Below are 1,106,671 nucleotides of genomic sequence, written 5' to 3'. Positions count from 1 at the left end.
ATATCGTTTTTTGACCAAAAGTCGCCACCACTGACGGTGACGGTACATCATTTGTGGTTAAACATTTTTGAATTCTATACTTATTTTGTTGTTTTTTTTTTAAGATTTTTCACCTGGGAGGAAAAAGCCACCTAGCCATATAGGGGGGGGGGGGTTGGCGTGAAACCACTAAAAACCATGAGGGGGGGGGTCAAAAATTCTCCAAAAAAAGGCCACGTGGTTTATGCACGACCCCCAAGGCACTCTGGCAGGCCAGACTGGTAGTTTTATTCTTAATTTAAAAAATGTTTTTAATCTTTGGATGATAACTTAACACGTATATTGCATTAACGTAAAACTAACAATAATGAGTCCAAGAATCAGAGCCGTACCTTGGGTCCACGGCGCCCTTGGCGAAGCATCAATTCGGCGCCCCTCCCAAATTTACAAGCATTTTAGTAAATTTAGGTTATTTTTCAATTATTGCTTCAATGAATTTTGATAGTATAATTGCAATAGGGCTTGCCTTATGAATTTTTTTTATGTAAAACTGTGAAAAACACGATTAAAAACCATTTCTGATCATTTTTGTTTCATTTTAATGCAAAAAAATATGGCACGACAGTATTTTACGATGGATCAACTAAGGTCCTCATGGAAAGAATGATCAAGTAGGACCTTTTCTGGCAAGAAGGTCTACGAAGTTAATTTTTAGAAATTCAATTTAAAAATCCATTTTAAATCCTTTGCGGTCGTACAAATGTTCATTGTGCTCAGGAAACTAAGCCTTATCGATGTGAACAATAATATCCCTAATTTGGCTTTATTTTAGCACACAATTGGAGACCTTAATGTGGTTAAATGGTTAAAATCAGAATAACAGTTTTTTTTTATAATTTATTTTTCAAAATAAGTAAGGTAGGTTGAATTGAAAATTTATTGTAAGAATTAAATTGGCTTAATATTTTCTCAGATTTCATAAAATTGATAATGAAAGCAGGGTTTGAAGGCTCAATCCTGATGAGTCTTGCCAAAATTTGTGCAAATTTGATATGTTTTAAGCCTGCATAATTTAATTTAATCTAGTATTGATCTGATTGTATTAGCAAAGAATTTTCCCGGATTCGTAAAATATTAAGCTGATTTGGCATTGGATTTCATTTCGGTGTGATTAGAAAAAAGGATAAAAAATCCTGCTTCAAAATTAAAAAAAAATTAAAAGCAATAAGTGTAATTTTTCAACATGCAGCGGCAGAACCAAATTTCGTAAAAATCAATTAAAAATCATTCCAAATCTAGCACAATTCATGATGAAACTTATTTTAATGGTAATAATAATAATTCGGTAAAACATATGAAGATAAGAAATTTTTATTCATTTTTATTGATTCGCCAATACGATGCTTGGAAATATTTTTTAGATTATGTTTTGGATTGATTTTTTTTCAATTGTATTTTTTTTATTTATTTTTTATTCATAAAATTGATTTCCATATTCTACAAAGTTATTATTTTTTTAAGTAAAACTATATAAATATTTTTAAACCTTGATAAAATATTATTTGTTTGTTTTTAACTGAAAATCATTTTCCAGATAATAATAGTTTGAATATATTCTCATTATCAGAGCTTTTTAGACGATTCAAAAAGTAAATGTGTAATTGTGTAAATAAGACTTGAACAGCCAGAAACATTAATCGATAAGTTGTTCTGATTTCGGCAAATTTCTGCCGAATCTCGCAGAAAAATCTGAGTGTGTAGCAATTTTTCAACACCGGTTAAGCTAAAACTGAAAAACTGATGATCAGAGCAGCATGTGTGCACTGAAAACCATTATTTACAATTTACAGCAGTTTTCCTATTTAAAAAAATCTAGTATTTCGAACAAGCGTAGGGAAATTCAATGCACGAGGTTGCTTATAAAAGAGAAATTGTGCTGAAAATATTTCAAAGCCCATTTTTAAATCTCGAGAATGAGAGAATTTCAAAAGAAAAGTAAATGTTCAATTGTTAAAATTACTCTTATTTCAAAGAAGCTTAAAATATGACCAAATTTTTTCTGAATTTTGCGGATTTTGATTCACAACCAAATTAACGTGAAAATAACATATAGTTGGACATTTTTTTAGTCTGGAAGGTATGTCTTAAACTTCATAATATAACGGTCCAAACTTTAATGCTGTATTTATTTTGAAAATCTCTTCTAGAACTTCTTGAACTTTGTGCCACTTGAGCGCCCTTCTTTGATGATAAAATAAATTAAGCATTAATTAAAAATTTTCAAGAACACTTCGGTAGAAATATTCATACAATTGATTTTGACGCCTCTAAATCATTTTTTTTATATGTTAAACCAAATTATCAAGTTATTTGTAATTTAATTTTATATTTTGGCGCCTTATCTGTTTTAAATACCTAATGAGGATGCTATGACTGACATTAAAAATAGTACAATCACCGATTTCGGCGCCCCCCAAGGGCTGGCGCCCTTGGCGGTCGCCAACTGCGCCAACCCCTAGGTACGGCGCTGCCAAGAATGAATCATTGTTTGAGTTACGTGTTCGACATCCAACATAATCCGACACATCAACTTTCAGAAAAAGCTTTCTCGTTTCTTCTCATTCAAGCTCGTAAAGTAAACAACCGTTGAGTAGGGCAATCATCCTCCATAGCGTCTAGATCTTCTATCGTATCGCAAATCACCAAGCGTTCTCGTTGACTGCTTCCCGCCATTTCACCACAACGGCTTTGCTCTCGACAGCCCTTTGGCGAAAACGTAATTTTCCCTCGTTTCTGCTGCCTCTTGGACTTGGGATAAAAGAACACTCTTGAAGGACCAATCCTCAGTTCCGAAAGACGACGACGTCGTAAATGGGGAAGAAAAATGCTCCAGGAAATAAAACAGATTTGCTCAGCGCGCTCGGTTTACACCTCCTGGGCTATTTTCTCGTAATCGTGCAAGAAATTCATCTTGTTTATTCTTTCGGCAATAATTAGCTGGAATTGAGGCTGGGAACGTGATTAAGGGGCGAGATCTAATCAGCGAGAAATCGCTGACTGCTGCACGTCCTCACCAGTCGTTGAGGTGGGGAAAAACTGGCGAGGGAGATCTTCCAATGACCTATTGCAAAAACTTAGTCAAACAATTTCAAAAGTCAATTCGTAGTCAATTTGTTTTAAGTGTGATTGGGATTTCCAGTGAGCTTCTTTACTTTGTCGTGGTTGTGCTAAAAAGTCGCACTTTGCATCGAATAACTATGGGAGAGTGATAAGTTTGAACAACCACGATGAATTTAACCTAACAATCCAAAAAAATGCCCCAGCTTCGATGCTGAACTACCAGCAATGACCATCCACGCGCAATTCCGGCGCAGTCCCCATGGACGTTTGCCCTTTGAATGTTTGCACTGATGTTGTCGGAGTTCCGTTTCGTGTTCCAACCTGGCAGACATCGGAAAACTGGGAATAAGTAACATGTCCCCGCGTTGTTGGTTTAGCACATCGTTGTTACGAAAACGTTTCAAATCACGCTAGCAGTGAACTAGTGCGAGGACTATTCGCCAACTTAACGCTATCTTGTTGCACGTTTGAACAAACTAGTAGCGTAGAGTCTCAATATTGCACAATGACGACGATTTGGGTTGCAGCAAGGATCAGCGGGTCCAGGATTCCACTGGGACGACCTTTCGTCGGTTACATACAGTGCGTAATGGACGTCCAGTATCCAATCTATACTGGAACGACCCAGTAGTGCAACTATATTGCTGGAAGTTGCATCGGTTTCATACAAATCGCTGAAGTAGTTAATTGTTTTTGCATGTAAATTGTCACTGAACTGCATCACAAAAGCCGGCTCGGTGCTGTACGATACGTTTATTCGCAATGATACCTAATGTTTGTTTAGATTGATCTTTTGAGAGGACGACGTGTAGATATGCACTCTCTACAGATTATTCTAAACTAAACAAGCGTTGCTATTCAGAATGTAGTTAGTTCATGTAAAGTGATGCAATGTGTATGCATGTTTCTGAACAATTGTTATTGAGTCATTAGAGAGCAATGAAGAATTGCCATAGTTTGAGCCATTGTATTAATCAATGTGCAATTGACGCTAAATCGTGATCGGAAGGGTTTCTTTTTTCCTAATATATTATTATTTCAATCGATATTCAGTGTTCTTTAAAGTCTCTTCAACTGCTTTGTTTCCGTACACTAACTAAATAACAATTCTTCATTAAGGAAAAAACCCGATTTAATCCCACCAGGGGTGAGATAGAGCCTTTCTCACTAAAGAATATAACTTCTCTCAATTCACTACATCGACTTGATACAAAAAATCTTATGATGAAAGCAAGGTATTATTAATTATTAACAATTTTCACCTATCGAATATTTTTAATCGTACAAATTCTTAGCTTCCAATGCGCAAGTGACGACACACACCGCGGTTTTGGTTTTCTAGTTTTGGTACGAGCCCAAAAACCGAACAAAGCAGGCGCAAAGCAAAACCGAGTTAACCGCACAGTGGGAAGCTTGCCATTCAGCGTCTACGAAAGTGAGAGAGTCAGAGATAGATATTTTTACAACCGCACCACTACACACTCAATCGCAATACCTTAGGTAGATAGCCATTGGCGTCGCGAGCATTGAAAACTTTGAAAACGATATAAAGCTTAGAAGCTTAGAAAGCTCCTATTGGAATCCAATGAACTCTGTTAAATAAAACAACACGACAAATGAAGCCTACTTAAAGGCGATTTTAGGAGCACACGGGAAACAAATTGATTGTACCCGGATGAATGTCCTATGTCAAAAAAGTTTTTGCATTAACATTGGACAGTTATGCAAAAACGGACAGAGCAAAAGAAACCGAAAAGCTACGATATCTTACATGTTGAAGGAAACATCGGTAGACAAGCTACTACGAACGAGTATAAGTCGAGCCGAAACATATGCGCCAGCATTCTAGCGCCAGTATTCGAAGCTCAACTTGACAACTTGTCGACTTGGCGACGAAGCGTCTAAAATCGATGCAGTGTGATTTTTAGCGATTTTTCGGTTTAAAATTCATGCTGAATCGACATATTTACGAAGCTGGAAATGACGTCCTGGCTTAAAGTAAAACCTATACCTTTCTTTAGTAAGAAAGGCAAAAAGTAAATCGTTCTAAAAATTGATCGGGATTGCCGATCGATGTAAAATTTGTTTCAGATGCTCACTCATGGTCTGTACTATGAATGTAGCAAGAAATTTTGAATAAAATCAGAAATGAAAAATGTTGGCGAAGGTCACCAGGTGGGCTTTTACCTTTTTTTAGGGATTTTGTTTCTTATGGTAGGCCAATCAAACGGCTCTAACTCCAGAACCATATTATGAATCTGGATGAAAATTTGGGAGGTTGTAGAGCTCGAAAAATGCAATTTTGAGATTAATAAAAGATATGAAAATGAAAAAATTGGACCATATTTTCATTTGGAAACTGTGTATTTTCTGGAAAAGTCTGGCCGTATCCGAAAACAGATGGATAATTCGAAATTTGCGCGGCAACTCGCCCAGGTTCAGCACACTAGCTTTCATCTGCATTTAGGAGAATCGAAATCGGATTTATGGGAGCTGAGAACGGCGCGACACAAAATTTTGCAAAATTTACCACATACGAACATCACTCGACCTCCACGGAATTTATTTTCTCAAAATTCCAGGGTTCGAGATAGACGAGTTCTATCAAGGTGAATCGATAGAGCGTCGAAAATCGATGCAGTGTGATTTTTAGCGATTTTTCGGTTTAAAATTCATGCTGAATCGACATATTTACGAAGCTGGAAATGACGTCCTGGCTTAAAGTAAAACCTATACCTTTCTTTAGTAAGAAAGGCAAAAAGTAAATCGTTCTAAAAATTGATCGGGATTGCCGATCGATGTAAAATTTGTTTCAGATGCTCACTCATGGTCTGTACTATGAATGTAGCAAGAAATTTCGAATAAAATCAGAAATGAAAAATGTTGGCGAAGGTCACCAGGTGGGCTTTTACCTTTTTTTAGGGATTTTGTTTCTTATGGTAGGCCAATCAAACGGCTCTAACTCCAGAACCATATTATGAATCTGGATGAAAATTTGGGAGGTTGTAGAGCTCGAAAATGCAATTTTGAGATTAATAAAAGATATGAAAATGAAAAAATTGGACCATATTTTCATTTGGAAACTGTGTATTTTCTGGAAAAGTCTGGCCGTATCCGAAAACAGATGGATAATTCGAAATTTGCGCGGCAACTCGCCCAGGTTCAGCACACTAGCTTTCATCTGCATTTAGGAGAATCGAAATCGGATTTATGGGAGCTGAGAACGGCGCGACACAAAATTTTGCAAAATTTACCACATACGAACATCACTCGACCTCCACGGAATTTATTTTCTCAAAATTCCAGGGTTCGAGATAGACGAGTTCTATCAAGGTGAATCGATAGAGCGTCGAAAATCGATGCAGTGTGATTTTTAGCGATTTTTCGGTTTAAAATTCATGCTGAATCGACATATTTACGAAGCTGGAAATGACGTCCTGGCTTAAAGTAAAACCTATACCTTTCTTTAGTAAGAAAGGCAAAAAGTAAATCGTTCTAAAAATTGATCGGGATTGCCGATCGATGTAAAATTTGTTTCAGATGCTCACTCATGGTCTGTACTATGAATGTAGCAAGAAATTTCGAATAAAATCAGAAATGAAAAATGTTGGCGAAGGTCACCAGGTGGGCTTTTACCTTTTTTTTTAGGGATTTTGTTTCTTATGGTAGGCCAATCAAACGGCTCTAACTCCAGAACCATATTATGAATCTGAATGAAAATTTGGGAGGTTGTAGAGCTCGAAAAATGCAATTTTTTGAGATTAATAAAAGATATGAAAATGAAAAAATTGGACCATATTTTCATTTGGAAACTGTGTATTTTCTGGAAAAGTCTGGCCGTATCCGAAAACAGATGGATAATTCGAAATTTGCGCGGCAACTCGCCCAGGTTCAGCACACTAGCTTTCATCTGCATTTAGGAGAATCGAAATCGGATTTATGGGAGCTGAGAACGGCGCGACACAAAATTTTGCAAAAATTTACCACATACGAACATCACTCGACCTCCACGGAATTTATTTTCTCAAAATTCCAGGGTTCGAGATAGACGAGTTCTATCAAGGTGAATCGATAGAGCGTCGAAAATCGATGCAGTGTGATTTTTAGCGATTTTTCGGTTTAAAATTCATGCTGAATCGACATATTTACGAAGCTGGAAATGACGTCCTGGCTTAAAGTAAAACCTATACCTTTCTTTAGTAAGAAAGGCAAAAAGTAAATCGTTCTAAAAATTGATCGGGATTGCCGATCGATGTAAAATTTGTTTCAGATGCTCACTCATGGTCTGTACTATGAATGTAGCAAGAAATTTCGAATAAAATCAGAAATGAAAAATGTTGGCGAAGGTCACCAGGTGGGCTTTTACCTTTTTAGGGATTTTGTTTCTTATGGTAGGCCAATCAAACGGCTCTAACTCCAGAACCATATTATGAATCTGGATGAAAATTTGGGAGGTTGTAGAGCTCGAAAAATGCAATTTTGAGATTAATAAAAGATATGAAAATGAAAAAATTGGACCATATTTTCATTTGGAAACTGTGTATTTTCTGGAAAAGTCTGGCCGTATCCGAAAACAGATGGATAATTCGAAATTTGCGCGGCAACTCGCCCAGGTTCAGCACACTAGCTTTCATCTGCATTTAGGAGAATCGAAATCGGATTTATGGGAGCTGAGAACGGCGCGACACAAAATTTTGCAAAAATTTACCACATACGAACATCACTCGACCTCCACGGAATTTATTTTCTCAAAATTCCAGGGTTCGAGATAGACGAGTTCTATCAAGGTGAATCGATAGAGCGTCGAAAATCGATGCAGTGTGATTTTTAGCGATTTTTCGGTTTAAAATTCATGCTGAATCGACATATTTACGAAGCTGGAAATGACGTCCTGGCTTAAAGTAAAACCTATACCTTTCTTTAGTAAGAAAGGCAAAAGTAAATCGTTCTAAAAATTGATCGGGATTGCCGATCGATGTAAAATTTGTTTCAGATGCTCACTCATGGTCTGTACTATGAATGTAGCAAGAAATTTCGAATAAAATCAGAAATGAAAAATGTTGGCGAAGGTCACCAGGTGGGCTTTTACCTTTTTAGGGATTTTGTTTCTTATGGTAGGCCAATCAAACGGCTCTAACTCCAGAACCATATTATGAATCTGGATGAAAATTTGGGAGGTTGTAGAGCTCGAAAAATGCAATTTTGAGATTAATAAAAGATATGAAAATGAAAAAATTGGACCATATTTTCATTTGGAAACTGTGTATTTTCTGGAAAAGTCTGGCCGTATCCGAAAACAGATGGATAATTCGAAATTTGCGCGGCAACTCGCCCAGGTTCAGCACACTAGCTTTCATCTGCATTTAGGAGAATCGAAATCGGATTTATGGGAGCTGAGAACGGCGCGACACAAAATTTTGCAAAATTTTACCACATACGAACATCACTCGACCTCCACGGAATTTATTTTCTCAAAATTCCAGGGTTCGAGATAGACGAGTTCTATCAAGGTGAATCGATAGAGCGTCGAAAATCGATGCAGTGTGATTTTTAGCGATTTTTCGGTTTAAAATTCATGCTGAATCGACATATTTACGAAGCTGGAAATGACGTCCTGGCTTAAAGTAAAACCTATACCTTTCTTTAGTAAGAAAGGCAAAAAGTAAATCGTTCTAAAAATTGATCGGGATTGCCGATCGATGTAAATTTGTTTCAGATGCTCACTCATGGTCTGTACTATGAATGTAGCAAGAAATTTCGAATAAAATCAGAAATGAAAAATGTTGGCGAAGGTCACCAGGTGGGCTTTTACCTTTTTTTAGGGATTTTGTTTCTTATGGTAGGTCAATCAAACGGCTCTAACTCCAGAACCATATTATGAATCTGGATGAAAATTTGGGAGGTTGTAGAGCTCGAAAAATGCAATTTTTGAGATTAATAAAAGATATGAAAATGAAAAATTGGACCATATTTTCATTTGGAAACTGTGTATTTTCTGGAAAAGTCTGGCCGTATCCGAAAACAGATGGATAATTCGAAATTTGCGCGGCAACTCGCCCAGGTTCAGCACACTAGCTTTCATCTGCATTTAGGAGAATCGAAATCGGATTTATGGGAGCTGAGAACGGCGCGACACAAAATTTTGCAAAATTTACCACATACGAACATCACTCGACCTCCACGGAATTTATTTTCTCAAAATTCCAGGGTTCGAGATAGACGAGTTCTATCAAGGTGAATCGATAGAGCGTCGAAAATCGATGCAGTGTGATTTTTAGCGATTTTTCGGTTTAAAATTCATGCTGAATCGACATATTTACGAAGCTGGAAATGACGTCCTGGCTTAAAGTAAAACCTATACCTTTCTTTAGTAAGAAAGGCAAAAAGTAAATCGTTCTAAAAATTGATCGGGATTGCCGATCGATGTAAAATTTGTTTCAGATGCTCACTCATGGTCTGTACTATGAATGTAGCAAGAAATTTCGAATAAAATCAGAAATGAAAAATGTTGGCGAAGGTCACCAGGTGGGCTTTTACCTTTTTTTAGGGATTTTGTTTCTTATGGTAGGTCAATCAAACGGCTCTAACTCCAGAACCATATTATGAATCTGGATGAAAATTTGGGAGGTTGTAGAGCTCGAAAAATGCAATTTTGAGATTAATAAAAGATATGAAAATGAAAAAATTGGACCATATTTTCATTTGGAAACTGTGTATTTTCTGGAAAAGTCTGGCCGTATCCGAAAACAGATGGATAATTCGAAATTTGCGCGGCAACTCGCCCAGGTTCAGCACACTAGCTTTCATCTGCATTTAGGAGAATCGAAATCGGATTTATGGGAGCTGAGAACGGCGCGACACAAAATTTTGCAAAAATTTACCACATACGAACATCACTCGACCTCCACGGAATTTATTTTCTCAAAATTCCAGGGTTCGAGATAGACGAGTTCTATCAAGGTGAATCGATAGAGCGTCGAAAATCGATGCAGTGTGATTTTTAGCGATTTTTCGGTTTAAAATTCATGCTGAATCGACATATTTACGAAGCTGGAAATGACGTCCTGGCTTAAAGTAAAACCTATACCTTTCTTTAGTAAGAAAGGCAAAAAGTAAATCGTTCTAAAAATTGATCGGGATTGCCGATCGATGTAAAATTTGTTTCAGATGCTCACTCATGGTCTGTACTATGAATGTAGCAAGAAATTTCGAATAAAATCAGAAATGAAAAATGTTGGCGAAGGTCACCAGGTGGGCTTTTACCTTTTTTTTTAGGGATTTTGTTTCTTATGGTAGGTCAATCAAACGGCTCTAACTCCAGAACCATATTATGAATCTGGATGAAAATTTGGGAGGTTGTAGAGCTCGAAAAATGCAATTTTTGAGATTAATAAAAGATATGAAAATGAAAAAATTGGACCATATTTTCATTTGGAAACTGTGTATTTTCTGGAAAAGTCTGGCCGTATCCGAAAACAGATGGATAATTCGAAATTTGCGCGGCAACTCGCCCAGGTTCAGCACACTAGCTTTCATCTGCATTTAGGAGAATCGAAATCGGATTTATGGGAGCTGAGAACGGCGCGACACAAAATTTTGCAAAAATTTACCACATACGAACATCACTCGACCTCCACGGAATTTATTTTCTCAAAATTCCAGGGTTCGAGATAGACGAGTTCTATCAAGGTGAATCGATAGAGCGTCGAAAATCGATGCAGTGTGATTTTTTAGCGATTTTTCGGTTTAAAATTCATGCTGAATCGACATATTTACGAAGCTGGAAATGACGTCCTGGCTTAAAGTAAAACCTATACCTTTCTTTAGTAAGAAAGGCAAAAACAGTTCGGAAACAAAACTTCGAGGTATTGCGCGTATTCCCCAAAAAGACACGCGGCATATAAGCCTCGAAACGACGCGCCGCACTTTCGGCAAATGCGCGCTGTCAAATCCCATACTGCGCGTTTTGTTTTTGTTGATGTTCTTCTTCGAATCTGGGATGGGATAAACAAAGAGAAAAAACCTATTGTCAAACAAGGGAATGGTGGAAAGAGAGGAATCACAAATCCGTATAAATAATTTCAAGATTTTTCAGGTGTAAACCGAAAACGCGATCAAAAATTAAAGTGGAAGAATAAGGCTTTTAACTGCTTATTTAATTGTGGGTGTACAGGACGCCACACTGTTTAATCAATTTCTGACGTCCATTCAATTTTGCAGTCCAAACCCAGTAATTGAATTGGAAAAAAAAATCTTTTTCAAATTTTCTTTTGTTGATTTGTGTGCACCTACGTCGAAGAACAAGATTGTTTACTTTTTGCTCTTTGGTCTGACACTGGGAGGGAGAAGCGAAGAGGTCTTCTTATTCTTATTCATTTTCTTGTTGTTGTTTTTGTTTTTTGTGCAAGATAATTTCTCTTCCCATTTAAATTTCCAGTCAGTCGTCATCTGCCCTTCTTGACAAAACAAATTTTCTTGCAGCTCATTTCAAAATAGTGCTCAAGATCGTACATGACTCATGTGATGCAACTTTCTCCGCGAAATTTTTTTTTATTCATAACTTATTTTTATTTGGTCCTCTTCGGTGCCGAGACGAGGGTAGGACCGGAAATCATGAATGTAACATAAAAACTAATGAAAATATTTTTTTCAACTAATGACAGCAAGGGTCATTTCACATCATACTTGCAGGACATCAAACCACAGAGTAACACAGAGCGAGCAGTCCGAAGAAATGTCATTTTATTTTTTGGCTCAATAAGGCGTGCGATGTACCTGCGATGTACCACAAAGTGGAACCAAAAATCAAATGGCAGTAGTGACTCTGTCTTATTCTGTGATGAAACCGATCACTTTTAATTGATCTGGGTGGGTTTGCTGCTTTTCAACTGGGTGCTGAACTCGTTGAAGATCCTACACAGCTCAGCCGAACTGTACTGCCGCTCTAATCGTGTCCGTCCCATATGTAAAAACAGCAAGCCGAGAAAAACGCGTGTCAAAGTTGTCCCGCCCATAAGGCTACGTGTTAGAATTTCACGAAAAAGTGGATTTTCTCTGGATTTCTAGAACAAAGTACTACATTTTATTGGTTTTTCTGATAGTTTACATGATTTTGAACCAAACTGCATTATTGCCTCAAAATTGACGAAATTACATATGGGACGGACTAGCTTCGAGCGGCAGTGTAGAGTACCTCCTTGCCTTGTTCCTTCGTGACTCCACAGGCGTGAGGGGCCAGTATTTTGTTTGCTGCTTCCTGCTTGTCGAAGGCGATCCTTCTGTTTTTTCCGGAACCGAACTCGACAGCGGACGAAACTACGCCGCCGTGAGTGCCGGTACTGCCGGACTTAGTTTTCTGTCATTTTACTTTCTGGTTGCAATAAAATGCAAACCCCGAAGTGAATTCGCTGTGACACGATCATTTTTCCGAGATGCCGGCTTTGCAGAGCGATTGTTTGAAAAACGGTGGCTTATGTTAAATTGAACGATCTTAATTTTTAGGCAAATTTTACCTACGATGATTTTGTTTTCCATAAAAAAAGAAACGTTCCGATATTCATGTCAACCTCCAGCTTGCCGTTTTTTCCCGCTTTGTTCCTATTTTCATCCAGAGATTTTTCTGCACTTCCTCCACAGCTCTGGTTGTACTGAACGATTTATATATTTAAATACATTGACTAACTACTGCTAACTTAATAAGTCTTAGTTTAAGCACATGTATGATTTATGGTCATTGATTGATTTATGGTCATATTGGAAATATATCTCATGAATACATGTTTTAAACTAAATCTTATCAAAAATAAGCAAAAATTGAAAAATAAATAAAGTTAATTATTTTATTTTAGCCTGAATTGTCTCAGTCCGAGAAAACATTTGCAAATTTAAAAACTTTTTTAAATTTATTTTCCTTACAAATACAATACTGCTCTAACCAAATAAAAACAGTAACAAAAATTGAAGGCGGCTCTCACTGACAGTTCGCAAGTGGCTGACACTGACAACTAGGTGTATTCTTCTCCGCTCGACTCAGGTCTGACAGTCTTGGTCTGACAGATTTGGTTTGTCAGCTTTATCATGGATTTTGGTCTGGTCTAGGCGAGGGATAGGACACAGCACCTTCCTGTTGTCAAACTAAACCACTTTCAACATGGCCGCTTCTGTCAACCTAAACCAGTCGTTTCTTATGGGGAGAAAATGAGAAGTATTGTAATTTGAGTTGAAAAAAAAAAAACTATTTTAAATCAATTTCACAAATAATTGTTAATTGCATTAATAGATTGATTATAATATTTTCAATTAAAAGGCATTTATTTCTATCGTACACCGAATGTCGAATTATCAACATTTTCTTTTTAAAAAACAATACATTTCATGAACTGACGATTCTTTTGCCCATTTAAAACTATTGTTATTTTTTTGCGCGTTACATAGAAATGTCATCTAGATTGAGCAATATTAAACCTGTGCTTCCCGTGAAATTAAAATTTTGCGTGAAGAAACAACATCGTAGAACTGGATTTAAAAAGATTTATTAACTTTCTTTGCGTAACGGGACATCGACAGTAGCAGATTTATAGATAAGAAAAAATCTCCCCTCCCATTTAATGACTTGCAGGCTTTTTAGGATTTTTTTTAGATTGAAGTAAGAAAACGTATTAAAATCATATTGTATTTTCAAGTGTATTTTTCAAATCCAAATGAAAATTAAAAATCTTTCATATAAGAAACACATAAAAAATTGAAGAAGTGAACATTTTTTCCCTCGTCGTGATCGTATCGTATCATTTACCTCGAGCGTGACCTCGAGTCATCTTTGATTTGCCAACCATTTCTAGTGATTTGTATCGGGCAGCTACTTATGAACGTATCCACCGTAAAACGATGGAACATAAACTCAGGATTCTCCACCCACGTCCAACCGCAAATTTTAACAGCCAATTTTAAAAAAACCTGGAGGAAAAACTAAACAACATTTCAACAAAAGAAAAAGTCATCCTCATGCTTGAGCACTGAGTTGAAAACATCATCAAGAAAATTTGAATTGTCAAGCTATCTGAATCACAGATTGCTTGATATTTGTATTCGAACACGAATTTTCTTGCAAAAAAACTGAAGAAGAATACAAACGTAAACATTCAAAAAGAAGACTCTATCCAGCCGTCCCGTCCCAGCTTCGAATCGCCTGGCATTGTTGCCAGGTATGTTTTTTATTGTACCAAAAGCGCAGAAAATTGCTGGCCACAATGTCTACGGCACATTCTGAAATGCCGCGCGGCGTGTACTTTTGAAAGAAACTGACAATACTCACTGTCTAAAAACGGCATTCATTAAATAGCAGACATTCGGCAGACCATCCAAACCGACTGTGCCTTTAGGCACAGTTAAAAAAATGGTACATTTAGAAGGTGGAATATAGCCTCTTTTATGATGTAACTTTACCTCAATTTAGGCTGAACAAGTGACATTACACCAGAAAAGTGCTAAAATTAAACCTTTGTTTTCTGACATTATAGATATATAGGGTAGAGTAGTCATCAATGACTTTTGGTTTTTAAACTTCAACGATTTTTGTATTTTTTTCATCAGCATGTTTTGAAGAGCTTTTTGTTGCATTTTTTTTCTTTTAATATGTTCTAACATTAACCAAAATATGAGATCGATCTGACGTCTCCAGCCAGAGTTATTCAACTGTCTCATTGTAGACGCACTTGGCAGGAACAATGAGACAGGTGGGGAACAATGAGACACTCTACGAAAATCAACATTTTTCTAGCAAAACATCATGTTTTTGTATTGTTCGATTGCAGGTGACTTGCCTTGAAAATTTTAGAGCAATTTTGCCAACATGAAACTTTTATTAACAAAAGTTACACTAAAAAGTATTTAAATTTTGTAAAATCCATATATTAATACCAAATAACTTTATATTTTTGGTAAAATGAAGTTCAAACTCAATAAATATGTCAAAAATCACTTCCAATTCATGTTTTGAAAGATTTAAATAGATTTTGAAAAGTTTAATGAAGAAAAATCAAAGTGTCTCATCGTTACCCATGGGCGGAAAAGAGTGGGGAACAATGAGACAGCCCTGGATTCTGGGTATATTCTAAATTGTGTATCTAGTAGACACACCTTTCCCCCAAATATGAGCCTGATTGGTTGAAACTACGTCTTGTGAGAGCCATTTTATCATTGTTCTCCGTGTCTCATTGATGACTACTCTACCCTACGCATACCGACATGTAATATTACCTTATTTTTTACTGTGTAGACATGCCCCTCCAGGAGCCAGAAAGCATCGGTTCACAACCATTTCATCTCATCATTGGCCGTTAAACGGACGCAGAGGTGGAGAAAGGTTTACACGTGTTTGTGATTTGCACCTGGGGGTCCATTTGGGTTTACGTTTTGTCGGAAGGGATCGCCCTTTTAGAAAGAAGTATGATGCTTTGTCAGGGTTGTTGGGGATTCTTTCTTCTTTTACCTTAAAGCTTTGCAGATGATTTTGATGATTAACATCCCTGTTGACTGGATGCTACCAAATTACAGCAACACCAAAAGCTACTCTTTTTAACTTACTCATTTCCCGAATCGTAGAAGAATTTGCGGTGCGATGTGTTGAGGCTATACTTCTCTGCCGTTTTACGGCGATATGATGTATACGCCATTTTGGACATTTTCAATTTTATTGTACAGTCTGATAAAGAATCTTAAAAGCTACCTCCTGACGAAAGAATTTTTCAAAAAACTGCTCTGGGGCCCATTTTATTGAGCAAACAAACAATGATGTATACGCCAATTTTACTCATCATGATGTATGTATACATTGAGAATTGATAGAATTCAAATTCAATACTGTTTGAATGTTGATTTGAGGTTTTGGGACCAAATCAAGATTGGGCAATATTTTATTACATTATTTAGATTTAATTCTTAAGGGGACGTCCATTAGGCATCAGCCATAAAGTACGTCACGTTCTGAGGGAAGAGGGGGGTTTTGAGAAAGCGTGACGTTGCGTGTTAAAAGCATAGGGAAATCGTGACAAAGGGGGGTGGAGTAAATTTTGGCTGATTTTAATGTGACGTACTTAATGGATGACACCTTATCCACATCCACGTAGACACTTTTTTGAAAATTCTAGACCCACCCGCCCGACCCAATTTCTGATCACTTTTTTCATTTTAATGCAAATTTTTTTTTGACTAGACAACATTTTTTCGATGGATCAACTATGGTCCCCTTGGAACGAGCTGTCAAGTAGGAACTTTTCTGTCAAGAAGGACCGCGAGGTCAATTTTTCAAAATTGATTTAAAAATCCATTTTAAATTCTTTGTGGTCGTACAAAGGTTCATTGTACTCAGAAAAATAAGCTTTATCGCTGTAAACAATAATATCAGCAATCTAAGCTTCATTTTAGGACCCAATTGTTCATGCAAAAAATGTGATTATGGAGCATAGACAATCGCTAAGGGAGCGTTATTTTATTGCGTAACGCAAAAAATCGGATTTTTAGACCCCCCCCCCCTCGTAACAAAATTTCTATACAAATTTTAAAAATTTTGTATGGAGCGTAACACGGCCTCCGACCCCCCTTCCCCCAACTGCGTTACGTAATAAAAGAACGCTCCCTAATACCTCCCCCCCCTTAAAGTATCCACGTGGACAATGCATTACGGGATCCACTTAGCTATCAAAATAGCTGGCACAAAAAATAAAGCCAGCTTTGATCGAACAATGTATACATACATCATTGGGCAGGACTAATAACCGAATGAATCGAAATGGCGGTGGAGTTGCAATAGTTATCCACCGTAGTATGACTTATAGCACGTTACGTGACTTTAAGTTAAAAGTTATTGAAAGTTTGGGCATTGAACTTGAAACTTCTTTTGGGAAAATTATGATTGCAGCTGCATATTTGCCATTCCAATGCACTGGGGAAAATAAAAATTATTTCAAAGGGGATTTGAATAAACTTACTCGGCATAGATCTCGATTTTTGATCATCGGTGATTTTAATGCCAAACACCAATCTTGGAATAATTCAAAAGTAAATTCCAATGGTAAAATTCTGTTCAGAGATTGCACTTCTGGTCTTTATTCGGTTTTATACCCGAATGGGCCAACTTGCTTTTCTTCTGTTAGAAATCCATCAACAATTGATTTGGTGTTGACAAATCAAAGTCAGTATTGTGGTCCTTTAGTGACTCATGCTGATTTTGATTCTGATCATCTTCCAGTAACTTTTTCACTTTCTCATGAAGCAGTTACCAGACCCAATAGTTCTGTGTTTAATTACCACAAAGCTAATTGGGACAGGTATCAGCATCATATTGAGAATAATTTAAATCATGATTTTGTTTTAGAAACCAAAGCTGATATTGATTCAGCCTTGGAATCTTTAACTAATGCAATTTTGGATGCTAGGAATATTGCTATTCCTAAAGTCCAAGTCAAATTTGATTCTCCCATTATTGATGACGATCTTCAGCTTCTGATTCGTCTGAAAATGTTCGCCGAAGACAGTATCAACGTTCTCGTGATCCTGCACTGAAGCGAATTCAAAAGATTTGCAAAAGGTTATTGACCACAGATTCACTCTCCTGCGAAATGAAAAGTTCGCAAGAGATGTCGAACAAATTAAACCTTATTCCAAACCTTTTGGAAACTTTCAAAGGTTCTTAAGAAACCTCAAAACCAATCCCTTCTTTAAAAGATGGTGATAATATTCTATTAACTAATGGGGAAAAGCTCAAAAACTTGCTCAGCAGTTTGAGAGTGCTCATAATTTCAACTTGAATGTTTTGAGTCCTATTGAAAATCAAATTTCAATAGAATTTCAGAATATTGTTGAACAAGAATTTTCATCAGATGAAGTTTTTAATACGGATCTGAATGAAATAAAATCTATTATCAAAAAATTTAAAAATATGAAAGCCCCTGGTGAGGATGGCATTTTTACATTTTAATTAAAAATTACCAGAAGCAACTTTAAGTTGCTTGGTCAAAATTTTCAACAAATGTTTTGATTTGGCATATTTTCCCAGTAGTTGGAAAAATGCCAAAGTAATTCCGATTTTGAAACCGGATAAAAATCCTGCTGAAGCCTCAAGCTATCGGCCCATTAGTTTGCTTTCATCTATTAGTAAATTATTCGAAAGAATAATTCTTAATAGAATGATGACGCACATTAATGAAAATTCAATTTTCGCTGATGAGCAGTTTGGATTTCGCCTTGGGCATTCAACTACTCATCAGTTGTTGAGAGTTTCAAATTTAATTCGAAGCAACAAATCTGAGGGCTATTCTACTGGCGCTGCTCTTCTAGACATAGAAAAAGCATTTGACAGTGTTTGGCATAAAGGTTTGATTGCGAAATTGAAAAGGTTTAATTTTCCGATTTATATCGTGAAAATTATTCAAAATTATTTGACGGATCGTACTCTGCAGGTATGTTATCAGAATAGCAAATCTGATCAACTACCTGTACGTGCTGGCGTCCCTCAAGGAAGCATTTTGGGTCCAATTTTATACAATATTTTTACTTCTGACTTGCCTGATTTGCCCCAAGGATGTCAGAAATCACTTTTTGCTGATGACACAAGCATCTCCGCCAAAGGTAGAAGCCTTCGTGTCATCACAAGAAGATTACAAAAAAGCTTGGATATTTTCAATTCTTATTTGAAAGAATGGAAAATTACTCCAAATGCTGCAAAACTCAACTTATTATTTTCCCTCACAAACCAAGGGCTGATTTTCTTAAACCAAAAAGTCATCACATTATAAAGATGAATGAGGTAAATTTAAAGTGGGAGGATCAAGTGAAATATCTTGGACTTGGTTTTGACAAAAACCTTACTTACAAGGATCACATTGAAAGTATCCAGGTTAAATGTAACAAATATATTAAATGTTTGTATCCACTTATAAACAGGAATTCTAGACTTTGTCTCAAGAATAAACTGTTAATTTATAAACAAATTTTCAGACCTGCCATGCTTTATGCTGTGCCGATCTGGACAAGCTGTTGCTTAACCAGGAAGAAAAAACTTCAGAGGATTCAGAACAAAATTCTGAAAATGATTCTGAAACTTCCTCCCTGGTTCAGCACCAGTGAACTTCATCAATTAGCCGAAGTTGACACTTTGGATGTTATGTCCAATAAGATAATTGATGCATTTCGACAAAAATCATTGCAGTCTTCAGCTGCATTGATCCGCTCTTTATATAGTTTATAAGTTAGTTTTAAGGTATCCCTTTTCCCTTTTGTACATGTAGGACCTCCTACATTTGAAATCACTGAATAGCGAAAGCTACAATATTTCATGAATAAATGAAAGTTGCTAGTATTTAAAATTGAGGTGAAAAGTCATCGTTTGTGATTGGACACTCAATAATATTTTAACTGAATGAATGTACATGGAAAAGAAATTTGAATAAATATAAATTAAAAAAAAAAAAAAAATCATTGGGCAGGAAAAGTAGTGATTTTTTATTGCTATTTTTAAGGCCAAATGATGTTTGTGGTTTAAAATCGTAGAGAATAGGAAAACACAAGAAATTTTGTAGGGGCTACATTTTTATTGTACTTTTTAACAGTTTCTACAGAGCAGACCTCAAATTAGTCATTTTAAATTGAAAAAATGATCAAAAACAGAAAATCGTGTCTACAGCAAAATCACCTTAATGGCGTTTACATCATATCGCCGTAAAACTGCAGTTCTGGTTAGAACTTAAAGTTAAACTTTGTTTGAAAAGAGGTAAACCTTGAAAGACGTCAAAGCCAATATTCTGGGTATCTTTCAAGTTTGAAAGTTATTGCATTGAAAATCAATTTGACATGGGAAAAATAATCTTTGAATGTTTAAAATGTTAAATGCCCGGAGCAAAACTTGACCAAAACTTAAATCTTGAAAACAAGGATGCCAAAAATAAATTGTCATTCTGTTAGGTTTGCAATATTGTAGATGGATACTTTTAAGTTAGTTTAATGTCATTGTGAATGTTGTATTTCTGAAATGACAACCTCAACAGAAAAAAATGTAATTATAGAATGTGAATAGAACACCTTAATTCCATTACAAAGTCGCGGAGTTTGTTTTAACAAGCATTACTAAATCCTTTCTGTATAACACGGTATGCAAAACGTGGAATTTTATAGCTTCAAAAGCTAACATTTTCTACGCGGAACACGTTTAGTAACTCAACTCATACCCGCGACTTTTCATTTAGCATAACAAGGTGAAAATTTAATACTAACCTGCGTCACCCAGAATACAGCTCAGAGGGCTCATTTCACTGATGCGTGTCTTGTGCAAATTGTGGATCTACCAGTAAACATGTGCAAACCCAGGTATGCATGCCACAGTGAATCTGGGTTGGTTGGAATCCAACATTGGTACACTTCCTGCTTTATACCCCAGCGAGCATCCTGAGTCCTGAATAGAAGTTTCCCGGGAACTCTGGCTGTGAAGTCAGATGGATGGAATATCCACGTTCGCGCTGCTGGCAACATTTCTAGGATAATAGGAAAACGTGATACGTTAGACGTCACATCAGCCAGACAGAAAAAAAGTAAATTACACCGAATTTACGAGCTGCAAACAGAACACTTTGCAAGCTTTATTACAGACAGGGTGTTGTTTTTTTGGGGGAAGCACAAAGTATTCTTGGTTTTTCACCTAAGGCCAATTAACGTCCACATTCTGGCAGGATTACAACCATTGCTTTATGATTCTTGCGTGTCCAGTCGAGAATGTCATCAAACTGAGCAGAACGAAGATGGATGTGCTCCTATTTTCGACACATTTTGTGTTAAAAAAGTTATTTACACAGAAAAAAAAATCATGGTAATATTACATCTGGGAAGGGGTACATCTTTTATGTCAGAAAAAATGTGTAATTTTACCTCTAAAAATGTGTATTTTTACCACTTTTCTGGTGTAATGTCACTTTTTCAGTCTTAATTGAGGTAAAATTACATCATAAAAGAGGTAATATTCAACCTTCCAAAATTAAACCTTCCAAATTTACACATTTTTTTTCTGTGTAGTCCGGCATGTATTTCCTTCGAACACCTACAGTAACTGCAATCAAATTTTGAAACACCACAGTTCAATATTGATGATCTATCCATAGATAAAATAGAATATGAAATCTAAAATTTGTAGTAATTGCATTAACGAAAAAGTTTACCTCAATTTATCAAACACGTCTTTCATTCCATGCAACGGCAGGTAAATGACACCAGACAAAAAGTTTAACTTCAAATGTCTTCTGGCATGTTCCAAATTACTGCGGCAATAGCTTAGTTAACTTCAAGCTTTGTCCTAAAACGTCTGTCGTTCGTTCAGCAATTTTGGGGGTTTCCCTGGCATCTAAAGTCAATTCCATTACACTCTCCGGGCATGCTCCTGGGTTGGCTTGACAAGCACACTTCGCCAGTGTATTATAATTAAATTTTCTATTTTGTTTCATTTGTTCATCATTGTGCCTTCTTTGGCTCCACGGTATGGGGCCCCACTTCTCCATGTGCTGCCAACAACATCGGGATTAGAAGATGCCGCTTTTCATCGTGACCCCCGTTGGCGTTGGGTATAATTTGATTGGTTGTCCTGATGCGACCAACGTCGGCGTACGTAATGGCATGGGTTGAGCCCGAGGAAGGCGATTCCATTTCCGGTGATCGAGATCTTATTGAATTAATCGTGGCTCATTTCTGATTAGTGGCCTGGAGTGCTTGGACAATAAATGAGTTCCACTAATTTGGGACAATTGACGGATGTTTGGTTAGACGGCATCCCTGAGCATGAGCCATACCATGATGTATTCCATAGCCTCAACTTTTTTACGGGGGTAACATTTTAGGCTGAAAGTTTGTGGTCACACCTGTCCTAACAGAAGCTTTCTTCTGCAGTAATTAAAATAAGCTTCAAAGGAATCGCAGTCACAAATCAGCAGCCCCCTTTCTGCCTTTTGGCAGTTCGACCACTTCTCCAGACCGGTTCAACCACCCACTCCGGAAGAGAGCCTCCGCCAACTGTGCGCACCGTTTTATTGCCTCCTAAACATCTTAACGTTTTCTTTCGCGCCTTTTTGCTAAGCTGCCAATGTGGTTGTGGCATGAGGATGGTGATGGTGGGTGTAAAGTTGAATATCGGTGTGGTGGAAATTAAACCGAGTGGAAAATTATGTTCTCTTTTCAGCAACATTTAAACTAAGCGCTCAACCAACAGGTCGACTCTTTTAAAGTACAGGTGAAGTTTTGGAGTGGAACGTGGCATCACGTGAAGAGCGATTTTTATGCGGAGAGTTTCCGAAAATGGCATTTTAACGTTCAAAAAGGGGCGACTGGCATTGCGACTAAAAAATGATGATTTCTACCAATTCTTTGCAGTTTGAATTTATGACACGTGGTCGGTAAACCCAAGTTAGAGGAAACAATCAATAAAATGAGTTGATCACATGTTGTATTACGTTATTTATTACCATGCCATAGTTTCGTAGTTTATGGACACTCCCTACAAACGTCATTCATTCACGCGCGCTTTCTCTTTCTTTCTCACTTTTCATTCAGTACAGTCGTGTCAATAAACGTTAGTTTGTTAAGTTAATCAAACTTGTTTTAATTGACTACCAAATAAAACATCACATTTTTAGGGCTATGTCTTACTATAACCGAAAGAAACTCTTATGGTTAAGATTTTTGTCCTTCAAGATATCTCATTTCCCGGGGCTAATCCTGATGAAAGCCTTGGTAGTGACGCGTTTGACGACCTATGCGGGCCCAAACTGGCTGCAAGACGGAAGTTCTAATCTATTATTAATACTTCAATTTCTCCCCGTAGGCCGTCCCATGTGGCAAAGACAAGATGCAAAAAAAATCTGTCGCCGCAAGGCGTGTTGTTTTTTTTTACGGAAAAATAAAATTAAGGTTGGGGTTAGCTCTTATGGCATCATCAGATTCGAGTTTCGTATCAGTGATTTTGATGTGTGCCGAAGATAAATGGAAGTTGGCCTGCCGGTGAAATACGGGCTGAATTTTGCTGACAAGTGCTCGCGAAAAATGAGCATTCAATCGAGATGATAGCTTTTTAATTCAGTTTCTATTCTGGGATCCGTGGTGTAGGGGTAAGCGTGATTGCCTCTCACCCAGTCGGCCTGGGTTCGATCCCAGAAGGTCCCGGTGGCAAATTTTGAGACGAGATTTGTCTAATCACGCCTTCCGTCGGACAGGGAAGTAAATGTTGGCCCCGGACTAACCTAAAAAAAGGTTAGGTCGCTAGCTCAATCCAGGTGTAGGAGTCGTCTCCCTGGGTCCTGTCTCGGTGGAGTCGCTGGTAGGCAGTTGGACTAACAATCCAAAGGTCGTCAGTTCGAATCCCGGGATGGATGGAAGCTAAGGTGTAAAAAGAGGTTTGCAATTGCCTCAACAATCAAGCCTTCGGACACCTAGTTTCGAGTAGGAATCTCGCAATCGAGAACGCCAAGGCAATGCTGTAGAGCGAATAATTTGATTTGATTTGATTTTTTTTGAAATGACGGCTTGAAATTGATTTGGTTACAAATAAGTCTTTAACTTTAGTTTTAATTTGATTTTAACATTTGTTAAGCTGTTTTATAGTATGACAAAATGTTATGTACAATTTCACCTTAGAAAGCGTTTTTATCGATTGAAATTAAATTATTTAGTATGAAATGAACCACATAAAATTTAAACTGAAACAATCCATGACCCAATGACCCATGGTTGAATTAAAGTGCTTTGGTTGTCGGATGTCGAAATTTATTGCTAAATTGATAGCACAAACCGAACAATTTATTTTAATTTATGCTCAACAGGCTTTGCCTAATTAAATTACGTGGAAGCTTTTCTGTATTACGCAATGAATTTGAGCGTCTCCCCCTAAAAAACGGGAGCTGCAACTGTACCGCGGTACCAATTTGTTTGCTCTGCTGTTAGTATCGTTTTTAAGTTCACCGCTTGCCTTATCCTGACGATGAACGAAGCTCTCGGATAATTGCTGGCTACAGGAGAAAAGTGATAAAATCGAACCTCTATTTAATTAAGGACGTTCCGGCGAATGTTTAAAGAACGGAACCAATAAAGGGAAAGGAGCAAATTTAAGATACTTTTTGCAGCCAAGTTTGCTGGGCATCTTGGTAGAAGAAGATCGAGATTGTGGCGTGCTGTGAATAGCAATTATTGGCGGAGCTTAATTGAATATAAACAAGTAATTAAATAATCTTTGACAAGGCGGAAAGCTAGGGGAAAGTACAGACACAGAAACGTTTTTTTAGGTCGATTTTAGATAGTTTCATAACATCTTTAAAACTTTATGAACATTATTGATCATACTTGTAATTTCACAACTTTTCCAACTGATCATACTTCAAAAGGAACATAATTGTCACCTATCGTAGTAATTTCATTTTTCTTTCCACAAATATTCATATGGGCTCACCGAGAATTCGATTTGATTTCATTGGACAATACGGAAATCGTCCCTAAGACTTCCGGTCGAACGAAACGGAAGCAAAATTAAATGCAAAAAGAAAATTAGATCCACGGTCAAATGACATTTTGGGCACAACTTTCCCTTCTCCCATCAGTACGTATCAGTACGATTGCCGTCCCAGTCCCAAAGTCTTGCTCCAAAGGGGGAAGAGTGACCCATGTTTGTAAACACGGTTAGCTTCTGAGTTGGGGAGAAGATGTTGCCTCCAGCAACGGAAGGACGAGATTTGTCACATGATATATGATCAAATCTGTTTGGGCGTTATTCGCTTGTAACATGAAAAACATATGCAGATGATATTTAGACCAACAAAATTACGTGACGCAGAGATCAAACGAGACCAGTGTGAACTCTGTACTCACTTCCGGCAATAACCATATTATCCCTTGTATTTTCCCGACAACGCGTCGCGACGCTCTGGCGCCAACTGCAAGCTTTCAACGTGCATAACGCAATTTACACACAGAAAGCAAAGCTCTTTTATGCATATCCGTAGTAGCCAAAGAGCACCACATGGCATGGCACTTTAGGGAAAGCCATGTTGAAAGTGAATTTTCCCTACTTTCTTTCTTCATTGGCCTTCAGCGTGTAGCAGTCTGACAAAAAGAGAGTACATTTGCAAAATGTGGTTCACAAGTGTATTTTTGAAAATGTCTACTTGCAAACCATAAAGTGAATTTACCTTCCCTGTCATCAGTTTGAGATGTCAAGGGGGAGTAAGCCCTAATGTTGGCTCCCCCATATTTGACGAACCCCGAAAATCCCCCGGAAACAAACTTTGTCGAGTCCAATCACGTTTCGCATCAAGCTCCTCTGCCCCACGTGTCAAAAAAGGCCGTCTAAAAATTCCAAACAGCATCCTTCCTGCAGCACTGGCTTTGTTTTGTGGGGAATAAATGAATATAAATGATAATTTTATTCCCATTCATCAAAGCCCTACCGCTCCGAACTCATCGGGATTCCGCGACACGACATTGCCTGGCTGCAAAGGTATTTTTGAGGGGAGTCTCGTCAAGGGTGAAAGTGATGTGATGTGTACCGTGCTATCGGGAAAAACTGAAAATTCCAATTTACCGAGCCTGTCACTCTGGCGAGATTTTACTTCCATGTCAATTATTTTGTCGTTTCATTCAGCTGCGTCACTGGTTCGGAAATATCCATTAAAGTTACTGGAATAGTTTTGTGGCTTCTGAAGTCTGAGGGGGGAAACACGACCATGGTTTGTAAGTAATTTTCGGTTCGTTCGGCAATCCTGCGAGTTACTTCTCTTGGGATAGGAAAAAATGAAGCTTTTTTTTCATTTAAAATCACTTTTTAATCGAATTGGTAAACTTTCTGACAGATACTAGGGTAATTCTCCGCCAACTCACACAGCAGTTGCCCCGACCCCTCTTCGATTTGCGTGAAACTTTGTCCTAAGGGGTAACTTTTGTCCCTGATCACGAATCCGAGGTCCGTTTTTTGATATCTCGTGACGGAGGGGCGGTACGACCCCTTCCATTTTTGAACATGCGAAAAAAGAGGTGTTTTTCAATAATTTGCAGCCTGAAACGGTGATGAGATAGAAATTTGGTGTCAAAGGGACTTTTATGTAAAATTAGACGCCCGATTTGATGGCGTACTCAGAATACCGAAAAAACGTATTTTTCATCGAAAAAAACACTAACAAAGTTTTAAAAATTCTCCCATTTTCCGTTACTCGACTGTAAAAAATTTTGGAACATGTCATTTTATGGGAAATTTAATGTACTTTTCGAATCTACATTGTCCCAGAAGGGTCATTTTTCATTTAGAACAAAATTTTTCATTTTAAAATTTCGTGTTTTTCTAACTTTGCAGGGTTATTTTTAGAGTGTAACAATGTTCTACAAAGTTGTAGAGCAGACAATTACAAAATTTTAATATATATACATAAGGGTTTTGCTTATAAACATCACAAGTTATCACGATTTTACGAAAAAAAGTTTTAAAAAAGTTGGTCGTCATCGATCATGGCCGTTCATGGTCACCCGCGACAGACACGGACGACGAAACAAAGAGAAACGCAAAAAGTAACTTTTTCAAAACTTTTTTCGTAAAATCGCGATAACTTGTGATGTTTATAAGCAAACCCTTATGTCTATATATCAAATTTTTGTAATTGTCTGCTCTACAACTTTGTAGAACATTGTTACACTCTAAAAATAACCCTGCAAAGTTAGAAAAACACGAAATTTTAAAATGAAAAATTTTGTTCTAAATGAAAAATGACCCTTCTGGGACAATGTAGATTCGAAAAGTACATTAAATTTCCCATAAAATGACATGTTTCAAAATTTTTACAGTCGAGTAACGGAAAATGGGAGAATTTTAAAACTTTTTTAGTGTTTTTTCGATGAAAATACGTTTTTCGGAATTCTGAGTACGCCATCAAATCGGGCGTCTAATTTTACATAAAAGTCCCTTTGACACCAAATTTCTATCTCATCACCGTTTCAGGCTGCAAATTATTGAAAAACACCTCTTTTTCGCATGTTCAAAAATGGAAGGGGTCGTACCGCCCTCCGTCACGAGATATCAAAAACGGACCTCGGATTCGTGATCAGGGACAAAAGTTACCCCTTAGGACAAAGTTTCACGCAAATCGAAGAGGGTCGGGGCAACTTTTCCCGATTTCGTGTGAGTTGGTAGAGAATTACCCACTAAGATTTTTTGTAACTTAATTGTTTGAGCATATAGTAATCTTGCTGGTGAAAGGGGGAGGGGGGGGGGGCTCACTGGGAAAGCACTCACCAAATTTTCCGAGTGTAATTACATTTGTATTCTTGACGTATTAACCCCAAAGAGGGGTTCAAAGATGGTGCAAAGTAGCTTGGCGATACGGGAATTACCCTAATGTAAACCCAGAATCCCTGATGGGTAAGGTACCGATGACAAATCGTCGCCATCGTGCTAACTTGTCGTACGTGCTTTTTGGGCCAAATTGTGCAGCTCACAATGCCTCACCTTTTGACCGTCACAGATCCCCAAAATTCGATTTCAATCCTGAGATATTATACAAAAACCGAAAAAACTCCGTGCATTTTTGTCACTTTTTATATGAAAGTAGTTTCAATCTTGTCGTGCTATCTTGTCACTCCATGAAAATTGATGTAAGTGCGACAAAAGGCCAAAGGGATTTCAGGCCAGGAAAGTCAGGATGCGTTTGTCGCACGTACAAGCTAGACTACCGTAAACATTTGTAATTATAACTCGGGACTCCAGCAACCAACTTCAACCAAACTTTGGGACAATGCACAGTATGGTCAGCCAAACAAAACGTGTTTGTTATTGTTTACATTGCGTGCTCTCGTTTTTGTATATTCAAGGTCAAACATTAAAACGCGTTTTTCTTGGAACGTCGAAATGGCGTAAATTAAATTAGACTTCTCTGAGTGGTTTAAGATTGAAGATACCTTTGAACATGTTATCGGTTTTGTACAAAATCTGCTATATTTCAGCCATGTCGATAATCCAAGGTTTGCTTGTCATGCTCGCTTGATACGCTACTGGTTACACGAGCAGTATATCACGTTTTCCCTTATCCTATCGTTTTATTGAGTACGACATTTTGCCTCTCCCAGTTACTGGTAAGCTAAATTGGTTTAATTACGGAATGCTTTTAAATCTACATGATTCGGCTTTGGCTTGTTCCTATAGAGCTCATCACGAAAATAAGAGACTATATTTGCACGTCTTTGGCGTTTTAAAATCGCGTGAAAAGATAATACGATGTCACTCACTGACCGGAGGGTTTCACTCCTAATGACGATGCCCCTCATAAGTCGGGTGAACTTAACATACAAGGGTGCGTGTTCGAGGTTGCTCTAGTGAGCCATAAGATTATCAGAAAATCTTATTTGTAAGGAGCGGAGACAAACGCAACGAACCCCCTTAAGTGTCCACGTGGTTTCTGAATGGTCCCTTCCGGTCCTTAATAATTCCTGGCGTACGCCCAAGACTATTTGTTCTAGACAGTTTTCATAAGATTTATTTTCGTATTGTCAAGCTTTTGAGAGGCTCACGATTCTAAAAATAAATAATAGTTTAAAATAATCCAATCCCCTTGCCAGCAGTGTGAATTTGGATAAATATTTCTTATATTTCTATATAGTTCTCAGGAATTAAACAATAAAGTCGTCCCTAGCCCTTGTTTGTCTACAAGCAAATGATATCGGTTAACCTAATCAACAAACACTTGCTCCGAGTGGATTCATGGTTCAGACTTGGTTCTGCTTTCACAGCACTATGACTGTGGAGTGGCTGTCGCCTTCACCACATTTTGAAGATCCCCAACCAATTAATATTTTTTTGATCAAGGCTATTCTGTGGGAAGCGGAAACGCATTCATTAAGCTATTTTGATGGAAATCATTAAAATTCTGACAGTGTCACTGGCAGCTAAGAGCTGGGAGACGAAATAATTGAATGGTAAATTTTCATATTTTGTCCTTTGAATTAATATTTATCGGGGAAAATTGACTGTTTTAGTAGTAAATATAACGCCCAATAAGGAATCATTGACCCGTTTATGCTAGGAGAAAATGATAGGTTCGATTGTATAGAACTTACACATTTTACCTCGGACAAAATTGGAACCCATCAAATATCGCCCCAAATTACGTGCGTCCAGGAAATGAAATTTCATCCATTGAAATGCAGTGAACCAAAGGGGGGTGTACACTAAACAATTGTCCAATTTGGAGCACAACGGGGGTGTATAACCCCGGATGCTGATTCCACTTCCCAAAAAACCCACTAGGGGAAGCGCAACACAAAGGAATACATGGCCAGATAACCCCAGGCAGGGGGCTACAAAAATCATATAAAATTTTATTGTTTATTGTTTGCCTTCATTTTCCCTCATCTTTTAGCACCCTTTCAGTGGTGGAGCTTTGGTGTTCGGGGTGAAAAAATCCTTCACTGCAGTCAAGTGAACTGATGTTACAAAGTAAAGGCTAATCCCGGAAAGTGTGTCAGTTTGAGATAAGCGCTAAAACATCTGCAGAGGGTTGGTGAAAACATGTATCAGAGCGATTCGAAATGAAATGTATGGGGGAGCTTCAGATCTTTCTTTCCTAGTTCGGTATACTTATTTTAACTCAAAAAGTATACTACTGATGCTTTTCAATAATTTGAAATGAATTTCGATTTATAAGATAATCATACACACTAAAAAATTTGGAATATTACATTTGACGTAATCGTTGAATTGACCTATTATTGAATCGTGTAAACGTATTTTCGATGTAAAATTATATATATATATTATGACGTAAATTGATAAAAATCTCATTGGTACTCCTCTACATTATCTGAAACCTAAAATTGCAGGTCAAATAACCCAACATTACGCTTTATTTGATGCACATAACTGGAGCATCAAATAAGATGTAATTTTACATGAAATGAAACCTGATTACACGCGCTTCAGCCGTTACATTTTCGACCGAGTGGTGAACTGTCAAAACGTTTGCCATGCTCGACGTCGCTAAGAATTTTGTTGAAGCAGTCAGTTTCGGGCGTAGCAATCTTCAATTTTGAACATTTACTGGCCAGAACTTGCTACCGTTCAAGGTAAAAGTAAGTTTAATAATGTTTAAAGTGGTGAAACAGATCGCTGAAATTTTTTGAAATTAAATATGTCTTTATTGAACTTTCTTATAATAATTACATTACATTTACATTCTAAGTGGTATGGCTAAATGCTCTTCATCTTTGTTTTATTTTTCGTTTTCTTATTAACTGTTCACATTCATTTATTTACTTCAAATTGTTTTACATTTTTGCATTGAATCGAATACATTTGGTTAAAAAAGAAAAAAAAAATCACTTTAACAACTAATCCTAACTTAAAACTAAAAAAGCAAATTCATTGAAATATTCAAAATCATTAGAACGAGTAAACTACGAACTGTATTTTAAGATAAATCCTCCAAGCGTTCTTACTTGTTCCGCACGAGTTTTGCAACCACGCAGTGTTGTTGTCATCTCGATGAAAATGTTCATAAGTTCTTGTGGTGAAAACAGGTCACTGCTGCCTTCATCCGTTGATGCTGGTTGGTTTTCCCTCGGTTGCTGAAGCCAGGAGGTGTCGTATTCTCTGCAACTTTTTGCCGCTGATTCAACGGCAATGGCTGCAGATTTGGAACCACTCGAACAGATCCCGCTCCAGTTGACGCCAAAACAGGAAAATCCACATCCGTGTATGCTGGTGGTGTTTTGCGACGATTTGGTTGGTGCCTCGTCGTCGCTTGCTGCCGAATTTTTACAAACTCAGCACGTTTTGGGCAGCTTCGATTCTTGGTCGGATGGTCGCCGACGCAATTGAAGCATTTCGCTTCGATGTTCTCGTTGATTGTTTCGCAAGCTTGAGTTTTGTGCTCACCTCCGCAGGTTGCACAACGACTCTTGATGAAACAGTTCCTTCCACCATGTCCAAACTGCAAACAGTTCGAACACTGTGTCACGTCACGGTGCACTGGACGATAACGTTCCCAAGACACGATGATGTTGAAAATTGCCCGAACTGCCTTCAGCTCAGACGGCGTTGTCGATCCTTTCTCGAGATGAACCAGGTACAGTTGATCACGATACTTGATGTCCTTGTTGTGTCTCGTCATCTTGAAGACTTCGATCACGTTCAACTTAAGAGTTTTGAGCTCTTCTTTCAGCACACTCACATCCATGTCGTACAGGCCTCAGAGGACCTGTTTCATGGGGCGTTTACCTGGATCGTCATGGCTGTAGTATTCAATCTTTGTGTTGTTCAGGAAATCCCGAACGTAGTTGTAATCCTTTCTGGTAGGTAGCAGAATTTTGAGTCCATCAGCACACAAGCGAATGGAAGCTCGTAAAGCACCAGATTTGATAAATCCGGTCAGCCACTTTCGCACCGAATCCGATGACGATGTTTTCACAAAAATGGGTGGCAACTTTTCCCGTCGTTCGAATTCTTCCTTCTCGCTCACGTCCACAGGGAGGGTAGCGAACTGGTTTCCAGACAATTTTTGAGCGTCCTTGCTCAAACTGCCTGGCTTTGCAGGTAGCGCTTCGGCATTCTTTAGCTTCTTCAAATCTGCCGATCCTGCTGGTGAGGACCGCCTCTTTTTCTTGCCGTGAGGCATTTTTTGCACTTTTTAGCACTTTTTTGGTTTGTGAGGGACGCACGTCTGACTCGCTTCTCTGCTGATCGCAGACTAACAGATCGCTGATGTTTTTATTTTGTCTACTCGTTTTTGGCAGGTTGCGGCAGGCACCGATGATGAACTGTTCCGGCAAGCCGCTTCTTGTTCTTTCCAAGAGGAAGTTCCCGGAGAGGATTAAAACGTAGTGCCAAGAAGTGAGCTCTCTCCAGTTGTGCCACCTTGATGCCTTCTCCCGTGGGGTGGATTCAAGTGGAACAAAAGCCAAGGGCGAAAATCCGGCGGAAAATTGAAGAAGAAAACCCTTTTTGAGCTGTGATTTAAGTTGTGTCTTAAAATTATGATGTGTTACAATAAAAAAAAATGTAGGTTTGGACAGTATTAACAGGTTTTTTATATTCCAATAAGAATGTTAAGATTCCTATTCGAAAAGCGATCCACCTGAGTCACGTTAAATGTAATTTAACACGACCTTGGATGAATTATGTTCGTGTAACTTTACGTCTTATTCAACGCGACATTAGGTCTGATTTGATGCTCCAGTTATGTGCATCTAATATAACCGAAAATTACACGTTTTTTTCGTTGTGTGTCGAGTTTGAATTCATCAATGTTCTTGTCATCACCCACAGATCTGAAAAAAAAACATCTCAATAGTGAATCAGCGATTGTTACCCGTAAAACTGGTGCCAGAATGTCGCGCCGTCGCGACTCAGCAAGTAGGAATAGTCAATAAAATGGAATGGATGCTGTAAAAGTGCCAGCTCACCAAGCTGCCAACGACACCATGGGGTCCTCTGTTTCTGCAGAATGGCCAAGTGTCCGAGATGCTCCATAGAGGGTCGTGTTCGTAGCAATCAACAAGTAGAGTTTTGAAAATACATGACCTTTCTTCCTAGGAAACGATTCATCCTGTGATATTTCTTCCCATACATTTCCCGGAGTTCTTTGGGATTCGCGCAGGACAAAGGATGGAAACAATGTCATTTCTCACAGTCCGTTTCTTCCTTTGTCCGGGGAAATAAATATTCGGAAAAGCACTTGGGCAGCCTAAAAAAGTGAAAACTTTGGGGGTTTCAGTTAATTCCACGCGAATTCATCACAGGAATTTCCTCGTAATAAATTTCCTTGGGCTTTTTCAGCATCCGCTTACTTCTAAAAGTTCCTAAGAACAACCCAATTTCCATCGTCAGAATGGCTAAAAACCGGTCCAGTGTAGCTGTCACGGACAATTGAAGCTGAATGCCATATAAAACAATTGCTTCGTGCAATGGGCGTGTAGACGGGCATTTTTCTCTTTAAGAGATTTATTAAATGGACTACCGCCTGGATGGATTCTGGTGGGTTGAACCAAGGAAAAGCGGAAGAAGAGCTCAAAGCGAAGAAATCACTGCCGATGGCATAAATCATTACGCAGCGGCGTTACTGTTTGGGGAAACATTTTTTTGCGCAGCCCAATTTCGTAGACGACGTGGCCAGATAGAATGTCATTGGCGATATTCGGGTTGATTTACAGTGAAAAATAGTTGATTTAAGGCTTTTTTGCATTGTTCTATTCTAAAGGAAATTTGATGCGGTTATATTTTTAAATGTTATTTTTTGCCTTGTAAAATTTTAGTAAGCGGGCTGTGCCCACGTGAATGGATTTAGCGCCGAGAGTCATAAATTATATTCGATCTCCGAACTTGTCATTCTTTCCTGAATAATTGTTGTGGACAAAAATAAGAGAAATATAAGATTTTCAGAGCACATAACCCTGCAGGTCAGCCTCACTACAATTGTGTCAAGATTTCATCCACCTTTTTGCCTTCCTCACCTTACTGAGGAAAGGCTATAAAATCACTCGAAAAATGAACTTCTTACTTCGACCTCGTAGACCCACCTTCACGTATACCTATCGACTCAGAATCATGTTCTGAGCAAATGTCTGTGTGGATGTGTGTAGGTGGGTGGACAAAAAAATTGTCACTCGATTATCTCCGGACTGGATGAACGGATTTTGACCGTATTAGTCTCATTCGATCCGTCTTGGGGTCCCATAGGTCTCTATTTAAAATCAGCAAGTTTAGTTAAGTCCTTCAAAAGTTATGCTAAAAAAACGATTTTGGCGTATGTCCGGAAGATTGTAAAAAGGGTGGTTTTTGCAAGAAACCCTATCATGTTATACATTTTCAGAAAGGTATTAAAAAGACCTTTCCAATGAGCCTAAAACATTGAAGATCTGACAACCCTATCAAAAGTTATTAGCACTTAAGTGTTATCTATACACTTTTTTGAGGTCGGATCTCAGATATTTCAGTAAAAATGATGTCCGGGTCCATCATGCGACCCATCATTAGTTAGATAATTGAAAGACCTTTCAAAAGAGCCTAAAACATCAAGGATCTGACAACCCTATCAAAAGTTATTAGCACTTAAGTGTTATTTATACACTTTTTGGAGGCCGGATCTCAGATATTTCAGTAAAAATGATGTCCGGGTCCATCATGCGACCCATCGTTAGTTAGATAATTGAAAGACCTTTCAAAAGAGCCTAAAACATCAAGGATCTGACAACCCTATAAAAAGTTATTAGCACTTAAGTGTTATTTATACACTTTTTGAAGGCCGGATCTCAGATATAACAGTAAAAATGATGTCCGGGTCCATCATGCGACCCATCGTTAGTTAGATAATTGAAAGACCTTTCAAATGAGCCTTAAACATCAAGGATCTGACAATCCTATCAAAAGTTATTAGCACTTAAGTGTTATTTATACACTTTTTGGATGCCGGATCTCAGATATTTCAGTAAAAATGATGTCTGGGTCCATCATGCGATCCATCGTTAGTTAGATAATTGAAAGACCTTTCAAAAGAGCCTAAAACATCAAGGATCTGACAACCCTATCAAAAGTTATTCGCACTTAAGTGTTATTTATACACTTTTTGGATGCCGGATCTCAGATATTTCAGTAAAAATGATGTCCGGGTCCATCATGCGACCCATCGTTTGTTAGATGATTGAAAGACCTTTCAAAAGAGCCTAAAACATCAAGGATCTGACAACCCTATAAAAAGTTATTAGCACTTAAGTGTTATTTATACACTTTTTGGATGCCGGATCTCAGATATTTCAGTAAAAATGATGTCCGGGTCCATCATGTGACCCATCGTTAGTTAGATAATTGAAAACATAAAGGATCTGACAACCCTATCAAAAGTTATTGGCACTTAAGTGTTATTTATAAACTTTCTGGAGGCCGGATCTGAGATATTGTGATAAAAATATTGTCTGAATCTTCCATGTGAACTTTCGTTGGATAGGTTTTTTTTTTATCAGACCTTGCCGATGAGCCAGAAAAATTGAAGGTCTGCGAACCCTATCAAAAGAAATCAGTAATAAAATTGATTTGTTAAACATGTTAAGGGAAAGTTTCTTTTTTTACTGAATGTATTGACTTTATGAATGTGAGGAAGGCACCAACCACCTAAAGGTGGATTAAGTATCGTTTTTCTTGAAGCCATCCAGACTTTGTGACTGAGGGTGTTTTAAGTAAAAGCTTCGTTCGTCAAACATACTCGAATAAACTCGGAAGGAAGCTTGTGCAACATGTCCTATCGTCGATCTTGGTCGAGGCAGGACATCTCCGTGCCTGTCTGTCTACCTTCAAGAAGTGTCGTCTGTCTCCTGTGCCACTTTGTACTCCATGGGAGCCTACAGACTACTTTCCTTTTAACATTTTATCTATGGTAAGATGGATTCGTGATGTGAGAGCACCGTTGATTTTATTTTTTTATTTTGCCAAAATTTGTCGAATTTCATATAAAATGTAATTTTGCTTGAATTTTTCAAGTGTTTGTTGCAATTTATTGATTTGAGAAAACAAAATCATACAATGTTATGAAATATGTTCAACGTTACAATGTTTGCATCATTGTTCCATATGCTTTGTTTTTAATGTTTGTTACTGGTGCAAATTATCTTTATTATAGAAAATTTTATAAAACTATTTTTTAACGACATCTTACATGTACACTTTGCTGTTTTTGCATATGGGGTATTTATGCGAGCATGGGCAGCAAAGTACCCTACAGTCACTCACATACATGCGTCAATTTCCAGGAAGGAAAGTAAAAAAAATCGAAATTCCCGCTAGTTGTCTCAGTTTGATTTAAACGGAATGAGTAGGATGATGTGTCATGTCGTAAATTTCCCCAAAGGCCTTCTGTTTTGCCGCATAATATCGTTCACACTGTAGTGTGGTGAAAATAAAAATGAATTGTGCGTTTACCGATGAGATGAACAACTGGATGGGAATATCAACTTCAATGGCAATTGTTGTGCAGGAAAAGCTCCGGAGGCTATATGTTGTATGGTTCCCAGAATGCTTTTGTTCATTTATAAAAAACTAACTTAATCCACCTACGTGGTTGGAGCCTTCCTCACTTATTTCCAACAATGGCTGATGTGATGGAATTGTACAAACATTTCATCTATTTTTTAGATCCGGAATAAAAAAGTACATAAATATCACTTAAGTGGCCATACCTCGAGACAGGGTTGCCAGACCATCAATGTTTTGGACTTGTTGAAAAGGTTTTTTGATGACCTAACCAACGATGAGTCGGATGGTGGAACTGGACATAGTTTACATACATTTAAATTAGATCCAGCTTCACCTATGTGACCATAGCTCGAGACAGGGTTGCCAGATCTTCAATGTTTTGAACTCGTTGGGAAGGTTTTTTGATAATCTAAGCAACGATGGGTTGGATGGTGGATCCGGACATAATTTACATACATTGAAGTGAGATCCGGCTTCAAAAAAGTACATCAATATCACTTAAGTGGGCATATCTCGAGACAGGGTTGCCATATCTTCAATGTTTTAGGCTCGTTGGAAAGGTCTTTTAATAACTTAACCAACAATGGGTTGGATGGTGGATCCGGACCTAGTTTACATACATTTAAGTGAGATCCGGCTTCAAAAAAGTACATCAATATCACTTAAGTGTACATATCACAAGACCGGGTTGCCAGATCTTCAATGTTTTGGACTCGTTGGAAAGGTCTTTTAATAACTTAACCAACGATGGGTTGAATGGTGGATCCGGCCATAGTTTACATACATTTAAGTGAGATCCGGCTTCAAAAAAGTGCATCAATATCACTTAAGTTGGCATATCTCGAGACAGGGTTGCCAGAACTTCAATGTTTTGGACTCTTTGGAAAGGTTTTTTGATAACCTAACCAACGAGGGGTCGGATGGTGGATCCGGACATAGTTTACATACATTTAAATGAAATCCGGCTTCCAAAAAGTACATCAATATCACTTAAGTGGGCATATCTCAAGACAGGGTTGCCAGATCTTCAATGTTTTAGGCTCGTTGGAATGGTCTTTTGATGACCTAACCAACGATAGGTCGGATGATGGACCCGAACATAGTTTACATACATTTAAGTGAGATTCGGATATATGTAAAACACATTTTTATACATAACTTTTGAACTACTTATCGAAACTTCAATCTGAATAAAACTCGATCTATGGGACCCTAAACCAAGTCGAATGCAACCGGTTCGGGTCAAATCGGTTTAGCCAGTGCCGAGAAACATGAGCTAGTTTGTTGGTCACATACATACATACACACACACATACACACAGACATTTGTTCAGTTTTCGATTCTGAGTCGATATGTATACATGAAGGTGGGTCTACGACGTTTTTATACAAAGTTCATTTTTAGAGCAGGATTATAGCCTTACCTCAGTGAGGAAGGCAAAACTGAAACATGAAACTGATTCGAAACGAAAACATTTATTTTGTTATTACTCATGCTGATTGAATTAGTATTAATCAATTGATTGGAATACCTGTTGATAAAGCTAACAGTTCAATTAGCATTTATGTTGTTTTAATCGCACCGATAGACAACAATATTATTTGTAGGATTCTTTAAAGTTGGTGAGGGTTAGTTATGATTTCATCATTATTTACACAGAGCTTCATGAGTTACATCTAGATTCAATGTGATGCTTGCGATCAAACAGTCATGAAATCGTTCCTCAAATCCGACAAGCGATCATTTTTTAATGTCGATATCTCAGCAACTAGTGGTCCGATTTTCAATGTTAAAATATAAAACATTCGTAAAATTTTCCGACCTTTTGGACCAATATTTCGATTTTTGAAAAAATCAATATTGATTCAGTGTTGCCTTTCTCACTGAGGTAAGGCTATAATCCTGCTCTAAAAATGAACTTTGTATAAAAACGTCGTAGACCCACCTTCATGTATACATATCGACTCAGAATCGAAAACTGAACCTGTTGCATTCGACTTGGTTTAAGGTCCCATAGATCGAGTTTTATACAGATTGAAGTTAAGTAGTTCAAAAGTTATGTATAAAAATGTGTTTTCACATATATCCGGATCTCACTTAAATGTATGTAAACTATGTCCGGATCCACCATCCAACCCATCCTTGGTTAGGTTATCAAAAGACCTTTCCAATGAGTCCAAAACATTAAAGATCTGGCAACCCTGTTTCGAGATATGGCCACTTAAGTGACATTTATGAACTTTTTTGAAGCCGGATCTCATTTAAATATATGTAAACTATGTCCGGATCCACCATCCAACCCATCGTTGGTTAGGTTATCAAAAGACCTTTCCAACGAGTCCAAAACATTGATGATCTGGCAACCCTGTCTCGAGATATGTCCACTTAAGTGATATTGATGTACTTTTTGGAAGCTGGATCTCACTTAAATGTATGTAAACTATGTACGGATCCACCATCCGACCCATCGTTGGTTAGGTTATCAAAAGACCTTTCCAACGAGTCCAAAACATTAAAGATCTGGCAACCCTGTTTCAAGATATGGCCACTTAAGAGCGAGTCCACGAGCAAAGCATACCCATCTCGCATCGACCTCACCAATCTGCCTGACATTTTCAGGGGTTGTTTGTACATATAAAACTAGCATCTGGTCAAAATATGAGCACTCTAGGTCAACGGAGTGGGGAAACAAAGTTTGTTCAAAAACGTCGTAAAGGCTGTAACTTGGGCAAAATTTAATTTCAAAATTCAAAATGCATCTGAAAGGGCTTAAAATGCAACAAAATGCAGGGTAGAGCATCCCTTATTGGCATTTTAGTGAAAAATAGCACAATTTTCAAACTCAAATAAAGTGTTCCATCCAGATCAACTCTGACCTGCAGCTTGGGGACATCTGGGACTACCATCTGAGACTGAGAACGCTTTGGGTAAGGCAGTTTAACATATTAAATAGACACTTTTACTTTTAGTGAATTTTGGTTGTAAATTTTTGCTCAACCCTTAGATCCCATTTTCTGATGATAATTTTATCATATTCGTGTTTCTGAGACAATTTCACAATAGAAACATGCATAAAAATGTTTATTTTCATCCATTTTAACCCTTTAAAAAATGAAAGTTAAAAAAAATTAAGATGCTGCTTTTTTTCTGCTGTCATCTAGTATCCTTGGAAACGAACTTGAATTTCAATATATGTGAATTGAAGTTTTTTTTTAACTTTCATTTTTTAAAGGGTTAAAATGGATGAAAATAAACATTTTTATGCATGTTTCTATTGTGAAATTTTCTCAGGAACACGAATATGATAAAATTATCATCAGAAAATGGGATCTAAGGGGTCTCCGGAGCAAAAATTTACAACCAAAAAATTCACTAAAAGTAAAAGTGTCTATTTAATATGTTAAACTGCTTTACCCAAAGCGTTCTCAGTCTCAGATGGTAGTCCCAGATGTCCCCTACAAGCTGCAGGTCGAACCGAGTTGATATCTGGATGGAACACTTTTTTATTTAAGTTTGAAAATTATGCTATTTTTTCACTAAAATGCCAATAACTCCCTTTAGATTCAACCAATTGGGATGCTCTATCCTGCATTTTGTTGCATTTTTTAAGCTCTTTCAGATGCATTTTGAATTTTGAAATTAAATTGAATTTTGCCCAAGTTACAGCCTTTTTACGATTTTTGACGTTTTTGAACCTTCAAACTTTGTGTCCCGATTTGCCCCACTTTCCGTTGACCTAGAGTGCTCATATTTTGGACAGATGCTAGTTCTATATGTACAATCAACCCCTGAAAATTTCAGGCAGATTGGTGAGGTCCAAACGACGTCCCATACAAAGGGGTATGCCCTGTTCGTGGACTCGCTCTTAAGTGACATTTATGAACTTTTTTGAAGCCGGATCTCATTCAAATATATGTAAACTATGTCCGGATCCACCATCCAAACCATCGTTGGTTAGGTTATCAAAAGACCTTTCCAACGAGTTCAAAACATTGATGATCTGGCAACCCTGTCTCGAGGTATGGCCACTTAAGTGATATTTATGTTCTTTTTTATTCCGGATATTAAAAATAGATGAAATTTTTGTACAATTCCATCATATCAGCCATTGTTGGTAATAAGTGAGGAAGGCTCCAACCACATAGGTGGTTTTAATGACAAAAACTTAAATAAAAAATCAGCAAACAATTCTTTGTCGTGTATCATTTTTTTCAGTGTAGTCCTTATTTATACCTTTATACCTAGCCGGGGATAGAACTTCCGCTCTACCGCATACGAGGTGGAAACGTTACCACTAGGTTACATGGCTCATTCCGGGGAGAATCTCACTTTAGAATTCTGCTGGTGTTCCATCTCCAAAAATTCTGACTTTTTAATATTGTTTGCTTTGTCGATCTCGTTCGTTATTCTGAACTTATTTTTATTATAACAGTAAAATATTTTGATTGCGGAAGAAATTGAATGTTAAAACAGTGTCCCAGTTTGAGAGTCTTCCTAGTTGGCAGAAACTAACGGGAGTTTGGATTGTCTCAATGTCTCTGATACGTGATGTAATTTCCATTCTTCGATGAATGACAACCAACAGACAGGGCAATCCTCTCTCTTTTTTCCAGGAGGCTCTCAAACCAGAAGACAAAAAGAAAGCGCGTTGACAGGTGACAAGGACGAGCCGACGTGAGATACTTCGACAACGGTGGTTCTTGCCTGTGGCATGAAAATAACTTTTATCTAGAGAGGGCCCTGGTACTGGTCTGAAGAGGTCGTTTCAACGGATTGTGCAATACTAAAGTTGGATGGTAGCACTTTTTACTTCATTTGTGTTTCTCGAAAGGGCTATCCGAAAACCACTTGCACACATGGGGTGGTTTGGCGATTGTCTACGATTAGTACATTTTTATCTTCACCCGGGGGAAGGGGGAGTGGTTCATGGATGGTCTGATGGAGCACGAAATAAAATGTAGCTCGGCCTGCAAAATGGTCGAGTGAGGAAGTGAAGTGTATTTTTCCGATCAGCTTGATGGATAATTTTTTTTTGCTGGTGCGGAGGTCCTTAGAAGTCATGCTTTGCGTAAGAAAATGAGGGACGATTGCATTAGAAGGATTTTTTCAAATGATGCAAGCCTATTTTTCAACGACGACGATTATGATGATGAAAAGTGCTTTCCGCTGGGGAAGTTATAAACGCCCAACTGTCAAGTTGTTAGTGATTTACGCCCTAATTTACGACGTAGTTTCGGATGTTTTAGAAGCTTCACGTCTGAGATTTCCAAAAAAGTGTGCTCGTGGTTTATGGATGGTCCCCTCAGATAATCGTTTTTTGATACTTCATCGATAAATGTTTTGATTTTATCATTGATTTGAAGTTGATCGATAAGTGTCGTTGATTTATTCTTTTTTGGGTACTCATGAGTTTGGCCTTTAATGACTTTCAACTGCACGACACCATTGCATCGTTCCTGCTTGTCAGTCATCGGAATCAAAGTTAAAATGATTTTTCCCTTCCCCTAAAAAAATCAAACCATTTTACTCGAAGGAACCTTCCACCCCAGTGTTTGAACTGACGACTTTTGGATTGCGAGTCCAACCGCCACCAGTGTTTCCACCGGAGTAGGCTTGGTTTGGTGTGTTGTTTGTACTTATGGCATGGAGACGACTCCTACACCTGGAATGACTTAACGGCCTAACAACCAAGGCCGGGACCGACATTTTACTTCCTCATCCGAATGAAGGTTGCAGCAGATGGGAATAGAACCCAGAATCATCCGCTTACAAAGCGTACAGCGTAACCATTCGGCCACGCACTGCCACTGCCACTTCCTTCCCTAGTCCTGGTAATAGAATGAAAAAATCCTTCTACGCGATACATTCATTCATTTATCCCTCAATTTTTGGCACATGGTAGAAATTGGATGTTTTGTAGACAGAATGTTGTCCGGACTCTCGGGGTTATCTGTCTTCGTCGACTTCTAACAAGGGATAGTCCGCCATTCGCATATTTGGATCTATTAATTTTTGTTCAAATGTATACCTCCATTGTGAAATTAACAGTGTTTGGGGCCACGGCTCTCGGATCTTCGACCTGGAACATGTGAATCAAAACGTTTCGACGTTCCGCCTAGAGGTGTTTCCTTACTTTCGTGGTTCATAAAAACGACCTGATAGGAGCGAAGTTAAAAAACGGCCGACATCCGACAATGCCCCAAAAAGCAGCTTGGCATGTAATCCATTTTCATTACGAAAACCGACCGTGAAGGATTTCATCGGGAGAACATGTAGCAACAAAAAAAAACCTCAAGCCGAACGGCGTTTGAACAACCACGGTCGGTTAACTAATCGTCATTCAATATAACGCCAAAGAACGTTACCACCCATTTAGGCTTAGAGGGAACCTTCTTATGAAATTTTAATTCGTTTCCTGCCCTTGAAGCTGACATAAAACGAGATGGTCAGTAGAACGTGACATTGGTTGTTCGGTCTGGTTGTTGGCCTGGTCATTTGGAGCCTAACATTTCAAAAGGGCACATAACTTTTGTAAACAACACTGTATCCCTTTCACTCAAATGACAGTTTACATAAGGTGTGAAAGGAACACACTCTTGTTAAAAAAAGTTATGTGCCCTAATGGGACCACCAAAAAACCACGTGAACAATCGTGGACGACCGCCATACCCCCCCCATACTGGGGTGGAAGGTTCCTTTGAGTAAAAAGAGGTTTGGGTGCTCTCCCCATTCAAGCCTTCGGACTCCTAGGTTCGAGCAGAATCTTGCAATAGAGACCACAAAAGACCCGGGGGTCGTTAATGTGGATGGTTTGATTTTTTTGATTTTTCTATTGTTTTTTCAATAGTCCTCAACAATACCTACAACTTTGCCGAAGACACATTGATCAGACAATTCACTCAAAAGTTACAGCTGTTTGAATATTTACATACCATTTTTGTACGGACAGTAGCCAAAATTATATGGAGACTTGTATGGGTGAACCAATGACACAAAATAGCTTATTTGGTCAAAGGGAAGGCCCCCACAAAGTTTGAGCACAATAAAAAAATACAAAAAAATGGTCAAAATCGGCCGATTTCGTAGAGAGTTGCTCTAGGTTTAAACATTTAAATGGGTCTATATGAAGTAATGTAAAAATCATCATTGATTAAACTGATCTGATCTGACTGACCAACTGGAAACATTAGAATTTTAAGAATTTGTTTGATTGTTTGTTTTGTTCACAAGAAATTTATCAAAAGTTAATTTAATGTTATAGCATTATAGCCGTTTAAAAATGTTATGCTTTGGTCAAGATTTATCCAAGGTAAACTTTTGCGACTATGGCTAACTTTCCATCCAAAGGAAATATATAGCTTAAAATCTGCAACAGTGGATTTGCTACAGAAAATGTTACATGTTATAACAGTTTTTGCAGCAACTCATAGCCCAATTTTGCCCGCGTGTAAGCATGTCACCGATCTGCAGTTCTCACCAACACATATGATACTGGCGCGTCCCCGAGCAACAATCCAGATAGAACAATATGTTCGCGCTCTGTCCCTAACAATTCATCAATCGTCCATGGCGCGGTGGTAGCGTATCGGATCAGCAACCTAGAAGTTGATGGTTCAATCCTCGTTCTGTTAAGATTTTTCTGCAGTTCAATCAATTAGCCATCGGTTATGTCGATAATTATCGGTAAAAATGCATGAGGACAGATTTCATGCAGATTCTGATATACTTTCATGCCGCCATTTATCACAATCATGCGAACGCCGGTTGGGTGTGATAATTTAATTTCAATTTTCTGTCCAATTAGTCTAAATTTGTTTCTTAGAAGCATCAAAAATTTAGCAATTATGAGAACGGTATAAAAGAGTCGCCAAATAAATTAACAAATTAAAGATAGTTCTGGTCAGTTCTGGATGCCATATGGATCGACATAATTTTATACCATTTGAAATTCTCCGGTTTTTGCGCGCAGCGCCTCCAAAAACACGGATTTTATTTTCAAAAAATCATATCTCGGAATCCTGTTAATGAACTCCTCCTATTTTTTGGTATGTTACGTAAAAATGTCCGGGGCTCCGAAATAAGCTCTTTGGTCCAGACATCGTCAAAACGGCATTTTAAAGTTTCATACGCCCTTTTCATATGTTAGGCTAGATTTTTGAAACTTTTCACTATTTTTCATTAAAAGGCCAACTTATCACCTTTCATTTGCGTATAAGACAATTGAAATCGGCGAGGAGTTAGGGACCATCCATAAACCACGTGGACACTTTAGGGGGTAAGCGATTGTCCACGCTCCATACAAAAAGATTTTTTTGTATGGACAATTGTCCACGAAGAGGGGGTTGCGATTTCCAAAAAGTGTCCACGTGGTTTATGGATAGTCCCTTATGATTTTTCGAAAAAAGTGGTTTTTGCGAAAATCGACGAAAATGGCCATTTTTCAGACCACCCTAACACGGCGTAGGTCACCCTAATGGCCAAACAAAAAATACGGGTCTAATTATTTCAGCCAGGGAACCCCCAGAAAAATCGATCCGAGCACTTTTGTTTTTTTCCATGCTGTTTTCGTGGGGAATTGCTGATAGTCAGATATTGATGGAGGTGCATGGTATTTTCTGGTGAAGCTTGGCTTGATATCAGGTACCATGGAACTCCATCAAGTGAATCACTTAGTTTTCTTATTTTCACTGCAATGTATGACATACACATATTTTTTAATCTATTTAATTAAATTTCAGTAAAATGTAGCATATCTTCCAGTCGGTGTATTTTTAAGTTTCCAGAAAGAGAACGAAAAATAGCGCAAACGTGTGGCCCGCTAATGGCGCAGATTTACGATGATAAACGATCACACGTGAGCAATTTTCGAAAGCCGGAAGTCGGAAGTCATGCGAGGAAAATATGGTGAGCTATAAAAGGTAAACAGCAAGGCCACACAATGACCACGTGTATTGGTTGTGTTGCAGAGCGGTTGTGTTTAATGTGTATTTTGTGTGCTGTAAAACGATGGCCGAAACGGAAAAGCTATACGTGTTGAAATTGGCTCCCGTTCGCAGCATCTGGTGCAGCGTATTAAGTTTGGTATTCCAAATAAGCTTCGTGTTTGTTTGAACTATTTTAAACAAAACATTGATTTTTATTAGTCTGGAAAAAGCATTTCAATAAAATCTGTACCAATGTTTTAATAAAAAATGCTTAGATAGAAAGTTATCCGATGCAATCGTGCAACTCCAAAGTAGAATCCATTCAAATCCATGAAATATCTTTCCAAATCTTTGCAGTACCAAATTGAGCGCATAGCGTAAATTGACACTCAATTTGCAAAATTTTCCCAACAATCGAGATCCAATTACAATGATGATGATGATTACGCGCCTTTTGCTAGGCTGTCGTTGTCAGCGCTCTGGCGTCCCCACAAATCTTTTTCGCCTGCGAGAGGGGGATCCGTGGGCCGACTATAACGAGGGGCAATTTGTTTGTGCAGCATAACAGTAATCCCTAATCAGCATTTTTGGCTAATTTATATTGTTGCCACTTTTGAATATAATCAGGATTTTCTTTGTTGGAAAGTTTTTCCGACGAAACGGCGGGAACGTTCGTGCGTGGGGGAGCCTCGTGCACTGCATAACAAATTTATTTTCAGTATCGGAAAAGTGTCTGTTTTCTTGTTTATGGACTTCGAATGGTGGAAGTTAGTGTTTTTTGTAAATTTATAACCTGGAAACTCAGTTAAACTTCAAATTACTGATTTTAATCAACACAGTAAAAAATTGAGTAAATTTGGAAGGTGTAATTTTGGATGGTTGAATATTACCTCTTTAATGATATTATTTTACATCAATTTAGACTGAAAATGTGACATTACACCTGAAAAGTTGTAAAGCTACACATTTTCAGACACATTTTTTCTGACAAATGTAATATTACCATGATTTTTTTTACTGTGAAGTAAAAGTGATAACCATTCCACTGGGTTGTGTTTGTAAAAATCGAAAATTTGAGAAAACTTACAAATTTTTAGAATTCTTGTCAGATATAAATCATTGAAAAACTGTGCTTACCCTATTTAGCATATCGTCAGCTGTGTGCTAACTTGTGACATAGACCATTTTGGTGGAAAATGAGTTAATGATGACGTTTTGCTATACAGCAGGGGTGCTCAAAGTTTTTGGAGGAAGGGCCGAATTTGAAGCTCAAATGAGCTTGCGGGCCAAATTTACAAAAAAAGGTTGTTAAAAAAATAAATTACGTTATTTTAATATAAAAGATTACATTTCCGATATTTAAAAAAATGTCTTTTCAAAATAATAGAAACCACAAAATAACGGGTTTCTATCGGTATTGTTGATTTTGTTGTTTCTGGTATTTGAAAAAAAGTTCTTAGCTGAAAGTACTTGTGTTTTCAAAAAAAAAGTTTTGTTTTTATATTTCGAAAATGGTGGTGACATTACATGTTGAATAATTCTTCTATAAGTTAACTGTGGCTAATGAAAAATCGTTGAGATCCAGAATTTCAACATTTCAATGAAAAAAAAAAACTTTTAGAAAATGTTTTAAACTTCCGTATAGTTAACCTGCAATCATTATGTTAAAAAAAGCGATACAACATTTATTTATTTCATCGAAAATTCACTAAAATTCAAATTATTTCTAATAAACCCAAACGTGCTCAATTAATTTAAATGCAAAGGAATGCATATTTAATTAATTTCAGCTGAATGCACTTAAATTTTATTTTTTAAGCTTTTTGAAAATATATTTTTACTCCTGGTTTTTCGAGTCATTTTTTTAATAATGGTGGAGGGGTGCGTTGATCGACGAAAACTTTGTAAAATATTTGCTGCAAACTTGATCCTCCGATTTCCACATTTTATCTGCCTGAATCAGTTGATAGTCAATCAGATTTGTTATCTAACTGTAATTAGTTCGAATCCCTAAGGAAGTGCAATGTAAGTTTGAGGGTCAGTTCATAAAAGGGTCAATATGACTTGCAAATTAATGAAGAAAACTTTTATTTTTGTAACTATTACAGAATTCTACTTGAGTCAAACTTGAACGTTTTTTTTTGTATTTCTAAAAATGTTTGATGAAAGTTTTGACGTTATTTACCAGTTTCACTCACATTGAAACGTGTGAAGTTTTTGCCTTCCTCACTGAGGCAAGGCTATAATCCTGCTCTAAAAATGAACTTCGTATAAAAACATCGTAGACCCACCTTCATGTATACATATCGACTCAGAATCGAAAACTGAACAAATGTCTGTGTGTATGTGTGTGTGTATGTATGTATGTGACCAACAAACTAGCTCATGTTTCTCGGCACTGGCTGAACCGATTTGACCCGAACCTGTTGCATTCGACTTGGTTTAGGGTCCCATAGATCGAGTTTTATACAGATTGAAGTTTCGATAAGTAGTTCAAAAGTTATGTATAAAAATGTGTTTTCACATATATTTGGATCTCGCTTAACTGTATGTAAACTATGTCCGGGTCCATCATCCGACCCATCGTTGGTTAGATTATCAAAAGACCTTTCCAACGAGTCTAAATTATTGAAGATCTGGCAACCCTGTCTCGAGATATGGCCACTTAAGTGATATTGATGTACTTTTTTGAAGCCGGATCTCACTTAAATGTATGTAAACTATGTCCGGATCCACCATCCGACCTATTGTTGGTTAACTTATCAAAAGACCTTTCCAATGAGTCAAAAACATTGAAGATCTGGCAACCCTGTCTCCAGATATGGCCACTTAAGTGATATCGATGTACTTTTTGGAAGCCGGATCTAAAAAATAGATGAAACTTGTGTACAGCCATTGTTGTGAAGAAGGCTCCAACCACATAGGTGGATTAAGTTAGTTTTTTAATTATAAAATATTTTGAACAAATTATTTGTATCCTAAAGTGGGGTCAAAATATTGATTCTTATTAACAAAAAATAAAAAAGATTAGCATATAAAACCTTAAAATAAACCATAATTTCGAAAGAGTACAATATCACTTAACAAGTGGTCAACGGGCCATTTTACATGATCATTCAAAATGGGTCCGCGGGCCACAAGTATCACCTCGCGGGCCACGTTTGGCCCGCGGGCCATACTTTGGGCACCCCTGCTATACAGTCATCCCACATATTCGGAACACCCACAAATTCGGAACACTTTGATGATAATTTGTCAATACCATGCCAAAAGTAGCTTTTCTGTCGGCCTTACTATTTTTAGAACCTTCATTTGGACATTATCTTGCTATTTCACTAGTAAAAATAGTACTTTTTGAACAAAAAACTTCATTCCAAGACTATTTTGTGCAGAGCAGGAAAACACTGCCTCCAAATGGCATGTTTCATAATTGTGGGATGTTATTGTGCCTCCCACAATTGTGGAACACCTGAATTTAACTGATATTTTCACAAAAAAGTTTTCAAACCACGTATAAAACATCACTAAGCTTGAGTTTCATTGGTTTCAGTGTGAGAAGTCATTATTTGGTAATAAATATGTACTCCTGGAGAGATCCAAAGTTTGTTTACATTCGTAAGAAAAAAGTGTTCCGAATTTGTGGATTTCAAGGGTCAAAGTAATTCTTCGAAAACTTCATATAAAAGTTAAAATTTGCAGATGTTCGATACAGCATTCGAAAGATGGCAAGAAAAGCTTTCAAATAAAGGTTAAAACGAATCATTAAGTTCAATTATCGATTTGCTATGATTTTTTGAATATTGGCCGATCTGGAAACCGTTCCGAATATGTGGGATGACTGTACTTAGCAAACACTACAAGATGCTTTAACCCGATTTTGGAAACTCGCTTCCGTTTCCCGGATATCGCAATACACACTTGTGACATAGACCAATTTATCATCAAAATGATTGTCATACATGTTGTTGGAAAATCTGGAAAAAAAAATTTTGTTTTTCACAAATTTATACCCACACATACTTTCTAAAGGCAATGCAACCTTTTGTTTTTGAAAATATACTGATTAAGTCGGTTAATCTATTGATTTAAGCCAATTTTAGTTTGTATGGGAATTCTGTGCACACTTGTGACACGTAGTACAATTTTACCTTCGAAACACACTTGTGACACGTGCTTTTCAGATTTTTGTTTACATTATTTACTGTATCTTTTAACTGGTGTAACCAAATTAGTTGAAACTTGGATCGTTTGTTAAGCGATAGTATACGAACCGATTGCTTCAAAAAGGTTGGCTCCATCATTCATAGTTTTGAAAATATTTATCATCAAACTTTAAAAATCGATTTTCTCGAAAAGTACTAAATGGTCGTTGTCACAAGATAGCACACAACTGACGCACCTTTCCAAACATGAAGTGTTTTGAATTTGTTAGTTTCAAAGTGGGAGGCCACAAACTATCAGAACATGGAATTGCTGAACAACACCCGTTAAACTTTTTGCCCCCAGTGGTGGGTATGAATCTCGTAATTCCCTGGGGTGAACACACACTGATGCAATCCCTCAGCTCCTGCATCTAAGCCGTCAAATGGGGGCGGTGTGCCTTAGTCCCAACATCCTGCCCTCCTTCCGAACATGGTCCTGTTGTGACCCAGATGTGGTGAAATAAACTTCATCTCACTGGCAGCAGCACTGGCTTAGGCTTAATCTACTAGATATACAGCTCCAAAAACTGTAGGTACTCTTCGTTGTGGAATCTGATTGCATCTTTGTGATGATACATGCAGATCCTGAAATATTGCGGCTACATGCGCTCTGACAGTTGAAAAAAGTATTAGTACGTAGATTCACTTGAAATAATTTTGTAAAATGTAGAGAACAATTGAGTATTTTTTTAATCTTTAAAAATTAATGGTAAATCTGATATTAGGAGCATATTCTGTCCCAACAAATTATAAAGTTGATAAAAGTCGTCGAAAAGTAGCAAAAAAAAAAAACGCCCGTAATTGCTTTATCAAGTCTATAAATCCTCTGGTGAAAAAAAGTGCAAACAACAGCATGCAAAAGCATTAAAATGATCCATCCGTATGCCAAGAATGGATTTAGAAGCCATCCAGGTGAGAAGCCATGGAACAGTAACCCTGGTTTTACAGCAGCCGCGCACAGGAAAGCAGTTTATTATAAAATGATCCAAAATTCCTTCATCGTACTAAAAATTGCCTCCTTACTGCCTTCCACGTGGAGCGTTCCGGGGTTGTTAGAAAATGGCCCTAAAAAATTGCCATTCCCATCACGTTCTCCACCTCCGCAGCTTTCCCCCTTTGAAAACGTCGAAGTTAGGGGCATCGGTAGGCAGGTACTTGCTTTGTGTTGAATAAATGAATATAAATGACAATTTAATTCCCGTTCATCAATCCACAGCATGCTCAAACTTTTCAAATAGATTGAATCTAATTGCTTTCATTGATATGCAAAACTAGTTTTGTTTGGCATATCCAATAAAGCTGTTAAATTTTTATACTGACCTGAATTTTAAATATTTCATTGTCTTTTCTTTATAAATATCCTGAGGTTATTTTTAAATTCGGTTTCTTGCGTATTATGAATAAAAAACTATATAAAACTTACTTACAGACTTTAACTGCTGAATAATATTTATTTGTACCGTCAACTGGGACGAATCGGGACAGCAGTTTTAACTATGTTGGTGCACAATATTTTGATTTTTCTGATGGGTTTCGATTAGAATAGATTCAGACCATCAAAATGTGTACATCTGTATACAAATTTAAAAACTCTACACCCAAAACTGGCAGCGCTAGTCCGAGAGAATGATGGTCTCGAGTCGAGAGAATAGTGGTACCATTCACGGACGCAGAGAACACAGCTCGAGATGGGCGATAGAACTATTCTCTCGAGGTTCATTTGCAAAAAAAGTTCATCCGTCAAACAAAAAACCAAAAGTGTCGACAACGGGAATCGAACCAGAGACCTTTGATAAACCAATCCAATGACTTAGCTGCCTCGGCCACCACAGCTTGGTGACCAAGGAGAAGTCAGAAGTCGATGTATGACACTTGTTGGAGATTTATTGATTCAACTAACGAATGAACTCATTTGTTATGATGGTGTGAGTTGGTACCATTATTCTATCGATTTTGGCACTGAGCCCTCAATAAATTTTGAGAGAACGATTATCTCGACTCTGAATTTTGGGTGTAAGTGCCCAATTTCCTGAAAACTGCTGTCCCAATTCAGACTGAAGTCCCGATTCGCCCCAAATGACGGTATACATTTATCGTAAGCCATCCAGAATTATAATTTTTCATTTATTTTTTAATGTAGATTAACTATTACAAAATGAAATAACAAATAAGTATTCCTTTTTCCCTTGTTGCAAATTGCTTGTAATCTTTTTCCTCCTCAAAATAACACACTTCAACTCATACAACTGCTACGGGTAATACACCGTTGCCGATAAATAACCCGATAAAACTAAATCCTCCTTCGAAAGGAAAATCTCTTCCACGAAAAATAAATAAATAATCAAACAGTCCCAGGAGAATCTGGGTACAGTAGCTGATAAAACGAAGGACGTGGGCATAAAGGTAAAAGTGAAGGGTAGATAAAGGGGAGCTTAGGAGGATTTATCAGGGGAAAGGTAGCAAGAGTTAGGAAATTCAATCAAGTTATCTCATTGAAATAAATTGCTCGATTATGATACCTTTACGAGTCAATCATTTCTTGAAGTCTCTATGGGCTGCTTCAGTAAAACAACATTCATTAAAGGCAATTAAAGCATACTAATTATTCAAACAGTATTAAAAAAACTGTTGGATCCTGGCGATATACCCATTCCGGTGTGGCGCCACCGTTCTGCCATGAAGTGGCACAATTTACGCTTCATTTTGCATTATGCCGCAATAAATTGTCTGGATATTATCCGCGCCCGACGTCGATTTGTCTCCTGGTGACACTCACTTGGCGTACCGAGGGCGTAATTCCGGCCTCGAAGTCGTCGCCAAGTGCCGCCTCTCGAACGAATAAATGGCCGAGGCCGAAGTGTGATATGGCGGGAAAACGGCACGCATCCCGACAAATTTATTGCTAATACGCTTGATTGTGTTGTAAAATGCAAATTTTACTGGTGTTGAGGACGGCTGTTTTATGATATTCATAACCAGTGAAAGGCATTTCATCAGACCGCTTCCAGCAGCCATCAGTGAGAATATGGAGCCAGGATGAGCTGTTTGGCACGACTTTGTGGCTTCGTATGAATTTTGGAAATTCCTTCCTCAGTGAGAGTGGGAGTATTGCACGTGGAGAGCCTTGCTGGGTATTTGCATACGTAGCAGGTGAAGGATTGGATGCACGTGAAAGATGAACGAAATTGAGTAGAAGATTACATGCAATCCAATTAGGGCTTTCAGAATTAAAGGTATCTTGTTTAAGGAAACAAAGCATAATTACTTAAATTGCACAGCAATCTTAATTAAGCCGATTAGGAAATTCAACATGATATAACTAAGCTTCGCCCTTAAGACCTGAGATTTAGAAGGGCAGTAAAAAATGATGAACGATAAAGATTTCACTTGAATTTATTAGTTCTCAGAAAATAACTTATATGAAACAAATTTTATTTGCAAAGCGATTCAGCAATTTTTCAACATTCTTCCCACATCGTTCCTCCTGAATCCAATCCCAGATTTCAATCTCAGATTGGTGCTATTTATTTGGATATTTTATTCCATCTCACCCTGCTGAAGATGCTGCTGGTGACGGGTCATGGTAACATATTGGCCTACAGGGTATACTTGTTGATCTAACCCGTCAGGGTTTACAGCTCAGCCGTTCCGAGTGCCCGGAAAACACGAATGAATTCTTGAGATATAAGCTGCTACCCTGGAGTGCATCCTGCTTGAGCTCAAAATGTGGCTAGAAGGGGAAACCTGAAATTTATTTCCCCCCCAAGTGCTCCAGAGCTGCACCACGTTGACTGCATTTTCGGAACATTCGTCGGAAAGAGCCGGAGAGAACGGAAAACGTTTAAAAGCAGCTTCCGACTTGCTTATTTGTTGATTCCTCTCGGATCCTTTGCAGGTTCTGAATGTGCTGCCAAATTGAAATATGTGCACCAGGCTGCGCAAACGATTTCCGGAAGAGAAATTGTAGGAAATAATTCCTTCAGTTCCACCGGATCAGATGAAATCCGGGCTCTCTTGCTGGCAGAAATCGTTGGTATACCTAGAAACATTGCTTGAAACTAACCAAAGAGTGCTGCTGTTGATTTGGAAACAGTGTCGGTAATGATTTGTTTTGTTTTACTTATTTTGTCGATTTGCTTGTTTCTATTTTACAAAATTCAGGAAATTTAGAAATAAACGCAGCAAAATAAGTTTTGGCCATAATCGTCAACTAAGTTTGCTGAATGTTTGATAAGATTTTTAACGTACTTTGACAATTCATATCAACTGTTCAACGCTTGCAAATGATTCCTCTTTCTGAATTTGAAGAATTGATTTACGTTAAGGCATTTAAGTTTCTTGAAAGCCAACTCCGTCCAAACAAGCTTAGAACACGACACTTTCAAGGATCGATGCACTTCGCAAAGCACTCTCGAAAGGAGGTCAAATTTCGTGTAACTTTTCAAACTACAAGGCGCCTTCCCACTTTCATTCCAGTTCATTGAATAAATTGATTCAATTGAACAGGAGCTTAGCTTTTCTATTATGTTTCCGCTTCTCCAGCAAGGTTGCCTTTCCGCCCTCCGACTACCTTTTCTCTTAGACAAGCAATATTGATTGCTTTGCATCCACATCTTTTATCAATTTCTTACCAGCCAGAGAACCAACAAGAATTTGAGCTGGCAAATCTACAAGTTTTTCCTGACTTCCGGGATGGCCCGACATATTGGAACCCATTTTTCCTCTTCCTTGTCCTGTGATACGACAAGGGAAGCTGCAGTTCGAGGGCTTCTTTTGGTGTTTCATGGCTCGTCTTGTCCTTGGAGGAGGAATATTTTTCCACTTTTCCAACATTTTTCCCTTTGTCTTTGTTTTGTTAGTCACAACACGTTTCTCGCCACATCAACGCAAATTTTTGCCCCACTTTGTTAAAGCGAACCTTGATAGGTACATTAGACTTGGTTGTTCGGAATAAATGAATACTAATGATCGAGGCCTGGTTTTCCTCACCTTTGAGAGCCTTCAGAGATTCCGCGTAGGGAGAATGTTGATTTGATCGGTATTTATTAAAGTGACGAATTTTTGCAACAGGTTAATCCATTTGTTTAGCTGGAATTTTGAAACATTAAATCCATTTTGCCTTCCTCACTGAGGTAAGGCTATAATCCTGCTCGAAAATGTAACTTTTGAAAAACAGCTCGTAGACCTATATTCATGTATACCTATCGACTCAGAATCGAAAACTGAACAAATGTCTGTGTGTGTGCGTATTCCCCTTGGTGCTCAAAATTCTTGCCAAGTTTTCTCGGCACTGGCTGATCCGATTTGAGTCAAACAAGTTGCATTCGGTCCGGTTTGGTGCCCCATGCTGCACTATTGAATGATATTTGTGATATTTATGTACTTTTTTGAAGCCGGATCTCACTTAAATGTATGTAAACTATGTACGGATCCATCATCCGACCCATGGTTGGTTAGGTAATCAAAAGACCTTTCCAATGAGTTCAAAACATTGAAGATCTGGCAACCCTGTCTCGAGTTATGACCACTTAAGTGATATTTATGTACTTTTTTGAAGCCGGATCTCACTTAAATGCATGTAAACTAAATCCGGATCCATCATCCGACCCATTGCTGGTTAGGTAATCGAAAAACCTTTTCAACGAGTCCACAACATTGAAGATCTGGCAACCCTATCTCGAGTTATGACCACTTAAGTGATATTTATGTACTTTTTGAAAACGGATCTCACCTAAATGCATGTAAACGATGTCCGGAACCATCATCCAACCCATCGTTGGTTAGGTAATCGAGAGACCTTTCTAATGAGTCCACATCATTGAAGATCTGGCAACCTTGTCTCGAGTTATGACCACTTAAGTGATATTTATGTACTTTTTTGAAGCCGGATCTCACTTAAATGCATGTAAACGATGTCCGGATCCATCATCCAACCCATCGTTGGTTAGGTAATCGAGAGACCTTTCCAACGAGTCCACAAAATTGAAGATCTAGCAACCCTGTCTCGAGTTATGACCACTTAAGTGATATTTATGTACTTTTTTGAAGCCGGATCTCACCTAAATGCATGTAAACGATGTCCTGATCCATCATCCGACCAATCATTGGTTAGGTCATCGAGAGAACTTTCCAACGAGTCCACATCATTGAAGATCTGGCAACCCTGTCTCGAGTTATGACCACTTAAGTGATATTTATGTACTTTTTGAAAACGGATCTCACCTAAATGCATGTAAACGATGTCCGGAACCATCATCCAACCCATCGTTGGTTAGGTAATCGAGAGACCTTTCTAATGAGTCCACATCATTGAAGATCTGGCAACCTTGTTTCGAGTTATGACCACTTAAGTGATATTTATGTACTTTTTTGAAGCCGGATCTCACTTAAATGCATGTAAACGATGTCCGGATCCATCATCCAACCCATCGTTGGTTAGGTAATCGAGAGACCTTTCCAACGAGTCCACAAAATTGAAGATCTAGCAACCCTGTCTCGAGTTATGACCACTTAAGTGATATTTATGTACTTTTTTGAAGCCGGATCTCACCTAAATGCATGTAAACGATGTCCTGATCCATCATCCGACCAATCATTGGTTAGGTCATCGAGAGAACTTTCCAACGAGTCCACATCATTGAAGATCTGGCAACCCTGTCTCGAGTTATGACCACTTAAGTGATATTTATGTACTTTTTTGAAGCCGGATCTCACTTAAATGCATGTAAACGATGTCCGGATCCATCATCCGACCCATCGTTGGTTAGGTAATCGAGAGACCTTTCTAATGAGTCCACATCATTGAAGATCTGGCAACCTTGTTTCGAGTTATGACCACTTAAGTGATATTTATGTACTTTTTTGAAGCCGGATCTCACTTAAATGCATGTAAACGATGTCCGGATCCATCATCCAACCCATCGTTGGTTAGGTAATCGAGAGACCTTTCCAACGAGTCCACAAAATTGAAGATCTAGCAACCCTGTCTCGAGTTATGACCACTTAAGTGATATTTATGTACTTTTTTGAAGCCGGATCTCACTTAAATGCATGTAAACGATGTCCGGATCCATCATCCGACCCATCGTTGGTTAGGTTATCGAGAGACCTTTCTAACTAGTGCTAGTGAATGTTTTGTAATGTGAAACACCCTTGTTATGCTAGCAGGGGCTTGCAAATGATGTTGACAAATCTGATCATCTGGCACGACTGAGGAAATATATTTCTGGTAGGGTGATGCCTTCAGAATTTGTTCAAAATTTCTGCGAACTGTGAGTAGATTATCTGCTTAAATAGAAATTAGTAGAACTGAGTATTTCAATATGGGAATGAAATAATAGCTCTCAATTAAGTCCCCTTAGTCTTAAAGCTTGTGGAGGCACTCCTTATCAAGTTCCAGGACTGTCTGAGTCAGATAAAGTAACTTTTTGAAAAATAGAAAAAAATCCCGAAAGCCAAACTTCAATCAAACAGAATCAGATAAAAGTATCAAATTCAAAAAATCAAAAGCAAATAAAAAAAATTAAAGTGTATTAATAATAGGGGAACAGCATCTAATTCCAGCGTGCCTCTAATGTTGCCATATCAGTACTTTGACATTCAATTACAGCTCATTAAAAGCGTTTTCAACTGAAATCGACGTGGCAACGTGGCAGTGCGTGGCCGAATGGTTACGCTGTCCGCTTTGTAAGCGGATGATTCTGGATTCGATTCCCATCTGATACAACCTTCCATCGGAAGAGGAAGTAAAATGTCGGTCTCGGTCTTGGTTGTCAGGCCGTTAAGTCATTCCAGGTGTAGGAGTCGTCTCCATGCCATAAGTACAAACAACACACCAAAACAAGCCTACTCCGGTGGAATCGCTGGCGGCGGTTGGACTCGCAATCCGAAGGTCGTCAGTTCAAACACTGGGGTGGAAGGTTCCTTGGAGTAGAAAGAGGTTTGGGCGCTCTCCCCATTCAAGCCTTCGGACTCCTAGGTTCGAGCAGAAACTTGCAATGGAGACCACAAAAGATCCAGGGGTCGTTAATGTGGATGGTATGACCTTTTTAACTGAAATCGAGTGATAAATAGCTCAATAAGAAGTGAGCAAGTAAGTTTTATCAAAAGTTTTGATGTTTAAATAGTCAAAATGAGCAATTTGGACGGAATTAGGAGCGAGTACTGCCAAACATACGAGAATTTCCCCTAAGTACTACAAAATTCACTTTAAATTCTGTTATGATTCAGACCAAGATTCTGTAGAGTGCGTGTGGAAAACACCCACGAATCGAGTGTTCTCTCCGATACGCTTTCCCCAACGAGGACCAACCTTCACGTGCTCCAGATTCATCCCCTCAATGGTGGCTGCCAAAGCGAAACCGTTAAGATGGTGGCTTGTGATATGAGTCATCCCGACGCATAAGCTGATTTGATTTATTATGTTGCCAACAAAAGGGAAAAATAAACAATCCTCCCGCCGACTGGGTGGGGGTGGTAGTGGGGCACGAAATAAGGACAAATGTCTCCGTGGAAAACCCACCGCGCGTGGTATCCCATGACACTTTCTTGCAATCTCTCTCTTCATCTCTGGTTTCGTCTTGAACAATGTTTAAGGGAGACTAGGGAAAAATTGAAAACATTTTGGAGTTTTTGTACTTAGTTCAACAGTACAGTTCTGGAGTTTTTTTTTGAAAAGGTCCAATAAACCACATTTTCAGTTTTTGCATGTTTTTGGTGTTTTTCAATACCCCTGGCTCAAGGCGGTTCCAAAAACACCCAAAAAGCAAAAACTGAAAATTTGGTTCATTGGACCTTAAAAAAAAACTCCAGAGTTGGATAATGGAAACAGGAAAATTTCATCTGGTGTTAAGTTATTCCAAATTTATTAAATAAACTCCAGCATCCCTTACAATCACAAACTTCTTCACCCATGCTTCCGTTGGAATGGTTTTTCTTTCTGTTCGTCCTCATCGTCTCTGGTAGCACACAACGTTTCATATTTATAACACAACTCCCTTGTTCTCCCGTTCCAGCAGGGAAAGCTTGAAGATTCGCTTTTCAATTTCCCAGTTGATCAGCTGGGGGAGATTTTGCCTCCACGTGCCCGGATACCCATAGGAAGATGCACGGGGGATTTTCCTCCCCCAAACTTTAGAGGGGTTGCTGTTGTTTACATTTGAGAAGGCTCTGGGGTGTGACGAAATGTTTTCACAATGTATGTGGTATTCCGGGAACTTTCCATGTTGTCAATTATGGTGTTGACTGGAAGTCAATAAATCGCACCATTTGCATATTCGGCTAGTTAGGCAACAAACTTTTTCGTCATTTTTTTGTATGTTGGATGATTTTAAGATTTTGTTAATAACGAAAACTTGAAAGGAATTGAATGTTTACAAACACTTTTTTACAATAAATTGAAAATGGGTAGACTCTCATTTCTTATTGTGCTTGATTGGCCTCTCACCCCAGTAAGGCCTGGTTACAATCCGAGATGGACCCGGTGGCATCCTTTGAGACGAGATTTGGCTGATCACGCCTTCTATCGGATGGGGAAGTAAAACGTCGGTCCATTTGCGTAAAAGAGGTTTTGGGTGACTCACCACACATAACATTGGGACGCCTAGAAATGAGCAGAAACTTGCAACAGAGAACACAAAAGACCTGGGGGTCGTTGAAGTGGATTGCTTTGCTTTGCATGATTGTGATTGTAGAAATTGCGAAAAGACAAAATGAATAGAATTAAACTTCCATAAGCAACAGCTGGCATTACATGTCTGACTTCAAGTTTAATGAATAAAAAAAGAAAAAAGTAACAATCACCGTCAGGGTAAGGTCACAAAATTCAGATACAAAATGCTAATGAATTACAGATGGCACCCAAAATAACGCAACACGAAATAGTTTTTGTATCGTTGCGAAATTTAAGCCGCCATAATTAAAATCCGTGGGAATAATTAAAAAAGGATTTTGTGGCAAGTCTGCGGCTCGTGTTAGCGAAAACAACAGAAAATTCCGACAGTTCTGCCTTTGTTGTAAGGTTCTCAGCTGGCAGGATGGTAGTTCTGTTGAAATCTTCATCAAGGCCTAGGGGCTGAGCTCATAGTTTTCCCAAGTTGCAGACTGTGGAGAGCCTGCAGGCATTTTTCAAATTGCAGCTTAGAGCAACCAAAACCTTGCTGCATCCACAGTCTCATACCTAAGGGACACCATCCTAAGTCCGTTGAGCTATCTGCAGTGCATGTGTGTGTGGGTAGTTGTTTTTTTCATCGCAATATTTATTATGCTCTTGATAACGGAAGTGGCTCTATGTTGAATTACGGTTACGCTTTCACCTGGTCTGCCGTAGTTAGTTTAGATGTTCAGAAGGTTCGCAAACCTTAAGCTAGCTTAGACGAATTCCGAGAAAGATATCCTGAGAGATTGTAAAAAAATGTACAAACTCTGGAACATTGTCTTCCACAATACTTTCTTGTTTCATAATAATCAAGGTTTACAGGTTGTTACTTGGTTGTTTTATGAAAACTAGAAAATTAGTTTTTGTTATAAAAATCAAGACATATATTTGAAATAAACCCCACATTCATATGGGTCATTCCATCTCAACTGTGCACGAAAAAGTGCAAATTTGAAAATTACCCTCTCCGATCCTGCTCAAATTTGGCTAAGCTGTTGATACTATCAAAACATGCAAGAATCCCGAATTTCATCCAAATCGGACCACCCCCTCCATTTTTGTACCTCCCCAAAATTGACTTTTGGCGATTTTTGGCCAAACCTCCTAGTTTCAAACGGCGATAGCTCAGGAACCACAAATCTCAGAAGGTCGTTCTTGGACTCAATTTTGAAGGAAATCGGACGTAGAATCCATTTCCGTGATCATAATGTTGATTAATTTATTTTTTCTACCTGTATTGCGCAATTGAAAACATTAAACGGCCGTATCTCAAAACACCCCAACTTATTTTTTTTATTTGACCTCACCATCGTGTTCTCCGGCCAATTTTACATAAGAATCACCTATCGACAGAAATGAATATGTTTCGTTCCAGAGATATCGAATTTTAAAGTTTTGTGTTTTCGAGATTACCTGCATCAGCTTCATTCGCCGCATCTGCTAGAAGCACACAGGCGGGCTGATCAATAACTGCTACCTGGCCATTTATTGAAATAATATTTCATCATAAATAATCTTCATCAAATTGAGCAAAAATTAACTGTATAATACTGTAGGAAACTGAAGTTTAATCGCAAATGTTTATCTGCTCAAAAAAATTAATTAAGTGGAGCAAAATAGTGCCATTCAGCAAAAACCCCAAAACCTGCTTTATTATTATTATTATTATAGTTTATTATTGACACTTTACCATAATTCTGATTTATGGTTTAGATTGATCATATTAAAGCAATTTTTATATAGTGAGCCAGCTCCATTTCATTAAAATATGATTTTGGTCAAGGTACATTTTATTAAAAAAATCCTTATACGTGAGGACAGCAGCCGTATTGTGTTCCAAGAATCCAAGAATGATAGATGAAAAAAAACACTGTTGTTCGGATGGTGTCGAAATCATCGCAACTAAATTTGGAGAATTAGCCGCTTTGCAGCAGATCAAACTTTGTGATTTTATTACATTTTTCAGTTTTATACATTCCAGAAATCCTTTTCCTGATCCTGTGATCGTCCTCCACTAGAGTACAACGTATCAACAAATTTTATTCATTTTAATTCATATTTTACTCAATAATGTATCGTGCACTTATTTTTCAGTGTTACTAACAAGATTAATTCTCGGGTGAGTTTTTAAAAAGCCGTAAGAGCCATTGTGACCTCTGACACTAATTTTCGTTTTTCTAGAAAATGAAACAAAATTTCATTTATTTTATGTTTGGGGCACTTTAAGGACGTGTAGATGAACAATCTCGAGCATTTTGATATTGGTTTTTCGTAAGTAGGTCGAATACCGATGCAAAAAGGACTTTGTTTAACAATGGCTCTTACGGCTTTTTGAAAACTAATCCGAGAATTGCATTTTCCTCTCGCTCCGTCGGAATCCAATTCTGCCCTTTACTGTGTGTCGTCATTGCTCTGTCCAGTGGGTTAACACAGAAATTCACTTCATTAATTTTTTGAGCAGATAAACATTTGCGATTAAACTTCAGTTTCCTACAGTATTATACAGTTAATTTTTGCTCAATTTGATGAAGATTATTTATGATGAAATATTATTTCAATAAATGGCCAGGTAGCAGTTATTGATCAGCCCGCCTGTGTGCTTCTAGCAGATGCGGCGAATGAAGCTGATGCAGGTAATCTCGAAAACACAAAACTTTAAAATTCGATATCTCTGGAACGAAACATATTCATTTCTGTCGATAGGTGATTCTTATGTAAAATTGGTCGGAGAACACGATGGTGAGGTCAAATAAAAAAAATAAGTTGGGGTGTTTTGAGATACGGCCGTTTAATGTTTTCAATTGCTCAATACAGGTAGAAAAAATAAATTAATCAACATTTTGATCACGGAAATGGATTCTACGTCCGATTTCCTTCAAAATTGAGTCTAAGACCGACCTTCTGAGATTTGTGGTTCCTGAGCTATCACCGTTTGAAACTTGGAGGTTTGGCCAAAAATCGCCAAAAAGTCGATTTTTTGGGGAGGTACAAAAATGGAGGGGGTGGTCCGATTTGGATAAAATTCGGGATTCTTGCATGTTTTGATAGTATCAACAGCTCTGCCAAATTTGAGCAGGATCGGAGAGGGTAATTTTCAAATGCTGTTCCGCTTCAGATGGAATGACCCATATGCAAAGTACAAAATAAATAGCAATAATGACTCGCGTTTTGTGTTTCGTGTACAAAGAACAGCTTAATCCAACGCCAAAATATTCAGAAAGAGCTTACACGCTCGTAAAGAACACAATACTTGAGAAGGACAATCATCTTTTAGAGCTAGACCGCCATCGTTTGCTGCGCCTCGCAGCACTCACACAAATCACCAGACGTTCTCGTTGACTGCTCTCCAATTTTACCATAACGAGTTTCACTTTCGGTTTTTCTTCATCGTTTGCGCCAAAAAGAGAAGAAAAATGCTCCAGGAAGTAACACAGATTTTGCTCAACGCACTCAGTTTACTCCTCGGGGCATTTTCTCGTAATCGTGCAAGAAATTCAGCTTGTTTATTCTTTCGGCAATAATTAGCTGGAATTGAGGCAAGACACGTGCTTAAGGGGCGAGATCTAATCAGCGATAAATTGCTGACTGGTGCAAACGCTCATCAGTTACAGAGGGGGAAAGGATACGGAAGGGTTCTCTGGGAGAGACTGATTTTTCGTCTTATGACACTTGAACTAATGCAAACAATGATTTGACCATGATAAAGAAATATTAAAAAAAAAATATTTAGAAGTAAAAAAAAACAATGTTAATCTGGTTGAAGCAAACGCTGATTTGCAGTCCATCTGTTTCAAGTGTGATTAGAGCCCAACCATGTGAATTTTCATGTTTGATCCAACACAACGACAGAACGTGGTTGTTGTCAGCGTCGGTCCCATGCAGGACTAACAGCATTGCCCATCAACGCGCAATACCAAAATAGGCCCCATGGCTCCATGAATACCACTTCCGATACTTTCGGAGTCCCATTTCGTGTTCCATCCTGTTAGACATCGGAAAACTGGGATCAAGTAAATGTACTCGCGTCGTTTGTTTAGCACATCATTGTTACCTAACAGTCCTTCCACTGGGACGACCTTTCGTTAGTGCGTAATGGACGACCAGCCTTCACTCTGTTGGGACAACTCGTTTAGCTATTCTAGCAACTGCAAGTCTATAGCATGCCAATCAATAGAGGAGTCGATTGTTTGCTTGAACACCATAGATTGATCCCTCGAGGAAAACATGTCAAAGCAATTTCTAACGATTAGATTAATCTAAAACCACAAACAATGTTTTTTTTTAGAATAATGCTAGTCGATGCAAAGTGGTGCAATGTATTTGAGTATTTCTATTTTCTTTGAAAGAAAATTATCTTAATTTATTATTTAATCACATATAACCATTTTTGCAATAGGAATTGAAATATACAATACCCGGTGGTTGGTCACTTTTTCGTTTGACACTTGTTTAGTTTGTACCCCGTTGGTTGGTCCAAGTCAAACTAAAAAGTGACAAACTGTCACTTTTTACACGGCGCTCACGCACACTATCAAAACAAACGTTTGGTGATGTGTGTGAACTCCGTGTAAAAGGGGTGTCAAACTAAAATGTGACCCGGTTCGTTTGACACCATTTAGTGTCAAACCATCGGGGTTTGAGTGTACCATAAAAGAAATCAAACTAAGCAAAGGTTATAAGTATTAATCCTCTACTGCCCAAATTCTTTTTTCGATTTTATTTCCCCTTGTACAGGAGGTCATTTTGAGCAACTATTGTTCTATGAAGAACTTGACTTCTCTTGTTTTTTGTTTGTCTTGTTTTTTCTTAGTATTTTAATTTGCATTTATCTTGTTTAGTTTAACTTTGTTTTTGGTAGTATTTGGACTATTCTACCACCTCCTGTTTTTACAGTCACTTTATCAATTTTTTGCTTGTTTTCACATTTTTTGCTATAGAATGGCACCGTTATCATTTAAATTGTAACAAAATGCGTAGAGGACAGTACAAAAAATACTGCATAATTATTTTTACTTTAACTATAGGAAATGTTAGTGAAAAGCACAGCTTAAGTTGAACCCTAAAAAATGTCACTTTTAAAACCATTGGCAAAGTCACATAAAGCAATGCAAACTTCCAACCCTAAAATTTTCTAAAATTTTAAGAGTTCTTCTTTCCAATGCCTTTTAAAAGTCAAAAATTGGTTGCAAAATGGATTTTTGGCGAATTTTTCGATCGAAGCCCGTCTAAAGGTAGGGTTAGGTAGTAAAGTGGTAAAGTGCCCAGAAAAATAAATCTTTAAAATCTTTCCGCATGTAATGCAGCCGCATACTAATTAAACAACGTCTTTTCGTCAACACAAAACTGATTCGGAAATAAAAAGTCGAATTACCCGTTACCACAAAAACCAGACATTCATTCAACCGCAGAAATTTAGCAGACCATCCAACCCGATCCAATCCATTCGGCTGCCAAAATAAAGCTGCCCAGGAGTTAGAAAGCATCATTTCACGACCATTCAAATCCAGCATTAACTGGACGCAGAGGGTGGAGAAAATTCTGCACGTGTTTTTGATTTGCGCCTGGGGCTCGTTTTACGTTTTGTTCGGAAGGGATCCAAATTTAGTTCTGTGGTGCGATGTTTTGTTTTGCAGGGTTGTTGAGGACACATATTTTGTATTATTTTCTGATTATGAATATTAAACCATGAAATATCGTTTATGATTTTTGTAGGCATTTAGTATTCCTGGAATTTCTATCTAGTAAGCATCAGCGAGCACAGAGGCATCAATAAGTTTACAACGTTGGTTTGTTTCTAACGCCTAACAGCCCTGCATAACGCGATAATGGCTTTCATGTCGAACGGATGTTGCCAATTCACAGCAGCACCGGAAGCGGCGTTTTATAACTTATTCATTTCGGAAACATGGAAGCTTTTACGGTGCGTTGAGGTTGCGGTCGGCGGTGTTCTCTAGGCTTAATTAAGGGTTCTTACTGTCGGTTGGCACCATAAAAAAAACTTTGTTTGAAAAGGGGTAAAAGTTTGAAAGTTATTGGTTGGAAATTAAATTCAACGTGAAACGAATAATGTCCACAGGCAGAAACAGATGCTTCAATAGGGTGTAATATCAAAATCGATTTTCCAGCACAGCACTTTTCCAGTTCCTTTTGGGGTCCTAAACAACTCCCCAAAGTTTGGGCACGATTGGTTTAGTCCTCACTTTGCGCAAAGCGATTCAATTTTCCATATAAATTTGTATGGGAAAACCCATTTTTTTGAATTTTGATATTTATAAAATCCACGTTTCAAGCTGTACTAAATCCGAATTCATATTCGGATGCTCTGAAAGGTGCTCTAAAACTTTCCCGAAAAGAGTATGGTGCTAGCATGTCCCTGAAAGAAGATACAGCGTCCTCAAAACTCGTCTAAAACGTGATATTCGAGCAAAAAACACGTTTTAGACGAGTTTTGAACACGCTGTATCTTTTTTTAGGAGCAAGTTAGCACCATACTCTCTTCGGGAAAGTTGTAGAGCACCTTCCAGAGCATCCGAATATGAATCCGGTTTTAGTACAGCGTGAAACGTGGATTTTATAAATATCGAAATCCAAAAAAATGGTTTTTCCCATACAAATTTATATGGAAAATTGAATCGCTTTGCGCAAAGTGAGGACTAAACCAATCGTTCCCAAACTTTGGGGAGTTGTTTAGGACTTCAAAAGGAACTGAAAAATTTCTGTGCTCGCTAAATTTGGACAACTTTATTTTTTTCCATACAACCATATTACACCCTAATGCTTCAATTTCAATGTTGGTTTAAAGTTTGTAAACATTCTGAAGGAAAATTGGAAACAATATTAAAACTAGAAAACCCCTGCAAACCTCTGGTTGAACAACTAACAATGCTTCCTTTGATGGCAAACATACCAGAGTCGCATTCGGTTATGCATACTAGCGGGACCACATGAAATGAAACAAATTTCATCGAGCATTTGCCGTTTGTCAATGCTGCTAACTACCAGACTCATTTCACACATTGTTTTCTACGTGACTCACTTGAATTCCACATGGATGCATTCTGAAGTTCATTGGAATTCAGTGTGTTTGTGATGATAGGAATATGGATGTGGATTTGAACTCACTGTTTCCCGTTTTAAAATTAAAGCTAACTTTAGTTTATTCATTAGCCATAATCCGAGGCTAATGAATAAACTTAAGTTAGGTTTAATTTTAAAACGGGAAACAGTGAGTTCAAATTTAAGCAAGAAATATTGTTTATTTTTATTATTTTTTAACGCCCTTGTAGTTCTAACATCATTTCGGAGTAAAGTAAATTGACTGCAAGCTTAAAGTTAAATTTAAAGCTTGATTTAATCCTGTACGATTATTTGTGCTTTCGGTAGATAACATTCTGTAACACGACTCATTCCCGCGACTTTCCATAACAAGGTGGAAATTCAGTACTAACCCGATGCCATGGGGGTCATTTCACTGATGCGTACCTTTTGCAAATGGTGGATCACTTGGTGAACATTTGCTAAACCAGGTATGCTGCAGTGTATCTGGGTCGGATGGAATCCAACATTGGTACACATCCTGCATCATCCCCCAGCCAGACTAAAAGTTTCCTGTGGGAGCCACCCGAGACTCTGCATGTGAATCCAGATGGATGGAATATCCACGTTCGCACTGCTGGCAACATTTGTCGGATAATAGGAAAACGTGATACGGTAGACGTCACATCAGCCAGACACGAAAAGTAAATTACACCGAATTTACGAGTTGCAAACAAAACACTTTGCAAGCTTTATTACAGACAGGATGGCTTTTGGAGAAGCACGTGTAAAGTAAACGTGCATCAACGCCTGGGTCTTGGTTACGATTTCCACCTAAGGCCAATAAACGACCACATTCTGGCTAGAGAACATCATTTTTTTATGATTCTTAGGTGTCCAGATCAAAACGTTGCCAGCCTGAGTGACAGGAGAACAAGTTCTATGAAGAGTAGCTGATCCTATTGTTGTCACGTGAACTGATTGTTTGAAAAGGGGCGTCGGCATAAACTTTGAAAAATATTTGCAACGGCCTTAGTTATAATTATATAAAAAATACATATTTTGCTATTAGTCCAATATCTATACTATTACCATAGATGTACAGCTGGCCGGTACCTAGTCCGTCGAAAACCTGTTGTAATTGCATTCACGAAAAAGTTAACCAAACTTTTTCATACACGTCGTTTATTATATGCGACGACACAGGTGAATGGCTCAGGGAGCGATGGTTCCCCGGAAACAATTTCTGGCATATTTACTGTCAGTCTGCTTGGAAATTTGGAAACGAGCTTCTAGTGCCAATTTCATCACACGTAATTACATTTTCTATTTTGTTTACACCCTTCCCCAAAAGATGACTCCACGTGCGCTCCTTCGTCCGCTGTCTTTTCTTCACTTTCTTAGATAGGCCTGAAGAACTTTTTTGCTCATCCTTGGAGCACAAAGTTATCATCAAAACTGTCATCATTGTCCCTTTGGCCCCACAGCAAGAAGCTCCCCCTTACGTGTTGCCAACAACATCGCTTTAGGATGGTGGACCCCCCGTCGGCCGTAATTAGATTTGTATCCTGAACGTGTTTCTCGTCTAATGCGGCCAAAGTCGCCAAGATATCTGAAGAAGACGGTTCTTCCTCCAGCAACGGTTGGTGGTGGTCAAAATCTCGCATTTATCGAGACTCACATTTGATTAGTTTCCTGGAGTGATTGGACTATAAATGAATTTAACTAATATAGGTCAACTGGGAACTGTGTGTGTGATTATTTGGCAATTATTGGCATAGTTTATGGATCATGTAGTTATTCAACTGAATAATATTAGAAATATCTCCAGCAAATTTATTTACAATTGGTCTTCAATTTCATTGAATGTTTTTTTCGGAGATAGTTATTTCTTATTAAAATTGTTAAAAAATTTGGTAGATCTGCTTTCCAAATAAAAGAAAAAAAAACATTTCTTTAAGTTTCGTATGAAAAATTACATTTTCGGTTGCACGAGTCTTCCCTAGGAAACCCTTCTCTGAAGCTGTAATTAAAACATGCAATCCAACCACAGATAAACATCCTTATTAGCGTGGTTCACGTTTCTATGAAAAAGACAAAAGTTGTTATTTTGTCTTGAATCAACCGGAATTTCGTTCTTTTATGTCCCCAGAAGCACTCCTGAAAATTTGAGCCCATTTGGTAAGGTATAGTCCAGTTTAATTTGAAATTTATATGGGATTTTGATTTATTTTCCATGGAAACTATCTTTTACATTGTATTAGGATTTTTTATAAATCGATGAAATGACTTGATTTTTATAGTAGGAGATTTTGAACTGGGAACAGTAGAACATACCAACATGCTAGTGACCCTTTAAAGATACAGATACTTTTAGATGGTGGCTTTTGAAGGGCTTTACTTCAAAAGCCACCATCTAAAAGTATCTGTATCTTTAAAGGGTCACTTCCTAGCATGTTGGTATGTTCTACAAAGTTGTTCCCAGTTCAAAACCTATCTCCTACTATAAGAATCAAGTCATTTCATCGATTTATAAAAATCCTAATACAATGTAAAAGATAGTTTCCCATGGAAAATAAATCAAAATCCCATATAAATTTCAAATTAAAACTGGAGCTCCTATACCTTACCAAATGGGCTCAAATTTTCAGGAGTGCTTCTGGGGACATAAAAGAACGAAATTCCGGTTGATGCAAGACAAAATAACAACTTTTGTCTTTTCATAGAAACGTGAACCACGCTAATCCTTATGCTAGGAGGTTAAGACAGTTCAACCACAGGCTGGATCACTCCGGCAAAGCACCTCCGCCAACTGTTCGCGCCTTTTTATTGCCTCCAAAACATCGTAACGTTTTCTTGCGCGCCTCTTTTTCCTGCTGCCAATGCGGTCACGGCGTGGGTGGTGGGGTGGCAGTAATGTTGAATATCGATGTGGCGGAAATTAAACCGAGTGGAAAATTCTGTTCTCTTTTCAGCAACATTTAAACTGAGCGCCCTACCAACAACAGGTCGATTCAGGAGCAACGAATAAGGAGTCGCTATCACGCTGAAGCGTGCTTTTTATGCGGCAAATTGGCAAAAGTGGCATTTTCACTTTCAAACAGAAGCGACTGACGTTGCGACTTTGGGTCTGGGTGTTTGCCAAGAGTTCCTTCAGGTTGGTTCAATGCCACGTGGTGGTTTCATTCAGAGAGTGGAAATTTTGAATTTAATGAGTTTATTACTTTGTGGCTTTTGTTACTTATATTTTTATTGGAGTCAGGTTATCAGGTTCTGCACTTATTTCAACCAGATTGAGTTTTAATGAAAGGTTTTGTTGTTCTTTATAGTAAACTCAGATTTTCTCAAATATTGTTTTCCAGGATAAGTTCGTAATTTCTTTAAAATCTTTGCTTGAATTTCATTCTTATTAACTCAAATCACACGAATAAATTAACTTCATCCCTTAGGCGATATGGTTTGACTTTCAAGAATACTTCACCACAACACGCGATGGAAAAATAAACTGCCATTTCTTATGCATAAGATATGATGTCAATGAATATGGAATCATCTCTTTGAGCATCCTTCTGGTAAAGTGCTTCTGGTCTGGTGAACGATGAACGACGATGTGTTTGCATACTAAAAACGTCTTGAATGCTTGCAGAAGTTGCTGAAAGTTATTTTTCCTCATTTTGGCACCACGTCTAGACGATTTGCGCACATTCCCGTTGGTCGTGTAGTTCATCCTTGAGCATCGTGTATGCAAAGATTTGGTTTGTTGGGAGATGTCAGAGATCACCTTTTGGTGTTAAAAGATGTCACTTTTAGAGGTATAACTCAGGTGCAACAACTTTGGTAGGGGTTTTCTTGAGATTTGATTTTTCCTTTGGCAGTTTTTTTCCTAGCACCATCTCCCACTCCAGAATCCAATTCAGATGGAAGCTTCGGTCGTGACACGTTTGACGATCTGTGCGGGTAAGGGATCAAACTGGTGGCAAGATGAAAGTTCTAATCTATTATTAATATTTCAATTTCTCCCCACAGGCCGTCCAATGTGGAGCTGAAAAAAACGCAAAAAATCTGTCGCCACGTGTTGTTTTTTTTGCAGCATAAAAAATGTAGGTTGAGGTTATCTCTAATGGCCTCATCAGATTCGAGTTTCGTATCAGTGATTTTGATGTGCGCCGAAGATAAATGGAAGTTGGCCCGCCTGTCAAATATGGAGTAAATTTAGCTGGCAAGGGCTTGGAAAAGAGCATTCTATCTTGTTGATGACTTTTCCATTTAATTTGTATTTAATGAACGAAGGCTAGATTTTGTTTTGATTCTAGATGATATTTTCAAAATTGTCAATTTCTAATTTTATTTAGAGTCCACTGAAACCATAGTCCACTGTTTGATTAAAGTTTTGTTTGAATATTTTCCGAAGTTTATTATCAAATTGATTGCTCAATAGACATTTCCATAAAAAAATATGTTAATGCTCTTGAGTTTCACACAATAAATTTGAGTTTCCTCCAAAAATGGAAGCTACAGCTTTAAAGGGGAGCCAACGCATTGTTCAAGTGTGTAAGCTTGTGTAAGCTTAGTCTCTAATATCAGTGGGATTTCTTTCATTTTTATTCCTTTAGCACAGAACGGCACCATTTTCAGCTTCAAAATATATATTCTAAGATTTTTCTTAATCTTATTTTAACATTTTTCACTATGCCCCGTGGCATTTTGGTTGAATCTGTGCATCGTAGCACTTACACCGAATAATCAACTCCAACTCCCAACTGCAACTCTCAACTCTAACTGCTAATTTCAACTCCCACTCTCAACTCTCTCCTAATTTCAACTACCCTGATTCTAAATCTAACTTAGGCTTTTATACTCTGAAGCGTTTTTAGTCAAGACGCATGCGCAATATTCATCTCTACGGGAGTAGCTCAGCCACGTGCGTTTTGACTACACCGCGTTGATCTTGAAATCTTTCTGCTCGAAAATTCTCAGCAGGGATCCTGGCAGAGTTCATGACCCTTCTGTTTTCGCTTTGTGCTTTTCCTTCCATCCTCCTACTGTATATATTTATGTCTTAACCTACGTGCTCCTAGAAATATAACACTTAACTCGTGTCAACATGTGTTAATGAGTGCATCTGAAGATGTTGCACTTCGTCTGATTGTAAAGACCAATATACTTCTGACAAATTCTTCCCTGTTGGTCGAACTAAAAATCTAAATTTATATTCTGATTAACTGAGGGTCGCTACACAAGTATCGATTTTAGTCCGCTTTTATCGTGACGTAGGACGAACTTCCCGGCCATTTGCCGGCAACAGGAGAAAAGAGATAACGTTTATTTAATTAAGGACAAATTTGAAAGCAGTTAAAAGCAAGCAACAAATAGAGGGAATCCCGACCAGGATTTTGGAGCACTGTTCATTGGAATTATTGAGGGGTCCAAATTGAATATAAACAAGTACTAAAATAGTCCAAGTTCAAGACAAGTTCAGGACAGAGAATAGTGCAGGTATTCTATTTGTTAAGTACATTCCCAGATTATTGTTTATATCATGCAGTTGAATCGAAACATATCTCTCCCTTGTCGTAGTAATTTAATTTATTTATTCATTTTTTCTTGACAAAAAAATCGATTACACTACCGAGGGACACTGCGACAGCCAGCGATGGAATAATCATCATCAAAAGAAAATCATTGGACGTTCATCAAGAGAAAAAAATCGAAGGGAGCATGGCTCTCCTCTCTCGCGCACAAAAGATCGGTAAAAGGAATTTAAAAAAATCATCATCTTGATTATTCGGCGGAACATCTTATTCACTATTACACTTGCAAGTGTAACGTCACGCGTCGAAAAACGACCTGTCACATTTTGTAGATGGGCAATGTGTGTAAACAAAGTAAAATAAGAACTTTTAAGTGGCGCTGACAAGGAAATTCACAAAAATCATCAGTGGTTGATTTTCTTGGAGAATTTCGGGAGTGATTTTCTTTTGCATGATTTACCTCCATTCTTTTTCGCGGGTGAAGAAAGTTCGCTAGAGTTATTTTTTTTGCGATTATTCCATCCCTGGCGACAGCTATATCCAAGACTCTCGGTCGAGCGAAACAGAAGCCAAAACTAGATGCAAAAAGAAAATTAGATCCACGGTTGAATGACAATTTGACCCATACTTTTCCCTGTTTCTACAGGGTGTGTATGTTATAGCAACTCTCATCGTTTCATGGCTTTGCCTCCAAAGGGTGGGAGTGACCCATTTTAATACATGTGGTTGACTATCGTAGATGGGGAGAAGATGTCACTTCCGGCGGTGGAAAGGTTGTAACCTATCGCTTGTACGTAGTACAATCTCTGGTCACAATGCTTCGCATAAGCCTGTCAAACTGAACCGTAGGGACAAGTTAGGATATTGTAATTAACCATTACACTTTTACAACATAAAACAAACACACAAGCTATCCCTTCGGCAAGCACGACTCACATCTCTATTGCGTCAAGTTCGAAATACGCAAACAAAAGCTTAAAATTTTATAAAAGGGACTTCTTCATTTTGAATCGTCCTCATTTGCCGCTACCGACTTGAACCCGTTACATATGTTCTAGTCCAACCTGTTAATGTTTCGTAATTTAAAGTGCAGTGTAAACGTTAAAACAGTGTTAAATGTTAACAGCATTCCTGTAGCCGGCAAAATGGTAAATTAGTGTCCTTAACTATGTGAGTCGTGTCTAAAGAGTGTCTTTTATTGTTAATTTAGTGTCAGGAGTTGGTCCCAACAACGCACCATCCAAACTAATCGTCAAGGACCGCGCTCAACGTAAAAAGAGGTCGTTTGGTTGGTGGTGCATGGAGTGTCACAAATAGTGGTAATTATTGATTTAAAAATTGTAATATCTGCACAAGCACATAAAATGAACTCCTTCCAGAACCTCCAAGTTGGCAAAGCGCGCCAACCCGAGAATTCTGTAGAGCGCAATGGCGGAGGCCATCCGGTGAGTTCATTGTTTAACCACTAGACACGAAAGCACAAGTACTAAAATAAACCTTAAACACTGTACAGGGTTTTTTTCTACCAAAGACAAAGACACAAAACCAAAGACACCAAAACCGTTGCTGCGCCAGGCCTGGCCGGAGGAAGATCCTCCGACTTGACTCGACCACCGCGGGATACACTAGAACACACGAACACACACACATGGTTAGGTTAGTTTTAAAACGACGAAAAACAATAAATTAGGACAGTTAAATGCAATAAACATGACTTTTTCCATAACCCAAAGCGACGATCTTTTGTGATTCTTTTTGCCAGGACAGTGCGATTAGCTGAATCGAACCAGGATTGTGAAAGGGTAGGTACAATTCTCCTTCCCCACGTCAAATGTGAGCAGTTGCAGATCTTTACATCTCTCTCTCATCTCCAAGAGTCTCAAGTTCTGGTTTTTATTTAATTTTTAATTAATGAACTAGTGGTGGTTATTGCCCCCTAGTTCGTTATTACAAGGTGATGGGTTTTTTTCATGATTTATGACTTTGACGCAAATCGAAAATCAATCCTTTTTGGGGTCTCATCTGTTGTTGCTTGGAATCATCAACATTCAACATAGAAAACATATGCAGATAATAGAGTACGTACAATATGTTGCAATGTTCAATCGAGCATGGGCACAGAATCTGGTTTGTGTTATGGGCTTTTTACTCACTTCCAGGCGGTAATCGCATTTTCCCCGACCAGGCGCCGCGACGCTTCGGCGCCAACTGCAAGCTTTCAACGAGCTTAACGCAATTTGTATACAGGAAGCATAGCCTCTGCTGTGCATCTCTAAAAAAATGCAAAAAGAGCAACACATGGCACACGAGAACAAAGCCAACTTGAACTATGCTACGAAAGTGAATTTTCCATCCATTTTGCTCGGCATTCAACTTGGCACTCTGCCGAAACGAGAGTACATTTCCGAAATGTGGTTCACGAGTATGTAGAAAGTGGTCCATCAGGAAAGTGAATTTGCTTTCCTCTTTCAGGTTGAGATGTCAAGGGTGAAGTTCCTCTGGAAAAAAATATCGAATTGAATCACGTTCCGTATCAAGCCTATTCCCCCTACCTGTCAAAAAGGATGTCTAAAAATACCTTACTGGAAAGTGGCTTTGTTTTATGTGGAATAAATTAATATAAATGAAAAGTTTAATTTCATTTATCGAAGCCATCGGTTTAACGAACTAATTGGAAATCCATCAACAACACTGCTGGTTGCAAAGGTATTTTAGAGTAAAGTTTGCCTTGTCTCGAAAAAGGGGAAAGTGAATTTGGTTCTAGGAAAAACTGAAAATTCAATTTCACCGTATGTGTCATCATGGTGAAATTTTCCAACCATATCAATTGTTTTGACGTTTCATTCAGCAGCCTCGCTGGTTTGGAATTATCCATTAGAGTTGCTGGAATAGTTTGGGATTGCTCAAGGCTGATTGGGATTTCTCATTCCTTGAGTAATTTGTTATGTCATAGGGAAAATAATTTTGGCATGATTTTTTTTTATGTTTGTGTTTGTGCTTCTTGTGAAATCGAAAACCATTTTTCAATCTATTTTCACAAACATGCTTTATCATTTTGAGACGTTTCATCTCATGAGCGTTCATTTGATTATTTTCGGTTACGGTTACGGTTACGGTGAATCATACCATCACAATTATCCTTCAAAGTCATACCTTTCTGTCCGTACTTACATATCTTTGCTTGTGTGCTATCTTGTGACACGTCCAAGATAGCAAGATAGCACACAAGCGACGTTATGGCAAACATTTATCTCAAATGTAAATTACCACGCTACTGTATTTAGAATATTAATTTTGATATAATGTTAAACCAGTCTTTTCGAGCAATGGGATAATCACTGATAATACTGCAGCCCAAATTTGTCTAATTTGAGGTTGGCCACCATAACATAGTTTTGAAACATTCCTTAGGCAAAATCTAAGATAACTCCATACATGTCTCAGTTAATTGGCTATCAAAGGAGGGAAACCTTGATTGTGGTTACGAGCGTTTCCAGCTTTGGATGACTATGGTATGAGCATATTTCAGTTAAGGGGTTACATACATGTAAATCGTCAAAAATATCCGAGGTTGGTGTGAAAACACATTTAAACTTTTTTATAATCTTTTTGCAGGGCATTTAAATGTACATTTTCATCTATTAACAAAATAAATAAGAAGACATTTGGATGTACCATTGCCGACATATAGCTATTTTAAGTTAGCAGTTTCAAAAAACGGGTGCCACGATGTATCAACACTGCTTTGACCAAATCAGTTCAAAATTTTCGTTAAAACGGTCCTGTGTGCATGACGAAGGCCAATTTTCAAAAACTTTATTAAAAAAAGATAAAATTATTGTTATGTTTTTCATAGAAAAAATCATCAGTTTTTGATTTTTGCATTAAAAAAAAACAAAATTTTAAAATCGGGCTTCGTCATGCACACGGGATATGTCTTGGGAGTCTTCACCCAGAATTTCAGCCAATTTGGTCCATCCCATCTCGAGATATCGTGGTACCCGTAGATCTACTCCTTGTGTAGAGGAAAACGTTCACAAAGATTGACAGTTCGCGTTGCGCACGGCAAAATTGTGAACTTAAATCGTCTGTTACTCAGTTCAATCATGAAATATCTTCGTGAAAGTTTCAGGAGTGATTGAAAATCATGTTTTAGTAAATTTAGTGGATTTTGTGTAATTTGAAATTTTGTGATTTTCTACATGTATGTAACTCCTTAAGCCATAAACAGAAGATAATTTACTTTTCCTGTTCGCTTGTTACGATACCTGTACAGCATATCTTGTTTTCCTCTTATCCTGTCGAGTTCACATTGAGTGAGAAAATTCCTCACTGTGTTACAGCTGAGCTAAACTGTCTCTAGCCTTACTGAGCAGACCTCACGTCACCTTTAGACTCCTTCGAGTGGATCACGTGACATCGACATCATCGGGAACGTTCTTTTATTACGTAACGCAGTAGGGGGGAGGGGGGGTCGGAGGCCGTGTTACGCTCCATACAAATTTTTTTAAAATTTGTATGGAAATTTTGTTACGAGGGGGGGGGGGGTCTAAAAGTCCGATTTTTCGCGTTACGTAATAAAAGAACGCTCCCATCTGTCTAGTGATCTCAGGCTAATCCTGAGCAAATATCGGAAACGTGAGATTCCGACACTTTTTTTTGTATAAAATTTTGAGGACCCCTTCTATCTATGTTATCGATAAATGTCTTGATAAAGAAATGTTAAATAATCAGTTTGATGTAAACACACTATCATTTATTTTAGGTATTTTTTGTCTTTTAAAAATCCATCAACTTAATGGCTGAAAATTTATCATAACAGCAGGAAAATTAGCAAACCATTGAGCACAAGTGTGTTTAGCCCGTCAACGCTCTACATCCGTTGCAAATCGATGAAATATAATTTTTACGATACTATCATATTTGACCTGACCAGAATGCAGTCCCTGCCAGCAGAGCTAACAGAATAGCATAAAACCACAGAGAGGGGAAAATTTCTCCATAAATAGCTATCCTGTGGTTAGCAACCGTCTGTGTGTGCACCATATAAAATATGCGCTTTATCGAATAGCTTTTCTCAATAGACATATTTTCCGGAAGGTATTATAGCTGACATACCCTTTGCCGCATGTTGCAAGTAAATATTCCCGAGTGCAACAGCATGTCTGTGGCGAATCCTGCCGCTTTGCTGAATGTTATCCATGCCATGGTGCCGAAGAAGGAAGGTTTAGGTCACATTCTTGCGGTGCCAATCTCCAGCGCTAAGAGTCATGAGAAAACGGATCGGAAGTGTAGATAACGCCCCGGAAGAGACCAATTTTCCAATCACATGTGGAGGTGAATGTCAGTCGAGAAAAGGGTGGGCCACCCGAGATGGGTTTGGAAAGATAAGGCGTACAATAAATTACTGCGTCATGTCCTTTCCCTGCCAAGTTTTGATTGTGACAATTTGGGTGAATATAGATTGTGGTGTCATCTTGAAAACTTTTCAGACGAAAATAACAGGAACTATTCTACAAGAAAATGAAAAGAGATTTTTCTTATTTGTTGAATGGATCTGTTTCTTATAATGATATTTTGGTCAATCATGTTATAAAACATAAAATACGAAACTTCATCAACCACACAAAATACCGTCAACTGGGGCGAATCCGGACTACAGTCTGAATTGGGACAGCAGTTTTTAGAGCACTTAATAGCTTGATATTAGGAGAACGATGCACTATTTTTGTTGTTCTGTGTACTGTATGTTGTCTGTGTAAAACTAATCAAAAATATCCAAATATTGTCCGGCCCATGTGTTCTGTTTCGCCCCAGATGAGGGTACATGAATTCATTTAGATTTGAAGAATCCCTATTTTTTTCTTTATGTTTCTCTTTATGATTATGATCCATATGATTCATGCTTTTTAATAACTCCAATACCATCATGTGACCGACTACGATGCTCAACACATCATCCTTGCAAAATAATCAGCAAACGTCCTCCCGCAGAATGTATATAATACATTTAGTATGAGCAGGGTGAGCAACATGAATAATGCTTCTCGATGGGGATATTTTACGGACTACCTGATAAGAGAACTATAGTATAAACTCATACCCCACAATATAATGCGATAGGGTGTAATATCAAAATCAATTTTCCAGCACGGCACTTTTTCAGTTCCTTTTGGGGTCCTAAACAACTCCCCAAAGTTTGGGAACGATTGGTTTAGTCCTCACTTTGCGCAAAGCGGTTCAATTTTCTATGTGAATTTGAAGGAACTTTTCTATGGGAAAACCCATTTTTTGGATTTTCATATTTATAAAATCCACGTTTCACGTTGTACTAAAACCGGATTCATATTTGGATGTTCTGGAAGGTGTTTACAACTTTCCCGAAGCGATTATGGTGATAGCTTGGTCCTGAAAGAAAATACAGCGTGTTCAAAACTCGTCTAAAACGTGTTTTTTGCTCGAAAATCACGTTTTAGACGAGATTTGAGGACGCTGTATCTTCTTTCAGGGGCAAGCTAGCACCATACTCTCTTCGGGAAAGTTAGAGAGCACCTTCCAGAGTATCCGAATATGAATCCGGTTTTAGTACAGCGTGAAACGTGGATTTTATAAATATCAAAATCCAAAAAAATGGGGTTTCCCATACTAATTCCCATAGAAAATTGAACCGCTTTGTGCAAAGTGATGACTTTACCAATCGTTCTCAAACTTTGGGGAGTTGTTTAGGACCTCAAAAGGACACAGTAAAAAATAATGTGAATTCGGAAGCTGTAATTTTGGAAGGTTGAATATTACCTCTTTTATGATGTAATTTTACCTCAATTTATACTGAAAAAGTGACATTACACCAGAAAAGATGTAAAATTACACATTTCCAGAGATAAAATTACACATTTTTTCTAACATAAAAGATGTACCCCTTCCCAGATGTAATATTACCATGATTTTTTTTTCTGTGGAACTAAAAAAATGCTGTGCTCGCTAAATTTGAACAGCTTTATTTTTTCATACAACCATATTACACCCTAATGATGCAACGCAACATGGAATGGGATTGGATCATGAACATTCATCCAAGGCCAATTTAATTAATTGAGCGCATTACTCATGCAACGTCGGCCTCCAATGTGTCTAGCTGTGGAAATTTGTCATTAACGTTCTGGGGGGAGCGATGACAGCATAAAAGGTAAATGCTCTAGGACCGTCAGTTTAGCTCAAAGCACCAACATTCGTGCTGTAGTTTAATAAAATCGATTGAGGTGACATTGAAATGATGGCTTGAATTTTGCTTTCATAACAAAGATTTGGTTTGAGCTTTACTCTCTGGTGCCCAAAATTGTGTTACATAAATTAATTTTTCAGCCTCTTTGTATGAAGCCACATACTAATCTTAATTATAAACTGTTAATTAAGACCTTTCAATTCAATCGTTTAACCGTCTAGATTAGTCTATTCAATTTTTAAAAGTATATGAACACCATCTTGAGTGCCGTATAATTTAACGACATTCCTGCCTCTTTAATACCTTTTTGCCAAGGACCTGATGAGTCCAACTTTTGTCACACTTTTCTCTGCAAGCTTAATTACGGAATGCTTTTAAATTAACGCCCATTCTTGGGCTTGTTTTTCGAGTGCTCATCATGAAAAAGGAGAGACAGTTTTTGCACGTCTTTGGCATGTTAATAGCGCGTGAAAGCTAAGAAATTGTCACTTGCCGGAAGGTTTCTGCTGCTGATGATACTCCTCCGTTTATTTGCAACCCTCGTCGCAGGGAAATTATCATATTTAAGAAAAGGGTCGCGTCTACGGGGGTTGCTCTGGTTGAGTGAGACATAAGATTAGCAAAAGTCCTCTGCAGTGGCTCGAGTGGTGGGTGTAAAGGTGGTATTAAGCCATTAAACAGGTCTCATCATAGCCATCAGAGCTCGCCCTGAGAGCTCACGTAGAAACAGTAATCGTTCTGTCCAGGAATAAACCAATTTGAAATGTAGCTTTGAAATGTTGGTTTTACCATAATGTTCCTAACAGAATTTGTCATAAAACTTCTCGGTTTGTCGCCTTGGTATAATTTAAAGTTAGGCCTTAATTGGTTTATGTAGTAAACTCCCGGCAAAACTCAAAATGTCGTCAAACGACCGTTCGCTGCAAATTTACAAACCAGACTGAAGACCTGTGCCCAACCACAGTCACTCTACACGATCGTTCCAAGACCGCACACACACGCTCGCAACTCTTTCATTTCACCTCTCCCGCGCCGCACATTTCCGACCCGAAAGCTCAAAAGCTTTGCAACCATCGCCAAATTGTTCGCTATCGCTCTCTCCAATTTCTCTCTCTTTTTCTTTAGCAATGCTTCACGTTGCGCAGCAAACTCAACCTAGACGAAGCACTCACACTACTACAGTCACACGCGCGTTGCTGACCCATTTCACGTAACACGAGGTTGCTCTCGTTTCATGTGCGTCGTCGTCTTGGTCGTCGTTGCTTTTCAGCAAACCAACACACAATCAATTTTCAACTCTAATATTTGAAATGGTCACAATTCGTTTCTACTTCATTTTCTTTCATTTAATAATTTATTCAATAAACTCATTTTACAAATAATGATTACCCTCGTCTTATTCTCTACATTATCCCCTTCTCTACTCTGTTTTTTTAGTTTCCTTTATTTGATTTCTTTCGAATTTTCACTATTTTTTATCTGAAGTGTCAAAAATTTAAATGTTATTTAAAAGCGTTCTTTAATAGTATTAAATTATGTTTTAAATAATCTCGAATAATTTTTTTTTTTACGCTGTCGATATCTGTCAAATGAATCAAAATTTCGTTTCTTGTGGAAGTAACAACTGTATTTTTTTTCTCTCGCAGCAAGTTTGTTTTACTTTTTTTTTTAAATTCAAAATTTCGTTTCTTGTGGAAGTAACAACTGTATTTTTTTTCTCTCGTAGCAAGTTTGTTTTACTTTTTTCTAATTTTTTTTGAGCTATATATATATATATATATATTTATATTTTTTCGCCTATTCCATCTTTGGTATTTTTTTTTTATTTAACTCATACTTTATTTGATAAACAATACACGTGTAACAACATTTTATTTTTTCTATTTTCTTATTTTCTGTCTGATTTTGATTAAATTGTGTTAAATGTTATCATCTAATTCACTCTTTGTGAAACACCAAACCATTGTATGTTTCCCACAATTTGATTTCTTATTTTCAACCTCAAACCGAAATCCTAAAATTCAAAACAAAGTAGTCTTATAATTCAATTTGCTCTTGCTTTTTCAGTTTCAAACATTTTTTTTTTAAGTTTTGTTTATTCAAGCAGACTGTAAATCTTCATATCGTATCAAAACATTCCACTTATTTAACACTTCCATTTTCCCAAACCCAATTCAGCCAAATGTGTGTCTAAATGATTCAGCTATACAAGCCAGCGTACTTCACATTTTCTTCAATCTTGAAAATCTTCTTGTGTTCTATTTAATTCTCGCTGATTTGATTTTGATTATATTTCAAATATTCATCTCGTTTACTGTTAGTAGGGTACCAAACTCATCTTTGTTGCTCACGATATTATAGTGATTATTATTAGACTATCGTTTTATTTAAACTTATTGAAATTTAAAACTCATTCAAAATCTTTGAGGCAATCTCTTTGAATTAAATTTTCTCCTGTTTCTGTTGTGCTGTTCAATGTTTTTTTACAAGGCGTGTTGATTTCAAAGCTATCGTTTCATAAGTTTCATTAGTAACTGACATTATTTCAGTATCATTTTAAAATATATAGTTTTAAAAAAATATATATCTCCAGAAACTCAGTCCAATAATCAAACATAAATCGTGTTAATTTCAAACCCATCATTTCTCACTCACTTTTTCTTCTTAAACCGTTTCTCACGTCTCAAAATTATTTCTCTCTATTATTTACTATTTGAGAACAAAACCCACTTCAATTTTTTTTTTTTTTTGTTTCGATGAATATAATATTAGAATAAAACGTGTAGGTTTCCAACTACAGTTTCTTAAATTTTCTCATTGAACTTTTTGAAATTTCTAAACTTTTCCAATTATTAAAATTTTCTGTTTTTTTTTTATTTTAACTTGTGAAAAACAAATCATTTCCATTTTATTTCTTCAAAAAAATCAGTTCAGAATTTTCCAAAATCATTCCAAATTATGTTGTTCCTCTTTTCATGATAAACAATTACTCTTATTTAATTTTACAAAAACTCAGTCCGGTGTTTAGACATGAGGCAATTCTCTTCAACCGTCTTTGATATTAATAAAAAAAACACTTTTATTCAATTATCTCTGGAAAACTCAGTAAAAAGGACAAACACAAACCGTGTGTCATTAAAAAAACATTTTCATCTTTAACCTTACCGTTTCTTACTTCATCTCCTTAAACTGACTGCCTTCCAAATTATTTCTCGCTTTAATTTTCAGTTTGAGATCATTTTGATCTTCTTCTTTCTCTTGTAAAACAAAAACTTATATGTATTTTATATACACCAATATTAAGTTCAGAATCTTTAAGATTATTCCAAATTATGTTGATTAAGAAGGTGGGTCTCGTGGCGCATGGGTAGCGGCTTCGGCTGCCGATCCCGATGATGCTATGAGACGCGGGTTCGATTCCCGCCTTATCCACTGAGCTTCTATCGGATGGTGAAGTAAAACGTCGGTCCCGGTTTCTCCTGTCTCGTCAGAGGCGCTGGAGCAGAAATCCCACGTTAGAGGAAGGCCGGGGGCGTAGTGCCAATAGTTTCGTTTTCGTTTCGTTGATTAAGAAGAAAATCACTTTCATTAAATTTCCCTAGAACTCAGTCCAACGCCTATTACATCTCCTCTCAAAACTGCATCATTTTTTTATTTTTATTTTTTTTTTTGCTGACTGGTCAACGGACAAAAACTTTCTTATAATTTCTATAATAATAAGACCCTTTTTTAAAATCATTCCCAATTATTTTTTTCGTCTTGCTCTCATTTATTTTCTCCCGAAACTCAGTCCAATCGTAGATTTAAAATTCCGTTTTCCTTTACATTTTGTTTTCCTAAGCCTTACGGTTTCTTAAAGGAAATGTTCAAAATCATTACGTATCATTTTTTTTTTAGATCAATAATTTTTTTATAAGTTTTTTCATCAACTGAATTTTTAATTCCCAAATCATTTTTTTTTATTCTTGGATAAAAAAAACACTTAAGCTTTATTTCTCTCAGGAATTCCGTTTGGAAACTTGTAATATCTTGTAATAACTCGATTATCTCTAGAAAGCTTAAGGATTTCAAAACTGCCTTTTCGTTTCTCCTCAAACTAATTGAATTTTCAAAATCATTCCAAATTATTTCTCTATTTAATTTTTAGTTTGAGGAAAAACCACTTCTATTTTTTTCTGCTTGGCTCAATGAATGAATAAAAGGTGAGTATGATTCCAACCTTCCTTTTTTTTATTTTTCTCGTTAGGCTGGCTGAAATTTTCAAAATCATTCCAAATTATCTTGCCTATTTTATTTATTTTTTTTTTGCTTGAGAAAAATATTACTTATTTTTTCCATTCAGTTTAGAAAATAACTTTGATTAACAAATATGAGACGTGTAGGTTTCTAAGCTACCGTTTCTTACGTTATTGCCTTCAGCTGACTGAAATTTCCAATCTTTTTCGATTTTTTTTTCATTTTTTCAAATTACCTCTATTTTTATTTTCTCCAGAAATCCAGTTCAACGGTCAAATATAAGGCGTGTAGGTTTCCAATCTACCGTTTCTTACATTTTCTCCTTGACTGACAAACATTTTCAAAATCATTCTTATTCTGCTCTCAACATGTTTTACACGAGAAAAATCTCTTTTATCAAGAATTTCCAACAGTGATCACCAGATGTTTTCTCGCTTACATTGCAATGTTTTTTTTAAATATCTCTTCTTTTTGGTGGTGAATGACTATACTTCGACTAAAGTCACCTTTTTTTCTTATAATCAACAAAATTTTATATTACAATTTTAATTTTTATTATTTTTTTTTTTTTGAGATCAAATTATCTCTATTTTTTATTTCCTCCAGAAATCCAATTCAGCGCTCAAATATAAGGCGTGTAGGTTTCCAATCTACCGTTTCTTACATTATCTCCTTTGACTGACAAACATTTTCAAAATCATTCTTATTCTGCTCTTAACATATTTTACACGGGAATAATCTCTTTTATCCAGAAATTCCCACCAGTGATCATATCCAGATGTTTTCTCGCTTACATTGCAATGTTTTTTTTTATATATCTCTTCTTTTTTTGTGGTGAATGGCTGTACCTCGACTAAAGTCACCTTATTTATTATAACCAACAAAATTCCATATTAAGATTTTCATTCTTTTTTTTTTTTTTTGAAATCAGATTATCTCTATTTTTATTTCCTCCAGAAATCCATCTCAACGGTCAAATATAAGGCGTGTAGGTTTCCAATCTACCGTTTCTTACATTTCCTCCTTTGACTGACAAACATTTTCAAAATCATTCTTATTCTGCTATTAACAAATTTTACACGGGAAAAATCTATTTTATCCAGAAATTCCCACCAGTGATCATCAGATGTTTTCTCGCTTACATTGCAATGTTTTTTTTTATTTATCTCTTCTTTTTTTGTGGTGGATGACTATACTTCGACTAAAGTCACCTTATTTCTTATAATCAACAAAATTCCATATTTAGAGCCTATTCCCAAACTACTCATATTCATACACATCTTTTGAAAATTTATTAGAGCCTACGCTCAATCCCCTTGTTTTTTTTTTTTTTTGAATCAAATACACGCTCAAATCAACTAGTTAGTGCATTCTTCAACATTTTCTGTTTACAGTTTAGGCGTTCGTCAACTGTTATTTTTTCTGTCTTTGTTTAGTTGAGGCGTACGTCAACTTTTTTTTTCTTTGTGTTTTTTGTTCAGTTGAGGCGTCCGTCAACTGACTAAAGTGACTAAAGTCACCTTATTCCTTATAATCAACAAAATTCCATATTTAGAGCCTATTCCCAAACTTCTCATATTCATACACATCTTTTGAAAATTTATCAGGGCCTACGCTCAATCCCCTTGTTTTTTTTTTTTTTTTTTTTTTAATCAAATACACGCTCAAATCAACTAGTTAGTGCATTCTTCAACATTTTCTGTTTACAGTTGAGGCGTTCGTCAACTGTTATTTTTTTCTGTCTTTGTTTAGTTGAGGCGTACGTCAACTTTTTTTTTCTTCGTGTTTTTGTTCAGTTGAGGCGTCCGTCAACTGTTTTTTTAATCTTCTTGTTTTCTTGTTTTTGTGCAGTTGAGGAGTTCGTCAACTGGTATTTTTAATTCTTTTTTTTTTGCAGTTGAGGCGTTCGTCAACTGTCTATTTTATATCGTTTTATCACTGTAACTCTCTCTTTATGTTACTTAAAACCTCACCATACGTACCCACCAACTGCGCCATGTAGTAAACTCCCGGCAAAACTCAAAATGTCGTCAAACGACAAAAACACGAAGAAAAAAAAAGTTGACGTACGCCTCAACTAAACAAAGACAGAAAAAAATAACAGTTGACGAACGCCTCAACTGTAAACAGAAAATGTTGAAGAATGCACTAACTAGTTGATTTGAGCGTGTATTTGATTAAAAAAAAAAAAAAAAAAAAAACAAGGGATTGAGCGTAGGCCCTGATAAATTTTCAAAAGATGTGTATGAATATGAGAAGTTTGGGAATAGGCTCTAAATATGGAATTTTGTTGATTATAAGGAATAAGGTGACTTTAGTCACTTTAGTCAGTTGACGGACGCCTCAACTGAACAAAAACACAAAGAAAAAAGTTGACGTACGCCTCAACTAAACAAAGACAGAAAAATAACAGTTGACGAACGCCTAAACTGTAAACAGAAAATGTTGAAGAATGCACTAACTAGTTGATTTGAGCGTGTATTTGATTCAAAAAAAAACAAGGGGATTGAGCGTAGGCTCTAATAAATTTTCAAAAGATGTGTATGAATATGAGTAGTTTGGGAATAGGCTCTAAATATGGAATTTTGTTGATTATAAGAAATAAGGTGACTTTAGTCGAAGTATAGTCATCCACCACAAAAAAAGAAGAGATAAATAAAAAAAAACATTGCAATGTAAGCGAGAAAACATCTGATGATCACTGGTGGGAATTTCTGGATAAAATAGATTTTTCCCGTGTAAAATTTGTTAATAGCAGAATAAGAATGATTTTGAAAATGTTTGTCAGTCAAAGGAGGAATGTAAGAAACGGTAGATTGGAAACCTACACGCCTTATATTTGACTGTTGAGATGGATTTCTGGAGGAAATAAAATAGAGATAATCTGATTTCAAAAAAAAAAAAGAATGAAAATCTTAATATGGAATTTTGTTGGTTATAATAAATAAGGTGACTTTAGTCGAGGTACAGCCATTCACCACAAAAAAGAAGAGATATATAAAAAAACATTGCAATGTAAGCGAGAAAACATCTGGATATGATCACTGGTGGGAATTTCTGGATAAAAGAGATTATTCCGTGTAAAATATGTTAAGAGCAGAATAAGAATGATTTTGAAAATGTTTGTCAGTCAAAGGAGATAATGTAAGAAACGGTAGATTGAAACCTACACGCCTTATATTTGAGCGCTGAATTGGATTTCTGGAGGAAATAAAAATAGAGATAATTTGATCTCAAAAAAAAAAAAATAAAAATTAAAATTGTAATATAAAATTTTGTTGATTATAAGAAAAAAGGTGACTTTAGTCGAAGTATAGTCATTCACCACCAAAAAGAAGAGATATTTAAAAAACATTGCAATGTAAGCGAGAAAACATCTGGTGATCACTGTTGGAAATTCTTGATAAAAGAGATTTTTCTCGTGTAAAACATGTTGAGAGCAGAATAAGAATGATTTTGAAAATGTTTGTCAGTCAAGGAGAAAATGTAAGAAACGGTAGATTGGAAACCTACACGCCTTATATTTGACCGTTGAACTGGATTTCTGGAGAAAATAAAAATAGAGGTAATTTGAAAAAATGAAAAAAAAAATCGAAAAAGATTGGAAATTTCAGTCAGCTGAAGGCAATAACGTAAGAAACGGTAGCTTAGAAACCTACACGTCTCATATTTGTTAATCAAAGTTATTTTCTAAACTGAATGGAAAAAATAAGTAATATTTTTCTCAAGCAAAAAAATAAATAAAATAGGCAAGATAATTTGGAATGATTTTGAAAATTTCAGCCAGCCTAACGAGAAAAATAAAAAAAGGAAGGTTGGAATCATACTCACCTTTATTCATTCATTGAGCCAAGCAGAAAAAATAGTGGTTTTTCCTCAAACTAAAAATTAAATAGAGAAATAATTTGGAATGATTTTGAAAATTCAATTAGTTTGAGGAGAAACGAAAAGGCAGTTTTGAAATCCTTAAGCTTTCTAGAGATAATCGAGTTATTACAAGATATTACAAGTTTCCAAACGGAATTCCTGAGAGAAATAAAGTTAAGTGTTTTTTTATCCAAGAATAAAAAATGATTTGGGAATTAAAAATTCAGTTGATGAAAAACTTATAAAAAAATTATTGATCTAAAAAAATGATACGTAATGATTTTGAACATTTCCTTTAAGAAACCGTAAGGCTTAGGAAAACAAAATGTAAAGGAAAACGGAATTTTAAATCTACGATTGGACTGAGTTTCGGGAGAAAATAAATGAGAGCAAGACGAAAAAATAATTGGGAATGATTTTAAAAAGGGTCTTATTATTATAGAAATTATAAGAAAGTTTTTGTCCGTTGACCAGTCAGCAAAAAAAATAAAAATAAAAAATGATGCAGTTTTGAGAGGAGATGTAATAGGCGTTGGACTGAGTTCTAGGAAATTTAATGAAAGTGATTTTCTTCTTAATCAACGAAACGAAAACGAAACTATTGGCACTACGCCCCCGGCCTTCCTCTAACGTGGGATTTCTGCTCCAGCGCCTCTGACGAGACAGGAGAAACCGGGACCGACGTTTTACTTCACCATCCGATAGAAGCTCAGTGGATAAGGCGGGAATCGAACCCGCGTCTCATAGCATCATCGGGATCGGCAGCCGAAGCCGCTACCCATGCGCCACGAGACCCACCTTCTTAATCAACATAATTTGGAATAATCTTAAAGATTCTGAACTTAATATTGGTGTATATAAAATACATATAAGTTTTTGTTTTACAAGAGAAAGAAGAAGATCAAAATGATCTCAAACTGAAAATTAAAGCGAGAAATAATTTGGAAGGCAGTCAGTTTAAGGAGATGAAGTAAGAAACGGTAAGGTTAAAGATGAAAATGTTTTAATGACACACGGTTTGTGTTTGTCCTTTTTACTGAGTTTTCCAGAGATAATTGAATAAAAGTGTTTTTTTTATTAATATCAAAGACGGTTGAAGAGAATTGCCTCATGTCTAAACACCGGACTGAGTTTTTGTAAAATTAAATAAGAGTAATTGTTTATCATGAAAAGAGGAACAACATAATTTGGAATGATTTTGGAAAATTCTGAACTGATTTTTTGAAGAAATAAAATGGAAATGATTTGTTTTTCACAAGTTAAAATAAAAAAACAGAAAATTTTAATAATTGGAAAAGTTTAGAAATTTCAAAAGTTCAATGAGAAAATTTAAGAAACTGTAGTTGGAAACCTACACGTTTTATTCTAATATTATATTCATCGAAACAAAAAAAAAAAAAAATTGAAGTGGGTTTTGTTCTCAAATAGTAAATAATAGAGAGAAATAATTTTGAGACGTGAGAAACGGTTTAAGAAGAAAAAGTGAGTGAGAAATGATGGGTTTGAAATTAACACGATTTATGTTTGATTATTGGACTGAGTTTCTGGAGATATATATTTTTTTAAAACTATATATTTTAAAATGATACTGAAATAATGTCAGTTACTAATGAAACTTATGAAACGATAGCTTTGAAATCAACACGCCTTGTAAAAACATTGAACAGCACAACAGAAACAGGAGAAAATTTAATTCAAAGAGATTGCCTCAAAGATTTTGAATGAGTTTTAAATTTCAATAAGTTTAAATAAAACGATAGTCTAATAATAATCACTATAATATCGTGAGCAACAAAGATGAGTTTGGTACCCTACTAACAGTAAACGAGATGAATATTTGAAATATAATCAAAATCAAATCAGCGAGAATTAAATAGAACACAAGAAGATTTTCAAGATTGAAGAAAATGTGAAGTACGCTGGCTTGTATAGCTGAATCATTTAGACACACATTTGGCTGAATTGGGTTTGGGAAAATGGAAGTGTTAAATAAGTGGAATGTTTTGATACGATATGAAGATTTACAGTCTGCTTGAATAAACAAAACTTAAAAAAAAAATGTTTGAAACTGAAAAAGCAAGAGCAAATTGAATTATAAGACTACTTTGTTTTGAATTTTAGGATTTCGGTTTGAGGTTGAAAATAAGAAATCAAATTGTGGGAAACATACAATGGTTTGGTGTTTCACAAAGAGTGAATTAGATGATAACATTTAACACAATTTAATCAAAATCAGACAGAAAATAAGAAAATAGAAAAAATAAAATGTTGTTACACGTGTATTGTTTATCAAATAAAGTATGAGTTAAATAAAAAAAATACCAAAGATGGAATAGGCGAAAAAATATAAATATATATATATATATATATAGCTCAAAAAAAATTAGAAAAAAGTAAAACAAACTTGCTACGAGAGAAAAAAAATACAGTTGTTACTTCCACAAGAAACGAAATTTTGAATTTAAAAAAGTAAAACAAACTTGCTGCGAGAGAAAAAAAATACAGTTGTTACTTCCACAAGAAACGAAATTTTGATTCATTTGACAGATATCGACAGCGTAAAAAAAAAATTATTCGAGATTATTTAAAACATAATTTAATACTATTAAAGAACGCTTTTAAATAACATTTAAATTTTTGACACTTCAGATAAAAAATAGTGAAAATTCGAAAGAAATCAAATAAAGGAAACTAAAAAAAAAACAGAGTAGAGAAGGGGGATAATGTAGAGAATAAGACGAGGGTAATCATTATTTGTAAAATGAGTTTATTGAATAAATTATTAAATGAAAGAAAATGAAGTAGAAACGAATTGTGACCATTTCAAATATTAGAGTTGAAAATTGATTGTGTGTTGGTTTGCTGAAAAGCAACGACGACCAAGACGACGACGCACATGAAACGAGAGCAACCTCGTGTTACGTGAAATGGGTCAGCAACGCGCGTGTGACTGTAGTAGTGTGAGTGCTTCGTCTAGGTTGAGTTTGCTGCGCAACGTGAAGCATTGCTAAAGAAAAGAGAGAGAGAAATTGAGAGAGCGATAGCGAACAATTTGGCGATGGTTGCAAAGCTTTTGAGCTTTCGGGTCGGAAATGTGCGGCGCGGGAGAGGTGAAATGAAAGAGTTGCGAGCGTGTGTGTGCGGTCTTGGAACGATCGTGTAGAGTGACTGTGGTTGGGCACAGGTCTTCAGTCTGGTTTGTAAATTTGCAGCGAACGGTCGTTTGACGACATTTTGAGTTTTGCCGGGAGTTTACTACAGTTTAATTAAAACTTAAAATAATCCACTCCACGTGTCACCACAAAACAAATTGGCGGACCCCCCGCCAAGCGGTTGAATTGGGCGAAATCCTGTTGCAAAAGGGGTGTGACCATGGACAAGAAGGGGTGATATTATTATTATACAATAAAGCTCTCCCTATTCCTTGTTTGTTTACTTGCAAATGATGTCGCCTAATCTAATCAACAAACACTTGCTCCGGGGTCGTCTCATCGTCTGGACTTGGTTTAGCTTTCGCAGCATCATGACGATCATGACATTAGAGTGGTTTTCTCCTCCTTCGCCGCCTAGAATCACTAACCAATTAATATTCTTTTGATCAGGCTTATCCAGTGAGCGGCGGGAACGCATTCATTAAGCTATTTAGATGGAAATCATTGAAAGTGTCACTGGCAGCCAGGAGCAGGAAGACGGAATAATTGAATTGCAAATTTGAATATTATGCCCTCTGATCAAATATTTACCGAGGATGATTGGCTGTTTGGGATAATTTTGACGACCGATCAGGGATCATTGGTCCGTTTGTTTTCTGTAGAAAAAAAATAAATCAAAACACTTAACTTATTGTAGATGAAGCCAAGAATGGATTGATTTTCTTTCCATTTGATAGATAATTAATTGCGATAATTTCATGAAAACAACTTGAATCAACGTCGGTAAACTATGCACTTTGGAAAATGAAATTTCAGCTATTGATGTGCAATCAGAACAATGTGGGTGTGAACCCCAAACAATTGCCTTGGTTTGGATACAATGGGGGTGGATAACCCTCGGAAGCTGCTTTCACCCCTCGAAGAAGGCCGCGGGGGTTGTAAAAATCATATAAAATTTGATTGTTTGGTTTCCTTTTCCCTCATTTTTTAGCACCCTTTCTATGATAGTGCATTGGTTTCTGTCGTGAAAATACAGCCCTATTGTAGATTGTAGTAAGTCGTGTAGGTTTCAAGCTGCTGCTACAACGAAAAATGGCTCGTTCAGGATATGCGTCGAGACAAACAAATTGTGGTGGAGCTGGAGATCCATGATCTGGCTTTGCCGTCAATTAATTACTGAATCACAAATTCTTAAAATGATACGAATTTTATTTAGAAAAAAAAATGACAAAAGATGCCGTTAATAAACAATTTTTGACTGTCAATCACTTCCAAAATAATGATGTATGTCGTGTAATTCTGAACAGAACAGGTGTTGCGTAATGATTGATGCTATCGGCAGTGATGACTTTATGAGTTCTTCTTTCGTTTTGCCTTTTTCTTATTTCCACCAATAATTTTTTTCTGTTTTCAGTTTTCATAAATTTCCAAACGAGAAAAATGGCTGTCTCCCTGTCCTTCGCACGGAGCAATTGTTTGATATGGTATTCAGCTTCAATTGGGTACTAAAGCCCTATGTCAATTTTTATGTACATTAGCATTAGCATTAGCAATAAAGGTCGCACAATTCCGGATGGCTGCACACCGCTTATCTTGCTGTTTAACTGTAATTTAACGTATAATAGCACTAGACTCTCATCCGGTTACAATATTCCAACACGGGAGATACCATGTTTTCATCTCTAGATGAGCGTGTAATACTATCCAGTAAGATAAGGGGCTCCTGGCCGGTACCTTTAACCTCGGGGATTGGAAGGCATGTTAGTAAACATCTATCTCTATGTCAATTTTTATGTACAATGATAAAAATCACGATTAAAAACCATTTATGGTCACTTTTTTCATTTCAATGCAATTTTTTTTGACAAGACAACATTTTATCGATGGATTAACTTTGGTCCTCTTGGAACGAACTGTCAAGTAGGAGCTTTTATGTCAAGAAGGACCGCGAGGTTAATTTTTCAAAATTGATTTAAAAATCCATACTAAGAAAAATAAATAATCCATACTAAGAAAAATAAGCTTTATCGCTGTAAATAATAATATCAGCAATCTAAGCTTCATTTTAGGACCCAATTGTCCATGGTAGCCACTCTAGTTTAAAAAAAAAGAAATCTCAAGAAAATTTATGACAAGGAAAATTTTATGATGCATTCGCATGGAATTAACTCGTGGCATTATTTTAAGTTTTTACTATTATTATTCATATCCATTCTGTGAGAAATGACCTCCTTTCCATTGTTTGCCTTACGAATCCTCCAGGACTCCCGGATCTTGCCTAGATCCTAGATTCAAGGAAAACCATTTCTCAAGCAGAAAAGCCATGTAATCTAACAAGCTTCGCTTGTTGCTTGTCGAAAAGAAGAACCATCCCGAAGTTTCATGGTCTCTACGAACACGAGCCAACTGGCTGGCCATCGAATGTATCCTTGGCAGGGTGGCACTTTTCCAGCTTCCATTCCATGTTATTGATTATTTCTTCTTGTTGAGCCAGCACGGCGCGACATTCTGGCGCCAGCTTTACGAGATTACTGGCTAGTGGTGCTGATGAGCCCGACGAAAGCGACGATGTTGGAGATCATAACAAGTAGTTTATTGAGTTTCTTGGCTTGGTTTTTATAATTTTGTTGAAAAATATAGAAGTGTTTAACGATGGGACCAATTGGATATTTTTTACATTCATATTTATTTTTCCTTTCAAATCAAATTTATACATTCATATTTATTTTTCCTTTCAAATCCAACTTTTATATTCATATTTATTTTTCCTTTCATCAAATTTTTCCAATTGATTAAACTAAAAAAAAGGTAAGGTTTCAAAAAATCATCAATAATATTTCAATTCAAAACACTTATAACATGAGTCCATTTTAAATTTTCTTTTTGAGCATCGCTTGAAAATTGCGATGTGCACTCTATCTTTCTATTCCATTAGTTAACAAATCTGTAGGGAGCATTTTTTATAAGATTATTCAATCACCTTAAGAGGATTTGTTGCCGTTGCCGGATTGCTTTGGATTTCTGTAGAGACAAGCTCTAAGTAGATTTCAACATTTTGGGCACCATAAGGTCACATATGTTGTATAACAGTCTTTTTTTTATCTTAAAAGCAATTATTACCTACATCAATATTTTGATCGTCTTCAGATCTATCTGAATTCTTTAATAGGATTAAAGGTGGCTGAATTTATAAATCAGAAAATCCTTCCTAAAATATTAATCATAATTACTGCAACTTTTGCGTCGCCTCTTAAACGGAAATTCACTTGGGTCCATCAAATTAATTACATTTTTATTGAATTATTGCACAACTTTATTCGCTTCAACCCTCCCTCGAGTGCCGAATTATTTAGCCGGGAAACACGATTCAGCCAGACAGGGCAGAAACGGTAGCTAACTCAGAATGGAGAGAAGTTATTCTTTGAACTATGATAAATGATACTTTTAATTGTGATCCTTTTTTACTAATGATAGGGTCGACTTTTTCTCCCCCTTTGCTGTGTTTGCTATCTCAAGCATTTGGATTTCATCGTGTTTTGGCAAATTTAGTTATTGTGTTAAATTTGCTCTACATTTCGCCATGTTTATTAGTGATTCGTGTGCAGTCAGCCAACCATTCTGCCAGGACATAAATAAAAAATATTTGGTAACACCCTCTCATGAGTGTGGCCGGAGGAGGAAAGCCGGCACAATTGGCCGTATAGAATTCGTTACATTGGCAACCGTTAGATTCCCTGGTGGAACAGTGCGTGATTGAGCACGGTTATTGCCCATGGGTTATGATGTGTGAGTGCAAACACACACAAGACTGATATCAACGCAGGACTCTTTTGGAATGCTCGACAAGGGGGGAATATAACTCATTTTGGAAAGGGGGAGGGAACAGAATCATAAATTAAATATACCTAAATTTGTGTTACACATTGAATTCGTTCGTGTCAAATAGTTGTTTAGTTTCGTACATTGTAATCTGATGTGCTTCAAAGAACCACGTATTTACCCTGCTTTTTATAACACAAAGTTGTTACAAAGTTTAAATTTGATTTTCAAAATGACAGTGTTGAAATTGGATGACAAGTACTTAAAAATCTGGTGTTCTATGAAGATTCTACAACTCACAAATGACGATGACGATGTTTGATGCAAATTGAGCATAAACTTTTTGGCAGGGGGGCAATTTAATCAAAGTTCAACGACTTCTCTCGCTACAGTTGAAAAAAGTTTTCCTCAAACGGTTCCAGAAAGTATTACTAATCAGCTTTTGTTTCAGACTTGCTTGATTATTAACATTTCGAAATTTTGGTTAGATTGCAAATAAGGGTAACATTTATGACTGAATTATAGTTATTCAGCGTACAGAATGAGAAATTTAAACCATGAATCTGATCATTTTTATCATATTGCCAAATCTGTTCCCAGACAATTTTATTGTTATCCAATTACCTATAAAGTATCAAAAGTCAGCAATTTCCCAACGCTTATCTAGCCTGTGCCGATCTAAATGGTACAATATTGTTAACAAAACGAGCTTGAAGGCAACGCCGAAATTTGATATTTTCGGGAAAACCACGGTAGTGGGAGGGTGAAATCGATTTCCGTCGAAATTTTGTTTTACTGACGCTGGATGTTATCAAGAGAACAGCGCAGAAATCGGTTTCCTGTACTACCGTTTTGGGGTATCAGCTTTTGGAGCATCGTGAGGGAGAAAGAAGGTGCTTCAATCAAGCATTTATCAAAACAATCGGCATCCAATTATGGTAATGAGAGAAGTCGTTTGTGATTGCTAGTCGATGCTTTTCCTCGGTATATTATTCAATTTTGGTTCAAAGTGGAGTGTACACGTTTAGAAAAGTTAAATTTTCAAGTGGACTTTCGAGAGCCTTTTCAAACAACTTTATGATGGTTCGTATCGTTTAGCAATTTTTGATGGCTGTACTACTTATTCAAGGGAAGACGTCATAAAGGGCAGGTACATGTCCCTCGAAGTTTTGACATCGTGCTCCAAAGTCTTATTCATTGCTGCGTTCTCCATAGAAGAATACGTCACGGGTATGTCATCTTTTCTTTTGTTCTTGGATTGCATTGTTGAAACTTTCAAGATATTTTGAGGAGCTATGCTTTCGTTTCATACAAAATAGGGGAAAAGCATGTTTATGTGTATGTTAAGATAAATTCTACCAATGTGATGAATTTAAATTAATTACTCAGCTATACTTGAATTTTGACCTTAACAATCTAACTTTGTCATGGTCTAAAAGAAAAAAAAAGTAATTTAAACTGCTTTTAATCCACATTTCGAAAGAATCTCTAGATTCATCAAAAAGAGCATCGAATTTGAACCCAATCCAACGCAACATGAGTACGATGAGATTGTGAATGTGATGCTACAGTACCAGGGCTTGGAAGGGGAATTTATTTTGATTATCCAATTCAGGGGAATGTTTTCCTGCGTAATTTGCTTGGTGGTTACTTGCTGCAGGGGGTGAGCAAATGAAGTTCACGGTCAAAATGTGAATTTTGAGCTGAGAAATCATAACTTGTGATTGGAAAGGATACTCAATAGAAATTAAGCTTGAAAAGAATACCTATTAGAAAAATACAAAAAGCTAAACAGTGAATTTAACTTTTGATTTGAGAGGATAACGATCAAACGTCACCGGCCATCTATTTTGTACACATTTTCGGTAGGGGTCCGATGATGTTCTTGAAGTTTGTATGGAAACCGTTTCTACTGCACACAACCAAAAATGCGATCTTCGCAATGTAGGAAATTGTTTTCCACGTCCACCAACGCGGTGTTGCAGATAATGAAATTGAGGTGGTAAATTTATTTCTTTACGCCAGGGCCGTACACTTCCGCTTCCCCTTTGGCCAACTTGAATGAAAAGTTGTGCGACAGAATCCCTCCAACGCCAACGATGACGACGAAGGATTTGACTGGGGGCATGGGTCTTCCCTTCATTCACGTCTGGCATCTCCTGGAATGCAGTTCACCGGGGACCTCTGCTGGTGACGATATGCTATTTCATTTTAGTCGGCTGGTAGACTTTTTGCACGGAAAACTCACGAGGGGAAGCTTTCAAGGTTAGACCACGTTTTCTGGCTTGTCCTTCTGTATTCCGGGTTGTATCATTGTAACTCTGCCACAGTTGCAATGGATACACCTTTTCGACTGGTATTTATTTTATTTATACTTGATTTTTCCAGCCTTTCAGCAAGTAGAAACAACCTGCCACAGTCTCCCACATCCGCGAGGTACACGAAAGCAAAGGTTTAAAAATGGAGCACAAGCAGGGGGATGCTAAAGACCGCCATCTTGAGTGATTGAGACTGATAACGCGCGCAAACTGCGCACAGTGAAAACATTTTTTTTTTCTTTTATTAATAATTCAATTTTTGTTATAAGAATTACTGTAGTAAAAGTCCCAGTTTACACAGTAGTTAAGTTAAACGTTTCATGTGATAAAAGTACAACTTTAAATGAGGTCATCGATGTGTGCTTAATAATCCCTACGTTAGTAGTTTATTTTGCAAATAAATTGATAAAAATCACCTCACAAACATACACTAACTTTTAAACGTACATTGCGGTAAAATTTTACATTAAAACAATAATTACTTTATTTCCATTTTATGCCTGCAGTTTTTGTACTTTTTTTACAGTGCGCAGATGCTCTGTTTTGATTCCGCAACGAACAGCTGATCTTTTGTGCTGGAACCGAAGTTGACATTTCCCTTTTGTTCTGGTGCCGAAGTTGACAGCTTGTGTTGGCTACGGGTGAGCTGCTTGTAGTGAGATATAGATGTCGCCCCCCTGAGCACAAGGCACCACACCACAGAGAGATTGCTAGTTATGAAACAAGAGAAAGGTTCCCCAGTAATTACTGGAGGATTTATAAATTTTATTCCATTCTGTTTTTTGTGCTACGTTTTTAGCTTCATTGCTATGGATGGCGGTTGGGAAAAAGGAAAATTTTGATTCTATCAATTTATGGCACTTTTTGCGTAACGGAACTCGGAGACGCGAGGACTTTTGTTCTCCTCCCTGAGTCAACCCAGATACCAAAAGGTATTTCGGTGAGAAGCATGCCATCGTACGTTCTACTGTACGAGCAGTGAACATAAACTATCACTCTCAATCACGCATTTTCTGCAGGGAATGAACCTTGTTCCCAATTTCTCTCTATCCCTCGGAGCTCGGGGCCTTTCACTTCGTTCCGGACATTGTCGTCATACTTCCCGCCGGGGCTGTAATGTGGTGTTGTAGTTCGCACTAATAAAAACCGCAAACTGTATGTAGAGCAGACATTTCTGAGGCTATAAATAAGATTGCCAAAACATAATAAAAATAAATGGTATTACGCAAGGGTGACACAACCTAAAGGCACTAATCATACATTTTAAAATTTTGAAAATGGTGCGCTGAAAAAAACACACCCGTACAGTTTTTTTTAAAAGGTCCTATACACGTATGAAACAAAAAAGCTTATAGAAAAAAATATCCTAGACTTGTAAAAGATTCAAACCTTTAATAGGACAGATTTTAATTTTTCCTCCTCAAACAAATTGAAAACATCCAAAGTAAATTGACTGTTCTTAATCTGTTTGGAATTACGTTTTCCCGCAGCTGTGGATTGTTACAGTGTCAGAGAGTTCAATGTTACTCCTTCAAACTTATTGTCAAATATCCAAACAGATGCTTTATCCCACAGCCGTTATTCAAAGATCCCTTCATATCGTCGGCACTCGTCGTCATCCAGCATGAATACCCTATGCGTAAATTATTAATACATATCCCCGGCATCGAAGGAGTGTTACTAAACAAATATTTAATCTCTTCCCTGAGCCGCCCAAATGTGATGGTCCGCCGTCCTCGATGCTGAAATCTATCAAATGGATATTGTTGGTCGTTTCGAAATAAGAAAACGTTTCCAGAGAGAGCACTCTACTGACTCTTGAAACAATGTAGGGTTTAGTAACGGACCTCGAGGGTTTTGTGTACACAGAGAAATGGCCCAGAAAAGTTGATACGGCACACTTGCAGCGCCAATGCCTTTGGCGTCAAGAATTATCCTTAACTGTGACACGTGGGTGGAGTGCGCGTCCTTCAAGCAACGCATGGCATGTGTTTTTGTTTATCTTCAGTTTCCGTAAAAGGGCAACATTTTGACGCTCTATCAAAATAATTTCCATCACAATCAATCTCATCGTCGGCCCTGCCGGACCTCCAGCCATAAAATTTGCTAATACGTAAGAATATCCTTCCTTCCTCTGGGCGTATGGCCGCAACTTCATCACAAAGATTCTAACAAAAGGGCGCATCCGCATATTTAATTGATAGTTTTCGCCAGCACATGCCAAGTTGACACAGTGACGGCGTCGGCAAATAACTAACCCATCAAGGAGCGGATCGAAGAAACATGCCAGAAGGGCGCAGAAGACAACATCCATGCCATGAGTCAGTCGGATAATAAACTTGACTAATGCATCAACATCCAAACAGTATAAAGGCGTTTTGGGCATGTGGCATAGGGGAGAAAGTGCAAAATTAATATTGACATCTTGACATTCCACCCCCTTGAAGTGAATAAAGGGGCGCGTACAAAGCAGAGCAAAAGGATATCGTTGACATGTGACTAGTTCGACATGACCGATCGACGGCTGCATTGTTTGTTAGAAGATAGTTTGTAAAGAGAAACTCTTCATGAGTGATGGCAATTATGTGAATCGCGACTTCAGTCTGAATCGGGACAGCAGCTTTTGGAGCACTTAAAAAATTGCAAATTTGAAAATTGATGCATTATTTCTGTTGTTCTGTATCTGTTCTATCCTTAGCCAGTCAAAAAAACTGCAAATATTGTGCATTATAAAGTCTAAACAGTTGTCTCAATTCACCGAATGAGTCCCGATTCACCCCAAATGTCGGTTCTATAAAAAATCTCTAAGAAAACCTGTATACACTGAGAAAACTTATCGCTGTTTTCGACAGTGAACCTTTGATTTTGTTGGAATAGTAAATCTTTTCCAGTTTCTGAGGGGAATACTCTTGAAGAGTATCGGGACGGCATTTACAAAGCGGATCCAGTGGCAGTTTTTAACTCAACTAATTTTAACATGTTAAGATTAAAAATAAAATTCCATAAATCGCCTTCATACGGTGTTATTGATAAGATAAGCAATCGAATCCAGTAGCGAAATGATCACCAGTTGTGTTGGCCTGAGCCGGGATTTGAACCCCGATTTACCGCTTATGAGGCGTAATCGTTACCACTAGACTACGTGGTGATAACCTGAATATTTGAAATATGCTGATCAACGAAGCAGATAATTTTATGGGAGATCTGTATTTTTTTTTAAAATAAATCTGTAGTTTATCTGTATCATGTCAAATTTGAAGCCAGAGAACATTTTTTTGAATTTTTAAAAGCAGATTTAACGTGAAGACTTCCATCATTATCATGATTTTTCCTTCAATGATATAAATTTTGCGTCGCTTTCAATATTTTGGCAAAATTCCTTCAACAAGTTGTTTAGAATAGTGCCCTACACATGATGATTCCTTTTGGTAACGATTATCCCATTTCTTGTTAAGTTATGGAAATCGTCATTTATCAATGATTGCCAACTAGGACGTCAATGACTGTGCCACAAAATTATATAAATTTTGAAGCACAATTGATTTAGTTCAAAAATTCCTGCAGTGGCTTCAAGAAGGCAACAACCGGCACATGCTGATTCCTTTTAGTGCTGAAATTCGTTAAATTGAATTTAATACACAATTTTTTATAGTGATGATTAATTTTCTCCGAAAATGATCAACGGCTTCATCTTAAGCTTTTTAATCATATTGAAGCATAATTAAATCATTGTAAAAAATCTGTATAAACAGATTTTTGTGATTTTTGGGATAAAAAAATATGTATAAACAGATTTTTGTGGTTTTAAGGATAAAAAAATCTGTATAATACATATTTATCTGTATACCTGGCATGGCATCAGCATTGTTGATGTTTCTATGAACCAGAATGGGTAAAAAGGACTAGAAAGAATTACTTCTTTGTGTATTTGTGTGTACCATCGACAATTGAATAACCTCAATGAAAATTTAATAAATTGGAATTTCTGAAAAGCCTGTTTAAAGTAATCTAAGGTGTTTGGTCATTTGTAAAAGTCAACCGAAACAATTCAACAAGTTGTAGCACATGTCGCTGGCGTTGTTCGCCGGTACAAACAAACCCGCTTCGTCGTCTTTTAGCCGGTTGTTCGTTTCATGAACACAAATTTTCCGTTCATATCACGAGTAGATGGATTCATTCCAGAGTGAATTTCGTCCTGTGGTCGACTCACGGCCGTTGTGCCGTTGCGCACGAGGTTGCACGTGTAGTTATTTTCAATGAACTTTTACGACCACGCTGCTGGTCGGATAATGGAATCAGAGGGTTCAAACGGTCTTTGCCGGATGCGATTCATGCAATACTACGTTAAAAGTCGGATAGCACTATCGGAAGTCTTGCTAAAATTTGTAGCAGATGGATTCTGCAATTGGAGTACTTGTCACATGGTCGTTAGGATGGAGTTGATGTAGAAAATCAAAATTTCATCAATCTTGCCTTACTTCCCTACCCAGTCACGACGTTCTAGCAGATTTCTAGCAGAGTTCACATAGAGCCGGATATTCTTACAGCATTCTAGCAGAAATGTTCCACCGTTCTATCAGGATTCTGGTAGAACCAGCTCTACTAGAATATTTTGTGACTTACATATTTAATTTTGACCATTTTTGCCCTTTTCAAAATAAACTTTTCAATTGACTTTCATTATTTCTATTATCTAGGAGAATTTTGTTACCCGAATACAGGTTGCAAGGATTCATGAGACGCTGTAGCATCACATAACTTATCGCCTTCTAACAGTGAAAATACTTTTCCAAATAGCTTAGCAATTTGGATGATCGAGCCACGTAGTCCGGTGGTAACGCTTCCGCCTCGTGGTAACGCTTCCGCCTCGTAAAGATCGGGGTTCAAATCCCGGCTCAGACCAACAGAACTGGTGATCTTTTCCCTTCGGGATACGATTGCTTAGTTAAGGGAAAGTAGACACCTTAGGAAGACAACTTATGGAATGTTAACATTAATTAAGTTCATTAATAAACTGTCACTGAATCCGCTTTGTAAATACCGGCCCCGACACTCTTCACGCGTGTTTCCCTCAGGAACAGGGAAAGAATTACTTTACTTTAGCAATTTGGATGTACATTGTACCCTTATCCACTTCCAGGTCACGGATTCATTCACACAATGGCAGGTTATATTTTGCAGTCATGTTTTGAGATTGGATGAAAACTTACCGGTCGCAGACACAGTCGTAAAATTCTTCGCCACATGGAGTTTCAACCACTCCCTTGAGCATATTGCCCATGCTAGCGTTTTCTCAGGACTTTAGAATGTTCCTACACCTTGTCGTTGTCTGGTTTGCACTAAAAACACCTTGAAAACGGGTGCCTAAATTGGTCTGGGGCAAATTTAATTCCCATTCCGTGTTGGTAACGCCCTATGAATCCACTTTCGGGAGATCCATGTGTGGCGCTTAATAGTGTGTAACGTGTGGGAGCTGAGCGAAATGTTCATTTAAACTTAACAACTTTAATGAATTGTTGCTGCCTCTCGGGGGTTCAACAATTATGTTCGCTGCTGCTATGTGCCTAGGTGCAAAGAGTGTGATGGTTAATGGGTGAGCTAGCTTGAAATTTGAAATGTGGTTAAAGTTTTTGACGAAAACTTAATTTGTTTTCAACCTTTAAATTATAACCACTTGTGATCAGCAATCACACCAATTGTTCGATTAAATAAAATAAAAATACATTTCATTTCAATTAATAAGACAATTTATTTTCCCTTCTAATGCTTTGATGAGCACCAATATCACATCTTTTGCCGACATGCCATCGCTTGAAAATACAGGCAGATTTGAGGAATAGGGCTCAGGAGATTCCAGAAATGGTTCAACAACAGCCATCAAGGCGCCCCCGCAGGTCCCGCACAGTGAATTTAAAGAGCCCTTCGACTTCTTCGAGAGCTATTTTTGGCCGAGCAGGCTTGCTGGCGTTGGAATCTCTTTAATTTGACGAAAGAAGCTAACAGCACTGCTTCTTTCGGACCAGAGATCAATGGTTATACTAGTAAGATAAAGTGTTGACATCCTAATGCTATGAAACTGTTTACCCTTATAATTTACTAGCTGTTGCAAACTAAACAATAAACTAAAATTTCACATAGCCCCTTTTTGCAAGTTCTTCTTTTCCATCTAAATTTAAATACAAACATAAGATTCTCATATTGCATCACAAGATCGAAATTACTGGATACAGTTTTTAGTCCTCCGAAGATTCATTTTTTTCATCAGCAGCTAAAACAGATAGTTTCAATTTATTTTCGTTATTTCCACCCTAAACTGTCAAATCAATTTGAATTTCAATGAATGTTATATCACCTGACAACAAATACGTATCCCACAAAAGCACGACCAAGTAATGAAATATTTACTTACAATTTCAAACTTACTCTGCTGGGAAAACTCTAGTACAAGTACCGTAGCAAAAACCCGGTGAGCTTTTCTCTCATAATTAGCATAGGGGAAAGTGGGGCAAGTGTAACAAGCTAGGGAAATGCTCGTTATAACTCATCAAAAACGTTAAAAAATCTGTCGGATTTTTCATAATCATCTTATTCCAGGTCTTGACTAAGACTTTGATAGAAAAAGTTCTAAAAAATCCTGTTTTTCATTGTAAAAAATTGATTTTAAAAATTTTGATTTTCCGTACGTTCTTCTCAACTAGTGGGGCAAGACGAACAACCCGTTGGGGCAAGAGGAACAATTCATGTAACAACATGTCAATTTGCTAACAAGTGAACTGTTATCACTTAGATACATCAGATTAGAATGTATTTGAAACGTTTCTTACATTTTTAGATTCAACAATAATATTTTACTAAAAAATTGATCGTTTTTACGAAAAAAAAATATAACTCAGATGAAAAAAAGGAAATTTTAAAAATATCACTATATTTTGCATGGACAATTTTTTTTAACAGTTGTTTATCAGTTTTTAAGTATTTTTATGTATTTTTTTTTCCAATAAAATATGTTGTTGCAGCAATTCGTAATTTTTTCCATACTAAAAATCCATATGGTACACTTGCCCCACCTGAACAAGATTTTTTTTAAACTCTCAACCAAAATAACTAAAAGTTAAATCATACTTTATAAAAGGTGCAAATCATTGGTAGGGACACTACTGATCTAGGGAAAATAGCATTTTGATAAAATAAGTCTTAAAACGAACCCTAAGCCTTATTTTGTACTTTCCAAATATTATAAGAAAACAAAAGTTTAGAGAAAAATCTAATTAAATCATACGCCCCGTGACGTGTACGTCGTTTTGGCGGATATGTGGTAGTAGAATCAGTTAACTGCATTGCTAGCAACAATTCCTCATACTGGAAATAATCAAAATTGTAAAAATTACGGCCTTTCGAGCGATTGTTCCTCTTGCCCCATATGGTCGTCTTGCCCCACCTTCCCCTACTTTAAAAACATTTACACAGAACGATGTGAAATGCGAGGAAGTTTAAAACTTTTTACCACTCAAAGGAAACGTTTTTTTTCTTCTGAAAAAATAAAAGACTGGAAAGACCAAAAATACTTAGTGGCAAGGAAAAGTTTTACTATTCCCTGTTTTATTTAGGGATGTGAACTCAACTATTCGAGGTTTTTGCGCAAAACAGCTACAAAATGTCATTATTAATTTTTTGACGGAATTTTAATTTGTCGCTTGTTTTCCACTTTCCAGTTTAATTTTCTTTTTTTTTGTTAAGCTCACATAAGTGTTGATTTGATGTGAAATATTTCCTAAACAAATTTTAAAATTGAAACGACAGCATCCACCACCCACACAAGGCGCCGTGTTGGCATTCCCCGACAAATGCAACGTTATTCCTGAAAGCGCCACTAATTAGCATGGTATTATTGACAACACTCTTTAATTAATGAGCTCTCGCGATGCAGCCACCAAAGCTGTCACATCCGCCGATGTCGGCAAACGTCCAACCAAATCGGTAGATGAGCGCGTCATTAAACCTGCAACCAAAACTCATACACCAACTTCGATTCTGTTCGAAAAACGTTTATGTCCAAACTTTCCGGCGAAACTATGATGAGATTGGGGACCTGTTTCCGATTGTTTCTAGTCTGGCCATACTCGTTGAACATCAAATTGGGGAGCATCTGCATCCCATCAGAGTGCAGTTTGAGTCCATCGTTTTGGGGGCCACGGGTTGACTGCTTTTGTCCGGCTTAGTTCAATCAATGCATTGAGTCATTATTTATTTTAATTGAGACCACTCTCGTTCGCAGCATCCCCGCGGTCCGGCGCTCATCATCATCGGCCAGAATCTATAGTTACCGCGTTGAAGAAAGGAGTTCCGTGGTCTTATGAACATGTACGGAGAAGCACAAACATAAACACAGTATCACCCATTGTGAGGGCGGGTGTTATAAATTATTCCGTATTAATAACGCACCCTTTATGCGATCTGATGGCCCAGAATCTATAGGTTTGGTTCAAGTGGAGAATTCTTCTTCCTGAACCACGACCGGGTGAGAGTGAAAACTATAGCAATACACACTGAGCAAGACCCCAAAGGCATTCCTGTTCATACAATTACAACACAAGTGCTCAAGAGTATCGGAATTCTAGTTCAATTAAATATTTATAGTTTGTTGATGGTAGAGGTGGCAGACGACTTGTTGGAAATTGCGAAACCATACGTAGTGTCGAGATTGCGTGGTAATTAACTCGATTTATTAGGTTGCTGTCTAATAATTAGCAAACTTTTGTTTAGTATATTGTAATCGGTTGGAAAATTATTTGAAATATGTATAGCATTTGTTTGCTGCAGCGGGTTTATTGTTCGATACATTTTACACTTGGGAATAAATCTGAATTTTTGTTTTTTAATAAATACAAATAAATAGTTACTCTATAATTGTAATGATTGTCATCACATCGACTAAAATAACATTTTTTCTAATTGCACGGACTGCATCAACTTGTATGTAAATAATATAATTGATCACATAAAATCCGATTAATTGCCTGGCAATCTGGCACAACAGTATTTGGTCTCAGCAATCAAGCAATCAAGTGTCAAAAGGTATCCAATCTGGATTGCTAAACTGGGGCTACAGATCACTTGATAGGACATCAAAAGTAAATTTATTCCCAACCATTGATACCAAGTTTGAATGTTGAGTAAACTTATTAGGGGTTAGTGCTTTTGTCTATATCAGCACAATAATTTTATCGCATTTATGCCGTATTGAATCATCGTTTTAGATATTTACGCTTGATAAGATTGATATTTCTTTGTGGTCCAGAAACAGGTGTGGCTAACATGGACTAGAGGAGTAATCAGTGCTTTACGTGAGCTTAAATCAGATAACCTTCTAAAAACAAACATTCACCCATTCAGCATCAGACTTCTACTTAATAATGCCTCCGTGACAAAAGGCTCCGAAACCAAAGTTTGCCCTCTATCCATCCAGAGCCATCCAATACAAATGTATTCAAAGGCCGGTGGGGTTGTGACCCCTGTTGAATGAACTGCGAAATGCATTTCCAATACTTGTGGATCAACTGAAATCACGTAACTCTCAGCAGCAGCAATGCTCCAATCTCTGGTACTGTTTATAATGGAACAGGCTTTTGCTGGTGGCACCCTTTTGAACTATCGAACCAAAAATATTGCAAAATTAAGTGTATTTTGATGATTTTGATCAACTGTTTTCAGAGAATAGTTAGAATCTTTTCTGCAATTTTCCATACAACAAAACGAGCACTACTAATAAGCATAAACTTAACAAACACCCACGAATTTATGCTTAAAGCCGTAAAACATAACGAGGACATTGATTGTCAGCGTTGGCCGTCGTTTCTGAGAGGAAAATATCGAAACGACATTTGACACCTTTCCAAATGTTGGTGCCAAAATGTGGCCTGGCCCTCATCATATAACCATCAATTATGCACCGCGCCTGGGTAGAAACATACGACGGGAACTCCGGAATTACCAATATGCACCCAGCCCAGTCACACGTCTCAGTGATGGACGACATCATAAGCCACACTAACGAGAAAAAATAAAAAACACCGTAAATGTGTACCTTTTCCAATGCAACACCCAACTGATTTCACAGGACTCAGGGTGAACTGTGGGGTGGGGGTGCGAAAATGACCGCGGAGGTGTGGGACGTAGAATGTGAGATGGGATGTGACTTTCGAGCTTTGTTACAAAACCGAACCTCATTGATTCCAGTGCTGGTGAAGGTAATCACAGTGCCATTACAATGCGTAACACGATAGTGCTTTTATCGAAAATGTTGTTATTGTAGCACGTGGAGTCAACATCATTGGCTTTTTTTAAATTGTGAGGTTGCACGAAATCGATGGGAGGGCCCAATCAGAGGCTAGTTGCATTCCGGCTTTCTGAATTTTATTATCATTTGTTAGTGCCATCTAAATCACGAAAAATAAATATGGTAAGAAACATTCGGAATTTTGCCCAAGTCTGCCATGTCATTTGAAAATTTGAGGAGAGTTAGCTTGATTTAGGCTGTTGCAACTATTTTTTTTAAGTTTATGTCCCTCGACTCTGACCAAAGTTGAGGGGGGGTAATAAAAAAAAAGCATAAGAATTGAAATTATGAGCCATTGTTCCAACATTTTAATGAAAAAAGTGTTTTAAAATGCATTATACACCTGTCCAGTTGTTTTGCCATTATTATTGTACAAAATATCTAAATATTAAGGAAAATTTAATTTTTTGCGGAAAATAATTTTTTTGCGGTGCTGTACTTTGGAATTTCATAAAAATTCAAAACATTTTCAAACAACCCCAAAAATGCTGAATATGTTAATCAATGCAGAATAGTAGTTTATGCAACAAGTTGCAAAAAGAGGATTTTTTCAGCACGAGTCGTACATTTATCCAACGAGGTTTACCGAGTTGGATAAATACGAAGAGTGCTGAAAAAATCAAGTTTTGCAACGAGTTCCATACAACATTTTTTGCAATTCCAAAGAACACACAATGAGTGAAATTTTATGTCAAGTTTTCATGTATTTTGTCAATAAATCGTTTAAATCAAAAAAAATGTGTTACTTTTCAAAATAAATGCTGAAAAATTCAACTTTTCAGCACCCATTTGAGTGCTGAAAAGTAGAACTTTTCAGCATTTATTTTGAAAAGTGTTGCTATTCGATTCTGTTATTTTTGGTACAGAAAAGTAGGCTATTTCGTCGTTCAAGAATGACAGAAAAAGTAAGTAGTTTCACGACGGAATTGCAAAAAATGCATTTTTGCAATTCTGTCGTGAAACTACTTACTTTTCCTGTCATTCTTGAACGACGAAATAGCCTACTTTTCTGTACCAAAACTAACAGAATCGAAAAGCAAAACTTTTCGAAATAAATGCTGAAAAGTTCTACTTTTCAGCACTCAAAAGAGCACTTGTTTCGAAAAGTAACACTTTTCAAAAAATTTTTGATTTAAACGATTTATTGACAAAATACATGAAAATTTGACATAAAATTTCACTCAGTGTGTGTGTTTTTGGAATTGCAAAAAATGTTGTATGGAACTCGTTGCAAAACTTGATTTTTTCAGCACTCATCGTATTTATCCAACTCGGTGAACCTCGTTGGATAAATGTACGACTCGTGCTGAAAAAATCCTCTTTTTGCAACTTGTTGCATAAACTACTATTTCGATTGTTTTCAGTTGATTATACTTCTATTTTCATGGAAAGTTTTTTGGAAAAATATTTTTTTTGCCTCCTGATTTTTCAAACCAACTTTGAAGGCGGGGGGCATAAACTTTGAAAAATATTTGCAACGGCCCCTTTTTTTAAATAAATCAATGCGTAATAACTTGAATAGTAATCTAACAATCAATTGTTTTTTTCAATTCCATCCTCTCCTTTCATCCCATCATCTAAACAGAAGTTCAATTAACTGGCAACTCGACTTAATAGATTACCGTGCCAGCCGACCGCTCTCGGTCATTGAGCAGATCCATACCGTACAATAGTATTAAAAATAAACAATGAGTGCATTTGGAAATAGCTCTGTGTCATAAAACCACCACTTCACTACAGTCATCCCACATATTCGGAACACCCACAAATTCGGAACACTTTTGTGATAATTTGTCAATAGCATGCCAAATGCATCTTTTCTGTTTACCATCCTATTTTTAGAACCCTTATTTGGACATTCTCTTGCTATTTCACTAATAAAAGAAATACTTTTAAAACAAAAAACATTTCAGCATTTCAAGACTATTTTATTGAAAGCAGCAAACACTGCCTCCAAATTGCTTGTTCCATAACTGTGGGATGTTATTGTTCCTCCCACAATTGCAGAACACTTGAATTTAACTGATATTTTCACAAAAAATGTTATCAGACCATTCATAAAACATAACTGAGCTTGAATTTCGTTGGTTTTAGTGCGTGAAGTCATTATTTTGTAAAAACTATGTACTAGAGTGTAACAAAATTGCCATTTTGGCGAGCATTCAGGGGTTTGTTCCGGTGGGCATACTGAGCCCAAATCCCAAATATGAGCTTGCTGGACGTAACAGGAGCTGGCGCTCGGCCCATCAAATTTTAAATGGGATTTAACCCGTAAAAATACTTTTTTTCAAAAATATCTATTTTGGAGGCACTTTGGCCACCAATGCGTTTACCAAAAACATCACTGGCGTGTAGGCCAGATCCTTGCGCATCTTTTGGTATATATATAACATTGATGTTTGGAGCACCCTAGAGCTCGGTACAGACCTTCAAAGTTTGACATTTTTTCGAAAAATCGGCCCCGGCTAAATCAAATGGCGCCTCGGGCGTTGCGAGGTGCGACGCATATCTTTTATGCCGGGGCCGATTATAAAAGTTTAACATTTGCAGTTGTTCGATACAGCTTTCGAAAGATCGCAAGAAAAGCCTTAAAATGAAGGTTAAAGCGAATCATTAAGTTCAATTATCGATTTGCTATGATTTTTTGAAAAATTGCCGATCTGTAAACTGTTTCGAATATGAGGGATGACTGTACTTCGACTACCGAGACTGTTTCGGACTAAGCCTTTGAGCCCCGGATTGAAAATATAGTAAAAACGACAAACTAAAATCCCCAATCACTCAATAACCAATCGAAAGTACCAATAAATTCTCATCTATTTTATTGTATATCATCGAGTTCTCATTCCACTAGAACTTTGGCCGAGATTGCATCGCAAAATTGTGGCTCTTGGAACTGACGGACGGCCTCAACCAGGAGAGAGTAATGCATGCACTGAACCTAACCTGAACCAGACTTGACGAATAAACGAGGCCGGCCGGCAAAAGGCTAGTTCTGAAGTGGTCTAATGTTCCTCTCATATGAACTCTGGGAAGTTTTATGAAGGTTTTTGAGAGGGAAGAAAATATTCCTACTCTTCCGTGTCAGCTAGACATGTTTTATTTCGGCAGAATTATTCCCCTGTTGATCGTGTTGGGACATCGGCGTTGCCTTGTTGGCATGGTCTGGTATTTTCTGAGACACAGGCTAAAGATCCGTTAAAAGTGCGAGGAAATGCAATTCCGAAAAAAATAGAATATATATAACATCTTAATTATCATACCATTTGCGCTCTGCTTCGATTAGGTGCACAACTTTTCTCGTTATCGCCAGTTCGATTCGCATCATCAAACAAATAAATAACTCCCTGTTTGAAGACAAAGCGGGAGAGAGATGGCATGACGCACCGACAATAGTGGAGTAAGATGTGCGTTTTCAACAAATTCGAACTGTGAAATGGTTATTGTAACAATACAACTAATTACTAGCGATTTGAACCCCTCAACCAAGAATGAATAAATATTGAGCACCTCATTCAAACATTGGACTCTATGTTTTAATTTACCTCACCATAGTTTGAATTACATCTAAACTCTATTTATTTTGTTTGATCAATTCATATGATCCCGGGTGGTCAAAGCAATATTGGAATCATGTCCGATAACATCTCGCAGCTGCCCTCCAACTACCAAAACGGCTGGACATTCATGACAATTCCATGAAGGCACTATTTGGTGGTGTCCTTGTTCGTTCGTTTGTTTTTGTTTGCTTGTTTGTCGACAGGACACCATGTGGAGACTCTGATGCATTTGTTCGATTCATTCATTTTGGCGCTGTGAGTTTCTGTGCTCTATCGCTCCTGCATCAAAGTATCTGAAAATATTGATTATTTGATTTGATTTGATGTGTTAACCAACAGGGCCACAAGGATGACCTATGTAGCGGTTGCCTAGAATTACAGTGGCTCAGACTTAAAGGGAGCATCTTCAAATTACTGCCGTATGAAGGGCCAAAAGGGGATGGTTGGACGCGAACAAGCAAAATCACTCACGGTGTCCTCAGGGAGAGAATCTCCTTCCGACAGTAACCTCCGATAACTCCGAAAAAGTCTGACAATGCTGAAAAACAGGGCTCGCACCCTGTTGGGGGCCTAAAAGGGCGCGGCAGACAGCTGGAGACTGACAGAGGTCAATAGATCTAGTAATTAGACAATCCTTTAGAATTATATAATTAATAAACTATTTCCCCCTTATGACGTAGTTCTGGTCTTCCACTATCCACATCCAGTCTCCGCCATTACAGCATACCGTCCACTGCCCTGATGCTCCCTCCCCGATCCCCGGCTTTGATTCTAATTACTGAAAAAAGGAAGTATAGTTGAGAAAAGGTCAATGCGGATGGAGAGCAAATCGAGCTCAGTATCCCCTCACAAAGACTGGTAGTAAGTGTGAAAAAGCAATGAAAAATGTAAAGAAAGATAAGAAGAAAAATGAAAAAATAGTATGTCAATGCGGATGGATCGATGATCCCCTCACAAGGACATAAAAGAGACAGATGGTAGGGAAAGCAAAAGAAGAATAGAATATCAGGAATAAGAAATAGTCAATGCAGGTGGAGAGCAAATAGAGCTTTGTGTCCTTCCACAAGTTAAACACTTTAAATACTTTAAATACTTTAACAACCATAAATACTATTAATACGTTCAATACAAATACTCTTAATACTTTAAATACTTGAAATACTCAAAAAAACATTAAATACTTTGAAAACTTTATTTGAATATTTGAAATACCTGAAATACATTCAAAACTTTAAATGCTTTAAAAATTAAATCATTTTAAAAACAATAAATACTTTAAAATCTTTAAATACATTACATTACATTCCTTTCAATACTTAAATAACTTTAAAAAATTTAAATACTTTAAATACTTTAAAAAAATTAGATACTTTGAAAATTCCATTTGAATTTTTGAAATACTTGAAATATATTAAAAACTTTAAATACTTTAAAAACTATAAATATTTAGAAAACTTTAAATACATTAATAACTTTAAATACTCTTAAAACTTAAATTTCTTTAAATACTTGAAATACTTTAAAAACTTTAAATACAATAAATACATTGAATACTTTGAATTGGTATTAAATTTGGATACATATTTTTACTTTAAATACTCAGAATACTTGAATTTCTTTGAATACTTTCAATACTCCATGAAAATACTTTGATTACTTTAAATACTTTAAAACGTTAAATACTCTATTTACTTTGAAAACTTTAAATACTAAGACTTAAGAGACAATAAATATTTTAAGTACTTGAAAAATTTCAGATAAATTAAATACTAAATTTTTGTTTAATATTTTAAAAACTTTAAATACTTTCAATACTTCTAATACCTTTCAATACTTCAAATGATTTGATTTTGTTTGACTTCAAATGAATGGAAAAATGAGAGAACCGATGGAGTAGAAATTGAGCTCCATAACCTCATAAAAACATCAATATAGAAAAATATTAAACTCATTACTTCAATCATTTGAAATGTTTGTAACAACCCCTTTATCACCCATACTTCCTTTTTAAAATTTGAATTAACAAATTAATCAAAACGGCGATAATAAATTATTCAAAGTCCCATTGATTTGATTTTTTTTTTAATTCTGAACATTTTAACTCTGGATAAAAGTTGTTTTGATTTTCAGGCACCGTAACAAAATATAAATAAACACGGTCATAATATTTCATCATACAAATTCCAAGCAGCAGAAACCAAATTAATAATTTTATATTAAATTTGAAAAATATATCATGTGAAATTTTTGCACAGTACAGAAAAATTTTATTGAACAAAAATCCATCAAAACAGTGTGGATTTTAAAAAAGTCAAGAATGTCATGAAATTTTTAACTTTGACAAAATAAAAAAGATGTCGATGCCTTGACTAATAAGAAAAAATATAAAATATGTTAAATAAGAAAAATGGAACTTCCTCACCGGAATTCTGCTGTACATCCGCAAACTTATTCCGTTGCAGTCAATCCGTCTAACAGCTTCCGACTGCGTCAGGGACTCCAACACCATCGCCATCGGACTCTTAACCGATAGCCATCTCCTTTCAAACTTCCAGAGGTCACGACTCTCTTCGAACACTTCCAAGTCTCTTAGATCCAAATGGCGCTCCGTAAAACACCAAGCATTTCCTTTTCAACTGCACCCTTTGAACCCGTTGAATTTTTCTTCGCAAAAAATCTTTTCTTTTGGAAACACTAATCCATTTGGTGGGGGACACTCCACTTCTTCTTCGTAGAATTAACGGTACGCGGCGAACCACGGAACAGAACTTAACCGACGAATTTTGATATTTTGTTTCAATTTTTACTGAAAAATATTTTTTATCAAAAATGACGCGAGAAAACATTTTTACGGCCTTCCTGTTGCGCCAGTATCTGAAAATATTGATTATCCATCAAAACTAAATTTATACAGGCGATTCTGTTGGCGGCTAGGCAGTCAGTCAAACCCCTCTGGCAGTTAGCGTTATTTTGGCCATATAGAAGGTCCTGACGAAGAGCGTCCAACATTGGCGCAACCAATTTTTTTAAGCGGGGCTTCGTCCTGAAAAAAAAAATTAAATGAAAACTTTTTGGGGATATCGATTTTGGTTCGGTGCAGCTGAGTGAGGGAGAAGATGAAATTTAAAACCGTTCTGCTGAAACTAAGAAAGGGTGCGGTAACGCTTATCACAATATTAACGTCATGATTTGAAATCCTGACACTTAGTAGCATATCAGTTTTGTTATAATTGGTAAAAAATCAGTTGGAAATATGGGAAATATCATAAGTCAATTTTTAGAGAATGCATGCCTTCTCAACAATTTTTCATCAGAATTTTAAAATTAGAATGAATTGTTGAGATTCGAATCTTAGAAGCTGATGAAAGCTAATTCGAAATCCGGACATTTCTGCTTGAATTCCGGATACTCGTTTTTGCTTATGAATCGCACAAATTTGGAATGAAATGTTAGTGAACGACATTCACTAAAAAAGTTTTAAAAAGCTCTGTCATTTTTCGTTACTCGACTGTAAAAAATGTTGGAACATGTTATTTTTAGGGAAATTTAATGTACTTTTCGAATCGACCCAGAACAACCCAGAATGTTGTTTTTTCATTTAGAACAAAAAAAAAACAAATTAAAAATTTTGTATTTTTTGTAACTTTTTAGAGTTTTTTTTTTAGAGAGTAAAAATGTTCCACAAAGTTGTAGAGCAGACAATTACAAAATATTTGATTTATAAACATAAAAGGTTTGTGAGTTTTCGCGATTTACGAAAAAAAAAGTTTGAAAAAGTTACTTTTTGCGTTACTCTTTGTTTCGTCGTTCATGTCTGCCGCGGGTTACAATGAACGGCCATGATCGACTCAACCAACTTTTTCAAATCTTTTTGTTGCTCTAGAAATTATAGTTCTCTCTCCCTATTATGTGCGGGCGTTTCGTCGTCCGTTATCCTCAACACATTTTTCACATAAATAATGAATTATGAGTGCGGAATGATAATGTAGCTTACCAAGTTTTCGTCCTTTTCCGCAGCATGGACCACAATTCAAGAGGGAAGTTCATTGTTTTAAAATTTGATTTAAATTTTTACTGACGATGAAATTGAATATCAATACAATGTTCTAGTTCAATACGCAATTAACGGGTTCCCCGTTAACAGACGCAAGCGGAACTTCCCATTGTCACATTGTCACCGATACGTGATGTAATTTCCATACTTCGATTCGTGACAACCTAGAAACTGTGAAGCCTTCCCTCTTCGATCATGGGGGCACTCATGCCGTAAGACAAAAAGAAAACGCGTTGACAGGCGACAAGGACAAGCCGACGTGAGATATTTCCACTACGGCGGTAGTGTTGCCAGCGGATGCACATTTTCCGGCCTACAAGTAAAAGTCTTGACAGAGGCAATATAATAACGATCTTGCCCAGATATGCTGGTCCATACAAAAGCAGGAAATGGTTCATACAAGAAGGAAGTTATCTACCTCTTGCTCAGCTTTTTGGCTGCCTGTTGAGGCTGGTTGTACTTTTTGCTTCATTTGTGATTCCAAAAAGAGTAAGAAAAAAGATAAATGTAACACGGCCGGAAAACTGGCAGAGCGAAAGAAGGGAAGGACGTTTTTCCTGTTGTAGGTATTTTGATTCGTTGCAGAAAAATATGGAATAGTTGTATTTTGCTTGACAGAGAAGATTGTTAAATTGAGAGTGTTTTTCTAATGAGGAAAGAGAATACAATACATTAAACGTTGAGGTTTGACGAGAAAATGATGTTTTATTTCGTTTTACTTAAATTGAGAAATTTATTTTATGTCTATAAACTTTGCCTCTGCTTGCTGGTTTTCCTATCTAGTTAGCATAAGAGAGCACAGAAGCATCGAAATGCTAGAGCAAATGATGACGCATCCAAGGACTGATGAATAAGAAAGTAGAAACGTTGGCAAACAACAATGAATGGAAAACCATTTACCTTGGTGAATCAATGAGTATTCTTCAAACTATGCAAGTATCATTCTGATCGAAAATGATGATGATAGAAACCAAAAGAAAAGAACGATCTGGCAGTTTTCAAGGAAATTTGTATGAAAAAGAAATGCCACTCTACATTCCTAAACGTGAAGATTTTTCTGTTATTCTAAATTTCAAATTCTTATCCCAGAATGTGCTTCAAAAACTTCTAAATCCAAAAAGTAGAAGTTTTTTAAGCACATTCTGGGATTAGAATTTGAAATTTAGAATAACAGAAAAATCTTCACGTTTAGGAATGTAGAGTGGCATTTCTTTTTCATACAAATTTCCTTGAAAACTGCCAGATCGTTCACAGCCCGAACACATAAAGCGCATCGTATTCAAATTTTTAGGCAGTCTCTCAATCACCCCAAAACGTCGGCTGAAATATAATCCGCGAATGTCATACTTTTGTTATTAATCCTGCAGTTGATCGATTACTGTCGTTAAATTACTCTTTTTGGATGCCCTCGTATCATGTCGTATCGTCCGTTCATCTGCAAGTTCTGGCCATTCGTTGCCGGAATCAAGGTCCAAATGTTCTTCTCTGGTCTACTCCTGGTTATGAAACGAATAAAGTCCACCTGACGCGAACATGCACCGCGACATATCCATCCCACGGTTTTGGCACATGGTAAAAATTGGATGTTTTGCAGGCTTAATGTCGTCGAGCATGGTGTCCCGGTATTTTTGATTCCGAGGGCTTATCCCAAGGGAACGATAGTCTGTCACTCGCATTTTGGATCTATTCATTTATGTTAAAATTTGTGCCTTCAATGTGAAATGAACCGTTTTCGATGCCCTTCTAGCGACGACTCCCGGTTCCAGATCATGTTGATCAGAATGTTTCAACGTTCCGCCTAATTGGCGTTTGCCACTTTTTTTTCGCAGGCTATAAAAAAAATCTGCCAGGAGCGCCTACCGACAAAAAAGCGGACGACAATCGAAAATATCGAGAAATTAAAAGTGAGAGTGTGTGCAACATGGAGTGAAACTTTCTGTGAAGTTGCTGTGAAGATTACCACGGCACTTTGAAAAGTTTAACTACATGTTGCACGCACACACTCTCACTTTTAATTTCTCGATAGAGTTATCTAAGCCCGATCTCACGCACACTAGCACGCCATTTGTTTTGCTGGAGGGTACAAAATTTAACCTCAATCTTTTTCGTGTACGTACACGCAATACATGCGCACGTAGATAACTCTATACAAAAAGAGCAGCTTGGCATGTAGGGTAGGGTAGTCATCAATGAGACACTTTTGGTTTTCAACTTTCAACGATTTTTCTAATTTTTAAATCAGCATGTTTAAATGAGCTTTTTGTTGCATTTTCTTTCTTTTAGTGTGTTCAAACATTGAGGGAGCTGGCAATGCTGCTAGCAGACTCGGTCGTTGTCGCGTCGCGCTCCGTGCTTTGTATACATTTTCTGCGTGATTTTTTTGAACAAAAATTACAATTTTGGTTTCGATCGATTGGTTTTATCATGGATAAACAGGGGATTGTGTAGTTTCAGTGTTTATTCGCGTTTGAATTTGTTTTGAAGTGATTTTGATTCGAGATCGCTGTAGATGAGCCGGCCGCGGTGATGTCATGGCGGCCGATCAATTTTTCGGCTTGCGTACGTTGGTTTGGTATTGGTGAAGTAATGTGACAGGAACAGAAAAAGAAAGACTAGGACGGCCGCCGTCTTCTGATGTTCCACCGGCTTGACGATGGGCCGCTTGCCGGTGAAAGTGTTTGTGGAGTTGTGCTCTCTCCCAAGAAGAAATTTCAGATTCCCCAAATGTTTTTCCGAGTGCAACGGAGCCGGGTGTGGGAGGAAGCATCCACGGACGAGGCCCGGGCTATTTGTGTTCGATCTCAGCGCGCTGCTATCAATGCAGGCTTCGCTACAAATTTGAGTGTAGTGGTAGCGCTGATGCGCAAGCGAAGGAGGGGGATTCTGCTGTTGGTTTTTGACAGAAGGGAAATGACGAAGGGTCATTTTGTGTAAGGGCACAATTGGCTTGTACAGACTTTGGAAAAAAAGTCTGTAGACTTTTCGATTGGTCGCCGTCGTTTGGATCCCCCTTCCTTCCCCCTATTCCTTTCTCCCTTCCTTCTTATTATTGATTACGTTTCTTTTTTATGTTTCAGCATGGTATGAAGGTAATTCATCATACCATGAACGATCAAATTGCATAAACTAATGACTTTTACAATTTCAGCAATGGAACCATATGAACCATTTGTCCATTAAAACAATGTTATTTATTTTACAGCTTCCTGGAATCAACTTTAAATTTACTACTTATTTGTATTTATTTTTCTACTATAATTTTCATATTCCCTCTCCTACTCCTTTTCTTTTATCCTCGAATTCCTCAATATCAATATAATCAAATTGCATAATCTAATTAAAATTACAACTTCAGCAATGGGACCGTCTGGAGTACTTGATTTTTAATAATAGTTAATTATTTTGCAGCTTCCTGGAATTATTTTTAAATTCAATGCTCAATTGTATATAACTTTTCACTATATGATTCATTTTAATCCTAATCCGATTCCTTTATCCTACCCTTCCCCTATACTACATATGATCAAACTGCAAAATCTCACGACACTTACAAAAACTGCACATACAAAACACACTTCACATCAAAACTGATCCGGAGCGTTTGGTACGGTATGTCCACGCATCCTTCCTCCCCTGTAGATTCTGTGAAATGTGATCCGTTCACAGAATCCTCTCTGCGGTTAATGCAACGCAGTAGGCCTGGCCGCTTTTATGAGTGTAATACGTTTCGGGGATGCTCGAATGTACTACAATCATTAATATTGACAAGAAAGAACATGTGGCGTAATCTAATCACATGTTCTTCCAGGATGCTTTCTTCGGACTGGCTGCGCTTGTGTTTGATTAGATTAGATTAGATTAGTGTGTTCAAACATTGACCAAAATATGAGATCGATACGACATCTACAGCCAGAGTTATTCAACTGTCTCATTGTAGACGCACTTGGCAGGAACAATGAGACAGCTGGGGAACAATGAAACACTCTACGAAAGTCAATACTTTTCTAGTAAAACATCATGTTTTTGTATTGTTCCATTACAGGTGACTTACCTTGAACATTTTAGAGCAATTTTGCCAACATGAAACTTTAATTAACAAAAGTTATACTAAAAAGTATTTAAATTTTGTAAAATCCATATATTTATACCAAATAACTTTGTATGTCTGGTTAAATGAAGTTAAGACTCTATAAATATGCCAAAAATCACTTTCAATTCATGTTTTGAAAGATTTACATGGATTTTGAAATATTTAATGAAGAAAAATCAAAGTGTCTCATTGTTACCCATTGGCTAACATGAGTGGGGAACAATGAGACAGCCCTGGATTCTGGGTATATTCTAAATTTTGGTCAAATCTAATGAAAGGACATTGTAGCCCAACTCAATCCCTATGGAACGTCGAAAGAAATTTGAAGAAATATTAGTTTTGGTGTAAATGGCAGCCTACGAGCGAAAAAGTATTTTTTGTCGATAATTTACTTTTACACCCCAGAATCAAACATTTATGAATAACTTTTCAAGGGAGTGTCCATAACCAAAGCCACTAATATGGCAGACGTGTATCCCGTAGACACACCTTTCCTCCAAATATGAGCCTGATTGGTTGAAACTACGACTTGTGAGAGTCATTTTATCATTGTTCCCCGTGTCTCATTGATGACTACTCTACCCTACTCCATTTTCATTACACACACTAACCGTAGAGGATCCACATAGATTGGTGAACAGCCAAAAATCCTCCCACCAAACGGAATCTTCATTCAATAAACCCCCATAGGGCGTTATGGTAACGTGGCAACTTTATTACGCTTAGGAGGTTAACTCTTTTATTAATTTTAATTTGTTTCGCCCTGGAAGATAAATTGAACCATGTAGGGACCAATGGTCAATGCTCGGGTGAGTTTTCAAAAAGCCGTAAGAGCCACCGTGACCTCCTACACTATTATTCGTTTTCCCCCAACTTGTAATTTTTTTTTTATTTTTTATTTAGGGCAATTGAAATACGTGTAGATGAACAATCATAAGCCTTTTTCAAAATGGTTTTTCGTAAGTAGTTCGAATACTTATGCAAAAAAGGTTTTGTTTACCATTGGCTCTTAGGTCTTTTTGAAAACTAATCCGAGATATGGAACGTAACATTGGTTGTTTGGTATGTTGCTCTTTAGTAATTTGGCCAACTGCCAAGCGCAAGATTATCAGCTTTGGGTTAGTGATTGTACTGTTTATCGTGGGAAATAAGTGATGTTATGAACTTTTTTCTTATGATTTCTTGGAAAAATTTTACCTTTTTTTTCTCAATTAAGTTGATAGAAATCCATCAGAAGTTCATACAAACACAGCTAAAAAAGTAGCAATTCAGCTGCGTGTAAAAGGCCTGGGTGTAAAATAAATATTGCATTATTTTATGCAATTTTATGTGATTTTACACTCTGAAATATGTAGCCCAGTATGGGAAACCTAGGCCGAAATGTTAAGCTCATATATGCATTTATCCTTACAGCTTTCCATCGGTCTGTCGGAAAAAATACTATTTTTCTTGAAAAAACTTTCATTTTTAATCACATGATCATCCCTAATTCTGGCTTGCAGGCCAAGGGTGCATGATACTGATGATACTCGTCGGTTGACACACCTAGGCGAGGAACATCCCGGAAGGAGCCCAACTACATCCGTCGTGCTGTTTGGACAAAACAGCATGGCTCTTGTTCCTTGCAAGTGTCCTATTTTCTTACCTCCACGTTGGCTTGGTTTAGTCATCATGATGACAAGGTGTAACCTAGCTGGTGGCCTGTGGAAACGACTCGTAAACCTTTGACCAGCGAGGGTCAGAGTAGAGACGGCTAGAAGAAAGGGGCGCGACAATGTGGGTAAGGGAAGTAATTTGTGATTGTAGACGGTATTGTTTTGATTCGCAGTATGTTGAGTCAACTGCTGTGGATGTACCTGAGCATCGCAGAACGGGGTTTCTCTTCTTTCCATTTCAGCTAACAGTTATCTTCTGTTTATTTTGTTTCACTGATTTTCTAAAACGGCTTCTGTTTACTATCCTCCATATGATTTCGATTTACTTATTTGATTCTCTTATTTCTCAACGCTTTTCCACTCTATTTTACCAATTGATTTTGCTGTAATAAACTGTCAGCGTTCCCTTAATTTGGCAGCGATGTCAATTTTGTTTATCACAAGACAGGATAGGAAGAAAGAACGAAAATCCAATGTATTTTTTGCATCGTCCCAAGAAGAGCTTTGGAAAACAAAGGAAAGAAAGAAAGGGAATGATTCTTCGTAAATATTATTTTTAGCACGACATTCGAGAGAAAGAGGTGGATAACGAGAATCCCGAGAAAAATCCCGCGAACTACTCGCATTGGACTGAAAATGCAAATGAGGCGCAAATGAATCAAGGCAAAGCGGAATGCAAATTACAGGAATAATTAATTTCTCCTTCCCTGTTCCGATTTCCTCCCATTATTTGTTCTCTGTAATAGAGGTGGCGATCCGTATAAGATTAAGGAATACTTTCTATTTTCACGCGATTTGCGTGTGGATTGCGTTACACATGGAAAAATAAATTCTCTAGTGGAAAGTGGCACTCGAATAAAAGTGGAATCGCATTCCGAAGCATAAATCTTAGAGCACCTTCTCGCTCCTTTTCTTTCTATTTCACCTGCACAGGGAAAATTTACAATCGGAAGGGGGTGGTCAAGCATTACGGAAAATTTCCCAACTCGACATGCGATTGTGTGAGGACTAATTCCTTTATCAAGTGCGGTTATTCACGGATTTTGAAAGCGCCTTCTTTTGTGGGTTTTTATCACGGATCGTAACTTCATTTAATCACTTACTGGTTGCCGAAAAGGTGGAGAGCGAGGAGGGGTCAAATGATATACCGTGCAATTATGTGGAGAGTTTTTATGGTGTCCATATTTCAAGGGGTGACATAAATTCGGTCAAAATGGAAATTGATTTGATGTGAATGCCAAGCATAGCAGAACAGTGAAAAAGGCTTTTTTGGTTGTGATTTTATTTGTAAGCCTAATTTTACTGAGGAAAGGCTATAAAATCACTCGAAAACTGAACTTCTCAATTAGACCTCCTATACACACCTTCATGTATACCTATCGACTCAGAATCAAATTCTAAGCAAATGTATGTGTGTGTGGTGGGATGTTGATCAAAAAATTGTCACTCGATTATCTCGAGACTGGCAGAACCGATTTTGTCCGTTTTGGCCTCATTGGATCCGTCTTGGGGTCCCTTAAGTCGCTATCAAAAATTATGCAGTTTAGTTATGTACTTCAAAAGTTATGCTAAAAAAACGATATTGACTAAAGTTCGGAAGATTGTAAAAAGGGTGGTTTTTGTAAGAAAACCCATCATGTTATACATTTTCAGAAAGGTATTTGAAAGACCTTTCCAACGCGTTCAAGACATTAAATATCTGACAACCCTAACAAAAGTTATAAGCACTTAAGTGTTATTTATGCACTTTTTGGAGGCCGGATCTCAAATATTTTGATAAAAACGTTGTCCGGATCTCTCATGCGACCTTTCGTTAGATAGGTAATCAAAAGACCTTTCCAACGCGTCCAAAACATTGAAGATCTGACAACCCTATCAAAAGTTATAAGCACTTAAGTGTTATTTATGCACATTATGGAGGTCGAAACTCAGATATTTTGATGAAAACGTTATCCACATCTCTCATGCGACCTATCGTTAGATAGGTAATAGCCCGGGTCAAAAAAATTAAAATTGCTCAAATCAAAAAGTATATGAGATTGCCCGAAAGATTACTCAAAATGGGGCCTCCAGCCCAAATTTCAGCCCATTTGGTTGAAAATTGGCTTGCCTTGAGCTAATCTAATCTAATCTATCTAATCAAACACAAGCGCAGCCAGTCCGAAGAAAGCATCCTGGAAGAACATGTGATTAGATTACGCCACATGTTCTTTCTTGTCAATATTAATGATTGTAGTACATTCGAGCATCCCCGAAACGTATTACACTCATAAAAGCGGCCAGGCCTACTGCGTTGCATTAACCGCAGAGAGGATTCTGTGAACGGATCACATTTCACAGAATCTACAGGGGAGGAAGGATGCGTGGACATACCGTACCAAACGCTCCGGATCAGTTTTGATGTGAAGTGTGTTTTGTATGTGCAGTTTTTGTAAGTGTCGTGAGATTTTGCAGTTTGATCATATGTAGTATAGGGAAGGGTAGGATAAAGGAATCGGATTAGGATTAAAATGAATCATATAGTGAAAAGTTATATACAATTGAGCATTGAATTTAAAAATAATTCCAGGAAGCTGCAAAATAATTAACTATTATTAAAAATCAAGTACTCCAGACGGTCCCATTGCTGAAGTTGTAATTTTAATTAGATTATGCAATTTGATTATATTGATATTGAGGAATTCGAGGATAAAAGAAAAGGAGTAGGAGAGGGAATATGAAAATTATAGTAGAAAAATAAATACTAATAAGTAGTAAATTTAAAGTTGATTCCAGGAAGCTGTAAAATAAATAACATTGTTTTAATGGACAAATGGTTCATATGGTTCCATTGCTGAAATTGTAAAAGTCATTAGTTTATGCAATTTGATCGTTCATGGTATGATGAATTACCTTCATACCATGCTGAAACATAAAAAAGAAACGTAATCAATAATAAGAAGGAAGGGAGAAAGGAATAGGGGGAAGGAAGGGGGATCCAAACGACGGCGACCAATCGAAAAGTCTACAGACTTTTTTTCCAAAGTCTGTACAAGCCAATTGTGCCCTTACACAAAATGACCCTTCGTCATTTCCCTTCTGTCAAAAACCAACAGCAGAATCCCCCTCCTTCGCTTGCGCATCAGCGCTACCACTACACTCAAATTTGTAGCGAAGCCTGCATTGATAGCAGCGCGCTGAGATCGAACACAAATAGCCCGGGCCTCGTCCGTGGATGCTTCCTCCCACACCCGGCTCCGTTGCACTCGGAAAAACATTTGGGGAATCTGAAATTTCTTCTTGGGAGAGAGCACAACTCCACAAACACTTTCACCGGCAAGCGGCCCATCGTCAAGCCGGTGGAACATCAGAAGACGGCGGCCGTCCTAGTCTTTCTTTTTCTGTTCCTGTCACATTACTTCACCAATACCAAACCAACGTACGCAAGCCGAAAAATTGATCGGCCGCCATGACATCACCGCGGCCGGCTCATCTACAGCGATCTCGAATCAAAATCACTTCAAAACAAATTCAAACGCGAATAAACACTGAAACTACACAATCCCCTGTTTATCCATGATAAAACCAATCGATCGAAACCAAAATTGTAATTTTTGTTCAAAAAATCACGCAGAAAATGTATACAAAGCACGGAGCGCGACGCGACAACGACCGAGTCTGCTAGCAGCATTCTGAAAGTTGGCTTGCCTTGAGCAGGAACAAATTTAAATGGGAATTAACCCGTAAAACTTGAGCAATTGGGTACATTGCTCTGTACAAGTCTGTCGTTGAGATTTAACGACTTTTGCATACCATGGGGTCAAGGGGGAACAATTCCTCTCAAGGGTGCAAGATGATCGAAGCCTCTAATTTTGCCTAGAAGCAGATTAATTCGCGTCGCCGAAATTCTCATGGTCCCAGCAAAATGCACAGGGATAAATCAAAGCACACTAAGAAGGCTGCCTTGATCGGACGCCACATGTCAATCAGCCACCGCGTGCAGGAGGGTATCTGGAAATTAGGGTTTAAAATGATATTTGACGTTTATAAAGTGTTTTTGCACAAATATCTGACTAAATGAAATGTTATAACATTGAAAGAATCACTTTTAAAGCCACAATTGGAGAAACCCTCCTGCCACGCGGTGGCTGATTGACATGTGGCGTCCTTTGATCAAGGCAGCCTTCTTAGTGTGCTTTGATTTATCCCTGTGCATTTTGCTGGGACCATGAGAATTTCGGCGACGCCGGAATTAATCTGCTTCTAGGCAAAATTAGAGGCTTCGGATCATCTTGCACCCTTGAGAGGAATTGTTCCCCAGACCATCCCCTTGGACCCCATGGTATGCAAAAGTCGTTAAATTTCAACGACAGACTTGTACAGAGCAATGTACCCAATTGCTCAAGTTTTACGGGTTAATTCCCATTTAAACTTGTTCCTGCTCAAGGCAAGCCAATTTTCAACGAAATGGGCTGAAATTTGGGCTGGAGGCCCCATTTTGAGTACTCTTTCGGGCAATCTCATATACTTTTTGATTTGAGCAATTTTAATTTTTTTGACCCGGGCTAATAGGTAACCAAAAGACCTTTTCAACAAGCACGAATTGGATTGGAGATTTGACTACTCTATCATAAGTTGTAAGCACATAAGTGCCCTGCAATATGAAGATCTGACTACCCAATATATAGCACTTGGATAGTACCCTTATGTGAGGAAGGCACCATCCACCCTAGGGTGGATTAAGTAACGTTTTTAACGTGACTTTAACCTTATTTGTAGGTAATCTGGAAGTATTGCCACAAAATTACCTGCGGCTATGTCAAAGAAAATACTTTTTCCCAACTTTGTTTCCTCTGCTTTTAAAACGGTTCTGAAAATGAACGGAAAAAATGCTTTTTCACTTGGGCGGATTTAATTTTTGCTCACATTTAATTACTTTGGCAATGGTCTGAACTTCTGTATGGGAAAAAGAAATCCCAGTAGCAGCAGTACCAAAGTATATCGTTTGGAAGACTGTAGAAAACTGTCTGGAATAACAGCAAAAAAGAATGAAAACTGAATGGGCAATAGGGTGACAATAAAAAAAAAATCGACATCAGAGATACCCTCTGACTCGATTCCTAATGCAAAAATAAGTATCTTTTCCAATTTTGAGCCAAATCGGTTAAGGCTAAGGGGTCGCTTTTCATCGTTGAAGTTTATTTGGGGAAAATCACGAAAATGTATGGGGAAAAACATCGCTTCAGTAATTTTCTGCTAGGTGGCGCAGGTCTCGCCCAAAATTGTCCAAGTGTGAGATTCTTGTAGGAAATTTAATTTCCTACAACTTTGTCCAAGGGTGCAAAATGATCCGAGTTGATCCTGATTTTTGGGATTTTCCTAGAAAAAAAAATTTTTCTTATATACTTTCTATATACCCCTTGTATACTTTCAAGTATATAAGCCGATTTCTTTTCATCGCATTGCTAATAACTCATCAGGATCAACTCGGATCGTCTTGCACCCTTCTACAAAGTTGTAGGTAATTAAATTTCCTACAAGAATCTCACACTTGGACAATTTTGGGCGAGACCTGCACCATCTGTTGCAAAAATCCTGAAGCGATGTTTTTCCCCATACATTTTTGCGATTTTCCCCATATAAACTTCAACGATGAAAAGCGGCCCCTTAGCCTTAACGTGAAGACTTCCATCATTGTTATGATTTTTCGTTCAAAGATATAAATTTTGAGTCGCTTTCAATATTTTGACAAAATTCCTTCAACAAGTTGTTTAGAATAGTGCCTTACATATGCTGATTCCTGTTGGTAACGATTATCCCATTCCTTGTAAAGTTATGGTAACCGTCATTAATCAATGATTGCCAACTAGGACGTCAATGACTGTGCCACAAAATTATATAAATTTTGAAGAACATTTGATTTAGATCAAAAATTCATTCAGTGGCTTCAAGAAGGCAACAACCGGCACATGCTTATTCCTTTTGGTGCTGAAATTCGTTAAATTGAATGTAATATAGAATATTTTATAGTGATGATCAATATTCTTCGAAAATGATCAACGGTTTCACCTTAACCAATTTGGCTCAAAATTGGCACAGTTACTTGTTTTTGCCTAAAGAATCGATCCAGGGGGTATCTCTTGCGATTTTCCGAAATTTTAAATTTTTCTTGTCACCCTAATGGGCAACCATACCAGTAAAGTAAAGCGGAAGTCCTCGTATAGTGGATATGATATAAAAATACTGACTCATTTGTCCAGCTTCAGTCATTGCTGATCGGATTAACTTTTCACGAGTGTGTGATTTCTGCTTTGAACTGGGTGCATGCAAGTGGAAAAATCTAGTTTTTTTTTATTTGCTTGACTTTTTAAGCTTCGACATTTCTCGGGTTAGTTGGAAATTCATCTTAACAGCCATCACGACATCCGGCAATTATTTGATTTGTTCCTCTATAACAATTCAAATTTTCATAGTTTTTTTTTTAAATGAGCATTGAAAGATCGTGCGTATTATCAATTAAAAGCATTTTTAAGGTTATCAATTCGAAAATTTGACGAGAATGGATGAAATCAGTGCCATATTGCATCCACTTTGAGCAAAACGTGTTTGGAATGGAATGGTACATGACGAAAGAAGAAAACAAAAAACAGCGATATAACATACGAGCAATTCCATCTCAAATCAGAAATTTTTCTTTTACTTTTGTACCCGACCCTCTTCGATTTCAATGAAACTTTGTAGACATGTTATCCTAGGCCTATATAAGCCATTTTTGTGTATATGGAGAGCCAATTATACTAGAAAATGACATTTGAGAAGGGCGTAAGTTATTTAGATATTTTTGTATTCTGTAATTTAAAAATGACTGTATCTCGAAGGCGTTGCATCGTACCAAAAAGTGGTCAAAGACAAACTTGTAGGAAGTTGGACTGGCTTTTTGAAAAAAATACACTGAAAGAAAAATACACTTTTTTTTTTATTTTTTATGCTTAAAAAGTCTTTTTAATTTTTTATGCTTAAAAATTAAATTTTAAGGTGAAGTCACGATTTTTTTTCGTTCAAAATTTTTGAGAAAATAGCCTAAAATGTTAAAAATAAAAATGATAAAAAAATAGTATTTTTACAGGTTTTTGGCATTTTCCTTACACTGAAAGAAAAATACCCGCCACTTCTATGGGATTTTCTAGTTTTTATGTTTAAAAATTAAATTTTAATGTGAAGTCACGATTTTTTTTCGTTCAAAATTTTTGAGGAAATAGCCTAAAATGTTACAAAAAGACTCACGAAAAATGTAGGATGGTATGTCGGTATGTCTCTCAAAAAAAAAAAAAAATACAAAAATCATTTACTAAAACTGTTTTTTTGAAAAGTGGTCTAAACGTCAAAATTTTCAAATACCGATAATGGGAATCGATTCTTCAGACAATTTTACACAAAAGTCTCTATATTGACCATTGTCCTTAGTCCAATCCTTGCGAAGATACAGCCTTGATTTTGCAGTCTCGAAAATATTTTTACCGAAAAGCTCGTCAAATTTTCCATAAGTTTGCCTTTGACAGCTTTTCAATTTGACTCGTTTTAATATTTACGTAAATTGATTTACTATGCAGATTTCTACCACACTGAAAAAACTATTCTGTTTTCAGTTATGAGCAATGTAATTAAGCTAATATCCGTAAGCCCATGCATTGAATTGAAAAGCTGTCAAAGGCAAACTTATGAGAAATTGGACGAGCTTTTCGGTAAAAATATTTTCGAGACTGAAAAATCAAGTCTGTCGTATAGAAAATGTTGTGGATAAAGTACACAAATAAGTGTTTGAGCTGCTTTCAACGACTGCAAGCTGAAAATCCATCTAAAATTAATAAACACAATCGAAAAAGCCACATTTTGAAAATGCCAAAAACCACCAAAAAAGCTATTTTTTCAACATTTTTGTTTTTAAAACCGCTGTATCTTCGCAAGGATTGGACTAAGAACAATGGTCAATATAGAGACTTTTGTGTAAAATTGTCTGAAGAATCGATTCCCATTATCGGTATTTGAAAATTTTGACGTTTAGACCACTTTTCAAAAAAACAGTTGTAGTAAATGATTTTGGTATTTTTTTAGGAGAGACATATACCATCCTGCATTTTTCGTGAGTCTTTTTGTAACATTTTAGGCTATTTCCTCAAAAATTTGGACCAAAAAAAAATCGTGACTTCACCTTCAAATTTAATTTTTAAACATAAAAATTGGAAAATCCCAAAGAAGCGGCGTGTATTTTTTTCAAAAAGCCTGTCCAATTTCCTACAAGTTTGTCTTTGACCATTTTTTGGTACGAGCCTTCGAGATACAGTCATTTTTAAATTACAGAATACAAAAATATCTAAATAACTTACGCCCTTCTCAAATGTCATTTTTTAGTACAATTGGCTCTTCATATACACAAAAATGGCTTATATAGTCCGAGAATAACATGTCTACAAAGTTTCATTGAAATCGGAGAGGGTCGGGTACAAAAGTACCAGAAAAATTCTCAATTTGAGATGGAATTGCTCATACACTTTATGTGAATGTGTTGATCAAATGATAAATAACGTGTTGTTCATAATACCAATACCCTCCTACTGATTACATCAGTGTTTTTTTTCAAATCAACAATTGCATCGTAGTTGTAGGATTTTTTTTGTTTTCGAATGTTTTTTAGAGGCGAGCAATCAAACCTCTTGTGCTTCTAGAAGCTTTTTATTATTTCAGATTCAAACTGACGTTCTGGTTAAGAACTAACCTTCTACACCTTGATATGCACAGAAAAAAAATGATGGTAATATTCATCAGGAAATGGTGACAGATTTTGTGGCAAAATAAATGATAAATTTTACCCCAGAAAATGATGAATTTTCATCAGTTTTTGATGAATATTCATCAGGTTCACATTTTTACACATTTTTATGTAATATTACACAAATAAAGAGGTAATATTTAACCTACCAAATTTTCAATATTCCAAAATTCAACTTTTTTTTTCTGTGTGCAAGTAAATTCCATAGAACGCATTTTTCAAGATTCGAGGGAATTGATTTGAATATACGCAATAGGTTTTTGCAATATATGTACTGCTATGCTGAAATAAATTAAATTCACAACCAAGCTTATCTCTCAGCCAAATCGTTTGCAAATGAAATTTCCTAATCCCTAACTGAACTCCTAAACTAACCATAAATTAGTGCAACATTGAGTACTGTCCAAGTTCATTCGCCTTCTAAGCCAGAGGCCAACAGCTTTAGAAACAAGCACTGGTGTACAACGTCCGACAAACTTTTGGCCCCTCGGTGGGTGTGGATAACGTAGTCCTTCTGCTCCCAAACCAGAGCTGCCAAATGAGGGCGGTGTGACACAGTCAACATACGGTCCTTCTATCTAACATGGCCCTGTTTTGACCCAGCTGTGGTGAAATAAACTTCATCTAGCTAGCAGTCTACCGACTTAAGCCTAATCCGCTGGATATACAGCTCAAAAAAGACTACTTCTCCTGCTGAAGTCGGATTGCAATCTGTGTAGGGTACATGCAGATTCTTAAATAATTGCAACTGGATCCGCTCCTGATATTTTTAGTTTCCTTACATCAGCAGTACATCGAGTAAAAATGATTTAAAGGTTGGTTCCATTTCTAACGAGTTAGTTATATTTTCAGAAAAGCAGCAATTTTTTGAAACGTGTTCACTTGCAGTACCAAATATTTTAAAGCTACACATTGTAAGATAAATATGAGAGGTATAATGCCTGCTCGGAATGTTACAAAGTCGATAAAAGTCTATAAAGCTCAGTAAAACATTTTAATCGTTTAAAACCATAAATTCTCTCGTTTGCTCAGTGCGGAAAAACAATATGCAGAGGCATTAAAGTGATTCATCTATATTCCCGGAATGGATTTTGAAGCCATCAGGTGGAGCGCAACGTAACGGTTGCCCCGGTTTTACAGCGGCCACACACAGGAAGGCAGTTTATGATAAAATGATAAAAATTCCATCACCGTACTAAATTTGCCCTCATTGCTACCACCATTTTGCCAGGTGCATACTTATTTGCCTACAGAATGTGCTTCCACGTGGAGCGTTTCCAGGATTGTAAAGAATGTCTTTTGATAAATTGCCATTCACATCACGTTTTCCACCTTCGCAGCATCTTCTTTTGGTAAAGTCGCAGTTAAAAGGTGCTGAGTTGTACTGTTTAATGTAAAAAAATTACATAATTTGATCAGTTATTTTACTTTTGAATATCCATTTCAAATATGTAAAACAATGAATCTTTCATTTCTATTTTAAATAGTGTTGTTCATTTTTATTAATTTGATTAAATATAGTAAATTAACCGGCTTGAGTAAAACCACCAGCAAATAAAATAACAAACATATGTTGAAATCTCTTTTCCCTTGTTGCAAGTAATCCCAGACTTTCTCCTTGAAATAACACGATCAGACTCACGCAACCAGCATAAGAAAAAAAAAATAACCATTACGGGATAAATAATCCGATAAAAACTAAATCCGCTTTCACAGGACAGCGATCCGAGTCACAGAAAAAAAAACAATAAAATGATTCGAACTCATAGGAGGAACTGTGTGTAGACATAAAACGTAGGACGAGGGTTCAAGGGTAGAAATCAAGAAGCTTAGAAGGAATTACCGGTAGAGGAAAGAAGAATTATTTAGAAAATTCAATTATGCAATCCCATTAGAATTAATTGTTCGATTATGATACTTGAATATGTCGTTTTTTGTCGCTTCAGATTACGTGTACAGCTTTTATTGTTCACTTATTATAAATAAAATACCAACAAGATCCTGGTCCATCTCCAGGTCACGATTTGCCTGCAACATGCCGGTGGCGCCTCCATTCTGGCACAGAGTGTCACAATTTTCGCTTCATTTTGCATTATGCTGCAATAAATCGTCCGGATATTATCCGCCACCGACGTCGATTTGTCTCCTGGTGACACTCGCGTGGTATACCGAGGGCAATTCCGACACCGACGCCGCCCTTTAACGTATGAATAGCCGAGGCAAGTTTGCCTGGAATGGTGAGGAAGTGCACGCATCCCGACAAATTTATTGCTAATACGCTTGATTGTGTTGTAAAATGCAAATTTTACTGGAGTTGAGGACGGCTGTTTTATGATATTCATAACAGTGAAAAGCATTTCATCAGCTCTCCAGAGAGAATATGGGACTTGGATGAGCTGTTCGGAACGACTTTGTGGCTTCATGCGGATTTCGAAAATTCACATCTCACTCATATTGAGCTGATGAGGGGAAGATTTCACGTGGTAAGGTATTTTCAACGTTTCCATTCGCAGTAGGTTTCCATACCGGTACATGATATGAACGAAATTGAGTTGGAGATTATTCTTCCATCCAATTAAGGTTCAAGATCATCGTTTGAAAGAATACAAGACAATATTAAATTAATTGAGATGCAAGCTATGTAAAGCCTATTAGCATGTTTAACATGGTATAACAACGTTGCTTTTGATATCAAATTGATTTATATTCTCATATGTTTAGACAGTGAAATATGCTTAACAGTTTGTAGGAACGTTTGGTATGAATTTTAATATTTGATAGTTTCAATAATTCGAACGTTTTTTATAAAAAAATCAGTATTTCTACAAGAAGAATCAATACTTCAAGACAATTTAACAATTCCTTACCACCCTTGTCACGTCGTTTCTCCAGGTTCCAATTTCCAGAATTCAATCTCAGATCTGTAGCTGTTTTCTGCCTCGATATTTTATTCCTTTGCCCTGCAGCTGCTGGTGACGAGTCGTGGTAACAGATTGGCCTACAGGGTACTACTTGTTGATCTAACCCGTCAGGTTTTACAGCTCAACAGTTCCAAGTGCACGTTTAAAAAAGGGACAGAGAGTGCTCGGAAACACGACCGGATTTTCGAAATAGAAGCATTCTGGCAAAGTGCAGCCCTCGATTGCATCCTTCTTGAGCTCAAATCGTGGCTAGAAGGGGTAAGCTGAAATTTATTTCTCCCCAAGTGCTCCAGTTGCAGTCGGAACAAGTCGGAGAGAACGGAAAACGTTTAAAAGCAGCTTCCGAGTTGCTTATTTGTTGATTCCTCTCAGATCCTTTGCAGGTTCTGAATCTGTTGCCAAATTGAAATATGTGCACCAGGCTGCGCAAACGATTTTCGGAAGAGAAATTGTAGGAAATAATTCCTTCAGCTCCACCGGATCCGATGGAATCCGGGCTTAGCTTTCAGTGGCAGAACTCGTTTGCCAAGTTGTGTAGGAAGCTAGAAACATGTTGAAAGGCACGTAAGTAACCACAGAGTGCTGTTTCGATTTTCAATAAAGGCAGAGATAGAAGACGCTTTAATTTCTACTCTCAATGCAATCAGTGTGGTACTTCAATTTATTTAGAAAAAATAAATTAGTTTAGTTTAGGCATTTGTTGAGTTTAAAATTAAGAGCGAGTTTTTCACCGATGTGAAACAGGTCGTATCGAGGTGCTCCGATTTGGATGAAACTTTCAGCGTTTGTTTGTCTATGCATGAGATGAGCTCATGCCAAATATGAGCCCTCTACGACAAAGGGAAGTGGGGTAAAACGGGCATTGAAGTTTGAGGTCCAAAACACATGAAAAATCTTAAAATTGCTCGCATTTCCGTAAAACTTCATCAATTCCAACTCTCTTAGATGCATTCGAAAGGTCTTTTGAAGCCCTTCAAAATGTGCTATAGACATCCAGGATTGGTTTGACTTTTCTCATAGCTTTTGCAAATTACTGTTAAAAATTGATTTTTTTAAAACCTTAATAACTTTTGGCAACAGCCTCCAACACCCATACTCCCATAGGTCAAAAGTTAGGGAATTTCATGGAATATAAGCCTACGGTATTAACTTTTTGGCCAATCGCAGTTTTTCTCATAATTTTTCGATTTTTCTAGAACAAACATTTTACAACGTTAGTTTTTGCCCTGTAGGCCAAGAAGACGGCACTTTTTGGTCTCAATTTTGTCATATTCGGAATCCTCGATCAATTTCACGTAAGTTAGAAGTATTGGAGTTGTAATTTTGATTTAAAAAATAATTAAATAAAACATTTTTGAAAAAAGAAATAGATCTTATTTACCCTATGATAAATACGTCAAATGCTGTATCAAGTAGGCGAAAACTTGTTTACCCCTAATCCGACAAAATTCTAAATAATATTTTAATTATTTCTAAATGGCATTTTTTACAATCAAATTCAAAATTCCAACACCTCAATCTAATGTTAAATTTTCTGAGGATTCCGAATATGTCAAAATTGAGACCATAAAGTGCCGCTATGGAGGCTTACAGAGCAAAAACTAACGTTGTAAAATGTTTGTTCAAGAAAAATCGAAAAACTATGAGAAAAACTGCGATGGGCCAAAAAGTTAATACCGTAGGCTTATATTCCATGAAATTCCCTAACTTTTGACCTATGGGAGTATGGGTGTTGGAGGCTGTTGCCAAAAGTTAAAAGGTTTTAAAAAAATCAATTTTTAACAGTAATTTGCAAAAGCTATGAGAAAAAGTCAAACCAATCCTGGATGTCTATAGCACATTTTGAAGGGCTTCAAAAGACCTTTCGAATGCATCTAAGAGAGTTGGAATTGATGAAGTTTTACGGAAATGCGAGCAATTTTAAGATTTTTCATGTGTTTTGGACCTCAAACTTCAATGCCCGTTTTACCCCACTTCTCTTTGTCGTAGAGGGCTCATATTTGGCATGAGTTCATCTCATGCATAGACAAACAAACGCTGAAAGTTTCATCCAAATCGGAGCAACTCGATACGACCTCTAGAACAAACCGAGCAGAATCTACAAATACTGCCTCTTAAATTCTTTGTTTTTTAAATGCAGATGTAAAACATTACACTGAAATAAAAAAAATAGTACCAAATTCCTTTGTTCAAGGAATTTAACCTCTTTTCCTTATTTAGTAATCGGGTTTTTAGGATTACTTAATAAGGAAAGGAGCCGAAATTCCTCGAATTTAGGAATTTGGTACTTTAATTTTTTTCAGTGTACTAAATAAACGTAAAATTAGTTTCCCATAATCACTACTTGTATAAAGTTCAATTTCTGATCCGTATCTGTAATAGTATTTATGTTTTGAAATGGTTTTGATATCATACGAGACATATGTATTTTAAAAAAAGTGTAAAATTTCGTGACGTTGCACCGCCGAAATGTGCCATTTGGAAGCAAGTATTGAAGGGAATTAAGCATTTTATCCCACACTCAAACGAGGTAAGAACATGATATTTGCAAGAATCGAAACCATTCGTAAAGCACCCTCGAAAACAGGTCAGATTTCTTGTTACTTTTCAAACTACGGGCTTGAACATCGTTCCACTTGTATTATAGTTCATTGAATAAATTGATTCAATTGAACAAGGGCTTAGCTTTTCTATTATGTTTCCGCTACTCCAGCATGGTTGCCTGTTTCTGCCCGACAAACACCTTTCGTCTCAGACAAGCAATATTGATTGCTTTGCATCCATATCTTTTATCAATATCTTGCCAGGCAGAGAACAAAAAGAACTTCAAATGTGAGTCTACAAGTTTGCTCGACTTCCGGGATGGTCTGATAAATTGAGACCCATTTTTTTCCTCTCCTGTGCCTCGGATTACGATGAGGATGCATGCAGTTTGTAGGAATCTTTTCCAGCATTCTCCCCCCTGTCTTTGTTTTGTAAGTCACAGCACGTTTGTAGCCACATCAACGCAAATTTTACTCCACTTTGTTAAAGTGAACCTTGATAGGAGCATTTTGGGTTTGGTTGTTCGGAATAAATGAATACTGATGACTAGTTCGCCTCACCTTCAAAATTTTCAGAAATTTAGAGATGAAATGTAATTTAGCAAGTGTAAAACTTTATTCAACAGATATTCATTTGGTATTGTCTGCATTATTCACTTTTTTACTGTATGAAAATTGCAGCAAATTTCCCCTGAAACATCATGTTTCCAAAATATCACGATTTAGTTTTGGTTATTTTAAACTCCGCTTTAATCCTCTCCGCGTGTCTCCACAATGTAAACGCACCAAACCTCTGAATCAGACAGGGATTTGTGAATGGTTTCCAACCAACTCTATTATGCCAAGCAGTCGTCCGCAAGAGTAAAGTTTCTAATGAGAAAACACCCTTGTTTTGTTCATCTGTATACTGGCAAATGATGTTGACAAATCTAATCAACTGACAAGACCCAGGAACGTCCTTCAGGGTCACAACAGTCAGATTTCCTGTTTAAATCAAAATTAGCAGAGCCGAGTATTTCAGTCTGTGAATGAAATAATACCCCTCAATTAATGATTCTCGTCTTGATGGCGTGTCGAGGCAATTTTGCAGGCAGGCGGTACTCATAAGAAATTATTCATAAGAAGTCATTCATATTCCGGAGCTGTCACAACCAGATTGTTGGGAATCCTTGGAATGTAAAAAACTAACAATAGAGACTTTCTTTTAGAATTTTGGAAATATGCATATAATTTTTTGATGTATTTTTTCTTATTGTATTTTGGATTCGTTTCTAAGTATCATAGCCGGGAAAGGGAAAATTAAATTAATTAATAAATATCAATGACATAATCTACCGTTTCCCCCAAAATTGAAAATGCAAAAAAAAAACCCGTACGAATGTTATTTCAAACTCTGTTGTAAATCAGTTCTACACTCTGTGGAGTGCTGGTGGAAACCACCCGTGACTCGACTGTTCTACTCGATACGCGCTCCCCCACGAGAACCAACTCCCACATGCTCCAGATTCACCCCAGTCTGGATGCTGGAGCGTAACCGTTGAGATGGTGGCCCGTGATATGAGTCATCCCGCCGCATAAGCTGATTTGATTTATTATGTTGCCAACAAAAGAGAAACATAAACAATCTTCCCCCGCTGCAGACGGGGTGGAAAATTGCGTGTGGAGTTGGTGTGGCAGGATATGAGGACAAATTTCTCCATGGAAAACCCATTTTTCGTGTAGTATCCCATGGCACTTGCTTTTTCTCTCTTTATCTCTGGTTTAGTCTGCAGCAATGCTTTACTGGACTGGGGGATGAAAATTCCGTTTTTGTTTTATTCAAAAAGCCAACATTTCAGGGAAGCAAGTTTGCAATACATTGCATTTGATAGGATGATTTCCATCCTAGCTTAGACGGCACGTCGTTGTTCTTGTAAATTCAATTAAATATGAACTTATGAATATGCTTTGTTAATTATTTTTAAATTTATTAGAATTAGAATTCTGTATTAAAGAGCGTAGATTATAGCTAATTATGAATTTATTGTTATGCAGTATCGATTGGTTTCAAGGTGCGTGCAAGCGAAAAGTTTATTACCAAATAAGAAAAACTTAATATCCAGAATCCCATAAAAAAACTAAATATCATCAAACGGATCCGCAATATTTTTCTTAAAGTGTTTGCTCGTTGTCTCGTGGGTGGTCTCCTTCAGTTTGTACCACGAGGATATGTTTAAAGATTTCCTTTTTTCCTTCTATCTGTTGCAGCGCGTTGGGGATGTTTTGCTTCCACGTGCCACGTGATCCCCCCACCCGAGTTTTCTGATATGCTGATGTTGTTTACATACGTGGAGGCCCTGAGCGTGACGAAATGTTTTCAAAATAAATGTGTTTTGCCTATGGATATTTGGTTTTGTCAATTATGGTGTTGACTTAGAGTGAATAAATTGATCAATTTGCATGTGGTTGTGCTATCTTGACTTTTTCCAATTTAAATTTGTTCTGTTCAGATATCTCAGTTCGCAAAAACTTTCACGAAATTGAGAATCCAAATGTATCCGTTTCATAACATGTTTTGCATGGTTAACAAATTGCTAATGGATTACAAATGACAACCAAATTAATTAACCATGCGAGAGTTCTTGCATCCTTGCCATATTCAAGACAAGGTGAATTCGTAGAACACTAAAATCCGTGTGAATATATAAATGAATAGGTTTTCGTGGTGGCAAGTCTGCGGCCCGTGGCGTCGAACAAACAACTGAAAATACCAACATTGTTTGCTCTTTTGTGGAGTTGCTAGCAGGCTGACTCGTAGCTTTGCTGAAATCTCCACTATGACCTAAGGGATGCTATCAGCCTGCAGGCTCACTGCAAGCATTTTTCAAATTGCAGCTTAGAGTAGCCGAATCCTTGCAGCTCCCACAGGCACACACACACAAGGGACCACCGGAAGTCCGCTGAGCTATCTGCAGTGCATGTTTTTGTGTGTTGGTGTGTATGTGTACCGCAGGTGGAAATATTTATTATGCTCTTGATAGTGGAAGTAGCTCTATGCTAAAATTACGGTTGCGCTTATACCTGGTTTGTATACTGTTGTAAGTGTTCAAGCGGTTTGCGTGTACACAGCTAACCTGAACGATTTTTGAGAAGGGTCCTCATAGAGATATTGTAATACACATTAAAGAGTGCGTTGCCTGTAGGTTGGTTACGAGTCTACAAAGTGAGTACAAAGTGTCTACATAATAGCCTTTTCGATGACCTTGATTGAAAGTTTAATAGATTGTGTAAATATTATTGATCATGTATATTTCATATCCATGAAGATTGATTCCTGCGCAACTTGATAAACTGAACAACATAAATGCAAATTTTCAATTGATTTACTGCAATATTATTTGAATTACTTTTGACATGAGCTTATGTGAATAATTCAATCTATCAGCACGTTTTTAAGTAATATAAGGACAACAACTCACAGAGACCTTTAGGAGTTTTCCTTTCGGCAGTTCTTGCATAAAACGCAATTATCCCTCTTTTCTACCTCGGACTTCGACCATCGTTCTTCAGCAAAGCGAAGGACATAGATTAAGCCTCGCAAGACGTCGTAGTGAAAAGGGGGTTAGCGCACGAGGCATTCACTCGTAATCGTGCAAGAAATTGATCTTGTTTGTTCTTTCGGCAATAATTAGCTGAAATTGGAGAAAGGGGCGAGATCTAATCAGCGATAAATTGCTGACTGATGCACGGCCTCATCAGGACTTGGGAGGGGAAAATAATGTGGGGATTGACACTTGAAGTTGAAGTATCAATCATTCAAGTTGCACAAAATCAGAAGTTTAACATAATAGGTATGTAATATAACATTATGCTCACCTTATGTTATCCCAGGGTTAACAGATATGACTAGATGCACCTTGTATATTTCCATACTGAGTTCAAACGTTAAAACGTCTGTAAAAAGCTAATTCGCAGCCGATTAGTATCAAGTGTGATTGGGCTGCTGTAGAGTGCCGCTTCTCTGTATTCCATGCAGAACTAACAGAAGTTTTCGTCCAGGCTCAATATCGGAAAAGCCATGTGGTTGTTTGCTTTTCGAATGATAGCCGTTCTGGTGTTGCCATAGTCCCGTTTCGTGTTTCGTCTGGACCGACATCAGCAAACTGGGATTAAGTACACGAACTCGCATCGTTTGTTTAGCACACATCGCCGTTACGTTCTAAAACGCACCAACTATGCACCAGTGCACTGCAGTGGACAGAACCGGATCAATCGAAAAAGCCTAGTCTGAATAGTTGCAGCAAGAGTCAATGCCTCAACTGGGAGGACATTTCGTCAGCTACAGGGCGTAATGGACGACCAGCTTTCAGTCTGTTGGGACCGGTTGAGCTGCAACAGTAAACTGTACTGCATGCTAATTGCATGGTATCGAGGACAGATAGTATAGAGCAAATCGATTGAGCAGTTAATTGTTTTTACATGTAAATTGTAGCTGGACTAAATCTCAAACTCACTGTATGTTGTATACGATACATATGATTGCATCGCCATGGTTAGTACGGAATGATTCCTCTAGAGGAAAATGTAGCCGAATACACTCTAACGATTATTTTGATTTAAACAAGCAATGCTATTTAGAATTTTACATGTCGATGCAGAGTAGTTCAATTTGTTTGCATGTTTTAGAGATATCGTTGTGAGTATTCGTTGAACAACTTTGCTTCGATGTTAAAATCTGACTTCAAAAAAACTGTTGTTTTGTTTACTATTCAACAAAAACCATTTAAAAACCTAAAAAGATAAAAAATATTAAGCCACACTAAAACACTGGTATCAAATCTACCTTCAGATATTCCTGTAAAAATTAAATAAACCTGCCCCAGTTCCTGCTGAGGGGAAACTCATTTGAAAAGTACCATACCCGGCACTTACAAGCGTGGGTTTATTCAAGGAATGACGTATTCCTCGACGCTATCTCAACTAATTCCCTCGACTTTTCATTGAGCATAACCAGGTGGAAATCAAGTAGTTACCTGTGTTAGCTTATTTCGCTGATGAATATTCACTCCATGGAATCCATCATTTGCACAATGTACGTAAATGATGGATTCCATGGAGTGAATACTTGCTAACCCACAGTGAATCTGGGTCGTTTGGAATCCTCAACAAACAACCTGACTAGAAGTTTCTAGAGGGAGGAACCTGTGAATCTGATGAGGATGAAATTGCCACGTTTTTCGCTGCTGGCAACCTTTGCTGGATAATAGGAAAACGTGATACGCTTTCGTGGACATTGCATCAGCCAGCCAGGAGAACGATATTACATCGTATTTACGAGCTGCGAACAGAACACTTGGCAAGCTTTATTACCAACCAGATGTATCTTTTTTTTGGAGGAACACGTGCAAAATAAGCATGCACCACCTTTACTGATTCTTGGTTATGTTTTCCACCTAGGAGGGTCAATTAACGACCACATTCTGGCAAGATTACAAAAATAATTTTATGATTCCTACGTGTCCAGCTCAAAATGTCATCAGTCTGAGCGGAACGGAACCATTCATTGGTTGTTGCAACGGTACAGTTCGAAAGAGCTGATACAATTTTTTTGTTAAATCATTAGTCCAAAATAGATGCACTTACCGTACACAAAAAGCCGGCCGGTGTCTATCCCGGTCTGAAACCTGTTGTAATTGCATTCACGAAAAAGTTTGCCTCACTTTATCATGCACGTCTTATATTACCTAAGACGACTGTGACAGGTGAATGCCACCAGAGGGAAAGTTTTGCCGGATACATCTTCCGGTATGTTCTATTTGCTGCCGCAATAGCTTCGTTAACTTCAAGTTTTGCAACCGTCTGTCGTTCGTTCAGCAATTTCGAGGGATCATCCAGCTTCTAATGTCAATTTCATTACACTCTCCGGGCATGCTCCTGGGTCGACTTGACAAGCATATCCCTCCGGAGAATCATAATTAAATTTTCTATTTTGTTTACCCCCCGAAGACGACGGAAAGCTCCACGTGCGCTCCTTCGTGCCCCGTCTTGTCCTTACCTTCTCGGATGGGTCTGCCTGCTGTTTCGGAAGTAATTCGAATGAAGAAGAACTTTTTTTTTACGTTCAGGCTTGTCTCCAACCGAACCAAAGTTATCAACGAAACTGTCATCATTGTCCCTCCCTCTGGCCCCACAGCAAGAAGCTCCCCTTCATGTGTTGCCAACAACATCGCATTAGGATGGTGGACCCCCCGTCGGCCGTAATTAGATTTGTATCCTGGACGTGTTTCTCTTCTAATGTTGCCAAAGTCGGCCAACCTCGCCAAGACAGCAAAAGAAGACGGTTCGTGCTACGGTAACGGTGGCCAAAATCTCTCATTTATCGAGGCTCATTTCTTATTAGTTGCCCTGGAGTGTTTGGACAATAAAGTAATTTCACTAATATGGGTCAATTGGGGCCGTGTGTTTGATTATTTGGAAACGATTGGGTGTTTATCCAGAGAAAAATTAACTTGTATGAATGCAGATGTAATAATTGTTTTTTTTTTATGGGTAAATAGAGTTGCTCTTCCGCATTATGGAATAAAACGAAATCCATGTTTTCAATATAATTATTCTTTTTTATAAGTTAAATTGCTAAACCTTTTTATTGCGGCTATAACATTTGCGGTTGCACATGTCTTCGCTAGAAAATCCTCCCCTGCAAAAGTAATTAAAATATGCTTCCAAGAAATCGCAGTCACAAATCAGCACCCTTCTGCCAAGAGGTTAACAGACGTTCAACCACCGCCCTCACCGAATGTGAGCCTCTGCCAACTGTGCGCGCCTTTTTACTGCCTCCTAAACATCTGAATGTTTTCTTTAGCGCCTTTATTTTTCCTGCTGCCAATGTGGTCGCAGCGTGGGTGGCAGTAATGTTGAACAGCGGTGTTGCGGAAATTAAACCGAGTGGAAAATTCTGTTCTCTTTGCTGTAACATTTGAGCAAAACGCTCATCATCGGCGAGAAGAAGGGAGGAGGTTTGGAGAGGAAGAGCAATTTTTGTAAGGTAAATTGGCAAGGTGGCATTCCCAAGTAACAAAAAGTTTTACGAGTTCTACAAGAGCTCTTCAAGATAGCTACAGCATAGCAGTTTGGACCGCGGTAGAATAAAACATGCTTGAAGTGTTCTTCCAAACTCCTGAAGAAGTTTTGAAGATAATTTTTTTCTGCCGCGGTCAGAACTGCCATGCTGTAGCTTTCCCAAGAGCTTTTGTAGAACTCTTGAAAAATTTTGCTGCTATAATCTGGTTCAATCTATGTTTTGAGAAATATTGTTGCATGTCGATTCTGAGCCAAAATTGAGTTAGGAGCTATGTGCAGCTTTCAATGTATCACCTTTTGATCTTCACAGATCCCCAAAATGCGATTTAAATCCTGCAATGTTGTCACACTTCATATAAAATGAGGTTCTGATCAGATTGTGGAATCTCGACCCACCCTGCAATTACGACAAGATGGCAAAGGAAATTTAAGCCAGATGTCGTTTTATCAATCTTGTTTGCACGTTTACTGTTAACATTTTTGAGTATAATTTGGAGTTCCGGCAACTAATTTCAACAAAATTTTACGACAAAGCACAAAGTGGCCAGCTGTATTTTTTGTACATTCAAGGATAATCATTGACTTTTCTCGGAACGTCAAAAAGCGCTTTACGACAAGATAGCACGATCGCGTCGACGTGTTGATTTCAAGGATGTAGAAAAACTATGCCACATCTTATGCATAACATACTATGCTGAAGAATATGGAATTGAGCATCGTCCTGGCAAAGAACGTTTTCCTTGGTGAACCATGAACCACGATGTGTTTGCATATAGAAGATATCTTGAATGAACGCAGAAGTCATTTTTCCTCCTTCTGGCACCTCGTACAGACGTCTGTTGTTTTTTTACGTTGAGATCTTGGGTATATTATATCGTTCAAATGTGAAAACTTTAGAGTGCATGATCAAAATCAAACCATCCACATTAACGACCCCCGGGTCTTTTGTGGTCTCTATTGCAAGTTTCTGCTCGAATCTAGGAGTCCGAAGGCTTGAATGGGGAGAGCACCCAAACCTCTTTCTACTCCAAGGAACCTTCCACCCCAGTGTTTGAACTGACGACCTTTGGATTGTGAGTCCAACCGCCGCCAGCGATTCCACCGGAGTAGGCTTGGTTTGGTGTGTTGTTTGTACTTATGGCATGGAGACGACTCCTACACCTGGAATGACTTAACGGCCTACCAACCAAGGCCGGGACCGACATTTTACATCCTCATCCGATGGAAGGTTGCAGCAGATGGGAATCGAACCCAGAATCATCCGCTTACAAAGCGGACAGCGTAACCATTCGGCCACGCACTGCCACAGATTGCGTGAACAGTGGCTAAATTACAAGAGCTCTTTGTTTTTTTTGTATCTAAGAATAAAAAAAGGTTGTAGTTGTTCAAAATGGCGTGATTTTTGTTATACGAAATCCAATTTCAAGGTTTATTTTTATTAGGATAACTTCAGAGTTTCGCCTTTATAAAGCTTTATTCGTAACATTCGTAACGCTTGGAGCACTTATATGGGTTGGTATCGAACTGGCTGCAAGACGGAAGTTCTAATATATTATTAATAATTCAATTTCTTTCCTGGCTCATGTGGCAAAAACAAAATGCAGAAAAGAGCCACAAGGCATGCTTTTTTTGTACAAGATAGAAAAGAATGAAGGTTGAGGCTATCGCTTATGCTATCATTAGATACGAGTTTGGTTTCACTGATTTTTTTGCCTTCCTCACTGAGGTAAGGCTATAATCCTGCTCTAAAATTGAACTTTTTATTTAAAGCTCGAAAACTCACCTTGATGTATACATATCGACTCAGAATCGAAAACTGAATGAATGTCTGTGTGTATGTGTGTGTATGTGTGTGTGTATGTATGTGTGTGTGTATGTGACCAATAATGTCACGCAGTTTTCTCAGCACTGGCTGAACCGATTTTGACCAAACCAGTCGCATTCGACTTGGTTTAGGGTCCCATACGGTGCTATTGAATTGTTTGAAGTTTCGATAAGTAGTTCAAAAGTTATGTATAAAAATGTGTTTTCGCATATTTTCGGAAGTTGAATAAATGGCAGTAAACTGAACCAAACATCATCATGTTATACATCGTTGGTTAGGTAATTTAAAGACCTTTCCAACGAGTCCAAAACATTGATAATCTGGCAACCCTGTCTCGAGTTATAACCACTTAAGTGATAATTATGTATTTTTTTGTAGCCGGATTTCAGTTAAATGTATGTAAACAATGTCCGGATCCATCATCCGACCCATCGTTGGTAAGGTAATTGAAAAACCTTTCCAACGAGTCTAAAACATTGAAGATCTGGCAACCCTGTCTCAAGCTATGACCACTTAAGATGCCACTTATGAGCCCTAGAGTGATATGTGTGTTTTTTTTTGTATTCCGGAACTTAACGAAATCACCCCCTCCTCCCTCTTCCCCCTCCTTGAATAATAATAATTACTTGCCAAATTTACACTTACACACTCAACCACAACTCATTCGGAGCGTTTGGTACGGTATGTCCACGCATCCTTCCTCCCCTGTTGATTCTGTGAAATGTGATCCGTTCTCAGAATCTGTCTCTGCGGTTAATACAACGCAGTAGGCCTGGCCGCTTTAATTTTTGCAATACATGTTCGGGGTTACTCGGATGTAATGCAATCATTAATATTGACAAGAAAGGACTTGGGGCGTAATCTAACCAAAAGTTCTTCCAGGATGCTTTCTTCGGACTGGCTGCGCTTGTGTTCGATTAGATTAGATTAGATTAGATTCCGGAACTTAACGAAATCAGACGAAATTTGTGTCCAAACCCATCATATCACATATCACCCATTGTTGGAAAAAAGTGAGGAAGGCACCAACCACATATGTGGATTAAGTTAGTTTTTATGTGAAAAATTGATGTTGGCCTGTCAGAAAAATACAGTTTAGTGTTAAAAAAATATTATTCAGTCTAGCTGATGGAATTTTAATTTGGTTTCGATTTTAAGGTTGATTGTTTAATGCCGACTTTATTGCCATTAGTTTGTCTAGCTGATTGAATTTGAAAGGTTTATTTTTCTCCAATTGTAAAGAAAAAATTGATAGCATAAACAGTAGAAGCTCAGAAGAATACCTCAATAAAGATCCCATTAATAAAAAAAAAACCAAATAAACATGAGCTGTTATTTCACAGTGGGCCTACGCTTTAGTTCAATCTCAATTCCCTTTTTTCATTTCAAACAAAAGAGTGTCATGATTTTATGTCACCAAAGTTTATGATGACACTTGCTGCAGTAGAAATCAGAAAACTTTTCTAACTGGCAAGCTGACCAAAAACCTAATTCCATCACGCACCTGAAACAAAACTTACGCCCCCTTGTCGTAGTAATTTCATTTATTTATTCATTTTTGTTCCCTCAAATATTCATGTGGGCTGGGAATAAGATTGCCGAAAAATTCGATTACACTGCCGAGGGACACTGCGACAGACTTCCGGTGGAACGAAACGGAGCCAAAACTAGATGCAAAAAGAAAATTAGATCCACGGGTGAATGACATTTTGGACCAAACTTTCCCCTCTTCCATCAGCGTGTGTGTGTATGTGATTGCTGTCCTCCCCTCGCTCGATAGATATGAAGAGAGTGGGTGGGAGTGACCCATGTTTGTGCACGTTGTTTACTTTAGTAGTTTGGGGAGGAAGATGTTGCTTCCGGTGGTGGATGATTTCCCTTGATTTATGATTTGAAAAGAAGACTTTGGCATAAATCTCAAATCAATCCTTTTGGGGTCTCATGTGCACGTTTGATGTTTTTGCTTAAAACCATCAACGTGGAAAACATATGCAGATAAGAGGGATAAACTTTTTTTCTGTTATCACTATTCCACGACCAGGCGTCGCGATGCTTTGGTGCCAACTGCAAGCTTTCAACGAACATAACGCAATTTGTAAACAGGAATCATGGCTCTGTTATGCATCGCTATAAAACCCAAAGAGAAACACATGTCACTTGAGAACAAAGCCAAAATGAACTTTGCTACGAAAGTGAATTGTCCTACTTTCTTTTTTTTTTGACCTCCCCGTGGCACTCTGCCAAAAAGTGAGTGTATTTGCAAAATGTGGTTCATATAAACAAAAACTAGTCCATCAGAAAAGAATGCTGTACTATTGACATGATGCGAAATGTTTGAATGCCTTTAAGTGAATTTAAATTTCCTGTCGACAGGTTGAGATGCGTGAAGGGAGTCAGCCCAAATTTCGGATCCCCCCTTTTTGTTGTGTTATAAAATTTCTCCGGATATTTTTTGCCGAAAACGTCACGTTTTACATCAAACCCAAACGCACGTGTCAAAAAGGCAGTCTTAAAATCGCAAACAGCATCCTTCCTGAAACTGCCTTTTTTTTTATTCATAACTTATTTTTATTAGGTCCTTTAAGGTGCTACGACCAGGTTAGGACCGAGGATCAGTTTACCATCAAAATATAACATAAAAATACAAAAAAACTCATTACACTCCATACTTGGAGATCATGTAACTGACGAGGGTTACTTGGTCCAAGCGGGTCTTGCAGGTTTTGAATCTGCCGATGTACTCGGAGAAAATGCCCCACAGCTCAGCAGAACTGTAGAGCACCTCCCCGGCTTCCTCTTTCGTGGCTCCACCGTCTCGGGAGCCACTGCTTCCTTGGCTTCTTCCTGCGGGCGAGGGCGATCCTACGATTTTCCGTCCGGGACTGCACCCGGCAACGGAGTGAACTCCGCCGGCGTGAACGCCGGAACTGCTGGACTCTGCTTCTCCGCCTTCCTTGCCGGCGGTTTCGGTTTAGACGCCTGCTGGCGCTTCTGGATGAAGTCCGCACGCTTGGGGCAGCTGCGGTCCGTGGCTTCGTGGGCTCCAGAGCAGTTGGCACACCGCTTCGGCTCGGCTTCTTGGACTTTGCACTCGTCCGTCTTGTGGGGATCCCCACAGTTGTTGCACCTCCCTTTCAGGTGACAGTTCCTGGTTCCATGACCCAGTTGCAAGCAGTTCCTGCACTGGGTCACGTTCGGCCGCTTGTTCCGGTAGGCCTCCCACCGGATGATAGTGCTTGCCACAACTTTCATTGCAGAGAGCTTCTTCAGATTGGTGTATCCCTTGGGGAAGACCACAATGTACGGAGTTTCGTCCACGGTGGACTTTTCCTTCCGCTTGATGATATGCACCTCCAGCGCGTCCAGCTTGAGATCCCTCTTCAGAGGGTACTTGACCTCGTCCGGTTTCAGTTCATCAGGAAAACCACGAAGAACCACCCGATGATTTCGTTCGCTTCGTCGATCGTGGGTGTAGAATTCCACTTTCTTCTTCTTGAGTAGCTCTTGCAACTTGTCAAAATCTTTGACAGAGAAGCAGGTCACCTTGGTTCCAAATCGGGTTAGTTTGTAAATCGGTTTGAAACCAAGTTTACAACTTTCCACTATCGCCACGAGCTTGTAAAAATCCGTGGTGTTCTTCACCACCAAAGGTGGTTGCTTTTGTTTACCTGCGGACTGGCCGGGTGGTGGAACCGCCGGGGTGTCCCCTCCTCCTGCTGGACTGGCATTGTTGTTGTTTTTGTTATCCGCTAGCGGGCTGAACTTGTTGTTGTTGAGCAGGGTCTTCTCAACTTTTTCTCCTTCGATGCCGATTCCAGTGACCTCGCTGGACTTCTTCCGCTTCCGATTCCCGCGGACGGGACGAAAATCTTCCTCCTCGGAGGAAACATGGTCAAAAAATCTGCCGCCGAGTTATGATTTTTTGAAAAAATAGTGATTTTTTGAAAAATCGAAGTTTCATGCAAAAACAAGTTTGACATTATTTTTTAATGCAAAATTGAATTTGCAATCGAAAAGTACTTTACAGATTTTTTGATTAAGGGTTCCGTTTTCAAGATATAGCCACCGAAAGTTTGATTTTAGCGAAATATTTGCAGTTTTTCATTTTTTAAAAATAGTGACCATGAGTGACCATTTCTAAAAATATTTTTTTTGAAAAGTTCAGAAAATTTGCTATAAAATTGTCTAAGAGGCATTGAAGATTGGACCTCTGGTTGCTGAAATAAAGCGGCTTAAAGAAAAAGAAAGTCTCACCCAATCAGCCCACCATTTTCTAATGACGATATCTCAGCAATTAATGATCCGATTTTCAATGTCAACACATGAAACATTTGTGAAATTTTCCGATCTTTTCGAAAAAAATACTTTGAAAATTTTTAAATCAAGACTAGCATTTTAAATGGGCGTAATATTCAATATTTGGCCCATTTAAAATGTTAGTCTTGATTTAAAAATTTTCAAAGTATTTTTTTCGAAAAGATCGGAAAATTTCACAAATGTTTCATGTATTGACATTGAAAATCGGATCATTAATTGCTGAGATATCGTCATTAGAAAATGGTGGGCTGATTGGGTGAGACTTTCTTTTTCTTTAAGCCGCTTTATTTCAGCAACCAGAGGTCCAATCTTCAATGTCTCTTAGACAATTTTATAGCAAATTTTCTGAACTTTTCAAAAAAAATATTTTTGGAAATGGTCACTCATGGTCACTATTTTTAAAAAATGAAAAACTGCAAATATTTCGCTAAAATCAAACTTTCGGTGGCTATATCTTGAAAACGGAGCCCTTTATCAAAAAATCTGTGAAGTAGTTTTCGATTGCAAATTCAATTTTGCATTAAAAAGTAATGTCAAACTTGTTTTTGCATGAAACTTAAATTTTTTTCAAAAATCACTATTTTTTCAAAAAATCATAACTCGGCGGCAGATTTTTTGACCATGTTTCTCTATGGCTCAAAAGTTGCGGATTTTTGTCCCCTAAAACATATCGAAAAATCTCGAAAATCAAAAAATACGTATTTTGGGAAATTGAGTTTTAGTAAAAAAAAAGTTGATGAAAAATCTGCAAATTTTTTTTCCTTCGAATATCCCTGACTTAAGCCGGTTTCAAAAACACCAAAAATGCGAAAAATGACCTTTTTATAAAAATTTTAGATTTTGTCTGTTCTCACAAAAAAAATCCTTACAGGAGTGCTAAGCAAATTTCTTTTAAATAGGTGAGAAATTAGGGGTTTGAAAATAACATAAAATGATGGAAAACACAATCCATGGGTAATGTACACACAAAAGGGGAGTAGCCCTCGTTCATTTTCCCGGCAATTACATTTTGCATCATACCAACAAGATTATCTAAAAGCACAGACAATAATTTACAAGTCAGCTCTGCCTGTCCGTATTTACTTTTGGCAAACATTTGCTCCCCAAAGTAGATTATTACGTTGACCCACGATGTCAACTTTCCGTTGAATACCCACCCTTGTTTTCAACGTTGTCCCCAGAGTATCAAATGCCATAATTAAATTTTCATTTTTTTACCCCTAAATCATCAACGCACATACATACCTTCCTGTTGGGGCCAAGCTAACCAGGTCGAAATAATTCCGAGGGTTTTTGTTCTTCCGGTCCGTGTGGCCTAAGCAAATTCAAAGTTCCCTTCTCCCACAGGCAGTGAAGTCTGCATCCATCACAGGACAAGATTTGCGCTCTACTTCCGGGAAAGCCATCACCACTGCTGCTTCGGAGTGTAATTACATTTGTATTCTTGACGAGTTTTTCCCAAAGAGGGGTGACGCAAAGTAGCTAGGCGGAAATTACCCTAATGTGCACGCAGAATCCCTGGTGGGTTAGGGCCCGTTGACAACTGGGGATTCCTCTCGGAATGAATGCGATTTATTAATGTAGGTCAAATAGGATTTTCGCATTACGACGACTCGATCTGAGTAGAATGTAAATTTTGTTTATTTTGTGAATCTATCCATGCTCGAGCGAAGGGATAATCAACGATTCGTCATGGATACTGCAACCCAAATTAGTCTAATTTGAGGTCGGCAGCCTTAATATAGGTTTGAAACTCTCGGAAACCGAGATTTAAGATTACACCGAACACGTCTTAGTTAATTGGCTATCAAGAGGGAAAACTTCGGATTTGTATAAAAGCGTTTCCAAGGCTATGGAAAGCACTCCGTCCAAACCAAACCATAAACCGAACATAATTTACTTTTCCTGTTCAGCTTAATGCGGTACCTGTGCAGCATATCACGTTTTCCTCTTATCCTGCCATGTTTACATTGAGTGAGCAAATTCTGTTCTAGCCATCATGTTACAGCTGAGCTGAGCTGACAAAGATGTGATCCCGTTGAACGAAGGAGTGGTGACGTGAGGTGACGTTTGTTCCCTCAGTACCGCTTTGGTATACAATCAATCTGTTCCTGGCTTATCCTGAGAAAATGCCGGAAACGTGAGATTTTGACGTTGTGTAGAGATGTCTGCGTTAGTGATTCCAAGATTTATAAGAAAATGGATCGTTAGAGTTCCTAAATTCGTTCAAACGAAAATCGGCCTTTTGTCAGAATCTTAGCACTGATAAACTTTTCTCAACTGATGAACTTTTTCCAAAATTAATATAGTCGATTCTGATTTTTAAACATTGAGTATTAAGGATGCATGGGAAGCTCCAAACCGTCTCTATTAAAAGTCAGAGTACACGCAACTGCCCGTGAGTTGTTCGACGTAACATAAAATGTCAAGCTCAATAAACTCGCATCCCAAAATGCACAAATCACCCAATAGATTAGTGCAACACTTGATAGACTCGTTCAAAGTGTCCCTTAATCTTTGGGAACTTTTTATATGCCACTTAATCGTTATTGATTTTGTCATTCACCTGATTTATGCTTTGTAATTACTAGAAGAGCGTTAAACGTTCGACACAGCATCCTTACAAAATAATCTGCCAACCTTTATGCTGCTCCGGAGACCATCAACGTTCTCCTGCAGAAGGTATAACATATATTTAGAGTGTGGGCTGGATGGGCAACATGAATAATGCTTCTCGGTGGGGATATTTTACGGTCTACGAGATAAGAGAACTGAGGGGAGCATCATAAGCGCTTATGGTATAAACTCATCCCCTGAGCCCATAATATGATGCATTGCATTGAAGAGGAATGCCAGCATGAAAACACTCTCGATTTATTAAAGGGCAATTTAGCACGTAGGATACTGATATGTTGCCCACGTAATTAATTGAGCGCGTTACTCATGCAACAGCGGCTTTCGATGGGGCTGGATGGGGAAATTTGTCATTTTGGATCTGGGGAAGGGGGTTACGATGACAGCATAACAGGTCGATGCATTAAAGCTGCCAATCTGGCTGGCAGCATCAACATAGATGTGGTCGGTATTTGATTAAGTTCGATTTACAGGGCCTAAAAAGGATTTGATTATGCCTAATTTCCATCCATTTTGGCTTAGGAATACATGGAAGATGAAACATGTAAAATCTATTTAAAATTCAAACCCTGTTTTTATATATTATTTAATAAGACATCCTAAATAAAAAAATGCAGCATTGTTTCACAACTTTCAGTGAAGTTGTGAAATAATTCTGCAAGTTTTTTTGTATTTACATTTGACTTTCTCAATTATAATTTTAAACATTCACGGCAAAATTTCTTCAACACTTCGGACCGCGCAATGGACTCACAATCCAGCGGTCGCAGGTTCGAATCCCGTGGCGGGCGCCCTAATATTCTAAATGACAATATGGATATTCGGCGCCGTCGCTCCATACTCTTATACACTTAGGAGCCCAGGGCGGCGAAGTCCTTGTAGATAAAAAGAAGACACTAGTGGTTGGTAGTAGCAATAGTTGCCGAAAGCTATTAAGTCAACTTTGTCATTTGCAAACAAATAAAATGCAATGCAGAAAAAGATATGGAAATTATACAAAAGTTTAAACAACTTTTTGCTGTTTAGTAAGACTTATCATTAGTCTATCCAATTTCACGAAAGGATATTAAACATCATCTTGAGTATCGTATAATATTACGACAATACTTTCACTCTATTACATCTTCGCCAAGAACCTGATGAGTCCCTCTGTCTTTCCACATTTCTCGGCAGACTTAATTACGGAATGCTTTTAAATCAACCACTATCCTCGAGTTTTGTTTTGGAGAGCTCTTCAGAAAAGGGGGACACAGTTTTTGCACGTCTTTAGAGTGTTAATAGCGCGTGAAAGCTAAGAAGATGTCACTCATCGGAAGGTTCTGCTCCAGATGATGATGCTCCTTCGTCTATTTGCTACCCTCGTCGACGGGAAATTATCATATTTAGGGAGAAAAGGGTGCGTCTCCGAGACTGCTCTGGCTACGTGAGCCATCAGATTAGCAAGCGGTAGGAGTGGGGTAGAATTTAGCCATTAAACGGGTCTCATCATAGCCATCAACACTCGCACCTGAGACCTACGCAAATGTCGCCTTCGTCGTCCTGGCCAGGTTGTCACGTCGGGATAAAGTGACGAAACGTGGACCAGGAAAATGGCAAGCTTAAAAGGTGAGCTGCTCATCAAAATTTTATTCTATCGAAGAACAGCTTTAAACTTGTCGGAAAAAATATCATCAGCATTTAAATTTATGCAACCTGGAGTGGCAACTCACCGGACCCTACGTTGTGTGTTTTCTGCGTGAGGATCAGGTGCAGGTTCAACGGCGTCGCAACAGCGGCCGCGTTTCAGCGGGGCGGGAGTAGTTGGTCCAGTAGGAGCAGCAGCGTGTGCAGCAGTATGTGCAGCCGGAGCAGTGCGTCGTTGCAGTAGGTAGATAGAACACGCGAAAGTAAGTAAAAACGCACTTTATTTAGCGAAACAACTAACTAGAATCTTCCTTTTTATTTCAGCGCAACTTCTCTTCAAAACGGTTGGATTTGGAATGAAATGCAGTGACGAGACACAGCGCAGTCTGACAGCCAGAATTATGGGGCGAAAATAATAATGCCGGTCAGCACCAGCTATATTGTGGTGTCGGCGGTGCTAACTGCCAACTACAAAGACTTTTTTAAGAAAGACTGGCTGACGCAACACAATCATATTCCTACCACACCTCTGTGTTCCTACTTCCTACTGTACTTCTGTAAATTTCTCAAAGCCATTAAATTTAAAGCAAACTAAGTTGTTTGTTTATTTCAAGATGTTGATATGTAATTTAAAAAAAATTGGTTTCTTATATTAATTTAACTTTTGTAACCGCTGAAGCTTCTACCACCAGTATTCTTGAAATACAGTTTCTTCTTCTAGAAAAAAGTTACATTTCCATTGTGTCTGGTACAATCCAATCCCGGCCCAAACCTTTTCTCGAAGTAAGTTTAATCCATTCCAAAAGTTTTCACAACAAACTGATTCCAATGCAATTCACTTTCCCCTCGTGTTGGTGTTTCCATTTCTTTTCTCCATTATTCCACCCAACATACAATAAAGAGGGTGGAAATTTTCGTCTGAACCGTCTCGTGATCCTCAACCCCCTCAGCTCCAGACGCCAGTATTGATTGTGTTAGCTCGACTTCCGCATCCTTTACCAATTGCTCACCAGCCCAAGAATAAACAACGCACACCAGCAAAGCAATCAGCCCACAGTGCGTAGCAAAATTTGGAACGAAATTGTAAGCTGCTTAAAAAAGAGGGAGCACGTTTTTCTCGAGTTTGTTCTACTGGTGGGCTTGTTATGAATTAAAATGAATTTGAAGGTGACAGGGGTGTGAAGTACTTTTATCAAACAAAACTGAAAGTAGCCTGAATTTGTGAGTCTGATAATTAACAAAGACTCACCTTGCTACTTTATCATTTTATTTTTTAATTTGCAAGCCATTTTGATGTTCATTTAACCCCACTCTGCCCATTCTAATTAATGTCGAAACTCTTTCGGTTTGACTTGTTTAAATATAACTTCAAGCATTGCGTTTTTCCAACTAAGTAAATTTGTGTAAATAAGTTCGTTTAACACTGCGGTTGTGGAAGTACTCTTGTAGTCTGAATGAATATTTTAATGATGGCACCCTTTTCCATTTTTGTCGTTAGTTAGTGACTTTTCAAACAGAATAAATTTATTTAATAATTAAGTCTCGGTAAAAGTTGTCTGTTCTCAACTATATTCAAAGAGTTTTTACCGTAACTCCATGTGTCACGATTTAAGCTTTTAAGAAGTTCACTTTTCTTGAGGTTGTTGAAACATCAAAATAATCCACTCCACGTGTCGCCACAAAACAAACAGCTTCCCTAGCACGCGGTGGAACTAATATTTGTGCATGATGCTGTCTAAAAGGGGGTGTGATTATGGACAGCAAACGGGAATATTAATAATATACAATAAAGTCGTCCCTAGCTCTTGTTTGTCTACTTGCAAATGATGTTGGCTAATCTAATCAAAAACCACTTGCTCCTGGGACATCTCGTCGTCTGGACTTGATTTTGCCTTCACAGCATCTTGACAGTGGAGTGGCTTTCGCCTTCACCATGCTGTGAGGACCATCAACCAATTAATATTCTTTTGAGCAAGCCTATCTTGTGGGAAGTGGAAACGCATTCATTAAGCTATTTAGATGGAAATCATTTAAATTCTGACAGTGTCACTGGCAGCCAGGAGCAAGCAGACTGAATAATTGAACGATAAATTTGAATATTATGTCTTCTGAACCAATATTTAAATAGAATGATTGGCTGTTTGGGTTAATTTTGATGACCAATAAGGAATCATTGATGATCGCTTGCTTTCTCTAGGAAAATAGTAGAAGCACAATTGATTGTTAATGAAGCGTACATTTAATTGATTCCCTTTCCAATTGTACAGAATTGACAACTGTTATCTTAAATACATCCCATCAAAATCACATCAACTTCATGTTAATCAACGAAAAAAATTACACAGTTCAAAAATGGGTTAATTTTTGAATAAGGATATCGTGCCATTTTACCAGTACGATTATATACTGTGTATGCACTTCAGGAAATGAAATTTCAGTCATAGTTTTGCAATGAGCGAAAAGGGGGGGACGAACCCCACAACAATTGTCCAAATTGGAGCACAATGGGGCACGGCGTGTTTTCTGGACAACCTTAAGAAGAAAAAATAGTCATCGCTACTGTCAAATGTGTTTTATAGGAAATTTTCTCAGCTTTCCAATGCTTCTAAGAGCGAAATGTTTCATCGGGAAATTTCTGAGATATCTAATTTTTATGTTTTTTGTTCTAAATTCCTTTATTTTTAATTGTAAACATTACAATAAATATTCTGGAAACTTGTCATATTATGTTTTTCATGTGTCATTTACTCATCAAATTGTGCAAAATAAGGCAAGAAACAACTTTAAAGAAGGTTGCAAATCGCTAAACATTTTTAAAATTAAGTTTAACCGAGTTTTTTTTTAATATATGGGATTTATTCAAAAATGAAAATCATAAAACCGTCTTAAAAATATTATTTACAAGAATTAAAAGATACTAACACAATTTTTGTGTACAAATATTGCGCGTCTGCTCTTATTGAGCTGATACAATCGATTTTTTGCAGGTTTGAGATTGTTAAGTTTATCAATGGATTTTTATGAATAAATATGATACTTCTTAAAGCATACTTGAACCGGGAACATGGATCCAAAAGATGATTTAAAATCGAAAATGTACTACCAATTACTGTTGCAAGGTTCAAAAGTCATATTCTAATGTGTATGAAATAACGAAAAAAAAATTACTGTTGAAAATGCATTTAAATGTAGAAGCAAAATTTGTGTGTTTTAACCCTGAATGTTGAAAACACTGCCACATACATTTTTTGGTTTAACCCTTTCAGGCCTGAATTTTCAAAAAAATATTTTTTTCGTTAATGATGGGATAATGATTCTTATGACCATACGAAAATTATAGGCTAGCTTTTGATATTTGGGTCATATACACTAGCGTGCACAGGGTGGGGCAACATGGGGCAGTTGCCCCACCATCCTCAGAAATTTGTTCCAAAATTGCTAAGGGGGTGTCCATATATGACGAAATTTTCAAAACGCTCATATTGTTGCCCCACCTTCCTTGAGGATCTGGGTACGCTAGTGGTCATATATGACCCATCAGGCTCTAAAGGGTTAAACAAAAATAAAATATTATTGAACAGAAAAAATCAAACAAAATAAAACAAAAAAAATAAAGGAATTTACAAAAAAAACTAAAAAAAAAACAAGAAACTTTCAAACTATTTAAACAAAAATCAAAGTATTTTAAAAACGTTTTAAATAGATAAGATAAGACTTCTATAATATTGCTGATTCCTTGATCATTTCATACAAAATAAAAATTATAAAAATCATTTCATACTCATGAAAAGTTTTTCTCCTGAAGCTCGCCACAGTAATTTATAGTTCAATTTTGAGTATATAACATATTGTGTATCCATGCAATTGATAAATGTTTGGTTAAGGAAATATGTTTTTTTTTTCTTGAAAATCTAGTGATATCCTAACTAATCTCAAATTTGCAACAAAAAAATCGGGTTTATCAGCTTAATTCAAGCTAAATCCGATCATATTCGTAAACAAAAATTATGTTTTTATCTTTTAATTATTGCAAAAAAATATTTTGAATACGGTTTTATTATTTTCATTTCTGAATAAATCTCATTTATTCAAAAACTCGGTCAAACTTAATTTTAAAAATATTTAGCGATTTGCAACCTTCTCCAAAGTTGTTTCTTGCCTTATTTTGCACATTTTGATGAGTTGATGACACATGAAAAACATCATTTGACAAGTTTCCACAATAGTTATTACAAAGCTTAAAATAAATAATACAGGAATTTAAAACAAAAAACTTAAAAAATAGATATCTCAGAAATTTCCCGATGAAACATTTCGCTCTTAGAAGCATTGGAAAGCTGAGAAAATTTGCTATAAGATAGATTTGACAGTAATGATGACTATTTTTTCTTGAAATGTTTGTTTTAGAAAACACGCCGTGGGGGGTGTGTATAAACCACGGAAGCTGCTCCCACCCCTCAAAGGAAACAGCATAAAGCGATGCGTGACCCTTGGAAGATAGGCAGCTGGGGCTACAAAAATGATATAAAATTTTATGGTTTATTGTTTGCTTTCATTTTCACCCTTTCGATGGTGAAGCTTTGGTGTCTGTATGGGAAAATGTAACGCTGCACTGCAGTCGAGTTGGTTTGGGCTACAAAGAAAAGGCTAATCCCGGAAAGTGCGCCGGTTCGAGATTGGCGCTAAAACATCTGCAAAGGGTTGGCGAAGATATGTGCTACATCTCTTCAAGATAAAAAGTTTAGGGTGTAGTTGAAGATCCAACGTGTGCTGGTGAGAACCGGTATAATCCTATTTATTTAAATGGGAACATTTAATATTAAAAAAAGCTTTTGAAAACACGATGAACAGGCGTCGAGATAAGGGTGGTTGCGTGGCCTCCACGTGAAGCCAATAAGTCGATCCTTATTCACACATTCTACATCCAAATTTATTTACAATGTTTCTGGTTCCTGCTCACTATTGACCAAATAAAATTGTTAATAATTTAGTTGAAAACATTAGAAAAACTAACTTAATCCACCTAAGTGGTTGGTGCCTTCCTCACTCTTTAACAACAAATGGTGATTCGATGGGTTTGGACACAAATTTCATCTAGTTTTTCTTAAAATCCGCAAAAAAAAAGTACACAAATATCACTTAAGTGGTCATAACTCGAGACAGGGTTGCCAGATCTCTGATGTTTTGGACTCGTTGGAAAGTTCATGCGACTACCTAACCAACGTTGTATAACATGACGATATTTGAATCGATTTCCGGTCACTTATCCAACATCCGGATAGATACAAAAACATATTTTTATTCATAACTTTTGAACTTCATATCGAAACTTCATAAAAATCAATAGGTACGAATGCAACTGGTTTGAGCCAGTGCTGAGAAAACTCAGTGAGAATTTTGGTCACATACACACACACACATACACACACATACACACACAAATACACACACACAGCCATTTGTTCAGTTTTCGATTCTGAGTCGATAGGTATACATGCTCGAGCTCTCTATGCTTTCTATGAAAACGCGAACGATCCTAAAGCAGAGCAGGATCATAGCCTTACCTCAGTGCGGAAGGCAAAATCCCATTAAGACTAACTTAATCAACCACCAATAATGATTCTTGACATCACCAGTATCATCGTCATCTCTTTCTGCCCTGCAAAACAAACGTCCTCACACAACGAGCCCAGCAGCGATTGCTTTAGTTTCTCGTAAAGCTGGCGCCAAAATGTCGCGCCGTGCTGGCTCAACAAACAGGAATAATCAATAAAATGGATGCTGTGAAAGTGCAAGCCACCCTGCCAAGGATATATTCAATGGCCAGTTGAGTCGTTTTCGTGAGAGAGTACGGAACATTAGGATGGTTCGCGTTTTTCGACAAGCAACAAGCACATCTTGGGAAATCGCGTAGATTTTCTCCTTGAGAAACGTCTTTTCTATTCCAGTGAAAATTCTTTCCAAAAATGCTAGTGTACTTTCTCAAATGGTTTTATCTGAATAGGATACTCACAGTACATAGGTGGACATGAAAAAGTTCTGTAGAATGGAAATTCACACCGACTTTTTCTTGGTTTGGCCAGAGGAATAAATATTCTGAGAAGCGCTTGGGCGGCCTGAACAAGTGAAAACTGAAAAATAATGCCTCGGAGATTTTCAGTTAATTCCACGCGAATTCATCACAGGAATTTCCTCGTCATAAATTTCCTTGGGCTTTCCCAGCATCCGTTCTACTGAATGGCCAGTTTTCCGTCGTCGGAATGGCTAAAAAGCGGACCAAAGTTGCTGCCACGGACAATTGAAGCAGAAGAATGCCATATAAAACAATTGCTCCATGCAGTGGGCGGCAGACGTTTGGAGATTTATGAAATGGACTCCCGTAGGACAATTTCTGTTGGGTGGAATAGGGAAAGAAAAAGTTTAAGAAGACGAAACCACTGCCGATGGCATAAATCATTACAATTGCTTTTTTACGTGCAATATTTTTTCAAGTGATGTGGTCAAAGAAAAAAGCAAAATTGCAGATCTTGTAAATTTCCTTTACTTTTGAAAATAATTTTATAATCTAAATTAAGTTTTGCCTAAATTTTATTTTTCACTAATTTAATATCATGCAAATGTAATCAAGGACAAGCTTAATATTCAATTAAAGAAACATCTTCCCGTCCCAAAACCATTTGCAATGCAATCCATCCATGCAATACCATCTGCATTAGAACAAAAATGTTCACAAGGGGTGAGAGGGTGTTCTTTTTCTCGCAAATTTCAATCTCGATAAATGGTGTTTTTACCATTATCGGCTTATTTCAAATTTCTATAAAGAAATGCTTTAAGAAGATTATAGCATTTTGCGCACCATAACGTCACATATGTTACATACCTCTCTTTTTATCATAATACCATACCAACAACATTTCATACCACTTCAGATTCATCTGTAATCTTTGATAGGATTGAAGCTTACTTAAAATATTGGTCAGAAAATCCTCCCGAGAAATCAATCATACTTAGGCTTCAACTTTCGCGTCTCTCTGTAAACACGAATTCATTTTTATTGAATTATTGCACAACATTATTCGATTCAATCCTCCCTCAAGTGCCGAATTTCCCCTGCAAAAAACACGAGTCAGCCAGACAAGGCAGAATCGGTGGCTAATTCGGAATCAAGAGCACTTATTATTTGAACTATGATAAATGATACTTTTAATTGTGATCCTTTTTTACTAATGATAGGGTCGGCCGTTTCTCCCCTTGACTCTTTTTGATTCTTCAAGCATTTGTGTTTTATTGTGTTATGGCAAATTTATTTATTGTGTTAAATTTGCTCTACATTTCACCATGTTTATTAGTGTTTCGTGTGCAGTCAGCCAACCAGTCTGCCAGGACATAAATAAAAAATATGTTGTAACACCATCGCTGGAGTGTGGCTGGAGGCAAAGTTGGCCCAATAGAATTCGTTACATTGGCAACCGTTAGATTCCCTGGTGGAAAATGCGTGATTGAGCACGGTTATTGCCCATGGGTTATGATGTGTAAGTGCGAACTCACACAAGACTGATATCCACGTAGCACTCTTTTGGGATGTTCTACAAGGGGAACTATAACTCATGTCGGGAAAGGGGAGGAAACGGTATCATAAATTAATTGAACCCAAATTTTTGTTACACATTGCTTGCGTTCGTGTCAAATAGTTATTTCGTTCCCTCAATGTGATTTAATTTGTAAAAATATTACCCTTGAAGTCAGTCTCAATGTTGCCAGTTGATTTGAAAGTCGTCTCTAAATTATTGGGCTTGCAGACAGAGTCATTGACTAAATGTTGGAAATTACTTTAACAAAATGTTGCTGATTTTTGCCATACGTTTGTATCATAAGATTACGTTTTATCTAGTGTTTATAATGTAACATTTTTACCATGAATCAATTCAGTCAGTTCCCAAACCATTTTATTGCTATCCAATTACGCATAAAGTATCAAAAGTCAGCAATTTCCCAGCACTTATCTTTTCCCGGTGCCGATCTAAATGGTGCAACATTGTTTTCCGAACGAGCTTGAAGGCAACGCCGAAATTTGATATTTTCTTGGAAAATCACAACCGGGAGGGTGAAATCGATTTCCATCGAAATTTTGTTTTACTGGCGCTGGATCTTATCATCAGAACAGAGCAAGCAGGAAGCACTTTCCGCTGCAGTATTTTTGCCGTTTTGGAGTATCAGATGGAGCATCGCAGGGAAATAAAAGGTGCTTCAATCAAGCATTTACCAAAACAATCAGCATCCAATTATGGAAATGAGGGAAGTCGTTTGTGATTGCTAAAGGATGTTTACTTTCGGTATGTTATTCAATTTCAGTTCCTAATGGAGTGAACTCGTTTGGAAAAGTTAACTTTGAAGAGGACTTTTGGTCCTTTTAGTTGAGTTATTTGTTGACAGATGAAAAATAGTTGTAGAAATGTAAAATTTTCAATTTTATTCAATTTTTATCCTATTACTCTCTGTTGCAAAAATAAATAACGACCGCAAAAGTTTCCTTTGTCACCGCTCTGGAAAATCCTATAAGCGATACAGCTTCTTTCACACTTCCCGCTGAATCCAAGTTCGCACCAGACAAAGCCTCGAAATTGGCGCCAATTTGACGCGACATGCAGACGATGAGATTGTGATGCCACACTGTAGCAGCTACAGTTACAAGGCTAGTGGGACTTGTTTTGATGATATCATTCAAGGGAAAGTTTTGTTTGGCAATTTCCTACGTGGTCACGTGCTGCAGGGGGTGGGCAAATGAAGTTCACTGTCGAAATGTGAGTTTTATGTTTGTTTTGTTAATCAGCTTCTTAGGGGCGCAATTTCGATAAACTTTACCTCTGAACTAGATAGGAAAATTTTAAGAATATTTTATGCGGGATTGTTTGCAAAAATATGTAAATATGCCTTTCTTTAAAATTAACCATTAAAAGAAGTTTCAGCGTATCGAACAAACTGTTTCATGGGACAATAAATGTTTGATATAAAAATGAATTCGTTACACCACAACATTCTCTTTATGTTTACAAAATTCTCGACGGTCCCTTGCCGTTAGTTTTTATTATGTTTTGACAAACTTATTTACGGCTTCAGAAAAGTCTGCTCTCCATACAGATTGCGATGTTTATTAGTGTGAACTACAACACCACATTACAGCCCCCAGTAGAAAAATGACGACGATGGCCGGAACGAATTGAGAGACCCGGAGCTCCGAGGGACAGAAAGAAATTGGGACAGGGTTCATTCCCTGTGGAAAATGCGTGATTGAGTGTGATAGTTTATGTTCACTGCTCGTACCATAGAACGTACGCGAGCGCGCTTTTTCCACCCTAAATTTTTGAGATCCTTCTGGTTCCGGGTTAGATTCCGGAAGGCGAACATGGGTCCTCGGGTTCCGTTGCGCAAAAAGTGCTATAAATTAATAGAATCAAAATTTCCTTTTTTTTCGACCGCCATCCATTGCAATGTAGCGGAAAAGTAGCACAAAAAGCAAAATGAAATAAAATTTACAAATCCCCTGTAATTGCTGAGGGATATTTCCCTTGCTTCATTGTGCTCTTGCTCATATCTAGCGATCTCTCTACTGTGTCGTGCCTTATGCTCCCTCAGAACCAATGATTCTATGTAACTCGTGGATTTGGGGCGCTTGCCGCAGGTCGTTGGTACTCGCAGGTAGGGTGGGACATCATGTATTAATAGAACTGTACCAGCCAAAAAGGTGTATCCATTACAACTGTTGCCCTGAAAGCTTCCCCTCGTGAGTGTTCCGTGCAAAAAGCCAACCAGTCGACGGAAAATGAAATAGCATATCGTCACCACAGTAGTCCCCGGTGTGTTGTACTCCCGAATCTGCCAGACCTGAGTGAAGTGAAGACTCATGCCGCGTAGCCATCGTTGGCGGTATTCTGCAACATAGCGTTTCATTCAGCATCAACCAAGAGAGGGTCGCGGAAGTGTTTGGCTATAGCGTAAAGAAATAAATTTACCACCTCAATTTCATTATCTGCAGTATCGCGATATCGGTGTGCGTGGAAAGTTTTTGTGTTGACGTAACTTTGCTCAAATTGTGACTATTTAAGATATTATTGGTTTGTAATCTGGCTATAATGTACTTTGCATTAGTGTATTTCAACATGTGCAGAGAAACTCTTAACAAACAATCTTTGAACAAATAATGTTAACGTCTATCGGTCATGCCAGCCAGGTCACATGTCATCAAACTATTCTTGTCGAAAAAAAAACTTTGTCTCTGCCTTGATATTCGCGCCCCTTTAATCTGTTCATGGGGGTGAGTAGTCAAAATGTCAATGATAAATTTGCACTTTCTCCCCTAAGTCACATGACCTAAACGCCCTTATTCTGTTTTGATGTTGATGCATGCTATTGTCTTCTGCGCCCTTCTTTCATGGTTCTTCGATGCGTTCCGTTTAGGCTAGATGGGTCATGATATTTGCCAACGCCGTCACTTTGTCAATTTAGCATGTGCAGGCGAAACTAATCAATTAAATATGGAGATGCGCCCTATTGTGAGATAAATCTTTGGGAAGAAGTTGCGGAAAAGGAAGGATGCCTTCGAGTGCACGGAGAAAAAAGAGTTCCCAAAATCGTGAACAAGCGTTCATGAAATTGGGAACCACGAACAAAGTGTTCAAATTTCATGGTACGTTTTTGAAAATCGTACCATGGAATTGGAACACTTTGTTCGTGGTTCCCAATTTCATGAACGCTTGTTCACGATTTTGGGAACTCTTTTTTCTCCGTGTGAATTTCATGGCTGGAGGTCGAGCATGGCGATGAGATTGATTGTGATGGAAATTATTTTGATAAAGCGTCACAGTGTTGCCCTTTTACGGAAACTGAAGACAAACAAAAACACATCACATGCGTTACTTGAAAGATTTTCGCTCACAATCCACCCACGTGTCTCGCCTAAGGAAAATTCTTGACGCCGGAGGCATTAGGGCTTGAATTGTGCCGAATCAGCTTTTCTATGACATTTCTCTGTGTACGCAAAACCCTTGGGGTCCGACAAGTGTGCAAAACCATACATTGTTTCAACAGCCAGTAGAGTGCTTTTCTGGGACGGTCTTTTTATTTTGAAACGACCAACGATATCCATTTGATAGATTCCAGCTTCGAGGACGACAACCCTTCACATTTGGAGTCGTCGTCCTGGAATGAGATTAAATATTTGGTTAGGAACAGTTCGTACAAGCAACGGAAATGGATTAATATTTCACGCAGAGGGTATTTTTGCTAGACGACGACGAGTGTCGATGAGTGGAATCAAGGTTTATAAAGAACGGCTGTGGGATAAAGCATCTGTTGCGATATTTGATTGTCAATTCGAAAGAGTAATAGTCCACTCTTAGACCCTAAACAATTCACATCAAAACGGAATCGACGTAACAGCTTATAACCCCTCTTAAACCTTGCGGTTTCGTCAACGGATCCACAGGCGTGTATCGTTCTTTTTGCGACAAGACTCCTCCCGGGTCTGCTAAGTGTGAAGGTATGGGCACGGGGAGAGGGCACCGAATACCTATATTTACAATTAGCATTTTTGCGTCCGTCTCGGCATTCGAACCGGCGACCTCTGGATTGTGAGTCCAGTGCGCGGTCCGATTGATCCACACAGGCAGACAGTTAATTCACATCAATGCTAAATTGTTATTCCAAGTAGATTCGGATAGTCGAAGAAATTAAAATCATCGCTGTTTACGTTCTGCAAGCTGCAACAGTTGTAGTTATTTGATATTAATATTGTTTTACCTTCGTTGAACTAGTACATTTTGCAAGGATTGTGTCTAGAAATATGGTGCTGTTTTGTCTCAGGCATGGCACAGCAGTTCAGACTCGGTTATCTGAAGGCTATTTTTTTAATTTTCTTATTCCAAGTTCTTTTTCTGCATTAGTTTATTTTGGTTGAATGTTGCAAGATAGCCAGCCCGCACAGCGAAGTGCCTAGTTCTTATTAGAGTAACCAACATATTCCGTAAGCTGCGGTGATTTTAGTTATGCAAATGCACCCACCAGAACAACAATAAAACTGATCACAAAAGGAAACCCTGAAACCCAAACAAGCCAACAAGTGGTTCCCTCTTGCAGCTCTTTCGGCACGCGTCGTTTTTGTTATTCGCCGGTACAAACAAACCCGCTTCGGTGTTTTCCTGCCGGTTGTTCGTTTCATGAACACTTTCTTCGTCAATAACAGGAGTACGACGAGTAGATGAACTCATTCGCCGAATGAATTTCGATTCTTTTTCGCCGCTTCACCTTTTGCATGTAGTTGTGATGAATGAATCTCATTCACATTTTTGGTCGGTCTTTCAAACCGAGGGTTCGAGCAGCCGGCTCTGGATGAGATTCATTCACTAGTACGCCAGAAGTCGTGCGGTGCGTATGGACGTTAGTCTTGTAGAATTACGCCGGAGGTGGATTCTAAAGTTGAAATACGTAGTCAGGGTAACCGGGAAGGTCGAATCGTTGGGAAACGGCGCGAGGTGTTACACAATTCAAGATCTCCAAGACTGTCAGTCGTCGGAGTTCGCCGGCGTATGGACATAGCGACAACGACGCGCCAAGTGCAGTGAATTGAATTTAGAGAAATTCACCTCGTGCGTTATAACAATTGGATACGCTCTATCGGCAATTGTTTGAATGATATGAATGGACTACGGTAGTACCAGCTGGATTGGGGTGTGTTGCCCTCGGGTACTACCGCACACACCATTGTGATTAATCATCGGAATCAACTTTGCGAGTTGCGACAGTTACCTATTCCTTTCAATGTATGGGTTGTGTTTACGGTGAAATATGGTAATGAAATATGCAACAAGAATTAAGTGAAGTGCTTGCTTTCCTTACAAAAATATTGCCAACCCAGAGCTAATGAAAGGTGTATGTGAGGTGGAAGAAGGAAAAGAAACAAGATACAAAAGCTATCAACGGTCACACGTACACATCTACACAGCGCTCGTAGACTTCCAGCAGACTTAGCTTAAGTTCCAGCGTCCGACAATGACGGCGAGGCTGAGTTCCTTGTCCATGGCGATCCTTTGCTGGATAACAATTTTAGGTAAGCAGGCCAAACATCATTTTCGACACTAAGTCGTCCGTGAGCGTCTGGAGCTCGGGCACCTGACAGAAGTCGAGATAATCGGGCCTCTAATTACATCATTACCTTTCCGTTGAACCTTGAAGGTGGCGTATTCTAAAAATACAACGTTCTAGTATTAGCTGCATTCACTTCGGTGGAATTCTCCGTCGATGGGAATCGATCTCCGAACACCACCTCGTCCTCCTCTCCTTAAGGTGGTGTTCCACTTGGCTGACTCAATGACTGTTTCGCGCAAAACTCGGCAAACCAGCGCGACTTCAGGACATGACGCGACAGAGTGAAATGTTCTATTTTGAGAGAAATGTGTTTTTTTTGCTGTTGTCCCACGGTATGGGTTGCACTTCGAAATGGGACTGGACCGACGAATGGAAGTGGTGGGGTTTTGAGCTAACATGAAATCGTCGTTTATTTGCAGAAGAGATTTATTTTCTTTTTGACCTCCACCGTGGTCGCTTTGGGTTGAATTTGGAGCAGTTTACTGATTTATCGAACGTTGGTATACAGCAATTCTACATCAAAGAACGGATTAAAAGTTAAAAGACCTACCATTCTACAAAAATAAAATACTTTCACGTTTCCAAAGAATTGACCTATCTGAGCTGAGATACTGAGGAAAAATAACAATGCTTTAAATTTTTGCTCAAATGATCATCTCTAACATCAACAGTTCTTTTAAAATTTAAATAAATGGGACCTGTTGAACGCTAACCATAAAATAAATATGCCCTCGCAAAATATTCTAGTAGATTAGCTTCGCGGTCAGTTCGGGACGGATTGGTTTATACGACCTAATTTTAACGACTACCTTTCGTTGCCAATCACTTTCTAATGCCCAAACACTGAACGGTTTGAGTGTGCGAAAAAAGGCACGTTTCAGCAATAAGATTTGTTCACTTGGTCTCCTCCACACTTGATGCCAGGCTATGAGCTCGTTCGTCATCAAATTATAATCTTTCCCGCTATAAAGAGCGAAGTCGTATGATAACTTCACGTGCACCGAGTGCACAGCCCGGAGTTTGCAAATCTTCTCAGCCTGAAACTGTTGGTGGTGCAGGGTGTTAAAAAAGAAACTGGGGCTCATTAGGGAGATACTATGGCCAAATCATTTTTCTAGGTTTTATTTTGCTTGAGATTAGAACGTATATTTTAATTTTTTTTTTGTTCGTCATTACGATATGCGATTCATTAATGTTACCAAGTATCAAGAACATATGCAAGAGAATCCATATGTTTCGTCAACACACGAGAAAGAGAACGTGGATGATGCGATCATATAACAGTTTGGGGTTGGATGGGAGGCAGCAAAAAGGAAAAACATTTCACATTTTGGTAGAAACATTTCGCTGTTTTTTGTTTTTGCTCGTTGAACCGCCCTTTGGATGGTCCGCTGACTTGGGATTTTTTTGTGTATGTAATTTTCACTTTTAGTTCAAAAATTAGGGTGATGATGATCATATTTCTTGATGCATTCGTTTTTAAACATTATTTAATATTACTCTACTTATGTTTTTTTAATGTTCAAGTCTAAATGTTTTGCCTTCCTCACTGAGGTAAGGCTATAATCCTGCTCGAAAAATGAACTTTTGAAAAACAGCTCGTAGACCTATATTCATGTATACCTATCGACTCAGAATCGAAAACTGAACAAATGTCTGTGTGTGTGTGTGTATGTGTGTGCGTATTCCCCTTGGTGCTCAATATTCTTGCCAAGTTTTCTCGGCACTGGCTGATCCGATTTGAGTCAAATAAGTTGCATTCGATCCGGTTTGGTGCCCCATACTGCACTATTGAATTGTTTGAAGATCCGATAAGTAGTTCAAAAGTTACGTATAAAAAAGTGACTGAGTTGCGAATCGGATTTCACTTAAATGCATGTAAACTATGTCCAGACCCATCACCCGACCCACCGTTGGATAGGTTATCAAAATACCTTTCCAATAAGTCCAAAACATTGAAGATCTGGCAACCCTGTCTCAAGTTATGACCACTTAAGTGATATTTATGTACTTTTTTGATGCCTGATCTCACTTAAATGTATGTACACTAAATCCCCCATATGCGCTCTTTTTGGGGGGGCGCACACCGGGGGAGAGCGCAATTCGGGGGAGCGTTATTTCGGGGTTTGAGCGCAAACGGGGGGAGCGTTATTTCGGGGTTTGAGCGCAAATCGGGGGAGCGTTATTGCGGGGTTTTGGCGTAAAATGGGGTTTTCTTTTTAAATGTACTTTTTTTACATATAAATGAAACATTTGTATAAGGGGTCATCCACAAAACACGGATAAGGGGCCATCCACAAATCTGGGTATACAAGAACTCCCGGAAGTCATGCCTTAGATATCTACTTGATCAACGGGGGTCTATATGGGTGAACTAACCATCGGTATAGCTTCAGGTTGCTTCAGTGAACCACGATGGATATTCTGAGGTACGTTGGATTGTTATGGGTCCTCCAGGAACTCCCGGAAGTTATGACCTGATGATCTACCTGATCAACGGGGGTCTATATGGGTGTATTAACTATCGGTATAGCTTCAGGTAGCTTCAGTGAACCACGATGGATAACCTTCGTCATGTTGGATTGTTATGGGTCCTCCAGGAACTCCCGGAAGTTATGACCTGATGATCTACCTGATCAACGGGGGTCTATATGGGTGTATTAATCATCGGTATAGCTTCAGGTAGCTTCAGTGAACCACGATGAATACCCTTCGCCATGTTGGATTGTTATGGGTCCTCCAGGAACTCCCAGGAGTTATGACCTGATGATCTACCTGTTCAACGGGGGTCTATATGGGTGTATTAACCATCGGTATAGCTTCAGGTAGCTTCAGTGAACCACGATGGATATTCTGGGTTACGTTGGATTGTTATGGGTCCTCCAGGAACTCCCGGAAGTTATGACCTGATGATCTACCTGATCAACGGGGGTCTATATTGGTATATTAACCATCGGTATAGCTTCAGGTAGTTTCAGTGAATCACGATGGATACCCTTCACCATGTTGGATTGTTATGGGTCCTACAGGAACTCCCGGAAGTTATGATCTGATGATCTACCTGACCAACGGGGGTCTATATGGGTGTATTAACTATCGGTATAGCTTCAGGTAGCTTCAGTGAACCACGATGGATATCCTTCGCTATGTTGGATTGTTATGGGTCCTCCAAGAACAGTTATGACCTGATGATCTACCTGATCAACGGGGGTCTATATGGGTGTATTAACCATCGGTATAGCTTCAGGTAGCTTCAGTGAACCACGATGAATACCCTTCGCCATGTTGGATTGTTATGGGTCCTCCAGGAACTCCCGGGAGCTATGACCTGATGATCTACCTGATCAACGGGGTCTATATAGGTATATTAACCGTCGGTATAGCTTCAGGTTACTGCAGTGAACCACGATGGATATTCTGGGGTACGTTGGATTGTTATGGGTCCTCCAGGAACTCTTCACTGAAGTTACCTGAGCTATACCGATGATTAATTCATCCATATAAACCTCCGTTGATCTGGCAGATATCCAGGTCATGACTTCCAATAGTTCCTGGACCACCTATAACAATCCAACGTACCTCAGAGTATCCTTCGTGGTTCAGTGAAGCTACCTGAAGCTATACCGATGGTTAACACACCCATATAGACTCCCGTTGATCAGGTAGATCATCAGGTCATAACTCCCGGAAGTTCCTGGAGGACCCATAACAATCCAATGTAATCCAGAATATATCCATCGTGGTTCACTGAAGCTACCTGAAGCTTTACCGATGGTTAATACACCCATATAGACCCCCGTTGATCAGGTAGATCATCAGGTCATAACTCCCGGGAATTCTTGGAGGAACCATAACAATCCAACATAGCGAAGGATATCCATCGTGGTTCACTGAAGGTACCGGCAGCTATACCGATGGTTAATATACCCATATAGACCCGCGTTGATCAGGTAGATCATCAGGTCATAACTCCCGGGAGTTCTTGGAGGACCCATAACAATCCAACATAGCGAAGGATATCCATCGTGGTTCACTGAAGCTACCTGAAGCTATACCGATAGTTAATACACCCATATAGACCCCCGTTGGTCAGGTAGATCATCAGATCATAACTTCCGGGAGTTCCTGTAGGACCCATAACAATCCAACATGGTGAAGGGTATCCATCGTGATTCACTGAAACTACCTGAAGCTATACCGATGGTTAATATACCAATATAGACCCCCGTTGATCAGGTAGATCATCAGGTCATAACTTCCGGGAGTTCCTGGAGGACCCATAACAATCCAACATGGCGAAGGGTATCCATCGTGATTCACTGAAGCTACCTGAAGCTATACCGATGGTTAACACACCCATATAGACCCGCGTTGATCAGGTAGATCATCAGATCATAACTTCCGGGAGTTCCTGTAGGACCCATAACAATCCAACATGGTGAAGGGTATCCATCGTGATTCACTGAAACTACCTGAAGCTATACCGATGGTTAATATACCAATATAGACCCCCGTTGATCAGGTAGATCATCAGGTCATAACTCCCGGGAGTTCTTGGAGGACCCATAACAATCCAACGTACCCCAGAATATCCATCGTGGTTCACTGAAGCTACCTGAAGCTATACCGATGGTTAGTTCACCCATATAGACCCCGTTGATCAAGTAGATATCTAGGGCATGACTTCCGGGAGTTCTTGGATACCCAGATTTGTGGATGGCCCCTTATCCGTGTTTTGTGTATGACCCTTATACAAATGTTTCATTTATATGTAAATAAAGTACATTTAAAAGAAAACCCCATTTTACGCTAAAAAATAACGCTCCCCCGATTTGCGCCCATTAGAGCGTTATTTGGGGGGAGCGTTATTTCGGGGTTTGAGCGCAATTCGGGGGGCGCAAAACGGGGGAGGCGCAATCGGGGGGAGCGTATTTAGGGGATTTAGTGTAAACTATATCCGGATCCATCATTCAACCCATTGTTAGATAGGTAATCAAAAGATCTTTCCAATGAGTCCAAAACATTGAAGATCTGGCAACCCTGTCTCGAGTTATGACCACTTAAGTGATATTTATGTACTTTTTTGATGCCGGATCTCACTTAAATGTATGTAAACTATGTCCGGATCCATTATCCAACCCATCGTTGAATAGGTCATCAAAAGACCTTTCTAATGAGTCCAAAACATTGAAGATCTGGCAACCTTGTCTCAAGTTATGGCCACTTAAGTGATATTTATGTACTTTTTTGATGCCGGATCTCACTTAAATGTATGTAAACTAGGTCCGGATCCACCATCTGACCCACCGTTGGATAGGTCATCAAAAGACCTTTCTAATGAGTCTAATACATTGAAGATCTGGCAACCCTGTCTCAAGTTATGACCCCTTAAGTGATATTTATGTACTTTTTTGATGCCGGGTCTCACTTAAATGTATGTAAACTAGGTCCGGATCCACCATCTGACCCACCGTTGGATAGGTTATCAAAATACCTTTCCAAAAAGTTCAAAACATTGAAGATCTGGCAACCCTATCTCGAGTTATGACCACTTAAGTGATATTTATGTACTTTTTTGATGCCGGATCTCACTTAATTGTATGTAATATATGTCCGGATCCATTATTCAACCCATCGATGGTTAGGTAATCGAAAGACCTTTCCAATGAGTCCAAAACATTGAAGATCTGGCAACCCTGACTCGATTTATGAGCACTTAAGTGATATTTATGTTTTTTGAAGCCGGATCTCACTTAAATGTATGTAAACTATGTCCGGATCCATTATCCAACCAATCGTTGGATTGGTCATCAAAAGACCTTTCCAATGAGTCCAAAACATTGAAGATCTGACAACGCTCAGTCTCAAGTTATGACCGCTTAAGTGACATTTGTGTATTTCTTTATTGTGATACAAGCCTTACCTGACAAACTTCGTTCTGCCTTTTTTCGTTTGTTGACGTTTTTGACTTTTTTGCTTATTCAGCCTCCTGTGATCAAAACTTGATTTTAACCTTTCCCATACAATCTGCAAATTTTCCGGAATTGGTTCCAGAGTGCCCAAATTTGTAACTTTTTGGCGTAAGAACCTTCCTTGGACTCACGAACTTACCATACGAACCCAATGCAACAACAATCAACTCGATCGGACGTTCCGTGTTGAATTGATTCGCGTTCGAACAAAACCGTCGAAATTTTGTATATATAATATGTATAGAAGATAGATAGAATTTGTATCCAAACCCATCATATCACTCTTTGATATCACCAAATGTTGGTAAAAAGTGAGGAAGGCAACAACCACATAGGTGGATTAAGTTAGTTTTTTTTAACGGTGCCCTGCTGAGCTAGTGGAGCACACATTGTGGGAAACGACGCTCGTTCCGGAGGAAAGAATGTTTATGTAAACAACTTTAGCATTTCGACTTGTTGATCTCGACAGTTCGCTGTTACTAGTTTTGCGAGGGTTTTTTTTTTTCGCATGTTCTTTTAGTATGAATATAACACATTAGAATACACACACCCATAAGGCATTATGTTTCGTATTGTCTGAAGCAAAATCGCGCATGAGTTTTAGTGTTTGATTACGCAATTAGTGTCGATATGTTTCGCTTGCATAAATCTGGCTGATGCAATTATTTGAAAATTTTAGCACTGACCTCTACTTTTTTGGGTATAGCTGTTTCAAAGAAAATTGTCCACACGCATGGAAGAAATGAAGGGTTGGCTTACGATTTTTTTTTCTGAAATGGCTATATAATTTTTGTATTAAAAGACGCAAGTTTTGTTATTTGATATGTAATGCAAAATTTTCTGAGGAATCCTGTTCCCAAGACCTCCTAAACAGCCACCTCAAAATACCAGTACGAACAATATTACGCAGCAGAACTGAAGGCCCTTGGGGAAACTTGCGATACGTTACATCAACCCACCCTGACAGGTTAAATCAAACCGGGACAAGTTTCGGGGATACGGTGAGAATCGTACAACTTTTTTTTAAATAATAAAATCAGACGTATATTCCCTTAAGTTTTTGAAATTTTTAGGGCTTAAATTGAATCTACTGAAATGCAATGCAATTCTAGCAAACCTTAGCTTTGTAAAAAAAATGTGACACTACTAAAGCAAATAGTTCTACTATTTGTATCGAAAAAAACTAACTTAATCCACCTATGTGGTTGGAGCCTTCCTCACAACAATGGCTGTACACAAGTTTCATCTATTTTTTTTTATATCCGGCTTCCAAAAAGTACATCGATATCACTTAAGTGGCCATGTCTCGAGACAGGGTTGCCAGATCTTCAATGTTTTAGACTCGTTGAAAAGGTCTTTTGATAACCTTACCAACAATGGGTCGGATGGTGGATCCGGACATAGTTTACATACATTTAAGTGAGATCCGGCTTCAAAAAAGTACATCAATATCACTTAAGTGGCCATATCTCGAGACAGGGTTGCCAGATCTTCAATGTTTTGGACTCGTTGGAAAGGTCTTTTGATAACCTAACCAACAATGGGCCGGATGGTGGATCCGGACATAGTTTACATACATTTAAGTGAGATCCGGCTTCAAAAAAATACACCAATATCACTTAAGTGGTCATATCTCGAGACAGGGTTGCCAGATCTTCAATGTTTTAGACTCGTTGGAAAGGTCTTTTGATAACCTTACCAACAATGGGTCGGATGGTGGATCCGGACATAGTTTACATACATTTAAGTGAGATCCGGCTTCAAAAAAGTACATAAATATAACTAAAGAGGCCATATCTCGAGAACGGGTTGAGAGATCTTCAATGTTTTAGACTCGTTGGAAAGGTCTTTTGATAACCTAACCAACAATGGGTCGGATGTTGGATCCGGACATAGTTTACATACATTTAAGTGAGATCCGGCTTCAAAAAAGTACATCAGTATCACTTAAGTGGCCATATCTCGAGACAGGGTTGCCAGATCTTCAATATTTTAGACTCGTTGGAAAGGTATTTTGATAACCTAACCAACGATGGGTCGGATGATGAACCCGGACATAGTTTACATACAGTTAAGTGAGATCCAAATATATGTGAAAACACATTTTAATACATAACTTTTGAACTACTTATCGAAACTTCAATCTGTATAAAACTCAATCTATGGGACCCTAAACCAAGTCGAATGCAACAAGTTCGGGTCAAATCGGTTCAGCTAGTGCCGAGAAACATGAGCTAGTTTGTTGGTCACATACATACATACACACACACATACACACACACATACACACAGACATTTGTTCAGTTTTCGATTCTGAGTCGATATGTGTACAAGAAGGTGGGTCTACGACGTTTTTATACGAAGTTCATTTTTAGAGCAGGATTATAGCCTTACCTCAGTGAGGAAGGCAAAATATGAAGAAAATACAACGAAAAAGATTATTGTGGCAGCAGAGCACGCCACTGACAAAATGTAAGATACCTGGTGCCTGCACAACCGCAAGTACAATCAACGATGTTATGCTTTCACATCACGAAGCCACCTCAGACTTATAGGGGAGAGTGGGGAGACTTGATCCCCGGGGACACTTGATCCCAAGCCTGTAACTCATCAGCATGTGGGTAAAACAATTAGCTTTGTTCTAGAAAGTTGTGCGAAATTGAATAAAACTCATTGTAGAAAACAAAGAAAAAAGTAAAAAAAAACTAACTTAATCCACCTATGTGGTTGAAGCCTTCCTCATTCATTACCATCAATGGCTGTACACAAATTTCATATATTTTTTAGATCTGTATTAAAAAGGAACATAAATATCACTTAAATGGCCATATCTCGAGACAGGGTTGCCAGATCTTCAATGTTTTGGACTCGTTGGAAAGGTCTTTTGATAACCTAATCAACAATGGGTCGGATGGTGGATCCGGACATAGTTTACATACATTTAAGTGAGATCCGGCTTCAAAAAAGTACATAAATATCACTTAAGTGGCCATATCTCGAGACAGGGTTGCCAGATTTTCTATGTTTTGGACTCGTTGGAAAGGTCTTTTGATAACCTAACCAACGATGGGTCGGATGGTGGATCCGGACATAGTTTACATACATTTAAGTGAGATCCGGCTTCAAAAAAGTACATAAATATCACTTAAGTGGCCATATCTCGAGACAGGGTTGCCAGATTTTCTATGTTTTGGACTCGTTGGAAAGGTCTTTTGATAACCTAACCAACGATGGGTCGGATGGTGAATCCGGACATAGTTTACATACATTTAAGTGAGATCCGGCTTCAAAAAAGTACATCAATATCACTTAAGTGGCCATATCTCAAGACAGGGTTGCCAGATCTTCTGTGTTTTGGACTCGTTGGAAAGGTCTTTTGATAACCTAACCAACGATGGGTCGGATGGTGGATCCGGACATAGTTTACATACATTTAAGTGAGATCCGGCTTCAAAAAAGTACATAAATATCACTTAAGTGGCCATATCTCGAGTCAGGGTTGCCAGATCTTCAGTGTTTTGGACTCGTTGGAAAGGTCTTTTGATAACCTAACCTACGATGGGTCGGATGGTGGATCCGGACATAGTTTACATACATTTAAGTGAGATCCGGCTTCAAAAAAGTACATCAATATCACTTAAGTGGCCATATCTCGAGACAGGGTTGCCAGATCTTCTGTGTTTTGGACTCGTTGGAAAGGTCTTTTGATAACCTAACCAACGATGGGTCGGATGGTGGATCCGGACATAGTTTACATACATTTTAGTGAGATCCGGATATATATGAAAACACATTTTTATACATAACTTTTGAACTACTTATTGAAACTTCAATCTGTATAAAACTCGATCTATGGGACCCTAAACCAAGTCGAATGCAACAAGTTCGGGTCAAATCGGTTCAGCCAGTGCCGAGAAACATGAGCTAGTTTGTTGGTCACATACATACATACACACACACATACACACACACATACACACACACATACACACACACATACACACACACATACACACAGACATTTGTTCAGTTTTCGATTCTGAGTCGATATGTATACATGAAGGTGGGTCTACGATGTTTTTATACAAAGTTCATTTTTAGAGCAGGATTATAGCCTTACCTCAGTGAGGAAGGCAAAATGTTTCGATTGAGTTACACACATTTTTATAAAAAGTGCTGCAAAAAACTTCCAAGAGATCTTTTTTCTTTGTTTTGATAAGTATAGAAAACACTGAAAAATTATTCAAAAACATATTTTTTATGCATGAATTGTTTGATAAACAAACCAATTCCAAAACCCTTACGCATTTGACGTTAAATTTATCGTCATACTATTTTTAACAATCAATTGTTTAAAAAAGTGCGTTTAGGGAGACTTGTTCCCTGCATTTTTACAGTCACTGGAATCAGCCTCAAGATTAAATAATTGGGCTGGGTTTTCGTACATAGATTCCTTTAGTATAGTTGTACATAACTTACTGCAGTTTGAACCATTTTTCAAAAGTTTTGTAAACAAAAATTACCAGCTTTTGTACACATGCTCAATTTTGGTCTAAAAAAGAAAATTTTAAGTTTTTAAATATTTTACATGCTAAATTTGTTATATTTTGTACACAAACGTACAGGTTTAATGTGAAAATGCTGTAACTTATAGAAAATTAAAAGTTTGGATGAATGAGAAAAATTTTATATTTTGAACACAAACGTACAGGTTTTATGTGAAATTGCTGTAACTTATAGAAAATTAAAAGTTTGGATGAATAAGAAACATTTTGCTTAAGATTTCTTCAAAATGTTGAAAGGGGGATCAAATTACTCCCAACATTTTGAAAAAACCGGTTTAAAATATTTTTTAAAACGCTTGGCATGATTCGAAGAGTTTATCTGATGAAATACCCTTATAAGCCAAACATAATTGAATGGAATGTTTAAGCTTTCAATTCATGCAAAAAGTTCATAGTTTTGTGCGAAATTGACAGAGTTATGTGCGATACAAAAAAAAGGGATCAAGTCTCCCCACTCTCCCCTACATTACAGCGCTGCGAATGTTCTAACGTCCACACACCCAAGACAGCTTGCTTCTTTGCACCAAGTACAAAGTGGGCACATAAGACAGACGACACTTCGCGTGTGCTGAAGGAAGGACAAGCAGACAACAAGGTGTCCTGGCGGTTGGCCTCGACCAAGATCGACGATAGGACATGTTGCATAGCCCCGGTTTATTCAAGTATGTTTGACGAACGAAGCTTTTGCTTAAACCACCAGACTCACACACTGAGTCTGAGTGCCCGTAAGGGTTGACACAATCTTGACATAATTTGAACGAGGCTGGGCCGGCAGGATTTAGCAGGATGTGTTCTGAATACGTTAGCCTTCGGCTATACGTTTAGATGGCTTGGAATGAGGAATTTCTGTAATGGAAGTTAAATCAAACCTGTCTTCCTAAGGACCTCAGCACAGCACCTGAAATAGAGTTGAGAAATGATGATTAGTTAAGATAATGCCGACAATTTTCTTTAGAATTGATGAATCAATAATTTGCATAACATATTTTCAATAACACATTTTTATTGCAATGTTAACATTTATTAGCCATATTTTACGCTCGATTGCGAATGATATTGGAAATTTTTCTTTTCCGGCAAAATAACCGATACATGATATAAACAAATCCGTTTCCACTATTTCATCTCCCCATTTATCCCTTTTAAAGTTTCGCGCGCTCTATGCTTCGTAGGACTCTCGGCTCATAGAAATGCCGCTAGAGCCGCGTGTCATAACATTTTGATGGACCGGAGAGCATCAGTATTGCCATCGGGCATTTCAGCCGCCATCTCTCAGATGTGGTGTGAAAATGTGGTGAAAACGATGCCATTGAGCGCGAGCGCGTCATCCGCGGTCGGATCAGATCCGCACCAATGCCAAGTCCGTTAGGAATGCCGCGTTCTCTGGAATAAATATAACATCATCCCTTCTAACCAGGGGTGCCAGATTGCCAGATAAATCTGGCATTGCCAGATTTTTTGAGGTCCAATTAGAAAAAAATAATTTTCTATTTCTTCCTCACATTGTTTTATTGACATATTTTGTTTATTTTGCGAAGCTATAATGTATAAAAAGTAAAAATACACAGTTTTTGAACAAAAAATTACTTATAACTTTGAGAAAAGTGGCTTTTACTCTTCAGACCTGGTAACCCTGATTCTAACAGCAGTCTGGAAAGCGGCCGGATGGCGGTCCAAACGCGACGATGATGACATAAAAAGGTCTGGAATTGGAAAAGCGCGCGAAAAAAAAACATAACCTCCAACTGACATTTGCACCACATCTGGCGAATGTCGTAAACAACCGTCCTTCGACTTCGTCGCGGGAAATGTGAGCTAGTTGTTCTTTATTGAGACTTGTTCTACAACAGAAACTATTACGTGGTAAAAAAGCTCACTTTGTGCAACATGTTGAACAGTGAAATTTTGATAGTTTTATACTAGTCGCTATCAAGAAATCTATGTAAAAAATCAGTTTAGACATTCTTTCTAAACTTTCTAAAAAAAGAAAATCCATAAGATTCTCACTGTAGCGCAAGCCTAAGAAGTCAGGAGATGTTACATCACTCCATCTTGATTTTTTCTCATGCTCTATAAACCACAGGAATGCTCTTCCATTGCGTGGTAGCACATTTTTTACACCAGATTCAGAGATCAAAAGGAAGCAAAACCTCCAGTCACACTCCGGCATATCGTTTTCAACACGGTAGCAGCAGTGAAAGAACTCTTAGATTTTATGTGACACCCAACGTCGACGATAACGACTGGAATGAGTTCGAGGTTTTCTTGCGTGGTACACATCTGGGCGCCGCAGAAAATATGCTTTTCCACATGGAATACCCGAACAAAATGTTTGGTGACACTGACGTGGGTAAATTTTAGGATCATTAACATAAAAATAAAATTAACAAATTGTAACACCAGCAAAAAGGTCAAACACTATGACAGCTCACTGCTTGGGCTGTTGAAGGGGAGTTTACACACAGCTTCATTTTGCTCTTCCATTTGCATTTTTAATGTGGTGTAACCGAGAAAAGATGAGTATGAACCCTTGAATGAAGAGTTTGAAAATTGAGACATTACAAAATGTTACGCCGGTTACGCCCCATCAATAGATAGAATCACCGACAAAATTATCAAGTCTTTTGTTACGCAACGTAGGAAAAATATGAATGATTAATAAACATCGAAAACGAAGATCTCTCAATTAAAAAAAACAAGCTGCAGTTGGTTGGCCTTCCTAACATTCTAAAAATATCTTCAAAACATACCATGACTAGATTGTCATTTGAGAGTCATCTGTAGCAAATTTCACGTTCACGTTCCCGAGCTAAATACTAAAGTAAGTTTTATTTGGACATTGCTCGATTGCAAACTTCCATATCCTAGATAAATCTTGCAGATTTCAATCAAAAACTTTTTCAATCTATTTTCCGGATTGGGATAGCAGTTTTCCCCGCACACCGCAGCAGCCATTATGATACACACGCCGCCAAGGATAATATTTAATTTGGCGTAAATTTCGCCGGAAATCTCCTTCGAGAGGGATCAGCGTAATTGAGGCAGCAAACATTTCTCGTCCTCGTTGGCGTCCATGATGGGCTCGGCCACGGTTTTACGGTATCGGTTTACACACTCACGCATCCCAAACCACACAACCGAATGCATATTATCGTTCCTGTGGCTTCGAGAAAACCCGAAAATTGAACCGATAATATTGTGATTACCGTTACCGGATCGTTTCTTGGCCTCAGCAGCAGCACGGTATCCAATTTCATTTTCTCCCTCACTCAGCTGCACCGAACCAGAAACGATATCCCCCAAAAGTTTTTTTATTCCAGGACGAAAGCCTGCTGGAAAAAAATGTGCTCTCATTCGCTGGCGGTTACGCCAACTCGTGGTCCTGTTGGATGCTCTCCGTGAGGACCTCCCTACCAAGTGGCCACAATAACGCCGACTGCCAGGGGGGTTGACTGACTGTCTGCCTACCAAGAGAATCGCCTGTATAAATTTAGTTTTTATGGATAATCAATATTTCCGATATTATGATGTAGAGAGATAGAGCACACAAACTCACAACGCCTGGGTAGAAAAGATCGGACAAATGCATCAGGGTTCCTGTAGGGTGTCCTGTCGATGAGCAAACAAACAGAAACAAACAAACAAGGACACCCACAAATAGTGCCCTCACATGAGCAACGGGGGTCAAAGCGGATGTCCAGCCGTTTTGTGGTTGGAGAGCAGCTGCTTGATTCTAATGTTGCTTTAACCACCCGGGATCGATTGAATTGTCTAAACAAAATAAATGAGTCTTGGTTGTGATCTGAAACCTAAGCTTAATTGAAACACAATTTCGATTCAAAATAATGATTTAAATTTCAATATATCGAACTAGTTAGATGTTTTGAGGATATCCCTGAACGTCCATGGCTGCTAGCTTTAACTAGTCCAACATCCACATACTTATGCTCAAAACCATAAAACATAACGAGGACGTCGATTGTCGCCGTTGGCCTATGTTTTTCCGAGGGTGCAAGTACTATCGGAGCGACATTTGACACCTTTCCAAACTGTGGTGCCAAAACGTGGCCTGGCCCGTCAAATCATCGTATAACCATCAATTATGCACTGCGCCGGTGACGGAACATACGGTGGGAGCCCCCTGAATTGCCAATATGCACCCAGCCCAGCCACACGTCCCGACGATGGACGACATAATAAGCCGCACTAACGAGCCGAAAAAAACACCGTAAATGTGTACCTTTCAATCCAACACCCTCCTGATTTCACAGGACTCATGGTGAACTGCGGGGGTGTTGAAATGTCCCCGGAGGAATGGGACATAGGCGTTTCCAGGGGTTACAAGGGATGGGATGTGACTTTCGGGCTTTGTTAGTGAACCTCATTGATTCCGGTGCTGGCGAAGGTAATCACAGTACCATTACAATGCGTAACACGATAGTGCTTTTATCGAAAATACTGTTATTGTAGCACGTGGAGGGCTCACAATCACAGTCAGTTTCTGGTTCCGTTTTTTGCTGGTTGTACGGATTCGACTGTAGGTTCTTATTGCCCAAGTGGCTTTTAAGAATTGGTCTTTCTGGACATCGGTGGCCGCATATGCAACTAAATCAATCAAATTTCAAATCTCTCAAAATGAGTAAAAAAAATTGAGCAAACGAAGTCACTACAAAACTTTAAATTTATAAATCAATCAACCTCTGAAAAAAGAAGCTCAATAAACTGGTAACTCGACTTTATGGCTTACCATGCCATCCAACCGTCCTCGGTCATTGAGCAGATCCATACCGGGCAATTGAATCCAGACCAGAAATTAAAAATAAACAATGAGTGCATATGGAAATACTCGGCGTCATAAAACTGCCACTTCACTATTCTGACTTCCGAGACTATTTCGGACTAAGCCGCCCCAGCCCCGGATTAATAATATAATAAAAACGACAACCGGGAACCGTGGTGTAGGGGTTAGCGTGATTGCCTCTCACCCAGTCGGCCTGGGTTCGATCCCAGACGGTCCCGGTGGCATTTTTCGAGACGAGATTTGTCTGATCACGCCTTCCGTCGGACGGGAAGTAAATGTTGGCCCCGGACTAATCAAAAGGTTAGGTCGTTAGCTCAGTCCAGGTGTAGGAGTCGTCTCCCTGGGTCCTGCCTCGGTGGAGTCGCTGGTAGGCAGTTGGACTAACAATTCAAAGGTCGTCAGTTCGAATCCCGGGGTGGATGGATGCTAAGGTGTAAAAAGAGGTTTGCAATTGCCTCAACAATCAAGCCTTCGGACACTTAGTTTCGAGTAGGAATCTCGCAATCGAGAACGCCAAGGCAATGCTGTAGAGCGAATAATTTGATTTTGATTTTTGAAAAACGACAAACTAAAATCCCCAATCACTTAATAACCATTCCGAAGTAAAGCCATTAGAAAAACCAATAAATTCTCATTTTATTTTTATTGCATTTCATCGAGTTCTCATTTCGAACATTGGCCGAGGCTGCACCGCAAAATTGTGGTTCTTGGAAAGGCCAGCCGGCCGCAACCAGGAGAGAGTAATGGATGCACTGATCCAAACTTGAACCAGGCTTGGCGAAAAAACGAGACCGATCGGCAAAAAAGCTGGTTCTAGTGCGGCCATATGCCCCTCTCATACAAACTCTGGGATGTTTTATGAAGGCCCACTCGTGGAAAGATTTGCTGCAAAACAAAAACTATTCCGACTCATCCGGGGTAGCTAGACATGTTTATTTCGACAGAATTATTCCCCAGTTGCTCGTTTTGGGACGCCATCGTTGGTCTGAGACACTTGCTAAAGAGCTTCTTGAAGTTCGAGGAAATGCATTTCCCGAAAAGTTAGAGGGGTCATAAAATCTTAATTATCATACCATTTGCGATCTGGTTCGATTTGGTTCACAACTTTTCTCGTTATCGCCAGTTCGGTTCGCATCATCAAATAAATAAATAACTCCCCGTTTGGAGACATTGCGGAGTGGAGATGTTACGACGCACCGACAAGGGTGGAGTAAGATGTGCGTTTTCAACGGCTTGGTTGAGTCCCGACGCAGTCATATTTCATCTGTTATTTTCGTGTTGAACCTGACGCGATTCTCTGGGAAAAGAAGTTTCCAGAAACGTATCAATTCGTTAACTTTTAATAACAATCTTTGTAATAAAATGCTGTTTTAGCCAACATTGACCAAAGACAATCAAAATATTTCCCAGAGAACATCCTCACAGAAGCGATTCCAGGAAGCCCTTTCAGCCGGCCAGTGTAAAATCTCTACTTCAGTTCCCGTTGGTTCTTCCGTTGGCCGGAACGTGTCTCCCCAGTAGAGATAATGGGAAATTGAGGCAGCCCAACAAATGATTTATTCATAAATATTTCAGCACCCCCGAAAAAGTTTGCGCTTAGTGCAATGTGCATTAGAAGTAGAGGAGGAAAAGTTTGGAAGAGGATTTTGTTCCAGAAAAAAGTCGACTTGTCCTCATGGAAACCTCAGACAGAAAAAGGTGGACGCCAGAGGCCTTGTGCCGTTGAGTTATGGTGTTTTGAAGGAAAACTTTGCGCTCGACTCTGTTTGGGTAACGGATGACGAATGGCATCCAGTGCGGTTCTTTTACTGAGGGAATGGCCTTTAGGGAACGACCGCAACCCAGTTTAAACCGGTGCAAAGCTTGCAGAACTTAAAAGGCACTTTTACCTTTACTTTTTTGTTCTATATAAACAAGCCATGTTGACTTATGGACGGTCATTAAACAAATTGCTTGATAAATGAGAGAAAAGACGACTACCATTTATCACTAGTTTAAACTTTGTATTTTTGATAATTATAAAGAATTGAAAGGAAGACGTTAAAAAAAAGACGTGGAAATATGTGAATAAATTTTTGTTCTACAAAAAAGGGAAGCCTCGGAATAAAATAACGATTTTTTGCCTTCCTGAGGACGAAATCGCGATTTAGAATATCTGATTCTTTGTTTAAGGTCATCACCGGAACAGCCCAAGTAACATTTTTTTCCAGGAGTTCTACAAGAGCTCTTCAAGATAGCTACAGCATAGCAGTTTGGACCGTGGTAGGATAAAATTCTCTTCAAAACTTCTTCAGGAGTTTGGAAGAGTACTTGAAGATAGTTTTATCCTACCGCGGTCCAAACTGCTATGCTGTAGCTATCTTGAAGAGCTCTTGTAGAACTTCTGGAAAAAAGGTTACTTGGGAGGAGTGTGAGGTTATGACTATGAACAAGGCACTAAGAAATGCCATCGTGAAGAATACTATTCTCATTTCACCGAATCTTCCTAAAATAATATCCTTTCGTAACATCAGCACAGCCTGTTCCATTATCATCAGCGATCCGGAGATTGGTCCCGCTGCTGAAAGTTACGTGATTCCAGTTGATCCGCAGATATTGGAAAAGCATTTCACAGCACATTCGGCAGGCGGACACCACCAACACCGGGTTGGAATCATTGGGTGGCTGTGTGGGGGTGAAGGGAAAACTTTGGTTTGCGAGCAAGAAAATGAGATTTCACCGCTGTTGTCGAAGAAAACCCGGCAGAAATCGGGTCGCCCAGCTGTCACGGAGGTATTATCAAGCGGAAAGTCTGTGGCTGATTGGGTGGATGTTTGCTTGTGGGTGGTTATTTGATTTAAGCACGCGTTAAGCTGCGATTCGGTATTAGCTTAATGGTCACGACTCGGAGACGACTTTGCGTTCCGAGGGTAATCAATTTATTCTGTTCAATCAAGTGTAAATATTGAAAACAGCGGTTCACTAGGGCGTAAGTGCGATAATATGATTGTGCTGATTAGACAAAAGCACTAACTCGATGTCAGCGTAATGAGTTAATTAAATATTCAAACGCGACAGCAGTGATTGGAGAGACATTGAATTAGCCCCATCGATGGGGACCATTAATCAATAAACTGAGAATAAATTTACTTTTTGGTGCCCTCTCTAGTGATGGTGATTAGTCCCAGTTTGGACACCTTTTTACGCTCGATTGCTTAATTGCTGTGACCACACACAGTTGTGCCAGGTTGCGTGAAACCGGGCAATTGAATTACCTATTATGGGAACAATTGAACACGATGATTTAATTACGTGTTGCTTCAGTAGTAAAATTTCAGAAGAATTGAAGATAAGTTGAGTCAATGTTTGTAATTTTTTTTTGCATTTCCCATCTATCTACTTTTAGGTCATCCCCATATGTTTAATACATTGAACAATAAATCCCGTTCAAAGTTGCTATCGAAAACACATGCTCTCCATTTTTCAAATAACTCTCCAATTGGCTGCGATAGCATAAACAAAAGACAACTAATTATTAGACAGCTGTCTAATAAATCGAGTTAAATGCCGTGCAATCTTGACACTAAGTATGGTTTCCCGATTTAAAGCAAGCCACCAACCGCCTCCAGCACAGCAGATCATAAATATTTCATTGAACCAGAATTCCGATACTCTTGTAGAGAGCGCTCTTGCAAGGCACTTGTGTATGAATCAGATTGCCTTTGGGGAGCGCTCCAACATCTTACTCAGCGTGTATTGTACGGTCTTCATCATAATTACTTTCATTTTCCACTCTCACCCGGTTGGATTCTCCACTTGAACCTAGCGTATAGATTCTGGGCCTAGCCGTCAGATCGCATAAAGGTCGCATTATTAAGACGGAATAATTTATAACACCCGCCCGCACAATGGGCGATACTGTGTTTATGTTTGCTCTTCTCCATACATGTTCATATGGCCACAGAAACCCTTTCTTCAACGCGGTATAGATTCTGCTTCTGGCCGATGATGATGAGCGCCAACCCGGACCGCGAGGATGCTGCGAACGGGAGTGGTCTCAATTAAAATAAATAATGACTCAATTCATTGATCTAACTAAGCCGGACAATAGCAGTCAACCCGTCGCCCCATGTGGCCCCCAACACGCTGGGTTCAAACTGCACACTGATGGGATGCAGATGCTCTCCAATTTGATGCTCGACGAGTATGGACTGGCTAGAACAATCCGAACCCCAGTCCCCAACCTCATTATAGTTTCGCCGAAAAGTTTGGACATTAATCGTTTTTCGAGCAGACTCGAATTTGGTGTATGAGTTTTGGTTGCAGATTTAATGACGTGCCCGTCAACCGATTCTATGGACGGGACGACATCGGCGGAAGTGACAGCTCTGGTGGCTGCATCGCGAGAGCTCATTAATTATAGAAAGTGTTGCCGATGATACCGCGCTAATTAGTGGCGATTTCCGGAATAACGTTGCATTTGCTGAAGGGATGCCAACACGGCTTCAAAGTTAAGCCCTGAGCTTGTGTGGGTGGGGATGTGATGCTATCGTATTTATGTTATAATAAGTTTTGAAATATTTTCGCATCACAAAAGCTCTTTTGCAGGATAATTAAACGTGAATTATACAGAGTGGAATTTAATTTATTTATTTTAGTTCACATAAAATATAACTATTAACAGCATGAAAAATTAAATCTGGGGTTGGTCCGATCTCTACTTTGTTTAATCCTCACATGGCTTTCATACAAGAATCCGGATTGTGCCCAAAATCCTACCACTAAATTATCTTTTCTAATATCCTGTCTGATTCAGCGGAAAATCATAAAAACCATGTTTCATTACAAAATAAACCGCACAATGAATGGTCCGGAAAAAAGTTAGTCCCCAATTCGATATGCACAATCTTCCCAGCTCCTGGGGGTTCAACTGTGACTGTAATGGAGAGAAAAAGGAGCAAAAATGATTAAAACATCCGTCAAGAAATATGGCATTTTGATCTCCTCCGGCTCCCTTGGGGACAGTTTTCATTTCTTATATTATTTTCCATTCCCTTGTTCGAGCAGGACGATTTAAACTCCAACCGGGGCCAAAGCTGTTCCTGGCACAAATCTTAGGCTGTATAATTCACGTCCTTCTTTTAGGATCGTCCGGTGGAGATTTTTCGTTATTACAACTTTTTTTTCGGAAGTAATGGCAAACAGTCATGGCTAAGGAAGTTTTGTGTGTCAGTGTAATCATAAACAGGGCAGAGAGGAAAAAGAATCCTTCGCTAGAAGACGGCAAACAGAACAACTTTTCCGCGCCGCAAAGTATTTTTGGATTTTCCGTGACTGCGTTTTTTCCCGGAGGGTTAAAAATGTTTCCCTTTGCAAGGTGGAAAGTTTTAAACTTTCCCGCATTTCACATCGTTTTGCGTGAATGTTTTTAAACTATGCTAATGATGGGAGGGGAACTTGTTGGTTTTCTTTTTGGGTTGGCTTCTTTCAGCAAAGTTATCCCAACAGTGCAAGTTTGGAACTGAATGTAATGTATTTCTGTACTTGGTTGTGTTATTGGTGAGGGGTGCACATTTAGCCAGGTAGCAGCACGCGAATTTACATTCTTTTAAATTCAAATTGGTAGAGTGGTGATTTGTGGAATTTACGGGAGTGAATTGAATTATTTGTGTAGTCAAATTTAATTTCTAGGAAAACTGAGTTGTATTTTCGCCAACAGATGCAAATGCATTGTGATCAGCAGGATATAAGCAGCGTAAAATCTGCGCCAAAAAAGCTGTTATCGCGTTTTTCATGAAATTTAACGCTTCATTCACGAATTCACCTCGTTTGACCTTCGATGTCAGTTTCGACTGTCGGAAACAAAAGTTCCCTGTTACAAAATGCTCTCCTCTTCGAACCAAACTAAAGAAGATTCCCACGCCAGCAGCCAGTTCAACTCCCGGAGGATGATGACCCTCGAAGCACCCTCGAAGGGCCCTTCAAATCCAGTGCGCCGCCAATGTCGAGACCCATTCACCGAATCTGCCGGTATTTTCAAACGTTGCTGGCATGTCGGGCGCAAAAATAAAGGTGGGGGTGGTGTGGCGTGCTCATCATGGCGGCAAAAAAGGAAAGGAATTTTCTTATTAATTGAAAGCATTCAACAGCTTCATCACGTTCTAAAACGTGTCTTTTCAGCTCTTTTGGAACATTTTCACTGTGGTAAAGGCGGATTAAGCTCGGCCCTGGGAATCCATCATCCGGGGGTCGGCGGGCCTGTCATCCGCAGAGCTGAGCTGCTTTTCTTTAAAGACATTTTTTCGCTGAGCAGAAAACAAAAATGTAGCTGTGCCTGGTTTCGCGATGCACTTTCGCTGTTGTGGCATATTAAATTGTAGTAATTTTGCATCATTGCCAAGCGCGCAACATTTACACAATGATATCAGAGCCTTCCACAGTGAAGAAAGTTGTCAACTTGAAATGGCTTAATTTGAAAGTGTTTTTGAAGACCCACTTTACGAACGTCATCAACGTGCACTTCATGAGAAAGAACTGCATCAAAGCATGGCAAAAACTAATTCACGCTCTGATGCGGTGCAATATTGCTTCACTCCTCCACTTGAAGGCACGAAGGCACAAAACCATAAGAAACGCTCTCACGCAATCAACAGGAGAAACAACGAGATCAGCACGGGATCAAAGAGCAATCAAGATTAACCTTTTCGCTTCTCAATCGAGTAACTGTAGAGGCAAATTTAGGTTATTTTGAGCTTACACAGAAGAAATCAACAATAACAATAAGACTGATGAATCATAACGTATTAACGCCACCTGCCACGTATACATTACTTTGTGTGAAATCGTACCCGAAAATCTCCCACTAAATACAAACAAATCTGGGCCATATATTTTTGAGCGAAAAATAATCAACGTCTTAAATTTACTCGATCATTTGCATTGGATGATATTGTCATTTTAATTTTACCTGTAAATGAAAGAAGGCATTATTTTAGAAAAATGTGTACAAAAAAACATAAACTAGCATTTTGGAAATAACAACTCCAAATCTAATTCTCATATACGATTGTTTCGCATTAATGATCATAGCAATTAACTGTTTTAAGACAAATCTTCAGCGACCTCTCCCCACACACCGGCATCAGCAAGCATAATTGTCCCATCATGGAGACAGTAGTTTCATAAAAGTCGTTAAGTTTAAATTAACATTGCGCCCATCACCCACACGCTACACACTGTTTTAAGCACCACACATGGGTCTCCCCTTAGCCGAGTGTTGTTGGGGCGTTCCCAAACTCTGAGTGAGAATTTAATTTTCTCCAGACCAATTTAGACACCCGTTTTAAGGTTTCCTCGCTAGAATCATTTTCGAAAGCGTGCACCGTAAAAGGACCAGAATCGTCCTGAAGCCTTGAGGACAAACCAGCATCTGCAGCACCCTCGGGAGAGAGCGTTTAAATGTTCATTTGGTGAAGAATTTTACGACCGGTAAGTTTTAATCCAAGCCCCCAAAAAACGGCTGCGAATCATTTCCTCTATTGTATGAATGAATGGACGGGCGCCACCCATCCGTGGCCCAGAAGTAGGTGAGAGTACATGTACAACCTGCTAAGCAATTCTGAAAAGTACCTTGCCAGACCATTCTTCGGAAAATGTTTGAGGTTGAAGGTGTGGCATATATAGCTGTGCACTCTGAAAACTTGTGCTCGTACAAACAAATGATGATATGCACAAACGAGTGTGGAGTGAAGCAATCTCAAGGCGGATTCAAAAACACCCAAAAAAACAAAAACTGGAAATTTGGTTTATTGGATCTTTAAAAAAAAAAAAAACTCCAGATATGGTTCGAAACGAAAGACACCAACATTTTTTATTTCAGTTTTCGCAGCATCTCTCGTTGTCAAATCCGATGATGAATGAAGCCATGCGGCATTTGCAAAAGCGTTGCCTTCAATTAGTTTCGTCGTTCGGTAACAGTTTTAAAACGGTTTCCTCGTATTCCCAATGCCGGACTGTGAAACTGACTCTCCCCAAATAAATGAGTGGATGAATAAAAGAATGCTAGAAGTTGGCCTGTCAATTGAAACTAATCTGCCCCACTTTTTGCTGCGTTCTGACAGTTCTCTATGGATGATTCGTCATCATTTGTGCGAAGTTCTTCGTTGATGTTGTGGTTATGGATTCAAATTTATCACTGAATGTTCAAGCATCAATTAGAACCGTCGTGAACTAGGGCTTGAACGTATCTTGGCTTACAGATATTTAAAATGTATGACAAAGGTAATAAAAACCGTTGAAGAAAACTTAAATTCATGTTCACTATGCTCGAAGTAGATCATGAAAACTCAGAGAAAAGTTAAACTGTTGAGATATAACCTTAAAAAACAAGCCACAACCCACTGACCAACTTTATCTAGAGAAAATTTTCACACCACAGCAGAAGCAGACTTCCACGCCTCACTGACCTGGGTATGCTGCGACATAAATGTTTTCACCTGATGGCGAACTTTTCCAAACTCGAACAGCTACCAAGCTGTTGAGTGAAATATAAAAGAAGGTCAGCTGGAATTTATGTTCTGCACGAACGACTTCCAGAGGAGAGACGAGGGTTGCCCGAAAAGAGAACGGTGAATTATGGTCATAAAGTTGAATGAAATATTGAGCAAATTATGAACGAAGATGACCCTCTTCTTCCAAGTCTCTAGAGAGGGCCGCTAAAGTAAAATGAGAGTCAAAATTGTTGACTGCAGATTGGTCATCTAAGGAATGCGAATTTAATGACCAATTGTTGCCACAGCTTAAGGGTAATAACGCGAATTTTTGATTAATACGACAAGTAAATTGAGATATAATAAGTGGATTTAACTTGAGAAATCATACAATTATGAAATGCAAATCGGCATGATAATCATTTCTGCATAAAGTCAGATTTCGTGTTCAAATATTATATAATATTATTTTATATTGTTATGCTTGGCTATTTTTCATGTAGAACAAACCTACTCATTTGGAAACAAATTATAGCAAAACAAAATTTGTTTCTCAAAAGATGTTGTTTTAAGTAAACCTGATATCACAATCCACAAGCAAAAATATTTTTTTTTATTTGCAACTCTCGCATCATATGGGTTCCAAATTAGTTCATCATTTCGCTCGAGCTTCAAATTCACCACCGTACGATTCCAGAGGCGAACATAATACCCTGCGCGTGCTAATTAAAACAGCAAATAGAATTATGCTCTTTTTCTACCCTCTCCTCCATGTGTTCTATGTTATCAGAGCAAACAGCGCGAGATGGAAGTGACAAATAGCGGTCCTCATTAAAACTCAGGAGTACCACACCTGCATGGCGAAAAAGGGACTATTCTACAGATGGCACGTCCTTTTCGCAGGAGGTGACAACGATACACAGCTTTCCTACATGTATAGGAAAAAAGCAGAACAAGCTCGCTTTAAACTTTTATGGTGGCAAACTTTATCGTGTATCCCTGAACCGGAACCGTTAGAGAAAACTTTCAGCTCCACCATCTTGTCACATCATCTCATTAAAGCGGGACGAAATTTGCCATCAGAACAAATTTGAGACTTTGAAGGAAAGTTTGTGATGCCTCTCCCCAAGGTGAAAATCCACCAACAAGGTATTTCAATAGAGTTTTGTACCAGCATTGGTTTCCTGGAAGTTGGAAACTAGAACAAATAACACAACACAAGTTCTGAGTACCAAAGCTACCTAGAATTTGTGGGAGCGCTGGCTTAATTCAGTCGTCAGTAAAGATAAAACCAACTTTGATGGCATCAAGTAAATTATTACTGTCATTGTTATTATTTTTAAGTATTAGACGATGTGGATTAAAAGGGCATTTAAGTCAAAAAATACATCAAAATGATGCATTTCTTACACAGAAAAAAAATATTGTTATATTCATCAGTAAATGGTGACAGATTTTGTACCGAATAAAATGTGGAATATTACAACAATAAATGATGAATTTTCATCAGTCTGGTGAATATTCATCAGGTTCACATTTTTACACATTTTTAGGTAATATTACTCAAAACGAGGTAATTTTCAACCAACCAAATTTTCAACATTCTAAAATTTAACTTTTTTGCTGTGTAGCTAATTATTTTATTTGTTTGTAAATCCCTATCGACCACTATTGAATTACTGAGCATTCCCACCTTAAGTGTAAGTGACTCTGTTCAGCCAGTGAGCACAAACCAACGACAGGTTGTTTGCCAAATATGCTTAATGTTGACACAGAGATAAATAACAAACCCAACGCCAGCATAATTTATCAAGTTTCTCTCGCATATCAAAACAAGTTCAGGTGGCGCTGATAAGGTTCATGCTGGTATGATAAAAGTGAGCCAACTTTCACACCTTTGATATCGCGATTCTCATAATATAAGGTAGACATACTCATTCTGAATCAAAATGTTGTGAATTTTTCAATTTCATACGTAAGAAACCATAATTAAGGTCTTCCACCCTACTCAAAGAGCACTGCTTGAAGAAAGGTAAACTTTAAAAGGTACAACTTTGCCATATCGCGCGCAACACAAGGACATAACACCGCGCTGCTGGGACCTAGTGAGAAAAAGGATAAGTATCATTCACGCTACGACAGTGTAAAGAGTTTCCGGCAAACAAGACTCGGTTTGTAATTACCGGTGATGAAAACGATCCTTCTAAGGCGCTTATGCAGAGATTTATGGCATTATGAAACGAGCGGGAGAAGAGTTGTACTTTGCAGGTATCTGCAGACTCTTAAAAATCGGTTTCAAACTGGACACTTATTGATAAAAAGATACCAATACCAATAGGAGAATCCGAAACATAACACTTCGAATAGGTCAACGATATTCACAATCCCGTGAACTTTCAACCACAAGCAGAAACAAACAACAGCTGTCAAGCACATCGAGGTGGCAAAAGTCATCTTTTGGAACCCATTCAGTGCCAGTCTGCGGCCTCATGAATAACTCATTCAGCTTCTGCAGATGGGCCGCCGCCCAGACGATGCAAAGCGGACGATAATGAATGCTGAAAAAGGCCTTTATCCTCGGGTTAACCTTTCCTGGACGCTTCTTTTTTTGCTGCAAAAATGTGTTTTGAACATGCAAAACGGAGCCATCTCTCGGGATGATCATGGAGATGACGGGATACAAAGGCAAAACTTCTTGTTGCTCACTTTTGTCTGTTGTGTACAATCGCTGATGATTATTTTCAAAACAAGAAGGGAGAATTTGGGATAGGGACAACAGTTTTGACTCTTCCCCTTCGAGCGACATGCATTCATAATGAAGCAGCTAATCCATGTATTGTGTAAGTGACATAATGGAGCAGTTTTTTGGCTTCTGGTTTAAGAAAGTTGTTCAAGAGGTTATGTTTTACTATCCTTTGAATGTTGGTCTTATTGACCGCTCAACAGTTAGCAGATTGATATTATAATGTGATGGATTCCCTTTACTTTGAAACCTGTACGCACATTATTACATTTTTCAAACTGACCAAACTTCTAAAAAAATCCTAAAAATGGTGGTCAATACTTTTCATCGCAATTTCTGTCCATTGTGCAAAGATCAAAACTAAGTTTAGCGCACTCGAGTCAGCTCCCCACTTCATCTTGTTTGTTTTGCTTTTGACAAGGTCCAAACGAAGAAAGGCGGAAATAACGAATTCAGCCGTTCTCCAGGTGAAACAGTAATTTGTTCCAAACAATGCAATCATTTCGTACAGCTTTTCAAGATTTCCTCCAAAGTTCAAACACTTGAAATTTTTAACTGCTCCTTCATTGTTTCTTGACGAGATGCTCGAAAGCTCGCTCCTTTTATTCCACAGCATTCGACGAGAAAAGATCCAATTTGGCCTTTCACTTCAAGGTCTTTCCCATGGAGCTTGTCAATATGGGCCACAGATGAACCACAAACTGTGTGCCGACTGCACTTGACTGCACCGTGGTGTGTACTCTCGTTTTATATGGGAAAGTTTCGCGTTTAAAAATAGTCTCAGCCAGAAGAGCGGCGCGACAAGAAACGCTTGACTAAGCAAACAAATCAGTTACCAACCACTCCCACCTCCCACTGGCTGTTTCCGGAAGTGATTTTCATGCTCTCTTTTGCAGACGGCGCTGGGGGCAATGCTGGAAAAGTGCACGTCGTCGCTCGATACGTTTGTAGGAAAAGTCAGTGGCGCGACGAGCAGTTGGGCGTGACGCATTTCACGATGGGTTCTCAACGTTTTCTGTTTTGAGCTAACGGTGGGAGTGATTTGAATCGGTAAAGGTCATAAAAATTGATGTTTCAATTGCAACGAATTGAATCGAATGGAAGAGCTACTAAAAATGGCTAATTAAATTAAAAGCCAATCAAACTTGCTCATCTCTGCAACTAAAAATGTTTTTGCTAGAATTCTTTCCGTGAATCTGGTATCCTCGCAGCATCACGATTTAATTAAACTCTTCATTATGCGCACCGCACTGATTTGCTCCTCGTATGTTGGGGCCTTCAATACGCAAGTCGGACAGCACTCAAGAGGAAGCTGTATTTTTTTGGTGATGACCCAAAGGCACCTGTTTATTCGGAAACGACCTATGGCGCGAAATTTCAGGAAAGGTACCACTTCGAACGGATGCCGTAGTTTATTGGAATTTGTATCATTTATTTATAAACTAAGGCACGTCCCTGTGGCGTGATTTTGTGGCAAACGAGCCCTAAGGGGGTGGTGAGAGGCAGAGAGGGGTGTTATTATTATTTATCACCCCCAGGGTAATCATCGCCAGCGTTCCATAAGTGACATCTAGATTCAATGTTATGCTGCCGATCAAAGATTCATGAAATCGCTCCTCGGATCCGACAAGCAAAAAAAGGCGATAAAATCGACACTATGATGTTCGCCTGGGTTTGAAAATATGGCCCTGGCCACATGACAAGCTGTCTGTTCAGCTGATTGCTGATGCTCTTCAAGGGTTAGTTCACGGGCCAAGTTTTGCTTTGATCTACGATGTGAGTGATGACGTTGCGGCGATGAATTTTGTTAGAAGCGTCAGTCAGCTTCATCCTTTGGTTGACGAACAAGATTTCACCACAGACAGCCACTCAACTATAGTCAGTTAGTGAATCTTGGAGAACACATCCGTCATATTGTAACGTTGTTCGGTAATTTTAATTTTGTTGTAAATAAAAATGGAAAAGAATCTTCAGGACAAAACCCTATTACTTATCCCCTTCGAATGTGTTCGCCATACACATACAACATTCTCGGAAGACCAGGTTCGTTTCCAATTCAAATTTTGTATTTAAAGATTCAACCCTACATATTTAGTTTACTATAATATACTTAGCTATAATTTGTCGCGCTTGAGATACGTAGATGCCGGGTTGCCAGTTATTAATATCTGTAGGAAATCATTTTAGGATTGGATAAAAGATGGCGGTAATGATTTATAAACTTTAAGGTCTTTAAGTTGGTATGGTAAAATGTCAGATATGATGATAAGGTAAATTTGGAGTTTTTGAGGTTTCGAGGTGACGAAATTCCGTCGACTCGGCCATTTCGCAAACGATTCGGCTGGTATCCAGAAGTGTAGTGGCTCGCGTGTGAACTTTTTCCTTTAGTTCTTTGGACAAGTTAAGGAACTTGTTTAACTTTTTCCTTCAAACCTATTTAAGGTAAAAAGATATATAAAGAGAACGAAACGTAGTGAATTTATTAACCCTTTTGGCATTTTTTGTGTATAGTTCTACGGTTTGCGAACCGTTCTTTTTCATCGAGTCACCTTTCTGTGTGACCTTTCTTTACATACCAAGAAGGTAAGGTTTTTTTTGAATTAAATAACTATAGTGAAACTAATTTACGTTCGCGTTGGACAGCGCTCGTTCAACGGGCGCTTGGTATAGGCTGGTTTTTTCTCATACCCGTTTCTGCGGAAACGATCCCGACGGTGGAACTCTCCACGTGGTTTTGCGAAACCTAACCTCCAATTCGGAACCGATCCTGCAACCGGGCACCCCCTCGTGTCCCCTGCTCCGCTCGTGCGTGCTGCTAAGGCCCGCCTTTCGAGGCAGTCAAACGGAGGTCGAGGTAATTCGCTAAAGTTATCGTTTGCGAGATACCCATCGGTCGCCAATTGCCGATTGGAAGTTAGGATCCCAACCCGCTACAACCCCCCTCGTGGATCCGCCGAGAGCGTACGCCGACAAATGCGTACAATAAAGTGTCTGGATTCGTTTGAGTTTTAACTTAAAGCCTCCAATGGTGGGGTGTTCGTTTGCTCTTACTTGACGACGACACTGTCCGGACCTGCGCCGACCTCGTGTCGAACGCGCCGCGCGGCATTCCGTGCCGAACGCGCCGAGCTTAGCTCGTGTAAAGCTCTCGAGTAACAACCCGAAGAAATCGGAAGTCTTCCGTCCAGCCGAGCCTCCTCCGCAACGTTAAGTACGGCCATACGCGCACGAGCACACCGGCTGTCGCCCAAGTTCAGCCCTGGAGTCCCGCTCCACCTTAACAAACTCATCGCGCCGAGGATAAACATCGCGGCGAATCGAAGAACCCTCGCCGAAGCTGCCAGCATTACCAGGACGCAGCCATCGCCGCCGCCGTCACCGCTGCTGTGGTTGCCGCGGTCACCACCACCAACGTACGCAACGCATCATAAACCCTGCGCAGGTATGCTAGTATTAGTCATGGCCATGTACAATACGAGTTTTCCCCCTATGCCACCCCGCTTAACCGAACGAGACTTTTCTTTAGCATAATGTAAATACACTGTGAAATGAATTCACCCATTCCTCTTTGGTATTAAAGATAAATTAAATTTCCCATTGAAATGCCTTGAATAAATCACCGTTTTCCCTTACGTTTTTCCTAGTTCTCTTTTTATTACCTTATTTACCTTTTCCGTTAATTTCCGTTCCAAAAAGCCAACTGTTCGAAAGCCACTTTATTCGAAAAGTTTAGTTATTTAGATACATTTACCAAACCAACTTTCTGACACGTTAAAGCCATTTGTATTAAGCACCAAGTTTCGACTCCGACCATCGACCCTGAGAGCAAAGTCGGGCAAAATCACAACACGACGGGTGGTCTCTTGTTAACAGCAAGAGTGGCGCATAAGCCACTGCGTTTAATCAAACAAAACTTTCATCGTACGTTTAGGTCGGTTACATTGGCGCCCAACGTAAAAAGTTTTCCATAGAATTTGCTTTTGTTGGATGATATTTGAATAGGAAAAGAAAGTAGCGCTGTTTGTTTTATATTTTTTTTCAGTTTCCTTTTTTTTTTTTTTGAAACTGTACATATTTAAACGAAATCGAAGTGTTATGAAATTTCTCTCAATTTTTTTTAAAGGTTGCTACATCACCACATTTATCAACGATATTTTTTTGTAGATATATATTTTTTTTAGTGGTTAAGTTTTTTTTAATTTGTACATACTTTCTATTGAAAATGATATTTGAACATTTTTTGTAAATATAAGTTTTTTTTTTAAATTTACGTTATTTTCATACTGATATAACGAGTTAGGCGAATAGAAAGTTATAGTTTTAGTTAGTTTGAAAATGGAATCGTACATTTTTCCCTCCACATCAACTTTGAACGACGAAGAATTGAATTTTGAACTTAAATTACGTAATAAGCAAATTTATCCAAATGAAAAATTAGAACAAAAACAACTATTCGTCAAAAGATTGTTCACCGAAGACAGAGAGAAGAAAACAAAATACAAAGGAATTAATTTTTATGAAAATGAAAAACCAATTATCGTTAAAAACGTTGATGAAATTATTGAGAAATTGAACACTACATTTGATCGTCGTCTTCTGTCAAGGTTGCGACATTACCTAATTCGAGCCAATTATGCTTTAACAGCGTCTGAGTTTGACGAAACTGACAAAACATACCCAATCAAGGAAATTGAAGATGTTTTCACAAAATTTAAAAAGAAAATCAAATACAGCAGTGAGGATGAGGAACTGTTAGAATCAGAAGGAAACGAGAAGGATGGAAAGAATGATAAGAAGAAAGATGAACCTACTAACAAAGATGATAAGTTGGGAGTTTCCTCCAAACTGAATGCATCGCTTGATATAATTTTAAGCAAATTAAGTCTCGCTTCGGAAAGAATTACAGATTTTATCGAAGCGAGCCAATTAAAAAAGCTTAACAGAACGGGATATGATTGGTCAGATTATTCGAACAGTGAAGACGAAAGAGAAAGGGGAAGAAGAAACAGAGATTCCAGGGGTAATAAAAGCCATGGAGACTCTAAGCAACCCAGACTGGGAGAATATGATAGGTGGAGACGTGGTCGAAAAATTTTTCAGGGACCGGAACCGGATCCGATACCGGGACCTAGCAGACAGAACTTTTCGAATCATGGTCGTGGTCTCGGCGGGACATCATTCCATAATGATCAAAGTCGGGGCAGAAAGGTGAACCGGGGAGGTAACCCGTCTCATAACGACAGACAGCAGGGCTACGATAGCTCAGATGACTACGGTTCAGGCAGCTCGAGTCGTGACGTCAGGCGACAACCCAGCAAGAACCGAGCGGTAAGCCGCCACCGGAACAACAGAGGGAGATCCCTTAGCAGTTCCGATGGTCACGCCGATCGAGATGGTCCACAAAGGCGACACAGGAGGCGTTCCGGAAATCCACACCGACGAGACACTTCCGACCGTAGTTCGAGTGCATCCAGACACAGGCGTGGGTACCGGAGATCGCGAGTTGAGAACTGGGACCTGATCTTCTCAGGTGACAACAGGTCAATTCAGGTGGAGGATTTTCTGTATCGAATCAAAAAGTTGGCCAAGCACGAGGACGTGTCACAAGGCGAGTTGCTTCGGAACATACATCACCGATTAAAGGGTGAAGCGTACGACTGGTGGTTCACGCGCGAGGAGAATTTCACCAGATGGTCTAGATTTGAAGACGAAATCCGTTTCAGGTACGGAAACCCAAACCGGGACAGGGGAATTAGGGCTCAGATTAGGGAGTTGAAACAGAAACGGGGAGAAAAGTTTGTTGCTTACGTAACAGAGGTCGAAAAACTGAATCAATGTCTAGTTCGACCATTTTCTCCAGATACCTTATTTGAACTAATTTGGGAAAACATGAGGCCCCATTATCGTTCGCGCCTTTCAACAATTACTGTTGAAGATTTGGAACATTTGATTGAATTAAATCACAAAATTGACGCTAATGATCCTTTCTTTTTTAAGCCACTGAACGGAACAAGGAACGATGTTAATCATCTAACCGTGGAAGAAAGTGATTATTCTGATGATGAAGGATTTCAGGTGAACGCCATTCAGAAACAGCGAACACCTAGACAATCAGCACCACCTGGTGGTCAGTCTAGAGCTGCGAATATTTCAAATGATCGTCCAACTTCAGACCAACAACAACAACCAGGTACAGCGGAGGTTCCAGTTTGTTGGAACTGCCAGGCCATCGGCCATGCTTGGAGAGAATGTACTAAACCAAAACTAGTTTTCTGTTATGCTTGTGGGAAGTTAGGTCGAACAGCTCGAACTTGTGAGAAGAATCACTACCCTACATCCCAAGAAGATCAAGATCAAGATCAGTCGACAAACTGGCGGCGGGATGCTTGATCGGGAATTCAACCATCTCGCCAGTAGAAACAATTCCCAGCGAAGATGAATCTACTTACTTAAATAACAACTCAGTCTTACAAATTAGGGTTAATCCTAGTGCTTGCCCACACATCAAAGTTAACGTGTTAGGTTCAGAAATTGTTGCACTGCTTGACTCTGGTGCTGGAATAAGTGTCATGAGCTCTTTGAACTTAATCGAAGCTCATGGACTACAAATTTTGAAATCTAATATCAAAGTCTGCACGGCCGACGATACCGAACACACTTGCCTAGGTTATGTGAACGTTCCATACACGCTAGGAAATGAAACTAAAGTTGTATCAACACTAGTCGTACCTCAAATTAAAAAACCATTAATTCTAGGAATGGATTTTTGGAAAGCGTTTAAGATTCGACCAGTAATGACCACAAACAACAGGACGGAGGAGTTGGACCTGACGTGGACCTCCACGCTTAGCGATACGCCTAACGTCAACTGCCTACGCGTAGAGAATGGCCATGCGTTGGTGGACAACGAGATCATTGCGTTGTCAATACACATCATGGAGTTTGACGTGGATGAGGATCAGATTCATATGAAATCTCAACCCGAAGAGGACGATTCTTTAGACATTCCCACGCTAGAGCTGCCAGAAGATCCGGAAGCTCTGATTGACGCGGTGGAAACAGAACACCCGTTGACTGTTGAGGAAAAACGTCAGCTGAAAGATGTCCTGCGGCAGTTCGATTGCACCAGCGAAGGTCGTCTTGGGAGGACAACCCTCATTGAGCACGAGATCGAACTCGTGGAAGGGACCAACATGAAGGAGTTACCGATGTATCGTTACTCGCCGAAGATCTGGGAGAACGTCGAGCAGGAGTTAGAGCGTTGGAAAACGTTGGATGTTATCGAGGAGTGTACAACCGAGTTCGCCAGCCCCCTGGTTCCAGTAAAGAAAGCGAACGGAAAAATCCGAGTTTGTTTGGACTCGCGCCGGATCAATTCTGTCACTAAGAAGGACGCTTACCCGATGAGGAATATGTCGGAGATCTTTCACCGGTTGCAGAAAGCGAAGTACTTTAGTATAGTTGACTTAAAGGATGCGTACTTTCAAATACCACTTCGGGAAAGTTCGCGTAACTACACTGCCTTCCGCACGCCCAAAGGCCTTTTTAGGTTCAAAGTTGTCCCTTTTGGCCTAAAAAACGCGCCGTTCACGATGAGTAGAGTTATGAATCTCGCAATTGGCTTCGATTTGGAGCCAAATGTGTTTATATATCTAGACGATATTGTTATCGCCACGGAAGACCTGAACGAACACTTCAGGCTCCTGAATGAAGTTGCGAGTAGGCTCAAACGAGCGGGTTTAACAATATCTGTTGAAAAAAGCCGGTTTTGTCGAAAGCAAGTGCGATATTTAGGCTACCTTTTAACTGAAAACGGCCTCGCGATCGATAGTGCCAAGTTAGAACCGATACTCAATTACCCGCGCCCGAAGACCATCCGCGAAGTAAGAAGATTAATGGGACTAATGGGATTCTATCAGAAGTTCATTCATCGTTACAGTCACGTGACTGCCCCAATAACTGATTTGTTGAAGAAGACCAAGAAGTTCCGGTGGTCTGAAGAGGCCGACAACGCGTTGAGTGAATTAAAATCAGTGTTAACGTCCGCCCCCGTTTTATCAAACCCCGATTACTCGCGACCATTCTTAATCGAGACTGACGCGTCCCAGCTCGCCGTGGGTGCTGCTCTGATGCAAGAATTTGACGAAGGAAAACGTATTATTGGTTATTTTAGCAAAAAATTATCGAGTACGCAAAGGAAATATTCCGCGACGGAAAAAGAGTGTTTAGGAGTGCTTCTCGCCGTGGAAAATTTTCGACATTACATTGAAGGATCGACATTCACCGTGGTTACCGACGCGAAAAGTATCACCTGGTTGTTCTCAATTTCCGCCGCGAACGCGACCTCTCGTTTGTTAAGATGGGCTTTAAAATTACAATCGTACGATTTTGTTATACAATACCGGAAAGGGAAAGATAACGTTCTAGCTGATTGCCTCTCGCGAATCGAGACCGTCCAGATCGTTGACCAAGACTACGTCGAACTCAGAAAGAACATTCAGAAAGGCCCAGACAAGTTTAAGAGCTTTAGAGTTTCTGGGGAACGTATTTACAAATACATCGAAGAACCCGGAGCGTTTAGGGACAAACGATTTGAATGGAAATATTATCCACCTAGGTCCGAACGAACCGAAATCATTCACAAAATTCACGATTCAGCACACCTGGGATACGACAAAACATTAAACAAACTCAGGGAAACCTATTTCTGGCCAAACATGCCTACCGAAACAAAGAAATTTTGTCGCGAGTGCATTCCATGCAAAACCGCGAAAGGAATCAACATAAATCCAACTCCAGCTATGGGTTCTCAAAAGAAATTCTGCGACCACCCTTGGCAATTCATAACATTAGATTATGTTGGGCCTTTTCCAGCGTCAGGTAGAAATAGAAGCACTTGTTTGCTCGTTCTAACTGATGTGTTTACTAAGTTCGTCCTTGTCCAACCTTTTAGACAGGCAACAGCATCATCATTAGTACATTTTCTAGAACAAACGGTATTTTTGTTGTTTGGTGTACCGGAAATGGTTTTATCCGATAATGGCACACAATTTTTGTCAAAAGAATTTTCCAAACTATTAGAACATTACGGAGTTAAACATTGGCTTACACCTTCTTACCACCCACAGGTGAATAACACTGAAAGGGTAAACAAAGTAATAACAACTGCAATCAGGGCCACTTTGAAGGGAAATCACAAAACATGGGCGGAAAACATTCAACAAATCGCTTGTGCGATTAGGAATTCAGTACACGAATCGACAAAATATTCACCTTATTTTCTGACTTTTGGTCGCAACATGATTTCAAATGGAATGGAATACGAAAATTTACGAGAAATGAACACACCAACTAGTACCACCCTAAGCGAACAAGAACGAGAAGAATTGTACAAAGAAGTACGTAAAAACTTAGCAGAAGCTTACCAGAAGCAAGCGAAATATTACAATACAAGATCTAACTCAAAAGCACCAACTTATGTTGTGGGAGAAAAAGTTTTGAAGAAGTGTACCTTATTATCGGACAAATCGAAAGATTTTTGCGCCAAACTTGGACCAAAATACGTCGAAGCTTACGTGAATCGAGTTCTCGGAGATAGTTACGAATTAAAAGACAAAGACGACAAGATTTTGGGCATTTTCCATGCAACTTTCTTAAAAAAGTTTTAAATGTACATAAAATAATCGAACTTATTGAAACTATGTTAGTAAATATTGCTACATTATTTTACCTAGCCTTAGAAATGTCGAAACGACATTCGTACATAAATTAAGAAAAAATCTACTTAGTTTTATATTAGTAAACAAACACATTATTCACTATCGCTCACCAGTTTCTTCATTCATGAATCGTTTAAGTTTAGATCCAACTTTCAGCATGTCGACGTGGATTCATTGATGATTAGTCTTGAAACACTTCTTTGAAGCCGTCGAGCATAAATTTCATTGATCAAATCCCTCGGGGCAGCATAAATTTCATTCATCCGTATCCGTGTGTAGTATTGGTGAAATCTGTAGAACGTCCCTCTGGCACACCCTGCATTATTGATGTTGTTTTAGTAGGATAATTTACCTGTAAATAAATAAAAATCTAATTAGTTTAACGATAAAATATTCTTAGTACCGAATACTCTCCAGTTTTCACGATCTTAGTGAAATTTTTCTTGAATTTTCGAAGGTTTCTGTAGGTAAAGTTGCAGCACACGTTTTCTCTGCTTCCTTGTTTGTTTTGACAGCTGATTTGACGGTGTCATTCCGATGCAGGGCTGGGTTAGGATTTGGTTAGGATATGCTGTCAGTTTTCGATGACTTTTGTCTGTCACAATTTTAAGCGAGATAATTCTATGTTTCTGTCAAACACTCGTTTGATGATTAGAATATTTTATGGCAATTTTTGTTTGGAGTTTTACATTGAAGTAGAACAATAATTACCATTCGAACTTGTGAGCAAGTTGTGGTGATTATGTTCGTGTTTTGGGACTGGTTGATTGTTATTTGGTGTCGACGATTTAGTCGATGAAAGACGATCATTCAATCTTTACGTTTGTTTGGATTTAGACGATTATTTTCCTGCGAGTGGACACTAAATCCATTGGGAAAAAAAATTTAGGCCAGTATGAATGATGTTGAATATGTCCTTTCACATTATTTTTGAGAGAAGCTTTGGTCGATCACCTGACAGCATTGAAAAAAAATATTAGAGGAAGGCAGTAAAAGAAACTGAGAGAGATGAATTAACTATTTTTTTTCTCTGAATAATTTTTTTCACGTGAACAGTTTATTTTGAAGTTATGAAAATTTGTTCAATTTTTCAATTGAACAAATTTTCATAAAACGAGGTGGTGTGATGTAACGTTGTTCGGTAATTTTAATTTTGTTGTAAATAAAAATGGAAAAGAATCTTCAGGACAAAACCCTATTACTTATCCCCTTCGAATGTGTTCGCCATACACATACAACATTCTCGGAAGACCAGGTTCGTTTCCAATTCAAATTTTGTATTTAAAGATTCAACCCTACATATTTAGTTTACTATAATATACTTAGCTATAATTTGTCGCGCTTGAGATACGTAGATGCCGGGTTGCCAGTTATTAATATCTGTAGGAAATCATTTTAGGATTGGATAAAAGATGGCGGTAATGATTTATAAACTTTAAGGTCTTTAAGTTGGTATGGTAAAATGTCAGATATGATGATAAGGTAAATTTGGAGTTTTTGAGGTTTCGAGGTGACGAAATTCCGTCGACTCGGCCATTTCGCAAACGATTCGGCTGGTATCCAGAAGTGTAGTGGCTCGCGTGTGAACTTTTTCCTTTAGTTCTTTGGACAAGTTCCTTTTCATTTAACTTTTCCTTCAAACCTATTTAAGGTAAAAAGATATATAAAGAGAACGAAACGTAGTGAATTTATTAACCCTTTTGGCATTTTTGTGTATAGTTCTACGGTTTGCGAACCGTTCTTTTCATCGAGTCACCTTTCTGTGTGACCTTTCTTTACATACCAAGAAGGTAAGGTTTTTTTTTGAATTAAATAACTATAGTGAAACTAATTTACGTTCGCGTTGGACAGCGCTCGTTCAACGGGCGCTTGGTATAGGCTGGTTTTTTCTCATACCCGTTTCTGCGGAAACGATCCCGACGGTGGAACTCTCCACGTGGTTTTGCGAAACCTAACCTCCAATTCGGAACCGATCCTGCAACCGGGCACCCCTCGTGTCCCCTGCTCCGCTCGTGCGTGCTGCTAAGGCCCGCCTTTCGAGGCAGTCAAACGGAGGTCGAGGTAATTCGCTAAAGTTATCGTTTGCGAGATACCCATCGGTCGCCAATTGCCGATTGGAAGTTAGGATCCCAACCCGCTACAACCCCCCTCGTGGATCCGCCGAGAGCGTACGCCGACAAATGCGTACAATAAAGTGTCTGGATTCGTTTGAGTTTTAACTTAAAGCCTCCAATGGTGGGGTGTTCGTTTGCTCTTACTTGACGACGACACTGTCCGGACCTGCGCCGACCTCGTGTCGAACGCGCCGCGCGGCATTCCGTGCCGAACGCGCCGAGCTTAGCTCGTGTAAAGCTCTCGAGTAACAACCCGAAGAAATCGGAAGTCTTCCGTCCAGCCGAGCCTCCCTCCGCAACGTTAAGTACGGCCATACGCGCACGAGCACACCGGCTGTCGCCCAAGTTCAGCCCTGGAGTCCCGCTCCACCTTAACAAACTCATCGCGCCGAGGATAAACATCGCGGCGAATCGAAGAACCCCTCGCCGAAGCTGCCAGCATTACCAGGACGCAGCCATCGCCGCCGCCGTCACCGCTGCTGTGGTTGCCGCGGTCACCACCACCAACGTACGCAACGCATCATAAACCCTGCGCAGGTATGCTAGTATTAGTCATGGCCATGTACAATACGAGTTTTCCCCCTATGCCACCCCGCTTAACCGAACGAGACTTTTCTTTAGCATAATGTAAATACACTGTGAAATGAATTCACCCATTCCTCTTTGGTATTAAAGATAAATTAAATTTCCCATTGAAATGCCTTGAATAAATCACCGTTTTTCCTTACGTTTTTCCTAGTTCTCTTTTTATTACCTTATTTACCTTTTCCGTTAATTTCCGTTCCAAAAAGCCAACTGTTCGAAAGCCACTTTATTCGAAAAGTTTAGTTATTTAGATACATTTACCAAACCAACTTTCTGACACGTTAAAGCCATTTGTATTAAGCACCAAGTTTCGACTCCGACCATCGACCCTGAGAGCAAAGTCGGGCAAAATCACAACACGACGGGTGGTCTCTTGTTAACAGCAAGAGTGGCGCATAAGCCACTGCGTTTAATCAAACAAAACTTTCATCGTACGTTTAGGTCGGTTACAATATTCGAAGAACACGAACACATGCGGGATAGAACATTCACTTAACTTTATTTTCAACTCTATCATTTTGTCGGGAACTCGTGCAGAATATTAAGTGAATGTATATTTCGGCAACATAGATTGTTAGCTATTTTTGGTTGATCCCTCGCGGAAGTGAGATTGAACTTGGTTCTTTTTACTTTCTTTCCGTCCCGTTCACGTGACGTGACACACCACGTAAGACACGGACCAAGTTCAATCCTAGTCTGGTCTAGCAGCACTGATTTAAGGGATCCAACCCATCCTTCGTTAGGGGGATCGTCGTGGTAAAAAGAAGGGACTAATGAAAATGTGGACCCACGTGCGGGGAATAACAATCGAGCGTCTGGCCAAATTGTACTCTAACGAGAAAATTACGGCTGGAAACCACCCGGTACGGTTCGTCTCTTCCGATTGTCCTCTGCTTTAAACACTAGAGAGGTATGCTGGGGAATTGGAAATCGTATTCATTCACTATTCCGGTGGAGTCCCGATCCGCTCGAGTAATTTAGAAGGGTTCCTGTGTATTGGAATAAACCTTTTGTGTGGTTTTGAACCTACCAAAAATTTGTTTGATTTGTGAGAATTGTTGCTTGAAACATAATGTAAAGGGTTGAATTTCAATCTTCGATCTCCAATTTTTTTTACAGTTGCTCTGCCTACCATTGAAAAAACGGCTAATATCCACTTTTGGCAAAAACGAGATATTAGCACCAGGTGGTAGAGGATGTTCCAACGCATCTTCTGGAACAAGAATTTTACTGAAATAGTGTTTTGACTTGGCTGCCGATGCGAAAAACCAAACGGCTAATATGCCACTCTTATGGGAAATTGCCTCGACGGAGATTTTGTGACAAACACTAAAACTCGTTTTTCTCGGAATACTTGATTTGGCATAATAGCCGAATTTTAAATTATGGGCAGTGCTGCACTTATTAAAAATAAAGAATTCTCAACAAACGTCTGTATGTGCATATTTTTTTGGTGTTTAAAATTTATGTTCAGTTTCTCCAAACGCAAGAAATCCTAATCGAACTTTTAAATATTTTTTTTATTTATGCTTTATTTGGTCACTATTTTTTTTTCTTTTTTTTATGTCATCGTGCCGTGCTGTAATGTTATAGGATGAGCAAATTTCATCAACACTTCCATATTTCTACAGTTGAAACTCCGTTCTTCATCCAGCTGCATTCCACGTTTTTTTCACTTTCTGTTGTTGTTCTAGTGCTTTCGCCGCGTTCCTCCCCTAAGTGCAGCCAACAGCTCACTCACGTGCCCATAATCTGATGCGGCGAAGCATAATTTCTGTCGGTGGCCCCCGTCTGTTGATGCGCTCGTCATATGCTTTCACCAACGACTTGTTCTGCTACAAAAACATTGCTCATTGACGCCGTACCACCACTTCGCTTAACTATATTTTCATTTCGAATCATTCATTCGACTCTGTTCTTCGCCGGTGTTTGTGTTTGGGAAATTATTATTTTTGTATCTAGAAGATAAATGATACATTAGCTTCGAGCTTGAAACGAGTCCAGAACAATGCGTAGGAAAATTCTTAGTAGAACGAGAAGGAGGACGGCTCCAGCCGGCCACTCAACTCATCAGGTTCAGGCTAGGGGAGATTGTTGAAACAAAAGAATTCCGCCTCAGAGGGCCTCATGTCTCAAGTATCGCGCTAATTGAAGCCCCGAAGTGCTAATAATAGCCAAGTATGGTTCGGGAAAACAACACTGTCATTATCTGAAGCGTTGCTGGAGTTTGAGAAGGCGTCCATCATCGTTTTGGCAAGTGGGCGCCACAGCCGAAAGTCGGAAAGATTCAGCGATTGGAGCCCCTCTTAGAGCAAACAAGGGCATTGCCAGCGATAATTGATGGGCCAAGCCTAGAGAGATACTTCGAAATTTATTTTGGTTTTGTGAGAGGTGAAATTCTAGCACAATGTTTGCAAAGGATTGTGCTTCTTAGGGATGAACCTAATGTAATGATTGGTACAAGTCGTGGAAAGTTGATTTGAATAGAACATGATACAAATAGTAAGGTTAGTTGACATGGTTCCTTATGATTGATACTCATTACAGAAGTATCACAAGACCAATTAATTAATTTGAATTTTGTTTCTAATTAGACTTTGAAAGTTATATTGTAAGGGTTGTACAAACAAAGCAGGTTACCCAAAAAATCTCTGAAAGCTCTTCAACTGGCAGTTTTATAATTAATTTCTTTTATATTTTTGTGGCATTTAAGTAGCGATAAACTAATAGATAGTTGTAATGAAATGTACTAAATTGTTACTAAATTGTTGGTCATTCCGAAGCATTATGCTCTCGGTGCTAACATCATTTTCTGAAATCAATTAACCCTCTAACGCCCAGAGCTGTTTGCTTATCATAAAAATAGTAAATGGCTTAATTTTACTACAATAATGTAGGAAATACTTTACTTTGAACCAAAAACATCGAATAGGGGCAAAAAAGTAGAATTTGAAGTGGTGCACCAGAGCACCATCAGGAAGATGAGTAACTTTTTTTTAAATCACAAAATCTCGTTTTCTTCAAATCTATTGGTTCATTTGTTTGAAAACGCTTCGAAATGTGTTAAAAACTACTTATTCTTTGCTGTAAGACCATATTTCTGAAGTATTAACTACAAATTCTAAAATCTCTGCATTTTCAGGTTTCTTTGATTGGCTCATTCAAAACCCACAAACAACCATTTTCATGAAAATTGAGGAAAGTAATAAAATTATCGGTCTAATAACAATGTTTTGTCTTGTTTATGAATAGTCAAAACGTTTATAAACTTTTGTTTTGATAAAAATAAGCTTTTTCTTTAATTTAGAAAAAAGTGCTCCTGAATATTTAGTTGCTCATATGCCTAGGTGGTGCTCTGGTGCACCAAATGAAAAAGGTTGAAAAACACTTAAAACCGGTTCAAACTCACAATGTTATTCACAAGGTTTCTTGCCCAAGGTTCAAATGATAGCAAAACATTTTTTGTTTCATAAAATTTTGTGTTTGGTATTTTTTACGGGCTTTCGAAAACAGGTCTTATTTATTTCCCTGAAATTGGCCCACTTTTGTTTACATTTCACACTGTAACTTTGCTTGTGCTTAACCAAATTTGATGAAATTTGGGGAGATGTTAGTATACATTCTTCATGAACACCTGCAACTTAAAGCACCATGAAAAGTTGTGTCAGTTCCGAGATATTTGAGTTCAAAGTTTTGGTGCTCTGGAGTAACCATGGGCGTGAGAGGGTTAAACGTTCTGTTGTTCAAGCCCATTTTTAAAAGTACGTCTACTTTGTTTCGTCCTTAACACTTGTAACACCAAAGGGGTCAACAATTACGCGAAGCACCAGAGGTTCAAAAAAGTTGGAAATGCAACTTCAACCGGCTGTATCTCGGCAAAAACTCAACCGATTTGGATGATACTTGTTGCATTCGATCCGGAAGGATGTCAAGAATCACCTCCAATAAGGTAGATCAAAAGCAAATGCGTCTACCCCAAGTTACAATGAAAAAGGCCTTTTTCCAAGGGTTCAAAGAGCCGGTGAAGTTGCATTTCCAACTTTTTTGACCCCGTTGGGGTTAAAGAAATCTGTTCAAAATTTCAATATGTCTGATCCGATTTTTAACAATCATTACTGTAGGTTTTACCTTCCTCACCTTACTAAGGAAAGGCTATAAAATCACTCGAAAATGAACTTCTCAATTACCCATCTCAATGTATAACTATCGATTTAGAATCAAATTCTGAGCAAATGGCAAATGTGTGGTGGGATGTTGATCAAAACATTTTCACTCAGTTATCTTGTCTTGGGGTCCCCTAAGTCATTGATGTTTAGTTAAGTATTTCAAAAGTTCTGCTAAAAAACGATTTTTTCTAAAGTTCGGAAGATTGTAACAATGGTGGTTTTTGTTAGAAACCCCGTCATGTTATAAATTTTCAGAAAGTTATTTGAAAGACCATTCCAACACGTTCAAGACATTTAAGATCTGACAACCCTATCAAAAGTTATGGTCACTTAAGTGTTATTTATGCACTTTTTTGGAGGCCGGATCTCAGATATGTTGATTAAAACGTTGTCCGGATCTATCATGCGACCTATCTTTGGATAGGTAATTAAAAGACCTTTTCAACGGGCACGAATTGGATTGGAGATCTTACTACCCTATCATAAGTTATAAGCACATAAGTGCCCTGGATTATGAAGATCTGATTACCCAATCTAGTGGTATGAATAATGAGTCAAATTGATAAAACAATGAAAAACACCGTCTTTTGTGTCTATTTTGGATAGCACCCTTTAAATGTGAGGAAGGCACCAACCACCTAAGGGTGGATTAAGTAGCGTTTTGCCTTCCTCACTGAGGTAAGGCTATAATCCTGCTCTAAAAATGAACTTTGTATAAAAACGTTCATGTATACATATCGACTCAGAATCGAAACCTGAACAAATGTCTGTGTGTATGTGTGTGTGTATGTATATATGTGACCAACAAACTAGCTCATGTTTCTCGGCAGTGGCTGAACCGATTTGACACGAACCTGTTGCATTCGACTTGGTTTAGGGTCCCATAGATCGAGTTTTATTCAGATTGAAGTTTCGATAAGTAGTTCAAAAGTTATGTATAAAAATATGTTTTCACATATACTTTTCCAAAGAGCCTAAAACATTGATGATCTGGCAACCCTGTCTCGAGATATGACCATTTAAGTGATGTTTTTGTACATTTTTATTCCAGATCTAAAAAATAGATGAAAATTTTGTACAATTCCATCATATCAGCCATTGTTGGTAATAAGTGAGGAAGGCTCGAACCACATAGGTGGATTAAGTTAGTTTTTTTTTTAATAATTTTAACAGTAAAAATGAGTTCAAAACTCTACCGGATCCTGTCTCACACTAAGGGATATAAAAAATATATAAGGAGAGTTATTTGTCCAAAATTTCACTTCAATTTTAATTCAGGAAGCTATTGAATGCATCGGCTCCTCGTTCGGAATTTCCATTGTCTCAATGCCCCTGATACGTGATGTAATTTCCACCCTCCGATGCATGACAACCGAGCAGACGGTGAAGTCCTTTTGTTATCCTGCAATCCTGGAGGCTCTCAAGCCATGAGACAAAAAGAAGACGCGTTGACAGCCGTCGAGGACGAGTCGACGTGAGATACTTCCACCATGAGGACAGTGTTGCCAGCAGATACACATCTTCCGGCAGCTCTATAGACAGGACTTCGAGAAGGACTCCAGACGAAGGTATTAAAATAACGGACAGGCCTTGAGGATGCTGGTTGCTTGCGAAGCAAAGTAGTTGTCCGTACAAAAGCAGGAAATGATTCGTACTAGACTGAATTTATCTCCTTCTTGCTCAATTCTGCTGCTGCCTGTTGCTGCTGGTTGCAGTTTTTCAGTCACATTGCACATTTTTTACTTCATTTGTGTTGTGTAAAAGAAGCAAGAAACAATAATAACTGTGAACGACCGGAAAAGTGAAAAGGAGACAAGGATTGTTGGCATTTAAGAAAGAAGTTTACACTACCATAGTTCTCGCAATTATTATTGTCACGCCTTTGTAATTGTAATTTGAATTAGGAGACATGTTATTTCACTTTTAGAATGCCTGCACGATTGCAGGTCACCATAGGAGAAAAATTCTTACTCTCACAAAAAGGAAACAAACCAATTATTTTCCATGTTTGCCATAATGCTCCTCAAAAATCATCCCTTCAAAACCGCTTCTGACGGATGTGGTTTTGTGGTTGCCACTTTCACATGCTCTTCACGACTTCATAATGATTTTCTCTTCTAACTGATGTCGTCCCCAAAGCTCCCCATGCTCGGTGGAAACGAATAATAAGCCCCAAAATTGTATGATCGTGGTCTGGCCCTTGTTCTGGCTCCTTGCTGTGGACACAGCCACGTCAAGCTCCTCATCATTGTGTCCTTATCATCTTTATTTTTTACGCTCACTTGGCGACTCAAATGGCTACACCGTGGAATGAACCTCGGCAGAAGCTACTCAAGGACAAATGAGAACGCTTCCAAGGCCAGAAGGACGTTGGAAAACAACAATGAATCATAATGATTGCCTGCTCACACAGGGATAATCATTCAGCTTGGTGGATCAATCATCTTCTACGGAGCAAAGAATATCTCTTTTGAAGGTCCTTAGAACGTGTTTTTTATGGCGAGAGAAAATTATGGGACAAGTGTATTTGGAGGATTTGCCGAATGACGCAAGTATCATTTTCAACGTTGACGATGATGGAGAAAAGTAAGAAAAGCGATTTCCGCTCGGACGGTTTTCAATGGCCCAATGTCAAGTGGTTAGCGGTTTACGTCATACGTTTTGTCACGGAGTTGGATTCATAAGCTTTTGAAGAACACTTCTGGAGCGCGGATATACACATTGTTATTGAGAGTCAGATTAATTTGAGACGAAAGTTTGAATAAAGATATAAAAGAAATTCTTCAACAACATTATGCTATGTCTTGATAATTTGAGTAAATCAGAAATAAAATGAGTAAAAAATCTGTTTAAATTTTTCGCTGCTAGGTATAAGATAAATTACTAGCCAAACAACAACTTAATCTGGTTAGTTTGCAACTCGTCGTAACAGCCAATGCGTCCTCTGAAACTTATTTGATTTGTTTTCTCTGAAACAGATCAAATTGTCATTGTTGCTCGGTAAAGATCATTTAGAGCACGAGTAGAAGAACAACTCAAAGCATTTTTAAACTTAATTTTAATTCGCATTTTGATAAAGAACTGATCGAAAACGGCTTTGTTTACAGCTTGCGCTAAGGAGCTTTTGGTAGCTTACTAGAGATATCTTCTCTTCAGCTTCCAAAGAAGTAACAACATGCATTTAAAAAAGGTTTCCCTATAATCCTAATAGAGTTTAATCATCCTATATGGAAATTTATTGAACGTCGATTAGTTATCAAGTCTGGAATCCTATTTTGGTGTGAGATTTTTTTTGCTGTTAACCCATGTATTCGGATGCTTCACGGTCGGTTAGTATAATTAAAATGGATTACATGCCAAGCCGCTTTTTTCGATGTTCGTTCCAGGCAGACTTATTTTTTATGGACTGCAAAAAAAGCGATGAACGTTGAAACATTCTGATCCCACGTGGACAGGGTTTTGGAGATTCTGGAATCGTCGTTAGATGGGTTCCGAACACGGGTTCATTTCACAATGGAGGCATACATTTTAATATAAATGAATAGATCCAAATATGCGAGTGACAGGCTATCGGTCCCTTGGGAGTAGACCCCGGAGTCAACAAAGACGGCGTTCAGTCTGCAGAACATCCAATTCTACCATGTCGACGTCGTCGTGCTATCTTGTCGCACCCGCCATTTTGACGTTCCGAGAAAAACGCGTTTTAATGTTTGACCTTGAATATTCAAAAACGAGAGCACGCAATGTAAACAATAACAAACACGTTTTATTTGGCTCACCATTCTGTGCATTGTCCCGAAGTTTGGTTGAAGTTGGTTGCTGGAGTCCGGAGTTATAATTACAAAGGTTTACGGTAGTCTAGCTTGTACGTGCGACAAACGCATCCTGACTTTCCTGGCATGAAATCCCTTTGGCCTTTTGTCGCACTTACAACAATTTTCATGGAGTGACAAGATAGCACGACAAGATTGAAACTACTTTCATATGTAAAGTGACAAAAATGCACGGAGTTTTTTCGGTTTTTGTTGAATATCTCAGGATTGAAATCGAATTTTGGAAATCTGTGAAGGTCAAAAGGTGAGGCATTGTGAGCTGCACAAAATAGCGTTCTTAACTCAATTTGGCTCAAAATGCATGTACGACAAGTTAGCACGATGGCGACGATGTGCCAAAAACTGGGGAATGGATGAATATGTCGCGGTGCATGTTCGGTAGATGGACTTTTTCTAGCTTTCTAACCGGGGCCATGTCGGGAAGGGACATTTGAACCTTGATTACGGTGACGGACGACCGGGATCGATGTGACGGCAGATGAAAACTACGAATTGCCGAACCAAATGAACGACACGACATGAGGACTCTTTCAAAAGAGAGTCGTTTAACGATAGCAATCGATCAACTTCAAAATTAATAATGAAAGTACGACATTCGCGGATTAAATTTTTGCGAACGTTTTGGGTGATGAATTGGAAGGCTGCCAAGCTGTTTGCATTCGATGCGCTTTCAGATTCTTTCGTTTCTATACTGGAATAAATATCTTTTCACTCTTTACTTCTATGCTTAATATTTTCAGCACCTCTTTTCTGTTTATGTTACTCCATTGGTTCCAAAAAATATATTTTCTCTACGTGAGACAACGCGCCCTCCAAACAGTTCTTGCAGTAACTCAGTAATTCTGCAGTAATTCCCACGACACACCGCCTGATGCCGGCATTCAATTTGTCGTCGCGTGACTTTTTGATGTTACCACGTGTTAACACGGATTATTCAATCACATAGCGTACTCCCCCAGTGCTGGTTGCAGGCGTCACAACCTAATCAATATGGCGGCTCCTTTAGTTTGTTGGAGTCGGCCAGGAGGGCGATGGAAACTAGGATACATAATTCAATGCGAGTGGTATTTATGGAATTATGACGCGAGTTTGCTTGGAGAAAGGGTGAATAGTAACAGTGGGACACGCAAAGTAGTTCCCTCGCTCCTATTGAGGGTATTGGACTACATCACCTTGAATGTCCCAACTGTGGCCAATACATTTCTCTAGCGCACACTTTTGGTAATTGGGAATGACATGCTTCCGGGAGTTTTCGACGTTGTTTTATTAGCCCTACCAGTTGCCGACGAAGCTGCCGCACTTAACGTCACTCATTTCGACTTCTAATTCGATTTCGTTCCTAATGAAATGGAACCCCTTCCCCGTCGCAGCCGTCTGGGGAAAACTTTCCAAAAGTAAAACAATCCAACGGCAAGTGGAAGATAAATGCCGACCTCTCGTTGTCCGACACTTGAGATCTGTCTGATTTGGCGGTTCCTTCTACGGGGAGATTCCAGCAGAGAACAAATCTTTCCTCGGCAGCCCCAGCTATTGATGGGTACGAATGGATTCCGCGTTGCAAGTATTCCCAACGGGGACGGTTCCATACATCTGCTTCACTTTTCGGATTTCTCTGGCGCTCTGGATCCAATGGCATTTATGTCTTTGTTATTGTCTCGTATTGCCAGCTACTTCTGGCGATGGCGGCAGCGCGTTCTCTTCAATCCATTGAGCCAAAATAGTCCATTCTATTCAACGGTGCCGAAGAATATTGGCTGGTTGGTTTGTTGGAAGGTACTCGGGAGGATGTTGTGAACGGGGAATACCCGGAATACCGCTCGTTTTACCCACGTGCAAGTGAAAAAAAAAGAGTCTGTAACTCAATTGTTATGGCGTGCAGAACTGACAGCTCTATTAGAAGTTGGTTTTCTCGTTGCTGTTGGAAAATCAATTCTGGACTTGCTATCGTCTTGTGGGTATGCCCTAAGGATCGTTACCTTTCAATGTGGTTCTGCTTTAAGCTTTATAATTGCTTTAATGCTAAAAGCTTGTCAAGTACGTGCCTTACTCAACGTAGTTAGTTAAATATAGACAACTCTCTCAAACAGAATTTATGTCAGCAGAATATTATCAACGATAAATATGTGATCACATTATCCTGTGGTTAAATCAGGAACGAGCAATCGATTGGGGACACCCTTCTTTGATCTTCCTATCACCGTTGATGCACGTACCGAGTACTTACAAGAGTTGACCAGAATGGCAAGTCATGCGAGTGCAAAGCTGTTGAAGCTACAACAAAAATTAGAAGCTGTGTGATCCATGTCAATCGTTCTGGAAAAAAAGGATAAGTGCGCTCTGGTGCGCAGCAGGTTGGAAAAATGCTCTTGTTGTTAGTTTCTTTCAATGGTCCACTTGTTCATGCCAACGATGTTGATGCTGTTGTCGTTGCATGTACACTAGGGTGTTTCATCCAAAACCAAAAGTTCTCAGAATCAGGCAAACCGAGGTTCCCCTAGTAGAGGATACCCATAGGGACTCTCATGCCAAATATCAGCCCATTTGGTTGAGAATTGGCCTGTCCCCAGCGGTTTAAAGTTTACATGGAAATTACTATGGGATTTTTGTGCTTTTCATTCAATCGTTCCTACAGGTCTGGGGACAACATGGATTCACTCGGAATAAAGACAGGTGTGTAGGGGATGGTCCAATGAACACATTCCAGAAGGAATTAGGCTTGTCCATTCTGTCCCCAAGGTGCGCATTGGATCGACGTTCGGTGTCTCCAGAATCAACGATTCACCTTTCAAATGTACGCATTGTCCTTAGTATGCTATGATGGCTAGGAGAAAATTACGACGCCCCATGTCAGACGGTGAACACGTGGAGAGGCATCGATTGCATTATTAACACAAAATCATCATTTTACGTTATTTAGAATAGTTGAAATTCTTCCAGGAACATCAATAATTATAATTTTAGTACTTTAAAGAATGTTTCTGATCCAAAACTCGAGTGGATGCTTTGCCACGTGTTCACCGTCTGACATGGGGCGTCGTAATTTTCTCCTAGCCGTCATAGCATACTAAGGACAATGCGTACATTTGAAAGGTGAATCGTTGATTCTGGAGACACCGAACGTCGATCCAATGCGCACCTTGGGGACAGAATGGACAAGCCTAATTCCTTCTGGAATGTGTTCATTGGACCATCCCCTACACACCTGTCTTTATTCCGAGTGAATCCATGTTGTCCCCAGACCTGTAGGAACGATTGAATGAAAAGCACAAAAATCCCATAGTAATTTCCATGTAAACTTTAAACCGCTGGTGACAGGCCAATTCTCAACCAAATGGGCTGATATTTGGCATGAGAGTCCCTATGGGTATCCTCTACAAGGGAAACCTCTGTATGGCGTGATCTGAGAACTTTTGGTTTTGGATGAAACACCCTAATGTACACATACAAGCTTAACCGGAAAGACTTTCTGAGTTCAGAGCCGTTCGATGACCAGTATCTTTTTGCTACAGAATGCTTGCAAGTATGATTCTGCATTTTTTTCAATTTATGAAGTTTTTAAGAGTCAAAATCTTATCTTCATATCTCTTCAGGTTTTGAAATCATTTATTTAAAAAAAAAAACTATAAATTTATCTTTTCCCCTCCTTTATTTTTGAATAAATCCGTAAATATTTTCTTTTTTTTCAAATTATTCGTTCTGCCAAACTATCGAACCATTCTATAAGCAATCCCTTCTGGAACCAAATTCCTCCTAAAGCTTCATCACTCCAAAAAAGGTTCACAAACATTCCTCTGGTGCAATTCACGGTATTGAAACTCAATCAGTTTGCTCGAGTGATAAGTCGTTTTAGCACATCTATAATGCACTTCAAATGCATACATACAGGAAGCATTGGCAATCCCAGGCGAAGGATTATGTCAGAAAGAGAAGGATAAAGTCTGTAATGCAATAGTCTCTCTTCTTTTTCTGCCCGGAAAGCCACACTATAGAGCGATTTCGAGTGCAATGATGCAGAAGGAAAATTTGTAGCCCACTTTTCGTATTATGGTTGAATTGAGAATCCCTGAGCATTAGTGAGGTTGAAAAAATCTTTTTGCTGGCTTACGATGAGAATGAAATGAGAGTTTCATATGAAACTAGGAGAAGTTATTGTATCTTTGTTAGGTTAAGGTTTCTTTTTCTCACAATTTAAACAACTCATCTGTTTGACAGTGTCAGGGTTACCAGGTCAAAATCTATAAAATCTGGCCAAGTATCGTCCAAAAATCTGGAAAAATCTGGCAGACGAAGATCTATCAATTCTCAATGGTGAAGGGGAGGGAAGATATTAAATAATTCAATTTTGTTGTAGGATTTAAGCATGAGCATGAGCATGAGAGACCACCCATGGTTGCCCCTCCGTTGCTGAACAGAACCGTAATATCCTTTCAGCACTACTGATTATATGCTTCGACGATCTAGTGGTGATTCCCTTATCAACAGCATGTATGAATGCGCTGAAAAGATAAAACACCATGATTGCTAAAGCTAGATCAGTTGCGAATAGGTAACAGTCATTGGCCACCAACGGCGCCCGCCATGTCAGTTTGTAGATCTCGATTTTAAGGGACGGGAATGTTAGTTAGCGCAGTTTGCTACTAGGGCAGCTGATTTACTCTGTGCTTACACCCCACAAGCGCCAGGAACCTGAAAATTTGTTAGCAGGATAGGGTGTTTGGTCAGGATTCATCATAGAAGATGATGATGCGACCCAAAATCATAGTGTTTGTTGAAGGTATTATGTTTTATTCTCAAGGCAAGCAATCGGATGCTGCGGATGAGACATTTCCCGTTTATCGGCTGTTAACTTTTAATTGAAATGGTTTAATATTAGACAGCCGGCTGTGGAAAGATAGAACCAAAATCATTTGTAATTAAATGATGAAGGATTTAACAGTCTGACTTTTTAATTGAGATGTTTTCAAGAGTTTTACATGATTCATGTTTAGTGGGGTACTGATTAACGAAGCGAACGACGAGTTACGATGTTTATCGAGCTGAAATGGTATGATAAGGTTTTGTTGTTATTGCACACCGACGACGAATGCGAAAAAAACCCTGCGACCCGACCGAAAGGCATCGCAAATCAGACTGACTCAATTGTCATCGATGACAACCAGAGCCAGCCGCACCTTTACACACATACACGCACGCGAAAAAAAAAAACGAAAAACACACCGACGACGATCTCGAAAAAAAAAACACGACCCGACGGAAAGGAATCGCAAATCAAACTGAGGAAATGGAGAGAAAAAAAATAACATAAAAAAACCTACTCACATAAAACCAATCACCCCATGCACACAAATAGCAACACAAAAGAGACGAAAATTATCACGAAAAAACAGGACTACGCGTCCACCGAAGCACCGCACTTTTTCACAATTTTGTTGTAGGATTTAAGTGGTTTAACTGATTTTATGGCCTCAGAAATGTTGAATTCACGTTCTCTTAAAGAAAAACACATGATATTTTTTGTTTTTTTTTTTTCAATTAAATTCGCTCAAAAAGTTATCAAAATAGGCATAAAGTGAAAAATCTGGCAAAATCTGTCAATATCTGGCACTGAGAAGGATGAATCTTTATTCTGGCAGATACTTGAAAAATCTGGCTTTCCCAGATTTACTTGGCAACCTGGCAACCCTGGACAGTGTTCATGTCACTAGGGTGCCCAAAAATTACACAGTCTCCTGTGTTTATATAGAGGCAGCGAATGACAAACATGTTAAAGCTGCCTGAAATAAATCAACTACCACCACCACCACCTGTGTTTATAAATGAAAAATCTCATAAATACTTTGAGGAAAAGGATTCAAAAAGTTTTAAATTTAAGGACACTCTTATATCCATACAGAAGCATCATAACTGCAGTTGGTAACGCTCCTTCCTCTACGTGTTCAAGTTCTTACAACTTTTCTCTCATAGCCAGCATCAGCAGTGACAACATGATGTCTGCCATCCTGCGACGCTATGTTGATGACGGTGTTGGCCATGGAGAACCAGGCAACTTTTCAGCGTATCGTAATTATGATTGGTAGAAGGGATGTCAAGGCAATGTGATTTAAACATAATATTTTCAGTATTTTATGGCAAGACGAGTGTTAGATATAAGCGAACAAAATTTGTTTCTTAAAATATCTGGAGAATATTGGTCATCCCTTAATTTTAACTAATGTTGAGCGTAGAAGTCGAGCAGCAAAGATCTTGATGATAATTAAATAAAGCTTCCTTCGAGGCTTTCTTGATCAAAGTGTTTGTGTAAAATATCAAACAAGCTTTTGATGTGCTACAAATTCGTGTGAAAAAAGAAGCAAAGGATGTGTCTTAATTAAATACCCGCTTTTCCTCTCAGTTTTCTCATTTAAATTGGTATTTGAGAACTGTGTTCCAAACAGTAAAGATTCAATTCACTGCACTCGACATTTGCTGAAGTTTAACAATTTGATCCAAAGCTTTTGATTTCAATGAATTTCTGTAAGGATTGGTAACGGTGATTTTTTCAGCGCAATAATGCTAGTAGAATCAAGTTTTTTTAACTACCTGAATAAAATGTAACGCCCATTTCAAGATTCATGAAAAAATAGCTCTTCCATCACTTCCACCATAATAATTTGAAATATTTTTATTGTAATCCTCTTCTCCTACAACCCCGGGTTAGACGCGTTCCAAACTCCATCTTTATTACTCAAGTTTCACGGGGCATCAGATTTGCCACCGTTTCCCTGCTGGCGCGAATGTCCTTTGGCATCAGCTCCTGGATATCCGACTCCATGCCCCACACCGGGTTCGTACGACAATTTGAGATGCAATATCCTCCCCGGTGGCAGCAAATGGCATGAACTGTGCAGCTCGAAACTTGTAAAAATCTTCCCGGAGTTTTCATCGCATTTTGTTGGAGCAGCAGCAGTGGCTCAAAGTCCTTCAGAGTTTGGTGGTGGAAGATGCCGACGTACTTCTCATTTTTATGTGAAAATGTTTTAATAAAGTTTATTAAAAGAATGAAGTGCAAGGATTGCGGCTATTACGAACTGGGATTGTGTCGTCAGAAAGTAGTTACCAGCTAGTTCGGGTTTTGCTTTGGATGTTCCAGTTTTTGTAGGGAAATTTGAGAAAGTTTTATTTTTGCACTGATTTCTTTATCCAAAAAGCATCCTCCATAGTATTGAATAGCACTTTAATTTTTTTAACTCTAGAGCTTTTATTTGATGAAATAAAAAAGTTGTATGCAGTTATTGATTTATTATAATACATTTTAATAGCATGGAACTTTCATTCATTGTCACGTCCATGTGATGATCAAAATTCAGTAAAGGTTAACGATCTTCTCTACTTTTCCTTTTTTATTTTTAGACCGGGTACGATTTCGGAAGGTTCCGAGCCTGCAGATTCTGCCTTCGGCATCCAACCAGCAGAATCCTGTAGGTGCCTTGCTGCTACTGACGTGAGGATGTCCCAGATGATGCACTGATTTACAATCTGCGTTGGAGTAGCATCGTAACATGACGACGAAAAAGTAAGTTGTGGTGTTAAGAAGAAGAATCATTAACAACATTATCATCACCATCGTGAGCGATAAAAAGAGAAGGTATTTTGGAATGCCTGATTTGGATTCCTTTCGTGCAGTAGGAATGTAGCTCTTGGAATACCATCTACCAGAAAATAAGAAAGACCTTTTCGGACATTCTATGCTAGCAAAGGAATGTAAACTGATTGTTTTGTACGTGAAACTGGGGCTAACTGATATGATGGTACAACGAGGTCCAAATGTAATATGGATCAAGACAAATCGTGTAACACCGACCAACAAAAATTTTGCGCAAGCTCAACTCTAGGGTTAGCATGAAGTGCGGGGTCCCCAGAAACACGTGCCGATGGACTGTTTTGATTGAGCCACGATGATATCCACCACCACCATTCAGGAATAAAACGTTGCTGACCATAACCATTTCTCTTTTTTTATCCTTTTCCATTTTTAGTGGCCATCACGTGGAAGGATGCACTGGAGGATCTGCAGCCAATCCTGGGTGACCACGACATCCACCGGAAATCGTGGTTTAGATCCACAATGGAGATCCGGTAAGACACACTTTTAGAGTCTGTAGAGTTATCTAGTAATTTTTGAGGAATTGCGTGAGTAAGTGAAACTTGCCGATCAACTCAGGTGGTCGGTTTCAGAATGTGCTTAATACAGTGGAGGTCGTCCCATTGATGACGAAACACGAAAAATATTTGTTTATATTGACTCTTGTAGCTCTAAACGGGTTCATAAAAAAGAGATTTAAATTAGTTCATCCTGTAGAATTAGAGAGTAGACCTTTAGAACAATAGGAATCTTTCGGTCTTTCCTAAAACAAATCCTCTCACAGCTTCACATTCATCAATTGATACTACTTGATTGCCATCTCCGACAAAGCATTTAGTCGAAAGATTAGATAACTGAACACAATTTATTTGGATTTAATCAACCGAAAATGTCATATATGACTGGTTGGGGAATAAACGACCTCTGGGTGAAAACATTTCTGAGTTGTCGATTAAGATGACTACGAACCGTGTAGAGAAGTGCTCTCTCTCTCTCTCTGCCAAATTGCTCAAACAGTTTGGTTTGAAAAGTGCATTCTCATTTTGGAAAATTGTCCTACCACTTTATGATTTTCGAGATTCCTACCGACATCTCTGTGCTTTCAATTGTCGACAGATCAAGAAATCGATTTGATAGCAATTTCTCACAAAAGAAACCCGAGTCCAAACTATAAACCGCAAAGGAAGACGCCCATCAATCATCAACGGTTATTCGATTCTTCAAGGGATCGTTTTACAGAATCTTTTTTTGCTATTTTGTTTCTATCAAAAAGTTTCGCTCATACACAAACCGTAAAACTTTTGAGGTCATATATACATACATGGAAAAATAAATCAACTCTCGAAATCGTGAATTAAATTCACGAATGCGAGAACCACGAAGGAATTTATTCACGTTTATAGTGCAAATGCACCATACTCATGAATAAATTCCTTCCTGGTTCTTACATTCGTGAACTTAATTCTCGATTACGAGAATTGTTTTATTTTTCTTTGTAGATTTCTTTCAACTTTGAAAAATAATAAAATAGTTTTCCATACTTTGGTGCCACACCTGATTTGAATTCTACACCCAAAGGAAAAAAATATATATTAAAAAATATATATCACAATCATGCGACGGGCGGTTGGGTGTAATGATTGAAAATACTTGATACTATTGAAACGATTAAAATCTCCTAATGACGATAGCAGTGCGTTTTTTCTCAACTCCGTACAACACCGGGATATTTTTTTCAAAAAATCATATTTAAAGCACTACTGCGGGAGGATGGTGTAAAACGGGTTCAGTTAAGTGGAGAAATATTACTGGAACAGCAAAGAATGAGCAATCGACGGGACTGAAAGAGATCAAAGAGAAAAAAAAGGAAAAACTATTGGAGGGAAACCCGTGAACTAGTCGCATTCGACCGAAAATGCAAATGAGGTGGAAATGAATCAAGTGAAAGCGGAATGCAAATTACAGGAATAATTAATTTATCATTTACTGCAAGACTCCTCCATCCCTCTTTTCTTCTCTGTCATGGAGGTGGTGATCCGTATAAGATTAAGAAATACTTTCCGGTTTCACGCGATTTGCGCGCGGATTGCGTTACATTCCCTCCATGGTGAAATAACATTCGAAAATGTGGAATCACTATCCGAATCGTAAATCTAAGAGCGCTTTCCTTCCCTTATTTTTCACTTTTCATGGTTCAAACTATAATTGGACGATGTTGGTCAAACTTTATGCTGAATTTTCCTACCCATGTGCGAGGACGAATTCCTGTTTGTAGTGCGATTTTTCACGGATTTGGAAAGTGCGTTTCATTGTGGGTTTTTATCACGGGTCGTTACTAGTTGCAATATATTACCCTTTTGCTGAATGCTCCAGAGCTGCAAATATAAACTATTCCTCCACCAGCTGTGCGTGTTATCCTTTCCCGCATTGTTAAAATATCGAAAATAGCCTCCAGCTAAACTATGTTGAGCACACCTGTAACACTGAGTTAAGCACTCACATTTTTTATGCGAATTCGACTGGAATTTCCAGCAGCTAGCAGTCACTGCAACTATTTCATATTTTATGTGGTGGAATATGGATTTATCCGTTTTCGGGTGTTCCAATCAAGAGCACTACATAAATTACCAATCTGCTGAATGCAAACCAATATTGGCTTATGAGTCTATTACCTTCCTGGAAAATGGTGGATCAGATTAATTATATACAGTTCTGCTGAAATCGTCAAACAAGCGCCTAGCCAATAACTAACAATTATGCATGTAATCATCTGCAAAACCAATACCCTGCTTGAACAAAAATAATAATGTTGTACAAGCTTCAACAAAATAGATAAACATGGAAGCAACGTAAATTTTCTCTTTCTTTTTCATGGCGCATCGGTTATTTTTTTAAAGGATTCTAGAATTGAGTTAATAACTGAATTTGAATTTACTGGAGACGCATTGTATTTCCAGTATAGCCAAATTCTAGTTCAGAGTTCTTTGCGTCTCCATCGATACAAGAAAAGTTGACAATTTATAGCATTTTAAATTTTAAATGGTTACAAAATGTTTCCTATAAACCACAAGCTGCTGCTGCTGCTGTCACGGATTGGTGATATTTTTCTAGAATACGATGCTTCTGCGATACTTTATTTTTTTTTAATAACACAGTAACGAATGTCCTGCACTATTTCACCAAACTTGTTTTTCATCCTAGAAGCATGGAAATGTATCGAAGAATAAAGATGTAATGCAATATAAATTTGTCAGAGGTTGAACTTCTGAGCCGAATATTTGCATGCTATACTTTACCCTTTACAGTTTTTTTTGTCGTGACAGACATCCCACAGGCAAAACGTATCGACCGATCCAAACGACAATACCAACACCGAGAGCTACTGTGTGGATCAACTTTACTCTCACAACCATTAAACTTTCATCTTCAATCATTTCTCTTAATTTTGCATTCTTTTGGAATAAAATCAGACCCTTTATGACCAAAACCAGGAAAATGGCGGTCAAGTATTGACAAACAGAGTAGTGCAGTGCATCCAGCTTACAAAAAGCAGCTGTTTCCACCGTTTATACTACTTTCAAGGAAGTCTAGGAAAAAAGCTTTTTCACTTGGGCGAGTTTAATTTTTGCCCACTTTTAATTACTTCGAAATGGTCCGAACTGCTGCTCTGGGGAAAAAAATCCCAGCAGCAGCAGCAAAGTATATCGTTTGGAAGACTGTAAAAACTGGCAGGAATTGCAGTTTTTGTACAGGCAGAATGGTCAGCCATACTGTAAAACGGAAGTCCTCTTTTGGCAGATATGGTATAAAAGTACAGACTCATTTGCCCGACTTCTGCAGTTGGTGGCCATTTCGCTGATCGGATTAACTTTTCACGAGTGTGTGATTTTCCCTTGGATGGGTTGCATGTGAGCAGGAAAATCTTTCTTTTTGGATTTATTTGACTTTTAAAACCACTACATTTATGCATTTCACATGATAACTGAATCGTCATACTTTGCTTTAAAAATTTAACAAACAGACTAACATCATTTATTGAATAAGTTGAAGCCAAATAGTCCTTATTTTTTCTTTAGCATTATTTTTGCCGGAGCTGAAAGTGTTGATTTGCGCAACTAATTAATTTACATTCCAATTAGTTTGCACTGCAACCCCTGATTGCTTCCTGCACAAACACAATCATTTATTGGACCAATAAAAATCCGTATTTTAAATAATAAAATTTATATTTATTTTAAATAATAAAAATTAATAGCAACAATCATAAACCCGAAATTCCGAGTCGAGAGAATCGTTCTCTCAAAATTTATTGAGGGCTCAGCGCCAAAATCGAGAGAATAGGGACGTGGCGTTGCATCGTGCTGCCACCTGGTTTTTTTATGCGCAAGAGTGGAAAAGTGCTGAGTCATCGTCTAAAAATAGACGGCGTCCTATCTCGCCCAGCAAAATGAAGTCGGTTTCGATGAGAAAAAGTGGAAAACGTGGTCTAAAAATAGCGACGCCATCCCCCTATAATGGTACCAACCCACACCATCATTAAAAATAAGTTCATTCGTTAATTGATACCAAAAATTTCCAACATGTGTCATACATCGATATCTGACCACTTCTTAGTTACCAAACTGTGGTGGCCGAGGCAGTTAAGTCATTGGGTTGGTATGTCAAAGGTCTATGGTTCGATTCCCGTAGTCGACACTTTTGGTTTTTTGTTTGACGGATGAACTATTTTTACAAATGAACCTCGAGAGAATAATTCTCTCGCCCATCTCGAGTTATGTTCTCTGTGTCCGTAAATGGTACCACTATTCTATCGTCTCGAGGCCATTATTCTCTCGGACTAGCGTTGCCCGGTTTTGGGTGTGGAATTTTATAACAAAATTTACTAAGAATCATTGTTTTTATTTTCAGTGCACAAACTCCACCTTGAGGTATCTCCAACACTTGATCGGCAGCGCAAGCAGAAGACGATCTGCCGTGTTGAAAAGAGCAAAGAGAGGACTAGGAAGACTCCTATGAGTTCCAAAAAATCACTAGGGACGTGGCGTTACATCGTGCTGCCATCTGGTTTTTCTAAGTGCAAGAGTGGAAAAGTGCTGAGTCATCGTCTAAAAATAGACGGCGTCCTATCTCGCCCAGCAAAATGAAGTCGATAAAGTAGTCGGTTTCGATGAGAAAAAGTGGAAAATGTGGTCTAAAAATAGCGACGCCATCCCCCTATGGGATGTCTTGGTGAAGAGATGGAATGTCATGTTATGTTTTGGATGTTATACTTTTTTCAAATAATCATTACAAAACTTGTATAAAATCAAATTAAACTCTCAAATTTCAAATAAGTGACTTCATTCCTTGACCTTAAAAAATGTTTGTTGGGCAAAGTGTGTTTAATTATATTTTTGTTAAATTAAAAACTGTTCATTGTCTTTTTACGCCAATTTGATTTTTTTTTCTATCCGAAAACATCCCAGAACAAATTTCAATTTCTTCTTTCAATCGTATAAAACCCGTTAACCATATCTTCCCAAAATGGTTATTTTATTGTTTGGCAGCTCATACATTTATTTCAATCATCAGTCATTTGTATGTCCGGGTACTTAGCCGAATGGTTAAGCGATCTGCATTTCAAGCAGACGATCAGGGATCGAATCCCACCCGGTCCCCTCGCCACCGATTCTTCGGTGGCAACTTGAACCCCCTGCTCCCTCTGGGAGCATCAGATACACGGTAATTAATTACCACACACACATACATGGCTCTCCCCCCACTACAACAACTAGCGGTGGGTGAGTGGGGAATGGACGGGAAGATGACCAACCAACCACACCGCAACGAGTGAAGGAAGGAAGGAAGACTCTTCCAACAAGACCCCCAGGAGATCATCAACATCCATCAAGACGAAGAACAATAGATCTCGGATCTATAAATAGACGCACGGATCCGTGATGGCAAGACCGATTGAGCCAGTTAGGGTATAGGCAGCTTGTCAAAAAGTGAACCTCACTTTTGACAGTCCATATAGGGTGAATGCTCCATAAACTGGTTGCACAAAATAGGGTATACAGGCCATTTATAAGTAAAATTGAAAATAAGTTTATTTAATATTTAGGTTTGTAATTTGAAATTGTTATTTATTGTCTAGTTATTTTTTTTTGTTAAGATCGAGCCATGCGGTAAGGCTTCCGCCTCGCAAATGGGAGTTCAGAACCCGGTGTGGACCAACATAGCTGGTGATCGTTTTCCTTCTGGATACGATTTCTAAGTAAAGGAAAGGTAGTTTATCGTCACAAGTTGTACATTATCTTCTTGGAATATTTACATTTAACCTCATTTAACACTAAAATATGTTGATAAAGTTAAAATTAAAAAATGTGAACGATTGATTTCGTCCTCAAAAGGCTCGATAATATTTTATTTTTTCTAGTTGTTTATTTTTCGACAAAACATATTCAAAATTATTCATCAAAAACACAATTTGAAATATTTTTTCACAAAAAAAAAACTATTTTCAATTGTACATTTGTTGGCTCTTTTACCCTATATTTAGCGTCAGAGGGGTAAAGCGACCAAATAGCGGGGTCCACGGTCCAACCAATGTGAGTATCGCGGCCCATACATACAATTTGACAATCTTGCCATCAGGCTGGGTATAGGTTAAGATAGAGGACAAAGAATAAAAAAAAAATCAGTCATTTGTATAGTGGATTTCTTTACAAGAATTATTATTTTTTATTTTGTTGCATTTGGTAAGCTATTGATCACTTGTTCCAATTATCCATTTCTGGAGTATTTTTTTTTTTGAAAAGGTCCAATAAACCAAATTTTCTGTTTTTGCTTTTTAGGTGTTTTTGGATACCCCTGACTCAAGGCGGTTTCAAAAACACTCAAAAAGCAAAACTGGAAATTTGGTGAATTGGACCATTTAAAAAAAAGAAACTCCAGACTTTATCTTTTTTTTCCTTTTGGTATAGTAAAGGTTTGACATTTAAAAATAAATCAATTTAAAATCAGCCTTTTAATTTAAAAGCACGTTTGATAATAATGCAATGTTAGACCGAAACTTAGCTTTGCAAATAAAATATTGTTTGTGTTTTTTGGTTTTTTTGCAATATAATGCATCCGTTAAATCTGATTCTAGGAATTTACAAGAATCAGAGTTAACGGATGCATTATATTGCAAAAAAGCAAAAAAAAAAACACAAACAATATTTTATTTGCAAAGCTAAGATTCGGTCATACATTGCATTATTATCAAACGTGCTTTCCTTTTCCGGGGATTTTTCCCAGCAAAAGATGGAAAAATAGCGCACAAACGTGTGGCCTGCTAATGGCACTGATTTACGATGATAAACGATCGCGCGTGAGCAATTTTCAGAAGCAAGCAAGCTTTAAAAGGTAAACAGCAACAGCACACAATGGCTTCAAGCATTGGTTTTAATGTACATTTTGTGTGTTGCAACAACAGGATGACCAAATCGGAAAAGCTATACGTGATGAAGCTGGCCATCGTTCGTAGCATCTGGCGCAGTGCCTCAAGCTTGGCATTCCAAATAAGGTTTGTAAATGATGGCCAAATATTAGGAAAATATTGGTAACCAACGTTCAAGCTTAAATATTATATTTAAAGTCAGTTAAGTTTGTTAACATAAAAGTATCATAAGAGAAAAAAAAGTTATTTCTTAGGCCTGTTTACCAGTTTAGTCTTTCTGGATTAAAAAACGTTTAGTTTGAAATCAATCAGATGGGGCCGTAGCGAAGTAGCTTCTTCTTAAATCTGTGTTTTCCAATCTTTGTCGGTACTTAATCGAGCTTGTAGCTTAGGGACCATCCATAAACCACGTGGAAACTTTTTTGGAAATCTTAAGACCCCCTCCCCCCCACTTCGTAGACAATTGTATTTGTATAAATCGTAACACAATCGCAGCCACCCTCCTTTCGTGATTCACGTGGATTATGAATGGCCCCTTAAATTGACACTCAATTTGTTAAATTTGCACTGCAATCGAGATCCAATGAACAATGCCGATGATGATTACATGTCCTCCGCCGAACAGTTGTCGACGCCCCACTAATCTTTTCCACCCTCCCGACGTTACGCCAACGGGGGATCCCTAACGAGGGGAAATTTGTTTGTGCAGCATAAAAATAATCCCTAATCAGCATTTTCAGCTAATTAATATTGTTGCCACTTTTTAATATAATCAGGATTTTCTTTGTTGGAAAGTTTTTCCGATGCAACGGTGGGGAGGTTCGTGCGTGGGAGAAGTCCGTGCAATGCATAACAAATTTATTTGCAGAATCGAAAAATTGTCTTTTTTTATATTTATGGAAATGCAATGGGTTTTTAATAAGCCAAAAAAATGATCAGTTGAAAAATTAACATAATAGACAATTAATCCATATTCATCCTAGATAATCAAAAAATACTGAAATGTAAAATTATTTTTAATTGCAATTCTAAACCATCATCGTAGAAAACAATATGAAATTCGTCAGTTGTGTGCTAATCTTGTGACAACGACCATTTAGTACTTTTCGAGAAAAGCGATTTTTAAAGTTTGTTGGTAAATAATTTCAAAACTATGAATGATAGAGCCAAACTTTTTTTTTTGAAGCAATCGGTTTGTATACTATCGCTTGACAAACGCTCCAAGTTTCAACTAATTTGGTTACACCAGTTAAAAGATACAGTAAATAATGTAAACAAAAATCTGAAAAGCACGTGTCACAAGTGTGTTTCGAAAGTAAAATTGTACTACGTGTCACAAGTGTGCACAGAATTCCCATACAAACTAAAATAAGCTCAAATCAATGGTTTAATCGACTTAATCAGTATATTTTTATAAACAAAAGGTTGCATTGCCTTTAGAGAGTGTGTGTGTACATAGATTTGTGAAAAACAAGAAAAATTGTCCACATTTTCCAACAACATGTACGACGTGTCACAATAGTGCCCAATCATTTTGATGATAAATTGGTCTATGTCACAAGTGTGTATTGCGATATCCGGGAAACGGAAGCGAGTTTCCAAAATGGGGTTAAAAAATCTTGTAGTGTTTGTTAAGTAAAGTAAAACGTCATCATTAACTCTTTTTCGACCAAAATGGTCTATGTCACAAGATAGCACACAGCTGACGAATTGCTAATGAGCAGCTTGACGGTACAATTATGAAATAATGTCAGCGTTTCTATTGGTGAGCCATACATTTTCAAAAATCCGGAATCCGAAATATCTCCGGTGAATATAGACCATATTTGTCCTCAATCTGACAGTTATCTGGATCTGGATTTAACTTGAAAACGGTGCACTTTATCAAAATTTCAGTAAAGTACCTACTATTTGATTGCAAATTTGATTTTACATCGAAAAATGAAGTTGAAAATCTTTTACGACCAATTTTCGATTTTTTGAAAAAAATCAGTATTGATTAAAAAGTTCATAATTCGGTCAATGATTTTTTGCACAATTTGAAAATTTCTGAAAAGTTGGCATTGGATGTCTTCTAAAACATAGCAAAAAATAATAATAATAATAATAGTGTTTTTTTGCAAATCGAGTTTTAGTGACAAAAAGTTAAATAAAAAATTACCATTTTTTTCCCGTGTATCATTTTTTTCAGTGTAGTCCATATCTATACCTACAACTTTGCCGAAGACACCAAATCGATCAAAAAATTCCTCCAAAAGATACAGATTTTTGAATTTTCATACATCATTTTTGTATGGACAGCTGCCAAATTTGTTTGGAAAATTATATGGAGAATCTAATGATGCAAAATGGCTTTTTTGGGCATACCGAAGGCACAAAAAAAGTTTCAGCCGGATTAAAAAATACAAAAATTAAAATTCCAAAAAAAAGATAGATTTCGTGGAGAATTACTCACATCTGAAAATATTTATTTAATAGCGGAAAACGGGAATAGTGATGAGATTTGGTCGGAAGGCTTATAGTGATTAAAATGGGTATATTTCCCCTATACGTACAAAGAAAAAAATGATGATAATATTCATCAGGAAATGGTGACAGATTTTGTGTCAAAAAAAAAGTGTAAAATACATCAGAAAATGATGAACTTTCATCAGTTTCTGTTGAATATTCATCAGGTTCAAATTTTTACACATTTTTTCGATAATATTACTCAAAAAAGTTAACATTTAACGTACCAAATTTTCAACATTCCAAAATTCTACTTTTTGTTTGTTGTGAACCCGGCCGGAATCCTTGAGGTGCTCGTCAGGAATTTGCGCGATGCGCAACTTCTCCTACAGAATATGGCTTTTTCCTGGAGGCATTGACAGCTCTGGAGATTTTTTGAACAGGTCCAATAAACCAAATTTCCAGTTTTTGCTTTTTGGGTGTTTTGAAAGCGCCTTAAGTCAGGGGTATTAAAAAACGCACAAAAAGCTAAATCTGAAAATTTAGTTTACCTTTAAAAAAAACTCCAGAGCTCTTCTTGACTTGACTTGCCTAGGACATGAACCGCGAGTCGTTCAGAACGTCAGTCATGAGGTCATCTAACTCTGGGTTGAACTGAACTTTGGATTTGGGCTTGGTTGGACTCAGCAGCTGGCCCAAAATGTCGGAATTGACAATGACACCTTTGGGACAAATTCCGAGGCAGTTGGTTGCACTTTCGGGTTGAAAATCGTCGTTGAATCGTGGACTAGCATCGCCTATGAAAAATGACTTTTTATTACTTTTTGAACTATAGAATTATCATTTATGGTGATCCTGTTACTATTTAGCTGTATTCTAAACCTCCAAATAAGAAAAAAAAACTGTTATGGTGCAAATTTTACAATCACGTGGTAGCTGTTTGACATGTGGCGTCGCGTTGTTCATCAAGCATTCATAGCATGCTAAGGAAAATTTGATGCTTTCTGGGGAAAACCGTTGGTTCCGAAAACCCCGGATGTATTGCCGTTGAGCTCGATGGGGGTTGAACGAATCGACCTGGTCTCTTAGGGAAAGTTGTTCTCCAGACGATTCCGCTCATTTCTGGCCATCCTAGAAGTTTCTACATGTTTTCCTAGGCCTGTAGGAGCGAATGAACGAAAATTCAAAATTTCCCATAGTAAATCCCATGTAAACTTGAACTCGCTTGAGACAAGCCAGTTTTCAAACAAATGAGCTGAAATTTGGCGTGAGAGTCCCTATGGGTATGCCCTACAAGGGGAACCACACCAGAACTTGATCTGAGAACTTTTCAAAATCCGTACCCACCCTAGTATGTATGTTTGTGACCAACAAACTAGCTCATGTTTCTCGGCACTGGCAGAACCGATTTGACCCGAACCTGTTGCATTCAACTTGGTTTAGGGACCCATAGATCAAGTTTTATATAGATTGAAGTTTCGATAAGAAGTTCAAAAGTTATGTATAAAAATGTGTTTTCCGGGTCCATCATCCGACCCATCGTTGGTTAGGTTATCAAAAGACCTTTCCAACGAGCCTAAACATTGAAGATCTGGCAACCCTGTCTCGAGATATGGCCACTTAAGTGATATTGATGTACTTTTTTGAAGCCGGATCTCACTTAGATGTATGTAAACTATGCCCGGATCCACCATCCGACCCATCGTTGGTTAGGTTATCAAAAGACCTTTCTAACGAGTTGAAAATATTGTAGGTCTGGATCCACCATCCGACCCATCATTGTTTTGGTTATCGAAAAAGCTTTCCAACGAGTCTAAAACATAGAAGATCTGGCAACTCTGTCTCAAGATATGTCCATTTAAGTGATATTTATGTAGATTAGGAAGCCGGATCCCACTTCAATGTATGTAAACTAATGTCCTTGTATGTCCTTGTCCACCATCCGACCCATCGTTGGTTAGGTTATCCAAAAAAAAAAAAATCCATCGAGTCCAAAACATAGAAGATCTGGCAACCCTGTCTCGAGATATGGCCGCTTCAGTGATATTTATGTACATTTTTATTCCGGATCTAAAAACTAGATGAAATTTGTATCACCAATTGTTGGTAATGAGTGAAGAAGGCTCCAACCACATAGGTGGATTAAGTTAGTTTTTATTAATACTTTAGGATTTACTCCTCCCATCGTTAGGTAAAATTTAATTAATTATTTAGTTTCCAAAAATACCGGCATCAGGAGTGACATTGGGTCTGGGGTGAGAATGAGTCATACAAATTTCTGCTTTTTTGCAGTTCTTACCCTCAGACCAAATGTAACTCCTGATGACAGTACTGTACAATAACTCAATTTCAGTTGAAAAAGCTGTAATAGAACGTCAAAGACAACAAAATTTGCTTTGTAAGAACATGAACTAGGACCAACAAACTTTGCAAAACACTCTCGGAAGCAGGTCAAATTTCGTGTTACCTTTCCAACTACAGCGGGCTTAAACATCGTCCCACTTTTATTCCGGTTCGTTGAACAAATTGATTCAATTGGCTTAGCTTTTCCATTATGTTTCCGTTACTCCAGCAAGATTGCTCTTTCCACCCCACAAACACCTTTCGTCTGAGAGAAGCAAAACTGATTGCTTTGCATCCACATCTTTTATCAATTTCTTGCCAGACAGAAAACAAAAAATGAATTCAAATGAGAATCGACAAGTCTTTCCTGACTTCCGGGATGGTCTGATATATTGGATACCATTTTTACTCTCCCGTGCCTCGGATTTCGATGGAGTATGCTGCATTTTGGGGGCTTCTTGCCATTTTCTTCGATACTTCTTTTCCTGGGGAAAGTAAACTTTTCCAACACTTTTCCCCTTGTCTTTGTATTGTAATTCACAACACATTTGTAACCACATCAACGCAAACTTTACTCCACTTTGTTAAAGTGAACCTTGATCGGAACATTTTAGGTTGTTCGGAATAAATTAATACTAATGGCTAGTTAAAAAAACGAGGATATGTTACTAGGCAAAGTGGTTAACTTCTATCAAGAAATATTCGTTTGGTACTTTTGGTAATTTCTTTTAAAATATTCATCGTTTTAAAATCATCAAAATGTTCTTCATTACGCTTTGATTAATTAAGACTCTGCGATAATCCTCCTCATGTGGCAACACAATGTCAACAGGCTCTACCTTTTAACCAAAAGATAGAATCTTATCTAATTTCAAAAAGTGTACGAGAGAACCGTAGCAGTGAACCTTCAACTTTGAGGGGGCACGCTGTCTACCGCAAGAGGAATGTTTCTAATATGTCAGCACCCCCATTTTGATCCTCACTAGTTGCAAATGATGTGTAGGGATGATGCTTCCAAAAATTTGGTTTCAACAAAGTGTTCAAAATTTTGCCTAACTGTGAGAGGGTTTCCTGTTAGAATCAAAATTAGCCAAGTATTTCAATCTGCAAATGAAATAATACCCTTCAATTAATGTTCATCGTGGATAGGTTGTACTCATTAGAACTTATTCATAAGAAAGTCATTCATATTCCGGGGCTGTCACAACCAGATGGCGTTAGAGATCCTTGGAATAACTTCGCGTTTCACAGAAATGGACTGAAGAAAAAGAATTTATATTGAGCATTGTAGAAATATAAACAAAAAATTCAAGTATCATATTAAACCTAAGCAGATAAAAAACAAAAATGTAATGATACAATAAATAATAATGGCATAATCTACTGCTTACCCCAAAATTGAAAATGTAAAAATAATAAGCTGTACGAATTTAATTTCAAGCTCTGTTGTAAATCAGTTCAACGCTCTGTGGAGTGTTTGTGGAAAACACCCGTGATTCAACTGTTCTACTCGAAACGCGCTTCCCCACGAGAACCGACTCCCACGTGCTCCAGATACATCCCAGTCTGGTTACTGGAGCGAAACCGTTGAGATGGTGGCTTGAGATATGAGTCATCCCACCGCAAAAGCTAATTTGATTTATTATGTAGCTCACAAAAGGGAAAAATAAACAATCGTCCCCCCACATGCCGGGTGGAAAGTTGCGTGTGGAGTTGGTGTGGCAGGATATGAGGACAAATTTCTCCATGGAAAATACTTTTCACTTGATATCCCTTGGTACTTTCTCACTTTTTATATTTTTTCTAGTTTTCTCTTTAACAAACCCAAAATAATAAAACTGGTAAAAGATTTGGTATTTTAGCGAAATCGAAGACATGGCTAGTAGTACACCCAAAATTCAGAGTCTTGAGAATCGTTCCCTCAAAATTTATTGAGGGCTCAGTGCCAAAATCGAAAGAATAATGCTACCAACTCACACCATCATAACAAATGTGTTCATTCGTTAATTGAAACAATAAATCTCCAACAAGTGTTATACATCGAAATCTGACCACTCCTTAGTAACCAAGTTGTGGTGGCCGAGGCAGTTTAGCCATTGGGTTAGGCTGTCATAGGTCTCTGGTTCGGTTCCCGTAGTCAACATTTTTGGTTTTTTGTTTGACGGGTGAACTTTTTTTGCAAATGAACCTCGAGAGAATATATAATATATAATTCTCTCGCCCATCTCAAGCTGTGTTCTCTGTGTCCGTGCATGGAACCACTATTCTCTTGACTCGAGGCCATTGTTCTCTCGGACGTTGCTGCCCAGTTTTGGGTGTATGTTAAACCAGTGAGAATAATTTTATGAATAGGCTTCCGTGGCAAGTCTGCGGCTTGATACAGTAAACAAACAACGGAAAATACCAACATTGTTTTGCCTGTTCTGGAGTGGCCAGCTGACTGGTAGCTATGCTGAAATCTCCACCATGACCTAAAGGATGAGCTGAGGGATGTACCCAGTGTTGAGTTCCTCACGCGCTCACGCGCTCGTGGGCGCTCACTTTTCGCTCATTCGTGAGGAGGAGCGCTGCACGAGCTAGCTCACGTTTGCTCCGATTTTTTCAGCTCGCGTTTGCTCCACGCTCGCACTCGCGCTCATATTTCGCTCACGGAGCGCTCATTTTGGACGTGTCGCTAATCATTTAACGCTTTTGAGAAAGTTTTTTTTTTCAATTCTAGATGGATTTTTTGCGTAAGGTGCAGTAGGGCTGTGGAAATATGACTTTGTGAACATATTTTATGATATATGAATTGGAATAGCTTATTTTCATCAACCATGTTTGTAAATAAAAGGTTGGATTCGCAAGGGTCAAATAATTTTTTAGACATACAGTTGAATATATAAATATTTTAGAATTTAAAGGCCTTATTGTAGCAGAGTGGTGCGCGCGAAGGGATATAGACGCCTAAATAAAAGGGCCTGTAAACCTTATAAAAACTTACAAAACAATGAATTGATTCAGGAGGATTTATGCTTTGGTAAGTTCGATTCAATGTTAAATGCTTGGTTGATTAAAATATAACATTAAACTGTTTTATGTACCTAATCAGTGTTTTGACTACATTTCCAGATTACGAGTCAGAATGAGCTACCATTAAAAAAAAGTTTTTTCGTTTATTAAATCTTTCAGTGATTGAGTGATTAGAAACGGCTTATCATTTCTATAAGGTTAGTCTTTATTTGGCAAACATTTTAGAAAATAGGGTAACATTTTTGAAACAGTTCTTTTGACAAAGAACTTTGTCCTAAGGTTTCTATACGTGGTGTCAATCCAAAATTTTCGCGAAGCGAAAACGTTACGTGACGAATTCCCCTCTCGGCAAATTTCCCCTCTTTTTGGTGCACGCTGGTTGGATGAACGAACGTTTCCCAATCAGTCGATCGAGAGACGTGAGATTGATGTATCTAAAATCTCCCCCACTCCACCTCATAATTTTCGGATCGTCGACGAGCCAACAAAACTCGGCTCGGTCGGTCCCGAAAATTCATTCTATAGACGTATCCAGTTTGAAATGGCCGCTAGGTGGCCAATGGTGTTAGAAATGACAGCTTCCATGTACAGTAGTTGTTCGGTAACTGGGCGTTGTTTAACTGGGCTGATTTTTAACTGGGCGCTCGATAACTGGGCCGTGTAAAAAGCAGACAAACGTCAAAAAACCTAAACAAACCGAAATCACCGAGGGGTTAATGGATGCAAAAATCATGGTCAACAATTAACAAACTTTTTTCAAACTTTTATGTTATTTTAAGTCACATTTAAAGAAAAATGAAAAGTAATCATTGTAAATAAATTTTAGTTACTTTTATATTTATATTTCATCAAACAAATATTAGGCATCGGTAGTCCCCTCGTTATTTTTCGTTCAGCCCAGTTAGCGAACAGCATTCGATGACTGGGCTACGTTCTCAGCCCAGTTACCGAACAACTACTGTATTTGAATATGGGAGCTCAGGAAAACTTAACTTTTAAGCAATAAAATGATTATTTATGATAAAAGTATTGATTGATTAGGTGCACAAAATGTGTTTTGAATATTATTAAAATAAAAACTGTTCGAAAAATTTGCAATTGAGATAAGTACACCATTCGATTCAGCAGGAATTTTGAGCACCAAAAATATATAGTTTTCATATGTTAAGTGTTTTATTTTAGAAGAAAATTAACAAAAAGTATGAAAATCGAGACATTTAGTATGGGAGCTGTCAAATCTCTCACCATCAAAAAGCAGCGTGGAGCTTTCGCTGGATTTGTCTATTGCTGGACGACGACGAGGACACATCAGAAGCAGATGGCCTGGTGGCCCGGTAGCAGACGGCCTGGAGGTCCGGGAGCAGATGGCTTGGAGGCAAGGACCAGCTAAGACATGCCGGTCGCGTGAGTCGATCATTGGAACTGGCCACCACCTGGAGTGTCCGGAGGCCCCGGGGATGTTCCGATGGGGGGACATTTTCCGGACCGTAAGAGTTGTGGCAATATGGGTATCAAACTTTATGGTTTTTGATACCGGACATGAAATTAGACATTTTGGCAGTAGTGGCCACAATCCGGAGTGGCCGGAGGCCCCGCGGATGTTCCGATGGGGGGACATTTGCCGGACCGTAAGAGTTGGGGCAATATGGGTATCAAACTTTATGGTTTTTGATACTGGACATGAAATTTGACATTTTGGCAGTAGTGGCCACCACCTGGAGTGGCCGGAGGCCCCGGGGATGTTCCGATGGGGGGACATTTGCTGGACCGTAAGAGTTGGGGCAATATGGGTATCAAACTTAATGATTTTTGATACTGGACATAAAAAGTTGCATTTGGCCATTATCTGAAATTAAGCAGTTAAAATATGCTAATGCTAAGCAGTTAAAATATATTGCTTATTAGGCAGGAAGTAATAAATAGACGGTTATTATAAGGGGGGAATTTGGGCCGGACATTCTAATCGAAAATTTCAACAATCATCTTGCAAAGTTCTTTGTCATACTGGTCATGTGTAACATAACCACCTGCACCTTTTTTTTTAAATGTAGGCCTCAAAATTCCTAAGGGTTTAAATAACCCTTTTGAATCAAATCAAGTAAATTGTCAATATTTTTCACCACGAAAATGGTGGCTCTTTTTCCCCCAAGTGGATTTTATTCAACACTTCCGCTACCAAACCTCTGAAAAATTTCAATTACAAGTTATATATGATTTTTTGAAAATGGATGATTGTAACTATTGAAAAGATTATTTTAAAATAAATAAAACATACATAAATTGTCAATATTTTTTGTACATAACAACAATACAATATGGTCCAATATGGATTTGATTTGTGAACAAACAGTGCATCTCTTCACGTCAATGAATGTTTACATTATGAATTTAGTTTTTTGTTCCTTGTTCGAAAAATGTTTAGATTTTCAATAGAACGTAAATTTCGGTTCGCTGATCAAATCCATTTCATTGCCTACTTTTGTTTGTTAGACCACTTTCTTGTTTGTTTTTGCTGCCTGTGCTGAGATAGTTCTAGAAACTTCGTTTCAAACAGGCAGATGCTTCAACAGGAAAAAAACAACTACCTACTTTGGCTCACCAGCTCACGTGAGCGCAAAACGCTCCGGTGAGCGTGAGCGAGCACGAGCTACCTGATAAAAGCTCACGCTCCAGCTGGAGCGAGCAATTCTTCCGTGAGCGCTCGCTCATTCGCAACCCTGGATGTACCAGCCTGCAGGCTTACTTTTCAAATTGCAGCTTAGAGTAACTAAATCCTTGCTGCACATACAAGGGGCCACCTGAAGTCCGCTGAGCTACCTGCAGTGAATGATTGTGCATCGCGTAGCTTCAGGTGAAAATATTTACTATGCTCTGGATAGCGGAAGTGCTTCTATGTTAAAATAACGGCTGCGCTTTCAGCTGGTCTGTTTACCATAGTCAGTGCAGAAGTTGAGAAGGTACACGAGGACCAAAGCTAACCTAGACGAATTTTGAGAGGTCCCCATAGAAAGATTTTAATGCATAATAAAGGGTTGCCACCCGCATTAATATAGTGTTGAGGATTTCATAGTGGTTACAAAAGTTTTACATAGAAGCATTGTTTATTTTTTCATAAGCTGTTAAATTGATGGCACAACTGATTTTTCAAATATGTCAATAAAATCAAAATCAAATTATTTGCTCTACAGCATTGCCTTGGAGTTCTCGATTACGAGATTCCTACTCGAAACTATGTGTCCGAAGGCTTGATTGTTGAGGCAATTGCAGACCTCTTTATACACCATAGCTTCCATCCACCCCGGGATTCAAACTGACGACCTTTGGGTTGTTAGTCCAACTGCCTACCAGCGACTCCACCGAGACAGGACCCAGGGAGACGACTCCTGCACCTGGACTGAGCTAACGACCTAACCTTTTTTTTAGGTTAGTCCGGGGCCAACATTTACTTCCCGTCCGACGGAAGGCGTGATCAGACAAATCTCGTCTCGAAAAATGCCACCGGGACCGTCTGGGATCGAACCCAGGCCGACTGGGTGAAAGGCAATCACGCTTACCCCTACACCACGGGTCCCGCCAATAATTCTGTCAATTTGGAGAGATTTCAAGAACTATTTAATTTACTGATATGATTTGATTTCATAAAAAGTATCCCTAATAGTAATGTTTTTAAATTAAACGGCAATAAAATGTGCTGTTTGACGAGCAATACAATCTAATGCCACAACCTTTCGTCAGGAGCTTTAAAGTCCGTTAAATTCTCAATCATTTAGAATGGCATCATTCTTTATCTAAAGCTTAACAGTCTTCTCAATACTACTAAAACACTTCAGGCTTTCTCGTTGACTGCTCTCTAATTTCACCACAACAAGTTTTACTCTCGGCAGTCTTTTGCAGAAAACGCAATTTTTCCTATTTGCTGCCTTGGACCCGGATTAACTTTCAATAAGATTGCTCTTGAAGGGCTTAGATCAGGTCTCGAAAGTGCTGGTAGCAACAAGGGGAGAAAATGCTCCAGGAAAAAGATTTTCCGGACGCAAACACCAGGAAGCATTTTTCGTATTTGTAGAAAATCATCTTGCTGCGGCAATAATTAGCTGGATTTAGGACAAGTGGAGTAAGAGGCGAGATCTAATTAGCGATTAATATTTGACTGTTATGAGTCCTTTCGAATTTTGAGGCATGGGAATTACTTAAGACAGTTGAAATTGCGTATGGTGGTTAAGGTGCCCAGAAAAAATTACCCCCTGCTCCACAAGCGGAAAACGTTTTTTTTTGGGTTATTTTAAGCACAGAGAGCATTAAATTTTTAATGATAATCTCACTTTTGGGAATATTTGGATGGAAGTAGCGCACCCTGCAGATCAAAAAAAATTGGGTTTTCCATACATTTTTTTTATTTTACCATACAAACTTCACAGTGGCAGTGCGTGGCCGAATGGTTACGCTGTCCGCTTTGTAAGCGGATGATTCTGGGTTCGATTCCCATCTGCTGCAACCTTTCATCGGATGAGGAAGTAAAATGTCGGTCCCGGCCTTGGTTGTTATGCCGTTAAGTCTAAATTGAGGTAAAATTACATCATAAAAGAGGTAATATTTAACCTTCCAAAATTACAGCTTCCAAATTAACATTATTTTTTTCTGTGCAGTAAAGGGATTTGATTATCGAAGCAATGCACAGTAAAAAAATCACGGTAATGTTACATCTGGAAAAGGATACATATTTTATGTCAGAAAAAATCTGTAATTTTACCTCTAAAAATTTGTAATTTAACTTCTTTTCTGGTGAAATGTCACTTTTTCAGTCTAAATTGAGGTAAAATTACATCAAAGAAGAATATTCCAAAATCACACAATCCACTAATTCTCCATAAAATTTTGTAGAAGAGACATATTTGATCTTTGCGAAGAAATAAAAAAGCTGCGCTTTTAGGATGTGCTTCCCCATGAATTGATCGAACCCAGGACCATTCGTAGGAGTCAACTCCATGCCATTAGTACAAACAACACACCAAACCAAGCCTACTCCGGTGGAATCGCTGGCGGCGGTTGGACTCGCAATCCAAAGGTCGTCAGTTCAAACACTGGGGTGGAAGGTTCCATGGAGTAAAAAGAGGTTTGGGTGCTCTCCCCATTCAAGCCTTCGGACTCCTAGGTTCGAGCAGAAACTTGCAATAGAGACCACAAAAGACCCGGGGGTCGTTAATGTGGATGGTTTGATTTTGATACAAACTTCACCTTCGAGTATCAATGGGTAAATATGTGAACATATGTAAACTGATTTTGCTCATATTTGGCCCAGAGTTCTAAAATAGCTCAAGAAACAATAATCAGCTTGTGGAGCGAGGTTTTGAGAAAAAGTTCCATACTCTGGGCAGCCTAATGGTGGTGTGTCCTCACGCTTCTTTTTCCCCTGTCGATTCAGAATTGTGTTGTTTTAACACTCTGTGCTCAAATTCAAACCACTTCAACACATTCTAATGCAATGGTGCACAACAAATGTTAGTAAATGAAAATGAGAAAGCTAGGCGTAATCTAACCTAACGCATTCTCCAGAATCTCTTGGGATCATTGGCTGCGCTAGGGTTTGATTCGATTAGTTTATAAAAAAAAAGACACATACTTCTATCAGGATTACTCGAAATGATCATTTTCTACTTAAAAGAAGGTTTTCAATTAAATATTCCAGCCGTTTCTCACCCACGAGGCAGCTGTCTGACATATGGCGTCGCGGTGTTCATCAAGCTTTCATAGCAAGCTAAGGAAAATTTGATGCTTTTTGAGGGAAAACCGTTGATTCCGGAGACATCGGATTGTTTGCCGATGCGCCAGGTCTAGGGACAACGAATCCATTTGTTCTCTTCGGGAAAAGTGTTCTCCAGACCTTTCCCCATAGGCCTGACCATACCAAAAGTTGGCGCGTGATTTTCTCAAACCTGTAGGAGCGTTTGAACAAAAAAGTTCCAATTTCCCATAGTAATTCCCAAGTAAACTTTAACCCTGATGCGCGCAGCCAGTTTACAATCAAATGAGCTGATATTTGGCATGAAAGTCTCTATGGGCATGCCCTACAAGGGGAACCATACTAAAACTTGATCCGAGAACTTTTTGAAAAACGTACCCACCCTAATATATATCGACTCAGAATCGAAAACTGAACAAATGTCTGTGTGTATGTGTGTGTATGTATGTATGTTTTTTGTTTTTTTAGGTGTATGTATATGTGACCAGCAAACTAGCTCATGTTTCTCGGCACGAGCTGAAACGATTTGAACCGAACCTGATGCATTTGACTTGGTTTAGGGTTATTAGAACGAGTTTTATATAGATTGAAGTTTCGATAAGTAGTTCAAAAGTTATGTATAAAAACGTGTTTTCACATATATCTGGATTTCATTTAAGTGTATGTAAACTATCCCAAACGACATTTTTTTCCAGGAGTTCTACAAGAGCTCTTCAAGATAGCTACAGCATAGCAGTTTGGACCGCGGTAGGAAAAAAATCTCTGCAGGAGTTTGGAAGAGTACTTGAAGAGAGTTTTATCCTACCGCGGTCCAAACTGCTATGCTGTAGCTATCTTGAAGAGCTCTTGTAGAACTCCTGGAAAAAAAAGTTACTTGGGATGTCCGGATCCATCATTCAATCCATCGTTGGTTAGATTATCAATAGACCATTCCAACGAGTCGAAAACAGTGAAGATCTGGCCATCCTGTCTCGAGATTAATCCACTTATGTGATATTGACATACTTTTTGGAAGCCGGATCTCACTTAAATGTAAGTAAACTATGTTCGGATCCACCATCCGACCCAATCGTTGGTTAGATTATCAAAAGACCTTTACAACGAGTCGAAAACATTGAAGATCTTTCAACCCTGTCTCGAGATATGACCACTTAAGTGATATTTATGTACTTTTTTTTATTCCGGATTAAAAAAATTGATGAAATATGTGTACAGCTATTGTTGGTAATGAGTGAGGAAGGCTCCAACCACATAGGTGGATTAAGTTAGTTTTTTATATAAAGATGTACGCATCCTTCCTAGAAAAATATATTATCATTTTTTACTGTGTGTATGAAACTGATCCTAAATGGATAACTCTCACGTTCAAACGATGCGCTTAGTCAAATTTGGTCAAAAGCCAATTGGCAGTCAATTTGTTTCAAGTGTGATTGGGCTGTTATTCGGTGCAGCTTCTCCTGGGTCCAATGCAGAACAAACAGCAGTTTTCATCCACGCATCGGATAGGCTTCGTGGTTGTTTGCCCTTCGAATGATGGCCGTTCCGATGTTGTCATAGTCCTGCTCCGTGTTTGGTTCCGGCAGACATCGACAAACTGGGATTTAGTTAACGTACTCGCATCGTTGGTTTAGCACGCATTGCTGCTACACCGACTATGAACGGGGGACTGTACGAGGCCTATCGAAAAAGGCTTAGATTGAATGATTGCAGCAAGAATCAACGACTCCACTGGGAGGACCTTTCGTCAGTTTCCAGTATGTTGAGATCTGTTGAGTTACTCGAGTAAACTGTACACAGAAAAAAATCATGGTAATATCAAATCTGGGAAGTGGTACATCTTTTGTGTTAGAAAAAATGTGTAATTTTGCCTCTAAAAATGGGTAAATTTACATCTTTTCTGGTGTAATGTCGTCTTTTCAGTCTGAATTGAGGTAAAATTACATCATAGTAGAGGTAATATTCAACCTTCCAAAATTACACCTTCCTAATTTACACAATTTTTTTTCTGTGTACTGCAGGTCAATTGCATAGTTCAAGAACCGATAGTTTGGAACAAATCGACGGAGCAGCTAATTGTTTTTGCATGTAAATTGTCACTGAACTGCAGCACAAACTCTGTTACGATGTTTACAGTATGTTTGATTGTATTGCCTTGGTCAGAACATAAATTTCACATTGGAGAACAATGTATCCAAGCATTCTGTAATGATTATTTAAATCTAGACAGTAAAGGGATTTGATTATCGAAGCAATGCACAGTAAAAAAAATCACGGTAATATTACAACTGGAAAAGGATACATATTTTATGTCAGAAAAAATGTGTAATTTTACCACTAAAAATGTGTAATTTAACCTCTTTTCTGGTGTAATGTCACTTTTTCAGTCTAAATTGAGTTAAAATTACATCATAAAAGAACCTTCCAAAACTACACAATCCACTAGTTCTCCATAAAATTTTGTAGAAGAGATATATTTGATCTTTGCGAAGAAATAAAAATGCTGCGCATGAGGTCCTTTTAGGATGTGCTTCCCCACGAAAAAAATTAAATTAAAAATCGAGTTGTTTTCATGTATTTTTAAATCTACACTTTATACATGCAAATAACGCGCATAGGCATTTGGAAGGTTTTAGCTCTGCCGAGCTTCGGTGACCGATTTCTACGCTGGCTAGCCGAGCGCGAGGTACTTCAGCTTTATCGACAAGCCCCGCCCTGAAGAACGTTTGCATCAATCGGATTCAAACGTTATTTAGAACTTCCGAACCCTTGTCAAATGGACAAGGACCCAGCGCGTATATAGTTGATAGTAACAGTATTCCTTATTCCAGTCATAGCTCACCAAGCCGTGATGGCCTAGTGGTTAGCATTTTTGCTTACCAATCCAAAGGACGGGAGAACCCCACCTCAAGCGACTTAGATTTTTCGTTCTTATTCAGAATTTCAAGTATTTCTAAGTCTTAAACTTTCTCGTTGGGAGCAGATGGACATCGAACCCAGGACCATTCGTTCACAAAGCGAACAACGTAACCAGTCAGCCACGGCCGCTCCTATGTGCTTCCCAATGCATTGAGAATGTGCAAAAAAAAAGTTGGGCGATGTTGTTTCAAATTCTAATTAAACAGCAACCATTTTTTAACACAAAACGGGTTTGCGAACAAAAGTCGATTCACTCGTTACCACAAAAAATAGACATTCATTCAACCACAGATATTTGGCGGACCGTCCTTACCAAAACAAACCATTTTGACTGCCAAATTTTCATCCGTCCAGGAGTCGTCACGTCCATACAAATGCAGCATTAGCCGTCGAATTGACGCGGAGGTGGAGAAAGGTCTGCACGTGTTTGTGATTTACGCCTGGGGGTCCATTTTGTTTTACGTTTTGTCGGATGGAACATTTGGATGGGGCTGCACATTTTGATTCATCAGGGTTGTTAGAAACTCAAGATTTGTTCGAAATTATAGATATACGTAATTATTTTGCTACCTGATCTAAAATTTCATTCCGAAAACTCAAGAAAACCTCAACTCGTAAAACAATTTCAAAAATTGTTAAAATAAAAGTTTAACCTAGTCGAGATAAATCATGTAAAATCAAGTGCTTTTCATACATCTAACAACTCTGCAATACACAACTTTGGAAGGTTCCTTGTCGAATGGTTGTTACGAATTTCCAACAGTTCCGGAAGCAACGTTTTATAACTTATTCATTTTGAAAACACAGAAGCATTCGTGGTGCGATGAAATTGCGGTCGCTGGAGTGTTTCAGGCTTAATTAAGGGTTCTTGCTTTCAGTTTGAGTTTAAAGTAAAACTTTGTTTGAAAAGGGGCCAAACTTGGAAGAAGTCAAAACAGATTTCCATTGTATCCATCAAGTTTGAAACTTATTGCCTGGAAATTAACTCTCGGCGTGCTAACCCCACCTTTAGACAACTTATGCGGTATCAGGATCGTCAAAGGGAGGCACGTGCCCCTCTCATTTTACATTTTTTTCTAGATTTAGCAGATAGTCGTTTTTTAATTGCTGCCTTACACAGAAATCATTTCAAAGTATTTTATAACTTAATTCACGTAGATTTCATGCTGGAGATTCCTGAAATTTCGTTTGGTTAAGCGTTAACTCTGATAATACAAATGAATCAAAACGTGAGATTGAATTTTAATCATATAGTTGTTAACCTGGCAAGCATATCCCTTCGCAGTATCATAATTATATTTTCTACTCTGTTTACCCCCCAAAGACGACGGAGAGCTCCACGTGCGCTCCTTCATCTCCCATCTTGTCCATCTCGTAGAGGCCTGCCTGCTGTTTCGGAAGTAATTCGAATGAAGAAGAACTTTTTTCTCGTTCAGGCTTGCGAACTCGCAGACCAAAGCTATCAACCAGGCTTCACTGAACACCAAGATCGGGTGCGCCGTGGTGCGGTTTCGTGTCACTCTAGAACCCAAACCGAACTGTTTATTGTCACACCATAGCAACTGTACCGAAAGCACCTTGGTACACCACCGGTGCACCCAACTGTATACCAAGATGCAACTCAACAGAATGGTTGATCCAAGTAAACCGGAGGCGACATTGTTTTGATTGAGGTTTGTTAGCCATCATTCACATCTTCGGGGTGGCCTGGTGGTTGTGATCTCCGTCTTTTAATCACGAGGTTCCTGGTTCAATCCTGACATAAATATTTTTGAGGTTTTTTTTTCAATTTTTATTATCAAAATTAGTGATTACATACATTAAAAAAACTTCTTCGAACCTGCGACGCTCTAGTCAAAGGGTTAAAAAATTGAATGGATTTTTGTAGTGGAATAGAGAAAACGTTCTGTATTATGCAGGCAGAAAATGCCTATTTCAGGATTATATGCACTAGAAGTTAGAGTTTATATTTCATGACACTACGAATGTCTATTCCTAAAGAATTATTCTGAATAAATAAATACATTCAAAAAAATAAAATAATAACTGTCGAGATTCGAATCAAGAACCTTTAAAATACTAAAGCAGTGCCTTTGACAACCACACCATTAAGAAGTGTTGATTTCAGCTGGCTTGCTAGGCATCAAGAGTTCTAAACTTCTCCCGTGTGGTAGGCGCAGAAACCAAGTCAGTTTTGTGTACCCGATCCACACCGCCGTCACACCAAACTTTGGTTTCGGTGCACCGATCAAGCTACCGAGCTGTGTCGGGTTTTTTTCGTGACGAGAAATGGTGCGCATAGAAAAACCGGTATCATAGCAAACCGTTGTCGCACCCGTCAAAAGGAAAGTCTGCTATCAACGAAACTGTCATCATTGTGCCTCTCTCTCTGGGCCCACAGCAAGAAGCTCCCCTTCATGTGTTGCCAACAACATCGTTTAATGATGGTGAAACCCCGTCGGTCGTAATTAGATTTGTATCCTGAACGTGTTTCTCGCCTAATGTGACCAAAGTTGGCAACCTCGTCAAGAATGTAGAAGACGACACTTTTTCCTACGGCAATGATAGTGGTCAAAATCTCTCATTTATCGAGGCTCATTGCTGATTTGTTGCCTGGAGTGATTGGAATATAAACGAATTTCGCTAATATGGGTCAATTGGGGACTGTGTGTGTGATTAGAAAATATTGAAAATTAAAAAGGATTTGATGGTTTTCAAGGGGAAATTTTACAAAAAATCAAATCAAGAAGCCTGAGGACACACCAACATACCACTATGGGGTTTCAGGCGGCCATAAATCGAAAATCCGACATACTCTAATTATTTTTTTGGTATTTTTTTTCGAAAATAAACATTCTAACTAAGAAAAATCCGGAGTTTGAAAGTTGTAGGTTCAAAATTCACTGAATTGCAGACCTTCAAAGGCGAAAATGGTAAGAAAAAACATGTTTTTTGACAAAAAAATGATTATTTTTCATAGTTGTACTGTGTAGCTGTTTATGTATTTTTTCCTGCATCATTATATATATTCAGAAAGGTAATTGATTCAACTTTTCAATAATATTTTACAAAACACACTTTTACAGGCTAAAAAAATAATAAAAATCAAAAAAGATGGATTTTTATTCAAAATTTAGTTTTTTTCAACTTTGTTAATGGAGTACTTTTTTTGTGTGCATTTGTGCGATCTGAAAATTTTGCAGCTTAAAATTTGAACTATGCCCTAACTTGTCTCCAAATTTCAAAGTGCACTTATGTGCACTTTTTGAGTTATGCCATTTTGAACATTTTGATTCATGCAAGGAAATTAATGATTTCACGTATACGCTTTGTTAAAATCACATTATTTACCTGCGGAGGCAGAAATGACGTACCTGCTATGTATGTTTTGAAATTGATTTGATATTCATGACTTTGTTGGTACTTAGGTACGTTTAATAAAATTAGAAATTCCTATTCTAAGTATTTTACAGAAACGATTCGTCGAATATTCGTATCAGTTCGTTGTTGTGTTTTTTTGAAAGTATGGATAATAATACCGTAGTGTCCCTGTACGATATAACGAAGCACTATTCTGAAAACGTGAGAACTGCTTTCGAGTATATTTGTAAGAATTACAACATTGCAGAACCATCACATGATCAACTCGGGGAAAAACCACAGAGGAAAAACTACGCATGTTGTTCTGTAGCTTCAAAACGAGGAATACAAAAGCCCATAGAAGAAGTTCATATTTTAAGTAATCTAACGACAATCGGTTACATAGTGATTTTGATTTAGAAGAATTTATCGTGGAATGTGTAAATTATGCAAGTGGATCAACAAAAAACGTGGACGAGAATCCATACAATGTTCAATAAAATAAACCGTCTAAAATTCTAAAACACCGCAAAAATCAAATTTTAATTGGAGGGGGAGGGGGGGGGGTTTCTTCAAAGAGAGGTGGATTTTAACTCAAGAAAAAGGGGAGGGAGATTGAACGTAAATCAGAAACTTTAACATAGCATAAACCGCCATTCCGTGCATCAAATAGACAGAGCAAGAATATTAAAATTCACCACTTTAATGCATGTGGCCTCAAATATATGAAAAAATCGAAAATCAAACTTTTTTTTTGGAAAAATATCAAATTTCATTTGTAAATTATACTAAGTACAAACAACACAAAAAAGTTACAAAAAAGCAAAAAAATATTTTTGGCCGCCCGCTTATATGGAAATACCCCATAGTGCATACGAGGTGTGATTATTCGCTCTACAGAATTGCCTTGGCGTTCTCGATTGCGAGGTTCCTCCTCGAAACTATGTGTCCGAAGGCTTGATTGTTGAGGCAATTGCAAACCTCTTTTCACCCCTAAGTTTCCATCCACTCCGGGATTCGAACTGACGACCTTTGGAGAGGTATTGGAAGACCTTTGCAAGAGAGGGTTCATACTGCAGGACGAAAGTCATAATCTTTTATTAATAATTCAATTTCTTCCCTTAGTCTCATGCAGCAAAGAAAGAATACAAACAAATCTGTCTCCACAGGCGTGTTATATTTTTACTGAAAAAAGTAAGATTGGGGCTTTTACAGCATCATCACATTTGAGTTTTGTGATTTTTTTTTGTGTCGAAGGTAAATGGATGTCGTCCTGTCAGTTAATTACGATATTTTTTTCCAACCAGTTCTTTTTCTTTCAAATCACTTAAGTTTATGATGACACTTACTGCAGTAGACACTTCCGCAAACTTTCCAACTTGCAACCTGACCAAAAATCTAATACCATCACGCACCTGAACCGAAACTTACCTCCCCCTTGTCGTAGTACACGCCGAAAATTCAGTTCCCAAAACCATTAACATGCGTTCATGAAACTCGGAACCACGAGCAAATTGTTCAAATTTCATGATACAATTTTAAAAATCTGCCATGAAATTTGAACACTTTGTTGGGGGTTCCGAATTTCATAAACGCTTGTTAACGATTTTGGGAACTAATTTTTTCTCCGTGTTATTTTATTTATTTATTCATTTTTTCTCCCTCAAATATTCATGTGGGCTTAATAACATGGACAAAAATTCGATTACTCTGTCGAGGGACACTGCGACAGTCATCCCCACGACTTCCGGTCGAACGAAGCGGAAGCCAAAGCTTGATGCAAAAAGAAAATTAGATCCACGGGTGAATGACATGTTGGACCAAACATTCCCCTTTCCCTCGGCGTGTGTGGGTGATTGTTGTCCACCCCCCGTTGGATGTTTTCTGGCCCCGAAGGGTGGGAATGACCCATGTTTGTACACATGGTTAACTTCCGTAGATGGAGGGATGACGTTGCTTCCGGCGGTGGAATGGTGAAAGTTTTTCCATGATTTATGGAAGCATGACTTCGGCGTAAATCTTAAGTCAATCCTTTTTGGGCGTAATGGTTATTTTTGATGCTGTTGCTTAAAAATCTTCAACTTGGAAAACATATGCAGATAACATGTACATTAGGGTGTAATATGGTTGTATGGAAAAAAATAAAGTTGTCCAAATTTAGCGAGCACAGCAATTTTTCAGTTCCTTTTGGGGTCCTAAACAACTCCCCAAAGTTTCGGAACGATTGATTTAGTCCTCTCTTTGCGCAAAGCGATTCAATTTTCCATATAAATTTGTATGGGAAAAACCATTTTTTTGGGTTTTGATATTTATAAAATATACGTTTCACGCTGTACTAAAACCGGATTCATATTCGAATGCTCTGGAAGGTGCTCTACAACTTTCCCGAAGAGAGTATGGTGCTAACTTGCTCCTAAAAAAAGATACAGTGTGTTCAAAACTCGTCTAAAACGTGTTTTTTGCTCGAAAATCACGTTTTAGACGAGTTTTGAGGACGCTGTATCTTCTTTCAGGGACAAGCTAGCACCATACTCTCTTCGGGAAAGTTGTAGAGCACCTTCCAGAGCATTGAAATATGAATCTGGTTTTAGTACAGCGTGAAACGTGGATTTTATAAATATCAAAATCCAAAAAAATGGTTTTTCCCATACAAATTTATATGGAAAATTGAATTGCTTTGCGCAAAGTGAGGACTAAACCAATCGTTCCCAAACTTTGGGGAGTTGTTTAGGACCCCAAAAGGAACTGAAAAATTGCTGTGCTGGAAAATCGATTTTGATATTACACCCTAATGTACATATAACTTAAAGTGTTACTGTGAATCAGAGATCAAACAGAGATAGTATGGATATTCAGGCAGTAATCACATTTTCCTGTCCGGGCGCCGCGACGCTTTGGCGCCAACTGCAAGCTTTCAACGAGCAATTTGTAAACAGGAAACATCGCTCTCTAATGGATCGCTTTAAACCTCAAAGAGCAACATATGGCACTCAAGAACAATTCCAAGTCCAACTTTGTCACGAAAATGAATTTTCCTACTTCCTTCCTTTTTGACTTCCATGTGGAACTCTGCCAAAAAGTGAGTACTTTTGCAAAATGTGGTTCACGAGTCCACTTTATACACTCGTGAACCACATTTCGCAAATGTACTCACTCACACCATGAGAAAAAAATTGCTGTACTTTTTACATTTCACGATTTCTTGCATACCGTAAGATGAGATTATTTTCTGTCACCAGGTTGTGATGTGTAGGGAGTAGACCCCTAATTTTGGATCATCCCCTATTTGGTGTACCGTAAACTGGGGTGACTTTGATAGCCCGGGGTGACATTGATAGAAATTTGATTTGGCCACTATTTTTGATACATCCAATGTAACAGTCACATTTTTGCATATTTGTTCGATAATAAGCTTTCCCTTAATGCTTACATACTCAAAATTCTCAAAAATTTTTAAATATTAATTTGACGGGCATTTGAAAAACCTATCAAAGTCACCCCGGGCTATCAAAGTCACCCCAGTTTACGGTACATAAAATCCCCCGGAAAATTTTAACCTAGTCCCGTCACGTTTTGCATCAAACCTTCACGCACGTGTCAAAAAAGGCTGTCTAAAAATGCCAAACATTGCCTACTACTTGCTTTGTTTTGTATGGAATAAATGAATATAAATGATAATTTTATTCACATTCATCAAAGCTTTCGGTATCCTCAACTCATCGGGATTCCCCGACAACACTGGCTGCAAAAGGTGAAATGGGCCTCATCTCGTAGGTATAAAGGGTGAAAGTGACATTGCTATCGGGAAAAATAAATAAATTCTGACTCATCTAGTCTGTCACTCTGGGGAGATTTTACTTTCATGACAATTAATTTGTCATTCCAATCAGCTGTGCTGCCTCTGTTTGCATAGAAGTTCCAATTCAAAATCGTGTGTTTTTTTCAGAAAAATGTCCAGCACTTAGCACAAGAAATCTTAAGGAATTCTAGTGACATTGAGTCTGAGAGTGGGATTGGATCATACACAAATCCTGAAATTTGTATGACTTAATTTTACCCTGTTTTACTGAACAAACCTAACACAAATAAGAAAGACATCACCAAATATGCCCCTCATTCATTTCCCCGACAATAACATTTCGCAGCATGCCAACAAGATTATCTACATAAGCCAGACCTGCCTGTCCGTATTTACTTTTGGTAAACATTTGCTCCCCAAAGTAAATCATAGCGTTGACCTACGATGTCAATTTTTGGGGAGAATCGCCCCCTTATTTTAAACTTTGTCCCCAGAGCATCTGATGCCATAATTAAATTTTCTCATTTTTTCCATCCTACATTGTCTTTTACAAGGCCAAGCTAATCAGGCTGAAAAAAAAATCAGAGGGTTTTTGTTTTACGGGTTCGTGGCCTAAGCAAATTTAATGTATCATCAGCAGAGAATTTCAGCATCCGTCACAGGATAAGATTTGCGTTATACTTCCGGGAAAGCCATCACCGCTGTAGCTTCAGAGTGTTATTACATTTGTATTCTTGACAAGTTTCTCCCAAAGTGGGGTGACGCAAAGTAGCTAGTCGGAAATTACCCTAATGTACACGCAGAATCCCTGGTGGGTTAGGGATTGATGATAAGTGGGGATTCCCCCGGAATGAATGCGATCTATTAATGTAGGTCAAATAGGATTTTTTCTATAACAACGACTCGATCTAAGAAGAATATACATTTAGTTTATTTTGTGAATTAAGTCATACTCAAATGAAGAGATAATCTTGGATTCGTCATGGATACTACAACATTAATTAGTCCAATTTGAGGTTAAAGATTTGAAACCTTATGTAGCCAAGATTTTAAGATAACGCCAAACATGTCTTAGTTAATTGGCTATCAAGAAGGAAAACATCGGAGCTGGATGAAAACGTTGCCAGGACTGTGAAACGAGCAAAACCTCCAAACTAAGCTATAAATCGAAGGTAATTTACTTTTCCTGTTCCGGCTTTATACGGTACCTGGGCAGCACGTCACGTTTTCCTCTTATCCTGTCATGTTTACATTGGGTGAGAAAATTCCTTTCTGTCTGCCATGTTACAGCAGAGCTGAACTGACAGAGATATGATCTGGCCGTAGGAAGTAGTGAGGTGAGTTTTGCTCCATCAAATCCATCTGTTTCAGGGAATAAGACTTATCCTGAGCAAACATTTGGTAGAGGTGCTGCTCTTTCCGGTGAACGTTAAACGAAAAACTCTTATCCATGTTGTCGATATGTATGATATGGCTTTGTTTAGACAAATTTAATGTTTTGTCAGACTGACAAAAGCCTTTTCTTTCAATTTAGATTTCTTTATTATATTTGTGACAGTTCATTTTTATAATGGCAAACTTTTTATCATACCAATACGTAAAGTACCAAAACATTGCAAACGCTGGGGTAGTCAGTTCGCCCCTATTTTTTTTTTTCTTAAAAATTTCATAACTTTTGAAAGAATGGACCAATTTGTATGCTTTTCTGGTTGCAAAAGGTCTAATTTTTTTCTATATTTTTTTCAACTGTCAGATGGTGGACAAATATGGCCCACTTTTACCGGAGATATTCCAGATTCCCGGCCCTTCTATATGGGTGTTTGGTCAGTAGAACAAAAACAATGCCGGAAATGATGCAAAACTTCAAAGCATTATTCTAATACATGATGACATCATCCTGCATAGATACATGACATGGTCAAGACCATCGGACACCGGAAGAAGTGGAACCGGATCCGGTGCCCCGCAGGATTTAATCATGTCAACTATGTTTTCAGGATGATGTATTCAACTCAGTTGTTTATTGTTTATTCGTCAAGCTTATGTAGACTACTTACAATTTTCTTACATACTAGATATTATTTCTATTGTACAGATTTTTTCGTAGTTCCGGTTTAGACATGTCGAAATGTATGTACTGTGAATTTTCATTATAAAAGCGCATCATTTGATTTAATGGCGAATTTTTAAAATAATTTGTCGTGTATGTAGTTATTCTAAAAAGTGGTGAATGTCTAAGAGTACGGCTTGGTTCATGAATACTATTGCGTATTTCTGAAAATAATGCTGCTGACTGTATGCGTTGAGAAATAATATCGTTGATGAAAGAGAGCATGGCAAATTTACGACGTTCTTGTAATGATTGTATGTTTATGAGCATGCAGCGTGCTTCATACGATGGGAGAGGAAATGCAGTCCAGTTAAGTTTACGTAGTGCGTACAGTAAGAATAGTTTTTGGACAGATTCAATACGTGCTTGGTGTACGGCATAGTATGGATTCCAGACGATACTACAGTATTCCAAGAGTGGCCTGACATACGTTATATAGAGTAATTTAATAGTATACGGGTCCTGGAAGTTGAATGCAAAGCGCTTTATAAAGCCTAATGTACTTTTATTAGAATGATGCGTTGAAGTTTTGCATCATTTCTGGCATTGATCTGTGAAACGGTTTTCGTTTTATTGAACAAAATTCCATATAGGAGGGCCGAGGCACCCCAACGGAATCCGGAATGTTTCCGGTAAAAGTGGGCCATATGCATGGAACATACAGTTAAAAATATACACAAATTTGGATCTTTTGCAACCGGAAACATCCGAATTGGTCTATTCAATCAAAAGTTATGAAATTTCTAAGAAAAAAATGACTACCCTGCGTTTGAGAGATAATTCGTTTTTTGACCTTTCTGTAATGATGTTCCCACCTACATTGCTGATAGAATAGTAAAGAACCCTAAGTGAAAGAAAATTTCCCCATAAATAGCTCTCCTGGGCGTTGTTGCAGCAACAGTGTGCGATGAACCATATGAAAAATGCGCTTTATCGAATAGCTTTTCTCAATAGATATATTTTCCGGACCGTATTACAGCCGGTGTACCCTTTCACACATGGTGCAAGTAAATTTTCCCGAGTGCAACAGCATGTTCGTGGCAAATCCTTCTGCTGCTCAGAATGGCCACGGAATTGATGGTGCCCAGGGTGAAGGTTAGGTCACATTCTTGGGGTGCTAATCGCGAGCACTGAGGGAAGAGTCAACGGAAAACAGGTCGATCGAGTTTGGACAACTTTGGAAAAATACAATTTTCCAATCACTTTCGGAGGGAGATATTAGCAATAAAAATTAGAGATTTGGCTGTGCAGCAATCAAGATAATATTTAACGTAACAGTAGCTGACGATTAATGAGGCAATGGGCCGCCTAAGCTTTTATTTTTTTATCAAAAAATTACAAATAAAATGCTGGTTGGTGCACTGTTACAAACAATCACGTTCGTATTTGGGAATTCTGCCCACCGAAATAAGCTTAAAAGTCAATTATGTTACATCCTTTTGGGTACGCGAGTCCCATTTTAGCTGATGATAGATGAATTCTTACGCAGGAAAAATACCAAGCTAAATAAACTCGCATCTTAAAATACATAAATTACATAAGATTAGTGCAACACTTGCTAGGCTCGTTGAAAATGTACGTTAATCTCTTGAACTTTTTTATGTGCCACCTAATCGTTATTGATTTTGTCATTCACCTGATTTATGCTTTGTAAAATTATTTGAAGAGCGTAAAACGTCCAACCAAGGTGTTCAGCACAGCATCCTTACAAAATAATCGGCCAACCTTCATGCTGCTCCGGAAACCATCAACAGAACGTACAACAAATTTGGAGTGTGGCGAGGATGGGCTGCATTAATAATGCTTCTCGGTGGGGATATTTTACGGTCTACGAGATAAGAGAGTCATGGGGAGCATCATAAGCGGTATAAATTCATCCCCCCATAATATGATGCATTGTATCAAACCTGGAGAGGGCTAGCAGCATGAAAACAATCTCGATTTATTGGAGGGAAATTTAGCACATAGGATTTTGTTACGTAGCCCACGTAATTAATTGAGCGCATTACTCATGCAACAGCGGCATCGAATGTGTGTGGCTATGGAAATTTGTCATTTTGATCCAGGTGGAGAGAGGAATGATGACAGCATAACAGGTCAATGCGTTAGAAGCTGACAACATCAACATATACATGCGGTAGGCATCTGAACAGATTCGATTGATAGAGACTATGATGGATTGCACTTTGCTAATCAAAATTTAACTGAATGACTGTAGATTGTATTAAAAACTCAAGAGATGATAAATAGTTTAATGGTTAAAAAATATCACGATAAAGATCATATAAAGCTATGAAAAACGGTACTCATTTATTTATATATTCTGCTTTAGTATTCGTTTTTTTCTTTCATTTTATCTATAATAAAAAAAGATGCTTAGGAAGATGCCTATGGAAAATAACTATAGGATCTATTAACTCTTTAGAAACATTGTTACGACTTTTTGCCGTTTACTAAGGCATTATCATCAGTCTATCCCATTTTAAAAATGGATAAGAATACCATCTTGAGTATCGTAGAATTTTACGACAGTAATTTCGCTCGATTAATTCTTCGCCAAAGAACCGATGAGTTTCTCTATCTTAACACTTTTCCCGGCAGAATTAATTACGGAATGCTTTTAAATTAACCACTTTCCTCAATCTATGTTTTGGAGAGCTCTTCATAAAAGGGGACACCGTTTTTTGCACGTCTTCAGAGTGAATGTTAAGGAGATGTCACTCGCCGTAAAGTTCCGCTCCTGATGATGATGCTCCTTCGTCTACTTGCAACCCTTGTCGACGGAAAATTATCATATTTAGGGAAAAAAGGATGCGTCTTCGGGACTGCTATGTCTGCGTGAGCCATCAGATTAGCAGTGGTAGGGTTGGGGTAGAATTTAGCCATTAAACGTGTCTCATCATAGCCATCAGAACTCGCACCTGGGACGTCACTATCGTCGACCTAGCCAGGTTTGTCACGTCGGTATAATGTGACGGGAAGTGAACCGGGAAAATGGCAAATTTAAAAGATGAGCTGCGTATCAAAATTTGTTGTTTGGTTGATGCATGCGATAGTTGTATCATTTCCAAAACTCGTTTTTAAATATTATTTTATCTTTTGCCAAAGTTTCACAAAAAACTAACTTAATCCACCTATGTGGTTGATGCCTTCCTCACTTTTTATCAACAATGGATAATATGAGTGGTTTGGACACATATTTCAGCTTTTTTTTCAGATCCAGAAAAATAAGTACACAGATATAACTTAAGCGGTCATAACTCGAGACAGGGTTGCCAGATCTTCAATGTTGTGGACTCGTTGGAAAGGTCTCTCGATTACCTAACCAACGATGGGTCGGAGATGGATTCGGACATCGTTTACTTGCATATAAATGAGATCCGGATATATGTGAAAACACATTTTTATACATCACTTTTGAACTACTTTTCGAAACTTCAAACCATTTAATAGCAATGTATGGGTCTATAAACCATATCAAATACGACCGGTTTGATCAAAATCGGTTCTGCCAATGCTGAGAAAACTCCGTGAGAATTTTGGTCACATACATACACACACAGACAGACATTTGTTCAGATTCCGATTCTGAGTTGATATGTACACATGAAGACGGGTCTACGAGCTTTCTGTGAAATGATATTTTTTAGAGCAGAATTATAGTCTTCCACAGTGATGAATGCAAAAACTGCTTTTACTGTTAGCATCTCTTGGATTCTAGAAAACCAGTTTCTTTTTTCCTGAAAACAGAAGTTACATTTACATTGTACTCTGATACAATCCATTTCCGGCCAACAATTTATTCTCGGGCTGAGTTCAATTTATTACAAAAGTTTTCGAAACCAACTGATTCAAATGCAATTCACTTCCTCCTGGTGTTGGTTTTTACGTTTTTTTCTCCATTATTCCACCCAACATACAAAAAAAGGGTGGAAATTTTCATCTGAATCGTCTCATGTACCCAACTCTCAGAGCTTGAGATTTGAGCCAGTATTGATTGTGCAGTATCTGACCGAGCCACGTAGCCTAGTGGTAACGCTTCCGCCTCGTAAGCGGTAGATCGGGGATCAAATCCCGGCTCGGACCAACACAACTGGTGATCTTTTTCCCTTCTGGATTCGATTGCTTAGTAAAGGGAAGGTAGTGTATCGTCACAAACTGGACCTTATCACGACACCTTAGGGAGGCGACCTATGGAATGTTAACATTAACCTTACCATGTTAACATTAAGTTGAGAAAGAAACTGTCACTGAATCCGCTTTGTAAATGCCGGCCCCGATACTCTTCAAGGGTGTTCCCCTCAGGAACTGGGAAAGATTTACTAGATTTACTATTGATTGTGCAGAACTATACGCTGCTTAAGAAAGAGTGTTGGTTATGAATTAAAATGAATCCGAAGGTGACTAGGTTTTATGATTGAACATATTTTAAAGGCGTTAGAATTCATCATAAATCTTATGAAAAAATTAAAACGTTAAAGAGTGTCAGAAGTAAGACTATAAGTAGTTCATATTACCCCACTTCGCAGATTGAAATTAATCACTAAATTCTTTTGGTTCGACTTTTTTGAAAAAAATTGTTAAAGCTATGCGTTTTTTGCAACTGAGATTTTTTCTGGCAAAATGTTCTGCTAACACTGCGATTGCTGAAGTACTGCCGTAGTCGGAATAAAAATTTACATTTCAAACAGAATAATATTATTCAATTAATGAGTCCTCGTAAAGGTTTGCTGTTCTCAACAATATTCTGAAGATTGGTCTCCCTTATTCTATGTTTCACGATTTAAGCTTTTAAGAAGTTCACCTTTCTTGAGGTTGTTGAAACATCAGAATAATCCTTTCCACGTGTCGCTTCAAAACAAACAGCTTCCATTTTAAGTGGTGTGAATTGGTACAAATTCTGCTGCAAAATCATTTTAAAAGGGGTCTGACCATGGACAGGAAGGGGAGATATTGAAATTATACAATAAAGTCCTCCCTAGTTGTGGTTTGTCTACTTGCAAATGATGTATGATTAGGTCTGGGGGTGCGATTGAATTTTCAACATTTTTGTAAGACCCAATTTCACCTCTGATAACGGTAGCCTAATCTAAAACCACTTGCTCTTAAGCAATAAGAAATCATTGATCCGTTTGTTTACCCCAGAGAAAACAAACAATGGATCTCCAGAGAAGTGAACAGTGAACTTAATAACTCATTCATTTGTGTTTATATATTTTATCTTGAACAAAGAATGAAACCCATCAAGTATCACCCCAAACTATACCTCAACCATCAGCAATCACTGGCGTTTCAGGAAATGAAATTTCAAATCCCCAAACAATTGTTCAAATTGGAGCACACTGAAGGCGGTAACCCCCGGAAACTGATTCCACCCCTCAAATGAATCGCCAACAAAGGGAAACATGACCCTTGAAGATAGGGAAGCTGGGGAAGCGTGTTTCATTCTATTGTTTATGATGTACTTTCATTTTCTCTCATCTTTTAGTAGGTGTGGTAAAAAAATAACCCTCACTGCACTGCTCCTGTAAGCATAAATGTCCCATATTGTCGTTTTCGTGCATTTTTTCTTGTCACACGTGCATTTTGAGTCAAATTGGTTTAAGGACGTCATTGGTTAGGCAGCTCACAATGCCTCACCTTTGACCTTCACAGATCCCCAAAATTTGATTTCAATCCTAAGATATTGAATAAAAACCGAAAAAACCTTGAAGAAAAAAAACGCACACACATGAAAAAAGTTTCAATGTCTGTAAGTGCGACAACTGGTCAAAAGAATCTCAGGTCAAAACTCGTTTGACACACGTACATGCCGGACAACCGTAAACATTTGTAATTATAATTCGGAACTACGGCAACCAAATTCAACCAAACTTCGGGACAATGCACAAAATGGTCAACAAAAAAATGTGTTTGTTATTGTTTACAATGCGTGCTCACGTTTTTGTTTATTCATAGTCAAACATTGAAACGCGCTTTTCTCTGACTTCAGAAAGCGACGTGTGCCAAGATAGCACGACAACGTCGATATACTCAAAAGTGATACACATCGGACATTTATGCGAACATGGAATAGTGCAGTCGATTTGTTTTGGGCTTTTAATACAAAAAAAGGGTAATCCCAGAAAGTGTACCAGTTTGAGATAACTGCTAAAATATCTGCAAAGGGTTGCTGCAGATATGTGCTAAACAAGAGGTGATAAGCATGGAGTGAAGTTGGAGATCCTACTTGTGCTGATTTGATACGGTATTGTCCTGTTTATAGAAACTGAAGTAATTAAATATTTAAAAGCATTTGGTGAATAAATATTGCAATCTTAATCATTTTGTTTTAACACTTTTGGGTATATCTAGAGTAAATTTGGAAAAAAATGAGATTACACTTTAATAGTAAAATTTATTAAGTTTGGAAATTAAATACAATGTTTTTGTTATAGAAAGTTATAAAAATAAATAAATACGATTAAAGAACCAAGTAAATATATCAAGAGTACTTTTTCAAAACAACCTCTTTAAAAAGTAAGCGAGTTATCAATAATTTGCGTTTCAATTCGATAGTCCCGTTATTATCGTCGTCGTCATCACTTTCTGAAGAAAAAAACACATCCTGACACAACGAGTCAGTAGAGAGTTACTTGTTTCTCGTAAAGCTGGCGCCAGAAAGTAGCGCCGGGCTGGCTCAACAAATAGGAATAATCAATAAAATGGAATGGATGCTGTGAAAGTGCCAGACAGCCACCCTGCCAAGGATATATTTGATATCCAGCTGGCTCGTGTTCTCGGCAAGCAACAAGCGCAAATTTCATAGATTTTCTTCATGGGAAACGAATTAGACAAAATTCAGACTGGATTTCAGAAGGATTTGTTGGACGAAGAATGGAAACAATGCCATTTCTCACAGACAGTTTCTTCCTATTATGGGAAGCAGCCAACCTCGGCCTTTAAAAGTGAAAACTAAAAATAACGCCACCGGGGTTTTCAGTTAATTCCACGCGAATTCATCACAGGAATTTCCTCGCAATAAATTTCCTTGGGCTTTTCCAGCATCCGTTCTTTGGAAGTTCTTTAGAATGACCATCGTCGGAATGGCTAAAAAGCGGACCAAAGATGCTGCCACGGACAATTGAAGCTGAATGCCATATAAAACAATTGCTTCGTGCAGTGGGCGTGCAGACGTTTGGAGATTTATGAAATGTACTCTGAGGTTTGGAACATGTAAAAGAAAATGGGAAAGAAGGGCTCAAGACAAAGAAATCACTGCATAAATCATTACGCACCAGAGCCACCCTAGTTTTTAAACCGATGATTTTTGTGGGGAAAATGTTATAAGCAATATTCGGAGCGATTTTCGGTAAAAAATCGTTAACTGAATTTACTTTTTGTTTTGAAATAGATTAAAAACATTTAATTTTGAGGGACCCGATCGTTTGAAGCATTGAGAGCACCATCACCACCCAAAAAGCCTACTTTACACTCTTTGGCAAATCTATATTAATCATAATTACTGCAACTTTCGCATCTCCTTGTAAACGGAAATTCATTTGGGTCCATCAAATTAATTACATTTTTATTGAATTATTGCACAACTTTATTCGCTTCAACCCTCCCTCGAGTGCCGTATTATTTCGCCGGGAAACACGAGTCAGCCAGACAATGTAGAAATGGTGGCTAATTCAGAATCGAGAGCTCTTATTCTTTGAACTATGATAAATGATACTTTTAATTGTGATCCTTTTTTACTAATGATAGGGTCGGCCGTTTCTCCCCCTCGGGTGTATGTGATATTTCAAGCGACTGGGTTTTATCGTGTTTTGGCAAATTTATTTATTGTGCTAAATTTGCTCTACATTTCACCACGTTTATTAGTGTTTCGTGTGCAGTCAGCCAACCATTCTGCCAGGACATAAATAAAAAAAATTGTAACACCATCTCTGGAGTGTGGCCGGAGGAGAAAAGTTGGCAAAATTGGCCGTATAGAATTCGTTACATTAGCAACCGTTAGATTCCCTGGTGAAAATTGCGTGATTGAGCACGGTTATTGCCCATGGGTTATGATGTGTTAGTGCCGAACTCGCACAAGACTGATATCCACGCAGGACTATTTTGGGGTGTTCGACAAGGGTGAACTATAACTCATGTTGGTAAGGGGAGAAAACTGCATCATAAATTAATTCGACCGAAATTTTCGTTACACATTGCTATCGTTCGTGATTAAAAGTGATTTCAATACTTGCAAAGTGATTTGGTTAATGAAAAATAGTCATATTTATTTAGGCACACAGTCATTTTTTTAATATCTTATATTTCAACAAATCTGTAATAGAAGGTTTAAGTGCTAATGAGTCAACATCAGGTGCTCAATCGATTAACATGCTTTTGTACAAGTTAGTCAGCATCCGAGATAGACAATGTTGTTCATATTAAATCTGATCATGGTTATCATATTCAAGAATCGATTGCCATGCAATTTTATTGCTTTCTAACCACGCATACAGTGTCCAAAATCAGCAATTTCCAAACTCTTATCTATCTGGCACCGATCTAAATAGTAGGAGAGATGGGGGTAAGACGGCCACCCTAAGGGAGAAGTCTAATAAAATTTACACAACAGATTATTTTGATCTCAAATTACGTACATATTGTTCTACTACTAGTCCATTATAGAAATGACATAAATTAGTTGGTCTAAAAACCAATTTTCAATACTTTTCAGAAATTTAAAAAAAAAATTGAAATCGTATATACCTGAAATACGCGGGGTAAGACGGCCACCCATGTGGGGTAAGACGGCCAATGCTATAAATTAACTTTGCTAAATCCACCCAAACACCTACATGGTTGGTTCAACAGACTTCTCTGAACATCATAACTATTTTGGTTGAAAAAAATCAGATTTCAAATGTGAAGAAAATTGCTGTTTAAAAAATTTCATATTTTGGCTCAGTGAATTTCATATTATTGCGACCACATTTTATAAAAAAAACTATGAATTTTTACTACAAAACAAACACAATTTGATACAAAAAAATAGTTTGTGTATTTCGATTAGAATAAGTAAATCAAAATAATGTAAACAATATTAAATTAGCGATTTTTATGAAAAGTTTGATAGGATTTCATACTATTCAATGAGTTTTGCTATATCACAGTAAAGAATGTTGTCAAAACGGTAGTTAACAGCATTTTGATTAAAAAAGGACAGTTTTATTGAAAATGCTTTTCCTTTATCTACCAATATGTCCTAATAGTCAAAAACCGTCAAAAATATAACCTATATCAAATAAAATCTACAAATTACGGGTGGCCGTCTTACCCCCGGAGGAGGTGGCCGTCTTGCCCCCAAATAAAATATTTTTTTAAACATTTTTTGTAAACAGTTCATCGCATTTTTTGAACTTTTTCGAGGGACATAATCTAGGGAAAACTTCAATTTAACATGAAAAAATATTTGAAGACAGGAAAAAATAATGTTATCAAACAAAAATGCCTAAGTTGTTATTCATGAAAATTACATCCAGTTTCAAGTTCAAAAATAATTTGTTTATTTTGAGCTATTTTTATACTATTTCAAACAATATTTCTGGCAAAGGTGACTCCATATGCATTATTTAGCATGAGGAACAGTGTTGCTGAACATTTTAGTAATATTCATTAGTATACTTATTAAAACAGTGGGGTGGCCGTCTTACCCCCAGCTCCCCTACAATATTGATAACAACGCGAGCTAGAAAGCAACGCCGAAGTATGATATCTTCGAGGCTGGCAGTGGATCTTATCAAAACAACAGGGCAGAAGCACTTTTTTTGCTAGCTTTTTACCGTTTTGGGGTATAGGTAAGCATTACGGGGGATAAAAGGTGCTTCAATCAAGTTTTTACCAAAACAATCGACATCCAATTAAATGAGAGAAGTCGATTGCGATTGCTCAAGGTTGCTTTCTGTTGGAATGTTATTCAATTTCAGTTCAGTGGAGCGAACAATAGTCTAACTTTTGAGAGGTCTATTGGGGTCTTCATGATGGCGTCATAGCTTCAAGTGTCTAAGTTTTGCATAGAAAGAACTTGACTTTCATTTTAATAAAATCACAACTCTTAATGATTTCCAGACAACATATTCAAACATATAAAAGTTTTCTTAGTCATCGCTCCGGAAAGTCCTATCAGCGGTTCAGCTTCTTTTCACACTTGCCGATGAATCCATAGTTGCACCAGCAGAAGCCTCGACATTGGCGCCAATTGGACGCGACATGCGGACGAGATTGTCATGCTACAGATTCAGGACTTGGCAAGTAGGGTTTGTTTTGATGATATCATTCACGGGAAAGTTTCCTTGGGCAATTTACTTTGTGGTCACGTGCTGCAGGGGATGGGCTAATGAAGTTCACTGTCAAAATGTGAGTTTTAATTTTGTTTTGAAAATTAGTTTTTTTTTCAGGAGGATTTTCTGGTGAACTATGTTATTGGATCTGGGGTGGAAAAAAATTCAAAAAATAACGTGGGCGTGACTATCAGTACCTCACAAATACCACGCACTTGCCCCTTATTTGGGCTATTTTAGCTATGTTAATACAAATATCTAGTACCGTTTCTTTTTGTTACACAGATTACAAGCCCTGGGATCCTAAGTGTTTGAATAAGCACGCATAATGGATTCAGTACACTATTCTTGTACTCCCTCTCAAAATTACCACGAATTTTAATTCTCAAAACTCAATTCGTTAGTATTATTATGTTTTGACAAACTCATTTATGAGCTCAGAAATGTCTGCTCAACTTACAGATTCGATGTTTATTAGAACAAACTACAACACCACATTACATGCCCGGGTGGGAAGATGACGACAATGTCCGGAACGAAATGAAAGGCCCCGGGCTCCGAGGGATGGAAAGAAATCGAGAACAGGTTTCATTCCCTGTGGAAAGTGCGTGATTGAGAGTGATAGTTTATGTTCACTGCTCGTACAATAGAACGTACGCGAGCGCGCTTTTTCCACCCTTAATTTTGAGATCCTTTTGGTTCCGGGTAGGATTCCGGAAGGAAACCATGGGTCCTCGCGTTCCGTTGCGCAAAAATGCTATAAATTAATAGAATCAAAATTTCCCTTTTTCCCGACCACCATCCATAGCAATGTAGCGGAAAAGTAGCACAAAAAGCAAAATGAAATAAAATTTACAAATCCCCTGTAATTGCTGGGGAACATTTCTCCTGGTTCTTGCTCATATCTGCGATCTCTCTATGGTGTCGTGCCCTATGCTCGCTCAAAACCCATGATTCTAAGTTAGCTCGTGGACTTGGGGCGCTTGCCGCAAGTCGCTGGTACAGGTAGGGTGGAAAATCATGTATTTATAGAATAGCCAAAAAGGTATATCCATTTCAACTGTTGCCCTGAAAGCTTCCCCTCCTGAGTTTTCCTTTCCGTGCAAAAGGCAACCAGACGACGGAAAATAAAAAAGCATATCGTCACCACAGTGGTCCCCGGTGAGTTGTTCTCCCGGAGCTGCCAGACCTGAGTGAAGTGAAGACTCATGCCTCGTATCGGTCGTTGGCGGTATTCGGCAACAAAGCGTTCCATTCTCCATCATCCAAGGGGGACGCGGAAGTGTACGACTCTAGCGTAAAGAAATAAATTTACCACCTCAATTTCATTATCTGCAACACTGCGAAGGAGTGCGTGGAAAAAGTTTTCCGACATGCGTGGAAAAAGTTTTCCGACAAAGAACCAAAATTTGGTTGAACGGCTTTTGAAAAAACTTGTTTGATTTTTTAATCTGATGTCTTGTTATGCAAGACATTTCTTAAATTTTAACTTCAGTTTTTTTTTTCAGAACACATGAAAAAAAAGTTGCAACTTTGTGTACTGATCTTAAAAAATCTTTATCATTCAGAGTGATTGTAGTCTTTGGCAAAGCTGTGTCGTCGTGAAACTCTAGTTCACGTTATAATGTGCAATTTTTCTTCTTCCGAGCATGTTTTTTGTGTACACGGTTTATTATACAATACACTCAACCTCCGGTGGTTGGTCCCTTTTTCGTTTGACACTTTTTTAGTTTGTACCGAACTGTCACTTCTTACACGGCGCTCACGAACACTATAAAAGGGGTGTCAAACTAAAAAGTGACCCCGTTCGTTTGACAACAGTTGGTGTCAAACCATCGGGGTTTAAACTAATTAAACTCGTGGGTCCCGGAGCACCAAAACTTCTTAGCATGGTGCTCCCAATGATTAATTGCTATAACTAACAGGAACGTGAGCGGGGGATCCCCATGTTTCTTCCTCCCCTATAGATTCAGAAATGTATTGCTGTTAGAAAACTCGTGCTCAAACTCAATCCAAATCAACGAATAATCTTTGCGGTAAACTTTATGCAGTTGGCCTGGCCGCTTTAACGTTTGTGATGTTCCAAGGCAATCTAATGCAATGGGGCACTGCAATTGTTAATAATGACAAGAGAATGCTAGGCGTTAATCAACCTAAGGCTTTTTCAAGGATGCCCACGAAAGACTGGCTGCGCTAGGGTCTGATTAGATTAGATTAGATTAGATTAGATTAGATTTTCTACTGGGATTGACATGTTTGAGTCAATTGACATTCTGACATGAGAAAGTTTGAGTTGAAATATAAATCAGGGTACTGTTAAATAATACTATACTATATATATACTATACTTTGCATTCGGTTTTCAGTCCTTATCGTACTGAATTAGTATTTCTTTAATTTCATTAGTTTTTGTCTCGATGTGCAGAGAAACGCTTTACAAACAATATTTCAACAAACAATGTTGCCGTCAATCGGTCATGCTAACCAAGTCATATGTCAACAATCTATTCTTGTTGCAAAAAAAAAACTTTTACTCCGCCTTGATGTACGCGCCCCTCGATAAATAAAGCGAACTGAAGTTTACGGGGGTGGAATGTCAAGATGTCAATGTTAATTTTGTCACTTTCTCCCCTAAGTCGCATGACCAAAACGCCTCTATTCTGTTCCGATGTTGATGCATTAGTCAAGTGTATCATCCGACTGACTCATGGCATGGCTGTTGTCTTCTGATGGGTTATGATATTTGCCGACGTCGTCACTGTGTCAACTTGGCGTGTGTTGGCAAAAACTATCAATTTTATATGGGGATGCGCCCTTTTGTGAGATAAATCTTTGTGATGAAGTTGCGACCATACGCCAAGAGGAAGGAACGATGTTCTTCGAGCATACACATTGGCAAATTTGATGGTTGGAGGTTGGTCATGGGCGACGATGAGATTGATTGTGAGGGAAATTATTTTGATAGAGCGTCAAAATGTTGCCCTTTTACGGAAACTGAAGACAAACAAAAACACATCACCATCCACCCACGCGTTTCATCTAAGGATAATTCTTGACGCCGGAGGCATTGGCGCTGCAAGTGTGCCGTATCAACTTTTCTGGGCCATTTCTCTGGGTACACAAAACCCTTGGGGTCCGACGAGTGTGCAAACTCATCCATTGTTTCGACAGGCAGTAGAGTACTTTTTTGGAAAGGTCTTCTTATTCTGAAACGACCAACGATATCCATTTGATAGATTTCAGCTTCGAGGACGATAGACCATCACATTTGGTGTCGTCGTCCAGGAAAGAGATTAAATATTTGTTTAGGAACAGTTCTTCCACGTGCTGGGGGAAATGTATTAATATTTTACGCTTAGGGTATTTTGCTGAATGTCGACGAGTGTCGATGAGAGTAATCAGGGCTGTATGAAAAACGGCTGTGGGATAAAGCATCTGTTGCGATATTTGACTGTAATTTTGAAAGAGTAAGAGTGCACCTCTTTGGTTCTGAAACAATCCAAAGCTGTGAGGAAGTGTAATTCCAAACAGATTTAGGACAGTCAATTTACTTGTAGTGCTGCAAATCTGTTTGTGAAGGGAAAATTAAATTCTTCTCTGTCAATGCCTTGTAACCTGCAACAGCTGTAATTGTTTGATTCGGAATTTGTTTTACCCTTGTTGAATCAAAATGATATGCGTGGTTCATCTTCAAAAATATGCAGTGATGACAGAGAAGATCGCTAGATTCTTCTGAATTGTTAGTGCAGTGACTGGTCTGATAGATTCACATGGATTGAGTCATTTCTGCATATTTGTTTAACCTAATCACCGCCCCCCAAAGGCCCAATGTCACAATGTATATGAGTAAAATCACAAAGTTATAGGAGTCAAAATTTTGTTGAATTTGGTTGCCGGAGACCCGAGTTAGAAGCAAAAGGGTAAACAGAAGACATGCATGTCAGAGTGTCAAACTGCATCTGACTAAAACTTTCACATACATTTTTTCGCAAATGCATACTGCGGCAAATAGCATCGTAACTACATTCAATATGAAGAGTGGCAAAATTGTAAAAGTTTTGTTGTAGTCTTAAGCACGGTCTCGACAATAAACAGCGTTCTTATTGGACCTATTATCAATTCTTGTACAAGCTACAGTTATCCAAATGATTCTAATGCACTCACCATAACAATAATAACAACATAAAAGGGACCCTCAACCCAAACAAATCAACAAGTGTTTCCCCTTGCAGCTCATTCGGCACGCGTCTTTTTCATTTTTCGCCGGTACAAACAAACCCGCCTCGGCGTTGTCGTGCCGGTCGTTCGGCTCATGAACACATTTTCCGTTAATAGCACGAGGACGACGAATAGATGAACTCATTCGCCGAATGAATTTCGACTCGTTTTCGCCGCTCCACCTTCGGGTTCTTTCGCATGTAGTTGTGATGAATGAATCTCTTCCACACTTTTGATCAGACTTCCAAACAGAGGGTTCGAGCAGCCGTCACTGGATGCGATTCATTCAATAGTGCGCCAGAAGTCGTGCGGTGCGTACGTACGGAGTACTCTCGGTCTATAGCTGTTAGTCTTGTTGAAGTTTGGTGGAGGTGGATTCTACAGTTGGAAAACTTGACCCACTGACGCCAAGGTGGAGAGTTAACGCGGAGAACGAATCGTTGGGAAACGGCGCGAGGTGTTACACAATTTAAGATCTCCAAGACTGTCGGTTGGTCGGTCGTCGGAATTCGCTGGCGTATGGAAATAGTGTGACGGCGGCGACAACGACGCGCCAAGTGCAGTGAATTGAATTTAGAGAAATTCCCCTCGTGCGGAACGTGGGCGGCATAACAATTGGATACGCTCTCTCGGCAATTGTCTGAATTGTATGAATGGACCACGGTAGTACCAGCTGGATTGGGGAGTGTTACCCTCGGGTTCCACCGCACACACCATTGTGATTAATCATCGCAATCAACTCTGCGAGTTGCGACAGTTACCTATTCCTTTCAATGTATGAGTTGTGTTTACGGTGGGAGATTCTGAATTGAAAACAACTCTTTGGTACAAATACCGGTACACCTGTGTTGTGGCACATGTTCGTGAGGTGTAGTGGTACAGTGGTGGATATTACGAGTGGACAAGCTGCTGGAGTGCGTGCTGCTAGTTCCAGAGCACGCGAATAATTTAATCAATATTCATCTGATTACTTGTAATAGCTCCGTTGGTGAAATATGGTAATGAAATGAGCAACAAGAATTAAGTGAAGTGGTCAAGTGCTTGCTTTCCTGAGAAAAATATTGCCTTCCGTTGTAGTGGTTCCATTCGGAGCAAATTAAAGGTGTTTGTGAGGTGGGAGAAGGAAAAGAAACAAGATACAAAAGCCATCAACGGTCACACGTACACATCTACACAGCGTCCGTAGACTTCCAGCAGACTTAGCTTAAGTTCCAGCGTCCGACAATGACGGCGAGGTTGAACTCCTTGTCGATAGCAATTCTTTGCTGGATAACAGTATTAGGTAAGCAGTTTCTACATTATGCAAACGCTCAGGAAGGATTACTCATATTCGACACTAAGTCTTTCACGAGCGTCTAGAGCTCAGGCACCTGACGTCGAGATAATCAGGCTTCTAATTACGCGACACCACTGTCGTCGCTCAAGTAGCTCTTTGTGTGCCCTACCTTTCCTCTTAAACCTTGAAGGTGGCGCATTCTAAAAATACAACGTTCTAGTATTAGCTGCATTCACTTCGGTGGAAGTCGATGGGAATCGATCTTGGCACGAAGGCTTGTAACCACCACTTCGCCCTCCTCTCCTTAAGGTGGTGTTCCACATTACTGACTCAGTGACTTTTTCGCGCAAAACTTGGCACACCAGCGTGACTTCAGGACGCGACGAAGTGAAATGTTCTATTTTGAGAGAAATGTGTTTTTTTCCTGCTGTCCCACGGTGTGGGGTTGCACTTTGAAATTGGACTGGACCGATGAATGGAAGCGGTGCGAGGGTTTTGCGCTAACATGACATCGTCGTTTATTTGCAGAAGAGATTTATTTGCTTTTTGACCTCCACCGTGGTCGCTTTTGCTTGAGTTTGGAGAAGCTGCTTGCTGCTGGCAAACTCAATTCCAGCTTGTTATTTGAAGCTGATTTTTTTGAACGTTGATAAACAGCATTACATAAAAAATTACTAAAATCAAATTTAAGAATCTGATAGAATTTAGTTCGGGTAAAAAGACTGTGTTTAAAAAATCCTTATTTTGCACTCATTATATTTAAGCACTTTCGGAAAGCCACCTGTTGAAGGATAAACATAAAAAAAAATCAATACAAAATCTTCCACTTGTTTAGCTTCTCGGGCACTTTGGGACGGATCGGTTCAAACGACCTAATTTTAACGACTCCCTTTCGTTGCAAATCACTTTCTAATGCCCAAACACCAACCGTTGTGTGCGAAAAAGGCACGTCTCAGCAATAAGATTTTTCCACTTGGTCGCCACACTTGATGCCAAATTATGAGCTCGTTCGTCATCAAATTATAATCTTTTCCGCTATAAAGAGAGAAGCCATATAATAACTTCACATGCACCGAGTGCACAGTCCGAAGTTTGCAAATCTTCTCAGCCTGAAACTGTTGGTGGTGTAGGGGGTTATTAGGGCGATACTATGGTATAACCAATTTTGAGGTTTTTTATGTCTTGAGATCAAATCGTGCATTAAAAAGAGTTTTTTTTTATTAAATGGGATCACCCTAACCTTTCATTAATGTTGCCAAGTATCAAGAACATATGCAAGAGGATCCATATGTTTCGTCTACACACGAGCAAGAGCCGGTGGATGATGCGATCATATAACAGTTTGGGGTTGGATGGGAGGCAGCAAAAAGGGAAAACATTTCACATTTCGGTGGAAACGTTTCGCTTTTTTTTGTGTTTGCTCGTTGAACCGCTCTTTGGATGGTCCGCTGACTTGGAAGTTTTTTATGTGTTTGCAGTTTTTCCGTTTAGTTCTGCAGTACACTATAACAAAATTTGGTTGTTATTATATAAACTTCTTGATGCAGTTAATTTTCATATAATTTCATACAATTTCATAAATCATTTTTAAAATGTAAAACTCAAATGATTTTTTCAACGGTGCTCAGCTCTTGCTGAGCTGGTGGCGCACACATTGTGGGAAAACAACGCTCGTTCCGGAGGAAAGAATGTTTATGTAAACAACTTTGCCATTCCGACTTGTCGATCTCGACATGTCTGCTTATACTTGTTTTACGAGGGTTTCATATTTTTTTCGCACGTACTTTTAGTGTGATTTTAAACCACAATAGGGTACACACACACACACACATGTTGACGGACGAGATCCAAAAGGCATTATTTTCCGTATTGTCCGAAGGTTGAGCAAAACCGCGAATGAGTTTTAGTGTTTGATTGCGCAATTAGAGTCGAGATGTGTTGCTCTTGCATCAATCCGGCTGACTTTCCTCAGAATGTTTACATACACAGTCTGGGCTGATTGGATTTCGCATTGTCTCGCAGGAATCCGACACCGGCTGGTACCGGTCAAGCATCGTTGTCACGCGTTCTGGATGAGTCATTCTGGACCGGACGTTTCTTTCGTTATGAGAGTGGCTTTTTTTTGCAGAATGAGATTAATTGACAGTAATGGATGTAAGTAATGGTAGTAATGGTCAAAGTGATTTTTTACGGATTTTAACAATTTCTCAGATTCTTCTCAATGAAACTGAAATCTGTTAAAAGGGTTGTGTAGGGGATATCTTAAGATGACTTCGCTAAAGAAAATCTCGTTCCTAGAACAAATCATGTTATTTTGGCAGCTGTCTAAAGTTGAGGTACGTTTTTGACCAAAAATGACCTCTCGAAAAATCATTTTACTAATATTTTTGTTGGAATTGCTCGAAAACTACCCAAATATTTGAAAATCTCCACTTCAAACATTGTAGCATGTCAATACGATTCCCACGAACAAGAAACACTGATGGATGACTTGTTTTTACCATATCGTTGTATTTGAGCATCATTTATGTTTCATTTGACTCAATGTCACCCCCTCTTAGGGGTGAGATTGGGTAAACTTTCAAACTATTGGCATTTAAGGTAGTGTTCATCAAAATCCACTATATTTTGGGAAAATGTTAGTAAACTATCTAAGAACAAATCTACGTTGAAAGATTTTCGATGTTATTTAAATTGTTTTTGTTATTAGGAAATAACTAGAGGTGTATCGTTTTTTGACCCATAGTCACCCCCACTGACGGTATTTGTAGAGTTGAATCTTTTTCTCTTGAAATTGAAATAAATTTTAAGTATAATATTTTTTTAACAAAAATGGCAATAATACATCTGAAACTATCATAATTCATGAGGTGAATGAAATTGAAAAAGGTTACAAAAAATGCAATCTTCCTGACATCACTTTTTTCAAATACCTTTCCATAGATGTCATTTTCAAAAACAGAAGAATATCGGAGTGAGTAAATATTAAGTATATCGTTCCTAATGTAAAAATCAACTGACGTGAGCAGGATAGATTCTTTGTTTACACTTCGGCTTCGGCCCATTCACATTGTTTTGCTTGATTTACCTAGACATGGGTTGAATGAAGAATCCAGGCGTCAAAAATGCATAACGATTCATTTAAGTATACATAAAAATTGAGTAGTTTCTAGGCTTACACTTTTTTTGTACACTGGTATTTACAAATAATGCAACGAAAATTTGATCGAAATAATCTTTTCATTGGCTCATTTTGGTAGGTTCAGTGTCATTCTGCTGATGATCCGGTATCCCGTCGGTGGATCAATCGGACCGCGTGCTGAACTCACAATCCAAAGGTCGCTGGTTCGAATTCAATGGCAGGTGCCTAAACAATTTCCCCACGCAGAAAAATAAGGCATATTTGAATCAACAAATCGTTTTGTTGATTTGAAAATCAAGATTTTTGTTGAATCAACGCTAAACGTCAAAGCAACTTTTTCAAAACAACGAAAGATTGTTGTGGATTTGAGAAAATCAAGGTTTGTTTCAACCCAAAATCGGCGTTGATTATATTATTATTGAATCAAAACTCGTACAGGCTGATTCTACAAAATATTTTTCTGCGTGCTGTGTAAATATGGGTATCCGGCGCCAAAGCCAACGCATACACTTAAGGAGCCCAGGGCGTCGAAGTCTACGTAGATAAAAGGACGACAATGTTAGTACCAGTGATAGTGGCCGTTAGCTATAGCTTTGCCAGAGAGAAGGGAATACAATACTCTTTAACTTCGTATTTGGTGATCTGCTAGCATTGTCTTGAGACATCGCGACTTAATTGGTATACAGATTATTTTCAAAGCTGATAGATAAATTAGAAAATGATCGAATTCTTTACTCACCTTTTGATCATCGTTGAAAGGGAATTTGAAAAACCTCGATGCGCTGTAAACGTTTAAAGAATCTACAAAATTGTTGTACAAAATCAAACAAATTGTTGACAATTTCGGAAGCAAGTCAATGTTTAAAAATTCGACAACATAGAGTTACCGGATTTGTAGAATTTCTAACCACGTAGGGCAGCGCCATCCGAGAGAAGAAAGAACACGATCTGATAACGTCATGATTCATGACGTCATGATTCGAATTCCCGGATGCTTCGAAACCCGGAAACCTCATTTTGTTTTATCAATTATTTGGATATAATTTCGCATTATGAATGTCAAAACTGTGTTATTTGGTGAATTCTAACATCAATTTTCATTTAAAGTTTGTTTGAACGCTGCAGTTAATGCCAAAACAATAATATAAAATAAAATTTTAAGTTTATCAAAAATGTGAAACATTTCACTGAAATATTTCATAAGCGTCCAATGCACCGGGAGGGCGAAACAGAAATGTATGGTTTTGATTTCTTCAAATTCTAGCAAATTTGTGCATAAAATAACGATTGTTTTGATGTTGACAGCTTATTTGAGACCTAAGGAATGCCATGCACTAACATTTCCATCCAAATTTGTGCTGTTCATAAGCAAAATCGAGTGTCCGGAATTTGAAGCAATAGTGTCCGGATTTCGAATCAGCTTTTATCAGTGTCCGGGATTCAAATCACAACAAGTCATTTTAATTTTAAAATTATGATGAAAAATGGAAAGAAAAGACTAAGTTTCCGGATTTCGAATCATGACGTTAGAACCGTCAGTGGGAGTGAATGATTTTCTAATGATCTTACAATTTCTCAGGTTCTCTTCAACAAAACATAATTCTGTTGTGTAGGGGTTGAAGGGGGTTGTGTAGGGGACATCTTAAGAATACTTTGCTAAAAAATAACGTTTTTGGAACAAATCCTGTCGTATTTATTGACAGCTTTATAAAGTTGAGATAGGTTTTTTGTAAAATTGACCTGTCGATAAATCAACCTATTAACGTACTTTTTTGAAATTCGTTTATTACGTACCGTCATCATGGGTGACATTGGGTCTGAGGGAGGGATTGGGTAATATACATTTCAGCATTTTTGTATGACCCAATCTCACCCCAGACCCAATGTCAGCCCTGATGACGGTACACAGTACCATTTAATTAAAATTTAGTAAACATGTTCGATTACAATGAACTATTCAAGAGTATTGTTCTGCTCATTTGCGTTACAGACTTGTTTTTTCGAGTCATTGAACTTCCATATTGATCCAATAATATGTTCTGATTTTTATCACTGCCTATTCTCTTTGTCCACAATATTACCTCGTGTACCAGAGTCAGTATGTTATAATTAACTGCATTCTTGCCGACCAACAAAACCGGAAGTGGAACACCGAGTTATTAATAGAATAGGGGCTATGATATAGATGGAATGCCTTGCGGGCAGGTGTGCTCTTATTCACTTAAATATTCTCATTCCGCGGTAATGGTGTGGTTTCAACCTGCATCGGAATCTATTCAGTGCCACAGCCAGCATAACATCGTTACGCAAGGCTTCGATCCAATCACGGCTAAAATTGCGTTCGTTACAAACCAAAAGTCTTCTACTGGTGCAAAACCACCATCCAACAGCCGCGAGCCGCGATTTTCGCTGGATATGCATTTCGTTGGGGAATGCGCGTCGACATCATAAATTTTAAATTATACGCTCCGCATAAATAATTTACTAACTCAGCATCGTACTAAGAGCGTGAGTGTGGTTATGTGTTGGAATTCTCGTAGCTCGTAGAAGCTAAAGTGCATTCAATATCAGCATTAGCCTTCACATGCACACTTACAACTTTACATTTACAACAGTACGCCAAAGAGTTTGCACAATTGAATGACGCATGAACGTGTAGTGGCTGCACGTGTGCAACGGGCTTGCACCTGCTCTCACGCACACATGTTCACCCACCACCTGGAACACTTGTGCCGACGACGAAGGCGCTTCACTGAGCCGATGAAAAGAACCGCAGGAAAGATTTGATTTGCAGCACTTTCATAGAGTGGTGCTTATTCGAAAGGTGGAAGGTTGGGTCTTAACCCTTTTCTGCCAAAATTTTATTTGACAATTGAAATTGTTGTTTTGCCACTCTTTATATTTGTTCTTTTTTGTAACTCTTTTTCCTTTCAAACTCTTTAAAATTGAAACAAATTACATGGAATCATAATCAAGGACATATTAAAATAAATAAATAAAGCAACTCAAGTCAATTCCCTAAAATAGCAAAGTTACGTAATTCTTCTTTTTAAATTTTTTAAGGTAACATTTTATTTGTCAAATAAAAAATAAATTTAATTCCGTCCAAAAGCGGGCTTGAGTTGTATAGAAGGTTAAATCCCGGTGCACTGTGAGATTTTCAGTTTTGTAACTGTTTGAAAACTTAATGTTGTAAAATCATCAAATTGTTATTTTATTTTGCGTAAAAAATATTTTCTATCTTTACTAGCCCTTCTCTAATCATGGGGAGTTTTGATTGAACCATCAATTTTTATGACCTTAACCGATTCAAACCACTCCCACCGTCAGCCCAAAACAGAAAGCGTTGAGAACCCATGCGTCACGCCCGAGTGCATCGTCGCGCCACTGGCTTTTCCTACAAACGTATCGAGCGACGACGTGCACATTTCCAGCATTGCCTCTAGCGCCGTCTGCAAAAGAGAGCATGAAAATAACTTCCGGAAACTGCCAGTGGGTGGTGGGAGCGGTAGCTAACTGATTTGTTTGCTTAGTCAAGCGTTGCTTGTCGCGTCGCTCTTGCTGGGACTATTTTTACGAACGCGAAACTTTCCCATAGAAAACGAGAGTACACACCACGGTGAAGTCAAGTGCAGTCGGCACTCAGGTTGTGGTTCATCTGTGTCCTATATCGACAAGCTCCATGGGAAAGACCTTGAAGTGAAAGGCCAAATTGGAGCTTTTCTCGCCGAATGCTGTGCGAAAAAAGCGAGCTTTCGAGCATCTCGTCAAGAAACAATGGAGGAGCAGTTAAACATTTCAAGTGTTTGATTTTTCGAGGAAAGCCTGAAAAGTTGTGCGAAATGATCGCATTGTTTGGAGCAAATTGCTCTTTCAACTCGAGAGCGGATGGACTCGTTGTTTTCCGCTTTTCTTCGTTTGGACCTTGTCAAAAGCAAAACAAACAAGATAAAGTGGGGAGCTGCTTCGGGTGCGCTAAACTTCGTTTTGATCTTTGCACAATGGACAGAAATTGGGATGAAAAGTGTTGACCGACATTTTTGGGAAAAGTTTTGGCGATTGGTCATTTCGAGAAAAGTAACAATGTACGTACATGTTTTAAAGTAAAGGAAATCATTAACATTATCATATCAATCTGCTTACCATTGAGCGGTCAATAAGACCAACATTAAAAGGATAGTAAAACATAACCTCTCCGAAGCCAAAAAACTGCTCATTATGTCACTTACACAATACATGGATTAACTCGTTTATTATGAATGCATGTCGCTCGAAGGGGAAGAGTCAAAACTGTTGTCCCTAACCCAAATTCCCCCTTCTTGTTTTGGAAATACTCATCACCGATTGTACACACGAGACAAAAGTGAGTAACAAGAAGTTTTGCTTTTGTGCTACCTCTTCCTTCGTCATCTCCGAGATCATTCCGAGAGATGGCTCCGTTTTGCATGTACAAAGCACATTTTTGCAGCGAAAAAAAAGAAGCATCCAGGAAAGGTTAACCCGAGGATAAAGGTCTTTTTCAGCATTCATTATCGTCCGCTTTGCATCGTCTGGGTCTGGGCCCGACTGCGAAAGCTGAATGAGTTATTCATGAGGCCGCAGACTGGGACTGAATGGGTTCCAAAAGATGACTTCTGTCACCTTGTTGTGCTCGACAGCTGTTGTTTGTTTCTGCTTGAGGTTGAGAATATCGTTGACCTATTCTAGGTGTTATATTTCGGATTCTTCTTTAGGTACACCCAAAACTGGGCAGCGCTAGTCCGAGAGAATAATGGGCTCAAGAAGAGAGAATAGTGGTACCATTTACGGACACAGAGAACACAGCTCGAGATGGGTGAGAGAATTATTCTCTCGTGGTTCATTTGCAAAAAAGTTTCTCCGTCAAAACAAATACCAAATGTGTCGACTACGGGAATCGAACCAGTGAGCTTTGACAGACTAATCCAATGACTTAACTGCCTCGGCCACCACAGCCTGGTGAACAAGGAGTGGCCAGATGTCCATGTATGACACTTGTTGGAGATTTGTTGTTTCAATTGATGCATGAACACATTTGTTATGGTGTTGTGAGTTGGTAGCATTCTATTTTTTCGCAGAGCCCTCATTAAATTTTGAGGGAATGATTCTCTTGACTCTGAGTTTTGAGTGTATCTTTTTATCAAGTAGTGAACAATTTAAAATCAATTTGCAAGATAGTTTTCAAGAGTCTGCAGATACCAGCAAAGTAAAAGTCTTCTCCTGCTCGTTTCATAATGCCATAAATTTTTGCATAAGCGCCTTAAAAGGATCGTTTTCATCACCATTAATTACAAACCAAGACGTGTTTGCTGGAGGTTCTTTACACTGTCGTAGCGTGGATGATACTTATCCTTTTTCTCACTTGGTTCCAGCAGCGCAGTATCATGTCTTTGTCAATCAAACCATCCACATTAACGACCCCCGGGTCTTTTGTGGTCTCTATTGCAAGTTTCTGCTCTAACCTAAGAGTCCGAAGGCTTGAATGGGGAGAGCACCCAAACCTCTTTTTACTCCAAGGAACCTTCCACCCCAGTGTTTGAACTGACGACCTTCGGATTGCGAGTCCAACCGCCGCCAGCGATTCCACCGGAGTAGGCTTGGTTTGGTGTGTTGTTTGTACTTATGGTATGGAGACGACTCCTACACCTGGAATGACTTAACGGCCTAACAACCAAGGCCGGGACCGACATTTTACTTCCTCATCCGATGGAAGGTTGCAGCAGATGGGAATCGAACCCAGAATCATCCGCTTACAAAGCGGACAGCGTAACCATTCGGCCACGCACTGCCACTGTCATGTCCTTGTATTGCACGCGATTTGACAATGTTGTTCCATTTACGGTTTACCTTTCTTAAAGCAGTGCTTTTTAAGTAGGGTGGATGTCCCTAATTTTGGTAGTGATTCAGAACAAGTATGTTTGTTCGTAACATAGACGACTACCTTTATATTATGGAAGCCTCACACCAACTCACGATATCAAAGGTGTGAAAGCTGGCTACGGTCTCATAGTCCCTCACTTTTATCATACCAGCATTCACCTTATCAGCGCGACCTGAACGCGTTCTGATATGCGAGGGAAGCTTGATAAAATATGCTGGTGCTTGGGTGTGTAATATAATCGCTGTATCAACATTCAGCATATTTGACAAACAACCTGTCGTTGGTTTGTGCTATCCAGCTGAACGGGGTGATTGTTAAGGTGGGAATTTTGAGTGAGTCAATGAAGGTAGAACAGAAGTCTGTAAAAATAATGAGTAATGTTTAAAACATACCAATTGAAATTGATGATCATCGCTCAAACTTTGGAACGAAACAAAAGTTGTGAAGCATATATTGGTCTAACCTTCACCATTTTCTATCGCGAGTGCTTCATAAAATCGAGCTAGTTGTGGTAGTCAAGATTTGTGTTGTACTATTTGTGCTCATTCCCACTTCAAGGAAACCAATGTTGGTACCCAACTATATCGTCACACCTTTTCGGTGGATTTTCACCTTGGGGGGGAAGCATCACAAACTTTCTTCCAAAGTCTCAAATTTGTTCTGATGGCAAATTTCGTCCCGCTTTAATGAGATGATGTGATGGTGGAGCTGAAAGTTTTCTCTAACGGTTCCAGTTCAGGGATACACGATGAAGTTTGCTACCATAAAAGTTTAAAGCGAGCTCGTTCTGCTTTTTTCCTGTACATGTAGGGGAGCTGTGTATCGCTGTCGTCTCCTGCAAAAGGACGTACCTTCTGTGGAGTAGTCCCTTTTTCGCCATGCAGGTGTGGTACTCATGAGTTTTAATGAGGACCGCTATTTTTCACTTCCATCTCGCGCTTTTCCCTACTGTTTGCTCTGATAACATAGAACACATGGGAGAGAGGGTAGAAAAAGAGCATAATTCTATTTGCTGTTTTAATTAGCACGCGCAGGGTATTATGTTCGTCTCTGGAATCATACGGTGGTGGATTTGAAGCTCGAGCGAAATGATAAACTAATTTGGGACCCATATGCTACGGGGGTAGCGAATTAAAACAAAATATTTGTGCTTGTGGACTGTGATACACTGGTTTGCTTGAAAAAAAAAAGCTTTTGAGAAACAAATTTTGTTTTGCTATAATTTGAAAAGTATTTTTTTTTATCAAAGGTCAACACCCACAGGATACAAAAGCTTCAGAAGTTACTATCCATCTCAAGTTTTCTGTTGGGGTGAGAAATAAATGTCAGTCTAACCTGAATGTTTAAGGTATGTCGTTAGGTTCGGTTTAGACTTTATGCAGTAAAGGTTAGCATGTAGATTTGTACTAATTCTACACCTTCTTCAGCTGGTTTTATTTAAAATTTTATGTTAAACATAACAAGTTAAACTGTTCTTGCAGCACATGCTTGTTATGATTCACTTTAGTGTTCATGCTAATCAAAAATTCACCACTTTCGCAAAATTCCCCTAAAGCTGTGGCAACAATTGGCCATTAAATTCGCGTTCCTGACATGACCAATCTGCAGTCAACAATTTTGGCTCTCATTTTACTTTAGCGGCTCTCTCTTGAGACTTGCACGAAGAGGGTCATCTTCGTTCAAAATTCGCTTAATATTTCATTCAACTTTATGACCATAATTCACCGTGCCTTTGCCGGGTCTCTCTCGTCTTCTCGAGCACATAAATTCCAGCTGACCTTCTTTTATTTTTCACTCAACAGCTTTGGGACTGTTCGAGTTGGGCCAAGTTCGCCATCAGGTGAAAACATTTATGTCGCAGCATGCCCGGGTCAGTGAGGCGTGGAAGTCTGCTTCTGCTGCGGTGTGAAAATTTGCTGCCTAATTGAAATCTACTTTTCTCCGGATAAAGTTGGTCAGTGGGTTGTGGCTTGTTTTTTGAGGTTATATCTCAATAGTTTAACATTTGTCTGAGTTTTCATGATCTACTTCGAGCATAGAGAACATGAATGTACACTCAAGACGGTACTGCTTGATGCTTGAAAACTGAATGGTCAATGTACTTGTTATTGTTATTTGTTATTTTTATTTTATTGTCCATCCGACATTTATCTGTCTTAATGGACTGGGTGGTAAAAGCCCGTTCGAGTTGGATCGTTAAATTCGCCACTCTCGAATAGGCATAAAACCCACCGTCTTTTAAACATGGTCAATACATTTCACGAGATACAATATAAACTTAGATCTAAACAAAAATAGTACGGCGTAAGTTAGAAATAAAGGAATCTACAGACATCGAGTAATCAAATAAATCGTCAAAATCATTGAAAACGTCACACATCGCCCGGATAGGTTCCTGCTGTCCATATTGAGTACGATGAAAGTCTAGGCGGAGTACGTTCCACGTTCTGAGCGGCCGCGGGATGACGTTGAAGTTGATCCTGGCGAGGATATTAGGAGCGTCGATGGCTCCTAATAACAATTTCCCACGAAAGCCGCCCGTAAGAACTGCCTTCTCTTAGAGTGTTTCCATCCCTAGAGCCTCGCAGCGTTGTTCGTAGGATGGCGCTACAACTTGATCAGGCCATGAGTGGAAGCGCAATGCGAATTTTGTGAACTTCCTCTGTACCGACTCGATTCTAGTCACCCATTCATCAGTGTGCGGGCTCCAAGCCACCACAGCAGTCTCGAGGTGAGAACGAACGAGTGCGTAGTAAAGAGCTCGTAGGCAGGCAGGATCACGAAACTCGTTTGCGATCCGAAAAATGAACCCGAGATTGCGGTTTGCTTTGGAGATAACGGCGTTGTAGTGGGCGGAGAGGCTGAGCATTTCATCGAGGAGTATGCCAAGATCCTTAACGACGGTCGCCCTCTCCAGCGGTTGGTCTCCGATGGTGTAAGGCCAGCAGATGGGGTGTTTTTTGCGTGTGAAAGAGATAATAGAACATTTAGAGAAACTTACTGACAACAAATTTGAATCACACCACTGAGTAAAAGACTCAATCAGCTGTTGCAGCACCCGGCAGTCGTCTACGTTGTGAATTGGCTGGTAAATCTTTAGGTCGTCGGCGTAGAGAATTCTGCTTCCGGGTGGGAGCACAAAGGTAACGTCGTTGTAGTAGACAGAGAAGAAGCTTGGTCCTATATTACTCCCTTGAGGAACGCCAGACGTCATACAGAACGGCACTGATTCGGAAGCACCGATTTTGACCGAGAGTGTTCTGCCAGTCAGGTACGATGCAACCCAGTTGACGACTTTGCACGAAACGCCGAGGTGGTCGAGCTTGGCGAGTAAGATGTGGTGGTCGATCCTGTCGAACGCAGCCTTAAGGTCGGTGTAAACAACATCCACTTGTCCTCCGCCTTCCATGTTTCGTTTGCAAAATGAGATGAAGTCGACTAAGTTTGTACTTGTCGAGCGTCCCGAAAAGAACCCGTGCTGTGCTGTTGAGATGTAACCCTTCGTTGCGTTTATCAGGAGCGTGTTTACGATGATTTCCATCAGTTTGGAACCGGCACAAAGAGATGTTATTCCCCGGTAATTGGAAACGTCTCGCTTATCCCCTTTCTTGAAGATTGGGAACATGTACGATGATTTCCAGCAAATCGGGAAGGTTTCGGATTGTATGGACAGGTTGAAAATTCGCTGCAACGGTTTTGTGACGGCGACAGCACAGGATTTCAGCACAATTGATGGGATTCCGTCAGGTCCGGCAGACGATGAGGACTTCAGCTTTGCGATCGCCATTCGTACGTCCTCCTCCGTGATTGGTACAGCGCTCAGGTGAAGTGCGTCTGCGGGGACAGCGCGGAGTGCGCTGCGCACTTGATCCGGAGTTGCAGGCGAGGGACGAAATACGCTCAAAAAGTGCTGAGCGAACAAGTTGCACGTCTCCTCCGTGGAAGTAGAGTTAGCTTCGCCGAGGAACATTTTAGCTGGGAGCCCGGTTTCTTTGCGTTTCTCGTTCACAAAAGACCAGAAAAGTTTTGGATTACGTTTCAGATTCTCTTGAGTACGGCGAACATGGATTCCATAACGGTGTCTTTTGTAGTGCGTGTAACGTTTGCTGGCGAGACGGAAGGCGCGATGGGTTACAGGATTCCGTCTGGCTGAATACTTCCTCAAAGCAGCGGCACGCCGTCGTTTCAGTTTTTCATGCGATCATTGGACCAGGGAGGTTTCCGAGGGGGTGCACGAGTTGGAACGTGATCTCTGAAGGCGGTTTTCAGTGTAGAGTTGAAGAATGCCACAGCTTCATCCACATTCTGCGTTTCATTGAGGGCATTCCAGTTTACTCCAAGAAGTGCGCGATTGAGGGCGGGAAAATCCGCTTTATAGAAGGCACTGGCACCCTCAGCGAAACAGTTACCTCCAGTGGGGGATGTGGCGGGTCGATTCTAAGCAGCGCTTCCGGGGCCTCAGCGACAGAGCAGTAGTTTACAGAATCGTCATCTATGAGCACCAAATCAAGTGTGCGATTTAAGTTATTGCTAACATCATTCAACTGTTTCATTCCAAGCAGTGCCATGCCGTCGAGTAGTGTAGAACTGGAAAGCGGATAAGATGCAGACGAAGAACTGGGGTGCGCGTGTCTCGAGTTGAATTTTGCCCAAGTTATTTTAGGTTGGTTGAGTTCCTTTTTCATTCCGATTTTGAAGGAGATGAATGACATCCGAGAAACATCCTTTCCTTTCCCCACCAGTCTCGTGACCTCGAGGTCGGAACATCCCAAGCGGTCAATGGCGAGCTTGGAAACTTGTTCGACCGTAACGTTACGGGAGATCCTCGAGAGGTAGAGTTGAAACATTGTCGATGAGTCATTGGCAACTATTGATCCAAGCGAAGGAGAAGCAGCGATCCCAGTAGCAACTGTTGAGGGATCTGGTGGGTTCTGACGACTTTGCTGGTTTTGAATAGTTGCCGACCGTTCCACGGTTTACCTCCAGCACCATTATTACGTTGGCCTGACATAGGTGTAAGTGAGTTTGAGTTGACCAGTGCAGCAAAGCTTTGTTTCAACTCCTTTTTCATCTCCGTTAAAACGTCCGACTTCAGCTGCTCAAACAGGTGACTTTGCGAGCCAGAGGCTTGGTTTGCCCAGCAGCGTAAGCAGTTTGGACACTCCGACGCATCCGCATATCGCTCATCAAACCGCTGCAAGACTTGCACAGCCAAAACAGCTGTTTGTTTTTCAGCTTCAGCGAGCAAAGCGGCTGGGAGATTGGTACATTGGGGGTGAAAGATTGCACTGCAGAACCCTGGCAAGCAATGTTTTGATCGTCAACTTCGTTTGCGCAAGAGTGACAGACAGCGTTGGAACTCATGATGCTTCGCGGATCGAACACTAGGTGGTGCAGCGAGCGGCTAGTGGTTGATGGCGCGTAACAAATCCGAAGTGGAATAAAAATAAACAAAAACTTCGCGTTCAAATTACGGAAAACCCGACACAATTATCGTTCGATCTTCACTATGATGGCAAAGCACACTTTACAATCTGTGAGTTAAGACCGAAACCGAACTTGATGAGGCTAAAAAGCACGTAATTTTTCAACGAAAACCGTGAGTGTATAAACAAACTGTAACTGTAGCGTAAGTAAACACTATGGCTTGATAGTATCCACAACCACTAGTTAACAAAGAACTTCAATCAAATAATGACGAATCATTCATAGAGAACAGTCAGAACGCAGCAAAAAGTGGGGCAGATTAGTTTCAATTGACAGGCCAACTTCTAGCGTTCTTTTATTCATCCACTCATTCATTTGGGGAGAGTCAGTTTCACAGTCCGGTAGTGGGAATACGAGGAAACCGTTTTAAAACTGTCACTTAACGACGAAACTAATTGAAGGCAACGCTTTTGCAAATGCCGCATGACTTCATTCATCATCGGAGTTTGACAACGAGAGATGCTGCGGGAACTAAAAAGAAAAAAGTTGGTATCTTTCATTTGGAAACCATGTGTGCTGCGCGTTTTTGGAACCGTTTGATTTCAATGTTGATGGATGATATGTGTGGAAATAACTTAATGTTTAAGATGCCTTGCAACTGTTTTTTCATTACATATTTTTGTTTAACTCTTGAATCACGATCACTTTCAATTTCCCGATAGACCTTCAGCTTCAATTATCCTAATCGATGGTTTTTCGGGAAATTAGCAAAACCTTGATGGCAGCAGAGCAATTTCACGCTCGTTTGTGCATATCTTCATTTGTTTATACGAGCACTAGTTTTCAGAGTGCACATAGGTATATATCCCTTACCTTCAACCTCCAACGTCTACCAAAGAAAGGTATGGCAAGGTACTTTTCGGAATTGCTTAGCAGGTTGTACGTGTACTCTCACCTACTTCCGGGCCACGGATGGGTGGCGCCCGTCCATTCGTTCACACAATAGAGGAAATGATTCGCAGCAGTTTTTTGGGGGCTTGGAATAAAACTTACCGGTCGTAATATTCTTCACCACATGAAAATTCAACCGCTCTCTCCCGAGGGTGCTGCTGATGCTGGTTTGTCCTCAAGGCTTCAGGACGATTCTGGTCCTTTTACGGTGCACGCTTTTGAAAATGATTCTTGCGAGGAAACCTTAAAAACGGGTGTCTAAATTGGTCTGGAGAAAATTAAATTCTCACTCAGAGTTTGGGAACGCCCCAAGAACACTCGGCTACGGGGAGACCCATGTGTGGTGCTTAAAACAGTGTGTAGCGTGTTGGTGATGGGCGCAATGTTAATTTAAACTTAACGACTTTTATGAATCTACTGTTTCCAGAGGTGGACAAATACGCTTGCTGGTGCTGGTGTGTGGGGAGAGGTCGTTGAAGATTTGTCTTAGAACATTTAATTGCTATGACCATTAATGCGAAATAATCGTATATGAGAATAAGATTTGAAACTGTTATTTTCAAAAATCCTAGTTATTGTTTTTTGGTTTGCAATTTACTAAAATAATTCTTTCTTTTATTTCCAGGTAAGATCAAATTTCCCTCATTATCCAATGCAAATGATTGGGTAAATATAAGAGTTTTTTCGCTTAAAAATTTATGATTACAGATACAGATTTGTTTGTTGCTAGTAGGAGAATTTCGTATACGGTGATAATGTACATAGTACTGTGGACTCTCCCGCTGTCGATCAGGGATGCCAGATACACAGATTTGTCTGTGTTTCACAGACATTTAAGCTTGTGCCAGACATTTTTTGAGATACACAGACTTTTAAAAAACATCATTAAATTAACATTTTGTAAAAATATTAACCAAAACTTATTGCGTTAGTCTTAAAATGCTTGAAAACGCAATTTCTTATGGAAATCCATGATTATAATTTGATATATTTGAATTTTAGGCAAGTGCACAGACATGCACAGACTTTTTCACAGACATTTTAAAAACCATATGGCATCCCTGCTGTCGATATTGAAGGGGCCGTCGAGGCAGGAGTTATTAAATTATATAGCGAAATCAAAGCAATCTATTTAAAGGGACTGAAAAAAATATTGACAGCAGGAGCAATATTGATATCGAGAAGATTGACAGCCGCAGAGTCCACTGTACTATTTGAAAAGTAGCCTCAATACGTTATAATTCATAAGTTTTGATTAACAAATTATTGTTACCGTAAAACGGGGTGACTTTGATAGCCGGGGTGACTTTGATAGGTTTGCGATTTTTCCGCAAAATGAAGAGTACAATTAAAATACGTACGGAATTGTTGAGAATCATACTGACCGTGGTAGAGAAGTGTTCAAAGTACCTCAAAAAGCACTTTTCATAAAATTTTGAAAAGTTTAAAAAGTTAGTTAACTATAGTTAAGAAAATGTTGATGAAAGTCATTATTTTAAACTTCTCAAAGTGTCATGATTTTCTCAATGAACATGATTTTGAATCGGAAAACGGAATGCATTTTCGGATTCTTTGGATATTTTTCCATTAGGAGAAGGTTAAATAAGTTTGCAAACAATAAAAAATATGTGTTTTGAAACACAATTTAAAAAAATCCAAATTTATAGGCAATTCCAGTTGAACAAATTTCATGTAAAATGTGAAAACTTGTGATTCATGCTTCGAATTCAGTATAAAATGCAATGTAAATCGATAATTTTATAAACAAAACTTGTTTTAACCAATTTCAGGCGAAATTCCGACTTTTTAACAATTTTACCTGAATTTTATATGTATTTTGTTGAAAAGCTTATAAACTTAGTTAACTAAATATACACAATGATTTTTTTTCTTGAAAACTATATCAGCTACTTAAGTGATGGTACATTTAACGTACAAATAAAATTTGAGCATCTTAAATATGATTTTAACAAGAAAAACTATGTTGATAGTCATAGTCACCCCGGAATTTAAACTAAGAATTTTTAACGTAACTATTTTTCTTAGCACTATTGAAAAAACTTTTTTTACAAAATTGTGCATGGACTTTGTGTGGCCTACCCCAGTACATGTTTTAAAAATAATAATCGTGAGAAAAACCTTACCTGGTCGAAAATATTCCAAAAACAAATAGAAATCCTATCAAAGTCACCCCGGATTACGGTACTTTTTTCTAAAAGCTCAAAATAATCTAAATTTCCCTCTAGTTACTCGATTGAGAAGCGAAAAGGTTAATCTTGATTGCTCTTTGATCCCGTGCTGATCTCGTTGATTCTCCTGTTGATTGCGTGAGAGCGTTTATTATGGTTTATGTGCCTTCGTGTCTCCAACTGGAGGAGTGAAGCAATATTGCACCGCATCAGAGCGTGAATTAGTTTTTGCCATGCTTTGATGCAGTTCTTTCTCATGAAGTGCACGTTGATGTCGTTTGTAAAGTGGGTCTTCAAAAACACTTTCATATTAAGCCATTTCAAGTTGACAACTTTATTCACTGTGGAAGGCTCTGATATCATTGTGTAAATGTTGCGCGCTCGGCAATGATGCAAAATTACTACAATTTAATATCCCAGAGCCTCAATTTTCAGCACAGCAGTGAAAGTGCACTGCAACATATTTTCTGCTCATCCCAGCGAAAAAAATGTCTTTAAAGAAAAGCAGCTCAGCTCTGCGGATGACAGGCCCGCCGACCCCCGGATGATGGATTCCCAGGGCCGAGCTTAATCCGCCTTCGCCACAGCGAAAATGTTTCAAAAGAGCTGAAAAGACACGTTTTAGAACGTGATGAAGCTGTTGAATGCTTTCAATTAATAAGAAAATTTCTTTCCTCTTTTGCCGCCATGATGAGCACGCCACACCACCCCCACCTTTATTTTTGCGTCCGACATGCCAGCAACGTTTGAAAATACCGGCAGATTCGGTGAATGGGTCTCGACAGTGGATTTGAAGGGCCCTTCGAGGGTGCTTCGAGGGTCAGCATCCTCCGGGAGGCAAACTGGCTTGCTGGCGTGGGAATCTTCTTTAGTTTGGTTCGAAGAGGAGAGCATTTTGTAACAGGGAACTTGTGATTCCGACAGTCGGAACTGACATCGAAGGTCAAACGAGGTGAATTCGTGAGATGAAGCTTTAAAATTCAACGCAGTTGAAACCGTTTTTTCTGCGGACTGCAATTTTTTTTTGACATAAATTCAATTATGGAACGTTTTTAAAAATAATTATTTAACACAAACCATAATTATTTCATCATTTGACATTTTTGTACTTTCCTAGTTCTATGTAAAGATTACAGTCCAAATTACCATGCATAATATCAATATCACCTCATTGCAGCCTTGTTCTTAACATTCAAGATTTATAATAGATGTCTTCTTGATTTCACGAACAAACTATTTTCTTCAGTGAATCTTACATTTCAATGTTCCTATCAGACAGATTCGATTACTCCAATTAATTTACGTGAATTCCACTTGGCGATTGGAATTTGAATTTTTCACGACGAACTACCTGGTCAATATGTGCATCCCTCACCAAAAACACAACCAAGTCCTCAACTGTTTACATTCAGTTCCAAACTTGCACAGCGAAAAAAACTTTGATACAAGAAACCAAGCCAAAAAAGAAAACTAGAAAGCTTCCCTTCCATCATTTGCATACTTTAAAAACATTCACACAAAACGATGTAAAATGCGGGAAAGTTTTTAAACTTTCCACCTTGCAAAGGAAAACATTTTTTCCTCAATCCCAAAAATACTTTGCGGCGCGAAAAAGTTTCCTTCTGCCCTGTTTATGATTATACTGGCGCATGCAAAACTCCATCATCCATGGCTGTTTGGCATTATTTCCGTTGTAATAACGAAAAATCTCCACCGGACGATGCTATAAAAAGGACGCGAATTCTACAGCCTAAGATTTATGTCAGGAACAGCTTTTTCCAGGTTGGTTTTTTCAGAATCGTCCTGCTCGAACGAGGGGAAAGAAAAAATAATATAAGAAACGGAAACTGTCCCCAGGGGAGCCGGAGGAGATCAAAATGTCATATTTCTTGACGGATGTTTTAATCATTTTTGCTCATTTTTTCTCTCCGTTACAGTCACAGTTGAACCCCCAGGAGCTGGGAAGATTGTGCATATCGAATTGGGGACTAACTTTTTGCCGGATCATTCATTGTGCGGTTTATTTTGTAATGAAAAGTGGTTTTTATGATTTTCTGCTGAATCAGACAGGATATTAGAAAAGATAATTTAGTGGTAGCATTTTGGGCACAATCCGGATTCTTGTATGAAAGCCATGTGAGGATTCAAAAAAGTAGAGATCTGAAAAACTCCAGATTTAATTTTTCATGCTGTTAATAGTTATATTTTATGTGAACTAAAATAAATAAATTAAACTCCACTCTGTATATATTTACGTTTAATTAGCTTGCAAAAGAGCTTTTGTGATGCGAAAATATTTCAAAACTTATTATAACATAAATACGATAGCATCACATCCCCACCCACACAAGCTCAGGGCTTAACTTTGAAGCCGTGTTGGCATCCCTTCAGCAAATGCAACGTTATTCTGGAAATCGCCACTAATTAGCGCGGTATCATCGGCAACACTTTCTATAATTAATGAGCTCTCGCGATGCAGTGAGTTCAATTTGTTGGGTGGTGACGCGCAATCAATTATGTGGCATTATGTGGCATTGTGTGTGAAAAGAAGAGAATTTTATTTCGTGTTTCATCCTGGTTGGCTTGCCCACAAGCAGAAGAAAATCAGTTCAATTTGTTGGGTGGTGACGCGCGGTCAATTATGTGGCATTGTGTGTGAAAAGAAAAGAATTTTATTTCGTGTTTCATCCTGGTTGGCTTGCCCACAAGCAGAAGAAAATCAGTTCAATTTGTTGGGTGGTGACGCGCGGTCAATTATGTGGCATTGTGTGTGAAAAGAAAAGAATTTTATTTCGTGTTTCATCCTGGTTGGCTTGCCCACAAGCAGAAGAAAATCAGTTCAATTTGTTGGGTGGTGACGCGCGGTCAATTATGTGGCATTGTGTGTGAAAAGAAGAGAATTTTATTTCGTGTTTCATCCTGGTTGGCTTGCCCACAAGCAGAAGAAAATCAGTTCAATTTGTTGGGTGGTGACGCGCGGTCAATTATGTGGCATTGTGTGTGAAAAGAAAAGAATTTTATTTCGTTTTTCATCCTGATTGGCTTGCTCAAGTCCTTCCTACATCATCGTTGATCGGAAGGCACGACGTCGTGTGAAATGTTGCATTAAAATAAGTTTAAGTGTTACTGTAAATGACTGTAAAAAAGTCCTTCTTATATCATCAATGTCGTCTGGGTAATCGTGATGAAAAATTACATTTATTCAGTATTTAAATACCTGTGCGCGAGTGTTTTGGTGTGCTAATTAGAAAGACCTTCCCATAGCATCGTTGCTCGGAAGGCTCGCCGACAGGTTTGTTATGAAAGTCCTCCCCATAGCATCGTAGCTCGGGAGGCATCGAAAAGCCAATACCTTATCCTACTAACCCAAAAAAAAATCACGTGATGCTTGAAGGAGATGCTGTGGATTCAACGGTCTCAAGCGGTATCAACAAGTATATAGCGAAAAACTATGTGCTTGATGAGTCTGCAACTTCAACTATCGGACTAACATTCCTCCCTTTTGTTGAACTGCAGGCTTCTTGGGAGGGCGCCGGTATTGACTAATAAAGTCGGGGTCTTCAGGGGTTAAACAGTGAACGGATGGTTGGCTCCCACTGATCATTTTTGATTCATTGTTTAACTTCAGCTGATCTGTCAATAACGGAGTAGCAGCTCATTGGCAGTCAACCATGCTCATGCTCATGCTCATGCTCATGCTAATGAGCTCTCGCGATGCAGCCACCAGAGCTGTCACTTCCGCCGATGTCGTCCCGTCCGTAGAATCGGTTGACGGGCACATCATTAAATCTGCAACCAAAACTCATACACCAAATTCGAGTCTGCTCGAAAAACGATTATGTCCAAACTTTTCGGCGAAACTATGATGAGATTGGGGACCGGGATTCGGATTGTTCTGCCAGTCCATACTCGTTGAGCATCAAATTGGGGAGCATCTGCATCCCATCAGAGTGCAGTTTGAACCCAGCCTGATGGGGGCCATATGGGGCGACGGGTTGACTGCTTTTGTCCGGCTTAGTTAGATCAATGAATTGAGTCATTATTTGTTTTAATTGAGACCACTCTCGTTCGCAGCATCCTCGCGGTCCGGGTTGGCGCTCATCATCATCGGCCAGAAGCTGAATCTATACCGCGTCGAAGAAAGGGTTTCTGTGGCCATATGAACATGTATGGAGAAGAGCAAACATAAACACAGTATCGCCCATTGTGCGGGCGGGTGTTATAAATTATTCCGTCTTAATAATGCGCCCTTTATGCGATCTGACGGCTAGGCCCAGAATCTATACGCTTGGTTCAAGTGGAGAATCCAACCGGGTGAGAGTGGAAAATGAAAGTAATTATGATGAAGACCGTAGCAATACACGCTGAGTAAGATGTTGGAGCGCTCCCCAAAGGCAATCTGATTCATACACAAGTGCCTTGCAAGAGCGCTCTCTACAAGAGTATCGGAATTCTGGTTCAATGAAATATTTATGATCTGCTGTGCTGGAGGCGGTTGGTGGCTTGCTTTAAATCGGGAAACCATACTTAGTGCCGAGATTGCGTGGCATTTAACTCGATTTATTAGACAGCTGTCTAATAATTAGTTGTCTTTTGTTTGTGCTATCGCAGCCAATTGGAGAGTTGTTTGAAAAATGGAGAGCATGTGTTTTCGATAGCAACTTTGAACGGGATTTATTGTTCAATGTATTAAACATATGGAAATAAACTGAATAAAGAGTTTTGGGAAATGCATATAAAATATACCAAAATTCAAAGCCCGAAGTTGATAAGCAATGATTTTGTTCAATAGCTTTAATCTTTGTAACGAAAACGGACTCCGTCTCCCGGGTCTCCTAAGTGTGAAGGTATGGCACGGGAAGAGGGCACCGAATACCTATATTAACACTTTGAATTTTTGCGTCTACCTCGAGATTCGAACCGGCGACATCTGGATTGTGAGTCCTGTGCGCGATCCGATTGATCCACACAGGCAGATAATCTATGTAACACCCTGACAATGAAAATCGACACAACTTCGCTTCATTTCTTCTGAAATTTACTACTGAAGCAACACGTAATTAAATCATCGTGTTCAATTGTTCCCATAATAGGTAATTCAATTACCCGGTTTCACGCAATCTGGCACAACTGTGTGTGGTCACAGCAATTAAGCAATCGAGCGTAAAAAAGGTGTCCAATCTGGGACTAATCACCATCACTAGAGAGGGCACCAAAAAAGTAAATTTATTCTCAGTTTATTGATTAATGGTCACCATCGATGGGGCTAATTCAATGTCTCTCCAATCACTGCTGTCGCGTTTGAATATTTAATTAACTCATTACGCTGACATCGGGTTAGTGCTTTTGTCTAATCAGCACAATCATATTATCGCACTTACGCCCTAGTGAACCGCTGTTTTCGATATTTACACTTGATTGAACAGACGAAATCTCTTTGTGATCAGAATAAATTGATTACCCTCGGAACGCAAAGTTGTCTCCGAGTCGTGACCATTAAGCTAATACCGAATCGCAGCTTAACGCGTGCTTAAATCAAATAACCACCCACAAGCAAACATCAACCCAATCAGCAACAGATTTTCCGCTGGATAATACCTCCGTGACAGCTGGGCGACCCGATTTCTCTCGGGTTTTCTTCAACAACAGCGGTGAAATCTCATTTTCTTGCTCGCAAACCAAAGTTTTCCCTTCACCCCCACACAGCCACCCAATGATTCCAACCCGGTGTTGGTGGTGTCCGCCTGCCGAATGTGCTGTGAAATGCTTTTCCAATATCTGCGGATCAACTGGAATCACGTAACTTTCAGCAGCGGGACCAATCTCCGGATCGCTGATGATAATGGAACAGGCTGTGCTAAGGATATTATTTTAAGGAAGATTCGGCGAAAACGAAGAATTTGTTATTTTAAACCCAAACCGTGATCGCGCCTCAGGAAGGCAAAACATCGTTATTATATTGCGAGACCTCCATTTTTTGTAGAACAACACTTTATTCACATATTTCCACTTAAAAACGTTAAAAACGAATTAAAACTTTATAATTATCAAAAATACAAAGTTTAAATTAGTGATAAATGGTAGTCGTCTTTTCTCTCATTTATCAAGCAATTTGTTTAATGACCGTCCATAAGTCAACATGGCTTGTTTATATTGAACAAAAAAGTAAAGGTAAAAGTGCCGTTTAAGTTCTGCAAGCTTTGCACCGGTTTAAACTGGGTTGCCGTCATTCCCTAAAGGCCATTCCCTCAGTAAAAGAACCGCACTGGATGCCATTCGTCATCCGTTACCCAAACAGAGTCGAGCGCAAAGTTTTCCTTCAAAACACCATAACTCAACGGCACAAGGCCTCTGGCGTCCACCTTTTTTCTGTCTGAGGTTTCCATGAGGACAAGTCGACTTTTTTTCTGGAACAAAATCCTCTTCCGGACTTTTCCTCCTCTACTTCTAATGCACGTTGCACTAAGCGCAAACTTTTTCGGGGGTGCTGAAATATTTATGAATAAATCATTTGTTGGGCTGCCTCAATTTCCCATTATCTCTACTGGGGAGACACGTTCCGGCCAACGGAAGAACCAACGGGAATTGAAGCAGAGATTTTACATTGGCCGGCTGAAAGGGCTTCCCAGAATCGCTGCTGGGAGGATGTTCTCTGGGAAATATTTTGATTGTCTTTGGTCAATGTAGGCTAAAACAGCATTTATTACAAAGATTGTTATTAAAAGTTAACGAGTTGATACGTTTCTGGAAACTTCTTTTCCCAGAGAATCGCTTCAGCTTCAACACGAAAATAAAAGATGAAATATGACTGCGTCGCGACTCACCCAAGCCGTTGAAAACGCACATCTTACTCCACCCTTGTCGGTGCGTCGTAACATCTCCACTCCGCAATGTCTCCAAACGGGGAGTTATTTATTTATTTGATGATGCGAACCGAACTTACGATAACGAGAAAAGTTGTGAACCAAATCGAACCAGATCGCAAATGGTATGATAATTAAGATTTTATGGCTCCCTTTATTTTCTCTGAAAATGCATTTCTTCGCACTTCAAGAAGCCCTTTTAGCAAGTGTCTCAGACCAACGATGGCGTCCCGAAACGAGCAACTGGGGAATAATTCCGTAGAAATAAAACATGTCTAGCTACCCCGGATGAGTCGGAATAGTTTTTGTTTTGCAGCAAATCTTTCCACGCGTGGGCCTTCATAAAACTTCCCAGAGTTTGTATGAGAGGGGCATATGGCCGCACCAGAACCAGCTTTTTTGCCGGCCGGTCTCGTTTTTTCGCCAAGCCTGGTTCAAGTTTGGATCAGTGCATCCATTACTCTCTCCTGGTTGCGGCCAGCTGGCCTTTCCAAGAACCACAATTTTGCGGTGCAGCCCCGGCCATAGTTCTGGCGAAATGAGAACTCGATGAAATGCAATAAAAATAAAATGAGAATTTATTGGTTTTTCTAATGGCTTTACTTCGGAATGGTTATTAAGTGATTGGGGATTTTAGTTTGTCGTTTTTATTATATTATTAATCCGGGGCTGGGGCGGCTTAGTCCGAAATAGTTTGGGAAGTCGAAATAGTGAACTGGCCGTTTTATGACGCCGAGTATTACCATATGCACTCATTGTTTATTTTTAATTTCTGGTCTGGGTTCAATTGACCGGTATGGATCTGCTCAATGACCGAGGACGGTTGGCTGGCATGGTAAACCATAAAGTCGAGTTACCAGTTTATTGAGCTTCTTTTTTCAGAGGTTGATTGATTTATAAATTTAATGTTTTGTAGCGACCTCGCTTGTTGATGTTTTTTTTTTACTCATTTTGAGAGATTTGAAATTTTGAAGTTGCTCAAGTTATTTAATTTTTAATCATGATTAAGTTACATATGCGGCCACCGATGTCCAAAAAGACCAATTCTAAAGAGCCACTTGGGCAATAAGAACCTCCAGTCGAATCCGTACAACCAGCAAAAAACGGAAACAGACACTGACTGTGATTGTGAGCCCTCCACGTGCTACAACAACAACATTTTCGATAAAAGCACTATCGTGTTACGCATTGTAATGGCACTGTGATTACCTTCGCCAGCACCGGAATCAATGAGGTACACTGACAAAGCCCAAAAGTCACATCCCACCCCTTGTAACCCCTGGAAACGCCTATGTTCCATTCCTCCGGGGACATTTCAACACCCCCGCAGTTCAACATGAGTCCTGTGAAATCAGGAGGGTGTTGGATTGAAAGGTACACATTTACGGTGTTTTTTTCGGCTCGTTAGTGTGGCTTATTATGTCGTCCATCGTCGGGACGTGTGGCTGTGCTGGGTGCATATTGGCAATTCAGGGGGCTCCCACCGTATGTTCCGTCACCGGCGCAGTGCATAATTGATGGTTATACGATGATTTGATGGGCCAGGACACGTTTTGGCACCACAGTTTGGAAAGGTGTCAAATGTCGCTCCGATAGTACTTGCACCCAGGCCATCCAAGGAAAAGCTAGCAGCCATGGACGTTCAGGGATATCCTCAAAACATCTAACTAGTTCGATATATTGAAATTTAAATCATTATTTTGAATCGAAATTGTGTTTCAATTAAGCTTAGGTTTCAGATCACAACCAAGACTCATTTATTTTGTTTAGACAATTCAATCGATCCCGGGTGGTTAAAGCAACATTAGAATCAAGCAGCTGCTCTCCAACCACAAAACGGCTGGACATCCGCTTTGACCCTCGTTGCTCATGTGAGGGCACTATTTGTGGGTGTCCTTGTTTGTTTGTTTCTGTTTGTTTGCTCATCGACAGGGCACCCTGCGGAGACCCTGATGCTTTTGTCCGATTCTTTCAACCCATGCGTTGTGAGTTTGTGTGCTCTCTACATCATAATATCGGAAATATTGATTATCCATAAAAACTAAATTTATACAGGCGATTCTCTTGGTAGGCAGACAGTCAGTCAACCCCCTCTGGCAGTCGGCGTTATTGTGGCCACTTGGTAGGAAGGTCCTGACGGAGAGCATCCAACAGGACCACGCGTTGGCGTAACCGCCAACAACGGAGAGCACATTTTTTCCAGCGGGGTTTCGTCCTGGAACAAAATAAAAAAAAAACTTTTGGGGGATATCGTTTCTGGTTCGGTGCAGCTGAGTGAGGGAGAAAATGAAATTGGATACCGTGCTGCGGCCGAGGCCAAGAAACGATCCGGTAACGGTAATCATAATATTATCGGTTCAATTTTCGGGTTTTCTCGAAGCCACAGGAACGATAATATGCATTCGGTTGTGTGGTTTGGGATGCGTGAGTGTGTAAACCGATACCATAAAACCGTGGCCGAGCCCATCATGGACGCCAACGAGGACGAGGAATGTTTGCTCCCTCAATTACGCTGATCCCTCTTGAAGGAGATTTCCGGCGAAATTTACGCCAAATTATATATTATCCTTGGCGGCGTGTGTATCATAATGGCTGCTGCGGTGTGCGGGGAAAACTGCTATCCCAATCCCGAAAATAGATTGAAAAAGTTTTTGATTGAAATGTGCAAGATTTCTCTAGGAGTCTAGGATATGGAAGTTTGCAATCGAGCAATGTCCAAATAAAACTTACTTGAGTTTTTAGCTCGGGAACGTGAACGTGAAATTTGCTACAGATGACTCTCAAATGACAATTTTTAGAATGTTAGGAAGGCCAACCAACTGCAGCTTGTTTTTTTTTAATTGAGAGATCTTCGTTTTCGATGTTTATTAATCATTCATATCCTTTTCCTACGTTGCGTAACAAAAGACTTGATAATTTTGTCGGTGGTTCTATCTATTGATGGGGCGTAACCAGGGGGATGCTAAAGGCCGCCATCTTGGGTGATTGAGATTGATAACGCGCGCAAACTGCGCACAGTGAAAACAAAAATATTTCTTTTATTAATAATTCAATTTTTGTTATAAGAATCATTGTAGAAAAAGTCACAGTTTACACAGCAGTTAAGTTAAACGTTTCATGTGATAAAAGTACAACTTTAAATGAGGTCATCGGCCTGATGAGTGCTTAATAATCCCTACTTTAGTAGTTTATTTTGCAAATAAATTGGTAAAAATCACCTCACAAACATACACTAACTTTTAAACCTTCATTGCAGTAAAATTTTACATAAAAACAATAACTACTTTATTTCCATTTTATGCCTGCAGTTTTTGTTTTTTTTTTACAGTGCGCAGTTGCTATGTTTTGGTTCCGTAACGAACAGCTGAGCAATTCTCTACGAAATCGGTCTTTTTTCTTCAATTTTAATTTTTGTATTTTTTAATCCGGCTGAAACTTTTTTGGTGCCTTCGGTATGCCCAAAGAAGCCATTTTGCATCATTAGTTTGTCCATATAATTTTCCATACAAATTCGGCAGCTGTCCATACAAAAATGATGTATGAAAATTCAAAAATCTGTATCTTTTGAAGGAATTTTTGATCGATTTGGTGTCTTCGGCAAAGTTGTAGGTATGGATACGGACTACACTGGAAAAAATAATACACGGTAAAAAAATTTGGTGATTTTTTATTTAACTTTTATCACTAAAACTTGATTTACAAAAAAACACTATTTTAATTTTTTTATTTTTATATGTTTTAGAAGACATAAAATGCCAACTTTTCAGAAATTTCAGGTTGTGCAAAAATCGCTGACCGAGTTATGAATTTTTAATCAATACTGATTTTTCAAAAATCGAAATTTTGGTCGTAAAATTTTTCAACTTCATTTTTCGATGTAAAATCAAATTTGCAATCAAAAGTACTTTACTAAAATTTTGATAAAGTGCACCGTTTTCAAGTTATAGCCATATTTAAGTGACTTTTTGAAAATAGTCGCAGTTTTCATTTTTAAATTAGTGCACATGTTTGCCCAGTTTTGAAAAAAATATTTTTGAAAAGCTGAGAAAATTCTCTATATTTTGCTTATTCGGACTATGTTGATACGACCTTTAGTTGCTGAGATATTGCAATGCAAAGGTTTAAAAACAGGAAAATTGATGTTTTCTAAGTTTCACCCAAACAACCCACCATTTTCTATCGTCAATATCTCAGCAACTAATGGTCCGATTTTCAATGTTAATATATGAAACATTTGTGAAATTTTCCGATCTCTTCGAAAAAAATATTTTTGGAATTTTCAAATCAAGACAAACATTTTAAAAGGGCGTAATATTGAATGTTTGGCCTTTGTGAAATGTTAGTCTTGATTTGAAAATTCCAAAAATATTTTTTTCGAAGAGATCGGAAAAATGTTTCATATATTAACATTGAAAATCGGACCATTAGTTGCTGAGATATTGACGATAGAAAATGGTGGGTTGTTTGGGTGAAACTTAGAAAACATCAATTTTCCTGTTTTTAAACCTTTGCATTGCAATATCTCAGCAACTAAAGGTCGTATCAACAAAGTCCAAATAAGCAAAATATAGAGAATTTCTCAGCTTTTCAAAATATTTTTCAAAACGGCAAACATGTGCACTAATTTAAAAATGAAAACTGCGACTATTTTCAAAAAGTCACTTAAATAACGAAAACGGTGCACTTTATCAAAATTTCAGTAAAGTACTTTTGATTGCAAATTTGATTTTACATCGAAAATGAAGTTGAAAATTTTACGACCAAATTTCGATTTTTGAAAAATCAGTATTGATTAAAAATTCATAACTCGGTCGTGATTTTGCACAACCTGAAATTTCTGAAAAGTTGGCATTTTATGCCTTCTAAAACATATCAAAAATAAAAAAATTAAAATAGTGTTTTTTGTAAATCAAGTTTTAGTGATAAAAGTTAAATAAAAAATCACCAAATTTTACCGTGTATTTTTTCCAGTGTAGTCCGTATCCATACCTACAACTTTGCCCAAGACACCAAATCGATCAAAAATTCCTTCAAAAGATACAGATTTTTGAATTTTCATACATCATTTTTGTATGGACAGCTGCCGAATTTGTATGGAAAATTATATGGACAAACTAATGATGCAAAATGGCTTCTTTGGGCATACCGAAGGCACCAAAAAAGTTTCAGTCGGATTAAAAAATACAAAAAAAAATCGAATGACCGAAATCCTAGAGAACTGCTCAGCTGTTCTTTTGTGCTGGAGCCGAAGTTGACATTTTCCTTTTGTTCTGGTGCCGAAGTTGACAGCTTGTGTTGGCTACGGGCGAGCTGCCTGTAGGGAGATATAGATGTCGCCCCCCTGGGCGTAACATTTTGTAATGTCTCAATTTTCAAACTCTTCATTCAAGGGTTCATACTCATCTTTTCTCGGTTACACCACATTAAAAATGCAAATGGAAGAGCAAAATGAAGCTGTGTGTAAACTCCCCTTCAACAGTCCAAGCAGTGAGCTGTCATAATGTTTGACCTTTTTGCTGGTGTTACAATTTGTTAATTTTATTTTTATGTTAATGATCCTAAAATTTACCCACGTCAGTGTCACCAAACATTTTGTTCGGGTATTCCATGTGGAAAAGCATATTTTCTGCGGCGCCCAGATGTGTACCACGCAAGAAAACCTCGAACTCATTCCAGTCGTTGTCGTCGACGTTGGGTGTCACATAAAATCTAAGAGTTCTTTCACTGCTGCTACCGTGTTGAAAACGATATGCCGGAGTGTGACTGGAGGGTTTGCTTCCTTTTGATCTCTGAACCTGGTTTAGGAGAATGTGCTACCTCGCAATGGAAGAACATTCCTGTGGTTTATAGAGCATGAGAAGGCATTGTAACATCTGGATCATTAAAGGCTGGAATTGCACTGCAAGATTTACTTCTTACATATTTTCTGAACAGTATTTTTTTTTCAAATTTCTTGTTAACTATTGAAGATCCACTGTACAACATGTTGCGTAAAGCAAACTCTCTCACTGCGTAGTAGTTTCAGTTGTAGAACAAGTGTCAATGAAGACCAACCAGCTCGCATTTCCCGCGACAAAGTCGAAGGACGGTTGTTTATGACATTCGCCAGATGTGGTGCAAATGTCTCGTTCAATTCCATGTTAGCTGGAGGTTATGTTTTTTTTTCGCGCGCTTTTCCGATTTTAGACCTCGGGAACCTTTTTATGTCATCATCGCCGCGTTTGGACCACCATCCGGTCGCCCTCCAGACTGCTGTGGGAAGGGATGATGTTATATTTATTCCAGAGAACGCGACATTCCAAACGGAATTGGCATTGGCGCGAATCTGATCCGACCGCGGATGACGCGCTCGCGCTCAATGGCATCATTTTTTACCAAGTTTTCACACCACATCTGAGAGAAGGCGGCAAAAACGCCACGAAGGCAATGCTGATGCTCTCCGGTCCATCAAAATGTTATGACACGCGGCTCTAGCGGCATTTCTATAAGCCGGGAGTCCAACGAAGCATAGAGCGCGCGAAACCTAAAGAGGGATAAATGGGGAGATGAAATAGTGGAAAAGGATTTGTATCATATTTCGGTTATTTTGCCGGAAAAGGAAAATGCCCTATATCATTCTCAATCGAGCGTAAAATATGGCTTATAAATATTAACATTGCAATAAAATTTGTTTTTGAAAATATGTTAAGCAAATTATTGATTCATCCACTCTTAAGAAAATTGTCGACAGAATCTAAACTAATCATCATTTCTCAACTCTATTTCAGGTATGCAACTATCATCAAATTCTTGAATTATATGCTGTGTTGTGGTCCTTAGGAAGACAGGTTTGATCTAACCTCCATTACAGAAATTCCTCATCCCAAGCCATCTAGACGTATAGCCCAAGGCTAACGTATTCAGAGCACATCCTGCTAAATCCTGCCGGCCCAGCCTCGTTCAAATTATGTCAAGATTGTGTCAACCCTTACGGGCACCCAGACTCAGTGTGTGAGTCTGATGGTTTAAGCAAAAGCTTCGTTCGTCAAACATACTTGTATAAACCGGGGAGGAGCTATGCAACATGTCTTATCGTCGATCTTGGTCGAGGCCAACCGCCAGGACACCTTCCTGCCTGCTTGTCCTTCCTTCAGCTCACGCAAAGTGTCGTCTGTCTTTGGTCTGTCTTCTGTGCCCACTTTGTACTTGGTGCAAAGAAGCAAGCTGTCTTGGGTGTGTGGACGTTAGAACATTTGCAGAGCTTTAACGTGTACGTCTGAGGTGGCTTCGTGATGTGAAAGCATAACATCGTTGATTGTACTTGCGGTTGTGCATGCACCAGGTATCTTACATTTTGTCAGTGGTGTGCTCTGCTGCCACAATAATCTTTTTATTTGCATGATTTCTCCGAATTTTATTGTGTCAAAATTTTTACAAAGCTGTAGTTTGCTAGAGGTTGTTAAGGCATATTGTATTTTAGAAATAATTTAATAATAGCCAAATAAACCTTCAAAAATTAAACAAAGACAAGTGTTGAAAAACAAAAATGTTACCTTCTGAATCTGCTTTACACGTTGGAACGAAATGTAAGTCTTATTTCAACTTTTATTTTTCTTCTTCAGGAAATAATGTCAAAAAAGTCGTACGAAACATACCGCAACCCCGCTAGTTGTCCCGGTTTGATTTAAGCTGACAGGGTAGGATGATGTGACATATCGCAAATTTCCCCAAGGGCCTTCTGTTCTGCCGCATAATATCGGTTGTACAGCAGTCGAAATGAAATGAAATGAAAATGTGGTTACCAATGAATTCAACAACCGGATGGAAATATAAATTTCAATGGAATCGTTCTGTTCAGGGAAAGCTCCGGAGGCAATATTTTATATTGTTTCAAAAAAAAGCATTTTTCATCGATAAAAAACTCAATCAACAATTGATTTGCATCAATATGTCAGTAACAATAATGTGGATACTTTTGATTTGCATTAAAGTTGTCCGATTTATTTGAAATACAACAGCTATTCATTATTCGCAATAAATACTATTGAAATAAGCAATTTTCCAAACATTATAATGCAGTGCTGCCATATCGATACCTACTTTTAAGCAATCAAAAAGATTTTTTTCTAAGATTTTTAATGCGATGTGTTATATCTTACTGATGTATGACATTTTCAACGACATAATACTTTGGGAATCTGGCAACCCTGTTTCAAATTATGACTACTTTAGTGAAACTTATGTACTTATTTAAAGTAGCATCAGGCTTAACAGTATGAAAACTATGGCCGGATCCATCATCCAATAGGTGAGTGAAAAAACCTCCCTTGAGAGTCCAAAAGTTTGAAGATCTGGCAACCCTGGTTCAAGTTATGAACACGTAAGTGATATTGACATTTTTTCTAGAATTAGATCATAGTCATATGGATCAAAACGAGAACCAATCAAGCTTGATAGGCCTTTCGCATCCCTGCAACTTGAAAAGTTTTTTCTAGGATTATTTCGCGTTAATTTTCGTGAATCTGGTATCCCCTCTAGAACTTCCCGTTTTGTTTTGCAAACACACGTCACAGCATCACGATTTAATTAAACTCTTCATTATGCGCATCCTACCTGTTTGCTCCAAGTACGATGGGGGTTCTTCAATAGGCCGGCTCGACAACACTCAAAGCGAAGCTGTATTTTTTCTGGTGATGACCCAGAGGCACCTGTTTTAACCCTTTTAGGCCTGAATTTTCAAAAAAATATTTTTTTAGTTAATTATGGGAAAATGATCCTGAGGACCATACGAAAATTATAGGCTACTTTAGAAAATTTTGATTTTTGGGTCATATATGACCCATCAGGCCTGAAAGGGTTAAATCATATCACTCAATGGAAATGTTCGGTAGCGCAGCGCGAAATTTCAGAAAAGGTGCCACTGCTGCTACTGCTGAAGTTTATTGGAATTTGTATTATTTATTTATGAACTAAGGCACGTCCCTGTGGCGTGATTTTGTGGCAAACGAGCCCTCAGGGGGTGGTAGGAGGTAGAGAGGGTGTTATTATTATTTATCACCCCCAGGGTAATCATCGCCAGCGTTCCATAAGTGACATCTAGATTCAATGTGATGCTGCCGATCAAATATTCATGAAATCGCTCCTCGGATCCGACAACTCGAAAAGAGGCGATAAAATCGACACTGCGATGTTCGCCTGAGTTTGAAATATGGCCCAGGCCACATGACAAGCTGCCGGTTCAGCTGATTGTTGATGCTCTTCCGGGGTTAGTTCACGGGCCAAGTTTTGCTTTGATCTACGATGTGAGTGATGACGTTGCGGCGATGAATCTGGTTAGAAGCGTTCGCCACTAACCTCCAAAAGGATACATCAGTCAGCTTTATCCTTTGGTTGACGAACAAGATTTCACCACAGACAGCCAGTCAGTCACTCAACTAGTCAGTTAGTGAATCTCCGAGAACACATCCGTCATATCCGAAGAACACACACGCACACATGTGGGATTGAACATTCACTCAACTTTATTTCCAGCTGTATCATTTTGTTGGGAACTCGTGCAGAATATTAAGTGGATGTATATTTCGGCAACAATCCGCCAAAGCTTGTTAGCTAGTTTTTGCTGATCCCTCGCGGAAGTGAGATTGGACTTGGTTCTTTTTACTTTCCGTTCCGTTCACGTGACGTGAGACACGGACCAAGTTCAATTCTAGTCTGGTCTGGCAGCACTGATTTGAGGGAGCCAACCCACTCTCACTTCTATCGACTGTCCTTCGTTAGGGGAATCGTCGTGATAAGAAGAAGGAGGACTAATGAAAATGTGAATCCACGTGCGGCGAATAACAATCGTCCGACTGGCCAAATTGTACTCTAACGAGAAAATTACGGCTGCAATTGGGGGCCGCCCGACACGTTTCGACTCTTCCGATTGTCCTCTGGTTTTAACACTGGGGAGGTACGTTGGAACACCGGGATAGGAATCAACGAGAAAGAAAAATCGTATTCATTCACTATTTCGGAGAAATCCCGATTCACTCGAGTAATTTTGGAGGTTTCTGGATATTGATAGAACTCCTTTGTGTGGATTGATAAGGGCTCGTCAGATTTGTTAGAGCTGATGTCAGAATTTGTATAGAAACATTGCCTAAAGGTTGCAATTTAATCATCGTAGTACAATTTTGACTCGTTCTCTTCAAAAACGCTGTTACACTGGTCGAAAAAATAACTGTTTAGTAAAAAAAAACTTCAAAGGCCAGCCTCATTTCAAACCTATTGACTCAGGATCGAAATCTGGACGGATAAGCATTTCGATATTTTGAACTATTTTAATAATTCTTCGAAAATAGTTTATGCTCTCAACTACTGCTAAAAACGACCTATTTATGGTGTTGTCTCATTATTAAGGGCATTTTTGTTATTTATCTCGACAGTTACGATATTAATTAGCTACTCTTACAATGTTTAGTAGGAGCAGCATGTCATTAATTCATTCAAGTGCAGTCAGCATGGCTTGTCATAGCTCATAAACTCATACAGTGCACCACGGCCTGTGAACCATACTGCATATCATACGGTGACGGTGCTCAAAAAGAATGTTTTAAACTTAGAAGTTAAGTAGAGATTTTTTCAATGTTTGTTGACGTCATCGTGCCAACCAAGCCGCAATGTTATGGGATGGACCAATTATGGCAAAACTTGCACTTTTCTTTTATAAAGTCTCACAGTTGAAACTCCGTTCTTCATCCAGCTGTTCACAGCGTTCTTTCGCTTTTTGTTGTTGTTCTAGTGCTTTTGCCGCGTTTTCCTCCCTTAAGTGCAGTCAACAGCTCACTCACGTGCCCATAATCTGTTGCGGCGAAGCATAATTTCTGTCGGTGGCCCCCGTCTGTTGATGCGCTCGTCATATGCTTTCACCACCGACCTGTTCTGCTACAAAAACATTGACGCCGCACCGCCGCTGCTACACTTAACTATATTTTCATTTCGAAACATTCTTCTGACTCTGCTCTTCGCCGGTGTTTGTGTTTGGGAAATTATTATTTATCGTAGCCAGAAGATAAATGATACATTAGCATCGAGCTCGAAACTAGTCCGGAACAAAGCGGAGGAAAATTCTTAGCTGCAGGACGGTTCCAGCCGGCCACTCAACTCATCAGGTTCAGGTTAGGGGAGATTGTTGAAACGAAAGAATTCCGCTTCTGAGGGCCTCACGTCTCAAGTATCGCGGTAATTGAAGCCCCGAAATGCTAATAATAGCCAAGAGTGTTTCGGGAAAACAACACTGTCATTATCTGTAGCGTTGCTGGAGTTTGAGAAGGCGTCCATCGTTAAGGTGGCAAGTGGGCGCCACTGCAGAAAGTCGGAAAGATTCAGCGATTGGAGCCCCTCTTAGAGCAAACAAGGGCAGTGCCGGCATTAATTGATGGGCCAAGCCTAGAGAGATACTTCAGAGTTAATTTTGGCTGTGTGGTTGGATATTCCATAGCACAGTGTTTGCAAAGATTAAGTTTCAAAGGAAAGAATGATTGCAATGATTGCAACTAGTCCAGAAAAGTTAATTTGAGTTAGTTTAATGTTGACGATGTTATACAACCAGGATGATTTCGGTGGCACCTTAATTCTTGAAATTTGGAAATCGATGCATAATTTTTGTTAATCTGTGTCTGTTTTAACATTACATCGGTGAAATATGAGCTCGAAACCATAATGAAGAGTTTTTCAGCAACCGAACTCGACCGGATCTGGGCTTCTCACCAAGTTTTGAATTGCTCTCCCTTCATACCCTGAACGATACAATTCAAGTGGAAAGTTCATTGTTTTAAATTTGATTGTAATTTTTATTCAGGAAGCTATTGAACGGAAGTTTCTATTGTCACATCTTCCCCGATACGTGATGTAATTTCCATTCTTCCCTGCCTGACAACCAAGAGACAGGGGAGTTTTCCTGGTGGCTCTCAAGCCGTAAGACAAAAAGAAAACGCGTTGACAGCCGACAAGGACGAGCCGACGTGAGATATTTCCACCATGGCAGCCGTGTTGCCAGCAGATACACATCTTCCGGCAGACCCACAGAAAGGACCATGGAAAACACCCTTGACTGAGGTATTAAAATAACGTTCAGGCCTTGAGTATGCTTGCAAAGTGGTTTGTCCAAACAAAAAGCAGGAAATGGTTCGTACAAGACTGAAGTTATCTCCGCCTTGCTCAATTCTGCTGCTGCCTGTTGATGCTGGTTGCAGTTTTCCAGTTACATCTCACACTTTTCACTTCATTTGTGCTTTGTAGGAGGAGTAAGAAAAATAAATAAATGTAAACGACCGGAAAAGTGAAAAAACAGTATTTTTGAGCTTAAGAAGCTCAATACAATTTAACCACATTTATCATGTAGACAAACATTACGTGGTCTTGCACACGTGAATTTTGGGCAAAGTTGAGTTAAGAACGCATTTTTGTGCAGCTCATAATGCCTCACTTTTTGACCTTCACAGATCCACCAGAGATATTCAATAAAAACCAAAAAAAAACTCCGTGCATTGTTGTAACTTTTTATATGAAAGAAGTTTCAATCTTGTCGCACCCTTCTAATTGCTGTAAATGCGTCAATTGGCCAAAGGGATTTCAGATCAGAACGCGTTTGACAGACGTGCATTCCCGACTACTGCAAATATTTTTAATTATAACGCAGGACTCCGGCAACCAAATTTAACCAAACTTCGGGACAATACACATAATGGTCTACCAAATAAAACGTAATTGTTGTTGTTTACAATCCGTACTTTATTTTTTGTTTATTCAATGTCAAAAATTAAAAGGCGTCATTCTCGGGACCTACGTGCGAATATGACAAAAAAGAGACCAAAAAGTGCCGCTATGGAGGGCAAAAACTAGCGTTGTAAAATGTTTGTTGTAGAAAAATCGAAAAGCTATGAGAAAAACTGCGATTGGCCAAAAAGTTAATACCGTAGGCTTATAGTCCATGAAATTACCTATCTTTTGACCTGTGGGAGTAACGTCATGATTCGAAATCCGGACACTTAGTAGCATGTCATTTTCGTTATAGCTGACAAAAAATCATGTAATAAGTTGGAAATGAAAAAATATCATCAGGATGTAGTATTAACAGTCGGTTGTAAGAGAATGCATGCAAAATATGTATTTTCTAACAATTTTTCATCAGAATTTCAAAATTAAAATGACTTGTTATGCTTCGAATCCCGGACACTGATAAAAGCTGATTCGAAATCCGGACACTTTTGCTTCGAATTCCGGACGCTCGTTTTTTCTAATGAATCGCACAAATTTGGACTGAAATGTTAGTGAATGGCATTCTTTAGGTCTCAAATCAGCTGTTAACATCAAAACAATCGATATTTTATACAAAAATTTGCTAGAATTTAAGGAAATCAAAACCATAAATTTCTGCTTTGCCTTCCCGGTGCTTCGGACGTCTATGAAATATTTCACGCGAAATGTTTCACATTTTTGGTAATCTTATAATTTTATTTTATTTAATTGTTTTGACATTAACTACAGCGTTCAAACAAACTTTAGATTAAAGTTGATGTTAGAATTCATCAAATAACACAGTTTTGACATTCATAAAGTTTATTTGTTTATTTGTTTATTTAAATCATCCGACAACTTGTGGTCTTAATGATAAAACTTAACTTAACTAAAGACAAATGCTAACAACATGAAACACAAAAACAGATTAAAGCTGGTGAGAGTACCAGAGTCGGGCTCGTTGTTGAAACTGCGGGGTGGAGATGTTGGGATCGTACAGGTGGGAAAATACGTTGAATCGGCTACACATGAAACGAACTGGTTCGTGCTGTCCATAGTTGGTGTTACGGTGAGCAAGTTGTAGATATTGGCGTTGACGAAGTGGCCGAGCAGGTGTGTAGATTTGAATTTGAGCGCGAATCCAAGGAGTGTCAACTTCACCGGCCAGTACTTTGGCAACAAACGTTGCTTGTGAGACGTGCCGCCTCCGCTCGAGAGTCTCTAGCTGCAAGACACGACAACGTTCTTCGTACGTGTTCCAACCGGCAGGATTCCTTGCACGGCGAAGGGCAAGCCGGGTGAATTTTCGCTGAACTGATTCAATTTTAGCAGTCCAGGTGCTCTGGTACGGACACCACACTACGGAGCAGAACTCAAGGATGGATCTTACCAGCGCGCAGTATAATGAACGTAGGGGAAGGTGGGGCAAGACGACCATATGGGGCAAGAGGAACAATCGCTCGTACAGCCGTAATTTTTACAATTTTGATTATTTCCAGTATGAGGAATTGTTGCTAGCAGTGCAATTAGTCGATTCTACTACCACATAACCGCCAAAATAACGTAAACGCCACAGGGCATAAGATTTAATGAAGTTTTTTTAAAAACCTTTGTTTTCTTATAATATTTGGAAAGTACAAAATAAGGGTTAGGGTTCGTTTTAAGGCTCATTTTATCAAAATGCAATTTTTCCTAGAGCAGTAGTGTTCCAACCAATGATTTGCACCTATTAGAAAGTATGATTTGACTTTTGGTTATTTTTGTTGAGAGCTTTTAAAAAATCTTATTCAGGTGGGGCAAGTGCACCATATGGATATTTAGTATGGAAAAAACACGAATTGCTGCCATAACATATTTTATTGGGAAATAAATAAAAAAAAAATCTTAAAAACTGATAAACAATTGTTAAAAAAAATGTCCATACAAAATCAAGTGATACAATGAAAATTTACTATTTATTATCTAAGTAATTATTTTTTTCGTAAAAACGATCAAATTTTTAATAAAATATTATTATTTAACCTAAAAATGAAAGAAACGTTTCAAATACATTCTAATCTGATGTTTCAAAGTGATAGCAGTTCACTTGTTAGCAAATTAACATGTTTTTCATGCATTGTTCCTCTTGCCCCAACGGGTTGTTCGTCTTGCCCCACTAGTTGAGTAGAACGGACGGAAAATCAAAAATTTTAAAATCAATTTTTAACATTGAAAAACAGGATTTTTTCAAAATTTGTTCTATCAAAGTCTTAGTCAAGACCTGAAATAAGATGATTATGAAAAAATCCGACAGATGTTTTAACGTTTTAATGGGTTTTAACGAGCATTTCCTTAGCTTGTTACACTTGCCCCACTTTCCCCTAAGCACGCGACATCTCGGAAGTCATCAGCGATTCTAAAGATGAATCCAAGCTGTCGATTGGCTCTGGACACGATGTCATGGAGGTGGATAGTGAAACATAATTTGCTATCAAGGGTAACGCCCAGGTCACGTACTTGGGTTACCCGAGCAAGAGTGTTTCCGGTGATGGCATAGTCGAAGACCACAGGTTTGAGTTTACGGTGGAAAGAGATTGTGCTACACTTTTCTATGCTGATCGTCAGGAAGTTACGCACGCACCATTCGTTAAAGTGGTTTAACTGTCTTTGCAGAGCTGAGCAGTTCAAAACGCTTCTAACAACGGTGAAGATTTTGACATCATCAGCGTAAAACAACCGGCACCCTTCGCTTAGCAGCATCGACAGTTCGTTGGCGAAAAGTATGAACAGTAACGGACCTAAATTACTGCCTTGAGGAACGCCAGAGAGACTTATGAACATGTCTGACTCAGAGTTCCCAATCTTGACTCGCAGAATCCGGTTGGTGAGGTAAGACTTCAGCCAACGAACGAGACTGGCGGAGACTCGAGTCTTTCCAGTCGTTTTAGCAAAACTCCGTGGTCAACCCGATCGAACGCCGCCTTCAAGTCTGTGTACACTGCGTCGACTTGAGCTCCAGCATCCATTTCTTGAAGACAATGTGACACGAATTGAGCAAGATTCGTGACAACAGAGCGTTTAGGGTAGAAGCCATGCTGATCCGTGGAAATGTAGTTTTTGCAAGAGTCAAACAGTACATTATTGACCAGAATTTCGAAAACCTTCGAACAAGCCGAGAGAGGTGATTCCACGGTAATTTTTGACGCTGCTTTTGTCACCTTTCTTGTGCACCGGGAACATAAAAGAGGCTTTCCACTTATCCGGGAAGGTGCTTTGCCGCAAAGATAGGTTGAACAGGCAGGTCAAGGGGGAAAGGAGTGCACCAGAACATCGTTTGATAACCGAAGAGGGAATTCCGTCGGGACCGGGCGAATAGGAGAGTTTGAGCTTGTTAATAGCAGCAGATACTTGGCAATTCGCAACTTCCGTGAGGAACACTCGATAGCATTGATGGGAGTGTTCCTTGTGGCTTCGATAATTTCCGCCTCCGAAGCGAACCTGGAATTGAACGCGTCCTTGAAGTGGGCAGCAAACAGGGCACATTTCTCCTCTGAAGTCGCAGCAGCAACATCGTCCAGGTATAATGTGGGTGGCAGACCGTCCGCTTTTCTTTTTGAGTTCACGAATGACCAAAAGTTCTTAGGATTTCTCCGGAGATCACGCTGCGTCCTTATGACGTATCGCCTGTAGAGGGTGCGGTTGTACCCCCGGTATCTTTTGCTGGCAAGGTTGAATTTGGATTTGAAGAAAGGCGAGCGGTGATTGCTGAATTCTTGAAGAGCAGCTGTTTTGAGTCGGTTTAGTTTCCGTAGGGTTGGGTTTGACCACGGGGGTTTCTGGGGAGGCCTTCGTAACGGGACATGTTCGGTAAAAAGGTTGTTTAAAATCGATTGAAAAGCATCCACTGCAGCATCGATGCTCGGAGCAGTCTCTAAGAAACTCCAGTCAATCCTGCTCAGCTCTTCCTGAATCGCTGCGTAGTTGGCCTTCCTGAAGTTGAACGATTGCTGAGAGTTGAGTGGTGGTTCGGCAGTTGCAGAGGGCGCGGGAACATCGACGAACATTTCGAGCGCCGGATGCGCAATATCCTGCGGAAGCAACGGGTCCACGGCTGCGAGAACAGCGCAGTTGGGCAGCGCAACTTCATTCACCAATACAAGGTCGAGGCAATTGTTGTAGACATTGACGCAGGGTTGAGCTGACTAAGTCCATGTAGGTTGAAGCCGTCGATGAGGTAACTGCTAACAAGCGGGACACGAGATTGTACTGGGTCGATTTCAAGTCCGCCTTCTTCCGAGGGAATCCATTTCAGCCCAGGTTGATTGTAGTCACCAAATTGAATGAACGAATCGTTTAAGTTGAGGTGGGAGAGGACGTTACCGATGGATTCTAGATGATCCTTAATCAGATCTATGCTGCGATTTAAGCCCGGTGGAAGGTAGAACGCCCCTATACAAACGCGCTGTGATGCGCCTACGGTCAACCTAACCCATAGTTGTTCTAGCGTGTCACAAACAGGAGTGGGGTCAAGGACACAGTCCACGCGAGACGAAATAGCTATCAGGACACCTCCTCCGCTCTTTTTGTCGCTGTTCCGCTCGTTTCTGTCATTCCTGAAAACCCGATACGTCGATCCAAACAGTTGAGGGGAAAGGATCTCAATATCCAGCCAAGTTTCAGTCAGGACGATGACGTCATAATCGCACTCAGTGACGGCAAGGAAAAAGGCATCAATTTTTGTTCGGAGTCCACGAACATTCTGATAGTAGATGCGGAGTTTGCAGGGGGTTGAAGTGCCTTTAGCGTTGATCGTAGAAGGGAAGGCCACCGAGCTGGAAGTTGGGCGAGCATCAGACAGGGGATTTTGCAAACCAGAAGGGTACTTGCCGAGGGTTGCCGTTTGAGAGACCCCTCCCCCGGCACCGACACCAACACCAGGACGGCTCTGAAGGCTGCAACAGGCTGAACTTATCAGGCGGTGGCTGGGTGACGACGTGATGGTGTCGGGCAGGCGAGGGACTCTCACATGGCTTTCTACGGCGCGTCCTGGCGATGACCGGAAAGCTCGTACAGCGTTTGGTGTCCTGACTGGGGGCGATGTGGCGCTCGAACTGGAAGTTGGGCGAGCATCAGGCAATGGATTTTGCAAACTAGAATGGTACTTGCCGAGGGTTGCCGTTTGAGAGACCCCTCCCCCGGCACCGACACCAACACCAGGACGGCTCTGAAGGCTGCAACAGGCTGAACTTATCAGGCGGTGGCTGGGTGACGACGTGATGGTGTCGGGCAGGCAAGGGACTCTCACATGGCTTTCTACGGCGGGTCCTGGCGATGACCGGAAAGCTCGTACAGCGTTTGGTGTCCTGACCGAAGGCGATGTAGATGATGTGGCGCACGAGCTGGAAGTTGGACGAGCATCAGGCAAGGAATATTGCGAGATAGAGGGGTACTTGCCGAGGGTTGCCGTTTGAGAGACCCCTCCCCCGGCACCGACACCAGCACCAGGACGGCTCTGAAGGCTGCAACAGGCTGGTCTTATCAGGCCGTGGCTGGGTGACGACGTGGTGGTGTCGGGCAGGCGAGGGACTCTCACATGGCTTTCTACGGCGCGTCCTGGCGATGCAGCTAAAGGTGGTCGCGTTACTCTTCCATGCTCTCTACCTCGAGATTCGGATTCTCCGATCCGTCCCCCGCAGCAGGGAGATTCGGTGGCGTAGATTCCGGAGTAGTCGTAGTCCCTGTTGCTCCTGAAGCAGTCGGGTTTGCAGACGCTGTTGCTGTCGGCGCCCAAAAAATTTCCGTTGATCTGTCCTCAAACTCGCGGAAAATCAGACCTTGCGGCCAAGTGGAGGTTGCCAGAGCTTTCTCTTTCAGCGAGGTGTCCATCCCGATTTTGAACGAGATGAACGACATCGTGTTGACGTCCTTGCCTTTGGCAACAAGTCTGGTGACTTCCACATCCTGGACACCAAGGCGCTCGACCGCAAGTTTTGTCACTTGGTCCACGGTGACGGTACGAGAAATCCTTGTCATGTACAACCAGAACTTCGGCGTTGGTGCAGCCACAAGCATGGAGCTAAAGCTCGGTGAGACAGGATTGCCTGTCCCTTGCAGCAAGGGCTGAGATTGCTTCTTGGGTTCTAGCTTGTCGTGGAAAAGTTTTTTCCTTAGGTCCGGATTGTCCCCAGGGCGACGAGACGACGTAGGCGTCAACGAGTTTGAGTTCTTCAGGGAAGCAAAGTTGGAGCGGATTTCGGAAGTGAACTTGTTTCCAAATAAATGATAAAACAAGATGAGGTGTCCGGGTTTCGAAGCGTCCAGGAATTCGAATCATGACGTTGTGGGTGTTAATATTCCAACGCCAAAGGCTCCAAAAAAGTTGGAACAGTAAATTCAACTCAATGGTTCTCGGGCATAACTCAACCAATCAAGATGATTCTTCTTTCCAGTGATTTGTTAGGTTGCCTAGATGATTCTAGAACTTTGCAGAACTTAATTTGATCAGATCTGTAATTTTTGCGATCAAAACCATCTTTCCAATTTTTTTTTGCGTGTAAAAAAATAATCGCCAAAAATTCCGCGGAGGCAGTCGTTTTAAAAAAGGTGGAACGATGTTTTCGGTCGCAGAAATTACAGATTTGTTCAAATCAAGTTCTACAAAATTTTAGGATCATCTAGACATTCTTACAAATCACTGAAAACTTGGGCTTTTGTGTAAGTTGGACAAGCGTTGGGCGTCCCAGTGTTAAAGGCTGTTGCAAAAAGATATTAAGGTTTTAAAAAAAAACAATTTTAACAGTAATTTGCAAACAGTAAGTCAAACCGATCCTGGATGTAAATGGCCCATTTTGAAGTGCTTTCAAAGACCTTTCAAATGCATATACGATAGTTAAAATTGATGGTGTTTTACGGGAATGCGAGGTTTTTTTACCTCAAACTTCGAAGCCCGTTTTACCCCATTTCCCTTTGTCGTAGAGGGCTCACATTTGGCATCAGTTCATCTCATGTATAGACAAACAAACGCTGAAAGTTTTATCCAAATCGGAGCACATCGATACGACCTCTAGAACAAACCGAGCAGAATTTACAAATACTGCCTCTTAAGGCATGATACTGATGAACAATGGTCATTGTATCGGTTCCCAGGTTTGACAGTAATGTTATTTTGCACAAGTTTTTTTAATCGTGAGCCTGACAATAGAATGATTCGAAGACAGGAATCATTTTTTTCTATTACCGAATCTTTCAGAGAAAGTATTTGATTGTTTCGAAAAAAAGATAACTAACAAGTAATGTTTTATGTTCGCCATTATACCCTTCATGATACATCCCTCGCAAACCACTTCTAAAGGATGTGGTTTTGTGGCTGCCACTTTCACATGTTCCTCGCGACTTCATTTTTTTTTTCTTCTGCCAGGCCACTTATTTACGTCATCCCAAAAGCTCCCCATGCTCGGTGGACACGAATAATAAGCTCCAAAATTGTATGATTGTGGTCTGGACCCTTCTTCTTCTTCTTCCGGTGAACAAATCCACGTCAATGTCCTCATCGTCGTGTCCTTAGCATCTTTATTTTTTGTGCGCTCACTTGACGGCTCAAATGGCCACAGCGTGGAATGAACAAATGAGGAGGACACTTCCAAGGACAGATCCTTAAAAAGAAGGACGTTGGAACACAACAATGAATCATAATGATTGCCTGCTTACACAGGGATAATCATTCAGCTTGGTGGATCAATCTTCTCCTGCGGGGACGAGATTTTTTTTTGCGTGAGAAATTTAAGGGACTAGGGGAAATATACCCATTTTAATCACATTAAGCCGTTCGACCAATTCTCATCACTTTTGCCGTTTCTGCTATTAAATCAACACTTTCAGATGTTTCAACAATGGAGAGTTGCTTGCTCACTTTTATTTGAGCTATTTATTACTTTGGAACAGTCAAAAACACTTTATATAAGCTGTAATTCATGATCAAAGTGCTGATAGGCCGATAATAGAAATAGGCTGAGAAAGGGTATAGTTCCCCTAGTGTATTTGGAGGATTTCCCGAGTGACGCAAGTATCATTTTCAACGATGACGATGATGGAAAAGCGAGTTTCGCTTGGGAGGTTTTTAATGCTCCAATGTCAAGTGGTTAGCGGTTTTCGTCATACGTTGTGTCACGGAGGAGCAAAATGTATTTAGTAGCTTTTGGGGTACATTTTGCTTCAGCGAGATATTCTCATCATTCGTTATTATTGTGAATGAGATTATGTTCCTCTTCAACTGTTAGAAAAGCTTATAAAAATTGCACTAAGTCTAATAGAGTACATTACGTTACAAAAGCACCCTTCAACAATTTCATTGAACGGCGATTAGTTATCAAGGCTTAAATCCTATTTTGGTGTGAGAATTTTTTGCTGTTCACCCATCTAGTTGGATCCTCCACGGTCGGTTTGTATAATGAAAATGGATTTCATGCCAAGCTGCCTTTTTTGTGTATTACCGGGTGACGCTCTTTTTTTGCAAGCTCTTGGCTGACTGAATTTTTATGGACTGCGAAAAAAGGCAAACGCCACTAAGCTGAACGTTGAAACATTCTGATCCCTCGTGGGCTTGGTCTGGCAGATCCGGGAATCGTCGCTAGACAGGCTCCGAGCACGGTTCATTTCACAATGGAAGCATAAATTTTAACATAAATGAATAGATCCAAATATGCGAGTGACAGGCTATCGGTCCCTTGGGAGTAGACCCCGAAGTCAACAATACTCGGCAGCATGGGCCCGACGCCAGTCGACGACGTTCAGTCTGCAGAACATCCAATTCTACCATGTGCCAAAAACTGGGGGATAAATGGATGAATATGTCGCGGTGCATGTTCGGTAGGTGGACTTTTTTTTTGTCCTCTAACCGGGGCCATGTCAGGAAAGGACATTTGAACCTTGATTCTGGCGACGGACGACCGGTCCGGATCGGCAGATGAAACCAACGAATCGAACGAACGACACGACAAGAGGGCTCTTTCAAAAAAGAGTCGTTTAACGACAGTAATCGATCAACTTCAAAATTAATAATGAAAGTACGACATTCGCGGATTATGTTTTTGCTGACGTTTTGGGTGATGAATTGGGAGGCTGCCAAGCTGTTTGCATTCGATGCGCTTTCAGATTCTTTCGTTTCCATGCTGGAATAAATATCCTTTTCGCTTTCCACTTCTATGCTTGATATTTTCAGCACCTCTTTTCTATTTATGTTACTCCATTGGTTCCGAAATAAACTTTAACCTATATTTTCTCTACGTGAGACAACGCGCCCCCAAACAGTTCTTGCAGCAACTCAGCAATTCCCACGACACACCGCCTGATGGCGGCGGCATTCAATTTGTCGTCGCGTGACTTTTTGATGTTACCACGTGTTAACACGGATTATTCAATCACAGAACGGACTCCCCCAGTGCTGGTGGCAAACGCACGCGACGGCCAGAAGGCGTCATAGCCTAATCAATAAAGCTGGTCTTTTAGTTTGTTGGAGTCGGCCAGGAGGGCGATGAAAACTAGGATACATAATTCATCGCGAGTGGTATTTATAGAATTATGACGCGAGTTTGCTTGGAAAAAGGGTGAATAGTAACAGTGGGACACGCTAAGTAGTTCCCTCGCTCCTATTGAGGGTATTGGACTACATCACCTTGAATGTCTCAACTGTGGCCAATACATTTCTCTAGCGCACACTTTTGGTAATTGGGAATGACATGCTTCCGGGGGTTTTCGACGTTGTTTCATTAGCCCTACCAGTTGCCGCCGAAGCTGCCACACTTAACGTCACCCATTTCGACTTCTAATTCGATTTCGTTCCTAATGAAATGGAACCCCTTCCCCGTCGCAGCCGTCTGGGGAGAACTCTCCAAAAGTAAAACAATCCAACGGCAAGTGGAAGATAAACGCCGACTTCTCGTTGCCCGACACTTGAGATCTGTCTGGTTTGGTGGTTCCTAGTAAGGAGAGATTCTTATAGAGCAAATCTTCCCTCGGCAGCCTTAGCTATTGATGGGTTTCTTACGAATGGATTCCGAGTGTCGAGTATTCCCAACGGGGACGGTTACATCTGCTCCTCTGATAGTACTTTTCGGATTTCTTTGGATCCAATGGCATTTATGTCTTTGTTATTGTCTCGTATTGCCACTACTGGCTTTGGCAGCAGCGCGTTCACCTCAATCCATTGAGCCAAAATAGTCCATTCCATGGTTCTGACGAATATTGGCTGGTTGGTTGGATTGGAGCTCCTTGGGGGGAAGTTGTGAACGAACGACTAGCGCTCGTTTTACCCACGTGCAAGTGAAATAAAAAGAGTCTGTAACTCAATTGTTATGGTGTGCAGAACTGACAGCTCTATTAGAAGTTGGTTTTCTCGTTGCTGTTTGAAAATCAATTCTGGACTTGCTTCTGCCCAGAAGGTGTGCTCTAAGGGATGTTACCAAGTACTGTTCAACATGATTACTCTCACAAACAGAATTCCCGTCAGCAGAATATTATCAACGATAAATATGTGATCACATTATCCTGTGGTCAAATCAGGAACGTGCAATCGATTGAAGCCGCAAAAAGGGACACCCCTCTTTGATCATGCTAGTGTCTTCCTATATCGATGCCGATGCACGTACCGAGTACTTACACGAGCCAGAATGGCAAGTCATGCGAGTGCAAAGCTGCTGAAGCTACAACGGAGAAAATAGAATTTGATCCATGTCAATCGTTCTGGAAAAAAGGATAAGTGCGCTCTAGTGTCCAGCAAGTTGGAAAAGTACTATTGTTGTACGTTCGTCCGATGGTCCACTTGTCCGTATCGACGATGTTGATGCATTTGTCGTTGCATGTACACGTACAGCTCAACCGGAAGATAAAAAAGAACGTTCCAAGTTCAGAGGCGTTCAATGACTAATATCCTTTTGCTGTCGAACATTACCTACAGTGTGCTTGTCAATATCATGCTGCAAATCGTACTTTTATCGGTGCTTTTATATCAATATTCTAATATAGTTAAAGTTATACCTTGAGATCATCATGATTTCATAACATCAAATTTTATTTTTATTTCTCATCTTAAAAAATTAAAATTTTGTATCATTTTGATCTGAAATATGTACATTGGCATATACAGTATGTAAAAAGAGTATTTACACCCCTTGGGTACTATGCACATTTTGTGATAAAACTTGTAAACAATTTAAAGTTTTCCAGAAACCTAGTACTACGTTTTGTTCAGAACTCATGCCAAACATTGTGTTACAAAAAACTCATGATAAGATGATTTAAATAAATGTTTTATAACAAATACTATTACGAAAATAAAAAAGGTGCAAAAAAAGTTTGTAAATTTTTCGAAAAAATAAAATAAATAAAGTTATTTGTTGACAAATCACCATAAATCCGGTCTCCCAACTCCAAAAAGGCATCCTTGACTGATTAAAAAAATGATTGGGATTGAATATAACGTTTACTAACTACTTAGTATAATAGTTTATATGACTCTGGAAATTCTATACAAAACTTATCTAAACTTTATTTTGCAAACTTTTAATTCAACTATATGTCAATATATTACCATAGAATTGCTAAATAAACATTTTGGAGTGGGTATAACACCGTTTTGGGGGGGGGGGTTTTGTAACGATAGAATTGATTTTTCGTTGGAATTTCGTACCAACCTGGAATTACGTCGTCGGAAAATCTGCCGGCATCCGAACCGGTCCATGATTCACAAGTCAACCTATGTGGCATCGGAAAGGGCATAAAATTTCCGATCTTTGGATACCCAAACAATTAGGTTTTCCATAAAACTCACTATTTTAAATATCTGGGCAGAAAGTAAGTTTTATCCACGAGTACACAAATTACGAAATTCTATACATTTTTTTGCAATTCCATTGTGAAACTGTCAACTTTTGCTGTTCTTCTGGAGAAACGAAACGGCCTACTTTTCCCTACCAAAAATAACAGAATGGAAAATTAATACCTTTTAATAACTGAAATGGGTGCTGAAAAGTTGAATTTTTCAACACTAGTATCGTAAAGTAACATTTTTCAATATTTTTTTGTTTTGAACGATGAATTTACTAAACACATGAATGTTTAACATAAATTCCATTAGAGAAGCGTTTTTCGGAATTGCAAAAAATGGTGTAAGCAACTCGTTGCAAAACTTAATTTTTCAGCACTCGCCGTATTTATCCAACTCGGTAAACCTCGTTGGATAAATGTACAACTCGTGCTGAAAAAATCTTCTTTTTGCAACTTGTTGCATAAACTACTATTGGCATGTTGCTCAAACGAAACCATAACAACGTTTTTACTTAGGTATTTAAAAACGTGGGTTTTATAGCAAACCTAGATGTCTGGGTATCAAAAGATCGGAAATTTTATGCCCTTTCCGATGCCAGATAGGTTGACTTGTGAATCGTGGACCGGTTCGGATGCCGGCGGATTTTCCGACGACGTAATTCCGGTTTGGTACGAAATTCCAACGAAAAATCAATTCTATCGTTACAATGACCCCCAAAACGGTGTTAGCAATTTTATGGTAATATAATTACATTTAGTTGAATTAAAAGTTTGCAAAATTAAGTTTAGATAAGTTTTGTATAGAATTTCCAGAGTTATATAAACTATTATACTAAGTGGTTAGTAAACGTTATATTCAATCCCAATCATTTTTTTAATCAGTCAAGGATGCCTTTTTGGAGTTGGGAGACCGGATTTATGGTGATTTGTCAACAAATAACTTTATTTATGTTAATTATTCGAAAAGAGTACAAACTTTTTTGCACCTTTTTTGATTTTTGTAATAGTATTTGTTATAGAAATTTTTATAGAAATCATCTTTTCATGAGTTTTTTGTAACAAAATGTTTGGCATGAGTTTGTGAACAAAACGTAGTTCTAGGTTTCTGGAAAACTTTAAATTGTTTACATGTTACATCACAAAACGTGCATAGTGCTTAAGGGGTGTATATTCTTTTTTTACATACTGTAACTTGGACCATTCTACAGAACAATACTCTCTAAGACCAAATTCCTCCCTTAGCTGGTTGCTCCACAACCATTCCACAACCTCCACATAGAAAAAAGTATAATTTTGGAAGGTTGAAAATTTAATTGGATGAATATGACCTCTTTTTTAGTAATTTTATAAAAAAAATGTTTAAAAATGTGAACCAGATGAAAATTCACCAGTTTCTAATGTAATGTTAGTAATTTTTTGACACATTTTTTCCGTAATTTTTTTCTGTGCACGGTAGTTTAAGGTATTGAAACTGTATCAGTTTGCTCGAGAGATAAGTCGTTTTAGCCCATCCACCATGCACTCTAAATGCTTACATGCAGAGCATCATTGGCAAACTGTACGTATATGCAAACGAAAGGCTCGAGCGAAGGATTATGCCAAAACGAATGGAATAAAAGTCGGTAATGCAATAGCCTTTCATCGTTTCTGCTCAGGAAGTCTCACAGTGAAACGATTTGAAGTGCAATAGTGCAGAATGCAAAATATGTGTAGCTCTCTTGTCGTATTATGGTTGAATTGAGATCCCAAGTAACATTTTAGGCTTTATCAAAGCTGTCACAACCGCTATAAAACCTATCAGCCAAAACCAACATTAAAACCCCTTAGTCGTAACAAACTCCCCAGAACCTTGATAAACCCCACTTAAAACCCAAAAGGACCTCCGCAAAAGGTTGTTACGGCCTATTTATAAAACCTACATAGGAGTTCAAGGCTTTACAACTGAATCCTAACAACATCCTCAAAGCCTTGATAAAACCTTTGTTAAAACCTAGTCAGGAGTGAGCATGAGCATGAGCATGAGCATGAGCATAGTTGACTGCCAATGAGCTGCTACTCCGTTATTGACAGATCAGCTGAAGTTAAACAATGAATCAAAAATGATCAGTGGGAGCCAACCATCCGTTCACTGTTTAACCCCTGAAGACCCCGACTTTATTAGTCAATACCGGCGCCCTCCCAAGAAGCCTGCAGTTCAACAAAAGGGAGGAATGTTAGTCCGATAGTTGAAGTTGCAGACTCATTAAGCACATAGTTTTTCGCTATATACTTGTTGATACCGCTTGAGACCGTTGAATCCACAGCATCTCCTTCAAGCATCACGTGATTATTTTTTTTTTTGGTTAGTAGGATAAGGTATTGGCTTTTCGATGCCTCCCGAGCTACGATGCTATGGGGAGGACTTTCATAACAAACCCGTCGGCGAGCCTTCCGAGCAACGATGCTATGGGAAGGTCTTTCTTATTAGCACACCAAAACACTCGCGCACAGGTATTTAAATACTGAATAAATGTAATTTTTCATCACGATTACCCAGACGACATTGATGATATAAGAAGGACTTTTTTACAGTCATTTACAGTAACACTTAAACTTATTTTAATGCAACATTTCACACGACGTCGTGCCTTCCGATCAACGATGATGTAGGAAGGACTTGAGCAAGCCAATCAGGATGAAAAACGAAATAAAATTCTTTTCTTTTCACACACAATGCCACATAATTGACCGCGCGTCACCACCCGACAAATTGAACTGATTTTCTTCTGCTTGTGGGCAAGCCAACCAGGATGAAACACGAAATAAAATTCTCTTCTTTTCACACACAATGCCACATAATTGACCGCGCGTCACCACCCAACAAATTGAACTGATTTTCTTCTGCTTGTGGGCAAGCCAACCAGGATGAAACACGAAATAAAATTCTTTTCTTTTCACACACAATGCCACATAATTGACCGCGCGTCACCACCCAACAAATTGAACTGATTTTCTTCTGCTTGTGGGCAAGCCAACCAGGATGAAACACGAAATAAAATTCTCTTCTTTTCACACACAATGCCACATAATTGACCGCGCGTCACCACCCAACAAATTGAACTCTTTGTTAAAACCTAGTCAGGAGTTATGGAAAAATGACATTTCATACGTCTTCAAACGTCTTATGCTAAATAGGTTTTATTTTGGCAAAAATAAGTCTTCGTCTTGCCAAATGAAATTATGGAGATGGTTGTCAAAAATGGCGATGATAAATAATAGATATTAGAGGTAATCCAAATAATTTGAAAGCTTATTTCTCACAATTGATGGCTCAAATTCAGCTGCGGTTGAAATTTTATTGATAAATGTAGGGGAGATAGAGCCAAAAAATACAACTCGCTTCATCAAAAATCAATATTTTGTAATCACAATGTTTAATGTTAAAAAATATTTTATTGCAATTCTTTGAAAAAAATGTTCAAAATATTTTCAAACATCTATCGCTATATAAATCATACCAGAAATTCAGCATAAATGTGTGTTTCCATCAAATTTATATCAAATTTTTCAGTTTTCTATTTTTCAATCAAGATGGCGGTCAATCATATTCAATCATATTCAATCAGAGCACGCGTTTAGTGCCATATTTATGCACTGCTATTTGGCCGCGATAAATGCTCTTTAAGGAGCTTATGGTTTTAAGTGAGCTTTTTACATGCCTACTGGCACTTGACAGCTACAACACCCTAAGTTTTAACAAAGCATGGGATAAAACCGTTTGGCATGGCATTGCCATCTGGTTTTCAAGCCTCTATTAAAACTTTCATAAAACCTTATTGAAAGCCAGTCGGCTTTTATTTCCACCCGGTTTTATGTCCGAGGCATAAAACCCTGTTAGAACCTATTAATTAGCTCTTGCTTGTTGGTTGCGGTGAATGCCCAAATAAAACTATTAGGCAATCAAGATGCTACAATAAACCTTTAATAAAACTTGGTGGTGGCTAGTTGGTTTAAAAATGTTACTTGGGAGGGCTTACGTGAGAGTTGAAGAAATACTTGTTGTTGAAAGTTTGAGTTTGTTTTTTGAAACCAGACTTTTTCATTCCTAAATTTTCCTCAACCAAAATCGTGGAATATTACGGAAAGAAATGATTTGGCTAATCAGGAATGAAAAAAAAAATTTAAGTCAAGATTTCGATCTATTTTTAAAATGGACAGATATTTTTGATTTGGTTTCACGCTATATATTTTTACCAATTTAGAAAAAAATATACACTAGATGTCAAAACTTAAGAGCAAAAAATGTTGCTCATTACAAAACTTCAAACAATGTTGAGGGTTGTGAAATACATAGTCCTTCGAAATGAGCAAACCATGCTTCCTTGTTCGGACTAGCTCAAGCTTCGTAGAAAGTTTCGTTGGAAGACTAAAGAAACTTTTGTGTGTGGGAGCAATTTTAATTACACACTTGTCTTTTTTTTTTTTTTTTGAATTAAATATACTTTATTGAATCTTTCTTATAATAATTACATTTGGTTTACATAATAAGTGGTCAGCTGTGGCTCTTCAGCTTTAGTTTGCTTTTCGTGATTTAAACACTGTTCATTTTCTTAACTTTAAAAGTATATGATTTATCATTTTTGTAACACTAGGTACAATGAGGAAAAAAATGTAAGAAAACATAACCTAACCTAAAACTAACTTAATCTTACCATAAACTAAACCAATCCTTGAATCAAGGGGTATTCAGATATAGCACATTTTTCCCTGAATTTCAAACATTTTTCTTGAATCTTCTGATCCAACATTTTTACTTCTGCTAATTCATGAACCTCACTTGATCTTGTCCAGCCAGGAACATTCAAAACCATTTTGAGTACCTTGTTTTGGACACGCTGGAGCTTCAATTTATGAGTTCTAGCGCAACACTCCCAAACAGGTACTGCATACTCAATAACGGGGTAAATTATTTGTTTGTAAACTGCTAGCTTATTTTTCAAAGATAGCTTTGATTTTCTGTTAATTAAAGGATACAAACACCTGATGAGAATGCTGCACTTGTTCAATATTTTATCTACATGCTGCCGAAACAATAGTTTCGAGTCAAGTATGAGACCTAAATAGACAACTTCCTTTGACCAGGGTATTGAAACATCATTCATTTTAATCAAAACATCATCCTTTGGGACAAATCTGGCCGATTTGGAAAGTGGAAAAATGATGGTTTGAGTTTTGGCTGCATTTATGCGAATTTTCCAGTCGCCAAAGTATTCGGAAAGAACGTCAAGACCCTTCTGAAGACGGCCAACTAAATATCTGGTTATTTTACCCTTATAAATAACGGCAGTGTCATCAGCAAAAGTGACAACACACCATTACCAGGAAGAGTAGGCAAATCAGATGTAAAAATATTGTACAGAAGTGGGCCAAGAATACTTCCTTGGGGAACCCCAGCATCAATGTTGAATAATCCAGAAGCAATCCCATTCAGAAAAACCCTGAACGATCTCTCCGAAAGATAGTGCTGGATAATTTTGATAAGATACATTGGAAAACCGTATAAATACAGTTTATGTATCAAACCATCATGCCAAACATTGTCAAAAGCCTTCTCAACATCCAACAAAGCCATAGCAGTTGATTTAGACTCAAGCTTGTTCTGCTTGATGATTTTAGTTACTCTCGTAAGCTGATGAGCAGTATTATGCCCCTTTCGGAAGCCAAACTGCTCGTTCAAAATTATATTATTATCGTTGGTAAAATCCAAAAGCCTTGAATAGATGACCTTCTCAAAGAGTTTGGACAGACTACTCAAAAGACTAATGGGACGATAACTTGTTGGCGATGTTGGATCTTTTTGAGGCTTCAAAATTGGTATGACTTTGCCCAGTTTCCAATTGGTGGGGAAGTAACCAAGTTGCAAACATTTATTGAAAATATTGGCTAGATGTTGAAAGAACTGATCACTCTGTTTTTTCAACACTAGATTAAAAATGTTATCAAAGCCAGGAGCTTTCATATTTTTCATTTGTTTAACTGCAACTTTGACTTCCTCACCAGAAACATGGGAATCTGCAGGAAATTCAAAGGTAGAGTCATTGATTGTTGAAATACTATTGGCAACTGATGTTTCTTTACGGCTGGTCATGGAAGCGCCAAGATTATGTGAACTAACAAAATGAAGCCCAAGTGCATTTGCCTTTTCCTCGGATGTAATCAAAGGAGAATCCTCAACAATAAGAGGAGGAATAGGCTTTGGTTTGTTTTTAAGAACTTTTGAAAGTTTCCAAAATGGTTTTGAATAATTCCCAAGCTGGCTTACATGTTTTGAAAATTCTTGATTTCTGATATTGTCAAGTCGGTCTTGTATGATTTTGTTCAAATTGTTCACTGAAATCTTTTGTCATAGTCCCCAGTCCGTTGATATTGTCTCCTATAAACATTCCTAAGTCTAATCAAGTGTTTAGTATCTACGTCAATATCAGTTACCTTAAAATTAACAGGAACCTCCCGAACGTTGGCAGCCTCTGCTTGGTTGATAGCCTGCTGGATCACCTCCAGCGAACGATCAATATCAGCAGAAGTTTCCGGGTGTTGATCATAGTCGATGTTGCTGTCTACCACTTGCTGAAACTGCTGCCAGTCAACGTTGTGGTAATCTTTCCGGGTTGGTTGCCGCTGCGGAGTAACGGAAGCTCCAACCTCCACAACCACCGGATAGTGATCAGAACTCAACTCTTCAAACACCTCAGGATGAGCCACGTTCTCAGCCATATTGGTAATGAAGAAGTCGATGATTGAGTGATTCCCAGACCGAGCCACCCTCGTTGGACGATCCGGACTCACAACGTTGTAGTATCCGTTTTGCAGATCGTTGTGCAGAATCACTCCGTTCCGATTCCTCCTGCTGTTGCCCCAAACTTCATGCTTCGCGTTGAGGTCACCAGCGATGATGTACTTTGCGCTCCGCCGTGTCAGCTTCTGGATATCGCTCTTCAGTTTTGCTGCTGAACCATCTCTGGAATTCACCTGACGTGGGCAGTATGCAGCAATGAAGAGTACTGGGCCAACCGAAGTGGGAATTTCCACCCCAACGGCCTCGATGATGTCCAGCTTGAAGTGTGGCAGCCGGCGTGGCTTGAGATCACGATGAACAGCGACAAGCACACCTCCTCCTCCAGAGGTGGTCCTATCGAGCTGCGTCGCGATCTTGTAGTTTTGCAGATAAACTTTTTCACCGGGCTTCAGATGAGTTTCCGTGATGGCAGCTACGTCGATCTCCTTCTCGCGAAGAAAATCCACCAGCTCTAAGTTCTTCCTCCTAATGGAGCAAGCGTTCCAATTCAGCAGCTTGAGGGACCTACGATCCATACTGGATGACGAACGAGGTCAGCACTTCAATCTGCTGGGTCTTGGTTTTGCATCCACGCAGTGCAGCGGACATCTGTTTGAAAATATTGAGGAGTTCGGTTGAGGTGTAAAGATCATTACCATTTTCCTCAACTGCTGGTTCTTGGGTTGGTCTTGGCTCCTGGCTGAAGCCCGGTGGTGGCGGTCTCGGCTCCTGGCTGGAACCCGGCCGTGGATGATTCATCTCAGCTCTCTTCCTGGGATCCAACGGCAACGGTGCCAAGTTCGGGACCTGGCGTCGCGGTTGAAGAGGTGGAAAATTTTGCTCCACCAGGGCTGGAGGAGTTCTACGACGCTGAGGCTGATTCTTCGTCGATGCTTGCTGCCGAATTTTCACGAACTCAGCTCTCTTGGGGCACTTTCGGTCGGTTGACGAGTGCTCACCGTTGCAGTTGAGGCACTTCACCAGCGAATCTTGGATGCACTGGGATGTGATGTGCGCATCGGTACCACATTTGGCGCAACGACGCTTCAGGTGGCAGTTCTTACCTCCGTGCCCGAAACCCAGGCAGTTGAAGCATTGTGTGACGTCACGATGCACTGGTCGGTATCGCTCCCACGACACGATAATGTTGAAAACCGCTCGGATTGCCTTCAGCTCAGGAAGCGTCGTCGATCCCTTAGCCAAATGCAGCAGGTAGAGCTGGTCACGGTACTTGATGTCTTTGTTGCGTCGGCTCATTTTGTGCACGGCCAACACATCCAGTTTCAAAACTTTTAGCTCGGCAGCTAATTCCTCCACTGGCATGTCGTACAGACCTCTGACGACGATTTTGTACGGCTTATCCATGACGACATCATGGGTAAAGTACTCCGCCTCGTTTTCGGTCAAGTAATCCTTGACCAGTTGATAGTGCTGCCTGGATTGCACCAGCACCTTAAATCCGTCCTGACACAGACGAATGTTGCCTAGGACTTTCCCAGACTTGATGAGTTCAACCAGCCCCGCTCGAAAGTCGATCGTTGCTGCTGATTGCCGCACATAAAAAGGAGGCAGTTTCTCCTTTCGCTGTTTCACTTCATTCTCCTTTGCTTCCGCTACCTGGTCCTCGTCAGGCAGTCCAGCAAACTTGTTGTTCTTCAATAGCTGCTCCTCGTGCGACGAAGAGTTCTCCTCCTCCTCATCCATCGGTACAGTACCGTCGCTCTTTTTCGTCTTTTTGCTTACACACTTGTCTTGTTTCCTATTTGTTTCATTTTTTTAAATTAGTTTAGGAAATAATGTTGACCTTTGTTCATGGTTGACCAATTGACTTTGGCGTCCTATACGAGTCTCAATCAGGATTTTTTTGTATTACAAACTGTTCAAACGTGCATTAATATTGTTTAAATTCAGTATAAGGGTCATTCCAGGTCAACTGAGTACACTTTTGGACTCGACCTTCACCGATTTGGACCAAACTTGGAGGGAAAGTTCAGCTATCGATAGTTAACAGTTTATAATAGTTAATAGTTTATAATCATTATTAGTATAGAATGAGACACTAGTTTAAATGAAATTCTATCATTTCCATCGCAATAATCTGTAAAATTTCTCTTGTAATCCTCTTCTTTTACGTCCCCGGGCTAGACGCGTTCCAAACTCCATCTTTATTACTCAAGTTTCACAGGGCATCATCAGATTTGCCACCGTTTCCCAGCTGGCTTGAATGTCCTTTGGCATCAGCTCCTCGAAACCGGAACCCATGGGCCTGGGCCCCACACCGGCTTCGTACGACAATTTGGGATGCAATATTCTCTCTTCGGTGGCAGCAAATGGCATGAACTTGTGTGCAGCTCGAAACTTGCTCAAAATCTTCCTGAAGTTTTTATCGCATTTTTTGCACCAGCAGCGGTGGCGCAAAGTCCTTCAGAATTTGCTGGTGGATGATGCCGTCGTACTTCTCATTTTTATGTGAAAATGTTTTAATAAAGTTTATTAAAAGTATTGCGCGCGCGAGGATTGCGGCTATTACGGACTGGGATTGTGTCGTCAGATAGTACTTACCAGCTAGTTTGGATTTTTCCTTTTTTACAGGGAAATTTGAAAAAGTTTTTTTCAAGCTGATTTCCTCCTCTAGAGGGATATCCTTCGTAGGTCTGCAGAGGGAAAAAAAGAGGCAGGGAGCAGCGTTATAAACTTGCTGGAACTTTGCTCCTCATGAAAGAAGTAGATAAAATTGTCAGGCGTGCACTCTGGTAATGGAGCTCTTTTAATATTATGAACGTTGATTGGGTTATAAAGTTGCCGGCCCAGGAGATATGAAATGATTTAACCTTTCAAGTTTCTACGGGTGCTTTTCGGGCCACCAGCTACTAATGGTTGCGTTGTGCACTAAGGGAATAAAAGAGCTTTTATGTGATGAAAGAAAGGAGTTGTGTGTATTTTTTTCTTGAAAATTAATTAAGAGTGAAAATAAGATTAAGTTTCTTTTTGTAAACACAGATTGTGTCGAACATTTTCACATAATTCCCACTGTTCAATGACGCAGTCGTCCTCCTCTCATTACCGCGTACAAACGGTCATTAAAATTCAATATTTTTCAACAATCTTCTCTTCTTTTCCTCCCTCTCTTTCAGGCCTGGTACGATGCCAGAAGGTTCCGAGCCTACAGATCCTGCCGGCGGCGTCCGTCCAGCGGAAACCTGTTGGTGCCTCGTTGCTGCTGACGTGCCGACCGGATGTCCCCGATAGCGCGCTGATTTCCGATCTGCGGTGGAGTGACAATCGCAACATGACGATACCGCCAAAAGCGTAAGTTTTCGAAAAGCTCACAATTCTGTGAGCAAAAGTTTTCTCATCTAGCGCGTGCACCACTAACAAAGTGCATTGTCCCAAACCACCTCCCCCAGCAGTTTCCCCCACATTTCCCTAGCTCGTTATCACCGGGCATATTCGAATGCGTCGTTATAACGGGGTGAGTGGGTGGGTTTCAGTGCACGAAAGCGTGAAAATGCCACCTTTGGAAAACATTTCAATTTTCATTGTGCACGCTCTCGTTGGCGCATCGCAGAAAATATGACACTGTGTGTGTGTGTGTGCAGGAAGCTTACCAGAGGGGAAAACCACGCCAACCTATAATTAACTGAACTCTGCAGCATGATTCTGAGACCACCCCCTACTTAATACCCCTCCCTTACCTTTGTTCCACACCATTATCAGTTTTGTGAGTGCACAAAGCTGCAGCAGCAAAGGGGAAAGTTTTTCCGAAAGTGGTGAGAGCCTTCCGGGCGGGTTTTTGCTAAATGTGACACGCGTAGAGCGTCCAATTTCCCGTCCCGGGAAAAAATTTCTCGGGAATTCCCGGGATTTCCCGTAAAAATATATTTCCCGTTTCCCGGGAAATTTATAAATTTCCCGGGAATTCCCGAAATTCAAGCGAAAGTATACATTTTCTTAATTTTTTGGATCCATATTTTTTTTAAATGCTCTAGAAAAAATTAAGAAACACAATTTAATATCAAGATTTGTTTCTGATAATATTAGTTTCTGAAGAAACTGGAAATAGACCTTGCTTATTGAAAATAAACTTTTACATTTCAAGTAAACTTTTTAAAAAATAATTGAATACAGAATAAGGAATACGAATAGTTTACGTTTTTGTTTACCATGATCAAATTAGATGAAAATTGAATTGGTATAATTAAATATTTCAAATAGGTTTTTGCAGGCAGAATTACTTCAATTCGTGAAAAAAAATCAATTTAAAGTAAAAGAATTATGGAGCATGGGTGCAACAATGGGTGTTAGAAGGTTTAACATGAAAAAAAAATCTAAGAGTGGTAGTGGGATGATGACAATTTATCGTATAATTTAAATCATGTTTTCGTTCCATAAAAACGTTCAACAGAAGTCAATTAAAAACCTGAAAGCCAGGTGAAAAAAAAACATTAAAAAATCATTGAAAAACTACTTTGTATTGTTTAAATGGTGCCCGAAAAATGAAAACAAGGTTTAGAAACTTGCTTCAAATATTTGAAAACATTGAGTTGTTTGAAGTAAAACAAACACGAGAAGTTAGATTTTTAAAGAAAAACTTAAAAGCTTTACCTTGGGTTAGAAAAATTATTTGTAATGAAAAAAAAAAATTGAATGATTTTATTCGTTTCAACTTAATGTGTCAAACCATACCCTCTCAAACTGGTCACAGAGGCAAGTTTTAAAGAAATTTTAAGATTGTGAAGTATGGATTTATTTTATTTACTGTCCAAACACTTTGATGAAAAAATACTTTTCAACAAAAAATACAAGAGACCATTTTTTGATTTGTTGTACGATTTGAGCTTATAAAATTAGAAAAATATACATTTTCTTGTAGTTGTATGAATTTGTACATGCAGTCAAGCTATTAGTTGATCTTTATACTTATTTTAACCATTAAAGTCGCTGTACTATTCAATTTTGATGCAGAATATGATTCAGAATCAAGATTAGAGCAATTTTCAATTAATTTAAAATTTCCCGTTTCCCGGGAAATTGGTAAACCCGGGAAATTGGACGCTCTAGACACGCGCGACACATCGGTGCGGCGTTCCGCGGTGACAATTGAAGGGAAATTATTAATTTGACGGATTGGGGTGTTCAAATTGGAAGTATTGTTTTATCTTTTCATTATTGAGTAACAAGTAAATTGAGTTTATTTATAACTCAATTTATTTGTTTAACAACTGGAAAGGAACTTAGAAATATTTTTTCAAAGTTTATGTCTCTCGACTTTGATTGCGGTTGAGAAGAGATGAAAAATCGAAATAAAGATCTACAATCTCAACATTTCAAAGAAAAAGCGGAAGTTAAATGAAATTTTACACCTTTATAGTTGTTTTGCAATCAAAAGCATTAAAAAAAATCTGGTACAGTATATGTGAATTTTCATAATATTTTTATACAAACTAAAACATTATAAAAAATAAACCTTTTGTCAACCAATTTTATTTCAGTTTATTGCAATTTTATTTTCACTAAACATTAATACTTCTGGGTGATTCTCCACCAGCCTACACAGCATTGGCCTAAGGGGTAACTTTTGTCAATGATCGCGAAACCAAGCTACATTTTTCGACATCTCCACGGATATTAATCCTCTAAGCAAATCCGGTACGACCGCCGGGTCTTTTTTTGTGGTCTCTATTGCAAGTTTCTGCTCGAACCTAGGAGTCCGAAGGCTTGAATGGGGAGAGCACCCAAACCTCTTTTTACTCCAAGGAACCTTTCACCCCAGTGTTTGAACTGACGACCTTTGGATTGCGAGTCCAACCACCGCCAGCGATTCCACCGGAGTAGGCTTGGTTTGGTGTGTTGTTGGTACTTATGGCATGGAGACGAATCCTACTCCTGGAATGACTTAACGGCCTAACAACCAAAGCCGGGACCGACATTTTACTTCCTCATCCGATGGAAGGTTGCAGCAGATGGGAATCGAACCCAGAATCATCCGCTTACAAAGCGGACAGCGTAACCATTCGGCCACGCACTGGATGTACTGCTTATAAATGGGTAATTCTCTACCAACTCACACGAAATCGGGAATAGAGCTTTATGACTAGGGTTAGTGAAATTTCACGATTTCACGGACAGCGTGAAATCCGCGAAATTTGGCTTTTTCCGCGAAATCCCGTGAAATTTTATGTTTGTATGAAAATGTAACGATTTTTCATAAAATAACTTATCAAACTCAAAAAGGAATAAAAATAATGTCATGAACTACTGTAGAATTAAGCGAGTGAATACCCTGGTTTTATTACTAATATAAGGTTAATGATTTTTGACGGTTTCGTAGACGGCGTGAAATTCGTTAAATTTATCAATTTTCTCGAATCATTGAATGCAAATATGGGCAAAAAAAATGTTGAAATAACAAGCCATAGTTTCAACATTTGCATGGAAAAAGGGTTTTAAAATGCATTTTACACTAGTTCAGTAGTTTTGCAATCATTAGTTTTCAAAAAATGTAAGACCTGACGAAAACAAAAATTTTAGCAAAAAAAAACATTTTGCGATAACAAACATCGAAAATTTTCAAAAATTCGAAAGATTTTTAAATCAACCCAAACATTCTAAAAATGGAATGAAAAACGCAGGGGAATGAATTTAAAATTTATTTTAGCTGATCCATTGAAATGTTTAAGTTTTTCGAAAAAATATTTTTTTGTCCCCTGATTTTTCGGGCCAACTTCGAAGGGATGGGGAGGGGGGGGGGAGACAAAAACTTTTAATAAAATTTGCACTAGCCTAACAACTTAATAAATATTTCACCCAAAAAAGAAAAGAAATTTTATTAGTTTTCAATTAAAAAGCTTGATTATATATGTGTGTCAAGTTGATATGAACCATTTGAAGAAATGTTGAGATTTTTTAGTTTTTTAGAAACTAGCAAAATTTAGTAATATTTTCATTCGCTGTACTAAAAATTTTAGTGCTATTTTATTTGAAAGGTATAGTTTTGAAAGAAATTAAAAAAATCAAGGTTTGTTTTATTCAAAATAAAATTAAGAGTATTTTTTTATTTTTGGAATCATATTTTAAAAACATAACAATTTTTTTTTGGGCCAGTTAAATTTTAACGATATTTGTTTATTTGGGTAGATGATTCCCTTGAAAGTTAAAAAATACTCCTTTTTTGTTTTCTCTTCTCATTTAGAATAAAAATTAAGATTTTGTTAAAAATTATATTATTTTTTCAAAATGTTTATAAATTTAGTTTTTGAAAAATGAGCTAAAACCCTTAAAAAAATATGTTTAATGGGCTAAATGACGCAGAAAATTCAATTTATTTTACTCATTTTGACTGAACAAATCTAGCTTTGATATGAAATTCAATAAAATGTAAAATGATATAACAGAAGCAAATTAGCGAAAACATTTGAGCTTTGTTAGTCGAATATTAAAAGAGCAGTTCAGTAAATGAGAATACGCTTGCCCTACTCATTTTGTTTCAAAAAATATATAGAGCCCATCCAATAACCAGGAGGATTTTTTTTTAATTGGAAGAATTTTTTTGTCGCATTCAAATTTAGTAATTTTTTTTACATAATAATACATAATGAAGCATAAAAAGTAGTTTCTGTGCTTTAAACATAGGATTTTCAGAGTTATTTTAACATTTTTCAAGTTCCGCGAAATTTGCGTGAAATTTGGTGTTTTGAAATTGAGGTCCCCGTGAAATTTGCAATTTTCGAGCGTGAAAAATCACTAAGCCTATTAATGACGTTTCGCGTACACACACTAGCGCACCATTTGATTTTGCTGGCCTTTTCATTTACAACAAAATTTTTCATTTTAAATTTTTGTGTTTTTTTCTAACTTTGCAGGGTTATTTTTTAGAGCGTAACAATGTTTTACAAAGTTGTAGAGTAGACAATTACAAAAATGTTGATATACAAATATAACGAGTTTGCTTGTAAACGTCACGAGTAATCGCGATTTTTCGAAAAAAAAGTTTTGAAAAAGTTACTTTCTTATTGTTTCGCCATCCGTGTATGTCGAGGGTGACCATGAACGGCGATAGTCAACGATAAACAACTTATTCAAAACTTTTTTTTCGTAAAATCGCAATAATTCGTGACGTTTATAAGCAAACCCCTTATGTCTATATATCAAATTTTTTGTAATTGTCTGCTTAACAACTTTGTAGAACATTGTTACACTCTAAAAACAACCCTGTAAAGTTAGAAAAAACACGAAATTTTAAAATGATTTTTTTTTGTTTTAAATGAAAAAATGACCCGTCTGGGACAAAACATGTTCCAATTTTTTCACAGTTAAGTAATGGAAAATGGCCGAGATTCTAAAACTTTTTTGATGTCTTCTTCGATAAAAAAAAATACGTTTTTTAGGAACTCTGAGTATGTCATCAAATCGGGCGTACAATTTTACATAAAAGTCCCTTTGACACCAAATTTCTATCTCATCACCTTTTCAGGCTGCAAATTATTTAAAAACACCTCTTTTTTCGCATGTTCAAAAATGAAAGAGGTCGTACCTCCCCTCCGTCACGAGATATCAAAAAACGGACCTTGGCTTCGTGATTAGAGACAAAAGTTACCCCTTAGGACAAAGTTTCACGCAAACCGAAGAGGGGACGGGTCGTCTGCTGTGTGAGTTGGCGTTTACGAAAAAATGATGTTGACATTCGAGAGGGAAAATCTAGCACAACAAATGCTAACAAAATCTCATGGGAAATTTTGTTTACATTCAAGCATTTTTTTAAAGGTATAATTTTCAAGTAAAAAGTATATGAGAACTGTTCCGAAATGTCGAAGTATCAATTAAGATCGTAAAAAATAACTAGGCTTAGTGATTTTTCACGCTCAAAAATAGCAAATTTCACGGGGACCTCAATTTCAAAACAACAAATTTCACGCAAATTTCGCGGAACGTGAAAAATGCTAAAATAACTCTGAAAATCTATTGTTCAAATCGCAGAAACTATTTTTTATGCTTAATTATACAGCAATTCCATTTGAAAAGAGCCTAAACCGAAAAAAAAGTTCTCCGATCGGGCTCAAAATTTTTCTTGGGGTTCCTGGCCAAAATAATTAGACCCGTATTTTTTTTTGTTTGGCCATTGGGGTGACCTACATCGTGCTAGGGTGGTTCAAAAAATGGCAATTTTCGTCATTTTTCGCAAAAACCTCTTTTTCCGAAAAATCATATCTTAGACGCAAAAGAAAGGTGATGAGTTTGGCTATTTGGGAAAAATAGTAAGAAGTTTCAAAAATCTAGCTTACCATTTGAAAAAGTCGCATGAAAACTTAAAATGGCGTTTTGACCGTATCTGGACCAAAGAGCCTATGTCTGAAAATATTTTATCGGATTCCTTGGAAAATTTCACAAATTATATCAAAAAATTGGCGATGTCGAACCGTACGTTTCAGAGATATGATTTTTTGAAAATTAAAAACTGAGTTTTTCGACGCGCCACGCGCAAAAACGGGAAAATGACGAAATCGGCAAAAAACCAACTTTTTTCACTAAAACTGCGATAACTTAAAAATTTCAGCGATGACCTATAGATGTTTTGGATATCAAAATTTTCGTAGTTGAAAGACGCAACTTTTGTTACCATAACATCTATAGGTCATCGCTGAAATTTTAAAGTTATGGCAGTTTTAGTGGAAAAAGTTGATTTTTTGCCTATTTCGTCATTTTCCCGTTTTTGCGCGTGGCGCGTCGACAAACTCAGTCATCAAAAAATCATATCTCGGAAACGTACGGTTCGACATCGCCAATTTTTTAAATGTCATGTGAAATTTTCCGAGGAATCCGATAAAAATATTTACATACATAGGCTCTTTGGTCCAGACACGGTCAAAACGCCATTTTAAGTTTTCATGCGACTTTTTCAAATGGTAAGCTAGATTTTTGAAACCTCTTACTAATTTTCCCAAATAGCCAAACTCACCACCTTTCTTTTGCGTCTAAGACAGCTGAAATCGGATGAAATGACGCGGAGATATGACTTTTCGGAAAAGAGGTTTTGCGAAAAATGACGAAAATTGCAATTTTTGAACCACCTGGCACGATGTACGTCACCTAATGGCCAAATAAAAATACGGGTCTAATTATTTTGGCCAAGGAACCCCAGAAAATGTTTGAGCCCGATCGAGAACTTTTTCGGTTTAGGCTCTTTTCAAATGGAATTGCTGTATATATTATTCTTCAATAAACTAAAAAATCTTCACTAAATTTGAACGTTACACAAAAAATCTCATAATTTTCAATAAAGTTACCATCTGGTTTATGGATGGTTTATGGCTCTATTTATATTTTAAAACAAAATGTAGGGCATGTGTATTATCAAAAAGTTTTCGCTGATTTGCTTCTGTTATATCAGTTTACATTTTATAGAATTTCAAATCAAAGCAAGATTCAACAATCTTGTCCAGCCAAAATGAGTAAAATAGTTTGAATTTTCTGCGACATGTAGCCCTCTCTGGCTGTCGATCTTCTCGATATCAATATTGCTCCAGTTGTAAAAAAAAATGACAGTCCATTCATGAAGATTGCTTTGTCCCTTCAGTATCGACAACGAGAAAATCCACTGTTATTAGTAATTGAACAATGGTATCGTTACAGTTTCACACAAACATAAAATTTCACGGGATTTCGCGGAAAAAGACAAATTTCGCGGATTTCACGCTGTCCGCGAAATCGTGAAATTTCACTTACCCTAAAAATAACCTTATATTTTTATAAGGTTATTTTTCACCATCTAATAAAAGCCTGCTTAATGCTTATAAACTCTAGAGCAGTCGAATTCCATTTAAATAGTTTTAGAGAAAAATGTAAATTTATGTCGGAGAGAACGGTCGCTCTTGCGTTCTTTTGCAAACTTCTACAAAATATAAATGTCGTTATAAGATTGTTGCAGTCAACTTTTGTTTTTTAAACACAGCTTTAAAAAAGGGTTCTTTCTGAAAGTAATAATTTTTTTTCTAAGGTTTGCATTATTTGTTTCAGACTCAATACATTCTATGTAAATTTGTACCATTTCAAAAAGTTATATCGAACTCCAATATTGACACCTCAAAAAGAAAATATAAAAAAAACACGACACGTATTACTATTTTATTGTGAAACTTAAAGGCATGCTTTGTTATTTATTGGATTTATTATCCAATCTCAAATTAGTCTTACTATTGTAAAAAAGGATTCGGTTGAGTTTTTCTCAAGCTGATGTATCCCTAAATCACCAAAAACTTTAATTAAAATTGAAGACCGAAAACTTTCCGAGAATTGTGTAATTTCCCAAAATTGCCAACCACCACTTTCGGATTACCAGGTGATGCATGTAATAATCTTTTTTTTTTCTTACAAAACTTTGCACAAAACTTAAAACGTAACTTTTTCACCCGGCACAACTACTTTTATCTGGTGTGATTGTTTTAATGTCGTCGGTTTCCTGTTTTAAATTGTGCAGTTTGTTAAAACTTCTTTGCGTGTATAACGGTGATTAGTTTCCCCTTCCCAACTCACCTGGGTGTTTGACTTGCTTTCGTTCTTTCTGTTCCTTGTAACATTCTGTTTCATGCAGTGACTTTTCACCGCACCGTAATTGGCGTTTACAACTTACCCCACCGAAAAAAAAACATTTGTAGAAGCTTTCCCTTGAGAGAATCCAGTTTCTAACACCCTCGCCCTCCAAAAACTCGTCCCGATTTCATCCAGTCAAAATTAATTTTCGTTATTTTATTGTTTAGGACTAAATATTACTACCCACAGTACGATTCTAAAGGTCGAAAGCTCCCAGCGAAGTAAGTGTGCATTTTGGAGTTTGATTGTTGTTGTTTCATCATGTTTCCCCACCTTCATGCATTTCTAGAACTATAGAGCGTAACCGCGATCTCTTTCTCTAGCCTATAGATAGTTTCGCACGGGGTGGCAGAGCTTCAACACTTCCTCTTCAGCGAGCGTAGCCAATGCTGAAGCCACCGCGGTGTGTTTCCTTAATAGAAAAAAAAAAACAATAATAAATAGTGTCATCTGTGTACTTAGTTGATGGAGTTTTTTAGTTAACCGAGCTCATTAATACAACTGCGCCACTTTTGTTTTATTTTGATTTCGTGTGACACTGTACAAAGTGTATTAACCATTCACATCAATGTTCATCAACAATCATTAAGAGTATCTGATAAAATCACAACTAAACATAAACAAAATAAGACGATTCATTTGATGGTTTCATGATGAATCATATTATCATATTACTTTATTACAGTCAAATTAAATGTTTGAAATAATTGGAACAATGATTGAAAGTTTTAAACAGTGAGAAAGAAACAAACCAGAATTTCATGTTTATGGATTTGAATACTTGAAGAATCGAATTCATGTAAACTCAAAGATATAATTCGAAAAAAATCACGCGTTATTGTATTGATACTTTTGTACATTATTGAGAGAAAAATAAATATATTGCGTAACTATAATAAAGCATTTTTTGAAACACTTAGATTCAAAAATTTTAAAAATTAGACTTGAAATTTAAAAAGTGTGTTTGCATTGCATAAATTGTTTGTGGATCATTTCTACAACTGTTTGAAGAATTTGCGATTCTCACAACTTTCGAAGCCTTCAACTGACCACTTGTGCAATGAGCTATTCAGATTATCGTGCAAAAGCAAACACCGACAATCTCATCTCACTTCATCAACCAACACCTCCATTGACCACCTTCGATCGAACGCATCAATCAAACTCTAATTATGTGCAAGCACGAACCACTTGCTATCAATCTTTCTCGCTTTGTATCTCTAACCTTTTCCTACCAGTTTAGTTCCGATGTGTAGAATCTGTCTATTGGTATCCATTCCAAGCATTCTGCGTGCGTGTGTGCTCTCACTTCTCACCGGTGGAATGAAACTCCACGTGTACACTATCTTTTACGTTTCTGGAGAATAGCCGTTAGTGATAATGCTAGCAAACCACAGAAAGTACCCTCCCACATAAACACACACCCACACCTACACAGGATTGATAGATCATCACACTTAGAACTTTGCCGTATACGTGGAGTGTACCTTCTAATGAGCTGGCAAATTTCAAACGATTGATTTGTTTGCCTTGCTCCACATCACGTTCCGGCGTCGCCGTATACCATATCCATTAGCCCCACTTTCATGTCCAATTCAATCAGTCCAAATTCCTCCGCTTTCGTAGCAGGTCCCAAAAGGTCTTTCTTCCTTTCTTCTTTGACGATGGTATTCCTGGGCAACATTCGTATTGCACAAGAAGAACTTCATTCCAGACATTCCAAGGCTCCTCCAACTTTTTTCCTCACGATGGTGATGATGTTGTTGCTGATGAGGATGTTTCTAATCATTGGTACTTTCTGAAACCAGGGCAGACTGTTGTGTGCACGTTCGAGCCGTCCTCAATCTAATTAAGAGTTTTTTCCTCCAGCTGATGTCCCTTCTCATCTTCATGTAACGAATACTGACACCACAACCACCCTAATTTTCTTCCTGCTCTCAGAAGTGTACAGAACTTTTACCCGACACACACTTAAACATGTCAAAACTTTCCTGTCCGAAAACTTTTCCACTTTCATTGCATTATTATGATACAGAAAAGTGCAATAAACAAGTCTAACCCAACACCACCCTAACACCCCCCAACTATCTCACCTTAATTCCAGGGCCGGACAATCGTCACCCCCCATCTACACCGAGTCGATTGCCTCCGGGCAGGCGCTGGCGCTGATCTTCAACTCGCTGCAGGAATCGATGGCCGGCGTGTACTACTGTGCGGCGTCCTACTCCGTGACCGAGCAGCTCGGCGCGTCCGTTTCGGTGGAAACTTACGGTAAGTGCAAGGGCAGTCATTTTGAAGCTTTTAAATCGTGTCAAATTAAAAATCAAAAGGTCTCTAGGCGGGCTTTGATCTTAAAATTTACATTTATTACATTACATTTATTTTCCAACCGATATTTCGCCTTGAAAATGCATTGGCAAGAGGAACTCTTTTTTTTATATTTTTATGTACCCCTCAAATCACACTTTTTCAGGGGTACACATTATCTGTGTTTCCGACTTAGAACCCTTTAATTAAAGTAAGCAAGCAGTCTTTATTTTGGTCGCAGGCTATGTCTAAAAGCTTTGTCTTGCAACTTAAAAAAGTACATAAATATCACTCAAAGGTTCATAACTCCAGACAGTGTTGCCAGATTTCAAAGTTTTAGACTCTTTGGAAAGAGTTTTTGACCTAACCAACGAAGGTTCGGATGATGGATCCAAACATAGTTTACTCTGGTTTCAAAAAAGGACATAAATATCACGTAAGTGGCCATAACTTGGGACAGGGTTGCCGTATCTTTAATGTATTGACTCGTTGGAAACGATGTGTACCATGGTGGTATTTGAATAAATTTCTGACCACCATATCTGTGCTCTATTGTACTAAGTTTGCTGGTTTTCCTATCTAGTTAGTATAAGAGAGCACAGATGCATCGATATATGACGAAACTCGATCCATGGACCCCTAAACCAAGTCGAATGCAACCGGTTTGGGTCAAACCGATTCAGCCAGTGCCGAGAAATATGAGCTAATCTGTTGGTCACATACATACATACAAAAACACACACAGCCATTTGTTCAATTATCGATTCTGAGTCTATATGTAAACATGAAGGTGGGTCTACGAAGTTCTTATGAAAAATTTATTTTTCGAGCAGGATTATAGCCGTACCTCAGTAAGGAAGGCAAAAATGTGCATTCCAACGTGTCTGCCAGAAATCTTCCACTTGAGAATGATACAGGCCGTCACTTTTTGATGGGTAAGAATAATTCATTTTTTCCTCTTAAATAAGAAATAAAGAAATAAACTTATAAGTCAAAAGTTTATTTCTTTATTTCTTATTTAAGAGGAAAAACTGTCATAAGTTATGAATCTAATTTTTTTGTGGAAAATTGGTAACTCCCGATTAGGTCCAAAATTTTCACCATTCTGCTTATCGCTTCTTGACACTCATCCAGAAGGTGGGTCGTAAATTGGTACAATTGAAGATCAAATGGTAGTACATATTTTGCCTTTCTTACTAAAGAAAGGTATAGGTTTTACTTTGAGGCTGGACGTCATTTCCATCTTCGTAAATATGTCGATTCAGCATGAATTTTAATCGGAAAAATCGTCAAAAAATCACACTGCATCGATTTTCGACGCTCTATCGATTCACCTTGACAGAACTCGTCTATCTCCAACCCTCGAATTTTGAGAAAATAAATTCCGTGGAGGTCGAGTGATGTTCGTATGTGGTAAAATTTTGCCAAATTTTGTGTCGCGTCGTTCTCAGCTCCCATATATCCGATTTCGATTCTTCTGAATGAAGATGAAATCTAATATGCTGAACCTGGGCGAGTTGCCGCGCAAATTTCGAAATATCCATCTGTTTTTGGATGCGGCCAGACTTTTCAACAAAATACACAGTTTTCAAATGAAAATATGGTCATTTTTTTCATTTTCATATCTTTTATGTATCTCAAAAATTTTATTTTTTGAGCTTTATAACCTCCCAAATTTTCATCCAGATTCATAATATGGTTCTGGAGTTAGAGCCGTTTGATTAACCTACCATAAGAAAAAAAATCCCTGAAAAAGGTAAAAGCCCACCTGGTGACCTTCGCCAACATTTTTCATTTCTGATTCTATTTGAAATTTTTTTCTACATTCATAGTACAGACCATGATTGAGCATCTGAAACAAATTCGACATTTATCGGCAATCCCGATCAATTTTTAGAACGATTTACTTTTTGCCTTTCTTACTAAAGAAATGTATAGGTTTTATTTTTAGGCTGGACGTCATTTCCATCTTCGTAAATATGTCGATTCAGCATGAATTTTAATCGGAAAAATCGTCAAAAAATCACACTGCATCGATTTTCGACGCTCCCTCGCCAAGTCGACAAGTTGTCAAGTTGAGCTTCGAATACTGGCGCATATATTTTGTTGCTCGACTTATACTCGTTTTGTAGTAGCTTGTCTACCGATGTTTCCTACAACATGTAAGATATCGTAGCTTTTCGGTTTCGGTTTCGGAAGCTAAAAAACCAAAACCGCGGTGTGCGTTGTCACTGGCGCATAGGAAGCTTGTTATGATCGTGTTTGTCATAAACGCTAGTTTGATTACAAACGTACAAACATATTGTACGATTGAAAATATTCTTTTGGTGAAAATAGCGTTTTTTATTTCTTTTGCAAATCATACATACATCGCTTTCATCATAGAACTTTCTTTTGTGCTGACGTTATAAATAAACAAAGTCGATGTTATGAATTGAAAAAAGTTCTACCATTGTTATATTCTTTAGTAAGAAAGGCTCTTTCTCACCCCAGGTGGGATTAAATCGGGTTTTTTTTTAATTTTTCGAGATTAGAGAATTACATTGCATTAAAAGTGCACTCTACTTAGTAGGCCGAAAAAAGGGACATCTACCCAATGTATATCCATGGGGAAAAAACTAACAAAATTCTCCTACGTGGTTAATGCCTTACTTACACTTTTCAAATTAACATTAATTTGGTTAAGATAAATATTAAAGAATAATTTGATTGTCGATGGACTTGAAATCTTTTCAAAGATGTGTCGTATGATGAGTTTGGACTCTATGGTCATCAAAAATATAAGGGTTTTGGTTCGAGCTTATTTAAAAAGTCTTACAACTACCATGGTTCGAGTGATGGAATCGATTACGTTTTTGTAAAAGAACATTAATATCACCACGGGTATTAATCTTCAAGCAATTTGAATATGGCGACATGTATCAGAAGAAAGTGAGTCATTTTCGCTAGTTCTCACTGTTCTGTGTTCTGCGTGCACGTCCGTAAACATCGGCCACTACTTATACAAAGCACCACCAAGAGGCAAAAGGTAATTACGAATATTTTTGGCACTTTCGTTGATAAAAACATGCGGTTTTGCAAAAAAAAATAACAAGAATAACTTTTAAGTCGACTTCGTCGTGCTATCTTGTCGCACCCGCCATTTCGATGTTTCGAGAAAAACGCGTTTTAATGTTTGACCTTGATTAAACAAAAACGAAAACACGCAATGTAAACAATAACAAACACGTTTTGTTTGGTTGACCATTCTGTGCATTGCCCCGAAATTTGGTTGTATTTGATTGCCGGAGTCCAAAGTTATAATCATAAATGGTTACGGTAGTCTAACTTGTACGTGCGTCAAACGCGTTCTGACCTAAAATCCCTTTGCCATTTGTCGCACTTACATCAAGATAGCACGACAAGATTAAAACTTCTTTCATATAAAAAGTGACAAAAATTTTCGGACCTTTTTTGGTTTTCATTGAATATCTCAGGACTGAAATCAAATTTTTGGGATCTGTGAAGGTCAAAAGATGAGGCATTGTGAGCTGCACAAAATGGCGTTCTTTACTCAATTTGGCCCAAAATGCACGTACGACAAGTTTGCACGACGGCGACGAAGTGTAGTTTGACTATCAAACTTGTTAATTGTTGCTGATTTGTTAAAAAAATTGATAAAAATAATGAGTTTTTTTGCAGCACCCCTTTTGGACAGACATTTCTGTTGCCACCTTTTGGTTCCTTGGATTAGCCATGGATAATTTCACAGTGTAATAAACAGGGCAGCTACCACCACGCGGTGCCACTGTCTTGAAGGAGAAAATGATACAGGTTTTTCAGACGAGTATCAATCTCCTGATATCACTGAAGTAGTCATAACTTTAGATAACGTGACTAGATATCATAGTTTTTTGCAATGATGTGTCACAAGATAGATCCGGATATCATTTTCTTTTTTGGTTGGGTGCAATTATTTGGCGAGTAGTCTGATTAAATTAACTATTCGATGATGTGTCAAAAGACAGATCCGGAAGTCATTTTCATCCATTTTAGGCCATTACTTTCGATAGGGTGACCAGATCTTCATTTTTGTTTATTCATCGAGAGGTCTTTTGATAATCTTCCTAATGATATATAATGTGAGGGTTTGGTATTAAATAATTTCACTTTTGTGATATCCGGACATTTACGAAATCGAGAGCTGAGAAATTAGGGCTAATTAGATGGCACTAGGAACTATTTTTTCTCCAAATTTAAGCTTTACGAGACATTATCTCAGCATCCATAAACTATGAAAAGTGATTGTATGAATTTAGATTTAGAAAATATTTGAAGGTCGGTCAATATGTGGAAGGCAACATCCACCATAAGGTGAATTAAGTAACGTTTTTTTCATTTAGAACTGCCTAAACATTAACAAATATCTGTCTAATCTAATCTAATCTAACACAAACGCTGCCAGCTCTACCACGTTGTGTTTATCGTAGAGAGGATTCTGAAAACGGATTACATTTCACAGAATCTACAGGGGAGGAAGGATGCGTGGACATTCTGTACCAAACGCTCCGTGTTTGTATTATTGTTGAAAGTTGTGGTTAGTATTATAATATATAGTTAAATGTAATATAATATCTGCGTATGTAAACAAGCAGTCTATCCCCCTCTTACTTGACGTGAACTGTCACTTGAGCGGAAGGGATAGACTGCTTGTTTACAAATGCAGATTCGCCCTTTTGAAATGTTACTACGGAAATTATCTTCATAACCAGCACAAAAATTATAAATTATTGCATGAAATAAGACGGAGTGAATACACAGCAAAGAAAATCATGGTGTTATTACATCTGGGAAGGAGTGCATCTTTTATGTCAGACAAACAGCTTTAATATTATCTTTGATAGGGTGTAAATATACCTCTGGCATATGCAATGCAATGCAATTAAAAAAAGACTTGCAATTCCAAAAATAACATCAAACTGGATATAATCAAAAACATTGAAAAGTATCAGTAGACAATTATGCCACAAAAATTCTAGGCCCTTAAGCAATATTCAATGTGGCCAGCTAAGAGTCAAAACGGAAATGTCCAACTTTTCATTTGTGGTGGCTGTAAAACAAGACCATTTTTCCTACCCACCGAAGAAGACTCGAAAAATTTGTTGAAATTTCCCCCCACTGGGTTCGATCAAAACTTTGCATGCCGCTGAAATTTTAATCGTTGCGGCATGTCAGCAAAACTATTTAACAATCTAATGATTTTAATAAATTTTACATACACATACGCACACGAACGTTGCATAACACTAATGGTGCGCATTTTGTGGAATGCAATCTCTGGAATTTGTACCAGATCTCCGCGATGCGTTGCCTCTGTCAGATCATCCTCCCCCACACACACACACTTGGGGAATAACTTTAATTTCCCTCGTTATGGACACATTTGAGTTTTGGATAGTGTGGCATGAACATGAGCGCACCGCGCGGAGCAATGGAATGTTTAATGCACGCGATGTGTGTGTGCGGTGTGGGGGATTGTTTTATGGAGGGATATTATACGACCAGCATCCTTCTCTGCTCCATTCATAAAGCCCTTTGCATTATAATGCTACTGATGCTGATGCATATTGAGCAGCATAACGACCGTGTGTGTGTGCGTGTGTGTGTATTTATGTGCTGACTTGGCTGAATATGTGCAACAGCAGTGCAATTGTCATGCCGTACCAAAAGCTCGGGCTGTAACGAACGTTTATCGAGACGACGAGCTTCCTTTGTTCGTTCCTTTGTTTTAAATTGCACGTTAGCCGGTTGGTCTGTTCAGTGGGATCAACTCGAGAGCCACGATGATATCTTTTGAAAGTGAACCGTCCCAGAATAGAACGTTGCTGACCACAACCATTTCACGCTCTTTCTCTCTCTCCCCCTATCCATTTCCAGTGGCCATTACGTGGAAGGATGCACCGGAGGATCAGCGGCCAATCCTGGGTGACGACTACATTGTTCGCTGCGAGGTGACAGCAAATCCGCCGGCGACCGTGGATTGGCTCCGTAATGGAGATCCGGTAAGGCATACACTTTCAGAGTCTATTGGGTCCTCTTGTGAGGTTTGGGGAATTGCGTGAGTACAATGAGTGTGTGCAATTTGCAGATTAAATCCAGCGGTCGGTACGTCATTGAGAATCGTGGGCTGTTGATTCGGAATGTGTCCGAAAGTGACGACGGTTTGTACACGTGCCGAGCCGCAGTCATATCCACCGGCGAGCTGGCGAAGCGCGTAATTCGAGTTGAGGTTCAAATCAAGCCCGAGGTGCAGAAGTTGCCATTGGTGCTGGATGCTGTCGAGGGACAATCGTTTTCGTACCTTTGCAACGCCACCGGCAAGCCCGTACCTGAGTTCCAGTGGATCAAAAAGAGCACACAGCAAAATGTAGTTGATATAGATAGGTATGTTTGTGTTGACTTGTTTCTTTCTCCTTCCCCGTAGCTTTATAGTTCCACACCATTTGTTTCAATAGATTTTCCGTTAACGCATTGACCGGTCAGCTGGACATTAGCCGTGTGGAGCAGGATGACCACGATACGTACTCGTGTGTGGCCAAGAATGCAGCAGGTATTTCCGAATCCACCACCAAACTGAACGTTCTGATTCGTCCAAAGATTTTGGAATTCATGAACATTACCGTACCTGAAGATAGTGACGCCGTGTTGGCATGTAGAGCATTTGGACGACCCCCACCGGAGATTACGTTCCGTCGCTTTGGAACGACCGAGGAGTATTCTGTTGGACTGCAGGTCAGTGACGACCGCATCGTGCTTGACTTGGATACCAACGCGGAACGTGGCGAGACCATTGGCAGTTTGCGAATTCACAAAGTAGACAAAACTGACGACGGACTGTACGATTGTATCGCGAGAAATCCGGGAGATGTTGCGTACAAAGTGGGACACATCACTGTCGAGTACAAACCCAATTTTGACAACATGAAGTCACTGCCGCCAGTTTACACGTGGGAGCAGCGCCCGGCAAATCTCAGCTGCTTGGCTCAAGCCATCCCGAACGCGACAATCGAATGGCGCTGGAACGACCGACGTGTGTTGGATTTGTACGACATCAACATGAAGGTCGAGAATGTAGGTGCGCGCAGTGATCTGATCATTATTCCTCGGGAACCCCGCTACTACACGAGCTACAAGTGCGTTGCCACCAACCGACTTGGTAGCGAAGAACATGTCATGGAACTTCGCGAAGCACGCATTCCGGACGCGGTTGGACAAGCTCGACCAAGGTCCGTCAGCGCAACCTCCATGACCTTCGACATCATTCCACCGGCGATCGAAAGAGGACTGCCCATTACGGCCGTGTCCGTTCAATACAAGGAGGAGTTTAACCCCGATTGGAACACCGCCCTGAACCGCACCTGGTCGCCCGACAGTCCGTACATCGTAGAAGGGCTGCGACCGCAGACGTCGTACAGCTTCCGCTTTGCGGTACGCAATATCGTCGGTCTTGGTCAGTGGGCCGCTTATGTGGTGCACTCCACGCCCAAACGATCCGAACCGGAAACGCCCAAAACGCTGCACACGCCCATCCAGGAGGAGGACGAAGAAGATGACGCCATCGTGACGTCACCGTACGCCGACCACTTTGAGCTGCGGTGGAACGTCCCCGTTGACAACGGAGAGCCCATCAACTTCTACCGGGTGAAGTTCTGCCCGGTAAGTTTGTAGAAACCAATGTGTTCGAAACGAATTATTCATGTCTCATCTTTTGTTTCATCCAGGGTTCCAAGATCAACGGCGTGTGGACGGAGCTGGAGGGTGCCTGCATCGAGGAGGACATCCAGATCTCGACCTCGTACGAGATGCGCGACCTGCAAGCGGACACCTACTACCGGATAGAGCTGATGGCGCACAACGCGATCGGGTTCTCGAAGCCGGCTCACCTGCTGCTGAAGACAGCCCGAGGTGAGTCCAACAACAATCTTGGCAGCTTGTATAACGTTTACTCGGCTGGATTCGGCTATCCTCCGGCCAGCGCCGCCGGCCGCTTCGCATCCCGGCCCACGGAACATGTTTTACTGTTGTTTGTTTACTCTGTGTGTAGTTTTGTGTTCGTTTATCGCTTCTAATCTACACCACTCTCTATCAATAATACGCGTGACTTAATCACCACCACCCGATGATGTGTGACCAAGTAATGTAAGAACCGCCGGCAGAACATAAAAGTGCGCGTGAGAGTCGGCTACGGTTCCACAGAACCCAAATCTTTAATCGAGCTTGTGTAAACATTACTTCCTATATTTTAACTGAAACGCTCTGTACTGTTGCTCATTCTATGAACTTTTACTCTATTTGCTCACTCTTTTTGGCTTGCTTTCTAAATTTTGCGAATCTTTTATCCTCTTTGGTTTGGCAGCACATTTGGGAACGTTAAAAAGTGTCTAAATTCCAAATTTCAAATCAAAACCCAATGCGATATAGGTTGCGACCAGTGAAATTTAAAATCCAAAACACATCACATTGGTGTAAGAGATAGCGTTTCAGTAGGGAGGAAGATTCGTACTTTTAAGAGCAGAATCGAATTTTTCCTTTCTGGTAAATTATTTCCTGTCTTCTCACGTACTATCTGCTGTTATGTGCATTGGAAGGAGAAAGTACTTCCTTATTTTCTCATCTTTCTTTATTAGACTGGTTCCAATTTTGATAAGAAAATTTCAACTCTGCCAAGAAAATATAAGTGAATTGGTTAGTTTGTAAAGAACATAGCAAAAACACAAATCAAATAAAAAAACGATTTAAATTCAATTTGTTTGTACTTTAAAATTATGAATAGGTTGTTACTGCATTACAATAACTGTTCTGAATTCTTAAAACTTTAATGTTTCAAAAGATCAAGAAAATTACATAAGGAAATAAATCAAAACAATTTTAATTAAGAGTTTGAGCTCATAAACTTTAAAAGTAGTTCGATTGAATTGTAAATTAAGAAAAACGTGTGGCGGTCAGTCTTTGGGAAACCATAATTTGAACCAGTCTAATCTTCTCGTTATTTATAAGTTTGGCGTACGCGAATAGCACCACGTTTAAAAAGCGACATCCTTTCCTTTCGTTTCTTTGGCTTGGAGACCAGAAGCAATATAATGTTCATTTTGTCAGAATAATTTTAATTAGAGTTTCCAATTTCGACATAGTTTTAGATTTAATTTATTGCTGTATAAGTCCTGGATAGGAGAAGAAACGTACGATTAAGTGATTTTAGATAAGCTAAGACAAACACATACATACACACACAATCGCCCCATTGTCAATTGGTGAATCACAAAAAGAAAACATGAAAAAGGCAATAAAATTAACGTCGAATATTCTGACATCATCAAAAACAACAACAAAAAACTGGCGTCTGCATATCAATGCTAATTTCGAATGTCTCTTCCTCTAATTGGAACATCCTTTTTGGCAACCGACCTCACCACATCAAAAGCACACACTCATTCAAAAAGAAACTCGCAATCAGTCACGTATTTCGTTCTGAAGTTTCACTCCTTTTGTTCCGTCTGTAGATTTGTCGTTGGTTTTTGTTTCGGTGCGATTCAAGTTGTGCATTTCATTTCCGGTGGTTTAAGATAATCCATTCGCTTAATGTTGACTCTTGTCGTTTTTTACGGTTTGGACGACCTCCCAAATTGATTGTCCCTTTGTTCGTTCATTGGTGTTGTTCTTTTCTCTTGGTAGTCATTCAAAAAAAACCTTAAATTTAAATTAGTGCATCCAGTTTAACCGCGCCTACAATTCAAATTAATTTATCTTTCCCTTGTTCCACCGAATTGAACTCAAATCGAGTAGAGTAGTTTGTGTTTTCTGTTTAGAGTATCTGGCATTTGTTCTTGCTGTTCTTTTCCCCTCACTCGATTTCCAACTGCCATCTCAAATTGAACTACACTACCAAGCAATTAAAGTCATATCTGCCATTCATTCCTAGAAAATGCTCCTCTCACAGCTTTCTATTTTCGTCATCTCGCATATATCTGACGGTCATCTCCGACAGAAAGCCCCGGACTAGTTGAAAGATGAGATGAGTGAGCACAGTTTAATTGGTTTTAATCAACCGGATATGTCACATTTGATTGGCTGGCTTAAACGAAACAGTACGGCACCACTGTGGCACTGGTGTTAAATTAACGGTCATTGGGTGCGAATATTGCTGACTTCACCATGTCACCAAAATTGGTACCAAGAGCTGTCGATTTAGATGACCAAAAGCAAAAAAATTGTTTCGAATCCAACGTTCATGAATTTTAGCAACACGAAGTTAAACGTTCATTTTAAATTAAATCTGATTTTTTTAATGGAAAAATGTCGTGTTTTCCGTGTTTCCCAAAATGTATGAACGTTGTTCACGTTTTCGATAACTTCTTTTGAGCTCTCTCCTCTCAAAGCCAAATCACCAAATCAATATTAGATTGTAAAGTGCATTATCATCAAAACCTCAAAAAAGAATTTGTCGAGTCATCAACTATCTGTGCGCTTTTCAATCGCCAAGAGATCAAGAAATCGGTAGCAAAACCACAATCCGCAAACGAAGACACTCATCAATCATCGAAGATTAATCGTTTCACCCTGAGATCGCCTAACAGAATTCTTTTTTGCTTGATTCACTCACCCACTTCCACTAAAATACACTCATCCAATCTTTCATTTGAGCACACTGACATATTTTCTTATCCCCGTATAAAATGGAAAAATAGTTTTCCCCCTGACCCTGGCTTAAAGTATTTGAGTTTTTCAATTTGCGTTTCTCTGGTGCGCCCATTAACCCAATAACGAAAATGACCCAGCAACTTTTTGTAGGAAAACGTGGTGTTCAGTTTGATAAATTTGGATGAAAATTTCGAATTTTATGTGTTCTGATATATTAAAGTTTGTTGTTGATACTTGACTTGTAAAGCGTACAAGGTGTGATACTTAACATTAATTTATTTGAATATTGATTTGAATATTTTGGAATTGATTGGATTATACACTGCCCCTGATTGCATAAATATCCCATATGCATTTTAATCGATTTTGAGTTTTTGATGCAGTTTGGTTAAAAATCGTGTGCTCTTTCAAAAGAGTCTATAACATCCAGTACTTTGTTCTAGAAATCAGGAGGAAATCCAGTTTTTTACGAAAACTTAACACGTAGCCTTATGTATGGGACAAACTTCAAATGCGTTTTTCTCAGCTTGCTGTTTTTGCATATGGGACATTTATGCGAACATGGGCAGTACAAGTATCAGAAATTTTGTATGACCCAATTCCCCCTCAGACCCAATATCACCCCTAATAGGTATTTTGAATTAAATTTGACAACTGTGATTGAATTGAATAATAAGTTTTTAGAATTTAAGAATTTCAGTAAGTAGATCTCTTGCCTCTTATATTCAACCACAAGTTTGCATTTTTGCCTTTTCATTCCCCGTGTCTCATGAAGTCATTGCCCGTTCAACTTTTTAACGCATGAATGGTTTTTAACAAATTAAACCTATTTCGATTTGAAACGTTTCCTTTGATGAATAAATAAAGAATTAATGAAGACCGCAATTTTGAACAGAAGTGATATTCGCAAAGAGCTAGAAGCTAACAACAGAATACATTAAATTAAATGAAAAAATATAAAATTCGATTTGTCATGAATTTTTTTAAATTTTTTAAGAATTTAGGCCGTTGCAAATATTTATTAAAGTTCATGTCATGTTTAAAATCAAAGTTAGCATCGATCGATCAACAATATTTTTTTGGTGAAATTCCGTTCTGTTTTTTTTCGACAAAAAGAATATTTTGCCAATACTTAGATTTTTTGAAAACTATAGATTGCAAAACATCTGGGCAGGTGTAAAAACATTTTAAAACACTTTTTTCATTCAAATGTTAAAGCCATGGTTTGTTATTTCGATTTTTATATATTTTTGTTTGATCAAGATCAATATCGGATCAAAATTTAAGTTTATGGATTTTTCTATGGAAATATTGGAACAGCCAATTTGAGTTTTTAGATCTTTAAATTCTTGACAACAATTTGAATTATTGTTAGGATACCAGAATCCATGATTATAAAATATCTTGTTGAAATAATTGGATCGAAGAAAATTTAAAAACATTACAAATCAATTATCAAATTTATAAAACTGAACACCATAAGCCATAGAGCTACCCGACCCCCTAGTAAAACTGGAAGATAAATAAGACCCGTCTTCCTTCTTTTTCTCTCTCTTCCTCTTGTTTTTTTCCCACGGAATCTCGACACTCTCTCGTTTAGGAAATTATTACTACGGCAGTGGCAATCGCAACTCCGCCCTGTGGCCATCCATCATGGCCGGATTGATGTTGATAGCCACGCTCGATTCGATCCATCAACGGCGATCGTAAAAGCGCGCGTCTCCCGGGAACGATATGTGTTCTTCTTACTAGGGTAAACGGCTTCGGTAGTCGGACATTCGGGACCCTTGCAGCCAATTATCGTCGGAAAAGATATTCAGAGTCGTGTCAACGCCATTTTTAGGTTCTGATTGGGAAATTTGGCCTCAGTATAAACGAAAAATGCTAAATTGGCTAGGGACTTAGGATAATAACACGCTTAGAAGGAAAAGTTATATGATAAATTAATATTTGATTTGATTTTGTTTATTCAATTCTACCAAATATGTAGACTTTATGATGCTTTTCTATTAAAATTGAACTTAAATTTATTTTAAGAAACAACATATAGCTTTGCCCGGAATGTATTATTTTTAAATTTATTTTAAATTTTTCTTCCAAGTGTGATTTTATCTAAACGATCATATTCTAAGGAAATTTTGAAGCAAAATAAATCAAATGACGATAACAGTGAAGGAAAAATGAACCGTTCTGTAAATGGCCCGTAGCTACGGTTTTTAGCGTGACTCCGTGCAACATGAAAAAAAAAACAGAAAAACTATCTCTAAAGACGAAATCAATAGCCATTTTTTACATCACACCAAAAAGTGTTCAGCAAAAAAAAACGGGAAGATAGAATCGAAACGGAATAATTTGCTGCTGGCACATTTCGATGAGGTTTTTTTTATCTTATTTTTAGCACCACTTTTGAGAGAGGGTGGAGAAAAACGGGTCCTGTAGAGTGGAAAAGTATTACTGGAAGGCGAAAATTTAAGCGCAATCGACGAGACAGGAAGTGAGCAAAAAGGAAGAAAAAAGGAAAAACTATTGGAGAAAAAACCGCGAACTAGTCGCATTGGACCGAAAATGCAAATGAGGTGGAAATGAATCAAGGCAAGGCGGAATGCAAATTACAGGAATAATTAATTTCTCCCCTTCCCTGAGCGACCCCCCTATCCTCTCGTTTCTGCTCTGTAATGGAGGTGGCGATCCGTATTAGATTAAGGAATACTTTCTATTTTCACGCGATTCGACCGCGGATTGCGTTACATTCCTTCCATGGTGAAATAACTTTCCAAAATGTGGAATCGCTTCCCGAATCGTAAATCTGAGAGCACCTCCCTAGCCCCTATTCAACCTGAAGTGTGCACTATTAAAGGTTCAATTTATAATTGGAAGGGGGTGGTCAAACTTTATGCTAAATTTCCCAACCGAAATTGAGATTATGTGAGGACGAATTTCTGTTTGAAGTGTGGGGTTTCACGAATTTGGAAAGCGTGTTCTTTTGTGGGTTTTTATCACGTAACTTATTTTACCCAATGAAAAAAGAAAAAAATGGGTAGGCCCCATGATATACCGTGCCATTATGTTGGAAGTATTTTATAGCGTACGATATGGTTGCCATTCGGCCTAGTTGAGCAAAGTAGGCTAAGCTGAGCCAAATGAAAATTCATTGGTTGTAATTTCCTTTCATACAGCATATTTGTTAGTTAAAAAAAAAAGAAAACTAACAAATATATATTATTGAATTTATAAGAATTTCTTTTGAAATTTTTTACAGTGCATCAAAAGACTTTTGATACGAAAAGCATTTAATTTCACTTAGTTAAAAAATGCTAACATTTTATTGTTTACTAAAATGATTTCAAATTTTGCGTACTAGGCCTATTTCTATTTTCGACCAAAACATGACTTTGATCATGAATTACAGCTTTCATAAAGTGTTTTTGACTGTTCCATAGTAACAAATAGCTCAAATTCGGTGCGATTTTTTTAATGCCGTCATTTGGGTCGAATCGGGATCACAGTCCGTATTGGGACAGCAGGTTTTAGAGCACTCAAAAGCTTGAAATTTGGAAAACGACGCAATATTTTTGTTAATCTTTATCTGTTTTATCCGAAACGAATAAAAAATATCCAATTATTGTGCAGTAACAAGGATGAAACAGTTATTTCAATTAGCCCCATGAGTCTCGATTCGTCCCAGATGACGGTAATAAAAATAGTTTACGGATTTTTTTAATCCTTTTTGACCTATGGCGACCATATCGATACCCTTAACGTCAATGCCATGCGCATCAATCAATCAATTTATAATTCTCCCGCTGACTGTCCGTAATTAATGAGCTTAGTTTGTTGAAAAGAAAATATAAACTTGTTATTTCGCGCACGATCGAAAACAACCGCACTATGATTAAAACAAATCTTGTTGACTAGTGTGAAAACTCGGACGACACTCGGAAACCTATCGAATTTATCGCGACTTTTCGTGGCTTTTTTCGTACGCGTATATTTTTGCTGCATTTTTTCCGCGTCATTCACGGGACAAAAACTGAATAGGTAGGTGAAACAGTTACTAGAAACTAATCATTTTATCCGTAGAACTAATTCAAGGGGCAGATATGGTGATGGTATAACAAAGTTTCAGATCGTAGGCTAAACTTGTTAGAAAGAATCTGGAACCAAAGAGTATTGTCATGTTGAAGTTGAGAACTCCTCAAAGACTGTAATATTGTTTATAACCTTGGTTTGATCTGGACTGAAACAGTTGTTGAAAGTATCGTATGTTAACTCCTTCCTAATCTATAGGTCGTAGGAATGCTAAAGAACCAAAATCAAAATCTACATTTAGTCAATCTCGTTGAACAACATTTTCCATCTAGTATAATAACTTAAATTAATGAAGCAAACAGAATCCACGTTGGAAGCAATTCAGATGTAAATATTTGTGTGCTGTTAGGGCAAATAGACCACTTTTGTAAATAACTCGTTCAAAACCATATCGAATTCTCACCAAAAATGCATCATCCATCATCCCAGTAATCCCCCAACAGAAAAACACAAAATACCAGTTGCAATCTATTATCCTTTTGTTGAGTGCTCCCGGGCTGCAAATACAAACCATTCCACCACCAGGTGAGCATGTTATCCTTTCCCGCATTGTTTTAATATCGAAAATGGCCTCCAGCCAAACTATGTTGAGCACACCTGTAACATCGAGTCCACCACTCAACTTTTTTTTTTCTACAGAACACGTTCGACATTCGAATTCGACTGCATTTTCCAGCCACGGCAACTATTTCATATTTTATGAGCAATATGGATTCGCCCGTTATTGAGTGTTCGATTTTAAGGGCCCTCCATAAATTACCAATCTGCTGAAAATGCAAACCAATATTCGATTCTACGAGTAGTACCCACCTGGAAAGCGGTGTATTAAATGGAATTGTACAGAGTTATGTTTGATGAGGGTATGTGAAAATATTTCCCATTAATAGTTAATATTGAATCTTGAACAAAACAGACCCCTGTTTTGGAATTATCAATGTAAATGTTTGTCAAACATGTTACCATTGAAACTATACACAAATTGTTATATTTTATGAAAATAATGAAATTGATCAAGAATCGCCTAAATTTAATTTTCTGGAGACGCACGACTTTTGATGCCACACTAAATTCCCCATCAAAACACCATGCGTTTCCATCGAAGAAAGTTCAAATCCTTCTGCCACCCTGACAATTTATTGCATCGCGTGGTGGTACATTGCAAAATTATAAAAGTTTTAAAATTTGTCCCAACCGCTGTTACGATTACCCCACAAGCTGCTGCTACTGTCACGGGTAGGTAACACATTCTTCCAAAATTCGATCCCACTTCGATACCATCAATTCCGAAACTTTTTTCGATAGCACCGCTTAACAATTTGTCCAGCAAAACTATTTCTCCAACCGGGGTTGGCATCGTCTAGGAAATGCAGGCAAAAGGGACCCGGCACCAGATGTTACGCCGTATAAATTTGTCACATGGTGAACTTTTGTGCCGAATATTTGTACTTTTTAGTCAGGTTTTTGTCCGGTTCTTGGGAAGAGCTATGGGTTGAAGTGGTCAGATTTGGTGTGGTTTTGATTACTTGTTTATTTGTTCGGGCAGCCCTCAGGCGACAAGTATCGAGCCAAACGGCACAGTGATCAGAACTGTCGGATGGACCAACTTTAGTTTTCCCAAAAGGGAAAACTTTTATCTCGACACATTTCTCCTAATTTGTTGGATCGATCCACTTGGGTTGAGGTAACCGAACTGAAAATATACCAAAGTCTGGGTTACAGCACCAGACACTTTATGGTCAGAAATAAAGGAATGACGGTCGAATCTCGACTGACAAAAGTCATTGCAATGAAATCTTTTGAGATTGACCATTTCAACCCAACTGTGGCACAACAACTATTTTTGAGTCAACCAAATCCTCTTATACGCACGTTTTACTTCTCCATCCGATAGAAGACTAGGACGATAAAGCGGGAATTGAACCCGCGTCCCATAGCAACTAAGGGATCGGCAGCCGAAGCCGCTAACCACCGCGCCATGAGGCCTTCCTATTGATTGACATTGTTGCTTCAGTTAAGAATATATTTTAGAAAGACTAATAATGAAAACCTTTGTGTTATAACACACACAGTAAAAAAAATGTGTAAATTTGGAAGGTTGAAAATAACCTCTTTTAAGATTTAATTTTAATTTAAATTAGACTAAAAAAGTGACATTACGCTAGACAAGTGGTATAATTACATTTTTATGGACATGAAAAATGCACCCAGATGTAATATTACCATGATTTTTTTAACTGTGCATGATGGACAAAACTAATTTTGAAAACATGTAAAATCTACCATTACACTTTAAATTGACCCAATACACGTATTAAGAATGTTTTAAGTGCAGCCTCAAATAAAAAAAATGAATCACTCGAACAATTTAATAACATTTTTTGTTTTTCAAAAGATGGATTTTTTTAATCAAAACAAATTTATGAATTTCCTTCATCTTCATTTTTACTTTTTTTTTAAATCGCTAATATGACTTTTCTGGAGTAAGATGTACAGTTTTGGTCATTTCGACAATGTTGTAAAGCGTGAAATTTCCAAAAAGAATCTTACTTTAATAAAGTGAATGGAAACAACGCCACCTACTAATAAATTTGCAGAAAAATAGTTTTTTATACAATGTTTTAATTTTCTCTTGTAAATTTCACCCTAGAACATAAATGGGTAAATGTTGACAAATTTGCTCATAATTAGAAAACAAAATTCAGCTTGTGGTGCACAGTTTTGAAAAATGTCCCATGTTCGGGACACCTTAATGAAATATGATGTAACAATTGTCAGTAGATGTTGTTCGGGTGTTGCACGCAATCGAGGAAATAGCTTTTACACTTGGCCGGGTTTATTTTTTGCTCACATTTAATTACTTTAGATACGGACCGAGTTTCTGCACTGGGGAAAAGAAATCCCAGCGATAGCAGTAGCAAAGTTAATTGTCCAGAAGATTGTAAAAGCTGTCCAGAAATACAGATTAAAAAAAAAACTTTGGAAAGGGAACGGAAGTACTCTTTGGCGGAAATGGCATACAGAAAACCGTTACATTTGCCCGGCTGGGGTGGCCATGGTCTGATAAACGTTTCACAAGTGTGTGGCTTTTACTTGATTTAATCTTTTTTATTTCATTCATTGCCTTTTTGAAATGATTTCTGTTATATGGTGCTCTGAATAGCGATAATACAAATATATTTAAATTTAATTGGCAAAGTCGACTACAAATGAGCAAATAAATCCAGTTAAATGCGATACCAATATTGCTCACGTTAGTTTCCGTGGCTGTGGGTGTTGATTCGTTAAACCAATTAATTTGCATTCAATTATGTTTGCACGGGATCCTCTAATTACTTCCTCCACAAATACACCTACACAAATTGTAAATAGCACAAACACACATCGATATAACAGTCATTGAGGACAATAATGAATATAACACACTCACACACCATTTAGTGGAACGAAATTTTAAAAATAATAATACAATTATCATGAAAGCAAAATCAATCAAACCCGCACACACTCCAGGCAGGATGGCGGATCCTCGCGACCAAGCTCTCCCTCAACCATTTATCGTATGAATAAACGAGTTATACCACCGGATACAGTCATCAGTATGAAGAGGAGGAGGAGGAGAAGGAGAAGTAAAAACATTGAAACCGTACCTGTTTGGTTAATGAGTTGCAGCCAGGATCGTTTCAGAGAGTAAACAGCAACAGTGGGCGATGTTTAATGAGATTTTAATTCAATCATTTCGGGTTTTATTTTCCTTTGGGATGATGAATCAATATTTATACCACCCATAATGGAGTACACTTTTATAACAGAGCAACATTGTATCCACTATCGTTTGATTGGAGGGTCTGTTTCGTAAATAATGAAAGGCAAACTGTTAAAAAAAAAATGAATACTAATAAACAACGAGAAAGTATGAGATGCAAATGAGAAAAAAAAAATAACATGAGTTATAAAAAACTCGCTTGTACATACCCATTCAACCGTTAATCGATGGAGAACAAGAGTAACTGAAATAAAACGAGATGAATCAACAATTCAATCAATGAGTGGTATTTTCTGTCGTGGTCCACCATTCAAACCGAAAATAAGTGGTGAGGAAAATTCCTCCCTTCCCCCGCAGAGCAATTAATAGCATCAACGATCATTTCACCTCGACCTGACCATATTTTCCCCCCTGAAATGAATAAATAAATTGTCCAAATGAATGTGTTCGGTTTAACACCTCTCGGCGGCCCCAAAGTGATGCCATTTGGCGGCTTTTGTGCGTATGCGTGTGCGTGTACGTGTGTGTGTTTGTACGTGTGGTAAACGCATCAGTGTCAGTGTCAATGAGAGGAAGAGAAGCCTGAAAGCCTGAGCCCAGCCCAGAAGGTAATTATAGCTAGTCAATAAATCTAGTACAAGCCAAACCAAATCTACCTTTAGACATTCACTAAACGATTAACAGTTTCTAGAACTATTCTGATTAATTTTGCATATCATTAGACTAAACAACAACTACGTACTCAAAAGTTAACTATGTAAATATGTTTACTTCCTCTAGATAGTTATGACTATGACACCAGCTATCTCTCGTTCGATGTAAATACTCTACATACATAAGTCATACGTCATACATGCTTTCGATGTACACACAAGTTCTATAACTTAGCGTTAGGTTAGAGAAACACACACACACAAATCTGCAAACCAAAATAAAACATGGGTGTCGCATCGACCGGGTCGAGATTATGCTCTCGAACTCTAAAATCGCAATTCTTGCAGAGCTGAGCACTGTTGGTTATTCGTTTTTCTTTGCTTCGTTTGGTACAACTTGTGTTTTATTTGCCATTTCTGTGCTTTTTTGTACAATTCAATCGCTTTTTTTCTATTGATCTTTTCTGTTCTCTTGCATGTGCATGAAATATTTAGAAAATGTTTGATATTGCTTCCTTAAACGTATTTTTTAAAGAAAATTAAGCATAGAATATAAAAAAGCAGTTTTCAGCTGGGTAAATTTTTCTGAAATTCTTGATTTCACTATGTAAAAATTATATCCTATACTTGAACCAGCTGTGACCTACCAAGGCACACCATCTGCTCCACCGATAATAAATTATGAAGTTCCTCAATTTGTAGATTTCCGCGGAGGATTTATTACCTGCCCACAGCATCAGCACACAAATTCCCCTAATATTGTAGTTTCCAAGTGTATATTCTCAACGAGAGTTTTCCCTCGCTGGGGCTACCACTACCTGTGTGGTTCGTTAATCTTGGTTTCAAAGGGTTTAACCCACCGCCCACTGGTTGTGGGACACAGTCGAGCATAATTAGCCGCACCCGCGTCTCTCTTGGCAGGAGTAATGAATCTTATTAGTCTTACCGCCAACTACAACGACGCCGTTGTTTAACTTGCTGTACAATCAACAGCAGCAGGGAGCGGATATATTCTTCCACCTGCTTGACAAAGAGGCTCTTACCTTTGGGGATGAACAACCGTGAAGCGGGTGAAGTTGGTGCATTTTTTGCTGAATGAATTGATTTGTTGAATAATTAAACACGAAAACCTCCAGGATAATCTGCCCAACGATGCGTTCTGGATCCCAAGAGACTGATTTTTGATTTGCGTAGATTTCTGTCAGTTTCCTAAAAATTATAGGCTTTTTGCAAGCGGCTGATCAAAATTTTTATTTTTATCAATTTTGACGAAAGTCATTAAAATTTTCCAAATATTGGGGTAATTCTCCGCCAACTCACACGAATTCGGAAAAAGTCGCCGACCCGATTTCTTTCAAACTTTGTTTTGAGAGGTAGTTATGGTCCCTGAATCCAAAATTCATTTTTCGATATCTCGTGACGGTGGGGCGCTACGACCTCTTTTCAGTGAGCTACAGATACCGGGAAGATATAGATATTTGGTGTCAAAAGGGACTTTAGTGTAAATTTGGACGATCGATTTGATGGCCTACTCAAAAATCCGATAAAACTTATTTTTCATCAAAACAAAGTTAAAAAATAGTTTTGTAATCGTTGCCATTTTTTATTAATGAAATTAAAAAAAAATCGAGTGACATGAGACATTTAATGGGAAATTTAATGAACTTTTTGGTATTTTTTTCAATTAGGACAACATTGTTCTACAAAGTTGTAGAAAAAACTAAACAATCATTTTGATGTATAGACATAAGGGGTTTTCATGTATTTGTCATGAGTTGTTAGAATTTACGAAAAAGTTTTTTGGAAAAGTTTTATGATTTTGACCTGTTTGGGAAAACTCAATCGTGTGATTGTGAAAGTATTTTTTCTAAAAGTCCAGTTGATTTGGCATAAGAATAACCCAATATTTGTTGTGGCTGGTTATTCTGATAAGTGAATTACCTTAAATTTTAAATCAATCTTTCATACCTATAAAGTGTTTTGAAAAATTCGATAACCTTTAAATTAAGTTAAGGTTGTTTATTTGATTGTTTTTTTTTTCTCATCGAAGTCATATCGAGAGGTTCCTATCTAGATGGAAGCTTTAGCGTTTGTATGACCTAAATAGCTCTCAATTAGTTTCCAAGATTTCGTCAGTTGGAACTTACAAGCTAATTAGCCTAATTAGGTAACAGTCATTTTCTTCGATTCGAGTTCTTTGTGAGATCGTATCTCAGAAACTAGTTCGATGGCAACATTTCAAAAGGCATAATGTACATTTTGACATTTTCTGGGTTATTGCATATTCTGAAAGTAATCCTAATAAGCTACCTCTCCACCAAAAATGAGCAAAAATACTTCAGTAAAGTCTGTTTAATAATGATTTTAAATAAAGTAACATAAACAAAATATTTGGCATCAGCAGTGCCTGTTTATAAAGCCCTGTCAACTTGTCAAATAAAACACTACATGAACCTCGTGGCGAACAAAAAGCATCAGGAAAAAGTCGCCATGTACATTTGCCGAAGAAAAACGGATCATAACTGAGCTTTCCCTCCAATGACAGCAGGGTGATAAGGACGTTGGTGATTTCAAAAGAAGTTATGTTTTTTTCGAAATATTATCACGGAAATAATGTTTTATTGAATATGGATGATCAAGATTCAATAAAAACAACGTTTTCCATCGTTTGTTATCATCAAAACATCTTCTTTTGCTTTTATATTACAATAGGAATTGAAAATTGATGCTCAACATTCAAATGCGTTTTTCTCAAAACGAAAGGTTTGTACATGATGCTTTTTGAAATGTTTGCCGAATTTCAAAGTATCAGAAAGAAAATTGTAGAAAACTATCTCAGCCTTTTAAAAATATTTTTTCAGATGTGCTATTCTTCCAAGAACTATTTTTTAAAAATATCAAAAAAGTACTTTTCGATTGTAAATTTGATTATGCTTCAAAAATGAATTTGGAGAAACATCATTCGACCCTGTCTAAATATTTTTGAACATTTCAAAGTCTCTGGGGACCCCAACGTGTATGCTTTCCCTCGAGTTGAGATTGTGCAGTCATTTTTGTATTTTTTTGTAGGTCAGTGTAATTTACTGATTTATAGTGGTTTAAGAAACATAAAAATATGGTGATAGGATCTATCCATAACGTGATTTATTTAAATAGGATTTTTTTGTTGAAGAACAAGGAAAATTGGTTGTAAGAAATATATTTAACTCTACCGTTTTCTCAAGAGTTCATTCTTTGCAAATAGAAGTAACAAGAAAATAACTAATTCGATCTAACACTAACAATAGAGTAGCATTTCTGCCAGATCATTTTAGTAATTCTCAAATCAACCCTACTCGACGGTCCAACGCAAAAGCACACCAAAAGGGAAACTCTCGCAGAACCTCCTGGCGGCGGTGCTGGGCAAAACTTTGAAAGCACCGCTCGCAAACCGGGCGCGATAAACGGGAAGTGTAAATGCAAAAGTTCCACTTCCGCTGTTCCGCCTCTTTGTGGCGAACCAACCACCGAGAGCAAAGGTCGAAACACTCCCGCGGGCTGTAACCTATCTGCTGCTCTGTTGGTGGTGCCGTTTGGTGGTGTGACCACAACCCCCGGTGAAATCTGGCCCAACAACCAACGCCGAGAGGACAAGTTAGTGCAGAGCGAGCGAGCGCCCGGATGTAGTGACAGAGCACCTTTGGCCCTTCCGGTTCTTGGGTTGGTGGAGAAATATTTCTCTTTTTGGACCGTCGGTTGCAACGCTGCACAAAATTAGTACAATTACAAAAGTTATTTATTTAATTTCAAGTTTCACTATTGATAACCCCTCCGCGCGTTGGACGGAAACTGCGGTAGCAAAGCTTTTAGCACAAACACACAAACTCATCCACTTCTGGGCATGATAACTCTCTTTTTTTCCTTCGCACAAAATCCCATTTCGATGTGTAGAACTGTTCCTGACACTTGCTCACTATACTCTTGGAGAAGGATTATTTTTCTCTCTGTTTTCCACTGCACATTTAATTATAACTTAGTAATTAATTTTTCGTTTCTCCTTTTCTACCCTCGTCGTTTTTGGCAATTTAGACCAAATTTCTGTTTAATTTCCTAGATTTAATTTGTCAAAATAAATAGTGGCGACCTGTTTCGTTCCAGCAAACTAATGACACTTTTTTTCTCAATTCCGTACTTTTTCCCTCTTTTCTTCCCAAAAATCCACGTGTCATCCCTCCACCAGGAATCGACGTGGTCCTGCGGGTGGACGATCGGGCCCTCTCGTCGGCGGCCGTCATCGGGATCGTCGTCGGGTGCGTCCTGCTGCTGCTGCTGGTCATCGACATCCTGTGCTGCCTGATTGGAAACCTGGGCCTGCTGGCGATGATGTGCCGCCGGACGAAGCGGTCCCCCTCGGACCTGATGGGCGACGAGGAAAAGCTCGGAAGGTAAGTCGGTTTTTCTTTGCTTTTCTATTTGCTTTCTTCATCTTGTTTTGTCGAGAAAAGAAAAAAGATCGTTAATTTAAACGGAAGGGAGCAGGACAAAAGACCATTCTGCGGTGCCGTCGTTAGCTGACCTGGATTGAATTAGTTGCTGAGGATGTTGAGGAGGGTAAAATTAATCACTGGTGATCAATTCACTCCAAGAAAGCAGACTATTGAGGACAGTTGGTGATTTGCAAGTCTTCCTCATTGTGATAGAAATGGGGTTATGGAATTGTAATAGGCCGATGGCTAATATTTGAACAAAATTCGTGCCGGTGAACCTATCGACCAAGAGGTTTAAACATTTTAGCTATTGAAAACGACAAAAAAATGTTCACGTCAATCACCGAATTAGTTGTTTGCTTTATATTTTGCCTTCCTCACAGAGGTAAGGCTATAATCCTGCTCTAAAAAGGAACTTTGTATAAAAACGTCGTAGACCCACCTTCATGTATACATATCGACTCAGAATCGAAAACTGAACAAATGTCTGTGTGTGTATGTGTGTGTGTGTATGTGTGTGTGTATGTGTGTGTGTATGTGTGTGTGTATGTGGGTGTGTATGTGACCAACAAACTAGCTCATGTTTCTCGGCACTGGCTGAACCGATTTGACCCGAACCTGTTGCATTCGACTTGGTTTAGGGTCCCATAGATCGAGTTTTATACAGATTGAAGTTTCAATAAGTAATTCAAAAGTTATGTATAAAAATGTGTTTTCACATATATCCGGATCTCACTTAAACGTATGTAAACTATGTCCGGGTCCATCATCCGACCCATCGTTGGTTAGGTTATCAAAAGACCTTTCCAACGAGTTCAAAACATTGAAGATCTGGCAAGCCCGTCTCGAGATATGGCCACTCAAGTGACATTTATGTACTTTTTTGAAGCCGCATCTCACTTAAATGTATGTAAACTATGTCTGGATCCACCATCCCACCCATCGTTGGTTAGATAACCTAGAGACCTTTCCAACGAGTCCACAAAATTGAAGATCTGGCAACCCTGTCTCGAGTTATGACGATTTAAGTGATATTTATGTACTTTTTTATTCCGGATCTAAACAATAGATGAAATTTTTGTACAATTCCATCATATCAGTCATTGTTGGCAATAAGTGAGGAAGGCTCCAACCACATAGGTGGATTAAGTTAGTTTTTATAAATATTTCAGGGCCCATTTAGGCATGAACAAATAGACAGTTTGCTGATAAAAAACGTTACTTAATCCACCGATGGTGGTTGGTGCCTTCCTCACAATTATGTACATATTTGTTTCTGTAGTAAGAATGTCAAACCTACAAATTTTATCTAAATTTTACTTCTTACAACATATCTACATGGAGTATGGGGTCTAGAATCCCAAAAATCATTGGACGTAATATTAGAACAACACCTACGGGGCTGTTTCATGAAAATTGTTCACTTTCAGTAGTTATATTACTTTAAAGTTTTTTAAGCCTTAAGGCAGTAAAAAAAATATATCTGTTCATTTTTCCCGGGAGTTTCAAATCAACAAGATCCCGGGAGCCAGATCTCCGGATAGATCCGGACAACTTTTTCATCAACATATTTGAGATCCGGCCTCTAAAATGTGTACAAATGACACTAAAGTGCTCATAACTTTTGATAGGGTTATCAGATCTTCAATGTTTTCGGCTCATTAGAAAGGTCTTTCAAATACCTTCCTAAAAATGTATGATCAAACGGGTTTTCTTACAAAAACCACTCTTTTTACAATCTTTCAAACTTTAGCCAGAATCGTTTTTTTAGCATAACTTTTGAAATACTTAACAAAACTTCATAATAGTTAATATAGGTCTTGTGGGACCCTAAGACGGATCGAATGAGACCAGAATGGCCCAAATCGGTTCAGCCAGTCCGGAGATAATCGAGTGCATTTTTTTTTGGTGCACGGACTTACAGACATACACACGCACAGACATTTGCTCTGAATTTGATTCTGAGTCGATAGGTATACGTGAAGGTAGGTCTACGAGGTCGAATTAAGAAGTTCATTTTTCGAGTGATTTTATAGCCTTTCCTCAGTAAGATGAGGAAGGCAAAAAGATTAACTTTGTTGAAAAATATTGTCTTCCAAGTATTGAGTAATGGATAGTAGTTTTCAATTTACGAAAATATTTGCACCACATCTTTGGTTGAAGGGCGATTCCCAAATAAAGCCAAAAATATAAAAAATTACTGTGAATTTTGTGAAAACAATTAAAAAGAAATGCATAAGTAATTTACTCGCTCATCAATTTTAATTTTCTTGGATGGTTTTAAAAAGCAACTTAACATACCTAATTCAAAATTGCGTCAAAGTTTGTATGTCGCAATTGCTTTAAACTTCCTCAACAATGCTCCAGATAAAAGGAAACCTTGGAGAGATTTTCATACCCAACTAGCTTTCTGTTTCGAGTGAGCAACGACCAACAAAGGAAATGCTCATAGAAATTAATTATTTCCAGCAATGCAATTTCCTTGCTTCAAACAGCAAACTATTTTTACGAGGATTAACTCCACTCTCGGGGGAGTAAAATGCGCAACGCGGCGGCTACAAAGCAAAAATGGTCTTTTATCCTCCCAGTCGAGGGTATATAGAAACGAGTTCAACCATAAGCAGATAATGTAATTAAAACTTGCCTCATAGTTTAACAAGCTTCGTGAAGTTTTTTTTCTCTGCATTCGCAAAAATGGAATAAAAAAAAAACGTGTGCACTGTTACTAACCGGCAAGGGTTGGATTTAGCTTTCTATATACCTACTACCCACCATAGTCTCTGCAACTAACTCACTTTTCGACGCTCATAATTTCTGTAGAACAATACTCAACCAAATTCCATCGCTCTCTGTACACTGTATACTCCATCATCGTAATCGTTGTTTTCTCATCCCCTCTTCCTCGTTTTGTTCCTTTCGAATTAATCAAAAATAAACCCCGAAAATCACCCAAAAACAAACGAAACATTCTCTACACCTCAAACCGCACAACTCCAAACCCTAAAAATAAATGAAACAACAAAAAACGCAAAAATTCTGAACCACAATCGCTACATTATAACCACAATCCAGTCTATACGGTTGGCGTTTTCCGCTACCCTATTGCAGTGGCAGCCTCATCAAGGAGCGTCCCCCCTCGCCACTGCCGCTGCCCCCACCGATCGTAAAGCTTGGTGTGACCACGCCGATGTAAGGATACACACTCTCTCTCTCTGTCTCTCTCCTGCAAGTCCAAAAGCTTTTTTTTCCTGCTGCTGCAACCCCAACCCCTCGTTTTGCGTTTGTGTTGATATTGTTGTTGTATTTTGCTAGATTTGCTTCCCACCACTATTATTAGGCGTCGCCGGTCCCCGTGCTTTTGAAAAACCAAGCGGAATTTTCCCGGTTTTACCCTTTTGCAAAAGCCCACTTGACTGCGAAGCGGAGAAACAGTCAATGCCACCCAGTTTGGGGATGTTGTTATATTAAAAAAAAGTACCTTACAGCTTCTGATAACTTCATGAAACATTTTTCCTTAAATTTCACTTCTTTTTTTCTCAAAAACTAAAATTAGTAAAAGCCTAAAATGTATAAATCTTCAATTTCAGTATTTAAAGTTCTCTAACATTATGATTTTTTTAAACCAATGTTTGAAGGACAAATGTTCTGGTGTATACACGGTGTGTTTCATAGAACGACTTAAGATAATAACAGCATGTCTGGTATTTGGCACCAAGAAAGAAGGTTTTTTCCCGACATTTTTCGGGGTTTCTTCAGAAAAGTCGCAGAAAATCGATGAAATATAATGCACAATGCCCAAATCGTCAAGTTTTTTTTATGGAAATGAAATCAAAATCCATATTTCACCAACATTTGATCTTCAAAAAAGTTTCCCAAGCCAATTTACCAGATCTTAGCTTTCTTAATTGAAATTATCCCAGAATCAATGCTAGAAGATCCAAGACGATATAATAAGAAGAGATATTCCAAATTTTTAAAAATAAAAAATAATTCATTTTCAAAGTCATAACTTCTTTTTTTTTAATTTCAAGACTGATTTCAAAACAAGTGTCACGATATGCTTTATTCATTATTACTGTTATTAATTTTTTTACAAAAACTAAAAGCCTTCTTTTCATTTGGTAATAATTTTTAGACCTCCTGATTTCTTGTGAAAATTTTGAACAGGTTACAAACAAAATGAAATAACAAACAAAACATTCCACAACAAAATAACCATTTCAATGCATCAAATCCAACATAGATTTTGATCCTGCATGCTATTGCAGGCTTTCGCTATTTTTTAGTCCTTTTTCCAATTTAAATTTGCATTCCTACGGTACTGGGGTCCTTTTCAGCTTTTTTGAAAATTAAATTGCCATAACTTTTGCTGTATACATGCTAGAGCCTTGAAATTTTTTGACATTAAATTTATAGTATAAATATTCATTTCACAAAACAAATAAACCTCGGACGACTCTTAGGGGAACATCCATGACAAAGGTTACTTTAATGGTATTGGGGTCGCTATACTTCAAAAATCCAGTTTTTGACCGATTTCGGTTCTTTTGGTCACAAATGAAAGCTTAGAACGTCCTCTTTCCGACACCTATCTGGAAAACCGGCCACCGGGAATCGGCTACAACCGAAAAAAGACTTTTTTGAGACCCTAACTTTGACGACCTGTATCTCCGGTAAATTTCATCCAATCAGGATGCTCCGGGTTGCATTTGACAGGTATTTACCTGTACTTTGACCACAAATATTAATATCAGGGCCAGGTGACCTATCGGTTCTGGGAATCCGGAACATCCGAAAAGTTCATGTTTTCTGTTTTTCACTATATGTGATACCAATACTCTCATGATAGTTGGAATTGATCCATAAAACTTACTAAAAACAAATACACGAATGCCAGAACCACTCTGGAGTGTTAGTGGCCACTTCCGGGTAACGTGGAACAACGGCATGATCGTATATTGACAAATCTTTCAATTTCATGAAGTTTGATATGTCGGATGATAGGGTTTAGGGATAGGGGATAGGGAAAGTGTCCCCAAGGGGCCACCGGTAACCGGTTCCAGATTGGTCAGAATGGGTCAGCGAACAATGCACAGTGGTCCAGATCGCAAAATTAGGTGGAAAATGAATTTTCCGTAAAATGATGAAGTTTTGGAGCTTTGGTGTCTTCAGAAGAGTTGTTGCATATGGAAAGGGGCAACTTTTGGTTTGGTTGGAAATAAGGGTGGTTCACTATTAAAGTGATTTTGAAAGTCTAACATTTCAGGAATATTTTTGGGATTTTTTTTGTCTTGTAAAAAGTTGTTGGGCTTGCCAATCCATGCAACTTTATCGAAGACACCTGAATTTTATCTCGTAATCTACGCCTTTTACGACCAAATTTATAGAAAGCATCTGAGCAAACCTTCAAAAATCAGTTTTTTGAATGTGGCAATTCAGGGTTAAGTTTTAGAAAAAAGTGTTATTCAGAGAACTTTTAGAGCTCTAAAAACAAACATTTTTATTTCTTGACAAGTCAATTTGGACTTAAGGGTCAAAAGTTACAGCGATTTGAAGGTAAAAAGATGCAAATTTAAAACATAAATATCTCGAAAAGGCGCAAGCCAAATTTCGAGCGCCAGGTTTCATTTGAAAGAGGAGATCCAGCACTACAAACGCTGTAAAAATCTCAGGGTGTTTTTCTTTAAACTCGAGATATCGCCATTTGAAAAAGTCTAATTTTCAAGGGAAAACCTTATGGAACCACCCTAAAGAATTTCGAAAATTGTCCAAATAGATTCTTTCGATGTAATTTTGGCCCCTGAATCTGAATCTGTCCTCAGAATTGACCCAAAATGTCGAAAAATCGCTTTTTGTTCATATTTTGGGTTTCCATGTAAAATTATCATTTAAACCCAACATATGACCAAAAATCTTTCAAATGCAACCTGGCGCTTAAAATTTGGCTTGCGCCTTTTCGAGATATTTAAGTTTTAAATTTGCATCTTTTTTACTTTAAAATCGCTGTTACTTTTGAACCATAAGTCCAAATTGACTTGTTAAGAATAAAAATGTTTGTTTTTTAGAGCTCTAAAAGTGCCCGAAGACCACTTTTCTCTAAAACTTCATCTTTTACGGAAAATCCATTTTCCACCTAATTTTGCGATCTGGACCACCCCAGTCACGAAATATTCTAGCAGAGCTGGTTCTGCCAGAATCCTGCTAGAACGGTGGAACATTTCTGCTAGAATGCTGTAAGAATATCCAGCTCTGTGAGAACTCTGCTAGAATCCTGCTAGAACGTCGTGACTGGGACTGTGCAATGGCATGACCGTAGATTGTCATATCTTTCAGTTCCATGTCGGTTGATAGAGTTTCTCTCATATTCCGGAAGTGTCCAAAAAGGGGTCACCGGTAACCGGTTCTAGATTGGCCAGGATGGCTAAGCGAACAACGGTATTATCGAAGATGGACATATTTATCTTTCAATTTCATGAAGTTTGATATGCAACATGGTGGGATTTCAACAAAAAAAATCAAGTTGGCCGTACATCGGGTACCCGGGAACCAGAGTGGTTGTGGCAAACGTATATTGTATTTTTAGTAAGTTTTATGGATCAATTTCAACTATCATGAGAGTATTGGTATCACATACAGTGAAAAACAGTAAAACGTGAACTTTTCGGATGTTCCGGATTTCCGGAACCGGAATATCACCTGGCCCTGATATTAATATTTGTGGTCAAAGTACAGGAATGCAATCTGGAGCATCCTGATTGGATGAAATTTGCCGGAGATACAGGTCGTCAAAGTTGGGTTCTCAAAGAGGTCTTTTTTCGGTTGTAGCCGATTCGCGGTGGCCACAGTGATCAACTCCGGTTTTCCAGATCGGTTTCGGAAAGAGGACGTTCTAAGCTTTCATTTGTAACCATAAGAACCGGAATCGGAACTGGATTTTTGACGATTTTTTAATGTTTGGGGTCGAAAAGGACCTGAATACCTTATGTGTGATTTTTTCAATACCAAGGGAAGGTTAATACAAATGTATTAATTGAACTTACTCTTATTTGACTGGTAAAATTATTTTTTAGGCAAGCGTACTTAAGGTTTGATTTTGATTTTTTTTTTAATTTAAAAAAGCAAAATAGATGAAGGATTAATGTTTTTCTAGCTTTATATTCTAGAAAATGATTGACAATTAATAAAAGAGGTCTTAAGATTTGATTAACACACATATTTTAATATCGTTCAAATAACATTCTACTAGTATGAACATTTTTTGAACCAATAAGATTATAATTTTAAACTTGATTTTTTTTATTTCAGAGCAATTGGTTCAAAACAATGATATAATGATTTCAACTCAAGATTAAAATTTTTTATGGGAGTGATTTTTCATGGCAGCGACTGTAGCAAACCAAGCTTCAGAAGGCGTACAAGTTGCCTTTTCGCAGAAAAAATCACTCTACCAAGCGGATATTAGTAGCAAGTGCCTCCACTTGTTGTACAACTGTAGAGCAAACATCTCTGGCTCAAAATTGGCTCCTTTTCGACGTGCACCGTGTTATTAGCATCCATTTTTTTTCTTGGCTTTTAATTATCAACCCAGGTTTAGCATGTCGAAAAACAGCGCGAAATAGTGCACAAATGAATTTAGAGAGTTTGTATTTGCATGAACGTTTCCGAGTGCTGTAGAGAGCTTGCAGGCAGGAAGTATGATCCTGTTTCGAATTTGCATGAAGATAAATATTTGATTTAGTGTTGAGAGTGTTGAAACTGAGAATTTAATTACAGTTGGGATGTGCCATTTCGCTGGCGCGATTACTCATGTTGGGTAGATTTCTGCGAATGCGTTGGGTAACTTGTAGTCGATGAATGCAATTTTGATTTAAGTACGAAAGAACAAGAAATATATTAGGTTTTTGTAAAAATTACTTGCTGAAGAAGGGTTTTGATAAAAATAAATAAACAATTCAAGCTATGAATTAATTCATCTTTCCAACACGAACAATATTCAAAACAAAAACAATTCATCATCAAACACCCAATCACTTCCATTTCCATTCATTCATAGCCATTGTAGTGCATGTAGCGCGCTTTCGTTCTCATTTCATTGCATCTGTTTGGGGTTTAATCTTACCTGTCTAGCACTTCAAAGCTACAATTAATCTCACCGTAATCCACAGGGAGGATGAAAAGCAACCGCTCAACAATGGCCCCGATGGCGATGTCCTCAAGAGTTCCTCGGTCGAGTTCGACGGCAGAGGCGTCCAGATTCGAAGTGGCGAGATTATCGGGAAAAACTCCGCCGTGTAATTTGACATCCCAGTTGGGATCCCTTCCCCCAAAGAATCGTGCGTACGAGTGGTCGAGGTGAGCGTGAATGTGGTGACGGGACGACGGGACACTTGCTACCGGAAGGTCCGCTGGAACTGAGAGATTTGCTGACTGATGTAGGAGGTCGTGGTCAGAGTGTCTACCGGACGAGATTGAATGTACATTTAGTGCGTCTACTATAGTGATAAGTCGAAATTACTGTTCTTTTTAAGAATGTACTTTCCGGATTGGGATAGAGTTCGCTCTAAGAATTTACCAAAATACAGGTCCGTTCCGAGCGAAAGTGCCGTTTTCATTTTGGAAGCATCGTATCATCCGAGAGTAATCATTTTTCATCCTATATCGATAAACTTCTTGATTGCTACGTCTAACACACTATGACTGTTTTATTGGAAGATGTACAACCATTTATAACAATATTCACAGAGAATATTCGATTAATTTAGCTGTTTTATACCAATTACATTACCCAAGGATGCTAAACTGTGTGCTTCTGCTTGACAAGAATAGCTACAAAGTTCCGACGTGCTCAAAATGAAGCGTACTGTTCCAAATTGGTAGCAGAAAGAAAGATTATACTGATTTCAATCGCACTGAACAAGAGAAAATCGAACAAACCAGAGGAAATATTAAAGAACAAATGTTTAAACTATCTATTTGCTTCTGCCTTTACGCAACAATACTACAAATACCTACCAAAACGTGTGCTTCGTACCAAACAAGAGAAGAGTAAAGAAAACGCAACATACCCTAACAAAATGTTTGTCGCCACATTAACAACCCGTTCGGAACATAGCTTAAACTTTACTATTATAAAGAAAAAAAAACTAGATCTAAACACAACTTTTTTTCGTTGAGCTTCTGTGAACTTATTGTAGTTTAGGCGAAAATCAATCATCATTCATCGGGAGCGATGGTCGCAAAATGGGTGAAAGAGAGGGAGAGACGAGAATCAGTGTATAATTCAGTAATTTAAACAAAATAGCAGTCATTTAAGTGGAAACCAGTCGATTACCAGCAAACCATAGAAGGAATGAGAATCGAAAAAAGCCAAAAGTCATCAGAAGGAAAGCAGAAAGCCAACAATAATCCGTCGTCTGTTGTCGTAACAGTCTGCCATAAATGTATTCATATTTTACCTGAAATCATCAACTTGTGTGTACTTTACTTGGAGATGCGTCTCGAGTATCGAGCCTCTCAGACAGGTGTGACCAACCAAAGTATTTATATATTTCCAAAAAGCCATTAAATCATCAATCCTCTTGGCGCTACATAGTTTCAGTCTGCAACAACAATTGGTCGATTCGCATTAGTCATGACTCAGTTAACTATTTCTGTACACTCGGCTCGGAGTGTTTGCAGCGGAAGTTTTGTTTTTTGTTTAATTAGATCTCATCCGAAGAAGAAAAATCTTATCTTTAGAAAGCAAAAGTACTATTAATTTAAGTGTCTTATAGAAATTAGACTAGGTTTTAGTTAGTTTTTTTTTCTTCGACATTCAATCAAACGAGCAGAAAACCATATTGCTGTATGTTATTTTGAACATATACAAAATTCACCGGAAAATGTAACGAACGCTGAAAATATACGTTTTTAATGAAAATACAATCGTCGTTGACTCCTTTTGTTGAATATCACAGCTCTTGCTCCGAACTAAATTCATGTACACAAATCTTGAACAATGAAATGCTGACATCGAAATTTTTTGTGATGCACTTTTTTGGCTTCCTTTCCAGAGTGCAGAACGAGCCATCTTAAAACCCATTCGAGTGATTGGAAATGACTCAAGGGTTCTTTCCAACACATTTTTCATGATGTTTGATCACTTTAATAAAACATATATCTTTTCACAAAACATTCAAAAAACCCCTATGTGGTTGTTGTCTTCCTCACTCCTAAACTAAACTAAACTTGAGTCATATAAAAGGTCAGGAAATAAAAAATGTACATCTTAGCACTCAACATGGTCATTGGTACGGAACCAACTAAATCAAAAAAAAATCGGTTTGAAAAAAGTATATTTTATCAATTTAGTTGACAGTTAAAAACGAGACAGGGTTGCCAGATCATCAGATCCAACAGATAAGTGAGATCTGGTTTCAAAAAGTACATAATATCACTTAAGTGGTTATAAGATACAGCGTTGCAAGATCTTCAAAATTTGGAACTCTTTCGGAAGGTCTTTTGGTTATCTATGAAACAATATTTGTTACGATTTCCGGCCATTTATAAATCATCCGGATTTATACGAAAACACATTTTTATGCATAACTTTTGAACTACTAATCAAACTTCAAACAATTCAATAGCGACGTACAGAGCAATAAGAGGAGTTCAGTCAGTGCTGAGAAAACTGAGTAACAACAGGTAACAGGTTTATTTTTCAGTTTTGAGCCCCATAGTTCGTGTTCCAGGGAACAACTTTGCCGAAGAGTGCGAAAAGTTTTGTCAACTGTTAAGAATGTTACAGAATTTATAACTCCACCGCTGAAAACTTCAACTTATTCTTCAAGCTCTTCTGACAACCATCAGCTTGCTTCGTTGCGTGAGCGTCTCGACGCCTACGAATCTTTTCTGCCGTAGCAGCAAGTGTTTTCAGCGGAGAAGTTATAAATTTTGTACTATTCAATAGTTGGTGAATCTATTCGCACTCTTCGGCAAAGTTATTCTCTGGAACACGAACTAGGAGAACAAAATCTAATTCCAGCGTGCCTCTTATTTTGCCATATCAGCAAATTGGATGGAGTTAGGAGCAATAGAAGCTTAACCTGCCATACATACGAGAATTTCCCTTAGCTCGGTTTTTGAAAAATGCAAAAAAAAACTGGCAAAAAACCAGAATTAAACGATTTTACGGGTTAATGTCAGAGGTTGGTATGAGCACACATTTTAACTTTTTTCTAAATCTTTTTTCAGGATATTGAAATATACATTTTCATCTGTTAACAAAATAAATGTGAAGACAGTCTCGTGTGCATGACGAAGGCCGATTTTAAAAAAGGCCGATCATATAAAAAAACGCCTGTTTTCGATTTTTGTATTTTTCGGGCTTCGTCGTGCACACGGGATATGTCTTGAGAGTCCTGAAATTTCAGCAAATTTGGTCCATAACATCTCCAGATTTCGTGGCACCCGTAAATCAACTCGGTGTTTCGAAAAAAGGTTAGAAAGTTTGACAGTCCGCTTTGCGCAAGGCAAATTTTGTAGTTTAAATCGTCTCTAACTTAGTTTATTCATGAAATATCTTCATGAAACTTTCAGGAGTGATAGAAAACTTTTTAGTTAATTAAATATTTTTTTAAATATGAAATTTTGTTTTATGTATTTATGTAAATTTTGTCAGTTTTTAACAAGTTTGATTCGAGTTTACGGCATTTTTTTAAGCTTCACTTTCACTTCTGTAAGTTAAAACATGGTTTAATACATGAGTGGTTCTTAAAATATTAAAACAGATTTGCTTGTAATAATTCTCGATATTTTAAATCCAAAAAGAACACCGGATGTTATTTGGGTTTTTGAAAAAGATTATTGAAAAGAAATTGTTTTGTTTCTTATTGAATTGTATATTGAGATTTTTTGTAAAGTTTTGCTAAATACTGTATTGAATATCAAATGTTAAAGGAAATACATTCTTTCAACTGGAATGTTTCTTTTTGTTAAATTGTCCTGCTATTAAACATTATCATTGGAACATGAATAATTAATTTGTGTATGGAGCTCTGTAAAACTCTAGAAAATTTCTTATGTATTAAATGTTTTGTTTATTCTTGGTAAGAAAATTTAATTAGATTTTATCAAATTGTAATAGTCATGAATTGATACCAACAAGTTCAAAATCATGGGAGGGGAATGAAGCTCTTGAAAATAAGTCAAGGGTGTAATGGAACGAAAATGGTTGAGAAACACTGTACTGCCCACCATTGAAAAAACGGCTAATATCCACTTTTGGCAAAAACGAGATATTAGCACCAGGTGGTAGAGGACGTTCCAACGCATCTTCTGGAACTTGAATTTTACTGAAATAGTGTCTAGACTTGGCTGCCGATGCGAAAAACCAAACGGCTAATTTGCCACTCTTATGGGAAATTACCTTGACGGAGATTTTGTGTCAAACACTTAAACGCGTTTTTCTCGGAATACTTGATTTGGCATAATAGCCGAATTTTCAATTATGGGCAGTGTAGGACCTAGGTGAGCATTCCCTGAAATGCCGTAAAATTCGACAATTTTGTAAAATCCTAATACACATAGTTCAGTTTTCGAATCTGAGTCGATATGTATTCATGAAAGTGGGTCTACGAAGTTATTATGAAATATTCATTTTTTGAGCAGGATCACAGCCTTAACTTATTGAGGAAGGCAAAAGATTTGTTTTGCATGTAAAATTGTCCATGAGGGGTAAGATTTCCATAAAAGTGTGGTTTATTAATGAACCCTACTAGCACATTAGAGAGAGGAATAGGAGGATTTGGAGCAATCAAACATGTTTTGTAATTATTAATTTTAGACTTTATTTGTTCTTTAGAAGGATATTTGTCTGATCAATCTATCGCTACGAGTTCATATAATTTAAGGCATTATATTTGTTCTACCGTATCTTCGATTGAAGCAGGAAGGTTGATGAGAAAATAGTTTAAACTTATCACTATCGTGCATTGCATAGTCATTTATAATGTTGTGCACTTTTGTTGAAATTCTTCAAATTCTTACGTTTATCTCTAGTTCTACTCTAACTTGAAGTGATGGTTGTTTGAGCAAAAATCCTAACCGAATTTCAAGTGAAACGTGAATAATAAATACACTATTTACACACATTTAAATGCTACTGTCGCACCTGCTGCCAAGGTATGATCATGAATCCTTCTACACTAGGAAGACCGAATAATTAAGTATGCAGTTGTTCTCAGCTACCGTCAGGTTCTAAAATGCTTCTTATAGTTACGTTATCTCGTAATACTGAATCTTATTTGATCGATTAAAATTTGTTCCATCATTTGAATAGAATCAAGCAGTCGTTTGAAAGCAGAAAAATCTTGGATCACATCGTATTGCTACTCTAGTTAGGCCTCGCTAAGAAGAAAATTTCATCGATTGGTCACATTTACACCTCCAACCCCGCGTCCGATCGTTTTCCCGCCTTCACCAACGGCTTTTCCGCGTCTAGCTTAGGATTTTCGGTGCGAGTGTGCCACACCAGCACGTCCGTGCACTTGTTGGCCAGCGGTTGCATCTCGTGCACGATCGTCAAATGGCGCAGGATTTCACTCTCCTGGTAGCCACGCTCGACCTCGTAGCTGAACTGGGCCTGCGGGTTGTCCAGCAGCAAGTCGGAACTGATGGCGAAGCCGGCCATGTCGAGCGGGAAGGGACGTTCCGGGCGCCAGGCACTGTTGAACCCGAGCACGATTCCGTCCCGGTTTAGCACCGGTTTCTCCACCATTAGCCCACCCACGAGCCCGACGGGCCAGACGCCGACCTAGAGCGATAAGAGAAGTATTTTATCAATACAATAATTTTATATTTTTCAAAAAAAAAACAGCGGAGATTTTAAACTGTAACTTTAAAAACTAACCTAATCCACCTATGTGGTTGATGCCTTCCTCACTTTTTACCAAAAATGGGTAATATGAGTGGTTTGGACACACATTTCAGCTTTGTTTAGTTCCAGAAAAAAACACAGATATAACTTATTTGGTAATAACTCGAGAGAGGGTTGCCAGATCTTCAATGTTTTGGACTCATTGGAAAGGCCTTTCAATTGACTAACCAACGATGGGTCGGATGATGGATCCGGACATAGTTTACGTACATTTAAGTGAGATCCGGCTTTAAAAAAGTACATAAATATAACTTATGTGGTCATAACTCGAGACAGGGTTGTCAGATCTTCAATGTTTTTGACTCATTGAAAAGGCCTTTCAATTACCTAACCAACGATGGGTCGGATGATGGATCCGGACATAGTTTACATACATTTAAGAGAGATCCGGCTTCAAAAAAGTACATAAATATCACTTACGTGGTCATAACTCAAGACAGGGTTGCCAGATCTTCAATGTTTTGGACTCATTTTAAAGGCCTTTCAATTGACTAACCAACGATGGGTTAGATGATGGATCCGGACATAGTTTACATTCATTTAGGTGAGATCCGGCTTCAAAAAAGTACATAAATATCACTTAAGTGGTCATAACTCAAGACAGGGTTGCCAGATCTTCAATGTTTTGGACTCATTGGAAAGGCCTTTCAATTGACTAACCAACGATGGGTCGGATGATGGATCCGGACATAGTTTACGTACATTTAAGCAGGGCTGTGGAGTCGGAGTCGGTGTCGGAGCCGGAGTCGGTGGAGTCGGGTCTTTTTGGGAAGCCTGGAGTCGGAGTCGTAAAAACTCGAGCAGCTGGAGTCGGAGTCGGAGCCGGAGTCGGCTACATTTTATTAGCTGGAGTCGGAGTCGGAGTCGGAGCCGAAAATTTCTGATTACCCGGAGTTGGAGTCGGAGTCGGAGTTATCTTAAATTCAACAAAAATTTTGTTCTTTTTTTATTTTTTAGTATTTGCCATAAAACAGATTAATTCACAAAACTTCTTATATTTTTATTCTTTTTTTCAAGTTGCATGCGCTACGTTGCCATTTTTATTTTTTTTAGTGATCACTAAATGATAACCTGGTAATCAGCTCTTACCCAAGTATGTAGTATCATCATAACACAAAATAAAAAATATTGGTTTTGTAGTCAGAAATATTTAATTGATTTTTGACTGCATCCTTTTGCCAATATTTATTTACCATTTAAACTCAAATTTGACCAAATTTAATCTAGTTCTTTCTGAAAAAAGTACACACACAGTCATCTTATACCCCGATAGCGAATGTCATGGTGGTTTTAAGTAATGCATTGTTCAGGAAAAAAGTTACGAGGTACATAAAAAATATAAATAATAATCACTATTTATGGAAATCGAAAAAAAATTCACTGACAGGATAACTCTTCCAACAAATATTCAACGATTCTAACAATCTATTACTTGGAACTCAACATGCGCATTTTGTTTATAACTTTGTACAAAAAATTAAAAGTGTCTGAGAATGTTGATCCTTAGGCAAACTTTTTTGATATTGTTGCAAGTTATCGTTGAACAAATCTCAAGATTTCAGGATAGGATATAACTTCAAGATTAAAAAAATATCCGTTACCTAGAAAATATTTATCCTGTAGATTTTTGTTTTTTATCCAATTCTAAGTTTTATTTCATATATTTTCATGGAGGCGCACGACCATTCATAAAGCTTCGTTTTAGGTGAAGATGCAAGAAGTATCGTGCACCTCCTTTTAAGTATATGAAAAAATTAAAAATTCAAATAAATCCAAAATTCCGAGGTAAATTATTTTCTAGGTCACGGATATTTGAAAAGGACCCCCAAAGCGTTCTTACCACGAAGACTTTTTTAGATACATTGATTTGTAATAATAAACTTCATCAACGTCTTAAAAATTTCTATGAAGCTTAAAAAATAGTTTTGTTTAAAATTGTTATTCATACATACAAGGTGACTATGATAGTCACTGTGCTTCTTATAAATGTCTACTTAAAAGTGAGCAAATTGAAATTATTTGTTAAATCAATCATTAAGGCCAGCTTTCTTTTGATGATCATAAAAAATGACAATTTAATATTTTAGCTTTGAATCAATTTAATAAAAATTTGAGGTTAAGTAAATAAATCCAAATTTACTTACCAAACTGTTCTTCTGAAAATTCCTTCAAAACTGGTGTTTTTTTATTTCTGTTTCAAAAACTTCTAAAACTTGTAAAACTAGAAACTTTTTTCTCTTTTTTTCACATAAAGAGTTTTTAAATAATCCGATTTATCAATGTTTTCGAAATAATAGTAAACTAACTTTTGAAATATTCAAAAATATGTGGAGTTGGAGTCGGAGTCGGAGTTAACCATTTTTTGAAAGCTGGAGTCGGAGTCGGAGTCGGAGTCGGCTAGAGTTGGTGGGCCGGAGTTGGAGTCGGAGTCGGAGTCGATTGGATCTGAAAACCGGAGTCGGAGTTGGAGTCGGAGTCGGCTAATCCCAGAAAGCCGGAGTCGGAGTCGGAGTCGGAGTCGCTTGAAATATGACCTGACTCCGCAGCCCTGGCATTTATACTGAAATTTACAATTTTATTTATTTGTAGAGAATTCACTAAAATTCAATTCTGTTGGTATGAGCGTGTTCAGGGAACCCAAATCTATCATACCTTGACGAAACTGAGGCGTTTACTGACATCAACTTCAAAAAATGTCGAGTTGTGTAATTTTTCATATGTATTCCTATATTCCCTTGCGCAACGAATGACCAAGAAGGTCAAAGCTGCCAGAAATAAATGAATTAACAACAACATGAACCTATATTCCCAAGTCAATCGAGGGCATATCGAAAAATAGTTTCAAGCCAAGCAAGAAGATCACGGTTTTAAAATCAAAGACGCTGGAATGAAGTTTGTCCACTCGTGTATTTAACGTCTCGCAATATTGCAACAGTGGTAATTTTAAAGTGAGCACTTCAAATACCTTCAGATAACAAAATACTTTTACTTTTATAGTGGTATGCATTAAACTTGTAAAAAGCACTTTATCGGCTCATTCTAGCTTCATCCACATTGTGCTATGCTGATGAACGTTGCTTAGAAAAAATCTTTCAAAATCTTTTAAGTCAAATTCGGGACTGCGGACTATGTTTTACGGAATGGTAAGCCAGTACTAATGGCCAGCTAAACAAAATGTAGAGGATCAGCATTTAACTCCATCGTGCCTCTAATGTTGCCATATCAGCACTTTGACGTTCAATAACAGCACAAAAAATCGTTTTCAACTGAAACTGAGTTATAAAGATCTCAATAGGAAGTGAGCAAGCAAGTTTTATCAACAGTTTTACAAAATAAATTGTTTAAATAGTGAAAATCATCAAATTGGATGGAGTTTAAGCGAGCGTTTAACCTGCCAAGCATACGAGCATTTGCCCTATTTGGTTTTGTTTATTCAAAGCCAAATAATAAAATACATTGATCGCGAAACACCAAAAACTTACTTTTGACAAGATTTTTAGAGAAACCTCTTGTTACGCGGATTACAAAAATGTTGCGTCGTTTCAGAGAATTCTACAAATTGGAAAAACGTAACGCATCGCGTAAAAAAAGGTTTCACTGTATCGACATACGTATTGCAAGATAATTCAGTTATCTACGTCGGTTGACAAAGATAAATTGAATACCTACTCTTGAATTTAAACAGACGTGATTGCAAACTACCATAAATCATTACTCAAACTACGCATCTTCTATGATTAGATTTACTCATTCAAGCGTAGATTTCCAACTGAATTGAGCCACCAATTTACCTTGTTCCGCTCGATCTTGGACATTTCGCCGAACAGCTCTGAGCTGTACGTGTTGTCGTCGTCCATGAAGTAGACGACACTGTGCCGTTCACGGCCACCGTTTGCCGCCAGCTCGCGACGTACCCAGTCCAGTGCTTTGTTGCGCTGCTCGACGCCGCGTGGCTTTAGCCAGTTGGGATCTTTGCCCTGGAGCTTAAAATTGGTGGGCGTTTTCGCAAACAACTGAACGCTTCGCTCCTCGAGGCCACTCCGCCGGAGCAGGTTCGCGACCAGTTCGGAGCCGTGGTCCGCATCTTCAACTAACACCCAGAATACGTTCGGGGAGAGGCGAATGACCTGGGATAGTCTGAAAGGGGGGCAGGTATATAAGTTTGTTAACCACGCGGCACGGGCTAATTGCTTTCAAGGTCATCCATTCCTACCTGGTTAGTTCAGCTTTCTGTACGGGCCGCGCGTACGTCGGCGTTATGGCGTAGATGGTTGGTCCCTTTTGGTTTAGCAAGAATGCTTCTCGTCCGCCGGCAGCCGCAAATTCAGAATTCGGCGACGACTGTCCGTCACTATCACAGCCATTATTCGAGCTTAAACTATAGATCAACAAAAAGCCCAATATCACTAGCACCGCGTAAAAGTGCTTCGTCTTGATGCGTATTTCCTGATTCATGGCTAATCCGTATGTTAATTACTAGTCTATTGAAATCGATCCAATTAATACCGTTTTCGGCGTGCGTGTGAAAAAATAAGGTACAACTAAAGCAGCCAAAAATATCTACGTGGACGGGGGCTAGTGTGGAAAGGTTGAATCTCGCTCGAAGGTTATTTTTCACATCTTCAACCACTTGACTGACTCAGACGCGCAACGAACGATACGCGAGTGAAGACGCGACGCGATTGACTTTCTTCTGTAGCTAAGCGCAATCGACGACTTGGAGACTGGGCTGGAGATTATGCTAACGTGACGAATGTGGTGACGAGGGTCTTGTTTGTTGGGGAATTCTAAGTTTGCTGCACACGAAGGCAAATCTTGCGGTTGTTTACGTTTTCGTTTTGACTTTCAATACTGTCAAAAAGGGACGCAATGCAGGAACACCACATTTTTTTAATTATTCCAAATTGTTTAAGACAGTTTGAAGATTTGCAATATTTGTCAAAAATAAGCTATGATGCATTTTTTCTGATCAATAATCTACAGATTAAGTTTATTTCGAGGGCTGTAAATGCATCTTGTGATTTTAAAAACCTCAGATCATATTTATATAAACTACTATTAACCACGTGGTCGATTCACCTTAATAACAAAAAGTTACGTGTGTTACAGATGAAAGATAGGATGAAAGGAAGCAATCTGTCGAGTTGGATTTTAATGAACAGAGAGTTTGGTAGGAAGGATAATAATCAAAACGGTTTTCTGTTTCACCTTATGTTACAATAGCTTATCGGTAAAATGTATAGAGACGGATAAAAATAATTAGCATTTCTCTTCGGATCTTCAAATCATGATTTTTTATTATCATCAACATGTTGGTATCTAACCTTAAGGTCAAAGTTTTCAGTCTTGGGGCAATGGTTGTCAATAATGCTACTGAATTCAGGGTCCAGAAATAGTAAATTGAAATGAAAAATTAATCATTATATGTAAAATGCTTCTACAAACAACACAAAGATGGTCGACCAAGTGGTCGACCCATTTTTGATTGATACGTTCTGAAATAAGATTTGAATGTTTTTTCTAAAACAGACATGCCCGCCAATTGGCCGACCGTCAATTTTCCCTTCAGAGCCTTAAATATGACTCCAAAAATGCTCGATAGTTTATCTAGTTTTGAATTGTTGGTTGTTACCTTTTTTCCAAAAGTCTGGCATCTCTGGGTTGATTTTATACGTAACAAATACAAAAACCAACTTTATACCAGTCTGTACTTCATTGACAGTGACTTCTCTATTTGTGTTAGTTGCTCATTCGCCGGCTCTGACATCGGTCGTGTTGTTATCAGCTGATTTAATTGAATGTTGCATTCGAAGTAGACATAGAAGTATTACATTCCATTATTATTGTTGTGCAACTCCAATGATGAAGTTCAGTGTGATAACAGGTAATTTACGTAGATAGCTGCATTAGGTTTACGTCGACTAGCCTTGAGTAAGATATGAACAAACTAAGCAAATGGCTTGAAGTTTATGGATAACTTCAGTTTTGTTGTCATCTAGTATCTGAAAATAACTCGTACCATAAAAAAAACCTTATAGTAACTCCCATATAAACTTTGTCCGCTTGAGACATGCCAGTTTTCAACCAAATCAACTGATATTTGGCGTGAGAGTCCCTGCATATGGACAAGTTCCACAATGGGAGCCATTCCAGAACAAACTTTTTAAAATCCGTACCTACCTACATACACCAAACACTTGGAATACCAGGTGAATTCATGAGTATAAGGAAAGATATTAGCCAGTATAATAAGCAATTGTCTTAACTGACTTGGTCTTTGTCCATCGACTTTTTCTATAGATTATAGATACTTGTTACAATCGCCAAGAGCAGTCCATAACAATTATCCGAAATTATGACCCCTAGTAATTGCCTTGAAAGGGACAAATTGTGTTGCATGATGTTTGAAATGATATTGCTCTTAGACCTATGCGTCACCGTTTTACTCGAAAGTGCAAATTATAAAGTTATAAATTATAGTTGACATGCTAAATAGGAGAATGACAGAGTCATTCTTACTTGACAATTAATTTTAACTAGTACGGCTACAGCTGCTTTCTAAAGGAAGACTAGAGATTGATTTTCATGCTTATGCATCAAGACCACAAAAAGTCGAAATCAATGTTATTTATTGTTGTATTAAGCCTTGATAATAATGTGAGGATAACTGTTGTAGCCGTGAGGTTGTGGCCAATAAAACAAGCACGTTGTTGGAGAGAGCGCGATGCGACGCGTGTTTATTCTAGCGAGGTTCTTACACAACTAAATGGTATTACCCAAAGCAGAGGAAAAGGGAGTTTGGCAAGGTACACTCTAAAGCGGAACTATAACAACTCTTCCCCTTGGGTTTGTACTTCTCTCTACAGGTCCAGTCTCCGAGGCGGCTTGATGACTCTTGTCGATCGTCGCGGTGATTGCTGGTTGTTTGCCTCGGATCTACCAGCAGCGCTCGTCGGTTTCAGCTTCGGCACCGCAAGTGGTCCTTGCGATTTCGGCTTCGGTACCGCAGGTGGTTCCGGCGGTTTGGGAGTAGCCGCAGCACTCCGCGCTGATTGCGGTTCAGCAATCGGGTTGGCCGCCGGTGTAGGTACAGCGGCAGCAGCTTGTGGCGTGTGTTGTACTGGATTGGTTCGTGGAGCAACTGGCACGATGTCTGGCTCGAAACACTCAGCTGGTATCTCAGGACGTCCAGACGGCAGGTTCGCTCCGACTTCTCGCAGCTGGTCGATGTGGCGCTTCCAGAGTCGTCCGTCGTCCAGCTTGATGTTGTAGTGGAGTTTGCCCAGCTTTTCAGCAACGTGACCGTACTTCCACTTGTCCTTGCTCAGAAAGTCACGAGCAGCAACTCTCGCCCCCTCGGGAAGCGATCGAACGGCTACTTCGGGCTTTTCTTCCACCACTGCAGCATTCGGGACCATCAGGTCAAGTCGAGACCGGATCTGTCGGTTGAACAGCATCATCGAAGGCGATTTTCCAGTGGAAGGGTGTATGGTCTTGCGATAACTGAGTAGGATATTGCACAGGTCCGCGTGCATTCTCGACTTCTCGCAGTTGAGAGCCTTCATCTTGCCCTTGAACGTTTGGATGAATCTCTCTGCCTCACCGTTGGTTGCCGGATGGTACGGTGCGCCCATCTTGTGGAAGATTCCATTCTGTTTCAGGAAGTGCTGAAACTCGGCCGACGTGAATTGCACTCCGTGGTCGCTCACGAGCACGGCAGGTATCCCGTAGGCAGCAAAGAATTCACGACAGGCGTGGATGGTCGTACTCGTAGTGATGTCTCGCAAGATCTTCACTTCTGGCCACTTGGAGTACGCGTCAACAAATACGATGAAGTACGTACCCATAAATGGTCCAGCGAAATCCACGTGCACTCTGTCGAATGGTCCTTCGGCGTTTCCCAGCAGTGTAGAGGCACTTTCGCAGGATCGGCCCGTGTCACCTGACAGGCCGCGCAGTTCCGGATCAGCTCCTCGATGTCCTTGTCGATCCGCTCCCACCACACGTATCCTCTGGCGAGCGACTTCAAGCGTGTGCCCCCAAAGTGTGTAGAGTGCAGCTCCGCGAGCACGTTCTGCCGCAGCTCTGTTGGGACGTACACCCGGATTCCGCGCATGATGCACCCTTGTTGTAGCGCAAACTCGTTCTGGTCGATACCAAAACGCTCACGTGCTCCGACTGTTTTCCCGTTCTTGAGACCTTGCAGCAGCACCTTCACTGTCGGATCAGCAGCAGTCGACTTCGCCAAATCTCCGACCGTCAGCGGCAGCGTCTCGATCATGTTGACCTCCAGCAAGTCAACTTCCTCGACGACGTACTCGGGTGTTTGTGCGCTGACCGGCAATCGAGAAAAGGCGTCAGCGTTGTAGTGCTCCCTCGTCGGACGGAACTTGATCACGTCTCCGAGAAAATCTGCTTCACTGGCTCGTTGTCCGTGACAAGCCAGAACTTTCGTCCGTACAGGTACTGGTAGAACTTTTGCGTTCCGAAGATGATCGCGTACGCCTCACGATCGATCTGCTTGTATCTGCGCTGCGTCTCGTTCAGCGTCTTCGACGCGTACATGATTGGGCGTTCTGTACCGTCTGGCATGATGTGGCTTAGTACTGCACCGACCCCGTACGGCGAAGCGTCTGTTGCCAGGACCAGTGGCAATTCCGTACTGTAGTGTACCAAGAAGCGGTCTGACTGCATCTCGTCCTTCACTTTCTTGAACGCTTCGTCGCACTCCTTCGTCCACCGGAACGGCACGTCGTTCCGCAGCAGACAGTTCAACGGGTAGATGGTCGTGCTCAGGTGTGGGAAGAACCGACCGTAATAATTGACCAATCCAACGAACGAACGGACTTGATCCTTGTTCTCCGGCACGGGCATGTCTTGCACTGCATCGATCTTCTTCCGCACCTTGTGGATTCCGTCGCGGTCAATCAAATAACCACAGTACTCGATTCGGTCGGCGAAAAACTGGCACTTATCCAGGTTGATCCGCATGTTGTACTGGCTCAGCCGTCTCAGCACCTCCTCGAGGCGCTCAAGGTGGACCCGATCGCTCGGTCCCGTAATGCGGATGTCGTCTAGGAAGACGGTCACACCTGGAATCCCGTTCAGCACCTCCTCCATCAAGCGTTGCCAGATCGCCGGCGCCGGGCTGACGCCGTACATCAGCCTCGTCGGCCTGAGCAGTCCCAGATGCGTGCTCAGCGTGAGAATCTCCTGATCCTCCGGGTCGACCTCCAGCTGCAAGTAGGCTTGCGAGAGATCGATTTTCGTGAACTTGTCCCCGCCGGCCACGTTTGCGAACAGCTCTTCCACTGTTGGCAGGGGATGGTCATCGACCACCAGATTCGGGTTGACAGTGATCTTGTAGTCCCCGCAAAGTCGCACTCGGTTGTTCAACTTCATCACTGGGACAACCGGCGTGGCCCACGCACTGTGGTTCACCTTCACCAGCACACCGCTTTCCACCAGGCCCTTGATCTCCTTTTCGACCGCCTCCTTGATCGAAAAAGGACCGGCCGCGCACGCAGGTACACCGGACGCGCATCCGGTTTCAGCTGCAACTTCGCTGTGAGGCCTTCGATCTTCCCCATCGACTTCTCACAGACACTTCCGTAGCGCTCAATGAGCGTCTGCACCGCGGCGGCGCTGTTTTCGACCACTGTGTGGACGTTCTCGTAGAACTCGACCACGTCGATTTTTAGCACTTTCATCCAACTTCGACCCAGCAGAGGGTGCTTTTCGTTTTTCGCAACATACAGCAGCAGTTCGTGGCTTTCGCCACCGTAGTCCACCCGGACGGCACACATCCCGCACAGTTCGATTGCGTTTCCGCTGTAGCTCACGAGGCCCGTGTCCGGGGAACTCAATTCCACCGTGGGAAAGTACTTTTCTTGGTCCCACACACTCATAACCGTAACCGGAGAGCCGCTGTCGATTTCAAACTTCACTTTCGCACTGTTCACAGACAGTTCGAGCCAGAATTTGTCCACTTTGTTGTTGAAATCGGCAGCGTCGGACACTCCACAGATCTCCTCCACTTGCACTTTTTCTCTGCACTTTCTATCTGCGCCCGCACTCTCCTCCACCTGGTGAGCATCACTTCTTCGGCCCTTCTGGCCAGCACTTTTCTTCTGGCACACACTCTGCAGGTGACCCTTGACCTTGCAGAAGTTGCAGACAGTGTGGGCGTGCTTGCACTCGTTCGCGAAATGCTCCGTACTTCCGCAGCGGTAGCAGGTTTTCTTCTCCTCACTCTTCTTGCCCGCACTCTTCTTGTACGTCTTTCCCTTCGCCGGTTTCGTCGGCGGGTGCTCCACCAGATTCATCTCCGGCCGACTCTGACGCGCGTGGATCTCCTGTCCACCCTTTGCCGACGCCTCCATTGACACGGCAATATCACGAGCTCGGGCCAGAGTCAGGCCGCGCACTTCCAGCAGCCGCGACTGAATTCCCGGTCCTTGATCCCAAAACGAACTGGTTCCGTAGCGCTATGTCCAGGTAGTTGCCAAATTTGCAGGTTATGGCCAACTTCCGCAACGCCGTGAGGTAATCAGAAACTGATTCCTCAGCACGTTCGTCGCACTGCTTCCGAGACTTGAAGCGAAAATTCTCGAGGATTTCAAGGGGCTCCGGGTTGAAGTGTTCCTCCAGCAGGTCCACGATCTCCTGGTAGGTCTTCGTCTGCGGCTTCACCGGTGCAAGCTTGTCCGAAATGGCGTCGTACGTTTCCGCACCCATGTAATGCAGCAGCATCGGCCGCTTCGCGCCATCTTGGATGCCGAACAAAAGAAATGCTCCCTCCAAGCGTTCCACCCAGCGAGACCATTTCATTTTGTGACGATCGAAAGGCTCGACTGTGAACGCCGATTGCATCGCAATTGGCACCGGAGCTTGCCCCCCGGCCTGGCCATCACCTTGATCGTCACCCGGAACAAGTGGGTTTTCGTCCGCCATCGTCGCCAAAACTGTTGTAGCCGTGAGGTTGTGGCCAATAAAACAAGCACGTTGTTGGAGAGAGCGCGATGCGACGCGTGTTTATTCTAGCGAGGTTCTTACACAACTAAATGGTATTACCCAAAGCAGAGGAAAAGGGAGTTTGGCAAGGTACACTCTAAAGCGGAACTATAACAATAACATACATTACAGTTAGTGACAGTTGCTCTAATGGGACGGCCACAGATACAAGTGGTCCTCATTTGGTCTCACTGGTTAAGGAAAAGCTAGATGCCACTGATGTCAACTATTTGGTAGTCCCGGACGAGGCAGACGTAATCCAGGTAATTTTCTCTATTGCATCAGCTTTAATGGCGTAACTTTCATATTTCATTTACCGTAGAAACTGCTCATCTACCAGTGCGATGTGCTGAAGGTTCGTGCCGTATTCACCACCGGTGGTACTGGATTTGCTCCACGTGATGTCACTCCGGAGGCCACAAGGGCAGTTCTGACGAAGGAGGCCCCTCAATTGACGATGGCAATGACCTTGACCAGTCTGGAAAAGACCAAGTTCGCCGTCCTGTCACGGGCTGTGTGCGGTGTTCGGGAGAAGACATTGATCGTCAACTTTCCCGGCAGTAAAAAAGCCGTTGACGAGTGCTTTCACTCGATTGTGAATGTGATTCCTCACATTCTTCAGCTGATGGCCGATGAGATTCCGAAGGTTAAGGAGACCCACCGAAAGATACAGTCTGGCGAAGGCCATGTGCACGTTTGTCCGCATGCCACTGGCAAAGGTGGGGACGATAGAAATTCTCCATACCCGATGTTGGAGGTTGTTGATGCGTTGGAAATCATAATGTCTACCATTGCGACTCAGAAGATTCCGCGGAAGCAGATAAGCCGGGTCAATATTCCTCCGTTCAGGGCGTCGGTCAAAGATGGGTACGCGCTGAAGTCATCCGGAGATAAGGGTGTGAAACGAGTCGTTGGTTACGTGGCCGCTGGTAACGGGATAATCCGCGATTACTTCGACATCGATCAGTGCTACAAGATTAACACCGGCGCTCCTGTTCCGGACCAGGCGGATGCGGTGATTCAAATCGAGGATACAAAACTAATTTCCACGGATAATGACATTGAGAAAATCATTGAAGTGCTGTCCAGCCCAAGTCCGAACTTGGATATTCGTTCCATCGGCAGTGACCTCCGAATGGGCGAGGACGTTTTCGAGCATCGCTACCCGCTGGATGCTGCCCAGCGGTCACTGTTGGCATCCATCGGAGAGACTATCAACGTGGGGCAGCTGAGGATTGCGGTCATTTCTACCGGTGACGAGCTGGTTCACCCTTATGGGGATGGAGCCCAAACGGGGACGATAGAGGGAAAAATCTTCGATTCGAACACGACCATGCTGGTCCAGATGTTGAGACAGTTTGGTTTCACCGAAGAACAGTGCCTGGTGTCACAGATTGTCGTTCATGATGAGTTAGTGCTTCCTGCAAACTTCAATATATGCAAACTTATCAATATTGCTTTTCAGTTACCAGTCTCTTCGCAAACAAATCGAAATCCTCACAGGATCGGTGCACGCCATCCTTTGCACCGGAGGAGTTTCAATGGGGGACAAAGACTTCGTCAAGCCCGTGCTGAAGGATCTCGGATATGACTTAAAGTTTGGTCGGGTCAACATGAAGCCCGGCAAGCCGTTTACGTTCGCCAGCAAGGATATCACGCGCTTCTTCGGCCTACCCGGCAATCCAGTTTCGGCCTTCGTTACGTTCCATTTGTTTGCGCTTCCGGCCCTGAGGAAATATCTGGCCACGCTGAATCAAACGACTTCCAACTTGGCAAAGTGTCATCTTCCCAAGATCACCGTCAAGGTATGTTGACATTGCTATTCAGACGTTCAACGTCTACAATCCTTCCTATTGCAGCTCCTAACGGAAAGCTACGAGCTGGATCCTCGTCCGGAGTACGCCCGGGCCAGCATCGTCTCCAAGGGTGGTGAACTGTGGGCACAAATCACTGGCCAACAGATTAGCAGTCGGCTGAAGAGCATCGTTGAGGCAGACGTTCTGCTTCACTTGCCTGCGCGATCGCCATCAAAGACGACGATCGTACGCGGAGAGTCGGTGACGGCCTTGACGCTGAGGGCGGATTTCATTTCTACATATGAGTAGCAGTCAAGATGAAATTTTAAGAGTAGCTAGAAGCAAGCACAATAGATTAGAAAATATGGGGTAGCTGTTCTGCTGAATAATTAAAGAATAAAAATGTATAAATTGTTTATTTCCTGGCAAAATTTAAAGCGCCCAAACCCTCACATAATCAACCTGAAGTGAAGCTTCCTTGCTGTTATTCTCATCCAACTTCCACGTTGGCAACCAATCCTCTCGTGCTTCCCAGAATTCCTTGATCGCTTTCGGCGAACTGTTGATCCAGGGCTTCGGCTTGTCCCCGTTCATGGCGGGTGCATCTGGAAAGTACCCTCCCGTACCTCCAATCGCCAGATTCATAATGATGTAGAACTCTTCGTCAAACGGTGCCATTTTACCTCCACTGACCCACGGATTAGGCGTTCCAGGAGCGCGATCCTCAAAGTTTCCACGATTCCAAAAGTTGCCGTCGACCAATAGCAGCTGCTCGTCATCGACGCTGAACTTCATGTACTCCGGAGTCCACTCCAGCTGATAGCGGTGAAAGTCCCTGTTGAATCCCTCTCCGGCCGATGAATACTTCACAGCTGTTGATGTTTCGTACCCGTTGGTCCAAGGGTTAGGTCCAAAATGCAGAGTTTGACCCACGTGTTCCACACCAAGTTGACCTCCCTCCGGGAAGCGGTAGTCCAAATTTCCACGCGTCTCCATCAGATCGATCTCTCCGGACGTTGGCCACGTGCCGTACTGGTTAAGCTTAGGCATAAGCCATAGCGCAGGCCACAACCAATCACCAGTTGGTGTTTTGGCGCGGATTTCCAGCTTGCCATACTTGAAGTTGAACGAATTGACCGTACGAACGCGTGCACTTTTTACCGGATTCAGAAGAAAGTCGGGAGTTCCAGTGCGAACACATCCGTTCCAAGCAGGGTTCGTGCAACTGCAAGGATTTTAAAATTGACTACGAACATCTAAAATTATCTTCAAAAGCAACATACAAATCATAAGGAGAACCCCCGTGAGCATCCAAAGTTCCACTGGTCAGGAAATCTTCACCGGCTTCATCAGCTATCAGCGTTGGACGGATGTAGAAGATGCCATTTTCCACGTACGAGTTTTGGCGATTGTTCAGATAATATTGAAACTCGCCGTTCTGAAAAGTGTTCAAATCACGTGAGTAGTCCTACAACCTCGCAGTTTCGATACTTACACCGCCACCTCCCAAAGTATGCTCGTGTTGCCACTTTTCCAAATCCAGCTTATTGAAGTTGTCTTCGAAAATAAGTTCTCCAGAGCAAAAGGACGATTTTTTAATAGCGGATCCACTGGCCGTAGTTACGGAAGGAAGTTTGCAGCCATTGTGGTAGTATTCGTTAGGATGCGCGTTGATGGTTACAACGAGAAGCGCTAATCCAAGAAGTCGTATCCAACCAAAAAATGGAACCATTTTTAAGAAGACCTGAGCCCAGACTAATGACGGGCTGGGATGGATGCTGGCTTTTATTGAATCTCTGTTGGGAGACAGATGGGACACCTGCACCTAATCGTTATCATTGACTTTGATGAAACAGGATAAGAGAACAAAGTGACATAATTTCATTTTGTTATGGTTTATTTTCGTTCCATAAAGGCATGTCTTATGAATTTGAATATATAAATAAGATTTGTTTTATCAAAAGATGAAAAGACCAATACTCAAATGGCTTGGTTTGATGCACCCAAACCAAACTTCGCTGACATTTGGTAACCGACTTCCATTGTAAGCACTTCTGCCAACCAGTAATGAGATCATCTCGAGATCCTTGTATCTGGACAGTTTGCGTGTACGTTCCAACGCATCACTACACTCAGAAAAAAGAACTGGCCAAATCCATAAGAACGTCTTATGACCTTTCGACATCAGGATTTTATTCGGATGTCATAAGATTTTCTTATGGCTGGGAGGGGAAATTTGACAAAGCCGTTACTTAAGATATCCATTGAGTTATCTTATGACATTCATAGATGGAATTGGGTACAGAATATATGGCAATGCTCATGGAGATCATATTAACAAACATCGTTTTTCATAACCATTTTTCTTATTTTTTGTTGAATGAAAACAAAAATTAATTTCAATTTTAAACGTATATATTTTTAAACTATCGTATTATACCCAAAACTTCATTTCCTTTTTTGCTTCGAGGAGATGTTTTCTCCGACCTTCGACCAGTCGCTGCACGGAACTGTCCTCATCGATGCTATTCTCCGGATCCTTCTGGAGGATGCTGAGGAGGGCCGCCGTCGGAACCAACGGTCGTTAATGTTACCTGAAAATACCCAAATAAAATATTTAACTTCGAACCAAAACCCACGAAACACCCGCCACAGAACTTACCTGAGCCTTGGATGTCGCGGTAAACAAGAAGATTGATTCGTCCGATCAGAAACTCAGAGCGGCGCAACAGCTTTGTGTAGTTGTTACCGGAACCGGTCTGCAAGATCCGTTCTTTCGCCATCTTGAAATGTCAAAAAATTCACACTAGCATCTTACGCGAAAACCATTGACAAATTACAGATGAATTCCATAAGAATTTCTTATGAAGTCCATAGTCTATCAACAGTGGACCAAATTCATAAGTAAAGTTTAGTTATAACCATATGAATTTATAGTGACGGTCATAAGATTGTCTATGAAAATCGCGAGAGGCTAGTGGATACTCAAATCAGGCAGTACATAAGATGTGGACTTATGAAAATCTTACATTCTTTTTCCTCAGTGTAATAAAGCGGCGATGAGCAAGCAACGTTCACTACAATAGAGTTATTTACGTGCGCATGTATTGCGTATACATACACGAAAAAAAGTGAGGTTAAATTTTGTCCGGCCAGCAAAATCAAATGGTGCGCTAGTGTGTGTACGCGAAACGTCATAAAGCTCTATAGTTACTGCAAATGACAGCCACACTTTTTTTTCTAAAGTTGGTACCACTGCGCAATTTTCATATTTCGGACGTGCACCATTCGTTTCGAACCGTAACGCATTTTTCACTTAAAAATCTGGATGAATAAACCACACCAGTTTTTAGACACGCTCTATGGATACGTTGACGTAATAAAATAACAAAAAAAAATTTTTTTTTAAAATAAAATCATAAAAATTGCATTTATATTGCCTCAAACTCCAAATCAAAATTTACAGTGCCCAAACTCGGACGTAATCCACCTGCAGGGACGATTCCTTGCCCCTGTTGACGTTCATCTGCCACGTCGGCTGCCAAATGTTGCGGCCATTCCAGAAATCGCGAGCAGCAGCTGGTGAATTGTTGCTGTACGGTTTGCCACGGTTGCCGTTGGTTGCCGGTGGAACATCCGGGAAGAATCCGTTGGTACCTCCGACGGCCAGATTCATGATGATGTAGAACTCCTGATCGAACGGAGCCATCACCGACGCGTGCATCCACGGGTTCTCCGAAGCGGGCGATGTCGTCACGAAGCCACCCCTGGACCAGAAACCGGTTCCAGCGTCAATTCGGCGCAGCACCTGGTTGTCAACGCTGAACGTGATGTGGTCCGGAGTCCACTCCAGCTGGTACAGATGGAACCCGGTGTTGAAACCTTGACCTGGTCCACTGTTCTTGTAGCTCAATGTGGTATCGTATCCATTTTGGTTCGGATTCGGGCCAAAGTGCAGCGTCGATCCGACCTGTTCTACACCAATGTGAACTCCGTTGACACGATAATCCAAGTTGCCACGAGACTCGACCAGATCAATCTCACCAGAAGCTGGCCAGGAGCCGTAAACCTGACGCTTGGGCAACAGCCAAACCGCGGGCCACAACCAGTCTCCGGTTGGCATCTTGGCTCTCACTTCCAGCTTACCAAACTTGAAGTTGAACGATTCCACTGTACGGACACGAGCACTCTTGATTGGGTTGACTATGTTCGTTGGATTTCCAGCTCGTTCGCATCCCCAGAAGAATGGACCCGTGCATAGATCCGCAGGCTGTCCTCCATGAATGTTCAAGGTTCCACTACTTAGGAAGCCCTCGCCAGTATCGTCGGCAACAGCCGTCGGACGGATGTAAAAGATGCCATTCTCACAGTACGAATTTGCTCGGTTGTTAGTGTACCACTGGAACTCCCAGTTCTGAATGGAAAGAAAGTAAACCTCATCAAAACTAAAATCCACACAAGCCTCAACTCTGCAGAACTCACGCCACCACCCGCCAAGGTGTTCTCGTGCTCCCACTTTTCAAAGTCCAAATGGTTAAAGTTATCCTCGAAAATCAAATCTCCGGAACAGTACGGGCCAGCCCGAGCCTGGGATCCGCTGGCCGTGGTTGGTGAGGGTGTACACTTCGGGGAGCCTTCTTCGGCTAGGGCGGCCGCCAACAGGCACGCCAACACTACGACGAACTTCATTTTGCGCTCAGTTTGGCACTGATCCGTACCGCCGGTTTGAGCCTAGTTTTAAAGCTGAACTTGGAACGCGATTGGGCTTATCAGTTTATCGATAAATCTAAGACATCAAACGTGCACGGAATATCCCACCCGTCGCAGTTTCAAAATATTTGTGACCAGCCCATGCGATCCTGTTGATAATTTGAAAGGGTAGAGATTTCCTGTAAGTATTTAATTTTTGATCATGGCTAGATTTGAAGCCGTAGCCGCTAAAATTGCGTCGAGGGAAGGCAGTCTTCTGCTACACAGAAAAAAATATGTAAATTTACACAGCACGTAAATGCTGTTTCTTATGTAAACTCACTCAATGTAATGTTGAAATATGATGTAATGAGCAAAAAGTAATGGAAATTACTCCGATGTAAATCTAAATCTAATGTAAATCATGAATCTAATGGAAACGTTGAGCATGGAAACTCAAATCTGATGAATTTCTACCCGCGTTCGGTTCCTGTAAATTCCTATTTAATGTAAATCATATATCCAATGTATTTCTGCCAAACGTTGACTTCAAAACTACCCGAACTAAAAATAGTTATGTTTGGTTCTCTTTCTATCGCTCTCATACTTCGCTGGCTCACTGCCTGTGCCTCGACCTGAACAAGTTGATGCTTTAGCCGCTCGTTTATAAAATGCGAAGATGGCTCAGTCGGCAACGGGTAGCAGCAGTAACACCGAACATCGTACCCGTCGTTCGTTCGATTCCAGTCCAGCATTATTCCACTTGACCGTCAACGGAATGCGTCCCCTACCTGTGAAACAACTTTTTAAAATCATAATTTCCTTTTGCTGCCCGCTTCAATCATTTTAAAATAGAACATAGGCCACACCCTTTTCCTACTGCAATCCAAGTCGAGCTTCTCATTCCCATTGGCCAATCAGAATTAGTTGATTTGAACTAATGTAAATTCCAAAACTAATGTAAATTCCAAAACTAATGTAAATTTTCAAAACTAATGTAAATTTCCAATGAATCTAATGTAAATTTCCAATGGAACTAATGGAAATATACATCATTTATCATGATACCTTTTGGTACATGATAAATAATGTAAATTTACAGAAATATTTTTTTCTGTGTAGTCAACAAAAATGATCTATAATAGATCTGTTCATTATATTTGCGTTGATCTATGTTTTGACTTATAGGATTGGAAGTTTTGAGGACCCATCTGCTCAAAGCCAAATGACCGGAATTAAACCCTACACGGAGAAAAAAGAGTTCCCAAAATCGTGAAATCATGAAAATGGGAACCACGAACAAAGTGTTCAAATCACATGATACGATTTCCAAAAACGTACCATGGGATTTGAACACTTTGTTCGTGGTTCCCATTTTCATGAACGCTTGTTCACGATTTTGGGATCTCTTTTTTCTCCGTGTCGGTTCTTTGCCATCACAAAATATGTAATTTGAATCTGCGTGAGGCCTGCACCACTTGGTACCCAACAACAAGCTATATCTGGATAATCCAAGTCAGAACACACTATTCTTCCCCATAATTTTGCTGCCAGCCAGTAAATACTAGATTGGATCACTAAATCACACACAATGTCAAGTTTTGAATTATAAAGAAGTACTCGAACTGAGTGAATGTCTCGAGTGGGCACAGGCAATGGGGTTCTCTAGATACTGCTCCTAATAGTTATTTGGCTTCGTCGTTAAAAATGTCCCAGGAGCGAAAGGGTTAATCAACAGCGGTTATCTGTTCGGGCTAGCTGCCGCAAGTTCGTGTATACCTGCATTGGTCAATGTATTTTTAATTGTACTGCCGAAATCTGGATTGTGAACCTGCCGTTATCAGATAAAATTTCAGCCCAAAAATTGCTGGAATAGCCGAGAGCGCTGCTGGGGTCTTTTCTTTGATTCATCCTTATTTACGAGTGGTAAGCGTGATACGGCGTACAAGGATTACTTTCGATGATTACCCCCTCGTTATCATCGGCGTGATATTGATAAAATCGTGAGTGGTCAAGTTATCGAATATTATTGTACTAAATTTATGCAGAAAGCTATAAAAACTCTGTTCTGGGCAAGTAACAAAATTTAGAATATTTTAATTTGAGAACACTAAATTGAAAGCTATGAAACTTTTGACGAGGAATCTTAACGTGCAACTTTTCATCAAAGTATTTTCTTCATCATTTGAAAACTCAAAACCCTTTCATATTGATCCAAATAAACTAAATGAAATCAAGTACCGTCATCAGGGGTGACATTGGGTCTGGGGGGTGAGATTGGGCCATATAAAAATGCTGAAATTTGTATGAACACAGACTGAATAGAGACAGTCATAAAACACACATTTCTTTGCTCTGGATTATTCTCTTACCAAAACCACCCAGAAAACATGAAAATTAATCCAAACATGGCTAGAACAGCTGTCCCAATTTGCCTAATGTGTTTCGATTCATACAAATAATACTAATGACGTGAAAACATATTCATTAGAATTACATGCAAGGCGTCTTTTCGATGAGACAACACAAATTTTACGTAGCGATCTATCGACCTTTGGAACATTCGTCGTTCAGGCGTCAGAATTGAGTTTAGTGCTAGTGAACTGCTGTAGGTAGGTATTCCATTTGTTTTTATTTGCGATACTGATAATTACACAACGCTATCGCAACGACTTTGAGTTCAAATTAATGTTATCTTATGGTCAATCGCCAGCATTCAAAATTTGTTTCGGTGGACGGTGAATCATAAGCAATACAACAATGTTATGTAAGAATTTTTAATTATGCATTCTTTCTCTATCAGTAGGATAAAATAACAAATTGTTGCTTAATTTATACCGTGTGTCCAATTCAAAGAATAAACGTTCAATTGAGCATTGGTTGTTGATTTTTTTTGGAACGTCATTTCAAATTCGCTCTATCGATGCCTGCCACGATAACATCATAGCTTGTCGCGGATGGCAATTTTCTCATTTCCGTCGAAACAAACTCAGTCAGTGGATACCGTTTGCCACAAGTTCCCCGAAAATCATCCATATCTAGCGCATAAATCATCGCACCTGCCAACCCTTCCTTCCTGATCAGATCAACCTTCTCCCTCAAAGATACGACGTCATCGTATCCAATCCACTGATCACCACTGGTAGTGTAGGGAACATTGCCCACGGGGTCCCGCCGCACGGTCCAACCGTCCTTAATCCGCTTGCAGACCTCGTAGTACGCAACGTATCCGTCGGACTTGGTGAATTCTCCGTGAGCACCTGTGCCACGCGCTGCAGCGCCCAACCCATTATTGTTGGAGTCTCGCAGAGTGTAAGTTCTTCCAAGGGTGGCAACGCCAAGAACTAACTTCCCTGCTGGGCAGCCACGTTTTGTCCATAGTGAAACCCCTGATACCTAAGCAAAAGAGTAATGATGTAGACTTACGATAGAAAGAAGAATTATTTTAATTTACCACATTAAAGTTGGCAAAGTTATCACTATCAAACGATCTTCTTCCCATGGGCGTGTGTACGTCAACGAAATTGTTCCAAAACCCACGCAAATCAAAAGCTGGCAAATAAACGTAATCAACCGATCTGTAGAGAATCAAAAAAGAATCTTTAAATATAATCTCTATCTTCACTTTGTTACAAATTACCCGCAAACATCCGGCACATCATAACCCTCATCGACGCGGAACTCCTCAACCGTCGTCATTACGGTTAATAAACGACCTTTGCCATCCTGGTCAAAGGCCTTGCTCATCTCTTTCAAGAAAAGTGCAAAATTTGCCTTATCCGCTGGAACACCTCCTCGGCTAACATGACCCGGCCACATCCAGTAAATATTAAAACCATCCATTTTAAACGCCTCGAGCAGTGAAATCACACTGGTTATGAACTCCTCCCGACTATCCCTTTGAGAGATCATTTTCGAGAGCTTACTGGACTCCTGGTCCCACCCACCGACGCTCACAAGCAGTTTTGCACTGGGAAACCGAGTGCGCAGCTCGGAAAATTTTCGCAGCCCGTTTGGATCGCTGTCATCCTGAAAAACAAAAACAAAAACAGATCCATTATCCCTCTGTGAAACAAATATCACCACTCCTTACCTCTGGCCTCATCTCGGTTATCTTATTAGAAGACGTTTCCGAGAATCCCACGAATGCATACACGATGTGGGAGCAGAATCCGCCAGGAATCTCATCGAGCGTATACCGTCCCGCTCCGGGCCTCCAGATGGCCCAGTTGCTGAAGAAACAAACCGTTAGGGCACTTTCATCGGGCTGGGTTATTGCTGGGAAGGTTTACGGGGTTACAGAATGGCTAAAATTTACAAAGCCAAAGTTACCTTGTCCGCCGCTTAATAAACTGATAACGAGCAAAATGCTACCGCCAAGCACTTTCATGATGCCACCACAGGGGAGAAAACTCAACTGGTCGTTGATTGCAGACGGGGAACTTTCAATTATTTTCTGTGTGGATCCCATGAGATCAGGTCGAAGTGAGACGGAGAACGTCTCACTCAGAAAAAATCAATTCCTTAAAAAGTGAACAAACGTTTATGAAATTGGAAACCGAGAATAAACTTCAGAGTTATTTTTTTTTTGATGGGTCCAGAAAACAACAACAAAATGAATAGTTGAACTTTTCAGCACGTGTATCGAAAAGTAATACTTTTCATTAGAACGGTATATTGACTTAAGGAGCCATTACACTATCGCAAACAAACAAGCAAACTCTTACTTTTTCGTGTTTGACAGTTTGCCAAACTCGCAGGCTTGTTTGCGGCAAAGTCGGAAACAAGGCAAAATGTATGCATGCTGACGTTTGTACGAACAAAGCAGGCAAACTGTCAAAAAGTGCGAGTTTGTTTGTTTGTTTGCCGTAGTGTAATAGCTCCTTTAACACATGGACATTAGGGTGCCCAGAATAAATTACCCTCTGCTCCACAAGCGGAAAACTTTTTATTGGGTTTTTTTAAGCATCTGTGCAAATTTTGAGCGAAATTGATTGAGATCAACCCATTGTTACCCCAGCCTAAAGTTAGTAAATCTCTAGCAAGTAACTTTTTAGAATCGAGTTTTGCAGCTTTGGTATATTCTGAAAAGATGTAGACCATTAAATTTTCAATGAGAATCTCACTTTTGGCAATATTTGGATGGAAGTAGCGCACTCTGCAGACCACACCGTTAAAAAATTGGGTTTTCCATATGTGGCACCCTGGTTGGGCCTGGCCACATCGGATTCCCCGGACTATCCTTTCCGGGACCTCCACTCTGCTGCTCTCACACACGCTTACTTCCCAGATGACAGTTCTCCACTCTCCCGTCAACCGAACTACCCGTCACTCATGGCTTTCTACCTAAGGTACTCGCGATTGAGTGTGTAGTAGTGCGGTTGTCAAAATCGTTATCTCTGACTCGCTCACTCCACTGACACTGACATTGTTTATGTTTTGGTTTTCCTGGCACGGTCCATTGTTTGTTTGTTATTGTTTTGGTTTTAGTGGCACGGAGTCATGCACTCACACTAATGCAAAGCAAGATCACGAGTACCTATGATATACAGCCTTGCCCGTCACTGACCACACGGGTGACTACCCGACCAGAATGCTACGGAGATTACCCGATCAGAATACTGTGTGTCTGTTAGAGCACCACATCTCGTTTTTTCTACAGAGAGATAATTTCTCCATTACGTGATATCGAAGTGAGCATCTTTGCATTTAAAACATAAAGACTCATGTACAATCTAATTTACGCAAGATCATCAGAAACAATCACCATCTTTAGATTGCCAATCGAATATCTATCATGGTTGTGTCGCTCCTAGATGACATCGTATCGAAAAGAGCATTCTGAGCTTGTAGGTGAGACGTAACGTTGATGGCCCAGAACTTAAACCTAGGGGTATGACAATCGTTTAACGTCGACCGTTATGTATCCCTAGATCAAACGGTGTTACCAGATACTTCGAAAGGTCGCACTGGTATTTCGGTTTATGACGGCATTTTCTTTGGATCAAACCCACAATTCATCGTTATGGGAGTGGGTCTACCTGTACTTAACTTGTATTGTGTTTACTTGTACTAAGCGAATTATATCTTTTATCTAACTTAACATAATTTAATACTTTTCCGGCATTTACTTTATTTAAGAATGCCACATAGCCTACATGTTTCTTTATTATTTTCTTTATGTTTTTTTTTCATGATAATCGAAAATAAATCTAGCTCTAAGCTTTTCTACTTCGATTGTTTTTTTAGGGTTAAATGTTCACTTTTATAAGCTTCTTTATTTTGATTTTGTTTTGAATACTGGATCGCACATCTTTCTTTTAACAACTTTAGGCTGATTTCCGAGCTAGTAGCTCAATTATTTATTGTACTTGCCTGTAACTAGACTTGTTCTTTTATTTATTTATTTTTTAGATCTCGCGACATTTTTTTTTTGTTAATCAGTAAATTGACGTGCTTGTAACTCAGAGCTCCTTTTTTCTCTCGAGGCTCAGATCTTGTCCTTTTTTTAATTACTCGTAGCGCAGATTTCTGAAGAGCTCGAAGCTCGGAGTGTCATTGTTTTTGCAAGGAGCTTGTAGCTCACACTCCTTTTTTTTAACGCACTTCGAGTGCACACTACTGAAGAGTTCGAAGTTTCATTTTTTACGAGTTCGAAACTTCTTAAGAGCTCGAATCTCCAGGTTTTTTTTAACGAGCTCAAGGCTCACCGTCCTGAAGAGCTTGTTGCTCGGAGTTTATTTTTTTTAAAGAGCTCGAAGTTCACTTCCCTTAAGAGCTCGAAGCTCGAGGTTTGGTTTTTTTCAACTAGCTCAAGGCTCTCAATCCTGAAGAGCTCGAAGCTCTGAGTTTGATTTTTTTTAACGAGCTCGAAGCTCACATTCCTTAAGAGCTCGAAGCTCGGAGTTTTGTTTTTTTTTCAACGAGCTCGAAACTCAGTTTTTTTGTTTAACGAGCTCGATGCTCAATATCCCGAGCTCGAAGCTCAATCCCGAGCTCGAAGCTCAATCCCGAGCTCGAAGCTCAATCTCCCGAGCTCGAAGCTCAATCTCCCGAGCTCGAAGCTCAATCTCCCGAGCTCGAAGCTCAATCTCCCGAGCTCGAAGCTCAATCCCGGGCTCGAAGCCCAATCCCGAGCTCGAAGCTCAATCCCGGGCTCGAAGCCCAATCCCGAGCTCGAAGCTCAATCCCGGGCTCGAAGCCCAATCCCGAGCTCGAAGCTCAATCCCGGGCTCGTAGCCCAATATAGAGCTCGAAGCTCACCAAGCTCTAGGCTCATTATTTGCTCTGAGGCTGTTTCACAATCAAGGTAAAATATTTTGGAGTAGAGTCACAGCAGGGCGTTTTTTTTATGGGGTTTCTTTTTGCGATCACATAACTTGGGGTTTTTTCTTCACCATTTCCTGCTGCTGCTTCTGCCAAAACTTTTTCCTTGGGGTCCACTCGCGTTTTTGTTTTTGCGCCTTTCCAAACACTTTCGGCCTAACGCAAACAAGCACTGAATTCTTCGGCGTTGACACGATGGGTGATCCCATCCTCGTCGCCATTTGTGGCACCCTGGTTGGGCCTGGCCACATCGGATTCCCCGGACTATCCTTTCCGGGACCTCCACTCTGCTGCTCTCACACACGCTTACTTCCCAGATGACAGTTCTCCACTCTCCCGTCAACCGAACTACCCGTCACTGACCACACGGGTGACTACCCGACCAGAATGCTACGGAGATTACCCGATCAGAATACTGTGTGTCTGTTAGAGCACCACACCATACATTTTATGGTTCTTCCCATGCCTTCGAGTATCAATTGGTAAATGTTGAGCGATTTCGCTCATGTTTGGCCCAGAGTCCTAAAATAGCTCAAGGAACAATATTCAGCATGTTGAGCGATGTTTAGAGGAAAAGTTCCATGTTTTGGGCAACCTAATGGACATTCGACTTAAAATTTCATTCAAAGGGTGTTTTTGGAATTCCAAAAAATGTGTTAACAACACGTTGAAAAACCATGGTACTCGGTAAACCTTGTTGGATATAAAATCTGAAAAAACTTCTATTTTCAACATTTAGCAAAACTTCTATTTCAGCATTATCAATTTGAGTGCTGAAAAGTTCAACATTTCAACACTCGTATCGAAAAGTAGAGTTTTATATTCACTGAAAAAAATCTTATTCAAAGGGTGTTTCCAGAATTAGGACCGGCCCGTGGCTTAATGGCTACGACTCCCGCCTCATAAGCGGAAGGTTCCGGGTTCGATTCCCGACCGGTCTCCTTGAAATTATTCGACTATAATTGAACTTTGAATATGAATAAAAAACGCATGGAATCAGGTGGGATTCGAACTCACACCTTTGGATTGGTAGTCAGATGCTCTAGCCACTCGGCCACCGAGGGGTTGACACCCCTTGAGTGAATTAATCCGTAGTGGTGAAATAATGTCACAAGGTCATCTATATATATAAAAAATTTCGACGGTTTTGTTCGAACGCGAATCAATTCTACACGGGACGTCGGATCGAAGTGCTTTTTGTTGCGTTGGGTTTGTATAAGTCCAAGGAAGGTTTTTACGCCAAAAAGTTACAACTTAGGCCACTCTGGAACCGATTCCGGAAAATCTGCAGATTGTATGGGAAAAGTTACGTAAAATCAAATTTAGATCACAGGAGGCTGAAGAAGCAAAGAAGTTAAAAACGTCAGGAAACCTAAAAAGGGCAGGACGAAGTTTGCCGGGAAAAGCTTGTTTACTATATAATTCAACAATCCGTTTCCCAACGATTCCCCTCACACACTACAAACCATATTCTATAAATAACTCGAAGTGGTTGGTTCGGTATGTCCTCACTTCTTCTTTTTCCCCTGATGATTCCATGAAATGTGGGTACCGTTCGTAGAATCTGTCTCTTGCGGTTAATGCAACGCAGTAGCCCAAGTAACATTTTTAAACCAACTAGCCAACTGCTACATGTAGCTGCTACATGTAGCTGTCAAGTGCCATTAGGCACGTAAAAAGCTCACTTAAAACCGTAAGCTCCTAAAAGAGCATTTATCGCGGCCAAATAGCAGTGCATAAATATGGCGCTAAACGCGTGCTCTGATTGAATATGATTGACCGCCATCTTGATTGAAAAAAACAGAAAACTGAAAAATTTGATTTAAATTTGATGGAAACACACATTTATGCTGAATTTCTGGTATGATTTATATAGCGATAGATGTTTGAAAATATTTTGAACATTTTTTTCAAAGAATTGCAATAAAATATTTTTTAACATTAAACACTGTGATTACAAAATATTGATTTTTGATGAAGCGAGTTGTATTTTTTGGCTCGATCTCCCCTACATTTATCAATAAAATTTCAACCGCAGCTGAATTTGAGCCATCAATTGTGAGAAATAAGCTTTCAAATTATTTGGATTACCTCTAATATCTATTATTTATCATCGCCGTTTTTGACAACCATCTCCATAAATTCATTTGGCAAGACGAAGACTTATTTTTGCCAAAATAAAACCTATTTGGCATAAGACGTTTGAAGACGTACGAAATGTCATTTTTCCATAACTCCTGACTAGGTTTTAACAAAGGTTTTATCAAGGCTTTGAGGATGTTGTTAGGATTCAGTTGTAAAGCCTTGAACTCCTATGTAGGTTTTATAAATAGGCCGTAACAACCTTTTGCGGAGGTCCTTTTGGGTTTTCAGTGGGGTTTATCAAGGTTCTGGGGAGTTTGTTGCGACTAAGGGATTTTAATGCTGGTTTTGGCTGATAGGTTTTATAGCGGTTGTGACAGCTTTGATAAAGCCTAAAATGTTACTTGGGAGGCCGGGCCGCTTTAGTGAGTGTAATACATTTCGGGAGTTCTCGAAAGTACTGCAATCATTAATAATGACAAGAAAGAACTTGAGGCGTAATCTAACCATCAGTTCTTTCCGGATGCTTTCTTCGAACTGGCTGCGCTTGTGTTCGATTAGATTAGATTAGATTAGATTAGATTATTCAAAGGGTGTTTCCAGAATTACTAAAAAACTGTAGTAAACTCGTTGCAAAACTCGATTTTATCAGCTTTCCAACTCGGTAAACCTCGTATTACGCTTACGTTAAACGTGAAACTAATGGGAATTTTCTGTTCTTTTCAATTAGAATCAAGCCATAAATTCAGAGGGGATCATAAAGGAAAATATTCAGAAGAATTTTTCACGTCAAACGAGTCGAATATAACTGAAGATGAATGTGAAATAGCTGAGGTCGGTGAAAAAAACACTTTTTAGGCGCGCTAGTTTAGTTGTTCAACCAAATGCGTTTTGAATTGCAAACTATTTTCCTATTTTGCTGCACGGTGTTATCCCCCAAAACAACTGAATTGAATTGAATTGATAATTTAGATTGCAAACATCTTGTATAACTTTATCAGTAACAATTTCATTGATGATTGACATCCGATTAGATATTCTTTTTCTTCTCTCCAAGCCTTTGATTTTATATTCAAATATAAAGCAGCATCCCACACTGCACCCACCGACAGACCGTTACTAGAAGCCAACAATGGCAGCCAAAAGTTGGAAATTTGCGCTGTACAGCGCAATTTTAGTTCTCTCCTGCGAGGCTCGCCCAAACCGCGAATGCAAGACACCTTCCGTGACAACCGCCAGCGGTGCTCTGGTCTCGCGGTCTTCCTTCTGTCCGGGCGAACTCATCTTTGAGGACAACTTCGACACGCTGGATCTGGAAAGGTGGCAACACGAAAAGACACTCGGAGGTGGTGGTGTGAGTTGCTGGGGATGTTTCGCGAGATGGTGACTCAGAAGCTCAAACACGTGATACTTTTTTTTGCAGAATGGCGAGTTTCAGTTTTACCTCAACGATCGGCAGAATTCGTTCGTGGAGGATGGCATTTTCTACATCCGTCCGACGATGCTGACTGACGATGAGGACTTTTTGAGAAGCGGAACACTGGATGTTAATGGGGGGTCGCCTTATGATCAGTAAGTTGGGTTTTGATAGACTAGAAGATGTGTTGAGGGAAACTAAAAAGTTGGATTTTAGCTGTACCAACCCCGCCTGGAATGGATGCGTTCGTATAGGAACTCCGGACTTTTTGCTGAATCCAGTGAAGAGTGCACGTGTTCGGACGGTCAATTCGTTCAACTTCAAGTTTGGAAAGCTGGAAATCCGGGCAAAAGTTCCGACCGGAGACTGGCTTTGGCCCGCGCTGTGGATGATGCCCAAGCTGGACCAGTACGGAACGTGGCCGAGATCGGGTGAGATCGATCTAATGGAGACGCGGGGTAATTTGAACTATCGCTATGTCAATGGGACACACCTCGGAGTGGAGAATCTCTTTTCTACGCTACACTTTGGACCTGAACCGTGGTACAACGCGTACGAAACGTCAACGGCCCACAAGTACACTGCGCCTGGAGAAGGATTCAACAACGACTTTCACCGGTATCAGCTGGAGTGGACTCCCGAGTACATGAAGTTCAGTATTGACGATGAACAGTTTTTGCTGGTTGACGGTAACTTTTGGGAACGTGGGAACTTTGTAGATCGTGCTCCAGGCGCACCAAACCCATGGGTTAGTGGAGGAAAGATGGCTCCGTTCGATGTAGAGTTCCACATTATCATGAATTTGGCAATTGGAGCAGCGGGAGGATATTTCCCGGATGAACCAGTTGCGGTGAATGATCCTCCAAAGCCGTGGAAGAACGGGTCACCCACGGCAATCAAGGAGTTCTGGGAGGCTAAGGATGAGTGGCTTCCAACATGGAAGTTGGACGAAAACAATGGGAAGGGAGCTTCGCTTCAGGTCGACTATGTACGGGTTTGGGCGTTGTAAAGGTCAATAAATGATTGATTCGGTACTGAATACCTTCCTTACTTTGAGTGATACCCGAAAAAGGTTCCGAAATGCCTCTCGAATCGCAATACATTCGGCTTCTCCCTCGCATTCAGATAAGATTAGCCGACGGCTTAGCACTAGATAACCGATTAATGCCTATAAAAGCAGACTTTGATTTACGCTCCGATAGCTGTCTCGTCTCATCGGGCTTAGCGCACAGTGATCATGGGGTTTCTGGATCGGAAGAGTCTGGTGTTTTTGGCCATTATAGTGGCCCTCTCGGTGGCACTGATTGCCGTGTGTATTGACGCTTACGCCGGAGGAGAAGACGAGAAAAGAGATCCACAGCGTGATACGCCGGAAGAGTTAAAGTGCGAAAAGGCTTCGGTTACGACCGCCAGTGGATCGTTGGTGGACCGGAAAGCATTCTGCTCGGGTGATCTCATCTTCGAGGACAACTTTGACCGGTTGGACTTGGAAAGGTGGCAGCATGAGCACACCCTTGGAGGAGGTGGTGTAAGTTAAGAGTGGTTAATGAGCTTAGAATAGGTTTGATGTTTGTAATTGATATTGCAGAACTGGGAATTCCAATACTATTTGAACAACCGTCAAAACTCGTACATTGAGAATGGAGTGTTGTACCTCCGGCCTACGCTGCTGGTTGAAGGAGATGACGACAGTTTCCTGACCAGTGGAACTTTGGATATTAACGGTGGATCTCCCCACGACTAGTACGTATTATTCAAAGTTCAAAATTCAATAATGATTTATAATTTTCCGTAAACTTGCAGCTGTACCAATCCTGCGTGGTACGGATGTTTCCGCACGGGATCGCCAATGAATTACCTGAACCCCGTCAAGAGTGCTCGTGTTCGCACGGTCAACTCGTTCAACTTCAAGTATGGCAAGCTGGAAATCCGTGCCAAAACCCCACCGGAGATTGGCTGTGGCCTGCGCTTTGGCTTATGCCCAAGATGAACCAGTACGGCACGTGGCCCATGTCTGGTGAAATTGACCTGATGGAGTCGCGTGGTAATCTGGAGTATCGTTTCCCCGGTGGAGAACATCTGGGTGTGGAGCACGTTGGACAAACTTTGCACTTTGGACCCACCACGTGGTTGAACGGTTATGAAACTGCAACGACAGCGAAGAACTCCCCGGCTGGCGAGGGCTTCAACAAGGACTTCCACCGCTATCAGCTGGAGTGGACTCCCGAGTACATGAAATTCAGCATCGATGACGAGCAACAGATGTTGGTGGAAGGAAACTTCTGGAATCGTGGAAACTTTGAGGAACGTGCACCGGGAACGCCCAACCCGTGGGTCAGCGGAGGAAAGATGGCTCCGTTCGATGAGGAGTTCTACATCATCATGAATCTGGCGACCGGTGGAACTAATGGATACTTCCCGGATGCACCTGCTATGAACAGTGGTAAGCCGAAACCCTGGAGTAATCAATCCCCTACGGCCATCAGAGAGTTCTGGTCGGCCAAGGCCGATTGGCTGCCGACGTGGAAGCTGAACGAAAACAACAGCAAGGAGGCATCACTGCAAGTGGATTATGTCAAGGTTTGGGCGCTGTAAACTTTAGTGTAGCATGTGGTCATGAGAAAACTGCCGTTTATAAATAAATTCTTTTTCGAGTCTAAAAAATCTTTTTTTTTTAGATATTTTTCGAACCTTCGAAAATCCTAAACCATCTAATCTGTTTTCTTTTATGGCTAGATTACATACTAATCTTTGCAAAATAAAGTCATTCGAACTCTTCTGCCACGCATCCCAAACATGTGCATTCAATTGGTCCTCGACTCCCACCCGGTACGGTATTGACCATGGGGTTCCTAGACCGCAAAAGTCTAATCTACTTGGCCATCATAGTGGCCCTGTCGGTAGCTCCGATTGCCGTGTGCATCGACGCGTACGCGAGTTCCGCCGCCGCTCCTCAGCGGGACACTCCGGATGACGGGTTGAAGTGTGGGCAGGCTTCGGTCACGACGGCCAGCGGGTCGTTCGTAGACCGGAAAGCGTTCTGTCCCGGAGAGCTGCTCTTCGAGGACAACTTTGACACCCTGGATCTGGACAGGTGGCAGCACGAGCACACTCTTGGGGGTGGTGGGGTGAGTTGAGTTATCTTTCATGGGTGAAAAATTCATTTGTGACACGTGATTGGTTTTCAGAACTGGGAGTCTCAACCATCGAGATAACTCGTTCGTCGAGGATGGTGTGCTGTATCTTAAGCCGACGTTCATTGGGCTTGAACCTGGCGGTGAGGAGTACCTTAAAACTGGAAAGCTGGACATCAACGGTGGTGATCCGGGGAATTTGTAAGTTTTAAACGCTGATGAGCTGGCATTGGAATCTACTAATGATGTTTTACAGTTGCACGAATCCCGCGTGGGACGGGTGCGTCCGAACCGGAACCCCCGAAAGCATTCTCAACTCTGTGAAGAGTGCCCGCATTCGGACGGCGCACTCGTTCAACTTCAAGTACGGAAAGCTGGAAATCCGAGCAAAGCTGCCAACGGGGGATTGGATGTGGCCAGCGCTGTGGCTTATGCCCCGAACTAACCAGTACGGCACGTGGCCGGCTTCGGGCGAGATCGATCTGATGGAGGCCCGCTGCAATGTGGACTATCGTGACGAAGAGGGGACTCATCTGGGGGTTGAACAGGTTCTGTCGACTCTGCACTTTGGACCTAACGCTTGGACAAACGCGTACGACACCTCAACACGGAAAAAAAAGTGTTCCGGAAATCATGGAAATCGTACCATGAAATCGTGAATAACGCGATTTTTGCTTTACGAATTTTTGAACTATGCATATTGGGCACGAATTATCCAGGAATCGTGAATAAATATGCATGACTTTCCATGGCCGATTTTACTCGTAAACGTGAATAATGTTCATGATTTCATGAAATAGATGCATGCAGTCGTAAAAAATATTCACGATTTTATGAATAAAAATTCATGATTACGGTCGAAAAAATATACATCGTGAATAAAAATTCATGATTTCATGCATAAAATTCATGAAATCGTGAATTTTTATGCATGAATTCGTGCACAAAATTCATGAGTTCTGGAATATTTTTTATGATTTATTTTTGAAGGCGTAAAAAAATTCGAGATATCATGTATAAACTTCATGAAATCATGCATAAATTTCATGAATTCGTGATTTTTTTTTATGAAATCATGAATTTAATTCACGTTTACGAGTATATTCGGGCATGTCTAATCATGCATATTTATTCACGGCTCCTGGTTTATTCGTGCCCAATATGCATAGTTCAAAAATTCGTAAAGTAAAACTCGTAATATTCACGATTTCATGGTACGATTTTCACAATTTCCGGATTACTTTTTCTGTACATTTACCATATCGTTCAACTGGGTGCAAATGTCGGAATTGACAAGGAACCCTGTTTTGTGAAAAAACGGAGGACATTTTATGTAATACCAATGTACTTTGGCCCCACCTGGCCACAATGGAACCGGTCACCGGTTACCGGTGGTCACTGGGGACATTTTGGAATGTGCAAGGAACTCTGTCTTTTGACATGTCAAAATTCATGAAATTTAAAACTGTGGCCATTGTATGTGATGCCAATGTACTCTGGCCCCACTTGGCCACTTTGTAACCGGTCACCGGTTACCGGTGGTCACTGGGGACATTTTGGAATGTGCAAGGAACCCTGTCTTGTGACATGTCAAAATTCATGAAATTTAAAACTGTGGCCATTGTATGTGATGCCAATGTACTCTGGCCCCACTTGGCCACTTTGGAACCGGTCACCGGTTACCGGTGGTCACTGGGGACATTTTGGAATGTGCAAGGAACCCTGTCATGTGACATATCCAAATTCATGAAATTCAAATCTTTGGCCATTGTATGTGATGCCAACGTAATCTGGCCTCACTTGGCCACTTTGGAACCGGTCACCGGTTACCGGTGGTCACTGGGGACATTTTGGAATGTGCAAGGAATCCTGTCATGTGACATATCCAAATTCATGAAATTCAAATCTTTGGCCATTGTATGTGATGCCAACGTAATCTGGCCTCACTTGGCCACTTTGGAACCGGTCACCGGTTACCGGTGGTCACTGGGGACATTTTGGAATGTGCAAGGAACCCTGTCTTGTGACATATCAAAATTCATGAAATTTAAAACTGTGGCCATTGTATGTGATGCCAATGTACTCTGGCCCCACTTGGCCACTTTGTAACCGGTCACCGGTTACCGGTGGTCACTGGGGACATTTTGGAATGTGCAAGGAACCCTGTCTTGTGACATGTCAAAATTCATGAAATTTAAAACTGTGGCCATTGTATGTGATGCCAATGTACTCTGGCCCCACTTGGCCACTTTGGAACCGGTCACCGGTTACCGATGGTCACTGGGGACATATTGGAATGTGCAAGGAACCCTGTCTTGTGACATATCAAAATTCATGAAATTTAAAACTGTGGCCATTGTATGTGATGCCAATGTACTCTGGCCCCACTTGGCCACTTTGGAACCGGTCACCGGTTACCGGTGGTCACTGGGGACATTTTGGAATGTGCAAGGAACCCTGTCTTGTGACATATCAAAATTCATGAAATTTAAAACTGTGGCCATTGTATGTGATGCCAATGTACTCTGGCCCCACTTGGCCACTTTGGATCCGGTCACCGGTTACCGGTGGTCACTGGGGACATTTTGGAATGTGCAAGGAACCCTGTCTTGTGACATATCAAAATTCATGAAATTTAAAACTGTGGCCATTGTATGTGATGCCAATGTACTCTGGCCACACTTGGTCACTTTGGAACCGGTCACCGGTTACCGGTGGTCACTGGGGACATTCTAAATTTACAAAGGTCCCAGTTATGTGATGTTCAAAAATGCTTTTAATGAATGAAAAATACAATCGTAACTTTAGTTAATTGGGTACCGATCGTTACTTTACAAAAATACAACAAAAACTTTAATTAAATACAAAAAGACCTAAGGGATTACATGTGCAGTCCAGACTCGATTGTCTGATGTACTGATAATAGAATAATCGAAAATTCGTATAATTTAGCCATTAATTTTTTGTCTCATTAATAACTCAAATTACAATAAAGTGATCAATTACAATTATGGGATTTATTTTTGTCATTGCAGATGATCAAACACTTTAATTTGACGAAAATAGAGTCATAGAGAGTTGAATTGAAAATTTGAAAAATAAAAAAACACCGAAATAAAATACTCAAAATACTTGACAAATTAAAAATCTTGAAATACTTCAAAAACTCTTTAAAAACTATTTAAAATACGCAAAATAAATTAAATACTTCAAAAACTCAAAATATTTGAAATACGCAAAATACATAAAATAAATAAAATGCTCAAAATACTTAAAATACTTTTTTGTATACATCATTACAGAGTTTTAAAGCCGAAAACTAGTTCAACTCTTTACTTAAAATAATTAAAATACTTAAAATACTTAAAATACTTAAAATACTTAAAATACTTAAAATACTTAAAATACTTAAAATACTTAAAATACTTAAAATACTTAAAATACTTAAAAAATTTAAAATACTTAAAATACTTAAAATACTTAAACAAAACTTTAAATACTAAAAATACTTAAAATACTTAAAAAACATAAAATACTTAAAATATTTAAAATACTTAAAAAACATAAAATACTTAAAATATTTAAAATACTTAAAATACTTAAAATACTTGAAATACTTAAAATACTTAAAATAATTAAAATACTTAAAAAACTTAAAATACTTAAAATACTTAAAATACTTAAAATACTTTAAATACTTAAAATACTTAAAATACTTTGAATACTTAAAATACTTAAAAAACATAAAATACTTAAAATATTTTAAATACTTAAAATACTTAAAATACTTGAAATACTTAAAATACTTAAAATACTTAAAAAACTTAAAATACTTAAAATACTTGAAATACTTAAAAAACTTAAAATACTTCAAATACTTCAAATACTTAAAATACTTCCAATACTTAAAATACTTAAAATACTTAAAATACTTAAAATACTTAAAATACTTACAATACTTAAAATACTTTAAATACTTTAAATACTTTAAATACTTTAAATACTTTAAATACTTAAAATACTTAAAATACTTAAAATACTTAAAATACTTAAAATACTTAAAATACTTAAAATACTTAAAATACTTAAAATACTTAAAATACTTAAAATACTTAAAATACTTAAAATACTTAAAATACTTAAAATACTTAAAATACTTAAAATACTTAAAATACTTAAAATACTTAAAATACTTAAAATACTTAAAATATTAAAAAAATATAAAATATTCAAAACACTTAAAATACTTAAAATACTTGAAAAAATTAAAATACTTAAAATACTTAAAATACTTTAAAAAAATAAAAAAAAATACTTAAAATACTTAAAATACTTAAAATACTTAAAATACTTAAAATATTTAAAAAACATAAAATATTCAAAACACTCAAAATACTTTAAATACTTAAAATATTTAAAATACTTGAAAAAATTAAAATACTTAAAATACTTAAAATACTTTAAAAAAATAAAATACTTTAAATACTTAAAATACTTAAAATACTTAAAATACTTAAAATAGAGTGCATAATTAGCAAAGGGAGCGCGTGGTCGTAAAAAAATATTCGGAGTGAAAAGTGATTTTTTTTTGTGTGTGCCTTTTGTTTCGCATTTTTGTCGTGAATTGTGATATAGTTTTCGATAAAAACGATCCGAGTTCGTTAGGTTTATCGCGTAACAAAATTATTTTGATTCATCAAGAACGTCGTGTGGTGCGCTAGTCTTTTTTTGTGTTGAAAAGACCTTCCCATAGCTCCGTAGCTCGGAGGGCTCGACGTCGGTTGTTTGTGTGTTAAGCCCTCTCCATAGCATCGTAGCTCGAGAGGCAACGAAAATCAATACCTTATCTAGCTAACAGAAAGAAGATCGGAAGGCACTTGATGATTGAGTTCGTCGCGTCTATTCCGTAACAAATTCATGAACTAAATGATTATATAATTAAAAATCAGACTACGCTATCATTGCAGCATTGCGTTTAACACCTCATACCATAAATAAATATTATTTGGTTTTATCTTTCCACAGCCGGCTGTCTAAGATTAAACCATTTCATTAAAAATTTAACAACTGTTAAACGGGAAATGTCTCATCCGCAGCAACCGATTGTTTGCCTTGAGAATAAAATATAATACCTTTCAACAAACACTATGATTTTGGGTCGCATCATCATCTTCTATGATGAATCCTGACCAAACACCCTATCCTACTAATCAATTTTCAGGTTCCTGGCGCATGTGGGGTGTAAGCACAGAGTAAATCAGCTGCCCTAGTAGCAACTTGCGCTAACTAACATTCCCGTCCCTTAAAATCGAGATCTACAAACTGACATGGCGGGCGCCGTTGGTGGCCAATGACTGTTACCTATTCGCAACTGATCTTGGTCTGGAAATCATGGTGTTTTATCTTTTCAGCGCATTCATACATGCTGTTGATAAGGGAAATACCACTTGATAGTCGAAGCCTATGATCAGTAGTGCTGAAAGGATATTACGGTTCTGTTCAGCAACGGAGAAGGACAACCATGGGTGGTCTCTCATGCTCATGCTCATGCTCATTAAAATACTTAAAATACTTAAAATACTTAAAATACTTAAAATATTAAAAAAACATAAAAAGCTTAAAAAACTTAAAATACTTAAAATACTTAAAATACTTAAAATACTTAAAATACTTAAAATACTTAAAATACTTAAAATACTTAAAATACTTAAAATACTTAAAATACTTAAAATACTTAAAATACTTAAAATACTTAAAATACTTAAAATACTTAAAATACTTAAAATACTTAAAATACTTAAAATACTTAAAATACTTAAAATACTTAAAGTACTTAAAATACTTAAAATACTTAAAATACTTAAAATACTTAAAATACTTAAAATACTTAAAATACTTAAAATACTTAAAATACTTAAAATACTTAAAATACTTAAAATACTTAAAATACTTAAAATACTTAAAATACTTAAAATACTTAAAAAAACATAAAATGCTTAAAAAACTTAAAATACTTAAAATACTTAAAATACTTAAAATACTTTAAATACTTTAAATACTTAAAAAACTTAAAATACTTAAAATACTTAAAATACTTAAAATACTTAAAATACTTAAAATACTTAAAATACTTAAAATACTTAAAAAAAATAAAATGCTTAAAAAACTTAAAATACTTAAAATACTTAAAATACTTAAAATACTTAAAAAAAATAAAATGCTTAAAAAACTTAAAATACTTAAAAATACTTAAAATACTTAAAATAGATCAGTAGTGCGGTGCCTGTGTGGACGCTCAGTCCTGTTTTTTCGTGTTATTTTCCGTCTCTTTTGTGTCGCTGTTCGAGTGCATGGGGTGATTGGTCATTATAATTAAATAATGGCATCAGTAGTGCGGTGCCTGTGTGGACGCTCAGTCCTGTTTTTCGTGTTATTTTCCGTCTCTTTTATGTCGCTGTTCGAGTGCATGGGATTGGTCATTATAATTAAATAATGGCATCAGTAGTGCGGTGCCTGTGTGGACGCTCAGTCCTGTTTTTCGTGTTATTTTCCGTCTCTTTTGTGTCGCTGTTCGAGTGCATGGGGTGATTGGTCATTGGTCATTATAATTGATCAGTAGTGCGGTGCCTGTGTGGACGCTCAGTCCTGTTTTTCGTGTTATTTTCCGTCTCTTTTATGTCGCTGTTCGAGTGCATGGGGTGATTGGTCATTATAATAAAATAATGGCATCAGTAGTGCGGTGCCTGTGTGGACGCTCAGTCCTGTTTTTCGTGTTATTTTCCGTCTCTTTTATGTCGCTGTTCGAGTGCATGGGATTGGTCATTATAATTAAATAATGGCATCAGTAGTGCGGTGCCTGTGTGGACGCTCAGTCCTGTTTTTCGTGTTATTTTCCGTCTCTTTTGTGTCGCTGTTCGAGTGCATGGGGTGATTGGTCATTGGTCATTATAATTGATCAGTAGTGCGGTGCCTGTGTGGACGCTCAGTCCTGTTTTTCGTGTTATTTTCCGTCTCTTTTATGTCGCTGTTCGAGTGCATGGGGTGATTGGTCATTATAATAAAATAATGGCATCAGTAGTGCGGTGCCTGTGTGGACGCTCAGTCCTGTTTTTTCGTGTTATTTTCCGTCTCTTTTATGTCGCTGTTCGAGTGCATGGGATTGGTCATTATAATTAAATAATGGCATCAGTAGTGCGGTGCCTGTGTGGACGCTCAGTCCTGTTTTTCGTGTTATTTTCCGTCTCTTTTGTGTCGCTGTTCGAGTGCATGGGGTGATTGGTCATTGGTCATTATAATTGATCAGTAGTGCGGTGCCTGTGTGGACGCTCAGTCCTGTTTTTCGTGTTATTTTCCGTCTCTTTTATGTCGCTGTTCGAGTGCATGGGGTGATTGGTCATTATAATTAAATAATGGCATCAGTAGTGCGGTGCCTGTGTGGACGCTCAGTCCTGTTTTTCGTGTTATTTTCCGTCTCTTTTGTGTCGCTGTTCGAGTGCATGGGGTGATTGGTCATTATAATAAAATAATGGCATCAGTAGTGCGGTGCCTGTGTGGACGCTCAGTCCTGTTTTTCGTGTTATTTTCCGTCTCTTTTATGTCGCTGTTCGAGTGCATGGGGTGATTGGTCATTATAATTAAATAATGGCATCAGTAGTGCGGTGCCTGTGTGGACGCTCAGTCCTGTTTTTCGTGTTATTTTCCGTCTCTTTTGTGTCGCTGTTCGAGTGCATGGGGTGATTGGTCATTATAATAAAATAATGGCATCAGTAGTGCGGTGCCTGTGTGGACGCGCAGTCCTGTTTTTTCGTGTTTTTTCTCCTTCTCTTTTATGTCGCTGTTCGAGTGCATGGGGTGATTGGTCATTATAATTAAATAATGGCATCAGTAGTGCGGTGCCAGTGTGGACGCGCAGTCCTGTTTTTTCGTGTTATTTTCCATCTCTTTTGTGTCGCTATTTGTGTACATGGGGTGATTGGATTTCTTCTGATTCGTGTTGTTTTCATCTCTTTTGTGACGCTGTTTGTGTGCATGGGGTGATTGGTCTTCTTCTTCTTCTTTTTTCTATATTTTTAGTTCGCGCGTTCGTTGGCCAATGGGTTTATTTTTGTTCTCTTTACATAGTTTTCGATAGAAACGATCAGAATTCTTTTTTCGAGACAAGCAAGTCGTATTGCTGGATTAAGTCCTTTCTATATCATCGATGATCGGAAGGCACGCCGACGAATATGTTTTTAAGGCTTATGATATAAAATCATTTTAATGAATAAAGCCCTTCTTACATCACCGTTGATCGGAAGGCACGCCGACGAAGAATTTCTGGAGGATCGCGGTCGAATTAATACTATATTTAAAATTCTAGATAGCTATCTTTCGGATTCGATTGTGAGTAGCGGGACTTCGCGGTTACTATGCAACGTATTTTTTGGAGTGAGTGCATAATTGGCAAAGGGAGCGCGTGGCCGTAAAAAATATTCGGAGTGAAAAGTGATTTTTTTTGTGTGTGCCTTTTGTTTCGCATTTTTGTCGTGAATTGTGATATAGTTTTCGATAAAAACGATCCGAGTTCGTTAGGTTTATCGCGTAACAAAATTATTTTGATTCATCAAGAACGTCGTGTGGTGCGCTAGTCTTTTTTGTGTTGAAAAGACCTTCCCATAGCTCCGTAGCTCGGAGGGCTCGACGTCGGTTGTTTGTGTGTTAAGCCCTCTCCATAGCATCGTAGCTCGAGAGGCAACGAAAATCAATACCTTATCTAGCTAATAGAAAGAAGATAGGAAGGCACTTGATGATTGAGTTCGTCGCGTCTATTCCGTAACAAATTCATGAACTAAATGATTATATAATTAAAAATCAGACTACGCTATCATTGCAGCATTGCGTTTAACACCTCATACTATAAACAAATATTATTTGGTTTTATCTTTCCACAGCCGGCTGTCTAAGATTAAACCATTTCATTAAAAATTTAACAACAGTTAAACGGGAAATGTCTCATCCGCAGCATCCGATTGCTTGCCTTGAGAATAAAACATAATACCTTTCAACAAACACTATGATTTTGGGTCGCATCATCATCTTCTATGATGAATCCTGACCAAACACCCTATCCTACTAACCAATTTTCAGGATCCTGGCGCTTGTGGGGTGTAAGCACAGAGTAAATCAGCTGCCCTAGTAGCAACCTGCGCTAACTAACATTCCCGTCCCTTAAAATCGAGATCTACAAACTGACATGGCGGGCGCCGTTGGTGGCCAATGACTGTTACCTATTCGCAACTGATCTTGCTTTAGCAATCATGGTGTTTTATCTTTTCAGCGCATTCATACATGCTGTTGATAAGGGAAACACCACTAGATCGTCGAAGCCTATGATCATTAGTGCTGAAAGGATATTACGGTTCTGTTCAGCAACGGAGGGGCAACCATGGGTGATCTCTCATGCTCTCTCTCTCATGCTCATGCTCAAAATACTTAAAATACTTAAAATACTTAAAATACTTAAAATACTTAAAATACTTAAAATACTTAAAATACTTAAAATACTTAAAAAACTTAAAATACTTAAAATACTTAAAATACTTAAAATACTTAAGATACTTAAAATACTTAAAATACTTAAAATACTTAAAATACTTAAAATACTTAAAAAAACATAAAATACTTAAAAAACTTAAAATACTTAAAATACTTAAAATACTTAAAATACTTAAAATACTTAATAAACTTAAAAAACATTGAATTTTAAAATATCTGAAAATGCAAATACTTAAAATCACACCTTAAAAATAAATATTTCAAATAATTAAAATATGTTAAGTACTTGAAATAATAAACTACCTAGAAAAAATTAAATGCCTAAAATTATTTAAATACTTAACAAACTTTAAACACTTCAATTGTTTCAAATACTTGATATAATTAAAAACTTTAAAAACATATAATATTAAAATACCTGAACAAATGAATATACGTAAATCTTTAGCATATTTAGCATACTTAAAAAATAAATATTTCAAATACTTAACATATGTTTAATACTTACAATATTAAAATACCTAGAAAAAAATAAATGCTTAAAATTATTTAAATACTCAACACTTTGAATATTTGAAATACTTGAAATACTTAAAAACATTTAAAAGTCACAATATTTACATACCTGGAAAAATAAAAATACCTTAATTCATTAGCATATTTAACATACCTAAAAATAATGATAATTCACAAAACTTATTATGCTTTACGAAAGTACCTAAGAAAATTTAATAGCTTAAAATTATTTTAATACGTTATAAATTTCGAAAACTTTAAATAGGTTAAATACTTAAAAAATGCTTATACTTACAATATTAAAATTATTAACATACTTTAACTATGTCCCCTTTTCGAGCTCAAAACAAAGCACCGAAATGTCACTCAGCGCATCCAAGGGAACCGATAAAAAACGGGATTTTTTCGTTTCCAAAACCAAAACAAACCTCACTGTCTGTCACACGCGTAGAATGCTCCGGCATTTGACAGAAAACCGAAATCCCTACGAGTCCGCGACCAAGAAACTGCCACACGCGGAGATAAAACTCGGGAACTGTCTGATGGACCAGGTCCCCCTTGATTCGACTTCAAAACAAACACGCGAACAAACCGAGAACTGTTCCGTCTTTTGCAGATATCTTACCTTACCTCTTACCTATTACTCCTCCTGCCGCTCGGTCCTCCTCTTGCCGCTTGGTCCTCCTCCTGCCGCCCGGTCCTCCTCCCGCGCTCGGTCCTCTTCCTGCCGCTCGGTCCTCTTCCTGCTAGCCCTTGGCTCCGATGCCATTTCCAACGGAACGGCCGCAGATCTTTTCCTGGTTCCGGTGGACAGCACCTCCAAATCCCGGGTCCACAAATCACGGCCACTTTCACCGGCAAACACAACAGGACGCGACAAGTCACAACGCGATTGACTTCGTGGCAAATAAACACGCGGCAGAACTGGCAAGCGAAAAACAAACTTGACAGTTCGAACGAAACTGTTCTTGATTGATCAAGATCACTCGTCATAAACATGGATAAAAATTCATAAACCCATGAATGTTATGCACGAATTCATGCATTTTATTCATGAAAACATGTAAACTTTCATGAAATTATGAAAAACATGATTCATAAATTCGCGAATAAAATTTTACGACGTAAAATTTACGCATGCATAAATAATCGTAAAATCATGAATATTTTTCATGAATTCATGCAGTTTAATCATGACTTCATGAAAATCAGTCATGAAATCATGAATAGTGATATGCATGATTTCATGAAGGAAAATTCATGAATATTCGTAAAAATATTTTAGCCATGAATAAAATTCATAAATTCGTGCATTTTTATGCACGATTTCATGAATAAAATTCATGAAATCATGAAAGGTATCACGAAATCATGCACAAATTTATTCACGAATTCATGAAACGAAATTCACGATTTCTCGCACACTTTTTTTTCCGTGAACTGCTCCGAAAAATTCGGCTTCCGGACAGGGATTCAACAAAGACTTTCACCGCTACCAGCTGGAGTGGACTCCGGAGTTTATGAAGTTCAGCGTGGACGGTGAGCACATCCTGCAAGTGGATGGAAACTTTTGGCAAAGAGGCAACTTTGAAGAGCGAGCTCCCGGAACGAGAAATCCTTGGGTCAGTGGTACCAAGATGGCGCCGTTTGATCAGGAATTCTTCATTATTTTGAATCTGGCCATTGGTGGAACTAATGGTTACTTCCCAGATGAGAAGGTAGTGAATACTAAACCCAAACCATGGTCGAACCAGTCACCAGTTGGACCTGCCATGACTAGTTTCTGGGAGAAACGAGAAGATTGGCTGCCCACGTGGAACCTCGACATAAATGATGGCAAAGACGCTGCCTTCCAGATTGACTACGTGAGAGTTTGGGCTTTATAATAAACAAACAATTTGATTCTGCAAAAGTAATTTATTTTATTTTCTTCATTTTGGGATTCTTCCTCCTGTTTGGATTACCTTGAATTCGGTTCACAGTCAGTCCAATGTAAGGACCACTTTGCTTTCTCAGACTTTCGTTACTCTTCGCGTTCAGCTTGCCCGCAATGTTCACTTTCTGTTCTAGGTCTTCCTCTTCACTCTCAAACTCCATAGATTCTGGAGTTGATTTGTTGAAAGAAATAAATTCGCCCCAATCAGTCTTGGCGTCGCCAACCTTCGATTTAGTCGCGTAGCTTGAAATTCTGGGAATAAACGCACGTTGGTTCGATTCCGAACGGGTGAGGTACAACCCAGAAATCTCTTCAGGGCCCATTTTAGTAGCAACTTTCCGCTTCCTCAACTCATCCTTCTTGATCGAAACCGTCGATGCGCACAAGTCATCCTCAAAGTCATTCGCCTTGATAATTTCCTCCATGGCCTGCAAAAGTGAGTCCACCCTCTGGCCGCCGCTTCTGATGGCGATCATTTTCTGCAGGTTGTCGTCCCATTTTAAACCGGGAATGGCAAGAATTTTTACCGTTGAAAGGTTGCGCCGGGCCATTCGGATGATTTGCTTGCCCAAGATATGGGGATGAAAGTCGGACGTGAGGAAGAGGGCGCACGCTTTCGCCGTGTGGAGTAGCTCGAGGGCGGCGTTTGTACCGACCACGACGTGGTCTCTGTAAGACAATGTAACGTGTTGATGATTTGAATAAGTTTATTGTCGTAGATGGTGTCATTCGCTCTTGGAACAATGACTGCCAATGATGGTTCTAGATAAAGAGCTCAGAAATATTACATATAATTATTAAATTGAAATGAAGAACCGTCAACTGGGGCAAATTAGGACAAAAGTTTTAATAGAGAAAAAAAATCAAAAACCAATTTGAAAATCAATGCACTAATTCCGTTGATACATATCTGTTCTAACCAGAATCAATCAAAAATATCAAAATATAATGCAAGAACCTGGTTTCCTATTCGCTCAATGTGTCCCGATTCACCCTACATGACGATATGTAAAGTTCTTCTACAAACAACATGTACAACCGATTGTTTTGCTGATGCACTCTGAATCAAGAATTTAATGTTTCCTAAAACAACCATTTGTTATCTTACCGAGGTACTTCTTCCAGGAATTTGGTAACACGTTTAGCATCGTTTTCATTGACAAGAGGCCTGAAAATAGAAGGTTTTTACAATCAATCGAACTATCAATATTAAAAGTTACATTTATATTCATTCCTATTTATCATTCGTCTTGCATCCTAATACATTCGTCTTGTATTATTCATAAATAATAATAAGCACGCAAAGTGACAGCAGCAAGAAAAATCGCTGCAAAAGATTAAGTGTTTTCTAACATCCGGCGACGTTTTTTCGTACCAAAAACAGTTCCCCTAAACGCCTTGGAACCGGTTCTCGTCGGATTAAGTGTTTGCCACCGTCTATATCGCGGAAAATCGGACTTTTCACGGATTTTTCACCGCGTTTGGCAAGCAGATTCTATGTGCTAGTGTGTGTGTATTCTCGAAACGTCAGCGTCGTGTCAGTGTCGTAGTGTGCTGTATCACAGTGAAGCATGGATGTGGGTGATGACGACATCAAATGCAACATCTGCCACCGCAACTCCTCCCCGTCGAAGGGTAGAGCGAAGAAGGCAAAGAAGGCGAAGAAGACGGACTGGATTGCATGCGATGCGTGTGATTCCTGGTTCCACCCCGTCTGCGTCCGGATCAACAAGGAACAAATGGAAAAGATCGATGACTTACATTTCCTATGTGAAAAGTGCTGCGTCCGCGGATGCCTCTTTCCGAAAGTGACTGGTTCTCCACCCGTTTCTGGTGATTTGGACGCGCTAAGAAAAACCATCCAGGAGTTGTCATCACAGATCGCCAAGCTGCAAGAAGAGCTCGAAGCTGCCAAAGTCTCCAACAAGAAACAACTAGACAGGTTCCGAAACCAGCTTCGCCTCGAGGACCGAACCGAGTCTCAACGTGCTGCCCAAGATCGTCTCGTCAACAGCATTGGCGAGAAACTCGATATCATCGAAAAAGGAGCAAAACTTGCCAGCACTTGCTCTCAGTCTGTGAACTCGTTCAGGCTCGCCATTAACAAAATACCGGCCAAAAATGGCGAGAACGTCCGTGCGCTCGTTGAGAACGTCCTTACTCTTCTTGACAGTCAGAATGAGTCGAAACACGTCACCAGCTGCTTCCGGTTACCGGTGAAGCCCTCCAAGTGGACGGATCGAACCATTTCGCCGACGATTGTGGTCGTCTTCGACAATGTTGAGGCAAGACAGGCAGTTCTCCGGAGGTATTTCAACATGCACCACGAAGCTAAGCTGTGCAACCTTAGAAGTGGCCCTGAACTCGATTACCGGTTTACCTTGAACGAGATGTTATCGGTAAATACCTTCAGGCTGCGTAACTTCGCTCTACGACTGAAGCAGAACAAGGCAGTGAAATCGATCTTCGTCCGGAACGACCGGATCTCGGTGCTACTTCCGGGACAGCAGCGGTACATCCCCATCGAGACTGCTGATCAACTCTGTGAGCTCACAAGTGTGTCCAACGTTGGAGATTCGTCGTCCGTCTTCTTCGACTGCACGGCGAACGTCTCCACCTCCTCGCACTGCTAGCTGCACACTGTCGCTGACGTTTCCTCATGTAAGCATGCCAATCAACTCCACACACTTTCGCATCGGACATTTAAATGTCCGAGGCCTGGAACACCATATCGATGGTGTCAAGATCGAGCTAGACAAAACTCAGTACCACGCATTTGCGGTTACTGAAACGAAAATGAAGACTTCCTCTCCGGTGGGACCTGTCCGAGTTCCTGCCTACAACTTTATCCGGCACTCTCTTCCCGCGGGTCGCGGGCGTGGGTCGAAGGCCTGTGGAGGCGTGGGACTCTATGTTCGGCGTGGCCTTAAAGCAACAACAGTCATCAAATCTACCCACGACGCCACATCTCCAATTGCCTCGAGGGTGGAGTACATGGTGGTCCAGATCAAGGTCAACGAACTGAGCATTGGAGTAGCGGTGTTGTACAACCCGTTGGGCACAAATACAACCTTCAGCCAGCACTACGAGAAGGTTTTACTCGACATGCTGGATTTTGGCTTTGACAGGACATACATAGTTGGAGACTTCAACATCAATGTGGCGGCAGGCTCACCGTCGGCGAATCTAACCGCACTCCACCGTATTCACGCTGCCTTCAATCTCACGATTCTCCACACCGGCCCTACTCGTATCACCGATACATCGTCTACCACGATTGACCTCCTGATTACGGATGGCCCCCAGCACATCAAGAAGGCGAAAGCGGCATCGGTTAGCAGCGTCTCCGATCACGAAGTCGTTTACCTGGTTGCCGACATTCGTGTACCTCGCACGTGTCAGCGGACGATTCGTGCACGAAATTTTCGAAACATCGACCAGTTGCAGCTGCAAGCGGACTTCCAGGCAAAGGATCTCCGTCGACTTTTTGAGTCGGTGGACATAAACGAGAAGGCTACGGTGTTGAATTTGGAGCTGAACACCCTGCTCGAAGTACACGCCCCTGAACGAACCATCACAATCCGAGATGAGCGAACTCCGTGGATTACCCAGCAGATCAAGGCAGCCGTCGGGTTGAGAAACCTGGCCCTCAATCTCTACGCACGAAACCCGAACAGAAGAAGAGGAGACAACCAGTGGCTCGACTACGAACGCAAACGCGACCGTGCGAGCTCCTTATCTTCGCAGCAAAGAAACGTTATGCAGAACTCCACTTCGCTCACGATCTTCCGGCAAAGAAACTTTGGTCCAATCTGAAGAGAGAGGGTATCCACAACACGACGAAACAGAGCTCATCAGCAGATATAAATGCAGACGAGTTGAACATCTTCTTTTCCGACGGACACCGCCGTCTGGGAAACGCCGCAACCCCCAGCCACCGCAACGCGCCAGCAGAACCATCTCACAGAACAGCAGTTGATCACGGTGCGAACGGATTCAGTTTTCGCCATACCAGCGTGGAGGAAATATGCAGGAAGATCTTCGAGATCGACACGAACGCAACCGGAACAGATGGTATCCCAATTTCGTTCCTGAAGATGCTGTGCCCGTTCATTCTGCCAGTACTCTGCCATCTGTTCGACGCCATCATCGAAACTCGGACTTTTCCTGCGCTGTGGAAAACGGCGATTGTCACCCCCATCCCGAAAACGTCCAACCCAGTTCTGCCAAAAGATTACCGCCCTATCAGTGTTCTGCCCGCTGTTTCCAAAGTGCTGGAAAAGATCCTGCTCAACCAGATCACCGAACACCTGGATAACCCCAACAACCCCCTACTAGCGCGCAACCAATCCGGCTACAGAAAGGGCTACGGAACAACAACTGTTCTGGCAAAGGTCACCCACGACATCTACGGCAACCTGGATGCCGGACGCTGTACCGTCATGGTGCTGGTGGATTTTTCGCTGGCCTTTAACTGCGTGGATCATCAGCTGTTAGCCGCGAAGCTCAACCGAGAGTTCCGGTTCTCCAGACCTGCTTGTGAGCTGGTTTCGTCGTTCCTGGGAGAGAAAGCAATCGGTCCGGCATGGAAACGTGGTGTCTGCGGTGCGGGAGGTTACAGATGGTACTCCACAGGGTCCTGTCTGAGTGCTCTTCTCTTCAGTCTGTACATCAACAGCCTACCTGCCTCTCTGAAGTGCAACTACCAGCTCTACGCAGACGACCTTCAAATCTATGTTTCTGGAGAAATCGACGAAGTAGACAGACTGATCGGAACCATCAACATGGACCTCGAGGCAATCACGCACTGGGCTACTGAGAATCGACTGCACCCAAACCCGAAAAACCCAGGCCATCGTCTTCAGTAGATCTGGTAGAGTTGTGCCGCAATCGGATATCGTCTTCAAGGGTGAAGTTGTGCCTGTCGCAGAGAAGGTTACGAACCTGGGACTGGAGATGGACAGCGCCATGTCGTGGACGCACCAAGTGAACAGTGTCGTCCAAAAGGCCTACAACACTCTGCGGACCTTCCGACGATTCTCTGGAGTCCTCACTGGTGCCACAAAGCGGAAGCTGGTTCAGGCAGTAATAGTACCTATTTTCACCTATGGTGATATAGTGTACTACAGTGGGCTCACTGCCGCACTTAAACAACAACTACACCGGTGCTTCAAGTCTGCGGTACGGTTCGTGTACAATCTTCGTCGCCGAGACTCAACAGCAGCTGTAAGGCATTCAATTCTTGGACACGACCTTCCCGACAACTACAACCTGCGGACGTGCTGTTTCATCAAACGCGGATACGACGGCAACCTGCCCGAATACCTTCAGGAACACCTGGTTCACGGACAACACCAGCGCACGCGGTCGCTAATTGTCCCAAGGCACACAGCATCAAGCGGAAAGAGCATCATGATTGCCGGCGTTACCCTATGGAACAACCTGCCGATCGAGGCGAAGATGATACCAACACTATCGTCTTTCAAAAGTGCTCTGAAACGATCATTTCAAAATTAGTTATTAGGCCTTCTGCAATTTGTTTGATTTTATCTTTGGATCTTTTATAACCTCCTGTTGTTCCTTCCTTGACTTGATTTAAAGTGTTATGCTAACAAGTTGACGTGCCCAATAAAACAACAAATTACAAATTACAAATTATATATAGTATATATATATATATATATATATATATATATATATATATATATATATATATATATATATATATATATATATATATATATATATATATATATATATATATATATATATATATATATATATATATATATATATACTATTTAATAAAAAAGTCATATTTGTTCTAGAAATTCCAAAATAAAAATGACTTGTGTGCTGTCCCATATGCAAAATAAAGGCAAGTCAGTTCTTGGTTAGAAAAGGCTCACAAATCGATCAAATAAATGTGTATTTTTTTAAATAACCCACAGACTATGTCTCATAGAGCCTGTTGAGCTTTAAAAATACTTAAGTTGTTTATTTATAATTAATTTTTATATATTTGGAAGCGTTATACTCAATACGTATTCTGCCTTTTTTCCTCATGCAAGGGACAACCACGGTCAAAAAAGAAACTACATACCATTGTAACTATTATTTTTAAAAAGACAGTTCTGTTCCTTATTGAATGAAAACCCATGGTCCTGGGTCTGGATGAGGTTCCATTTCCAACGCAGATTGCGGTCAATTCAAAGGTCCATATGCTGAGACGTGTATTCAAATATCTCCTCTCTCTGCAGCAAAAGAAATTGACTGTCTCGTCGCTGGTTAATGTTTCATACTCAGGAATAATACTAAAACTTAGATTATCCTGAAACAAACATACTTTTATAAATTTAATAAAAAATGCTTCAAAAACTACCAAAACAAACCAACATTTGACAGGTAAATTTCTGTTGTAAATGTTTAAGCCTACCTTGATAACCTGACAGACTTGCCTTTATTGATGGACAAATAAAGTCAGGTCAGTCCCAGCACGAAAATTTACCAAATTAACCTATAAATTTTAACTTTTTCAAGTCAAAATTGGAGTAGGGATATTATTTAAACCAGTATTGAAATAATTGTTGAAAAAAATATTTAAAAATTGTTGATTGAAAATGTAAAAAAAGGTGAAACATTTTTCGAGCTTCTCATGGCGTTATCACAGCACTCACTTTTTACATATGGGACGGACTAGATTCGAGCGGCAGTATATATATATATATATATCATAAGTTAATGAAAGTTCAAAGCTAATTTGTGCTTCCCAAACGCGGACGAGAACTTTTAGTTGCCCTTTCAAAAAAAGAGGTAAATTTCAAGTATCATTTTGCACTACAATAATCCTCCTTCATTTGAGATTACAATTCTTGGATTTGAAGGATACTTTTACCTCTGTGATTTAGCCATACCACTTAGAATGTATACATATTTAAGGCTTCATCCATAAAGTACGTCATGCTAAAATCAGCCAAAATTGACCTTGTGTGTGGGACAAACTTCAAATTTAATTTTCTCAGCTTGCTGTTTTTGCATATTGGACATTTATGCGAACATGGGCAGTTAATGACATGAAAACGTCATGATGGGTCTAGGAGCAGGCTGAAGCCACTTAGCAAAGAGGGCAAAAACTCCGCTGTTATCTTTTTTTTAGTCTAACTTAGTTGTATTTTTTACGGCAAACCTAAGTAAACATCAACCGACTTCAGCAGGATAGATTTTTTGATTACACTTCGTCATTCGAACATTCACATTGTTTTGCTTGGCTTACAATTATGTGGACCCAGTGGTAACGGACTCGGACCAACACAACTGGTGATCTTTTCCCCTCTGGATTCGATTGCTTAGTAAAGTGAAGGTAGTGTATCGTCACAAACTGGACCTCATCAAGACTCTTTAGGAAGACAACCTATGGAATGTTAACATTAACCTTAACATGTTAACATTAAGTTGATTAAAAAAAATGTCACTGAATCCGCTTTGTAATTGCCGGCCTCGATACTCTTCACGGGTGTTCCCCTCAGGAACAGGGACATACTTACTTTTACTAGAATAAACATGAATCCCCAAGGATGATCAATGGCCAAATTTATCCTTAAAAACAAAATTTTACCGACATTGAAGAGACTTACCATTTTGTCTTGAACGGCTGAACCAGAACGTTCCGAATTGTTTTTGACGCTTTGGGGTTCTTGATCGATTTACTTGTTGCACTCATTTTTATTATTAACTACAAATCGGAGCGAGAACTTAATGCTCTAAACAGCTCTAACAATAACAAAAAATGTTAATCAATGTTAGCAAAACAAGTTTATACCAGTTTACACGCACGTGGACAAGCGGTACTTGTGTTAGTGACAACACTTTCATGAAACGAATTTATCTGGGCAGCACTGTTCTTGAATGCAATAATTAATGTTGTATGCAACTTGTTTAGCCGATGTGAATTAGAGAGCTGCTTGTACTTGGCACATGTTAAATTTTGTAGGCAGTCGTAAAAACATCGTGAACTGAAAAAATGTAACTTGTTATTCTATCAGCTACCATACAGCTTGTAAATTGAGCTTTAAATCAGATGAAAAAAAATCCAGCGTGATGTTCACAGAAGACTAAACTGCCGTTCTACGCATAATTGTCCCATGTTCGAAAAAATGCAGTGAAATCCTTCGACCGATTCCTGTTCTACGCATAAATGTCTCGGAAGTCTCTGTTCGCCCAATATGTCCCTAAACATCCCAGTTAGCAATTCATCATTCCTATTTCGCAATTCGCAATTCGCAATTTTCAGTGTAAGAATGGGCCTTGACCGATCTTATGCACTAGGTTCCCGGCGAACACGCACTGCCCTTACACCTACATCTCACCCTTGCTCTGAGTCAGTACGAGCAACACGCTAGAACACGCTTTGAGTTTTCGTGCCAGGCATGCACACCTTCTTTTCCGGTTACGCATTTTAACTCGGCCGGGGGTGGTACATTACGTAGGGTTTGATGTAAGTATAAGCGCCTAACCATTTATAGTGTGCCTATCAATTTTCATTAAAGCAAGAAGTGTTTTATTTTTAGTTTGAATTCAAAAACTAATTGTTATTTACTGTGTATTGTTTTCTCCTGAAATCTTCCCTAATGTTGAATCGTGTTTATCTGTTGCTATTTCTTTTGTCGCGGTGTTTTGTTACAATATTTTGGTCCTAAGCATTTTAGAAATGTTTTTCAAAAGTACAATAGTAATATTTGTGTTAATCCTTTAATCATTCCATAAATTGAGTAAGGCCTCGAACCACACTTGCTTAAGAAAAAGGTGAAGTTTCAAAACAAAGGTGTAACCGTAGGGACTTCACTCGTGAAGTTCTACGAGATCGTCTGTAGTAGTGTTCGTAAATAAAAAACCTTAGCTTGGGAGGTGTTGGGTATCCGGTGGTTTTCTTCAACGAGGACCCAGCACAGCGCCAATACCAGCGACGTCCCAGTGTGCAGCCAGCGCTACCAACGAGCAGCCGCAACCCACCACCAGAGGACTCAGACAACAGTGGGTGGGGTAGCGAAGGAGTCGTGACAGGGTGAATGGGGGTCAGGGGTGAAGGGATGACGGAAGAGGTGGAGACGAAGGGTAGCAAGGACCGCCATCGTCGAGCTGATCCACGAACTCGGTCTATTTCCCGGACGACACCATCGCGAGCAGTTGGAACGCTTTTTCCACTGCTGTGCCCGAAAGTGAAGTCAACTTTTAAAGTGCCACAAAAGTGCTAGTTGTGCCACCCCAGAGCTTCAGGAGAAGCCGAATTGTTCCCGTGTGGATTAAGAGGACACCAGGTATGCCAGCAGCCTTCCTCGAGTGCCCTATTGACCCCTACCAAACCCCAAAACCCAACCGTCACGATATCCCTAACCTCAAACGTTCCCCACCAGGACCCCTTGTGCTTTGGCATAGCCATTACGGCCAAGTGCATCATCCGGAGACTCGCGCTACATCCGAGTCGCCGCAGAAGCCAAACAGCTCGTACCTGTTCCTTAGTCCGGGAGTCCGGATACCCTCGACGGTAATCCGAAGGCCACTGCCGTAACCATCGGTGGCGGAGGACAGGACGAGCCGCTTAACGGGTCCATCGACGATCGCGCCGGAGCGCCAGTAACACCCCGCGCGAGGACGAACGGCCTAGCCGTACGCCAAGAGAAAGAGAGTTGGTAGCAGAAGTGAGAGAAGAGGTTGAAGCGGAAGGAGAGGAGAGCAGGAAGCGGAAGGTGAAGTACCGGCGTCGCTGGAGTGCTGCGGTCGACGACGGGGCCCCGAAGAGAGGAGAAGAAGAAGAAGTGAAAGGTCAGGTCAGTGTAGAATTAAGAAAGTGGGAGGAATAAAGCACTGTAGAAGAAGGAGAAATAAAGTGTGTTTCTGACCCGCACACACTGGAGTTTCCATTGGTATCCCAGCATTCCCCAAGCTACCCGCGACTTGATCTAGAGGCGTGCCGACCTTGAGGCACTTGTGGTCAGAAGGTCTCAACGACATTTATGAGTCGGAGCAACCCGTAAGTTACAAAGGACAGTGATGGAAATATACTATGTAAAGAATCAATAGTAAAAGAAAGATAGTAATTTATTAAGTAGATAAAGAAGTTAACAAACAAGCTTAGATTGTATTGAGGGCAATTTACAGGGAAGATGAGAAATTATTCAAATAGATAAATAAAGAATAGGCTCATGATAAACAAAATTGACATCGCTGCCAAATTAAGGGAAAGCAGACAGTTTGTTACAGCAGCATCAATTGGTAAAATAGAGTGGAAAAGCGTTGAGAAATAAGAGAATCAAATAAGTAAAATCGAAATCAAAAGAAGGATAGTAAACAGAAGCCGATTTAGAAAATCAGTGAAAAAAAATAAATAGCTGTTAGCTGAAATGGAAAGTAGAGAAACCCCGTTCTGCGATGCTCAGGTACATCCACAGCAGTTGACTCAACATACTGCGAATCAAAACAATACCGTCCACAATCACAAATTACTTCCCTTTCCCACATTGACGCGCCCCTTTCTTCTAGCCGTCTCTACTCTGACCCTCGCTGGTCAAAGGTTTACGAGTCGTTTCCACAGGCCACCAGCTAGGTTACACCTTGTCATCATGATGACTAAACCAAGCCAACGTGGAGGTAAAAAAATAGGACACTTGCAAGGAACCAGAGCCATGCTGTTTTGTCCAAACAGCACTACGGATGTAGTTGGGCTTCTTCCGGGATGTTCCTCGCCTAGGTGTGTCAACCGACGAGTATCATCAGTATCATGCACCCTTGGCCTGCAATTCATCATTCCTATTTATAATCATTTTGCAATCAGACTTGATGAAACAATTTAATGAGTTTCCAGACATAGTACTACATTTGATTGTTTTTTTTTCTCTGAAACTACAGTTTTGGTTAGAACTGATAAAAAATACACAATTCTAGCAAAGCATAGCAACAAAGCCGAAGCCGAGAGCAGGATAGACTCTTTGTTTACACTTCAACATAGGCCCATTTACATTGTTTTGCTTGAATTTCAAAAATTAGCACTGAAAAAACCCAACACAGCAAGTTCACATGCTTTTTCACGTGAACTAATCCAAAAACTAACACAATGAATTAACATGCTTTTCCTTTGGTTTAGACATGACTTTCATTATAAATGCACGTGAAAACCGCGTCAGCTACACCCATCTTGATCCACTCTTTTTCCATGGGATTTTCATCCCAGATTCACGTGAATTGCACTTCGATTCACCCCAATTGACTTTTCCTTCAGGTTTCAAGTGAATTTCACGTTACTATCGAATGTTTTGATTTTGAAGTTCGAAATGAAAAAATAGTCTTAGTGAAGATGGCCACTCACGTTAAATCTGAGCCAGAGCTCCCGCGTTTAAATTTGATTATTCGCCAGAAAAGAGGTTTTTTTCGCAAAAATGTGGCAGGATTATTTCTAAAACTATGGTAAGTATTTTCTAAATATTTCTTTGGACAAAAATTTATGCCTGACCATTTTTTTAATCGTATTTCCAGGGAATCACCGTCTGCTTTTCGCCACCGCTGACTCAAAAATTTTGAAGTACCTGCCTAAGATTTTTTCTGGGGATGATGACTGACCCCCATCGAGGCATGATTATGATGGTCAACTAGGATCCAGAAATGTCCAAGGAGACCCGTGAGAGTCCCGGTGCTCTTGCAGAGAGCATTTTTTTGTGTGAAGTGTGAATGAAAAAGTGAAGTGTATGTGTATATTAAGAAATAAATGGAAAACTAATGAATAGCAAAATGCATTTTTTTTCAAAACATAAATAAATAAAAATAAAAAAAGGTTACCTAAAATCTTCACTTGAAAAGCAAATGAAAAACATTTGGTTTAAATGTGAAATCCATTTCATTTTCATAAGCATTTCTTATGAATATCACGTGAAACGACACATGAAACTAACGTGAATTTCATTTGGTTTTAACATGTAGCGCGATGAAAATTATCTATGTGATTTACACATGACATTCACATGCAAAGTGGTATGGGGCAGATTCATGTGTAAAACATGTGATATTGCTATGGGCCTTTCTTTCAGTGAGGGGGAAAAGTTAGACGGAGAGATGGAGATTTCCGCTGAAATTATGATGGAATTATTTCGGATTTAGTAAACAATCACCACTTGAGTAAAGTTTCTGTATAAGACAGTATATTTTAGCTGCTAGTACCTATAATACATGAGTAAATAAAATAAAATCCAGCTTTTTTTTATTTTGATAATTTAAAAGAGAAAAATTCAGTTATCTCATACATTTGTAACAATACAGGTTAACATAAAGCTCAATCGTGAAATTCAAAAGGAAAATATGTAATATATTTTTGTTTATAAATGGCAACATTCATAGCAGTCGAGAAGTTGTGGGTGAAATCTCAAAAGAAAAGATTGCTAAACCGACTTAAAAAGTAACTGCCTTCGTTTGTTTTGTTTTTTTTTATTTATTTCTTTCTTTCTTTCAGATAGACCGTACTGTTTTCGGTGTTGTTGTTCTGTAGTTTATATTCGATCCATGCTTGACTTTTGTTTCTATGATTTGCGTTTGGTTTTGCGCTAGGAGGAGGAGGGAAATGATTATGAGCGATGTGGTTTATAAAGGATACAAGAATAGTGAAGTTTGTTGAATAGTGTGTGTGAGTGTTTGTGTGAGTGTACGCACGTCGGTAGAAATACATCTGAGTATATTCGATTAAAAGATACAGTGTTTGCCTTGTTTTGCTTAGTTGCTAACTTCGTTTACCATGCTTGTTTGTGTAACGTTCGTCACATAGTCTACGGGTTACATTAGGAGACACCACTGTTGTTTTTTCTTGTTTTAGATTTGAGTATAGGGATTCTTAGGTGTGTATGAAATAAAATCAGGATTATCGTGATAATAAATACTCTCTGCCAAAACTAATCAACAGGATCCTTCTTTAGCTACAATTTCGCACAGTTTAATAAAATATACTTTCCAATTTATATGCTTGCTTGCTCGTACTTTCAGCGCTTTTAAAAAATATTTATATGATAATTTTAGTTCACCTTCGTTTTTTCTTCTCTTCATTTGCATTAATCTTTGAATGATCTTTCGTTTCTATCAAATGTTATTCGTTTAAAAAGGCAAAATTTACAGTTTTTTGTTTGTTCGTTCTTTCGACGCGTTACCGAAATGTTTGCTGTTTTTGCAACGACACGTTCCTGTGTTTCTGCTATTTCACCTTGCGTGTTTTAAAAAACAGTTTTCTATCCATACTTTCTATCAGTTAAATAAATGCTCGTTCAATTTCTACTCTCATTGACTTGTTTTCAAAAAAATAACGATTCCGCGACTACCCTTTTTGTTTGTTTTCCCATTAGCATTTTAATCATAGTTTTGTTCGTTTCTGATTATGGATTCGGTGTACAATTGTCAAATGCAACGTCCAATTGTGTGTTTGTTTTTTCTGTGTGGCAAGTAAGATTTACAAAAATATGTTACAACTATTGACATAAGTGACGATTTTTTGTATGGTTGTTTTTGCTCCAATAAATTAGTTTTTTTGTTAATTCTACCTATATAACAATTGCGTTCCCATTAAAATAACCACTTTTGTTTCTCGTTCCGATTTCGACAATGAAATAACAGAAGCAGAAGTTTCGTCGTCGTTTTGGGGGGCTGGAAACTGTTGGTTAGACACTCTCGTATTATTTGTTATTTATACATTCAACGTTCGAAGGGGAAATGCGTCAGCGACGACGAATGATGATATCTACGGGGGTCCAGTCTGTTTGACACACGTAATCTCTCTAGTTCCATCTGTGAACTACGACATTCAACACATACAGTCACTGTTTGTATCTTACGTGGTTAGGATTAAGCTCACCAGGTTTAAGCTGGCACTGTTGTTGTGAGGGTTGGTATTCAATCGCGATCTCGCCGTCGATTGAATACCAGACAAATTTTACCAATTCAGCACGCGGTCGAGCACCCTCGTCCGGAAGAACGCACCCGCGATGCCAAAGAACGTCCTGAGCACGACGCACGAGACCATGGCCTGCATCGCACAGTGCACCGTCTTCGGGTGGCCCCCGTTGGCGTAGTGATGCCGATGGCGCCGGTGGTGGTCGTCGCCGTGCTGCGCTCGGATGTACTTTTCGTCGATCTCGTGCTCGAACGCGGGGATGATGGCGAGGTTGATCACCTCCGGTACGGAGTTGTCGTCCCCGTTGGTGGCCCACTCTTCGTCGCTTTCTTCTTTGATGACTCGCGGTGGGAGTGCTGGCGTGGTTCGTCGGTTGATGTAAAATCGAGATCGGCTGAACCCGTTCACACTGTAGCCACCGCGGTCACCGAGGGAGAGGCGATCTTCATACTCGACGTTGGCGTTGTTGCGGAAGTTTTGCTCACGTAGTTGCTGATGATGCGGTTGTTGGCGTTGCCGGTGTTGTTGGCAGCTTCGCTGGTACCGTTGATGCTGTTCAGCAGTGAGGACAGCAGATTGTTGTTGTTCGTTATCCGCATTTTGTGGGTTGAAGTTTCGATATTTGGTATCTTGACGCTAGTATCTAGGTACAGGTTTTTCTTAATGCCTAACACTTCCGACAGGGGACGATTGATGAGGAGGGTGTTCTCCCCACCGCGTTCCTGCAGAAGCCCTTCGTTCTCGTCCGGGTGCGTGTCTTCCCACGCCGTTGTCGTTGTTGTGGTTGTGATGCTGGTAGCAGCAACAATAGTGGTAGTAGTTGTAGTGGCAGTAGTAGTAAAAGTACTTGGGTTCACCACCTCGGCGGATGGCGTCGCTTGCGGTTCTGCGCCGTTCGCGAGCTGTCTATGGTTTATTGAGCCTTCGACCGAATCAGATTCGATCGTTGCCGGGTCTATGATCACATTGTTGCTGTTTCTATTAAAACTATCATAACTATCGTAATTACTACTATAAATACTATTCAAAGTGGTAATATTTTTAATACTGTTGTTAGCGTTACCGCTACTGCTACTAAAAGTACTCTTGTTGTTGCTATTATTGTCGATCAGTTGTGTCAGAATGTCCTTATTGGTAATGGGCTCGTACTTGTTTCGGAAGGTTTCGCTGTTATCCGAGGCACCACGGTACAGGAGAGCCACCTTGCCGTCGGCCGTTATGACCGGCGTAATTTTCTGCTGAACCTCGGGCGTCCCGCTCTGACTCTCGCTACTCTTCTTCGCTTTGTCGTCTTCGGGCGCCTTCGGTTCCACTTTGTACACAATTCCTACCTTCCCGTTCGGGGTGGAGATCACCTTGATCGAGTCGTTCTTGCGCAGCTTGCGATTGCCAGACGACAGTAACTCATCGCCGTCGTCCGCAAAGTCGTCAAAGCGCGATTTGAACCGATGTGACGCCGTCTTTCCCTTGATGAAATCCTGCATCACATTCTTACTGTCCGTGGACGACTTTGCCTCCACTTTATCCTTTTACTGTCCACCTCCTCATCGCTGTAATCATCGTAATAGTCGTCATCATCGTCGTCGAAAAGCTTCCGCTTGCTTTCCTCATCCCGCTGTTGCTGTTGCTTCTGCTTAACGAGTCGACGTCCTCGTAATCATCGTCGTCAAACAGCTGATCGTCCTCCTTCACCTCCTGCTCTTCCTCCTTCGTAAACAGAGGCTTTGCCTTCATCTGTTCCAGCTGTTTCATCAGCTTCTGGAAGTCGTCCAGCGGCTCCTCGGTCGCAACCGCGACCGCTCCCGCATCATCATTCTGCATCATCTCGTCCTCGTCAAAGTCGGTCTCGAAATTGACCCACGTATTATCATCACTCCTCCGCTCTTCGCTGGCATTTTCCTCGCCCTAACCTATCGCTAATTACACTTAACCTAGATGAACCTAATCCTACGCTATCGAATCCTGCTACTTGCACTGCTGCTAATGGTGTTGCTGTTGTTGATGTTGTTTGGGTAGTCGCGTCTTGCAGTCAGTAGCATTTCTTTGTACATTGGCATTTGCGCACGATATCGAGGTGCTTGATGTATTTGGTATTGTTGCTGCACACCATGCGTACCTGGTTGGATGAAAGAACCCCCGATTAGAATACTCTACAACACATCAACGCTCACCCAAAATTAAACTCACTTTTCTCCTTCGTACGATCTTGGCCGTGCAACACTGGTTTCCGCAACCGCCCACGCACTTGGCGTACTTGAGCGGTTGCCGCGATCGACACTCATTCTCCGTGTAGTACTCTCGCACTTGCTCCTTGCGACAAGTCGAGGACCCTAAACAACAAGAAGCCACGATTAGTTGACGATCACACATCACGCTAGAAAAAAACCAGTTTAAGGAAAATCTAATCTACAAGCATGCAAAAGTTCAACTCTTCCGTTCCGTCGGAGCTTTGATTCGAGTTCGAGTTACCAATCCATGCAACCGGAAGAAACGTTCAAGCGCAGATCAACAAACTGCAAGAATGTCCCTTCCCACCAAAACTACCAGCCAAAATAGAGAAAAAAAATCCGAGAAAAATTTTGCTATACCGGAAGAGGGAGCTTTGAAGGGGAGGTCCTCGTCGACGACCACCGAGACCGAGCCCTCACCTTGGTCGCAGAATTTGCCCTTGGCACCGTTCTTACACTTGCACGAGTAGCCACCCTTGCCGTTCGGTATGCACTTGCCACCGCGCTTGCACTGGTGGTTCTCGCACGGGTCGACCTGTGAATAAAAAGAAGTTCAGAATTACAGCCCAACCGTCAAATCGACTAATCACCCACCTCTCTCAGTATCATCGGCGTCTCCTGCATAAAGTCGTCCTCGACCTCGCCCTCGCTTTCGGCGTCCAGCAGGGCGCAGCCGGGTGTCACCTTCTGCTGGCGGGCCGCGTTCAGGAAGTCCACCTGCTTGTGGTTGATCCACACCTCTTTCATGCAGCCCTTGAAGCTGGTCAGGTTGCGCAGATGCCACAGCTTGTACGCCTGCTGGCCCGGTTCGGGCGCCAGACCACCCAGGTACAGCGGCGTCGTCAGCTTCAGGAAGTCCTTGGAGCCCTCGTTGATGATCGAGCGGGCGAGGCCACGATCGACGCGCAGCGTAAAGTTCTTCTTGATCGCGAGCAGCTCAACCATGTGGTACTTCCCATCGGCGACCATCTCGAAGCTGTACATGGTTGAGACCGGGTAGTTGCCGACGTCGTAGCTGACCCGGATGCGGCCGTTGAACAGTTCAACGGCCAAGTGTTCGTTGTTTCCGTCGTACATTAGGACTCCGTTCTGTTGCGTGCTGCTGAAGACAATGGTCACGTTCGCTTCCGGCTTTGTTCGCAGCGGTTCCAACTCGACGAAGGAGTTATTGTGCAGGAACGTTAAACTTGTAAGGTATTCACAGCGCTTGCCGGAATAGCCCGGAGCGCATTTGCAGATATAGTCCGCGCTAGAAGGATTCGGCTGAAAGCAAACTCCAAACTTGCACTCGTGCTGCTGACACGGAGACGTCTGAGGGTACAACATTGCGACCATCGGAGTTCCTTCGCAGAATTTACCCGTAAACTCCGACGGACACTTGCACACGTAGTCGTTGATGCCGTCGAGGCACGTTCCACCGTTCTGGCACATGTGATTCACGCAATCGTCAATGTTATCCGTACAATTGATGCCTCGATAGCCCGGAACACACTCGCAGCTGTAGTGCGTCGAATGGTCCACGCACTTCGCTCCATTCTGACACGGGTTAAAGTCCGGTCCACAGAACTCAATCTTAGACTCACAGTACGGACCCGTGTAACCCGGCAGACATCCACAGCTGTACGAGTTTACCCCATCAACGCAGGTAGCATTGTTCAAACACTTGTGCCCAGTACAGTCATCGATGTTGATCTCACATCTAGCCCCTGAATACCCAGACATACACTGACAGCTGAACCGTCCCTCCTCCATCACCGTACACGTGCCGTTATTCCTGCACGGATTCCCGTAACAAGCATCGATCATGAACTCGCAGTGCGCTCCGTGGTACCCGGGCGGACACTGGCACTCGTACTGGCGCTCCGGCAGGGCCTTGCACACGGCGTTGTTCTTGCACGGGAAGGTGTAGCACGCGTCACACTTGGATAGGATTTCGTTGCTGACCTTCCCCTTGCACACAAACTGCGCGGCCGGTGTCGAAAGAACCAGCTTGTCCTTCATCGCGTCCGGCTCCGCGCAACGGGCGATTCCCGGCTCGACGTAGTCCCGCTTGACCCACTCGGAGAGCCACTTGAGCGAGCAGTCGCAGTACAGCGGGTTGCTGCCGAGGGCGCTGTTGGAAGAGGAGAAACATTTAGATATGATCATTTTGACTAGGAAATCGCCAATTTGAAAAAAAAAAACAGTTTATTTGATGATATCAAAACAACAAAACTAGCAACACTGACAAGTCCGAAATCCAGAATTTTGAAATTCTTAAAATTCTTAAAATTTCTAAAATTCTTAAAATTCTTAAAATTCTTAAAATTTTAAAATTCTTTAAAATTCTTAAAATTCTTAAAATTCTTAAAATTCTTAAAATCTTAAAATTTTAAAATTCTTAAAATTCTTAAAATTCTTAAAATTTTAAAATTCTTAAAATTTTAAAATTTTTAAAATTTTTAAATTCTTAAAATTCTTAAAATTTTAAAATTAAAATTCTTAAAATTTTAAAATTCTTAAAATTCTTAAAATTTTAAAATTTTAAAATATTAAAAATCTTAAAATCTTAAAATTTTAAAATTTTAAAATTCTTAAAATTTTAAAATTCTTAAACTTTTAATCTTAAAATTTTAAAATTCTTAAAATTCTTAAAATTCTTAAAATTCTTAAAAATTTAAAATTTTAAAATTCTTAAAATTTTAAAATTCTTAAAATTCTTAAAATCTTAAAATTTTAAAATTCTTAAATTCTTAAAATTTTAAAATTCTTAAAATTTTAAAATTTTAAAATTCTTAAAATTCTTAAAATTCTTAAAATTCTTAAAATTTTAAAATTCTTAAAATTTAAAATTCTTAAAATTTTAAAATTCTTAAAATTCTTAAAATTTTAAAATTCTTAAAATTTTAAAATTCTTAAAATTTAAAATCTTAAAATTTTAAAATTCTTAAAATTTTAAAATTTTAAAATTTTAAAATTCTTAAAATTTTAAAATTCTTAAAATTCTTAAAATTCTTAAAATTTTAAAATTTTAAAATTTTAAAATTTAAAATTTTAAAATTCTTAAAATTCTTAAAATTCTTAAAATTTTAAAATTTAAAATTCTTAAAATTTTAAAATTTTAAAATTCTTAAAATTTTAAAATTCTTAAAATTCTTAAAATTCTTAAAATTCTTAAAATTCTTAAAATTTTAAAATTCTTAAAATTTTAAAATTTTAAAATTCTTAAAATTTTAAAATTTTAAAATTTTAAAATTTTAAAATTCTTAAAATTTTAAAATTCTTAAAATTCTTAAAATTTTAAAATTCTTAAAATTTTAAAATTCTTAAAATTTTTAAAATTTTAAAATTCTTAAAATTTTAAAATTTTAAAATTCTTAAAATTTTAAAATTCTTAAAATTTTAAAATTCTTAAAATTCTTAAAATTTTAAAATTTTAAAATTTTAAAATTCTTAAAATTTTAAAATTTTAAAATTCTTAAAATTTTAAAATTCTTAAAATTCTTAAAATTTTAAAATTCTTAAAATTCTTAAAATTCTTAAAATTTTAAAATTTTAAAATTTTAAAATTTTAAAATTCTTAAAATTCTTAAAATTTTAAAATTTTAAAATTCTTAAAATTTTAAAATTTTAAAATTTTAAAATTCTTAAAATTTTAAAATTCTTAAAATTCTTAAAATTCTTAAAATTTTAAAATTCTTGAAATTCTTAAAATTTTAAAATTTAAAATTTTAAAATTCTTAAAATTTTAAAATTTTAAAATTTTAAAATTTTAAAATTTTAAAATTCTTAAAATTTTAAAATTCTTAAAATTCTTAAAATTCTTAAATTTTTAAAATTCTAAAAATTCTTGAAATTTTTAAAATTTTAAATTTTTTAAAATTTTAAAATTTTAAATTTCTTAAAATTCTTAAATTTCTTAAAATTTTAAAATTTTAAAATTCTTAAAATTTTAAAATTCTTAAAATTCTTAAAATTCTTAAAATTCTTAAAATTTTAAAATTCTTAAAATTCTTAAAATTTTTAAAATTCTTAAAATTTAAAATTTTAAAATTCTTAAAATTTTAAAATTTTAAAATTTTAAAATTTTTAAAATTCTTAAAATTCTTAAAATTTTAAAATTTAAAATTTTAAAATTCTAAAAATTCTTAAATTTTTAAAATTTTAAAATTCTTAAAATTTTAAAATTCTTAAAATTCTTAAAATTCTTAAAATTTTAAAATTTTAAAATTTTAAAATTCTTAAAATTTTAAAATTTTAAAATTCTTAAAATTTTAAAATTCTTAAAATTCTTAAAATTTTAAAATTCTTAAAATTCTTAAAATTTTAAAATTCTTAAAATTTTAAAATTCTTAAAATTTTAAAATTCTTAAAATTCTTAAAATTTTAAAATTCTTAAAATTCTTAAAATTTTAAAATTTTAAAATTCTTAAAATTCTTAAAATTTAAAATTTAGAATTCTTAAAATTTTAAAATTCTTAAAATTCTTAAAATTCTTAAAATTTTAAAATTCTTAAAATTCATAAAATTCTTAAAATTTTAAAATTTTAAAATTCTTAAAATTTTAAAATTTTAAAATTCTTAAAATTCTTAAAATTTTAAAATTTTAAAATTTTAAAATTCTTAAAATTTTTAAAATTTTTAAAATTCTTAAAATTCTTAAAATTTTAAAATTCTTAAAATTTTAAAATTTTTAAAATTCTTAAAATTTTAAAATTCTTAAAATTTTAAAATTTTAAAATTCTTAAAATTTTAAAATTCTTAAAATTTTAAAATTCTTAAAATTTTAAAATTCTTAAAATTCTTAAAATTTTAAAATTTTAAAATTTTAAAATTTTAAAATTTTAAAATTCTTAAAATTCTTAAAATTTTAAAATTCTTAAAATTCTTAAAATTCTTAAAATTTTAAAATTTTAAAATTTTAAAATTTAAAATTCTAAAATTTTAAAATTTTAAAATTTTAAAATTCTTAAAATTTTAAAATTCTTAAAATTCTTAAAATTTTAAAATTCTTAAAATTTTAAAATTTTAAAATTCTTAAAATTCTTAAAATTTTAAAATTCTTAAAATTTTAAAATTCTTAAAATTTTAAAATTTTAAAATTTTAAAATTCTTAAAATTCTTAAAATTCTTAAAATTTTAAAATTTTAAAATTTTAAAATTTTTAAAATTTTAAAATTCTTAAATTTTAAAATTTTAAAATTCTTAAAATTCTTAAAATTCTTAAAATTCTTAAAATTCTTAAAATTTTAAAATTTTAAAATTTTAAAATTTTAAAATTCTTAAAATTTTAAAATTTTAAAATTTTAAAATTTTTAAATTTTAAAATTCTTAAAATTTTAAAATTCTTAAAATTCTTAAAATTCTTAAAATTCTTAAAATTTTAAAATTCTTAAAATTCTTAAAATTTTAAAATTCTTAAAATTCTTAAAATTTTAAAATTTTAAAATTCTTAAAATTCTTAAAATTTTAAAATTCTTAAAATTCTTAAAATTCTTAAAATTTTAAAATTCTTAAAATTTTAAAATTTTAAAATTTTAAAATTCTTAAATTCTTAAAATTCTTAAAATTTTAAAATTCTTAAAATTCTTAAAATTCTTAAAATTTTAAAATTCTTAAAATTCTTAAAATTCTTAAAATTCTTAAAATTCTTAAAATTTAAAATTCTTAAAATTTTAAAATTCATAAAATTCTTAAAATTCTTAAAATTTTAAAATTCTTAAAATTCTTAAAATTTTAAAATTCTTAAAATTCTTAAAATTCTTAAAATTCTTAAAATTTTAAAATTCTTGAATTTAAAATTTTAAAAATTTTAAAATTCTTATTATTCTTAAAATTCTTAAAATTCTTAAATTTTTTAAAAAACTTTTTTAAAGCATTAATTCTAAATATTCTTAAAATTCTTAAAATTGACGTTTGCTGAGGGTACCAAAAAGTTTGTTCTACTTGCATAAGACAATAATGTAATGTAGATTCGGTAATTACTATATTTATAATGCAAAACCTATCAAACACAGTGTTGCCAGTAATCACTTAATTCTGTCTTATTTCTCCAAAATTGCGATAATGTTAAAAGACCAAATCGTCGCTTGTTTCTTTACTTACATGTGCGTAATGGCCTGCAGATCCGCGAACGACCCGTCCGGAATCATCGAGATGTGGTTACCGTGCAGCGACAGCACCTTCAGGTTCTTCAACCCGGCCAGCGCGTACTGCTGCACGCACTGCAGATTGTTGTAGCTGATGATGAGCGTTGACAGCCGGGACAAATTGGCAAACGTGTGGTTCGACAGCATGCTGATCTTGTTGTTGCTCAAGTCTCTGCGGAAAAACCAGAATCAGTCAAATGACACTCCAAATCGCCACCCAAAACCAACTTACAGTCGCGTCAACGCCTTCAGGTGGCTGATCCGGGACATTTGGATCATTGAGATTTCGTTCGATTCCAGATACAGCTCGGTCGTCTCCGACGGAATGCTCTTCGGGATCTCCTTCAGCTTGTTCCGCGAGCAGCGCACCACAGTTCCGGTGCAGGTGCAGGACGGCGGGCAGTACCTTCGCCCAGGCAGCCCTGGTCGGCGTCCGAGGTGCACTTGAACTCAAAGTGGGGCAGATCCTTGACGGGCACGTCGCGAACCTTGGCCGGGGAGGCGCACCGAGCCGGCGGTCCGCCCAGTTGCTTCTTCCGGAGCCAATCCGAGAACCAGCCGAGGTGGCAATTGCAACGGAAAGGGTTCGAGGCGAGGTTTCTGCGAGAAAATGGGATGTTATCAATCGATTCTCTACAACAGAATCTTTCAATCTTACAATTGAGTCAGCGAAGACAGGAACTCGAACGATCCGGGCATGACGCACGTGATCAGGTTATCGTACAATGATCTGTAAAACAAGAATTTATTTAACAAAACTGAAGCAAACTACCACGTCATGTTGAACTCACAGTGTCTTGAGCTGGTGCAGTCCGAGGAACATCTTGTTGTGCACCTCGGGGATCTTGTTCTCGCTGATGAACAGCTCCTGGATCTTGGTGGCACCTTCGAACGCGTTCGGTTCGACGGCGGAGATCTGGTTGCGGCGCAGATCCAGCTTGACCAGGTTGGGGAGCCGTCCGAACAGGCCGTCCGACCGGATGCGGTTCAGCTCGTTGTCGTTGAGGAGGCTGAATAAAGGTGGGAGAATTTGAGTTGGTTTTAGCCATTTTTGAGTCTTACAAATTTCAAAACATCATGAGCTAATAGTGCTTCTGAAATTTTTTAAACCAGGTATACCAACGAGTAGAGCAACTTTTTGTGAACAATTTTGTTGATTTTAACTTTTACTAAAAGTGATTCTATTCCTTTTACAAGCATTTAAAAAAATATTTCCCAAATGTATTCTAATCAGACGAGAATGCCATTGGGCCACGCCCATTTTTCTATTTTCAGCTTAGTTCTTTTTTCTTCCAGCGCTCTTGTGGGTCTGCTTAGTGCTGCCAATTGTGATGAAATTTTAAGCGAACACTCACGAAAAGTAGCTTTAGCATTTATAGAGAAAGTTTCCTGGTATTTCTGGCTCACACCAACAGGCGTTGCTGGTGGTGTTGGTAGCCACCCTTTGTTCTTTATTTGCCTTCGCTTCTCGCTCGGGTTTCTTCAGCCTTCGATTGAATGGGTAGTCAAAAATCAAACGTCAAAAGACTTGGCGCGTTTGTTTTTTAAGGAGTTTGCTAATTATTTACATGTTTAAGGATTATTTTTCAAAAGAGTGACTCACTAATGTTCAAAAGAACATGTTGCCGGTAGTTGAAGCAATTTCATATCTTGAGCGCTTTGATATTGATGACGACTTTCGTTAAGCAGTTAACCTCTCATCTTGGAAGTGTATGCCAACAAAATGTTGAGAAATGGTCTCGCAAAATTGAAATTATGATCAAAAGTGCATTAAATTTCATCTATTTAGCCAGTAAATGGCAAAAATTTGCGTGCTTACTTGAGGTGGTGCTGTTACTGATAAGTTTATAGCCTAAATATCATTTTTTGAGCTTGAATCGAGCATAGAACTCTCCATATAACGAAGATATGTGTTTGATTAGAAAGGGTATATTTCCCTTAATTAGTGTTGCTGCAACTGCAGGGAACACGCACGTTCAAAATCACTCAGTTTTCGCCAAAACCGAACCTACTCAGACATGAAATCATGCGGAACTATCGCGAGTTTCTTTAAAAAAAAACACTTCTGCAGCTCTGAGTGCGGCACTCAGTGCGGAACTAGCCCTTAAATGAACGTACCATGAGGGAAATTCTCTCAAATCTGACAGATGCCCCCTTTACTCGCGTCTGAGTAGGTTCGGTTTGGCGTCACTTCTAGGCAAAGTGAACGTATGAATCAAAAAATAAAAATACTCACAGCTCCGTCGTGTACAGCGGAATATCCCGCGGAATCTCCTTGAGTCCGCGCGACGAGCAGTCCACCGTCGTCCTGTCGCAGTAGCACGCCGCCGGACACTCCTGATCCATGCGGCACTCGCCGGCATACTTGATTTTGGCGTGATCTTCCGTACCTAAACAAACAAATAAGCATAAATTCAGGCGTGCCCCGTGTCGTTGAATCAATTATGTCCCGGTCATTTACATTTGAATTTCTCATCCTTGAGCGCTTCGATGCGGCGTCTTTGCATGCGTTTCGGCGAGTCGCAGCGGGCTCCACTCGTCTCAATCGGGTTCTGATGCAAATAGTCGCCGAGCCACCGGAGATTACAATCGCAAATGAAGGGATTACGTGCCAAGTGTCTGTAAAAAGGGAACAACGGGATTTTGTTTTGTTTTTAGGGTGGGGGGAAAAGTCACAGATGTTGCGACGAGGGCAGCAGTGTCGCCAAAAGGTAGCGACGACCGCGGCACAAATTTAAACAATCGCAAACAAATTGAAAATTGGATTCTAACCGTTTTACATAAACGGATTACGAAGGAACATTGACTTACAAAGTTTGGATGCTCTTGAGCGCGTCGAACGTGCCGTTGGCCAGCGTCTGGATGTTGTTATCGTACAGCGAGAGCAGGCTCAGATTCTGCAGATCCTTGAAGGCGTCCTTCCGCACGCAGGTTATCTCGTTCGCGTTCAGCAACAGCAGCTGCAGGGACGTTAATCCCTTGAAAACACTCGCCGGCAGATCCTTGATTTTATTTCCGTAAAGGACACTGCCGTGGGGTAGCCGCGCGGAAGAATAAAGGATAATAAAGGTATTTATTTATGATAATGCTGGGTAGGACGGATGAAAGCCGGACGAAACCTACAGCGAAGTGAGCGATTTGAGGCCACTGAAGGCATCGTAAGCCACGCGGGAGATGTTGTTGTTCGAGAGGTCGATCCGTTTGAGCCTCCGGTGGGCCGCGAACGCTTTCGGTGGGATTTCCGTAATGTAGTTTTGCTCCAATCGCCTGAAATAACAGCAATGGTTTTCCAATTAACCCACGAGTTTTTCTCGACAGAAGGCAAACCACTTACAGCTCGGTGGTGTCCTCGGGCAGCGTGGCCGGAACGCTGGTCAGGCTCTTCTCGCGGCAGTCCACGATACCGTCGGCGCACCGACACGGGTGGGGGCACAGGCTGCGGCCACCGCATTCCATTGGTGCGTTCTCGGTGAGTCCTGTGAGGGGAAGAGAAAAAAAAGGTGTGAAATAGAAAATCAGAAACCATTGATATGTGCATTGGAATGCGCTGGAAGGTGTTGGCATGAAGATGGAACAATTTATAGCTTTATCACGTTCAGATTTGTGAAGAACCATCAGCAAGGTTCAAAATCTTCTGAAAGGTGGATTGATTTTTTATTCGAAAGCTGTTGTTATCTGCCAAGTAGGGAACAGCATCTAATTCCAGCGTGCCTCTAATGTTGGCAGGTCAGAACATTGACATTCAATTAAAGCTATTTAAAAGCGTTATCAACTGAAATCGAGTGATAACAGCTCAATAAGAAGTGAACAAGCAAGTTTCTATTAAAAAGTTTAGCAAAATTAGTAGTTTAAATAGTGAAAATCAGCAATTTGGATGGAGTTAGGAGCGAGTGCTTAACCTGCCAAACAGACAAAAATTTACCCTACGCATAAATGTGAAAAATTGAAATTCCTGATGATAATTTCATGATTCCAATGAAAAAGTGTTGTAATACACTAGAAAAGCGGGTTTACAATCCTCCTTTTCATTAGAAGATAGACATTAGTTTCAGAGTACCTTAAAGCATTATGTTTCGAAATAGTATTCACAATTGAGAATTAATTAAAATCGAAGCTATTAAATATTATGCAAGACGGTTCACCTTATATATTCAAAATTTATATTAAGTTATTTTTAACTTTACATTTTGAAATCTTATATTTTGATTTTGAATTAAAACGGTGAAAATTTCCATCATTCTATATTCAGTTCATTAAAAAAACTGCAACTCATTCGAAAAACCTTTCAATTTATCGTCCTTTATTATGTCAGCACCGACACGCACGTACGAGCACACACACACAAACCGCTCAATCTCCATTGTTTGTTATCGTTGGCTTAACACTCGGTGGACAATATTAAAGCCGCATAATAACACTTTTTGTTCCCAAGCCAAAACCACTGCAACTGCAACAAGCAGCCGAGAGAGAAAAAAACGATCATGTTTGGGAAAGATTTTCACCCCACTCGGTCGCCAAAAGTGACACGCACACACACCCACACGGGACCAGTGGTGACCACATGGTCCACAGAGTCAGTTCCGCTTGAACTGGCTCCCTGGTAGTTGATTTCCTTCCACGCTTCCTCCCTGGCTGGATGAAAGGGGAAAAATGGGGAAAAAATCAAGCGAGATCGATCGGGCAATAATTTTCCATCCGGATATGTACGTGACACTCATGAATATGCAAATGTTAATTTATTTTTCACCCATAACCAGAACCTTCCGTGCTTGAGCGAGAGCAGGCCGTGCATTGCCCGCTTCCGGTTCCGCGGTTTTCCCCCACAGCTCCCCGAACGATCACAGACAATGGGACTTGTCAGCAGTTCGTCACAATTTTGTTCACTAGAAATCTTGAACTATGTTATACAATTAATTAACACAATAAGCAGCTCTCTTACACTTCGACAAAAATACTAATTTTAATTTTTATATTTTGAATTGGATGAAAATTTTTCCACCTATGCCTTTTGTCGAAATAAACCATTTTGTATTATTAGCTACTTCATAAAAGTCTCCACAAAAAATGCTACGAAAACATTCGAAAATCTGAGCTATAGAGTATGGCTGACGTTTCGTTTTGACCATGTTATGTTTTAGAATGGCCAAATCATGATTTTTGCATAAAATGTTTTTAGGGAGTATCGACAACACGAACAATTCAGAACTTTGGAGAACCTTTCAACTGAGATCAAATCATAAGCCTTTGCAGGGAGGGTACATATTTCTATGTTAAGATTTCGCTAGCTGAGATCTCTTTCAGGGAAAATTTATTATGAGAAAAAACACTAGATCTATGTTAACAATGTTTAAAAACAAAACTCAATCTTTTCAAAAATATTTTCAGATTTTTTTAAATCAGGGCTCACATTTTTAAAGGGCTTAAATCAGGCCTGCCCAACGTTCGGCCCGCGACGTATTTTCAAAATAGTTCTATGACCGGCCCTTAAGGCTGTGAAATAATAAATAAATATTGATTGTCTGAATTTAAAAAATAACTAAGCTTTAGATCAAATTTTGACATATTATAGCAACATTCTAAAAATCAAAAAAATCAAATTATTCGCTCTACAGCATTGCCTTGGCGTTCTCGATTGCGAGATTCCTACTCAAAATTAGGTATCCGAAGGCTTGATTGTTGAGGCAATTGCAAACCTCTTTTTATACCTTAGCTTCCATCCACCCCGGGATTCGAACTGACGACCTTTGGATTGTTAGTCCAACTGCCTACCAGCGACTCCACCGGGACAGGACCCAGGGAGACGACTCCTACACCTGGACTGAGCTAACGACCTAACCTTTTTTAGGTTAGTCCGGGGCCAACATTTACTTCCCGTCCGACGGAAGGCGTGATCAGACAAATCTCGTCTCAAAATTTGCCACCGGGACCTTCTGGGATCGAACCCAGGCCACGGTCCCGGCTAATAGCAACATTCTATGTGTTTGAATTTAATTATTATAATTTGGTGCAAGAAAAGAAACTTATCCATTTCCTGAAATTGTGAAAATTATGTAAAACCTTAAAAATGACCAAAAAGTCACTAAATTTATATTTATCTCAGTTTCAACTATATTTACTTCAGGCGATAACAAGCCATTGTCTCAACATTTGAATGAAAAAAGGGTTTTAAAGTGCATTTTACAACTGCCCAGTTGTTTTGCAATCATTAGTTTTCAAAATATCTAAGTATTGAAGACATTTTTTTTTTCGCCGCAAAAAAAAAACTTTTTATTCCAGACATGCTAAATATAATTTCAAACGCAGGAAAATGCATTTCTTATTGTTTTCAGTTGGTTAGACTTCTATTTTCTTTAAAATCTGTTATTAAAAATATGAGATATTTTTTTAATCTTTAAAAGGCCTAAGAAAATAAATTAAAAACATTTCAAGTTCTTTCACTTGATAAAAATCAAATCACTATTCAAATTAAGTCTCCACTCTGGACAGTACACACTAGGGGAAATTTTGTTCTTACTTAAAGGTCCCATAAATATAAATTTGCAGGAAGCTTTCTAAGCTACAGTTATTATTAATTCGACCTCGATTCTTCAGAAATTTTTCGTCGGAATGCTTTCCGATCAACGGTGATGTAAGAAGGGCTTCGTTCATTAAAACGGTTGGATATCATATTCGCAGGCGTGCCTTCTGATCATCAATGATATAGAAAGGACTTAATCAAGCAATTAGACTTACTTGTTTCAATAAAATTCGGATCGTTTCTATCGAAAACTATATAAAGAGAACAAAACAAACAATAATGAAAAAGAAGAAGAAAATAGTAGTTCATGCAACAAGTTGCAAAAAGAGGATTTTTTCAGCACGAGTCGTAGATTTATCCAACGAGGTTCACCGAGTTGGGTAAATACGAAGAGTGCTGAAAAAATCAAGTTTTGCAACGAGTTCCATGCAACCTTTTTTGCAATTCCAAAAAACACACACTGAGTGAAATTTTATGTCAAATTTTCATGTATTTTGTCAATAAATTAAAAAAAATGTTGAAAAGTGTTACTTTTCAAAAGAAGTGCTGAAAAGTTCAACTTTTCAGCAACCATTTGAGTGCTGAAAAGTAGAACTTTTCAACATTTATTTTGAAAAGTGTTGCTATTCGATTCTGTTATTTTTGGTACAGAAATGTAGGCTATTTCGTCGTTCAAGAATGACAGGAAAAGTAAATAGTTTCACGACGGAATTGCAAAAAAACATTTTTCATCGCACATTCTACTACTTCTTTCCATTATTAACACTCACCCCAACAAACATTTACATTTTTTTTAACCCTTTCAGGCCTGATGGGTCATATATGATCCATACCGAAATTCGGTTGTATAAAATCACACAGTGCTCAAAACATACAACACAACATTCTTCAGCAAAGTTGTAGTTTATGAGTTTCTCTACCTAGGAAAAAAGGTTTGAGTGGTTGTGGCCTTTTTGACCACCTAGAACATCGTGAAAACCTGAAATTTGGAAACTTCAGAAAATTTTGAATAAAAATCAAGCTAACAACGATTTTTCCATTTGACACAACTTCGATCCCTTTGGATCTCCGTTGGGATGATCTAGGTCCTCCAAAGTGCCCTGGAATACAGATCTTGGAGTCTACCGCCGTAACAACAAGATTCTACCAAGTTTCCGATTATGGTTTATATTCAGTGATGTCCGTGGGACTCTTTGCCAACACTATGAGCTATGTGGATCACTTTTGGGATATTCTGGGTCCTCCAAAGTGTCCTCGCAAAAAAATACTCTTTTTGACAGTTTGCCTGCTTCGTTTGTTTGCCTGCATTTGTTTGCAAAAACGTAATCCTGCATGCATTTTGATTTGTTTGCAAGTTTGCCCTGAATTAGTGTGCATGTTTGGAAAACTTTTAAAAACGAAAAGTGCAAGCTTGTTCGTTTGTCATAGTCTACTACGTCCTTTAGGCTCGTGGTTTCAAAGCAATATTTTGATTAAGTTGTTTATGATTGTAATAAAAAAGCCAAACAAAAATGTTTAAGCTTAACCTAGAAAAATATTATTGATGATTTTTTTCAGATTTAATCAATTGTTCAAACTTTGGAAAAAAACTAAATTCTTCTAATATGTACACTTATCTATGGGCTGTTCCCCGTTTCTCGCTCGTCCTCAATCCCATTATTGTGCTCTCGGCACGTCCTGTTCGATCAATAAAATCAAATTACTGGGAAAATAACGCCTCTGTTTGTGCACCCACACCCACATCCACACTTGAGGTCCGCACCTCAGGCCTTTCCACATCCAACCACGTGGCGGATATTGGGGAGTTAATGATTTTCATTATTTTTACCCGAAATAATTTACTCATGAGTGTGTATGTTGGAGTTGCTGTGTGAAAATTCTGGTTTCGGTTTATTTTCCCACACACACTTTTCGGTCTCGCTCTCTTGAGGTTTCACGTGTGTTATTCGGTTCGAGTGGCCCCTCACAGCTTGATACATCGATTTGTTGTTGTGATCCCCATTTTCCGGAAACGGATCAGGTGGGGTCGTGACTTATCTGCCAAATTGGGGATACAATAATTTGTGCGGTGCGCTTTCAGTTGGAAGTGTGTCCCACTTGATGGTAATTACTTTTGACCCTTAGCATAGATTACGCATTTTGTGGGCGTTTTTGTTTCAGTGAATTCTAAATGGAATTTAGCTCTCGGAGGTCATTTGGGAAATCATTTTGAATAATTTCATGTTTCACTGTTCAATCAATATTGCTGTATATCCTTACCCGAACACTTGAACTCCTGGTCGTGCAGGTCGGCCACGTTCTGGCCCTTGAGCTGACTGGGCGAGTGGCAGCGCGTGTACGGGGCCAGCCGGGGTGCATTCTTCAGATAGCGCGCCAGCCACGACAGATGACAGTCGCACGCGAACGGATTCTCCGACAGGCGCAACGCCCTCAGCCGGGGCATCCCGGTGAACATGTCCCGGGCAAGTGTCGTGATGTTGTTGTTGTTGAGCGTGCTGGGCGATGGAAGAGAAGTTCGAGAAGGATGGAATGTTAGACGTGGTTCTGATTTTGGCGTGAGGACATTCAGTGCTTCCTAACTTACAGGATTTCCAGCTCGGCCAGACCCTTGATGGCCTGCTCGTCGAGGCACGTGATCTGGTTGTTGTCCAGCTGGAGACTTCGCAGCGAGGTGGCACCCTTGAAGGCGCGTTTCGGGATTGCTGCGAGGGCATTGTGCGACAGGTCTCTGCAATGAATTGGGTGGGGTTAGCTTATTGTTGTAGAATATTTTATTTGAAGATTCAGGGAACAAGATGTGAGTTACTCCATGCCATTATTTTATTTTTCTTTTATAAAAATATGTGCAATATATTCAAATACCTGACAATTTTGTTTATTATTATGGTCACAAAAGGAATCAAGAATCATTAAGGGGATACATGTAGAAAATCACAAAATTTGATATTTCAGAAAATTTACTAAATTTACTAAAAAGATGATTATCAATCACTCCTAAAAGTTTCACGAAGATATTTCATGACTGAACTGAGTGGAAAGCAAGGAGTGGATTTACGGGACCCACGATATCTCGAGATGGGATGGACCAAATCGGCTGAAATTTGGGGTCAGACTCCCAAAATATATCCCGTGTGCATGACGAAGTTCGATTTTGAAATTTTGCTTTTTAAAAAAATAAAAAACAAAAAAAAATAAGAAAATGAAAAACATAAAAATATTTTACCTTTTTTATTAGTTTTTTTAAGTGTCACCTAATTAAACTGTATGGACCGAGCCTTGTAGCCTAGTGTGTAGCGCTTCCGCCTCATAAGCGATAGATCGGGGTTCAAATCCCGGCTCGGACCAACACAACTGGTGATCTTTCTGGAATCAATTGCTTATTGAAGGGAAGGTAGAGTATAGTCACAATTTGGACCAAATCCTGACACCTTAGGGAAGGCGACCTATGGAATGTTAACATTAATTTTAACATTTTAATATTATGTTTAGAAACAGCAAAGAAATCCGCTTTGTAAATGCAGCCCGATTCTCTTCATAGATCAAATTTACTTTTTAATTACTAATTAGTCTGTTAGTTCTAATTGATGATTTTTCGATTGGCTTCATCCATAAAGTACGTCACGTTAAAATCGGCCAAAATTTACCCCCTCCCCCTTTGCCACGCTTTCCCTATACTTATAACACGCAATGTCACACTTTCTCAGACCCCCCTCCCCCCCTAGAGCGTGACATACTTTATGGATGATGCCATAGCTATTGGTTCGTTTTTCGATGTTTGAAATTCAAACTTTTATGACATTTTCTGATCTCTTGTATAAAAATAATTTCTAAATTTTAAAATCAGGCAGCGTTTAAAAAAGGCTATTAAGGCGTCATCTATAAAGTATGTCACGCTAAAATCAGCTAAAATTTCATTTAAAAAAATCAGAAAATAATACAAAAAATAACCTAGTGTGATGTCACAATCTCACGCCCCCCCCCCTCTCCCCCTTGTCACACTTTGTCACGTAACATTTTCAAAAACACACAGATTTAAAAAAAAAAAACATTCTCAAACGTGTGTAATTTTAAAATTATATTTCAAGGTATAAAAACTTCAATACAAAATCTTTTTTTTAAGTGGACTGATTTCTTTCGAAAAGTCCTATTGATAATGATCTACAACTTTGCCAAAGACACCAAATCGATCAGAAAACTCTATCTCAAGATGCATAATTTCATAAATTTACATACCAATTTTGTTGCACAAGCCTTGTAGAATTATATGGAGACTTGTTTGAAAAAAAAAAATTTGCATAATAATTTCTTTTGCCATAGGGAATACTACAGCAAAGTAAAAAATAAAAAAAGAAGTCGATTTGCGAAAGCGGACAGAACTATTGTTTTATTTTTGTCCATTACACCTTACTATTTAAATTTTGACCCTTACCTTAGAGTTATCTTTGAAAATTTAAAAACTGAACCAATAGAATAATTTTTATTTAATCTTAAAATATTAAATATTGTTTTAATAAAGGCATAGCAAAAAAATCGAAATATATTGAAAACATGATATTTCAATAATTTTTTTGTTTAATTTCAATTCAATTCGGTTTTATTTGTGAATAACCAAGTAACAATGAATTCATTCAGGTACATAACTGAGTTTTGGAGTTCGCTTCAGCTGTGTGTTACATCGTAATTCAAACGAAAGCATTATTACTAATAAATATTAAATAGAAGACAAGAGTAAGAAAAAGTTTTCAAAAAACAAAAAAAAAAACCATTTATATTTTTTATAAGTGTATTATATTTTTGCATTCAAATGTAAATTCCACATTCAAGTTGGATTTGATTACAGAAACAGATACAACCAACTATGTCCGTTAACGATTTTCCCAACCATGTATTGAAAAACAATAAAAAAAAACTCAAACAACCAACTTCCGCTTGAAAAGTGCTTGCTAAAACGCAAAGGAATGTACAAAAATCACAACCAATAAATCAACATAATTCGAATACCAAAGCCAAACAATGTGAGTGTTTGTGTCGTTGTGCAAATTAATTAAACTATCAAACTGATAAAATCACTACACCACATCTGAAGAGAGAGAGAGAGAATTCGAGTTGGTGGGACAGTAGCACGGCTTGGAACTGGTTCCGAGCCCCTGTATTGACACGTGGGTTGTGGGCATTGGTCATGGAGTAACTCGCCGGTTAGAAGGCAAAAGAACGGAGTGAGAGTGAAAGAGTGAGAGAAACAGCCAGAGCAAAGCGACAGAACCAAATATGAAACAATAAATCATTTCATACATCCTACTACTTACAATCGTAATAAATTAGCAGCGCTCGATAAAAAATTATCTGGTATTGATTTTAAGCGATTGCTATTAAGTCGTCTGAAAAATAAAAAAGAGAGAGTGTGTGAGGCGAGAATAAACGAAAAATAACACAGCAAACGGGAAGAGACCAATTATATGAATAAAAAAAACACACACACACACGGTGAAATGGAACCAAACGATTTATTTAAAACTGGTAGGAAAGCAATCGAATGATACGAAACACAATACGCGAGAAAAAGTTGAGTACAGCAAAATGAATTTTAAATAATACTAAAAGCAAGCAGCAAAAATGGCGAAAAGCGCACGATAGATTAATGGAATCGATAAAACCGTAACGATTTTATCGAACAATTAGGACCGTTGACTGCGTGTTTCCCGTTTCTCGTGTATTGTGTGTGTTTTTGTTTGAAACTGATGAAACCGGTGAACAGGTGACGCGATGAAAAGTGTATTTTACAAAGTTCGATGAAAGATGAATGGGAAAGCTAATTGAATCGTTTTTCGTGCCCTTGGTTGAATTGATGAAGGTGGGATTGTAAACTTTTTGTGTTTATGACTTTTGCAAAAATTTCTTTTTTAATTCAATAAACCAATCAATCAAGGTACGGTTTCAAATTAATTTAAACACACTTGTGCAGAAAAAAAGAGCAAAACGTTATCAATAATCAACTTACAATCGTTCCAGCGAAATCAGATCCAGCAGCGCGTCCTTCTCTATCGTGTAGATTTGGTTGTCGGTCAACTGCCTGTAAAAGTTAATTAAAATATGCATTTTAATTAAAAGTTAATTTTCAACCTGTCTCGGCTGCCTGCCTGCCAGTCGGGTGGCTGTCGAATCGAATGGGTGTTTTTCAATTATGCGGCGGAGGGAATATGGATTTTTGCCAATCAACATAATTCATTTCGATCGAAGGGAAATGTTGCCGATGTTCGATGGGAAAAGCTGTCATGAATTTGTACGAAAATTGCATCACATTTAATGATTTGAACGTCAGAGTTGATTTAAATGGGATGGACAATTGATATTGAATCTTGTTGAGTCAGTTTTTAAAAACAACAAAAGTTTAAAACATGATTTATGGAAAAATCAAAATGAGAATGAAATTAAATTCCAAAAATACTTTGAATAAAGTAATGTTCTTTTTTCAATAAATCTTCAATTTTTAACATTCAAATTTCCAATCCCTTTGAAAAGTTGGAACGGTAACTTAAACTCGATGGTTTTCGGGCATAACTGAACCAATCGGGCGATTCTTTTTTTAGTGAATTGTAAGGATGGTTCTAAAACTCTGCAGAACTCGAATTGATCAAATATGTAATCTTTGCAATCAAGAATATCGTTCTAATTTTATTTTGCGCGTGTAGAAAAACGCTCTAAATTCCGCGGATTCAAGCGGGATATTTTGATTTTTTTTATTATTCTTGTGTAAAGGTCGACGGAAAACTATTCCTCAAAAAAAGTATAGTATGTAATCAAATTTTTTTAAATGGTTCAATAAAATTTACACAGTTTTATTTAAAATAATACTTTTTCAAATTGTATACGCACTTACCCTTGACCTTGGCCTAAAACCAATGCAAATATTTTTAAAAGGTTTTGTCCTCGGAATCTGGCTGAAGTCGAGGGGAAACAACAAGCTATACTTTTTAAGAGGCTTTAATTTTAAATAATATGAAATAAAATTTATTCTGAATAGTTTATATTTATGTAACTAGGCTTCATAAAGATGTCTTTTTCAATTTATTAATTTTATTTGAAGTTGTGCCCAATTTTTTCAATTAAATCCAGAAACAAATAAATAATAACCAGTAATTTTTTTCTTCATTATTTCATTATTTATGGTTGGTAGAAATTTCACTTCAACTTTTTGTCCCTCGCTCTAGCCGAGATCGGATGGTGGAACAGCAAAATCATAAACCTAAATTTCAAGCCAATTTGCAAAAAAAATTGTAAATCAGTATCTCAAAATACATCGAAAAATATCAATGAATTTATGATTTATTTTCCAAATTTCTGTCTAAAACGTCAAAATTAAAAAAAATATATAAAAAATACATATACGATAAACATTAATTTCCACACACTTCGATCGATTTTACAATAGTAGTTTATGCAACAAGTTGCAAAAAGAGGATTTTTTCAGCACGAGTCGTACATTTATCTAACGAGGTTCACCGAGTTGGATAAATACGAAGAGTGCTGAAAAAATCAAGTTTTGCAACGAGTTCCATACAACATTTTTTGCAATTCCAAAAAACACACACTGAGTGAAATTTTATGTCAAATTTTCATGTATTTTGTCAATAAATCGTTTAAATCAAAAAAATGTTGAAAAGTGTTACTTTTCGAAAAAAGTGCTGAAAAGTTCAACTTTTCAGCACCCATTTGAGTGCTGAAAAGTAGAACTTTTCAGCATTTATTTTGAAAAGTGTTGCTATTCGATTCTGTTATTTTTGGTACAGAAAAGTAGGCTATTTCGTCGTTCAAGAATGACAGGAAAAGTAAGTAGTTTCACGACGGAATTGCAAAAAATTTATAAATAATTTTTTTGCAATCCCGATGCGAAACTGTCAACTTTTCCTGTCCTTCTGACGAAACGAAACGGTCTACTTTTAACTACCAAAAATAACAGATTTGAAAACCTATACCTTTTAATACCAGTGCTGAAAAGTCATATTTATAAGCACTGAAAAGGATGCTGAAAAGTTGAGTTCCATACAACATTTTTTGCAATTCCAAAAAAACACACACTGAGTGAAATTTTATGTCAAATTTTCATGTATTTTGTCTATAAATCGTTTAAATAAAAAAAAATGTTGAAAAGTGTTACTTTTCGAAACAAATGCTAAAAAGTTCAACTTTTCAGCACCCATTTGAGTGCTGAAAAGTAGAACTTTTCAGCATTTATTTTGAAAAGTGTTGCTATTCGATTCTGTAATTTCAACATTTTTTTGGTTTAAACGATTTATTGACAAAATACATGAAAATTTGACATAAAATTTCACTCAGTGTGTGTTTTTTGGAATTGCAAAAAATGTTGCATGGAACTCGTTGCAAAACTTGATTTTTTCAGCACTCTTCGTATCTATCTACCTCGGTGAACCTCGTTGGATAAATGTACGACTCGTGCTGAAAAAAATCCTCTTTTTGCAACTTGTTGCATAAACTGGTCAATTTTTTTTTCCTTCTGACATATTTTTTTCAGGATGGAGAAACAATAACTTGAAATAAAATTTGTAATAAAAAAAATGAAATTAAATTAAATTAATATATTTAGTTGAATCATAGATCGTCAAAAGACGAAAACTTTTGGAAAAACAATATTTTCAACAATTCTCATGTTCTTGGAAAAAAAAACAAGGTTCATCGCGGGGGCAAGCTGATTTTTTTTTATTTTCGATATTTATTAATAAAGTAAATATTCCAGATGTTGCATGTTGACGAATTTCATTTAAAACAAAAATTTAATAACGTCTTCCCCATGATTGATTGCGGCATCGCAGTGTTTAAATAACAGTTGATTGTCCACAAATCCTCTTCTTTCTCATGCAAACATCACGCTAAAAAGGCCCCACGGTTGGGGTCAGTTAATGACCCCATATTGTTTTGTGTCGAAAAAGTATGTATAATTAATTATGAATCCTTTCCTCGAGCAGCTCTCTTCGCCAAAGTCGACCTTTTTTGTTGGGAAAGTTATATTTTGGATATTTATGGCCTCCCGCCGGGGCGTCGGGTTGCATAGATCACCAGCACCTCTCTCTCGAAAAAAGGGGGACTTCTTCACTCCATTGAACAAAACCAATATAAAACTGTGGGGAAATTTGATCGAAAGCTTACACCCCACATTCATTAGCCAAAACGGGGTGCCTCGAATGATAGCATAGTATTTATTATCACTCCTAAAGCGATCACTTCATCACCCTTGGCTCTCGGCTTGATTTAGCGCAGGTAGCTTTATTTAACGAGCTCATTATTCAAATAACATGTGTAATTTGATTTCTTTTCCGCTGCGGCTAATGAATTTCGTTTTAATCGGTTCCAAATGATATCGCCACGTATTAACGACCGATTCGAAACGTGTTTTTCGAAGCCTTCCGAGGTGAAATGTAAACAGCTGAAGATGGCCAGGGGTGGCGCCGTTTTGGAACGCGGATGTATGCAATCAACGATGGCGCTGATGGGAAACAACTTTACCAAAACTATTTCGGGTTCGGGTTCAAATGGCTTGCAGTCAAAACGTTTCAATTTTACACACGTGCCAAGGAGAAGCTTTTCCCTGTCAAGCGCCTCCACTACTTAATGGAACGGAAATTAACTAAATGTAATTAGTTTAAAAGCTTCCAAAGTGTGTAGGGCTTGTGTAGTGCTCGAAAAGTGGAACTGTAACTCGGGTAAAACGGGACCGTGCACAGTGAAAGTTTCGGTAACACTATTAAAAGTGCTTGAACGGTTCGACGATCCGCACATGGAATTTAATTATTCACCATTATAAAGGGAATCAACTTCTGGAACAGCGCGCTGCTGCGTTCCCTTTCAAGTTTGGAATTGCACACTATCGAGTGGGGGGTGTGAGGTGTGAATGGGGAGTAGTAAGGGGTTGCGGAAAATGTCTCATAATATTGTATATAATTTATTTAAAAAAAAAATGATGTATCAACAAGACAAAAAATAGCAAACCATATTTTCTCGAACGTTAGCCAAGGAAAAATTCTTTGAAATAAAAATTACAATAATCTTATCTCGTAACCCAGTTAACGGGTAACATTAGAGTGGTCCAAAGAGGCACAATTTTCTTTCCAAATTTGATCCGGACTGTATATGACTGCGAGTGGCCCAAATCAATTTAAAATGGGATTAAACCCGTAAAAAGTTGAGTCATTGTTGAGTCCCGCAACAATTTTTGGATTCTTCCATTTCTTCATGAACTTATAGTTTGTGTTCCAAGAAACAACTTTACCAAAGGCATCGAAGAGATTCGTCCACTCGGAAGAATATTATAGTATTTAGAAACATTGACCCTCAAATTTCAAACTTAAGCTGGTTCGTTACCCTCTCATGTGATTAAATGTCGTTGTGAAATCTTAAAAAACTAAAATTCGAATGAAAAAACTTTGAGAAATTGTAATTATTGTTGATTTCAGTTATTTACAAGGGTTCTGATTATTCAAAATCGAAGCTAATGTGGAGCCCACAGTGGTTCAGATCGTAAAATTAAGAGGAAAATTGATTTTCCAAAATAAAAATTAGGGTGATTCACGATTATGGTGTTTTAATCAGCCATGGCCACTAGCATTTTCTCAACAAAACAGCATTTCTACTTTATGATTGAATTAACTAGCCAATCATTTTTTGACCGGTTATTACATTTCATTAAGTCGAAATAATGTATGTTTAGGGAACATAACTAAAATAAAGTGAAAAACTGCAAAAACTAGGAGGGTCCCATATAAAACAACGAAAATCCATACTTTTGTATTTAAGCAAAAGTTTCTCTTAAACATACTATAAATGCATGTTATAATCAACCAAATTGCATTTTTTTTAAATGAAATAGCTGTTTTCATGCTAAAAGTACCAACAATGCTGAAGCCGTAAAATTTATAATTAATCAAAACTATAGTTGATTACACTTAACTGAAGCATCATAAATGAAGCTTGAAATTATATTTTGTAATATTAAACATGCGTGTTTTTATCAGCAACTGTAAACAAATCAATTGTTTTGTTTCGGTCAACTATTGAGGCAGTTAGTAAGGAAAAGAATGCATCAAAATTACTTTTTCATATCATTTTTGAGTTTACAGAAGTTTTGAAACGTTTTCTCTGATCTTTTCCAGAAATAAATGAGTTTAAATGTCTGTTAGGTTTTTGCTGTTGTTTAAAGCCAAATTTGTTAACAAAAATTATTTGTTTATGATGAAAAGTGAGCAAAATCCATCTTTTATTTTTAAATCTATCATAAGACCTACAACATGCATCAAAACATGAAACATCGGTTAAATTTAATATAAAAATAACAGTTTTCCTATAGGAATGTGGCCATAACAGGCAAAAAAGTTTTTTTCAAATGGCTATTTTCTGCTCAAAAACAAATAACTGATAAAACAAATAGTCAAAATTGTTCAAAAGACTTCAGATTTCATTGTTTTGTAAAAAGTGAAAAATGCTTCAAATATTGAATTTTTTGAAAAATGCGGGTCAGTCTTGGGGTCAGCTCTACTAGGGGGTTCACTATTGGTTAAAATACGTAGTTTTGTGAAAATGTTGAGTATTTTTGAAAAATATTGTTATTACATTTCAAATGTATTAAAAGTCTCGATAATTTGATACGCATATTACAAAAAAACTGAAATTTTGATGTTTTTTTTTCGAAAATACGTAGTTTTGTGAAAAATGTTGTGTATTTAAAAAAATGTTATAACAATCGAAATGTATGAAAAAATCTAAATCATTTGATACCAATATTCCAAAAACTGAAATTATGCGTATTGTTTCGAAAATACGTAAATTTGTTAAAATTTTCAGTACCTTCATAAAAAAACTAACTTAATTCACCTATGTGGTTGATGCCTTCCTCACTTTTTACCAACAATGGGTAATATGAGTGGTTTGGACGCGTCAACTTCTGGTATGGTCAAGCCTATAGGGAATGATCTGGAGAACACTTTTCCCGAAGAGAGCATACGGAAGTCTCCGGAATAAAAGGTTTTCCCAGAAGTTGGCGCATGATTTTCCCAGACCTGTAGGAGCGCTTGAACAAAAAGTTCAAATTTCCCATAGTAATTCCTATGTAAACTTTAACCCTGATGCGCACAGCCAGTTTACAATTAAATGAGCTGATATTTGGCATTAAAGTCCCTATGGACATGCCCTACAAGGGGAAGCATACTGAAACCTGATCGGAGAACTTTTTGAAAAACGTACCCACCCTAATACCCAAATTGAAAAATAAATATTTTGAGTTTTTTTAGAGTAAAACATTGCATTTTCAAAATCCAGGAAAAATACGTATTTTTGTGAAAATTTTCATGTAACTATTATTACAATGGATAGCTGCCATCATATTGATTCCAAAACATTGTATTTTTTTAATGTTTGCATGATTTTTAATTCTCCCATATAGCCAAAATCCCACAAACTCTGTCAAGCTCTTCAGTTTTCCCCTCCCCCTCCCTCCTAAAGTGTCCACGTGGTTTATAGATGGCCCCCAAAAATCTTTATTTTGCAACTTGTTGCAAAAACTACTTGAAATTAAAACAACGTAGAAATTGTTTCCCTTCTAAAACAGTGGTCCTTGCTACGATCCTGATCAACTGGCGCGTGGGCAAACTTCTAAAGCGCAGGGATCCATTGAAGTTGGCAGGCGCGAGCCCGGAGCAGGGCAGGGTAGTTCTGTTAAATTACTTTCTAAAATATAATGAGATTCGAGCGGTGTTGCGCACAACCAGCAAGCGCCACCCAGCCACCGTAATCAGCAAAAGTGTGTGTGTGTATACTTACAATATTCGCAGCTTTGACAGACTCTGGAAATCTGACTCGTAGATGACGGTGATGTTGTTGCCCTGCAGGTCTCTGGAAAGCGGAAACGGAAAAGCGAGGGAAAACGAAAGGAAATTAGTTTATGGGAGCTTTTACAAAGTGTCCTTCTTCTTGTGGTTTGCGAAAAGTTTCAACTCCAGCCAGCCAGCTCGGCGTACCTCCCCCCAGTCAAATGTCCTGGATATTCGCAAACGAACTATCAGTTTTGCAACAGTCCGGGAACCAGTCCGCATATTCATGAGCCCTGTCTCTGGTGGCTTATTTCGCTGCCAATCGGGGTGTCAATTATGTTCAAAATTCCAAAATAGTACCACTGCTGCCGGTTCGGTTTGGAAGGAAATATTTTTTTGATGGAATCTCATTATCATGCAAAATCTGAGTGTTTGTGTATTCGCAGTGACATTCGTGGCGCCGGAACACATGGACATGAAAAAGTACTATGTTTCAAACTAACATTGGATGGTGATGGTGAACACTAGATAACAAGTTGAAAGCGTGCAGAAATGAAGTTGCGAATACTTTCCGCTGGAATTCTGCCGCCACCACCACCACCAGTCAGTGGAAATCAACGCAAGGATAATGAAAATATATGGTGTGATTTGCTGTGGTGCTTCCTTGGCGTCTTACAGAGGGAGGAAGAAGAAAATCAAATAGAAATGTGGAAGTGGTTAAGGCGGGAAAATATGACCGTGTTGCACGCGATGGTTCTGCGCGAAGAGTTTGAAAAACACTTTCCGAAAGGAAGTGCCACCAGGGCGTGAAGTTTGCGAAAGGAGAAAGTTACATTTACATAGCGATCAGATAACGTGGTAGCTTAAAAAATTTGCAGAAGTTTTTGAACTTGAAATCATCTTGAAATCAGCTTGATACTTTGAAAACTTAAAAAATACACTTGAGTTTTGTCTGAACGTTTTGGATTTGCCTCTCGAACTGAATTCAGTTGCCCAAGCCCAAGTTAATAAGGGAAAATCGAGTATATTTTCCGAATTCACAAAATTGAAGAAATATTTGGTAACTTTTTTAAACTGTTTTCAATAAAAACAAAATTTGAGTAGTTTGAAGAGGAAAGACATTGTTTCCCCGCCAAATGATCATAAATTAGCCTTTGACAGTTAACGATCACTGTCACACACTACACGAATTCGGCGCAGCCCTAAATCATCGGCAGGCAGAATGCAAACATATGTCCTTGGGTTGTTAACAAAATTTATGTTTTATCCACCAAAAAAAAAACCACATTCAAATTCCACCGCAAAGCTTGGTGTTGGCATTTCGTTTGTCATTCACACCTTCATCCGTCCATTTCGAACGCCGCGCGGCACAGATATCTGCATATTTCGGTAACAATCCCAAATTTATGGATTATTCCGAAATCCATTTCATCCGCGATTGGATTGATCTTTGATCTGTTGCGCGTACGTAGCATCTTATTTTCCCATCACCAGTCTTCACTTTAGCTTGAATCGTCTCTCGAATAAATATTTATTCGCAAATGCCAGAGAGAAAAAAAAACATCTTCCCCCGGCCTGGTTGAATCAACAACAAGAATGCAATCGCGTGGGCTCCAGCCTCCGGGCCCGTCAAGGATCTATTAGCGGAATTTAATGAGTCGTAAAAATCGCTGTTTACTCTAAAAATATGCGCGCGTTCAGACTTTCCTGCGAACGGTCCCGATTATGTTTTGTTTGGATGTTAATGGTACCATTTATTGGCCAAATTTACGACACATAAAGCTTGATTTAGAGAAAATAATCCATTTGTAGCGGCAAAGTTACGAGTTCAATGAACGTCCACGCGGTGCCCAGGTAGACCGGGACCGGAGTTCTCCCGTGCAGGTGGCCATCGTCGCGATTTTCGGCCACTGAATATGGGAGCGAAATAGAAAAAATATCTATACGCAAATGGTGCGGCTTCTAGACGCAAATTTGCGATAAGCAAAGATGTGAAACAGGGTCGTAAAACCTAAGATATGTCAATTTGGAAGATAGCCGTAAGTGTATACTTAAGACGTGTGTTTATTTCGAAAATATTCAAATGCTTCCGGGTGAGATTAGTGAACCGGATGGTTCAGAATAGATCCGAGCTTAAGTTGCTGATTGAGATAGAAGAACATTAATTTGAAAAAAAAAAAACCACTACAACAAAAATCAGTTTGAAACGGAAATATGTCAACATAACAATTCTACAAAAAAAAATCAGGACAATGTAAACTCGAAAGGTATATCGACAAATCATGGATATCGAGAACCGGAGAGTCGACTGTATTTCAAAAGTTTGTAGCTCAAAATGGTTACAGTTTGAAACAAATTTGGATGCGGATTCAGCGCGGAAAATGTGTGCCTAATAGTAGTTTATGCAACAAGTTTCAAAAAGAGGATTTTTACAGCACGAGTCGTACATTTATCCAACGAGGTTCACCGAGTTGGATAAATACGAAGAGTGCTGAAAAAATCAAGTTTTGCAACGAGTTCCATACAATTTTTTTTTGCAAATCCGAAAAACACCCATTGAGTGAAATTTTAAGTAAAATTTTCATTTTCATGTCAATAAATCGTTTAAATCTAAAAAATGTTGAAAAGTGTTGCTTTTCGAAACAAGTGCTGAAAAGTTCAACTTTTCAGCACCCATTTGAGTGCTGAAAAGTAGAACTTTTCAGCATTTGTTGTGAAAAGTGTTGCTATTCGATTCTGTTATTTTTGGTACAGAAAAGTAGGCTTTTTCGTCGTTTAAAAATGACAGGAAAATTAAGTAGTTTCACGACGAAATGGTAAAAATATAATTTTTTGTTTCTGTATTTTAAAAGTTTTCTGTAGGATTGTACTGTCATTAAAAATATTCTAGGGTATTAATTATATTTACAAGAGATTGTTCGGATTTTAAAGAATTCTCTATATCTAGGTCATAAAAGTTTAATATTATTTTCAGAAATTTTTAAAAGAGCAGCACATTTTTGGAACTGTGCTGATTCACATCTGATTTGATAAAAGCCAAAATACCCTTTTACGAAACAAATGCGCAAACTTCAATTTAGACTATCCATTTCAATGCTCCTGATCGCTTAAATGTATCCATAAAAATCGTGTGCTCTTTCAAAAGAGCCTATATCATCCAGAACTTTGTTCTAGAAATCCAGTTTTTTGGTGAAAACTTAACACTTAGCCTTATGTGTGGAACAAACTTGCCTTGTGTTTTTCTCAACTTACTTCAAAATTCTGTGATAAATGCATGGATAGTATTAAAAAACAAATTTCTTTCAATTCAGTATTAATTATATAATATATTTTAATGTAAACTATGAGAGAAACTTTCAGAATTTGAATGGCAAGTTTATTCCAATTTTCATGAAAATTATTTTTAAAAAATTGAAGATCTTAAACAGATCAAATATTTCAAAAAGTTTACTAAAAATAGTGACAAAAAATCAATTTTTCGGAATAAGGTAATTTCAAAAAATGAAAAGGTGAAGAATGTTTAGATATACTTCGCATAATTCTGAAGAAAATACGTTTTCTCAACTTTTGCAACCAAGTTTGTCAAGATTTGTGAACGTAAACTGAATAAAACATTGATTTTGTGCTTTGAACCATCAAAATTCCACGTGCGTCCAAGCATTGATCATCGTGAACGCCCCCTTAAATTGAAATACTGCACAGTGGAAAAAATCGAGGCAAAAAACGGACTCAATTGATACCGGTCAATTAGAACTCTCAACCGAGACTTTTCTTATGTGAAAAAATCCGGAACCGATTGGTGATGGTAGGGCGTCCAATTTTCGCGGGTTTTGAATTTCCTGGGAAACGGGCAAAATATGTTTTGAATCCCAGGAATTCCCGGGATCCCGGGAAATTTTTGCAGCAGTCATAAAATCTATGTTTTTATTATATTTGTTACGTTTTTCTAGGTTAAATCATAGAATTAGCTCAAAACTGTTAATGGTGATAAGCTACACTTCAATCTGAACAAGGACAGCAGTCTTTAGATAGTTTAAAGCACATTAAAAAATGTGTTCTTTGATGTGCTTTGGAATTTAATTGAACCAGAATTTTGAATATATTTCGTTTACTTTTTTATTAATATAATATAACATTTATATAATACAAAAGCATATACAATTTAATCAAAAGTGTCTAATACAACAAGAAATAAAATTATACCAGACAATGTAACACTTTGGATAAGTTTAGAATTTTATGGTTTATATATAAAAACATATTTTAAAAATTATCTTTAAGTTACTACCAACCACCTACCAACTGGGGATAATCGGAACTGCAGTCTGAAAAGGTACAGGAGATTTTAGAGCTATAAATTTGGAATTCGGTGTACTAATTGTTTTGATCTGTTTATGTTGTAATCGAAATTAATCAAAACAATCAGAACATTATTCAAAAACAAATTAGCTTAAACAGCTGTCTTAATTCGTTACTTTTGTCCTGATTAGCTCCAGATACCGGTTTATGATGAAAAGTTAAATAATTTTTAAAATATTATTCCTTTTTCAAGTTTTAAGTCATAAATATACGTGAATATAATAATAAGTATTTTTCTTAAATGAATTAAATGTAGTAGAATATATTTGAGCAATTTTTCCTGCCAAATTAAAGCTGTTATATGACAAATAAAAATTTTAATGCTATAAAATGATTATCGATTATTAATTTCCATAACCAAATCTGAATTTCTAGATCAAAATTTGATATGTTTTCAATTCCGGGAATTCCCGGGACAAAATATGAAAAATCCCGGGATTCGGGAATTCCCGGTTTTGGAAAAATCCCGAGATTTTTGTCCCGGGAATTCCCGGGATGGACACACTAGGTGATGGTGAGAATCCGCGAAAATTTGCGCAAGGCCCGTTTAAGGCTGATTTACCCTGTTTTTCGCTGTTTTTATTAGTTTTTAATATGTTGCTGAAATGTTCAATATTTTGACATAACTTTTTCTTCTCTCTTCTCTACTCCATCATAATGAGTTTCAGGTACATTTTGCGGGTTTTTATCATCACCAATCGATTTCTCGGAATTTTTGACGTGAGACAGAGTTACGCAAATTTCCGCGGATTCTCACTATCACCTATCGATTCCCTAGAATTTTTCACATAAGAAAAGTGTCGGTTGACAGTTCTAATTGACCGGCATCAATTAAGTCCGTTTTTTGCCTCGATTTTTCCCACTGTGCACTGCCTTGCTGCAATTCACCGATCAATTAAAAAAATCCGTTCTCCATGATAAAAAGTACAGTTTTTAAACTGAGAGAATAATTAAATCTATAAATAGACATTTTTGCAATCTGATTTTGATTTTTCCGGATTCGAGAGATTTTGAAAAGATCGATTAATTTACTTCGCATAATCTTGACACACCCTTAAAATTGATGTAAAATCGATACCTGCCAAAGGGATTCAGTTAGAACTCGTTTGACACACGTACATGTCCGACTACCATAAAATAATAATTATAACTCGAGACTCTGACAACCAAATTTAACCAAACTCTATAACACTGCACAGGACGATCAGCCAAACAAAACGATTTTGTTATTGTTTACATTTCGTGCTATGCGTTTTTCCACAACGACAAATAGAAGTTCTGATCTTAAATCTTGAAAACTAATTTTATTCAATCTGACTCGTGTTTTGCTCTATGCATCTCAATGCTTTTCAGGTGAGCAAACAAACCACAATTATAGGAAACGATGTCATTCGCTTTTGCAAATCTAATCCACTGGGGCCGGAATGATTTCCATTAGCAGCACATGTGTGAAGTATCCCATCACCGGCACACCAGCCATTGTTGCTATTTCCATTCCTGTCCAAAGCTGAAACCCCGATCTTCAATTCCAACAAATCCCGGCACTGTTTGGCCAAAGTATGTGCTACGTTGTTGACAACATCTGCTCCAACCAGAGTGCCCGGAGTTTGGCGTCGTATCTATTTTTGACACACCGCACCGTATTGCCAGCACGAAAGAGTCTGTGGCCAATTCTTGCAATTTGCAGGGCCATCCAATGGCACACAACCCTTTCCCTCAAGGGAAAGCCACGTTAGACGTTGCATGCAACTGTGGGGTGGTGCACTTTTGCAACCAAATATGAAATCCCTTCTCGAGAGGGAAGCTTTTTAGACTCTCTCTTTTTTTTTGGGAGGAACAGCTATCGACACTAACAAGGTCGACACGTGGAGCAAAATGTGCCAGTTGTCGGGGTCAGGTCTCACAGGAAAGTGGGATAGAAAAGATAAACAAACAAACAACTAGTTGGCAGCTCAACTTTAGATTGGATTTTATGTGCGGAGGAGGGGATGAACTGGTTGAATGAGGGGTGTTTGCAATTTGGCACAGCTGATATTTGATTGGGTGAGAACTTTCATTGTTGTGATTGTTTGGGACAAACTAGCACTTTGTCACTTTGTGAACCGAAAGCAATGGCAAAATTGGGTGAATAAAGTGTTTTGAATTGATTTCGTGACCTTCAATAGATGATCGAAGTTGACTTTTGCAATAAAAATCATGTTTAAAATATTGTAAACTCCACTTGAAAGAATAAAGTTTAAAAATCTAGAGGATAAAAAGTACATTACTTAAATGTCCCCGATTCCTGATAATCTGGAATCACCTCTTAATACACCTCACTTCTTGTGCGTTAAATTATGAAAGTGCGGCGTGCGTGACTTGGCATGCAAATTGGATGATGGTCGTAAAGTTTGCTTAATGTTTTCATCTCCTCTTGACACAACAATTGAGACATTTGGAAATCATTAACACTTTCGTAGCCTCGACCGGTTCATGCAAATTAAACCCATAAAATATTTTATGGACTGTAGTTTTGCCAATTGCCGTGGCAAAATCCGCCGCCGGTGGACCTTCTTTGCACCCAAAACGCAAATATTTCTCTTTTTCCTTCGCTCCCGCGCCTCTGTCATTTATCACCATAATCATCATATTTATGAGCTAGAAGCTCCAAAGTTTGGGAATTAATTGCACCCGGTTAGAATGATCCACCCCGTTGGCTTAATTTGGCGAGGTAAATAATTTGACCGAAGTTTACACTGATTGATTTGCAGGATGTTGATGGTTTATGAGCTTAACTCTTGATCAAATTCTACGAAAAAATCCCACGCACCAGATCCGGAAAAGTCGAACCCATAAAATGCTTCGAAATTTTGTGTTTTTTATTGAATCTCCCCCTGGTGCCCTCTTTGGCACAGTGATCAGCTAATGAATGTAGCAGAAAAAGTTCTATCCCCTCAACTTAAGAAAAAGACAAGAAGATCTCTCTTCTAGGAATCTCCGAATCGCAGCCGATTGGGAAATTATGCGCAACGATTAGTGAAATCGGCTCCACCCCTGACCTAACCCTGAGTCTGACCACGGGGTTCTTGCCCAATTTTTGTGCGCTCCAACGCCCAGTCCCAGACTCCAAAGTTGCCACCCTGCCGGAGAATGATCGATGGAGTTTCGGAGCGTTTCCGACCGGCGATGTTTATGTTTATTGATACTATTTGGCCCGCGACGACGACGGGCGATCATCGTCTCGGGGACCACCCAGGGCGAACTTTTCGGAACGTTCAATTTCCAAATCAGCACGCGGTCTTCGACGGACTCGGCGTGGAGTAGATGAGTGTTGGCGAAAAGTCAGCCTAGAAAGATGCAGCTTTTATTTAATGCGGAATGATACTGGAATAAAAGTTGGTCGATTTGTATTCATCTTTGAATATGAAATATTAAAATGAATCAAATTCTAATTGAGTAAATTCGGTCAGCTTTGGTATTTGAATCCAATCGAGATTCTCCATGCAAAATGATGATAAAACTTCACATTTAACCTGAACTCCCCAGCTCCCTCCGTGTACGCACGAGAGCATGCAGCTAGTGCTCAGTGCTCCATCGTTTTTTCGATTTTTTTCGCCGTAATTGATTGTGGTTACCCGCGAGTTTGCTTCTCCAGCATGCCAAAGGCCGGCCGTGGCCGTGGCAGTTCGAGTACGGCCTCGAAAAACCCGCGAAGTTCGTCTACCGGCCGTGTGCAAAAAGGTAAACAAACCAACGCCGTGTCGGCCGCCATCGCGCAGGGAGCGTCAGCGCTGAAGGCATCGACAAAAGTTACTACATCCCGGATATGTCCCAAGATCACCAGTGCGAACCCGTTCCGGTACTTCCGGTGCCACGACCAGTGGCACATCAACATCCGCCAACATCCCCATCAGGAACGAGTTCCAGATGCTGAGCGACGACGAAGAAAATAACAACTCTGACGGTAGCAGCACTACCGACGACGACGACGACGATGATGGTCGTGCACGGAAAAAGTGCCGACGTCAAAAAGAACAACTCTCCAGCGGAACGTAGACCACCTCAATTTTTGTTTTGGACACGTTAGCGGACGATGTTGACGAGTTGCTGGAAGGCCTCGGATATTGTCTGAAAATCGGTAAGTCGGCAGTGCAAGTGATCACACTGACCAAAAGAATTTCGACCTGGTGTTTGAAGAATTGAAGCGTAGCAACTTCAACTTCTACACATTCAACCCCGAAAGCCCCTGTTAAAGTTGTCTTGCAGGGTTATCAAGACCGTCCGATCTCCGACCTGAAGGGTCACCTTTCGGACGCCGGAATAAAACCGCGGGAGATTAAAGTGCTCTCGCGCAAGACAACGGTAACAGGTACACACACACTGTACCTGTTGTACTTCGACCGCGGCACCGTCAAGATCCAAGACCTGCGGCGGACTAAAACGTTGGACGGTTTTGGGTAAACTGGCGGTTTTACACCAAGAACCCGACGGACGTAGCGCAATGCCACCGTTGCCAGAAATTCGGCCACGGCTCGCGGAACTGCAACCTCCGGCCCCGCTGCGTGAAGTGCGGTGAGTCACACCTCTCGGAGGCGTGCGCACTACCACGAAAGGCGGACTTGGGGGACAAGGCAGAACAAACCAAGCCGCGCATAAAGTGCGCGAACTGTGACGGCAACCATACCGGCAATTACCGCGGATGCGTCGCGCGCAGGGCCTACCTCGAGGAGCAGGAAAAGAGGAAGAAGAAAGCGTCCCACCCTCCTCAGCGAAGTACGAGCGCAGCCGTTCCTGCAGCTGGACAGCGTACGGTTCCAGCGGAAAACTCAGCGTTCCCTCCTGGTTGGGGGCGTTCGTTCGCCAGCGTGGTCGCTGCCGGTAGCGGCAGTACGGCCCAGCAAGAAGTCACCGGGAAGATCTCTTCACCCTGCCGGAGTTCTTTGCTCTCGCGGGAGATGATGACGCGGTTTCGGAGCTGCCGGAACAAGGCAGAACAATTCCTGGCCCTTGGGGAACTGATGATCAAACACATCTACAAAGGATAAATTTTCTGTGATCTAGTATTAAGCTTTCTCTTCCTCTATCCCTTTCCTTTGCAATTTCTGTAAGTTTTTTTATAGTTTTTCTTACTCTTGCTAGTGCCTTAGTTAAAGAAATAATTGTTCCTAAATGGATTATGATGCAACACACAGCTGTAAGGAACTCCAAAACTCTGTTATGCACTTCAAAATAACTCATTGTATCTTGATTATTCACCAATAAAACCGAATTGAAATTGAAATTGAAAAACCTGAACTCCCAAGTAACAATACAAATGCTGTATATTCTTATATGGTTTTAAAACAGTTTTATTGAATGCAACAATGTTTTATAAAAACTTTTATCAAAGCCAACAGATTTTCATCTTCAAAATATTTTCAAGGTTTCTTCCCGACTTAATTAGGAATTCTACTTGTATGTTTTAATTCAGTTTTTTAGTTACACTTCTAGATTTTCTGAAGAATACATGGCGAAGCTGAAATATCTTGACGAAGTCTGCAATAAACCTTTTTCGTCTTCATTAGGAATTTGACCAATCTTGTTGGATTAGAACTGTCACTTCAATTTATTCAGTTGTAGAACGAGAAACACAGTGCAAGGATACGAATTGTTTTGATCCAGCTTTTAAGTGCAGTTACAAGTACTCTCTAAATGAAATGTTTACAAAAGTGTGCTGGGAATAATAAAAAGAATAAATTGGTGGTTTTGATTTTGTTTTATTTATTTTATTTAACAAAACAGTTAACCAATTTACCGAATTACCGATTTATTTCCAGATTTTTGACGAAGAACTTCGTCTTAGGGCTCTATACAGGGTAGCAATCCAAAATTTCGCGAAGCGAAATGAAACCGAAAAATGAAACGCCTTCCCCAAGCAGAGGGGAAAATCACAGAAGCAGCGCGGCCGACGGTTTTGATATAAATATAAACGCCACCCCCTCCACAGCATTAGTTTAGTCGGTGGTCTACCACCGAAGCGAGAGGAGCTCAGCTCTTCTCGCGAGCGCCAGCCTTCTCTCTTCCCTACAAAACCACGGGAAATTTGAAGGCTGGCTTCAGTCGGTGGTCTACCACCGAAGCGAGAGGAGCTCAGCTCCTCTCGCAAGCGCCACTAGGTGGCGTCTTCAGGAACTAGCCTTCCCGCTTCCCTACAAAACCATGGGAAATCGGAAGGCTGGCTTCAGTCGGTGGTCTACCACCGAAGCGAGAGGAGCTCAGCTCTTCTCGCGAGCGCCAGCCTTCTCTCTTCCCTACAAAACCACGGGAAATTTGAAGGCTGGCTTCAGTCGGTGGTCTACCACCGAAGCGAGAGGAGCTTAGTTCCTCTCGCAAGCGCCACTAGGTGGCGTCTTCAGGAACTAGCCTTCCCGCTTCCCTACAAAACCATGGGAAATCGGAAGGCTGGCTTCAGTCGGTGGTCTACCACCGAAGCGAGAGGAGCTCAGCTCCTCTCGCAAACGCCACTAGGTGGCGTCTTCAGGAACTAGCCTTCCCGCTTTCCTACAAAACCATGGGAAATCGGAAGGCTGGCTTCAGTCGGTGGTCTACCACCGAAGCGAGAGGAGCTCAGCTCCTCTCGCAAGCGCCACTAGGTGGCGTCTTCAGGAACTAGCCTTCCCGCTTCCCTACAAAACCATGGGAAATCGGAAGGCTGGCTTCAGTCGGTGGTCTACCACCGAAGCGAGAGGAGCTCAGCTCCTCTCCCAAGCGCCACTAGGTGGCGTCTTCAGGAACTAGCCTTCCCGCTTTCCTACAAAACCATGGGAAATCGGAAGGCTGGCTTCAGTCGGTGGTCTACCACCGAAGCGAGAGGAGCTCAGCTCCCCTCGCAAGCGCCACTAAGCGCTTGGCAGTAGTGGCCACCACCTGGAGGCCCCGGGGATGTTCCGATAAGGGGACATTTGCGGAACCATAAGAGTGGGGGCAATATGGGTATCAAACTTAAGGGATTTTGATACTGGACATGAAATTTGTCATTTTGGCAGCAGTGGCCATACCCTGGAGTGGCCGGAGGCCCCTGGGATGTTCCGATAAGGGGACATTTGCAGAACCATAAGAGTGGGGGCAATATGGGTATCAAACTTTAGGGATTTTGATACTGGGCATGAAATTTGACATTTTGGCAGTAATGGCCGCAACCTAGAGTGGCCGGAGGCCCCGGGGATGTTCCGATAAGGGGACATTTGCGGAACCATAAAAGTTGGGGCAATATAAGTATCAAACTTTAGGGTTTTTGACACTGGACATGAAATTTGACATTTTGGTAGTAGTGGCCACCACCTGGAGTGGCCGGAGGCCCCGGGGATGTTCCGATAAGGGGACATTTGCGGAACCATAAGAGTTGGGGCAATATGGGTATCAAACTTAAGAGATTTTGATACTGGACATGAAATTTGACATTTTGGCAGTAGTGGCCACCACCTGGAGTGGCCGTAGGCCCCGGGGATGTTCCGATAAGGGGACATTTGCGGAACCATAAAAGTTGGGGCAATATAAGTATCAAACTTCAGGGTTTTTGATACTGGACATGAAATTTGACATTTTGGCAGTAGTGGCCACAATCCGGAATGACCGGATCCCTCGGGCGTGTTCCGATGGGGGGACATTTGTGGAACCATACGAGTTGCGGCAATATAAGTATCAAACTTCAGGGTTTTTGATACTGGACATGAAATTTGAAATTGGCGGAACCATAAGAGTTGGGGCACTAAAGGTATCAAAATGTAGCTGCTCCTCTGTGATGTTGCTGCACGGTTACGCAAAACGGAAATGAAATTAAATCCAGCCTCGGAATAGAGTTATCTACGTGCGCAAGTATTGCGTGTACGTACACGAAAAAGATTGAGGTTAAATTTTGTACAGTCCAGCAAAACAAATGGCGTGCTAGTGTGCGTGAGAGCGGGCTTAGATAACTCTATCAGAATCACCTCGAAATTTACGAGCGATTACATATGTGTGTGTGAGTGTAAGCGCGTGCAGTCCAAAATATCAGCCTGCTGCGCCCCACTTCAGCTCATAATTTTTGGATCGTCGTCGAGGCCACATCAGCTGCAGCAGAAGAGGGCGCAGAAGGCGAAAATTTCCTAGGCAGCCCAACGGACAAACAACGAAGAACAACCGCTGCACCGCAGAGAAGCAAACCACAGGCCAAGGTTCCGAAGGAGAGAGGAAACCGGCCAAGCCCGCGGCCCGTCCGATGGTTGACGAAACGAATCTGGCCGCCATCACCCCGAAGGATCGGAACTTCGGAACGAACCGCCACTGCAGACCATCGGGAAAGAAGAAGAGCAGCTCCTCCACCATCGCAAGTGTAACGGACAAGAAGCAAAAGCCCCGCCGCAAGTAGCACTTAGGAACGTGGTGCTGATGCAGGTTGACCCAGACCAAAGCCATGGACATCTTCCTCAACGTTGACCGGAGAAGCGGCCCGAATGATGCACTACACCTCGCGGAAGATTTGATAAACAAACGGCCCTTTTCAGGGCCACCAAATATCTCACGAAAGAGTTGTTCCTTCAAAATTTCCCTCTAAGAATGTTCCCTAAAAATTTAAAAAAAGATCGAATAAAAATCATTTCACCACAGAGTTAGCATGAAACCACTGTTTCTGTGTGGTAGAATGTCATACGCGCTTGTGTGTGTGTGTGTGTGTGTGTGTGTAAGCACGGAGAGGGAAAAATCGCCTGCTGCAAAAATGTACAAGTCAGAATAACTTTTTTCGAAAATTTGGAGCCGTCGCCGATTGCTGGCAACAGCCTTCAAAAAACACTGGCTCAGAAAAAGCCCCATCGAAACGACGTTGAACGCTTCAACTTTATCCTCAGCTCAAGCATCTCCGCCGTCAGGTATTCCCGGTTTGGTTGACTCGTCCGACCGGGAACTACGGCCCAGCTCGAGACTACCGTGTCTGTTTCTCGCCTTCACCTTTCCTCATTTGCTGACGCGTCGTCCCTTCCTCGTTGAAAGTCGAGAGTGAAATGATTGCGAAAATGACAAATCGACCTATATTTATAGATTTTTGTATTGGCATATCGCGGAACGATCAAATCTTGGTGGCGAATGCAGTAGGAAGGCAGAGAGAATGCAGTAGGAACGGCAAAATGAGGAAAAATTTTTGCGTGCTTGTGAAAAGAGGGGAAGTAATAGCGAAGTAGAAGTATAAAAATGCGTTCTACCCTTTCCACTCCACTTAGTTGCCGCCGAGATGCTGAACAAGTCGGGTCGGCTCATAATATCTGAGCCGCAGACGGGTGAAGCAGCAGCAGCAGGGAGAGAGAGGGCCCCAAATTCTCTCTTCCGGAATTTCTTCTGAAAAATTACCTTTATTTTCTAGAGAGAGAGAGAGAGAGAGAGAGAATCGGAGAGGAGCACCGAAGAGGGCAAATTGTATGCGAATGCCGTAGAATGACACACCATACATACACACTCCCGTTTCATGGTACACGCTGATTGGGTTCGATGCGTCGAGTTTCCCTTCCACGGATGTTCGATTGATGTATCTAAATTCGTCACCTGAAAAGGCCATCAAAGACTGCGACCAACTACAGATACACCCGGGGACGAGCAAAACCGCCAGCGGAGGCAACTTTTAGGCAGTGGAGTAAAATCGTTTAACCTAGTAGACTGTGTGAAAATTGTTGTAGCCCTGTTGTATGGGTTAGTACAACGAATCTACTACGAGCTCGTGTGCATTGGTCACGGCCCCGGGATGCACAGCCGGGTCAGTCAGGAAGCTTCCCCCAATTTGTTCAAAGATTTTGTTTACGCCAGTGGTGGCCAAAACCTGGAGTGGCCGGTGCCCTCAAAGAAGGTTCCCCCGGGGCCTGGGGGGACATTTACAGAACCATACGAGTTTTGGCAATATGGGTATCAAAATTTATGGTTTTTGATACTGAACATGAAAATGGCCATTTCGACAGTGGTGGCCAAAACCTGGAGTGGCCGGTGATCTCAAAGCAGGTTCCCCCGGGGCCTGGGGGGACATTTACAGAACCATATGAGTTGTGGCAATATGGGTATCAAAATTCATGGTTTTTGATACTGAACATGAAAATGGCCATTTCGGCAGTGGTGGCTAAAACCTGAAGTGGCCGGTGCTCTCAAAGAAGGTTCCCCCGGGGCCCGGAGGGCCTTTTACAGATCCATACGAGTTTTGGCAATATGGGTATCAAAATTCATGGTTTTTGATACTGAACATGAAAATGGCCATTTCGGCAGTAGTGGCCACAACCTGTACTGGCTGGTGCCCTCGAAGCAGGTTCTCCCGGGGCCCGGGGGACATTTACAGAACCATACGAGTTGTGGCAATATGGGTATCAAAATTCATGGTTTTTGATACTGAACTAAAATTGACATTTCGACAGTAGTGGCCACAACCTGGAGTGGCCGGTGCCCTCAAAGCAGGTTCCTCTTGGGCCCAGGGTAACATTAACCGAAACATACGGGTTGTTGCAATATGGGTATCAAAATTCATTGTTTTGATATTGAACCTGCAAATGGCCATTTCGACAGTAGTGGCCACAACCTGGAGTTGCCGGTGCCCTCATGGAAAGTTCACCTTGGGGGAACATTTAGGACAATTTTGCGGACAAATCTATGAAACAAAATACAATAATCTTATCCCAGATTTCACTAGCAATCCAAAAACTCATTCAAAATGTTTGGTCCTATGTCTTTCGGTTATGTCTCTGACATACCATCTTGAACTTTTGGCAATATGAGTAATAAATCGCTGGGGGTAATAAATCGATAATTGCGAAATTATTGAAATTGAGAATAACTCTTTCGTAATCAATTTGAGCCCTAAAAGGGCTTTTTAATGCTTGCTGTTGAAATTTACTTGGCTGTCGCCGATGGCTGGCAAGAGCCTTGCCAAAACATTTCCCCATCGCGAACAACATTGAACCCTTCCAGGTTCGGTCTGCCCCTTCGCCGCGATGCTTCTCCGCCTTCAGCTATCTTTGTTGCCGCTGTGTCGTCCCTGTGATTTGAGTACGCAAATGAAATAGATTTTCGTTTTGGGATTTCGTGGAACGAAGAAATCTAGGTGGCGAATGCCGTAGGAAGGCAGAGAGAACGCCGTAGAAACGTCAAAACGAGAAAAAAGTCTTGTTATGTGTGGGAATAAATCGTTTAATGTGATTAAAATTTGTTGAATCTTTAACACATGGTTCAGACTGGCTCTCTGTAATGAATTGGAGTCCTGATAATGGCTTTTTATTATTTCAAAATATTTCTAAAAAATTGTTCAATGCCAAAAGTTTAATTGATGAAATGATTTCAAATCAACTGGCACGAAAATCTTGACATTACGATTAGCTGTGAAGCGTTTCAAAACTTTAGACGTTATCCAACGTCAAAATACCATAAGATCTGAGAGCAGAAATACCATAAGATCTTAGAGCAGAAATAAATAGATCTTAAGAAATAACCGTTTCATGATTGATTTTGTGGCCAAGAAACGCAAATAATAAAACTATAAAAAAAATCATTAACTTTTGTGTCCGAAGTTCTTCGTCATGATGGTTATGTCTGTAGCATTACCACTGCACCTTTTTTATTGTGCAGTTGTTGCTTATTATTATTTTTATGAAATTAACAGTAATAGTAATTTTATTTGGCAGCGATATCCTGTTAGATACATAATTATGTTTTTTTCGCAATTTATTATATCGTAACATGACATTTTACACATTTTGTTTTGTGGAGTGTTTCTCGCAGACATTATAATGAAAAGCTTCAATGCTAGATCAGAACATTAAAATAATGGTTTTCAAAACGAAATTGATAAAACTTTGAATTCTGCAAGTTTTTTTTTGTTGTACAAAACTTGTACAAAACCATCCAGATTTTATGCCGTGTATTGCTACGCGCTGTCATTTGCAATTTGTTGGTGCTGTTTAAGCAGCCGGACCCTAAGATGACAGTTTTCGTGAGTTGCGCGTATTCACCGACAGATGGCCAGTGGGCCTCGTCGGATCCGCCCATTAATTACGCAACTCAAAATTTGCATGGGAAACTTTTTTTTCGTGACGGCTTTCGCGGCACGCTCCTTTTAACTGTTCTAGACTAATATTTGGACGAGGCGTATCTCTGAACAAGTTTTTTACAAAAATGATTCTAAACTGCTTATTTTGTCGTTTTAAACCGAAACAAGGCAAAAACTATATTTATTTAAACTATTCGCCATTTTCAAAAATTTGGCTAGATAATACCAAAGGCCGCCATCTTAGGCCCACTGGGCCCACAAAAAGAGGTACGCTCAGTTTGTATGGGAACTGTCAACATGCTCCCGGGCTGTGTTTAAGTGAGTTAAGCTGAGGTTTTTTTTTAATTTCAGTTAAGATTTTTGTTTCACAGATAAATACAGGAGCGGCCGTGGCTGACTGGTCACGGTGTTCGCTTTATAAGCGAATGGTCCTGGGTTCGAATCCCATCTGCTCCCAACGAGAAATTATAGGAAATATAAATCTTGAAACTCTGAACATGAACGAAAAATCAAAGTCGCTCGAGTCGGGGTTCGATTCCCCGTCCTTTGGATTGGTAAGCAAAAATGCTAACCACTAGGCCATCGCGACTTGGTTGGTAGGCTATGACTGGAATTAGGAATACTGTTACTGTTACTATATACGCGCTGGGTCCTTGTCCATTTGACAAGGGTTCGGAAGTTCTAAATAACGTTTGAACCCGATTGGTGCAAACGTTCTTCAGGGCGGGGCTTGTCGATAAAAGCTGAGGGACCTCGCGCTCGGCTAGCCAGCGTAGAAATGGGTCACCGAAGCTCGGCAGAGCTAACACCTTCCAAATTCCTATGCGAGTTATTTGTATGTATAGAATGAAGATCTAAAAATACATGGAAACAACTCAATTTGTAAGAAGCGACCGCGTGGTCCCGTTTGGTTGGTTGCACACACACACACACACACACACACAGATTTTTGTTTCACAGATAAATAATTTGAACGTTTAAAAAGTAATATTATTTGTCCAGTGTATGTTGTACAGGTGGGGTCAAAGGTATAATCAACTGCAAGATGAAAAGGTGAAAATATGCTTTTCTTCAGGACAATACGCTCTGCATCCTGAGACCATGCTGTAACCTGTGATGGTAAAAGTGTTTACAATGAATTGTATATAAAGTGGTTTGGTTAGTGGTATGTAACAAAAACACCATTACAACGAACAAACGCTGTTGTTTTTTTATTGAATTGTTGTGAAATTTTGGCAATTTCTCTAGACGGATCTTCTTGCAGTAATCAATGACAGGCAAGCGCTACGGCCTCAGCTTAGGCGATTTAATCTTGAATAAAACCATCAAAAAGCTACTGTTTGCGCATGCAAAAGGTTCAGATTGTAGATTTGTATCAGTTCAGTTAGATCTAGTACTACAGAATAATTCTAAGCATCTCCAAATGAATTCTTGGCATTGTTATAGAATTTCCCGCTAGAACTATCAGCTTTGGTCACAAGAATCTTCTCTAGAAGTGGCCTTTGCTCCGCGAGACACAGTACAGAACAGATTAGACAGAACAGAACCGTCCTTTTCTGAAATACAACTCAAGATGTAGAAAGTTACAGTTTTCTTGTCTAATTACCGTCCAGTACAGTTCAATAAACCGACAGAAACCAAGAGCAATAAAGTTTTGATTACAAATTACTGTGCACTAGTTAACCCGCGAGTTTCAGTTCTGTCCAGATCCGATTATACTGACTGAAACCTTAATAAATCACTCTTAACATTCCAACGCCCAAGGCTCCAAAAAAGTTGGAACGGTAATTTCAACTTAATGGTTCTCGGACATTACTCAACCAATCAAGATGATTCTTCTTTCCAGTGATTTGTTAGGATGTCTACATAATTCTAGAACTTTGCAGAACTTAATTTGATCAAATCTGAAATTTTTGCGATCAAAAACATCGTTCCAACTTTTTTTTCGCGCGTAAAAAAAATTCGCCGAAAATTCCGCGGAGGCAGTCTTTTTTAAAAAAGGTGGAACGATTTTTTCGGTTGCAGAAATTACAGATTTGTTCAACATCTAGACATTCTTACAAATCACTGGAAACAAGAATCGTCCCGATTGGTTGAGTTATGCCCGAGAACCAGCGAGTTGAAGTTACCGTACCACCTTTTTTGGGAGGCTTGGGCGTCCGTGACATGCGTTGGGCGTTCCAGTGTTAAAACAAGTTATTCCAAGTCAGTTTTGAGGAAGAGTATTTGAAGAGGTAATGAATTTAAAACAGTTTCAAACAAGAATAATACAGGCTTTAGGATTCCTTGCAGGGTAATTGAAAATGCATTTTGTTCTGTTATAACAATTTAAGAATTCTTTCAGGCTACAACAAAACTTATTTCCCAGCTAGACAGCATTATTCGAATCTTGTAGAGCTCTTTAAAGCATCAATAAAGCATACAGTAAAATTATTCTGTTTTATGAAACTCTTCATTGTTGCTCTGGCTAACCTCCTAAAATGGTCTATTTGGCTTTATTGCTTATTTAACTCGTATTTGACTCAAAATGTGGGACTAAAAAGCATCTCTCATACATTTTCCGAAATATTCCGTACAACCTCTTCAAAACTACAACAAAACAAAAAATGTTACTTGTGCTGCTTTCTATATCTTCACTTTTAAAGTGTGCAATAAACTTTCATCACAATCCATTTCCATTTCCGCCGTAATATATCTAAAAGCTCATCAAAATTTTTCAACACTTTACATCGGAAAACTCAACCAAACCACACCGGCATTTATAGGATCATCAGCTGTCTGTCAGGGTCAGACCATGAAATTGCCCAAATCGAAAAATGGGAAAGAACCACCGCCGCCGCCGCCACCACCCCAGAATTGTGGCTCCAAATTGTACCGCTCAGCCAAAGCCAAACGTCGGTAATGATAATTAATCGTACTATTCGAAGGCGATTAAACAAACAGGTTGAAACAAAACAGACCAACTAAAGTTAACTACTCACACCGCACATAATGATGATTAGTTTTAACGCTTTTACACCAGGCCGAGCTCTAACTCCCCACGAAAATATGGTTGCGCGGGCTCCTCGGGAGGATGCCTAAAACGATGGTTCCGTTGGTTTTATTATTATTTAATTTCCCCCGATTATCCCCGGTTATTCTTTGTGGTCAGCACAGCACACGTGAGAGAGATTATTAGTGCGCGGTAATAAAGTGGAGGTTAACGTCTCGAAAATTGCTCCACGCGTTTGAGGAGACGCACGATTGGCGATTTGCTGGGCCCTACGGCCTTTAGATTGCGTTCGGGGGGATTTGGTTCTGGCGACGTCGCGCCGTAAAGAACGCACGAACTGTGATGCCATATTAGCCAGTGAGATAGAGATTTCGTGCGAAGCAATTGGGCTTTAAGGGGTTACATGTTGTACTTGCACAGCAGACGACCGAGAGTAAAATGATCTCGATTTAGATTGAGAAAAGGATGGGAGCTCAAAAAATCCCAGGGCCGTAGCCAGGATTTTTGTTCGGGGGGGGCTTGGGTGCAAAAATTCAAAGAGTACAGAAACCAGCCAATTATTTTTACTATCACTTGGTTTATGGTATAATTATTAAGATGAATTGTAAAATTGTAAAATAATGTATGCAAAAAGGTTTAAAAAGATTTTCTTCTTAAGTTTTCAATGTCTTTATTGAAGAAACTCCTTCGTCAAAAGTTTCTCTTTATTCATACAGCTAGTTTGTATTAAAGGAGTAGAGAAGAAAGTGTTTTTTTACATTTTCTTGAATTGTTTAATTGTAATTGAATTTCGTGATAAACTGTCGCTAAATTTAAAATATACATAACCTGAATAAAAATTTTGAAACAAAAAAAAAATCCTTCAAAAATATCGATTTATCTAACCATAAGTATGATATTTTTGTACTTTATACTGAGAGAAAAATCCACGAACAAACTGGTAAATTTGAACTATCAAATTTCAAACCGTCTGGATTTACATTTTCAGCTGTGTGATCACTGTGATGGTTTATCTGACAAATTTGTTTCAGAATTTGAGGATTTAAAAAATTACAAAAAAACATCAGATCTTAATTAAAGGTAATTTTTAAATAAAATTTCAATGTATCGTTTCAGTGTTGCTTATCTTTGAAATTAAAAAAAAATTAAAATAAATTTTCCGATCGAATAAACGGTTAAATTTCAACCAACGAGTATCAAAAAATGCTTAAAGACATTCTTATCCAGTGATATCCAGAGTCAACATATTTTAAAGTCCATGAATTCATAGAAATAATTGATTTTTTGTATCGGCAAAAAAATTAAATGTACAGTGCTTCGAAGTGCTTATTTCATTAAAACGCAAAAAATAACATTATCAAATTTATTGAAACTAGTGTACAAACTGTTTAACAAGTAATTTCAATGAAAATGATATAACAGCAACTTCAATCAAAGTTTGTATTGTTCTTTATCGTGTAAGGACTAAGAACCATTGGAAATTGGTCCATTAGTTCCTGAGACACATCTTCTTGAAATAAAAAATAAACTTGTACGATAAAAAATATAAATGCGAACACGATTAACAAATTAAAATCTTCAATTTACTTATTTCTTTATTTTGAAATGACTTTTGACAGTTTTGACAGTTTGACTGAATTATTTTTTAAAATAATCGTTGATAACCAATATGATTTTAAAAGGTAAAGGAGGAAAATAACGTAAAAGTGAATTGGTTGTGCTGGTTATAGAAAGCCTTTCTGTATCTTTCTGAACAAAAACAAAAACACAAATGAAATAATTTTTGGATTTCTGAGATTTAACTAATAAAAATTATGTTGAATAATATAGAATTGTAACCATTTATTAGAATCGATGTTTATTCAAGAAATATCTTGACTCTGGGAACAAAATCCTGCACATTTTATGGTTTAGAAATTTTATATTCGAGAAACCTTGCTAAATTAAAAGTAAAGAAAACTTTATGTAAGGATTCATAAATCAATTAGATTTTTCCTGTAAATCTAATCTTAGTCTGCACTAGAATTCAAACATAAAAATATTTGAAGCATCAAAAATTAAGATTAAAACAAATATTTAATGAAATGTTTGAATATTTTTATTGAATATCTTTATTTTGAAATGATTAAAATTTATTTTTATAAAAAATCAGGATTTTTAGCATTAATTATTTAATTATTTTTATAGTTTTTGTTATTTTGCAATTTCTGATTTTTGTAAAATTATCATGTGTTTATTGTAATCTTAAATTTATGATGTTTTAAAAGTAAAGAAAACTTTATGTAAGAATTCCTCAACCAAGTAGATTATTCCTGGAAATCTAATCTTAGTATGAATTTTGCTACAAGAACCATATTTTACATTCAAATGAAAATAAAAAAAAAATGTCCTGTATACGGAGACTCTTAAAACTCCATCCAAAAAATGCTCAAGAAACAGCCAAGAAAAGATTTACGGAAAGATTTTGCTTTATCGGTACGCAGCTGAAAAGGAACAGAAAAAAACGGCTTTGGATATTTCTTCGGGTGCAATATGTGTTGATGAGATTTTTATTTGTTTATTTGAATGCGACTGATAATAACGTGTGAAAAAAATGTATTCGCTAAAATAATATTGAAGAATTGCCACATGAAGCTGGCTGTCAAAATGCTGAATCTTTAAATGCCGAATATGTTAAGAATGGATTTTGTTTTTTGCTCAGAATTAAGTTTAAAATAAGAGAAAAGTCATTACAATAATCAATGGGACAATAATGGTATTTTTAAAATTTTGATATTTTTTTATTTATAATTATTTTATTTATGTTTTAGTTTTTGTTTTTCGTTCTATTGATATTTTTTTAATTATTATGTTTAATTGTTATTATACATTTTGTGATTTTTTATTATTGTTATTTTTGATTTCTGGCTTTTCTTTGTCTCATACCAAAATATTTGAAATCTAAAATTTAGAAATTTAAAAGCAGTAAAATTTTTAAATTCTCAATTAGACCGTTGCAATCATTATTCTGAACTTTATGTTACTAAACTCTGGCCAAAGTCGACAGGGTAGAGCAAACAATGAAAAATATAAAAATTTAAATTACAAGCCATTGGTTTATCATTTTAAAAGTGTTTCAAAACCTCACTTTAAATCAGTACAGTTGTTTTGCATCATTAGTTTTCAAAATATCTAGTTGCTGGCGAAAAGCTTTTTCGTGAAAAAACTTGCCGCTGTTCAACGAAATGTTACAAACATTTTAAATATTTTTAAACGAGCCCAAACATGTCGTACATGATTATCAATGCAGAAAAAACATTTCAAATTTGTTGTCACTGCTCCTAAAAGGACTTAATCGAAATAAGTTATGAATACAAAAATAACTGTTTTCAGTTGATTAGACTTCCATTTTCATTGAAGCTGTGAGGCTATTTAAAAAAATATTGCATTTGCCCTCTGCCCCTTTTGAAAGGGTGGCAACATAAACTTTGGAAAATATTTACAATGAAATACAATAATAAAGAAATTTTAAAATCTTCATAATGGAAATTCTAATCCATAAAATCCAAAAATTTGAAATGAAAAAGTTTAAAAATGAATTATTTATCAGAAATTTAACAATTTGAAAATGATGTTTAATTAATTTAATTGCAGAGTTTTTGAATCCAAGCTTTAATTTTCTTTTTTTTACATTTTGAATATTTTTATCATTTTAAGTCTTGCTTCAAAAATCGCAAGCTCATGCACCAAGCGAAAATTAGTTGATAATAAGGATTCACTTAGTTGATCTTTCGATTTTTGATATATTAAATAAAAATTGGAGAGTGGCCACGGTGGAAACAAATAAATGTGACCAAAAGTAAGCATTTTGGACGAGTGGTTTCGGGAAATAAAGTAATAAAAAAAAGTAATAAAAATTACACACAGATATTTCTTAAGCATTTTTCTTTAAGGTCTCAGATATGTAACTAACCATATTCTAAAAACCAAAAAGATAATATTAGAAGTGTATTTCTGATAACAGTCGAAATTAGATTTTGAAAACAAAATCTGAATTTTGTAGAAATTATGGCATATTTTGAAAAATGTAGAAAAAAACATTTGTTAATAGTATGAAGGTCCTCAAAAATATAAGGGTTTTAATGCAAATAAAGAAGGGTTATTAATTTTGCAGTTCAAATTCGACAAGCCGATTATCCAAAAGTTCGAAGGACTTCGGATAATCGAATCATGAACAAATTTAAAACGTTTTTTATTTGCTTGCTTTTAACATCAAATTCGGCATCTGCAACCACATTTGAGTTAGATTTGAACAATATTTCTTGGCCACCATTTTGGCCGCCACTTTGAATCTAAAAATTCTAAATTATTTTATGTTTCTTCAGGGGTCATACTTAAGTTCGAGCCTTCTATCGGATGGGGAAGTAAAACATCGGTCCATTTGCGTAAAAGAGATTTTGGGTGGCTCACCACACATAACCTTCGGACGCCTAGAAATGAGCAGAAACTTGCAACAGAGACCACAAAAGACCAGGAGGTCGTTAAAGTGGATAATTTTTTTTTTACTTATGTTCGACTATCATAATTAAGACAACGAGATTTAAGGATTTTTGCTAAAAAATTATTAGCTTCCAAAAATGGCAATTTTTGCGCAACTAACAGGTGCATTGCCAGGCAAGCTAGCACAGACATGAGTTTAAAAATTAATTATTTCTATGTAGCCCCGGATATTGCTATTTTCGAAGGCTAATAACTTTTTAGCAAAAAACCCAAAAAATAAGGTGTCTTCGGGAAAGTTTTTTCCAAATTTAAAGAAGATATGAGTTATGAAAATTGGTAAGAACTGGGTAGTTATTGCGCCTTACACAGGTCAAAAACTGAAACAGTTGCTTTTCTCCATACATTTTGACGATTTTTCGCAAACTTGGTGGTCAGTGGTCATAAAAAGCTCAAATTTGGAACTTAGGCTAGTGATCAATCTTTGATTTTAGGGGGTAGCCTTAAGAAAGCCCAGATTTGGACCACCCTAACCAATGTATTGCTAAAACTATGGGATAAATGAAATGTTACTGAAGGGAACGATGTTCAAATCTGCAGCTCAATTTTTAAATATTGGATCCATAATCTACGAAAACTGAGCTCGGCAATGGGCAGGAAAATTACTTCGTTTGATCAATCTATTCTTGATTCTCTATCTTACAAATTATTTCTGTGGAGAGAACACACAATCATTGTTTTGAGATTATTTTTAAGGTAGTACACACAATCATTATTTTGAGATTTTTTTAAGGTAGTACAATTTAAAAAAAATGGAAAAATTTCGGGGGGGGCTGCAGCCCGGTAGCCCACCCCCTGGCTACGGGCCTGAAAAATCCCAAATCTAGCGAGATGTCAAAGTCTTTTCTTCTCGTAGTCCCTCAAGCTGACCGAGCGTAATCGGCCAGTTTACCACGCTTCTATGTCAGGTTTAATAATTACAAACGGCTGTCTCGACCCGCAGCTAAACCGCTCCGCGTAGCTAATAGGGCTTTAAGCTATTCAATTTGCCACATTTCTTAGACACGCCACCCGGGGGTGAGAGGCACTTTGTACTTAATTAAATCGCACGCGGACGCATCGAATTCAATCAACCATGCTGATTAATTTGGCGCTAGTCATTTCTCTCTCTCTCTCGGGTGGAGTCTATCACCACACAGGCAGCTTCCAGCTGAGCGATTGCCAGATTAATTGCCCCGTCATTCCGTGTCCTATTCGTAGATCCACGTGGACAGCGGGCCTTGGCGCGCCAAGGACAGCCCTTACACTACCGCCCATTGCGATGAATTCTAATTGAATCTGCGACGCCCAAGGAAGCTTCCCGGGGTCTTCCCCCTTTCTCTTCTCTCTTACCAGGAGAAGCGCGAAGATTAATTGAACGCGATAAAATATTCATAAACGACATTCAAATTAACCTGTTGACTCCCTTTTCCTTCAGCACCCCCCCAAGAACATCTCCAAAGAGCACCGCGCGATGCACTTTGCCAGCCGACGAGGATCCACGAGGGAGAAATGTTTATGCAACTACGTCCCCGCAATACACTTTGCAGCGCTCAAGGGTTTGGTTTGGTTAGGTCTGGCAGTGGCATTGGTGGCAGCGTCGACAGCCAACTTGGCGTGGCGTGCGAGATGAAATGTCGACAGCTCATCCTTTTCGCGGGCTGGCTGCTGTAGAGCGTTCGAGGTTGGGTGCTGTGAAGTCAGTTACAACTGCAAGGGGGAAACCATTTGAATTGCAAAGGCGTGTGGATCGGACAGTACTGGCTTTGCGTTTAAATTTGAGGGATTTTAGCTTTAAACTTAAAATTGAACAAACAATAAATCAAAATTATGTTTAAACTCAAATCGTAAAAAAATATATATTTTTGAAATTGTAACCCATTTTCTTCATAGTCCTCCTGATTAAACTTACAGATTTACTCCAAATGTTATTTATAGTTTCAACTTTGAAAATTGTTGTACTTTGATAACCATATTGAAGATATTAAAAAAAATATATTTGCAAAAAAATACGGTAATTTGAAAAAATTACTAGGCTGTTGCAAATATTTTTCAAAATTTTAAAATTGGTCTGAAAAATCAGGGGGAAAAAATATTTTTGCAAAAAACTTCAAAATTTCCATGAAAATAGTAGTCTAATCAACTGCGAACAGTCTAAAATGCATTTTTCTGCATTGAAAATCATATTCAGTATGTTTGGGCTTGTTTTTTTTAAATTCCAATGTACAGCACTGCAAAAAAATTATTTTTCGAAAAAAAATAAAATTTTCGTCAATATATTTAGATATTTTGGAAATTAATGATGGCAAAACCACTTTGTTTTATTAAAATGTTGAAACCATGGCTCGTAATTTACATTTTTATACTTTTTTTGCCCCCCCCCCCACGGATTAGTGCGCTGACCACGGGGACGCGCTGTCTTGTTTTTGCATGCTCATTTTCATTTCTTTTGTGTCGCCGTTTGTGTGCTTGGGTGAGTGGTTATTATATATAGGTGAAGGGATTTTATTAAATGATCACTTTATAGCATTATTAGGGGAGAGTGGGGAGACTTGATCCCCGGGAGACTTGATCCCAAGCCTGTATCTCGTCAGCATGTGGGTAAAACAATTAGCTTTGTTCTAGAAAGATGTGTGAAATTGACTAAAACTCATTGTAGAAAACAAAGAAAAAAATTAAAAATGTTTAGATTGAGTTACACACATTTTTCTAAAAAGTGCTCCAAAATTTTCCAAGAGATCTTTTTCTTTATTTTGATAAGTATAGAAAACTTTCAAAAATTATTCAAAAAAATATTTTTTATGCATGAATTGTTTGATAAACATATCAACTCCAAAACCCTTACGCATTTGACGTTAAATTTATCGTCATACTATTTTTACAATCAATTGTTCAAAAAAGTGCGTTTAGGGAGACTTGATCCCTGCATTTTTACATTCACTGGAATCAGCCTCAAGATTAAATAATTGGGCTGGGGTTTCAAACATAGTTTCCTTTAGTATAGTTGTACATAACTTACCGCAGTTTGAACCGTTTTTCAAAAGGTTTGTAAACAAAAATTACCAGCTTTTGTAAACATGCTCAATTTTGGTCTAAAAAAGAAAATTTTAAGTTTTTTAATATTTTACATGCTAAACTTGTTATATTTTGAACACAAACGTACAGGTTTAATTTAAAATTGTGTAGTTTTGTGAGAAATTGACAGAGTTATGTGCGATACAAAAAAAGGGGAATCAAGTCTTCCCACTCTCCCCTATATTCAATTGACTATATAACCACACTATATTTTACACTTAACACATTATACAAAACACATATGAAACTGTAAACGGGAGCGTTTGGTACGGTATGTCCACGCATCCTTCCTCCCCTGTAGATTCTGTGAAATGTGATGCGTTCTCAGAATCCTCTCTGCGGTAAACACAACGTATTAGGGCTGGCCGCTTTAATTTTTGCAATACATTTTCGGGTGTTCTCGGATGTACTGCAATTTTTAATAATGACAAGAAAAGTGCGTGTGGCGTAATCTAATCACAAGACTTTCCAGCATGTTTTCATCGGACTGGCTGCGTTTGTGTTAGATTAGATTAGATTATTAGATTTTTTTGCCCCCTCCCCCCCCCCACGACTTTGGTCAGAGTCGAGGGACATAAACTTCAAAATATATTTGCAACGGTCTTTTTTCCCAAAAAAACTCTCAACAACTCATTTTTTTTTAAATTGAGTAATTTCAAAAAATACGGTAATTGGTGAAAAATTAGGTATTTTCAAAAAAAAAAAAACTAATAAATTTTAAAAGCATATGGAATTTCAATTCGTTTGATACCCATAATGTAAATTTAGAAAATTTGAATATTTTCGAAAAAAAATACGGTAATTTGTATTTTATGTATTTTCAAAAAATCTTATGAATTGAAATTTGTTTGAAAATTTGAGTTCTTTTGAAAAATACGGTATTTTGTGAAAATTTTAGTATTCTACAAAAATACTTAAAAATGTGAAAAACATACAAAATTTTTCTCCGTTTGATACCCATATTGCAAATAATGAAATTTTGAGTACATATTTATGCTTTGAAAAAGACTAAATTTTCAAAAAAAAAAATTCTTATTGAGGGCATTGAAAATTTAACATGATATGATTGAATTAATTGTGGGTCTCGTGGCGCAGAGGTAGCGGCTTCGGCTGCCGATCCCGATGATGCTATGAGACGCGGGTTCGATTCCCGCCTTATCCACTGAGCTTCTATCGGATGGTGAAGTAAAACGTCGGTCCCGGTTTCTCCTGTCTCGTCAGAGGCGCTGGAGCAGAAATCCCACGTTAGAGGAAGGCCATGCCCCGGGAGGCGTAGTGCCAATAGTTTCGATTGAATTAATCGATTTTAGAAAGATTTTAAAAATTAGTTTTCGTCCATTATCGGCGATAAGATTATCGCTGATAGAATCGTCGAAATAACGATATCGACAGATTATCTTTATCGTCCCAACGATAACGATAACCATCATCGTTATCGTCAGTCGCTAATATTATCGACGATAATTTTATATATAAACAGCCTTGATACAAACAATTACTAAAATCAGAGAGGGAATGGTTAAACTTTGTTGATTTTAATTCGAATATTTTGTCGGTACGAGGGATTTTAAAACGCAAATAAAAAACACTTATTTTGAACAAAATTTAACTTCAGCATCACAGATTATCATGGCACAATAATTTCAACAATTCCCTCCTTCACCTTACACCACACCAACCAAGCAAGAAATATGAAGCAAACATTTCTCATCTCGCGGGAGACTGTTGTTTTGTTGCAAAAATTTCGCCAGGAAAACTCCGAAAACCGGCGTCGGCTACACGAACGCGTCTTCCTCAACGACGACGGTACGGCGTCAGCGGGAAAATAAGTAAATGTTCTCGCTCATTGAAAAACATCGCCGGCACTTGGTCAAGAAATTTGTACTGCACAAGTACCAACCTCCAGAACCATCATGGGAAGTGATGAAGGATGCGTTTCATATTCGCTGAGTGGCGGCGCTGATTTATGCGTTGATGAAATTTATTACTCCTGGGGGTAAAATGAGATTTTTGCTGCCTCGATGGTCAGACGATACTTATTTTTGGAGTGCTTCTTTCGCCCCCCGGAATGTGAAACCCTTTTGGGGACGTTTTTGGAAAGGTTTGAGCTGTTTTTTCTTGAGTAAGAAAGACTGATTTTCTGACTCATGTTAAAATATATTGGATGGTTTAGCATCAACAATGTAATTATTTGTTATGCTCAACAATCAAATTAAGGTAATGTGTGTTCACTTGCCCAAAGCCATTACGTCACTCCGAAAAGAAAAACGGTGGCCGCACCGCAATGAATGAAGCAATCAACGAGCCAAAGCTTAATTCTGCCATTTGAATAAATTAAAACTTTTATAAACACAGATCAAATTATGTCTGTAAACATCATAAATCTTGTCGTCCACTCTCCATAAATTTCCATGCGACGAGTCGAGCTCAGAACCAGCCCAAGCAAGACACACACAGACGTCATTTATCGTATATATGGTCACTGTCTCCGACTCGTCGTAAATTTTAAATTAGATGCACTCTGAGCCAGCTCCACATTGCTGGGGCCAAGCTGCTCCCGGTTGCTCCATTTCACTCACCTTATTTTTTACAACTCCAAAAAAAAAACTGGGGTGGGGAAAAGTGGGTGGTGCCTGGGTGAGGGACGGGTGCCACACATAAAAAGAGACACTAATGAATGAACTGTTGCTGCTGCTCGCTTTCACCTTCGTCATGTTTATGCGACTCATAAATGCGACGACGACTCATAATGTGCCTTTTATTTATTTTCGGGAACACCTAGCCCGTCGCCTAGTTGGAAGAAGGAGTAAAAAAAGGAGCAACTGAACGACTCAACACTGGTGACGGGTTGTCAGCTGAAGCTGGTGAGATAAGGTGGCCGACCGGTAGTTTGGAGAATGGTAGTGTAGTAGCAGACAGCTGACAGAGCGCTACAATGTTGGATGAAATTAAATTAGGGGAAATCTACCCTTTCCAATCAAACACCTATCTTCGTCATATGGAGAGTTTGATGCTCGATTAAAGCTCCAAAAATACTATTTGGGCTATAAACTTACCAGCAACAGCACCGCCTCGAGTAAGCACGCAAATGTATGCCACTTACTGGCCAAAAAGATCACATTTAATGCACTTTTGATCATAATTTGTATTTTGCGAGACCACTTCTCATCATTTTGTTGGCACACACAGTGACACACACGAGAATCCCTCAAACGCTTAATGAATATCGCCAAAATTAACTTTTCACTTTCGCTTACTTTTTCACGGCGCTTAAGATATGAAATTGTTTCCAACTACCGGCAACATGTTCTTTTGATCATTAGTAAGGCACTCACTTGAAGAATAATCCCGAAAAATGTAATAAATTAGCAAGCGCCATCAAAAAAACAAACGCGCCAAGTCGTTTGACGTTTCAATTTTCACTTTGCATTTCACTCGAAGGCTGAAGAAAACCGAGCGAGAGACGAAGGCAAAAAAGAACAAAGGCTGGCCGTCAACACCACCAGCAGCACAGCCAGCGATGCCAGGAAACTTTCCTATAAATGCCACTTTTCGTGAGTGTTCGTTTGAACTGTCAGCGCAAATGGCAACACTCGACAGAGTGTTGGAAGAAAAAAGAACTAAGCCGATATTAGAAAAATGGGCGTGGCCCAATGCATTCGCCTCGATTAGAATACCCTTGAGAATTTTTTTTTTGTTAAATGCTTGGTAAAGAAATAGAATAACTTTTAGTGAAAGTGAAAATAAACAGAAATGTTCACAAAAACTTGCTCTACTCGTTGGTGTACTTGGTTTTAGTAAAATTCAAGGGAGACTCTAGATTATCCAGCATCATTCAAACACGACCGCTTATTAGGATTAAAATGGGTAGATTTCCCCTACTTAGCTCAAATGGGAAAGAATCGCGAAAGGTTGGGTTGATAGTGACAGAATTTGTTTGAACTACAATAAGCCACGTAGCCCAGTGGTAACGCTTCCGCATCGTAAGCGGTAGATCGGGGTTCAAATCCCGGCTCGGACCAATACAACTGGTGATCTTTTCCCTTCTGGAATCGATTGCTTAGTAAAGGGAAGGTAGTGTATTGTCACAAACTGGACCTTATCACGACACCTTAGGGAGGTGACCTATGGAATGTTAACATTAAACTTAACATGTTAACATTAAGTTGAGAATGAAACTGCCACTGAATCCGCTTTGTAAATGCCGGCCCCGATACTCTTCAAGGGTGTTCCCCTCAGGAACTGGGAAAGATTTACTTTACTTTTACAATAAGCTGATTAGGGACGGAACAAATCTTATCTCGAAAAATGCCAACCGGGCAAACCGAGATTGAACCATGGTCAAAAGTTTCCTAAGCATTTAAAAAAGTATGCCAGAAATTATGGGTTACCACACCCAGAACTGGACATCGGCATATGAGAGGATAAAGAGCACGATTCGGTAGTAAAATGGTACTGTGTGCGGACTGAGAGGATAAATCCCGAAATGACCGAGAGTTCTTTGCTCATAGGTTCATCTTCAAAAAAAAAAAAATCATCCATAAAAAAAAGTACCGGTACCGAGACTCGAACCCAAGACCTTCGGCATATTGAACCGTGCCTTTGCCGTATCGGCCACCATGGTTCGGTGACTAAGTGGCGGTCATTTGTCCATATAAGTCACTCAATAGGATGAACTATTCCAATGAACGAATGAACATACGAGAGGACTATACTCTCGAAAAACAGCACTTTCCTCACGTTTCTTTTCGTGAGGACTATCCCCTCGTTCTTTAACTTTGAGTGCATTCTTTACCAACTCACACGAAATCGGAAAAAGTTGCCCCGAACCCTCTTCGATTTGCGTGAAACTTTGTCTTATGGAGTAACTTTTGTCCCTGATCAGGAATCCAAGGTCGTTTTTTTATATCTCGTGACGGAGGGGCGGTACGACCCATTCAATTTTTGAAAATGCGAAAAAAGAGGTGTTTTCAATAATTTGCAGCCTGAGCCGGTGATGAGATAGAAATTTGGTGTCAAATGGACTTTTATGCAAAATTGGACGCCAGATGGCATACTCAAAATTCCGAAAAAACGTATTTTTCCGTTATTTATTTGCAATATTTTTTAGAATAGGTCATTTTAAGGTAAACTTTTTTGATCTACAATATCCCATCAGGGTAATTTTTCATTTAGAGCATAATATTTCAAAAGGTACATTAAATTTCCCTTAAAATTACATGTTTCAATTTTTGATAGATCAAAATCAAAATCAAAATCATTGTTACATAAAGTACAATAAAAAGATGCATTGAAATCGAACTGGGAGCTTACTCAGTTGCTTGAGTTCAATTTTTGTTAGATCCCTTCGGAAGCGTTCTTTTATTACGAAACGCAGTTAGAAATGAAAATTTTGCGTTACACCCAAAATTCCGAGTCGAGAGAATCGTTCCCTCAAAATTTATTGAGGGCTCAGCGCCAAAATCGAGAGAATACACACCACCATGAAAATGAGTTCATTCGTGGATTGATACAATAAATCTTCTACAAGTGTCATACATCGACATCTGAACACTCCTTAGACACTAAGCTGGGGCGGCCGAGGCAGTTAGGTCATTGGGTTAGTATGTCAAAGGTCAACGGTTCGATTCCCGTAGTTGTCACTTTTGGTTTTTTGTTTTGACGGATGAACTTTTTTGCAAATGAACCTCGAGAGAATTATTCTTTCGCCCATCTCGAGCTGTGTTCTCTGTGTCCGTAAATGGTACCTCGTCTCGAGGCCATTATTCTCTCGGACTAGCACTGCCCAGTTTTGGTTGTACGTATTATAACTTTCATCACACCGTGTGATGAAAAATTATGTTACGTAACGCACAATTTTCATATAAGCATTCATAAAAAAAAATCAAAAAGACCTTGTGTTACGCGTTACAGGGGGGGTAGGGGTATGACTCATCTGTTACGATTTGTTACGAAGGGGGGTCAAAAATCCCAAATTTTGCGTTACGTAATAAAAGAACGCTCCTTTATGTGTCAAGTAAACAACTAGCCGTGTAAAATTGGCAATAAAATCACGTTTCATCAAGGACGTGGTGCAGTCCGCGATTAATACCATGATTGATGTAACCGTTCGCTCAACTGACGTAACGAATGGTTAATTGCACCAAAATTGCATGCTCAGTCACGTTTGTTGTAAGGATTATCGTCTTCCATGGTTTTGGCCCAGGCAAAGAGCCCAACCAATCCTTCACACCAATCCGCCACGCCGCGTCTTCGTCCCTCTATAATCGCATCGGATTATCAAGGTGTAGCGCGCACCCACAAACCCGCTCATTACACAACAACGCGCAGCTTCTCCGACAACGTCGTGTCCTATAGCATAGCTATCTCCGTGTCAGTCAGGTGTATGCTTCACGCCGCAAGGTTCACGCGTTCTGTCTCCTTGGCTGGTGCACACACCCACCAAAGTTGGAGGTAGTTTGGTTGACGTAATGCTTTCGCAGTGAAAGGGCACGTTTTGGGGTTGAAATTTCTGTAGAAAACTCTACAAACCTCATAAAGTGACTTAGTTTGAACACTGAAGCACCTTGCTTAGCATCGCTGCTCGGAAGGCACGCCGACGGAAGCATAAGAAGTCGCGAAAGCGTCGCGATAGCACAACTCCCACGAATTGTTTACGAAGAACAAAAACGGAAAAAAAACTTCAGCCAAAGGTGTGTGCACGGAACAGCACCAGATTTCATCGCATTATTCCGGCTCAGCACCTTCCCGTGCGCGCCTGTCTCCCTCTGTCTCGGTCTTCGTGGTTCATGGCATCGAGTCGAGGACGATTCCCGCCACTCCGTCAGTCCGTGGTGTGGTACGTGTGTTGTAGTGGGTAATAATGTAGTCGTTAGGTTAATGGGAGCTTATTTCAAGTTTCGCACACTTATCTGCCATTTGCCCGCGCGACTGACTGACTGACTGTGTCGCATCGTCGTCGTCGCTGCCTTTAAACGGGATTACGTGTTTAATTTGCCTCGTAGTTGGGCTCTTGGGGCACCCAAGGCAGTTTAGCGTGTACAAATCCTCCCGGGCAAGGTTGTTGGCGCTGGGAGGACTCTTAATATTACAATATACCTTCTCCATCTCGTGAAGTCGTTGAGCCGGGGCAGGGAGGTACACGTCATGAGCTGGGGCTGGATGGAAATAATGTACTTAACACTCACCTGAAATGAGAAGAGACGGAAAAAAGCACAGCGTAAGTGATAAATGTCAGTTGAGGATGTGGTGTTTGGTGGTAGGAATTTTACGGGTAAAGGTTTTGAGGGTGCACTCGGGGTACCAATCAATTGCATTGAGCACTATTGATGAAATCCAGCGTGAGGAGAAGTTGTTTTTCTTGGAAATGTGATTTATTGGTTACAATTATATGGTAATGGATGCAGCAGATTATCCCCGATTACGTGATATTGTTACTTTTAAAAGCCTCCAACGATGACAGATTAGTGAAGAGGAATTTCATGACTTTCATACAGTCGGTTAAATTTCGATTAATGCTTCGTACCAAATCTGTAACATTATTTTTTATTGACAAGACATTTAGAATGTTTTCCGAGAAAAATCATAACTAAATTTTGAGTTGAAACTCGTATTTTTGTGACTACCCGGAAAAAACTAAAACAAATCGGTTTGAAAATTTAATGATCGATTCTTCTTGCAAAAATTAGCCAAAGACTCACCGGTCTTAACTCCAAAGAGTTCTTGGATGACTCAGAACATCCCAATAAGTTGTTACAACATTGGACTGAAGCCTTCCATACAAACTGAAGCAATCTGGGTAGGATCCGGTTTCAAAATCTTGAAGTTTCAACTCGTTTCTATGGTTTTTGCTGATACGCGTTGAATGAAGTCAAGATGATCGAAATCATAATGAAATGGAGATTTTATGAATGATTTTAGAATTAGCAAAAATATGTTTTATTGTACATTTTAATCGAAATGCTCAAACATCAACAGATTGTATCTTTTAAACCACCAACATATTCTTCTCTCTGAAGTGTTGCTCGGGGACGCACCAGCACATATGGTGAGAACTGCAAATCGCTAACATAGGGGAACAGCATCTAATTCCAGCGTGCCTCTTATGTTGCCATATCAGCACTTTGACGTTCAATTACAGCTCAAAAATAGTTTTTCCGACTACAAACTTATCACCAACTGTAACATCTTTAGTCAGCACACTGATTTAAAAACATTTTCTGAGCGAATACTTGTAAATCAAAGCAGTAATATACAAAAACTAAAAAAAATCGTAACGATTTTTGTTCATCTTGATTGAATTCTAACGACATACACCGGGCGGCTCAGTTGCACTAACGAAAACGTCAATTTTGCCTCGGTCTCCTGTGCTCAATTGACCACTGAGCTTCCAGCAAAATCTTTTTTAGAATGTCTGTTATCTACTCACTACAGCAAAAAGTTCCACGATTGCTTCAGTTTAGCAAGGGCAGCATCTAAACTTAAAAAAATGCAGCAGGCCGAAATTAGATGCCGTCAAACAAAAGAATGTTGGAGAGTGAGAGAGCGGGCACCATTGTTGCCAGCTGAAAGGCGTACATTTTGCATGAAAACATAAAGAAAATAGGATAGAGTGGCAACACTGAAGGTAACAAAACATCTACCGTGTGTGTGCTCTTGAGCGATTTGTGACCTGCCAAGGTAAGGACCAACGAGCGCCGGAGATAAAACTGATGGCATGGAATCAGAGGAAAAAAATTCTGTTTTGAAATGCTTTTTTAACCATTTAAATCGATTTTTTCTTGAAAATTCATAATGCGGAAATGTTTAAAATGAGTCAATGTTTATACTGATGCTAATTTGCATCGACGATCTTAAGGAAATGTGTTTTTTATATGAACAAATGTGTGAGATGTTCGACAAACCTGTCAAACATACGAGCATTTCTCCTATTTACAAACGGGTAAAATTGATATGTACGGGCTTGCTGCAAAATCTGTTATAAAAGATAACACTTGTTGTAGCACTGTGACAGATTCTCATGTATATCTATCGATTTGCTGAAAAAAAACTGATAAATGATTCAATTAACTTATTTTTGAATTGGTCTTCAAAATAGAAGTCAAGATGTTTGAAGAATATCTTACAATATTGTACCGCAAAAAATCTTCATATTATAAAAGAGACTTCTTATTATTTGTAAGGACTCTTAAGTTAAATCACAAAGCTTAAACGAAAATCACTGCAACACCGAAAAGAACCATATTTCATGGAATTCCAACCGCACGTTTTGCCCCCGCCAAGGTCCGGTTTGTTCGTGCTCGAAAATTTATGGAAATTAATTTGCGATGTTTTGCTCCGATTTTCAGAATAAATATTGGCCCCATTAAAGCGCGAGATGTTTTGTTTTGACCGGGGGCTAAATTCGCGCTGCTCAGAACATCGAGAGCCTTAATTTCTGCTTTGGCCGTTGTTCTTTTACATTGTTCGACACGATACCCCACGAGATGTGCGTAGGTTCTTCCGTTCCGTGGGCTGCCGCCGCCGCCGATTTTCGACGTTTTGCGAAGGTCCCTCTGGGGCGTCACTGTCTGTACATAATCAACCTGTCATCATTAATTAAGGGACTTATAATTTAAGACTTGAGCGGTGGCCCTTTTGGCTATAATGCGTACTTGCGGGCTCCGTTCTTTGGGATGTGAAGACCGACTTTGAGAATACTGTGCAAATTGTCCATGCTACTGGGTGGCAAGGAAACACGTTTCGTTGATGGAAAGAGGACGTGGACGTGAACTTGCAGGTAATGAGTGCACGAAAGTTTGATAGCATCTGCAAATAAATCGCAAGGGGTTCAATTTAAGCCCACGTACGTCTTCATTTTCGCGACCGGCGAACGATCAAGTTATGAACTGAAATTGCGAGTTGCTTTCAAAGATTGCTCGATAAAAGAACAATAAAATTTTACTATCCCAATAACGATGCCCAATTCGTAAATGATTTACGAAATGCTTTCAAGACTGCGCACAACGGGGCCGCGTCGATTGAGACAAATGAGCTTGGACTTTCTCATAACTATATGTCTTTATCGAAAAATAAATCCACCAATCGGAGAGAGAAAAAAATCCTATCGGAAACGGCCGAGTATCAATTTGTATCTTTTATATGATCACTCAATCTTTCCGATTTCTCATACATCTGCGGCGAACTTGGGTCTGGCCCAAAAAAATCTCAACTCCCAACGAGTCAGAGAGAGGCCGGGCTGCGGCGGCTTTTGGAGAAGAAAATGATTTCCATTAAATTGATTATGATTGTCGAATGATTTTCATCCGCCCGGGGCGCAACATAAAACAAAACCGACGTGACTGGGGTCTGGATCCCCCCTCCTCATCTTCAGCCCGATTGTCGGACGATGTTGGTATGTGGGACCTCCGTCGTGGATTTATGGGGTGGACGATGTAAGAGCGGGAGAGACTTTTGCTCTTTTGCTGATTGATCGCCCAAATTATACAGTCTCATCGCGCATACACGGAAAAAAAAGTGTGCGAGAAATCGTGAATTTCGATTCATGAATTCGTGAATAATTTTGTGCATGATTTCGTGATACCTTTCATGATTTCATGAATTTTATTCATGAAATCGTGCATAAAAATGCACGAATTTATGAATTTAATTCATGGCAAAAATATTTTTACGAATATTCATGAATTTTCCTTCATGAAATCATGCATATCACTATTCATGATTTCATGACTGATTTTCATGAAGTCATGACTAAACTTCATGAATTCATGAAAAATATTCATGATTTTACGATTATTTATGCATGCGTAAATTTTACGTCGTAAAATTTTATTCGCGAATTTATGAATCATGTTTTTCATGATTTCATGAAAGTTTACATGTTTTCATGAATAAAATGCATGAATTCGTGCATAACATTCATGGGTTTATGAATTTGTATCCATGTTTATGACGAGTGATCTTGATCAATCAAGAACAGTTTCGCTCGAACTGTCAAGTTTGTTTTTCGCTTGCCAGTTCAGCCGCGTGTTTATTAGCCACGAAGTCAATCGCGTTGTGACTTGTCGCGTCCTGTTGTGTTTGCCAGTAAAAGTGACCGTGATTTGCGGACCCGGGATTTGGAGGTGCTGTCCACCGGAACCGGGAAAAGATCTGCGGCCGTTCCGTTGGAAATGGCAACGGAGCCAAGGGCTAGCAGGAAGAGGACCGAGCTGCAGGAGGAGGACCGAGTGGCAGTAGGAGAACCGAGCGCGGGAGGAGGACCGAGCGGCAGGAGGAGTAACAATGTAAGAGTGAGGACAATCTGCAAAAGACAGAACAGTTCCCGGTTGGTTCGCGTGTTTGTTTTGATTGCCGAATCAAAGGGAACATGGTCCATAAGACTGTTCCCGTGTTTTATCTCCGCGTGTGACAGTTTCTTGGTCGCGGACTCGTAGGGATTTCGGTTTTCTGTCAATTGTCGGGGCATTCTACGCGTGTGACAGACTGTGAGGTTTGTTTTGGTTTTGGAAACGAAAAAATCCCGTTTTTATTGGTTCCCGTGGATGCGCTGAGTGACATTTCGGCGATTTGTTTTGAGCTAGAAATGGGGACAGGTAAAGTATGTTAATAATTTTAATGATTTTAATATTGTAAGCATAAGCTTTTTTTAAGCATTTTAAGCAATTATATTTTCTTAGGTACTTTAATTTTGTAATGTATAATAAGTTTTTTGAATTACTATTATTTTGAGGTATGTTAAATATGCTAATGAATTTAGGTATTTTTATTTTTCCAGGTATGTAAATATTGTGACTTTTAAAAGTTTTTAAGTATTTCAAGTATTTTAAATATTCAAAGTGTTTAAAGTTTGTTGAGTATTTAAATAATTTTAAGCATTTATTTTTTTCTAGGTATTTTAATATTGTATAAATTTTAAAAATATGTTAAGTATTTGAAATATTTATTTTTGAAGTATTTTTACTATGCTAATGATTTTAAGTATATTCATTTGTTAAGGTATTTTGATATTATATGTTTTTAAAGTTTTTAATCATTTCAAGTATTTGAAATTATTGAAGTGTTTAAAATTTGTTAAGTATTTAAATAATTTTAAGCATTTAATTTTTTCTAGGTATTTTAATATTTCAAGTATTTCAAATATTTTAAGTATTTGAAATATTCATTTTTTAAGGTGTGACTTTAAGTATTTTAATTTTTCAGGTATTTTAATATTCTATGTTTTTAAAGTTTTTAAGTATTTCAATTTTTTTTCCAGGTTTTAAAATTTTTAAGTATTTCAAGTTTTTTAAGCCTTTGAAAGATGTTCTTTAAAGTATGTTAAGTATGTTAAAAATTTTAATATTGTAGCTAATAACTTTTAAAGTATTTAACATATTTAAAGTATTTGAAGTATTTTGAGTATTTTATGTATTTAAAGTATTTTATGTATTTAAAGTATTTTAATTTATTTAAGTATTTTAAGTATTATAAGTATTTTAAGTATTTTAAGTATTTTAAGTATTTTAAGTATTTTAAGTATTTTAAGTATTTTAAGTATTTTAAGTATTTTAAGTATTTTAAGTATTTTAAGTATTTTAAGTATTTTAAGTATTTTAAGTATTTTAAGTATTTAAAGTATTGTAATTATTTTAAGTATTTTAAGTATTTTAAGTATTTTAAGTATTTTAAGTATTTTAAGTATTTTAAGTATTTTGAGTATTTTAAGTATTTTAAGTATTTTAAGTATTTTAAGTATTTTAAGTATTTTAAGTATTTTAAGTATTTTAAGTATTTTAAGTATTTTAAGTATTTTAAGTATTTTATGTATTTTAAGTATTTTAAGTATTTTAAGTATTTCAAGTATTTTAAGTATTTTAAGTATTTTAAGTATTTTAAGTATTTTAAGTATTTTAAGTGTTTTAAGTATTTTAAGTATTTTAAGTATTTCTAGTTTTTTAAGTATTTTAAGTATTTTAAGTATTTAAAGTATTTTAAGTATTTAAAGTATTTTAAGTATTTTAAGTTTTTTAAGAATTTTAAGTATTTTAAGTATTTTAAGTATTTTGAGCATGAGCATGAGCATGAGCATGGTTGACTGCCAATGAGCTGCTACTCCGTTATTGACGGATCAGCTGAAGTTACACAATGAACCAACAGATGATTAGTGGAGCTAATCATCCTCACTGTATAACCCTGAAGATCTCTGCTTCAAGTCAATACCGGCGCCCCCAAGGAGATGCAGTTCAACAAAGGTAGGAATGTTAGTCCGATAGTTGAAGTTGCAGACTCATCAGACACAGAGTTTGTCGCTCTATACCTGTTGACACCGCATGAGACCGTTGAATCCACAGCATCTCCTTCAAGCATCACGGGAAGTGGGGAATTGTGTTAGTAGGGGAAGGAAAGAAGGTCAGGATTCATCTTGGTAGATGATATGACCAGAAAGTGAAACATAATCGTTGCCTTCCGAGCTACGACGCTATAAGAAGGACTTTTCACATCTTACCGCCGGCGTGCCATCCGAGCAACGATGCTATGGGAAGGACTTTCAAAATTAAATGTTATTGTATTTATCGATTTATTCGGCGACGTGCAATTTTAAATAGATCAGGAAACATAATCGTTGCCTTCTGAGCTACGACGCTATGAGAAGGACTTATCAATTCCTCAATCGCGATTTTTCACATCTACCGCCGTCGTGCCATCCGAGCAACGATGCTATGGGAAGGACTTTCAAAATTAAATGTTATTGTATTTATCGATTTATTCGGCGACGTGCAATTTTAAATAGATCAGGGAAACAGTATTTTAAGTATTTTAAGTATTTTAAGTATTTTAAGTATTTTAAGTATTTTAAGTATTTTAAGTATTTTAAGTATTTTAAGTATTTTAAGTATTTTAAGTATTTAAAGTATTGAAATTATTTTAAGTATTTAAAGTATTTTAAGTATTTTAAGTATTTTAAGTATTTTAAGTATTTTAAGTATTTTAAGTATTTTAAGTATTTTAAGTATTTTAAGTATTTTAAGTATTTTAAGTATTTTAAGTATTTTAAGTATTTTAAGTATTTTAAGTATTTTAAGTATTTTAAGTATTTTAAGTATTTTAAGTATTTTAAGTATTTTAAGTTTTTTAAGTGATTTTAGTATTTTAAGTATTTTATGTATTTTAAGTATTTTAAGTATTTTAAGTTTTTTAAGTATTTTAAGTATTTTAAGTATTTTAGGTATTTCAAGTTTTTTAAGTATTTTAAGTATTTTAAGTATTTTAAGTATTTTAAGTATTTTAAGTATTTTAAGTATTTTAAGTATTTTAAGTATTTTGAGTATTTTAAGTATTTTAAGTATTTTAAGTATTTTAAGTATTTTAAAAATTTTAAGAATTTTAAGTATTTAAAGTATTTTAAGTATTTTAAGTATTTCTAGTATTTTTAGTATTTTAAGTATTTTAAAGTTTTCAAGTATTTTAATTATTTTAAGTTAAGAGTTGAACCAGTTTTCGGCTTAAAAACTCTTTAATAAAGTATGCAAAATTTTTTTTTTTTAGTTTTTTAAGCATTTTGAGCATTTTATTTATTTTATGTATTTTGCGTATTTCAAATATTTTGAGTTTTTGAAGTATTTAATTTATTTTGCCTATTTTGAATAGTTTGAGTTTTTGAAGTATTTTAAGATTTTAAGATTTGTTGAGTATGTTGAGTATTTTATTTCGGTGTTTTTTTATTTTTCAAATTTTCAATTCAACTCTCTATGAATCTATTTTCGTCAAATTAAAGTGTTTGATCATCTGCATTAACAAAAAAAATCCCATTATTGTAATTAATCATTTATTGTAACTGGAGTTCTTAATGAGACAAAAATAATGGCTTAATTATACGAATTATCGATTATTCTATTATGCACTCAGACAATCAGACAATCGAGTCTGGACTGCACATGAAATCCCTTAGGTCTTTTTGTATTTAATTAAAGTTTTTGTTGTATTTTTGTATAGAAACGATCGGTACCCAAGTCAAGTTTTGAATGTTGGTTTTACTAAAGTTATGATTGTATTTTTCATTTATTTAAGGCATTTTTGAACATCACATAACTGGGACCTTTGTAAATTTAGAATTCTTCCGCAGTGACCGGTAATCAGTTCCAAGATGGCCAGATGGAGCCAGAGTACATTGGCATCACATACAATGGCCACAGTTTTAAATTTCATGAATTTTGATATGTCACAAGACAGGGTTCCTTGCACATTCCAAAATGTCCCCAGTGACCACCGGTAACCGGTGACCAGTTCCAAAGTGGCCAAGTGGGGCCAGAGTACATTGGCATCAGATACAATGGCCACAGTTTTAAATTTCATGAATTTTGATATGTCACAATACAGGGTTCCTTGCACATTCCAAAATGTCCCCAGTGACCACCGGGAACCGGTGACCAGTTCCAAAGTGGCCAAGTGGGGCCAGAGTACATTGGCATCACATACAATGGCCACAGTTTTAAATTTCATGAATTTTGATATGTCACAAGACAGGGTTCCTTGCACATTCCAAAATGTCCCCAGTGACCACCGGTAACCGGTGACCGGTTCCAAAGTGGCCAAGTGGGGCCAGAGTACATTGGCATCACATACAATGACCACAGTTTTAAATTTCATGAATTTTGATATGTCACAAGACAGGGTTCCTTGCACATTCCAAAATGTCCCTAGTGACCACCGGTAACCGGTGACCGGTTCCAAAGTGGCCAAGTGGGGCCAGAGTACATTGGCATCACATACAATGACCACAGTTTTAAATTTCATGAATTTTGATATGTCACAAGACAGGGTTCCTTGCACATTCCAAAATGTCCCTAGTGACCACCGGTAACCGGTGACCGGTTCCAAAGTGGCCAAGTGGGGCCAGAGTACATTGGCATCACATACAATGGCCATAGTTTTAAATTTCATGAATTTTGATATGTTACAAGACAGGGTTCCTTGCACATTCCAAAATGTCCCTAGTGACCACCGGTAACCGGTGACCGGTTCCAAAGTGGCCAAGTGGGGCCAGAGTACATTGGCATCACATACAATGACCACAGTTTTAAATTTCATGAATTTTGATATGTCACAAGACAGGGTTCCTTGCACATTCCAAAATGTCCCTAGTGACCACCGGTAAGCGGTGACCGGTTCCAAAGTGGCCAAGTGGGGCCAGAGTACATTGGCATCACATACAATGGCCACAGTTTTAAATTTCATGAATTTTGATATGTCACAATACAGGGTTCCTTGCACATTCCAAAATGTCCCCAGTGACCACCGGGAACCGGTGACCAGTTCCAAAGTGGCCAAGTGGGGCCAGAGTACATTGGCATCACATACAATGACCACAGTTTTAAATTTCATGAATTTTGATATGTCACAAGACAGGGTTCCTTGCACATTCCAAAATGTCCCTAGTGACCACCGGTAACCGGTGACCGGTTCCAAAGTGGCCAAGTGGGGCCAGAGTACATTGGCATCACATACAATGGCCACAGTTTTAAATTTCATGACTTTTGATATGTTACAAGACAGGGTTCCTTGCACATTCCAAAATGTCCCTAGTGACCACCGGGAACCGGTGACCAGTTCCAAAGTGGCCAAGTGGGGCCAGAGTACATTGGCATCACATACAATGACCACAGTTTTAAATTTCATGAATTTTGATATGTCACAAGACAGGGTTCCTTGCACATTCCAAAATGTCCCTAGTGACCACCGGTAACCGGTGACCAGTTCCAAAGTGGCCAAGTGGGGCCAGAGTACATTGGCATCACATACAATGACCACAGTTTTAAATTTCATGAATTTTGATATGTCACAAGACAGGGTTCCTTGCACATTCCAAAATGTCCCTAGTGACCACCGGTAACCGGTGACCGGTTCCAAAGTGGCCAAGTGGGGCCAGAGTACATTGGCATCACATACAATGGCCATAGTTTTAAATTTCATGAATTTTGATATGTCACAAGACAGGGTTCCTTGCACATTCTAAAATGTCCCCAGTGACCACCGGTAAGCGGTGACCGGTTCCAAAGTGGCCAAGTGGGGCCAGAGTACATTGGCATCACATACAATGGCCACAGTTTTAAATTTCATGAATTTTGATATGTCACAAGACAGGGTTCCTTGCACATTCCAAAATGTCCCTAGTGACCACCGGTAACCGGTGACCGGTTCCAAAGTGGCCAAGTGGGATCAGAGTACATTGGCATCACATACAATGGCCAAAGATTTGAATTTCATGAATTTTGATATGTCACATGACAGGGTTCCTTGCACATTCCAAATTGTCCCCAGTGACCACCGGGAACCGGTGACCAGTTCCAAAGTGGCCAGGTGGGGCCAGAGTACATTGGCAATACATAAAATGTCCTCCGTTTTTTTCACAAAACAGGGTTCCTTGTCAATTCCGATATTTGCACCCAGTGGAACAATATGGTAAATGAACAGAAAAAGTAATTCGGAAATTGTGAAAATCGTACCATGAAATCGTGAATATTATGAGTTTTACTTTACGAATTTTTGAACTATGCATATTGGGCACGAATAAACCAGTAGCCGTGAATAAATATGCATGATTAGACATGCCCGAATATACTCGTAAACGTGAATTAAATTCATGAATTCATAAAAAAAAATCACGAATTCATGAAATTTATGCATGATTTCATGAAGTTTATACATGATATCTCGAATTTTTACGCCTTCAAAAATAAATCATAAAAATATTCCAGAACTCATGAATTTTGTGCACGAATTCATGCATAAAAATTCACGATTTCATGAATTTTATGCATGAAATCATGAATTTTTATTCACGATGTATATTTTTCGACCGTAATCATGAATTTTTATTCATAAAATCGTGAATATTTTTCACGACTACATGCATCTATTTCATGAAATCATGAACATTATTCACGTTTACGAGTGAAATCGGCCATGGAAAGTCATGCATATTTATTCACGATTCCTGGATAATTCGTGCCCAATATGCATAGTTCAAAAATTCGTAAAGCAAAAATCGCGATATTCACGATTTCATGGTACGATTTGCATGATTTCCGGAACACTTTTTTTTCCGTGTAAAACATTCAAATCTCTCCCCCCGGTCGGACGCATAGAAATTGGCGAGAGGGAAAATAAGAAGATGAAGAAATATGGAGTTTTATGTGATCGATGCTACCGCGCTTGAACTATGCTTTCGAGATTATGCTAGAAGGTGTGCAGCTTGGTAACGAACGGTGAATTTATCGGTGATGGATGCTACCGGACGGCGGCGTTACGCTTTGATTGAAGCTTGGTTTGGCTCTGGGGGATCGAAGATGAGTTCGACGGGTCGTTAATTTAAATGTTACGAAACCCGCCCGGGTTCAATATGAGGCAGTAGGTTAATCTAATGGGTCATTATGTTGTAAGTGGAAGCATTTAAGCCCACTTTCAAAAACATAACGTGAATAGTATATTTTCTATTTGTGAACCCTCAGTGGGGGTAACATTGCGTCTGGGGGTGAGGTTTGCTGAAAAATCACGTTTCAGAACAAATCCTGTCTTTTCAGCAGCTATGAGGTAAGTTTTTGGTTGTGACCTCTCAAAAAACAACCTTTAAAAATATTTATTGAAATTGCTCAAAAAGTACTTAACTATCTAAGAACAAAAAACAATCAAATTATTCGCTCTACAGCATTGCCTTGGCGTTCTCGATTACGAGATTCCTACTCGAAAATAAGTATCCGAAGGCTTGATTGTTGAGGCAATTGCAAACCTCTTTTTACACCTTAGCTTCCATCCACCCCGGGATTCGAACTGATGACCTTTGGATTGTTAGTCCAACTGCCTACAAGCAAGCGGCTCCACCGAGGCAGGACCCAGGGATACGACTCCTTACACCTGGACTGAGCTATCGACCTAACCTCTAGGTTAGACCGGGGCCAACATTTACTTCCCTGTCCGACGGAAGGCGTGGTCAGACAAATCTCGCCTCGAAAAATGCCACCAGGACCTATCTAAGAACAATCCTACGTTAAAAGTTTGTCTATATAATTCCAATGACCCCCAAGAAACATTTTTAAACCTAACTAGTTTAATTGAGTTTTATGGTAGCATCTTGATTGCTTATAAGCTTTATAATTCACCGCAACCAATGAGCATAATTTAATTAATAGGTTCTAACAAGGTTTAATGCCTCGGACATAAAACTTGGTAAAAATAAAAGCCAACTGGCTTTCGATAAGGTTTTATGAAAGTTTTAAGAGGGTCTTGTAAACCAGATGGCAATGCCAAGCCAAACGGTTTTATCGTATGCTTCTTTAAAACCAAGGGTGTTGTAGCTTTCAAGTACTATTAGGCATGCAAAAAGCTCAATTAAAACCATTAACTCCTAAAAGAGCATTTAAGGGGTTAAATACATGTATATCGGCAAAAATGTCAGAGGTTGATTGAGCACACATTTGAACTTTTTTTTAATCTGTTTTCAGGGAATTAAAATATACATTTTCATCTACTAACAAAACAAATTTGAAGCCATTTGGTTGTACCGTTGCAGAGTTATAGCTATTTGAAATTAGCAGTTTCAAAAAACGGGTGCCACGATATCTCAACACTGCTCTGACCAAATCGGCTCAAAATTTTGGTGAAGACTCGTCAAACTATTCCCGTGTGCATGACGAAGGCCGATTTTCAAAAAGTTTATTTAAAAAAAGATAAAAATACTTTTATGTTTTTCATATAAAAAATCGTCAGTATTTGATTTTTGTATTTTTTACAAAAGCAAAATTTAAAAATCGGGCTTCGTCATGCACACAGGATATGTCTTGGGAGTCTTCACCTCAAATTTCAGCCAACCTGGTTCATCCCATCTCGAGATATCGTGGCACCGGTAAATCAACTCGGTGTTTTGAGAAAAACGCTTACAAAGTTTGACAGGCCGCTTTGCGCATGTCAAAATTTTGATCTTAGATCGTCTCTTACTCAGTTTAATCATGTAATATCTTCATAAAACTTTCAGGAGTGATTGAAAATCATCTTTTTAGTGGATTTAATAAATTTTCTGTAACATGAAATTTGGTGATTTTCTACATGTATGTAACCCCTTAACGCAGCCAAATAACAATGCTTAAATATGGCGCTAAACGGGTGGTCTGTTTGAATATGATTGACAGAAAAAATTCATTTGATTAGAAATTTTCATCATCACCATTTTTGACAACCATCTCCGTTACATCATTTGGCAAGACGAAGAATAAAACCTGTCTAGCATCAGACGTTTGAAGACGTATGAAATGTCATTTTTCCATAACTCCTGACTAGGTTTTAACAAAGGTTTTATTAGGGCTTTGAGGAGGTTGTTAGTCGTAAAGCCTTGAACTATGTAGGTTTTGTAAACAGGCCGTAACAACCTTTTGCGGAGGGCCTTTTGGGTTGTAAGAGGGGTTTAACGGGGTTCTGGTATCTTGTTACGACTAAGTGGTTTTAATGTTGATTTTGGCAGATAGGTTTTATAGCGATTGTGACAGCTTTGATAAAGCCTAAAATGTTACTTGGGCCTGAACGCAAACCAGGTTATCGACCAGTTTTCTTCGGCAATTTCGCTCATGCCTGGCCACACCAGAAGGTGCCGTTTGTTTGTCTTAAACATGTAGCAGCAATTGCATAAATAAACTACTAATTTTCCATTCCCAACTCCGTTATTGACCTTCTAGAATTACTCTGTGGACTACAGATGCAATCACAGACCAATCATCACCAATTCGCAACTATCAGGCTGATCAATCACGGTGCCGGCCACGACCAGCGGTAAGATCACGCGGAAGTAGATAGGAATGTTACTATTTTCCCATCATAATTTCCGTAAAAACTTTAACCCAATGCACAGTGGGCGAAATGGAACCCAAAATCGGACTTAATTGAACGCGGCTGGTTCCCTACTATGAATAATAGTGTTTCTTATGTAAAAAAATCCGGGGAATCGATGGTTTCATCCACCGCACGAAACACAAAGGGTCCATTTTGCCCCAATTCCCCATTTTAACATTTTTCTGAAAATCGGTCTGTATTTAGAGCGGCTTTATGCCTTCAAAATGCACTTAACTTATGAAAATGTCCAGGAATCCAGTAAAATAACCACTTGCACCGCAAAACATCTAGGTCCATTTAATTCCGCTATAAAAGCATTTTTGGCCGTTTTCAAATGTTAGGTCAGATTTTAAAAATCTGAAAATATTGTTATCGTAAAGATCAGACAATTTTACATAAGAATGATGATTTGCACTTGAAAGTTTGACACATTTATGTTGATTAAAATAAAAATTATGTAAAAGGCAGTTTATTCTGCGTTTGAGAAAATTGGCCCAAAACTGATTCTTCAATCTTTTATTTAGTTTAATTTCTATATCAACATAAATGTGTCAAACTTTCAAGTGCAAATCATCATTCTTATGTAAAATTGTCTGATCTTTACGATAAAAATATTTTCAGATTTTTAAAATCTGACCTAACATTTGAAAACGGCTAAAAATGCTTTTATAGCGGAATTGGGGTTAAATGGACCCTAGATGATTTTTGCGGTGCAAGTGGTTATTTTTACTGGATTCCTGGGACATTTTCACATAAGTTAAGTGCATTTTGGAAGGCCGCATAAAGCCTCCGCTCTAAATACAGACCGATTTTCAAGAAAAAATGTTAAAAAATGGGGAATTGGGGCAAAATGGACCCTTTGCCGTTTCGTGCGGTGGATGAAACCATCACCAATCGATTCCCCGGATTTTTTTACATAAGAAACACTATTATTCATAGTAGGGAACCAGCCGCGTTCAATTAAGTCCGATTTTGGGTTCCATTTCGCCCACTGTGCAATGTTTTGATATTTGTGCGTGAGAGTATGCCCTACCAGGGAAACCAAACCAGATCTTGATAAAAGAACTTTTCAAAATCCGTACCCATCCTAATACACCCAATCTTGAGCAACTAATCATATTACAAATTTATCAGAAACTCTGCAAAAGACGAAGTTGTGTTTATTGCGTGATCAAGCAGGGTCTTGCTTGTTCGAATTTCTACGTTGGCCAATAAACTGAGCATGAGCATGAGCATGAGAGACCACCCATGGTTGTCCTTCTCCGTTGCTGAACAGAACCGTAATATCCTTTCAGCACTACTGATCATAGGCTTCGACTATCAAGTGGTTGTCTACGTTGGCCAATAAACTGAAGCAAAACTTACTTTTCTGTCTAAAAACGAAACCTGAGCCAATTTCAAACACGATAACAATCGTCGACCTGTTGATCTACCATAAAGCAAATTAGGAACCATCCAGAAATGGAGCAACCTCCTACCCACATGCAATTCGTTCGAATCCGTCCCCCAAAAAAAAAAAACAGATATGGTAACATCTTTCGGCACTCTTTATGGCCCAGCAACTGGTGCATTTGCGGGCCCGCCATCTAGGCTATAGTCCGGTTTCGAGTGGACACTGCCTGGAAACCACATACGGGGACGCTCTGCGTGGGCGTTCCTGGGTGCACCGCGATTATTCAAATTTGTAACGAGCGATGTTTAACCGTTTGACATTAATTTAGTGGCCTTTGCCGCTAGTGGTCGCGATAAATCTTTTCCGCAGATCTCGAGATAAATCTCGCGCGCGCCCTGGCGCGCTGGGCTTTCTGGAGATTTGTTTCGTGAAAATAAAAATCAGTCGTAATTTATATGGGTTTTGGATCGGTTGCACTTCCCGGCCGGCAACCGACCGGGTTCCTTTCACCGGGGATCCCGAACCGCCGCCCACAAGGGACTGCTTTATTTTGGGGAACGCATATTCTTGAAGTTGACAGCGCAAAAACACCAGACGATCAAGACGTGTGTATGGTAATATAGTTGTTTCCGAAGTTATTTTTGAAAGGCGCAATGATACGTCGGAAGATAACAAGCCAACGCCGAGTTAATAAAATTCACATGTGTCGCTTCGAAGGCAGATAAAATATTTAAGTAACAGAATAATTTCGTGGGTCGGCGCGATAAAGTTGGGTGATCTTTATTGAAACGAACGATGTGACTCTTAAAAAGTTATGAAATCTTAAGTGCTTCGCACTAAAACATCCACGTAGTCCTTCTTTGGAGTTGCAGATCTGCATTGAACCCTCGTTTGTGCTCAGCGAGAAAGGTTGCCAAATTGCATTTTGATATGCATTGACCCGATTCTTCCTATTTCGCTCGCGTCGTGCCGGACAATGCATCACGACTGTGCGGCCAACAATCATTTCCCGGACCCCACCGGAGGAGCGCATGCTTTCACCATTTTTGAGTTCCTTTGGCGCGAGAAAATGCAAACATGATCATATTTATTACTCTCGAGACTTTCTCGAAACTTTATTGTAATGCAATCGTGGCGTCATCATCCCTTCCTCAATCGGCACAATAAAATAACACAACTATTGATTTCCTCCCGCGTTCTCCCTCGGCCGGCTTGACCTGGACCCGGTCCGTGGCGGCCACTTTTGACTCCCAGACTAGACTGGGAGGTAACTAAATACACGAAATGTGATAACATCTCCGGGCGGCGCAAAAGCCACGGCTTTGAATGAGAGGAGAGGAGAGGAGACTCCCCCGAAGGCAGGGTTTCCCCTTTTTGTGCTGGCATGTAGTACTGATTATCGGTTTCCCATTACCGAGCGATTATCACGGAAGTGAATTGTTTGGTTTTTATGTACACAAATTCCCCGGTAATTGTTATTACAATGATACTTTGTTAACGCTCTCTGTGCTGGGGATTGGTCTCGTGTTGCTTTGTTGTTTGAAATAGGAGGCTGTTGGTGGGTGGCGGCGGCTGGGAGGTTCACGCTGGGTGGCGCAGCAGTTTGTAGCCCCCAGGGCGGTGGCTTTGCTGATATGTTCATAATGGCAATAACATACACAAAAGGCTTTGGTGATGCTGTGTGTATGCTGATAGATCATTTAACCACACTCTCGTAAAGGTTTACGAGCTCTGTCGATAGGCTTCTGGGAGATTTAGTGGCAAAGGTGCAGCATAATTTGTCAAGAGATAAATGAACAATCAAATTTAAAAAAAAAAACAGCTTGTCATTTATTTTGACATTCAAAGCAAGCAAACTGTCCGCCACCAAATCAGCGTTGTTGTGCTATCTTAACGCCCGTGCATTTTGGGCCAAATTGAGTTACGAACACCATTTTATGCAACTCTCAATGCTTCACCACTTGACATTCACCGATCCCCAAAATTTGATTTAAATCCAGAGATATTCAGTGAAACCCGAAAAACTTCGTTCATTGTCATTCTTCATATGAAAGAAGTTTCAATCTTGTCGTGCAATCTTGACACACCCTGAAAATTGTTGTATGTGCAACAACTAGCCAAAGGAATTTCAGGTCAGAACGCGTTTGACACACGTACATGCCCGGCTACCGCAAATTTTTTTTTATTATAACTCGGGGCTCTAGCAACCCAATCAAAACAAACTACGGAACAATGGGACCATCCATAAACCACGTGGACACTTTAGGGGGGGGGTATGGCGATTGTCCACGCTCCATACAAAAAAGATTGTTTTTGTATGGACAATTGTCCACGAGGGGGGGGGGGGAGGTTTGAGATTACCAAAAAAGTGTCCACGTCGTTTGTGGATGGTCCCAATGCAAATAATTGTCAAACAATTACATTGCGTGCCTTTTTCTTGTTCGTTCAAGGTCAAACATTTGTCAAAAATAGCATAGCATTGCAAAGCATTACATAGCATTGCATAGCATTGCATAGCATTGCATAGCATTGCATAGCATTGCATAGCATTGCATAGCATTGCATAGCATTGCATAGCATTGCATAGCATTGCATAGCATTGCATAGCATTGCATAACATTGCATAGCATGGCATGTAGGGTGATGCACAGACCTGTTGTTTGACAGCTAGCTTGATTTTTACTTGCGTCCGAGCGATTTCCGGTTAGGACGGGCAGTAGGCTAGGAGATCTTTCCCAATAAAGTTTACGGAGAATGAACACGCGTTTTACAGTCCACAAAATTTGTTTACGATTTTGACCCGCGAAAAGTCCGAAAAACACATAGCATTCAATCTTGTCTTGCTTTTTAATACCAATTTGAGAGCTGTTTCCTCTGAGTTTCTTACTGTGCATCTCTGAGTGTAAACCTGTTTGGAATTCTAGGAAATGTTAATAAATGTTATTTTTTGAAGATGTTAAATGCATCGCACCATTATTTCAAAGTAAAAAAAAGTCCACCAGAGTACTTCTTTCGGACAATTTGTGGTAGTACATTACGGCGTATCTCGGCAGCTCATCAAGCTTTGTCCCGTTGTCACAAACTGCACAAGTCGACAAGTTGGCTTGCACAAAAAGCAGACAACAAATAATGTAAAACACTTTGAACTAATTTATCTCTCGTGTTTTGCTTCTTTGTCTTCTCGAACCTGGAGGAAAAAACCGTCCACCGAAGAGCAATGACCATCGCAATTGTAGAGTAGCAGTACTCCGTGGCGCAATTCCGTGAAGATGTCCCGATCTGGACCACCTTTCCGCCGGTGCCATGCGGCAATAAGAAAGAATAACGAGCGAAAAATTACGCTAATTGCAGCTGACAATTCGCTGAAATTTCACGGAGGGACAAGTCAGAAACAAAAAGGCACCAAGCTCATTAGAGATAAGGACGGTTGGGAATGCCCTCGGGGTCCCCGGGCCGGCTTCTTAATTCCATTAATTATTGGTTAATTATATTTTGATAACATTTAAGGAAATTAAACCACAACCATTAAACTCCCAGGGGACGCGGCGGGGGCCAGTTGCGACGGAAAATTCATTTAAGGAAAGGAAGACTGTGACGATATTTCGTTGGAGGGTTTTTTTTGGCTGGTTGAAACATCCGAGTGGGAAGTCGCGCGCGGTGGAATCTTGCCAGCACTGGAATCAATAAATTTTCATTAACGGTTATCAACGCCGGGGCGACTCCACCCAAGACGATTGAGATTTACTGGCAGCAATTTTTGGTTGAACGAACAAATTAATCGACAAATTCCTTCATCAAGTCGAGTTCGGAACAGTTATGGCAACGTGATCAATTCCACCAACCAACTGTTTGGAACCAACAAAAAAGGGGGCAGACGAGTGTTCCAGGAAAGCTCTATGGGAAGTAGAAATAAAATTAATGTTCCAATCTTATCTGGAAACGATCGGCACCACATACGCCTCAAAGGGACCCTTTTTCCAAAGTCGAGAGCTCATTCAGAAAAGGGGGCGAAGAGCCCTCCTGCCGAGACCCTCGGAGAACCGGTGAAGAAGCGACCTGCAGTCCGGGGATAAAACAAGCACAAAACAGTAATTAAATTTGTTAATGAGGCGTGATGATGTTGATTCGGTTCTCTCTTTGTTTAATGGCGCAGTTCAACCAGTTGTCGAACCTATTGTTTTTGGTCGTGTCAATCGCTGTTCCTCCATTATCGTCGGATCTCGACGACGGTGACCGCCTCCATCGATTCTCAATCGGGCGTTTAATTACTTTTCGAATCAGGGTAGTTGCGCTCACTTTGGGTACTTTGAAGATTGTTTTTCACCCGAGAAATTCACGCCAAACTCACAACCAGCAACCCTCAATCATCGTGAAAATAAAGAGCATCCTGCTGAAGTGGCACGTCTTCTCGGTATTCCGACTGGTCGTGTGGGTGCATCTCTATCGTCACCCAATCGGACCGACGTGGCAACGTGCACCAAATCAACAACCAAAGGGTAAACCACCTTCGCTGCCGATGCTACTGCTTCCGTCACAATTCAAGGGAAGAAATTCGCTCGGCTGTGTGCATAATGCAAAAACAACTTTGACCTGGCCTCGTAACGACCGCACAACGTGGGTATGGTTGGGTTGACGAGGTGGGGTTCAAAGTTGAAGAAATTTAGGATATTTCAAATGTTCATGAAAGTATCTCACACGGTCACACAAAATCACACAAACCGCATAAATGCAAAATTAAGTTGAAATTCTGTAAGATTTTCCCAATTAGCCCCACCTTGCAGTACATGTGCAAGGGTCAGTGCATTCGGTCACGTTTTTTCCGCGCATCCTCGTCCCCGTTCCGAAGAGGGCCTCAATCAACCTCGCGTGGTCCAATCTGCACAGCGTGGAAAATAAATATTCATCGATATTTTATAACTCCCAGGTTGGCCGGGCCATTCTTCGCGGTGGCGGCGGCGGCGGCTGGTTTGCCCTGCCAATGTGGTCCATCTCGCGGGGTCGACGTTGGTACGCGGAGGTGCACCGCCAACTACAACAACACGACGGATGACCGGTTTTTCTGGTTGAAACAATTCGAAAATAACAACCGGCAAGACGGACGGAGCGGACTCCTCTCCTTGATCGAAGTCAATTTTTCATTTGTAATGACTCTGTGGCATATTACTTCGCTGTTGGTTTGGGCAGTGCACCAGTTCATTGAACACCGTCGAATCTTCAAGCGCAGATGCCCACCAAAAGTAATTCTCAGCTTTACGAGCCCTAAATTGGCCGCAGAACGAGATGATTGACAAAGATAAGCCCTAGGCCGAGGACTGCTGGAGATGAGTGGCATTTTAGGGAAATTGGATACACCATCAGTCGTTACGTTCGTGGCCATCGTAGACTCGGCATCTCCAGAATCTCCCTTGGTGGGAGGTCCCCACCGTTTCTTGGATTGACATCTGACCAACCTGCAGACTGTCACACGCAGACGACGCGCGGTCGGTTGGTGCACGTCAGCCGTAAACTGTACGTTCTAATCTTGTTGGCTAGAGTCGTAACGGCTGGGGCTTCTAGATGCAAGATATGCTGTTTGTGGCATTTGTGGAAACAGTTCACGTTACACGACTGTTGACATGGATGAGAAATGGGAAGATTAGTATGTAAAATACATGAGCTAAGATAATCAAGTGTCGTTGCCTCGGCTATAATGTGAAATATTAATGGCCCTAACCTGAAGATCTGTTATCTTTTGCTGTAACTCAATCAAATGTCGTATCAACTGTAATTTTTGATCCCTACTTGATGATTTCCTAATAGACTCGAAATCTCTAGCCCGAATTCCAGGTCCTCTGGACAATCATAACTGAACCTAGCTATCAAAACTCCTTTGTAGTCCACTGGACAGTGCTCGACCTGCAAGACCCTTTTATCAAACAGAAAAAAAGGAAGCAAACCGGACGACCAGCAAAAAAGGAAAATCTTAAAAGAAATCCCTCCTACTAATGCACTCTGCAGTTGGTACAAATTTAATTAAGCAATATTTCCGTCCTCGTCCATTACCGAAGACGAAGACGACTCGACCCGGACGGATGCAAACAGGCCAGCCTCGGCTATGATGTTGTGGAAATTTAATAAAAGTGATTTTACGAGGGCACCCCGCCAGGCTTCCGACTGGTGTCTGTTTGGCGGCGGCATTCCACAGGACGCAAACCGACACGAACGCATGACAACACCAGCCCCCGACTCTCGGAGAGGCCTTTTATAGAGAAAATGCTTTTAGTTTTGCGGTTCTGGGTGTGTGTATGTGTGTTGGGCGTAAGGAAAATCATAAAAAAGCGTATGAAAATAATGAGGGTTTCCGTGTCCCTTCACACGCGCACCCACGAACCCGGTGTCGACCGGTTCAAGACTATTGCAGTACACTGGTTCACGGAAAGTCCTTTTGCATCAATTGGTTTATATTTTAGCTGGATTAAAGGGACTCCACTGGAGTTGAGCTGTTTAAATTTGACGTCACTGAAATCTAACCGTCTTAACTTGACGCCACTGAATCGTTGGTATAACGCCTTGACGCGACTTAAGTATATTCGTCAAATATTAACGTCACTGAATCTATGGCCTAACGTCTTGACGCCACTGAAGGATACTGCAGTCTGCAATATGGGATTAAAATGACTTGTCTAAATTTGAAGTAACTAGAATTGAAACGTCTGAACTTGACGCCACTGAAGTTGAGTCGTTGGAATTTGATCCCACTGTAGTAGATACTATAAACTTGACGCAACACTGAAGTTGATTAGTCTAAACTTGACGCCTCTAAAGTTAGGCCTTCTATTGACGACACAGCAGTTGAACCGTCTGAAATTGAAATGATTCGTCTAAACTTGAAGTTACTACCCGAGCAGACGGAAATAACTTGGGAAGGTCAGTTTTTGATATTGTGAGAAGATCGAAATATGTTATTGGGATGATCGGATTAGTTGTTAAAATAACAAAAATCAATAACAAAGATTTGTTCGAAGAATAACTTAAACTGTTATTATGTTGTTATTGCAATAACAAACCAATAACACAGAAGGAAGTCGTGAAGGAATAACAAGATTTGTTATTTTGTGCGGCGAGGTAAAGCAGCATAATAACAAAAAATGTTATTGAACTGGTATGTCTCTATAACAAAAAAGTCATTGTTTTGGTTTATTTGTAATTTGCAAATAAACCTGCAGTTGCCATAACTCCTCTGTACTAGTCAGGGCTGCAGAGTCGGGTACCTCCAAGCGACTTTGAATCCATACTTTGAAGACAACTCCGACTCTGGATGCAGGATATGACGTCAACGACGACTTCAGCTCTCCAAAAATACCCGACTTCACAGATTCCGACTCCAAGTAAAAGTTGCTGAAAATTTGCTGAATCCAATGCAGTCTCCGAGGTCTCACTCCAGCTCGAACTTCAACGTAAGCTCCGACTTCCTGGCTCTGTGAAAATAATAACAGTTTTTGTTATTCACATTTCAAACATTCTCAATTCTCCCCGATGAAAATGGTCAAAATTATTTCATAGTTCTAGCCAATTTTAGCAAAGTCCCTTAGGGGGTATATCAAATAATTTAAAAAAATATCTTTAAAAATTTCAGCTTTTTAGAATAATTTTAGCTTAAGGACCCCATTTCATGGCCAAAATAATGACCCTGACGAAATTGGTCAACATTATCCCATAGTTCTATCCAATTTCAACAAAGTCCTTTAGGGGGTATATCAAATAATTAAAAAAGTCAACTTTCAAAATTTCAACTTTTCAGAATAATTATAGCTTAAGGACCCAATTTCATGGCCAAAATAATGATCCCGACGAAATTGTTCAAAATTATCCCATAGTTCTAGCCAATTTTAGCAAAGTCCTTTAGGGGGTATATCAAATAATTAAAAAAGTCAACTTTCAAAATTTCAACTTTTCAGAATAATTTTAGCTTAAGGACCCAATTTCATGGCCAAAATAATGATCCCGACGAAATTGGTCAAAATTATCCCATAGTTCTAGCCAATTTCAGCAAAGTCCCTTAGGGGGTATATCAAATAATAAAAAAATAACTTTCAAAATTTCAGCTTTTTAGAATAATTTTAGCTTAAGGACCCCATTTCATGGCCAAAATAGTGACCTCGACGAAATTAGACAAAATTATCCCAAAGATCTAAACATATTTAACAAAAGAAAAAATAATAACAGATTGTGTCATGGACACTTAGAAACTTTTCCATTTGTGCGATTTATGGAAATTTTATTTCTAAGTCAGTATACCGAACGAATAACAAATTTTGTTATTAGGAGGGTTTTTGAAATGTATAACATTTCCTCTTATTAGCGTGTTATTAAACATTTTCAATACAATTTCACTTCAATACCAAATTTCGTTATTTTATCAGAAACTGTTATTATTTTTTCATCTTGAAGTTGAAGTTCAGGATAAAATAAAAACACTTTCTGTTATTTTAACAGGATTTGTTATTGAAATATTATTAATTTTGTTATTACCGTCTGCCCGGGTACATTTGAACGGGCAGAAATTGACGCCATCTAATGGCGTCAATTGAATCATATTAGCTTAATGCCATTGAAGTTTAGCCGTCAGAACTTGACGCCACTGAAATGGACAACATTTCAGTTAAACCTTCTGAAATGAAGGTGATTCGTCTTAACTTGACGTTACGGAATTTGGAAAAAATAATAAAATTGACGAAATTAAAGTTGAGCCGTCTGAGGTCCGCTGAGATAAATCTCCTCATCGTGACTCCCCCGGTAAATAAATACAAAGCCTTTCATCTTCAAATCTTTTATTTTGCCACACAGTGTAATTGGTTAAAGCATGGGAGCCCCAGTCCAGGCAGGAAGGCAAAAAACGTAAACGCCAGGGAAAATAACGTGAAAAATGCGGTCTGTATCGTGGCAGAAATGAAATGGAAAAAGAGGCTAGCCGTCGTCGCCGCGTACGACTTTCGGGGGGTGGTGGAAAACTGCTGGTCCCGGAAAAGCCGTTGGATTGTAGCAGGACAAAAAGGTTCCGAGGGGGCGAGCGCGCGCAGGAATAACGACTTCCTTCGGCGTTTCTTCTGGCCAGGAGTTGAGCACATCCCGCGTCGTCTTTATAGTTGCCAAAGGTTTTACCCTCCGCCTCGAAATTCCGGACTTTGGCTTGGAATAATATTTATCAAAATGATTGTGTGCGTGTGTGCGTTTGGGAGTGTGAGTGCAGCGGAAAAGGGCGTAATGGGTGTCTTGGGGGAGGCGAAACTTTTAATAAGGGGTGAACTTGGCCAGAGATGAATTTCCCATTTCGAGCAAATTATTTCACATCTTGCCGATGGGGGAGAGCTCGAGCGAGAGAGATTGTGGAGGTGTCAGACCTGGACTAGCCGACCTGACTGGGATAAGGGATCGGAAAGGTTTGAGATAACCAACTTGGGAATTGAAACGGTAAACACGGAGAGGGGACGCGCCAAAATATGGCGCCACACTGCGAGAGATATAGACTGAGGTATTATAAATTATTCATTAAATTCGGGGAAGGGTACGGGGACTGCCCTCGTGGGCATCGGCCGGATATTACGCTACGTGAAGGATTGTTTTCCGCATCTTGATAGCGATTAGGGGCAAATTGTGACGGGAAAATAGGTGCTGCGTTGAATGAAGCGTAATTTATGGACAAACTGCGTGCTCGCGCTGTCGGAACAGATTTTCCTAATTTCGAGTTCATCCGTTGCGACAACTGTGTCTGGTGCGTACGACGGAACCTGTCACTGCTTATGAATATAATTGCTTTTCAGAACTTTATGGAATAAATAATTACCCCACGGAGTTGAACCGGTGACGTCGGAATGTTTCACCCCAGCTTGTCTAACTGGAAGTTCAAACAACACACGTTACTAATTCAGCGTGGATGTCGTCCCCCATAAAACGGTAGCATTCCAGCTTCCCGATCGGTCCAAGTCCCCCAAAGTTGAACGCACGGCTTCCTGTCTGTGTGGGGCAGCCAAGTCACTATCTCAAATTAGCTGCTATCGAGTCGAGTCCATTCGAAGCAGAAAAAAAGCGAAAGAGCTCTAATTCGAAACCAAATTAGTGTCAATATCGGGCTTGCCACCAGGAATTCACACCGCATCGACTCCAATGGGGAGCGCGCTGGCAGGAGAAACGACTCCGATTCCCGTTACTAATTAGCATGTACAACAGATTTATGCTTGTTAGATAACGCGCTACTCCAAGCAGATCCAGGCGGTAGGTAGTCTAAGCCCAGCAGTCGACATGGTTTAACCAATCACGATATTGGGTCAATGGAGCTCCAAACAGGCTTCTCGATAACAAAAACATTGACGCCAAATTGGGGCATTATTCAAATTGGGGAGACAATTTTCAAACAAAATATCAATAAAAATCAATGCTCTTGTCTCCGTGATGCGAGCATTCATGTCTGAGACCACGGTTCAATAAACTGTTTATTGCACCATTAGGAAGCCGCGTAGACACGGCGGTAAAGGTACTTGCCCCGGCAACGGGAGGTGTATTGTATGTGTCTCTTTAGATGAAAGGGAAGTCATTTTTCCGATATGCCGCCGAAGCTAATTGCCTCCGCCGCCGCCGTCACGTCGTATGCTGCTATCAGGTAAAGATAACGGACGGCACGGTTGTTGGAAGTCTCGAGCATGTATCTACAAGGGAACCACACTTTCATCTTCGATGGCGCTGATTTCGCTACTCGGCTTTTACCGTGGTGACAGTAGTCGGTAATAAGGTTGATAGGGAATTTGTAATTTTTTGTGAATTTTGTGGTGAAAAACGTCTTTGAATCTGCAAAGAAAAGTTATGGTTGAAGAATTGGTAACAATTTCAATGGTTTCGATCACATATACGAACTTGAAACAACTTTTAGAGTTGGGACCATACATAAACCACGTGGACAACTTAAGGGGGGGGGGGGGGGGGGGGGGGGTGGGGTTTGGGTTTGGCACTGAAGTTTAACCTGGCAACCCGATCAAGAGGCCTTGAAACTTGATTTAAGTTTTAAGAAAAGATGTTGTTTATTTAGGTGAAAATTACAATGACGGAACAACCACTTCCAATGAGTTACATTGTTACTTATTGAGGAAGCTGGCAAAACTTTTCTCAGATATCGGAAAAGCTATTTGAATATATTTTCTATGAATCATAAACAAATGTAGATTTACCATCACTGACCTGAGGGCTTATGTGAATTTATAGATTAAAGTAAGGTAATTTGGTTAAAAATGACTTCCGGATAAGGATTAATCCCACTGTTTTAATTTCCAGCAACAGCTATGCTCACTTGAATAATAAAATGAATAAAATTGAAATACAATTTAAAATTTGAGTACATTATAAAACATATCAAGGCCACTAACCTGAGATGATTTTTACTGTGGAATTTTAGAACTTTTCAAGAATTCATGTGACTGCTATATAATGTTGGAGAGATATTTTTGAAAAATTTCCTTGGGCCATCCAGAAACCAGTTGGACTTTAAAATTATGGAAAATTTGTGAACTTTTTGTTTCAAAAAACCATGAACACTAAAAGTCTAATTTCCCCGTATATATCAATAAAATAACAAAACAAAACGTGGTACTAGGTTTCTGTCAAACTTTTAATTGTTTACATGTTTCATCAAAAATGTGCATTGTGCCCAAGGGGTGTAATAGTAGTTTATGCAACAAGTTGCAAAAAGAGGATTTTTTCAGAACGAGTCGTACATTTATCCAACGAGGTTCACCGAGTTGGATAAATACGAAGAGTGCTGAAAAAATCAAGTTTTGCAACGAGTTCCATACAACATTTTTTGCAATTCCAAAAAACACACACTGAGTGAAATTTTATGTCAAATTTTCATGTATTTTGTCAATACATCGTTCAAATAAAAAAAAATGTTGAAAAGTGTTACTTTTCGAAACAAGTGCTGAAAAGTTCAACTTTTCATAAAAAGGCGATCGAAGGAACATCGAGAACTACAGAGGTATCTCTGCCCTCTGTGCTGCCTCGAAACTGTTCGAGTTGGTGGTGATTGGTCCAATCTTTGCCCATTGCCGCCAGGAATTATCCAGCGATCAACATGGATTCTTTCCAAAACGGTCCACTGCCACGAATCTGCTGTGCTTCATCGAGTTCGTTATCGATAGCTTCGACAATCGCTCTCAAACTGACGCCGTTTATACAGATTTGTCGGCAGCTTTCGACAAGATTAACCACAGTATTGCTATCGCCAAACTCGAGAAGCTCGGATTCTGTGGCAGCCTGTTGACATGGTTCAGGTCGTATCTGTCGGGACGCTCGCTGCGGGTGAAAATCGAGGACACACTCTCCGAAAGTTTCGACGCTACCTCTGGAATCGGTCAAGGCAGCCACCTCGGTCCGTTGGTGTTCTTGTTCTATTTCAACGACGCCAACTTCACCCTGAGAGGACCTCATCTTTCCTACGCAGACGACCTCAAACTGTTCGCCAAGATCGACTGTCTTGAAGATGTCGAAGCCCTGCAACGCGAACTGGATAAGTTCGCTGATTGGTGTGAGGCGAATCACATGGTCCTTAATCCCGGAAAATGCCAGGTGATAACGTTTAGCCGGAAGCACTCTCCGATACTCTTCAACTACCATCTTGGCGACACACTAGTGGAAAGAGTTGATCACGTTAAGGATCTCGGTGTCATACTGACATTAAACTGACCTTCAAGCAACACGTGTCCTTCATCACTGCCAAAGCATCCCGTCAGCTCGGTCTGGTGATCCGTATGACACGCCACTTCACCGACATCCACTGCTTGAAAACGCTGTTCTGCTCGTTGGTCCGGTCCTCGCTCGAATATTGCTCGTCGGTTTGGACTCCGCACTACAACAACGCCGTTTATCAGCTAGAGAGGATTCAACGCAGGTTTGTCCGATACGCCCTGAGACTGCTGCCCTGGAGAAATCCCCAGCAGCTGCCGCCATACGAAGACCGCTGCCAGCTCATGCATCTCGACACTCTCCAGCTGCGTCGTGACCTGGCCCGTGCGTTGACAGTTTCGGACGTTCTGACCGACAGGATCGATTGCCCCTCTCTCCGAGAAAAGATCACCCTGACTGCACCTGCCCGCCAGCTACGCCACACGCCAATCATGCAGATCCCTTTCCGCCGTACCAATTACAGCGCCAACGGAGCCATCGTCGGACTGAAGCGAGCCTTCAATAAAGTGTCCTCTGTTTTTGACGTCATTTTGTCTCGCGATGTGTTAAAGTCCAAGTTTTTATCAGTGTTAAGACGAATGTTCTAGTTTTAGTCTTAGTTTTAAGTTCATTTGGGCAATAAGTGCCTGTTGAGAAATATACAAACGATAGCTGATCTCAGCAAAAAAAAAATAATTTTTACCAACTTTAGGCTCCAGTATCAATGGGTTAATCTCAACCAATTTCACTCAAAATTTACACAGATGCTTAAAATAACTCAAAAAAACGTTTTCCACTTGTGGAACAGGGGGTCATTTTTTGGGCACCCTACTATTCAGTCTCGAAATCTTGATACGTGATTTCGAGACTGAATACGCACTTTCATTTTTAAGGGAATTTTACATTTATGTCATCCTCATGTTTCTTTTCTGATGCGGATGGGTAAAATTAACTGAAAACCATCAAACCATACAAGAATGTGCCCTCCTCATTGAAGAAGAACTCCTCGAATCTAGCTCACGAAATCTTCAAAACTGCGACACCTGTCACACAATTTGTAGGTCAGCGAAGATGGTTGGCAATCCCGGTGACAATTTATTCGTTCATGGATCCTTCATAGACGACAGATTTCAGCACACCTTAAGCTCGTCTTAGCACTCAGAAGCCGCCGCTGATGCCGCTGACACAAGCGCAGTTTGTATTGCCAGAAGTCAAGCCGCACTCCATCAAGTACCCATTAGGCGCATTATCTTGCCCAAACATCTCTCTCCCCTCCCGTGAGCGCGCGCGGTCACGGGGACCTGGCCACAACCAGCCAGCCAGCGATGATGGGTTTTACGAATGATGATGCTGCGGTTTGGGGTTTTCGGAATAGACAGACAGCTCGGCTGCTGTTGTTGCTGCAGGTCGTCAACCAAGAAGCGGGTTGGTGTTTAATTCTCGTGTGCGCGCACACGTTCGGCAAGTGGAAGTGACTTTCGAGTTAATTATCGGGAAAATATATTCCATTCATAAAATTTAATTAGCACCATAAATTAAGGAGACGACGACGGCGACGAAACCACAAGACACCGACACGGACGGCCGGCGGCGGTTGTCTATTGGTTGCTATTGAGGGGGGAAGGCGGCTCGGTCCAAGACACTGCTGTTGATCGGTTCGGTTAGATGTGGGTGGATGATGTTGAGGCAAATTAGGAGGTGGCACGCAATGAAAACGAAATTATGTTTACACTAAGGAGTGTAATCTTCACAAAACAGCAGCAACCGGCAAGTGAGCGAGAAAGACACATCATTTATGCTCTGTTCCCATGTCTCACGTTTCATTTCACTCGTCTTATTGCGCTATAAATAAACAAGAGTCGTGCGTTAGGACTTGGATTGGGGGTACGCAACGCACCATCCTGGTTGGAAGTGTGATCTAGGGTGGTCCTGTCCTGTGATGTTATGTTTTTTTTTGGAAAATAATTTGCATGTACTGTAAAACAAATAACGAATGCTGACAAAATTTGCATCCAATTTCTTCAATTATCAAAAATAAATGGTGCAACAAATTTTCCTTGGACTGTTTTTTCATATCTATTAAAAATTAAGGTACACAGCAATAAAAAAAATACCTGCTTGTAAAATAAATGTTGTTATGTTAGCCGCTATAATATTCAACACTTCAAACGCTAAGAACCCAAGTAAGTTTTGGCATAAAAGTTTCAATAATGTTTTGAGTGCAAAAAAAAATTTTGTTTTGAGATAAAACAAAAATTATGAAAATAGAAGTTTAGTTTCATGTACCGTTTTCATATCAGTACACTACAAAGAATATTTTATTGAATAAAAAACTGTTTAGAGGACTTGAGCGCCGGGGAAACTTGATCCCTAGCCTGTAACTCGTCGTTGTCGTTTTGCGGAATTGACATAAACTCACTGTAGAATACAAAGAAGAATTGACAGACAAAAATACATTACATTACAATCTAATACATTAATTTACAATACATTACAATCTAATACATTAAAAATGATCAATTAGATTACCGAGACATACTTATTTAACGTTCTGCAAAGCATTTTTGATTTTTATTATTGATATCCCAGCATAATTTGACTTGCATGCATGTTGGAAAAACTTGAATGAGAACCAACTGAAAATATAATTTTAACCCTCTAACGCCCATGGTTACTCCAGAGCACCACGATTTTTTGGATTAAAAATTAAATTTCACTGTTACCATTCATTTTTTCAACCTGCTTCAACCTGCATTAGTTAATATAGAATATTAACTAATAACCACTAAAATTTTGTCCAGTTTGGTTCATCCAGTTACGAGTAATGTGGAGAAACGTAAAAAATCTCGATTTTGCTCTGGGCGGGAAGGGGTTAAAATGGCTATAAATATGCGTAGAAACAATCAAATTTTAAAAACCAGGGGTGTTTCAGAAAGGGGAAAACGTGAACTATAAGATACATGCATTGGTTTAGTTGTTTATTCAATAGTTCTTTTGTAAAATAGTCGACAAAGTAGCTAATTTTGGCCTAAACTAACATTTCAAACGGGTGTATCTCGAAATTGGGACCATTTGGATCAATTCTGGACCCGGATTCGGATTCAGCAGGCAAAATTCTACTATGAACACACATACTCGTCTCAGAGACAAGAAACATTTGATTTTTTGTTGAACTGTGTAATTGAAATGATATTGGTTTCATTCTACACATAAAAAAAAAGTTAAATTTTGGAATGTTGAAAATTTGCTTGGTTGAATATTACGTATTTTTGAGAAATATTACTAAAAAAATGTGTAAAAATGTAAATCTGGTAAAAAATAATCAGAAGCTGATAAAAATTCACCAATTCCTGAAAAAATACTTCACATTTTTTTGACATCAAATCTGTCACCATTTCTTGATGAATATTAAATCATTTTTTCTGTATATCGTGAAAAACGTGAAAGCCAACCAAAGAGTGCGGTGCCTGTGGGGACGCGAAGTCCTGTTTTTTCGTGTTATTTTCCGTCTCTTTTGTGTCGCTGTTCGAGTGCATGAGGTGATTGGTCATTATAATTAAACAATGGCATCAGTAGTGCGGTGCCTGTGGGGACGCGAAGTCCTGTTTTTCGTGTTATTTTCCGTCTCTTTTGTGTCGCTGTTCGAGTGCATGAGGTGATTGGTCATTATAATTAAACAATGGCATCAGTAGTGCGGTGCCTGTGGGGACGCGAAGTCCTGTTTTTTCGTGTTATTTTCCGTCTCTTTTGTGTCGCTGTTCGAGTGCATGAGGTGATTGGTCATTATAATTAAACAATGGCATCAGTAGTGCGGTGCCTGTGGGGACGCGAAGTCCTGTTTTTTCGTGTTACTTTCCGTCTCTTTTGTGTCGCTGTTCGAGTGCATGAGGTGATTGGTCATTATAATTAAACAATGGCATCAGTAGTGCGGTGCCTGTGGGGACGCGAAGTCCTGTTTTTTCGTGTTATTTTCCATCTCTTTTGTGTCGCTGTTCGAGTGCATGAGGTGATTGGTCATTATAATTAAACAATGGCATCAGTAGTGCGGTGCCTGTGGGGACGCGAAGTCCTGTTTTTTCGTGTTATTTTCCATCTCTTTTGTGTCGCTGTTCGAGTGCATGGGGTGATTGGTCATTATAATTAAACAATGGCATCAGTAGTGCGGTGCTTGTGGGACGCGAAGTCCTGTTTTTTCGTGTTATTTTCCGTCTCTTTTGTGTCGCTGTTCGAGTGCAGAGTGCTTAATTGGCAAAGGGAGCGCGTGGTCGTAAAAAATATTCGGAGTGAAAAGTGATTTTTTGTGTGTGCCTTTTGTTTCGCATTTTTATCGTGTATTGTGTACTGCGAGGAGAAGATTACCCTCTGAAAATGCAGCGTCATCAGTGCATAATTGGCAAAGGGAGCGCGTGGTCGTAAAAAATATGCGGAGTGAAAAGTGATTTCTTTTGTGATTTTCAAAGCCCTTCCTATATCATCGTTGATCGGAAGGCACGGCGTCGGGTGGATTGTGTTTAAATTTTTCGAATAAGGTTTATTTTTTTTGCGGTGAGAAAGCCAATTCTATATAATGAACGAAAGACGCACTGACAATTTGGATCGTTGAGTTAATAGTGGAGCAAAATAACTGTGTGTGAGTGATTTTGTGTGTTAACCAGAAAGACCTTCCCATAGCATCTTGCTCGGAAGGCTCGCCGACGGGTCTGTTATGAAAGTCCTCCCCATAGCGTCGTAGCTCGGGAGGCATCGAAAAGCCAATACCTTATCCCACTAACCCAAAAAAAAATAATCACGTGATGCTTGAAGGAGATGCTGTGGATTCAACGGTCTCAAGCGGTATCAACAAGTATATAGCGAAAAACTATGTGCTTGATGAGTCTGCAACTTCAACTATCGGACTAACATTCCTCCCTTTCGTTGAACTGCAGGCTTCTTGGGAGGGCGCCGGTATTGACTAATAAAGTCGGGGTCTTCAGGGGTTAAACAGTGAACGGATGGTTGGCTCCCACTGATTATTTTTGATTCATTGTTTAACTTCAGCTGATCTGTCAGTAACGGAGTAGCAGCTCATTGGCAGTCAACCATGCTCATGCTCATGCTCATGCTCATGCTCAAAAACGTGAAAGCCAACCAAAAATTTAAAAGTGTCTGTAAAAACATGAAAACTGAAATAACAAGAGGTAATGATAGGAGATGGTAGTATTAGACAAATACTATCAGAAAAAAATATAAACTAAGCAACACAAATGTTTTCCGTAGAACAAAAGTTGCTCAAAATGACCTCCTCAACAATAATAGTTTTAAATATATTTGATTTAAGTTTGCTGTTTACAAATTTCATAAAAATATTTTTTGTTTTGTGATCATGATTTGCAATTTATTTATTGTTTAACTGAATGTGTTGGAAAGAACCAAACTGCCCATGTTCGCATAAATGTCCCATATGCAAAAACAGAAAACTGAGAAAAACGCAAAACAAGTTTGTCCCACACATAAAGCTACGTGTTAAGTTTTCGTGAAAAAACTAGATTTCTAGAACAAAGTACTGGATGTTATAGGCTTTTCTGAAAGTGCACACGATTTTGAACCAAACTGCATCATTAACTCAAAAACGATGAAAATGCATATGGGACATTTATGCGATCATGGGCAGCAAACCTCACAAGAATTATTAGTTATAAAACCTCTGTTTTCGCTTAATGATGAAGATTTTTTCTATATTTTATTATTTGCCTTCTCCGCAAAACATCATAAGGTTAAACGACTTTTGACGTAATCATTTCGGTGAAATTATTCCCTCTGTAAATAAAAATGGCTTAGAAGCCACACGGATAGAAATCCTGTAACTTTACTTTGTCGAATTGACAAACATTGAAATGTTTTCAAAATCGTCAACATTTGTTTTGATTTCACTGTAAATGTTTTTTTTTAATTGACGACAATGTTGTTAACGATTTTGGAAACATTTCAATGTATGCAAATTCGACAACATAGAGTAACCGGATAATCTTACAGGATTTTTATCCGTGCAGATCATCAAAGTTTATCAACATTTACGACATCCAGAAAAAATCACTCAAGTCTTATTTATATATAATAGTGTTGTCAAATCTTGAAAATTATGTTCAATGATATTCGAACAGGCAATAAATCTAGACTTTAGTAAAAATCAGTTCAGAAATCAGAAATGTTTTGAACCACCCCATTCCCCATAAAAAACACCAATCTTTTGGGACTGCACGACCCTTTCAGAGTTCCATGTTTTGCTTCTTTTTTCCCCACCGCCCATCATGTGCTGCTACTGTTGCACATCACATCATCTCTGGCCCAGACCACGGCAAGACATGCGATCAAGTGCTTCATCACCAACAAGTCATATTGCGCGACTACGAATGGACGGTAGCGTCGTAAAGTTGCGATAAAAAACGACCAACTAAAAAGGGCCAAAAAGTATATTTATGCACGCGGTGGGAATCGCTGGGAACGGGATGGCACACGTACAAATTACGAGCACTCACATACACACTTACAAAAAGTAACGTGGTCGCTCTCGTTAGACATTCCGGTGAGTGTTAAATTATGCGGCACAAGAAAATAAAACAAGAAATTGGAGAGTGACACTACACTGGGTTGGACTTGCCCTCGATTAAACGCAGGAGTGAATTTTAGCGCCAGTGAAGAAAGAGATGATGGAGGTTTGTGTTTTTTTTTCGCAAGAAATAGAATCTGGTCCGGTGGTCCGGCATTCGCCAGATTCCATTGAGATGAAAGATTGCCGATTGCAGCAGGACGCTAATTGAGCGTCGAAATGCCAGAAGCACTGCTGCTCCTTGCGTAAACAGTTTATCGCTCAACGCGCGTGCACTCGGAAATTGCTTCAAAGCAACTCAATTAATCCGCGCGGCCTCTTTTGGGGCGGAACGTCTGTTGATCGGTACGATCACCCCGGAGGGAACGCGAACCATCCAAGAAGATTCCATCACACTCTGGCCACTGCAAAGTCAGCAAACGGCGCGGCTAGATTACGGGCCGTATCGCGCGATGTCCAGCCCACCTTGCCCGTCGAGCTTCAGTCCAAACATCACCGTAGGCTGTCCCACCCCCGCAGTTTTTTTTAGTGCTTGGCGGGAATTTTCAGATTTTGCTGATGATGGTGCGGGTTTTGCAAGCCGTCCGTCGGCAGCTACCGGAATTGTTATGTACTATACAGACTGAAGAGTAGCACCACCAGTAGGCGATTCAGCGATTGCATGCAATGTCCATTAAAGTCGCATTTTAGAACAAACGGTCGATGGTGGCGAGCACAGTTCAAACGAGGCTTGCATTATCTCAATCAATCATTGCCGTGTGGCCGTGGAGTAGCGTGTGGTCATCCTGCTGAAAGAACCGTTTACTGATCGAAGGGACGATGACCGTTGTGGCGCTGTTGGAGCTAGGCAGTCTAGTGTTGGACACCAGCAGCAAACACTTTGCAGTTGTTGAATTTAGTTCAATCGATTGGCAGCAAGTCTATCGAGCTATTGGTGGCGGGCATCACTTGCATTGATTTAGTGCTTTTGAACTAAACTTTTAAAAAATAATCTTGTAGTCCTACAAGATAACGATCAGGTACTTTTTTAAAATTTGTATATTTATTTCCTTTGTTGAAAACGTTACTTATTCCACCATAAGGTGGATGATGTCTTCCTCACATGAATGAAGTTTTTTATTTGGTAAAATATAAATGTCTAACTCATATTTTTTTTTCTAAATAAAGCTTCATATATTGGATAGGTCATTTCATTACGCATCCAACGATAGGTCGCATGATTGATCCGGAAATCGTTTCCATTGAAATGTCTTAGATCCGGCTTCAAAAGAGTGTACAAACAACACCCTTTTTACAATCTTCCGGACTTTGCCCAAAGTAGTTTTTTAGCATAACTTTTGAATAAATTTTCTAAACTTCATAATAAAATAACTAGAGTCTTGTGGGACCCCATGTCGGATCGAAGGCGCTCGAAACGGTCAAAATCGGTTCAGCCAGTCCGGACATAATCGCGTGCATATTTGTCGGTGCATGGACTTACAGACATACACAGTGTGCACAGAAATTTGTTCAGAATTTGATTCTGAGTCAATAGGTATACGTGAAGGCTCCTAGACCAAACAAAGAATTTTATTTTTCGAGTGATTTTGTAGCTTTTCTACAGAAGGGAAGGCAAAAAGCGTTAATATTTGGGTAATTCTCTACCAACTCACACGAAATCGGTAAAAGTTGCCCCGACCCCTCTTCGATTTGTGTGAAACTTTGTCCTAAGGGGTAACTTTTGTCCCTGATCACGAATTCGAGGTCCGTTTTTTGATATCTCGTGACGGAGGAGCGGTACGACCCCGTCCATTTTTGAACATGCGAAAAAAGAGGTGTTTTTCAATAATTTGCAGCCTGAAACGGTGATGAGATAGAAATTTGGTGTCAAACGGACTTTTATGTAAAATTAGACGCCCGATTTGATGGCGTACTCAGAATTCCGAAAAAACGTATTTATCATCGAAAAATACACTAAAAAAGTTTTAAAAATTCTCCCATTTTCCGTTACTCGACTGTAAAAAATTTGGAATATGTCATTTTATGGGAAAATTAAAATACTTTTCGAATCTACATTGACCCAGAATCGCCCCTCCGTCACGAGATATCAAAAAACGGACTTCGGATTCGTGATCAGGGACAAAAGTTACCCCTTAGGACAAAGTTTCACGCAAATCGAAGAGGGTTCGGGGCAACTGCTGTGTGAGTTGGCGGAGAATTACCCATTTTCTTTTTCTTTATAACTCGGGCAAGACAAATCGAATTTTTCATTGAGAGACAAATCAATACACCGCATTCTTTTTTTAATAGTCTTTTTTATAATCGATTCTCAATGACGCACCTTTTTATGAGTCATGACTTAAAATGAGAATGTCCATGACATTAATTATTAACTTGTTATAAATTAAGAATCTTTGAGAATTCGACATTCGACCCCATCCTGATGGCATCAGTGCGTGAAGAAGGCTACAGTACATTGTTGTAACAACTTATAGGTATGTTCTGGATCATCCAAGAAGTTTGCAATCTCCTTAGAGTTAATACCGGTGGGTCTACCACCGTAACAAGTAAGAGGTTGACAGGTTTTGACCACTAATAATACCCGCTATAAGCTATAGTGAGTATGGATGATCTCTTTGCTATTGCGTTGGGATGTCTTGGATCATCCAAGGAAGTTAAGGTCTAATTTGCTTTATCAACTTTAAGAAAGCAAGCCAGTACTTTTTTAGACTGGGATTCATGTGTCACTGTGATACATTGTTTTAATTGAGTTTTATTTTTTTATCTTGTTTAGGAGGTTATTTTGAGCAACTATTGTACTACGAAAAACTCAACTTCTACTGAATCTCGTTTTTCTCCTCCTAAATTTGCCAGGTAACTTGAAAAATAAATATTTTTTGCATTAGATGTATAAAATTAAACCAACAAGTTGCAAAAAAAACTCAAAAAATGGTTTCCTTTTTTATCAAATCACAGAAATTGTGAGCCCTTTTTTACTAAACAAGTCGAACTATCTTTATACTATACTACATATTTAAAATAAGAATTCTTCTAAGCAATGCTTTTAGATATAGAAAATTGGTCAAATGAATTTATGGGATTTGGAGCATTTTTCCGATGGACTTAAATGAAGATGGCTACGAAAATGCCTCATTTGAAACCATTTGAATTTTTTATCAAATAGAAATGGAATGAAACACTGCACAGTCGTCCAGATTGCAAACTTAAGTGGAGAAATTGTTGCAAATGGAAAGGGGCAACTTTTGGTTTGGCTCAACATTAAGGTGGTTCACGATTAGGGTGATTTTGAAAATCTAACTTTTCAGGAATATTTTTGGATTTTTTTGTCTCCTAAAAAGTTTTTGGGCTCGTCAATCCAAGCAACTTTGTCCAAGACACTAAAATTTTATCTCGCAATTTACGCCTTCTACGACCAAATTTAGAGAAAGCATCTGAGCAAACCTTCAAAAATCAGTTTTTTGAACGTAAAAATTCAGGGTGGAGTTTAAGAGAAAAGTATGACCAAAAATCGATTTTTGACACATTAGCTTAATGCGGAGGGTTTCAGTGGTTTCAGATTCAGTGGGCCAAACTACATGAAAAAAACATATAGTTGGACAATTTTGGAATTTCGTTAGGGTGGTCCCATACAATTTTTCCCTGAAAATTAAACATTTTCAAATAAAGATATTTCGAGTTTAGAGAAAAATACCCCTGGTTTTTTTCAGCATTTATAGTGCTAGATCTTTTCTTTCGAATGCAACCTAGCGCTCAAAATTTGGTCTGCGCCTTTTTTAGATATTTGAGTTTAAAATTTGTAACTTTTTACCTTAAAATGGCTGTAACTTTTGATTCTTAAGTTCAAATCGACTTGTCAAAAAAATAAAATGTAGTTTTTTTAGAGATATAAAAGTGTCTCCAACAACACTTTTCTCTAAAACTTAACCCAGAATTTCTAAGTTCAAAAAACTGATTTTTGAAGGTTTGCTTAGATGCTCTCTCTAAATTTGGTCTTAGAAGGCGTAGATTGCGTGATAAAATTTTGGTGTCTTGCACAAAGTTGCTTGGTTTGACGAGCCCAATAACTTTTTGAAAGACAAAAAAAATCCCAAAAATATTCCTAAAAAGTTAGATTTTCAAAATCACCCTATTCGTGAGTCACCTTAATGTTGAACCAAACCAAAAGTTGCCCCTTTTCATTTGCAACAACTCTCTTGAAAGCACCAAAGCTCCAACACTTCACCATTTTTCGGAAAATCCATTTTCCACTTAATTTTGCGATCTGGACCACTGTGCAATGACCTGAACTGCCGCTCGAAGCTAGTCCGTCCCATATGTAATTTCGTCAATTTAGATGTAATGATGTAGTTCGGTTCGAAATCATGTAAACTATCAGAAAAACCAATAAAATTTAATACTTTGTTCTAGAAAACTGGAGAAAATCCATTTTTTCGTGAAATTCTAACACGTAGCCTTATGGGCGGGACAAATTTGACATCCGTTTTACTAGGCTTGCTGTTTGTACATATGGGACGGACTCGATTAGAGCGGCAGTGAACCGATAATCAAATAAATAAAACAATACATTGACGTCATTTGATGTGTAAAAGATGTTTTGTACTTTTTACTTTTTTTAGACAAAAATAACACATAGATTTTTCACAGATTTCAGTCTTTTAAAAAATCGGCTAAGTTTACAAACATCTGTCAAAATCAACACAATGTTATCAAAATTTGGTTGAAAGATAAACTATAACAGTTTTCATAATTCAATTTTAAGTTAATTTTACCTCAATCGAAAGTTTAAAATATATTGAATTCAGTAAAGGGTGTAATGTGTTCACAGTTGTTTTCAAGACACCTTATGTAAGATTTAATGCCATCATTTCAGCTTCATGCTTGTTAACAACTGATAACCAACATTTGTACAAATCTGTTAAACAATCCACCATCCTTTCCTCACTGCCACACCTGAAAGCACCGAATAGTTGCACTTTCCGGGTTGAGATATTGCAATCCCCTTAAACTGCATAGGAAGTGGTCGTTTGTGTTCCGGGTGCCAACTGGGAACGTGATTCAGATGTTTCGCCTTCGCGCACAACTCCCAAGAAGACAAACTTGCCTTCGCGCTGCAATACAACGCGATTCTTGAGGATGCGAATTCGTATCGTAAAATTCCTGCTGATTCACTCCCTCCAGTGTATTTGCATGCATCGCAAAGTTCTGGAGCCACTTTTGGAGACGCTCCAAGCTGAAAGTAACCCATCACGGCGGCGGTATCTGTTGAGTGTGGCATGTACACTGGTACAACTCATGTTGGCCTCGCCGTCGTCCTCTTCTCTTCAAGTAGACGACGATACTATACTCTATTAATACTGTAGCATACGACACCGAGCAACGACTCGATAGACAGCGAGTTCCAGTACATTTTCCACCGACCTCGCCTTCGCCAAGTTAAAGAGGCGTGCAGTTTCTCCCTGCCGGCCCTGCCACCCACTTGACAGGGAATGATTAAGAAACATGGAAACTGTCGGGGAAAAGTGGCAGGAAGGCTCAATATAATTTCACACCACTTTGGCCGTAATTCGATGCTTAAATCGATTTATGTTTAACGAGCGAGCGTCTCTCTGGCATCGACTTTGAGTCGACTTTTACCCGATATCGACGCTCTCGCAGGCGTCGAATTGGTCTATTTGTATGGATATCGATGAGGTTAGGGTGATCAGCTGAAGGGGAGTTGCTGATCAAAATTTTGTTGACTACACCAGAATCATGAAATGCTCAATAACAAGTTCCAACATCTTAGAAACTAGTCGTGAACTCTGACCACCCTAAGCCTGCCCTAGCCTGCCACGACGTCGTCGACGTTTGCTCTCTAGTGGCATAATCTACTTTCTTATCTGAGCTATCTTTTGCCATTGTGAGTGGTTCACATTTGACGGCTGACAGCGCACTCACTTTGTGCGTGTCTGCAAGTTGCGTTGCGTTGTTATGTCTGCAGAACCCGGGGACTCCAAAGAGCCATTGCTGTCTGTGCGAATATTGACTTCTTTGGTCCGATGCAGCTGCTTTGGCCGCTGTTAGTCGGAGCGGTATGACTTTATTGGAAATTGAACAGATAGTCTTTCGAGAGTTGTTGTTGCAACCAGAAGAGCAACGTCTCGTCGTGAGCTGGGTGTTCTGGAGGTTGGCTTGTTGCGTACACGGTACGGTTCGGCTCATCTAGGGCCAGATAGATAAAGCCAGGCCCTGTTTAATGGTGGTCGCGCAAGTGTGGTGGTCTTGGGAGATAAATGTAATGGAAAATCATGGCCGCAGCCAATGGACTGATAGTCAAGAGGGCTATAAGTGTTTTTGGCGGGCTTGAGTGAACTTAGGAAACATTATAGAAATTCTAGGAAGCAGAATTTTCCTCAAATTAGCCTAGCCCATTTGATTTCGAGGGGTGGCCTATACAATTGTTTCAAGACTTTTAAAATTAATATTTAACCTGAGATTCTCATGAACTAAGATTCATAGATCAACATATCAATTAATCATTTTAAACATCGTTTAAGCTTCATTGTGTTTCCCTTCGACTTCGTTGCCCTATCAAAAACATGGCAATCCCATTTCTAATGCAAATTGGCCCGATACGAGGGCGACAATCGCCGCTGCCACGTGTGCGTGTAGGTTGTACTACGGCGGTGGAGACAATTGCGATAAAATTAATGTTCCTCTGTTTGTTAATTTATCGCCGAAAAATGCTCTTTTATCTCGACGACAAACCGCACCGTTTATTGTGTGCGTTCTGTTTGTTGTAAAACGATACTTCCATTTGAAGCTTCTTCGACCCCGCAGAACGTCAACAGTCCGGAACTGCGTTTTTCCCTTCCCTCCTTTTTTTCGTGACCAAGACGCATGTTTGGACAACAAAAAATTACCACGGACGCGGGGGAGTGGGGTTCGGGAACCGATCTGCTGGCCGTAAGTGTCCATCACATGATGCTCGGTTGACTGCCTGCCTGCCGGAAGATGTTAATTAGTTACACCAGGACGGGGGAATGAATCAAGCTGGATCGCGTGTGTGGGCCGCCTTCGGTTACCTAATTTGCCGATTCGTTTGTTCTAGAGAATTTCACGTCTTTGGACGTTAAACGCAGCTTGGGAATAGTCAGGCAGTCTGAAAGAAAGACGAGATTGAACTCCCCAATTTGTGAAGTCGAAGGGAAAAGAATGCCTCCCACAGTCATTCGGAGCAAATCAGCGTGACGTGAATGAGGCAGCTGGAATGCAATGGGGGGAATGCTCTCGGGTTGGGTTTGAGAAGAACGTTGGCAGTGGTATCTGATTGGGAAGGTGGTCAACCTTTCAGAAACATTTGCAAGCACACATTAGAAATGGCATGAAAATTTTAAAAGTTGTAAACTTTTCAAAAAGAAATCATAAACATTAAAATTCTGGTTAAATTAAATGACTCTTGAGGCCAATTTAAGATGTTGGGAAGCATTGACGATTCACCCTAAAAAGAGGACAAGGGAAATTCTCCACGGTGTCTCCAGCAAATTTTGTTTGAAATTGAACATTTTTTGAGAAATTGAATGGTGTATTAATTTAGTGTATCTAATAAAAAAAATAAACCACTCCAATTTGCTGTCAGTCAATCCAACCAACAAAGTTCCGCCAAGTTGTAACGTACACATAGCGTTCAACCATTCATTTTCATCAGTTTCACAGTCGAGTACCTCCTCCTCTATTTCCCCTACCCACGACTGTGTATGGGAATTGAGTTTTTCCAAACTCTTTTTCCCGCACACAGATTTTGTTTCGCGCTGCCGGGGACACTTGAAATTGGCGCGCAACGTCAAAATAACAAGTGCAACTCCAACGGAATCGTGAATTCGTTTCGTTTGCCAAACATTGAGAACTCGTTTTTTCCAATTGAGGGAGGAAGCAGCGCGGGTCCTGTGTTATGCTTTAAAGTTTAATTTTCCGGTGTGGGTTACGTGTGTGTGTGTGTATCTGTGTTGGGGAAGATTGATAGACCGATGGTGTCAAGCGCCTGCCGGAAGCTGCCAGACGAGATGGTGTGTGTCGCACGCTTTGCAAACACATGCTCCGATGCCGGGGTTTCTTTTTTTTAGTTTTTGGTGGTGGAATTTAGTATCGGGAAACAAATTCCCATCTCGCACTCTCGAGTGTCGTTCCGGAAAAGTGGGTCAAAATCAACCGTTTCTGGGTTGGGGACTTCGTCACTCCGCATGAGTGTGTGTGTGAGTGTATGGAAATGATTGATGACTGAAGGTTCTCGTGGGAGACACGGGAAGCTTCCTCTCCTAGCTGTGTATAACAAGTGAGATTTGGAACGCATGTCACGTTGCTGAACAAATATATATTTTCTAAATATTGAGTTTATTTTAGCATACTTTGTATAGCATTCGTTCCGGAAGCTATGGGATTTTGATGGAAAATTAGATTCGATGCGATTTGAAGGCACTAAGAAAAGTTTCAGAGTTGCACTCATACGGTTGAAGGAGGATTTTTCAAGAAGTTTGTCCCTCATCGACGGTCTAGTCAGAAATGGATTAACCGGAATGATTTCTTCTTCTAATGCTGGATTTAATTGATTGCGACTTGATAAAATAAAAAAAATGAATTTGATTTTTGCTTAAAACACTGAATTGCAAGAAATACCGAACTAAGATGTTACAAAAAAATATTTTTTCCGGGCATTCGGGGTTTATTCTGATAGGCGAACTGAGCCCAAATCCCTTAAGTGAGCTTGATTGGACGTAACAAAAAATGGGATTCAACCCACAACAAGGCAAATGACGTATTTTGAGGAATTTTGACTACAAATTTGATTGTTTTCATTATTTCATTTAATTTTTTTCGTCGGGGGGTCTAGAGCAATTTTTTCGTTTTCATAGGATTTTTCTTCAGATAAGTCGATGGAAATCGATGGGTTCATGTTCATATCCATCAAATTTCATATAAATGTGCCTCAAGCGACTCTAAATTACATATTTGACCTTAAATAAAAAGTTTCCAACCAAAATTTACAAGATTTCTAGCTTTCTTTGAAATATCCCCAAAATCTAAGCTGGAAACGTCAAAACGACCGAGTTTTGCTTTTTGGGTGTTTTTGAAACCGCCTTCAGTCAGGGGTATTAAAAAACACCCAAAACGCAAACACTGAAAATTTGGTTTATGGGACCTTTTCAAAAAAAAAAAAAAAAAACTCCGGAATTTGTCATGCAAATACAGCAAACAATTGCCCGAACATAAATTCGAGCTTAAAACATTGCTAATCTTAGAGTATTTAATTTAAAAGCTATTTAGTTCCCAACATTTTTTTCAAAATTCAAAACCATGACATTTTAAGAGCGAGTTTTTCACCAATGTGTAACAGGTCGTATCGAGGTGCTCCGATTTGGATGAAACTTTCAGTGTTTGTTTGTCTATACATGAGATGAACTCATGCCAAATATGAGCCCTCTACGACAAAGGGAAGTGGGGTAAAACGGGCTTTGAAGTTTGAGGTCAAAAAACATTAAAAATCTTAAAATTGCGCGCATTTCCGTAAAACTTCATCAATTTCAACTCTCTTAGATGCATTCGAAAGGTCTTTTGAAGCACTTCAAAATGTGCCATAGACATCCAGGATTGGTTTGAAATTTTCTCTTAGCTTTTGCAAATTACTGTCAAAAATGGATTTTTGACAAAGAACTTTGTCCTAAGGGCTCTATTCTGGTGAGGTGTCAATCCAGAAAAACGAAAAATGTCGCGCGTTACGAAAATGTTGCATGCTTGGTACTGCGGAAGGGGTCTGCAACGAATGAAATGTGGCAACAATGGTGCAACATTCTCGCGTGACAGTTCCAAGAAAGCAGGAGACGAGGCAAAATTTGCACCATGTTGCCACATTTCATGCGGACTATATAAGCTAACAGATAGCCTCTCAACAATTTAGTTTCGACCGAAAACCCGTCAGAGACGGATCGACGGTGGTAATTTTATTGCTCACACACACACATACACACATTGAAAGACACAGTTTGTGCACCAACTTGGGAGGAATTCTGTTCTAAAGAACATTGTTAGAATGGTCACTCGGAAACCAGAGTGATTCAAGGCAATGGGGTTGGGACCAAACTGGTAGGATGTTGGCCACACCCGGAGTGGCCATGGCCCTGAGGGAAGGTTCTACCGGGGGGACATTTATCGAACCATACGACTTGGGGCAATATGGGTATCAAAATTCATGGTTTTTGATACTGGTAATGAAAATGGTTATTTTGACAGGATTGGCCACACCCGGAGTGGCCATGGCCCTGAGGGAAGGTTTTACCGGGGGACATTTATCGAACCATACGACTTGGGGCAATATGGGTATCAAAATTCATGGTTTTTGATACTTGTGATGAAAATGGCCATTTTGACAGGATTGGCCACACCCGGAGTGGTCATGGCCCTGAGGGAAGGTTCTACTGGGGGGACATTTATCGAACCATACGACTTGGGGCAATATGGGTATCAAAATTCATGGTTTTTGATACTTGTGATGAAAATGGCCATTTTGACAGGATTGGCCACACCCGGAGTGGTCATGGCCCAGAGGGAAGGTTCTACTGGGGGGACATTTATCGAACCATACGACTTGGGGCAATATGGGTATCAAAATTCATGGTTTTTGATACTTGTGATGAAAATGGTTATTTTGACAGGATTGGCCACACCCGGAGTGGCCATGGCCCTGAGGGAAGGTTTTACCGGGGGGACATTTATCGAACCATACGACTTGGGGCAATATGGGTATCAAAATTCATAGTTTTGATACTGGTGATGAAAATGGCCATTTTGACAAGATTGGCCACACTCGGAATGGCCATGGCCCTGAGGGAAGGTTCTACCGGGGGGGGGGGACATTTATCGAACCATACGACTTGGGACAATATGGGTATCAAAATTCATGGTTTTTGGTACCGTCCCAAGTCGTATGGTTCGATAAATGTCCCCGGTAGAACCTTCCCCAGGGCCATGGCCACTTCGGTTGAGGCCGATCCTGCCAAAATGTCTATTTTCATTACCAGTATCAAAAACCATGAATTTTGATAAAAAATATTGCCCCAATTTATATGGTTCGATAAATATCCCCCCGGTAAAACCTTCCCTCAGGGCATTTGAATAAATTGATTACTCCTTTATTTGACCTCCTAGCCAAATGGTGTCTTCGGAAGAGTTGTTGTACTTGATAAGGGCTATCTTTTAAAGTTATGACATACAGGGTGACGACCTTCCAGGGTGTCAACCAAAAACTAACTCTGTTGGATGACGTTGTAGGGCTTTGGTGTATTGGGCAAAGTTGTAGAGGAGAAAATTTCATGAAAGTTTGTCAAAGGCGCCAAATTTGTAGCTTTTAATCTACTACGTCATTTTTGCAAAAATGGTAAAAAAAAACATTTTTTTGGGATAACTTAAAATGTTAGCATTTTAGCGGCCTACTATGTTCTGAAGAGTTGTTTATGACATAAAATTACACATCTTTGCCCAAGACAGCAAAATGTTGTGAGCCTTTATTAAGGAGTTATAACCATTTGTAAGTGATTTTGAGCATATTTTTAAGTTGCAATGTTTTCGAAATGGCGAATTTTGGCGCAAAACCGAACAATGCACATGAAAGTACACACTTTCAACTACATTTTCTGAAAATATATAATAAGTTGGTGCACAAACTGTGTCTTTCAATGTGTGTATGTGTGTGTGTGAGCAATAAAATTACCACCGCCGATCCGTCTCTGACGGATTTTCGGTCAAAACTAACTGTTCAGAGGCTATCTGTTAGCTTATATAGCTCGCATGAAATGTGGCAACAATGGTGCAACATTCTCGCGTGACAGTTCCAAGAAAGCAGGAGACGAGGCGAAATTTGCACCATGTTGCCACATTTCATGCGAGCTATATAAGCTAACAGACCTCTGAACAGTTAGTTTTGACCGAAAATCCGTCAGAGACGGATCGACGGTGGTAATTTTATTGCTCACACACACACATACACACATTGAAAGACACAGGTTGTGCACCACCTTGAGAGGAATTCTGTTCTAAAGAACATTGTTAGAACGGTCACTCGGAAACCAGAGTGATTCAAGGCAATGGGGTTGGGACCAAACTGGTAGGATGTTGGCCACACCCGGAGTGGCCATGGCCCTGAGGGAAGGTTCTGCCGGGGGGACATTTATCGAACCATACGACTTGGGGCAATATGGGTATCAAAATTCATGGTTTTTGATACTGGTGATGAAAATGGCCATTTTGACAGGATTGGCCACACCCGGAGTGGCCATGGCCCTGAGGGAAGGTTTTACCGGGGAGACATTTATCGAACCATACGACTTGGGGCAATATGGGTATCAAAATTCATGGTTTTTGATACTGGTGATGAAAATGGCCATTTTGACAGGATTGGCCACACCCGGAGTGGCCATGGCCCTGAGGGAAGGTTCTACCGGGGGGACATTTATCGAACCATACGACTTGGGGCAATATGGGTATCAAAATTCATGGTTTTTGATGAAAATGGCCATTTTGGCAGGATTGGCCACACCCGGAGTGGCCATGGCCCTGAGGGAAGGTTCTGCCGGGGGGACATTTATTGAACCATACGACTTGGGGCAATATGGGTATCAAAATTCATGGTTTTTGATACTGGTGATGAAAATGGCCATTTTGACAGGATTGGCCACACCCGGAGTGGCCATGGCCCTGAGGGAAGGTTCTACCGGGGGGACATTTATCGAACCATACGACTTGGGGCAATATGGGTATCAAAATTCATGGTTTTTGATGAAAATGGCCATTTTGGCAGGATTGGCCACACCCGGAGTGGCCATGGCCCTGAGGGAAGGTTCTGCCGGGGGGACATTTATTGAACCATACGACTTGGGGCAATATGGGTATCAAAATTCATGGTTTTTGATACTGGTGATGAAAATGGCCATTTTGACAGGATTGGCCACACCCGGAGTGGCCATGGCCCTGAGGGAAGGTTCTGCCGGGGGGACATTTATCGAACTATACGACTTGGGGCAATATGGGTATCAAAATTCATGGTTTTTGATACTGGTGATGAAAATGGCCATTTTGACAGGATTGGCCACACCCGGAGTGGCCATGGCCCTGAGGGAAGGTTCTGCCGGGGGGACATTTATCGAACCATACGACTTGGGGCAATATGGGTATCAAAATTCATGGTTTTTGATACTGGTGATGAAAATGGCCATTTTGACAGGATTGGCCACACCCGGAGTGGCCATGGCCCTGAGGGAAGGTTTTACCGGGGAGACATTTATCTAACCATACGACTTGGGGCAATATGGGTATCAAAATTCATGGTTTTTGATACTGGTGATGAAAATGGCCATTTTGACAGGATTGGCCACACCCGGAGTGGCCATGGCCCTGAGGGAAGGTTCTGCCGGGGGGACATTTATCGAACTATACGACTTGGGGCAATATGGGTATCAAAATTCATGGTTTTTGATACTGGTGATGAAAATGGCCATTTTGACAGGATTGGCCACACCCGGAGTGGCCATGGCCCTGAGGGAAGGTTCTGCCGGGGGACATTTATCGAACCATACGACTTGGGGCAATATGGGTATCAAAATTCATGGTTTTTGATACTGGTGATGAAAATGGCCATTTTGACAGGATTGGCCACACCCGGAGTGGCCATGGCCCTGAGGGAAGGTTCTACCGGGGGGGACATTTATCGAACCATACGATTTTGGCAACATGGTTTTTGGGACTGGACATAAAAATTGCCATTTCGATAGTGGTTGTAAAGTCCATGATTTCCGGATGCAGCTCTATCGCTGCCGTTTTTTTCTGGGAAGGGGGTGGGGGATGTTTTGGCAATTTATATCCATAGAGAGGCCATTGATTGAATACATTTTATTAGAATTCATTATTCAGGATTAAATAAATAGGCAAAAAATTAAAAAATATAAATAAAAATAGCATAATTTTTAGAGTTTTGTACAAAGTTCTTTGTCATATTGGTCATGTAGAACATAACCACCTGCACCTTTTTTAAAACCTTAATATCTTTTTCCAACAGCCTCCAACACCAATACTCCCATAGGTCAAAAGATAGGCAATTTCATGGACTATAAGCCTACGGTATTAACTTTTTGGCCAATCGCAGTTTTTCTCATAGTTTTTCGATTTTTCTGTAACAAACATTTTACAACGTTAATTTTTGCCCTGTAGGCCTCCATAGCGGCACTTTTTTCTCAATTTTGTCATATTCGGAATCCTCGGACAATTTCACGTAAATTAGAAGTATTGGAGTTTTAAATTTGATTGGAAAAATTGCCATTTAGAATGAATTGAAATATTTTTTAACAATTTGTTGGATTAGGGGTAAAACAAGTTTTCGCCTACTTGATACAGCATTTGACATATTGATCATAGGGTAGATAAAATCTATTTCTTTTTTCAAAAATGTTTTATTTAATTATTTTTTAAATCAAAATTACAATTCCAATACTTCTAACTTACGTGAAATTGTCCGAGGATTCCGAATATGACAAAATTGAGACCAAAAAGTGCCGCTATGGAGGGCAGCAGGGTAAAAACTAACGTTGTAAATTGTTTGTTGTAGAAAAATCGAAAAACTATGAGAAAAACTGCGATTGGCCAAAAAGTTAATACCATAGGCTTATAGTCCATGAAATTGCCTATCTTTTGACCTATGAGTTGGAAAAAAGATATTAAGGTTTTAAAAAAATCCATTTTTGACAGTAATTTGCAAAAGCTAAGAGAAAATTTCAAACCAATCCTGGATGTCTATGGCACATTTTGAAGTGCTTCAAAAGACCTTTCGAATGCATCTAAGAGAGTTGGAATTGATGAAGTTTTACGGAAATGCGAGCAATTTTAAGATTTTTTAGGTGTTTTGGACCTCAAACTTTGAAGCCCGTTTTACCCCACTTCCCTTTGTCGTAGAGGGCTCATATTTGGCATGAGTTCATCTCATGTATAGACAAACAAACGCTGTTTCAAACAAAGTTTCATCCAAATCGGAGCACCTCGATACGACCTCTGGAACAAACCGAGCAATATTTACAAATACTGCCTCTTAAAACATTTTCGAATCAATCACATTGTAGAGAACAGTTTTCTGAACATTTTCCATAAAAAAATTCTATTTTGGTTCAATATAAGCAGAGATTTCGTAAAATAAAAAGTGACTTTCTCCAAAATGTCTGAATTTAATTCCCATCCAAACGATGCATACCGCCTACTGAGTTGTTTTTAAAATTCTTATAAATAATTTTCCATAAATTTCATCAAAATTTTATATAAGTTTTATGTTTTCATCCTTTAAAAATCTTAGTAGTATTAAATCCATGAATTTTAAAGAAAGTCACTTTTATTTTGGAAAATTGGGTATATCTCTACTTACATTAACCCAAAATTGATACTTTTTTTATGAAACGTGTTCAGAAAACTGTTCTCTGCAATGTGATTGAGTGGAAAATATTTTAAAATGTCATAGTTTAAGATGGCAGAGGATTAGAAAAAATATTTTGGGAAATAAAAAGCTTTTAAATGAAATACACTCTGTTTAGCTGTGTTTAGACTCGAATTTGTATACGGGTAATCTCTTGCTGTATTTTCATGACAAATTGTACAAAGAAACGATTTTTATTCGGTTGTTTTGAGGTTTCCAGTTTGGATTTTAGGGTTATTTCAAAGAAAGCTAGAAATCTTGTAAATTTGGGTAGGAAACATTTTATTTGAGGTCAAATATGTAATTCAGAGTCTCATGAAGCACATTCATAAGAAATTTGATGGATATGAAATCGAAAAAAAATCTTCAAAAAAAAAGTTGCTCTAGACCCCCAACGAAACATTCAGCTGGACCCCGAAAAATGTCGGGAAAGAGCCCTTCTTTCATGGTGCCAAATATCAGACTTGCCGAATTTTTATCTTAATGTTCTCGTAAAAATACACCGTGGGTTGCAGACTGGATTTCGTCATGTATTTGTGAACAAAAACAACCCAACCCCGCCTCTAGCCGTGTATCGATCGAAAAATTCGCCAATTCAATTTTTGTTCTGGATTGGAAAGCAGAACTCTTGAAATTTTACATGTCATTTTATGTGGATTCAACTTTCGCTGAGTTTTTAAGAAACATTATCTATATGTTATATAAAATAAGTATGCAATAATTGCTATGCATCTACGCATTTATTTACAAATTATATGATAGTCGTATCATTCTATAGAAGAAAATGTGAAAAACAAGCAAAAAATTGTAAATGTGGCTGTAAGAAATGAAACAACTAAAAAAGGTGATGGTAGATTAAATCAAATACTATTAAAAACAAACATAAACTCAACAAGATAAATGAAATATTAATAATTAAATAGGAATAAGTGAAGTATTTCGTAAAACAAAAGTTGCTCCAAATTACCTCCATAACACGGCGAAAAATAAAAAAAATTAGAGTTTAAAAATGCAAAAAATAAACATTTTTGTAAAATTTTACCTTATTTCGCATATGACTTGTAAATGTTGCACTTTATCAAAAAATGTGTAAAGTAATTTTCAGTTGCAAATTTTAATCATACATTTAAAAATGACGTTGCAAATTAGTTTGACAATGTTTTAGATTTTCCCAAAAATCTGCTTTTTTTCAACTGTGATATCAGATTTTGCACCATATAAAATTAAAAATTTCGAAAAATGAGCAAAATTTTAGAGAATTACTTATTAAACAATTTGCTTATTAAAACTTTTAACCTTTTAAAGTCATTACTACTATCAATGTCACTCCGGTTTACAGTGCTAATAAATTGCAGAATTATAATAATTTCAAGTTTTTTTTTAACTAAAGTGCATATCTTTTACCGTTCTGTGGTCCAAATTTTCAATATGTGTAAATGGCCTGAAAGAACCATATTTAATTCAAAACGCTTTAAGAATCGTTACACAAATATCTGTTAGAATTTTTAATTCAGGATTACTCAACATGAGACTTTTTTTTTTTTGAATTTCAGAACACTTTGAAACAAAACGCGTGATGCTTTATGAACTCTCCGAACCCAACCCCATCCATCAGTCGCACCGAGTGCATCACACTCGGGACAATAAAACTCGTTCGATAATAACACCCAAACGTCACGGCTTGTACCGAACCGGACAGTATATCATTTTTATGGTAGCACACGAGCCCGACACAGAAATCATCAATCTCCAATCCCATCAACTGCAGGATAAACTTTTATTGAAAGCTGTACAAAAGCCAATACGATTTCAATTGTGCTCGACCGACTTCAAGCCAGAGCTTTTTATTCAATTACCATATACTGTCACATCCTGGCTGGCCTTCGTAACTCATCGACCAGAGTTCCAGCCTCCTCCCTCCAGTCTGCCAATTGGTTGGACTTGGATCGATTGGAAGTGGTGACCCACGATGCCAGGGATGGGAAATTTCACAAACTCTGAGAAATGTTCTAAAATAGATTTTTTATCTATCTTCAACTCACGACTTCGACTAATCTTGGAGGAACTTAAAAAAGGAGTTCACCAAGAAGATGACCATTCGCGATACCTCTCCTCCCTTCACTGCTCGTTGGGAGAACTGTAAAATCGACTGGGCTCGGCAGAGATTCAGGGGGACGGTAGGAGGGAGGAAACGAATGCCACCAACGATGGCAGACACTTTATTTCTGTCTGTCATCATCAATTGCGACACTGCCGATGCAGCCCTCTGCGTGGGTAATATTTTGCCATCATCGTCATCAGAATGCGATTTACAAGTGAGTGATGCGAATGATTGGATTGGAGCCCATATTTATCGCCTTGGACAGATTGACGCCCCGCGCGTTCACCAACCCTCGGCCGCCGCCGGACAAGTCGATGTTGGTTAATTAATTCGATTTTGTCTCGTTTGATGGCCATTCAGATCGAATTTATGGGATGGGGTGGTGTAGCCACGTACTCGATGACCGGTGTCACGTTTTATTAGTGCTTGATATGATCGGGGCGGTGTGTCTGTAACGGCTACGGGAAGTGGTGACGGAACAGCTTGTTCGGTCTAGTCCGGTGTCAGTACAGCGGTTTATTGACTTACGGTCTCTAGCTGGTAGTGGGACAAGAACACTTACCTGAAAAGAGAGAAAGAGGCAAATATTAGTTTTTATATTTATTCGAAGTTTGAAATATTTAAACTGTTTCGTGTCACTTGATTTCAAAATCTTTTCTTCAGAAGTATCAAACATTTTTAAAGGCGGCAAAAAAAGCTAAGAGTCTGGTACCAATCAATATGTAAGCATCCTTGAAATTTTAATTTCACCGCAAAAGCCCATTCTCGGCTCGTGGCAAACCATTTCCAAAACCCAAAAAGAGAGAAATAAAAACAAATGCAAAAAAGGTAACACCACAAAACCACAGTCGGGCCACCACTTCCTGGGTCGCCACGCCATTCTGGACCCCACATCCACCAAGTTAATAAACAATAGTATTAATTATTGAAAACCAGGCAATCTACCTCTCTCGGACCGAACACTCGTAGATTGAATTAAATATGAACGTGAGGTAATATACTGGGAGGGTGGTTCTGAGGTCCGACCCACGTGGAATGTATTCCGGACACGCTCGGTCGAGGACGAGGACGGCGCACGTGGATCCAAGATATCCTTGCACCTTCTTCCGTGTTCCTTCCAAGACGACGATGGGTGTTATTTCCTCCTGCAACGTGAATCCTGGTGGGGAGAACCTGTCTGACCTGTTGTCTTACCGCTGCTGGAATAGGTTGTAACACAAGAGTCCAGGAAGCACCCTCCTGCGCCTCGTCGGACCGACCATCAAAACTCCGATAATAAATTGCAACATCTTCCTTCGAAAAAGGAGCACTTCTTTCTTCTTACCTTGTGATTCTTCGAACTCGGTAGCGTGACTTTGCGGAAAGAAACCATTCACCTGTTTTAATTTAATTAAATTCTGATATCTGATAGTTACGGCAAACTGCTGGCAAGTCCCTGGAACCAGGTGCAACAGTAGAGTTCCCTCCTCCCCTGCTACCCCGTAAACGCCCGTGGATCCACCGTTTTCCACTCATTATTCTTCCATTTTCATTCGTCTGACAAATCGTTTTACCATGCCACCACTCTGGCTCTGCCTGCCCACGTGCTGCCAACCAAAGTACGACAGATCCTTCTTAGCTTTTCGAAAGTCGTGTCGATTCCATCGAACCTGCCGCCACCGATGCTGCTTGCTCGGAACTTCTCGCACCCAACCCAAAGGATTTCAAGTGAGCAATTCGATCCAAACGAGCAACGACGACGACCAAGTTCAGAAGCTGGAGCAAGACAAGAAATCGAACGGATTGAAATACTTCCCTTGCATAAATCATCCCCATGAATGCTAATAAATCGAGAAAGTATTAAATCAGATAAGAGGAATTCATCTCCTTGGAATATCCTTGGTCCTCCTGAAGTATGCCATCTCGCTTGGTCTTAAAGGGGATGTGGTGTTGCTGCGACTAACCCGCTCATTACGGGCCATTTTGCAACGAATAATTAGATTAGCCCAGAATGTGCAATAAACTAGCAAGATTTATTATTCATGCCAATTCCCGAACCATAAGCGCCAATTGGCACGCACTTCTGACCCACAAAAAAAAACCTCCCAGGTTGAGGAGAGAGAAAAAGAGACCCGCCAGGACAAAACAAATAATTGCCCGACAAAACATTAACTTGGCCCCAAGAGCCATAACAAAAACATATTAACTTTTATTTCGCCACCAAAACATGGCCCATAAGCGCGGAGAAGTGAATGGAAACTTTTTGACTTGCGATTTGGCCAACAACGCCAAAACGGAGGGAGCGTCTCATAAACATAAATTTAATTACCACTCTCGCTGTGGTGGTTCATTCCAGAGCCTTTTGGAGCGAGTGCGATTTCGTGAGTAGTTTTTATTTATTTATTGCCGCTAGTTAGGAATCGGGAGCATTGAGTTTATATCGTGAATGTTTGAAATTATGATTTGAAATCTATTGTGAAGTAAACAGTAGATTTTTGAAAAATAGCTTTTCAGGACTCACTTAGACTGGTACAAATTTTCAATTCAATTTGTGTTTTTATTAGAATTTAGCAGTTCTGTTCCAGGATGTTACATTTGCAATTCAGAGATTTGGAAAACCTTTCAACTGAGATCAAATCATAAGCCTTTGCAGGGAAGGTACGTTTTTCTACTTTTGATTTGCTAGCTGAGTGCTCTTTAAGGGAAAATAAATTTTGAGAAAAAAAAAACCCTAGATCTATGGTACAAATTTATTTAAAGTGTTTGACAATCAGCTGAAATTGATTTTAAATGCATTCCCCTGCGTTTAAAATCATTTTTAGCATGTTTGGGTTGATTTAAACTTCTTTTGTATTTTTGAAAATGTTCGATGTTTAGCATCGCAAAAAGTTTTTTTCGTTTTTTTTATTTTCGTCAAGTCTTACTTTAAAAAAATAATGATTGCAAAACAACTGACCTAGTGTAAAATGCATTTGAAAACACTTTTTGCATTGAAAGGTTGGGACTATGGCTAGTTATTTAATTTTTTTAATATTTTTTATTTTTTGGCCCCATCCATGTTTAATATATGGGAAGTTCTTTTTAAAGTTAAGCTTAAAATCCCGTTAATCAAATGAACAACAACAACTAGGGGAAATATAAATATTGTCTTCAATCACCAATCTTAACTTAAACTGTTAACTGTGTGGGCCCATTGGTCTTCAACCTTTTCTTGGCCAGGTACCACTTTTCGTTTTACTTAAGCTGCTGTCAAAAGCAAACTTATGGGAAATTGGACGAGCTTTCCGGCAAAAATATTTACGATACTGAAAAACCAAGTCTGTCATATAGAAATTGCCAAAAACCACAAAAAACCCCGTTTTTTCAACATTTTTATTTTTAAAACCGCTGTATCTTCCCAAGGATTGGACATAGGACAATGGTCAATATGGAGACTTTTATGCAAAATTGTCTGGAAAATCGATCCGCACTACTGGTTTTTAAAAATTTTGACGTTTAGACCACTTTTCAAAAAAACAGTTTTAGTAAATGATTTTTGTTTTTTGGTAACATTGGCATTTTTCTTCTGGTAACATTTTAGGCTATTTCCTTAAAAATTTTGAACGAAAAAAAATCGTGACATCACCTTTAAATTTAAGTTTCAGGCTTAAAAATCAAAAAATCTCATAGATGTGGCGTGTATTTTTATTGCAGTGGCCCGTCCAATTTCCTACAAGTTTGTCTTTGACCACTTTTTGATACGACGCAACTGCTTCGAGATACAGTAATTTTTAAATTGCACAAAACAAAAATATTTAAATACCTTACACCCTTCTCAAATGTTGTTTTCGAGTACTATTGGCTCCATATACACAAAAATGGCTTATATAGGTCTAGGATAACATGTCTACAAAGTTTCATTGAAATCGGAGAGGGTCGGGTACAAAAGTACCAGAAAAATTCCTGATTTGAGCTGGAATTGCTCTTTTTATATCTTTTTATTTGTTAGTTTTAACCCAGTTAATTTATATATTTATAACAAATAAAATCATTCTTCAATGACAACAAAAATGGTTTCTAAGCAAACCTGATTAAAAACATAGCCAAAGATTGATGATAAGAAAAACTCATCTCAAGAATCACAGATTTTCAAAAACTTTCATAGCTTTTGGGTATGAAAAAAACCCTAATTTTGTCTGCAGAAACAAGTTTTTTACAAATCATAAAATTCAATGCAAAATTGATTTCAGTACTTGGTTGAACAAAAATATTGTGTTATTATTTTGTTCAAAATTGATTTGTATTTTTTAAATGTCTTCCATTGCAGGGTTTGACTTCCGGTACCTCTTGAGGCCGCTCGTGGTACCCTCAGGGGTACATTTACCCCAGATTGAGAACCGCTGCACTACCCATAAAATCCCATATTTATGAAAAACAATCACAGATTTGTTCCACCACTGATTGCAAACACAATATCGGAAAGAAAACAAATCGCTTCTTCGAAACGTATCCTATCATTAAATCTAATCTTGCGATGAATTGTTGACTCTACGGAAACTCAATATTTCCACAAAGCCGCAAACAGCATTCAACAATTTCCCACACATCAGCAAACCAACCGATATAGGTTGAGAACATGATCCAAAACGGTTTGAAAATTCTTCCCACCCCGTCCGTAATCAGGAAGTTGGTCCAAGTCGGTCTGTAACGATTTCCGAAGGCTGCAATCCTCCACACGTTGGTCAATTTGGCCAGAGAAAGGCTTTTCGGACCGGAACCTGCCCCACCACCAGGAGATGCTGTTTGCTCGATTTTAGACTTTCTGTTGTTCGAGACTGTATCTCCAGATCTATCTCATCGAAGGCGATCGGCATGGCCCCAAGGAATTTTTCTGGTGGGGAGGAAATAATACCAGCAATCAAAATCCTCATTGTGTGTGCTGAATCAAAATCCGAGGCCGGAAAATATCGAACCTGGTCCAGGCTGGCAAAGTGATTGTTTGAGGAAGCGACCCCCGAGAGACCCGACCGGTGCCAAACAGAGCAAAAGCACAACCCGGAGGTACCCGACGGACAATGAAATTTGATTGCTCCATTTACCAGGTTTTTCTTTCTCGCAAGGAAAAGGATTGGAGGCCCAAAGCTGCGGAAGTTATGAAAGGATTGCGCCCAATTTTTTCCTTGTCAAACAACTAGAGTTGGCGCTGGGACGACGGAATCCGGCCGGAACGTGGGGGCGGAGAAGGGCGGCGAAGGTGGGGGTCCGACGGGAAAACTTTTCATCTTGAACTTTGTTTGACCCACATGTACAAGCCAGCATAGAAGAGCAAGAGCCTGCGGCGCAGTCCCGGCGGAGACCCAAGTTTAAGAAAGCGACGACGGTGTGGCATGACAAATTCATGAACGGAACAAGGCTGCTGCTGCTGCTGCTGTAAAAATGTTAAGAAAACAAACCGAGCGTAAGGCTAAGGCTTTTTTCCCGCCGGGGAAGAAAATAATTTGCCGGAAGTACATCGCCTGGGAGGTTGAGGGACGGAAGGACCAGCAGACGGTTTTTCTTTTGAAGGCAAGGGAGGGGAAAACTGGCAACAAAAGGCTCGTTTCTTGTCGTCGCTTTTATGTGGTTAGGATTGGATTTTTTTCGTGCTTTTTTGCAAATCACTTTTTGAAAGTTGTAAACGTTTAGGGTACGGCACGGTACGATTAGAACGGTTCGTTAGGTTGGATTGTGAAAGTTCAACCAATGATTATATTTGTTTTCAAAACAAAATAGTGTTTTTAGAAAGAGAAACAACACCCGATAGAAAACTGTTTCCAAACCAACATTTTTCAAATATTAAACGTTGGCTTTGGTCCGCTTGGAGACAGCAATCTTAATGGATTTAAATGTGATAATTTTAAAATCCATGTTACCAAGGAAACGTTAGTTGAAAAAAAACAATTCCACCTGATTCGATCATCACCACCATCAGCTGTCTCCCATCTCCAACGCGCACCGAGAGTAATGAAAAGGATTTGGAAGATTGGAAGTGTTGATGCTTCACATTTTTAAGGGGACAAGAGAAATTCTCCATGATATCCTCAAATAAGTTTCGCATGGAGTTGGATGTTTTTGGGGGAGGTAAAAGGTTTAGGAAACACCGTAATCAAGCGATGTGACCTTTGAAAAACGTATCTTGAACCACTCTTAGGTTGTTGGTGCCTTCCTCACATTTAGAAGGTAATGCTATCCAAAAAAGATGCAAAAGGGCGGACCTTTCAGCGTTCTATCAACTTGATTCATTATTCATATCATCAGATTGGGTAGTCAAATCTTCATAATTCAGGGCACCTCAGGGTTGTCAGATCTCCAATCTATTGAACTCGTTAAAGAGATCTTCTAATTATCTATCCAACGACAGGTCGCATGATAGATCCAGACAACGTTTTCATCAAAGTATATGAGATCCGGCTTCTAAAAAGTTTATAAATAACACTTAAAGTGCTTATAACTTTTGACAACGTCATCAGATCTATTGAACTCGTTGAAAAGGTCTTTCGAATACCTTTCTAAACATGTATTACATGACGGGGTTTCTTACAAAAACCACCTATTTTACAATCTACCGGGCTTTTGTTAAAATCGTTTTTTTAGCATAACTTTTGAAATACTTTACTAAATTTTATAATTTTCAATAGCGACTTATGGGACCCCAAGACGGATCGAATGAGACCAATACTGTTCAAATCAGTTCAGCCAGTGCCGAGATAATCCAATGCAAATTTTTTGATAAACATCCCACCACACACAGAGACATTTGCTCAGAATGTGATCCTGATACGATAAGTATACATGAAGGTGGGTCTAGGGAGGTCGAATTGAGAATTTTGTTTTTCGAGTGATTTTATAGCCTTTCCTCAGTAAGGCGAGGATGGAAAAAATCAGCACCGTCATCTAAAGGCGAGTTGAGACAGCCGTTCTATTCATGTTTTTGCACAATATTTTGAAATTTTTAAGTGGTTTCGGCAAGAAGAGATACAAAACAACAAACATGTTGCATCTAATTACAAATTTATACAAACATTCAAAAATCTGCATCTTTTGAAGGATTTTTGATCGATTAGGTGTCTTGGTCCAAGTTGTAGGTATAGATGAGCACAATGCCGAAAAATATTGATACACAGATTAATTTTTTTTGCAGTTTTTATCGAGTAGATTTCCAAAATAAAATACAATTTTATTTATATTTTTGTTTTGTTTTAGGGGACATCAAATGCGATCTTTTCAGAAAATTTCAGAAAGGGCAAAAAATCTTTGATTTTATAATTTAATCTAAACGTGAGTAAAAAAATTTACTTCATTTTTTTAAAATCATTTTCTTTTGTTTTTTTTTGCGTATTTTTTGCTCTTTAAAATGACAACTATTTCGAAATTTCATAACAATGGATAACGTTTTGAAAGGATTAAAACACTTTTTTGACATTTTCAAAAGCTAGGCTAGATTTTACAATTTTGAAATACAGTCATGCCTCAGTTTTGCACGCCTCGGTTTTGCTCTGCCCCGGTTTTGCACCGTTCAGCTACCTCGGTTAAGCACGGCCCAGTGCTTAACTGAAGCACAGAGCTTATGGGTTTTTGGCTATATGGGAGACATTGGCTTTAATCGTAAGAAAAATCATGCAACCATCAAAAAATTATAGTGTTTTTGGAATCGGGATGATGTCAGTTATCCATTAAAATTATTATTTCATGAAAATTTTCACAAAAATACGTATTTTTCCTGTATTTTGAAAATGCCTTTTTTTTCTCTAAAGAATCCAAAAATATATTGTTATTGGAATATGGGTATCAAACGATCGCGATTTTTTCATACATTTCGAATATAATAACAACATTTTTAGAAAATACTCAACATTTTCACAAAACTACGTATTTTCGAATAAAATACTCAAAATTTAAATTTTTACAATATGGGTATTAAACGGTCGGGATTTTTTCATACATTTCGAATGTAATAACAACATTTTTAGAAAATATTCTAATTTTTCACAAAACTACGTATTTTCGAATAAAATACTCAAAATTTCCGTTTTTACAATGTGGGTATCAAACGATCGGGATTTTTTCATATATTTCGAATGTAATAACAATATTTTTTTGAAAATACTCAAAATTTTCACAAAACTACGTATTTTTGTAAAACTTTTCAAAATTTCAGTTTTTACAATATGGGTAATAAATAATCAAATCAAAAATTTGATTATTCTCATTTGTTTAATAACATTCGAAAGGTATGAAAAATCCCGGTCGTTTGATACGAACATTGTAAAAACGGAAATTTTGAGTATTTTTTTCGGAAATACGTAGTTTTGTGAAAATTTGGAGCATTTTCAAAAAATATTGTTATTACATTCGAAATGAATGAAAAAATCCCGATCGTTCTATACCCACATTGTAAAAACGAAAATTTTGAGTATTTTACTCGAAAATACGTAGTTTTGTGAAAATTTTGAGTATTTGCTAAAAATGTTGTTATAATATTCGAGATGTATGAAAAAATCCCGATCGTTTGATACCCATATTAAAAAATTGAAATTTGAAGTTTTTTTTTTAAAAAGTTTTGTGAAAAATTTGAGTATTTTCTAAAAATGTTGTTATTACATCCAAAATGTATGAAAAAAACCTGATCATTAGATACCCACATTGCAATAACAATTTTTTTGGCTTTCTTTAGAGAAAAAAATGCATTTTCGAAATACAGGAAAAATACGTAATTTCCTGAAATAATAATTTTAATGGATACCTGACATCATCCCGAATTCAAAACACTATAATTTTTTAATGTTTGCATGATTTTTCGTACGATTAAAGCCAATGTCCCCCATATAGCCAAAATCCCATAAGCTCTGTGCCTCGGTTATGCACGCCTCGGTTTTGCATCCCCCATATGCGGTGCTAAACCGAGGCATGACTGTAACTCAGATCTCGCAAATCTAATTAAAAATCAAAGTTGCTCGAGTCGTCGTTCGATCCCTCGTCCTTTGGATTGGTAAGCAATAAAATGCTAACCACTAGACCATCGCGGATTGGTGAGCTATGACTGGAATTAGGAATACTGTTACTATCAACTATATAGGCGCTGGGTCCTTGTCCATTTGATAAAAGTTCGGAAGTTCTAAATAACGTTTGAATCCGATTGGGGGCAGGGCTTGTCGATAAAGCTGAAGTACCTCGCGCTCGGCTAGCCAGCGTAGATATGGGTCACCGAAGCTCGGCAGAGCTAACACCTTCTAAATGCCTATGCGACTTATTTGCTTGTATAGAATTTAGATCTAAAAATATATGGAAACAACTCAACATATTAAATTCGTGGACTTTTATTTAAACATTCTAGTTTTTTAAGGTTGTATCGGCTTTCAGAAGGATAGTACTCCTCGTTTGAATATTTCAATTGAAGTTAATTTTATTTTAAAGTGGTTGACCACTAAAAAATCAATTAAAATCAATCAATTCAGAACAACATAAACTAATCACTCCACGTTTTGAATATTGATTGAATCACACCAATCAGATGGATACAATTAGCGGCGACACGTGTCGCGAGAACATCTGCTGTAATTACATTCCCCGGATTGATTGCCACCGGAATCGCGTCGGAATATCGTAGAATAAAAAAAAAAATAACTCGACCTACATGTCGGTCACCGGTGTCAATCGTTGAACATCCATCGTAAAAAAATACTCCACCGCACAACATTCAGCTCGAATTAAGCGCTGACCAATTCAATTAGTCCCGTGTGTCACTTTATTAACGATTCAATAAAGGGTCCCGGGGGCGACGGCCAACAACCGACATTTTTCCGTGGTTTTTCGGGGGCCGCACCGGTCTGACGTTTCTTTCTGAAAACGGGAACCGAATTCCGGGGAAGTTCAACCCCCCTCCTCGTGGACCTAAAAAAAAAGCAGTGAGAGACAACCCACCCAATCGACGGCACACGACACGGAGACGCAACTCGCCGTCAAAAGTTTATTTCAAATTAAAATTACTGGAGCTGCGGTCTGACTGATTTGATTGAATTAGTTACGATCTGGTGGCGGTGGCGGCGGAGTCTGCATCAAAACCGGGATGTTTTGATTCGACGTGCCACACAGCAATGCGACGTCAGGGTTGATTTTGTTCGTTCTCTGGAAAGCGAGTTTTAAGGAAAATGGAGGGAAATTGGGAAAAATATTTTGCAACGTTATAATTTGAGTATCTTAAAACGAAAAGAAGCAAAAAAAAATTTAAATAAATTTTGTAATATAAAATTAACTTTATGGTACCGTTCCACCAAATCGAACGAGTTGTTCCTCCGCCAGGCATTAAATTAGATAAAGACTGCCACCAACTGACTGCTCGCATTTTAGGGGACGCCACGTTTAAATTTTTAATGCACATAAAAGGCATGCGGGTTTGCTGCATAGATGATGCACGACCTGCAGCGGAGATTGAGTTTCAGTATTTGCCTCGGTCAATTATGCTGACGGGATCCGCGTGGCTCAAACTGATGTCTACTTCCAGCCCGACCATCTGAGTTTGACGTGCTAAATGCGCACGACGATGACCCGGAGAGTTTGGTGAATATTTCATGAAAGTGTTAACTTCATTGGGTTCCCTTCGTTGAACGAATATGCTTTAGTTGGAAATCTCTTCGAAACTACTTGAATACAAAATTGGATGAATAAGAGAGTAAGAGTTTTCCCGAGAATGAGCAAATTTTGGTTGCTTATTTGTTTTTTTTTTTTTTGATTTGGAAGAAACGTTGTGTTTTGATAGCCCGAAATATCAGGGGGCCAAAACTTTGATATTTCAATGGAAATTTAAGTGCAATCAGCTGAAATTGATTTAAAATGCATTCCCCTGCGTTTTTTTTTTCATCTTTTGATTTTTTTTTAATTCTCGATGATTAGTATCGCAAAAAGTTTTTTTTTTTCGCTATTTTTTGGTTATCGTCAAACCTTACTTATTTGAAAACTAATGATTTCAAAACAACTGAACTAGTGTGCAATGCATTTTTAAACACTTTTTGCATTCAAATATTGAGACTATTGCTTGTTATTTCAATTTTTATACATTTTTTTATTTTTTGCCTCCCCTCGACTTCAGCCAGAGCCGAGGGACAAAAACTTTGAAAAATATTGGCATCGGTCTAACGACTTTCCAGAGAAAAATCATAAATATCAATCAAAAATATTCGACTTTACAAACAATTTTTTTATTTAATCTTATTATTAAATATGTTTTTTTTTATTAAAAAACACATATTTTGAGCTGAGGCAGTTGGTCAAAATTAATTTGATAGTACGGTTAAATAAAAAAAAATGCAAAAAAAAAACTATTTTGGCTTTATTTGTAGATGTAAAATAAAATTTGCAATCAATATGTATCCATATGTAATTTGATATCCTGCGCCGTTTTCGAATGATAGACACTTTTAATTAGGCCATTACAAATGTTAATTCATGTCCTCCCCCCAGCTTTCACCGCAAACCCCATCCAACAATCCTAAAAAAACAATACATACTGAGTAAAATTTAAATGTATATGGAAAAATCTTGTAGAATATATTGTAAACTTTGCAATAAAGCACAGTAAAAAGTTGTGTAAATTTGGCAGGTTTGGAAGATTGAATATTACCTCTTAAAAGTTGTAATTTAAACTAAAAAAGTGGCACTACCCCAAAAAAGTGGAAAAATTACACATTTTCAGAGAAAAAATTACACATTTTTTTTAGCATAAAAGGTACCCCCTTCCTATATACAATATTACCATGATTTTTTCACTGTGAGCTTGTAAAATGTGTATTTATGTATTGCTGATCAAAGATTACTTTTTATTTAATTTTACAAATTTTGATATACACTGTGCAATGAGACACTTTGATTTTTCTTTTTAAACCCTTCAAAATCTATGAAAATCTTTCAAAACATGAATTGGAAGTGATTTTTGGCATATTTATTAAGTTTGAACTTCATTTAACCAAAAATATAATGTTATTTGCTATAAATAAATGGATTTTACAAAATTTTAATACTTTTTAGAATACTTTTGTTAATTGAAGTTTCATGTTGATACAATTGCTTGAAAATGTTCAAAATAAGTCACCTGCAATGGAACAATATTAAAAGATGATGTTTTATTAGAAAAGTATTGATTGTTGTAGAGTGTCTCATTGTTACCAAGTTGTCTCATTGTTGGCAGAACTCTGGCTATAGATGTCGGATTGATCTCAAATTTTGGTCAATGTAAGAAAACATTAAAAGAAAGAAAATGCAACAAAAAGCTCATTGAATTATGATAATGAAAAAAAAAAAATACAAAAATCGTTGAAAGTTAAAAACCAAAAGTGTCTCATTGATGACTACTCTACCCTACTGGAAAAAAATCGAGAGTATTTTATAAGTTTTTTTTATTATGAAAAGTTGAATTCATGAAAAAGGTACGTATTTTTTATTTACAATTTTTTTGCATGATTTTGGAAACTGAAAAAGTGTGTTCTTCACTTACGTTTAGGATAGTGCACAGTCTGGTACCGGAAATATATTTTTTTTTTTTTTTTTTGAAAGAATGATGATTTTTGAGAAAAATCAGAAATATTGTCAAATAGATGCAAAATCAAGTATGCAATTGCACCCAAAATTCAGAGTCGAGATAATCGTTCTCTCAAAATTTATTGAGGGCTCAGTGCCAAAATCGATAGAATAATGGTACCAACTCACACCATCATAACAAATGAGTTCATTCGTTAGTTGAATCAATAAATCTCCAACAAGTGTCATACATCGACTTCTGACTTCTCCTTGGTCACCAAGCTGTGGGGGCCGAGGCAGCTAAGTCATTGGATTGGTTTGTCAAAGGTCTCTGGTTCGATTCCCGTTGTCGACACTGTTGGTTTTTTGTTTGACGGATGAACTTTTTTTGCAAATGAACCTCGAGAGAATAGTTCTATCGCCCATCTCGAGCTGTGTTCTCTGCGTCCGTGAATGGTACCACTATTCTCTCGACTCGAGACCATCATTCTCTCGGACTAGCGCTGCCAGTTTTGGGTTTGTAAATGACTTCAAACATTTTTTTAAAAGTCCACGGTTTTCAAATTATTACTACTGAAAAAATAAACCTTTTAAATTAGACCCTTTTCCAAGCTCTTTTTAAAAAAATGTCCAGTTCTAACTTGTAGCCCTAAAACCCGAGCTGAAAGTTAAAGTGTTTTCCACAAAGATGGCATTGAATCGCCCCCAATGTTTTATTACAACCATCCCCAATGATGTGTGATCATATTTTCACGGTTCACCAAGAACCCATCTCCCAAAAACGACAGTTTTATAGAAAGCTATCATTTTCGTGAGATACGGCTGCCAGAAGTCGTTAAGTTTCAGCACAGTGATGCTGCGATGCTCGAGCGCTCAGCAGCAGTGGTTGAAACAGGGAATGCACTTCAAGCTGGGCGAAGAAGATGAAAAAAATGAAAATCGAACGAAAAGAGTCACTAGACTGGAAATTATATGTGTAGCGTATGTGCTTTTACTTACTTTACTTTTACTGCTCGTACAACCTCCGGGTCATGAGCTGTCTCCAGATGCGTTGCCATCTAACTCGGTCCTGGGCTGCTTCTCTCCAATTCCGCTGCGGAACTCCCACACTTTCCAGATCTTCCTCCACTTGGTTCAACCACCTTGCTCGTTGCGCCCCCCTCCGCCGCGTTCCAACCGGCTCCGAATTGAACACCAACTTCACCGGATTGATAGTCTGGTTCGGTTGGCGCGCATCCAGCGCGTCCGGCATTCTCGCGACGTGTCCGGCCCACCTGATCCGGCCAGCCTTGGCGACCTTCCGAATACTTGGCTTGCCGTAGAGTTGCGCCAGCTCGTGGTTCATCCTTCTCCTCCATACAGTGTTCTCACGCACGCCGCCAAAGATCGTCCTAAGCACTCGCCGTTCGAAAACTTCAAGCGCTTGCAAGTCCTCCTCGAGCATCGTCCACGTCTCGTGCCCGTAGAGAACGACCGGTCTTATCAGCGTTTCGTACATGGTGCACTTTGTACGCCGGGAAAGATGACCAGACCGTAGGGTCTTGTGGAGTCCGTAGTAGGCACGACTACCGGTGATGATGCGCCTCCGAATTTCTCTGCTGCAGTTGTTGTCCGACGTTACCAATGATCCGAGGTACACAAACTCCTCCACGACCTCGAACTCGTCGCCGTCGATCGTCACGCTCGGTCCTATGCGAGCCCTAAGGGACTCGGTTCCTCCTGCCAGCAGATACTTCGTCTTCGCAACATTCACCTTCGATCCAACCTTATCCGCTTCCCGCTTCAATTCGGTGTACCGCTTAGCCACCTCCTCGAACGTCCTGCCGACAATGTCCATGTCGTCGGCATAGCAGATGAACTGGCTGGACCGGTTGATAATCGTGCCCCGCATGTTGAAGCCCGCTCGCCTCATGACACCTTCAAGCCCAATGTTGAAACAGAGGCCGGAGATACCGTCGCCTTGTCGCAGTCCCTTGCGCGATTCGATCGGGTCGGACATCGCTCCCGAAATCTTCACGCTGCACCGTGCACCATCCATCGTTGATTTCACCAGTCTGATCAGCTTCCCGGGAAAGCCGTTCTCGTACATGATCTTCCATAGCTCATCGCGATCGACCGAGTCGTACGCGGCTTTGAAATCGATGAATAGGTGGTGCGTCGGGATCTGGTACTCGCGACACTTTTGGAGGATTTGGCGTAACAAAAAGATTTGGTCCGTCGTCGATTTCCCCTCCACAAAACCGGCTTGGTACGTCCCAACGAAATCCTTTGCTCGCTCTGACAGACGACAGAAGATGATCTGCGACAGCACTTTGTAGGCCGCGTTGAGAATAGTGATGGCTCGATAGTTCTCACATTCCAACTTGTCCCCTTCTTGTAGATCGGGCATATTACTCCCTCTTTCCACTCCTCCGGTAGCTGTTCTGTGTCCCAGACCTTGACTATCAGCCGGTGTAGGCAGGCCGCCAGCTTGTCCGGGCCCATCTTGATGAGTTCAGCACCGATACCATCCTTACCCGCTGCTTTGTTGTTCTTCAGCTTCTTGATGGCATCCTTAACTTCCCTCATCGTGGGTGCTGGCTCGTCCCCGCCGTCCACCATACCGCTGACGTCGTTTCCCTCGTCGCCCTGGTACTCCGCCTCTGGGCCGTTCAGGTGCTCGTCGAAGTGCTGCTTCCACCTTTCGATCACCTCACGCTCGTCCGTCAAGATGCCTCCGTCCTTATCCCGGCACATTTCGGCCCGCGGCATGAAGCCTTTCCGGGATTGACTAAGTTTCTTGTAGAACTTACGCGTTTCGTTGGAGCGATACATCTGTTCCATGTCCTGGCACTCCAACTCTTCCAGGCGGCGCTTCTTGTCCCGAAAGAGATGGGTTTGCTGTCTTCGCAACTGTTTGTACGACTCCTTGTTCCCACGGGTGTTGTGCAGCAGCCACTTGTCCCGCGCTGCTTTCTTCTCGTCCCAAATCGCCTGACATTCCTCGTCGAACCAGCCGTTCCGTCGAACTCGGTCCACGTACCCGATGGCGCTCGATGCCGCTGCGTTGATGGCTGCTTCCATATGGCTCCAGCAGGCCTCCAGAGGGGCTTCGGCAAGCTCACCCTCGTCAGGCAACGCAGCTTCGAGTTCCCGCGCGTACTGGGTAGCGACCTCATGGTCCTTGAGCCGCTCCAGATTATACCGCTGCGGGCGACGGTACCGGATCTTGTTGACCTCAGACAGGCGTTGGCGCAGCTTAGCCACCACCAGGTAGTGGTCCGAGTCGATGTCCGCGCCACGGTAGGTTCTGACGTCGATTATGTCCGAGAAGTGCCGACCATCGATGAGAACATGGTCGATTTGCGTCTCCGTGTCGTTTGGTGATCTCCAGGTGTACTTGTATAGGAGGTGTGCTGGAAGAAGGTACTACGTATGGCCATGTTTCGGGAGGTAGCGAAATCGATGAGTCGTAGGCCGTTCTCGTTCGTCTGCTGGTGGGCGCTGAACCTCCCAATAACCGGTCTAAACTCCTCCTCCTGGCCGACTTGAGCGTTTAAGTCGCCGATGACAATCTTGACGTCGTGTTTTGGACACTTCCTGTACTCGCGGTCAAGAAGCTCGTAGAAAGCGTCCTTGTCATCGGCGTCGCTTCCCATGTGCGGGCTGTGCACGTTGATGATGCTCAGATTGAAGAATCGGCCCTTGATTCTCAACCGGCACATTCTGTCGTTGACTGGCCACCAACCAATCACGCGCTTCGACATTTCGCCCAACACTATAAAAGCTGTCCCCAGCTCGTGTGTATTGCCGCCGCTCCAATACATAGTGTAGTCACCGTACACCCGGTGGTCCTTCCCCGTCCAGCACACCTCCTGCAGCGCCACGACTTCGAGACCGCGGACCCGCAATTCGTTGGAAAGAATGCGGTCGCTCCCATCGAAGTTGAGAGACCTGCAGTTCCACGTCCCGAGTTTCCAATCCCTGGATCCCCGAAAATCGGGTCGGCGATTGGATCTGCTCGCATCTGGAGCTCTCTGCACTATGCTTTTATGATATGTTTTTCCTCTCCTCGCCGGATGATTGCTGGCAAATGTTTTCCCTGGTTTCTGATCAGAACTATTTTTTCAAAAGTGGAGGTTATTGCCAAAATTGATGGTCATGGCTCCGACAAGTGTGTGGATGAGCAAAAATGTCGTCCAGTTGAATTCAATCCGCTTGAGGAATAAAAACAACTTCAACTCACGTTACGACTCACTCGAAATCGCACAAGAAATATCTAAAGGAGCCCATTTTAAAAACACTAATCCGTTGTTGAGAGATTTCGTGTGAAGCTGGAAAACAGGCGCTACCGTTTCAAGTCCATGCTTTGATCTTGGAGTGGTGATAAAAAGACTAAGTCTGTGCGGCAACAGCAAAAAAGCAGCGCGAACTGCAGCGAAAAAACGTTTAAATACTTTTCAAGGCAGATCAGTCAACAGTTTGAGGATTAATTTTTAATCTTTTGTGCAAGTTTACTGTCTGTCGACTGTGACTGACGACGACTGCTCAACTGAGTGGCTGGAAAGGCTTGCTTGCAGCAATAAGGGATTTCTGTTTCGAGAGATAAATCCACTTTGTAAACAGAAGAAAGATTAAATACTTCAACCCACGAGGTAGAAGGGCACTGATTGTGCAATTTGGTACGGTTAAGGACGGATTCAGGTTACCTGTTGCATGGACAAATTTCTTCGAATTTTGTTTCGTAACAACTTGGATACCAATTTATAAACAACTATAGAGTTTGATGTTTTTTTATGTCTTGGAATGCTGTCAACCTAATTTATATATTCAAGCAACGTTTCACCAAAAACATTTCAATAAATTCCAAAATTTCACTCCAAGTGATAAATATTTGCACACATTTCACGCCAAGAAATATTGAATCGTACTCACTTCCCGGCATCATTTTCCAGTACGTTCGAGCGCTAAAAAAAAACCTCCCGTAAACATGAATATTGCTCTCTTTTTTTACTACAAACGATGAAACACGAAAAAACACCTCCGCCGCCGCCGTTTCAATACGTTTTCCGGGCAACAAAATGCACAAATTTCGTTTTAAAAAGTGCGTTACGTGACCGGCATGCAGGACGACGACGACGACGTGGCATGTTCCTTGAGCACGCGATGCCGGCGAACGGATAAGAGAGATGTAAAATTTCTACTCCTGGCTTGAAACTTGGCCCAAGACGACGCAAAGTCAAACTCAATTTTTACGCTACTGGTCGGGAGGCGGTCGGTGCCGGTACCAACAAAGTTTATTTGACATTGCAGATGATTTTCTTATGGAGGAAATGTTACTTGTTTTGAGTTTTTTTTAAAGAATATTTTGAAGAATATAGATTTGACACGCAAAAAGGATTCAATGAAAATGTATCGTGTAAAAGGATGATTTCATTCAAAATATCTAAAAAAATTAAATGATTTTGTTGACAAGATTCTTCAAAAGTGGAATAGGTTCCATTTTTTTATGTAAACTCTTAGGTCAACAAATTTAATTTTAAAGTCTCACTACTCACTACCTCCTTCTTGTTTTTTTAAGGGTTTCACTCATAATAATAATTTTCGTTGAAAACCCGTTTTCCAAACAATTAAATTTATCATGAATGCATTTAAAAATGCTTATTTTGCCACTTTCAAATAAATTACTAGGATATTTGATTTAAAATGATTATTGAATACAGTGTGAATACTGTAAAAAAAATAACTCAACTCTATATTTTTGCATAGCTCAAAAGTTGCCAAGCTGCTCAGTAAAATCCTGCATAAACTTTAAAGGGTCATTCAAGGGCCATTCCTCCCTGCTAGTTGAACCATCCAAGGTTATTTTTTCACTTTAAGGAAGTACCGTAGTCTCGTCTCATCGGGGCAAAAGTAGGGTAGACGTGCCTCACGTGGTAAACCAACCAACCCCTCCTCGGAGTCTGGCCCCGACGACGACGCGGAACGAGAGATAAATTGCTTCCTCCAATTTTTATTTGGGTACGCTTGACTTGAGCCGAAAATGCCTATAATCGTAAAACAGTTTTGCCGTGAAGTTGATTAATTATTTATTGCACGTTTCAGAGCAGAGGCGGTGGCGGTTGTTCCGCCGGATGTTTCTCCACCCGCAAGAGGGTGGATAAAGGGGCGGAGGGGGAAACTCGTAGAGCCGGAAAATCGTTTGCAAGGTGCGGCCACAAGTACGACCTTAACTCGAAAAATACTGCCGATGAAAATGTCCTTTCGCCAGGATGTTTCTTTCCGCAAGGAAAATAGAATGTGACAACTACAAATAATGGTTTCGCACTGGTCGTGGGCAAACATTTTCGGAAAAGTTTTGCTCTAAAATCTCCCAAGGGATGTCCCTTTATTCAGCAAAACTCAATCTCTTTTCCCTCACCACTTTTCACGGGTAAAAGAACCGCTTCGTTCAAGAGTGCGCTCATTAATTTAAAGCCGAGCCCAAGTGCAAAGGACTCCTCCTGCATCATGTCCCATGATACGAATAATCCTTTCTAATTAAAGTTAATTGGAACTTTCTTCGCATCCAACTTGGGGCTGCGCAAAAAAAAAACTAGACCACCACCGAAGTCGCAGTCGACCAAGTCGCCGGTGTGTTAATCGATGTCGCTTTTTATGGCTCAAATCTTCCGAGATTGTCGACACCAGCAGAAATCGTTTCCCCCCATCCCCTTGCCAGGAGTCGCCTTCTCGCCGTGGTGGGCAAATAATCGATATTATTTCTGATCGCACTCTGATTGTCACTCCACGTCGACCGAGCACGGGGTTGAGTACGGACTTGAGGGTTGGGAACCACGAGGTGGAAAACAAACTGGACGCGAGGTAGCAGAAAGAAAATAATTGCACAACACTACTGGCCCCTGAAGGGCTTCAGTTTTTATCCTGATGGTGAGGCGTGCAGTTTTGCATAAGGAAAGGTTGGGTTTAGTTGGATTTTTCTTTTTAGCTGTGGATTATTATCAATGATCTCTATGCCTCAGGGAGAAAGGACCAATTCCAATAGATGCAAATAAAGATTTGAAAAGGAAAACCAAAGTTTTTTGGTTTGTTTTTCAGCTGAATAGACATCTGCTAACATAAAAACTTCGAGGTTTTCCAAAATAGTTGCACTAAATATCAAAAAAATGTAGTGGATGACTAAATTAATTCTAAAATAAACACATTAACAGTTTATTTTTTAAATTTTCTTATTCCAAATCACAACTTTTCAACAAAATACAAATTGAATAATTGGATGGGTTATTGGCAAACAAGGGAAGTTCGTTTTTTAAAGAAAATGTATGTATGCTACTGTATGTATGTGTGTTGTAAGAAAAACAATTTGAATTTTGCAATTTGTACAGGCTCAGTTAAATTATTAGGAAGTCTTAATTGAGTAAAGACTGAGTTTGATCACCTGCATTTATTTTTGGCTATTTTTTAGTTCTCTGTTCCTCTCGATTTACGAAAATTTGGTAATTAAACGTTTGAATTTAAATATCACTGCAGTTCAAATAAAGTTAAATTTAATTTAAGTTTTTCTCATTAAATTTGAATTCAAACCAGACAAAAAACATTGAAAAAGTCAATGTTAAGTGATCATAAAACCACATTTTCATTGAAAATGGTTTAGAAAAATAAGAAATTTTGGATTTTATCTGAATCTCGATTTGTTCCACATCTCGATTTGTTCTAAACATTTATTAAAATCGAGAGATGAAGCTGTTATTGGCTTTATAGAATAAATTTCAATTCATCTTAACGTTGTTATGTTCAAATTGATTTCTTTTGATTTCTTTGATGATCTGCAATATTTAGTGCGTCCATCCCGGGAATTCCCGAAATTGATAAAAAAAACAAATTCTGTTTTGGCTGTGAAAATAGAATAACAGTTGAATACTTAGTAATCGATATGAATTTAGAAGCATTCAAAATTGTATTCGGCATGTATCACCATTGATTTAGCTTATTAGGGAAAATAGTTGAAATTTTAAATTTAAAAATGCCTAGCGATTTGAATAAAATATTGGAATATTCGGGTTCAATTTTATACATTTTTAAAAGACTGGGTATTATATTTACGTTTCTTTATAATGATAAAGCTGAAAAAAAATTATAATAGTAGTTTATGCAACAAGTTGCAAAAAGAGTATTTTTTCAGCACGAGTCGTACATTTATCCAACGAGGTTCACCGAGTTGGATAAATACGACGAGTGCTGAAAAAATCAAGTTTTGCAACGAGTTCCATACAACATTTTTTGCAATTCCGAAAAACACACATTGAGTGAAATTTTAAGTCAAATTTTCATGTATTTTGTCAATGAATCGTTAAAATCAAAAAAATGTTGAAAAGTGTTACTTTTCGAAACAAGTGCTGAAAAGTTCAACTTTTCAGCACCCATTTCAGTGCTGAAAAGTAGAACTTTTCAGCATTTATTTTGAAAAGTGTTACTATTCGATTCTGTTATTTTTGGTACAGAAAAGTAGGCTGTTTCGTCGTTCAAGAATGACAGGAAAAGGAAGTATTTTCACGACGGAATTGTATAAAATATATTTTCATCTAACACCGCCATCTGGGGCAAATCAGGACAAATGTAACGATTTAAGACAGCTGTTGATGTCATTTTTTGCATAATGTTTTGATTGATTTTGGTTTCCAAACTGATTGCTCTAAAATCTCCTGTACCTGTTCAGACTGTAGTGCCGATTTCTACCAGCTATAGTTATAGTAACTTAAAGGTAATAAAAACATGAAATTCAAAAACTGTCTTGAATTTTACATTGACTGGTATCATTTAATTTGTCACTTCTTGTTTTTTGAAATTGTCAAAGAAATTTTTCAAAATTTTCTAGTCATGCCATGTAAACGAAACTATTGGCACTACGCCCCCCGGGGCATGGCCTTCCTCTAACGTGGGATTTCTGCTCCAGCGCCTCTGACGAGACAGGAGAAACCGGGACCGACGTTTTACTTCACCATCCGATAGAAGCTCAGTGGATAAGGCGGGAATCGAACCCGCGTCTCATAGCATCATCGGGATCGGCAGCCGAAGCCGCTACCCCTGCGCCACGAGACCCACAGTCATGCCATGTAGAAAATGAATTAAAGAAATGTATTTATATAAGTTTTATTTAATTTGAATCACATTGTATTAAAAATTGTGATTCATTTAAAATCCAAAGCAAAACACAGTACAAAAAACAACATTTTTTTAATTTTTAAAGCTATCTAAAAACTGCTTTCCTTATTGAAGTGTACCCCCACCAACTGTTCGTATTGAGCTAATTCTATGTATTAAAGCTTGAAAAACACAAACATATAATAAAACATAGATTTGATGAATGGTTGAAAATATTCCCGGGCTCCCGGTGAATTCAAAAATCAATTTAGGCAATTATTGCAAAAGTTTAAATATATTCCTGATAGAATATGTTCTTTAAAAAATATGATTGAAATTATAATTAAATCGTTAGAAGACAAAAGGCTATTTTTTCGAAGATTTTTTTTTCAATACTTTTTTTTTGAAAACGCATATAACTGCAAAAACGAGTCAGATAAAAATGCATTTTATAACAATTTTTTTATTCAATTGTTAATGCTATGGCTTCTTATTTCACTTTATTTTTTGGTTTTTTGGTTTGTGTTATTTTTTCTGTTGATGAATTTAGGTAAATTCTATCGTTTTCAAGTTGAAACCACTTATAATCATTTTTCAAATTTACAGACTTTTTTCCCGTAATATTCATCAACACATGGCAACGCTTTTATGTTTAGAAATGAATAAGCTGATTTATAAATAGCCTCTGAAGAAAATTGGAAAAAGTAGAAGAAGAAATATTATAAAGACCGTTGCGAATATCCTTGTAAAATGGGCCCAAAAATCCGGGAGCAAATTATTTTTGTTCCAGAACAACTAATAAATTTTATTGAAAATAGAAGTCTTTTCAACTGAAAACAATCTAAAATGAATTTTCCAGCAATGATTATAACTGATAAAATATTTTGATTTTTTTTTATGAAATTGCACTTTCTTCATTAAAACATTTAAACCATGGCTCGAAATTAAAATGATAAATCTGCTTTAAGGGGTTACATGCATGTAGAAAATCATAAAAAAAAATTACAGAATATTTGATAAATCTGCTTAAAAGGTGATTTTCCATCACTCCTGAAAGTTTCATGATTTTTCATGATTTAACTGAGTAAGAGACGATTTAAGTTCAAAATTTTGCCATGCGCAAAGCGGGCTGTCAAACTTTGTTGGCGTTTTTCTCTAAACCCCGAGTTGATTTACGGGTGCCACGATATCTCGAGATGGGATGGACCAAATTGGCTGAAATTTGAGATGAAGACTCTCATGATGTATCCCGTGTGCATGACGAAGCCCAATTTTTAAAATTAGTTATTTTTAAATACAAAAATCAAATATTGACGATTTTTTAAATGAAAAACATCAAAATATTTTTATCTTAATTTAAAATAAACTTTTTGAAAATCGCACTTTGTCATGCACACGGAGTCGGTTTAACGAGACTTGACCAAAATTTTGAGCCGATTTGGTCAAGACAATGTTGAGATATCGTGGCACCCGTTTTTTGAAACTGCTCACTCGAAATTGCTATATCTCGGCAACGATGCAACCAAATATCTTCAAATTTGTTTTGAAAGTAGGTGAAAATGTATTTTTTAATGCCATGAAAAAAGAATTAAAAATAAGTTGATGTGTGTGCTCATACTAACCTTTGACTTTTTTGCCGATACACATGTATATAACCCCTTAAGAAGTCCGATTTTGAAGGGCAAAAATGAAAATATTCAGGGAAAAAAAAACATATAAAAATTGAAATTACAAGCCTAGGTTTCCACATTTGGATGAAAAAAGTGTTTTAAAATGCATTTTACAGGCGTACAGTTGCTTACCAATCATTAGTTTTGAAAAGAAAAATTTAGCAAAAAAAAAAACACTTTTCGTGGGTCTGTACATTGGTATTTCAAGAATATTTAAAATGTTTTTAAAGGAGTTCAAACATGCTAAATATGATTATAAACGTGGGAAAATGCATTTTAACCGGTTTTCAGTTGATTAAACTTGAAATTTCATTAAAATTTTGAAGTTTTTCGAAAAAATATTTGTTTTGCCCCCTTATTATTCAGGCCAACTTTAAAAGGGGGGGGGGGGGGGGGGCTTGTTACGGTGGTTGTTACGGAGTCTACTCACAGATCTTAACTCCAGGGAGTCCTTGGAAGTCTCAGAACATCCCAACACATCAGCAAACTAGTCTACCATACTCACTGAAGCTATGCGGATATATTCCGGGGTCAAAAACCGTCGACTTCTTGCTTGTTACGGCGGTAGATTCACAGATCTTAACTCCAGGTAGTTCTTGGATGTCCCAGAATATACCAACATCCGGTGTCAAAAATCGTCGACTTCTTGCTTGTTACGGCGGTAGATTCACAGATCTTAACTCTAGGAAGTCTTTGGATGACCCAGGACATCCAAACACATCCCAACACCCCAGCAAAGTAGTCTACCATACTCACTGAAGCTATGCGAATATATTCCGGGGTCAAAGCCATCGACCTCTAGCTTGTTACGGTGGTAGACCCACAGATCTTAACTCCAGGGAGTCCTTGGATGTCCCAGAACATCCCAACACATCAGCAAACTAGTCTACCATACTCACTGAAGCTATGCGGATATGTTCTGGGGTCAAAAATCGTCGACATCTTGCTTGTTACGGCGGTAGACCCACAGATCTTAACTCCAGGGAGTCCTTGGATGTCTCAGAACATCCCAACACATCAACAAACTAGTCTACCATACTCACTGAAGCTGTGCGGATATGTTTCGGGGTCAAAAACCGTCGACCTCTAGCTTGTTACGGCGGTAGACTCACAGATCTTAACTCCAGGGAGTCCTTGGATGTCTCAGAACATCCAAACACATCAGCAAACAAGTCTACCATACTCACTGAAGCTATGCGGATATATTCCGAGGTCAAAAACCGTCGACTTCTTGCTTGTGACGGCGGTAGATTCACAGATCTTAACTCCAGGGAGTTCTTGGATGTCCCAAAATATCCCAACATATCAGCAAACTAGTCTACCATACTCACTGAGGCTGTGCGGATATGTTCCGGGGTCAAAAACCATCGACCTCTAGCTTGTTACAATGGTAGACCCACAGATCTTAACTCCATGGAGTCCTTGGATGTCCCAGAACATCCCAACACATCAGCAAACTAGTCTACCATAGTCACTGAAGCTATGCGGATATATTCCGGGGTCAAAAACCGTCGACTTCTTGCTTGTTACGGCGGTAGATTCACAGATCTTAACTCTAGGAAGTCTTTGGATGACCCAGGACATCCAAACACATCCCAACACCCCAGCAAACTAGTCTACCATACTCACTGAAGCTATGCGGATATGTTCCGGGGTCAATAACCGTCGACCTCTTGCTTGTTACGGCGGTAGACCCACAGACCTTAACTCCAGGGAGTTCTTGGATGACCCAGATAATCCCAATACGTTGTTACAATAATGATCTGTAGCCAAAACCATGATAAAATGTTTTAATAACATTTCTTAACAAAATACAATTGATACATTTTGAAAATTTTCCGAAAAGTTACGAAATCCCGAAAACGAAACTATTGGCACTACGCCCCCCGGGGCATGGCCTTCCTCTAACGTGGGATTTCTGCTCCAGCGCCTCTGACGAGACAGGAGAAAACCGGGACCGACGTTTTACTTCACCATCCGATAGAAGCTCAGAGGATAAGGCGGGAATCGAACCCGCGTCTCATAGCATCATCGGGATCGGCAGCCGAAGCCGCTACCCCTGCGCCACGAGACCCACTCGTACGAAATCCCAAATATTCTTAATTTAAGTCATATTCTCAATTTATGTCATGGACATTCTATTTTTAAGTCATGACTTAAAAAAGTTGCGTAAATCGAGAATCGTTTAAAAAAAGGTGACTTAAAAAAAGAATATGGTGTACTTGCAACGGGTTTACTTAGAAACAACCAAAACATGGTAACGCCTTTAAGAACTCATTGTTTAAACATTTGACATGAAGATTTTACGAATATAAAATTAGAGCGGTAATTTTTTCAAAAATTGATTTTTCTTCGCTTCTTTTTGAAAATTTGACACTTTTTTGCATAAACTCACATAAAACAATCTTTTAGAAAAAAGATGAACAAATTTTCATGAAATTGGGAATCAATAAGATAAAATAAAGAAGCTTTTGAATTTCTGAATTGATTTTTAGGAAAAGATGCAGGCAGATCACCTTATTTTATGATTTTGAGATCAACTTGATCAACTTTACCAAAGCTTATTTCTTGGATTTCCAGAGCTTTTAGGAATGAAATATTTATTGAACTTGATGAAATATTTTAAAGACCGTTTCAAGTTAGATTTACTAAAGGCTTTAAGTGTTTATTTTCATAAAATCCCCTACCCTGTCATCCCCTACGTGCTGCTGCTCTCCAGCAGTAATCAGCATCGCTAAGCAATTTATTTCTGCTGGCACTTTTGGTGTGTCTCTCTCTGTTTTCCAGGACACTCAAGCCAGAGCGCGCGCGGGTAAGCCGCTACATTTGCAGACAAAGTCCAGGTTAATCCGGTCTATCTTATCGCGCTACACCCAGGAGGAGTCGCACCACGGCCAAGCCAAGACTACGACGTAACTGGATACAACTCATTAAATTTAAATTTTTATTATCTTAACAAGCCACCATCGTCGACGGCCGGGTTGTCGGGTGTCTTCCCGCGTGGCAGTAGATGTGTGCTACTGTTGTAGGCCACGACGACGACGGCGGTGGCTCCACGGCAGTCTAGGGGTTGTGAACCACACCGTGCCAGGTCGGCACCAGACTCCCAGGCAGAGGAGAGTCGAGCTGCGATGCTGCAAAGCAAATGAATTTAAGATTAAAGCTGAATGCAAGCTTTCAGAAGGACTGCAAAAAACTCCCGTGCCGTAAACAAACAAAGGAGCTTCCGCAACTCCGAAAAAAGTGGCCTCTTCTCGGCAGCTTTCGTTTACCGCCACGTTTTGTGTACTGTTTTCGACTGAGAGTTTGTACAGACGACTTCAAACCCAGTCTGGCAGTGTTAGCAATTAGCCGACGACGGCGTCTTTTTCTGCTCCGTGTCTAGGCCTAACTTGGGGCAGATTTTCCGGTGACCATCCAAGTGGAAGCACAAAAATACTCGCGGAAAATGAAATAGAGCCTGCCAAACGCGCGCTAAACCGACTTTAGGTTGGTGGGTCGTCGTCGGTGGGTGGTGTATAACAGCGGCTAATCTCGTAATTCCTGCTCACAATTACTGGGAAAATGTTGTGGTGCGGCAGCGCACTCACTCCGGTTGGGCTTTGGGGATTTACTTTAAATTTATCTGTGGCCACTTGGCGTAAACATCGCGGGCTGGGTGGGGGAGGAGAGGATTAGGTCGGCCAATTTACGCCGGAATGATTTTCGGGGAAATTGTGTGCGTTTTTTTTTCAGTTGATGTTGGTAGACTTGAAAGCAGTATAATGATACAAAGAAGGATTATTTTTGAGGTTGGCACATTTGGGGCACAATTTCCAAGTTTCTTCTCCGTAGTCGAGTAAAGAATAATAAGAATAATAATTTCAATATTTATCAAATAACATTTAGTGCTTGTATCAGTCAATACCATGTACTTACTAATGTTAACCTCTTGTAAACCAGTTGATATCATGCAACTTACCTGGAAAGAAAAGAAAGAAATAACGTCTATCAGTTATTGGAACACTTTACTCTTCAACAATCTTTCAAAGTGGAAAACGAAGTGCACTTCTCGGGCACAGTCCCCCTCCCCCATTCTTCAAATACTGCACAACGGAAAAACTTTCACTCGTCGTCGTCGCTCGGAAAAGTAAATATTACACTCTGGAGAAAATTGCTTTCGCATTGCACCCACAGAATGTGCAGAGTCCCACTGCAAGATGCTGATCAATACTCGTCAGAGAAAGATAGTCGAGTCGATTGGGAATCTTGCCTCTTAAAAAAAGACAAAACTAGCATCAGCAGCAGTATCAGCCAGATGATGAGGAGGATGAAGAAGCCCGATCAAGTCACTTGTCGAACGCTTGATGTGGAGAGAAGAGGGTAAATAACATTGTATATCGTGCCACGTGGAGGAAAAAGGTGAACCCAATCAGAGACGACGGGACACGTGCTTCCGACAGGCATCCGCTCGGTTCGGTGGTGTCACCACGGACTGTATCCTTGTCATCCTGGAGAGGCATGATGAAATTTCAAACCAACATGATGAAGTCCCATTCCTGGCATTGCTGCCGGTCCAGGTCCAAGCCCCCACTGTATCTGGATGGTATGCCATATTGCCACTTTTCATTTATCATAAATATTTATGGAAGCATCATCAACCAGTTCGTTTGTGTGTATTTGTGTACGTGTGTACGTGTGTGTGTGTGTTTGTATTTGTGATGAGTGCGTTCAATCCAGCCTCCGGACTCGATGAATACCCTCATCATACGGCTTGGTGAATCTGTTTTTTCCTCCCACCAACGCCGACGACCTCTCCTCGGTCGTTACCGCAACTCGCCGGGAAAAAGGTGTCCCATCAAGAACACGCATCAGCGGAAATTTAACAATTTCCATATGACAGCTCATCCAGCAGTGAGTCACTCTCTCTCTCTCTCTGCGAGAGGTTCAATCTATTTTTTCCATACCGCACCTCCATCAACCTGTGGGAAGGGGAAGCAGGAGGAGGCAGGATGTCTTTCAGTGATACACGCGCCAACATCAACGAAATTGGATATCGGCTACTCGGAAAGTAGAGTACACCTATCGGCACACCCACACGCGTGATTGAAAGGGTAGCTAAAGGGCAAAACAGTCCTATCGATAATATGTCACAATTTGATTTTAGAATTAGTAGAGGTATTTGCATATAGGATATCCTATCAAAACATTTTACGAATATCAAAGAATGTGTTAAAAAATTCCTGTTTAAAACTGTAAAATTTTTAAACAAATAAATAGATCTCATTTTAAATGAACCATTCAACGATACCACATACCACAAATAACACCCCCCGGAAATAATGTTGTCAGATCTAAATCTTAAAAGTATAATATGAGGATTTTTTCAAATAATTATATTTCTTTTAAAAATTGACATTAACAAGTTTTTTACTTTATTTTAGAATATCAATCAACCCATTCCACGAATGCCAGACTCATGAATTGATTAATTAAAAGAGAAAACCAAAAATCTAAAGCAATATTTTATTTGCTGTTCAAATATATTTTAATAAAAAAATTTCGGAAATATTTTCTAGGACTTATTTTTAATGCAATTGTTCAAACAAATTTATTTAAATGCAGCTCCAAATCACTACTATTTACATGAAATTTGATCATAGATTCGGATTCAGCGGCCAAAATAATTATTAGAAAGAATACCCTGGGCTATAAGACATTTGCTTGCAACATCGTGTAATTAGTTGGCCTTGCTTGTGAATTCAGAGAAATTTTGAAAATTTTGCGCTTTTTCACTTACAGTCATCCAACATATTCGGAACGGTTTCCAGATCGGCCAATGTTCAAAAATCATAGCAAATCGATAATTGAACTTAATGAGTCGCTTTTACCTTCATTTGAAAGCTTTTCTTGCGATCTTTTGAATGCTGTATCGAACATCTGCAAATTTTAACTTTTATATGAAGTTTTTGAAGAATTACTTTGACCCTTGAAATCCACAAATTCGGAACACTTTTTTCTTACGAATGTAAACAAACTTTGGATCTCTCCAGGAGTACATATTTATTACCAAATAATGACTTCACACACTGAAACCAATGAAACTCAAACTCAGTGATGTTTTATACATGGTTTGATAACTTTTTTTGTGAAAATATCAGTTAAATTCAGGTATTCCACAATTGTGGGAGGCACAATAACATACTTTTGTTCAAAAAGTATTACTTTTACTAGTGAAATAGCAAGATAATGTCAAAATAAAGGTTCTAAAAATAGTAGGGTCGACAGAAAAGCTACTTTTGGCATGCTATTGACAAATTATCATAAAAGTGTTCCGAATTTGTGGGTGTTCCGAATATGTGGGATGACTGTACTTTAGTGAATAAAAAAGCGCAAAATTTTCAAATTTTTCTAAGAAAGAAAATGTTTGGGGTGAAATTTCCAACCTGCTTAAGTTATTTTGCAAGATGAAATATTATGATCGGTTTTTTTTCTAATAAAAATATAAAAAAACCCAGCTGAAAACTTCTTGCAGAAATCGAGCAGGAGTTACCTTGCAGATTCGATGCATTTAAAAAAGAAAGCATCGATGCAAGAGTTATTTTCTTCGTTGTGCTAAAAGTTATCTTGCAAAGATGTTTATTTTTAGTACTTGCATGATAACTTTTTAGAACATTTCAAAATAACTTTTTGCATGCATTGTTTTTACTGAAAAAATAGGTTACCCTGAGTTGAATGAGAATTTCTGAAATATGTTCCGATATCTGCCAAAAACTGAAAGCCAAAATTCTGGCCAAATATTGACAGAACATTTCATTTTATGGTCATAATCCTGTCATTTAATGATTTAATAAACCTAAAAGAAATTTGTGTGTAAATTTTGAGCGATGTTAGAAAATTTGTTCAGAAAGATATTTTTTTCAGTATTTTACAGTAATGTTTTTTTGAAAACATTTATTCAAAAAGAAGTCCATTTATCAATTTAAAAACTGAGCACCTAGAATTCGAATTCATGATCTCTATTATCATTTCTTTATGTTTTTGTTTACTCTACACTTCGTAGGGCACTGTTACAATAAAAAATAACCCTGAAAAAAGACAAAAATATCTTATTTTTTATATATGAAATTTTTAGTTCAGAACTAAAAAAATACCTCTCTAATTTATGGCAGATTGCAGATTGCAGAAAGTACATAATGTTTACCCACAAAAAGACATGTCTCTCGATCTTTACCGTTAACTAACGAGAAATGGCAGCGGTTTGAAATAGTAGTTTATGCAACAAATTAAAAAAGAAGTTATTTTTCAGCACGACTTCCATGATTCACTGTTCAAAACAAACTGGAAAATATTACTTTTTGATGCAAGTTCAACTTTTAAGAACTTTTTTTTTCAGCACATTGGAAGGTGATAATTTTCCTTTATGTTATTTTTGGCAGATAAAAGTTTCGTCGCTCGAGAATGACAGAAAAAGTTATTTGTTTCACGACGAAATTGCAACTTTTTTTTAATTTTGAGTGAAAAAGGTTTTATCTCATGAAGATTTTGTGCCAAAAATAATTGGAAACGTAACTTAATCAGGAAAAAAATGGAGGGACGTTCCTCCCACACCCCACGTAACGAAATATCGAAAAACGGACCTTGAATTTGATACCAGGGTCTAAAATTCCTTCTAGGGACTATCCATGAACCACGTAGAAACAGTTTTGAAATCCCAGACTTCCCCCCTCGTGGACAATTTTCATACAAAAAAAAAGTATGGAATTTGGTCTATTTTGAAATTTAAAGGAACGCCTCGTATTTTTAATATTTTCGGAATTTGATAGGCTTTCTCAAAGGTTTTTGTTGAAAATCTAATTAAATTTTAGTTTTAACGGTTTACAATTTTCAAGTTGTTTATAAATATGCAAAAAAATGAAATAAAAAAATATGAATTGGTATATTGCAAAATTCATATTTTATTTTTTTTGTTCATGGTCGTAAAATTTTGTAAATACCGTGAAATGCCGCGAAATTCCACATATTCTATTGATAAATCGCTATTCAGTGCATTTAAGCTTATTTGTTTAATTGAAGCATTTTACAAGATTTCTAACATGCAGTTTACAAATAAAAAAGTTTTTCATATCAGATCTACAACTTTTTGCCTTCCTCACTGAGGTAAGGCTATAATCCTGCTCTAAAAATGAACTTCGTATAAAAACGTCGTAGACCCACCTTCATGTATACATATCGACTCAGAATCGAAAACTGAACAAATGTCTGTGTGTATGTGTGTGTGTATGTGTGTGTGTATGTGTGTGTGTATGTATGTATGTGACCAACAAACTAGCTCATGTTTCTCGGCACTGGCTGAACCGATTTGACCCGAACTTGTTGCATTCGACTTGGCTTAGGGTCCCATAGATCGAGTTTTATACAGATTGAAGTTTCGATAAGTAGTTCAAAAGTTATGTATAAAAATGTGTTTTCACATATATTTGGATCTCACTTAACTGTATGTAAACTATGTCCGGGTCCATCATCCGACCCATCGTTGGTTATGTTATCAAAAGACCTTTCCAACGAGTCCAAAACATTGAAGATCTGGCAACCCTGTCTCGAGATATGGCCACTTAAGTGATATTGATGTACTTTTTTGAAGCCGGATCTCACTTAAATGTATGTAAACTATGTACGGATCCACTATCTGACCCATTGTTGGTTAGGTTATGAAAAGACCTTTCCAACGAGTCCAAAACATTGAAGATCTGGCAACCCTGTCTCGAGATATGGCCACTAGGGTGTTTCAGCCGAACAAAAAAGTTCTCAGAATCAGGCAAACCGAGGTTCCCCTAGTAGAGGATACCCATAAGGACTCTCATGCCAAATATCAGCCCATTTGGTTGAAAATTGGCCTGTCCCCAGCGGTTCAAAGTTTACATGGAAATTACTATGGGATTTTTGTGCTTTTCGTTCAATCGTTCCTACAGGTCTGGGGACAACATGGATTCACTCGGAATAAAGACAGGTGTGTAGAGGATGGTCCAATGAACACATTCCAAAAGGAATTAGGCTTGTCCATTCTGTCCCCAAGGTGCGCATTGGATCGACGTCCGGTGTCTCCAGAATCAACGATTCACCCTTCAAATGTACGCATTGTCCTTAGTATGCTATGACGGCTAGCTGAAAATTACGACGCCCCATGTCAGACGGTAAACACGTGGCAGAGCATCTACTCGAGTTTTGGCTCAGAAACATTCTTTAAAGTACTAAAATTATAATTATTGATGTTCCTGGAAGAATTTCAACTATTCTAAATAAAGTAAAATGATGATTTTGTGTTAATAATGCAATCGATGCCTCTCCACGTGTTCACCGTCTCATATGGGGCGTCGTGGTTTCCACCTAGCCGTCATAGCATACTAAGGAAATGCGATGCTTTTGAAGGATGAATCGTTGGTTTTGGAGACACCGGACGTCGATCCAATGCGCACCTTGGGGATAGAATGGACAAGCCTAATTCCTTCTGGAATGTGTTCATTGGACCATCCCCTACACACCTGTCTTTATTCCGAGTGAATCCAGGTTGTCCCCAGACCTGTAGGAACGATTGAACGAAAAGCATAAAAATCCCATGGTAATTTCCATGTAAACTTTAAACCGCTGGGGACAGGCCAATTCTCAACCAAATGGGCTGATATTTGGCATGAGAGTCCCTATGGGTATCCTCTACTAGGGGAACTTCGGTTTGCCTGATTCTGAGAACTTTTGGTTTTGGATGAAACACCCTAATGGCCACTTAAGTGATATTGATGAACTTTTTTGAAGCCGGATCTCACTTAAATGCATGTAAACTATGTCCGGGTCCATCATCCGACCCATCGTTGGATAGATTATCAAAAGACCTTTCCAACGAGTCCAAAACATTGAAGATCTGGCAACCCTGTCTCGAGATATGGCCACTTAAGTGATATTGATGAACTTTTTTGAAGCCGGATCTCACTTAAATGCATGTAAACTATGTCCGGGTCCATCATCCGACCCATCGTTGGTTATGTTATCAAAAGACCTTTCTAACGAATCCAAAACATTGAAGATCTGGCAACCCTGTCTCGAGATATGGCCACTTAAGTGATATTGATGTACTTTTTTGAAGCCGGATCTCACTTAAATGTATGTAAACTATGTCCGGATCCATCATCCGACCCATTGTTGGTTAGATTATCAAAAGACCTTTCCAACGAGTCTAAAACATTGAAGATCTGGCAACCCTGTCTGGAGATATGGCCCCTTAAGTGATATTGATGTACTTTTTTGAAGCCGGATCTCACTTAAATGTATGTAAACTATGTCCGGATCCACCATCCAACCCAACGTTGGTTAGGTTATCAAAAGACCTTTCCAACGAGTCTAAAACATTGAAGATCTGGCAACCTTGTCTCGAGATATGGCTCCTTAAGTGATATTGATGTACTTTTTTAAGCCGGATCTCACTTCAATGTATGTAAACTATGTACGGATCCACTATCCGACCCAACGTTGGTTAGGTTATCAAAAGACCTTTCCAACGAGTCTAAAACATTGAATATCTGGCAACCCTGTCTCGAGACATGGCCACTTAAGTGATATCGATGTACTTTTTGGAAGCCGGATATAAAAAAATAGATGATACTTGTGTACAGCCATTGTTGTGAGGAAGGCTCCAACCACATAGGTGGATTAAGTTAGTTTTTTTTTGAAAATATTGTTTATTAGAATATTCAAAAAATGCAAATAGTTTCTTTATTCCACCAAATTCCAAACAGAACATTAACCAGCACTTCTCTGAAAGAAAATGCAAAAATAGTTTTTTTTTTATTTTTGTAAATTTTATGTTAAATAATCAACGATATTGAACAACGATGAACAAATTGCATTTGAATATTTTGAATATAAATTATGTGTTTTTATCAAATTGATTAGTAAAATAATACATATATTTGTTAACCATTTTGCAATGTATTATATTTTTTCTTGAATTTTCAATAAATGTAAAAACTGCTTTAAATGAAATTTTGCTTGAGAACCGTAAAATTGCCGTGAAATTTTTTATTTTTTTTTGTAATTGGCATGCCGCGTAATTTCAATTTTTTTTTTGCCGTGAACAATCACTAGCCCTACACATGATTTAGACCTAGACAATCCCCGCATCAACCGTTGGCTCCGGATAAGCCATCAATGCGTTAACGAGCCCAGTCCAGTTGAATCACCAGTATTCCTCGTTCCGTTGCATTAAAAATGTATCCCCACGTGGGGAGTGTGCGTATGTGTTCCTCCTGTGACTCCGACTTTTTCCCCTTTGACGAACGGCAAACTCGAAGCGATAGGTCACGTTTATTCAATTACAGCGCGACAACATTAAAACGAAACGAGTCTGGATTCACATACATTTGCCATCCAGTTTTACTCGCTCTGTTTTTGAACATTTTCAGTTTTGAGCTGAGAGAAGATGTAAAGTGCGCCTGGTTGAACACGGAAAGGACTGGCCCAAGAGTTGCAGTCGAGGACGCACGCAAGTGCCGTCCTCTAGCGGGGGATGCTTTGAACAAGTCATCGCTTGAAACGCTTTTTTTTTCTCCTCGTCCCGATGACTTTTGGAGGACTACCCCGAGCCTTTCAGTTAGTCAGCAGCACCAGCTGGTGGAACATCTCGTCTTTCAGGCGTAACTGCTCCTCGACAGCTGCTACATGCCGATGTTTGGTCCAACGTGGCATAGGGATGCTGGAGTGGGGTACTTGGAAGGCTCTCTTTGATGCGTCCTTTGGGAGCTGCTGCATGATACGGGGGCTAATTGTTTTAGGAATTTTGCCCCGTCTCATGAGAGTTGCGTGAGAGTTAATCGCTTTGAAGAAGTTGGAGCACGAGTGTGATGTTTTTGAAGCGTGGAAGAGTGTTCAACTTAGTAGAAGGTCACGGATTGATTGTGGTTGTTTTTAAGATTCCAAGATGACTTTAAACAAGGTCAGTTCTCCGCTCTAAACTGCCCTAACTTTCCCACCATACATTATTCCCACGCACTAAAATTAGTACACGCTCATTGCCTGTCAGCTTCGGATGATGTATTCTTGAACCAAAAGCCGTTCGCTGCTACTTCGTTAAATCCCGAAAGAGACCGGTCAACTCTAAAGCACTTTATGAAAATTTACTCCCCAAACATTCACGCCGCGAGACCAAATCTCCTCCGCAAAAGACCTTGCCCGAGCACATTCCGTTCCAACGGCAGCAGCAGCAGCACATATCGTTCGGAGATCATCTTCGAGGAGCTTATACGAGCGACCAAAGACGGCGAAGACAGATGCAATAAAAATGATTTACATCCTAGTTCGGATAGGTACTTTCATCTCGACTTAACTTTTCTGATTTATGCGTTAAGACATCATTCATTTTCTTGCGGTTTTTGCTCGTCGTTGCGGGATATAGCACTTTCGGCCTGGAGACTATTGCCGGAGAAGCTTTTGCGATGAAATATCTCCAGCTACTTGAGCGGCCCTAGTCCAACTTGCAGCGTCTTGCCAGTAATGGTTACAAATTTGCACCGCACACATTCTAGCTGAGCCCCTAAGTGGTACTCGAAGTCGGCAGGTTACGGGGTTTAATGAAGTTCGCAGCAGAATCCGAAATTAGCATTCAGACATGAGCCGTCCGTCGTCATAGGTCACACAGACCACTCAGCACGCACACAATATGCTTTCCGTTCTCCAGAGATCATTAATAACGCACGTGGTACAAGATAATCACCACGGTCCCAGTCCGGCAGTGGCCAAAGTTCTACCCGGTCGGATAATGCGGAATAATCCCCCGGTGTCAAATTTTAAACGAAGACGTCACCCTCAAAGCCGATTTAAAAGGTCCTCCTTCTGGTGTTGCAGACTGGTGGCTGGCAGGGTGGTGGTGGTGGCGTCTCGACTAATACTACTCACCCGAGGGCGACCGAGACCGAGACAAGTGAATAAAACCATAATTCATCCACCGGGGGATTCCGGTGACACACGGAAATATTGCCTAGCAATTGGCGCGGGAGGGTGGTTCCGGGAGAATTTCGGTTTGAGGTTGCTGGAGGTTTTTATTTTTTTTGTAGAGTTGTCGCTGAGGTTTCCCAAGTAACATATTTAAACCAACTAGCCACCACCTAGTTTTATTAAGGTTTTATGGTAGCATCTTGATTGCTTAATAGTTTTATTTGGGCATTCACCGCAACCAATAAGCAAGAGCTAATCAATAGGTTCTAACAGGGTTTCATGCCTCGAACATAAAACCTTGTGACAATAAAAGCTAAATGGCTTTCAATAAGGTTTTATGAAAGTTTTAAGAGAGTCTTGAAACCCCAATGGCAATGTCATGCCAAACGGTTCTATCGCATGCTTCTCTAAAACGAAGGGTGTTTTAGCTGTCAAGTGCCATTAGGCATGCAAAAAGCTTAATTAAAACCACAAGCTCCTGAAAAGGCGACCAATTAGCAGTGCATAGATATGGCGCTAAACGCATGTTCTGATTGAATGTGATTGACCGCCATCTTGGTTGAAAAAATAGAGAACTGAGAAATTTGATTCAAATTTGGCGAAAACATTTGAATTTCTGATATTATTAAAATAGCGATAGATTTTTATAAATAATTTGATTTTTTTTTTCAAAGAATTGCAATAAAAAAATTTTGCATTAAAAACTTTGATTACAAATAATGATTTTTATGAAGCGAGTTGATTTTTTGGCTCTATCTCCCCTACATATATCAATAAAATTTCAACCGCAGCTGAATTTGAGCGAGAACTAAGCTTTCAATATATTTTGTTTACCTCCAATATTTATTATTTATCATCGCCATTTTTGTAAACCATCCCGAACAGACGGTAATAACAATATTCATGCCATTACAATAACAAATACTGTTAAAATAACAAAAAGTGTTATGAAAAATTCTTGCCAAATCCATTTTTGCATAAGAGTTCAATAACAGTTTATGTTATCATAACAAAATTTGTTATTGGTCTGATATTGGTTGAAAGCCAAAACAACTTTGGAATAAGATTTTTTGTTATGGACGAATACCTCCAACTGTTATTGGGATGATCGGATTAGTTGTTAAAATAACAAAAAATTAACAAAGATTTGTTCGAAGAATAACTAGAAATGTTATTAGTCTGTTATTGCAATAACAATCCAATAACAAAAAAATCTTTGTGGTTTGGTTGAGCGTTTTAGCAGAATGCATTACTGTGAATACAAAGAGACGAGTTGTTCCTTTTAATTCCGCTATATATTTTTAATATCTTGACAGATACGTATTTCGTCTACTACTTGCAGACTTCATCAGTGTTCTGTTCTCGACAGTCGAGAACAGAACACTGATGAAGTCTGCAAGTAGTAGACGAAATACGTATCTGTCAAGATATTAAAAATATATAGCGGAATTAAAAGGAACAACTCGTCTCTTTGTATTCACAAAAAAATCATAACACCGAATAACAAATCCTGTTATAAATAACATAAAATGTTATTGGCCTAGTATTTTCAAGTATCAGAAAACGTTATTCCCAAGTTATTTCCGTCTGCTCGGGGTCTCCATTTTATCATTTGTCAAGACAAAGACTTATTTTTTGCCAAAGAAAACCTATTTAGCAAAAGACGTTTGAAGACGTACAGTATGTAAAAAAAGTATTTACACCCCTTGAGCACTATGCACATTTTGTGATGAAACATGTAAAGAATTTAAAGTTTGACAGGAACCTAGTACTACGTTTTGTTCAGAAACTCATGCCAAACATTTTGCTACAAACAGCTCATGAAAAGATGATTTCTATAAAAAGTTATATAACAAATACTATTACGAAAATAAAAAGGTGCAAAAAAGTTTGTACACCTTTCGAAAAATTAACATAAATAATGTTATTTGTTGACAAATCACCATAAATCTAGTCTCCCAACTCCAAATAGGCATCCTTGACTGATTAAAAATGATTTGGATTGAATATAAAGTTTACTAACTACTTAGTATAAAAGTTTATATAACTCTGGAAATTCTATATAAAACTTATCTAAACTTAATTTTGCAAACTTTCAATTCAACTAAATGTCAATATATTACCATATAATTGCTAAATAAACATTTTGGAGTGGGTATAACACCGTTTTGGGGGTATTTGTATCGATAGAATAGATTTTTCGTTGGAATTTCGTACCAACCCGGAATTACGTCGTCGGAAAATCCGCCGGCATTCGAACCGGTCCATAATTCTTAAGTCAACCTATGTGGCATCGAAAAGGGCATAAAATTTCCGATCTTTTGATACCCATACATCTAGGTTTTCTATAAAACCCACGTTTTTAAATACCTGGGCAAAAAGTAAGTTTGATCCACGAGAACAAAAATTACGAAATTCCATACATTTTTGGCAGATTGCTCAAACAAAACCATAACAACGTTTTTACCTAGGTATTTAAAATCGTGGGTTTTATAGAAAACCTAGATGTATGGGTATCAAAGATCGGAAATTTTATGCCCTTTCCGATGCCACATAGGTTGACTTAAGAATTGTGGACCGGTTCGATGCCGGCGGATTTTCCGACGACGTAATTCCGGGTTGGTACGAAATTCCAACGAAAATCTATTCTATCGATACAAATACCCCAAAACGGTGTTATACCCACTCCAAAATGTTTATTTAGCAATTATATGGTAATATATTGACATTTAGTTGAATTAAAAGTTTGCAAAATTAAGTTTAGATAAGTTTTATATAGAATTTCCAGAGTTATATAAACTTTTATACTAAGTTGTTAGTAAACTTTATATTCAATCCAAATTATTTTATAAATCAGTCAAGGATGCCTATTTGAAGTTGGGAGACTGGATTTATGGTGATTTGTTAACAAATAACATTATTTATGTTAATTTTTCGAAAGGTGTACAAACTTTTTTTGCACCTTTTTTAGTTTCGTAATAGTATTAGTTATATAACTTTTTATAGAAATCATCTTTTCATGAGCTTTTTGTAGCAAAATGTCTGGCATGAGTTTCTCAACAAAACGTAGTACTAGGTTTCTGTCAACATTAAATTGTTTAGATGTTTCATCACAATATGTGCATAGTGCCCAAGGGGTGTAAATACTTTTTTTACATACTGTATGAAATGTCATTTTTCCTTAACTCCTGACTAGGTTTTAACAAAGGTTTTATCAAGGCTTTGAGGATGTTGTTAGGATTCAGTTGTAAAGCCTTGAACTCCTATGTAGGTTTTATAAATAGGCCATGACAACCTTTTGCGGAGGTCTTTCTGGTTTTTAACAGAGGTTTATCGGGGTTTTGGGGAGGCTGTTACGACTAAGTGGTTTTAATGTTGTTTTTGACTGACAAGTTGTTAAGGTTGCTGAGGTTGTTGAGGTCGTTGAGGTTGTTGTCAGCTACGCTTCCGTCCTTCGCAAAATCTTCACGTGCAATGAAAAAACCAGCTCGATCGGCAACACTGGTTGCTGCGATCGACTCACCAACGCGACACCCCTCGTCGCCGCCTGCGACGACGCAAGGAACGATCAAGAAGGTGGGAATTGGCGCGCAACGGAAGCGCGCGCAAACGAACAGAAGGAGGAGAGAAAGAGAGAGAGAGTAGTGGAGATTTTTCACTCCAGTTCGCGACGCGTTCAAGACGTGTTCTTTGTAAATAGTGATCAGGAATAAAGTTTTTTGTTAGGAAAAGTGAAATCCGCAAAGTGTTTTTGATCACCCGCAGAAAATCCCTAATACAGTCCACTCGAAGATCTAGTTGGGAGATTTGGCCCCAACAGTTGTTGAGGTCAATATGGTCGTTAAAGGTTGTTCAGGCTTAAGAAGTTGATGGGATTATAAAAGTTAGTGAGGTTATCAAGGGTTGAGTTAAGGTCGTTTTGGTAGAAAAATCTTTACGATTGTTGAATTTGTTGAAGTTCTTAAAGTTGTTGAGGCTGTTGAAGTTGGTGAGATTGTTGCGGTCACTGAGGTTCTTGTGGTTGTTGAGGTCGTATTGACGTTTGTAGATATTTTTGAGGTCAATAAGATTGTTGATATTGTTGAAGTTTTTGGGTTTGTTAATGTTATTAAAGTTGTTGTTGGTGTTGAGGTTACCGAGGTTGTTGAGATTGATAATGTTCTTGAGGTCGTTGAGGACGCTGCAGCTGTTGACGATGTTGAGTTTGTTGAGATGTTTAACTGTTGAGGTTGTAGAAGTTATTAACTTTGTTGAGGTCGTCGAGTTAGCTGAGGTAATTAAAATTGCAGTGATTTTTGAAGGCGTTGAGGTTGCAAATGTTGTCGAAGTTGTTAAGGTTGATGAGATTGTTGCGGTCACTGAAATTCTTTGTGGTTGCTTAGGTCATTGGCGTTGACGAGGTCGCTCTGGTTGTTGAGGTCATTAATTTTTGATTGTTTATATTGTAGATTTTGTTTAAGTTTTTTAAGTTGATGAGATTGTTGCGAGGTCGTATAGACCATTGACGCTGTAGAGGTTATTGTGGTTGTTGAGGTTGCTGAGGTCATCAACATTGTTGATATTGTTGAAGTTGTTGGGGTTGTTAATGTTGTATATGTTGTTGAGATTGCTAATGTTGTTGATGTTATTGAGATTGCCGAGTATTTTGAGGTTTTAAAGATTGTTAATGTTCTTGAGGTCGTTGAGGACGCTGCAGCTGTTTGTTGATATGTTTAGTGAGAATGTTGAGGTCATTGACGTTGTTGAGAATGTTTTAGCCCCTGAGTACATTAAGATTGTAGAAGATTATTGAAGGTGTTGAGGTTGTCAATGTTGTCGAAGTCGAAGCTGAAGTTCGTGTGGTTGTTGAGGTCATTAAGATTGTTGATATTTTTGAAGTTGTTGGGGTTGTCAATGATGGTAATGTTGTTAAGATTTTTGATATTGTTGAAGTAGTAGGTTGTTTAGATTTTTGAAGCTGTTTTCAGTTAAGGTTGTTGAGTTAAGTTATTCAAACAGTTGTGCTTGTTGAGTTCTTTAGATTTTGTGTTGTTTTTTGTTTGCATTCTTTAAATTAAAGGTATTAAACATTCCAGAGCCACCCTACCGCAGACGGAAATACATCAATAAATGTAACGCGTGTGTGGGGTGATTGTGGCTGCCAAAAGCCACTGAATCATCCCCTAGCAATTTGTCAACCTTGTGCCCCGGCGACACCGTATCATTCCCCGTGATCCCCTCCAGCCCTAGCCGAGAGACACTTGACAGTAAAAACCTCCACACCCCTGCAAAACTCAAGACAATAATGCGAAATTACTGGTTTGCGAAACAGGTCCTGCTTTGGGAAAGAGCCGGTAGGAAGACAACATGCTTCACCCACCCTACACGTGTGCCGCTGGCCACGTTTCAGCATTTATAAAGCGCGCGCGTTTCTTCGCTCAATTTCGAACGACTTGTTCAGGAAGTGCCCTAGCTGTTGATCGTGCGGTTCAAGAGGTGCACTTTTTCGCGGGCCTCAACCCTCGGAAAAATGGGAAGAAACGATTTTCATGGAAATGCTGCGCACAAGGAAATCGATGAATGGTTTATGGGCTGAATTTTGAATGTGGCTCATAATGGAAATACACATTGTTTTAAACGACGTGACTGAATGGGCCCTTATCGTGGCTCCTCGACTCGCACTTCTCCATCGGGACACTTTGGTTTGCATATTTCATGAGCGCCAGCGCCAGCATTGTTGCGGGAGAGGGTCTTGAATCTTGAACACATATCCGAGCAAGTGGGATTTAATATTTACATGCCCAGCACGTGTGCCCCTCTCGAGTCGCTCTGGCGTGAAATGGTACATTCGCTACAATATTGTCCGTACCAGTTTATGGGAACTTGGATTTTTATGGTCCCCTAATAAAGCCATAAAGTGAGGTCGCCCCCTTAATCGATTCCGGACCGCGTGAAATGAATAAACACGAGCCTCCGAGCTCGAAACAAGGTTATTATAATACTCAGAAAATAAAAGAGAAAGGACTCGCGCGCGATAAGTATGATTGATTGGACGCTATTGAAAAAGCGCACACAATTCGAAAAGTCACGTCACGTGACCAGGTCATCCCGGCAGGAAGCCCAGAATTTCGAGGTCAGCAGATGAAACCTACCTACCTTTCCCGCGTGTCGTCGTCGTCGTCGAGGCAGGACGATAGTGAATCAACTGCGCCGAAAAGACCATTAATCATCTCAGGGAGTGGGACTCCAACGGTGCGGTTCCCATCGATCTCCAATCGACTCGAGGGAAAGACCAATAGGTTGGCCGGAGATAATGCCACAGACGTCAAATACCAACAACTTGTCTGTTCCTTAAACGACCATGTCAGCAGCAGCAGCAGCATCAACCGCAGTGCAGAAGCATGTTTCTTGCTGGGGCTCGTTTTGTCAGTGGGTCATTTGCTCTTTTCGCCGAATCATGTGAGAGATTGGGTATCGTGGGGTCTGTCGGGTTTTTATTGCTTTGTTGATGATCGGACTCAAATACCGGGGGGCTGTTTAAAGTTGAGGTTCTTGGTCGGGGTCGTTGGATTGTCTTTCTTACGAGGAATATGGGGATAAAATTTCACGACCGACCTCTTTCTTTCCCCTATTAACACAGCAAATCATTTTACTAAAAAGACAAAATCTTAAGCCGAACTAAAACAATGAAGCTCAAATTTGGCCAAAAGATGCGTTATACTGAAGGCTACAAGTTGTCAGGCCGATTTTCCGAACTGCTATCAAGAAATTCCAAATTGACCGAACAGCTTAGAAGCCCTTCCCTTAGCCCTTAACTTTGTCTTTAAAGTATTTCTTCAGTTGCTAACCCAAGTCAAACAAAAGATCTAAGTATTCCCACCAAACAAACGCTCAGTGTACGCATTCAAGTCCCACTTGTACGGATATTGATCACCCCGCGGTTCCTCGCGTTAAGCCGCGTTGCTTTTCAACAGTCATGATTGTAAACAAATATCATCGCCAAAGAATCAACGCTCGCTTTCGGCACGGACTCCGATGATCCGCTTTGCCACCGTTGTTGCCACCGAACCCGAATGAAGCCGTTTGGTGGCTTTTGTTGGTTTTCTTTGGTCAAAGTGGCCAACTCATGGTCCAACTGTGTATGGTACAGAAACTAATTGGTTCGTAACGTTTGCCTTCCCAAAGTATGCGCGCGCTAACAAATGGTCAAACAGCCCCTGTAATTGAGTGTATGACGAGTGGAAGAGTGCTAATCATGCGTATTTCCAATTAAACACGTACGTTTTACAGTCCAATAAAGGGAATCGGTTGCGTAAGCTCCAAAAATGCAAAGTATTTCTTCTCTGAATAGAAACTCAAACAAACATTTCCAGAGCCCGATGGTACCCTTACGGACCTTACGTAATGCCCCTCAAGAGGGAGCAGCTATTAATTACGCCCTGGGTTGAAGGAGCAAAGCACGCCGCAGTAGCACTCACAGTCGGTGATACTATCTGCGGCGGTTGAATCTACTCCAGAGCATGTGGCCAGTTAATTGCTGAGGGCCTTTGCGAGTTGAACTCGCAGCGCTGCAAGCTTGACCATCGGCGCTGTAGCCCCCGGTGTGAGTGTCACTGCCGCAGTCCAAAAATTCGTAAGATCAACAAATGGACAGCCAAATAAGTCCCAAGGACCCCGCTCCTAATTAGTAAATGAGCAATCACTTTTATAGGATATCGATTCATCATGTGGGGGAGAGTGGGGTTGATTCAGCACTTTTCTTCGGCGCGACCCGGTGACGCTGGATGGCACGAAAGGTTATTTGCATACATAATAAATGAGGCCCCCCGACTCAACAGTTGTCTCGTTTAGCGTCGACCTGTTTGGCGTCGTCGTCGTTATTGTCGACAGCGTCGACGTTCTGGTCTTCTGTTATGTATGACACAAGGTATGAGCCGCTCGGAAAGGTGGCAAATTGACATTCAACTATGTTCCGGATCGTAGTTGGGCTAGGGAATCTATGAACGGAGCTGAAGTCTGAGTTTTTGAAAAAAATAGTTTTGGAAAAGGTCAAAGAAAATTATGTTGACAGGAACATCAACAAGTAGATAGAAGAGTTGAAAATGTATTAAATTTAGCTACAATCAGTGTTGTTAAATTATCAAAATATCAGCTCTCAGCAACCACAATTATCCCGCCTGAATATTCATGCCTCAAATACAACTGCTCTTCTCTCCTTATTGAAACTCTCAGCGCCGAACATAGCCGTACAAGTTTCCGTGTTTACACACTCGCGATTGACATTTTTCTTTTCTCTCTCATTCCCGCTTCCAACGATCATCCTACCGAAACAGCGTTTAACCACAAAAGCCGCCACAAAACCAATTTCTCAAACGCAGTTTAACGGGACGCCATGCGTGGTCGACTCCTAATCGCCATCATCGCGTTCTCTCGTTACAGTTTTCGGAGAGATTGAGTGACTTAGCGGTGAGAGCGCATAGTCGAGGAAAAGGGGAGGAGTGATAGAGAGAGAATGACATCGCTGGGAATCACGAGATACAAGAAGAGATCTCACAAGCAAGAGTGACGGTCGCTATACTCTCGGATGTTATTGGTGCAGAGATAGTCAAATGATAGCTTTTAATCACTCATTTGCAACCCTGGCTACTAAGGATTAAGCTTCAGTTCGCAACGTCAAATTTAAATTCATTTTGGCGATTCACCTTCGAAAAACGAACTGATTTGTGTCGTGTGCAAGGCGTGTGAAAATAATTCATTTGTAAGAGGTAGCGACATTACCAACTTGGATGAAGCAAACAAGATATTACTGAGCGAACCAATGAATTCCGTAGTAACATTTCAATAGGGCGAATCCTAGATTATAAACAAACAGTATATCCCTTTTGCTCAAGTGACTGTTCACGTGAAGAAAGAAGGGATAGGCTGCTTGTTTACAATATACAGTATGTAAAAAAAAGTATTTACACCCCTTGGGCACTATGCACATTTTGTGATGAAACATGTAACAATTTAAAGTTTGACAGGAACCAAGTACTACGTTTTGTTCAGAAACTCATGCCGAACAGTTTGCTACAAAAAGCTCATGAAAAGATGATTTCTATAAAAAGTTATATAACAATAACTATTACAAAAATAAAAAAGGTGCAAAAAAAGTTTGAACACCTTTCGAAAAATCAACATATATAAAGTTTTTTGTTGACAAATCACCATAAATCCAGTCTCCCAACTCCAAATAGGCTTCTTCGACTGATTAAAAAAATAATTTGGATTAAATATACAGTTTACTAACTACTTAACGTAAAAGTTTATATAACTCTGGAAATTCTATATAAAACTTATCTAAACTTAATTTTGCAAACTTTCAATTTAACTAAATGTCAATATATTACCATAGAATTGCTAAATAAACATTTTGGAGTAGGAATAACACCGTTTTGGGGCGTTTTGAAATCCGGATTTCAAACAAAGATTTTTAGAAATGTTAAAATTTTACAAATTTTCGAGAAAATTTGACCCTATTTTTTCTGTAGGGTAGTTTACCATGCCAAACTGAACCAAATAACGCTTTAAGTTGAATTTTATTTTTCAATATTTTTTTTAAAGTTTATATTCTTGTAACAAGAACCTGCGGCGTAATAAATGAACTATTATAAGTTGTCATGCCTTTTTATAAGGAGTCAAAATTTAAAATCTTTCTATCGCATCACTTTTTTAAAATAGCCAATAATTTCTACACATTGTTTATGGTAAAAACAAAGCATTTTTCAAGGTCAGCAAGCTAAGCTGACTTTATAGAAATTTGTCGTTTAGAACAAGCCTTTGAAATGAGCTCTTAGTGCTGATGCATGTCTTCTTGTACGTTTGTTCTAAGTTTGAATGCCAGAGAAAATTTTGGCTCGAGTCTCGAGTCGATTCTGACTCGAAATCGATAAAAATCAACCGGATTTAATTTGAAAATTTCCGGAAAATTGGCTTTACTGTAAAAATACAGATACAGATGATTAAAATCATTGTTGGTAGTGTGCTAAGAAATTCACGATCTCTATATTATATCTTTTAGTGACGTCCCACCCGTGTGGATCAATCGGACCGCGCACTGGACTCACAATTCAGAAGTCGACGGTTCGAATCCCGCGGCGGGCGCTCTAAAATTCTTTACGTAAATATGAGTATTCGTCGCCGTCGCTCCGTCCCACATTTTCATACACTTAGGCCTGCTCCTGAACGGCGAAGTCCTTGTAGATAAAAAAGAAGACACTAGTGGTTGGTACTAGCAATGGCAGCTATAAAATCAACTTAGTTCGACATATTGCACTTCCTTTGTAAGGATCTTCAACCGGGGGTACCTAAATAATGCTAATGTTATTTCATGTTCCCATTAGTCAAATGGTATCACTGCACCCGTATGAACGAGTCGAACAAATTGCTCTATCGATTGATGAGCTCTTACCTTTTTGACGGTTCTGTCAGCATTTGGAAGAACCCTACAAAAACGCAAACCGTCCTTCCGAACGTCAGCAAAACTACTCAACAACCATTCAGATTCGCGAAAATTTCAACCAACTCCGCTCAAAAAGAGACTCTTCAAAACTTTCCCTCCCGGCACTTCACGACCATAGTGGCGTCTTCTTTTTTCGGGTTCAACGAATGGCAAGCCTCCTTCAAACTGGAAAAAAAAACTTTTTCGTGCCTTCCATGAAGAGATTATGCTAAAAACTGATTAATCCCAGTGCAAAAAGAAACCTCCTTTTTCGCGGTTGTCAGATCCTGCGCGGGGATGGGTTACCGGAAGCGGATATTAATTTCTCTTTTCCCGCTAGCGCGCCGCACAATCTTTATGCAGATTTGAAATTGAAATTTTAATTATTTTCTCATTAATAAACATCTAATTACTTTTTGTGGCTCTTTTCCCTTTTCTCAAGTGTGGCCGTCCGCCGTCAATGAGTTTTGTTGGCCCCCGGGGGCTCCCCCAGCAGAACCTGCGTGCTGTGTGTCTCCTCGGGGCACTTGTGGTTTTTGGTGGTAATGACAGTTTCGAGATTTCCAGCGGGGGCACCAACCGCTCTCTCGCTCTCTCTATGTATAATTCAATTTAAATTGTACGGTTTGTTTCTGCGAAAGGAAGTGGCGCCATCTTTTCGCTTTTCGCCGGAAACTGAGCGCAGATAAAACGGGCTTGGTCCAATGTCAGCAACACTATAAAGTGAGCAGAAACGTTGTCGGACGTTACCTTAACGTTTTGATGACACCCTTTGCAGTGCAAACATCGCGTGCTGCATGCAATTTGGTCGTTTTGACTCTTCCACCGAGACGCCAAAGTCACCCGAACGAACAAGTTCTGCTGCGTCTCAGCAGAAGAGGACGAATGCTACTTTAAGTGAACATTTTTATTGGGCCAATTAAAACGTATATGTACAGTACACACACGGTAACGTAACGTCGTAAGTTTATACATCAGCAGTTACGACCGACACGAGACCGTAATGGAGATAATTTCCTCTGGCGCAAAAGGGTAATGTTTGGATTGATGAGCGCGGTGATGTTTGACAAAATTGTTGGGGAGTAAGAGTTGTTGAAAAAGAAGTAAAAAAATGTAGCTCACTTCTTGTAATCTCGCTTCCTTATTCTGACTCGTAGGACATTTCATCAATTTTTGTAACTTTGTAATCTGGTTCGTTTTGTTTCATGTGTTGAGCAATTCCAGCTCAAAGCAGGATTTTTTCTGGTACTTTTGTACTCGCCCCTTTTTGATTTCAAATTTTTAAATCATTTACTAAAACTATTGTTTTAACTGATCTAAAATAGCAGGAATAGATTCTCCATTCAATTTTACATAAAAATCTCAATTTTTTTTTGTAATTTTTGGCAGACTTAATTTTCCACTTGAGCGTCCCGCCCGTGTGGATCAATCGGACCGCGCACTGGACTCACAATCCAGAGGTCGCCGGTGTGAATCCCGCGACGGGCGCTCTAAAATTCTTTGTGTAAATATGGGTATTCGGTGCCGTCGCTCCGTGCCATACTTTCATACACTTAGGAGCCCAGGGCGACGAAGTCCTTGTATATAAAAAGGAAGACACTAGTGGTTGGTACTAGCAATGGTGGCCGACAGCCATAAATTCAACTTCGTTCATTCGATTTTCCAATATCATATTATTTTCACCGAAAAGCTCGTCCAATTTTTCAGAAGTTTGTTTTTTTTGTTTGTTTATTAGACATACCGATTTTTTTCTATTTTAATATCCTCGGAAAAATACACCGTGATTGGTGGGCTACAGATTCCTGAATGTAATATTACATAGAATGATTTAAATTAGGCAAAAGATATTTTTCATCAAGGTCTTCACAAAATTGGCACGATGTAAATAAATGAAAACACTATAAAATACAGAAGAAAAATATCAAGAAGAACTAATTTCAACAATACTCTACAAGAAATAAGAGAAACTGATCAAACAAGAACAGCAATTGTTCACCAAAACCGGAAATGGAATTTATTTGTTTTTTTTAGGTAGCTCAAACTTTGTGGGGGTCTTCCTATGACCAATGAAGCTATTTTGTGTCATTAGTTTGTCCATATAATTTTCCATACAAATTTGGCAGCTGTCCATACAAAAATGATTTGTGAAAATTCAAAAATCTGTATCTTTTGAAGGAAGTTTTGATCGATTTGGTGTCTTCGGCAAAGTTGTAGGTATAGATATGCACTGAAAAAAAATGATACACGGTAAAAAATTGGTGATTTTTTATTTCACTTTTTGTAACTAACACTTGATTTGCAAAAAACACTATTTTTATTTTTATTATTTTTTTATATGTTTTAGAGGACATCAAATGCCAACTTTTCAGAAATTTCCAGAATGGGCAAAAAATCTTTGACCGAGTTATGATTTTTGGAAACAATACAACTTTTTTAAAAAAAATCAAGATATTGGTCGCAAAAATTTTCAATTTCATTTTTCGATGTAAAATTGAATATTGTGAGATATTGCCATGCAAAGGTTTAAAAACAAGAAAATTGATGTTTTCTAAGTCTCACTATCTGGATCATCCTGGAAATTTCTGAAAAGTTGGCATTTAATGTCCTTTAAAGCAAATCAAAAAGTAAAATAAATAAAAATAGTGTTTTTTTTTTGTAAATCAAGTTGTAGAGACAAATAGTTAAATTAAAAATCATTAAGTTTTTTTCACCGTGTATCATTTTTATTCAATGTAGTCCATATCCATACCTACAACTTTGCCCAAGACACCAAATCCTTCAAAAGATACAGGTTTTTGAATTTTCATGCATCATTTTTGTATGGACAGCTGCCAAATATGTATGGAAAATTATATGGACAAAATAATGATGCAACATGGCTTCTTTGGGCATACCGGAGGCACCAAAAAAGTTTTAGCCGGATTAAAAAATACAGAAAAAATCGAATGACCGAAATCTCAGAGAATTGCTCCCATACAAAAATGGTACGAAAATATTCGAAAATCGGTAAGTTTTGAATGAACTTTCTAATAAGTTTATGCATCCGGCAAAGTTGTAGGTATTGTTGAGGACAATTCAGAAAAAATAGGAACACGAAAAAAAATCCGATTTTTTATTGCTTTTTTCTCAAAAACTCACGATGTTAAAATCTAGATTTTTTTTCAAAAATCACAATTTATAACTTGGTGTCAAAATTCCTATTTTTTCTGAACAAAGCTCAACAATACCTGTAACTTTCCCCAAGACATCAACATGATCAGAAAATTCATTCAAAAGCTACAGATTTTCGAATAATTACATACCATTTTTGTAAGGACAGCTGCCAACATTGTACGGAGACTTGTATGGGTGAACCAATGACAAAAAATAGACACTTAATATTACACACTGCATGTACTGATTTTCTACAAACAAAAAAAGTTGCAACCTACGAGATTTAAACCCAGCACCAGCAGTGAGGACTGGCGCCTTTGCTCGCTCGGCCATCAGACCGATGATGAGTGTAAAGGATGAACGCCTATATGAGCCTGACATTTCGGTTAAGTAGGTTTCTCATACTGGTGGGCTACATATCGTCGGTTGTGTGCTATCTTGCACACAAGGGACGATATTTCTGGGAGTAATATAACATAAAATTTCATAAATAATGCAATAGTAGTTTATGCAACAAGTTGCAAAAAGAGGATTTTTTCAGAACGAGTCGTACATTTATCTAACGAGGTTCACCGAGTTAGATAAATACGACGAGTGATGAAAAATCAAGTTTTGCAACGAGTTCCATACAACGTTTTTTGCAATGCCGAAAAACACCCTTTGGACAGAATTATAGGTCAAATGTTTATGCATTGAGTCAATGAATCGTTCAAATCAAAAAAATGTTGAAAAGTATAACTTTTCCTAACAAGTGCTGAAAAGTTCAACTTTTCAGCATCCATTTCAGTGCTGAAAAGTAGAACATTTTAGCATTTGTTTTGAAAAGGATTACCATTCGATTTTGTTATTTTTGGTACAGAAAAGTAGTGGATCGTAAGTGGATCCATGGCAGTTAGATGAAAAAAGATAAGAACTCAAACCATGTTATGCCATATCACACCCTAAGGCAATCATTCTGTTAAAAAATGATGCTCCTCCTCCCAGGTTACGCAAAACGCCCCCTTAATTATATCTCGACGGCACATTACGAAAATTTCAAAGGAATTCCAGCAGGAATGTCACGCAGCGCGCGCTCTATCCGTAATTAAGTCCGGTTCGGCGATAAAAAGAGGGCCATTTTTCCAGTTCCACGATTTTAAAAGCACGACCGCCTTCTTCCTTGCTCGCGGGCGCCACTAACTGAACTGGGTCCATTAAAATCGCTCGTTTCGCGGACGGGAACCCGCGTGAACGCATTCAGCGCGAAAATGTGCGTGTCGTCCATTTGTCGCACCTTTATCTGTCACTACCAGTTAGGGAGGGGGTGGCTCTTTGTGAAAACCGGGTCAGGATGTACCACCGCGCGCTCCGGAAGTAGGCCTCGAGGGGTGTTACGTTGGCACGTTTCGGCCGAAATTGTCGAGATCTGGAATTTAGATTTGCTCCCGGGATGGATAAGAAGCAGGGCAAAATGAGACGAGGGTTGCACAGGCTGAACAAGCTGTAGATGCTATCGGTGTCATCGTGTTACTGAAGAAGGACAAAGAAGCGGTGTATTACAACTAGGTCACAATGCAAATCGATGAACAGTAAAAGAGGGGGGAAAAGAACCTGTAATGGCACTTATCTGCACCAAATTATCGCGATGTTCTATTACGCTGGCATTGTTTCGTCGGAACTTTGCGGATATATCGATCCATCGATCCGTTCGCAAACAACAGCGATTAGTGCGCAGAACAAACAAATCCCGCAGACACGAGTTAACAAGTTGTTCAATCATTTCAGCACTTCCGGCGAAAAACCAACAGACAAAGTGGCATCCCGGCTTCGCGCACTGGTTTTCATTTGCGAAAGGCGTCGGACCATTAATCACTTACATTTTACCGCTCCATAAATTTGCATTTCTCGCATTATTAATTTCACTCGACTTTGGCACACAGACAGACTGAGCGACACTCACAGACACACACATGCACGCATGCACACACTCTCAAAGCATTTTACAAAAGCGATAGCACAGAAAATGTGCACAGAGAGACAGAGAGCATAGCATGAAAAAAAGCTGTCAGTTTTTGCTCCTTCACTCTCGATTTGGGTTCTTGTGGGGTGTGGAGTTGCCTTCCCATCTCATCATAATTGTGTTGCCTTGACCCAATCCGATTTTTGGTCAAAATTTAAATATATGCTTTTTTAATTTTAACGATTCATTTCAACGATTAATCTTTGCGGTTAATTTTACACAGTAGGTCTGGCCATCATATGCAGTGTTACCATACGTCATACATTTTTCCCAAAACAGTTACTTCTTAGTTCTCTTGACACAGAATCTACAAACCCGTTGGATTTTGTTAATTCAAATCCTCCACGCGTCAAGAGCGCACAACGTCAACGATCTGTGATCTGCTGGACTGGAGATCTTGAAGCTTCGCTATTGTGTTTCGGGGCCAATTTACCCCCGAGGGCAGGACGACTTTAAATGGATTCTGCCTTGGAAGACGAATGTGCGTTTACATACCCCTCGACCTGCTCTACGGGAAACTGGGTCCTGAAGGGGGGCCGTGCGGTGGAAATGGAGATTTATTACGAGGACGATTCTCGGTGTACGCAGCGCACACTTTAATTGCTCTTGGAATTACTTTTCACAGATCCCAGTTACGGGATTGCGTGTGAGAGGCTGTGTGTGTGTGAGAGAGGGGCGTGATGACAAATGGGATTGTTCCTTGAAAAATATAACAATTAGAATTTTTTGTTTGCTAGTCATTAAAAGTTCTAAAATATTTCAGATCATTATCCCAACACATTTGTTTCCAAATTAAGTTTACATTTAATTTTATTTTTATTTATCTGATTTTATTGAAGGCATCTTAACATGCGAAAGCTTACATAAGAAAATAAGTCTTTTTTTAACCATAGGGTAGGGTAGTCATCAATGAGACACTTTTGGTTTTCAACCTTCAACGATTATTCTAATTTTTTCATCAGCATGTTTTAATGAGCTTTTAGTTGCATTATCTTTCTTTTAATGTGCTCTAATATTGACCAAAATATGAGATCGATCCGACATCTACAGTCAGAGTTATTCAACTGTCTCATTGTAGACGCACTTGGCAGGAACAATGAGACAGCTGGGGAACAATGAGACACTCTACGAAAATCAAAATTTTTCTAGCAATACATCATGTTTTTGTATTGTTCAATTGCAGGTGACTTGCCTTGAACATTTTAGAGCAATTTTGCCAACATGAAACTTTTAATAACAAAAGTTATACTAAAAGTATTTAAATTTTGTAAAATCCATATATTAATACCAAATAACTTTGTATTTTTGGTTAAATGAAGTTTAAACTCTATAAATATGCCAAAATCACTTTTAATTCATGTTTTGAAAGATTTCCATCGATTTTGAAAAGTTTATTGAAGAAAAACAAAGTGTCTCATTGTTACCCATGGGCTGAAATGAGTGGGGAACAATGAGACAGCCCTGGATTCTGGCTATATTCTAAATTTTGGCCAAATCTAATGAAAGGACATTGTAGCCCAACTTAATCCCTATGGAACGTCGAAAGAAATTTGAAGAAATATTATTTTTTGTGTAAACGGCAGCCTGCGAGCGAAAAAGTTTTTTTTGTCCATAATTTACTTTTACACCCCAGAATCAAACATTTATGATTTACTTTTCAAGGGAGCGTCCATAACCAAAGCCACTAATATGGCAGACGTGTATCCAGTAGACACACCTTTCCCTCAAATATGAGCCTGATTGGTTGAAACTACGACTTGTGAGAGCCATTTTATCATTGTTCCCCGTGTCTCATTGATGACTACTCTACCCTACCCATTAGGGTGGGTACGGATTTTGAAAAGTTCTCAGATCAAGTTCTGGTGTGGTTCCCCTTGTAGGGCATACCCAAAGGGACTCTCACACCAAATTTCAGCTCATATGGTTGAAAACTGGCTTGTCTCAAGCGGGTTCAAGTTTACATGGAAATTACTATGGGAAATTTTGAATTTTCGTTCATTCGCTCCTACAGGCCTTGGGAAAACATGTAGAAACTTCTAGGATGGCCAGAAATGAGCGGAATCGTCTGAAGAACAACTTTCCCTAAGAGACCAGGTCGATTCGTTCAACCCCCATCGAGCTCAACGGCAATACATCCGGGGTTTTCGGAATCAACGGTTTTCCTAAGAAAAGCATCAAATTTTCCTTTTTTTTCGTAATTGAAAGACGCAACTTTTGGTAACCAGATATGTATAGGTCATCGCTAAAAGTTTTAAGTTATCGCAGTTTTAGTAAAAAAAGTTGATTTTTTGCCGATTTCGTCATTTTCCTGTTTTCGCGCGTGGCGCGTCGAAAACCTCAGTTTTTATTTTCAATAAATCATATTTTGGAAACGTACGGTTCGACATCGCCAATTTTTTGATATATTATGTGAAATTTTCCGAGGAATCCGATAAAAATATTTTCAGACATAGGCTCTTTGGTCCAGACACGGTCAAAACGCCATTTTAAGTTTTCATAAGATTTTTTCAATAGTTAAGCTAGATTTTTGGAACTTCTTACTATTTTTCTCAAATAGCCAAACTCATCACCTTTCTTTTGCGTTTAAGACAGCTAAAATTGGATGAAATGGTGCGGAGATATGATTTTTCGAAAAAAGTGATTTTTGCGAAAAATTACGAAAATTGCCATTTTTCGAACCACCCTAGCAAGATGTAGGTCACCCTAATGGCCAAACAAAAAAATATGGGTCTAGTTATTTTGGCCAAGGAACCCCCAGAAAAATTTTGAGCCCGATTGGAGAACTTTTTTTCGGTTTAGGCTCTTTTCAAATGGAATTGCTGATGATTAAAGCTAATTTACTATCCAGGTTACTATACTACACTGAAAAAATATTATGTTTTCAGTTATGAGCAATGTAATAAGTAAGTCCATACATCCAATTGAAATGTGGTCAAAGACAAACTTATGGGAAAATGGAAGAGCATTCCGGTAAAAATATTTTCGAGACTGAAAAATCAAGTCTGTCATATTTAAATTGTCAAAAACCATCAAAAAACATTTTTTTCAATATTTCAATATTTAAACCCGCTGTAACTTTACAACGATTGGACTTAGGATAATGGTCAATATGGAAACTTTTATGTAAAATTGTCTGGAAAATCGACCCTCGTGTTCAGATTTAAAAAATTATGATGTTTACAGCACTTTTGAAAAAAAAAAACAGTTTCAATAAATGATTTTTGTATTTTTTTAAGGTGAGTTGCTCCATCCAGCATTTTTAGTTAGTCTTTTCATAACATCTTAGGCTATTTTCACAAAAAAAATTGAACAAAAAAAAAAAGTGGGCTCACCTTCAAATTTGACTTTGAAACTTAAAAATCAAAAAATTTCATAAAAATCGGGTGTTTTTTTCTTTCAGTGTATTTTTTTCGGAAAGCTCGTCAAATTTCCTAAAAGTTTGTCTTTGACCACTTTTTGATACGATGCAACGGCGTGTCTCGAGGCCGTAACAATATTTAAATTACGAAATACAAAAATAATTAAAACACTTACGCCCTTCTCAAATGTCATTATCTAGTGAAGCTGGCTCCAAATACACAAAAATGGCTTATATAAGCGTAGGATAACATGTCTGTAAACGTTTCATTGAAATCGGAGAGGGTCGAGATAAAAGTACCTAACAAAATCCTGTTTTAGGCTGAAATTGCTCATAGAAAAACTCTGGAGTTTTTTTTTTAAAGGTCCAATAAACCAAATTTTCAGTTTTTGCTTTTTGGGTGTTTTTGAACCCGCCTTGAGTCAGGGGTAAAACCAAAATGTACTTAATTATCATTGAAATAAACGAAGTTTTCAAGTGATGGCCATTTAAAAATCAATAAAAATAAAAATATGTTTTTTTTTTTTTATATTTTTTCATCATCTGCAGAAATTGACAGTCCTGTAATATCTCTCTATTAAGAGATTAGCTATTTTCCCGAAAAAAATTCAAATATTTCTGAGACAAATGTTTCAATGGTAAAAATCAAACTCAGTGAAATTAAAATCGACTAATATTCAGATTTTAATGTCACGTTCCACATTACCTGTATTTTCAGTAACAGATTTTTGAAATTTGCTTCAGAAAAAAAATGCAAAGAAATGTTAAACCAATAATTGAAAAACGTTTTAAAACTTAACGTTATTTTGATGAATTTCACAATTCTCAAGAAGAGCCGCTGCAAATATTTGTCAAAGTTTTTATTTAGCTGAAATAATCAGGGGGCCTTTTTTACAACAAATTCTATATATAAATGGCATTCGACTTTGGAAGCTGAAAATATAATTGAAATTCATATATTGAAGTACAACAGCACAATATTTTTTTTTGCTTCTATGACAAACATGACTTCAACAAACGTAAGTCAACTTAAATAATCTTCATTTGCAATTGATTGATAAGGTTTCGGTTGATTGAAACGTGAACATTAAGGAAATTTCGAATCAGATAATGAACAGGTTAAATTTGCCATGAAACAATTATTATTGTTCATTTCAAGAGTTTTTTTTAAAGGTTTCATATGTTTATAAACCTATCAAAAAAACTCTAGATATCAATTGAGCTACTAATTTTTTACCGAAAAATTGTATAATTAAAAACGAATGTCAATTTTATAATAAAATAAAAAAATCCAAATTTCAAACCAATTAACTCGCTGTAGGATATCATGTAAACATCCCTCAAAGTTTCAGCGCCTTCTATTTGAGGGCATTTTTGACGTTTGATCGCCTATATCTATTTTCAATAAAAATTATACGTGAAAAACAAAGTTAACAGAATAATTATTGAAAGAGCTATCGAATGATCTATTTATAAATAATTTAGTTTAGAACCGTAGAAACGAATACCTTGATATAAATTAAATGTTTTTTTATCGTAGTGAAAAGTTATTAATTAATTTGTGTAATTAATCATTTTGGACCTTACTGGTCCAAAATGTGTCCAAAATTTGAGTAATTAATTGGCAGACTGGCAGGTAATAAACGCTTCTGGAAACCCTTGTTAAAAAACACCCAAAAAGCAAAAACTGAAAATTTAGTTTATTGGACCTATTTAAAAAACTCCAGAACTAATCTTGTAAAATGGCATAAGTCATAAAACATGGACTGGACAAAGTAGCATTAAAAAATCAGCAAAAAAACGTGATTGTTATTGATTACATTGCACGCTCTCATTTTTGTTGATTCAAGGTGAAAAAGCGTTATAAAGCGTTTTTCTCAGAACGTCAAAAATCGACATAATTTAATTTAAATTTCACATTCAAATGCGTTCTATGTTATTTTCTTTTTTACAATTTTGGTAGCTAAAAGTTAGTCATGCGAAAAATGATTTTGAAGAAATTTAGTTTCTATTTTCCATTCGAAGATATGTTTGAATCTTAGAATGATCAGAACATAGATTTTTTCTAAATTGCGACTTACATTTCGAATGAGGAAATTTGCCATCACACCTTGTGGTACCTATATGAAAATCCAAGTTTCCTTGGAAAAAAATACTTAACTTTGATAGTTTCACTTAATGAAGCACAATTTTAACAAACTTCAGCAAATTGTGGATATTTTTAGGAAGAGTTTTAAAGAAAATTTTAATGTTTTTGGCTTCCTCGCTGACAAAAGGAAATAAAAAAAATCACCGCTGCTATTTTATAGATGTCTTCTTTTTCAAAGCTTTTATTGAAAGGATTCTTTTAAATGAAAGTCATCAATCACTAAAGAGGGTTTAGAAATTTTTGTTAACTTTTGTTTGACTGATCGCAATTTGTAGGTGAATAGCACAATTTTTACAGTAAATTTTAAATTTGTTATATGCTCAACTGATAAAGCATAAAAATCTTCTTTCAAAACAATATGATTTTGAACAGAATTGCGTAAGCATACCTCAATTTAAAGCTATGACAATTCACGTTGAATTGTTGTTGAAGAATCTTTACTTGTTTTTGATGGTTACAAACATTCATCGAGGAGTTCCTTTTTCCTAGCAAGAAAACTTGTACGCCATGGCAAACACATTCATTCTGCATAATTTCACTGCATGCTCTGGTGCAAACGACCCAAATTCAAATTGTTTACCCTCTTCGGTGAACCGACCTCCAGGACCCCCCAATCGATCATTCTGCCGGAACTACCCTTCCGTCCACCCATCGTGGCTGGTCTCGGCCTGTTGGTGCTGCTCCCCAGCAAATCAAATATTCACAAATTGAAGGCTTTCTTCCCATGGCTCCATCATCGTCGTCGTCGCCATCACCCTACCAGTGCCGCATCGAATGCGGTTTATTTTCTTTTCCATCGTCTTGGGTCGGGGCCCTCATCTTCGTCGGCAGCAGCTTCCGAAAGTGCAGAAGCTTCTTCAAGTGTTGCACTCAAATGCGCCGTCTCCCGACACCACTACGGGACGGTTGGTCCCTTTTGCCCAAGATCTCGTTCCGTCCGTGTCGCTTCCTTGTGTGTGTGTCACCATCGCCACACCGCAAGATTCAACTTTTCTGCCACCCAAGAGATAGTTTATATGTAAATGTTTTGATTTGAGGTTTTCCTTCTCCGGTTTCCCCACGGCTTTGGTGTACTACTACGACAAATACCCGGCCCCGGCGTGCCTCACGAATCCTCAACCGCTTGTGAGGCACAGTAGTTCAGCCGCAGCAGTCCTTCAGAAGGCTTCGAGTTTCTCGAGAAGTGTGCGGTTATGATGCGATGCTGCGCGAGGAAGCCAGACATTCCACACAATCGCTCGCCACAGTGTTACGCGGGGATGGTCCAAGGGGGAGGGGGACGCCAATTGCATTATGTCTGCTGTCAACTATGTATATAGCGAGATGAAGTTAGTCCTTGATTGGTTGCGGTTTTATTTCTCGTTTCTTTTTTTTCGCTGCTGAATCAACGTTTCATTTGAATTTTTTCGGTTTTGGAGCCGTTTTTTCGTTGGCAAATGCCACCGACAGAAGCACCCGTTTTTCGTCGTTTGTCCCTTCGTCGGAGGCTCAAGCGCTAAAGTGGCACTATCTCTCAAAACAGAACGTGAAGCACGACGACGACGACGGAAGTGTGGCTTTTATTTGACTTTGGGTTCAAAAGCTGTTATTCAGAAGCTCTGGAAGACCCAGAAAGAAAAACCCCGAGAGTGAGAGAGAGAGAGCGCGAGAGAAGACAGAAGAAAAAGCTGCGAACTGTAATTTAATATGAATTTGTCAATGTCTGAGCAGATTTGTCGGATTTTGCTTCACCGGGCTTTGTTTTGTTTGCGCCGTTTTGTTCGTCGTACCTGATCTGGGGAAGAAATCTGCAAACTGAATGACTGCCGCTAGGCGGCACGGCGTTTGTCGGTGTTGTGTCACGTTAATGGTTGTCGTTATCGGTCGTGAATGTGTATTAATTAACGTTAATTAATTTGCTAAACAGGCCGCTTACAAACATGCAAACAGCAACGATTTTGAAGTCATTTTAACGTGAAGACTTCCATCATTGTCATGATTTTTTGGTCCAAGTTATAAATTTTGCGTTGCTTTCAATATTTTGACAAAATTCCTTCAGCAAGTTGTTTAGAATAGTGCCCTACACATGCTGATTCCTTTTGGTAACGATTATCCCATTCCTTGTAAAGTTATGGAAATCGTCATTAATCAATGATTGCCAACTAGGACGTTAATGATTGTACCACAAAATTATATAAATTTTGAAACACACTTGCTTTAGATCAAAAATTCCTTCAGTGGCTTCAAGAAGGCAACAACCGGCACATTCTGATTCATTTTGGTGTAGAAATTCGTTAAATTGAATTTAATACAGAATATTTTATAGTGATGATCAATTTTCTTCGAAAATGATCAACGGCTTCACCTTAAGTCAAATCAGTTCAATCAGTCAAGAGTTAGTCAAGGGTTAAGAGTCAGTCAACAGTCAGTCAACAGTCAGTCGACAGTCAGTCAACAGTCAGTCAACAGTCAGTCAACAGTCAGTCAACAGTCAGTCAAGAGTCAGTCAAGAGTCAGTCAACAGTCAGTCAACAGTCAGTCAACAGTCAGTCAACAGTCAGTCAACAGTCAGTCAACAGTCAGTCAACAGTCAGTCAACAGTCAGTCAACAGTCAGTCAACAATCAGTTAACAGTCAGTCAACAGTCAGTCAACAGTCAGTTAACAGTCAGTCAACAGTTAGTCAAGAGTCAGTCAACAGTCAGGCAACAGTCAGTCAACAGTCAGTTAACTGTCAGTCAACAGTCAGTCAACAGTCAGTCAACAGTCAGTTAGTAGTCAGTCAACAGTCAGTCAAGAGTCAAAAATCACCATGTCTTCAAGCCTTCAACTCCTAGAATCCCCAAGGTAATAATGTTATGAAGCCTGTGTCTAGCTAATAAACTAGGAAAAAATCACGTACAATCCAGAACAAACAGTCCTTTCGAGTCCGCAAATTGGCCAATATTTATAGCGGAAGCATGCACCCGAAAAGAATGTGCTAAAATTTACCCTGCCAACAAAGAACAAGGAAAAAATCCGGAAACTCATTCCCGAGCCTAATCAAATTGTCTCCCTCGGGGAGGCCAACCCGACTATGTGACACTGCTGCAACTCCTTTCTTGCAATTCTTCCTCACACACACACACACGTTGCACAATGCAGCATTTTTAAGGACGTGCCTTGGCGCAAAAAGTGGAAAGCCCAAGACGACCTCGGAGAAGGACGTGTGAACGAACGAACGTGAAGAACACACGGTTCGGCATGTCCTGCGGAGTGTCGGCCCGTATAGGCTTCGAGCCGAAATTCCCACAGAGAAGCCGAGCTTTGCGCAAGTGGCGCCGAAATTGGAAATCGTGGTTGAACATAAATTTTCGATTAGACACACACACACACCCTTGGTTGATGCTGTTTTGCTCAGTTATCTCGTAGTTGACACTTCTTTTTTACGGCGTCAACTCACCAACTCTCCAGATGTGTGTGAGTGTGTGTGGGTTTGTGGGAGTTGAACCACATGCTGTCATGGCAAGGCGCTTTCGTCGTCGAGGTTTTTATGATCTTTGTTCTGACGGCAAGACCCCGGGGTGAAGAGATTTTCGGGAAAGTACACACACACACACACAGTTTTGCAGCATGCCCCTTTTTGCGTCCTTGTCCCTTTCGGCTAAATGGAATACAATTGTCACCGAGAGAGTCTGGGAAAACCCCAGACCGACTGAGATATGCACTTTAGGAGCCGATGACCCCCCGAGGGGAACAAATTAAATCCAAAATCCATTTTAAAAACAAGAACCTTTGTCCAACGGGACACTTTTTACAGCCAATTACGAGCCCGGAGTCCTCCTCCTGGCCGATCAATCAAGCCGCACCGCCAACGAAACATGCTGTAAAACACGATTTTCATCCCGCCAATAAATCTCGACACATGGGATTCAATCAATCTTGTCACAGCTCATTTAAGACGATTTATACTCCCCGGCCGCCGGCCGGTGACGGTTCAGTAGCCCAACCTTGTACGACGGATAAACTCCGGGTGAGGTGTGCTTCTTTTGCTGCTGCTTCAGCAGCAGCATCAGCCGGGTTACCTCTCATGGTTCACTTGTGCAATTTGTTTAATTTAACGTCGAATCCAAGTGGAACCTCCTCCTCCAGCAAGTGACGCGACGCTCAATGATTGATTGAGCACCTGTGCGTACAACACGGCAACTTGTGAATGGCTTTTGGGACGACAACCACCGCCGCCACACCACTTTTGCCAATGTTAAGCGGTCTGAAACATTGAAGCAAGTACCCATGTCGAACAGGTCTCTCTGCAACAAAACACAAGTCTGAAGAAGTAAACAATATGCTCGAGAGTAAAAACGAGAGGACGAGGGTGCGGTGAAGGTTTTCTCGCAAAATTAACTCGATACTTGACTCTGGCGGATTTGCAGTGGTACCTACATAATTAATCAGTAATTCGTGAGTTATGAAGCGCGCCTGACAAATGAGGTTATGAAACGCGACGTGACGTGGCGTTGGCAGTTAACCAAATTAAATTTGGGCTAAGCTTTTCGGGGTTTGGGGTGTTTTGTAATTGATGAAGGGTTGAGTGTTTTGATTAAAGCGTTTCAACCGAACTTTCAAAGCAATCAAAACATTGAATGAATTCTGTTTGTGTGTTCAGCTAATCCAGTGTGCGTAGGCTGGCTACGAAATTACGAAGTACAATTTGTATCAGAACTGATCTATTCAAAAATTCTTATCTTAAGATTGAGGAATTCTCTAGAATTTTTAAATTTCTTCAAAATATGTATGAGCAATTCTAGGCCAAAACAGGAATCCTTTAGGTACTTTTTTCTCGACCCTCTCCAATTTCAATAAAAATTGGTAGACATGTTATCCTACGCTTATATAAGCCTTTTTTGTGTACATGGAGCCAGTTTCACTCGATAATGACATTTGAGAAGGGCGTAAGTGATTTAAATATTTTTGTAATTCGGAATCTAAATATTTCTGTATCTTGAAGCCGTTGATTCGTATCAAAAAGTGGTCAAAGACAAACTTGTAGGAAATTTGAAGGGCTTTCCGAAAAAAAAATTACCGAGCCACGTAGCCCAGTGGTAACGCTTCCGCCTCGTAAGCGGTAGATCGGGGTTCAAATCCCGGCTCGGACCAACACAACTGGTGATCTTTTCCCTTCTGGAATCGATTGCTTAGTAAAGGGAAGGTAGTGTATCGTCACAAACTGGACCTTATCACGACACCTTAGGGAGGCGACCTATGGAATGTTAACATTAACCTTAACATGTTAACATTAACCTTAACATGTTAACATTAAGTTGAGAATGAAACTTACTTACTTACTTACTACTTTCCGAAAAAAAATACACCGAATGAAAAAAACACGCCACTTTTATGAGATTTTCTGATTTTTAAGTTAAAAGGTCAAATTTGAGGGGGAGCCTATATTTTTTTTTGGTTAAAAATTGTTTGAAGATATCCTAAGATGTTACAAAAAGACTCACGAGAATTGCAGGATGGAGCAACTCACCTAAAAAATACAAAAATCATTTACTGAAACTGTTTTTTTGAAAAGTGCCCTAAACGCCAAAATTTTCATAAACCAATAACGGGAATCGATTCTCCAGACAATTTTACATAAAAGTCTCCATATTGACCACTGTCCTAAGTCCAATCCTTGTGTAATTACAGCGGTTTTGAAAATAAAAATGTTGAAAAATTGTTTTTTTTGATGGTTTTTGACAATTTATATATGACAGACTTGATTTTTCAGTATCGTAATTATTTTTACCGGAAAGCTCGTCCAATTTCCCGACAGATTGTCGCAGTCGTAGTTTTTCAACTTTCAAAGATTCAAAGATTCAAAGATTCAAAGATTCAAAGATTCAAAGATTCAAAGATTCAAAGATTCAAAGATTCCAAGATTCAAAGATTCAAAGATTCAAAGATTCAAAGATTCAAAGATTCAAAGATTCAAAGATTCAAAGATTCAAAGATTCAAAGATTCAAAGATTCAAAGATTCAAAGATTCAAAGATTCAAAGATTCAAGAAGATTCAAGAAGATTTGCAGATTCTAAGATTTGAAGATTCAAGAAGATTTGCAGATTCTATGATTTGATGTTTTGAAGATTTGAAGATTTGAAGATTTGAAGAGTTGAAGATTTGAAGATTTGAAGATTTGAAGATTGAAGATTTGAAGATTTGAAGATTTGAAGATTTGAAGATTTGAAGATTTGAAGATTTGAAGATTTGAAGATTTGAAGATTTGAAGATTTGAAGATTTGAAGATTTGAAGATTTGAAGATTTGAAGATTTGAAGATTTGAAGATTTGAAGATTTGAAGATTTGAAGATTTGAAGATTTGAAGATTTTAAGATTTGAAGATTTGAAGATTTGAAGATTTGAAGATTTGAAGATTTGAAGATTTGAAGATTTGAAGATTTGAAGATTTGAAGATTTGAAGATTTGAAGATTTGAAGATTTGAAGATTTGAAGAATTGAATTGAATTTTGAAGAAATGGTGAAAATTTGAAGAATGTTTTAATCTTCAAGTCAACAAGAAGATTGAAACATTTTTAGTATACATGTTATTTTTAATTCGAAATCTACCTTCGTTCGCAAACAAAATGTACTTCCATACCAATTATTTAACGTTCAGATTTACATTCTTCCTCAATGTACGTTGTGAAAGTTTATTCTCTTCCGGTTGGTAGACTGGAAGGAAAAGAGAGTAGTGCACAACATTCCGATTGGAAATCGTTTACTGAACATCCTTTGACCTGCATTAGGGATGTTTAGTTTTTATTTTAGTTCATTAAGTTTTTGTTAATCCGATTTATCAAATGTTCTTAGAAACCCGATCAATACGAAAAACTATGAAAACCACAACATTATTTATTGAGAATTCTGGCCATCCCTTGATCGAAAGCAGTTCATTCACTCCGTACCCCCCGTACGAAAGACAGAGTGTGATTGATGAATATTTGCTCCCTTGGCTCATGGAGCTCTCCGTACTCTGGAGCAGGAGTGCGCCGTCTGGCCGGCCACCGATTAAGGATATTGCTGTTGATTACGGTTGCATCGTATACTTGCGTGTACGTACCAACGAACGTAGTCGTAGTTGCGAATCCCTATGGGGGATGAATTCCGACCCGGTCCCACTCGGTGCACAATAATGTCCACTATACGGTGCCGTATGCTGCCTGAATCGTTCGCCATAGTTCCCCCTCCCCCTTGTTGATGTGTGGGTATAATGCGAATGTTTGTTTTAATGAATGCTTAACACACATTAGGATGCTTCATCGAGTCCGGACAATATATAATTTGCTGCAGAGAGTACAGCATCAACGTCGGAGCGATTGTCGTCAGCACTGCATAGCTTGTCGCACGAGATTGCTCTTGTGAGCGAGCAAATTGACTCCCCGGGGCATTCGATCGGAGTAATTACTAAAGTCGTTATGAATATTGCGTTGTTATTGATTAGAATTGCCCTATTCGAAGTTGGAACGATTATTTGGTCGAAAAACTGATCAAGAGGGGTGGGCCCTTCGTGGGAATCATGTTGTTTCAGCACTTGAACAAACTCTGTGCAGAATAACTTTGAAGAACTTCAACCAGCAAAATCAAAGTCATGTTTTATCACCCAGGGTTACCATTGCGAGAGTTTTGTGTTGACGGGGGCTGTAGAATGCTCCAAACATTCAACAATGTTTTTGCCAAGCCGGCAAGGTACTGCTGCAGCATCGCATCACCAATGAGTCAAAAGTCCGCGTTGCTCCACATTCGAAAGGCTCGTAGCAAGGCCCAATTCCCACAGCAATCACTCTCAGCTGCCGGATAAATCATCTCATCGTTCTGGGGGTCGGCGCGGCGACAACGCGGACAGTGGCGTGCCAAGTGGGGCAATATGAAGTTTGGCTCAAAATAGTTTGATATTTCAGACAAACCAAAAATATCTAATCTCTAGAAATCTAGAGGAAATCCAGTTATTTCGCAAAATCTTAGCACGTAGCCCTCCCTTTGCGTACGCCACTGTTCCGTCGCCGCAGCTCCCCAGGAAACGCTTCGTTGCAATCATAAATTTCCGCATCCCTGAAGAGCTAATTAATCTCAAAATAATTGACATCGCGAGAGATACGCTATCGCTAGGGCTTGAACTCGCGCAATTCAGTGTGGTATCCACCGAACAAACCAACTTCTGCAAACACACACAAACCAATTCCCGACCCTCTCGTCCTCCGTTAAAATCCAATTCGATGGGGCACGCCACAAATCCAACGAGCCGAGCGCCAGTGCTTTCGCCGAGTCAAGTCCTGGAATTTCCACCCTCTTCAAGCGTAACATAACAAGATGGCAAACATCACCGAACTCGACGAAGGCCAATCCAATCCATATTTCATGAAGTTTATAATGATTCGGTATGTAAAGAGAGAGTCGGGAATTAACAAAACATCACGATCGACAAACACAGAGTTTGTCCCCCCACCGCCCAAGGAACAAGAGAATTTCCCGAAGCAGTTGTCTTCAATTTGACGGGGGTTGTTGGAGCCAGGGGCGCACGCAAAGTTTTCATCAAGAGTTCGCGGTTGACTTGTAATGGAAACGGTGGCATTTCTTTCCCCTGCTCCCCGTGATAATGCCCGTAAGGAAATCCATTGTGTTGTCACCGAGAGCATCCAGGTTCATGGCGCCAGAACACGTGTTTAGACACGGGTGCCAACGGTTCAAATACTGTTGACAAGCGTCGCTCGTAGAACAAACAGCTTTTGTCGTCTCTGCCCTGTGACATTCGACGACTCGGTTCAATATTTAATGAAACAGAGTTCGGAGTGATAAGCCGCTCTCTACGATGACAGAGTGATAATTAACTGTTGAATAAAAGATGGCAAATTAAAAGCTGGTGACGGTGACGAAAGTTGGAGCTACTTAGGAGTAAGTTTTTCTGTGCCCAATAAGCTTGTTAGCGCCGCGACATAAGGGCGGCGTAACTGGAAAGTTTCCCGCGCTAAGACCTTGCGAAAGTTTTGCGAAAGAATTTCGCGCGCGCGGAGTTCCAACAGACAACTCGGAACAAGGTCCTCGGTATTTCGTCTTGATTTGCCTCCTAATTGAATTTGAATGTCTCGACGATGGTCGTGATTCTTGGCTGGTGATGGTGCTATCAATACGCGCTGGGGCTTGTTTTTGCAGAAGTTGTTTTCTTGCACGCAAAACAAGCAGCTGGAAAGCGCTAAATCGGCTTATTGAATTTCCACAATTTCGTGGGAGAGAATTTGGAAAGAATAACAGGGTGGGTAAGAGGCGTTGTTATTTCAACTTTCTTGTTCTGGAAAAAAGGAATTCTCAAAAAAAGATTTAAAAATAAAGTTAAATTGACACAGATTTAAACTGTTGAAGATTGATGTATATATAGAGAAACCTCATTTCTAGAGTAACACGAGAAAAAGACGGATAAGCATTTTGACAGTTTGAACTATTTTCTATATTTTTTTTTCAATTCAATTTTATGGAGAAGATAACAAAAATAACTGAATATAAAGCATTAAAATTGTCAAAATAAAAAAATAAAACAAACAAGGTAATTGGTTTTGCAAACCACAAAAAATATAATATAAAGCAGTAAACAAGGAAATGAAAGTTATTTGTAGAACCAAAATTTGATAAATTGATATCCTTAACCAAGGATAAAATGTTGTCAAATACATAAGGATTATAAGTTCTAGTCCGGGACCGTGGTGTAGGGATAAGCGTGGTTGCCTCTCACCCAGTCGGCTTGGGTTCGATCCCAGACGGTCCCGGTGGCATTTTTCGAGACGAGATTTGTCTGACCACGCCTTCCGTCGGATGGGGAAGTAAATGTTAGCCCCGGTCTAACCTAGAGGGTTAGGTCGTTAATCAATCCAGGTGTAGGAGTCGTCTCACTAGGTCCTGCCGTGGAGTCGCTGGGTAGGCAGTTGGACTAACAATCCAAAGGTCGTCAGTTCGAATCCCGGGGTGGATGGAAGCTAAGGTGTAAAAAATGGTTTGCAATTGCCTCAACAATCAAGCCTTCGGACACTTAGTTTCGAGTAGGAATCTCGCAATCGAGAACGCCGAGAAGGCAATGCTGTAGAGCGAATAATTTGATTTTTTATAAGTTTAAATGCAAGGGTGCTAAAAGTTTATGAATGGCGGGATAAACTAGATGTTCACATGAGCTTGCGGACCAAATAAGAAAATAGAATGATAAATTAAATTAAGGCTTGTACAAATATTATTTAAAGTGTTTGTCCCCCCCCCCCTCCCTTCAAAGTTGACCCGTAAAATCAGGGGGCAAAAAAAAGTATTTTTTCATAAAACTTTAATATATCAAGGGAAATTTAAGTGGAATCAAATGAAATTGGTTTAAAATGCATTTCCCTGCGTTTAGAATCATTTTTAGCATGTTTAGGTTGATTAAAAAATGTTATGAATATTTGAAAAATTTCGATATTTATTATGGCAAAAAGTATTTTCTTTCGCTATAATTTTTGTTTTCGTCAAATCTTACAGTTTTTGAAAACTAATGATTGCAAAATAACTGAACTAGTGTTAAATGCATTTTGAAAACACTTTTTCCATGCAAATGTTGAAACTGTGGCTGCAAATTTTATATTTTTGCCCCCCTCGACCCTGACCAGAGCAGTGGGATAAAAACTTTGAAAAATATTTGCATCGGCCTAATAATCCGAAAAAATCCATTTACAAAACTGAAAAAAAATATATCGGTTAAAGTTTTTTGAAATTTCAGGTATTCTAAAGAACATTTAAATCATTTTTAATATTAGAAATCAATGGATTAATTTTTATTAAAATCAGAAAAAATAGCAGCATCATATTCATCAGCTTTTGTTTGCATTTTTCGTGCCTCAACAATCATTGAAATAAATACAATGTTTTGACTGAGAACAATCTTGATTTCACAAATATAATGAAAATTAAAAGGTGTTTTGTTGAGTGCACTTGCATTTTAATTGATTTATTTTTATTCATATTTTGAATATATTTTAGAAGGGGTGACACAAACTTTGTAAAAGCGCGTATCTTTATTTTCAGATAATATCAACTTCAATGGTAAATTGTTACTCAAGGATTTTTCAATATTTGTTTCTCTGATTTGAATGAAATTTTAATTGATTTCATTCAGCCTTACTCAGATGCAAGGTTTCAGATTTTTTAACCCACCCAGTATGGGTTCAAATCACGAGGTGGATTTGAATTGATTTATATATATAAAAAAATCAATTTTAATTAAGTTCCTCAAAAAAGTAAAGTAAACATACAAACAGTAAACACAGTAAAAACTGAAAATAAAATCCATGTGTTTTCAAATATTTAACATTTTTACGAAATGGATAATTTTGTGTTTTTGCACAATTTTTCAGTTTAATTATTGATTCTGAAACTATCAATAAAAATAATCATAAGAATTAAATTCATATATAGAGAGTATTTGAATTTGAATCAAAAAAGTATACAAAGACAAAATCCAAAAAAAAAACGTTGAATTAGTAACATTTTATAACAAAAGCAACATTTTATAACAAAAGCAAATCAAAAGGGGAATAAAATGCTTCTAATAAAAAATTTCTTAGGGTTGTATAATTTTGATCTCAAACTTATTTTTTTGCCTTCCTCACCTTACTGAGGAAAGGCTATAAAATCACTCGAAAAATGAACTTCTTAATTCGACCTCGTAGACCCACCTTCACGTATACCTATCGACTCAGAATCATGTTCTGAGCAAATGTCTGTGTGGATGTGTGTAGGTGGGTGGACAAAAAAAATGTCACTCGATTTTTATTTATACACTCAATTTATTTATATGAACAGCCTTAAGAGCCAATCATAGAACTATTTTGAAAACCGTCGCGGGCCGTATGAAATTTGCTTCACGGGCTGTACGTTGGGCAGGCCTGCTGTAGAGCGAATAATTTGATTTGATAAAACATGTATCTAAATTTGCCACGATAAAGCCCTTTTCACCCACAAAAAAAAACTTTTACCTTTCACCACCAGGAACTTCAATGTGTGACAATCGCTATTGAATATATTCCGAACCCCAAACTCGACAAATGTTTCAAAGTTTTTGCCGGTCCAACCTAACCAAAATACGACACAGAGAAAAGACGAAAAAAAAACTGCCCTCTGCATTGATGAGTTCGGGGGGGAGGGCAAAAACTGTTTAGGTTCAGCTCCCGGGAGAGAAAATAGCTTGCACAATACAGCACAAAACAAACTTCATCTTTTCTGCGACACACAATGGGGCCAACCCCCCTCCGGGGAGTTCATGTATGAACTCTCTTTCGACAGCAAATTTACGTATGTAAATCATTGGAAACCCCTTGGGGGTGGAAAACTTTTGCACCACCGAAATTTCCTCAACAAAAAAGCTTCAGGATGTGAAGAAAAGAACGAAAAAGTTGCGGCCAAAGGTGCTGCCATAATAAACAAAATTAGGCATTTTATGGCTCGCCACATGCACTGGAAAACGGCGACCTTTGAAAGGATGTTATATTTTTTTACAATTTTTGGGGACTTCATAGGCTTTTAATAAGCCCAATGGGACCGGCTAAATGAAAAAAAAAAAAAAAATTGAATGGAAAACCTTATTTAAACTGGTGGGAAAAAAGTATGCTGCCTTTTTCCGTCAACACTTCAGGATTCCGAGAAATTCTCGATTGTGCAAGAGATCGAAAGTGCACTCAAAGTTGGGTTCGATAGTTAAAAAATAATAATTTTGAATTGAACCCAAGACTTTAGCATACTCTAACAAAGCTTTACCAACTGATTTAACATACAATTACTAGGAAAAAGTGTTATAATCCAAAGGAATTCAAGTTCTGGGTGTACGCAAACACTTTATATACTGTGCCAACAACCGGTATAGAGTAGCTTGTTTTGCCTCGAAACTTTTCCACGTGCTCTCTCTGCAACAAGGAAAAGGTTTATTCCCAGTTGTATACATAACATAATTAGCATAACCAACTTTTTCCATTTTCCGCCGTCCGATATACGTGTGCGGGTGGGGTGGGTGGGTGGTGCTTTCGACGGAGTTTGATGGCTCTTTCCGGTTTGTTGCATCCTGTCAGAGAAAAAGAGGGGCAAAAAGCGGTGGGACAACGCGAGCGTGAAGCAAATCAAACTTTTATTCGAAACGGCTAGAAGGGTTTCCTAATTGTGTTAAATTTTACGATAAAAGGATACAACGGTTTTTGTGGAATTCCCTGAGGAGTAAGACTATGTAGTTTTTTCAGCAAGAAATACCTGTTCGGCTTGAAGTGCACAATTTCGGAGATGAAAACTTACCTGAAAAAAGACAAAAAGAAGAAAAGTTAATAATTGAGTTGACACAATATTGATTCAAGCAAAACAGTGAAATCCCTGAGCAAATAATTGTTTCTCGAATGTAATCACCGCAAAAAAAAACCCTCGTACAAAAAATAACTCCTCGTAAATCCTTCCACGGACAACATTTGGAACATCTGTGCAGCGACGTTGGAGGGAAAAATATGAAGCAAAATTCCACCAAACCATTCTACATGAATTGAGCCAAAAAGCAGATGACAACACTGAAAGCAGCCGCTACAAAAAAAAGCACATCCCATAATCGCAACAGCAACAGCAGTGGAGCCATGTAATTTGTAAATGGTTTTGTCTGACAATGCGAATGAGAGAGCGATGTGGTTTAATTGTTATTGTGTGTGCTTACGCGAGACAAAGGGCTGAAAATGGGAAAAGCTTTTTCTTCCGGAAATGGTTCGCGGTGTGTGTGTGTGTGCTGCTACTTTTTCACAGCCGCCAACCGATGGTGACATGTGTTTTATTCGGAAAATTTGTTGGGCTTCCGTGAGTCTTTTCAGTTGGTTTTTGTTGCGAAGATAACTTGTATGCCACTTAGCTGTGGTTTTCATAGTTTTTTCGAATAACATTCTGTTATATAATCACACTTATTTGTTTTAATGAATTTTGAATGAGGTTTCAAAAAACATTTTTAAAAATCTGTACATAATAAGATTTGCGATCAAAAAAAGCATAAGTGTTTAAGGTGATTGAAATTGAAAACACGCACTTTTAGATTTAAAAAACTTCAATGCAATAGTTTAACGAACACAAGCTACTATACAAACTCCATTACCCAAAGCTTAAACTATCCGAAGTTTCAATTATCCGAAAGTGTTGTAGGAACTTCGACTGAATGATTCAATCATATACATTTTTTTTAATTTTTTTTTCTAATTCATATTTTGGGACTCCTTTTGAGTATTTTTATTTTACAAAACAAAATGCATTTTCTTAATATGCATTGCATCCAATTTGGCCGCCTAGGATTTAAACATTCTAATTTTCTCTGACAGAATTCCCGAGATTTTTCAAAATCAGGAATTCTCGTATCCCGGGATTGTTTTTATTTTGTCCCAGTTTGCCTAAATTGAAAAAAATGCAAATTTTGGTCTGGAAACTCAGATTTTGTTGTGAAAAAGTGTGTTTAACTAATTGAATACTTAATAATCGATAGGAATGTTTCAACATGTTTTTTTTTATAAGAAATTTTGCCTTCCTCACTGAGGTAAGGCTATAATCCTGCTCGAAAAATGAACTTTTGAAATACAGCTCGTAGACCTATATTCATGTATACCTATCGACTCAGAATCGAAAACTGAACAAATGTCTGTGTGTGTGTATGTGTGTGTGTGTATGTGTGTGTGTGTGTATGTATGTATGTGTTCAAAATTCTTGCCAAGTTTTCTCAGCACTGGCTGGACCGATTTTGATCAAACCGGTTGCATTCGACTTGGTTTAGGGTCCCATACATCGCTATTGAATTGTTTGAAGTTTCGATAAGTAGTTCAAAAGTTATGTATAAAAATGTGTTTTCACATTTATCCGGATCTCACTTATATGCATGAAAACTATGTCCGGATCCATCATCTAACCCATCGTTGGTTAAGTAATCGAGAGACCTTTCCAACGAATCCAAAACATTGAAGATCTGGCAACCCTGTCTCGAAATATATCCTCTTAAGTGGTATTGATGCACTTTTTTTAAGCCGGATCTCACTTAAATGTATGTAAACTATGTCCGGATCCACCATCCGACTCATCGTTGGTTAGGTAATCGAAAAATCTTTCCAACGAATCTAAAACACCGAAGATCTGGCAACCCTGTTTCGAGATATGGCCCCTAGGGTGTAATATGGTTGTATGGAAAAAAATAAAGTTGTCCAAATTTAGCGAGCACAGCAATTTTTCAGTTCCTTTTGGGGTCCTAAACAACTCCCCAAAGTTTGGGAACGATTGGTTTAGTCCTCACTTTGCGCAAAGCGATTTAATTTTCCATATAAATTTGTATGGGAAAAACATTTTTTTTGGATTTCGATATTTATAAAATCCACGTTTCACGCTGTACTAAAACCGGATTCATATTCAGATGCTCTAGAAGGTGCTCTACAACTTTCCCGAAGAGAGTATGATGCTAACTTGCTCCTAAAAAAAGATACAGCGTGTTAAAAACTCGTCTAAAATGTGTTTTTTGCTCGAAAATCACGTTTTAGACGAGTTTTGAGGACGCTGTATCTTCTCTTAGGGACATGCTAGCACCATACTCTCTTCGGGAAAGTTATAGAGCACTTTCCAGAGCATTTGAATATGAATCCGGTTTTAGTACAGCTTGAAACGTGGATTTTATAAATATCAAAATTAAAAAAAATGGTTTTTCCCATACAAATTTATATGGAAAATTGAATCGCTTTGCGCAAAGTGAGGACTAATCCAATCGTGCCCAAACTTTGGGGAGTTGTTTAGGACCCCAACAGGAACTGAAAAATTGCTGTGCTGGAAAATCGATTTTGATATTACACCCTAATGGCCACTTAAGTGATATTGATGCTCTTTTTCGAAGCCGGATCTCACTTAAATGTATGTAAACTAAGTCCGGATCCACCATCCGACCCATCGTTGGTTAGGTAATCGAAAAAGCTTTCTAACGAGTCCAAAACATTGAAGATCTGGCAACCCTGTCTCGAAATATATCCTCTTAAGTGGTATTGATGCACTTTTTTGAAGCCGGATCTCACTTAAATGTATGTAAACTATGTCCGGATCCACCATCCAACCCATCGTTGGATAGGTAATCAAAAAACCTTTCCAACGAATCCAAAACACCGAAGATCTGGCAACCCTGTCTCGAGATATGGCCACTTAAGTGATATTGATGCTCTTTTTCGAAGCCGGATCTCACTTAAATGTATGTAAACTATGTCCAGATCCACCATCCGACCCATCGTTGGTTAGGTAATCGAAAAACCTTTCCAACGAGTCCAAAACATTGAAGATCTGGCAACCATGTCTCAAGATATGGCCACTTAAGTGATATTGATGCTCTTTTTCGAAGCCGGATCTCACTTAAATGTATGTAAACGATGTCCGGATCCACCATCCCACCCATCGTTGGTTAGGTAATCGAAAAACCTTTCCAACGAGTCCAAAACATTGAAGATCTGGCAACCCTGTCTCGAGATATGTCCACTCAAGTAATATTTATGTACTTTTTGGAAGCCGGATCTCACTTAAATGTATGTAAACTATGTCCGGATCCACCATCCGACCCATCGTTGGTTAGGTTATCAAAAACCCTTTCCAACGAGTCCAAAACATTGAAGATCTGGCAACCTTGTCTCGAGTTATGATTACTTAAGTTATACGTTACGTTTTTTTTCTGGATTCAAAAAAAAAAAACAGAAATATGTGTCCAAACCACTCATATTACCCATTGTTGGTAAAAAAAGAGGAAGGCATCAACCACATAGGTGGATTAAGTTAGTTTTTTTGGATACTTTAGCATATTTGTTTGAAATTTAAAACATTTTTTTGTAATATTGCTATTTCTTAGGCACCGATATTGGGAGCGAATCAAGACAATTTGATTTGGATATTATTTTGATAAAATTGATTGATTTCGGTTGTGATAGGAATAGTACAACTAGATAAGTACATCGATTTTCAAATTGAATGCAATAGAATCCACTTTCCTTATTCAGACTGTTGTCCCGATTTTACTGGTATGGGGATGATTATTTGAAAAATATAGTAAATACAAAATTGAAAATTTAAAACTTTTCATTTTAAATTAATATCTAAAATTTATCCATGTATTTTTATTTTTCAAGCTTTTCTAGTCATATAAGAAAAAGGAAGTATATTTAATGACTTTATATTTACATTTGATGCATATTTATCCAGAGAACACACATTTTTACTCAAAATGTTACTACAATACAAACAATAAAATCAAAATTTTATTTTTTTGTGAAATCAAACGTTTGCAGATACATTTAATAAAATAATTCTACGCGGTAAATTTTTGGTGATTTTTTTATTTATCTTTTTGTCACTAAAACTTGATTTGCAAAACAGTACTATTTTTTATTTTTTTTCATTTTTTGATGTGTTTTAGAGGACATCAAATGCCAAGTTTTCAGAAATGTGTGGGTTGTGCAAAAAATCATTGACCAAGTTAGGAATTTTTTAATTAATACTGATTTTTTCAAAAAATCGAAATATTGGCCGCGAACATTTTTCAACTTCTTTGTTCGATGTAAAATCAAATTTGCAATCAAAAAGTACTCTAGTGAAATTTTGATAAAGTGCACCGTTTTCAAGTTAAAGCCAGTTTTATGTAACTTTTTTGAAAATAGTCGCAGCTTTTCAATTTTAATTAGTGCCCTTGTTTGCCCACCTTTGAAAAAAATATTTTTGAAAAATGATTTTGCTTTTTTGAACTTTGTTGATACGACCCTCAGTTGCTGAGATATTGCCATGCAAGTGATTAAAAACAGGAAAATTGATGTTTTCTAAGTCTCAACAAAACAACCCACCTTTTTCTAAAGTCGATATCTATCTCAGCAACTAATAGTCCGATTTACAATGTTAAAATATGAAACATTCGTTAAATTTTCCGATCTTTTCGCAAAAATATATTCAAAATGTTTAAACCAAGACTAACATTACAAAAGGGCGTAATATTGAATGTTTGAGAAGTAGAGAATTGCTCAACAACAAATGTTGCCTCTATGGTCTTTCTCAATCTCAAGAGAAAGTTTACCCCCTTTGAGGAATTAAAACATTTTTGAATAAATTCATAACTGATGTTGTACAATAATGTTATTACAAATCTGTTAAATATTCACCTTTTTATGTGTAACGGGAAGTATACAAATTTTTCCTCAAAATTATGCTTGAATTTAAACAATTAAATCTAAATTAGGTCAAACGCAATGCTATAATAAACAGTTTTGCTTAACTTTCATAAGTAGAATTGATTGGGGTGTACACAAAGTTTGTTCTATTGTTGATTAAACCAAGGAAGTAAAGCTTTTCGCAAAAAAAAAATATATTGATGTTGTAAATAGATTTGAAATTTGTAGCCAACATTTTTATTTTAAATCAGCTTAATTTCACCGAGTTTTTTTCTTCTAATCCAAATTTCTATTTGATTTACTGTTAAAGCTATTGGATTTTTGTTCAAAATTTCATCGGTAGCAATATCTAGTACAATTGGTCGAAAACATTTTTCAAAAATTTCAAAAACGATTTTTTTTCAGCCAAAATTATAATATTACCCTCAAAACTCTCAACCTGCAGTTTATTTTCCAATGCAATTTGAATGCAAATGCCTCGAATGAAAAGTGTCACAGTTTACACAAAGCAAACAACAAAATCACTTCAACTTTTTTTCCATTCCGAATTGCATAAATGATCATGATTGTTTTTTTTTTCCTGACACTTCTAACGACTTCATTAGTCGCCCGATTCAGCAAACGAATGTGCCACGTGACTCACATAAACAACGGACATTCGGGGAGAGAGCAAAACAAAAAAACAGGCGAAATCAACCGCGCCAGGACGTTTCAAAAAGGGCAAAAGCCGATAAGTGGTGTTAATAGCTTATGCATGCAGGCAGCAGTCTCGCCCGGCTCCAGCTTTATACGCAAAGGATCATTACGACACACAGCTTGCGTTTTTCTTTCGCTGCTCCTCTGATGGTGCCCAATCTAACATTCCATTTTCTTGTTTTCCTTTCAGACGGACCGAGAAGGAGCTCCCCCCCCCCTTTCATATCTTGCGCCACCTATCTGTCCATACAATTTGCCACACACCGCCTCAAATGAACAGAAAAGTGGCACCGTCTGCGAGTGTGTTTGTGCGTTCTCAAATGGATAAAAACAAACCAGGCGAAAAGTACACACTAACACACACACACTGATGCAAACAAAGTCAGTCGGTTCAGCAACACCTTTATATTGCACCCCGGTTGGTGTCTTGCGCATATATTTCCCCTTCATGACGACGACGAGAAGCATCCTCTTTTATCTGCCAAATGTACACTATCTTTCCTCGAACCATTTCCTTTTATGTTTTTTCCAACCTCCCCATCCTTTGCATTGATGGTAGCGCTTCTGGCGACAGAAGCAAGCTTCCACCGGTCGTTCATTCATACATTCATTCATTCACTCATTCATTTGGTGCAGCAGCAGCAGCAGCAGGCGACGATCCAAAGGAGCTTTTGCCCCGTCAGTGGAGGATCTGCTCAGCTTACTGCTTGGGAATGGCTTTGCAAAAGGGTCTATCGGAGGTAGACACTTATTTGGATTAAATTGTAATATTAAAATTTCATGAATATTTTTTCTGACAATAACTTGATTAAAAACTTCAATGATTCCTTATTTTCTACTTCTGCAAAATAGCCCCTTTGCTTTTAACACTCCGCACCAACTTCTCCGCTGTCAAAGGTAAGCCTTTTGTCTCTATTTGCAAACAACTAAGGGTTTGCCGTCTGTCGCCAAGTCTCCTCGCAGTGCTAGACCATTTTGCCTTCCTCACTGAGGTAAGGCTATAATCCTGCTCTAAAAATGAACTTTGTATAAAAACGTCGTAGACCCACCTTCATGTATACATATCGACTCAGAATCAAAAACTGAACAAATGTCTGTGTGTATGTGTGTGTGTATGTGTGTGTGTATGTATGTATGTGACCAACAAACTAGCTCATGTTTCTCAGCACTGGCTGAACCGATTTGACCCGAACTTGTTGCATTCGACTTGGTTTAGGGTCCCATAGATCGAGTTTTATACAGATTGAAGTTTCGATAAGTAGTTCAAAAGTTATGTATAAAAATGTGTTTTCACATATATCCGGATCTCACTTAAATGTATGTAAACTATGTCCGGATCCACCATCCAACCCATCGTTGGATAGGTTATCAAAAGACCTTTCTAACGAGTCCAAAACATTGAAGATCTGGCAACCCTGTCTCGAGATATGGCCATTTAAGTGATATTGATGTACTTTTTGGAAGCCGGATCTCACTTAAATGTATGTAAACTATGTCCGGATCCACCATCCGACCCATCGTTGGATAGGTTATCAAAAGACCTTTCCAAAAAGTCCAAAACATTGAAGATCTGGCAACCCTGTCTTGAGATATGGCCTTTTAAGTGATATTTATGTACTTTTTTGTAGCCGGATCTCACTTAAATGTATGTAAACTATGTCCGGATCCACCATCCGACCCATCGTTGGATAGGTTATCAAAAGGCCTTTCCAACGAGTCCAAAGCATTGAAGATCTGGCAACCCTTTCTTGAGATATGGCCTTTTAAGTGATATTTATGTACTTTTTGGAAGCCGGATTTCACTTAAATGTATGTAAACTATGTCCGGATCCATCATCCGACCCATCGTTGGTTAGGTAGTTGAAAGACCTTTCCAACGAGTCCAAAACATTGAAGATCTGGCAACCCTGTCTCGAGATATGGTCACTTAAGTGATATTTATGTACTTTTTTATTCCGGATCTAAAAAATAGATGAAATTTGTGTACAACCCCATCAAATCAGCCATTGTTGGTAATGAGTGAGGAAGACTCCAACCACATATGTGGATTAAGTTAGTTTTTGTTTAAGCTTTCCTCTTCTCCAAGGGGTTAGCTCGAAACGATCTTCCTCAACGAAGGAAGCAGCCCCAAGCGTGTTACACTATCTCTTTATTATTTCACCGTTTGTTGCCCCCTTTGGCTTGTCTTCAGTGTTGGCGTCGCATGGGAGCTCTGTTGGGAATCCTTCACTGAAACAAAAAAATAGTACCAAATTCCTTTATTCTAGGAATTTTACCTCTTTTCCTTATTTAGTAATCTGGTTTTTGGATTACTTAATAAGGAAAGGAGCCAAAATTCCTAGAATTTAGGAATTTGGTACTTTAATTTTTTTTCAGTGTTGGAGCAGTTTTTCATAGAGTCGTATTTATGATTTTACTAATTTTTAAACTTTGCTGAAAACTTAATCAAAACTGCAATTTGAGACAGTATCTATCGCATGTTGGATACTTTTTGCCTTCCTCACCTCACTGAGGCATGGCTATAAAATCACTCGAAAAATGAACTTCTTACTGGCTGTACCGATTTTGGCCGGATCCACCCTATTCTGTCCGTTTTGGGGTCCCCTAAGACCCTATTAAATTTTATTCTGTTTAGTGAAGTACTTTTAAAGTTATGCCAAGAAAAAGTTTTTTTGTAGCTACAAAAAAGGGTGATTTTTGCATAACCTCAAAGGCCGCGTCTTTTTGCTTTTTTGACTTTTTGACCACGCGGGGGATTGGCAGCCACACCCCATTGCTGCGTATCGCCCGGTTGCCACATCGCTTAAGCAGTGTCTGCGTTTCTTCTGAAAAAAACTGTATTAATTATGTTGCTGCATCATTTTGTCTCGACAAAGATTTACACGAACTTTTTACTGAAATATATAACTCATGAGACTTTTCACCTTTATTTTGAAGAGTTGGTTAAAAAAGAGAATTAAAATAAAATCAATAATTAAAAAAAACAAATGAAAAAAAATAAAAAATAAAATAAAAAAAATTTTAAATTAATTTGTAAGTACCACCTAAAATACAACATGAATGCGAGGAAGGCACCAACCACCTTAAGGTGGATTAAGTAACGTTTTTTTCTAATCATTTCTCCCGGTATTACCGAAATAACAATCGCTTCTGTTTTACAAACTTCGTTTTATAAAATATCTCGTCTTAGTTTGGAATATGTTGTAACAGCCATCACGACATCCAACACTGATTTTTTTTGTCTCTCTAAAACAAATTAAATATTCATTAAATTCCTGTACTGAGCATATAAAGTACATACCGATGAACAATTTAAAGCATTTTGAGGATGATAAATCGTAAATTAAACCGATCCCTAAGATGCTATGGGGCGCGGGTTCGATTCCCGCCTTATCGTAATGGCCTTTTATAAAAAAAATATTTTGCCATTTCTCTTTACTGTCAAAAATCGAGAGACATGTCATTTTATGGAAAATTTAATATACTTTTTGAATCGTAAATAACCCAGAACGGTATTTTTTCATTTAGACCAATATTTTTCTTATTTAAATTTCGAGTTTTTTTCTAACTTTGCAGGGTTATTTTTTAGAGTGTAACAATGTTCTACAAATGTATAGTTGGTGAAAATAAAAAAAATATATACATAAACATAAAGATTTTGTATGTTTTTTCACAAGTCCGTTGCAAATATTTTTCAAAGCTTATGTCACTCCCCCTCCCCCTTCCCTTCAAAATTGGTCTGAAAAGTCAGGGGGCAAAAAAAATCCAAAAAACATCAAAATTTCCATGAAAATAGAAGTTGAATCAAATGAAAACAAGCTAAAATGCATTTTCTGCATTGATAATAATATTAAGCATGTTTAGGGTCGCTTGATTTTTTTTTTGAATTTTTTTGAAATTCCAATGAACAGCACCGCAAAAATGTTATTTTTCGCAAAAAATAAAATTTTCGTCAATTCTTAGATATTTTGGAATCTTATGATGGCAAAACAACTGGACAGGTGTATAATGCATTTTAAAACACTTTTTTCACTAAAATGTTAGACCCTGGCTCGTAATTTCAATTTTTATCCTTTTTTTATTTTTGCCCCCAACCCCTCACGACTTTGATCAGAGTCGAGGGACATAAACTTCAAAAAATATTTGCAACGGCCTTATCAGAATTTATCAAAAAAGATTTTTAAAAATGTTTCGATTTTGACCATTTTTGACCAGTTTTTCGAAGTTCAATCGAGTGCTTTTGAAGTAAAGTTTGAAAAGCTTATTTTGCATAAAAAGAATAATAAAATAGTAGTTTATGCAACAAGTTGCAAAAAGAGGATTTTTTCAGTACGAGTCGTACATTTATCCAACGAGGTTCACCGAGTTGGATAAATACGAAGAGTGCTGAAAAAATCAAGTTTTGCAACGAGTTTCATACAACATTTTTTGCAATTCCAAAAAACACACACTGAGTGAAATTTTATGTCAAATTTTCATGTATTTTGTCAATAAATCGTTTAAATCAAAAAAATGTTGAAAAGTGTTACTTTTCGAAACAACACCCATTTGAGTGCTGAAAAGTAGAACTTTTCAGCATTTATTTTGAAAAGTGTTGCTATTCGATTCTGTTATTTTTGGTACAGAAAAGTAGGCTATTTCGTCGTTCAAGAATGACAGGAAAAGTAAGTAGTTTCACGACGGAATTGCAAAAAATAATATTTAAACAGTATTTTTCCTTCGAAACTAGCAGGGGGAAGCTAAAATAATGGATTTAAGAAAAATATTATATTTTATCCTTTTAAAATGTTAGTCTTGATTCCAAAATTTTCAAAATATATTTTTCTAGAGGAGTTAAAAAAATCACAAATGTTGCTCTTTTACATTGCAAGTTGAACCATTAGTTGCTGAGATATTAGCATTCTATAATTTGGGAGCTGTTTTCAGAAAAATGTGAATTTACTCGATCAGTCATTATTTTTTTTTTGTTTGTGGGTGAGGTTCAGAAAAACTTGAATTTTCTTTATTTTCCTTTACTTTTATCCACAGTATTTCAGAAATATTTTCATAAATGGAAACTCATGGGCATTTTTTTTAAATCTAGACAGTATAATACAAACAGGTTCAGTTATTTATTTATTTATCTATTTTAGTACTCAAGTAAGTGCTTTAAAGTTTAACTTTCAGCACTTGTATCGTAAAGATATACATTCATAATCGTATTGATTTTTGACACGGCAAACAGTGAAAAACGTTATGAAAGAATACTCCACTTGGAATCTCATTCAATGGGTGTTTTCGGAATTGTTAGAAATAATTGTGATAAAAATAATGTTTATTCCACCGCTTGTAAAAATATTCACTACACAAACGAATTATTTGAGCACTTAGGGATATTTGCATTTCAAGCAAATCTGTCATAATTCTTCAAAACTGGTAGATCTTCCACATACGGTGCTTGTAAGTGCCCGTGTTTGCTTTACACGGACTCCTCCAAAATTCCAGGCAGCACTTTAGGATGATTTCCCACATTGGCGGCGAATCTCTAACCACGTGGGATGGGTCGCTGGCCAAATACTATGCTCCAACCGCACTCAAACACACACAAACCCACCAAGAGAAACATTTAAAAATGTTCGCGTCGTTTGCTCCACTCTGGTGGCTGTCATGAAACATTCAGTGAAGATACGTACAGAAGCGGAATAAATAATAACTTTATTTGAATATTATCTTTGGCTCTCTATCTTTTTACACACACATTCAACCCCGCGAGACTATCACGGAGATAAAACAAGGATGTTTCGGTCTGTTTTCCCTCCGTGCCACTGCGCTGCATCTTGGAAAGTCGTGAATTTTTCGCCACCGAGACCAAGCGCTTTCCTCTCCGCGGAGCACCATAAACATGGAAAATTGAAAAGGAAAGGAAATTGAAACACATGTAGCGGAAGCTCAACCGGGGGGGGGGACTGCTCCGCGCGCCAGGATGGAAAAACGGAAAATCGCTTTTCTTGCCCCGCAGTGAGGTGCGGAGCGGTGGCTCAACGTTATTCGTTACACGAGAAAATCGTTTCCTAAACAATTGTGGAAAATGTACGTGTGTTTGTGGGAAATCGTGCGCTGTGTGTGTGTGTTCTGAGGGTTTATTTTTTGGCAGTGGTGCAGAGAAAAATTTAATAGCTGTTTGCATATTGAAGGTGACTTTTATTCATATTTGCGTAAGAAACGTGCTCTCATTTTTATTCCACATTTTTTCTTCTCTCGTGAGATAAAACCTGACGCAGCAATTGCAAATCGGGTTTTGAATTCATCTTGAAGTGTCATTATAATTGCTGTAATACTTTAACTTTATTCTGTGTTCAGTTGTTCTGTTGTTCTGTTGTTCTGTTGTTCTTTTGTTCTGTTGTTCTGTTGTTCTGTTGTTCTGTTGTTCTGTTGTTCTGTTGTTCTGTTGTTCTGTTGGTATATTGTTCTGTTATTCAGATTCTCATGTTCAATTTCAATTTCAAATCAAACCTTTTCTCCACCAAGAACCGCAAATCATTTTCTTGCAGGTGCTCTAATTTTTTCCTTCATTAAATTCCATTCCCATAACATGTTGTTGTTTTTTTACGCTTTCCACAGCATTACCCTTCATTTGAGACCACTCCACACTCCAGGCGCACGCCACGAAACAACCTAGATAAATCAGCAAGATTTATAAGCCATCTCTCGCTCGCGCGCCAATATCATCAACCACCCCATGTGCATGAATCCTGCCTTAATCTCGTTGCCAGCGCTGAGCGCGCGGAGAGGTGTCAAGTCGTACAAGTGCCGCCTGGGCCGCGGTGTAGTCGTTTTACACCGCAAGTACATCTCTTTTTTATCCCTCACCGTGTGCGCAACTCCAGCTTGGTGGTTCTTGCAACCTGTTTGACATGCTGCCAGGCCAGCTAGGCTCTATCTCTGTGGCACCGATTTTCAATAAGCCTGTCCCCGGGGTTAGGACCGGGTCTCCGGCGGGGTTGCGCAATGGAATTATAAATAGTATCTTAGTGTGGTGTAGGTGGTGGTGGCACTTGAAACTATCTGACACTGGTGAGGAAGTGTGGCAATGTTTCAAAGTGCTTGCCTTTTTGAATTTGTCGGATGTGGGAGAAAGAGGTTTGGATTTCACTGGAAGGCACGTGTCCATGGTTGGGCGGCGAGTTGGTTGTCGGTTGGTCTGTTGAATTGAAGTTCTAAAGTCGGAAGCCATTTTTGTAAACATTTGACTCCACAATTGGTTGGGCAAGTTGTTTAGACGTTTTATGTTGAACATGTGTAGCGGAAGTTCTGAATGGGGGATATCCATTTCAGCTGAAAATGGAAGCATTGTTGAGTTATTGTTTAGTCGTAATTTACAAGTAAGTAATATTATTAAACAGGGTGGCTTCTCAAGTCGAAAAATTGGGAAAGTCGGGAAATTGTCGGGAATTCGCCAAAATCCGCTGAAAATCGGGAATTCACGATTTTCTTTGTGAAAAAGTCGGGAAAAGTCAGGAATTCCAAGCATTCTTGTTTGAAAATTATGTTTTAACTCTCGAATAATTTGGTAATATTTTGAACAATTTCTAAATTAAATTTACTCAATTCTGCTTTAGTAACATACTTTAGATTTAAGATTTTCACTGTTTGAACATGTTTGAGTTTGGAAACGCTGTTTAAGACATTCAAAATCTTATTAAATACAAGATGCTTTTTACACATATTTTTATAATATTAGTATGAATCAAATGATCGCTATTAATTTTTGTTTATCAAACAAGACGCAAAGTTAATGAAAACCTAATATAAAAATAGACCCTGATGGCCAGCTTAGAGTTATGATTCTATTTAATTTTGTCACACAGGTTGAAAATTTGAAAATAGTTTCAAAATGAGTTTGGCGATGGTATTTTTGGAAAATATTTCATTAAGTAATTTCAAAATATTTTTTTCTCAAATGTCACCCTTGAACTTTTTGTGAATATTTGTAAATTAAATGAATAAATGCAAAATTGTTTGAAAAAATGGTATCTTCAAACATTTTGCTCAAAATAAGTGGGAAAACATAAAATCATATCAGACTGAAGTTTTAATGAAAAAAAAAGGTTGAATCTTGACCATTAGATTAATTAACATTGTTGAAAAAAATCAATGAATTAATCAATAAAAAATGAAAAGCGAACTTGGCTTAAATATTTTTTATGCATTCCTTGATATTTTTGATCTTTGAAAAAAAAATGATTTTTTTAATTCAGTTATCTTCCAAAACTTCCATTTCCAGTTGAAACGAAGTATCAGAAAAAATACGTTTGCCAATTTAAAACCCGATTTAATATCACCAGAGGTGAAATAGAGCCTTTCTTAAACTCCGACAAATATATTGATGCAATTATTTTTTTAGAAACATAATGATACCACCCAGTAAGAATTTGACTTAAAGCTTCAAATCTCTTAAGGCCAAATCTCGAATGCATTTTTTTCAAATTTCAGAAGAACTTTATGGGTCGCAAGATAATTATATTTAATTAGGAAAAACATTTTGGATTGACATTGTTAGAAAAAAAGGGCACTCAGTCTTTAATGTTAGTCTATGATTAATTAAAAAAAAAATATGTATCGATATTGAACTTTGTCGATCTATTATGAGAAGCCAAAAAGAACACTTTCACGCGCAGTGTAAATGTGCTGGCGTCTATGCTTCAACTTGACGACTTGTCCGAATAGTCCAAAAAATACCTCTAAAAATGGCTTTGACCACATTTACTGGTCCAAAATTTAAATCGAAAACTAACTTAATCCACCTATGTGGTTGATGCCTTCCTCACTTTTTACCAACAATGGATAATATGAGTGGTTTGGACACATATTTCAGCTATTTTTTTAGGTCCAGAAAAATAAGTACACAGATATGACTTAAGTTGTCATAACTCGAGACAAGGTTGCCAGATTTTCAATTATGTGGACTCGTTGGAAAGGTCTCTTGATTACCTAACCAACGATGGGTCGGATGATGGATCCGGACATCGTTTACATACATTTAAGTGAGATCCGGCTTCAAAAAAGTACATAAATATCACTTAAGTGGTCATAACTCGAGACAGGGTAGCCAGATCTTCAATGTTGCGGACTCGTTGGAAAGGTCTCTCGATTATCTAACCAACGATGGGTCGGATGATGGATCCGGACATCGTTTACATGCATTTAAGTGAGATCCGGCTTCAAAAAAGTACATGAATATCACTAAAGAGGTCATAACTCGAGGCAGGGTTGCCAGATCTTCAATGTTGTGGTATCGTTGGAAAGGTCTCTTGATTACCTAACCAACGATGGGTCGGATGATGGATCCGGACATTGTTTACATACATTTAAGTGAGATCCGGCTTCAAAAAAGTACATAAATATCACTTAAGTGGTCATAACTCGAGACAGGGTAGCCAGATCTTCAATGTTGTGGACTCGTTGGAAAGGTCTCTCGATTATCTAACCAACGATGGGTCGGATGATGGATCCGGACATCGTTTACATGCATTTAAGTGAGATCCGGCTTCAAAAATGTACATAAATATCACTTAAGAGGTCATAACTCGAGGCAGGGTTGCCAGATCTTCAATGTTGCGGACTCGTTGGAAAGGTCTCTTGATTACCTAACCAACGATTGCTTGGATGATGGTTCCGGACATCGTTTACATACATTTAAGTGAGATCCGGCTTCAAAAAAGTACATAAATATCACTTAAGTGGTCATAACTCGAGACAGGGTTGCCAGATCTTCAATTATGTGGACTCGTTGGAAAGGTCTCTCGATTACCTAACCAAAAATAGAATGTTCGTCTCCGACCCCACGGCTACAAATCTGGAAAAAAATTAAGGGTTTTACGAGCGGTTTTGCAATGATGGAAGACGCAAATTTTTAAGAGCGGATACATACATTGCACAAGTATTTCAGAAAAAGAGCTCTTAAAATCAGGCTATGAGTTCCGGGTTTCGGGCCAAAATTCAATCGAAAGAGCGCATCCAAACCTTCAAATTAATGATAAGATTTTTTTTCTGGGACGATTTCCCGCCGTGCACGGATTTTTTCAAGATTTCTGAGAAAAGCATTTTTTCCAAAATCAAGCCTTAAACCTTTCTTTTGTAAGAAAGGCAAAAATAACGTGGACGTTTTGTTGAACTTTCGATTATTTTTCAAAGACTTATTGTTTGTGTTTCTACTCTGAATCATGATAATGAATTTCATTTTTGGAAGTATTTTTTTATTTGTTGTTCAGTAGCTGTGTTTGCAAAAATTGCCTATTTGTTAATTTTTTAAATTTATTTAGATTTTTTTTCGATGACTGACATTGACTTTTCTTTTTGAAAGTTTTTTGTTTAAAATCATTCTTTAGATAAGAAACGCCCTTATTCGAGCTTTCTGGAAAAGTCTGGAAAAAGTCGAGAATTTGAAAGTGGGATTTGAGTGGTCACCCTGTTAATATGCAAAATATTGAAAATATTTTTTTACAGCTCATCGCTACATCGCTCTTCATAAAATGAGTTAAATACCAACATTTGGAAAAAAGTTGTATCTGTATGGCAATGATACAATTTGAGATAAAGCCATATTTCATAATGGCAGTAAACGATGAACGCTCAAAAACAGTCAACTCTGGATTAAGACAAGACAAGAGTAAGTGGAGATAACGAAAAACGTGAAACAAAACTGACGAGGGATGTGAACTGAGAGCGTGCAACTGGCTAGCGACATGGAACACCACTTATCACCAAGGGGATGTAGCTCAGTGGTAGAGCGCTCGCTTCGCATGTGAGAAGTCCCGGGTTCAATCCCCGGCATCTCCAGAAGTTTCTTTTATGATGGTTTTAACTCAATATTTTTTTTTTACTAAATATGACTTAAATGCAAAAAAACTATTTCAAAAATAAAGAGCTAAAATTTTGCAACATTCTACCGCAAATAGCAACCAGCTTCAATCATCATAACTTTTCCCAACAACCATCATCATCTTCGCCGCCGCGCTCCACCGCAACTGGAGTGCGCCACTATCAAAGTGCGCATTTCTCTTTAATTTATTAAATAGTTATGTCTTGCAGGCGCGCACGACGACCATTCTCAGTCGTGTGGGCCTTCGTTTTTACGATTGTTTCGCACTCCACCCAATGGAACTCCAACTGTGTGAACCCATTTATGATGCTAATTCCCCCGCGGTTCTTCCAGTCCGTGAGTGCTCCAAGCGAGTGAGGGGCTCCAGGCTGGCTGGCTCCGTCATCACCTCCGGCTTCCAGCCCCAGCCGAACCCAGGCCGATTCAGATGGACGGATATCATGTCCGCGCATTAATGAGTTTTAAGTTTTGCCGGTGGTCAAAGGGGGATGTGGGCGGTAAGGCATAAAATTGAAATCACTTTTATGAAGTGTGCCCTCCACTCTCCCCCCATGACTCTGGCGGGGCCGCGGTTATATATGGATGCAGAGCAAATGGCCACAATGAGGCCTGGCCCGACCGTGGTTCCCTCGAGGGATGGGCAGACCGAGCAGAGATGAGAATTGCTTAATTACTTTATTTGCATCTCTGGAGAGTTGAAGTGCGCCGGCTGTTGAGCGCTACAAGCGCATAGTAATTAAAGATTAGGATTATATCACGGCCCGGACGGTGATAATTGAAAGTGAGCGCTTAAACTCAATTAGACTAAACTTTCGAGAACCTAGTGGGATGAGATGAAGACATTTGGAATGGGTAATAAAGGAGCGTGAAGGTAATTTTAAAGAGCAGCCGAGACTTATGCAGCTTGTTGCGCAACCAATCGATTTCCAACACCTGCATGACCTAACATTTCACGTATTCAACCTAATCAATCCGGTAGTAATTAGCGTTAATCAAGAAACAATTCACCCATTCGCACGAAGCAAGTTGCATAAAATCAACCTCCTCTATATGGTATCAATCACAAGAAAACGCCCCTTCCCAAACAACTCCCCGAACTGCTAGGACTCAACGTGTTCGAGCCGACTCCTTGTGCATTGTGTAGGATCTCGTTAGCAATTAGCGACTCACGTTCCGACAACACCTTCTACAAGAACGGCGCCACCTCACAATTAGGCGCGGAAAAAATAGGTCACCAGGAAATGTCGTTGATTGAGCCCGCTCAGGACACGTGTTCCGAGCGCTAAAGTGCGCCAATTTGTGTGCGGCCGCGGAGATGATTAGTTCCGATTATGCGGCCACCATGGGAACAGCACACGGTCACGAGTCACGAAATTGGTCGGTCGGTTTGACCGGTGACCACGTGATGAAGCATTTAGTCGGGGTGGCTTAGCAGATCAAAGAGTCGGGACACCTTTTAACGAACTCTATCCCGGGGTTGCAACTAGTTTTTGGATCGAGTCACAATAAATTAATCATTGGTCGGGTCGGCTTGGCCGTTCGAGTTGAAAGGTGTCATCGGTTTGGGAAGGATGTTTCATGTTTATTTAGTGCGTTGCAATCTCCAAATTAGTTTGACTAGTGCTGGCATTCCTGTTCAGTACGCGACGCGTATTGATCGCACGCTTCCAAATTGTTATGCACATAACTCATGTCCCGGTTGGAGATATACTCTAGTTTGTGTGCGATTTTACAGTGAGGACTTTTGCTGTGGGGTAATTTGCTCTATTAAAAAGAAAAATAATAATTTTTATTTCAACTTTTTTAAATTTCCAATAAGGCTCTTGTCATTTGCTATTCCTTGGCTAAAGATTTATATCCGTTCCAAAGAATATCAGAAATGCATATTTGAAAAAAAAAATCAAATTTGCAATTCGTCGCCATTGTGATAACTTGTCGTATGTGCATTTTGGGACAATTTGAGTTAAGAACGCCATTTTGTGCAGCTCACAATGCACAGTGGGCAAAAATGGATGAAAATACGAATCTTTTGATGCCGTCAGTTTCTGCCTCGATTGTTGACACTCTCAATAGCGGCAAATGACAGCAAGGGCCCATTTTGCCTCAGTTACCCCATTTTGTGTGTTTTTCGTCAATATCTTTAATTGCCGTTGTTTTTACACTTTGAAAGTATACTATTTTATATAAAAAATCACGAAAAATCGATTGGTGGAATTTTCATTGGCGGCAAATGACGGCAATGGCCCAAAAGCTCGTTTTGTCGTCATCTGACGCTAATTAGAGTGTTCTCAATCGATTCCTTGTGATTTTCTGCATAAAATAACATTTATTTAAAGTTTGAAAAACCACGGCAATTCAAGATATTAAAAAAATACATAAAATGGGGTAAATGGGGCAAAACGAGCCTTTGCCGTCGTTGGCCGTTTATAAGAACACCACCAATCGATTCCTCGTGCTTTTCTACATAAAATAATATACGTTGAAACTGTAAGAAATAATGTAATTTCAAGATATTTACGAAAAACTTATTAAAAGGGGTTAAATGGGGCAAAATGGGGTGTCACCAATCGATTTCTCGTGATTTTTTACAAAAAATCAGATACTTTTGAAGTGCGGCAAACTACGGCAGCTGAAGATATTCGAGAAAAACACCCTAAAAAGGCAAAATGGGGTAAAATGGATCACTTCCCATCATTTGCCGCTAATGTGAGTACCACCAATCGATTCCTCGTATTTTTTTACATTATAAATTATACTTTTGACAGGCAGGAACTGACGGCATCAAATGATCCGTTTTTCACCCGTTTTGCCCACTGTGCAATGCCTCACCTTTTGAACTTCACAGATCCCCAAAATTCGATTTCAATCCTGAGATATTCAACGAAATCCGAAAAAACTCCGTGCATTTTTGTCACTTTACATATGAAAGTAGATTCAATCTTGTCGTGCTATCTTGTCACTCCCTGAAAATTGTTGTAAGTGCGACAAAGGGCAAAGGGATTTCAGGTCAGGATGCGTTTGACGCACGTGCAAGTAAGACTACCGTAAACATTTGAAATTATAACTCGGGACTCCAGCAACCAACTTCAACAAAACTTCGGGACAATTCACATAATGTTCAGCCAAACAAAACGTGTTTGTTATTGTTTACATTGCGTGCTTTCGTTTTTGTTTATTCAAGGTCAAGCATTAAAACGCGTTTTTCTCGGAACGTCGAAATGGCGGGTGCGACAAGATAGCACGACGACGTCGAATTGTTCTTTTTTTCAGCAATTAAACGTGTACACTGAGATTCAAACCGAAGCACTTTGAATAAAGGACTACCTCTTAACCGTTACGCCAAGAGAGCTTGTAGGTCAAGGCTCAGTTGAAAATCAAGGGAACTAAATTCGGTTTCCCCTTTGGAAAAAAACGACAAATAATAATTTTAGTTCAAATTGGTTGGTTTCACAAAATCCTATTTTTTAATCTTCTTGAAATTTTGACAAAGCAAAATCGTCCCGTAGCACAATTCCCTTCGCTCAACCAGCACTTTATAGAGTCAGTGAGAAAGCTCCAATCTACACTACAAAGAGTTGTACGAATAGTGTGCACCACCCTACTCTGCCACCCCCCTCTCGCTGGACAACAAGCACACAGTGCATTTGTCATTCTACTGATGGTGCAATTTTCACGCTCGGACCACGTCTATCGGAATTTCCGCTTCTGTGTGGCGAATGCGTTTTCCCGGCCATCAACCGTTCCGTCCGCCACCGCCGTCCACAGGGGGAGGAAGAAGCGCTACACGGGAAAGAATGCCGTACATGCGGAAATGCTGCTGCTGCTGCAGTGGTTCATAACACGCTGAAACACATTATTCGTATGCTACGAGCATATCAGCTGGGCGGTAGGGTGGTTCTTCCTAGTCAGGATGTATTGAAATGAAAAATTTAGCAAACTTCAATGAACCACCCAAGAAATCTCACACAGGACAAAACCGGTGAAGCAGCACCGACTGATGATGATGCTGTGTGCCAAGAGAGACAGCTCCTGCCAACAGAGAGGATGCTGGAAAAGCGCGCGAACGGTGATGATTTTCGGTGCTGGCCTAGTTATGTCTATTTGGACTGGAACTCTTTTTTTTTCGTGCTGCCACTGTTCATCGGATTGAAAATCACACCAAAAATGGATTTAAGCGTTTTGCACGTGATTCAATATGCAGAACCGGTGAATAGTCAAATGCATTTTTAAAGGATAACTGACGCGGACGGAATTAACTACCCGGAGTCGGGGTGGCGGGGTTGGAGCGCAGGGATAAGAGCTGCAGGATGACAAGTTGGCAGGAACAAGGCTTTCTGGCAGTTTGAGTGGTCATTTTCATTAGCATGAGCTGGAATTAGAATCGAAATTGGGGACGCGATATGATGTTTGACAGCTATCGGCGGAAGTTGTTGTACAATCATCGAAGGCTTTTACTAGGTAATTTGGTTTGGTTTGGTTTAGTCAGTGTTTGGCAATAGAATCGTTCGTAATAATGTCAATTTGGCAAATTATTTTAGCAAATTTTTGTAAAATTGCAAGATTATTTTTAACGAGCCTAAACTTGCTAAATATGTTGATAAACGAAGAAAAATGAATTACAAATTGTTTTCAGTTGATTAGACTAGTGTTTAGCATTAGCATTAGCATTAGCATTAGCATTTGGAGGACGCTCCCCACCACCGGAAGGCTCCACAACGCTTATCCCACTGTTTGGTGTGATTGTATTAGACGCTCATCGGGAACAATAATCAAACACGGGGACTAGTATTTCCATAAAAATTGAGAGGTGTAAAAAAAGTGCCCTTTGACTTTGAAAAATATTTGTAACGGCCTTCATGTCGTGGATTCGCTCTTAAGCTTATGACTAGGCTAAGTGATTTTTCACGTTCAAAACACCAAATTTACGGAAATTTCGTGGATCGTTAAAAATGTTAATATAACCCTGAACATTTTATGTAAAATTTACAGAAACTACTTTTTATGCTTCATTCTATATTATTTTTCAATAAGCTAATAAAAATCCTTCACAAACAAACAAACAAAATAAATAACAGCTCTTTACATATTTTAAAACGAAATTTAGGACGTATTCTCAATTACTGAAATGCTTTTTTTTTAATATTCGACTAATATAGCTAAATAGTGTTCGCTAATTTGCTTCTATTTATCTTTTTACGCTTTATTGAATTACATATCAAAGCAAAATTTAACAATCTTGCCCAGCCAAAATCATTAAAATAACTTTTGTAAAGTAATGTAAGCAGTACGCATATTTTTGGAGATTTTTTTCTCACTTTTCAAAAACTAAAATAAAAATCAAAAAACAAAAAAATAATGTAATCTGCAACAAAATCTTCAAATTGTTATTCAAAATCAGAACAGCAAAAACAAAAAAGTGGATATTTTTACTTCCAAAGAAAACAAATAAATAAATAAAGTAAAAATCAAACAGGACTCAGCAAAAATCTGAAATGTTCCTTTAAGATCAAAAATACTGTTTATTTAACAAAAAAACTGTGCGTTTTTTCATTACCAAATCAAAAAATACTTGTTTAGAAATTTTAACATGTTTTGGTTTAAAAAAAAAGCCAACATTAAAATAGAAGTTTATGCAACAAGTTGCAAAAAGAGGATTTTTTCAGCACGAGTCGTACATTCATCCAACGAGGTTCACCGAGTTAGATAAATACGAAGAGTGCTGAAAAAATCAAGTTTTGCAACGAGTTTCATACAACATTTTTTGCAATTCCAAAAAACACTCACTGAGTGAAATTTTATGTCAAATTTTCATGTATTTTGTCAATAAATCGAAAAAAAATGTTGAAAATTGTTACTTTTCGAAACAAGTGCTGAAAAGTTCAACTGTTTAGCACCCATTTGAGTGCTGAAAAGTAGAACTTTTCAGCATTTATTTTGAAAAGTGTTGCTATTCGTTTCTGTTATTTTTGGTACAGAAAAGTAGGCTATTTCGTCGGTCAAGAATGACAGGAAAAGTAAGTAGTTTCACGACGGAATTGCAAAAAAATACTTTTTGGTATCATTCTTGTGATAAATTGATGATTACGAGACTATATTTTTTACTTTGACTGATTTTTGAACTATTCGTAGCATTCACTGCTCAGTGAAAGTTGTAACTATTTTATGTTACCGTATGTTTCGCTAACAATTTTTCAAGTGGCTTTTCAATTGAAAACTAATAAAATTTACTTTAAAAGTCTTCATAGATGAAATATTTATCATGTTGTTATTTCTAGGCAATGATTTGAGAAATTAATAAATTTCAGGGGATTTCACGGAAATCTTCAAATTTCATGAATTTCACGCTGTCCGTGTAATCGTGAAAATTCATTAACCCTACTTATGACTTCCGCACAACATCGGCGTTAATCAAAAGACGGATACTCCAAGTACTTACAAAGTACGGGATTGAAACAAAACCTAAATAAGAATTCATCATTCTTATATAATTGTTCTATGATTTTTTTGATGATAATTAATTTTGATGATAATTAATAAATTGAGCAATACGGATGAACGTAGGGCAATTTTGTGACTATATAGAATCATTTAATGAATATTTCAACCAGTTAAGTATTTTTATTCAATATAATATTTAACCATTATAGCACTAACGTTAATTCTGACGTTAATTTTTGCATTCATTTTTTTTTTTTAGATTTTAGATCGACATGAACAGCTTGTTTTTTTCTTGGATTCTTTTAAATTCTGTTAAATTCGTACAGAAACTAAGGGGAATTATACCATTTCTCAGCCTATTTTTATTATCGGCCTATCAGCACCTTGATCATTAATTACAGCTTTCATAAAGTGTTTTCGACTGTTCTAAAGTACCAAATAGCACAAATAAAAGTGAGCAAACAACTTTCCATTAATTGAAATTTAGATTTTTTTTTGTGTCATTTTTATTCACAATTTGAAAGAGCAAGAGCAGCAATTTGAATTTCAAAAATAACTGATCCTTTTCAATAAGATTCACTCAAAAATAATTATTTTTCAAAAATTCAAATCTCCGTTGCCAGATGTTGCTCCAACCTAAACTCTTGCGCAAAAGATACCTTTTTATCCCCTAATCCATATAGGAAATATATTTTCTAAAATACTATCAAATAAAGCACCCCCTAAGCGAAATATTCACTTAAAATAGAATCTATAAAATAAGAAAAATAAAATAGTTTTTCAGCAAAAAAAAAAAATAAGGTGTTTGAGATGGCTTAGGCCAGGCCTGCCCAACGTCCGGCCCGCGGGCCATAGTTCTATGACCGGCCCTTAAGGCTGATGAAGTGTTAAATAAATACAATTATTGTCTGATTTAAAAAAAATAAGCTTGAGATCAAATTTTAACATATTATAAGAACATTCTTCATGTTTGAATGTAATTCTTATAATTTTTATATTGATATTGATATTTTTTAACTGAAAAAATGGTGCAGGAAAAGAAAATTATCAATTTCGTAAAATTGAGAAATTTATGAAAAAACTAGGACTGTTGTCTTAAAATTTACAGAAAAAAGGCTGTTATTTCGTTCAGTTTTAACTTTGTTTACTTCAAATTGAAGTTTTTTTTTTCTATTTTCTTTTTATAGATAAATAAGTAAGCAAAACTAATGTATTTTTCCAGAACAACTTTTTAGTGATTAAGTATTTTTTTTAAAGCTTAAAAAATCAAATTGTTCATACTAAAAATAGATCACTGCAATATATTTTAAAAATATTAAACAATGTATCAAAAACTTCAAAAAATTGCAACGATCATTGAAATTTCAATTTGTTTTATAAAAGAAAATATCAAGGTATTTAATTGCAATCGTCATTTTGTTTTAAACAATATCTATACAATTTTAAACAAACAAAAATTTAAATAAGTCTAATAAACACATTTTGAATGTTATCTTTGTTTTTTATTCTTAAAATCAAGATATATGAATCATATTTGCAACACTAGTTCTTTTATGTATTAACTTTAAAAGAACCCAATCATAAGAAAATTGAAAAAAAATGTGTTTACGTTTTCAACTTTTATCAAATATTAGTACCGGACCGTCACTGCTTCTGAAAAATCAGATCTGGCCCGCAGGGCCAAAAGGTTGGGCACCCCTGGCTTAGCAAAATAAAAAAATGTCAAATTCTTGCCAGAGTTGGCAATTAACAATGATTTGAATTTTGTATGGATATTAGGGTGGTCAAAATCCGGGCTTTTTTGGGGCAGCAAAGATTTACCCATCACTAGGCTAAATTCCAAATTTGAGCTCATTCTGACCACGGAAACCCCTCCCTCCAAATCGCTTAAAGTTTGTATGGGAAAAATCGTCAAAATGTATGGTGAAAAGCAACTGTTTTGCTTTTTTACCTGTGGAAGGCGCCATAATTACCCGAATCTTACCATTTCTCAGATGAAGAACTTTCATTAAATTTAGAACAACTTTCCCCAAGAAATCATATTTTTAGGAATTTTTCCCGAGAAGTTATTAGTGCCCAAACTGTAAGGGGCTACCTAACAACGATGTATATATTGATGTATGTATTGAAAACAAACGATTTCGGAACTTCAAGTGAAACAAATCCTAATATTTTCGTCAAATCGAGTAATCTCACATTCCCCTAATTGCAATGGCTCGTTTACGATGACTGCAAATAATCTTAAAACGCGCAGAAATATTTCCTTCCTCCTCTCGTTTGATGTGCACTCGGCAGCATTACCCGGCCAACTTGACCACTTGGACACGACCTGCCGGTGCGCGGCGGCGGTCAGCGTTGGAGAGTGTGCAAAGAAATTATGAGCGTCGTAAAATGGTTATTTTACGGTCAATTAAATTTTTTGATCATTTTCATCACCCCACCGCCCGGCACTTGAAGGGGCCTGCAAATTATGTGAGAAAGTAATTGGATTAAAAATGTGCAACGAGAGCGATATCGGGAGTTGACTGAGCCGGTACAAATCCGTTGAGCCGGAGCCATTTCGGCGTGGCGCGGCGAATAAACATTTCTTTTTTAAGTGGGTTCGGTTATTTTTGGGTGAATTTTTATTTTTTGTATGGTTAAGGTGAATGGAAACGTTTTGCGGTGGATTGTTTTTGTAGCGAACCTTTTTTTCAAGCAGGATGAATTTATGACACGCTCGCGTGAAATCAGATTGTCCAATTTGTTTTGCACCTTGAAAGTATGCCAAACTGTGGGATGTTGGAACGCTTGTGCATTAAGGGGTTCGCGAGGTGATCTTTTGATTGAGACGTTTAGCTTTGAAGCGAAAGGAGATATCTGGTCTTGAAATAGTGCAGAAATTAACAGCGAAACATGCAGAGACGTTCAGTTTATTTTCTGCAAAACTTTGTTGCGTTCAAAGTCCTACAAAAGGCAACATTTTATTCGAGTTCAACTTTGTACCAACTTTTAAACAACCTTAATTACCTCCTGCTTTTCGTGTCCTACCCCCCCAAGTTGCAATCTCAGACACTTCCCCCGTCCATCACCGGTGAAGTTCCGACCGCAAATTGTGGCCATTCCCAGCACCACCTCGATAACTTTTTTTAATTCTTCCAACTGCTACATTTTATTGTCTGCACCTTGTTGTGTCCAATCAAAACGATCACCAGACAACAACTATATCGTGAGAAACGGTGCACAATCGGAAGGGGTTTCACCTTCCCCTTTCAAGCAGAAAGGGTTGTACTTCCAACGCCTCATTTTCCCACCGGGAAAAATAACACACAAAAAATACACGCCATAAAGAACGCGAGGCGAATAAGCCAACGAGGGCGAAATTTACACGCAACCCGTTTAGACCATAAATTGTTTTCTTCCCTTTTTTATGGCTTTTTATTTATTATCGTTATTAAGTTATCGATTTGCATACCTGTTTCAGGTGATTTTATTCATACAGTACCAGCGCTAGTTGCTTTTGTTCTCCACCCCTCTCTGTTAGGAGCTGTACTATGAAGAAACACACATCAATTTGTTTGAAAAATGGCTTGGGTGGTCGCGCCCCACCAGGCCATAAAAAGGCCACTTGCCCCAGGCCAGGAACACACGTATCAAAATTAAACTCACAGCTCAACATTGAAACGACCCCAAAAATGGGCGCCCATTTCCAGAGATCGAGCGTGGAATTCAACGAGATGCAACGGTAGAGTTAGTTGGGCTATTTTTGAAGAATATTGTTGATTGTAACGCTCAAACGTGCGCGGCACCCAAATGGGAGAAAAATACTCTCAAACTGGGAGCAAAACAGTACAGGGTAGTTAACTGTCCGAGTTATTGTAGAGACGAATATTTCCCGTGCAAAAATACGAAGATCCTGCTCTTCTAAACCAACTGCGATGGTACACACAGGCAAGAGCGAAACGGTCTTGTTTTGGATTGTGAGAATGATAGTGATAATGAGAGAATAATTCTCTCAAGTTCCATTATTCATACCACATTTGAGAGTAAAATGCTCTCGACAATCTGTCCTTACCGATCGCCGTCCTCTCAGTCCGTTCATTTACAGTGTTATTACTTGGTGGAGAGTTCTTTCCTCTCACTATGATACGGTGCCAACTCGTGAGTAAAACATTAGCGAAACCTGAGAAGAACCCAACACTGCACCATCTACCCTAACCGCTTCTGTTGCATCTAGGTCTTAGGGTGGTTAGGAATGTTCGCACAGTACCCACAACAACAACAACAGCAAAAAAAGACGCTAAATCGTGCCATCGTGATTTAGCACTTCTCGCGTGGGGACCGATTTCACTACTCTCGGATCGCGCTAGAAAAAGACAGAGAAATGATCTTGAACAGCCTCGGCAGAACTCCGAAAGAGAGAGAGAGAGCAAGAGGGGACGGCTATAATGATAGCACGTTAATAACATAATTTTGCACGGAGTTTATGCAAAGTGTTTGTTTGTCTTGTAATTATGTCTTTCGAATGTATAATTTCGTACGAAAACTGGTTCCCGGAGCTAATCGGGAGGGGGCCTTTGACGCCTGAAGGCGATATAATTGGCAGTGCGCGCAACACACAATATGATCAGCGACGAATTTGATGATGGATGATCGTGACCGTGTGCTTTGCGAAGTGGACTGTTTTGGGGCCGAGATGCGGTGTGTGAGAGAGCCCTTGGGGCAGTTTGAACATTGTCAGCTATTCGGAAATTGTCGTACTTGATCTGAGGAATAGTGGATGAAAATTGTTGAAATTTTAGTCAATTTATATGACAAATGTTGAAAAATAGAGGGATTCATGATAATATCATTTACTCTTCGATATTCTTTTGAGAGTGTGGAAGAGATTTTCGTTATCTTGTTGACAAAAGTACGATTTAGAAGAATATTGCCAAATTCTATTTGTACTCTGATCAAACTCTAACAGTCTAAATGTTATCCAAAAGTCTCGAGGTTCAACCAACTGTGCGCGGTGGAGTCAATTTCGACGACGAGCCGGGGATTATAGTGCTTGATAATTTTCGACATTTGGCCGCAAATCACGACTCCAACGATAATACTCCGTCCCAATCGAACGGATATGGCAAAGTGGAATCCACCAGACTATTTTTTGCTCCATATGCTGGCACAATGATCAAAGGGCCACACAATCATCAGCATCCAAGTGCAAACCTGATCAAAGCGGACCTCATGATTGTAGCACGTAGGAGTAACGATGCTGCAATTACTTTTATTCCTGCCACTTTCGCTCTCTGGTCTTGATGTTAATGATGGCCGACTCTTGGGCTCGGGATCAAAGGGAGCAAACTTATGGCTAGATTAGGGGCCAAGCCCCACCACACACGTGCAAACATTTGGGGAATTCAATCTTTGTTCGTCCCTTAAATTCTCGCTCTAAATTCTTAGCCGTTTTCTTGGACTACATAGTTTGCGAATCTCGTCTGACGTGCATCCTTTGGTCAGGAATTCCAACGGAGCTACCCGGAACATCGTCATCATCCGCAGCAGCAGAGCCATCATCATAAGCACATGCGAAAGAGCCAAAGTAAACACGACATTCTAGTGGCAAACAGTTCCCTCTAGTGTGTGTGTGGGTCCAACCGGACTCGAAGCAACTCCGGAGGCGGCTGCAGCAAAATACCTTCTAATATCACTTTGGCCGCCTGCCCGCTTCTCTATGGCCAGATTCTGTAGTCCGTACACAGCCAAAGTCCAGTCCAGCTCACAGACACACATGCACACACATGAGCTCTAAATACCAGCACGATGCTGCATATTTAGCCCAGGTCTGGAAAATGCTGTCAAAAACCATAATTCTGTGTTATCGTCACACAAGCATTACTATTATTACCTTCCGGTGAGCCCAGTGCGGTTTTCCCTCGGATTTGTTGGAAGTTGAGTGGACGGTAGTACGATGTGGGACTTTTAGACGAAGATTCATTTGCTAGATGAGTGGATTTGAGCCATTACGTATTTGGGAGGAATGTAACTGGATGTTCCGGAAGCGGTACAATACAAACTCAACCTTTCTCAAATTTAAAACTTTCAAATCTTCAAATCTTTAAATCTTCAAAACTTCAAATCTTCAAATCTTCAAATCTTCATATTTTCATATCTTCAAATCTTCAAATCTTCAAATCTTCAAATCTTCACATCTTCAAATCTTCAAATCTTCAGATCACCAAATCATCAAATCATCAATCCTAAAATCTATCATTCTTCAAGCTCATAAAAAAAAGTTTTTTTCTAAAAAATTCCAAATAAAATCACAAATTTCTCACCGTCCCCCAGAAGCACACAAATATCAGAATCAAGTTCTAGTGTCCTCCTACCCAACTTCCGGTATCCCAAATCATCCCGTACCCTCCGAAAAAAGGTAAATACTCACCTGGACAACCACACGCTCTAATATTTGCACTGTCCTCTGAGTTACCAGAGTGACCATTATTGCACACACACACCGGGTTCAACTCAATCCGGACGCTCCAAGTGACCCGGACCCGAACGAAAGTGCAATTTTCGACCAAATAATGGCATCTTTTGGGCAGTGGGAACTTTTCTCGTGGCGAGCTTTCCCCGGTGTTTGGTGGTGTGTTGAGCGAGAGGGGAGCTTTTTTCTGGAGGGGTGGAATTAACCGCATGAAAGGGTTTTTCATTGGGCGAGTTCTCCGGTAGGTTTATTGCGAGAAGAATGTGAACTGAAAGGAATTGCTTTTCTATGAGTGGGGAACGTACTCAGCAACTTGGCTTGGAGGATTAAATTTGTCTTGGCTGGGGATAACGCAGCGTAGTTTGAGTACATTAGGGACTTAAGAGCATTTGCAATTTTCTTAGAGATGATTATTTTGAAGGATTTTTCCTCATTCAACTAATTCACTTATCCACCGGGCAGTGCAAATGTTTGATCTAGATAAGTTGTGTCATCGAAATATCGTATTTTGTCGTTTAGAAACATTTAAAACAGGGGTGACCAAAGTATGGCCCGCGGGCCAAACGTGGCCCGCGAGGTGATATTTTGTGGCCCGCGGACCCATTTTGAATGATCATTTAAAATGGCCCGTAGACCACTTGTAAAGTGATTTTATACTTTTTCAAAAATCAGGTTTATTTTAAACTTTTATATACTTTTTTTATTTTTTGTTAATTGAAAAAACCTATTATTTATATTGTGATCCCCACTTTAGGATAAAAATAATTTGTTCAAAAAATTTTATAATTAAAACAATTTCACACGTTTCAATGTACGTGGAACTAGTAAATATCGTCAAAATGTTCATCAATCATTTTTGGAAATATTTAAAAAAACGTTCAAGTTTGACTTAGAATTCTGTAATGGTTGCAAAAATATAAGTTTTCTTCATTAATTTGCAAGCCTTAATGACCCTTTTATGAACTGCCCTCAAATTTACATTGTACTTCAGGATTCGAACGTAGATAACGAATCTGATTCACTACCAACTGATTCAGGCAGACAAACGGACGATCAAGTTTGTTGCAAATATTTTACAAAGCTTTCGGAGCAAAAAAATATTTTCAAAAAACTTTAAAAAATTAAACTTAAATGCAATCAGCTGAAATTTATTAAATATGCATTCCTTTGCATTCGAGCATGTTGGGGTTTACTAAAAATAATTTGAATTTTAGTGAATTTTCGATAAAATAAATAAATGTTTTTTCGCTAGATTGGTTTATTTGGTCGAATCTTATTTTTTTAAATGATTGCAGTTTAACTATACGGAAGCTAAAATCATTTTCTTACAATTTTTTTCATTGAAATGTTGAAATTCTGTCTCTCAAAGATTTTTCATTAGCCACACTTTACTTATAGATATAATTACGCCGTTAGAAGAATTGTTCAACATGTAATGTAACCATTTTCGATACATAAAAGAAAACTTTTTTTTGAAAATTTCGGCTAAAAACTTTTTTTCAAATACCTGAAACAATAAAATAAACAATACCGATAGAAAACCGTTATTTTGTGGTTTCTATTATTTTGAATTGACTTTTTTTAAATAACAGAAATTAAATCTTTTGAATTAAAATAGCGCAATTTATTTTTTTAAAACCTTTTTTGAAAATTTGGCCCGCAAGCTCATTTGAGCTTCAAATTTGGCCCGGCCTCCAAAAACTTTGAGCACCCCTGATTTAAAAGTTGGAAATTGAGCTACTCAGAATGAAATATTTTTTGCTCAGCATTTCGTGATATTCTAAAATTGACTTATAAACAACTAATGTAAGAATTTTTTTTAGACCCAACTCTAAACTAATACAAAGAAGCAATTAGAATCGAGGTCATAAAACAATGATTTTTCTGGACAAAAATCATCCCATCAGTAACTTTTTATCATCACTTTATGGAAATAATGGTTTACAAAAGTGCACGAAATGAAAGAATTATTTTTAAAGAAAATGATTTATTTCCAAACTAGACTTTCAAACTTTCAAAAAACGGCCCTCAATTTCATTTTCCGATGCAAGATCGATTTTTTTATAAAGGAAATATGGGGTTTTTTGATTATCATTAGGGCTAGCGATTTTTCACGGCAAATAAATCAAAATTAACCGGCATGCCAATTACAAAACATTGAAATTTTACGTCAATTTCACGGTACTCTAAAAACTGCTCAAAATAAACGTTAAAATGTATACTTTTAGCAAAGTTATTAACAAAAAAGTGTCTTAAAAGTTAGCAGTAGTTCTATACACAAAATTAAAACCCCTGACACAAATTATTGATTTGAAAAAGGAGTATTGGATAACTCTTGGGAAATTTTGAAGAATTTCCGTCAGTTGACTTCTAGACTTTTTGTATTAAGTCTTACAAACAAATGTAAACAGTGTATCCCGCTTATACTAATAAACATTTACATAAGGTGTGAAAGGTATACACTAAATCATTTATTGGACCTAATAAAAAAAGTTCAAGAATTTATGATTCAGCTGTTCTAATTTTATTGAGATTTTATAAAATTAGCACGTCCTCTAATTCATCAAACCTATAATTATTAAATGAAATGCAATAAAGATTTTTTTTTGCTTTCCTTAATTTCAGCAATAGGGAAATTTTAGTATTTTATGAAAATTCAGGTAAAACTTCATTAATAGTAGTTTATGCAACAAGTTGCAAAAAGAGGATTTTTTCAGCACGACTCGTACATTTATCTAACGAGGTTCACCGAGTTGGATAAACACGACGAGTGCTGAAAAAATCAAGTTTTGCAACGAGTTCCATACAACATTTTTTGCAATTCCGAAAAACACCCATTGAGTGAAATTTTAAGTCAAATTTTCATGTATTTTGTCAATAAATCGTTTAAATCTAAATAATTTTGAAAAGTGTTACTTTTCAAAACAAGTGCTGAAAAGTATTGGTATTCGATTCTTTTATTTTTGGTACAGAAAAGTAGGCTATTTCGTCGTTCAAGAATGACAGGAAAAGTAAGTAGTTTCACGACGGAATTGCAAAAAAGCATTTTTTATATTTATTGCATAAAATATTATGCAGTGCAAAATGGTTAAAAAACATGATATCATATGTATTATTTTACTAATCAATTGAATTAAAACACATAGTTTATATTCAAAATATTTCATTGCAAATTGTTCAGCGTTGTTTAATTACAATAAATTAAATTAAATAAAAAAGATATTATCTGCCTTTTCTTTCAAAGAAATGTTGATAAATGTTCTTTAAAAATCTTTTTGTAATTTTGTGGAATAAAGAAACTATTTGCATTTTGTTGAATTTTCTTATGAACAATATTTTCAACAAATAATTATGAAAACAAATCTTCAGCAAATAATTGTAGATCTGATATGAAATACTTATTTATTTGTAAACTGCTTTTAAAATGCTTTTGAAAAATCTTTTAAAATGTTTGAATTAAAAAATAAAGCTCAATTGCACTAAGTAGCAATTTATCAATTGAATATTTCAAATTTCGCGACACTTCACGGTATTTCCCAAATTTCACGGCCAGGGGCGAATTTCACGGATTACGCGGCTTCCGCGAAATCGCGAAAAATCACTAGCCATAGTTATCATTCAAATGGAGCCTTAGCCTTAGCAACGTGAAAACTAAACTAAACGTGAAATTTTCTGAACTTTCCGATAAAAATATGAAATGAGTTATGAATTCAAGACTAACATTTGAAAAAAGGCTTAAGATGTATGTTTAGGTCCATTTCAAATGTTAGTTTTCAATATAAAATCATTTTTTTAAAGAGATTTGTATCGAAAAGATCAGAAAATATCACGAATGTTTATCCAATTTTCAATTGGGATTAGTAATTGCCGAAAGATCGACTTTTGAAAATTGAGTGCTTGAGTGGATAACCCCATTTTTTTTGTTTTTTTTTATGGCTTTCAATCACTGGCCCCCATTCGACAAAAATTGTTCTAGATTTGTCCGGGGGTTATTTACAAATTCCGTAATCAAAAATTTTCTCATAGAAGTGTTCAACTTCAAAGATTATTATACAAATTTATAGGAAGTTTACTGAACTTTTTGAAACAAATATGTTCAAACTTGTCTTTATTATTCCTCTGGCAAATTTAAATTTTTGAAAATATTCTTTTCGAAAATCAATTATTAAAATGGGTAATTCAATTAGACTGTACTCAACAAATTTGTGTGTGCAGGATCTTATAACATTTTTAATTACTAGGTATTGTTCGACCTATCTCCTGAAGTTTTCTATCATAAACTTCGATTTAGTACTCTGGGATAATCCATTGTTCCAGCAGTATTTCCATCAAATAAACCTGACATTTCAAAAGTAACAAAGTTTACGATACCTCACAACAATACGTCGAATATCTATCATCACCAATCAACTCGTAAAAAGAGTGCATCAACATTTTCCCCACTAACAACCCCGACAGTTTATTTATGATTCGTTCTGAGTGGAACAAAACCACATAACACGCATCAGCATCATTCCGACCAGACCTCACTGGATGAATCAATCCGAAGGTCTCCCGCCTCAATCCCATTACTTTCGAAAATTGAGTTGAGTTGAGCTCCAACGTTCCTCCGAGCAGCTTCTTTCCCCATCTGCACTCACTGGAGCTCTGAAGAACTTGCCATCATCACGGCAGACGTGCCTTTAAAATCTTGATTAACGCGAGCCGGCAAGAATTGAATGGGATTGGGAATATGCATCGCGTTCCAACTCGTTTTTTTTTCTATCTCTCCACTCGCAGATTCAGCTTCCAATAGATCTCCCGCACTCTCACGGGTCTAGGTTGCTGGAAAATGGATTTCTGACTTCCACAAGACGTCTCTCATGCTGCACTGCATACGTAAAAGAAATCTCCGGGTAACTGCAACGCGGGGAAGGATATTTATGGGCTCAGACTGATTTTAATTAAATCGCTTTTCTATCGAAGCACTAAAAAGCACGAAAAGAATCCCATCGATGATTGCTGCTGCTGCAGCGGAAAAGGGGTAAAAAAGTCGAACCGTCTCAAGATGGAAACCGGCATCGTATCCGTTTAATGGAGATTATCGAGATGATTTAATATCTAATTTATTTCGCCAAGACCCCAAGTACAGAGCGAGGGAGCATAAAAACCTCAAGTACCTCTGCATCGCCGCAGGCGGATCAGCACTCACGGGATTGCCTTTGGCGCGTCCGTCAGGCTAGTTACGACGATGCTGGTGAAGTCTCGAAGCCAATTACTGCGACTCTGCGCGCGCGATCGACATTGGTAATGTGGGCTCGTTTGCTCGCAAGTACTCTTTACGGATGGTGAGCTATGTGGCTCGGTGCGTTTCAATAATCTTAATTGATGGTAATTTGTTTGATGATATCTTTTTTGCAATTTCTCACTTCTAACTGGTTTCCGTTGGCAATCTCTCGGTTGGCACATTGCAATGTATAAGATTTTTTCCCTTCTTTCATACTTTTGCTTTTGCTGCAACCAGAGTTCTTCTGTTAATCACACGCTTCACTAAATGGACCTGTTTTCCCGCTATAAAATCACGGCTCTGTGTGCAATCGGGTGGAATCACACTTGCCCGGCAGATTGGCGGACCATCGCATCGTCGGAGGGGCTGTGGCTCGCTAATGAGGAAATGAGCGACCGTTGTGGTCATTTATTTGCTCTTTGAAGCACGCGGATGCGTTTGAATTGCTCAACTACCAGTACTCTACTAACTACTGACTGGCTGGCTAATGTGCTCTGCTCGGGGGACGACATTCCTGGCATGTTTCGTTTGAAGTCCGCGGACAGCGCGAAAGGAGAAATGCTCGCTTCAACTTCAATGGGAATCTTGGCCGGGGGAAAAAAGTTGGCGGATGTTTGCAGTGATCAGAATTTTGAACGTAATTGCGTTAAGTTGCGTATGATTTAATTACGTAAATCAGCTGTATAATCGTAAAGAATATTAAATTATTTTTGAATGTCAATTGAAGTTTACTTGCAATCTATACCCTCAAAAAAAATTATTATTCAAACTCGTTTTTTTTCAGGGCTCAAGAAATGCTCTATTCTTCAAGCTAAACTCAAAACTGACTTTCATGGTATGATCTGTTGATTCTGATATTTTATTTCGTGTAAAGAGTAGGTTGGGAGATAAATTAAGAAGTTTTGGACAAAGATGCTTGAATTGGCTTGCAAAACAATTTTCATTATCTGACATAAAACCCAACAATATAATTGAAATTCTAAACACCGTTTTTTTTAAACAATTCTAATCTTCAACCAGGTCGAATAATTCATTTTCGTTTGCTAAACATTTTGCAAAGACATCAAAACTAAAAAACAGAATCATAAATCAAAGTTATGCTATTATTTCTCTAATTTATAAAAAGGTAGTTAATGCTAAAGTTGCAAAGTAGTAGTTTATGCAACGAGTTGCAAAAAGCAGATTTTTTCAGCATTTCAGCAGCAGTCGTACATTTATCCAACGAGGTTTACCGAGTTCGATAAATACGACGTGTGCTGAACAAATCATGATTTGCATCGAGTTGCTTATAACATTTTGCAATTCCGAAAAACGCATTTTGGACGAAATTGTATGTGTTTAGTAAATTCACCATTCAAAACAAAAAAAATATTGAAAAATGTCACTTTTCAACACTAGTGTTGAGCACTTTTCAGCACCCATTTCAGTGCTGAAAAGAAGAACGCACGAGTTATTTATTTTTCAAACGAGGCTCTGGCGAGAAGAATAAATAAGCCGAATGCTGACAAAAAAATAATTCTAAACAATAGTTAAAATAAGTTACAATAAGTAGCAAACATAACTCAGATAACTAGATGCTCCTTAAATTTTGCAGAACTTAATTTGAACAAATCTGTAATTTCTGCGACCGAAAACATCGTTTCACCTTTTTTAAAACGACTGCCTCCGCGGATTTTTTGGCGATCTTTTTCACACGTGAAAAAAACAAGTTGGAACGATGTTTTTGATCGCAAAAATTACAGGTTTGATCAAATTAAGTTCTGCAAAGTTCTAGAATTATCTAGACTTCCAAACAAATCACTGGAAAGAAGAATCATCTTGATTGATTGAGTTATGACCGAGAACCATTGAGTTGAAGTTACCGTTCCAACCTTGGGCGTTGAAATGTTAAGCCATTCAGAAGTTTGAAAAAAAAATCGACGAGTTGTGATTTTTTTTATAGAGTGATTTTTGTAGAAAAAGTCTTGTACTTAAAATTTTAGACCCTCATTTTTTATGTAAAATTAAATTTGCAATATTGGAAACTGTTTTTAATCATGCGCAATCGATTCCTCAGAAAATTTTATGTGAAAAACTGACGTTTTACGATTTTTTTCAGCCACCTTTTGCGTGGCAGACCTAATTTGTGATTTGTACCCTTTTACAGTGATCAAAAAGGTCTTAAATAGAAGCTAGAAATGGGTTGACACCCTATATATGTACCACCTTGTCTTCCAACCATGTCAAAATTTCTTGAAATAAGTAGCTTAACAACTTTTCCTAAGACATTAACGCTTTAAAAGGTCACCAGTAGAAGTTAGGGCTTAGTTGACGCCCTGTAGGTGTGTCACCCTGCATGTCAATAATTTTAAATAAAAGCCACATTCATATACAACAACTTTTCCTAAGACACCATTTTGCTAGGTTGCTTCCTTATTACGTTAAAAAATAAGATTTCGAAATATCTACCGAAGTACTGGCAGTGTTGGCAAGAAATATATTTTTTGCAATTTCGTCGTGAAACTATTTACTTTTCCTGTCATTCTTGAACGACGAAATAGCCTACTTTTCTGTACCAAAAATAATAGAATCGAATAGCAACACTTTTCAAAATAAGTGCTGAAAAGTTCTACTTTTCAGTGTAAAAAGTTGAACTTTTCAGCACTTGTTTCGAAAAGTAACACTTTTCAACATTTTTTTTATTTAAACGATTTATTGACAAAATACATGAAAATTTGACATAAAATTTCACTCAGTGTGGGTTTTTTTGGAATTGCAAAAAATGTTGCATGGAATTCGTTGAAAAACTTGATTTTTTCAGCACTCTTCGTATTTATCCAACTCGGTGAACCTCGTTGGATAAATATACGACTCGTGCTGAAAAAATCCTCTTTTTGCAACTTGTTGCATAAACTACTATTATAAGTATAATGCATATTTAATACCAATTACAGCTTCTTCTTACCTTCCAAAAAAATCGAAATGGTTAAAACATATTTTTCAAATCAAAGATTTGATTAAAAATAGGTAATGAAAAACAACAGCCATGAAAGTCTTCTTTGGAATTCAGCTGTATGGCACGGAGCGACAGCGACCCATATTTACACTTAGAATTTTAAAGCGCCCGCCGCGGGACTCAAACCTCTGGATTGTGAGTCCAGTGCGCGGTCCGATTGATCCATACATGGGATTTGTGTTACACTTTGCCTCAAGTATTTGACAATTGGGCTTGCAAATTAGTTTTTTTTGAGTTCTATACAAACTGAAGTTTAGATAAGTAGTTGGAAAGTTATGAATAAAAATTTGTTTCGTCATAAATCCGGATGTTAGATAAATGGTTTTAAAATGGATAGGTAATTCTAAAGAATTCAAAACATTGAAGATCTGGCAACCTTGTTTCTAATTATGACCACTTATGTACTTTTTTGAAGCCGGATCTAATTTATCTGTATGCAAACTAAATCCGGATCCGTCATCCGACCCATTGTTTGTTTAGGTAATTGAAAGCCCTTTTCAACGAGTCTTAAATTGTAAAGAACTATGAAAATCTGTTCGTAAGGAGTGAGGAAGGCACCAACCACATAGATGGATCAGGTTAGTTTTTTTTACAATTACTCAATTTTAAGTACCTATATTTCAGTAATTTTTCATCTTTTTTATTTGTTCATTTTTTCTTACTAAATTAACAAAAAAGAATATTTACTTGCCAGAACTAACATTTAAGTCAATCACAATTTTCAACGAATAAAAAATTTAAAAAATCGTTTTGTCTACCGCAGGTTTTGTTACAATAAAGCTTAAAATCATCGATTTTTAACTCCGTAACACAATGTGTATCGATATCGAATGCATCGGAATACGACTCCAGACGAACTATCCTAGCCAATCGCTCATCCCCCTCATTGACCATTATGATCCATTATGCTAGATAAATATGACGGGAGAGATAACATCCCGTAATTGCATTTTCAAAATTTCATCAGAACCCGTTTCGCGCATCCCTTTCTGTTGCCGACTACCAAGCCATCAAGCTCTGCTAGAACTGTTTTACAGGAATTATTTGCTCAGAAATTAGCCCCCGCCCTCCTCGCAGGTACTTACAGTCTATCGGTATCCAGCGGGATCTTCCGGGGCACCTGGGTGAGCCCACGGTGCGAACAATCCACGGTCTGTCCGGTGCAGGAGCACAACCGGGGGCACCGCTGCTGCTCGCCATTCAGGCCGCCACTGCTGCCGCCGAGCCCACCGACTCCTCCTCCGCCAAAGTGTCCACCGCCGTACGGATCGCACCGGGCCAACTGGCCGGCCAAACAGACAAACAGTAGCACCGTTAGCATGGCGCACGACGATGGCGACGAAGGCCGTCTGGACCACAACCCACGGGCACTGGCCATCCCAAAGCTGGGCACATTAAAATTCGCGCACTCGGTTGGATTTTCCCGGGCTTCACCAATTCAATATTTGCGATAATTTCATTCAATTAGGCTAACACAAAAGCACCGGATAATAAACACATAAAAATACCTCTGATTTTCACACTTTTAGCTTATTAGCGATTATTTGCGGGAAGTTGCACCACGTGGCGTCGATGTTCACACATTGCGCCGTACAACAGCGTTTGCAGCAAAACCAAAATCTGCAAGCTATCCAGAGGGGCAGCACAAAAAAACTATCATCCACTAATTTAATTATAAATTTTCAGCACTTTCACCACCACACAGCTCGCCAGGCGATGCCGGTTTTTCCTCTCGCGCGCGCTGGAAAATTCTCTCTGTATTCAATTAATTTTCATAACGCTGTGATGCACTTTTCCGCTGCCGTTGCACGTGTTTCGCATTTCGATGGGCGAACTGCTGCTGCTGCTGCAGCCAACTTTTACAACGCGGCACTCTGACCCTGGTTCATCTGCTAATACTGTTAGACGGGGCAGCCTCCGAAAAAACGCTCGGTGGAGGTTAACTTTTAGTAATAATTAAAACTGCTCACTTCTGCGTTGGCTCACGGTGCAAACTAGACTAGACCTCGGGCGGGCGGCCAGTCAGTCGGTCGCTAGAATGGCTTTAAAGTGAGCGAGAGAGAGACAGCATATGTTGGCAGGGAAAACCCGTGTGCATTCGATCAGAGCTCGGCCAGCATAAATCTGGAAGGAGAAAGAAGGAAGAAAAAATAAAACAAAATTAATCACTTGAAGTTATGGATGGGCACGAAGAAAAAAGTGAGGAAGTGCGTCGGTGAGGCGTTTAGTGTTGTAGAGAATTTTTCTAAGCTAAATTAGAACAATTCTTGTCCTAACAGCCTTACTTCTTAACATTTACTAAATACTGTTAAGTTTATGTAATTTGGCCAAACCTGATTTTTACATTTTGACAATTTTGACAACTTTGACAATTTTGACAATTTTGACAATTTTGACAATTTTGACAATTTTGACAGTTGTGACAATTTTGACAATTTTGACAATTTCAACAATTTTGTCAATTTTGACAATTTTGACAATTTTGACAATTTTGACAATTTTGACAATTTTGACAATTTTGACAATTTTGACAATTTTGACAATTTTGACAATTTTGACAATTTTGACAATTTTGACAATTTTGACAATTTTGACAATTTTGACAATTTTGACAATTTTGACAATTTTGACAATTTTGACAATTTTGACAATTTTGACAATTTTGACAATTTTGACAATTTTGACAATTTTGACAATTTTGACAATTTTGACAATTTTGACATTTTGACAATTTTGACAATTTTGACAATTTTGACAATTTTGACAATTTTGACAATTTTGACAATTTTGACAATTTTGACAATTTTGACAATTTTGACAATTTTGACAACTTTGACAATTTTGACAATTTGACAATTTTGACAATTTTGACAATTTCAACAATTTTGTCAATTTTGACAATTTTGACAATTTTGACAATTTTGACAATTTTGACAATTTTGACAATTTTGACAATTTTGACAATTTTGACAATTTTGACAATTTTGACAATTTTGACAATTTTGACAATTTTGACAATTTTGACAATTTTGACAATTTTGACAATTTTGACAATTTTGACAATTTTGACAATTTTGACAATTTTGACAATTTTGACAATTTTGACAATTTTGACAATTTTGACAATTTTGACAATTTTGACAACTTTGACAATTTTGACAATTTGACAATTTTGACAATTTTGACAATTTTGACAATTTTGACAGTTTTGATAATTTTGACAATTTTGACAATTGTGACAATTGTGACAATTTTGACAATTTTGACAATTTTGACAATTTTGACAATTTTGACAATTTTGACAATTTTGACAATTTTGACAATTTTGACAATTTTGACAATTTTGACAATTTTGACAATTTTGAAAATTTTGACAATTTTGACAATTTTGACAATTTTGACAATTTTGACAATTTTGACAATTTTGACAATTTTGACAATTTTGACAATTTTGACAATTTTGACAATTTTGACAATTTTGACAATTTTGACAATTTTGACAATTTTGACAATTTTGACAATTTTGACAATTTTGACAATTTTTACAATTTTGATAATTTTGACAGTTTTGAATTTTTTTTTCAATTTGTCAATTATTTATATATTTTGTTTATGAGCATGAGCATGAGCATGAGAGACCACCCATGGTTGTCCTTCTCCGTTGCTGAACAGAACCGTAGTATCCTTTCAGCACTGATTATAGACTTCGACTATCAAGTGGTATTTCCCTTATCAACAGCATGTATGAATGCGCTGAAAAGATAAAACACCATGATTGCCAAAACAAGATCAGTTGCGAATAGGTAACAGTCATTGGCCACCAACGGCGCCCGCCATGTCAGTTTGTAGATCTCGATTTTAAGGGACGGGAATGTTAGTTAGCGCAGGTTGCTACTAGGGCAGCTGATTTACTCTGTGCTTACACCCCACGAGCGCCAGGAACCTGAAAACTTGTTAGTAGGACAGGGTGTTTGGTCAGGATTCATCATAGAAGATGATGATGCGACCCAAAATCATAGTGTTTGTTGAAAGGTATTATATTTTATTCTCAAGGCAAACAATCGGATGCTGCGGATGAGACATTTCCCGTTTAACTGTTGTTAATGTTTTAATGAAATGGTTTAATCTTAGACAGCCGGCTGTGGAAAGATAAAACCAAATAATGTTTATTTATAAAATGAGGTGTTAAACGCAATGCTGCAATGATAGCGTAGTCTGCTTTTTAATTATATAATCATTTAGTTTATGAATTTGTTACGGAATAGACGCGACGAACTCAACCATCAAGTGTCTTCCGATCTTTTTTCTGTTAGCTAGATAAGGTATTGATTTTCGTTGCCTCTCGAGCTACGATGCTATGGAGAGGGCTTAACACACAAACAACCGACGTCGAGCCTTCCGAGCTACGGAGCTATGGGAAGGTCTTTTCAACACAAGGGCTTGAAGCACACGATAACTCACCGATTAATATGAATAATTTTCAAGATCGATCTTGTTTTAAAACTACAGCGCGACTCACTCCTGATTTTCAAGATCCCGAATACAGCACAAATCGAACACCGCAAAAATCCATCTCACAATCCTGATTTGTTTTTTTTTCTTTTTTTCATTTTTTTTTTGCTTTTTTCACTTTGCACACAAACACAACCATAATTGAAAAATTTCCCCCAACCAACGCGTCCCTTCACTCAGCATTCTTGCAGGCACAATCCTGATTTTTTTCTTTACTCTGCACATAAACAACCATCCGCTTGCACTGGTGGAACATAATCTGAACACAAACAGCGACACAAGAGACGAAAATTATCACGAAAAAACAGGACTGCGCGTCCTCAGAAGCACTGCACTTATCGCACTCGAACAGCGACACAAAAGAGACGGAAAATAACACGAAAAAACAGGACTGCGCGTCCACACAGGCACCTCACTACTGATGCCATTATTTATTTATAATGACCAATCACCCCATGCACTCGAACAGCGACACAAAAGAGACGGAAAATAACACGAAAAAACAGGACTGCGCGTCCACACAGGCACCTCACTACTCCATTATTTATATATTTTGTTTATTTAGATTTTTTCGATTATGCTAAATTGGTTTATTTTGCTAGTTTCATTTGTCAATAAGTTATTTTGTTTCTTACATTTTTCTGTTCGTCAAATATATTTGAAATTATTTTTTTGTCGTGCTCGCTTGGCCGTTATGCTGCACTCGACGTCAAACACTCCCATCTGTTAGACATTAAAAAAGTCACACAAACCAACGCGCTCCGCGCATTAATCCGGTGAAATTTATTTGGCCTTCTCTGAAAACATTCCCAGGCCAGGGTGCCTGTTGCGTGTGCTCCCACCCGCCATAAATCGCTCCCCGGTTATTAATTAGTCAGCGCCAAATTGGTAATCCTTGGCCAGGATCGCAAAAAGCATAAACCAAAAGCCATAAAAAAAAAAGTGAAATCACGAGAGATTTTACGACCCAGATGTTTCAGCAGGCTCATCTCTCGACGCGCGTCGATAATGATGATGTCACTGGTTGGGTGGCTGGCAGGCTGGTGTGCCCTCCACGTGGCCTGGGTGCCAAGCCATCAAAAATAATTAATTCGTTCAAGCGCGCAAATTTCCACGTGCTGCCCCCCCCCCTGCTCGTTTTTCCAAAAAAGCCTAGCTTCCACTTCACTGGAGGGGAATTAATTTTCATAACTTTTGCATTTTATTACCGGTGTGGGGTGATGTTTGGAAGGGGAAGATGGGGTGGGGAAGGATGTGACTAACGAGTCCTGAATTTTCATTTTTTTTCTGGGGGAGAATGTATCTTCTGAGGCAGAATGATTTTTAAACTCAGTTAAAACATCTCAGGGGAGGTGATTAAAATTTATTGAAAAGTTTACTAAAAAATAAATTGATAAGGCATCACAAATCCTCCATCAAAGCCCTCGAATCAGAAAAGGTCAAGACTATGACGACGAAATAAAAAGCTGCTTGAGGAAACTGTGACGGGCCAGAAAGGCTTCCGATCAAATTAATGTCAAAGGTCTGACAACGTGACATCGTCATTAGCATGGCTTAACATTTTAAACGAAAGTTACGTTTTATTTAAGTAGAAAAATTGATGAGTTTGAAGTAAGATTAGAGTAAAAATTTTATCATCAAAGAGAATCAAATTCTTAATAAATTTATTCCACGTGAAGTGTCATCCAGATTACCCGACATTCAATAAAATGATAAGCAGATATGTACACTCCAAACATTACACAACCGCCCTGAGTCACGACCTCTCTGACGTCTGACGGCTCGTCTTTGCAAATATTTGCGGATTTAATTTGCGCGCTCCACCGTCTTGGTTTGCCGCAAGGCGCCGCGCCGCGGTCGAAATGAAAGCAAGAGTTGAACTCATTCAGGGTGAGGGTAAACAAAATCTCACCAAACATAATCTGATAACGAAGCAGCAGCTCAACTCATCTACCGCCTCCCGGTCTTGTGTGCAGACAAACGTCGATACAGATGTGGTGTGTGCCAGAGAATGGGGAGGAAGTTATTCTTGCACTATCTCCGATCGGAAGATCAAATACCACCACTTACCGAGCAATTTATTCAGCCTAATGACTCGAACGGCACTTTTGGCCCCCTTCGCCAATCTGAATGGCACACACGGAAGAGTTGGCTATCACAAAAGTGTGAATGAATTAGGGTGACCAGCGTTTCGTTGTTATCAAACAAAAAAATGTTAAGAACTAAAATCTGCATTTGTGGCTTTTGAAAGTCCTTTTCAGTATTTACTCATCAAATCCAACTTATTTTCTTTTATGTTATAGAAGTTAAAGAATACTTCAAACACCATCAGAACTTCAGCCACTGCTGCTGGTCGAGAGTTAAATTTCCTCGATTTGGAATGCGAAAATGATGGTATCACACTGTTTTTTTCGACCTTAGCAAAAGTCACCCTAACAATCAAACCCGCTGAACAAGCTAAATAAACGAAAAACATAGCCACACAAACGCAAATACACACACACACACACTCCCCTTTTAACCAGCATGATAACGCGCACACACATTCACGAACAGGAAAACGTGAAAAGTTTCGCCAAAAATCGAGCCCAATTCGATTCGGTGCCTCGTTTTCCGCGTAGATATCACACGCACCGTGGGCCGTGCCATACACCGTCCTGCCAAATCTGATACTAATTTTTGCCTCCGTTAGAAGTTCACAACACACACACAGCATGGCGGTGATAATTTGCTTCCAGGAGTGTGTTACTTTCTGCTTATTCTCAGCGATGTTGTCGTCTGTTGTCAATTTGATGTACCAAGTGGGGTAAAATGAAATAGTTTCCTGGTTTTAGGCTAGTTTTTTTTTAAAGATGAAAAAAAACGTGATGTTGGACCTAAACACTGTTAAAAAAAAAAACCACGACTTCGTTTACTCCGGTATGGTTCATTTTTTTATGAGACATTAAAAACATGGAAGTGTTGGATTTTGAGGATTAGTTTTATTGGAAACTTTAATTAGAAAAAAGTTTGTCCAATGGTTGTATCTAATCAGACAATTTTCAAATATTTTTCAAGGATTAACAGAAGGGTGATTTTGAAGTTTTCAATCAAAATTTTAACGGCTTTGAGAAGTTTTGTAAACAATACTAAAGTATGTTCTTATAACTTTGACAAAGGTGGTAAAGATAACATAGCACAAATAACATTACACACTGTATAGACATTGGCTATAATCCTATTCAAAATCATAAAACATCACAAAATTATAGTGTTTCGGAATCGGGATGATGTCAGCTATCGAATGCACTAATAATTACATGAAAATTTTCACAAAAACACGTATTTTTCCTGTATTTTGAAAATGCAATGTTTCTCGAAAAAATACTCAAAATTATTGCATTCCAAATGCAATAATATTTTTTTGAAAATACTCAAAAATTTCACAAAACTACGTATTTTTGAAAAAAAAAACTCAAATGGGTTTAAAACGATCGGAATTTTTTCATACATTTCGAAAGTTATAACTTATTTTTTAAAAACACTCAAATGTTTCAAAAACCTACGTATTTTTTAAAAAAATACTCATAATTTTTTTTCAATATGGGTGGGTAATTCTCCGCCAACTCACACAGCAGTTGCCCCGACCCCTCTTCGATTTGCGTGAAACTTTGTCCTAAGGGGTAACTTTTGTCCCTGATCACGAATCCGAGGTCCGTTTTTGATATCTCGTGACGGAGGGGCGGTACGACCCTTCCATTTTGAACATGTGAAAAAGAGGTGTTTTTCAATAATTTGCAGCCTGAAACGGTGATGAGATAGAAATTTGGTGTCAAAGGGACTTTTATGTAAAATTAGACGCCCGATTTGATGGCGTACTCAGAATTCCGAATAAACGTATTTTTATCGAAAAAAACACTAAAAAAGTTTTAAAAATTCTCCCATTTTCCGTTACTCGACTGTAAAATTTTTTGGAACATGTCATTTTATGGGAAATTTTATGTACTTTTCGAATCTACATTGTCCCAGAAGGGTCATTTTTCATTTAGAACAAATTTTTCATTTTAAAATTTCGTGTTTTTCTAACTTTGCAGGGTTATTTTTTAGAGTGTAACAATGTTCCACAAAGTTGTAGAGCAGACAATTGCAAAATTTTGATATATAGACATAAGGGGTTTGCTTATAACCATCACGAGTTATCGCGATTTTACGAAAAAAGTTTTGAAAAAGTTGGTCGTCATCGATCATGGCCATTCATGGTCACCCGCGACAGACACGGACGACGAAACAAAGAGAAACGCAAAAATTAACTTTTTCAAAACTTTTTTTCGTAAAATCGCGATAACTCGTGATGTTTATAAGCAAACCCCTTATGTCTATACATCAAAATTTTTGTAATTGTCTGCTCTACAACTTTGTAGAACATTGTTACACTCTAAAAAATAACCCTGCAAAGTTAGAAAAAAACACGAAATTTTAAAATGAAAAATTTTGTTCTAAATGAAAAAATGACCCTTCTGGGACAATGTAGATTCGAAAAGTACATTAAATTTCCCATAAAATGACATGTTCCAAAATTTTTACAGTCGAGTAACGGAAAATGGGAGAATTTTAAACTTTTAGTGTTTTTCGATGAAAAATACGTTTTTCGGAATTCTGAGTACGCCATCAAATCGGGCGTCTAATTTTACATAAAAGTCCCTTTGACACCAAATTTCTATCTCATCACCGTTTCAGGCTGCAAATTGTTGAAAAACACCTCTTTTTCGCATGTTCAAAATGGAAGGTCGTACCGCCTCCGTCACGAGATATCAAAAACGGACCTCGGATTCGTGATCAGGGACAAAAGTTACCCCTTAGGACAAAGTTTCACGCAAATCGAAGAGGGGTCGGGGCAACTTTTCCCGATTTCGTGTGAGTTGGTAGAGAATTACCCGGGTATCAAATGATTAGAATTTTTTATAAATTTCGAATGTAATAACAACATTCTTTTTGAAAATATTAAAAAATCACAAAACAATGCATTTTCCAGAAAATACTCAAAGTTTCAGTTTTTTGTTTCAATATGGGTATCAAATGATTGGGATTTTTCCATACATTTTGAATATAGTATCATTTTCGTTTTGAAAATACTCAAAATTTTCATAAAACTACATATTTTCGACTCAACATTTCAGTTTTTTTGCAATATGGATTTGATATCCATATTGCAACATGGGTATCAAATGATCGGGATTTTTCATACATTTTGAATGCAATAATATTTTTTTTGAAACTCTTAAAACTTTCACAAAACTACTTATTTTTGGAAACAAAAAAACCTCAAATATTTTATTTTTTTTTACAATATGGGTATAAAATGATTGGGATTTTTTCATACATTTCATAATTTGTAACACATTTTTTTTATTACTCAATTTTTCCACAAAACTACGTATTTTACTATTTGTTGCACCAACGGAAACTTTGAGTTTTTTTTTCGAGAATACGTGGGTTTGTGAAAATTTTGAGTATTTTTTAAACAGATTATTATCACATTCGAAATATATAAAAAATTTCGAGCATTTGATACCCATATTGTAAAAAACCGAAATTTTGAGCAGTTTTTCGAAATTTTGAGTATTTTCAAAAACTGTTCTTATTGCATTCGAAATGTATGAAAATATCTATATCATTTGATACCAGTATTGCAAAAAAACATAAATTTGGAGTTTTTTTTTTCAAAAATACGTAGTATTGTGAAAATTCTCAGTATTTTCAAAAAAATTGTAAGACATTCGAAATGTATGACAAAAACACGATCATTTGATACCCATATTGCAATAACAAATATTTTGTGATTTTTTAGAGTAAAAAATTGCATTTTCAAAATACAGGAAAAATACGTATTTTTGTGTAAATTTTCATGTAACTACAATCACAATGGATAGCTGCCACTATCCCGATTCCAAAACACTGTAGAGCAATTATTTACAAAATCGGTCATTTTCTTTAATTTTTATTTTTGTATTTTTTTATCCGGCTGAAACTTTTTTGGTGCCTTCGTTATGCCCAAAGAAGCCATTTTAAATAATTTTTTTGTCCATATAATTTTCCATACAAATTTGGCAAAAACACTATTTTTATTTTATTTTTTATTTTCTGACATGTTTTAGGGGACATCAAAAACCAACTTTTCAGAAAATTCTAGAACGGGCAAAAAGTCTTGGGCCGAGTTATGATTTTTTTAATCATTAGGCCGTTGCAAATATTTTTCAAAGTTCAAGGTAAGGTATTTTGAATTTTTATGAAATTTCAATGTACAGCACCGTAAAAACTTTTCACTTCAAAAGATATTTGCAACGGCCTTACTGATTTAATATAAAAATCGAAATATATATATGGAAATATATATGGACAAACTAATGATGAAAATTGGCTTCTTTGGGTATACCGAAGGCATCAAAAAAGTTTCAGCCGGATTAAAAAATACGAAAAAATCGAATGACCGAAATCTCAGAGAATTGCTCTTTAATTTTTTAATGATTGCATGATATTTCATTCGATTTTAGCCAATGTCCCCATATGCGGTGCTGGACTTGGCATGGCTGTATATGGATTAACAATAAGATTGTAACATAAAAATCAGGCATCAGACTGTTGAGTACTCGCAATTTATGCCTGAAAAAAATTATTATCTCATCATTACAAAAATGCATAACAAAAAACAAGTTTGAATAAATCATTCTATAGTCCCAAAAACTACAAAATTAGATTAATTTTTTTTTTGAAGTAATAAAACGCATTTTTTCATGTTTATACAATAAGGTTCTTTGTTTATGTTCTAATATATTGATCAAATAATAGAAATTAATTTAGCCTTAAATCAACCCAAACACATAAAAGAAATAAGCAAAACTTTTCAATACATGATGTTAAAAAAAATATGATCGAAGTAACTTTTTGCAAGTCCAATTCACCCCAACAGTCTCACCTCGGCGAAGAACACCAATTGCCACGTGTTTATTAGACCAGGAAACGGCTGATACGAATGTTTTCCGAATGAGTGGCTCGTAGGACACCATCAGCATCTCTCGCGCCCTGCCTATCAGAAGGTAAACACGACCCAGCCCAGTCTGTACAACATTCGGAGAAAGGAGTCCAAAAGACGAGATTCGCCAACGTCATTGCCCAGCTCTCGCCCCAAAAAGGAGGAAGGAAGTGAGAAAGTAATCACGAAAACTCGCCGGAAAACACGTATAGAGCTGCGCGCATAAGTAGCACAAAGAACCATGATTTCATCAAGATTTTGTTTGCTTCCTCGTTGGCTGGCACTGAGGACGACGTCGACGGAGGCCAACTCTGTCGTCGTGTCCCGCGTGTGGGCCCTGAGCAGAAATAATCACACCCTGGAAGCCGACTGCGCCGCCCGGCTGTACGTGAGGCAATAATAAGATGCTGGCATTCCAAGCACAGGCTGTGTATAGTACACAGTACACCACCGGGCTATCATCATCATCATCATCAACGTCGCAATCAACATCAACATTGGTTTGCCGATGTTTCCTAATTAAGTTCTTCGTGAAGGCATCGCAAGCCGGGAGAGAGCGCTCGGCAGATTTTTGGCAGCAGCTTCCATCGCCGAAAGCAAGCCGGGCATGCAATAAATAGCGAATTATGCCCCGAGATTGCGGCCGGCGCGGTTCTTCCCAGACCGGGTCGAACAGATAGACAGATAGACGGAGAAAGAGTCGGAAGTCACGAGATTGGACGTAAAGATCAAATGACAACGCCGGGGGAACGTGTGCTGTGTTGTTAGTGTCGACTGATGAGCTACGAGTTTGGATCACGATCATACCCGGGAGATTTGAATGGCAAACTCACGTGGTAGGTCGATTGATATGCAACGTAGCCGAAAGGACTGCATGTTCACTTGGCAATCGATAAGGGAAAGATTTTTAGCTTAGAGCGAATCCAAAGCTGAAAAGAGCAATCCAAGCTTGTTCAGGTAGTTTATTATGACGCAAAGTTTACAAAACTTCTGTTGTGCCTCACTTTCAACATGACACAATATTTGCAACCCCTCAATCAAGTGCTAACAAGACGCAACAAAGAAAAAAAAACAGAACTAAACAAGTAATCCGATTCCGATACGGAACCGCAAAAATCTGCTCTGTCAACAGTAAACGGTGTCACGGCGCATAAATCCCACTCCCGTCCTCCGGGGAAATCTCAATTATTGTGCGGCGAGGACAACAAAAAACTCACAGTCTGCTCCAAATCCCGTGACATCTCAATCAATCTCGGTGTTTTGACGAGAGGAACCAACGTCAACATACAGTGAGAGTGAGAGCAAATTTGAATACGCCAAAAATGAAAAATGTAAATTTACTCATGAAAATAATAACAAACAACCGGTTCTTCCCCGAAGGGAACGGAATGAAAGGGGATTACGTTAGTGTATGACAAGAAGAAGCCTTCATCGTCACGTTTCTGACGTGTGAGTACGCAGTTGCAGCAGCGTGAACATTTGTGACGAAACGCATGGATCCGGGTGTTTGCGTTTACCCTTAGCACTTTTGATGGTTGCTCTGCCTGTTTGATGGATGGGTGAATGGAACTTTACTGGAAGCAACAACGGAACGAAATTTGAAAAGGGCAGCTTATTCATGGTAAATTTACAAAATGGTTCGTCAACAATTTGAAAAGAATCATTAATTTTCTTGAATAGAAATTGTTTCTTCTAACATTTATTTTTAAATGGTTGAACATCACTAAATTTTCCATAAATTTATTTACTCAAAATGCTCTGTAGCTCTGTTGTTCTGTCGTTCTATTGTTCTATTGTTCTGTTGAAATGTTGTTCTTTTGTTCTTTGTTTCTACACACAACTGGCAGTCGCATGATTGTGATGCATGGCGGCATGAAAGTATATCAGAATCTGCATGAAATCTGTCCTCATGCATTTTTTGAGATATAGGAGTATGACATTTTTGCCCGTTACCGACAATTATCGACATTACCGACGGCCTTTTGATTGCATTTCACAAAAAAAAAAAAACACTTAGCAGAACGAGGATTGAACCACCAACTTCTTGGTTATTAAACCGACACGCTACCACCGCGCCATGGACGCTTGATGAAAAGTGAGTGAAAGAGCACCAAGATATGCTTCTCTTTGGAGTGTTGCTCGGGGACGGGCCAGCTTTATATGTGTTGGTGAGAACTGCAGATCTGCAGCAAATCCAATGTTGCAGATTTTGAGATATATTTTTCCTTTGGGTGTATTGTTCTGTTGTTCTTTGTTTCTATTGTTCTGTTGTTCTGTTGTTCTGTTGTTCTGTTGTTCTGTTGTCATGTCGTTCTATTGTTCTGTTGTTCTGTTGTTCTGTTGTTCTGTTGTTCTGTTGTTCTGTTGTTCCATCGTTCTATTGTTCTGTTGTTCTGTTGTTCTGTTGGTCTGTTGTTCTGTTGTTCTGTTGTTCTGTTGTTCTGTTGTTCTGTTGTTCTGTTGTTCTATCGTTCTATTGTTCTGTTGTTCTGTCGTTCTATTGTTCTGTTGTTCTGTTGTTCTGTTGTTCTGTTGTTCTGTTGGTCTGTTGTTCTGTTGTTCTGTTGTTCTATCGTTCTATTGTTCTATTGTTCTGTTGTTCTGTTGTTCTGTTGGTCTGTTGTTCTGTTGTTCTGTTGTTCTGTTGTTCTGTTGTTCTGTTGTTCTGTTGTTCTGTTGTTCTATTGTTCTGTTGCTCTGTTGCTCTGTTGTTCTGTTGTTCTGTTGTTCTGTTGTTCTGTTGTTCTGTTGTTCTGTTGTTCTGTTGTTCTGTTGTTCTGTTGTTCTGTTGTTCTGTTGTTCTGTTGTTCTGTTGTTCTGTTGTTCTGTTGTTCTGTTGTTCTGTTGTTCTGTTGTTCTGTTGTTCTGTTGTTCTGTTGTTCTGTTGCTCTGTTGTTCTGTTGCTCTGTTGTTCTGTTGCTTTGTTGCTCTGTTGTTCTGTTGTTCTGTTGTTCTATTGTTCTATTGTTCTATTGTTCTGTTTATCTTTTGGTCTTTACTACACACAGAGATTTAGGAAATGGATTTGGAAGATGAGAAGTATCGAAATCTATGATAAATCAAGAAATTTCCATGGTATCCTCCAATACGCTAGGAATTTTAGAATTTTTGGGAAGGTAAATGGTCTCAGATATGCCATAAGCATAGTTTTGTTTATAGAAAGTTGCATAAGATATAGTTATGCTTTTGCAATAAATTACTCTTTATATTTAATGCTTTTGAGAGTAGTTTCTCAACTAGCAAGTCAAACTCATAAAATAACTTTAAAGTGATTGCCCTCCGATTACATCATCTGGTGATTACTGCGCGCTCTAACCTCTAACCAGCATCGCCAGTGCATCATCATCTTGACTGGAGCTATCTAGAACGAAGTTGCTCGTTGTTGTTCCAGGAAAGGGCACCGGGTTGCTCCAAGGCAACAACACAGCTCTCGAGAAAGCAAAATCAGTCTAATGGCTATAAAACTTTCGAAATACCGTTAAGGAAAAGAATCCGATACCGGCCATCAATCCCCGGCGAGGTCCCACGCCACGATGATGTTGTTAGCTTACGCCAGGCTCTGGCGGTCTGCGTCGGTGTTCAGTTTCAGTCGTCTGCCACGTCGAAATCCCTTCTGGAAATTGAAAAACGCCGGGAAACGTGATCGAGACTAGATTTAGTGTGCTTAAACAGTAATTTTCCTCTCTGTTTATTAAAGCATTTACGATGATAAACATTGAACATGAGCAAGGCATGGCAGCTTGGCCTGGGCACACAGTGCCCGCAACACCAGCAGCAGCATAATGTTCACCTCTAATGCAGCTACTGGTTCTTGCCACTCGCTCGATGTTGAGCTGCAGGGCTCAACCAGGGTACAACACATCATGCTGCACTGCACTCCCATCCCATAACTACGCCATCATCTCTGCTCTTCAGCAAGCGAAAGGGTTTTTCCTAGCCCGTAGTCCGCAGAGCAGGCCCGATGAAGTGGCGGTAAATGGTCGTAAATTAATAAGAGAATGGGAACTTTTGATATTCCAGGGAAATCTGAGAGCGCTTACGCGCGCGCGCTTCTCCATCAAGTAAAGTGCGTAAAATCTTGAAACTGGAGATGATTTTCACCGCGGCACGCGGGGTTGATGCTTGTCCTTAAAAATAGACCACAGCTCGAAACAGCAACAGAAGCAGCAGCACTTACATAAATAAAGAACCTCTTAGCGGTGCCACGTGCGCCCGATTTTCCCCCTTTTTAGAAAAAAAACTCGCAAACAAGAAGAGTTGGGAAAAAAAGCACGCAATTCTTGGAGGGCAAACAATGATGAAATTATTAAATTATAAAATCAAACAGCGCGCGGGTTTTCACCGTGAACCATTAAGCCGTTGAACCCTTTGCGTACGGTTCCGATTTTTATTATATGCGCATTTGGTTCGGCTCACTGAATCTCTCCGCTGCCTTCGGATATTGCCACATCAAAAGAAGGGCAGTTTCAAGTGGACACGGATTTTCAACCGTGAAACGAGAAGCAGAAGGAATTGATGTCTTTCTTTGCTAACAAAATGAATGTACCTCATGAAATAATCCAAATATTGACAATAATCTAGATAATTCAAACTGCAAAATGTTCGCAATTGATTTGTTGTTGATATTCAAGAACAAATATCTAAAAACAGTTTTTTTTTAATCATTGATATTTCACACAGTTTAACTGAGAAAATCTCTTCCAAAAGATTGAATAAACATTCCTTAACTTTTTCGATCCACCATCACTGATTGCTCAAGTTATTGCAATCAATCGAAAAAATTAAAATAGTTTTGCCGGGGCGCAAACTTTTGAAAGTAATTTCCGCTCGTCAAACTGAACAATCATCATCGCTTCCCGCACCTCCACCCGACTCTTTCCTAGACTCGGACTCGGAAAATTGAAATTCCACGATGACAAACGGAAAAACTTCCCTCCAATTCAACCGTCTTTCGTCAACCCGCGCGCGGCCGGCCACCCATCGATTCGAGTGTGATGACAGCAGAGAAAAATAGGAATCAACCCCTTTTTTCCAGCCGACGACGGGGGGTAAAAAGTTGCCCGGTTCATAAATCCCGCGTCACCCGTGTGATTGTGTGTGTCGCGCCAGGATTCGTATGACAAGCGCGTCTAATTCAAGTTTAATTTCGTTTTCCCACCACTCTGCCACTAACTGTGCGCGACTCTAACGACGGAGGACGACCCCGGCCCGGTGTCGATCCAGGGAAAAATTAAAATTCCTGTCACCTTGGCTGTCAATGGATTACGGTTGAGGGTTTTTAGTTTTGTTTTGTCTTTTTTTTTTTTGGTTAGATGGGGTGCGCGCAGGTCGACCACCAACATTATGGGGTGGCATGTGACCCCTTAACCACGTGGGAAGTGGGAGTTTGGCGGGAAAAAGTTTGTCATTTGGTGAGCGGGTTTTTGTTCGAGTTGGATGCACATGGTAGCACAAAATAGAAGTGGACCTTTATTGGTGTAAAAAAATATGTATTTCAACAATGTTAACAACCCTTAACTAAGAAATTACATTATTCGCTCTACAGCATTGCCTTGGCGTTCTCGATTGCGAAACTAGGTGTCCGAAGGCTTGATTGTTGAGGCAATTGCAAACCTCTTTTTACACCTTAGCTTCCATCCACCCCGGGATTCAAACTGACGACCTTTGGATTGTTAGTCCAACTGCCTACCAGCGACTCCACCGAGGCAGGACCCAGGGAGACGACTCCTACACCTGGATTGAACATTTACTTCCCCGTCCGACGGAAGGCGTGATCAGACAAATCTAGTCTCGAAAAATGCCACCGGGACCGTCTGGGATCGAACCCAAGCCGACTGGGTGAGAGGCAACCACGCTTATCTCTACACCACGGTCCCGGATAAAAACCTTAACTTAATATTTGAAAAAAAGCAAATTGAAGCATGTAAAAATTTTAAATTTAATGTATTGGATACACAAATCAATTAAGTATTAACTTTTCAATAGGGCGAATCCGTATATTTAAACGAGCAGCTTTTCCCTTTTTTTCTCAATGTGAACTGTAACTAGAGCATGTGGGATAGACTGTTTGTTTACATCTACAGATTGGACTCTAGACGTGCTTCGATCTAAAAAATCGCCGAAAATCCATTTTCAACCAATTTTGATCTTAAAAAGCATTCCTGTCCACCATTGAAAAACGGCTAATATCTACTTTTGGCAAAAACGAGTTAATAGCACCAGGGGGTAGAGGAAGTTCTATCGCATCTTCTGAAACTTGAATTTCACTAAAATAGTGTTTGGATTTGGCTGCCGATGCGAAAAACTAAACGGCTAATATGCCACTCTTGTGGGAAATTGCCTTGACGTATATTTGGTGAGAAACACTAAAACGCGTTTTTCTCGGAATACTTGATTTGGCATAATAGCCGAATTTTCAATAATGGGCAGTGAGAACTCTTAAAAATTAAGAAATTTTTAGGGTTGGAAGTTTGGCTTTTTTATGTGACTTTGCCAATGTTTTTAAAAATGTATTTTTTAGGGGTCAACTTTGGATACCATTTCCTTTATTTTAAGCAAGGGTCCTGATTGCTCAAAATCAACCACTCCATTCGCGAGCGCAAATAGCAGGCGACGCGATACTGCCCTGATGAATTCCTACTGTTTGTCTCTTTGAAACCATTCGCTCCCGAACACTCTCTTTTCTACTCTCCTTCTCTCTCTGATCGGCTCAGTCTTCGAACGGCTCAGGCAGGCCGAACGTCGCCGATTACTCTGAACTGAAAACATTTTTTCTCTGATGCGCTGCGGCAAACTCATTGATTTGGGTTGCCTAAAATCAATGTAATCAATTAAATTGTGCATTTATTTTAATTTCATAACATTATAGACACCATTCAAAGAACATCCACCAAGAAAAAATCAAATTGATGGAAAACTGAGGGCGGGAAAACAAAAAGACTGCCGCGCTGGCGTTTTGTGAGAATGGCTCTTCGCTGAGCATGGTAGTGTGTGAGTGTCGTCGAGCGACGGAGTAGGCAAAAAATTTCACGATGTATTTGTTCGCTGAGTGAACAGTTCGGGCCACTCGCTGACTGCTTGCGAGTATCATTCGCTCATGAATGCTAGCGGGTTAGAATAGGCGACGAATGGATAGGCGATGAGTGAGTGGTTTCTGTTCATTGAACCGAAAATCAGGACCCTTGATTTTAAGTAAAAAGAAGTATGCAAGAATTTTTGTAGTGACCCAGACTGTCCCTCTATATATTTTTGAATTTAAATAGTAATAGTGCCATTTCAGAATAGAAAGTAAGAAAAACAAACAAAATATTCAAAAAATGGCTATACAAACATGACAAAATAGAAAGGCAAAATGTAGTGAAAGGAGGTGGTAGAATAGGCCAAAAACAAAGATTAATGCAAATTAAAATACTTAAAATAAAACAAGAACAACATAAAACAAGAGAAGCAAAATTTGTCGTAGAAAAAAGTTGCTCAAAATGACCTCCTAACCACGGAAAAAATTGGGCTGTAGAGCGTTAAAGCGGGATTTTGAAAAACGCAAATTCGGATTTTTTTAGTTTCAATTTTTTTTTGTTGTTGATGAATAAATTGCAGCTGGTCGGACTTTTGCTCGAAGGTGGAAGGAATTCGAGGTAAAAAAATAAATTTTAGAAACAGTTATATTTTTTTAAAAAGTTCGGTACCTACAAACAAAGTATATTCTATATAAATTACTGCAACATTTTCAGAATGGTCGGTTTTGAACATAAAACTCAAAAATCTCTTTGGGAGCGTTCTTTTATTACGTAACGCAGTAGGGGGGGAGGGGGGGTCGGAGGCCGTGTTACGCTCCATACAAAATTTTTAAAATTTGTATGGAAATTTTGTTACGAGGGGGGAGGGGTCTAAAAGTCCGATTTTTCGCGTTACGTAATAAAAGAACGCTCCCTTTCTTCTGAAAGATCATTGTTCGATTTATGTGCAGGGCCTTTTAAAGGAGTGGAGAAGCATAAACTTTGAAATTTGTTTGCAGTGGTCTGATTTTTTTTAAATACATAGCAAAAACGAAGTTGAGTTTTGGATAGAGCGTCCAATTTCCCGTCCCGGGAAAAAAATTCCCGGGAATTCCCGGGATTTCCCGAAAAAATATATTTCCCGTTTCCCGGGAAATTTGTAAATTTCCCGGGAATTCCCGAAATTCAAGCAAAAGTACACATTTTCTATACTTTTTGGAACAATTTTTTTAGATGCTCAGAGAAAAAAAATGAAGATGATTTTGTTCAATTAAATTTATTTTATAGCTCATATACAATTGATCAGATTATCAGACACTTTGATATCTGATAATATTAATTTTTGAAGCCACGGGAAAATTAAGTAAGCCTTTTCAATAATATTTGGAGTTAATTCATAAAAAATATATTAATTTGAGAATTTTTACGTTTTTTTTTGTTTACCATGATCTAATGAGTTGAAAATTAAATTGGTATCCTAATATTTTTGAAATAGTTTTGTGCAAGAAGAATTATTTAAATCGTTAAATACCTGGTATAGCGGTATACGCACTTCGGAAGGAACCGGTCAAGAAAAAATCAAATGGGCAGCAGCGGCAGCTAAAGCAAGCCAGAGAGGGGGAAAAAAAGCCCCAAGAAATCGCTCCCTCTCCTTTGTTCTGCTGTTCGTAAAGCCATTTCTTGACCCCTTTCCTTCCGATCAGCGTACTAGCCTTATACAAAAAATTACAATATGTAGTAAAAGAAAAATGGAGCACTGGTGTCACAATGGGTGTTAGAAGGTTAAATATCAAAACATGTAAGACCGATTGTGACATGATGTTAATTTCAAATATTTGAAAACATTGAGTTGTTTGAAGTAAAACAAACAAGAGAAGTTTGATTTTTGCTTTGCCATTTTGTCCAAGAACTGAAACCATTATGACTTTTTTTAGAAAAGTTATTTGTCATGAAAAACATAATTTCTGCATGTTTTTTTTCCAACTTTTTGTATCAAACCATGCTCTCTTTTACTGGTCACAGAGGCAAAAAAAAAATTTGTATGATTGTGGAGTATGGATTCATTTTAGGGAAAATTCTCGTAGGTTTCGCAGGTTAAGCACTCGCTCCTAACTCCATCCAATTTGCTATTTTTTTTCTATTTAAACAACTAATTTTGCAAAACTTTTAAAAGTAACTTGCTTGCTCACTTCTTATTGAGCTATTCATCACTCTATTTCTCTATTGAACGTCAAAGTGCTGACCTGCCAACATAAGAGGTACGACGGAATTAGATGCTGTTCCACTACTCACTGTCTAATTACCTTGATTAAAAAAATGACATTATTTTTGATTTATTGTACTATTGGAGCTTATAAAATAAGAAAAAGATAACATTTTCTTGCAGTTTTATGATTTTTTACATGCAGTTAAGCTGTTAATTGATCTTCACACTTGTTTTAGCCTTTCAGTCGCTGTTCTAAACAACTTAGTTGCAGCAGAACCAAGATCAAAACAATTTTCAAAACCCGATTTAATCCCACCAGGGGTGAGATAGAGCCTTTCTCACTAAAGAATATAACTTCTCTCAATTCACAACATCGACTTGATACAAAAAATCTTATGATGAAAGCAAGGTATTATTAATTATTAACAATTTTCACCTATCGAATATTTTTAATCGTACAAATTCTTAGCTTCCAATGCGCAAGTGACGACACACACCGCGGTTTTGGTTTTCTAGTTTTGGTACGAGCCCAAAACCGAACAAAGCAGGCGCAAAGCAAAACCGAGTTAACCGCACAGTGGGAAGCTTGCCATTCAGCGTCTACGAAAGTGAGAGAGTCAGAGATAGATATTTTTACAACCGCACCACTACACACTCAATCGCAATACCTTAGGTAGATAGCCATTGGCGTCGCGAGCATTGAAAACTTTGAAAACGATATAAAGCTTAGAAGCTTAGAAAGCTCCTATTGGAATCCAATGAACTCTGTTAAATAAAACGACACGACAAATGAAGCCTACTTAAAGGCGATTTTAGGAGCACACGGGGAACAAATTGATTGTACCCGGATGAATGTCCTATGTCAAAAAAGTTTTTGCATTAACATTGGACAGTTATGCAAAAACGGACAGAGCAAAAGAAACCGAAAAGCTACGATATCTTACATGTTGAAGGAAACATCGGTAGACAAGCTACTACGAACGAGTATAAGTCGAGCCGAAACATATGCGCCAGTATTCGAAGCTCAACTTGACAACTTGTCGACTTGGCGACGAAGCGTCTAAAATCGATGCAGTGTGATTTTTTAGCGATTTTTCGGTTTAAAATTCATGCTGAATCGACATATTTACGAAGCTGGAAATGACGTCCTGGCTTAAAATAAAACCTATACCTTTCTTTAGTAAGAAAGGCAAAAATTTAAATTTCCCGGGAATTCCCGGGATTTCCCGGGAAATTGGTTGAAAATTTCCCGTTTCCCGGGAAATTTATAACCCCGGGAAATTGGACGCTCTAGTTTTGGAAGATTGAAAATTTCTCTTTTTTTTGAGAAAAAATACCTTAAAAATGTGTAAAAATATGAACTTGATGAAAAAAGTTATTTTTTAAATATTACAAAGAAAAACCCTTTCAAAAAATCAGTGTTGAAAATACACAAAAAAAATTGACATTGAAAATCGGAGCATCAGTTCCCAAGATATTGGTTATCTAAAAACGAGGCTGATGGGCAACACTGAAAAAACAAGTTTTTAATTTTTTCTTCAAAATAAGGTTTTATGTACGGTACATTTTATTTTTATTTTATTGTTTTAAGTTTTAGGGGTCCATACAAGACAACTTTCGAGCTAAAGAAAAGCATGGAAAAATGTGTTTAGCAAAGATTGGTTATAATCACTATCATGATTTAAAGACTATTATTTTCAAAACAGGTTTGTTTTTAATAGGTAATACAAGGTCCATGCACTTTTTCTGCAAAAAAATCAATAATGTTTAAACAATAGTTGCGTTTAAAATTCTTATAAGAAATTCCTGGGTGACTTTGATACTCATAGTTCTTCTTGTTGAAATCAGATTGAAAGTATTCAAATTTTATGTTTACTTCAAATGTATCATCAATAACGTTGCTGATATAGTTTTTAGAAAAAAAAAAATCAATGTTTATAAAAGATTAGTTAACAAAGTTTATAAGCTTTTTTACAAAATACACATAAATTTTAGGTAAAATTGTTAAAAGTCACAATTTTGTCTAAATTCGTTACAAAAAGTTTTGTTTATAAAATTATCGATTTTTATTGCATTTTAAACTGAGTTCAAAGCACGAATCACAAGTTTTCACATTTTATATGAAATTTGTTTTAATGAAAATGCCTATACATGTGGAGTTTTTTTTATTTTGAATTATGTTTCAAAACTATTTACAAACTTATTATACCTTCTCCTCGTGCCAAATTGTCCAAATTAATTTGATGAAAGATATAGGTGAAGAGGGGTTTTGAGAAAGAGAGAAAAAACAGGACACCAGAAGAACCCCGAAAATGATAAATGGTATTCGAAAATGCTTTCCGTTTTCCGATTTGAAATCATGTTCATTGAGAAAATCATTACGCTTTGAGAATATTAAAATAACGCTATTTCTCATCTCAATTATATATTTCTGAGCTGTTCAAAATGTTATGAAAACTTCTTCTAAAAGTACTTTGAACACTTCTCTTCTATGGTCAGTGTAATTCTATACCATTCCGTACAAATTTAATTGTACTCTTCATTGGTTGGTGTGTTTGTCACACCAATCTAATTTTATTTAATGGTACTTTGGTAGCAGTTTTCTTTTTTCGTATTACGTATTACATAACGCTTAACACAACTTGTTTATATTTGGGAAGAACAACTTTTCAATGCCCAACACTGCTCTCGTAACCCTTTTCCCATTGGTCAGATTTGCCGTCCAGCTCAAATGACAAGTTTAGGTTTTACGACAGTTTTTCCACTCTCGTTTTCTCTCGCTCGCGTTGAGCTTGAGGATTTCAGAAATCCTGATTATTCATCAGCGTCAATTACGTGTCCAGCAGCAGCTCAAAAAAGCAAAGTCCCCGCGAGTGTTGTGTGTGTGCGCGACCCCCGAACAAAAACACGGGAATTCCATTTCATGGTTCACATTCTATCGGATTACCGTCCAAACGGCCGGCCGGTTTTGGCTTGCGGCCAGATCCCAGAAAATGCAGAAGGGGTTTTGTGATTCTCGCTGCATATTTACGTGTACGTGAAGTTTAACGAGCACAACAACAAATAGAACGACGACGACGCATCAAACGTCAGGAAACGATTAGAGGGAGGGTCGCCCCCTGAGTTGGATTTGGATTATTCAGAGAAAAACGGCAGAACCACCCTCTCCGGAAGGCTTGCAATTTATCGCGGCCATAAGTTATGCGAATCCTTGGAAATCATCGCCAACAAGGGAGTTGGCATGGGCCATATTTTTACAAGTCATTACACTTTGTGACAAAAATGCAAGGTTTTTTCACTAATAATACGAAATTTCATGAAACCGAGAATTTTTTTATTATTGATGAGTTTCAATTTTCTATTAAACAAAAAAAAAATGAAAGTGTAAGAAAGTATTTTTTTTTGTATTACTGTGTAAAGGGTAGACATAAGGGTAACGCACACCACTCGACGGTTGGAAAAGTCGTGCTGCGTCCGAGACTAGGGCATGAATGAAATTATTTACATACGAATGAGTTGCTACCCTTCCTGGCAACTCATTTCCCCTGAGGTCGCGTCCATTTTCGGGGTTCTTCTGGTGTCCTGTTTTTTTCACTCTTTCTCAAAACCCCTCTTCACCTTTATCTTTCATCAAATTAATAAATGATTCAGTGCCCAAACATGAATAACATTTAATCTCACAAATTAATTCAGAACAAATTCGTTTACATTTGTACATTTTCACTTCCCTATTTGCGTGTGTGTGTCGGAGAGCTGAATGAAAGCACTTTCCCAAAGTACGCCCCCATGTTTGTTCACCTTTTCTCTCTCTATGGTGAATGAAAAAAAGGAAACTTCTGAAAAAAACACACGGCACACACAATTGAAACCAGTAGCTTTCAGTCAAATGAAGATAAAGAGGGGGAAAAAAGTGCAAATAGAAAAACACTCTTTTTCAGTGGTTTTTGAGCACTGTTTTCACTAGCAGCAGTCGGATTACTGCTCATCCCACTCCTCGACATTTCGTAGGGAAATTCTTTTAAAAAAAAAATGCAAGAAACTCATCATTCAGTAGAAGCACTTTCATTCGATAGACACCGAAAGGCCGGCCAATGTTTATCTTTGCCCGGGTGATATAATGAAGCAGCAGCAGCTTGAAATATAGTTGATTTCTTTGTGCTTAGAAGAACTGCTACTTTGTAGAGGATGATCTTTTTGGATAAATAAATTAAATCCGGGATTAGATTTGATGCAATTTTCAAAATGACTTCCTTTAAATAAATTATCGATTTTTGTTTTTTTTTTGTTTTTCTCACTAAAACCTGGGATTTATTGTAAATATTGTAATTTGTAATAACTGCAAAAAACCCAAGGTAAAGGATTGAAACAACGAATTAACAAACGCTTAGCTGTTCAATTTAATTAAAAAAAAATATTTATGCGAATGTATCGAAAACAAATCTTAGTTGATATTACTTCAAAGATCATTTTTAACATTTTTGGTACCATCATCAGCGGTGACAATGGGTCTGGGGGTGAGATCGGATCATACAAATTTCCGAATTTTCGTTTGACCCAATCTCATCTCCAAGACCCAAGGGCTTTTGTTAATTTGATTTGGTTAATCGCGGTGGATTTTCTTGAAATAATTCGAGCTGTCAAAAATCCACCAAAGCATCTACCGGTAGATACTTTTCTACCACAGATTTTTGTGCGATCAATGTGGTAGATGCTTTGGTGGATTTTTGACAGTTCGAATTATTTCAAGAAAATCCACCGCGGTTAACCAAATCAAATTAACAAAAGCCCTCCAGTGTCACCCCTGATGACGGTAATTGTAATTATAAATATGACTTACGTCACTCGAAATTTGGCTATGGGAAAACATGAATTTCATGCGCAAATTCTTTTATTTTTGTTTTGCTTTTTTATAATTTCTATAATTTCAAACCATGCGAATTTTTAAAATAATAGTATAACTTAACTTAAAATGAACATAAATTTTTTGAGGCAGTTTCCTTTTTCTGCAACTCGGTCCACTATCCCATATAAAAATTGTTCATAACTTACTAATTTTCCAAGAAATCATGTAAGAAATATCTTTAGACTTGTATTCCAGTTTGGTGGAAACTGCGACTGGAAATGTAAATAAACAACTGCTGGTTGCCTAGTTTTTGGAAATTTTGTTGTCAAAAGTGCGAGAGAAAAGTGCGCGCCAAATCCAAGTTACAGTGCAAGGACCAATATTGAATCAGGTACCTTCAATAAGTATTTGAAATTCAATACTAAGTCTTCAAATTATTATACATTTTCTATTAAATCTTAACTCTAGCTTTAATAACTGAATAAATAAATTAAAATTATTTTTTTTTATTATTTCTAATAGAAATTTAAAAAAATTTTGGTTACTGATTTTTTAACTGTTTCAATCTAAATGTACACAATGCAACTATTTTAAGAAATCAGATTTGGATTTTTAATTAAAATTAAAACGCAAAATGCAAAAAATTTTGATACATTCGAACTTTTCATGAATTATATGAATTTGAATTTGAAGGAAAACAAAGTAAATATTGTTTTAGAAATTGACATATTGTCATCCCTGACGAAAGAAAGAAGTGCAGTAAGCAGAGAGGAAATAATTACTTGAAATTGACGACAGCAGTGACGCAATCCTTGTTGCTCTTTCGCCCGGAAGTCATTTACTTTGTTATTTCTGTAAGAAATAGAGATTTGAGATCCTAAACAAGGTGTCAATTTGTTGGGTGTGAACTTTGTTTGTCACTTTGTGGAATACATAAGTAAACGAAAAGAAGTATGGTTTTTGTATCATTTTATTCAGATGTGGATTGACAACACACAGACAACAAAGTTGAATTCTGGAATGTTGAAAATTTGGTTGGTTGAATAATTACTTCTGTTTTAAGTAAATGCGTAAAAATGTGAACCTGATGAAAATTAATCAGAAACTGATAAAAAAAATCACCAGCTACAGATGTAATGTTACACTTTTTTTTTTGAAACAAAATCTTTCGTCATTTCTTGATGAATATTACCATATTTTTTCTGTTAACTGTTTTTTTTAATCTATTTTCAAATATCTGAGCAAAATTGATTGAAAAAAAGATAAATTTTGAGAACATGATCGATTATTTGACAAGATGCACACCCAATAGCTCATCTCAGCCCTCAACATAACACAACAGCAAAGGATTGAAGCATTTGCCACCAAAATGTTCCCTCAGCATCAAAGAGTGAAACCAGACCAAAGTCTCTAACCGTAACGATAAAATCAAAAGGTACAGCAGGGGAGGAAGCTGGTACCTCGCCGTTTTCCCCCATAAAACTTCACGAGTATCCAAAAACACTTTTCCATCGCCCCAGGAGTAATATTCAAATTTATTAAAATTCCCTCCGCACGTAATTCCGTGGAAATTTGACACCTTCTGGGCTCGTGTTTTCAAAGCAACACGACGTAGCAATGGACTTGAGGAAAAGTTATGCTGCATCCAGAAGGGACCAGCTGATGCGCACACACACCAAAGTGCAATCTGAGCTGAGTCGAGCTGCTGCTGCTGTTCATAAAGCGTAGATTTTTATGGAAGTGACAGTGAAATTAATATGCACTGAGATGCACTGGGGATGATGGTGGGGTGAGGCGGAACGGGCAGCACCTTGGTGATCAGCACCAGTTGGTAGCAACAACTATAATAATAATAATAATGCTCATCCCACTCACAAGTACTGGTTGTGTCTTTCAAAGCGCAGATACTTAGCAGATTCATTACTCAGCTGAATGGAGAAAGAATGATGCTGCTGCTGCTGCTGCTGGAGAGGTATCGAGTTCTGGCTGAACGCAACACAGGAAGCTACAAAGAACCTCCCGCGGAGCGGGATTGGATTCCTATGCGAATATGCCATTATTGCCTAACCTTTCAAGTTGTTTCAAATAAAAATTGCTTGGCATATTTTCCATTTATTCCGCGAGTACTCCCCCCCGTCGCGCCAACCCGTAGCTAATATTGTACATTTCTTATCCCATTTTAAACGAATTCCGCAAACATCGCGCCGATAATAAGAAAGCAAATTCATTCCGCGCGATGGTGCGTCGTCTTGCTAATGGTTTTTAGCCCGAAGGTATGCGGGAAATGCTTGTTGAGTTCGTACTTTTGGGCAGGAATCGTTGTCGCCGGTTTGTGCACCTGCCTCACAGCAGCCACACGAAACCATTCGCGCCAATTTCAATTCTTTCCCATCAACGCGTATTATTTACGCAGATTTTATTTTTGTTGTATGAAAAAGCAGTGGTGCTTTAAAAAGTAAATAAGTTTTTCTTGCAAAATTATGTTTCGATTATCTGCAATTGAGTATAATTTCATTTTTGCTAGCAATTTTTTTAAATAAAGGTCATAGAATCAACCCAAGTAACATTTTTTTCCAGGAGTCCTACAAGAGCTCTTCAAGATAGCTACAGCATAGCAGTTTGGACCGCGGTAGGATAAAATTCTCTTCAAAACTTCTTCAGGAGTTTGGAAGAGTACTTGAAGAGAGTTGTATCCTACCACGGTCCAAACTGCTATGCTGTAGCTATCTTAAAGAGCTCTTGTAGAACTCCTGGAAAAAATGTTACTTGGGAATTGTTCTAAAAGATATCAACACCTAAATGCCATCAATACTACTTGAATCAGGATAACATATTTAAATAAATAATATCTAACTTCTAACTTCACTTTGAGTTTGATTAAACATAAATCCTATTGGATGCCACAAAAAAATCGAGGAGAGAAATATATTTCAAAGAAAGTTTAAAAAAATCAATGGAAATGAAGTGCACCTGATTTGAAATATCCTGAAACACATTTTTTGAAGATTAATTTGAGTTAACATAAAATTTAAACTCATTTAAATAATTTAAGAAAAATGGGGGTTGTTTAAATTGCCCGTGTGATCTTTTGTTCTATCTAGATAGGTATCCCAGCAAGCTTAGTACAAAAGAGCACACCGGCATCAAGATGTTACGAAAAGTTTTCCGAGGAATCCGATGATAGTAGTTTATGCAACAAGTTGCAAAAAGAGGATTTTTTCAGCACGAGTCGTACATTTATCCAACGAGGTTCACCGAGTTGGATAAATACGAAGAACTTTTCAGCATTTATTTTGAAAAGTGCTGCTATTCGATTCTGTTATTTTTGGTACAGAAAAGTAGGCTATTTCGTCGGTCAAGAATGACAGGAAATAGTAGTTTATGCAACAAGTTGCAAAAAGAGGATTTTTTCAGCACGAGTCGTACATTTATCCAACGAGGTTCACCGAGTTGGATAAATACGAAGAGTGCTGAAAAAATCAAGTTTTGCAACGAGTTCCATACATCATTTTTTGCAATTCCAAAAAACACACACTGAGTGAAATTTTATGTCAAATTTTCATGTATTTTTTCAATAAATCGTTTAAATCAAAAAAATGTTGAAAAGTGTTACTTTTTGAAACAAGTGCTGAAAAGTTCAACTTTTCAGCACCCATTTCAGTGCTGAAAAGTAGAACTTTTCAGCATTTATTTTGAAAAGTGTTGCTATTCGATTCTGTTATTTTTGGTACAGAAAAGTAGGCTATTTCGTCGTTCAATAATGACAGGAAAAGTAAGTAGTTTCACGACGGAATTGCAAAAAGTAAATAGTTTCACGACGGAATTGCAAAAAAATATTTTCAGACTTAGGTTCTTTGGTCCCGAGACCTTCAAACCGCATTTCAAGTATTCGTACGACCTTTTCTGATATAGAACAGATTTTTGAAACTTTAAACTATTTTTTTTAAGCCTATCTTATCATCTTTTATTTGCGTTCAAGACAGCTAAAATCGGTTGAAATGGCGCGGAGCTATGATTTTTTTTTGAAAAATGATCAATTCTTTACCATAACCGGAAATGGATTTCATTTGTAATTTTTGATTTAACTCAAACTATGTGGGGGTCTTCCCTATGACCAAAGAAGCTATTTTGCGTCATTGGTTCATCCATACAAGTCTCCATACAATTTTGGCTGCTGTTCATACAAAAATGGTATGTAAATATTCAAACAGCTGTAAATTTTGAGTGAATTTCCAGATCAATTTGGTGTCTTCGGCAAAGTTGTAGCTACTGTTTAGGACTATTTAGAAAAATAGGTACACGGAAAAAAAGATTTTTGAATCAACTTTTTTTTCACAAAAACTTAATTTCCCAAAATACGTATTTTTCGATTTTTGAGATTTTTTGATATGTTCTAGGGGACAAAACCCCGCAACTTTTGAGCCAGAGAAAAACATGGTAAAAAAACTGCCGCCGAGTAATAAATTTTTGAAAAAATAGTGATTTTTGGAAAAAAAATTAAATTTCATTCAACAAATTTGACGTAATTATTTAACCTTAAACTGAATTCCCAATCGAAAAGTACTTTACAGATTTTTGGAATAGAGCTCTGTTTTCAAGATATAGAGACCGAAAGTTTGATTTTGGCGAAATATTTGTAGCCTTTCGTTTTTTTTAATATTGACCATTTCAAAAAAAAATTAAACGTTCAAAAAATTTGCTATAAAATTGTCTAAGAGACATTGAAAATTGGTCCTCTGGTTCCTGAGATAAAGCGGCTTAAAGAAAAAGAAACAAAAAAAATAACTGGTCCGATTTTCAATGTTAGAACATGAAACATTCGTACAGAAAAATAAAAATGGTCGATTTCGTAGAGAGTTGCTCATATGTGTTTTTTTTTTTGCGACAATCGACGAAATTGGATAAATTTTGGACCACCCTAACATGGCGTAGGTTACCCTAAATGCCAAACAAAAAAATTTATTGTTTTTTTCTGATAGTTTACATGATTTCGAACCAAACTGCACCATTTCCTCAAAATTGACGAAATTACATATGGGATGGACTAGCTTCGAGCGGCAGTAAATCTCCCTTTTCTAATGCAACCATACCTAATTTTTGAAGGCTTGCTCAGATTCAGTGAGATAAAATTTCGATATCTTCTTCAAAGTTGCATCTACAATATTCCTGAAAGTTAAATTTACAATTTCACCCTTATCGTGAACCATCCTAATTTTCAACCAAACTAAAAGTTGTCCCTTTTCTATTAGCAACAACTCTTCTGAAGAAAAAAAAAGCTTTTAATTTTCGTATGTATTGGGGAAATACATTTTCACTTATTTTACGATCCAAAAACAAAAAAAAAATACTGGAAATAATGTTTACGTTAGGAACATGACCAGTATCACAAAAAATAAAGTAAAAATGTTCGTCAAGGAAAATCTTAAAAATAATTCGGATGTACTGTAATCCCAACCATGAAGCTTACTACCCACATCGCCCAAACTCGTATGATCGGCAAATGTTTCTCATCGGAAAAAACTGGAGGACTCTGGCAGGTTGTGGTAATCCTACAAAATTTGTACTAAGTCGATATTCTGATGAAAAAAATTAGAATTGTAATATCGAGAAAATACTTTTCCAGTTAAACTGAAGCAGTTTTTGATCGTCAAAAACTTAAGCTTATACCAACCAGAGAGCTACTATTTCAGAAAAATCTTTCAAAGTCGACAGAAGGCTCATTTCCTGCCAAAGTTTTTCGCGACCAGAAGGATTCCGCGGAACCTCTGCTGCCTTCACCGCCATCATCAGCCCGTTCCTGGATGACGCCTGCTTTCTTCAATAGACACCAGAGAGGATATACCTCTTCTGCACCTCGTCACGCCCGCCATCCACCTTCCTGTCTTGTTTCTACAACTGTCAGAACCGAATAATGCCCTCGCATTCATCTCGACCGGCGAAGGAACGCATTTCTTGCGTCGTCGGAATGAATAAAGCAATCGCCCGCTCTGGTCTTTTCTTATGGAAACACTTTTAGCCCCTGAAGGTATTTTAATTTCTTCCTCCAATCTCCCTCAACCTCGTCCCTCCGAACAAAGTTTTCCATTCATTGTTGGCCGGGCCAAAGTTTCTTTTCTCCTCTCGTGCGAGCTCGGCAGAAGGAAATTTTGTCTGCACGAACTCCACGGGTCCTGGTCCTGGGGGGTGCCAGGTTGAGTTATGTTTCAACACAGTTCAGCACCATTATATTCGTTCTAGTTTTGTGCCCTGCAGCCACTTGTTAAAAGAGTGTTTTCCCTCTGCTGCTGCTCTAGTGGGGAAGTCTTTGTTGAGCTGCTAAATTGAATAACATTCCGCGCCTACACAAACCACCGCCCCTCCCGAAAAAAAGGAACTGATTGTGTGGCAAAAGTACATACGGCATTATTTGAGGAAAATCCACACTGTATTTTGTTAATTTAATTTTTCCACGCCACACAAAAGCCACATCTCGAACGACTCTCTTTGTGCTCCACGACACGATTTCGAAGAACGCCAAAAAAAACCGTTTTATTTTTCGAGCATCATTCAAACAGCACTATAAATACAAATTATTTATAATGAGAGTATATCGTGCAGTGGCCATTATTCAGAAAATCGAAAAAGCAAGGCACAAACGGTTTGTGCGTGTGGAGTGAAATGTGCGACTGTTTGTTGTTTGCGCGCGCGAAACTCAACGCAAAAATCTGCGGTCAACCGCGAGTTAATCCACTCGCGGAATGCTGAAATCGTCGTCACTCTCTCACGGGGCTTGTTTATTATCTCGGATTCGACAGTCCGAGCGGAGAAGGAGAGCGATAAATTTGTGACACTACGTTGAATTCCGAACAAATATTTTCATATTCATTCTGGGGTGGATTCTTCTGCGTAATCCTCTCATGACAACAGGGTCATTTAGCGATGGTCATTGGTCGCAAACAGTTGTACAAGTCAAGCCATTTTAATACTTTTCATCAAATTAAATAAAATTAAATGAATATTGTCAAAAATCAAACCATCCACATTAACGACCCCCGGGTCTTTTGTGGTCTCTATTGCAAGTTTCTGCTCGAATCTAGGAGTCCGAAGGCTTGAATGGGGAGAGCACCCAAACCTCTTTTACTCCAAGGAACCTTCCACCCCAGAGTTTGAACTCGACGTCGTCGTGCTATCTTGTCGCACCCGCCATTTTGACGTTCCGAGAAAAACGCGTTTTAATGTTTGACCTTGAATATACAAAAACGAGCGCACGCAATGTAAACAATAACAAACACGTTTTGTTTGGCTGACCATTCTGTGCATTGTCCCGAAGTTTGGTTGAAGTTGGTTGCTGGAGTCCCGAGTTATAATTACAAATGTTTACGGTAGTCTAGCTTGTACGTGCGACAAACGCATCCTGACTTTCCTGGCCTGAAATCCCTTTGGCCTTTTGTCGCACTTACATCAATTTTCATGGAGTGACAAGATAGCACGACAAGATTGAAACTACTTTCATATGTAAAGTGACAAAAATGCACGGAGTTTTTTCGGTTTTTGTTGAATATCTCAGGATTGAAATCGAATTTTGGGGATCTGTGAAGGTCAAAAGGTGAGGCATTGTGAGCTGCACAAAATGGCGTTCTTAACTCAATTTGGCCCAAAATGCACGTACGACAAGTTAGCACGATGGCGACGAACTGACGACCTTTGAATTGTGAGTCCAACCGCCGCCAGCGATTTCACCGGAGTAGGCTTGGTTTGGTGTGTTGTTTGTACTTATGGCATGGAGACGACTCCTACACCTGGAATGACTTAACGGCCTAACAACCAAGGCCGGGACCGACATTTTACTTCCTCATCCGATGGAAGGTTGCAGCAGATGGGAATCGAACCCAGAATCATCCGCTTACAAAGCGGACAGCGTAACCATTCGGCCACGCACTGCCGCATTTACAATATTGTAAATGCTCCAAATAAGAACAACACAGACAAGAAATTACTTTTCGGAACAAGTGCTGAAAATTTTAAAATTTTCAGCACCCAAATGAGTACTAAAATAAACATTTTAGCATTGTTATTTTTGTTGATGATAAGTAGGCAATTAAATCACTACAGAGTGATACAAAAACTAGGTATTTTAAAAACATAATTGCAAAAAATTGTAAAGGAAACTAGGAAAGTTGGAAATACTCGATAAATTACGTGATAGCATTTTTTTATATTCCTTACTAAAACAATAAAAAAAAGTGCTGGAAGAAAATAAAAATTAATTTTCAAAATATTTAAAAATTAAAAGTTGAAAAATCGTAAAACAAAATTCTAAAACTTCAATATTTAAAAAAAAATCTAAAACATAAAAGAATTCAAGAGAACGAGAAAAAAAATCGTTGAATGTTAAAATTAAATTATTTCAAAAATGATAAAAATACGAAAATTCTAGATTGAATTTTCAAAACAACCTATCCGTTATGGGTTTCCTACGCATATAGGTCATATAGGACCTTTTGAAAATGTAATCTATAATTCATTCTTTTTTTTATTAAAAATAAGGCCGTTGCAAATATTTTTCAAAGTTTATGTCGCCACCCCCCCTCCTTTAAAATAGGTTCGAAAAATCGAGGGGCAAAAAAATATTTTTTCAAAAAAATATCAAAATTTTAATGCAAATAGAAGAGCAGTTCTCTACAAAATCGGTCTTTTTTCTTCAATTTTAATTTTTGTATTTTTTAATCCAACTGAAACTTTTTTGGTGCCTTCGGTATGCCCAAAGAATTTTGCATCATTAGTTTGTCCATATAATTTTCCATACAATATTGGCAGCTGGCCATACAAAAATGATGTATGAAAATTCAAAATTCTGTATATGTCGTTGTGTAGTGCAGTAGTGCGCGCTTGTTGTGCCTCGATACGGCTCCGCGGAAGTATCCTCAAAACCACGGTTACTCGGTTTTATCGCGACCCAAAGTGATACTAATCAACGCGGGAAGGTGCCGGGAATCAGTGCAGTGAATTATATTTCCCCTGCGACCGGTGGCGGAGCAGAAAAAGTGAAGATTATTCTGCTGCACAGCGGCGGCATCGTGGGAAGAAACAAAGGAAGCAAAACAAGTGATCGGTCGTGGCCTGGGCTAGTGTTTCGCTACGGGTGACGACACGCACACCATTAAAGGTCGATCGCGGTGTGTCGAGAGTGCAATTTTTTTGAGAAAAAAAAGTGGTAAAAGTTTTTGAAATTGTTGAAAATTTAGAAAGTGATTTCGGTAGCGCAAAAGCACACTAGCACAAAGCAGTGTATTTATGTTTTGCTGCTACGTTCTCTTCCGGATATGAAGACCGTTAGGCTTCGAGACAAAAGCCCCCGTTACGGTATCGAGAGAAAACCGGAGCTAAGTCTCGGTAGCTCGTAGGCGACCTCGTCGCCCCGAGGCTAGGTAGCGCGGCCCTGATAAGGCTGCCTACCGAAAAAGAGGATCGCGAATGGCAAGAAGATTGGAAATCCGGAGCAAACGGCAGAAGCCTATTAAAAGCAGATCACCGATTGGCGACTCGGTTCTTGGAACTGCAGATCCCTGAATTTTGGGTTTCCAGTTCGCATTGGCGAATGAGTTGCAACCTCGCAACTTCGATGTTGTGGCACTGCAGGAGGTGTGCTTGGAGGAGGAGCAGGTGCTCGACTGGCCAGGTCGGCAGACCGATTCCCGTTTTTTTCTGAGCGGCGGCAAGGACAAGAAGCTGGGTACCGGCTTTATTGTGCGGGGCAAGATGCAGGATCGCGTGTTCGGCTTCACGGCGATCAGCGAGCGGATGTGCAAGTTGAGGATAAGAGGCCGTTTCTTCAACTACAGCATAATCAACGTGCACTGCCCCCACGAGGAAAAGTCCGATGATGAAAAGGAAGCATTCTACGCGACGCTGGAGGAGGTGTATGACGGCTGTCCGCGGCAGGATGTGAAAGTCATCATTGGGGATATGAACGCTCGGTTTGGGAGGGAGGAAATGTATCGGCCGACAATAGGCCCAGAAAGCCTGCACTCGGTCACGAACGACAACGGCCAACGCTGCATTGACTTTGCAGCCTCCCGAGGAATGGTGGTCAGGAGCACCTACTTCCCTCGCAAGGACATCCACAAAGCCACCTGGACATCACCTGACCAACGGACGAAAACGCAAATCGACCACGTCCTGATCGACGGCCGATTCTTCTCGGACGTAACGCACGTGCGCACCTTTCGCGGTGCGAATATTGACTCGGACCACTACTTAGTTGGAGTTGACATGCGCTCAAAGCTGTCGACGGTGTTTAACCAACGCCGGAGCCGGCGGGCCCTCCGTTCAACACCGCGTGTCTTCAGAACGGAGAAGTGGCCCACAGGTACGCGCAGCAGCTGGAAGCGAATCTGCCAGGTGAGGAGGAACTTGGCGCAGCCTCGCTCGAAGATGGTTGGAGTCGCATACGCTCAGCCATCGGCAGTGCAGCGGAAGCCACACTGGGTAGTGCGATCCGAGTCAGCCGAAACGATTGGTACGACGACGAGTGCCAACGGATTACCGCCGAGAAGAAGGCAGCTTACGACAGGAAGCTGCACAAGGCGACGAGAGGGAACGTGGAACGATACAGGCAGGCTCGGAATCGGCAGGTCGCGGTCTTCAAGCTCAAAAGCGCCAGCAGGAAGACCGGGATTGCGCAGAAATGGAGCAGCTATTCCGAGCTAACGAGTCGCGGAAGTTTTACGAGAAGGTGAACCGGTCCCGCAAAGGCTTCATGCCGCGAGCCGATGTATGCAGGGACAACGAGGGGAACTTGATCGTGAACAAAAGCGAGGTGTTGGACAGGTGGAAGCAGTACTTCAACGAGCACCTTAACGGCGATGAAGCGGACGGAGACGGCGTTGGAGTTAACCTTGGAGCGCCCGCAGCTGATGAACAGTTCCCGGCGCCTGATCTAGAAACGGTGAAGAGGGAGATCAGGAAGCTGAAGAACAACAGAGCTGCCGGCAAGGATCGGTTACCCGGTGAGCTCTTCAAATATGGAGGAGAGAAACTGGCGAGGGCGCTTCACTGTGTGATCTCCAAGATCTGGGAGGAGGAGAAGCTACCGGAGGAGTGGATGGATGGTGTCGTGTGCCCCATCTACAAAAAGGGCGATAAGCTGGACTGCGGCAACTACCGCGGCATCACGCTTATCAACGCGGCCTACAAGTGTCTTGCGAACCTTCGTGGTGAACGGACACTAGAGCTGCGGTATTTTTTTTTACTACCTAAGCTCAGAGTTATTTCAAAACAAAATTCACAGTCTTTTTAAAGACTACCTGAGTTATTTTCCAAAATTCTAAACAGTCTTTTCAAGACTAACCCCACCTGAAATTTTGTTGTATTTTACAAACGAAGCCATCTTTTTAAGAGAACTTTGCTTGCAAAATGCGTCAAAACAAAGGTAAACGCAAATCTTCTGAAGATTTGGTCGTTACGTCGGTGAAGCGTTTGAACGCTAAACCGGCTAACGGAAACAGAAAAAGAAAACAGCCTCTTCTGAGGTCTGATTCTGATTCTGAATGTGAGGTCAATCCTCCAATTCCATTGACAAACAGTTTCGGTGTTTTATCCGAAACTGATGACAAGAACCTTCTCCTCGTACTGAGCCTTCTGCCGTCGAGAAACGAGTAAAGGCTCCGCCAATTGTAGTGACTTCCGTCTCCGATTTGGCCAGCTTTCGAACGCAACTGAAGAATTGCAAGGAAACTTGCAATTTGAAAGTTTCGTTCCAGCTTGGTCGAAGAGGAGAATGTCGCTTGTTGACGGAATCTTTACAAGATCACCAAACTTTTGTTGGTTATTTGAAAAACCACAAACACAATTTCTACACGTATGAGACCAAGAATGCTCGGCCATTCAAGGCGGTCTTGAAAGGTCTCTCCAACGACTTGTCGGTGGATGAGATCAAAAACGAACTTAAGGTGTTGCTTGGCTTTGCCCCATCCCAAGTAATACCAATGAAGAAAAAATCAAACGGGAATATTTCTCGCTTTGGTTTGACTTCACAATTTTATCTGATTCATTTCAACAGAAATGAAATCAACAATTTGAAACTTTTGGACAAAGTTCAGTTTTTGTTCCATGTACGGGTAAAGTGGGAGCATTTTAAGAAACATGGCGGTAATGGCCAGAATCTGACCCAGTGCCGGCGTTGCCAGGCATTCGGTCACGGTACTGATCATTGCGCCATGGTTCCAAAATGCATGGTTTGCGGGGATTCTTCTCACGACAAGGACAATTGTCCCGTGAAAGAAGTCACCCAATTTAAATGTGCAAATTGTGGTGGAAATCACAAATCAAATTTCTGGGATTGCCCCATCAGAAAAAGGTTTTGGATTCTCGTGCTAAGCATCAGCCGAAATCCAAACCGAAATTTTCTCAAAGTCAGGTTGTACCTGCATCTTTAAATCAAACGTTCGTGCTGTCTCACTCGAACAATTCTAGAAATACCCCTACCGTGGAAAAGTTAGGTAACAACAATGGCATTTCTTATGCTAACGTCGTTTCGGGTTCATCCACGAATTTTAAATCCTCTACCAATCTTTCTGAAATTGGGCAGGTACCTCAAATCTCATTTGAAAATTTTTCTGCTGGCAACGCTTTGGGATCTTCTGATCTCGGCGATGTTACGTTTGAAAAATGACTTTTTGCAAAACTCACTGTTTGGTTTGATTCAAACAATGAGTAATGCTACATCCATGATGGAAGCAATCCAGATTGGATTAAAATTTGCGAATGATGTTGTTCTTACCCTGAAGTTTAATCATGGATCTAAGTAATTCCATCAATATTATGAATTTTAATGCTCGCTCTTTAAAAGCGAAAGAAAATGAATTTTTCAACTTTTACGAGTTCATAACGTGCATGTTGCTGTTATAACCGAAACATTTTAAAAACTGGCACTTATTTGAAAAGTGATCCAGATTATAAAGTTATAACTAATAACCGAATGAATCGAAATGGCGGTGGAGTTGCAATAGTTATCCACCGTAGTATGACTTATAGCACGTTACGTGACTTTAAGTTAAAAGTTATTGAAAGTTTGGGCATTGAACTTGAAACTTCTTTTGGGAAAATTATGATTGCAGCTGCATATTTGCCATTCCAATGCACTGGGGAAAATAAAAATTATTTCAAAGGGGATTTGAATAAACTTACTCGGCATAGATCTCGATTTTTGATCATCGGTGATTTTAATGCCAAACACCAATCTTGGAATAATTCAAAAGTAAATTCCAATGGTAAAATTCTGTTCAGAGATTGCACTTCTGGTCTTTATTCGGTTTTATACCCGAATGGGCCAACTTGCTTTTCTTCTGTTAGAAATCCATCAACAATTGATTTGGTTTTGACAAATCAAAGTCAGTATTGTGGTCCTTTAGTGACTCATGCTGATTTTGATTCTGATCACCTTCCAGTAACTTTTTCACTTTCTCATGAAGCAGTTACCAGACCCAATAGTTCTGTGTTTAATTACCACAAAGCTAATTGGGACAGGTATCAGCATCATATTGAGAATAATTTAAATCATGATTTTGTTTTAGAAACCAAAGCTGATATTGATTCAGCCTTGGAATCTTTAACTAATGCAATTTTGGATGCTAGGAATATTGCTATTCCTAAAGTCCAAGTCAAATTTGATTCTCCCATTATTGATGACGATCTTCAGCTTCTGATTCGTCTGAAAAATGTTCGCCGAAGACAGTATCAACGTTCTCGTGATCCTGCACTGAAGCGAATTCAAAAGATTTGCAAAAGGTTATTGACCACAGATTCACTCTCCTGCGAAATGAAAAGTTCGCAAGAGATGTCGAACAAATTAAACCTTATTCCAAACCTTTTTGAAACTTTCAAAGGTTCTTAAGAAACCTCAAAACCCATCCCTTCTTTAAAAGATGGTGATAATATTCTATTAACTAATGGGGAAAAAGCTCAAAAACTTGCTCAGCAGTTTGAGAGTGCTCATAATTTCAACTTGAATGTTTTGAGTCCTATTGAAAATCAAATTTCAATAGAATTTCAGAATATTGTTGAACAAGAATTTTCATCAGATGAAGTTTTTAATACGGATCTGAATGAAATAAAATCTATTATCAAAAAATTTAAAAATATGAAAGCCCCTGGTGAGGATGGCATTTTTTACATTTTAATTAAAAATTACCAGAAGCAACTTTAAGTTGCTTGGTCAAAATTTTCAACAAATGTTTTGATTTGGCATATTTTCCCAGTAGTTGGAAAAATGCCAAAGTAATTCCGATTTTGAAACCGGATAAAAATCCTGCTGAAGCCTCAAGCTATCGGCCCATTAGTTTGCTTTCATCTATTAGTAAATTATTCGAAAGAATAATTCTTAATAGAATGATGACGCACATTAATGAAAATTCAATTTTCGCTGATGAGCAGTTTGGATTTCGCCTTGGGCATTCAACTACTCATCAGTTGTTGAGAGTTTCAAATTTAATTCGAAGCAACAAATCTGAGGGCTATTCTACTGGCGCTGCTCTTCTAGACATAGAAAAAGCATTTGACAGTGTTTGGCATAAAGGTTTGATTGCGAAATTGAAAAGGTTTAATTTTCCGATTTATATCGTGAAAATTATTCAAAATTATTTGACGGATCGTACTCTGCAGGTATGTTATCAGAATAGCAAATCTGATCAACTACCTGTACGTGCTGGCGTCCCTCAAGGAAGCATTTTGGGTCCAATTTTATACAATATTTTTACTTCTGACTTGCCTGATTTGCCCCCAGGATGTCAGAAATCACTTTTTGCTGATGACACAAGCATCTCCGCCAAAGGCAGAAGCCTTCGTGTCATCACAAGAAGATTACAAAAAAGCTTGGATATTTTCAATTCTTATTTGAAAGAATGGAAAATTACTCCAAATGCTGCAAAAACTCAACTTATTATTTTCCCTCACAAACCAAGGGCTGATTTTCTTAAACCAAAAGTCATCACATTATAAAGATGAATGAGGTAAATTTAAAGTGGGAGGATCAAGTGAAATATCTTGGACTTGGTTTTGACAAAAACCTTACTTACAAGGATCACATTGAAAGTATCCAGGTTAAATGTAACAAATATATTAAATGTTTGTATCCACTTATAAACAGGAATTCTAGACTTTGTCTCAAGAATAAACTGTTAATTTATAAACAAATTTTCAGACCTGCCATGCTTTATGCTGTGCCGATCTGGACAAGCTGTTGCTTAACCAGGAAGAAAAAACTTCAGAGGATTCAGAACAAAATTCTGAAAATGATTCTGAAACTTCCTCCCTGGTTCAGCACCAGTGAACTTCATCAATTAGCCGAAGTTGACACTTTGGATGTTATGTCCAATAAGATAATTGATGCATTTCGACAAAAATCATTGCAGTCTTCAGCTGCATTGATCCGCTCTTTATATAGTTTATAAGTTAGTTTTAAGGTATCCCTTTTCCCTTTTGTACATGTAGGACCTCCTACATTTGAAATCACTGAATAGCGAAAGCTACAATATTTCATGAATAAATGAAAGTTGCTAGTATTTAAAATTGAGGTGAAAAGTCATCGTTTGTGATTGGACACTCAATAATATTTTAACTGAATGAATGTACATGGAAAAGAAATTTGAATAAATATAAATTAAAAAAAAAAAAAAAAAAAAAAACGCGGCCTACAAAATCCTCTCCCAGATCCTCTGCCGTCAGCTGTCACCCCATGCAAGGAGGTTCGTGGGGCCCTACCAAGCGGGCTTCACTGGCGCGCGCGCCACCACGGACCAAATATTTTGTCTCCGACAGATCCTCGAGAAATGTCGTGAGTACAACGTGCCCACACATCACATCTTTATCGACTTCAAGGCGGCCTATGATACAGTCGACCGCGAGCAGCTATGGCAGATTATGCACGAGAACGGGTTTCCGCCTAAACTGACTCGACTGATCAAGGCTACCTTGGATGGTGTGATGTGTCACGTGCGTGTTTCGGGGGATTTAGCGGAACCCTTTGGATCACGCCGAGGGCTGCGGCAAGGTGATGGCCTATCCTGTGCGCTGTTTAACATCGTCCTTGAGGGCATTATTCGAAGGGCGGGCATTAACACGAGTGGCACGATCATGAACAGGTCCTACCAGCTGCTTGCTTTTGCCGATGACATCGACATTGTGGCAAGAAACCTGGAGACGGTGAAGGATGTCTACACCCGACTGAAGGTACAAGCAAGGCGTGTAGGACTTGGCATGAATACGACGAAGACGAAGTACATGAGAGGAAGGGGTTCGAAGGACGTTGGCCCCCCATGTCTCACCCCTCTAGCTGTGGATGATGATGAGTTGGAGGAAGTGAGCGAGTTCGTGTTCGTGGGGAGATCAAGTGAATGGTGATATCCGGAAGATCTGTAACCTGGGAAATTGGAGAGTAGCAGCTCAAGATCGAGAAAGATGGAAGCGTCTTCTTGCTACAGCACGCGTACCTGGTGCGCTATGCTGATTGGTATGGTATGTATGTATATTTTGAAGGAATTTTTTGATCGATTTGGTGTCTTCGGCAAAGCAGTAGGTATGGATTTGGACTACACTCAAAAACAATATACACGGTAAAAAAAAATTTGGTGATTTTTTATTTAACTTTTTGTCACTAAAACTTGATTTGCAAAAAAACACAATTTTTATTTTTTTTATTTTTTGATATGTTTTAGAGGACATCAACAACTTTTCAGAAGTTTCCTTGTCGTGCAAAAAATCTTTGAGCGAGTTATGAATTTTTGAATCAATACTGATTTTTTCAAAAAATCGAAAAATAGGCCGCAAAAATTTTTCAACTTCATTTTTCGATGTAAAATCAAATTTGCAATCAAAAACTACTTTAGTGAAATTTTGATAAAATGCACCGTTTTCAAGTTAAATCCATTTTTAGGTGACTTTTTTGAAAATAGTTGCAGTTTTTCATTTTTTAAATTAATGCACATCTTTGCCCACCTTTGAAAAAAATATTTTTGAAAAGCTGAGAAAATTTTCAATATTTTGCATTTTTAAACTATGTTGATACGACCAATCGTTGATGAGATATTGCCATGCAAAGGTTTAAAAACAGGAAAATTGATGTTTTCTAAGTCCCACCCAAACAACACACCATTTTCTATTGTCGATATCTCAGCAACTAACAGTCCGATTTTCTATGTTAAATATGAAACATTCGTGAAATTTTCCGATCTTTTCGAAACAAATATTTTCAAATTTTTTGAACCAAGACTAACATTTCAAAAAGGCAAAACATTCAATATTACGCCCTTTTAAAATGTTAATCTTGGTTTAAAAATTTGAAAATATTTTTTTCGAAAAGATCGGAAAATTTCACGAATGTTTCATATTTTAACATTGAAAATTGGACCATTAGTTGCTGAGATGTCGACATTAGAAAATGATGTGTTTTTTGGGTGGGACTTAGAAAACATCAATTTTCCTGTTTTTAAACCTTTGCATGGCAATATCTCAGCAGCTAAGGGTCGTATCAACAAAGTTCAAAATCGCAAGATATAGAGAATTTTCTCAGCTTTTCCAAAATATTTTTTTCAAAGTGGGCAAACATGTGCACTAATTTAAAAAAATGAAAAACTGCGACTATTTTCAAAAAAGTCACTTAAAACTGGATTTAACTTGAAAACAAAGATAGGCAAAAACATGAAAATACTAGATATGCAAAAGATAGTGATAGGAGGTGGTAGAGAAAGCCAAATACTATCAGAAAAAAATATATAACTAAACAAGATTAATGCACCCAAAGGAAAAATATATATCAAAATCTGCAACAGTGGATTTGCTGCAGAAAATGTCACATTTTATAACATTTTTTGCAGCCCGTAGATCATTTTTGCCCGTGTGTAAACATGTCAGCGATCTGCAGTTCTCACCAACACATATAAAGCTGGCGCGTTCCCGAGCAACACTTAAGAGAGCAGAATGTGTTGTTGCTCTGTCCCTCTTAAATCATCAAGCGTCCATGGGGCGGTGGTAGCGTGTCGGATCAGCAACCAAGAAGATGATGGTTCAATCCTCGTTCTGTTAAGATTTTTTTGTGAAATACAACCAAAAAGCCGTCGGTAATGTCGATAATTGTTGGTAACGGGCAAAAATGTCATAACCCTATATCGCAAAAAATGCTTCATAACTTATGATGACGTACATCTAAAACGGATAAGCTGTCTTGTGCAGTGTAGTTTTTTGGCGTCAAAAGACGAAAAATACTGTGATTAAGTTTTAAGCCTTTTAATTTCTAATCTTTTTCTTAGATTATCTTGCAGATTTTTTTGTGTATTTTTTCTTTCTCTTTTCCAATGTATTGTTAGAATATGCAACGAAACTATTGGCACTACGCCCCCCGGGGCATGGCCTTCCTCTAACGTGGGATTTCTGCTCCAGCGCCTCTGACGAGACAGGAGAAACCGGGACCGACGTTTTACTTCACCATCCGATAGAAGCTCAGTGTATAAGGCGGGAATCGAACCCGCGTCTCATAGCATCATCGGGATCGGCAGCCGAAGCCGCTACCCCTGCGCCACGAGACCCACGAATATGCAATGACATCAAAATGAACTATACTTCAAATTATATCTGAAAGGGATTTAAAGATTCTAATAAAATTTTAATAAGTAATCCGAATTTGTGAATTGTTTTTTTTTACTTACAATATTTATTTTATTTTATTGAAGAATTTAAAAACTTTAGAATAGCTGATTTTGACTTTTTCAGTTGTAAAATGTCCTTCCGACAATCAACCCTATACGGTACCACAGGACTGAGTGAATACCACGAAGGCAAACAACAGTTCAATTCGGAGGTCATAAATCTGGGTACACTGCACCGCTTCTCTTCCGACCGTGGCCGCCGCAAGCCACGCCGAGTGTCCACTGTCGCGCTCTCTTGGGACACCTTCCGGACGATTTGCGATTGGTCGGTCGGTCGGTTTCGGTGACATTCGGATGAAACTGCACACGCGAAAGGCCAAGGATCGTGCGGTCGGCGGTAGCGGCGGACTCCCGTGTATGTGGTGAAGATAAATGGCGTAAACAAGCGATTTGCGGTGGATGAACTGGGCGGTGGAAAACCAGGGAGTGGTCACACTGGCTAATCACACCGAGGAAACCCGCGGAAGTGCTGGAATTTGGTATCACTACGGTTGTTTGATGAATTCTTGCACAGGTGGGCAGTTTTTGGTTGCATCGCAAATTAGCTCGGGCGGAAGTGCGAGGATCAGCAATGTTGATATAAATGTTATCAGCGCAGTTCATTTGATTCTCTATACTTACAACAGTTCATGCATTATTGTTATGTTACCTGCAATTAAAAGAAAAACATTAGAAGAGATTTTTTGGTCGATTCCAAACTCTGAATTATGTTTGTATGGGTGAACTTAATTTAGACCATTACATTTAGCAATGCATGAATGTTTGCAAAAAATATTTAAATTTCAGTTCTTAAATTTCGGGTCATCAATTTGAAAAATGATTGAATCTCGGCACCCATTAGACACCAATTTCGACAGCGGGGTCAATTCAGAAGCCACCTGCGCTGAATCGCCTCTCATTATTGACACCAACCGATGGCCATTCACTCGTGTAGATTGCAGTTTTAAATCACCTCCGTCGTAATGTCCACGTGCAGCAGCCGTTTTAAACTCGCTGGAAGAGAGGGTGGTGGACGAGGGCAAACACAGACATAAACACTGCAATTAATTACAAACGCTTGTGCCGTGGCCCTGCTGCTGAAGAGGTGCCATAATAATGGTGCCCTTTTATATGTTTTCCCCGGCCCCTGGGTGTCGAGAGTCGCCGCGGTAATTGAGATGTATTTTTAAGGTCCTAGAAACACAGGCCGGTGGTGGCGCATCATCGCCGGCTGAAGCAATTTGGCTAATGGCTTCCGGTGAGCATCCGGTCCTAGGCGTATTTATGTGTGGACACACTCATCCAGCGGACAGGGGCAGATGTCCTCGTTTTCGCACTTGGCCACTTGGTCGTCGTCGTTGGCTAATTCTTCCGTCAACGCTTTGAAATGGAACCTCCTCGGGAGAGGCCATGTGGATGTCCCGATCCGGACCAAAAACAAATAAAAGAACGTACGACAAAGGAACGAATTCTGGTTTGGGGTAGGTGGTCCAATTTTGGAACTAGCAAACTGGTGCCTTTTGAACTGAACGTCAAAGTTGTAACTTACAAACTAGGTCAAACTAGGTCCACCTACCCTACCATGATAGAACAATATGCACAAACGACGGCAAAGAAACTCACAAAGCGTCAAATGGAAATTGAAAAAGAGATTTATTTTTGATCCGTGACCGTTGTGTTGTTCCGTCTTTGTGCCCCCACGGTCTCGTGCCCTTTGGCCGGCCCACCGGAAAGCCTGGAATGCACTACTTTTCCGGCTCTCCGGACTATTTTTTTTGTTCTTCTTGTCACCGAGAAAAGCCGTACAAGCGAGACATGGCCAAGTCATACATAACGAGATTAAAATCAAATATCAATTTGGATATCGGTGTGTGTACCATTGAAATATTGAAACTAATGGTATAATTTGTTATGAATAAGGGCACAAGTACGGCTGCTGCTGTTGCTGCTTCTACAAATGCACCGTTGGGCCGATTGCTCGAAAGAAACCCATTAGAAAGGATGTAGACAGGGAGAGAAATTTAAGCCGATTTTAGGTCAGCGACAAAAGGTAGGATTTTTCTGTGTTATTATTGTGCGGACCAAAGTCGTCATACATAGAAGCGTTCCTATTCTCGTCGTAATCGAAACGATTTTGGTTGAAAGCCAGATTCCAATCTGGGCTTCGGGGAGTATTAAAACACCCTGCCACCTCACCCCCGTCACACCTACGATGACGACGACGACATACGCTAGCAAAAAATCTGGCCACAATGTTGAAACAATCTGGGCGTCGGTGTTACGTACGACGACGACGGCCTACGATTTAATCAGCCGTCCACATACACACACTGTGGAACAGAAACTGCAGAAGAGCTTTTCAAATTGGATTTCAATTTAACTTTCGTTCCACCAAGTGTCGAAAGGGGGGCTTTGGGGTTATGTCAGACCGATTCTTGGAAGCTTCCAGGAAGGTCTTAAGAATTGCTTGGTGATTCTGAAGAAATCAACGTAGAAGCTCAGGTTGTATGTCATGTAAAACTAGTTATTAGTGTCTTATCTTGTATCACACGAATGACTCATTTTTAGTTATTAAAATCTCATCTCACCCCACATGCCCCCACCGAGTTCCCAGCGTGTAACGCGCGGACTCCTGGTATGGTAAAACCCTTCGTGATCCAGAGGAACTGCAAATTGCCAACGGAGCGTGGAGAAATGACGAGGAAGTGTTTCGAAAGTAATTGCCAGCAATCGTTGACCCCATTTCGAGTGAATAGTTTCTTGGCACCTCCTAGCGCGCACACACACAAACTTCACTTCACGTCCAAGGGCCAAGGAGAAAACTTTGTCGTGCCGAGATCCCAAATGAAAGTAAATTGAGGAGCTTAAAGGCTACTCAATGAAACAAACAACTCGAGCTGTAGCTGCACAAACGCACACTCACATGCCCCCGCTATCAAAAAGGAGAGCGAAATTGTTTCAAGTGTAATTGACAGTATCACCATTATTAAGGGCGCACCACCCTCCTGATGCCCGGGACCGATGGTAATTTATAAACTCAAGCTGATCCGCATCAAATCCCATTTAAGCTTTTCGGTCCACTCGTTCCAGCTGAGATTCGTCGTCCCTTCGACTTTCTTCTTCGGGGGGGTTGAGCGAAGAAAATATGACAACATAAAACTTTATTATTCATAGAATCTCGCTTCGGCTTCATCATCGGAAGGATTGAGACTTCCAAGACCTTTCGGCTTCTTCTGTTCTGCAGGCACTCCCTGTCGCCGCAAACTAATTGATTTTAATTTTCCGTGCAGAACTTTCTTTACCCGGACAAATTTGTGGCACATATTAAATTAAATTAAATTTGATTTTATGAAGATTTTGCTTGCAACTTTTCCCCACTAAAAGTCCCAACTTTCTTTACGACACACACACACGCATGAATACGAACCCGGCAAACTTTACGTCGCATCTAGCGTAATCAACTTAATCAAGGATGTGTCCGCACTGGACTGTGGACCTTCTTCGGGGGCGCCCGTTATCAACCTTAATAGAATTAATGGAGTGCACACTATCACCCTGTTAAGATGGATCGACTGACGTTGATGATGGTGATGAGGATGGTAATGGATTGATGGCAAAAGGGCATTTCGGACATAGATTGACTTAACCCAACACAAGACGGCCGGGACGGTCAACGATAGACGGTTTGATTATGTTGTTCGTGCTCACTTATGGGAGCGATGGATGGGTAATGAATTCTAGATAGAGATCAAAATTCTGAACCCTAATTGGTCGTTGATTGAATTCGATTACGGGAGACTGTAGCCGTTAACTGGAGGCTCAGTGACAGTTTGTTACTTAGTTAATATTCCATAGATCGCCTTCCCGATCTACCGGTTACGAGACGGTAGCATTACTAGTGGGCTGCATGGCTTGGTCACCTCAACCAAGTTACGAAGTATTTTTCTCAAAGTGATCCAGATTATAAAGCTAAAATCAATAACCGAATGAATCGAAATGGCGGTGGAGTTGCAATAGTAATCCCGAGCAGACGGAAATAACTTGAGAATAACATTTTTTGATATTTGAAAATACTAGGCCAATAACAATTTATGTTATTTATAACAGGATTTGTTATTCGTTGTCATGATTTTTTTGTTATTGGATTGTTATTGTAATAACAGACTTATAACATTTTTTTATAACATTCTTCGATCAAATCTTTGTTATTATTTTTTGTTATTTTAACAACTGATCCGATCATCCTAATAACAGTTGGAGTTATTCTTCCATAACAAAAATTGTTATTCCCAAGGTGTTTTGGCTTTCAACCAATGTCAGACCAATAACAAATTTTGTTATGATAACATAAACTGTTATTAAATCTTTATGCAAAAATTGATTTTCCAAGAAGATTCCATAACACTTTCTGTTATTTTAACAGTATTTGTTATTGAAATGGCATGAATTTTGTTATTACCGTCTGCCCGGGATCCACCGTACACCCAGGACTGGGCATCGGCATACGAGAGGATAAAGAGCATGATTCGGTAGTAAAATGGTACTGTGTGCGGACGGAGAGGATAAATCCCAAAATTACCGAGAGTACTTTACTCATGGGTTCATCTTCAAAAAAAGTTCATCTATCAAAAAAAGTACGGCGGTCGCGTCCATATAAGCCACTCATAGGATGAACAGTTCCAATGAACGAATGAACACGCGAGAGGACTATACTCTCGCAATATAGCACTTTCCTCACGTTTCTTTTCGTGAGGACTATCCCCTCGTTCTTTAACTTTGGGTGTAGCATAACTTACAGCACTTTACGTGACTTTAAGTTGAAAGTTATTGAATGTTTGGGCATTGAACTAGAAACTTCTTTTTTGAAAATTATGATTGCAGCTGCATATTTGCCTTTCCAATGCACTGGGGAAAATAAAAATTATTTCAAAGGGGATTTGAATAAACTTACTCGGCATAGATCTCGATTTTTAATCATCGGCGATTTTAATGCCAAACATCAATCTTGGAATAATTCAAAAGTAAATTCCAATGGTACAATTATACTCAGAAATTGCAATTCAGGTCTTTATTCGGTTTCATACTCGAATGGGCCAACTTGCTTTTCATCTGTTAGAAATCCATCAACAATTGATTTGGTTTTGACAAATCAAAGTCAGTATTGTGGTCCTTTAGTGACTCATGCTGATTTTGATTCTGATCACCTTCCAGTAACTTTTTCACTTTCTCATGAAGCAGTTACCAGATCCAATAGTTCTGTGTTTAATTACCACAAAGCTAATTGGGACAGGTATCAGCATCATATTGAGAATAATTTAAATTATGATTTTGTTTTAGAAACCAAAGCTGATATTGATTCAGCCTTGGAATCTTTAACTAATGCAATTTTGGATGCTAGGAATATTGCTATTCCAAAAGTCCAAGTCAAATTTGACTCTCCCATTATTGATGACGATCTTCAGCTTTTGATTCGTCTGAAAAATGTTCGCCGAAGACAGTATCCACGTTCGCGTGATCCTGCACTGAAGCGAATTCAAAAAGATTTGCAAAAGGTTATTGACCACAAATTCACTCTCCTGCGAAATGAAAAGTTCGCAAGAGATGTCGAACAAATTAAACTTTTTTCCAAACCTTTTTGGAAACTTTCAAAGGTTCCTAAGAAACCTCAAAAACCAATCCCTTCTTTAAAAGACGGTGATAATATTCTATTATTATCTATAATTTCAACTTGAATGCGTTGAGTCCTATTGAAGATCAAATTTCAATAGAATTTCAGGATATTGTTGAACAAGATTTTCCATCAGATGACGTTTTTAATCAGGATCTGGATGAAATAAAATCTATTATCAAAAAAATTAAAAATATGAAAGCCCCTGGTGAGGATGGCATTTTTTACATTTTAATTAAAAATTACCAGAAGCAATTTTAAGTAGAAAGGACAAAATTTTCAACAAATGTTTTAATTTTGCATATTTTCCCAGTAGTTGAAAAAATGTCAAAGTAATTCCGATTTTGAAACTGGATAAAAATCCTGCTGAAGCTTCAAGCTATCGGCCCATTGGTTTGCTTTCATCTATTAGTAAATTAATCGAAAGGATAAATTTAAGTAGAATGATCACGCATGAAAATTAAATTTTCGCTGATGAGCAGTTTGGATTTCGCCTTGGGCATTCAACCACTCATCAGTTGTTGAGAGTTTCGAATTTAATTCGAAGCAACAAATCTGAGGGTTATTCTACTGGCGCTGCTCTTCTAGACATAGAAAAAGTATTTGACAGTGTTTGGCATAAAGGTTTGATTGCGAAATTCAAAAGGTTTTATTTTCCGATTTATATCGTGAAAATTATTCAAAATTATTTGACGGATCGTACTCTGCAGGTTTGTTATCAGAACAGCAAATCTGATCAACTACCTGTACGTGCTGGCGTCCCTCAAGAAAGCATTTTGGGTCCAATTTTATACAATATTTTTACTTCTGACTTCTGATTTGCCCCCAGGATGTCAGAAATCACTTTTGGCTGATTATACAAGCATCTCCGCCAAAGGTAGAAGCCTTCGTGTCATCACAAGAAGATTACAAAAAAGCTTGGATATTTTCAATTCTTATTTGAAAGAATGGAAAATAACTCCAAATGCTGCAAAAACTCAACTTATTATTTTCCCTCACAAACCAAGGGCTGATTTTCTTGAACCAAAAAGTCATCACATTATAAAGATGAATGAGGTGAATTTATAGTGGGAGGATCAAGTGAAATATCTTGGACTTGCTTTTGACAAAAACTTCATTTACAAGGATCACATAGAAAGTATACAGGTTAAATGTAACAAATATATTAAATGTTTGTATCCACTTATAAACAGGAATTCTAGACTTTGTCTCAAGAATAAACTGTTAATTTATAAACAAATTTTCAGACCTGCCATGCTTTATGCTGTGCTGATCTGGACAAGCTGTTGCTTAACCAGGAAGAAAAAACTTCTGAGGATTCAGAACAAATTTCTGAAAAAGGATTCTGAAACAGAACAACTCACATACAAAGTTGTTAAAATTTAGCCTACTCCGAGCCAACTCCAAGCCCGAGATTTCGAAATTTTCTGACTTTGACTGTTGGTCCTCAAAAAGACCAGATTTCACCGACTCCGAGGCACAGCCCAAAAATGTTGATAAAATAGTACTTGTTAATAATCTAAAAAAAAATAACAAAACATTCTTAAAAGTCCATGTATAGAAACTCAAGTAAAGAGATAACTCTGAACGTAACTCGATCAAGCACAGTCATTTTTCACGTTTATGCTTTTATTGTGCCACGATGCCTCGTCACATAAAAAAAAGAAATAAAAAAAAACTATCCACATTAACGACCCCCGGGTCTTTTGCGGTCTCTATTGCAAGTTTTTGCTCGAACCTAGGAGTCCGAAGGCTTGAATGGGGAGAGCACCCAAACCTCTTTCTACTCCAAGGAACCTTCCACCCCAGTGTTTGAACTGACGACCTTCGGATTGCGAGTCCAACCGCCGCCAGCGATTCCACCGGAGTAGGCTTGGTTTGGTGTGTTGTTTGTACTTATGGCATGGAGACGACTCCTACACCTGGAATAACTTAACGGCCTAACAACCTAGGCCGGGACCGACATTTTACTTCCTCATCCGATGGAAGGTTGCAGCAGATGGGAATCGAACCCAGAATCATCCGCTTACAAAGCGGACAGCGTAACCATTCGGCCACGCACTGCCAAAAAAAAAGAATAAAAGTCAATTTATCAACAATAAACAAACACTTTTTTCCGCGATAAATTTGTCATTTGAATTTTATGACGTGCGACCGTGGGCACACGGCAGAGACACAAGGAGCGGCGGAAAAGTGCTCACCGTGGAAATGTGTACATTTTCGCCGGGTACGCAACGGCAACACATTCGATGTAATGTTGCAAAAGCATAAACCACCATCGGGACTGCATACTTTGAAGGGCTTTCGAAGTGAATGGAGGCAGGAAGGGAAGGTAATCGAACATCAGCATCATTTGATTGAGTGGATCGATTCTGGTTGCGAAGTGGCGGGCTGAGCCATCTGGTCGAATTTCGTTTCACCGAATGATGTTAGTGCTTTTTCTTAAGACGGTTTATATGGTATGACATTATGGACATTCAACAAAACGACATTCGGTGAAATGACCCAGTTTCCAACTCAACAGCTCGGTAATGGCCATCGAGCATCACCAGCCACCATCGGCAATCGAACTCGTGGCAGCCGTCAAACAAATGAGCCGGCAGGAATATCGAGTGAAGTATTATTTATTGCCTCGGTGGATGGGATGCTGCTGCTGCTGCCGGGAACATCCATCGAATCCTTGTTCAACTGCTACCGCGTACACCACGGCGGGCGCGGATAGCTGATGATGATGATGGTGATAGTTGTGATAACGCGCTGGCTAGCAATTCGAATTTGTGACGCGGGAAGAGCGTAAAATTTTATTGAGTGTTTCGATATAATCAGCCATCGTCGGCGTCGGGACGATCGAACTCCAGTGAGCTGCTTTATTGACTCTATCTATTCCCTCCCTGCATCCAGCAAATGTCCTCCAGCACCAGCCTCAGGCCATTACATTTATGCCGTCAATATATTTATTTTCGATTGCACTTGACGCGGTACTACTGACTACTGGCAGACAGCACGGTGGGTGATACTTGGTCGAACACTTCTTCATCGCCAACAGCTGTTTGAAATTTTGTCGTCAATCGAGTGTTGTTCGTCACCGTCTGGTAACGGTGTTCCGTCGATGTTCCTGTACCTTCTCCCGTGAACCGAGAGCTGAACCATGATGTTGACTGAGCTGATGCGAGCCAGGCTTGTCGTAAACCGCGTTTGTGTGAAAGATGAAGATGAACCGTTTTGAAAACAATTTTAAAAGTACCAATAAATCTCTTCTGAGGGGAACCGCAAAGAAGTGGTGAGGGGGGTGAGGCTTAAGTCAATGCGTTGGAACGGGGGGAGGAAGGAATTTGTCGTACTATTTTATTGGGGGAATTACGAGAAAGGCGTGGTTGCATCGTGCACGGATCGTAGCTTATATTGGACTATTTTAAACGATGACCTATGGGTGGTTAAGAGAGTGAACGATGTGTTTCAGAGTTGTTGACAATAATTTTGAGGAAAAATGTAAAACAAATGGCACGAATGCATTTAGCGTAGAGGGAACGTATATTTTGTCAAAAAATGTTTTCTTTGCATTTATTTTACTGTTTCAGCATTGCATTGATTTTTGGTAAATACATTTTGCAATGCACTCAAGTAAACAAATGGTGTCAGAAAGAGTCATTAGATTCAAAATTTAATATAATGAAATGTTTTGAAAGTTATTTCTAACCTGTCTTATTTCAGAAATTTAATGATATTTGAGTAACTATAAAAAAAACTCGCTTGTCCTGTTGAAAAAACTATATTGGCTCATTTGACATAGAATTTCATCACTACTGCAAACAAAGAACCGAAGGAAGAGATCATCTTGCCATCTCACAGTGGTTCAAAAAGCTGTTTTGACGAACTTAATTGATAAGAGTAAAAAGTAAGCATTTTCGTGCTTTGACATGTTCTACAACTTTGTTCAGCGTTGTCATGGCCTATTTTTGGTGAAATTTGTTTTTCAAAATACTCATCACGGCAGTCTATGGAATTTCTAACTTTTGACAGTTAAGAGATAGAGCTTTGGAGTCTTCGGCAAAGTTGTAGGGCAGAAAATTTCCACAAACTTTGTCAAAGACGCCAAAGCTCTATCTTTGCTTTTGGAACCTTTTCCATAAATACCTACTAAAAAACAGTTCCAATACATCAAAATTTTCACAAGCGCCTGCACGCCTCGTGTGTCCGAATAAATCGCAAAAATGGCTTATGTGCATTTAAAGTGTCCTAAATTCATTTAAATAGTCATCAAATAAATTAAAATGCTCGGAAATCTATGACCTTCGCACAAATGATTCACGCTACATTTCTTAGTGGAATAGTCAAAATTGAAGCCTATTGTATGGGTTTTTGCCCAAATTTGGCCGAGGCTTTGTATTTTTTTTTTTTTTTTTTTGGGGTTTTAAAGGTTTGTTTATTTAGACATAATTCGTGTTACAAAACTTTCCCTGCGCTTGACAAATGTTCAATAAGCTTCCGAAACAAAACCTAGCGTTTTAACGTTCATTCCACCTATGCTCTCTGATTTCTTTTTTCAACACGAATAGTGATGGTTCTGATACTCTCAAGTTGTAACTAATAGTTTTTACTGCAAGCCATAAAGCTGCTTTTTCTGAAATGCTTTTTTCATCGAGTTCCAATTGAAGAATATCCTCTAAATCAACAACGTTTAATTTATAGCGATTTTGGACAATACGACTGCTCCACTCCCACACTTCCTTTGCTTTCGGGCACTCTTTTATTCTGTGTGCATTAGAGTCAATTCCACCACACTTGTCACATACACTTGAAGTCAGATTACCAATATTGTAGCTCATTAGTTTCTCTTTGTTCGGTATCAAATCATTTACAAAATCATACATCTTTGCACGGTCTTTCATTTCAAGAAAATTTGCGCTACAATTTTTCCAGATTAAATCCACTTTAAACTTACTTTGCCTTCGACATCTGGAGATTTACTATCAAGTGAAACAAAATAGTTATAAAACAGTTTAACAGTATTGATATCAAAATTTTCAACCACCACCTTCCCTTCATTTAACCATTCTCTTGCGTTACGTGTAAGTTTTTGTTGTGAAACGAAATCTACCAAATAACTTTCATCTGTTGGAATGCCATGAACATTAAAATTACAAAAAATATGTTTAAGGAATAATGCCTTAGATTTTGCTTCCGGATCAACAAGCCTGAGACCTCCTTTGACAAAGTCTAGATAAAGTTGTTTTCTATCCAATTTGAAAATGTATCCTTTCCAAATGAACTTGCCACACGCTGATTTTATTTGAGCTAGATGAGAATTTGCCGGTGGAAACAGTTGTGCAACGTACCATAGTTTTGATAAAATATAAGTATTTAAAATTATACACCGTTCAATTATATTAATTTTCCTTACATTATGCTGAAGCATTGATAAATTGATGTTCGTAACAAGTCGCTTATAATTATTGTTTACTGTAGTTGACCAATTTTTCCAAAAGTGATCCCAAGAACTTTTAAAGAGTCAGTCTCTTTAAATTTCTGTGGACCAAGCAAAGCATTGTTTAGCCTTAAAAAAACTGATTTTGAAAAATTTATTCTGATCGATGCATACTTTGAAAATGTGTCAATTACTTCTATTAAACTATCAAATTCATTATCTTTCTTAACAAAAACAACAATGTCATCGGCAAAAGCTAAAACATTTATGAATTTTCCATATGGGTAATTCTCTACCAACTCACACGAAATCGGGAAAAGTTGCCCCGACCCCTCTTCGATTTGCGTGAAACTTTGTCCTAATGGGTAACTTTTGTCCCTGATCACGAATCCGAGGTCCGTTTTTTGATATCTCGTGACGGAGGGGCGGTACGACCCCTTCCATTTTTGAACATGCGAAAAAAGAAGTGTTTTTCAATAATTTGCAGCCTGAAACGGTGATGAGATAGAAATTTGGTGTCAAAGGGACTTTTATGTAAAATTAGACGCCCGATTTGATGGCGTACTCAGAATTCCGAAAAAACGTATTTTTCATCGAAAAAAACACTAAAAAAGTTTTGAAAATTCTCCCATTTTCCGTTACTCGACTTTACAAATTTTTGGAACATGTCATTTTATGGGAAATTTAATGTTCTTTTCGAATCCACATTGACCTAGAAGGGTCATTTTTTCATTTAGAACAATTTTTTTCATTTTAAAATTTCGTGTTTTTTTCTAACTTTGCAGGGTTATTTTTTAGAGTGTAACAATGATGTACAAAGTTGTAGAGCAGACAATTACAAAAATTTTGATATATAGACATGAAGAGTTTGCGTATAAACATCACGAGTTATCGCGATTTTACGAAAAAAAGTTTTGAAAAAGTTGGTCGTCATCGATCATGGCCGTTCATGGTCACCCACGACAGACACGGACGACGAAACAAAAAGAAACGCAAAAAGTAACCTTTTCAAAACTTTTTTTCGTAAAATCGCGATAACTCGCGATGTTTATTAGCAAACCCCTTATGTCTATATATCAAAATTTTTGTAATTGTCTGCTCTACAACTTTGTACATCATTGTTACACTCTAAAAAATAACCCTGCAAAGTTAGAAAAAAACACGAAATTTTAAAATGAAAAAAATTGTTCTAAATGAAAAAATGACCCTTCTGGGTCAATGTAGATTCGAAAAGAACATTAAATTTCCCATAAAATGACATGTTCCAAAATTTTTTAAAGTCAAGTAACGGAAAATGGGAGAATTTTCAAAACTTTTTTAGTGTTTTTTCGATGAAAAATACGTTTTTTTCGGAATTCTGAGTACGCCATCAAATTGGGCGTCTAATTTTACATAAAAGTCCTTTTGACACCAAATTTCTATCTCATCACTGTTTCAGGCTGCAAATTATTGAAAAACACCTCTTTTTTCGCATGTTCAAAAATGGAAGGGGTCGTACCGCCCCTCCGTCACGAGATATCAAAAAATGGATTCGTGATCAGGGACAAAAGTTACCCCTTAGGACAAAGTTTCACGCAAATCGAAGAGGGGTCGGGGCAACTTCTGTGTGAGTTGGCGGAGAATTACCCATTTCTAACCTGTCTTATTTCGGAAATTTGATGATATTTGAGTAACTATAAAAAAACTCGCTTGTCCTGTTGAAGAAACTATATTGGCTCATTTGTACACCCAAAGCAATGATTGCTTTAAGGAAATGTTATCTAAAGGTGATGACATAGAATTGCATCACTACTGCAAACGAAGGACCGAAGGACGAGATCATCTTACCATCTCACAGTGGTTCAAAAGGCTGTTTTGACGAACTTAGTTGATAAGAGCAAAAAGTAAGCATTTTCGTGCTTTGACATATTCTACAACTTTGTTCAGCGTTGTCATGGCCTACTTTTGGTGAAATTTGTTTTTCAAAATACTCATCAGAGCAGTCTATGGAATTTCTAACATTTGACAGTTAACAGATAGAGCTTTGGTGTCTTCGGCAAAGTTGTAGGGCACAAAATTTCCACAAACTTTGTCAAAGACGCCAAAGCTCTATCTTTTCATAAATCCCTGCCAAAAAACAGTTCCAATACATCAAAATTTTCACAAGAGTCTGGCCTGCACGCCTCGTGTGTCCGAATAAATGCCAAATTTAGCTTATGTGCATTTAAAGTGTCCTAAATGCATTTAAATAGGCATCAAAAATAAATAAATTAAAATGCTCAGAAATCTATGACCGTAAACCTTTGGACGAATGATTCACCCTACATTTCTTAGTGGAATAGTCAAACTTGAAGCCTATTATATGGGTTTTTGCCCGAGGCTTTGTATACCGAGCTCGAAAACTAGCTAAATTATCAAGAAATCTTGCTACAATTCATCACATATAGCTCCCATCAATTTGGCGCCTTGGACAAAGTTGTTTGTTTTGATATTACTGACAACTCTTCTAACATTGTAATCGTCTAAAATCAAAGTTCAACATAGCTTTAGTAAAAAAAACTGTTTTTTAGCAAGGATTTATGAAAAAGGTTCCAAAACTGGTATTCAACGCAAAGATAGAGTCTTTGACAAAGTTTGTGGAAATTTTCTGCTCTACAACTTTGCCGAAGACACCAAAGCTCTATCTCTTAACTGTCAAAAGTTAGAAATTCCATAGCCTGCTGTGATGTGTATTTTGAAAACAAATTTCACCTAAAGTAGGCCATGACAACGCTGAATAAAGCTGTAAAACATGTCAAAGCACGAAAATGCTTACTTTTTGCTCTTATCAATTAAGTACGTCAAAACAGCCTTTTAAACCACTGTGCATCCGTTCAGTCCAGCAGTTGACATGTGTCAGAATGTTGTTTAACTGGGCGCTCGATTTCTGGGCAGATAAGACAAACGTCAAAAAAACAATAACAAAGCAAAATTATCGAGGGGTCAGTTGATGCATAATTTATTATCAACATAAAAAATCTTATTTTTAAAGTTTTCCTCATATTTTATGAAATATGCTCTGGAAATATTTTTAACAACTTTTTTTTTGTTAAGAAAATATATTGCACCGATTTTACCCTCGTCATTATTCGATCAGCCCAGTTAAAAGGCAGCATTCGATTAATGGGCTGTGTTCTTTGTCCAGTTACCGAACAAGTAAGGTAGAGTAGTCATCAATGAGACACGGGAAACAATGATAAAATGGCTCTCACAGGTAGTAGTGGCTTTGGTTTTGGACGCTCCCTTGAAAAATTATTCATTAATGTTTGATACTCCTTTAAGGCCATGGGTAACAATCAAACACTTTGATTTTTCTTTAATAAACTTTTCAAAATCTATGTAATTCTTTCAAAACACGAATTGAAAGTGATGTTTGGCATATTTATTGAGTTTTAACTCCATTTAGCAAAAAATATAAGGTTATTTGGTATAAATATATGGATTTTACAAAATTTAAATACTTTTTAGTCTAACGTTTGTTAATTGTAGTTTCAAGTTGGTAAAATTGCTTCAAAATAATTAGGGCAAGTTACCAGCAACGGAACAATACAAAAATATGACGTTTTACTAGAAAATTATTAATTTTCGTAAAGTGTCTCATTGTTCCTTAGATATCTCATTGTTCCTGCCAAGTGCGTCTACAATGAGACAGTTGAATAACTCGGGCTGTAGACATAATATTGATCTCATATTTTGATCAATGTAACAACACATTAAAAGAAAGTAAATGCAACAAAAAGCTCATTAAAACATGCTGATGAAAAAAAAAATACAAAAATCGTTGAATTTTCAAAACCTAAAGTGTCTCATTGATGACTACCCTACTCTACTGTATACAGGAGAGTGCAAGACTTCGTGTTTACAAAATTTGTAGTGATTCATTTTAGCTCATAGAACTGCCAGTATATGCTCACAAAAAGTACAAATTTAATATTACCGTGATCAGGAATGACATTAGGTCTTGGGAGATGAGATTGGGTCATAAAAATTTCAACATTTTTGTATGATCCAATCTCACACCACACCCAATGTTACCCCAGATGACGGAACCACAATATATTGGCCACACATTTATCTCTTTTATGAGTTATTTCACTTTTACAACATTATTTGAGGTAAAATTACGAGGTTAAATGATCAACCAAGCACCAAAGCTGTGATCTTATTACTTTATATTCTGTCACTCTGCCACATCTTAATGTATGCGAAACACGCCATCATTTGTACCAACACACATGTATCAACTACCTCAATCGGTTTTCCCAAAACCCCCCGTTCAACTTCACCTGTCCTGCACCCAAACAAGTTACTGACGTGTGAATGAAAGGTGCAGAACAGGAGCAACATCAAAAGGAAGAAAAAAGAAGAAGCAAAATCGTTACTAAAACTTGAGCGGCATGAGATATAATATGTAAAGTACACGAAACTAATGCAAAGTAAACATGTAAATCAATCACGGGCGGAGTGTGTGCGTGTGTTCAAACAGGCAAGCAAAAGAGTTTGCCGTTCCTTGTCGTCGACAGTAGTTCAGGTACCTGACGTTGGTTCCACCCATGCCGCTCCAAGCTAGCAAACTGGATCGGTTGATGTGTATAAAAATACTCTCCAGTGGCGTTTGGAAGGTGTGGGATCGAGTGGGGAACCCACACTCTCACTTCTTGATACGGAACGAAGGGAGGGTGGAGGCACGCCAGGAAGGAAATCTTTAAAGAGCTGTCAATTATTCCGTTCTTGGGCCCGCAAACAAGAGGAAGAAGACGCACGACATCAATGGGAAACGAGGATCGCATTAATTCTGCTGGAGCACGAGAGAATACGCAGAGATTGAGACCGTTTACTCACTTGTCCGTCGCGTATCACTCTGTCAAGCGGAGCAGAAGGAGGTTTGTCTGCCGTGGTGTTGTTTTGGCACGCAGACAGACAGTCGGAGTGGTGTGTAACAGTTGTTGTGTAGATATGTTGTGTGGCCACATAACCTCAAACCACATCTCATTGAGCATACGCCGCTGGAAGAATTCCGTTCCGTTCCGATACGATACGCTCGTTGGCCTCTGAAGATCTGCCTCAATGAGTACACTTTTTTGTCGGTGAGATCCGGCCCCCTCAGTTTGTGGGGATAAGAACGCACACAATGTCTTACTGATTGACAGACACATTCTCCAAAGTTGAAGTGATTAATCATATATTCAATTACTCTGACAAGTGATTGGTCGCTCCTTGGGTCGTCGGATCAAGTCGACGGACGGCGGTCGTCGGTGGCAGTCTGTCAGTTCTTCGATCAAAGATGGGTCTGTTGGTGGCGTTTCGGGTGGGAGAGAGATACTGAGACTGATATAGGTTTGGGCGCTTTAGCCAGATAATTTATTTACACGGAAAAGTGGCAGCTATGTGCTACAATTTTGGTTGAAAAAAAATCACAAAATCTACAGGGGAGGATGGATGCGTGGACATACCGAGTGGAAACAGTATCTGAGATTTCAAACCAAAGTTTTTGTGGATTCGGACCAAATTTCCACAAGGAAATGCATGGGGAAGTACAATTCAGACCAAAATACTCGTGAGATAAGTAGCATCATGATGAGATGTTATAAAACACATAACCGCCAGCCATCACCCCCTTCCAAAAGGCATGCACTCTGGTACTGTCCATGTAGGTGGAAGATATTAGCGAGCAGGCCCATGTCAAGTCAACTTCGCTGCACCGCACCGCCGTCCAAACCACACCCGAAGCGCAATCAACCGTTTGGAATCAAGATATGCAGGCTCTGTTTGACACTACCTGTCCGCGAGCCTTGGCCAAGGAATTCAGCCCAGCGAGCCCACTACACGACGTTACGAAAGCTTCATTTGAATGGAAAAGAGGAACACCGTCCTACGTTTGGTGGAGGATGTGCTGCACCACCAAAGACATCAAGTTCCACTTATCACTACACAGCAGAAGGCAGCAGCCCGCGAAGAGATAGCATATTAATGGATGTTGTTTATCACGGAATCCATCACCTTGTCATGTCGGTCGGTTGGACGTGTCTCGGCTTGGCGCTCTACTTTGGAGTTGTTGTATTCCTGTGCGATGGGGAACATTCATTATAATCACTTTCATTTCTTCCGACGACAAGCTGGAGAGCTTCTGAGGCTCCCGTATGGGAAAAGAGGGACGCATAATTAGATGGCGCTGGGAGCAATCGCATCCCATCAGCAGCAGCATCCAGCATCCATCTATCTCCAAGCTTTTCCAAGTGGACCGAAACGAGACCAATTTCTAGCAGGGAGGAGAACGCACTCGACTCGACTTGTGTGGGATCTGGAATCAAATTGAAGATAAAAGAAAAAGGCAGCTCTCCTCTTGCTATTCGAAGTGATGACTGGCGGAGCTTCTTTTCGAGGTTGAGATTTTTATATGGGGTGCAGTTCTAAAACTTGAATGACTCCTTGAAACAGTTGCTCTCGTTTCTAAGAAGAGTACTTTTTTGCATTCCGAGGATTTCACTCTTTACTCTCTAAAGCCATCTTACCAAGTTTTGCTGCAGTGGTTCTCGAATTATTTGTTTTATTTACAATTTCTTTTATAAGGCTTAAGGTTTAAGGTTTAAGGTTTATGGTTTAAGGTTTAAGGTTTAAGGTTTAAGGTTTTTAATTGGAGTGTTGAAGTGTTGAAACTGTTGGAATTTTGAAAATGTGTTCATTCGTCGGATCTTGGAACCCCTGTCCGGCTCCACTCATCGCTGGCAAGGACTTCACATTCCGAAAGAAGCTCAAATGAAATTTGCCTCGGAAATAAAACATCCCAAGCTTGAACTTTCTTGCACTTTTCAAGAAGAGTCCCCTAATCAAATCATCTAACTTTGCTAGGTTCGCCTCGCCGACAAGACTCCGTCCAGCTCGGCAGCATCATATTTTGCCTCACCGAGGAGAGCAATCTGGTTTGATTTTGAAGCCCACCAGCAAATGGCTAAAGCCCGGCTCTCTCAGAAGAAGACCGATGGATGGCAAAATCTAAGATGCTACCGTAAAAACCCGGTGGACGTAGTCGATGTTCGGGCTTGTTTGTTATCAACCGAGCACCAGCAAGTGAAGATTATAAATAAGGATGAAGGCAGTTGCCGTTGCTGCACGGTTGCTGATTTGAATATCTTAATAAAGTTAGAAGGAGAAGAAATATCTCTCTCTCGCTGCTGGATGTGGGGTTTGTGTTGCTATTTTGCGCTTCTTTTGGCATAATTTAGGACGGACCAGCAAGCATTCGGTCGTTCGGCAGTTTGCCGCCACACTCCGTTTCCAGGATGGTCCCTTCGGAGCGGGGCGAGGAGGCGGGAATTTTCCACACAATTTGAATAAATTTGTATTAGAAGAGGATTCCTCTTTTTTTTGTCGGTGTTGGCTCCAATTCCGACCAACCCAATCCATCCAGCATCGAGCACCGCCGCCGTTTGGCATGCTTTTTCCGACCCGCTGGGCACCACCACCTCCCCCGAAGGGTCTCCCCAGTTGGCAGTAGCTGGTTGGAATGTTCGCTGGTGGGATATTGAGATATTTATCTTTGTTACCTTTGTACACATAAATAGTAGCAAATTTTTCTGCAGGGGTTTACGGTTACAGAATCTTGATCCAGCAGGAATACATGAGCGAGATTTGTGTTTTTACCTGGAATAGAGAAAAAGAAGAAGAATTATTACATTTGCATAGTAATTTTTGAGATCTGAGAGAAACTCAAATTTTTAAAGGTTGTGTTTTTCTGGGCAAAGTTTGCCACCAATTTACTTCGCCAGATTATTTCACGCTGGCAATCCTGAACTAATCTTTACAACGCTAGTAACACATTTGACTTTACTCCCCTCGTTTGACTGTTGACATTTCGGCCCCGAATCAATATGCCACCCCCGGTTCCAGTCAGTAGCTACTACCCTTTAAGAGTGCTGACACACGCAACGTTTGCCTCTTGCTTCCAATAAATTTAATTAATCCGATTAACCGGAAACCGTTAAATCGTTCCTCGTCTCCCCTCTCCGAATCGGCAGTAGCCGAAATAAAAGGGCACAGACATATTATCAAATAACATAATTTATGAGACAATGAAACCTCCGGCCAGAACAGTGCGGCTCTCGCACCATGTGCGTCCTCAGCCCGGTGACATCGACGAAAACGACACGTTGTCTGTCGAGGTTCTAGCCTCTTGCTCCTCCAGGCATGGCATTGAGGGAATTTGGTGCCAATAATAGCGCCTCGGAAAAGTTTTTCCCCGTTCCGGCACATCCTTCCTGGGTCCTGTGGCGTACGGATAGGAGAGAGGAGTCTACAGCGGGACTTGAGTACAAGTCTTTCAAGGCTTCCTTTGATTTGTAAGTTATTTAAAAAAGTCTTCCGGGTCATCCAAGTGCTCCAATTCTTTTAATTATTTCATGTCTCTCGAGTCCTCCAAATCTTTCACAGTCTAGCAACCTTGAAAGTCTTCCCAATACTCACAAATCTTCTAAGGTTTTTTTAAGATTCACAAGTCTTATGAGTCTTTCGAGTCTTTTAATTCTTATTCTAACTCTTAAACTCTTTCTTTGAGCTTTTCAAGTTTAACAAGTCTTCCAGTTCTTCTAAGTCTCACAAGTCGTCTTGTATTTTACAAGTCTTTTGTGGTTTCCGAATAATTCAATTCTTACAAGTGTAACAAATCCTTTGAGTCTTTTGAGTATTCAAAGTCATCCAAGTCCTCCAAGTCTTCACAACTTTCACAAGTTATTCAAGTCTATCAATTCTTTCTAATTCTCACAAGTCTTCTTTAGATCTTTTCAAGTTTCACAAGCCCTTCCAGTTCTTCCAAGTCTTATAAGCAGGCCTGCAAAATGTTTCCAACCCAGCGTACACATGAAGCAAACCAAAATGTCAGTTCACTGCTAGCATCTGACTGTAAGTCTACTGTGTCCGTTCAACCACTGCCGTCTGACTCGTGCCGGTCTGCTGCTAGAGAATGAGAGACGTGAAAAAATTAGCTACACTCACTCAATTCGTGTCGTATGACTGATTCGTAAAATCCTCTCTAAACACTATTTTGACTATTTTTAAACAATTGAATGGTTCTAGACTGTGCAAAACACTTAAAACAACCATAACTTATATTCAAAATTACATTTCCACGCATAAATACCAACTTTTTGTGTAAAAACTTGTTTCTTTATGTGTGTGCGTGCAACGTCGAATGAGCGTTGGTCGACTACTGCCTCGCATCGCAGCTGCTCAGTGAGCTAGGGCACTCACGACTGAGTCAGGTTTGTTTATGTCACGGTTTTGCGGTTCAGTGAATGGATCTGAAAAAAATCGTGTATGCGTCGTCGATTTTCGCGTCAGGACCCCTGATATTTTCAGCTCTGCTTATAAGTCTAATGAGTTTTACAGGTACAGTCCAGACTCGATTATACAAAGGCCATGGCAAAATTTCACTTCAGATAATTGAATCACGAAAAAAAATATTTTTTTTCGTTGCCTTATTTTTGATTGTTGAGCTTTAGTATGACTCTCAAACAACTCTAAAGTGATTTAGTCGAGGCTTCGGATAATCGAGTTTGGACTGTATCGCGATATCATGACTGTCGCAGTGTAAAACGTAAACAAATCGAAGTAACGATTTTACTCTTTAAAGCTATTTAAATAGCAATCCCAAATCCTCACAAATCTTCTGAGTATTCGAAGTCTTTCAAGCCCTTCTAGTCTTCCTACAGTATGTAAAAAAAGTATTTACACCCCTTGAGCACAATGCACATTTTGTGATGAAACATGTAAACAATTTAAAGTTTGACAGAAACCTAGTACTACGTTTTGTTCAGAAACTCATGCCGAACATTTTGCTACAAAAAGCTCATGAAAATATGTTTTCTATAAAAAGTTATGCAACAAATACTATTACAAAAATCAAAAAAGGTGCAAAAAAAGTTTGTACACCTTTCGAAAAATTAACATAAATAAAGTTATTTGTTGACAAATCACCATAAATCCAGTCTCCCAACTCCAAATAGGCGTCCTTGACTGATTAAAAAAATAATTTGGATTGAATATAAAGTTTACTAACTACTTAGTATAAAAGTTTATATAACTCTGGAAATTCTATATAAAACTTATTCAAACTGAATTTTGCAAACTTTTAATGTAACTAAATGTCAATATATTACCATAGAACTGCTAAATAAACATTTTGGAGTGGGTATAACACCGTTTTGGGGGTCTTTGTATCGATAGAATAGATTTATCGTTGGAATTTCGAGCCAACCCGGAATTACGTCGTCGGAAAATCCGCCGGCATCCGAACCGGTTCACAATTCACAAGTCAACCAGTTGTGAACCAGTTCGGTTAAATTAAAAGTTTTCAAAATTAAGTTTAAATAAGTTTTATATAGAATTTTCAGAGTAATATAACTTTTAGTAAACTTTATATTCAATCCAAATTATTTTTTCAATCAATCAAGGATGCATATTTGGAGTTGAGAGACTGGATTTATGGTGATTTGTCAACAAATAACTTTATTTATGTTAATTTTTCGAATGTTGTACAAACTTTTTTTGCACCTTTTTTGATTTTTGTGAAAGTATTTGTTATATAACTTTTATAGAAATCATCTTTTCATAAGCTTTTTGTAGCAAAATGTTCGGCATGAGTTTCTGAACAAAACTTAGTACTAGATTTCTGTCAAACTTTAAATTGTTTACATGTTTCATCACAAAATGTGCATTGTGCTCAAGTGGTGTAAATACTTTTTTGACATACTGTAAGTCTCACAAGTCCTCCCAAGCAGGGTTGCCAGGTTGCCAGAAAAATTTGGAAATGTCAGATTATTCTAACAAAATATAGATTCATCCTTCTTAGTGCCTGATATTGAAAGATTTTGCCAATTTTTTCACTTTCAGCCCAAATTTGAACATTTTTTTAATTAAAATGAACTAATTTAATTGAAAATATAAAAAAGAAAGTTTTTTTCCATAAGGAGATTGTAAATGAAACATTGTTGAGGCCATGAATGTAGTTAAGCCATCTGAATTCTACAAACTTTTGAATTAATTAATAACCTCCATCCCCTTAACCATAGCGAAATGTTAGATTTTCATCTGCCAGATATTTGATCGATACTTTGATAGATTTTTACTCCCAAATTGGGAGTTCCGAGTCTTTTGATTAATTTTCAATCATTCAAAGCCTCACAAAACTATAGAATCATCAAGTCTTGCTGAGTCTCACAAGTCTCTTAAGTTTTTCTAAGAATCACAAGTCTGCTCAGTCTTCCAGGTCAACCAATTCTTTCTAACTCTCACAAGTCTTCCTTAGAGTCTTACAATTCGTCGTAAGTCTAACAAGCCTGCTGAGCCTTCCAAGTCCAACAAGTCTTCCGAGTCTTCCAAGATTCTCAATTCTAGTCTTCAACTAGTCAGGTTCCACTATCCACTGCTCCCTCCTACTGAATACATCGGTGGCGCCTTTTGTCGCCGCTCGTGCGACCAAACAACAGAGTCAGAGTTTATGTTGTACGGCCCGGGTGTATGAAAAGGAACTTTTGTTCGTCCGTTCCCGGAGAGCATAGCAGAAAAAAGCACTGATCTCATGTGGTGTCAATTTATGTCCCTCTCTCTCTCTCTCTTTCTCTGTTACTGCACATCGTACTCTAGGAAATGCTTCCGACGAGGCTTTCTCCGTGTGCATGCATTCCCCGCAAGGAGCCTCATACGAGCGCCACCCTGCGGTGAAATATGTGAATATGACTTAGCGGGAACCGCACGCCTCGGCGGGAAGCCAACGAAAACTGTAATAAAATTAACCTTAACACGTAAATGTGATTCTAATGGGTGACATTTTTCTCGCCACTGCAGCTTGGGACACACCCGCGGATGCCGGTCCGGATTCCAGCTGGAACTGCGAAAAACGTCTTCTCATAGAGATTCCGTCGAGCGTGAAGGTTGGCGTGGAAACTTGTACGAATAAAACAATGAACGAGGAAACTGCAGTAACTCGCCGGGTTTGGGAAGTCAAAATGTACGCGGATTACTCTTGGGGATTCTGCCTTCAATTCAAACCCATCCAGCGGAAGGATCCCAGGACACGACCACGACATCCTCCCATAAACCAACACAGGATATGAGTTTCGGTGTCGTACGTTTCGTTTAGACGAGATAAAAGATTTTACAACGACACCGAAATTACTTCCGAGAAAATCTTCCAGCAGGTTGGGCAGAATCTCGGTGAAAAGCCACACAGACATGTGTCAAGAAACAAGGAAAAGTCCCATCCTCCTCAGATAACAAGTTCCTTTCGGTTGATGGCTCCCTATTTCGCCTGGGTGCACGTGAATCGTACAAAAAACGAGGCCTCGTGGGACTCGTTGCCAACGGTTGTTCTGCGGCGGTGGAGGTGCTCAAAATTGGTTTCGTACAAGGATTTATAGACGCCAGACTGGTAATATCCACCAGTTATACTCAGCACCAATCTCAACTTAATCATTGTTTATGGGACCTACAAGGGCGGATTCGATTTCTTCGTTAAACCTCCGCCGAGCTCAACTTTCAACGAATCTGTTGCAAATAGGCCCAAACTACGCCTTCGGAAAAACTTTGTCCAATATATTTTCATTAACCACCCCGCTGCTGCTACTCCTGCTGCTGCTCGGAGCCGAAAGTTATCACCAAAAAATGCTCTACATAGTTTTAAAAAGGCAATTTCTTCGAAACAGTTCGAAAAGAAAACCCAAATTAATCTTCAACAACTATTTCTCCCTCCGAGCTAACCCACGCAGCAGCAGTTCCAAACTCGGAAGAGAAACTTTTGCCGTCGAGCAAAAAAACCAAGAAAAATTTCAATGAACTCTCGAGAAGTGGGTCGTCGGTTGCGTCCACCGCACTATTTGAATCGAAGACCCTTAAAAGGACTTTGGTTGGGTGCACATCCCTATCCGAAGGAAGTTTTTCATACCACCACTTCAACCCGGGTGGAATTATCTTCACTCACACGATCGCTTCTTGTTGTTTGGTTGTGCCACCAGATTTTAGTGGACCTGTCCGTAGTGGGAAGTGTTTGGGGGGTGAGAGATCTATGTTGGACCCTGATTTGTTAAAAAAATTTAAAGACTGAATATTGTTTAAACTACAAATAATCAACTTTTCAAACAATAAACAATAAACAATAAACTGTAAACAGTAAACGGTAAACAGTAAACAGTAAACAGTAAACAGTAAACAGTAAACAGTAAACAGTAAACAGTAAACAGTAAACAGTAAACAGTAAACAGAAAGTAAAATAGTAAAAAGTAAATGAAAAGTGAAAAAAAATTAAAATATAAGTAGCAAAAAAAAGTAAAGCGGGAAGTGAAATATAAATTTCAAGAGAAATAACCAAAAGTGAGTAGTTAAATGTAAGTAAAATAAGAAAAAGTAATTTGAAATTCAAAAAGGGAATGATCAAAATTCAACAATGAAAAGAAAAAAGCTTTTAAATTGGACTTTTGCGAAAAAATCATTAATTTAGTTAATTGATACCTTAACTTTTTATTTTTCAAACACATTTCTTAATTTTTTTTGTTTATTTCTATATTTCAATCCAAAATCACACCGTCTAACCCTTCATCGTTAGAATTTTCCTCTGATGCCCGGCGTGTGAAAACCGAGCGAAAAATGCTTTTCTTTTTCCACAGTACCATGCGCATTCTCCTGCGCTCCCACCAGGCAGCAAGTTCACAAAACGGCAAAGTTAAAACGTGTGAAAATTGTTTGATCTACGGCGGCGCACTTGCAGGCAAGAAGACAGCCCAGCCAACTTTGGAGCGCCAAATGAAGACACACAATGCAGCACTGCTGCCGATGCTACTGGCGATGCACTTCTTCCTTGTAACAGTAAAAATTATATTTTTGAAATTTTATTTTTTAAGAGCTTCTTAATTTCTCGGGATCGATTTTCAAAGAAAAAAAAATGGGTATTTTAAATTTTCAATTTTTCGATGTGACAGTCGACTCCTTTGTCCAAAATAGGAGGGAAGCGCGGGAAACTCCTCTTTTCGCGCGCGCGACCTTTTCAGTGTCAAGTTACTTCCTGTGATTTGTGTGAATATACACTAGAAAAGAAGAAGTTTTTTTGTCCCTTTCTTTACGGAGCGAATGCTCGGTGAAACCGGGAAAGGGAAAAGCGTGGAATGGGAAAAAATTCCGCCTCCACGGAGAAGTTGGGAGTTTCTTATTTACGCTAATGAGATAACTTGGGATGTTTCAAATTACTGGTCGTTATGGAGAAGATGCGCGGCGGCGCGACACTTGGGAACCTGCTTCCAGCCTTGACACACATATTTATAGCATCACAGGAGAAGTTATGACAGGGCAGGTGACAGCGGGAGAACTCCGCTCCTGCCAGAAACACCACTCATTCGAATGAATGATTGGCCGTCATTTGTCAAACCGTTCAACGTGTTCTTCAACGTGTCGTCTCTTTGTTTTACGAGGCTGCATCGAGTTATGGTGATTGGAAGATTTTTTCCTCTAACGAACAATACATGCCTGAACTTCAAACTAAAAAAACACGTTGACAGCCCGTCCAGGTCTCATGGACACCCCCCCACTTCCTCCCCGGTGTGTCACAATTTGTGCAGTTAAATGCAATTTCCGTGTTATTTTATTTTATTTTTTTGGAGGAAAATCACAAAAGGTCCACCACCGTAAAACGATTCGGATATTTCCACGCTCCACTGAACTGCAGAACTGCCAGCCATCCCCCTCTGCGAGCGAGGTTGGGCCAATGTGGATGGAAATGTGGTGTTTCACACTTTATTATTTATTTACACGGTTGAGCGAGAGGGAGAGAGAGATGAAGGAGAAGGCTCACACCACATTTAAATTCCGGAATCCAGCGCTCAGGACACGGCGTTTTTTTTCACTTCCCTCGCAGGAGGAATTCCCCCCAAACACTTTCTTGTAACGAAAGTACGCTCACACAATGTCGACGTAGTTTTGAAGCGTCGCTCAATCAAGTACAGGTATGATTCGACTTTCTGCCTTTCATTGATGAGACGGCTATTCTTCATTATTGTCAAAATCGAGATGATCCGGCGATAATGAATTTTCTATAGCATCTTCTACAACTTGATTTTCACTAAAGTAGAATTCAATTTTGCGTGCCGATGCGAAAAGCGAACAACTTAAACAAGTTTTTCTCGGAGTAGCCAAATTTTCAATAAAGAGCAGCTTTATCAACTGTACATAAAATCGTTGAGAGCACCTAAGATAATATAAATTTTCAAAGCCGAATGTGTTATTTTTTTCTTTAATGCAACAAGTTTTGCTATGGAAATTTGGTAATATATACCTGAGTGTTCCAATAAAATATTTTCGTTCGCATCAAAAGAATTTTGTTAATAATATGCTTTAAGAAAGTTCATCTTTGAGTATTTTTATGAGCATTTAATATGTTTTTTTTTTTTAATAAAGTATAATCCTCTTTAACAGACTTAAATCCCATGCCGAAACGTCAGACATTTTCTAACTACAAATCTTTTGAACTTTGTTATTTGTCTAAGAAAGCAATCAAATTCATATTTTTTTAATGATTGTTTGATGATGGAGTTTTTTTTATTTTACTGATGTTATTATATAGCCTTCGCAGATTCGAAAATCCAAACATTTACCAATTGGATCAACGCGAGATTCCACAATCGAGCAGTCTTTTTTATTAATGGTTAAAAACTTGAGTTTTGAAATTCATCCATTAGAGTAGCGGTAGTCATCTTCCCAAAAACTTGTAAAAGTTGGTATTTAAAGGCATTTAACAATGTTAAATACATTCGGTTTTTTACATTTAAGTATTCATTCAAGAATTCGCAGTTTTTTAAGTTAATAATTCATTTTATATTTTACTTCTAAATTTGCGGATGTTTTCTTAATGGATAAGTCTAACATTTGACAAGGTCCAAAATCAGGTTTTGGAACTTTTCAAGTCAGCACTAATGTTGAAATTTTGAAAAAAATCATACAATTCTACATTTTTTAAGTCTTATAAAAACCCGCAGCATTTGGCCGTTGCAAATACTCTTTTAAGTTTATGTCCTTCGGCTCTGACCAAAGTCGAGGGGGGCGACAAAAAAATGTATAAAAATTTAAATTACAAGCCTAGGTTTCAACATTTTGATGAAAAAAGTCTTTTAATATGTATTTAACACGCGTCAAGTTGCTTTCCATTCATCATCCAATCAAATATCGAAGTATTGACGGATTTTTTTTCTGTAAAAAAATAACTTTTCGTGGCACTGTACACTGGTACTTCATGAAAATATATAATGTTTTCAAAGGAGTTCAAACATGCTAAATATGATTATAAACGGTTGATTAAATTTTAATTGACATTATTTTTATTAAATTTTCGAAAAAAAAAAATTCCTCCTGATTAGGGTGACAAGAAAAATTGAAAATTTCGGAAAATCACAAGAGGTACCCCCTGGATCGATTCTTTAGGCAAAAACAAGTAACTGTGCCAATTTTGAGCCAAATCGAATAAGGCTAAGGGGACGCTTTTCATCGTTGAAGTTCATATGGGGAAAATCGCAAAAATGTATGGGGAAAAACATCACTTCAGGATTTTTGCAGCAGGTGGCGCAGGTCTCGCCCAAAATTGTCCAAGTGTGAGATTCTTGTAGGAAATTTAATTACCTACAACTTTGTAGAAGGGTGCAAGACGATCCGAGTTGATCCTGATGAGTTATTAGCAATGCGATGAAATGAAATCGGCTTATATACTTGAAAGTATACAAGGGGTATATAGGAAGTTTATAAGAAAATATTTTTTTCTAGAAAAATCACCAAAAATCAAGATCAACTCGGATCGTTTTGCACCCTTCGACAAAGTTGTAGGGAATTAAATTTTGGGCGAACCCTGCGCCACTTAGCAGAAAATTACTGAAACGATGTTTTTCCCCATACATTTTCGTGATTTCCCCATATAAACTTCAACGATGAAAAGCGACCCCTTAGCCTTAATCGATTTGGCTCATAATTGGCACAGATACTTATTTTTGCATCAGGAATCGAGTCAGAGTGTATCTCTGATGTCGATTTTTTTTATTGTCACCCTACTCCTGATTAATCAGGCAAGCTTTGAAATAATAATTATATATGAAATAATTATTGTTTATGATTATTTAAACTCAAAAGTAACTTCTACTTCAGAGCAAAAATGTTGCTACAAAAAAACTATCTTCCAAATTCCAGCCTTATTTTCAAATAAAATAAGCAAAAAATATCAAAAATTCAATAAAAATGACAACAATTATGCAACTGTAACAAATGTGCTAAATATCAATAAGCTTTTAAAAACTTAAAGATTCTTCCCCGAACTGCTGCCTCAAAAATCCAAATTTATAATTCTCTATAAAGTACTCCATGTATTTATTTTTATGTTTCAAATTTGAAATAATGAAAACTTCAAATTAAATTTGCCTAAACATAATTTCATACTTAATTCAGATTCAAAACAACCATAAAAGTTGAACTTCTTTCATTGGTTTCAGACAAAAAAACTCCGAAAAAATCTTGTGAATTCGTTTTTTACTATCGTCTACCAAGTACAAAACAGGTAAGGGAAATAAAAACTTGCACTGTAAAATGATGGGTGATGTGCTTGGTGATTATATTCAAAGCCGGTGCTTCAAACTTTCCTGTCTCTTAATTGTTGTTATTTTCAATTTTCAGTTTGAAAAAATGTCTCAATTATTTAAAGAATTGTTGCATGATCAATTATTGTAACTTTAGAATGTGTGGAAGAGACATTTATAAAATTTCTTAATTGTGAATATTTACTCTAAAATAAAATAAAATTGTCAGGAGATTGGGGGGCACACAAAATTACGGTTTCGTAGAGTGATTATTCGATTATTCGTAGATTATTCGCTCTACAGCATTGCCTTGGCGTTCTCGATTGCGAGATTCCTACCCGAAACTAGGTGTCCGAAGGCTTGATTATTGAGGCAATTGCAAACCTCTTTTTACACCTAAGCTTCCATCCACCCCGGGATTCGAACTGACGACCTTTGGATTGTGAGTCCAACTGCCTACCAGCGACTCCACCGAGGTAGGACCCAGGGAGACGACTCCTACACCTGGACTGAGCTGACGATCTAACCCTCTAGGTTAGACCGGGGCCAACATTTACTTCCCCGTCCGACGGAAGGCGTGATCAGACAAATCTCGTCTCAAAACCTAGGCCGACTGGGTGAGAGGCAACCACGCTTACCCCTACACCACGTTTCCCGGCCATGTTTTCTTCCATTTGGTACAAATATACATTTCTGTCTACTTTGGATGACCAACTCGTTTTGGTAGTTAGCATTTTTGTATGGAGAGTTGCCAATGTGTTATGGAGATTTGCGTGGACAAAAAACATTGTGAATACGGGACGAACAACAAACTAAATTAAACAATTGTTTGCTCACAATTTAATTGACACTTTTAAAGGGATTTGACAGCATTTCTCTTAAGAAAGAACCTCTTGATTATTCGAAATGTTTACCAAAAGACCCAAATTTTGAAATAACTCCATCACTGGTAACAACGTACAAAAACTCCGACGCTGTGTCAACAAATTTTCGCCAAAAACCGTTGATAAAATCATCTATTTCCTGTTAAAATCCTGCCTCCCTGCGCACTACTTACAATATGGCACAAGCGTTCAATTGATTTCCTCCCCCAAGCGTCACCGTCGGGGTACACAGTATGGCCAAACCAATCAAGCATCTCACTGGCTTCCGTCGTCGTCGCCGGTGTCCTTCGTCCTTGTAACACCAACCCCTCCATTCATAAGGATTCAAACGGAAAACAGGAGAGCCTTTCCTAGTGGAGCCAACGCCATCACTCGAGGCGATTTAGAACCCCTTCCCCTCGTCGTCGATCAGAAGGAAGTTGGCTACAAAGTGCGTCGCCGTCGTCGAGAAGAATTGAAAGAATGTAAAACATCTCAAGTGTATAAAGAAATAAACAACGACGGATTCGGCTGTTTGATCGCATCGATACGGCTTTCTGGTCTTTTCTTGGATTGAGTCAGAGAAGGGGAGAGAGAGAGAGCAAAGTCGATTTACCGTCAGCACAAATTCCAAACCACCGCGAAACGAAACTGCTCTTCAGTTTTTTCGGGGGACTTCGCCAGGGGAGACATTTGGGATCCGGCTTACCCGGAAGATCCGGCGGTGCCTTCTTCGTCTTCCCTTTGTGTGCTGTGTGAGAGTGCCAGACCAGACGTCATATTTTACTGCTTTTATGGATTTCGATACGACTTTCTTTCGCTGTCAAAGCCGGAGATTGTCTGGAGGAGGTGGGCGGTGTGAGGTGGCGTTGGCAAACAATTTGCTTGAAATTGACTTTTTTTCACTTATGCTAGATGCTTTCCGGTTGAATGGTTAAATCTATGGACAAGGCTTACATTTTTGACAACGGAAGGGAATTTTAAGTTTCCATTTCATGCTTATATTCAACAGCCAAACAATGGCGTTCAGGTGAAATGGAAGAAGAATTGCTACTTATTTCGAATGTTGAATTAGGAGATCAATTCTATTTTTATAAATCAACAAAAATGAGAGTCCGGTGTATCTTATCAAGAATGACCATTCAAAAATAATCATTATATTTCGGAGTTCTTGCAATTATTTTTACCTACATCATACATATACAATTAGAAAGAAAAAATACCGTGTTTTTTACAGTACACAGAAAAAAAATATGGTAATATTTATCAAGAAATGGTAACAGGTCTTGTGTCGAAAAAATGATGAATTTTACCTCAGAAAATGATGATTTTTCATCAGTTTTTGATGAGTATTCATCAGGTTCACATTTTTACACATTTTGTATGCAATATTACTCAAAAAAGAGGTTATATTCAACCTACCAAATTTTCTACATTTCAAAATTCAACTTTTTTTTCTGTGTAAGTTTGAACAGTTCGGCATAGAACGTATGGAATACACCAAAATCATTAAAAATATCGAATACACTACTCGACAAAACAAAACTTGTGTCAAGGGATTGACGATATCTCATCGGTTCCTCAGAGAAAAGGCATCCCCGAATCCGATGCAATCGACAGAATTTGATTTTATGTCCACGCGGACTGACGAGAAGCTGGTAAATTTTTTAACATAAAAAAATCGAACAATTTAAAAAAAACTTGCGTCTCCTCCCAACTATATGAGCCATCTACAAAAATATGGAGGCGCCTGGTGCATAGCCATTTCCTTTAAGCACAACGGAAACAACCAATACAAATGTATAAAAAAGTTGTCAAGTTCGGGGGGTCCACAGCTAGCATTTTTTGTACGATTATAAAAATAAATATTAAAAGTTTAAAATTAAAATATTTGAAAAACATTTTTTTTAAATATATTTGTTTACTAAAATTTTATGTTTCTCAAAGGTCTATGGGTACTTCGGGATGTCCATGGTAATCCAAGGACTCCTAGAGTTAAGATCTATGAGTCTACCGCCGTAACAAGCAAGAGGTCGTCGGATTTTGACCCCGGATTATGTGCGTATAGCATCAGTGGATATGGTAGACTACTATATGAATGTAATGGGATGTACATGGTCATCCAAGGACTCCCTGGAGTTAAGATCTACGAGTCTACTGCCGTAACAAGCAAGAGGTCGTCGGATTTTGACCCCGGATCATGTGCGTATAGCATCAGTGGATATGGTAGACTACTATATGAATGTAATGGGATGTCCATGGTCATCCAAGGACTCCCTGGAGTTAAGATCTACGAGTCTACCGCCGTAACAAGCAAGAGGTCGTCGGATTTTGACCCCGCGGCACCAGTGGATATGGTAGACTACTATATGAATGTAATGGGATGTCCATGGTCATCCAAGGACTCCCTGAGTTAAGATCATGAGTCTACCGCCGTAACAGCAAGAGGTCGTCGGATTTTGACCCCGGATCATGTGCGTATAGCATCAGTGGATATGGTAGACTACTATATGAATGTAATGGGATGTACATGGTCATCCAAGCCCTCGGAGTTAAGATCTACGATTAACAAGCAAGAGGTCGTCGGATTTTGACCCCGGATCATGTGCGTATAGCATCAGTGGATATGGTAGACTACTATATGAATGTAATGGGATGTACATGGTCATCCAAGGACTCCCTGGAGTTAAGATCTACGAGTCTACCGCCGTAACAAGCAAGAGGTCGTCGGATTTGACCCCGGATCATGTGCGTATAGCATCAGTGGATATGGTAGACTACTATATGAATGTAATGGGATGTACATGGTCATCCAAGGACTCCCTAGAGTTAAGATCTATGAGTCTACCGCCGTAACAAGCAAGAGGTCGTCGGATTTTGACCCCGGATCATGTGCGTATAGCATCAGTGGATATGGTAGACTACTATATGAATGTAATGGGATGTCCATGGTCATCCAAGGACTCCCTGGAGTTAAGATCGAGTCTACCGCCGTAACAAGCAAGAGGTCGTCGGATTTTGACCCCGGATCATGTGCGTATAGCATCAGTGGATATGGTAGACTACTATATGAATGTAATGGGATGTACATGGTCATCCAAGGACTCCCTGGAGTTAAGATCTACGAGTCTACCGCCGTAACAAGCAAGAGGTCGTCGGATTTTGACCCCGGATCATGTGCGTATAGCATCAGTGGATATGGTAGACTACTATATGAATGTAATGGGATGTCCATGGTCATCCAGGACTCCCTGGAGTTAAGATCTACGAGTCTACCGCCGTAACAAGCAAGAGGTCGTCATTTTGACCCCGGATCATGTGCGTATAGCATCAGTGGATATGGTAGACTACTATATGAATGTAATGGGATGTCCATGGTCATCAAAGACTCCCTGGAGTTAAGATCTACGAGTCTACCGCCGTAACAAGCAAGAGGTCGTCGGATTTTGACCCCGGATCATGTGCGTATAGCATCAGTGGATATGGTAGACTACTATATGAATGTAATGGGATGTCCATGGATCCGGAGGATCTACGAGTCTACCGCCGTAACAAGCAAGAGGTCGTCGGATTTTGACCCCGATCATGTGCGTATAGCACCAGTGGATATGGTAGACTACTATATGAATGTAATGGGATGTCCATGGTCATCCAAGGACTCCCTGGAGTTAAGATCTACGAGTCTACCGTCGTAACAAACAAGAGGTCATCGGCTTTTGATCCCGGATCATGTGCGTATAGCATCAGTGGATATGGTAGACTACTATATAAATGTGTTGGGCTCTCTGGAGTTAAGATCTACGAGTCTACCGCCGTAACAAAAAAGAGGTCGCCGTTTGGCTAAAGTGGTATGCAAGGACTTTTGTTCATCGTTCAAACTTAAATATTTCGATAACTTTACATTGATTGTAGATCTTAACTCCAGGAGTCCTTGGATGACCATGTACATCCCATTACATTCATATAGTAGTCTACCATATCCACTGATGCTATACTCATATGATCCGGGGTCAAAATCCGACGACCTCTTGCTTGTTACGGCAGTAGACTCGTAGATCTTAACTCCAGGAGTCCTTGGATGACCATGTACATCCCATTACATTCATATAGTAGTCTACCATATCCACTGATGCTATACGCACATGATCCGGGGTCAAAATCCGACGACCTCTTGCTTGTTACGGCGGTAGACTCATAGATCTTAACTCCAGGAGTCCTTGGATGACCATGGACATCCCATTACATTCATATAGTAGTCTACCATATCCACTGATGCTATACTCACATGATCCGGGGTCAAAATCTGACGACCTCTTGCTTGTTACGGCGGTAGACTCGTAGATCTTAACTCCAGGGAGTCCTTGGATGACCATGTACATCCCATTACATTCATATAGTAGTCTACCATATCCACTGATGCTATACTCACATGATCCGGGGTCAAAATCCGACGACCTCTTGCTTGTTACGGCGGTAGACTCATAGATCTTAACTCCAGGAGTCCTTGGATGACCATGGACATCCCATTACATTCATATAGTAGTCTACCATATCCACTGATGCTATACGCACATGATCCGGGGTCAAAATCCGACGACCTCTTGCTTGTTACGGCGGTAGACTCATAGATCTTAACTCCAGGGAGTCCTTGGATGACCATGTACATCCCATTACATTCATATAGTAGTCTACCATATCCACTGATGCTATACTCACATGATCCGGGGTCAAAATCCGACGACCTCTTGCTTGTTACCGCGGTAGACTCGTAGATCTTAACTCCAGGGAGTCCTTGGATGACCATGGACATCCCATTACATTCATATAGTAGTCTACCATATCCACTGGTGCTATACGCACATAATCCGGGGTCAAAATCCGACGACCTCTTGCTTGTTACGGCGGTAGACTCATAGATCTTAACTCCAGGGAGTCCTTGGATGACCATGTACATCCCATTACATTCATATAGTAGTCTACCATATCCACTGATGCTATACGCACATGATCCGGGGTCAAAATCCGACGACCTCTTGCTTGTTACGGCGGTAGACTCGTAGATCTTAACTCCAGGGAGTCCTTGGATGACCATGGACATCCCATTACATTCATATAGTAGTCTACCATATCCACTGATGCTATACGCACATGATCCGGGGTCAAAATCCGACGACCTCTTGCTTGTTACGGCGGTAGACTCATAGATCTTAACTCCAGGGAGTCCTTGGATGACCATGGACATCCCATTACATTCATATAGTAGTCTACCATATCCACTGGTGCTATACGCACATGATCCGGGGTCAAAATCCGACGACCTCTTGCTTGTTACGGCGGTAGACTCATAGATCTTAACTCCAGGAGTCCTTGGATGACCATGTACATCCCATTACATTCATATAGTAGTCTACCATATCCACTGATGCTATACGCACATGATCCGGGGTCAAAATCCGACGACCTCTTGCTTGTTACGGCGGTAGACTCGTAGATCTTAACTCCAGGAGTCCTTGGATGACCATGTACATCCCATTACATTCATATAGTAGTCTACCATATCCACTGATGCTATACGCACATGATCCGGGGTCAAAATCCGACGACCTCTTGCTTGTTACGGCGGTAGACTCATAGATCTTAACTCCAGGAGTCCTTGGATGACCATGGACATCCCATTACATTCATATAGTAGTCTACCATATCCACTGATGCTATACGCACATGATCCGGGGTCAAAATCCGACGACCTCTTGCTTGTTACGGCGGTAGACTCATAGATCTTAACTCCAGGGAGTCCTTGGATGACCATGTACATCCCATTACATTCATATAGTAGTCTACCATATCCACTGATGCTATACGCACATGATCCGGGGTCAAAATCCGACGACCTCTTGCTTGTTACGGCGGTAGACTCATAGATCTTAACTCCAGGGAGTCCTTGGATGACCATGTACATCCCATTACATTCATATAGTAGTCTACCATATCCACTGATGCTATACGCACATGATCCGGGGTCAAAATCCGACGACCTCTTGCTTGTTACGGCGGTAGACTCGTAGATCTTAACTCCAGGGAGTCCTTGGATGACCATGTACATCCCATTACATTCATATAGTAGTCTACCATATCCACTGATGCTATACGCACATGATCCGGGGTCAAAATCCGACGACCTCTTGCTTGTTACGGCGGTAGACTCATAGATCTTAACTCCAGGGAGTCCTTGGATGACCATGTACATCCCATTACATTCATATAGTAGTCTACCATATCCACTGATGCTATACGCACATGATCCGGGGTCAAAATCCGACGACCTCTTGCTTGTTACGGCGGTAGACTCATAGATCTTAACTCCAGGGAGTCCTTGGATGACCATGGACATCCCATTACATTCATATAGTAGTCTACCATATCCACTGATGCTATACGCACATAATCCGGGGTCAAAATCCGACGACCTCTTGCTTGTTACGGCGGTAGACTCGTAGATCTTAACTCCAGGAGTCCTTGGATGACCATGTACATCCCATTACATTCATATAGTAGTCTACCATATCCACTGATGCTATACGCACATGATCCGGGGTCAAAATCCGACGACCTCTTGCTTGTTACGGCGGTAGACTCATAGATCTTAACTCCAGGGAGTCCTTGGATGACCATGTACATCCCATTACATTCATATAGTAGTCTACCATATCCACTGATGCTATACGCACATGATCCGGGGTCAAAATCCGACGACCTCTTGCTTGTTACGGCGGTAGACTCGTAGATCTTAACTCCAGGGAATCCTTGGATGACCATGTACATCCCATTACATTCATATAGTAGTCTACCATATCCACTGATGCTATACGCACATGATCCGGGGTCAAAATCCGACGACCTCTTGCTTGTTACGGCGGTAGACTCATAGATCTTAACTCCAGGGAGTCCTTGGATGACCATGGACATCCCATTACATTCATATAGTAGTCTACCATATCCACTGATGCTATACGCACATGATCCGGGGTCAAAATCCGACGACCTCTTGCTTGTTACGGCGGTAGACTCATAGATCTTAACTCCAGGGAGTCCTTGGATGACCATGGACATCCCATTACATTCATATAGTAGTCTACCATATCCACTGATGCTATACGCACATGATCCGGGGTCAAAATCCGACGACCTCTTGCTTGTTACGGCGGTAGACTCATAGATCTTAACTCCAGGGAGTCCTTGGATGACCATGTACATCCCATTACATTCATATAGTAGTCTACCATATCCACTGATGCTATACGCACATGATCCGGGGTCAAAATCCGACGACCTCTTGCTTGTTACGGCGGTAGACTCATAGATCTTAACTCCAGGGAGTCCTTGGATGACCATGGACATCCCATTACATTCATATAGTAGTCTACCATATCCACTGATGCTATACGCACATGATCCGGGGTCAAAATCCGACGACCTCTTGCTTGTTACGGCGGTAGACTCATAGATCTTAACTCCAGGGAGTCCTTGGATGACCATGGACATCCCATTACATTCATATAGTAGTCTACCATATCCACTGATGCTATACGCACATGATCCGGGGTCAAAATCCGACGACCTCTTGCTTGTTACGGCGGTAGACTCATAGATCTTAACTCCAGGGAGTCCTTGGATGACCATGGACATCCCATTACATTCATATAGTAGTCTACCATATCCACTGATGCTATACGCACATGATCCGGGGTCAAAATCCGACGACCTCTTGCTTGTTACGGCGGTAGACTCATAGATCTTAACTCCAGGGAGTCCTTGGATGACCATGGACATCCCATTACATTCATATAGTAGTCTACCATATCCACTGATGCTATACGCACATGATCCGGGGTCAAAATCCGACGACCTCTTGCTTGTTACGGCGGTAGACTCATAGATCTTAACTCCAGGGAGTCCTTGGATGACCATGTACATCCCATTACATTCATATAGTAGTCTACCATATCCACTGATGCTATACTCACATGATCCGGGGTCAAAATCCGACGACCTCTTGCTTGTTACGGCGGTAGACTCGTAGATCTTAACTCCAGGGAGTCCTTGGATGACCATGGACATCCCATTACATTCATATAGTAGTCTACCATATCCACTGGTGCTATACGCACATAATCCGGGGTCAAAATCCGACGACCTCTTGCTTGTTACGGCGGTAGACTCATAGATCTTAACTCCAGGGAGTCCTTGGATGACCATGTACATCCCATTACATTCATATAGTAGTCTACCATATCCACTGATGCTATACGCACATGATCCGGGGTCAAAATCCGACGACCTCTTGCTTGTTACGGCGGTAGACTCATAGATCTTAACTCCAGGGAGTCCTTGGATGACCATGGACATCCCATTACATTCATATAGTAGTCTACCATATCCACTGGTGCTATACGCACATAATCCGGGGTCAAAATCCGACGACCTCTTGCTTGTTACGGCGGTAGACTCATAGATCTTAACTCCAGGGAGTCCTTGGATGACCATGGACATCCCATTACATTCATATAGTAGTCTACCATATCCACTGGTGCTATACGCACATAATCCGGGGTCAAAATCCGACGACCTCTTGCTTGTTACGGCGGTAGACTCATAGATCTTAACTCCAGGGAGTCCTTGGATGACCATGTACATCCCATTACATTCATATAGTAGTCTACCATATCCACTGGTGCTATACTCACATGATCCGGGGTCAAAATCCGACGACCTCTTGCTTGTTACGGCAGTAGACTCGTAGATCTTAACTCCAGGGAATCCTTGGATGACCATGTACATCCCATTACATTCATATAGTAGTCTACCATATCCACTGATGCTATACTCACATGATCCGGGGTCAAAATCCGACGACCTCTTGCTTGTTACCGCGGTAGACTCGTAGATCTTAACTCCAGGGAGTCCTTGGATGACCATGGACATCCCATTACATTCATATAGTAGTCTACCATATCCACTGGTGCTATACGCACATAATCCGGGGTCAAAATCCGACGACCTCTTGCTTGTTACGGCGGTAGACTCATAGATCTTAACTCCAGGGAGTCCTTGGATGACCATGTACATCCCATTACATTCATATAGTAGTCTACCATATCCACTGATGCTATACGCACATGATCCGGGGTCAAAATCCGACGACCTCTTGCTTGTTACGGCGGTAGACTCATAGATCTTAACTCCAGGGAGTCCTTGGATGACCATGTACATCCCATTACATTCATATAGTAGTCTACCATATCCACTGATGCTATACTCACATGATCCGGGGTCAAAATCCGACGACCTCTTGCTTGTTACGGCAGTAGACTCGTAGATCTTAACTCCAGGGAATCCTTGGATGACCATGTACATCCCATTACATTCATATAGTAGTCTACCATATCCACTGATGCTATACTCACATGATCCGGGGTCAAAATCCGACGACCTCTTGCTTGTTACGGCAGTAGACTCATAGATCTTAACTCCAGGAGTCCTTGGATGACCATGTACATCCCATTACATTCATATAGTAGTCTACCATATCCACTGATGCTATACGCACATGATCCGGGGTCAAAATCCGACGACCTCTTGCTTGTTACGGCGGTAGACTCATAGATCTTAACTCCAGGGAGTCCTTGGATGACCATGGACATCCCATTACATTCATATAGTAGTCTACCATATCCACTGGTGCTATACGCACATAATCCGGGGTCAAAATCCGACGACCTCTTGCTTGTTACGGCAGTAGACTCGTAGATCTTAACTCCAGGGAATCCTTGGATGACCATGTACATCCCATTACATTCATATAGTAGTCTACCATATCCACTGATGCTATACGCACATGATCCGGGGTCAAAATCCGACGACCTCTTGCTTGTTACGGCGGTAGACTCATAGATCTTAACTCCAGGAGTCCTTGGATGACCATGTACATCCCATTACATTCATATAGTAGTCTACCATATCCACTGATGCTATACTCACATGATCCGGGGTCAAAATCCGACGACCTCTTGCTTGTTACGGCAGTAGACTCGTAGATCTTAACTCCAGGGAATCCTTGGATGACCATGTACATCCCATTACATTCATATAGTAGTCTACCATATCCACTGATGCTATACTCACATGATCCGGGGTCAAAATCCGACGACCTCTTGCTTGTTACGGCAGTAGACTCATAGATCTTAACTCCAGGGAGTCCTTGGATGACCATGTACATCCCATTACATTCATATAGTAGTCTACCATATCCACTGATGCTATACGCACATGATCCGGGGTCAAAATCCGACGACCTCTTGCTTGTTACGGCGGTAGACTCATAGATCTTAACTCCAGGGAGTCCTTGGATGACCATGGACATCCCATTACATTCATATAGTAGTCTACCATATCCACTGGTGCTATACGCACATAATCCGGGGTCAAAATCCGACGACCTCTTGCTTGTTACGGCAGTAGACTCGTAGATCTTAACTCCAGGGAATCCTTGGATGACCATGTACATCCCATTACATTCATATAGTAGTCTACCATATCCACTGATGCTATACGCACATGATCCGGGGTCAAAATCCGACGACCTCTTGTTTTTTACGGCGGTAGACTCATAGATCTTAACTCCAGGGAGTCCTTGGATGACCATGGACATCCCATTACATTCATATAGTAGTCTACCATATCCACTGGTGCTATACGCACATAATCCGGGGTCAAAATCCGACGACCTCTTGCTTGTTACGGCGGTAGACTCGTAGATCTTAACTCCAGGGAGTCCTTGGATGACCATGGACATCCCATTACATTCATATAGTAGTCTACCATATCCACTGATGCTATACTCACATGATCCGGGGTCAAAATCCGACGACCTCTTGCTTGTTACGGCAGTAGACTCGTAGATCTTAACTCCAGGGAGTCCTTGGATGACCATGTACATCCCATTACATTCATATAGTAGTCTACCATATCCACTGATGCTATACGCACATAATCCGGGGTCAAAATCCGACGACCTCTTGCTTGTTACGGCGGTAGACTCATAGATCTTAACTCTAGGAGTCCTTGGATTACCATGGACATCCCGAAGTACCCATAGACCTTTGAGAAACATAAAATTTTAGTAAACAAATATATTTAAAAAAATGTTTTTCAAATATTTTAATTTTAAACTTTTAATATTTATTTTTATAATCGTACAAAAATGCTAGCTGTGGACCCCCGAACTTGACAACTTTTTATACATTTGTATTGGTTGTTTCCGTTGTGCTTAAAGGAAATGGCTATGCACCAGGCGCCTCCATATTTTTGTAGATGGCTCATATAGTTGGGAGGAGACGCAAGTTTTTTAAATTGTTCGATTTTTTTATGTTAAAAAATTTACCAGCTTCTCGTCAGTCCGCGTGGACATAAAATCAAATTCTGTCGATTGCATCGGATTCGGGGATGCCTTTTCTCTGAGGAACCGATGAGATATCGTCAATCCCTTGACACAAGTTTTGTTTTGTCGAGTAGTGATATCTCTAAAACAAACAACACAATCGTAAATCATGTCCAAATCACACTACATTTCAATACTTGATTGGATCCCACCCATTCTTCAACCAATTCCACCAAAGCCCAAATTTGATTCATCTGCTCGACTTTAAATTTCCTCCAAGCCCCCCATATTAGGGGCACTTTTATTACCCACAGCCACCAGATTAGGATCTAACCGGTAATCTAATCCAGTTTTAATGTGGCCATTAAAGCCGCGGTACGTGTCATGCATCGACCATCAAACTTTGCACTTGCCTTCGCGACCACCTCCCTCGTACTCGGAACTCCGTACTAATGAAATAAGTCATAACAAAACGGCATGCGACAGAGCAGGTCCTAACCTACGCCACACGTGCTCGGTGAAGCTGGGACCCGTTTTTTTGGCCACGCAGCCACTTTGTTTTTCCCAAACTCGTAAAACCGTCTACTTTATTACTGCGTCAATGGTTTTGCGTCCCGCGCGCGCAATTCCGCACGACGACCGACTGTGGCCACCTCCTTACTGGACACCGGCTGACCAACGACTTCGGAGTTTCGGAGGAGAGCCAGCTTGTCTCCCGGGGCAGTTTTTATTTTGCAACTTTTTTTTCTCCGGTTTTATTTCTCATTTCGTGTGTGTCTTATAAATCCGCACACCCGTCGTGGTTCGACCTCCCGTGAACAAGGGGGCCCATTTGTGGCGCGGCCGCGCTAATGTGAACTCGCGAGCCTGGGCGTGGAACCCATGCTGGGGTTAGCTTTTGCACGCGGGATGGACGGATCGGCGCTGCTGCAGGTTGTTGTACAACCTGTTCGGGGGGACGCACAGGTGGAATATGGGAATTTTGGAGGTTTGTGATTTGTAAAATACTAACGAAGACTTTTAGGACCTTACAGACCTTGCGCTGTACTATGAATGTATACACCTTCCACGGGATTCGATCGATCTACGTAGGCAGACGGATAATTAAATAATATTGCTCATGAATATTCATAAAATGGTAACAAAAAAACTGTAAAGATCAATAACGCTAGATTAATTAAAGTGTTGAAAGGAACAATAAACAGTTGATATCATTCCAAAAAAAATGGTTAAACAAAAATATGAAGAGCAAAAACTATAAAATTACAAAACAAGTTCGACTTTTTCATGTTCTCAAAAACAGTTGTTATGGCCGTTTATAGATGCATGATTTGTTAGCCGATGTTTTCTAATAAAAAACCATCAACGATTTGGCTTATCAGATTGGTCTACAGAACTTATAAAAATAATTGTTGACTTTCCCTAGGCATTTGTATGGAAAATCTAGTTGGCTTGGACTTGGACTTGGACTTCATTGACTTTTCTCCAATCAAGCTTATTTCTTATGTTTATTTTCATCGGATCGGAAAAATCGTCAAAACATCACAAAAAAATCAAGCCATCCACATTAACGACCCCCGGGTCTTTTGTGGTCTCTATTGCAAGTTTCTGCTCGAACCTAGGAGTCCGAAGGCTTGAATGGGGAGAGCACCCAAACCTCTTTCTACTCCAAGGAACCTTCCACCCCAGTGTTTGCACTGACGACCTTCGGATTGCGAGTTCAACCGCCGCCAGCGATTCCACCGGAGTAGGCTTGGTTTGGTGTGTTGTTTGTACTTATGGCATGGAGACGACTCCTACACCTGGAATGACTTAACGGCCTAACAACCAAGGCCGGGACCGACATTTTACTTCCTCATCCGATGGAAGGTTGCAGCAGATGGGAATCGAACCCAGAAACAAGTCCATTCTGCTCTGTATTGCGTGTCGTTCTTGCTCTGTCCTGTGGGCTAGCACATAAATTCACCCCATACTATTTTTTTAAATTTAAGATTAATACAGCATTTTCCTACAATTTTTGCCTAATTTGCTAATGATTAATTGGGATGAAATCGTATTCCAATAAATAAACAGGTAGCAGTTATTGATCAGCGCGCCCGAGTCCTTCTAGCATATGTGGCGAGTGTAGCTAATTTAGGTAATTTCAAATACTCAAAACTTTAAAATTCGATATCTCTGGAACGAAACATATTCCTTTCTGTCGATAAGTGATTCTTATGTAAAATTGGACGGGGAATACGATGTTGAGGTCAAATTTAAAAAATAAATAGGGCTGTTTTGAGATACGGCCATTCAAAGTTTTGAATTGCGCAATACAGGTAGAAAACATATTTTAATCCAAATTTTGATCACGGAAATGGATTCTACGTCCAATTTCCTTCAAAATTGAGTCTAAGACCGACTCTCTAAGATTTATGGTTCCTGAGTTATCGTCGTTTGAAGATAGGGGTTTTGCTCAAAAATAGCCAAAAAGTCGATTTTTTGGGAGGGTACAAAACTGGAGGGGGAGGTCCGATTTGGATGAAATTCGGGATTTTTGCATGTTTTGATAGTCTCAACAGCTCTGCCAAATTTGAGCAGAATCGGAGATGGTAATTTTCAAATGGTGTTCCGCTTCAGATGGTATGACCCATATATAGATTTAAAAAAATCACGCTGCATCGATTTTCAACGCTTCATCGCCAAGTTGTCAAGTCTATCTCACCCCATGGGATTAAATCGGGTTTTTCAACCATAAGTTCATGAAAAATAGTACACTCAAAAAAATGAGTTCGCGTAAACGTGAACAGCGTTCATGCCACCGGGAACCAGGAAGAAAACTGTTCAACTTTTATAGTGCATTGCACCATGAAAGTGAACAGTTTTCTTCCTGGTTCCCGTTGGAATGAACGCTGTTCACATTTACGCAAACTCATTTTTTTTAGTGTAAGCTAATAATTTATTTAATGTATTCGCGTATTCAAAAAATCAATGCAAAACTGATTAGAATACTATGTGAAACGTGAATTTTGGGAGTTTTAATAAAATTGTGTATTTTAGAGCGATTTTACAAATATTCAATTCAATTTTAACCATACACTTTAGGCAGGAGTGTAGCCAGAATTTCGGTTCGGGGGAGGGAAGGGGGGGAGGGGGTTCTGGAAGAAAAAAAATCCTTCTTTTCTTCTTCTTCCTTATGTCTCCTACAAACTTCGGAGGGGGCTTCAGCCCGAAGCCCATCCCCCTGGCTACGGGCCTGACTTTTGGGGAAAAAACATATTTTAATGAATTCTTTAGTAATTTGTAAAAGTTTGACAGTAGCTTATTTTTTTTTTTTTTTAATCGCCCTCGCCAAGAACATTGGTGCCCTGATACCCGCAAACAGCGACTAACTAGTTCAAACTCGTACAGCTCAGCCCTGAATTACACTTACAAATTTTAAGCCTTCCAAATTTGCATTTTGACGCCTTCAAAATTTGCATATTTTTAAGTGTTTTTAAAGTTTTTAGCAAAAAAATATATTTTTTGCAATTCCGTCGTGAAACTACTTACTTTTCCTGTCATTCTTGAACGACGAAATAGCCTACTTTTCTGTACCAAAAATAACAGAATCGAATAGCAACACTTTTCAAAATAAATGCTGAAAAGTTCTACTTTTCAGCACTCAAATGGGTGCTGAAAAGTTGAACCCTGATCCTGAGGGGAACACCCGTGGAGAGTATCGGGGCCGGCATTTACTTTTTACAATCAGATTCCTGCAGGATTGAGTCCGTAAGTTTGACAAATTTGAAATAAGAACTTCTTTGGTTGCTGTGCTTCCTTCACAGAAAAAAAAAAGTTGAATTTTGGAATGTTGAAAATTTGGTAGGTTCAATATTTCTCATTTTTTGAGTAATAGGGGAAATATACCCATTTTAATCACTCTAAGCCGTTCGACCAATTCTCATCACTTTTGCCATTTTCCGCTATAAAATCAACATTTTCAGATGTTTCAACAATGGAGAGTTGCTTGCTCACTTTTAGTTGAGCTATTTATTACTTTGGAACAGTCAAAAACTCTTTATGAAAGCTGTAATTCATGATCAAAGTGCTGATAGGCCGATAATAGAAATAGGCTTAAAAAGGGTATAGTTCCCCTATTACTCAAAAAATGTGCAAAAATATGAACCTGATGAATATTCATCAGAAACTGATGAAAATTCACCAATTCCTGATGTAATATTACACATTATTTTTGATAGAATAATATAGAGGAAACAGACTTTTAGCAGGAAGTAATAAAAAGTTTCGTATCTTGACAGGAAAGGGTTTAGTTTGTATTTGGAGATTGTATTTTTCTCGAAAATTCACCAATTTGAAAAATACTCGTTTTAAAAATCAATCACTCCTTTGAAGCAATTATTTCAATACTTTGCTAATTTCTCCCCAGCGTCTCTTGCTCACAGGTGTCGCAGCTCTCATTCGCAAAAGGACCGCGAATAACTTTGGATTAAGCTGACTGTTGTTGTTGGCTTGGAGTCCGAGTGTGGGTAAATTCATAAATTAAACGCGTGTGGGGAGTTTGTGTGCACTTTTTTTTTCTTTATTCGCATTCGATTAACCTCTCGCAAGCTGGCTCCGCACAACAGGTGAGAACATCAGGATTAAGCACGTAAATTAGGCGTCGTTTGGGTGGACAATTTGGGTGATGGCTTTCTTTCGAGAGTCACACAACTGGATCTTTTTAAGTAACGACAAGAAAGAAAGATTCCGAAACGTCTGACGTCTAGTTTACACAATCGAGCCGAGTTCATTAGAGGGGACATGTATATTCGGACATATGCTGCGGTTGTTATGCAAATGAAATGGACAAGGGGGGCGTTGCAGCAATAACAACAACAACAACCACGCATTCACTTTCGTTCACAGATAAAAGAGCCACAAACGCACCCTTTATCTTGTGACTAGAGTATCTCTCCGTCAATGTCTATCCATCTGTCCAAACGACGACGGACGCAAGACGCTGTTTTTATTATGATTGACATAAATTGGTGACAATCATACAATCACCACGTGAGTGTGTGCCCGTTTTGAATGGGGTGCGAGGGCAAACCCTTCGAAGCGGTTTTTCCCTGTTCGATGTTCTTCTCTCTCCAAAGACCCGTGTGTAACGCGTTCAGACGACGACGAACTCGGGAGTTTATGATTTATGTGCGTTATGTTTTATTGTCTGCACGACACACGGCACACAACTACATACACGTCAGTCGATAGCCGATAGCCCAACCGTCCATAAAACCACACAATGACGTGCCAAGATAAGCTTTGTTCCGTGCTGAACCCGGTCGATTCGGAGGGGGTAAGAGTCCTGCTTGCCGTGGTGATCGATAGGGGTCACCATAAAAGGAGCAGACAAGGCGGGGTAAATCATCGAACACTTGATCGGAAATGTGGAAAGTGTTCTTCGAAGCTTGAAACTTGAAAGCGTCCTCACAACTCTGGTGAGCACTGTAGAGCGACATATCTGCGGATGTCCTTGGTTCGATTGATGACACCGTTATTTCTTTTTCGTGCGGTCAAGTCGCGTGTCCAGTTGTCTGTTGTGTATCGCCGGATCCAAGGCAATCCCCTTTTGATACATTTTATATGGGCGGCATGATCCGGGGGACGACGTCTTGTCCAGTATCGTGCGTTCTTGCGTTAAGGTCTCGCTACGAGCAGGTTGCGGCACCACCAGCCCATGCCGTTCCGGGATGCCTTCAGGGTTGGAAAGAAAATAATCAAAAAATATATTTGATGACCAGCCATTTTTACGATGTCAACGGCTCTGGCCAAAAGACACGTCTTCTCCTTGTGTGTGCATCGCGCAATGTTTTTCTCGTATTTGGTCAAATTCCGAGACTAACAAATGGTGTCATCATATGTATTTCTCGTTTTTCTTCTTTTTATGGTCCTGATTTGATGTGCACCTTAATGGCGGCTGGAAGCTGTGATTTATACCGCTATTAGTTGTATTTCATTTTGCGGAACGACGAGGGATTCCCTTCGAAGCGTATGTCACTGATGACGGAGGTCTGTTTTTCATGGGACCCATCACGCGTTCGAAGCAAGTGTCGAAAAAATAATATCGCTCCACATTCCCCCTTGAATGACAGGTGACCAAAAATTATGTCCCAGCGCATGTCGCCCGACAGCCCGTGAAATTTTCGTATTCCGCAGTGCGCTCCCTCTCTTTAAACTTCACTTAAATCAAGCTACAATAAAGACCCAAAATTATGACTATAATCATTATCTTCATTCACCCATTCATTCATAATGCACTGTTCTCTTCCCCTCCCCTTGAAAGTGAGGAACAAAAATGCTCCTTTTTTCTTTCTGTCGTCCACTTGGGCAATGCCTAAACTCTCGTCCCGACTTGAATCGTCGTCTTTTCGTTTCTTGAATGTGCACTGTCTGTGTGTGTGCAATATGAATGCTCCAGCAAACTGCCTATCCTACACGCCCCCTAGCCATTGTTCAGCATAAATACTCGAGGCGCACTCTTCTTTTGTCGTCGGGAGCACAGTTGGCCAAACTCAAAGTCCAAAATTCGCATGAAAATTTCATTTTTGTCTTGATGTCTCGTTGTCTCGTTGTCTAGTTGTCTTCTTGTCTTCTTGTCTTCTTGTCTTCTTGTCTTCTTGTCTTCTTGTCTTCTTGTCTTCTTGTCTTCTTGTCTTCTTGTCTTCTTGTCTTCTTGTCTTCTTGTCTTCTTGTCTTCTTGTCTTCTTGTCTTCTTGTCTTCTTGTCTTCTTGTCTTCTTGTCTTCTTGTCTTCTTGTCTTCTTGTCTTCTTGTCTTCTTGTCTTCTTGTCTTCTTGTCTTCTTGTCTTCTTGTCTTCTTGTCTTCTTGTCTTCTTGTCTTCTTGTCTTCTTGTCTTCTTGTCTTCTTGTCTTCTTGTCTTCTTGTCTTCTTGTCTTCTTGTCTTCTTGTCTTCTTGTCTTCTTGTCTTCTTGTCTTCTTGTCTTCTTGTCTTCTTGTCTTCTTGTCTTCTTGTCTTCTTGTCTTCTTGTCTTCTTGTCTTCTTGTCTTCTTGTCTAGTTGCCTTGATGTCTGGATGTGTTCTTATCCAATTTTCCAGCAACTTCCCCCATAGTGCACCTCGTTTTGTCACTTGAAGGAGTAGGAACCTCTTCACCCTCATTGAGTCAAAATTTTCCCATAAGCACAGTCGACGACGTCTTTTTCGCTTTTCTTTCGAGATTTCCACAGTTCTGCTGCACACAAAAACTTCATTCATAAAACCGTGGCACCAGTTATGGGCACGTCGAAAATGAATTGCTGGTGGCGTTGTTGCAGTCTGAAAGTTGTTATTAGTGCTTCTTGCGTTGTGACGGCGGCTCTCCCCCCGTAGAAGGGAGTGTGTCCGGATGGTTTAATGACGGCTGAAACAGCCACTTTGTAGTAGCTAATGTTTAATAATTACCAAATTTAGTCCCGCGCCACACCACAGACAAGCTAGCGGTTGTTGTGATGCCACTCATTTTGGGCTTTCTAGTTTGAAATTGGGCGTCCGAAAACCCGCTCATTATCGTAATAACGCAATCGAAGGTTGTGGTTTCACCCGACTGTTTGTGCGTGTTGTTATTGCACGGAAAATACTTCTTCTGTGAGGTAATTGTTTCTGAACAACTGTTTCGTTGTGGAATCTACGCACCAGGAGATTTCCCTATGTCATCTAATTGTGGTCGTTGGCAATAGAGAGCATAATTATTGATTTTTTTTTTTCAAATATTACCCTGAAGAAGGTTCAGCCCTACGCTGAAACGTCAAACATGTTTCAAACTGAGCAGTCGTTCAAAATCAATAAATGCGATGATAAACGTCAAACTAAACACAAACCACTCAATCGTGCCGAGCTCAACCTGCAACTAGTGCAAACAAGCTATTGAACCCGAAACCAAGTCGATCGATAGTTCCACCGTGGGTCACAACGGCACGGTGTTCAAATATTTGCACTTGTTCCCACTCAAACATGCATTCACACGTTCCCGAACCGGTTAGGACAATGTGCGTGTGTATGTACACTCCCAGCAATGAACTCCACCGTAATCCGCTTTTAAAAGCGTGATTTTCACAACCCTGTTAAGGCAAATAAAACAAAAAAAAACGACTGAAAAAAATCTGAACGCCAAACGCAAATAAAAACAATAATATTTATTTCGTACATGCTTCTGCGGTGGCCCAACAACAGGGACCGCGAGAGAGGGGCCGGACACTCCCTGGAGAAACTGTCGAAGTGCATCCAACTTAAAGAAGAAGTGAAGCCAAAGATGCTCCTGAGTGTTGTAATGTTGTTTGGTAAACAGAGTCAACATCGCAAACACAGTAAAAAAGACTTAAATCGCAAACGAGACTTGAACCCATCGTCAGCGACGTGCCATGAACCGACGCGCGAGCCAACTCGGCTATGCGCGCTCTTCAGAAAAGTGCAAATTTTGCAACAGTGCAGCTCCGCGACTGCACCCAAAACCAAAGGAGCCAAAACTAACGGAAGTACTGCCACACTATTGACGGTCGTTCGTGTTTGTGTGCAGCTAAAATTGAGTCGTGTAAGAGCAATAATATGGTAATTGTAGGAAATGTAAATATGAATTTGTTTTTATTGCATCAAGTTACGACCCGTTTGTGTCGGTCCTAGGTCACACTGGCAAAAGGTCTCAAAATGAGAAAAGCAGTCACCAGAGAGAGGGGGAGAGGAAAAAAGGTGAGGCAAATGTGATTTCGCTTTATTTATAGTCGTAAAATATTTGTGCATTCGAACAGTGAGGCGGTTTTTTTCTCGTCCATTCGTTCGTTCCATGCCATTTGACTTAAACAATAAGGAAATTTGCTGCTGTTGATTTTTTTTGTTGGTCGAGGAGGTTAAAAATGGTCTGGGTGCCAGCGACACGAAGGGACATTTGTTTGTGGTCTTGTCGCGCACCAATTAGTCGGGTCATTGATTAAGAACTGCCACCCCGGGGGAATTAAACTGAATTAATGTTTTGCAGTGTTTTAATTTGAATAAAAGTGGTTATGTTCTGAACTTTTTGGGAGAGGTCAGGAGACTTCAGAAGATGGAGGAAAGAGAAAGCTTTTAAATTTCTGCCCTTTCAATTTCTCCCTCAGGGCTGACAGTGAGCAGAAGAGTAACACTCATTGCCCTGAATTGTTTCATTTTCCCTTTTTTGCTTTGTTCCAGTTTTTTTTCTGAGAGCAATAATAAAATAAAGAAATGCAAAGAAATTCAACTAACCAGTGGAGACTTGATAACCGATTCAGGTATGTTCGTCACAAATTAGAGTTTCACCCATGCTTACTGTCTTGCTGCGCGCATCGTTCTCTCTCTATTTTTCCCTATTTCTCTCTTTCTCTTTCTTAAGGATACGCTCTAAAATTAAGAGAGTCAATAATGGAAGTGACGACTTTTTGATTGTGGCTGAAAATATAGCTGCTGAGCATCGTCATATCTCAAAATTGCATTCTTTACTAGCTGATCTTTCCCACCAATCAAAGGGAGCTGTGGAGAATCACGATGAAGAAAATCTCTGCTAAATTAAAAAAAATCAATCAGCAACGAAGAAAGAATCTAGTTCAAAAGACAATATTTTGATGCTCATCAAGAGAAAATAAATCAGAAGTGAACATGGCTCTCCTCTCGCACGCACGAAAGATCGGTAAAATAAAGCTCAAAAAATAATCATCTGGATTATTCGGTGAATGTTTCGGAAGCGATTTTCTATTGTGCATTACGCCTCCTCTCTCATCTATCATTTCAGCAGTGATCACTATCAAAATTATCTTCAAGGAAATTCAAATCAGTTTTATCAAATAAAGGAGTAAGACCTAGAAAGGGCCAAAAACGCCCCATCAAAAACATTTTCCCGCGGCATGATTAGTCCCGAAGGCTGTCAACTTGGAATGCCTTTTTTCCTTTCTTTAAAATGCAACACTTGTTCAACTTTAGCGCGTGCAGCAGCAGTGCCAGACCGAACTTATTAGCATGCCTTGCGTGACTTGTGCCATAAATTTGTTCGGCAAAAAGGCAAAAGATGTTGGCTTTTTTTTGGTGCTACAGAAAAAAAAACACACACACAGCCTTTGAACAAGTAATCCCACAGTGTGACTTACAATCACGCAAAGGAGAGAAGGAAAAAAATGCTAGCGACAACATGTGGATTAGTGTGGTTCACGTTGGTTTAATTATGACTTCTTTCATTGAATTTTTATGATCAAAAATAAAGATGCCATTTTAAGATTGTGTTAGATTTTTCACTTTGAATAATCTTAGCGCTTTTTTCAAATTGTAGGTTTTGTTACAACGTAAGTAAGTAAGTACAGCCGACTCTCTGCCTGCCGAAAATATCGATAGCAATATTTTTCAGTCCCTTCAGACTGCATACTTCCATCTCTTCATTCCTTGATATTTTCTCTTGCTTGAAGGATCTGTTCCTCGACGATCCTTGGATTCTGTTTGCTTTGAAAATCTCTTCCGGTTGTCAATAATTTAATTTCCTCATGTAGACATTTTTCTTTGCGATATGAAGCTATGAAGGGTGTTTGACATTTGTTTGTTTTTGTTTGCTGGACGTTGCTATGATTCTCTCCCATCGAGTCTTCGTTCTGTAAACTGACGCTTCTTTTCCTCGATGGCCCTTGGATATTAACAACCAGAGAGTCGAGTGTAGTTGATTTTCTGATTATTTGCAATCCAGATAAAACTGGATTTCATACATTCTTTTTATTGTGATCAATAACTAGATTTGAGGGTTTGGTAAGTGTTCCTTTTCACCTTAACTTAGTTTTTTTCTTATTGTTTATTTGTTTGATGTTCTACAAAGTTATTCCTCAGTAAATTGTTTATTTCTACTAGTGTGGTCCACACTAACCTGGATGTATCTACAACATATAAACAACTGATTGTATCCGCAGCCAAGAGTGCTATTCTGCGCTACTTTTTGTCACCAGAATCCCAAACTGCCGTCGGCGGCTGGTGTCTCATGTCTCGACCAAGTTGTAGCCCGGTATAATAAACGGGATCGCGTCGCAGGAATTCTAATTTTTGGTTCATAACCCAATCAGCCAAAGCCGTTGGCGTTATTTATGAGTCTATTGTTGGGCTGGTTGGTTCGTGCATGGCCCGCGAGGTGGCGGAAGTCGATGGGAAAGGGGTGTTGGTTTTATGGCATCGGATCCGTGGTGGCGAGGTCATGTACTAATTTCTGCGCCATATCGAGCGCTCGTGGGGATTCCTTATGCGAGCGTCACGTGCAAAATTTATGGCATGCTGGGTGGTAGCGTGGTTCACATGTCATACTATCTTTTTGGAGTTAACGAAAAAATAAAATTGTTTTCAAGTTATGATTTAGAAATTATATGCCATTTTTGATGAAAATAACAAATCAAAAGCAATTGTCAATTTGTTTAATGCACTCCGACTTAAAAAACAAGAATTAACGAAAACCAGAATCGATACCGAAACCTTAGGATCAGGAATGCAGTGCGTTCATAGTATCGGCCACCAGGAACACGTTTTCAATTGAAGTGTGCAATCGGTTGAAAATTGTTAAAAAGAGTTCAAAACGGGGAAATTCGGGAAGAGCAACCATAAAGGAGGAAAAGCGTTGTTTACACGTGTATTCATCATCTTTTCAGAAACGCAATAAATATTGTGTTTATTTAAAAAATGATAATGATTACATTAGCCAAATCAAACTTCAAAGATACCACAATCCTAATTCATCGCATAAACTTAGCTGATGGATGAAACCAATATTTCTCTCCAAACTAGGCCGGAATTCCGAGTTTCATTCACACCAATTAGCGGTCGGCCGATGTTTATTTTTCCGCCACTCGAACCTTTGTCCGCGGTCAGATCGATCGATCAGTTTTGATTTAGATTTTTCTCTTGTGGCATTCTTCAGCACCGCGCGCAATGAAAATCGTTGAAGTGGTCTGCTACGTTCGTGTTTGCGGCTGATCTGTTTTTCCTTCTACCGGGCCGGCCTGCCTCGATGGTCTGTCGTCCCCCATCGAATGCACATAATTCAATATTATTTACACAATGTGTGAGTGTTGAAAGCACTTTTTTCTGATTTATCTCGACAGAAAAATCTCCCCCGAGAGCGGGCTTGAGATGCTGTTTGTGTGGCTGGGAATGGCTTTTATTACCCCGGTGGTTGGTGTCCGATAGAGTCTTGTGAGTGGCGACTTAATGTGGAGCTGGTTGGTGAATGATCAGGTCGAAAGCGTATCAAGGTAAGCTAGAAATAAACCTCAAAGGGAAGGTGCGAACCAAGCTGAACAACGGCGTTGACGGACGCGACCGGCTCGCGCCAAGTTCTGCACTTCTGATTAAACACCTTGGTGTCACCGAGACGCAGCAAGCTGTGAGCACTGCGCGGTGGGGAGTCCAAGCTAACTAGATTGATTCTGGTCGTAGCAGATTTGTTGGAATAGAGTGTCTGAAATGTTAATTAATTTACAATATCAGGACTTATATTTCAGTACTTCAACAAAATGAAAATTCCACAAAATACCGTTTCAACTCCCTTTCCCTCAAAATGAGTTCTCCCCACTAAGCTTCCCCGAGTGCGGTGGGCGTAAAAGGTGAACGGATTCGAACCTTTCGAAACAACCTATTGGCACACATCACAGCTTGGAATCTGTGCTGGCTGCTGCTGTTCACCTTTCTGCCTTCTTCTTTCTCTGATACGATGCTGCTGTCTCCTCGGTGGAGAGCCTTCCGGATTGATACTCCACATACGCGCTGAGTCGATCGCCCTCTTCTCCTTTGAGCTGGTCAGGTCGTATAATTTGAGGTGCCGCATCTCTGCGTTGCCCTGCCTCTCCGCAAAAGGGGAATCAATCATAACGGATCAGACCCCCCAACCAACCACGGCCCCAGAACGGGTTTACGTGGGCTATGGGGACTCCCTACACCCCCCCCCCCTTTCAACCTGGTGAGTCCAGAGAGAAATGAAGTGTGAAAAATGCTCACTGATTTCGAAAGTGACATAAGTGATGCTGAGTTCGCCCCGGAGTTGGGCGACGTTTTGTAGCCATTAGCTTAAACCGGTGTGCAGGGAAAAGGGCGGTCACGTCTGTATTGGCACACGTCCGCGCCCAGCCGGAACCATTCCCGATGATCGATTGACCGAGCGCGCTCGCACGAGATTCTGCGGGTGCGAAGAAAGTTGCCTGCCGGAACAGAGTCAATAAAACAAGCCGTCCGACAAGCTGATCAACGGTCGGGTATGCAAATAAGTGGCCGTTGCGACGATGTTTATTAGCTTTAATTCAGTGGATTAGTGCGGCCCAATTTGGGATTCCATTAACTACAACCCTGCCAGTGGAGGGAGCAAATCAAACAGTTTTGACGTCAACGAAATCGACGGGATAACTCAAAACTGGAAATGCCTCGATCGACAGCTGAGCAGCATGAGATCGTTATCCGATGACTCGCCCAAACAATGTTCATATTTCATAAAGGATCACCATTCCCATGCTTAAATTTTCGAAATTCCTCATTGTTTATTGTTCTTAACACGTCCCAACGAGGAAAATCTACAAAATCAACAACGAAAAACCAAGAATTCCTCCCAGTAAACCACTGCTAAGTGACCGATTCTTCATACCTAAAAAAAAAATAAAATAAAGGACCAGCAGAACGATCTAATCACCTGCGGTGCTCATCCCCGAAGGTAAGCGCCTCTTGAGCTGGTTTCCACCAACAACAACAAAAAAAGGACCCTCAAGCGTCAGGTTCATATCTTCATCTGGAAATCTGGCCGACCCCGCCGCACAGGCTCAATTTGTTCTTTTGTGTAGCTCTGTTGAATGTCCTTCGTGATAAAGAAAACGCAAAGCAAGGATTCGTTTCGAGTTCCTCGATGTTATGTTTTGTGTGAGTGTGTGGGGGTTACAACCGCTCTGATGGGCATAAAGAATAACAATAAAACCTTTGAACGCCCTATTACCGGCCGATTGAGGCCGGTGGCTGAGCCGGAATTGTCGTCATCTTTGTAGTCGATGGGATAAGCAAAAATTAGAAGATTATGCAGGTTAGACTTTTTTGTTGAGAAAAAATATTGAAATATTGTTAATACAACTGAAATCGTTTTTTTTTTAGAATTAATTAGCATTGAAAACCGTAGTTTATCGAGTTGGGCTAATTAGATGACACTGAGAGAAACTATTTTTTTACAATATTGAAACTTCATGAGGCTTTATTTTAAAAATCAGCAGTCCGATCAGCAAAATTAAAAAAAGAAAGTTGTAGGAAATTTTCTCAGCTTTTTAAGCTTTTTTTTGCAAAGATGCAATTTATTATTCATAAAGTAATTTAAAATTGATAAAAAATTATCATTTTCAGAAAAAATACCCGAATATTACAATTATTTGAACACAAATGAAATTGTTTAGTCTTTTTTATTGATTTTATTTTTACATCAAAATCTTATTTTTGCAATTTCGTCGTGAAACCAAAACCAACATGATCGTATGGTTACACTTTTCAAAATAAACGCTGAAAAGTTCTCCGTTTCAGCACTGAAATGGATGCTTTTCGAATCTACATCCAGAGGGGTATTTTTTCATTTTTTTTAGAGTGTAACAATGTTCTACAAAAATGTAGAGCAGACAATAACAAAAATTTTGATATGTTGATATGCTTGTAATCATCACGAGTTATAGGGATTCTACGATTTTTTTTGAAAAGGTTACTTTTTGCGTTTCTCTTTGTTTCGTCGTCCGTGTCTGTCGCGGGTGGCCATAAACAGCCATGATCAACGACGAACTTTTTCAAAACTTTTTTTTTCGTAAAATCGCGATAGCTTGTGATGTTTATAAGCAAACCCCTTATGTGTATACATATTTTTTTATTGAGTGCTTTACAACTTTGTAGAACAATGTTACACTCTAAAAAATAACCCTGCAAAGTGAGAAAAATCATGAAATTTTAAAATGAATAATTTTGTTCTAAATAAAATAAATAACCTTTCTGGGTCATTGTAGATTTGAAAAGTATATTAAATTTTCCATAAAATGAAATTATCAAAAAAAATACAGTTGAGTAACGGGAAATGCCAGAGTTTTTAAAACTTTTTTAGTGTTTTTTCGATGATGAATACGTTTTTTCGGAATTTTTAGTATGCCATCGAATTGGGCGTCCAATTTTAAATAAAAGTCCCTTTGGCACCAAATTTCTATTCCATCACCGTTTCAGGCTGCAAATTATTGAAAACACCTCTTATTTAGCATGTTTAATAATAGAAGGGGTCGTACCGCTCTCCGTCACGAGATATAAAAAAACCGGACCTCGGATTCGTACCCAAGCAACACACTTTGTCAGATAAACGTATTTCCTAACTGGTTGTATAACCAATCCGCCTTGTTGTCACAACTTGTTCTACAACTCCTGTGAACTGGAAAAAGCGCACTTTTTTCTGTTGTATAACTTGCCAGAAAAAGATCCAAGTTATCAGAGTAAGTTGTACAATTGTATTTGACAACACTGTGCCATCTAACAAGAGATTCAACGAAAAAAAGGGGCGTGGTTTACGGCTGTGCTGTCAAATCAAAGCGCACACTGGAAAGGAAAGTTAGATTGAAAACAGCTATCTAACCGGCGACTAACTTACATGTAAACAAACGTTTCTTATTAGAATTGTAGTCAACGACGAAGCTAATTAAAAAAGTACGCTTGTTTCTGCAAGATTCATTTAAAATAATTCGAAATTGAATTAAAAAAAAAAGAAAAACAATCATGGAATGCATGTGATTAGTGTGAAAATCCCTGCATGGAGAACTTTTGGATTTTCCTTTTTTGATGAACTTCCTCTGTCCCAAGATTCGATCCGATGACTTCGACGATTTGTTGTTATCTCCACGGCAGGTCCAGGCGCGCTTCCACATCTCTCCACGGGGCTTCATAGTAAACAAGCTGGCCCAAGCGTCAATAAGAAGGCTGCTGTCTGTTTTGTTAGCTAAAGAACTTAATTCCAACGAAGGCTGTCATTGGAATTGAAGTTATATAAGTTTGTTTCAAATCAGTTTTTATAACTCCAATATATAACTTTGTTATAACAAGCCGTTTCAACTGTCATTTCGGTTACCGTACCACGGAGCAACATTGAAAATCGGTGTCATTTCAATTTGTTGTTTTCTCTATCATGAACTCCATAAGCTGATAATTTTTGTAGCTTTTACCAGCGATGTGTTCACAAATGAATCGGTCAACAATTAAATCTATTGTAATCTTCAATACATAAACATTTTTGAAACTCTAAATTCCTCATGTACAAATTTACACCACCTAACAACACGCAATGTCAAGTTGAATATGTATGTTGAGCATCAGTTATATAATCTATTCTCCGATAACATTTGTGTAACAAAGCGAAAAACCTAAGGTTATTTATAGAATGGTTGGCCACGCCCATTTTTTAGAAGATGCCGTCACATGACAATGTTAGATAAGCAGTGAAACAAACAGTGCAATATTGTTTTTATTCAACAAACTGTTTTCGAGTAAAACATTGCAGATGAAACAGTATCTTGGCATATCAGCACTTTGACGTTCAATTACAGCTCATAAAAAGTGTTTTCAAGTAAAATAAAGTGATAAATAGCTCAATAGGAAGTGAGCAAGTAAGTTTCTATCAAAAGTGTTCCAAAATAAATTGTTTTAATAGTGAAAATCAGCAAATTCGATGGAGTTAGGAGCGAGTGCATATTGCCTATGTTGTGTGTAAAAGTTAGAAAAGAGTGAAATTGACTGCGTTTTAACACTTGTATAGCACACATCTCATGAGTTACATGAGTCAGTTATACAAGTAGTGAAACAAACTGATATGTAACTAACGTTGACATTTTTTCTCGTATGTTGATCCAAAACAGCTGTCTAACTATTATTCAACAGTCGACAAGTTATGAGTGCTACTTGGGTAATCAGCGACAAAAGTTACCCCATAGGACAAAGTATCACACAAATCGAAGTGGGGTCGGGGCAACTGCTGTGTGAGTTGGCGGAGAATTACCCAAGATTTTTAAAGAGTATACCAAAAATCACAAAAATTTACTTAATGTACGATTATTTCTTTTTTTTTTTTTTTTTTTTTGGGAGGGTGATCCAGCCGCACATCGTTGATGTCGAAACCTCTAAACTGGGCCCTCGTCCTGTCACGTCCGTCAGTAGTCTTGTCGTACATTACAACTAGAACCAGATCTGCCAATGAATTAGTACACTTCGACCAAATAAACACTGACGCTGTATGGATCTGACTCTAGAATAAATGCACAGTTGTGTGTTATTCATAAGTCCAAAACGTTCAATTATTCATATAAGTCCAAATATTCATTTGCGGATAACTACCTAACTTGAATTGAATACAAGATTTAAAGCAACCTATCCGAAAGCTACTCTTATCTCAAATCCCCGACATTTTAATTATGAAGCAAAAAAAAACGTTTCTTTTAAAACCTGTCTGGCCTCTTTTAAAAAACAAAAAAAAATAACAGTTGATATTTTACAAGTCGTGAATTGAAAAAAGACGACCATTTGTTCGTCAGAATTCCAGTAGATCCTCGATTCGCAACAATGGTCGATACAATCATAATCCAACAACCGTTAGTTCAACAGATCAACGAATTTAGTCCGATATCATTTCACTATTGATTGATCGAGACTCTATGAAAATTTTGACAAATTAGAATGGTTTTTATGCTACTTGAATGAAAATCACCGATTCTGATAGAATTACTAAATTCACTGTTACTAATTTTGTCCCTAAATAACTAAAGGCAAAGTATAAAAAGTTGATATTTATAGTTAAAATCCTAAATTCTACAAACACTATTTTTTAAACCCGCATCCTAACCTGACACCCACATTAAGATAGGAAAAATCACATATGTAGCGGTTCATTGTACAAATGTGATATTTCCACTATCAGAGAACCTCCTTGTCTCGATGACAGCTTACCGGCCATCGATTAAGCCCTGAGACTACGCCAAAGTGGGTTCTCGCAGCATGAAGTGGTGTCCATGAGTAAAAATGGAAGCTTCAGCAATATACTGAACACTTCGATTTTAATTCCACATCGAATCAAATCATACTCTTTGCCAAACAAGCATCAAACCTATGACACTCATTATGACAAAGCCCAGGGTACTTAATGTACGATTATTTCTAAACAAAAAGTTTTTTTTAACATCTTCAGGGTGGACCACAAAAACGCGATATTTTGGTTAGCTCAAAGGTATCGGTTTACTGCTGTGTGAGTTGGCGGAGAATTACCCAAGATTTTTAAAGAGTATACCAAAAATCACAAAAATTTACTTAATGTACGATTATTTCTTTTTTTTTTTTTTTGGGAGGGTGATCCAGCCGCACATCGTTGATGTCGAAACCTCTAAACTGGGCCCTCGTCCTGTCACGTCCGTCAGTAGTCTTGTCGTACATTACAACTAGAACCAGATCTGCCAATGAATTAGTACACTTCGACCAAATAAACACTGACGCTGTATGGATCTGACTCTAGAATAAATGCACAGTTGTGTGTTATTCATAAGTCCAAAACGTTCAATTATTCATATAAGTCCAAATATTCATTTGCGGATAACTACCTAACTTGAATTGAATACAAGATTTAAAGCAACCTATCCGAAAGCTACTCTTATCTCAAATCCCCGACATTTTAATTATGAAGCAAAAAAAAACGTTTCTTTTAAAACCTGTCTGGCCTCTTTTAAAAAACAAAAAAATAACAGTTGATATTTTACAAGTCGTGAATTGAAAAAAGACGACCATTTGTTCGTCAGAATTCCAGTAGATCCTCGATTCGCAACAATGGTCGATACAATCATAATCCAACAACCGTTAGTTCAACAGATCAACGAATTTAGTCCGATATCATTTCACTATTGATTGATCGAGACTCTATGAAAATTTTGACAAATTAGAATGGTTTTTATGCTACTTGAATGAAAATCACCGATTCTGATAGAATTACTAAATTCACTGTTACTAATTTTGTCCCTAAATAACTAAAGGCAAAGTATAAAAAGTTGATATTTATAGTTAAAATCCTAAATTCTACAAACACTATTTTTTTTAAACCCGCATCCTAACCTGACACCCACATTAAGATAGGGAAAAATCACATATGTAGCGGTTCATTGTACAAATGTGATATTTCCACTATCAGAGAACCTCCTTGTCTCGATGACAGCTTACCGGCCATCGATTAAGCCCTGAGACTACGCCAAAGTGGGTTCTCGCAGCATGAAGTGGTGTCCATGAGTAAAAATGGAAGCTTCAGCAATATACTGAACACTTCGATTTTAATTCCACATCGAATCAAATCATACTCTTTGCCAAACAAGCATCAAACCTATGACACTCATTATGACAAAGCCCAGGGTACTTAATGTACGATTATTTCTAAACAAAAAGTTTTTTTTAACATCTTCAGGGTGGACCACAAAAACGCGATATTTTGGTTAGCTCAAAGGTATCGGTTTACCATGTTTTTGCTTGATGTTTGTGTCAGAAAATCATGTTTTCATCATCAATAAATCTTTAAATTCATTTTACATTTAACGTTTTACTTTCCCATCCGATGGAAGTTGAAGCAGATGAGAATCGAACACATGATCATCCGACTCGGGGGTTCCTTGGCCGATATAATTATAACCGTATTTTTTTTTGCTTGGCTATTAGAGTGGCTTAGAGGCTTTTAAGGAAAAATAGTTAAATGTTTCAAATATCTAATATTTGAAAAGGTCAAATGAAAACTTAAAATACTCTTTTGAAGGTCTCAGGGTCAAAGAGCCCATGTTAGATTTTTTTTATAAAATTCCTCGGAAAATGTTACAAAATACATCAAAAATTAGTGAAGTTATGTTTTTTAATTTCCGAGGAACGATGTTTTGAAAATAAAAACTGGGGGTTTCGTCGCACCACGCGCAAAAACAGGAAAATGAAGAAAAGGCAAAAAATCTACTTTTTTCACTAAAACTGCCATAACTTAAAAATTTCAACGATGACCGTTACATGTTAGGGTACCAAAAGTTGCGTATTTCAACTACGACAGCTAAAATCAGTTGAAATGGTGCGGAGTTACGATTTTTTGAAAAAAGTGTTTTTTTTTTTGGCGAAAGTCGACGAAAATTGCCTTTTTTGACCACCCTAATACGGCGTAGGTCACCCTAATGGCCAAGCAAAAAAATACGGGTCTAATTATATCAGCCAAGGAACCCCCAGAAAAAAATTGAGCCCGATCGGAGAACTTTTTTTTTCGAACCATGCTGTTTTCGTGGGGAATTGCTGTACACTCAACCCCCGGTGGTTGGTCACTTTATTGTTTGACACTTTTTTAGTTTGTACCCCGTTGGTTGGTCAAAGTCAAACTAAACAGTGACGAACTGTCACTTTTTACACGGCGCTCACGCACACTATCAAAACGTTTGGTAGCGTGTGTGAACTCCGTGTAAAAGGGGTGTCAAACTAAAAACAAACTTAATCCACCTATGTGGTTGGCGCCTTCCTCACTTTTTACCAACTTTTGGTGATATGATGGGTTTGGACACCAATTCCATCTATTTCTCAATAAAAAAATACACAAATGTCACTTAAGCGGTCATAACTTGAGACTGAACGTTGCCAGATCTTCAAACCTAACCAACGATGGGTCGGATGATGGATCCAGACATAGTTTACATACATTTAAGTGAGATCCGGCTTTAAAAAAGTACATCAATATCACTTAAGTGGTCTTATCTCGAGACAGGGTTGCCAGATCTTCAATGTTTTGGACTCATTGGAAAGGTATTTTGATAACCTAACTAACGATGGGTCGGATGATGGATCCGGAAATAGTTTACATACATTTAAGTGAGATCCGGCTTCAAAAAAGTACATAAATATCACTTAAGTGGTCATATCTCGAGACAGGGTTGCCAGATCTTCAATGTTTTGGACTCATTGGAATGGTCTTTTGATTACCTAACCAACGATGAGTCAGATGATGGATCCAGACACAGTTTACATGCATTTAAGTGAGATCCGGCTTCAAAAAAGTACATAAATATCACTTAAATTGTCATAACTTGAGACAAGGTTGCCAGATCTTCAATGTTATGGACTCATTGGAAAGGTCTTTTGATAACCTAACTAACGATGGGTCGGATGATGGATCCGGACATAGTTTACATACATTTAAGTGAGATCCGGCTTCAAAAAAGTACATTAATATCACTTAAGTGGTCTTATCTCGAGACAGGGTTGCCAGATCTTCAATGTTTTGGACTCATTGGAAAGGTCTTTTGATAACCTAACTAACGATGGGTCGGATGATGGATCCGGACATAGTTTACATACATTTAAGTGAGATCCGGCTTCAAAAAAGTACATTAATATCACTTAAGTGGTCTTATCTCGAGACAGGGTTGCCAGATCTTCAATGTTTTGGACTCATTGGAAAGGTCTTTTGATTTCCTAACCAACGATGAGTTGGATGATGGATCCGGACACAGTTTACATGCATTTAAGTGAGATCCGGCTTCAAAAAAGTACATAAATATCACATAAGTGGTCATAACTTGAGACAGGGTTGCCAGATCTTCAATGTTTTGGACTCATTGGAAAGGTCTTTTGATAACCTAACTAACTATGGGTCGGATGATGGATCCGGACATAGTTTACATACATTTAAGTGAGATCCGGCTTCAAAAAAGTACATAAATATCACTTAAGTGGTCATATCTCGAGACAGGGTTGCCAGATCTTCAATGTTTTAGACTCATTGGAAAGGTCTTTTGATTACCTAACCAACGATGGGTCGGATGATGGATCAGGACATAGTTTTCATATAGATAAGTCAGATCCGGCATCAAAATTCCAGCACCTGATTCGCAACTCTGACACTTTTTTATACGTAACTTTTGAACTACTTATCGGATCTTCAAACAATTCAATAGTGCAGTATGGGGCTCCAAAACAAATCGAATGCAACTTGTTTGACTCAAATCGGATCAGCCAGTGCCGAGAAAACTTGGCAAGAATTTGGAGCACCAAGGGGAATACGCACACACATACACACACACACACAGACATTTGTTCAGTTTTCAATTCTGAGTGGATACATGAATATATGTCTACGAGCTGTTTTTCAAAAGTTCATTTTTCGAGCAGGATTATAGCCTTACCTCAGTGAGGAAGGCAAAAGTGCCCCCGTTCGTTTGACAACAGTTGGTATCAGTATTTTATGCCAAATCAGAGACCCACTCATAATGTTCTGAATTTATATTGATCAGAAATGTTCTGAGCTGTTGACAATGTTATGGCCCAATGTTTTGATATTTTGTTTGGTTTTGAATAGAAATTGCAAGAAACAACCAAATTAAGCTTTTAAGTGCTCTAAAACTGCTGTCCCTATTAAGACTGTAGTCTCGATTAACCTCAGTTGATGGTAGTTCGTTATGTTCCAAATGGATTAAAAAAAAAACAATTATAATTTGCAATCATGAATATAAAATTTTATTTTGGATTTATACCGTTATCCTAGCATGTTTCAGTCTACAATACTATTAATTTGCAAAGAGCGTATTTTATCTACTTGAACTGCTATCAGTTCCGATTTCAATAGTCTACTATAAATTTCTTGTTTTTAATCAAAATTCAGACCTGCTTCAACAATGCACAAGCATTGTTTGATTTTAATCCTGTTACACACGAGTAACGCCTTTCCCTCCAGAAGCTTACAAGATATTATCGCCATACGGTGACTTTGAGCAACCTCACTGTCGCTGACACCGCTGAAATGCAACTACCTCCAAAAACTGCACAATCATGCTGTAACGGTGCCCTAGCGGAAGGATTCAAGCTGTTGTAATAGAAACTCTGCTCCAAACAGAAAAAAGCACCCCGATAAGATCCCTGAGAAACACACCAGTTGCGCAGTGGTGAAAATGTGCGCCGCCACCGGAAACGGGTTCTCTCGGCCTCCACCGAACGTGCCACCCGGCAGCTTTGCCAGCTCTCGGAAGTAATCCCTTAGCACTTTTCAAAAGTCATGTCCCTTCCACCGTTTCGTACGGAGTACCGGTTTCCATTTCTTTGGCTTCTCCCGTCCCCAGAATGCGCCAAAGCCAGAACTTCTGGCTTCCACACACACACAACAGTCTCGATAATAAATTTATGATCACGTTCGCCGGCTAGAATCAAATTCCGTCGACTAAGACGGCGTCGGCGTCGTCTTTGGAACTGCTGGAACGTCCCGGATCCCGAAACGGTTAGGTACGGTTGAAAACGCACGTTTCCGCTTCGCGAGCGCCACTTCTTTCGTGCTGTTTCAAGGTTCCAACAGCAGCTGCTGTGGATGCTGGAAGGGAAAGGACTTGCTCCATGCGCAATGACTGTGCTGGCCATGGCCACGACCGTGTTGTAACGTTACCGTACACTACACATGGTACTCCCACGCCGTGGCTGAGCAATGCTCCATTGAACTCGTCACGTAAAATCAATTTATAGAAAGAGAACTAGAAGCAAGTCGTCGACGACGAGATTTCCTTCACACAGTTTATGGCTTTGTTCCTGGGAGATTTTTCCGTTCCTTTCAATTGGCCTTTTGGAGGGACTGCGAGCCCGCAGAGTGGCCAAATAAAAGTCAAGGGAGTGCTGTGTTGTTTCCTTAAAACGTGCCCTCGTACGCTTCTAATAGAATTTTTATTATTACCTGGTTTTGAAGCTTTTTTTGTACGCTCTTTCTCTTCCGCTAGTTTGGCGTATGACTAATTGGATGGGAATTTCGATGGCATTGAAGAGTACGTGACGGATGAATGGGACAGGGATTGGATATGGGAAGGAAGTATCGTTTGCCGAGGAATATGTGTCAACCGAGCTGTGAGAATGTCCGGGATGTTGGATTTAAAATACAATGCCGTATCATGCTGACTTTTTGAATTGCAAATTTGAAGCTATTTATACTTAATCAGTTGGTCCATGAAAATATGTAAAACGTTACAAGCTGCCCAGTTCATTTTTCGACTTTTTTATACAAAAATAAATTGTTAATAGAACCAGAAAGGTCTTTCGAATACACATCCAACGACAGATCGCAATATTGAACTGGAAATCCTTTTCATCAACATATTTAACTGAGAGGAATGAGGATGCAAAAAAAATCCAATTCCTTTACACGCAATTGCTAAAAAATATTGCAATTTCTTTGAAAACTTCATTATAAATCAAAATAATTTTTGAAAAAACAATTGAGAATTTATTGATGAAATGAAAGTGCAATTGATTTTCAACATAACATTCTTTTAAAAATTGTCTAAAGCCTATGAGCTACCTATTCAATGGTTTAAAAAAAACATTATCTTCTATCAAACTAGGATGTTTGTACATTGACACCAAAAAGTTCATAGAGGAATTCTTTATGAAATCGGCCGATTTCGACCATTTTTATTATTTTTTTTTTTGATTTGGCTTAAAATTTGTGGAGGCCTTCCCTAAAATCAAAGAAGCCATTTGTGTCATTGGTTTACCCATACAAGTTTCCATACAATTTTGGCAGCTGTTTATACAAAAATGGTACGTACATATTCGAAAATCTCTAACTTTTGAAGGAATTCTGATCGATTTGGCGTTTTCGATAAAGTTGTAGGTATGTATGAGGAATATTCAGTAAAAATAAATAAACGGAAATTTTTAATGCCGATTTTTAAATTAACTTATTTTCACAGAAATTAAATTTCCCAAAATCCGATTTTTTTATTTATTTTTTTTGCCTTCCTTGCCTTACTGAGGAAAGGCTTCAAAATCACTCAAAAAACGAAATTCTTAATTTGACCTCCTAGACCCACCTTCATGTATACTTATCGACTCAGAATCACATTCTGAGCAAATGTTTTAGTAAAGTACTTCAAAAGTTATGCTAAAAAACGATTCTAACAAAAGTCCGGAAGATTGTAAAAAAGGTGGTTTTTGTAAGAAACCCCGTCATGTTATACATTTTTAGAAAGGTATTCGAAATACCTTTCTAACGAGTTCTGACAACCCTATCAAAAGTTATGCGCACTTAAGTGTTATTTATGCATTTTCATATATTTCGATGAAAACGTTGTCTGGATCTATCATCCGACCTGTCGATGGATAGGTGATCAAAAGATCTTTCCAATGAGTTCAAAAGTTTGAAGATCTGACAACACTATCAAAAGTTATGCGCACTTAAGTGTTAAATATAGACTTTTTAGAGACCGGATCTCATAATTTTCGATGAAAACGTTGTCCGGATCTATCATCCGACCTGTTGATGGATAGGTGATCAAAAGACCTTTCCTATCAAAAGTTATAAGCGTATAAGTGCCCTGAATCATGAAGATCTGACTACCCAATCTGATGGTATGAATAATGAACCACGTTGAAAGAACACTGAAAGGTGATAGCATTACCTTCTAAATGTGAGGAAGGCAACAACCACCTAAGGGTGGATTATGTTACGTTTTTTAGATGAAATCGCAACTTTTGAGTCATCGAGAAGACTGGGGAGAAGTTTTGGAACCGAGCTATGTTTTTTATTTTTTTTGAAAAAAGTGTGTTGTTTTTGTGGAAAAAATAGAAATTTTTGTCATTTTTTGTTTGTTGATTTAAGTTTTGCACCGTTTTCAAGAAAAAGCCACTACAAATTTAATTATAACTGAAAAATCCTTGTTTTAAATTTTTCAAAATAGTGTCTTTTGAAAAAAATCAGAAAATTTCCTATAAAATTGACTGAGAGACATTGAAGACTGAACCTCTGGTTGCTGAAATACAGTGAATAAGAGAAAAAGAAACAAAACATTTAAAGTTTTTCAGGTCACATCTCTCATCCATAGGGCGTCCAAATTTCCCGGGTTTCAAATTTCCCGGGAAACGGGATTTTTTTTTTCAACTTCCCGGGATTTCCCGGGATCCCGGGATTTTTGCTTTCCTCTATTTTTTCCATTAAAAACTCAAAACATGATATTTTAGTGCATCAACTGTGTTTATTCTGCATGAATCTGTAAAAACTACAAACGAGTCAAACATTAGTTTGGAAGAAAGACTTCAAGAAACAGATCACGTGGATGCTCTTGTCTGCCAAGCACGTGCGTTTCTTGGTACAGATGTTTGCTGCATCGGCAAAGACCCGCTCACTATCGGTAGACGTAGGCTTGATTGATTTTAACCCATTGAACAGCGACTTCAGTCCGAAAGTTAGCTCTCCGGTTATTTCGAACAGTGTTAACTCCTTATGGATGATACTAGACTTGCTCGCCTTTGTGGTCGATTGCTTGTTGGACGGTCCTTCAGCCTTTCCATTGATGAAAGCGGCAAGCTCATCCTGAATGGATTTGGGTTCCGCTTGCAAGTCCGAATCGGATTCTGCAGCATTTGTTCCATTCACATCATCTAAATGCCACTTGATCAAATCCAAGCAGTCCTCTTTTACAAACTTGAACAAATTTGAGCGTGATAAGAGTGGGAACGCCGAGTTTGATTCCCAATCATTAGGATTGTTCAGAAATTTGATCAGCGAGGTAATTCCAATGTTTCGGCGCTGGTTAATTCGCAGTCTCACCGCATCAAGTATTTGGCGCGACACAGCTGAGTTTAATTTTTCCAGTTTTGCAACTAAAAAGTTCAGACTGCTTTCCGCCGTCAGAAGGTTCGCGTCACGTTTTCCTAAACGTTCGGAAACGACACGAACCGGTTAAAGTGCATCGTACAGCTGAGAAATCGATTCTAAGTCCGAGGTCGAAACTGGTGCCAAGTCTTCAAGCTCTTTTAAAGCTTCAGCAACACAACCATGTAGTTTCATGTAACGCGCCAACATCTGCTCTGTACTGTTCCAGCGCGTCTTCACGTCAAGGATCAATTGAAGCGGTTTGCCGAATTCTTGGACAACTTTCTTCTGCAGAATCGCGTTTTTGACCGGGGATCGGCGGAACAGCTTGCAGATATTTCGGATCTGCAATAGAACTGGTAATTTGACCGGTAATTTGACGAGTTGTACAATCCTAAAATAATGAAGAAAATCAATAAGCTGAATGTTTATAGTTGGATTTGGACAGATTCTCACCAGGTATTGTTGCGTCCTTGGAGTCATCAGATTCTTCTGAATCACAATCCTCATCGTCCGAATCCGACTCCTCCAAGAGATCGCCTGGGGTCTCCGAAGATTTGAAAATCACGTCGCATACGGCCAAGTGCAAACCGTGATTAAAGCAAAGTTGGTGCTTGAACGTAGCCAGTTTCCCAAATTTCTCCATCACCTTAGCGGCATCGGATGTTGCCGCTGCTACGTTGCGGTCGCGGATCGCAAAGCACTCCAAATGTTGATCAACAGCTTCGAGAATTTTCTCTGCCGGAAACGATCCCTTCACGCGAACCAGTCCAAGATTGAAGAACGCTCCGTCCCCAAAATGAACGTTGACGTTCAAATACTTCCGGTTGCCAGAACTTGTCCCTTCATCCAGCGTGATGCTCAAGAAGTGCAGTTCGGCGAGCTTATCCTGAATCTGTTGCACGGTCTGTTGTTTAGCGATCTCGTAGTAATCGTGAATCAATTTCATCACGGATGTTTTTGATAACGGCAGCTGGTAACCTCGTTGGGCAAATGAAGTACGTATGAATTTACTGTTTGTAATAGCACTGATGGTCAGCCCATCTTGAGCCGCCAGCCGAGCAACCATTTCATTCATGGGCTTTTTATGAATGAACGGTTCAATCGTCGACTGTTTGGAGGTATTGCTTTTTGCTTGCTTGGAACCACTCGGGACATCTTCGGGTTGAACAACTGATTCCGGTATACGACGCTTGACCCGGAAGTTGTGTACGTTAACTCCATGACGCAAGAGTCCACTCGTTGAGCCTCCCTTGCAAGAAATGGTCTTCGGACACTTTTTGCACTGTGCTCGCTCACCATCCAGTTTGTCGTACAATGACCAAATATCTGCCATTGTTCTGAAATCAAACTATTATTATCATTAATTTTACAGTTCATTTTGAATAATTACTCGAGCAAATGTAGACTAAGATCAAATTCACAACTGCGCAAGTCAATGCGAAAGCAAACAATGGCGAACGAAACGATTGACAGCGCGTGAATGAAAAAATGAGGTGTGCGCAAACATTTCTACTCATAAGTGAGTTTACTATACCTCACACAACATTGCATTTTGCAGACACTCAAAATTAGAACTAAACTAACTATTCATGCAACTTTTTACCCTTTTTCAACTGCACCCGTTGTCACTCTTTTCAAAAGGGTATCTCAAATTACTCAAAACCGTTGAACGGTTGAACCTTTTCGAAAGAGAGACGATGGATGAAGTTGAAAAAGGATACTTTTTATTTTGAGTGTTGACGAGTTCCGTGAATTTGTTAAATTATTATAAAAATCCCGGGAAAACCGGGAAATTTCGACAAAAATCCCGGGATTCGGGAATTCCCGGTTTTGCAAAAATCCCGGGATTTTTGTCCCGGGATTTCCCGGGATGGACGCACTACTCATCCAAAAATGCCAACGTTTTCTAATGCTAAGTTCTGGACGAATATGGCAAAGTTCTGGACGAATATGGCAAAAAGGGAATATTGACCGCATGGAACTTTGATGTAAAACCACCTACCTTTGGAAGTCCTCCAATGGAGCATCCACCTTTGAGCAGTTTTTGCTTCTTTCTACAATGTATTTCTTATGGAGCGAACTGTCAAAACTGCTCGATGGCGGGTACTCCATTGGAGGAAGGTGGTTTTATTTCAAAGTTCAAAATACTATATTTCAGAAGGCTGCAAAAATCCCAAAAATCCCTCTAAAACAAACATAATTTTCCCTTTACAGTGATGAACTATCATAATGCTGTTTTTTAACCTAATTCTCGGTTGCAGTCATTAATTTCCCTTCCAGACGAACGCATTCCAACAAGTTGTGACTTACGTGCGCTTGATTACGGGCACGCGGGGGTGACCAACTTGCACAAACGTGCTGCCATGAATCAATATCCGCTCCCATGCGTTCTCCCCCCTAACCCATTGCCAGTCAGGCAGCAGCGCGTCAACGTTCATTATGATTTATCTTTTCTTGTCAGAAAATTATGATTTATGTTGCTTCTTTGGCTCGATCTGAATAATACACTCTTTCTCATATGAATATTAGCCGCTGCACGTCTCTCTCTGTTTGTGTATTTGTGGTTTTCCCGCGTGGATACAACTTTTCCATGTTGGTGTTTGTGTTTGGAGCACTTTTCAGATCGGGGCGAAACTTTTCGTCGCCGGACTTTCATGCCTTGGTAACATGTTGTAAAAATCGGCAACATCCTTTGCCCATTTAGTGTGTTGGGTGGCCTGGTCATTTTTCCCTTCTGCGAGGGACGGAGCTTTATCGCCCTCTCGTCCCTTATTTTCGCCACAAAGGAATCCCAAAACACAGCAAAACAGCAAAAGTTGCAGTATTAAAAAAAAACACGCTGACATTTTGGGTTGACGACGGATTGGGGCGGGGGAGGGATCCCAAAAGGAACGCAACACTTCTCCGCCCCCGACGCCACTGAATCAGGACTCGTCGAGTTGAAAAAGGACCTCGACGACGACGTCGACAGTCGGAGAAATTGAGGGAGCTTTCGCTTCTTTGTTTGCTTGCCGCCGCCGCCCGGTCGTGCTCTTCGAGGACGAGGACCAGACGTCGGGGCTTCTGATTCTGCTTGGCTGTCCTTTTATTACGTCCTTTGAGATTTTCAACAACATAGATATAAATTACGGATAATAATGGGGTGTGTGTAAGGGGCCGCCGCAGCTAACGAATGTGAAAAGTATCCTTCGGTATCACGTCGGTCGGTTGTTCGACACGAAGGTTTTCTCCGTGATGGCATGGATTGAGGAGGTAAACCACAGGCATTATTTTATTATTAACTTTTCACCTCTCTACAATTTTATCACACAAGGGTGTGGGTGTGTGACTGTGTTTGGACATGGAAGTGGTTGCTGTCGGAAAAGAGTAAGTTGGATGATGCGTGACCGAAGTAAAGAAGGAAATTTAGGGTAGATATTTTAATTTCATGACCATGTGATAGGCAATAAACATAATCACATATCTAGGTAGGTCGAGGTTGATAGCAACTCTTGTAATCATTACCTAAATAGTAATATTTGAGCTACTGTGCATCGGAATTTAACAAAAAATCAATGCATTTAAAAAAAACCAGCTTACTAAATATGATTATCAACGCAGGAAAAGGTTGTTTTCATTGAAGTTATAAAGACCCCTTTAAAAAAAAATATTTCCGCGCTCAAATTTTTTGGGCCGATTTTGGCTACATGTACTTTGAAAATCATTGACAACTGCTGAAATTGTTATGAATGAATGTGCTCCGGTGGAATCGCTGGCGGCGGTTGGACTCGCAATCCGAAGGTCGTCAGTTCAAACACTGGGGTGGAAGGTTCCTTGGAGTATAAAGAGGTTTGGATGCTCTCCCCATTCAAGCCTATGGACTTCTAGGTTCGAGCAGAAACTTGCAATAGAGACCACAAAAGACCTGGAGGTCGTTAATGTAAATGGTTTGGTTGAAGGCTCGGCGAAAAAAAAAATACTCAAAAATTACGAACTCCTCGTCACAGTGTCTTGATGCAAACAAGCTGTCGCAGCCCCTGAGCAATATGTTTGCTGACATATTGAGCGGTCAGTCAAAAAAAAACCAACAAGAAGTCACACGACAAAAAAAATTCTAGCTATGAAATGATTTGCTCGCAATAAAGATAAACCTACGGTTCTTCTGATAATTTTTTTTAAATGATTTCAATGATTCGTAAAAAAAAAAACAAAAAAAAATAATCATAAGATGCTAGTCTTTAAATTGTTGGTAGTTGAGTAACGGGAATTAGAAGTAATTTTATACAAAAAACTTTTTTTTTTTGAAAATACGTTTTCTATCATTTTACGGTTTCAAGCTACACATCACGTGTCTTAGTAAATATCCAGGGACCAAAATTACCTCTTTAAACAAAGATTCACTTGAGTCGGAGAAGGTCCTTAAATCCTTTTTTTTATGCTTTAAAAAAATATTTTGGAAACAAAATTCATACTTTTTTTTCAAAGTAATTCTGTTTCGAAAATGAGCATTTGTTCTGTAAATCTATAATGACAAAATCACCAAAAATAACAGTGCTAAAAAACATTGAAGTACTCGTTTGAGTGCTGAAATGTGCAATGTTTCAGCACTTGTATTGAACAGTATTACTTCGCGATACTGTGTTGGGTTTTCAACAAACATACGAAACCCAAACTTAAGCGGAAAATCGAGCGTTACAATGAAAAAATCTATTCAAAAGTGTTTTTTTTTTGGAAAAGCAAAAATATGTATTTGTAACTTTTTGAATAATATCATCAAATTACAACTTGTTGCATGATCTTCTTATTATTATCACCAGTAAAATGTACAATGTACAACCAGTACAATTGTTCAAATTGTCCCTTATAGTTTTGCCATAACTTAAAAAAAAACATCCAAAAAATACCTTACCTTTAAAGTTCAATGATAATCCAAATCGTTCACCTATTCACCAACTCAGCCAATGTTTGTGATGATTTCGTCAATCAGTTTATTGCCGCATCAAACTCTGTCAAAACTTTGCCAAAATCTTTTTTTCTATTATTCTCTTCCCCCGTTTGTATGCTCGTCACAGGATTCCTCCCTCGATTCAGGGGTGGTGTCGTCTTCTATGCAAACGAATTTCAACAAACGCACACACTCTCACACAATCACTGGGAAATTCCAACTTCTTTCCCTGCTAGAGGACCCCACTAGAAACACATCACACTGCTCTGCTGCACCCCTCAGGTTATGATCCCGTTTTCCCTCCGTGCTCTCTCTCGGGGTACGTTTCCTTCTATTTCTTCGTGAATATTTTATTTACATCCAGTGCTTTCTTCACTCTTTGCTTTCGTATCGCTATCGTGTCGTGTGTATTATGTTTCACTTCACTCACTTTTCTCCGTGGGTTGAATTTTCATTCAAGCCTTGCCGTTGACCGGCTTCCTCACGAGGAATAAAACACTTTTCCTTTTTTATTTCGCCTGAAAGGATATCTTCCGGGGTCGTCGTGCTCGCTACGTGTACATCTCCCTTCAGAAAGGCTTCTTATCGTCGTCAACAACAGCAGAAAGTTGCATCCGTTCACTTCATTCAGAACTTCTGCTTCTACTGCAGAAAACACACAGCGAAGGATATCGATCACCACTTGAGTAAACAACGGAGCAGGACTTGCACCAGAGTCACCAACCAACTGCTCAAGAACCGGTGGAATGGAAGGGAATTGCGCGCAAACGCGCTAAAAATCTCTTCCTTCGTTTTGTTTTTAGGGAATAATCCGCTTCTTGCCTTCCGGACAAGCAAATCACCACCACCTGAATGACAACACTGCCGTCCTGATTCAGAACGATTTATAATTTGCTTCGAACTTGTTCAACCACAGCGAACTTCACCGTATTTTGCACCGTTCGGTCTCAAAAAGTGATCAAAACTCGTTCCAACTGTCGTTGTCGGAATCCAGCCAGGATAACTCGTGTCACTCCCCCTGTGCTACAACACCACACCACTGTGCGCGTCCAGTGCAGCCAGCGAGGAGGCGAAAAACACAACTCCCAAGCACCACAATAAACCAGAAACACACTCTTGGTTATTGAAGAATCGACGATAGCAGGTCTAGCATCCACCCGGCGCGAAGGACAGAACTCAACTGACGAACCACAGCGCGACCAACCACCGAGTGAAAGTCCAACAAGAATCCAACATCCTCTCGTTCCGGCAGTGTTGCCGAAGCCGAACCCGAACCCGAAGCGAACCAAAGTCGTGAGCTCTCGGGTAGGAGGAAATGGCGAGCAAAACATAATTGATAAAGGAGCGTGTAAAGAGGGAGAGATTTGTTATGGCGGCGACGGCGTGCTTTGTGTACGGCGGAACAAACGGAAAGTGAAACCATCGTGAATGGGACAGTACACCCTAATGAGACTGTTGTGGTAGAAAATGTTATTTTAAGTGAAACAATTCATCTACGTACAGCCAAAAGTAATCAGTCAAAACATGTTGAAACGATACAAACTGAATCAAACCATCCAATAGACTCTTTTCATGCGTTTTTAACAGCAAACTGCGCATTATCCGTCAATTCCGTGCTAAAAATTGCTCACACCAGTTTTGGGTGCAGCCATACGTGTGGGTGTGAAGGCTGCAGGTAAGTCTTTCTTTCACACATACAGACAGATGTGCGCATGAATGAATTCTTATAGGATTCTCATGCACACATCACTCGCGCGGGGTATCAATGAACATAAACAAAGTGTTCATCACTCGAATAATGAGTGAGTGGTGCGATTGACATGAGTGATGGCGCATTTTATTCGTAAAGTATTGCATTGAAAGCATAGAAAGAAGTTGCAGTTTCATAGGCAGCTCGTAGATGTTTACCGGTCAGAGGGAATTGAAATTAATGTATCAACAATCAGAATGAATCAATACCAATTTTCATTAGAATAACATTCAAATTACAGTTCATTTTGAGATGAGTTCAGGATAGTTTATCCTATCCAATAAGCTATGACGATCCGGAAACCATGGTATGTGTTAAAAAAATTGTGTAAATTTTGGAAGTAATTCAACATTTTCATGATGTTTATGATGTAATTTTATTTCAATTTAGACTGAAAAGTGACTTTACACCAAAAAACTAACTTAATCCACCAATGTGGTTGGTTCACTTTTTACCAACAATGGGTAATATGAGTGGTTTGAACACATATTTCAGCTATTTTTTTAGATCCAAAAAAATAAGTACACAGATACAGTTAAACCTCGTATAAGAGAGCCTCGCATATGCAACTTTGCAAATACGAGTCATTCCACCTGATTCGGTTTTGCCGCAAGAGTTGCATATGCGAGGTACAGGGCTTATGGGATTTTGGCTATATGGGAGACATGGGCTATATTTTTATAAAAAATCATCTAAACTATACAAATTTATAGTGTTTTGGAATCGTTATGAAGTCAGCTATACAGCTACACCAAATTTACATGGTTTACGATGTTCTAGGTCATCCGAAACTTCGTCAAGTTAAGGCCTATGTGTTCAACGCCGTACAAGTATGAGGTAGGTGATTTGACTGTGGTTTTTGACCTCAGATCATATCCAGATAGCCTCAGGGAGGTTCAGGGACTAGTCTACCGATATGTGGTGATATTCTGGGTCTTTTGTAAGATCCCGGGAGCTACGGCCGATGGGTCTACCACCGTAACACGGCAGAGGTCGATGGTTTTTGACCTCAGATCATATCCAGATAGCCTCAGAGAGGTTCAGGGACTAGTCTACCGATATGTGGAAATGTTCTGGGTCTTCTGTGGAGTCCCGGGAGCTACGCCTGAAGTGTGTACCGCCGTAACAAGGCAGAGGCCGATGGTTTTTGACCTCAGATCATATTCAGATAGCCTCAGGGTGGTTCAGGGACTAGTCTACCGATGTGTGGTAATGTTTTGGGTCTTCTGTAGAGTCCCGGGAGTAACGGTCAATGGTTTTAGAGCCGTAACACGGCAGAGGTCGGTAGATTTTGACCTCAGATCATTTCCAGATAGCCTCAGGGAGATTCAGGGACTAGTCTACCGATATGTGGTAATGTGCTGGGTCTTCTGTAGAGTCCCGGGAGTTACGGTCGATGGGTCTACCGCCGTAACAAGGCAGGGGTCGGTGGTTTTTGACCTCAGATTATATCCAGATAGCCCCAGGGAGGTTCAGGGGCTAGTCTACCGATATTTGGTGATGTTCTGGGTGTTTTGTAAGATCCCGGGAGCTACAACCGATGGGTCTACCACCGTAACAAGATAGAGGTCGGAGGTTTCTGACCTCAGATCATATTCGGATAGCCTCAGGGCCGTTACTTCCGGGACTCTACAGAAGACCCAAAAAATCATAACACATCGGTAGACTAGTCCCTGAACCGCCCTGAGGCTATCCGGATATGATCTAAGATCAAAATCCACTGACCTCTGCCTTGTTTCGGTGGTAGACCCATTGACCGTAACTCCCGAGACTCTATAGAAGACCCAGAACATCTCCACATATCGGTAGACTAGTCCCTGAACCTTCCTGAGTCTATCTGGATATGATCTAAGGTCAAAAACCATCGGCCTCTGCCTTGTTACGGCGGTACACACTTCAGGCGTAGCTCCCGGGACTCCACAGAAGACCCAGAACATTTCCACATATCGGTAGGCTAGTCCCTGAACCTCTCTGAGGCTATCTGGATATGATCTGAGGTCAAAAACCACCGACCTCTGCCGTGTTACGGTGGTAGACCCATCGGCCGTAGCTCCCGGGATCTTACAAAAGACCCAGAATATCACCACATATCGGTAGACTTGTCCCTGAACCTCCCTGAGGCTATCTGGATATGATCTGAGGTCAAAAACCACAGTCAAATCACCTACCTCATACTTGTACGGCGTTGAACACATAGGCCTTAACTTGACGAAGTTTCGGATGACCTAGAACATCGTAAACCATGTAAATTTGGTGTAGCTATATAGCTGACTTCATAACGATTCCAAAACACTATAAATTTGTATAGTTTAGATGATTTTTTATAAAAATATAGCCCATGTCTCCCATATAGCCAAAATCCCATAAGCCCTGTACCTCGCATATGCGTGCTTCGCATAAGAAACCCCCATATGAGGTGCATATGCGAGGTTTAACTGTATAACAGATATGACCACTTACATAACTCGAGACAGGGTTGCCAGATTATCAATGTTGTGGACTCGTTGGAAAGGGTTTTCGATTACCGGATCGGATGATGGATCCGGCCATCGTTTGCATACATTTAATTGAGATTCGACTTTAAAAAAGTACATAAATATCACTTAAGTGGTCATAACCCGAGACAGGGTTGCCAGATCTTCAATGTTGTGGACTCGTTGGAAAGGTCTCTTGATTATCTAACCAACGATGGGTCGGGTGATGGATCCGGAGATCGTTTTTATACAAAAAAATAAAAAAATATATATGTTTGCATTGCAAATGCATTTTCATGGAAAAAGTGTTTTGAAATGCATTTTACACTAGTTCTGTTGTTTTGCAATCATAAATTGCATAAATAATAAATACAATTGAAAGATTTGACGAAAACAAATATTTTAGCGAAAAAAAACTTAAACATCGAAAATTAAAAAAATATATCAAGAGATTTTTAAATCAACTTGAACATGCTAAAAGTGATTCTAAACGCAGGCAAACGCATTTTTAATTGATTTCAGCTGATTTCACTAAAATTTCCATTAAAGTTTTGAAGTTTTTCTGAAAAAAATACTTTTTTTACTGCCCTTTGATTTTTCAGGCCTATTTTGAAGGGGAGGGGGAGAAAAAAACTTTAAATAAAATTTGTACCAGCCTTATGTATCAATGTTATTCTTAAACATTTTCCCTCGAATCGGTCACAGAGATAAATTTGAAAGTATTTTTATGGTTGTGGAGCAAGATTTAAAATTTGATTGAAAAATAATACTTCTAAAACAAACAAATTTGGAATATTTTTTGATTTGCAACGATTTGAAAGACAGCATATGAAATTAGAAAATTTGTATATTTTTATGGATTGTAGGATTTTTTAAAAGCATTTATTTGCCATTAAATGCCAAACTCATTTCGTCGCCGTCGTACATGCATTTTGGGTCAAATTTAGTCAAGAACGCCATTCTGTGCAGCTCACAATGCCTTAACCGATCTCCAAAATTTGATGCTCTATGGGGAGTTGACAAAAACTTTAAATAAAATTTGCACCAGCTTTAAAGGTTTTATGCTAAACATGTTAAATAAGTTATGCTATTTACAAGATTGCCTACTAAGGATTAAGAGCATTTAAGAGATAAATGTTTCGGTTAATTGTGGCACACTTATTGTCCATTTCTGAACTACCTTTTCCAATAAAACAGACTATAAACCATGCTCAGAAGCAACCATTGACTAAACCTTTCCCGGTGCTTCGAATGCCTTCGGAATTGCCTTCCGTTAAAACAATCCGCTTAGCACGACATTCCGACGTCCGTTTGACCGTCTGTGGGTCCAGCTTTCCACCCAGATGAGAAAGTAATTTCACGTTTAGACATCCACACATGTGGGGGTGGTTCGGCAGCTCCGTGCATACATCTTTTATCGTGCCGTAATCCTAGCTTATTGGCTTAATTTAGAGACTACGTGTTTGTTACAACACACTATTGAAGGAATTTCTCCGTCAATTTTCGTCTCACCTTACCTTGCTTTCCTTTTACCTCAATGACCCAGCCTAACCTTCCCATGTCAACGAGAAAATGGTCAAACTAGATATCGTTGTTTACTTTGTACCAAATTACTTTCATTTTTTTTTTCTCTAGCTACGTCTTTTACTCAACTCTTGTCTCGCTTCAGTTGATATTGTGTTGTTCGTTCTATGCTGCTGCTGCTAGCCAGGGAAATTGGGGGGATGAAATTTAATAACACCCCTAAGACGACCTACCGGGCACAGCTTCTGTTTGCTTAATAACCAACCATCCCTCGAGTATAGAGAGTGGACAATAGCATCTCTCCACCCCAAAACGCTCTAACCCCACCACTTTTCTTTAGTAAAAGAAGGGAAATTGGTGGAGAAACCACGTCGTAATTATTTTTTAGAGCGGTTAAACCAAATTAAGAAGTTCTTTTTGTTTTATTTATTTTATTGGTTCTGCTGAGGGTGAAAGGGCCAACTTATCTGGGAGGCCATTTTTGAACTTTTTTGAATCTAATTAGTCGTCGTTTTCGCAGGCGATGATGACGGGTTAATTGCTTTGGAAAGCACTGTTCGTTGGCGTTTGATGTTCGCTGTAGGAAGAACAGCAACGCGGTTATAACTTCGTTTTGTGCATCGTTTGGCTGCATTTATTCTGAGAGGTTGAAAGAGTTGGACGAGTTGGAAAGCTTTTCCAACTTGGATAATTAGGGCCTTTTTCTATAATCCTGTTGCAGAAAGTCTTATTGAATCTAGGTCTAATCAACACATTTTTCTATTTTTATACAATCCAATCTTTAAATTTTCATGTGTATTCATTACCAAATCTCGTTTTCCTGGTCTCAAATGTATGCTAATGATGTCCTCCTTTCAAATGCCGTGTAAAGCAAATCCGAATTTGAAATCTGATCAAATACTGGTTTTTGCTTAAGTTTAGGGTCGAAAAGTATCCCAATACCTGTTGGTTGGAATAAAACGTCTTTGTCAAGAAAAAAAAAAATAAAAATATCTTATAAAATAAAATATCCAATCATAAAAAAAAATTATAAATAAAATTATAAAAAAGCTGTCAAACTCACCAACCTTCACCGTAGTTCAGTTCCGCTAATCTTTGCGACCGTGTGCACCCATGAGCATCATCTCCGGAGGGCATAAATTATGCAATCATTGTCATATTTATAAAGTCATCTTCAGCTTCGGGATGCTGGACTGGGATTGCTGAACAACACAATTTGGTGCATAGAGTCACGCTCGCTGCCACGGGCTTTACCGTTTCTTGTGCAGAGCAAGCGCAATATTTTGTTTCACAAAGGAAGTCAACACTGCCTGAACAACGGAACAGGCGAATTTCCATACGAGCTGAAACAGAGGACAGGAAGGAAGCGATAGAGGTTTTACAGAAAAGAAGAAGACAAAAAATGTAAGGATGCTGCAGCTGAGACGCATAGAAGTCTCCGAGAAACGTCTTTATCATAATATAAATCCGATGTGGCAGATGCAGACAAATCGACCGTCTTCTGCTTTGGCGTAATAAATGGAACCCAGAACGTGAAACAAGCTCGCGATTCTTTCTGCCGAAACTTAAAAAAAACCAACTCGAACCGTAACTCAACTCCCATGCTCCGATGAATTCGGTTGGAATATTAAATTATGAAAAATGGAATTTATTTCCGTCGAACTCAGGGCAAACGGTTGATTTATGGCTTCTTGTTGTGCTGTGGAGCCTCTGTTTCGAACAGTCGCAACAATCTCTGAAAAAAGGGTTCCTGCTGGCTGGAGTTCTGGACACATTCCATCGAGGCTATCTTATTTGATCAACGATTCGAAAGGCTTTCGATTCGAGAACTTTGAGCACTCGCTGGTCCGTAAGTGAATTATTCCGACACTAACGTCGCTGGCAAAAATTTGCAACTTGTCCAAAAACGTTGGAAGGTGGTGTACAAATGGCTCGCATTAGTATTCAATCGTTAATTGCGACTGGCTAATGTTGTTAGCAAGTGCCTTTACCAAAGATGAAAGCGCTCCTTGATTGGCAGTGGAACTAATGGCCGGTCGAACAAAGCCACCCAATGCGCCAGAACATTCCGATATGGATGACAAATGGACAATTGAATTATCATGTCCATCAAGTGGAGATTATTGAATTTAAAGCGTAAGTATACGGGTGATGCCAAGATACTTTTCTCTCTATGATAGTTTAATTTATTTTCAAGCTATTATGTGAAAAGCGTGTGTTGTCCCGACCCCTCCACGATTTGCGTGAAACTTTGTCCCAAAAGGTAACCCTGATCACGAATCCAAGGTCCGTTTTTTGATATCTCGTGACGGAGCGGTGGTACGACTCCTTTCATTTTTGAACATGCGAAAAAATACGTGTTTTTCAATAATTTGCAGCCTAAAACGGCGTACTCAAAAACTCCGAAAAATCGCATTTTTCACCGAAAAAACACTAAAAAAGTTAAAAAAAAACTCTGCCATTTTCCGTAACTCAATTCGACGCCGTCGTGCTAACTTGTCGTACGTCGCTATATGACGTTCCGAGAAAAACGCGTTTCAATGTTTGACCTTGAATAAACAAAAACGAGAGCACTTAATTTAAACAATAACCAACACGTTTTGTTTGGTTGATCATTATGTACATCATCCTATAGTTTGGTTGAATTTGGTTACCGGAGTCCCGAGTTATAACTGAAAATGATTACGGTAGTCGAGCTCGTTCCTGTGTCAAACGCGTTCTGACCTGAAATCCCTTTGGAAAATTGTCGCAACTTACATCAATTAACTGGCTGTGTCAAGCTAGCACGACAAGATTGGAACTTCTTTCATATGAAAAGTGACAAAAATGCACGGAGTTTTTTCGGTTTTTATTAAATATCTCAGGATTGAAATCGAATATTGGAGATCTGTGATGGTCAAAAGGTGAGGCATTGTGAGCTGCACAAAATGGCGTTCTTGACTCAATTTGGTCCTAATTCTGGCTCGATGCCACCATCACGCAACCGCGTGCTCCGTTTGTTTGTCAACAAAGCTGCAGCTGGATGGTGAGACGAAGTGAGAGGGGGAGAGGTTTTGACATTTTTTTGCCAGCATCTGGCCCGCCGCCTATTTCGTCGGTCGTTGAGCCGACCGAGTCCAGCAAGGTACTGATCGTACAATAATGTACACGGAGAAAAAAGAGTTCCAAAAATCGTGAACAAGTGTTCATGAAAATGGGAACCTCGAACAAAGTGTTCAAATTTCATGGTACGATTTTGAAAAACGTACCATGAAATTTGAACACTTTGTTCGTGGTTCTCATTTTCATGAACGCTTGTTCACGATTTTGGGAACTCTTTTTTCTCCGTGTAGATTCGAAAAGTACCGTCAGTGGGGGTGACATTGGGTCTGGGGAGTGAGATTGGGTCAAAGTGATTTTTTTTACGAATTTTACCATTTCTTAGATTCTTCTCAAAGAAACTGAATTCTGTTAAAAGGGTTGTGTTTGGGACATCTAAAGATGACTTCGCTGAAAAAATCTCGTTTCCTAGAACAAATCCTGTTATCTTAGCAACTGTCTAAAGTTAAGGTACGTTTTTGGCCAAAAATGACCTCTCGAAAAATCATTTTTCTAATATTTTTGTTGGAATTGCTCGAAAACTACCCAAATGTTTGAAAATCTCCACTTCAAACATTGTAGCACGTCAATACGATTCCCTCGAACAAGAAACACTGTTGGATGACTTGTTTTTACCATATCGTTGTATTTGAGCATCATTTTAGTTTCATTTGACCCAATGTCACCCCCTCTAAGGGGTGAGATAGGGTCAATTTTCAAACTATTGGCATTTAAGGTAGTGTTCATCAAAATCCACCATATTTTGGGAAAATGTTAGTAAACTATCTAAGAACAAATCTACGTTGAAAGATTTTCGATGTTATTTAAACTGTTTTTATTATAAAGAAATTACGAGAGGTGTATCGTTTTTTGACCCATAGTCACCCCCATTTTTAATTATCCTCGAAATGACATATTCTAAAAAAAAAATACAGTTAAGTAACGGTAAATGGCAGAGTTTTTGAAAGTTTTTTGTGTATTTTTATGTAAAATACGTTTTTTCGGAATTTTGAGTACGCCATTGAATCGGGCGTCCAATTTTACATAAAAATCAATTTGACACCAAATTTCCATCTCATCACGATTTCAGGCTGCTTTGGATATCAAAAAACGGACCTCGGATTCAGAGAAAAATCTTAAAATTGACGATTTACCTGAATACAAGCCTTTATGATTCTTCTCTAAAATTTATTCAAAAACGGGCACTTTTAAAAAGAAATAGTTTCATTGTCTAACATTAACAAATTTAAAATAAAAACGTTACTAGATCCACCTTAAGGTGGTTGAGGCCTTCCTCACATTCATGTTGTATTTTAGGTTGTATTTACAAATTATTTTTATAATTATTGTTTTTACCTACCTCAAAAAAATGAGTTCGCGTAAACGTGAACAGAGTTCATGTCAACGGGAACCAGGAAGAAAACTGTTCACTTTCATGGTGCAATGCACTATAGGCAATCAAAGGTCAAAATTAACCCCCACTAGAGGGCGCTCAAACTTGGGGTGATGTTTTCATTATAACCTACTTCGAGTAAATTGGTTTGAAATTTGAAATAGTTTTATTTCATCATAAAATCGACATTAAAAGCAAATTATACCATTTTCAGGTAAGAAATAAATAGCTTAATTGATATAAACGAAAATATTTTTGTGATGGTCGATTTAACCTGTTCATTATCTGATTCAAAATAAGGGAATGTTTTAATCAACCAAAACATAACTAATCAGTTGAGAATGTAGATTATTCAAGTTGACAATTATTTTTTAAAGTCACTTCTACCATAAAAGCAAAGATCTGCTTGAAAAATGATAAATGGATTGATTTTCAAAATTAGCAATCTAACCTCATTCTCGCGTTTTCAATCCGGATCTCAGAATTTTCAATGAAAAAGGCAACTTAGCGAAAAAATCAAAAAGTCAGTCGATAGAACTTTTTATTTCTTACCTCCTGTTCACTTTATTTTATTCCAAAAGATCAATTTTCTTTTTAAAAATCTTAGAATAGTTTTCACTCCCCTTTGCACTTATCGCGCAAAACCGTAAACGTAACCTTGCACCAAAGTTCTCCTACTCGAATGTAGGTGACGAATAGAGTTTTTAGCTTTGGTTTTGGGGGCCTATAAAAGTTGAACAGTTTTCTTCCTGGTTCCCGTTGGCATGAACTCTGTTCACGTTTACGCGAACTCATTTTTTTGAGTGTAGAACAGCAATTTTCAATTCTTTTTTTACCAACTCTCCAAAATAAAGGAGAAAAGAGGGGGCTGTAATTGAATTTAAAAGTGCTTATATGCGTTGGCATGCAATTCCATCGTGTACCTTATGTTGATAAGGTACACGATGGAATTGCATGCTCTCCTCCTAGCCTCAGTAAACAATGTCTTATGAGTTGTATATTTAGCATAGCATAGCATAGCATTGGTGTCTACCCGTAGTTGCTACTCTGTTATTGACCAGGACCTCCAAGAATTGCTCCGTGGACCACAGATGAAGAGTAGGAACCAATCATCACCACTTCGCAACTTTCAAATGTCCCTATCATGCTAGCCAATCACAGCGCCGGCCACGACCAGTGGTAAGACACGGGGGAAGTGGATAGGAATTTTAGTCCGATACTTGAGTGATGAAGACCGCTAAATCAGCTGCGTCTTCGACAAAGTATCACGTGAGGTTTGAGGGTGTTAGTAAGATGGGTGTGAAGCCAGGATTCACCGTGGTAAGTGATGCGGCCGGTCAAATCTATTTATAGTCCATAATTCTTCATATGTTCTTGGATTCATTTTTGGAAGCTTTCCAATTCGGTTCACCAAGCTTTTTGTGGTGAATTCTGGTCGTGTTGAAAGTTCAATATTCGCCTAACAATTATGCAACCAGTGTCCGTGAATTCAACTTGCATTCAATATTGCATTTTCCTGTTCTTAGGTTCACACAGATTCCAATCAAGTTTCTTGGATTCTTATAGCATTCTTAATCCTTCTAGACAACTAAGCCTCGATGGTCTGGTTGTTAGCATTTTTGTCTGCTGACCCAAAGGACGGGGGATCGAACCCCGCCGCGAGCTAATGAATTTTTCGTTCATATTTAAGTGTTCAGAATTATTCCTTCTTTCCATAATTTCTCGATAGGGGCAGATGGGAATCGAACCCAGAACCTTCCGCTTACAAAGCGAACAGCGTAACCATTCAGCCACGCCTACCCCCTGTTAAACAATGTCTTATGAGTTGTATATTTCAGTAAAAAGTTCGTGTAAATCTTTGTCGAGACAAAATGATGTATTCAGCAACATAATCAATACAGACTTTTCCAGAAAAGACACAGACACTGCTTAAGCAATGTGGCAATCGGGCGATACGCATGCTGCGCGACTCTCACGCGTTAGAAAAAAGACCCGGCCTTTAAGGTTAGGCAAAAATCACCCTTTTTTGTGTAGAGAATACGACCAAACTAATAATAAACAAAAAACATTCGTAGCAGAATTGATGTTGATAAGAAAAAAAGGTTTATTTGCAGACTTTTTAATTCCTTCAAGTGTATTTGGCATCACTGCTATTGTTTGCGAGAAAAATGTTGACGTTTAGGAATAGGAGCTGATGCGTATGCGTCTGACGTGAGTGAGAGCGCGTCACTCGCATGTGTCATTCTGTTGGAATAATTTGGAGATGACGGACGTGTGATTGTTTTTATGTTGTTTGGAAGAGATAAATAAATTAGATTTTGACGAGGATTTTGATCAATTTCATGGTTTACTACATGGCATAGTCGGTAGGTGAGTATAGTGTGAATAAAGAAAAGAATGGAAATGAGATGATTGTGGTAATGTGAAGGGGGTGGTTGGCGAATCTCCCAACTAACTGAAGAGTAGTAATGAAAGTTGGCGAACGCCCCAACATGCTAAAGAGAGCAAATATGTACAAAAGTTGGCGAATGCCCCAACTAGCTAAAGAGAGCTAAAACAACAACAAAACAATAGTTGGCGAATGCCCCAACTATTGAAAGAGAACCAAAAAAAAAGTATCTAGCTAAAGAGAGCTAAAACAAAAAAAAATAGCTAAAGAGAGCTTAAACAAACAAAAAAAAAATAGCTTAAGAGAGCTTAAGCAATTAAAAATAAATAGAAAGATGCGTGGATTTTTACGAATACTGGTTTATGATAAAAAGGTGATTGAGCGGGCGTACGTTCCCAATCACAATGATCTCGGCCCTGAAGGAGTAATACATAAAAATCTATAAAAAAAATGGTCAGATGGAAGCCACGTATAGAACTGGGTTTAATTTGGGTATTTTTGTTTTCAATCAGGTTTGGAAGATACAATTATAAGAAACAGTAGCCTAGAAAACTACACGCCTTTTAATTGAACCAAAGATTGAAACTGGATAGAGGAATGTATGAAAATTATTTTATTGAAAATGATTTGACGATGATTGGAATCTGGAGTTGATTTTGAAGTTGCAATCGACATGAGGAGAATAAATTGACATAGAGAATTTATTTCGAGGGGCGAAATAAATGAGTATGATTTTTTTTTAATTGTATTGAAGTTGCAATTTTAAGAAACGGTAGCCTAAAAACTACACGCCTTTTAATTGAACCAAAGATTGAAACTGGATAGAGGAATGTATGAAAATTATTTCATTGAAAATTATTTGACGATGATTGGAATCTGGAGTTGATTTTGAAGTTGCAATCGACATGAGGAGAATAAATTGACATAGAGAATTTATTTCGAGGGGCGAAATAAATGAGTATGATTTTTTTTTGAATTGTATTGAAGTTGCAATTTTAAGAAACGGTAGCCTAAAAACTACACGCCTTTTAATCGAACCAAAGATTGAAACTCAATAGAGGAATGTATGAAAATTATTTTATTGAAAATGATTTGACGATGATTGGAATCTGGAGTTAATTTTGAAGTTGCAATCGACATGAGGAGAATAAATTGACATAGAGAATTTATTTCGAGGGGCGAAATAAATGAGTATGATTTTTTTTGAATTGTATTGAAGTTGCAATTTTAAGAAACGGTAGCCTAAAAACTACACGCCTTTTAATTGAACCAAAGATTGAAACTCAATAGAGGAATGTATGAAAATTATTTCATTGAAAATGATTTGACGATGATTGGAATCTGAAGTAAATATTGAAGTTGCAATCGACATGAGGAGACTAAATTGACACAGAGAATTTATTTCGAGGGGCGAAATAAATGAGTATGATTTTTTTTTTTTTAAAGAAGAGATCGAAAGCAGTAGAATGCTCTGTCATGGGCTTGAGTATTTCTGGATTGTATTGAAGTTGCAATTTTAAGAAACGGTAGCCTAAAAACTACACGCCTTTTAATTGACCCAAAGATTGAAACTCAATAGAGGAATGTATGAAAATTATTTCATTGAAAATTATTTGACGAAGATTGGAATCTGGAGTTAATTTGAAGTTGCAATCGACATGAGGAAACTAAATTGACATAGAGAATTTATTTCGAGGGGCGAAATAAATTAGTATGAATATAAAAAAAAGAAGAAGAATGCTCTGTCATGGGCTTGAGTATTTCTGGATTGTATTGAAGTTGCAATTTTAAGAAACGGTAGCCTGAAAACTACACGCCTTTTAATTGAACCAAAGATTGAAACTCAATAGAGGAATGTATGAAAATTATTTCATTGAAAATGATTTGACGATGATTGCAATCTGGAGTAAATTTTGAAGTTTCAATCGACATGAGGAGACTAAATTGACACAGAGAATTTATTTCGAGGGGCGAAATAAATGAGTATGATTTAAAAAAAAGAGATCGGAAGCAGTAGAATGCTCTGTCATGGGCTTGAGTATTTCTGGATTGTATTGAAGTTGCAATTTTAAGAAACGGTAGCCTGAAAACTACACGCCTTTTAATTGAACCAAAGATTGAAACTCAATAGAGGAATGTATGAAAATTATTTCATTGAAAATGAAATCTGGAGTAAATTTTGAAGTTTCAATCGACATGAGGAGACTAAATTGACATAGAGAATTTATTTCGAGGGGCGAAATAAATGAGTATGATTTTTTTTAAAAAGAAGAGATCGGAAGCAGTAGAATGAAATTGCAATTTTAAGAAACGGTAGCCTAAAAACTACACGCCTTTTAATTGAACCAAAGATTGAAACTCAATAGAGGAATGTATGAAAATTATTTCATTGAAAATGATTTGACGATGATTGGAATCTGGTTTAGAAAACTAAACGCCTTTTAATTGAACTAAAGATTGATTCTAGAAGGAGGAATATATGAAATTTGTTTTTAATGAAGTAGATTTGAAGATACTTGATTGGACTGCAGGGAATTTGGAATTTCCAGTATGTTTTGAAGTTGCAATTGAGTTGAATAGAGTTGAGCTAGAGACTCAATTTCGAGGGGCGAAATAAATGAGAATGATTTCAAACAGCAGAAATGAAAAGTATTTCAATGAAAATGATTTGATGATAATTGAATAAACCGCAATGAATTCGGAATTTACAGTAGGTTTTGAAGAAGAGAGAGAATGAGTCGAGCTAGAGAATTAATTTAAGGGAAAATGCATTTTTAAAGAAAATAAATGGAGTTTAAACTGCTATACATTTGAACTTTCGGTTAGTTTGAAGTTACAAAAAGGTTAGAAGGAAGTTGATAAATGAAACAACATCAATCGTTTATTTTGAAAACATGTGATTTGATTTTGAAACGTAAAAGACAGAACCATTTTTTATTATTGAATGTGTGATAAAATTTGCAATATTTTTTTAACTTTTAATATAATATCAATTTTGAGTAATATGATTTTTATACAAATATTCAAAGAACAAAAGAGTAGAGAAGGGGGGGTAATGTAGAGAATACGACCAAACTAATAATAAACAAAAACATTCGTAGCAGAATTGATGTTGATAAGAAAAAAAGGTTTATTTGCAGACTTTTTAATTCCTTCAAGTGTATTTGGCATCACTGCTATTGTTTGCGAGAAAAATGTTGACGTTTAGGAATAGGGAGCTGATGCGTATGCGTCTGACGTGAGAGTGAGAGCGCGTCACTCGCATGTGTCATTCTGTTGGAATAATTTGGAGATGACGGACGTGTGATTGTTTTTATGTTGTTTGGAAGAGATAAATAAATTAGATTTTGACGAGGATTTTGATCAATTTCATGGTTTACTACATTTTGTAGCTACAAAAACCTTATTCATGGCATAACTTTAAAAGTACTTCACTAAACAAAATAAAATTTAGTAGCGTCTTAGGGGACCCCAAAACGAACAGAATAAGGCGGATCCGGCCAAAATCGGTTCAACCTGTTCTGAGATAATCGTGTGAAAAAACAGGTCTACACACATCCCACTGAAAATGGGTATACCGCAATAGATCAAAGTCATGGTCGCAGTGGTCTCAACCCAACAAAAAAAAAATCCCACTGACATTTGTTCAGAATTTGATTCTGAGTCGATAGGTATACGTGAAGGTACATCTAGGAGGTGTATTTAAGATGTTCATTTTTCGAGTGTTTTTATAGCCTTGCCTCAGTGAGGTGAGGAAGGCAAAACTGGTTTTTGCAACTCCATTGTGAAACTACTTACATTTCTTTAATTCTTGAATGACAAAACGGCCTACTTTTCACAAAAAAAAAATAATTAAAAAACAGAATTGAATTGTATAAACTAGGGCTGAAAATTTTTATTTTCTAGCATTCAAATGAATGCTTTAATGATGAACATTTCAGCACTTGTATTGATAGCTAAGATTTTTAGTTATCATTTTGATTTTAACGGTGAATTGGCAGATACGTTTGATTTCAAATCCAATTAAAAGGTGACAAAAAACATTGTTTGCAACTCGTTGCAGAACTTGAGTCCTCTTCGTATTTATCCAGCTCGGTTAACTTTGTTGGATGTATGACTCGTGCTGAAAAAATCTGATTAAAATGGTCATTCCACCTGAAGCGGAACACCATTTGAAAATTACCATCTCCGATTCTGCTCAAATTTGGCAGAGCTGTTGAGACTATCAAAACATGCAAAAATCCCGAATTTCATCCAAATCGGACCACCCCCTCCATTTTTGTACCCTCCCAAAAAATCGAATTTTTGGCGATTTTTGAGCGAAACCCCTATCTTCAAAAGACGATAACTCAGGAACCACAAATCTTAGAGGGTCGGTCTTAGACTCAATTTTGAAGGAAATTGGACGTAAAATCCATTTCCGTGATCAAAATTTAGATTAAAATATGTTTTCTACCTGTATTGCGCAATTGAAAACTTTAAATGGCCGTATCTCAAAACAGCCCTATTTATTTTTTGAATATGACCTCACCATCGTATTCCCCGTCCGATTTTACATAAGAATCACTTATCGACAGAAAGGAATATTTTTCGTTCCAGAGATATCGAATTTTAAAGTTTTAAGTATTTGAAATTACCTATAATTATAATATCTACACTCGCCGCATCTGCTAGAAGCACTCAGTCGTGCTGATCACTAATAACTACCTGTTGTTCTGTAAGATGAATTATTTTTTCAATTTTATACGATTTTGAGATAATCAATATCTTGAACAATCTATTTTTTTTTCAGGAATATTTATTGAGTAATTTTTAATGCACTATTTTTCCTGATCTCAGTGTCATTGAACCATATTAAGTAAAATTTGAACTTTTAATATTTATTTGCAAATGCTACAGAGTTTTTACAATACAATTTTCGAAAATTTATCATTATTCTATTATTTTCATATTTTTTCTAATTCCTCATTTCTTCCCACTTTCTCAAATTATTTCTTTTATTTCTTCTTTTATTTGAAACGAGAACAAATGTAGAGCTGTCTGTAGTAGATGAAATAATTCTCATGGGTTCTAGAGCTTTTGCCATGTGCGGTAGCGAAATAGTGAAATTCTGCCTTAGGGTTTGAAAGATAGATCATATTAAACCGATTTTTATAATGTGTTTCATCAGAATAATTGATTATTTTTTTCAATTCTGGTACATTTAATTTCAAAAGCAATACCATATACTTCTGATACATGTGGATAACAGCTGTATCGTCTTCCAAGATTTCGAAATGATTGGCAAACAAAAAAAAAAAAAGATTATTGTTCGGACTGTGTCAAAATGAACACAACTGAATAATAACACAACTAGATAATAAATCAGATTAATCGTTGTGATTTTCTTACCTTTTTCCAGTTTTATACTTTTCAGAAATCCTCCTCCTTAATTCATAATTTTTAACACGATAATGTATCGTACACTTTTTCTTAAGTTACAAGATCAATTACAATTTCCTGCTAGCTCTGCGGGAATTCCATTCTGCCCTGTATTGCGTGTCGTTCTTGCTTTGTACTGTGGGCTAGCACACAAATTCACCGTATACAGCAGTTTCCTACAGTGGTGTACATTACATTTTTGCCTTATTTGCTAATGATTATTTGGGATGAAATCTTAATTCAATAAATAACCAGGTAGCAGTTATTGAACAGCGCTTCTGAGTGCCTCTAGCATATGTGGCGAATTAAGCTAATGTAGGTAATCTCAAAAACTAAAAACTTTAAAATTCGATATCTCTGGAACGAAACATATTCCTTTCTGTCGATAAGTGATTCTTATGTAAAATCGGACGGGGAATACGATGGTGAGGTCATATTCAAAAAATAAATAGGGCTGTTTTGAGATACGGCCATTTAAAGTTTTCAATTGCGCAATACAGGTAGAAAACATATTTTAATCTAAATTTTGATCACGGAAATGGATTTTACGTCCAATTTCCTTCATAATTGAGTCTAAGACCGACCCTCTAAGATGTGTGGTTCCTGAGTTATCGTCGTTTGAAGATAGGGGTTTCGCTCAAAAATCGCCAAAAAGTCGATTTTTGGGAGGGTACAAAAATGGAGGGGGTGGTCCGATTTGGATGAAATTCGGGATTTTTGCATGTTTTGATAGTCTCAACAGCTCTGCCAAATTTGAGCAGAATCGGAGATGGTAATTTTCAAATTTGCATTTTTTCTTGCACACTTCAGGTGGAATGACCCATATATATATATATATATATATCTGATTGATAAAAATATTTAATATATCAAATAAATAAATAATGACTTGACATTCAAGAAAATTTGCATCGTGGAAATTGCCTGTGGTGAAATTCAAGTCCCTCAAATTCACAAAATCCTTGAAAATCAAAAAAAAAATCTTCAATACCTTTTTCACCAGTAATTAGAAGAGTGAAAGAGGCAACAGCTTTTTTCTAACGAAGGTCGCAAACTTAACAAGAAAATTAAGTCATATAGTCTAAATCTTATCTTCATCTTGCGATAATTTCTCAATAAAAGCAGCAGCATTTACGACTGTAAACCAAGCAGAGATTTGCTGTATGACCTTATAGAAGTCACACTCGTAGTGTGCACTCCATTTGTCAACGACGACAAGCGACGAAGTCTCAACCCCCAGTTGGTGTAATAAAAACTATCATTATTGACACAACTTTTACTGTTATTACGCTCGCACTAAAACTTTCGTCAGCTTGCGTAGTGTCAAGTTTGGCGCCAGATAGTCGCCCGACTAGATTGAAGTATGTTAGCTGATGAGCACTGGATTAGTTTTGTTCTTTTTAGGATATTTTGAAAATTTAACATTTTAAAGACTTTCGTATTGATTTGTTTGTTTAACGAAGTTGCTTTATTACATAAAGATAACATATAATTTCACAAAACAGTGACTCTAATCTACAGAGCACTGAGTTGTACGTTCATTCTTCAGGTTCACCTTCAAACGGATATTCGTCTTCAGGTTCGACTGCAATGTCGAGGACCTCGTCTTGCTCTGGTTCGTTTTCGCCGAACAATTCGTCATTATAAAAGCTTAAAAGTGTTTCGAGACTATAATGCGCTTCAAATCTTTCAACGATTTGCTCACCTGTTGTTGGGGGTTTGTCCTCGATCTGCGATTCTGCGTTGCTTTCAATGCTCGGAATGTTGAAAAAATCATTGGTATCATCGAATTCATCAACCTCGTCATAATCTGATTCTTCGTTCATGAAATCATCTTCTTCGTCTGAGTCTCGAGGTTCATCAGCCAACGGAGCATAGAAGGTTTCCCTGGAAGCCATGAACTGAATTACTTCCTCTTCCGGCCAATCTGAGACATACGTTGGTTCATCGTTACTTTGCATCTGTTCATCGTCTCCATTGCCGTTATCCTCCTCTTGTCGAAGTCTTTTCGCAGGATTTCCAGCCGATCTTACCTGGTGTAACGCGGGCAGCTCCACTTGTATCGCCATTGGCCAGCATGCTCCGTTGTAGATAAAGCTCCTAATCCTAGTGGCTGCTTGGTCCTGCATGGTTTGAAACCTCTGAATTAAGCCTATCCACCGCTGGCAGGTTCCACAAATGTATCGAGGTTGTTCGTGGGTGTTCAGGGCAGACGCAAAAAGTGAATCAAGGGTCTCGGTAGAAACTTCGTCGCAATCGTCAATACTGTTGAGGTCAGTTGACCCTAAGCAAAATCTGCAAATTAATGCGTCGGATATTGCGGACATTTTTTGCACCACGTCTGGGTTGGCAAACATTCCTAGGAGAGAAGCCATAGCTGTTGGTTGCTAGCAGATGTGCTTAGAAAGAATGTTGTAGATTAACTGACTGTTGAGAAATTTAAGATACATCTTATATAGTAATGACTGACTTTACCTGGTTTTAGCTCGAAAGAACAAAACAGGAAAAAGGTGCTGACTTGAAGGCCCCTACCTAGATATTCTTTGAAATCAAAAATGCTTTCTTACCTGTTTTAAGTTTGATCCAATCTTACCTGGTGATGTGATTGCTTTCTTATCGATCGGTATCAATCAAATCTAGATCAAATTTACCAATTTTTTTTTTCAAATATCAGAAACATTTTTAAGGTGAATATTACCGAAACTCTATTATAATTCAGCAAAGAATTAAAAATTAAAGCAACATTAAAAAAATAGCCAAAAAATTTATGCCAAGCAAAAGAAGTAACATTCAAAACGAGCATAACAATTCTAAAACCAATAAAAGAGTTTAATCAAATTGAGCAAATTTATCAAAAAGTTCTGAAGATTCCCGTTAGCCATTCCAATAGTTGTTTTGTTTACCTCTGATGAGTATCGAATAGGTAAATTAATGCCTTGCTGGGGTATACAAAATCTATTAGGAACGGCAATAGTTAACTAGTAGAGTTTATTGAGAGTGGTTAGTGTACGTACTGTTGGTGTTCATCAGTTTTCAAAGGATTAAGATGTGAAACGATTTTTAGATTATTCTCAATGTTTTTGAATTTTCAAAGTTTGCCTTACTCAACATTTTCGGCTTTTCACTTGGCCTTTTTTCTCGAATAATTATGTATCATCTGTACCTTAAACTTCCTTCTAAGAACGATTCCGACTTTTTACTCGACTTTCCTAATGTTAGAAAACTTATAGTGGTTTATTGTGATCCTTAAACATTTTATTACCACAAAATTTTCCACTAATAAATCAATCATGGCTAACGTCATGATTCGAAATCCGGACACTTAGTACCGTATTATTTTTGTTATAGCTTGCAAAAAATCATGTAAAAAGATGGAAATGAAGAAATTTCATCAGGATTTAGTATAAACAGTCAGTTTTAAGAGAATGCATGCAAAATATGTCTTTTCTAACAATTTTTCATCAGAATTTCAAAATTAAAATGACTTGTTGTGCTTCGAAACCCGGACACTGTTAAGACTGATTCGAAATCCGGACAATTTTGCTTCGTATTCCGGACACTCGATTTTGCTTATGAATCGCACAAATTTGGACTTAAATGTTAGTGAATGGCATTCTTTAGGTCTCAAATTTGCTGTTAACATCAAAACAATCGATAGTTTATGTAAAAAATGGCTAGAATTTAAGAAAATCAAAAACATAAATTTCTGCTTTGCCGTCCCGGTGCTTCGGACGCCTATGAAATATTTCAGTTGAAATGTTTTGCATTTTTGGTAAACTTATACTTTTATTTTATTTTATTGTTTTGGCATTATTTACAGCGTTCAAACAAACTTTAAATGAAAGTTGATGTTAGAATTCATCAAATAACATAGTTTTGACATTCATAATGCGAACTTGTAATCAAATAAATGATAAAACAAGTTGAAGTGTCCGGGTTTCGAAGCGTCCGGGAATTCGAATCATGACGTTATAAAGAATGTCCCACAAACTGCTGGACACAAACACATGTCTTCATGATTAATTTCAAACTATGCTCCAGTCTGCAAACAGCACCATCGAGCCAAACCAAAGAAGAAGTGTTGATTGAATTAGTTACGATTCGAATCGAAACGATGTTTTGATTCAATTTGGCATTGAAATAGTTGATTCGTTCGTCTCGTCAGTCAGATTCCACAACCAGCCAGTGGCATCATGTGAGCCCCTGAATACGGGTTCAACTGAACCAGCGCGCACGGTGCGGGGAAAGATTGAACGTGACATTTAAAATTCGATTTCAATTGGACATCGTTGTTCGGAATTGTCCCCGGGAGAAATGTGTGACCGTGTGGTTTGGGTTTGTCTATTGACGAACCTGCATGTTGTTCCGCCCGGGCAAACCCCGGCGGTCGTCGGATTACGACGATTGTTTATGAGTTTTGCAGAGAAATGATTCTAAAATTTCCATTCAGACTCTGGCGGTAAAATCGTTTCCAGTTTGTGTCTATTAGGACCAGCGTGTTTGGGAATAGCATGAAATTCTAAATTGAATGCATGTGAGTCACCAGTTGGGGAACCAGCGACATTCCTATGCACTAGCAGACCAGATTGCGTTTCACAGCAATGATTTAGTAGTTAGGAAAATCAAACTAATGTTAAATCGGGCAAGATTATCGTTCTTGATAGCTCTGATTTATTCTCAGAGTAATCACAAATATTTGTATTTATGTATTTCTTTAAAAATCGAAAATAAAAAATGGCTTAAAAAATAAGTAGTGTTTGGTGGTGAAACCTTTTTAACAACACTTTTGTCAACACGGTCGATATTTCAATTTTGAGCTATTGATTGCTTCTACACTTCACGCAATGCATTGAAATTGCATGAGCATGAGCATGAGCATGAGCATGAGCATGAGCATGAGCATGAGCAAGAGCATGAGCCCATGGTTGCTCCTCCGTTGCTGAACAGAACCGTAATATCCTTTCAGCACTACTGATCATAGGCTTCGACGATCTAGTGGTGTTTCCCTTATCAACAGCATGTATGATTGCGCCATATTGATAAAACCCAGATTGCTAAAACTAGAACATTTGCGAATAGGTAACAGTCATTGGCCACCAACGGCTCCCGCCATGTCAGTTAGCAGATCTCGATTTTAAGGGATTTTACACCCCACAAGCGCCAGGAACTAGAAAATTTATTCGTAGGATGGAGTGTTTGGTCAGGATTCATCATAGAAGATGATGATGCTACCCAAAATTGTACACCCAAAGTAAAAGAACGAGGGGATAGTCCTCACGAAAAGAAACGTGAGGAAAGTGCTATTTAGCGAGAGTATATTCCTCTCGCGTGTTCATTCGTTCATTGGACCAGTTCATCCTATTGAGTGGTTTATATGGACAAATGACCGCCACTTAGTCACCGAACCATGGTGGCCTATACGGCAAAGGCACGATTCAATATGCCGAATGTCTTGGGTTCGAGTCTCGGTACCGGTACTTTTTTTTTTTGATATATGAACTTTTTTTGAGGATGAACCCATGAGTAAAGTACTCTCGGTAATTTCGGGATTTATCATCTCAGTCCGCACACAGTACCATTTTTCTACCGAATCGTGCTCTTTATCCTCTCGTATGCCGATGTCCAGTTCTGGGTGTAGTGTTTGTTGAAAGGTATTATAAATTACTCTCAAGACAAGCAATCGGATGCTGCGAATGAGACATTCATTTCCCGGTTATCTGTTATTAAATTTTGATTGAAATGGTTTAATCTTAGACAGCCGGCTGTGGAAAGATAAAACCAAGACCATTTGCAATTAAAGAATTAAGAATTAAACAGTGAACCGTTTAAATTGCTATGTTTTAACGAGTTTTAAATGATTGATGTACTGAGGTACTGATTAACGATACAAACGACGAATTACGATGTTTATCGAGCTAAAATGGTATGATAAGGTACACAGCCGTCAATGAAGCGCTCCGGTCGAGGAACGTCGATGGAACAACTGCGAGCTGGATTCATGCTATGCTTACGAGCAGAGAGATTTCAGCATCGCTAGGAGACACATCTATCACAATAACAGCAGCCAAAGGCTGTCCGCAAGGGGGAGTACTATCTCCTTTGCTTTGGCTGCTGGTGGTAGATAGCCTTCTAAGAAAACTCACACTACTTGGCTACGAAGTCATTGGATATGCTGACGACGTAGTCTTAATCATCCGGGGGAAGTACGACGGAACGTTATCGGACCGTCTACAGTCAGCTCTAAACTGCACCATGTCGTGGTGTGAGCAGGAAGGGCTGACGATAAACCCCAACAAAACCGTGATAATCCCGTTTACTAACAGGAGGAAACACGACCTTAGGCCGCCTACCTTGAAAGGAACCCAACTGACCTTCAGTTCCGAGGTCAAATATCTAGGAGTAATCCTTGACAAAAAGCTGAACTGGAATGCACATCTGGACTATGCGGTAAAGAAGGCAACTACTGCTATCTGGGCGTGCAACAAAATGCTCGGCAAAACCTGGGGCCTTAAACCAAAACTTGCATTCTGGTCTTACACCACCATCGCTCGACCTAGGGTAACCTATGCGTCGACCGTTTGGTGGCCGAAGACTGAACAGAAGACATGTCAGTCGAAGCTGACCAAGCTCCAACGACTGGCATGTCTCTCTGTAACGAGTGCAATGAAAACAACCCCCACAAATCGCCAAATGTGGAGTAATGGAGGACCTACACTTCCAGAAGGAACTATTCGTTTCTTTACGGATGGTTCAAAAATGGGCACTTCTACTGGAGCTGGAGTCTTCGGTCCTCGAACCAGGGAAACCATATCTATGGGAAAGTGGCCTACCGTTTTTCAAGCAGAAGTGTATGCCATACACATCTGTGCGAGGACGTGTATTATGAGAAATTATAGACACGCAAAAATCGGTATTTTCTCGGATAGCCAAGCTGCACTATTGGCATTAAAATCCTCTAAATGCGAATCCAAACTTGTTTGGGAGTGCGTCGCTTCCCTAAGGGAACTTGCTTCTCGGCATAACAGAGTGATGCTGTTTTGGGTCCCAGGGCACTGCGGCATTGAAGGCAACGAAATGGCTGATGAACTTGCCAGACAAGGCTCATCAAACATCTTCGTGGGTCCCGAGCCGTTCCTTGAATCTCAAAAGTGCCGTGAAGCAAGAAATAACTAATTGGGGACAATCGCAAATCGCTTCAATCTGGGGCGAGATGCGAGGATTGAGACAAGCTAAAACTTTTATCACTCCAAGTCCTTCAATTGCCAGGAAACTTCTTGGCTTAAACCGTAGGGAACTACGAATACTGCAGGGCTTCTAACAGGACATTGTCCTGCCAGATATCACCTGCACAAAATCGGCAGGTGGCCTAACAACCTCTGTCGTTTTTGTTTAACTGAGCTGGAAAGCTCGGCACATTTACTCTGCTTCTGCGGAGCACTTGTGTCTCGAAGGCTGCGGTTCCTTGGATCGCAACTTCTTACGCCGTACAATGTATGGCACCACACCCATCCGAAGAAGGTCATACAGTTCATCGGCTGTATTGCGCCGGATTGGGATAAACCATGTCTGCAAAATAACCCCTCGTCTTCCGATCCAATGGATACGAGTAATTTGTAGTATGGACAGTAACCAGGGTACATCACAAAAGATAGCCTTCTCAGGTGGTCGCAGTGAACTTAACCCAATGCCCATTGGGCAACAAAAAAAAAATTATAGCCTTACCTCAGTGAGGAAGGCAAAACATTAAGATTTTTAAATTTTCCGCCAATTATTACAAACTAACACAGTTTTAATAAAATTGAAAAAAAAACATCAAAACATTTCCAAAGAATGTCTGTTGCTATCATGCTTCTGTCAAAAGTGTGCTCAAAACTGGATTAAACCGCGATAATCGAGAAAACATTTCATTTTAGACCAGTTTTAAGGATGCTGTATCATTTGACAGGAGCTATTTTGCACTAAACATAATTTGGGATTTTCTCAATTTTGATACACAATTTATATTTTTTGTAACATTTTGATATGTTTTCCTAGACTTAAAATTACATCTTTTGAGCCATACTGCATGTTGATGCAAAACCTGGTTTAGGAGAAATGCACTTTTGAAAAAATATTCTTTTGGAATTAATGGAATATCTGGACAAAAATAATTAAACAAAATTTTATGAATTTGCAATCGAAAAATTCTTTTTTTTTATAGTTAGCCTGTAATTTTCAACTGACAATATCTCGTAAACAATTGGTCCGATTTTCAATGTTAAAAATGAAACTTTTGTGAAATTTTCAGATTATTTTGTTTGAATTCAACTTCAACGTTATAAAAAGTTTGGGGCCTCGTGACGCGGTGGTTAGCGGCTTCGGCTGCCGATCCCTAAGTTGCTATGGGGCGCGGGTTCGATTCCCGCTTTATCCTCCTGGCCTTCTATCGGATGGGGAAGTAAAACGTTGGTCCATTTGCGTAAAAGAGGTTTTGGGTGACTCACCACACAAAACCTTCGGACGCCTAGAAATGAGCAGAAACTTGCAACAGAGACCACAAAACACCCGGGGTCGTAAAATTGGATTGCTTTGCTTTTTTTGCATAAAAAGTTTTATAAAAAATAGGGGAAAAAAAATCGATTGCCAATTTATTCTGAAAATTCCTTATCGTACTACTTCTTGATATTGATAGCTTTTACAAACATTCGGAAACTGGTATAATTTATTTTCCGAAAAATTGCACATATTTGTTTATTTTTCTCCTTGTAGCTTTCCTTAACATTTTTTTGGCGATAATTATTTGATTTTGCTAAGGGTGCATATTAATGATCTTATTTTGATGAATTATATCTCCTATCAGCGAAACACACCTGTAACAGTTTTGTCCAATGCGTCACCCTCAAGCATTTCAATTGAGAACCGTGGAGTCCACCAGGATGAGAACCCCCCCGTTCCGACCTTTGTCCAGACTATCTTAACGTTCACTTGGGGGTGGCAATAACAATAAAATTTTCATGACGTATTCGCTCCCTGAAGTTGCCTACTTTTACAGTCACAACTCCCCCCTTCAAAGGCACCACCCAACCGGCCAGGATTTGTCCACCTGATTGTGACCAGAATGGCCTCCACAACCGCTGCTGGTGGAACACCGTTACACAAACAAACAAACAAACACACACTGTTGCGCTTCCAGTCTTGTATTCAAACGAATACCAGCTAGAGAATGGAAAAGGAGCTTCGTGGCCGCCCAAGTCCTTGGCGCGCCGTTGGCACTGAAAACCTAACCTGAAATCGTCGACCATTTTCCATGGCAAAATTCCGCGACAATCAGACGACCCCGGGACGGCCCGGGGGGGGGGGGTTCTCCCTATTAAGTGGATGATATATGGGTCTCCGGGAAAGGTTGTTTTCGGAAAATTTATTTGCTCTGGTAGTTGTTGCGTATTTTCGGCTTGGACGGCTTCATGAGCCAACGAAGCGGTCGTAGTCGTGGTGGTTTTGATAATCCGGCGTTGGTAGTTTATACAGTCGTTAAAACTGATGGTCGTGGATAAGGGCACGTGAAGCAGAGGGAGAAACGGCTGCAGGTTCAGTGCCAATTTGTACACTGGGCACACAATTTGTGGCAAGGGAAGAGGTCACTGCCGCCACCGGTGCACCGGCTCGAGTCCTTTGCAGTTAAAGTGTACTGAGTCCGTGTTGCTTTTCGTGTTGGGCTGAGAGTCCATGAATACTATAGCAACGTTGCGTCTGCCACGTGATTTGGAGTTGTGTACGTTTGAATGGAACGGTTTGGTGCAATAGCTCAATAAAAATTTATAATGAATGGTTTGATTCATCGATTTTTTTTAAATTGTGGCCAATAATATTCTGCACCAAACAGTATTCATTAATTTTGTATTGAAAAAAAAACATAAGTTGCTAACTTTTCACTATGTTTGGATAAATTCATACTAATGACTTTTAGAATATTGATGCAAAAGAAAACCAAATGCTATAGAATTGATTAGACAATGTACGGATTTTGAAAAGTTCTCAAATTAAATTCTGGTGTGGTTAACCGCGGTTATATTTTCTTAAATGCCGCACTGTCAAAAATCCACCAAAGCATTTAGGGTACGTTATCCATTACTGGACCCCTTTCCTATAGTGGACCCTCTGAAGGGGTTTTGATGAAAAATTCAATTAAATCACAATTTCAAGCATGTTGTAGTCTACAAATCATTTATTTGGCCTGTTCAGCATCATTTAAAACAATGTTGACTAACATTGGATTGTTCTTTTAACCAAAATAAGTGTTTCAAGTTCGACATCTGAAATTTGTCAAGGCCACTAGAATTTTCACAACAAAACTTCATTTTATGGTTGAATTAGCTATCCAATCATTTTTTGACTGATTATTTAACTTCAGCAAGTCGAAATAATGTAAGTTTAAGTAACTTTACTAAAATAAAATGAAGAACTGCTCAATTTCGAGAAAAAATTCGGGGGTCCAATATAGGACAACGAAAATCCAAACTTTTCCAATAGTGGATCCCTGTTAATTTAACCCTTAAAAAATTAAGAAAACTGTGTATTTAAGCAAAAGTTTCTCATTTTTGTTTAACTGTAAGTATAAATATATTTGTTTTCATGTTAAAAGTATCATAAATGCTGAAGCCGTAAGAATTTATAATTAATCAAAACTATACTTAATTGTACTTAACTGAAACATCAGAATTGAAGTTTGAAATGATATTTTATAAAGATGAATCAATAACAAAACGTATAAATAACATATAAATTTGGAAAATAAACACGCGTGATTTTATCAGTAACTGTAAACAAATCTATTGTTTTGTTTCGGTCAACCATTTGTAATTGTAGGGGAGAGCGGGGAGACTTGATCCCCTTTTTTGTATCGCATATAACTCTGTCAATTTCTCACAAAACTATGAACTTTTTGCATGAATTGAAAGCTTAAACATTCAACTATGTTTGGCTGATAAGGTTATTTCATCAGATAAACTCTTCGAATCATGCCAAGCGTTTTAAAAAAATATTTTAAACCGGCATTTTCAAAATGTTGGGGGTAATTTGATCCCCCTTTCAACATTTTGAAGAAATCTTAAGCAAAATGTTTCTTATTCATCCAAACTTTTAATTTGCTATTAGTTACACCAATTTCACATTAAACATGTACGTTTGCGTTCAAAATATAACAAGTTTAGCATGCAAAATAATTAAAAACTTAAAATTTTCTTTTTAAGACAAAAATTGGGCATGTTTACAAAAGCTGGTAATTTTTGTTTACAAAACTTTTGAAAAATGGTTTAAACTGCAGTAAGTTATGTACAACTAGACTAAAGGAAACTTTGAACGGAAACCCAGCCCAATTATTAAATCTTGAGGCTGATTCCAGTGACTGTAAAAATGCAGGGATCTAGTCTCCCTAAACGCACTTTTTTAAACAATTGATTGTAAAAATAGTATGACGATAAATTTAACGTCAAATGCGTAAGGGTTTTGGAGTTGATATGTTTATCAAACAATTCATACACAAAAAAAAATTGAATAATTTTTGAGAGTTTTCTATACTTATCAAAACAAAGAAAAAAGATCTTTTGGAAGTTTTTTGCAGCACTTTTTAGAAAAATGTGTGTAACTCAATCTAGACATTTTTTAATTATTTTCTTTGTTTTCTACAATGAGGTTTACTCAATTTCGCACAACTTTCTAGAACAAAGCTAATTGTTTTACCCACATGCTGACGAGATACAGGCTTGGGATCAAGTGTCCCCGGGGTTCAAGTCTCCCCACTCTCCCCTATATGTAATTAAAATAACAGTTTTCCTATAGTGGACACGGGTCCACTATAGGAAAAGGGGGTCCATAACAAGCAAAAAACACTTTATTTTCAAATGGCTATTTTTCTGCTCAAAAAAAAATAACTGATGAAACAAATAGTCAAAACTGTTCAAAAGACTTCAGATTTCATTGTGTTGTACAAAGGGTTATGAAAAAGTGCTTAAAATATTGAAAAATTGGAAAAAAAAGCGCTTCGGCTCTACTAGGGGGTCCACTAATGGTTAAAATACCCTACCACAATGATCACACAAAAAACTGTGGTAGAAAAGTATCTACCGCGATCAATTTTTGACAGTTCGACGCCAACGAATTATTTCAAGAAAATTTACTGCGGTTAACCAAAATCAAATAAATTATGCATCTTTAGTTTACCTTCCTTCGGAGATTTGATATATTCAATTTGTTTAAAAATGTGGGAAAGCTGAAAAAATATTCAAAATAGTGCCTAAGGCTATTGAATTCAATGAAGGATAATGTTTAGAGATCAGAATATTAGATTGAAGATGCATAGAAAACCTGAATAATAAGTTTAAACTCAATCAATATATTGGTCATTAACACACACATTCATTCTTTCATTCACTTACTCTTTTATTCAGTAACTCACTCACTCACTCACTCATGCATCAAAGAGCATATGAGTTGAAATGTCAAATGCAAATAACAAATATATCAAACACTGGGACGGGACGGCTGGATAGAGTCTTCTTTTTGAGTGTTTACGTTTGTATTCTTCTTCTGTTTTTTGCAAGAAAATTCCTGTTCGAAAACAAATATCAAGCAATCTGTGATTCAGATAGCTTGACAATTCAAATTTTCTTGATGATGTTTTTCAACTCAGTGCTCAAGCATGCGGAAGACTTTTTTTTTGGTTGAAATGTTGTTTAGTTTTTCCTCGCAGATTTTTTTTTTTGATTTGGCTGTTAAAATTTGCAGTTGGACGTGGGTGGAGAATCCTGAGTTTATGTTCCATCGTTTTACGATGGATCCGTTCATAAGGAGCTGCCTGATTCAAATTACTTGAAATGGTTGGCAAATCAAAGATGAGCCAAAAAATTATCACTTCTCCTATTTTTATTGTGTTTTTTTATATGAAAGATTTTTTATTTTCATTTGGATGTAAAAAATGCAATACGATTTAAATGCGTTTTCTTACTTCAATCTAAATAAAATCCTAAAAAGCCTGCAAGTCATTAAATGGGAGGGGAGATTTTTTCTTAGATCTGCTCCTGTCGTTGTCCCGTTACGCAAAGGAAGTAAATAAACCTTTCCCAGTTCCCCAAAGAGGAGCACGTCTAATTCAACGGCAATTTTTACTCAACTTTAAAGATATTTAACATTCCATAGGTCGCACGCCCTAAGGTGTCAGAATCGAAAGAAATGGCTGGCAAAAATTCAAATTTGTACCAATTCATTCACTTCAAAGAGCAAAAAAGTTTTTTTTTTTTCAATTTGTGGCAATGTGTTGAAATAAAAAAGTGCGAAAAAATCAAATAGGCTAAACTGTGGCCATTATTTTTGTTTGCTTTTTAAATCCAGTTCTACGGCGTTGTTTCTTCACGCCACATTTTAATTTCATAGGAAGCACAGGTTTAATATTATTCAATCTAGATGACATTTCTATATAACGCGCAAAAAAAATAACAATAGTTTTAAATGGGCAAAAGAATAGTCAGTTCATGAAATGTATTGTTTTTTAAAATGAAAATGCTGATAAGTCAACATTCGGTGTACGATAGAAATAAATGCCTTTCAATTGAAAATATTTTAATGAATCTATTCATGCAATTTACAATTATTTGTGAAATTTATTTTTTTTTTGTTTTTTTTTCCTATTCAAATTACAATGCTTCTCATTTTCTCCTCATAAGAAAGGACTGGTTTAGGTTGACAGAAGCGGCCATGTTGAAAATGGTTTAGTTTGACAATAGGTTTTTTTCTCTTTGTTTATCCCATCCCAGATCAAACATAATTTTACTAGAACGTGACGCAAAACCTGTCAAAAAAAACTAAGAACAAATCTACGTTGAAAGATTTTCGATGTTATTTAAATTGTTTTTGTTATCATGAAATTACGAGAGGTGTATCATTTTTTGACCCATAGTCCCCCCACTGACTGTAAGCTATTTGTTATTTGCATTTGACAAACTCATATCCTCATGTTAGATTATTACTATAGTAAGTATGGCATAGTGGACTAGTTTAAATTGATTTTCAGTTTCTAGCAAAATGAAAATATATACTATTTTATTTATGGATCATCGCCAAAATTGTTCCATCTAGAAACGCATACGTCCACCTCCGTTTCATAAACCCCACATCAAGTTTCTGTTCTAATTCACCTTTCAATATCCTTCCTTTGCTCGTATTGCTCCCTCAGGATCAGTTGTAAATTCTTAAACATTGCCTTGAAGGCGGAAATTTCCTTTTCTGGCAAAACAAAACAAATTGGATACAGGATGCGTGTGTGTGTGAGAGCCTTTGCGAAGGTGAAATGTGAAAAGTTTTTCGTTAGAAATTTGCATTTCACTTTCCGGTTGCAACCTTCCCATCCCAGCCCCTGTCTGTGACTTTTACGTGCCTCTTACATTGACTACTTTCGATAGAGTTTCGATTTGCTTCTATTGGCCACTGAGGTGAAACGAACTAGACAGAATTTAGATTAGGATAATGCTAGCGAGACTGTTGGAATGTTGGAAATTGATTGATAAAGAATGTTGATATTCTTGGTTGGGGAAATGCGTACGTCCCCAAGACTCTTGATTTGAAAGTGATTTGCGATGAGTTTAAAATTAAATATTGCAATACAGGACCTTTTCAAATACAATGAAACACGTTCAAAAATATTTCCATGTACTTTTAGGAGTAATAATTTGAAATATCCAATAAATGGTTCCCAAAAAAGCTTCTCGTACATCGCCTGTTGCACACCCGCATAAAAAAGTACCATATAAAAACTTTTTTTCATATGGTAATTGAACTTTAAACTATATTGTTACTACCATTTCCAAAAATGTTTGACTACTGTTTTAAAAATGGTATTTATATGGTTGGCATGAATTTTTACTATCTCACAAATGGTTTAACCATCTGGCATAAGGGTGGTTAGCAATGGTAACCTTAAAAACTCAGTACTATTTTCGTCAAAAACTGTTTGTTGTATGGTAAATAAATGGTTTAAGTACTATTTGGCAAAAAGTAACCTTAAATCAAACAGTTCACAAATAGTTTAATATAGTTAAATTTTAATTTTGGGAAATTGAAAAAACGATTTCACAAATAGTTACCATTTCTCAAAGTGTCATTGTATGATCCAATATGGTAATCAAATGGTAATTTTTTATCCGGGCATAGCACCAATCCACTGACAAAAGACAAAGTTTCCTTTCAATTTTGTTCAGTAAAACACTGATGTTTTCTGGAAGTCAGTGATGGTGACCATCAGCTTGAAGGCTTCCTGGTGAGAAAAATCGGGAAAACCGAAGAAAAGTTGGAAAAGCCAACATCGAACAGGCAACAGGCCTGGGACCAGGTCCAGCACGGAACGAAATATTATCTTCTGTGTGCCATTTGTGGGGTGGAATTTTCTGCAGCAGAGCAATTCTCCACGAAATCGGTCTTTTTTCTTCAATTTTAATTTTTGTATTTTTATATCCGACTGAAACTTTTTTGGTGCCTTCGGTATGCCCAAAGAAGCCATTTTGCATCATTAGTTTGTCCATATAATTTTCCATACAAATTTCTCAGCTGTCCATACAAAAATGATGTATGGAATTTCAAAAATCTGTATCTTTTGAAGGAATTTTTTGATCGATTTGGTGTCTTCGGCAAAGTTGTAGGTATGGACACGGACTACACTGAAAAAAAATGATACACGTTAAAAAAAATTTGGTGATTTTTTTATTTAACTTTTTATCACTAAAATTTGATTTGCAAAAAAACAATATTTTTATTTTTTTTTATTTTTTGATATGTTTTAGGGGACATAAAATGCCAACTTTTCAGAAATTTCCAGGTTGTGCAAAAAATCATTGACCGAGTTATGAATTTTTTAATCAATACTGATTTTTTCAAAAAATCGAAATATTGGTCGCAAATTTTTTTCAACTTCATATTTCGATGTAAAATCAAATTTGCAATCAAAAAGTACTTAAGTGAATTTTTGATAAAATGTACCGTTTTCAAGTTAAATCTATTTCTAGGTGACTTTTTTGCAAAAAGTCGCAGTTTTTCATTTTTTTAATTAGTGCATGTTTGCACACTTTTGAAAAAATATTTTTGAAAAGCTGAGAAAATTCTCTATATTTTGCTTCTTCGACTTTGTTGATACGACCTTTAGTTGCTGAGATATTGCAATGCAAAGGTTTAAAAACAGGAAAATTGATGTTTTCTAAGTCTCACCCAAACAGCCCACCATTTTCTAATGTCGATATCTCAGCAACTTATGGTCCGATTTTCAATGTTAATATATGAAACATTTGTGAAATTTTCCAATCTTTTCGAAAACATTATTTTCAAAATTTTAAAATCAAAACTAACATTTTAAAAGGGCGAAATATTAAATGTTTGGCCCTTTTAAAATGTTAGTTTTGATTTTAAAATTTTGAAAATAATGTTTTCGAAAAGATCGGAAAATTTCACAAATGTTTCATATATTAACATTGAAAATCGGACCATAAGTTGCTGAGATATCGACATTAGAAAATGGTGGGCTGTTTGGGTGAGACTTAGAAAACATCAATTTTCCTGTTTTTAAACCTTTGCATTGCAATATCTCAGCAACTAAAGGTCGTATCAACAAAGTCCGAAGAAGCAAACTATAGAGAATTTTCTCAGCTTTTCAAAAAATATTTTTTTCAAAAGTGTGCAAACATGTGCACTAATTAAAAAAAATGAAAAACTGCGACTTTTTGCAAAAAAGTCACCTAGAAATAGATTTAACTTGAAAACGGTACATTTTATCAAAAATTCACTTAAGTACTTTTTGATTGCAAATTTGATTTTACATCGAAATATGAAGTTGAAAAAAATTTGCGACCATATTTCGATTTTTTGAAAAAATCAGTATTGATTAAAAAATTCATAACTCGGTCAATGATTTTTTGCACAACCTGGAAATTTCTGAAAAGTTGGCATTTTATGTCCCCTAAAACATATCAAAAAATAAAAAAAATTAAAAATATTGTTTTTTTTTGCAAATCAAATTTTAGTGATAAAAAGTTAAATAAAAAAATCACCAAATTTTTTTTACCGTGTATCATTTTTTTTTAGTGTAGTCCGTGTCCATACCTACAACTTTGCCGAAGACACCAAATCGATCAAAAAATTCCTTCAAAAGATACAGATTTTTTAATTTTCATACATCATTTTTGTATGGACAGCTGAGAAATTTGTATGGAAAATTATATGGACAAACTAATGATGCAAAATGGCTTTTTTGGGCATACCCAAGGCACCAAAAAAGTTTCAGTCGGATTAAAAATTACAAAAAAAATCGAATTACCGAAATCCTAGAGAGCTGCTCAGCAGCAACAAACAGCCTGTTGTGTTGTTTCGTGAAGTTTATCCAAGTGGAAAACAATTAAGATAGTAAGTTTTTGGTGCCTGCTGCCAGTCAGTCATAAGTGATCTCTGCAGGGTGGACTGACTGGAAGGAAAAGTTAGTGTAGCTGCGAAGCTATCTCTGTAATTTCGCTGAAACACGCTCGGTTGTCCCTTCCCCGTGGGGGAACCTCATCGTCGCCAAGCAGGGTCAGAGTAACTTTTGGTTGGGCAGCCAAAAGTTGCCTCCCAAAAGTGGGAATAAACAGCAAAAGTTGGGAAATTGTCTTTCCTTCGTACTGTGAGGTTCATGTATTTAAAGTGTAAACTTTAACAAAATAAACATCCATACTTTGGGAGACGAGCAATTGCGGAGAAATCTAATGTAATGCATACAAAAATTAATTCAAGCCAAGCCGGGTTGCAAAACGCACAATGCACACAATTAAATAAAAGTAGGTATGGTTATGGTTTTGCATGCAAGACGGAATTTATTAAGTAATAAAAACGTTTTTTTTTTTGTTTTTCCAATATGAATTTTTAATAGTAGTTTATACAACAAGTTGCAAAAAGAGGATTTTTTCAGCACGAGTCGTACATTTATCCAACGAGGTTCACCGAGTTGGATAAATACGAAGAGTGCTGAAAAAATCAAGTTTTGCAACGAGTTACAACATTTTTTGCAATTCCAAAAAACACACACTGAGTGAAATTTTATGTCAAATTTTCATGTATTTTGTCAATAAATCTTTTAAATCAAAAAAATGTTGAAAAGTGTTACTTTTCGAAACAAGTGCTAATAAGTTCAACTTTTCAGCACACATTTGAGTGCTGAAAAGTAGAACTTTTCAGCATTTATTTTGAAAAGTGTTGCTATTCGATTCTGTTATTTTTGGTACTGAAAAGTAGGCTATTTCATCGTTCAAGAATGACAGGAAAAGTAAGTAGTTTCACGACGGAATTGCAAAAATATGTTTTGAGGATACTCAACCAAACTAAAAATAAAACAAACTACGAAGATGTATCTTTTGCTGTTTTTTTTTTAATTTATTTTTCAGTGTTTTCAGAATTCAAGCATTTATTTAGAATCCAAAATTAGCAACGGCCTTATGTACATCTAAATGGTGACAGAATTTGTGTCCAAAAATGAGTTATTTTGTGTTGACCGGCTCCGTGACTTAATGGTTGCGGCTTCTGTCTCGAAAGTAGAAGGGTTCAGGGATCAAAAATCCCGGTCGGTTCCCTTGAAATTTGGAATCAGGAATTGAACTTTGAATACGAACAAAAAACCATTAAGAATCAGGTGGGATTCGAACACACACCTTTGGATTGATGGTCTTGGGACGCTAACCAGTCGGCCATCATGGAGTTAATGCTCTAGATCTGAATTGATCCGAAGTGGCGAAATAATGTCACAAGGTATAACATATTAAACCATTATATAACTACTAACACCGTCTCAAAACAGCCCAGGGCCATCTCATATACTCATGAACTGGACGAGGGAGTCGTGGATTGCCTGGCCCGAGTAATCTGCATTACCGATCTATGTCCGTACAATTTCAGAAGAAATTGTTAGCCTGAGAAAGGTATTCGCTTCAAAGGTTCTTGATATATATGGTGGTTACTAACCGAACCGTCTCAGTTGAATTAAACTGTGGTCATGGCCAAGTCCTGCCAAGACGGGGGTTCAAATACATACATACATACATACATACATACAAAAATGAGTTATTTTGTGTCAGAAAGTGGTGAATTTTAAATCAGATTATGTTAAATTTCTTTTTTTTGCTTTCCTCATCTTCCTGAGGAAAGGCTATAAAATCACTCGAAAAATGAAATTCCTAATTTGACCTCTTAGACCCACCTTCACGTATACATATCGACTCAGAATCAAATTCTGAGCAAATGTCTGTGTGTAGGGATGTTGGTCTGTGCACCAAAAATATGCACTCGATTATCTCAGCACTGGTTGAACCGATTTTAACCGTTTTTGTCTAATTCTATTCGTTTTGGGGTGTCATAAGTCCCTATTAAAAATTAAAAATTTTGAAGTCCACAAACCACGTGGACAGTTTTGGAAATCTCAACCCCCCCCCCTCCTTCACGTGGACAATCGCCATACCCCCCCCCCCCAAGTGTTCACGTGCTTTATGGATGGTACCTAAAGTACCTCCAAATGTATGCTAACGATTTTGACTAAAGTCCGGAAAATTTTGAAAGGGTGGTTTTTGCAAGAAAACCCGTCATGTTATATATTTTACGAAAGGCATTGAAAAGACCTCTCTAACGAGTCCAAAATATTGAAGATCTGACAACCTTATCGAAAGTTATAAGCACTTAAGAGCGAGTCCACGAGCAAAGCATACCCATCTCGCATCGACCACACCAATCTGCCGGAAATTTTCAGGGGTTGTTTGTACATATAAAACTAGCATCTGGCCAAAATATGAGCACTCTAGGTCAACGGGAAGTGAGGCAAATCGGGACACGAAGTTTGAAGGTTCAAAAACGTCAAAAATCTTAAAAAGACTTGTAACCTGTGTTTTCACAGTTCCAATAAAAAAATACACACTGAATCAAAGACCAGCATGATTTGACTAAAAGGAAGATTGTAAATTTTTAATTTGTTGTCTGTAAATGTTTAAATATATTTAAATGTATGTCTTCATGTATATCGTGTGCCACATGCATTTATTTTATATTTATTACGGGAACGGGTTTTTCTGGGGTATAAAAGCGGACACAAACGAAGACCCGCTCTCTTATTTTACCATCGTCCGGAGGAGTGAAGATCGGCAATCGCGCCGGTGTCACCCGTCAACATGTGACCCGGTTCTAAAGTTCGTGTGTGTAATTTGATAACCTAGTTAAAATTCACACATCTAACAGTGATAAACAGTGACGTACCACAGATTAAAATCACTTAAAGTTAATCGTACGGACTGAGGAAGGACAGCACTACAAACGGTTAGTGGACACCACGAACAAGTTAAAATCCTGGCCGCGTTAAGTCCCCTCGGTCAAAATCGTACCCCCGAGCGAGTGTAGTGCAAAGAAACTGCAGTGAAGTGAAAAGTGGTCGGGACTGGTCGCACGAAGTACTGCGGTACTAAGTGCATTGTGGTACATGTCAAATTCTGTGGACCAGTCCCCAAAGAACAATGGTGTGCCTCGCTCGGGATGGACCACTCTATTGTGTGCACGGTACCACTCCCCGGACAGCGAACTTGGCCATCCGTCACCATATGGCCCGCGAAACGCCGAAGAAGAAACCCCCTTCTTTGTGGCCCTTTTGGGCGAAGCCATCGAACCCCGGCGGCCTTTGAGGCAGCGCCGACGTTCCCGCCGAGTTCCGGAACCAGCCACCAGCAGCAGATCAACAGCAGCAGCAAGTCGACCAACGAGCAGCAACGATCCTAATCTAAGCATGCAAGTAAACAGACAAATACACGTGTAACAGCTAAAACGTCTTTAAATCTCCCCCACTATGGCCCCTTCCTCCCCCTTAAGTATAGTTGTTAAAATTATTGAAACCCGTCTAAATTAAAATAAAAACTAACTTAATCCACCTATGTGGTTGATGCCTTCCTCACTTTTTACCAAAAATGGATATAAGTGTGGTTTCATCATTTTTTTAGATCCAGAAAAAAAGAACACAATGTATAACTCATTGGAAAGGCACTTACCTAACAATTACCAATTACCAATTACCTAACCAACGATGGGTCGGATGATGGATCCGGACATAGTTTACATACATTTAAGTGAGATCCGGCTTCAAAAAAGTACATAAATATCACTTAAGTAGTCATAACTCGAGACAGGGTTGCCAGATCTTCAATGTCTTGGACTCATTGGAAACGCCTTTCAATTACCTAACCAACGATGGGTCGGATGATGGATCCGGACATAGTTTACATACATTTAAGTGAGATCCGGCTTCAAAAAAGTACATAAATATCACTTAAGTGGTCATAACTCGAGACAGGGTTGCCAGATCTTCAATGTTTTGGACTCATTGGAAAGGCCTTTCAATTAGCTAAGCAACGATTGGTCGGATGATGGATCCGGACATAGTTTACATACATTTAAGTGAGATCCGGCTTCAAAAAAGTACATAAATATCTCTTAAGTAGTCATAACTCGAGACAGGGTTGCCAGATCTTCAATGTCTTGGATTCATTGGAGAGGCCTTTCAATTACCTAACCAACGATGGGTCGGATGATGGATCCGGACATAGTTTACATACATTTAAGTGAGATCCGGCTTCAAAAAAGTACATAAATATCACTTAAGTGGTCATAACTCGAGACAGGGTTCACAGATCTTCAATGTCTTGGACTCATTCGAAAGGCTTTTCAATTTCCTAACCAACGATGGGTCGGATGATGGATCCGGACATAGTTTATATACATTTAAGTGAGATCCGGCTTCAAAAAAGTACATAAATATCACTTAAGTGGTCATAACTCGAGACAGGGTTGCCAGATCTTCAATGTCTTGGACTCATTCGAAAGGCCTTTCAATTACCTAACCAACGATGGGTCGGATAATGGATCCAGACATAGTTTACATACATTTAAGTGAGATCCGGCTTCAAAAAAGTACATAAATATCACTTAAGTGGTCATAACTCGAGACAGGGTTGCCAGATCTTCAATGTTTTGGACTCATTGGAAAGGCCTTTCAATTAGCTAACCAACGATGGGTCGGATGATGGATCCGGGCATAGTTTACATACATTTAAGTGAGATCCGGCTTCAAAAAAGTACATAAATATCACTTAAGTGGTCATAACTCGAGACAGGGTTGCCAGATCTTCAATGTCTTGGACTCATTGGAAAGGCCTTTCAATTACCTAATCAACGATGGGTCGGATGATGGATCCAGACATAGTTTACATACATTTAAGTGAGATCCAGCTTCAAAAAAGTACATAAATATCACTTAAGTGGCCATAACTCGAGGCAGGGTTGCCAGATCTTCAATGTTTTGGACTCATTGGAAACGCCTTTCAATTACCTAACCAACGATGGGTCGGATGATGGATCCAGACATAGTTTACATACATTTAAGTGAGATCCGGGTTCAAAAAAGTACATAAATATCACTTAAGTGGTCATAACTCGAGACAGGGTTGCCAGATCTTCAATGTCTTGGACTCATTGGAAAGGCCTTTCAATTACCTAACCAACGATGGAGCGGATGATGGATCCGGACATAGTTTACATACATTTAAGTGAGATCCAGCTTCAAAAAGTACATAAATATCACTTAAGTGGTCATAACTCGAGACAGGGTTGCCAGATCTTCAATGTCTTGGACTCATTGGAAAGGCCTTTCAATTACCTAACCAACGATGGGTCGGATGATGGATCCGGACATAGTTTACATACATTTAAGTGAGATCCGGCTTCAAAAAGTACATAAATATCACTTAAGTGGTCATAACTCGAGACAGGGTTGCCAGATCTTCAATGTTTTGGACTCATTGGAAAGGCCTTTCAATTACCTAACCAACGATGGGTCGGATGATGGATCCAGACATAGTTTACATGCATATAATTGAGATCCGGGTATTTGTGAAAACACATTTTTATGCATAACTTTTGAACTACTTATCGAAACTTCAAACAATTCAATAGCGATGTATGGGACCCTAAACCAAGTCGAATGCATTTGGTTCGATCAAAATCGGTTTAGCCAGTGCTGAGAAAACTCAGTGAGAATTTTGGTCACATACATACATACACACACACATACACACACACATACACACACACATACACACACACATACACACACACAGACATTTGTTCAGTTTTCGATTCTGAGTAGATATGTATATATGAAGGTGGGTCTAGGAGCTTTTAATAGAAAGTTCATTTTTAGAGCAGGATTATAGCCTTACCTCAGTGAGGAAGGCAAAATGTAGGTCAAGATCAATCATGCTGTGTCGTCTTAAATTATTTATGATATCTGGTCTTTTGCTTGTTTCGCCCTGTAAAGTGTGTGATTCAGTGTAAGTATTTTAAAGTGTAATTATTCTTTATTTATTAGAAGTAATTGTTATGTCCCGTGGAGTACCGTATGCCGACCCTAAGGAGCAATCCACCTAGCTGGACTCCTTGTGCACTTCTCCCTTTTTCTAATTTGCTAGAAAGAAAACCCAACAAAAGATTTCTTCTAGATTCTCAATTCTTCTTACAGACTGTAACTTTGGCAAAACTCAATTTAATTTCAAAATTCAAAATGCACCTAAAATAGCTTACAAAATGCAGGGAGAAGCATCCCAATTGGTTAAAAATAAAGGGAGTTATTGGCATTTTAGTGAAAAAATAGCATAATTTTCAAACTCAAATAAAAAGTGTTCCATCTAGGTATCAACTCGGTTCGACCTGCAGCTTGTAGAGGACACATGGGACTACCATCTGAGACTCAGAACACTTTGAGTAAGACAGTTTAACATATTTAATAGACGGGTAATTCTCCGCCAACTCACACAGCAGTTGCCCCGACCCCTCTTCGATTTGCGTGAAACTTTGTCCTAAGGGGTAACTTTTGTCCCTGATCACGAAGGTCCGAGGTCCGTTTTTTGATATCTCGTGACGGAGGGGCGGTAAGACCCCTTCCATTTTTGAACATGTGAAAAAAGAGGTGTTTTTCAATAATTTGCAGCCTGAAACGGTGATGAGATAGAAATTTGGTGTCAAAGGGACTTTTGAATAAAATTATACGCCCGATTTGATGGCGTACTCAGAATTCCGAATAAACGTTTTTTTTCATCGAAAAAAACACTAAAAAAGTTTTAAAAATTCTCCCATTTTCCGTTACTCGACTGTAAAAAAATTTGGAACATGTCATTTTATGGGAAATTTAATGTACTTTTCGAATCTACATTGTTCCAGAAGGGTCATTTTTTCATTAAGAACAAAATTTTTCATTTTAAAATTTCGTGTTTTTTCTAACTTTGCAGGGTCATTTTTTAGAGTGTAACAATGTTCTACAAAGTTGGGACCATCCATAAACCACGTGGACACTTTTTCGGGAATCTGTTACCCCCTTCGTGGACAATTGTCCATACAAAAAAATATATTTTGTATGGATCGTGGACAATCGCCATACCCCCCCCCCCCTCTGAAGTGTCCACGTGGTTTATGGATGGTCCCGTTGTAGAGCAGACAATTACAAAAATTTTGATATATAGACATAAGGGGTTTGCTTATAAACATCACGAGTTATCGCGATTTTACGAAAAAAAGTTGGGAGGGATTGAAACCAAATCAAAATCTATCAAAAGTTATGGGCACTCAATTGTTCATTATACACTTTTTTGAAGCCGAATCTCAGATATTTTGACAAAAAAGATGTGTAATCAAAAGAATGCAATAGGATGAAAATCTGTCAACCTCATCAAGAGTATATTTATGTGAGGAATGCACCTACCACCTTAAGGTGGATTGAGCAAGATTTTACACATTATTTTTGATGAAATTACTCTAAAAGAGGTAATATTCTACCAATCAAACTTTTAGTCTTCCAAAATTCCAAAATTTTGCAGTTTTTAGGAGGAAGATCTTTCAATTGTTGTTACATTAATCAAAATCTGATTTTTATTTTATTTTTTAAATTGATTAAACGTTGTGCATCGATCTCTGCTGTTTAAATAAGCAATTTTGCATCATTAGTTTTTTTTCATAAAAATATCCGAACAAATTTGGTGGCTGATGTCTATAGAAAAATTCCATGAAAACATTCAAAAATCTGTACCTCGCGAAGAAATAAGATGTCTTCGGCAAAGTTGGAGGTAATAAAAGTACTATTAAAAAAATAGTTACAGTGTAAAACACATTAAACCCATTTTTCAATAACTTTTAACACAAAAACTCGATGTTGACAAAGCATACACCCTTTAATTTTTTTTCTGAAATATTTTGTTGACAAAAAGTACTAACTAACGGGTATTTTGGACGTTTAATATTTGGTTAAGTTACGTTCTTTTGCGGAATGTATCGAAAATGCACACACAAATAAAAACAAAAATATTAAGATTTGAAATTGAATACTCAATTGTTATTTTGAAAAAAATGTCCACGTGGTTTATGAATGGACTAATAATAAAACGTGCGTATTCATTAGATTGAAACCAGTTTTTTATTACTACTTTTGAAATGAATTCTATATTTCACGGAAACAAAACGCATACAAATTTACGTGACGACGTTTTCTTGTCGCACTTGCCATTTTGAAAGAAAAAAAAAATCCTTTTTAAAACCTAAATGTCATGCCTGCCGATTGTGACAAGATAGCACTTCCTTATGAAAAGTGTCAACATTTCTCTGGCTTTAACGGATTTTATTGAATATCTGAATTGTAATCGAAATTTGGGAATCTGTCATCTGGTCAAAAGTTGTGGCAAAATGGCGTCCAGAACTCAATCTAGCCAAAAATACACGTGCAAAAAGTTGGCACAATCACGAAAAAATTGGTAAATTCTACACGCGGGAATTGAAGAATTCGACGACATTTTTTCCGCTAGGTTCGCTGTTGTTCCAGCGGTGTTAGAAATGACAGCCCCCATACAGTTTGAGCAGTTTTTAGGGAAAAATCGCGTTTATAATGAAAAATCAAGCATTTTCAGAAAAGTGGGGTATTACAAAGTGTGGCAATTTCGCTAACGATCATAATGCGTGGAGATTTGTACTGATTAATTGTGACTGGTATTTTATTTAATCGATTTTTCTAAAAAGATGATCGATATTTTGGATAACTTGAGTTAAATGTTGCAAAAGTTAAAAGTAATGATAAAATATTATGTAAAAGTGTTTATACTTTACTTTTCTTCCCGTTTGACCAAAATATTGACATTCAAAATGCATTTTGGTGATTTTTTGGAAATTTTTAGAAAAATTCGAAAAACTGGCAATTTTTTGAGAAAATTATTGTAATTATGCTGTAATATGACTCTAATAGTTTGTTCTATCAATAATAAACACATAAGGAGCATTATCAATCAAATAAATCTTTTTTAAATCAATTTTTCAAAAGATCTTTTTGGTAAATTTGAGGAAAAAACCTGAAAAATTACTTCAGCCCCTATGATTTATACATCATTCGATTCGTTTATGCAATTGCCACACTTTACAATAACTTTCATCGACGTTAAAAAATATTTGAAGGAAATAAAAATCAAAAACTGCAAAAAAAAAAAAATATTTCCAAGCACGCTGTCATTCCGAACATCGTTGCGTAGTGCTTCTACTCGTCACCAGGATGCGTGCACGTTTCTGTCGAATCTCTCAATACTCGGGAAAATCTTCATGCTAAATTTTATTGTCGAGTGGTCGAGTGGTCTAAAGCACGTGCTAGTGGCGAATAGAGCAACCAGATACTCATTGCTGTTTCAGCTAGTCGACACCACACAAGATTGGCGCTCTAGTTTCAGTGACAACCGGGTTGTTTGTTTACAATCAATCTTAGCACGATTCAACGTGAAAACGTGTTTCACTTCGTGACGATGGCTGAGGTAAGTTAGAAACTTTTTAACGTAACTCAATAAGTGGATATTGAATCAAATGATAACTTTTTTTCTATTTTCCTAGCTTAAACCAAAAACCAGCATTGCTGGCCTCTTCGAAGACGCTAGGACGAAAAAAACCTACCTTAAGATATGCGCGCCAATGGTGAGATACAGCAAGTCTGTATTCGATTAGCTCAATATGTTTCAATTTAATAACATGGTTTTAAATTGCAGATTAGAATTCCGAAATCTGGTTCGTACCTTCGACACCGATCTCACCTTTAGCAGCATGATTATGGCCGATTCTTTCTGCCACAGTGAGAAGGCTCGACTAAACGAGTTTACCACTAATAAAGGTTGGTTTATTGAAGATTAAATGTAGTTAGTTGAATGTAATGGATACTTGTGTGGTGCATTTCAGACGACACTCCGATGATAGTGCAATTTGCCGCTAATAATACAATAGATTTCCTGTCCGCCGCCGAAATGGTCTATCCGTAAGAAGGTTTGAACTCTCGGTTGGTATAATTGATTAATTTAAGTTATCCTTCAGTTACTCCGACGGTGTGGACCTCAACTGCGGCTGCCCACAGCGTTGGGCAATGCAGGACGGATATGGCAGCGCACTGCTCAAGACTCCGGAGCTGATAGCGGACATGCTGGCGACGGTGCGGCGGAATCTGCCCTGCTCGTTCAGCGTTTCCGTGAAGGTGCGACTGCTGCAGAAGTCACTCGCTGCCACGGTGGACATGTGCCGCCAACTGGAGGCCTGTGGGATAACGTTCCTGACGGTGCACGGACGGACCGCGGCGGACAAGATAAACGTGCCGGTGAATAAGGATGCGCTGAAAGAGATTAAGGCCAGTTTGAGCATTCCGATGGTGGCGAATGGGGACATTTTTAGCTTACAGGATGCTGATGAGATGCACAGGATAACTGGATGTGACGGTGAGTTTGCTTTATTGATGCTCTTCTAGGGAGATTTTGGACAATTGTTCGTCGAGAGCCTGCTTGTTGGCACTTTCCATGTACTCGATGTCGGCGTTCAGCTCCGAAATCGATTCCTGGTGCATGTTGATCTTCTTTATGCCTTCCTTCAAGTCGGACATGACACGAAAGAATCGATTCAACTCGGGAATATCTTCATATTTTGCGTTTGGCTTCGTAGTAACCGTGCCCAACTTCTCCAACGACTTGACGATGTCAACTTTGCTGTTGGAATCTACGACCAGCACGTCTTCCGGTTCCGGCGAAGTCATCTCAGTCTCGTTCATCTTCTCGTTGAGATGTTCAAACGATATGCTCGACAACGCTTCTTTGGCACTCACAAATATGTTGTACGTATCGTCCAGCTGCTTCCGGATGTCCACGATCCGTTGCTGGATCATATCCTCCGGTGGATCCGACGAGTTGGACGATCCAGAATGTGCTCCCAACTGCTCCATTTCTTCGCCTGGACTGTTTTATTTAAAGCTTGTAAACAAACACGACCGTCACTTGGCAACATTCGCTGGCCCATTTAATTCAATCACTTTCTCGCTGGAATGCGACCCAAATAAGCCCGTAATTAGTTTCTAACCCACCCCACCCTCCCTTCCAGGTGTCATGTCCGCTCGCGGGATACTGTCCAATCCGGGCCTATACGCCGGCCACCGGCAAACCCCCCGTGAGTGCATCCAACGCTGGCTGGACATAACGGCCCAAGCGGACACGGACATTACATACCAGGCGATGCACCACCATCTGAGCTTTATGGCGGAATCGATGTTGAGCAAGACGCAACGGGTCACGTTCAACGGGCTGAGCAAGGACAAGCGGTTGGTGGTGGACTTTCTGAGGGAGCACTTTCAGCTGGAACCGCGCCCCTGTGATCATCCGCCGAAGTTGGCGTGTACGTTTGACGACACGGCGTTCCGGAAGCGGGCGCAGGCCGACGGAAGGAACACCGTTGGCGATGGGAAGGGTGAGAATGGGTACGTCAGCGAGAACACAGATGGCGCGTTCTTCAAGAGTATGGTGGATGACTTGGCTAAGGAGGATGGGGAGGATGGCGGTGTGGATGATGTTGGTGTAATGGGTGGGTTGTTTGGGGATGTGGAAATATAAATGAATGTTGGGAATGTGTTTGAATTTTCCATGACATAAATTAAGCACTTCGAAAACCGTTAAAGGACATTTCTGGTCTCTCAATTAGACACCGACCGAAGTCAGGTGATATGCCGAAGAAATTTACCTCCAATAAGGACGTCAATAATCAGGATACGTATAGAGGTGATGAAGCCGTCCGAAGCGAAATCAACATTTCTAGGAAATAAACCATGGCTGGTTTTTGGATATTGCATTTCTCGATTTCAATGAAAAGTTACCGCTTGAACTTCATTAAATTAACGAGACTCCCACGAGAAACCTATAATCCATAAGCACGATTTACTTAAATCTTGTGAGACGACGACTGCTAAATTTCGAATTTGATTTATTAATTATTGTGAATGAGACAACTCGCCTTTTTGTAATCACAGAAAATGCTTCCTGCTTAAACGCCCAACCAAATCACAATCATTCACTCAGTTTTTACAACAACTTGTTAGGTGACGACTAACAAGTTCAAAGATTCAAGCAGCTTAAAGAAACAGTTCCATGAATGCTAGTCGTTGAGCTGTGTGATAAAGTTAAAGCATGGAAAGACAACAATGCTTGTCAACGAGGATTTCGAACGTGAGAGCAGAACCTTCAATCCTGATCGGATTTGTCCAGAAAACGGGATTACAGGAATTATGCTACGGAAACTGCATATTTGAATGCAAAATAAAAGTGTATACTTATTTTAATGCTAGTATTAAAAGTGCCTAAAGCGTATTGATACGTAAATGCACACTGTAGTCTACCGTATTTCGTAGAAGTGCACGCGAGTTCTAGTGAAATTCAGCACTACGTTAAAAATGTTGGAAACGGGAATAGATGAATACTAACGATTGTCATGCATTATTAGTAACTATAAGTCACGTCGGTGTTTGGAAAGCGCATTTTCAACGTGGATGCAAAGTGCAATGTTCTTTAATTAAGTCATTTTTTTAAAATGATTTTACATTTATACACACGTTTTTTGAGTTATGACTTCAATTGAGAGTATTATTTTCCGAAGAATTTTCAAAATAATTGAAGTATTCTCGGGTTAGTTTTCAAAACGTCCTTAGAGCCAAATCCCTCAAGTGGAGGAAAACGATGAACAAGTTTTTGACCATTATTTTAATTCTTATTAATATGTAAACCCTCTTACATATTATCATTTTTAGTCAAAATGATTGCTTTGACTATAAGCTATGGTAGCCATATCAAGTGAATGAAAAAAATCTGCAATTTATGTGTGTTTTAGCCTTGTTTTATAACACCAGGTTGATTCGACCTTTTACATTATCAAATTGTTTCATACGTCCTTGTACTTGGGACTTTTTTTTAGTAAGAATGACAATACGACCATTGGCAAAATTTATTTGTTTTGTGATTAAAACACATTTAAATCAAACATTCTTATCAGTGTTGCAAAAGAGTGATAGAAAAGCTATCAATAGATTATCTCTGCACCAAAAATATCCGAGAGTATAGCGGCCGTCACTATAGCTTGTGAGATCTCTTCTTGTGTCTCGTGATTCCCAGCGATGCCATTCTCTCTTTATCACTCCTTCCCTTTTCCTCGACTATGCGCTCTCACCGCTGAGTCTCTCAATCTCTCCGAAAACTGCAATGAGAGAACGCGAGATGGCGATTAGGAGCCGACCACGCATGACGCCCCTTCAAACTTCGTTTGCAAAATTGGTTTTGTGGCGGCTTTTGTGGTTAAACGCTGTTGCGGTAGGATGTTCGTGGAAGCGAGAATGAGAGAGAAAAGGAAAATGTCAATCGCGAGTGGGTAAACACGAAAACGTGTTCGGCTATGTTCGGCGCTGAGAGTTTCAATGAAGAGAGAAGAGCAGTTGTATTTGAGGCATGAATATTCAGGCGAGATAATTGTAGTTGCTGAGAGCTGATAATTTGATATTTTAACAACCCTGATTCTTATTTTAAACATCGTTTCAACACCCCTTGCAAAAGAGCAGTCGATGTTTTGTGTTGATTGGGAGAAAACATCGCAGAGGAGAAAAGTCCAACTGACAGATTTTATTCTCTCTCTCTCGCGTTGGTTCATACGCCAGCTGAGAGCACGAACAAAACGACGAATTACCACTGATTTGTTTATCTTTTCTTCAGTGGTCCTTGGGACCTTGGAGAACTCGGGTTCCTGGAGTTTTCAGAGGGCGTTTATGCCTGATAAGATGGATGCGGTCATTATCGCTCGTTCCTGCACAGATTCTGCCTCTTGATTTTGTGTTGATTCAGACTGCCACACAAAATGATGATTGTGGGGGAAGCTAGCCGCCTCTGCCGGAATAAACGACTGAAACTTCTTTTTGTTGGCTGGCAATTTGGAAAATATTCTTCGCGCATCATTTAGGTCATATAATCAGCGCAATGTATTAAACGGGATAACAAATATTCATCTTTTTTCGTAAAACTCATGTACCCATAATAATTAAGCAATTATTATGGAACTTACGTCCTTTTCCTTTGAGCGTAAGTACATTTTTGAAATTACCAGTACTTACGACCTTGCACACTACGAAAAAAAAAAACGTGTAATTTTCGGTCAAATTAGATGCACATAACTGGAGCATCAAATTAGACGCAAAGCTGGGTCATATTAAACGTAATGTTACACGACTCAATAAATGTCGATAGTAGTGTAATATTACATTAATCGTAATTTTGGGTAGAAATTTTCCTATTGGAATTATGCCATTCTTATTGGACAACATAAAACGTGTTTATATATTATTAAATCTATACGTTTTTATTGCATCACATCATAATTTATCACATAATATTCCAAACTTGTCTTCTTTGTAACTTTTCTACGTTTTTCACCGAAACCGCTCCAGTACCCGCACAGCCTTTGTTATTCCACTACCAATTTTCCGGCACGCCATTTGCACCATGTTTGCCATCCCGCTGAAAATTGCCGTTTCGGTTCACTCCGGGAACATCTCTTCTCAAACTTTTTCAGAAAGAAGAAGCCAGAACCGTATTTTGCCTCACGTTCAAAGATGTCCGCTACCTAAACAAAAACGAAACGGAAAATGACAAAAAAAAATATGAGTGATCTGTTTCATATCGCTTCAAGAAGATTAAACTCACCTCTTACAAATATTTTTGATTCCTTTTTATAGAAAATTGTAGCAGGTTACGATCAGTAAGATGAAAAAATTAAGAGAACCTGGACAAAAATTATTTTCTCAGCGACGTAAAACGTGGTTGACGTTTTGACGTTTCTTTATTCTGACAGACGTGCAGCGACAAAGGTGCGTGATATCGGGTTTTATTTGATGTAACATTACATCAAATTTAACGCTCCAGTTATGTGCATCAGATAAGGCGTAAAATTAGATTACATTTGATGTAATTTTAGGTTTTGGGCGATACAATAAAATACCAATGGGAATTTCATCGATTTACGTCAAAATAAACCCAATTATACATCGAAAATACGTTTACATGATTAATTAATAGGTTTTATCAAAGATTACGTCGAATGTAATATCCCAATTTTTTTAGTGTGATGCATCACCAAGGACGTATGTGACTTCTCCCTATGAAAAGCACATTCGACCTTTTATATGCGGGCGATATTTTTGTTCAAATTATTTTTTTTTTGAAATTCTGCTCGAGTAGATCGTTAGTAGTGTGTTAGAAGAGTGCAACCGTGCCAAAAACTAAATTTTGAACAACTGGCGCTTACGACCTTTTGAAAACTAACCCGAGTATTGAACTATTAAAACGTGTAAGCGTTGTTTTGGAATAACTGAGATGTTCTAGGTTATCCGAAGCTTCCGGCAAGGTTTTGTGCAAGATGCCAAAACTTAATGATTTTGACAACTCCGACTGCTTTAGTGTATCGATGCCTAATGTGCTCTCTTGTACTAAGCTAGCTGGTTTTCCTATCTAGTTAGCTTAAGAGAGCTCAGAGGCATCGGTATGTGGAAGGCTACAGTCATCAACTGCCGCTCTAATCTAGTCCGTCCCATATGTTAAAAGTGGGTGCTGAAATAATGCCGTGCGAAGCCCAAAAAATGTTTCACCATTTATCACAATTCTAATCAACAATTGTTTGATAAATTTTTTACAATTATTTCAATATCAGTTCAACAAATATCCGTAACAAAAAATTGTTTCTGAAAACTTATAATTTGGAGGTAAATTTGTGTTATTTTCATAATGGAACTGACTTGCCTTTATTAGTCGATAAATAAAGGCAAGTCAGTCGAGGTATCAAGGTAGGCTTCAACATATACGCCAAAAGTTAAACTGTCATTTCAAGGTTTGTTTCCAAGTAAATTTAATAAAATTAAATAAAATGTATGTTTATTTTATGTTTATTTCAGATGTAGTTAATTTATAGAAGATTTCACAGCTGTACAATTGTAACTATAAACGAGACTAAATTACTAGAGAGGCAAATTATATAAGAACTATGTCTCAACATATGGACCGTTGAAGTTGAGTGATCCACAAAACCGGAATATGAACCTTTTCCAGAACCAGGACTATGAAAATGCATTCAAGCTGGAATAGAATTTTACGGAACACTACCCATAATGGTGTGTAGTATCTTTTGTATTCGTGATTGTCAATTGTTTAAAAACAGCATGGTTTAAAACATTACGTTTAATAATTTATAAATACTCCTACAAATATGAACAAGTTTTGATGTTTTTATGTTCTAATGGTTCTTAAAAACATAGTCCATGATATTTAAATAATTTCATTGACCATTAAATCGATTTATGAGACATTTTTTTAGAAGGAACTAGCTTGCCTTTATTTTGCATATGGGACAGCACGAAAGTGATTTTTGTTTTGGAATTTCAAGAACAAACATAACATTTTTATTAAATAGGCTCAAAGTACATGTAAAACAACACGGAAAGGGGATCCATTGCCAAATCGCGATAAAGTTCGCTAAAACTAGCGAAAAATGTCGCTAATTTCTCAGCCTGCACAAAAATTACCTAGAATCGCTAATTTTTTTCGCTGGTTTGGAAACCGATGAAATTCTACCAAACCAGTGAAAAAAAACACTGGTTTGGTGAAAAATGTCGCTGTTTGGGGGATCAGTTTTGCTAGAATCAGAAAATTTTCTCGCTGGTTTGGAAAGAGCGGCAGGGCATCAAAATCAACCAGGAGATTATTGTACTGGTTTTGGGACAATTCGCTGGTCCAGCGGATTTCTTCACTGGACCAGTGTTCTTTTACGCTGGATCAGCGTTTTCTATCGCTGACGTCCGGGTTTTTTTCCGGCGGCAGCAGCTCGTACCAAAATCAACCAGTAGATTATTGTGCTGGTTTTGGGAAACAATTCGCTGGTCCAGCGAATTTTTTCACTGAACTGGTGTTCCTTCACGCTGGATCAGCGTTTTCTATCGCTGACGTCCGGGTTTTTTTTTTTCGCGGCAGCAGCTCGTACCAAAATCAACCAGGAGATTATTCTACTGGTTCCGGCAAAAAATCCGCTGGTTCAGCGAATGTTTCCACTGGACCAGTGTTTTTTTGCACTGGATCAGCGTTTTTTATCACCGACGTTTGTTTTTTTGTTTTGGCGGCAGAAGCCTATGCCAAAATAAACCAGGTTGTACTTACTTGCCACAGCACAAACTGTTCCGCGGCCATGGTCAAGTTCCTCGCCTACGATTCTTGCTGCCACCTGCGACAATTTGTGCACTCATCTATGCAGCAGTACAAATACATCTCCAGCTTCACTGCACCGTATTTTTCTGCTGCGAGAACTTTATGGAAACGTGCTTCTTTTCATTGAAAAGAACCCTCACCTGTTGAGTATGTATTTTAATGCTGAACACTTGATGCAGAACTTTTTCATGCTTTTTTGTTTTGAAAAAACCCCTAAAGCAATTCGATTGCCACAAATCGCTTCCGAACGTGAACAATAACAAACATTTATGACGGCTGTCGGAAGGATGTGTATCAAACCAGCGAAAACTTTCGCTGGAAAAGAAACCGTTTCGGAAATAACAAACCAGCGAAACCAAGTTGCTGGATTTGATTTCGCGCAGCCACCTTTTTCAGCGAAAAATTTCGCTGGTTTAGAGAAAAATTTCGCTGATATCAGCAAAACCAACCCAGCAAAATTCGGTCGCTGGCTTGGCGATCGATCCCCTTTCCGTGAAGACTTTTGTTATGTTTATCTCAAAAATGATAAAAATACATATGGGACGGACTAGATTAGAGCGGCAGTCAACTGAAATAAAAAAACGCAACAGCTATTGTTATTTCATACTTTATTATCCTCCTTCAAATTAGGTATTAGTTTTGCTTGTTTACAGAGCTTTTCGACTCATCCAATTTGCTTCTTGTTCATCTTCTTCTTTCTTCTTCCCAGCGCTATTTTTCATTCTACAAACAGATATCTTTTTTTTTTTGTTGTGGGGACGATGTTATTTTTTCTTTTATTTTTGTCTCTTTTTCAAGGGGAGCTTTTAGAAAGAAGTGTTTCATTTTTTTGTATGTGTGTGTTCTGTTGTTGATTTTGATTCGGTTAATTCTCGCTTCTACTGGTTTCAGATTTGCCTAGTATTTGCTTTCAGTTTATTGTTAGGAAAAGTGACTGCCACCCCCAAACAGGGGTGCAGCGCAGTATTTAAACAGTTTGCGATTTTCATTCAACGAAGCGACTTTTTTTTATTCTTGAAGCGATCATTTCTCGGAACATTCCAATCAATCTTTAAAACGTTTGCTGTTGGTAGCTCGTAAAACAAAGGGGGTTTGTAAATTATTGTGCTGTTTTAGACGAGTTCACTTTTTCTTTACTTTCAAACTGGTTGATTAAAGTGAAAAACAAATTTCTAACCGTTAGCTTCAACTGTGTCGTCGTGTCCTGATTTCCTGATTTAACAGTGAGTGTTTTCTCTTTTTCTTCTTTTTCTTTTTGGTTGAATATGTATGACACGTTCTATTCTACTGTTTTTTTTGTTGTTCTCTTCAATGAAAAGGGACGTATTCATCTACTAATCAATCATTACACATACGAGTAACAATTAATTGTGTCTTTTTGTTTGCTGCTGCTTTTCTCATTGATAATACAAATTGTTTAAATTTCCTTTCCTTTTTGTTTTCTAAATGCCGCACACAAAAGTTAGTTTTCCTTATTCATGTTTCCCAATGTGTGTTGGTTTATGATTTTCATTTTTGTTCTTGACAGCTAAGTAGTTGTTGTTTTGTTATCTTTCGAATTTGTTCGCCTTGCCTTTTGCACCGCTCTGCTTCTTGTTCTTGGTTTGCTTATTTTGTTTTTGCTGTATCTTAAAAAAGTTTGTTCATATATAATAGTTTGAGTAATATTTGTCTTGAAAAAACGAACTGATGAATAAACGAGCGGTTACATTTTGATTTAGCGTGTACTTTGCTGATATAATTGTTGCTTTTTTTGTTTTGTTTACTTGAGTAGTAGTGGATAGCAATCGTGTCAAACTAAGCGGTTTTCGTGATAAACTTGATTTAATTTTTGTTAGTTCGGCGTAACTTTGTTTTTGCTCAAGAGAGTTTAGCATAATCGTCCTGCCTGCCTGCCTGCATGCATGCTTTTTTATGTATTTTGTTTTCCTTTAATAAATGTGTGTGTGTAGTTTCGCATTTCAACGTTATAGTTGAGAGACTAGAGTGTATCATGCTTTTGTTTAAACTTCAAGTAGAGTATTTATTGAACTTATAGCCGAAAACATAAACGTCAGAGAAAAGAACAGTGTTGACTGATTTGGTTTGGATCAAATCAAGTGTTGTTACATTGTTGCTTTGTTGTAGTCTCCTAATAAAACTATTCTGTAAATGTTTACATCATTACATTTATACGTGTTTGTATAAATATTCTCGTTACATACTTTTACATGATATATAATCTATTTTATTCTGCTTTTTTTTGTTTCTTTAAATACTTTTAGTCATTATTGTTAATTTTAGTGTTCTAGCAATATCAAATTCATTTTTTTACATAGATTATATGTCTTTCCCAATCAGCAAGTAAAGTGAATAATAGTGAGTAGTGACTGTTTCGGACTTATTGAAGTTGAGTGTTTACTTGTTTTCCCATTAAAGTTTTTTTCTGTTGAATATTTGCGAAACACAAAACCAAAATCAACATCGGCCCGTGTCTCTTCAGGCTGAGGGTTTACCGTTTTCTCAGGGGGGGTTCTTTTTGTATCTTTTTGGTAAAGTGCAATCAAATCGTAACTATGAGCGCCAAGCGGGTTTCTTTTACTTTTTTTCAATAATTCATCACAAGCATTTCTGGCAACACTGACTGACGTGTGAGATTTTTTATTTTATTTCATGAAATTTGGGACATATCTCGCGGGGAACAGCACGACCCTTTGTTAGGTTTGTTTTTGTCTCGATGGTTTTCTCCTTACATTTAATTACGCGCTCGCAAAAGTCTACAAAAATGGACGAATTTGAATTATCAGGATGCACAAAATTGCGATATTTGCATGATTGATGTTGTCTTGCTTTGTTTTCGTGTTTTTGTTTTGTTTATACTTGGTTTTGTATTTTTAATCCTTTAGTTTGTTCTTTGCTTTTGTAACTTTTGCTTGTTTACATGTTTTTTGTTGTCTCTAATGCTCGCTACGTGTTTTTTTTCGGAAGAAGCTCTTTAATTGGTACACACACACCTCATGGGCTACGATGCTTGAATTTTTTTGCACAGCTTTGTGTCTACACAACGAGGACGACATCTATAGTGTGAATGAGTGTGGTTTTTTGTTTGTTTACTTATGTTGGTTGCTGCTGCTGTTGCATGTGAGTTTTGTCAACTGTCGAGGGGGAAAAACCTAAAACCGAAAAGGGCCTATAGAATGACTGTTTTGTTTTCCGTTGAAGCATGTGATAGTGAGTGTCTTATTGTTGTTGTAAATATATAGTTTACCTTTTATTATTGTTAAGATTATATAAATATGAAATTTCAAAGCGTATAGCAGGCTTGTTACAAAAAATATATATTTTTGATAGTTTTTTTCTATTATCATTTTCCGGTTTTTACTGATCAAAAAAGCTATTATACTTACAATTATTGTTTTTTGTTTTATTTTTTTCTTGTTTTGTCATGTTTCTTTATAATAATAACTAATTAGCTACTTAGCTATCTAACTATGAGTTAGGGATGAAGAGGGACCTCTGCGGTGCGTATTATTTTCGCAGATTCAGTTGCCCCCTTAGACTCTAAACCCTCATGTTTTTTACTGCTGCTGCTGCGCTATATGAAGTATGTGGATGGGGGGAAAATGTGCCTGAACAAAAAACAAAAACGGTAGCCTGGCATCACTGCTGAGTGAGTTTGGTTTGTTATTGTTGAAGAGATTCCCCAAACAGTTGGTGACTTCCTGGTAACGGCGGCATTCTCTGACGAATATACTTTGCTCTGATTTGCTCAACTTCTCACCTAGCATGTTTCCTTAAAAATACTTTAAATTAATATCTTGCGGGCAAATTTACAATTACAATCACACTATTTAACGGTAGTTTTGCTCTTGACTTCTAAAAAGATCAAATCGCCGAACTTAAAAATACTGTTCTTAATTTATCCTTACTTGCTTCTTTTGTTTCGCTTCACATCGTCATTTCCAAAACAAACATTAGATTACTTCCTTCTTCCAACGTAGCCATTCTTCCTCCGATAGAGTGCTCAAACAGAATAACATAATTTTCACTTTGTTCTTCAAAACAGACACTAGATGCAAATGTTATAGTTTTGCAATTTACTCTACAAGTGTTGTATCCTCCTCTCTTGCACCGCTCACGGCAATGTAATGCTTCACTTATTCCTTCACCTCAAAGTACTTGTAGGTCGGGTTCTCGTACCCGTTGATCTGCATGTTGGCCACGTGCCGCTCCTCCGGTGTGATGGGCTGTCCGACGGCCTGCCGAGCAAAGTTATTCAATCATCAATATCTCGAATAGCAAAAGGTCTAAAAAATCTCCCCAAATTACCTGATCGACCTCGACAAATCCTTGAGCATGGGGCGACCGGGAGGCCTTCCACTTGGCGACGGCGACGCCGACAAACACCGCGGCCATCAGGGCGATGCCAGCGAAGGCCAGCGTAAAGTACACGTTCTTGCCCTCGTGGCCGCTCGAGCCGTAGATCTCCCGCCGGACCGAGTAGCTCTGCGGAAGGAGAAGAAGGGAAAATGTGGTGTTTGGTTGAAAAACAGTGGAAAAATTGTCTCGAAATTTGATTTTGGAGGTTCTTAAAAAAAAAACATCATGACATAGAGATTTTTCGAATAATTTTCAACCCCAAAACTGATGAAATGATTAGGCAATTGGGTCCTAAAATGAAGCTTGGATTGCTGATATTATTGTTTACAGCGATAAAGCTTATTTTTATGAGTACAATGACCCTTTTTACGATCACAAAGTGTTTAAAATGGATTTTTAAATCAATTTGGAAAAATTAGCCTAGCGGTCCTTCTTGACAGAAAAGTTCCTACTTGACAGCTCGTTCCAAGAGGACCATAGTTGATCCATAGTAAAAATGTTGTCTTGTCAATATTTTTTTGCATTAAAATGTAAAAAAGTGATCAGAAATGGTTTTTAATCGTGTTTTTTACCGTTGTACAAACAAATTGACATAGGGCTTTAGTACCCAATTACCAAATTTTTATCTGGAACCGGTATCGAGTTTGATGTTTTGAAAAGTTTGAATTTTGTCAGGATTTGTTTTATAGGAAGCTTGTTTTTTTTAATATTTTATTATTGTAGTATTTTAGTATTTTAGTATTTTAGTATTTGAGTATTTTAGTATTTTAGTATTTTAGTATTTTAGTATTTTAGTATTTTAGTATTTTAGTATTTTAGTATTTTAGTATTTTAGTATTTTAGTATTTTAGTATTTTAGTATTTTAGTATTTTAGTATTTTAGTATTTTAGTATTTTAGTATTTTAGTATTTTAGTATTTTAGTATTTAAGTATTTTAGTATTTTAGTATTTTAGTATTTTAGTATTTTAGTATTTTAGTATTTTAGTATTTTAGTATATTAGTATTTTAGTTTTTTAGTATTTTAGTATTTTAGTATTTTAGTATTTTAGTATTTTAGTATTTTAGTATTTTAGTATTTTAGTATTTTAGTATTTTAGTATTTTAGTATTTTAGTATTTTAGTATTTTAGTATTTTAGTATTTTAGTATTTTAGTATTTTAGTATTTTAGTATTTTAGTATTTTAGTATTTCAGTATTTTAGTATTTTAGTATTTTAGTATTTTAGTATTTTAGTATTTTAGTATTTAAGTATTTAAGTATTTTAGTATTTTAGTATTTTAGTATATGAGTATTTGAGTATTTTAGTATTTTAGTATTTTAGTATTTTAGTATTTTAGTATTTTAGTATTTAAGTATTTTAGTATTTTAGTATTTTAGTATTTTAGTATTTTAGTATTTTAGTATTTTAGTATTTTTAGTATTTTAGTATTTTAGTATTTTAGTGTTTTAGTATTTTAGTATTTTAGTATTTTAATATTTTAGTATTTTAGTATTTTAGTATTTTAGTATTTTAGTATTTTAGTATTTTAGTATTTTAGTATTTTAGTATTTTAGTATTTTAGTATTTTAGTATTTTAGTATTTTAGTATTTTAGTATTTTAGTATTTTAGTATTTTAGTATTTTAGTATTTTAGTATTTTAGTATTTTAGTATTTTAGTATTTTAGTATTTTAGTATTTTAGTATTCTAGTATTTTAGTATTTTAGTATTTTAGTATTTTAGTATTTTAGTATTTTAGTATTTTATTATTTTAGTATTTTAGTATTTTAGTATTTTAGTATTTTAGTATTTTAGTATTTTAGTATTTTAGTATTTTAGTATTTTAGTATTTTAGTATTTTAGTATTTTAGTATTTTAGTATTTTAGTATTTAAGTATTTTAGTATTTTAGTATTTTAGTATTTTAGTATTTTAGTATTTTAGTATTTTAGTATTTTAGTATTTTAGTATTTTAGTATTTTAGTATTTTAGTATTTTAGTGTTTTAGTATTTTAGTATTTTAGTATTTTAGTATTTTAGTATTTTAGTATTTTAGTATTTTAGTATTTTAGTATTTTAGTATTTTAGTATTTTAGTATTTTAGTATTTTAGTATTTTAGTATTTTAGTATTTTAGTATTTTAGTATTTTAGTATTTTAGTATTTTAGTATTTTAGTATTTTAGTATTTTAGTATTTTAGTATTTTAGTATTTTAGTATTTTAGTATTTTAGTATTTTAGTATTTTAGTATTTTAATATTTTAGTTTTTTAATATTTTGGTATTTTTTTATGAATGTTTTTTTTAATGTTCAATTTTGATTGAAATTCTACCAGGAAACCATCAATTTCCGATAGTACAACGAACGAAATCAACAATAACATGGAGCTAATTGTAACTGTGTGCCCTTATCTTTGGTGAATAAAGACACATGAATTCTTTCACGAATTTTGATTTAGTCACATTTTTTTACGAGTGTGAACATGTTTTTGTTTTTGGTAAGAATAGACAGATAACCTCAAAAAAAGTAGATTACACAGCGTAACAAAATATTTTTTTTATTTTTTGGCAGCACGAAAAAAAATGCTCCTCTAGGGTTCGGCTTCCCGAACAAAATGCAACCTGGCGCATATTTTTATTGTTATCCTAACTCGAGATATTCAATGCAGAAGTTTTGCATATGAATCACCCCCGTCGGAAAATATTTTTTATTTTGTTTTCTCTGTAACTTCTGATCAATTAGGTCTTTTTGGACGCTTCCGGTGTCATTCGACGGTAAATTGTTAGAAAAACTCAAGATTTGGTCCCATTGGCCGGTTCCCGTAACCGGTTCCGGAGGAAATCCGGAATATTGGCCAAAACTGTGCAAAAACTTCAAAATTTTGAAGTTTTTTGCTCTTAATGCGAAGTGAACGCACTATAGCATAAAACAATCTATACAAACTAAAAAAATGTTGGTCCCAGCATGTTTGAAGGTGTTTAATTGAAAAGGTGGCCATTGAGAACCGGTTCCGGTCAATCCGGATCCGGAAACTCCGGAAAAAAATAAGCAATATTTTCACAATTCCAATGTGTCAGACAGATATAAATAAAAGTGTTGTTGAAGCATTCTTTGCTACTTCATATTCATATGACCACAAAAACATGGCCAAGTGGCCAACGGGAACCTGCTCTGAATGTTCCGGATCAGGGAACCTGTGGAAATTATATTTTTTCATTAATTTTATGAAGCAGTTTTTATTAAGACATTTTCAATGTATCTGGAAAAATCTGAATTGATTCAAAATCAAAATCAGAAATGTGGCCAAGTGGCCAACGGTAACCCGTTCTGAATGTTCCGGATCATGGAACCAGTGGACACTTGACTTTTTTAAATTTTAAAGGCAGTTTTTATTAAGAAATTTTCAAGGTTTCTGGAAAAATATGAATTAATCCGAAATCAGAATCAGAAATGTGGCCAAGTGGCCAACGGGAACCCGTTCTGAATATTCCGGATCGGGGAACCAGTGGTCACTTGAAATGTGCATTAATTTAAAATAGCGTCTAGTTTTCTAGAAAAATCAGAATTAATTAAAATCAGAATCATAAATACGGCCAGGTAACCAACAGGAACCCGTTTTATATGTTCTGGATTAGGGAACCAGTGAACATTTGAAGTTTTTATCAAGTTTTCAAAAAACATATTTAGATTAATGAAATTTAAAAATTCCTGTAAAAATTAAGAACATATTCGATATCAGAATTAGAAATATTGCCAAGTGGCCTACGGGAACTCGTTCTGAATGTTTCGGATCATGTTACCAGAGAAAACTTGAATTTTTAATTAATTTTAAAAATGCATATTTTAATTAATGAAATTTTTAAATCCCTGGAAAAATCTGAATGTATTTAAAATAAGAAAAAATGTTGCCAAGTGGCCGACTGTTCCGGATCAGGAGCCAGTGGTCACTTGGCATATTTTAATAAGGAAATTTTCTAGATTTCTAGAAAAATCTGAATTTATTTGAAATCAGAATTCAAAATGTTGTCAAGTGGCCAACGAGAACCTGTTCTGACTTTTTTATTTTTTTTTATTATTTAAAAAAATATATTTATCTTACTGATTTTTTTTTAATTTTTTTGAAAAAATCACAATTTATTTGAAAACAGCATTAGAAATGTTTCCAAGTGGCCAATGGAAACCCATTTTGAAAGTTCCGGATCAGGGAACCAGTAGTCACTTGAAATGTTTATTAATTAAAAAAGCATATTTTAATTAGGAAATTTTCTAGTTTTCTAGAAATAGCAGAATTAATTCAAAATCAGAATCAGAAATGTGGCCAGGTGACAAACAGGAACCCGTTTTAATTGATCCGGATTAGGGAACAAGTGAATATTTGAAATTTTTATCAAGTTTTCAAAAACATATTATGATTAATGAAATTTTAAAATTCCTGTAAAAATTCAGAATTTATTTAAAATCAGAATTAAATATGTTGCTAAGTGGTCAACTGGAACCCGTTCAGACTGATCCGGATCAGGGAACCAGAAGACACTTGATTTTTTTATTAATATTAATAAAGCATATTTCAATAAATGACATTCAATAATTCCACTTAAAATATTTAAAATTTTAAAATTCCTTTAAAAATTCAGAACATATTTGAAATCAGAATTAGGCAAGTAGCCGACGGAATCCGTTTTGAATGATTTGGATCAGGGAACCAGAGGACACTTGAATTTTTTTTATTAACTTTAAAAAAGCATATTTTAATAAATGAAATTTTTAAATTCCTGAAAATTTTTGAATATATTTAAAATTAGACATAAAAATGTTGCCAAGTGGCCAACTGTTCCGGATCAGGGAACCAGTGTTCACTTGACTTTTTTTTATTTTATAAAGCATATTCTAATTATGAAATTTTCTAGATTTCTAGAAAAATCTAAATTTATTTGAAATCAGAATTGAAAATGTTGTCAAGTGGCCAACGAGAACCTGTTCTGACTAGTCACAATTTTTATTATTGAAATAAATATATTTATTTTACTGATTTTTTTAAATTTTTGGAAAAAAACACAGTTAATTTGAAATCAGAATTAAAAATATTTCCAAGTGGCCAACGGGAACCCATTCTGAATGTTCCGGATTAGGGTACCAGTGGACATGCAGGGTTGTTACGGGAAAGTCGAAAGAAAATCCGCGCCAATTCCGCGCTGACCGAAACCTCAATCCGCGCGAAATTCACGCCATATAAAAAAAATCGCGACAAACATTCAAGAAACATTATTTCCAAAGAAAAAACTAATAAAGAAAGTATTTGATAACAAAATTTAACTCGTTTTATGTTTGAAGGAGTGATAGCAAAAAATCCTTTTAAAAAGAAAAGTGTCACCAAAAAATTCTTTTTGCGAATCAGAGGGACACTACAATAATTTTGACCAATATAAACGAAATAGAAAATTATAAACCAATATAAACAAAATTTAAAAATCTATTAAATGAAATTTAACTTCAAAAATATGAGCTCAAAAAACAAAATCTAAAATTTGAATATAATTGAATTTTAGATTTAGAAATTCTAAAACTTCAAAATCTATGAATTTTAATACAGATTATATTCCATATTCCACACTTAATTTCGAATAATTCCGAAACAAATTGCATTTCCAATATTTGAAATATTTTCTTCCAAAAATTAAAGATTTTAGAAATTTAAGAATTTAAGAATTTAAGAATTTAAAAATTTAAGAATTTAAGAATTTAAGAATTTAAGAATTTAAGAATTTAAGAATTTAAGAATTTAAGAATTTAAGAATTTAAGAATTTAAGAATTTAAGAATTTAAGAATTTAAGAATTTAAGAATTTAAGAATTTAAGAATTTAAGAATTTAAGAATTTAAGACTTTAAGAATTTAAGAATTTAAGAATTTAAGAATTTAAGAATTTAAGAATTTAAGAATTTAAGAATTTAAGAATTTAAGAATTTAAGAATTTAAGAATTTAAGAATTTAAGAATTTAAGAATTTAAGAATTTAAGAATTTAAGAATTTAAGAATTTAAGAATTTAAGAATTTAAGAATTTAAGAATTTAAGAATTTAAGAATTTAAGAATTTAAGAATTTAAGAATTTAAGAATTTAAGAATTTAAGAATTTAAGAATTTAAGAATTTAAGAATTTAAGAATTTAAGAATTTAAGAATTTAAGAATTTAAAATTTAAGAATTTAAAATTTAAGAATTTAAGAATTTAAGAATTTAAGAATTTAAGAATTTAAATTTAAGAATTTAAGAATTTAAGAATTTAAAATTTAAGAATTTAAGAATTTAAGAATTTAAGAATTTAAAATTTAAGAATTTAAGAATTTAAGAATTTAAGAATTTAAGAATTTAAGAATTTAAGAATTTAAGAATTTAAGAATTTAAGAATTTAAGAATTTAAGAATTTAAGAATTTAAATTTAAGAATTTAAGAATTTAAGAATTTAAGAATTTAAGAATTTAAGAATTTAAGAATTTAAGAATTTAAGAATTTAAGAATTTAAGAATTTAAGAATTTAAGAATTTAAGAATTCAAGAATTTAAGAATTTAAGAATTTAACAATTTAACAATTTAAGAATTTAAGAATTTAAGAATTTAAGAATTTAAGAATTTAAGAATTTAAGAATTTAAGAATTTAAGAATTTAAGAATTTAAGAATTTAAGAATTTAAGAATTTAAGAATTTAAGAATTTAAGAATTTAAGAATTTAAGAATTTAAGAATTTAACAATTTAACAATTTAAGAATTTAAGAATTTTAAAATCTAAGAATTTATTTTTTTTGCGATTTTTGAGATTTTTGTTTTTTTTTGTTTGCAAAATTGTTTTAAATTTTATATTTTTAGTTTTCAAATAGTGATTTTTTTCAATTTTGATTTTTTTAATTTGAATTTTTCTATAAATTTTGAATTTTTGATTTTTAAGTTTTTGGAGATTTTAAAATTCTGTATTTAGATATAATCCAATTTTAATTACAATTTTAGAAATTCGAAAAAAAATACATCTGAATTTAAAAAAAAAATTGTTCAGAAAAACTATTAAAATATAAAAAAAAGTTTCGAATTGATGAAATTTGAATTTTGAATAATGGAGCATTAATTTTTGAATGTTCTGATCTTTTTATTTTTCGCCAAAAATGTTTAAATTTGAAAAAAAAAACATTACTCAAAACTCAAAATAAATTACATATTCAGAGGCGGACATATTAAGAAATGAGTTAAGTGTAGCACTAATTTTATTTGATAATTTAAAAAATAATCTCTACATAATCTTCATCTTAATTTTTCGACGGTTCGTATTAAGAAAATACAAACATTTTCAGAAAAAGAAAAAAACTATTAATGAGAAATTTACATTGCAATCAATGGAAAAAAACAAATTCTCGTAATTCTTGATAATATTTTTCTTAATAACTTAAAAGTAATTCTATATATTAAATTAATAAACATTGGAACAGGATCTCGTTGGCTACTTGGCAACATTTTTAATTCTGATTTCGAATATGTTCTGAATTTTAACAGGAATTTTACAATTTCATTAATCAAAATATGTTTTTTGAAAACTTGATAGTAATTTCAGATGTTCACTGGTTCCCTAATCCAGAAGATTCAAAACGGGTTCCTGTTGGTCACCTGGCCACATTTCTGATTCTGATTTCAAATAAATTGTGATTTTTTTTCCAAAAATTAATAAAAAAAATCAGTATTTTTTTTAAATTAATATAAATTGTGACCTGTCAGAACAGGTTCTCGTTGGCCACTTGACATTATTTATATTCCTAATTTTAAATAAATTCAGATTTTCCAGCAAATTAAAAAATTAAAATATGCTTTATTAAAATTAATAAAAAAATCAAATGTTCTGGGACTGGTTCCTAATCCAGAACATTTCATACGGATTTTGTTGGTCACCTGGCCACATTTCTGATTCTTATTTTGAATTAATTCTGCTATTTCTAGAAAACTAGAAAATTTCCTAATTAAAATATGCTTTTTCTAAAATCAATAAACATTTCAAGTGACACTTGGAAAACATTTCTAATTCTGTTTTCAAATAAATTGTGATTTTTTCAAAAAAATTAAAAAAAAATCAGTAAGATAAATATATTTTTTTAAATAATAAAAAAAAAATAATAAAAAAGTCAGAACAGGTTCTCGTTGGCCACTTGACAACATTTTGAATTCTGATTTCAAATAAATTCAGATTTTTCTAGAAATCTAGAAAATTTCCTTATTAAAATATGCCAAGTGACCACTGGCTCCCTGATCCGGAACAGTCGGCCACTTGGCAACATTTTTTTTTCTTATTTTAAATACATTCAGATTTTTCCAGGGATTTAAAAATTTCATTAATTAAAATATGCATTTTTAAAATTAATTAAAAATTCAAGTTTTCTCTGGTAACATGATCCGAAACATTCAGAACGAGTTCCCGTAGGCCACTTGGCAATATTTCTAATTCTGATATCGAATATGTTCTTAATTTTTACAGGAATTTTTAAATTTCATTAATCTAAATATGTTTTTTGAAAACTTGATAAAAACTTCAAATGTTCACTGGTTCCCTAATCCAGAACATATAAAACGGGTTCCTGTTGGTTACCTGGCCGTATTTATGATTCTGATTTTAATTAATTCTGATTTTTCTAGAAAACTAGACGCTATTTTAAATTAATGCACATTTCAAGTGACCACTGGTTCCCCGATCCGGAATATTCAGAACGGGTTCCCGTTGGCCACTTGGCCACATTTCTGATTCTGATTTCGGATTAATTCATATTTTTCCAGAAACCTTGAAAATTTCTTAATAAAAACTGCCTTTAAAATTTAAAAAAAAAGTCAAGTGTCCACTGGTTCCATGATCCGGAACATTCAGAACGGGTTACCGTTGGCCACTTGGCCACATTTCTGATTTTGATTTTGAATCAATTCAGATTTTTCCAGATACATTGAAAATGTCTTAATAAAAACTGCTTCATAAAATTAATGAAAAAAAATATAATTTCCACAGGTTCCCTGATCCGGAACATTCAGAGCAGGTTCCCGTTGGCCACTTGGCCATGTTTTTGTGGTCATATGAATATGAAGTAGCAAAGAATGCTTCAACAACACTTTTATTTATATCTGTCTGACACATTGGAATTGTGAAAATATTGCTTATTTTTTCCGGAGTTTCCGGATCCGGATTGACCGGAACCGGTTCTCAATGGCCACCTTTTCAATTAAACACCTTCAAACATGCTGGGACCAACATTTTTTTAGTTTGTATAGATTGTTTTATGCTATAGTGCGTTCACTTCGCATTAAGAGCAAAAAACTTCAAAATTTTGAAGTTTTTGCACAGTTTTGGCCAATATTCCGGATTTCCTCCGGAACCGGTTACGGGAACCGGCCAATGGGACCAAATCTTGAGTTTTTCTAACAATTTACCGTCGAATGACACCGGAAGCGTCCAAAAAGACCTAATTGATCAGAAGTTACAGAGAAAACAAAATAAAAAATATTTTCCGACGGGGGGTGATTCATATGCAAAACTTCTGCATTGAATATCTCGAGTTAGGATAACAATAAAAATATGCGCCAGGTTGCATTTTGTTCGGGAAGCCGAACCCTAGAGGAGCATTTTTTTTCGTGCTGCCAAAAAATAAAAAAAATATTTTGTTACGCTGTGTTATCTGTAAAAAAAACTCTTAACTCCTGCTTAGCGTTGTGCCATAATTTCATTTGATTTCTTGATTTTTGTCGTGGGCGAAAACTGGTTCCAAGGGTGGGCGAAAATTGGGTTTAGGGGGGCGAAAATAGGCACTTCAGAGCACTTTACTGCCGTTCTACGCATAATTGTCCTATGTCAGCTTTTGACGATTTTGACTTTATGCCATTTTTAAGTTTAGTCTGATGTGTACGCAAAATTTCAACAAAAATAAACCTGAAATAATAAAAACCTTGTGGAAACATAAAATCAAATAGTTTATCAACGTTCTACAACAAATAGAACCGAAAACCATACGTTGTCATTAAATTCTTGTCAAATTTCTTAGATTCCCACTATAAAGTGGGCGATTTCTGGGTCGTCTACCCTAATTGTTGTTGAGTCAACCAGAAACGTAGTAAAAGTTACTAAATAGTAGTTGATTTCCGAAAGCAGCATCATAAAATCACTCACCGGTTCGCCGTGTCCAATGTCGTGGGCCATCACGTGCTGCATCTTCGGTTCCGCTTCCTGGTGAGCGACCGCGGCAGCCACCTCCTCCACTGCACGCTGGACGGCCTCGTCGTCTACGGTCGGCAGTGCCGTTGACTGTGGACTGTTACTGGATTGATTGAATAGGAAGGAATGTTAGATTATGATCTTATGTTTTTGTTTTATGAATTAAAACTTACGTTATGGTGACATCCTCCGTGTAATCGCGTGTAGCTTCGGTGTCCTTCTGGGTTTCCAGCTCGATCTGCTTCTGCGTTTGTGGCTGCTCCGAAACTGGCAGCTGCGTTTGAGCTTGCTGTTGTTGAGCCTGTTGTTGCTGTTGTTGCTGCTGCTGCTGTTGTTGGAGTTGCTGCTGTTGTTGCTTGTAGGCGGCTTCCATCTTCTTCGCTTCCAAACGCAGCTTTTCCTCGCGGATCTTCTCACGTTCCTGGGCGCGCTGCTCCTTGCGTTGCTTCTCCGCCAGACGTTGGCGTTCCTTTTCGCTGACCTTGCGTTCGATCTCCATGCGGTACTTGTCCAGGATGGTGGCCTCGGCTTCCTCGGTCATGGCCAGCATCGAGCCGGGGGTTTCGTCCTTGGAGCGCAGCGCCTGGATGTAGTCGTCCATCAGCTGGGACAGCTTGGTGGACAGTTCCGGGTAACGCTTGAGCATCGCCATCGACTGGTTCACGGCACGATCGATGTCCACGAGGCGTTCCAGCGTGCGGGGTCGCTCGGAAGCGGCAGCCTCCAGTCCGCCGGCACCTCCCGAACCCAGCAGGTGGCGGTAGTGGGACAGGGCGTGGGCACGGTCCTTGTGCAGGGCACGCAGCAGCTTCTGCAGACACTTTTCAACGCGGTGGGACTGGTGTGGGGAAATTGGTTTTGTTGAATATCTCAGGATTTAAATCGAATTTTGAGGAATTGTGAAGAAACTCACGTTCGGCGGCTGCTCGGTCAGGGCCTGGGTGTAGCAGGTCATCGCCTCACGCTTGCGCTGGTTGATGTGGGCCAGCACGCGCTGCTGGTGCATCGCCGCCAGTTGGTGCTTTTCCGAGTTGCCCTCCTCTTCAAGTGCCTGCACAGAAGTCTAGAATGTTACAAATATATTCGCGCGTTTAATTCAGGTGTTGCAACGCATGTCAACGGTTTTCATCAAACGGCTATTCTACGGCATCATTCCGGGCAGATATTTTTTTTTTTTTTGTAAATATTTTGCTCTACTAAACTAGTGCAACCAACTACTTTGTATGCTACTTTGTTTGGCGTTTTGGTATTTGTTTTTAAGGGGAAAATCTATGACATGGTTTTGCACTGAAAGCAGAGAGACCAACTTTACCTGGAACCGAGCGGTCATTCGCTGTTTGAAGGTTTGGGCGGATTTGGGATCGGCCATTCGCATGTCCTGGTACTTTTCTTCCAGGTCGGACCAGTCCTTCATGACGCGGGTGACCTTCTCGCGGTGGCTTTCCTCAAGCCTCTGCTGTGCCTCCTGGAATTCAGCGTGCAAATTCTACGAACAGTATATATTACACCAAACTAATCATACAAACCTTGAAGCTCTGATGCTCGTAGCGCGGGTCAAAGTGGGTGAAGTACGGATCCGGCGTCGGGATGGCCGTGACGGGGGGTGGTCGGGATTTCCGTTGCCTTCTCCGTGGTGCTGGACGCTGCCGTGCTGAACGAGTCCTTCTTGTTGCTGTTTACGTTCATGTTGCTGTTGCTGCTGTCCTTGCCTAGCAGGGTCTGCGGAGTGCTGAAGCTGTCCCAAACGGCCGATCCGGTGTCCGGTTCCTTGTCGGCGTCAAAGTCCTCCTCGGAGTCGTACTCGTCGTCGTCACTCTCGATCGGCTCATCTCCCAGCATGTCCTCGTCCTCGTCATCGTCAATGTCGTCCTCGTCGTCATCGTCCTCGGAGTTGTCCGCGTCGGTCGCGTCATCCAGCGCCGGCAGCACTTCCGTCTCCTGTGGCAGCACCGGAAGGTCGGTCTTCTTCACTTTCATCGGCACTGCGATAAAAAAAAGAGAGAAGAAGAGAAAATAGCGCCATTAGATCGATTGCGATCGAAATGGTCCCGCCGTTAAACGGGAGAATGGTGCCCATTAATCAGCATCCCATTTAGTGTTCGTCTCCCCAAAGCTCCCGGACGAACGGTTCATCAATCTCGCTCTAAATAAACTTTCGCCAGTCCGTAAATACAACGACACACACAAAGCGTCTACAGAAGCAGAAGAAGCCATTGTGCGGTCCTGTTCCTTCACGCGAAATATCTCAATAAGCCGCAAACTCAATAATGACCCCCCAATAAAAATGTCAGAAACATTAATCGTCTCCCACCGCAAGGTTCTATTTTTGGGGAAGGGCCGGACGAGCGCGCCGTGAGCCCTTCTTGGAAAACTTGGAAATGAAGTGCGCTCCTACTGGCGCGGCAGATGGAGACGCATGGCCCTTTGCGGGGCTCTAATGCGGTGTTCGGGTGCTCAAAGTGCATTTCAACGGAACAAATCTGTTTTAGTCGGGGTCACACGCTTTTTTTTCTCCACGGAGGAAACTTGCCCTCAGAAAAAAACAAGAAAACGGTACAGCTGGGAGCAGTGGGGCAGGGTGTAAACCACACGGAGGAGAAAAACATTTTTATCGACCGAGCTCCGGAAGTTTTGCGGGGTGGGTGTTGTGGGGGTCTGGTCGGTGGTTTGGTTTTTGGACGGTGGATGCAGAGCAGAGCTCAGAGAAGAGAATGAAAATAACGAGCACCAGGAACAACAAAAAAGTCGTTCAGCTTGAATAAGCCCTACTCCATTGAAGGGACCGACTTTGAGAGGGCAGCACACAGTGGGTATTCATGATGACAAAAATTTAAAAAGAATCTTATATATTTTGAGGACCTACTAGGAAAAACCCCCTCATTCCCACTTTTTTATCTCTTCAGTAAAAATGTTGTTATGGTTCCGTTTTGGAAAACTGCAAAAAATGAATAAAAAATTATGATTGCTCGGAATAAAATTGACGACTAAAAATTAGTTTTCACTCAGCTGTTTGAAAACGTGGGTTTTATAGAAAATCTAGATGTTCATATATCAAAAGATTTGACTTGCTAAACATGAACCCGCTCGTATGCCGACGAAATTTCCGACGATGTTATCCCGAAAACGTTATGGTACGAAATTTCCACGATAAATCAATTCTATCGATACAAAGGCCCCTCAAAACGGTGTTCTACCCACTCCAAATTATTTATTAAGCTATTCTTTGATAATATATTGACATTGAAATGAGTTAAAAGTTTTTGAATTAAGATTAGATAAGTTTTATTTTTTTAAAGTTAAATAAGCAGTGGAACAAAGCTGCTAGTGAACTTTCATACCAAATTCTTTTCTTAAACAAATGAGGATGACAATTTTGGGTTTTGACCCCCAAATTATGATGATTTATGAACAAATTACATCAATTAAATTGCAATTTCGAAAGGTGTATTTGTTATGAAACATTTGATAAAAATCATCTTTTCATGAGCTTTTCGTGGCAAAATGTTCGGCATGCGTTTTTGAAAAAATATATCACTAGGTGTTTTAGTCAAACGGTCAATTTTCCGCTTGTTTCATCACAAAACGTGTATACTGCTCAAGGGTTGTACAAATAATTGAATTAAAAATAATGAAAAATAGAATGTATATAAATGAAATTTTGGTAAAGTTCACCGTTTATGAGCTTTAATAACTGTTTTCAGACCTTTTTTTTGAAAAATATGTATGCTTTAATTTCTTGACAGTATTCACTCTCATTCTTCTCTTAAAAATATTTTCAAATATCTGTTAATTATCTGATATATTTTTTTTAACTTTGTTTCTGAGAAAAAGCCTTTTAAAAATGATAATTATGATAAATACATATTTCTTAATGCTTCTCTACAAGTTCTCATTTTTCAATCAATAATTTGTCAGCACTATTGATTCCATGTTCTTAGAATTACAAAATCATGATTGAAATTTCAAAAGGGCCTTTTAGGCCTTTTGAAATGTTTATTGTGATTTAGATTTTCAGAAAATACTTAGTGCAAAAGATGAAAAAAATCCACAATGGTTTTACATTTTGCCTTCCTCACTGAAGTAAGGTTATTATCCTGCCCAAAAATTGAACTTTTTATTCATATCGACTCAGAATGCAAAACTGAACAAATTTCTGTGTGTGGGTAAGAGTGTGTGTTTATGTGTGTGTGTACGTGACCAATAATTTCACTCATTTTTCTCAGCACTGGCTGAATCAATTTTGACCAAACCAGTCGCATTCGACTTGGTTCAGGGTCCCTTACGGTAAAATTGAATTGTTTGAAGTTTCGATAAGTAGTTCAAAAGTTATGTATAAAAATGTGTTTTCGCATATTTTCGGAAGTTGAATAAATAGCCGGAAATCGCACCAAATATCATCATGTTATACATCGTTGGTTAGGTAATCAAAATGTAATCAAACCTTTCCAACGAGTCCAAAACATTGATTTGGAAACCCTGTCTCGAGTTTTGTCTACTTAAGTGATATTTATGTACTTTTTTCTTGCCGAATCTCACCTAACTGAATGTAAACAATGTCCGGATTAATTATACGACACATTGTTGGTTAGGTTAGCAAAATAATGTTGATGATCTGGCAACACTGCTTGGAGTTATGACCGCTTAAGAGGCAGTATTTGTAGATTTTGCTCGGTTTGTTCTAGAGGTCGTATCGCTGTGATCCGATTTGGATAAAGCTTTCAGCGTTGGTTTGTTTATACATGAGATGAACTCATGCCAAATATGAGCCCTCTACGACAAAGGGGAGTGGGGTAAAACGGGCTTCGAAGTTTGAGGTAAAAAAAAAAACATTAAAAATCATAAAATTGCTTCCATTTGCGTAAAACTTGATCAATTTCAACTCCAACTAGATGCATTCGAAAGGTCTTTTTAAGCACTTTCAAATATGCTATATACATCCGAGATTGGTTTGACTTTTTGTCATAGTTTATGCATAGGTAGAGGACCCAGAAATCGCTCACTTTATAGTGGCTATCTTGGAAATTAGATGAGAATTTGATGACAATTTATGGTTGTTGGTTCTATTTGTTGTAGAACGTTGATAAACTATTTGATTTTAAGTTTCCACAAGGTTTTTATCATTTACATGTTCATTTTTTTATAAAATTTTGCGTTTTAATAAAGTGCTCTGAAGAGCCTATTTTCGCCCCCCTCAATCCAATTTTCGCCCACCCTTGGAACCAGTTTTCGCCCACGACAAAAATCAATAAATCAAATGAAATTATTACACAAAGCTAAGTAAATATGGTGTCTTATTGATAAACAACATGTTCCCGAAGCTAAATTTCATTGATGTGCACATATTTTGTCGTACATATTATAAATTGAGGTTCAAAAAATCCTAGGAGTTTTTTTTCAGATATTATCCTACTTATTTTGAGATTCTCTGTCTATTATAACTAAAACCAAAACATGTTTTCACTCTCATTAAAAAAATATGACTGAATCAAAATTTGTGATAGAACTCATGTGTCCCTGTTCACCCAAGATAAGGGCACACAGTTACAATTAGCTCCATGTTGTTGTTGATTTTGTTAGGGGAGCTTTAACCTTATGGGTCATTTGCTACCGAATTGACTCAATATAAAACATCGAGTACCTCTTAATAAAAATATTAAAGCACATGTGTAACTACTTCTCCATCCTCTGCTTAATTTGTTCTCCTATGTACCAGTAAACTTTTTCAACATTTGAACCAAAACCCCTTAAATCTAATCTAATCTAATCTATTCCTAGCGCAACCAGTCTTTCGAGGGCATCCTGGAGAATGCCTTAGGTTGATTGACGCCTAGCATCTTCTTGTCATTATCAACATTTGCAGTGCACAGTTGCATTAACATGCATTGAAACATCACAAACGTTGAAGCGGCCATGCCAACTGCGTAAAGTTTACCGCAAAGATGATTCGTTGAATTGGATTGAGTTTGAACACGAATGTTCAAACAGCAATACAGTTCTGAATCTACAGGGGAGGAAGAAACGTGGGGATCCCCCGCTCACGTTCCTGTTTGTTTGAGTTACGAATCGTTGGGAGCCACCATGCTAAGAAGTTTTGGTGCTCCGGGACCCTCTAGGATGGGACATCGAATTTCCGCGAATGCCCTGGACACTATTTGCCGTGGTTATAGCGCCACAACTCGCTCACAACATTTGAACCAAAACCCCTTATGAATGAAAGTAATTAAAATGATTATTTAACCTTTAAAAATAATCTAGAATGTTCCAAATATATTTTCAAGCACATTTCGCTGCGATTAGATTCGTTTTTATGGCAAACGAAAACTGGTTCTAGATAAAATCTGAAAACACAATACTAGATTTCGCCCTGGGCGAAAATTGGATATCATGTTTTTTTATGACCCTAGAAATCGCCCATTTTATTTTATTGAAATAACCTTTGGTAAACGTTTAAAACAGGTAAATCACTAGATTTTCATGAAATTCAGACATAAAGTGAACTGATGAATTATTCATTTAAATTATTTTCGGACAAAATGAGTTGTTTTCCCTCATTAACATTATTACTCGCTGTAGTCTAAATTGACAAAAATATGGCGGCTGCAGTAAGGCATTTTTGAAAAGCTTATAAAAACTTAATAAACAGAAGATATTCATTAGGAAAGTTTTAATTAGTACTAGAAATGAATGAATAAGTAAACCTGCATTATAAATTCAACCAAAAAACGGTATGAGTTTGCTAAATACAGATTAAATCCAGTAGGTGGGCGAAAACTGGAGCAGGGCGAAAACTGGGTCCTCTACCCTATAACTGTTAAAAATGATTTTTTCAAAACCTTAAGATCTTTTTGCAACAGCCTCCGACACTCCCATAGGTCAAAAAATAGGTAATAAATGGACTATAAGTCTACGGATTTAACTTTTTGGCCAATCGCAGTTTTTCTCATGGATTTACGATTTTTCTAATAAGTTAATTCCGTAGGCTTATAGTCCATTTATTACCTCGTTGTCTTCACCATTAAAGTGATATTTATGCACTTTGTTATTCCGGATCTAGAAAAAAAGATGAAATTTGTGTCCAAACCCATCTTATAACTCATTTTAGGTAAAGAGTCAGGAAGGCATCAACCACATAGGTGAATTAAGTTAGTTTTTACTTTTAAAGTTGGATCAAGAGTTTCCAAGAAACTGTTGATTAAAAAAATTGTGGGCTGATTGGAGGCCGGGTCCGTTGGTTTAGTGGTTAGCGTGGTAGCCTCCAAACCCCAGTAAGGCCTGGGTTCAATCCCAGACGGACCCGGTGGCATTTTTCGAGACGAGATTTGCCTGACCACGCCTTCTATCGGATGGGGAAGTAAAACGTCGGTCCATTAGCGTAAAAGAGGTTTTGAGTGACTCAAAACTCCTTCGGACGCCTAGAAATGAGCAGAAACTTGCAACAGAGCCCACAAAAGAACCGGGGGTCGTTAAAGTGGATTGCTTTGCTTTTTTGGGCTGATTGAATAGCACTTAAGCTAAGAACAAGATTGTCCGTTCGACGCAGTGGTGAACGCAGAACGCTGTGCCAGTTCGATTTTTCCATTAGCTGTCAGTCGAACAATCTGCAGGGGTTGCTTTGTTCAATGGTCGATGACTGGCAGGCTATGATGACAGGCGCAGAATTTTGCGTTTGCGTCCAGGCCTGACGGACAATCTTGTTCTTACCTTTAACAACGTGTATGTTTCTTAATTTTCATTCCTTGAAATGCTTTTTTCAGCAACTTATGGTCGGATCAACAATGATTAAAAAAAGTCATAGTTAATTTTCTTATATTCTTAAAGATGGACAAGGATGGTTACTATTGTCAAAATATGAAATATTAAAATTTTCCTAAAATGGTTAAATCTTATAAATGGTGTACACTCAAAATTTTAATACACGCAGAAAAATAAGGCATATTTGAATCAACAAAACGTTTTGTTGATTTGAAAATCAAGATTTTTGTTGAATCAACGCTAAACGTCAAAGTAACTTTAACAAAACAAAAAAAAAAGATTTTTGTTGAATTGAGAAAATCAAGATTGGTTTCAACGCAAAATCGGCGTTGATTATATTCAACAAACATTTTGTTGAATCAAACCTCGTACAGGCTGATTCTACAAAATATTTTTCTGCGTGTAACAGTTTGCAAGGCAAACTTCATGCCCAAACCTATTTTTTGATTTTTTTGAGTTGTTTTTGTTTTCAAGGTTTTTGAAAAATCGTTTTTCTTTAAATTTTAATGAAAATATATTGAGTTTTTGTAATAGAAACCGAGATCTTTTTTAACATATGCATCACAAAATTACTGTTGATACCAAATTGATGCAAAATAGCTTATTTGGACATGGGTTGCAAGAGGAAAGTTTGATCCAAATCATAAACAATAATGAGAGGTCGATTTGCGAAAAGCTAAAGGATTGCTCGTAAACAGAAATTTTTAAAAGTGTTTCGAAAACATTGATTATAATCATCGAATAAATTATTCAAATACAACCGATCGCAGATTGATTTTGAATCAGCTTGGAGCGACAAAGCGTGTTTGGCCTGTCTATGCCAATCGCATGCAAGCCGATCAGTGAGAGAGGGAGGGTAAAACAGAGAGAGAGAGTATTCAGTTGTGATTGGTGATAAGTGACAAACGTTCATCAGAGCAGTTCACCGTCTGAAATACTTTGATCAATAAGAACCCTAGGTAGTGTTATTTTGCTAAATTTACCACCTTATTGATGATTTTAGCATGAAATTAATTAGAATAATCTTGAATTTGAATTTAAAAACTTCCTCTGTTTCCTCCAGTGTGCCATCGCACATTTTTTTTAAACTTCTCAACCTCCCAACACCCAAGGAACAAATCGGAGCGCGCAAACGGCAGTTGGGGTTGGGCTTCGCGCGGCTGTTCGCCACCCCCTCCCATTTGTTATTATCACCTTCTATATTTTCGGAAACTGCATAGCGGACTTCCGGCCTCCGCGCCTCCTTCGTGGAAAAGCTTCGTTCGGGCGCGCGTTGATAACTTTTTACGGCCCAGAGTTTGAGTGAAAAAAGAGAGAAGAAAAACAAGAGAAAGGGAAGAAGCATGTGCTCTCGATCGAACGTAACGTCCTTGTGCAGGGAGGGGGAAGGAAGGAAAAAAGGAAGACTTTTTAGCCTTGTGTGAGTATGTTTGCATCGTGTCGAAAAGCAGCACCAAAAAAGAAGGAAGCAGTTTTATTATCGTCAACTTTTACGTGCCAATTTTTCGGGGTGACATTTAGCGACCTAACCCAAAAGCACTCATCTCGCTCGGCCGGGGGGGAGGAAGAAGCGCATTTGTTCTGTGGGTGGTTGGGATGAAGAAGAAGGAACAATGCCTTTATTTTGTCATGTTTCTTCTTGATGTTTATGTGGTTGGTTTTTTTATGTCCGTTGAAATTTGTTGACATTTTGTACGTTTCTGAACATCAAGCATTTGAGAGTCCAAAAACTTCGAAACTGGAATTACAGGATCAGAAAAGTTAAAACTAAAGTAAACCTAATTAACAAAATGGTTTCTTTGATATTTCTAAACTTCTTTGGAGAAATATGTCTTAGTCATCCAATACCAAAAGCTCATTTATTTATTGTACTTAACCTGTTTTTGTTTGGATTGCAACACGAAATAAACAAACGTTCACACAGACGCAGCTGGCAACTTTTCCCATCAGAATCTGATGTTTTTGTTTTTGTTTGGGCGTTGTCATTCGATGATCCGATTTTGATTCTTCGGGGAATCAATTTTGTTTTCTTTACCTTTTGGTCGAGTAACGACTTTGCAGGTGTGACTAAGCTTTCACATTTACTGTAGAAGTTTTACCTACACATACAGTTGGGCAGTGCCATCCGAGAGAATAAAGAATACGATCTGGTAGTATAAAGGACCTGTGAACGGACACAGAGGATAACTCCCGAGATTGGCGAGAGCGTTATTCTCATGGGTTCATTTTCAAAGCAGTTAATAAAAAAAATCACATGCAAATGTGTAAAAACAAACTGAAAACTGTGTAATGCCGATTCTTAGTGTACGGGTGCACTGTTTGATTGACCAAAAGAAAAAAAAAGCAAAAAAAAGGTAAACAGAAAAATCACTTTTTTCGATATGAATTTTCAGCCTATATTGGGATGGAATCACCAATAATATGATTGAATTTGCCATCAGCAACACAACTCACTTGTTTTTTTTCAGGAATTTATTGCGAAATTACGAAAAATTGTAAAATCAAAAACCCAAACATTGATTTGTTATGGACTACCATTTGACAGCTAGTGCTTTTGTTGTGGGCTCTCCAGCCCTCTGTCACGACGGCCATGTTTATGAAACCTAAATGTTCGACGCGAGCATGAAGACAACAAAGAAGATGAAGAACGCATTTGCTGTCAAAATTTTAAAATAAACAAACCGCGTGGTAAAAAAAGGCATAATTTCATAATGTTGAAATGATTTCCATGAAAAAATAACGACACGGGACGGATTTCCAAACACAAGTTCCCGAAGGACCTTATCCGCCAGAGACTATGGATAAGTGCCCCACGAAATTGCGATAAAGACGGTTTTGCAAGTTAGAAGTTCAGATTTGTTCGAACCACTCCGCGATGAACTTCTTGTGATTCCACAAAAGGTCGGATTCTACACAAGCACGCGATTCCTTCGATCCCCTGTGCGAGTCGACAGCCTGAGTGGGCCAGTTCTCGGAGAAGGTTATCGAAGGATGCTCGGAAAGACCAGCTCCGCCACATTCACCGGAATCACGGATGTTTCTGCACTTGGTCGGTTAATCCCAGCCAAAGATTGCAGCGAGTTGTTCGGAAGGATCTACAGAGGGACTTGGCCAGTCCCCGGTCCAGTAGGGTAGAGTAGTCATCAATGAGACACGGGGAACAATGATAAAATGGCTCTCACAAGTCGTAGTTTCAACCAATCAGGCTCATATTTGGGGGAAAGGTGTGTCTACTGGATACACGTCTGCCATATAAGTGGCTTTGGTTAAGGACGCTCCCTTGATAAGTAATTCATAAATGTTTGATTTTGGGGTGTAAAAGTAAATCATAGACAAAAAATACTTTTTCGCTCGTAGGCTGCCATTTACACCAAAACTAATATTTCTTCAAATTTCTTTCGACGTTCCATAGGGATTAAGTTGGGCTACAATGTCCTTTCATTAGATTTGGTCAAAATTTAGAATACACCCAGAATCCAGGACTGTCTCATTGTTCCCCACTCATTTCAACCCATGGGTTACAATGAGACACTTTGATTTTTCTTCATTAAACTTTTCAAAATCGATGGAAATCTTTCAAAACATGAATTAAAAGTGATTTTTGGCATATTTATAGAGTTTAAACTTAATTTTACCAAAAATACAAAGTTATTTGGTATTAATATATGGATTTTACAAAATTTAAATACTTTTTAGTGTAACTTTTGTTATTAAAAGTTTCATGTTGGCAAAATTGCTCTAAAATGTTCAAGGCAAGTCACCTGCAATGGAACAATACAAAAACATGATGTTTTGCTAGAAAATTTTCGTAGAGTGTCTCATTGTTCCCCAGCTGTCTCATTGTTCCTGCCAAGTGCGTCTACAATGAGACAGTTGAATAACTCTGGCTGTAGATGTCGAATCGATCTCATATTTTGGTCAATGATAGAACACATTAAAAGAAAGATAATGCAACTAAAAGCTCATTAAAACATGCTGATGAAAAAATTAGAAAAATCGTTGAAAGTTGAAAACCAAAAGTGTCTCATTGATGACTACCCTACCCTACTACTCGGCAAATCTTCCCGGGCAATCAGAAGCAACAGCTCTCACCTTTTTTCGTAAAAGATTTGCACACACAAAAAGTGATGTTTCTTGAAGATTTGGTGTAAACAAACAAACAACACCAATACTGCTACACTCACAGGACCCACGCAGCAGTATTAGTGAAGAGCCCACGATAAACAACGTGGGCTCTTCACTAATACTACTACGTGGGCTCTTCGAGGTTTTGGTGACTGTCAAACGTTCTAGCTATTTACAGTGGTGCCAGAGGGTTGGGGCTCTCATTTGACAACCATTCTAATGTCAACTGCTGTCAGTTTGCTTTGGTCGGAATAGGGTTGCCATCCCCTCGGTGTATATAATAAGTATAGGGTCCTAAGTCCCTTTTTTGTTTTTTTTTTTGTACAACGTTAAAAAACATACTTATAAACCATTTTAGATAAAAAAATAATGATAAAAATAATTTATACTGTTTTGACAAAGAACTTTGTCCTAAGGGCACTGTCTACGGGTGTCAATCCAAAATTTCGCGAAGCGAAAGTGTAACGATTTTCTGTCGTTTTTCAAATGCTTATATCTTCCCCCCCATTCAAACAATCTTTATGTTTTACACACCAAACGAAAGGGGAAGTCTTAAAGTACAAGTTTACTACCTCACAAAGTTGATAAAACTTTGTTAAAGTACTTAAAAGTTAAGATGAAAATAAAAAATGAATGCAAGAAAAATCCCGGCTGCTGATTGGCTGAAAGCACGTAGCAAATGTTGCTTCCTCTCCTGCTTTCGCGAAACTCTCACGCGAGAGTTTGGCACCACTGTTGCCACATTTCATGCGAACTATATAAGCTAGCACTTAGCCTCAGAAAATTTCAGTGCCAACCGTGGTTTCATCGAAGACGGATCCACGGTGGTAATTGTATTGCCCATACACACACACACGCACACATTGACAGACACAGTATGTGCACCAAATTGGGTGGAATTCTGTTCTAATGAAGATTGTTAGGAAGGTGACCGGAAAACTAGAATGATTTGGGGCAATGGGGTTGGGACCACATTGATAGAATATTGGCCACACCCGGAGTGGCCAGTTCCCTGGGGAAGGTTCTTCCGGGGGGACATTTACCGAACCATACGACTTGGGGCAATATGGGTATCAAAAATCATGGTTTTTGAAACTGGTAATGGAAATGGCCATTTTGACCGGATTGGCCACACCTGGAGTGGCCATAGCCCTGGGGAAGGTTCTTCCGGGGGGACATTTACCAAACTATACGACTTGCCTCAAGTCGTATGGTTCGATTAATGTCCCCCTGGTAGAACCTTTCCCAGGGCACTGGCGACTCCGGGTGTGGCCAATCCACTCAAAATGGCCATTTCCATTACCAGTTTCAAAAACCATGATTTTTGATACCCATATTGCCCTAAATAGTATGGTTCGATTAATGTCCCCCCGGTAGAACCTTTCCCAGGGCACGCACTGGCGACTCCGGGTGTAGCCAATCCGGTCGAAATGGCCATTTTCATTACCAGTTTCAAAAACCATGAATTTTGATACATATATTGCCCCAAGTCGTATGATTCGATTAATGTCCCCTCGGAAGAACCTTTCCCAGGGCACTGGCCACTCCGAGTTTGGCCAATATCCTATAAATGTGGTCCCAACCCCATTGCCTCAAATCATTCTGGTTTTCCGGTGACCATCCTTACAATCTTCATTAACACAGAATTCCTCCCAAGTTGGTGTACAAACTGTGTCTTCCAATGTGTGCGTGTGTGTATGGGCAATACAATTACCACCGTGGATCCGTCTTCGATGAAACCACGGTTGGCACTGAAATTTTCTGAGGCTAAGTGCTAGCTTATAGTTCGCATGAAATGTGGCAACAGTGGTGCCAAACTCGCGTGAGAGTTTCGCGAAAGCAGGAGAGGAAGCAAAATTTGCACCATGTTGCCACATTTCATGCGAACTATATAAGCTAGCACTTAGCCTCAGAAAATTTCAGTGCCTATCGCGGTTTCGTCAAAGACGGATCCACGGTGGTAATTTTATTGCTTACACACACACGCACACATTGAACGACACAGTATGTGCACCAAATTGGGAGGAATTCTGTTCTAATGAAGATTGTTAGGAAGGTGACCGGAAAACTAGAATGATTTGGGGCAATGGGGTTGGGACCACATTGGTAAAACATTGGCCACACCCGGAGTGGCCAGTTCCCTGGGGAAGGTTCTTCCGGGGGGACATTTACCGAACCATACGACTTGGGGCAATTTTGATACCCATATTACCCCAAGTCGTATGGTTCGGTAAATGTCCCCCGGAAGAACCTTGCCCAGGGCAATGGCCACTCTGGGTGTGGCCAATCCGGTCAAAATGGCCATTTTAATTGAAAAAACGAAGTTGACTTTATAGCTGTCGGCCACCATTGCTAGTACCAACCACTAGTGTCTTCCTTTTAACTACAAGGACTTCGCCGCCCTGGGCTCCTAAGTGTTTGAGTACGGTACGGAGCGACGGCGCCGGATACCCATATTTACACTTAGAATTTTAGAGCACCCGCCGCGGGATTCGAACCAGCAACCTCTGGATTGTGGGTCCAGTGCGCGGTCCGATTGATCCACACGGGCGGGACATTTTGATTGCCAATTTCAAAAACCAATATGAATTTTGATACCCATATTGCCCTAAGTTGTCAAAAAAAAAAAAAAAAAAAAAATCAAAATCAAATCAAATTATTCGCTCTACAGCTTTGCTTGGCGTTCTCGATTACGAGATTCCTACTCGAAACTAAGTGTTCGAAGGCTTGATTGTTGAGGCAATTGCAAACCTCTTTTTACACCTAAACTTTCATCCACCCCGGGATTCGAACTGACGACCTTTGGATTGTGAGTCCAACTGCCTGCCAGCGACTTCACCGAGGCAGGACCCAGAGAGATGACTCCTACACCTGGACTGAGCTAACGACCTAACCTTTTTAGGTTAGTCCGGGGCCAACATTTACTTCCCGTCCGACGGAAGGCGTGATCAGACAAATCTCGTCTCGAAAAATGCCACCGGTACCGTCTGGGATCGAACCCAGGCCGACTGGGTGAGAGGCAATCACGCTTACCCCTACACAGAAAAAAATAATGTAAATTTGGAAGCTTTAATTTTGGAAGGTTGAATATTACCTCTTTTATGATGTAATTTTACCTTAATTTAGACTGAAAAAGTGACATTACACCGGAAAAGAATTAAAATTACACATTTCCTTTTTTTTGACATAAAAGATGTACCCCTTCCCAGATGTAATATTACCATGATTTTTTTTTCTGTGTACACCACGGTCCCGGCTTAAGTTGTATGGTTCGATTAATGTCTCCCGGTAGAACCTTCTCCAGGGCACTGGCCACTCTGGGTGTGGCCAATCCGGTCAAAATGGCCATTTTCATTACCAGTTTCAAAAACCATGAATTTTGATACCCATATTGCCCTAAGTAGTATGGTTCGATTACTCTCTGGTTCGATTAATGTCCCCCGGTAGAACCTTTCCCAGGGCACTGGCCACTCCGGGTGTGGCCAATCCGGTCGAAATGGCCATTTTCATTACCAGTTTCAAAAACCATGAATTTTGATACCCATATTGCCCCAAGTTGTATGGTTCGGTAAATGTCCCCCCGGAAGAACCTTCCCCAGGGCCATGGCCACTCCGGGTGTGGCCAATGTTTTACCAATGTGGTCCCAACCCCATTGCCCCAAATTTTTCTGGTTTTCCGGTGACCTTCCTAACAATCTTCATTAGAACAGAATCCCTCCCAATTTGGTGCACATACTGTGTCGTTCAATATGTGCGTGTGTGTGTGAGCAATAAAATTACCACCGTGGATCCGTCTTTGACGAAACCGCGATAGGCACTGATATTTTCTGAGGCTAAGTGCTAGCTTATATCGAGAAATTAAAAGTGAGAGTGTGTGCAACATGGAGTTAAACTTTCTGTGAAGTTGCTGTGAAGATTACCATGGCACTTTGAAAAGTTTAACTCCATGTTGCACGCACACACTCTCACTTTTAATTTCTCGATAGTTCGCATGAAATGTGGTAACATGGTGCAAATTTTGCTTCCTCTCCTGCTTTCGCGAAACTCTCACGCGAGAGTTTGGCACCACTGTTGCCACATTTCATGCGAACTATATAAGCTAGCACTTAGCCTCAGAAAATTTCAGTGCCAACCGTGGTTTCATCGAAGACGGATCCACGGTGGTAATTGTATTGCCCATACACACACACGCACACATTGACAGACACAGTATGTGCACCAAATATTGGCCACACCTGGAGTGGCCAGTGCCCTAGGGAAGGTTCTACCGGGAGGACATTAATCGAATCATACGACTTGGGGCAATATGGGTATCAAAATTCATGGTTTTTGATACTGGACATGAAAATAACCATTTTGATTGTGGTGACCACAACCTAGAGTGGCCGGTTCCGTGGCATTTTCCGAACCATACTTGTTTTGGCAATATTTTCGTGTTTTGGCAATTTATTCCCACAGAGGTGCCAAAGATTGGAAACATTTAATTAGAATAAATTATTCAGGATCAAATAAATAGGCAATGATTTAAAAATAAAATGCAATAGAATATTTTTTTAGGAGTTTTGTACAAAGTTCTTTGTCATATTGGTCATGTAAAACATAACCACCTGCACCTTTTTTTATTTCAGTTTAGGTTACTGTTAAGAAAATTGGTTCAATAAAAAATATATTTTTTTTTTCTATTACACAAATCTCACAAATCGTCTTGTGACACGTCTGCTGTAAAAAGATAGTACATGTCACAAATTAGTGCACAAGCGACGAAATGTTAATAAACCTTTTTGAAATATTAGTGATCATTTCAAGATTCTGAAAAAAATCTACAAGGTGAGAAAATTTCACAAAAGTTTCTTGTTTTGGTTGAACATCAGATCAATTGTTTGGTTTTTAACCATATCAATTCTTTTTATATTCATTTGTATTCATATTATCGTCATCATCATTCTAAAAATGTGAAATTTCAGGGAACATTCTCAGCCATTTAATTTTTTTTCGGGTTTTGAGGATGATAACAAATATTTTGAACATGATAAATAATTTAAAAAAACAAAATCCCATAAAACGGCTAAAGTTTTTTTTCGTTTCCAAATTAAATTTTACATCTTAACACTGGAACGTCCAACGCATGTCCAACTTACACGGACGCCCAAGCCTCCCAAAAAAGTTGCAACGGTAACTTCAACATGCTGGTTCTCGGGCATGACTCAACCAATCGGGACGATTCTTGTTGCCAGTAATTTGTAAGAATGTCTAAATAATCCTAAAATTTTGCAGAACATGATTCGAACAAATCTGTAATTTCTGCGACCGAAAACATAATTGATCAAGCTTTTTAGCCTGTAGGAACTATTTCATATCATTGCCACTTGAAATTCCATTAGAACATCGACCGCAAAACAGGACCCCCATTTTTTGCGGACAAATAAGATGAAACCCATCCGGAGCAGGCCATCAATGTTTGTGGTTAATTTACTTCTCCAATTGATTTGGGCCATCATTGATCACCACCACCAGGGACACACCTGAACAAATTGAATCCAATTTTGTTTGGGAGATGAAATCCAAACCAGAAAAAAGAAAGCTTAGAGAAAATGTGCTGCGAAGCTTTTTTGATGCTGTGGTCGACCTCTTTTCTTGTCCTCAATTTGGCTAGCACAATGCCACAATGCTGGTTCGTTTTCTTCTAGTCTAGATTTCCTCTTGCCAGCCACCCCAAAATAAAAAAAAGTGAAGCTTTTCTCTAAACGAAATCCCATCCGGAAGAAAGGACATCTTTATCCGTCGCATCTCAATATGAATGGCAACACATGGCATCCTTCTGATAAGCAGCACTTGATCTGATGAAGAAAGGCGGAGACTTCTACTTTTACTTTGTCGTCGTCGTCCTCATCCTCAAGAGCAAAGGTGACTCACGTGGACTGCGTGTATTCGAAGCATAAAAGCGGATTATAAAGCCACGATAAAAATAAAAGTAGAATTTTATATCATTCAACCCAATTCATACGGATCTGGCACATAATACCAGAAGGACGCATATATACATATATTCACCGCACATTCACATTCAAGTGGCAAGTGGGTGAGAAACGTGAATCCCGTGCCTCAAGACCCAAAGCTTTCTTTCCATCTCCACCCTCTTAAACAGCTAGACTTTGCAACACCGTGCTGTGCGAGGCTCGACTGTTGGGACTACGTGGGAGCAGCATATTAATATGAACATTTTTCTCTCCCCCACCCTCCGCCTCATTTTTCCTTCAGGTAAGTCGATTTTCCAGGTTCCGGAGCGCCCGGTGCTGGAAGAATTGACGCGCCGCAGTAACGCAGGGCTTGATTTTCATAGCTGGATGGAAACCCCCCTGGTCGTGTGACGTCTTTGGTCGTATGGAAATAGCTGTTGATGTAGGATGGAGTCATCTATGGGTGGGTTTTTATTTTTGGGTAACGAAACGGTGGGTGAGGGAGTAGAAATCATTCAGAAAATTTTATGGTGAAAAAGGGTTTTCCTGATCAAAGAGAGTTTTGCAAGCATGCTTCGAGTCGACACCAGTAGGTTTCTCAGTAAGTTGGAATTGTGAACTACCTTTGAACTATTTCTATTTCTTTTATTTTTAAATATTGAGTGGAATTTTCCATCCACTAGTGAATTCAGTTAAACAAAGGTCGAAGGAAAGCTAATAAAAATAATTTCAAACAATACCTTAACTTTAATCGACCTGTGCTTTGACATTATGTTTTCATAAATAACTGATAATATTTTATGTAATTTAGCCAGGACCGTAGTGCAGGGGTAAGCGTGGTTGCCTCTCACCTAGTCGGCCTGGGTTCGATCCCAGAAGGTCCCGATGGCTAATTTTGAGACGAGATTTGTCTGATCACACCTTCCGTCGGACGGGGAAGTAAATGTTGGCCCCGGTATAGGTCCAATCTTCAATGTCTCTTAGGCAATTTAATAGCAAATTTTCTGAACTATCAAAAAAAAAAAAAAATTCAGAAATGGTCACTGTTTTAAAAAATAAAAAATAAACTGCAAATATTTCGCTAAAAACAAACTTTGGTGGCTATATCTCGAAAACAGAGCCTTTTATCATAAAATCTGCAAAGTACTTTTCGATTGCAAATTCAATTTTGCCTTAAAAATAATGTTAAATTTGTTTTTGCATAAAATTTTGATTTTTCCCAAAAATCATTATTTTTCAAAATTTTATAACTCAGTGGCAAATTTTTTGACCATGTTTTTCTATGGCCCAAAAGTTGCGGGTTTTTGTCCCTTAAAACATATCAAAAAATCTTTTGGGAAATTGAGTTTTGTAAAAAAAAGTGTATTAAAAAATCTGTATTTTTTTTCCGTGCACTTATTTTTTCTCAATTGTCCTCAACAATACCTACAACTTTGACTAAGACACCAAATTGATCAGGAAATTCACTCAAAGTTTACAGCTGTTTAAGGGGTTACATACATGTAAATCGTCAAAAATGTCAGAGGTTGGTTTGAGCACAAACTCAAACTTTTTTTTATTAGAAATCTGTTTTCAGGACATTAAAATATACATTTTCAACTATTAACAAAATAAATTTGAAGACATTTGGTTGTAGCATTGCCGAGATATAGCTGAAGTTAGCATTTTCATAAAACGGATGCCATCTTTACACTGCCTTGACAAAATCGGCTCAAAATTTTGGTGAAGACTCGTTAAACCGGTCCTGTGTGCATGACGAAGGCCGAGTTTCGAAAAAGTTTATTTTAAAAAAAGATAAAAATATTTTTATGTTTTTCATTTAAAAAATCGAAAGTTTTTGATTTTTGTATTTAAAAAAAAAAATGCTAAATTTCTAAATCGGGCTTTGTCATGCACACGGGATGTGTCTTGCGAATCTTCACCCAAAATTTCAGCCAATTTGGTCTAATCCATCTCGAGATATCGTGGCACCCGTAAATCACTCGGTGTTCAGAGAAAAACGCTCGCGAAGTTTGGCAGTTCGCTTTGCGCATGGCAAAATTTTCAGCCTAAATCGTCTGTAACATACTTTAATCATAAAAAATCTTCATGAAACTTTCAGGAGCGATTGAAAATCATATTTTAAGTTGATTTAATAAATGTTCTGTAATAATTTTTTTTGTGATTTTCTTCATGTATGTAACCCCTTAAATATTTACGTACCATTTTTGAATGGACAGCAGCCAAAATTGTATGGCGACTTGTATCAGTATAGCTTCTTTGGTCATAGGGAAGGCCCCCACAAAGTTTGAGTCATTTCCGGTTTTGGTACAGAATTGCTCATCTCGCAATCGAGAACGCCAAGGCAATTCTGTAGAACGAATAATTTGATTCTTGATATTGATTTTTTTTTGCAAATTCTTTGGCCACAATAATTGGATCCATTTTTTTGTTTGGCGATTTGGGTGATCCAATCCTAAATAGGGTGGTCCAAAAAATTGCGTTGTTTGAAGATTTTGAAAAAACACACATTTAACAAAAAACAATATCTTCGAAACGACTGATTTTTTTTAGCAAAATGATCCGAATTCATGACATGAATTAGATAAAGCACAATTTGTCTCCAGCAATTGCGAACTCATTTCAATGGAGAAGCGTGGTAGGGGAAATTCTCGTATGTTTGCAAGGTTAAGCACTTGCTCCTAACTCTATCCAATTTGATGATTTTCACTGTTTAAACAACTAATTTTGCAAAACTTTTGCTAGAAACTTGCTTGCTCACTTATCATTGAGCTATTTATCACTCGATTTCAGTTGAAAACGCTTTTAATTAGCTTTAATTGAATGTCAAAGTTCTGACCTGCCAACTTTGTCGAAGGGTGCAAGAAGATCCGAGTTGATCCTGATGAGTTATTAGTAATGCAATGAAAAGATATCGGCTTATATACTTGATAGTATATAAGGTTTATATAGGAAGTACATAAGAAAATATTTTTTACTAAAAAAAATACCAAAAATCAGTTTAAACTTGGATTGTTTTGCACTCTTCGACAAAGTTGTAGGAAATTAAATTTCCTGCAAGAATCTCATACTTGGACAATTTTGAGCGAGACCCGCGTCATCTGGCAGAAAAATACTGAAACTATGTTTTTCTGCATACATTTTGGCGATTTTCCCCATATAAACTATAACACAGATACTTGTTTTTGCCTAAAGAATCGATTCAGAGGGTATCCCTGATGTCGATTTTTTTTGTCACCCTAGTGTACCCTCAACTCACAGTTGTTGGTCAGTTTTTCATTTGACACTTTATTTTTTTGTTCCCCGTTGGTTGGTCATAGTTTCGAAATGTCACTTTCTTACACGGAGCTCACACTTACTATCAAACCATACTTTTGGTAGTAGGTGTGAACTCTGTGTAAAGAGAGTCGGGGTGGATGGAAGCTTACATTTTAGTTTTCTTCCACCCCGGAATTCGAACTGACGACCTTTGTCACCTCGGTTCACGCTAGTCGAAGTAATTTTTTATAAGACCAAGAAATAAATTACAAATTTTTTCATCGATCATCTTTTTCTAGCAATAGATTGAAAGATAATTAAATGATTCAAAAACCTTACTATTCTGAAAACAATTGACTTTATATCGCATTTCAAAACTAGCAAATAATAAAACTTGAAAAAGTATCATTGTTGAATTTGGGAGTTTCAGAGAATAGATTAACGTGCTTAGAAATGTTATTAAATTACATTTTCTGTAGCAATTTCCATCCCATTCAAACGTCGATGAAGGAAGCGACGTGCCACAAATTAAGTGTCTATTTTGGGATTATTCTACACCTAGCTACCCTTTTTTGCTCCCGTTGCTCCAGATACCAACAAACCCATATTTCTAACGGAAAAGTAGCGCTCTAACGATTTCTAAACTCGCACCCACTCACACATACACACATACACGCGCGATCCAGTCAAACACATGTATCAGCCCGTAAATAACTGTGCATGGGAAAATAATCCCCGCCATGATTCATAGTGGTGGAGAAAATGGGTGATTTGAATATTCGCGCCAGAATAGAAATAATGTTTTCTGTGCAAATAAATGGTTAGATTTTCCCATTTCCGGGGGCTGCCACGTTGCGGGAAAACGGTGCCACCCTCGGAGTCCCTTCTTCCCACTTTTCCTGGGGTGGGGTTTCGGGCCACTATTCCGGTAACTGCGGTATCGACACAACCGGACGGAACCTTTTGAACAGCAGCAGCAGCAGCACCGTCAATGAAATGAATCCGACCAGAAAATCGAATCATTTGAATATCGGGATACGGGCCAAAGGTTTCCCTGTTCGATTGGTGTATCGAACCTAGAAGTTCAGCCCGGAACATTGCGCTGGTTCAGCAATTCGATTAGCTCCAGGTTTCCCGGGAATCCGATTTTTGTTGGAACGGTGCCAATAATAATGGTGGCACACACAGGACACGGGATTTATGGCGCAGGTGCTCTGGGCGTGTAGGGTCGTGTGCGGACTGGAATACACTTTTGTCTAATTGTTCTACAGACGGGACGACGAGCCAACGGGGTAAGCTTGTGACGCTTTAGTGAAAATGATTGTTTATATTGGGTCATAATTACAGAATATTGGTAGACAGAACAAAAGGGATTGGAACAAGCATGGATAAAGGATTCATCCATTGAGTTCGAAGAGTCAAATTTAGTTGAAAATATCGCTTGTTATATTCATTCAGAAAATTGTAATCTACCACACAAAGTTACATCGTGCCAAGTTTTGTTTCTCAACACTCCAAAAACTCACCCTTGTTTGCCGTGCCGCGCCATCCAAAAACTTTATCTAATCGTTCCTTTTTATAGCCGAACAATTCGGCAACCGCTACATCCGCCCCGGAATTGTCAAAAGTTGTCACTTGTGAGACTTTGGGACCAGATCCTCGAAACGAGACGCTGACAAATCTTGTCGAGTGGGCACAAAATTCCCAATGACACACAAACTCCGCAGCCCAGGGATATTTGCCGAGGAGACAAAGTTTCCGCTGCTGCTTCGGCTCCTTTGAGTGATTCAGAAGATTATGTCAAGTAAATTGTATTTCGGCTCGTTCTTGCGATTGCTTCCAACTTCCACTTCCTGTCACGCACTTTATACTCCCGCCCCCTCCCTCCTGTTCACGATGCTAGAGGGGCTTTGATCACTTTGAACATTTTCAATAAAATCTTCCATTCAACGGCGGACTTGTCTTGTCCGTAGAGTGTGTAACTTGTTTCTTGCTGATGCCAACCGAATCATGTTGTGCGTGAGTTCTAGTGTCAAGATGGACATAATAGAGGAATTTGGGGCTTGCAGAGGAAACTTTGTGACTTTGAAGATAAATCGATTTCTTTGCATGTGTTTCATTTAGCTAAAGCCTACCTTAATTATTTATTAGATTGCTAAAAATTACTACTTAGCGGGCATCCAGGGGCTTATTTCGTTGGGCGTACTGAGCTCAAATTTCAAATAAGAGCTTGATTAGACGTAACAGGAGCTGGCGCTTTGCATTTGAATTTGAAGAATCTTTTCAGCTGCGAGCTGTTTAGTCCAAAGACTTTCAAATCATAAAATATAATATTCGTTTGATATATAAGTATACTCCGCTGTGTTATTAAAATGTCTAAGTATTTATCATTAAAAAATTCAACTGATCGCCTTTCTTTTGCAATGACTGTGTTAAAGTTGGTTCAACCTTTCGAAGGTTATTTTTGCAATTTTTCCTTCTCTGTCCAAGTCGTTCTCCTCAGTACCAGTAAACTCTCTCCCCATTTCGAACAAATCAGTTGTTGAAAGGTAGTCAATATCTCAGCACAGGATAACAACTGCACAAATTTAATTGTTAAGGTCGTAGAAGGTGTCCTTCACTTTTCAGGGTCCAAAAATATTAAATTAAAATGAAAAACGTTACTCAATCCACCCTTAGGTGGTTGGTGCCTTCCTCACATTTAAAGGGTGCTATCCAAAATAGACACAAAAGGGCGGTGTATTTCAGTGTTTTACCAATTTGACTCATTATTCATACCACTAAATTGGGCAGTCAGATCTTCATATTTCAGGACACTTATGTCAGAGAGAAGGGAAATGAGAGGGTACACTGGCAATTAATTTTTGACCCCGTAACGCGGTACACGCGGTACACGTCTCAGCAGTCTGGAAAATAAATTTAAATTTTTGTTCAGTGACTTGAGGCGTTACGGTTTTCAGTGACATTTCTCGTTGTCAAAAATGTTCAAAGCAAACTGTCAACTCGAATTTGTTTGCGCCAGTCAAAAAGAGCAATGCTGCTAGTTCAATTTATTATAGCGGGATTGTCACCGCTGGTGAAGTTTAAGGTGCCCATAGGGATTCCCATGCCGGATAATATGACGCTTCAAAACAGCCTCCGAAGCCGCTAATCTTCTCAGCAGATTTCTGTACCATCTTCTTCACTTCTCAGATAATTATTTTCCAGGGCTACGTGAGAGTAACTTGCAATAAACGGAAGACAGATAATAAAAATAAGATCTCTGTCGCGGGCAGATCTTACGATCACACTTTGCCTAATTTTCTTGGATGATACAATTTTTACCGGACAAGATGCATCATCCATTATAAAACAAACCTAATACAAGACTTTTGGCTTTAAAACTCAATTTTTTTTTAAATGCGCAAATGGCTTTTTGGTTATTCCGTAATTTCTGAACTGCTTCAAATCAAAACTCAACTGATTTGTTTCACTTTTTATTGTAATTTTATTTTATTTTGTTACACAACATTTCTCATAAACTCATTAATCAAATCATGGTGCCGTTTTTTGGCAGTGATTTTGACGATGCTCTGGAGAAATTGTCACACGACTACACGCGCCTGGTTCCCACGCGTTCCCGTTGAGATGAGCTTCTTGGTGCTGGTCCTTTGAGGTAGGTCTAGATCGAGACAAGGTCATTGGAGTTTTCCGAGTTGGAAGCGGGCAGTTGAGCTGCGGGTTTTTAAGGCGTATCGGAACTGGGAGATACTCATTGTCCTTGCCTACGTCGGTGCTGAAGACGGACGCGACGTTTCGGTAGCGTTTGCCATTGCGTACGTTGATTTCAGATTTCACCCTGTTCACTGCGCAAATCGTGAGCGCCCGGGTATCCTCCTTGGATTCGTGGTTCTATCTTATCATTCTGTAAAACAAAGTTCAATTACACCTAATTTATTCTGAAAATCCCAAAATTTGCTTACCAGAATATTGTTGTTGGCAAAAGTTTATTTTATTTGCAACTGTCATTGGAAAAAAATATGGGGATTGCTGTGATCAAATATTTTAGCAATTTTGATTTTCATAACGCCTGAAAATAGTAACGCCTTATCAAAGGCGTTACGGTTGTACCTTTGGCTGGTACCATGAATTTGATTAAATTTTGTTCCGAGTCCGCGCTCTATTTTCCCTACTCTCTGCTTATGTGCTTACAACTTATGATAGGGTAGTCAGATCCTCAATCCAATTCGTGCTCGTTGAAAAGGTCTTTTGATTACCTATCCAAATATAGGTCGTATGATAGATTCGGACAATGTTTTCATCAAAATATCTGAGATCCGACCTCCAAAAAGTGCATAAATAACGCTTAAGTGCTTATAACTTTTGATAGAGTTGTCAGATCTTCAATGTTTTGGACGCGTTGGAAAGGTCTTTCAAATACCTTGCTGAAAATGTATGACATGACGGGTTTTCTTACAAAAACCACCCTTTTTACAATCTTTCAAACTTTAGTCAAAACCGTTTTTTAGCATAACTTTTGAAGTACCTAACTAAACTGCATAATTTTTAATAGCGACTTATGGGACCCCAAGACGGATCGAATGAGGCCAAAACGCTTGCTTATAAATCGCACAAATTTGGACTGAAAATATAGTGAAGTCTCAAATAAGCTGTTAACATCATAACTAGCGATAATTTGTATAAAAAATTGCTTGAATTTAAGGAAATCAAAACCAAAAATTAGCTTTGCCTCCTCGGTGCTTCGAAAGCCTATGAAATATTTCAGCGAAATGTTTCACAGTTTTGGTAAACTCATTTTTGAATTTAATTTGATTATTTTGGCATTGGCTGCAGCGTAAAAGCATATTTGAAATGAAAGCTGATGTTCGAATTCATTAAATAACACAGTTTTGACATTCATAATGCGAATCTATATCCAAATAATTGGTAAAACAAGATGAGCTGTCCGGGTTTCGAAGCGTCCGGGAATTCGAATCATGACGTTACAACAATTCCCCACGAAAACAGCTTTATTCGAAAAAAAAAAACATCTTCGATCGGGCTCCAAAATTTTCTAACGGATTCTTGGCCAAAATAATTAGACCCGTATTTTGGTCCCAAAAAATGCCATTTTCGAACATTTTCGCAAAAAATACATTTTTCAAAAAAGACTACCCTATTTTAACAGCCGTTTAGACACGGTTGTTTTTTTTTTCTATGTAAAGGTCCTATTTTCAATTGTTTTGTCCAATGAATAAGAAATTCTAAAGTAATTTTTTTGCCTACAACAATATTGAGAAAATCGAAAAATTATGAAATTTCAAATTACAATTTTAGGTGTATGTATGTAAAGTACAGTCAGCACAGTCATATTCGGAACAGTCACAAATTCGAAACACTTTTGTGATAATTTGTCAATAGCATGCCAAATGCTTTTCTGGCGACCCTTCTATTTTTAAGATCTTTATTTGGACATTCTTTTGCTATTTCACCAGCAAAAGTAGTTCTTTTCGTGCCTCCCACAATTGTGGAACACCTGAATTTAATTGATATTTTCACAAAAAAAAGTTATCGGACCATTCATGAAATATAACTAAGATTGAATTTCGTTGGTTTCAGTGCGTGAAGTCATAATTCTGTAAAAAATATGTACTCGTGGAGAGAACCAAAGTTTGTTTACATCCGTGAGAAAAAAGTGTTCCGAATTTGTGGATTTCAATGGTCAAAGTTTTTCTTCAAAAACTTCATATAAAAGTTAAAATTTGCAGTTGTTTGACACGGCATTCGAAAGATCGCCAGAAAGCTTTGAAATGAAGGTAAAAGCAAATCATTAAGTTCAATTATCGATTTGATATGATTTTATGAACATTGACCGATCTGTAAACTGTTCCGAATATGAGGGATGAATGTACATTAGCGTGGTTCACGTTCCTATGAAAAAGACGAAAGTTTTTATTTTGTCTTGCATCAACCGGAATTTCGTTCTTTTAAGTCCCCAGAAGCACTCCTGAAAATTTGAGCCCATTTGGTAATGTCTAGGAGCTCCAGTTTTAATTTGAAATTTATATGGGATTTTGATTTATTTTCCATGGGAAACTATCTTTTTTTACATTGTATTAGGATTTGTTTTTATAAATCGATGAAATGACTTAATTCTTATAGTAGGAGATAGGTTTTGAACTGGGGAACAACTTTGTAGAACATACCAACAAGCTAGGAAGTGACCCTTTAAAGATACAGATACTTTTAGATGGTGGCTGGCCCCTTCAAAAGCCACCATCTAAAAGTATCTGTATCTTTAAAGGGTCACTTCCTAGCTTGTTGGTTATGTTCTACAAAGTTGTTCCCAGTTCAAACCTATCTCCTACTATAAGAATTAAGTCATTTCATCGATTTATAAAAAAATCTAATACAATGTAAAAGATAGTTTCCATGGAAAATAAATCAAAATCCCATATAAATTTCAAATTAAAACTGGAGCTCCTAGACATTACCAAAAGGGCTCAAATTTTCAGGAGTGCTTCTGGGGACACAAAAGAACGAAATTCCGGTTGATGCAAGAAAAAATAACAACTTTTGTCTTTTTCATAGAAACGTGAACCACGCTAATGTACATGCATCCACCTCATTCTAATGCCATTGAATATCTAAAAATGGAGCAAAAATATTATTAACCATTTCCTCGATGTTCACCTAAGTGGGATGAAATCGTATACATATAAAGATCCCCCAAGACAAGACAGTACAGAATTGACCACAAGAACAAAAGTCTTGACTGAACTTGGGGAACCAACCGCGTTCCGAGATGTGGACGTTATCGCATTTTTTCCGATTTTATCCCACTGTGCAATGATTTTTTAACCCGATATTTTACCAGCTTAAAAGTTGTAATTTATAACCTATTAAACATATCCAGACTTTATATAAATGTATTAAATCTGATGAGGCTTTCTAGTCGAAAATTTACCAACATAATCAAATCACGGGGTGCCACAGAAGTTGGTTTGTTTGCATCAGAAATCTGATTTCTTTTTCTGCAAAAGTTGTTTATCATGTGACTTCAGGATTAAAAAAAAATATTGACCTCCCGATGTCGCAGAGTCTGTGACAGCTCGAGCTCGATCTTTGTTTACGACATCAGGGCACTGTGAAGAGAATTTATTAATTGTTGAGTTTAATCATAGTTTTCACAGTGGACCTACAAAGCCTTATATCCGACATAAATAAAAGTAACAACTTGTATAATTAAATACATGAAAATACCTATTTTGTCTTTCTCTGGCTCACTACATTCATTTCACTTTGCAATGAAATCAGAAACCTGTAATAAACCTGATGTGATAAACAACCATCGGTATGATTTGATTGATGGGATTTCGCTGGTTCGCTTGAACTCGCACAATCATAGCAATCCACTTGCATTGCAGTAGCACCATATTAGCACAGAATGCGCCGCGCTGCAACCATGAAATTGAAAATCTAGTCCTATTATAAACTCGTCAAGAGCTTCAACTACCCCACTTGCATACATAAATAATGGAAACTACTATAAAAGCAATGGTGTGAGTGAGTGTGTGTGTGTGTGTGTGTGTGTTTGTGTGGCACGGGAAGGTGAAATTTAATTTTGCTGAGCCATTTTAAATGGTTCGACTAGACAAACACACGCCACAATGACGGCCATCATCAGGCTAGAATTGCAAAACAAGATAGATAACTATGGACGTGTATTTGTGTGTGTGGGTGACTATCGGTGTGAAGTGTTGTGTGTGTGTAAGTGTGCAAGGTTTGCGGTGCAAAAGCCATCATCACATCGCACTCGGAAGAGAAAGGGGATTAAAACAAATAGCAACTTGGGCCAAAATGAACTTCTGAAAGTGATGGCGGCGGCGACGACCGACAGTGACGATGGTGTGCCACGAAGGCTTGGGGAATGGTAATAAAACTTTGAACTAGATCGTGAGGCCTCCACGACCCGCGCTTCCGCCCAGTTGCCACAGGAAACTGTCACATCGCGTTTTCCGTGACACCGTCCTGCAGTGGCTATTTTTTTGTGTTGCCCTTTTTTAGCTCATTTTAAAGTAGGGGAAATATACCCTTTCCAATCCATCACCTATCTTTGTCATATGGAGAGTTTGATGCTCGATTAAAGCCCAAAAAATCCACCACCTTAAGTAAGCACGTAAATTCATGCCATTTACTGGCCAAATAGATGAAATTTTATGCACTTTTGATCATAATTTCTATTTTGCGAGACCATTTCTCATCATTTTGTTGGCACACACATCCACACGCAAGATGATAGCATAACTGCTTAACGAAAGTTGCCATCAATATCTTTTCACTTGCGCTAACGATTTTAAAGCGCTCAAGATATGAAATTGCTTCCAACTACCGGCAACGTGTTCATTTGAACATTAATTAGTCACTCTTTTGAAAAATAATCCCGAAACATGTAAAAAAATTGCAAACTTCTTAAAAAACAAACGCGCCAAGTTTTTTGACGTTTGGTTTTTGACTACCCATTCCAATCGAAGGCTGAAGAAAACCGAGCGAGAAGCAAAGGCAAATAAAGAACAAAATAAAGGCAAATAAAGGCCACCAACACCACCAGCATGATTAGAATACATTTTGGAAATTTTTTTTTCAACTGCTTGTAAAAGAAATAGAATCACATTTAGTAAATTTGAAAATAAACAGAAATGTTCACACAAAGTTTCTCTACTCGTTGGTGTAGTTGGTTTTAGTAAATTTCAAGGAACACTCCAGATTATCCAGCATCATTCAAACACGACCACTTATTAGGCTTAAAATGGGTATATTTCCCCTTATATTCAATGTCGGTAACTTGTTTGGTGAAAATGTAGTCAATTTAGTAAAGTGAATTCTAAGAGATTTACAAAATAAAAATGTCCATCGAAATTCCGAATAAGTGGACAAATAATCAAATTCACCCCAGTTTACGATATTGGACTCAAAAGCATGGGCCTGATTTATCGAAATAATGGCCGAATTAAAGCTTAATTGCAATTAGAACAAAAAAGTAAATACAAAAAATTTGGACCAACCATGAGACGATTTTTTTGAAAAATGTTTAACCAAAAATACTCATTAGATCATAGACAGTCATTTTTAATAATTGAAATTAAAGAAATTGGTAAAACTAATCAAATTGAACGCGAATGTTAAAAGATCTAGCATAATTATTCCATAAATTAGTCAAAATCTGCCAGCATAATGACTAACCAGAGAAAGGGTTACAAGACGAAAATGTTTTTGTGTGTAAGCTGTTCGTATGACCAGATAAATTCCATGTTAAAAATTAAAATTTAATAAAAATCATAATTTTGGAAGCAAAATTGTATGTATTTTTGGAGAATGACTATTATTTGCTCAAAATCATAAATGTGAATATTTATTTTCAAATCGTTCAAACTTCCCCCATCTTACGGAACAACGTGCATTTGTGCAATAATGGGAGAGAAAAAAGCTCACCGATGATGGCCCAAGTTCCGTTCTGATGGTCATCTGCACAACCTACCGCCCTTCCCCTCCCTTCACGGCCCAAATGCCGTCGGATGTTTGCTGGTGACACTTTTAGAGTGCAATTATGTTATATTTCGCATTCAAATTAATCATTCCAGCATGCCAACAACAGTAGTGATGTTGTCGTCCACGTGTGTATGTGTTTGCACGTGTACCCGTGCTGAATGTGCTGATGACAAAACCAGGCCTGGATGGCATCCATCGGTTGGTTCATTTTTCCTCGTCACCTCCACCATCACCCCTCGGCACTGCTCCGGTGGACACTTCCCCCGGGGAACAAAGTGTGAAAATGTGCGAGTGCACTTGTCCACGTGGAAATGACAAACTTTTGTGCAGCCCGCCCCGTTGGAACATGTAGAATGTGGGTGGGAAAAGGGTGATGGGGGCTGGAGAGAGGGGGGGGGTTTGTGAAAGCAACTTCTGTTGACCTCGATCCTTTATGTGACGTCAAATGCATTCGGTTCGTTTCAAAAGTCGTCAAAGTTTTGAAATGGTGGTATGCTAGCGCTGCACGTTGCCATTACAGGAGAGAAAGTGCTGCAGCGATGCAGTTCAGCACAGTTGTAGGGAGAAAGTTGGCTGGTAGAATTGCATTTACTCTCGAAAGGGTATTCCGACGGGACCATTTCCCGTGCAGTGGCTTTTATTATTATTGGAGGGACTACTTTTTAATCGAATGTATATGTACTAGGGTGTTTCAGCCAAACAAAAAAGTTCTCAGATTACGGCAAACCGAGGTTCCCCTTGTAGAGGGTACCCATAGGGACTCTCATGCCAAATATCAGCCCATTTGGTTGAGAATTGGCCTGTCCCCAGCGGTTTAAAGTTTACATGGAAATTACTATGGGATTTTGTGCTTTTCGTTCAATCGATCCTACAGACCAGGGGACAACATGGATTCACTCGGAATAAAGACAGGTGTGTAGGGGTGGTCCAATGAACACATTCCAGAAGGAAAAAGGGTTGTCCGTTCTGTCCCCAAGGTGCGCATTGGATCGACGTCCGGTGTCTCAAAAACTACGAATGCCGACGCCAATTGAGCTTTTATTTTCAATGGTTACTACGTAGTCGTGATGTGTTTTGAATGGTAAACATGAAACAAATGTCAGAACGTCTCAATGGAAGCAGAAAGCATTAGTTTGCGGTCCTGGAACCAGGCTTTCCTGGTTGGAAAACTACTTCGTAAAGCGAGTTCGTGTGGAAAAGTCCTTGCAGATGTATTGTGCTTTTGTTTTTTTTGCATCTGGGTGCTTGGAATAATTAGGTGTTACCAACGGTTTAAGACTAGTGTTAGTTGTTGTAGCAGTATTTATTGACCGATATGCAGGATTCTTGCTGGCTCCGTTAGACTATAACAAATAGCAAATATTTTCTTCAACTAGCCTTCCCGCCCCTCTCTCCAAAATCAGGCAGCGGATGACCAAAAGTCTTCAATAGGCGAACAACCACTGCCTCCCATCAATATTGTACCTTATAAAAATTCGAGAGCAATCTGCTCATAACAATTTAAGTTACATTTCCATGTTTGTCATAGTGGGTTCATCAATTTTTTAAGACCACCCCTCAACCCCCTTGACCAAATTAATGATTGCTAACCAACTGCACTTATGTACAATGCATTTTCCAAGATTTTTTCAATTAAATGTTATACTCTTGCTTGAAATTTCTTTTTTTTTTAAATTGAAAATTGAATGCATTGAAAAGAAATTGATTTGAAGACAGTATTTTTTTTAAATTCTGTGTTTTAAAAGTAGTGATATTCAATCAAATAATGTTTTAATAAACGGTTAATGTAAGAAATTGTTAATCTTCTTATGTATTTGTAATGTGAAGTAAAAACAGAAACACAACAATAAGTAAATGAAAATTTTTATTTGAGGCCGCGCTGGGCAGGACCAAGTCGGATGACGATTTCGAAGAATCATGACTACGCTGAATGGTGACATCGGACTTGCACATGACGCCAGGACCACGCTCGATGACGGGTTGGCGAGATCGGACTTGTTGCTTGACGTTGACTTGGACAGGACCACGCTCGATGGCGAGCAGGAGAGATCGGACGGGATGACTAGCAGGCGATAGTTCCGTTGTGAAATGATTCTATCCTCCTTCGATTTCGAAGTGGTTCGGGATTTTTGCTTGTAAAGTCCTAAAATTACGTTAATTTAGTAAACTTGAACAAACCATTCTGATAAAACCATATTGTTAAAATTTATACCTCTCCAAGTGTCGTACAAATCTTGCAAATGGGCATTTAAAGCACTTTCCGCCAACCGGGAGATTTCCAAGGCGGCATTCTTTATCGAAAGCTTGTTGTATCGATTCCGGTGCAAAAGAGCGCTTAAAAGCTCTCTGTTCGTCGGGGTGCGATGCAGGGGCAGATTTCCCTCCAGATTTCCCACCAGGAAAGCCTGGTTTCAGGACCGCAAACTAATGCTTTCTGCTTCCATTGAGACGTTCTGACATTTGTTTCATGTTTACCATTCAAAACACATCACGACTACGTAGTAACCATTGAAAATAAAAGCTCAATTGGCGTCGGCATTCGTAGTTTTGAGACACCGGACGTCGATCCAATGCGCACCTTGGGGACAGAACGGACAACCCTTTTTCCTTCTGGAATGTGTTCATTGGACCACCCCCTACACACCTGTCTTTATTCCGAGTGAATCCATGTTGTCCCCTGGTCTGTAGGATCGATTGAACGAAAAGCACAAAAATCCCATAGTAATTTCCATGTAAACTTTAAACCGCTGGGGACAGGCCAATTCTCAACCAAATGGGCTGATATTTGGCATGAGAGTCCCTATGGGTACCCTCTACAAGGGGAACCTCGGTTTGCCGTAATCTGAGAACTTTTTTGTTTGGCTGAAACACCCTAATATGTACATTAAACTGGTTGCTCCTGACTTTCAAATCAGCTTAATGCACTTGTCGAAACGTTTTGCGAATGTTTTCATGCTATCGAAAAGAGCGGGTCAAGCTCAATTAAAAAGAACCTTGTGTCTCCATTGAAATAATGCCACAGTTTGTTTACTATGGAGACGCATGGTCAGTTCGACGCCGTCGTGCTATTATGTCGTACGTAGCTTTTGTCGTTCCGAGAAAAACTTGTTTTAATGTTTGACCTTAAATAAACGAAAACGAGAGCACGCAATGACCATTCTGTGCATTTCCCTTAAGTTTGGTTAAATTTCGTTGCCGGAGTCCCAAGTCATAATTGAAAATGTTTACGCAAGTCGAGCTTGTACCTGTGTCAAACGCGTTCTGACCTGAAAACTCTTTGGTCAATTGTCGCACTTACATTATTTTTCAGGCTGTGTCAAGATAGCACGACGAGGTTGAAACTTCTTTCATATGGAAAGTGACAAAAATGCACTCAGTGTTTTTTCGGTTTTATTGAATATTTCAGGATTAAAATCGAATTTGGGGGATCTGTGAAGGTCAAAAGGTGAGGCGTTGTGAGCTGTACAAAATGGCGTTCTTGACTCAACTTGACCCAAAATTGAAATACGACTAGAGCGTCCAATTTCCCGTCCCGGGAAAAAAATCCCAGGAATTCCCGGGATTTCCCGAAAAAAAATATTTCCCGTTTCTCGGAAAATTCGTAAATTTCCCGGGAATTCCCGAAATACAAGCAGATTTATTCATTTTGCTATGTTTTTGGCAGAAATGTTTTGAAATTATACAAAAAATAAAAATTGGAGGACCTGATTCGATTTTATTTATTTCTATCTACTGCTCATATTGAACTAATCAGCTTGTCTGTAAATTTCTTGCCAAGGTTTAATTCAGATAATATTATTTCTGAAGCATTCACCACTAAGAATATTGTTTGCTTATATGTTGGACAATAAAAATTACGCTGTTATGAAATGAATATAAACTATTTTGTATTTGACAACTTTTTTTACGATTTGAAAATAAGAAATTTGCATCTTCAGGCCAAGATCAACATTGAGATTTGTTCAACTTTTTTTTTACCTTGAACATGTTGGATGAAAATTGAACTGATATAATTAAATTTTAAGAAAAGGTTTGTGTGAGAGGTTTCTAAGTATTCGAGAAATTACAGCAAAGCAAAGCAATCCACTTTAACGACCCCCGGGTCTTTTGTGGGCTCTGTTGCAAGTTTCTGATAATTTCTAGGCGTCCGAAGGTTATGTGTGGTGAGTCACTCAAAACCTCTTTCACGCAAATGGACCGACGTTTTACTTCGAGAAATTACAGATTGAAGTTATAAATTTATGAAGCACGCTAGAAATAAGATTTTTAAGGTAAATTCAATGATTATTTATTTGTTCACAAGTTGAAAATACTTGTTCTGAGATATGTTAATTGCCATGACAACCAAAATTTCTGCATGATTTTTTTTTCATTTTAACTTTATGGTCATTGAGACAAATTTAAAAGCAATTTTATGGTTCTGGAGCATAAATTTTCACTGTCCAAACACTTTGATTTAAAAAAATCCTCCTTAACAAAAATACTAATAATATTTTCTTTCATTTGGGACGATTTGAAAGGTGGCATAAAAGTTAGAAAGTTGATATATTTTCTCAAAGTTTCATGATTTTTTACAAGCAGTCAAGCCATTATTTGATCCTTACACCATTAAAGTTGCTGTTCTATACAATTTTGTTGGAAAAGATTAATGAGAAACAGGTTCCGAATAATTTTCGTTAAATTTCAATTTTCCCGGGAGTTCCGTTACGTTTTATAGAAAACGTAAATGTTTAGTTAACAAAAGATCGGAAATTTTATGCCCTTTTTGAATGATTATAGGAAGACGAGCTTGCGAAACATGGACCGGTTTGGATACCAACGGATTTTCCGACGACTTAATTCAAAGTTGGTAAAAAAATTCACCAAAATAAAATCAATTCTTTCGACCCAAACGGCGTTGTATAAACTCGAAAATGTTTACTGAGTAATTTTCTGCTATTTTAATATTCAGTCATGACCCGATTTTGCACGCCTCGGTGTTGCACTAGCCCGGTTTTGATTCGTACAGCTGCCTCTGCTAAGAACGGCCCAGTGTTTAACTGAAGCATAGAGCTGATGGGATTTGGGCTGTATGGAATCATTGGCTATAATATTATGAAAAATCCTTCGAACTACAAAAATTATAGTGTTTTGGAAACGGGATGATGTCATGTATTCATATGAATTATAATTACATGAAAATTTTCACCAAAAATTGTATTTTCTTGTGTTTTGAAAAAGCAGTTTTTTCCTCGAATAAAACTTCAAAATTATTGTTAATGAAATATGGGTACCAAATAATCGGGATTTTTCAAACATTTTTTCAATCGTATTTTCGAAAAAAAAATCAGTTTTTTACAAAAAAATGTATTTTCTTGTGTTTTGAAAAAGCAGTTTTTTCCTCGAATATAGCTTTAAAATTATTGTTAATGAAATATGGGAACCAAATAATCGGGATTTTTCAAACATTTTTTCAATCGTATTTTCGAAAAAAAAATCAGTTTTTTTACAGTATGGGTTATATGGCAATATATGATCAGGATTTTTCATACATTTTGAAAGCAATCACATTGAAAAAAAAACTCAACATTTTCACAAAACTACGTGTTTTTGAAAGAAATACTAAAATTTCAGTATTTTACAATAATACATTTCTAAAATAATAACATTTTTTTTCAAAAAACTCTGGGATTTTTCATACATTTTGAAATTGAGTATTTACAAAAAAAAAATTATTATAAATATTATAAAAACTAAGATTTTGAGTACATTTTCAAAAATACTTAGTTTTGGAAAAAAATTAAGCATTAATTTTTAAGTGTTATAACTTTCAAAATGTATGAAAAAATCTCGATTGTACAAAACTGAAATTCTAAGTATTTTAAAAAATACGGTTTTGTAAACATTTTGAGTTAAAAAAAAAACTTTTGAAATGTCTGAAAAAAACCTCGATCATTTGATACCATATTGTAAAAAAAATTGAGTACTTTTTCGAATATACGTAGTTTCGTAAAAATTTTGAGTATTCTCAAACAATGGTTTATAACTTTCTAAATGTTTTAAAAGTCCATATTGCATATTGCAATAAGAATAATCTAAAGTTTTTTTTTTCGAGGAAAAATGCATTTTAAAAATACAAGAAAAATACGTATTTTTGTAAAAAAATAGTTATTTTGTAGGGTTCTTTCTAGGTTTTTATTTTCCTAAAAAAAAATCCCCTAAAAGAGCATGCAGCTAGCAAAATCTAAACTTAGTAACATGTACCCTTCCTGTAAAGCAGGGGTGCCCAAAGTATGGCCCGCGGGCCAAACGTGGCCCGTTGACCACTTGTAAAGTGATTTTATCCTTTTTCAAAATTAAGGTTTATTTTAAGCTTTTTTATGCTAATCTTTTTTATTTTTTTGTTAATAAAAAATAACTTATGATTTATCAATATTTTGATCCTCACTTTAGGATTATAATTATATTATTTAGGAAATAATTTGTTCAAAATATTTTGTAATTAAAACAATTTCACACGTTTCAATTAGAGTGAAACTAGTAAATATCGTCAAAACTTTTATCAAACATTTTTAGAAATATAAAAAAACGTTCAAGTTTGGCTTAGGTAGAATTATAATAGTTGCAAAAATAAAAATTTTCTTTATTAATAGCCCTTTTATGAACTGACCCTCAAACTTACATTGTACTTCCTTAGGGATTCGAACTCATTACAGTTAGATAACGAATCTGATTGACTATCAACTGATTCAGACAGACAAAATGTGGAAATCTGAGAATCAAGTTTGCAGCAAATATTTTACAAAGCTTTCGTCGATCAACCCACCCCTCCACCATTATTAAAAATTGGCTCGAAAACCAGGAGCAAAAATATATTTTCAAAAAAACTTAACAAAATGAAATTTAAGTGCATTTAGCTGAAATTAATTAAATATGCATTCCTTTGCATTTAAAATCATTTGAGCTTGTTTGGGTTTATTAAAAATAATTTGAATTTTAGTAAATTTTCGATGAAATAAATAAATGTTGTCTCGCTTTTTTTTTTTTTGAAAATAATGATTGCAGGTTAACTATACGGAAGCTTAAATCATTTTCCAAAAGTTTTGCCTTTCTTACTAAAGAAAGGTATAGGTTTTACTTTAAGGCTGGACGTCATTTTCATCTTCGTAAATATGTCGATTCAGCATGAATTTTTACCGGAAAAATCGCCAAAAAATCACACTGCATCGATTTTTTTTATTGAAATGTTGAAATTCTGGATCTCAACGATTTTTCATTAGCCACACTTAACTTATAGATGAATTGTTCAACATGTAATGTCACCACCATTTTCGAAATATAAAAACAAAACTTAATTTATTTTTATTAAACACAAGTACATTAAGCTAAAAACTTTTTTTAAATACCAGAAACAACAAATTCAACAATACCGATAGAAACCAGTTATTTTGTGGTTTCTATTATTTTGAATACACATTTTTTTTAAATAACAGAAATGTATTCTTTTACATTAAAATAACGAAATTTTTTTTACCAACCTTTTTTGTACATTTGGCCCGCAAGCTCATTTGAGCTTTAAATTTGGCCCGGCCTCCAAAAACTTGAGCACCCCTGCTGTAAAGGCTTATGAATTGATCTCAGTTGAAAGGTTCTCTAAATCTCTGAATTGCAAATGTAACATCCTGGAGCAAAACTGGTAAAATCTAATAAACACTAATTGAATTGAATTGAAATTATGTAATCATAATTGCAATGGATAGCTGACATCACCCGTTTCAAAATCATTCATGAAATCATCATTGAACGTTTGATTTGAAATTTTGACGTTTATACTACTTTAAAAAAATGGTACATTTTATTATTTTTGTAGTAAAGTTGCTCCATGCTGTATTTTTCGTGAGGCATGCAACATCATAGGTTTTTGCCTTCCTCACCTTACTGAGGAAAGGCTATAAAATCAATTAGACTTCCTAGACCTACCCTCATTTATACATATCGACTCAAAATCACCAGCTGAGCAAATGTCTGTGTGTTTGGCTGTATGTAGACATGTGTACCGAATCAATGTCACTGGAATATCTCGTCACTGACTGAACCGATTTGGACCGTTCGATTCGTCTTGAGGTTCCATAAGTCCCTATTGAAATTTAAAAAAACGGTGGGTTTTGCATGAAAACTTGCCATATTATATACTTTTAGAAAGGTTCTGAAATGACCTTTCTTGGGGATTAATAATTTTCACTTACCGTAAACTGGGGTGACTTTGATAGCCCGGGGTGACTTTGATAGGTTTTTCAAATGCCCGTCAAATTAATGTCTAAACATTTTTGAGAATTTTGAGTATGTAAGCATTAAGGGACAGCTTATTATCGAACATATATGCAAAAATGTGACTGTTACATTGGATGTATCAACATTAGTGGCCAAATTCAATTTCTATCAATGTCACCCCGGGCTAATAAAGTCACCCCAGTTTACGGTACCTAGGGGAAATCTACCCATTTTAATCCTAATAAGCGGTCGTGTTTGAATGATGCTGGATAATCTAGAGTCTCCCTTGAATTTTACTAAAACCGAGTACACCAACGAGTAGAGCAAGTTTTTGTGAACATTGTTTATTTATTCTTACTTTCACTAAAAGTTATTCTATTTCTTTACCAAGCATTTAACAAAAAAAAAAAAAATCCCAAGGGTATTCTAATCGAGGCGAATGCATTGGGCCACGCCCATTTTTCTAATATCGGCTTAGTTCTTTTTTCTTCCAACACTCTGTCGAGTGTTGCCATTTGCGCTGACAGTTCAAACGAACACTCACGAAAAGTGGCATTTGTAGGGAAAGTTTCCTGGCATCGCTGGCTGTGCTGCTGGTGGTGTTGACGGCCAGCCTTTGTTCTTTTTTGTCTTCGTCTCTCGCTCGGTTTTCTTCAGCCTTCGATTGGAATGCAAAGTGAAAATTGAAACGTCAAACGACTTGGCGCGTTTGTTTTTTTGATGGCGCTTGCTAATTTATTACATTTTTCGGGATTATTCTTCAAGTGAGTGCCTTACTAATGATCAAAAGAACATGTTGCCGGTAGTTGGAAGCAATTTCATATCTTAAGCGCCGTGAAAAAGTAAGCGAAAGTGAAAAGTTAATTTTGGCGATATTCATTAAGCGTTTGAGGGATTCTCGTGTGTGTCACTGTGTGTGCCAACAAAATGATGAGAAGTGGTCTCGCTAAATACAAATTATGATCAAAAGTGCATTAAATGTGATCTTTTTGGCCAGTAAGTGGCATACATTTGCGTGCTTACTCGAGGCGGTGCTGTTGCTGGTAAGTTTATAGCCCAAATAGTATTTTTGGAGCTTTAATCGATCATCAAACTCTCCATATGACGAAGATAGGTGTTTGATTGGAAAGGGTAGATTTCCCCTATCTATTGATCGATGTAAAAAACATCTGCCACTGACTATGCATAACAAATTAGTCAATAAAATATAAGGCAATTTCAAACATTGTTGCTTAGTTAACGGTTGAACTTGGCGTGTCAGCTACATGTTTTTTTTTCCTATCAAAAAGTGACTCAATCAAGACCAACCTGCGTGTCCGCCCCTTGCAGGGACACTTCGAGCAGCGGGGCACGTGTTGTATGTAAGGTTGCGCCAAGTTTTGCCACCTCACCAAAGCACTCGTCTAGCAGACGCCTGGGCCAGGGCCTGGCAGTGACATCTTACACATTTCCACCAACTTTTGGCTCCAGCAGCAGCACAACCAGCGAAGCAGCGGGTTTAATTCTACTTTGACATTTAATTTTGCCTGGCTACGGGGCGATGGTTCTATGGCGAAGTAGACCGCATACCGCACAAATTCCGTAGCCAGTGCAGCCAGCCAGTGCCTGGCGGGGTCTCGTTTGTTCTTTCCTTAAACACCATGAATAAAGTATAGTGCAGAGAGTGTATGTAGAACTGTGTAGTGAAACGCCCAGCTGCCATGTAACATGGTGCAAAGTTTCTCTCCAGTTTGACGTGAACATGCCAAGGGGGGAGCGGGTTGAAATGTGTTGTAACTTCAAGGACGCAGGCGGCATCGTCTGAGGCAACTTTCACCAGAACTAACTTAAGAGCGGAGATTGGGGGGCTGAAACCGCACACAGACGAGAGTAAATTTGCTTCCCATTTTTGCTGCAGTTTTGCAGCTTCCAGTAAATCTAACTTTCTCTTAAGGGTAAGAAAAGAGAGAAGAGTGCAGTGTAAATATCGCCAATCAGCTAACCAACTGCAAATTTCAATTCGTCTCACAACCCATCCCTCTCCCTCACATTAGTTTTCAGTTTCAAAAACATCCAAAGAAGCAGGAAACGATTTCCGCCATTCCGGGGTTCCTTCCTGACTCCGGGACTTGTAGCAGCTGCTGCCGGTTGTGTTGCATAAAGACTCTTCCTGCAAGTACACTCCTGCAGGAAAGCTTCGGAAAGGACTCAAAAAAAGAAAAACTTTTCTTATTACGCTGCTTTGGAAAATATACATTTTTCATGCTCTCGAGAATATACAAAATGCTGCCAACACAACGGGGCCCATAGAATGATGAAAATATTGCATAAAACTTTTCTTATCGGTTGCTGGTGCCTCCCCGAGTAACGCTGAAATATAGGTCTTTTGTCCACTTTCAGATTGTGCTGGATTGATTAAAGTATGACATAATAAATCAGAATTGGCTGGATCGTCTCTTGGATGAAGGAGTGATCCTCAACATGTACTTTTACGAAATATATCGTTGAGCGTCTTCCTTTTTTTCTTCAAAATAGTTTGTCAAATTTGGATTCACTCTGAAGAATTTCATTATTTGTCCTTCTCAAGAGTTAAGAGTTAAAATTTGTGGGTTAAGCGTCAACTAATTTTGTGGTTGATTTTTTGAAAAAACCTCATCCAGAGATCCGAACTCGATCACTATCACCAACTCCAAATCGATCGAAAGCAAACAAACAAACCTTCCCACACGCAATCGACCCCAGCTCGACGCGTCGCACGCAACGCAATATGTGAGTGGGATGTCCTGGCCAAACACAGCCGCAATGCTCGGTGCTGCCTAATTGCCCGGAATTTTAAAATCGAAAGCGTCATTAATTTTATCACAAAGTGCTTGTTTTCTTGCGCCGCCCCACCTCGGAGACGACGTTGTAGCGTTCTCTAATTTTGTCGACCGTTCCGTTCCTACCTCAATTTATCGGTCCGACAAGGAACAGTGGGCCTACGCCAAAGGTCACGGGCAGGAGCAGGAGGGCACCGTATAAACTACGAATCGTGCAATTAATTCCAGTTGACAGCAAGGCTTTCTGTGCACCAGCCAGCAGCAGGCCTGCCATTGATGGAGCCCTCCTGGGCCAGGTTGAGGAAGGATGTGAAGAACAGGAAGCACTCCGATAGTTCGGAGTAATATTTTCAATATTTAGTTGAAACTTTTTTAGATGGCATATTTTTTTTAATTTTATTCATAACTCGTGAATTTCTGATCATTTTTTTTGCTATCATCAAAAGTTGTTGATCGAAATTTTGATCTTTTTCAATGTTTAAAATAAAATAACTCCAAAACAGGAAATGGATTTTATTTAAAATTTATTGCTTTGGTTCAAACTTTTTGCGGTCCTTTCTTATGGCCAAAAAAGCCATTATGGGTCATTGGTTCACCCACACAATTTTGGCAGCTGTTGGTACGTAAATATTCTAAAATCTGAAAATTTAAAAGGAATTTTTTGATCGATTTGGTGACTATTCAGTAGGGTGCCCAGAATATGGGACTTTTTCTCAAAACCTCGCTCCACAAGCTGAATATTGTTCCTTGAGCTATTTTAGGACTCTGGTCCAAATATGAGCAAAATCGATCAACATTTACCCATTGATACTCGAAGGTGAAGTTTGTATGAAAAAAAATGAAAAAATGCATGGAAAACCCAACTTTTTTACGGTTTGGTCTCCACGGTGCGCTACTTCCATCCGAATTTTCCCAAAAGTGAGATTCTCATTGGAAATTTAATGCTCTACAACTTTGCAGAACATACCAAAGCTGTAAAACTTGAACCTGAAAAGTTATAAGCGATTTCAAAAAGTCATTTTTGTATGAAAAACATTTTTTTCACCAACATTAGGCTCGGGTATCAATGGGTTAATCTCAACCAATTTCGCTCAAAATTTACACAGATGCTTAAAATAACCCAAAAAACCGTTTTCCGCTTGTGGAGCAGGGGGTCATTTTTTCTGGGCACCCTACTATTCAGACTATTTAGAAAAAAAACTACACAGAAATTTGGCATTGCAACTTTCAAAAATCCGCTATTTTATTTTTTAACATATTTTTGGAGACAAAAACCGCAACTTTTAAGTCATAAAGAAATATGGAGAAAAAAAATTGCCGACGAGTTTTATTCAAATAATTTTATTAACTACAGTATTCAATGAAAAATTATTTGCAATCGAAAAGTACTTCACAGATTTTTACATAAAGAGCACGGTTTTCATGATAAAGCCACATGAAGTTTAATTTTTAACTGAAAAATTTCAGTTTTTAGATTTAAAAAAAAGTGTCCATAATTGCCCATTCCTGAAAATATTTAGTTCGAAAAGATCAAAAAATTGTATTTTTACCGTTTGTCACTTCCACACCAATTGCTACTGAATACTCTCACTTTCGCTCTTCCTCTCACTCCAATCGGGTAGTACAGCGAATGGCTCAGAGAGACCGATTGTGCTATGTTGCTCAATACTGACTCAAAATTGTCTGTGATCGATTTTGTTTCGATCATTTCTGAAATTGATTAAAATCAATGTTATTAAAATCATTTTGCAATTTGGTTGATAACACAACATCAAGGACAAATTTAACGGAAAACTGCGCAGGCCAAAACCCGAGCATCGGTAAATAACAAGGGAAATGCGTAATAATACCTTTCTCTGGTATCAATACCAAATTTTGGTATTCCTGGACCCTTTAAAATTTGTCTTAAGGATTATTCAAGAGCAAAATGTGGTATCATACCAATTTAAGGTATTGTTTTGATATTGCAAAATTGCAGAATTTGTCAATGATCGAACACCACATTTTGGTATTCTTTTGGTTTTACAGTATTTTATCAAATTCCTCTGAAATTATGGGAAAATTTTGACCAATTTTGACAAAATAATTAATTTTGCGCTAAAATGATGTCTCAAAGCGAATGCTTTCATTCAAAATCGGAAATTTCAAACTTGATTTTAAACATTTTTGATATACCCCCTACAGAAATGACTTGAAATTGTGGAAAATTTTCTAAGTCAGGATGGCACATTTTGGTATTATTTGAATATTGAAAGGTTTCATTAATTTTCTCTGAAACTATGGGAAATTTGTTAAAAAAAATTTACGAGTAAATTAATTTTGCGCTAAAATGACCCAAACCCAAAAATGTTAAAGATGATTTTAAAAATTTGTGTGATATACCCACTAATATTTTTTTCAAAAACGTTGAAATATCTCTAAGTCGGGATAACCAAATACTTTGAAAAACGAGTCAATCGACAGATTAATGAATTTTGGTGAATTTCAATTCAGTTTCATTTTAATAATACTTATTTTTCAATCTTGTTATTTTTCAGAAGCTTCAAGAACTTCAATCACAGGCCGTTCATCAATGACAAATGCATTCGGTGTGGTGAAGAATATCACTAATAGCAACATGGAATCATCAGGTGAGTAGATTTGCCTGTTGCATATGAATAATTTCCGTTATTTCACTAACTGCAACTGCTGCACTAAAAATGGTATGAAAATACCAAATTTTGGTATTACTTGTTCAAATACCAGCGACCAAAATGTTCTCTTGGTTGCCCAGTAATAGATGGTAAAATACCATGAAATCATACCAAAATCTTGTATGTGTAAGGGCACAACAATACCAAACCATGTTATTCCAAGGGTAAAATAAAACCTCAAAATAAAACCATTTCAATACCAAGTTGAGGTCTTCTGGATTTTTGAACATTGCTTGAATACCAAAACTTGGTATTGCCATGGTTTTATTTTTAGGTATTCCCGCGCCCTTGGAAAATCATATTTTGGTATTTCTGTGGTCTTTCACATACATGATTTTGGTATGATTTCATGGTATTTTACCATCTATTACTGGGCAACCAAAGGCACATTTTGGTCGCTGTTATTTGCCCAAGTAATACCAAAATTTGGTATTCCCGTGTTATTTACCCCTGCTCGGGAAGAGCGCCACGCTGGTATCTTATTAGATTCTCTCCTCTCTGAGCATATTCGTTTGAGACTCGAGTCAACGGACGGAGTTGGCAAAGAAATTCACGAATTATTTGAATCGCTGGATGAAGCAATTGACCAAATCGCTGGCAGCTAGCGACTCGTGTTCACTCACGAATGGTTGCGCTTGTCGGCAAAAGTTTGTTCGGCGATGAGTGAGTAATTTATGATCTTTGAACAATAAATCAGGACTCGTGCAAGACAAGATTGGGTCTGGGTGAGATTGGGTAAACAAGTCATGCAAAAATGCTGTAATTTGTACGACCCAATCTCACCCCCAGACCCAATGTCACCTGTGATGTCAGTAACCGAAAAAAAGTCTTTAAGCGTCGTTAAAATCAGAAAGTATTAGAAATTGTGTCCAGAATGTATTGATAATTGTGTCCAATGGCGAGGGGCGTTAAAAATTATTGACTTGTAAATTTATCAACAATCTGGTAATCTTTCAAAAGGTGTTTTTTATTATTAAGGCAGTAATTATTTTGACTAAAATGGTTCTCCATGTACTTAATTTGTTTTATCAAATGTTAACGATTTTTTTTTCAAAAAGTAAATTATCCCAAAAAAAATATTACATACCGACAGTTTCTTTGTGCTTGAATTTTTAATCAATAAGTTGAATATTTTCAGTGATTTAATGTCCAAATTGTTTTTAACCTTTAGTTACCAAACTTTACAGCGACTGATTGCCCCCCGGCCATTCGCTGAATTCGATTGGCCCGAGTGCTTTCAATGTTTTCCCAAACAAACAACGAGCCAGTGGGTGGAGGGTGGAAAAGTGCGGCTGCCGACTGTGAGCCGTGTTTTCCGAGCTGTGTCTTTCATTATAGCCGTATAATTGTTTGGTGCGTTGCTGATTTTTTTTTCTTCTTTCGCAAAGCTTGTTCGATGATTCGTCCATGGCGGAGACTGCCTGGGGAAAAATTTGATCCCAGCTCGAATCGAACTCGAGACCCTTTCCGACGGTTCACCCATTAATCATTCTGGCTGGCCCAGCAGTGACGAAGCCGTGAATGATGGCGAAATAATTGTTGTTTTTGTCTGTCAAACATGAATGGCGCGGGCTTGTTTCGACGCAAGAGCGATTGATTTGACCATGGTCAAACGTTTTTGGGGTTTTGTTGATGTTGGTTTGACAAATGTATTTGACAGCGGGACAGGTTACACGATGTGAGGACATTTGGCCTTTTCTTCAAATAATTAGTCTTACAACTAAATCTAATCAATAAAAAAACCCTTAATTGGAGTTGAGCTAGGAAAGTTGATTGGAAATTCTAACCGTACATTCTTTGTTCAACACAAACACATCCCGCCGAAGCGTTTCGAAGCAATTAAACTCTTCAAAATCCATTTATGCCTGTGAAATACTCGCTCAAAAAGAGCACCGCACTCGGAACACTCGGGCACATCATCACGCGAAACCTTTCATTCCGAAAAATGATGAATAATTGATAGTTTATTCATGGTGCATGTTTTTGAGTGCATCAAATTGACAGACAAAAAAAGTTGAATCCTGGCTGTTGGAATTTCGTGGTGGTGTGCTGAAAATTGGAGTGAATTTGATAACTTTTTGGAGTAATTTAATACTTGGTGAACAAAGAGCGAGTTGTGGCGCTATAACCACGGCAAATAGTGTCCAGGGCATTCGTGGAAATACAATGTCCCATCCCAGAGGGTCCCGGAGTACCAAACCTTCTTAGCATGGTGCTCCCAACGAATACAACCATATTTCGGAGTGTATGGTGGTGTGTCCCCACGCTTCTTCCTCCCCTGTCGATTCAGAATTGTGTTGTTGTTCGAACACTCAGTGCTCAAACTCAACCCAATTACAAGTCATCTCTGCGATACTGCTTTACGCAGTAGGCCTGGCCGTTTTAACGCTTGTGATGTTTCAATGCATTTCAATGCAATGGCGCACTACAAATGTTAATAAATGACAAGAAGAGTGCTAGGCGTCATCTAACCTAAGGCACTCTCCAGGTTCCCTTCGAAAGATTGGCTGCGCTAGGGTCTGATTAGATTAGATTAGATAATTTAATACTTGGTGAACAAATTAAATAGAGTTCCACTTGGATACCAATCAAAATCAAATTATTCGCTCTACACCATTGCCTTGGCGTTCACGATTGCGAGATTCTTACTCGAAACTAGGTGTCCGAAGGCTTGATGGTTGAGGCAATTGCAAACCTCTTTTTACACCTTAGCTTCCATCCACCCCGGGATTCAAACTGACGGCCTTTGGATTGTTAATCCAACTGTCTACCAGCGTCTCCACCGAGGCAAAACCCAGGGAGACGACTCCTACACCTGGACTGAGCTAACGACCTAACCTCTAGGTTAGACCGGGGCCAACATTTACTTCCCCATCCGAAGGAAGGAATCTCGTCTCAAAAATGCCACCGGGACTTACCCCTACACCGCGGGTCCACTTGGATACATCTAATGTAAATAGTATTTAAAGATTGATCTACCCCTAACCTCGACCTCTCAATTTTAAGCTATTTTATTAAAATCTTGCACTTTAAAGCATTTTACATATTTTAAAATTTTGGACCATAGATTGAAAATGGGCGTAACACTTGAAGAAAATAAAGTTATGATGACATTTTTCATAATTTGGCAGAAGTATAACTCTCTGGTTAGTTGGCAGTAAGTCGTAAGAACCGTCGCGACATTTGATACTTTTTTGATTTTTTCTCTGCAAAAAAATCAATTTTCATAGTTTTTAATTAAGGAGAATTTAAGGGACGTGCAGAAAAACAATTCAAAGCATTTTTGAATCTAATAACTCGTAAACTGAACGAGGACCGATCGAAAAACGGCTTTGTTTACAACTGGCGCTTAAGTCCTTTTGAAAACTAACCCTAGAATTGTATAACATGAAAAACAAAGCTTCTTTTTTATTTTTAATATTTTTCCTGCTTTTTTTTTTGTTAAAGTGTCTCATTGGAAATATCTTTTCATAGCCAAACCTAAAATAGATCAAATATATGTAGGTGTAGGACCCTAACAATTTCTGAAATCTGGATTATAAAATTAATCAATATTTGAAGAAGGCCTAATATATTATATGTCAAATATAGGTCAACTAAAAGTGCACTTTTAGAGCAGCATAGACTTCCCTCAGCAAATGAAGGCAGTACTAGAATCTGTAGTCACGAAACCCGAGCATGGGTAAATAACTAGGGAAATGCGTAATAATACCTTTCTCTGGTATCAATATCAAATTTTGATATTCCTGGACCCTTTAAAATTTGTCTTGAGGATTATGCAAGAGCAAAATGTGGTATCATACCAATTTAAGGTATTGTTTTGATATTGCAAAATTGCAGAATTTGTCAATGATTGAACACCACATTTTGGTATTCTTTTGGTATTACAGTATTTTATCAAATTCCTCTGCAACTATGGGAAAATTTTGACCAATTTTGACAAAATAATTAATTTTGCGCTAAAATCATGTCTCAAAGCGAATGCTTTCATTCAAAACCGGAAATTTCAAACTTTATTTTAAACATTTTTGATATACCCCCTATAGAAATGACTTGAAATTGACGAACATTTTCTAAGTCAGGATGGCACATTTTGGTATTATTTTGGTATTTAAGTGTTTTATCAAATTCCTCTGAAACTATGGGAAAATTTTGACCAATTTTGACAAAATAATTAATTTTGCGCTAAAATCATGTCTCAAAGCGAATGCTTTCATTCAAAACCGGAAATTTCAAACTTTATTTTAAACATTTTTGATATACCCCCTATAGAAATGACTTGAAATTGACGAACATTTTCTAAGTCAGGATGGCACATTTTGGTATTATTTTGGTATTTAAGTGTTTTATCAAATTCCTCTGAAACTATGGGAAAATTTAGACCAATTTTGACAAAATAATTAATTTTGCGTTAAAATGATGTCTCAAAGCGAATGCTTTCATTCAAAACCGGAAATTTCAAACTTGATTTTAAACATTTTTGATATACCCCCTACAGAAATGACTTGAAATTGTGGAAAATTTTCTAAGTCAGGATGGCACATTTTGGTATTATTTGAATATTGAAAGGTTTCATCAATTTGCTCTGAAACTATGGGAAATTTGTTAAAAAATTTTACGAGTTAATTAATTTTGCGCTAAAATGACTTGAAACCCAAAAATGTTAAAGCTGATTTTAAAAATTAGTGTGATATACCCACTAATATTTTTTTTCAAAAACGTTGAAATATCTCTAAGTCGGGATAACCAAATACTTTGAAAAACGAGTCAATCGACAGATTATAGAATTTTGGTGAATTTCAATCCAGTTTCATTTTAATAATACTTATTTTTCAATCTTGTTATTTTTCAGAAGCTTCAAGAACTTCAAGCACAGGCCGTTCATCAATGACAAATGCATTCGGTGTGGTGAAGAATATCACTAATAACAACATGGAATCATCAGGTGAGTAGATTTTTGCTGTTGCATATGAATAATTTCCGTGTTTTCACTAACTGCAACTGCTGCACGAAAAATGGTATGAAAATACCAAATTTTGGTATTACTTGTTCAAATACCAGCGACCATAATGTGCTCCTGATTGCCCAGTAATAGATGGTAAAATACCATGAAATCATACCAAAATGATGTATGTGAAAGACCACAGAAATACCAAAATATGATTTTCCAAGGGCGCGGGAATACCTAAAAATAAAACCATGGCAATACCTAGTTTTGGTATTCAAGCAATGTTCAAAAATCCAGAAGACCTCAACTTGGTATTGAAATGGTTTTATTTTGAGGTTTTATTTACCCTTGGAATAACATGGTTTGGTATTGTTGTGCCCTTACACATACAAGATTTTGGTATGATTTCATGGTATTTTACCATCTATTACTGGGCAACCAAGGGCACATTTTGGTCGCTGTTATTTGCCCAAGTAATACCAAAATTTGGTATTCCCGTGTTATTTACCCCTGCTCGGGAACGTTTAACAATCAAGGTATGCAGAGTTCGTCCAAAAACACTCAAAATTCCATAGTTTAATTTGCCAAAAGCAAAATCAGACTTGCGCACCGAAATTTCCACTCTGGCTGTTTTCCATTTCCGCCTAATTATCTGAAGCTGACCCCTGTTTTTCGTCAAAACTTTTACCCGTTCGGTCCCACCCAGGCGAAGAACGGTCAGTATTTAGGCGGGTCAGCGGAAGCGTGTCAGAAAGGCGGCTAATGAGCTTAAAATGTGCTTCGGAAATTAAAAAAGATTCCAACTTTGAAAGAGCGCGCGCGCACCCGCGAAGAAACGGATAGCACCTCGCGGCTCATCCCGGGCAAACAAAATTGTGAAAAATAAAATAAAACGTTCCAGCTCGCGGAAAACGCACTTTTCCCACCCTCCCACAGTGGGGTACCCCTGCCTGGGGTAAAACTTTTCCGTTCACTCGGCAAAGTCCTTTCTCATTTTCCACGCCAAGAGAAGGATTTCGCGAAAGTTTTCCTCAACCCTTCCACTCCAAGCCCACATCTCTTCTTTCCGCGGTCCCTTGTTCATTTTAGGTTAATTAGATGACGGGATGCACTCGCTTGCTTGCACACAATAAACTATAACTTCCCCACCCCCTTCTCCTTTTCTGTATAGACGTTAAGAGTTTAGTGTCTGCTGGAAGGAACATCTTTTTCGGTTTTCGGCGCAGACAGCTGAGGTCTAGCTACTTTGTTGCCAAGTTTGGTGAATAATTAAATCGTGGCACGGTTGATGAATGGCGTTTACGCCAACAACATGGTTACGAGCGGTGTGTTACCAAGATTAATGCTGCCTTGGGAAGATTTCGAGGGAAAGATTGTTTGGAAACAGGAATTTATCTTATGGCTGCGGAAAAAGTTATCTGTTTAAATAAATTGAAGTTTTGTTTTACTTGACACAAAACAATAACACATAATTTCAAATTATTCACACCTCACCAATGTACCTTAAGCTCAAAGCCGGTACGTTTCAGCCCAAAAATGATTACTTTTAATAGCAGTTTATGCAACAAGTAGCAAAAAGATTATTTTTTAACACAGTCGTACACGCGACATTTCGAGTTTGCCACGAGTTTCATAGGGACCAACCATAAACCACGTGGACACTTTTTTTGGGAATCTGTTACCCCCCCCCCCCCCCTTCGTGGACAATTACCCATACAAAAAAAATTTTTTTACGGATTTTACCATTTCTGAGGTACTTCCAATGAAACTAAATTCTTTTAAAAGGGTTGTGCAAGGGACATCTTAACATGACTTTGCTGAAAAAATCTCGTTCCTAGAACTAATTTTGTCTAATCCAGCTGTCTAAATTTGAATTTAAAATTAAATGACAGCTCGAAACATAATCTTTTCTAATCTAATCTAATCTAATCAGACCCTAGCGCAGCCAATCCTTCGAAGGGATCCTGGAGAGTGCCTTAGGTTAGATGACGCCTAGCTCTCTTCTTGTCATTTATTAACATTTGTAGTGCACCATTGCATCGGAATGCATTGAAACATCACAAGCGTTAAAGCGGCCAGGCCTACTGCGTAAAGCCGTATCACAGAGATGACTCGTAATTGGGTTGAGTTTGAGCACGGAGTGTTCGAACAACAACACATTTCTGAATCGACAGGGGAGGAAGAAGCGTGCACGGAGAAAAAAGAGTTCTTAAAATCGTGAACAAGCGTTCATGAAAATGGGAACCTCGAACAAAGTGTTCAAATTCCATGGTACGATTTTGAAAAACGTACCATGAAATTTGAACACTTTGTTCGTGGTTCTCATTTTCATGAACGCTTGTTCACGATTTTGGGAACTCTTTTTTCTCCGTGTGGGGACACAACACCACCCGCTCCGAGATTTGGTTGTATTCGTTGGGAGCACCATGCTAAGAAGGTTTGGTACTCCGGGACCCTCTGGGATGGGACATTGTATTTCCACGAATGCCCTGGACACAATTTGCCGTGGTTGTAGCGCCACAACTCGCTCTGACCTCTCGAAACATAATCTTAAAAAAAAAAAAAAATGGAATTTATCCCAAATGTTTGAAAGACTCTTCTTCAAACATTTTAGCATGTCAATACTATTCTCTCGAACAAGAAACACTGTTGGATGACTTGTTTTTACCATATCTAGGCATCATTTTAGTTTCATTTGACCCAATGTCACCCCCTCTAAGGGGTGAGATTGGGTCAATTTTCAAACAATTGCCATTTAAAGTAGAGTCCATCAGATTACACCATACACAGCAAAAAATCAATTCCCGTAATCGTGAATTTAGTTTACGAATGTGAGATCCACGAAGGAATTTATTCATGAGTATGGTGCATTTGCACCATAAACGTGAATATATTCCTTCGTGGTTCTCATAATCGTGAACTGACTTCACGGTTTCGAGAATTGATTTTTTTCTGTGTACTTTGGGAAATAATAAAAAAAACTATCTAAGAACAATTCTACGATAAAAGATTTTCGATGTTATTTAAAATGTTTTGTTATTCAGAAATTACGGGAGGTTTATCATTTTTTGACCCATAGTCACCTCCACTGACGGTACTAAAAATAACAGATTTGAAAATCAATACCTTTTAATACCACTGAAATAGGTGCCGAAAAGTTGATCTTTTCAACACTTGTATCTAAAAGTAACATTTTTCAATATTATTTTGCTTTGAGCGGTGAATTTACTTAACACGTGAACGTTTCACATAAAATTCCATTCAAAAAACATTTTTCGGAATTGCAAAAAATGCAACTTGTTGCACAAACTACTATTTTGTCACCATTACCATTTCAGGCTGTAAATTATTTTAAAAGACGTCTCTATTAGAATGTTCAAAAATGGAAAGGGGACGTACCACCCCTCCGTCACGAGATATCGAAAAATATCGGAATCGTGATAAGGGGCAAAAATGACTCCATAGGGCAAAGTTTCACGCAAATCGAAGATGGGTCGGGAAATGTTTCTCCGATTTTGTGTGAGTTGGTGGAGAATAAATGAGTTGAAAAAAATATATTCTCAATGTAATGTATCGGAAATAAGGATAATACCGTTGGACAGTAATAATGCCATTCATAATGAGGTTGGCTGGTGGCCACTACAAGAATAAAATCACTAATTAATCGTTGGTATTCATAGAGTCATGACATCAAATTAATCGGATATAATTTTTCAATTACGTAATCAATTTTTTCGTGCATGCACAATACAAACAAACGAATGTGTGCGTGTGTATCCACCGAAACATAAAATATGACATGTGTGTATTAAAATGTATGAAAACACACGCACAACCGCCTCCGTCCGTGCATGCAGTTGGGCAAATATCAAAGGTTTTCAAATGTCACGTTTTACCCCCACCCACTCCCCTGGCTGGAATCGGTCCGAATCGGCTGTCATGTGTCGACTGTACGTGACCGGAGCTGATTTCGCGACCCAAACCAGATCAGCGATGGCGAAAATCGCGAATTGCACTGATAGCATTAATTTCGCTCCCTGTTGCCGAACGACTTTATTAATAGGGTTGGGTCAGAACGGCTGCTGCCGGTGGGAAATTTATAGGATTTTTGCTTTGACCCCACACGCGACCGGTGCAGGCCACAGGATTAAGCGAACTGAAATTTTCCACTCAATTCAAAGTGACAATCGGGGAATGGTTAAGTAATTTTCGAATGATTTTTGACCTGCAACCCGATGTCGGTGGATTACTGATTGGAGCTCGAATATGGTCGACAGAATCAATGTTTAATTTTAAGCTTGTTGAAATGATAGAATATGTATCCTTTCCATAAAAGCAGATTTGTCCCAAATGTTTTGAAAATCATATCTAGAGTTTTTTTTATAGAAAAACATCCTATAAGCATTAGCTTTATAGACCTTTAAAAAACTGAAGGGGTTATTGAAAAAATAAACAAGAATTTTGATTTTGATACAACTGGGCACCCCTTTTCGAGAAAATTGCCAAACCTCAATTTTAAAACTTAGATATCTCGGGAACCGCAAACTTCTGAAGGTAAACTCAGGCTTCATTTTGAGTTGTACAAATCTGGAGTATTTTTTAAAAGGTCCAATGTTTCTTTTTAAAAAGGGCCAAAATTTCCTTTTTGGGTGTTTTTGCAACCGCCTCGAGTTAGGGGTATTAGAAAACACTCAAAAGCAAAAACTGAAAATTTGGTTAATTTGACCTTTTCAAAAAAAAAACTTCAGAAATGCAAATTTGTTGCTTAGAGATCGAAGTGAACCAAGCGCGCGTGTGATTTGATTCAATTTTGATCTCCTAATCGTGACTATGGTATATTGTTTTGTTTTGTTTGTTAAATTGATTTCATTGCTGATAAGTTTGAGGAGAAACGACCCGTATTCTGCATCAGAATTCATCCCATCCATAATACTTGATTTGCCTTGAAAACCAGTTTTTTTTTTAACTCTGTTAAGTGGGAAATATGCTTGAACCAGAACGTAAGGAAAAGTTAAAGCAAGACAAAAATTCCAGTTCTGAAATTCAAATAAAATTGAAATGCTTTGAGCGAATGTTGTAAACCCGACCACTCGTAAAATGAAACGGTTTCTCCAATTTAGAATGCAGTGGTCAGAATCTCATTTCACTTTTCAGGTTATTTAGCAATTTCTCACGTAGTCCACCGTAAACTTTGTTAATGTGACCCTTCCACTCCACATTTACGAAAGAAATAATTACAATTCATCTGACTTTATAATGGGATTTGTGTCAACATCAGCTCGCTCTAAATTGTTTGGAAACAGTTTTTAAATGTTCGTCCAAAAGCAGCATTCCGGCAGTTAACCTGCATTTCATAATCCAATCCCGTGCCACAACCCCCATCATACATTCCTGTGCATCACGTGACAACCGTTTGCCGAGCTAAATTTGAAAGCTAACCAAATTTATGAAAATGTCTCTCAACCATGCTCCCCACTTTTGCACATAAAAAAAAGAAACACTTTCCAGCGGGAAACAGATTCTCCAGAGTTTCCAGTGTTTGATTTGCATAACAATGACATTTAAATGGTATAAAACTGTATCCCACAGCGACCCACCCTCACCCGTCCTTTAAACCCTCAAGCCCAGGTCACCACGTTGGCTCGTCGGTTCACACCCCATATAGTGCTGATATAGTGCTGCTGCTCGCCAAACTGTAGGAAGAGTGAATTTTCCAAACTGTCGCACTCAACTGGCAACATTTTATGCAAATCGACTGTGACATGGACATGGACAAAAGGGCCAACCGGGGTTTGCCATAACACAATGACCTGGGCTGCACGCTGCACTGACTGTGGATTAAGATCAATCTCGAACGAAATCAATCCGGTGTTAACCGGGAGGGGTCCTATCGGGTAATCGTCATCATCAACATCATTGTCACACTATCGATTAGTTTTTCGGAGGGGTGGAAGTGAATCTTGATCCGGACTGCACGACCGGACAACAGGTTAGTTCATTAGAGCGGTCAACCATTGCTGCAGTCGTCGTCGTTGTGCTATCTGTCCACAGAGGAATTAAACCCCAAACTGAATTGCAAAAGGCAGTTCCCACTTACCTTTGAAGTGCTTCGGGCAGCACACGAACTCGACGCCGGAGAACAGCGAGATGCCGCAGGGCAGCAGCATGGCGAAGCTACGCATTTGCATGTTCCGGTCCTGGCAGGCGGCCGCCCCGGTTTGGTTCCACCTGATGAACGGCCAGCACCGGGACGCGTTGTGGATGTGGTCGAAGAGGCAACCCTCGGGCACCAGGAGCGCATCCGACTGGAACGGGCCTTCTGGAAGCAGGGAGGGAAACCCATTGTAGTGGCTGTGTGTCGGTTGGTGAGCAGGGAGAATTCGGGCGGGACCCGATTTTGATGATTTAGGACGGTTTGCCGATCTAAATCTTTTGAGCTCTCTATCACACGTGAGCGTGCATAAGCGGATTTGTTATCGATTTGCCGGCGGACACGGTTCCGCTACGAACCAGGAAGGGCAATTCCACGGGGGGTTGAACGTTTTGATACGAATAATAAAAGAAATTTGTTACTGTAGCATATCTGGATCAGGACGAAATCTACTGCCAGGGATTACAAGTTGGTTGAAAGTGGTTTGAAAAGTATTAAAGAAGTTGTATTCATAAAATTCGTTCTAAAAAGACTTCTAAAAGTGCTCCATCATATCATGTTGTTTCTTTTGATTTTAAGGGAAGGGAAGGAAATTTTAACCCTATGGGTCATTCTCTCCCATCATATTCCTGCAAAATTCTTCCCAGAAAATCAATTTTTATTTCAAACTGGTGTAGATTGTTGGACAAATGGCTTTGCACTAGGATAATCCAAATTCTGATTGACCCATAACCATGCTTAATTCCAAATTTGAGCTCATTCTGACCAGAATTCTATATGGGGTACTTGGTATGCATTTGGACTTCAGCAATTTGGACCAAACTTGGAGGGAACGTATATCTATCTATAGTTATCAGAAATCCCACAGAAATGCAAAACTGGTTGCGCCATGTACCAGTGCATTGAATTGCAAACCCCTGAAAGTAGGCCTTTTATTTGTATACGAAATTCAGAGTTTTTTTTGTTTTTGGAGGAGTTTCTCGGCAATGGTTTGGATTAGTTTGAGATATGAGCAATTCTCTACTAAAACCGGAAATGGATTTTTTTTTGATTTGGTTCAAACTTTGTGGGGGCCTTCCCTATGACCAAAGATGCTATTTTGTGTCATTGGTTCACCCATACAATTTTGGCAGCTGTCCATACAAAAATGGTACGTAAATATTCGAGTATCTGTAACTTTTGAACGAACTTTCTGATCAATTTGGTGTCTTCGGCAAAGTTGTAGGTATTGTTGAGGACTATTGAGAAAAAAATAGGTACAGTCATCCCACATATTCGGAACACCCACAAATTCGGAACACTTTTATGATAATTTGTCAATAGCATGCCAAAAGTAGCTTTTCTGTCGACCTTGCTATTTTTAAAACCTTCATTTGGACATTATCTTGCTATTTCACTTTTAAAAGTAGGACTTTTTGAACAAAAAGCTTTATTCCAAGACTATTTTGTCCAGAGCAGCAAAACACTGCCTCCAAATGGCCTGTTTCATAATTGTGGGATGTTATTGTGCCTCCCACAATTGTGGAACACCTGAATTTAACTGATATTTTCACAAAAAAGTTATCAAACCATGTATAAAACATCACTAAGCTTGAGTTTCATTGGATTCAGAGTGTGAAGTCATTATTTGGTAATAAATATGTACTCCTGGAGAGATCCAAAGTTTGTTTACATTCGTAAGAAAAAAGTGTTCCGAATTTGTGGATTTCAAGGGTCAAAATAATTCTTCAAAAACTTCATATAAAAGTTAAAATTTGCAGATGTTCGATACAGCATTCGAAAGATCGCAAGAAAAGCTTTCAAATGTAGGTAAAAGCGAATCATTGAGTTCAATTGTCGATTTGCTATGATTTTTTAAACATTGGACGATCTGGAAACCGTTCCGAATATGTGGGATGACTGTACTCGAAAAAAAAATCTGCCGATTTTTTTATTAAATTTTTAGCATCGGAAAATTTCACGAATGTTTCATGTTTTAACATTGAAAATCGAACTATGCTGAGATATCGACATTAGTAAATGGTGGGCTGTTTGGGTGAGACTTAGAAAACTTCAATTTTCGTGTTTCATTTTGTTTAAGCCGCTTTATCTCAGCAACCAGAGGTCCAATCTTTAATGTCTCTTTGTCAATGTTATAGCAAATTTAATGAACTTTTCAAAAAAAATAATTTAAAAATGGTCACTCTTGGTCACTATTTTTTTTAAATCGAAAAACTGCTAATATTTCGCTAAAATCAAACTTTCGGTGGCTATATCTTGAAAACAGAGCCTTTTATCAAAAAATCTGTAAAGCATTTTTCGATTGGAAATTCAATTTTACATTAAAAATATTACGTCAGATTTGTTTTTGCATGAAATTTCGATTTTTTCCAAAAATTACTATTTTTTCAAAAAATCATAACTCGGCGGCAGATTTTTTGACCATGTTTTTCTGTGGCTTAAAAGTTGCGGGTTTTTGTCCCCTAAAAAATATTGAAAAATCTCGAAAATAAAAAAAAATACGTATTTTGGGAAATTGAGTATTTGTGAAAAAAAAATTAATTAAAAAATCGGCAAAAAATGTTTTCCGTGTACCTATTTTTTGCTCAATAGTCCTTAACAATACCTACAACTTTACCGAAGACACCAAATTGATCAGAAAATTCATTCAAAAGTTACAGATATTCGAATATTTACGTACCATTTTTGTATGGACATCTGCCAAAATTGTATGGAGATTTGTATGGGTGAACCAATGACACAAAATAGCTTCTTTGGTCATAGGGAAGGCCCCCACAAAGTTTGAGCCAAATTAAAAAATATAAAAAATTTCGTAGAGAGTTGCTCATATGAATTGATTATTAAGTAACATTGTCCGGGGCACACAATGGTGATCAAATAAAAATAAAATAAAAGAAATGAAAGAAAGGAATTGATGAAATTCACCTTTTTCAACAATAAACTACAAGTAAACAATATTGGAAGGCATTTGAGGGTTGAGTCTGTAGGGATTATGGGTTGCAGGATTGAATATGTAATAAATTATTAAATGAGTATTTATTATAAGATTGAATTATTCATAAATAAGAGTTTAGTGCGCAAAAAAAAGTGCGCACCTTCATGAATATTGCACGCAGAAAAAAGTTTTGTAGAATCAGCCTGTACGAGGTTTGAATCAACAAAAATTTTGTTGAATATAATCAACGCCGATTTTGCGTTGAAACAAACCTTGATTTTCTTGATTCCACAATAGTCTTTTGTTGTTTTGAAAAAGCTGCTTTGACGTTTAGCGTTGATTCAACAAAAAATATGATTTCCAAATCAACAAAGCGTTTTGTTGATTCAAATATGCCTTATTTTTCTACGTGTGCCTTTATAGCTAACAGCGGGTTGAGTGCGAGAGCGTGCTAGCGAGCTGCGAGAGAGAACAACGAGCGAGAAAACCACGAGATGCGCGCGGCCGGCAAAAGAGAGAATGAAGATTGTCAAATAAGTGTTGTGGTTTATTTGTGTGGAATAAGACGTGTTGTTTGTTAATTGCAAAATATCTGTGTTTTAATTATAAAAAAAAGTTCTCGATCACGGCAGAGTCTTTTGGTCGAATAGCTGGAAAGGTTACGAGTAAAAGAATAAAAGTTTTTTTTAGAAAATCGACCAAAACGAGGGCGGTGCAACCTTGGGATTTCCGTCAACTATCGATAGATGAACGTTCTTTCCAAGTTTGGTCCAAATCGGTGAAGGTCAAGTCCAAATGTGTACCCAATTGACCTGGCGTGACTAATATGGGAATATAAACAAATTGGATGGCCGATAATGGAGATGCAACTTGTTGGAAGTTGCTCAAACTTTTAATGTTGATATTTTAAAGTTGTGGATAAAATATTCATTTCAATGTATATGATAAAGAGTTACAATAAACAATACAATTTTCGGTTGAACATTTTTACAAATTTTGTTTTTTCTCCAATTTTATAAAAGTTGTTTATGGGTGCAATGGTATGTTTTCACTTTTTTGTGTTTGAATTGAATTCTCCTCTTCGTTTAGTTTCATAGCTTCAACGTTGGTTGAATTTACACCAAAACATTAACTTTGCAATAATTTAAATTTTCTAAATTTCCAAGCTCTCCACATGCGTACAACAGCCGCGGCGGTGGCGTGGCAACGAAGGTTGCGCATTTTTGCGTTCCTTTCGCTAATTATAACGTTGCCAGCACTATATATCTTTCGAGCCAAAAACGTGCCACGTAGCCAGAAAAGCGTAAAGTAATCACGCTTTATTTACTTTAAAATTATCCTGATGTTTACATCATCAAGCGAAAAGCAGCCGAGGACGGCGAAATCCGGAGAAAATGGAGGACGCCATCGCCGTCGTCGTCGCCGGAAGTTGGATAGATAAGATCTTAGCTATTTCAATCCACGCCCGGAGGTAGGACACCCGGTAAACGATGAGAGCCATTCACCTTGCAGTGTCGCCCTTTTCGGGGGTGTGAATGTTCGGGCAAACAATGTTCCATAGAACAAAAAAATACGATGAAAACAGGGTGGTATTCTTGCGTGGAAAAATAAATTACCGTAATAATCAAAATTACGGAAAGAAGATAGCGGCGACAAACGGTGGTGAAATCTACCGACAAACGGGCACTGTGGAGTTTGCTAGATTAAAGCACGAGATAAATTGAATTTAATTCCAGATATGTACAGTTGCAGTGCCTTTGCTTTTGCTGGAGTTGGCTCGGCAAACTAGCAACGGATGCCCGAAAAAGACGCATTTTATTTTTTTATTCAGACATGAGCAAACTCTTAAGCTGTACAAATGTTGTCCATAGTAAATGCTGTAACTGTTTTTGGGGTGCTGTGGAAATCATCTAAAAATTCATAGTGAGGAATTTGAAACTGGCATTTTTCTAATTGATTTAAACGACTGAAACTTCTTTGGTAAGTTTTCGTTTTTAGTACACATAAATCACCATAAGATTTTGCATCGCATTATTTTTCAACAGGGTCCGCAAATAACAATTTCTATTCAAGAACCTTATCAGTTTCCAAAGTCAAAGACCTTCAAAAATGGAAAATCATCACAAAAATAACGCTCGTTCACCGTGGAATCATTCACTGTGGCATTCTGCTTTTCATTTTCCGACTGGCACTTACCCAAACATCTGAATGGCTTGATCCATCGCTGGGCACCTTTGCACTTGGCTGCGTTCAGTGCCCCCTGGCGGCACCAGCCACCGATTTTCTGATAGTGGGACGACTCCACGATGTTCGTGATATCTCGACCTGGATACACCTGCGAAATGAAATTAAAAAGAAGCAGAAAAAACAGAAACCATTATTGGAGTGCAACACTTCTCTTGGGAGGGTGATGTTCTGAGCGGATTCAAGTACAACTTTGGTGGTAAATTTCGCAGATAATGCATTGAGGAGGTACCTCTCCTTATAGTTGGTTGGTTCGAGGACTTTAGTATCACCGTTCCAAAACTTGCACCAAAAGCTCACTTCAAGATGGGGAAATGAACGAGATTTTCGAAACCACATCACGTAACACGAATCATTATATGATCTGAATGCCATGGGAGAATTGCTCATTAAATTGCTATTAAACCCCCCTAGAAATGAATCTTCACCGTGCTATCTTTCGCACCGGCGGTCGGAGAAAGAGCGTTGAAGCTCTGGAGCAACTCGCCGGGGAGCAGAGTCGTGTTATGATGGCATCTCGCAGAAATTCATGACGAGCAGTGAAATTAAATTGGTATTGCGAGCACGACGACGCCTCAACCCTCGAGAGTACCTATTATTGCAGCCGATACGATGACGACGACCGGTACACGCCCTCTACTGGCGAGGTTGTACATCAGGACAAGTTTTTCTCCCTTTAGATGGAAAGGAAGTATCGTCCTTAATTTTATACCGGAGGTTTTTTTTTTGAAAATGATTAGAGTTTCTTCAAAAAAAAAAAACTTTTTATTACAAATATTTTTAAAGATTTTTTGAGATTCACACTCCCCGATTCCCGTTTTACCAACAATCAACTGACATTACGTCAACCAGTTGAAATCCCTCCTTCACCTGCACAAAAAATCCCTCACAAACGAAGAAGAAACCCATCGACCCAGATAGCAATAAACGAACTGTCATTGGAATAAAATATTAAAGACATTCACTGTCATCCCCTTCGCCCCCTTTTCTCAATTGTGTGTCTCTCACGATTCTAACAAAAGTTTCATTAGCTTGACATTACGGTGTACGTCCTTCAACAGGCTTTTTTTTCTTCACTTTTTCACTTTGTTCGTCATTCTTCGTCAGCTTCGTGGCAGCAGCTTTCCGGTGGAGCTTTCCATGCCCCCCTCTTCGTTTCAAACACGCTGTTGCACAGACAATGGGACAATGCGTGAAGCGATAGTGCTTAAAATGCCAGGCTGGTTCAGAGAAACTGGCAGTATACATTCCACCCCCGGTGGTTGGTCACTTTTTAGTTTGTACCCCATTGGGTTGACAACGTCAAGCTAAAAGAGACGAACTTTCACTTTTTACACGGCGCTCACACTCACAATCAAAACAAACGTTTGGCAGTGTGGGTGAACTCCGTGTAAAAGGGTGTAAAAGTGACCCCGTTCGTCTGACAACAGTTGGTGTCCAACCATCGGGGTTTGCGTGTAGTTCAAAATGTGTCATGTTCAGAGTATTTTATGTAAAGCGAAAACAAAAAACAATCACAATTAGGTTTTACGTCGTGACGTCATTTGACAGCTCGTGTGCACTGGCTACAAGTCCATGTAAACAGTGCACCCTTTTCTAACCTCCTAATCTAGTCGGTGTAGTACCTAATAGGCAGAAATTAAACACCTGTGTATTCGTTTGTCAACTTTTTGAAATACACGTTTAACGTATATTTTGATTTTTGAGTTTGTCACAGATTCTGTTGAGGTGCTCCCAAGTGACTTTTAGCATTTGCTTGTCTGAAATATGACGAATTCATGTCAAATAGAGACGTGCGTGTATTTCCATCGGACACCTCATGTTGGAATATCAGCACCTATACGATGAATTATTGCTTTTATGCGTTTTCATCTGAAACAAAAACAACAAATAGCTCAATGGGAAGTGAACAAGCAAGTTCATTTAAAAAGTAATTTAAATAATTCGTTCTAATACATAGTGAAAAATTGTGTAAGTTTGGAAGGTGTAATTTTGGAAGGTTGAATATTACCTCTTTTATGATGTAATTTTACCTCAATTTAGACTGAAAAAACGACATTACAACAGAAGAGTAGTAAAATTGCACATTTTCAGAGGTAAAATTACAGATTTTTTTCTGACATAAAAGATGTACCCCTTTCCAGATGTAATATTACCATGATTTTTTTCTGTGTAACTCGATGAATTGGGTGGAATTTTGGCCGAATCATTACCCTGACAAATATACGAGAGTTTCACCTGAAAGCCAAATTAAATTTCAAATTAAAAAAAGAAACTGACTTATCTACCTACGTGATTGGTGTCTACCTTACATCCAACCAAATATGGACCAATTGTTGTAAACAAAGTGTGCTCAAAATAAAGTTTTAATGATGGAAACGTGGAAATTCAATAGAGATCTGATCTCAAAAAGTATTGACAGAAACGTTGGCGACGATATTGACAGGGTTGCCAGATCTTCGATCTTTCATACTCGTTTGAAAGGTCTTTCGATAACCTAACCTACGGTATGTCGGACGATGGATCCGGATATAGATAAGTGATATTAGGCTGAGCAACTCTCTACGAAATCGGCCGATTTCGACCATTTTTATTTTTTGTATTTTTTTATTTGACTCAAACTTTGTGGGGGCCTTCCCTATAATCAAATAAGCTATTTTGCGTCATTGGTTCACCCAAGCAAGTCTCCATACAATTTTGGCTGCTGTCCATACAAAAATGGTATGTAAATATTCAAACAGCTGTAACTTTTGAGTGAATTTTCTGACCAATTTGGTGACTTCGGCAAAGTTGTAGGTATTGTTGAGGACTTTTGAGAAAAAAATAGGCACACGGAAAAAAATTGTAGATTTTTATCAACATATTTTTCACTAAAACTCAATTTCCCAAAATACATATTTTTGGATTTTCGAGATTTTTGATATGTTTTATGGCACAAAAAACTTTTGAGCCATAGAGAAACATGGTCAAAAAATCTGCCGCCGAGTTATAATTTTTTGAAAAAATAGTGATATTTGGAAAAAAAATAAGTTTCATGCAAAACAAGTTTGACATTAATTTTAAATGCAAAATTGAATTTGCAATCGAAAGGTACTTTACAGATTTTTTGATAAAGGGCTTCGTTTTCAAGATATAGCCTCCGAAAGTTTGATTTTAGCGAAATATTTGCAGTCTTTCAATTTTTAAAAATAGTGACCATGAGTAACCATTTCCAAAAATATTTTTTTTGAAAAGTTCAGAAAATTTGCTATAAAATTGTCTAAGAGACATTGATGATTGGACCTCGGGTTGCTGAGATAGATCCGCTTTAAGAAAAACTAACTTAATCCACCTATGTGGTTAATGCCTTCCTCTTTTTACCAACAATGGGTAATATGAGTGGTTTGGACACATATTTCAGCTATTTTTGAATCCAGAAAAAACGTACACACATATAACTTAAGTAATCATAACTAGAGACAAGGTTGCCAGATCTTCAATGTTTTGGACTCGTTGGAAAGGTTTTCGATTATCTAACTAACGATGGGTCAGGTGGTGGATTCGGACAAAGTTTACATACATTTAAGTGGGATCCGGCTTCAAAAAAGTGCATCAATATCACTTAAGTGGACATATCTCGAGACAGGGTTGCCAGATCTTCAATGTTTTGGACTCGTTGGAAAGGTTTTTTGATTACCTAACCAACGATTGGTCAGATGGTGGATCCGGACATAGTTTCCATACATTTAAGTGGGATCCGACTTCAATAAAGTGCATCAATACCACTTAAGAGGACATATCTCGAGACAGGGTAGCCAGATGTTCAATGTTTTAGACTCGTTGGAAAGGGTTTTCGATTACCTAACCAACGATGGGTTGGATGGTGGATCCGGACATAGCCAGATCTTCAGTGTTTTGAATTCGTTGGAAAGGTTTTTTGATTACCTAACCAACGATGGGTCGGATGGCGGATCCGGACATAGTTTCCATACATTTAAGTGGATCCGACTTCAATAAAGTGCATCAATACCACTTAAGAGGACATATCTCGAGACAGGGTTGCCAGATCTTCAATGTTTTGGATTCGTTGGAAAGATCTCTCGATTACCTAACCAACGATGGGTTGGATGATTGATCCGGACATAGTTTTCATGCATATAAGTGAGATCCGGATAAATGTGAAAAAAACATTTTTATATATAACTTTTGAACTACTTATCGAAACTCCAAATATTTCAATAGCGATGTATGGGACCCTAAACCAAGTCGAATGCAACCGGTTTGATCAAAATCGGTCCAGCCAGTGCTGAGAAAACTTGGCAAGAATTTTGAACACATACAAACATACACACACACACACAGACATTTGTTCAGTTTTCGATTCTGAGTCGATAGGTATACATGAATATAGGTCTACGTGCTGGATTTCAAAAGTTCATTTTTCGAGCAGGATTATAGCCTTACCTCAGTGAGGAAGGCAAAAGAAAGACGAAAATTGAAGTTTTCTAAGACTCACCCAATCAGCCCACCATTTTCTAATGACGATATCTCTGCAATTAATGGTCCGATTTTAAATGTTTACACATGAAAAATTCGTGAAAATTTTTAAATCAAGACTTACTTTTTAAAAGGGCCAAATATTGAATATTACGCCCATTTAAAATGCTAGTCTTGATTTAAAAATTTTCAAAATATTTTTTTCGAGCTCCAATCCTCAATGTCTCTTAGTCAATTTTATAGCAAATTTTCTGATTTAAAAAAAAAATATTTTTAGAAATGGTCAATCATGGTCACTATTTTTAAAAATTGAAAAACTGCAAATATTTCGCTAAAATCAAACTTTCGGTGGCTATATCTTGAAAACGGAGCCCTTTATCAAAAAATCTGTAAAGTACTTTTCGATTGCAAATTCAATTTTGCATTAAAAAGTAATGTCAAACTTGTTTTTGCATAAAACTTCGATTTTTTCCAAAAATCACTATTTTTTCAAAAATTCATAAATCGGCGGCAGATTTTTCTACCATGTTTCTCTATGGCTCAAAAGTTGCGGATTTTTGTGCCATAAAACATATCAAAAAATCTCGAAAATCAAAAAATACATATTTTGGGAAATTGAGTTTTATTTTAAAAAAAGTTGATTAAAAAATCTGCAATTTTTTTCCATTTACCTATTTTTTCTCAAAAGTCCTCAACAATACCTACAACTTTGCCCAAGACACCAAATTGATCAGAAAATTCACTCAAAAGTTACAGCTGTTTGAATATTTACATACCATTTTTGTATGGACAGCTGCCAAAATTGTATGGAGACTTGTATGGGTGAACCAATGACACAAAATAGCATATTTTGTCATAGGAAGGCCCCCAAAGTTTGAGCCAAATCAAAAAATACAAATAAAATCCATTTCCGGTTTTGGTAGAGAATTGCTCAGGCTTCAGAAAAGTACATAAATATCACTCAAGTGGTCATAACATGAGGCATGGTGGCCAGATCTTCAATCTTTTGGACTTTTAGGAAGGACTTTTGATTACCTAGCCAACGATTGGTCGATTGATGGATCTAGACATAGTTTTCGTAAAGATAAGTGAGATCCGGCTTCATAAATGAACATTAATGTCACTTAAGTAGTCATAACTTCTGACAGGGTTGTCAGATTTTCAATCCCTTCAACTCGTTTGGGAGGTATTTTGATTACCTATCAAAAGATAGGTGGGATGATGGATCCATATATAGTTTTTATCGTATAAGTGAGGTTCAGCTTCAAAAAGTACATGAATATTACTTATGTTATGAATTGGAGTTCCGTTATCTAAAACGGCACATTTTCGAGAGTATCAGAAGTGAAATAAAATTTTGTGATTAATTCACCTTTGGAGTGCTACTGCTAATAGAAGTGTTTTAAGAATCGAAGAAAGTTGGGACAGGAAGATTTAAAAATTGCAGTTTTGGTGTGCATCATTTTTCAATTGTGAAAGCTTTCAAAACGTGTGCTTTGTCGCCACTGTTGAAGGTCAACTGTTTTTAATGCAGTTGCTTATGACGGGATTGAGTTACACGACAGCGAGTGAGACAGCACGACAAGTCGTTGGACCTGTTACTATGATCATCAGGACTTCAGCTGAAATTTGGTGAGATCTTTCCAAAACAAACGAATAACAAAAATCTGCCTACTAAATACGCACTGATTTCTCGCCCACGGATAAGAAATCGGAAGTTCTAAATAACGTTTGAATCCGATTGATGCAAACGTTCTTTAGGGCGGGGCTTGTCGATTCAAGCTGAAGTACCTCGCGCACGGCTAGCCTGCGTAGAAATGGGTCACCGAAGCTCGGCAGAGCTAACACCCTCCAAATGCCTATGCGAGTTATTTGCATGTATAGAATATTAATCTAAAATACATGGAAACAACTCAATTTGTAAGAAAGGACCGCGTGGTCCCGTTTGGTTGGTTGCACACACACACACACATGAATATTACTTATGTTATCATAACTTGAGGAAAAGTTGCCAGATCTTCGATCTTGTAAACTCGTTTGGATGGACTTCCGATTTCCTATACAATGACATATAACATGGAGTTATTTGGTACGATTTTAGGTCATATGTTACCCCTTGTAAAATAACCAGTCATAAAAATGAGTCTAAGAATAAAAAAAATGCTGATACTAGTATTGTATTATTTCAAATATTAATAATTATGTTCTCTTAAAAGGAAGCACTAGACTCTAAACCATCCTTGCTATACCATACCCCACTTCCACGTGTAGAAGGTTTAGTATGGCACAATTCATTGTGTGAATGAAGAAGAAAAAACAACTGCCGGAAGACCAGTACAAGACATGGCTTGACTAACGTTGCGACAGAACTTTCAAAATAGCTTCTACAGCGACTTTGAGGAGGCGTCCACCGTTGAATAAGCAAGTGAATGTTACGCTGGCGAGCTTTTTTTCTCTTTCTTTCATATCTTAGTCCTCTGATTCGCAGTACGAATATTTTTACGATGATCAAAAGTGATTAGCCGCAGAGAAATATTGATTCCAGGAACATTTTCTGAAATTTGATAGGATAATACGATTTTGCTGATTAAATATTATGAGCAAATTCCAACTTAATCAAGTATCCCACTCTAAAATTGCCAAAAAGGATCAGAAATGCCTAACTTTTTCATAAAACTTTGCCGACACGTGTACGGTTGCCTTTCGCACCCCTCTTCTCTAGCCATGATGAATGCTCTCAGAATGTAGGTACTGTAATAATTTTCAAGTAGCGTGGGTCCTGCATGACTTAAATTACGCGGGAAGCGCGCCAATTAGGAGGCATTTTTCACCGAGTCGGAATGGGAAAAAGATAATTAAATTACACTCGTTTCGCCAGCCTGAACTCTGCAAACGGATGGCAACACTGGCACTGTTTTCCCCCGGCCAAGTTGAAAAAGTGACAACAGTTTCCGTTTTTCTTGACTTTTTTTTGGAGAAAATGTTTTCTTCCTGGACCAGGTTCAAGTCCCCCCTTCCATTTTCCTCTCCTCGTGGAAGGGCGGTGGTTATGGTTTGCCTCAGGGCGTTGCCTGTTTCTGGTTGCCGTCAAATAATATGGCAACTCCGGGAAAACACTTGTCTCTTCCGACACAAAAACGGCGGCAGTGGAGTCAATTTAGTCGGCTAAGGAATGCCTCTGCTGGTGTTCCTCGCAGCAGCGTGTCGGAACAAGAATCAAATATAATGCGAATGGAAAATGTGGAAAACGAGATTGACGAGGGTTTAGTGGGGGGTGTCAGGGAGGTGGGAGGAGGAGTTGTGGGAAGCCCTGGGGCGGAAATTTATGCTGATTAGAATATTTATTGGATTCAATTTAGGTTGAATTAGCGCAGAATTTGTCTTGTGTAAATGCTATTTGAGAAGGTTTCCGTTTTGCGTAGGGATACAGGGAGCACTAAGTCCTTCAATTCAGTTTTATTCAGTTGATGATTTTTTATTTCGAATTATATGTTTAAGCCTTAAACTTCATTCAATTTCAGTAAACTGTTTTGGTTTAAGACTCAAACTTTTAGCTGTATTTTAATAACAAATTTTTAACGATTTTTTTTTAATCATTCGTCTTGGTTTTTCCAGCTACACAGCAAAAAATCCGATGGTAAAATCGCATGCAAAAGCATGCACATCACCTTCGTCTTAATAAACACTTAATATTAAACACTGCATGTACAATTTTTCTACTCACAAAAAAAAGTTGCAACCGACGGGATTCAAACCCAGCACCAACAGTAAGGGCTGGCGCTTTAGCCCGCTCGGCCATCAGACCGATGAGAATTGAAAGGATAAACGCATATATTAGCTTGACATTTCGGTCAAGTAGGTTTCCCATACTGATGGGCTACATATTTCAGGGTGTAATATTACATAGAATTTCATAAAATAATGCAACATTTATTTTACACCCAGGCCTTTTACACGCAGCTGGATTACTGCTTTATTTGCTGTGTATGAAAAAAAAAATGATGCAAAATCGTCTTCTTTAAATCGCTAAGAACACGTCAGGGTAAACTCGGATCGATTTGCGGTCTTCTAAAAAGTTGTTAGTCGTGAAGTTTTACATAAGACTCTTACGCTTGACAATTAACTGAGACATTAAACGCCACTTTGGTGGAATTTTGAAATGTTTGCCTTTTTGCCCATACAAACTACAACGAAAAAAGCGACCCTTAAACTTCAACTGATTTGGCTCAAATTGGCACAAATTTATTTTTACCTACAGAATCGAGCCAGAGGGTGCCTCTTAAAATTCTCCCAAAATTTGGTTTTACTTGGGCTTGGATCTCCAGCACAAAAACATGTCGAAATTTAAGCAACTTCTATCAAAAGATAATCATGGAATGTATTTTTTTAATCTGCTTGATTTAGTCTTTCTTTAGTTAGTTATATGAATCAAAAACCAACGTAAGATTAAAACTCTCCCATCTTTTCCAGTTTTTCATTCTGGGATCAATTGCACTTCTTTATCAGAAGGTGCTTCTCTCGAAATTGGTTTACTAACTTTTCAGGGCCATTAATTTATGGCACCAGCAACAACAACGAATGGATTCGTGGCAAATGCCACACCGGTTGGGGAATTCAGGTGCACATAATAGCGTGCATTAAATTTAAACGCTTGAAAGTGCTTGAATGCATTGCCATAAATCAGAATGCTCTTTTTTTTTTCTCCAATAAAAACGAACCACAATAATGTGGCAACGCACGGTGGTCGATCGCTGCCGAAATGAAATCTGCTTTCAAACAAGGAGGGTTTTGCTACTTTCCAATAGTTTTCCACAATTTCCGCCCGAGCGCTACCGGTACTTCAAAGCGACCACCACCGCCGACGATGTGCTTTTGGCCCGAAACAAAACAGTACGCGTTCAACCACCCACCCACCACCCACAATAAAACAATTCCCACTGGAGCGTGCAAACGCTAAACTGAATTAAAAGCCATAAATTTACCGTGGATCTGATTAATTTATTGCTTTATGATAAACACAATACACCTCTCGCGTATTATTTTATCACATTTTTGACATAGGACTATGTCTCTACTTACTATATTGGGGGGCCAGTTCAGAAATTCGATCCAAAGCGTCACATTTAAGCGTTAAAAAAGGGGACATTTTGAACGCTTATATCTTTTTTCCCTGTGAATCAATCCAGACGGTTGGACCACCAATCGAAAGAGGAAGACTTCAGCTATTGTTTAACTACATAGATAGTCTGACTAAACATAGTTAAAGCACTTAAAACATGCAATCAAAATGAGTAATTTTTCAGTACAAATCGGACAGATGACCAATCAGAGCGAGCGTATGCATTCGAGACCGCGCCCCTTTTGTGCCGTTCTCCGGCTGTGCCGCTATTTAAGCAGAAAATTTCGCAAAAGCAAGTCACTTTGGAACGAGCACTCGAACTGTGCACGTCGGGCAGGCGCGGAGCAGCAGCAGCAGCAGCGGCCAATAGAAGAAGAGGACCAGCAACCAGAAGGAAGAACCACCAGCAGCAGAAGGAGGAAATTCGAGCGAAGCGGACGGCGTGAAGTCGCTATGATGCGGCGGTTCTCATGAAAAATGGCCAATTCGACAGTGGTGGAAAAAACCTGGAGTGGCCGGTGCCCTCGAAGCAGGTTCCCTCGGGACGGAGGGGGCGGGGTGGGGGACATTTACAGAAACATACGAGTTGTGGCAATATGGGTATCAAAATTCATGGTTTTTGATACTGAACATAATAATGGCCATTTCGACAGTAGTGGCCACAACCTCGAGTGGTCGGTGCCCTCAAAGAAGGTTCCCTCGGGGCCTGGGGGGACATTTACAGAAACATACGAGTTGTGGCAATATGGGTATCAAAATTCGTGGTTTTTGATACTGAACATAATAATGGCCATTTCGACAGTAGTGGCCACAATCTGGAGTGGCCGGTGCCCTCAAAGAAGGTTCCCCCGAGGCCTGGGGGGACCTTTACAGAAACATACGGGTTGTGGCAATATGGGTATCAAAATTCATGGTTTTTGATACTGAACATAATAATGGCCATTTCGACAGTAGTGGCCACTGCCTGGAGTGGCCGGTGCCCTCAAAGAAGGTTCCCTCGGGGCGTGGGGGGACATTTACAGAAACATACGAGTTGTGGCAATATGGGTATCAAAATTCATGGTTTTTGATACTGAACATAATAATGGCCATTTCGACAGTAGTGGCCACAACCTGGAGTGGCCGGTGCCCTCGAAGAAGATTCCCTCGGGGCGGGGGAGGGACATTCACAGAACCATACTAGTAGTGGCAATATGGGTATCAAAATTCATGGTTTTGATACTGAACATAATAATGGCCATTTCGACAGTAGTGGCCACAACCTGGAGTGGCCGGTGCCCTCAAAGAAGGTTCCCTCGGGGCCTGGGGGGACATTTACAGAAACATACGAGTTGTGGCAATATGGGTATCAAAATTCATAGTTTTTGATACTGAACATAATAATGGCCATTTCGAAAGTAGTGGCCACTACCTGGAGTGGCCGGTGCCCTCTAAGAAGGTTCCCTCGGGGCGTGGGGGGACATTTACAGAAACATACGAGTTGTGGCAATATGGGTATCAAAATTCATGGTTTTTGATACTGAACATAATAATGGCCATTTCGACAGTAGTGGCCACAACCTGGAGTGGCCGGTGCCCTCAAAGAAGGTTCCCTCGGGGCCTGGGGGGACATTTACAGAAACATACGAGTTGTGGCAATATGGGTATCAAAATTCATGGTTTTTGATACTGAACATGAAAATTGACATTTCGACAGTAGTGGCCACAACCTGGAGTGGCCGGTGCCCTCAAAGAAGGTTCCCCCGGGGCCTGGGGGGACATTTACAGAAACATACGAGTTGTGGCAATATGGGTATCAAAATTCATGGTTTTTGATACTGAACATAATAATGGCCATTTCGAAAGTAGTGGCCACTACCTGGAGTGGCCGGTGCCCTCAAAGAAGGTTCCCTCGGGGCGTGGGGGGACATTTACAGAAACATACGAGTTGTGGCAATATGGGTATCAAAATTCATGGTTTTTGATACTGAACATGAAAATTGACATTTCGACAGTAGTGGCCACAACCTGGAGTGGCCGGTGCCCTCAAAGAAGGTTCCCCCGGGGCCTGTGGGGACATTTACAGAAACATACGAGTTGTGGCAATATGGGTATCAAAATTCATGGTTTTTGATACTGAACATAATAATGGCCATTTCGACAGTAGTGGCCACAACCTGGAGTTGCCGGTGCCCTCAAAGAAGGTTCCCCCGGGGCCTGGGGGGACATTTACAGAAACATACGAGTTGTGGCAATATGGGTATCAAAATTCATGGTTTTTGATACTGAACATAATAATGGCCATTTCGACAGTAGTGGCCACAACCTGGAGTTGCCGGTGCCCTCAAAGAAGGTTCCCCCGGGGCCTGGGGGGACATTTACAGAAACATACGAGTTGTGGCAATATGGGTATCAAAATTCATGGTTTTTGATACTGAACATAATAATGGCCATTTCGACAGTAGTGGCCACAACCTGGAATGGCCGGTGCCCTCAAAGATGGTTCCCTCGGGGCCCGGAGGTTTTTTTTTCAGAACCATACGAGTTGTGGCAATATTGGTATCAAAATTCATGGTTTTTGATACTGTACATGAAAATTGACATTCCGACAGTAGTGGCCACAACCTTGAGTGACCGGTGATCTCAAAGCAGGTTTCCCCGGGTCCCGGAGGATCTTTAACAGAACCATACGAGTTGTGGCAATATGGTTATCAAAATTCATGGTTTTTGATACTGAACATGAAAATTGACATTTCGACCGTAGTGGCCACAACCTGGAGTTGCCGGTGCCCTCATGGAAGGTTCACCTTGGGAGAACATTTATGACAATTTTGCCGACAAATCTATGAAACAAAAAATAAAATAATCTTATTTCAGATTTCACTAGCAATCCAAAAACACATTCAAATTGTTTGGTCCTATGTCTTTCGGTTATGTCTCTGACATACCATCTTGAACTTTTTTTTAAATCCATTATAATACAGCCCAGAGGACGAAGCTGGAATGAAAAGTAGGGAGGAATTTTCCCCGACCAAGGGGTTCCTGGTCAATTGGGAGCCTCGATTTCGATTCCAGGAAACTGAAAACTGCAAACAGGTGCCATCTGGACGGGGTGGAAAATTGCTGAATTTTACGTGATAAGGGTTGAAAGCAGTTTTCCACAATCAAACTCACACGCGCACATGGCTCGAAGGTAGGTTGGTTGCAATTGTGCAACTTTCGGGGGGAAAAAAATGAATTGATCGGAATTTCGGTCACAGGAAAGTGACGCAATCGGGAATCGATTTATTTAAATTGAAAAGGGTAGCAGCGTTTTGACTTTTCCCGGGCAGACGGTAATAACAAAATTCATGTCTTTTCAATAACAAATTTTGTTAAAATAACAAAAACTGTTATTGAATATTCTTGTAAATAAATTTTGGAAGAAAAAATAATAACTGTTTCTGTTATTTTAACAAACAATGTTATTGGGATGATATTCAATTGGAAATGTGGAATAATATAATAATAACAGTTTAAGTTATGTTTTTCCATTTAATTCCATAATAACAGGAACTGTTATTGGTTTGATATTCCATTGGAAATGTGAAATAAGATGATAATAACAGTTTAAGTTATGTTTTTCTATTTTATTACATAATAACAGGAACTGTTATTGGTTCGATATTGCATCGGAAATGAGGAATAAGATGATAATAACAGTTTAAGTTATACCCGAGGTCGCATATACCCGAGCCGGAGGTCGTAACAGGAGTTTCAAAAAAAATATACTTTTTGTATTTTGTATCAAAATAGTTACTGAATCTGTTGTATTTTGTATCAAAATATTTACTGAATCTGTTAAATTAAGAAAATAAAATTTAGAAAGTATTAAAATGCTGCACCGTGGATTCAAAAAAGCTCTGGTTAACTATTTAAAAAAAAAACTAAATGAAATAAAGTAGAGGAATTGCTGTTGATGTGTAAGTGATCATTTTCCTCATTCCTTGGACATTTTCAAAAATGTTTTGTGCATATTGGTAACTATTTCTGCCCTGTTTTTATTTCACAGAGCGAATTGAAAGACAAAAACAACCGCTTTTTCTTGGATGGAGTAATAAATTGGATAAAAATTCCAGTATTTCCCCGATTACAAAACATTGTAACCAAAAACAAAAAGTCAACAAACTCATGACTCATCCTTAATTTTATACCGATTATAGTCTACGACAGAAATTTGACGATTAATACTTATTGGTCGAAGATTTTTGTTTGCAATCTTTTATTTAAGGATTAAAAATTTATAAATTGAACTCTTTTAAAAAAAATCAAGATTAGAAGATTTATAATTTTCGGAACATATAAACACGACCAACTACAAGTAACTGACAAGTTAGTGTCAAAGTCAACTTTATTGACATCATTAGATAAATCGAGTGGCTAACATTAACGGCTCACGCCCCCCTAAAGCACGCGCTTTGCGAACACGTTCTTGTCGGTCAGCTTATCGTTGTGCTTGGTCTCGATCGCCACATGAAGAAGTGCCCAAAGAATTCGGCCGGATGTCGAGGAGATACGCACGCGCATCACCGTATCGAACGCGATCAGACGCGAGTGTCCTTTATCAGGTTGTTCTCCAGCAGCTGCGTGCGATATCGGCTTACGAGAAAGAAGGTTGAAGCGATCAGTTAAACCAGTACACTCAGGCTTCTTATCTGGAAGAAAATGTACTTGTAGATATCACCTCCGGTCATCCGGGCACCTGTCCGATGGTCGCCAAATCGATGTACAAGTTGCTCATGATAAACAGAACCACGGTAACGCCCGCACCGACACACTCCTAGCCGAGCTCGTTGTACACGCAGTGGCGACTGGGGCGCTGCTGAAGGGGAAGGACTCAATTAAACCAACTATTTCTCCCACAAGATAGATCTCCACTCGTTCAGCACCGTCTTCCCCTTGTCCGTGCCGAGCGGCTTGCGGTTGTCGCGAGCATTCAGCTTGCCGGGCGCTTCCACAATTAGCAGGGACGAGTTGTACACGTATAGCTGCCGGCGCAGTCCGACGCCTTGAGCGCTTCCAGGCCGGCAGTCGGATGGTCCCGGTTTCACTCGTGTCTTCAAACATGCTGCATCAGTCGATCACGTCGGTGGACTCTTCCGGATCGACAAGTAAACCGTCCAGCATGGGCATGACGGACTACGACACGTTAATCACGAATTCCATCGCCGGTGACTTCGGCGGGGTATTGTTCCGGCAGTAGTTCTCGGTGGCCACAAACTCGTACGCTCGTAAACTCTGGGCGCTCGTACTTGTTCATTCACTGGCCGGTTTGATCCAGATGCTGCAAGTACTCCGCAGGAACTTCGACAAACACTGGAAGCGACGTCCTCCGTCGTTGAACGGTAGCTACACCGCGGCGCCTTTTTGCCAAAATTGACGATCGGCTTGGCCTTCTTGAAATAGCGACGACACTGAAGTAAACAATACTACAATTGGTTATCCTGAATTGGCATAAAATAATTTTGAAATTTACGACTCACATTTTGACCATTTGTTTTGGAAAATCTTCGACTGTTCGAAACGGTACTGACATCTCACGTCATATTTGAACAGAACTGATCGATCACTTTAAGCCAAGATACAAACCTCAATCAAATATTGACCGAAGATGGCAGTACTGTGTCTTGATGGTGGTATTGTCCTTTGCAATTCTTTTCAAAAGCAATAAATTTTACTTAACTTTTTGGCTCCATAAACAAAACTATCCGGCAAATTGTTGGTTTGAATACAATAGTAAAAGTGTTATTCTTCTACAGAAAAATAAACATTAGAATTCGTGTGAACAAAAGTGGCAAATAATGTTTATTATATCAAAACGTCCGCCAGTAAAGTTTTTCGTGCAACGCGCAATACCGCGATCTCTTTTTTTCTGCCCCCCGCGCGACGTCGGACACGACGAGTGTGCGAGCGCTCGCTCTGGGAAATGTCAAAACAACAATCGCAGCTGGCTTTTTGTTTATGTCGGTCGTCGCCGCGAACTTTGCGTTCAACTTTTCGCGTTTGTTTGTTTGTTTACAATCGTTGCTGGAAAAAGTGAAGTGAAGACAAAGCTGTGTCCTGAATCCGGTTCCGTCGTGTTTGTTTATGTCCGCGGTGGAATTGAAGCCTGAAAAATTGTATTCAGGTGTATTATTTTGGCTGTGCGAGAGGAATCTTTCACTGGAGGAGGCGGGAATCGATTTAGCGGAAGTCTGTGGCAAATCCCCGTGTGTGTGTGTGTGTGTGTGTGTGTGTTTTTTTTAAAGTGATTAATAATGTAAAAAAAAAAAATAAAATGATGTTTACTGCTCATGCAACAAGCTTCGGCCAGGTTTGATTGTTTTCGCGGCGCCTGACCTGAAAACAAATGCACCAGATTCTCGCCCAGCTGGATCAAAACCTCCTGAGAAGGAAATTTGCAACGAAGGTGGCAGCCGATTCCGGGATTGTTCCTCCACCGTGTGCGAATCCTTCGAGCGGGTAAGTTGATCCTTGATCAATCCGATTTTGTAAAAGGACAAAATTGGTTGGATTCTAGTTGATTAGTTTGTTTGTTTTGAAATGAGCCTGGTTCTTTAATCTTATGAATCTTACGTGAGGCTTAAAGGGATTGTTCACATTCCGGAACTTTCCTTTCAATCTAAACAAATCAACTGGAAAACCACGAAATTTTGTCTTTGTAAACAAACATGCCATTCTGTTTGTTGATAAAGGTTTCTTCTCAGATTTGGGGTTCTGAACTCGGCGTGTTTTTGTCTGAAGATTCTTCCGGAAAAATCCGACTGACTGACGGTTCAGACTGCCGGTGCCGACGACAATTTGTTGGATTCAACCTGATCGTGAACATCCCGTTTGAAACCCTGGTCAGTTGTCGAGTTGTTGTTGTTCCTCAACGAAAGTTCCTCTATCAGCAGGCGTGGTTAATTAGATAAGTATATTTAACTATTCCACCACTTTCTCCTTCTATTTCAATTTCTCTTCTTCACTGTCCTCGTTCTTATCCTCCTCATCTCCCTCCAGGAGGAAATCTCGGGTTTGTTTTAAAAGGTCCTAAGCGCCAGTTGTAAACAAAGCAGTTTTTCGATTCGATTATTCGATATCAATTTTTTTTTTCGATTAATTTTTTAAGCTTTTTAGGTGTTTTTGTGAAACCGCCTCGAGTCAAGGGTATTTAAAAGCAAAAAGTCAAGGGTATTTAAAAGCAAAAAAAAAATGGTTTATTGTATCTCTCAAGTCAAACCTTCAGGATTGAGATATTTATTAGCCAAAAGACATGTTTTTCCATCGAGCACCTAATGTTGACTAAACCGTAATTAGATGACCAATTGCAGATTAGAAATTTTATTAGAATGGGCTCATTTCCCATACTTTATACGGTCAAATTGTCATTGAAGAATTGATTCTTTGTGTTTTTATTTTTCTCTTTTTCGCAGGACTGGAAACTAAAAATCAATCTGGTATTTTATGTTGGAGAAAACTTTTTGCGCACACTGGATTCAAACTGGCGCCCAATGGACTGATAAAAAAAACCTAACACAATCCTTAGCCTGAAAGATGGATTTCCAGATGGTCAAAGTAAGTTAAAATAATTATTCGAGGTGAACCTATCACTTTTTTTCTATTGATTGTATGTTGAAAATTCATCATAGCAAAAAAAAAAATGCTGGATGAATTTTTAAAAGTAAATTGTAGCTTTTAAAAGATGCGATAGTAACACCGACCAACAAAATTTCTGCGTAGGCTCAGAAAGACGTGTACTTTGATTTTTTCAAAAATATTTAGACATGGCGGAATGGTTTTTCTTCAAAATTTGTATGGAGAATGCTGTTCGCTAGTCCCACATATTGCATGCAATTTTTGCTTGTATTCAGCAGCGACGAACCGCCCTGATTCTCCATACAAACTTTTGAGAAAAACTATTCGGTCCCGTCTAAATATTTTTGAAAAAATCAAAGTGTGTTCGAGTTGAGGCTGCGCAGTCATTTTTGTCAATTTTTGTAGGTCAGTGTAATCATTTTGAAACATTTTGAAACATTTTGTTACAATAATCAAGCAATACATAAACAAAGGACTTTTCCCTTTTCTTTAAATTTATTTGGCTTTATCCGTATACAACTTTACTGGACTTAATTATGTTCTTAATTCTCCCCAAAATGTCCCAGGCATTGAAAGTTTGTAAAATGTTGCAAAATAATTATTTTAAACTATTTAAATACTTGTTATTATATTTGAAGGGCTTTTTTGAAAAAGTGAAAGCGTGGTGGGGGAGTTGGGTTCAAAATTAGGAGGGGTGCACTGGAATCTATTTTTTTGGGATCAAAAAGCTTTGAGCTGTAGCAAAGTTTACTAGCCTCAAATAATTCGAATGCACAGCTATCTAAAAACAGATTTTGATACAGCAAAAAAATATTTCAATCTATTTTTGATACAATTTTGATATTTTTAGTTATTTTTTCTGTTTTTGTTTCTGTTACAAACTTCTGCTCAGGCAACTTTCCATGTGACAAAATAATAACACTTTTTGTTATGCAATCAATCCATATAAATAACACTTTTTGTTATTTGGGTGCACCCCATCCATCGCTCAGAATAACTAACCTTGTTATTCTATTGTTCTGGATTCTATGTTATTAGAATGTTATTGTAATAACAGAGCAATAACAATTTTAGTTATTTTTCGAACAAATCTTTGTTATGGAAATTTGTTATTTTAACAACTAATCCGATCATCCCAATAACGGATTTTGATCTTCTCACAATATCAAAAACTGACCTTCCCAAGTTATTTCCGTCTGCTCGGGTTGGGGATTGGAAACATTAAAACAAAGCGTTGGAAAATAAATATGCTCAGAGAAAGGCTAAATTAAGTAACAGCTTGAAATTTAGATTGCTTTAAGCATCTGCTTGGTTTCAAAAATAAGATCACCAGTCAAAGGTTCATTTTTCGATATCTCGTGACGGTTTGGTGGTACGATACATTTTTCTGGGTCTCAAAGACACGGAAACAGTGTAGTTTCAACACGTTTTTTAGCTATGCCTGGACAAACCACTTTCCCAAGGAGTCAATGGTATAAAGGACGGATGCATCCAATTAATTATATTACCAATCTTCATGAGAATGCATCTCCACCTGATAGTTTATACTTGAGTCACTCTAATCCAAAGCTTTCCAACATTGCAGGAGAAATCTTTTTGCAATGTAAATAGGAATACATCCTCATTTGTGGCTTATCTCTCGTTGCGGGGTGAAACTGGTTATTTCTGTAATGTATGTATAACACAATCTGGAATAACCCAGCAAACACTCGCCAACCATCGCATCGTTCCCTAATGTTTCGACCCGTTACGGTGTATCAGCTCCAGAGAGTGTCCTTCTCGATGCCAAAGTCAGGGCAAAAATAATGAAATACCTCTCCTTCCGTCAGCCGATTATCGAAAGCTTCTGCAGGAGTATATCTCCATTCTCCGTATAACTCATAAGTAAGTTGAGATGAGATACACTACAAACTTCCCCACCAAGCTACACACACACACACGTACATGAGGGATTTTTCTCTAATGAATCTTGCATGTATCCACAGCTGCTCCGGTACAAAGTTGTTCATCTCGTCGGCTCAAGCTCCCCGCACAGCTGATGCTTTTTCCATCATTTTGACCCGGCAAAGCTTACACACATCTGCGGAAATTACTACAGGATATGTAAGCAGCAGAAGCATCAGAAACAACAAGGACAGCAGCAAACCAGCCTCGCCCTCAGGTTTTCCTCCCTGTATATTTTGCTCCCGTTAGGCACTCGATTCAGCGTGGAAAGGATGCTGTTCGGTTTATGTGTTCGCCCTTCCTATCCAGTCCTCTCCTTAAATGTTCATCCTTTTGCCTGGAATTGAGGACAAACAACCGCCCACACACTTGGAAGAACAAATCTTTGGAATTTCGCAAATCATCTTTTCTTTTGTCAAAATTGTTAGTTAGTTTTTATTACAAATATTATAAATCTGAAAGTCAGTTAAGGAATATAGGTTGATCCAACTGAAAATGATCGAAATTGTGTTCAATTTTACATAAAAGGCCCTTTGACACCAAATTTCCAAATCATCAACTTTTCAGGCTGCACATGATTGAAAAACGCGTCTTTTGTTGAAAAATGTATGGTATCGTAAAAACCCGTCGTCACGAATTATCAATAAATGAAGCTCGGATTCGTAATCAGGAACAAAAATACCCCGTTGGAAAAAGTTTCACGCAAATTGAAGAGGGGTCGGAGCAACTACTGTGTAAAGAATTGCCTTTTTGCCAAAATTGAATATTAGCCGTTTCTTCAATGAAATGAAATGATACAACTTTCCAGACACTTCGCATAGACGCCCTTGCTCCTATCTCGTCACTAAAGCTATGGAGTGAAGAGAAATTAATAAGCATGCCCCCAGTTGAACCATCAGAAGAGAAGCAGGCAATCCACAACTCACAGCGAACGACCACGGGAACACCCTACCACGTATTTAGTGAAAATTGGCGTAGCTTGTCTTAAATGATGTGAGTGAATGTTAGAATAAATGTTAGAATAATTGTTATTTTAACAAGAACGGGCTAAAAAATTATTGTGAACTGGCTCCGTGGCTTAATGGTTGCGGCTTCTGCCTCAAAAGCAGAACTTTCAGGGATCTAATCCAAGTCGGTTCCCTTGAAATTTGGAATCATGGAGTTAATGTTCTAGAACTGAATTGATCCGTACCCGAGCAGGGGTAAATAACACGGGAATAGCAAATTTTGGTATTACTTGGGCAAATAACAGCGACCAAAATGTGCCCTTGGTTGCCCAGTAATAGATGGTAAAATACCATGAAATCATACCAAAAGCTTGTATGTGGAAGGGCACAACAATACCATACCATGTTATTCCAAAGGTAAAATAATACCACAAAATAAAATCATTTCAATACCAAGTTGAGGTCTTCTGGATTTTTGAACATTGCTTCAATACCAAAACTTGGTATTGTCATGGTTTTAATTTTAGGTATTCCCGCGCTCTTGGAAAATCATATTTTGGTATTCCTGTGGTCTTCCACAAACATGATATTGGTTTGATTTCATGGTACTAGGCAACCAAGAGCACATTTTGGTCGCTGTATTTGCACAAGTAATACCAAAATTTGCTATTTTCATACCTTTTTTAGTGCTGCAGTTGCAGTTAGTGAAAAAAACGTAAATGATCTTTATGCAACAACCAAATCTACTCACCTGATGATTCCATGTTGTTTTTAGTGATATTCTTCACCACATTGAATGCATTTGTCATTGATGAACGGCTGTACTTGAAGTTCTTGAAGCTTCTGAAAAATAACAAGATTGAAAAATAAGTATTATTAAAATGAAACTGGATTGAAATTCATCAAAATTCAATAATCTGTTGATTGACTCGTTTTTCAAAGTATTTGGTTATCCCAACTTAGAAAAATTTCAACGTTTTTGAAAAAAATATTTGTGGGTATATCACAAAAAAAAATTTAAATCAGCTTTAACATTTTTGGGTTTCAAGTCATTTTAGCGCAAAATTAATTATCTCGTCAAAAATTTAAAAAAAAATCCATAGTTTCAGAGAAAATTGATGAAACCTTTCAATTGGTATTGAAATAATACCAAAATGTGGCATCCTGTCTTAGAAATTTATCCACAATGTCAAGTCATTTCTGTAGGGGGTATATCAAAAATGTTTAAAATCAAGTTTGAAATTTCCGGTTTTCAATGAAAGCATTCGCTTTGAGACATCATTTTAGCGCAAAATTAATTATTTTGTCAAAATTGGTCATAATTTTCCCATAGTTTCAGAGGAAATTGATAAAACACCTTAATACCAAATTAATACCAAAATGTTCCATCCTGAATTAGAATTTTTTCCACAATTTCAAGTCATTTCTGTAGGGGGTATATCAAAAATGTTTAAAATCAAGTTTGAAATTTCCGGTTTTCAATGAAAGCATTCGCTTTGAGACATCATTTTAGCGCAAAATTAATTATTTTGTCAAAATTGGTCAAAATTTTCCCATAGTTTCAGAGGAAATTGATAAAACACCTTATTACCAAAATAATACCAAAATGTGGTGTTCGACCATTGACAAATTCTGCAATTTTGCAATATCAAAACAATACCTTAAATTGGTATGATACCACATTTTGCTCTCGCATAATCCTTAAGACAAATTTTTAAGGGTCCAGGAATACCAAAATTTGGTATTGATACCAGAGAAAGGTATTATTACGCATTTCCCTTGTTATTTACCCATGCTCGGGTAGTGGCGAAATAATGTCACAAGGTATAACATATCAAACCATAATATAGCTACTAACACCGTCTCAAAACAGCCCAGAGCCATCTCATATACTCATGAACTGGACGAGGGAGTCGTGGATTGCCTGGCCCAAGTCATCTGCATTACTGATCTATGTCTGTACAATTTCAGAAGAAATCGTTAGCCTAAGAAAGGCATTTGAGCTTCGTTCACTTACGATCTTCGAGACTTCCGGGGTTGTCCTCAGAAATACACCGGATGAAGATCTCTATCTGCCGATGTTCTTCTACTGCTACCTCTTGAAATTTCTTAATATCTCGTGCTTGATTTTCACTTTCTCGACGATGTTTTCTACGAAAGTTGGCCACCGCTTCCTCTCCAGCTCGCTCGAACCTTTCAACTCGCTCATTGGCCATAGAGTCCTGGGCCATGTTTGATTTGCTTTTCTGTTTCGAACCAAAATACCGGAAAGCGCTTCAGTTCCCGTCGGTTTTATAACAAAATTATTTTTTTAAAGGTATAATTCAAAAATTGGGAAAAATGACGTTTGTAATTTTTTATTGTATTTATTGCAAAAACTTTTTTTTCCTCTTTTGTCAAATCTTACATATTTTGAAAATAAATGATTGCTTAACTGCCGTTTTACGGCGATATGATGTATACGCCATTGAGGTGATTTTGCTGTAGACACGATTTTCTGTTTTTGTTCATTTTTTCAATTTAAAATGACTAATTTGAGGTCTGCTCTGTAGAAACTGTTAAAAAGTACATTAAAAATGTGGCCCCTACAAAATTTCTTGTTTTTTCTTATTATCTACGATTTTAAACCACAAACATCATTTGGCCGTAAAAATAGCAATAAAAAATCACTACTTTTCCTGCCCAATGATGTATGTATACATTGCTCGATCAAAGCTGGCTTTATTTTTTGTGCCAGCTATTTTGATAGCTGAGTGGATCCCGTAATGCATTGTCCACGTGGACACTTTAAGGGGGGGAGGTATTAGGGAGCGTTCTTTTATTACGTAACGCAGTTGGGGGAGGGTCGGAGGCCGTGTGACGCTCCATACATTTTTTTTTTTAAAATTTGTATGGAAATTTTCTTACTAGGGGGTTTAAAAATCCGATTTTTTGCGTTACGTAATAAAACAACGCTCCCTTAGCGATTGTCTACGCTCCATAAACACATTTTTTGCATGAACAATTGTCAGCAAGGGAGGTGGGTGGGCCTAGAATTTTCAAAAAAGTGTCTACGTGGATGTGGATAAGGTGTCATCCATTAAGTACGTCACATTAAAATCAGCCAAAATTTACTCCACCCCCTTTGTCACAATTTCCCTATGCTTTTAACACGCAACGTCACGCTTTCTCAAAACCCCCCTCTTCCCTCAGAACGTGACGTACTTTATGGATGATGCCTAATGAATGTCCCCTTAAGAATTAAATCGAAATAATGTAATAAAATATTGCCCAATCTTGATTTGGTCCCAAAACCTCAAATCAACATTCAAACAGTATTGAATTTGACTTCTATCAATTCTCAATGTATACATACATCATGATGAGTAAAATTGGCGTATACATCATTGTTTGTTTGCTTAATAAAATGGGCCCCAGAGCAGTTTTTTGAAAAATTCTTTCGTCAGGAGGTTGCTTTTAAGATTATTTATCAGACTGTACAATAAAATTGAAAATGACCAAAATGGCGTATACATCATATCGCCGTAAAACGGCAGTTAATAACTGAACTAGTATACAATGCATTTAAAACACCTTTTTCATGCAAGTGTTTAAACTATGGCTTCTCGAGCATGGGGAAATAGCAAAGGAAATGTGGTGTGGAAAAAGGTATTATCTCTGGTATCAATACCAAATTTTGGTATTCCTGGACCCAATCAAAATTTGTCTTAAGGATTATGCAAGAGCAAAATTTGGTTTCATACCAATTTAAGGTATTGTTTTGAAATTGCAAAATTGCAGAATTTGTCAATGTTTGGACACCACGTTTGGTATTCTTTTGGTATTACAGTATTTTATCAAATTCCTGTTAAACTATGGGAAATTTTTAAACAATTTTGACAAAATAATTTTTTTAATTAAAGAAATGACTTGAAATTGTGGAAAATTTCAGTCAGGATACCACATTGTGGTATTATTTTGGTATGCAAGTGTTTTTTCAAATTCTTCTGAAACTATGGGAAATTTTGTATAAATTTTGACGAGATAATTAATTTTTTGTCTTGAAACCCAAAAATCTTAAAGCTGATTTTAATTTTTTTATATGCCCACTATGTTTTTTTTTTTTGAATTGTTGAAATTTCTCTAAGTCGGGATAACAATTTACTTTGAAAAACAAGTCAATCGACAGATTGTTGATTTTTTTTTCAATCTTGTTGTATCAGAAGCTTCAAGAACTTCAAGCACAGGCCGTTCATTAATGACAAATGCATTCGATGTGGTGAAGAATATCACTAAGAATAACATGGAATCATCAGGTGAGTAGATTTGGCTGTTGCATATGGATCATTTCCGTTTTTTCACTAACTGCAACTGCTGCACTAAAAAATTACATGAAAATACCAAATTTTGGTATTACTTGTGCAAATGTGCCCTTGGTTGCCCAGTAATAGATGGTAAAATACCATGAAATCATACCAAAATCATGTATGTGGAAGACCACAGGAATACCAAAATCTGATTTTCCAAGAGCGCGGGAATACCTAAAAATAAAACCATGGCAATATCAAGTTTTGGTATTCAAGCAATGTTCAAAAATCCAGAAGACCTCAACTTGGTATTGAAAAGGTTTTATTTTGAGGTATTATTTAATCCTTGGAATAACATGGTTTGTTATTGTTGTGCCCTTCCACATACAAGACTTAGTTATGATTTCATAGTATTTTACCATGCTGGGCAACCAAGGGCACATTTTGGTCCCTGTTATTTGTCCAAGTAATACCTAAATTTGGAATTCCATGTTATTTACCCCTGCTCGGGTTGCTATTCCAATTTATATTTTTAGGTCATAAACGAGAAAATATCATTCCTAACCGATAAAAGATTTTGAAAAACTGTTTCTTTGAACTGTGACTCACTAGCCGTGAATCGGTCACTTAAGAAAGCATTAAGGTCATCCTAATTTTTTTTCGCGGATGTATGTAAACTTTTCATGAAGATTAATATCAGATGGTTTTTATGTTTTGAAAATAGATTTTTCAACGTTGATGATTTGATAGTAGCATTCAAAAGTGGATTTATCGCGCGCCATGGTGTCTTCAATATTTTTTTAATTCTGAATACCGCTTTGAAAAGGCTCCAATTTTATAACATAAAAAATATCCTTATGAATTTAATTGATTTAAGAATATTTAATAAGAATAACAATTCACACAAACTAATACAGAAAGCGTTTCTAATAGGAGGTCAGTTGAATTCTTCCAAAAATAGCTGACATTTGCTGAAAGTTTACACAATAGCTTGAACGAAGTTTCGTTTACTAAAGTAAAAAAAAAAAATGCGCTTTTTCTAGAGAACTCCTCAGAAGAGGATTTATGTCGTTAGAATCAGGTGGAGATCATTCCGTAAGCTCGTGTGTGAGTATGTGTTTTGCAGCTTCCCGGCACTCATAACCGCAACATCGCACCTCCTTCAACACCCCTTTCCACCAGAATCCTTTTCCCCTCCCCGCCCGGTCGAAAAACATTGAGGTTTTGACACACAAAAACCAACGGGGTTACAAACTCGAGTCGGGGCTGAATGTCAGTCTGTTTCGACTGGTGTTGTCTTAGTGGGAATGATTTCTCGTTGCAGATTGCAAACCCTCCCCCCCCCCCCCCCTACCTTTTCATATTTTCTCTCGAATTTGAAACGAACTCGAGTGAAGGTTAAAAACACACAGTTATTTGAAGAGTGCTAGAGCTTGTTTCGTTAAAGGGGGTTATGTTTTTCTTTCCAGCAGATAAAGGGCTGTGGATTTGCTGGGAAAATCAGCTTTTGGTAGTTGAGCTATCAAGCATGGCGTTAGATTGTAACTTAGATTGTAACATGAATTGGAATCAACTGAAACGCTTTAGAATGAAGTTATGGTAATTTTTTTATGTAAATATTTATTTTCATATTTTAAGTTAAACAAATCTCAAAACAGAACAATGTGGTATTAGTTTTTGAACGACAGGGAACATAATTCCTTTCGATGATATGCCACTCGAGCTTTGATGCTAGGGTTTGGAGATATACTATTCAACAATCGAAGATGCTCCGTCATTCAAATGTACCTATGTTCTTCCAATATTCTCTCTAATCAAGGATACTCTATCACGACTTTTCCTGCTTTCATTAGACGCAATGAGGAAGACAACAATTACTACCCCCCTCAACAAACAAAACAAATCTGAATAACCAGCATGATTGGAAAGCCCAAAAAGTAGCAATGCTGCAGCGTACCCACTACAAAAGGATTCCGTTCTCATTTGTGGATTTTTTTTTCCAATTCCAACCAAATACCAAAAGCTTTGCTGCAACATGAATGGTGGCGTGGCACTGCACTACTTTGCCTCTTTGCCAGCAAACTCTTTCCTCTCCAATGAAGTGTGCTGCGTCTTATTTCAACCCAGTTGTTCACTGCTCGCCTAACCCCGAAACAACTGTATCTATCTATCTATCGTTGCTGGGTTTTGCCAGAGCCGGAATCCATGATGCCCCTTCTCGGAAATCGACACCGGGAAACTACAATATGAAATCTGGCACACACAAAAAAAAGAAACTGAACAAAGCCTTCGAACTCCTCCCCCATGTTGTTCTACAGCTTGCACTACAAGGGATTCTCTGGGGAGAGTGAAACATTGATGCACCGAGATAGGCTGGTAGCCGCTTTACCCCAAGATCCGCTAGCCACTGCGAGGAAGGAAATCGGAATGTGTTGTGGATACAAATTAAAATTTTGCAGCATTTGTTGCAGGTTCTGAATTGCTGGCTCGAATTGATGTTGGGCTGGACGTTGTGCCTTTTTGTCTGTACTCTGCTTTAATTTCCAGGATCTGTTAAAATGAGCATAAGACATGGTAATAGAAGCCTTCTTATTCATATTTTGCTGCAATATAATCGACGTCGCCGTGCTGTCTTGTGGCACCCGCCATTTTGACGTTCCGAGAAAATCGCGTTTTAATGTTTGACCTTGAATAAACAAAAACGAGAGCACGCAATGTGAACAATAACAAACACGTTTTGTTTGGCTGACCATTCAGTACGTTGCCCCGAAGTTTGGTTGAAATTGGTTGCTGGAGTCCCGAGTTATAATTACAAATGTCTACCGTAAACATCGAGCTTGTACGAGCGTCAAACGCATCCTGATCTGAAATCCCTTTGGTCTTTTGTCGCACTTACATCAATTTTCAGGGAGTGACAAGATAGCACGACAAGATTGAAACTACTTTTGTATGAAAAGTGACAAAGATTTTCGGAGCTTTTTTGGTTTTCATTGAATATCTTAGGATTGAAATCTAATATCGGGGATCTGTGAAGGTCAAAAGATGTGGCATTGTGAGATGCACAAAATGACGTTCTTAACTCAATTTGGCCCAAAATGCACGTACGACAAGTTAGCACGACGGCGACGAAATGCAGAATATAAACAGTTGCTCGAATATTAAATCTTGAGATAACAAAGCTAAAATCTTAGCTATTCAGATTCGTAGAAAAGACAGCACCACGGTTCTCTTCGATTTGCGTGAAACTTTGTCTAAAGGAAATAATTTTGGACCAGGTACAGGCAACTTGCGTGACAGAAGGGTGGTGGAGGGGGAACAAACCAAAAGACGTTTTTCAATCATTTGCATCATGAAATAGTAATGATTTGGAAATTTGGTATTCGGGCTAGGTGGTGCAGTGATAAGCGTGGTTGCCTCTCACCGGGTTCGATCCCAAACGGTAGTCCTTCAAGAAGCTAGGTCGTTAGCTCAATCCAGGTCGTCTCCCTGGGTATCGTCTCGGTAGAGTCACTGGTGAGCAGTTTGTAAAAAAGTTTGTAGATATTTCGAAAAATTGACATAAATACAGTTATTTGTTGACAAATCACCATAAATCCTATGACCCAACTCAAAATACGCATCCTTAGTACAAAAGTTTATATAACTCTGGAAACTCTACACGGATAGAAATCCTGTCCGCGAAATCGACAACATTGTTGTCGATTCGTTCTAAGATTCGTTTCGGAATGTTTTCGATCAGTCGTCCGGTAACAATTGCAACGAAATCGATAAAAAATGTTGTTGATTTCGTCAACATCAATTTCACGGTTAGAATGCGCCTAAATGTATGCATTTTGCAAAGCATCGATATAGCGTCGATATTTTGCTTTTCAAGTTGGCCGTTATTGTTCAAAACTGTTTCGGAATAGTAAATCATATTAGAAAACTATTTATTTGCTTAAAATTTCTTTTAATTTTCAAAAAATTAGTTTCGCACAAAGGGGTACACTCAATTTAGGTATAATGTGGATTAAAATCTAAAAGACTAGTGGTAAATTCCGTCAGTTTTGGGCCAGCACAGGCGGACGGTCCAATGTCCAAATTGATGTCGGAACGTGGCATGTCAGCATCGCTGCGTAGTCGGGTTGACGAACTCCTTTGGCGAGAACAGAACACTTCTGGACCGACGAAGCGGAGCCCTTAAGTATTCGCGCAGTGTAAGCAGGTGGTTTGTAGTAATGATGAGCTGGCATCCAAAAATCCGCTGGCATTTCTGATGTTCAAAGAGCTGAATGGATTAGGAGAGAGATTAGTGAATGTACAAAGGTGTTTGAGCTTTAGAATCTTACCCGCTGCCTTTTTAGATCAGCACTTGGAGCGAATCAGATGCGATGTACCCATCGGGCGAAGTCAGCGTGACCGCGTCGGTGCGCAGCATCAGCTCAAAGAAGTCCGGTTAGTCAGACATGAGCGAACGGCAGGCGCCTTGACAATCGGCATTATGGAAGTTACTGCTTGGAGTCGCCGAATAGATGGAGGACTCCGACCTGTTGAAAGTGGTGGTTAGCCTGATGAAACATGAATATAAGACTACTTACTTCCAGCAGACTATGGGACACAGCTGGATTGGGATACACGTCGGGGTCCCAGTAGCTTTTCCTCGCCACCAAGAGCAGACCCCTGACTACTTCCAACGCCGACGACGTCACCGCAATCAACCAACAACATGGTTGCGGTCTCTGGACAACGACAACGGGTAATGGTCATCGAATTAGACCACAAGGAATGACACAAGCTGCATGCACCAAGCAAATCTCATGATCGTCTAGCAACCCCTGCAGAAGAAAGGAATAAGTTAAAATCTAAAAATCTAAAAATCTAAAAATCTCAAAATCTAAAAATCTAAAAATCTAAAAATCTAAAAATCTAAAAATCTAAAAATCTAAAAATCTAAAAATCTAAAAATCTAAAAATCTAAAAATCTAAAAATCTAAAAATCTAAAAATCTAAAAATCTAAAAATCTAAAAATCTAAAAATCTAAAAATCTAAAAATCTAAAAATCTAAAAATCTAAAAATCTAAAAATCTAAAAATCTAAAAATCTAAAAATCTAAAAATCTAAAAATCTAAAGATCTAAAAATCTAAAAATCTTAAAATCTAAAAATCTAAAAATCTAAAAATCTAAAAATCTAAAAATCTAAAAATCTAAAAATCTAAAAATCTAAAAATCTAAAAATTTAAAAATCTAAAAATCTAAAATTCTTTAAATTCTTTAAATTCTTTAAATTCTTTAAATTCTTTAAACTCTTTAAATTCTTTAAATTCTTTAAATTCTTTAAATTCTTTAAATTCTTTAAATTTTTTAAATTCTTTAAATTCTTTAAATTCTTTAAATTCTTTAAATTCTTTAAATTCTTTAAATTCTTTAAATTCTTTAAATTCTTTAAATTCTTTAAATTCTTTAAATTCTTTAAATTCTTTAAATTCTTTAAATTCTTTAAATTCTTTAAATTCTTTAAATTCTTTAAATTCTTTAAATTCTTTAAATTCTTTAAATTCTTTAAATTCTTTAAATTCTTTATTTTTTTTAAATTCTTTGAATTCTTTAAATTCTTTAAATTCTTTAAATTCTTTAAATTCTTTAAATTCTTTAAATTCTTTAAATTCTTTAAATTCTTTAAATTCTTTAAATTCTTCAATTCTTTAAATTCTTTAAATTCTTTAAATTCTTTAAATTCTTTAAATTCTTTAAATTCTTTAAATTCTTTAAATTCTTTAAATTCTTTAAATTCTTTAAATTCTTTAAATTCTTTAAATTCTTTAAATTCTTTAAATTCTTTAAATTCTTTAAATTCTTTAAATTCTTTAAATTCTTTAAATTCTTTAAATTCTTTAAATTCTTTGAATTCTTTGAATTCTTTAAATTCTTTAAATTCTTTAAATTCTTTAAATTCTTTAAATTCTTTAAATTCTTTAAATTCTTTAAATTCTTTAAATTCTTTAAATTCTTTAAATTCTTTAAATTCTTTAAATTCTTTAAATTATTTAAATTCTTTAAATTCTTTAATTTTTTTAAATTCTTTGAATTCTTTAAATTCTTTAAATTCTTTGAATTCTTTAAATTCTTTAAATTCTTTAAATTCTTTAAATTCTTTAAATTCTTTAAATTCTTTAAATTCTTTAAATTCTTTAATTTTTTTGATATTTTATGTTCTTTGGATGAACCAGTTTAGCTAAATCGGTTCAGTTTTGAAACAGAACGACTATTCATGAAATTTTGAGAAGTTAGATGTATTGCATAATTATGTTTCTGATGAAAAGTTATGTTTTTTGTTCTCTTTCTGGAGTAAGTATATAGAACAATATAAGTTTACCACCCTTTTAGTAAAACTTTGTTGAAAACGTACTCTTTTTATATTTTTAACGCTAAGTTTAGATAAAGACCTTTCGAAAACACTATTTAACTTTGAGTTTTGGTCATGTTTTGCATGAGATATAAATTTTACAAATTTACTGTAACACATTTTGCTATGATATTTTTTTCGTTCAGCCCCTCTCCCCCGTGCCCTGTCCTTCAAGTAGACATCCTGACGATTCCAAAGCATTATAAAACATTAAAGTTGCAATTATGCCTATTTCCCAAGCCTGCGAAAATTTACTTTAACGCATTTTGCAGCCTTCGGGTTGAACAGGGTTTTTTTTCCTTCGGGTTCGGACTGTTAAGTTGTCCCGAAGGTAAGAATTGTTGGTGGTGGCCGATGAGCTTCACTCTATAACACTCACTTGGCTGATCCGGGCTGTTCCGGCTGAAACTTACCAAACTAACCCATCCAAAACTGCGACCAAAGAAAAACACTGACAAAGCACTTCATCACCGCACCGGGACTGTGTCGTATACGAAAGCTTGGACGAGGAACCGGTCGCGTCTGCCGAATTCGCCAATAAAAAAACGACCACCGTAATCAAAACTCCGGAAACGTTGACGATATTGGAAATACTTGGCCACGGTATTAGCAAAACGGCCCGGAAACCCGGCGCTACGCGACTAAGTGGCCAAAAAGCTTGTTTTGATCTGTTTGCCAAAAAAAACAAAGTCCCGAAACGTCATCACTGTTTACCGTGGTGGTCGATATTTTGTAAAGCAGTAAACGGCGGGCGCCGAAATGTAGGCAACAAAATCGCCGATTTCGTCGACATTGTAGACATTATCGAAAACTTTGTTTTCAAAATCGAAAACATTCAATGTTTTCGATTTTATCGCCAAATGTTTCCAAACACACGGACAGGATTTCTATCCGTGTATATAAAACTTATCTAACCTCAATTTTGCAAACTTTTAATTTATCTATATGACAATATTTTACCGTAGAAAAGCTAAGTAAACATTTTGGAGTGGATATAACACCGTTTTGGAGGTCTATGTGTCGATAGAATTGATTTTCGTTGGAATTTCATACACAGTAAAAAATTGTGTAAATTTGGAAGGTGTAATTTTGGAAGGTTGAATATTACCTCTTTTATGGTGTAATTTTCCCCCAATTTAGACTGAAAAAGTGACATTACAACAGAAAAGAGGTAAAATTACACATTTTCAGAGGTAAAATTACACATTTTTAATGACATAAAAGATGTAACTCTTCCCAAATGTAATATTACCATGATTTTTTTTTCTGTGTACCAACACGGAATTATGGTGTCGAAAAATCTGCCGGCATTCGAATCGGTCCACGATTCACAAGTCAACCTATGTGCCATCGGAAAGGGCATAACATTTTCGATCTTTTGATTACCAAATATCTAGGTTTTCCATAAAATTCACGTTTCCACATATGAGAAACGATAAAGATTGGACGAATATTGCGCCCTCCACAGGTAAAAACTGAAATAGTTGCTTTTCTCCATACATTTCGAAGATTTTTTGCATACAAACTTCAAGCGATTAGAGGGAGGCGTTCCCGTGGCCAGAATTGGCTCAAATTTGGAATTTAGCCTAATGATTTCAGAGGGTAGCCTCGATTTAGTCCGGATTTGGACCACCCTATTGGAAGCTCACATAAATTTTAATTATTTGCAATTAATCTTTGTTATATGTAGGGGAGAGTGGGGAGACTTGATCCCCGGGGACACTTGATCCCAAGCCTGTATCTTGTCAGCATGTGGGTAAAACAATTAGCTTTGTTCTAGAAAGTTGTGCGAAATTGACTAAAACTCATTGTAGAAAACAAAGAAAAAAATTAAAAAATGTTTAGAATGAGTTACACACATTTTTCTAAAAAGTGCTGCAAAAAACATCCAAGAGATCTTTTTTCTTTGTTTTGATAAGTATTGAAAACACTCAATAATTATTCAAAAAAATATTTTTTATACATGAATTGTTTGATAAATATATCAACTCCAAAACCCTTACGCATTTGACGTTAAATTTATCGTCATACTATTTTTACGATCAATTGTTTAAAAAAGTGCGTTTAGGGAGACTTGATCCCTTCACTTTTACTGTCACTCGAATCAGCCTCAAGATTAAATAATTTGCTGGGTTTTCGTACATAGTTTTCTTTAGTATAGTTGTACATAACTTATTGCAGTTTGAACCATTTTTCAAAAGTTTTGTAAACAAAAATTACCAGTTTTTGCAAACATGCTCAATTTTGGTCTAAAAAAGAAAATTTTAAGTTTTTAAATATTTTGCATGCTAAACTTTTTATATTTTGAACACAAACGTAGAGGTTTAATGTGAAACTTATAGAAAATTAAAAGTTTCGATGAATAAGAAACATTTTTCTTAAGATTTCAAAATAATGAAAGGGGGATCAAATTACCCCCAACATTTTGAAAATGCCGGTTTACAAGATTTTTTTTAAACGCTTGGCATAATTCGAAGAGTTTATCTGATGAAATACCCTTATTAGCCAAACATAGTTGAATGTCTAAGCTTTCAATTCATGCAAAAAGTTCATAGTTTTGTGAGAAATTGACAGAATTATATGCGATACAAAAAAGGGGGATCAAGTCTCCCCACTCTCCCCTAATATTTCAAAATGTTTTGTACTTATTTAACATTTGATAAACTTTTAAAATAGTAGTTTATGTGACAAGTTGCAAAAAGATGATTTTTTCAGCACGAGGCGTACATTTATCTAACTAGGTTTACCGAGTTGGATGAATTCGCCAAGTGATGAAAAAATAAAATTTTGCAACATGTTTCGTACAACATTTTTCAATTCACTAATAAAATCAAAATAATATTGAAAAGTATAACTTTTCAACACAAGTGCTGAAAAAGTTCTACTATTTAGCACCAAATTCAGTGCTGAAAAGTAGAACTTTTCAGCACTTTTGTCGAAAAGTATCACTTTTTGAAACTTTTATTTTTAGTAGAGAAAAGTTGGCCTTTTCGCCATGCGAGAATGACAGGAAAAGTAATTAATTTCACAACGGAAATGCAAAAAGGTTATTTTTCTCCATAAGTATGAAAAAAACACATTCTTCTGAAGACCGCAATTTTTAACGAAAGAACATTTTCCTGATCAGGAAGGTGAAACACAACTTTCTACGCTTTGCATTTTTCAAAAATATTTAGACAAGGCCGAATATTTTTTCTTAAAGTTTGTATGAAGAATTAGGGTGGTTTATTACTTTTGCATACAACTCAGATTGTATGCAATATGTGCGAGGAACAAACCGCTCTAATTCTCCACACAAAATTTGGAGAGAACCCATTCGACTCTGTCTAAATATTTTGTAAAAACTCCAATTGCGCGTTTTTCTGGGGACCCCAAAGTTCATGCTTCTCCTCGAGTTGATTCTGCGCAGAACTTTTGTCGGTCGCTGTTTCCTACTATGTAAAGCTAGCTCTTTCAATTATCCTGAAACTTAATCCTCAACCTGCTGCATTACATTGTTTCAAGTGGATTAAATCAGTGCAGTGGTCCTAATCAACTCCACCAAAAGCAGTGTATCTTTCACCACAATAAATCAATACCAAACGCTAATCCCACCCTGAAGTGTTTGTAATTAATTTCACATAATCTACTGTCAACCAGAACCAAAGTATAGCACACGTGTGCTGCTGCTGCTGCCGCACACATCACCTCGCTAGATGGTAATTAATTTCAATAATTCTTGAATTAGCTCCAATCAAGCCTGCTGGTGAGCCGGCCTTTGTGTGGGCGGGGCACTACATGGTCCATAGAACACAACAAGGCTTGACGAGATTAAGATTTCATTCCACGACACACGCGGTAAACAATAACTCATGCCTGAACATACTTAACCCTTCGGTGTCACCGCCATCGACATTCGATATTAATGGGGAAATATATATAAAGCACGCACAGACCAGCACCCGGAATGCCCGCAGGCAATCAAGCTCGCGAGGTCTGGTAATCTTGTAACAGGACCTGCAAGAACACGATGTAAGCAGCTTTTCTTCCAATTTGCCCCGAGCTTTGGCAGAGAGTGAAAGAAGGAACAAGACTCTGCTAATTCCGCTTCCGGGGTACACACACACACACTCGCCCTTCTTGGGGGACTTTGGAGAAAACTCGGGAGGATGGCTGAATCCCGGACAATGGCCTGAACTCATGATTTATGGTAGCGATCCTAGGGGAGTCTGGCTGTGTGGCCGTTAGTGTTATTTATTAACGCTGTATTATTTAGACACTGCCTGCCACTCCTCCGGTAGGGCAGAGGTGGCAAGGTCTGACCAGAGGATCCTGGCCAGGGCGTCAGCGTGCATGTGGAACATAAATATTCAGATCTGCTCGAAGCTTGCCACATCACCGCCACTACCACCAGCCAGCCAGCTGGTTTTGGCTTTGGCGGTGTGTGAAAGTACCTAGGTCATTTTCCATGAATAAATCATGCGTGCGTTAATATAAACTAATGTTGACCTGGCCTGGCCGGGTAGCACCACTCGATGACTGCAGTCGGTGAGACGGGGTGTAAGTGTGATTTTTTTTTTTTTGGTTTTTTAGGGGACAAGCTTATAGTTGATGTAATTTATACATTATGCGAAATTCATGCGCAAAAAGTGGGCTACCTTACCAAAACAGGTGAACTTTATTTTGGAGCATGTGTTACAGCAAACAATGGCCATTGAAGTAAGTAAAAGCCATCATGGCAGTTGTTATCTGATGTTTTTGTTCAGCAATCTAGTGAATATTTCCTCTTAAACAACGTTGGGCGTTTTATTTTCCAATCTGAAAAAAATCATCACCAAAAAAGCATATTCAAGTTGTCAAGGAAGTTTTCAGGGTTTCGCTGATTTTCCATAATTGGTCCATTAGCGTGATACATTTTATAAAATATTTTATGGATTATTCTGAACAGCTGAACGATGCAGAAATTACGGCTTTGTAAAATAAAACTGCAAATCATAAAACATATAATCCGGGAAAAAACAAGCCACTGTTTCTCAAAACAGCTCAAATTCCTGAAACTTTGATAACTATGACTCATCAGTGCTTGAGTTTTAAATGTTTATTATTGTGTAATGTTTTGCAGAATTACCTAAAACTCAGTGTACAATACAAATAAAACACAATATACTAAAAGTTTATCAAAAACCCCTTAGTTTTACACTTTTTATGATGTCGAATTCGGTGGATGAGGAACTTTTAAAGCGAAACGAAATGACCAAGAGTATTATCCTCATGGGGTTTATTTTAGAAAAATTTCACCCTTCAAAAACAAAAGTGTCACTAGAGCAACTCTCTACGAAATCGGCCGATTTCGACCATTTTTATTTTTTGTATTTTTTTTATTTGACTTAAACTTTGTGGGGCCTTCCCTATGACCAAATAAGCTATTTTGCGTCATTGGTTCACCCATACAAGTCTCCATACAATTTTGGCAGCTGTCCATACAAAAATGGTATGTAAATATTCAAACAGCTGTAACTTTTGAGTGAATTTTCTGATCAATTTGGTGTCTTCGGCAAAGTTGTAGCTATTGTTGAGGACTTTTGAGAAAAAAATAGGTACACGGAATTTTTTTTTGCAGATTTTTTTATCAACTTTTTTTCCACTAAAACTCAATTTTCCAAAATACGTATTTTTTGATTTTCGAGATTGTTTGATATGTTTTAGGGGACAAAAATCCGCAACTTTTGAGCCATAGAGAGACATGGTCAAAAAATCTGCCGCCAAGTTATGAATTTTTTAAAAAATAGAGATTTTTGGAAAAATCGAAGTTTTATGCAAAAACAAGTTTGACATTATTTTTTAATGCAAAATTGAATTTGCAATCGAAAAGTACTTTACAGGTTTTTTGATAAAGGGCCCCGTTTTCAAGATATAGCCACCGAAAGTTTGATTTTAGCGAAATATTTGCAGTTTTTCAATTTTAAAAAATTGTGACTATGAGCGAACATTTCTAAAAATATTTTTTTTTTAAAGTTCAGAAAATTTGCTATAAAATTATCTAAGAGGTATTAAAGATTGGACCTAGGGTTGCTGAGATAGAGCCGCTTTAAAAAAAGAAACACGAAAATTGAAGTTTTCTTAATCTCACCAAAATAACCCACAATTTTCTAATGACGATATTTCAGCAACTAATGGTCCGATTATCAATGTTAATACAAGAACAATCGTGAAATTTTCCGATCTTTTCGAAAAAAAAACTTTGAAAATTTTTAAATCAAGACTAACATTTTAAAAGAGCCAAACATTGAATATTACGCCCATTTAAAATGCTAGTCTTGATTTAAAAATTTTCAAATTATTTTTTTCGAAAAGATCGGAAAATTTCACGAATTTTTAATGCATTATCATTGAAAATCGGACCATTACCTGCTGAAATATGGTCATTAGAATATGGTGGGTTGTTTTGGTGATATTAAGAAAACTTCAATTTTCGTGTTTCTTTTTCTTAAAGCGGCTCTATCTCAGCAACCCGAGGTCCAATCTTTGATGTCTCTTAAACAATTTTATAGCAAATTTAATGAACTTTTCAAAAAAAAACAATATTTTTAAGAAATGTTCACTCACGGCCATAATTTTTAAAAATTGAAAAACTGCAAATATTTCGCTAAAATCAAACTTTCGGTGGCTATATCTTGAAAACGGAGCCCTTTATCAAAAAATCTGTAAAGTACTTTTCGATTGCAAATTCAATTTTGCATTAAAAAATAATGTCAAACTTGTTTTTTTGCATGAAACTTCATTTTTTTCCAAAAATCACTATTTTTTCAAAAATTCATAACTCGGCGGCAGATTTTTTGACCATGTTTCTCTATGGCTCAAAAGTTGCGGATTTTTGTCCCCTAAAACATATCAAAAAATCTCGAAAATCAAAAAAATACATATTTTGGGATATTGAGTTTTAGTGAATAAAAAGTTGAGAAAAAAAATCTGCAAATTTTTTTTTCCGTGTACATATTTTTTTCTCAAAAGTCCTCAACAATACCTACAACTTTGCCGAAGACACCAAGTTGATCAGAAAATTCACTCAAAAGTTACAGCTGTTTGAATATTTACATACCATTTTTGTATGGACAGCAGCCAAAATTTTATGGAGACTTGTATGGGTGAACCAATGACGCAAAATAGCTTATTTGGTCATAGGGAAGGCCCCACAAAGTTTGAGCCAAATAAAAAAAAACAAGTAAAATCCATTTCCGGTTTTGGTAGAGAATTGCTCACTACAAAGAATGGAACCCAAAACCTTTGTTGTAAAAATAGTACTATCCTCCCGGAAGGACTACCCGCAAATTTGGCACAAAAGCTTCAAATGTCTAGTAAGGGAAACATTTTTCCGGCCATGGAGCATGAGATTGTTTTCCTTAGTGGTGAGCAAATTGCAGGTAAAATAGTATTTGATAACCATGTCATTTAGAAGCAATGAATATGAAATTTCATGACAGTCGGAAGAAATGATGAAATTGTGAGTGTATGATAAAAAAAGTTCCACCAACTCAAGCTAGTTTTTCACTTTCTTCAACACGAACTCGTAGTCACAATCAGTGCTCAAATTTTACTGTTCACCAGCATGACAATACGGTAGCTGCATCGAAAGTTGATTGCAAAAACTAGACGAGTTCTGTTCCTCCTAGCTAGTCAGGGATGTCTATGATTGTTTGAAAAATTGGAAAAGTTTTCCTCCAGAATTGTCGGGAAAACTCGCCTCTTGTCACGGACGGAGTCATAATCCAAACTTTAAAAAGTCAATATTCTTCTTTTAATTTCCCAACTGAACGACCGGGTAGACATCCCAAGCGCTCACTCACTTTTCTTCTGAGCAGAATGTCGAAAGGTGCTCTGCTGCTGCTGCTCGAAATGATGACGGAGCGCAAACGAGTTCTGAATTTCAATGAGCACTGGCGGGGCAAACAAACATGAGCAATAGGAAAGAAAGCAGGGGCGAGCAAAAAAAAATACTCTTCGTTCGCATGAATTCTAATTATGAGTGCTTATTATTGCATGCAAATCATTCCTTAGTTTTACCGGCAAACAAACCCCTTTGATGAAAAAGGGGGAGGAGACAATTTAAGTACGGTTCTAATAAATTTAAGATGTGACAATATTTTGTGATACTTTTGTTGAGAAAAAAAGCTTAACCCAGTGTGTGTGTGAGAAGAATAAATAATATCCCTTTTATTTATTCGTTCAAATTCTGTTTAATTATGCATTGTCGTAAACATTTTTTTGCAATTCCGTCGTGAACTTACTTACTACTTACTTTTCCTGTCATTCTTGAACGATGAAATAGCCTATTTTTCTGTACCAAAAATAACAGAATCGAATAGAAAAACTTTTCAAAATAAATGCTGAAAAATTGTACTTTTCAGCATTGAAATGGATGCTGAAAAGTTGAACTTTTCAGCAATTGTTTCGAAAAGTAATATTTTTCAACATTATTTTGTTTTAAACGGTTGATTGACAAAATACATGAGCATTCGACTTATAATTCCACTCAAAGGGTGTTTTTAGGAATTGCAAAAAATGTTGTATGGAACTCTTTGCAAAAATTGATTTTTTCAGCACTTGTCATATTTATCCAACTCGGTGAACCTCGTTGGATAAATGTATGACTCGTGCTGAAAAAATCTTCTTTTTGCAACTTGTTGCATAAACTACTATTAACTCAACCATTAAGCATTTAACAACAAACTTTACTCTCTAATGCCTAAATATGTTTTTCGGATTTTTTTCCCTTGTTCAGGAGGTCATTTTGAATATCATCATAATTGAACTACGAAGACTTTTACTTCTCTTGTTTTATGGCTTTCTTGTTTTATTTTTAGTATTGTTGTTTGCATTTATTATGTTAAGTATATATTGGTGTTTTATATTATTCAGCATATTCTACCACCTATTAGTCACTTTTAAGTTTTCTACTAAAGAAGGAGAAGGGTTCAAATCCCGACTCGGAGCAACACAACTGGTGATCTTTTCCCTTCTGGATTCGATTGCTTAGTAAAGAGAAGGTAGTGTATCATCACAAGCTGGACCTTATCAGGACACCTTAAGGAAGGCGACTTATGGAATGTAAACATTAACCTCAACATTTTAACATTAAGTTAAAACCTCTGAATCCACTTTGTAAACGTGGCCCCGATACTCTTCATGGGCCATGGGAAAAATTTACTTATCATAGAATGATACCAATATCATTTGAAATGTAAAAAATGCGTAGAGTCAGAATGTGCATATTTAGGCCGATGCAAATATTTTTCAAAGTTTATGCCCCCTCCCCCTTCAAAATTGCTTGGATTTTTTTTTCAAAAAACTACAAAATTTCCTTGAAATTAGAAGCCTTATCAACGGAAAACAATCTCAAATCTATTTTTCTGCATTAATAATCATATTTATGATTTTTGGGCTCGTTTGAAAATGTTTTGAATTTTTATGAAATATGACCGTAAAAACTCTTATTTTTCGAAAAAATAAATAAATTTTCGGCGATACTTAGGGCAAATTCTCGTATGTTTGGCAGGTTAAGCACTCGCTCTTAACTCCATCCAATTTGCTGATTTTCACTATTTAAACAACTAATTTTGCTAAACTTTTGATAGAAACTTGCTTGTTCACTTCTTATTGAGCTATTTATCACTCGAGTTCAGTTGAAAACGCGTTTAATTAGCTTTAATTGAATGTCAAAGTTCTGACCTGCCAACATTAGAGGCACGCTGGAATTAGATGCTGTTCCCCTAGATACTTTGGAAACTAATGATTGCAAAACAACTGGACAGGTGTATAATGCATTTTAAAACACTTTTTTCCTTTAACATATAGGCTTTATTTTCACATAACAATAGAATATGTTACTGAAAAACACAGCCAAAATTTACCCCAAAAATTACATTTTTTTGAACATTGTCGAAGTTACATGAAACAAGTTAAACTTTCAAACCTGAAAATTCCTAATGTTTCTAAAGTTATTTTATTCAATGGTTTTTGAAGATCAAAAGTTGGTTGAAAAACTGTAGTTTTGCAATTCGAACGAGGAGAAGGAAAGCTTTGCTCGCTCGTGAGCGAGGGAGAGAACTTGTAACACTTTTCTCTCCCCGCTCGCGCTCTCGCTCTTGCCGCGAGGCTCTCGTGCTAGCCGTTCGTTTCAGGCAAGCAATTTATTTATCAGGCTTTTTTTCTTAACTTATTTTTATTAGGTCCTTTTAGGGGAACAGCATCTAATTCCAGCGTGCCTCTAATGTTGGCAGGTCAGAACTTTGACATTCAATTAAAGCTAGTTAAAAGCGTTTTCAACTGAATTCGAGTGATAAATAGCTCAATAAGAAGTGAGCAAGCAAGTTTCTATGAAAAGTTTAGCAAAATTAGTTGTTTAAATAGTGAAAATCAGCAAATTGGATGGAGTTAGGAGCGAGTGCTTAACCTGCCAAACATACGAGAATTTCCCCTAGGTGCTGTGACCAGGTTGGGACCGAGGATCAGTAAAACAATATATAATAACAAAAAAAACTCATTAGATTCCATACTTGGAGATCATGTAACTGACGAGGGTTACTTGGTCCAAGCGGGTCTTGCAGGTCTTGAACCTGCCGATGTATTCGGAGAAAATCCCACACAGCTCAGCCGAACTGTAGAGTACCTCCCCGGCTTCCTTGTCCGTTGTTCCACCGTCTCGGGGGCCACCTAGGCTTCTTCCTGCGGGACGAGGGCGATCCTTGGATTTTCCGTCCGGAACTGCGCCCGGCAGCGGAGGGAACTCCACCGGCGTAAACGCCGGAACTGCTGGACTCTGCTTCTCCGCCTTCCTTGCCGGCGGTTTCGGTTTCGACGCCTGCTGGCGCCTCCGGATGAAGTCCGCACGCTTAGGGCAGCTGCGGTCAGTGGCTTCGTGGGCTCCAGAGCAGTTGGCACACCGCTTCGGCTCGTCTCCTTGGACTTTGCACTCGTCCGTCTTGTGGGGATCCCCACAGTTGTTGCACCTGCCTTTCAGGTGACAGTTCCTGGTTCCATAACCCAGCTGCAAGCAGTTCCTGCACTGGGTCACGTTCGGCCGCTTGTTCCGGTAGGCCTCCCACCGGATGATAGTGCTTGCCACAACTTTCATTGCAGAGAGCTTCTTCAGATTGGTGTATCCCTTGGGAAGACCACAATGTACGGAGTTTCGTCCACGGTGGACTTTTCCTTCCGCTTGATGATATGCACCTCCAGCGCGTCCAGCTTGAGATCCCTCTTCAGAAGGTACTTGACCTCGTCCGGTTTCAGTTCATCAGGAAAACCACGAAGAACCACCCGATGATTTCGTTCGCTCCACCGATCTTGGGTGTAGAATTCCACTTTCTTCTTCTTGAGTAGCTCTTGCAACTTGTCAAAATCTTTGACAGAGAAGCAGGTCACCTTGGTTCCAAATCGGGTTAGTTTGTAAATCAGTTTGAAACCTAATTTACAACTTTCCACTATCGCCACGAGCTTGTAAAAATCCGTGGTGTTCTTCACCATCAAAGGTGGTTGCTTTTGTTTCCCTGCCGACTGGTCGGGAGGTGGAACCGCCGGGGCGTCCCCTCCTCCTGCTGGGCTGGCATTGTTGTTGTTTTTGTTATCCGCTAGCGGGCTGAAATTGTTGTTGTTGAGCAGGGTCTTCTCAACTTTTTTTTCTTCGATGCCGATTCCAGTGATCTCGCTGGACTTCTTCCGCTTCCGATTCCCGCGGACGGGACGAAAATCTTCCTCCTCGGAGGAATCCTCCACCTCCATCTGTCAAAAACTTCCAAGCACGCGAGATGACAACACGAGCAAAACACGTCTTAACTTGTCGCTGGCTGGCGACTGAGTCTATTTATCAGGCTTATGCATGCGAATATGACGCGATGGTGTAGAGGTGTAACTTCAATAGTAATATTGTTTTTTTTTTCGTTGCCAACACTTCTCGCTCGCGGGCATTGCTGGCTCGCGAGCTAGCCCGTTCGCGAGCGGAGGAAAGAGCGGGCAATCGGCGAGTTGCTCTTGGCAGCTCGTTACTCGCGGCGAGAACTTGAAAGAGAAATGTTTCTCGCGAGAGCGCGCTTATTTGTCGATTTCTTTGGAACGGCGCAACATTTTTGTAATCTTTCGCAGCAATTTGTAGGTTTTGTTCAGATCTATAAAACGCTTTTTGAAGCTTGCCAAATTATTGTAAGGTTTAATAGAAATCGACGAAATAAAAAGCGTAACGCAACCGCAAAGAGGTTTCTATGTTTATTTTTTTGGTTTAGTTTGAATCGCTGAGCATTTTTTCCTAGTTCACTGTACCACATCAATTTTTGATAGTATTCCGATGTTGAAAAAAAAATACTGCCAAAGCTGTGAAACCAATTGATTGAATTTTTGGGAAACTTCAGTTGTTCACCAAAATAGTTACAAAAAAAATATGGAAAAATTCAAATTTTTGAGATTGAACAAACAATAAGTGCTGCACCAAATGACGTTCATACCTCAATTTGGCGATAAGCTAGCACGCGCACTACGAACTGCTAAAATAGTAACATAAAAACCAGGAGCAATCAAAGCCATTTGCTCTTAATGAAACTCACTGTTTGTTTCATTACCTCTCAAGCAGGCAAGTGTTCGTTCAAATAAATGCACGATTCGGTACAACTCCAAGAGGGAACAAGTTACGGATGCTGCGAAAGCAAACGAATGGTTGACCCCGGCTTCATCTTCGAACCAAACTTGGGCCCAAAATACCGAGTATTTAATCTCTACATGTACAGCATTCTGTCGAAGCTGTCGTCAGATGGCGCTTCAAAGGGCGTCAATATTTGCTTATCTGTAAGGATAATCACTGTGCTAGACACATTTGTAAACATAATCTCGAGCAAAGATCGTCGTCGGCTGGCCAGCGCACAGAAGTATGTGGGAACTTGTCCTTCCGTTCTGAAGCAGATTGTGGAACGAAAACCGGAAAGCAAACTTGTCCTTGCTCAACCTCGTCCAGAACACTGAGTTGTGGGAGCTCCCTCGTACACAAACAGTTCATGTCCAAGTCAACAGAGGGTCTTCATTGTTTATTGGCCTCTGTGATGTTGGGAGATCTATTTGCGGAGTTTACTTACTTGGCCAAACCATTTGGCAAACTACTAGAGAGCTAGACGGCGCTCGTTGAACCCTGAACCACTGTGAAGTACATCAGGATCGAGATTGCTTACCTGAAATGAATTAAAGGAAAAGAAAAAAAAAAGATTTTAGCTTTATTTTTATTTACGCCAACCGCTCAACCGTTTTAGTGGAAAGCGCAAAGGTATTTCATCACGGCAAAGTTCCTTATGAGCAATTCTCTGAGATTTCGGTCATTCGATTTTTTTTGTATTTTTTAATCCGGGTGAAACTTTTTTGGTGCCTTCGGTATGCCCAAAGAAGCCATTTTGCATCATTAGTTTGTCCATATAATTTTCCATACAAAGTTGGCAGCTGTCCATACAAAAATGATGTATGAAAATTCAAAAATCTGTATCTTTTGAAGGAATTTTTTGATCGATTTGGTGTCTTCGGCAAAGTTGTAGGTATGGATATGGACTACACTGAAAAAAAATGATACACGGTAAAAAAAATTTTGGTGATTTTTTATTTAGCTTTTTGACACAAAAACTTGATTTGCAAAAAAACACTATTTTTAATTTTTTTTATTTTTTGATATGTTTTAGAGGACATAAAATGCCAACTTTTCAGAAATTTCCAGAATGGGCAAAAAATCTTTGACCGAGTTATGAATTTTTGAATCAATACAGATTTTTTCAAAAAATCGAAATATTGGTCGCAAAAATTTTTCAACTTCATTTTTCGATGTAAAATCGAATTTGCAATCAAAAAGTACTTTAGTGAAATTTTGATAAAGTGCACCGTTTTCAAGTTATAACCATTTTTAGGTAACTTTTTTGAAAATAGTCGCAGTTTTTCATTTTTTAAAATTAGTGCCCATATTTGCCCACTTTTGAAAAAAATATTTTTGAATAGCTGAGAAAATTCTCTATATTTTGCTTTATTGAACTTTGTTGATACGACCCATAGTTGCTGAGATATTGCCATGCAAAGGTTAAAAAACAGGAAAATTGATGTTTTCTAAGTCTTACCTAAACAACCCACCATTTTCTAATGTCGATATCTCAGCAACTATAAATCCGATTCACAATGTTAAAACATGAAACATTCGTAAAATTTTCCGATCTCTTCGAAAAAAATATTTTCAAAAATTTAAAATCAAGACTAACATTTCAAATGGGTGTAATATTGAATGTTTGGCCCGTTTGAAATGTTAGTCTTGATTTTAAATTTTTAAAAATATTTTTTTCGAAAAGATCGGAAAATTTCACGAATGTTTCATATTTTAACATTGTGAATCGGATTTATAGTTGCTGAGATATCGACATTAGAAAATGGTGGGTTGTTTAGGTAAGACTTAGAAAACATCAATTTTCCTGTTTTAACCTTTGCATGGCAATATCTCAGCAACTATGGGTCGTATCAACAAAGTTCAATAAAGCAAAATATAGAGAATTTTCTCAGTTATTCAAAATATTTTTTCAAAAGTGGGCAAACATGGGCACTAATTTTAAAAATGAAAAACTGCGACTATTTTCAAAAAGTTACCTAAAATGGTTATAACTTGAAAACGGTGCACTTTATCAAAATTTCACTAAAGTACTTTTTGATTGCAAATTCGATTTTACATCGAAAAATGATGTTGAAAAATTTTTGCGAACAATATTTCGATTTTTTGAAAAAATCTGTATTGATTCAAAAATTCATAACTCGGTCAAAGATTTTTTGCCCATTCTGGAAATTTCTGAAAAGTTGGCATTTTATGTCCTCTAAAACATATCAAAAATAAAAAATTAAAAATAGTGTTTTTGCAAATCAAGTTTTTGTGTCAAAAGCCAAATAAAATCACCAAAATTTTTACCGTGTATCATTTTTTCAGTGTAGTCCATATCCATACCTACAACTTTGCCGAAGACACCAAATCGATCAAAAATTCCTTCAAAAGATACAGATTTTTGAATTTTCACATATCATTTTGTATGGACAGCTGCCAAATTTGTATGGAAAATTATATGGACAAACTAATGATGCAAAATGGCTTCTTTGGGCATACCGAAGGCACCAAAAAAGTTTCACCCGGATTAAAAAATACAAAAATTAAAATTAAGCAAAAAAGACCGATTCCGTAGAGAACTGCTCTTATTAATTGCATTTAGTCAATACTCCGGGTTTCTGTGCCCGGGTTGAACCCGCAAGGCATCCCCACTGGAACGTTTCGTTACGTCGAAGCCAAGCTCTCTCCATTATACTCGTAGCACTAACTGGTGAAGGTGGTGGTGATGGTTGAACCCCAAACCGACCACCACAGGAGAGGACACAAAACTGGGGTAAATAAACTTTTAATTGAGTTTGCTCTCGAGAGGATCAATGATTATACAAACACACACACACAGCAGTGTGAATGGAAACAGGACCTTTTATTAAATTCCCGCACAATAATGAGAGATTTTTGCTCTGAAAACCTGCGAGACACGAAGCGGTATAAATTGACGCGCGTGTAGGCACTGGTTCGATATTATGTTACTAGCTATTTGTGGGATGGAAGTTAGCAAACGTTTTGAGTCGATGGGTAAGTTTTCCCCCCACATTTGGTAAAACCGATCGATGGCGTTGGTTACAAAAGTTTCACTTGGCTGCCACTTGTGCTCGTTCATACTCGGTAAACAATGATTCCACTTGATTAGGCTTGCGTCGCTTGAGCAAGGGCAGCCCTTCTAATGAAGTAGTATGGATATTGATTCCGTCGACAGGTATTGTTAACCTTTGCAAATACATTCACGTAGAAAAATAAAGTATATTTGAATCAACAAAACATTTTGTTTATTGGGTCATTCCATCTCAACTGTGCACGAAAAAGTGCAAATTTGAAAATTACCCTCTCCGATCCTGCTCAAATTTGGCAGGGCTGTTGATACTATCAAAACATGCAAGAATCCCGAATTTCATCCAAATCGGACCACCCCCTCCATTTTTGTACCTCCCCAAAAAGTCTACTTTTTTGCGATTTTTGACCAAACCTCCTAGTTTCAAATGACGATAACTCAGGAACCACAAATCTTAGAGGGTCGGTCTTAGACTCAATTTTGAAGGCAATTGGACGTAGAATCCATTTCCGTGATCAAAATGTTGATTAATTTATTTTTTCTACCTGTATTGCGCAATTGAAAACTTGAAACGGCCGTATCTCAAAACACCCCAACTTATTTTTTAATTTGACCTCACCATCGTGTTCCCGGCCAATTTTACATAAGAATCACTTATCGACAGAAATGAATATGTTTCGTTCCAGAGATATCGAATTTTAAAGTTCTGTGTTTTCGAGATTACCTACATCAGCTTCATTCGCCGCATCTGCTAGAAGCACACAGGCGGGCCGATCAATTACTGCTACCTGGTGTTCTGGGAGATGAATAATTTAATTTAAATTTCAAAAAATTTACGCAAATATTTATTCAAATGGCTGATACCTACCTAGATCAATGTATTTTTGTGAAAGGAATATTTATTGGGTTATTTTGAATGCACCGTTTTTTTACGTGTTGCTAACCGTTTCAGAGTACCTCCGAGGCCATGACTAGGGCCTTTATCGTGGGCGGTAGCAAAATAGTGCCATTCAGCAAAAACCCCAAAACCTGCTTTATTATTATTATTATCATTATTATAGTTTACTATTGACACTTTACCATAATTTGGCAAATTGGATTTATGGTTTAACAGATTGATCATATTAAATCAATTTTTATATTGTTAGCCAGCTCCATTTGATTGAAAGATGATTTTGGTCAAGGTAGGTACATTTAATTTAAAAAAATCTTCATACGTGAGGACAGCAGCCGTGATAGAACAAAAAAACACTGTTGTTCGGACGGTGTCGAAATCATCGCAACTAAATTTGGGGAATTAGCCGCTTTGAAGCAGATCAAACTTTGTGATTTGCTTAAACGAAAAAAACGAAGTTGACTTTATAGCTGTCGGCCACCATTGCTAGTACCAACCACTAGTGTCTTCCTTTTATCTACAAGGACTTCGCCGCCCTGGGCTCCTAAGTGTATGAAAGTATGGCACGGAGCGACGGCGCCGAATACCCATATTTACACAAAGAATTTTAGAGCGCCCGCCGCGGGATTCGAACCGTCGACCTCTGGATAGTGAGTCCAGTGCGCGGTCCGATTGATCCACACGGGCGGGACAAGCAGTGATTTGCTTACATTTTTCAATTTTATACTTTCCAGAAATCCTTTTCCTACCTACTCCTTGTGATCGTCCTTCACTAGAGTACAACGCATCAACAAATTTTATTCATTTTAATTCATATTTTTTACTCAATAATGTATCGTACACTTATTGTTCAGTGTTACTAACAAGATTAATTGCATTTTCCTGCTCACTTCGTCGGAATCCAATTCTGCCCTTTACTGTGTGTCGTTATTGCTCTGTCCTGTGGGTTAGCACAGAAATTCATTTCATTATTTTTTTTAGCAGATATTTCGCGATTATTCGCGATTAAACTTCAGTTTCCTACAGTGTTATACAGTTAATTTTTGCCCAATTTGGTAAAGATTATTTATGATGAAATATTATTTCAATAAATTACCAGGTAGCAGTTATTGATCGGCCCGCCTGTGTGCTTCTAGCAGATGCAGCGAATGAAGCTGATGTAGGTAATCTCGAAAACACAAAACTTTAAAATTCGATATCTCTGGAACGAAACATATTCATTTCTGTCGATAAGTGATTCTTATGTAAAATTGGCCGGGGAACACGATGGTGAGGTCAAATTAAAAAAATAAGTTGGGGTGTTTTGAGATACGGCCGTTTCAAGTTTTCAATTGCGCAATACAGACAGAAAAAATAAATTAATCAGCATTTTGATCACGGAAATGGATTCTACGTCCAATTGCCTTCAAAATTTAGTCTAAGACCGACCCTCTAAGATTTGTGGTTCCTGAGTTATCGTCATTTGAAACTAGGAGGTTTGGTCAAAAATCGCCAAAAAGTCGATTTTTTGGGGAGGTACAAAAATGGAGGGGGTGGTCCGATTTGGATGAAATTCCGGATTCTTGCATGTTTTGATAGTATCAACAGCCCTGCCAAATTTGAGCAGGATCGGAGAGGGTAATTTTCAAATGCTGTTCCGCTTCAGATGGAATGACCTTTATTTGAAAATCAAGATTATTGTTAAATCAACGCTAAACGTCAAAGCAACTTTTTCAAAACAACAAAAGATTTTTGTGGAATTGAGAAAATCATGGTTTGTTTCAACGCAAAATCGGCGTTGATTATATTCAACAAAATTTTTGTTGAAACAAACCTTGTACAGGCTGATTCTAAAAAAACATTTTTCTGCGTGTTGCAACATTAATACTCGAACTCAATCTAATTCAACGAAACATCTGTGTGATTAACTTTACGCAGTAGGCCTGGCCGATTTGATGTTTGTGAAGTTTCAATGCAGAGTCGGGCATGCGATATAATATTTTTATTTTCAATATTTGTACACTGAGTTAAGTTAGTAAAAAAAGTAAATCTTTCCCAGTTCCTGAGAGGAACACCCGTAAAGTGTATCGGAGCCGGCATTTACAAAGGAATCTATGACATTTCCCCGAAACCCATATTACCGAAGGGACATTTCCCCGAATGCCACTTCCCCGAAAAGACACTTCCCCTAATAGTCATTTCCCCGAATTCCATTTACCCGAATTTCCCATTTCCCCTAATCGTCCACATCCCCGAATGCCATTTTCCCGAATGGGCCACAATCCCGAATGCCATTTACCCGATTAGTCATATCCCTGAATAGTCATTTCCCTGAACGCCATTTCCCCGAACGCGGTCAAGCCAAAATGCCCGGTGCCCCGGAGCGCGCGCGCTCCTGGGCACCGGGCATTTCGGCTTGACCGCGTTCGGGGAAATAGCATTTTACAGTCGACTCCCTGCTTGTCAATATCCAAGGGACCGTCGAGGAAGAGAATCATCAGATTACAGAACGATACAAAATGAAGACTCGATTGAAAATATTTTTTTCTTGATACCCAGCTATGGGAGAGAATCATGGCAACGTCCATCAAACAAAAACAAACTAATGTCAAACACCCTTTAAAGCTTCGTTTCGCCAAGAAAAATGTCTATGTAAGCCATGAAAACTGAAATTATTGACAACCGGAAGAGATTTTTAAAGAAAACAGGGACTGAAGAATTCATCGATAGATGGAGAATTATTGATATCGAGAAGATGGACAACCAGAGAGTCGACTGTGTAAGAATAAAAAAATGATGGCAATTTTTATCACATCATAGTCTCGATATCAATAATTCTCCATCTATCGATGAATTCTTCAGTACCTGTTTGCTTTAAAAATCTCTTCCGGTTGTCAATAATTTCAGTTTTCATGGCTTGTATAATATTTCTTGAAAGGTTCGTATTGGCCTTGAATGATCAACTTTCTTTTTGGCTTCACTCAGAACAGACGTAGCATTTTAGGGGGGAAGGGGTGTTGGAAGGTTTGGTACTATTCATTCAAATACAATTAATATTGTTACAGACTATTAAAAAAAACAAATACCTTTTTCTTATAGACATGATAATAATAATGCAATAGAAATTTTGTTATTTTTTATGATTCAGAAAACAAACCGTGCGATTTTCGTGATCATTTTATTCGCATTGCTGGTTTGTGATTTGGCGAAAAGTATAATCAACAAAAATTTGTACCAGCCTTATGTACCTATTTGTTCGATTTTTGCGTTCTTGAACATAATTCGAAAAAAAATTCCTTGCAAATTTCTCAAAAACAACATCTAATCATGCGGTTGAATACAAATGTTAATTAAACAAAAAAAAATCTAGTAATTGGGTCCCAAAATTAAGCATAAATTTGTGATATTATTGATCACAAGAAAAATAAGCTTTACTAAGTACAATGACCCTTTGAACGATCGCAAAGGATTTAAAAGGGATTTTTAATTCAATTTCTAAAAATTCACTTCACGGCCCTTCTTGGCAGAAAAGCTCCTACTTGACAGCTCGATCCAGGGGGGGCATAGTTGATCCATCGGAAAAATGTTGTCTTGTCAAAAACTTTTTTTTGCATAAAAATGAATAAAAAAAGTTATCAGAAATGGTTTTCAATCGTGTTTCTTACCGTTGTTCATAAAAATTGACAAAGGGCTTTACTACCCAATTTACAACATTTAATCAACAGCGAGATCATCAGCATACCCGAAAAAGCTGTTTGTTCGGTAAAATTGGGCTTTAGCGAAAATGATGATTAGGGGATATGCAAATTCGAGTAATTTTAAATTTAAATAAACGGCAATTGGCGTAAGTGTCATTTCGGGGAAATGGCATTCGGGGAAATGGCCGATTAGGGGAAATGGCATTCGGGGATATAGCCGATTAGGGGAAATGATATTCGGGGAAATGGCATTCGGGGATGTGGCTGATTAGGGGAAGTGGTATTCGGGGATGTGACCAATTAGGGGAAATGATTTTCGGGGAAATGGCATTCGGGGAAATGTCATTCGGGGAAATGAGCTAGACCCTTACAAAGCAGTTGCTCATAGGTTTTCTTCCTAAGGTGTCTTGATAAGGTCCAGTTTGTGCAAAACACTACCTTCCCTTTACTAAGAAATCGAATCCAGAAGGGAAAAGATCGCCAGTTGTTTTGGTCCGAGCCGGGATTTGAACCCCGATCTACCGTTTATGAAGCGGAAGCGTTACCACTGGGCTACGTGGCTCAGTCAACTGAGTGTAGACCTTCAAAAAAGCTGATTAATTTTACAACTGACACTAACAAATTCACCCAACTTTACACATAAGTAAAAAGATACAAAGGAATCGATGCAAGAACTTGAACATACGGAACCAGTTTTTTGCCTTTCCGAACATGTTATTTTTCTTTCGTTTTGGAAAATTGCATTCCATACTAAATGCAATTCGCTGCCCTTCAGCGAACGAAAAAAAAAAAACAAAATCCTTCCACACGCAAACGGTTCCCTTCCGTGAAAACCCGTGTACCTAACAAAAAAATAGCTAAAGTTTCTTTGCACAAAACTAGCACATTTCCCAGGGCACCAGCAGCTTATGTGACCCTGCCTCGGTCCTCCCGGGGAGCAGGTTTTACGGTAATATATTGTGTCTTCGTGAGTCCCTCCGGTGTGCACCGCATGTGCATCGTCAGAGACACCGTGGTTGGAAGGGGGGAAAACTGAGCGAAAAATACGACAAGTCCCCAATCCTGGAGTGTTTCCCCTCCCCTGGAAGATGCCTGGAAGAAACTCTCCACCGTACACAGCAGATCCGAATCTCCCGGAGCCAAGTGTTTGGGTGTAGAATAAATACGAAAGAAGCAAGATTTGGCAAATATAGAGAGGAAAACCTCCCTGACGAGGTGCTTCCCCGGGAAGTCGTCCCAAAATCCCAACAACTGTGAGTTGAGAAGGAAAGTTTTTTTTTTGCCAGGTTTCACTGCTTCTTTTTTTCTTCCCCTCCTCCTCTTTCAGCTTACTCAAAAATCTTGAGCACAACTTGAAACTCGTCTCCTTGGGGGTACACCTTGAGCGCTCCAAAGAAGCTTTTCCTTGCCAAGACAAAGATGAATAGCGTCGCTGTTTTGAGCGCCTGGTAGGAAGAGCGTTTTTAAGGAACCAGTCTCTTCTCTAAAAAAATGGTGATAATATTCATTTAACACATGAGGAGAAGGCTTAAAAAATTTATTCTGATTTTTGGTGACTTTACTAGTAAAACGTACTTTCTTATACTCGCTATATACCCTTACAGTCCAGACTCGATTATCTGAAGGACTCGATAAAATTTGACTCGTTTTCTTGTGTTGGATTGCTCATCTTGAAAAAATGATCTTAAGTGGTAAAGAATTTTCAAATTCAAGATGACGGCCAAAATGGCGTGGTTGAAATACTGAAAAATGTATTCGGTATGCCTAATTTAATTTCGTTTTTTCAATGGTGGGCAGTAAAGGCAATCAACAACTCAAATTTTACTAAAATGGTGTCATAGAACTCGAATTAGTGCGCCTATCGCGGGCATTCCAGAAACAAAATCCCCTGTATTTTTCCAAAACCGGGAAATCTCGAATCCCGGGATTTTTATATTATTTGTCCTGGGAATTCCCGAAAGTTTGAGATATCTACGCATATTAATGATTTAAAATTTGGAAAAAAAAACAAATCATTTTTTTTTCTCAAATACCTGTATGTGGGCAAATCAGGTCAAATAAAACGAATTAAGACAGCTATTTAGCAATTTTTTTGCATGATGTTTTGAATTACTTTGGTTAAAATAGGAACAGAACAAAACAATTTCTCAAAACACCGATTTCCTGTTTTTTCCTAGTTGGCGGCAGTAACTTAAAAATAATTGATAAAGTATGTTTTTTGCAAAAGTTTTTTTTGTGAAATTTGAACATTTCAGCACTAGTATCAATATATTTTTTTTATTTTAACGGTGAATTTATTTAACACTGCAAAAAATCCAATCGAAAGGCGGTTTTTCGGGGTTGCAAAAAAATTGTAAGCGGCTTGTTGTAAAATTTGTTTTTTCCAGCACTTGTCGTATTTCTAAATAATTTATTCAAAACAACCAATGTGCAAAGGGTTTCCTATGTATTTTCTGGTAATGTCAAATAAAAAAGAAATATATTTATTTATATAAGATTTATTTAATTAGAATCACATTAAAGTTCATTTTAAATCCAAAGCACAAAAAAAACAAAAAAAAACAATTAATTTGAATTTCATTTAAGCTGTTCATAAACTGTCGTCCTTATTAAGATTGAAGTGTTAATTATCACCAATCAATATGATTGAGCTAATTCTATGATTTTAAGCCTGATAAACATAACAAATATAATGAAAACATTAATTTTATGACAATTTTAAAAATTTCCCGGGATCCCGGGAATTCCCAGGATTCCTAAAATATTTTTTTCCGTTTCCCGGGAAATTCAAAACCCGGGAAATTTGGGCGCCCTCACTCGAATTAATGTTTAAAATTAGAAAATTAAAAAAAAACACAAAAAATAGTAGTTTATGCAACAAGTTGCAAAAAGAGGTTTTTTTCAGCATGAGTCGTACATTTATCCAGCGAGGTTCACCGAGTTGGATAAATACAAAGAGTGCTGAAAAAATCAAGTTTTGCAACGAGTTCCATACAACATTTTTTGCAATTCCAAACACACTGAGTGAAATTTTATGTCAAATTTTCATTTTTTTTGTCAATAAATCGTTAAAATCCAAAAAAAAGTTGAAAAGTGTTACTTTTCGAAACAAGTGCTGAATAGTTCAACTTTTCAGCCCCCATTTGAGTGCTGAAAAGAAGAACTTTTCAGCATTTATTTTGAGAAGTGTTGCTATTCAGTGCTCCCTCTGGATTACTCTGTGATTCAATTCTGTTATTTTGGAACAGAAAAGTAGGCTATTTCGTCGTTCAAGAATGACAGGAAAAGTAAGTAGTTTCATGACGGAATTGCAAAAAACAATTTTTTTGTTCATGATTCGATTATCCGAAGTCCTATACAAACTTTTGGATAATCGAAACTTAGGATTATTGAGGCTTCGGAAAATCTAGTCTGGACTGAATATACTTTCAAGTATTAATCGACTTTTTAAACGCATTGCTAATAACTCATCATGATCAACTCGAATAATGTTTAACCCTTGGACAAAGTTTTTGGGAATTAAATTTCCTACACGAATCTCACATTTGGACAATTTCGAGCGATACCTGCGGCACCTGCCGGCTAAATGATATTTCCCCCATAGATTTTTACGAATTTTCCCAAACAATCTTCAACAATCTCCCTTAAACCTTTTCTGAATTGGCTCAAAATATGCACGGTTACCTATTGTTGCATTAATACGCGAGAATTTTCAAGACAGAACAAGAAAGAAAACTTGAAATATAGTAATTGTGCGATTAAGATTGAAAGATTGAAAGATTGAAAGATTGAAAGATTGAAAGATTGAAAGATTAAAAGATTGAAAGATTGAAAGATTGAAAGATTGAAAGATTGAAAGATTGAAAGATTGAAAGATTGAAAGATTGAAAGATTGAAAGATTGAAAGATTGAAAGATTGAAAGATTGAAAGATTGAAAGATTGAAAGATTGAAAGATTGAAAGATTGAAAGATTGAAAGATTGAAAGATTGAAAGATTGAAAGATTGAAAGATTGAAAGATTGAAAGATTGAAAGATTGAAAGATTGAAAGATTGAAAGATTGAAAGATTGAAAGATTGAAAGATTGAAAGATTGAAAGATTGAAAGATTGAAAGATTGAAAGATTGAAAGATTGAAAGATTGAAAGATTGAAAGATTGAAAGATTGAAAGATTGAAAGATTGAAAGATTGAAAGATTGAAAGATTGAAAGATTGAAAGATTGAAAGATTGAAAGATTGAAAGATTGAAAGATTGAAAGATTGAAAGATTGAAAGATTGAAAGATTGAAAGATTGAAAGATTGAAAGATTGAAAGATTGAAAGATTGAAAGATTGAAAGATTGAAAGATTGAAAGATTGAAAGATTGAAAGATTGAAAGATTGAAAGATTGAAAGATTGAAAGATTGAAAGATTGAAAGATTGAAAGATTGAAAGATTGAAAGATTGAAAGATTGAAAGATTAAAAGATTGAAAGATTGAAAGATTGAAAGATTGAAAGATTGAAAGATTGAAAGATTGAAAGATTAAAAGATTGAAAGATTGAAAGATTGAAAGATTGAAAGATTGAAAGATTGAAAGATTGAAAGATTGAAAGATTGAAAGATTGAAAGATTGAAAGATTGAAAGATTGAAAGATTGAAAGATTGAAAGATTGAAAGATTAAAAGATTGAAAGATTGAAAGATTGAAAGATTGAAAGATTGAAAGATTGAAAGATTGAAAGATTGAAAGATTGAAAGATTGAAAGATTGAAAGATTGAAAGATTGAAAGATTGAAAGATTGAAAGATTGAAAGATTGAAAGATTGAAAGATTGAAAGATTGAAAGATTGAAAGATTGAAAGATTAAAAGATTGAAAGATTGAAAGATTGAAATGTTGAAAATTTGAAAGTTTGAAAGATTGAAAACATCTTTCTTCCTGCAAAGCGTGTCACCACCAGCTTGAGACAAAGGCAGCTAGGGAAGTGGCAAATCCTCCGGAGACACTCGAAAGATTCTACTTGATATATCTCCTCTCCCACTTCATCCCTCCACCCAATCCCCTTTTTCACCTTGCGACCCCTTTGGGGCGTCCCAGCGTGATGACGCGGTCTCTTTGTATTTATCAAGTCGTTCCCGGTCTGTTTGATTTGATGATGAAATCAGTGTGGAAATGTAGATTTCGTTTTCCGTCGCGATTTTCTTTCTATTTTCAGGGACGTCGCCAGCAATGAAGCCGAACAGCAGTCTGGAAGGGGAAAGCACTTTGGGAGCGAATTTTTGAGGTTGCATGCTTAATGAGTTTTTTTCCTGTTGTGTGGTAGACCCTTCTAGAAGAGGGGTAAAAGTATTTTGAGTTCTTGAAATGAAGTGCGGAACAAGGTTCATTTGAATTTGTTTGTGAATTTTTATAAAAGAAAAGTTTGGAAATCCGTAGGGACTAGGTAATATCGATTGAGGTAGGGTTTGTACACTTTTTTATATACCTTGAGCTGTGTAGATGTCTGATGCAATGATTCGCAGATTTGTAGATATAAATCGGTGAAGATTTGAAAATTTCAAGATTTGAAGGATGAAGATTTAAAGATTTGATTTTTTGAACATTTGACTCACACTTTGAAGTTTTGAAGTTTGAAGGTTGCAAAATTTTAAGATTTAAGACCATTTCGAACCCTTATCCAATGCTTCCTCAAAATCCCAAAAGTAAACTCATCTCACGTCCACTAGAAAATTAAAATTTCCACAAAAAGAACATAATTCACTGTGGTCGCCCGGACATAATACTCACTTTCGTCGCGTAAACCTCGGTCCGGTGCCAAGTGGTCCCAAGAGGGGAGCGAGAAAATGAGGCCGCGTTGCATATATGCCTGACTTGAATGGACAACGACGGCGAAGTAGATGCCCCGTCCAGACTGCAGTCAAGCAACCCAAACCGGCAGTGAATCAACTGGCCGCGGCGTGACAATGGCGGACGCCAACGGAACCAACCCATGAAGATTGGACGGTGGCCACATGAACGAGCGACCCTTCTTTTTTCGGGTGGGGAGGGATGACAAAATTTGCGGTGGAATTCTTTATGAATGTAATAACACAACAGGAAGGGGGGGGGGGGGAGGAAGCGACGACGCATTGGCGTAATTGACCACGTGCCTTTCCGAGGGAGAAGCACTTGTTCCACTGCTGCTACTCTGCTGGAGTAGATGCCGACAGTTGTATGGCTTGCTCTTTGTAGAGTTCGACGACAAGAACGACTTGCAGAATGAAAAACGGAACGGGACAGACAGAATGGAGCATGAGTTGCAGTATTAGACTGGATGATTAATAAATTTTGCCTGCCTTCCGGCAGAAATGGCATTTTGACAACCGGAAAATCATAATTTGGTGAAAAGGCTGGAAATGCCAAAAGAGTCGAAATGAAGGGTGAAAATTTCAATCTCGTTCAAATAACTTCTTTTTCTTTTTGGTTGTGTTGTGTTCATCGAGAGCAAGAGAAAACCACAGAAAAGCTAGATTAACGAGAATTGCTCTCTTGCTTTCTGTCTTACAGTGTGATCACCAGCGCACTCTCTTTGGCTCGGTAGTAAGTCGCTGACTGCTAACCTCTTCAAGGCACTTTTAAAATATTTCCGTCAGTTTCCTCAAAAATAAACTTGAAAATCTAAGCCATTGTCCTTCTTTTCTTCCAGCAAAAATTCTTCCCTGGTATCTAAATCACCCCAAAACTAATCTCTCCATCTAGCGGGACCCGCGTTTTCTCTCTCTATCTCCCCTCTCTCTCTCCCAAATCGGAGCTGACCCATCTTTAGTGTCCCGAGGGGTGCAATAAAATATGGTCTGTTTCCAGGCAGTAGTGGATTGTTCACCACCGTCGTTCTCTGTCGTTATAAAACGCTTATCGGGCTATCGCGTTCTTCCGCTACGGCGGATTTTGCGTTATGGGGCTTTGTTGTCCTGGTTGCAGCACTACCAGCTTAGGGTGTTGGCCGGTGTGCCCTGCAATAGAACGGCTTTATTCCTTTCCGGGATGTGGACACTTTGGAACCGGATCGTTACTGGTACTGCAAATAATGATATAATGCTTTGAAAAAGGACAATCTGTGAGTGTGCGAAGATTATCCATAGGTATCGATCTATTAAGGATAGATCTTCGGATATATATCTAATGGAACGGTTTTTTTTTAAATTGATGAAAAATCTTCATTGCAATTTAACATAAAATATTGTTTCAATTACAATAACAGCTAGGCAAATTAATGCATATTTTGTATTTATTCAATCACGAAATGAATAACAACAGCACTTTCAACTCTAATAAAACAAAAACTTCGGTTTAAAACTGAATCTACCACACGACGCAAGCTTCTGCCATCCATCAGATAATGTTGGAAATGTCCCCAGTTTTTGTATCATTCCGGTTTTCGAAATTGAACGGATATTCCCACTCGTTCACCATAAACTGCTCACTTCTGGCAAAAAAAAGCAGCAGCTCCTTCTGATACAGGAATCGTACTCGTCGCAGTTAAAAATGTAGCAACCCATTCTGCAGGACGTAACGTAATGTTGTAGCTTCTGTTTTAATTATCTTTGCTTCCGCCTTGCACCGGAGAGTGGCCAATATTGATTTCGAGCACAGTTGACAGTGAAAAGTCAACCGGTTTTTGAGTAGAGGAAACTGGGGTGAGTTGAGGGCTTCCACGAAATTTTTAATTTAAATTAAATCTTGAGTGCAAGAAACGGGATTATATACCTTGTAAATCTCAAGCGAGTCACATTCTTTGTCGATTTTCACCTGGAATCCCCCTTTGGAATCCGTCTGGAGGCGAAATTTTCACCAGGACGTGTATCGACAAGGGTGTGCACCTCCGACCCCTCCCTCAGACATAAACAGAAGGAGTGCAAAAATTTCAATTTACTATTACTGAAAGGAAGGAAATTAAAAACAGCTTACGTGTTGGCACGTAATTGGAATTGCTTGCGTGGGACGTTGAAAATGGCCAGAAGCAGAAGAAGCTTCTGGGTTCTGGGACGCTCGACGAGAGTGGAATGTTATGTAACCTGATTTAACCGGGTTTAGGTTCGAGTTATTCTGCTCGTACACGACATTGGTTTGATATTTGCTGAAAGGAGGAGCTTAAAACTATGGATGTCATTACGCTGCAAAGTTGATGCAAATCAAATACGTACTTTGAAAAGCTTATGATAGAGTACATGAAAGGATGTTGATCCCTTCTGAATTTTCTGAAAAAGAAAAGTCGTTTTGCGTTGTACTGATTCAAAATATTCAATATTTTGAAAGCAAAAGTTTGATTTTAGTAACTATGAATTTGTCACTATATTGTATTCAAATATCCACAATAAACACCATTCGCATTGTGACCTTTCTATAGAGTCAAATGTGAGCTACATTGTGGGTGGTAAAGAAGAACTATGGTGTCTTTTAAAAATATAAAATATTACTTTTGTTAGAGCTTGTTAGGCTATTACATTTTGTTTAATTTCCCTCGGACCTGATCTGATTTAAATGAGGAAGAAATTAAACCAAAATTCAGATTTCAAGCACAGTTTTCAAAACTTAGAATCAAAAAGTATTTAAAACTGCACTACACATTCTAATAGTCCTTTTTATTTTTTTAAATAAACTAAAAACAAAAAACAAAAAACTAAAAACTAAAAACTAAAAACTAAAAACTAAAAACTAAAAACTAAAAACTAAAAACTAAAAACTAAAAACTAAAAACTAAAAACTAAAAACTAAAAACTAAAAACTAAAAACTAAAAACTAAAAACTAAAAACTAAAAACTAAAAACTAAAAACTAAAAACTAAAAACTAAAAACTAAAAACTAAAAACTAAAAACTAAAAACTAAAAACTAAAAACTAAAAACTAAAAACAAAAAAAACAAAAACAAAAACTAAAAACTAAAAACTAAAAACTAAAAACTAAAAACTAAAAACTAAAAACTAAAAACTAAAAACTAAAAACTAAAAACTAAAAACTAAAAACTAAAAACTAAAAACTAAAAACTAAAAACTAAAAACTAAAAACTAAAAACTAAAAACTAAAAACTAAAAACTAAAAACTAAAAACTAAAAACTAAAAACTAAAAACTAAAAACTAAAAACTAAAAACTAAAAACTAAAAACTAAAACTAAAAACTAAAAACTAAAAACTAAAAACTAAAAACTAAAAACTAAAAACTAAAAACTAAAAACTAAAAACTAAAAACTAAAAACTAAAAACTAAAAACTAAAAACTAAAAACTAAAAACTAAAAACTAAAAACTAAAAACTAAAAACTAAAAACTAAAAACTAAAAACTAAAAACTAAAAACTAAAAACTAAAAACTAAAAACTAAAAACTAAAAACTAAAAACTAAAAACTAAAAACTAAAAACTAAAAACTAAAAACTAAAAACTAAAAACTAAAAACTAAAAACTAAAAACTAAAAACTAAAAACTAAAAACTAAAAACTAAAAACTAAAAACTAAAAACTAAAAACTAAAAACTAAAAACTAAAAACTAAAAACTAAAAACTAAAAACTAAAAACTAAAAACTAAAAACTAAAAACTAAAAACTAAAAACTAAAAACTAAAAACTAAAAACTAAAAACTAAAAACTAAAAACTAAAAACTAAAAACTAAAAACTAAAAACTAAAAACTAAAAACTAAAAACTAAAAACTAAAAACTAAAAACTAAAAACTAAAAACTAAAAACTAAAAACTAAAAACTAAAAACTAAAAACTAAAAACTAAAAGCTAAAATCTTAAAAACTAAAAACTAAAATTTCGATTTGTCTTTTAAGTTTAAACAATTGTACTGTTATTAGACTTTTCAGGACAAATATTAGTGATAATCCTTGTCAGCAATATTCATGCCGTTATTTATAGTGTTTTTATACAGCAAAAGTCAATACAAAACAGTACTTGAGAGCAAGCACACATTCACCAGGGGGAGAAAAAAAGAGTGACGTGTGTATTTATTTTTATGAATATGAAAAATGCCATACTTCAACGAAATAGAAAAGAAAAATAAGCGGCGTAGGGGGATGAAAATTTCTTTGCCACTGTGGATAGCCCGTGCCCCGATGGCGTTGACATAGCCGTAACGTGAAAGTAGAAGGGCGCGATTGTTTTACGGGGGCTGTCAGTTACACAACGGCACACCAACGGGACCGACATGAGGGCACTTGAACTTTGACAGGACAGGGCCCCCTCCCCCACCTCACACATTGAAATGGGGCATGTCGGTATTGTACGATTTGAATGGCGAAAAAACAACTTCAACTCACCAGCAAAACAAGCCTTTGAATGTCAATCTGGATTGTGTTGATTTTTTAGTATGGATTTTGAACGTGCAAGGTAAAAATTGGGCAGTTGTAGAAAATCATTTGAATTATTGTTTTGCAATTATAAGAATGCTGATTACCTCTCCAATCCCATATTTCCAAATCAAATGGAACGGTAACTTGCACTCGCTAAATTCTTGAAAGATGCTTTTTTCAGCGATTTGTACGGATATCTAGATAAAACATGTCATAATGATTAAAGATCTGGCAACCTGTTTTATTGCATTCAATACTCTGGAGCAACATTTAAAACGGGCGTATAAGCATTTCAATAGGCAGAACCTGGATGCTGAATAGTGGTTCGCGAAACGGCCTCAATTTTGAACTGTCAAAGTGGAACCAATTTACTGTTCGCCAAAAGTAGAGAGTATTGTTATCATTCAATAAAAATTGTTTTTTTTTTAGCAAAAATGAAAAAAATGTGGCTTTTGAGGACCTGAAGTTGAAGTCGAGAAATCTTAGGAAAGATGAAGGCGAGATCGTATTTTTTTTTTTAAATTATGAATGGAAGTTGTTTATGGAGTCGATACGGTTGTGTCCATCCAGAAGCTGTCTTTATGTCACTAAACCTACTAGTTTAGTGAAAATTTTCTCTGTTTGTTGGATCAGCTTCGCTTGGATTAGCGATGTTTATTTGCTGGACCAGGAAGAGCTGCAGGATTCCAAAATCAGCTAGGGAATTTATCTGTGACATCGCAAAATGACACTCTCGCCGCAGTTTTTCGTCACCCGTAAAAATGTAAAACCTCTTCTATCCGTTCAAAACTTGAAAACACACGCAATTTTTCCATAAAAAAATGTCGAAAACTAGACAAAATAAAACACATACTACTGATTATATCAGTAAGAAAAAAGTCATGCTTGTGCTTAAACAGCCTCCTACTTTTTAGATGTAAACAAAGTGGAATCATTCGAAAATCACGTTACGCATTCTCTCTATTCCCAGGGCAGAACTATTATGCAAATTCCGAGCCAACAGGTAACTATTTAACAAAGCCGGCAGTGTTAAAAGGTAGCGGGGAAGGCCAGCTATTGTTTTACTTTTCGAATTTTGAGGAAAAGTTACCTGTTGGCTCGGAATTTGCGTAATAGTTCCAGCCGTCAAAATGCTTCATATGTCTTTGTGGAATGAACACGTTGTTGTTTTATGTTTTTAATCATCTTATTTTTACTTGTGGCCAACTCTCAGATAAGAAACATTACAGAGAATTCAAATCACTCAAAATAGCACGTGCCAGAGGGGGAAGGCTTTAGCAAAGTAAACATAATCTAGTCAGCCGTTTATCTCTCAAAGGAGCGCCTCACCCTCGAGGAAACCTCATCCCTGTCATTCAACGAAATTCACCGTTCCAAGAATGTCATCAACATTATTTGCCTTCGTGGAAGACCAAATTCGCACACAATACGCACTCTACCTGGCGGAACGATGTGCCCACCAGGGCTCCGGCAGTGGCCGAAAATTGAATCTGGTCCGTCTAAAACTGCGCCAGCTTCCACCGGCACTGGCCGAGTGCACATTCCTGGCTAAACTGTCCCTCGACGGCAATTTGCTGTCGTCCGAATCAATCCTGGTCCTCGGATCGCTCAAGTTTCTCCGGTACCTGACGCTGAACGACAACAAATTATGTCGATTCCCGGAGGAGCTCTGCCGGCTCAAGTTTGTCGAGTTCTTGAACGTCGGTGGCAATCCGATAGACGGCCTTCCCGAAGCGATTGGGAAATTGAAAAATCTCATTTCCTTGTGGTGTAACGACATGCTGCTGGAGCAGTTGCCCGAGGCGCTGGGCTCGCTACGGAAGCTGCGGACCTTTGGTGCACGGAACAATAGACTGAGCAGTCTGCCGGACTCGTTTGGCACTGGGACGAAGAGGTTACGATGGCTTACGTTGGCAGGGAACCGCATCGCGAATCTACCAGAAACCTTTGCACAATTGACCAACCTGACGCATCTTAACTTGGCCGGTAATTGCTTGCGCGAAATTCCTGGGGCAATTTCGCAGCTTCATCGTTTGAAGTATTGTTCTTTGGTGGACAACGCGATTGGACACGTTGACGCGACACTGCTGCAAGAGTTGAGCCACATTGAGAAACTTGAGCTGCACGGAAATTTGATAGATGCCAAGATATTGCAAAACTTTCAACCAAGCGGAATAAACTACCACTTTGACCTTACTCAAGAAAACGTCTCCGTAGACTGGGAGCACAGTCTTCCAAACAGTGCAATCAATTCACCCGATGCCAGCGACTCGGAAGATACCGATGTGGAACTTGTCGAGCTCAACTTCCTAGAACTCGCCAGATATTGCTGCACTGGCTGAGTGGGTAAAACACCAACGCGTGCGTCTACTTACCTTTTTACAGTAATCCAGCAGGTCCATTTTGTCCCGCAGGCATGTCGAACCGGGCACTTTGATGCTCAGATCTGTCGCCCATCTGCCCTCTTCTGAGAGATACTGCGGGTGATATGTCTGGCCGGCTTCGCATAGCACCGATATCTGAGGTTCCCACCGGGGTGATGCAGCCTGCAGGGAGAAGAAAAAAGAACAAAAAAAAAACCTTGTGTCAGTACCATTTGTGTTCACTCCGGACAAAATCCGAAAGTCCCCCGGACCTCACCCCCAATGGAAATCTGCTCTTCATCACGTTAAGTGGACTGGACACAACAGCAGGCCAAAGCCGCCCCTTGTGTCGTTTGCAATTCTCACGTCCCTCATCAAATTTTCATTAGCTCAACTTTTCGAGAGCGAGAGGCAGACCCCTGGACCAAACACTCATTAACTCGGCTATTGCTGATTGGAATAATTTATTCCATCCATCCAAATCTGGCTCCTCCCGCACCTCCCCACATCAACCCTCGGAAAACTAGGTTATCAATTATCACCAGCGTCCATTTACACACAGGATTCATTTATCCCGATGTGGCGTAAAATTCGATCCGGAAAACGGGAGGACCCCTCGTCGGTAGGGATTAGGGCTTGTCAGAGAGGTGAGCCCAATTTGGTCCATGCCAGCATTTATTAGTCATAACAAAATTTGTCGTTTTACGGCCGATGGATTAAAACTTTTTTGCGATTGAAATTATTTTCGGGTTTATTACTATTGATGTCCATAAATTCTGGATTTATAACTCAGGGTTGGATTGGAGTTGCACGGGTAGGATTATCAAATTTAATAAACTTGAAAATATATTTTCCTAAGATATTTACTTACTTCGTACATTTATTCAACGAAAATTTAACCGATGCAAATATTTTTCAACGTTTGTCCCTATAGGCAATAGCCCAGAGGGGGTCAAAAAATATAAAAATTGAAATAACAAGCCATAATTTTAACATTTGAATGCAAAAAGTGTTTTGAAATATATTTTACAACAATTCAGTTATTTTGCAATCATTAGTTTTCAAAAATGTAAGATTTGCGAAAACAAAAAAAATGCGAAAAAATATACAATTTTGCGATACTAAACATCGATTTTTTTTTAAATTCAAATGATTTTTAAATCAACCCAAACATGCTAAAACTGATTCTAAACGCAGGGGAATGCATTTCTAATTGATTTCCGCAGAATGCACCTAAATTTCCATTGAACTTTTAATATTTTTTGAAAAAATATATGTTTTGCCCTCTCTTTTCTGACAAAAACTTTTTAATTAAAAAAATAGTATCAGCCTTAATGAATTTTGGCAATACATCAATACTTTTCAATGTCGCCGTGACGCCATTGTAAGTTCAGACTGAAATATATTGTTGGACAATGTATTTCACACAAGAAATGATTTTTCGAATCATTAAAAAAAGAACTGTAGTCGATCTAACAACACTTTTTTATTTTAGTTTTAAAATTGTGCATTTTTTTTACAAAAATTGAGTTCGATTTGCGATGCCTTTTCGTTGGGTCGCAAAATTTTTCGCGTCCGTCGCAGTGTGTTTTTCGTTTTTTTTTCGCGTGCGTGTGTGCGTGTGAAGGTGCGGCTGGCTTTGGCTGTCCCGATGACAGTTAGCCAGTTCGATTTGCGATGCCTTTTCGTTGGGTCGCAAAATTTTTCGCGTCCGTCGCAGTGTGTTTTTAGTTTTTTTTTCGCGTGCGTGTGTGCGTGTGAAGGTGCGGCTGGCTTTGCCGGCTGGCTTTGCCTGTGTTTTCCGTTTTTTTTTTCGTGTGTACGTGTGAAGGTGCGGCTGGCTTTGGCTGTCCCGATGACAGTTAGCCAGTTCGATTTGCGATGCCTTTTCGTTGGGTCGCAAAATTTTTCGCGTCCGTCGCAGTGTGTTTTTCGTTTTTTCGCGTGCGTGTGTGCGTGTGAAGGTGCGGCTGGCTTTGACTGTCCCGATGACAGTCAGTTCGATTTGCGATGCCTTTTCGTCGGGTCGGTAAATTTTTCGCGTCCGTTGTCGATGTGCAACAACAACAAAACCCTATCATACCATTTCATCTCGATACATCGTAACTCGTCGTTCGCAAAGTTAATCAGTACTTCACTAAACATCAATCATTCAAAACTCGTGAAATCATCTCAAGTTAAAAATTACACTGTTTAACCCTTCAGTTTTAATTACAAATGATTTTGGTTCTATCTTTCCACAGCCGGCTGTCTAAGACTAGACCATTTCATTTAAAATTTAACAACAGATAAACGGGAAATGTCTCATCCGCAGCCTCCGATTGCTTGCCTTGAGAATAATACAAAATACCGTTCAACAAACACTATGATTTTGGGTCGCATCATCATCTTCTATGATGAATCCTGACCAAACACCCTATCCTACTAACAAGTTTTCAGGTTCCTGGCGCTCGTGGGGTGTAAGCACAGAGTAAATCAGCTGCCCTAGTAGCAACCTGCGCTAACTAACATTCCCGTCCCTTAAAATCGAGGTCTACAAACTGACATGGCGGGCGCCGTTGGTGGCCAATGACTGTTACCTATTCGCAACTGATCTAGCTTTAGCAATCATGGTGTTTTATCTTTTCAGCGCATTCATACATGCTGTTGATAAGGGAAACACCACTAGATCGTCGAAGCCTATAATCAGTAGTGCTGAAAGGATATTACGGTTCTGTTCAGCAACGGAGGGGCAACCATGGGTGATCTCTCATGCTCATGCTCATGCTGTGCATTTTTTTTACAAAAATTATGCCTCAATTATTATAGACCTTTAAACTTTTTGTCCCGATTTGCCACACTACCCATTGACCTAAAGTACTCATGTTTGACCCAGATGCTAGTTTTATATGTCCAACCAACCCCTGCAAATTTCAGGCAGATTGGTGAAGTCCAAACGAAAGCGTATGCCCTGTTCGTGCACAGAAAAAAATTATGTAAATTTGGAAGCTGTAATTTTGAAAGGTTGAATATTACCTATTTTATGATGTAATTTTACCTCATTTTTTTACTGAAAAAGTGACATCACACCAGAAAAGAGGTAAAATTGCACATTTCCAGAGGTAAAATAACAACTTTTTTTCTGACATAAAAGATGTACCCCTTCTAAGATGTAATATTACCATGATTTTTTTTTTCTGTGTGGATTCGCTCTTGAGAAACTGTAAACTGGAGCGTTTGATACGGTATGTCCACGCATCCTTCTCCCTTGTAGATTTTGTGAAATGTGATCCGCACTAAGAATCTTCTCTGGGGTAAACACGGCGCAGTCTGGACAATTGAATTTTTGTAATACATTTTTGGATGTTTTCAGGTGTACCGCAATTACACAGTCCAACAAGATTTTGTCTCTGAGACGAGTATATGTGTTGCTGAATCCGAATCCAGAAAAAGTGACATTACACCAAAAAAGTGGTAAAATTACACATTTCCAGAGGTAAAATTACACCTTTTTTCTGACATAAAAGATGTACCCCTTCCCAGATGTAATACTACCACGATTTTTTTTTCTGTGTACTTTGTCGACTATTTTACAAAAGTACTATTGAATAAACAACTAAACCAATACATGTATCTTATAGCTTACGATGTTTTGTTGAACTGATGATGTTAAATTAAGAGCGAGTTTTTCACCAATGTGTAACAGGTCGTATCGAGGTGCTCCGATTTGGATGAAACTTTCAGCGTTTGTTTATCTATACATGAGATGAACTCATGCCAAATATGAGCCCTATACGACAAAGGGAAGTGGGGTAAAACGGGCTTTGAAGTTTGAGGTCGAAAAAACATAAAAAAATCTTAAAATTGCTCGCATTTCCGTAAAACTTCATCAATTCCAATTCTCTTAGATGCATTCGAAAGGTCTTTTGAAGCACTTCAAAATGTGCCATATACAACCAGGATTGGTTTGACTTTTTCTCTTAGCTTTTGCAAATTACTGTCAAAAAATTATTTTTTAAAACCTTAATATCTTTTTGCAACAGCCTCCAACACCCATACTCCCTTAGGTCATAAGTTAGGGAATTTCATGGACTATAAACGTACGGTAATAACTTTTTGGCCAACCGCAGTTTTTCTCATAGTTTTTTGATTTTTCCATAACAAACATTTTACAACGTTAGTTTTTCCCCTGTAAGCCGCCATAGGGCACTTTTTGGTCTCAATTTTGTCATATTCGGAATCCTCAGACAATTTCACGTAAGTTAGAAGTATTGGAGTTGCAAATTTGATTGGAAAAATTGCTATTTAGAATGAAATAAAATATTTTTTTACAATTTGTTGGATAAGGGTTAAAACAGGTTTTCGCCTACATGATACAGCATTTGACGCATTGATCAAAGGGAAATAAGATCTATTTCATTTTTGAAAAATGTTTTATTTAATTATTTTTAAAAACAAAATTACAACTCCAATACTTCTAACTAACGTGAAATTTTCCGAGGATTCCGAATATGACAAAATTTAGACCAAAAAGTGCCGCTATGGGAGCCTACAGGGCAAAAACTAACGTTGTAAAAAGTTTGTTATAGAAAAATCGAAAAACTATGAGAAAAACTGCGATTGGCCAAAAAGTTAATACCATAGGCTTATAGTCCATGTAATTACCTATCTTTTGACCTATGGGAGTATGGGTGTTGGAGGCTGTTGCAAAAAGATGTTAAGGTTTTAAAAAAATCCATTTTTAACAGTAATTTGCAAAAGTTATGAGAAAAAGTTAAACCAATCCTGAATGTCTATGACTCATTTTGAAGTGCTTCAAAAGACCTGTCGAATGCATCAAAGAGAGTTGGAAATGATGAAGTTTTACTGAAATGCGAGCAGTTTTAAGATTTTTTTATGTTTTTTGGACCTCAAACTTCAAAGCCCGTTTTACCTCACTTCCCTTTGTCGTAGAGGGCTCATATTTGGCATGAGTTCATCTCATGTATAGACAAACAAACGCTGAAAGTTTCATCCAAATCGGAGCACCTTGATACGACCTCTAGAACAAACCGAGCAATTTTTACAAATACTGCCTCTTAAGTACTTTAAAAGCTATGCTATGAAAAGGTTTTAGTAGGGGGGGGGGTGCAGAAAGGCCCGCCTGAACCCGCCAGAAACCATAGAACAACATAAAAATGTATGAATTCAGTGTAGTAGGCTTATGCTTTGGAATGTTTCCTTCTATGTTGTTAACTTGGTTGATGAAAATTTTTAGCTTAAAATTATTTTTGATGCAATTTAAAAAAAAAATGCGTTTTTCGACTTCTTTTCCACGGTGCTGGGCACGATGGGCCACCTTACAAAACAAACCATTTCGTCTAATAAAACGTTGAGGGGAGATAAGAAATGACTTGAGAGACCTTTCTAATATAGTTTCCATGAAGTTAGACCACTTTTATAAATATAGTCACTTACCAAAACAAACATTTTTGAAAAAAGAGTTATTATTTTTACAAAAAATCATCAAAACAACAGAAAAATCAACTAATGTTTCATTAAACGTGATTTGTGAAGCTACCAGGAGTGAAATGATCCATCTAGCTCAAATTTCATAACATTTGATTGTTTTTATAAGGCAGGAAAGGGGTGGTCTATTCTGACCCCAAGTGTATTTTTATTTAACACTTCCACCACCAAACCTCTCAATGACCCCTGGGCCATTCTGGCCCCCTGCCCCTAGATACAGAAAAGGTGAAAATTGCAAAAGTTCCGGTTGATGACGTAGGCAGGATTTGAAACCACAGTGCTTTTAGAGATGAATCTTTAATTTTCAAATAGGTACAAGCAAAAAGCTCGTTAGCCTAAGCTTTTATGGCAACAACGCAAGTAAGCTTTTATAGCATTTTGCTTGCATGTATTCATGCGTAAGGAGGAAGGTGCCAATCATTGAGGTGGTTTATGTTTCGTTTTTCACATTCATCAGTAATCCGCAATAAAAAACCGGCAGTAGAATCAATCAACCGTAACTTCAGAACAGAAGACAGCGTTATCAAAAATCTCAGAAGCAGCACGAACTGACAAAGTGCTTTCACCAATTAACAAACATCAATTTGCAATATTTGTCTAAGCCAAGGATCCTCAATCTTTGGCCCCAGCCCGAAATCGTGTTCCGACACTCCATCGATCATGGCTCTCCGTTTTCCACACACTTAGCTGATTGCCGACTTGCAGGAGCTGTTAAGGAGTGTGTGGGCTTAAGTTTCAAGTACGGGGCAAGGGGAAGGTTATGTTCTTCAAACTTTTCAACGCAACCAGCAGTGCACCCAAAACATCGCACACGTGGCGGCGCCTGATTCACCACCCCTGTCATATGAAGAGTATGGGTGGCATGCATGGCTTCTGGCGTTCGACGATAAATCATTTCCGGCCACGGTGGTGGCGGTAGATGGCGCTACCGAAGGCCAAATTTGCGCTTCCAAACGATATGATGGCAAGTCATAAATCATCCGTTCGACAGATTGATTTCTTTTGACGTAGGGTAGAGGGTCTTACTTTGGACCAGACGATAACATTTTTTCAGCTTTTTTTCGTAACAACAAGAAAAATAACAAAATACTTTTTTTTTCTAAAAGCCAGACTTTATTCTCTAGACCTACCTCTAGACCTGAAAACCTTATTTCAACCAGTGCGGCGTACAAGTTGCGTGTGGGCGTGAGTCATTCCCGGGTATTTGCGTTTGGGAAATCGGCAAGAAAATATGAGTTTCGGGAACGAGGGGGAAAACTCTGCCGTACCACCCCAAGCCAAAGTTTATGCGTTGGAAAATTACGTATTAATCATATGTCGAGCGCACTGTACATCGAACGTCAAAAATAATTGGACTCGGTAGGGTTTACTGTTTGTCGAACGATTTTCCTCATTTGGCAGCATTAAATTCAGAGTATGGCCGGGCCCCCAGGATAAGGAATCGTAATAAATTGATACTGACATTCAACAAAGATACTACAGTAAGTAACTCTGGAAAAAAATGATAAATTATAACAAGCACTAAGAGAATTTAAGAATATCAGTAAAGTCTTTTGCGCCAATAATAATCTACTAATTTCAAGTTCTGTTATCTCCACCAGCCAGCCCTTCAATTTCAACCGAAAGCGATTTGGTGGTCCTTCCAAATTTCCTCCCCAACCAGAGTGCATACAATATGATAAAGTCTCTAGAGTGCATATGCCTCAGTGCCCTATCCCTGTCCTGTCAGCAGAGTGACTCGTTCCGAATTTGCATAACTGAATATTCGTACAAGTTTGCATTTAGGTACGTGTCCGTATGTCAGTATTCACACACGGCCACGTTTGCATTCACTTGGACGAGATCTCATTTTGGGGTCAAATTTAGACACACACACACACACAAAATACTACATGTGCTTTTGCAGTATTTAGACATTAAAAAAGGATGAAAAAGGCGTGTTTTTAGATTCAAGAAATTCAATCCAACGCTCTGTTTGACAGCAATTTTGACATTCAAAACAATTACATCAAGTGATACAATATCCAAAAGATACTAAAATATTCACTGGCTATTCTTTGTTGCGTCATTAACCACTGTACCTTTCCATAGCTGAAAGAGAAACTGGCCTTGGATTATTTGATAACATTATGAATCGACAGTGAATGCACCGTCCAATCAGCTGTCCTTTCACGTCTGTCATCGACAACTGACGGAATAGACCGACCCCCAAAGTCCGGCGGGTCGATCATTTTCCAATTGACATCGCTTTTCACTTAGTCCTCCGTCCGAAACCCAAAATCCATATTTGGTTTCCCGCCACCGCCAAACCCATCACTATCCGCTTTTCGTGGAAATGTTGGCGAAAATTGGCATTTCCGGAAGGCACAGACCATTTTCGCATAATCACTGCCGCACTTATCAATCACACTGTAAATATACAATCGAATCCACAGCTCCGAAAACCAGCGCGTGGCACAAATCCCATCGTTTATTCAACGTGGAGTGTGGTCCACGTGTGGGCTGTGGGACGACGACAACGACAAGGACATAGTGTCCACGTGGTACGAGACCTGAGAGTGCGCTCGTATGGGTAGTGTATGTGTGTTGGTGGAGCGAGGGAAAAAGTTCCTTGATGCATGTTTAATTAATATTAATAACATAAATTATTTACGCTACGACAGCGCTTGAAACCCGAGCGTGGTATGATTCTGACTCGTTTGCAGCCCCCCCAACACCGCTCCCAACCTTCGGCTCCTTTTTTTCGCACTCGTGTGCGTTTTCTCTGTCATCAAGTTTTTTTTGTATTTGTTTTTTTTTCCCAAACGCAATGGAGAGTCTGTACTGTAGAAAGATCATTAAGATTTATTCCAATTTTGAGAAATGTAGAACTGTGGCTCTGGACCACAAAAAAGTGAATAAAAAAACAAGTTTTTGGTTGAAAAGATTGATTGAAAATATCTCTGAACGAATTACCGTACAAATGTTGTCCATTTAAGTTTGTAATTAGGTATGGCAGAGCGTATAATGGAGACAAATTTGTATTACTAAAATCAAGTACACCAACGAGTAGAGCAATTTTTTGTGAACATTTCTGTTTGGGTAATTCTCCGCCAACTCACACAGCAGTTGCCCCGACCCCTCTTCGATTTGCGTGAAACTTTGTCCTAAGGGGTAATTTTTGTCCCTGATCACGAATCCGAGGTCCGTTTTTTGATATCTCGTGACGGAGGGGCGGTACGACCCCTTCCATTTTGAACATGTGAAAAAGAGGTGTTTTTCAATAATTTGCAGCCTGAAACGGTGATGAGATAGAAATTTGGTGTCAAAGGGACTTTTGTGTAAATTAGACGCCCGATTAGATGGCGTACTCAGAATTCCGAATAAACGTATTTTCATCGAAAAACACTAAAAGTTTTAAAATTCTCCCATTTTCCGTTACTCGACTGTAAAAAATTTTGGGACATGTCATTTTATGGGAAATTTAATGTACTTTTCGAATCTACATTGTCCCAGAAGGGTCATTTTTTCATTTAGAACAAAAATTTTCATTTTAAAATTTCATGTTTTTTTCTAACTTTGCAGGGTTATTTTTAAGAGTGTAACAATGTTCTACAAAATTGTAGAGCAGACAATTACAAAAATTTTGATATATAGACATAAGGGGTTTGCTTATAAACATCACGAGTTATCGCGATTTTACGAAAAAAAGTTTTGAAAAAGTTGGTCGTCATCGATCATGGCCGTTCATGGTCATCCGCGACCGACACGGACGACGAAACAAAGAGAAACGCAAAAAGTAACTTTTTCAAAACTTTTTTTCGTAAAATCGCGATAACTCGTGATGTTTATTAGCAATTCCCTTATGTCTATATATCAAATTTTTTGTAATTGTCTGCTCTACAACTTTGTAGAACATTGTTACACTCTAAAAAATAACCCTGCAAAGTTAGAAAAAACACGAAATTTTAAAATGAAAAATTTTGTTTTAAATGAAAAAATGACCCTTCTGGGACAATGTAGATTCTAAAAGAACATTAAATTTCCCATAAAATGACATGTTCCAAAAATTTTACAGTCAAGTAACGGAAAATGGGAGAATTTTTAAGTGTTTTTTCGATGAAAATACGTTTATTCGAATTCTGAGTACGCCATCAAATCGGGCGTCTAATTTTACATAAAAGTCCCTTTGACACCAAATTTCTGTCTCATCACCGTTTCAGGCTGCAAATTGTTGAAAAACACCTCTTTTTTCGCATGTTCAAAAATGGAAGGGGTCGTACCGCCCCTCCGTCACGAGATATCAAAAAACGGACCTCGGTTTCGTGATCAGGGACAAAAGTTACCCCTTAGGACAAAGTTTCACGAAAAACGAAGAGGGGTCGGGGCAACATTTCCCGATTTCGTGTGAGTTGGTAGAGAATTACCCGTTTATTTTCACTTTTATTAAAAGTTATGCTATTCCTTTTACAAGCATTTAAAAAAATATTTCCCAAATGCATTCTAATCAGTCGAGTGCATTGGGCCACGCCCATTTTCCTATTTTCTGCTTAGTGCTTTTTTCGGTCTGCTTAATGCTGCCAAAATTAATGAAATTTTAAGTGAACACTTACGAAAAGTAGCATTTATTGAGAAAGTTTCCTGGCATCACTGGCTCACTCCAACAGGCGCTGCACCAGCATGTTGGTGGTGTTGGTGGCCACCCTTTGTTCTTTATTTGCCTTCGCTTCTCGCTCGCTATCATTGCAACATTGCGTTTAACACCTCATATTATAAATCAATATTATTTGGTTTTATCTTTCCACAGCCGGCTGTCTAAGATTAAACCTCGGATTAAACCATTTTATTAAAAATTTGACAACAGTTAAACGGGAAATGTCTCATCCGCAGCATGCGATTGTTTGCCTTGAGAATAAAATATAATACCTTTCAACATACACTATGATTTTGGGTCGCATCATCATCTTCTATGACGAATCCTGACCAAACACCCTATCCTACTAACAATTTTCCAGGTTCCTGGCGCTCGTGGGGTGTAAGCATAGAGTAAATCAGTCCCTTAAAATCAAGATCTACAAACCGACATGGCGGGCGCCGTTGGTGGCCAATGACTGTTACCTATTCGCAACTGATCTTGTTTTGCAAACATGGTGTTTTATCTTTTCAGCGCATTCATACATGTTGTTGATAAGGGAAACACCACTTGATAGTCGAAGCCTATGATCAGTAGTGCTGAAAGGATATTACGGTTCTGTTCAGCAACGGAGGGGAAACCATGGGTTGTCTCTCATGCTCATGTTAAACGGTGGGTAATGCATTTTCAATTGATTTCAGCTAATTGCTCTTTAATTTTCATTGAAATTTTGAAGATGTATGAAAAAAAATTGAAGGGGGGTGTGGGTGACAAAAACTTTAAATAAAATTTGTACCAGCCTTATGGGAAATTAATGGACACATCGAGCGATCCTTAAATGATTTGAAATTGTGTTTTCAACAATTTTTTATCTTCAAAAGCCATTAAAAAAAACAACTCTTTTTTTAATTATTGGTTTCTTGATTTGTCTTTTTTTAAGTAGCTTTGCAAATGTTTTTATTTTTTTCAAGATCAGCTCTCAAACAACGTATGGAGAAATTTTTGTTATGTCCCAAATAATGTATTGACAAACTTTCTTGCGACTTGAATGTTGGCCCCGGCAAAAAAGATATGCGTCGCACCTTGCGACGCCCGAGGTTTGGCTAAAGGTGATGTTTTTGATAAACTCGTATTAGCCAAAGTGCCTCAAAAATAGACATTAAAAAAAAGTATTTTTACGGGTTAAATCCCATTTAAAATTGAAGGGCGGAGCGCCAGCTTCTGTTACGTCCAATCAAGCTCATATTTGGGATTTGGGCTCAGTATGCCCTTCGGAACAAACCCTTGAATGCCCGTCAAATAGTCAATTTTGTTACATCCATCCATGCTTTCCGCACTTTTTATCAAAAAAACTAACATAATCCACCTATGTGGTTGGAGCCTTCCTCATTTTTTACCAACAATTACCCATTACCAGTGGTTTGGACACATACTTCAGCTATTTTTTTAGATCCAGAAAAATAAGTACACAGATATAACTTAAGTTAGAGATGGGCTTTTTTGAGCGAACCGTTCTTATGAACCGGCTCAAGCTAAAGAACGAATGAGCGACCGCTCAGAAAAAATGAGCGGCGGTTCATTTTGTGAACCGGTTCTTTTCAAAGAACCGTCAAATCAAAGAGCGAGTCGAAGAACGAACCGAACGAGAGCGAATGAGCGAGAGCGAATGAACGGAAAGAACGAACGGAGCGCTTGATAAGCGTCGCTCGCGCCGTCGTCGACGTCGTCGAACGGCGTCGTTTTCGCTCACTCTTTCGTTATTTCGCTCTCGCTCATTCGCTCTCGTTCGGTTCGTTCTTCCACGCGCTGGTGGTGACGGTGCTGTGGAGAAAAGAGGGGAAACTAGGTTCTCACCGGTCGCCTCATGTTCCAACATTATGGCGCACTTTATGCTTGTTGCTAGCCCGTGTCGGGGCGCCTGTGATTTTGAATCAGCTGACTGTCGCCCGATGTTGCAGGATCTCATTATGAAAATATCGATACATTTCTCAAATGTTATGTACATGAAGTGCGGTTTTAATCCATGAATTGGACCGTTTATGATTTAAAATGTAATTTACCACAGCACATAACACAAACTTGGTACTCTTTTGTGGTAATTGTTCAATAGATTTATTAAGGCATTTTTTCAGATCTTCTTTTTTGACGCTTGTTTTGATCATTCATTTGCTATCATGAATAAAAGTTGTTCTTTAAATAAAAAACTGCATTTCAAGATTAATTTATTAAGTGCAGCAAAACGCTACCTCATATGTGCATGTTAATGAGCACCAAATTTAATTCTTTTGTTTCACAAAATAATGGGAAGATAATTATCAAAACGATAATTTAGCTAACTTTTCATTACTTTTTACTTTTTACTTTTTACAATTGAAAGCAATAATTTGGTTGAAAATATTCACTTCTGAAAAAAAACTCAAGTTTGTTTACTTCTCTATGAAAAAAGTTTTCGAAATTTGTGGATTTCAGAGATCAATGTTTTTCTTTTTTTCATATAAAACGTTTTATTTGAAATGCTTTCCTAAAAAGGATAAAGTAAATCGACGGTTTTCTATGTTTTATGGACGATCTCCAATCTGTTCAGAATAAGTGCGATGAAAACATATATTTTTGAATTATCAATCAACAAAAATCATACGAAGTGTGACACTCATGGACACTCCATTGGTCGTTTGAAAAAAAAAATCTAATTATCTTGAGCACATGTTTCAGTTCATTCTAGTCTATTTTCTGACTTTGAGCGAAATGAGCGGATGAGCCGTTCAAAAGAGCCGCTCATTTAAATGAGCGAACGAAAATGAGCGGCTCACAGAAATGAGCGGTTTTGCCCACCACTAACTTAAGTGGTAATAACTCGATACAGGGTTGCCAGTTCTTCAATGTTTTGGACTCGTTGGAATGGTCTTTTGATTACCCAACCAACGATGGGTCGGATGATGGAACCGGACATCGTTTACATACATTTAAGTGAGATCCGGCATCAAAAAAGTACAAATATATCATTTAAGAGGTCATAACTCGAGACAGGGTTGCCAGATCTTCAATGTTGTGGACTCATTGGAAAGGTCTTTCAATTACCTAACCAACAATATTTCGGATGATGGATCCGGACATCGTTTACATACATTTAAGTGAGATCCGGAATCGAAAAAGTACAAATATATCACTTAAGAGGTCATAACTCGAGACAGCGTTGCAAGATCTTCAATGTTGTAGACTCGTTAGAAAGGTCTTTCAATTACCTAACCAACGATATGTCGGATGATGGATCCGGACATCGTTTACATACATTTAAGGGAGATCCGGCATCGAAAAAGTACAAATATATCACTTAAGTGGTCATAACTCGAGACAGGGTTGCCAGATCTTCAATGTTGTGGACTCATTGGAAAGGCCTTTCAATTACCTAACCAACGATTGGTCAGATGATGGATCCGGACATCGTTTACATACATTTAAGTGAGATCCGGCATCAAAAAAGTACAAATATATCACTTAAGTGGTCATAACTCGAGACAGGGTTGCCAAATCTTCAATGTTGTGGACTCGTTAGAAAGGTCTTTCAATTACCTAACCAACGATTGGTCAGATAATGGATCCGGACATCGTTTACATACATTTAAGTGAGATCCGGCATCGAAAAAGTACAAATATATCACTTAAGAGGTCATAACTCGAGACAGGGTTGCCAGATCTACAATGTTGTGGAATCGTTAGAAAGGTCTTTCAATTACCTAACCAACGATAGGTCGGATGATGGATCCGGACATCGCTTACATACATTTAAGTGAGATCCGGATATATGTGAAAACACATTTTTATACATAACTTTTGAACTAGCTATCGAAACTTCAAACAAGTCAATAGCGATGTATGGGACCCTAAACCAAGTCGAATGCGACTGGTTTGGTCAAAATCGGTTCAGCCAGTTCTGAGAAAACTCAGTGAGAATTTTGGTCACATACATACATACACACACACATACACACACACATACACACACACAGACATTTGTTCAGTTTTCGATTCTGAGTCGATATGTATACATGAAGGTGGGTCTTTGAGCTTTTAATAAAAAGTTCATTTTTAGAGCAGGATTATAGCCTTACCTCAGTGAGGAAGGTAAAATGGATCTCACAAAATGTATGGAAATATTTGACATCTAGCATCAAACATAGTTTTTGGAATGGAACCAACCAAAACCAAAATATCTGGCTTCAAAAAGTACATATTATCAGCTTCAGAACGGGTTGCCAGATCTTTGATATTTTGCATTGGTTTGGATGGTCTTACAATTAACCAGCCAACTCGGACGTAGTTTTAATGCAGATAAATGAGATCCAACTTTTTTGGTTGAACCACAAGAGTGAGGGGGAGAGGGGAGATTCTCAAAAAAAGTGTCCACGTGGTTCATGGATGGTCCCCTACTAGGTGACAACTAGTCAAAGGAAGGTTTAGCCAGGAGGCGTTTGACACAGGTACATGACCGACAACTGTTTACATTTTTTATTATAACTCGGGACTCCTGCAATCAAATTCAACCAATCTTCAGGACAATGCACATAACGGCTCGCTTAATAAAACGTGGTTAGTACTGTTTTCTTTGTGTGCTGTAGTTTTTTGTTTATGCAAGGTAAAACATTAAAACACGCTTTCGAAACGTCAAAAAGCGACGTGAATTTTTAATGTTTGTAGGTTACTAATGACAATTGTGTAAGAACTCGTTGGGAGGTTGTCTGCTCGAAGAATTCAAATTCTGAAAATTAGATTTTAATTTTATGATAGATATCCTATACTATCTCCTGTTTCAGCCAATAAGTAAATGCGCAGGACCAAATCTATTTCGCAAATTAATTGCGCTCACATTTGTGCTGATCATGAAAGATGCAATACCCAGGCCAAACTTTTTCCTCCTGCTATTGTTCTCCTAAAGTCGTTCAGCAGAGCTTCCCCGTGCCGTTCGTCCCCGGGTTGGAAGAAGCGTTTAATGGTGCATAAAATATCACCGAGAGCTTTGTTTCAGAGCCAGTGTCTTTGCTGGCTAGCCAGAGATGCCAGAGCAGTCGTCGGCAGTTGCGACCAGTCTCGTGGAATAACTAACTAACTGCTCGGAGTACAAGCGGACCAAACTACTTCAAGAAAGAACCAGGACCAAGAAGACCGAAGGCCGAAGAAAACGGCGTTTTCTCCAATGAAGCGGAAGCAAATCGCAAAATATGCTTGCCGTTAACTTTCCGGATACGGATGCTGCTGAGGATGCAGAGGACCTGCCACTGGCACTGGCTGTTTGGCTAAAGGATCCGATGTGGCCAGATTTTGTCCTTATTGAATCAAGGGTAATTGATTGGAATTTATGCCGGGACGAAGCATAAAACCTTCGACTTTGGTGCGATGATGAACACTTTTAATGGCCGCTTCTTTTGTTTGTTCATTGGAGCCCCGGGCTGTATAAAGACCATTTCGAGTCTGTTTGGGGAGGAGGGCAATTAAATTTGGTTGGCTTATTTTTAGAAATTATGTCTGGTGGAAAAGCAGCAAACAATGCATTGTTCTTCGGTATCCATCATTAGCGCGATTTAAAATGTCTGGTAGAAATGACCAAATATACTCGATATTGTGTGTACAGTATGTAACAGATTAACGAAGGATCTCTGACCCTCAAGGTGTATAGAACACTTAGATATCGATGTTTGCATGCTGAGTAATGCCAGCTTAACTGACATATAGTGTCAATAAATGGCATGTATTCAATGTTTGATGTACTCTAAGAATTCTTTCAAGAGGTTCACTGAAATTTGAGGAAAGATTTTACAGGAAAAAGCGAGTCTATTAATGAATCCTCAAAAATATAGCAAAAAAAAAAACGACGTTCAGCCCAGCTCGACGCTAAGGCACCCACGCATCAGCCAAGTAATATCACTTGTACTTGTCTCGTTAATTAGATCATCAAAATGATATTAAACATTCATTACGGGACAGGAAAGGCTGGATTTTGTCACCCACGGCTTTTTGCCTTCTTGGCACCGGAAAGAACAAAGTGGCTTGACGGCGATGGCGGTACCGAATCGAGTTAGCCAATTTCATCCTCCAAGAATATATATTTATGTATTCCTCCAGCGATCCGCACGGACGAGTTCCGGAACTGAACGAAGATGACGCAGCAGCAGCGACGGAAAGCCAAGTTGAAGGTTTGTTTTGCCTCTCACGCTTCGTTAACTGCCCGGAATAACGCTAGGATTGGCCGCGCCACAAGCTGACAGCGTCGGGCGGCCGGGCCACTTGAGCATCCCTAGCACGAACCTCCAGTGTCCGTGACGGTGCCTCCGTCCGTCGCCATTTTTTCGAGAAGTAAACCCTTATCAGTCTCCCGCAAACTGGGCGAAAAAGAATGCCAAAAGAAAAGAAAGCTATTTATAAGCAAGTCCACGGTAACTCCTTGGACACGCCTGCCAACGCGGAGCCCGTTCAGGTAGGGTGGCCCAAACACAACATAACCAAGAAAAGTTTGTCAGGAGGTCTGTCATCAGAAAGTCGCAATTGTATCTTTGTATCGTAGGCATGTTATTGCATCAAAACAACTAATCAATCGACTAATATTGCATTAATTGTGATTATTGTAGTTCCACGTGGGAAAAATCCCATTTTAGTCGAATTTTAAATGTTTTTGTATTACAGGAAAAGGGTAACCTATTTGTTTTCATTTGGGTAGTTCTCAAACTCACACGAAATCGGAAAAAGTTGTTTCGACACGTCTTTGTTTCGCGAGAAACTTTGTCCCAAGGAATAATGTTTGTCCCTAAAAAAATGGAGTCGACGTAACACCTTACAATGTGGCCCTCTTGAACTTTTCGATTTTGTCTACGGATCCACATGCGTGTATCGTTCTTTTTTCGACAAGACTCCGCCTCCCGGGTCTCCTAAGTGTGAAGGTATGGCGCGGGAAGAGGGCACCGAATACATAAATAATTTGTTTGCGTCCGCCTCGGGATTCGAACCCGTCGACCTCTGGATTGTGAGTCCAGTGCGCGGTCCGATTGATCCACACAGGCAGACGATTGTCCCTGATACCTCGTTAAGGAGAAGCGGTATGACCCCTTTCCTTTTTGATCATTTGAAAAAAAACGTGTTTTAAATAATTTTTTGGAATTAATATAGAGCAATTCTCTAAGAAATCAATCTTTTTTTAGAATTTTAATTTTTGTATTTTTTAATTCGACTGAAACTTTTTTGGTGCCTTCGGTATGCCCAAAGAAGCCATTTTGCGTCATTAGTTTGTCCATATAATTTTCCATACAAATTTGGCAGCTGTCCATACAAAAATGTTGTATGAAAGTTCAAAAATCTGTATCTTTTGAAGGAATTTTTTGATCGATTTGGTGTCTTCGGCAAAGTTGTTGGATATGGACTACACTTTTAAAAAAATGATACACAGTAAATAAAATTTGGTGATTTTTTATTTAACTTTTTGTCACCAAAACTTGATTTGCAAAAAACACTATTTATATTTTTTATTAATATGTTTTAGAGGACATCAAATGCCAACTTTTCAGAAATTTCCAGGTTGTGCAAAAAATCTTTGACCGAGTTATGAATTTTTTAATCAATACTGATTTTTTTCAAAAAATCGAAATATTGGTCGCAAGAATTTTTCAACTTCATGTTTCGATGTAAAATCAAATATGCAATCAAAAAGTACTTAAGTGAATTTTTGATAAAATGCACCGTTTTCAAGTTAAATCTATTTCTAGGTGACTTTTTTAAAAATAGTCGCAGTTTTTAATTTTTTTTAAATTAGTGCATATGTTTGCCCACTCATGAAAAAAATATTTTCCGATCTTTCCGAAAACAATATTTTGAAAATTTTAATTCATGACTACACAGCAAAAAATCCGATGGTAAAATCGCATGCAAACGCATGCACATCACCTTCGTTAAAATAAACAATTAATATTACACACTGCATGTACATTTTTTGCAAAAACAAAAAAAGTTACAACCGACGAGATTCAAACCCAGCACCAACAGTGAGGACTGGCGCCTTAGCCCACTCGGCCATCAGACCGATGAAACGCTGTTAGGATAAACGCATATATTAACTTGACATTTCGGTCAAGTAGGTTTCCCATACTGATGGGCTACATATTTTAGGGTGTAAAATTACATAAAATTGCATAAAATAATGCAAAATTTATTTTACACCTAGGCCTTTTACACGCAGCTGGATTACTACTTTTTTAGCTGTGTAACATTTCAAAAGGGCCAAACATTCAATATTTTGCCCTTTTAAATGTTAGTCTTGATTTAATTTTTTTTGAAAATATTGTTTTCGAAAAGATCGAAAACAATCACGAATGTTTCATATTACACCATTGTTAATCGGACCATTAGTTGCTGAGATTTCGACATTAGAACATGGTGGGTTGATTGGGTGAGACTTAGAAAACATAAATTTTCCTGTTTTTTAATATTTGAAAGGCAATATCTCAGCAACTAAGAGTTTTATAAACAAAGTTCAAAATCGCAAAATATAGAGAATTTTCTCAGCTTTTCAAAAATATTTTTTTCAAAAGTGGGCAAACATGTGCAGTAATTTAAAAAAAAATAAAACTGCGATTATTTTCAAAAAAGTTACCTAGAAAAAGATTTAACTTAAAAACGGTGCACTTTATCAAAATTTCATTGGAGTACTTTTTGATTGCAAATTTGATTTTACATCGAAAAATGAAGTTGACAAATTTTTGCAACCAATATTTCGATTTTTTGAAAAAAACAGTATTGATTTAAAAAATTAATAACTCAGTCAAAGATTTTTTGCACAACCTGGAAATTTCTGAAAAGTTGGCATTTTATGTTCTCTAAAACATATCAAAAAAAATAAAAATTGTGTTTTTTTTTGCAAATCAAGTTTCAGAGACAAAAAGTTAAAAAAAAATCACCAATTTTTTTTACCGTGTATCATTTTTTTTCAGTGTGGTCCATATCCATACCTACAACTTTGGCGAAGACACCAAATCGATCGAAAATTCCTTCAAAAGATACAGATTTTTGAATTTTTATACATCATTTTTGTATGGACAGCTGCCAAATTTGTATGGAAAATTATATGGACAAACTAATGATGCAAAATGACTTCTTTGGGCATACCGAAGGCACCAAAGAAGTTTCAGTCGGATTAAAAAATACAAAAAAAATCGAATGGCCGAAATCTGAGAGAACTGCTCCATGGGAAAACTTAATGTATTTTTGGAATCTGCAATAACCCAGAAGGGTATTTTTCGTTCAGAACAATATTTTCGTTTTTAACTTTTACTTTTTTTTCTTATTTTACAGGGAATTTTTTTAGAATAAACAATGTTCTATAAAGTTGTAGATCAGACAATCACAAAAAATTGTATGCATAAACATAGAGGGATTGCATGTTATCATCACGAGTTATTGCGGTTTTACAAAAAAAAAACAAGTTTTGAAAAAGTTACTTTTTACCGTTTACGCTCTAAGACGACCCATGTTAAAAAAAAATCGCGAAGAAACGCAGCTCAAATATGTAGGCGTTATTTTTTTTTTTGTTGAGCGATTACGTTGGTTCTATCCCTAATAGGTAGATCAAAATTTTTACTTTTTTCTGTAATTTTTTGCAAAAAAACGCTCGAAAACCTCATCTCCGGAATGGATGAACCAATTTTAAATAGCTACATAGCATAGCAAAAAAGGTGTTTAGTTGGGCTTTTACTATAAAATTAAAAAAAAAATGACAAATTAAAAACAATGCTGAATATCCATATATGTCAAACGAAGCCATAGAGCAGGGGTGCCCAACCTTTTGGCCCTGCGGGCCATGTTTGATTTACCGGAAACGGTGGCGGGCCGGACCATTTTTGAATTATAATTTTTCGTGGCGAAAATATAAAAAAATCATGTAAACGGCTAAAAAGCTGAAAGAAATGTAAAGGCATCATCTGCTACATTTTTAAACTTTTTCAATTTTTATTTTCAACATAAAAAGTGGCAAAGAACACTTAAGAACGTGGATGGTCAAAATCATTTAAAAAATCTATTCTTATTTTTTTTACTCGATTCATAAAATTCTGTTCAATATTTTTAAATGATAAATTTGTTTTTGTTTTATTTTTTATTTTCTTACTTTGGTCAATGAAAAATTTCAGTTCTATATTACTCAAAACATTGAAATTAAAAAAAAAATCTGATGACGCAACAAACATGTTTTAAGTACATTCAGAAAAATATTATCTTCCTGAAATAATTTTTTTTTAAGATTAAAAGAAATTCAAAATCTTTAAAAATTATGTTTCAATTTATATTATTTCATTTTATAATGTCACTTAAATGTGATTGATAATAACAATAAGAGATTTTTTGAAGTTTACGTATACGTTACACTGAATACTAATTGATATTAATGTATCCAAAAATTAAGGACGAAATAGCACGTATTTCTGAAATATTCAATGAAAAAATCTACTTCAATAGATAAATTATTCATAGAATGTTAGAAGTTTATTTTGTTCATTATGATTTAAAATTAAATTATAAATGTTTTGAAATAGTAATAAACAGACTTTAAACTTATGAGTTACAAATATACACGAATTCTTGAACATTAAATAAAATAGCTCTGAATTTGCAATGTATTGATTTTTAGACAATTCTTAATAAAAATAATTGGAAAAAATTAAGATACTTTTAAAATATTTTTGAAATCATGAAAATTTTATTCTAAGCTAAATCAACAATATTCTACCAATTTTATGCATTAAATAAAAATAATAATTTTTATCAAGGTTCTTAAGGGCCAGTTATTCAACCATTTTCAGTGTTCGTCGCGGGCCGGACAAAATGGCTTCACGGGCCGGATCCGGCCCGCGGGCCGGAAGTTGGGCACGCCTGCCATAGAGCATACAGCTTATGTATTTTTGATTTACGTAATGCATAAAATAGGTGGATATCCATTGATAGGATTCTGAGACATGTATCACTGAAAAAACTTAAGTTGGGATCATAAGTACCATACAAAATTTATAAAAATAAGTTCATTTAAAGTTAAACTTATAACCATAATTTTACAACTTATCGAATTAAAAATGTTTCAGCTTTTTACGGAGATATGTTTCAAACGTTTTTTTGCGAAAATTTTGTTTCGGATAGGACCCATATCGCCAAACAATAAAATAACCCCTTTTCTGGTTTGTTTTGCAATTAATAGTTCGAAAAATACTAAGTTTCGGCAAAAAAATCAGATGAAAAACAATTTGCGATACCATACTTTAAAAATTATATAAAAATCAAATATTGTTGAGCTTCAAGCTTCTTTAAAAAAAAAGATTATTTACGCCAGAAAATGCATTCTAAAAAGTTTTCGGTTGATTGAACGCATATTTATGATGAAATTCTATTGCTTCTTGGATATTTTTTTTGCATCCTGACAATTAAAAATTTAATTTCTTTTTATAATCGCAATGTTTTACTGATTTGCTTTTGTAAAACTAATTCTTGTTTTCACTATTTGATTGTTCACCCTCAGTTGGGATGCGTCATCCTAGAGAATAAAGAACACGATATGGTCGAATAAAGGTACTGTGAACGGACACAGAGGATAAATCCAAATATGGCTTCATCCATAAAGTACGTCACGCTAAAATCAGCCAAAATTCCCCCCCCCCCCCCTCCACCCCTTTGTCACGTTTTCGCTATATTTTTTACACGCAATGTCACACTTTCTCAGACTCCCCCCTCCCCTCCTAGAGCGTGACATACTTTATGGATGACGCCTATTGACGAGAGCGTTATTATCATGGGTTCATTTTTAAAACTATTATTCAACCACAAAAAAAGTGCCGATATCGAGACTCGAACCCAAGTCCTTTGACATATGGGTGATTCTCCGCCAACTCACACAGCAGTTGCCCCGACCCCTCTTCGATTTGCGTGAAACTTTGTCCTAAGGGGTAACTTTTGTCCCTGATCACGAATCCGAGGTCCGTTTTTTGATATCTCGTGACGGAGGGGCGGTACGACCCCTTCCATTTTTGAACATGCGAAAAAAGAGGTGTTTTTCAATAATTTGCAGCCTGAAACGGTGATGAGATAGAAATTTGGTGTCAAAGGGATTTTTCTGTAAAATTAGACGCCCGATTTGATGGCGTACTCAGAATTCTGAAAAACGTGTTTTTCATCGAAAAAAACACTAAAAACGTTTTAAAAATTCTCCCATTTCCCGTTACTTGACTGTAAAAAATTTTGGAACATTTTAAAATTTCGTGATTTTTCTGACTTTGCAGAGTTATTTTTTAGAGTGTAACAATGTTCTACAAAAATGTAGAGCAGACAATTACAAAAATTTTGATATATAGACATCTGGGATTTGCTTATAAACATCACGAGTTATCGCGATTTTACAAAAAAAAAAAGTTTTGAAAAAGTTGGTCGTCATCGATCAAGGCCGTTTATGGTCACCCGCGACAGACACGGACGACGAAACAAATAGAAACGCAAAAAGAAACTTTTTCAAAACTTTTTTTCGTAAAATCTTAATAACTCGTGATGTTTATAAGCAAACCCCTTATGTTTATATATCAAATTTTTTGTAATTGACTGCTCTACAATTTTGTAGAACATTGTTACACTCTAAAAAATAACCCTGCAAAGTTAGAAAAAAACACGAAATTTTAAAATGAAAAATGTTGTTCTAAATGAAAAAATTACCCTTCTGGGTCAATCTAGATTTGAAAAGTACATTAAATTTCCCATAAAATGACATGTTCCAAAATTTTTTACAGTCAAGTAACGGAAAATAGGAGAATTTTTAAAACTTTTTTAGTGTTTTTTTTTGATGAAAAATACGTTTTTTCGGAATTCTGAGTACGCCATCAAATCGGGCGTCTAATTTTACATAAAAGTCTCTTTGACACCAAATTTCTATCTCATCACCGTTTCAGGCTGCAAATTATTGAAAAACACCTCTTTTTTCGCATGTTCAAAAATGGAAGGGGTCGTACCGCCCCTCCGTCACGAGATATCAAAAAACGGACCTCGGAATCGTGATCAGGGACAAAAGTTACCCCTTAGGACAAAGTTTCACGCAAATCGAAAAGGGGTCGGGGCAACTTTTCCCGATTTCGTGTGAGTTGGTAGAGAATTACCCATATTGAACCGCGCCTCTGCCGAATCGGCTATTAAAGTTCGGTGAATATGAGATGGTCATTTGGCAATATAAGCCACTCAATGGGATGAACTCAAATGAACACAATTTCGTGGTGGTCCACCCGCGAGAGTTTTATTCTTCCATTTAATTTTGGTAGAGCTATTCTCACGGCTTTCTTCTGTGGGTGTTGCACAGAAACAAAAATAACGCAGAGAAAAATACTGACAAAGTCAAAATATTTTAAATAGAGTTTTCAGTTTCATCAATTTTTATGATAAACAAAAACTTTTTGAATTCTTAAATTGGCTACATTTTTCTGGCCCACCCTACCGGTCCCCTTCCTGTTTCCTTGGAGTGTCCCTTCCGCGGCACGACTCGGGCTGCCAGTGCCAGTTACAAGTGTATTTTTTGTACTTTCACACGCCAACTTTCAGGACCCAGAATCTAGATTGCGATGGATGGCAGCGATGGGACGAGTAACTGAGTTTACCGCTCGGTCTCTCGGAATAACAAGGGTGTCCTCGCCCGAGGGTGCCTTCCGGTGTGTGTGTGTGTGTGCGCCTTAGAAGGTAGGTGAGTGGGTGTGGTGGTTGGGGTGGAATGACGAGAAACAGAAATGTCCACCTAAACACAAAAAGTCTAATTTATTCCAAGTGGTGACGCACACCAGCCAAAGGGAAATGAAAGTTGTTGAGAAGAGAGAGAGAGAGAAAGAGATATTGTATCCATTTTTAACTAAATTATAACGATCGTTTAAGCTAACTTTTACATGCCAAAGCAGTCCATTTGGGCTCTTTTTTGTCTTTGTTTGAAGAAACGGGACAGCAAGCCCCAGCCGGTGGCGTCGAAGGGGTTGAATTTCAAAAACTGGGCCCTGTCACGTGATGCCCCCCGTAATTAATTCAGTTAGGTGGAATATCTCTTTCAAATTCTGCTCTGGTTAAACGATGTTGGTGACGGCCGGTTGTCATGTAACAGTTGACGAATAAACGCTCTCTTGTTTGGGACAACTTGTGTCACATTGCCAACTGACGAATTAATTCTTAAAGCTCGCATTCAGAGTGAAAACCAGTTTTGTAGAAAATTTCAAATGTTCAGTCAGTGAATGGAATAAATCGGTTGACAATATCTTTTCATTGAGAGCGGTATTGTAATGTCTAAATGAAGTTTTTCTTTTTGGATCAACCCTTTTTCTCTATGACAACCAATTCGTCTCTTTTTGGACAAACCCCTGTTCACTCAATTGCCAAACCATTGATAATAGGTACAAAGGTCCATTGTGGTATGTGGATGAACGAATATACACAAATAAACGAAAAAGTGACAAGAAATTAGGTTTGTTTGAAATAGAAAAAAAAATGCAAATATCTTTGATTGATGAGCATTTAGTATTCGTAATAAGAACGATCTTAGTCTCAAGTGAAAGAAAAAAATATATAATAATGAGCTTTTTGTGTGAGGGGAATTGTGGTGTGCCAAAAAAAAAATTTCAAAGTTTTATGGTCCAAATTTTTTGAATATGTCGGATTGGTTATGGTTCACATTTGAACTCAATTTGACCGTTATCAAGATTCAAATAATACTAAAGGGATAATAATATATGATAAAAAAACCTTATGGGCACATTCTACTTGTGCTTGCTTGTGAAAGTTATTTTCCTCAATTAAGTTCAATACCAATGCTTCTTTCTACCCTTTCCTCCTTCAATAAAGACTTCCATGTGCTACATCAAACAATTTACAAAGCCCAACCCATTAACTGAAAAGTAACATTTCACATAAAATTTGACGCGCAAGCATCTGAGCACCCTCATCTTCTCTTACTCTCTGGCAGGTCGTTCACGCAAAAGCTAATTTCGCTCGTAAACAGCTCACATCCAGCCAGGCCGTTGGACCACTACGATACGGAATAATGACGACGACGACGACGCTACCGACGAGGGCGCATGAAAAGCTTTTAGCCCTGGAACCCATTCCCGGCTTTTTCAGCTCTCCAGCACCACCACTACCACCACCTCAATTGACACAGTTATCGTTTTAGAGCCGTTTCCCATGATATTTTGAAGGAGAAGCGCTCCTTGCTCTCTCTGGCAGCGAACCAACCTACAACTCAAAGTCCCACATTATTCGCATCACATCGTTCCCATTAGCGTGTGAGATCCGCTTGATGTGTGTGAGTGTATGTGTGTGTACTTCCTGACGCCACCCAGATTTGTTCCGTCTTCCCACGCGGACCATGCGTTTTTCCCCGTCTCGTCTTCTTTGCCCGCATCAATGTGTACCGTGAATCGGAAGCCGGTGGAAAATGGGAATGGTCTGAAACGTCACCTAGCGGGATTGAAAAACTTTTCTGAGACTTAAAAGTTAAAAGATCACTTTTTTGCCTTCCTCACTGAGGTGGTAAGGCTATAATCCTGCTCTAAAAATGAACTTTTTATAAAAAGCTCAGAGACCCACCTTCATGTCTACATATCGACTCAGAATCGAAAACTGAACAAATGTCTGTGTGTATGTGTGTGTGTATGTATGTATGTGACCAAAATTCTCACTGAGTTTTATCAGCACTGCACGGAGAAAAAAGAGTTCCCAAAATCGTGAAACAAGCGTTCATGAAATTGAGAACCACGAACAAAGTGTTCAAATCGCATGGTACGTTATTGAAAAACGTTCCATGGAATTTGAACACTTTGTTCGTGGTTCCCATTTTCATGAACGCATGTTCACAATTTTCGGAACTCTTTTTTCTCCGTGTGGCTGAACCGATTTTGACCAAACCAGTTGCAATCGACTTGGTATAGGGTCCCATACATCGCTTTTGAATTGTTCGAAATCTCGATAACTAGTTCAAAAGTTATGTATAAAAATGTGTTTTCACATATAACCGAATCTCATTTAAATGCATGTAAACGATATCCGGATCCATCATCCGACCCATTGTTTGTTTAGGTAATCGAGAGAATTGGGCTACTAATGAGACGTAACGCAGGGGGGACGGAAGGAGCTTATGACAATCAAATAAACAAACTCAAACTTTTTGACAGTTTGGCAACATTTGTTTGCAGAAACGTCAACCTGATAGCGTAAAACAAGCTTGTGATTTAAATCAATAGGTTAATTCTCCGCCAACTCACATAGCAGGTCCGTTTTTTGATATCTCGTGACGGAGGGGAGGTACGACCCCTTTTATTTTTGAGCATGCGAAAAAAGAGGTGTTTCTCAATAATTTGCAGCCTGAAACGGTGATGAGATAGAAATTTGAAGTCAAAGGAACTTTTATGTAAAATTAGACGTCCGATTTGATGGCGTACTCAGAATTCCGAAAAAAAAGTATTTTCATCGAGAAAAACACTTAACAAATTTAAAAACTCTCCCATTTTCCATTACTCGACTGTAAATTTTTTTAGAACATATCATTTTAAGGAAAATTTAATGTACTTTTCGAATCTACATTGACCTAGAAGGGTCGTTTTTTCATGTAGAACAAACATTTAAATTTGAAACTTTCGTATTTTTTCTAACTTTGCAGGGATATTTTTTTGAGTGTAATAATGTTCTACACAGTTGTAGAGCAGACAATTACAAAATTTGATATATAAACGCAAGCTAAACCCGAAAAACTTCGTCTTGTCTCTTTTCATTTCTTGACGTTTTTAGCTTATTTGCTTCTTATTCAGCCTCCTGTGATCAAATTTGATTTTTCGTAACTTTTCCCATACAACCTGCAGATTTCCCGGAATCGATTCCAGAGTGGCCAAAGTTGTCACTTCTTGGCGTAAGAACCTTCCTTGAACTTATACGAACCCAACGCTACAAATAGCACCTCGATCCGATGCTCTGTATTGAACTGATTCGCGTTCGAGCAAAACCGTCTAAATTTTTTATATTAAGGGGTCATCACGAGTTATCGCGATGTTACGAAAAAAAAGTTTTGAAAAAGTTACTTTTTGCGTTTCTCTATGTTTCGTCGTCCTTGTCCGTCGCTGGTGACGATGAACGGCCATGATCGACGACGACCAACTTTTTCAAAACTTTTTATCGTAAAATCGCGATGATGTTTATAAGCAAACCCCTTATGTTTATTTATCAACATTTTTGTAATTGTCTACTCTACAACTTTATAGAACATTATTACACTCTTAAAAATAACCCTACAAAGTTAGAACAAACACGAAATTTTAATATGATTTTTTTTGTTCTAAATGAAAAAATGACCCTTCCAGATCAATGTATATTCGAAAAGTACATTAAATTTCCCTTAAAATGATATGTTCCAAAAAAATTTAGAGTCGAGTAACGGAAAATGGGAGAGTTTTTAAAACTTTTTTAGCGTTTTTCTCGATGAAAAATCCAACAAAAAAAAACATTTTAAATATCAGAGGGTAGAGCGACCGTTACTGAGTTGTGGCGCTGTGTTGCGTTCGTGAAGTTGAACGGTGCGGGTCGCGGTCATGACGTAAGATTTTCGTTGCCGTTTCCGTCTTTGTTGTCCCCCCGATTGCGTTTGTTTTTCTATCCGGGCGGTTTCGCGGAGTTTGACAGTTGCGTTCGTGAAGTTGAACGGTGTGCGTCGCGGTCATCACGCAAGATTTTCGTTGCCGTTTCCGTCTTGTTGTCCCCCAGATTGTCTTTGTTTTTCTATCCGGGCGGTTTCGCGTTTTCGCTTTTTCGAATATTATTTGGTTTTATCTTTCCACAGCCGGCTGTCTAAGATTGAATCATTTATTCTAAATCAACACCAAATAACCGGGAAAAGTCTCATCCGCATCATCCGACTGTTTGCCTTGAGAATTCATAATCCATCACACTATTAAACAAAATTTATTGATTATTGGGCCGCATCATCATCCTCTATGATGAATCTTGGCCATTACCTTTACCCACTAACAAAATCCCAAGTAGAAGTAGTTTTCCGGCACACGTGGGGGTGTGGATATCGTATAGAACCCACCCTTGGTAGCAACCTGTGCTAACTAACATTCCCGTCCCAATCCCCCGAGATCTACAAACTGACATGGCGGGCGCCGTTGGTGGCCAACGACTGTTACCTATTTGCTCCAGATCTAGTTTTGATGATCTTGATGTTTTATCTTTTCAGCGCATTCATACATGCTGTTGATAAGGAAACACCATTAGATCGTTGAAGCGTATGACCGGTTGTATTGATAGGATATTACGGTCCTGTTCAGCAACGGAGAAGGACAACCATGGGTGGTCTCTCATGCTCATGCTCATGCTCAGAGGGTAGAGCGACCGTTACTATAACTAGCGTGTTCTCTTCTTTTATGTCGTCATTGCCAGCAGCGGCATTCTCTTCAATCACTCTTTCTCTTTTCCTCACGGGAATGTGTAAAGAAAAACTAGAACCTGGTAATTTATTTTGCTGAGAATATCGTGACGGAAAATTGAGAGATTAAACTTCTGGTTTGATAATCGTAGTCACTGAGAAAAATAAGCTTGATATTTTTACAACACTGCGTGTTAGAATTTTTTTACCAGTTATGAAAAAAAATAAAAATAAAATAAGTATAAAAATTAAAATTATGAGCCATGATTTCAAAATTTCAATGAAAAAAGTGTTTAAAAATGCATTATACACCTTTCCAGTTGTTTGCCATCATTAGTTTCCAAAATATCTATCTGTTGAGGAAAATTTCATTTTTCGCAAAAAATAAAATTTTGTGGTCCTGTACATTGGAATCTCATGAAAATTCAAAACATTTTTAAGCAAGCCCAAACATGCTAAATATGATTATCAATAGAGAAAAATGCATTTTAGATTGTTTTCAGTTGACTAGACTTCTATTTTCATCAAAATTTTGAAGTTTTGAATTTTTTTTTTGCTCCCTGATTTTTCAGACCAATTTTATAGGGGAGGAGGGCCTTTGAAAAAGTCATTCTATTTTTTACAATTTTCAATGAAATTCGTTAATTTTAATCAACAAGTTGTTAGAAATTGGCATGAAATGAAAAATCTGGCACTGAGAAGGATGAATTTTTATTCTGGCTGACACTTGAAAAATCTTGCGTTCCCAGATTCATCTGGAAACCTGGCAACCCTGGTCCTATGCAACAAAACAGTTTATCTGATATAAAATTTCTATTTCTTCATGATTTCAAGCCAGAAATGATTTAAAAAATGGATTCAAGTGAAAATTCAGAAAAAAACTAACTTAATCCACCTATGTCGTTGGAGCCTTCCTCACAACAATAGCTGTACACAAGTTTCATCTATTTTTTAGATCCGGCTTCCAAAAAGTACATCAATATTACTAAAGTGGCCATATCTCGAGACAGGGTTGCCAGATCTTCAATGTTTTGGACTCATTGGAAAGGTCTTTTGATAAACTAACCAACAATAGGTCGGATGGTGGATCCGGACATAGTTTACATACATTTAAGTGAGATCCGGCTTCAAAAAAGTACATCAATATCACTTAAGAGGCCATATCTCGAGACAGGGTTGCCAGATCTTCAATGTTTTGAACTCGTTGGAAAGGTCTTTTAATAACCTAACCAACAATAGGTCGGATGGTGGATCCGGACATAGTTTACATACATTTAAGTGAGATCCGGCTTCAAAAAAGTACATCAATATCGCTTAAGGGGTCATATCTCGAGACAGGGTTGCCAGATCTTCAATGTTTTGGACTCGTTGGAAAGGTCTATTGATAACCTAACCAAAAATAGGTCGGATGGTGGATCCGGACATAGTTTACATACATTTAAGTGAGATCCGGCTTCAAAAAAGTACATCAATATCACTTAAGAGGCCATATCTCGAGACAGGGTTACCAGATCTTCAATGTTTTGGACTCGTTGGAATGGTCTTTTGATAACCTAACCAACAATGGGTCGGATGGTGGATCCGGACATAGTTTAAATACATTTAAGTGAGATCCGGCTTCAAAAAAGTATATCAATTTCACTTAAGTGGCCATATCTTGAGACAGGGTTGCCAGATCTTCAATGTTTTGGACTCGTTGGAAAGGTCTTTTAATATCCTAACCAACAATAGGTCGGATGGTGGATCCGGACATAGTTTACATACATTTAAGTGAGATCCGGCTTCAAAAAAGTACATCAATATCACTTAAGGGGCCATATCTCGAGACAGGGTTGCCAGATCTTCAATGTTTTGGAATCGTTGGAAAGGTCTTTTGATGACCTAACCAAAAATAGGTCGGATGGTGGATCCGGACATAGTTTACATACATTTAAGTGAGATCCGGCTTCAAAAAAGTACATCAATATCACTTAAGAGGCCATATCTCGAGACAGGGTTGCCAGATCTTCAATGTTTTGGACTCGTTGGAAAGGTCTTTTAATAACCTAACCAACAATAGGTCGGATGGAGGATTACATACATTTAAGTGAGATCCGGCTTCAAAAAAGTACATCAATATCACTTAAGGGGTCATATCTCGAGACAGGGTTACCAGATCTTCAATGTTTTGGACTCGTTGGAAAGGTCTTTTGATAACCTAATCAACAATGGGTCGGGTGGTGGATCTGGACATAGTTTACATACATTTAAGTGAGATCCGGCTTCAAAAAAGTACATCAATATCACTTAAGGGGCCATATCTCGAGACAGGGTTGCCAGATCTTCAATGTTTTGGACTCATTGGAAAGGTCTTTTGATAACCTAACCAACAATAGGTCGGATGGTGGATCCGGACATAGTTTACATACATTTAAGTGAGATCCGGCTTCAAAAAAGTACATCAATATCACTTAAGAGGCCATATCTCGAGACAGAGTTGCCAGATCTTCAATGTTTTGGACTCGTTGGAAAGGTCTTTTGATAACCTAACGAACAATGGGTCGGATGGTGGATCCGGACATAGTTTACATACATTCAAATGAGTTCCGGCTTCAAAAAAGTATATCAATATCACTTAAGTGGCCATATCTCGAGACAGGGTTGCCAGATCTTCAATGTTTTGGACTCGTTGAAAAGGTCTTTTGATAACCTAACCAACGATGGGTCGGATGATGGACTCGGACATAGTTTACATACAGTTAAGTGAGATCCAAATATATGTGAAAACACATTTTTATACATAACTTTTGAACTACTTATCGAAACTTCAATCGGTATAAAACTCGATCTATGGGACCCTAAACCAAGTCGAATGCAACAAGTTCGGGTCAAATCGGTTCAGCCAGTGCCGAGAAACGTGAGCTAGTTTGTTGGTCACATACATACATACACACACACATACACACACACATACACACACACATACACACAGACATTTGTTCAGTTTTCGATTCTGAGTCGATATGTATACATGAAGGTGGGTCTACGACGTTTTTATACGAAGTTCATTTTTAGAGCAGGATTATAGCCTTACCTCAGTGAGGAAGGCAAAAGGATGTCGTATTGTTTCGCCGTCTCGGAATATTGAAAAATTCACTTCGGATTCGTAAACAAAAAATAATAAAAATAATAATGGTTTGGGCAACTGCTGTAAGAGTTGGACAACTGACAAAATTGTGTACAAAATGGTAGTAGTAGCTTCTTTTAGTTAAAAAAAACCTTTTGACATCCGTCCCTATCGGGATTTTTTTTGCAGTATTCGAGTAAATTTTATTGTAAGAAGCATTTCTGATTGCAACTTGATTTCTGATAAATTACAAAGGTCCACTTTTTTGCATTTTTGATTCAACGGAAATTTTGACCAGGAACTTGTGACGTAATCGGTACGAACACGCATCCCTTCTCCAGTGAGAAAGGCTACCCAGGAAGGAAACTCTTTCATGTGCGCGTTGGCATCATCATCGAAAAATGTACACAAAGCCGTCGTCTGGTGGGGTCAGCGGGAAGGAGGTGCTCCTCGGATTGGAAGGTTGAAAGCTCTATTTTATCTCTCCAGCATCCATGTTTCACTCTTTGAAGCTCCCCTTCCGGATAACACTTTTTCTCGGCATGCAAACATATGGCGTTAGGGTGGTTTAGAATATGGTTTATTTGTTTCATAAATTTTGAATTTGAAAGTTACAAAAAACTTTCTTGTTTCAAATGTACTAGTAGCGCACCGTAGAAAGCATCAAACAGATCACCCTATTGCCCTCTAACATTTACGCAATTGGCAACCTCTCAGCCGTCGTCATCGGTTGGTGGAAGGAGGAAAGATGGTGATGCGATAAATACGGTTTACGGGGCAAAAAAGGGACACTCCGTCACTTGATTGGCCGGGTACTTTCATCCGACAACGTAACAGGAAAAAGCATATGATAGACACTCATCCCCACTCCCCCCTCGCCTCGTCCGGCCAGCTGACAAACGGTGACTGTGACTGTTGGATGTTATGTAATCCCATCGCCCTTTTTTATCTGGCCAATCCAATTGCTTTCATCGGGCTTTTCATCCGTTTAACTAGGTTAAGGGTAGGCAATTTGTGTTTGTCGGCTTGGAAGTTATGGTAGTTTTTAACAGCCTCATTTAATTATCAAACATGTTAGCAGAACGCTGACGGGGATATTTAATTAAAATAATTCAAGTAAAAGTTATAGTTGAAAAATTCGTTTTCAGAATGAAACCTGACACCTAAGCAGAACCCCTTCCCCCTCCCCAATTTGAAACCCCACACATTCAAGAGGCAATTTCCCATCAGCCACGAGCCATGTTCTTCAACTCCTTTGATGTGACAACACACACTCCACGTGTACAGCGAGCGTTTATGATTTTGTTTGCCCGCGACATGCGTGTAATATGAATATTGCCAATAAAAGTGGCAAGAGGGATAGAGACACTAACTTCATTCTACGTCATGTCTTCATGATCACCTTATGAAGCGTTAGTGATGATAAAATTGCTTTTCAAGATGAAAATGGAGCAATTTTAGTTTAGATATTTCGAACGGTCAAAATATTTCTATGAATAGATTTCACCTAAAATTAAATCGTTAAAAAAAGTTTTTTTTTGAAACAAATATTTTAAAGTTTTGACGAAATTCAGTCTGTAATCCGCTAAAATCACCGTCTCCTAGCGAAGCGATTAAAAATTCAAAATATCCAAAAATATTGAAGATATTTTACAGACTGCAACTTCCAGACCATAATTTGCATTCGCATTCTGTTTTTCAACTCCATAAGCAAGCAAATACATATCTTGTCTAATTTACTCAAAGCATTGCCAGACCCCTTCTTACACTAACGATATGCAAAATAAATTGATTCTAATTTCACGCTTCACACTTTCAATCAGTGCAGGAAAAGAAAAAAACAGAAGAAACTTAATCCAAACCAACAAAAAAATCTGCTCATTGCAGGGGCAACAAAAACACTATTAGTCACTCTCTGCAGATTATCGTGACATCACTTTTCCATTTTCTGCGCTTGAATAAATTATCGTGCTCTCTTGGCGACGGCTGCGGCGACGACGACGACGACGGTGGCAGCGTCGAGGGCAGTCACATTTTCATTTGACACTCGGTCGTCGTCGTGACAGGAGAGAAAACAGAAGAAAGTGAAGCCACGAAATCACGTTCCTTCTGCGGCTCTAAGCTTTGGGCACAGATCCGTCGGTTGGTTCATAATCCAGAGTGCCAGGAGATAGTGGAAATGCATGATTACAATTTAGAATTTTTCTCTCTTTTAATGTTTTCTGCGTTGTCGTGTGAGTTTGTGAAAAATGCAATGACATTTCGTGTTTGCAAAATGGGGGAACATTTATGCTGCGAAATCATTTTGCACACTCAGGTATATTAAAAAGTAGCTCCACAAAATTGTTCAACTACTTTCGCTTAGCACATTTTCTCAAAAAAATAATTTAAAAAAAAACCCACGCTTCATACAGAAAGATATCCAGGTTTTTAAGCAAAGATGGCGTTACGAATGGTTTACATGCAAAATGTCAAAATAGCGCAGTGGCACCAACATTTAAAAAACAGTGTGGCTGTCATGTCATGGAACACTTTTTTTTGTAATTTTGGTACCACTGCGTGCACCGTTTGTAACGCCATCTTCGCTTAAAAATGTGGATAGACGGTTGTCTGAAACTTAAAAAAAGTATCCGTTTGGTTTATGGATGGGCTCATTTACTGAAAATGCCTCTATGATATTTGTGAATTCGGTTTTAATAACACTTAAAGTTAGAACATTTCTGGAGTTTTTTTTTTTTTTTGAACAGGTTCAATAAACCAAATTTTCAGTATTTGCTTTTGGGGTATTTGTTTATACCCCTGACTCAAAGCGGTTTCAAAAACACCCAGAAAGCAAAAACTGGAAAATTGGTTTATTGAAACTCCATATTTCTAATTAAGAAACAGATATCATTTTCCCTAACGGAAAAAATTCCAAACGATCCAAAAAGACAGGAAATTGAGAAAAATGAAAATGAAAATTGCACAAGTACTTTTTGCAATTCCGTTGTGAAACTTCTTACTTTTTCTGTGTTTTTGAAAAAAAATTATTGAAAAAATGTTTTCTTGACCGCCCTAACGTGCATAAACCCTTATGGGAACCCTTATGGGAAAAAATACAATTCCAGTTCAAATTATGGTCCGTCCTTACGGAGAGTTTTTTTTTATAACGTACTACGTGTTACGCTCCATACAACGTGTTACGTGTTACAATCCATACAAAAAAATGTGGAAATTTTGTTACAAGAGGAGAAGAGGGTTGAAAACATCAAATCTCCCTTAGCTCTTGTTGTTTGCATTGGAAATTTCTGTATTATTACACCATCAATTTACATTTTTATTTAATTTTTTGATTGCGTGGCTTAGAAAATTTTTGCTACAAATATTATAATTTAAAATTTAATTTAGGATTCTCGGTTTTTCGAACTGGAAATGATCATGTTCCAGTGAGATTTCTGTCATTTTTCGACATTTTAGCTCATAAACACGGTGAAAAAAAAATGCAATTCTGTCGTGAAACTACTTACTTTTTCTGTAAGCCTACTTTTCTATACCAAAAAATAACAAAATCGAATAGTAACACTTTTCAAAATAAATGCTGAAAAGTAATATTTTTAAAAAAATTGTTTGATTCAAACGGTTAATTGACAAAATACACGAACATTTGACTTAAGAGCGAGTCCACGATCAAAGCATACCCATCTCGCATCGACCTCACCAATCTGCCTTTCAGGGGTTGTTTGTACATATAAAACTAGCATCTGGCCAAAATATGAGCACTCTAGGTCAACGGGAAGTGGGGCTAATCGGGACACAAAGTTTGAAGGTTCAAAACCGTCAAAAATCTTAAAAAGGCTATAACATAGGATTCAATTTATTTTCAATGTGGGTAATTCTCCGCCAACTCACACAGCAGTTGCCCCGACCCCTCTTCGATTTGCGTGAAACTTTGTCCTAAGGGGTAACTTTTGTCCCTGATCACGAATCCGAGGTCTGTTTTTTGATATCTCGTGACGGAGGGGCGGTACGACCCCTTCCATTTTTGAACATGCGAAAAAAGAGGTGTTTTTCAATAATTTGCAGCCTGAAACGGTGATGAGATAGAAATTTGGTGTCAAAGGGACTTTTATGTAAAATTAGACGCCCGATTTGATGGCGTACTCAGAATTCCGAAAAAACGTATTTTTCATCGAAAAAAAACACTAAAAAAGTTTTAAAAATTCTCCCATTTTCCGTTACTCGACTGTAAAAAATTTTGGAACATGTCATTTTATGGGAAATTTAATGTACTATTCGATTCTACATTGACCCAGGAGGGTCATTTTTTCATTTAGAACAAAATTTTTCATTTTAAAATTTCGTGTTTTTTCTAACTTTGCAGGGTTATTTTTTAGAGTGTAACAATGTTCTACAAAGTTGTAGAGCAGACAATTACAAAAATTTTGATGTATAGACATAAGGGGTTTGCTTATAAACATCACGAGTTATCGCGATTTTACGAAAAAAAGTTTTGAAAAAGTTACTTTTGGCGTTTCTCTTTGTTTCGTCGTCCGTGTCTGTCGCGGGTGACCATGAACGGCCATGATCGATGACGACCAACTTTTTCAAAACTTTTTTTCGTAAAATCGCGATAACTCGTGATGTTTATAAGCAAACCCCTTATGTCTATACATCAAAATTTTTGTAATTGTCTGCTCTACAACTTTGTAGAACATTGTTACACTCTAAAAAATAACCCTGCAAAGTTAGAAAAAACACGAAATTTTAAAATGAAAAATTTTGTTCTAAATGAAAAAATGACCCTCCTGGGTCAATGTAGAATCGAATAGTACATTAAATTTCCCATAAAATGACATGTTCCAAAATTTTTTACAGTCGAGTAACGGAAAATGGGAGAATTTTTAAAACTTTTTTAGTGTTTTTTTCGATGTAAAATACGTTTTTTCGGAATTCTGAGTACGCCATCAAATCGGGCGTCTAATTTTACATAAAAGTCCCTTTGACACCAAATTTCTATCTCATCACCGTTTCAGGCTGCAAATTATTGAAAAACACCTCTTTTTTCGCATGTTCAAAAATGGAAGGGGTCGTACCGCCCCTCCGTCACGAGATATCAAAAAAACGGACCTCGGTTTCATGATCAGGGACAAAAGTTACCCCTTAGGGCAAAGTTTCACGCAAATCGAAGAGGGGTCGGGGCAACTTTTCCCGATTTCGTGTGAGTTGGTAGAGAATTACCCATATTCAAAATGCATCTGAAAGAGCTTACAAAATGCAACAAAATGCAGGAAGAAGCATCCCAATTGGTTAAATCTAAAGAGAGTTATTGGCATTTTAGTGAAAAAATAGCATAATTTTTAAACTCAAATAAAAAAGTGTTCCATCCAGATATCAACTCGGTTCGACCTGCAGCTTGTAAGGGACATCGGAGACTGAGAACGCTTTGGGTTACGCAGTTTAACATATTAAATAGTTACTTTTACTTTAAGTGATTTTTTTTATTGTAAATTTTTCTCGGGATACCCCTTAGATCCCATTTGCTGGTGGTTATTTTATCATATTCGTGTTCCTGAGACAATTTCACAATAGAAACATGCATAAAAATTTATATTTTCATCCATTTTAGCCCTTTAAAAAATTAAAGTTAAAAAAATCTTCGATTCACATTTATTGAAAATCAAGTTCGTTTCCTACGATACCAGGTGACACCAGAAAAAAGCAGCTTCTTAATTTTTTTTAACTTTCATTTTTTAAAGGGCTCAAATGGATCAAAATAAACATTTTTATGCATGTTTCTATTGTGAAATTGTATCAAGAACACGAATATGGTAAAATTATCACCAGAAAATGGGATCTAAGGGGTCTCCCGAGCAAAAATTTACAATCAAAAAAATCACTTAAAGTAAAAGTGTCTATTTAATATGTTAAACTGCGTAACCCAAAGCGTTCTCAGTCTCAGATGTTAGTCCCAGATGTCCCCTACAAGCTGCAGGTCGAACCGAGTTGATATCTGGATGGAACACTTTTTTATTCGAGTTTGAAAATTTTGCTATTTGAATTTTGAAAATAAATTGAATTTTGACTTAGTTATAGCCTTTTTAAGATTTTTGACGGTTTTGAACCTGGGATCAAACCCAAGCCGATTGGGTGAGAGGCAACCACGCTTAACCCTACACCACGGTCCCGGTTTTTTCTTAGGACACAGTTTATAAAGCATATAATGCTTACAAATTCCACAAAAAAAAAATATATAAAGACCAGAATTGGAATATTTTACTTACTTTAAATCCATTCAATGCTAGTTTATTAATTTTTGATTTAAACTAGGGATGGTCTTTTTTATTGCTAAGTTAATTAACGAAATCAGAGCATTTGCTCTGAAATCAATTCGTATTTTCAAATCTACTGACTTTATAGTGGGCTCATGTAATCATCGTAATGGTGACCGTTACCATTACATAATGCTAAAATGTGAGCTGTGCTGCCTTGGCCAGGGTGACAAAAAAACTAGGCACCACCAAACCACCCCGCAACGATCAGAGTGCAAAATTCTGCCAACACTGCCGTCTGTGGGCTCCGGGCAAGGTATTCCCTTCCGTTTATTTTTCACTATTATCATTTTATCTTTTGCCGCTTTCTCCTCGCCTTCTCGGATTATTATGAGTCATGCAGAATATTAAAAGAGACCCCCTTCCCCAACCACCCACTTCGACCGCGAACCGACCGACCTTCCGACCAAAAACCGGAAGTGAGTCGGCGTGTGTGTGAGTCAGAGGGGAGAGTGTAGTTTTCAGCAGCTGCCAAAGGTGTCAAAATCACACCGCTGCGCCGCGCCATGTCTCTTTGTCTGTGGTTTGCCCTTCTCGTTAGTATGGGTGGGTGTGTTTTTCCTCCCATCTGACGCGGTGGCGGTGTGTAAGTGTGTAATTTGTTTTTCCTTTGGCCTTTTGCTCTCTCCCTCTCTCTCATTTTCATTCTCTCTCTCTCTCACACACGAGCCTCGTTCAGCTTTATGTTTTCCTACTCGTGTGTAGCACGAATAAAAGGTATCAAACACAAAGATAACGTCGATATCGATTTTTCCTCTGTTGGGGCTTTTCCCACACTTATACAGAAACGAAACTGCTGTTGGGAGAGAGAACTTACTTCGCGGATAGAATTGGCCGCTACGACGGTGAGAAACAGCACCGGAGCGCACAAAGGGAAATAAAATCCTTCAAGTCAAAACTAAATAAAACAAGTGTGCTTCAACTCCTGCTGACGAGGCAGAGCTTCCAGCGATTTGTTTTGTAACTTTGCTTAGTGTACCGACAACAGGGGTTAATTGGGACAACTGCTTTTGCATAATATTTTGATGTGTTCGATTGGTTAATGTTATCCCAGACACAACGCTAAAATTAGTACAACTGTTGCCAAATTTTAAGCCTTCAAGCTGCTGTCCCTACGCATATCTCCCCTGTTGACGGTACCGTTATTAAAGGGCAAACAAGTGCAGTGATTTTTGGTGCAATTCGATATATTTGATAGAATGCAAAACAGACGATGAAACGAACAAGCAGAAAAAATAAAATCTCGTCATGTTCATTCCTCACTGAGGAAAGGCATCTTTATCACATCTTTATCAAAAACAAGTCTCAATTGAAAATTCTAAGCTTTAATGAAGTGTTTCAAAATTTTGGCAGAGAAAGTTTTGAGAAAGTCCTGGAAGGTTTATAGGGTTCAAGTTCAAATTGATTTACATTTTTTATACAAACTTTAATTCAAAAGGTCGGAAATATCACGATCTGCATTGTTCCTGAATTATCGTCACTCAAAAATTTGACGTTATTTTGGTGATGAAAATCATTTTTTCCTGATTACTTTTCTTCCGGAGGTTGTATCTCAACAAACAAAACAGTGAAAAATTTAGTGTAGATTTTTCACTGTATTCAATTTTCATTACGATTTTTCAAATGAAACATAAAATTTTTATTAAGTTTAAATAATTTCAATATGTTTGTTATGCATTTCTCACCTCAGTCACCAAAAAATTTGACCAAATTAAGTTTTCATCACACAAAGAAATGACTGGCAAAAACTAAAATTTCAACCATTTCGTTCACTTCAAAGAGCATGGTTATTATTTTTTCAAGTTGACAATGTGTGACAATGTGTAGAGAACTGCCGTTTTACGGCGATATGATGTATACGCCATTGAGGTGATTTTGCCGTAGACACGATTTTCTGTTTTTGTTCATTTTTTCTATTTAAAATGATTAATTTAAGGTCTGCTCTGTAGAAACTGTTAAAAAGTACAATAAAAATGTGGCCCCTACAAAATTTCTTGTTTTTTCCTATTCTCTACGATTTTAAACCACACACATCATTTGGCCGAAAAAATAGCAATAAAAAATCACTACTTTTTCTGCCCAATGGTGTATGTATACATTGCTCGATCAAAGCTGGCTTTATTATTTGTGCCAGTTATTTTGATAGCTGTGCGGATCCCGTAATGCATTGTCCACGTGGATACTTTAAGGGGGGAGGGTATTAGGGAGCGTTCTTTTATTACGTAACGCAGTTTGGGGGAGGGGGGGGATTCGGAGGCCGTGTTACGCTCCATACAAAATTTTTAAAATTTGTATGGAAATTTTGTTACGAGGGGCGGGGGTCTAAAATCCGATTTTTTGCGTTACGTAATAAAATAACGCTCCCTTGGCGATTGTCTACGCTCCATAAACACATTTTTTGCATGAACAATTGTCCGCAAGAGAGGTGGGTGGGTCTAGAATTTTCAAAAAAGTGTCTACGTGGATGTGGATAAGGTGTCATCCATTAAGTACGTCACATTAAAATCAGCCAAAATTTACTCCACCCCCCTTTGTCACGATTTCCCCTATGCTTTTAACACACAACGTCACGCTTGCTCAAAACCCCCTCTTCCCTCTGAACGTGACGTACTTTATGGATGACGCCTAATGGACGTCCCCTTAAGAATCAAATCGAAATAATGTAATAAAATATTGCCCAGTCTTGATTTAGTCCCAAAACCTCAAATCAACATTCAAACAGTATTGAATTTGACTTCTATCAATTCTCAATGTATACATACATCATGATGAGTAAAATTGGCGTATACATCATAGTTTGTTTGCTTAATAAAATGGGCCCCAGAGCAATTTTTTGAAAAAATCTTTCGTCAGGAGGTAGCTTTTAAGATTCTTTATCAGACTGTGCAATAAAATTGAAAATGTCCAAAATGGCGTATACATCATATCGCCGTAAAACGGCAGAGAAGCATTAGTTCGGAACAGTCATACTTAACTTTGCAAATATTTAAAAACATTGTTATATTTTGTGCCGGTACAGTTACAACGCGAACAAAAATTTTTTTTTTTAAGGAGCCGAAGAATCGGTCATTTTTAAAGTCTTAGAAACTAATTGATTGGAAATTTTCGGATCTTTAAAAACCAAATTTTATAGCTTGAAAAGTATCGTATTAACGAAAAAAAAAATTGTTTAGAGGCTGAAACTTCAATAAAAAGCATGCTATCAATATTTCTGTAAAGTACTTTTCAATTACCAATTTGATTTTACGACTATAAATTGATACCCGTGAGCTCTCCCTAGCAACATTTTAGGCTTTATCAAAGCTATCACAACCGCTATAAAACCTATCAGCCAAAACTCACATTGAAACCACTAAGTCGTAACAGCCTCCCCAGACTTTGATAAAACCTTAGTTAAAACCTATTCAGGAGTTAAGGAAAAGTGACATTTTATACGTCTTCAAACGTCTTATGCGAAAAAAGTTTTATTTTGGCAAAAAATAAGTCTTTGTCTTGCCAAATGATAAGATGGAGATGGTTATGAAATAAAAAAAAGATGGAGATGGTTTGCAAAAATGATGATGATAAATAATAAATATTTAAGGTTTTTAATGTTTGAAAATATTATTCTGCAATTCTTTGTAAAAAATGTTCAAATTATTTTTAAACATCTATCGCAATATTAACTATATCAGAAATTCATCATAAATGAGTGTTTTAGTCAAATTAAAATCAAATTTCTCAGTTCTCTAAGATGGCGGTCAATCACATTCAATCAGAACACGCGTTTAGATCCATATTTATGCACTACTAATTGGCCGTGTTAAAAGCTTTTTCAGGAGCTTGTGGTTTTAAGTATGCTTTTCGTATGCCTAATGGCACTTGACAGCTAAAACACCCTTGGTTTTAAAGAAGCATGCGATTAAACCGTTTGGCATGACATTGCTTTTGGGTTTTCAAGACTCTCTTAAAACATTCACCAAACCTTATTGAAAGCCATTTAGCTTTTATTGTCACAAGGTTTTATGTCCATAAAACTCTGTTAAACTCTGTTAGAACCTATTAATTAGCTCTTGCTTATTGGTTGCGGTGAATGCCCAAATTAAACTTTTAAGCAATCAAGATGCTACTATAAAACCCTAATGCACCTGTTATGTTATCGTAGCCCCGAGTAAGCCCGGATTCAGAATACCCTAATGCCATTTTAAGAAAATTCAGCACTTATACGTTTGAACCGATGCGTGTCCATTAATTCAAATTTTTTAAAATAGATTAAAAAATCTTTCTTTGAATTCATATGCACAATACCATCCACTACCAGTACGTGCTCCTTTCCTCTTAGATCTGCCCTAATGTGGTTGTGTGAAAATTTACAAAACTGTTGATAATTGATTAGGTTTAATCATTAGAATTAATTCTACAGCAAAAACTAAAAACAATTCAAGCGATATTCAAGTTTCAAAAGATGCCTTGGAAAATTCTCTACTACTTGGGAAACATTCTCTATTTTGGTGAAGATAGATAGAAGTCGTTCATTCATTTATGTGCAGTACATATAATAAACCTTCCTAAGCAAGTAATTATGTGTAAATCATGACACTTTTCCAAAAGTTACATTAGCTACATTGTAAATATAGCTTTTTTTTCGTTTTTATTCGAAATAAAAACATCTCAGTAATTTCAAGACACACGAAACTATCAAAAAATGAACCTTCCCCACACTACAGCACCTCACGCTGGCCACCCCTGCCTTGTTAAGCCATCGTGACGCAGCGTGGCTCCAAGTGTGCCGCAGGCAAGCAGGGTGGGTTGGGGTGGTGGAAGCATAACTGACTGTGTTGGTTGTGTTCCCAACCCTTGCGGGGTTTATTCAACGTCGTCGTAACAGAGACATTTGGTCCTGGCCAGGGTGGGTCTAGTGGGTGGTGGTGGTGGATGGAAACCGTTTTTGGGATGTTCTACTCTGTTCCACCGTTTTTCGTGTGGGTTGGAATGTTCTATACGTGTGGCACATAAACAACGGGCTTGTTGTTGGTGTGCGCTGTTTTGACGTTTCCCATCGCAGACAAATGCGATGACGGCCAGGCAGATGGATCAATATTCTTCGTTCTAAGCATTTGTTTTGAAGGATACGCGGCCAACGCGTTTTGGTTGCGAAATGTCAAGTGGAAATTTACGCTTGGGACAGTGTGATGATTCATAGCTTTTTTTTGGGAGGAGTTCGGTAATCGTATGCAAATAAATTCACGACGCAGTTTTGTGTCTAAACTTAATGGCATATCGTTATAGAGGAAAGCAGAGATTATCCTTGCCTGAGCTTGGTGCGTCGAACTCCACGTCACGACGAAGATCACGAACGCTGCTGGCCACCGTGACAACATTTCGAAATACTTTATAATCCGCTCACACTGTATCCTGAGCACCTCCTGAACCAGGACACACTCTCTAACCCCGGAACTCACACTCCGTGTCACTTCACTACAACTCACTAACTCGTCGTCGTCGGTGCTGCTTCTGCTGTAAAAACAACTTTTATTTTTTTGCTTCTCTATTCGAACTTCTTGATCCGTGAAATCGATTTTCACGAGACTCTGTTTTTCCTCGGCGCACTCTGTTTCAACTTATTTCGCCATACACCGCAACTTCAATACTTTGAACTCGCTACAGAGTTACAGAGAATTTATGTATCCGGACAGTCCGCACTCTGGAATGTCACCAGAGCCAAGAATCGATTCAACAATACATCAGCAATGGACGAAGCAACATTACTGCAGTAAAAGGCGAAAGAATGGAAACACTGAATAATCACATTACAAATCGATTTTATCCCGATTCTCAATCCGTGTGTGTTGTGTATCCTTGGGCGAGGAATTTTCTTCGACTTGTTCCGCCGACTCTTCCACAGACTTCGGACGAATCGGAAAATCCCTTACTCACAGTCACACTCACACAAACACAACCGCCACGGGAACCGGGTTTTCCCGGACACCTCCAAGTTTCGCAGGAAGTCCGCGGACCCAAATCCTCGTGTCGTCCGTCGTCGCAGGTTATGATTCACCGTGTTCCGTCACTTTAAGAATGACCGCGACCCCTCCCCTTCTCTCCTCCTCAATTCTCCTGCAGAGGAAGAATTACACCCAGACCCACACACGCACACGCAAAAACACACAGCCACAGCCGCACAAACCGTGTATTATTAAGGGGGAGACCGTTTTCAAAGATCTTGGGCAGGACACGTCCTTGCTTAGATGTGTTTCTCCATGCAACACGAGTTCGGAACTGGCGGAGGAATTCACGGAGCGAGCGCTCCAGCCAAATGTAAAATGGTGGCCAGGACTTTACGGCTGCTGAGAAACGGAAATGCTCTCGGGGAGAGTAAGTATAAGAGAGAGAGAGTGTTGGTGGTGGTTCCACAAAGGAACAGGGTGAATGCATTTGGTTAGCATGGGAAGCCAAGTTGGGGCGAGAAAGAGAATGATAGTAAAGGATCGGAAAAAGGATTTCCCCGAGCGAGTGGGTGGAATGTTGGGTGAACAATATTTGTATGAATCTAAATTTTATAGAGTATTTAGAAATTTTGGCCTCATTTTTTTGAACGTTCGTTTTTTTGTTTTAATTATTTTCCGTAGGGGAGTTTGGGGTAATATGGACAGAGGGGGTAATTTGGAAAATCACCTTTTCTTCGAATAAAAAGTGAAAACGGCAATTTTAGTAATAGAGCAGTTCTCTAGGATTTCGGTCATTCGAATTTTTTTGTATTTTTTAATTCGGCTGAAACTTTTTTGGTGCCTTCGGTATGCCCAAAGAAGCCATTTTGCATCATTAGTTTGTCCATATAATTTTCCATACAAATTTGGCAGCTGTCCATACAAAAATGATATGTGAAAATTCTAAAATCTGTATCTTTTGAAGGAATTTTTTGATCGATTTGGTGTCTTCGGCAAAGTTGTAGGTATGGATATGGACTACACTGGAAAAAAATGATACACTTTTGAAAAAATATTTTTGAAAAGCTGAGAAAATTTTCTATATTTTGCTTCTTCAGACTTTGTTGATACGACCTTTAGTTACTGAGATATTGCAATGCAAAGGTTTAAAAACAGGAAAATTGATGTTTTCTAAGTCTCATCCAAACAGCCAACAATTTTTTACTGTCGATATCTCAGCAACTAATGGTCCGATTTTCAATGTTAAAATATGAAACATTTGTAAAATTTTCCGTTTCTTTTGAAAACAATATTTTCAAAATTTTCAAATCAAGACTAACATTTCAAACGGGCCAAACATTCAACATTACGCCCTTTTAAAATGTTAGTCTTGATTTGAAAATTTTGAAAATATTGTATTCGGAAAGATCGAAAAATTTTACAAATTTTTCATATAATAACATTGAAAATCGGACCATTTGTTGCTGAGATATCGACATTGAAAAATGGTGGGCTGTTTGGGTGAGACTTAGAAAACATCAATTTTCCAGTTTTTAAACCTTTGCATTGCAATATCTCAGCAACTAAAGGTCGTATCAACAAAGTCCGAAGAAGCAGAATATAGAGAATTTTCTCAGCTCTTCAAAAATATTTTTTTGAAAAGTGGGCAAACATGTGCACTTATTTAAAAAAATGAAAAACTGCGACTATTTTCAAAAAAGTCACCTAAAAATGGATTTAACATGAAAACGGTGCACTTCATCAAAATTTCACTAAAGTACTTTTTGATTGCAAATTTGATTTTACATCGAAAAATGAAGTTGAAAAAATTTTGCGACCAATATTTCGATTTTTTGAAAAAATCAGTATTGATTCAAAAATTCATAACTCGCTCAATGATTTTTTGCACAACCTGGAAATTTCTGAAAAGTTGGCATTTAATGTCCTCTAAAACATATCAAAAAATAAAAAAAAATTAAAAATAGTGTTTTTTTGCAGATCAAGTTTTAGTGATAAAAACTTAAATAAAAAAATCACCAATTTTTTTTACCGTGTATCATTTTTTTCCAGTGTAGTCCGTATCCATACCTACAACTTTGCCGAAGACACCAAATCGATCAAAAAATTCCTTCAAAAGATACAGATTTTAGAATTTTCTCATATCATTTTTGTATGGACAGCTGCCAAATTTGTATGGAAAATTATATGGACAAACTAATGATGCAAAATGGCTTCTTTGGGCATACCGAAGGCACCAAAAAAGTTTCAGCCGGATTAAAAAATACAAAAATTAAAATTGAAGAAAAAAGACCGATTTCGTAGAGAATTGCTCAATAAGTCTAGTACTAGTAGTGGCCTAGGAGTATAAACAAATAAAAAAAGTTGGAATAGGTTAAGTAATATTGGTATAATATGTAAAAGTTTCCAAAGGCCGGTTGCCACTGCCTTAAGTTGTGGGAAATAAGTTTTTGCAGGGATTATATGGCAAAAAAGTGGACAGTTTTTAGTTTAAGAGGGTTGCTTGGGCGATGATTGAGATATGTATGTATAATATTGTGCATTTTGTATATTTTTATGGTATTGGGGTAATTTGGATATGGCTTGTGGGGTATTTAGGACATACCTGAAGGTCCACCTGTCAGGCAAAAAAGTAACTTTCATAGTTGGTTGAGTTTATAAGGGATTCAGATAAATTTAGAGGGATTTAAAATGTCAGAACACTCAAAGAGGAATGTGAGCAATAAAAATTTCACAAAACCCCTATTGCCAAGCACGTGGTTTTATGCGTTTGACAACTGTCATTCGATCCAATTCCAAAGACTTTTCTCGATATGCTGGAAGCTAGGCAGTAATTCCAAGTTATTTTTTATATATTTGAGCAATTCTTCATGTAAACTTATGTCAACAACAAAAACAATGACTTTTATATCCCGCCGTCTGACATGCATGATTTCTAAAACCCGCCAAACAAATCGCAGCAAACTGGGTTAAACGGATGAACATTTCCTTGTCAAATAAAATTATTTGTTGTTGACTAGTCAAGCATCTCTGCCGATTTTTTAAAATAATAAGTTCGATCCTCCTGAGCCTAGATTTGAGTCAAGGAAGGTTTTTTTTTCCCTTGTAGAGCCTTTGCACCACCTCGACCAGTAATTAGGAATATTGTGGTATGACTCAGTTTAAAATTTGCGAATCAGTCTGGTCGGCTCAATTGAGTTGAGACGACCGTTTGTTGATTTTGCACACAGTCCCAGTTTGGTTCAATTCTGTGATTAAATCTAGAACTTTGCTGGGCTTCACACTCCATACATCGGCAGCTTTCATAAACCCACTTCCAAGAATGGCTAATGTATGTTTATGTTCTGAGGTTTCAGTCTGATCATTACATTAGCTACATGCACTACTTTCAGCCCAAATCTGAATTTCAAAAAATATTCCTGAACAGCCGCTGAGCCAACCACAGATAAAACTGACTACGGCAAGCCAAACGATTCTTCATCCAAAAGACTTGTTCGTACGAATTTTGGTGGTTTCAGTATCAGGACTATGTCGATGAGTGTGAATGAGAATGAGAACCGTCCTCAGATATTTTAAGAAGTAAACCAAATCGAATAACTCATAAAAAAAGACAAAGCAAAAATAAGAAACGTAGTTTTATTATTAAAATACAACTTATGACTAGGTAGATCACAACATTACAAATCCGAGCGACACAATTCACGTTCACTTGGTCGAGCGAGGAAAGGAGCGTTTTCCAGGGCCTTTTAAGGTGGGATCCGGAAGGCGTTCGCAACGTGCTGCCGTCCCTTTGGTCTGGTTGATGTGTGCTCGGTGACGGCACGAGCTTCCGATGGTTTGGAGCGAAATCATTTTGAAAGCTGTTTAATGAATAAAAACTAAATGATAAATAAAAAAAGCAAAAATATGTACTACTAACCTATCCTTGAACCAATCGCTTGCACGCCCGTCAAAAATTTTCACCAAACTGAAAATTATGTTAACAACACCCAGTTTGCTGCGATTTGTTTGGCGGGTTTTAAAAATCATGCATGTCAGACGGCGGGATATAAAAGTCATTGTTTTTGTTTTTGACATAAGTTTACATAAAGAATTCTAAGTGATTTCTGGAAATCTCAAGTAATTCTGGGAAATCAAAGTAATTCATGACATATTGCCAGTAATCCTGGTAATTCTATTAGACTGGTCAGTAATCCTTGATGCTGGAAACCCCTTGAGCCTAACAACAACCAAGGCCGGGACCGACATTTTACTTCCTCATCCGATGGAAGGTTGGAGCAGATGGGAATCGAACCCAGAATCATCCGCTTACAAAGCGGACAGCGTAACCATTCGGCCAATGTAAATAAAAAGATCAATTATTTGTGTTTTTTTTTGCAAAACAATTTAATTTTTGTATTGTTCTTTGTATCAAATTTGGATGCCAGACTTGTTTAGTATGTTAAGCTCAATTATTTGAGTTTAAATTACTAGATTTTCATACATTTAAACTTTTTGATGATTTTTTACGCAATATTTATGTTATTACCAATAATTGCAAATTAAACTCTGTAGTTTCAATATAAATAATATAGCCCAAATGGAAATACAAATTAACAAAAGGCATAGAAATAGAAACCCTGTGATTGTATTTACACTGCATGTCTCAATTAGATATAAAAAATATCATGTGGACCATGTACTCACAAAAAAAGTGAAAATGTATTGTAAACAGTACATATTATAACCAAAACACGAACAAATATGTTGATTCGGTTGAAATCCAAAATTCATAAATGTGAGTTGAACATAAACCCAACCAATTATACTTTTCTGTAGAGATTTATATACTCAATGGGCCCAGAAACATTTCTCAAAAAAGAATTCATCGAGATAAAGATCTGAATATCAAAAACATTGCGAAAATCTCCCAAATTTTCAATAAAACCTTTATAACTTTTTTCCCTTATTTTCAATCACATTGCGTGCTTCAGGAGAAATGTTCCTTGCATCATTTCCCATAAGAAATGATATGATCTGTACCATAAATCATGTCTATGTAGACTTATAACAAAACTAAATTGAAATAGACGAAATTTCGCCCCATAGAAAAAAAGTTCAAAAACTTCAAATAAGGATAACTTTGATTTTTCCCGACCAAAGATTTTCGTTCGCCCCGCAAATGAACGGGGATGTTCCACACTTTCATATGTATATGAGAGTTTTCTTGCTTTTTTTCAAAAAATACTACCCCCCTGAAAAAGACGCCGTGTAGGACAATATGGAGACTTTTATGTAAAATTGTTTAGAAAACCGATCCCCACTACTGGTTTTTGAAAATTTTGACGTTTAGACCACTTTTCAAAAAAACAGTTTTAGTAAATGATTTTTTGTATTTTTTTAGGAGAGACATACCATCCTGCATTTTTCATCAGTCTTTTGGTAACATTTTAGGCTATTTCCTCAAAAATTTTGAGCGAAAAAAAATCGTGAAATCGCCTTTAAATTTAAGTTTTAGACTTAAGAATCAAAAAATCTCATAGATGTGGCGTGTATTTTTGTTTCATTGTTTTTTTTTTTTTTTTCAGAAAGCCCGTCCAATTTCCTACAAGTTTGTCTTTGACCACTTTTTGATACAACGCCACGGCTTCGAGATACAGTAATATTTAAATTACAAAATACAAAAATATTTAAACACCTTACGCTCTTCTCAAATGTTATTTTCGAGTACTATTAGCTCCATTATGGCTTATATAGGCCCAGGATAACATGTCTACAAAGTTTCATTGAAATCGGAGAGGGTCGGGTACAAAAGTACTAGAAAAATTCCTGATTTGAGCTGGAATTGCTCGTACACGCCTGTAGATGTTTACAAAGGCAAAAATCAGGATAAACTCTTTGTGCACCCAGAACTAGACTTCGGCATACTAGAGGTTAAACAGCATGGTTTGGTAGTAAAACGGTACTGTGAACGGACGGAGAGGATAAATCCCGAAATTACCGAGAGTAATTTACTCGTGGGTTCATTTTTCAAAAAGTTCACACTTTAAAAAAAGTGTCGATACCGAGACTCGGACCCAAGACTTTCGGCATATTGAACCGCTTTTGCCGTATCGGCCACCATGATTCGGAGAATAAGAGGCAGTCATGTTGCTTGGATTGTCATACTGAACAATTTACTAGATTAATTTAATTAAATATATGTTGACCCATTCTATTTACAACAACTTTTCAAAAGACACCAAAGCAATAAGCTGATGATCGATTTGTAACCGGTTCCAGTGCCCCGAACTCATCAGAGGGTCGAGGTACCCCAACGGAATACGGAATATCTCTGGTAAAATAGAGCCATATTTTTCTCCCTCCTGACAGTTCAAAATATAGACAGACTTGGATTTTTTGGGTTAAGAAGAAAGTTTTAATTTTTAAAAGATTTTTTATTTATGTTTTGAGTTCGATCCAATTAAAATAAACACTGTTGACGATTCGGGTCATCCACCTACCACGAGCCTTCGCCACCATCAAGAGAGGCACAGGAGAGCCAATCGTCCGTACTTAGGGGGGCATGCGCAGTACCAATTACGCGCTCCAGTTTGGCACTTCCTCGGTGTCCTGGTGCTTCTGCCTCTCTCCAGCTCTGAGAGTGAGAGTCCTGGTGGACTGGCAATGCGCGTGGTCACCAACCAACCATCCTTGGGCAACGATGACATCCGATGGCCACCCTACGGACGACCATACTGACTACGGACTAGGATGACCAACGACACCAAAATAGAAAGGGAAGAATACTTTGGGCAGCACAATGGATAAACGTTGTTGGCCCAATATCGCCTTCGGGGACTGTGACTGAAGGAGCTCTGAAACCGACACCAAAATGTGGCGACAGAACACCGAACAAGAGAAGGGTTGAAAAATCAAATCGCCCCAACGGCGAATATGTTTCATACCAACAAAAAAAAGAAAAACGGCAAATAAAAAACAACGACGAGACAAGCGGTCATAGACAAGAGTCAGAGGACTCCGGAGGACTTGAGTCGTTGTTCCGGCCAAGAGAGAAAGTGAAAAAAAAGTGGTAAACATCGCCGAATGCAGTCACGACGACGACGACGGGTTCATATGGAATTGCGGTTGGGAATTCATGAAAGGTCATAATCCGAAATTGGATATTGGGCAAGGATTTGTCGACAGGTGTAATGGAGCGAAGAAGAGGGGTGGCGCAGTGTGGACGACGATATGGGGAAGCCAGCTGAGTTATGTTCTCTACTGAGTCACACATAGCACCATCGGCAGTGTAGGTAGCAGTGTGTACTACAAGGTCTTCCGTCCCCTTAGGGGGATTATACAGTAAACATGAAAGAATGGTTCGTTTCGGATTTTCATTTTTGGTAGGGTTGAGTTCATTTGGAAGAAGGCGTGCAATAGTTGGATATTATGATGAAATATTGAAATTGTGCCATAATATCATTTAGCATTTTATGGTATTTATTTCAAATTAGATTATTTGAACGGAATTGCTATAAAATTCATTTGAAACAAAAAAAAAAATTTTTTGTGATTCGATTATCCGAAGTGAAATTTTGCCAAAGAGTCTGAACTGTACTTGAATCTTCGGATAATCCAATCACGAGAAATTTGATTTCGGTTCGGAAGCGATTTGAAAATTTTTAAATTACCGTCAGTGGGGGTGACATTGGGTCTGAGGGGTGAGATTGCGTCAAAGTGTTTTTTTACGGATTTTACCATTTCTTAAGGTTCTTCTCAATGTTAAAAAGGTTGTGTAGGGGGCATCTTAAGATGACTTCGCTGAAAAAATCTCGTTCCTAGAACAAATCCTGTTATTTTGGCCAAAAATTACCTCTCGAAAAATCATTTTTCTAATATTTTTGTTGGAATTGCTGGAAAACTACTCAAATGTTTAAAAATCTCCACTTCAAACATTATACGATTATACGCTAATACGATTCCCTCGAGCAAGAAACACTCTTGGATTACTTATTTTGACCGTAACGTTGTATTTGAGCATCACCCTCTAAGGGGTGAGATTGGGTCAATTTTCAAACTATTGGCATTTAAGGTAGTGTTTATCAAAATCCACCATATTTTGGGAAAATGTTAGTAAACTATCTAAGAACAAATCTACGTTGAAATATTTTCGATGTTATTTAAATTGATTTTGTTATTAAGAAATTACGAGAGGTGTATCGTTTTTTTACCAATAGTCACCCCCACTGACGGTAGCAGCCAAAATAGCGGTGATGAAATATTGAGAACGTAAACCACTTAAATTTGACAAAAATAGAGTAGCAAAATTCGAAAACCCTGTGTTGAGAAATCTTTTTTGGACCATATTTCAAAATACTCATTAAATATATTTCATAACATAACATGGCATAATGTAACATAATATTTTTTTTCAGTTTTTTTAAGCCGTCAGAAGAAGAATGAACTGAAGATCTTGCAACCTCAATTAAGAGGTTTCATACATGTAAATCGTCAAAAATGTCAGCGGTTGGTATGAGCACACATTCAAACTTTTTTTTAAATCTTTTTGCTGGGCATTAAAAAATACATTTTCATCTATTAACAAAAAAAAATATGAAGACATTTGGATGTACCATTGCCGAGATATAGCTATTTTAAGTTAGCAGTTTCAAAAAACGGGTGCCACGATATCTCAACACTGCTTTTCCCGAGCATGGGTAAATAACAAGGGAAATTCGTAATAATACCTTTCTCTGGTATCAATACCAAATTTTGGTATTCCTGGACCCTTAAAAATTTGTCTAAAGGATTATGCAAGAGCAAAATGTGGTATCATACCAATTTAAGGTATTGTTTTGATATTGCAAAATTGCAGAATTTGTCAATGGTCGAACACCACATTTTGGTATTATTTTGGTATTAAAGTGTTTTACCAAATTCCTCTGAAACTATGGGAAAATTTTGACCGATTTTGACAAAATAATTAATTTTGCGCTAAAATGATGTCTCAAAGCGAATGCTTTCATTGAAAACCGGAAATTTCAAACTTGATTTTAAACATTTTTGATATACCCCCTACAGAAATGACTTGAAATTGTGGAAAAATTTCCAAGTCAGGATGCCACATTTTGGTATTATTTTGGTATTGGAAGGTTTCATCAATTTTCTCTGAAACTATGTTTTTTTTTTTAATTTTTGACGAGATAATTAATTTTGCGCTAAAATGACTTGAAACCCAAAAATGTTAAAGCTGATTTACATTTTTTTTTGTGATATACCCACTAATATTTTTTTCAAAAACGTTGAAATTTTTCTAAATTGGGATAACCAAATACTTTGAAAAACGAGTCAATCAACAGATTATTTAATTTTGGTGAATTTCAATCCAGTTTCATTTTAATAATACTTATTTTTCAATCTTGTTATTTTTCAGAAGCTTCAAGAACTTCAAGCAAAGGCCGTTCATCAATGACAAATGCATTCGGTGTGGTGAAGAATATCACTAATAACAACATGGAATCATCAGGTGAGTAGATTTGGCTGTTGCATATGAATAATTTCCGTTTTTTCACTAACTGCAACTGCTGCACTAACAATGGTATGAAAATAGCAAATTTTGGTATTACTTGTGCAAATACCAGCGACCAAAATGTGCTCTTGGTTGCCCAGTAATAGATGGTAAAATACCATGAAATCAAACCAATATCATGTTTGTGGAAGACCACAGGAATACCAAAATATGATTTTCCAAGGGCGCGGAATACCTAAAATTAAAACCATGACAATACCAAGTTTTGGTATTCAAGCAATGTTCAAAAATCCAGAAGACCTCAACTTGGTATTGAAATGATTTTATTTTGTGGTATTATTTTACCTTTGGAATAACATGGTATGGTATTGTTGTGCCCTTCCACATACAAGCTTTTGGTATGATTTCATGGTATTTTACCATCTATTACTGGGCAACCAAGGGCACATTTTGGTCGCTGTTATTTGCCCAAGTAATACCAAAATTTGGTATTCCCGTGTTATTTACCCCTGCTCGGGTTACCAAATCGACTCAAAATTTTTGTGAAGACTCGTTAAATCGGTCTTGTGTGCATGACGAAGGCCGATTTTCAAAAACTTAATTAAAAAAACGATAAAAATATTTTTATGTTTTCCATAAAAAAAAATCGTCAGTTTTTGATTTTTGTATTTTTTTAAAAAGCAAAATTTCAAAATCGGGCTTCGTCATGCACACGGGATATGTCTTGGGAGTCTTCACCTCAAATTTCAGCCAATTCGGTCAATCCCATCTCGAGATATCGTGGCACCCGTAAATCAACTCGGTTTTTAGAGAAAAACGTTTACAAAGTTTGACAGTTCGCTTTGCGCATTGCAAATTTGCGAACTTAAATCGTCTCTTTCTCAGTTCAGTCACGAAGTATCATCATGAAACTTTCAGGAGTGATTGAAAATCGTCTTTTTAGTGAATTTAGTGAATTTTCTGTAAAATGAAATTTTGTGATTTTCTACATGTATATAGGGTAGAGTAGTCATCAATGAGACACGGGGAACAATGATAAAATGGCTCTCACAAGTCGTAGTTTCAACCAATCAGGCTCATATTTGGGGGAAAGGTGTGTCTACTGGATACACCTCTGCCATATTAGTGGCTTTGGTTATGGACGCTCCCTTGAAAAGTAATTCATAAATATTTGATTATGGGGTGTAAAAGTAAATTATGGACAAAAAATACTTTTTCGCTCGTAGGCTGCCATTTACACCAAAACTAATATTTCTTCAAATTTCTTTCGACGTTCCATAGGGATTAAGTTGGGCTACAATGTCCTTTCATTAGATTTGGCCAAAATTTAGAATATACCCAGAATCCAGGGCTGTCTCATTGTTCCCCACTCATTTCAGCCCATGGGTAACAATGAGACACTTTGAGTTTTCTTCAATAAACTTTTCAAAATTGATGGAAATCTTTCAAAACATGAATTAAAAGTGATTTTTGGCATATTTATAGAGTTTAAACTTCATTTAACCAAAAATACAAAGTTATTTGATATAAATATATGGATTTTACAAAATTTCAATACTTTTAGTGTAACTTTTGTTATTAAAAGTTTCATGTTGGCAAAATTGCTCTAAAATGTTCAAGGCAAGTCACCTGCAATGGAACAATACAAAAACATGATGTTTTGCTAGAAAAATCTTGATTTTCGTAAAGTGTCTCATTGTTCCCCAGCTGTCTCATTGTTCCTGCCAAGTGCGTCTACAATGAGACAGTTGAATAACTCTGGCTGTAGATGTCGGATCAATCTCATATTTTGGTCAATGTTAGAACACATTAAAAGAAAGATAATGCAACTAAAAGCTCATTAAAACATGCTAATGAAAAAAATAGAAAAATCGTTGAAAGTTGAAAACCAAAAGTGTCTCATTGATGACTACCCTACCCTAACCCCTTAAATTAATAAGTGTTTTAACAAACTTCTTGGGTCCAATAATCGGAATAAAAGAAATTGTAAAATCGGTGAGACCCAATGTTGATCAGTTTTCCGATTGTGGACATCAAATAAATTGCTTCCAAATAAATACACTTCTCTTTAGCGATAAAACACCACTTCAAAACAACAGCTAGCCCGAAACTCCAAAAAGCTCATCCTTGAAACAAAAACCCAACATAAGAGCCTTTCGATGTCCAACCCGGCCCCTCTCGGTTGACGTATGGTCCTGGTCCAGCAAACCATCCCCGGAACAGCTTGGTGTCTACCCCCTCCCTCAGAGAGAAAGAGGGGGGGGGGAGGCAGAGCCCAAAATTTATCGGGGTCCATAATCACTGTGCGTTGCGTATTTCTTTAATGTGTCGGGCTAGGCTGGGCTGGGCAGGAAAAGGAAGCTTCAACCGCCAACTGTCTCCTCGGTGGAAGCAATCATAACTCATCGCACACAAGCGGCACACATGCTGGCCGAATGATTGGACGTAGGCCAGAAAAAAGCAATTTTATCGCCACCAAAAAACACACGTACACTGGTACAGGCATACGTACAGGACGGAAAGGGCTGGGATTACTATTGCCGATGCCGGGTGAGGGAAACAAACTTTGGTCATGGCAAAATTGGGAAGTATGTAGGAAAACATTTCATTTGCCTGTCAAATTTGATCCTGTTTCCATCCAATTCATGAATTTCCACCATTGAAACTTATTTTGCAAAACTTTTGTAAGAAACGTGCTTCTCTCTTAACATTAACATTAAGGGGATGCAAGAAGAGCGACTTCATCGCTGGTTTAGCATGCCGCCTACTGAGAAATATCTTTAGCTGTTTATCACTAGATTTCAGTTGAAACGCTTCATACAAGCTGTAATTTATTTAACCAGAGAGAAGGGAAATGAGAGGGTACACTGGCAATTAATTTTTTACCCCGTAACGCGGTACACGTGGGGAAATGAAATGATCTGGGAGAAATTTCAAACACCCAAAGTCGAGTGTCTTGCGAACCTTCGTGGTGAACGGACACTAGAGCTGCGGTATTTTTTACTACCTAAGCTCAGAGTTATTTCAAAACAAAATTCACAGTCTTTTTAAAGACTACCTGAGTTATTTTCCAAAATTCTAAACAGTCTTTTCAAGACTAACCCCGCCTGAAATTTTGTTGTATTTTACAAACGAAGCCATCTTTTAAGAGAACTTTGCTTGCAAAATGCGTCAAAACAAAGGTAAACGCAAATCTTCTGAAGATTTGGTCGTTACGTCGGTGAAGCGTTTGAACGCTAAACCGGCTAACGGAAACAGAAAAAGAAAACAGCCTCTTCTGAGGTCTGATTCTGATTCTGAATGTGAGGTCAATCCTCCAATTCCATTGACAAACAGTTTCGGTGTTTTATCCGAAACTGATGACAAGGAACCTTCTCCTCGTACTGAGCCTTCTGCCGTCGAGAAACGAGTAAAGGCTCCGCCAATTGTAGTGACTTCCGTCTCCGATTTGGCCAGCTTTCGAACGCAGCTGAAGAATTGCAAGGAAACTTGCAATTTGAAAGTTTCGTTCCAGCTTGGTCGAAGAGGAGAATGTCGCTTGTTGACGGAATCTTTACAAGATCACCAAACTTTTGTTGGTTATTTGAAAACCACAAACACAATTTCTACACGTATGAGACCAAGAATGCTCGTCCATTCAAGGCGGTCTTGAAAGGTCTCTCCAACGACTTGTCGGTGGATGAGATCAAAAACGAACTTAAGGTGTTGCTTGGCTTTGCCCCATCCCAAGTAATACCAATGAAGAAAAAATCAAACGGGAATATTTCTCGCTTTGGTTTGACTTCACAATTTTATCTGATTCATTTCAACAGAAATGAAATCAACAATTTGAAACTTTTGGACAAAGTTCAGTTTTTGTTCCATGTACGGGTAAAGTGGGAGCATTTTAAGAAACATGGCGGTAATGGCCAGAATCTGACCCAGTGCCGGCGTTGCCAGGCATTCGGTCACGGTACTGATCATTGCGCCATGGTTCCAAAATGCATGGTTTGCGGGGATTCTTCTCACGACAAGGACAATTGTCCCGTGAAAGAAGTCACCCAATTTAAATGTGCAAATTGTGGTGGAAATCACAAATCAAATTTTGGGATTGCCCCATCAGAAAAAGGTTTTGGATTCTCGTGCTAAGCATCAGCCGAAATTTTCTCAAAGTCAGGTTGTACCTGCATCTTTAAATCAAACGTTCGTGCTGTCTCACTCGAACAATTCTAGAAATACCCCTACCGTGGAAAAGTTAGGTAACAACAATGGCATTTCTTATGCTAACGTCGTTTCGGGTTCATCCACGAATTTTAAATCCTCTACCAATCTTTCTGAAATTGGGCAGGTACCTCAAATCTCATTTGAAAATTTTTCTGCTGGCAACGCTTTGGGATCTTCTGATCTCGGCGATGTTACGTTTGAAAAATGACTTTTTGCAAAACTCACTGTTTGGTTTGATTCAAACAATGAGTAATGCTACATCCATGATGGAAGCAATCCAGATTGGATTAAAATTTGCGAATGATGTTGTTCTTACCCTGAAGTTTAATCATGGATCTAAGTAATTCCATCAATATTATGAATTTTAATGCTCGCTCTTTAAAAGCGAAAGAAAATGAATTTTTCAACTTTTACGAGTTCATAACGTGCATGTTGCTGTTATAACCGAAACATTTTTAAAAACTGGCACTTATTTGAAAAGTGATCCAGATTATAAAGTTATAACTAATAACCGAATGAATCGAAATGGCGGTGGAGTTGCAATAGTTATCCACCGTAGTATGACTTATAGCACGTTACGTGACTTTAAGTTAAAAGTTATTGAAAGTTTGGGCATTGAACTTGAAACTTCTTTTGGGAAAATTATGATTGCAGCTGCATATTTGCCTTTCCAATGCACTGGGGAAAATAAAAATTATTTCAAAGGGGATTTGAATAAACTTACTCGGCATAGATCTCGATTTTTGATCATCGGTGATTTTAATGCCAAACACCAATCTTGGAATAATTCAAAAGTAAATTCCAATGGTAAAATTCTGTTCAGAGATTGCACTTCTGGTCTTTATTCGGTTTTATATCCGAATGGGCCAACTTGCTTTTCTTCTGTTAGAAATCCATCAACAATTGATTTGGTTTTGACAAATCAAAGTCAGTATTGTGGTCCTTTAGTGACTCATGCTGATTTTGATTCTGATCACCTTCCAGTAACTTTTTCACTTTCTCATGAAGCAGTTACCAGACCCAATAGTTCTGTGTTTAATTACCACAAAGCTAATTGGGACAGGTATCAGCATCATATTGAGAATAATTTAAATCATGATTTTGTTTTAGAAACCAAAGCTGATATTGATTCAGCCTTGGAATCTTTAACTAATGCAATTTTGGATGCTAGGAATATTGCTATTCCTAAAGTCCAAGTCAAATTTGATTCTCCCATTATTGATGACGATCTTCAGCTTCTGATTCGTCTGAAAATGTTCGCCGAAGACAGTATCAACGTTCTCGTGATCCTGCACTGAAGCGAATTCAAAAGATTTGCAAAAGGTTATTGACCACAGATTCACTCTCCTGCGAAATGAAAAGTTCGCAAGAGATGTCGAACAAATTAAACCTTATTCCAAACCTTTTGGAAACTTTCAAAGGTTCTTAAGAAACCTCAAAACCCATCCCTTCTTTAAAAGATGGTGATAATATTCTATTAACTAATGGGGAAAAAGCTCAAAAACTTGCTCAGCAGTTTGAGAGTGCTCATAATTTCAACTTGAATGTTTTGAGTCCTATTGAAAATCAAATTTCAATAGAATTTCAGAATATTGTTGAACAAGAATTTTCATCAGATGAAGTTTTTAATACGGATCTGAATGAAATAAAATCTATTATCAAAAAATTTAAAAATATGAAAGCCCCTGGTGAGGATGGCATTTTTTACATTTTAATTAAAAATTACCAGAAGCAACTTTAAGTTGCTTGGTCAAAATTTTCAACAAATGTTTTGATTTGGCATATTTTCCCAGTAGTTGGAAAAATGCCAAAGTAATTCCGATTTTGAAACCGGATAAAAATCCTGCTGAAGCCTCAAGCTATCGGCCCATTAGTTTGCTTTCATCTATTAGTAAATTATTCGAAAGAATAATTCTTAATAGAATGATGACGCACATTAATGAAAATTCAATTTTCGCTGATGAGCAGTTTGGATTTCGCCTTGGGCATTCAACTACTCATCAGTTGTTGAGAGTTTCAAATTTAATTCGAAGCAACAAATCTGAGGGCTATTCTACTGGCGCTGCTCTTCTAGACATAGAAAAAGCATTTGACAGTGTTTGGCATAAAGGTTTGATTGCGAAATTGAAAAGGTTTAATTTTCCGATTTATATCGTGAAAATTATTCAAAATTATTTGACGGATCGTACTCTGCAGGTATGTTATCAGAATAGCAAATCTGATCAACTACCTGTACGTGCTGGCGTCCCTCAAGGAAGCATTTTGGGTCCAATTTTATACAATATTTTTACTTCTGACTTGCCTGATTTGCCCCAGGATGTCAGAAATCACTTTTGCTGATGACACAAGCATCTCCGCCAAAGGCAGAAGCCTTCGTGTCATCACAAGAAGATTACAAAAGCTTGGATATTTTCAATTCTTATTTGAAAGAATGGAAAATTACTCCAAATGCTGCAAAACTCAACTTATTATTTTCCTCACAAACCAAGGGCTGATTTTCTTAAACCAAAAAGTCATCACATTATAAAGATGAATGAGGTAAATTTAAAGTGGGAGGATCAAGTGAAATATCTTGGACTTGGTTTTGACAAAACCTTACTTACAAGGATCACATTGAAAGTATCCAGGTTAAATGTAACAAATATATTAAATGTTTGTATCCACTTATAAACAGGAATTCTAGACTTTGTCTCAAGAATAAACTGTTAATTTATAAACAAATTTTCAGACCTGCCATGCTTTATGCTGTGCCGATCTGGACAAGCTGTTGCTTAACCAGGAAGAAAAACTTCAGAGGATTCAGAACAAAATTCTGAAAATGATTCTGAAACTTCCTCCTGGTTCAGCACCAGTGAACTTCATCAATTAGCCGAAGTTGACACTTTGGATGTTATGTCCAATAAGATAATTGATGCATTTCGACAAAAATCATTGCAGTCTTCAGCTGCATTGATCCGCTTTTATATAGTTTATAAGTTAGTTTTAAGGTATCCCTTTTCCCTTTTGTACATGTAGGACCTCCTACATTTGAAATCACTGAATAGCGAAAGCTACAATATTTCATGAATAAATGAAAGTTGCTAGTATTTAAAATTGAGGTGAAAAGTCATCGTTTGTGATTGGACACTCAATAATATTTTAACTGAATGAATGTACATGGAAAAGAAATTTGAATAAATATAAATTTAAAAAAAAAAAAAAAAAAAAAACACCCAAAGTCATTACAGTTTAAGAGGCAGTATTTGTGAATTCTGCTCGGTTTTTTCTACAGGTCGTATCGAGGTGCTTCGATTTGGATGAAACTTTCAGCGTTTGATTGTCTATACATGAGATGAACTCATGCCAAATATGAGCCCTCTACGACAAAGGGAAGTGGGATAAAACGGGCTTCGAAGTTTGAGGTCCAAAAAACCTAAAAAATCTTAAAATTTCTCGCATTTCCGTAAAATTTCATCAATTCCAACTCTTGTAGATGCATTTGAAAGGTCTTTTGAAGCACTTCAAAATGGGCCATAGACATCCAGGATCGGTTTGACTTTTTCTCATAGCTTTTGCAAATTACTGTTAAAAATTGTTTTTTTTTAAAAACCTTAATATCTTTTTGCAACAGCCTCCAACACCCATACTCCTATAGGTCAAAAGATAGGTAATTATATGGACAATAAGCCTACGGTATTAACTTTTTGGCCAATCGCAGTTTTTCTCATAGTTTTTCGATTTTTCTACAACAAACATTTTATAACGTTAGTTTTTGCCCTGTAGGCCTCCATAGCGGCACTTTTTGGTCTCAATTTTGTCATATATAGAATCCTCGGAAAATTTCACGTTTGTTAGAAGTATTGAAGTTGTAAATTTGATTGGAAAAATTGCCATTTAGAATGAATTAAAATATTTTTTAACAATTTGTTGGATTAGGGCAGAAACAGGTATTCGCCTACTTGATACAGCATTTGACGCAATGATCGCAGGGTAAATAAAATCAATTTCTTTTTTCAAAAATGTTTTATTTAATTATTTTTTGAATCAATTTTACCACTCCAATACTTCTAACTAACGTGAAATTTTCCGAGGATTCCGAATATGATAAAATTGAGACCAAAAAGTGCCGCTGTTGGAGAACTACTGCCGATGATTGAATTTGTTACCCTAGATATAAGAATTTTGGACTGTTCTAATGTAATCATGAATTGTTGCGTTCTCTCAATCAATCTCTTATCGCTCTCTGCGATCTTTTGCATTTCCGCCGACGATCGTCAGCACGATCGATCGGGTAGCCGATAGGGAGCTGCGGCTGATTAGGTTGAGTCTGTATTCGACAACGCTCGCAAGAATACATCGAGGAGGAACCTCTGCCAAAATCACTTTTCACTTTTTTTTTTTGAATAAATGGCCCAAGTCTAAGCCGTATAGTCTTTCTTCGAAAGTTGTTTTAATTTTTGGCAAGTTCCCCACCGAAGCAAACCCTACACCCAAAGTTAAAGAACGAGGGGATAGTCCTCACGAAAAGAAACGTGAGGAAAGTGCTATATTGCGAGAGTATAGTCCTCTCGCGTGTTCATTCGTTCATTGGAACAGTTCATCCTATGAGTGACATATATGGACAAACGACCGCCACTTAGCCACCGAACCATGGTGGCCCATACGGCAAAGGCACGGTTCAATATGCCGAAGGTCTTGGGTTCGAGTCTCGGTACCGGTACTTTTTTTTTTTGATAGATGAACTTTTTTGAAAAATGAACCATGAGTAAAGTACTCTCGGTAATTTCGGGATTTATCCTCTCCGTCCGCACACAGTACCATTTTACTACCGAATCGTGCTCTTTATCCTCTCGTATGCCGATGCCCAGTTCTGGGTGTACGGAGAAGACGTCCTGCCGAGTAGCTGCCCAGTTTGCGTACAGCCGCTTTGGAGGCGTACAGGGCAAAAACTAACGTTGTAAAATGTTTGTTGTAGAAAAATCGAAAAACTAAGAGAAAAACTGCGATGGAAAAAAACAAAAGTGCTCGGATCTGGCTTCAAATTTTGCTGGGGGTCCCTGGCCGAAATCATTAGACCCGTATTTTTTTTTTGTTTGGCCATTATGGTGACCTACGCCGTGTTAGGGTGGTCTGAAAAATTGCCATTTTCGTGTTAGGTTGGCCTTTTAAAAAAAATAGTAAGAAGTTTCAAAAATCTAGCCTAACATATGAAAAGGGCGTATGAAACATTAAAATGCCGTTTTGACGGTGTCTGGACCAAAGAGCCTATGTCTGGAAATAAAAAGTTTCAATCAATTCATTCTTAAAAAGGTACTTTAATGACCAGATTTAAAAAAAAATCGAAATTTTATTAAGCCTTGTTATGGCACGGATTTGAAACAATTATAGTTTTTAAGCTTTTGCTATATCGAGCCTGTTCCTTTGCAGTATCGGTCACCTCGGTTTATAAAAAATGAGATGGCCATTTGACATTATTGTTCGCTCATTGGAATGAACTTTGATAAAGAATAAACTGAATTTTGTGTTGGTATGCATTTTGAGATAATTATTATCTGGCAACGAACATAATCTCTCCAGCTAAATTTAGTACCATTTTTTCTCGACCGTCAGTTGTGGAGAAACGAACAAACTTTCCATCTTTGTTTCACCAAATGGTTCTAAATCATCATTTTACTTATAATCCACTCAATGATCCCGTCTTATGCATGCCCACTCCGGTCATCGTTGAAAGGTCCTGAAGTGGTGTTGGCGCAACCAAAAAAAATTGGAACAAACTACATTCCGGGGCAGACATTCTTGGGTCCAGGCTGTCATTTAGCCCCCTCAGTCTACTTCCTTGTTCCTCCATATCGCCTCAGCCATCCACCATCACCAGGGCTGTTTGGTAAAATAAATTAAAAACTTACTTAATCCACCTATGTGGTTGGTGCCTTCCTCACTCTTTTCCAACAATGAGTGATATGTAATATGATGAATTTGGACACAAATTTGATCCAAAAAAACACACATATCACTCAAGGGCTCATAAGTGGTCAGAACTCGAGACAGGGTTGCCAGATCTTCAATGTTGTGGACTCGTTGGAAAGGTCTTTCGATTACCTAACCAACGATGGGTCGGATGATGGATCCGGACATCGTTTACATACATTTAAGTGAGATCCGGCTTCAAAAAAGTACATAAATATCACTTAAGTGGTCAGAACTCGAGACAGGGTTGCCAGATCTTCAATGTTGTGGACTCGTTGGAAAGGTCTTTCGATTACCTAACCAACGATGAATCGGATGATGGATCCGGACATCGTTTACATACATTTAAGTGAGATCCGGCTTCAAAAAAGTACATAAATATCACTTAAGTGTTCAGAACTCAAGACAGGGTTGCCAGATCTTCAATGTTGTGGACTCGTTGGAAAGGTCTTTCGATTACCTAACCAACGATGAATCGGATGATGGATCCGGACATCGTTTACATACATTTAAGTGAGATCCGGCTTCAAAAAAGTACATAAATATCACTTAAGTGGTCAGAACTCGAGACAGGGTTGCCAGATCTTCAATGTTGTGGACTCGTTGGAAAGGTCTTTCGATTACCTAACCAACGATGGGTCGGATGATGGATCCGGACATCGTTTACATACATTTAAGTGAGATCCGGCATCAAAAAAGTACATAAATATCACTTAAGTGTTCAGAACTCAAGACAGGGTTGCCAGATCTTCAATGTTGTGGACTCGTTGGAAAGGTCTTTCGATTACCTAACCAATGATGGGTCGGATGATGGATCCGGACATTGTTTACATACATTTAAGTGAGATCCGGCTACAAAAAAAGTACATAAATATCACTTAAGTGGTCAGAACTCGAGACAGGGTTGCCAGATCTTCAATGTTGTGGACTCGTTGGAAAGGTCTCTTGATTACCTAATCAACGATGGGTTGGATGATGGATCCGGACATTGTTTACATACATTTAAATGAGATCCGGCTACAAAAAAAGTACATAAATATCACTTAAGTGGTTATAACTCGAGACAGGGTTGCCAGATCTTCAATGTTGTAGATTCGTTGGAAAGGTCTTTCGATTACCTAACCAACGATGGGTCGGATGATGGATCCGGACATTGTTTACATACATTTAAATGAGATCCGGCTACAAAAAAGAACATAAATATCACTTAAGTGGTTATAACTCGAGACAGGGTTGCCAGATCTTCAATGTTGTGGACTCGTTGGAAAGGTCTTTCAATTACCTAAATAACGATGTATAACATGATGATGTTTGGTTCAGTTTACTGCCATTTATTCATCTTCCGAAAATATGCGAAAACACATTTTTATACATAACTTTTGAACTACTTATCGAAACTTTAAACAATTCAATAGCACCGTATGGGACCCTAAACCAAGTCGAATGCGACTGGTTTGGTCAAAATCGGTTCAGCCAGTGCTGAGAAAACTGAGTGACATTATTGGTCACATACACACACACATACACACACATACCCACACACATACACACACACATACACACACACATACACACACACATACACACAGACATTTGTTCAGTTTTCGATTCTGAGTCGATATGTATACATCAAGGTGGGTTTTCGAGCTTAAAATAAAAAGTTCAATTTTAGAGCAGGATTATAGCCTTACCTCAGTGAGGAAGGCAAAAAGGATCTGACGCCGCCTATCCTGCCATGCACCAGCAAAGTCACCAGAGTCCTGTCACACTACAATGTGTTTATGTGTGAGTGTGCGACACAAGAGACACTTAAAAAGCTTCCTTTTCCCTCTCTCTCCCTCTCTCGTCGTATAACTCGGACTCGTTCACTCTGAATGCAGTTTGCACCAGTTTGCCGAGGCCAGAAGGAAAGCATTTTCCATAAAGAAAGGAAATCACTAGACTGCAAACAAGCAAGACAGTGCCTCATTTAAAAGCTAAATAATTTATTATCTGCCCCTGTTTTTTTTTCTTCGTCTCCTCTCTAGCCTAACATTACCATAGGAAGTGCTCGAAAGAATGTCACTTTTTATCTTGGCCCTATATCTGTCTTTATGCAGCAAGGAATTATTTCTCCGAGAAGTCCCGTCCCGTTTTCCGAGGATAAGTGTTGACACAATGCCTGTCGTCGTCCTCGTCGTCATCATCGTCAGATTATGCCGGTGATGATGACCTTCTCACAGTTGCTATCGGGCCAACGCGTTGACGCCACACTTGAGTGGAATGACTTTTCCACCATTTTTCTGTTAAGTTTATGTCTACCACCTCCTATCGTTACCTTTTGACTATCTAGTTTTTTGATGTTTTCACAGCCACTTTTTCAATTTTTTGCTTGTTTTCACATATTCTACTATAGAACGAGAGGCATAGTCTGGTACACTTTAAAATTTACTGCATAGTTATTTTCGCATAAAATAGAGGAAATGTTAGTAAGAAACACAGCCAAAGTTGACCCCAGAAAAAATGGCATGTTTATGCCATTGCCATTCATGGCAATGCCACTTAAAACTAGTCATACTTTCCTCCTTAGATTTTTATGAAATTTGAAGAGTTCTTCGTTCCAATGATTTTTAGAGATCAAAAACTGGTTAAATTTTTTTTTGAATTTTTGGATCGAAGCCCGCTTAGAAGCGTTGTTGGGCTGTAGAGGGTTAATATATTTAGAGTTCATAAATATCAAAATCCAAAAAAACGAACTGATTCACATTGCGCAAAGTAAGCACTAAACCAAGCGTTCCCAAACTTTAAGAGTTGTTTAGGACTTCAAAAGGAACTGAAAAATTGCTATGCTGGAAAATCGATTTTGATATTACACCTTATTAACCCATTTTATTTTACAAAGTATTTTACTCTCTCCGAACAAATCAGCTGCTGAAAAGAAGTCCATGTCCAAGGATTTTTTTTTCGAAAAGGTCCAATAAACCAAATTTTCCAGTTTTTTCTTTTTGGGTGTTTTTGAAACCACCTTGAGTCAAGGGTATACAAAAACATCCAAAAAGCAAAAAGCCAAATTAGGTTTATTCGACCTTTTCAAAAAAAAAAAACTCCAGAATTGCACCTATGTATGTATTAAAGCAACCTATCAAATCGACGTCGTCGTGCTATCTTGTCGCACCCGCCATTTCGACGTTCCGAGAAAAACGCGTTTTAATGTTTGACCTTGTATATACAAAAACGAGAGCACGCAATGTAAACAATAACAAACACGTTTTGTTTGGTTGACCATTCTGTGCATTGTCTCAAAGTTTGGTTAAAGTTGGTTACTGGAGTCCCGAGTTATAATTACAAATGCTTACGGTAGTCTAGCTTGTACGCGCGACAAACGCATCCTGACTTTCCTGGCCTGAAATCCCTTTGGCCTTTTGTCGCACTTACATCAATTTTCAGGGAGTGACAAGATAGCACGACAAGATTGAAACTACTTTTATATGAAAGTGACAAAAATGCACGGAGTTTTTTCGGTTTTTGTTGAATATCTCAGGATTGAAATCGAATTTTGGGGATCTGTGTCGGTCTAAAGGTGAGGCATTGTGAGCTGCACAATATGGCGTTCTTAACTCAATTTGGCCCAAAATGCACGTATGACACGTTAGCACGATGGCGACAAAATGTGATGAAAATGAAAACAATTTTCAAAACGAATTGAACAGGAGTAATTTCATATTTATAGAAAATCTCGGGCTTGATAATTTTACATGTTTCAATAGTGTGCCAATAGTTTCGTTTTTCATCTTAAATTAAAAACAAATTTAAAATAGTCATTAATTGAAAAAATGGATGGAATTTAAATAAAACACGAAAAATTCGAATGATATTGATTAGAAGATGTTTAATACGTTTTTAACTACCAAAAAATAACTTCTATCATAAAATTAAAAATACAAAAAAAAACATGAAACAAGAGTAGAGTAGTAAAGTTTTATGTAGAACATGAGTTGCTCAAAATGTCCTCCTGACCACCAGATAAATAATGCATTGACAAAAAATGGACTGTAGAGGGTTAAATCACAATCTCATCTATGTCTTGTTTATTTTATTTTAAACGATGCCGTAAAACAGGGTGACTTTGAAGCCGGGGTTACTTTGATAGGTTTGAAATTTTTCCGCAAAATGACTACAGTCGACTCTCTGGTTGTCAATATCCAAGGGACCGTCGAGGAAGAGAATCATCAGTTTACAGAACGATGCAAAATGAAGACTCGATTGAAAATATGTTTTTCTTGGTACCCAGCTATGGGAGATAATCATGGCAACGTCCAGCAAATAAAAACAAACTAATGTCAAACACCCTTCAAAGCTTCGTTTCGCAAAGAAAAATGGCTATGCAAGCCATGAGATAGTGACAATATTGACAACCGGAAGAGATTTTTAAAGCTAACAGAATCCAAGGGACCGTCGAGGAAGAGATCCTTCAAGCAAGAGAAAATATCGAGGAATGAAGACAATTGAAGTATGCTGATTGAAGGGACTGAAGAATTCATCGATAGATGGAGCAATATTGATATCGAGAAGATCGACAGCCAGAGAGTCGACTGTAATTGGATGTAAATGTTAAATAAAAATCCTCTAATCCTTTGCAAGATTTTGACCAATTTGGAAAAGATTACTAGTTTTGTATCAAAAAAACAATTCAAATTAAATGTGTTTAATGGAATTGATTTTTTTTAATTATTAATCTGGGTGCTGAATAGTGGTTCGCAAAATGGCCTCAATTTTGAACTGTTTCTTCCGTAGAATCCAGCCACGTTCAATTAAGTCCGATTTTGAGTTCAATTACGCTAACTGTGCAATGCCTCATTTTTTGACTTTCACAGATCCCCAAAATTCGATTTCAATGCTGAAATATTCAATAAAAACCTAAAAACACCGTGCATTTCTGTCTCTTTTTTTATGAAAGAAGTTTCAATCTTGTTGTGCTATCTTGACCCAGCCTGAAAATTGATGTAAGTGCGAAAATTGGCCAAAAGGATATCAGGTCAGAACGCGTTTGACACAAGTACGAGCTCGACTACCGTTAACATTTTTAATCATTACTCTAGACTCCAGCAACCAAATTTAAACAAACATCGGGACAATGCACAAAATGGTCAGCCAAACAAAACTTGTTTGCTATTGTTTACATTGCGTGCTCTCGTTTTTGTTTCATCGGAGTCAAACATTAAAACGCATTTTCTCGCGACGTCAAAATGCGACGTGCGACAATTAAGCACGACAGCGTCGTAAAGATTCAAAACAAGTGCTTTGATTTAAAAGTAATTAATTAATTGTTTGATTGAAACTTTGAATATAAAAAAAAATCAATGACAGATGTATTCGATGAATTGTAGAATATAAATAAGAATAATTTTAATCATCAAGTGCGTTTATTTTGCTGCTGCCTAAGACATTGATATCATTTTTCTGGCGCTGAAGAGATCTTCTGGACTTATAAAAATGGCAAGATAATACAAAATTTTTGTATTACTTAGGCAAATATCAATAACCAAAATGTGTAGTCTAAAGGCGTTTGGATACAAAAAAAACACAATCACTGCTTCTCCGAAGGTTCCAGAAGTACAATGCAGTACAACATAACCATGGACGGCAAGGTTGATCTGTTCCAGAAGTTCGGAATCGACAGTCTGTTTGAAATTATGTTTCTAGCGATGCAGGTTGGATTCGAAGGAAAAGGAATTGCATCGGCACTGGTAGCGTGCTTGGTGGAACTGGCCAAGAAGTATAAATCTTAGAATAATTTGACAAGCAGAAGACCAAAGCTTGTGTCGTCCTTGTTTACGTCGAGATATTCCCAAAGTGTCGGCAGGAAGAACAACTTCAAGGAGCTACTAGAAGTGCCTCATACTGAATTTATGTTTCGTGGGAAAACATACGCCGATCGAATTGGACCTGATCATCTCACATCCATTATAATGATACGAGAAATTTATATTTTTGTGCAATTTTGTTATTTGTCTAATAAAATATTTCTTTATTCCCAGCATAAATAGTTTTTTATAAGCATGATTTATGCTTTGAGTCAACTAAATTTAGTTAATTTGAGTAAATCACCTAAAATTTATTGTGGAGGTGTGTAGGAAAAGTAAAAAAGTACTTCAAATTATTCGTATAAGAAACATTCGACATATTTTGCTACAACAATAAATAAATATTTTGAAAAAAAATGTTTTCCTTTGAAGCAATGCTATCGAGAAATTAAAAGTGAGAGTGTGTGCAACATGGAGTTAAACTTTCTGTGTAGTTTCTGTGAAGGTTCCCATGGCACTTCGAAAAGTTTAACTCCATGTTGTACGCACACACTCTCACTTTTAATTTCTCGATAGGTTGAAAATTTCTGAAGCATTACTTTCTTGTTGGTACAACATTGTAATGGTCTTTTTCTTTTGATGTGAATTTGTAGGGAAGTTTTCGAATGGTTGCTTGAATAAAAAGTTTCCTGTTATTTTAACAAATTTTAATAGATATCGATGATTATTTACAAAAAATAAACGTACAGTAAGAAAAAACTATAATCTTTAATAGTGACAATACTGTAATAATAGCATTATAATAATGATTTGTTTTTGGTTTTATTAATAATACAGTTAATTTTCAACGATTCGGTCCACGCAACACGCAATGCTGTTTAACTTTTTAGCCCTGAGCCGCAATCTCCTGCCGTGCTTCCGACTTGAGTTTCACGAATTCCTTCGCAATTTCGTCATTGTTTCGCTGGGAAAGAATTCGCAGGATTGTCCAGCCGGTTTCATCCATATGGATGCGCTTCTGCAGTGGCAGCCAGCAGGCAAAGGAACTTTGCTGTTATTTTTCAAAGATTTGGGTGGGGATAAGAAAAATCTGTTAGTGCTCCGTTGAAATCACAAGGTCATTCGGTGAAAAATCGATATCATAATGCTCAGTCACACATCATCTCACACGCCCTCACGCAATACGGAAGAATACCATTTTTAACAAAAAAAAAAATAATTTAAGAGAAGTGGTTATTTCATTCTGAAAAGGTTAGAAAATGTAATTTAATCAACTTCACAAAACGAATAAACTCTCTAAAAACTGGATACTTTCCTCAGGAAACCTGGACCAATCACATTTTCACTAGCAATTACACACTGATAAAAAATGGGAGCTATCAGCAGAATGATCCCATCACGAGTGATGTTCTTATCAAAATGAAAGTGCTGGACGGAAGAGCTGTGAAAATTATTGATTTCTTTGAAAGGCATGCGCAACTGGAGCGTTAGCGTTTGCTACAGTCAGGATTTCATTAAACTTATGGAAGGTAAATTAAACAACAGAGTAATTGAAACATCTTTTTTTCGGATTAAGTTATTAAACATGGACTATAAAATGCAAAATCAGATTGTACAATTTATGAAATGTTTCGAAGTGTTCCAAATTTCCGGTAATCAAATTTTAGATTAACAAAGTAGTTATTTTTTTCATGTTTGTGGTTAAGAACGTATTAAAACAGGTAAAATGTAGCATTTTGTTGTGAATTCAATCGTACAAAAACATAATCCACACATTCTCATAAGAATTTGCCCAGTGCCAGTATCCAAGACACACACTGCGTGCTAAACTACACTTCCCACTATTGCCACAAGATGACGCAGCAGGCGCGCAATCACATGACAGCCTCAATGTCAAGATCATATGTGCGCTGTCAAAACAAACACTTTTCTGTGTAAATTTTTCGTAGCGCGGCGGTTCGTTGCGTTCCAAATTACATAATTTTAAGGAATTTGTAAGTTGTTTGTGCCCTATTGTGTCGCACCGGGGTGTAACCGGGAATCCCTTCCTTCTCTGCAGCGCCATGATCCGAGGTGTCTGCGGACGCACGACCCCGTTCGTGCTCGGAGCAGCCGTCGTGGCGGCGAAGGCAGCTGACAGCGGCACTTCGGAGGCCGACCCGAAAACGAAACCGATCATTTGCAAACCATCGGAGCTGCCCCTGTACCGGCCCATCAACCAAAAAATTAACTGCGAGTGCGAGGGCCACAAGAAGTCTTCGATCTCGAAGCCGGAACAGGCCATCGAGGAGGGCATCCGGATGGTGCGGGTTCAGATGTGCGAGGCGACCAAGCTCGTCACCGACCAGAAGAAGCAGGTTGTGGACTGGTACGAGGATGGCAAGAAGCAAACTAAATGTGAGTATTTACTGTAGGGCTGAAAACAAGGTTTCACATGGTTCATCAACAAAACAAAAACTGAAATTTCTCCAAGCGAAATAAAACACCCTTTCCCTTCTTGGAACGTACTATTCAAGTATCTAAAGTTCTTCGTCATGAGGGTTATCCTTGGAGCATTAACACTTCATTTCGTTTGTCGAAAACAAAAAAAAATAGAACATTTCAAATGAACGAAGTAACAAATTACAACATAAAACATCAGTTACAAAGATCAATATTGCAATTAATATATTGTACTACATTTCTTCGGATAATCTTGAGCGAAGTTTTGATAAAATAATGGTGACAGTACCGGTGGTGGATAGCCGGTGCAATTATAGTACCACAGAGTCAACATCCCACAAATCTTGATCGCTTTTCGTGAGCTCGGTTTTCAATTCTTCATCGCAGCTGGTCCTACGGAGTTTTTGGTCCTCATCCTCTTCACTCTCGTTACAACTTGAGCTTTCCTTTCAAATTAAATTTGACTATATAAGTTTCTACTATATTTGATGAAACATGTGTAATAATCTTAATACTTACCGGTTTTACAAAAAACTCCCTCAGGTCGATCTTAATCGAATTGCTTGTGGCTAACATGTTTGATCCGTTGTCCGTAGTGATCGTGCTTACGTTGTCCACAGATATCCCAATGGAACGTAAAACACTGGGTCTCTTTTCTCTCATTAATTGTAGTATAATTCCGAAGACGTCACGACTTAGACGTTATAACAGCTTTTGGCTGACCATAACAGATCGAATTACTGCAGCTTTTACAGACTGTGACCAGCTGTACAAGCGACTTCGTTTACAATCCACGGTCCGTCCTTATGTCTCTTGTTTACAAAGTTCTTCAACTACTTCATTGATTGTCCCAATTTCAGGCACGATGCCGCCGTCTTCTACTCTTTTAAAACTTCTGGTGTGAACAGTTACTGATCAAGGACCAAGTTTGCAATTACAAGGTTGTTATGTGATACTAAAAGACGATTTGTCATAGACAGCAGGCACCTTGTTTCAAAAATTAGAACCGAATCCATTGTTGTCCTCATGTAAAAGACCTTCTTGGTTGTATTGGCTGAAGCCAGTTGCCGCATCTGCAGCAGCAGTTACTCTAATCAAGAGCTTTACAGAACCGTCACTGCTAGATTCATTCAATTGGAGAGCAACTGCCGGATAGACGTCGAGTGTACGCTGAACAGTATTTAGGGCCATTCCTCTCAATGGCACTTCGATCGATAAATAACCTTTATCTCAATTTGGGGCATCGAACTCCGGGCGGCAAAGAAGATCCATCCAGTTCTTTCTTCATGAAAGCTGATTAACAAAATGAAAATCAGTTGATTTTAAAAGTTGAAATAAAAACCAGAAATTTTGCCGTACACTTGTTTGCTCAAGCAAAGTTCATTTTTCAACATGAGAGAACCTTCAACGGACGTCACTTTTCGAGGGGTTTCAAAATAGATTAGGCAAAGCCTTCACCACCTGCTATTAGCCCTTTTAGGATCTTCGCCATGTGCGGAGAGTTGCCATGTATTGCTAGCTTTGCAGCAGCCATGAGGAGTTCTTCTATGCAGTCTACTTCGTGGCTTAGTTCCCTGGCACGGCCATTTTGGGTTTTCTCTTCAAGATCTTGAAAGCAACGTCGTATCCGCGGAGGCACGTCTGGATCTTGAACAAGCTGTAGAATCTTATTTTTTATAAAGTTGTGTAGTAAACAAAACGAAAAACTATACCTCAGTTTCGGCTTCTAGCCACGATCTATTAAGTTCTTAAAAACGAGTAGATGACGGAATTTTCCTCCATAACTTTTGAAAGTCTTGGATCCAAAATCTTATCAACACAGGATATTTTTTTCATTTTCAAGCCAAACGCGAAATAATTCTAAGGACTTGCTCAAGCAAACGTAATTTTAAAGTAAAAAATTGTTCATCTTGACTTTTTTGAATTGTTTTCCAGAATGAAAAGAAAAATATAAGAAAATCTCTATATTAATTACTCTATAAGCAATTATTCATTAGCAATATTAAATAAACACTAAAAACCAAGAGTTGTTTCTGATGTTAGCCAAACCCGGTTCCAGATGTGGCCACCGGAGAACCTGGGAACCGTTCATGTGGGTAAAACCACGGACGAACGGACAAGACACGGGGTTACAAAAAGTGAAGCAGGTTTTCTTTTACTTCTTCTTGGCGAAAACCTGCGCAACATAGATCGCTTATGTCAAAATCTTCGCGCCACGTGGTTTAAAATGTAAACAAAGCCAGCTGATGATGCAAACTCATGGGCTTTTTTTGAAATGGTCGTATGAATGTACAGTCGACTCTCTGGTTGTCAATATCCAAGGGACCGTCGAGGAAGAGAATCATCAGTTTACAGAACGATGCAAAATGAAGACTCGATTAAATATATGTTTTTCTTGGTACCCAGCTATGGGAGAGAATCATGGCAACGTCCAGCAAACAAAAACAAACTAATGTCAAACACCCTTGAAAGCTTCGTTTCGCAAAGAAAATGTCTATGCAAGCCATGAGAAAGTGAAATTATTGACAAGCGGAAGAGATTTTTTTTCAGCAAAAAGAATCCAAGAAACCGTCGAGGAAGAGATCCTTCAAGCAAGAGAAAATATCGAGGAATAAAGCCAATCGAAGTACACCATATTCTTTTTTTAAGTCACCTTTTTTTAAACGATTCTCGATTTACGCAACTTTTTTTAAGTCATGACTTAAAAATAGAATGTCCATGACTTAAATTGAGAATATGACTTAAATTAAGAATATTTGGGATTTCGCATCTTTTTGGAGAATTTTCAAAATGTATCAATTGTATTTTGTTAAGAAATGTTATTAAAACATTTTATCATGGTTTTGGAACACCTGGGATGTTCTAGTCCATCCGAAACTTCCGCAAATGTTGTGCAACAGGCTTACCAAAGAAACAAGTAGAAACTTCAAGATTTTGACAACGGATCCTACCCAAACTGCTTCAGTGAGTGTGGTAGGCTACAGATCATTATTGTAACAACTTATTGGGATGATCTGGGTCATCCAAGAACTCCCTGGAGTTAAGATCTGTGGGTCTACCGCCGTAACAAGCAAAAGGTCGACGGTTATTGACCCCGGAACATATCCGCATAGCTTCAGTGAGTATGGTAGACTAGTTTGCTGATGTGTTGGGATGTTCTGGGACATCCGAGGACTCCCTGGAGTTAAGATCTGTGGGTCTACCGCCGTAACAAGCAAGAAGTCGACGGTTTTTGACCCCGGAATATATCCGCATAGCTTCAGTGAGTATTGTAGAATAGTTTGATGATGTGTTGGGATGTTCTGGGACATCCAAGGACTCCCTGGAGTTAAGATCTGGGAATCTACCGCCGTAACAAGCAAGAAGTCGACGGTTTTTGACCCCGGAACATATCCGCATAGCTTCAGTGAGTATTGTAGACAAGTTTGATGATGTGTTGGGATGTTATGGGACATCCAAGGACTCCCTGGAGTTAAGATCTGTGAATCTATCGCCGTAACAAGCAAGAAATCGACGGTTTTTGACCCCGGAACATATCCGCATAGCTTCAGTGAGTATTGTAGACTAGTTTGATGATGTGTTGGGATGTTCTGGGACATCCAAGGACTCCCTGGAGTTAAGATCTGTGGGTCTACCGCCGTAACAAGCAAGAAGTCGACGGGTTTTGACCCCGAACATATCCGCATAGCTTCAGTGAGTATTGTAGACTAGTTTGACAGTGAGTATGGTAGACTTCTTTGCTGGGGTGTTGGGATGTGTAGGGATGTCCTGGGTCATCCAAAGACTTCCTAGAGTTAAGATCTGTGAATCTATCGCCGTAACAAGCAAGAAATCGACGGTTTTTGACCCCGGAATATATCCGCATAGCTTCAGTGAGTATTGTAGACTAGTTTGATGATGTGTTGGGATGTTCTGGGACATCCAAGGACTCCCTGGAGTTAAGATCTGTGAATCTACCGCCGTAACAAGCAAGAAGTCGACGGGTTTTGACCCCGGAACATATCCGCATAGCTTCAGTGAGTATTGTAGACTAGTTTGATGATGTGTTGGGATGTTCTGGGACATCCAAGGACTCCTGGAGTTAAGATCTGTGGGTCTACCGCCGTAACAAGCTAAAGTCGATGGTTTTGACCTTGGGACAAACCCACATAACTTTAGTGAGTATGGTTGACTACTTTGCTAATGTATTGGACTGTCTTGGGTCTTCCAAGGACTCCATTGAGTTATAACACGAGGGTCTATGGCTTTAACAAGAACTTTCTGGAACGGGATGTTCACATAACAGCAAAGAAGTCTCTCATACTCACTGAAGCTCTGCGAATATTTCCCATGGTCAAAAACGTCGACCTCTTGCGTTTTACGTTCGTTGACCCACAGATCTTAACTCCAGGATGTCCTTGGATGTCCCAGAACATCTTAACACAACAGCAAACTAGTCTACCGTACCCACTGAAGCTGTGCTGATGTGTTCCGGGGTCAAAAACCGACGACCTCTTACTTGTTACGGTGGTAAATCAACAGATCTTAACTCCAGGGAGTCCTTGGATGTCCCATAACATCTCAACACATCAGCAAACTAGTCTACAATACTCACTGAAGCTATGCGGATATGTTCCGGGGTCAAAAACCGTCGACCTCTTGCTTGTTACTGCGGTAGACCCACAGATCTTAACTCCAGGGAGTCCTTGGATGTCCCAGAACATCCCAACACATCAGCAAAGTAGTCTACAATACTCACTGAAGCTATGCGGATATATTCCGGGGTCAAAAACCGTCGCCTTCTTGCTTGTTGCGGCGGTAGATTCACAGATCTTAACTCTGTGAAGTCTTTGGATGACCCAGGACATCCAAACACATCCCAACACCCCAGCAAACTAGTCTACCATACTCACTGAAGCTATGCGGATATGTTCCGGGGTCAAAAATCGTCGACCCCTTGCTTGTTACGGCGGTAGACCCACAAATCTTAACTCCAGGGAATCCTTGGATGTCCCAGAACATCCCAACACATCAGCAAACTAGTCTACCATACTCACTGAAGCTATGCGGATATGTTCCGGGGTCAAAAACCGTCGACCTCTAGCTTGTTACGGCGGTAGACCCACAGATCTTAACTCCAGGGAGTCCTCGGATGTCCCAAAACATCCCAACACATCAGCAAACTAGTCTACCATACTCACTGAAGCTATGCGGATATATTCCGGGGTCAAAACCGTCGGCTTCTTGCTTGTTACGGCGGTAGATTCACAGATCTTAACTATAGGAAGTCTTTGGATGACCCAGGACATCCAAACACATCCCAACACCCCAGCAAAGTAGTCTACCATACTCACTGAAGCTATGCGGATATGTTCCGGGGTCAAAAATCGTCGACCTCTTGCTTGATACGGCGGTAGACCCACAGATCTTAACTCCAGGGAGTCCTCGGATGTCCCAGAAGATCCCAACACATCAGCAAACTAGTCTACAATACTCACTGAAGCTATGCGGATATGTTCCGGGGTCAAAAACCGTCAACCTCTTGCTCGTTACGGCGGTAGACCCACAGATCTTAACTCCAGGAGTTCTTAGATGACCCAGATCATCCCAATAAGTTGTTACAATGATGATCTGTAGCCAACCACACTCACTGAAGCAGACTGGGTAGGATCCGTTGTCAAAATCTTGAAGTTTCTACTTGTTTCTTTGTTAAGCCTGTTGCACAAGATTTCCGGAAGTTTCGGATGGACTAGATCATCCCAGGTGTTCCAAAACCATGATAAAATGTTTTAATAACATTTCTTAACAAAATATTATTGATACATTTTGGAAATTCTCCGAAAAGTTACGAAATCCCAAATATTCTTAATTTAAGTCATATTCTCAATTTAAGTCATGGACATTCTTTTTTTAAACGATTCTTGATTTAAACACCCCCATTTCGTTGTGTAAATCAAGAATATGGTGTATGCAGTTTGAAGGGACTGAAGAATTCATCGATAGATGGAGCAATATTGATATCGAGAAGATCGACAGCCAGAGAGTCGACTGTATATTAAAAATACCATTTCTATAATTTTATCGGCAATTTTAGAGTCCATGATAAATTACATAGAATCATAATGCCAAAAAATATTCTAATGCTAAATGATTAATTAATTGTTTCATAAGACATTTTGACAAATCTATGATTGTTTTGCGAGACTATTCATGGTTGAAGAAAGCGAATTAGTTCACAATTGGATAAATGAAATATAAATTCCTAAAATCCGGATCTTCCGGTGGTCTATAGAGTTTTATGGGTTTTATGACGTTTTGTGTACGCACACAAGCGCACCATTTGGTTTTGCTGGCTGACAAAATTTAACCTCACTTTATTTTCGTGTACGTACACGCAATGTAAAATGCTTTGCACTCCGGCCACCGGCCCGTGCAGTGTGATTTTTCAACGGATTATTGTTCCTGGTGCAAAAACGAAGCTTTTGATATAATGCAATCGATGGTTTGCGAGAAAACAAGTTTCGGTAATTTTTTTGGGCCCTTTTTTCCCACTGTGCATTGTTTTGATTTTTTTTTTTTTTTTTTTAATTTATATTTATTCAAATTTCTTTTCCATGTACATTCATTCAGTTAAAATATTATTGAGTGTCCAATCACAAACGATGACTTTTCACCTCAATTTTAAATACTAGCAACTTTCATTTATTCATGAAATATTGTAGCTTTCGCTATTCAGTGATTTCAAATGTAGGAGGTCCTACATGTACAAAAGGGAAAAGGGATACCTTAAAACTAACTTATAAACTATATAAAGAGCGGATCAATGCAGCTGAAGACTGCAATGATTTTTGTCGAAATGCATCAATTATCTTATTGGACATAACATCCAAAGTGTCAACTTCGGCTAATTGATGAAGTTCACTGGTGCTGAACCAGGGAGGAAGTTTCAGAATCATTTTCAGAATTTTGTTCTGAATCCTCTGAAGTTTTTTCTTCCTGGTTAAGCAACAGCTTGTCCAGATCGGCACAGCATAAAGCATGGCAGGTCTGAAAATTTGTTTATAAATTAACAGTTTATTCTTGAGACAAAGTCTAGAATTCCTGTTTATAAGTGGATACAAACATTTAATATATTTGTTACATTTAACCTGGATACTTTCAATGTGATCCTTGTAAGTAAGGTTTTGTCAAAACCAAGTCCAAGATATTTCACTTGATCCTCCCACTTTAAATTTACCTCATTCATCTTTATAATGTGATGACTTTTGGTTTAAGAAAATCAGCCCTTGGTTTGTGAGGGAAAATAATAAGTTGAGTTTTTGCAGCATTTGGAGTAATTTTCCATTCTTTCAAATAAGAATTGAAAATATCCAAGCTTTTGTAATCTTCTTGTGATGACACGAAGGCTTCTGCCTTTGGCGGAGATGCTTGTGTCATCAGCAAAAGTGATTTCTGACATCCTGGGGCAAATCAGGCAAGTCAGAAGTAAAAATATTGTATAAAATTGGACCCAAAATGCTTCCTTGAGGGACGCCAGCACGTACAGGTAGTTGATCAGATTTGCTATTCTGATAACATACCTGCAGAGTACGATCCGTCAAATAATTTTGAATAATTTTCACGATATAAATCGGAAAATTAAACCTTTTCAATTTCGCAATCAAACCTTTATGCCAAACACTGTCAAATGCTTTTTCTATGTCTAGAAGAGCAGCGCCAGTAGAATAGCCCTCAGATTTGTTGCTTCGAATTAAATTTGAAACTCTCAACAACTGATGAGTAGTTGAATGCCCAAGGCGAAATCCAAACTGCTCATCAGCGAAAATTGAATTTTCATTAATGTGCGTCATCATTCTATTAAGAATTATTCTTTCGAATAATTTACTAATAGATGAAAGCAAACTAATGGGCCGATAGCTTGAGGCTTCAGCAGGATTTTTATCCGGTTTCAAAATCGGAATTACTTTGGCATTTTTCCAACTACTGGGAAAATATGCCAAATCAAAACATTTGTTGAAAATTTTGACCAAGCAACTTAAAGTTGCTTCTGGTATTTTTTTAATTAAAATGTAAAAAATGCCATCCTCACCAGGGGCTTTCATATTTTTAAATTTTTTGATAATAGATTTTATTTCATTCAGATCCGTATTAAAAACTTCATCTGATGAAAATTCTTGTTCAACAATATTCTGAAATTCTATTGAAATTTGATTTTCAATAGGACTCAAAACATTCAAGTTGAAATTATGAGCACTCTCAAACTGCTGAGCAAGTTTTTGAGCTTTTTCCCCATTAGTTAATAGAATATTATCACCATCTTTTAAAGAAGGGATGGGTTTTGAGGTTTCTTAAGAACCTTTGAAAGTTTCCAAAAGGTTTGGAATAAGGTTTAATTTGTTCGACATCTCTTGCGAACTTTTCATTTCGCAGGAGAGTGAATCTGTGGTCAATAACCTTTTGCAAATCTTTTGAATTCGCTTCAGTGCAGGATCACGAGAACGTTGATACTGTCTTCGGCGAACATTTTTCAGACGAATCAGAAGCTGAAGATCGTCATCAATAATGGGAGAATCAAATTTGACTTGGACTTTAGGAATAGCAATATTCCTAGCATCCAAAATTGCATTAGTTAAAGATTCCAAGGCTGAATCAATATCAGCTTTGGTTTCTAAAACAAAATCATGATTTAAATTATTCTCAATATGATGCTGATACCTGTCCCAATTAGCTTTGTGGTAATTAAACACAGAACTATTGGGTCTGGTAACTGCTTCATGAGAAAGTGAAAAAGTTACTGGAAGATGATCAGAATCAAAATCAGCATGAGTCACTAAAGGACCACAATACTGACTTTGATTTGTCAACACCAAATCAATTGTTGATGGATTTCTAACAGAAGAAAAGCAAGTTGGCCCATTCGGGTATAAAACCGAATAAAGACCAGAAGTGCAATCTCTGAACAGAATTTTACCATTGGAATTTACTTTTGAATTATTCCAAGATTGGTGTTTGGCATTAAAATCACCGATGATCAAAAATCGAGATCTATGCCGAGTAAGTTTATTCAAATCCCCTTTGAAATAATTTTTATTTTCCCCAGTGCATTGGAATGGCAAATATGCAGCTGCAATCATAATTTTCCCAAAAGAAGTTTCAAGTTCAATGCCCAAACTTTCAATAACTTTTAACTTAAAGTCACGTAACGTGCTATAAGTCATACTACGGTGGATAACTATTGCAACTCCACCGCCATTTCGATTCATTCGGTTATTAGTTATAACTTTATAATCTGGATCACTTTTCAAATAAGTGCCAGTTTTTAAAATGTTTCGGTTATAACAGCAACATGCACGTTATGAACTCGTAAAAGTTGAAAAATTCATTTTCTTTCGCTTTTAAAGAGCGAGCATTAAAATTCATAATATTGATGGAATTACTTAGATCCATGATTAAACTTCAGGGTAAGAACAACATCATTCGCAAATTTTAATCCAATCTGGATTGCTTCCATCATGGATGTAGCATTACTCATTGTTTGAATCAAACCAAACAGTGAGTTTTGCAAAAAGTCATTTTTCAAACGTAACATCGCCGAGATCAGAAGATCCCAAAGCGTTGCCAGCAGAAAAATTTTCAAATGAGATTTGAGGTACCTGCCCAATTTCAGAAAGATTGGTAGAGGATTTAAAATTCGTGGATGAACCCGAACCCGAAACGACGTTAGCATAAGAAATGCCATTGTTGTTACCTAACTTTTCCACGGTAGGGGTATTTCTAGCATTGTTCGAGTGAGACAGCACGAACGTTTGATTTAAAGATGCAGGTACAACCTGACTTTGAGAAAATTTCGGTTTGGATTTCGGCTGATGCTTAGCACGAGAATCCAAAACCTTTTTCTGATGGGGCAATCCCAGAAATTTGATTTGTGATTTCCACCACAATTTGCACATTTAAATTGGGTGACTTCTTTCACGGGACAATTGTCCTTGTCGTGAGAAGAATCCCCGCAAACCATGCATTTTGGAACCATGGCGCAATGATCAGTACCGTGACCGAATGCCTGGCAACGCCGGCACTGGGTCAGATTCTGGCCATTACCGCCATGTTTCTTAAAATGCTCCCACTTTACCCGTACATGGAACAAAAACTGAACTTTGTCCAAAAGTTTCAAATTGTTGATTTCATTTCTGTTGAAATGAATCAGATAAAATTGTGAAGTCAAACCAAAGCGAGAAATATTCCCGTTTGATTTTTTCTTCATTGGTATTACTTGGGATGGGGCAAAGCCAAGCAACACCTTAAGTTCGTTTTTGATCTCATCCACCGACAAGTCGTTGGAGAGACCTTTCAAGACCGCCTTGAATGGCCGAGCATTCTTGGTCTCATACGTGTAGAAATTGTGTTTGTGGTTTTTCAAATAACCAACAAAAGTTTGGTGATCTTGTAAAGATTCCGTCAACAAGCGACATTCTCCTCTTCGACCAAGCTGGAACGAAACCTTCAAATTGCAAGTTTCCTTGCAATTCTTCAGTTGCGTTCGAAAGCTGGCCAAATCGGAGACGGAAGTCACTACAATTGGCGGAGCCTTTACTCGTTTCTCGACGGCAGAAGGCTCAGTACGAGGAGAAGGTTCCTTGTCATCAGTTTCGGATAAAACACCGAAACTGTTTGTCAATGGAATTGGAGGATTGACCTCACATTCAGAATCAGAATCAGACCTCAGAAGAGGCTGTTTTCTTTTTCTGTTTCCGTTAGCCGGTTTAGCGTTCAAACGCTTCACCGACGTAACGACCAAATCTTCAGAAGATTTGCGTTTACCTTTGTTTTGACGCATTTTGCAAGCAAAGTTCTCTTAAAAGATGGCTTCGTTTGTAAAATACAACAAAATTTCAGGCGGGGTTAGTCTTGAAAAGACTGTTTAGAATTTTGGAAAATAACTCAGGTAGTCTTTAAAAAGACTGTGAATTTTGTTTTGAAATAACTCTGAGCTTAGGTAGTAAAAAATACCGCAGCTCTAGTGTCCGTTCACCACGAAGGTTCGCAAGACACTGTGCATTGTTTTGATGTTTGGTGCTTATCAAAGTTATTTACCTCACTTCAAGTTAAAATTCTTGTTTCCTCTCTCTTCGTCAATTACTACGGTCCTTTCAATTCATGCATATTTTGCCTGCATGTTTCCTAAGTAAAAGTTATTTACCAATAAGCTAGTCTTTTGTCATCACTCTTAATAAAACCTAAGATATCCTAAACGGTGTCCATAACGCAGTGAATTTAATCCTTCTCACATTTCTCTCTTTGCAGTTATTCGTGACTACTTGAACGAGGAGGACAACACAATGCCCCGCGTCGGTGCCATCGCGATCGGTGGCGTGGCTGGTCTCATCTTTGGCCTGCGCGGTGGGTTCATCCGCCGTGTGCTGTACATGTCGGTTGGTGCCGGCGGTGTTGCGTCCATCTGCTATCCCCAAGAAGCAGAAGTGTACGCCCAGCACGGACTGGTCGAGGCCAAGAAGTACGCCACCATCGGATACAACTTTGTGTACGGCGTCAAGCCCGGCGACAAACAGCTGGAGCTGCCGACGATTCCGACTAGTTTGGGTGCGCTGAAGGATAGCGTTTCGGGCCTAGCCAAGACCGCGTACGATGCTGTTTTCACCGAGAAGAAGTGAGGTGGCCCGTTGCTAGGACTGCAAGTGATTAAAATTCTTCAAATAAAGTAAATTGCACAGTTTATTTCACGTGAATTTTAATAAGTGAATTATCCTTTATCATACATATTCTGTACCCTGGTGAGTTGACACTTTATTAATTGTTCACTATATTCTTAAATAATTTTACATCAATTAACGACTTAACGGGCGTTGAGATGACCGCAGAAGAATGGTCGCCGCAGAACAGTTTTTCGGCAGTTGTCAAATGTTGCCTTGAGTTTTCAGCTGACTATTTGGAAAATATTCAAAACAAACCAAGTTGACAGCTAAATCAACACTGAATTTCAATTCAACATTCTGAATTTTACACCGCTGAACAGTCACTCCTCATATTTGGAACAGTTTACAGGTCGGCCAAACTTTCGTTCTAGAGCGTCCCGTCCCGGGAAAAAATTTCCCAGGATTTCCCAAAAAAATATATTTCCCGTTTCCCGGGAAATTTGTAAATTTCGCGGGAATTCCCGGAATTTAAGCAAAAGTACACATGTTCTATACTTTTGCAACCAGTTTTTAGATGCTCAGAGAAAAATAAATGAAGATGATTTTGTTCAATTAAATTTAATTAATAGCTCATTTACAATTCATCAGATTATCAGACACTTTAATATCAGATAATATTAATTTTTGAAGCTACGGGAAAATTAAGTAGGGTAGAGTAGTCATCAATGAGACACGGGGAACAATGATAAAATGGCTCTAACAAGTCGTAGTTTCAACCAATCAGGCTCATATTTGGGGGAAATGTGTGTCTACTGGATACACGTCTGCCATATTAGTGGCTTTGATTATGGACGCTCCCTTGGAAAGTAATTCATAAATGTTTGATTATGGGGTGTAAAAGTAAATTAGTAAATAAATGTACAAGCCGGTGATCGGGCCGAACAGCCTGCACACCGTCACCAACGACAACGGCCAGCGGTGCATCAACTTCGCAGCCTCCCGCGGTATGGTGGTACGGAGCACTTTCTTCCCCCGGAAAGACATCCACAAAGTCACCTGGACATCGCCTAACCAACGAACAAAAACACAAATCGACCACGTCCTCATTGACGGCCGATTCTTCTCGGACATACGGAACATCCGCACGTACCGCGGTGCGGACATCCACTCGGACCACTACCTGGTGGGTGCAAGCATGCACTCAAAACTGTCGACGACGTACCACCGACGACGGAGCCGGCTCCCACCGCCGTTCAACACCGAGCGGCTGCAGGACACGGCTGCGGCTCAGCACTACGTGCAGCAGCTGGAAGCGAGCCTGCCAACGGAGGAGGAACTCGGCGCTGCCTCGCTCAACGATGGATGGAGCAGAATTTGCTCGGCCAACGGCAGTGCCGCTGAAGCCGCGCTAGGTAGTACGGTCCGAGTTGGAAAGCAGCGCTGGTTCGACGAGGAGTGCCAGCGGCTACTTGACGAGAAGAAAGCAGCTTACGCGGTGAAGCTGAGAGCCGCAACTGATGAGAACGTGGCCAGATACAAACAAGCGCTGAAACAGCAGAGAACGGTCTTCAAGCTCAAGAAGCGCCAGCTGGAAGATCGCGATCGCGCCGAAATGGAGCAGCTGTTCCGGCAGAACGAGACGCGAAAGTTCTACGAGAAGGTTAACCGGTCCCGCAAAGGCTATGCGCCGCAAGCCAACACTTGTCGGGACGCCGAGGGAAACCTTCTTATGGACAAAGGCGAGGTGTTGAACAGGTGGCAGCAGTTCTTCAACGAGCACCTCAACGGCGATGTAGCGCATGGAGACGGCTTTGAAACCCAACTTGGACCGCCCGCTGCTGACCAACAGTTCCCGGCACCTGATCTGGAGACGGTGAAGAAGGAGATCAGGCAGCTGAAGAACAACAGGGCCGCCGGTAAAGATCGGTTACCCGGTGAGCTCTTCAAATATGGAGGAGAGCAGTTGGCGAGGGCGATCCACTTGGTGATTTCTAAGATCTGGAGGAGGAGAAACTACCAGAAGAATGGATGGATGGTGTCGTGTGTCCCATCTACAAAAAGGGCGATAAGCTGGACTGCGGCAACTACCGCGCCATCACGCTTATCAACGCGGCCTATAAAATCCTCTCCCAGATTCTCTGCCGTCTGCTGACACCGTACGCACGGAGGTTCGTGGGCCCCTATCAAGCGGGGTTTACTGGCGCTCGGGCCACCACGGACCAAATTTTCTCGCTCCGGCAGATCCTCGAGAAATGTCGTGAGTACAACGTGCCCACACATCACATCTTCATCGATTTCAAGGCAGCGTACGATACAGTCGACCGCGAACAGCTATGGCAGATCATGCACGAGAACGGATTTCCGGACAAACTGACTCGGCTGATCAAGGCTACCTTGGATCGTGTGATGTGTCACGTGCGAGTGGCAGGGAGCTAGCGGACCCCTTCCAATCGCACCAAGGGTTACGACAAGGTGACGGCTTATCCAATGCGCTGTTTAACATCGGACTTGAGGGAGTTGTGCGAAGAGCGGGTATAGACACGAGGCACGATTTGCAACAGGACAGTCCAACTTCTTGCTTATGCGGACGACATTGACATTATAGCAAGAGACCTAGAGACGGTGAAAAGGGTTTACACCGCCTTAAAGACGCAAGCAAGACGGATTGGATTGGCCATGAATACGACGAAAACAAAGTACATGAAAGGAGGGGCTCAAAGGACGTTGACCCCCCAAGACTCACCCCTTTAGCTGTGGATGGCGATGTGCTGGAGGAGGTGAGCGAATTCGTGTACTTGGGATCGCTGGTAACGGCCGACAACGACACCAGCTTAGAGATCCGGACTCGTATCCACTCCGCGAATCGCGCCTACTTTGGATTACGGAAAACCTTGACATCTGATCGAGTGCAACGCGCCACGAAGCTGACCCTGTACAAGACACTGATTAGACCGGTTGCCCTCTATGGCCACGAGACCTGGACGCTGCGGCAAGAGGACGAACGAGCCCTTGGAGTTTTCGAACGGAAGGTGCTGCGAACGATCTACGGTGGAGTACGTACAGCTCAGAACGAGTGGCGAAGGCGCATGAACCACGAACTGCACGCGCTGCTGGGAGAACCGACAATCGTTACCCTGGCGAGAATCGGGAGGCTCAGGTGGGCCGGCCATGTCGCGAGGATGGACGAAGGATGCTCTTTGACCGCGCGCGACCCGATGGCGGCACAGGCCGAAGAGCAGGAGCACAGCGTGCACGATGGGGAAATCAGATCGAGGCGGACCTAAGAAAGATCTGCAACCTAGGAGACTGGCGAGCTGCAGCCCAGAACCGAACAACATGGAACAACCTTCTTGATACAGCACGGGCACCGCGTATGGTGTTCTAAGCTGATTGAAAGCGAAAAAAAAAGTAAATTATTGATAAAAAATACTTTTTCGCTCGTAGGCTGCCATTTACACCAAAACTAATATTTCTTCAAATTTCTTTCGACGTTCCATAGGGATTAAGTTGGGCTACAATGTCCTTTCATTAGATTTGGCCAAAATTTAGAATATACCCAGTATCCAGGGCTGTCTCATTGTTCCCCACTCATTTCAGCCTATGGGTAACAATGAGACACTTTGATTTTTCTTCAATAAACTTTTCAAAATCGATGGAAATCTTTCAAAACATGAATTAAAAGTGATGTTTGGCATATTTATAGAGTTTAAACTTCATTTAACCAAAAATACTAAGTTATTTGGTATTAATACATGGATTTTACAAAATTTCAATACTTTTTAGTGTAACTTTTGTTATTAAAAGTTTCATGTTGGCAAAATTGCTCTAAAATGTTCAAGGCAAGTCACCTGCAATGGAACAATACAAAAACATGATGTTTTGCTAGAAAAATTTTGATTTTCGTAAAGTGTCTCATTGTTCCCCAGCTGTCTCATTGTTCCTGCTAAGTGCGTCTACAATGAGACAATTGAATAAATCTGGCTGTAGATGTCGGATCGATCTCATATTTTGGTCAATGTTAGAACACATTAAAAGAAAGATAATGCAACTAAAAGCTCATTAAAACATGCTAATGAAAAAATTAGAAAAATCGTTGAAAGTTGAAAACCAAAAGTGTCTCATTGATGACTACCCTACCCTAAGCTTTTTCAAGAATATTTGGAGTTAAATTGAGAATTTTTACGTTTTTGTTTTTGTTTTCTAATGAGTTGAAAATCAAATTGGTATCTTAAAAGTAAAGTAAATCTTTTAGCAAACATAACAGTTATGGATTTCGCTAGGTTTTTTACCACCCTTTTCCTAGATTTGAAGATCTGAAACAAAAAATTTCTATGCTACCAAGTCAGTATCTGAAACATTCATAGTTGTAAGGAAAATCCAAATCTCTATACAAGCACAAAAGAAACAAAATTGTAACATGCTATCTCGAAAAATAAAAAAATGAAATGAATTGAATTGAATTGAATTGAAGTAAATCTTTCCCAGTTCCTGAGGGGAACACCCTTGAAGAGTATCGGGGCCGGCATTTACAAAGCGGATTCAGTGGCAGTTTCATTCTCAACTTAATGGTAACATGTTAAGGTTAATGTCAACATTCCATAGGTCGCCTCCCTAAGGTGTCGTGATAAGGTCCAGTTTGTGACGATACACTACCTTCTCTTTACTAAGCAATCGATTCCAGAAGGGAAAAGATCACCAGTTGTGTTGGTCCGAGCCGGGATTTGAACCCCGATCTACCGCTTACGAGGCGGAAGCGTTACCACTGGGCTACGTGGCTCGGCCAACTTGGTATCTTAACATTTTTGAAATTGTTTTGTGCAAGAAGAATTATTTCAATTCGTTAAATGCCTGGTATACAAGAAATTACAATATGTAGTAAAAGAAAAATGGAGCACTGGTGTAACAATCGATGTTATAAGGTTAAATATCAAAACATGTAAGACTTATTGTGACATGATGTTAATTCCAAATGTTTGAAAACATTGAGTTGTTTGAAGTAAAACAAACAAGAGAAGTTTGATTTTTGCTTTGCCATTTTGTCCATGAAAGGAAACCATTATGACTTTTTTTAGAAAAGTTATTTGTATTATCGCGGGCGTTAATAATTAGAGTTTACGCGCGCTGATATGACCGCAGAAGAAAGGCCGCATGACAGCCGCAGAGCAAATTTTTGGCTGTTGTCAAAGGTTGCCTTGAGTTTTCTGCTGACTTTTTGAAAAATATTCAAAACAAATCAGGTTGACAGCCAAATCATCGCTGAATTTCAGTTCATCCTGCTGATTTTTACACAGCGGTAGTTCGGCGGCTGTAGCCTCCTGTCAGTCACAGCGAAGGAGAAAATTGATTTAATCTCGCAATAAGCAATAATGAAAATAGTACTTTATGCAACAAGTTGCAAAAAGAGGATTTTTTCAGTACAAGTCGTACATTTGTCCAACGAGGTTCACCGAGTTGGATAAAAACGAAGAGTGCTGAAAAAATAAAGTTTTGCAACGAGTTCCATTCAACATTTTTTGCAATTCCGAAAAACGCCCATTGAGTGAAATTTTCATGTATTTTCTCAATAAATCGTTTAAATCAAAAAAATGTTGAAAAGTGTTACTTTTCGAAACAAGTGCTGAAAAGTTCAACTTTTCAGCACCCATTTGAGTGCTGAAAAGTAGAACTTTTCAGCATTTATTTCGAAAAGTGTTGCTATTCGTTTCTTTTATTTTTGGTACAGAAAAGTAGGCTATTTCGTCGTTCAAGAATGACAGGAAAAGTAAGTAGTTTCACGACGGAATTGCAAAAACATAATTTCTGCATGTTGTTTTTTCTTTTTTTTTTTGTATCAAACCACGCTCTCTTTTACTGGTCACAGAGGCAAGAAAATAATTTGTATGATTGTGGAGTATGGATTCATTTTAGGGGAAATTCTCGTAGCACTCGCTCCTAACTCCATCCAATTTGATTTTTTTTACTATTTAAACAACTAATTTTGCAAAACTTTTAAAAGTAACTTGCTTGCTCACTTCTTATTGAGCTATTTATCACTCTTTCAGTTGAAATCGCCTTCAATGAGTTGTAATTGAACGTCAAAGTGCTGACCTGCCGACATAAGAGGTACGACGGAATTAGATGCTGTTCCACTACTCACTGTCTAATTACCTTGCTAATAAAAAAAGATTTTTTTTTGATTTATTGTACTATTCGAGCTTATAAAATAAGAAAAAATAACATTTTCTTGCAATTTAATGATTTTTTACATGCAGTTAGACTACTTGCAACGCGGCTCTGCTTTGTTCTAGCTGTTTCATTTTTTCAAATAGAACTGAAACAGACCACCCGCAACGCGGAGTTACAGTTTTATTTTTCGAGCAGTATTTTGAAACCGAAATAAAACTGCTCGACGAGTTTGTTTCAAACGTGAGACGATTTGGAACTGAAATAGAACTCAGTTTCAAAAATATTCAGATATATAGATATATCCACGTTTTCTTACACATACACCATGATGCTGTGTTGATAATCAATCGCACACAATTAAAAGTATTTTTTTTTTGAAACAACATTTAGATCAGCGCGTTGCGAGCATTGTGTTCTAGTTTCATTTCCGCCAGTTCTAAAAATTTAAAACTGCTCGCAATTTGAAACAGTTATAAAACTTTGCGCTGCAGACTGTCTTAAGCTGTTAATGGAGCACCCGCAGACGAGCAGTTTTTGACAGTTCGCTCCATAAGAAATACATTGTAGAAAAAAGCAAAAACTGCTCCAATGGAAATGCTCCATTGATCTTCACACTTGTTTTAGCCTTTCAGTCGCTGTTCTAAACAACTTAGTTGCAGCACAACCAAGATCAAATCAATTTTCAATAAATTTAAATTTCCCGGGAATTCCCGGGATATCCCGGGACATTGGTTGAAAATTTCCCGTTTCCTGGGAAATTTGTAACCCCAAGAAATTGGACGCTCTGTTTCGTTCTCTCCACGCTTCCATATTTACAATAAAATAATGACTTCACACACCTTACATTTTCTAAAAATGTATAAGACCGATTCTTAGCGAAGCTACACCAAAATGTCACATTTTTCAATTTTCAATATGATTTTGAATATGAAAAAAATCATTTTTATTATGATGCAATAATTGCAATGTGCTTTAAATGCGTTTTCTTACCTTAAAAGCCAAGAACATTGTCCAAAAGTGGTCTGCAAGCCATTGTACGGGAGAGGAGTTTTTTCATAAATCTGCTCCTTTCGTTGTCCCGTCACGAAAAGAAATGGCTGGCAAAAACTCAAATTTCATCCAGTTCTTTCAGTTCAAGGAGCAAAAGATTCGTTTTTTTAATTTGTGATAATGTGTAGAAGAGCAAAAGTTTTAAAAAACCAAACTGGCAAAACTGTAGCGATTTTTGTAGTGTAAAAGTCCAGTTTTACGATGTTGTCCCGTCACGCTACATTTTTATTTCAGGGGAAGCACAGGTACTATATGGTTCATTCTGCATGATATTTCTTTGTATTAAAATCATTTATCTTTCCAAATATGTAACAACATTGGGGGGTTTCTTCTTTTATTTTGCCACTACAGCCAAAACGCTGAAAAAAACTTGGAATTTTCTTTATAGTATAAAGCCTATATATGAAGCCGAAGAATCGGTCATAACATGACGGGGTTTCTTACAAAAACCACCCTTTTTACAATCTTCCGGACTTTTGTTAGAATCGTTTTTAGCATAACTTTTGAAGTTTTTAACCATGCAGGCCAAGGATTGATACCTAAGAGCATGCAATGGCACTGACCTTGTTGCGTGCTCTTCGGTTGACGTCCACGTAAGGAACATCCTGGAAGGAGCGTAACTAACTACATCCGTAGTTCTGTTAGATCATCCGAATTATCTTGATTAGAACAGTATAGCTCTGGTTCCTTGCGAGTGTCCTATTTTCTTACCTCCACGTTGGCTTGGTTTTCATGATGACCTAGCTGGTGGCCTGTGGAAACGGATCGTAATCCTTTGACCACCGCGGGTCAGAGTCGAGACGGCTAAAAGAAAGGGGCGCGACACTGTGGGAAAGGGAAGTAATTTGTGATTGTAGACGGTATTGTTTTGATTCGCAGTATGTTGAGTCAACTGCTATGGATGTACCTGAAACATCGCACAACGGGGATTCTCTTCTCTTCATTCTCAGCTACCACCTATCTCCTATTTTAATTTTGCTCTTCTGATTCCCAATTCTTCACTGATTCTTCTATTTAATATCCAACATTTATTTTTAATTTTACTAACTTTTGATTCTCTTATCTGTCAAAGCTTTTCCACTCTTTTCTATCAATTGATACTGCTGTAACAAACTTTGTTTTGTTTTTTTTCCTTAAAAATATACTTTTCGTTAATGTACTAGTAATATCAAGTCTATTTATCATTCGCCTAATCTTTTTGATTTTATTGCGAATTTATTTATTTGAATAATTCTTTATCTGTCCTATAAATTATCATTACTATAATCTAAGCTTGTTTTGTATCTCTATTTATTAACTATTGTCTAATTTTACATCTAATACATCTAGCTTCTCATTTTTATTCTTCAAAATACGCTCATCATTCTCTTACTATTGATACTTGATTTTTATAAAATAAATTCTCTTTTACTGTCAATTGTTTTCAATCTTCACCCTTTTTTTCAAACAAGTGAGGTTTGAACCCTTACTCAATTTATGGAAGGGTTAAAGGATTAACACAAATATAACTATTGTATTTTTGGTAAACTTTTATAACATGCTTAGGACCAAAAATTGTAACAAAACACCGCGACAAAAGAAATAGCAACAGATAAACACGACTCAACAATAGGGAAGATTTCAGGAGAAAACAATACACAGTAAATAACAATTAGTTTTTGAATTCAAACTAAAAATAAAACAGTTTTTGCTATAATGAAAGTTGATAGGCACACTTTAAATGGTTAGGCGCATATACTTACATCAAACCCTACCCAATGTACCACCCCCGGCCGAGTTAAAATGCGTAACCGGAAAAGAAGGTGTGCATGCCTGGCACGAAAACTCAAAGCGTGTTCTAGCGTGTTGCTCGTACTGACTCAGAGCAAGGGTGAGCTGTAGGTGTAAGGGCAGTGCGTGTTCGTCGGGAACCTGGTGCATAAGATCGGTCAAGGCCCGTTCTTACACTGAAAATTGCGAATTGCGAACTTTTGAAGTTTTTAACCAAACTTTTTAATTTTTAATAGTGACTTATGGGACTCTAAGACGGATCGAATGAGGAAAAAACGGTTCAAATCGGGTCAGCCAGTGCCGAGATAATCCAGTGCAATTTTTTATCAACCTCCCACCACACACACAGACATTTGCTCAGAATTTGATTCTGAGTCGATAGGTATACGTGAAGGTGGGTCTAGGAGGTCAAATTAAGAATTTTGTTTTTCGAGTGATTTTATAGCCTATCCTCAGTAAGGTGAGGAAGGCAAAAAGATTAATTTGAAAGAATCATTGAAGGCACAAGAATCATTGAAAACACACAAAAGTAATCAAGATGATAAATTGTGGCTGGCTCTCATCGTTCGAATTAGAGGAAACACGTTAGAAAATACTTATTGGATCACGGAAGCCTTTTTGATTTCTTAAAGAAGGTTATTGTCCCTGTGGCATAAATCCTGTTTCTTTTCGCCAAAACGTAGCCTTATGTGTGGGACAAACGTTTCTTGTGTTTTTCTCAGCTTGCTGTTTTTACGTATAGGACATTTATTCTTCATTATTTTTTTTTATTCCACGTAATGCTCGGAACTGAGATAAGCTGGATTTACAAAAAGCTGGAAATGTTAGCTTCATTAGAAAACGTTGCTGATAGAAATCAATTACTTTCAGTTGAAAAAATGAGTTGCTTACAAGTTCGCACATTTTAAACTTTGATAATAGCCAACAACCAAACCAATCATTTTCCAATTTCCGAATCATGATGGATTATAACAGGCGCAGCCTGACGCACACATGTGCACGTACGCTGCACAACCCGACGGGCGCGAATCAGCAAAGGACCATGTGATATAGTGGCATTTAATTGCCCCGCACCAAACGATGCGAATAAAACACCATACTGCGGAAATTCATTTCAATTTTCACTTTAGCAAGCGCACTTTTGCACCCTCCTGACTTGCTGCAGCAGTTTGTGGACATTTCGCAGCGAGTATTCGCATTTTGTTTATTTTTTTATTTTTGTTTATTGTTACACGTTGTTACAGTTTGCAACACATTTTGGAGTTGCGATTTGCTCTACATGCCGATTTTGGCTTGAAACAATTCCTTCTGTAAAATAGCAATAAATCATGTAAACATATATTCCTCTCTCTCTATTTTTTTCTTCTTCTTTTTTCTGCTTTGTATGTGTGTCGGATGTAACTGTGTGTTTCAACTATAGAATCTCTGATTTGCATCTGTAATATTATGTAATTTACTTATTTGATACTTGAACTCACTTCCTGTTCAACATTTATTGTTTGCCGTTGTATCTTTGTTTATTGTTTATTGTTGTAAAGTTAAGACCGATGTGGAAAACTGATATTAGTATTGCAGCTAGCGCACTGTTCTAGTTAGAGCTATTTACACAGACTTTTAAAAGTGGAGAAAACAGTTTGATTTTTCTTTTCTGTTGGCCATTTATTTGCAAAGCAATTAATCGGTTAGTGTGAAAGTAGCCGTGTTGTGGCGACATAAATATTTGTCAGCGTCGAATAAATCAGTCATGAGAAATTCTTTACGAAAATTGCATTGGCTATGGTGAAATGTGAACAAAGGGTTAGACTCATAAACGTTAAAATGTCTGTTAGACTGTGTCATTGCCGAATTCATATTATAAACATAACAATTTAATTGTTGACCTGAATTTCAATTTCACAACAGTTTTTCCGACATAAGTGCAGTTTTCGCAAAGAATTTCCCTTATGCAGGACGGTTTTATTTTGTATTACCATTTTATCCCGGCGATATTTCATTCAAAATAACCGTTCAACATCCGTATTGAAAGCCCTCCTCGACAGGACAGTTCAATCATTTCTGGGTGGCACATGTTTGCAATTTTCCAATTCCCATGGTCATATTGGTAGAAAATTAATTCTGCTGGTCGGTCGGTTGTGTTCGACTCGGTGTGTGTTGTGTGTGCGAGTGGTGTTTCCGCAGAATTTCCCGAAAGAAAATGCTCGACTCGAAAGGCCAACGTGCTTAATGCTAATTTATTCCCTCGAAATAGCTGGTCACTTGTCGGTTCTCGATGTCGGTGATGGGAATTGTATCGGTGCCACACTGGAGTCGTACTGCCGTATCGCCCGGGACCAACGTGAGCTGGCCGAGTTCAATCTGAAAGCAAAGAGATACAGAGATAGGGAGAGAGAGAGAGAGTTAGGGACAACAACAGACCAATAATGTTAAACGTTGCCTGAACAATAGAGATAAATTGCGGTCCATACTAACATCGTGGCCGGCCTCAATCACCGGATACTGCGGCAGTTCGATGGCTCCCCTCGAGAGGACGAACGAGTTGGCCCACCGGCAGTCGATGTACACGGCGATGTAGCCTCCGCCGCTCCTTCCACTGCAATCATAAATTAGCAATTATCAAAAGGTACACACACACATGTACAAAACAGGAGCCATTAGGCACTGAATTATTGGATTTGGCATGTGCCAAATTCGCCCCATGAAACGGATGGGATTGTGGACAAATGACCCTTTCAAGGAAAAGAAGTAAAAACAGCTTAAATCAGCGATTTTCTACACTCAGTTGCATAAAAAATATGAAAAAGCATGAGGAAATGAAAACTAAAACATAAAATTGTATATTTCAAATGTAAATGCGAACACACAGAAAAAAAAATCATGGTAATATTACATCTGGGAAGGGGTACATTTTTTATGTCAGAAAAAAGGTGTAATTTTACCTCTGGAAATGTGTAATTTTACCACTTTTCTGTTGTAATGTCACTTTTTCAGTCTAAATTGAGGTAAAATTACATCATAAAAGAGGTAATATTAAACCTTCCAAAATTAAAGCTTCCAAATTTACATTATTTTTTTCTGTGCAGTCTTCACATCAACTACGTCAGTGGTCCCCAAACCGGGGCACTATGTATCATCTAAAATCAAATTAACGACTCGAATACTTCAAACTTAAGTAAAATTTCCCGAGGAATCCAAATATATAAAAATTGAGCACATAAAGTTGTGACTAGTGAAATAGTAGTTGAAGTAGTACTTTTAAAACAAACAGAGCAGCAAAACGCTGCCTCCAAATTGCCTGCTCGTTAATTGTGGGACATTGTGGGATGTTGTGCCTCCCAAAATTGTGAAACACCTGAGTTTAATTGATATTATCACAAAAAACGTTACTTAATCCACCTTATAGGTGGTTGATGCCTTCATCTCATTTATAGAGTGATTCCAACCCCCCTAAAGTGTCCACATGGTTTATGGATCTCCCCTAACGTGATCGCAGCACCTAAGAGGTCCTAATAAAAATAAGTGATGCGTAAAAAAACAGACTACCTACAGACTTTTTGCACGATTATACAGACACCGCCTTGGAGGAAAATGGCATCCCTCTTCACGGCTTTTTCATGGCGATCAGACCCGACCATTTGAGGTTATGTAAATTCAGACCCTTTTTTAAACTGCTTGTAATTTTAGATAGGTAAGTCAGATCTCGATTTTTTTTAATCCACAAGAAAGGTCATTTCAGAACCTTTCTAAAAATATATAATATGGCAGGTTTTCATGCAAAAACCACCCTTTTTCGCAAAATGTGAAATTTATATGCAGCAGTTTTTTAAGCATAACTTTTGATGTGCTATTTTTTTTTTCAATTCAATTGAATTGATTTGATTCAATTCAATTAGTGTTTATTAGTAAATAATCAATTTACAATTTCGTGTTTCTTATAGCCTAATAGAGTTTTGGAGTTCCTTTCAACTATGGTTTACACTATAATTCATTTAGATGTAATTGGATATTCTAACTATGGATTTGGCAAGAGAAGGAAAAATAAAAAAAAAAACCTTCGAGATTTTCTAAGGAAAAAGGATAGAAATAGAAAAAGCTTAAAACTAAATCACAGTTTGTTTTGTCTGTTGACGTCGAAAAACTTCGCTGCACAAGGCAGCTTATCCGTTGTAGATGTACTTCATCATCAGCTCACTAAGAGCTTGGAATTGATCTGCCTTGTTCCGGCAGGCACGAAAACGCGTGAGCATCTCTCCAGCAAGGGCGAAAAACTCGGGAAGCGTGAAGAGATCATCACCGGTAACATCAGCTTGTCCCGGGGAAGTGCCGGCCCCAAAAGCGGCTACTTTAGCGTACGAACCTCCCCAACCGGGAGGGAACGCTGGTTTTGGTCGATAGAACCGCTCCGCCGCCAGCTGCTGCAGCGTTCGAGCTCGAAGTCTTCGGAGGTTGGCGGGACGCTGGCGCTTTCTTCTTCTTGTCCTGCTCCTCGAGGTACTTTTTTCGCGCGGCACAGCCACGGAAATTCGCCGTGTGGTTTCCACCACAGTTCGCGCACTTGACGCGCGCTTTGTGTTGCTGGGCGTTTTCCCCCAGCTGGTCTTTCCGCGAAAGACTGCACCTTTCGGTGAAGTGGGTCTTACCGCACTTTACGCACCGGGCGGAAGATTGCAGTTTCTTGAACCGTGTCCGAACTTTTGACAGCGGTGGCATTGGGCTGCGTCGGCGGGATTCTTCATGTAGAATCGCCACGTCACAAAGAATCCGTCCAGTGCTTTGATCCGCCGAAGGTCCTGAATTTTGACGGACCCACGATCGAAGTACAGGAGGTACAATGTGTACGTACCTGTCACCGTTGTCGTTTTCGAGAGTACCTTAACCTCTCGAGGTTTAACTTTGACGCCCGCCAGGTTTTCTTCCAGGTCAGAGATCGGGCAGTCCGGATATCCCTGAAGGACGATCTTCACTGGGACCTTCTCTACAGGGTCAAATGTAAAGAACTTGAAGTTTCGCAACTTCAACTTCTTAACCACCATGTCGAAATTCAGTTTGTTATGTGTGATAATCTGCACTGACGTTTTACCTATTTTTAGACAATATTAGAGCCCCTCAAGCAACTCGTCAACATCGTCTGCCAGCGTATCCAAAATAAAAATTGGAGGTGGACGTCGTTCCTTCGGAGGGTTGCATTTTTTCTTCTTTTCTTGCTTACACGCAAGTTCATCATCGTCATCGTCGTCGCCAGCACTGCTGCTGTCACTATCGGTGTTGTTTTCTTCTCCACTCAGAATCTCGAATTCGTTTCTGGTGGGAACGTTGGAAGTGGTTGTTGTCGTGGTGCTTGTGGACTGCTGCTGCTGCTGCTGCTGGCCGGAAGTGGTTCCGGATGCCCGGGTCGATTGTCTCGTCCGTACAGGGGACTCACGTGGACGGTATGACACGGGTAATAGCGATTCATCGATGACGTCACTGGGCACGCTCCCGTGCGCGATGGCGGTCGATGCGGCGTTGGTGTGTTTACCTTTCTGCACTCTGCCGGTAGATAAGCTTCGCGGGTTTTTCGAGGCCGCACTCGAACTGCCACGGCCACGGCCAGCCCTTGGCATGCTGGAGCAGCAAACTCGCGGGTAATCACTGTTAAATACGGCGAAAAAATCGAAAAGTTTGAAGAGCTTCAAACACTTGACTGTTGCTGGCTGGTGTTGCCAGTCCCGGTCAGGTTGTGCTTTACTAAATTTTATAAATTTTAATAGGAGCTTATGGGACCCAAAGACGAATCGAACGAGGCCCAGTGACATTGATTTGGTACACATGTCTACATAGGTACAGCCAAACACACAGACATTTGCTCAGCTGGTGATTCTGATTCGATATGTACAAATGAAGGTAGGTCTAGGAGGTCTAACTAAAAAGTTAAGAAAAAAAATGATGGTAATATTCATCAGGAAATGGTGACAGATTTTGTGTAAAAAAATGATTAATTTTACCCCAAAAAATGATGAATATTCATCAGTTTGTGATGAGTATTCATCATGTTAACATTTTTACACATTTTTTATGTAATATTACTCAGAAAAAAGAGGTAAACATTCCAAAATTCAACGATTTTTTTCTGTGTAGCCTGGAGAATGTGAATAATAATTTTTCGTTTTCTATGAAACATGTGAAATAAAAAAAAAAATCACATATGGGTAATTCTCTACCAACTCACACGAAATCGGGAAAAGTTGCCCCGACCCCTCTTCGATTTGCGTGAAACTTTGTCCTAAGGGGTAACTTTTGTCCCTGATCACGAATTCGAGGTCCGTTTTTGATATCTCGTGACGGAGGGGCGGTACGACCCCTTCCATTTTTGAACATGCGAAAAAGAGGTGTTTTTCAATAATTTGCAGCCTGAAATGGTGATGAGATAGAAATTTGGTGTTAAAGGGACTTTTATGTAAAATTAGACGCCCGATTTGATGGCGTACTCAGAATTCCGAAAACGTATTTTCATCGAAAAACACTAAAAGTTTTAAAAATTCTCCCATTTTCCGTTACTCGACTGTAAAATTTTGGAACATGTCATTTTATGGGAAATTTAATGTACTTTTCGAATCTACATTGTCCCAGAAGGGTCATTTTTTCATTTAGAACAAAATTTTTTATTTTAAAATTTCGTGTTTTTTCTAACTTTGCAGGGTTGTTTTTTAGAGTGTAACAATTTTGTAAAAAGTTGTAGAGCAGACAATTACAAAAATTTTGATATATAGACATAAGGGGTTTGCTTATAAACATCACAAGTTATCGCGATTTTACGAAAAAAAGTTTTGAAAAAGTTACTTTTTGCGTTTCTCTTTGTTTCGTCGTCCGTGTCTGTCGCGGGTGACCATGAACGGCCATGATCGATGACGACCAACTTTTTTAAAACTTTTTTTCGTAAAATCGTGATAACTTGTGATGTTTATAAGCAAACCCCTTATGTATATATATCAAAAATTTTGTAATTGTCTGCTCTACAACTTTGTAGAACATTGTTACACTCTAAAAAATAACCCTGCAAAGTTAGAAAAACACGAAATTTTAAAATGAAAAATTTTGTTCTAAATGAAAAATGACCCTTCTGGGACAATGTAGATTCGAAAAGTACATTAAATTTCCCATAAAATGACATGTTCCAAAATTTTTACAGTCGAGTAACGGAAAATGGGAGAATTTTTAAAACTTTTTAGTGTTTTTTCGATGAAAATACGTTTTTCGAATTCTGAGTACGCCATCAAATCGGGCGTCTAATTTTACATAAAAGTCCCTTTGATGCCAAATTTCTATCTCATCACCGTTTCAGGCTGCAAATTATTGAAAACACCTCTTTTTCGCATGTTCAAAATGGAAGGGTCGTACCGCCCTCCGTCACGAGATATCAAAAAACGGACCTCGGATTCGTGATCAGGGACAAAAGTTACCCCTTAGGACAAAGTTTCACGCAAATCGAAGAGGGGTCGGGGCAACTGCTGTGTGAGTTGGCGGAGAATTACCCATATCTAGAAGATTTTATTTTGCAGAGTGCAGCGATGGAATAATCATCATCAAAAGAAAATCTTTGGATGTTCATCAAGAGAAAAAATCCGAATGGAGCATGGCTCTCCTCTCTCGCGCACGAAAGATCGGTAAAAAGAATCTAAAAATATCATCATCTTGATTATTCGGCAGAACATCTTTTTCACTACTGCACTTGCAAGTGTAACGTCACACGTCGAAAAATGACGTGTCACATTTTGTAGATGGGCAATGTGTGTAAACAAAGTGAAATAAATATTACTGATTGGTGCTGACAAGGAAATTCACAAAAAATCATCAGCAGATTGATTTTCTTTAAGAATTTCGGGAGCGATTTTCTTTTGCGTGATTTGCCTTCTCTCTCTTTCGCGGGTGAAAAAAGTTCGCAAGCGAAATTGATTTTTTCGCGATTATTCCATCCCTGGCAGAGTGTGATATCCAATATAAAATTTCGTTTAATAAATAGAATGAAAATTATTTAACGAATAACTTAAATTACTTAAGTCATCTTTACATGCAAAATGTTTCTTTTAATAAATGATAGTTTCCCAAAAAAATCCAAAAGACTAGGGGAAATTCTCGTATCTTTGGCAGGTTAAGCACTCGCTCCTAACTCCATCCAATTTGCTGATTTTCACTATTTAAACAACTAATTTTGCAAAACTTTTGATAGAAACTTGCTTGCTCACTTCTTATTGAGCTATTTATCACTCGATTTCTGCTGAAATCGCTTTTAATGAGCTTTAATTGAATGTCAAAGTTCTGACCTGCCAACATTAGAGGCACGCTGGAATTAGATGCTGTTCCCCTACTTGTTCGGTAACTGGGATGAGATCGTAGCACAGTTACCAAATGCCACGTGGTAGCTACACTGACATATGGCGTCGCGGTGTGCATCAAGCTTTCATAGCATGCTAAGGAAAATTTGATGCTTTTTCTGGGAAAACCGTATATTCTGGAGACATCGGATTGTTTGCCAATGCGCCTGCTTTAGATACAAAGAATCCGTGTGCTCTCTTCGGGAAAAATGTTCGCCAGACCATTCCCCTTAGGTCTAACTATACCAAAAGTTGGCGCGTGATTTTCCCAGACCTGTAGGAGCGTTTGAACAAAAAGTCGAAATTTCCCATGGTAATTCCGATGTAAACTTTAACCCTGATGCGCGCAGCCAGTTTTCAACCAAATGAGCTGATATTTGTCTTGAAAATCCCTATGGACATGCCCTACTAGGGGAAGCATACTCAAACTTGATCGGAGAACTTTTTGAAAAACGTACCCACCCTAGTGTATACATCGTCTAGAGTCGATTAAAAAAAACATTAAAACATATTTCAAACGTCTTTATGCAACTGAGTGTAAAACTGGGCATACCTGAGGGCAACCGAGTGCCATTTGCCGTCCAATAAATTCCGCTCCACCGGCAGCATCTCCGAGAGGCCGAACTTTTCCTGAATTACTTTCAGCCCGCCGTGACCATCGTTAGCGAAATTTATCGACAAACTTGAGGCCGCCGCCAGTTGCGACCGGAGCGACACGATGGTGTTGGGCGTTGACGTCGTTGGCGAGGACATCGGCGCTGGATTCTGGCCCGAGTTGGGCTGATTTGTGGGCGGCCGATGGTGCCACTTCTGCGAAGGATACAGGTAAATAGTTTTGGAAGGGGGGATTGACCCGACCAGATATGGGTTGATTAGAATTCAATACGTTTAATGAATGGAAATAATTTATTGAATGAAGAAATAAAATGATTTAATAAAGATTGTTTAACATTTTCAAGTGAAATTGTAAATAAACAACAAAATTACTTATGAATTTGACTTGTTTCAATCAAAGGGTTTTTTGACTGTTTCAACAAATACTTACTCTTGAACGTAGATTCAGCAATAAGGTAAAGTTGCTCTTCATTTGACTGATGTGGAAGTTAAACTGGTTATCCCATGGTCCTCCACCGGTCGATTGATGACCGTCACTGGCTGCCATAAGATCCAGGGAACCTATAGCATTAAAAAAACGAACATGTTGACATTTTTAAAACATACTTTTTCCCAAACATGTTTTCAAAGTTTTACTCTTTAAGCAAGCAACTGGTATCGATTAACCTGTTAAGTTTTGAAGAGAAAACTCTCGAAACTAGCACTCATTGCATCGATATCATGAGCTCCGTATCGAACAAAAGCAACACAACTCTTGAAAAGTGACGAACGAACAAACTACCCACGCCACCGCCTGTTCACAGTTCGTAGAGCTCACAAAGGCCACAAATATGTTGGCACAGAAAAGTGCAACCCCGTCGACCCGCATGCCACCAAAACCCCGGAAGATGACGGGAATTCAACCACGGAATGCTTGCGATATCGTCATTCCGAGCATATTCACGGTGTGACCTGCTAAACGAAAATTTAGGGATCATGAAATTGAGAATGTTAAACATATTTTTGAAGCTAAATTTGAGCAAAGAATGTCAGAATAACTCTTTCAAATATCAGTTTGAAAGTTTGATATAAACCTGAAAAATAACAAAAACAAAAACGAAACATTTCTGAATGCAAAATTTGTGTGTTGTTATCCATTTATAAATTTAAAATGAAATTAAATTAACTAACAAGCACTTGAAGATATTTTTGAAAAAAAATATTCGTTTTCAGTCAAATTAGGTAAGTTTTGTTGAAATTTAAATTTTCAAAATCTCTCAGGACTTCTTTTTATTAAATTTGTAGTTGTTTGCCTGTTTTTATCAACTCTAAATAGAGCAGACGAAAACAAACTCTAAGTCTAGAACAGCATTTGAAAAGGTTGCAAAAGAATTTCGACACCAAAAACAATCAAAATTTAAATAAAATTTGATTTTTGATTTTTATAAGTAGACAGAGACCCAAAAAATTTCCTGCCTTCACCTTTAGTTGCTTATCATAACAAAAGCTATCCTGACCAAAGTCGAAAAAACTAATCATTTGCAACGGACTTAGCATTAAATCAGTTTGAGATGTAACGGGACTCCAGTTCTTGCACAACTTCTGTTCAACTAAAATCAATTTCCAATCTAGCGTTTGCTAAAAATAAAACTTAGTTAGTCACGGCCTATATTTCAAATGTTCATCCAACAACTCGAGTCGTGGTTTCAATATGGCGCTGCTTTCTCGTTTCACCGTAAAAACACAACACAATTCGTTCCACCTTAAACCCCACCCTGCCGATAGCAAATCTATGCCGTCAAGATACCACACCACGTCAGGCTCAAAAGTTGAAGAAGTGCATTTAATCTCACCTGTGCACTCGAACATGTTGCAGCTTCTTTGTTCAATGTTATAACCCTCGCAGAATCCGGCGACGCCAGAATCTGCTGCCGCTGCGGTGATGTGCTTTTTGCCACCACCGTTCCTTTCACTGTGATGATGGTTCTGGTACTGCTGAAGAATGCCCCCGAGCCGATGAAGTCTTCGTCGCCGTCGAATGCTCCTTTCGCCACTATTTGCATTAGTGCTTTCATTAAAATGCCTCTCAATTGCAGGCTGAAGATCTGCCGTTGACACTGGAGTGTTGTCTCGACCTGCCGGAGGCTCTGCTCCCGGGTTGGCATCCTCATCTTCATCACGCTCTGTCTCTTGTTCTTCGTCGTCCTCACCGCTGAAGAAGGCATCTTCTTCCTCGTCTTCCTCCTGGGTCGTGGTGGTGAATGCCACTGTGGGCTTCACGGTCCCCCCGCCGTCCCGGGTCGATGCCGTCAACGGCGTTGTAAATAGCGACGAGGGATTTACATTTTCATTATTCATCACGCCACCACCGTCGTCCTTCCGGGGATGCTGCTCGATATTTACATACGGCTTGGGCTGCCGGAACGCCACCACCGTCGGTGTCACTCGTCGCGTTGATGACATCGTTCTGCTGGCCCCGCTGTGATGTGTGTCGTCCTCATGCCCGGCCTGGGGGCTCTTCAAACAATGCCGAAATCGCTGCTGTACCCCTTTGCCACAGGACACGCTGCACGGGGTGTACTCGCTCCAGTCGCTCCAACCTGCAGGGGGAAGGAGGAGGGAGCAGAAGAGAGGAGGAAAAAACAAGAGATGAACACGAGAAAGAATGTATGTTCCGCAGGTTGCGTAGGGAGATCAGGGGTCGAGAACCATATGGGTTGAGAATCGAATCACCAGGCGACTCCATTATGTGTACACACGCAGAAAAATAAGGCATATTTGAATCAATAAAACGTTTTGTTGATTTGAAAATCAAGATTTTTGTTGAATCAATGCTAAACGTCAAAGCCACTTTTTCAAAACAACATAAGATTTTTGTGGAATTGAGAAAATCAAGGTTTGTTTCAACGCAAAATCGGTGTTGATTATATTCAACAAAAAAATTGTTCAATCAAATCTCGAAAAACATTTTTTTTTTTACATTTTTTTATCAATGAATATACGAATTAGGGGAACAGCATCTAACTAAATCGTGCCTCTAATGTTGGTATATCAGCACTGTGACGTTCAATTACAGCGAATAAAAAGCGTTTTCAACTGAAATCGAATGATAAATTAACAGGATGTGAGCAAGCAATTTTCTATCAGTAGTTTTACAAAATAACTTGTTTAAATAGTGAAAATCATCAAATTGGATGGAGTTAGGAGGGAGTGCTATCAGCTCATTTGGTTGTAAACTGGCTGAGCGCATCAGGTTAAAGTTTACATGGGAATTACTATGGGAAATTGGAACTTTTTGTTCAAACGCTCCTACAGGTCTGGGAAAATCACGCGCCAACTTCTGGTATGGTCAGTAGGGTGTAATATCAAAATCGATTTTCCAGCACAGCACTTTTCCAGTTTCTTTTGGGGTCCTAAACAACTCCCCAAAATTTTTTGACCGATTGGTTTAGTCCTCACTTTGCGCAAAGCGATTCAATTTTCCTTATAAATTTGGATGGGGAAAACATTTTTTTAGGATTTTGATATTTAACAATTCGACGTTTCATGCCGTATCAAAACCGGACTCATATTCGGATGCTCTGGAAGGTGCTCTACAACTTTGCCGAAGAGAGTATGGTGCTTACTTGCTCCTGAAAGAAGATATAGAGCCCTCAAAACTCGTCTAAAACGTGATTTTCGAGCAAAAAACACGTTTTAGACGAGTTTTGAACACGCTGTATCTTTTTTTAGGGGCAAGCTAGCACCATACTCTCTTCTGGAAAGTTGTAGAGCAGATTCCAGAGCATCCGAATATGAGTCCGATTTTAATATAGCATGAAACGTGGATTTAATAAATATCAAAATCCGAAAAAATGGTTTTCTCCATACAAATTTATATGGAAAATTGAATCGCTTTGCGCAAAGTGAGGACTAAACCGATTGGTCCCAAACTTTGGGGAGTTGTTGAGGACCCCAATAGGAACTGAAAAAGTGCTGTGCTCACTAAATTTGGACAACTTCAATTTTTTTCGTGCAACCATATTACATAATGGTCAGGCCTAAGGGGATTGGTCTTGAGAACACTTTTCCCGAAGAGAGCATATGGATTCGTTGTCCCTAGACCTGGCGCATCGGCAAACTATTCGATGTCTCCGGAATCAACGGTTTTCCCTGAAAAAGCATCAAATTTTCCTTAGCATGCAATGAAAGCTTCATGAACACCGCGACGCCATATGTTAGACAGCTACCACGTGGGTGAGAAACGGCTGGAATATTCAATTGCAAACCTTCTTTTAACTAGAAAATGATTATTTCGAGCAATCCTGATATTTTTTAGTCGAATTCAGAATCTTTGCATAGTAAATTTGTATTTTTTTTTGCAAATATTTCAACCACGTGGTAGCTGCCTGACGTATGGCGTCGCGGTGTTCATCAAGCTTCCATAGCATGCTAAGGAAAATTTGATGCTTTTTCAGGGAAAACCGTTGATTCCGGAGACATCGAATTGTTTGCCGATGAGCCAGGTCTAGGGACAACGAATCCATCCGGGAAAAGTGTTCTCCAGACCATTCCCCTTAGGCCTGACCATACCAGAAGTTAGCGCGTTATTTTCCCAGACCTGTAGGAACGTTTGAACAAAAAGTTCCAATTTCCCATGGTATTTCCCATGTAAACTTCAACCCTGATGCGCGCAGCCAGTTTACAACCAAATGAGCTGATATTTGGCATGAAAATCTCTATGGGCATGCCCTACAAGGGGAACCATACTAAAACTTGATCCGAGAACTTTTTGAAAAACGTACTTTCCCTATATTACCTTTATATAAATGATTTTTAACGATAATTGCATTTTATTAGAATCTTATAAATAAGACTTGATGTTTGAAGGTTGCTTCAAAAAACAACGTTCCAAGAAAAAATCCGGTCAAATAATTACCAATCGAAAAATCAACTAAATGTTTGAAAAACATAACTAACAACATTGCCTTTGATATGTCAACTTACCGTAGATTTTGAAATTTTTCAAACCAAACGTCAAGTCACTAGTAAGCTTACTTTTACAGTGTAAAAGATCAGATTCCTTTCTATTGATTCAAATTCCTACTCTAAGTACAACTTTCTAAGCTAAGTGGTTGTAGATCGTCAGTGAATTTTCAAAAGATTGACCACAGGTTCCACTATACTTCGCCAAATTTTGGGAAATCGCTGGTAAATTTTTAAAGAACATTTATAGTTTTTTAGCTGTAAATTTATTTATTTTATAGCTTAAAAGTCCTTTAACATAATTTAAATTATTTTGGTATTTTGAAATTACAAGAGGTTTATCGTTTGATGATACATAGTCAGTATTTCCAGATCAACATTTTTCAAATCTGACCAAATGCCAACAAAAAGTCTCAAAAATCGTTCTAACATTTTAAACAATTGAAAACATATAACTTCAGTTAAAGAATTTTGTAATTGGCATTGGAAAAAAAGAGGTTTGGGTGCTCTCCACGTTCCCCGTGATGAAATTGGGACTCCTAGATTCGAGCAGAAACTTGCATTAGAGACCTCGGAGTCGTTAAAGTGGATGGTTTATTTTTTTCTATTTATATTGCCTTCAAAAAGTTTACAAAAATGTTAACGTTTGTTTTTATTTCGGAAATGGACTTGTCAAATAAAGTCCCAACGTTTTACACTTATATCCATTTGCAAAACACTAGGTTGAGCGACCTACTACCATTACTGTTTAAACAACTGCTTTGGCATTGGCATATTTCCCCTATAGCGGAAAACACGAATATTCCATCATTTTCTATTCTCCCATGTGAAATCTGTCAAGGTAAGCTCACCCAGCCCTTGTCAAGCAGTGTATTATGATAATGGTGCTTTTGATGAAATTGGTTTTCCGCTGAAGCATAGTTTCTTCCAGCTTTTGGGAGATTGATCTTCACGCTTCCAGAAAGATGGAAGGACAGAAGGTGTGTTACATTTGTGCAGCCCCCTTGGGAAATCTCGTTAATTGTGGGTGGCTTTATTTATGACATGAGCAGGAAAGCCTTTAAGAAATAGTCTTTCCAATAGAATGAATTTAAAATTTCATCTCAAGTACTTACCCAGTTCCCGCCATATTGCATTCTGCAGCTCCTCATTCCAGTGGAGCAGTCCACTGAAGAGATCGACTTGCAGATTGCCAGTATCGTCTAACCTCCCGAAGATTATTAGCTCGGTTGGCAATAACTCACTGAAGACGCTGGCAACCGTAAGCGGCTCTCGGGTGTTATTTTCTGCAGTGTTGCCGGCTTCGATGCTCTTATTGCTAGTAGTGTTACTGCCGGTCTCCTTACTACGGCTAAGTTTATTGTCTTGCATCGTCGTCGTCGTCGTCGTCCTGCTACTCGAACTACTGTTGAAAGTCCGACTCTCAGCGTGGACTTCCGTCGTCCCGCTGCTGCTATGGCTGCTATTATTTATGTTCCTAGTGATAAGTCTGGTCCTATTGCACTTGGATCTACTACGGCTACTGATATAGTTTGTGGCGCTTTGGGCGGAAGAACTTGGCGTCGTCGTTGTTGGACTTCGTCTCAATTTACTGCTGCTGCTGCTGCTTGCCATGCTGGAACGGACCAAGAGAGTTCGAACAAGAGTATTAGGTTGGGAAAATAAACGGGAAGTGGTCGGGGGGTGGTTTGAAAATTGATCACATTTAATTAGGTCGATGAATATTGATTGCATAATAGATTGAATGGATGCAGGAAAAGCGCCATGAATGGGGAGCTTTTTTTGTTGCCAAGAAGACTGATTTATGAAATTAATTATGTTTGAGAGGTAACGTTTCGTTTCTTTTAGGTTAGATTTAAATAAACAAAAATACATAAAGTCGAGGAAAAATAAATCACGTTGTTTTCGAAATTGGGTGGTGCATTTTGTATAAAAACAGGTTTAACTGTTACAATAGATTTCTGCAAATTGTTATACAGTATGGTTGCTATCCAAATGCAAACGTTTAAATTCGTGTAACTAAATGATTGAGTACTCTATCAGTTTTTGATCATAATTATGTCAATTGCAAATTGCTGCAATTAATTCAAATATTCAAACGTTTCTAATTGCTTCCAGATCAAAAACCCTTTCGCTGCCGAAATGCACTCAACAGTTGTTTGAAAATGCTGAAAGCTCTTGTGCTACAAACGGTTTGCTCTGATTTCGAAAGCGTTGCAGAGAAATAATGTCTTTTCCAATTAAATTTAACGCTCCGGAAATGATAAACGACGTCTATTTTCTGTCGTTTCGCGGGAAGAGTCTCTTGAAAACGGAAAAGAAGAAAAAGCGGTGGGGAAAAATGCGGAAACGAGTGGGAAAATAAATGGCAAAAGGCCGCACCGGAAGCTCCAAAACCAAGAAATAAAATGAATGTAAACAAGTTGAGCTTTTCGTATCCTCTTTTTTTCTCATTTGTGAGGGGGTGTATTTGCAGAACGTTAGTCTCCAGCTGCCAGCGACGGTTTAGCGCGTTTGTGGAAAAGCCATTGCACAATCATCTGAGGTTAAAAAATCTTTCCCGTGATTGCGTGCCGTGGGGAAGATTATGCAGATTTATTTATATTTCTGTGGTGGTCAAGCGTTTCGCAGCAGTTTTGATACATGGGTAATTCTCGGCCAACTCACACAGCAGTTGCCCCGACCCCTCTTCGATTTGCGTGAAACTTTGTTCTTAGAGGTAACTTTTGTCCCTGATCACGAATCCGAGGTCCGTTTTTTTATATCTCGTGACGGAGGGGCGGTACCGTCCCTTCTATTTTTGAATGTGCGAAAAAGAGGTGTTTTTTCAATAATTTGCAGCCTGAAACGGTGATGAGATAGAAATTTGGTGTCAAAGGGACTTTTATGTAAAATTAGACGCCCGATTTGATGGCGTACTCAGAATTCTTTTCGAATCTACATTGACCCAGAAGATCATTTTTTCTTTTAGAACATGATGTTTCATTTTGAAATTTTATGTTTTTTCTAATTCTGCAGGGTTAATTTTTAGAGTGTAATAATGTTCTACAAAGTTGTAGATCAAACAATTAATAAAATTTTGATATATATATATATATATATATATATATATATATATATATATATATATATATATATATATATATAGATGTAACAAAAATGACTTTTTGGCGGGCATTCAGGGTTTGTTCGGTGGGCATACTGAGCCTAAATCCCAAATATGAGCTTGATTGGACGTAACAGGAGCTGGCGCTCCGCCCTTCAATTTTAAATGGGATTTAACCCGTAAAAAAAGATTTTTTCAAAAATGTCACTTTTTGAGGCATTTTGGCCACCAATGCGTTTACCAAAAACATCACTGGCGTGTAGGCCAGATCCTTGCGCATCTTTTGGTATATATAACATTGAAGTTTGGAGCATCTTGGAGCTCGGTACAGACCTTCAAAGTTTGGCATTTTTTCGAAAAATCGGCCCCGGCAAAAAAGATATGCGTCGCACTTCGCGACGCCCGAGACGCCATTTGATTTTGCTGGGACCGATTTTTCGAAAATATGCCAAACTTTGAAGGTCTGTACCGAGCTCCAGGATGCTCCAAACTTCAATGTTATATATACCAAAAGATGCGCAAGAATCTGGCCTACACGCCAGTGATGTTTTTGGTAAACGCATTGGTGGCCAAAATGCCTCAAAAAGTGACATTTTTGAAAAAATCTTTTTTTACGGGTTAAATCCCATTTAAAATTGAAGGGCGGAGCGCCAGCTCCTGTTACGTCCAATCAAGCTCATATTTGGGATTTAGGCTCAGTATGCCCACCGGAACAAACCCCTGAATGCCCGCCAAAAAGTCATTTTTGTTACATCCTAATATATATATATATATATATATATATATATATATCAAAATTTTATTAATTGTTTGATCTACAACTTTGTAGAACATTATTACACTCTAAAAATTAACCCTGCAGAATTAGAAAAAACATAAAATTTCAAAATGAAACATCATGTTCTAAAAGAAAAAATGATCTTCTGGGTCAATGTAGATTCGAAAAGAATTCTGAGTACGCCATCAAATCGGGCGTCTAATTTTACATAAAAGTCCCTTTGACACCAAATTTCTATCTCATCACCGTTTCAGGCTGCAAATTATTGAAAAACACCTCTTTTCGCACATTCAAAATAGAAGGGACGGTACCGCCCCTCCGTCACGAGATATAAAAAAACGGACCTCGGATTCGTGATCAGGGACAAAAGTTACCTCTAAGAACAAAGTTTCACGCAAATCGAAGAGGGGTCGGGGCAACTGCTGTGTGAGTTGGCCGAGAATTACCCATGTATCAAAACTGCTGCGAAACGCTTGACCAAAATAATTAGACCCGTATTTTTTTGTTTGGCCATTACGGTGACCTACATCGTGCTAGGGTGGTTCAAAAAATGGCAATTTTCGTCATTTTTCGCAAAAACCCCTTTTTTCGAAAAATCATATCTCCGCGCTATTTCATCCGATTTTAGTTGTCTTAGACGCAAAAGAAAGGTGATGAGTTTGGCTATTTGAGAAAAATAGTAAGAAGTTCCAAAAATCTAGCTTAACTATTGAAAAAGTCGTATGAAAAATTAAAATGGCGTTTTGACCGTGTCTGGACCAAAGAGCCTATTTCTGAAAATATTTTTATCGGATTCCTCGAAAAATTTCACATTACATATCAAAAAATTGGCGATGTCGAACCGTACGTTTCCAAGATATGATTTTTTGAAAATAAAAACTGAGTTTTTCGACGCGCCACGCGCAAAAACAGGAAAATGACGAAATCGGCAAAAAAATCAACTTTTTTCACTAAAACTGTGATTACTTAAAAAATTCAGCGTTTTAGTGTTTTTATTTTTAATGAAAAATACGTTTTAAGGGTCCAATTTTACATAAAAGTCCCTTTGACACCAAATTTCTATCTCATCACCGTTTTAGGCTGCAAATGATTGAAAAACACCTTTTTTTTTCGCATGTTCAAAAATAGAAGGGGTGGTACCGCCCCTCCGTCACGAGATATCAAAAAACGGACCTCGGATTCGTGATCAGGGATAAAAGTTACCCCTAAGGACAAAGTTTCACGCAAATCGAAGAGGGGTCGGGGCAACTTTTCCCGATTTCGTGTGAGTTGGTAGAGAATTACCCACATGAAACTTTTAAATTTAAAATAAAGCAATTACAAAATGTTGGGACTCTCTAATACTTTGTTGAATCGTATAGTCATAATCACAATAAAATCATTTTTGGAGCGTGGCATACCTCCACTGGTGTACTTTAATACTTTTTTTATAATCTCTCTCAACGGTCGATTTTTACAGGAATAAACACGATTTGATGAAAACCATGTGCTCGCGATCAAAGAGAGTAAGAGAAACTCTCTCAGCGCTTTGAACTTCTCTCTTTTGTCTACAATATAAACCAAAAAATACACGATCTGGCTTCCAAATTCACAGGTACACTCAAAAGATTATAAGCTACCGAGAATAACAATACAAACAAAGCAACAGAACAAGACATTACATGAATACACGATCTTTGCCGTAATCATGCTCATTCTACCAGTGGTAGTCGTCTGAAGAGGTTGCCTAATTCAGCATCATCAGAATGTTCCTGCTATCGATAGCTCTGTTGGGGCTTGTTACGTTCCTGGGACTCTACTACATATTCTCGTACTGGAGTCGATACGGACTTCCACACCTCAAGCCGGAAGTTCCGTACGGAAATTTACGCGCCGTCGCCGAACGTCGTCAGAGCTTTGGAGTGGCCATCAGTGAGCTGTACCGCAAATCAACCGAGCAACTGTTAGGGATCTATCTGTTCTTCCAGCCGGCGATCCTCGTCCGCGATGCAAGTCTGGCCAAACAGATCATGACCTCGGACTTCGGAAGTTTCCACGATCGAGGAATTTACCACGATGAAAAATCGTTTTCGTCAAACATCTTCTCGGCGTCGTTGAAGCCGTGGAAACAGGTACGACACAAGTTGACGCCGAACTTTAGCACAGGTAAGCTTCGGAACATGGTGCCAACGGTGCTGGATGTTGGAAAGAAGCTCGAAAGTTACCTGGCAGAGCATGCCGACAGGGGAGAAATCGTCGAGCTGCGTGAGATTTGTACCCGGTACGTGATTGATATTATTGCTTTGGTGTTGTTTGGCTTCGAAATGGACTCGATCAACGATCCCGACCATCCGTTTTACGTCGTTGGTCGCGAGCTAGTGCGGAATAGCTTCTCGAACAATCTACGCACGGCCGCAACGTTTATCTGCCCTGGAATCCTAAAGCTGACGAAGATTTCTTCCGTTTCACCAAAAGTGTCCGACTTTATGGTTGAACTGGTCAAGAAGCAGCTGGAGCTGCGCGAAAAGATGGTGTAACCCGGAAAGACTTTTTCAATCGCTGATTGATCTGCGCCACGAAGATCGCGACAGAGAAGCCTTGAGCATTGTGGAGTGTGCTTCAAACGTAAACCTGTTCTACATCGCTGGGTCGGAAACGACTGGAGGTACCATAATCTTCACCCTCCACGAACTAACGCACAATCCAGCGGTTATGAAACAGCTGCTTGCGGAAATTGACGAGGCTCTCGAACGTTCCGGAGGTCAAATTGATTATGATGTCGTGAAAGGAATGAGATATTTGGACGTTTGTATTAAAGAAACGCTTCGCAAATACCCTGGATTGCCGATTTTGAACCGAAAGTGCACCCAGGACTATCGAGTCCCCAACTCAAAGATGACCATTCGAAAGGGAACTCAACTGATTATTCCACTGTTGGCGTACGCGATGGACGAACGGTACTTCCCAGAACCGGAAAAATATATGCCGGAGCGGTTCTTCGAGGAAACCAAGAACTACGACGATGACGCGTATGCGCCGTTTGGGGACGGACCACGTCAGTGTATTGGTAGGTTGAAAAAAATAAAAATTAAATGAGTTATTAAAAACAATCATTTTATATCTTATTACAGCGACACAAATGGGTATCACCGTTGCCAAAGTCACCCTGGTGATGCTGCTATCTAAATTCTCTTTCGAAGCAACACATGGCCAGAGGATTGAGTTTGCACCGTCATCAGTTCCACTCGGACCAAAAGACGGGATTAAGCTTAAGATTTCTCGGAGGAACATCTAGATTTATGAATTTAGGATAGTATTTACAGCTATAAATGTTTTTTTTTAATTCACGATCCGTAAGCAAGATGTTTTCGTTTTGTATTGTCTTTTTTAGAAAAATCAATGTAGATCAAAGAGCCAAAATTACCAGCTTTAAAACTATACCGAACGGTATCACAAAAACTATTCTTTGGGTTCACATATTTGTTTTTTTTTTTCAATACTTTGGCAAAACCAAAGTAAGTTTGGCTTATTATCACATGAAGTACCCAATAGATCAGGGGTGCTCAAAGTTTTTGGAGGCCGGGCCAAATTTAAAGCTCAATTGAGCTTGCGGGCCAGATTAACTAAATAATTTTAGTTTAAAAGACTGGAAAATACATTTATAAGTTGATTTTTTATTTATTTTTTGAACATTTTCGGTAATTACAAATAATAGTTTTGTATTTATATTTCAAAGTGGTGACTTGTGAACTGATCAATTTATGTAACGGGGTAATTTTATCTTAAAATCGAGTTTGACTATTGATAAATCTTTTAGAGCTAGAATTTCAATGATAGAAAATGTTTTAAGCAAACGTAAAGTTAAACTGCAATCATTAGGCCGTTGCAAATATTTTTCAAAGTTTATGTCGCCCCCCCCCCCTACAAAGTTGGCCAGAATAATCAGGGGGCAAAAAAATATTTTTTTGAATGACTTGAAAATTTAAATGAAATTTAAAGTTTAATCAACTGAAAACTAGTTAAAATGCATTTTCCCGCGTTTATAATCATATTCAGCATGTTTGAACTCCTTTGTGAACATTTTAAATTTTCATAAAACACCAATGTACAGTCCCACGAAAAGTTTTTTTTTTGCGAAAAAAAAATCTGTCAATACCTCGGTATTTTCAAAACTAATGATTGGAAAGCAACTGTACGCCTGTAAAATGCATTTTAAAACACTTTTATCTTCCAAATGTTGAAACCTAGGCTTGTAATTTAAATTTTTATATTTTTATATTTATTTATTTTTCAAATTTGAACGTTTTTTTAAATATTTTCATAAATGTTTGATGAAAGTTTTCACGATATTTATTAGTTTCACTCACATTGAACCGTGTGAAATTGTTTTAATTAAAAGGTTTTTTTTTTTTGACAAAATACGAGTGTCCTAAAATGGGGATCAATATACTGATAAGTCATTAGCTCTTTATTTACAAAAAATATAAAAGATAAGCATAAAAATGTTTGGAATAAACCTTATTTAAACCCTTTTCAAATCGCATAAAATCACTTTACAAGTGGTCAACGGGCCGTTTTACGTGATCATTCAAAATGGGTCCGCGGGCCATAAAAAATCACCTCGCGGGCCACGTTTGGCCCGCGGGCCATACTTTGGTCACCCCTGCAATAGATAATGCAATATCAAATGTCAAAATTCGCATTCAATCACAAATCAAAGTTGCTAATAATCTCTTTTCCCCCTGTTCTAACAAAAAGTTCATAGCGTATAAGTTTCCCACATTCCGCCAATGAAACTGTCGATGCCGAACCATGCATAAAATATGTAGTTTAATGTGTGCACATTTCGCTGACTCTACAATCCCGGTTGACGCCCAATGCTGCGTCCTCGTGGCAAGTTATAAACACCTACTCACAACACTGTCCAACAAAAAATTCCATAGTGTCTGCTGCAGCACTATCTTTGTTCATAATTTAAGTTTTTCATTGATTAAAGATTTATTTGTAATTTGATCCAATTAACAGCATATTCCTTATTATTTAATTTAATTCAATTAATTTCTAGAAATGTAAAGTTTTATTGTAGAAATGTAAAGTTTTAGCGATAACGCTAAGGCACGGAACAAATGTATTTCTGTAGACCAGTGTAATTGTGCACACGGTAATTATTGGTTCACTCTTTCATTAGTTAGTTCTAGCAGGATCAGGTACATCACACCGTAGCTCACGCTGTGACAGAGTTTGCATCGCGGTTACAAAGCAGTGACCGTTTTAATTAATTAACTTTATTTGCTTTATGAATATTTGATGTCTGCTTGCAAAGTGCGTTTTAGCTCGCGCCACATAAAATCGTGCTCAATTATTATGTGGCGATCCTTGCCCCATCCAGTCTCAAATGGTGAACCACCGCGCAAAACCGCACACAAGCGCCCGCACACCCACACTTCATGAAAATTTATGCTCCATGTTGCTAACGGAATTGCTTTCAAATTCCAGCTCACCCTCACACAGTATCAACCAGCAGCCAAAGAGTGTCCAGTTTGTTAGGTTGGAAAATTAGCACACGAGGACTGCCCCTCTGTTGGCTTCAGAGAACCAGTGAAAGGGATAAACCGTTTCGACCGTTCCGGATGAGTGCGTTTAGGAGAGAGTAGATTCCACCATGTGGAACCGGATCGGGGACCCAAATCCGGGTGCAATGTTCTAAGGATTAATTGAATATCAATTGTGCAAAATTTATGGTGATCGCCATCAAGCGACGCGCTACATTTCAGGGATTTGCGACAGCTTGGGTTTTATCGTGAAGAGTGCTGGTGTAGGGTAAAATGATATCTATAGGGGAGAGTGGGGAGACTCGATCCCCGGGGACACTTGATCCCAAGCCTGTATCTCGTCAGCATGTGGGTAAAACAATTAGCTTTGTTCTTGAAAGTTGTGCGAAATTGACTAAAACTCATTGTAGAAAACAAAGAAAAAAATTAAAAAATGTTTGGATTGATTTACACACATATTTCTAAAAAGTGCTGCAAAAAACTTCCAAGAGATCTTTTTTCTTTGTTTTGATAAGTATTGAAAACACTCAAAAATTATTCAAAAAAATATTTTTTATACATGAATCGTTTGTTAAACATATTAACTCCAATACCCTTACGCATTTGACGTTAAATTTATCGTCATGCTATTTTAACAATCAATTGTTTAAAAAAGTGCGTTTAGGGAGACTTGATCCCTGCATTTTTACAGTCACTGGAATCAGCCTCAAGATTAAATAATTGGGCTGGGGTTTCGTACATAGTTTCCTTTAGTATAGTTGTACATAACTAACTGCAGTTTGAAACATTTTTCAAAAGTTATGTAAACAAAAATTACCAGCTTTTGTAAACATGCTCAATTTTGGACTAAAAAAGAAAATTTTAAGTTTTTAAATATTTTGCATGCTAAACTTGTTATATTTTAAACACAAACGTACAGGTTTAATGTGAAATTGCTGTAACTAATAGAAAATTAAAAGTTTGGATGAATAAGAAACACTGTCCTTAACATTTCTTCAAAATGTTGTAAGGGGAATCAAATTACCCCCAACATTTTGAAAATGCCGGATTAAAATATTTTTTTAAAACGCTTGGCATGATTCGAAGAGTTTATCTGGTGATCAGCCAAACATAGTTGAATGTTTAAGCTTTCAATTCATGCAAAAACTTCATAGTTTTGTGAGAAATTGACAGAGTTATGTGCGATACAAAAAGGGGATCAAGTCTCCCCACTCTCCCTATTAAATATCAGGGGTGCTCTAAGTTTTTGAATGGCGGGCCCGAATTGAAGATAGATTCTGTACTTTTATACAGCAATTCCCCACGAAAACAGCATGATTCGAAAAAATGTTCTCCGATCGGGCTCAAAATTTTTCTGGGGGTTCCTTGGCAGAAATAATTAGACCCGTATTTTTTTTTGTTTGGCCATCAGGGTTACCTACGCCGTGTTAGGGTGGTCCAAAAAATGGCAATTTTCGTCGATTTTCGCAAAAACCACTTTTAAAAAAAAAAACATATCTCCGCGCCATTTCATCCGATTTTAGCTGTCCTAGACGCAAAAGAAAGGTGATTAGGGAAAAATAGTAAGAAGTTTCAAAAATCTAGCTTAACATTTCAAAAGGTCGTATGAAAACTTAAAATGCTGTTTTGAAGGTCTCGGGACCAAAGAGCCTATGTTTTAAAATATTTTTGTCGGATTCCTCGGAAAATTTCACATAACATATCAAAAAAATGGTGGAGTTATGTTTTCACTACTCTGGGATACGATTTTTTGAAAATGACAAAAACGGGAAAAAACGACTTTTTTTCACTTAAACTGCGTTAACTTGAAAATTTCAGCGATGACCTACACATGTTAGGGTACCAAAAGTTGCGTATTTCAATTACAAAAATTTTGGCATTTTGTAATTGTTTTTTTGGCGTCAAAGGGCCAATCAACATGATCATTCAAAATGGGTCTGCGGGCTACAATAAATCACCCGCGGGATACGTTTAGCCCACGGGCCATACTTTTGTCACCCCTGGGCATCATAGTTATCCACGATATTTGAGTTTTTGTGAAAAAAATATGGATAATTTTTCGCCAAATCACCCCTGCAAAGTTACAAAAATGCGAAATTTTAAAATTATTATTTAATTGTTCTAAATGAAAAAAATACCCTTTTGGTTATTCCAGATAAGGTTACGAAAAATGGCAGAAGTTTTGAAATATTTTTGTATTTATGTCGATGAAAAATATTTTTTTGCGGAATTCTGAGTACGTCCTCATTTACCCCTCAGGGCAAAGTTCCACGTAAATCAAAGAAGGGTTGAGGCAACTGCTGTGTGTGTTGGCGGAGAACGACACAAAAGAGTATAAAAGTAATAATTTGTGCATTGATTTCCATACTAGTGTTACGTTCGTTTGAAGAGCCGGCGCGGCATTCGATGGTGAGAGTTTTGGTTCAACCGAACATCATTTTTCAGTGTGCATGGAACTCGCATGGAAATGAAAAAAAAAGAGTTCCAAAATGGCGGCAAAACTCGTGCGGAACTAGCGTGAGTTTCTTTAAAAAAAACTTTGAGAGCTCTGACTATGAGTGCGGTACTTAGTGCGGAATTAGCCTTCAATCGAACGTACCATTAATAAGTCAATCTTAAACAGTTCGAGCAAAATCAATCAAATTTTGATTAAATATTTACTATAGTTGACAGTCAGCAATGAAGGAAATAAGATTGATTTCAATTTGGACGGACACTATTTCATGACTGAGAAAATTGATCAACATGATTACAAAACATAAGAAATAATTGTTGGGAGACACTTTCTAAGTTTACCAGAGGAAATTCTCATATATTTGGCAGGTTAGCTTGCTCTTAACTCCATCCAATTTGCTGATTTTCACTATTCCAACAAAATAAGAAAAACTGTTGCTTGCTTGCTCACTTGCTATTAAGACAGGGGTGACCAAAGTATGACCCGTGGGCCAAACGTGGCTCGCGAGGTGATTTTTTGTGGCCCGCGGACCCATTTTGAATGATCACGTAAAATGGCCCGTTGACCACTTGTAAAGTGATTTTATGCTTTAAAAAAAATTAAGGTTTATTCCAAACATTTTTATGCTTATCTTTAATCTTGTCTTTAATATATTTTTGTTAATAAAAAGCTTATCTATATATATAAAAAATTTCGACGGTTTTGTTCGAACGCGAATCAGTTCAATACGGAGCGTCGGATCGAGGTGCTCTTTGTTGCGTTGGGTTCGTATAAGCCCAAGGAAGGTTCTTACGCTAATTAATTGACACTTTGGCCACTCTGGAACCGGTTCCGGAAAAGCTGTAGATTGTATGGGAAAAGTTACGTAAAATCAATTTGGATCACAGGAGGCTGAATAAGCAAACAAGCATGAAACGTCACGAAACCAAAAAAGGGCAGGACGAAGTTTGCGGGAAGAGCTTGTTACTTATAAGTATATTGATCCCCATTTTAGGACACTCATATTTTGTCAAAAAAAACCTTTTAATTAAAACAATTTTACACGGTTCAATGTGAATGAAACTAATTAATATCGTGAAAACTTTCATCAAACATTTTTGAAAATATTTATAAAACGTTCAAATTTAAAAAAAATATATATATATAAAAATATAAAAATTTAAATTACAAGCCTAGGTTTCAACATTTGGATGATAAAAATGTTTTAAAATGCATTTTACAGGCGTATAGTTGCTTTCCAATCATTAGTTTTGAAAATACCGAGGTATTGACGGATTTTTTTATCGCAAAAATCAACTTTTCGTGGGACTGTACATTGGTGTTTTATGAAAATTTAAAATGTTCACAAAGGAGTTCAAGCCAGGGTAGGTAAACCATCACCATCGCACTATAATTGATGCATATTTCGGTGCGTTCCTCGTCTCTTAAAATTTCTCTTCTCTTTCACAGCCGAGTGATGGTCGGCTTGCTATCGCGAATATCGAAAGCCCATCACATCGACAAGAAATACTCTATCGCTGGCTCCGATGGAACTATCGTTCCAACCGGAGAGGCACGCACACAAAATTGCTGTATACATACACTGGAGCTCACGCACACAAATGAACTCATTTCTACAAGGCTTACGGGCGAGAGAATTTCACGATTGCTCTTTCTCTTGCTTTTTGAGCGAGGGGACTGGCTGTGTGAGAGATTTTTTTCCTTCTTACGCATCGGTTTGTTCGTTGCTCGCTATTTCATCGGCGTCGTTTTCGCTTCGCTCTCTTGATGCAGTTTTGGGAGAACGCCAAAAATTTGATGATTTGAGCGAGGGACGATATCCAAAAGCCCTCGCCATCGGCGAGGAAACGAGAAAATACCATCCCTGGTTCAAGCATGCTGAATATGATTATAAACGCGGGAAAATGCATTTTAACTAGTTTTCAGTTGATTAAACTTTAAATTTCATTTAAATTTTCAAGTCATTCGAAAAAATATTTTTTTGCCCCCTTATTATTCAGGCCAACTTTGAAAGGGGGGGGGGGTGACATAAACTTTGAAAAATACTTTACGGTTGCTTAAAACATTTTCTATCATTGAAAGTCATGGGTTCTTCTCAGGGTGGCAGCCTTAGGTTTAAGTTTAGAGGTAGCAGCAACCGCATGAGTATAAAACGGTTGCTTCACGTGCTCTTCAAGCATGTCGACGTCGTCGTGCTATCTTGTCGCACCCGCCATTTTGACGTTACGAGAAAAACGCGTTTTAATGTTTGACTTTGAATATTCAAAAACGAGAGCACGCAATGTACACAATAACAAACACGTTTTGTTTGGCTCACCATTCTGTGCATTGTCCCAAAGTTTGGTTGAAGTTGGTTGCTGGAGTCCCGAGTTTTAATTACAAATGTTTACGGTAGTCTAGCTTGTACGTGCGACAAACGCATCCTGACTTTCCTGGCCTGAAATCCCTTTGGCCTTTTGTCGCACTTACATCAATTTTCATGGAGTGACAAGATAGCACGACAAGATTGAAACTACTTTCATATGTAAAGTGACAAAAATGCACGGAGTTTTTTCGGTTTTTGTTGAATATCTCAGGATTGAAATCGAATTTTGGGGATCTGTGAAGGTCAAAAGGTGAAGCATTGTGAGCTGCACAAAATGGCGTTCTTAACTCAATTTGGCCCAAAATGCACGTACGACAAGTTAGCACGATGGCGACGATGTGATCGATCTTGGGATATTCCTTTGCGCCTCTTCCCAAAATACTTTCCTCGTGTCTTCGCATGTAAATAATGCCCAGCCGATCGGTATTGCACTGCAGTCCAGTCGCAATGTCCAGATCAGAGCAAAGGAACACCGCAAGAGTAGCGCCGCAATAAGACAATTGTCTTTACAAGACCCCGCGCGGCAAATAATAGCTGCTGGGAAGAGCTTGAAAAATGACACGAAAAATTGTCACCGCGGTTCTAGCGATACATAGCGCACAAGGCACAAGGAATGGAGTTTACAGCATCTGGATGAAACAGCACTTTTCCTCTCAATAGGAACTGTGTTATAGATCTGGAAATGCTTAATAACAGTAAAAATGGGTAACACGATACAATAGTCCTTGTAATCAGGATTCCGTGTCTTAATACTCAAACAGAAAAAAAAATCATTGAAATTCTAGCTCTAAAATATTTTTCATAAATCATACTCGATTTAAAGTTAAAATTACCCCGTTATTGAAATTGATCAGTTTATAAGTCATCACTTTGAATTATAAATACAAAACTATTATTTGTAATTACCGAAAATTATTAAAAAATAAATAAAAAATCAACTTATAGATGTATTTTCCAGTATTTTAAATTAAAATTATTTAGTAAATCTGTCCCGCAAGCTAAATTGAGCTTTAAATTTGGCCCGGCCTCCAAAACAATGAGCATCCCTGTATTAAGCTCTTTATCACTTGATTTCAGTTGAAAACGCTTTTTTATGAGCTGTTATTGAATGTCTAAGTGTTGATATGGCAACATTAGAGGCACGTTGGAGTTAGATGCTGTTTCCCTACTGGAATATGTATGAAAATAAAGCATAAATTCATGAAAACCTTTCCCTTTAGATACGGGTCATCTCACATTCACATGCTCTGTAAGTACACTCACCTTTTGATAACGACGTAATGCTGCCAATTGATCAGCTTAAGCTTCTTGTAAACTTCGTTTCCCTTGTAGACGATGGTTGGCTCGAGCCGCAGAACGAAATCCGCTTCGCTAATGGAACTTGCATTTCCATTTTCTTCATTTCCGTGCTCCTGTTCCGGGGCGAATCCGTCCGAGATGGTACGATTTCTTTTGCCTCCGTTAAGGCGGTGATTTTCCGACTGTTCCCTCCCGCCACTACCACCCGGCCCGGTCGTCGTTGGTTCCCGGCCGGAAGCCACCAACCCAGGACGTAGGTAATTGCCATCTCCGGTGAATGCTTTTATTATCACATCACTGGCTGCGACAAGATCTTGCAATCGCAAATTATCATTCACGTAATCGCTCTCGTAATAACAAGCACTATTAAGCACGATAAAATCTTCGACACTCGTAACGGTTGCGGCGGCCAACGTTGACGCCGGTCCGGGACCCCCCAGGAGCACCCAGGACGACACGACGTAGATCAGAAGCGGAAACAACCCTGCCCCCATCATGGTTTCGGGGTGTTTCCAATCGATGGGCAAATGCAATTTATTTCACTTATTCTTCCTCAATTTTACACTTTCGGTTTCGAGCGGTTCTTCCTGCTTTTTTCTCCGGTCCTTGTGGTTTTGTTGGTTGGCCCTTTGGCTGGTGGCTTCACTGCTTTCGCTCCACCTGGTGAGTATCAATTTGGTGGCTTTTCATGGCGTCGTCGTCAGAGGTGGTCCCGTTTCACCCCACACTCTTTAGGTTGCTGCTGCTGCAGTACGGTTAGCATAATATAATGCCTTGCGTCAGCTCTCGTTCCGCGCTCTGTAACGAATCGCAGAAGGGGTAGGAAAAATGAGGGATATGCAAATATGAAAAAAAACGGAAAAAAAAACGGAATCGACGTAACACCTTATAATGTGGCCCTCTTAAACCTTGCGGTTTCGTCAACGGATCCACAGGCGTGTATCGTTCTTTTTGCGACAAGACTCCGCCTCCCGGGTCTCCTAAGTGTGAAGGTATGGGCACGGGGAGAGGGCACCGAATACCTATATTTACACTTAGAATTTTTTGCGTCCGCCCCGGGATTCGAACCGGCGACCTCTGGATTGTGAGTCCAGTGCGCGGTCCGATTGATTCACACAGGCAGACGCCCGGGGGGAGAATGTATGAATTTTCCAGGCAGAAAAAAATAAATGATGATAGTAGCATTCAGCGGAAACTTGGGTACCATTCTGTGGCTTTAGCAACGGAAAAAGGAACATCGCATTCTGTTGTCGCATAGTTGACGTAACACTCATGTTTCTTTACGAGTGCACCTGAACCATTACTTTCCAATTCTCCATTACTAACTGCTCATCCCTTATTCCTCATTGTCATCCCATATTTCTTAAGTATCTTTTGTCTTCTACGTCACTCATATAATATCTCTCATGCCTCTCACGTCACCGTTTCTCTCGTGTCTTTTTTCTCATGTCAAAAATGTCTAAAATGTCTCATATCGTCGCCATCGTGCTAACTTGTCGTACGTGCATTTTGGGCCAAATTGAGTTAAGAACGCCATTTTGTGCAGCTCACAATGCCTCACCTTTAGACCGACACAGATCCCCAAAATTCGATTTCAATCCTGAGATATTCAACAAAAACCGAAAAAACTCCGTGCATTTTTGTCACTTTACAAATGAAAGTAGTTTCAATCTTGTCGTGCTATCTTGTCACTTCATGAAAATTGATGTAAGTGCGACAAAAGCCAAAGGGATTTCAGGCCAGGAAAGTCAGGATGCGTTTGTCGCACGTACAAGCTAGACTACCGTAAACATTTGTAATTATAACTCGGGACTCCAGCAACCAACTTCAACCAAACTTTGGGACAATGCACAGAATGGTGAGCCAAACAAAACGTGTTTGTTATTGTTTACATTGCGTGCTCTCGTTTTTGAATATTCAAGGTAAAAAAAACGCGTTTTTCTCGGAACGTCAAAATGGCGGGTGCGACAAGATAGTACGACGACGTCGATATGTTTCTCAGTTCTCTCATGTCTTTCATGTTGCTTATGTCGTTCAAGTCTTTCATATCTTTCTCGTTTCTCATGTTTCTCGTGTTACTATGATTCTCATGTCTGTTATGTATTCCATATCTAACATTTTTAGTATGCCTTTAACGTCTTAAATGTCTAATAACGTCATGATTCGAAATCCGGACACATAGAAGCATATCATTTTTGTTGTAGCAGGCAAAAAACATACAATAAGTTGTATATGTAGTAATATCATCAGGATGTACTTGCAAACAGTCAATTTTAAAAGAAGTCTTTCATGTCTCTCATGTCGCTCTTGTTTCTCAAGTCTTTCATGTCTGACAAAACTCTCATGTTTCTAATGCCTGCCATGACTCTCATGTATTACATGTCTCTCATGTCTCCCATGTCCCTCCTATCTTTCATGCCTGACTATCTTGTCTCTCACGTCTCTAATGCCACTCATGTCTAAAATGACTAATATGTCTCTCATATCTGTCTTGTTTCTCATTGTGTCATGTCACTCAACCTCTCATGTCCCTCCCGTTTATTTTTATATTTTTTATATTTTTCATATTTCTCAAGTGAGCAACTCTCTACGAAATCGGCCGATTTCGACCATTTTTATTTTTTGTATTTTTTTATTTGACTTAAACTTTGTGGGGGCCTTCCCTATGACCAAATATGCTATTTTGCGTCATTGGTTCACCCATACAAGTCTCCATACAATTTTGGAGGCTGTCCATACAAAAATGGTATGTAAATATTCAAACAGCTGTAACTTTTGAGTGAATTTTCTGATCAATTTGGTGTCTTCGGCAAAGTTGTAGGTATTAATGAGGACTTTTGAGAAAAAATAAGTACATGGACAAAAAAATTTGCAGATTTTTTTATCAACTTTTTTTTTACTAAAACTCATTTTCCCAAAATACGTATTTTTTGATTTTCGAGATTTTTTGATATGTTTTAGGGGAAAAAATCCGAAAACTTTTAAATCAAGACTAACATTTTAAAAGGGCCAAACATTGAAAATTACGCCCATTTAAAATGCTAGTCTTGATTTAAAAATTTTCAAAATATTTTTTTCGAAGAGATCGAAAAATTTCACGAATATTTCATGCATTAACATTGAAAATCGGACCATTAGTTGCTGAGCTATCTCAGCAACCCGAGGTCCAATCTTCAATGTCTCTTAGACAATTTTATAGCAAATTTTCTGAACCTTTCAAAAAAAATATTTCTAAAAATGGTCACTCATGGTCACTATTTTTAAAAATTGAAAAACTGCAAATATTTCGCTAAAATTAAACTTTCGTTGTCTATATCTTGAAAATGGAGCCCTTTATCAAAAAATCTGTAAAGTACTTTTCGATTGCAAATTCAATTTTGCATTAAAAAATATTGTTAAGCTTGTTTTTGCATAAAACTTCAATTTTTTCCAAAAATCACTATTTTTTCAAAAGTTCATAACTCGGCGGCAGATTTTTTGACCATGTTTCTCTATGGCTCAAAAGTTGCAGATTTTTGTCCCCTAAAACATATCAAAAAATCTCGAAAATTAAAAAAAAAATATTTTGGGAAATTAAGTTTTAGTAAAAAAAAAGTTGATAAAAAAATCTGCAATTTTTTTTCCGTGTACCTATTTTTTTCTCAAAAGTCCTCAACAATACCTACAACTTTGCCGAAGACACCAAATTGATCAAAAAATACACTCAAAAGTTACAGCTGTTTGACTATTTACATACCATTTTTGTATGGACAGCAGCCAAAATTGTATGGAGACTTGTATGGGTGAACCAATGACACAAAATAGCTTATTTGGTCATAGGGAAGGCCCCACAAACTTTGAGTCAAATCCAAAAATACAAATAAAATCCATTTCCGGTTTTGGTAGAGAATTGCTCAGGTCTCTTATGAATCGTGTCTCGTTTCTCATGTCTCTTGTCTTATGTCTTATAATGTTGAATTTTTTTGTGCATTTTAATTTCATATTCGTTTTTTTTTATATATATTATTCTTTTTCCACGGTCTCTTTCCCACTGTGCCCCAGTCAGTCTGCGTAGGAAAACGAGTGTAGAAATGTATTTTTTTTCCTCCGCTTAAAAATATGAGGTGCCAGGATATGATTAAGGGAGGTGGTGTGACTTGGCGGAACGAAAAGGAGCGAAATTGAATGTAAAATTTAAATCGAAAATGTGGTGAAGTATAACCAGCAGCTGCGCGTGTATGAGTTTTGCGTGTGTGTGTGTTTGTGCAGGAAGGCAAGAATAAGCTCGCTCACTGGGTGAAAAACACAAACAGGATAATTTGTTTTTGCGATGGGTAAAATATTTGCATAATTGAATCTCAAGTCTGGGGAGGCGGGAGAGGGTTAACGCTATCAAAGTTAGGAGGCTGACAGGGGTTCTGTTTGTTAATTTTTCGGCTGAATTAATTTGCCAACAGTTTTGTTTGGTTGGTCATTATACGAGAAAGGAGTTCTGGATGGGGTTTTCATTAGTGATTAGTTGGAAGTGATTTACGGGGAAATCTGTTCCAAGTTGGTCCTTGTTAACAAAGTTATTGGGGCAGAAGAAAAGGTATGCAAATCAGCACAAATGTAGCTGCTTAACACAGTTCCTTCAAGTAAAATAATAACTTTATGTGCTGACACTTTAAAAAAATCATCAGAAGAATCAGAAATAGAATATAAATATAAAATAATATAAACTTAAATAATCAATATAATTTATTTATTTTTTTTTTGTAGAAAATAAAGATATATGTTTTTTCAAGTGCATAACACAGTTTTGGAGTTCTTTTCAGCTGTGATAAAAAAAACATAAATTTAAAGTTACAAAAAATCACCCGAAACATAGGAATTAGAAGTGTTCATCCGTTCAGAATAATTTCACAACATCTCATCTTAGCGCTCTTGAAGGCAATTTCCAGTGAGAGCCATTTCGTTAGTGAAATGTGCCTGTCGGTGATAAGTATCTAACAGATTAGCAAATGATGAATTGCCGTGATGGCTTTGCTCCGTAATAGCGCAATATTTCAGACAAAGGACCAGAGCTTTACTCTAGTTTTAGCATTGGAGCAGGGCTTTATTGAATCTACTAACCACAAATTGGTATTCATAAATTCAGCGTAGAGCATTCACGGTGAGTGAAACGCAAATCAATTATTCAGCTGATTTGCCGTTTAAATCAAAGAATTTAATATTGAATCATTTTGAGAACATTTAAAGTGTCACATTCCAAACATTGACTAAACCACATTTACATGGCCTTTGCATCAAATTAGAGACTGAAACACCGATTAGTTGAGAATGTCATGTTTTAAACCCAACACTTCAATTAAAATTAATTGAAAACGCAAACCACAACGCAGAGCGTTCAACGAGTTGAAACAAAAACCCGTCCCTTCCAAGTGGTGTAATCCTCCAAAGACAAACGCTAGACAAAGGACATTTGGAATGTAAATGTGACTGATTTAAATTTTACAACTGCTCAAGAAATGGTCCATGGAGATACGATTTTCCCACGGTGCTGGGCATGGTCTAATAGATTGAAATGGAAATTGTATTTGCCGTTCATTTTGCTTGTAATTATAATTAGACTTTGAGATTACCGTTGTACAAGAAAAAATGCAAAGAGTCCAATGTTTCAAGAATAAAAAAGATTCATTTTCAAACTTTGCATTATCTGCTGGGCAAACTACTCTAGGGCGGTGGACACTGTCAGCTATCACTACTGCTGTATCAAATTACGAACTTTTTCTACAATGCATCTCTCTAACAATGACGGAACAAAGTTTGGCTATGTTTCTTTGGAGAATAACATGCTCCCTAATGGGACACCTCTCGTGTAGGATGATACTAACAGAATAAGATGCATAATGTACACAGAAAAAAAATCATGGTAATATTACATCTGGGAAGGGTTACATCTTTTATGTCAGAAAAAGGTGTAATTTTACCTCTGGAAATTTGTAATTTTACCACTTTTCTGGTGTAATGTCACTTTTTCAGTCTAAATTGAGGTAAAATTACATCATAAAAGAGGTAATATTCAACCTTCCAAAATTACAGCTTCCAAATTTGCATTATTTTTTTCTGTGTAGGGGATAGTGGGCTTATTTTTAAGAAAAGTGCAAAAATGCAATTTAAAAAAACTTTTCAGAAAAGAAATGTTTTCTGATCGTTAAAAATTGGGACACAAAACTAATAAAAAAAATCACTCTCCCATTTTATACTTCAAACTTCATGCAAAGACACACATTTGCTTCCGCTTTTCATATGGTAGAACGCAAGACGACAAGATCCTTAAAGGTGCTCAAAATGTCACGAGGGCACAAAAACAACTTTCCCGACTTGGGCAACAACTCGTGCGGGAATCGAAAGAATTCTGTCGCACAGATTGCTTGTGGTGAGCAGGGTAGAGGAGGTGAGTGTTGGTCTTATATATTGATGAAAATCAGACAGATATTATGTTATGATATTGGATAGATTCAATCAACATTTCCATTTTTGAAAACAACGTGTAAAAAAATCTTTAAAAAATGCAAATTTGCCAAAACAAGCTCCAGTCACCCTCCTTGTATGCTGTTTTTCGTATATAGTACAAGATATTCTGAGTTGCACTTGAAGTTGAGACAGTTTTTTTTTGTTCAACTCTTGAAAAAGTTGAGGTTAAATGGCAACGTGAGAGTCTCTTCATCAATGGGAGGAAGTTGATTTTTGCTCTGAGCACTGCAAATGCCATATTTTGCTTTTCTTTGATACGATTTATCTACAGATCTCTTATTCAAAAGAAAATGAAACAATGTTGCAATAGCAACGTTGCGAAGATGCAAAATAGGTTATATTCATAATGTACAAATTTATAGAGATGCTGTCAAACACTTACATGCCTATAAAGTCCTAGATTTTTTTCAAATAAGATATCTCGGCGAGGTGACATATGCATTTTCCACAGAAGTGTGGTGCCGTTCTGAAATGTATTTAACAAACTAATTTTTGAATTTATTAGGGTAGAGCCAGACCCAGAAATCGCCCACCTTATAATGGGAATCTAGGAAATTTGACGAGATTTTAATGCCAATTTATGGTTTTCGGTTCTATTTTTTGAAGAACGTTGACAAACTATTTGATTAAAAGTTTTCACAAGGTTTTTATCATTAACAAGTTTATTTTTGTTGAAATTTTGCGTTTTAATAAAGTGCTCTGAAGTGCCTATTTTCGCCACCCTAAATCCAATTTTCGCACACCCTTGGAACTAGTTTTCGCCCACGACAAAAATTAACAAATCAAAAGAAATTATGACACAAAGCTAAGCAAATATAGTCTCTTATTGATAGACTAAATGTTTCCAAAGCATAATTTCATTGATGGGCACATATTTTGTCGAAAAATAATTTGAGGTTCAAAAAACTCTTGGAGTTTTTTTTAACAGACTAAAAGCAAAACATGTTCTCACTCATAAAAATATGACTGAATCAAAATTCGTTCTACCATGTGTCCATTCACTCAAGCTAAGGCCACACAATTACAATTTGCTCCATGTTGTTGTTGATTTTATTAGGGAAACCCTATGGGTCGTTTGCTCCCAAATTGACTCAATAGAAAACTTCGAGTACCTTTTAAATAAAAATATTATAGCACATGTGCTATTTCATATTTATATTGTGAAATTGTGTAACTACTATTCTATCCTCTGCTCAAGTTGTTCTCTTATATACCAGTAAACTCTTACCACGTTTGACCTAGGTGAATTAGAAAGTTTCAATTAAAGCTAGAAATGAATCAATATATAAACCTGCATAATAAATTCAACCAAAAAATTGTATAAGTTTGCTAAATACAGATTGAATCCAGTAGGTGGGTGAAAACTGGAGCAGGGTGAAAACTGGATCCTCTACCCTATGGTGTTAGTTTAGTATGTTTTCATGACAGATATTAGCAGTTCACCAAGACTGGGTACAGGTGAGCACTATACTGAATGTCTTTTTGGTACAAAATTGACCTTAATTAAATACCTTAAATTAAAAAAACGGAACCATTTAAAATACTTAAACCTGTGTCAGAACCATCAATAGAAGCGTCTTTTAAATACGCCCAATCGAAAAAGTTTTCAAATTTTGTGAAAAATTGTCATTTTTGAGAAATGTGAGATTTGGGTTATCATTTTAAGCAATTTGGTAAAAATAAATTAATAACTTAAAACCTAAGTCGATGGCTCTGAAGGAAACCCAACGCACAGGGGGCGAAATCGGACCCAAAATCGGACTTAATTGAACGCGGCTGGTTCCTTGGTACGAAAACTAGTGTAGTGTCTCTTTTGTAAAACAACCCGGGAATCGATTGGTGATAGTTTCATCTACCGCACGAAACGGCAAAGGGTCCATTTTGTCCCAATTCCCCATTTTTCATCATTTTTTCATGAAAATGCACCGCAAAATCATCTAGGGTCCATTTAACCCCAATTTCGCTATAAAAGCATTTTAGGCAGTTTTCAAATGTAAGGTCAGATTTAAAAATCTGAAAATATTCTTATATTTGCACTCGATGTTTTGACAATTTTGTTGGTATCAATAATAAATAAATAAAAATTATGTGAACGGCAGTTTATTCTGTACCTTGGAAAATTGTCTCAAAACTATTTCTTCAAACATTTTATTTATTTTAATTTCTATTTCAAAACACACGTGTGTGGATAAATTAATGGCTTGAATGCTAGTAAAAACCATACAACTGCAAGAAAATATATAAAATTTACTTATTTTACATGCTAGCTTTCAAATCCAAAACATAATCATCAATATTTTATGTTGAGAAATGTTATTTGATTATTATTAATTAATATTTAACTTCATATTGAATGCAAAGCCCTCTTCGAAATATTTAATGATACCAATTAAATTTTCATCCAAGTTAGTCGCGGTAAACAAAAACGAAGAAATACTTCCTGTAATTATTGCTGTCTAACAAATAAGCAAGATCTACTCCCAGTTGCTTCAGAAATTAATGTTAACTGAAATAAATCGTTGCATGAAATTTTCAGACGAACTAATTAGCTAAATATAAACAGTAAATTGAATTGAATAAAATTATATTATGTTCCCTCACTATATTTTTTTTGCAAATTTTCGAAACCTTGGCGCCAAATAGTTAAGAAAATGTATGCTTTCACTTGAATTTTGGGAATTCCCTGGAAATGTACAAAATTCCCGGGAAACGGGAAATATTTTTTCGGGAATTCCGGATCGAACAACATAAAAAAGTCAATTATCCTTTATATGGCTTGGGGTTAGAGGCAAATTGGCAAATTATAAGTTTCAATTTGGTGTAACATTTTCCATTGCTAAAGGAAAGGTTTTCAATGCATTATTTTTTTGTTTGGAACCTATTTAACATGTGCTCATGCTACATACATCATAAATAGTTAAAGTAGGCCCGATTTTCACCTAATTACAATGTTGCATTTGTTTATGGGCCATACTGTAATCTTGGATGGCTCTGTCCTACTGCGGGTGTAATATTTAGTGTTTGCAAATCAGGAAGCTAAATAAATTTTTGAAAAAGACGAATTTATAAATTACACATAAATACATATTTATTAAAATGCAAACATTTATTGGTACACTTTTCTGAATTTTTTTGAACTCCAATATCATTTGAGATTATAAAAATAATCAAATTTGCTGCAACTAGGTTTTTTTGTAACGAAGCACATCGATCAGAGATTTTGCTCCAAGATTTGTTACAGGCATTTTAGTATCTTTTAAATCACAAGAACTATCGCTATAATTTTTTATTCATCACTTTATGTACAGTCTACAACAAAGTTTGACAAATTTTACAATCAGATTGTTACAGGATTGAGAACGTACGTTTGACAATGTTGGACCAAAAAGTCAACGATTTCCTAAGTATACCTTTATTGCAAACAAATAATTAAAATCCCAAAACCTTCTCTTCAAAATACAATCAAATCTGGCTTATTCCTATTTTTGCAATTCATGTACTAGAAAAAAATCTTACTCACGGATGTGAAAACTTTAGAAAACTTTTCAAAACTCACCAAAACCATTACAATTTCAAAACAAAGTTTTGCGTCCATAAACCAAGTGGACTTTTCATTTGAGAATTCCAGACTCCCAACTTTCCCATGTGAACAATTGAAAAGAAATCGTTTTATATGGAGCGGGGACAGTCACCAAACCCCCCTTTCCTCGTAAGGGGTCCACGTTGTTTACGGATGGTACCTAGCTCATGAAGGATGCAAGAAAACCGTATACTTAAGCAAACCATCTTGTTTTTGTTTTTTTTTCTGCTTTACAACTTTGTAGAAATCGATACACACTGGAATTTTGTTTTACTATTGAGTAACACGAAATGGGCGTGAGGTTTAACTACCAATTTTAAAGTTAAGTTTAAGTGAAAATCCAGAAATATTTGCAGCCCCCGTCACAAGATATCGAACAATAAACCACGGATTCGTGGCCAGAGCCCAAACCAATTTTAATGTTTCAAGAGAATCAAAGAGGAGTCGGGAAAACCTTTTTCAATGTTGTGTGAGTTGGCGGAAAATGGTATTATCCAATATTTCACACTGCAAGTTTTGCCTTCCTCACCTCAATGAGGAAAGGCTATAATATCACTCGAAAAACGAACTTCGTTATTTGACATCGTATACCCAACTTCAAGCAAACATATCGACTCAGAATCAAATTCTGAGCAAATGTCTGTCTGGGTAGTTGGATGTTGATCAAAATAATTGCAAAATTAGAAAAGTATTTAAAAGACTTTTCCAACGAGCTCAAAACATTGAAAGTCTGACTACCCTATCGAAAGTAATTGTTAAGTGTTATTTATACACTTTTTTGAGGCCGGATCTCAGATATTTTGATGAAAACATTGTTCGGATCTCTCATGCGACCAATCGTTGGACATGTTATCAAAAGACCTTTCGAAAGAGTCAAAAAGAACGAAAAACTGACATCCCTATCAAAAGTAATAAGCACTTAAGTGTACTTTGTACATTTCTTAGAGGTCGGATCTTAGATATTTTGATAAAAATGATGTCCGAATCCATCATGCGACCCATCGTTGGATGAGTATTCAAGAGACCTTTCCAACGAACTCAAATTTTTGAAAATCTGTCAACCCTATCAAAAATTCTAAGCACTTCAGTGTTATTTTAGACTTTTTTGAGGCCTTGCATTCACTTTATGAGTGTGAGGAAGGCACCAACCACCTAAAGGTGGATTAAGTAACTTTTTTCCAGAAAACTGATCAAATGAACCTGAATACTCTGTGTCAGTTCTCGTTTGACAAAAAAACTTCTTTCACCAACAATCAACCAATTAAATTCCTTAACAAGATTACAATCGACATCACAGTGCTGAACTCATTATCACTGCATCAATAGATTCTCTTCTTTTTTCCAAGAACGTCATTCAGTACACGATTTGATTGTTTCACACTGACACACTTCACTGATTACACCCTGCTCCTTCCAGTCCCGACTCAATCACTGCCGATCCCCAGCAGAGATTAACTCTGTGATTCGTAATAGAGCAACAAAAGCTTCAACTCTTGTTCCTCCGAGTCTCCAATAGTCTCCACAGAGTGATACCCAATCCGGTGCGTTAGATCCAATCACTGCCCACAAGTTCTTACGTGTGTGTGTTTGTGCGCGCGTATGTTATCCTTGATTGTTCAACATATGGAATTGAATCGAATAAGACTGTCCACTTTATTGTACTCCTTTTTGTCTAAGCTGGTCTTCTTGTGCTGTTGCTACCGGACTCCAACAAAACGTCTACTTTTGTTCACCAACCGCTTTGATGTCGCCCTTTGCAAGAATCTTCACTGAGGGGATGCCTCGTTATCCAAACACACGAACGGTTGGAGCTCTCGCGACGAACTGAAGCTCAACGTGGCGTTGCAAGGATGTTTTATAAATGCACGAGAGAGGTCCTCGCCAAAACAGAGCAAATCCTGACAGAATCGCTCTCATTTTCTCTTTCGCATGGAATCTCGACGACGACGATGGCTGATAAACAAAGACCCGATTGCGACCAAGCTCACGTGTTCCGGACCGCCACCTCCTCCGGGATGTTGTTGCATCGGCAAATCTGTGCAGATGATGACGATGCCGCCGACTGGCTTTGGGTTTTATCACCGCTCAGCGTTCCGGTGATAACTGATGGAAAGTCGACTCTTTCTCCGCTTTATTCGAAGGTTTTCGGCGTGGAACATGCGCCTCGGCGCGTGTTGTGATCCGTTCCGTTTCAGCGCAAAACACTGCCCCTGTGTTGTCATGTGTCCCGATGCATCCCCGGTATGCTTTTGGAAGTCATTGTCGATTTGAGGATGCAGGCTGGTTGAACAGTGGGTTGGTATATTTTATATTGGGCAATTTTTTTTTAATAATGATTTAATCGTTAGGCAACGCAAAATTCCAATTAAAAAAAATCATTCTATGCAAATGTCCAAAATATTAACAAATTTAATTCATAGTGGCATAGGCATTCCACCTCAGAAGTAGCATGGCTTTTCTCCAGTTTCCATTTTCCTTTCCACAAATCCTATTTTTTCTTGTCTATTAACCCACTATGCCACGTCGACCCCACAAAACTGTGCTGCTCTCGTTCCCGACACGACGATGATCAAAACATCGTATACTTCGTTATGCCCTCCTGGCTGGCCAGGCGTTCTTTTTGTACGCGCTTTTGCCAGCTTCCATACCCAGCACCGTTAACGAGATTTCAAAATTGCCAACGTAAGGCAAAACGGTGAAAGATGTCTCTATTAGAGGGCCAGCCCTGCACCGCCCAACCTACCCCAACCCACCCCACAGCTTTACTTTATTTATGACCCACATAATGTCGCGTCGCTTGGCACACTTGAGGCCATTTAGAAACGCCCATCATTGGGTGTACCGCGAGGTTAAATTTTTCACACCCATTTATTGTCGGGGGATGGGCCAATAATTTTTCGCAAAATTTGCACATCAATTTACGTTTAAGGTCTACTTGATGGCTCACATTCATGAAAAACAGCAAAAAGCAAAATAATCCAAATGTTTCTCTCTCTCTCTCTCTCTCTCTCTCTTTCTGTGGAAGCTGTTTAATGACGGAAATGTATCGTGACTTCCGGAACCGGGAATGATATTTGCTTTTGCATTCGTTAGTGGATTCAATGTTCTTGAAACGGGGATTTGGTTCTAAAGAAAGCATTGAATTTGCTAAGTTTGCGAATTTTAGCTGGAATTTAGGATTCTGTTTTCTGATTGTTATGTTTCAGGCTTTTCAGATTATCTTAATGGCTTCTTGGCTTTGCATATAGGTTAGAGTAATCATCAATGAGACACTTTTGGTTTTTAACTTTTAATGACTTTTTGTAATTTTCATAAGCATTTTTTAAAGAGCTTTGCATTTTTTTTATTGAAGAGATCTAACATTTATCACAATATTAGATCAATGGATGATGGGCGTGTGGAACAATGAGAACACCCTTCTAGCAAAACATAATGTTGTTTTCCAATGCGGTTAACTTGCATTGATCATTAAATTTACATTTGAAAAATGATTTTTCGAGAGGTCATTTTTGGCCAAAAACGTACCCCAACTTTAGACATCTGCCAAAATAACAGGATTTGTTCTAGGAACGAGATTTTTTCAGCGAAGTCATCTTAAGATGTCCCCTACACAACCCTTTCAAAAGAATTCATTTTCATTGAGAAGAACCTGAGAAATGGTAAAATCCGTAAAAAAACACTTTGACCCAATCTCACCCCCCAGACCCAATGTCACCCCCACTGACGGTACGAAAGTTATTGCGGCCAGCCCTAGTGCGTTGTATTTACTGTAGAGAAGATTTCGAGAACGGATCATGCATGTTGTGTATGGTGTGTTACGTGTAATAAAATATCATTTAATATTATTATAAATTATCATACAAACAAACCATCCACATTAACGACCCCCGGGTCTTTTGTGGTCTCTATTGCAAGTTTCTGCTCGAACTTAGGAGTCCGAAGGCTTGAATGGCGAGAGCACCCAAACCTCTTTTTACTCCAAGGAACCTTCCACCCCAGTGTTTGAACTGACGACCTTTGGATTGCGAGCTTTTCTGGGGAAACCGTTGGTTCCGAAAACCCCGGATGTATTGCCGTTGAGCTCGATGGGGGTTGAACGAATCGACCTGGCCTCTTAGGGAAAGTTGTTATCCAGACGATTCCGTTCAATTCTGGACATCCTAGAAGTTTCTACATGTTTTCCCCAGGCCTGTAGGAGCGAAAATTCAAAATTTCCCAAAGCAAATCCCATGTAAACTTCAACTCGCTTGAGACAAACCAGTTTTCAACCAAATGAGCTGAAATTTGGCTTGCAAGCCCCTATGGGTATGTCCTACAAGGAGAACCACACCAGAACTTGATCCGAGAACTTTTCAAAATCCGTACCCACCCTAATACATACACACACACAGACATTTGTTCAGTTTTCGATTATGAGTCAACATGTATTAGAGTGTAACAAAAATGACTTTTTGGCGGGCATTCAAGGGCTTGTTCCGGTGGGCATACTAAGCCCAAATCCAAAATATGAGCTTGATTGGACGTAACAGGAGCTGGCGCTCCGCCCTTCAATTTTAAATGGGATTTAACCCGTAAAAAAAGATTTTTTCAAAAATGTCACTTTTTGAGGCATTTTGGCCACTGAAGCGTTTATATTCAACATCACTGGCGTGTAGGCCAGATCCTTGCGCTTCTTTTGGTATATAGAACATTGAAATTTGGAGCACCCTGGAGCTCGGTACTGTAACCAGTGTGTTTGTAGTGTTAGATATCGGTGTGAATCGTCGCGTTTTGTATAGTTTTTTTGTGTAAATATTGCCAAGAAGACGTTGTGTTTGTCGATGGGGAACGAGGAAGTCTCCCAACAAGGCAGCAACCCGTAGCTGCACGTCCCACACCGTGCGTTGATGCCGCTAGTCACCACCAGATGTCGCCGCTAAAGAACATCGCATGGGCGGCCATTGGGGGTGGTGAATGTTCGAAGGATGCAATGACGGGTGATATGAGTTGGCACGTGAAGGTTAAAGGGGGCTTCTGGGAACCACCATCGCGATTGCTGGATTAGAAAGTCCGGTGATCAAGTGGCGTTCGGTTGTCCGTAGAGGCAACCAAGTGAGTACCAACCCGCAATACCAGCGTTGGTAGAGTGTCCGTTGGACGGACCAGTGGAACCTGATACCATCAGGACAGCGCCCGGAACTCGCTACGTTCCGAGGAGAGACGAGAGCAGGAGCTACTCGTGTGTTTTGGACATCCAGGTAGGAATGTGCCATCCCAGAAGCATCCCAATACGAGCCCAGATCCCCAGCATTAGCAATCTAACCGCCATTTTGTCCCGCGTAGGACCCCTTTATGTTTCACGGTTCACTTTGTGAACACTTGTGGTTTTCACCCTGGCCGTGCTATTTCCGGACCGGTGAACCACCCTACGAACCGTCAGCGTCCCCGTTTGACACTGTTCGTGCGCCTGGCCGTGACCGTCAACTCCGCGACCCGAAACCCGGACTGTACCGACGGAGTCCTTGGACACCGTCGAAGCCTGTTGCCCGTTACCAAGCACAGGAAGGGCGCGGACGGCAGGCAAGGGTCCTCGAAGGCTGCAACCAAAGCGTCGGAGGGTCCATCCGACTGACAAAGAGGCCACCCCCATTGGCGAACTGCAGGAGGAGCGTCTACGTCAGCAGAAAGGAGCAGCGACGACGGCAGAGCGGCGATACGGGGCCCCGAACGAGTCAACGGTGCACCGGAAGTGTAAAGGAAGAAAGAAGAAGGACGAGTGAGGTAGGAGATAGTATGTAAGGACGTGGGACGGGAAACGAGTGCTAGAGGAGAGGAAGGGATCCCTGAATAAACCTGTCGACTGAAACCGGAAATAAACTGTAGTTTCCCTTAGGCAACACAGTGTTTTCTTGGCTTAGGAAATCTCGAGCGTCATGCCGATTCTGAGTGTAATTGTAGAGTCCCATCCGTGTTTAGCTCTACCCTACTGGAAGCACAGATTAGCAAGCACAAGTTGTTATAGTATACAGACCTTCAAAGTTTGTCATTTTTTCGAAAAATGTACCCCAGCAAAATCAAATGGCGTCTAGGACGTCGCGTGGCGCAACGCATATCTTTTTTGCCGGGGCAGATTTTTCGAAAAAATGCAAAACTTTGAAGGTCTGTACCGAGCTTCAGGGTGCTCCAAATTTCAAAATTATTTATACCAAAAGATGCGCAAGGATCTGCCCTACACGCCAATGATGTTGAAAATATACGCTTCAGTAGTGCCTCAAAAAGTGACATTTTTGAAAAAATCTTTTTTTACGGGTTGAATCCTATTTAAAATTGAAGGGTGGAGCGCCAGCTCCTGTTACGTCCAATCAAGTTTATATTTTGGATTTGGGCTTAGTATGCTCACCGGAACAAACTCTTGAATGCCCGCCAAAAAGTCATTTTTGTTACATTCTAATATGTATACATGAAGGTGGGTCTTCGAGGATTATAGCCTTACCTCAGTGAGGAAAGCAAAAGTGGGACTCTGAGTGTTTTCTATTCAGAGTTATAAAAAATTACGTAAAAAGTCGAAGCAAAAAATGTTCGCGTGTAGTGGATCCTTAGAAGGGCATAGTTCGTAGTGCACCCTTGTGAAAACAACTTTTTCATCAACAAAGAAATAAACTTGAAACTTTCTTCACATTTTCTATTTTGTTTCTACTACAACTATTTCACAGTCCACATTTTTCCAATTTCAAACTCAATATCTTTGGTTTAATAGAGTTAAAACTCAATAGATATGTCAATTACTTTCAATTCATGTTTTGAAAGATTTCCATAGATTCCATAGATACACCCAAAGGAATCATTGTTATCCGAGCATTCGTTGGTGAAGGTTGTCTGAATCAACATGACTCGTCGCGTCCCGGCGCAAAACGCCGGCAATATTGCCCTACCTGCGGCTCAAGCAGGCAAAAAAGTGGGAATTTCCAAAAGGAAGGTTGAGGCCTCAACTGATGGCCAAAAACCGGGAATTTCCAAAAGGAAGGTGCTTTTGGAAGTGACATCGAACAGCAAAAAGACGAAAAAGAGCGACGGTACTGTACCGATGGATGAGGAGGAGGAGAACTCTTCATCGCACGAGGAGCAGCTTTTGAAGAACAACAAGTTCGCTGGACTGCCTGACGAGGACCAGGTAGCGGAAGCAAAGGAGAATGAAGTGAAACAGCGAAAGGAGAAACTGCCTCCTTTTTATGTGCGGCAATCAGCAGCAACGATCGACTTTCGAGCGGGGCTGGTTGAACTCATCAAGTCTGGGAAAGTCCTAGGCAACATTCGTCTGTGTCAGGACGGATTTAAGGTGCTGGTGCAATCCAGGCAGCACTATCAACTGGTCAAGGATTACTTGACCGAAAACGAGGCGGAGTACTTTACCCATGATGTCGTCATGGATAAGCCGTACAAAATCGTCGTCAGAGGTCTGTACGACATGCCAGTGGAGGAATTAGCTGCCGAGCTAAAAGTTTTGAAACTGGATGTGTTGGCCGTGCACAAAATGAGCCGACGCAACAAAGACATCAAGTACCGTGACCAGCTCTACCTGCTGCATTTGGCTAAGGGATCGACGACGCTTCCTGAGCTGAAGGCAATCCGAGCGGTTTTCAACATTATCGTGTCGTGGGAGCGATACCGACCAGTGCATCGTGACGTCACACAATGCTTCAACTGCCTGGGTTTCGGGCACGGAGGTAAGAACTGCCACCTGAAGCGTCGTTGCGCCAAATGTGGTACCGATGCGCACATCACATCCCAGTGCATCCAAGATTCGCTGGTGAAGTGCCTCAACTGCAACGGTGAGCACTCGTCAACCGACCGAAAGTGCCCCAAGAGAGCTGAGTTCGTGAAAATTCGGCAGCAAGCATCGACGAAGAATCAGCCTCAGCGTCGTAGAACTCCTCCAGCCCTGGTGGAGCAAAATTTTCCACCTCTTCAACCGCGACGCCAGGTCCCGAACTTGGCACCGTTGCCGTTGGATCCCAGGAAGAGAGCTGAGATGAATCATCCACGGCCGGGTTCCAGCCAGGAGCCGAGACCGCCACCACCGGGCTTCAGCCAGGAGCCAAGACCAACCCAAGAACCAGCAGTTGAGGAAAATGGTAATGATCTTTACACCTCAACCGAACTCCTCAATATTTTCAAACAGATGTCCGCTGCACTGCGTGGATGCAAAACCAAGACCCAGCAGATTGAAGTGCTGACCTCGTTCGTCATCCAGTATGGATCGTAGGTCCCTCAAGCTGCTGAATTGGAACGCTTGCTCCATTAGGAGGAAGAACTTAGAGCTGGTGGATTTTCTTCGCGAGAAGGAGATCGACGTAGCTGCCATCACGGAAACTCATCTGAAGCCCGGTGAAAAAGTTTATCTGCAAAACTACAAGATCGCGACGCAGCTCGATAGGACCACCTCTGGAGGAGGAGGTGTGCTTGTCGCTGTTCATCGTGATCTCAAGCCACGCCGGCTGCCACACTTCAAGCTGGACATCATCGAGGCCGTTGGGGTGGAAATTCCCACTTCTGTTGGCCCAGTACTCTTCATTGCTGCATACTGCCCACGTCAGGTGAATGCCAGAGATGGTTCAGCAGCAAAACTGAAGAGCGATATCCAGAAGCTGACACGGCGGAGCGCAAAGTACATCATCGCTGGTGACCTCAACGCGAAGCATGAAGTTTGGGGCAACAGCAGGAGGAATCGGAACGGAGTGATTCTGCACAACGATCTGCAAAACGGATACTACAACGTTGTGAGTCCGGATCGTCCAACGAGGGTGGCTCGGTCTGGGAATCACTCAATCATCGACTTCTTCATTACCAATATGGCTGAGAACGTGGCTCATCCTGAGGTGTTTGAAGAGTTGAGTTCTGATCACTATCCGGTGGTTGTGGAGGTTGGAGCTTCCGTTACTCCGCAGCGGCAACCAACCCGGAAAGATTACCACAACGTTGACTGGCAGCAGTTTCAGCAAGTGGTAGACAGCAACATCGACTATGATCAACACCCGGAAACTTCTGCTGATATTGATCGTTCGCTGGAGGTGATCCAGCAGGCTATCAACCAAGCAGAGGCTGCCAACGTTCGGGAGGTTCCTGTTAATTTTAAGGTAACTGATATTGACGTAGATACTAAACACTTGATTAGACTTAGGAATGTTTATAGGAGACAATATCAACGGACTGGGGACTATGACAAAAGATTTCAGTGAACAATTTGAACAAAATCATACAAGACCGACTTGACAATATCAGAAATCAAGAATTTTCAAAACATGTAAGCCAGCTTGGGAATTATTCAAAACCATTTTGGAAACTTTCAAAAGTTCTTAAAAACAAACCAAAGCCTATTCCTCCTCTTATTGTTGAGGATTCTCCTTTGATTACATCCGAGGAAAAGGCAAATGCACTTGGGCTTCATTTTGTTAGTTCACATAATCTTGGCGCTTCCATGACCAGCCGTAAAGAAACATCAGTTGCCAATAGTATTTCAACAATCAATGACTCTACCTTTGAATTTCCTGCAGATTCCCATGTTTCTGGTGAGGAAGTCAAAGTTGCAGTTAAACAAATGAAAAATATGAAAGCTCCAGGCTTTGATAACATTTTAATCTAGTGTTGAAAAAACAGAGTGATCAGTTCTTTCAACATCTAGCCAATATTTTCAATAAATGTTTGCAACTTGGTTACTTCCCCACCAATTGGAAGCTGGGCAAAGTCATACCAATTTTGAAGCCTCAAAAGATCCAACATCGCCAACAAGTTATCGTCCCATTAGTCTTTTGAGTAGTCTGTCCAAACTCTTTGAGAAGGTCATCTATTCAAGGCTTTTGGATTTTACCAACGATAATAATATAATTTTGAACGAGCAGTTTGGCTTCCGAAAGGGACATAATACTGCTCATCAGCTTACGAGAGTAACTAAAATCATCAAGCAGAACAAGCTTGAGTCTAAATCAACTGCTATGGCTTTGTTGGATGTTGAGAAGGCTTTTGACAATGTTTGGCATGATGGTTTGATACATAAACTGTATTTATACGGTTTTCCAATGTATCTTATCAAAATTATCCAGCACTATCTTTCGGAGAGATCGTTCAAGGTTTTTCTGAATGGGATTGCTTCTGGATTATTCAACATTGATGCTGGGGTTCCCCAAGGAAGTATTCTTGGCCCACTTCTGTACAATATTTTTACATCTGATTTGCCTACTCTTCCTGGTAATGGTGTGTTGTCACTTTTGCTGATGACACTGCCGTTATTTATAAGGGTAAAATAACCAGATATTTAGTTGGCCGTCTTCAGAAGGGTCTTGACGTTCTTTCCGAATACTTTGGCGACTGGAAAATTCGCATAAATGCAGCCAAAACTCAAACCATCATTTTTCCACTTTCCAAATCGGCCCGATTTGTCCCAAAGGATGATGTTTTGATTAAAATGAATGATGTTTCAATACCCTGGTCAAAGGAAGTTGTCTATTTAGGTCTCATACTTGACTCGAAACTATTGTTTCGGCAGCATGTAGACAAAATATTGAACAAGTGCAGCATTCTCATCAGGTGTTTGTATCCTTTAATTAACAGAAAATCAAAGCTATCTTTGAAAAATAAGTTAGCAGTTTACAAACAAATAATTTACCCCGTTATTGAGTATGCAGTACCTGTTTGGGAGTGTTGCGCTAGAACTCATAAATTGAAGCTCCAGCGTGTCCAAAACAAGGTACTCAAAATGGTTTTGAATGTTCCTGGCTGGACAAGATCAAGTGAGGTTCATGAATTAGCAGAAGTAAAAATGTTGGATCAGAAGATTCAAGAAAAATGTTTGAAATTCAGGGAAAAATGTGCTATTTCTGAATACCCCTTGATTCAAGGATTGGTTTAGTTTATGGTAAGATTAAGTTAGTTTTAGGTTAGGTTATGTTTTCTTAATTTTTTTTTTCCTCATTGTACCTAGTGTTACAAAAATGATAAATCATATACTTTTAAAGTTAAGAAAATGAATAGTGTTTAAATCACGAAAAGCAAACTAAAGCTGAAGAGCCACAGCTGACCACTTATTATGTAAACCAAATGTAACTATTATAAGAAAGATTCAATAAAGTATATTTAATTCAAAAAAAAAAAAACCCAAAGGAAAAATATATCTCAAATCTGCAACATTGGATTTGCTGCAGAAAATGTCATATTTTATAACATTTTTTGCAGCAAGCCCGTAGATCATTTTTGCCCGCGTGTAAAAATTTCAGCGATCTGCAGTTCTCACCAACACATATAAAGCTGGCCCGTCCCCGAGCAACACTCCAAAGAGAAGCATATGTTGGTGCTCTTTCACTCACTTTTCATCAAGCGTCCATGGCGCGGTGGTAGCGTGTCGGATCAATAACCAAGAAGTTGTTTTTTTTTGTGAAATACAACCAAAAAGCCGTCGGAAATGTCGATAATTGTCGGTAACGGGCAAAAATGTCATACTCCTATATCGCAAAAAATGCATGAGGACAGATTTCATGCAGATTCTGATATACTTTCATGCCGCCATGCATCACAATCATGCGACTGCCAGTTGGGTGTAGTTAAATAAATGTAAAATAAATTTTATTAAACAGTCTTATTTGATCC

The 1,106,671-nt window shown here is 38.4% G+C and overlaps 17 protein-coding genes, 4 long non-coding RNA genes, 1 other non-coding gene and 2 pseudogenes across 33 annotated transcripts; 13 read left to right on the top strand and 11 right to left on the bottom strand.

The window, feature by feature from the left end:
* The first annotated feature begins 163,908 nt into the window (after positions 1 to 163,908).
* Positions 163,909 to 224,599, top strand: LOC119769783. Its single transcript, XR_005278520.1, has 4 exons — positions 163,909 to 164,599; positions 218,993 to 219,155; positions 219,619 to 219,718; positions 224,133 to 224,599. It is a non-coding gene; the product is annotated as an uncharacterized LOC119769783 (long non-coding RNA).
* On the top strand, positions 193,602 to 194,381 carry LOC119769784. The gene is made up of 3 exons (XR_005278521.1): positions 193,602 to 193,628; positions 193,698 to 193,769; positions 193,830 to 194,381. It is a non-coding gene; the product is annotated as an uncharacterized LOC119769784 (long non-coding RNA).
* Positions 202,653 to 203,746, top strand: LOC119769785. Its single transcript, XR_005278522.1, has 2 exons — positions 202,653 to 202,695; positions 202,757 to 203,746. It is a non-coding gene; the product is annotated as an uncharacterized LOC119769785 (long non-coding RNA).
* A 42,587-nt stretch (positions 224,600 to 267,186) lies between the features above and the next one.
* On the top strand, positions 267,187 to 371,493 carry LOC6035842 (fasciclin-2). Of its 7 annotated transcripts, none has more exons than XM_038264392.1 (11): positions 267,187 to 268,191; positions 327,163 to 327,337; positions 335,782 to 335,835; positions 337,719 to 337,885; positions 343,838 to 343,962; positions 344,049 to 344,344; positions 344,416 to 345,616; positions 345,682 to 345,865; positions 361,323 to 361,527; positions 364,678 to 364,758; positions 369,735 to 371,493. In XM_038264392.1, exons 1-11 carry the CDS (start codon positions 268,134 to 268,136, stop codon positions 369,862 to 369,864), a joined length of 2,676 nt encoding a protein of 891 aa, XP_038120320.1. In that variant the 5' UTR covers positions 267,187 to 268,133; the 3' UTR covers positions 369,865 to 371,493. The 7 variants fall into 7 exon arrangements, with proteins under 7 accessions (XP_038120320.1, XP_038120319.1, XP_038120324.1 ...); XM_038264391.1 differs by having other exon boundaries at positions 364,642 to 364,758; XM_038264396.1 differs by lacking the exon at positions 335,782 to 335,835.
* Positions 371,494 to 374,378: 2,885 nt separating this feature from the next.
* LOC6035844 (galactosylgalactosylxylosylprotein 3-beta-glucuronosyltransferase I) lies at positions 374,379 to 380,325 on the bottom strand. Its single transcript, XM_001845908.2, has 4 exons — positions 380,103 to 380,325; positions 379,698 to 379,965; positions 379,276 to 379,621; positions 374,379 to 375,361 (listed from the first exon to the last, which is right to left on the bottom strand). Exons 2-4 carry the CDS (start codon positions 379,937 to 379,939, stop codon positions 374,987 to 374,989), a joined length of 963 nt encoding a protein of 320 aa, XP_001845960.1. The 5' UTR covers positions 379,940 to 379,965; positions 380,103 to 380,325; the 3' UTR covers positions 374,379 to 374,986.
* Positions 380,326 to 381,215: 890 nt separating this feature from the next.
* LOC6035845 (molybdenum cofactor synthesis protein cinnamon) lies at positions 381,216 to 388,700 on the top strand. Of its 2 annotated transcripts, none has more exons than XM_001845909.2 (5): positions 381,216 to 381,368; positions 386,630 to 386,760; positions 386,820 to 387,907; positions 387,963 to 388,302; positions 388,357 to 388,700. In XM_001845909.2, the coding sequence occupies exons 1-5, from the start codon at positions 381,344 to 381,346 to the stop codon at positions 388,600 to 388,602; spliced, it is 1,830 nt and encodes a 609-aa protein (XP_001845961.2). In that variant the 5' UTR covers positions 381,216 to 381,343; the 3' UTR covers positions 388,603 to 388,700. The 2 variants fall into 2 exon arrangements, with proteins under 2 accessions (XP_001845961.2, XP_038114606.1); XM_038258678.1 differs by lacking the exon at positions 381,216 to 381,368 and adding an exon at positions 385,980 to 386,587.
* LOC6035846 (beta-1,3-glucan-binding protein) lies at positions 388,694 to 390,070 on the bottom strand. The gene is made up of 3 exons (XM_001845910.2): positions 389,789 to 390,070; positions 389,577 to 389,731; positions 388,694 to 389,518 (listed from the first exon to the last, which is right to left on the bottom strand). Exons 1-3 carry the CDS (start codon positions 390,023 to 390,025, stop codon positions 388,726 to 388,728), a joined length of 1,185 nt encoding a protein of 394 aa, XP_001845962.2. The 5' UTR covers positions 390,026 to 390,070; the 3' UTR covers positions 388,694 to 388,725.
* Positions 390,071 to 391,691: 1,621 nt separating this feature from the next.
* Positions 391,692 to 393,027, bottom strand: LOC6035847 (beta-1,3-glucan-binding protein). The gene is made up of 2 exons (XM_001845911.2): positions 392,776 to 393,027; positions 391,692 to 392,707 (listed from the first exon to the last, which is right to left on the bottom strand). Exons 1-2 carry the CDS (start codon positions 392,980 to 392,982, stop codon positions 391,754 to 391,756), a joined length of 1,161 nt encoding a protein of 386 aa, XP_001845963.1. The 5' UTR covers positions 392,983 to 393,027; the 3' UTR covers positions 391,692 to 391,753.
* A 2,718-nt stretch (positions 393,028 to 395,745) lies between these two features.
* On the bottom strand, positions 395,746 to 400,710 carry LOC6035848 (endochitinase). Of its 2 annotated transcripts, none has more exons than XM_038258680.1 (6): positions 400,380 to 400,710; positions 397,315 to 397,505; positions 397,076 to 397,260; positions 396,623 to 397,011; positions 396,437 to 396,560; positions 395,746 to 396,378 (listed from the first exon to the last, which is right to left on the bottom strand). In XM_038258680.1, the coding sequence occupies exons 2-6, from the start codon at positions 397,451 to 397,453 to the stop codon at positions 395,884 to 395,886; spliced, it is 1,332 nt and encodes a 443-aa protein (XP_038114608.1). In that variant the 5' UTR covers positions 397,454 to 397,505; positions 400,380 to 400,710; the 3' UTR covers positions 395,746 to 395,883. The 2 variants fall into 2 exon arrangements, with proteins under 2 accessions (XP_038114608.1, XP_038114607.1); XM_038258679.1 differs by lacking the exon at positions 400,380 to 400,710 and adding an exon at positions 398,109 to 398,363.
* A 2,751-nt stretch (positions 400,711 to 403,461) lies between these two features.
* LOC6035849 (beta-1,3-glucan-binding protein) lies at positions 403,462 to 404,846 on the top strand. The gene is made up of 3 exons (XM_001845913.2): positions 403,462 to 403,744; positions 403,814 to 403,962; positions 404,024 to 404,846. The coding sequence occupies exons 1-3, from the start codon at positions 403,523 to 403,525 to the stop codon at positions 404,814 to 404,816; spliced, it is 1,164 nt and encodes a 387-aa protein (XP_001845965.2). The 5' UTR covers positions 403,462 to 403,522; the 3' UTR covers positions 404,817 to 404,846.
* A 122-nt stretch (positions 404,847 to 404,968) lies between these two features.
* Positions 404,969 to 406,425, top strand: LOC6035850 (annotated as a pseudogene).
* A 131-nt stretch (positions 406,426 to 406,556) lies between these two features.
* LOC6035851 lies at positions 406,557 to 418,904 on the top strand (annotated as a pseudogene).
* Positions 418,889 to 426,728, bottom strand: LOC6035852. The gene is made up of 3 exons (XM_001845916.2): positions 426,562 to 426,728; positions 420,036 to 420,095; positions 418,889 to 419,596 (listed from the first exon to the last, which is right to left on the bottom strand). The coding sequence occupies exons 1-3, from the start codon at positions 426,645 to 426,647 to the stop codon at positions 418,909 to 418,911; spliced, it is 834 nt and encodes a 277-aa protein (XP_001845968.2). The 5' UTR covers positions 426,648 to 426,728; the 3' UTR covers positions 418,889 to 418,908.
* Positions 426,729 to 431,388: 4,660 nt separating this feature from the next.
* On the bottom strand, positions 431,389 to 434,747 carry LOC6035853 (probable serine/threonine-protein kinase DDB_G0288147; the record flags this gene model as incomplete). The annotated part of the gene is given in 4 exon segments (XM_001845917.2): positions 431,389 to 433,397; positions 433,400 to 434,367; positions 434,370 to 434,469; positions 434,472 to 434,747. Coding segments are annotated over 4 exon segments (1,860 nt in total), but the record flags the coding sequence as incomplete, so codon positions are not given.
* LOC6035854 (protein slit) lies at positions 434,745 to 772,806 on the bottom strand. The gene is given in 21 exon segments (XM_038258677.1): positions 434,745 to 434,958; positions 435,030 to 435,172; positions 435,431 to 435,605; positions 435,665 to 437,183; positions 441,155 to 441,370; positions 441,431 to 441,605; positions 441,608 to 441,798; positions 441,857 to 441,928; positions 441,990 to 442,208; positions 443,435 to 443,588; positions 443,660 to 443,817; positions 444,010 to 444,225; positions 444,322 to 444,465; positions 444,533 to 444,674; positions 449,975 to 450,210; positions 450,300 to 450,443; positions 453,022 to 453,093; positions 453,714 to 453,785; positions 460,541 to 460,612; positions 655,923 to 656,961; positions 771,579 to 772,806. Coding segments are annotated over 20 exon segments (4,500 nt in total). The 5' UTR covers positions 656,216 to 656,961; positions 771,579 to 772,806; the 3' UTR covers positions 434,745 to 434,871.
* Trnaa-cgc lies at positions 633,573 to 633,644 on the top strand. The gene has a single exon. It is a non-coding gene; the product is annotated as a tRNA-Ala (tRNA).
* Positions 772,807 to 816,465: 43,659 nt separating the features above from the next.
* Positions 816,466 to 818,664, top strand: LOC6047425 (tRNA-dihydrouridine(20a/20b) synthase [NAD(P)+]-like). Of its 2 annotated transcripts, none has more exons than XM_038265489.1 (6): positions 816,466 to 816,540; positions 816,617 to 816,711; positions 816,769 to 816,890; positions 816,956 to 817,031; positions 817,088 to 817,482; positions 818,135 to 818,664. In XM_038265489.1, the coding sequence occupies exons 1-6, from the start codon at positions 816,532 to 816,534 to the stop codon at positions 818,638 to 818,640; spliced, it is 1,203 nt and encodes a 400-aa protein (XP_038121417.1). In that variant the 5' UTR covers positions 816,466 to 816,531; the 3' UTR covers positions 818,641 to 818,664. The 2 variants fall into 2 exon arrangements, with proteins under 2 accessions (XP_038121417.1, XP_038121418.1); XM_038265490.1 differs by having other exon boundaries at positions 816,489 to 816,540; positions 816,617 to 816,697.
* LOC119770494 lies at positions 817,450 to 818,072 on the bottom strand. Its single transcript, XM_038265491.1, has one exon. The coding sequence runs from the start codon at positions 817,977 to 817,979 to the stop codon at positions 817,494 to 817,496; it is 486 nt and encodes a 161-aa protein (XP_038121419.1). The 5' UTR covers positions 817,980 to 818,072; the 3' UTR covers positions 817,450 to 817,493.
* A 6,237-nt stretch (positions 818,665 to 824,901) lies between the features above and the next one.
* Positions 824,902 to 1,007,409, bottom strand: LOC6047426 (amyloid-beta-like protein). The gene is given in 13 exon segments (XM_038266253.1): positions 824,902 to 828,548; positions 828,619 to 828,795; positions 838,825 to 838,972; positions 839,043 to 839,707; positions 839,783 to 839,920; positions 840,182 to 840,334; positions 840,396 to 840,470; positions 840,472 to 840,851; positions 894,276 to 894,497; positions 899,461 to 899,599; positions 963,191 to 963,361; positions 1,006,425 to 1,006,880; positions 1,007,062 to 1,007,409. Coding segments are annotated over 12 exon segments (2,439 nt in total). The 5' UTR covers positions 1,006,494 to 1,006,880; positions 1,007,062 to 1,007,409; the 3' UTR covers positions 824,902 to 828,446.
* Positions 863,425 to 863,958, bottom strand: LOC119770773. Its single transcript, XR_005278986.1, has 2 exons — positions 863,924 to 863,958; positions 863,425 to 863,865 (listed from the first exon to the last, which is right to left on the bottom strand). It is a non-coding gene; the product is annotated as an uncharacterized LOC119770773 (long non-coding RNA).
* Positions 1,007,410 to 1,032,113: 24,704 nt separating the features above from the next.
* LOC6040818 lies at positions 1,032,114 to 1,032,648 on the top strand. The gene has a single exon (XM_038265848.1). It carries the CDS (start codon positions 1,032,294 to 1,032,296, stop codon positions 1,032,462 to 1,032,464), a length of 171 nt encoding a protein of 56 aa, XP_038121776.1. The 5' UTR covers positions 1,032,114 to 1,032,293; the 3' UTR covers positions 1,032,465 to 1,032,648.
* A 1,684-nt stretch (positions 1,032,649 to 1,034,332) lies between these two features.
* LOC6040819 (MICOS complex subunit MIC27) lies at positions 1,034,333 to 1,046,633 on the top strand. The gene is made up of 3 exons (XM_001850107.2): positions 1,034,333 to 1,034,473; positions 1,034,539 to 1,034,876; positions 1,046,202 to 1,046,633. The coding sequence occupies exons 2-3, from the start codon at positions 1,034,543 to 1,034,545 to the stop codon at positions 1,046,567 to 1,046,569; spliced, it is 702 nt and encodes a 233-aa protein (XP_001850159.1). The 5' UTR covers positions 1,034,333 to 1,034,473; positions 1,034,539 to 1,034,542; the 3' UTR covers positions 1,046,570 to 1,046,633.
* A 10,011-nt stretch (positions 1,046,634 to 1,056,644) lies between these two features.
* Positions 1,056,645 to 1,097,066, bottom strand: LOC6040821. Of its 3 annotated transcripts, none has more exons than XM_038263079.1 (8): positions 1,097,044 to 1,097,066; positions 1,084,942 to 1,085,775; positions 1,070,559 to 1,071,058; positions 1,066,332 to 1,067,078; positions 1,064,930 to 1,065,060; positions 1,064,438 to 1,064,694; positions 1,058,006 to 1,058,126; positions 1,056,645 to 1,057,891 (listed from the first exon to the last, which is right to left on the bottom strand). In XM_038263079.1, exons 2-8 carry the CDS (start codon positions 1,085,472 to 1,085,474, stop codon positions 1,057,763 to 1,057,765), a joined length of 2,418 nt encoding a protein of 805 aa, XP_038119007.1. In that variant the 5' UTR covers positions 1,085,475 to 1,085,775; positions 1,097,044 to 1,097,066; the 3' UTR covers positions 1,056,645 to 1,057,762. The 3 variants fall into 3 exon arrangements, with proteins under 3 accessions (XP_038119007.1, XP_038119005.1, XP_038119006.1); XM_038263077.1 differs by lacking the exon at positions 1,097,044 to 1,097,066 and adding an exon at positions 1,096,633 to 1,097,015; XM_038263078.1 differs by lacking the exon at positions 1,097,044 to 1,097,066 and adding an exon at positions 1,096,793 to 1,097,015.
* Positions 1,075,042 to 1,076,768, top strand: LOC6040822 (cytochrome P450 6d3). The gene is given in 3 exon segments (XM_001850110.2): positions 1,075,042 to 1,075,836; positions 1,075,838 to 1,076,373; positions 1,076,438 to 1,076,768. Coding segments are annotated over 3 exon segments (1,464 nt in total). The 5' UTR covers positions 1,075,042 to 1,075,072; the 3' UTR covers positions 1,076,602 to 1,076,768.
* Positions 1,097,067 to 1,106,671: the final 9,605 nt, after the last annotated feature.

This window comes from Culex quinquefasciatus, chromosome 3, assembly GCF_015732765.1.
Source record: "Culex quinquefasciatus strain JHB chromosome 3, VPISU_Cqui_1.0_pri_paternal, whole genome shotgun sequence".
NCBI lineage: Eukaryota > Metazoa > Arthropoda > Insecta > Diptera > Culicidae > Culex > Culex quinquefasciatus.
The sequence above is the reverse complement of the archived record's forward strand: the minus strand, read 5'-3'. Positions and strand labels throughout refer to the sequence as shown.

Coding starts and splice junctions, on each gene's coding strand:
- LOC6035846 (XM_001845910.2), bottom strand. CDS start 390,025: ATGGTTCCATTTTTTGGTTGGATACGACTTCTTGGATTAGCGCTTCTC. Junction 389,732..389,788: donor ATACTTTGGGAGGTGGCGGT/GTAAGTATCGAA, acceptor AACACTTTTCAG/AACGGCGAGTTTCAATATTA. Junction 389,519..389,576: donor GGGGGTTCTCCTTATGATTT/GTATGTTGCTTT, acceptor AAATCCTTGCAG/TTGCACGAACCCTGCTTGGA.
- LOC119770494 (XM_038265491.1), bottom strand. CDS start 817,979: ATGGAGCAGTTGGGAGCACATTCTGGATCGTCCAACTCGTCGGATCCA.
- LOC6035852 (XM_001845916.2), bottom strand. CDS start 426,647: ATGAGTGCAACAAGTAAATCGATCAAGAACCCCAAAGCGTCAAAAACA. Junction 420,096..426,561: donor CAGCCGTTCAAGACAAAATG/GTAAGTCTCTTC, acceptor TTCTATTTTCAG/GCCTCTTGTCAATGAAAACG. Junction 419,597..420,035: donor TTCCTGGAAGAAGTACCTCG/GTAAGATAACAA, acceptor ATTGTCTTACAG/AGACCACGTCGTGGTCGGTA.
- LOC6040818 (XM_038265848.1), top strand. CDS start 1,032,294: ATGCAGTACAACATAACCATGGACGGCAAGGTTGATCTGTTCCAGAAG.
- LOC6040819 (XM_001850107.2), top strand. CDS start 1,034,543: ATGATCCGAGGTGTCTGCGGACGCACGACCCCGTTCGTGCTCGGAGCA. Junction 1,034,877..1,046,201: donor TGGCAAGAAGCAAACTAAAT/GTGAGTATTTAC, acceptor CTCTCTTTGCAG/TTATTCGTGACTACTTGAAC.
- LOC6047425 (XM_038265489.1), top strand. Junction 816,712..816,768: donor CCAATGGTGAGATACAGCAA/GTCTGTATTCGA, acceptor TTTAAATTGCAG/ATTAGAATTCCGAAATCTGG. Junction 817,032..817,087: donor GCCGCCGAAATGGTCTATCC/GTAAGAAGGTTT, acceptor GTTATCCTTCAG/TTACTCCGACGGTGTGGACC.
- LOC6035842 (XM_038264391.1), top strand. CDS start 268,134: ATGACGGCGAGGTTGAACTCCTTGTCGATAGCAATTCTTTGCTGGATA. Junction 344,345..344,415: donor AATGTAGTTGATATAGATAG/GTATGTTTGTGT, acceptor TTGTTTCAATAG/ATTTTCCGTTAACGCATTGA. Junction 345,617..345,681: donor ACCGGGTGAAGTTCTGCCCG/GTAAGTTTGTAG, acceptor TGTTTCATCCAG/GGTTCCAAGATCAACGGCGT.
- LOC6035848 (XM_038258680.1), bottom strand. CDS start 397,453: ATGGGATCCACACAGAAAATAATTGAAAGTTCCCCGTCTGCAATCAAC. Junction 397,261..397,314: donor TTTATTAAGCGGCGGACAAG/GTAACTTTGGCT, acceptor AAACCTTCCCAG/CAATAACCCAGCCCGATGAA. Junction 397,012..397,075: donor TAACCGAGATGAGGCCAGAG/GTAAGGAGTGGT, acceptor TTTGTTTTTCAG/GATGACAGCGATCCAAACGG.
- LOC6035849 (XM_001845913.2), top strand. CDS start 403,523: ATGGCAGCCAAAAGTTGGAAATTTGCGCTGTACAGCGCAATTTTAGTT. Junction 403,745..403,813: donor AGACACTCGGAGGTGGTGGT/GTGAGTTGCTGG, acceptor TTTTTTTTGCAG/AATGGCGAGTTTCAGTTTTA. Junction 403,963..404,023: donor GGGGGGTCGCCTTATGATCA/GTAAGTTGGGTT, acceptor GTTGGATTTTAG/CTGTACCAACCCCGCCTGGA.
- LOC6040821 (XM_038263079.1), bottom strand. CDS start 1,085,474: ATGATGGGGGCAGGGTTGTTTCCGCTTCTGATCTACGTCGTGTCGTCC. Junction 1,065,061..1,066,331: donor CAACATGTTCGAGTGCACAG/GTGAGATTAAAT, acceptor TTAATGCTATAG/GTTCCCTGGATCTTATGGCA. Junction 1,064,695..1,064,929: donor TGCTGAATCTACGTTCAAGA/GTAAGTATTTGT, acceptor TATCCTTCGCAG/AAGTGGCACCATCGGCCGCC.
- LOC6035844 (XM_001845908.2), bottom strand. CDS start 379,939: ATGAATCAGGAAATACGCATCAAGACGAAGCACTTTTACGCGGTGCTA. Junction 379,622..379,697: donor CAGAAAGCTGAACTAACCAG/GTAGGAATGGAT, acceptor CCCCCCTTTCAG/ACTATCCCAGGTCATTCGCC. Junction 375,362..379,275: donor CCAAGATCGAGCGGAACAAG/GTAAATTGGTGG, acceptor TTATCGCTCTAG/GTCGGCGTCTGGCCCGTCGG.
- LOC6035847 (XM_001845911.2), bottom strand. CDS start 392,982: ATGAAGTTCGTCGTAGTGTTGGCGTGCCTGTTGGCGGCCGCCCTAGCC. Junction 392,708..392,775: donor ACACCTTGGCGGGTGGTGGC/GTGAGTTCTGCA, acceptor CTTTCCATTCAG/AACTGGGAGTTCCAGTGGTA.
- LOC6035845 (XM_038258678.1), top strand. CDS start 386,548: ATGGTATTACCCAAAGCAGAGGAAAAGGGAGTTTGGCAAG. Junction 386,761..386,819: donor ACGAGGCAGACGTAATCCAG/GTAATTTTCTCT, acceptor CATTTACCGTAG/AAACTGCTCATCTACCAGTG. Junction 388,303..388,356: donor TTCCCAAGATCACCGTCAAG/GTATGTTGACAT, acceptor TTCCTATTGCAG/CTCCTAACGGAAAGCTACGA.